The sequence below is a fragment of the Podarcis pityusensis genome (genome assembly GCF_964106645.2).
Source record: "Podarcis pityusensis genome assembly, chromosome: 4".
Lineage (NCBI taxonomy): Eukaryota > Metazoa > Chordata > Lepidosauria > Squamata > Lacertidae > Podarcis > Podarcis pityusensis.
Window position 1 is genome coordinate 64,316,061 of NC_138027.1, and position 986,359 is coordinate 65,302,419.

General features: G+C 41.3%; 14 protein-coding genes and 5 long non-coding RNA genes across 44 annotated transcripts in view; 9 read left to right on the top strand and 10 right to left on the bottom strand.

The window, feature by feature from the left end:
* LOC308476184 (uncharacterized protein CXorf58) overlaps positions 1-5,518 on the bottom strand; it is a gene marked incomplete at its 5' end in the record, with an annotated part of 15,800 nt that extends 10,282 nt beyond the window's left edge. The window contains 4 exon segments of the mRNA XM_081003663.1: positions 914-1,008; positions 2,997-3,096; positions 5,215-5,425; positions 5,428-5,518. Of these exon segments, the coding sequence (XP_080859789.1) occupies positions 914-1,008; positions 2,997-3,096; positions 5,215-5,425; positions 5,428-5,518 (497 nt within the window).
* On the top strand, positions 5,425-24,361 carry APOO (apolipoprotein O). 5 transcript variants are annotated; one of them, XM_081003665.1, is made up of 9 exons: positions 5,425-5,525; positions 9,416-9,526; positions 9,732-9,851; positions 12,141-12,195; positions 15,142-15,237; positions 15,718-15,809; positions 18,211-18,318; positions 19,550-19,633; positions 24,047-24,361. In XM_081003665.1, exons 1-8 carry the CDS (start codon positions 5,517-5,519, stop codon positions 19,604-19,606), a joined length of 648 nt encoding a protein of 215 aa, XP_080859791.1. In that variant the 5' UTR covers positions 5,425-5,516; the 3' UTR covers positions 19,607-19,633; positions 24,047-24,361. The 5 variants fall into 5 exon arrangements, with proteins under 5 accessions (XP_080859791.1, XP_080859790.1, XP_080859792.1 ...); XM_081003664.1 differs by lacking the exon at positions 24,047-24,361 and adding an exon at positions 20,865-21,250; XM_081003666.1 differs by lacking the exon at positions 24,047-24,361 and adding an exon at positions 20,865-21,250 and having other exon boundaries at positions 5,479-5,579.
* A 2,316-nt stretch (positions 24,362-26,677) lies between these two features.
* Positions 26,678-31,609, bottom strand: SAT1 (spermidine/spermine N1-acetyltransferase 1). Of its 2 annotated transcripts, XM_081001681.1 has the most exons (6): positions 31,312-31,609; positions 29,850-29,901; positions 29,672-29,755; positions 28,235-28,336; positions 28,099-28,139; positions 26,678-27,231 (listed from the first exon to the last, which is right to left on the bottom strand). In XM_081001681.1, exons 1-6 carry the CDS (start codon positions 31,375-31,377, stop codon positions 27,061-27,063), a joined length of 516 nt encoding a protein of 171 aa, XP_080857807.1. In that variant the 5' UTR covers positions 31,378-31,609; the 3' UTR covers positions 26,678-27,060. The 2 variants fall into 2 exon arrangements, with proteins under 2 accessions (XP_080857807.1, XP_080857806.1); XM_081001680.1 differs by lacking the exon at positions 31,312-31,609 and having other exon boundaries at positions 29,850-31,248.
* An 8,292-nt stretch (positions 31,610-39,901) lies between these two features.
* On the top strand, positions 39,902-56,908 carry ACOT9 (acyl-CoA thioesterase 9). 4 transcript variants are annotated; one of them, XM_081001664.1, is made up of 16 exons: positions 39,903-40,480; positions 42,195-42,286; positions 43,568-43,594; positions 46,595-46,640; positions 47,088-47,258; positions 47,539-47,576; positions 48,199-48,282; positions 49,032-49,135; positions 49,652-49,725; positions 50,123-50,190; positions 50,659-50,770; positions 52,128-52,218; positions 54,288-54,373; positions 55,040-55,127; positions 55,315-55,465; positions 56,165-56,908. In XM_081001664.1, exons 1-16 carry the CDS (start codon positions 40,467-40,469, stop codon positions 56,230-56,232), a joined length of 1,314 nt encoding a protein of 437 aa, XP_080857790.1. In that variant the 5' UTR covers positions 39,903-40,466; the 3' UTR covers positions 56,233-56,908. The 4 variants fall into 4 exon arrangements, with proteins under 4 accessions (XP_080857791.1, XP_080857790.1, XP_080857793.1 ...); XM_081001666.1 differs by lacking the exon at positions 39,903-40,480 and adding an exon at positions 40,632-40,882; XM_081001665.1 differs by lacking the exon at positions 43,568-43,594 and having other exon boundaries at positions 39,902-40,480.
* Positions 56,909-58,221: 1,313 nt separating this feature from the next.
* PRDX4 (peroxiredoxin 4) lies at positions 58,222-65,222 on the bottom strand. Of its 4 annotated transcripts, none has more exons than XR_013985072.1 (8): positions 64,826-65,222; positions 62,626-62,743; positions 61,203-61,319; positions 60,735-60,857; positions 60,141-60,337; positions 59,822-59,856; positions 58,510-58,556; positions 58,222-58,334 (listed from the first exon to the last, which is right to left on the bottom strand). XR_013985072.1 is itself a non-coding variant. In XM_081001673.1 (8 exons), the coding sequence occupies exons 1-8, from the start codon at positions 65,091-65,093 to the stop codon at positions 58,331-58,333; spliced, it is 843 nt and encodes a 280-aa protein (XP_080857799.1). In that variant the 5' UTR covers positions 65,094-65,221; the 3' UTR covers positions 58,222-58,330. The 4 variants fall into 4 exon arrangements, 3 of the variants coding, with proteins under 3 accessions (XP_080857799.1, XP_080857800.1, XP_080857798.1); XM_081001673.1 differs by having other exon boundaries at positions 60,207-60,337; positions 64,826-65,221; XM_081001674.1 differs by lacking the exon at positions 58,510-58,556.
* A 137-nt stretch (positions 65,223-65,359) lies between these two features.
* On the top strand, positions 65,360-71,762 carry LOC308475009. Of its 2 annotated transcripts, XR_013985077.1 has the most exons (3): positions 65,360-66,297; positions 67,372-67,520; positions 70,541-71,762. It is a non-coding gene; the product is annotated as an uncharacterized lncRNA (long non-coding RNA). The 2 variants fall into 2 exon arrangements; XR_013985076.1 differs by having other exon boundaries at positions 67,372-71,762.
* A 14,830-nt stretch (positions 71,763-86,592) lies between these two features.
* Positions 86,593-118,721, bottom strand: LOC308476038 (uncharacterized protein). Of its 3 annotated transcripts, XM_081003397.1 has the most exons (6): positions 117,835-118,718; positions 117,253-117,322; positions 113,325-113,480; positions 109,088-109,145; positions 98,669-98,741; positions 86,593-86,800 (listed from the first exon to the last, which is right to left on the bottom strand). In XM_081003397.1, the coding sequence occupies exons 1-6, from the start codon at positions 117,884-117,886 to the stop codon at positions 86,769-86,771; spliced, it is 441 nt and encodes a 146-aa protein (XP_080859523.1). In that variant the 5' UTR covers positions 117,887-118,718; the 3' UTR covers positions 86,593-86,768. The 3 variants fall into 3 exon arrangements, with proteins under 3 accessions (XP_080859523.1, XP_080859525.1, XP_080859524.1); XM_081003399.1 differs by lacking the exon at positions 98,669-98,741 and having other exon boundaries at positions 86,596-86,800; positions 117,835-118,706; XM_081003398.1 differs by lacking the exons at positions 86,593-86,800; positions 98,669-98,741 and adding an exon at positions 102,547-102,823 and having other exon boundaries at positions 117,835-118,721.
* Positions 118,722-123,655: 4,934 nt separating this feature from the next.
* LOC308475025 lies at positions 123,656-127,999 on the bottom strand. The gene is made up of 2 exons (XR_013985095.1): positions 126,594-127,999; positions 123,656-126,561 (listed from the first exon to the last, which is right to left on the bottom strand). It is a non-coding gene; the product is annotated as an uncharacterized lncRNA (long non-coding RNA).
* Positions 128,000-129,091: 1,092 nt separating this feature from the next.
* Positions 129,092-181,714, bottom strand: PTCHD1 (patched domain containing 1; the record flags this gene model as incomplete). Its single annotated transcript, XM_081001595.1, has 3 exons — positions 129,092-131,378; positions 152,440-153,100; positions 181,286-181,714. 3 exons carry the CDS (start codon positions 181,712-181,714, stop codon positions 129,724-129,726), a joined length of 2,745 nt encoding a protein of 914 aa, XP_080857721.1. The 3' UTR covers positions 129,092-129,723.
* A 1,884-nt stretch (positions 181,715-183,598) lies between these two features.
* Positions 183,599-189,013, top strand: LOC308475024. Its single transcript, XR_013985094.1, has 3 exons — positions 183,599-183,627; positions 185,449-185,490; positions 188,664-189,013. It is a non-coding gene; the product is annotated as an uncharacterized lncRNA (long non-coding RNA).
* A 118,690-nt stretch (positions 189,014-307,703) lies between these two features.
* LOC308475001 (uncharacterized protein) lies at positions 307,704-576,174 on the top strand. The gene is made up of 8 exons (XM_081001675.1): positions 307,704-307,777; positions 442,714-442,835; positions 463,201-463,322; positions 466,773-466,961; positions 477,852-477,871; positions 538,896-539,048; positions 571,150-571,215; positions 572,446-576,174. The coding sequence occupies exons 1-7, from the start codon at positions 307,755-307,757 to the stop codon at positions 571,208-571,210; spliced, it is 690 nt and encodes a 229-aa protein (XP_080857801.1). The 5' UTR covers positions 307,704-307,754; the 3' UTR covers positions 571,211-571,215; positions 572,446-576,174.
* PHEX (phosphate regulating endopeptidase X-linked) lies at positions 535,665-637,127 on the bottom strand (the record flags this gene model as incomplete). 6 transcript variants are annotated; one of them, XM_081001598.1, is made up of 25 exons in its annotated part: positions 535,665-537,532; positions 541,371-541,447; positions 542,839-542,943; positions 543,071-543,136; positions 543,350-543,480; positions 544,485-544,552; positions 547,281-547,335; positions 556,662-556,720; positions 563,713-563,816; positions 569,290-569,367; positions 583,324-583,425; positions 585,765-585,893; positions 586,693-586,786; positions 590,508-590,653; positions 590,979-591,062; positions 592,174-592,290; positions 594,177-594,245; positions 596,877-597,103; positions 597,649-597,735; positions 618,375-618,536; positions 620,022-620,090; positions 620,272-620,388; positions 629,000-629,185; positions 634,100-634,140; positions 636,160-637,127. In XM_081001598.1, the coding sequence occupies 23 exons, from the start codon at positions 629,121-629,123 to the stop codon at positions 537,430-537,432; spliced, it is 2,373 nt and encodes a 790-aa protein (XP_080857724.1). In that variant the 3' UTR covers positions 535,665-537,429. The 6 variants fall into 6 exon arrangements, with proteins under 6 accessions (XP_080857724.1, XP_080857723.1, XP_080857727.1 ...); XM_081001597.1 differs by having other exon boundaries at positions 634,100-634,143; XM_081001601.1 differs by lacking the exon at positions 629,000-629,185 and having other exon boundaries at positions 636,160-637,123.
* A 2,507-nt stretch (positions 637,128-639,634) lies between these two features.
* SMS (spermine synthase) lies at positions 639,635-682,445 on the bottom strand. Of its 2 annotated transcripts, none has more exons than XM_081001662.1 (11): positions 681,916-682,445; positions 664,630-664,750; positions 658,404-658,491; positions 657,675-657,739; positions 654,667-654,842; positions 652,488-652,644; positions 651,904-651,991; positions 649,306-649,420; positions 648,820-648,899; positions 644,255-644,370; positions 639,635-643,337 (listed from the first exon to the last, which is right to left on the bottom strand). In XM_081001662.1, the coding sequence occupies exons 1-11, from the start codon at positions 682,196-682,198 to the stop codon at positions 643,295-643,297; spliced, it is 1,332 nt and encodes a 443-aa protein (XP_080857788.1). In that variant the 5' UTR covers positions 682,199-682,445; the 3' UTR covers positions 639,635-643,294. The 2 variants fall into 2 exon arrangements, with proteins under 2 accessions (XP_080857788.1, XP_080857789.1); XM_081001663.1 differs by lacking the exon at positions 681,916-682,445 and adding an exon at positions 674,972-675,344.
* Positions 682,446-686,743: 4,298 nt separating this feature from the next.
* Positions 686,744-716,554, bottom strand: MBTPS2 (membrane bound transcription factor peptidase, site 2). Of its 3 annotated transcripts, none has more exons than XM_081001660.1 (11): positions 716,439-716,554; positions 712,789-712,937; positions 711,869-712,007; positions 710,641-710,744; positions 709,076-709,203; positions 705,661-705,779; positions 702,400-702,580; positions 694,695-694,789; positions 692,628-692,829; positions 691,148-691,223; positions 686,744-688,136 (listed from the first exon to the last, which is right to left on the bottom strand). In XM_081001660.1, exons 2-11 carry the CDS (start codon positions 712,863-712,865, stop codon positions 687,914-687,916), a joined length of 1,344 nt encoding a protein of 447 aa, XP_080857786.1. In that variant the 5' UTR covers positions 712,866-712,937; positions 716,439-716,554; the 3' UTR covers positions 686,744-687,913. The 3 variants fall into 3 exon arrangements, with proteins under 3 accessions (XP_080857786.1, XP_080857785.1, XP_080857787.1); XM_081001659.1 differs by lacking the exon at positions 716,439-716,554 and adding an exon at positions 714,484-714,864; XM_081001661.1 differs by lacking the exon at positions 716,439-716,554 and adding an exon at positions 714,129-714,232.
* Positions 716,555-719,915: 3,361 nt separating this feature from the next.
* Positions 719,916-752,990, top strand: SMPX (small muscle protein X-linked). 4 transcript variants are annotated; one of them, XM_081001685.1, is made up of 5 exons: positions 719,916-720,091; positions 723,112-723,171; positions 734,587-734,670; positions 738,017-738,170; positions 746,702-747,089. In XM_081001685.1, exons 2-4 carry the CDS (start codon positions 723,133-723,135, stop codon positions 738,152-738,154), a joined length of 261 nt encoding a protein of 86 aa, XP_080857811.1. In that variant the 5' UTR covers positions 719,916-720,091; positions 723,112-723,132; the 3' UTR covers positions 738,155-738,170; positions 746,702-747,089. The 4 variants fall into 4 exon arrangements, with proteins under 4 accessions (XP_080857811.1, XP_080857810.1, XP_080857809.1 ...); XM_081001684.1 differs by lacking the exon at positions 746,702-747,089 and adding an exon at positions 752,432-752,990 and having other exon boundaries at positions 719,919-720,120; XM_081001683.1 differs by lacking the exon at positions 746,702-747,089 and adding an exon at positions 752,432-752,990 and having other exon boundaries at positions 719,920-720,091.
* CNKSR2 (connector enhancer of kinase suppressor of Ras 2) lies at positions 720,224-903,267 on the bottom strand. Its single transcript, XM_081001590.1, has 34 exons — positions 903,094-903,267; positions 890,355-890,518; positions 881,714-881,916; positions 877,164-877,251; positions 865,490-865,531; positions 863,668-863,787; positions 855,553-855,612; positions 850,686-850,754; positions 837,508-837,654; positions 826,252-826,385; positions 825,049-825,260; positions 822,646-822,735; positions 820,448-820,662; positions 816,760-816,808; positions 815,876-816,048; positions 814,213-814,286; positions 812,301-812,372; positions 809,056-809,123; positions 807,275-807,375; positions 802,139-802,676; positions 774,786-774,982; positions 767,785-773,930; positions 764,309-764,432; positions 762,992-763,180; positions 755,359-755,435; positions 754,442-754,596; positions 748,999-749,163; positions 747,170-747,373; positions 744,047-744,305; positions 738,895-738,970; positions 736,335-736,436; positions 732,904-733,828; positions 724,598-724,731; positions 720,224-720,986 (listed from the first exon to the last, which is right to left on the bottom strand). The coding sequence occupies exons 1-22, from the start codon at positions 903,155-903,157 to the stop codon at positions 773,715-773,717; spliced, it is 3,096 nt and encodes a 1,031-aa protein (XP_080857716.1). The 5' UTR covers positions 903,158-903,267; the 3' UTR covers positions 720,224-720,986; positions 724,598-724,731; positions 732,904-733,828; positions 736,335-736,436; positions 738,895-738,970; positions 744,047-744,305; positions 747,170-747,373; positions 748,999-749,163; positions 754,442-754,596; positions 755,359-755,435; positions 762,992-763,180; positions 764,309-764,432; positions 767,785-773,714.
* On the top strand, positions 764,678-769,470 carry KLHL34 (kelch like family member 34). The gene is made up of 2 exons (XM_081001648.1): positions 764,678-764,868; positions 765,475-769,470. The coding sequence occupies exon 2, from the start codon at positions 765,997-765,999 to the stop codon at positions 767,770-767,772; it is 1,776 nt and encodes a 591-aa protein (XP_080857774.1). The 5' UTR covers positions 764,678-764,868; positions 765,475-765,996; the 3' UTR covers positions 767,773-769,470.
* LOC308475017 lies at positions 884,022-896,345 on the top strand. The gene is made up of 3 exons (XR_013985086.1): positions 884,022-884,103; positions 887,509-887,557; positions 895,827-896,345. It is a non-coding gene; the product is annotated as an uncharacterized lncRNA (long non-coding RNA).
* A 4,864-nt stretch (positions 903,268-908,131) lies between the features above and the next one.
* Positions 908,132-911,407, top strand: LOC308475019. Its single transcript, XR_013985088.1, has 2 exons — positions 908,132-909,019; positions 909,081-911,407. It is a non-coding gene; the product is annotated as an uncharacterized lncRNA (long non-coding RNA).
* The last annotated feature ends 74,952 nt before the right edge of the window (positions 911,408-986,359 follow it).

Below are 986,359 nucleotides of genomic sequence, written 5' to 3' on the forward strand. Positions count from 1 at the left end.
GCAAGGATTCCCAGTATTGCAATGGGGCTTTCCCCTCCTCTTCCCCCAAATCTGCTCTGGGTCAGTAGAACCCCCAAAATAGTGCATGAAGGAAGAAATGGTTGCACTGAAAGAAATGAAATGCTTGCCTTGACAGAATGATCAAATTAGCACCATGTTGAATTCTACCCTATGTGTGTAAAATGTTTTCCTTTCTGGATCTCTATCTGCTGGGAACAGAGAACACATTTTGCCTCACTGGACTAGAATTGAATGTACAGTGCTAAACATATAGCTGACCAGTGTGTCTTGGCACATCTTGGGAGGAAGAAGTGAAAATAGATCTCTTGCTGTCCTCTATTAACAGCAGCTCTGCCAATGCTATCAAGTCAATGGAATTCTATGGATGGGACTCACGTGTGTTTAAGGCAACAATCTAGGACATAGTTATAAGGAAATAAGATCAAATGTATATGTTCAGTAAAATCACTTGGTAAAGTCTCTATCATTTCAGACTATAAGCTGTCTAAATGCCTATCTATCTATCTATCTATCTACCTACACCTCCTGCATGTTGAAAATCAGCTTATCAAGCAGAAAGATATACTTAGGACTGCAGCCTTAGTTACTGTCATCAGTAAAAATAAGCCTGCTCACATGGAGTCTATATTGGTGTTTTTTCGTAGTAAAGTATCACTATGAGATGCTTATGATTCTTGTATACTACTGTTCTTATGAAGCTACTGCCACACAAAGTAGAATAATATATTTGTTCATTTATCAATAGGAACAATTCATTCTCAATTACTCTTCTTTGGAAGAAACTTACTCCATTGGAATCACCCCTACATAGTAACATTTAAAAGATGAAGAAAGAGACTGTTAAATTAAACAAAATATATTAAACCAAGGCATGGAAATGTAGTACTTTTACCTGAATCGAACTCTGCACGTAAGAGTAGGGTCTTTAAGAAGTTCAGCCTCCAAAGGACACACTCTTTTCAAAATATCATGGGTAATGCAGTACTCCTGAAATAAATATATGTTTGGCTCAGAGAGTTTTCAACAAGCTTTGTTTTAAAGCAGCATTTAAAATCTCTTTATCTTGCAATAAATAAATAAATAAGTATATATGAGACAAAACAAAAGAAATAAGGCATATTGAAGCAGTGATAATTAAAAAGAAAAAAGGAGGAACCCTCAGTGAGGAGGTTGGAAGTCATATGGAGAAATTAAGAATTTGTAAATTAAGAAAAAGACTCAAACAAAATAACTCTTTGTTAGGAATTTAAGGATTTGTATAAATAGGTTGGAATGTAAATTTTTTGTCGTGTGGAAAATCAAGAAAAAGCAAAAATAAATCTCTACCTTGCTCTTCACTGTGAATAACAATTCTAGAGCAGATAACAATAAAATGTACATATGAAGGTAAAAAAAAGTAAAGGACCCCTGGACGGTTAAGTCCAGTCAAAGGCAACTATGGGGTTGCGGCGCTCATTTCGCTTTCAGGCCGAGGGAGCCAGCGTTTGTCCACAGAGCTTTCCGGGACATGTGGCCAACATGACTAAACTGCTTCAGGCGCAACGGAACACTGTAACGGAAACAAGAGTGCACGGAAATGCAACAATTTTACAGTAAAGGTAGAATATATTACAGTCACAACCCAGGTCATGAGTAAAGGAAGAAGGAAGTATCAGCATGCTATGGAAAGGCAGGACTCCAACTCTGAAGTGTTTTAATTGACTTCAATTTTGTAATTTTATATTGTTGTAACTTGCCTGGTATAACTGTTTTTAAACAAACATCAATATACAGAAGTAGAAATTATTTTTAAGAAAAATTCTAAGGACAACCCATCTTGTAAACAGCAACTACTCCCCAAAACAAAATAAGAAATAAACTCAGTGACCACAGAATGTTGAGAGTCTATATGGATGGGAATGGAAACTTGGAGGATAAGGTAATAGAATGGAGTATGCAGGAAGAATGCATGGCTAACTAGAACCCTAAATAGGAACATGGCACACTGCAACGCTCTGTTGAAAGCCCATTTATATAGTCACCCTTTCAGTCTGAAAAAGAACAGGTGCCCGTCAACGTCTAACTTCAACTAGAATGTTGAGGCACTGGCTATTACAGGGTCTGCAGCAAACCAACACATCTTCAGACAAATTAGAAAAAAGTAACAGTTGGGTCATTATTTTGCTTATTTGGCTTGAAAGGCATGGAAGACTGGGAGTAATGGAGAGTAATGAAGATTGCTTGTGTGTGTACTTCTGGTTACAGGCTGGTCCCTGGATAACCAGGTGGTAACAATGGCCAGAACTGCTTTTTATCAACTTCAGTTTGTGCACCAACTTGTGCACAATCTAGAGTAACTGGGATTGGCCTCATGCTTCAACCACATACAGGGTAATGTAATGCACTCTATATTTAGTTGCTCTGAAGATGGTTGGAAAACTTCAAACAAATGCATCTACTATGGTTTTGACTCCAATTATATTATCTAATATAGTAGCCTTCTGCATTGGTTACCAATTTATTTCTGGCCTCAATTCACTGTGCTGGTTAGACCTTTAAAATCTTAAACCAGTTGTGGCCCACTTCTGAGCTTCTTAATTTGTATTGTTTTACTTTCAGGAGCAATAATTATTCCTGATGGGGAAATGGCCAAAAATCAATTCTTGCTCCTCAGTAATTTAGGATGCAGCAACTTTCTGGTGGGCTTTCCTCCTACACCACACAGCCCAGCCCCTTTGTGTTAGCAGATTTCTACTGCCAACGGTGACAAAGAGCATGAAAGCATTATCCCTGGGTCCCTGCTGGCTTTGGAATATTTGTGTGTATACTGTTGCAAGCAAAACAAATATATTAATGATACCTTGAGGGATACCCCTTGCAAGCCAGAGCTTGTTTCTATTGCTCAATGCATCCATACAAAGGGAAACCACTTATTAAATGACACATTAAACTACAGGACTACATCTAGTCAGCCCAAACCACATGCAAGAGCATACCGCTGCCCGAATTGTATGTTTCATGAGTCTATACAACCGTAGCCTTGTGTGATTCCACCATGCCTTCTGAATAGTTTTTGCTGCTGTGTCAGGATGAGACCTGGTGGAATAAAGTGAAAGTTACCAGACTATGGTGATTGGAACTTAAAATTATTGCCAGAAATCAATTATCGTATTTTTTGCCCTATAGGACACACCGTCCCATAAGGCGCACCTAGTTTTTTTGGGGGGGAAATAAAGGAAATAAATTTTATTTTCCCCCCCAGGCGCGGGGCTGGGGCGGGAGAAGCCCGAGCTTCCCCCGACCCCAGTCCCCAGAACAGGCAACTCTCCGCAAACCGTGGGAGCCCAGCGCTGAGCTCCCGTGCCTTGCGGAGAGCTGCGCGAAGTCTGGGCGCGCTGAGCTCAGCGCGCCCAGCCTTTGGCATACAGGCAACTCTCCGCAAGCCGCGGGAGCCCAGCGCCGGGCTCCCGCGCCTTGCGGAGAGCTGTGCAAAGCCTGGAGAGCGAGAGGGTCGGTGCGCACCGACCCCTCTCGCTCTCCAGGCTTCAGCAAAAGCCTGCATTCGCCCCATAGGATGCACACACGTTTCCCCTTCATTTTTGGAGGGGAAAAAGTGCGTTCCATGGGGCGAAAAATACGGTACATCCCCACAGGCCCATACAGGGAGGAAGAGTGCACAGCTGGGTACACTTGTCCTGGACCTCAGAGAGTATGACAGCCAGGGTAGGTCCGCCAGGGGCCTGCCAAACTTATGCTGTTTGAGTTTATAACTTTACCCTAACAAAACCTTTACGCCCCAGGCCTCATACAAGCTCTGCCTCAGCCTGCACCCACATGCTGGAAAGAGCTTCCCTGTTGCTTTCTGTTTTGCAGCTATTACAGACACAAAGTTTCTGACAATGTTTGAAACTCCCATTGTTCTAGACGCATTTTGAAAGAGGGAATTTCATTAGTGCAAGCAGTTTGAGCTTTGGGTGCAGTACTGCGCCTAAGATTTCAGGTTGAACCTGCAGAGTGGAAGGAAAGGAAGACCTTTTTCTGCCTCCCCACTTCCAGCTACTCTCTGAAGGATGGAGAAGAGACCCTCTTAAAAATATTAGGGGGGTGGGCAGGGGAAGGACTAGACCAAGTGAAAAATGAACATGATTTAGCTGCAATTCATTCATTTACAGTTTTGTATTCTTGTTATAAAAAAAGCACGCCGAAACATTCTGTTTTTGCCCCCATAACCTGGGTTTAAGGTGCCATTTAGCTCCTAGCTGTCACATCTCTGTTTCTAATACAGTGGTACTTCGGGTTACATACGCTTCGGGTTACATACGCTTCGGGTTACAGACTCCGCTAACCCAGAAATAGTACCTCAGGTTAAGAACTTTGCTTCAGGATGAGAACAGAAATCGAGCAGCAGCGGCGCAGCAGCAGCAGGAGGCCCCATTAGCTAAAGTGGTGCTTCGGGTTAAGAACAGTTTCAGGTTAAGTACAGACCTCCGGAACAAATTAAGTACGTAACCAGAGGTACCACTGTACTGGTTTCTGACCATCAAAAAGGTGGCACCCTTCAACATAAATTAAACTGTGCTCTCCAGGCCAATGTTTGTGAGCCATAAAAGAACATATATTTGTCAGAAAACTGCTCACAAAACAAGCTGTTCTATTTGTTCAACCCTTGTTGTTTGGGGGCCAGAGTCCACACAGATCCATATTCGTACTTAAAGACTGATTAGGTTTTTCCAACTTGCACAAACTTTTCAATGTGTTACGTTATGTTCCCCCTGCAAACACGTCAGAAGCCGACCGTTTGGGACTTAAATCCGTGGTATGCTTAGACTAGGGATCCAGCTAGCTATACAGCTGCAAATAAAACGTTTTAAGCGTGTTTCAAGTGCAATATACAACATGACACAAGATAGCAATGGTGAGGCTTATGGAAAGCTCAATGTATTTTTTAAAAAAGCATTTTCAGAGAGGCTTTTACATGTGTGTAAATCGTTTTCTTTCTCGTTTCCTTAACAGTTGGGTGAGGCGGAAATTCAGCACGTGGGGAAAGCTACATTTACTGAGCGCCTGCCTCACATGCGGATGGTAAAAGCCCCCACACGAAACCCGCACGGCCACCTCCTTCTGCTCTATCCTTAACAAATTCACGGTAGAATTGGAAAAGCACAGCCCACATTCAGCCCAGAGCCAGGCTCCCAGCTTATCCGACGCCCTTACCTCCGCTTTATTCTGCTGTCATTGTTGGATCCTGCCAGGCGAGAGCTCCTGCTCCATATCGTGGCCATCCTCGACTCAAGAGCCCGCAGGCGCCGCAGTCGAACTCCTTTCGCCGGTCGCCTAGCAACAGGGACGCGCAACGCGACCGGAAGCCAAGTTGGGCACCGCCCACCAATCGCGCGCGACGTCCCTCCTCCCCCTTCCCTCGTGTCGCGCTGGTGCCTCTCTGGCGTCCGTCCGCGGCGCGCGGTTTGTGCGTCATTGCCGTCGCGCCGCGCTCCAGCAGCGGTGCTGTCCTCGGCATGTTCAAGGTGAGAAAGTTTCACCGGTAGTTCTTGAGGAGGGAATTGAACGATATCACTGTGGTTAGTTTTCTTTCTCTTCCTCCGCACCCAGCCCCGGCTCTGTTTCGCTGCGCGCCACTTTCGAACTGTTTGTGTGTGCGCGCGCGCCCTTGCGCTGTTACGGTCGGCGCCGCGCGCGTATTACCGCGCGGTTGCCATGGAAACATGCCGGTCAATCGCGGCGGTTTTTTAAAAAAGGGGGTGTAGACGGAGGTTTGCGCGTGCTGGTGGTAGCAGCCCCGACCTCTTCAGTTTTGTCTTTTGTGTGGCCGTTTGGGCTCCGCTGCGGGGGGGTTCGGGGTTGGGAGCGAGCTGGACCGGAGAGAGAACTGCTCTTCTAATTCCGAATCTTCCTCCCGTACACGTAGGGAGCCCTCTCGATGTTGGGCCAATACAATACGGAGTTCAACTCGTGTTTTAGCCCTTGCGCAAATCACCTCTTCCCTCCCATTTAGAAAATAATCTAAATGCGATCTTGTGCTAACGGCTCAATTAGATGTACAGTGGTACCTCAGGTTACATACGCTTCAGGTTACAGACACTTCAGGTTGCAGACTCCGCTACCCCAGAAATAGTGCTTCACGTTAAGAACTTTGCTTCAGGATGAGAACAGAAATCGGGCTCCAGTGGCGCAGCGGCAGCAGGAGGCCCCATTAGCTAAAGTGGTGCTTCAGGTTAAGAACAGTTTCAGGTTAAGAACGGACCTCCAGAACGAATTAAGTACTTAACCCGAGGTACCACTGTATGCATATGGCGATAAAAAAACCCCCAGTGATGATGTTCCCCTGTCAGTGTTCATTTTTTAGCAGAGTTCCTAACAGGCTTTTTAAAACAACTAAATCGTATGCATTTTGATGGCGCTTACTCCCAAGCGAGTTTAGGATTGTAGTCTTGTGTTGTAGAGGGGCCGTTTATAGTGCAATCCTGCACACGTCAAATCAGAGGTACATATCATTGAATTCTGTGAGACGTGCTCTCAGATAAGTAAGTGGCTGTAGGGATGCAGCCTTAGTTCGTAGCACAACCAGAGAATCCTTTATCACCTTCAAAGATGGAGGTTGCAGTCCTAACACCACTTCGTGTGGAGTAAACCCCATAGAATACAGTAGGACTTCTGAGCCTATGTTTACATATGAATAGATTACCGTATTTTTAGCCCTATAGGACGCACTTTTTCCCCTCCAAAAATGAAGGGGAAATGTGTGTGCGTCCTATGGGGTGAATGCAGGCTTTCGCTTAAGCCTGGAGAGCGAGAGGGGTCGGTGCGCACCAACCCCTCTCGCTCTCCAGGCTTCAGGAGAGCCCCACCGCCAGCCCCACAAGCTCAGGGGACAGCGGGGAGGCGGAACGCCGCCATCCCGCTGTCCCCCGACTTGGTTAGAAGGCTGGCGGGGGGGAGAAGCCTGCTGCTCCCCGTCGCCAGCCCCGCAAACTCGGGGGACAGTGGGAGAGGCGCAGCGCGCCTTTCCTGCTGTCCCCTGACTTGGTTAGAAGGCTGGCGGGGGGGGGGGAGAAGCCTGCTCCTCCCCATCGCCAGCCCCGCAAACTCGGGGGACAGCGGGGAGGCGCAGCGCGCCTTTCCCGCTGTCCCCCGACTTGGTTAGAAGGCTGGCGGGGGGGGAGAAGCCTGCTCCTCCCCGTCACCAGCCCCGCAAACTCGGGGGACAGCGGGGAGGCGCAGCGCGCCTTTCCCGCTGTCCCCCGACTTGGTTAGAAGGCTGGCGGGGGGGGAGAAGCCTGCTCCTCCCCGTCGCCAGCCCCGCAAACTCGGGGGACAGCGGGGAGGCGCAGCGCGCCTTTCCCGCTGTCCCCCGACCTGGTTTGGAAGCTGGCGGAGGGCTTCCCCCTCCCCCAGCCCCGCAAGCTCCCAGAGCGATGCCGAAGCTGCGCGCAGCTTCGGCATGGCTCTGGGTCCCATTCTGGGGGCTGGCGGAAGGGGAAGCTCGGGCTTCCCCTGCCCCAGCCCCGCGCCGGGGGGGGGGAATTCCCCCCTTTAATTCCCCCCCCCCAAATCTAGGTGCGTCCTATAGGGCGAAAAATACGGTAAGTAACTCTCATGAAGTGAACTGTAATGCACAGGTGTTTTATTGTGCCATAATAAATCCGTTGGTTTTTAAGGTGCTACAAGCCTCTTTGCTTTTGCTGTTTTGCATGGGATACTGTAGGGGCAAACAATATACGGAACTATTATTATTTTTTTAAAAAGGAAGAGGGTCTGCCATGTAATTTGTATTAGAATTCACAATGCCTACAAACCTGAGTGAAGTTTTGCTTCTGATACAGAGGGACAATGAAACTTATTTCGGATCTGTTATAGGAGTAACTACTCATCCCTCATCAGAGGAGCATTGATTGTTGATTTGTATGTTTCTTAAATGTTTCAGTTTATATTCAGGTATTTGAAAATACAGTACAGTAGTTGCTAGTTTTCTAGGGTTATACATCCTGCCTTTCTGCAGGGGGAGCTATAGGACCAAGCTTTGTGAAATAGAAAGGTGTTTTGTATGTTAATTAACAATGTAATTGTCAAAAAAAATCATGATCTGTTTTTTCACTTAACTGTATTTGATGTAATTCATATTCCTAACCAATTAATTTGTGGAATAAAAATGCATATGCTCTTAACTCTTGGATTTGAAGACTTTGTTATTCTATCTTCATTGCTAATTTAACTACTGTGGTTTCAGTACAATCAAGTAAATACATTTTGTGGAACAAAATAAATAATTCAATGGTAGTTTTGAACATGGTTGTAAAATAGAGGCTATTAAATGCCTTCCTTGTGATAAAACACTATGCACTCTAGATTGTCTATGAATTAACAGTTAAAAGTATAAATTAAACTTTCTGGGCCATTTTCAGTACTAAGCATTTGCAGAGCTTTGTGTTCTACATTATAATCATATGCATGTTTACAGAAAAAATTCCCCTCCCCAACTTCAGTGGTGCTTAATTCCAAATAAAAGTGCACTGGGTGGCAACCATAGAAAACCTGATGAAGATTGAAGTGTTGTTCTATTTTAGGCATCTGTTTATTTTAAGAGAACATGTTACTGATAGTATGATTTCTATTTACAGTGTTCACTCAAATTCAGCAATGCCATGTGGGAACTCAAGTGTGCACATAAAGTTTCTCTGTCTCCCAAGTGTTCTCTCCCCCCCTGCCGCCGCCCAATTTATTATGGTAGACATACAAGGATCTAGACAAACAAGGATCTGCACACACTGCTTTTCTTTCTCTTTAAGTGATGCCTGACCATTGTTCTGAATATGGGTGGCTTAAAATTCTTGGAAGAGCAATACAAATTGTTTGTAGTCCTTATGCCGTCAGACATTTATATAATTTGTGTGCTCTATTCATCTTGCCTCATTCCTAAATTTATTGGAGCAAACATGTTGGTATTGGTATTTACAGATTATCTCCAAAGAAGCTAATTTCCCTAACCTCTGAAGGTTAGTATGTTCTCTTCTTTGGTAATTAATATTTATTTATAACAATAAACAATTACAGAAATGATGGACAGTTTCATTTCTGATGGCTGCTGGGTGTCAGGAATTGAAAGCACAGCTTTTCAAGCTAGATTTCCATGGAAGCTTATCAGAAAATATTGATTTGCCTCCACTGTGCTCCAGTTCAGGCTTAACTGAAAACAGAAACGTTATTGACATGCTATCCTCAAGAAATGCAAACAGAAATACTGACAAAAATGTAGATTGGTAACAGTAGACAGGGTTTTCTAACTACACACTTCTGATAAACACCCTGGCTTTTTTACCTGCATGTATATTAGGCATATGGGATGTGCAATATAATTCCACTTGAGCCCATAAAATATAAATGTTTTCATCATGTTTAGGTAAAGCAATTGATGGCTGTTCCTGCTAGTTTAAGCTTCCTTTCTGTACAAGTTTATGCCGCTGCTCCTGAGAATGATGCATCTAAAAAGAACTTACTGAAAGTTGATGAGGTAAGAGTCTGTTGTCTTTGTAAACAATTGTTTTCGGTTAGCCAGCACCCAGTTTCAATGTGGCCATTAAGAAGGTTCCTCTTTCTGGGGTGCAATTATTCTGCATACACATTGATGTCCTGAAGTAATGCAGTACTACTTAATGTTTATTATTGTGGAATAATTTGACAATAGCAAGTAACTTTGTGTTTTCTGTTGTTCACAGCTTTCACTCTATACTAGTCCATCACCAAAATCAAAGTACGTGGAAGATAGGCATACACAGTTGGAGGAAGGTATCTGTTATGTGCGGCAATCTTTGGAGCCATACACAGCCTGGTTTCAGGTATAGCAGTATGTAATATGTCATTGAGAGTCCTGGCAACTGATGAATTCATACTAGCATGAAGATCTCATTCCAGAACTTCACATGAGTAGAACCAGTTCTCTTGCATACTAACTGTTGATACAGACGTCCCCATATCATCATTTTGCCAGGATATGCTGTCTTGAAGTAATTGTACCATTTTCTAAATACAGATTTGCCTGACAAGCTATCTGACCTAGTTTTTGTTTGGTTTCAGACACAAATTGAGTGTTAACACGTTACTTAGCACCTGTAACGAATGTGCTTGAAAATGCCCAATTTGTTTTTTGTTGAAGGAAGTTCTCTTAATGGAGTTTTTGGGTTGTAAGCTGAGGGGTACAGTTAATAGGAACTTTATAGAGTTTAAATTCATAATGAGACTAAGCTTTAACAGTTAATTATTTCAGATTGTGGAGATGCAAGTATAAGAATTCTACAAACAGGTTGTAGTTCAGATAAGCTAATGGCCAGTGCATTTACATTTTAATCTCCCAGTCTTGTTACTGAAGCTTCCATACACTCCTCTGGTTTTAGGGCCCCCCAAGACCACCTGCAATTTGGTGGTGCTGGCAGATTTTTTAAATAGAGTTGTGCGCTGGATTTGGTCAAGGCCTGAGCCAAGGAAAAGGATGGAGCCCACTGCCAGAGTTTTCCTCCTGCAGGGTGCCCCTTTGCTAGCAGATTTTGTGGGGCACTTATAAAGCAGTGCCCCACCAAATTGACACCCCTGCTCTCTGCTTCCTTCCTCTGCCTCTCATGGCTGTATGTTTAATTAGGCTTTGGTGTTGTTGTTTTTAACCAAATAAACATAAGCCCTACACCTGAACTACTTTGGGGCCAGTTCTAGGGTGGTGCAGGTAGTTCTGGATAGAGTGTCCTGATTTGGGACCTGGTGATTGTGGTCATGGCTGATGGGGCTGTGCACAGCCCTGTTTTTTTAACCTACCTTTAAAAACTAAGCCGACACGTGCCATGTTCCAGTAATATCCTGCTTGTGGTTCAGGTTGTTCTGGTTTCATTTACAGCTGTGGCACCATTCTTGGTACCACTTCCATGTTGCTTCCTGGTTGTGAGTATTACTGGGACAGTGGCATGTGGTGAAATTTTTCTTTTTCATCAAACCTTTATTAGGCATTACAAGTATAAGCCATCATAAAACATCCATATAGAAAATTTTAAAATATATACAAATAAACAGCCATGTAAAATAAATAATAACAAGGATTTTCATTGGGATTTCTCTATGAAAATTTTCGTAGGGGAACAGCTGGAGCTAGAGGCACCAGCTTGCAAGGGCGATGGGGCAGCACATCACGCGTGTGACATTGTGACATCCTGACGTTGCATGCATGAACATCGTGCCTTCCTCCCTAAGCTGGGCAGAAGCTTCCCAGGCTTTCGGAAGGAGGCACCAGGGTTCTGATAGGATGCTGGAGCCCTCCTGCCTCCTTCTCAAAGCCGGGGTGGCTCTTGGACCCATGAGCATCACACCTCCCACCCTAAGCTGGGCAGAAGCTTCCCAGGCTTTGGGAAGGAGGTGCATGGGGAACATTCAGGGGACTAGCCTTGTCCCCCTAGACCATGGGCTGGGAGGTGCACTGTGTAGTGCTTGTGCAGGATTTGATCTCTTTCTTTGTTCACACCCTGGCTAAGAAGTCGGAAAGCAGTAGCCAGGACATTTGAGCATTTTGACTTCCTAAAGTCTCCTCTTGCCTTCCATATCAGAAAAAGTGAGAAGTGAGGGAAGCTACCTCAGTCAGGATTCAGGAATTGCTGCCTCAGATATGGGAATGGAGAGCTCCTCTCCCCCCCTCCTCATTAGGTCAGTCTGATGAGTAGAGTGAGACATGAGTTGTAAGGTTACAGAAATAGAGGAAGGGGCTTGAGCTAGTGCATTTGTCTGCTCCCCGACCCAAATCACACACATGCAGACTCAAGAAGGCTCTAGGTTGCCATGATTGCCTTCTTGAAATAAAGTGGTTGGATTAGAGTGTGCCTGTACAAATGACAGGACCATTTAGAGACACCTAGAAGTGAGGAATCACTAGCTTACATTCCTTCCTGTGTGTGGTAGACATTCTATAGCAAGCCTGGTGTTACTGGCTAGCCTACAACACAGTATAATACAGTATATAGAGATATGATCTATATAGAAACCATTTTAAATTGCTTTGGAATACCTGTAATGCCACTAGGTGCTTACAAACGGCTTCATTATCTTCTTTGATGAAAAACAGTAGCAATTATCACTGTTGTTCCCATCTCTAGGGTTTTTCTGACAAAGCCATGCCCAAAGTAGAAAAAGCAGCTGAATATGGCAGAGGTAAGATCCATTGATAGTTCCTACAACTAAATCAGATGTGGTTAAGTAGTAGCAAGATTATAAAAACAGTTTTACATAATCTGTATGATTGCAGCTGTATTGAACGTTGCTAAAGCAGCTATTCTGCTCAAGGGGAAACTAGCCATGTAAGCTGCTTATTTCTGCCCTCTTAAAGGTCTCATTTATTATAGGCACATCACACCAAAGGTTACCCATAATGAGATCCTGTGGGGGCCTAGTCATACTGAGCCCATTACAGTGGTTGTTTTGTTGTCAGTATGCTGATTATAATTAACACCATTTTTACTACAACTTTCAAATCTTTGCCTAAGTTATGCAGGAATGTACTTTTCTCAGCTTACTGTAGTTTGTCACTGCAGGTCTTAATTCCCTCCTCTCCAAGAACATTATGGCAATGATGGGTCTGATTTGCTACAAGGAAAGGCTGGGAGATGGGAAGCATTACGGGGCAACAAGATACCTGAATTCTGTGTTAAGGCTATGTTGAAATAATAGGTTTTGATGCTCCTATACCTATACTGAAGCATTAGAAGATATGCAGCCTTGGGTTCTCTTTCTCTCTGTAAAGGAACCCCGGTCTTTTCAGCATTTCCAGTTTAAACAAGGATATGTTTCTGTTCTTTATTGTCATGACTTTCTAGATGTGCATTGTATTTCTCCATCTTGGCTGTACAGTGAGGCGAGGCACCAGTTAATTGCTGCATATTTATTTGCTGCAATGTATTTGGTTTTATTGGAGCGTATTAGGCTCGGAACAATGTGGTTATAAGAAGATAAGAGACCTATTAGAAACGAAACAAAGGTCTTCCTTATTCTGTTTCAAATAATGGTCAAACAAGAAAGAATTCAGTGAAAGTGCAAAACAAAAGATCTCAAAATGCATCTCTTCAGGGGCATAATGCACTTTGGACTTTGAACCATAAGCTAATAGTGAATAGGTTATACAAAACAAAAGGATATTTATTTAGATAACATTACTGAGGATCAAATTAGACATTAACATGGAGTTGTCTGTAATGATCTTTTTACAAAAAGGAACTGTGGGACAATGGGAACTATGGTTTCTAACCCTTCCCTCCATGCCATTTTCTTGCTAGCTCCCCCACTCTGTGTCATTTGCACCTACTGGAAACAGTATAGTCATATACTACCTGTCCATGTATGTCATTAAAAAATAAAAACCCTTAAGCTAAAAGAATCCTATTCTTTCTCTCTCAAACTGTTTAAATGATTTAAAAAACAGAAAGAATGATGAAATCCACTGTTGGGCAGTACGTTCCTTAGGATCAGCCAAAATTGTAGCAAGTTCTCAAAAACTCTTCATTTAGATTACTTTTGCTTTTTAAAAATGTAGAGAAATGGAAGAGAGAATATTTATCGCTTAATACTGTACCTTGATCTAACTTCAGACTACCAGTTCCCTTTACCCTCCCCAAATTACTCTGGCCCACTGTTCTTGGGCTTAGTTCATAAATGCTTGTCAATCCCAGGGCTGCAGCTAACTAACCATGGATGATAGAAAAGCAGTCCTGTGCTTTGTACAACAGAACAGAATGCTTATTGCAAATGTATTTTTAAAGGGTTCATGCTGGAGAAAACTGCACATAAAGGAATCTGATAAGCTACACCTTGAGGAATCGTCCCTTACTGCTGTAGCAATACAGCAATACCCTGTTTGATACCAGATAGGGTCAGAAAATGGTAAATGGTAAATAATTGTACATTCCTGAATCATAGCATTGTAGAATTGGAAGGAACCCTGAGGTCATCTTGTCCAACCCCCTGCAATGCAGGAATCTCATCTAAAGCATCCCTGACAATTGGCCATCCGTCCTCTGCTTAAGAACTTCCAATGAAGTGCATAGAGACTAAGACATTGGTTCCAATTTTTGAAAGTATGAATTTCATTTACTCAAGAGCTCTCAATAAAACAGCACATTTACATTTGCTCTGCAAGAATGGTTACCAGAGATTGTTTCTTTGCCTAAATAGATGTCCATTCTAGTAGCACAAAGAGGACAAGGTGGAAGCTCCATAGTGCTCACTGGGCTTCCGCAGAGATCTTTTGGGCAAATGGCTACTCTTATAACTTTTCTTTTAATTCTTATACTCTTAGCTCAATCTTTTGGTTATGTGACATAGTCTTGATTGCAGATATTCTTTGGATTGCAACATCAATTTGGAATGTTCTTTTGAGCTTGCAAGATTCTTGCAGCATCTTTCAGATCCCCATCTGAATGCTTCTAGGTTTCAGGGTTTCAAGGTCTTTTCTGACTACATGACTCAAAGGCCATAATCTCTGTCCTTATCATAGTGCCTTTAGGGTCTAGGCAAATTGGCACTGCTGTTCTGGAACATGCAGTTTCATCCCCCAAGGAATGTTGTTTTTCTTTAATCTGATGTTATTCTTAAAACAAAGTCCTGTTTTTAGCTGTGTGCAACTGGATCTTGTTTTCCCTGACTTTGGCAACCTTGCACAGCCACATTTCCAAAAATTCACCCATCCCTTAGTCATACAAATTAGAACTGAGTACATTAATTTTTTTTTAGTAAGTATAACAGTGTATATGATTATATACACAGGACCTTCAGATTCATTTTGCAAAATAAAATCTGGCTTGATAAGGTGTGCAACAGGTACTAAAAAGCTGGGTAGAGCCAGGTTCAAATCCCCACATTGCCTCTCATCCTAACCCACCTCATAGAATTGTTTTGAGAATAAAATGTGGGGAAGTTATGTATGCTGTCCTGAGCTCCTTGGAGGAAAAGTGGGTTATAAGTGGATATTAAAAGTTGCTTGTAGTTGTAACCAATTATTTGTAGTTGGAAATATGTGCAAATAATACTTTTAAATTTAATTGAAATTATGAAAATATATACATACTACATGGCGTGTAATATGCTGCGGTCTGATTTTTATTTTAGAAGGATATGAACTTCTCAAAACCCCACCTCCAGGATTTTATCCAAGGCTTGGTGTCATAGGTTTTGCTGGTATTGTTGGCTTGTTTCTGGCTAGAGGTATGTGATAGTTTGCAATTCCCCTCTTCAAATTCTATGTGATAATTTTCTCTTTCACTGACATAAATATTGATGTGCAATGGAGATTTAACTGTATCTTTTTAATGTGTTGAATCCTCATAATTGTAGAGAAGAATTTGGAATTATGTGGGCAGGATCTGCTAAAGGCTCAGAAGCCAGGCTTGAGTTCTTTAGTCATCAGAATATCTATGTTCTTTGCAATTCTGATCTTCAAATTCTAACCCACTACACAAATTCTATCCCACTAAACTATTATGTCTAATCAGATCCCATTGCTTAAACACTCTCCTCCAGATCTACTTTCTGTCAAAAGCACAGGTACCTATAACAAAATATTGTGCCATCTGGATAGCTTAGGCTGGCTGAAAAAAACGTGTTATAATGTGTGGATCACCTTGTTCAGCACATCATTTGTTGGATACAGACATCGTGAAAAGTAATGTATATTCTTTGGCGCAGGTTCCAAAATAAAGAGGTTGGTGTATCCAGCAAGCTTCATGGGGATTGGTGCCGCTCTCTACTACCCGCAGCAAGCCATTACCCTTGCCAAGGTTAGTACTGTGGGAAATCACACAGTTCCTATTTGTATAGCTGTAAATATGGCTTGCAAATAGCAAATGCTCATCTGCTGTTGTATGTACAGTGGTACCTCGGTTTAAGAACAGTTCGGTTTAAGAACGATTCGGTTTACAAACTCCACAAAACCGGAAATAGTGTCCCAGTTTGAGAACTTTACCTCGGTCTAAGAATGGAAGCTGAATGGTGGAAGGGCACTGGCATTGGGAGGCCTCATTAGGGAAAGCGCGCCTCGGTTTAAGAATGGTTTTGGTTTAGGAATGGACTTCCAGAACAGATTAAGTTTGTAAACCGAGGTACCACTGTACTTTGTTTTAAAGGCAAGCACAACTTATTTCTCAGAAAAGCTGGCGCTACTAATACATGCAATCTAAAATGCCAGAATGACACAACATAGGGTAGTCTACTTCTTTTGGTGTCTTTGTGTCAGCTAGGCAGGTTTTAAGGTTTTGCAGTGTTGCTGTATGAATGATCAGTGATCAAAAGTCTTGTTTCCACACTTGTATTCCCCTCAGGATTGCCTTAGAATTCGTAGAATAGTCCTAGGTACAGTGGTACCTCGCAAGACGAATGCCTCGGAAGACGAAAAACTTGCAAGACGAAAGAGTTTTTCGTTTTTTGAGTTGCTTCGCAAGACGAATTTCCCTATGGGCTTGCTTCGCAAGACGAAAAACGAAAAAAACGAAAACGTCTTGCAAGTTTGTTTCCTTTTTCTTAAAACCGTTAATACCCAGGGTGACTTCGAGGAGCAACTCATAGCACGCGGTGTGGTAGCCTTTTTTGAGGTTTTTGAAGACTTTGGTGATTTTGAAGACTTTGGGAAACCGTGCTTCGCAAGACGAAAAAAATCGCAAGGCGAAAAAACTTGCAGAACGAATTAATTTCGTCTTGCGAGGCACCACTGTATGTATTTTTCTTAAAATTGTCTCTTGGTTGAGTGAATCCTTGTGGTTGCTTGTTCATGTGAAATAATTCACTCTCATCCACTGAAAATGGTGAGGTTATCCTCCTTATCATAAAGCTGAAGAAGCAGCTGTTTTTGAGGCCCTCTCTAACTGTGTAAAGCAGTGCTTTTTTCCATGAAGTTGTCACTGTGTCACACTTTTTAACAACAACGACAAAAGATGTGCCGGTACTATGTAACCTTGAGTACTCCCTGGGGGGGAGAAAGCACTGGTGTAAACCCATCCCTCTCAAGTGTATTTGAAACAATTAAGTCCCACATTTAATGTGTTTGAAGCGTACAACAATGCTATATGGAATGAGTACTGAAAGTAATATGCTTTGAAGTACAAAGACATGGAGTACAGATGGAGCACAGCACAGTTTGTTTACAAGCTGGTGGCTTAGCCTTAAGTTAATGATTAATCAGGGTTCTTGCATATCATTTTTTGCAGCTGAAGTTTTGAGCAGATGTTTTCTAGATTTATCTTTGACCTTTCTTTAAGGATAACTAGTAGTTATCATATGCTTCTTTAAGTATTTTTCTAGACAATCTCTGCATTTTGTAAGGCTGGCTTTCTTATACAGCTTGTGTGGTTTCCGTCATGGTGTTCCATTGTGCCAGAAGCGGTTTAGTCCTGCTGGCCACATGACCCAGAAAGCTGTATGTGGACAAACACCGGCTCCCTCAGCCTGAAGCGAGATGAGCGCCACATCCCATAGTCGCCTTTGACTGGACTTAACTGTCCGGGGGTCCTTTACCTTTTTACTGGATTTGATCCAGTTAAATAAATTGAATAAAGGAACTTCATAAATGTAAAGTTTGCCACCACATGTACCACCACATCCCTTAGAAACCTCTAAAAAGACTGCCTTGGCAGTGTGGGGTGGGGTTGCTGTGAGGAGCAGGGTACAGGAGCGTTTTCTTTCATTAGCTAATTTTAGTTATTTTGGGAAGTTTACTGCATTGCTCAAGAAGGCCCCTGAATCTCCTCCTTTGTCGGGGGTGCTACTGTGTTGGGGCGGGGGGAGAAGGAGACTGGGAAATTTCCTTCCATAAACCAACTTAATCTGCCAATATCTTTAGCACTGACATTTTTCTTGCAAGAACAGCTTTTTTAAAATGTTGGTACTTGTGAATAGCTGTTGCATTGCTACAGTAGTTTGATTATGTTCATAGAAATGATGTTGTCCTTGTTCAGAGGGCTCTAGGCCTGTACTGCATGGATAGCAATTGATCTTCCCTGCCGTTATTGGGCTGGGTCAATATTTTGCTGTAATGGCCTATGGCTAGATACAATAAAAGTAATTAAACTAGCACTTCTTCATAAATATTTGTAAAGTTCTTTTTAAAAAAACCTAAAAATAAAAATACACAGTGTTTCAAGTGGATGTTAATTTGGCTGTTGTTATGAAATCTCTGATTTCTGAAAGGTAACTGGTTCTCAGCTGTACGACTGGAGTCTCCAAGCCTACATAAATATAGAATCTCTCTGGAAAGAGCCTCCCAAAAAGAAAAAATCTGCAAAAGCCAGTGACAAGGTATGACATTTGAGAGTTTGTTGTGCTGTAGGTGTATCTCTGTTCTTGGCTGTTTTGTTTGAATTGCTGTGTTCTTTGTTTCTGTGCTATTCTCCTTATGCTTTTAGAGAACCAGAGCTGTGCAGGGATAAGTCAAATTAGTCCCATAGTTTCAAGTACCATGCTGTTGTTCCCAGAGTTCGAAACTCCCATTGTTCCAGGCGTGTTTTGCGAAAGGGATTTTCATTAGCCCAAGCAGTTTCTGAGCTCTGGGCGCACTGCTGTGCCTAAGATATCAGATTAAAACTGCAGAGTGGAAGGAAAGGAGGACCTTTTTCTGCCTCCCCACTTTCAGCTACTCTCTGAAGACTGGAGAAGAGACCCTTTTAAGAATATTACCGGGGGTGGGCTGGGGAAGCATGGCTTTGTTTTTTGCAGCCTTCAGATGAAGACTAGACCATGTGAAAAATGAACATAAGATTTTAGCTGCAGTTCATTCATTTTCAGCTTTGTATTCTTGTTATAAAAAAGTGTGCCTAGATATTCCATTGTTGCGCCCAAAGCCTAGGTTTAAAGTGCCATTTAGCTCCTTGCTTTCAAATCTCAGTTTCTAACACTGGTTGTTCCTACTTTCATGTACTCATAATTAGGAAATGCAGCACACTACTAGAAATGCCATGCTCTTATAGGTTTGGGATTCAAGCAGCATGCTACAGCTGCTCTTAAATTATGTTTAATGGGAGATGCCATGTAATATGCCATTTGAATCTTTTACATAGTATGCTGCTCATTCTTCAGGTTTGCGTGTTTATGCAGTAGTTTGTTGCAGAAATAGGCTACAATCCTCTACATTCCATCAGTCAAAATTGTAGTTACCTTTCAGAGATGTCAGTGACATTTTTCAAGTTCTTGTATCCTTCTGCTGTTAATTGCATCATATCCTTTCCTAACCTCATTCCTCTCTTGTTCCTTTTGGTTAAACTACTTCAACATGTTAATTTCGGTTGATGGTATCTGACTCGCTGTAGGCCCCTAGAAATCCATGGATTTGTTAGTGATGATGGCCTTCAATCTATTTGTTTCAGTAAAGGACCCCAAAATACATACTGAGGAGAAACTAACATTAGATCATCCTCTAGAGATGGTATATGCCCAAAGTGTATGGAATCTTATAATCAAATACTTTATTTTGTGGAGGCAAATTGTTTTGATAAAAAATTATTAAAACTTCAGTCTGTGATGTCTTTTTAAGGGTGATGCAGATAGTGACAAAACAGCAAAAGTACAAGAAGAAAAAGCAATAAAATAGAATTGTCTGTGGCTTCTCAATGAACAGGTAAGGTGCACTAACTATTCCATGGTTCCCATGAGAAAAATAAGAATAGCCCTAAAAGTAAAACTGGATTAGTTGTTAAGTTTGTTTTTTAAATTCTTCTGGCTCCAAATACATAATTTACTCAAATAGAACACTTGAGTGATGCAATTTTAAAACTATTAGCTGTTTTTATTACTTGTGTTATCTCTCCTGACCATTCCAAAGGTATGGTGATGTGCATAATATTTAACTACAGCAATTAAATGTTTTCAAAGGCTTAGAACTTTGTAAAATATAAATCAATATGGGGGTTTATCTCTAAAGCACCAGTTTGCAAACTCTGCTTGGGTGCATAGCTGAGTGGCAGAAAATCATGCTTTGAAATCCATGTTTGGAATAAAACAGTAAATACATTTCTGAAAGTAATGTATTGGCTTGCACCCCTCTATAGCTATGGTTCCTGTTCCCTCTTTGCCGGAGGAAGAAAAACTAATAAAATAGCTCCATTACTTCTCACTTGGCACATTCATTTGAAGCCCTTCTGCCATGTGTTCCCTCCAAGGGAGATGCGGAGAGTGCAGACATGAGAAAAATACTTCTCAGCAATGGCTCCCCACTTATGGTATACTCTCTCCAGGCAGTCACATTACTTATCTTTAGGTGGTAGGCAAAAACAATACTTTTCCATCAGGCCTTTGGTTTTTAATTATGTCTGGCTTTTGTCAGTGGGTGTCATGTTTTAGTGCTTTTTTTTCAAAAATATGAATCAGTTTTAAATTTTATTGTATTGTAGTTTATGCTGACTTTAATGTATGTTATTAATTTTTTGTTGTAAATGCATTGAGATTTTGTAATGAAAAACAACTAATAAATTTGATAGATAATAATCATTTCAGAGTTTTCTAGAAGGTAAATCAGATTACTTGAAAATTGGACGGTTGCTGGCTAATGTGAAATATTATGTTATCTATAGAGTTGTTTTATATGCACTAACAGCAAGAAAACTATGGGCTACTTTTTGGATCCCACCTCAAACAGTGTTGACTAAACATTTTGGGGAACTTAACAATTTTTTTTTTAAGTTTTGAAAACTTGTAGTTCTGTTTAATTTATTATTGGATAATCTCCCCCCCCCCCCGAAAAAAACACTACAACAACACTTCTGCTGCTTGGAATAGTTTTTGGTTACAAAAACAGCAACAATCTTGACTGACTGCAAAAACTAACTTTAAAACCCTTCTTTTGAATACAGATGGATTGAGAGCCTGCAGGAGATCAACACTTTTCTAAAAAAAGAACAGAATCTGTGTTGACTATGAGTACATTTTGTCTGTGGTTTGGCTCAACAAGAACAAGACTTACAATCTGTTTGAAAGCACCGTATCTGGATCTGAAGGGACACAGTCCTGTTATTTGCCAGCTTTGGACTTTAGGTCAGAGTTCAGCAAGATTACTCATAGATTTTGTCAGGACCTCGGTCTACGTCTGCAACCCTGAGCCCTGCTTACAAGGAAGTACGGGACTTAATGGGACTTAATTCTAAATAATTGCTTAGAAGTGTCCTGCAAGTTGAGTCTCAGAACTCCTATGTCTGTTGTTACTATTTATAGGCTTAATTAAAATGAATGCCTGATTCCCCCCTTATGTTTGGTCATTTAATCAGCATCCATATATTAATCAGAATAAATTACATTCTTGGTCAGAACAAAGCTTAATTGTGTTACGGGTGGTGGAGGAGAAGCTAAATAACATATGAGCATTAAAGTTGTGCCCAGCAGTAGGCTAGAAAACTTGACAAAAGGCTCAGAAATACAATGGCCGTGTCTCTTCTCTGCGCCTTCCCCTTCCCCCTCCAAATCAAACTTTTCTGGATGACGAAGGTCAGTGGGAAGTGCATAATGGAATGTCTGTGAGATTCCCTCTATAGATGGATGGGAACAGAACTCTTTGTTTTTCTTTAGGGTTTTTTGCTTGCCTGAATGCACAGCTCAGTAAGGGTCAGAATGCTGCGCTGGTGAGAACTAGCTATAGCATAGCTAATGACTTCTTATCGGCCACTCAGGAAGGAGAACTATAGAGCAAGGGAACGCAAACATTTTGTGTAGGGTTGGACAAAATAGATGAGCTTTTTCTTGCTTGCAGCCACATCACATCATTTCCAAGTGAAAACAGCCTAGCTGAATGGTGGCATGCTGGCAGGCTGCCCGTTCTTTAGTTTCACGTGCAAGAAGTTTGCAAATGCATTTAAAACATGTAAATGAAACAGCACAAGGCAGCATTGAGGATTTCTGTTCATGCCAAGAACATTGGACCAGCCGAATGGGAACACATTTCAATATTTGATGGGATTTTTCAAATATTGTAGGTATCCTGTATGAGTGTGTTGTGCTTCCTTTACAATTCAGGAAGAGGTTATGAGGCATGGGAAATCCTGTATTAATGTAGTATCTGTCCTATTAATAAGAGCAATTGTATGCCGGCTCTGTGAATACCTACATTACTCATGTCATGGCCTGAAAAAAAAGAGAAACTACACAATAGACTTCAGTCTTATCTGAGTAATCTGGTGCTGCTTCTAATGCAGCCTTTTTTCTTGTTAAAACCACTCTCTTCTCTCTTTTACATTGGGACACTGGTTCCTGTGTCTGTTTGCATGCCACTTGACTGCTAACAAATTACCTCATTAGTTCAGCTTGTTTCTGTAACAAATGTGCATTTAAATGTAGTTTTATGAACTTTACTTTAGACCCGCATCCACATACTAAGGGTTCATTAAAAAAAAAAAGCTTGCAAAACCATGTTCTATAATGGCTAAAATCTGGGGCATGTTCAGATCTAGAAAGTCATGTTGTCAAGATGCTTACTGAAAATGAGGCCTGGATGTCTCCAGGATGATAATAAGCAGGACATTAAGACAACCTCTTGTTTGCCCCCAGCATCTGGAATACTGCCTCTAGACAAGGAAGATTTATTTAGCTATCCTAACTAACGGTTAGTTAGACTGTTCCTTTGCCCTCATGGTGCCAAGCGGTACTTGGAATGAATTAGATTTAGTGTATTTGTTTTACATAATAAATATAAAATGGGACGCGGGTGGCGCTGTGGTCTAAACCACTGAGCCTGTTGGGCTTGCCGATCAGAAGGTCGGCAGTTCGAATCCCCGCGACGGGGTGAGCTCCCATTGTTCGGTCCCAGCTCCTGCCTACCTAGCAGTTCAAAAGCACGTGCAAGTCCAAGTAGATAAATAGAAACTGCTCTGGCAGGAAGGTAAACGGTGTTTCCGTGTGCTGCTCTGGTTCGCCAGAAGCGGCTTAGTCATGTTGGCCACATGACCTGGAAGCTGTCTGCGGACAAATGCTGGCTCCCTCGACCTATAGAGCGAGATGAGCGCGCAACCCCACAGTCGTCCGCGACTGGACCTAACGGTCAGGGGTACCTTTACCTTTTAATAAATATAATAAAACCTACAATTAAAATACCCCGCTGATACTACTGCTGGCATATAAAGTACCAACATGTGTTCAGGAGGAAGCACGTGTGGAGCAGATACTTATCTATCTCTAGATCTCAGCCTATGTAAAAACCAGATTTTTCAAAATCACCCTAAAACACAATTGGCTCTTGACTGTTTAGGGCAGCCAGATCAAATTCTACAGCACTTTTGTGATAGAGGTTTCTGGCATTTATCTATGCTAGTGTTTAGTGGAAGGGGGTTCCATAGTTCTAGGGTAGCCATTGAGAATGCCTATTTATTTGTTTATTAAATTTGCATACCACCCTTCATCTGTAGACCTCAGGGCTGTTCACAACATAAAAATACAAGATAAAAACACAAAATACATGATAAAAACAAGAGCAGCAACAAAAACCCCCAATAACCCCCCCTATCCACTCCCACAAATATATTTAAAAGTGAATAGGATGTTAATCAGCCAAAGGTCTGGTTGAAGAGAAATGTTTTCGCCTGGCACCTAACGGTGCATAATGAAGGTACCAGCCTAACCTCCCTGGAGAGAGCATTCCACAAACGGGGAGTCACTGCAGAAAAGGCCCATTCTCATGTTGTCACCCTCCAGAGCTCTTGTGGAGAGGGACACAAAGAAGGACCTCAAAGGGTGTTCTCATGGTCTTCATAGGTCCATATGAACTTTGAGGTCCTGAGCCGTTTAAAGCTTTGTAGGTCAAAATCAGCTGTTTGGATTACTTGTGTGCATAGTAGTCGAGCACATTTCACAGAGTAGCATTATGACCACATACTAGACAAATGATGGAAGACCCAACCTTGAAATGTTTTCCTGAACTAAACCAGGACAGCTGCATGTTTGCAAATTCTTCTGTGGTAGGGGGAGTGGGGCAGGCAGAGGGAATGCTCATGGCACTTAGCAAATGAGGATCAAAGGTTTATCCTGGTCTTCTCCCTGTTTTTGTGTGCAGACAAGTTGCGAGAGAGGTCAGCCACAGTTCACTTGCAGCTTGAGGCAGTGCAATATTGAACATTTACCACTTGGACCTGCTGACTTTATGAATTTGCACTTATTTAAATCCCGTAAGAGAAAATTATCCAACTGCATTTCAGAATGCATTTTCTCACCTCTTTAAAGCTAACGCTTGAAGGCTAACGAGGCAAGTCTCATTTCCTCTTACAGTACAACCACAGCAGCTCAATTTCCTGCTCTTGTGAAATGCCGTGGTATATTATCTGTCCATTCCAGCTCAAGACAACAATAAAGAAATACTTGGGTAACAACATGTTTTCTTTTGTTGCTTGTATTCATTTAAGTGATTTATTTTTCTATGTAGGATCCTATTTCTCAGAATGCTGGGGCTAACCAAACTGACATGCTGACGTGATTATGAACTTCTCTAAAGTCATATCCTGCTGAAGAAATCTGAACAGTGCTATAAACAGTTTCTGTGTCATTTCCCTCCCTTTTTGTTGCCTATAGCCGACACCTTGCATTAAGAAAGGCTTGGCTGAATTATTAAAACATGCACCCACCATTGTTCTATTCATGTGTTGTCAGCTTGTAAAACACAGTGGGAAATTCAGATTTCTGGTACTTTAATATTGGCTTAAGAGAGACAAGCCGTATATTGCCCTCGAGCAGTTCTGGTTTTCATTTCCCCGCTTTTGTTCTTAAATACAGTAACAGTTGTTAAAGCACATGAGGCAGTGATATGAGCCTCCAGTGTCATATCCCCTTCCTGAGAGGCACTGTTAGCCCTCCTCTCATGTCTGCTGGTTGTCAGTCCAGAAGGCAAAGTGATGTGAAGGTGGCATGGCAAACAAGTGCTGGCAGGGGGGGGGACACACTTAAAGTGAAAAGCAGGGGGACGACGGGGAACCTCAGGCCTTTCTAACTGGCCCTCGGGATTCTCCAGACCACACTTTGACCAACACATCCTCCTTGAGTGTTTTTGTGTGATCGGAACGTGTTCTTCAACTCATAATCCCTTCTGCTTGCCTGGATAAAGATGACAGAGGGATATGTGTGTGTGTCAAAACTAGGCTACTGTACCAAGGTCAAACTCACACTGGTTGCTCCATCAATTTTTGTCGCTAGCCCCAATCATACCTGGCACAGGGCCCCCACAAGGTTGGCCAGAAAGGAATGTGACCTTTGAGCTGAAAAAGGTTCCGCAGTCCTGGTCTGCTATTGATCACCCATCACAAAGTGGCTTTAGCAGGGGAAAACTAAGTGCTAATGAGAATTACTACTAATTGAAATCATGTTTTCTTGATAGAGCAGGGATGGGCTGCAGGTTCTCCTGGACCACAACCCCCATCACCCCAGCTCCTTAGACAGGCTGGCTGCAGTTAGTGGGAGCTGGGAATCCAACATTAAGAGTTGCAGGATGCCCATCACAACCCAAGAGAGAGATACAGGAGGATGGGTGTGAGAAAAGGTAGCATACCTTTCTGTGTGTATGCCTTTCATGCTTCCCCACCCCCTTAATATATAAAAGGGTACTAAAGGTGTTTTTCATTTCCTTAAAAAGACTTGTGCCTAGAGGTATAACGTATGAGAAATGTGGTTTGTAAGCTAAACAATAAAAGCTCTACAGGAAATGAGTCAGTGATGCCAAATGTGCCCAACTTGCTGACGTTAGCCAAAGAAACTCAGATTACGTTCTTCAGTATCATTCTCAGACCGTGATTATAACAGAGTGTAATGGGGGCTTTCCTTGGAAATTCGTGCCAAAGCTACTGCTAACAGGAAATAACCGGCACTCTCTGACTCTTAAGCAATGAGAGGACAGTTGTATATACTGATTTTGCGGGGAGGTGGGGAGAATAATTGTAGGTTAGAAAGAAAAACAATACAGGAGGTGGAATGAACAAGTTTGTTGGCTTTTAAAAGGTAAAGGACAGTTAAGTCCAGTCATGAACGACTTGGGTTGCGACACTCATCTCGCTTTACTGGCCGAGGGAGCCGTTTGTCCGCATACCGTTTTTCTGGGTCATGTGGCCAGCATGACTAAGCCGCTTCTGGCGAACCAGAGCAGTGCATGGAAACGCCATTTACCTTCCCGCTGGAGCGGTACCTATTTACTTGCACTGTGACGTGCTTTCAAACTGCTAGATTGGGAGGAGCTGGGACTGAACAACAGGAGCTCACCCCATCGCGGGGATTCAAACCGCCGACCTTCCGATCGGCAAGCCCAAGGCTCAGTGGTTTACACCACAGCGCCACCCACGTTGGCTTTTAGCAACCATTAAAGACAGGTATGTACACAGCACTGTTTTGCTTTCTTTACTGCTTCCCACTCAGAAATAACTAAGCAGCACTTGGACTATGATTTACAAAAGGGTAACTGTTAGTACACTGCAGCAAGAACAAGTCTTGTGGCAGCCTTTTAAAGACTGCTCAAAACCAGACATTAACCCTGTCCTGCAGCTCATTAACTGATGACACCACCAGCGAAGTCAGCTGATGGGTGGGTGGGTGGGTGGACAAAAGTCTTTGCAAATCTTCCCACAGTGATATTAATGAAATTTCATGGGTCTAAAAGTACATTATAAACAAGTGCATCAAAGAACCATTGAATAAAATATTACACCAGTTTGTGGTCGCTAGCATGAAAAACAGTTTATTTGCTTACGAATGCAAATAATTAAGAAAAAACCCTACCAGTGTGTACACTGTACACATTTGAATGACACTTACAAGAATGAAGTTATATACAATATACATTTCAGGATCAGAGGTGTACTGATGAGGGGATGGAGACAGACAAGTAACTTGACTCTGTAACTGTCACTGCCTGTGGGATTAGAGTCCCAAAACTCCAGCAAACAATCATATTTATGCCACTGGTAATAAAAGCTTTTGAATTAGGGTCCATATTAACTTATTTCATTACTACAAGGTTGGATAGGAAACAGGAAGGACAGTCAAAAAGGAATTATTGGATGCAAATTGCTATTGTCCTGAGAGCTCAGCTCCTCACTCTTCAGCTGCCATCTTCATCAAGTACTCCTTGTCTATTTTGAAAAGTCTCCATCCTTCCTCAGAAGACAGGTCAGAAGCTCCCCGTCTCTTGTAGAACCTGATGGAAGGCTCATTCCACTCAGCTACTAAGAAGTGCATACTGCTGCAACGACATTTGACAGCCACCTAGAGAAAGAAAATGGGCAGGAATAATTAAGGGAGTATTTCTGTGTGCTGGGATGTGGTACTGCTTCTTTAAAAAAGTTCTATGTAGGGAATTTCCAGATGTGGTAGCAGTTACGTTGTTTCACTGAATCCCTACTTGATCTATTTTCTACGTTCCCTACTCCAGTATTAATCTCTTGAAAACGAAGAGCTCTAGGATAAGTTACAAAAAACATTCCCAATGTGCTTCTTGAGCAGTTTGCAACCTTGAACAAATAATATCAATATGCAACTGAAGCAGAAGGGGAACCCTAAGTATCTGAATGGCCTGGTGGATATTGCAATATTCACAAGTTCAAATATAGTGGTGTGCTACTGCTGTACAATATTTCTTTGAAATAAGACACATGGTACTGAGCCACGCTACATTTGGTCATGCGGTTTACTGCTTATACCTCATTTGAGAGGATGTTTCCAAGGTGGACTGGTCATCTGAACACTCCCATCATCAGAACAATGAGGCAGTGTGCTACCACAGAGAACTCTATCATGGGCCAGGCTGTCACAAAGAAGGTAGCACCATTAATCCAAGGAAGGATATTTAAAAGCAGCATGAGAGATATCCCAATAGGTGCAGGAAATGCTTTAATGACACAACTCTGTTAAAAACATTTATGCAAAAAAAATTACATGCTGGGACATGTGTTCTAAATAAAAGTACTTCTTTTACCTATTGGGATACTGCTTTCTATGCTGTATTTATGCAAGCTCAATCAAAGGCACACTTATCCATGGGCACTGCACAATCTGGATTGAATAATTTCCCAACTAAGTGTGACTTTGGTTAAGTGATCATTTTAGAACACTTTCCCCATATCAACTTCTTACCTGACTTAAATTCTTTAGAATTTCTGAACCAATGCCCAAACCTAAAAATAAAACAAGTGCAATTTTATTAGTCATGTTTTTAGAAGAGTTGAATCAAACTTAATTGTAAAATGTTTCCTTAAAATTTAAATGGTACCTCTGAACTCATTCATTACAAAGAAGTCTTCAAGATACAACAGTTTTCCAATCCATGGGTCATATGTGAAGTAATACATGGCAAAGCCCACAACACTGTATCCTGCAACAAAACATATTTACTTTATATACATGTGCATACTTAGAGTACCTTTTTAATAAAGCAACAAGTTAGTATATACAAAATATCACATGCTTGTGCCAAAATAGTCACTCCGAACATGCAAAATTAATCTTATGCTGCAATAAGCCAAGTTTAGCACTCATCATACATTATAATGAATTGCAGTTTAAGTAAGATAGGAATTCCTAGCACGTTAAGGCCATCCTGGAAAGTTCTAAGACCCTCAAAAACCAGCATCATATTTTTTGGTCACAGTTTCATGTTGTTCTTGCACATACCCAGGAATTACGTAATTGCAACACCTGGCAAGTTGTGTCAACAATTACATCATAATTATAGCCTTTTGCTGGAGAGTCTCTGTACATACCCTATTGATACCACTTTGGAAAACAATTCAGGCTTCTACAATTTTACACGGCAGATCAGAATATTGTGGCAAACATTTCAACTCTGCTTCCTTCTAGATTTTGGAACATAAAACTCCCAAAGCAAAAGCCCCTGAAGTTTGTTTTCCACGTTAATTGATGTCCATTTGTTTACAATGCAATCACTCTTTCTTTTTAAAGGACGAGACTACAGGATTGCCTTTGTGACAGCTAAGAGCAAATACAGCAGCTATTATTTTTCCAATATGAGTATTTCAAGGAAATAGTGATTGCTTTCAGGTGTTTTCTTTGTTTCATTGCTTGCGTCATTCTCCTATGCTTCTGCTTGCAAAGGGAACAATTGTTCACTATCCTTACTACATCCTAGTCAATATTCATATTTAGAACTTCAATATTGTTACATGTAATCCAAGGAACAGAGTTACATACAGGATTTCTGATCTACCGAGTGTTTTGTAGATGCTTTTTTCTCTTTCTTTTTGAGGTACATGTTTTGGAATAGGATTTGACCCTGGAGACCTTACCTCATATATCATGATCATCTACTTTATTGTGTAACGGATCTTTTAGTTACCTCCCCGCCCATCCATGTACACGGAAGGGCCATGTACATGGCGAAGCTAGAGACTGTAACCTGAAGATTGGGGACAAATTAAAGAAAACATGTGATTCAACAGGATTACATAGTGATACGTTAGGGTCAAACAAAAACAGCCATGTAACGAAGTGGAATTATAGTTTTGTTCTTTTACGATTATACCTGGTTCTCCATTACCTTCAGGATAACTGAACAATAAGATACCATTTGAAAAGTTCAGTAAGTTTTAGCATTCACCTTTGCAATGAAGTACAGCTAGAGTCTTACTTATTATAAGCATTGTTATTTACATTCTGTGGTTTTCTAATTAATTTTTTAAAAAAGTTTCACCTTCAGCTGTCCAGTGTTCTTTTGGCACTTCTGCAACAAGGCAGTGGTAGAAGGGATGTTCTCCAAAGCCGTCCTCAAGTAGATCTACAGGATTACAATAAATGTATTATCTAGCTAGTTTTCCTATCCCCAGGTTGAATTGTCATAAAACTGTCCTGGTTGTCTTATTTTATATTACCTTTTTCAGTCAGTACCACTTGATCCTCCATTTCTTCATATTTAGCAAGCTCCTGTCCAAAACAAAGTATGTATGTTTGGTTATATTTCATTAGACCAACTTCTGTTAACATATTTTGCACTTCTTTTTCTTGCGCCATGGACCATAGTCTATATAGAAAAACCCATTTTATAGAGTACTATCTGCTTCTCTTCTGAGAAGAGTGAAAATTCAGTAGGGAACTATACAGTTAATGGATTATCTACAGTATTGATTCTACACCCTGAAGGACCCGAGGGAATTGCCTAAAGAAGATTAAGGAGGCAGCCCTTACACACATTGTCCCCAAAACAGGCCCTAACGAACGCATGAGACTTACTTCCAAATAAGGATGCACGGAATTAAGCTGTTCCACTCTTGACATGTTTTAAGCATTTAAAATGACAGGAACGAAAGGGTTAACAAAATAATTCCAATGTATTTAAGAAATGTAAGTTAATGCTAAACCTTATTTTTTGGGGGGGGGGGGAATTCCCAAGTGAAATATGTGTTCCTCAATGTTTGTATCTAATGGGACATCCCATCAAAGGAATTAGACCAGATGAACAGCTGAATCACTTTCAAGTGCAGTTCTGGAGCTGGGTCCTTGCTTCCTTTTTTTCTTTACAGCAGTCACTTGTGCAGAGGGTAGAAACTGTCGGCAGCCTATTTCGCAACAGCAGGAAGAGGATGTTTTGCCAACTCAGGAGGGCAAAGGTGTCTGTGCCCAGAAGGAAGTTATTTCGCTTGCAGAACAAACAGTTCCCACCCTCAGTGGCCTACCTTTGCCCTTGAACTGTATGTGCTAAGCTAGACAAGAACTGGACGTGGGGGGGGGGGGGGACTCCTGAAAGATCGAAAACACAAGACCGTTTTTGCTTCCAGAGTAACTGCCAAGGTAAAATTTCTAGCCATGTTTACACTCCAAACGTGTAAGATTGCAGTTTAAACTGGTGTGTTGCCGAGTACATACGGGGGAATTTCTCTCTCGCTATACACACGTCAAACGTTAGCATTTTGGTTTGCTACACAAACCGCCTAAAGCAGGTGCAGGCTTATTTAGGGGTAAAAATACTAAGAGATCCGTGTCGTCCAGTCTCTTACTTTTATCCCACCTTAACTAATTTTTGTTGTCGTTCCTTTTTAAAAAAGTCGGAAGGCGTGTGGTGGCAACTGATAAAAATGCCCTACTTTGGCGTGACTCGCTAAGCAGCCCCTCTGGTTGGCAAAGATAAAAGCGCGCAATCCTTCCTTCCCCCTCCGCCACCCAGGACGGCGCGCTCAGTTCAGAGAACAACTTTTATTATATTTTAAAAAAGGAAAAACCTCTCAAGAGGCTCAAGACGAAAGGAGGCCAATGGAAGTGACTTTTGTTTTTCCACTCTTGTTCACTGCATCTGCTCGTTTCTTGCCTGCGCCTGGCCTGGCGCAGAGCGAGATCTACCTTTATGAGGCGCAGGAGGTCGGCGCAGTCCTCGGGCCGCGCGGCGCGGATACGGAACGAGGCCATTTTCGGCGGCGTTTCCCTTTGCGTCCCCCGCCTCGCGTGAGTCCCCGATAGTTGAAGAGCAGGAGGAGCAGTTTCTTCATTCGCGTCCCGGGCGCGGCGTGGGCAGCTGCGGCGGCGGCGGCGGCGGCACAGGCGCAGTCAGGCTGCCAGCATCCCGCAGCAGCTCTCGGAGCGAAACAGCAAAGGCAGCGAACGAGGGCGCAGCGGGCTCTACTCCGGGTGCCCGCCGAGCAGCCCCTATTTATGCCACCGCCATCCCGACTCCCAGCCAATCACAAGTTGCCTCTCTATTCTCCCCCCCTCCCCGCCGTTCCTCCTTCACTTCTTACCTCATCTTTCCAGGAAATGATGCCGGGTGGAAACTTCTGACTCATCAAGGCCCGAGGCAAAAGGCAAGCAAGGCTGGGCGGAGACCGCCACCTTCTGGAGCGAGCAACCCGCACATCACCGCGCCCTGGAGGGAGGAGAGGGCCTTTGTCTCAGGCTTCCTGACCTCCTTGCAACCCCCCTTGCGGCACAGCCTTCCACAAGGGCTACTATCCCACCTACTGATGTATATGCTCACAAGGGAGGACTAAATACCGGTATATATGGCAGTTTAGCATCCTATGCACACGTGTTTTTCACATCATCTGCACAGCATTGTTCTCATCCAGGCGGCAGCCCAAGCCCAACCCCCATATTTAATTCGAATTTTCCTGATCCTGAGGGGACGCGGGTGGCGCTGTGGGTTAAACCACAGAGCCTAGGATTGCCAATCAGAAGGTCGGAGGTTCGAATCCCCTTGACGGGGTGAGCTCCCATTGCTCGGTCCCAACTCCTGCCAACCTAGCAGTTCAAAAGCACATCAAAAGTAGATAAATAGGTACTGCTCCGGCAGGAAGGTAAACGGCGTTTCCGTGCGCTGCTCTGGTTTGCCAGAAGCGGCTTAGTCATGCTGGCCACATGACCTGAAAGCTGAACACCGGCTCCCTCGGCCAATAAAATGAGATGAGCGCCGCAACCCCAGAGTCAGTCACGACTGGACCTAACGGTCAGGGGTCCCTTTACCTTTTACCTTCCTGATCCCCAGTTGGGCTTATCCATACCTCTGTTTGCCCCTCGCTTCCCCCAGGGGAATCAGGACAAACAGCAATCAGCCCTCAATGTGGTAATAGGGGGGAAATCCAACATAAATCACATACTACCCAACTATGAGGGTATTGAAGTTCATTTTGTAGGTGGGTTTTGGTTCTACCTGTGCGCTGTGCGGTAATGTTTTGCTAGGTGCCATCTATCACCACATCCCCTAGTTCTGTTGGCCAGGCACTCCTCTGTGGACCGGTCACAGGCTACACAATTAAGACAAAAACAAAAACCTGCTTTGTGCAAGTCTGGTATATTGGAACACTTGTTTGGCACACACCCTGCTTGGCACACACTCCACACACATTTGCATACACATGTACACAGGCAGGGAGCCTCAATGTCGACCTTCTGGAGGCTTCACCGGGGGCAAAAAACCCAGCTAGCCCCTCCCTCTCCAGCTATGGCACTGCCTAAAGGTACATATCTTATGTGACATCTCTCATTGCCTTTGCCTTTACTTCAAAGTAGCTGCCAGAGAAGGGCCACAATTTGATCAAGGAAGTGGTGCTGGGGAGAGGGAGGGGAGCAAAGAAACCTATGCCAGGTCCCCAGTCTGAATTGTCTCACAGAGGTTGCTATTAGCCCTGCTCAAAAAGGAATACCACAGTTGAGTAGCTTTGGGGTACAATTTTACAAGAACTCCAGAAACCACCTTATGCGATTGGTCTGCCTACCTCAGTATTGTCAATGCTGACTGGCTGTAGCTTTCCAGGGATTTTGTCTGGAGTCTTTCCCAACCCTGTGTGGAGGTGCCAGGAACAGAACCCTGGACCTTTTGCCTGCAAAGCCTGTGAATTTTTAACTTTGTTGTAACAGGTTGAACACCATCTTCTGTTAAGACTTGTTCCATCTAACTCCTTGCTTTAAGGAGACGAACAGAGAGGAATCAGTGTTATATGGTAATCTTCTTTCTAATAATGTACAAGCAGCTTGGCCATTTGGTTTTGTTTTTAGGCAGATGCAGAGATGTGGGGCCTCTAGAATTTTTTATAGGTTTATAAACAAATAAGTCAGATGGAAATTATGGCCAGTGACGCAGTCACCATCTGGATTGTATTAACTATGGTTAGCCTCTCCCACATATATAAATGTATGGTCTGGGAAATAGGATTGCCATATTTCAAAAAGTAAAATTCCTAACACCCACAAATTTATTGAGCTTTTTTTTGGGGTGATTTTAAGCTCACATCGGCCCCAGCCAGCATGACCGGTGGTTTGAGGTGTTTGGAGTAGTGGTTCAACAAAATCTGGAGGGGCATAGATTGATCATCCTGATAGGTAAAAGAACAAAATTTATTAGAGAGCAGGAAAAATGACCTTGTATGTTTCTAATTACATGTATGGGAGGGAAGAGAAAAAGAAATAAACTGCCACATCCCATGCATGCTTCGCCCAGAAGGGGAGGAGAAAACACAGCACAGAAAATCCAAAAACAGCATAAAAAAGCAGACATTTTCCCCAGTATCCTGGGAAAAAACACTACAGGCCATTAACTGGGGACCATGCTGGCAACCACACCCATCTGCCACCCACATACAGAGGCAAGCAACTGAAAAAAACTGAGCACGTGGCCCCTGCGCATACACCTGCACCAATGGAAACACAATGCACACAATGCCACAGTGGGAACCACAATTCCCATTCCATCAGCCGCAGTGGCGTAGTTTCTAGTGTGGCCAGTCTCCAGACACCTCTCATGCAAGGATTTGGTTTCATTAAAGCTTTTCCTGAGCACTGTTTTCTGAGTGCAACACTGTGTGGCTGTGGACACGCTACCATTTAGTCTAGCTTCGGTGAGCTCCCATCTCGTGTTTGTAGCGGTGAAAAATAAATAAATAAATACACATGACTTTAGCCACAATCCATATCTATCCTATACAGTAGTTGCTTGACAAATACTGCTGTTTCATGCATTCTCTCCATCTGATTTAAAAAGGTAAGCCAACATGTTCCTGTCACAATTAAGCTGAGATGTGTATGTTTGAGACAGCCGCTGCATATGCACAGATGCCAGCTTCAAAAACAGGGTGTGGGACACAACCGTGCTATGTTTTAAGCTGCTAGTGTGCATATAGCCTCAAAGGGGAGGAAGAACAGGCAACACAATACAAAGCATGAGCTTCAGCCCCACTAGGGAGGTGGTGGCAAATATGGCCTCAATTTGCCTTTTGCATGTATAGCAAGAAAGAAAAAGCCACCTCATTGTAACCCACTATCATCCATATGGTACCTTGGTTTGCATATATATTGGTTTGCATATGTTTTGGATTACAAACACGTCAAACCCGGAAGTGTGTGTCCCGGTTTGCAACTTTTTTTGGATTGCAACCCATTTTTTGGGGATTATGAACAAATTTTTTTGGAGGCCCCATTGGCGAAAGCGCACCTTGGGTTACAAATGGACCTCTGGAACGGATTATGGTTGTAAACCAAGGTACTACTATATATACATACAGGGGAAATGATATTATTATAAAGCAGTTATGTAACTCAAGTGATGGCAGTAACTCAGTACATTTTAACCATCTCTTTGCAATTACATTAGAGCAACAAACCCATTCTGTGTATTACAAATATCTTCTTGATTGCCTTAAGGATGCACAGAACGAAAAAGGAACAGTAGTGGAATCGGAAGGCCACCTACCCTGACATGCTACATGCTGACCTTGCTCCAACAGCTACCTCTAGGAAGAGGAGAGGGAAGGCGAATTGCTACACCTTATGTAGGTAAGTGCATTTTCAGTTCTGCTTCTACCATCTGTAGTATACATTTAAAATAGCATCATACCATTTTAAACACTTTCTTCCATATAATCCTGGGAAGTGTAGTCTGTTAAGGGTGCTGAGAGTTGTTAGGAGACCTCTTTCCCCCTGCACAGAGATTTTCCAGAGTGGTTTAACAATCAATTCCTCTTCCAAGGGAACTCTGGGAATTGTAGCTCTGTAAGGGAAATAAGGATCTCCTTACAACCCTCTGCACCTTTAACAAACTATACTTCCCAGGATTCTTCGGGGGGAAGCCATGACTGTTTAAAGTGGTATGGTACCAACTGAAATCTATGGTGCAGATGGGGCCTTAGAAACATGAACAGCATTATGGATAAAACATCCTGCCGGGTGTGTGGAATAGCCCATGTTTTACATGCAGAGGGACCTACCAACACAAGAAAGGGACGAGTTAAGAGAAGTACTGTATGCAGTAATAGTTTGGCTTCTGTACAGGCGCTAACCAGTCCTTTTGGCCTTCCTTCCGCTCACCCTGTTTTGCCCGACAGACCAGTCCTGTGAGTTAGCCACTGGACATGCCTTGTCCTGCTCCTTCCTTATCTCTTCCTTCCTGCCCCTTCCTCGCAAGTGACTGCCTCATTTGCCCTTCACAGCAACACCCATTTGATCTGTGAACCCCGAGATACCATCCCTCCTTGCAGTCCTGAGTGAGCAAACAATTAAGGGGCCGCTGCCATTCAACGTGAGGGCAGTCGCCACTAAAACTGACAAGTATTCTATGAAGGAATTTCTGCTAACGCTGAAATACATGTGGTGCGCTCATGAACAGCATGGTATAAAAACCGGATGCACATAACTGAAATAAACCAGTGCAGCTGCACTTGAGAACTGGTGTGTGTGTGTGTGTGTGTGTGTGTGTGTCATATTAGGCCAATGTTGAGGATTAAGATATAAAAATGCTTAATCCACATTCCACAGCTAGGCTGCAGCCATGGATGATTTCACATGCTGCCCAGCCCATATCTTCATAGTTTATCTGAAAAAAACACACAGCTATAATTCATAGCAAACAAATGAACACCATATCAGAAAACATATGCTTGCAACAGGAGGCATTTCTTTTGTGATACTTATCCCTAAATCTGGGAGCTATTCTCTCTCAAATCGGATTCTCCTATGCGAACTCACCCCATGGCTCTGTTCTGAGGAATGGGGTTATTATTAGCAGGCCAGGACACTGGTCTGATTTGGGATTCGAAGCTCAGAATCAAACGAAACGTCAGTTTAAACTGGACAACTAAAGTGCACATTGAATGATTTCGAATGGAAAGAGGAGTGGTCCTGGTCTGAATGGGGAAATAATGAGGATAGAATCTCACAGGAGAAAGCTTGCTTTAAGTCATAGTAGTTCATCATGAAAGTGCTTCCACTGAAATAAATAATGAAAAATAAAAAATAGTCCAGTAGCACCTCAGAGACCAACTAAGTTAGTTCTGGGTATAAGCTTTCATGTGCATGCACACTTCTTCAGATACCTGCATGCACACGAAAGCTTATACCCAGAACTAACTTAGTTGGTCTCTAAGGTGCTACTGGACAGTATTTATTTATTTATTTATTTATTTATTTATTTAATCTGTGTCAGACCAGTTAGCGTTACATATCAGAGAGAAAAGCTAGCCTAGAAACTTGCTTTCTGATATGCAGATTTTATGTCCAGGTAGATTTGCTTTCAAAGTTCAGACTCAATCTGTTTTACGCACTTCCTGTAAAACACTCAAAAGAGACAGACAACTAACATCAAATTTTGGAAAGTAGTTCGATGGGATGCATTGGGAAGATTGGGAAGCAAGTTTAAAATATTATTTACTTACTTATAGTCGTGCATTGGTTTTCAGCTACAACAGTAGTAAAAACTATACAGGTAAAATATTTATATTTACAATAGAAACAGCCTTGGGCACGTGCCTGAGCTGGAGCAACAGGAGGCATGTCTGCCCCCAAATGTTACATGAAAAAACAACAATGAGGCACTACACTTCTGTAAAACAAGAAAATCCTTTAAAAAATATTTATAAAAAAAAATTAGGGGGGGGAGAGGGAGAGAGGGAGGGGGAGAGAGAGAGAGAGAGAGAGAGAGAGACTCCACTAACCCAGAAATAGTACCTCAGGTTAAGAACTTTGCTTCAGAATGAGAACAGAAATCGCGTGGCAGCGGCGCAGCAGGCCCCATTAGCTAAAGTGGTGCTTCGGGTTAAGAACAGTTTCAGGTTAAGAATGGACCTCCGGAACGAATTAAGTTCTTAACCCGAGGTACCACTGTACAGCTCTGTGGTCTTAACCCCTTCTCATGCTAATTAGCAAAAAATATGCATTGTTAGATTTGGTCGCTAAATCTCCCACATATAGTTCCTTGGGATTCTACTCCCATGTTTGATGTATTGTCTGCCGTGGCCTTCTCCACCCCCTCACTTTCAAATAAAAACATTCTGGGTTTGGCTGTGGGGATCCAACTTAAATCACATCATGCAAATAGAGCTTTGACAGTATATTGACATAAACATTATCAACTTGAGCTACATTTGGGTAAACATGTATTTCATTACACTGTCAGAAGTATATATAGTGAAAGGATGTACAAACACTGCATTTTCAACCTAGCATATTTTAAAAATTCTTATCTATCTACTTCTTTGCAAAGCTTCTGCTCTTTTCTTTGTTCACAATCTCAAAGAAAGATCATTCTTCCCCATTAACTTTCTTCCCTGTGGTAATGGCAACAACAGTGTTTATGTTAAACATATCCTCCATCCCAGTGTTTTGTAGAAAGCGCCTTCTTTCCAATTGTAGCAAAGAGTGACAATTTAGTTTTTTGGATTAACTATTTTTCCAGTATTAATTGCTATACAATTTGGACTCAAATGCTGCCAAATACCCAATTAAAAGAAAAAGAAAGCAATTATTGTATTATAAAGCCACTAATCTTTACTAAAATAGTTAACGTGGGAAAGAAACTTTGTAAAGAGACAGAGGAAGTTAATCCAGAGAAATGGATGTTGGGGTATGTAAGAAATACTTCTACTAAAAATACATGTATAACAATAATCCCGTTGATATAAAAATCATGTCATGTGTTCTGTATTAATCCAGAATAACAACTTTGACCTTTCTGAAGCTGTGAGGATGGAACAGTAGAAGGGACAACACCACTGTTGTCTGGTGCCCACTGGGACTAGTATGCTCTCTTAGAGGCAAACTACAATGAACATAATTATTTGAAGGAACGAATGTGTTTCAATGGCGTTTTCAAGGTATATGTACACAGCCTCAAAATGGCTGCCATTTACGTATGTCTGGGATGTGGGGCATACGGCTCTTGGGAATAACACTGCAATGGGGCAAAACCTCTATGGCTAACACCTCCCGTTTTCTGAGATAAAGTTATGGGATGAACCTTTCCTGGGCCAATTTTTGGTGTTCCAGTGTTAGAATAATAGAATTGTAGAGTTGGAAGGGATCCCAAGGGTAATCTAGTCCACTCCCCCCCCCCCAATGCAGAACTCCTGTCCACAGCCATCAATGGGTGAGCTCAAACCACCAACCTTTTGGTTAACAGCAAGACTCGCTGGGGTTTGAAGGAGCCTTGCAGGCATCCTTCCTCCAGTGCTGTTCTGATTTGGTTTTAAGGACTGGATTTTATTGACTGTGGTACAGTGACTGAGGTACAGTGGTACCTCAGGTTACATATGCTTCAGGTTACATATGCTTCAGGTTACAGACTCCGCTAACCCTGCGCGGCGGCAGCAGGAGGCCCCATTAGCTAAAGTGGTGCTTCAGGTTAAGAACAGCTTCAGGTTAAGTACGGATCTCCGGAACGAATTAAGTACTTAACCTGAGGTACCACTGTATTGCATTTTATATGTAAACTTGCTTGATAAGTCACACTGGAGTGAAAAGTGGTATACAGTGGAACCTCGGGTTGTGAACGTGATCCGTGCAGGAAGCACATTTGCAACCCGCAGCACTGCGTCTGCGCACACCGCGATTTGGCGCTTCTGTTCATGCACAAAGCGCGATCTAGCGTTTCTGCGCATACACGAGTGCCAAAACCCGGAAGTAACCTGTTCCAGTACTTCCGCGTTGGGCGTGGTGCGCAACCCAAAAACATGTAACCTGAAGCATCTGTAACCCGAGGTACCACTGTATATAAGGTAAAGGTACCCTTGCCCGTACGGGCCAGTCTTGCCAGACTCTAGGGTTGTGCGCTCATCTCACTCTATAGGCCGGGAGCCAGCGCTGTCCGCAGACACCTCCAGGTCACGTGGCCAGCGTGACAAGCTGCATCTGGCGAGCCAGCGCAGCACACGGAACGCCGTTTACCTTCCCGCTAGTAAGCGGTCCCTATTTATCTACTTGCACCCGGGGTTGCTTTCAAACTGCTAGGTTGGCAGGCGCTGGGACCGAGCGACGGGAGCCGACCTTTCGATCGGCAAGCCCTAGGCGCTGAGGCTTTTACCCACAGCGCCACCCGCGTCCCTACCACTGTATATACAAAGTGAGAAATAAATAAGTAAAAGGAGCCCAATGCTGAAACCAATATGGTGCCCTCTGGATCTTGCTGGACTTCAACTCCCAGAACCTCTTGGCCATGCTGTCTGGGGTGGGGCTCATGGGAGTTGGAGTCCAATGGGAGGGCACCCTATTGCCTTCCCTTAAGGACTGGACTCCCAACTCCAGCTTTTATGCATGCGTTGAACGGGTGAGAAAAAAACCTAATTTTGAATCTAGCCCACTATGGAGTAGATCCCGGCACTCTAAGCACACTGACTTGGGAGCAAGTCCCCACTGAGTGGCGTTGCGCTGTAAACTCGCCAGCCACTCGTGCCATTAATCCTTCCCCGCACGGCCCTGAACTCGCAAGCACACCGGAGAATCAAGCCTAGCAGTATGAGGGGGGACGAAGTCAACGGAGAGCGGCTCCTCCGAATGTAATGGACGAACCCGACGCCTAAGCGCGGAGATAGGCCCTTGGGAGCAACTACTGCGGGGAAGAGGGGCGCGTTCTGCCGCAGACACCAGCAACCCTTCCGAAGAGCTTGCTGGTCCAGGCGGCGGGGCCGAGTTCCTGTTCCAGGCGTGGCTGCTGCGTGCCTTGGTAGAGTGAGTCACAGGGCTGTCAAGGCGGTTTCCCAAGTGCCGCAGGAAGGCGGGCTGCAGCCTGTGCAAGGAGCAGAATGTTGTCCCCGAGGTAAGGCAATTCTTGGCGGCGGCGTCTGCATCCAGCCGGCTCGGGGCGGGGAAGAGGCTCCGCACAGGCAGGCGCGCGGCACTTCCAGGGCCGAGTGGCAGCGCCGAGGTCGGTTAATAGAAAGCCAGGCAGACGCGACCGTTTAGGGAGAGCGGAGGCCCGCCCCTCCTTCCCCTTTCTCCCCGCTTCGGCCTGCGCCCTGGCAGGACGGGAAGACCTGGCCGGAGCCAAACATTGCTTTCGGACGTACGCCTTGTCTGGGGCCTCCTTTTCCTGGGAGACAAGCGCTAGACACGGCATACGGTCTCTGGGCTCCAGAGGACTAGCCTCGTGACAGCAGGAAGCCGCAAGAAGTGCCACGGCAGCAGCGCATAGTGCAGTTGGAATCACGCTGACTCCGAAGTAAAGTCCTCCCTGGTTTCCCTGGAACTTACACCTGCGTAAATGTGACTAGGACCGCGGACTTAAAGACTAACGAATATTGTTAATTTCAGGAGGAGAATTTGGTGGGGTTGGGCACCAGTGAGTCACTCTGGACAGGCTCGTTGAGTGGAAGTTCTGCCACCCATTTTTGAGTATTTTAATGCAACGTTTGGCCAAGTATGAAAGTTAAAAGTTATTCTACACTCAACTGTATTCATAAAGTACCAGGGCACACAGGACGGGTGGTGCTTGGGCCAATGGCCTTGGCCAGTTTGTGCTTTTGCCTCCCCACCACTGACAGGCCAGCCCTGCAAGATAGCATCTCCGCATGCTTCAGTGCTCCTTGCTTGTGCCTGGCAGGAGCACCCTGTTGAGAGAGGAACGGCCACTGCTGCTGAACCCATTCAACTTCCCTGCTGTCCCATGAAAACCCCCTTGTGAGGCTAACTAAAGCTAGATGATACTAGGATATGGGAAAGGTATCCCTATCTACAAAGGAAACAACAGATGTACCAAAGCCTATATTATCCAGGCTCGGGTAGATAATGAAAGGGAAAGACAGTTGGTCACCCCAGCAGGGTCAGTGGCATGACACATAGCAGGGATAGCAGGCGCAATATCTCTTCTGGTTTCAGCTGCAAGTTAGGAAAACCTTCACCTGTTGCATAACAGCCATGGAACATGCAACTGTACAGGAACCCACTTGGAGCAAGTAGATTAAGAACCCCACTGAGAAACAGCCAGGCGCATCCTGGTTAGTGCTGCCTTTCTCCTGATCTGCATACAGAGGACAGCCCAAAGCAATGAGCAACAGTTAACAGCCAGAGCACAGAGTTCCTCAACCTGGATGCACCATAGGTGTTGTGAAGAAGAAGGGGAGGGGTGGTCCCACCAGCTCAACCACTGTTGGTGTTTCAGCATCCTCCCTCATGGGGTGGGGTGGGGGGAAACGAGTGACTGCAAGTATACTTCTCCCTTCCTTGTTGCAGTGGCCCTCTTAGTGTGGCGACACCTTAGTCTTCCTGGATCCAGACTTTGATTCTGCAAGGCAGAAATGTTCGTGCCTCTTTGGCCAGCAGTGGCAGTGCTGTCAGTGGCCCACAACTTGCCTGCATTTTAGCAGTTCAGCCAGCATTTCTGTTCTGATAGTGATGCTTTCATACTTCCAGCCCGGTGGAACTTCTGCCATATCCTCTGGCTCCCATTTCATGGATCTCAAGTATAGGATTGCACTTTTAATGCCACCTATGATATCATACTCTTGACAGTATTCATTCTCCTTTTGATGCAGATGGTTTTCATTAAGCAAGGCCTGTCCCCCCTTGGCCAGGATGTTGACTTCCTCCACCAGTGGCTCCCACATTTCCCAGACTATGGAGGAAGGTAATGTAACTGGGCTGGCAGGTGTGAGAATACCTGCAGGCAGGTGTGAGAATACGACCAGAAAGGTTGATCTGTTTGTTTAGTGGCATCTGTAGCAGTAATAGCTGTAACTGGGCTTCTATTTATGTGGGAACTGTTTTTGAAACAAATATGTTCTTAGTGTAACTTTTCCCAGCAGTAAACAGAAAGTAAAAGCAACAAACACAGTGAGTTGTCATTAGAAGCACATCTCTCCATGGCATCAAATTGCTTAGTGGAAGAAAACTGGACCCTCCAGAATGATACCCAGGGACCTTGAGGCCTCTCTGCATCAACATCCACATTTACATGTGACAAGAAGGGAAACTATATTTTTTATGAAATGGCCTTGCTCTATGGCTGCAATGGGTGAGGGGTGTCTCAATAGTGTTGGGTGCCTCAGCAGCGCTTGACTTAGGGCAGTGCAGGCAGTTCCCCTGCATGGGGAACCGAGTTGAGGGGACGCAAAATAATAACAATAACAACCACAATAAAACCCATCTATTATATATAAGTGTTGTGTGCCAAATTTTGTCCCAACTCAAGGTGCCATATTACCAAAGTCTAACACAGTCTAGCAAACCAGCCCTGTTATCTTAACCTTCCCACAATTTACAGTGACTGGCTAGTTCCATGCAGGCAGTGGCCTGCATCATCAACACCAGTTCCTTGTAACACTTTATTATGCAATCCATAATAGATAAGAGTGCAAACACGTGTTTTGAATTAAGTAGTTGTTTAACCACGTCTGTTATTATTCTGTATACTGCAGCCTAGAATGTCTGCATTTGCAGGCAGAGCCACCACAGATGAAATAAGGTTTCTTTCTCTCTTACAATACCCCAGTCTAGCACATGGGAGACATTCTGTTCAGTTTTATCTATGATACACAATTTTGTTACCTTTTTTAATTTAGATTTTAGGAATCTTACTGAAAGTCATTGTGCTTTTATTATACTTTGTGTGATATAACTATAATAATAGTTATGAGAAACGTGGAATAGAGGAGATAAAGGAAGCAAACACAGCTATTCAGTACCCTGCGGTGCTATGTACACTTGGAAAACAAACAGAGGGACATCTTAACGTTAGCACAGAAATAAATGATCAGTACAATAGAATTAAATCATATGTTAGCACTCTTGTGCATACACTTCTACATTTTGTGACTGAGTCCAAAATGACCAGGAAAACAATGCAATTAGGGTTTTTGCCTTGTGTTTTACGACACTGATAATCTAAATGGCTTTTTCTACTTTACAGGACATTCACCCATTCATGTGAATAATGGTGTGTTGTGGTAACCTGTATGCATTTTAATATGGCTATATATCTGCTTCTATCTTGCTTCTATCTTTCTTTGTTGGATGGTTAATGAAATATACACATTAATATTTTCTGGTACCGGTTGCTAGTTAGTGTTTTTGGTGGCACTATATGGGTTCACACTGCTAAACAAATAAAGCATGTCTTTTTAATCAAAATATCATCTCTGTATGCCTGCATCTTGTGCTGTTATTTATGTTTACAATAAATCAGAAGACAAGTACCCAGGGACTTGTATAGATTTATGTTGAATCTAGAACCTTGTATTCAAATAACTGGGGGGCAAGCTGTGCCTCTTAAATCCCTGGCTCATGATCTCCAGTTTTCCAAAGCTTTCTTAAGTCCATGTCCTTCCAATGGTTCAAAGTGTCATTTACAGACCAACATAAGAAAAAGAGAGGTTGGTAAGCGTGACATTTTGTAATACTTTGAAATAAATATGGGTCCAATCATACGTATGCAACCTCTTATTCCTAGTCCCTGTGTGAGGATTTGCCTCAGTCCTACTTTTTTATTTTGTTTCCCCTTACTCAGCTCCATACCATTTCTACCCACTTTTTCCTAATGTTCAAACTTCAGACCAATGACATCTTTCCCCCATTTCCTTTAACCATTTACCAGATGGGCCTATAGGGACATTGCTAGTCAACACCTAGCCAATTCTATGTGCTTCACTTAATAAGAGTTTGACAGAACAAAGGGCAGTAGCTCAGCGATAGCATATCTGCTTTGCAAGCAAAATGTTCTTCTGGATTCAATTCATGGCATCTCTAGGTAGGGCTGGGAAGGACTCCTGCCTGAAATCCTGGAGATCCACTGGTACTCAAATGTTGACAGTACTAAGCTAGATGGACCAGTGGTGTGACTCTATAAGGCATCTCCCTGTGCACTGTCTTAAGATACTTCATTTGTAGTAATTTGGAATGCTGTTTCCATATTTGCGTGTGAGGGTAATACAGCTTGTAACTATTCTTTCAGGCAGTCTTTCCCCACATTTGGACAGACGTAAGCAGAACAAATGTGTTGGGTGGGAAGCAATTTCACTCCTCAACAGTGGTGCAATATCCATGATTAAGGATGGATTATCTCTGTCTCTCAAGGGGCAAATAGCTTTCTGAAGGACAACCAGCTGGTGCTATGTGTCAATGAGTTGTGGTCAGCAGTAGCATATCAGCACACAGAAAGATAAGGAAAGCAAACAATACAGCTTGTATAGTTGAGCAACACCACTTTACGATATGAAAATTGGGTTGTTTTGATACTGTTAGGCTAATTACTGCGAATGAGCAACACCAGACAATTATTGTGTTATTGGGGCCATCAAGAAAAAAAGAAGTCATATTCCTTAATATCTGGAAGTATCTCCCTTTTTTGGATTTAGGCAGTGGAGTAGCAGAGAAATGCTCTTGTTTGAATGTGGGAAAAATGAAGAATCATAGAGATACTGGGAGGTTTTTGAGCTTGAGTTTAGCTGTGCCAGAAGCAGCATGGAAGGAACTACAGGGGCCCACTCTATACATTGCTCTGTGGAAACCTGAGGATTAGTGATTGTGTTTCCCATTTTAAGGGTCAGCTTGTTTCCACTAAGCTCTGCTTGAATAAGATCATCAGTTTCCAATTCTCTCTTGTGCAAAGGAAACAAAAACCTGTGGTGCTGCTTCTGGAATCTCCTACCACTTGAGAAAGGAAAAGTGTTTAACAGGAAATGTTACTACTTTTATAGCTCAAAAGAAATACAAGCATGTGTATAATGGCAGTTTTTTTTTTATTTTAAAGACTGAATGTACTAGGGGAGGGAACATCTTATCCCTACAGTCCAGACACAGAAGGAACATCTGGTTGATGTGGCTTCCCTGCTTGTCCTAATGGGTTGATGGCAGAATAGTCTGTATGGGCTGATTCCTGCAGAGGGGTGATACTGATCCATAGGAAATATACCTGCAGCTCCCAAGGACATTCCTTCAGGAGTATTGACCACTGCTGTACAGATGTACCCTAAACACAGCCTATGGATGGAAGTCAGTGTTGGCCTTACCATGAGATGAAGTGAAGCTACTGTCTCAGATCATGGATTGAAAAACTGAGGGCAGCAAAAATGGGCCACTCCTTAAATTGCAAAAAGTATACATGAAGCACACCAATCTGACCATTCATAGGATGAAAATAGGTCTAGAGCAGAGGTGTTCTGGAACAGGGTGGCTAACTGATGTACCTTCAGATTGTTGTTGAATTCTGACTCCCATCATCCCTGCCAGCATGGCCAGTGGTCAGGAACAATGGGAGTTGCAGTACAACAAACACCTAAAGGTTCACAGGTGAGCCATCCCTGTTCTAGAATATATATGATATTAGCAGGTGGTGAGTGGCTAGAAAAATAAGTCTGGACCACAAATTTTGAAATTTGCCCTGGTAGGTTAGGTGGACTGCATGTGTTTATTATAGTTGACCTGGAAGAAGAGTCCTCTGACTCCTGTACTTTAAGAAAAGTGTCATCCATCCAGTTTGTTCAATGGCAAAGAGCATTCTGATATGTAGCGGCAACTTTTTGCCTGTGCACATGGAAGCTTGGCTCTGTTCATGGGTTTCCCTTATAATATCAGAGCATATGAATACAGAAATTTATGAATGTAGACTGAGTAACATACACATTCATTTTAGAATGTGCAGGCTTTCTTGCTGGGTCAAATTTGACTTTCACACACACACACACACACACACACACACACACACACACACAAGTCACAAGGATCAGTTGGATATTTTTGGTTGTAAAAAGATAAAAGCTGTCATAGTCTCTTGTGGTTATAATGGTGTATCCCCTGATAGCAGGAATGAACTTCACCAGCTGTTGCTTTTCATCTTCTCTTTTGCATGATTTTGCTTACTCTTCTGCTTCTTGGGAGGGTAGTAGTACCCTTTTGGTCAGTTAATGCATCAAATATTTCTGATTTTGTTGTGTTGCAGTGCGAAATAGATTGAGGGAGATAGTGGGAGCATCTACCAATTGGAGGTATGACACATGCAAAGCTTTCTTTGATTTTTTGATAGTTGCATTTCAAAATAAAGCAGAGCTGATTGGAATGTCCTCTTTCAGAGATTTAACCATCTGTCTTCAAACTCTGAGGGTCTTTGCCCCTACAGGAATGATGGTGATGATTATGATAATACTTCTCATAAATGTTAATAGTTTATATGCATTATCTTAGTAATCCTTTAAAAAAAATCCTTCAGAGAAAGTCAATTATTATTATCCCTAAATTACAAAAATGATTTGGATCTGATAGTGCTTGCCTTAGGCTGTAACCAGGTTCAAGGTGGGCCCAAGATTTGAACTGGTGATTTTCCAGCTCAAAGATCTTGATCTTAACCATTATGCTATGTAACTCTATTCTAGTAAACGTGTATTACATTTTTCAACCTGTGTCCATCTGGAATCATCTGATTTGTTTTCCTCCAGAGACCATGTGCAAGCAATGAATGAAAGAAAAGCTTTACATACCCTCCTTGCAAAAAACCAAGCTGACCTGCCCCCTAGGAAAATGAGAGACAGCTATATAGAAGTTATTCTGCCTTTGGGAAGTCAACCTGAAATAAGAGAAAAATATCTGAACGTGCACAACTCTGTCAGGTAAAATCAGTTGCCTTTTTAATAGAATGAATATCTTCCTACTTGGTGCCTTACCATTTGCACTGTTATCCATTTTGACTTAAAAATCCCCCCCCCCCCCACCTGGCTCTCCTAATTATTATATGTGAATTTTCAAAAGGATCAAACTATTGAGATGTTTAATGATAAATTTTTAAACTTCAGATTGTACTTTTTTTTTAAACACCGTCATAGAACTATGTTGGATTCGTCCCAGTATCTTGCAAAGTAATCTTACCATGTACCATTTTAACCTTGGTAGGTTTGGCCGAATTCTTGAAGATCTTGATAGCTTAGGAGGTATGTAACAGCCATGCAGTTTCATTGATCTGATAGTCAGATTAATTTGGGTAATTAGAATTCTGGGGTCAGATATTACACAGAACTGGGATGCGAGAGAAAGGCGTGTGAGTTACTCGGGCTTCCACTTTTTTGCAGTTCCTGTGTAAATGCTCAAATATTGAAGAGTGACATATGTGACCTAAATGAGTTGTGCTCATGAATGCCCTCAACCTGCAGGAGCTAGATGGGAAATCTTTCCTTGCTATGGCGAGGGTGGTGAATAGAGAGAATGGTTCCTTGATTTTCTGAGATCCTTAGAGAAGGCAGCCAGTCTGTGATGCAAAGCACGACTATCCAGAAAGAAACAAGGGCTGCCAAAATCTCAGAAACCTTTTCCCAAGCCAGGATTTGTGTTTTGGTGGTGCAGTGCATCCACGGGAGCTCTTCACATGACTGATTGAATGAACCCATTTTAATTATATTTGTGAACGAGACATTTTCATGCATGTTCCTTGTTTGTTTGAGCTTGTCAAGTGTTATGACACAAATACCACATTGTAAAAATTTTACTGCACCCCTTTCATAAAAAAATTAAATACAGAGAATAAATCATGCAGTCTCTTTCATCCTTTCTCTACAGTTCTGATTTGTTATACACACACAAAGCATGAAGCTGGTCAGATGTCTCCTTTGTCGATTGTTACAGCGCTGGTGGATAAAATTGGTACGGTGTTGTTGGATCTATTAAAAAACTTAATGCTTGAACTAGGAGTGCTCGCTGTGTTGGGTAAAAAGAGCTAGGCTTCATTTTGACATAAATGTTGGGGGGAAGGGCAGGAGCTAACTGCTCCACCTCTTTTGGATAAGACTTTCTTCAGGCTGCCAGATGTTACAGTAAATGTACATTTGCTTCCAAAACAACACCTGTGTTTCCATGCCCCTACTTTCATTTTAACAACTTGTTAGGTCCATTATGTCATGAGTTCCGCCCCCTCTGCTTCTCCCCTACACTAAATCAGTGATGTGGAGCAGGGCAGTGCTGAAATCACACATTTCTCCAATTAGATACTGCCCCAAGAGGAAAGGCAGCAAAATGTGTTGTAGCCATTTTCTGTGGCAAATGTGCACTTCCTGTTGCATCTTGCTTGACCTGAAGAAGGTGCCTGGCAAACCTTTCTAGGCAGCATTCTACAGCTGGAGTCTGAGAAGGCTCCTCTCCCTAGTAGCCACCCAGCTCACTTCTCTTGCTGGTGGCACCCAGAGTAGGCCTTTAAAAAGGATCTTAAGGGGTGTGGGGCAAAGGCAGTCTTTTAGGTATCCTTGTCCCAAGTCATTAAGGGCTTTAAAGGTTAAAATGGGCACTTTTTCTGACTTGTAATAGATTACCAGAGGTAAGTTAGCTTCCTTGAGCTAGAGAAATTAAGTTACTTATCTTTAGTGTCTATGCTCTGACTCCTGTTTGTTTGCTTTTAGGATTATGGAAGCAGGATATTCGTCCAGACTGTGATATCAAGTTCGTTGGGAATGTTTCATGGGTAGGAAGGACATCAATGGAAGTAAAGATGCACATGCTTCAGGTTGTAATTTTTCCATATAAAAAGTAATACACTTTATGAGTGCCTGAGAGTTCTAAAACAAGGGCCTGGTTCACATATGGCATTAAACCACAGTTAAAAACAAACTGGTTTAATGTGAACGTGCACATTAGTTCTCTCTGCTCTGCTTTTGCACTTGTCGCATCACCAGGAAATCTGACATGTTGTGAGGTCCCACCCCGGGCTTTTGGTTTGTTTCTCTCCAAACAAACCCTAGCTGGCAATTAAGGTTTGTTCTTGGGTTATTGCTTGCATGTATTTTGGGAGAAAGAAACCATGAGCCTGACTTGTTTTCTGATGGTGCAGCTGGAGAGAGAGAGAGAGAGAAACGCAGTGTGCCCCAGTTTCCAATAAACCATACCTTGTATTTAGCTATAGTTGAATGTGGTGTGTAAACCAAGCCACTATGAAGGCAGAACATAAGGGTCTTCTTTGCGTTATCAGCAGGAACAAGACTAGTTTGCTAAAGATGATTTCCCTTCCATTGTTTTCTTTTAGTTTCATGATGGTGCCTATCATCCTGTATTAGATGCAACTTTTGTCATGGTGGCCCGTGATCCAGAAAACAAAAGGTAAGGCTTTCAGTAGACCATTGGGAATAATTGTACAGTGACAAGTGGTAAAGTCTTTTGCTGAAGGGAGGACAAAAGAGGAGAGAGCTGCTTGCCCAGTGGGGGCCGAGCTGCAACACTAGCTTCCTGACACGACTGCTGCTTACTGAAAAGTGGGGAGAGATCAGGGTTATGCCGGTGTACTGGTGGAAGTGCTGCATTGGCTCTGCTGGTGGGCTGCATAGCCTCCTCACCCCTCTCCCTCTTGGTAAGTGACAATGATGCCTCTGCCAGGACGCTAACACTATAGCTCTGTCCCGCCTGGAGAGCTGGTTCTGGTGATAGTCAAACGCTGCTGCATTCAAACACTCAGGCAGGCATATACACACCTCATTTATTTCCTCCCCTTTATTCACAGGCCAGCATTTGTGAACCCACTGATTCTTGAAAGTCCAGAAGAGGAAAAAATCTTTAAGGAAGGCGAAGGTATGTAATGCATTCCTCGGGGTTGTGAAGAATTTCTGGTTGTGGTCCATTCTCCCATTTCATAAAGGGCATTTAAAGATGGATTTTCAGGGTTCTCCCTCCAGCTCTGCTCTTATAAGTATTGAATATGTGGAAGATCAACATGATTAATAGATAATAGGGGAAGGAATTTAATTGTCCCAATTGGCTTGTAACAAGCCTGTCCACTCCATTTCACTTCCTTAAATATCCTTTTAAAGCCATGGAAGCCAGTGGCCATCATTATGCTATGCTGGCCACTTCCGCAGGTGAATTATGCCTTGGGTGAAGAAATACTTTCTTTTGCCTGCCCCAAACTTACCACTGATCAATTTCCTTTGCTGACCCAATGTGTCATTATTAGTTTTGAAACAGGAGGGGATTGGATACAGTTATTGGAAACTTATTTCCACCAAGTAATTTTCTGCTCATTTTCATTTACTCGGTTAGCAAACAAGACCAGAAGAGTTGATTCCAGTAGGGCTTCCTTGCTAAAAATGGCTCCTACTGCAGAAGAAAGAAACATTGTACATGACATATTTCTTAATACACTGGACCCAAGGTAGGTGGCGGGGCAATGAATGCTTTTACAAACTTTACTTCTGTTCGGGTCTGAATTTTCTTAAAGGTGGCAACTTGTTATTCTATCATTTCTCAGCATGTACCTATTTCAGGCATTGAAAAAAGGGCTGCTCAGATGTTGTTTCCCCTTCTTTTGCCTTGTGCAGAAGTGAATGCCCAGGCCAGGAGATCCTGCATTTATTTATTTGCGTTTTATATCACTCTTACTCCAGTTGGGAACCAAGAGAGGTATACCATATAATTAAAATACTGGTACAAAAATAATATTTACAGCCCTACTAAAAAACAAAATCTAAAAAACCAAAGTGACTAACTCTGACCTTAGGTTCTCTTCTAACCCTGGATACTGAAACTGCTAGAGGAGGCAATGTCAGTATCAACAGTCAGGAGACATTTGTGAATGTTATTTTTATTACCCTTGTGTTTCTCTGGGCAGCATATGCAAGATTGTCCAAAATTATTCTTACTAGTCCTTCTCAAATAAGTTAGATCAGTGGTTCTCAAAGGGTGTGGCAGGAGAGGATTGCAAGTGTGGCAGGAAGATTCAACAACAGTCAGTATTATATGTTTGAGAACCGCTGAGTTAGTCTGAGAAGTTAACCCTGTGCAGTATGTTAGGCTGAGAGATACGGCTGACCTGAGGCTGCCAGTGAGTTTCATGGCTACGTGGGGATTTGAACCTGGTTCTCCCTGATCTTAGGCTGGCATTCTAACTATTGCACCACTTTGGCTCTAAGAGGTATCCCCCTGGCTCCCCACCAAGGTGACAAAGCTGGCCTGAGGTAACTCACACAGAAGCTATTCAAGGGAAAATGACACACTGATTCCCTCCCCCCCCAAAAAACCCTGGGATTGATGGGAAGCCATAAAATTATCTGAACCTTTAAAGATGAAGTGCTTTATTTTAAAGTCCCGAAAAGCTTTAAACAGCTTTGTCCAGCAACTGGATTTTTTTATTGCAAAAAACTGACCACAAAATGGGTCTTAAAAAACACAGGAGTGGATACATAGGCCATGTTGCAATGAGTAGATGGCGATTCCCCCCAGAAACAAAGGCCAGTGTACTCTTTGGCTGAGTGGATATTTGAATCCAGACCTCTTCATTCCAAGTGTAGCACATTTAACTACATCTATTACACGCATCCTGGTTGGGGCATTCACTATGCGTGTCACAGTGCAATGACGATGATGTGTGTGAGCCTAAGGCCTGCTTGTTGTCGCACTATGTGGGAGACATGGGGGGAGTAACATTCAGACAACCCCAGGTGGAGGTTAAGCAGGGGCTTTGCTTCGTAACGTTGAGCTGAGACAGCATCTAAACTCTCCTCCTCTCATAGGACAGTGAGTTTTCGGAGTCGGCTGCTGCCACCCACCGCAGTGTGGATGGAAGATGCAAAACTGAAAGGTCTGGAAATCTGCCATCCTCAGGTATTTGCAGAGAGCTATAGCATGATTGTGTTAGGGGTGGGTTTTGTTTTGCTCTTGGTAAACAGATGTTTGACTTCTTATCCGAGCTGTGATATTTGATGGTGCTTCGGTTATATGATAGAAATTACAATCTTTTTCATTCTGAAGTTATCTATCCATGTAAGAAAGTAGTCTTGATAGATTTTTGTAGTCACACAATTTTTTGTGAGTCACCTTCAAGAGTCAGCTTAATTTTTAATTGTAGCATTACAAGAAGGCTTCCTAGCTGTATTATTCTGAAGCTCTTTCCCACTGCGGAGGAGGTCCCACTAAGCATATCATGTGAACATTATTGGTTCATGGCTGCTGGCAGTGTATTTGCCAGAGATGCTGAGCAGCTTTCCAGTAAATGTTAGCACATCCGTTGACATACTTAGGAAATCCATATTTCATCCCTGCCCTCCTCCAGGCACTCCACCTCCGTGTCATTGTGTATTGTTGTTGTTGTTTAGTCGTTTAGTCGTGTCCGACTCTTCGTGACCCCATGGACCAGAGCACGCCAGGCACTCCTGTCTTCCACTGCCTCCCGCAGTTTGGTCAGACTCATGTTTGTTGCTTCGAGAACACCATCCAACCATCTCGTCCTCTATCGTCCCCTTCTCCTTCTGCCCTCAATCTTTCCCAACAACAGGGTCTTTTCCAGAGAGTCTTCTTTTCTCATGAGGTGGCCAAAGTATTGGAGCCTCAGCTTCAGGATCTGTCCTTCCAGTGAGCACTCAGGGCTGATTTCCTTCAGAATGGATGCGTTTGATCTTCTTGCAGTCCATGGGACTCTCAAGAGTCTCCTCCAGCACCATAATTCAAAAGCATCAATTCTTCGGCGATCAGCCTTCTTTATGGTCCAGCTCTCACTTCCATACATCACTACTGGGAAAACCATGGCTTTAACTATACGGACCTTTGTTGGCAAGGTGATGTCTCTGCTTTTTAATATGTTGTCTAGGTTTGCCATCGCCTTTCTCCCAAGGAGCAGGTGTCTTTTAATTTCGTGACTGCTGTCACCATCTGCAGTGATCATGGAGCCCAAGAAAGTAAAATCTCTCACTGCCTCCATTTCTTCCCCTTCTATTTGCCAAGAGGTGATGGGCCCAGTGGCCATGATCTTCGTTTTTTTGATGTTGAGCTTCAGACCATATTTTGCACTCTCCTCTTTCACCCTCATTAAAAGGTTCTTTAATTCCTCTTCACTTTCTGCCATCATCATTGTGTATTACAGCCATGAAAGAGCATGCAACAACCTACGGACTAGGTTCAGGTCTTTGCCAATGTGTTTTTAGCAAAAGGTACCAGCTGCTCAGTATATATTGCAGTCTTGTGCCCGTTCCTCTTCCTGTCCCCACTAATTGGTTGCAATCACAAAGTAAAGCTTGATAATAATTGCTGAGGAATATGTAAAATACCTCTTGCATATTGACATGTGATTAGAGCGTATTGATAGCTAGATTGATGATATAATTCCATTGCTCTCTTTTCTTCCTCACCGTTTTAATCATTGATTTGCATTTCTCACTTGATCCAAAATGCTTGTATCACCAAAGCTACATATGTACTTTACATTTAAAGTACAAAGAATCATAGGAGCTGCATTTTACCCCTCACAGAGTTACAATTATCAGTCCTCAGCATCCTTTGGGGGTGAGGAATGTTGTTTGCATTTGCTTTAAACGTATACTGTGTTGGCAGCCCAAATTTCCCTGCTGTCACTGGACAAAATTTCCTCTATCACCAGCATAATTTGACTGGCACAAAAAGTTGGTAGTTCTCACTATCCTTCATTGCAGTTGGTTGGACTGCAATGACTATTGGGAGTCCCTTCCACCTCTACAAATGGTATGATTCAGTGATACACAGTATATTGTATTCTATCCACAGATTATGCATTTTGTGCTTTTTGTTATGTTGCCAATAGCACAAATTCCTAATTACTTGTTTTATGGCTACCTTGATGGAGAACCAGAAATAAATATACGTTTTAAGTCAACATTTTCTGTAAGGGTGCATCATTCACCACTGAATATTTTTGACGGTAGGAACGCAACATTTTCAATAGAATCTTTGGGGGATTTCTCATGAGGAAGGCATATGAACTTGGATGGGCTTGTGCCTACAGCTATGGGTAAGTCGCAGGATGGTAATATTTATGGGACTTAAAGCCCGGCGAGTCTTTTGGGAGGGTGGGGGGAGGGGAAGAGGGCAGGAGTTCACTTGGTTCTCCCTCCAGACTTCCTCCTTCCCGGCTATGAGTGGGAAGAGCACCTTTCTCCTCTTGCACTCTCAAATCAGTACCATGTGAGCAGGGAAGAGGCCACGTAACCTTGTAAAGTGATTTGTTTTACAGATTCAGTACAGCAGCCTTCCCCAACTTGGTGCATTCCAGATGTTGCCCGACTACAGCTGCCATTTCCCCTCACTATTGGGAGTGATGGCAGGAGCTAGCTGGGAGTTCAACAACATCTGGGGGAGATCAGTTTGTGGAATGCAGCTGTAAAGTGATGCACCCAAAGACATTTGGGCTAATTTTGTAGGAGTTAGTGAAATCTCATACAACAAATGAGTATCACTAAGTTGGACAGTGAAAAACGTCTTAGGAACTGCCAGCTGGTCTTACCCCTTTCTTTCATAAAACAAAATTATTTAAAGCCTTTTCCTAATTGCAGGTGATATCTATACACAAAAATCAGCTTTTATGTCGTTTCTGATTTCTCATGTTTTTTCATGTTACTTACAACGCAGTGTTCCCTATGTTTCCCTTTTAAAAATGTATTATTTTCCTCCGCTCCAGAAACTCCCGGCCTTATGTGGTAGCTGTAGATGATATCATGTTTCAAAAACCAGTTGAAATTGGATCTTTGTTACTACTTTCTGCCCAGGTAATGGATTTATTCTACTGAAACCATTTTGATAGATCATACTGGTATAAATCATTTGGCTGTCCCTGAAAGTGAGCAATAACAAGTCAGAGAAACACTGGCTTTCCTTTTCAAATATTAAAATGTTGTGTCTTCCTTGTTCATTTCTGAATTTGGAGGCCCATAGTAGCTCTTTTTTGTTTTAAAGGTATGCTATACTGAAAAAAATAATGCCCAGGTTCGAGTACACAGTGAGGTGTATGATCCAGCTACCAGAGTGCACCATACAACCAATGTCTTCCACTTCACATTTATGTTAGAAAATGAGATACCAAGTATTGTTCCCAGAACATATGGCGGTGAGTACCTATTTTGGAAGCTTCACACAGTGCATGATATTGCATGCTGCAGTGCAAAAGTAATGGTATTATAGGATCATGGGCCCAGGATGGATTCCTTCCTGTTCTGGTTGTCCCCCACCCCAGTACCCCTTTTCCTCTCTTATCACCTCTCTTTCTGGGTTCATTTAGGTAGCCCAGAGAAGAATTGTATAGTACCATATTGGCTGTATATCTGTTTCAGCAGCAATATCATAAAAGGCAATTTGTGTAAGGTCATGAATTTAAGCTGTACTTTTAACATTTCATGGTCGGAATTTGGAAAAGTGTGTGACTTATATTCAGGCCAACATGGTAATTTGTGCATTCTGTTTTTTGTACTAACGTAGTTCAAACTGTGTGAATCTAGGTCCACAGTTCCTATCCATTTGTTTTGTTTTGTTATTTTAAGGTATTAATCTGCCCACTTCTTCAGTCTGTGCTGTGTGAACTAACCTAAATGAAAGGAGGAACGATGAAAGTGTTCTCAATGAAGACAGAGTAAAACTTTTATTCCAATTTTGGAAACAGGCAGGCTTAAAAGCGAGAACCCAGTGTGTGTAAGGAAAAAGTGTGAAAAATTGACTCGAGTATGTCTTACTAATTGACCACATAATCTTAGGAAGTTTGAGAAGTATCCATATAAATGACTTACGGTAGTTGCTTTTTCTTGTCTTTCAGAATCCATGCTGTATTTGGATGGGAAGCGGCACTTTGATTCCGCCATGAAAGAAAACATAGCACCCTAGCAGTGTGCCACCTTTGGAAGGAGATCGCCTTGGAAGCTTTAAGCATATTGCTTCTCCACAGGAGGTGGCAAAGCATTTCTGCCATTAAAAACAGTATGATCATGAATGCAGAAATGCTCTAAAGCACTTACTTTTATATCCATTTATTGTTTATTTCTATTTATACATAGTTTTTAGATTGATTTTTGTATTTCATATTGGCGTTTCATGTATTTTATGTATTTTTAACGCCAAAAGACGAACAAACTATATATCATGACCATCACAGTGGTCATTTGCTTTGCAAAGTGAACAAAGGTAGCTCTGAAAGGTGGAGGGTGAAGAAAATGCAGTCTGGAATCTGCCACTGAACATCTTTTGCATTGTTACTCAGAGGTGGTGATCAGTATACCATTTAAATTCATATGCTTTTCCTTAAATGTTTTCTACCACTGACTTCAGACTGATAAAAGCAGCTAAAGCTCCTGCACACTAATTGAAAAGGATTAAGCAGTTGCATGGTGTGTCAAGGCCACATCAGGTCCATGAAGACCATTACCCTGCCTATCACAGTGGAACTTCCTGAATTAAGCAAGAACGTCTCTTGATTTCAGCCTTTGATAAACTCCTACCAGATATGGAAATGTTTTACTGAATAATGTATTATATCCTATAATTTAAAAAATCATACGCTTGATTGAAATAATCTTATTACAAGCTACAAAAATATATTCCAGGTCGCTTCATATCATGTATGGTAGATCTACCCTCACATTGGAAATGATTTGGCAAAGATGCTGTGCCAATTTGTGTTTCTAAACTGCGCATCAGTGAAGCCAGAGATTCCTTTCTTTTCATAGATATTTCTCTATGCCAGTTGCATTTTGAAGTTTTGGGCTATTCAAAACTGAGAATGCAACTCCCCCTTGTGGATGTTTGAAGCATAACCATGCTTCTACTATGAATAGATTGAGATACTAATCACATTACTGGATGTCCTCCTCCATCTGAGAATAAAGATGCTTGACACTGTATTTTAGTGTTTAAATTATGCATTTAATTTGTAGAAATGTGTTTGGATTGTGCAGTTTCTGTAACTCATCTAACTTAAAAATACATCCCCAAAGTTTAAGTAACTGTGGTAGCTTTTTCCAGTGCTTTTTTTCTGGGGAGACGCAGGAGGATGCATACTCCTAAACAATTTGTGAATCTTAAGTTTGGCCTCATTGAGGGGCAGTATTTCAATATGAGTAGAAAAATGAGAGTACCCATAAACATTTTTTTTTAAAGAAAAAAAGCACTGGCTTTTTCACATTTGCTGTATACTGTCTCTCAAAAACATTGTGTGCATAGATTGTGATTCAATAATTGAAGTTTAGACTTAATTTGGAAACGAGTTCCATCTAGTCCTGTACCCTTTGCAAGAATATATGGTAAGCAGATGGCAGCACAAATGAACAATTTTTACCTTCTCATGCCCATCTTGCACTCATTTGTTTTGACTCTGCGTTTTCAAAATAGAAATCATAGAATATGGGAAGTCTGAATTATGTAATCAATATATTGGAGTGGGCAACCTCCAGTCTGTGGGCTTCCTGCTTGCCCTGCAAGGCTGTTTTCCACAAACCATACCCACCTACCTTCCTGTGATGTCAGGCAGAAATGCAGCTGTTTTCCCTGTAGAAAGCAGGGTTGATCAATCAGCTGATGAGTGTGTGTGTGTGTGTGTGTGTGTGTGTGTGTCCTTGGTTCGGTGTGTGAGATTAATTTGCACACTTACTAAATTCTATGGAACACAATGCTTACTTCAGAGTAAACATGCATATAGTTGGGTTAGAAATAGTTATTAGTGTGACTAGCAGCATGAGGCTTCCAACAGTGAAAGTAATTTTACATGGTAATATTTTAGCACTGCTTCACTGCTATTATTCTACTTTAGTAGAACAAGAAGCCTTATACACACTGAACCAAACACTGGTACAATTCCACCAAGAAGCAACACACAAGCAATTATCAAAATTAGTGGAACTTTTATTGGCAGATTTTTAGCTGTGAATTGTAGAAGAAAGCAGTCAGTTCACTTTACCAAAATACTTCAGTTTTCCTGCAGGATCTGGAATTATCTGGATAAGGAGAAAAAAGTTGCAATCAAAATCAAAATAGTCTAATGTTTGTTATATATCTGCTGTATAAAGTGAACTAAGTCCTGTGCTGATGATTGGATGTATATTAGACCCATCCATCCTCCAATGAGTTCCCCAAGATAACACAGGTACTCAAATACCCAACAGTACTTACAAATCTTCTCTTGGCCACCACATTCTCATAGCATCTTCAGGTTTGATCTAAACACATGCAGAAGGCATGGCTACAGCTATTAGTGTATTCCTGTTTTCATGTCACAATAGTTTGATGATACAGAGTACCCTACAGACGCATGTGCCCTACCTCTCCTGCTGCTGCTCAACACACACATTTCCTGGTAAGAACTACAGTTACACCAATTCAGATATGGTATACCAAGGGTGGGTAGCCTTGGCCCTCCATGCATCGCATCTTTCCCTCTCCCCTCACTGGCCCTGCTCTCTAACAAGTGCTTTTGCTTGTCTGGAATGTGTCTGTGATCTTTGATAATGCTTCTTGCTTGTATGGATTTTGTATTTTCTATTTTCTGACTGTGTTCTTGCCCTCACACACTGGATATGGTGACACATACACCCCAATCATAATGTGAGCATAGGATTGCACTGATAAGCACCATGGATTTTTCTGGTACCAAGGTGCACCTAATGCTCTTCGGATTGTACCCAAAATCATAAGGGGGAAGACTGAAATCATCGGTGTCCTTCAGTAACATGTCTGGATAAAACAAACTACTGTAGGGATGTGGAACTGTCTTGAGAACGCATGCAGTGTTCTTTTGTGACCTGTCTACAGTCGCACTTGTGATAAACCACATGTTATTCCATTGCTGCACTTGTCAAGTCACTGGCCAAAAAACTCAGATTAATATCCTCAACTTTGATGTTTCTTTATTCTGAAAGTCTATAATGTAGAAATAAATGGCAAATACTTCTACAAAATGTTTATAAAGACTGCAGCCCTGTGCATACCTACTCAAAATTAACTCCTTGAATTTAATGGGACTTATTCCAAGTTAAATGTGCATAAGACTGTAGCCTAAGTGGATGTATTCAGAGACTGTGAAATCTATTGACCAATGAAGATACTGTTATATGTTAAGAGTGCAAAATTACTAGTACTTGTGATTTTTTGTATCCTACTTAAATGCTATAGAGTTCTGGAGCAGGTTTTTGCACAACAATAATGCTATTCATGTAGCAGTTATCTAACATGCAAGCACCTTAAGGAAATACTTAGTCTTGATTTTTCCTTCACTGTGTAAAATCTTAGCAAGAAAAGCATGCTGGAAAAGCTGATAGAGATAAGATGAAGAAGTAAAAGGCAAGGTTTCAAATGGCATTCAAATTGCCCATGCATTGCTTTTGGCCTGCTGATAACATTCCCCACATGACATAAGATAAAAAATTTCAAATGGAGCATTCAAGGAAAAACTATGTTCCAATTATATTTATAAACACCCACTTACTGTTTCACTGCCTGGTCTCCAACCAGCAGGGCAAACTAAGAAGACAAGGAAAGGAGACATTAAGCTCATGGTTAAAAATAACCCTGCCTTCCTATTCCTTTTGTTTTGTGGAACATGAAAGAAATAATTCATTTTCTGCAAGTACAAATCTATATATGATGAGGTAGCTGAATGAAGTAGGATTTAATCATAGAATGAGAACTTTTCAATTAGTTTTACAACTAATACCCGGAACCAGGTATTATAGTATTGAAGATTGCTAGAAATGTTAAGACCAACAGTAATTTGTCAAAATATCTAACAGTCTCAGCTTTCTTACTTGCTATCTAGAAGAAATCTTTCTTTTCTGTGTAGGCAACTGAATGTTTAACCCTGCAGGAAATACCTTCTCCATGTTCGTCAGTATACTGGAATGCTTGTACTAGACGAAGAGTCTCATCTACAGATCTGCCAACAGGAAGATCATTCATTGTGATTTGTCGAAGATTTTTCTTGCCATCAATAATGAACAGGCCTCTGTGGAAACATAAATATAAGAGAAATTGGCAAGACAAATATCAATAACCTCATTCTGTGCATATATCACCTGTCTGTGAAACACCTGTATCAACTCTTCACCGAAAGCAATACATTTTATTTCACTATGGGATCTAACGATGCACGTCATAGATCCACTGAAATAACTAATTGCTAACCCAGCTTTTAAGAACTGTGCTCTTGTTCTAGTCAAGTTTTTCTCTCCAATAGACTGCTGTTGTAAAATCAGCAATTCTGATCTTGCAACTTTTTTAAACACAGATTTTTGTTGAATGTAACAGAATTTTGATACAGCTTCATACAGGAAAAATATGACAATAATCTATAACTATTTGAGTAGCAGACAGAGAAGGTAATGGAATAGTTAACATTATACCTAAGAGCATGTCCTTGATCCTCTAGATAAACTCCATAATCTTTTGAGATCTGGTGCGTCAAATCTGAAAGAAGTGGTATCTTTATTGGTCCCAGTCCTCCTTGCTTCCGAGCTGTATTAATCCTATAGCAATGAAGATCACCAAATACTTCTGTGAGAACTATTCCATACCTGCACTATCAACTTAGTATCATTCACAGTATCTACATGATAGGTGGTGAATTTAATGGACCTGATCTAGTCTTTGCATCTCCCTCACCCTCTCCTGTGTGCACTTCTCCAGAAATGGAAGTTTCCTGACAACACATTCCTCCTGCCATTGACAGGCCTCCTGTAACCAGGCAGCTATACTCATGGGATGGCTGCAGTTACTTAACAGTCCCAAGTTTCCAATCAAGATTTCTGCTTTGTACAGAAAATGTAATGGCTACCAATAAGTTGTGTAAATGAAAGGGAAAAAGGACTTACCATGCTAAATGAGTGAACTGCGAGTCTACTGAGCAAGCAACCACTTCAGCACCTATTGCTCTGAATTCTTCAATTCTGTCACTAAAGGCAATGATCTCCGTTGGACATACAAATGTGCTAAATTTAAAGAGAGACCAAAATGTAAATTTCTAAAAAGAACAGATCCCTATTTATAACCAATCACTAAAACAGAAATGAACTGCTTTCTGCAGAGCACTCAATTTTCCAGCTATTTATTTATTATTTTCTTTTATTTATGCCTGCCCATTTATAGCCTTCATTGGTCACTGATTCAAGGATGCATGTAGGAAAACAAGTTTTATTCCATTACAACTTCTAAAACTCTAGCATCCTATTCTAAACATTTTTGGCAGTGTATTCTGTTCAACCATTTTGCAGTGCCAGAATAACTACATACTCTGTGAAGTGTTTGCATAGCTGTTGATATGTGACATCCTAAATACTTATATGGTGCCACAGCAAATATTTTGAGTGAACTACTAGACAGAAAATTCTATTTCCAGTCTGAAAGCAGCAGTCATGTTCAACATTATTATGTTTAATAGAAAACTATCTTATTTGTCCTTCACTTCAAAAAATCAATCAACTATATGGCAGTGGGATGGATGCCAATTACCAGGAGGAGGGACGAAGTAGCAGGAAGATTGGTGTGATAGGGGCACACTGGTGCAGCCAATCAGCACTCCTACCAGTGTTCCTGTACCACATCAACCTCCCCACCATTTCACTGCTCTTGGTAAATTGCAGTGGCTCTGTGGCCAGCAAAGTGGCATTGCTGCTCCACACCACTGGGAGAGTTTGCTTTTGCTTGCTACATAGTGCTACAGGGCTCTGCTATGTATAGTGGGACATTTCTGGAGAGTAAGGGCCCTGAGCATGAGTCCTTGCTGGGCTGTTATCCCCTTTACAAACTAACAGCTTGCATAGAGACTTCTACCATATCTCTGGGGGCCCTGTCCTGTTGTCCTACTCAAAAAAAAAATCAGACCACACAAGTTCAGAATTACAAGGATTGATGATCATTGCATGTGAGTAGCCAGGATTTATTTGGGGTGGGGGAGGAGGAGGCAGGAATTATGTGGGGGTGGGGGGTGGGGCAGAACCGAGTTATCTGCGATGCAATTGGCCACTTAGTTAGGCAATTTTATTTATTTACTTGATGGGGGGCAGCTGCCCCCACCCATGGATCATTGTGAATTTCACACATATTACCCCAATAAATCGAGAAAACACTTAGGATTATAATTTGTGGGATTTCCATAGCCACTTTCATAATTTTATATTTTCCAATTCTTTATTCCTGTTAAATAAGCAATTTTCTTGGCCTAAAAATGAAAAGACTGCTATGATCAGCAAGCATTATATTGTGAAAATATACATATATTTCATGTGTTTTGCTTACAAGTCAAGTGGATAAAAGAAGAAAACAAGGTATTTTCCTTCGAAATCCGTTAATTTCAGTTCTTTAAACTCTCCATTGATGACTGCTGTTCCTTCCCAATAGGGTGCTGGTTCGGAAACTAAAAATGAAGGATACATTGTACTTTAATTCATTTTGCCTGATTGTGCTGGGATATAAGTGCAATATTTCTCTTTGAATAGATTAAATTAAATAGATAATGTTCATTTTAAAGAAGCAATGCTGGAAGAACTTAAATATTGGAAAAATTATTTCAGTTGCGGTTCTTATGACTTACAGTAAGTTATTGAGAACTGGTGTACCAACAAACATACACTAATGCCATAGCACACATTTTTATTTATTTATTTATTTATTTATTTGCCGGTGGTGTGTGCAACACAAATGTTTGGAACTATCTCAGCACAAATTTGGAAATTCATAGGATGGGTGAATGGAATATGTTGGTACTAAGGTGTGCACTAAGAAATGGCAGCTAAAGGGATAGGTGCAGTGCTGAAGATTGGGATTTGAGATTCTACAAAACTTTTGTTAACACATACTTCACAAGGTTAGAGTATGATATCCTCAGAAGAAACCAGCTGGATTCATGTCAAAGGATGCTACTTCAGCATCCTATTCTAGTGGTAGCCAGACACACACATATGGGAAGTCTGCAAATGGGACCTGAGTGACTAAGCACCCTCTCTGGTCTGATTCCCAGCAGCTGATATTTAAAATATATTGCATCCGACAGTATCTTCAATGGCACTGTGAAAGGTAGCAGTCTAAATCACAGTAATCAGTGCTTGGTGACACTGAAGATACTACTTGATGAAAAACATAATTGAGATATATAAAAAATGGACCCAGCTGCAGCCCAAGTATGAAAACTAAAGAATCACTGTCCATTGATTAACAAAACTCTCTCTGTATCTACTCAGACATAAACCCTACTGAATTAAATGTAAGTACAGTATGTATATGAATTAGGATTGCAACTTAAAGACATATACTCAAAGCACCTGCTTACTGGATCAGTTTATGAGGACTATTTACAAAAATAGACAAGCCACTCTTGGAACTAAGTCACTATTGGATACAAAGCTTGTCTTCTTTGCAAATTGTCTAAAAAACAAACAAGAAATCTGCCAGATTATTCAATCTTGCAGTTTTCTTACCAGGAGGTACTTAGTTGAAACTTTTTTGAAAAACAGCATATTAAGTTGATTGTACTGTAGTACAGAATGCCACTCTATCGTTTCAGAATGCTGTAAAACACATGGCTTACTCATTGAAGTACTGTATTCAATGGGGCTAACTCCTAGGTAAGTAGGTGTAGGATTGCAGCCTTAAACTTCTTCTTTTAAAAACCTCTCTGCACTTTCAAAGCAATAGCCTTTGTCTGACGTGTCCTTACTAAAAAAACAACCGCTAATCAACCATGCACCGACAAGGAAAGTAAATATTTGCAACAAGAGGGAGGTGCTTCTTTTAAATTTAACCCATTCTCACGCTACCATTTGCGCTGGGTGGGGAGAAGCCTTCAAAACTCTACCCAATTTGCAGGCAGAGAGCACTTTTTTTGGCTTTAACCTGCTGTTCCTTTTTGGAAGGGGAGCTTAAGAAGAAACACGGATGAGGCCTGTGGCCACTTGATTCTGTTTTGCTTATTGCGGAATAAGCTTTCGTGATGTGCTGCGAAACAAATTATTCCACCATAAATCACTTTTCTTCTCTGAAGGCCTCCCTCTCTCCCTCTTCTCTGCTGCAAGAGATCAACAACGACAAGAAGCCACGTTGCGGCAGCGACATCATTTCCCGTCCCCCCCAATTTCCCAGCAGCGTCTCTAGACAACACGGCACGTCCTGCGCGTCTCAGCAGCACTCGCGTTTTCCCCACCCCCGTAAATTCTCTTCCCCGCAAGGGAACAAAACTGGAGCGGGGGCTGTGGGTGTGTGTGGGGTTTTGCTTTGCTTTGCACAATGCCAACGTCGAGATGAACAATAACGAATAGTAAAAAAAGCAGAGGGAGCAGGGAGGGGGAAAGGCTGGGCTGAGGGGCTCCTCCCGGCCGCCGCCCCGGCTTCTCCCTCGGCGCCAAGGATGAGGCGACGAGGCAGCCGCCTCTTGTCTCTCTCCCTCCCGCCTTCCCGCTCGCTCCTTCCCTCCCTCGCCTCGCCGGGCCTCTCCGGCACCTACTCTTGGCCTTGCTGAGGTGCAGCGAGTGGTCTCGGACGGGCACCCGCGACGCCTCGCCCGGGTACACCTGGCCCCCCGCGTAGTAGTGGCACTTCTCGTCTCCCGAGCCCTGCGCAGCCTCGGCGGTGGCCGCCTCCTCGGTCATGACCGCCGCCAGCACCAGCAGCACGCCAACGGCCAGCGGCCGCGTCGCCAACCGTCGCCGGCGCCTCGCGCTCCCCGCCGCCCCCTGGCATTCTGCGGGTGTCCCGGCGCGCGGCGGCTCCATGGCACGTCTCGCTGGCCCCCGGCTAAGGGAGGAAAGAGAAGGGCAGCGCCGAGGCCCGGCGGGAGGAAGAGGCAGGCGCGGGAGGCCGGGCTGCTTCTGGGGGCGGGACCCGATGGCCGACACTGACACGCCCGCGCTCTTCCCCTCGCGGCTGTTCCCCGCTTGTCCTCCGCCGAGGCGCAGTTGCGCATGTCCCGCTGACTGCGCCCTAGTCTGTGAGGGGAAATGCGGCCTCGTCACGGGAGGAAGCTTGGTCGCCCTCCAGGATGCGCCTCTGACCGTTGGGCATGCTGGCCCGGGCTGAGGGGATCACAGCAGCGCCTGGAGGGCCACCGGTTCTCATTCCCTGCTTTAGGTGACCCGAGTGTCAGTGCAACACCGGATGTGGCATAGCCAGAGCATCGCATTCCGATCAGCAGCTGAATTGTTATACTTTGTGTGGCATTTCCCCCCAGAGTGATCTTAAAAGCTGCATTGCCAAAACTTTCTCTGGGAAAGGACACAGATGTCTGAAGAACATCTGATTCACAGCTGCTTGCTCCTTTTTGGAACTGAATCGCCGGCCATGAAGGAAGCATAGAAACTTGTTACCATAACAAGGACAACAGCAGCAGCTCCTATTTGCATTCTCGTAAAGGGAAAGCAATGAAAGACCCAGCTTCTCATTAACAAAGTGTCTAATTCACTTGACCAGAAACAGGTGCTAAATCAAAAGTGATTTATTATCAATAAATGAAATCCAGGACATGGTATCGCTATGCCGAATTATCGAGGACATGTTTTCACTTTTTTTTTTTTGGCAATTGTTTGCTATCAATTATTTATTATCAATATATGAAATCCAGGACATGGTAACCCTGTGCTGATTTATCAAGGACACGTTTTCACTTTTTTGCAATTGTTTACTGGAAAATATGGGCAGAGGGGAATTCAGTGAAAAGCAGCAGCAGCCGCCAACTCCTGTGTGCACTTTGACTGCTGCCAATCCTGTTCTGCCATGCCCAATGCAGCTCAGTGTCTGCACACAGAGTTTTCCTCTATGTACAATTTTGCTGACAGGAAGCCCTTTTGAAGCTGTCACCTCACTTAATGGCATCAGCTGATTGCTATGTGGGCCCTGTGCATCTGCCAAAATTGCCTGAGGGGTGGTGGTGGGAGAGGTCAGAATCTGGAAAAGGTGACCCACCCCTGTTGTAGAGGTGCTGTTTTTTCCTTATGTTGTGTGAAAGACAGAAAAGCAATTTTAAATGTACTTGTACAGTATTTGATTTTTAAAGTGATTAGTGACTGTGCAGGAAGGCATTTATAGCCACATTTCATTCTTCTTGCATTTTTGTGCCACTTGCAAACATGTTATGTATCTGAATCTCAATTTATAGTCCACCCACCATTTTTCTTGTATTGAACTACAGTGTATGTATTTGGGAATGTTTTCCTCTCTATGGAAGTGAGTTTTATAGAGGCAGATTTCCCTTTACCATGTCCCTTCTTCCCTCTCTTGTGAAACTAACAATGTTGAGGGGGAAACCTTAGCACTTTCATGGAGGCTATGAGAGCATCACATGTCCATCTTACTTCTCTGCTGTTGTTACTACTCAGCCGAGCAGGCGGTTTTTTTCCTACTTCAAAAATTATGTATGCACAGCACACCAGTCTAGTTGCACACAGGAATACTTTAATCAACCAAGAAACTAGAGGCACAGGTGAATCTGATATGGTTTCCCCCTGACTTTGTCAATTTGACAGGAGAATAGGGGAGTAGGAGGAAACCATGAAGGAACTAGCAGTATTGCAGGCACATACAGGGCAGTCTGGCTGGTATTTAGGATAGGAATGTGGAGAGATGCCTTCTGAAGGCATGTGACATTTCAGGCAGGAAAATAATGGTGATATGTTCATTAACTGAAAGGGAAGGTTGCCATATCAAAATTAAAACAGATTAAAATGCACGTGCAATTTTGACCCTAGAAAGGATGAAATAAAATTATCCATTAGATGCTAAACATGTTGACATAGAAGCAAGTCTCAATGCTTCAGTGCAACTTGCTTTCAAGTATGTGCTAAACTATTCTTACGGGGTCTCTGTCCTCTGTCTTTTACCTTCCTTTCCATCTGTTATTTTTATACTCAGGGCTTCTGTCGAGGCTCAAAAGGAACAAATATTAATTCATTGCAAAATCAGTTTCATGCAATGTTGGGCTCAAGGAAACCTATGAGGGCTCATTCTATCCTTTGCTTCCTATCATTGCCTTTTCTGTGGTTGTTTGTTGACAGCAAGAGCTATCTTTAAGAGCCAGAGTGTCTGATCGCCAAGGATTTGTGAGGAATGGTGAAGCCCCCAGTGTCCTAACACAAAGACAGCTTACTGATTTACTGCTACCCTCTGAAGAAGAGCTTCTCCACTTTTCCCATCTTGGAACAGTCAAGGCATTAATTTTCACTTCAGTTGCTCTCTGTTCTGAACTGCAGGCCCAAAGCAGGGCTCGGGGGAGGGGTTGGGTACAAGGATACCAAAGAAGGATGTCAAAAACATCAGAATGGCCAATTCTACTGCTTTATTAAAGAAGATGTAGACTTAGCAGCAAAGCAGCCTGCTAGGCCTCCCAGCCTTTATAGACGCAGGATGGACACCAAAGCAAGGTGATTGCTTGTCCACGCCCAAACAAATGTGCCTATGTTCTTTATACGCAAAGCAGCGTATGTCACTTTGTCTAGGACATCCCATCACTTCTCCTGACCAGATGAGGGCATAGGCAGCAACTACCCAAGTCTTACAGATGGTTCCCCTTTCTGGTCTCAGAACCCAGCACCCCAAGCCCACAGATAGGAGTATTTGCATTGAACTTCCCTCTTTAACCTAATACAGCTCTGTGCATGCCAGTCTGATGGTAATTGCCTTCTCCTCTCTGTAACTGGCATTAGGGTCTTCTTAGCGCTATCCAAAGGTCAAATTTAAATACTGCCAGTTTCTTTGACAAACTGCATAGCAATCAATCTTTCGTTTTTGTAATATACCCTCCTTGACACTGTGATTGCTAATTCCCTCTGGTACAAGTATAATATATATGTAATCTGCCTTGTACACAGTGACTGAACTAATGATCTGACCACTCTTCCTCCTGCATATGTGCATCTCCCTAATGTGTGTAGACAAAGGATTCAGTTATACAGCTGCAAATACAACATTTTAAGTGTGTTTTAAGTGCAATATACAACAAAACATTTCAAATATCTCCCCCCCCCCCAGTATGGAAAATATTATGCCAAATGTAATATCCGGACTGCAACATGGCATTCATTGCCACTTTTTGGAGGCACTCACTGATATTTAACAATATTCTGCTGAAATTGCTAGCTAGCTCCTTTTATCTTCTCAAACTGAAAAGGGCATTTCAACAAATATATGGCACTGGCTGTCATATATGAGAGAAAATCTATAAAGCAGAGGGAGAGGGGATTTTCTACCAGGGAATAAAAAGAAATGTGGTTCCAAAGTGGTGTTATGCTCAGTAGAATGAACATGATGAAAATTACTAATTGGAAAAGTGAAATGTTCTGGCTCTCACTAGGACAGACTGATGGGTAGAGTCATGTGCAGGGACTGCAAAGTGCCTGTAGAAAGGAATTCTGCACACATAAAGATTCAGCTTCCTGAGCAGCTTTTGTTTTTACAGTCCTGCCTGGAAGCAACTTCTGGCAATATCAATTAGCTAAACCAATGCAAACATGGGCTGATTGAACAATGGTGACAGGTTATTATCATCTGCTTAGACATTCTTGTTCTGGTGACTGCTTTCCATCTTTTGGGTGATGAAAGTAAGTGTACTTTTCTATACAGTATAAGTCTGGTTATGATTCAGCTGAATATGATTCACAAAGGTGTTTAGTTTATTAGACTTATGATGTACCTGTTCAATACACCTTGGGGGAAAATGAGCTTTAAGTAGTTATTTTAAAACCACAGTTCCATCTATCCATAATACAGTGGTACCTCGGGTTACAGATGCTTCAGGTTACAGACGCTTCAGGTTACAGACTCTGCTAACCCAGAAATATTACCTTGGGTTAAGAACTTTGCTTCAGGATGAGAACAGAAATCGTGCAGTGGCGGTGCAGTGGCAGCAGTGGGAGACCCCATTAGCTAAAGTGGTGCTTCAGGTTAAGAACAGTTTCAGGTTAAGAACAGACCTACAGAATGAATTAAGTTCTTAACCCGAGGTACCACTGTATATCTCTTTAGCCCTGCTGAGGTATTGCTTCCTGCAATCAGTTGGAGATGGCACTTAAGTAGTGGTTCCACACATATCAAGCGATCCTTCTCCATGGCTAAGATCCTTCTATAATGCTTACTCAGAAGTCTGTCCTCTTCAGGTAAGGTTCTTTTCAATGTTAATTAAAAGCTCCCTATCCCTTTTATTGCTTCCTGTTCCATGTGGCTTTTAGGTTACTGATGAACAGCCTGTTAATTACATCTGGAACAGTCACCTTCATTGCCTATTAATATCAGTTACTGTTTCCATGGAGTGCACATTAAATACAGAATTTTTCTTTCTTTCTGAATTTATAAAGCAAAAGAGTACTATTTCACTATATAAAAATGAAAAGTAAAAATTGATGAGAAGAAATTGGTAAAAATATAATCATAATTAAAAAAATTATTTAAATAGAACACCAGTTCAAAGTAAAACAATGCAGTATCAGATTCAGAAGGGAAGGTCCCCACAAATCACGTTTGGTGGGGGAAATAGAAACTTCAGAGTACAAACATCTGGGAGTAATAGTATCTGGTTTCTCTATAAAAGGGGGAGTGGAAAAAAGGCAATTCCTTGCTAAACTGCCAGTGTGGCATTTGTCTGTGTGTATCCATAAAGAAGGCTGATCACCGAAGAATTGATGCTTTTGAATTATGATGCTGGAGGAGACTTTTGAGAGTCCCATGGACTGCAAGAAGACCAAACCTATCCATTCTGAAGGAAATCAGCCCTGAGTGCTCACTGGGAGGACAGATCCTGAAGCTGAGGCTCCAGTACTTTGGCCACCTCATGAGAACAGAAGACTCCCTGGAAAAGATCCTGATGTTGGGAAAGATGGAGGGAACAAGGAGAAGGGGATGACAGAGGACAAGATGGTTGGATGGTGTTCTCGAAGCTACGAACATATGTTTGACCAAACTGTGGGAGGCAGTGGAAGACAGGAGTGCCTGGTGTGCTCTGGTCCATGGGGTCACAAAGAGTCGGACACGACTAAACGACTAAACAACAACAAAATCTATCTATAGCTATAGTTTTTGCAGAGTGGATTTAACAGACCTCCCAATATTTGACTGCCACTTCACAATGCTTGTCAAATTAATCTGTCAAAATCAGCTCTGAGTCTTATAATTCTGAACTGAATTCATAGCACATGCAGGTGTATGCATGTGTCTGAAATTATCTCTTTCATTTCAGAAATGCCCACCTGTGGGCTTGTGTGTGCATTGGACATGCTCTTGACTCCACTTGGAAATCTCAGATAATAGCATTTGCACAATGCTTTTGAGTTTCTAAGCAGGCACTCCACATATATTATCCTGTTTCTAAACCTTGCAACAAACCAAAGAGCTAGGTCAATATTATTATTCCTGTCTTGCATATGAAGAGGGCCAGGGCATAAGCAAAGAGAGCACACCTTGCCTAAAGACACTAAGTGAGTTCCTGGTAGCGGTGGGATTTTACAACAGGGACTTATTGAATCTTAGACACCTGCTTTACACCTAGGAACATGCAACGATTGGTTAGAACGTCAAATAACATATGTTACACAAGCAAGGATCAGTGCAACTATTTGAAAGTCCCTTGGGCTTAGGAGTGGGTTGGAGTTGTTTTTGGAAAGATGTAGATACCTCAATAACCAGATCGCTATCAATTTTTTCAATAGGTGGCAGTGTTCTCCTACTTTCATACCTCGATGGCAGATTTCACAGCAGAAAAAACCCCCATGAAGATAATGGCCTGGATCCAAACTACCACATAACAAATGTGTTGTTCTGTTACAATATGCTCTAGGTGGAGCTGCCTTTGAAGATCTGAAAACTATAGCTGGTTCAGAATGCCGCTGCCAGACTGTTGATATGTGGTGCGTATGAGCATTTGACTCCATTGCTATTTAATCTGCTTTGCATCCTGGTGCGTTTCTCAGCCCAAATCAAAGTGCTACTGGTTATCTTTAAAGTTTAAAGACAACAAGTGGTACTTTGAATTCCGCTCAGAAACACAGAAGGAGCCACTGCAAAGCTAAATGATTTGCGTCTGGAATACCTAAAAGTCTGGTTGCTCCTACATGGCTCTGTCTATCTATTAAGCTCTTATGAGGAGACTCTGGACCACACCTCAATGCTGTCTGAGGTGTGCTTGTTGGTTATGGGGGACAAGTCTTCTCAGTGGTGGATCCTGAGGTCTGGAATCTTCCTCAAAAGGTTTGTTCAGCCCTTCCCTCCTAACCTTCAGGGAAACAGCCTTGTTTAGAAATGCCTTTTATATAGTTTTGTTTTTAAACAAATTACTTGTGGTTTTAAATTGATGCTATTGTTTTGTTCTGTTTACAACCTGTTTTGGGGACTCCATTTGGAGTAAAAAGAAGGATATGGCTATATGAATAAATGAAATAAATGAACGACTTCTGCACTCTTAAGGGTGTGTGTGTGTGTGTTTCTCATATAGCAGGTGGTGTGAACTTTTGGTCCTTTTGGCCATGCTTGCTGAAGCTGATAGGAGTTGTAGTTTAGCAACATCTGGAGGGCCAAAGGTTCCCCACACCTTTCATACAGTATATGAGGGAATGGTTGTAACTCAGGGGTAGAGCTTTGGCCTGGCATGCAGAAGGCCCAAGTTCATTCCCAGGCATCTTCAAGTAGAGGTGGGAAAGAGTCCTGCTTGAAACTCTGGACAGCGAGCCATTGCCAGTCATGGTTATAAAAACATGTACAAATGGTCTTAAGTTCAGTTTTCCACTTTGTCAAATCAATTTTCAATTTTTTAAAAGTTCTCATGAAAATTTATCCACATTTTAGTTCAAATTTCTTCTGATACTCATTTTTTGTATGAAAAATAGCTTTAAAGTGGTACCTCGGGTTATAGCCGCTTCAGGTTACAGACTCCACTAACCCAGAAATAGTACATCGGGTTAAGAACTTTGCTTCAGGATGAGAACAGAAATCGTGCTCTGGTGGCGCGGCGGCAGCAGGAGGCCCCATTAGCTAAAGTGGTGCTTCAGGTTAAGAACAGTTTCAGGTTAAGAACAAATTAAGTTCTTAACCCGAGGTACCACTGTATATACAAGCAAGCAATTTCCTCTTATTTATTGCTTTTTGTATGCTATTTTCACTAATCTAACATTTTTATGTACACTTTACCTTAGTATATACATCTATGTACACAGCACTTGACTGGAGAATGATATTACAAAATTCAAAGATGTGTAACTTTAGAAGGATGCCTTTGTTTTGGTTTGCAAATTGTTTTGGTAAGTGTGGATTAAGTAGGCTTGCCTTGAAATGCAAACTGAACTAAATTTCTCTCCCATCCCTGCCCCTGCCGAATGCAACATAGCAAACTTCTTTTGCAACATGAGACAGTTGCAAATGCAGCAGAATGAGGAGGCGGAAGGATGAGGTGATAAAATCAACCACACCACTTCAGGCACCATTTTTATAATGCTTTCCAAGATATGATGGGAGTGGGGAACCTTTTGCCCTCCAGCATCCATCAGTTCCAGCCAGTAGAGCCAATAGCCATGGATGATGGGAGTGGGACTCCAACAACATCTGGAGAGGCACAGTTTTCCCACCCCTGAGATAAAAACTCCCTGCAAATAAAATAAAATAAAAACATTGCACACCAGGAAGAATGGCTCTAGCAAAACACTTTCTCTGCTGAGATTTTTTTTCTTCTTTTACTAACAGAGTTGTTTTTACATTGGAAACATTGAAAAATGTGATTATAATTCATTCTACCGCCTTCAAACTCTTCCATCACATTCCAGTCTTCTTTTACAGCATGTCTACATCCAGCCTAAGGAGACTTTCTAAAGTGATGTGGCACAGGGTGGCAGAAAATATCCGAAGGCCAAAGAAAAGTAGTTGAAAAATTGCATTGGGCATGCCCCAACCCCAGGGCAAGCTAAAGCAGTACTTTGATCTGTGTTATGTGATTATCCCATGATTATTTCAGAAGAGTGGGCCTAGATTAAGGGTATGTGGAATCTGAAGAAGGAAAAAGAGTTAAAATTGCGTATTTCCTAGAACAGACAGAGGGAGCAAAGGTGGCCAGAAAAGAAAGAAAGGGAACCAATGGAGACAAACCAAAAGCCACCATCTGGGGCGTTTTAAATGTTAAGTGCTTGGCGTGGGATGCATTTTAATTGGTCAGGAGAGGATATATTAATTGCAATTTATCCCTCTAGGTGCCCATGTGTGTTGGTTAAACAGAGTTACAAAATCCCATTCTTGGCAGCAAAATGAAAAGAACAAGAATTAGGCAGTAAAGTCTTGTTTTGAGCAAGTCCAGCTATGAAGTAAGCTGGCTCCCCTTTCTTACCCCGCTTAATAAAGATTCAGACAACAACCTGGGAAGTAAGTATAAAAATATAATCTACTTATTATTTACTTATAATCTTGCATTGGTTCACATCAAAGGCAGCAATAAAAACTACGCAGGCAAAATACTTACATTTACAGTATAACCAGCTTCAGAGCACATCTGCCCCTATGGCAGGTCACAGGAAGAGAGAGAGAGAGGAACAGGAAGTACTATATGCTCCTTCCTCTCCAGAAGAGGAGGGGAAATGACATCACACAGAACCCTCTCTACCAATTGTCTTTCTATGGCCTATCAGCTCTGTGGACTTAGACCCTTCTCATGTTAACTAACAAGAATATGCATTTGTTAGGTTTGGCTGCTAATCTCCCACACTTGGAGCATCTAGGGAAGGGAGCAACCCCAAAACTGTGAGAACACATGTAAAGTGGCTGGGGTTTTGTGTGTGTGTAAGTTTCCATACATTCTCCTGGTGACTGGGATTGTGGAGGTAATGGATAAGTGAACACACATGGCCCTTTTGCTGTGAAGGACTAATGGCAACTTTCCCCTACATGTGAGAATGCTGGCAAGTGACAACAGTGGCAAGTGAACATGATTATTCATGCATCTGACAATCATTTATATTCTTTAGCTGTATAGCCAGTCTGTTAGCAGACTTCAATGTGTGAATAATGTATCCTGAACCATGACAAATGAGCAAAGCCTTTGCATCAAACTGAAATGTTTATGACTGTAGTATAAATTTGGCATTAAAATAGTGCGGTGGACTACCTTCTGTTATTACCTTTGCCAGAGTTTTTAGTCAACTGCATTGAGTAGGTAAGGCGCCACTGTTTCAAACCAAATTAATTTGCCTGAAAAAGCGGAAACCTCTGTTTGTATTTCCAGAAGGGAAATGAAATGTAGGTTTTACCCAAAGCTTTACAAGATAGAGAGAGCTACCCATTACTTACTCTTATCTTGTCTCAGCAGACAGTAACACTCAGACTTTGCCTTGCTACAGAAATTATCCTGGACTTTTAGAATGGATTTTTTAAAAAGCCTGAAGGAAACCAAGTCTACACATACAGTGAGGAACACTGATCTCCAGCAATACTTCCACTTTCTGAAAACATCAGGAAAAAACAAAAAATCTGGTCAAAAGTACATGAGACTGAAAAGAACAAGATACATAAGAAAAAGATGAATCTAGACTTAAGCCTAACTACCCACAAATATAACGCATACTCTAAAAAATGTGATCCTGCATATGTAAGATGTAAATCCTACTAATTTACTCAGATGTAAATCCCATTGATTTTATTCAGGGTAACCCCCAAATAAATATTCATAGAACTACAGTCTATGCCTTGTTTTGACTGTATGGAACATACAAGCCAGTCAAACACTAGACAGCTTTATTTTAAATGATTTTGTTATGTATGCTGTATCCCTATTATACACTACTTAGAAACCATAATATTAAGCAGTTTCTAAATTATAAAATAAATAAACAGAATGGTTGGGATTCAAAAGAAAGTCTACTCTGACACTGAATTTCTTACCCTCCCTCGAAGAAAGTCTTAGTAGCTACTAGAGCTATTATTATACATTCAATTCATAGTGTGTGGCACTCATGTCACGTGACCTGCCTCTACACAGGGCCAAGCTAGGAAGGCGTCATATTTATTGCATTTCTTCATTTGTCCCCTCCATGGGAGGTATGGAGGCTGGTAACACGAGAACGGGCCTTTTCACTGGTGGTTCCCCACTAGTGGATACTCTTCCCAGGGAGGCTCACCAGGCACCATTGTTACATATCTTCAGGCACAAGGCAAAAATCTTCCTTTTCCATCAGGCCTTTGGCTTTTAATTATGTATCTATGGGCTTTTTAATGAGTGTGGTGCTTTTACCTAGTTTTTTAAAAATACAGTAATAGAATTGTCTTTTAGAGGGTTTTTTTAAGTAAAAATACTGGTTTAACTGTATGTATACATTTGTTTTTTGCTTAAGATACTGAAAGTTGCTTTGAGCTGCAATGGCAAAAAAAGCAACCATTACATTTAATAAATAATGATAATAATTCCTCCACCCATTTTGCCTCCAGCCCCACCCACTTTTTGCTTCTGGCACCACCACAGGCAGGCAGCCTTCAGATGGTCACCTGTGAGGGAAAGTGGCCTTCAGGCACTTAAAGTTCCTCACCCCTCAGTGTACATGGTAGAGGAGAACAGGAAAATAGCCACATCAAGCAAAATCCAGTGCCTTCCAACAAAATGAAGGATCCTCCTTGGTGAACTGGTGCAATGCTGCAAGTCAAAGTGCAAGTATTTACTCAAAACAATGATCGCAGGTGCCAATGTTCATAGTCTAAGAAAGCCAAAAGATTCCTGATTATTTTATATTTGTGTAATTATGTTACTGTAACGTGACAGGAAAATTAATTCACAGCTTCTTTTTCTGGACAAAGTCAATGTGTTCTTCCATCCATTCTAAATACTACTTTTTGGCCAAATAATGTGCCCTCTTGCTATCACCAAATTATTGGAAAAGTGCTGATTCTGAAAAGTGGTGAAAACATTTGCAGTACTAACATGCCTGTACTTGTATTACTACATTACAAAAGCATACAATTTGATCTAGTTCTAAGTGCCCTTAATAGTCCTGTTTGAGCAGCGTTCTAATATGCAGAATGGTATTCATTGATTTGGAATGATGTGTTTTGGGAAGTGAAATCCTGGGTAGTAATATTTCTTGATTCAATCTCCTTAAAGGAGGTAAAGACGTAAAGATTTGAATTTCTAATGGGAAAGCAGTTCAACTGAATGAGCATATTAAACTTTGCTTATGCAAGCTTAACTAAGCATTAGTTGTATAACTGAATAGTGATAATAAATCTGGAAATAGCTTTTCTTTATTAGTGTCACATACTGCAGTTAAAAGAATGATAGAAAAAAGGATGTGCGCTGCCTCATAAAAAAATGAAGGTCCAGGATGATCTTGTTTTCCATATTATTTATGACAGTCCCATGGCTCTGTTCCTAATTTTTGTATGTCCCGTTGCTTCCTGCTGAAACCCTGTAATTTGTTTGTTGTTGTTGCTTGTCCTGCTTTTGTTGCTTGGGAGTGCAAGAATGCCCCTCCAGATAGTAATATTATGCATCCACTGGGTAAGCATCGCAGAACAACTAACAAAGTAGAATGGCACGTGGATGGTTCAGTCTAAACCCACCACCAGCACACAATTATTGCAGCCACAACATGTTGCAGAATGTACCAGTAAAACAGCGACAACATGCCAGTCTACCTTAGACAGAAATATGTAGCTCAGTTCATTTTTCTTCATCGAACAGTCAGTAACAAAGGTATGCATTTTTGCTTATAAATTGTCCTCTCCCTAAGGGTTTAGGTCCTTGGTATTCAATGTGATGTGCAAGACGGGAAGGTTGCAGCCGCCTCAGCGGCACCACCCAAACTTCAGGTGACGGACTGTTCTGCTGTTTTCCTGAGGTACGAATCAGAGGTACAGACTGAATGTCCTTCCAGAAAGGTTGTGTGGAGAGCAGTCTGACTCCTAAGCAGAAAAAAAGAGAACTACAATAAAATAAAAGCATGTCTCTCTCGTCACACTGAGACACATGAGCCATTTTTAGTGAACTGACCCTTCTAAGTAATCAACCTTGATCCATCATTTGTTACGCTTTTGTCACTTTTAAAAGAAACCATCTCAGCCTATTCATATCTCATCCCAGTTAATAATGGAAATAATCCTTAAGAACCACTTACAAAGGTACTTGCAGCGCAGTAGTTCAGTTTCCTCCCCCCACCCTTTGAGTCAGTTAGAAATAGGGGATGAGAAAAGGTAGATGAATTAAGCTCAATGGATTGATCTGATTTGTAAAAACCAAGTTCTATAAGATGGATAAGAAGGTGCTCCTGAAAATATGTTTCAAGAGGGAAAAATAGTTATGTGCTGAAACACCCCCCCACCCCCAAAGAACTTTCCAGAGTACAAACTGAATGGTACCTCTCTTTGTGGACAACATTACAGAAGATGGTTCCATCTCTATCACTAGGGATCTATTTAATACCATGTAAATGTTTTGTTTGCCGCTCAGCTTTTAAGATGCTTTTATTACGAGGAGAATTAAAATTAATTCGCCACGTTATACAGTGTCTGCGCAAAAAGTAAAGAAAATGATCAGAGTCCTTAGACAATAGAGAATGAGTCATGACTAGAAAAAAAAGAAGACGACACGGCGGATTGTTTAATGTACCTAGCATAAGGGGAAAGTCTGCCGAGTGGAAGATTTACTGAACTACATAACATCAGCTTGAGTTACTATTATCAAAGCAGCACAGATGGCCAGACAAAGGAGCATATAATGAAATAAATAAGAGAGAAACACTCAGTGATTTTAGAACAGATGTTAGCAAGCTCCTTAAATATTTCTAGAATAAATCTGTTGAATGGCCTGCTGTCATAATCAAAGCAATGTCATGGAGGATCTCAGGCTTACATTAGTCAAAGAACGGTGAGGTTAGATACTTGAAGTTTGGAGTACCTGCTATCACAGGTATGTGAGGTGTTTCTAATTCATTTAGCTACACAATGAGCTGGTTTGCACGGTATGGTAAGCCAAACTATGGCTAAGCAAAACCACACAATTATGGTGGGCTCTGCAGTGGAGCTCACAGCCCCTTTTGGTGGTCCTGCCAGTGGATATTGCAGGGTGTGTGTGGATAGCTAGGACCCCAGGCATAAACTTCTCTGTTGTGGCGCCATGTTTGTGGAACTCCGTACCTTTCAAGGTGTGCCAGGTGCCTTTGGTATTCACCTTTTTTGGGGGATCAGCTTTAGATGTATTTATTCACTCTGGCTTTTGGAGACCTTTTAATGTCAGGTGCTGAGCCATTTGCTTCTGTGTTGTGATTATGTCTTGTAATATGGAAATTTAATTTATGTTCTTATTTAAATATGGTATCAATATAATTGTATCTTATGGCTTTATCTGCAGCGTAAACCACTCTGTGATCTTTAAGGGCCTACAAATGTAAATTAAATTCAATTTAAAAGTAATTTAAATGAAGCAAAATAGTTTAAGATTCAGGATTCAGAATAAGTCCCCCCCCCATAGCACATCATTGTGGAATTTGCTGTCACAATATATGGTGATAACCAATATCTTAAATGGCTTTAAGTGGGATTAAACAAATAAAGTATCAATAACTATTAATGACGGCTGTACACTATTTTCCAATATCAGGCATGCCTCTGAATACCAACTGATGGGAGCAACAGCAAGATATTTACAGTTAAACCCAAAATGGCCTAGAACCCTTGTACTTATGAGACTGCCTCTCCTGGTATGCCCCACAGAGGACCTTACGGTCCACAAACAATAACATCTTGGAAGTTCCAGGCCTCAAGGAGATTAGACTGGTCTCAACCAGGGCCAAGGCCTTTTCGGCTGTGGCCCCAGCCTGGTGGACCGCTCTGTCGCAAGAGACCAGCGCCTTGCGGGATTTGACATCTTTCCGCAGGGACTGCAAGACAGAGCTGTTCCAACAGGCCTTTGGTCGGGGCCCAGTCTGACCCCCCCTCTTCTTTTTTGTTATAAGACCCAGTGTGTAAGTGGCCTCCCTAACCCTTTCCACCAGCTCATATAAGACCAGCACAAACAGTTGGGCCTGGTGAGCACTCAATGTTCCCCATCCCCTATAGTTATAATCTGTGGGTTGCCATCTGATTTTATTGATTTTAAGATGTATTTTAATCGATTGATTGATTTATGTTTTTAATGTATCATACTTTGATGTTAGCCACCCTGACCCCGGTCCTGGCTGGGGAGGGCGGGGTATAAATAAATATAATTATTATTTTATTTTATTATTATTATTTAACTTTGTAGATGAACAAAGGCATAAAATAAAGAGTGTGACTGCAGTTTAGAGAGCCCCCATAGGTGTAAACCAAGTTTTCTGCATTGCACAGAGGGGTGTACAACTTCTGTTCTGTCACTTATCACCCCCCCCCCCCAAGCAATAGCTACATTGCATCACAAATCACTTTCAAAACTTCCTGGAGTTTCAAAAGTAGCTGATCAAGTAGTGTGCACAGCTGCTCTTAGGAAAACAGAGTCCCACTACCCAGCTGGAACCTGCCACATGGTTTTGGGGATCATATGTAAAATCATTTCTTAGCAGCTGAAAATGGTTTGACTCACATGGTGCTAATATTTCTTAATGACATTAACAGCACAGAAGGAACCATCTAAATGGGTAAGAGGTTGCTATTTAATTGAGAAAGAGAAACACATGCATGCAGAGAGCTTTACATTTTAGCATTTTAACAAGACAAGCAACATTTGTTAAGGCCTATGAATTATCTTGAACATGAGGCTATTTAGTGTTTTATATTATACCAAGGAGTTTAGGAAAGATATTTAAAGTGTGGGTTTACAGTTCTGCTCACTTTAAGCATTGCCCCAGAATGCTTTAAATGGGCTCCTTAACTAATTTGTGATATTTGAGATAAATATGTAAACAGAATAGGAAGTACTGAAGGACACAATACTGTATGCTTGAAATACCAATGAGAGAGAGAGAGAGAGAGGATGTATGCATGGGATCACGTGTTCAGATGTTAAGTCCTGAGCATATAAAGTAGGATCTCTATGAGGAAGAATCTGGTTCTTCTGTGATTAAACATTATGGCTTGTGGCAAGTTAAGAGATCCTGCTCTTGAAGGCAGAATAACTTTTATATCATATCTAGAAAGATCAACAATGGACGTCCATGTCAAGAGAACTAGGTCAGAATGTAAAGATCAAGGGGGAGACAGAGCAGAAACCATTTACAGTGGTACCTCAGGTTACAGACGCTTCAGGTTACAGACTCCGCTAACCCAGAAATAGTACCTTGGGTTAAGAACTTTGCTTCAGGATGAGAACAGAAATTGCGCAGTGGCAGTGCGGTGGCAGCGGGAGGCCCCATTAGCTAAAGTGGTGCTTCAGGTTAAGAACAGTTTCAGGTTAAGAACGGACCTCCAGAATGAATTAAGTTCTTAACCCAAGGTACCACTGTATTGGACAAGTAAAATGACTAGAGTCTCAGTTTAGGAAAAAATCGGGGTGATGCAAAACAATTTTTTGATGGACAGGTTGGCATCTATGAAAGTAAACATCCTTTCTGTGATTGATTCTAAAGTAAGTGGATATGTAGATACTCTTATGCAAAAACACAGACTAAGGCTTAGCCGTATGTCCTATCAGCTTGAAAGCGGAGGCGGAAAGAGCTGTGTAAACCAACCTTCAAAATTGCTGAGCTTGCTTAATATAGTATTTGCAATTAGCATCCCTTTCATCATTACTAGCAACCTTATGAAACAAAAACATTTTCGCAGATAAAAGAAAAGCACTGGGAATATTTTCCACGTAACATCACTGCAGCCGGGTCATAGAGGACATAGTCTTTGAAAAATTGAACATAGCTGTCTAAAAGTAAGTGAGAGAAACATTACACATGAAGCAAGCTAAGACAAGAAGACACAACACTTCTATCTAATGACACCTTCACTCAAGGAAAAGAATCAAGTCTTGGAGAAAATGTAGTTAAAAGTCAATATAGATCAAAAACAAAGATGAGACTTATGGGACGAGAGATGATCCCCTTCAGTCCTTTCTTTCATGTATTCAGAGAATGTGTGAAGCAGGAGAAGGGGGTCCACAAGTTTGGGAAAAGGAAACCCTATGCACCCATAGATTATTCCATGTGATCAGGAAACTGAACTGCAGCTGCATTCTTGCTGTCTTGCTGTGCACTGTGGTCTTCAGAAATAAAAGATACCCAGTCTTGAAGCCTGAAGCAGTCAGCAAATGCTGGACATTTCTCATCTCTGAATACTATATAGGTCCACAGCCTTTTCTCTCTGAAGTACTCTCTAGCTTACTACTTTGGCTGAATACCTGGTATGGATTGGTCTGCAGTCAATCTCCTTGAACCATCCTAGGAACAAATCCATCATGAACACTACATCCATGCTGAGAATTATTCCTTTGCTTATCAAATTTTGAAAGCAATGCTCTTTGTAACGCACATTAGAATGACCAGAATTTTGTGGTGCACGCACTTTGGATTTGCAATCTATTTGCTTCCCACTGTAAACCATAAATCTCTCTCCACAGTGCTGAACCTTCACTGAAAGAGGGATTGGTATGATTTTCTATATTGCTATTAAGAATTGTGCCATGCAATCCTTTGATTGTTGGTATGGAACTGGAAGTTCACTGCAAATAAGTGTGCATAGGGTTGCTGTTACATTTTATCTTCTATAGGTCATTGAAAGGTCGTCTGCCCATCATGAGCAACTAGGTATATTGCAAGTAGGGAAGAACTTCCGAAGATCAAGGCTTAGATCTGCCACTTTTAAAATGGGAGTTACTGTAGGTTAACATAATGTACAACAGAAGGAGGATACACTGGCCCCATTTGATACAGTGAAGTACTTTAAAACCCTGTTTCAGTGTGAGAAATGTTATCCAGGTTTGTAACTCAATAAGAGAAAAATGTTTATTTTGAATGGATTGTGTTTTCTGTATAATAGTGCCAGGTCTATCTTAAATCTAAAAATGTACTGTCAGACTAGATGTGATGACACATGCAGCTTGGCTCCTCCTGAATGCATTTAAAATGGGACAGGGGTGATTGAAAGCATAGGAAGCAGGGAACTGAATCTCTTCTCCTGCTCACGCTGCTTGCCCTAGAACTGTTGTCCCTAGCATCCCCCAGTAGAGATTATTTCCATAATGACTCAGTCTGTATGTAACACTAAGCCAAACCACTGTTTAGTGTGAATGAGCAAATGTGTAGCTTCCCAGAATGCAGAGCTCCACCCCAGTTCTGCTGCTGTTGTGCTACCAGGGACAAAGCCATGGTTTTTGTTTAGCATTGCATCTGAACCTGGGCTCATGAGTGGTAAACCAGGAACAAACCTGGGCTTGTCTGGAGTGAGTCAATGCACAGTTAAATGGGAGTAAGATTATTGAATTTAATTTAGAAGAAAGATGCATAGGATAGGCCTAGTCTTGATTGTGTATTCTGGATTGTGGCTTGTCCATGCTCTGAATGTTTAAAGAAGCTATTCTTTCGAAGTGATCAGTACATAAGATGGTGCTTTGTGCTCACATCAACAAAAAGAAGAAGAATATTCCGCATGTAACACTCATGATCTGACCTTAGTAAAAGCCAATGGCATAAAAGTGTCATGCAAATATAGTAAGATGATGATTAACAATAGATAATTAAGCATGTGGAATTCTTTGAAAACCAACAATGGCACAAAGCTTTCTTGAGAGCCAACTGTTTAACCTGAACCAGTGTTTGCTTATAGAACTGATTTGGCTGCCTGCTTCATTTACACAATAGTAACGGGGCAACAGGAGTTTTTACTGGAAACGCCATAGTGATGAAACTATTTTCAGCTCTGTTTCCTCCATCCTTAACAATCTAACAAAACAGAAGAGCAAAGGAGTGTGATCATGTTGCTATTCTTAGCCCCATGCCTAGACCTTGTAAAATATATACAAAGCAACCAGATAAAGATTAACAATGGCAAAAAACAAGCCTTCACTTATTTTGAAACAATGATGGGAATGGAAAGCTCTCTCACTGTATTTGTGCAAGGAAGTAAATGGGCACATTCTGTTCTATTGCGTGGGTGTGTATGCTCTGTATACTGAAGGTGTTTTAATCCTCTGATTCTCTCATTTTGCTGTTTTTGTACCTTTTTTTTGATCGGAAGATTTGAATTCTTACTTATTTGCTGTTTGTGTTGTAGTTTTGGGTTAAGCCATTTCAAAACGTATTTTATAAGGATCATTTTTCATGTTTGTCACTGTAATGTATTAGGATTTATATTGCTTTATCCTCCAGCAAACTTCCCTGTGGCCATTTCTAGTGAAGGGCAGTACAGAAATCTCAAAACAAATTAGACAAGTAAAATGCTGTTATTACTTTGGGGGGCCCCAGGCTGAAAACCCCAGGATGATGATGATGTTTCTGATGACATTGACAACAACCACCTTTTATAGGAGACTTACCAAATGAGACATATGGCAGAGTTCTAAGCATGTTCCCTTGGAGTTCCCACTCAATTAAATGGGTTTTACTCATAGCAAGTGTGTTTAGCAGTGAAGCTGAGTTTCTTCTTCCTGCTAGCAGTTTGATTGCTCATGCCCCCCCACAGAACCCAGTCTCTCACTTGAGGTCTATAGAACTAAAAGGAAAAAACTCAGGTGTGTTTACTCAGAGATAAACTCCACTGAATGGAATGGGGCATCCTCCCTTGGAATAGTGTTTAAGAGTGTACAGTGGTACCTCGGGTTACATACGCTTCAGGTTACATACACTTCAGGTTACAGACTCCACTAACCCAGAAATAGTACCTCGGGTTAAGAACTTTGCTTCAGGATGAAAACAGAAATCGTGCTCCGGCAGCACAGCTGCAACAGGAGGCCCCATTAGCTAAAGTGGTGCTTCAGGTTAAGAACAGTTTCAGGTTAAGTACGGACCTCCGGAACGAATTAAGTACTTAACCCAAGGTACCACTGTAAGCTAATACTCTGATCTCAGGCATATTTATTTAGAAATAAGTGAGCCACTTTGTGTTACCGTTGGCCATGCTGGCTGGGACCAGTGGCAGGTGGAGTCCACCATCATCTTGAGGGCCCCCCTGCTGACTACCTCTGGCTTTGGGTGTTTCTAGACAATTTACCATTTCCGAAACACTATGCAGACTGACACACAGGCATCCGTCAACATTTTCACTTCTCTGTATTTTGCAGTGCACTTCTCCAGCCAAGTACTGGTAATGTGTACAAAAATGCACACCCTCAGAGGAAGTGTGCATAAAAAAATGCATGTATTAGTGAAAGTAGCAAACAAAAATGCATTCCATTAGGGAAATTATAACTATCAGGGAACAATGTGCTTTGCAAAAAGGTGCGTATTAGGCAAAATCGCTTCCCAAACTGTGCACGTTTGGAGAAATTTGCACTAAAGTGGATTTTTATGAGGATTTATGAAAAAAGAAGAAGAAAGGCAAACAGATGTGGAAATGTGGAAGACTAGACTGAAAAGGTTAGAAACTGAGAGAAACCAAAATTGACAGACTTGCCTATCCGTACCCCTGATCTAGGTAATCAGTATATTGCCCAGAAACAGACACTGACAATTTTGAATGAGCAGTGTGGTGTCAATTGGGGGTCCAGTGACATCTTGTCCTTCCAAATTGAAGCGGCCGTGTGAAGCACACTTTTCAAAAAGCAAGATGACCATAACCTATAGATTAGCCCTAAAACCAGTATTACAAAGACCCACATAAGTCATCAGTGGTCTCTCACTGGAAGAAATCTAAAGCCTGTTTGTTATGATGTTGGAATTTGTAAAGCCTGTTAACAAAATCGTGTCATTGTTCTTTTGAAGCCTTTATGTGATGTGTGGTCGTGCATTTTTAAAATCAATGCTGGTATACATATAGTTAACATGTGAGGCACTTTTTTTCTACTCACTGCAGGAATCCTTTAATATTTTTTAAGAGATTGTTTCTCAGCAATTCCTTTCAAATTAGTAAAGGATTCCTGGAGTGAGTAAAGGAAAAGCATCTCACATTTGAACTACATATTTACCAGTGTTGATCCCAGGAGGATGAGGATTATAGAAAGCTGTCTTGTACAAAGTCAGATTTGTTTATTTATGCAGCCTAGTGTCATGTACTCTGACTGACAGCAGCTCTCTATGCTCAGAAACACAGCGACTGCTGATTCATCTTTTTCTAAAGTGCAGATTGCAAATACAAGACCTGGCTGTGCTGTGAGATCCTCAAGCAGCTGGCCTTTTAAGCCTCACTGCCTGGTGGGGCAGACCAGTAGCCAATGCCTGGCCAGCCAGCAAGGCACTGCCCTCAAAGTGAGGCCTATGATTGGCCTATTTATTGTTGCCCTCTTTGGTGAGAAGTGAGACCTCCCCTCAAATACCGGCTGAGGGGAATTCCCCAGCAACAGCCGGGCAAGCGAGCATGCTTTGGCTGCTGGGGAAGAAGGTGGAGTGTGAGGGACTACAACCATCGCCCCCGCCCATGGAAGTGGTGAGCTTATGTATGGGTCCATTATACCATGTTAAAGGCACAGCCCTTTTCTCCCTGCTTATTTGAGCTTGCCAAAGAAATGGATATGGCAGTACATTCAGGCTCCTTTGAAGATGATAAAATAGGAAGCATGTATATAAGGGCAAAGATCTCACCAACTGCTGGAACAGTAGAAGAGGTAGATGGAAAGAACCAGCCAAACTAGATCAAGTAGGTAGGCAGGTAAGTTAAGGGAGATCCTGGCAGCAAGAAACAAGAGTTGATCGCAGAGTTAACCTGTGGCTAAGGCAATAACTAGACCCAATAGCAGAAGATAGCATGGTGAGCTCAAATGGTTGAAAACGAAGAACCTATGACATCTAAGGTCAGGCTCTGATGCAGAAGTGACAGCAAGAAGCATCATATATCTAAGGCCTGCCATCCCAACAGGCCTGGCCTCAGCACCTGGCGTATTTGGGCAGTTGCCAGGGCCTTTGCACAGGACTAGCCAGTGACACATTTTTAATTTCACCACCCCCTTTTATCCCAAGTCTGAGCAGTATCTGGAACCTCAATCTAGTTGCCATTTTAATTTCCTAACATAGTTTCTCTTTGGGGCACTGCAAGGAATGAAAATGTTGCTGCTTGGAGTTCTACTGCCACCAAGCAAGTCAGTCCGGGGGCCCAAGAGCAAAGAAGAGAGAGAGCCAAGCAGAAGGCACTAAAACCTGCATTTGAAGACACATTATTCTTTTGCCCAAAACTGACATGCCAATATTGGCTTCTCCCATTAGCTGCTCAGAACAGTTCAAACGTTACAGTTCAGAATATTTTTATTTCTTTATTTATTTCTAAGCTCTTTTGCTCCCCTGTTGACATTTTGACTGTCCTTGAGTCTCATTCAGATGAGGTCGCAAACCTGTTCTGTTCTGAAAGAAAAGGTCACGCAATGTGTTTCGCCAATGTTCTGTATCAGTCTAATCTCTTGCATGCTTTCATTGGTACACTGGTGTTATATCTCGGTGATCTGGAAAGAATGAGAAAAGAAAAGAAAGAAAAGGTGACATACTTTTCAAGGTTATACAAGCCAGAAAATACATAATGTAATTTGTTTTCTTTTTAAGGTGCATCCTAGTAACAGAGATTGATATAATAGCAAAAGGGGGAATGGAGGAAAAACATAGCCCTTGCTTATCAAATTACCATTTCTTGTATCAGACTTGCACTTAAAAATCTTTCCAGAGAATTCTCTGTAGCAATATAGCTACCTGCTAGCATTTCCACATCAAGTTCATTTACCCTTTTTTTCATTCAATAACCTTTCCTATGACTGGAAATATTTAATGTGTTATGTGACCAGCCGTTTTAAAGACAGAGCTGCAAATAACTTTATCCTTTGCTCTTTTGTCTATTCCTCCCCCACCCCCACCAGCCACCTAAGATGACGCTTGCAAAATTCCTGTTTTACTTGAATACCCTGCATCTTCCTTTAGCATCCAAATAACAATTACTTTCTCTTTGAAACAAAGCCCACTAGAAAAAAATGTGACTGGAATGGCATCATCCCTGGGAGACAGTGCTGAATTGAAATTCTGTTCGCATAGGAACTTCTACAGAGGTTGCTATAGTGCTGCTGTTTGTCGTTCTGTAGTCAAAAGTCTATTTCTACACACAGATCTCCTTGTTCAGGAGGCTTTTTGCTTGACTAGTGTTGAGTATTAGTGCAGGCTTAGCAGTGATCTCTTAAAACAGATAGTGTTCTTTTTAAATGCTGGGAGAAGACATTGAGTTTGTTCATGCCAGGAATGAAGAACCTGTCCCCCTGCAGTTGTTGTTGGACTACAACTCCCCCTATTTCCGATCATTGGCAGGGCTGCTTGGGGCTGATGGGAGTTGTAGTCCAGTGTCATCTGGAGGGGAGAAAGCTCCCCATCCCTGGTTTGGACAATCAAACTAAGACCTAACTCATACATTGTGAATGTTCACCATGAATAAGCATTATGAATTAAGATGTGAGTTCTTGTGATTGCCACCCAAGGATCCAAACAGTTTGAGCACCTCTCAGTGTGATGCTTAACTAGACATCTGCTTGGGTCTAGTGGCACCAACAAGAGTTGGGTTGGGTTTAACTACTTCACAATCTTTGTGTTGGGTTGGCTTCATGCATATGGTTAGACACTACTCCTATTTGTGGCATAGTGGTTAGGGTGTTGGATTAAGACCTGGGAGACCAGGCTTCAAATCCCCACTCAGCCAGGATACTGTCTCTCAGCCTGACCTATCTGACAGGATTGTAGTGAGGATAAAATGGGGAAATGGGTGAACCATGCATTCTACTTTGAGGACCTTGGAGGAAAGGCAGGATATAAATGTAATTAATTAATAATAATATAGCCTGCTGGAATGGCTGCTGGTGAGTGTTGAGGGAGCAGCCTGGTGGGAGCTAGTCTTTTAGCAGAGAATATGGAGAAGCTCTGGAGTCCCATGTCTTTTTTTCCTCAACAGTCACACACTTTAAATTTCATTTGCTTTATATATCACAGACTCTTTATTTCATTTGCACACAGTGAGTAATTTACATTCCATTATGGTTTGGGCCTGCACAAATTGTGACCCACCACTGAACGCAACCCATCTGCCTTCAGTTGTGGCTTGCTGGCTGCTTCATAACCCTGATCCTTTTAGCAGGCTGCAAAAACACAGGGGTCATTGAGCCACTGGTAAACTGCCATACGTGGCTTGTGGCTTATATTTGTGGGTTGTAAATGATATTTATACTGATTCGGGCTTCATCCCTGAATGTGAAAAAATTGCATCAGTACTCCAAAAAATGTCAGGGTATTGAGAAATAGTTTTGCTAGAAAAGCAGATGGTGGGGTGGGTGGATGTTCAGCATCCTCCTTATGCTGCTGATTGAGTTCTGTGCACATGATTTGTACATATAAGAATCTTTGGCATTACCGCTAAGAAAATCTTCTGCTTTATATTATGGGTTTTCAGGGTAGACAGATCTAGGCACCTTCAAATTAATGATGGATGGGGTAAAGAAAGTTTGTACATTAAAAAAAGTAATTAGATTTGTTTTAATTTAAGGTGTTTTAAACTTACCATGAGCACTGGAAACTTGTTTTAAAATGTATATAATATGTGAGGCATGATGTGAACAGGAAGCTGCACTTTGTCAAAACATAGGCATTATTTCTTTACCAAATATATTGGCAGCAAAACTGATGCCCTTGCCTACCCAAGGGAAGAATTAATACTAACCATTCAAAAGCAGTCCCAAAACTGCATACTGATTTTGAATGATAATTATAAAGATATATTCAGTGTAATAGGGTGTATGTGGAGGGGTAGTACATCTGGTGGGGGGCACGTTGTGCTCCTTCTGGGGTAGTCTGTCCAACTTCGGTCCCAACCCTGCACTCAGCTCTCACCCGTGGCTCCTAGAAGTTGTCTGTATGCGACAGCAGCCACACCCTGGGAACAACTTGAACTGGCTGGCTAAACCTAGTGAGGCTATCCAAAAAGTTTCCAACCCTCAGTGAGTTACGGGTTTCCCTTGCATGTGAAGACAGGCTCTGGCAGACTGAGCTGACAGGATCAATGGTGGGTCCAATGGTCAAGAAGGTGGTTTCTGCATGTGTTGTAGAGGGAAGTGAGGGGCAGATGGGGTTAACCAGGGGAGGTAACCCATCTAGGAGAAGGAAAACTCTGATTCTAAACCTCTGCTGCCTTGTGGGATATCTTCAAGGGAAGAAATAGCTAAGGAATAAATCTTACACAAATCTGGACTGAAGTTTGTAAGATGGCACATTGTATACCTACTTCTGGCAACTCCTGCAGCCAAGCTTGTGCCAAATGTATTGCTCTGCTTTCCTTTGGACCACATCAGCAAAGCCGAGAGGGGACATCTTGCCGCTTGGGTATCTCAGAACCTCCATACACACTGCCCAAGCTTGCGCCCTGGAGGGGTCACTTTGGTGCTGCTGACGCAGCAGTTTAATTTGACCCTCGGAGGCACACTCCATTGTCTCTTCAATGTTAATAACCATATATTCTGGTACTGGTAATTCTGATACTGGTACTCCTGAATTCAGAAAAGGTTAACAGTATATTGGAATGCAGAAAGCAAACAACTGATACTTTACTGCAGACCCAGCAGCAAAGGGTATAGTTATTCTCTTCTGTTAACTTTCAAGTACAGCTGACTGAGAAGAAAACATTTTCGTGAAATATCCGAAAGTGTACCTATTGAGTTCTTATTTTAAATTATTTAACATTTTATAGCTTAAAACATTAATTTTAAATAAATCTATAAAATTACAGCATGATTTTATACTTCTCTATCATGTCTTCTCCTTACTTGTCTTTTTTCTAAACTAAAAACTCCATTGTTTTTCAGTCATTGGTTCTTTGTTCATCTTCCTTCCCTCCTACCAGCCACAGTTGTTAGTGACTTGTCATGGTAGGGAGGGCACTACAGAAACAACATTGTAAGGGAAAGACAGGTGCCAGTGACACAGAGCTTGGGGAGAAAAAACAATTTCCCATTGCCTTCTCTCTACCAGATGTGTTACTGCTGTGGAGGAAACTGTTCCTGGGGAATTTTTTGGAGTTAATGGAGCCATCAGTCTGTAGCAACAGAAAAGGTCCACCAGGATGAATGATATAAATGAAATACCATCACTCTTTACAAATTCAGTTGACATTTATCTTATTCCTGCTCCCCCCTCCATAGAAGGAAAAGTAGAAAGGGTCACAGATTTTTGTTTCCAAAATTAAAGAAAAAAAGATTGATAAGGAAGGCTTTATTTTTAGACTGAACAGTCAAAGGCCACATCTGATATTTATTTCTTTACATATGTAATATCTATGCCCAGCTTTTTCCTTAATCAGCTCCTGTACGTAGAGGGTTACTCAATTTTATTCCCATGAGGTTAGTTAAACCGAAATAGAAGTTCTCAGCATCTCTGAACAGTGCTATGCAAAATAACTGTATTGAAATAATTTGTATTACATATAACTTTTTGTATCATATGTAAAAGCCAGTGAAGCCTTGTCACTAGAAGTTTGGGCTTTGGATCTTGGACTTCTGGGGGCAAATTCCTGCTCATCTTGGAGTTTTCTTAGGAAGCTTAGGACAACATCACTGGATTTCTTCAACTTACTGAAAACCATCTGCTTTAAATGGTGGATCTCAGATTGTAAAGCATTTTGTACACTTGAGATGTTACATCTGTTTCCAAAAAACCTGGAACAATCATGCAATAAATCATCCAGACAAAACAGATTTCTGAGGCAGACAGATCTCAGGCTGTGAAGAGACTTGGGGTACATTAAGATACGGGGAATATGACATTAGTTTTCCAGATTATAATGCTAGCACTTCTGTCTCATGTTCTAATGTTCCTTTCACACTGCAATACCTGTTGTGTGAAGCAATGCGTGCGGTGCTATGGATATCAAATCCAAACTCTTCTTCTTCTTCTTCTAAACCACTGAGCCTCGTGGCTTGCTCTGTCCCAGCTCCTGCCAACCTAGCAGTTCAAAGCACACCAGTGCAAGTAGATAAATAGGTACTGCTGCAGTGGGAAGGTAAACGGTGTTTCTGTGCGCTCTGTTTTCTGTCATGGTGTCCCGTTGCACCAGAAGCGGTTTAGTCATGCTGGCCACATGACCCCGAAAGCTGTCTGTGGACAAACACCACCTCCCTCAGCCTGAAAGTGAGATGAGTGCCGCAACCTCATAGTTGCCTTTGACTGGACTTAACCATCCAGGGGTCTTTTACCTTTTACCTACCTGTGTGATGGAAGTGTGGCTTTTTGATTAACATTCCAGCATGTCTTGCTGAGTTTTATTCACACATATACACTCTTGGTTTTAAAGAATATTGCTCTTTTTTTGTATCTCTGTAAGTTGCTTTGAGTGTGGTGTTTTATGGAAAGGTCGCTAATATATTTATTAATCATGATGATAATGGCTATTAATAAATATCACAAAACATTTCTTTGAAGTTAAAAGTATGTCACTAAGAGAAAAGCTATCATCATCATCGTTGTTATTATGAGGTGATATGCAGTGTTTGACTTACGTGTACTGTATGAATTAGTTGGATATCATTCATCATCATTATTTTAATGAGTGGCTTTGAATTATAATGATATGCCCAATACAGGAAGTTTGAATGAATTGAAACCCATGGGAAAGTGAAGTCTGCATTTCAGGCACCAGTGTTTGAAACTCCCATTGTTCTAGGCCCATTTTGCGCCAGGGAATTTATTAGCGTGAGCAGTTTCTGAGCTCTGAGTGCAGTACTGCACCGAAGATTTCAGATTAAAACTGCAGAGTGGAAGGAAAAGAGGACCCTTTTATGCCTCCCCACTTCCAGCTACTCTCTGAAGACTGGAGAAGGGACCCTCTTAAGAATATTAGGGGGGTGGGCAGGAAAGGACTAGACCAAGTGAAAAATGAACATAATATTTTGGCAGCAGTTCATTCATTTTCAGCTTTGTATTCTTGTTATAAAAAAGTGCACCTAGACATTCCGATGTTGCACCCATAACCTGGGTTTAAGGTGCCTTTTAGCTCCTAGCTTTCATATCTCAGTTTCTAACACTGTCAGGCATTGATTCAATGTGCAAATATAGAGTATGTGGCTTCAGCCACTAAAATCAGAAGCTGTTCTTTGGCATGAGGCCCTCATGGTGCCCGTCTTCTTGCCACTGCAAACTTTGCTGCCGAAGCATTTTTCACACAGGAGGGAACTCTTCCCATTTTGATCTCTTTTCACTTGTTTCTCCCTTGTGTGCAGGAAATTGATTATCTCATTTTGAGGATAATTGACAGTGATTATTCTTAATCTAGCATCCGCCACAGTCCAATTCCCACTCCTTTTAATACTGTGTCTGGCTTTCTTTGTCACAGCTGCTTTCCAGAGAAGTAATCCACAACCTTGGGCAAAAGACCACAGTCTCTATAAACAAAAGTCAATACATATGTGTTGTCATTGAAAAACTGAGCAACCGCTGTTTGAACTGTAGGTCGAGAATGGAGAAAGACACTTGTTCCAGTGTAGCTGACTTGGCATGTTACACTGCACTATGTTTGCAGAAAATGGGACTCAGGGGTTCCATTCATGAGCAAGAAAGGAAGCCAAGATGAGGACACTAAGTTAACTCATTTTCTTTGACACCATCCTCTCAGTTATCACTCAACATTGACACATACATGGGCTGTTGTCATTGAGAGGCAGGTGTGGTAAGTAGTAAGGTGATCAAGAGGAAGACATTTAATGACCCTACTACTGTTTTCTTTCTGCAACCTGTTCGCTGGATATCCAACACCCCCACTTCCTACCCTTCTTAAGAGATGTGCCCCTCACTCTTATTTATAGGGATAGGCAAATAGGTCAATTTTGGTTTCTCTCAGTTTCTCACATTTCCAACCTTAAGTTGAGTTCTCCACATTTCCATATATCAGTCTGTGATTTTTTTTTTTTTGGTTATAAAAAGTTTTAATGCAAATTCATCAGCATTTTTGTTTGCAGTTTTGCCAAATATTTACATTTTTTTCAGAGCATTGCCCCCTAATACAATGCAATTTTTTTCTATGTGGTGTTTGCCATGCATGCCTACATTACTCTAGTATATGCATTTTTGTACCAATTTCTGACTTGGGGACTGCACTGCAAAATTCAGAGAAGTGTGAATTTCAAAGGATGGCTGCATTCCAGTTCTTGTCGTTTTAGAAAGTGAGAAGTTCACCTGTAAATGAGAATGGAATAGAATTTTTCCTCCATCCCTAGCGATTTATGCTGCTCCTGGTAGATATAGGTTATGCATATTGGACTTGGGCCTATGCAGGCCCTTCTATAAACAACCCTGCAGGGTCTACTCTACTGTGATTGGTATGCTCTTCAATATCTCAGGCTGAGGGCTTTTTTGTACAGTGGTACCTCAGGTTACATACGCTTCAGGTTACAGACTCCGCTAACCCAGAAATATTATCTCGGGTTAAGTACTTTGCTTCAGGATGAGAACAGAAATCGTGCTCCAGCGGCGCGGCAGCAGCAGGAGGCCCCATTAGCTAAAGTGGTACCTCAGGTTAAGAACAGTTTCAGGTTAAGTATGGACCTCTGCAGCGAATTAAGTACTTAAACTGAGGTACCACTGTACTGCTCAAAATTCTTTAACTAAATAAAACACAGATTCTTGTGCCTAGAATGCATTTCATTTACCCTAGTAACAGCATCCCTGCCTATAGCTTCTCTTTTTCATTATTTAGTTGTTCCATTTATATTTTGTATTTCCTCCAAGGAGCTCAAGGGGGCATAAATGGTTTTCCTACCTTCCTTGCATTGGGACAACAAGCTTGTGAGGCAGGTTAGGCTGAGAAACAGTGACTGGCCCAAGGTCACCCATTGAGCTTCATGGCTGAATGGAGATTTGAATTTGGGTCTCCCCGGTCTCAGTCTAACATGGTAACAGCTGCACCACACTGGCTTTGAGATTCATTTTGATACCCCAGACAGAAAGGGAAACTGTGATTGCCCCAAGATTGCCATGGCAACCTGCTGGATTAGTCACATTCCAGGAAACAGCTAATGTGCCCCATGGAAGCTCTCTCACATCAATTATCTCTTCAAATGCAGTGCACACTGGGCCTCTTGCCTGCCTGACAAGTGCTCAGCTATGAGGGAGGGAGGGATAGAACAGTCTGGAGCAATTTCACAGGTGGGGACCTTTTTTAAACAGTATATACACTCAAATACTTTTATGAGATGGTCAGAGGACTGCCTTTCAAGCTTTAAAGTTTTTTTCCATCATAGATAACAGTCACTCCAAGCTGGTCCAACTTGGAATATAACCAATGACACTCCTGCAGATGATCTCAGTATCTGGGCCTAAGTTGTTCAGGGGTCATGAGCCATCTTCCCCCCACCTCCAACGGGAGAGTATCCCATTACATGTAAAACATCTCCAGCCAGTTAGTTGTGGAGTCAGTAAATTGCTACTGGGGTAGGGGTTTTTTGTTTGTTTTTTGGCATCACAATTTTATGTCATCAGCCTTAGGATATGGAAAATTAAAAATGAGCATTGGGATAAATAGGCTTTTAATGTAGTCACTATCAGATGGTAATGTATTGGTGATGAAGTAACAAACACATGGAAAAGCCAGTCATTTGTGCCAACTGCCTACAGTTTCTACATGTGATCAGAAATCTAAATCTAAATAAGCAGCTGCAATTCTCCTACACGTGTGAGTGGATGCTGGCTTCCCATGTAGCTGCCTGCTCGGTACTATGTCAGTCAGTCTCTGGTAAATGGTTGTCTGAAGTTGCCCTAAGAATCTACAGGGCTTTCTGCCTGGTTCTCAGAACATGCTGCTATTTTACATATTAATATTGCAGTGTTTTATGTGACTGGATACATGTGGACTGACCCATTTTTGGAAACGAAACATTGTCAAGGCCCATAAGTTTAATTACAACTTTACTTGCAGAACTTTCTTCAAAACAAATAAAAAAATTGAGATTTGAGATTTTTTGGGGGTGGGGGAGTACTGCGACCCAGTTGCCATAATGCACAAATCATCAGTGTGTGTGTGCTTTTATACCTGTTTTGTGCTTTTTATACCTGTTTTTTTTTTTATACCTGTTTTGTGCTTTTTACACCTGTGTGTGCTTTTTATACACTTTTAAAAAATCATGTACCTTCTGTGTGGACCAACACATTTTTTTCAGGCTATGTACCAATTCTATTTGGCTTATACACGTAAATGCTGAATAACTGCCCTCAAGACCCAGATAAACTCTCTGTAAACTTGCCCTTTACGTTCACACATGGTGGTTTCCAACAGTTATGTCACCCCTCTGTGCCTTCAAGAATTCATACCCTCTCATAAATTAGTTACCTGTTAAGCAGCTAACACACAGTAACACTGAGGAGGGAAAAAAGGCCACTTTCATTTTCTAAATGCCCTGTACATGGTATGAAATTTAATCCCTCTGTGAATCATAATCTGCGATGCTCAGAATAGATCGACTATATATATCTAATGTTATTTTCAGGGATGTGAACAGGAAGGCTCCAGAGCTTGTACAGCCTGTGTTCAAGCATCTCTGTTGCGCCAAACAATTTAGGGCAATGTAGTCTGGAAATAATTCTCCCCCTCCCCACTCCTCTCTAGCAGTTTACTGGGTGGATGTGTGGGCGTCTGTTGTGGAGGCGTCTTGGGCTTGCTAATGAAGCTAAGGACATGAATAATATTTGACTGCTGCTGCGTGATGCCTCTGAGAGCCGTATTCATTTGTCTCTGTAGCTATTTGAGAGCAAGCAGCCGGCGTGTGCAGGCGATCCAGTCCCTATCCTCGGCTTTCTCTTTCGTCGCTTCTTAATCTTAATTTATAGCACTATCTTAAAAGAAAATATGGAGCATATCTTTTGCTAAAAATAATTATATTGCGATTAGCTTTACTTAAAGGAAAATGGGATTTAAAAATAACACGATCGCTTTGACAGGATGGGTTTAATGTGTGATCCACATAAGAATTAGTAAGGTCATTTGCTTGATAGCCACCAGACCTTTCAGATGAAACCATAACTGCAGCTGCCAGCCAGAGACGGACTTTTAATTACTTTTTTTGTAGGGCAGGGCAGGACAGGGAAGGGAGGGAAACCTAAACAATTATGTCTTAGGACTTATTGTTTTGTATTCTCTCTCTGTGTGCTAGAAATTTAAAAAACTGGCACCTTCAGAAGAGATTACAAAGAAAGAGCAGAGTAGAGAATGAAACGAGCTTATGTCTAATAAAGAACAAATCGCTTAAACCAGAGGGACTAATTTGACTGAAAAAAGTTGTTGTTTTAAAAGCATATACAGAAGCTGGTTTAATTATTTGCAATGATCCTGTTTCCTGTAGCTAAGACATATTAAACATGTCCAGAGATGTAATAAGGACACAAAGTCAAGATGGTGACGCTTTCTAGTTACGAGGAACAATTTTTCACATTTGATTTTTGTGAAGGTTTTCTCTGTCTGCCCAAAGCTCAATGTAAGGAAGAGGAGGTGGATTAACAATGCAGAGGCACATTGTTCTTCTACCAGCCTGTTTATATGCTGCTACAAATTAAGGGTTTAGTGTCATGGAAACAGCTCCTTTATTTGGAAAGCGACTGCACCACTATGAGAAGCAAACAGAGCATGCAAGAGTGAGAGAGAGTTGGATGGAGGGAGGCAATGTGTTGTCTACTCAGCCTAACATTATCTAACATGTTTTCCGATACTTTTGGGAAAGGGCAGAGGTTCTGAAATACTTGCTGCATTACTTTACAACCTATTATAAGTGGTTTCTGCATTGGCAGGTGTCCCCTACACATGTGAGACATTTAGGGCAACTGTGCTCTCTGTGTTGGCATGTGTAGAAAATATGATTATAGAAATACTGTATGGTTTTCTTTTTCTTTTTCAAGAGCTGACAGGGTTAAGCCACGTTATGTATTCCTGAAGTCTGTCAGGAAGGAAACGCTTATGAAATAAGAATTTAGAAACTAAGGCTACTAGGGCCAACATTGTAGGCTTAACACAAGCTTGCGCTGTTTTTCTAGGTGCAATTTAATTAACGTGGTAATATATATATTTTAAAATAATACTAATCCTGTTCCTTGTACAGTTTGTTTTCTGCTGTTTTAAGCTGCTGAGTTTTAAGTTACTGTAAGGTCATGTTTTGTAACTCAAGCCTTCTTGAGTTCACTTAATGAAAAAAGCAGGACAGGAGTATTTTTAAAAATTAATAAATAAAACCATTAGAATAGCAGAAATTGGAGGACATTACATTGGCATTCATATTAATGTCACATGTATGTGGTATTAAACTACTCCATCATCTACCAATATTTTTAACAAAATACCATGGGCTGCAGTTAATTTAAAATTGATAACACTTTTTTCTGTTACTAGCTAGCTTATATTATTATTTATTTAAAAGGTAGATTATTCAGTCAATTGTCTTCTTGGACTAGTACCTAGGAAGACCAGAATTCAAATGCTAACTGAGCTATTAAGTTCACTGGATGACTTTGGGCCACTCACGGTCTCTCAGCCTAACTTACCTCTCAGGGCTGTTGTGAGAAAATGTAGATAGGGAGAACCATCTAAGCCACCTTGAACTTCTTGAAGGAATGGTGGGATATAAATGTCATCATAATAAACTTTTTGAAAATGTGAAGTTATAAATATCACGGATTCTGTTTTTATGTCATTTATAGCATTTTCCTCAATAAGAAGTTATATACCTTTGTTCCCACAAGTTCTGTGATGGTGAACTACAGAAAGCACCATTTTGAATGCAATGGATTACATCTGTCTCTATGGAGATTTTATGTAATTTCGTATCAGCCTTGGAAATGCAGGTATTTTATTGTAGATGTATTTGGTTTTTGATCTGGGGTGAGATCCAGCTTACAGTGATCTCAAGGTAGAGGAAGCCTTGAGGCCCCACCATTTATTAATCTCCCTGAAACTCAGTCTGAGGGAAAACAATGTATGGATTTTCTTGAGATAAGAGAACATGTAGCTGGATCTCATAATTTGATCCCATAATTTCAGAGCCTTCTAGTGGTCATTCTGAACTTCTTCTTACCTCACCAAAGACCAGTGAAGGAGACAGCTCAAGGCCACTCAGTGGCTTGACAGCACAAGGCTCTAAGAGAGAGCATTTCCTTTTTAAAGCTCCCTTCTCCCATCAGCTTGTGAACTGTGATTTGAGAATTTAAGGCTGTACTTGTAGTCTGTTAGCACAACATCTCTTTACATCAGATCTGTCCCTGCACCTGTGGATCCTGTGCCCTGCAATTTAGTAGCCCGATCCAGCTATTCAGTGCATGTTACCCACAATTTTGGAACCAAATTGCTCCAGGATGATGCTCTTGGGCTAGTGTTCTCCACCCTCTGCACATACTGCTGACCTGGAACAGGATTGAAACTCAGTTGACCAATGGCCCGACTGCTTTCTTTGGTTCTGAATAAAAACAGCGCTCTCCTTTCCACCCCCAAATGTGAGTGTATTTCATCTTTGGACTGAAACAATGTATTCAAATAGCAAATTACCGAGTTCTATAAGGTTAATTCTTCCTGTCTCGTCTTTATAGAAGTCCATTTGCTTTTATATTACATTTTTTTAAAATGCAATGCTTTATTTATCCTAATTTAGCATTTATGTGATTTGGCTGCATTAATAGGAAAACAGCATTTCTAGGTGAAAGCCCAGCAACCTTAGCAGATTGGGGTCAGAGGTGCCATCTTCTCAAGATGATTGAGGGGGCCTGACATGATGCCCTGACGTCAGGCACGCATGATATCGGGAGGAGCCAGGGACTGGAGCTGAATGCCCTGTGAACATTGAGGAGGCCCACCCCCCCTGAAAAAACATGGGGGAGGGAGACAGTGCCTCGGCCCCTAGGATCTGGAGCCTATGATTGGGCCTCATACCAATTACAGTACACCAAGCTAGACTTTAGCTGTTAAACAATGCGTCTGAAGGACACATACCTATGTGTGTATTTGAGAGGAAGTTAAAAAGAAACACATTGAACTAGCAGCAGACGACATGGTAGGATGTTGCCATTCACTTGACCCTCGGATCAGTTATGTCTCTGCGGCTTACTGAGAGGTAAAGAGAGGGGAGGTAGCAGTGTGGTTGGCATGGTGCAACTGCACCAGATTGGCTTCTCCAGTGTGTTTGCACCATGCTGACCTTGCTGCTGCTCACACTATCCTTCTCTAGCTCCTGGTAAGTAGCAGTGATGCAATTGACTAGAGGTCAGGGGAGTGGTGGTGCTCAAACATGCTGTCCGCTACTGCTTTGAGCTTAATCTTTTCCCACATAAAGGTACAGGGCCTGTAAGCAAAGGCATCCCTACCGGACTCAACAGTTCTCATCTTTCCCTCTACAGTGGTACCTCGGGTTAAGAACTTAATTCATTCCAGAGGTCTGTTCTTAAGCTGAAACTGTTCTTAACCTGAGGTACCATTTTAGCTATCGGGGCCTCCCGCTGCTGCTGCGCGATTTCTGTTCTCATCCTGAAGCAAAGTTCTGAACCTGAGGTACTATTTCTGGGTTAGCGGAGTCTGTAACCTGAAGCGTCTGTAACCCGAGGTACCTCTGTACTACAGCAAGCAAGCTGCACACCATGCCATTATGGGGAATGAGAGGGCTTTGCATGTCTTTCACCAGGTTCTTGAATGGCTTGAACACCACTAAGTGGAGGTCTTAATAAAGTAGAGGGGGCTGTGTATAGACCTAGCCAGTCTCCTAGTACATTCCTTTCACATGCACCTGCCATATTGGTGGTGGAGAAATATTGAGACCTATGGGGATACTTCCATGTTGTGCCACTAATACTTGCATAGGGGAATAATAATAATAATAATAATAATAATAATAATAATAATAATGAATTTATTATTTATACCCCGCCCATCTGGCTGGGTTTCCCTAGCCACTCTGGGCGGCTTCCAACAAAAGATTAAAAATACATTAAAAGTGATGCCCATTTCATACTGTGATTTTACTGTGTACTACAGCTTTTATGCTTACACACATGTAAACATTTCTGTGATCTGCTATAGCTTACAGGTATATGAGCCCAACACCCTGCTCTCTATGGGAAGCCTTCAGGAAGGACTTGAGTACAACAGAGCTCTTGTTTTGTTTGTGTTCTGTCTCTGTATTTATATGTGACAGATGACTTGTTGCTTACCTTTATTGATCTCTCCTTAGATCTGAAAACCCAAGAAAGGGTTAAGAAATACTGTCAAAGAATAGAAAGTGTTTGTTCTGAAATTGAATCACTGTGATGGAAAGCTTTCATTTGCCCCTTGTGAAAGCACAATAAATGCGATAGCTGTGACTTTTCTTGCCCAGAAAAGAGGAAAATGCCTTTTATTACAACTCCCTGTTCAGGAACTGAGATGGTGTGAATTGAAGGCTAGGCGCAATTGTCTGCTGCAATAACTCTGGCTTGGGAAAAGGTTTTAACTGTGTCTAGCTCCTTGGCTGCCTCTTCCCAATTTCCCTGTGCCATCCTAGGGGAAGAACTGGTTGAGTGTGTGCTTTGCATGCAGAAAGTCTCAGGTTCAATCTAGGGATGGGGAGAAATTCAATTTTGCTTGCATTTTAATGAGGAACTAACTAATTCACACTCCTTGAACCAATACGTGAACCGAAACACAATGATCCTTCAAAAGTTGCATAATACTACAGAAATTGCTTGCAGAAATGTTTAGAGAGAGTCAGTGTGGTGTAGTGGTTAGTGTGTTGAATTAGGACCTGGGAGACGAGGGTTCAAACCCCCCCACAGCCATGAAGGCTAGGAAAGGCTCATCTCTCAGAACTGGAGAGCTGCTGTCAGTCAGTGTTAACAGTACTGAGCCAGATGAACTAATGGTCTGAGTTGCTATAAGGCAGCTTCATCTGTTATTATGATTGGTGCAAGAGTAAAGTAGGTGCAGATGGTACTTGGAAGTGTCTTGTTTTTATTCCACCTCAGATACCCTCAAAATAGGAAATGCTAAATCAGGCATAGGCAAACTTGGCCCTCCAGATGTTTTTGGCCTACAACTCCCATGATCCCTGACCATTGGTCCTGTTAGCTAGGGATCATGGGAGTTGTAGGCCAAAAACATCTGGAGGGCCGAGTTTGCCTATGCCTGTAAAATGAATTTAATTAAATGTTTGAATAGTGACTTAGTATGGCACTCACTGACCACTGAAGCAGATGGGAGAGCCCCACCAGCTCTACTGGGATTACAGCAGTGTAAGTTAAAAAGTGAAATGATGCCCAAGAACCAAGTTAATTCTATGCGCTCTTGTTCTTTTATTTAACTCTGAAATAAGCACACACATTTTGACATTCAAGGACATCCTTTTAATTTGTAGTCCTCTCTGAGAGATTTGTGTTCATGAAGAGATGAATAGGTTTTACTTATTTATATTCACAGTTTCAGTCATGCATTATTTTGGCTCTGGAATATTGTTCTGTCTTTAATCATTCATAGCTGGAGATGAATAAATGGCAGGGATAATTGATACAACTGTTGATTGTCAGACTGAACAAGGGTTCTGACTAGTTCCTGTTATAAAATGACTGCCTTGTTTGCCCAATGTTGAATTAGAATGGTGTAAGAAAACCACAAAGGAACTGTGTGTCAGTTGTTAGGACAGAGACATAGCTGGGACAGAGTTCCCAACTGAGCTTTTTGTCTTGTGAGCAGGAATTGAACCCAAGCCACTCAGGTTTCTCACTCCTTTCTTTTTCCAGTTGGACAGCACCATTCCATTGTTTACCTTATTTATCCTCACACCATGTGGATGGATTAGCTCGCCATAGCAGCAGAATGATAGGGATGGAACAAAACACCCACAGCCTCCTCTTCAGGAGCCTACTCATTTCTTCTAAGTCATGGTTTGGCATAGCATTTTGTGTGGCAAACTGTGCCAATATGTTTGTGGCTAAAAAGTGGCTTTGAAATCTAGACTTGTTTTGTGTTCATAATCTTACAAAAGTTCAACCGGGTATGGAATTGGAGCAGGGCCTAATTACAATATTATGTCATTGGCACAAAAGAAGAGAAAAAAGAAAGGAAGTTTCACTCTTTAGTGTACGTGTGGTAACTTTTTCAGTTGCGAGTTCATATTATTTTTGAAATTATAGGGTTTATGGAAGAAAATATCATAGGTTTGCGACTTCTGGACAGTCTCAGGAAGCTGGGCTTCTGGGCCTCCTTAGTCACTTGAGATACGAGGAAGCGCATTTCATTTGTGTCCGACAAGGCATTTCTTTTCCTGGCACAGAGACTGCAGATCGTACTTTAGGATGCAGGATTGCTGTCATCATTCATACTTTTTATCACCTTACCATTTGACTTCTGCAATATGTTCTGCATGGAAATATACCTTAAATCAAACCCAGCAATGATATGGAGATGGCTGGCTGTCTAGTAAAGAGTGTGACTCACTGGATGCCCATGAAATGTCCATGAAACCAATCTGATAGCAATGAAAGATTAGTAGCACAGTAAGATTTCTCATAAAAATCCAATTTCAGCAAAATATTTCTAATGTAAACAACTGCAGCGACAGAAGGAAATTGGAAGGAGGGGGGACTAACTTTGGTGTGATGTTAAACATCTAGCTTATCTGATGTAACTTGGCACATCACAGTTTCATTGATCTGCAGAATTCCGAAATCAGGGCATAGCAGGCAGCGTGAACAAGAAGTGAGACTTAACCTTAAGTACTTCATCAGTATGCAGAATCAATATTGTATAGTCAGGGGCGGCACATTACAGTTCACAGCTTGAGGCAAAACGGGGAGTGTTGCTTGGTCCTTCTGCTGCCATTCCTGTTGCCCCCACCTACCTGCTCCTGCCCCTACCTGCTCTGCTGCATTCGGCGCTGCCATTGGTGTCAATTTTGGGTTGCATCCTCGCTCTGCCTACTAGCTGGGACAGCTCTGTTTATAGTATACCAAGATGCCAAAAATCTAGCTGGCAGTTCTACACAATTTTTTTACCTATGTGGTCATCATACTATGATTTGTGAAGCTTGGGCATCTGTTGTGAGAATGTCTGCTATGATAAACCACCATGAAAATCCCGTGTATGTGTGATGGCCCTACTTTTCAGTAGCAGATACTGGGAGATGGGGAACAGCAGAAGTGAGGTGCTGGATAACTTGATGTGCCATGCAACCTGCTCTATAGAGAGCCACACTCACAGTTACAATTCTCTGCAGCACTTAACAAACGTCAGTGACCAGAGATCTTTGAGGGGTGAAATGTGCTTTGAAAGTATAGTGTGTTCACAGCCACATTTGAAATAAGTTTGCCAGTTAGCCTGTTCAACTTCTGCTCATAGTATGTGTGCATGTGGGTTTGTTGCATTGTCCTTCACCTCAGACCAGGAATAGGCAAACTTGGCCCTCCAGATGTTTTTGGCCTACAACTTCCATCATCCCTAGCTAACAGGACCAGTGGTCAGGGATGATGGGAGTTGTAGTCCCAAAACATCTGGAGGGCGGAATTTGCCTATGCCTGCCTCAGACAGCAAAATGCCTTGGGCTAGCTCTGTTCTAGACTATGACAAAAACACATTAGTGCCATTACAATTTCTCAAACCTGTGCATCAAAAGAGCACACTAATTAAAGAGCCATCAGAGATCATCCTTAAGACTGTGAAGAAGTGAAAGCTGAGCGTCTTTGTACTCACAACAAGGGCTGCTTGCAATGAATAAAAAATAAGTTTGCTTACTGAAACCCCCCCAACCCTCTCAATAATAGTGATTTGATTTTATAAACAACATGAAAAATGGCATTATGAGGTACTAAACATCACATGGAAAGACTACTAAATTAAAAAAACCATTTTTGTTTTCTTAAATGCAAAGTCTAATTATAAACAAGTTGGCCACGGTGATTGCTTAGGTACCGTTATGTTGTTATGTACTGAATTCTGTCTCCCGGTGTAATTTCTGACCTTTCGCGTTAAGTGCTCTTTTCATTTTATGTCTGGAGAACTTATTACATAAATAAGTTTGAAAAAAGAAAAAGAAAACCCCCACTAAAATAAACAAACATCAGGATTTCTGACTTTGAAAGAATGAGTGATAAGATTCTGGAGGCTCTGTTAAATGACAGAAAGTGCTTTTCGGTAGCACAACAATTCATCTAGAATTCATGAATAAATATCTCAGACCTGAATATGCAAAGCCTTCTCTTGAAAACCAGTCAGTTGTCTGTCTCCTGATAAATTATTACTTTTTACTTTTCTTTTTGCTACAGCTAAATATTCTGTGCTCTGTGTGACCATTGTGATCTCTAAAATAAGCCCCTAGCGCCTTATTAATTTTAATGAAGGTGACAAGAGGGTGTCGTTGAGAATACCATTGCTTGCTCCTAAGAAATGTTGCTGTTTGAGGTGGAGCCACACATGGTGTTCCCCTTCCTCAAGCCAAGGTGCATGGTATTTAAGTGTGCCTGGCTATGATGGCACCTCGGACAGAAAATCTTTCTCTGGGAGTAAAAGACGAAAATGGCAAATTAAATAACTAATAATTTGCTGCCCTTTCATGACACCCTAAAACAGCTGCTAGAGATGGCCATCTCACTCTGCCTAATGATGGGGCCAGCCTGTTCTGAACAAGTGATGAGGAGAGGAAGTGTGAGTTGTACTTCGTCTTACTCTGGGGTCTCATCTACACCATACATTTATAAAGCACCCTTTTACCACTTTAAGAGTCATGGCTTCCCCCAGTGAATCCTGGGAAATGTAGTTTGTTAAGGGTGCTGAGAACCCAGGGATCTCTGTAGGCGTAGTGGATCTGCTGCCTGGCAGGAGTATGCATGTGCTGCTTGTCACCACATGATCTACTTGGGAGAGGAGCTGCAGTTCAGCCTTTCTCAACCTGGTGGCTTTCAGATATTATTGGACTCCAATCCTATCATCACTTACCCTTTGCATTACCAGCTTGGGCTAATGGGAGCTGGAGTTCAGCAGTGTCTGAGGGCAATAGGCTGGAAAATGCTATTGCAGTCCATCATTTGAAAAGGCACAGGTTACCCAACTCTGCTGTTGGTGATCAAGGTTGTAATATTTTAAATGACTATTCAGAATGACCTGGTTTGAGCGCTGCTTTTCTAGCAGTTTAGAAAAACACAAGCATTGTAGAATGTGTCAGCTTCTCTTCATACATTTTCCTTCCTGGTTTTACAAGAGACTAAAGCAAGTCCTTAAATGAGAAATGAAGGGCAAAATGACTAAGCAAATATAAAACCATGTAATGCCTCTTTAGGTGCAGAGCCATCCCAAATTACTCATCAGTCTTATTCAGGGTAAGGTGATTTTGTTAAAACTGCATAGCAATGAACATATTGGCTGCTAACAACAGCATCATCCCTGTTACTTCTAAATGCTTTTATTCCACGGTTGAATGGATCAGACAGACCTGAGCCCTCAGTGAAATCCATGTTACCTATGAATTAACTCTCAAACATTAAATTTTTATTGATGTGTGTGTGGCAGGGGCGGTGGTGAGAGAACCCTACTCTGTCTCAGTTGCATTTAGGTTTGAATATAATTAACTCGCAGCACACCTACAGAAGCATGTCAGGAATTTTAATTGTACCGAGAAAAGACAATAGTCACATTCCAGCTGGTGGTTACTGCTGAGGTGGCCTGCCAGAGCGTTCTCTGTGGTGATCAAGAGGGAGGGTAATTTCTTTACATATTGGGAGGTAGCCCTAGAGGCAAGAGGCACAGCATACTGCTGCCTACTTGCTGACTGGATAGTTGTCCCTGTGGATGTTAACAGCCTGTGCCTGAGCCAGGGGAGCTATCCAGTCAGCACCCTTGTACTTGTATGAAGGAGTGAGTTGGTGTTCCTTTCTGTCCTTGGTTGCTTCATAGTAAAGATAAAGGTAAAGGGACCCCTGACTGTTAGGTCCAGTCACGGACGACTCTGGGGTTGCGGCGCTCATCTCACTTTATTGGCCGAGGGAGCCAGCGTTGATCCCCAGACAGCATGACTAAGCCATTTCTGGCGAACCAGAGCAGCACACAGAAACGCCGTTTACCTTCCCACCAGAGTGGTACCTATTTATCTACTGGCACTTTGACGTGCTTTCGAACTGCTGTGTTGGCAGGAGCAGGGAGCGAGCAATGGGAGCTCACCCCGTCATGAGGATTTGAACCGCCAACCTTCTGATCGGCAAGCCCAAGGGACTTAGTGGTTTAGACCACAGCACCACCCTTCACAGTAGCGACTGGCAATTTTGCTAGTGAACCACTTCGCTGGTCACTGCTGAACTCAACACATAGTAGAGATTAATTAAACCCATTGGATTGTGCCCAACAGTTCTACTCACAGTAGACCCACCCACATTACAGGACCTAAGCTAGTCACATCTTTAAATTTCAGTGGTTCTTCTTTGTGTATGACTAATGTTGGATACAAGCCATTGTTTTTAATGAGGCCAGCATGGCTTACCGCAGTAGCAGTAGAATCATAGCTCAGCTGCAGGCAGTCATCAATTTTACCCTAGGGCAGCCCTCAAGCTTGACCTCAGACCATGCCTTTCCCCTTGCACACAGCGGCTGTTGCTCCCTTGAGGTTTGTGCTGCCCTGAGACAAATGTAAACAAGGCAGCAAGGTGGTACCTGTGAGACTGGCAGCACTGGCTCTTCCATGCACAAGGCCAATTGAACTGTTCTAGGCAATGGGATCTCGCCACCTTTCAAGGGTGATGTTTTCCTGGGATGGCTACATTTCCCACAAGAAAACATTCCATAGAAAGCACTCTGACAAGTTCAAGGAATTAGTGTTCAAACTGATGTTACAGCAAGACTATTTAAAGCCTTAGCAATGCAGGGTAGGAATTTTGCGGCAAAATATCACCAGTCACCACTGGCGAGTGCTCCCTAGCCAAGGAGCTTCAAGGCTCCCTGGGTTGAGTTCAATTGGTGTAGCCAGGTTACTACAAGTAAAACCTCTCGATTTTGTCAACTAGGCCTAAATTAGTGACCTTTTTGACGCCAAAGGACCATAAACCTCTGGGAAGGTGTCCCACACAGGCCTAACTGAAGTGAAAGGAAAATATGCAAGCACTTTTTCCTCAGCTTTGCTTGTATTATTTTCAGTGGGGTGGCTTGCATGAGAATATGACAGTAGATTGTGCTTCCTGAGTCAGATGGCTAATCCACACCTCTGCTTGCCCTGCCTTTCCCCCCGGAAAACCCGTCTTTTTTCTGGATTGACATTTACTTCGACTTAGTGCTAAAGAGCAAGTTTCTTCAGGGGAAAACTGTGGGGCAAAGGCAAAACCACTTGGAAGTGTGCCTAGAAAGCCACTCAGACCCATGCTTTCCACAGACGGGACAAGTGGAAGTGTAGACAAGCCCAGAGTTGGTGTCTATGTTTGATGGTGCTGCCCTAAATGATACTCATAGTCTGCCAGCTCTGAATGCTGCTTCATCTTGCCTTATGTTAGCTGGAGTTGCCTCTGGCAGTAGCATTTTATTTTTTTTAAAAATAATAAATAGGTTTCCCTTGGGTTGCCTGCCATGTCTTGGATTGCTGCTTCAGCCACAGCACTGCGGGTGGGGAAAAACACCCTCTGTTTGTGCCACTGCAGCTGAAACAGACCCATAGGATCTGACGGTTCTTTTTTTCTTTTAATCTTCCATATCACAATTCTTAGCCCAGGATGATCAACTATTCTGTGTAAATAGCTATTTCCAAAAGGACCTAAATCAAACTAGTTTTTATTGTCCTCTTGGGGGGAAATACGCTGTGCATTTTAAAAAGCTCATAAAATTGCTTCATATTTTATTCAGGTTTAGCACTTTTCATCTAAGATTTCGAAGCACTTCTCAAACATTAATTATAATTCCTATTTACAATTCCCTGTGAACTAGGCCTTATTTTACAGTGGAAAACCAAAGCACACTACAATGGCCAAGACACGTGACTAAAACTGCTTCCTGAGAGCGTGTCAGCCACAAAAGGCTTTGTAATGGCCTTTGGTTAATTCAGTATCGTTATGCCAAACTTTGTCTAAATTTTGTTTGTATGCTCAGTGAATTGTCCTGAGAAGGGCTGAATTAGCCATGATGTGAAGCCATATGGGCACTGATTCTGCAATTTTTGTATTTGAAGGGTCCTGCTTCCTTTTAAAAAACCCATCCTGTTCAGGAGAAGTTGTCTGCTTAGGAGGCCATGTGTCCTACTGTACAGAGGACTGTAAAAGCTGTATAAGCACCTTTCAGTGGTGGCTTTGAAACTTTGGGACAATTGCTCTACATAGGTGCATCTCACTTCAGCATTACAATCCTTTAGGAATAGCGGGAAGATATAGCTATTCTGCCCGAAAGTGGGGAGGGATAGTATGTGGAGCTCAGTTTGTATTGCACCTGTTGCTGTCTTAAGCTATTATTTTATTTTATGCTGTGCTTACTTTGTACTGATGTTTTAACTGGATTTAGGGGCAGGGGAAGTATTGGTGTGTTTTAATATGTTGGACACATCCTCCCTGTGACCATATGGTGAAGGGCTGTATAGAAATATCCAAATAAATAAAATTGCAAGGCTGCCAGAGGATTGTCATCATATATATTTACATGAAATGTGTATTTTTGTTATTTTATGAAGGACGCATATACAAATCAAACCATGTGCAACGAATACAACCGAAAAAACTGCAGTAAAGCGGCAGGTCATAGAACATGAAACAATAAAAGCATTTGAGAGGAAACTTACAGTGGCAGTTGTGTTGAGTGTTCCTTGCACACCCGCAGACTGTCTGCTGTTAACTCTCCTGTGCCAATGAGAGACGTGAGTTAATGGAGGAGCAAGATCATGTAAATTTCTGTTTACAAAAATTTAAAAGGGGAACCATGCTCTGTTAGGAACATAGGTAAGCTCCTATGTACAGGTAAGTTTCTGTATACAAATGTCAAAAATGGAAAACTATTCCCCATTTGGAACACCATGTTGGCTGAGGGTTACCTGTGTTACCTGTATGTTTGGTGGGAATGCTTTGCACGTGGAGAACTGCTAAGGCTGTATTTGGGAATGGTTATAAGGGGGAAGAGAAAGTGTGGCTGCAGCTTCTATTTCAGTTAATTTGATTAGCTGCTAACGATGTTGTGGAGTTTTATTGTATTTTTGCATATGAGTTATATCGATTGTGCTTTTTACGTTTAAGAGACTATTTTGTTTTCTTTTTAATTATGCTGCTTTGCATGTGTATTTTGTACTGTATCTGACTTTCATCTGCAATCTACTATTTTCATACTTTGCAATGCCCTATTTGATATTTTAAGTTGTAAACCACTTTGAGAGAAATAGGTGTTTTCAATATAAAAGGGGCATAAAATTATTTGAAATATAAATACATACATGCATAAATAAATAAATAAATAAATAAGAACCCTATTATGGCCTACTGAAATATTTTAAAAGGAAAATGAATAACCATCTTCACTTAATCCCTGCCAATTTTGTTTTGTTTTGTTAGTACCAATAGTACTGGTATTCAGATGCCAGGTACAAATCTGGCTTTTTGTTCAGGTCTTTGGATATTTGTACCACTGATACTGATATGTTGTTTTTATTGTATTTTTTCTAGGGAAAAAATTGGTGGAATATGATACATTTTTTTTAGTGATTTTATTGTGAATTGCCCAGAGATCCTAGGTTGCAAGGTGGGATACAAACAGCTTCATCAATCAATCAATGAAATTTCATGGTTTCTATGGGTTTCTATGAACCCATGTAGGCATGAATGGTCTGGTGTGTGCCAATTTCTAATTTAATTTTAGGCCATTTCTGTATTAACCTATTTTTTAAAATAAAAAGTCCACATGAAAATTATGTGTATTATTTAAGTATGAATTTTATCTCAATATATGTATTTCCAAACACATTTTGACCCAACTGCCCACATTTTTAATGCATTTTAGTATGTTCTTTGAGCCGAGAACTCATTACGAATCTGAAGAAGTGCAAAACCTAAAGGATTTTTGATCCTTTTATTCTAATCAATGTATTTGTCCTAAAGATGTGAATTAGGTTGGTTCACGTAAAAATATGGATCGAACAAAACTCTCCTCCATCTCTTGTGTAAATTGGGAGTTGATGCATTTGACCTGCAAGGAGATGAATTGCTAGACAGGTGATTTATCTCACCACAGGGGAGATTTGTGCATTTCCCCTTGGCAGGGGTGAGTCTGGGTCAAGATCAAAGAAGTACAGGTGATTATGGATCAAGATCCAAGAGCAGTTCTTTGAGTCATAGCTGGGATGTGTTTACGACTGGGATATTCTCAGTCTTGGCTGGAAGTTCTCAACAATAGTAAATTAAAATTTCCAAATAGTTGGTTGATTTCTCTCCCCACCCAACAATGATTTAAATAGCTGCTGAACTTGGTAGCCCAAATTCATATGCTTGCCAAAGTTTGACTCAAATCCTTTGCACTGTAATGGATGTTTATACAAAATGAATACAAAAATCTTGCAAAGAATAATTACAATTAAATTGTAATATGTTTTCTGGAATCAGAAAAAGATGACTAATTTGGAGCAATAAATAAAATTGGGGGAAACAGATCTGCTTGTAGATATTTTACAAAGGAAAAAAGGATAAACTCATCAGATGAATTATTCAGAATGAATTATTTGTTCGGCTCTGATGGAATTTATTATAAACTCACAGATTTGCTTGCATGGAAGACATGAGAGAAACTATTGCTAATGCACATCCATCCAGTGAACAATTCTTCTTCTTATTTGAATTATATTTTTCTAAATATTATATTATGCCACCATCCAGGCAATCTGCACAGAGTTCGGTCTGCTTTAGCATGTTGGTTTCAATGGGATTAGATGTGCATTGGATTTTGGCTCTAGTTATTTTCTAATGGAAACAGTTAGTCTCAAACTAGAAGTCACCTGTCAGTGGGAAACTGATGCTGACTGCCAAATTGACAAAGTGCACATTCAGTCTGCATAGCTGGGTGGAACTCATTAACCTGCTTAGTTATATAGATAACAACAGAATTATGGTTGTAATCATTGTTGTTGTACCCCAACTATCAATGATACATGAAATATGAAGGTGCAAAGATCAGATTATGAACTGGCTAAACGTGGAGAAATTCTTTTGGGTGTGCATGTGTATTCTGTTGTTTATTAAAGTTAGGCTTTTGCTATAAAATGGGACGCGGGTGGCGCTGTGGGTTAAACCACAGAGCCTAGGACCTGCCGATCGAAAGGTCGGCGGTTCGAATCCCCGTGGTGGGGTGAGCTCCCGTCGTTCGGTCCCAGCTCCTACCTACCTAGCAGTTCGAAAGCACCCCTAAGTGCAAGTAGATAAATAGGTACTGCTTTATAGCGGGAAGGTAAACGGCGTTTCCGTGTGCTGCTCTGGTGCTGGCTCGCCAGATGCAGCTTCGTCACGCTGGCCACGTGACCCAGAAGTGTCTTCGGACAGCGCCGGCTCCCGGCCTCTTTAGTGAGATGAGCGCGCAACCCTAGAGTCAGTCACGACTGGCCCTGATGGGCAGGGGTACCTTTACCTTTAATTTGCTATAAAGCCCCCCAAAATATGAAAGTTTGTGCCAAGAACAATGGCCTCAGCTCTTTAGGAGCTTCTCCTTCCAGACCAGCCTATCCACTCCATAAGATCCATTTAGGGAAGCTCTTCTCCATTTATTAATGGCAGGCCGTGGCCAAGGCAATACTAGCTGGGATGCATGTGAGAGTCTTCACACAGGTTGCATTGAAAAAATGTTTGTACCTATGCTTTTGGGTTTTATTATTATATCTTTGTTACTCAGGCAGACATCTTACCTGACAAAGTTTTTTAAGAAATGTATGTGACTCTTGTATTTATTTTTTTACTGTTTTATTATTAATGGGTGATATGCAACCTTAATCATACTCGGAGTAGATTAACTGAACTTAAGTAAGTTAAGTCCATTGGTTTCAATGGGTGATATCCAGCTAAGTGCTTCTGCTGGTGCAAGGATTTCTGCTTGTGCAACAGAACTTTGCCTCCCTCTCCTCTCCCTCTGTGTCCCTGTGCACCCTGTTCTGGGCTTTCCTCAAGAATGTGAGTGTAAAGGTACAGAATTGTATTAAAAAGAAATAAAAGAGGACTTTATTTACATGTTATCTGTTAAGCATCCCTGAAGGAGGAAAATAGATGCTTTCATTCTTGTTGTTTGTCAGAAGGGAAGCTCCAATGTGCTTGATGATTTGCAGCCATCACAAATGGGTGCTTATCAAGCACCCACTGGGTGAGAGTAAATGGCTGGCGTATCATATGCACACGACAAGCCTGCAGTAGAGGATAAGCACTGCTTATTAAAATACACTGCAGAACTCCGCATTGACAGAAACTGAGAGAATGCTACCATCACAAAAGGCTTGCAAAATGCAGCACTCTTCCAATCTCATATACTCCTGACACTGACCTCCAGTCTCTTCCCATTCTGACAGTCGCCCGAAAAATACAGATGGGCTGTTGCTGGATTCTGCTACTAATATTGCAGCAGCAGAAAGCGGCAACATGGAGGGAATTTTATAAGACAGGAAAAAAATGTGTATTCGGTTTGCTGCTCAGTTTGTATTTAGAGCCCTTAAATCCCTTTGGTAATGTCATAAAAATTACTTGTTGATGAATGACTGGCAATATCAAGGGTCTCCATTTCACAGATATTTGTGTCGTCTTTCAGTTCATTCATTCATTTCATTTGTATGCCGCTGTTCCACAAAATGCATCATGCTCAAAGCAGCTTACAACAAAGAAACACCAGAAGAACAATTTCATAATAACATAACAAAATAGTAACATAGTAAAAAATTCATAATAACACAGAAAAATATAACAACATACAAAAAGTCACATTTCAATACTATAAATATACCAAGATTATTTAAACAGCATACAGCACCCAATAGCAAAAATAACAAGGGGGCATCACAGTTTTACCTTAGCCCTAGAAGCACCCACCCATGATGTTGCTCATCGTCTCTCTCCTGCAGCAGCTTCTTATAAGGCTCCCAAAAGCAAAGGGTGAGGTAGCTGGAAACACCTCTCCCATTATGTTGCTCTTTCAATGCTATCCTCCTTTTAAAAGACAAATGCCTGTCAGAATAACAGGTTGTTATGATTTGTGTCAGTGACATGGTCATTGTTGACACTGACTGGTAATTCTTAAGATATAACTTATGCATGTTGCACTTTCTGAAAAGAAGTCTCTGTTGCCTCTGAGAAATGCAAATTCTAATGCCATAGGGATGCTTCAGCAGAAAACTGGGCAAGGGGAGACATTGCTACCTTCCTCCTGTAAGTGAGCTTGGAACTGTTCCCCACATGTCCAAGACAGGAATGGAGAGCCTGTGGTCCTCCAGAGGTTGCTGGACTCCCATCCTCCCTAGCCAGCATGCCAATGGTCAGGGAGGGTGAGAAGTATAGTCCAACATCTTGGGATGTGGCACTGCCTGATAGGTTTTTCTGCTATGCATGTTTGCATTAAGAGCACTCACATACCCATCTTTTCTGAGAGCATTGTGATAGACCAAAACATAGTTATCACTTAATTTTTGATAGCATAGAAGGCATAGGTAGGAGGTTTAATAGCCTAGAAATGCATTAACCTCATGCAGATTTTGTCCTACAAATCAGCAAGGGCTGGTAGAGACCGTGCTGCTACAGCAGCTGTTTCTTAGGTCCATCCACACAAATCCTAAAATTCTCCCTCAAACCATTTTGTGCCCGCAGAGAGGACTTTCATAAGCCCATAAGAAAGACGTGTGCTGAATTAACTTTTAAGAACCAAATAAATCACCCAGATCTCCTGTTTTTTTGCTTTCTATCTTGGTGTGCCAGAACAATAGTTCCATATTAAAAATAGGTTGTTGGGTTTGGAACTTAACTGGTTAAGTTGTTCCCATGATGCCTCAACATTCTGACGTCAGCTTTCGAAGCTGGGAGGAGCTGGGAGGAGTTACGTTCTGTTCCCCTCTGGTCTTTGAGAGAGAAGGTCGCAGGTTTGTCATGGCTGCGGTGAGCCCAGGAGATCCCTGGGGAATGTCGGAAGAATAAAGGACTGTAAATAGACAAACCGGGCTCTGTGTGTTTGTCGGAAGCTAAGTGGAAGCTACGTGACAGCTTTGACGCTGTGCTAACTCTGCTGAGGCGTGACTGGAGCTACTGGAGACGGAGCAGAGTCTTCGCAGGGAAGTGTGCCGGACCGGCCATAAAGAGCTAATTGGGGACCGTAAATCAATTAGCGGGGTCACGCCAATAAATCAATTCCACAGGTTATGGACCCTTAATCACCGATCGTAAAAACTGTCACAGGAACGCTTTGAAGTTGCGGTTCAGAGCAACGGAAGTGCCGGAATGCGTTTGAAGTTGCGGCAGGAGGTGGTGAGATTTTTGCCTGTTGCTAGGAGGCAAAGGAGTAGCTGCGGAGCTAAGAGAGCAGCTGGAAAATCGTTTCTCCACGGAGAAGGGTAGAGCCGGAGAAGCTGAAACTGATTGTAAGTAAGCTTGGGCCCCTTGGGAGAACGGAAGACAATGGCAGGCAGCCAGGTCTTGGAGGACATTGCGTTTCAACAGCTCACTCTAAGAAGTTGAGCAAGGGCTGTCTGGGGATGTGCTGTGTTTGCTGTGAAGCTTCAGCAGGAGACCAGAGCCCTGGAGAAAGTATTGAGAAAAGCCTAGAGATGGCTGGTGCCCCTGTTCCTGATGTTTTAGCCTCAAGGAGTGCTAGTGAGCAGATCGGGGGGGCGAAGGATTCCAAAGGCAAGTGTAAAGGCTTGTCCACTGTGCGTGCTGGAGTGGAATGTCAACAAAGCAGGTTCCCAGAAAGCCGCAGTGGGAGCCAGGCCAGAGGGGGCGGAGCTGGCAAGGAGTGCTTTTCCGGAAGAAGGAGGGCCAGGCCAGCTGGGAGGAGCCCCGGGCAGTGTTTTTCCACTGGAGTTCGTGGTTGCTACGTGTGTAATGCAACGGGACACTTGCGTCGCTGCTGCCCATGGAGAGCGGAGACAGCTGGGCAGGAAGGTCCCAAGGTCAACCAGCTGAGTTCCCATGGGAATCAGTCTCGGAGAGGAGGCCAGCGTGGGAACGCAAGGGAAAGACGTGGTTCAGACACTGGGGAGGGTTGTTTTCTTATCACTGCTTCTATGGCAACTGTGAAGAACAACTCCAGCCAGGACACGGTGACACGCTGGGTGTTGGATACTACTATTGGTCGTCACCTGATAAGAAAGCCTGCTGGCAAAATGCGGAACTGCAGGGCTGTTTCATCTGGATTAACTGTGATGTTAGCAGACGGAATGAGAAAGTCGGTTTCTGCTGTGGCTAACATGTCTTTTTCTCCTTTACAGGAGGAGCTAGAGGTCTACGTTGTGCCGGGACTGAATTGTTGTTTGTTATCTGTATCAGCTCTAATGAAGCAGGGATACAAAATTTGCTTTGAAAATGACACCTGTTCCATTTTCAGAGGGGGGAAACAAGTGGCCAACGTGAAAAGGGGGCAGAACAATCTCTTTGTTCTGGAGTCACCTCTGGAGGGTGGTGGGAATGCTGGAAAAGCACAGGCGCAGTGTGCTAAGGTTCCCAGTCATGTGCAAAAGCTGCACAGGTGCACAAAAGGGTACAAACTCCGGAAATGTGGGAGGTCCCTAGGGTGCAGGGCATGCAAGGGTGCACAGGTACATGGTTTTCCCGGGTTTGGGAGGGTAGCCAAAGAGCCCTTTGAGCTCTTTGAGGCAGGTGGTCCAAAGGTTCAGGAAATGATCTTCTGTGGGTATGATCCTGCAACCAATGGGTGGAAGTTTGCATACCCAGAGGGTGATCAAACCAAGCTGCTGGTCAGTAAGCAGGCTGAGTTCTGTGAACAGGATGGGTGTTCAAGGCTCAGGGATGGTCCTGATTTTCTCTCAGAATGTCTGTCTGTTTCTGAGGAGGAAAGGGAGCCAGAGGCTGATCCCGGTGATAGGGACCAGGTCCAGGATCAGGGTTCAGAACCCGGTGATGGGGACCAGGTCCAAGATCAGGGTTCAGGGCAGGTCTGGGCGTCTCCAAAGGTTGTGAAAGGAGTGTCCAGGTGTGAGGCTTCATCTCCGGTTAGCGTAATGGAGAAAGCTCACAAACAGGGTGTCAAGTCAGAGGGGGAAGGATCTGACGGAGAAGACACAACTGCTGGCCCAAATGGGTCAGTAGGGTATCAGGTCACAAGTGCGTGGAAAAGTGTCGCACAGTGTGATTCTGGGAGTGTTGAAGGGGTTCAACAGGTGCCTGGGAAAGATGCCGGGAAGTGGCATAAGGCAAAGGGGAAGGTGTTGAACTCAAAAAGGTCTTGTCAGAGTGGTTCGGCAAGAGGGGGTGTTGGGTTTGGAACTTAACTGGTTAAGTTGTTCCCATGATGCCTCAACATTCTGACGTCAGCTTTCGAAGCTGGGAGGAGCTGGGAGGAGTTACGTTCTGTTCCCCTCTGGTCTTTGAGAGAGAAGGTCGCAGGTTTGTCATGGCTGCGGTGAGCCCAGGAGATCCCTGGGGAATGTCGGAAGAATAAAGGACTGTAAATAGACAAACCGGGCTCTGTGTGTTTGTCGGAAGCTAAGTGGAAGCTACGTGACAGCTTTGACGCTGTGCTAACTCTGCTGAGGCGTGACTGGAGCTACTGGAGACGGAGCAGAGTCTTCGCAGGGAAGTGTGCCGGACCGGCCATAAAGAGCTAATTGGGGACCGTAAATCAATTAGCGGGGTCACGCCAATAAATCAATTCCACATAGGTATCATAATTCATCTCTTCAGGATGTCTTCCCTCCCCCCTTTAAAAAAGCATTGCCCAATTGTTCTTATCCAATTGTATAATTATGATCTGATTTAAGAAGCCAGTTCTTACCTTTGTCTTCTAATAGACTCCCTGAAAACCATGCCAGTTGGACATATCAAGGAAACATTGAATGGGTTGGCTGGAAGAAAGTTCCATGATTATAAACATTATATTCTGAGAGAGAATTCCCCAGTCCCCAAATATTAATAGATCAATTCACCCAGTAAAAACATATGGCTTTACTGCTGCACACCAAGTGAAATGTGAGTGGAGGAAAGACATATATTTTCAGCTTTGAGCTTGGATTTTCAGAGAAACCTTCCTTAGATTTGAGGGGTATCATTGCTTACAGGTCAGGATGACTCTTCCCAGACCACACCCCCCCACCCCCGGAAAAAAATATCACCAGAGAATTGTCAAGGAGAAGCAATTTCAGAAAGAAGTACTGCTGAAGAGAGGTTTCTCTGGGCCAGTAAATTTCCACATATATGCTCTTCAGAATTCTTCCCATATCTCTAGACATTCAGTGCCTCTAGAAAAAAGATTTGAGTGGCATGGGTTTTGCTTCCACTTATGATCTGAACGTAATGTTTGGAATTTATTTCTAGGTCTAGTTGATGGTAAACACACACAGACAAAGCACAATCTTACCTTGCAGCGTGTGGCTTTGGATCACATTTGTATCTGAAGCAGCTGTGTCCATCTTCTATTAGACTTCAGCTTCCATTGAAAAGGTTGCTTGGGGCAGGGCTGAATTGGATAGATGGTTTTCTCTGCACAATGGCAAAGCTTTGAACTTGATGGTCCTTTGCTTCTTTCAAAACCTACAGTTCCTTCCATCGTGTACCATAAAGCAGGTACTTGGCAGGAGCAAGAAACAACAGCATCTTAGGTACCTGTAAGGCAGGGAATATCTTGAATATTATTATTACTACGAATTGCTACGAGGGCAGAACAATTAAGTTCAGAAGTGTCTGGGCCTGTAGGATGGAATTTCAATGCTAACCTCCTTGGTGGAGGAGAGAGGAGACAATGAGGCTGATATGGCGTGGGCAACGCCAATCTGGTGTCACCACTTCTGGTGAAACCTTTGGGTGAGCTGAAATTCCAGAATTTGGCTCAGATGTTACACATCTTATAGCTGAGTCTGCTATGAACCTCTAGTGCCTATGAACATCTAGAAATTCAATCAAGCTTGGTTTATGTTAGATCAAGCAGAAATAGGAGCAGAAATCCCTTCCTGTATACAGAGAAGCTGACTGTAAAATGTTGGTTGGCTCATACTACGATAATAAAGCTTCATCGCTGGCTGTACATAGTGCTGATTGGCAATCATGAAGCCCCTTCACTCTGAAAGTGCACCCCCCAAGTATTAAAAATCCAAAATGATTGGCTTTTAAAGAAAGGTATTGAATAAATGTTCTAAATGACTAAACACCCTGAAAATCAACAGGGGACAGAGGGATGGGAAGATGAAATCTGCCCCCCTCCCAAAGTCTGAATGGAGATGCCAGCAAAAATCCATGCTAGAAAATCCATACTTGGTACATGGGCCAATAAAAGAATGAAGCTGGGGGAACGGCACAGCAGAAAAAGCTGTATGTATGTCATTCTTGGGCCTAAACCTATTTATTCCCATTGATGTGTGCTTAAATGGGTTGTCCAGTGGGACTGCAACAATTTCTTACAGTTGTACAATTCTTTGTATAAAATTGATATAAACCAATACAAATATACCCCAAAACACATTTTTTTAAATGTGTGCTTTATTTTTTTTAAACCTGTATAAATAAATACAAAATGACAAAGAGGTTTATGTTTACTAAACATTGCATTTGATTGTATGACATTACACAGTGTCTGTCACAATAGGTTGACTTAAAATTGTGTCCCTTCAGCTGTTGGTGCATAATTACATAACTTTGTAGGATACAATTAGTCCTGAAGCTGCATCCAGCCACCCTTTTCAGTGAAACCCCTGAGTGCTTACAATTGCAAAAGAGTGTTAGGGGAGCCATTAAACCATAGTGGCTGAACTCTGGGAATTTTGCAAGGAAAACAAAGAGAGAAAGAGAGAGAAAGAGAGAAGAGAGTTTTTCTTTCAAGAGATAAAATCAACGCCAGGCTTACAAACACATTTCTTTCTTAGAATACGATTTCCTCCTCAGTGGCTGAGAAACCCACAAAACTTTCAAAGCAAAATAAAATAACGATAACAACTCATTTCATTACATTGCTTAGTCACCTGAGATTCCCTTCCTCCCCTTCATGCTCATAGAAAGCTTGGCAATGTATATATTTGATGCACATACACTGCACATGTACTTGAATCACATGTTAAAACTGCATTCCTGGATCTGCCCAACATAATAGCATCCAGAGCTACTCATGGATATGAATTCAGCAAGGAGAGCACATGATAGTTGCAAGGTTCAGTCTGAGCTTTGCAAAGCAAACTTAACTATACACTATTTGGTCATTGTCACCATGTCCACAAACATGGACCAGGTGCTCTATGCTAGGGCAGCCCACATCTGAATATGCTGTCGGGTTTTAGTTTCACAGAGCATGAGGAGGAGGGATACAATCAGCCACTAAAAGGAGCCCATGATTCCCCAAACAGTTCAACATTCTTACCCATGGAAGGTCAACTGTCAAGGTTCTAAAAGTGTACTTTGGTTTAAAATAAACTGGATTCACCAAATCTGGCCATTTAATAAACTAGTTTTCTTTTCAAGTAAGAGCTCCTCGTTTCTGACCAGCTCATCTGTGGGATTTCACCTCTTCTTTTAGAAGCCTATCACTTTCAAAAGACACACACACCAAAAACACACCTATGTATCAGAATCGTATGAGTAATCAGAGTAACCTGTTGAGGATTGCAGTAAACAAAGACAACTTATTCAGGTCAATTCAGTATCAAGTTCTAGACTGGTATCATAATTAACTACAGGCAACATGTGTCAGGCAATCAATGTTTGGACTATGAATTGTGACTGGCTGGTGATGCCATGTTCCACGGTTTAAGTTTCCATGGTTTAAGTTTTTTAAAAAACTTTTTGTAACAAGGACCATGGTTCTTCTTCTATGGTGGTTTTTGAAAAGGTTCTCAATTAAAATCAGTTCGCACACTGTGTACTACAGTAGCAGATGGTGTGGTGAGGTGGCCCTGCTCCCTTGATCATTGGTCCATCACATCAGTGCTGCTTACTGGGACGCAAAGGGGAAGAGGTGAGGCAGCAAGGTCAGCATGGTACGAATGCGCTGTGGGAGCCAATTTGATGGTCCGGCCAGTACGTTTGCTCTTTGCCAACCTCACTGCCACTTTGCCCTTTACATGTTGGTAAGCAGCAATGACACAGCTGTTGACTAGGTGACCAGAGGTGCCCCACCATGCCACCCACTATTGGTATACTGTGACCAGTGAAGGCATTCACAGGGTGAAGGCAAAGGGAAAGCAATGTTGGAAGTGGGTGAACATTACCAGGACTCTGCACGCTACCTGTAGCTCATTACTGACTTATGTGATTCATCATCAATTCATAAATTACTCTAATCACAACTGATTACACATTGGAGGTAAAATTAAAAGTTCTCCCACATAGGAGGTCATGAATGCAACAACTTGCACCACGGAAGTGCCTGTGATGGAAGCTTCAGTGAAACCTTGGATCGTTAATGTATTATTTTTGTCACAGTCTCACAAACCACCTAAAAACACACAAAAGACAATCGCTGATGAATCATGTCTCTAGCTTGTTAAAAAAAAAAAATGCCTAAGGAAACCCCGAAGAGCCAAACTTGTCCAAAAGAAAGGCAGGGCTTAATTGTTATCAGGGCTCAGGTCCTCTCTGATACCTTGAAAATGAGTGCTTTCCAAGAACGACACCCCTTTGCAGAGATTCCAGAGCCCTATTCAGATATTTGTTTAACTGTATCTGTGGCAGGGCTCTGCAGGCAAACCCTGAACCTTCCACCCCGCCTCCCCATGTTGAATGGAAAGATCTGATGAGAGATTACATGGCGCTTTGTCAAAACACAGTTATAGTCCTCCCACCCCAAATCAGGGCCACATGGGAAGGTTGGAGATGGTAGGGATGGGTTTGGAGTGTGAAGCTCCATGGCCACTCTGTTGATACAATTAACAAACGCTTCTGATTTACACCCATGTCTGTTATTTGCATGGTGGACTGGAGGGCTGCATCTAAGCTTCCATTACACAAACACTATTACTTCCTGGGTAGGTGACCAGGGCTCAGTCTTCCACTGTTTTGAGTCCTCGAGGCCAGATTCAACTAAGCTGTTGTGGTAGTGGAAACTGGTGCAAAGAGGCCCACTGAAACAACAGGACTTTCTGCCTCTCCCTGCCCCATGTGTCCCCATGCCCTCCCCAAATCTGCCTGGGAGGGTCTGGAGAACCCCCATAACAGTGCACGGGGGCAGGAAAAGGGAATCGTTCCATCTGGTAAAGAGAAACACATACACTGATGGCAGAATTCCACCTTATGGAAGAATCCTGGAAGCCTTAGAGGAAAGCAAGAACATGCCTGTCTCTCATCACTGACCAAGTGCAGTCTGTCACTGCACACTTAAGACAAATGAGTAGGACTTCCATAGCTATTGGTATGGTTCCCCAGTAGACTCAATCTTGGTGCCATTCTTTTTAGATATTACAAGGCAGTGATCAGGGACGTAGGAGGAAATGAAGAGACTCTTGTACATGACTACAATGAAAATACTTTCCTACATATGTTTGACTAGAATATTCTATTATGGTTGAAGCCAAAGTTTAAAAATAGCCAGCCTTCATTTCCTTCTGAAGGGCAAAACTAGATTTATTATTGGAACATATGTTACAGTCAGTTCTTCTTTGTCAAGTTCACACTACATCGCTGTAAAAGGGCTTCATGCGTTCAACAATTACTTTATAGTGGTACCTCAGTTTAAGAACAGCCCTGTTTATGAACGATTTGGTTTACGAACTCCACAAAACCGGAAGTAGTGTCCCGGTTTGTGAACTTTACCTCGGTCTAAGAATGGAATCTGAACGGTAGAAGGGCACCGGCAGCAGGAGGCCTCATTAGGGAAAGCGTGCCTTGGTTTAAGAACGGTTTTGGTTTAAGAACAGACTTCCAGAATGGATTCAGTTCGTAAACCGAGGTACCACTGTCGTTGTCTTCCATTTCTAGTCATAGTCATGAACAACTTCATTTTATGCCAGTTCCTTCGCATGAATAAAAGGCAAAAAGAAACTGGTGGCGTTGGGACTAACTACTTTAATTCTATTCCAACAACTTTGCCTGGATTGTAGGCATCATTTCCAACCCAAATGCTTTAGTACAGTCACTAGAGATGAGATGAACTTGCAGCCAATATGGCTATTTAAAAATAATGAGAAATTAGCATGCTATGTTGACTAGCTAGAATGACTGAATGGAAGATGATGGGCAATGCTAGAGGTGGAAATGTTTCTGCTCTAAGTCCTGGAAAAACAACACCTCCCCTAAGAAAATAACATGATCACTTTCCTCCTCTCAATTTACCTGGCAGTTGTTTTCTGCTTTCATGCTCTGTGGCCTCTAAATGATACCTTTTCTTTTTGGAAACCCCATCAAAGTTTTGCTGATGTTTCCTGCTTGCTGGTTCATTACTCCTGCAGCTGAGATTCGTTTTCTTCACTGCTCAGAATTAACAATAGTTGTATGAATATAGAGGTTATGTATTCCAGTCAATAATGGAATTCGCAAGGTTAACCTTTAGTTTCTGCTTGAGGGATCAGCAATACTGCTGCAGTTTTCTCAACTGTGCTCTCATTAGTTAGTATTGCCAGGGTCTGAGCACAGCTTTTTACCTCAAAGGACAGGTTGGAGAAGTTGATTTGAGGTCCTGGAAGACACACCTTCTGGTGCTTCAAATTCCAAACCACAGCTTCGGAATCTAGAGAGTATCTTGGAGACTCTTGCTCCTTCCAAGCTGGAACATAATGGGGGATAAGTGCCTGGCTCTGTTGGTACATCTTGGGTGGGAAGAGAAGGCTCCGTGAGGGAACTCTGAAGCTCAGGACTGGCTGTTACCCCTATTTAAAAGAGGAGAGAGTGAATCTGGCAGGCGGTCAAATTCCCCAATGCTTGAGAAGACTGGGTGGGGGCTATGCATAAGGGCAGTCTCAGAAGTGGCTTGATTCCTCTGGAATTCTCTGTGCCACAGCCTCAAATAGCTTTGAAAATAGCACAAGGCATTTCTGTTTAGAAAAGCATTTTGTAGTTTTAAAATGGTTTCTATAAGATGTGTACGTCTGAAGTCACAAGGCAGTCTGCTGATGAAATGCTTTTGTGGTGTTTGTGTTCATATTCTACTGATGCATGGCTAGGAATGCTGGAAAATTCTGTCAGAAATGGAAACAGGTGTGGAAATTTGAATGCTTGTTGGTCATAATTAAGTTATTTACTGCATTGTTTTAGGTGTTTCCCTCCCATTGAAAAGCATTCAAATTAATTACATAATTAATTATGTTAGTTTCGGTCATAGCAGATGGTTAAATGAACAACGTAGGTTTTAGCAGAAGCCAAACTGCAGCAGAATGGAAACAGCACTGATGGCAAAAAAACATATAAATCACTGCCCCCCCTTAAATCCCAACACATGGCTATACCTTGTTATTTTATTATGGGTTTGTTGTCTTTTAGCTGCTGCAAGCCACTCGGAGCAATGCAGATGCATTGGAAGACTGAAATACAAAAGTTTTAAATAAAGATATGGAGAGAAGTTATTTGTGGCTTTGAGGCTATCCCTACTGTAAGTTGTATCAAGCTTATGTAGAGGATGATATGGTCATATATTCCAGCAATGAATCAACCCATCAATAAACACTATGCAGCCATACCCTAAAGTAATGCTCACCTTGCATTCTTGGCAGCCACTCCCATGTAACATAAATAATCAGTATGGCCTTCAACCTTCCACATATACCAGGAAAAAATAGTTTATTTTAGAGAGCAGTGAGTATGCTACCTCCAGGATCCCCCTCCCATAGTATTTAATTTTAATGCAGGAACATAGGAAGCTGCCTTAAACTGAGTCAGACTATTGGTCCATCTAGCTCAGCACTGTCTCGTTGGTCTCCAGGATTTCAGGCAGCGTTCTCTCCCAGTCCTATCTGGAGATGTTGAGGACTGAACCTGAGACCATGTTCAAATAGCCATGTTCAAATATATAAAAGGATGTCACATAGAGGAGGGAGAAAGGTTGTTTTCTGCTGCTCCAGAGAAGCAGACACGGAGCAATGGATCCAAACTACAAGAAAGAAGATTCCACCTAAACATTAGGAAGAACTTCCTGACAGTAAGAGCTGTTCGACAGTGGAATTTGCTGCCAAGGAGTGTGGTGGAGTCTCCTTCCTTGGAGGTCTTTAAGCAGAGGCTTGACAACCATATGTCAGGAGTGCTCTGATGGTGTTTCCTGCTTGGCAGGGGTTGGACTCGATGGCCCTTGTGGTCTCTTCCAACTCTATGATTCTATGACCTTCAGCATGCAAAGCAGATGATCTACCACTGAGCTATGATCCTCCCCCCAAATATGGTTGAACATGGTGCTTAGTTTTTGTTGTTTGAAGATGGGTTTCCTAAGTGAATTCTGACTTCTCTGAATTTCCCAGCCAAAACAAAACTAGTTTTGTCTCTGCTTTCACGATGGAAACAAGTCATTGACTGCAGCAGGGGTTATCTATTGGCAGGAGAATAAACATCAGAAGAACAGAAAATAGCACTTAGAAAACCCTACTGCTGCTGCACCAAGCACTGTCATATGAAGCCTCATAGGATGCTAAGAGACATTGGCACCTTTCCGTGTAACATCAAATCATTTAGTAGTCCTTAAGCTTTTACAGGCCTGGCCTCATTTAATAAGGTGGTTGGCATTTAGGGAAGAAAGATGTTTTTCTTTGCTGGATAGATCTTCTTCAGGTTTTTGAACTCTAGTCTTCATCTAATTTGCATTGTTTCCCATAAAATGCTGGGCGTAAGTTTTGGATATGGATCATTTGCAGTGAAATTGTTCCTATTGCTCCAGTTTTTCTTCCTTCATTTCTCCCTAGACTCAGATCACTTGTAAATTGAGAATGAATTTGCACAAAGCCACTATAGGGAATAATATCTCCAGGAATACCAGTGTGAATGAACTTGCTAGGCCAAGTAAATTAAGCTACCGGTAATTCTGCCTCCCCTGGAGTAAAATCTGCTCTGACCAATCAGTTATTAAATGGGTGTTGTAATGTTTTTAAATGAGTTTTTTGGTTAAAGGAATTATAATGGAGTAAACTTAAAAGCTTACTGTAACCGCCTTTTAAGTGATTAGCACTTAGGGTAAGTGGGTGATGTTTTGAAAATGTAATGATGTGCCATAGAAGATCTAAGATCAGTGGCCACAATCCAACACAGAGTTGCTACTTTAAAGCCTCATTAATTCCAGTGAGATTTAAATGTCCGTATCTTTGCAATGGATTTATTTCGCTGTGTATCTGGAAGGCAAATTTAGAATCCAGCTTAAAAGCAAGTATGGAAAAATAATTGAAGCAAGTGTACAGATTTTCAGATAAAAGATTTTGCTAGACCATAACCTGGGGTAGGAAGAACAAAATCACTTTCTATGCGATGGAAATAATTTAACATTTTCAGCAAAAGAAATATATTTATCTTACTGTAAATTAAATTGTGCCATAGGGCTTCAGCTTCTGTTGGGGTGAATTTGTGAACGAAGAATTTGCTTGCCTCTTTAAAGTAGTTTGTATGTTCCAAAGTGGATCCACCAGCAGCAACAGGTCACAAAGGAAAGATACCAACCCATGGCAGACCCAGATATCAGCTTTGTCTCCATGCCTACTCAGACAAGAGTATTACAGGACCTAATAATGTCATCCATAACATCAGGGGTTCATTCAACTCATCTTCAGTATAATATATGACATCATCTATCAGCCATGCCATTCTGAATTCTAAATAAGACAAACACTCTGGTCGCTATGCAAAAGAATCAAAGGATACAAATCTGACATCAGAAATGATAAGTTCAAAAGCCAGCAGGGGAACATTTCAACCTCCTAGGACTTCAGTAAGTGACTTTCAGTGTCTATTCTGGAACAAACAACCTTCAAAGGGGGACTGCAATGTGAAACCGTCGAAGTTCACTACTTCATGAGGGTCAATGCACTCACTTGTGGACTAATCCAAGACAAAGAATTTTTAGCACATACTTATAACAAAGCCACAATGTATGTAGTATTAATATCTGTTTTGTAAATTAGCATCGTACTGCTTGTACTTTTCTGCATTTCATTCCCCATTGACCTCCATGGTTTATAATTCCCTGTCCAAATTATGCAAACTCCACAAACACACACACACACACACACACACACACACACACACAGACACACACCTGCAGCTCAGGATTAAACTGCATGCCAGAGATTTTCAACCTTTTTGAGTCCACGGCTCCCTTGACCAACTACATTCTTTCTGCGGCAACCCTGTAGGACTCAGGAGTTATGTCACCCCTTTCCTGCAGAGCTGGCGGTCTCTCACACTTTTTCCAAACACCCTCCCTTGTGGAGTGTTTCCTCAGCCTCTTCTCCTTTCCCCTCTCCTTGAGAGTCCTCCGGGCAGCCACTGCTGCCACCCTTGCTCTCTGAGCTGCCCCCTCTGCCCCAAAGAGAGGTGTCTCCTCACACCTCCTCACAGGGGCCTGGGACGCACCTCCTAGCCAGCCCCTGAGGCACCATCACCTGGGGAGCGAGTAGCCAGGGCTGCTGCAACAAGCAGCTGTGCAAGCTTTTGGGAGGCAGTGACACGAGAGTGTATCAGAGGAGGGAGGGAAGGAAAGAAAGAGGGACAGAGGCCAGTGTTGCCCATGACACCCCCTGACCATCATTAAAGGCACCCCTGGGTGCTACGGCACACTGGTTGAAAACCACTGCTGTATGCAGCTGATGAATCATAGAAGGAAGGTACATTGCCGGTACATAGCAAGAAGGAAGGTACATTGCAACTTCCAGTCTCTACTGTATATCAGTCAGAGTGTTTGTGCTCACAGCAGCTTGCCAAACCTGGGCATTATGGTACTTTGTGTGCCTGTGTGTGATTTCCATTTTAGGAAGGAAAAAGGTTTGGCAGGGATGCAAATGTCTCCTGCTTGAGCACCTCTCAAGCTGGCAAGAATGACAAAATACTTTACACTGAAACAAAACATCTTAACTTGCGCATACATACAGATACTCAACAGCTGAACAGCAACAAAAGAAGCTCCTCCATCAAAGCGGAGCAGCAAGAATGGCTTGGATGGATATCTGGAAATGAACAAAAGAGACTTCACCAAATCACTAGTTTGTTTCAGCAAATGCTTCGTGTGCTTATCCTCCAAGTTTGTCCAAACTGCAGGCAATCGGAAACATCTGTGATTGAGGAGAGACCACTTTTGTTAGCTAGACCTATGGGAGATAATTTGTGCACTCTTTTAAGTCCTTGACAGATTCCATGGGGGAAATCGGAATGCTTATATACTGTATATAAAATCTCAAGATAGAAGCTCATTCTAACTTTTCCCTCTAACAAAAATATTCTTTATTATTGAAAGATTATTTGTGGAAGCCAGACCATTGGTTCACTTTCTTGGCTGTGGCATTAATAGCCCAATCCATTCTCTACACTAGCTCATAGGAACTGGCCTAAATGACCCAGTGCCAACAGAAGAGGGCAAATACACTCCTTGCCCTGATCTTGAGGTCAAAACTCATTCTCGGTGTTGGATCTGCAGCAGTCACAGCTTTTGCACAGCTCCAATGACCAAAAGGTTTTTTTTTCCAGGGCAGGTGCAGGGCTAAGAAACAGATCTATAAGAAAATCATAGGGTAAGACTGGAAGGTTGGCTGCCCAGTGCTGCCTGCCCAATGCCAGTGCAATAATGTTGATGACTGGGATGGGTGGGGGTGGCTTGCAGGTTACTATCCACAGGATATTTTCCCATGCCATGGAAGCTAAAGCAGCATCATAAGATTTGGTTTCTAACACTTTCATTAAAGCTTGTAAGGGGCAGTATCATTGCTTTAGCTAAGATTGGGAAAGAGACACGAATATCTTAAAAACTCCTCTGGCATAGATCACTGCAATAATGTTAATAATTTATCTGTTAAATTGGTTTCCACCTGTCTCTAGTTTTCTGTATCAAACATTTATTTCTTTATTTATTAAGGGCAGGGGTGGCGTCCATTGTTTTCCATTATTATCAGGACATCTGCTCTTAACATAAACTTGATGCAACACTGAGAGTTCAAAAGCCACTTCTTTGAAAGTAGCCCCACTAATTTCCGTGACTCATGGTCTACACATGAGATTACTGAAATGGAAATTACTGACAGAGGGTCGTAGCCCACATTACACGTTACGTAAAGCTGCTCATTGAACCTCATCATGTGTATTACTAGTGAATGGCCTGGAGTGAAGGCTCTTATTTGAAAAAGAGCCCTAACATTCACATTTGCTTGATGAAATTTAGGCATCGGAGGCTTATTTCATGGATTTTGGTGGTGAAGTTCTTAATATATCCCTTCTCTATTCTGCCACTAGACCCCCCCCTAGCATATTTAAGAGAGTGCTACAAAATCTAGCATCAGTAAACCAGGTCTCCGAAATGAGACAAACACATTCAGAAAGCGGAGCTGGATCAGAGAACAAGAATTGTCTCTGTGTTGTATACATATCATTATTTCCCTGTTTTCTTTAAAAAGAAAAAAAAAGAAATGCTACAAAATCATGTCATATTAAAAAATATACTGGGGGTTGATTACATTTTAAAACATCTCTTGATTCAGAAAAGAAGGCAACTGCAACATGACCCTACACTGACAGTGATTGCTGTGTTTTACCCTTGCGTATGTATTTTTAAAAAAATCTTCTTGGCCTTTTGTGGTTGTTGTTGTTTAACAAACTTGCATATGCATTTCCATTCAGAAAAGGCGGCGGAGGGAGGGGGGGGAGGAAGCAACAAAAAGGGAAGTTAGATGTGATGGCTAAGATCCATAATAGCTGACTCACTGACTTGAGTTATTGCTGTATTGAAAGTTTCCTATAGCCTTGATGTCCAAAACGTACACTTAACGGCTCCTTCAGCCTTGACAGTTGACCTTTCAATGTGCTGGGATTTTGCCACAAGGGCAGGAACATCTGCAGGACAAACACAAGCAGTTTGCTATTTAGTCACCAACCCAACTCTTCTACTCTCTTATCTCAGGCAGCAACCCAAACTGACACTCTCTTTGTATTGGGTGAATGTAAATTTCACTGTACTTTTTATGTGAAGGCCAATCAATGTATAGCTATTCCCCCCCCCCTTCACACACTGCTTTGGATGCTCCTGGTTTTAATTTGAAAACAGAGATCCAAACACCATTGTTTATATAATCAATATGATTTTCTTCTCTTGGTAAGATCTAGGGTGGCTTTTTTTTTGTTTTTTTGTTTTGTTTTTAAAAAGAAAAACAAACCAACTAAGTCAGACTGTTGTAATTTGGTCAACCACTCGGGTGCTATCCATATCCACCATTTCAACACATTCTATTTCCTCCCGGTTCTCAGGAGTTTTCTTCTCTTTCCTCTTTTTCTTGGATGGTGGCAGAAAAGTCAGTATCACAGGTAAAATGGCAAAGCAATGAAAGAAGGTGACTAATGCTATCAAAAACAAGCACCTGAACAGTGTACGGGTCAGATTTGAAGGCACAGCTGCGAGAGGAATCAGACCAACAATGTAGCAGAGGTAGCTCTGTAAAATAGCTACCCCGTGCACCTCCAGGGCATTCTTCACCCATTTAGTTCTTGTGAAATCTTTGCCCAGGACAAACGTTGACAAGAGAGGTGCACAGTTGTCAACAGTATAATTAATCCCATAAATTAAGCACAGCACAGAAATGCAGTCCAGCTCTACTTTCCACAAGGTCATAAAACCTATAACTCCAAATTCGACTGAGGCAACAGTGAGCGTGAGCCACACATTGATGAGAGAGTCTGCCACCAGGAACGCAGAGAAGAAGAGGAGGAATAAAGCACTGATACAGGAGTTCTGCAAGGGGGCCCCCACATACGAGGCATAACGATCCATGTAGACAAACGAAGGGTTGAAGACAATGAACTTGACCTTGGATTTGAGGGAGAGCTTTCTTAAGGTTTCCAAGAGATGGTAAAGCTCTTCCCGTTTGGTGTCCATGGTCTTGGCCACCAAGAACATTCGAGAGGCCACAATGTCGACTTCGTTGTTGTACTTCTTGGAGAAAATTATATCCTCTGAAAAATGGGCAAACGGGGGCGCTTTCAGAAAGGAGTTCCTCAGCATATCTGTGAAATTCTTTTTGGGTAAACCCGTCGATATGTTGAGTTTTCTAAGGTAATTTAAGTAGCTCTCAAACCACGATATCCTCACAAACCCCTTGGTGTACTCTAGCATGTCATCTTGGACGGTCATGTTCCAGTATTCGATGGATTCATAGATATAAAACCCAATGACTGGACTGTAATTACTGAAGTATTTCTGCTGAGCAGCAGTATACTCCATGGTTCGTGTCGCAGTTGCTACAATGTTACTAATGTCTGACTCTTCGTTGACCTGCAGGTAGCCCATTAAGGCAAAGGAAATATAAATAAGGTAAAAGAGAACTACAAAAGGCTTGACATACGTGTTCGTTATCCAGTCACAGTAATAACGCTTGAGGAAACACACCAAGAGGTGGCTTTCGTAGCTGTTTGTCTCCTCTGACTCTGCCGTGTCCTCACTGAATTTGGCTGTCAGAAGAAACCTATACCAGGCAGGCTTCTCTTGCAAGACGTCTGGCTTTGGTACCTTTCTGCAGAAGATACTATGCTGGTAGTTGTTTTCTATGTAGCCAGTAAACACGAGGCTGGAACCATAAAAGGAGAGTACATAGAGGTAGTTGAAGAAAATTGCAATACAGGAATTGCAGCAGAAGAGCCTGGCTGCTTCAATGTTAGTGAAGGGGCTGGCACCTATCCCAAAAGTGACCAGGTACATGGCAGTGGTGAGAGAAAAGGAGAGCATGGAGTCTGCAAACACGGCGGCAGTTCTCTCTTTCACGTGTTGGTCTTCCCTCGTTTTCCTCCAGGAGGACAACATTTCAAAAGTTCCATATAATCCATGCCCTGGAATAAAGGAGAAAGCGACAGTTCAAATGCCATCATAAAGTCAGGAAGGGAGGACAAATCAGTAAAGGAGAATGTGTCCCAAGGTGCATTCATTTATATGTGCATATGGGTGTGGTTTTCATCAAGGGTTTTTAGAAATAATAATAAAACACACACACACACACAAACACAATGGAACCATAGCAATCAGGGCTGGTAATGCGCTGTGCTAGGAGGAAGCCACAGTTGTCGCTAGGAAGAATTATGCTAGTGAGGACAGTTATTCAATTCAAAACTGTCATGTCTTCACTTCATGAGTTATCAAAGTTAAGAGAACTTTAACTGAAATGGAAGTAAAACACTGAGCTTACCTATGAAGTCTATTTTATAAAAGACTGAAATATACTCGGAGTCGAGTGTGGATTTCATGCTCTTTATTCAGCTCATAGTAGTGAGGAATGAATGTTCCCCCAAATATCTGCTTTATATACATTATTTACACAATGGGCCGCACGTGATTGGCTAATTCTGGGATTTTCCCCTGGGCCAATCAGGTTGCGGATTCACTTCCACCTGGAGCTGGACTGGGTGGCTCCTGTGGACCAATCAGACTGCTTCATTGTTCTAGGACCAATCAGACTGCTGCATTCTGAATCCTATTGTTCTAGGACCAATCAGACTGCTGCATTTTGGATCCTATTGTTCTAGGACCAATCAGACTGCTGCCTTTTGGATCCTATTCAACTCAGTACATAACAAAGACACAACACAGGGGGGTGTAATGGCACAGAAGATGATTTTCTTTCCTCCCCCATTGTTTGTTTGTGGCAGGGAAACTCCAATATTGTGGTCAGACTAAATTATGCAAATCAATACAAGCCCTGCAAATCTGCTTAATTTTAAGTATTATCAGAGAAAGCTCTGTGTGTGCAGTTGGAATGCAGATGGTTCTTTCCCTGCTTTTGTAGTGAATAGCAAAGTCCATGTAGTCTCGCAAATTTAAGCTACCTGTGGGTGTCTTTAAAGCAAGTTCCTAACCCTTATCATATTTCCCATGAATAACACTATGGGAGTACGACAGTCACACACACACACACACACACACACACACATTTTGAGGGGCAGGGGATTTTTTAAAAAATTGCTTGACATTCTCATTTCTCATTTTGTAACTTGAGATACTGCTAAACTGATGGATCATTTGTAAAATGGCAGACAGCATGGATGGCTATGTTTGACAATTTATTGTTCAGTCTTAAATCCTTATTAAATCTTTTATTTGCCAGCTATTGCAGAAATTTTCTACAGCAAACTTAAATAATAAACAGGGAAGAAGACCCGTCTAAAAGCCTATTATTGATCAAAATTCTGGCAGCTAGTGACTTATATATCATTCTTATCTACATATGAAAATGAAAAGATTTGGAAGCTTCTTATTCAACTCTATCAAATGCTTTTTCATATCAATAAAATTAAATGTTTCTTTTCTTTCTTCCTTCCTGTATATGTGCCACCTTTCAGGGCAAACCCCTTTCACAACAGCTCACACAAGCAATTTAAACATAAAAAGCATCTAAGTACAATACAGTTAAAAATAATATAAGACAAAACAGAGGAAATCCAAAAACAGCAGTAATAAAACACAGCTCAGCACTTTAGGTAAAATAATACTGGAATAATGGAGTGGGCGGTGGAGGAAAGAAAACAAAAGCCCTGCTCAAGATCCTGCTCATGGAAATATATCTGGGGAAAGCTGTGTTTTATTTTGTAGACTGAGCTACTAATTGTACTTTTCCCTGAAAGGAGACTTTCTAATGCCACATTTCCGTGTTTTTAAATGTTTTTTTATTATATTGCCTTTTAATACTGTATTTTACTTTTTTGTTCTCTAATCTCTAATGGATCATTTGTTGATGGGCAGCTATATCTAATAATAAATATTTTCCAAAATTAGAATGAATTAGGAAGACCATATTTAGGTGGCAGCTTAATATGCACATGAAAAACCATCAGGCTTTTCATTGAATCATTGAAAACCCTGCAGATTTTCAATCTGATAATACCAGAGTTCAAATTCAGATCTTTAGGTACTCTTAAACTAAAGTAAAACCCCTACTGAGATTATGTAGAAGGTAATTTCACCTTTTGAAATGTTCACTCTTGTCTTGGAGAGCACAGAGGTGGCTGGGATCTGAAGGTACTCCCTGCAAGTTTCCCAATATTTACAAGCGTAAGGTCTGTGATCCTGTCCATTTTGGATGCAACAGGATCATCATCATTTGTTTTTCTGTCGTAAGAAACATGAATAGACATATAAAATGATATTTGGGTCCTATCTGCAGCGAGACTTCTGCTATTCATCTTCATTTTCCAAACTGCTTTATAGTTGTTTCCGCCAGGCAGGTCAAGACTGTCAATTTGTTAACTAGCACAGTGGCCCCATTAAGCTAATTGGGAGCGCTGAAACTCCCCAGACATAAAATCCTACAAAAAAGTGACTGACATCCTATTGTTAATTATGTTTTAAATAGTTATGTTCTATTCTCAGTAGGGAAAACTATTAAGTCTACTTCCACTGTCTTTATAAAGGCATATTGACCTCTCTCCTTTTAAAACCCACAACAGCTTGCTTAGTAAAAGAGGCATGGAGAGGTTTGTTCTCATAAGTGCTGTGGGCATGTCTGTCTGAGAATTCTATGTATTATCCACATGAATCTGGCTCCTATTAAACAAAACATTTTGCAACCAAATCTCTGCATATTTTACATTTCTGGTGCCATGTTGCAGTCTGCTATAATTATGTACAAAGGCTTTGCCTAGTAACAAGGTATCACATTAAATCTTTCAATTAATTGCAGAGATTAAAAAGAATAATAATTGTGAAATCACAAGTGGTTTCCCAAAGTGTGCAGGTTTATTTTCCCCTTCTTGTTTCAACAATGAAAAATGTCTTCCGTTTCTAACCCTGCATACACAAACTCTTGCACCTTTGCCTCATATTGATGAGCCATTTGTCTTTATTAGGATTTATTGGTCTTTTTAACGGATGTTCTTGATTGTTCCTTTTTCAGCTCCATGGAACATATTTCCTCCACGTTTCAGAATACTTCAGCACTGCTTCAGCTACAAATAATCCATTATCTGGGAAAAGAGGGAGAAATCTGACCTGCTGGGGGGGGAAACGGTTTGGTAGCACAAGATGGACAAAAAGATTATGGTTAAAAAGAATGGCTAATCTGAGAGGAGTTTTTGCCGTCTGGAATGCTCAAGTATAGGAGAGCACTAGAAGAAGAAGAGAAGCCCAGAGGAAGATTTAAAAAAATAACAATCTAAGATATCTGACACATCTCCTCCTCTTCCTAGGACTGAGCATCAGTGTGTTTCCCACTCTCATGAATAAATTCAGCTCCAACTAAACAGACATTAAACACCAAGTAGTAACTTCATGGATACTTTTAGGTATCATTTAAGGAATACGTTTTGCAGTCCGAGTGAACTGTTTCATTTTGAACCAGATATGGTTTCTTATGCTGAAAGGGTATCTTTTTCTGATTTGAGACCATGTTCTTGCCCTGGGGCTGTAGAAGAGCAAAACACGATGCAGGTACAGGAGGCCAGCCAAATCTTTGAGTTATTCACAGATGCAGAGACCACAGAGTATATCGCCAGCTGTGCAGAACTGGCTGTAGGATAAGCACAACCAGCTTCCTTGAACTGATCCACGAATGAGGAAGCCTCAGAGAAGGGAGAAAGGGGTCCACACTGGACATCCTTTACTATTATCTTCAGAGAACATTGATGTGGAAGCCCATCCACTTCACCAGAGGGTTCCCCACAGAACAAAGGGAACTGCCATATGCAAAGCTGCAGTGTTCAGGAGGAGGAGTGCAGCCTGGCCTAAAATCCTTACTACAACAACAACAAAAATCGTCTTTCCTTGATGGGCTACAAAGAAAAGACGATTTTTGTTGTTGTTGTAGTAAGGATTTTAATTTCCCCCAGATTTTAAATTGAAATGCAACGAAGTAGGAAAAGCTAGCAACAGCACCAGCAGATTTCTTTCCCCTCAATGAAATGCAAATTACTGTGCACTGGGGGGTGGGGCAGACATGCATTTAAACAAAATTGGTATTTTCCACCTTGATCCCATGACTGTTTATAGAGTTACAGGTGCACAGGACTGTGGCCTTATGAGGAATTTTCAGTGAGTTACCTGAATAGAACGAAACAGTTTTGAGCATGATTATATAAGCACTCTTCGAGCATTCTGATTGAGAGCTAACTTAGGAGTCTCAGAATGCACAGGAAGTACCTCAAGTACAGGATGTGCCCTCCATCATGGGAATGAAGCTAATATGCTTGGCCTGTGGCCCTTTCTTGTATGTTAAATTAACCTCATCAGAACATCTGAAACGGCCTATGGAGCAGTGTAATTCGTATTTTTATTAGCATGGATCTGTTGCCTTGGATAGTTTTTATCATGTACCTCACTTTTCTTCTGAAGTGAAGGAATGGGGATTTGCAAGAAGAGTCAATATACAAACGTAGATATTTTTAAATAACCTCTTTTTGCAATTAAATTATATATACTGTAGTAGTAATCTGTTAGAGAAGTAGCATGATAATTTAAACAAACTTTCAGTGTCTCATTTTCAAAAATGTATTAAACTATTTTGTGAATTCATCCTTTACTGATGAAGTTTGGGAAGACTCCATTGCGCATCAGTAATCCATTTTACAATGCATTGCTTATTTTACATTTATATATTTCCTTTTTTCTATCATGGAACTCTGGTTGGCAAACATGGGGTTCAAGTATATGTCTCTTCATTCTGGCCTTTGACACAACCTATCTTTTCTGGTTGCATTTATTATTATTTTTTGCAATTGTAAGTTTTTAAACTGTATTTAATTGTTGCAAGCTAACCAGGGACCTTATGGCGAAGGGCAGGTAATAAATTAAAATGACAGCAGCAGCAACAATGTTACTTTTTTACACTCTAAAAAATCAATAACCCTGAAGTTCAGGGAGATACTTCCAAGTCACACTGTTACCTTCTTTTATGGTAGCAAAATCAGATTGTCCCTTTTATTTTAAAAGACTGCTGCCCTTAGACAAAAGACTAATGCTTAACATTTTTGATGCAAACCTGAGGTAATGATGCTAATTATTTTGGACTACAATTCCTATCACCCTAGCTAGCGTGAGCTGGTTGAGGCTAATGGAAGTTTTAGTCTAGAACATCTGAAGGGTACCAGGTGGGCAAAGGCAGATCTAGTCTATCAGCTGAGGATAAAACACCATCTCACTGAACCATATCTAAATGTTTGCACATGTGGCTTCTTTAGCTGGAGCACTGCGAATATGATTATTTACTTTTTATATGCTTTTCCAAACTAAACCATTCCCGTGCCACTATAATTTGCTATGTCAGCTCTGGCACAGTTGAGGGACCCAAAGATTGGGCCCTTCAGGGCATCCACAGGGCTTAGGATGGAATAGACCTCTAGGCTTTTGGTGCTCTGCCCTCACCATAAATGCCTCACTTCATGGACTTTCCACTGAAGGACCACTGGTGGTAGCTTACTATCTGCATCACCACAGACAGGACATCCACTGCATCAGAGTTCACCTGCCAGCAGCGCTGTTCTCCAGCATGCATGTGAGAGTGTGTTAGGACTGAAGCCTAAAAAACTTTAGTTACTACTACTACTACTACTACTACTAATTTATTTCTTATACTCCACCTATCTGACTGGGTTGCCCAACCACTCTGGGTGGCTTCCAACAAAAATACAGGAAACAACCACCACCACCATTAAAAGCTTCCCAAAACAGGGCTGCCTTCAGATGGCTATGAAAAATGATAGAGTTGTTTATCTCTTTGATAAACAGGGCGGTTGCAACTACCAAAACTACCAAAAAGGCCTTCTGTCTGGTTCTCTGTAGTTTCACCAGCAGTTGCAGTGATGGAACTGCCAGAGGGCCCTTGGAACTGGACCTCAGCATCCGGGTTGAAGAGTGGGGATGAAGATGCTCCTTCAGGTATACTTCAGGTGGTGTCATCATGCAAATACATATTTGTTTTGTTTTCCGGAACATAGGGCTCATCCATACTTCTGCTTATCTTGCTGCCTTCCCTCCCAGGAAAACCCGCTGTTTACTGGTGAATCGGAACAAATGCCAATTGGTTTTTCTGTGGATTGATGTTTGTACCGATTCAGTGGTAAACAAGTTTTCCTAGGGAAAGCAGCAGGGCAAATGAAAAAAACTGCTTGGACCTATGCCTAAAAAGCACGGGGCGATCTGAAGTGTGGGTGAGCCTATAGCATATGAAATTGTTAATTTTTTAAACAAATGAGTAGATAGTAACGAGAGGAGGTAGGATCCAAATCTCCTCTCTCCTTGTACAGAAGACACAACATCAGAATGTGTGAAAAATGATGTGCAGGTCATTCCCTCCCCCTGCCTCCACTCAACCCCAACATTCCTCACTCCAGAGAGCTCAGTTGTATCACTCCCCTCTGCTACTGGTCCAGAAGTCTGACCTCAGAGAGGGACAATGATGCCATTTCCTACACTGGCCACTCCCTTCCTCTCACCAGCTTCCTTTTGCAGCTCCAATCTTATAGTCATCCCTGCCTTAACATAAATGTGGCATAAGGCCCCAGACATGTACATGGAGAGATGTACAGGTTGCTGTATTAATGAGGATGTAGAAGAGTTTGGATTTGATATCTCGCTTTATCACTACCCTAGCGAGTCTCAAAGCGGCTAACATTCTCCTTTCCCTTCCTCCCCCACAACAAACACTCTGTGAGGTGAGTGGGGCTGAGAGACTTCAGAGAAGTGTGACTAGCCCAAGGTCACCCAGCAGCTGCATGTGGAGGAGTGGAGACGCGAATCCGGTTCACCAGATTACGAGACTACCGCTCTTAACCACTACACCACACTGTAGAAAGATGGCAGGGATAGATTACTGAAGCAGAGGCGTATGAGTCCATGCATGTAGCTCATAAAATGCCTAATGTACAGATACATGAGTTAAAGAATGAAAAATGGGATAGTAACATGGAATGTGGAAAATAATAGTGTGTTGCTAGGCAACATGAGTGGTACTTGGGAAGGAAGACACATTTCATAATCCTGCCAGAAGGTTTGATTTTGCCCTTGCCCTTAGAAGTCTCCCCCTATTATTAGTATTATTATTGTTGTTGTTGTTGTTGCTGTTGCTGTTGTTGTTAAAATTGGTATACTGCCCTTCATCTGAAGATTGCAGGGGGTGGTTGCTTACAAGAAAACCACAGCTAACCCTCTCAGTTTTGGAAGTATTAATGCCCTCAGAGGGGATTCTGTCCAAAAACAAAAAAGTTACAAGTGTAACTTTTTAACCCCCCCTTTTTTTAACATAGTGTGCCCAACTCAAAATCTCCTGGAGCCATTTGCTTATGATTTGTCAGGCTTTAGCCATCCTGAAGGGGCTAGTATGTCTGGAAATTTCATTCATTCCTCTCAAAAGGAAAAGAAACTACAGTACAGTGGTACCTCGGGTTAAGTACTTAATTCGTCCCGGAGGTCCGTTCTTAACCTGAAACTGTTCTTAACCTGAAGCACCACTTTAGCTAATGGGGCCTCCTGCTGCTGCCGTGCCGCCGGAGCACAATTTCTTTTCTCATCCTGAAGCAAAGTTCTTAACCCCAGGTAATATTTATGGGTTAGCGGAGTCTGTAACCTAAAGCATATGTAACCTGAAGCGTATGTAACCCGAGGTACCACTGTATAGCCATTTTAAAATTTCCCAATACCGAATAGGGAGCAAATGAAGCACACTTGGATGAATCCTGAGCTGAATTGTACAGGCTACAAAATGCCTCAGACTGAAGATGACTGTTTTTCAAAATGCTGAATCATAATCTAAACCAAATATTGTGAATGGTGCCCCCCTCCCCTACAATATCTATGTGTTTGTTATCCCGCCTAACCAACTAATGGGAGATGTATAAAGACAGTACATCTTCCACCTTGAGCTGTAAAGTCATGGTTTTCTTAATGGGTTATAACAGGTCCCCAATAATGCACTTGAGTGTAGACAACCCAGAACTTGTGAATACAAATACATACATAAATAATGACTACCCAAGAGACAGCTGAAGCTATCAGGCAACCAGTGTGACAAATCTATTATCTAGTTTTCCAGTATATTTGAATTCTGATCCAAATTCCAACAAGTATTCAAGATATTTGTAATTACTTTTGTTGGATCCAAGACCACTGAATCTGCCAGTATAAGTGTGTGTGTGTGTGTGTGTGTAATATCCTATGCTAAACACTAAATCTGTGCTTGCTGAAGTGCTTTTGAATTGCAGCTCTGATCTCCTGCTAAGAAGCAGCTCCAGCTGCCTTAAAGGCAGCAAATCCATTCACAGCTTGCCACATATAACTTCGCTTAAGCTTGTGTGAATGAGTGCCATTCTTACACGCTTTTAGGGAGTAGCCTTGGATAGTCCAAGATGAACATGGTGACGCTTTAGTTCAGGGGTGACCATCAGCCCCAGCCGGCATGTTCAATGGTCAGGAGTGATGGGATTTGTAGTCTACAAAATCTGGAGGGCATCAGATCGACCACCCTTGCTCTTCTTGCCTGTTTTATGTTGCTTTCATTGTCTTTTGTTGTGTGCTGTACTTCTGAATATTTTTAGATAGTTACTATGTGCCCCGAGCCATGGGAAGAAGGAAGATTAGAAATATAAATAAATTTTAGTCAGCAAACACACACATCCCACATACAATTCCCAACAGTCCTACTCATATTAAATTAGTTTACAGCAGAAATAAGATTTTAATTGACTGAGGGCTTATCCAAACTTTAGTCCAAAGGGATTTTTTTGGTGTGAGTGTGTATGTGTGTGTATATATATATGTGTGTGTGTGTGTGTGTGTACACACACACGCACACACCACAATCTCTCTGTAATCCCTTCCTAGTGTTATATCCCATTTCCAAGCAACAGAGATGAAGAGATTGTCTTATTCACAAAATTCCAAGATGTGAAATTGACATGACAGCTGATTTAAGCCTTAGTATATCTGAAGGCAGTGATAGAGAGGGGGGAGCAAGCCTACCAAAAATATGGAGCCACAGGATCAGCAAAGCATCTTCATTTTTCTGTGTTTTACTATTAGAAAACCTGTAAATACTTTCATCATGTATGCAAGACAATTAGTCGTATCCATATGAGATTTGGTTCTGAGAATTTATTTGGCAAGAGGTACAATCTGGCCAAAGAATTGAGAAATCTAAATGAAGAATGGCCACATTAATATAGTTTATATATTTTGTTTTTATTAACAAGGGTGCCTTTTGTGAGACATGACCACCCCCCTACCCTTTATAGGTTTTCTTTTGGAAATTTACCTTGCAGTATTTACCTTGAAATTTACCTTGCAGGAGCTTCCAGACTGTCACTATTTTGGGGTGGGTTCCAGTAACATAGCAGCAAATTCAGGTTACATGGTTGTAAGATAAAGGTAAAGGTTTAGGGTTTCTGTGAAGCTGAGAGGTGACACAGGCAATTATTACGTAAAGGTAAAGGCAAAGGGACCCCTGACCATTAAGTCCAGTCGCGGACGACTCTGGGGTTGCGGCGCTCATCTTGCTTTATTGGCCAAGGGAGCTGGCATACAGCTTCCAGGTTATGTGGCCGCATGACTAAGCTGCTTCTGGTGAAACCAGAGCAGCACACGGAAATAGGTACCTTCCCGCCAGAGCGGTACCTATTTATCTACTTGCACTTTGATGTGCTTTCGAACTGCTAGGTTGGCAGGAGCAGGGATCAAGCAATGGGAGCTCACCCCGTCGAGGGGATTTGAACTGCCCACCTTCTGATCAGCCAGCCCTAGGCTCTGTGGTTTAGACCACAGCGCCACATGGTTCTAGGCAGTGCTATTTTTCTAGAAAAAGAGGTGCCAGAACTCACCATGAATGCTTCCCCAGTTCTCTGAGAATAGCAGTGGCACCCACCTGAGAGGTGCTGGAACTGAGTTCCTGTGCGTTCCAGCTGAACAAAAACCCTGGTTATAAGTTGCTTGGAAGGTTTTGTGCAACAAACCTTCTTCCCTCAAATTTAAGACTTTCTATAATAAGGAAAGTGATGGGGAAATGCACCCAAAAGTGCAGGAGAACACTTGCATTGATGCAACGTCACCTAACCTCCCTACAATCAAAGAATGAATGCTCAATAAACAGGTCATCTGGAAACATTTCCATTTTGAAGATTTAAACAATGCTCCTCCCTAGAAGGCCAGAGACTATTGTTAGATGGAGCAGGCAGCATCTCTTGTGCGTATGTGTGTCTATGAATGAGAGAGACATGCTACTGCATGCCTGTTTTGTGTAGTTGTGTATTAATGTGTTGCCTTTGACTGGACTTAACCAGAGATGCTGCTGCTCATACACTGTACATGTGTAAGGTGCTTGCACATGCGTGAAAGGTGGGGCGATATGAGTGCTATGTGAGAGAGAAGCAGGAGAGAACTAGTGCCGGACTTCCGGGTCAGCGCCATCGGTGAATGGCGGAGTTCCTCCGTTCGGAGGAACGGGCTCCATGGAAACTGGGTCTTCCCGCCGCGGCGAAGGTGGGGACCCGCTAGAAATCCCAGGCGGAGGAAGCCTGGGAATGTGGGGTTCGGCAGGGCACCAGGAGCGCCCCACTCGCAGGGAATCCCATTTAGGGGCTCTGGAGCGAAGTGGGGTGAGAAGCGCGGTGCTGCGAACTGACTGCTACTATCACGGAGTGAAGCTGCACAGCCATTGCCGGAGAGCGCTGACTTTTTCCTGTGGACAATTGGATTTAAAACAAGTACCCATGAGTAGAAACGGAAAATTGGATCAAGAAATTTCTTAATTCGGTAACGAAGCGGGAAGGTTCAAAACAGGAAGTCTGCCTTCCGCTTTTTGTATATAGACTAAAGCAAAAACTTTGTAAACTAAAGCCTGGAAAGCTGTCAAAAAAGTCTAAATTTCCTTCATTTAGAATTACTGAAACCCCCTTGGAAGCAGGAGAAAAGGGGGGGAACTTTGTTCAACCCTAGCAGGAGAGGGAGTGAAGAAGGATAAGTTTCCACCGTCTCTAACCTGGGAACGGGGTGTCAGAGACAGAAATTGTTGGAGAGGTTCATTGACTGTTAATGGACTATTTTGACAGATAGCTAAAGAAGAGAAACCAGCTGATTCCAATGTTGCCTTTTGCATTTTAAAGAAACAAAATATCTGAAAAATATCTGAAAAACGAAAGTAATTTTCCTTTGTTGGACTTGCCTTAAAAAATGGATACAAATAGAAATTGCCTCCTCTAGAGGGAGCTTGTCAAATTGTTGCTGCAGTACATTTGAGGGCTCAACAGATGTGAGATTAAGACCGTGGGAACAGGCTTTTCTGACCTTGACTAAAGATGAGTTGGAAAGAAGAATGGGTGCTTGCCTTATGCAAGACAAGTGCCCTGCTGGAACAGATGCATGAGAAGATGGACTTGATGAATGAGAAAATGGATTTGACTGTTGCAGTTAATAACTGTGGGCAAACAGGGAATATTGATACAGAAATTATCCAGGGACCAACTCATGAATCTGTACTGACTGGGCAAGTGCAGAGGATAATGGAGGAGGATGCGGTTGCACCCCAAATAATACAAATGGAGAGTCCCGAGGCCCTACAGGAGTATGAGCTACTGTCATTGAAGATTGAAGTTGGAGTGGGCCAGGGGGCGTCTGGAGTTGAGGAGGTTCCCAACGTTGGAGAGACCTTGGAATATGCTTTTAAATACTTTTTGGACTATATTGAGGATTGTGGGGAGTGGGACTGTGGGGAATGGGCGGGTTTGATGAAGGGAGATAGAGACAATTTTGGCTTGGCATACCCCAGAGGCCTACCCCTCAATGAGAAAGGAAAGAAACTAAGAAAGAGACCAACAAAAGACAAGGAAAAGGGCAAGTATAAACAAGAAGAAGAAGAATTGCAGAAGGGACATGGAAGAGAGGGCCTCGGACATAAGGCTTCCAGGTTGATGGACTAGATGAAACGGACAGTAAGAACTGACATGATCCGAGACCAGGAAGAAGGGACGTTGGATGAAGATTGGAAGAAAATTTATAAAGAAAATTTTCTATTTGGGGAATTGGCTAAAAATTAATGAATATTAGGGAAAATGTTGGAATGAAACTATATGACTTTAGCAGAAATGATATCAGGAGTAATGTATATTTGATAACTAAGATTCAAGCTTTAAGGTGTTTTAGGGTAAGATAAGGTTACATTAATTAAGGTAATGTGAATAATAGAATATGGGGAAAGATGGAAAGGATTGGTTGAGTTAATTATTAGATTAAATTAGGTTAGGATAAATTTTTTAACAAAAATTGAGAAAGATGGAAAGAATTTGCTGAAATAACTAATTAAACTAGAATACAAAAAGGGAGGTGTGAGGAAGTCAATGAAACAAGCAAACAGAAGTTTTAGATATGTAATCCGGGATTTGTGTTGTTTTCTTTTTTCTTTTTATTTTTTTGTTGTATTGTATTGGTTTTTGTGTTTTTTCTTTTTTTTTGTCTATTATAGTGTTGTTTTTTAATGTTTTTTCTTCTTATAATTCTGAAAACTACTAATAAATATTTTTTTTTTTTTAAAAGGAGAGAACTATTGCCTCTGTGGGTGTGTGAGAGGAGCAGATCTATAAAAATCCTACTTATTCTGAAGCAACTGGAGGAGGGGGAAAGGCGTTCTTACTCCCCTTTCTTTTCAGGCCTTAACGTTTGTAGTGAGCAGATGTGTGCATGGGTACGAGACAGGGAGAGAAAGAAGAATCTGTCTCGGTTGTTATTATTGCATTTATATCCCACCCTTTTCTCTAAGGACCTCAAGATGGCACACATGAGTCTCCCCCTACTCCAGTAGTCCATGGTTCCCTTGACCAGCTACATTCTTTCTGTGGCAACCCTGCGGGGCTCAGGAACCCAGTTATGTCACCCCTTGTCTGCGGAGCTGGCAGTCTCTCACCCTTTTTCAAGCACCCTCCCTTGTGGAGTGTTCCCTCAGCCTCCTCTCTTCTCTCCCTTCTCCTTGGGAGTCTCTGGGCAGCTGCTGCTGGTCTCTGAGCTGCCCACCCCCACCCCAAAGAGGCACCATTCACCTGCAGAGATTACAGCCAGGGCTGCTGCAGTAAAGAGCTGTACCAGCCGTTTGGAGGCAGAGACACGAGAGGACATCAGAGGAGGGTGGGAAGGAAAGAGGGACAGATGCAAATGTTGCCCATGGCACCCCTGATCATCATTCCAGGCACCCTAGGTGCCAAGGCACACTGGTTGAAAACCACTGCTCTACTCATTTGATCTCCCAAAGAACCCTGTGAAGTACATTAGGCAAAGAGACTGTGACTGGCCCAAGGTCAGCCAGTGAGCTTCATGGCTGAGTGGGGATTTGAACTCTGATCTTCCAGGCCCTAGTCCAACACTCTGACCAATGTACCACATGTGTATTAGAAAAGGTCCTGCATGTACATGTGCTTATGTGAGGGAGGCTGCCAGTTTGTGTGCATGAAATGGTAAATGTAAAGGTAAAGGACCTCTGGATGGTTAAGTCCAGTCAAAGGTGACTATGGGGTTGTGGTGCTCATCTCGCTTCAGGCTGAGGGAGCAGGCATTTGTCCACAGATAGCTTTCCGAGTCATGCAGCCAGCATGACTAAACCGCTTCTGGCACAACAGAACACCGTGACGGAAGCCAGAGTGCACAGAAACACCGTTTACCTTCCCACCACAGTGGTACCTATTTATCTACTTGCACTGGTATGCTTTTGAACTGCTAGGTTGGCAGGAGCTGGGACAGAGCAATGGGAGCTCACCCCTTTGGGTGGATTCGAACCGCCAACCTTCTGATCGGCAAGCCCAATAGGCTCAGTGGTTTAGACCACAGCGCCACCCGCGTCCCCTGCATGAAATGGAGGGAGGGATGATGATGATGCAGAGGAAAACGATTGAGGCTGAGAGACCATGGCTGCATGAAAGCTATACTGTGATATACAACACTGTGTCACATACCTGCTTAGGTGACATGGAGGTTAAAGTGGGCACCTTAACTTCCAAATGCAATTGATTCTGGTGCGCTCAAATCAATGTTTCGGTTTCAGAATAACCGAAAGGAGCTAGAGGAGAACCTTGCCCATTGAGAAAGCATGGGAGTTTTCAAACTTTGAACATAAGAAAGAAACAGGTGGTGGTTCCAGATGTTTTAAGGTACAGTGGTGATCCCTGCCACACCCCCCACTGCAAACAATAGTCTGGAGGGCAGAGCAACTTGAAGCGAGGGAAGGAATCGTGCAGCATTTTCCATCTCTCTCTGAATAATTTTATGCCACTCACTTTGGGCCTTGTCAGGTTAAAAGGTAAGCATGCTTATCTCCCCAGGAGTGGTCTGTGACATTAACAAGAAAGCTGACAGGAGAAGAGCACTGATTGTGAACAATGACAGGGCAAGCTCAGGAGGCAGAAAAGGCAGGATGGGGAAAGAGGCTAGGCTACACCTCATGAGCAAATGGATTCTGGTAAAGAGGCTGGGAAGATAGAAAATAACCTTAGCAATAGATGGGAATTCTATTCACTTAACACATTTAAGTCAGGATCCATAGAATAATTTTATTTTGTTAATGTCAGCTGATGGTTTTTTCTTTCTTTCCCACCCTGCTATATTTACAAAAGAAAAGAAAAGAAAAGAAAAAAGAATGAATGGCATGCGTAAGATAAGAGAAGCTAAAGAAGCAGATAATGAATGCTGTATTGATGCTCAAAAAGGGGCAATATGGCAGAAGATAGAGTGAAGAGAGCCATGACTCCTCAAGTAGAATAAAAGTGTTTGAAAGGTGTGCTGCGGATGTGGCCTGTATTCTTGTTGGTGCCAGTTTAAAACATTTTTATTTGCCTAGGCATTTTAGATTATTAGATTTTCCACCATTCAATTGACTTTATTCCTCTTAAACTTGATTTTATTGCCAGTCTGTCTTGCAATGCTTCTACAGTTTCATAGTATACCACACTGAAATCCATTTTTGGAGGAATATTGATTTATAATGTTTAATAAATAAATATGAGAAGGGTACAGAAGGAAAAAGTGGGGTTGAGGGAGCCATATCTTTAGGAAAGGAGGCCTTTGAGGATGAGGAGGCATTTGAGGAAAGAACATGCAAAGTAAAGCATAGATTTTGAAAAATGGCCACGGAAACAAATATGAAAGAATAAAGAAAGGAAATAATTGACAGGGGAGTGGTTAAGAGAAACATATCTTTTAAAAAAATATTAAAGGAAATTAGATATAGCTCACAGACTGGGGTGCGGAAGACAATCTCAAACTTCAAACTTGAAAATTCAAAACATTTGTGGCAAAATATTTTAAATGATCCAGTTTAATTTGTACCACACTTCCAAATAAGTGGCTAAATATAAGTTTATGTGAAGGCTGACTGTGCCTTTGACTGTGGAAAACCATAAAGCCAAGGAATGGGTTAACAACCATTGGTTTTAATGAAAATCTACTGTGATTGATAAAAGTGAACAGGAAGAGCACTTACGTTATAGTATGCTCAGTTGCCATGCCAAATATTCTCACAAGCCTGTAGTTCAAGTTGCCCATCAGGTGACCTTTCCATTGTGCATTCACAATGATTTACATTCGTGATGCTCTTGAAGTGGGCATACATTGATATGGTAGAGTCTGAGACTCATAATCTCAGAGCCGTGGGTTTGAGCCCCACATTGGGCAAAAGATTCCTGCATTGCAGGAGGTTGGACTAGATGATCCTCGTGGTCCTCTCCAACTCTACGTTTCAATGATCCTATGAATATAGCAGGAAGTACTTGGGCCCACACGGGCAGTGGAGGCGTAAACAGCACCTCTGAATGCAGTGCTCAGACTGTTTGAGCACACTTGGCACTTCAGGTTGCATGCCAACGGCAGGAGAGAAGGGGTAAAGAACTAATATATATCTATGAAAAAACACCCAGGTGTCTCCTGTATCCATTTCAGAAGTGATCAAGCAGCTAGAATACCCACCTCCCCACCATGGTCTTATTATATCTACTTCCTAGGATCTCAAATAGCACCATGTAATAATTGCCTGGGACGTGGGTGGCGCTGTGGTCTAAACCACAGAGCCTAGGGCTTGCCGATCAGAAGGTCGGCAGTTCGAATCCTCACGACGGGGTGAGCTCCTGTTGTTTGGTCCCAGCTACTGCCAACCTAGCAGTTCGAAAGCACGTCAAAGTGCAAGTAGATAAATAGGTACCGCTCTGGCAGGAAGGTAAATGGCGTTTCCATGCACTGCTCTGGTTCGCCAGAAGCGCCTTAGTCAAGCTGGCCACATGACCCGGAAGCTGTCTGCGGACAAACGCCAGCTCCCTCGGCCAGTAAAGCGAGATGAGCGCCGCAACCCCAGAGTCGTCCGTGACTGGACTTAATGGTCAGGTGTACCTTTGCCTTTATGTAATAATTGCCTGTGTCACTTCTCAGCTTCACAGAAACAGCAAATGGAGGGAAATGGCTACCACTGAGTTATATTGGTTTATAACAGGGCTGTCCAACAGGTCACAGGTCTACTGGTCAATGCCCCTGGTGGATCCTGGTTGATTGCAGGATCCTCCCCCCTCCCCCAAAAGCTCCCCAACTTTGGCTTTCCCCCCCAAAAAAGCTCAACAACTATGACTTCCCAAAGTGGTTGTAGATCGCAGTCTCTTGGAAGTTGGAAAACCCTGGTTTATAAAACAGGCTAATAATGGGATGCTGCCTGCAAGTTCCTCCTTTGCTCCCCACTGCCTTGGCCACCCCACATTCCCTTCTTCCCCAGCTGCACTGGTTGCTCAGCTCTTCTCCCCCTGCCCCCCATCACTGCTGTTGTCCTACTTCTTTTTTAACCCTTTGATTGCAGGTGGTCTTCCTGACTGGACTGTAGAACCCATGCCACTCATTTTAATGTTTCAGACTTGAGATGAGTGTTTGCATTGTTGGTTTATTGTTGTATGTTATATGCAAATAAAAGTGTGTGTGTGTGTGTGTGTGTATGACTAGAGTGAATTAGAAGGCAGGAATTAGGAAACCAGAGCTAGAGAACTGAAAGTGTAGGAAGGCAAGTAGAAAACTAAGGAAAAAACCACACAAGGGCTGTTTGACATAAGGGTATGAAGGGTGAGGAGGGTTGTGTTTTTCGTATTGATTTAAAATAAAACACCCTGCTTTTTTCGTCCTAGTAAATATGTAATTTCTTGATACTAGTACTGAACGTTATATTTTGCCCAAGATAAAGCAGTCTCCCTGGCTGAACTAATTCTCATTCAAGATTCTTTAGACCCTGCTCTGCATTGGTCCTTCACTCTGCTGTCTAGCTTTTGTCAGTTTTTATTAAGCCATGCAAAGCAGTGGAAGGATTCAAATGAACTGGGCAATTTTGCTCTGACAATTATTTAGAGTTAAATTGCTTGCTTGAAATGCATTCCTGGAGGGAACACAAATGTGGTTGTATCTGCTGTCGAACAATGAAAAGCTGAAAATGGCAAGACTTGCCATAGTTCATTTCAATCCATTAAAAAAGTGAGGATCCCAGTATATTCACTGCCTGTCAGTTAAGAATATGAAAATTTGTCCTCGGGCGACTGGTGTCTTGATCTCTCAATCCAGATGCCATTACAAAAATTACTTTATGCTGCATATTCTATGGATGGAGTTGATTTCATTCCTGCAGTGAATATTTCTATTTTCCCTAATGTAGATTATTGGGAGCGGGGTAGGATATATGTTTTGCACAATCCACTTTGTTTTGATCAAGGTATTGTCACACCACATAGAGTCCAATTTATGGAAGTGAAGGAAATCATGATTAGTCTTCCGACTATGATTGCTGCCTTTAGACTGTATGATATTTATCTTTCATTTTGAATACAATCTGAAAATGGAATAAAGCAATTGTTGCCTCCAATTTGGACTTTCTTGTTGTTCACTAAGCATCTTGTGTCCACATATGACTGCTGTGAAGGATGGAGCTGTAATACCTTTTCAGTTAAAAATGTAAGAGGGGATCAAGCATAGTATGTGCACGCTTAATATTCAGTCTGAATATATTAAAACAAACAAACCAGGAAACACACCTGAAAGGTGTATAACACAACTACAAGATGTGATGAAGCAATATGAGATCACTTATACTAAAACACAAATAAGCATTATAAATTAAATTTCATCTGGGAAGCCTCTATCAAATCAGTGTGTTGAGCATTCCATGAGTAAGTAATGTTGTCAATAGGGTCGTCTTTACCTGGGAGTGCAAGGGGTGCGGTGCACCCGGGCGCCAAATTCTGGGGGGCGCCAAATGTATACCTACTACATACCGGTCCCTCTCGATCAGTGGCAGTGAAAAGCAATGGAGTGGAAGTCCCCGCCCCCGCTCCATCACTCTGTTACTCCTCCGAGTCAGGAAACAAAAGCAGTTTTTCCCCGCTGCGTAGTTGTTACAGGTGGGCAATTTCCCCTCCCAATAAAAACTCAACAACTTTGAGTTTGCCCCCCCCAACGGCTAAACTAAATTTGGGGGCGCTGGGCGGATCTTTGCATCCCGGTAGTGCATATGCTAAAGATGGCCCTGGTTGTCAACAAGGAAGTATCTATGGTCTGCAGTGATCTTTGGTTCTTTTAAAAATATGAACTTCAGCAAGTCATCTAATCCAACTCTCCTCTCTGCCTTGAGCCAGGAAATCCTCTACCTAAAGCATCTTTTTACAGACTCTGTCTTTCAAAACACTTCTTAGTTGCTTCTTTTGGTCCCCTGAAAGGAATAGCCATTGTCGACCTTCCTAGTAGGGTGGAATGAGGAGTGGAGATGTAATTTGCATGTGTTAATTTGTAAACATATATATTTAAATTGTTTGCTGTCAAACACTGAGCCTACACCAATAAAAGAGTTCTAGCACTCTCATGGTGGATGGCAGAATTAGATCAGGCATCCCCAAACCCGGTCCTCCAGATGTTTTGGGACTACAATTGCCATCATCCCTGAACACTGGTCAGGTTAGCTAGGGATAATGGGAGTTGTAGTCCCAAAACATCTGGAGGGCTGAGTTTGGGCGTGCCTGCTTTAGATTAATGCTGGTTAGTGAACTTTTGTTCCTAGTGATCCTGAGAAAACCAAGCCTACAGAATCTTTTCATTAATGAGGATATTTTACTCTGACTTTGTTCCTGATAATTAAGAGGGTTATCCTGTTCAGCTGCTGATTGCGTTGTTTTTAACTGACAGATTTTTAAAATAATGGTCTTAGTAATTTTCTGTTTTTTATTTGTAGTATCCTACAGTGGCGCTGTGGTCTAAACCACAGAGCTTAGGCTTGCCATTCAGAAGGTCAGCAGTTCGAATCCCCGCAACAGGGGTGAGCTCCCGTTGTTTGGTCCCAGCTCCTGCCCACCTAGCACGTGAAGTGCAAGTAGATAAATAGGTACCGCTCCGGCAGGAAGGTAAACGGCATGTCCGTGCACTGCTCTGGTTTGCCAGAAGCGGCTTAGTCATGCTGGCCACATGACCCAGAAGCTGTCTGTGGACAAACTCTGGCTCCCTCGGCCTATAGAGCGAGATGAGCGTGCAACCCCAGAGTCGTCCGCAACTGGATCTAATGGTCAGGGGTACCTTTACCTTTTACAATGTCTTAGAGATGGTTAAATGTTAAGTGGTATGTAAATTATCTAAATAATTTTTCTAACGCTTCCCTTATGCATGAAATGTGAGCTTCAGACAGAAACTTGTACTACGCATTGCTATAGAAATCAGCTACACAAGTTATTGCTTATAGCAGGGCAGCCAATGTGATATCTCCAGATTTTGTTTTGACTACAACTCCAGTCATCGCTGGCCATTGGCTATGCTGGCTGGGGATGCTGGAAACTAAAGTCCAACTACCTCTGGAGGGCATGACATTGGCTACCACTGGCTAATGCCATTCATCATCCACCAGATGTGCTTGCAGAACGTATCTGACACAAGAGGAATATACCTTTGAACCATGCCTAACAGATTCCCAGTATGTCAAAGTGCTCTCCATTGTCCAAATCAGAAAAGAATGGCAATTCCTGCCATCGCAGCAAAATCTCCAAGGAGGCATAAAACTATCAGTTCCAGGATCAGAGCTGAATTAGTTTGCAAAGCCTGAAGCATAAGGAATGCAAGCAGTTTCATCTTTTCTTTGCTTGAAAGCAAACACCTCTAGTTCAGCAGAGCATCCTTCAGTTATGTGATGTGCAAGATAAATCCATGATCTCAAACTGAAAATCAAACCATGATTATCATTGTTCCCTAGGCACATCCTGATAAAAATAAAAGCTAGTGGTAATAATCAATGTATACTTAGTAAAAACTATAATAATAGTATAATGTATATGCTATGTAAATAAGGTGGGGGGGGGTCCACATTGCTGCTCTTATTCACCAAGGCAACTGATATTTTATTTCAGTAAGAGGAGCTGTGCAAGTTTTTATTATATAGCTAAGTACCAAAGCCAACCAGATTTTCTACAGAGAAGTATGCATTTGATTTTTCTTTATCTTGCATAACCCCCTGTGATGATGCATGTGTTTTCCACAGCAGCAGACAAAAACTGTGTTACGGAAGAGCTTAGGCTCCATTCCATGTAAAGTATAAAAGAAAAAGATTTTAAGTATTACAAGTGTATCACATGGACTGATGTTCAGAATGCAGTAGGATATTAAGTAGAAATGGCTGAGTAAGAGCCACACTTAGGAGTTAATTGGCTTCAAAGCAAGCATAAGTCAACTGCCACAAATCTGAATTATTACTGATTAGATAAACTGTGGTCCATCCAAATGGCTTAGGCCAGCCTTCACTAACCTGGTGCTGCTTTGAACTACAACTCCCATCAGCCTCAGCCAGCTGGGCTAGGCCTTCACATTGCCCTCTCTCCTTTACTTCAAACTGAGCAATACTTCGGACAAACTAATACATTCAGGCATACCCACAGCAATAATAGGATATGAGAGAGTTACCTAACACAATGAAGGGAATCCCCAGGAAGGTAGAATTGTATTTCCCACCAGTCAGGTTAATGATTCCAGCTGCAGTGAGAGTGGCCAAACTCACAGTTAACAACCCAAGGAGGCCAAGCCAGGGCTTGCTGCGGACACAGTCTTGCATGGAACAGCAGAGCATAGCCAAGGTTACGACGAGGACCAGGCTTGTCATCAGGTAGCGTTCCGACACCCTACTTGTCTCTTGGAAGTCTTCTTGAAGCGATGATGAAGTTAGGGGATACATCGTGACGTTCTGGTTGGATTTCTGGAACAGTTTGACCGTGTCGCAAAAGTTGGATTCCCATTTCTCCGCCACCATGTCATTCAGGGAGTTGATTGCCTGCAAATAGTAGGTGAGCTGTACAGCTTCGGCAGACTTCACCCGGTCCTTGCTGTGCACAGTGATGCCCCCAAGTTGGTGCCCATTGTACACTTCCCTGCCATCCTTTAAGTGTGTGATCGGATACGTGATAGCAAAATTAGTTTGATTAGACGAGCGAGCCGCCTTCAGTTCCTTCAGGACGTGCACAATGTCATCCACGATGCAAGACTTGTCATTATTTAGGATGCAGATATGGGCAAATGTATAATTGAAACCAGGTCTTTGTACTTGGATCCTGGTCACAGCAGAGTGCAACTACAAGGGAGAGAAAAATCAACACACATTATTTATCAGCTGATAATCTCTGCATTACAGCAACAGCAGCTTCATCAACGGTCTGTCTCCTCTTATCTAACCAAGCCAGCAGGTTTTAATAACTGCAGCATTCGTAAGGACCTGCTGAAAATGGAAAACATGCACTGAAGTATTATTCTCATCCCCCAAAACCATTTCCCATAACTCAATCAGGGGCTGGCATATAGAAACACTGCATGCCTCATTTGGCTGCTCTCTTTCGTTCACACACTCAGATATGAACCTACCTGGGCCCTGAGATCATCTGCTGAGGCCCTTCTTTGTGTGCCTCCTCCTCGAGTAGTCCTGAGGGTAGCAACACGAGGACGGGCCTTTTCTGCAGTGGCTCTCAATCTGTGGAATGCTCTTCCCAAGGAAGTTCACTTGGCGCCTTCATTATACACCTTTAGGCGCCAGGCAAAAACATTTGTTTTTAATCAGGCCTTTGGTTGATTTGATTGACATCCAATGCCCTTTTAAAATGTGTTTTTTTTCCGGGGGGGGGGGGGAGGGTGTTATTGGGTTGTTTTTATTTTGATTATATATTTTGTGGTTTTTATATTTTGATTTTATTCTGTGAACTGCCCTGAGATCTCCAGGAATAGGGCAGTATATAAATTCAAATAATAATAATAATATTCTCATCAAAACCCTGATAAGATACCATGTTTCAAATTGCAAGTTGTTTGTCTACTATAAGTAAAAGGGATGTAATATATTAAATGTATAAAAAGTATACAAGGGACGCGGGTGGCGCTGTGGGTAAAACCTCAGCGCCTAGGACTTGCCGATCGCATGGTTGGCGGTTCAAATCCCCGCGGCGGGGTGAGCTCCCGTCGTTTGGTCCCAGCTCCTGCCCACCTAGCAGTTCGAAAGCACCCTTAAGTGCAAGTAGATAAATAGGTACCGCTTTATAGCGGAAAGGTAAACGGCGTTTCCGTGTGCTGCTCTGGTGCAGGTTCGCCAGAGCAGCTTCGTCATGCTGGCCACGTGACCCGGAAGTGTCTGCCGTCAGCGCTGGCTCCTGGCCTCTAGAGTGAGATGAGCGCACAACCCTAGAGTCTGTCAAGACTGGCCCGTACGGGCAGGGGTACCTTTACCTTTACCTTTATAACAAGTATACTGATCACTATATGTGTATACGCATGTATGTGTGTGTGTGTGTGTGTGCAAACATTTCCATCCCTGTTAAATAGAACACATTACTGGGAGCTATGTGTTAGATAGTGATGTAAGGAATTTTTAAAATAAGTTATTAGAGACGGCCAATTCTAATATTTGGATTAGAAACATACTACTCCCTGGGTAAATATATTGCTTCTGATTGGTCTCCAATGACTCTGCTGGGCTACCACCCTAAATTTGTTGCAAGTGACTGCTTTACATAATTTTACATCCTCAGAAAGAGCAATGTGCATATTGATTGGTTGGGAATGCATTTTGATACTTGCACTTCACACACAAAGTTGCATATGCTAATCTACATGCAAATTTAGAAATAATTACCATAATTAGAAGTAAAATACTTTTCACTATAGTGGAGAAGGCTGTGACTAGGTGACCTGTATGCCTTCTGCTATCCAAGGCCAAATGTTGACAAGTAACTTCAAGGTCCCTGTGCTTCCTTCTTAGGTTTTCTTTAATCATTTAATGGGACTTCAAATAGAAGATGGTCCTCTGACAGCCTTCAAACAGAGGACTGTTTTCTGTAACATAGGATGTACGGCCACTGTAATAAGTGTACTGATCCACATTTGAAGGGTGTTCTGAACATCCCCTAAATACTCATCTTGTTCCCGACAGATGCACTTCCTTCTTTTTTGGCTAGCTAAAGATTGGGGAAATTATCAGAACAGGCATTTGGAGAAGGAATAACGAGATGATATTCTGCCTTTTAATTGCAGGTATTGTTGCATTACTAGGGCTGGTCCTACCATTAGGCAGATGACGCAGCTGCCTCAGGCAGATGATGGGGTATAGGAAGTCCTGGGTTGTTGTGTGTGCCATGCAGCCTGCTCTGTGTCTCATAAACTAGCCTGAAGCCCTCAGTTGGAATTGAGGATGCTGCAAAATCACCAATTTTGAACTAAGATTCAGCTGTCAGTTTCTGTACATGTAAGGAAGCATGATGGGGGTTGGGGATGATGAGAAAGGTACCTTGTCGTTTGCCTCAAGCAGCAAAATGTCTGAGGCCAGTCCTGTGTACTGTGCTAGATAGGGTATAACAAATCTCTAACCCCAGAAGTTGGAGGGATGACAGGCAAGTTGGAACATACTATTTCTTATACTGGGAACATGATGTAATTCATTGTTTTGGAATAAAGTTGACAATATATGTACTAAGGTCATGAGCCATCATATTGATCTTGAACCTGCCTTGTGTTGCTAAATTGCTTTGATAGTTTGACTGCATTGAGAAAGCTCTCAGCTGCTTTGTATAAGGTGTCTGTCATTCCTGCAGCCAGTCTGTGCAAAGATTCTTAACAGCAGCCATTTTCAAATGTTAAGGAAGTTCCGCTAATGCAAAAGTGGACTTTGGTAAATGGTCTATTGTGAAAATTAACTTTATGGAAGTATGGCATTTTTAAAGTATTTATTTAAAGATCTTGACACTCTTTGATCTCATTTAAAGCTGTGTTTGCCTAAATGTGTTTATTGATATAAATTGTAAGTCTATGAAGTATACATTGTGTTTATTATGAAGTATCTGACCCCCCCCCCCATTTTGTGCTGCCATTCTCATTTCAGCATATTTTAAAATCTTCAGTGTGTGGGGCATTCCACATGTGTCTTTGTTTTCTATCCCATTTTTCTCCATTGTTTTTATGATGCTGAATCCCCGAGTCCCATTAAGATGGCAACATTTCTGAATTTTGCTACACTTTTTCTTTCAGACTTTGAAATGGGCTACTTGCGGAGATAAGAAACTGATTTTTAAATTTCCAAAAGAAAAGAGAGAGCTAGCTTACAGTGGCTGTGTTCTCTTAATATGATTTAAATTCATGTTTAAATGAATTCTACTGCATGATAATACATTTACAACACAATCTTCTGAACATTTATTCACGATTATGTTCCACTAAGCTTAATTTGACATTTTCTATGTGTGCACATAATTGCCATCTTCAGCTGCAATCCTAACAACAATTACTGGGAAGTAAGATCTGTTTAACATTATGTTACCTATTTCCAAGTATTAAGGTGGCGTTTGAAGTATTAATGGTTTTAATGTTTTTATTGCAACAGTCATTTTACCTATATATACTATACACCTGTGGCTCCCAGAAGCTGTCAGCATGCGACAGCAGCCACATCCCGAGAACAGTTTTGACTGGCCAGCTAAAGCAGGTGAGGTTAGCCAATGGGTGTCAAACCCTCAGTGAATTACAGACTTCCCCTTGCATGTGAAGATAGGCTCTGGTGGATTGAGCAAATGAGACCAATAGTGGGCCCAATGCTCAAGAAATGAGAGAAATGAGGGGCAGATGGGACTCATCAACCTGGGAAGGTAGCCCATCTAGGAGAAGGAAAAATCTGGTGCTAAACCTCCACTGCCTTGTGGGATATCTTCAGGAGAAGAAAAGACTCAGGAGTAAACCCTACACCAGGCACGTCCAACTTCCAAGAGACTGGAAAAAACTTGTTGAGCTTTTTTGGGGGAGGAGAAGCCAAAGTTGTTGAGCTATTTTCCGGGGCATCAGGATCCCACGATTGACCAGGATAGACCAGGGAAATCCCAAGATCAACCAGTAGATCATGATCAACCAGTTGGACAGACCTGCCCTACCCAAATCTGGAGCAGAGTTTGCTTCTGGCAACTCTTGCAGTCAAACTGGTGCCAAACATATTGCTGTGCTTTCCCTTGGACCACATCAGTGAGGCCGAGATGGGGGTCTTGTCATCTGGGCAGCCCAAGACCGCCATACACACTGCCCAGGCTTGCGCCCTAGGAGGTCACTTCGGTGTTGCTAACGCAGCGGTTTGACTTCAACCTCAGAAGTGCACTCTGTTGTCTCTCAAGACACAGATTCCAACAACCTATACTTTTGTATACCACCCTTGGATCCTTACTAATGAAGGGTGGTTAACAAATTGAACTACTAAGTAAACAATAAGTTAGCAAGTAACATTGCCCTGGGATTGCTCCGGGGCATCCTATGCACATTTACCTGGGAGTAAGTCCAACAGAACACACTGGGACGATTGTAAACTGCTTAACTGCTGCTGTATTTTGAGCCATTTTAGATGTGTGCTATTCTATTGTACTGCTTTTAGTAAAAGTTCCCTCAAATTGATAGCAAAGCCAGAATTTCATCTGAAGCCTTTGTTTTATTTGCTGCACCTGTTTCTGCTTTGATTATATTACATAGCCTCTGTTTTTTTATATTGTATTTTTAGAACATTATTGTATTTTACTGTTGATTTTAATTGTTAGCTGCCCTGAGTGGTAAAGAAGCAACAGAATGGTGGGATGGAATTTTCTTATTTTATATATACACACGCACACAGACAAATATAAATGTATGTATAAAATAAATGTGCATACTGATTCTCAGAATGCAATACTGCATAGATGGGGATGAAGAGTGATTAGCTGGCAGAAGTCTGATCCTTGTGTGTTGATCTTAGAGCCTGTGTGGTAGAGTAGTTTGTAAAGGTAGCATTCCCATTACAGAACATCTCCTTTCCACTGACAATCTACAAACTACAGACATCCCACCTATTAGCCTTTAGAGGAAATGGGGCTTGAGAGGGTTCATAGAATCATACAATTGTAGAGTTGGAAGGGACCCCAAGGCCCATATAGTTCAACCCCCCCAGCAATGCAGGAATATCAGATAGAACATCCATGACAGATTACCACCCAACCTCTGTTTAGAAACCTCCAAGGAAGGAAAGTCCACCACCTCCTGAGGGAGACCATTCCACTGTCGAACAGCTCTTACTTCAGAAAGTTTTTCCTGATGCTTAGTCGGAATCTCCTTTCGTAACTTGAAGCCATTGGTTCAAGGACCATTGGCCCTGGGCTTCAAGCTCAAAGGGAGCCTAAAATTTAAAACACTTGCTGTTTTTTTTTTGGCATTTGCTATGTTTCACAAATTTTTTAAAAGCCCATCCAGCCAAACTGACACTCCCGTAGCTTAGAACTGCTAATTTAAGCAAATAAGAGATGTGGTTTGGTGAAAGACCTTTTTTAAAAAATTGAGATAAATTTTGTTATATTAATAGAGTTAAAAATGTTAATGACTTGGTATAAGTCTTATCCGCTTCCACTTTCACTGGCTATGAAGTAAACCTGTCCCCTGCTCTTTGCCAGGAACTCTGTGGGGGAGCAATTTGTGGATGGAAATCATAGTTTGGAGTCCAGAGGCAGTCCTATCTGCCACTTCCTTTTTTTCTTTTAAAAAAAGGATGTTTGGGACAAAAACCAGTGAAGGGGCAGAGGTCACCATAATATACACATTGTTGAAAACAATTTCCCTTAATTTTTGCATATTATTTTCGCAAATGTATTTTCTAATACACATTTTCCCCAATGCATAAAATTATGTGATGTGTGAATTCTGAAGGAAAACTGGGTTTTCATTTGTGTATTGAATCGAGAAGTTCAAATTGGGTAGTTTCCCATCAAAATGCAAACACAACTGAATTTCTCCCTTATCCCTAAGGTCAACCCACAACAAGGTCTGGGTGGAGAAGGAAAAACACTGCCCTAACCCTATTTGCTCTGTTCTCAACCCATTCCCGGATTTTGAGCAGCTGGAACAAGACTGGACACAGAGCTTGAATTCCCAAACTGTCTGGGTGAAAAATAGTTATTTAGCAATACTAGGTGTACCAGTAATTGCTGCCCTTCTCTCTGAAAGTGTTTGCAGCTGTATGACACAGCCTATTATGGCAAAATAGTAAAACTCCTATTGCTAGCATTTGCCAACACCTGCTGACTCATTATGATTAGGAAAACCCAGTAGATTTCAGACCTGGGGAGCTACTTCTCCCCCCCCCCCAAGTCCTCCCCATTGCGAACAGCTGCAAAGCTCCATTCAATTTTCACTCATTATTTCAGTTTCAATAATTCATTTTCCAAGGAATTCATTTCAATGCCCCTTTTCTTTGTCTGATATTAAACATGAAAGGTGCTATAAAATGAATTACTACATTACATGCTAATTCATTTGGACACAGTATATTAAAAGAATTCCCCAGGAAACTTTTTGGTTTAATGACAGTGGAAGATGCTTAATTGGGGCGGCATTAGTGTACACTTAATCAACACAGAATTGTTAAATGTGAATGCGGGGTTTGAAAATGGTGCCACGGAGCAGCTTGGACTTATCAAGATTATTATTTTTTTAATTCCATATAATTGTTGTCAACAAAAAAGTATTGTTTTTTTTTTAAAAAAGAAGACTGGAAAGCACAGATTCAATGAATGATAAAATAACATCCATGAGGAACTTGTAACTGAGCTAAAAAAAACAACACCCCAAACGGCTGGCATTGCTTAGTCATTGCTCATAATTTAGGAGCTCACTCAGTATAAATAACTTTAGACACAAGAACACTGCAATCTCAATAATACACTGCAGCACTGAGGGTTGTACAACATTGCCTGGTGTCAGGATGTCACACAGTTTTCTTCCTGCCCCCGAGCAATTTCCCCCTTTCCCCCCAATTATATATTAGATTTTGTTTTTGTTTAAAAAATGTTAAGGGATCAAAATAAAGAAAATAATAGTTATCCTTGAAGAAATTCTGTCCCTATGTGAGGCAATGGTTTCTGCTGCTACGCAAAACCTCTTCTATATTTTGTGAGAGAGCTCTTTTGCCCATTTCTCCCTCTCATTCACCTCAACAAATCCAAGGCTTATTAAGCTTAACAGAGTATGAGTGCAAGCGGTTGCAAGTTTGTAATTTGTGTATTTGCTACATTTATATGACACCCCATAGCAGTGTGAACATTATCGTTCCTTCCTTCCACTTGTTACAAATCTTTTAACATTCTGCTTCTTAGGATGGCCCTGAGTTCTAGTATTAGGAGAGGAGGAAAAAACTGTCCAATTCATTTTCTCCACATCATGCTTAATTTTACATGTCTCTATTGTGTCCCACGACACAGCAGCCACGAAATTAAAAGACGCCTGCTTCTTGGGAGAAAAGCAATGACAAACCTAGATAGCATCTTAAAAAGCAGAGACATCACCTTGCCAACAAAGGTCTGTATAGTAAAATGTATGGTTTTCCCAGTAGTGATGTATGGAAGTGAAAGCTGGACCATAAAGAAGGCTGATCACCGAAGAATTGATGCTTTTGAATTATGGTGCTGGAGGAGACTCTTGAGAGTCCCATGGACTGCAAGAAGATCAAACCTCTCCATTCTTAAGGAAATCAGCCCTGAGTGCTCACTGGAAGGACAGATCCTGAAGCTGAGGCTCCAATACTTTGGCCACCTCATGAGAAGAGAAGACTCCCTGGAAAAGACCCTGATATTGGGAAAGATGGAAGGCACAAGGAGAAGGGGACGACAGAGGACGAGATGGTTGGATAGTGTTCTCGAGGCTACTAGCATGAGTTTGACCAAACTGCGGGAGGCAGTGGAAGACAGAAGTGCCTGGTGTGCTCTGGTCCATGGAGTCACGAAGAGTCGGACACGATTAAACGACTAAACAACAACAACATTGTGTCCCAACTTGCTTGCTCTCCACCCCCCACTCTTGAACTCACCTGGAAATACAGCTCAAATGATACGAAAGAAGGTTAGATTAATCACTGTCTGAAATAATTCACAGAAGGTGGATCCATTCCAATGTCATAATTTTAGTGGACAGAGGCAGAATGAGTGATTCCAGCTCCACTCCTTGAAGGAAAAGACCAAATGCATTTCAGAGGAGGGCAATCTACATATAGATGTCCCAGGAGTACTAGAATTTCGATGAGTAATAAAGCGTATGCATTAATGCACGATTGCAACTCTGTAAACTATTTTTAATTTTTCTAAAAATGGGATTTTGACATGGATGGAATAGACCTAGTTATCTCCCTCTCTCTGCTAAAGTTGAATGGGATTCTGTCCTACTATAATCACACCTGTGCCTCTATTGTAAGTGTCGTCTGCTGAGGCAGAGATGATCTGAGAACTCGTCCATTCTGCTACTATCATGTGGCTCCTTTAAAAGTATTCTCTCCAAGTAGTTGCTACTTAATTGATACAATACAAGGGAGAAAATACAGAGACGTCTAGCAATGACAGCATGCAGGAACAGAATGATGTTTGTACTGCAGAGGATTTTAAGGGTAAAGCAGGGTGAGGTAGATGGAAATAATGAAAGCTTTGTGAAGGTGTCTAATGAGGAGGGGTCTGCTTCAGTGTATGGAAAAAAACACACCAATCCTCATGGTTTAAGACTTGCAAACATGTGGAGTATCAAAATATGGTTTGGTGTATCCTGGTTACAGACCAACCCTGTTACAGATGAGAGTAATAATCATAATAATTATGATCATCATCATCATCATCATCATCATCCAAGCTTAGTTACAGACTGAAGGCCACCAGAACTCACCCTAGGCCAGATAATTTGCACCAAACATTTGAATCTATTAAATATATATCATTCATTTCTTCTCATTTATCTTTCATCCACAGGAGTGGTGACACTGATAGGTGTTAGTGATTGAAAGTGCACTCCAGGATAATTAACTGGCACAGATTAACATAGATTTGGGAGGGGAAAATGCATCACTTTGTATAAGCCTTTACTGTGCAGCCTTGCTCAGAATCTGAAAATGATCCCAGTCCTCACAGAAAAACCTTTTCAGCCCAGAGTTCCTAGTTGGATATAAAGAGGGGAGGAACAGCGTTGCTTTCCAAGCCTGACACTTCCGCCTGCTCCCAACTTGGACAAACTGCCCTAGAGTAGGGCCTCTGCCCCTGTCTCCTCAATATACACTACTGTCAAAGTAACTGTTGGAAAACACCCTGGGGGTGCCCCTGCAGCCCCATACTCTGAGCGTCCTCTGGTATGCGCAGCTCTGGAAAAGGCACTTCCCTTCTTCTCCAGTGCGCTTCAGCGACATATATCAAATGATACATGCACACTAATCTTCTAGCATAACACAGCAAGAAGCGTGAGACATCATACAGCTAATCTACGTATTTATTTACACACTAAGTACAGTGGTACCTCGGGTTACAGAAGCTTCAGGTTACAGATGCTTCAGGTTACAGACTCCGCTAACCCAGAAATAGTACCTCAGGTTAAGAACTTTGCTTCAGGATGAGAACAGAAATTGCGCGGTGGCAGCAGGAGGCCCCATTAGCTAAAGTGGTACCTCAGGTTAAGAACAGTTTCAGGTTAAGAACGGATCTCCAGAACGAATTAAGTTCTTAACCCAAAGTACCACTGTACAGACAAAGGAATTATGGCGTCCTCTCTCTCCAGCTCCGAGAGGGAAAGCAAACACAAGTAAAAGCAAAAGTACGGTACAATAGTATATACAGCGGAAGAGATAAGACTGTCTACCGTTCTCACATTCTTTTCCCAGACAGGCATGTGATTTACTCATCTGCAGCATCGGAGGCATGAAATACTAACAGTAACTACATCAGGGATACCCAATGTGGCCCCCTCCAGATGTTTTGGACTCCAACTTCCATCAGCCTCAGCCAGCATGACCAATAGCCAGCATTTGTGGGAGTTGCAGTCCAGCATCATGGGGGGGGGGGGCACCGCATTGGCTACTTCTGCACTAAATTAATCCAGGGCAGTGAGAGAAAGACCTGCTGTCGGACTTCCGGGTTGGCGCCACCGGCAATGGCGGAATTCCTCTGATCGGGAGGAATTTGCCTCGTGGAAATTCGGGTCTGGCCGCCACGGCGAAGGCGGAGACCCACTAAAAATCACAGGTGGTTGAAGCCTGTGAACGTGGGATCCGGCGGGCACCTTTTGCGCCTCCCCTACTCGCGGGGAAACCCGATTTCAGGGATCCGGAGCGATGTGGGGTGAGCGGCGTGGTGCTTCGGATCGACTGCTTTTTCCACGAAGCGAAGCCGCATAGCTGTTGCCAGAGAGGGCTGACTTTTTCCTGTGGACAATTTGATCTTAAAGCAACTACCTGTGAGTAGAGTGAAGAATTGGATTTTTAAACGTTTTAATTTGGCACCGAAACGGGGGAGGTTCAAAACAGGAAGTCCACCTCCCCTTTTTGAAATTAGACTGAGGCAAAGAGGCTGCAAGCTAAAGTCTTGGAAAGCCCATTGTAAAGGACTAAATGCTCATCAGTAAAAAATATTAAACCCCCCTTGGAAGCAGGAGAAGAGGGGGGAGGCTTTGGATTGTATATTCCTGCAGGAGTGAGTGAGGAAGTTAAAATACCACCGTTCCGAACCTGGAAACGGGCTGCCAGTAAAATCGACGTGCCTTGGAAGGTTCATTGACAGCGAATAGAACGTTCGGTGACAGCTAGCATAAGAGAGATACATTATTTCCATTGTCTTCGTCTGCACTTAAAAAGGAGTAAAGTAACAAAAAATTGAAACAATCTTACTGAACTTTATTAAAAAAGGAGGAAAGTAAGTGAAAATTGAAACTAATTTTGGATTATTGAAACTGTGTTTAAAAGAGGACATACTGACCGATACAAATACAACTCGCTTTCCCCTAGTGGAAGCTTTTGAAATTTACTTGATAGGAGCTGGGCTAGGGGATTTTCCAGCTGCAAGATAAGAAAGTGTGAGACTTTGGAATTGACCTTGAATCTTTTAAGTGTTATGGCAAACGGAAAGGAAAAAACAGACGGGATGTCGACAGAGGAGGCCTTAGTGGCTGCATTATTGAAAATAAACGATTCGCTGGAACAACTCCACAAGAAAATAGATGCGAGAAATGTGAAATTGGATGTTGCAAGTATTGAAATTGATTCAACTGTAGAAAGCTTAAACAACTTGGGACAAAAGGTGAATACTAATTCAGAAACCACTCAGAAACTGACACAGGAATCTACTTTGATATGGCAAACTGCAGATGAAGTTAGGGGAAAAACCCTTGCTGCTGAATCTAAAATAATACAACTGGAGAGGAGAGTCCCATCCATACAAAGACAACCTGACGAACATAAGGTGACATTCGTTATGATTGAATTTAAAGAAGAACGGATGAATTTGAGGACCAGAGCCCTATCTGAATTGGAAAAGGAAAGCTTGTCAGAGTTTCAGGAGGCGATACTAACGTTGGTTGAGAAAGAGAGGTATTTGGGGGTTGATATGACTGCCAAAAATGTGAATCTGCTTAAGGATAACTGTGAAGGATGTTGGATTGAAGAGAAGGGGGATTTGGAAATATGGACAAATCAGAAGTTGTCACTGTTGGGCCGAGTTACTGTGGTGGGGATGAGGGCTGCTGTGTTGTTGGGGATGTTGCTTTTGTCTCAAACACTGCAAGCTTTGGATGGGATGGAGGGTTTCAGGAGGTGGCAGAGGGATGCTCCTAGAGTTGTTTGGCAGGGCAGGAAGCCTCGAGTAAAACTTAAGATATGGATGGATGCCAAAGAAGGAGGAGGACCTGCCCTGCTAGACCTTTACATTTTGCTGTGAACCATCTGCTTTTTGCTGGTTGAGAGAATGGTTGCTTTTTGAAAACATTGAAGCGTTGGACAATGGCAGATGAAATTGATGGACTATATGGAATTGGCGGAAATGACTGGCAAGATCCGAGACCAGGGTGAAGAGTCGGTGGAAGAAGATTGGAAAAAAGTTTAAAGACTATTTATAGAGATATTGCAAAATTAAGGAATGTTAGAAAAATGTTGGAATGAAATTATATGGCTTTAGTAGAAATGTTATAAGGAATTAGGTATAAATAGATTAATAGAAAATTAAAGGAAAAGTATGGCAAGAATGTGTTAAGATAATTATAGAACAGAAAACAGAGTAAGATGGAAAGGAATTGCTGAAACAAATAATAGAAGTGGAATACAAAAAGGGAGGTGGGAGGAGGTCGCTGGAAATAAGTGAATGAAATATAAGATATTGAAAATGTTTGAGGTGATTTTAAAATGTTTTTGCTTGTTTTTATTTGCTTTTTTAGTTCATGTAGCGTTTTTGTATTGTATTTGCATTGTTTTTTCTTTTTCTCTTTTTTCCTTTTTTTTTGTTTGTGTTGGAAATGTTAAAAAAGTAATAAATATCATTTAAAAAAAAAAGAGAGAGAAAGACCTGCTGTCCAGTCTTGCAAGCAGACCAGGCCACTTCCAGGTTTGAGAGGGCCTTGGGCAAAGTGTCCTCTGGGCCTCTTCCTGCCACTGGGCATTGGTGGGCTTCTCTGGCTGCAGTGGCAGTGCACTAAGCAGCAATGGGCAGCTGGCTCTAGCCACTTCTTAAATGTTCCACAGCGCCCCAAACCTTAGGGACTTTTAACAGTGGGGGTTCCCAATGAGCTAAGTACTGTTTTTCAAAAGCCAAGCTGTGAACCCCCTACTTTTTAAACTTTTGGTATATCTATGGTAGTTTGTTTTTTTTATGTGAATGGTGTCATGGACTCCCTGAGTGGGTTACAAGAACCCTTTGGGGACCAGATATTCTTCAAAGGGTGTCCCAAGGCAGACATCAATAGTAGGCTCTCACATATGCCCACAAATGACAGGTGCTAATGTTGCCCCTGGCACTAGGAAAGTTTACCTAAGGAGCATCTTTCTTTAAAATGACAGCTGCGAGCCTCGAGAGTCTGGCAAATACATTAGTCAACTCACACCGACATTTGCATAACTGGTTGTTTTTTTAAAAATAAAAAAAACCCTCACATTGCCTTAGCAAAATGATGCTTAAAGCTGTTATCTAATTCATGCTAAATTATCTCTAAAATGTGCATTTGTAAAATATACATCGGCAAAAGAAGTGGGGATTGATTCACAGAAACTGAGATCAGACTGGAGCATGTGATTATATGTGGTGCTTCTCCATGGCAAGATCCCACAGGCTGGATGCAGGAACTATGGGAGTGAAACATGTTCTTTTCTTCTGATTATTTCCTGGCCCCATCTGTGTAGCACCTGTATTCAGATATTTACCGCAGCAGTGCAGGGTCTTGCTACAGGAATGAGTCATCTGCTACTAGCAGTAGGCATGAACCGGGCATGAGCCAAAGGATAAGTAAGGGCATTAGTAATCTTACAAAATCTCATCTCTCCACCAACTTTATTTACTCCACATATTTCTTAGGCTAGATGAGGTTTGCTTTTGTGGGAATCTCATCATTCTTTCCCTAAGATTGTTTTTCATTCCAGTGTAAAGAAAAATAAGGTCTACATGGTGCTATCCCTTTGTTTCAAACAAGGACAATACACGTCTCAGTTGTAAGGATAATCTGCCACTTCTGTGCTGAATGGGAAGAGGAGGGCAATATTTTATCTTCTAAGTGCTCAGCTTGGAGTTGAGTGTCCAAGGGAGACAGAAAATTGAGAATGCAATCAGACTATAACATCGCACAAAGTATTGTGACATCACCCATTTTATTTACTACATTTTATATCCCACCTTTCCTTCAAGGAGCTGAGGGAGAAATCATGGTTCCACCCCTTCTCTTTTTTATCCTCACAACAACCATATGAGATAGGATAGGCAGAATGGCCAAAGATTACCTAGTAAGGTTCATGGCTGAGTAGAGATTTGAGCCTGCATCTACCAATATTAGACCACAGCACAGTGACTCAGTTTATAGGGTTGTAACCTGATTAATTGGTTAAAATGTCTTTAATCATATGGATTTAAATCAATCATTGGTTTCGTAAGCTTGCGTATGGATAATAACAATGCTTCTGAAGCAATAATTATATGTTCCTTTGCCTTACATAATGTAGTCATGTTCTCTTTCAGTCAGTCAATCAATCAATCAATCAATCAATCAATCAATCAGTATCTCTTTTAAAATGGCATTTGCCTCCTGCAGTACCTGTAAGAATTGGTATTAAAAACCATGTATTTAAAAACCTGTCATTAATAGGGGCTCCCATTTTAGTGAATTAATAATTTTAACTGATGAATCAAATTGGTGAATTGATTAAACATTGCTTCCCTAACAATTTCACAAAATATATTTTGCAAAGGCCATTCCCCCCCCCCCCAAATAAAATTCCCTTTCCTTTTGTGTTGTGACTTTTAGATTGTAAGCCTGAGGGCAAGGACTATCTTGTTACTGTTCACGTTAAGCTACTCTGGGAGTCTTTTTCAGTTGAATGGGATAAAAATCCTTCGTATAAATGAATGAAGACTACAAATGTGTATTTTTATCAGAAGTTGGTAACCCCATAAATATGTTTCTGTAGCAAACAGAAGCAGAATTTATATATGCACTTACGGTTGCTAGTTACTTAAAACTGATGAGTTCAAGATATTGTTTGCCTCCCTGATATTGCTTTAAAATGCTTCCTTTGGTGGCTGAAGGCGAGTCCTAGGCTGACTGATTGACTGCTAAATTTGAATTGTTGTTGAATTATTGTTTATTTTTCAAAAATATATAAATATAAATAAAAAATCTATATGGGATACCTTGTTAACAGTCCTGTAGGGTTCCTTTATGTACAATATACTGTGCAGTTATTGTGGTATGAATCCACACTAGAAATTATGGCAACAGAGACCCCTTCGGACCCAAGAGAGACACTTACCGGTAGGTGCTAATATAACTGCAATGTTTAAGTGTCCGCTGTTTCTTTGCAAAGCAGGAGGGCAGGGAGAGAACCAGAACAGGTCAAAAAGAACACAACCATTATCCCAGTGGAGAAACATTTGTGACAGCAGGGACCCCTTGGGAAACAAACTAAGATATTTATTTCAGTTTAGTTAGAGGCTAACTATTTGTAAAACAGTGATGCTTAAGTGTCCATAGCAGAGGGTGGTGGGAACCAGAACTTTGCCACACCCCTATGCCCTCTCATTGGCCATGCTCATGTGCCCTCTTAGTAATCCCACCAGGTCTACTGAACTCCAGCCACCATCCCTACAATCACCTGTGTCTCTGCACACTATGCAGCTGTGTTGCAGCTACTGAGTTCCTGGCCCGTAAAAAGGTACCTACCCTATCCCTGTTTCCTCCTGCTGGCCAGCACTTCCTGAAAAATTCATGCAGATGACTCCATTTCTGACATAATGCTTTTTCATATATATGCCCCTATAGCAATAACAATTCCAAGGGTATGCTTATGTACGTTTTGTTTTAGCTTAACTATCTATTTTGTGCTTTTATCCTGTACTACTGTGTTGTGAACCACCTTGAGATCTTTGGATGATGAGTAGTACATAAATTTAATTAATAAACGACCTCGGTGCAGTATACCTGAAGGAGCGTCTCCACCCCCATCGTTCTGCCCGGACACTGAGGTCCAGCGTAGAGGGCCTTCTGGTGGTTCCCTCGCTGAAAGAAGCGAAGTTACAGGGAAGCAGGCAGAGGGCCTTCTCGGTAGTGGCGCCCTCCCTGTGGAATGCCCTCTCATCAGATGTCAAAGAAATAAAGAAATACAGTGGTGCCTCGCAAGACGAAATTAATCCGTTCCGCGAGTCTCTTCGTCTTGCGGTTTTTTCATCTTGCGAAGCACGGCTATTAGTGGCTTAGCGGCTATTAACGGCTTAGCGGCTATTAACGGCTTAGCGGCTTTAAGAAAAAGGAAACGAACTCGCAAGAACTCGCAAGACGTTTTGTCTTGCGAAGCAAGCCCATAGGGAAATTCGTCTTGCGGAACGACTCAAAAAACGGAAAACTCTTTCGTCTAGCGAGTTTTTCGTCTTGCGAGGCATTCGTCTTGCGGGGCACCACTGTATCTGATTTTTAGAAGACATATGAAGGCAGCCCTGTTTAGGGAAGTTTTTAATGACTAATGTTGGACTGTATTTTTAATCTTTTGTTGGAAGCCGTCCAGAGTTGCTGGGAAAATCCAGCCAGATGGGCGGGATATAATTATTATTAATATTAACAACAACAACAATGATAATAACTGTTTGTTTATGAAAAGGCCTTCAAAATGTCCATAACACCAGATGAATTCATGCCAGTTCACGTGATAGACCAGATAAAGTTGATCAGCTTGTAACAATTGTGCTCCTACCAACAGGTTTTGATACATCTCCCCACCTCCCACTTCCACCTCTACTTCTCTAACTCCATCACAATGCATTTGACAGCTGTCCTGGCTAGCAAATCAAACAGTGTTTCAGTAGTCTACTTTGCCCCACCCCACTGCGCTCCAGGACAGCCTTTCTCAACATGGGGTCCTTCAGATATTGTGGGACTGTAGCATTCATCATCCTTAAACATTGGTAAAGCCAGATGGGACTGATGGGAGTTGTAGTCTAAAGCATCCGCAGGTCACCAGGTTGGAGAAGGATGCCCCAGGAGCATGATCCACCTTTTTAAAAAGTGTCACATGCACATACATTGAATATAGTTGTATACTCTTCTCCCCCCCCCCTTTAAAGCACATTATTTTTAACAAACATGAAAAGTTGCTTTGGGGAGTAAGGAAAAGATGGTTTGGTGTAAATAGCACTGTAAATAGACAACTGGACCAGTTTCTCTCGGTCTCTGCTTGGAAGAGAAGACTCTATCCCTAGTTGTTTTTATTATACTGCTGATGGCTCGGTCCTTCTCAAGGCTCTGCTATAGGGTGCTTATTTGAAAGAACACAGCAAACCTAAAGACAAATAGGGAACAGTGGGGAGTCTGCAGATAAAAAGGGGGGAAGAACATCATTTTGATTCTCCCCAGTCCCATTAACAAGTTCCTTCAAAACATAAAAGGGAAACGATCTGATTGCATTCACAAATGTCAAAGCACAATACACAAAGGTACAATATGCTTTTAAAAAAAATTATCCAAACAAAACACAAAGAGTATTGAAGTCTATGCTGTTCCTTTTAAGTAAACAAATTGCATGCATTTGCTCCGATAGGAGGTCAGGAGCATCCCTTTGCACAGTTACATAATCCCTGAAATCCTGTAAACCTGGTTGTACAATGTGGTGCTAAAATCAAATCTATGGCCGAAAAATAAAAGAAATAAAATTAACCCACCATGTAAAACAACAGCAACACCCCCAAACCCTGATGAGACTAAGCTGCCTAACACAAAAAGAGCTTTCTGTAGCTGAAGCTGAAAGTTCATCAGCAAAACCTGAGCCCAAAGCAGATTTCAACTAATCCACTCCTGACTCAGAACAACAGAAAACACTCCCACTGATTTTAATGGGAGCTGGGTGCTCACTACCTCAGTCACTCTTCTCTGTATCCTGAAACCATTTTTTTTCACCTGTTGGCTCAAAGGAAACACAAGCATTTAAAAAATAAAGATGCACACCTATAGTGAGGAGATGATCTACGGCCAGGGGATAGCACTCTAAACATGCTTCATAGAACTGCTTCACATACAACCAGAGGACTGGCGTCAGGGGCTGGCACTGCCGGGCACTTGCTGAGGCCCACACTTGTGCTGACCCCCGGAGCCCCTTGCCCCTGCTTTTGCTCTGCTTTTGCCAACCACACACCCTGCTTTGATCCTCTGGCCCAGGAGGAGAGCATCAGCAAGAAACAGGAATGAGCAACAGGAACAAAAGCTGCCACAGCCAGCTGATGTGTCTGCCTTTTTCCTCCACAAGCAGAGAAAAAGCAACCAGATAATTGCAATGCAGAGGGGAGGGGGCGAAGGAACCCCCCCCCCCACAAAACCCCAACAACAACCTGGAGCCAACACATCACCACAGGAATTGAGTTTGCAATTGATAATAAGTGGCATAGCTATATCTTAGTAGGCATTCCAAAATTAGCCTTCATCTGGAATTAAGGACATTGGGATTACTTGGTTTATATAAAACTAATCCCAAACGGGGCAGTAGTGAAATAGATATTTTCTGCATTTCATACAACAGCCTGCCCATCCTCAACCCTGCAGTGTGTGTCTGTCCTCGACCGCTTCAAAAACATTTCAATTTGATTTCTCTCTCTCTTTTGCTTCTCTTTTCAGAACATTGTACGTGGTGTTTTGTTTGGAAATATGGTACATTGTTACTCTAAATTATGCTGTGTCACTAGACATGTGGCAATAAATAGCTCGCCATATAAAATTAGCGTGATGGATATATTTTGTTCCAGCAGAGTGAGTAATCTGACAAAAATAGAGAAATGTTGCCGATATGACAGCCTGACACTTGTGACACTACCGCGGAACTATAAATTCTGTCCTCTGTTGTTTACAGATTGACTTTGAGGCCAAGGACAAAGAGCAACCTGTGGTTAGAAGAACGAGGGAGGGTGCTGCACGTAGGTAGGGTTAAAAACTCTTTTGGCAAGGAGGCATTTTTCTTTACGAAGCCACACACCCCTGGAGCCATGTCATTATACAAGAGTTGTTGCAGGAGAACCTCAGGGTCTCTCATTAAAGAGAAAAATTATCTCCTCGGAGCTTTGATGGGGGAGAAATGTTGCAAATGTCAGTGGCAGGCATCCCAGAAGACAAATCTTAAGAGGCTGTTTCAAAAACAAAATCTATTTTGGGGATTCTGCCCTAGTGAGTTCGTCAGCACCTGAGTTCAAGGAGGTCACTTAGGCTAGTGACTTCCTCCTGGCTTTCAGGAGCCTCATTGGTGGCTGGCAAAGTACGGAGAACGTATTGAAGGGGGGTTGTTTAGCTTCCTTCTGTGAGGGAGCTGGAACAGTGGAGCCCAAGGGAGGGGGAAAAACACTGATGATGCTAATAGTGACTTAGCACAAATCTTATTACGTACAACAGGGACCAGCATATCCCCACCCTTTGGAATTCAGGTCTCTGCAAATTGTGCTTGTAGTTTGTTTAGGTTTGGATGTGTTTCCAGTTCCAGGAGGAGGGGGAAGAAAAAAAGGACCCTTTATTCCATCCTACCTCTCTGAGGCAATCCCCTGCTGTGCTATATCATGCTAGAGGACTCAGATTTGGGGCAGTCTGCCAGCCTGGGAATCTCAGCATTTATAGCTGTATAGAGAAATGGTAATTTTGAGACTGGGAAAGGGAAAAAGGCTTTCTTTATTCTTCTTGAAACATCTCTGCTTGCTACAGAGAAAGGATGGTGGTTTTTTTATACATATAAAAAAGTCACAGCTTGCATCTCTTATTATCAGCGGTTAGGGGGTTAAGCAGGGCAATTCCCTGTTCTCTCCCCCCCCCCCATCCAGTTTCTCCACTCCCAAATCTGTTACCTCAACATTCCTTAGAGGGTCACAGGGCCTTGTCAGGCTTTTTTTTTTATTTTTAAGGGGCATCTTTTCTTTTTAATTGCAAATTCAATTACCGTCACACTTAGAGAGTCCCCAGTACTTTGTTTTGGTTGGGGCTGTTTCACTTCCAACTTAATAGGCACTCAGCCACTCTTATGTGTGTGTTGATATTTATCATATTTTGGACATTCCTTCAAGCATATATACAATTGCCTGGCATGGTGAGCTTATTAAATTTCTATCCCACCCTTCCTCCTAAAGGAGCCCAGGGTAGCAAACACCAAAGTGCTAAAACAATACAGTTTTAAAAAATTCTAAACATAGGCATGCAGGACTGGGTAGATCCATTTACTCTGATGGATCAACCTCCACTTTAAATTTCTATGTTTATGTATGGTTGCTAGCTTTAACATTTATGTATGTTTTAAAGTTAGTTGTAAGTAGCCTAGAGCTCGCCCTGCAATTTGCTAACAAATTGAATATGTAATGATAACAGAATCCCTGCCATCTCCAAAAAAGGATGGTGAATACTGCCAGCTAGAAGACAATACTGAGCTAGACAGAATAATACTCCAAATCTGCATGTTCTACAGAGGAGCCAACTTCTAATGAAGATAGTGGGGCCCAGACGTGATGTCCTGACATCATGTGTGTGGTGTTGTGAGAAGCCAGGGGACGGAGTTGAACACCCTCTGAACACTGAGCGGGCCCAGCCCCCTCAAAAAATACATTGGGGAGAAGTGAAAGTGCTTTGGCCCCTAGGAGCTGGAGCCTATGATGTTCTACATACTATCGGTTTCCCCTGCTTGATTCATAGCATATAGGCCAATCACTACATGATGCTCATATGCAGTGCAATGCAATTTATTTATGTCAATTGAGTGTGAAAGAAGCATCACTATCCTAAACACATTTATAGGACTGCAAGGGTGGGTTGACACAGCCGTCTGGGTGAGTCAGAAACTTATCTCTTTGTTAATGGTGCTCCACCATCTGATGATTGTCTCACCATATCTATCCTATGGTTTCTGAGGCTAAAATATTTATACATTACTAAAAAGGCAGGAAAACACTTGCCACTAGTTGCCATCCAATTCAGTATCACTCAGATTTTATATTTACAGGGTGATCCATTTGCACCATAACTGGGCTTTCTTTGTGATTTACCATTTCCACATCTGGATAGGATGAGGGGCATTTTGTGCCCCAGCAGTTCTATTTTACAGCAAAGAGAAAAAAGGAAACCTTCTACTTCAAGGACAGGCTATATCTTTTCAGCTGTCCATCTAGTACTTAAATATGGACTACAGTTATCCAAAAATGTTGACCATACTTCCATGGTGAAAATGCCATGAGATAAGGTCTCATTTCTCACCAAAAGCTGTTTTAATGAAACCAGTGGCCCATATATAATTCTTTCTTACAAAAAAGATGCTTTGCAGTTCTGAGATGTTTATGGCTCATTCCACAATGATATTACACTTAATGCCTTAGCTTGGGGAATCAGATTTTTCATTGAAACAAAAAAATAATTTTCTAGCATTCTTGATTTCAAGACAAAGCATGACAAGAGCAGAAACATTATGTTTCACACCTGATCCTTCAGGAAGGTGTTTAACTCCATTCAGAACAAAGTATTCACTGACTCCCAATATAAATTAGGGCTCCCACCCTCAATATCTCTGTCTCATCTCAATTGATCTTCAGTGAACCCAGTCCGCTGTAGTCCATTGCCTGATCTGTCAGTGGCATCAGGCACCTATTTAGGGCCTTACCACCTGACTTGGTTCTGCTGAAAAGAAGAAAAAGAGCTTGGTCATCATTATATTGATGATACCCTTTCCCAAATCTCAGTGCAACCTGTTCAATCTCATGATTTTCTACACTTGATCTTAGGCAATAGGCCAAGAAGATATTCCACTCTCATGATTTCTAACTCTAGCGTGATTTCTAGGGAATGATACATGATTTCAGAATGTCAAGAGTTGATAAAATCTACACTGGGAGTTGCAAAGCCAGCTCATGAGACAGGATACTGAAAGGATTCCATCAACATTGATTTTATTTTAGCATGGTATAAGGTATGGATAATATTTCCTTTTGCATTTATAGGGTATTTTACATATGTATATAGCAGGGGTTGTCTTCTGGAAAAAAATACCATAGCTTATTTACATATTTTTTCACTTAAGCAGGTAATCATAGCTAATTGCCTAGGTTCAGTGCCAGGCCAAGAAATTTTGCTGTCTGAAGCAAAGGGCAAGATGGTACCATCCCCCATTCCACATATAGAAGCTGAGTGGACTGGCAGCTGAAATAGAGTTCAATTCTGCTATAATGGGACAGCATCCTCCACAATACTCAAGGGCAGTAGCAGGTTAGCTTAGGAGTGCATAACAGTCTGTGTGGTGCGCACACAGACTGCTTTATCCTCCAGAAGGGGAGGTGGGTGGAGGAAAGCTCCAGAGGGCTGCCTCACTTTGCCTCATGGTGGTGCCAGCTCAGCCTAGGATAGCACTTTGAGCGGGGAAGCACAGCTCCTGCATCAGATGCAAGAGATTTTCCCAGTTATGTCATGGTGCACATATTCCTGCTGCCCATTAGGACCTGGGCAGAATTTATGGAAAGTCATAAAGGTAGGTGTGTAAACCAGGGTGAGCCCATGGGTGTTATGTGTATGCGAAGCATTGAACGATTTCTGTCAGCATGGTAGCTGTTCAGTTGCAAACCGGTTTTCCAGCTGGGACATCACTGCAGTTACTAAACCATAACGAAGCTTCCTGAAACATAGGAATATAGCAGGCTATATTATACTGCTGGCCAGTGATGGCACCAGAAAAAAGGTTTTTTTGGAGGGAGGGCGGCACAGATGGGGCAAAGTATATTTCATGATGGGCAAGTTATGTCACACATGTTAGCATCTCTGAAAGAAAAATAACAGTAGATGCTAATCAGAGTCCAGCAATGGGGGGCAAAAGGTTTTTTCTTGTGGGGGCGTGTGCCTCACTGCCCCCGCCTGGTACCACCCATACTGCTGGTCTATCTAGTTCGAGTCTATGCTAATTGGCAACAGCTCACTTGGGTTTCAGAGAGGTAACATTCCTGGAGATGCCAAAGATTGAACCTGAGACATTCTGAATGCAAAGCAGATGCTTTGCCATTGATCTGCAGCCCTTCCCTTTATTTGGCTTCATGTCTGAATTGACAACCATTATTTATATACGTGTAGGGAGGCTGTTGCACCAGGAGATGAGAGCACTGAGCAAAACAGAACATTAAAGCAGATAAGCCATTCTGGTTTGGTGTGATGCCTAAATAGGAGAGCAGGTGCAGAGGTCATCTGGTCACAGGCCTCCCCTACTATGGTGGGATGTATTGTATTTCTGTTTAGCAGATTTCCAATTTTGCATTGGTACATACAAATTGTCATATGGAGATCTGTGTCCTCTTTTTGGCAATGTATATGTGACTACCCTAAAGTACATCTAAGGTACTGGGGGAAAGTTTGCTGAATGGAGATGAATGGTATGTGTGCAAGTTTGTTTGTTGTTTTTTTTTTAAATTGTCATCAAATTATATATTTTAATGTCATGTAATATAACCCCAGATCAACCCCAGTCCTCCCTCTCTCTCCTTTTTACATTACAACTTTCTGTATGTACTGTAGGCATTTCTTTCTGGTATGTTTAGCCATCTTAGATTAAGATTAGGATTAAGATTGGTAGCACAATTATATGAACTAGAACTGGAATGGAACTCGCTAGGTCAGTTTGCCATATCACCCTGTACTGAACTGAAGTGGAACCAAATAATAAAAAAAAGGACTTCGTAATGGGTCCTGAACCAAAAATGTATAATGGTTTGCCTCCCAATTCTGACAGGACAGGTGAATGCGTTTTTCATGAAAAGCTGGAATATAGTGCCATTATATCCAATTGAGCTCAAAACCAGTTTTGTAGCATCCTGTTGAAATGTATGCATTTAGAAACTATTTTAAAGTTTTAATCTGTTACTTACTGTTTAAAATATTTTAGCTGATTTATGGATTAGTTGGTTTAAAAGGAGATAATTTAAATGTGTGAAAACCTCAACAAAGGTGCTTTTTAAAATAAAGAAGTCAAAGGAAATGTGTGGTACTAGTGGAAGTAAGGGAAGCTTTTAATTGTCAGAAGAAAAGGCCACATTTAATAGTTTGTTCTTCACAACCTTTCAATATCAGCCCTAGCTCTTTGAGGTAGATATATAGGCCCTGTGATTTGCCTTCCAAGCTAGATTGTAGGAGAGATGCCTCTATAAGATCTGGCAAGCCAATGGACCATATTCATGTAGGGATTTTGTGCAAGCATAATTCCCCTGCTTTTTGTGTGCTTCAGGCTATTTTCAAATGTCAAATACCAAATGTTTCTTACTCTTATTGGGAGAAACTCATGTAGTGTGCAAGTGTGACTTCACCATCTTTTACATTATAAACCTACATGAAAGAAATTATCTTCCCATATGTAGACTTCAATCTTGGCTCCTTGCCCTTCATGAATTGTACTAGCCTCCAGTCAAGCAAGAAATCACCCTAATCCTAAACAGATACTCCCACTAGACTCTCAGAAGACTAAATGATGCAATAGTCACCTGTCCCAGCAGAAAATGACTGGTTAATAAGTGTCTTGTTGATCTGCATCAAAGATGGGGGCCCAGCAAATGCAGCAGCCCCAGCCAGCATGACCAATATTCAGTGATGATGCAAATTGCAGTTCAACAACATCTGGAGGGTCCTGGGCTCCCTAGCCCTGCTCTAGATACACTACGGCAGCTTTGCTAAGCATTTTCAGGATTGTCAATGAGGACTGTCAATGAGAAACACAGGTATACAGCTAAGGTTTAATGTGCCTCTTTTGGTCCCCTTAGATAACTTCACTGTTTTTTGTCATTATCCAGAATATCTCTTTAGGCTAAGATAAAGGCACTAATTTTCTAGGCGCCCTGAAATAAAACAAACATTTTAGGCTGCAATTCTATACATACTTATCTAGGAATAAGTTTCACTGAACTCAATGGGACTCGTGAATGAGTAGAAACATACAGGTCTCGCTTTCCTGTTTTCATTTTATCAGCTTTCAGTGCCACTAAATATTTGACAAAAGTCCAGTGCCAATGGGAAATTACTATACCCAAGTCCAGGGAGTTTCTTTTTTTTATGTTAAGACAGTATCAGCTTAAGCTGCAATCCTAAACAAACTTACTAAGGAGTAAACTCCAATGAACATGGTGGGACATACACAGGATTGTGTTTTCTCATTTAAAATCCCCTCTCAGTTAGTAGATGACTTCTGTCAGGAACGAGGGAACTTGCTAGATTTGGGAAAGAACACTGGTGTCTTTCCTCATCATTTTGCCTGTCAAAAAATAGAAACCAGTTGCAAAGCAGTAGCTGTTAACAGCAGCCCAAATATACTTGCAAGTGGAAGTCTGGAGCTTGGCTCTATGGTTATATTGAAATTTTAAAACAGACATGGTTAACCAAAGTGGGGAAAAATAAATACACTGCAATCCTATTTTATTTTATCTTTTAGCAGCGAATGAGGAGTTTGTTTAGAAATCCTGGTTAAAAAGAAAGGCAGAAATCAGCAGTGTCCAAACTGGGTCTGAGATATAAAGAGCATCTTCATTTCAGAGTTGCTAATATGAGCAAGCAATTCAGAGAGTGTGGCATGCTAAAATTTACTTGTCAGTGGAGAATGAGCTGCAGATGTGAGGTCCATCTTAAGCTAGGAGAGCCTTCAGTTGCTGATAAGAACATGGGAAGAGCCTGCTGGATCAGGCCAATAGCCCATCTAGTCCAGCATCCTGTTCTCACAGTGGCTGACCAGATGCCTGTGGGAAGCCAGCAAGCAGGATTTGAGCACAAAAACCCTCTCCCCCTCCTGTGGCTTCCAGAAACTGGTATTCAGAAGCATTGCTGCCTTCAAGTGTATTGGCAGAGCAGAGCTGTCATGGCTGGTAGCCTTTGATAGCCCTCTCTTCCATGATATAATCTCGCTGATCTTGGTTTGATCTCCATGGATTTTTTTCCCCTTTCTCTTCTAAGGGTGACTCATTATTGTAAAAATAGCCCTGCCCTTATGTCCCAAGACCATTAGCCACCCACAGGAAACAGTGCTCAAATCAAACAATCAACAGCCTCTCAACTCCTGGATACTCATATTGATAGACACAACTGCTTTGTATCAAAACATTATTAATTCTCCATCTAGTCCTTAGGAGCAAACATAAGAAGCTGCCTTATACTAAGTTAGATCTCAGGTCCATGTAGATCAGTATTGACTGGCAGTGGTTCTCCAGAATGTCCTTCTTAGCCCTACCTGGAATCTTCTGCATGAGAAGCAGTTGTTCCACCCTGACCCTTCCTCATATTGCTTATAGAAGTGGGGATGACTTTTCCAAACATGAGATCTTCCTAAGATGGCGAGATAATAATTTTGATTGATGGGTTGCACCAGTAGTGCCATGGCCATCTTTCAGAGAAAAAAGGAGAAAGGAAAATAGGGGGACAGAACGTTTCTAGACAGACAGAAGACATAGATTGAAGAAAGACAAAACAATACGTTCAATAATCTTATAGCCATTAGCTCCCGGTCATACTTTTGCCTATTAGGTAGTCAATGAAACATCTAATAAAACTGCCAAAACATTTGCAAAGCTAAGCAGGGTCCAGCATGGTTTAAAACTGGATGGGAGACTGCGTGTTGAGATTCCTGCATTGCAGGGGGCTGGACTAGATGAACCTCGGAGTCCCTTCCAATTCTACAGTTCTTAATTTAGCTACAAGGTGGAACATTTATGGGAACCAGATGACGTGCAGTGAGACCCAATGTACGTTTGCTTTAAAGCAAATCCCACTGTAGCCAATGGGGCTTACTCCCTAGAAAGTAGGTTTAGGATTACAGCTTAAGTTCCTATAATCCTCTACCTGTTACCTCCTTTTGCTGCTCAATAATTCAACGCCACATGACCACAACATGTCAAGAATTTCGTGTCCTGTCTCTCATTGCTTAAACCCAACTTCCCAGGATCCTTCAAGGGCTCAACCACACATTCACCTGAACATGGCACCAGTCCCAAAGAGAAGCGGTTAAAACAGAGGTCATTGCACAATGTATAGATGGCAACTATTCAATAACAGAGAACATTTGGCATGCCTAATGATTTCTAGCTAACTGCAAAAGTCCATGGTGTCAAAAGTGACTGTGGTGTGTGGTTTACCACCATCTCATTAATGAACAATAAACATTCAGTGGCCAAAGTCTGATTATAAATTAGATTGAACCGAACACTGATATAATTATCAATCTTTCTGACATAACTATCAGTTCTAAGTTGCACTGGTAGATAATGTTGTGCATAAAAGGGTTTTGGAAAAGATTCAGAGTCATTTGTGTCTCTTTTCTAGAGCTAGCAAACCAGGAGAACATCTATGCTAATCCTATGCCTACTTATAACAGAATGTATCTCAGGGAGAATAAAGGAATAGGGATTGACATCCCTATGGTTTCCTTATTTGCCAGGAAATTTTCTATGGGAAGACACAAACTACATCACCTTTTTGATATTTCTGGGCCAGTATATCAATATTCAAATACAAATAATTAAATGTGAGATAAATGCTGGTATTACTGATTCTATTCTATCATGGAATGCTTAGCATATGGTTTGGTGGAACTTGCAAGACTATCTCTATGAATATGCATTTTCTCAGTTGAGGAGAGAGACTCTAAAGGTCAAAACATTTAAGATTACTTTGCAGTGTCTTCTGAAGACCTGTCAACATTTTTTTTGTTTCCAGAAAATCACTGTCTGGCAATTCCCAAAAGAGGCAAGGGAAACATGCAGTGCAGTTGTTTAATGCTGAAAAGCGTGTACGGGGCTAGTCATAGCCACACCTCTAAAACAATTCTCCATGTTTCAGAAATTTGTTTTCCTCCCCTTCATCATATTGTTCTTCTTTCCACTCACCTGCAGCTCTTTCTCACGTTTTTATTCTAAGCCTGTACTCAAAATGATTGGAGTATATATTGTAATACAGACACGGAAATTATTCCTGACAAATTACGACAGACTACTGAAATAGGTGGGACCGCTTATACCCAGGAAGGTAAAACCTAATGAAATAACATGCATTATACTACATAGCAAACATCTATAGAGTGACGCCATTTAAACAACATGCCCTTTCCTTTGATTTTGAAACTGTGTGTGAAAATAGCATGTGAAATGCCATAAAAGAAATAGATTTCAAACAAAACAACACCTGGCTTTGACAAACTTGCAAGAGCTGTTACAATACTAAGGTTGTGGTTTTTTTTTTAAATTTGTTCTATAGGAATTAAGTCCAGAGCAGCCCACAACCGGTCGACTTTTACAAATCCCCTTAAATCAATTTTGAAGTTTAGGTTCAACTGCAGATCAGCAAAACTAACTGCCATTGCCTCAACTTGCACAATAGAAACAAGAGAGGGGGGAAAGAGGTGGTGGTGGGGACAATCCGTGTATAATACAGGCAGAATGTTTTTAAAGTGTCATTCCTTCATTCACAAAATCTTCCACACACACCCCACCACCTCCTCTGCTCCTCACCACCTCCCAAGATGAGAGGAAATCTCTACTCTGTTCTGCAACCAGGAGTCAACCCAACTGTTGCAGGGCTGTGACTTGGCAGCTGCATTCTCAGGGCAAGGAACAGTTACCCAGAGAGACACAGCCGCGTAGATAAATATATGATGCAGACACATCTGTTCACATTTAGAAGCAAATCTACCACGATTCAAGGAGTGGGGATGCAGGAGAGAGGGGCGATTCATCTCTGCCTCTCTCCCCTCCACTACACACACACACACACACACACACACACGCTCGGGCATTACCTTTAAGATCAGCTCGGTGTGGTGTTGGTCCAGCATGTTCGCCTTCACGAAGGAGGTGATGATGACCCTTCCGTACCTGCCCGGAGTATGCAGGTCGGAGTAGAGCCGGTGCTTGGACCGATTGACGGGGAAGAGGCTGTTGACCAGGTTCCTCTCGATCTTGGCCAGGCTGTGCTTGGGCGCCTGCAGGTGCTCGACACTCTCTTCGATCTGGTACCTGCTGAAGCTGGCGCCCAGCAAGATGGAGATGAGGACGGGCGCGGAGGCGAAGAAGACCGGGTGGCTGGCGATGAAGTGGCCGAGTCTGGCGAAAGACGTTCTCAGCCCCCTGTGCAAGACCTGCCGCAACATCCTAGTGCAGAAGCAGCGCAGGAGGGCGAGGCGCGCGCGACGGGATCGGAGGCTCTGCCAGAGCCCAGACAAAACCATCGGGGAGCCCAGGCAGGCAGGCGGCGGCGGCAGCAGCTGCCCCTCCGGGCGGAAAGGGGCAGGCAACTCTGCCTCTCGCTCCCCGCCAGCCTCTCCGCGCACGGCGGGCGCTAGAGCTGCTCGCCTCCGTCCAGGAGGCTGCCGAGGGGAGTTTCCCGGCGCCTCATTGTCTGACTTTAAACAGCAACAAAGACTCTCCAGGGAAAAGGGCAACGGCGCCGAGGAAGCAACACCCAGAAGGGGGTGGGGGGGAAAGGAAGGAGACCCAAATCGGATGGGTGGCAACACCTCTTTGTTTCTCTGGAGGGTGGTTGCGCTTTCTGCCCAGCCAAGTGGGTGGGTGCCTCTTTTTTTGGAGGGGGTGTTTTTGTTTGTTGGTCCAGGAGAGGGGTGTGTGTGTGTGTGTGTGTGTGTAGATTGAAGTGGGGGTTTGACACACTTGCTGACTAATCTCAGTGGAGCTCCCGCTCCCCGGCTTGAAGAGAGAATGGTGGGGGGCAGGGATGGGGGAGGGAGATATATATATATTAAAAATAATAATAAAAATTTCGCACGCAGAAGCCCTCGACACCTGATCCTTTGGGAGGTGTTGGGATTTGTTGCTGCTGCTGCTGCTCCTGCTCGGTTGTAGATCCACAGGAGATCGTGGGGCTCCGGCTGATTACACACCTGCAGAACTGAATGAATGGGTTTCCTCCCCCACCCGCGTCTCTAAACGATGACAGGAAAGAGACTCGCCTCTTCCTCAGTCCAAAAGCCCCAGGGGGAGAAACTCGCCGTTTCAAAGCACACGCTGCTGCTGCTGGTGGTGCCGCCACTTGCGAGCGAGTTGAGGGGCAGTTTCCTCCGCGGCTTTTTCATGACAGTTGTTGAGCTTGAACAAATGACTAGCCAATGCCCAGGTGGCTCGGAGCAGGCGGCTAGGCGAAGCAGCGCTTCCTCGCCCCCATCTTCGCTGGCTCTCTCACCCGACTCAAGGATCCGAGGGTTGCATGAAACACAAGCCAGATGGGAGGGTTTTCTTTAAATAATAATACTAATTTAAAAGAACCTTTATAGGTAACTTAGCTGGAAGTCTCGATCGCCGACTGCGAATCACCAGGGACGAATCCTCATCTTAACACACAGGGAGGTGGGTGGCTCCCTGCCTTCTTCGTGCCCGCCTCGGGGTTTTCTGTTCCGAGGACCGGATCCCCCACTTGGTTTTTGTTTTGCTTTGTTGGCGACCCGAGGCTACTTCAGGTCAGATCCATGTCGGCGCCGCCGGCTTGTGCCGCCCGAGCGAAAGAGCTGCCCAGCCGCCTCAGGGAACGAGGGGAGCCGGGCGCGGAGCTGGGAGCGACGTGGCGCATGGCAAAGTTTCCCGGCTCACCTCTGGAGGAGTCCCCGAAGAAGCGCGCTCGGGAGAGGGCTGCTCCCCGCCGGGGCGAACGGCTCCCTCATGGCTTCGCGACCCGGATCAGCGCAGAGATACAGTTTTGTGTATTTCATTGGTGTCAAGCTGCCGCCTCTTCTCTCTTTGTCAGCGCATAGCGAAGGGATTCGCCGCTTCCCGGTGCCAGGAGCCACAGACGTCTGGGCAATTCCTCCAGCTCCCTCTTCGCTGGCGTCCCCGCTCCCCTCTCTCTGGCTCCTTTTCCCTCTCGCCGACTCTGCCTGCCTCTCTCTCTCCGCGCGTTGCTGCTTCGACGCTCTTCTCTGTGCGAGAGCAGAAACTGCCCAGTCTCCAGCCTAAATGGGCATGTGCGAGTGCTGCGCACATGCCCATTAAGAACGTGAAGCCGCCGCGAAGCCGGTGCCCTTAACCCTTTGCCCGGAGCTTGTCTCAGACTCCCCCTCTCCTTCGAAGGGGGCGCGACGAGGCGGGCCAGTTCGCGGGGTCGAGGAGCGCCTGCGCGGGCGCGCGCGCCTGGGTAGGTGGGCGGAAGGAGCAACTCGGCCCTCTGGAGTCCAGCCAGGGAGAAGGAACCGTGGGGTCACTGGGATGAGTAGAAATGCCCCCAAACAAGGGGCGGGGCGAGAAGCGGTGGCGAAAGGGCAGCTCTGCCAGGAAAGGATGTGGGGGAAAGGCCATCGAGTTTCACTGAAAGCCAGTTCTCCCCACAGGAGCATAGGGAGTTGCCTTATAGACCAAGCAAGGCCATTGGTCCATCTCACTTAGTGCTGTCTGCACTGACTGGCAGCAGCGCTCCAGGGATTCAGATTCATATTCCCATTCCCAGTCCAATCTAGATGCATCTGGGATTGAAATGGGGAACTGGGCTTAACCCCAGATATTGAATCTTGTGCTCAATTTCAGGTTAAAGGGAACCCTTAGCAATATGCCTTTGGTGGGCTTTGGGTTGGCCCAGTCCTCCCCACAAGGGAAAGAAGGCAGCCAAAGAAGTGGCTCTTGTATATTTCTAAAACATTTCCACCCTACCTCCCTGTGGCACTTTGCTCAGAAGTGTTAATTTGCTGTCATCCAGCTGTGCCCATTTTCTTTTCTCTGGGTGGTGCAGCAGTTAGGATTGGGCCCAAATCCTAGGATTGGGAGAAGTCGGATGCGCAAGTGGACAGATGCAGCTGTTCATTCAAGGTCCTCCCTCTGGGCAGTAGGGTTTGAGCCTAGCATGTCTAGGAGTGGTCATCACTGCTTCTGTCCACTCTACCTGCTCACTCGCTGGGCTCAGGTCTCCATGGCAAAGAGTGAATGAGCAAGCAGATTCTCCTCAGAAAGAGGGGAGGGCGTGGTATATGTCAGAAGCCATGACAGCCGCTCCTTGTAATGACTGCTCCTTTAGGTCTTCCAGCCTTTTTCTACATTGAGAGAAAGAGACAGTGAAACTGGGGGTGATCTGAGCAGCAGGCCTGCTCAGCTGTGGCCCTTTCCCAAATTCTTACCGTGGCACCTTCTGGAGGGGGGCACACAAGTGAGAAGAATAAGAGGTGGCACCTTCTGGCACAAGCAGCCAACTCTCCCTGCTTGGATTCCTGCACTCCTCCCCTCTGTGTCCTGGGCATACCCAACCTGTTGCACCTCTGAGAGTCAGAGATCAAGTGAGCGACCAGAAACAATGGCAAGTGTTCCTTGCAACCAACCACTTTTGTGGACACCTGAGCACCCACTACCTTGCAACACTTTGCCATCCGACTGAGAGACGGAGGTGTGGCTGTTGCTGTGCATGGCACAGAGGTGGGAAGGAACAAACAGCAGGCTTTCCCTACACAATCTCCTGAGTGATTGGGGCCTTCACAACTGCCTGATACTTCTAAGCTTTGATGCATCAGCTAAACCCCACTAGCATCAGTGATTCCTCTCAGTATGTAGTTCTGCCCTTTAGTACCGGTACCTGGTTCTTGTTGTTGAACTTCTGGGTTCTACTAAAAGAAATAGAGTATATCCTGCAAGCCTAAAGTCTGCTCATACTTGACATATAACTTAGGAAAGGAGGCCAGATAACATACAATATTTCTGGATTAGCTTCACTTCTTTCATGTTTTCCATCATGGCAATTTCTACATGGCAATACTGGGATTTAGTTGCCTCTTTGTTTGCTGTTATTGTTGTTGTCGTTCAGTCTTGTCCGACTCTTCATGACCCCATTGCTGTTATTAGTGAACAACTAAAAAAAATAAAGTCTTTGTTCAAGCTGTCTTGTTGATCTAGTGGAGCATGACCAAACGTGCAGGCACATTTTGTCATAATATTTTATCAATTTCAGCAAATACTAAATTCCACAATTGTCTTATAGGGAACAGGATCACCACATGTGTAGAAGTGTTCCAGTCTTGGGGTATGTCATCCAATATTTATTGGACTATATCTGTATTTGTGTGTGTGTGTGTGTGTGTGGGTGTGTACACACTTTCTGTGGGCTAATATGTCAAATAAGGTTTAATCTTAAAATTAAGCTCTTGTATCTTAGGTACAATCTTAAATATACTTAATAGGGAATAAATCCCACAGAATTCAATTATTGTACTCTGAGAACATAATGGATTTCATTAGTAAATAATTTTTAAATAGGCTCCATGGCTTTATAGGATTGCTATTTTTTTTACTTAAGGAAATATAAAGACTTTTGTATGGAAGATCTTTCAAAGTAATTAAATATTTTAGAGATTTCTGTTAATTTCAGATATATCTCCAGATTGCTTGCTTGCAAATGATGGATGTAGCTGGTAGCTCTAGTTATCAGTCAGAAAGCTCAAAGAGCATGATATAAGAATTGAAGATGAATTTGAAAAAGTTAACTAGCAGAATTATCAGTATTCAAATAACTGACGAGAAATAGATTAATTTAGATTTGATAAATATAAGATAAGGCTAAAGTAAGAAAATTAACTTGAAACTCAGAAGTATGAAAACTGCACAGAAAATAGCAATGGAGATTTCAGTTTAATATACATACAAATAAAATAGGAATATACTAATATACGATAATTATAATATTTGTAAGATGCTTTCATTGAAGACAGCCTATGTGACACTAGAGTGCCACTGTCTCATTTGTGGAATCTAACTTGTAGCACACATTTAAAAAATAATAAATAAAAAAAATAAGATTAGCTATCTTTCTCTATTTCTTCCACTAGCCTAGTCTTCACCAACCTGGTGCCCTCTAGATGTTTTGGACTACAATTCCTATGACACACAGCCAGCAAAGTGCTGACTGGGGCTGATGGGTATTGTAGTTCATAATATCCGGAAGGCATCTGGTTGGCAAAGGTGGCATTAGGCCTTTCTTTTCTTAGGATGCATAATCTTTTTTTTTTTTTTACTGTGGCACCAGACTTTAGAACAGTCCCATGAGAGGTGTACCAGCCCCCTTTCTTCTTACTTTTTGACAGGCAGCAAAATTTTTTTTTTATTCCAGTAGACCCTGCAAGTATGTTGCTCTTAATGAAAATTTGACTGCATTTCTACATTTGCAGGTTTTTGGGTTTTTTAAACATTTGATATCATTTTATTCTTGTTTTATTGTTAATTTGTACCTTTCTGAATTGTAAGCCCCCTTATTCTTAATAAAAGTGGAAGTATCAGTATCAAAAGTATCAGTATCATAAATGAATACATTTCATGAAAACAGTCTTAAGTGCCTGTTACTTTTACATTCTTCCCTTTCCCCAGGTTAATCCGTTTTGCTTGTCTCAGGGAAACATTTTGTGTACCAATGATACTATATAAGTAAACTTTGACAGTTTCAGTTACAAATTTCACACTCCTTAGTTTGTCTAATAATAATTTGGATCCAAAGGTTTCATTCTTCTGACAGATGCAAGTCTTTTTGTTGGAAGAATGAAACCTTTGGACCTGACAAGCGATGGAGAATGAAGAGAAATTCAGTTCGGTTCACATTGTAACATGAACCTACTTTATTTACAATTTGAGAAACAATACATGCCCCCTAAGACAGCTGTCCTTGAAAATTCGCAGTTCTCCAAATTTTGTAATGCAGTTCTCCAACCTAAACAAGTTACAAAAATGTGTATATTAAGAGAAAATTGTGCATATTAGTGGAGACAGAGCACAGTGAATGCTGTGTGTGTGTGTGTGTGTGTGTGTGTTGGTACATTCTAACTTCACACATTGATACTGGCAAGCCCTACTCTCTGCAGATATGTCTGATGGCCAAGTAAAGAGGCCATACACATGTACTCACATATGGTTGCGGAGCGCATGACCAGCAGAATATGTATTTCAGGGAACATGTGGAATGAACTTGCCCATTATCCAATCTGTTCGTGCATAAACTAAGATGAGATCAGCACACCATCAAAAACCCAATGTTTAAGTTATAAGTATTGACTCTTATAAACAAACACAGCATCATTACGAATCATAGAGAAGGAATTTGGTACATTTTAGAGGGCTGACCCATGTGTTCTGTGAAATGATTTGAATAAAAAATACAAAAGTCCAAAGAAGCATGATTGATAACGCTGACCGAATCCAGTTTCTGTATGGTTTCCTGAACCATCACATGACCACCTCTGTGTGTGCTGAATGACAACCTGGGTGTGCTGAAATGGTTGTGTGAATGTATCATTAGCATGATTGGGCTCCAACCCCTTTATTGTACTTCACTTTTATCATCTCTGGGAAAGGCAAAGTGTGCTAATGTAATCACATCTTAAGAGTCGCATGCTTCAGAGACTCACTCCACAGAATATTATATCAGCAAAGCACTAGAACGTATGAAGCACGTATAGCTAACCGTGGTTGTTCAAAATGTGTTGGGAGACACGGCAGAAAGCATTTGTTCTCCTGCATGTTTACTTGGAAATAAGTCCCATTGAGTTCAATGGGTGATGCGCCTTAGAAAGCATATAGAGATTTGAATTCCGCGGGGCCTATAATAAGGAAAGATTACTTCACTAAGGATATATGACAAGAAGGAGAATAGGATGTGGGGGGTGAGGAGACAGGAGAGGGAATAATAGAAAATAAAGAAAACAAAGCTTTTATGGAGACAGGTAAGGGAGGAAAAATGGAGAGACGGCAGCAGGTCTGTTCCATAATTGTTCCTATGGACATGGTGGATCCATCTGTCATTCCTTCCCCAGGGTTCTTCCAACAATACGACACTGAGAGCCACTGTTGTAAACAAATGAAACCATTATTATTACCAAGTACGCTAACATAGATTTGTCTCAGCAAATTAAAGCGCAACATATTGCATGTCAGATCCAGTGCCCATTAAAGCCATTCACAAAATATCCAGTGATTTGAGTGGCACAGCTTTTGCTCCGGTATGGAAAAAAAAATTGTTTCCTCATTAGACGATTCTTTGCACCTATTGAACAGAGGTCTAATAGCCAATCAGTTTCTCAATTGCCAGGTTCTGATGTTCAGCGTTAGATAACCTCAGTGTATCAATTTTCATAATTAATTCATAGTTAATTCTCATTACCACTGTATCAATATGCTAATTCCTCTCAATAAATTTCCAATTAACATTCACAGGCTTGGATACTAATGAGCAAGATGTGGAAAGATGCAGTCACAGGAGTCAAGGGTATATGTCTTTGTTTTCCTTTTCAGAAATGCAAGTGGCAGGATCATTGTCTTAGAATGCATTTAGCATTTGTCACTCTATACAGTTTATGGGTTAAATTAATATTGTGCTTAAATAAAAATGACATGTTGCTGAATATGCAGCTGTTAATTAACATAGCGCATATGACTAGGTTTGAGGGTAATTGCTATGTTTTTAGGAACAAAAGCAATTGCTCCAGTTGTCGTTCCAATGAATTCAATAAACTAAAGGTTTTGGCTAGCAGTTAACGTGAAGGTCAGACTAGTAGTCCATCTAGCCCAGGAGTCAACAACCTTTTTCAGCCATGGGCCAGTCCACCATCCCTCAGACCATGTGGTGCGACAGACTATATTTTTTTTGGGGGGGGGGATGAAAGAATTCCTATGCCCCACAAATAACCCAGAGATGCATTTTAAATAAAAGCACACATTCTACTCATGTAAAAACATGCTGATTCCCGGACCGTTTGGGCCGGATTGAGAAGGCGATTGGGCCGCATCCGGCCCCCGGACCTTAGGTTGCCTACCCCTGATCTAGCCCCAGTTTCCCAAACTTGGGTCTTCAGCTGTTTTTGGACTACAACTCCCATCATCCCTTGCTAGCAGGACCAGTAGTCCCAAAACAGCTAGAGACCCAAGTTTGGGAAACTCTGATCTAGCCCAATATTGTCTGCTCTGCTGGCAGCAGCTCTCTGGGTTCTGAAGCAAAGGTCTTTACCATCATCTGCTGTTTGTGCCAGACAGACAGTAGGACTTGAACCTGAGACCTCTGTCACGATCTGTCCTCCTAACACATTCCTATGTACAAACAGGGTTCAGAATCATCCAACTAGCATAAGGCTGTCATAGAGGATAAGGCTATCAATGATGGTCATGATGGCTATCTTCTACCTCTGCTGTAGAAGGGAGTATCCCTCTGTATACCAACTGCTGCAAATCACAAGGCACGGACTTTGGTACAGTGGTACCTCGGGTTAAGAACTTAATTTGTTCTGGAGGTCCGTTCTTAACCTGAAACTGTTCTTAACCTGAGGTACAACTTAGGCTAATGGGGCCTCCTGCTGCCACCGCATCACCCATGCGCAATTTTTGTTCTCATCCTGGGGCAACGTTCTTAACCCGAGGTACTATTTCTGGGTAAGCGGAGTCTGTAACCTGAAGCATCTGTAACCCGAGGTACCACTGTGATCTATTGTTATATGGCAGCCTGTGCAAGACCAAAAGTTGGTGCCCCCAAATCTATCTTCTCAATTATGGATCTTCTCAATTTTGCAACTCCTCGGCTCAGCACACTGTGTGGGAAATCCACAAGCACCATCCTAAATCCAGTACTGCTTCAGTGTGAACCCTTGTATTAAGATGAGGATAGCATGTATACAAAAAGAATCATAGAAAGAGACTTGTTTGTCTTCATTGTGCTTAGCATGTTGCCCGCGAGGAAGCAAAACTCCTGTGTGGATAATTCTACAGGATTCCTTCTTTGCCCATGTCTAGGTATGCACATAGCAGGTCAATGGATCTGCCCTTCTTTTTCTGCATGTGGTGGGATCTTGTAGGAGGCTTACAGGTGTTTGATGCATGGCACTTGCCAACTGCACAGGCAAGAGACTCAGTGCCTGAGGGAGAAAAATCTAGTTCCTTCCTTTGTGAACTAGTCTTATGAGGTGGGCTAGGGAAAGAAAATATATGAGGGAAAATCTACTTTACATTTTGCAACAAAATAGCTAGCCTGTTCATGGTTTATCTGTGGGGTCTTGAGTCCTATAAGTAACCCGGGGACGTAATGGCAGTAACAGGAAACAGAAAGTATCATTAATATGAACTTCCTCAAACTTGGTTCCATTGTGTCAATGTTACTTCTTGTTACCTGTCAAATCTTGTCCCTGCCAGGTCCTTCATATAACAAGTAGCAGATACCAAGAAAGGTACTCAGATTTGGAGAATATATTTAAATTTAACTGATTTAATAAATTACTTAAAAGCAAGGTGGTTAATAAACAGAAAGTCTTTAAATGGCAATGGAGTTTTTAACTTCCAGAAAGAAAGAAAAAGATTCCTATTACTTATTCATTGTATTGCTTAGCAGATGCACACAATGTTTTACAAAACACATAATGACATCTCCTGTTCCTAGAGACCTTACAAACCTAATTAAGAACATGCAGAGATGGCAGTGCAGTGAGATGAGGGGAATGGGAAGAAGAAGTCTGACAATATGAAACGTGGTAAAGGATGGAAAGCAAGCAGTAAATAATGCAAAATAAGGGAAGCTGAAATGATTTCACCACAAGTGAAGCATCACCAGATGTTATTTAATTTATATTATTTCATTTCTAGACTGTTCTTCAACCAAGTCTTCTGGGTGATTTAAAATGATCAATAAGATACAGAAATGCAATCCAATCTTATTAAAACTATCACAATGCAAATAACAGAAAACCTAGAAAGCAGCATAAAAGCAGCACAAGATCAGCAGAAAAACAGACTAGCAAGATCAATATTAAAAACCAGTAAGGGAGAAAAGCAATTAGTGGTCATATCTTAATTGCACTAAAAACATATAATTAAAAGGCCTGGGAAAATAAAAAGGTCTTCCCTTGGTGTTGAAAAGACAGGAATCCAGGCATGTGAGTTGAATTGCTTATAAGGCCTTCTTATGTTACTTTTTCCCTTATGGGAATGGCTTGAGTGACATAGCTCTTGGTGTTTTTTTATATTAATTAATTAATTGATTTTATTTATTTATACACTGCCTTTCATCCAAAGATCACAGGGCAGTTTACAGTATAAAAACACAAAATACAGAACATAACAACAGCAGCAACAAAATACCCTACCCCCATAGTATTAGGAGAAGTAACACAATAAGGAAGTGTAGATAAGTAAGTGTGGTGATGCATACCTTGAAGAGAATAATGTTATGGCTGGGCTGTGCAAAAATGGCCTCTTGAAAATGCCCCTTATATGTGGGAAGAGAAACCGAGGGGACCATTTTGCTGAAGAACAATTTATCCATCAGTTTCTTGAGGGTGGGGCTTACCAGCAGCAGCATTAGTAGCACAACCTCTTTCATTTCCTCTCCTCCCCCGTCCCAAGTTTTATTTCATTTTTCTGCTACATGCAGCAGCGACAGCAGCAACTCTGTGGGCAGCTTGGCCACCATTTTGCAACGTGCCAGATTTAGCATTGTTCTAGGGCGTTATGCAGGAGAAAATGGCAGCTGCCACAAAAAGTGATGGAAAATATTTGGAGAAATTTCTGCAAAGTACCTTTATTTTTCTGGGGGCGATGAGCAAAAGAAGAACTTCACAATTTTTCTCAGGAAAAAAAAGCCACCTGAGAAATTTTAGTTCAGCTCTAGTTAAAGAAGTTGAATACTTTTGAGAACTCAGGACTGTTGAGAAGTTTTTTGGGCATTGAAATTCCCCTGTCTCTTCAACTTCCATCAGGATTGCTAAGAGATCAGAGAAAAGGTTAGACTGTACAATGCAGCAGCCTGCAGAAAATACACCACGTCTGCCTTTTTTCTGTTTCTGACTAGAAAGCATTGTCTGCTCAGACAAAACGCCTATGACTACCTTCCATTTTGTAAACTTGGCACACATTCAAGTAGGGCCAGGCACTCCAGTTTGATAAACCTTTTTGTGGATATTAGGCCAGTTGGTAGGGCCAGATTTCTACTTTATCGCAATTGAAAAACTGGTTTGAGCTTTAGGGACGATGAGGAATGGTGGGAGGCTCCTGCTGGAGGACTCCCTAGGGAAGCCTCGGAAGAGGAAGGCTTGGAACCAGGGGACTGGCGTGGGACACAGAAGACTGGTCAGAGATTGAAGGGCAAGCAGTATGGTTGGATGCCAAACAAGCAACAGGCTTGAATGAGCGGAAGAGGAAGCTGAGGAGAAGGTGTGGGGGCTGAAGCTGTAACAGATTCACAGGAGCCTGCCAGTTCTGCTGTGTTCAGCTCCCCTTTCCACTTGTTTCCAAGGGCTGAGAGATTTTTACACGTAGCAGAACAAAAAGCACAGATAGTGCAGCCCTCACCCTGCCCTGGTGGAGTTTAAGATTGCAGGGAAAACAGCCGGATGGAGAGGAAACTTAGAGGGAAGTGGAAGGCCCAGATGGTCAGTTCTGGCAACAGTTTTACAGGAGCCAGTCTCGCCGTGGTTTCTCTGCTTGTATTCTGTTTCCTTGAATAAAGAATCAACTTTACAGCTCGTCTCTGAGTCTCCATGTTGACCTGCAGCTGAACCAGCCCTGACAGTAGTGAATAGTGGATCAGTTAGGAAATAAAAAAATTCCTTCCAGTAGCACCTTAGAAACCAACTAAGTTTGCTATTGGTATGAGCTTTTGTGTGCATGCATACTTCTTCAGATACATGCACACGAAAACTCATACCAATAACAAACTTAGCTGGTCTCTAAGGTGCTACTGGAAGGAATATTTTATTTTGTTTCGACTGCGGCAGACCAACACGGCTACTTACCTGTAAGTAGTTGGGAAATATTTAGATTCTGGACTCAGTGGTCTTACTGGAGCAGTGGTGAGACTCTTTAGAGCAGGTGTGGGGAATCTTTGGCCATGATGTTCCAGATAAAATATAGCTCCTATCAGCCCAAGGAAATAACCAATAACCGGGGATGATGGGAGTTGTAGTTCATCAATATCTTGAAGGCCCAAGGTTTTCCAAGCCTACTTTATATAGTGTTGCACATATGTGTTGAGCTGTCCCTGCTGGGCTTGAGGGCCCTCCTCATTCTGCTGAGTGGGGCCTTGGACTTCCGCGCTAAAATCCTCCCCTGACAGCACCATTGTTAGCAAATTGCACCTTGTGAACTGACCCAAGTGAGGAGTGCAGTCCTTTGCCTGTGCTTGTGACACAAGGACCTTGCCCTCCCTCAAAGCAGCATCAGTGAGATTAACTTGCTCTATTCTCCACTGAGAGCCAGTGTGGTGCAGTGGTTAAGAGCGGTAGTCTCGTAATCTGGGGAACTGGGTTCGCGTCTCCACTCCTCCACATGCAGCTGCTGGGTGATCTTGGGCTACTCACACTTCTCTGAAGTCTCTCAGCCCCACTCACCTCACAGAGTGTTTGTTGTGGGGGAGGAAGGAAAAGGAGATTGTTGGCCGCTTTGAGACTCCTTCAGGTAGTGATAAAGCGAGATATCAAATCCAAACTCTTCTTCTTCTAGTTTTAGGAGGTTGATTAGGGTCACTGAGGGTCACCCAACAAGCTTCATAGCCAACAACAACAGTGATATTGTTAGCTGCTTGGGACTAGTTTTTCTTAGTGGGAAGGAAGGCAGCATATAAATCTGTTGAATATATACAAAAATAAATAAAGCAAAGCAAAAGCTGATCAAGGATCTGCATTTGATTTTCCCACACTTACATGCATATTACCATGCATATTGGCAGGTGAAGCAGAGATGGCCCTCTTGGAATATCTCTCTATTACGATGATAATATATTTATTTATACCCCATCTTTTCTTTTCTGTGAGGAAACTCAAGTCTATAATCATATAGACAAAACTTATGTGGCCATACCAGACCACCCCCCTCCAAACTTTTTTGCTCAGCTAGGCTACGTGAAGGGTTTTGTTTTGTTTGAGGTTTTTCTGAGGTAGAAGAGGTTCCAGACCAGTGTTTTTAAAAGGCAATTGAAATGCTGATAGCAGAGCAAAAGCTATAAAGTTAACACCCATGGATGATGAATGTGGAGCATTCACACCTTTTTGTCTTATTCAGCATGCAATTAACACATAAAATGGAACAAGGGCTCTCATACCTCTTTGTGAAGTGGATCATGCCTCAATAGGCAGGTTATCACTCAGTTGTTTCAGCACTCATTTGTGATCTTGTGGCACTCCTGAGGTGAGTGACTATTATAAATATGTGCAAACACCATAGATTTTCATTTTTATCTTTCTTTTATTTTTAAAAGGGCTGCATTTGATGCAGTAAATGCTGGTTTTTTTAGCATGGGATAATTATCCTGATTTTTAGTTTCTGGATTTATTTTATATATGTATTAGAATCCACCTTTAGGGTGCTTCCCCTCCTAAGGCAGCTTACAAAGCATTCAGGAAAATGACAGTGATAAGATATCAAGTCATTAAAACAATAACATAAAGCAATATTAAGTACCTTTAAAATAACGGCAATGCATAAAATTATGAAGAAAACACAGTACCGTTAAAACACCCAAAAGCAAAATGGGATTTTTAAGAAGTTTTCAATGCTGATTAAAAATACAGTGGTGTGTTTGGGTTTTATACAGGTTTCTAAGCATTGTTTGATATGTTGTTTTTTAATGAAATGGGATCCTTTGGGTGGAAGGGTTACGGTTATAGACAGATGTATGCAACCAAACCATACCATACCACTCATGCCCGGACTTCCGCTTGTACAACTTCCCCTCTGTCTCCTTACCCCCAATCTGTTCCAGGGGTTCTCCCAACACTCTACAGCAGAATTGGAGCAGGGTGGGGAGAGAAAAGGTGAAGGTGGTTTCATTGCACAAGTGGAAGTTCTTGCACGAGTACAATGTTTTTGTTGGAAATAACCCAATAAGTAAAAGTAACCAAAGACTCCTTTTCCTCTACTTCTCTATTGTTTCATGAATGGGGGGAGCACAAATCAATCTTGGGCCACCAGCAAGTGTCCTGGGCTACCCGCTGTTCAGTCAGGAAATTCCAGTTCGTACTTCGCACTCTGAAACAAAGCAATTATGTTCACATTTAGAAGTGCAGCGGTGAAGGGCAAGTACCTATGATAAGGAAAGGATTTGTCCTCAGATATAGTTCTGCAAATGCTAACTAGAAGTTTCTTGTTACTGTGGAAATTCCCATGCTCCCTTGTGGCTTCAATCACAGATGTTCTTTCTAGAATGATATTTTGGAAGGAAGACAATATGGATGTCTGAAACTTAACATTGATCTTTACTGCAAAGTTGGAAGAGTATGTCCCAAACTGAGAACATTGGCACTTTTCCATGAGTGAAATGCAGTTGGCATAAAATTTGCATGTGCCCAGTGGATTTTACTCATCCTTTCACACCTCCATTGGTTTGTTGTACTACTTTTTGACTTCTGAAGCTTGAAAACGTTACCATGTATTGTGTGGGCATTTCATTTTCCAGAAATTTGCTATTTAAGCATATCTCCATTCCTGCATGCAGATGCTGATACCTAAACAGTGAAATCAAGCCTCTGTATGGGGATGCATACCATACATAGTATGAGCATGGTGGATGAATGCAGGGAAACTGCAGCGTTTAATGTGCTGCATTCTTTTACTCCACCTATTCCAGGGTTGAATGTGTTTTCCTGACAGTCATCCAAAAGATGGTGCAGTACTGACATGTCTCGAATCAATCTTTCTGCGTGTTCAGAAGTAGGCTTCTGAGATCATGTTAGAAATTATTGGATTTAGAATCAAGATAATCAAGTTATCTTTCCATTTACCTTGTTTCTCAACCTTTCAGGCACAATGGCATCACATTTTTTAATCTTTACAGCTGATGTCACGATGGCTAGAGAAATTTTTTGGGTGGAAAGCTGAGGTTCTGAGAAGAAAGTGCTGTCTGCAAACAAATGTTCATCAAAAATGTACCCACTATACATTTATGAAGGTCCTATAAGAGAAGAATCTAGCCCCTGCTCATCACTTTAGTTTTGTATTTTCCCACCCTTGTTTTGCCATCTGCTCCTAATACAAGTTCTTTGGGATCATACACCATTCGAGACTCTAACTTAGTTGGCCTTGCTGGCTGGCTCTGATGAGAGGGCTGCATTCCTTTCCAGGACACCTTTCTAGGGACACATGCTGCTGGGGGCAAAAATGGGCGGAATAATGATGTAAATCTCATATTTGTATCGAAAGCTAGTTTCTACACACACTCACACTCTATCCTCCAGACAGACAGGCAAGAGACCGTGGGCCCTTCCAGATGTCCTTTCTGTTGCACATTCATGGTGACTTGTGCTCGTGATGCTATCAGGGTGGTCACATGCAAACCTGAGCCTGCAGAAGCTTTTGGGGCATCATTCTGTTTCATTTCCATTCAGTGTATATACCATAACTTCCAGATGAATTCCTACAATTTCTTTTTTTAACCACCCCAATCCTCTGGTTTATTTTTGTTCCAATTTTGTTGTGCTATAGCCCCTCTGGGTAGCAATAATGTGGTATCACTGGGGAAGCATCTCAGAACAAACCCAAGGAGAATGAATCCACCACTAATGCACTATTACTGGGTCAAGAACATGTTGCAAAATACATCTGCAGTAAAACACCAGTGTGGAGGGGCCCATTATCAGAGTTCAAGGGCATATTCCAGGCAGACTAAAATACTCTCTGTGTGAAGCAGGGCTACTGGGGAGAGCTCTGAGATAGAGAGATTGGGAGGGCTGCATTTGCAACCACCCTGGGAAAAAAAGGGATATCTCATTTTTTTCTCACAAGAGGACAAAAGTCAAAATGGCTGCCGCAGCCTTGCATAATTTTGGGCTGCACTTTTTCGGGCATGGCACCCAAAAACACATGTTTTTGGGGTTCTGCACAAGATTGCTGTCTCCCAAGCGATCCTTTCTGTGAACCGCCCTGAGACTTCCAGCTATAGGGCGGTATATAAACTCAATAAATAATAATAATAAAAATATTTTTGGGGGCCATGCTCTTGTGCAGGTCACATGACTCACATGGGAGTGCAGCCACAGAAGATGGTGTCCTGGTTTGGGTTCACTTCATACTGGAAGTTACGTATTTGGCCCTCCAGGCCTGAGGTTTCCTATCCCTGGCTTAATGACTGTGTTAGGCCTCACACACTTTCTATCATCATCATCATCATCATTTTATTTGTATGCCACCTTTCCATAGTTAAAACGATGCTCAAGGCGGCTTCCAACATGACAAGATTTACATAATTACAAACATAACAGAAGTCATAAACAATAAATAAAACACATCAAAAAGTACACAACCAAATGGAAAACAATTTCCACATAAATCAAAATCTAACACTAAGAATAGAGCATTAATATCACAGTTTAAAATGACATAGGTAAAAAAAAAACAACCGCAATTTTAAAACAAAACAAAAAACGGGGCCCTCTCTGCCCAGCAATAGCGGCAGCGGCAACAGTCCTTTATGGGGCCTGTTAGGCCTCGCCCCAAGCCAGGTGGAGAGAGGCAGGGCAGGGCCTTCAGGCTCCCAGCAGGTCAGTCTCTGTCAACTGGATGGACACCTGCACTGAAAAGCCCTCAGAAGGAACACACCATATTTTTAACAGACATATAGTGTATCACATTGTGTTAGGTAAGCCTCTGGCTTGGGGACCTGTATGCCTGTTCAGAATGCTATCCAGATGTAACCTGGGCCACTTCAAGGCCCCTCCTGCTCACCATTCTCATCTTTAATTATTTTAGAAGTAGACTAGGACTAGGACTGGACATCTCTTCCAATACAAGCCCCCTCACAGAGAGAGCTGTTTCCACCACATAGGACATAAGGCTACCCGAATCACAGGCTCCCTTTACACTGGTGTTAGCAGTCCTGTTTTCACAGTTTGAGTTTATCTGGGTCTTCCATGCCTCCCCTGCAACCCCAACCCAGCAACAGGCAAATTAAAAATTAGACTTGCAACCTTTTATTTGGGTGGGAGAAATGAAATACCTCCTGTCACTCTCCACCCCCGCCTCACACACTAAAATAAAGATGATCTTCTGAAAAAGGCTTTCCATCCTGCAGCTGGCCTGTAATATACAAAATCTTAGCTGACCCACTGTGGTTTCTCCCTTTTTCCATTTAAATAAGTATATAAAAAGACAGCCAGCACCTGCTTTTTTATTGGGTACCGCTGGTAGTCATTCATTGGCAGCTCTTTAATGATTCAGGGTGATTACTAAGGGAAAGTAGCTGTGACTTATCTGTTATGGAATACAGTTGTGTGGTGTGTGTTTGTTGGCAAAGAATGCCCTAGGTGGTGAGAAATGCAGTTTCACGGTCTGTCTCCGAGACAGTCCATTAGCTGCTTCTCTGACAGCAACCATGCTAAAATTGGATTGGAGATCCTTTGATTGCACCACTAACACAGGCGGATTGGAAAAGCAGACCAGAAGCAGACCATTGTAATGGGACTTCAGTGCACTGGACGCAAGTGATTACATTTGCTAACATGCCGGCATAGAAAGCACACTTGGGCTTACGTGTGGATTATTTTTTAGTGGCTTTTATGCATCTGCCACCGTGTCAATATAGAAAGAAGCTTCTGGTACCCTGATAATTACTTACAAAGTCTCAGGGTTCTCAAAATGTGAGCTGATCTTCTTATGGATCTTTGAAAAGTTAGAAAAGGATGGCATGAACACTTTCATTCCTTCTCACCCTTACACCCAATCCTAGCCGACGCAATGGCACATCTTTCCTGAATAGTGGCCAGCACCACTTCCTCTCCTCCCTCCACAGGGAGGACATTCCCAAATCTGTCCTGGAAGGTTAACAGATTTAAGGGGTGGGCAGGACTAGAAGAGGGGGAGAATGTGCCCTGGTGCAGGGAGAAATCCTTGCCCTGATGAAATGTAAATTTTACCACTATGTTGAATACAAACCCAGAATTCCCAGGCTCACTCTGCTACAGTGTTCAAGGTAGGGCAGAGAAAGACACCTTGTCTGCAAACCTAGAGAGTCACTGCCATGCCAAGTAGATGGGCCGGTGGCCTTGACTTGCAGCTTCTTATGTTCCTTGGCCCAGGAGCTACTTTGTGGACATGCCTCCCATTTGTAGGGATAGAGTGAGCTTTGCTAGCTGCTAGGCTGATCGTTGGAACACGGCGTAAGAATTCTTGCTCTGACAGTTGCCCCTGAGACCTAGTGACAAAGTAGGCTTGCAGTAAATCAGGTGTAAACACAGCAGTTAGCCTTATGCAAAACAGCCAAGGACAAAAAAAGAGAGTAAATGCATTCAGAGCTCCTTAGGCTCCAGCTTTTATCATCATATTAATATGGATTTACCCCTGAAGCTGTATTTCCCTCTTCATATTATTTCTTGTCTTTCTTGTCGGCATCTCAAACCATTTTGCATGTGAGTTGGCCATTTGCACCGAACTGCTAACAGATTCATAATGATTTGTGTCAAAAGGGCATTTTCCTGAATTTTCAACATTATGAATAGCAATAAAACAAATTAAAGAAAACTCATGGAAATAACAATAAACAAACAAGAGGCTTGTGGTATGTGCTTTTCCCTACTCCGACATGTGCCTAAATGGTCCCAATGTACTGAAAAGTAACAGCTAATCCAAAAAGACAAGTCAATTTAGAGCTTTCATGCTATATTTTGAAAGGCAGGAAAGGAGCAGACGAGATAACATAACAGGTTCGCCTCGAAGGCAGGCCCATTCTGGCTGATGTTAATTAAATAGAGTTAAATAGGAGAGAGAAAGAGAGAGAAAGCTGAAGGAAAGGGGTTTATAGAAAGTGATAACTGCAAATATTTTGTCAAGGGCATGAATTTGTATCAAACAGCTGCTCGTATATTTAGAGAGACTAATTAATCTAAAATAGAGGCGTCATGCCTTCAAGAAAAGTACAATTCTTTCTAGACTGTAGTTGAAACACATATCCAAAAATTTGCACAGTAGTGATAAACCAAATCCCACTGAGATAGTTAACAAAATAAATAACCTATTAAATCTGTGAATAATCATGAAAAGTACCCTTCCTTTTAATCTTTCATCATCTCCTCAAAATTAATGCTGATGCCAAAGGATTGTGCAAGCCATTGCATGCACCTAAGGAAGCTCTGGGTTTCCACAAACAGTACCCCCAGCTTGAGTTTCCACAAACATTACCCCTATCCTACATGGAAAAACATTTTGAGGAGGCTTCAAAAAGCTGTTATTCAATTCATATCATGACCCTTCTCCCCTGAAAGGACTGTGAAGGCTCCAGTTACCAAAATTCTAAATCAGGAGTAGTGAACTGCTAGTTCATGTGCTGAGCCCAGGCTCCCAATCATTTTATTTTCAACTCCCAGGTCATCCACCGGTTTTGCTTTTGGGAACGGCAGCTGTTGGGTGAAGTTGGGGAGTGGTTGTGGCAGCATCTGATGTTTCTGGGGGTCTTTGCTGACACTTCTGTGTTGATGAGCACTGTTGCCTTAGAATTTCCAGCTCAGATTTCAGGTGATATTGGGTGATATCATTGTTTTTACTGCTCATTTTGCTTGCCTGCTCCTTCCTACTTCCCCTCCAGACAGAAATGATTTCCCCTTATGTCCAGACTGCCTGCTGCTTGAAGAGAATGAATGAAAACGACAAACCCACGTGCCTCCTATTGGTTTTAGAGGAGCCAGGAAGACTAATCCATGTTACCAATCAAACACCTTGGCATTTATGTTCTCCCAGTTCCATTGCTGTCTACCAGATTCCCTTAGTAGTGAACAACAGCAAAGCTGGATTAAATCAGGGGTCCACAAGAAGTCCTCAGCAGCGACCAACCTTGGGGAGGGCCTAAGCAGGCAGCAGACCTCTCCCATGGTCCCTTGGTAGGCTGGGGGAGATCCGTTTAGCTCATGGGTAGGCAAACTAAGGGCCAGGGGCTGGATCCGACCCAATCGCCTTCTAAATCCAGCCTGCAGGTGGTCTGGGAATCAGCGTGTTTTTACATAAGTAGAATGTGTGCTTTTATTTAAAATTCATCTCTGGGTTATTTGTGGGGCATAGGAATTTTTTCATTTCCCCCCCAAAAAATATAGTCTGGCAGGGGAAAAGACCACGAATAAAAATGAAAATATTGGTAGACAAAAAAGAAAGAGGGGGTTTTTCTTTACCAGATTTGAGTCTATACTATGAAGCGACTTGTTTAATGTGGGTGAAAGACTGGATAAAGTTAGAGAATACTGATATCTTGGATTTAGAGGGCTTTGATAACAGGTACGGGTGGCACTCGTACCTGTGGTACGAAAAGGTGAAAGTTCATAGAGGCTTTCTAAATCATATAATCAGAGGATCATTATTTCAAGTATGGGAAAGAAATAAGAACTTGCTGGAAAAGAAAACTCCATGGTGGATCTCACCAATTGATGTCTTAACTGTTAAAAAAACTAATATGGAAGGGAAAAGAGCCACCTATGAAGAACTTATCAATAAAACTGATCAGGGCATAAAACTCAAGCCCTATGAGGAGGTAAAGAATGTACTTACGGGATGGTTGCAATACCATCAAGTGAATGATCTGTTAAAAGATGATAAAAAGAAACTGGGATTTGAAGATAAAAAATCTAAATTTAATGTAGAAATTATTGAAGGCAAAAACAAAACATTATCTAGGATGTATGACCTTTTACTGGATTGGTATACAAAAGATGAAGAGGTGAAGGAGGCTATGATAAAATGGGCTATAGACATTGGTTACAACATTGACTTTGTAAAGTGGCAGGAATTGTGGAATGTAAATATGAAATTCACGGCGTGTACGGCATTAAGGGAGAATCTCTGGAAGATGATTCATAGGTGGTATCTCACCCCAGTGAAATTGGCTAAGATTTACAAACTGAAGAATAAGAAGTGCTGGAAATGTGGAGAGGAAGATGGTGAGTTCTACCACATGTGGTGGACATGCAGGAAAGTAAAAGGCTTTTGGGAACTGATCTACAATGAGCTTAAAAGGATTTTTAAATATACTTTTCCCAAAAAGCCTGAAGCTTTCCTGCTAGGAATAGTTGGCAAGGAAATTAAAAAAGAGGATAAAAATCTGTTTCTATATGCCACAACGGCCGCTAGAAATATGTTGGCCCAAAGCTGGAAAACAGAATTAATACCTACTATAGACGACTGGGGGAACAAGATGATAAATTATGTTGAACTAGCTAGAATAACAGGAAGACTAAGAGACCAGGATGACCAGAAGTTTCATGAAAATTGGAATAAATATCTGACGTATATAAGAGATAAGTATAGAACTTTGAGGACTCTGGCAGGGTTAGAATAACTCTAACAGTGTTTGGCAAATATGTAAAGGAGATAAAACATGTAACTTTAGAAATTATCTGATACTTATCAATAAAGTGAAGGGAAGTCCAAGGCTCGGCGGAGCCTATAAATAATTGTGTACTATATATATGATTTTTGTAACAGCTATGTTATATGCAACTTATGTAATCTAGACTGTATATATGTATAATCAATGAAAATTAATAAAAATGTATAAAAAAACCCCAACAAAAAATATAGTCTGGCCCCCCACAAGGTCTGAGGGACAGTGGACCAGCCCTGCTGAAAAAGTTTGCTGACCCCTGGTTTAGCTAAAAACCATTGATAGACTCACTCTGTTTTCTGGCAATTTGGTTTCCTTAGCAATTTGTTTACTGGGCTAGTAAAACAAATGTTTTGTAGGCTCATTGGTAAGGATGGTATGATGTCCTTGTTCACCACGTGGAACCTCAGCCTTTTGACATGTCACTACAAATCCTTCTCTAAATGTGTGTGTGTGTGGCAGAGTGGAAACCAGATTTTCTGCATGGTGAGCAGCTGTGCATGAATGGCTCACACTGCAGCATCACAAAAGGAAAGGGGAAGCCCTGTATGCATACAAATATTGGGCTTTCACGACGTTGAGTGGCTTCCACGCAGCGAGATTTAAAGCAGCTACTTGGCAAAATGGCATGACGGCTTGTTCTTTCCTACCTGCACAAAGTCAACAATGTAATTTAAGTCAAAATGTTATTCTTCAAAGAAAAGAACACTTAACCTCAGACCACAACCTGCAATCAATAGTTTTGGTGGGAAACAAATAACTTGCTGTGAGGAAATTGACAAGTTTCTTCCCCTCCTTGTTTGTCCACTTCTCAGTTTGCTGCCATTTTAGTGACCATGAAAAAGAAAGAAAAAGAAAACAAATATAACTGAACTGGAATGTGGATTAAAAAAAACCAACAACAGAAAAAAGTCAGTACAGTGGTACCTTGGGTTACATATGCTTCAGGTTACATACGCTTCAGGTTACAGACTCTGCTAACCCAGAAATATTACCTTGGGTTAAGAACTTTGCTTCAGGATGAGAACAGAAATCGTGCCCCAGCAGCGCGGCGGCAGCAGCAGCGGGAGGCCCCATTAGCTAAAGTGGTGTTTCAGGTTAAGAACAGTTTCAGGTTAAGTACGGACCTCCAGAACAAATTAAGTTCTTAACCCGAGGTACCACTGTATTAATTGGTTGAATATTTAGTTGACTAGAGCTAGCGTGGTACAGTGACTAGTAGGGGATTTAGTTTGGTTATGGGAAACTTTGGTTCAAATATCGGAAGCCCACCACTGCCCTAAGCTGTGCTCCCTCCAGATTTTGTTAGATTTCAACCCCCACCAGCATGGCCAATGGTCAGACAGGCAGGAGCTTCATCTAATAACATCTGAAAGGCACTGGGTCAGGAAAGTCTCAGTTAGGGTAGAGATGGAAAACCTGTGACTCTCCAGATGTTGATTGACTCCAGATCCCATCAGCCCCAGCCAGCTTGGTTAATGATCAGAATGGAGGGCCACAGGCTACTCATTCCTGCTGGGAAAACCACAATCTTACAGTTCAGCCTATCTCACAATGTGGTTATGGCTTCTGTGGAAAGTTGAGGCACAAATGGAACAAATATAGACATTTATTTTTCAGTACCATGGATAGTTCTGCACGTAGGGTAGTAGAGTTCTTGCCGAACAAAACTTATCTGGGATGCCAGCACTGAGCCAGAAATCCACAAGGCAGATCTATTCAAGTTCATAGGGTTAGCAATTAATTTTGTAGACTGTGAGTTTGCCAGAAAAATCACAAGTTGCCCAACCATATGAAATATGACTAATTGGTTATTTTACTGGACTGCTGTTGTTCAGCTGCTAATTTATATTTTGTCTTTTAAAATTATATTATATTTTAACTATACTCCTAGCCACTCTGTTAACATAAGTTTATGCTGGAGGTGTGGGATAAACAAATGAAAAACAAATGCTGCCTCTCTTACTATTTACAGATTGTCAGTTTTGCCTGGTGGAGTGGGGAAGAAATTGGAGGTGGGGGTGGAAGAGAAAGATATTACATCCCTTACTCCCTTTGGGAATGACAAGTCTGATATCTCACTATTGTCTTACTACTGACCTCTGTAAGTCATGCAGGGAGACTCTGGTTAACAGTTAAATATCAAGTAAATAAATATCTGCAGACTTACACTGCCATATACCTAAAATGTATTTAGTTTTACTGTTCTCTGAATGTAAATAACAGATGTACAGAATTTATTTTTGGCTCAGCACCATCACACTTTAGTTCTTTCAGGCAGATGATATAATAATGTAAATTTAGTTGTTATGGAAGTTGCAAATGGCCTTGCTAAAAGTATTCTTCAGTCCTTGAAGTGCATATAGGGTATGTGTGTGTGTATTCACAGGGCCCCAAGATATATATAGTATCTATCTATCATCTATCTATCTATCTATCTATCTATCTATCTATCTATCATCTATCTATCTATCTATCTCTCTCTCTCTCTCTCTCTCTCTCTCTCTATCTATCATCTATCATCTATCATATCTAGTATATATAGGGTATATAGTGCAGTGGTAGCCAATGTGGTCCCCTCCAAAGGTTGTTGGTCCACAGCTCCCACCATCCTTGACTATTTGGCCATGCTTGCTGGGACTGATGGGAGTTGTAGTTCAGAAAAACATATGGAGGGCACCACACTGGCTATCTTTGCTGTAGTGAATCTTGTCTCCAGTGCAGGTAGCTGAGCCAAGCAGTATGAAGGCTGTCCTATATATGAGAAATGTTTCCTTTCACAATAATGTACTTGACAAAATAGGAAGTTTCCTGAAGGACGAAGCTCTAGGTTTGGCACATGTAAAAATATATCTAATAAACTGGACATATGAGTTTATCAGCCGTAAACACTTGCTCATCTAGAACTTCCGTGGGTTTTTCTGATGTGTCTCCTAAGTCTGCTCTGTCATTGCCTGTGAAGCCTTGCTGAACAGTTTGTTCCCTCTGTTCATCAGTTTGTTCTTTAAGGCATTTCTAGATGTATAAAATCTTTTGTTCCTTCGCTACCCTTTCCTCATGTCATATGTATTCAAAGCTATTTTATGGTTATCTGATTTTCTTGTATCTTTCTCAAAGCACAGATTGGACATGACCTCCCAGCACCAAACACCCAGTGGGGAGTTGCATGGGCTCCATATGTGTGTTGGGTGGAGGAGTGTGCGTGTGTCTTTGTCGGGGGGAAAGATGCATTCTTTCCCTCTGAACACAAGGTAAAATCATGAATAAAATTAGCAATAATCCAATCATGGATTAGTATCAGTACACTTCAAGTCTAAAACTAGCATTGAAAAATGGAAACAAGCGGGCCAGAGTGAACAATTAATATTATTAAACAATAACAGAATCAAAGGTGTTTCATGCAATGCTTATTTGTGCATAGGTTATGGATTGTAGATTTGTGGGGGATTTTCTGTTGCATGCTTGTTTTGCTGTAACCAAATTATAGGTGTATGTGCTCGGAGTTTTTTTTGCTGCTCTCTTGCTTGTTTTTCTTTGATGTGGAAAGTCTTGATAAACTGTTCTTAAAAACAAAAGGTTTATTTGGAAAGGTAAAGTCTTTGTATGCTGGTGGAGCACAGATAAAGGGGAAGATGATCTAACCTCTTGGCACAGGGATTTCCACCTAGGGAAAGCTATACCCCACAAAGCAACGGCCCATGGAAGAGAGCCATATTGGCCCATCTTAGAAGATGGGATTCACCTGGGAGGTGGTAGTCCTTCAAACAGATTGGTTCCAAGCAGGGCCGGATTTAGGTTTGATGAGACCCTAAGCTACTGAAGGTAATGGGGCCCTTTATATGTCCAGCTGTCCTTTGTCAACAACAAATTGTCGCTGTTTTTTTGTGTTGAATATATGCTATGTGGTAATTTATGGACCCAAAAGGTATCTAAAGCCATTTGTACATAACAAAAGAACCAGTCCATGCAGAATGTAGGCACCCTATGTATAGAAATGAGCAAACCAGTGATATTTTAGGGAGCAGGCTAGCAGGCGGGGCCCATTACTTACATCATAGGAGCCTACGCAACACAAAACACTGTTGCTGTGTGTAGGTTTTATGTTATTTGTTTTTTATCTTATATTTTAGAAATGTACATCCAGTTTTTTCCCCTTTTAAATTTTTTGGGGGGCCCCCAAGAGAGTGGGGCACTAGGCTATAGTTTGTTTAGCTTATACAGTGGTACCTTGGGTTAAGAACTTAATTCGTTCCGGAGGTCCGTTCTTAACCTGAAACTGTTCTTAACCTGAGGTACCACTTTAGCTAATGGGGCCTCCCGCTGCCGCTGCGCCGCCAGAGCACAATTTCTGTTCTTATCCCGAAGCAAAGTTCATAACCCGAGGTACTATTTCTGGGTTAGCGGAGTCTGTAACCTGAAGCGTCTGTAACCCGAGGTACCACTGTACATAAATCTGGCACTGGTCCCAAGCTGCTTGGAGCTCTAAAGGTGATTACCAGCCCTTCAAATTGCATTCAGAAATGAATAAGCAGCCACTGTATAGGAACACAGGAAGCTGCCTTCTACCCAGTCTGGTCATTGGTCCGTGTCACTTAGTATTGTCCACACCTCCTGGCAGTGGCTCTTCAGGATTTTAGATGGGGCACATTTCCTGTCCTACCTGGAGGTGCCAGGATTGGAACCTTGGACCTTCTGTAGACAAAGTGGATGCTCCACTGCTGAGCTACAGGCCCCCCCCCCTATTGATGTTATAATAAAAGGGTCACATGATCCTAACACTTGGTCCCAATAAAGATTTTAGCGGCAGCATTCTGCCTGTACCAAATGACATTTCAGGGTTTTTTCTTTCTTTCACGGACAATGAGCAAGTCCACTCAAGATGTAAATTATAAATGTTAATCCATGACCAGGCCTGAGTATATCAGCATAGATGCAGCTGTGTGAGCTTATATATGAGCTCCCTTGCCACACTTTACAATACTCAGAAGAAAGGAACGCACTCATGCTCCTAATTTTTGCTACATCTCATAAGGTGCAAAGCTGCCCAAGTTATCTTATGTAAGTCTCTTGAGACCTCTTGTTTGCTTCCTTTTGTAAACCTAGAATAATACTGTTTACTTACATGCCTTGTGGGCACGTCTGGAGTTTAATTAACAAATTATTTTACAGTGCTTCGTGTGTCACAGAATCCAAAGGAGGCAATAAATCCAAGATGATGTATTGTTTGTATACATTTCATCACGTATATATTGGTTGGCAGAGAAACTACATGAAACAGAAGCCTTATCCTTTAAGCATCAGCTGGGCTGGTAATAATGAAAAGACCATTCAATGTGTATATCTATATGAAATCAAAAGAACAATTTTCAGACAGCTGGGGCAGGAGAGAGTTAAAATTATTTTTGATCTTCATACTCAGACTGCTACTGAAAACTGTCCTATGGGCTATTTTCCTGTAAGCTTAGATTGAATATTGCAGAGAATAGTTTGGTTTTAAAGGATCAATGGCCATCACATACATGATCCTACAGAAATGGAAAAATATGGGGCGGGGAAACCATTTAATGGAATTAGCCATCAAAGAAAGGGTAACTTACAACTGTATGAGAATGGCTATTTGAATATAACAACAACAATGCAATCGTGGGACTGCTTGAAAAAGCCAAATTTCATCAGTGCCCCTCCATAGCATCTTCCTCTGTCTATGCTCTGGTACCCTCTAGGTTAGATTATTGCAATGCATAATGAAAGGGAATATTCCTAGCAGTGGCAGACTTTGGGCTCTCAAATTTTATCAGCACTTGGTGTGACACTAAAATTTGGCACCCCCTACCTCTCACGGTCCATTCTACATCAGTGTTGCAGTGCTCCCTGTGGTGCTGGTGCCCAGTGCGGCCAAACTGGTCATGCTATCCTAAAATCGCCTCTGTTGCCAGTCCTAGCCTTACCTTTCTCGCCCCGAGCTGGCCACAGTGATCCATGCGATGGTCACCTCCAGGCTTGATTACTGTAATTCGCTCTATGCTAAGGTTACCAGATTTTTTCCAGTGAATCCGGGGACACTTTTCAACTTCAGTAGGAATGGTAGAAATTTGTATGGGGACTGATTTGTAAATCTGGGGACTGTCCCTGGGAAACACGGACATCTGGTAACCTTACTCTATGCGGGGCTGCCCTTGAAGCTGACTCAGAAACTCCAGTGGGTGCAGAATACCGCGGCGAGACTTCTTACGGGGTCCTTGCCGCGGGATCCCATTCATCCAGTGCTTTACCAGCTGCACTGGCTCCTGGTGGAGTACAGGGTCAGGTTTAAGGTGCTGGCTTTGACCTTTAAAGCCCTATGCAGCCTAGGACCCTTGTACCTACAGGACCACCTCTCCTGGTATGCCCCACGGAGGACCTTAAGGTCCATAAATAACAACACTTTGGAAGTCCTGAGCCCCAAGGAGGTTAGATTGGCCTCAGCCAGGGCCAGGGCCTTTTCAGCTCTGGCTCCGGCCTGGTTGAACTCTCTGTCACAAGAGACTAGGGCCTTGCAGGATTTGACATCTTTCTGCAGGGCCTACAAGACGGAGCTGTTCCACCTGGCCTTTGGGCTGAACTTAGTCTAACCCTCCCTCTAATTTATCTCTCTCTCTTTTTGTTTTGATGGAACCCCTTATATGGGATTTAGAATCATAGAATCATAGAGTTGGAAGAGACCACAAGGGCCACCGAGTCCAACCCCCTGCCAAGCAGGAAACACCATCAGAGCACTCCTGACATATGGTTGTCAAGCCTCTGCTTAAAGACCTCCAAAGAAGGAGACTCCACCACACTCCTTGGCAGCAAATTCCACTGTCGAACAGCTCTTACTGTCAGGAAGTTCTTCCTAATGTTTAGGTGGAATCTTCTTTCTTGTAGTTTGGATCCATTGCTCCGTGTCCGCTTCTCTGGAGCAGCAGAAAACAACCTTTCTCCCTCCTCTATGTGACATCCTTTTATATATTTGAACATGGCTATCATATCACCCCTTAACCTCCTCTTCTCCAGGCTAAACATGCCCAGCTCCCTTAGCCGTTCCTCATAAGGCATCGTTTCCAGGCCTTTGACCATTTTGGTTGCCCTCCTCTGGACACGTTCCAGTTTGTCAGTGTCCTTCTTGAACTGTGGTGCCCAGAACTGGACACAGTACTCCAGGTGAGGTCTGACCAGAGCAGAATACAGTGGCACTATTACTTCGCTTGATCTAGATGCTATACTCCTATTGATGCAGCCCAGAATTGCATTGGCTTTTTTAGCTGCTGCGTCACACTGTTGGCTCATGTCAGGTTTGTGGTCAACCAAGACTCCTAGATCCTTTTCACATGTACTGCTCTCAAGCCAGGTGTCCCCCATCTTGTATTTGTGCCTCTCATTTTTTTTGCCCAAGTGCAATACTTTACATTTCTCCCTGTTAAAATTCATCTTGTTTGTTTTTGCCCAGTTCTCTAATCTGTCAAGGTCGTTTTGAAGTGTGATCCTGTCCTCTGGGGTGTTAGCCACCCCTCCCAGTTTGGTGTCATCTGCAAATTTGATCAGGATGCCCTTGAGTCCATCATCCAAGTCGTTGATAAAGATGTTGAATAAGACCGGGCCCAAGACAGAACCCTGTGGCACCCCACTAGTCACTCTTCTCCAGGATGAAGAGGAACCATTGATGAGCACCCTTTGGGTTCGGTCAGTCAGCCAGTTACAAATCCACTGAGTGGTAGCATAGTCAAGCATAGTCATATAAATTTCCTTCGGCTCTTTTTGCTGGCCCATGTAGGACCAGCATGGTTGGCCCTGGTGAATATTTGACATTTTCTCCCCTTATGGCTTTGATCTATAGACTACCACTAAAACGAAACTGCATTTTAAGCTGTATTCTAACTTATATTTTAATCAACTGTTTGGTTTTTTAAAAATGTTTTTACTGTATTTATATTCGGTGTTAGCCACTCTGAGCCTGGTCTTGGCCGGAGGGGGTGGGGTATAAATAAAAAATTATTATTATTATTATTATTATTATTATTATTATTATTATTATTACTACTACTACTAGCTGGAGATCCCAGGGATTGAACCTAGCACCTTCTGCATGCAAATCAGATGCACTGGCACTGAGCTATGAATCTCCCCCCCGTCCGCATACTTCCTTCTCTGCAGGTGAAGGGGGGGAGATCTGCTCTGCCCTACAGTCCCTGCTGGAACATCAACCCATGGACCATAGGATTGCACTTACCTAGAAACAGAGATTTCTAGGTAGGGCTCCAGAGCCTGCTAGAAGGCTTTCACCGGAGCTACAACAGTATGAAATACTGATCGTTATTTTCTCTTGAGGAGAGTTTAGGCAAAAGGAGGAGGAGAAAACCATGTCTTTTTCCCTTTCAAAAAGAAGCTGCTCAAATGAACTAACATAGTCTATAAAGTAGAAAGGCTACATGAGTTTCCCATGGGAGGAAGTGCTACAAATCTGATGTTGGTCCCGTTCAGTCAAGTCCAAATTCTAATGTATGGAGTCCCTCATCCTGCTATTTATGGAATGTCTACATAGGTGTGTATATTGTATATGGTTAGCTACTGTAGGCTGTCACCTGACATACAATTTAAAAATAAATGTGTGAATCAAACAGTGTGCCTCCTCCTTTTTTATGTCTTTCCAATATGGGGAACTTTGCGGGAAACAGCAGAAAATCAGGAGTTCTCCTTGCTATCGTTTCTGTTAGCAAAGAATGGCTGTTGCCCTAGCTGTCACTGTTGGCTTACCAGCTATTTTAATCAGGAAGAAAAAGAAGGTGAATCACAGGAATTATTTCTAAAGTGGATTAGAGCCATGTCTTTAGGTACAGTTCAGAGCCCATCTAAGCATGGCACCAAACAATGATGCCAGATGCATAAAAGGCAGGTGCCAATATTTTTACAGGAAACAGATGCAAAAACTTGCACTTCTGCCTCCTCTAATATCTCCTAATCTCTAATGTCACCTGCTGGTTTAGACTTCCCATTATGGGGGGGGGGTGTTAGATCATTTCGAATCTTTTTGGCTAGCAGCGATTATTGGAACTCTGGAAATTGTTCCTGTTCTCTTCATGAATATCTGCCTTTGCATCTTATGAAATTTGTAGCCTTACCAGCCTCTAATGACGATCAGTGCTATGGTAATTCTACAATGTGTGAGTTCTCCCTGTTCTTCTTTGTTTTGCTATTAGAGGGGAGAAAGCTAACGTAATCTACCTGCAAAATAATTTGCTATTATGTGTATTTCCAAAATGTCTCCAGCTGAGAACACCACTCTGAGCCTCTTAGATTACCAACCAAATATAGAAAGATCCTTATATATCTGCTTTTATGTAAGCTGAAAGGGATGGTAATTAGAAAGTACTGCAATGATGCCTAAACAAAGCCTCTTTTAACATTTGGGTAAAGATGGCTTCAAAAACTCCCAGGAGTTTTTTTTTACACTCCTGTTCATAGAGACACATGCTTAGAGTCAAATTGCTTTTTTCTGTTTTTAGAGGAAGGAGATAAAATTATTTATTAATAACATATTTTGGTGAATTCTTTTTTAAAAAACCCCCAGAAAAACTAAAGTTGGGGCATAGACATAATATGGAACAGTTGCCCTTATTGTAGACAAAATGGTTAAATGCCGATTTCCCTTAAAAATAGCTCAAAAATGTCTTTTTTTTGCAATTTTGCCAGAAAAGCTCAACAACTTTGGGCAAAAAAAAAAAAAAAAAAAAAAAAAAAGAAGGAAAAGAAAAGCTCAACAACTTTAGTATCTAGATTTTCACATTTTGAAATATTGCAACTCTAACCTAGATTGACCTCACGCTGAATCCATAAATGGACATTCCTAGCTATGTGAAAGTTCCTGAGTTGCATTTGCTGATTTATGATATATATTACTTAAGGCTGACTCACATGACCCTCTTTGCGTAGTCAACAGTGGAACGGTCATCATTACTTCACAATACATCCAGATTGAGACTCAATATGCCAATATAAATTTTCTAGGAGCTGAACCATGGTACACTAAATCGTGATCTAAGTGCCCAGACTCAGTCCCTACCTGTTCCTTTCCAATTAATGTGCTATGTGAATTGGGCTTGATTTGGCTTACAAGGCATAGGTTGCTTCCAGACTGTCACTATTTTGTGGGTGGGAATGTCACATGCCGGGAAATTCAGATTGAGCAATTGAAGTGAATTTTGTGCTCTTGTACACAAAGCTACTTTTTAAAATTTTTAAAATGGACTTTTGTGGTAAGGAAAGTGATGGGGAAATCCACTCAAAAGTGTGGGATAGCAGTTCATTGATGTGACATTGTCCCTCTAATCAAATCAGGATCAATGGTCAATAAACAGGTCATCGGGAAGTGACCACAGTATATCTGGATTAAGTTTCCATATAGAATACTTCATCACAAAAATGATTTGAAGGGACAAAATTGTATTTCCCACCCTTCAGTGCTGGCTTAGTGAAAAAATGAGATGCTATTGATCTAGCATAACAACTTTGGAAAGATATGCATAATTTATTTGAAAATCCATAGTAAGGCGATACCTTTATTATTCAAACCAAAATGCCACAAAACAAAGAGTTATTCAGTTCATTATTTATATGTTGAACAAAGTGGGGATGGGGGGGAGCTGGCTATAAAAATCATAATGTTTACATTCTTTATATAAAATATAAATACCACCCTCACAAGGCAACAAGACTATAAGACACATGGAATTACATTACGCAACACACACAAAACAGCAGCAGCTAAGGAATTTTCGAATGCAGTGCAATTGAGCTGAATGCAGCCTTGAAATGCAGACAGGGCCATAGCTCTGGGGCAGACTGCCCCCCATGCAGTCTGTGGCCTCTCCAGACAGAGCTGGGAGGTACACCTGTCTGAAATTCTGCAGGGTCAGTGGTTAGATGGTACAAAACTGGATGGACCAATTGTGTTAGGCAGCTTCCTACATTCCTAGGAATAAATGCATCTTCACAGTTTTGAAAACACTGACAGTGATGAGGTCATTGCATACGTCCCTGGGAAGAAGAGTTTCAAAGGTGTGGGGCCACCACTGAGAAAGCTCTATCCATAGTAGCTGTCAACCTAATGGCTGCTGCTGGCAGGCCAGAGAGCAGGGTCTTAGATGCTGCTTGGGCTGGCTCAGATGGAGGCACTGCTTCAGAGAATGTGGTCCCAAACCATTTAGAGCTCTTATGGCCAAAGACAGCACCTTGAATTATGCACCTAGGAAAAAACAGGATGTGACCTTAAGGAGAAGTATGTATAGCAAGATATCATCATCATCATCATCATTATCATCATTATACCATCCTTCATCCAAAGATCACGGGGGGGGGGGGGGGTTACATTATAAAGTTGTTGAACTTCAACTTCCAGCATCCCCAGCCAGAAGGTTCAATGGTCAAGGATAATGGGAGTTGCAGTCCAGAAATATCTGGAAAACCCAACTACTAGCCATCCTGGCCAGAGCAGATCGCAAATTTGGGATGCAGGAAGTGGTAGCACTGGTCACAGGCTTAATATGGAGTGCAGTGAGTGGTAGCAAAAGTAATAGATCAGGTCCTCATTAGGTCCTGTGATTAGATAGGGATTGTGGGGTGAAGAAACACACAATCTGGGTTCCCAATTTTTTAAAAATAAAACACTATCAGTTCCCTAGATGCATCCCCAGGCTTAAGGGAAACACACCCAGGTCCCTTGTGTCAGAATTTTTACAGCAGGCAAAGGCCTAGGCAACCCAATCTACATGCAGAGTGAAAGCTGCTGATCCAAATCCTGTGTGAAAATAATATATAAGACATTAAAAAACTCAAGAGAGCTTGAAGCTTTGGCAGAACCACCCTCCCCCCCAAACCCTGTAGCAATAGAATAGTGTGTTTGGAAGCAAGTGTCAGAGCATCCCTGGCAACAGTATAAGATGCCTGCAACTTTCCTTTCATTTATGCAGAAAACACATTGTGGAGGCAGTGTGATGGTACATTGATACAGCAGGCAAGGTCCAGTTTCCAAATATTTGCACCTGGAGGAAAAAGGCTTGTTTGGCTTGAATGTGTGTGAGAGAAGAGACAGAAAGAGGAAAGAAGGGAGACGAGAAAGAGAGAGCATTTTTTTGTGGCAGAGGCTGTGGCATTTCCAGCAAAATTTCTCTGAAGCTATTAATTGGTTTGTACATCTCTGCAGTGCAGTTAGAGTCCACCTCCCCCCACGACAACCATCCTTTTCAAAATATTTATTGTACTAGTAGTATTATGCATGGGTGGGACCAAGTATATAATATTTTCTTTGGCAACTAAGCCAGCTAACCGCCCACACAAAAATGGAACGCATTGGACCAATATTAACCTGCTGAATAAGATAAGGGCTTTAGAAATTCACTGCAACAGAGAAGAAATATGTGCCCTCAGGGCTGTCTCTCCGTACAATGAAATGAAATGTCCCTTTTAAAAGCTCAGTGTTGCACTAGACTGCCTACCCACATGTGTATCCAGGATACAGAGGACTACAATGCCCCTGGCGTAATTATTGTACACGGTCTATGCCCTGAGATGCATGGGCGATCTGGAATGTTTTTCACACAGAAATTATCATTGCTGTTGATACATTCTTTTTCCTTGCAATTTAGGATAACACGGGGACCAAATTGGAGAGAAATGTTTTTTTCTCCCTTTCTCATGATACTTCAATTTGACCCACCCAATGAAGCTGAATGTTGGAAGCTTTAGGATGGCAAAACATTCAATATTTCTTCAAGTGGCACATAATTAAACTATGCCTGGAGACACCCAATCAGGTTGTGCATAGCAGTGACCGGAGGAGAAGTGACAGCTGGGAGGAACGCGGAGAGAGGAGAAGCCATGGTGCTTCCATAGCATCACAACTGGATGCCTACATCTTCCCCAGCTGCAACAAAACATGTCTCTCCCATATCATTCTCTACAGCTACAGCAGGCACTGTAACCTTCAACAGTTTTGACTTTCTCCTCATAGGTGCATCCTCCATTATCTCCCTAGACAGACATATGCCAACCAACCAAGTAACAGTCACCAACTTGGATGGCTTTAAACACATGGAGGATAAGGCAATTAATGGCTACCAGGCTATAGATCAGCTCAGTATTAGAGGCTATATGCCAGTTGCTGGGGTTCAAAATGGGAAGAATGTCAATCTTGTGAGCTTCCCATAGGCATCTGGTTAGCTACAGGGAGATCAGAATGCTGGGCTGGATCCAGCAGGGCTCTTCTGATATTCTTAAGGCAGTGAAATTGCCAAAAGGAATTGGGGTGCAGAGATGCAAGAAACAAAGCTGCATTAAGGGTACTTGTAGCATTTTCTTCCTTAAAAAATGGTTATACTGTATTGCCCTCAAAGCTTACGAGGACAGATTCCACCCGCTCTATGAGGGGAGAACTGAACATTGCGAGAAAAACATGCTATCCTACCCTCTGCTTTTTCCTATAACGCTAATGCAGAGGAGTAGAAGACTTTTGCTACAGGGAAGAATTGGTGGGTGGGTAGGAAAGGTGTTTAACCATTTCTTGCACATTACCCAAATTTCTATTTCCCTCTACTAGCCAGACTCTGAAACCAAAAGTATTTCTGGGGATCAACAAGGGAATTTCCTCCCAATGCAAATAGCAGCTGCGGAGAAAGGATCTTCCCCAGAATCACACCCGGGGAGGAAAGTTACAGTACTTCCGTCACCTGCACCTGCTGTGACTCACATAATTATCAGCCCCCATCGCATGATGATATTTGCATTTTGCTAAAAGGCATCCCTCAGCCTCCCTTGCAAACGTCACCCTGCCCCTCATTTTCATTACCTCCAGTTTGCCTAATTCAGTGCAGTATCCCATGTTCTTGTCATGTTCTTCGATTTGGTTTATCTATATCCATTACCCAGGGATGCTGCCTGAATCATGAGTGGCTTTATACTGTGCTAAAAAAGATGAATTGCTTTGTACTAGTCAATTGTATTCAGTTGGAAATGGACTTTTTAATACTAATAAATGAGTTTCAATAACACTGAAATAAATCCATATTGTGTGTGTGTGTGTGTGTGTGTGTGAGAGAGAGAGAGAGAGAGAGAGAGAGAGAGATTTGTGACCTTTTTTGTTTGCTTGTTTGAAGTCAGTGAGCACTCACCATTCTTCAGATATCCAGACAAGAGATCTGGATTAGATGGAATATGCAGTAGGGTTTTTCTACCTTCCTACATAAGATCATTCCTTATTTTTCTTGACAGTAGCTTGCATGGAACACATTTTTTTCAGCACTAAATGGTTGGTGTTCAATAAAACGCTGTGAGAAGATTGGCTCTTCTGAGCAAAAGTGAGAAAGTGATAGAGAAAGATTCTGAACACAATGGCGATGACTTCAATGGAACGCTGGACTTCTGCTTGTGTTTTCCTCTGTTTTCATCAAAACGGAATGTAGTTTGGGATTACTGTGGCCAGTTTCTATGCAATTGCTTGCCAGGGACAACAGTCATTGTCAAGGGGTACCAAGGATGGGGGAGAAATTAGACTGGATTCACACCTAAAGAATCTATCTAATTCACACCTTCCAAAACCAAACGGAAACAGAGCATCTCTTTGATATTTGCACTTCTCTCAATTTTGCAATGCAGTTATCCAGCCACGTAATGTACACAAATGCATATGACTAGAGTAAAATGTACATAAAATTGCATATATCATGAAGATAACATACAAAAATGTGTTGGGGGAAACTACATGCAAACATGCATACACCAGGAGAAATTAACACCCAAGTTATGATGAATATTCATGAGGACTTTTTTTAAAAAATGCAAATGGATATCAACATGTAGAGAACCGAAGACTGGGAAAATGAGAGAAACTAAAATGGAAAGGTTTGCCCATCCCTAGGTGTTCCATGAGTTGCTTAAGCAAAGTCTATCTACAGATTTCTGGATTGCTGGTTTGATTCTTTTTCAGTACATAAAGAAAAAAGAAAAAGAAAAAGAAATTTGGCCAGTTGCAACAACGTTTTCAGTCTTTGTATTGGGAAAATATTTTTAATTGGTCCAAAATCTCCCACCCATTAGCCTAATGAAGTATGTAACACATGCTGCTGTTCAATTTATTTGCAGAGTATGAGAACTGCAGGACAATTTCCTAACACCATGATAATTGTGTTTTTCACAGGCCTCAAAGTGGGTCTCATATCATCAGTTCAATATAAAGGGTTCTGGGCCGTTGTGAAACCAGCAAATATCAAAATAGAAGAAATAATTATGCAAAACAACATCCATTATGGAGATGGACGGTTGAGTTTGTTCAGGGCGGCGAACGCACCATTCTGATGATTTAAGTATATCCAAGTACATCCTCTGGGAAAATGGGGTGCAAAGTATCTGCTGTTCTGTAGGAAAAGCAATAAGCCCTGGGTCACTGTGTCATGTACATCTTGCTTTAACAAATCTTCCTGAATTCTGTCCCTGTGTATTAACCGCAAAGAACAGCGAGGGGACAAAATGAAACACAATTAATTATTTCAAAGGAAAGAACCAAATGAACAACTAAGCACAGAATGCTGATGGGCAACGCAATAATCTTTTTGGCACTTTGAAATAATAGTCATTTGGAGTCCTTGGAAGGAAGGAGCGATCCAGAGATGAAAAGTCAACTACACCTTAGTGTATCCTATGAATATAAGAAATGAGAATGAACCTATACTTTATAAGGTGATTTGGAAAAGCAATTTTAAACACCATTAAAGCCCAAAGTCTATTACGTCCAGCCGTTCCTTATGCTGAGTAACCAAAAGAACATCATTTGTTGAGTAATTAAATAGGCATTCCTTCTTTTCCAAACATCTATATAGTGCTGGCAAGAAAACATCTTTATTTTAATGGTTACCCTGCTTGAATTTTAATACTATGGGAAGTCACTAATAGTTGAGATTAGAAAGACTGCTAGCCTCAGCCTGCTGAAGACACAATCTTTGGACTCAGCTTTTTTGGGTACAGTATTCCTTTTCTTGCTCTTTAACCAAAAAATACAAAAGAGTAATGCTTCCCTCCTTTTCCACTGGTCTAGAGGATGCCAAGGCTTCGCCTCAGCTGTTGTTTACATAACAAAAAGTGTGCACATTAATTGCACACATCCAATTAATGTCAGATCACGTTTCATCCTCAAATTCTGAAGAACAGGAAGGAATTTCCAGACTGGTCGACAGACCTGATAACAACATCTGTGCTCCAGTCAGGCTTGACCATTCCCAGGAGATACCTATGCCTCTTCTTCCTGTAAGAAATGGCTGATGCATACTAAGACTTGTAGGACCCTAGCCAAGGGCTGGCAAAGGGCTGGCAACAGATCCTTCCCCTTCTATCATCCAGTCCCTACAACAGCAGCAATGCATGGGTTGAACAGCACAGAGTAGAGTGTAAAGGTGAGATCAGCTGCTGTGGGATCTAGTCTTAGAGATTCTGTCATGGTTTCTTTAGCTGGGTCCTTTCCAAGGCCTTGATGTCAATGCAGATTTGAGTGAAAAGAGAAAAGTCTTGATAACACTTTAGGAAGAAAGCTGAACAAAACAGTGTGTATTTTGAGGAGAAAGGAATAGAGATGTGCTGGTCCCATGGGTTACCCGAGAGGTGAGGTCCAAGTCCGGTCCGTGGTCAAAGGTGCAACATGGAGGCAGTCCGTAGTGGCTGAAGCTGGGTGCAGGGCAGGGAGTCGGGTGAAGTCAGGAACAGGCATGCAAGCAGGGAGCCAGGGCGGGTCAGGAGCTCTGGCAGAAAAGCAGGATAGGGTTCAGGCAGGAACTAGCAATCAACAATGTTGCTCCCACAACTAGGGACTGGGGCTGGATAGCTTTTATCTGCCCTGAGGCATAGGGTGGCCCCAATCCTCTGGTGACTCGACTCGCCTCTCCTGGCCTGGAGACGAGCACTCCTCCTGTGGGAACTTAGTTCCCTCCGCCTCTCTGCCCTGAGCCTCTGCAGCTCAGGAGAGGCTGGAGGGTTACCGGACCCAGAGGCAACCTCAGATTCCTCTGCCGGGGCTGAGAGTGGAGCACCTGCAGGCAATGGGCCCTCCATCACCTCAGGAGCCAGAGCAGGCTCAGCTGATGCCTGTACCCTTCAGGCTCATGCCCCAGCCCCGGCTCAGCTGGTTCTGGAGGCGGGGAATCCTGTGCAGGCTGGGATCCCTGAGGTTCAACATCTGAGTCCGAATCCCAGGCCATCACAAGAGAAGTCTTGTCTTTCTTCTTTCTTATGCAAAGCAGAGAGACATTCTACCTAACATGCAAGGGGTGGGGGAAATCCTCTAGAACTACACAACCAATCAGATCATGAATTACCTCAGGAAAGATCATGCTTCTCTGATTGCTAAGCAACACCTCCACCCACCCCAAGCTAGACTGAATTAATCCTTATGTTACAAATGGCTGTTGAACTTCCAGCACTGCTTTGTATTTTTAATAGAATGTCAAGGTCCACATGCCAGAGCCAGGTGTAAAACAGGAGCTCGGGGGTGTGGACATACATAAGATTTAGGAACAGGGTTCTTCTCAACACATGCTCAATCCAGGAATTTGATTTTTATTTCAAGCACTGGAACCGAGGTGACGGCCTGCCCCTTCTTATTAAAAACCTCCACTACTGATTCCTTGCAGCATAATTTAGCAGCATAATTTAGAAGCAGCCAGGAGTCAGGAACCTTTGCTGATCTAAATCACCAAGAGATCTACCACTAGATCCTGATCCACTTTCTGCTCCCCCTAGTTTATAGGATGAGGCCATTTGTTTCTTGGCATTACTATGCCTACAGCTTTATTCATGTCTGGAAGCTTTTGAAAAGAACTTTCTGTAATAAAGTACCTCTTATCCTTTCTGTAACTGAAATGTCTCATTCCTTTTTTATGTATGATCATTCTGGACTTAATTTATAAGGTGTCATGTATTACTCACTTATAGTTCTTGGCTCTGATTAAAGGTTCTATATCATCTTTCACACTTCAGAATTTTTTTGGTATAAATTGCCATAAAATAATATTTAAATCGCTCACTTGATCTAGTGTATTTGACATTCAATTGCCTTTTTTCCCTTTTACATAATAATTGTACTTAGCATTAGTATTTCATGCATAAAATCATTTATTGGAAACTTGCAATTGGAAAAAATAGATTAGATGATGATATAAATTTATTGGTAGAAACGAATAAAAATAGAAAAGCACCCTATATAACCCCCCATTTCTGCCCTCCAATCACGCAAAATGTTCCTTTGGTATTGGGGATTTCAGATATTTTATTGGAAGACTGTACATGATGGTATAAGCTGTAGCCTGCACTGTGAGAGGGAGGCAAACTAGCCAGCCCAGCCCTTCCTTTTTCTTAACTTCATCACTGCCAGCATGTGCCCCCTGCCAGCATTTTCTGGATGCCTCTACTATGTGAAGTGAATGACAAGGTCTCAGACTGGTGTGGCAACAGTGGCACTGCCACCGCCAAAGAGTGCTGCCCACTCTTGACAGATTCTTCAGTTATTCCAAGGAAATCAGAAGCAGCTGGTCGGGCACCCCCCATGGAGCTGGCGTCCTGGCAGCGGCATCGCTGTGCAGCAGTGGGGCAAGCTGGCGGTGCAGTGGAGGCAATGCAGATTTGGCATTCCTGCCAGTGCTTCCGGGCTACTCCAACCTCACTGCTGTCCTGCAGCAACCCTGCGCTGTGCTGGCAAGTGGCAGTGGCAAAGTGCCCCTGCCCTGCCCCTTGGTCCTGAAGCAAGTGGGGAAAGACCTGTCCTCTCAGAATTAAAACATGATTTCTGCAGAGGCATTCTGGCTGAGGAGCAACAGCATCACTTATGTTTTCTGGTTAGAATGCAGCACTACAGATCTCTCTCTCTCCCCTCCCAGGTTTGGCTGAAAACTTTAAAGACTGCAGACAGGAGTCTGAGAGGTCTCTGGTTGCCGATTGCTGTCAGGTTTATAGATGCATTCCTGTAGAACGCCTAAGCAAGTCGTTTCTGTTCTCTGCAGGATGCCACTTCTAGCTGTAAAACCCCACTATGTTAAAGTGATGGCAGAGACCCTGCTTAAACTGACAAAGGCCTTGGAATTCTGATAAAAGTTGGAATCCTTGCTTTTTTTACTCACACCCACACTGCCTTCTCCCCATGTGCTCTCTGGAAAAAACAAAAAACAGATGCTTACATAAGGTACTGCAGCATTAACTCTCCTATACCCAAAACTATAAGAGTTTATCTTGCTGTTGCAGAGGTCAGATACAATTATGTCGAATCCTTTCCAGAGAAGTACACATTCTTTTAAAATGTCTTCATTTCCCAAGGGGTGCAAAAGAGGGAGGAACTACTTTGGAGCTCTAGGGACGTGGGAAGCCACCTTATCCCGAAAAAAGATGGGGAAGAAATTCAATTTTGTTTGCACTTAATGATAAGCTCTACCTGATTCACATTTCTCAAATGTAGGTGAGCTGTAACAAAGCTATACTTCAACATTTGCACTTCTCTAAATCTCGTGATGCAGTTCTCCAGCCAATGGGCAAGAAGATGCATATATTAGGGGGAAATGTACATAAAAATGCATATATTAATAAAAATAATGTTTGCATTAGGGAAAGTTGCTTTCAAAAATTTGCATATTAGTCAAAATTTCATATAAAAATGTGTTTTTAGGAAGGAATTTCCACTCAAATTGCTCACAGCGGAGGCCCTGCAGAGACTGTGGTGTCTTTATGATATATGGTTTATTTACATCTATCTACAACCTGAGCCTACGATGGAGAAGTTTACAGCATTAAGAGGTCTTGCCTCTCCCATAGGTGCATCATGGTTTCAAACAACTATCAGTATCAAGCTCTGCTTTGCTTCTGCTGGTCACAACTCCTACTCTAAACGTCTGCCTCACATCACTTCTTCACCCTACTTCTCTAATCTTAGGCTTTATCTTTAGCTGAAAGGGCCCCCACCCTTTGCCATCTCACACAGTTTCCTTTGATGCTTTGTGTTCTTCTTAATGGCCCATCCCCAGGCTATCACCTCACACAGGAGATCAGCCTAGCTGAATTAGCCCTTAACACATGCTGATCCCAGAGGATTAGCATTGTATAGCACACAGCTCAATATACATGGGTCTGGCCTAATGCACACGAGTCTAATATACACGGGTCTAGCTATTCCCCAGTTTTAACACACCAAGCATAGATTCAACTCTGATACGATCATAGTGGTCTAGTATCCACAGACTCATAACAATACAGTGAACCTCAATAGGCAGGGAGTTCGTAGAGTGCATGGGGCAATATAATTTATATGAAGCCCTACAGCACACCTAAATGTGAAAACTAACACTGTAGGTTTGAAGAAAAAGAAAGAAAGAAAGAAAGAAAGAAAGAAAGAAAGAAAGAAAGAAAGAAAGAAAGAAAGACGTGACAGAGATAATGTATTATTTTGTTAGATTGTCTGTCCATTGTAATGCCTTTAATGAAAACTACACATTAAAAAGAATGCATGAGGGAGTGCAGCTGAAATCTCATTTCCCATCGATGTGATTTCATATTAGGAGAATGATCTAAGTCACTGGACCTTCCAAGAAAGAGAGGAATCAACAGACAGTGACATTCTCTTTGCTAAGTGGTAACTGTCTTTTCCACTGAAAATCAGAGCCATATTTTAGAGGAGACAGAGTGAAATCCCTGCCGTGAATGTGGGAGATTAAATGGAAATAGTTTAGAGGCAAAAATGGACTTGAGGCACATTGCTATACTTGCTCTGTGTTTATCTACGCACCCCAGAGGCTCCTCAAGGCTGCAATATACTCACATTCCAGGTTTTACTGGGCGGGATTGTTGCTGCAAGTGCTTTGATTCCTTTTCATCATATCAGCTTGTCCTTTATCCTGTCCCACCAATCTCCTTTTATAAACTCACCACTAGGGCTTTTAGCCCCAAGTTCTTATTTCTGTTTCCCCAAACTGTTTGCTCTGTGAGTGGGATGGGATGTGTCTCTTGACAACTCCTCTCTGTCTCTCCTGCTTCCCTCAGCTTCCCTGTTTCTGGTTCCTTGTGGGGCTCACACCTCCCAATCGAGATTTCTGCTTTATCTCCGCATGCTGATAGGAGAGGCTGCATCCTCCTCTCACACGTATTTGAAAATCCACTTGTATTTTAGGGCTGTACTCTGTCAGGGAAAATAGTGGTAGAGATTGCATTTTAAGAAAAAGAGTATATCATCTGACTTAAAGGAAACAAAGAATGAAGGGCAATTTTGCTCCCATGGGTCCAAAGATACAGTTATTGAAACTAACATCAATGGTAAACCTGAGTGTCTGGGTCACTAAAATCTAAAAAGCCATTGTCTTGCAAAAATGTAGGGGATTCACAGGATGGAGGTCCAACCTTCTACTAAGCATACTGGGACAGCCTCTTCATCCAATTGGGAGGAGATGGAGCTTAATCTGCTTGTGCACATCCATGTGCCATGCTCCATGTGTTTCCCAATAAATGTTTTTGCTTCACTCCTGCAGAAATATTCCTGGTGGGAGCTTCTAGGATAATCAGGTTAAGGTTCCCAAACAATGCATTCATGACAAAAGATGTACTTTAAACATAAGCCAGATTTATACCTGACTTAATGGATTTGCCAATTGAACTGCATCATAAAAGTACTGGGAATCAACAGTGTATCAGTCCCACAACAAACACAACGGGACTTACTTCTGAGTAAAAAAAGGTAAAAGGTAAAGGACCCCTGGACAGTTAAGTCCAGTCAAAGGTGACTATGGGGTTACGGCACTCATCTCGCTATCAGGCCGAGGGAGCCGGTGTTTGTCCACAGACAGCTTTTCAGGTCATGTGGCCAGCATGACTAAACCGCTACTGGCACATGGAGAACTGTGACGAGTGCCAGGGTGCATGGAAATGCCATTTACCTTCCTGCCACAGTGGTACCTATTATCTACTTGCACTGGCATGCTTTCAAACTGCTAGGTTGGCAGGAGCTGGGACAGAGCAACAGGAGCTCACCCCGTTGCGGGGATTCGAACCGCAGACCTTCTGATCAGCAAGCCCAAGAGGCTCAGTGGTTTAGACCACAGTGCCACCCACTGAGTAGACTTGTGTAAAATAGGGAATTCTAGGCTGAGGTAGCCATGGAAAAATTGAAGCTGGGGGGGGGGGGAGTTGTCTTTATTCTGGATAAATTAATCCAGAACACTTTTGTCTCTGGCTCTGCCCACCACTGGCTCTGGATCCAGTCATAGCTGGCCTGCAGCCCCTGACAAATTATCTCTGAGGAAATGCAGAGTCTGACAGACAAAAGATTGCTCACACATGCTTTAGAGCAGGCTTCCTCAACCTCAGCCCTCCAGATGTTTTTGGCCTGCAACTCCCATGATTCCTAGCTAGCAGGATGGTCTGGGATGATGGAAATTGTGGACTCAAAACATTCGGAGGGCCGAGATTGAGGAAGCCTGCTTTAGAATATGGGAACAGGACAGAAATTTAGCAGAACAAAGGACACAAGTAGACTTCCTGTGGAGGGAGTCAATTGGATCAATTCATATGAAATATTTTTGTGTTGACATTATCATATTACACATGGTTACAAGGGTTTCACAGATATTATGCTATTTCCTTTGGCCTGTATATTTTCACTTCCTTCAGTGAATAAAGACAACTTCAATTATTTCACATGCAGAGCAATTACCTAAGCTTTATTTATGTGCTTATAGGTTTTGGCTTCCATGATGCACAAGGTCGTTAGACTTTGCAGTCATTTTACATCAGCTTCAACAGTCAGATTTCCATACTCCAGGATGGTATTGCCTATCAATTGATGTGAGTTCATTTCCCTTGTCCTGGTTCCTAAAAGGAGCATAAAGCCAGTCTTGATATATGACAAGATGGCCTGCCCCCTCCCTGCAACCGTTTAATGTTGTTGATTTCTTTTCCATAAGTCTCTTTCAAATAAAGCCTAAGTAGTCTTATGCTACCATTCTAGTCAAGTTGCATCTGACAGATATGGGATTCACCCTGCTGCTCCTTATTAAGCACATGTCCCACTCTGTCAACATAATTTAAGTGCAAGGAATATATTACATGGGTGAAGTAAATTAAATCCCTTGCTTCTCTCCTGGCCCTTCCTAGAACATTAACTCTGCCTTCCAGCTTCAAGCATACAGTTTTAAAAATGGTACTTGATTGATTCTTTGCTTTAAGAGACAGTAGCAAATTCTGGATTATCCCTTGGACTACAGCAAGGGTAGGAACTAGACAAATTTCTTAAATGAAGTTAAGATTGAAAAATTAGAAACGGAGAGAAACCAATACTGATGTATTTGCCCATACCAAACTACAACGTAAGAGATGAGGGAGGTGGGAATCCACGATATCTGGAGGGTACCAGTTTGCCTGTTCCTGGTGTGATGAATATGTGTCACTTTAACTTTTCGGTCTGCAAAACTACCATTTGTGCACCTAAGCTCAGGAGACAATACTTTAGGTGCAACACACCTTAGTTACTCCACCAGACACAGTGTAACTGCTGTTCCAGATTCTGCTTGAGACTAATAGCTCTCGCCAAAGATATCAACCCACAATGCAGTTGCCAAGGCATGCTTTAGATTTTCAGTGGTGCGATTACTGATAGGCTTTGTTGGTGCAGATAATATTATCTATTACACCTAGCAAGAAGAGTCAAAGCAAAATATTAGGTTTTTTATAATAATTTTATTGAGTTTTCCATATTTATCATAACCATATTCTATTACCTAATTCTATAGCCTAAAACATTGCTCACACTGAGCATCGACCTTCTTCCTCCTCCTCTTTCTGACTTTCGAACCTCTTTTGGCAAAGTTGACAGAGAAGATCCGGAATCAGTGCGACAAACTGTTTCAAAAGGACTGGAGCAAATTTATATTTTATATGAAAGAACATTGTAAACATCTGAAGACGTTTGTCGGTTTGAGTTCAAATGTTTTGTAATGCGAAAATAAGAAATTGCTTCACATAGAATGAGGTGAAATATAAAAAGATGATAGAAGGTAAAAAAGTGGTTATAGGAATGCCAAAATATTAGGTATTTAAAAGTGATATAATCTCTAGTCATGTTTTTCCCCTCAAGTGATTCCAGTCACCTGAGGGCGAGGGGAGAAAGGATGTGCTTGACACCTCTGCCTCCTCTGTTGTATTCCTGATGTTCCCACCTTCCCCTTGGCCTTCACACTTTGGGGTGGAGTATCTACTGCAAGGAGAAGGCTCTTTTTATGGAGTTTCCCAGTGTGATTTAGACTCCTATATGATTAGGGTTCTAATCATATAGGAGGCTGCAGGGACAGCCTCCATGAGTGGACCCAACTCCCCATTACATTTCTTTACACTTCACTTCTTTGCTCTTTACCGCTGTTAATCACGAGCCCCTTGAATTAATGTAGATTAAAATATTATAAAGAAAATAGTCAGCTCACAATGCAGCAGATCGGAATTTGATCGCACTTTTAAAAATGATTCCTGCCCTGCCCATACCCAGTTTTAGAATGACATCATTTGGACTGGGACACTGGCTTCATCCAGTTCCTGCAGATGAAACCTGAGAGACACTGAGGAAGAGCTTATTGTTTTGTGACAACAATAAATTATTGCACCTGACAGGAACAGAAAGTTGTAGACCACTCTGAGATACTGACAGAGGGTTGGCTTTGTTGCCAGGAAGGAAGATAACAAGGAGACAATATTTGAATCAGAGACATTTTTCAGGGAACAGGATGTTCAATCACTGTAAATGTATAGGCAAGTATGAAATATTGATAGACGTAAGATGAATTTAAGACCATTTACCAAAATATTTCAACCATAGAGTTGTATCCAACTAAGTTCTACTCAAAGTAGATCCACTGAAATTAATGGAGCTATATTAGTTGTGTTTATTAATTTCAATGGGTATACTCTGAGTAGGGCTAGCATTGGATATAACCCATAATCTCAACATCCTTTTTTGCACTTGAGGTAAAACTATATCACAAACTTTTGGAAATCTTACTCTGTCACACTTTTAATCATCATGTCTGTAATCCAAAGCTATGATTCTCCATGAAGGCATATGGCAGCAGCATAGCTGGGGGGGGGGGACACACGAGCACTGAGCACCACTTTCCCAGGGGGCAGCACTTACGCAGGGCCTGCAGCGCACTCGAGTCATGCGTCTCTCCTAGGAGTGACACAGTGGCTCTGGCTGGAGACCCTCAGCTGGAGTGCAGCTGAGGGAGAGGTAGCGGACAAACTCCATGCAGGCTTCGCCCAGAGTGCCCTGCCCGGCTTGTCCCACCCCCATGGGCAGCTCATCCCGCTGCATATGGTCTATCGCCATGGGTCACAATGTGAGGTTCTTCCTTTATATGCACATAGCTAAATTTTGCCCAGTGTTCTGTGTTTGAGGGATGTGTTTTTGAAAAATGGCGATCCATCATTTGCTTCAGAACTACAGTAGTTGTTTCGATCTTTTCTCCATTTGGGCATCTGATTACACTGAGCCACTTTAGCCTTTACAACATTGATTAAAAGCAATTCAGGCTCTATATTCTCAAAGCTGATAAGATGTATTAATGAGCATTTGTTCCTTTATTTTTATTTTTAAATATCTGAATACCATTTTTTATTTAAAACTCACAAAGCGGTGTACAGCATGATGCAACAATTATAACCCCTCCCCCAGCACCTATAGTAAATCCAGAAATTAAGAACAGATTGGCAGTAATGTCAGCACTGAGTCAGACATAGGTCAGCAAGAAAGGAAGCAAATCTCTGATGCCAGTGAAGTTAACACTTTATTCAAGGAAACAAAATAATACAACTCTGCCTAGTGGTCTCAGCAACCCTTCCCAGTATGTCTTGCCCCTATGGAGCAGTTGCCAGGACTGAAGGTCCCTGCCTTCCACCCTCTCTAAGTCTCCTCCTTTCCTGGATGTTTCCCAAGCAGTCTCAAACTGTGTCTGCTCACCTCTGATCTCTGTTCTGCTCTTCTCATTACTCTGTATGTTCTTGGAAACTGAGGGGAGAGGAGCTTGTTTCAGCAAGAGGGGGAGACTCCCTGGCTTCTTCAGCAGTCTCTTGATTCCCCCACCCTCTGCTTCAGCCTCAGAGTCTGAAGTGCTCCCTGTCACAGGTTCTTCTTGCTTACTAAACCCTGTTGCCGCTTCAGCTTCCGACACCTCCTCCCAGCCATCTTCTCCCTTTGAGCTCTCATTGGTGTCCCACCACCAATCCCCTGGCTCTGAGCCTTCCTCCTCTGGAGTTTCCCTCAGGGGTTCCCTGGCTGGTGCCTCCCACCACTCCTCTTCGTCCAGCCAATTAATTACCATCAAGGTGTGGGAGAATAAGTGAGCTTTCGGCAGGTATCAGAATGCCACCAGAGAGGAGGGGGTTCCACAGAGATGGGCCACAGCAGAAAAGGCCCTTCTCCTACCCAGATGTTGCAAGATGGACCTCTGCCAGGTCTCATTAGCTGACCTGCTGACCAGTTGGAAACACGTGCCTGACTTGTAACAGAAGGTGGTGCATCTCAGGAAGAAATGCTCTGCCTCACCTTAACTCCTTCTTACCCTCACAGTTCCAGTGGTGTCTTATGACCTTAGAAGTTCTCATAAATGCTGTCCCAGTTACTCCAATGGAGAAAGCAGAAGCATGTTGTCCTCAGTAGCTGCAACGCGCCATAGGGCCTAGTAGATATCAAACAAAGGAAGAAGAAAGGACCAGGCACTCTCCAGATTCCTGAGCCACGTAAAGTTCATTGCATGGCACAAGGAATTTGATGTACAATGTGGGAGCTGGGGCGAAAGGAACGTGCATCCAAGGTTGAACCCCACATTGGGATAAGCAACAACTTGTGCCTCGCTACCACCTTTGGGATCTGCTCTAGTCAGTGCAGCAGCTCATAGGACTGGACCCATTTTAACATAGCTTGACCTTAAACAAGACCCACTTTCTGTTTTACACTGCTAATTTAAGCCACAAATCAATAGAACTGCTTGCTGAATTTTGGTCACTTAGCTTCAATGCGAATGAGAATTAGAGAGTCATGGGCAGAAAAGGTGATTTCTCTTGGCATTTAAAGATGGGATTTTCATTTGAATTGCACATTACTTGTATATCTGTTGGAATCTTTCACCCAGAGTGTGAATGACTTATTTTTGCACAGCTATTCAAGGCAGTTTCCCCCCTTATCCCTAGCCTTAAATGTCAGTTAATTTGTCATGTTTATGGCAGATGGGGGAAATGATGTCGAACACAGCTGTCACCCTCTGTGTTTGGCCTTGGCAGTTTTTCTGCAACGAATGAATCTTCCAGCTTGTTTACCCTCCAGCCCTTAGTTAGCCGAAACTGCCTTTTACTCAGCTGCAATTAAGAGGGCATCTGAGACTTTGTGAATTCCTTAGTCCATTAGTTTGAGCTTAGCCTAATTACGCTGGGTAAAGCTTGTTTCTGTTCTTTTAATTACCTAAATTTGGTTTATTCAAAGAGGGACCTGGCTGGGTTAGTTCCAAATTTGCCACTTTACAAGTTCAGACTAAGAAAAATGATCTTTCAAAACTTTGCAAAAAGCAGTTTCATAGGAATTTCTAAGCTCCCCCCCCTCCTGCACCTTTTAAAAAAATTAAGACACAACCCACCAGGAATTTCTTTTATACAGCGCTCATTGATATGAATAGGAGCAAGGCAAGAGAATTACTAGGTCCTTCAGTGAGGTTGGCAAAGGGGACTCACTGTTGAAATGTGGCAATGTTTTTTCCCCCCCTTGGTTCACAAGGCGATGGTGGCACTTTGTTTTCTGCCAAGTGCTGTACTAACTCTGTTCATTTCAGTTTACCTTGAGTGATTTGGGATTAGCACGTTGGGAATGATCAGCCTGTGTGGGAGAGGAAAGATGAGTCAGGGGTGATATCATGGAAGTTTATAAAATAATGCATGGCATGGATAAATACTCTCCCCCCTAATAACACTAGAACTCCTGGACTTCCAATGAAGCTGACTGTTGGAAGACTGGAACTCGCTCCCATGGGAAGCAGTGATGGCCACCAGCTTGGATGGGCTAAAAAAGACTTAGACAAATTCATGGAGGAAACGGCTCCATGAGCTACTAGGCATGATGCTATGTTATGCCTTATCTCCACAGTTGGAGGCAGTTTCTGGAACCAAACGTCCCCGTTTCCTGGGGACAGTCCCCGGGTTTACAAATCAGTCTCCATGCAAAATCCATTGAAGTTGAAAAGTGTCCCCGGATTAATTGAAAAAAATCTGGTAACCTTATCCCATAGGCATCTAGCTGGCCACTGTAAGAACTAGGTGGACCACTGGCCCAATCCTGCAAGCTCTTCTTATGTTGTGTTCTTAAGCATTGGAAACATGCAGAAGCTGTGTGTTTGCCTCCTGTTTCTTCTCAAGTTATCCTTATTTTACTGTGTTTTATTTATTAGACAACTTTGCTGGGGAAACACAGGCTGTTATGTTGTCATGTTTGTGAATGAGGATCTCTGCTAGTGTAAGGACTTAGAAGCTCAACTGGATATAAAGGTAAAGGGACCCCTGACCATTAGGTCCAGTCGTGACTGACTCTGGGGTTGCAGTGCTTATCTCGCTTTATTGGCCGAGGGAGCCGGCGTACAGCTTCCGGGTCATGTGGCCAGCATGACTAAGCTGTTTCTGGTGAACCAGAGCAGCACACGGAAACGCCGTTTACCTTCCCGCCGGAGCGGTACCTATTTATCTACTTGCACTTCGTGCTTTCGAACTGTTAGGTTGGCAGGAGCAGGGACCAAGCAACAAGAGCTCACCCCGTTGCGGTGATTCAAACCACCGACCTTCTGATTGGCAAGTCCTAGGCTCTGTGGTTTAACCCACAGCGCCACCCGCATCCCAAGGTGTAGTGTACCAGGACTATATTTCTCAGCCTAGGATTGATTCTGACTCCCACTGGCTAAAATTAATTTTGTATTTTTGAGAGGAGCCACCGTGTTTGTGTGTGTTTGCGGTGGGTATGGTGATGCAGCAGAGATGTACAAATGTGCCTCAGCTTGTTCCAACATCCATTAACACTTTTCTATTCCACTGCAATTGGTTAATTTTGAACAAGTCTGTGTTTTGTTTTCTTGTCCCCTGCTGCGGAAATATACATATTTTCACATATCTCACAGCACACAACAGTCATGCATATCTCAGCCATCAACAATCAATTATCTTCCCTGTGTGCTCCCTTCCAAGTTAATGACTTTCTAGAGGGGTAGCCCTGTTAATCTTTTGTATTAAAAAACAAGAGTCTTGTGGCACCTTGAAAACAAAGTTAATGAAGTAAGCTATGTTTGAAATTCTAATGATGTCTACTTGGAAGTAAGTCTCATTGAATTCAGTGGATCTTACTCCTAGGTGGGTGGGATTAGGATTGCAGCCTTTTAACCTCTCTTTCTCACTTAGCCATATATGGTTTTTTTAATTGCAACATCTTACTTCATAAATGCAAGTTTTAGATATGCATGTGTCTGCTGAAGCCTATCATTCCTCCATTATTTATATTTTAAGTGTTTGTAATAAACATTCATTTATTTTTATTTTATTTAACAAAATTTATATATCACTTTTTTGTATATCAGATTCAGGGATTCCTGGATGAAATGGATTATCAGATTAAAGTAGCAAATTTAACCCCATTTACCTGGGAGTAAGCCATGTTGAAGTCAGTGGTACTTACATCTGAGTAGACATGGCTAGGATTGCAGCTTTAGTAGATACAGGCTGCCTCTAGCAGTGAATAACAACAATGAGCAACACAAGCACAGAGAGTGCAATGAGACTGAGTGTTTGGGGGGGGGAGGGAGGCTTGGTTAATTTCATTGTACACAGGTTGTGCATTGACAATAAAGGTATTATTATGATTATTATTGTCAACAAACAATGCTTCAGAAAAAGGAAAAGCAAAAATACAATTGTATATTACTGGATATATAAATCATATGGGTAGGACATGGGTGGCGTTGTGGTCTAAACCACTGAGCCTCTTGGGCTTGCCGATCAGAAGGTCGGCATTGGGGTGAGCTCCCGTTGCTCTCTCTGAGCCTCTGCCAACCTAGCAGTTTGAAAGCATACCAGTACAAGTAGATAAAAAGGTACTGCTGTGGTGGGAAGGTAAACGGTCTTTCTGTGCGCTCTGGCTTCCGTCACAGTGTTCCATTGCGCCAGAAGTGGTTTAGTCATGCTGGTCACATGACCCAGAAAGCTGTCTGAGGACAAATGCCAGCTTCCTCAGCCTGAAAGCGGAGATGAGATCTGCACCCCATAGTCAAATTCAACTGGTCTTAACTGTCCAGGGGTCCTTTACCTTTTTACCCTAACATTTATAAATAATATACATTGTAAATAAATGAGCATATCATTTATGCATAATGTATGCGTGTTAAAAAAACAGAACACTTTTGTTGTTGAAAACTAAGCCAAAAAGCATCCATAGCAAGACTCTGTGCCGTGATGAGTGTCAAATAGGTGGATGGAAGGAAATCTGTTTTCAAAACATTCCTAAAGTGAGAGCAGGTTGAACACTGTGAATAGGAGCTGAGTTTGACTCTGAAGCAACTCTGCACCGCCCCTACCTGGGTCCATTGGCAAGGCAGGTCCGGCCAGTGAGGGGCCCTTCTGAGTATAACCTGGCCAATTGCTGATGCCAGGTCTCCTGAAGCCCCACATTGGTCAGGAACAATGTGGGAGGGAAAATGCTCAGTTCCCCTCTCAGTTTCATAGCCTTTCAAGGCACAATAGTTGTTTTTACAACATGAGGTCTATAAATATGCCTTTTCTCTCTTTGAAAGCTATTGTCCTTTAGACTCCAAAAGCTGTAACAGCTAGCAGTTTTCCACCTGCGTGAGCGTCTTTTCAATGTACGGTGGTACCTCGGTTTTCGAACATTTCGTTTTTCAAACACTATAAACCCGGAAGTAATTGCTTCGGTTTTTGAACACGCCTTGGAAGTCATACATGCCACTCGGCTTCTGTTGAGTGCAAGATCCTGAGGCCTAGCTAGCGGCTACTGAGTTTTTGGTTTTTGAATGTTTCAGAACTCGAACAGTCTTCCGGAATGGATTACCTTTGAAAACCAAGGTACCACTGTATACCATATATATAGCCCTATACACAATTAGTACCTGTGTGGCAGCTTTTCATGGGGGATCAGACCATGTAACAGTGCAGTACAATGAGTGCATATATAATTGCTTCCTTTTTTGTGTGACCCTCATAATAACCATATAGCAATCTGCTTTTCCTGATCAATGATGAAGTCATATGGGTAAGGTGGGCTGTCTCAGTATATTGGCCTACATGTTTTCCTGCTTTGCCATACAGAATTAATCAAGAGTTTGGTTTAGTATGTTGTCTGAACCTGGGCTCCTGGTCTAACTTTCTCCAGACTAACCACAAAGCTTTGTCCTATGGTTGATGACTCACAGTTTGTCCAGTTCAGAAAAACCATGAGTCCAGGTGTGGCCAACATTGTAAGATGAACTGTGGCTTTGCTCAGTGTGGTGCAGTAGCAAAACAGCTTGGGAGGAGTGAAGTAACCAGAAGCCCACCTGTTTGTGCTTTGCTTAGAGTAATGCACATACCTGGCCATTGTATCCATTGTGTTTGCAGCCTGGGATTATGGACAAGTTTTTGAATTCTCTTGGGTCTTGATTCTCCCATAGCCACAACCTAGGATTCAAGCAGAAATCAGGCATGGCTCTGGCCCTCTGCCTTCCCAACCTGCTGCCTTGCTTCCAGCTTCCAGCTTGCATAACTCTCAACTTGGGCCTTTGTCATTCTAATGACCAGTCAGTTGAGGGAAGGGAACCCACACAGAGCTTCTCCCTTTGTTTCCTTAATGGTCCATTACCACACCGGGAAGCTAGCCTTGCTGTTTCAGGAAATGAATCTGTGTTGGATCCAGGAATCACAAGAGTATTGCCATAAAACCTACCCCCTCTGTCCCAAATGCATAACAGCATTTATATATATGTAAGCTTTCAACAAATGCAACATTCAGAGAAGTGTGAAATTTGGTGGTTCACTAAATTCCGCACATTAATTCCAAGCAGTGCAGATCAGGTCCTTTTGCATAAGAATGTGCAAAGATTCAATTCCTCATCACTACTTTCGCTCATTTTCCTTCAATGAGACTGAACTGATTTAAATCTCTTCAGTTATCACATGGTGTTGATCAGACCTGTGTTTAGCTTCCAGAGGGCTATTTCATCCTGCTAACCCTGAAATTATGGAGAATACAAGCAGAGCTGCATGCCAGCTCATGTGCTATTAAACTTATCTACTTGACTGGTCTGGGATATATGCTGTGACATCTGATACATTTGAATAATTTGAAGTTTGATAAATAGGACTTTTGCTTACATATAGTTGGTGCAGGACATTTAGTGAATTTAGATGCTGATCTTTGACTTTCCTGAGAGGTATTTACTCTGAGGCCCTGACTGTTCTGAATGTAATGCGATTTGGATCTTGATCAGCCTCAATGATGGAGCAGTACAGTTAAGGAGGAAATCTGGACAATTAACTTGACAAATTTTCCATGCCAGCTTTCTTAAAAAACGTATATGAAGTATTACCTGTCCAGTCATGAGTAATTTCCGCAGATGACAAATCAGTCCAAGACAGGCGGCTTGTGTTTAACACTTTGGTTTATGATTTTGAAGACTCTGACATGACTGATTATGCTAAGGCCTGGAGCAATTTACTGAATTAATGAATTAATTACTAATACATGAGAGTGATTAATTGAGATGCTTCTTTGGATCTTATTCAGCGTAATGAAGCTTGAGCAATGACAGGTGCAGACTTATGGGCTAGATTCTGCGGCTTTTACTCACGTGAACATCCAGTAAAGGAAATTAGTTTCCATGCAGAAAGTGGTGTTGAATCAGGCCTTGTGAGATTAAATAGAAGGAAATGCTTGGGGACATCATCTTAAACTCCCTGCAGTTGGTCAGGAATTTGCCATTAGGTTAATGAAGGCATGGTTCTGTTCTCAGGTGGATTAATAAATGCTGTTAAGACAGATTCTTATGATTGTTTTTCTCCCTTCAGAAATTCACCTTTTCGGGGTCATTTCACACATTACCTTTCCTAACAAGGAATTAATCTCTGTGCCAGTGGGGAGAAGTTGAAAGCACGCACACACCATAGTATATGAATACTAACGGAGCATTTTTCCTATGCTGGTATGCACACTCAATGGCTACCTAGTTCTGGTACTTGGGATAAAAGATTTGGGGAAGGGCCATAGCCCAGTCATATATCATGTTCCCTCACATATAGAAGGTCCCAGGTCCAAACTGCTTCAGTGGGTGGTGGACACTCTGAAGCTATTTCAGTAGAGCCTGGGCTGCCATCTGTCAGGGAGAGCAATGGGCAAATCTGACAATGAGAATTTCCTCTCAGTTTCTCATTTTTTACATTCTTAAGCTCACTTCTCCAGATTTCCTCATCAGTTTGATATCTATCTATATCTATCTATCTATCTATCGACTCATGAAAATTCACCAGTATTTTAGTGCAAATTTCTCCCAATATACACACTTTGGCAAAGCAATTTCCCACAATATGATGCATTTTTATATGTTATTTCCTATAATATGTGCATTCCTATGCACACTTTACCCGAGTATATGCAGTTTTGTACACATTACCTGGCTGGAGAACTGCACTACAAAATTCAGAGACGTGCAAATTTTGAAGGCTGAATGTGTTTCGATTCATGTATTGTTTCAGAAAATATGAATTATGTTGGGTCACCTTTGAATGCAAACTGAATCACATTTGTCCCCTATCCCTAGACAGGGATGCTGTTGTTGCAGGTTTCTGGAAGAAGCAGGGGGTTGGACTGGGCGATCTCCACAGCACCTCTCAAGTCTAATATTCTGTGCATCTAGATTTTTCTTATTATAGCTCAAGCCTTTCAACAGATTTACAATAACATCACTCTGTAAATTGCAAGTGCTCTCTCCATATTCTAGTATGTTCTTTATGACCTCACCCAGTTGCTTGCTTATCAGTTTACATTACTTTGTAACAACCTGACTTCAACACGAAGCTAAGCTTTGACTAAATTGGGTGTCCTTTTAAAGGAAACATAATTAAATAAGGAGCTGTCCTCTCCAATCTCAGTGATTGAAAAGGAAGTCTACATGCTTGCTGAATATACTGGACAAGATTATTACAGTAAACATTGGCTTTCATTTATATGTTGATTGAGCTTCACAAAGCGCTGGTTTATAAACACAATTACACATAGCTCAAGACGGTTTTTGGCACAATGACTGCAAAGTCAACTAGACTATATGTGAAATGTTAACACAAAATTTTGGCCTATAGTCATTCGAAGCTTTTGAAGCTCAGTAGAAGTAGGAAAAAAAGGTGGCAGGTTTTCAGCTATGAACCCCATCACTGGAGGCTCTGCACAAGAGCTTCTGCCTGCACAAGGAGACTTCCCCCCATATCCTTCCCTGTGTTTCCCAAAAATGGCATGAGGGGATTGGGAGAATGCCCCCAAAACCACCCATGGGGGGAGGGGAGAGGGGTCATTCTGTCTGGCAAGCTGAGATGCTTATGTATGTAGATGGAATGTTTGCAATAGCACAACACTAAATTCCACCCTATGTAAACCACTATCTTCCTATAATCCAATCTCAGTGAATTGTATGAAGTGGTGGCTTTGCGTTTGTGCAGGAGTGGAATACCTCTGCCCCCAGGGCCAAATTTGGCCTGCCACAGGTTGTTGGGGTATATTTCTGTGTGCATTCACCAGGGAAGCTTCAGTCAAGCTCACCACAGGAAACAGATGTTTAGCAGAGTTTGCTTTTACTTGGCACACACACACTATATATACAGTTGTTGCACATAGACATCTTTCTCTGATCCCAGAGAGAGTTCTTTGCTTCAAAAGTTCTTGCTGTTCCAAAGTTCACAGCAAGTCCTTTGTTCAGCTGCTTGCAGCTCTGTGCAAAGTGTTCCACTTCCTTCCACGATTCCAGTCAGTCTCTGTTGCTTAGATCTCTCATACTTTCCCAGCCAGCAGACTACTGAATACTGTAACTTCTGCTCCTTATCTACATAGGGACTATGTGCAACTTCTGCCTAGCAGCAGTGATAAGACAGTCAGAAGAGTCAGACAAATGCATTGCGGGGAATGAGTCAGCATTACCAACTCATGTGGAATTAACCCATTAAACATCTTCCTTGACACAGGTCCCAGTTGGGCCCACAAACCACGGTCACTGTGGCCCATACCTGACATCATATGTGATGTCAAGTATTGGTCAGTTAGAGTGGTGGCTGGATTGGCAGCGCAACTAAGTTCACTGTAGAGGAAAGGGGTGGAACACTATCCCGAGAGAGATGCACCTAGCAGCATCACTACCGTCTTTTAGACACCAAGGCATTTCACTCCTAATAGAGGTTCATCTTTTAGGTTTAAGACAAATCTTTTGCAGAGAGTGACAAATAAATAAATAAATAAATAAAATAAAATAAATAAAATAAATAAGAACAAGAAAAAAAATATGTATGTGTCCAGGTCAGGACCAATGATATTCCAATGATCAGGTTACAGAAGATGCAGAAGGGTTTTCTCTGTGGCTGTTTTTCTGTTAGGGAACATCTTTCCCATTGCTGTCCACCAGAGTCTGATATGCAGATAAGGTTTCGTGGCTGCTTCTCCTATGACTGAAATGTCTTCCTCACCAAAGCCTGAGCATCTTTTAGATCTCAGGGAAGCTCACACAGGAGAGTAAAAATATATTTATTCAAGAAAAAAATATAAACAGCTTAGTCAGAAAAAACTCTAAGCGGTGTACATAATAAGAAATTATTATCAATAGAAGGTAGATAAAAGCCGCAACGCTGTGCATTTCAAAGCGTAGTACAGCCTGCAATCTGTGAAACAGTTGTCCTCTTCATTTAGGTGATTTCAGAAGCTGTCTTGATTGATGTTGCCTGTTTGAGTAGCATTTTTTTAAAATGTGAGTGCAAGGCAAGTTTTCAGCTCTCTGTTATAAAATTCACTTTGACTTCAATACCCATCCTGCGGTGTGGGACAAGCGGGTTACCTTGTACAGAGCGGCAAGATGCTGTCAAGTAGTTTTTCATATTCAGAACAACAAGAACTCAGATATTCAGACTGAAAGCTGGAATTCAGACCTCATGATGTGCTGAACTCTCTTCAGCAGGAGATTTCTCACAGACTTTAAGTGTGTCTTGCTGTTGTCTGAAAGCAAAAGACACATTTCCTAATCTTATTCAGACTTCTTCTTGCTTCTTACAAATGCAATTGGCTCTATTATCAGTTGTCACATAGTACTTCACAACACAAAAAGTAAATAGAAATCGAAACAGATATTTTGATAACATTATTTATTTAGGGTTGAATCCAGATTTAGTCATACTTAGTAAAAACCCATTAAAATTAATGGGACAACCTTTGGAGCCCTTCAAAGGGGGCTCTTGGGAGACAGGTTCCCATCAGTCTTCTTCATCCAGCTGGTCTGAGCTTTCCTTGGGAGGCTCTTGGGCTGGTGGCTCCCAGCTTTCCTCTTTAGCCAACCAGGCCCTGACACAAGGAGGGCTGGGAAAGAGACGTTTGCCTGAAATCCCAGAGAGTTCCTGCCAGCCATTGCAGACAATACTGACCTAGGTAGACCAATGGTCTGACTCAGTATAAGGCACCTTCCTATGTTTGTATATCCAGGTAGTGTATCCACAGCAGTGACCAGGGGAGGAATGATAGCTGGGAGGAGCAGAGAGAAGAAACACCCGTATCAGCACAACCGGATGCCTTCATCTTCCCAACCTGCAACAAAACATGTCTCTCCCATATCAGTCTCTACAGCCACAGCAGGTGCTGTAACTCTCCAGCGCTTTGACTTTACTCCCGAAGGCGCACTCTTCCATTGTCTCCCAAGACAGATGGATGCCAACTATTTCAAAGATAAATTTCAGGGGCTGGCACAAGAACATAATAGTTAAAGAAATGCTTAAATAAGTAAAGGTATCTAATATACAACTCCTCACACTGAAGACATCATATTATGCACCATCTTAGCATCATATTGTATAGCCCAAGGGTGAGTTTGGAGGCTGTGGCGAAGGATGAGTAAAGTCAGAACGCTATAATGACACAGTGCTGTAGGTTATTTCCCCCCAGCATGAAACAACACACCTTTTAATGCAGAATTAAAAGTAAGAGAATACCTGGGACACCCCCATCTCACTGATAGGATTTCCCAGGTGGATAAATAAGTATTTGCCATGGGTGTCTGGTTTTTGGTTTGTTTTAAATGCATTGCCTGTTCTTTGTGCTTTTCTGTTGTTTTATTGTACGTCCCCTTGAGATGATTGTGTTGAAGGCAATTAAATAGCAACAACAACAATATCAAGCCTACATCTTTGATTCCCCCTTTCCCCTTGTCGTTAGGGACAAAAATATATGTCATGTCACCTAGAAACTAGAAATCTCAGATAAAACTGTGACAATAAACTGTGGAAAAGTTAATGAGTTCCTCTTGCATGTCTATTTCTGCAGAAAAGTTCTACAAAAAAAATTCACAATAGACATAGTTATTTTGGAACAACTATCATAGAGTTTAGGATAAGATACTGTATTTTCCTAGCCCGCTCTAAATGATTGCAGTTCACTAGACAACAGTTGCCTAATTTCATGCTTATAAGGAGTTTGTCTAGATAGACTTACATAGCTATTTAAGCTGCAATCTTATACCTGCTTGCCTGGGAGAATGCTCCATTGAAACCAGAGACACTTATTTCTGAGTAGATGTGCCCAGGCCTGTACTATTAGAGCTTGAAACATTTAGCAAGCCTTTGAAATTTGGCACACTTTTGCCCCTTTGCTACTCAACTTTTGCAAGTGAACCTTTACCTTTACTTCAAAAACGTGATGTCTGATTTGTTGTTGCATCTCCTGAAAGTTTTGATTTTGCCAGCTGTCAGATATGAAATCTCTGAATTGGCCAACTGTCAATTGTTATCAGTGTGTGTCAGCTTTCAAATAAAAATCATAAACATTATGACATGTCAAATCTCATAAAGCACTGTCCAGTAACAAAGTTTGGAATCAGATATAATTGGTCATCAAATGCAAATATATAATATTCAGAGTCAACATTTGCAGATGAGGTTTCTGTCATCACATCCAGGTCATGAGGTACGGTATGATCTGAAGGCATGGGATGCAGCAACCTTGCTAAAGCTAGGGAGGTTTTGGTCTGGCCGGTGCCTGAAGAAGTTTGTACCTATGGTCAATTCCGTGCTGGAAGGGAAAGCAGGATATAAATTTAACAACTTCCTCTATGCTCAGAATGTGAGTGCCATTTGTTGCCAAAATGGCACTGCTCATATACACAAGTGAGGTATCAAAAGGCTTGAACAGCAGCAGCCATGGGGTGGGAGAGCCGTAAAGGAGTGAACCCTTTAAAAAAGGAGTCCAAGAAAGACTGAACATGCTCAGTGACCACAGAGTGCTGATTGGAGAGAAAGAAAACGTGTGTGTGTGTGTGTGAGAGAGAGAGAGAGAGAGAGAGAGAGAGAGAGAGGGAATGGAATGGCTGGAATCCTGAACTGGGTGTACTCCACAATGAAATATTTTGTTGCAGTGGCTCCACCTGTAACTCGTTGTAGTTTTAACATTGTTGCAAATGAGTGTCACCTTATTTAGTGAGCAATCATAAGCAGCAACTTGGGGAGGCTTTCTGCGTGTGCGGTCAATGTGTGGCGAGCTTCAACTGGCTCGGAAACACTTGAGACACAACCCTGTCATGCTAAATGCCATCGGGATTTTCCCTTGGTCTTCATCTTTTTTGTCCTTGTGGCCTTCTTGCCATGTAATTTTTTTCTCCTTTTTGACCTCATCAACGATACAGAGAAGGTAGAGCACCCAGACCCGATCATGTTGTACTCCTTGTATAGGAGCATTACCCAACATTAATCTTAGTCTCCTTTTAAAAAAATGCCTAGATAGATTTGAGGGAAGGTCACTGATCTGTCTGCATAAGGGACAAGTTTAAATGAATAAATAGCATTTTTAGTAAGTAATTCTTTGTACAAAATCAGTAAATTATGTCTGGATCATGGGTTAACAAGCAAAATCACTCATGATCAGCACTCTCCAAAGGGTTTGTGCCCTTGGGAGAATGTATAATTAAAAAAAAAAAATCAAGCATTGTGGAGATGGTGATGATATTTTTATGGATTTCTTGCCCACCCTTCCATAAGGTCTCAGGATGGGTTGCAGCAATATAAACTATACTGAGTCCTGGCCAAAATATATTCTTATTCTGATGATTACTAAATTTATATACCACTCAGAAGCCATTCTGGAAAGGAGCCATTTACAAACATAAAACCAATTATAAAAAATATGTAGTCACAAATAATTACCGGTACACAAGAAAACAATTAAATTAATATTAAAATAAAGATTAAATAAAACATCCACAATCTATGAGAGTCACTATTGGACGGCTATATTGAAATCAGGAATATTTGATGGGTTGAAATGCATGAGGAGCCATGAGGGTTGCAGCAATGCAACCTAAGAGATCGGGTGGCACATACAACACATATAAATCACCTTTTCTTTACCAGTCTAGCTGAGTCCCAAGATAGAGAAACCCATGGGCTGGACTTGGCCACAAAGCTTCCCGGTCTCTTCAGATGCTAGCTGAATGCCAGCTGAAATGGAGGTGGACATGTCATTGCAAGCTCCACAAGCACTGGGGAAAACTGATAAGCTTCAGAGGCTTCAATGCTGGTTGGTAGCTTCCAGAATGGTGAGATGGAGCCAAGAAGATATGTGGAGCCTCTGAGGAGGTACACTAGTTGGAAAGGTTTTATGGGCCAAATCTGGTCTGTGGGCTGCCAGTTAACTTCATATTCATTAAGGTTAATATGAAACTGGGGGGAACATATGGAGTGAGCCATATGCAGTGTGAGCTAGCCACAATTTATCACCATATCCCTCTTTTCCATGCAGTGCTGTAGCCACATAAACAATAGAAGCATTGCACTGGGCTAAGAGCTGGTTTTGCTTTCCTCAATGATAAACAAGGGAAAAAGCAGTCAATCTACTAAGGTCGTATACATTCCCATTAAACATTAAAAGCTGAGTTCTCTGGTTAGTGTTCCAATAAATTTAATGAGGAGCAACTAGTGTTTTCCCCCAAGCAGATTGGTGATTATCAGCTGAGCCTGACAGGTCGGCTAATGGACTAATAAAATTTATTCTGCTATGAAGAAGACCCTCAGTGGACAACAGCATATTTCTGTTTATAATCTATCTGTATGGATGATTTCAAGTACTTCCCTAAGTATGCTTTAAGCAATAGCGGGTCTGAAATAACATGCAATTCAGTTCATAAGTAGGTTCAGTCCTAAAAAAGTGATTTTTTAAGATCAAAATCCACAGAAGATTGTAGGAAGAAGTCATCCATATCTAAGAAATATTTAGATGCAATTAGCATACAATCCATAAAAGCCTGTTTCCTAACATGCTCTCTCAATAAGTGTTTGGTACATGCTTACAAACTACACATTGAGGCACACACTGAAACATATGGAAGCAGGTGCTATCCTACACGGCTGTGATCTGGCCCCCTTGCACAGTGATTGAGGTCCCAACCCCCCTGGAGGGACCAGAGAAGTGACCCCCATAAGTGGTGGATGTGGGTTTATGAAGGAGGTTTAATACTACTTGGTATCCAGGACTGCAGTCTTTTATCAGGCAGGGCTGTGCACTTTCTAAACAGCTGAAAGCTGAATTACAAGCAAGAAATTCAGCAGGTGATCTGCTTTTGCTGTTGGAATGTTGTACAGACCTATTTTGCCAGGACAGATCCCATTGATGAATTCTATTCATTTTTTTTAAAGTGTTTGATTTTTAGCAGCACCTAGAGATTACAACTAAGTCCAAAAACAAATAGCATCTTAAATTAGAATTTTAATCATAAACATACTAACTTGGACATAAAAGTTATTGAAATCAATGTAATATATCACAGTGCTTGCCAAATATGTTTTGTATCATAGCATTAATGTGAAATATAAATATGCTTCTCTTTGAGAAAGTTCAAATATACCCCTTCTTTGTTCCCCACCAAGTTTCTTTTCTGATTCCACTACTAGGAGGATCAAATGCATTTGAAGGCAGAGAGACCCAGAACCTCTCCGATGATTGGCAGGAGGTTGAGACTGTCAAGCAAGAAAGGCTATTGCAGTCAAGGTGGATTGGGATTTTATGAGTGCACTATAATTCTTAATTTGGCTGCTCACCAGTTCTTAGTCATTGTTCCTTCCTTATTCACAAGTACATATGGCGGTGATCAACTAATGATACAACACTGAAAGGGATACTGCACACGTTCATAATTTTTGCCCACTAAAATATATAAACATGCACCTGAAAAGTATGCAATAGCCTTTTTGTCCTCCTGACCATGTATATAAGAAGAGCTATGCTGGATCAGGCTAAAGGACCATCGAATCCCACATTCTGTTCTCATAGTGGTCAACCAGATACGTATGAGAAACCTGAAAGGAGGACCTGAGCATAACAGCGCTCTCCTTACTTGTGATTCCAATATTTGTCTAATCCTTCTTTAAAGCTATCCAACTTGGGAGCCATCATTACACCCTGTAGAAGCAAAATAAGCCCCCCACTTTAAAAAAAATAAAAAACCTTTTCCAGGGTCCCTTAAGGGAAGAAATAAATGGCCATAACATGTAGACACTGGTAGAAGGTAAGTTTTATCTCCTAGGAGATCAATGTTCCGTTATTATTTCTACTACAGCACATGGAGGAAGCAAGAAATACTGCAGTGATTAGGACAAATTGGGATTGATGTGAGTTGAAGTTAACAGTCATGAACTTGGCCTTGGGCTTGATTTTGCCTACTGCCAAATGCACTCTCCCGATCCAGTGAAGTATGTAAGCAAGAATTTCACTTTAGGAGCCAGAAGAGCTGCTGTCCGATAGATGCTCAGGATGCCAAAGTTCTGTTTTGCTCTTGGCACACAGGCAAAAGCATCAGGGTTAAGTGAGCATTCATTTCTGCAGCTGAAGATTGCTATATCTTTGGCCACAAATGCTCTTAAACTGCGAAGAATGTTAATTGCGACAAGCATTCCAATACAAAGGAATTCACTTCTGTTCCTGCAAAGAGCAGGACAGCCACTATGAGAATTATTAAGCTCAGCCACCTCACTGTAAATAAAATGGTTATGGACTGTGCCCTTTCATGCTCACAGATTATATCACTACCCACCCACCCTCCTCCTGAGCTGTGTCTTCTGGTTTCTGAGCAGCATTTGTTGTGACTCACCAACAGGGACTAAGGGAATGAGCAGCCCTAGAGTTTGAAAGAACTCTGCATAGGCTACATAAAGGAGGAGGACACTTGTAATGGTTCTCGTAAGTCTAAACTTTGCTCTGTGTGGAACAAATGTTCAATCCAATACTCTTACTCCATGTGGTAGTCAATCAGGAACAGTGCCAGATCTTCCAGATTATTTCTTGTCATCAGTCTCCTAAATACAAGGGACTTGCTTCAGGGCAGGAGGAGGGGACAAGAGGGGTGCTGGTACTCCAGGCCAAAGTAAGGTTGGCTATTACATACTTTAGAACAAGGGTTGCCAATGTAATGCCTTCCAAATATTCCTGGACTGTAGGTCCCATCTATCCTGGCCATTGGTCCTGCTGGCTGGGGCAGATGGGAGCTGGAGTCCAGCAACATCTGGGGAGTACCCCTGGGGTTTGGGTGGGATTGATTTTATTGAAGACTTAAGTTGCGTTGTGGAGGAAATTGCTTAAAAGGATATGAATTTTCCAATGAATAAATAGAGCAGGGATGGGCAGCCTGTGACCTTTTAGAAGTTGTTGAGCTAAATCCCACCATCTCTAACCATTGGGCCCTGCTGGCTGGAGCAGATGGAGAGTCAAAGAACATTTGGGAGATGACAGGTTATCCATCCTGCTTGGGTGGTCCTCCTGGTGTATTATGAGCCAGTCAAGTTTGCATTAGAGGCATAGTTTCACTGCCACCACCTTCCTCCACCTCCCATTGTGTTTCAAGGCACCTGTCTCTTGAAATACCTTCCAAAGATTTCCAGGGCATAGCTTGAATGTTGAGGAAGGCAAGAGCATTTCCCTCAAATTTTTTTTGCATAGCATCTTAGACCTTTCCAGTGAGGAGGAGGAAGTGTGTGTGTGTGTGTGTGTGTGTGTGTGTGTGTGCATGCACAGAGTTAGGTGCCAGGCTGCACTTCATGTGTGCATTTGGTTCAGATGTTAAAATGACTGCACTTAGGTATGGGGCAGAGCTTGATGCCATTTGGCCTATGCATGCATATTCTATTTCCTTGAACAACTGGAAAGGGCTCCTGTGCGATGGAAACAGGTCATATTCCTCCCTTGCTACATGGCTGTTGTCTCCACCACTGCTGAACCTCCTCAGGGTGGGAAGGGAGCCAACTTTAAAAACAAAACAAAATTATGAACATGTCTGGTGTTAGATGTTGAGGATGATGTCTGGAAGAAACGAAGAGCAGGGATATTACGGACAGAGGGAGGGGCAAAATTCTTAGCCAAGCGAGAAGACCAGTGAGCTATGTAGGGCACTGATGACTCAGTGTCAAATCACAAATACAATCAGTGGCATTGTAGCCATTTGAAAATGTAACTACATGGAGACTGACTGCTCCACCTGGCAAGCCATTTGTCTGAGAGTGCCCTGCATGGATAATGAACAATTGGGAGCATTTGGAGCTGCCATCTGGATGTCCCCATCTTTTTAGATTGATAAAGTAAGTTTGCTTCCATCCCTGATGCTAAAAGACCCAGGAAAAACAGTAGATGTGATATTAATAAATATAACAGCAATACATGTTACCATGGCTTTGCTGCATGGCCTCAGGCAAGCCAATTAACTGACCTCTGCTGGGTTTCCCGCCTTCTATAATGCTAGCCTAATGATAAATTCCCTTCCTTGCAGGATTGTTGTGGGGCCCCACTTCATTAATATTTGCAAAGAGCTTAGGTGGAAGGTGGAGGAGAAAAATAGATTCAACTTTCTTGCACAATAGCTTTAAGGCTCTATCTAGATAATATGAAAGTTCTGTCAGTGTCCTTAAGTGCAGGGATTTCTTAACCCAGATTGCCAGTGGTTGAGGATGGGGAGAATACAAATTGGAACATTAGTGAGGGGTTCAGAGGGCTTTAACCTTTTGTCCCCCCGCTCCAAATCTGGTCCCAATTGTGATTCCCTGCATGCTAGAAACTTCCATAGGGGAAAAAGCTCTCACTTAATTAAATGTGAGCCTGTTTTCCTTATGCAAATTACTGGCATGGCAGGTCACAATATAAAGCGTCCTGTACGCCTGTGCTAAAGTTCCATATCACCCATCCCAATTTGCGTAGAAAACCACTCTCAGCTCTAAGTAACAGCACGTTGTTTCTAAAAAGTTTGAAAAATGTTAACATGATGCCACAGTATCCTCCTTGCTCAAAGCAGATCTGAAAAGGCATTCATTTCCCCCATCTCCACACAGACCCCATTTAGCCAGCACGTGTAGACACAAAGTCAGAAAAGCTAAAGCACAGAATGAACTCAGGCTTGCTAGAGAGGTTAAAAGCAACAAAAAAGGCTTTTATGGGTATGTTCGTAGCAAAAGGAAGAACAAAGAAACAGTGGGGTCACTCAGAGGAGAAGATGGTGAAATGCAAACAGGGGACACAGAAAGGGCTGAACTCCTCAATGCCTTCTTTGCCTCAGTCTTCTCCGATAAAGAAAACAATGCCCGACCTGAAGAATTTGGAGCAAATGATTCAGCAGAGGAAACACAGCCCAGAATAACTAAGGAGATAGTACAAGAATACTTGGCTAGTTTAAATGTATTCAAGTCTCCAGGGCCAGATGAACTGCATCCAAGAGTATTAAAAGAACTGGCAGATGTGATCTCAGAACCACTGGCAGTCATCTTTGAGAATTCCTGGAGAACAGGTGAAGTCCCAGCAGACTGGAGGAGGGCAAATGTTATCCCTATTTTCAAAAAGGGGAAAAGAGAGGACCCAAATAATTACCGCCCAGTCAGTCTGACATCAATACCAGGGAAGATTCTGGAGCAGATCATTAAGCAAACAGTCTGTGAGCACCTAGAAAGGAATGCTGTGATCACCAATAGTCAGCATGGATTTCTGAAAAATAAGTCATGTCAGACTAACCTGATCTCGTTTTTTGACAGAATTACAAGCCTGGTAGATGAAGGGAACGCAGTGGATGTAGCCTACCTTGATTTCAGCAAGGCATTTGACAAGGTGCCCCATGATATTCTTGTAAAGAAGCTGGTAAAATGCGGTCTTGACTATGCTACCACTCAGTGGATTTGTAACTGGCTGACTGACCGAACCCAAAGGGTGCTCATCAATGGTTCTTCTTCATCCTGGAGAAGAGTGACTAGTGGGGTGCCACAGGGTTCTGTCTTGGGCCCGGTCTTATTCAACATCTTTATCAATGACTTGGATGATGGACTCAAGGGCATCCTGATCAAATTTGCAGATGACACCAAACTGGGAGGGGTGGCTAACACCCCAGAGGACAGGATCACACTTCAAAACGACCTTGACAGATTAGAGAACTGGGCAAAAACAAACAAGATGAATTTTAACAGGGAGAAATGTAAAGTATTGCACTTGGGCAAAAAAAATGAGAGGCACAAATACAAGATGGGTGACACCTGGCTTGAGAGCAGTACATGTGAAAAGGATCTAGGAGTCTTGGTTGACCACAAACTTGACATGAGCCAACAGTGTGACGCGGCAGCTAAAAAAGCCAATGCAATTCTGGGCCTCATCAATAGGAGTATAGCATCTAGATCAAGGGAAGTAATAGTGCCACTGTATTCTGCTCTGGTCAGACCTCACCTGGAGTACTGTGTCCAGTTCTGGGCACCACAGTTCAAGAAGGACACTGACAAACTGGAACGTGTCCAGAGGAGGGCAACCAAAATGGTCAAAGGCCTGGAAATGATGCCTTATGAGGAACGGCTAAGGGAGCTGGGCATGTTTAGCCTGGAGAAGAGGAGGTTAAGGGGTGATATGATAGCCATGTTCAAATATATAAAAGGATGTCACATAGAGGAGGGAGAAAGGTTGTTTTCTGCTGCTCCAGAGAAGCAGACACGGAGCAATGGATCCAAACTACAAGAAAGAAGATTCCACCTAAACATTAGGAAGAACTTCCTGACAGTAAGAGCTGTTCGACAGTGGAATTTGCTGCCAAGGAGTGTGGTGGAGTCTCCTTCTTTGGAGGTCTTTAAGCAGAGACTTGACAACCATATGTCAGGAGTGCTCTGATGGTGTTTCCTGCTTGGCAGGGGGTTGGACTCGATCGCCCTTGTGGTCTCTTCCAACTCTATGATTCTATGATTCTATGATTCAGACAAAAGGAAGAGATTGGCTGTTAACAGTTTGGTTAGATTTATCATATTGTTTGCCCCCCTCCACCCAACATAGCTCCATTTCTTGGACAGGTTTACGACTGATTTAAACATCCCTGTACTTCAATGAGCAACCCTTTCCAGGTGACATTTAAATATAGAACGAACACACATAGGTCAGGGCAGGAACCACAACTGTGACCACATTCCCGCCAGATATGTGTTTATTCTACCTCCAGAGGTCATCTCATCACTTGATAACATAGGTGAACATAGTGCTTCCTTTGAAAAGCGCTATGTTTGAGATGATGTCAGGAGATACAAAATCCTTGCCTGTGGTATTTCATCTGTGGATGTTCTAACAGTATCGGCTTGGGTTCCATAAAAAAAAAAGCAGAGGCCTTCACACATCATTTATGTGAAAGGTATTCCATTACTACGATCAAGGAGCAGAAAGGCTGCACTTCTGGTCTCGCCCACAAGGACCTATATAGCACCCCTCAAACCACCCCTGATGCTCAGAGGTATTTGCAAAGGGAAAAACTGTGTACATAGACCTCTGCACACATAGAATTCCCTGGGAGCTGGAACCTCAATCGCACAGTTTTACAGTTGCTAGGAAAGCCAACACACAGGGGTGTGCATTAGGGGTGTGCAAGAGTTATTTTGGAGTCCATTTGTCTTCCAGAAAAGATCGAGGTTCAGTCCAAAGTATTTTGGATGCTGTCCAGTTCTGCTACGAGTTTGAATATAAATTGCAATTCGTAAAAACAAAGCTTTGTGCCTCTCACTTTTACTTTTATTGGGAGCAGGAGAAAATCTGTAGCTTCCCCCCTGAAATTTGAAGGTTGATTAGTTCCTCCTGAGTTGATAAAATCTGCCAGATTGCAGACCAATAGGTCCAGGAGTTTCTACTGGGCATTTTCAAAATATGATTCTCATCCTTGAACATAGCTTTTAAATATTTTGTCAGGATTCAATGAAATTTACAGGCATGGTAGCCCCTCCTGAAGGGACAAATTCTGAAAAAAATCAGAAGGTAGGTACAGTGGTTTTCCTGTAGGAACAATCTCTACCATTTGGGGTGATTACAAAAGGATTCACTTAATCTACTCTATTGTTTTGTGTACAATTTGTATGAAAACATCATATATAAGAGAAATGCCCTTGGGAAAGAAATCTGCCAAGTTTCAGACAAACAGATGGAGGAGTTTTTGTGCTGGACACCTTTAAAATTATTTAGAAAGTAACTTGTCTAATTTGTTGGTGCTTAGGGAAGAATTGGATGAAATTTCCAAGCATGGGAATTCTGAGAAGATTAATCTTGCCAGTTCTCAGAAAGGTGGCTAAAGCATTTTTTCTACATGGGCACCCTTAAGTAGTGGTCAAAAAGGATTCACAATCCTATTGGGTTATGGGCAATTTGTGTGAAAACTACACAATGACCCCTGGGTAAAAAACCTGTCAAATTACAGAAAAATAGGCCAAGGTTTTTTTTTGGTGTGTTTTCTAACTTTAAAGTTCTTTGGGAGGTAGGTGGGGAGAACTACAAATAAATTGATTCCTTTCCTTTGGTTTTATGGGCAAATATTTTATTATGAAAATGCCAAATATTATAGAGGTACCCCTAGGAAAGTAACCTTCACATTTTGATGGGTACAGGGGCTAAAGAGTTATGATGAATGGGAAAAAACAGCTTCAGGCTTCTGTTCTGCTCAGTTGGTAGCAAACATCACATAAAAGTAAATCTGATTTGACTTGATGTGTAGGTATACGGCACAGAGACAGAAGGACTTGAATGTCCAGGATTTTCCAAGCAAGTACCACTAGCAGAATCAGCAAGAGTACATAATGGACAACAACAATCTGATAGATTGTTTCAACACCCCTTCAGTAATGCACTGTGATTTGAGAACTCTGGTAAAATCACCTCTCTGATTAAAAGCATGACCTGCCCGTCAAAAGAGAGTTCTTCCCCCTCTCCCGATCCTGCTGTTTTCCTTACGTTGTTAACCTAGGGAGAAATGGTTCAGTTTTTGCATGTACATCCAAAACTCTGAAGCACACCAAAGAACTTGGGAGGTTCTTGTTTCCATTTGGGGCAAGCTCCAAATCTTGCTGAAGTGACCCCACTACAGTTATTGATTTAGGATTTGTCCAATTCTTTTGAATAGCTCTAGTGTACATATATAGGCTTCACCTATGCAGATTTCCATGCCTGATGCATGACTGGTTGGAAGGAGCTGCATGACCTTGTGGGTGAGGACAGTAGCAAAGTCTCACTGCTTCATGGTTGCATGGAGACTCCTTCATGTTAGCAACATTTGAAGGGTGCTCCAATTTCTTTCAAACAAACCAGCATTCATGCATGAAAGCAGGGATAGGCAAACTCGGCCCTCCAGATGTTTTGGGACTACAACTCCCATCATCCCTAGCTAACAGGACCAGTGGTCAGGGATGATGGGAGTTGTAGTCCCAAAACATCTGGAGGGCTGAGTTTGCCTATCCCTGAATGAAAGTGTCAATGACTAGAGACTAGTTATAGATGTCTAACTTCTGCGGATAACAACTGCTGTAGATTCTTGTTGCTCAGATCAGGTTTGGACCATCATATTTAGCTATTCCCAAGGATATGCTCCAGCCTGATGGCTCTGCAGCATGGTTGAAACATAATAACTTTTGGGCTGGGACTGCAGTTGTCTCAACCAATCACACATTTGTTGGCCATGTTATGATGGTTTTAGAATATTTTAGGTGAATAAGCTCTTTCTTGAATGGGTAAAACTTATAGGACGGATAGTACATGCTTGCATTCCAATCTTAAACCTATTTAATCAGAAGTAAGCAACACTGTTTGGCATCAGCTTTACTGCCAAGTGCCTAGGACCGCAGCTTCACACTTACTTGGGAGTAAGTCCCATACAAGTCAAGCCGACTTCTGGATAAGGGGAGGGGTGCACATGCACTTCGGACCACTGCTTTGGCTACAATCCTAACCTCACTTACCAGGGAGTAGGCCCCATTCAATTCAATAAAACTTCTCTGTAGATATGATTAGGGTCCTGTTGCTAGTTACTGAATGTTGCAATCTGAATTTGGCCATGTTGGAAAAGAACGGCATAATGGAGCTAGCACTACTTTCTTTAATAGGCTAATGGGGATGTGTGCAGAATCTCAAGATGGAAACACATTTCTCAAGGCAATTTTCCAGTATCATAGATACACAAATGCCACCTATTGCTATGAACAGGAGCCCCACCCCCACCCCAGTACAGTATTCTGGCTTTGATGCATCTGAGAATAATAGGAAACGGAAAACAGGAGGCAGGATCTATTTTCTTCTCACTTCAGCTTTCCAGGCATTCATTTGAAATGGATGAAAATAACAAGGTATTTTGGCACCCGGGGCTACAATTTGGGAGAGGGGGTGGGGAGCTCCTTGGAAAGGCTTTGCTCTCAGTCTAAGGGATGAGCAGGAGGACTGGCACAGAGCAGGGCTTGATTAGTATTGAGCAGAGGTATCTCTCTTGATGAGTCGGTGGCACGTCTCTGATTACTCACTCCTTTCTGCCAAGTCCTTGCAAAGCATGGACTGCATGTCCGGTGCCAAACAACCTCCTTAAATATTAATCACCAACCACAGTGCGCAAATCTAGCACCCGAAAAGGCATACGGAGGAGGTGGTTGGGTAGCCGTGGGATGCTGGTTTTGCTGGAGTGGTGGCAGGAACTGAAAATGGCGGCCAAAGATTGCAAAACATGACATCTACTAAAGAATTTGGTAGCAGCTAATGAATTAGGGTGGCCATGGGCCATACATAGAGGACAGTCCTTTATTTCAAAGGCTGACTGGTCCAAGTCCGGTTTAAAGAGAGCAATGCATAAGAAGGAAGAGCAGGAGCCTTAAGGCTGCCCATCAACCATCAGAACCAGGACAACAGACAGAGCACACAAAGTATTTCCCACTAGGGTGAAATGTATTGTAGTTCTAATCTTGCATCTATGCTTATACATTATTATATGCAACTTTTCTACAAATCTGTATGCTCTTTTCAGTGACCAGTTTGCTCCTTTTGGGGGAACAATGCTTAAGTAGCCATTCTCTACACAATACAGCTATTTTCTACAGAATGCACCATTATAATGGAATTAGACAAATTCAGATAAGCCTATCAATGGCGGCTAGTCATGAAAAGAACAGTGGACCCTCCAGATACGAACTTAATTCGTTCCGGGGGTCCTTAAAGGTAAAGGTAAAGGGACCCCTGACCATTAGGTCCAGTCGTGACTGACTCTGGGGTTGCGGCGCTCATCTCGCTTTATTGGCCGAGGGAGCCGGCGTACAGCTTCCGGGTCATGTGGCCAGCATGACTAAGCTGCTTCTGGCAAACCAGAGCAGCACATGGAAACGCCGTTTACCTTCCCGCCAGAGCAGTACCTATTTATCTACTTGCACTTTGACGTGCTTTCGAGCTGCTAGGTTGGCAGGAGCTGGGACCGAGCAACTGGAGCTCACCCCATCGCAGGGATTCGAACCGCCGACCTTCTGATCAGCAAGTCCTAGGCTCTGTGGTTTAACCCACAGCGCCATGTACCCCGAAAGGTCCGCAACATAAGGTGCCACTTCTGCGCACGTGCATGGAGCGATAGAGTGCTTCTGCGCATGTGTGCATGGCGAAACCCGGAAGTATGCAGTGTTCGCAACCTGAAAGTTACGTTACCCAAAGGTAACGTAACCCGAGGGTTCATTGTATATAGAACCTCCAGACTGGGAGGCAGTATGCTTCTGAATATCTCTTGCTGGGGGAAAATAGCAGGAGAGGCCAAAGGCTTTAATTCCCAGCTCTAGTGCACATCTATTCATGTTTAGGAAAGTACTCCATGCTTGAGAGGAGAGCAATCTAATAGCCCCACTAGACCAGCATATACAGTGGTACATACGCTTCAGGTTACATACTCTGCTAACCCAGAAATATTACCTCGGGTTAAGAACTTTGCTTCAGGATGAGAACAGAAATCGTGCAGCGGCAGCGCGGCGCAGCGGGAGGCCCCATTAGCTAAAGTGGTGCTTCAGGTTAAGAACAGTTTCAGATTAAGAACGGACCTCCGGAACGAATTAAGTACTTAACCCGAGGTACCACTGTACCAGCATAACATCAACAGAGCTTAGTTTGTATCCTATGTACTCTTAGTGGACATGAAGATCACAGGACATCAAAGCAGAGAAGGCAAAGCAACACAAACAGCTGCTCTCCCAGCATCCATGGCAATGTTGCATACACCAACTAATCTGGGAGCAGCATGTGAATGATGCCCCCACATCAGCCATGCAAGGAAGGAGACAATCAAAGCACGGGGACAGGGTAACATCCCACGATGTGGCACCAGCCCATCATACATACAACAAACAACCTGCATGACATAAGGACACCAGAGCAGCATTCACTGTATCAGGAAAGCACTCTGGTGCAGGCATGCAAATATGCCCGATATTATTGTGGGCATTTGTATAATGATTGCCTCTATTTAAAAAGGGCCTGAAAACTCCCTAAAAGCCAAGGGAGAACCATGTGAATCCCCTATTCACCCCCTAGGTGGAAGGAAATTGAGTGAAGGTTCCCGCCCGAGTAAAACTCAACAAACGGCTGCAACAGGTCTCCCAATTCAGTCTATTAGCTTCACCTCTCTCTCAGTTTTCTGACAGCACTTTCCCCGCCTATGCCGGCAAAGCAGTTCAGGAGGTGAACAGAAAAACAGACAGACTTGCAGACATGTGGGATATTATTACAGGAGACCAATACATTTGTGAGGACAGATTTCTTTCTGAAAATGCTGTCAAGTCAATATCATCCATGCAACCTTTCCTCCTCTCATTTTTGTGGCTCGCTGTTAAATACAAACATCAACATCACTTACCCATTTAGCTCATGCTTTGACTCTGATACAATCAGTGCTCCTGTCCCACCTCGTCACAAATGGGCTTGCTGCAGATTCAATCTATAAGAGTGCTGCACTCTGTTAAACATCTAACAGTCTGGGCAGGTGTTGTTGTTTTTTTAAAGGCTTTGTTGATGTAAAACAATACCTTCTCTTCTGGTGGCTAAGAAGAGGCAAAGCTCAGGGATGGAGTATACACACTGCATGCAAAAAGTCCCAGGTGCAGTCTTAGCATCTTGAGGTAAGGCTGGAAAAGACTCTCCTTGCAACCCTAGAGAGCTGCTACCACTTGGCGTGGAAAATATTGAGCTGGATGGCCCAGTGGTCTGACTTTGCCTCCTCCAGACTTTGAAAACTGAATACATTAATAGCACCCTCTCTTGAAAGTAAGTGCCCTTGAGCATCACACTGCTTCCTTCCCAGCAAGTGTACTTAAGATTGCAGAGTTGATATTATTTATTTATATCATATTTATAAAACACCTGCAATCAGCCAGGTGTTATCCATTACACAAAAATAAACAGTTTGTGCTCCAGTAGGCTCAAAAGGATGAGCAAAGTGGGTCAAAGGAGTTATATTTGTCTATATTTGTGCTGATCCAGCTTATTATTCTTATTCTTATTCTTATTCTTATTATTTAACAGTAACTCTAATATGCAACGAACCTCCCTTCCTCTTATAGGCTTATCCTATTCAATTCAGGGATAGAAACTATATTCTTCTTCACTTGCTTATAGAGTTGCTTTCCTCCATTGAAGTGAATGTGGCAGCCAGCATGGACAAGATCACATCTGGGGTTCTGTGTTTCTATCGGGCTGCAATATGTGTAAATTCAGAAGGCTTCTTAACTGCGTCAAGTGAAACCTTAAAGACCATTATTTAAAAGCCCATAAAAAGGAACAGTCTTGTATTCCCTCCCTCTTAGTTATCTTTTCAGAATGGATTTAGAGCTAGAATGGATGGAATGATATGGATGTATTCCAGGGTTCCAGGTATAAAGAAAGAAAAGAAGTCTGACGCATAGCTACTTTTAAATTTCATTTATTTTGAAGTCCACGTATTTTGAACCTCCCTAACCAATCCAGTTATTTTACTGCCACATTTCAAATCACTCTATTTTTTCCAATTTCTAAGAAACCAATTGTCAGTTCCAGATTTCCTAGCCATGAGTTTAATACGCTCTGGGGCCATGAAGAAACTTTATGGAAATCTAGGTGAGCTACAAATTACAGTTCAGCTTCAGGGCACACAAGTTCTCTTTCGATGGGACTCCAGAGTATACAATATGTAGGTCTGCAAATCTCTACCCATCAGAATACATAACAGTAAAATGGAAGTATGGGAAAGTTGATAAGTCACTTTAGAAGCCCTGCTGGTTTTAAAGAATAACATTTCCTGCTCTGCCCAGTTATAGCCCATTCCAAAAATCAGCTCTATGGAAAATCTGGATTTCTTCCATTGCATGGTCAACCTTCTCCCTCCAAGATAATACTAACACTGTTTGATTATTTGTTGCATTTATATCTCATATTTTTCTCCAGGAGCTCCCGGTGGAGCACATTGTTCTTCCCCTCCTCATTTAATTCCCACAACAACCCTGTGAGGGTTAGGCTGAGAGACAGTGAGTGGTCTAGGATCACCCATTGAGCTTCATGGTCAAATGGGGATTTGAACCCTGGTCTCCCATGTCGTAGTCTGATACTCTAACCCCTACACCACACTATCTCTCCATTACTTAAGACTTAGTTCCTTGCTTTACCCTGGAAAATAATTCTCATGGCAGCTCACAACATAAAATATAATAAAGTAATAAAACAGTTAAAACAATTAAATCCAAAATTCTCCTCGCTGGCCAGAGTGACTTTATACCTGCTATGTATATTCAGCAGTCTTATGGTGAATGATTGACTGACCATAACAAAAAGCAGTCATCTTCTAATATGGTTGATAGCTAGCAGTGGAATAAATCTGGAACGGACTACTTAACAGTGTTATTTATGGTGAGAACTCACAACCTTCCCATCTACCTCTAGTTTGCAACTGTGTGTGTAGACAGTAGTCAGTCAGGACCATCCTGTTGTGGTGGGCAATCAGAACAGAAGGTCCACTCACATGAACACTGGGGAAGTGGTGTTTGTGGCTTGGTGTGGCCATGGTGGATGGGCAACATAGGCTAGTGAGGGTCCCTCCTCCTTTGTCAGTTGCGCTGGCTCCTGGAACTCACCCGTTGGTTGTACTGCCAATCGCAGGACAGTCTAGGGACATGGCTTGGCCTGTTTAATCCCATTCTGTTGCCATGTGTCTTATTGCTACCCGTGTTGTATTCAGTCACCTTCTGCCCTTGGCTTCATGTATCCTTTGTCCACACAAAAAGTCCTGCTGTATCAAACCAAAGGTATCTACTCCAGCATCCTGCTCAACACAGCGGCTAACGGGAAAGCTGGAAGCAGGCCATGAAGTCAATAGAGCTCTCCCAACAAATGGTGCTCAAAGGCATATGCCCTATGCGGCCTAGGACCCTCGTACCTACGGGACCGCCTCTCCTGGTATGCCCCATGGAGGACCTTAAGGTCCATAAATAACAACCATAAATAACAACAATCTAGCCTCAAGGAGGTTAGATTGGTCTCAACAAGGGTCAGGGCCTTTTCAGCACAGGCCCTGACTTGGTGGAACACTCTGTCACAATAGACCAGGGCCCTGTGGGATTTGACATCTTTCTGCAGGGCCTGCAAGATGGAGCTGTTCCACCTGGCCTTCGGCTTAGACTCACTCTGACCCCTTATATGGGATTTGGTATATAAACTTTCCCTTGGCTTTTTTGCTGGCCCCTGTAGGACCAGTTTGGATAGCTGGCTTGGGTGAATATCTGATGTTTCCTCCCTTTATGGTCTTGATTTATGGGCTACTACTAAAATGAGGCTGCATTTTAAGCTGTATTCTAAACTGTATTTTAATTAACTGTCCCCCCCCCTTATGTTTTATTGTAATTTATATTTGGTGTTAGCCGCCCTGAGCCCAGGGAGGGTGGGGTATAAATAAAAAATTATTATTATTATTAATTATTATTATTATTATATTCCTTCTGACCATGGAGACTGCATATAGCCATCGTGATTAGGAGCCATTGATAGCTTAAAAAGTGGGGAGGAGGAATTAGACAGAATCATGGAGGATAAGGCTATCTAAACTAATCTTGATCACCACATCTTGTGGTTGCAAATTCTATACATTAATTGTGCGCTGTGCAAATTACTTTTTGCCTGTCCTGACTCTTCTGCCAATCAGCTTCATTATGAGAAAGAAAGAAAAACTCTATATCTACACCCTGTGTAATTTTATGCACGAGACTGTAGGGTGTGAGATGCCATGTAATTTCATCACTGCTGTTTGTCAGAGCCTACAAATCTCTAGCCTTGGTCTAGACCAGCCTTTCCCCACCCTGGTATCCTCTGGATGTTGCTGGACTCCAGCTCCCATCAGTCCCAGTCAGGATGGCCAATGGTCAGAGATAAGAGGACTTGTGGTCTAACTCATCTGGAAGGGATCAGGTTGGGGAAGCCTGGTCTAGACACATTTTGGGTTGCACTCGGGCTTTATAGGATCAGGACTCTGATCTGAACTTGCTCCTTTGATACCGGATTCACAGAATCCAGCAGCAACAACAAAGTATAATTTAATTGTAAACTCGCTGGCATATTTAACTTGCAATCAAGCCTCTGTAAGTTTCTTCGAAGCACAAGGATATATCATTAAACTTTGATTTCCTCAAGAGAACTGAAAGTTACAAAAAGCAAAAGGAATAATATTTAATATGGAAACCAAGACACAGATCCAGCAACAAACAAAAGTCTTAAGCAACCTTTAAGCCCCATGGAAATATTTCCAAGACCTTTACACCAAGAAGGATGAGTCTTAAAACTCCAAACATAGCTGTCATTTTTCTTTTTCAGCTGCAGTGTAGCCTTTAGATATCTGAACAATTATTTACAGTCATCTCTCAGGAATTTCAAAAACAATTTTAGAAATACCTGCTACTCTTCCAATGATCTCAATTGAGGGAGTAGTGCTGTTTTCTCTCTGTGGGTAATGAAACTTTAATGATATTTCCCAGCAGGGGCCTAGTTGAATCATGCAAAGAAGGGGAGAGGGATTCCCAACAGAAAGCTCTGAAATTAGAAAACTTTCAACACATTCTTGGTTCTATCATCTTTGTTAGCTACAAACCAATTTGTTTTAGCCAATTTTTAATCAATTTCCCCTTTGATTAGTTAATTTTAAACTTTTCAAACTTTTCTTTTTATATATATCGCTCTATATCTTCAGGGATACGGGTGGCACTGTGGGTTAAACCACAGAGCCTAGGACTTGCCGATCAGAAGGTTGGCAGTTCGAATCCCCGCAACGGCGTGAGCTCCCGTTGCTCGGTCCCTGCTCCTGCCAACCTAGCAGTTTGAAAGCACGTCAAAGTGCAAGTAGATAAATAGGTACCACTCCAGCGGGAAGGTAAACGGTGTTTCCGTGCACTGCTCTGGTTCGCCAGAAGCGGCTTAGTCATGCTGGCCACATGACCCGGAAGCTGTATGCCAGCTCCCTCAGCCAATAAAGCCAGATGAGCACCGCAACCCCAGAGTCGGTCATGACTGGACCTAATGGTCCTTTTTACTATATCCTCAGTGCTCACCTCTTCCTCCTGCTGCCATCACTGCCCTTTCACATGCCCTCTCTGCTCAGTGGGGAGAAGAAGGGGAGCAGGTTGTTGCTCCTTCTTCAATAAGGACTCACTTGCTTGGAGGAGACAATGTAAGAGGCCGTGACAGCAAGGAGGATGACTAGTTCAGGGCCTCTAGTAACATGTGGTCTACAGAGGTGCCCAGTAATGCCACACTGACACTGTCTGTCTGTCATAACAGCTTGTAAAGCTGTTTTGCCTCTGAGTAGATTCTTAGCAGGGGTGTGCATCAGATTTGGACAAATCCCGAATCCAAGGCTGAGTGTCTTGGAGGAATTTGGGGCCTGTCCAAGGTGAAGCAAAATTGTTACAAAACTGCATGAATCGAAGCAGCGATCCCTGAAGCACTTAGTGGTGCCTCAGTGATCCAGACAATTTAAAAAATGCTGCAGATGAGTGTCTGCTAAAAGTGAAACTATGTCTCTAAGCTTATAGTATAAGGAAAATGCCATGGAGTTGAGGAAGAGCAGGGGGAGAGGGAGCCGCTTTGCAAAATTGAAACTTAGCTCCCTAGTTTAAGGAAAAGGCCAGGATCAGGAGGAGGAGCTCCCTACTTTGTAATCAGAAGAAATTGTTTTTAGCAGGGCTCTTCAATCCCATTGCTTGGGGAGAGGGAACAACTTTGCAAGAGTGAAATTTACATATCTAAACTCAAGGAAGATGCCAGGATGGAGAGGGCAGATGGCAGAGGGGAAGCTCCATGATAATGGGTCATTCCACTTTATAACCAGAGGGGATGATTTTGCCTGTAAAGTGAATCCCTTTTAGTTCTTTGCATGGGAGCTTTTACTGCTGCCACACAACCCTGCTAAACAGCTGTTTGGAGAGAAGATTTATTGCAGAGGGCTCCCCACTTAAGTGCATTTTGTTTATGCCAACAGGGGACCGGAACATTGCCCCTGTGAAAGTGGGGAGTAGCCTGTAGTCAAAACCAAATCTTGTGGTTGGTGCATACTTCCAGTCCTTAGTATACTTCCCCTGCCGTCATAGCACTTTCCACTCCATCATATCTGTAAGCCATGGCCACCCCTTCTTATCTGCTGCCTTTGTGCTTTCTGCTGCAACCCTTTCCCCCTGTAGGTTTTGTGGCAAAGCTTTCCTTGCAGCAAGATAAAAAACGCTCTGGGCCTTGCCACTGAAGTAAAAAGCTTAACTGTAAAGAAAAAACTGGGTACCAATTTCCACAAACAGAGAGCTTACATGGCTAGGTGTATCCGGGTTAGCTGAATTAAAAATCAAAATCAAAACCACTGCTTCTCACTCGCCCACTTTCAGTATTTAGGAACTTAAAGTCTGTGCACAGAGTGTTGGCTGAAACAGCTTTGGTTTGTACATTCAACTTGCTTTGGTGCACTGCAGATCAGTTAACTCTCCCCCTCTTTTCTGTATATGTTGGAGCAATGCCTATGCAGTACCTGATGTCTGCATATAGCACACAGCAGGGAATACCATCAGAGCAGTTGCTACATGGAGATCAACACTGAGAGCCAGAAGGGAAATTTATTAGGGCAGGTAAGCCTCAGTTTCCTCCCCTGCCCCACCTCATCCATTTTGTAGGAAGAAACGTCCATCAGGCTTCACCACCAACCATATTCATCTGGCATTTCCTGCTCCATGGGTCTATACAGAAATAATCTGGCTGCTGCCGCTATGTTCAAGACTTGGAACACATAGGCAAATGCAAGGAACTTTTCCGCACTGTGGATTAGGCGAAAAGCCAGAAAACAAACAGACATCATAGCACAGAGTAATGGCAGGTATTCTTAGAATATTTTGCTCTATGCCTTTTAGTGAAAATACTTTGAAATCTCTCCATCCTCTAGTAGTGGTTAGGAGACCACCAGCATGTTTAAGCAGCAGCAACAATGACAACAAGATACACTAAGACGTGTCTTTCAAAGCAGTCCGTACATTTTAACTCTCCCAAAGCAGCTATCAGATAAAGCAGCTTGCATATCAACGGAGTGATTAATATTTCCAATATTTCAGTATTATATTCATCTTGATATCAGTCCTTTCCATCGGTGGCAGTTGGTGGGGTAGGACAGTGGTGGACCTCTGCCTGTGCATTTGCGCAGTACTGACCCACCTGCCTCCTTGTCTCTCCTACTCTCCCTCCCGGTAAGCAGCAGCTATCCTACTGCTGGGAAAGTGCACTGCAATGAGTCCTATGCTGATTTGCTCCTGCATGGCTAGCAGGGCGAACGGATGGCTAATGCCCATCATTTTTGCACTGTGTTCTTGTACTGGTGTATTGAGCTAGGGATGAGGAAGCAGTATTTTCTGCTACTATTTTTCTGTTGTTATTTAATACTTTGGAGATGTCATTACGTAGATGCACAAATGGTACCATAACCATACCTCTCCTCCTTATAGGAGAGTTAGAGCAGTTCTGAGTCCTATTGTGTCCAAAGGGACAGATTCCTGTGCCCTGAGCATTCCATGCTTTGTCAAAGTAGCCACAAGGCCAGAAGGCACAGAATGTCAAACATTTCCACAGCTGTTAATTCCACTCACCGCAGGGATCTTCGGACCATTCTCTTTCACTGCAGTCACCTTCTCATCTCAAGCTTCATTGGTCCCTATCTGTGGCTAGAAGAGAGAAAGTATAAAGAAAGGTCAGGGGTTAAAAAAAAGGCAAATCCTTATTTGTCAGAAGAACACATGATCGTTGGGGGCTTCTTGATTGTGCTCTGCTCACTTTCATGAGCTTCTCAAGAGCAAATTTAAGGAAAGGGAGAAGAACTTTGTTTATGATTGGATACAAAGTGCTGTTGATTTACCTGAGCCATTGCTAAGGTTAGAAACAATTACAATTTTATTAGCACCATTAGTTCCTTCTGGGGGATTCTCCAAAGTGCCTTTGGCTAAATGGCCCCTGCCACAAATGTTTACATTGTCACTTTTCCATCAGGTTCTCAATCATGAGAAGTTACTGCAGAAAGAAATCAATGGCTGGAGTTGCAACTGCCAGCTACAGAGCTTTGTACAATGCAAAATACTTGGCCTAAGCATGGGGGGTGGGGTGGGGCAAAGCTTGTTGTAGATAAGGTTCAAAATGGAGATGGGGAACCTATGCCTTCCACTTTCTGGACTACATCTAATGCCACCCCTGTCAAATGACTATTAGTCATGTAGGCCGAGTCTGAGGAGAATTGAGAGGAGTCACACAAATCTATTACGATATTCATTTCCACTGTCATGTGACATTTTCCATTCTGCTGTGTTTCATTTTGTGTCCATTGATGCAGAAATGCATGTATTTTTAATGTATTTTTACACAGCACAAAATAGACACCTATATCTCAACCATCCACAGATATTTACAAATCAGTTACCTTCCCTGCATGTTCTCTTTCAAAGTTAAGGACTTTCCAGAGGGGTAGCCCTGTTAGTCCTTTGAGGCAAAAACAATAAAGACCCTTAAAGACAAAGTTAATGAAGTGGCTAATGCCCTATTACCAAACTATCTATGGCTGGATGTCTACCTGTTCATGTCTACTCAGAAATAAGTTCCCTTGAACACAGTCTTTCTTCCAGGTAAGCAAAGCTGGGTGTCATGAACTAGCAGGACAACAGGAAGAGGATCACAACAAGGGGTGTAGCCGGGAGTGGGAGCAGGGGAGAGGGAAGGAAGTACTCACAGGATGACAGGATGATGAAGGGATGGGGGACAGTGCACAGGACATGGAGCAGCATGACCCATCACCAGAGCCATAGGGGCCCCTGTCTCCACAGCAGGCTCTGAGGCATAGGGAGCAGCAGGAGGGGTACTCTAGGATGCTGAGGGTCCACAGCCCAGCTCCCAATCTGGCCAGGTGGGGCTTGCTAGCTCTGGGAGAATGAGTGTGATTCCTCAGCTGGAGTAGGCTTGGAACAGGTGAGGGTCACCTGCCTCATCAAGCCCAGATGCTGCAATCAGCAAGCAAAGTACAAAAGGGAAGCAGAGCTGAGGGGCTGTGTCTGTTCAACTGCCTTTGTTGATGGGTCTTGATTTGGATACTGCTGGATCTCTGGGGCTGTGCTTTGGGTTTGACTCTGGACTGTATCCCAACTGCTGGACTTCAGACTTGGCTACTTGGATTGATCCTGGACTGTGTTTCCAGACCCTTGGATTTGGCATACTGACTTGCTGCCAGGTAGGCCCCAGGGTTCAGGACATTAGGATTGCAGCAACTCTCACAACCTTGCTTTCACAGTTCAGTATAAACTTCTCATTCTAGCTCATTTCCTGAGGCATCAGGGAGGGACAGTCAAGAAAACTTCAGAGAGGAAAGGAAAAGCATTTTAAATTTAGTTTTGCTTTTAAAATGAAGATTTTGGGTGATGAAAAATGGGCAGTTGAAGTGGGTTCTTCCCACTTTAAGATGCTAAGACTTTAACTGAAGAGCAGTGATAAAATCCTAACTGCACTTACCTGGGAGTAAACCTCAAGGAATTCAATGGGATTTACTTCTGAGTAGATATAAGGAGTGAACTCTTAGTGCTTATAGGATTCCTTTGGCAACAAGCAACGCTTCAGAAATAGGAAAAGCAAATAGCCAGCTCCATACGTCAATGAATATGTAAATAACATATATTACAAAACAATTTATATCTATTTTTTTGTATAATGTGTGCATGTTAAAAAAACTGTAGAGAATTAAGGTGAATGGCTTTCACAGCAAGGGTAGGGGTCAAATGGGTAGACGGAAGGAAATTGGTTTGAGTCCATTTTTAATGGATTCCTTTGACGTTCCCCTTCCCTCATGTCTTACGATGGGTGGACACAAACAGTGGTACTTATTTCACCTTTGTTATTATGTACTCTGGTTCAGCACTGCATGGGGTAAGTTTGGTATCAATTAACTACTTGCATAAGGATTCCTGTAGCCATTTCATTGATTGTAGTTGCTCTTCATCAAAATGGCAAAATAGCTGTGACTAGCTCTGTGATAAGTTTATCATACCGAAGTTTTTCTGCAGAGTCATGTACCCAGATAACTGTGTGGTGAAACTATGTGCTTCCTTCTTTGGTGAGCCAGCTTTAATGTCTACTTTCAGGTTGTGGTTTGACTGTGTTTAACAATGCAATTTTTAAAGTGTTTTTGAATAACACTTTTGTTTCTGAAATACAACTATGAAATTGCCACCAAAGAATAAGATTTCCTCAGGTTTTAGATTTTGAGGCGTGAAGGGTAGTATTCAGCTACTGAATTTTTCATGGTATTACTACGCTTGAGAGTTGTTTTCCAAGATACAGCACCATTTTGCACTTAGTGATTGCAAATTCCTGTAGGTTGGATGGAGCAGATGGACTGGAAAGCATATCTTAATTTTTTTTTTTTTAAATGATATTTATTAAAGTTTCACAAAAATACAGAAAACACAGAAAAAAGTATAAATTACAGCAAAAAAGTAAAAAGTAAGAAAAAACATACAAAATAAAACAGTTAAAAACACAATAATGTTCCATAACCTATCTTCCTTACTCTTATTTCCCCAGACCTCCTCATACCTCCCTTCTTTGTATTCCAATTCAGTTTGTTGGTTCAGCAAATCCTTACCATTAATCTTTTACCCAATTGTTAACCTTTTTTTTCCCATGTCTTTTAAAGCATTACAGCTAAAAACCTCTTAATTTCTATCCAACATCCTTCTAAAGTTCCTTAATTTTACAATATTTCTGTAAATAGTCCTTAAATTTTTTCCAGTCTTCTTTCACCGACTCTTCTCCCTGGTCTCGGATTCTGCCAGTCATTTCCGCCAATTCCATGTAGTCAATCACCTTCATCTGCCATTCTTCCAAAGTGGGTAGATCTTGTGTCTTCCAATACTTTGCGATAAGTATTCTTGCTGCTGTTGTAGCGTACATGAAAAAGGTTCTGTCCTTCTTTGGCACCAGTTGGCCGACAATGCCCAAGAGAAAGGCCTCTGGTTTCTTCAGAAAGGTATATTTAAATACCTTTTTCAGTTCATTATATATCATTTCCCAGAAAGCCTTAATCTTTGGGCACGTCCACCAAAGGTGAAAGAATGTACCTTCAGTTTCTTTACATTTCCAACATTTATTATCGGGCAAATGATAAATTTTTGCAAGCTTGACTGGGGTCATGTACCACCTGTATATCATTTTCATAATATTCTCTCTTAAGGCATTACATGCCGTAAACTTCATACCTGTGGTCCATAACTGTTCCCAGTCAGCGAACATAATATTATGTCCAACATCTTGTGCCCATTTAATCATAGCAGATTTCACCGTTTCATCCTGAGTATTCCATTTCAACAGCAAGTTATACATTCTTGACAAATTTTTAGTTTTGGGTTCTAACAATTCTGTTTCTAATTTTGACTTTTCCACTTGGAAGCCTATTTTCTTATCCAAATTATATGCCTCCATTATCTGATAGTAGTGGAGCCAATCTCTCACTTTATTTTTTAATTTTTCAAAACTCTGCAGTCTCAATTTATCTCCTTCTTGCTCCAAAATTTCCCAATATGTCGGCCATTTGGCCTCCATATTGAGCCTTTTCAGAGCTTTTGCTTCCATTGGTGACAGCCACCTTGGGGTTTTATTTTCCAATAAGTCTTTGTATCTTATCCAGACATTAAACAATGCTTTCCTAACAATATGATTTTTAAATGCTTTGTGTGCTTTGACCTTATCATACCATAAATATGCATGCCATCCAAATACATTGTTAAAACCTTCTAAATCCAAAATGTCTGTGTTTTCAAGAAGTAGCCATTCTTTCAGCCAGCAAAAAGCTGCTGATTCATAATAAAGTTTAAGGTCTGGCAGGGCAAATCCACCTCTTTCCTTGGCGTCAGTTAATATCTTAAATTTTATTCTGGGCTTCTTGCCCTGCCAGACAAATCTAGAAATATCTCTCTGCCACTTCTTGAAACAGTCCATCTTATCTACAATTTGTAATGTCTGAAACAAAAACAACATTCTAGGCAATACATTCATCTTTATCACAGCAATACGGCCCAGCAACGAGAGTTTCAAATTTGACCAAATTTCTAAATCTTTTTTCACTTCCGTCCAACATTTTTCGTAATTATCTTTAAATAAGTTCCCATTTTTGGCTGTCATATTAATCCCCAAGTATTTCACTTTCTTTACCACATTCAATCCTGTCTCATTCTGAAACCTCTCTCTTTCAATAGGTGTTAAGTTTTTCTCTAAAACCTTAGTTTTTAACTTGTTCAATTTAAAACCTGCCACCTGACCAAATTCCTGAATTAATTCTAAAACTCTTTTAGTACTAGATTCTGGCTCCTGTAACGTCAAAACTAGGTCATCTGCAAATGCTCTCAATTTGTACTGTTTAGCTCTGACCTGTATGCCCTTAACCAATCAGTCCTTTCTAATCATATTTAGCAAAACCTCCAGGACCGATATAAAAAGCAGTGGGGAAATTGGGCACCCCTGTCGTGTCCCTTTTTCTATCTTAAATTCTTCCGTAACCACATTATTTACAATTAATTTAGCCTTTTGTTCAGAGTATATTGCACCTATACCATTTTCAAAACCTTGGCCTACCCCCATCCCATGCAGATTCTTCTTCATAAAACTCCAAGAGATATTATCAAAAGCTTTCTCCGCGTCAACAAATATCAATACTGCTTTGGTGTTTATATTCACTTCTAATTTTTCCAAAATATCAATTATATTCCTCAAATTATCAGACAAGTGTCTTCCCGGGAGAAAGCCCGCTTGGTCTTTATGAATCTCTTTCATCAATATTTTTTTCAATCTCTTGGCCAAAATGTCTGCAAAAATTTTGTAATCCACATTAAGTAACGATATAGGGCGATAGTTCTTAAGCTGAGTCTTTTCAGTCTCTGTTTTCGGTATAAGTGTGATATACGCCTCTTTCCACGATTCTGGTGCCCTTTTCCCCTCCAATATTTCATTGCAGACTTCCTTCAAAGGTTGCAGTAACCACTCTTTCAAAGATCTATAGTATCTGGAAGTCAGCCCATCCGGTCCTGGAGATTTGCCCAATTGCATATTTTGTATGGCACCTTCTACTTCCTGTTCAGATATTTTATAGTTCAGCATTAATTTACTTTCTTGAGAGATTTTTTGTAGGCCATTTGTCTTCAAAAATTGGTCTATGTCCATTTCCTTCTGTGGCCCTTGTGTGTATAATTGTTTAAAGTACTTCTGGAAGCAATTTCTAATCTCATTTGGATTATGTATACTCTTTCCTTCCACTTCTAAATTTATAATAGTATTTAATTTTTGTCTTTTTTTCATTTGCCAGGCCAACAGTTTTCCACATTTATTAGCTGATTCAAATGTTTTTTGTCTCATTTGTTTGATTTTCCATTCTATTTCCTGATTCATCATTTCCATATATTGTACTTGATATAATTTTATTTCTCTCAAAATCTCCTGGGACTTTGGTTTTGCTCTCAATTTCTTCTCTCCTTCTTTTATTTTTTCCAAGATTTTATCTTTCTTTTCATTTTGACTTCTCTTCTTTATTGCATTCTGTTGTATCAAAAACCCTCTCATCACAGCTTTGCTTGCGTCCCAGATTACTCTTTTTTCTACATTGGTATTCATATTTATTTCAAAATAATCTCTCAAAGTCTTTTGGGCCTTTTTGTAAACTTCTTCATCTCTAAATAAGGTGTCATTCATCCTCCATCTAAAGGATCCGGTTGTTGTTTGTTTCATCTCCATCCTTACAGCATTATGGTCGGAACAAGTTTTGGGGCAGATTTCTACCTTCTTTATCTTTGGTGCCATTCCTCTAGTTATCCATATTTGGTCAATTCTAGTCCATGTCATCTTGGCTTCAGAAAAAAGGTTCCTTCTCTTCCCAGGGGGTTCTTTACCCTCCAGATGTCCACTAAGTCCATATTGTCTGTCATCTCAAAAAATGTTTTCGGTAGTCTACCATCCTTGGTGACTACCTGTCTTTGAGCCTTGTCCATATTTGTAGATACTACTCCATTCATGTCCCCCATCAGCACATCTTAATTTGTATGATTGTATTGCATTTAATGCAGAAAGCCAGTGTACTTGCCGTTGGCAGTTTAGTATTTACCATATTTGGGCTGGGGAACCTTTTGACCTCCAGATGTTAAGCTACAACTCCCATCACCCTGCTCATTGGTGAGGGTGGCTGGCGTTGATGGGAAATGGAGTCCAACAACCTCGGGCGGCCCAGAGGTTCCCAAAATGGAAAGCCTAAAATTGATAAATGATTTCTGGCAAAGATGTTTTGTTATCACAGGATATCCTAGCAGACAGAAACTGATCTTTGAATAAAATAATTGATGATTATGCTCATCATTATTAAAACACAACTTTTCTGTCTGGGTAGTACATATGCATATGAATATATTATTGAAAAGAAATTAATAAAGGGAGGGGGCAGGAGAAAATATAAGCTTAATGTAATTAAAAAATAGCCTCAAAGTTCAACTCGAGGGTATTATTTAACCAGGGAAGCTGTATCTCAGAAGGACTTTAACTGCCCTGGCTTTTTGATCTTCATGCAGAATTAACTACGACTCATCAAAATTTCATGGCCTATAAACTACACCACTTCATCTTTGTACCACCCAGATGAAATACCAAAGTGTGACCATGGCATTTAGCAATACAGTGGTCCCTCTGGTTATGAACTTAATTCGTTCCAAAGGTCTGTTCTTAACCTGAAACCGTTCTTAACCTGAGGTACCACTTTAGCTAATGGGGCCCTGCCGCTGCACGATTTCTGTTCTCATCCTGAGATAAAGATCTTAACCTGAGGTACTACTTCCAGGTTTGCGGAGTCTGTAACCCGAGGTGTTTGTAACCCAAGGTACCACTGTAAACTACTGGCGGGGTGGGTGGGAGGTAGAAATTTGTGATGGGTGTGTGTAGGGAAAGGCTATAGTGCAGAGGAGAAAGTAATTATGCCTAACATGTAAGATGGAATTAACAGTCTAAGGAATTGGAGAAAGGTCTGACAAGTAATTAAAGGAAGAAATATCTTTTCATAAATTATATGGGGTAATAAATGAATTCACTGATCAAGGCCTTATAGTCACAATGCACTATAATCCTGTACATGGATATGATAGTAGTGGGGCCCAGTATGGAGCTACATCTAAAAGTTCATACCCCTCAACTGCCCTGTTGAAATTGGGACATCCTGTTTTTGGGCTCTGAACTCTCATGCAGGTCATGGGACTGTGCCGCCTATGTGCACAGAGAAGGCTCCTTCAGATTCTTTCCCCATCATGGGGGGGGGGGGGGGCAGAGCCAGAAGGGAATCTAAACAGTGGGGCTGATGCCAACAAATGGAATTACATGACAACTGAGCACCTGAAATGGGCTCCTGTCATGGTTGGAACTAGGCCAGAAGATCTTCAAAATGCTTTCCAACCTCACCACTCTTTCCCCTGTTCCGCAAGCCCAAGCTGAATATGTATCAAATGTGTCTCTTTAAAAAGCTGCCATGTTTATTTATGTACTTGTTAAACCAAAAGATTCAGCTACTGATGCTGATAAATGTAATCTCTAACCATCTTCAAAGGACCAGCCCAAGCTGTAAAAAATCATGGATGACATGCTAGCTTGCTTAAGCCCAGATGAATGAGAGATTTTGTACAAGGTGCTTTGCGATGAATTTTTCATGTTCAACAGCTAGTCTCTTGAGCTGGAGTTCTAGCTGTCAAATCAACCACTGGCATTCCATCTATGCCACTTAATAACCTGGAAGGGGACAGTAGCGGCATATTCAGCACAGAACCCATTGAAGTACAAATTACAAATCCACGGCATTGTGTGGCATTTAGAACATTTGTGTATGTAAGTCACACATAATCTATGATCAGTCTGAAAATAGTAAATGAGCTTGTCTCTCCGGTTGAAAAAGAATAGGGTATGGACTACCATAGCAAATTAGCAACTTGAAAACGGATGTATGTCCTCTGAGCACTGAAAGCTTTGAACTGGAACAGTTGAATATTACACCCCACTCTCAGGAGATTTAAAAGCAATTGCAGTACAAGAATAGCTGCTTATTAAGAAAGCTTTTAAAAAATGATGTTAATGGTCTATACTCCTGGGCTAAAACAATTACCAAGCTGTGATCTAACTAATAGCTTTTTATTAATTAAGATCCTTGAGCAGAATTTGCATGAATACGTCCTTCCTATCTTGCTAAACAAAAAGTTATAGGAGACGGTGCTTTCTAATCAGATGAAAAATAAGTTTGCCTAGATCCCTAAGAGTGCATTCAGAATATCTGCCTACACAGAACACTTGAACTCTGAATACGTAGAAATAAACCTAAAATTAGACAGAACATAAAATAATAAACACATCAAATGGCATTTCATTTGGCTCACATGCACCTCTCCAAGTCAAGTGCTGTTTTATTTACAAACTAGGCAACTGATGTATAAAGATGGTAGCTGAATGATAAATGGATCCAAGGAATCACTTTATATTTTGAGAGTAATTACCTACTTACTCCCATGTGCCTACAAGTAAAGCAACTTTGAAGTCCATTTGTCAGGTAGCTAGCAAATGTACTCGCAGCCTAGCAAAGGGCTGTGTGACAGCGTCCCGATGATCATTCAGCAAGTTTTGTTTCTCTTTTTTTCTTAGAAAAAGAATAGGAAGAGAGCACACACACTGCCCCCCCCCCATGTCTTAAGTAGTGGGAGATTCAATTGCTTCAACCTAGAACTCAATCTGTGTATCACTGAAACTTGAACTCATTCATTAAATTGCTTGTGGAAGTCTTTGCACTGAAATGTGTTTGAAGAGACTGTGGCCACACTGAGAATTGGGCATGCTCAGAAGAGTCTGCAGATTTGGGGCAATGACAACTTGGAATTTTTGATGAAGCGTGACACCTTGAATTGTTGACGAAATCTTGCAGTCAACATCTGCAAACCGAATCTGCGCAATTTATATCCCCTATTTTGTGAAATGGTAACAGCCTCGTTAAAAATAAGAATTTATTGACCAAATTGTATAACGTCACACCACCAATCAATTCAATGAAAGCTGAAGGCAAGGTTAAAAAAATTCAGCACCCATTGATGCATTTTTATATTCAATAAAATGTTTTACTTAGTTAATTAAGCCAAAGCAATCACAAAAAGATGGACTAACATGTATGCCATTCTCTTATCCCTAAGCAATTCTGGAACTTTCTGAGGAAATGGTCTGGTGAAAGCCTAAGAACAAATTTTATGTGCTTGTGGACAAGGTGCTTGGATAGGTCAAGTCGACCACTTGCGCTCTGGACACTTGTCCCCCTTGGCTGATAAAAGCTAGCAGGCAGGGGAGAGTTGGCTGGACCAGGCAGGTGATTAATGCCTCCTTGCAATATAAGGTTGTCCCTGCCTGCTTGAATGAGGTTGGGTAAGGTCTGTCTATCCAGCTATGTTTAACTGTTGATTTTTCAAATAAATATTTTCGTAAAATGAATGTTTACCATATTTGGGAAGTCTTGAATACTTTTTAAAAATTGATATGTGAATATAAGATGTCAATATGACGATGTATGTCTGCGTTTGGACTGGCACAACCAAATTCGTTCATAAAAAATGGATAAATGCAATTTGAAAAGCCTTCTGTTGTCATGTTGAATTTTGATCTAGCACTTGCTATCCAGGAGCTCTGGCTTGCTGTAATGCAAAGCATTTACCAAGCCAATTAATATTAGAAAACTCTGGCAAAGTTTCCAGTCAAGGTACTGCAGCAGCATTTGCTTCTTTCGGTTATTTTTAAATTATATATCAGTGAAATTAAATGCATTTCTAAACCCATTACTTGCAGTAATTAATGAATCATGAACTCCTTGAATATGGAATTTTTCTCTAGTGTATTTATCAAAGGACTGCTTCAAACATAAAATATCTGACCCACCCCTCTCAGATCAATATATTTCAGTTGGCTAGGACTGAATGGATCTTTCTGTTTAACACACACGCACACACAAAAGCTGGACAATGATACTGTGTTATTGTGCCTCTTTAAGGCGGATAACACTCGGGTGGAAAATCTTGGAGGGAATAAGTTGGAGCAAGTTTTAGCATTTGCTACATGAAGAAAAGTATTATGGGCAGATCAATTCAGTGGGAGTGCTGCTTTTATACTAAAGTTTGATTTAAAATGGCAATTTAAGTGAGCAATAGTTTGGAGCAGTAATGTTCACATTCATATGATCTACAGGGGAAAATTGGTTCTGGCAGGGTGAGCACCTTATTTCAGTTTCCAAAAGCAATCCGGTGCTAAAGTGGGGTGAAATACTATTAGCCTGAAACTTGAAATATACCCATCATATGCATGATATTGCAGTGTGTGTAGAATGGCTAATCCAGGGCACCATGTTCTGTTCACTATGATACTTGTGTGCAAATTGACTCCCTCTTGCAATGACTGGGAGAGAGCTCCTATTCCTCACAAGAGCTTATCTACAGACTAAAACAGGGGTCAGCAACCTTTTTCAGCCATGGGCCGGTCCACTGTCCCTCAGACCAAGTGGTGGGCTGCACTATATTTTGAAATAAAATATGAACGAATTCCTATGCCCCACAAATAACCCAGAGATGCATTTTAAATAAAAGGACACATTCTACTCATGTAAAAACATGCTGATTCCTGGACCGTCTGCGGGCTCAATTGAGAAGACGATTGGGCTGCATCTGGCCCCCGGGCCTTAGGTTGCCTACTCCTGGACTAAAATGCCCAGGAAACTTCCTGGGCACTGTGCCTATGGCGGCCTTAACACAGCATAAGTGGACAAGACTGGTGCTGTCTCTTCCCAATCTGCATCCTTGAAACACACCCAGCCACAGTCATGGGTTGTGAGAGTTTTTAAAAATCTATCCTCACACCTCTATAGGATGCTGAAGGTGGCTGTAATGGCCATGGAACAGTTCTAAGGGCATTGTGCTGAACTAGAAAGGGACTCTTTGTATTCCTGCTGATATTTGCTGGGTATAATGATTCTGGAAATGCCTTTTAATTCTCCCCAGTAATCTAGTTCAGAGTTATGATTGCAATTTGGAACCAATGATTCTCTAAAGAATCTTAGCTCTTTGTAATTGGACTGATGATTTAGTTCAGTTCCAGCGATTCTGGCAAGACTCTCGTTTCAAAGTGTGGTTCCAAGGCATGAGAGCATAGACAACGAAGACTTGCCTGTAATTTTTATATAGACAGACTCTCACAATTAATCCCTGTCACATAAAGGAATAATATAGCTTATATGTGAGAAAGTGAGTCTTGCTTTTATTGTTTGGCAGAAGAGAAAAGGTTTATACTGAAATATAAAAGGGTCATTCAGCTCTTCATCTTTTTAAAAAAATAGTTGTCAGTTTTGTTTGTTTTTAGTATAAAATGTAAACTGTTGCTTCAGATGTTAGGAGGCTAGCATTCAGTGCTTTGGGTTAAGAGTTCAAATCCAACCTTGAAGACTGTTGAAGTAGATCAGGCACCCCCAACCTTTGGCCCTCCAGATTTTTTGGACTACAATTCCCAGCTAGGGATCATGGGAGTTGTAGGCCAAAACATCTGGAGGGCCACAGGCTGGGGATGCCTGAAGTAGATAGACTACTAGATCAAAGAGATCTGAGTTCACATCCTTTCTCATTGGGTGTTTTTGGGCAAAACACCCTCCCTCCCAACAGTCTACATTATGTTGCAGGTTGCTGTGAGTGCAAGCAACTTTGGGAGGAAGAGTGTGTTGTGTGTGAGATAAATATATAACAGTCCAGCACATAAGCAACAGTTAGATGTTACATCCTTTGATATCACTGGAGAAAATGAACCCCCTTGTGTGCATGTATAGCATTTATATATTGCCTTTCTGCCAAGGCCTCTACCCATCCCCAATAAACTAAAAGCAGCTTCCAACAGTAACACATGCATATAATAAAACCAACTACACAAAATCCATTAAACAACATAAAAAGGTGATCTTGCTATGCCTACAGGCAGACGTATTCCCATTTTGGCTCTGCTTTCTTTTCTTTTTTTATAAAACGATTTTTATTAATTTTACATATAATCACAATACGTAACATTGTATCCTCTTATTAACTGTCTTGGCTCAACCAAGCCTAAACGACTTCCCTCCCTCCCGCCTAATGGTTTACAAAATTAAATTTTGCATTTTTGCATTTCACTTCCTTTCCTATCCTTGTTATATCATTACTTAAGATCTTATATTACTCAACCTGAATAGGTAACTAATTCATCTTGCAAATCTTCAGATAACCCCGCTAGTAATGTTAATTGCTTACAGTTGTCTTTCAAATATAATATAAATTGGTTCCAGTCTTTTTGGAATACTTGATCTCACTGGTTCTGGATTCTTCCCGTCAGTTTCGCCAGTTCTGCAAAGTCCATCATTTTCATCTGCCATTTTGGCCCTGCTTTCATGGCTATCTGGCCAGCAAATTTGAATTTGTTTGAATTTGCCAAGAAGATCAGGACTCCTTAGTTGTGGATCCAACTCCCATTGGCCCCAGTCAGCATGGCTAATGGTCAGGGATGCTGATAATTTTAGTTCTTGACATCTGGAGGGCACCCTGTCCTATCACCTTTAGCTTGAATGTTACACAGCTCATACTGCATGTTATGCCAGTGGCGTAGCGTGGGTTGTCAGCACCCGGGCCAAGGCAAGTAATTTGCGCCCCCTAGCCCATGGATTTGCGCCCCCTAACCCGTGGATTTGCGCCCCTAACCTTAACCCCCAGATGTTGCGGCCGGTGCAGCCGGCCCCCCCTGCACCCCCCACGCTACGCCACTGTGTTATGCTGCACACACTCCCCATCCCTTAAGTCTTCTATTTGAAACACCCCCTGCAAGAGCCCCTGATCAAATAATGCCAATGAAAATTGTTTGCCTCTGAAGCTATTTGCTCCAGGAAGGAAGCAGTTTTGGGTTGCAGTAGCTGCTCCCCCCCCTCCCCCAGTTCAAATACCAGCCAGCTTTAATGGTGAAGTGATTTTTCATCAGATCATGGTGTTCAAGCAAATGCTAGAGAAACTCCTCCCGGGTATGCCACAGTCCCAATCCTCTTTAGGCCCTGTTGCTGCTATAAGTAAGTAGAAACCAGCCAGAAAAGAAAAAAAGAAACGCTAATGTAATGTGAGGTTTGACCGTGAGAGTGCTGCTGCACATGGAAGACTTGAATATATTACCTGATTGTCACAGCAATCTTCGTGGGCCAATTGTAGTCTCAAATGAAGTCGGGTACTTTGCCACTGATTTTACCAAGTCAGATGAGCTTCTTCCTGCATAGCATCCTGTGGCTTAACAAAAATGCCTTCATGGGATGTTAATGCTTTCACTGATTAGGTCACAGTAGTTAGAATAACAGATTGGAATGGGAACGTTTTCAGAAGCCTATGGGCAACCTAATGTTTTCCATTACAGGCAAAGCACGACTCATCTGTTTGTCTTTTAAAGCCCCTTGCCGAGATCCAAATGTTGCTGCTACAGTTCAGCCCTCCTTCTGTGTGAGCTCCAGAGGGAAAGCACCTCTTCTGAATACTATTTTGCTTGTCTGAAAAACCCTGCAGATTTAATTGACTGCATTCAAATTCGATTGACAAATGCACAGGTATCACACTGTCTTTGCCCCCCCCCCAACATGCACCACAAAAAGTCCCAAAATATAAGAAGTCTCTTTTTGGATCAGACAAAAAAGCCTGTCCAGTCTATCATTATTTCAATGGCTAGTCTGATATCTCCCTCACATCATGCTTGGGAAGCCCACAAATATGGCACGATGCAACTGGCTACCTCTTCTTTCAAGTCCCAGCAAACCAGTAGTATCTTAATTTGTAGCTCCTACATTTTTGAAATGTAAAACGTTTTGAAGACACTTGCTCATCCACTGGTTCAACTGTGTTCCTGGTGGCTAACTCTCAGATAGCTTGCTGACAATGTAGTGCCACAGGGATATGATCCCTAGCAGGCTGGTGGATCAAAGTCATTGGCTGCAATCTACATCAAACTCGGCTCCAGATTTAGGGAAGGTGGTTCCCTCACACAGGGTGCTGAGCTAAGAGGGCACAAAATTGAGAAGATCCATAACTGAGATCTATTTGGGGGCTCCAAATTTTTGCCATATTACCAGACCAAAGATTACCAGACTCCACCCCTGATCAAACTCAGGTTTAGATAGTGGCAAGTTACTTGTTGACATCACTGGTACATCATCTCATTTCACCGATAACAAGGGCTGCCATATGTCCAGGATTTCAAAGGCAGAAGTGATGTTCAGCGGGAATTTCCAGAAGGAAAGAGAGCTCAACAATTTTGGCGTGTCTGGGTTTTTACTGGCAACCCTACCCATAACACACATCTCACCCCAGCACTGTGTTTGGGAGAGTATACAAAGTGCTTTTCCTCCCTACAGGACTGTTGAAATGGGAGGCACTTTTCCTACTCCCACTGCTGTAATGGGGATGAAAGGAAAATGTATTCAAAGGTCTCTTTACCTTTGAAGAGCATCACTGCTTCCTCTAGTGCAGCACCGGTGTCAAAAGGCCTTAAAGAGGTGCTGCTCCTTCCTGTTTCCTCCATCTTCTAATAATGGTGCTGTGCCAGGGAAAGAAGGGTATTTTTCAAAGGTAAAAAGACCAAAAGTGGATGGTAGGCCACCCAAAACTGCAGGCCACAGAGTTGCTCCCTTCATTAAATGTTTGTGTTATCATTACCTCTACTATCTCCACCCACGTCATGAACACCAAACCTATAGAGATGAGTGCAACATTTCCAACCCCTTGAATGAAGGAATATATGTGAGAGAGGTTGCAGCAGAGCACAGCGACCCATATGGATTTAGCAAGAAAAGAAATCCAGGAATGAAATATTTCTACTGGGTATAAACATTGCTTATTCATGCTCAGTCCTCAGTTTCGTTTTTAAAAAGGATGGCTTCACAGCTTACCAAAGAAAGATCATGTGTGGATGAGCCAAGTTATAATTTTTTTTGGGGGGGGGGCTGATTTTCTTTTAGAAAACAATTTCCTAAACATTGACTGCAAAGGTTATAGAAAATTGTGCATTTGCGCATTTGTGGTTTCAGTAAAATTGGATGAATCCTGTTTCAGGAGTGACTGGCTTTATTTAGGTTCAAAAACAAAACAGCTGCTGAGAGTCCAGACCCATAATCTTTCCAGCCTATTGCTCAGGAACCCTTAGACAATATCCAAGGCTGTGTGGGATTCATACATCCACAAGCAGCTCCCACACAGCTATGAGACTGATTAAATGACCCAGTGCCATGGGCCTGAGCCAGTCGTGTGGGTTTTCCCCAAGCTTTGTACCAAACTCTACTTCTTGTAACCCACCCTCCCTCCCTCCCTCCATTTCCCTATGTCCCTCCCTTTCTTTGATTTAATATAGCAACCTGCTCCTGGTTCTGTATGGAGTAAAATTGATCCATATAATTTGAGTTTCATGGGTAAATTATTAATTATCACGATGTAAATTTTGAGTTGGCCTTCGGCTATTTTCTCTAAATATGCTCCGTGCTCGCATACAAGGTTGAATAAACCTGCACGGCTCTCTCCAGCTGTCTTGGCAAAAGTATTACCTGTGGAAGCCAATGAACCATTTATTATACATTACTCTTACTGTGCCCACAGTGAGACCTCTTAAAATGTAGCTGAGGAGAGATTAAGAATATACTTATTAAATTACGCTGCTGTGGTATTATTATAAATGAAATTATATTGTGCTAAATGATGTGGGCTGTTTGTTTTTTTGAAAATGGGTAATCTAAAAATAAAAAGACGGCGGGATGCCAGCCGTTTTCATTCTGTCGCTTGCTTAAAACTGGAAGGAGTCGATGCCGTTCTTGACAATCTGCTTTGAGTTTTATTCTCGTCTTCTGCTTCAGAAGAGCTCTTCTGCATCAGAAGCAGCTCTGGTCTGTGTTTTATGCTAGCCAGCCAGGTTCATTGGTAGTGGTGGATGGTGGGGTGAGGTGAAGAAGTCATTGCCAAACTTCCTTGCCACTGAGTTGCTGCTTCTTACTGGGCACAAGAGGGGTAAGGGTTTGCACCCTGCTGATCTCACTGCCATCTCACCCATCCCAGCATACAGCAGTGACTCATTGCTACTGTTCAGTGATGTAGTGGAGGGGAACATAAAGGTAAAGGGACCCCTGACCATTAGGTCCAGTCGTGACCGACTCTGGGCTTGCAGCGCTCATCTCGCTTTATTGGCCAAGGGAGCTTCCAGGTACAGCTTCCAGGTCATGTGGCCAGCATGACTAAGCCGCTTCTGGAGAACCAGAGCAGCACACGGAAACGCCGTTTACCTTCCTGCCGGAGTGGTACCTATTTATCTACTTGCACTTTGATGTACTTTCGAACTGCTAGGTTGGCAGGAGCAGGGACCGAGCAACGGGAGCTCACCCCGTCGTGGGGATTCAAACCACCGACCTTCTGATCGACAAGCCCTAGGCTTTGTGGTTTAACCCACAGCGCCATCTGCATCCCTTGGAGGGGAACATATTTTATTCCAAAGATCAATTACTTCAGATTTGAGATCTTTCAGAACACTTTGGCAAATACCATCTGGCCCTGGTTACTTGCTATTTTTACTTTAATCAAAAAGTTCCAAAACTTCTTTTGTCACATCCGCACAATTTAGCTTTGCAAAAGTATGTCACCATTGTTATATTTGAATAAAAATAAGCATTCCAAAAATTGACAATTGCAGGTAATCAATTTTCTGCCCCCTTTAAACCCCAGTAGTTGCAGAACCTTTGCCATATGTATAGTTTTTCACATTCTCATGCACACTTCCGTCTGTGTCCCTTGCGTGTGTTTTCCATTTATTTGCCACCTCCATCTAGGTGCTCATTGCTAATTAATTCCCGACTGTCCTGCAGAATTACATCCTCAGCATATCCATAAGAAATCTTAATGAGGACGCAGGTAGTAAATTCATAAGAAACATTTTGTCTAATAAACCCATTCCCTCCCAAGAAGGCAGATATATATATAAATTAAACACATCCCTATGACATATCAGGGTACGCCAAATCCAATCCACTGCTATGCTGGAAGGATGCCACCAGTCCAAGAGGCAAAAAGCAGGATTTTGGTGTAGTGGTAGTTCTGTATAAGACGTCAGCCCCATCACTGGTGATGGTATAAGGAAATAGATGGTCAGAGCTGCTTTTTTTCCCCCTAGAAAGAGGTGCCAGAACTCACCTCCCTTGTTCTCTTATAATGGCAATGGCACCCACCTGAGAGGTGTCGGAACTGAGTTCTGGCAAGTTCTGGCTGGGAAAAAAGCCTGGGGGTTGTACAAATAAAAGGACACCCATTTGAGTCAATGAATCTCGAGCTAACTGCCTCCCAACCTCCCTGCCATATCATAGGGTAGGAGTCCAACTAACTGAAGAACCAATGATGCTCAGCATGAGAAGCCGTTAAGAGCCAACAAGGGAACACCAATGCCATATAAACAAGCTGTGCATCATTCCTGTGTATCTGTAGTCTTTGAAACACATTCTAAAGGAGCAACATAGAAAAAATCAGGCGATTGCCACAAAACTGAACATGCTCTTTGTACACTAGGGAAATCCCATCTCTAGAATTTTGCTTTGCAGCTGGTTATAGTGCAGCACTGTCTAAGCTATGGTATAACTGCGGCTGGCGTACTTGGACCACAGATCTGCCAAGCCCTACAGTTGCTCCAATTTCCTATTTGACACGAAATGGTTTGATGTAAATGATATGATGACAGAAGAGAAGAAAGAAGGGGAAAGGAAGAGAATTTTAAAATGAATAGCCAAAGACATCAAGAGAAATGACAAGGCATTCATGAGCTATCCCAGGGAATGAGTGAGGAATTTTAAGAAGTTACACAGTCCACTAACTAGACTGGGGGAAGACAGTGGAACAGGAATGACAAAATATCAGGGAAAAAAATGCCAATAAATTATGTATTACTATTGACCTCATTAGCTGAATAATTCATTTGTTGAACAACACCAAACTAAGCTCCAGCTGAAGGAAAATTCAGCAAATAAAAATAGAATCGGTGATGGAACAAGATCAAGTCAAAATCTGACTCCACTAGGGATGTGGGATAAATTTGATTCTGTTTGCACCCTAATGAGAAGCTGCCTAATTCAGACTACTTGAACCAGTAAACGAACCAAAACAAATTAGCCTTCAAAATTCTCACTTCTCTGAATTTTGCAATGTGGTTCTGAAGTCAAACAGTGTGTCATTAGGGATGACAGTGTAAAGATGAATACATTAGTAAAAACAACATACAAGCATAAATTACTGCTTGCAAAAAAATGTGTACATTAGTCAATATTGTATACAAAAATGTGTTTCAATTCACACTAAAATGCTGATGAATTTTCATGAATTTAAATGAATTCCTGCAGAAACATGGAGAATTACAATATGTCCACCCCTAGTCTCCTTTGATCAAAACTTTCTTAGAACCAAGTTTGAGATCCACATGCATTAGTCTGTAGTGTTAGTGTTGCATCATTCCTGTGTATTGGTGGCCTTTGTATCACACTCTAAAGGAGGATTAGACAACTGCAGCAAAATTGAACATGTTCTTTCAATTTAGAGGTTAATGGGGGGAAGGTTGATCCTAGAACTGTGCTTTATGGATAAGAGTAGTACAGCACTGTCCAAGATTGAAAGGTCAGAAAAAGAGGGTGCCTGACACAAATTGCAGGACGTGGCCACATCTAGAATGGATGCCCCCAAAGTGTCCTGAAAACATTCAAGTATGAGCTGGTAACAGCTCATTTTCAGACATGTAAGAAGAATATGTGAGGGCTAAGGATGGGGGAGGAATCCATCACACTTTGATTCCAAAATGGACTCACCTGATTCAGTCCTAGAGAATTATGACCTGCAGTGTGTGTGTGTGTGTGTGTGTGTGTGTATGTATATATATATATATAATCTATAGCCTTTAAAAGTTGCCCACCTAGTCACCCCCAGACTGAAGTGGCTAGTGCATGGGGTCCTTGCTACTGCATGCTTTGTATTGGTGCTTTAAAATATATAAAATTTAAAATGAGATGCTAGTAAGCATCTGTTGATAAGAACATAGGAGTCTGCTGAATCAGCATCCTGTTCTTATAGTGCTCAGAACCATCACCACCATTACAAAGGGATTCCATATTCCTAAGGACCTATTTATGGGTTTCCCTCATCCTCTAATGCTATTGTTCCCTATATTAACTCAGCCATTCATTGCATCCCATAGGAAGAAATCACTTTGTGGCAATGTGAAGGAATGTGGCCAGTGTGGGGAAATTTCAGCAGAGCACCCCTGCAGGAGCTTTGGCACAACCCCACTTTTCCACCAAAGCTTACTGAAGACACACAGAAAGTCTTCTCCCAGCTCAAACAAACTCTTATGAGGGTATACAATCTTTATATAACCAGGTCCAAAGTCAAATGGAGCTCTGTAAGTTATAACATGTCCCCCACATTCCACTTTAAACTGGGGTAGGCACACATTTTGGGACATGGGTGGCGCTGTGGGTTAAACCACAGAGCCTAGGACTTGCCGATCAGAAGGTCGGCGGTTCGAATCCCCACGATGGGGTGAGCTCCTGTTGCTTGGTCCCTGCTCCTGCCAACCTAGCAGTTCGAAAGCACGTCAAAGTGCAAGTAGATAAATAGGTACCACTCCGGCGGGAAGGTAAACGGCGTTTCCGTGCACTGCTCTGGTTCACCAGAAGCGGCTTAGTCATGCTGGCCACATGACCCGGAAGCTGTACGCCGGCTCCCTCGGCCAATAAAGCAAGATGAGCGCCGCAACCCCAGAGTCGGTCACAACTGAACCTAATGGTCAGGGGTCCCTTTACCTTTACCTTTAGGCACACATTTAAAGACAAGGGTCTGTCCTGGTCACATCTAATTTGGCTCTGGAATGATTGAATTGTCACCCTCTATTGAGGCCTAGATGGGGCTGTGAATGCTCACCCCCTTGACTAATTAGACACCCTTTCTTTAGCCCCCTCCTGCTGGAATAGGGCGGTGGCTGATGCAAAGGCTTTCCTGTTTGTCCAGAAGGGAGGATTCTCCACTTAAGTTGTCAGCAGAAACTTGCGATTCATGTAGAATATACCAAGTGGCTTACCTGCAAAGAAGGCAGAGCGTATCCAGAGAAAACTCAGGGGTCAAGACCTCTCTTGTGAAGCTCATGCAATGCCCACCCTAATCCTGAGGTTTGGCTGGGCACTGATTTAATCCAGAGCTCTTCCACTATTGATAGCTTTGAAGAGATGCTTCTAAAAACTAAAGAAAACCCCAAAGCAGCCTTTAAATCTGACTGCTGTGCTCTTACTTTACAGCAGAGTCAGAAACATTGTTTAAGCAGTAGATCTCTTAGTCATGGGATTGTTGCAAAACTTGCACGCTGCCAATTGGCGAATTGCAATTTTGTAGCTTTTGGGCAAAGATTTGTCCTTTGAGCTCTGACGAAGTGCATTTTGAATGCCTGCTTGTGTCTCGTTTCACAAACTGCGCCTGCTTGGTTGTCTCCTTGAATGGCAGCCTTTGAGAGATTAGTCTTGCTTCTTTCCTGTTTTGCTACGATTCATCACTTGCAAATCTGCTGCTACCGAAATTAAGGATTGGCAGGCAACCCTGCGGAACTGTTTGTGCTATGCTTTATTTACCAAGAACAAATAATCTCTGCAAGATACCAGCTTCTCGGGCTTCTTATGGAAAACATATCCTAAAAATAGAGTTGATTACTTACAAATGGACAAATTTGCCAACTCTGCCTCTTTGGGTGCAGAGGATCCCAGCAATTGCTTTTGGTTCCAGAATGGGGATGGAATGGCCTGTTGTAGCAAATGACTAACTGCTCTGTGGCACTTAAAGGGTAAGAAATGTATTGCGGAATAAGCTTTGTGGAATAAAGCCCACTTTTATTCATTTATTTAATTCCATCTCTGAATCACTTCTCATAAAACATCTCAGATTCATGAAATGTTACGCATCTGCCAGCTGAGGCTAGCACTTGATGCACACAATGGAAGGGAGATCTGATTTCAGGCCCCACAAAAGCTTTAGCCACATCCAGAATTGTTTGTTCTTAAGGTGCCATAGGACTCTTGAGCTTGTTTGTGTTTTGGTTCTTTGATACAAGCCTTTGAACACCTTTCTAAACAATGCTACTGACATTTGCGGTAATAAAAGTAGATGCACAAACAACGGAGGTATCAGAGGAAGGTGGTGGTGGTGGTGAGAGAGCCAAAGACTAAAGTTAATTGCTATGTCTCCTGAAAAAGCCGTGATGTCACCTCAGCCATGATCTGCTGCTCAGTGGCCACTGCAGGCTGGAAACATGCTATGCTATTTGTACTCGGGCAGTAGCTGCCATTGGACCTTAGAAATGTCAGGCCAAAAGCCTATCTAGTGCAGCATTCTGTTTCCACAATGGGCACTGCACCTTTTGTTAACCCAGAAGGGTTGACCCAGAGACTCATCATGGTCTTTAAGAATGCTCATCATGGGGGCCTTCTCTAGGGCTGCCATGCGTTTGGGTTTATCGCTCAGAAAATGGTGTCCGGGTGGATTTTTGCTGAATTGGTAAAATGTCTGGGGAAACCTGGACGTATGGCAAGTTGGGCTATTTTAATTTTTAAAAATTCTTTAAAAAGAAAGGAAAAGCTCCAAAATGAAGGGAATGTGCATGAAAGGTTTGAGGAGATGATGAGAAGACACCTTAGGAGAGCCAGTTGATGCTCTAGTTGCAGCCAGTTGAAGGGCTGGTGCAGTAGCACACATGGGAGGGTTTGATCCAAGAACACCTCTGCTAATGGAGCAGGACAGCGTTTGATCCCATGGATGTCCCCACTAATGGATGAAGAGGGGAGGCAATGTTTTCTAGTCCCCCTCCCCTATGCAACCTCCCGTGCCCCTGAGAATCAGTCCTGGACAGTTTGTGGGATCTTCCATAATATGGAGGAAGATGCACGCAGGGAGATGTCCACAGCTTGAAGGGGGAATCAGCACTAGTAACCTTCCCTTCTCTTCTGTCCTGTGGATCACCAGCCCTTCTGTGACTGCAGTGGCACCAGCTGGATTCCACCCATGCACACTGCAATATGCTGCTATCATAGAACGTTATCAAGAAGAACAGGGCTGAGAGGAAAGAGGGGGAATTCCACCCTCTGCTGGGAAAACACATACCTTCTTGTCAGTCTGTTTGGTTCCTCGTGCTTGTAATAAATAAGGAAACTGAGACCTACCTAAGCCTGAGTTTTCATGAACAGCTGTCTCCATGTTCAGGGAAAACAGCAGAAGGTCACACAGTGAATCGCTACCTATTTAATTTACATTTTGTTAACTGAAACCTTCATGTGGGACCGCCCTTCTGACAATTCCCACATTGGCAGTTAGGGAATTCATCTGCAAAACTGAAGAGGAAGATGGTCTCCCTGCTGCTAAATCTGATTTCCCATCATGCACAGCATTAAAACACTTCACACTTGGCACAGGGCCAACCCTACAAGCTGGTAAATTACACCATGATGCATCTCTGAGAGTCCAGAGCATTTTGCACTACAAAGGGAGATCTGATTTACAGACATCTGAACTACAAGGTCCCTTCCAACCTTCTGAATATTCCCTGGCCAAATAAACTTGGATTAGAAGTTTGAACTGAACAGTACTCTGAGGATAATCTCACAGAGTCTTATGCAGCATATACTTCAGCATGATTTTAAAATTTTAATATAATTTTATACGTATTGGAGCAAACTGTAGTATGATTAGGGTACTGTGCATGCCCATACATGCCTACTCAGAAGTAAGTCCCATTGAGCTCCAAGGGACTTATTCCCAGGCAAGTGTGTACAGCAGGCGTGGTTAACCAATGGCCCTCCAGATGTTTATGGACTACAACTGCTATCATCCCTGACTGTTTGCTACGCTGTCTGGGACTGAAGGGAGTTGGAGTCCAACATCTGGAATGCCGCAGGCGGGTCACTCCTTGTGAATAGGATTGCAGCCCTGAATTCCCACCCCACCCTCACCCCCTTGTACAAATAATTCTCTTTTATACTTCATGCTAATCACCTTTGCCTAAATGTCCTGTACTGCTTGAGCCAGAATGTGTTTAAATGACTTATTGTCCTTTGGGAGCTAAATTTAAGCCTCCTTGTGAGCTTGATCTCTTCTGAGAGAAATGACACATAAAGAAATATGGAGTTCAATATCAGTTCTACTTATCGGGTTGGTCTAACACTCCAGAAGAATATATGTGCACTGCAAGAGCTCTCGCATTCCTAATTCTACCTTTCCTCCTGCAACAATCTGAAAGCATCCAGTCTATGAAGTATCAAGAACAGAATAGTTCAGCCAAATAGGACTTCTTGGCAATGAATTCCCAAGAGTAACATTTACACTGCCTATTTAAATCACATTTAAGCTAATGGTTACATCGCGGATGCATGGAAAGTGGTCAAAGTACCTCGAGCAAATGGGTTATGGAGAATGTTGATTTTTACAATGTTCCTTCCATCCATCAGTGTACCGACTTCCTGGCTGTTTTGTACTTTTTATTGTGGTTTTGGTTTTTATGCTAATGCTTTGATTTAAGATTTTGGTTGGATTTGTTTTATCATTTTCTTTTATTGTTAGCAGCCTTTAATTTTGGGGGGTGGGGTGGAAGAGGCTGGGATATTATATATCAGAATGGAAAGATGTGTTCTTCCTTTTGCTAGCAGATAATTCCTGTCCCTGGAAGAGTGGTGAAGTATTTTCTCCTCTTCTAGTAATTTAACCCCCCCCCCCCGTTAATGCTCCTCTGTACAGTAAATCTTAACAGTATGGCTCTGTGTCACTCATTGGTGCTTTGTATGATTACATGTCATAATAGCTACTCCTATGCAAGATCAACGACCTCTGCTTAATTAGTCCTCTTTTGTTTGTTGAGTTATGATTATATTGTGCTTGTAAGAGAATGTGGCCAGATACTTGATCGCTTTCTCATCATAACATAATAAATCCCAAATTGGTTAATAACACTGTCCAATTGGCGGTAAGTCAATAGGGAAAAAAAGAGAGAACACGATGGATTATTTCCTCCTATGCATCATCTCTAATGTTTTAAAGCATGCCTAGTTACATTGCATATTGACAAGTTCAAAAAGGTGAGAAGACCTCGTGTACATGTTTAGAAATGCAATTTGTCAGCAACCAAAGAACATTATGTGGTAAAAGCAATATATTAAATTGACTGATGTGCGTGGAAATGGACTGAATCCAACAGGGAATGTGTGAACTGATGTCATTGTGATAAAAACCAGAGCCCATATAGTGGAAAACTGAGAATTTGGCCCAGGACAGTCTTGTTTTTCTTTTTTTGTTTTTTGTTTTTATTGACTTATATTGTTTAATCTCTTTTTTTGTATACTTTTTTTCTTTTATTTTTTCTTGCTTTTTCCTTTTTCTTTCTGTAATTTTAAATTCTCAATAAATATCATTTAAAAAACAAAAACAAAACACACAATACATCAGATTCAAAAAAACAAAACAAAAATAAACAAAAAATTTAAAAGCAAATCCAATATTTCCAAATCCTTATCTTTCATTAACTTGTTTCATCGACCTCCTCACACCTCCCTTTTTTGTATTCTAGTTATTAATTATCTGAGCAAATCCTTTCCATCTTTCACAATATTCTGTCATTAAATTACCTTAATCTATTTTAACCTTATCTTACCATAAAAAGCCCTAAAACTTAAAACTTAAATCTTATTTATACCTAATTCTTTAACAAAACATATTTATACATAATTCTTTTTAACATTTCTACTAAAGCCAAATAGTTTCATTCCAACATTTTTCTAATACTCATTAATTTTACAATGATTTTCTAAATGAATTTTTAAAACTTTCTTCCAATCTTCATCCGTCGTCTCTTCTTCCTGCTCTCGGGTTTTGTCAGTCCTTTCTGTTCCATCCATCTAGTCCATCAACCTGGTGACCTTCTATCCGAGGCTCTTAAGTCCTTTCCATGTCCCTTCTGCAGCTCTTCTTCATGTTTATACCTGCACTTTACTTTATCTTCTGCTGATCTTATTCTTAATTTCCTTCCTTTCTCTCGGGGAGACTCCAACTTGACAATATCTTTATCCCTTCTCGACATGTCAGCCCATTCTCCATAGTCGACACTGAAATCCAAAAGATATTTAAAGGCATGTTTCAAAGTCCCTCCAAAATTGAGGGCCCCCACAACTCCGAACTCCCCCTGGCCCAAAGCCAGATCCGAAAAGTCAAAACATCCCTGCATAGGGGGGTCTATCCAACTTCCCATCTCCAGGCCAAACAGTACTCCATCTCTCCAAATCTGACTTTCTTCAGGTTCAGTCGTCAAAGACAGCAACTTATGTTCCTGCAAGGCCACAGCTCTCTCCATTTCTGGTACTTGAGGTTCAGCAACTACCTCCTCCTTTATCTTCTTCACCACTTGCTCTGTCAAAGCACATTCCTGGATTGATTCCTGAGTGTTTACTATATAAGTATTCACTGTTTGTCCAAGATTTCCAACTGCAACAGTCATCAAATCCATCTTCTCATGTAGCTGTTCCAGTAAAGCACTTGTCTTGCAAAAAGCAAGCACTAAAGCTTCTTCTGGGCACATTCTTGTTCAAGGTCAGTGTCTAGTTCCCACTATCTTTTATCTCTACAGCTGTAGAATTCCCCAGATCGACTCCAGCAACAGTTTCACAAGCTCCCTCTAGAGGAAACAATTTCTATTTGTATCCGTCTTTTTAAAAGCAGATTCTAGCAACAAAGTTCCTTTCATTTCCCAGATATTTCGTTCCTTTTAAATGCAAAAAGGAACATTGGAATCAATATGTTTCTCTTTTTTCACTATCTGTCAAAAACGTTTTGTCCACAGTCAATGAACTTCCCCAAAGTGTCTGTCTCTGACACCCCGCTCCCAGGATCAAGACGGTGGAAATTTATCTTTCTTTACTCTCTCTTCTGCAGGTTTAAACAGTCTAAAAAGATTCCCCCCTCTTCTCCTGCTTCCAAGGGGGGTTTAGTGATTTTAACTGGTGGAAATTTAGTCCTTTACAAACGGCTTTCCAGACTCTAGCTTGCAATGTCTTTGCTTCAATCTATTTACAAAAGCGGAAGGCAGACTTCCTGTTTAGACCTTCCCGCTTCGGTGTCAAATTAAAAAGTTTCTTAATCCAAGTTTCCATTCTACTCACGGGCAGTTGTTTAAAATCCAATTGTCCACAGGAAAAAGTCAGCGCTCTCCGGCAACAGCAATGCAGCTTCACTCCGTGAAAAAAGCAGTCGATTCAAAGCACCGCACCACTCACCCCACATCGCTCCGGATCCCCAAAACAGGGTTTCCCCGCGAGTAGGGGAGGAGCAAAAGGTGCCAGCCGAATCCCACATCCACAGGCTTCTCCCGCCTGTGGTTTTTGGTGGGTCTCTGCCTCGCCGCGGCGGTCCAGACCCTAGTTCTCACGAAGCGGATTCCTCCTGGTCAGAGGAAATCCGCCATTACCGGAGGCGCTAACCCGGAAGTCCTGGCCCAGGACAGTCTTGAAATGAATCATGTTAGACATAGTTAGTATTTGTCAGGGAGCTTTCTTAGAATTTAAATTTATAGTAATGGTTGAAGAAGATGGAAAAGAAGGTTGCACCAAACATTGATATCAAATGGGACAAAAGGGCAATTTCCTCAATCTGTTTAATGGTTATTACATGCATGTGACATAAATGCTACCCCGTGCATATGGTTCTGGTCCCCATCCTAAGCTAGAGCTGTATACTTGAGGCCCTTAACCCCTCTAACCCCACTACTTTGCTAAGAGAGGGAGCAGGGGGATCAATTGCTCGCTTCCTGTTCCCCATTTCTTTCTAAAAGCTGAATAGATTTTAGCCCATTTAAAATGTTCCTCATGCATGGATTGAAGCTGCTCTTAGACATTGCGGAAATTGTAGCTGTTATTCTTAGCTGAATTGATCATGAACATTGCAATGATTAAATGCTCTATCCATGCAGTGTTTCTAATCTGATGCTCCCTCATATGGCTGCTATTAATCTTATTTATTTATGTATTTTAAAGAAAAGTGGTCCTAATCATGGATCTCAATCTAGATGCATCCTTGTTTTTTTTCTCTTGGCGATGCTCTCCATTTCTCTGCTTCTCCCTTGGCTTTCTCTCGGCTTCTTGAGGGATCTTGTTTAATTTCCCCTGTCTGACTAGCTCTTGAAGAAATACACGTTTATATTCCTTTTGCAATTTTCTAGAACTGCTGAAGAGCTGGTCTGAAGAGTACACCTACCAGAGAAGTGCTTCATCTTGCTGATGGAGGAGAGTCAATCTCTTTGATGAGCACAGCAATAAGAACTCAAACAATGCTCTTCTATCCCATTTTCTTGGCTCCAGTGAAGTAGAGAATTTGTTGTGAGAGGAAGCATTTGTTTCTGCTTGTAATGTTGGAATAGGCACTGCCTGCAATGCCATTGGATTGTGGCATTGTTCCTGCTTCCTATATTTACGCCAAAACCTGTGGAGCGGAATTGTGATCAGGTGCTTATTTTGTTCCGTCACAGACACTTTGGCACAAGGCATTAAGATGGATGGCAGATAATACCATGTGGTGAACAAAGTTCTTCAGAAGCCAGCATTTTGCCACAAGGTGCACAGAGTGATATAGATGAGTAATCAATAAGTTCTGCTCTCTTCTCAAGACATGATTTATAAAATGTTTCTAAGCTAGAACTACATTGATAACATCTGTATATATTTTTTAAATTTGCTGTCACTAGGCATAAATGGCTTAAAGGGAACATGATTTGAATAGTGAAAAGTGGGTAGTGATTTTGATTGAAATGCAAATTATGATCTTGAATTACCAGAAACAATATAAACAGAGTGGAATGTGCAATTTATACATTATAAGTGTCAAACTGCAGGTTGCACACTGCTGTGTGTTTCTTTTTGCTGTTTTTTTAAAACATACAAACAAAAACATCCTGGGAGGCTGCCTTCTATGGTGGAACAGTAGTGATGGGAAGGACTGGTTAACAACGCAAGCTTGCCACATCATCATCTTAAATCTCTTTGTAGCACACACATACATACGGATGGGGTATGTCACCCCCTTTTTAAAACTGTGCAAGAGATTTGTGGAATAAATATATTCAGATGACCTAATGCAACTGAGATCAGTGTTCCTGTTGTCTCCTTAGGAAATTTTAGTGGAAGGCTGTCATCAAGCTACAATGGTAGGAAATGGTACACCAGCCAAAATTCCTTCTATTAATGATATTTGTTGCATCTTGTCAGCTGTGCGAGCTGATTTTTAAACACCTTAAAAAATAAACCCTCCTTTACATGGAGTAAACTTGCTGACACAATGATCAGGACAGTATTTCAAATACTCACATCTATCCTGTTGTGTGTGGGGGTTTTTTTGACATGGAAAGGTAACTGTCCCATACTGAGAGTCAACACATAGATAAAAACCAAATCACCTTCAATATAAGTGGGTTGGATTTAGCTGGTGACAAATGGAGGTGTAAGTGGCACATAAACTGTAAGTGACAGACTAATGCAACACACTTGCTTTTGGCACCTGCCAAATTCCATCTTTGAGTAACTTTAACCACTCTGTGGCACTCATTTTATAACCCTCTTAAAACATTTTGTCACAGCTGAAGGCCCCTCTGATATTTAAGCAGAGGATAAAGAAAGCAAGCTCACTAGTTATATTAATTTTACACTTAATTTGGGGGACATGATCTAGCAGTGTGCACAACAGGAACTGGAATGCAAATACTCACCCATGAAGGAGTATCAATCACTGATTTGAAGTGAGAGAACTGGCACATTTCCCTCTTTTTTTGCAGCAGTTTTCACTCCTGCATTACCTCACACACCATTGGGGTCCTCTGTCTAGCTAGAAAGAGTGGGCAGGGGTGGGAAATACATTTTTGATCACTTTTTGAAAAGCCAAGCAGATGGTCTTCTGGGAACCGTGCTAATGGAAGGCAGGGCATCTGTGATAACATAACTTATACTGAATACACACTGAGATGTTGGTATGTTTTAGTGTGTGTGTGAGCAAGAGAAAGTATGTGTCTTTACAACGACGACAAAAGGATATGGGAAAGGACATCATTTATTTTTCCTCCAAGTGCTTTTCCTGGTATTGGGATTGAAAAACAGAAAATGGATTTCAACAAGGAAACTTCTTGACAAATTGCAAGTGTCAAGAACTTAGAGCGGTGTTCGTTTTTCTCACAAAAAAAACGCAACACAGCAGGGGCAGGATGTTATCATACATAATGCTAAAAACACTTTCCAACTCCTTATTGCTATTTGTGTGCACATGTAAATGTGGGGCGGAGAGTATAAAGGAGCCATTAATATACATTGTAACCAAAGTAGGTTTTTAATCATTCACATTGCTGTGTCAGGAAATGCGAAAAGCATTTTTAGTGTCCTGGCTAAAGGCCTTCTTGTATATATAAAAGGTAAAGGTCCAGTCACGGACAACTCTGGGGTTGCGGCGCTCATCTCGCTTTATTGGCCAAGGGAGCCGGCGTACAGCTTCCGGGTCATGTGGCCAGAATGACTAAGTCGCTTCTGGTGAACCAGAGCAGCGCATGGAAACGCCGTTTACCTTCCCACCAGAGTGGTACCTATTTATCTACTTGCAGTTTGACGTGCTTTCGAACTACTAGGTTGTCAGGAGCAGGGACCAAGCATGGGGATTCGAACCGCCAACCTTCTGATCGACAAGCCCTAGGCTTTGTGATTTAACCCACAGCGCCACCCGCGTCCCTTTTTTTGTAGATATAACTCAGTGTAAACGGTATATAAGACATTTGTTTTTAAAAATCAGGTTCATTCCAGAAGCTGCCTTATACTCAGTCAGATCATTGGTCCATCTATGTTAGTAACAGTAGTAATTTATTATTTGTACCCCACCCATCTGGCTGGGTTTCCCCAGCCACTCTGGGCAGCTTCCAACAAAGATTAAAAATACATTAATACTGCTTACACTGACTGACAATGACTTTTCAGGGTTTCAGAAAGGGCTTTCTTCTAGCCCTGCCTGGAGGTACCATGGATTGAACCTGGAACCTTTTCCATGCAGTGCAAATGTTATACCACTGACCTAGAGCAAGAATAATCATTCTGCATTCCAATATTTAGGATGCACAATGCCAACATTAATATCAGCCTATTCCATCACCCTAGCAAATATCAAACTATTACTAAAACCATACGTAAAATTATACAGTTCAGTTCAGTTCAATTTATTGTCTCTAGTGAACAGCCATTACACACATGAAAATAATAAGAATTCAACTACGAATAGTGGCTGACATTTCTACTCCCCGACCTTTACAGGATAAATCATTTACCATTCCCCCTTTTATTACACAAATTTGTAAAGCCTTGCAAGAAATTTGGATGCTCGAAAGGATATATACCTCTCCACATCAGACAGCAAAAAACAGGTCTTTGCAAGAGATGTCCTTCCCTTCTGCAATCTTAACAATGGATGGATGTAATCGTTTCTAAGATAGTTATAAAAAGGGCATTTGAAGAGTACATGAGTTATGTCTTCTATAGACAGTGAGTTGCACTGGCAAACTCTGTCCTCCTTAGGAACTCCTTTATGTCATACAGTCCAATCTGCTAACGGAAGGACATTCAGTCTTGCCTGAGTAAAGGCTACCCTCATTTTAACATTGGGCAAATCTGCTAGATATCTTGGCAGGGATGGGTACAATGGAATAAAAAAAGCATACAATTTGTTCGATTGGCAGATCTTGATCTCAGCAGTTTGTGATTGCATCTCGGTGCCTTGAAACCTTTGGAGTATTAATTCTTTAGCTTTCCTCAAAACCCTGCGTCACAAGAAAGGAAGCAGAGAGTCCTAACCTCATGGCAGCAGATTGCATTTCATGATTCCATGAGTTTGGGGTCATGTCTTCCCAAATTGTCACGAGGGATTCTGATACATGCTTAAAAGTAGTTTTAAACCAAAAAAGCAGAGCTAGTCTGAGGGCTTCAGCTTTAATGGGCATTACAGCCAGTTCTGCACAGAGTGGTGCTATTTTTGTAGAGGTAGGGACTGACAAGAGTCTGCACAAAAACTTGTTTTGCGCTCTCTCCAGTGAATAAATTGATATAGTTCTTCCAGGTGTCACATGTGTAGGATGGTAGCCATGTCCACATAGAATATTACATAGGTAGAATTCTTTGTAGCAACCAAGAGTGAAACATGCAGGGATTTAAGCCCACCATCCACTATAACTGCAGATATAATGACTATATGTACTACAGTACAAAAGACAATTCTCTGGTCAAAGAGCTTGAGGATCTTCTGTCTGAAGGGTTGTCCAGTCCATGTCTGATTAAGCAAGTGAGAGCAGCAGATAGGGATGGAATGACAAAAAATGCTCTGAATTGAAACAGAAAGCATTGGGGGGGGGGGACAAATCTGTGTACAAGTTGGATTGAATTTGAAAGAAATAGATGGCAAGCTTCTTTCAGTAACTCTGGTAAAAGAATGGAAAAACAGAAGATGGAAAGTAGGAAAGATAAGGGCAGAGAAGTATGGTTGACATGGGATAGATAGATTTGGGTGTGGATTGACGACTGTATAATAATCAAATAATTATGGACTGATGCTCTAATACAAAAACACAGTGAAGAAGTCTTGGAGGAAAAAGACAGATTGAACATTTCCTAATACTTGAGGAAATGTTGTGATGCTGGAGCGGAGGAGAACTATTGTAGAGTATTATAATTTTATTTGTAAAACTTTCCTTGGACGTCTTGCACTGAAAGAATTAAATGAACTGAAGCACCCCGGAATGAAGACTGGAAAATCACCTAGCAGAGGTGGAGCAATACTAATTTGGACTGAACATTTGACTATTTTGAAGAGCTATTGTATATATAACAGAGATGGATAGTTGGAAGTCCTTTTTACCATTTCAACGTGTTCTCCCTAGCAGAGAGCACGTGTTGCGGTGGGGGATACAAGCCACCCCAGTGTTGCTGGGCGGATTTGCGGAGTGACCCAGGCAGCGAATTGGTTAATTGGGTCGCTGGGGAGAATTGCTTGTTGCCAATTTTGAAGGAGGGGTCAGAGGTTTTAAATATTGGACGCACCACTTTGGGCGTCCTCTTGGCTGCTTGCACCGGATCAGCTGCCCATCCTCCCTGTATTGGGGGGGGGGGGGGTTGCTCACTTGACCTTGCTATGCCTGCCATGGGGTCGTCTGCTTTGAGGCAGGGGCCTGGTAGGAATTTTGTCCATTTAGCTGATTGGCTGGTGCCATTTGGTTTTTGCCTACTGCGTAGCAAATCGTCACAACTTGTAAGGTTGGCGGTTAGGCATTGGTTCAAATTGGTTGGTGGAGGGGTAAGTGCCTACCCCTCCAATGCTGGTGCGGAAAGGGAATTCCATTAAAGGAATCCAGGGGCTTGTCATTCTTTTCATCATCTTTTCTTTCTTTCTTTCTTTCTTTCTTTCTTTCATACTTCCATACTTCCTATTGCTCTTTCTTTATTCTTCCCTTCTCTTTAGATTAGTTTGACCTTTACTGTATTTTTGTTGTTGAAAGCTTAATAACAATTTGATTTTGAAAAAGAAAAAGAAAGGAAGGAAGGAAGGAAGGAAGGAAGGGAGAGAAGGAGTCTTGAGGTTGCCCACTAAAGTGAGAGGCTTGTTGTTCTATTTAAACGATAGTAATTATTTTAAAATTTGCTCCTGGGCAGATTCTATGCAAATTGGTTTCCTCTGTTGTCCTTTTATTTGGTGGCCACCTTCACTGAGAGCTGGGCTTCCAGACCAGAATGTTGAACTTGCAAAGCTTGTGGCTCAAGTTCAACTTTTGTCCCCTTTGCAAATTAACCGTGGCATCGAATGGTGCCTTTGATTTTCCTACACAGTTGATCTACTTGAAGACAAATGAGCTGTACAGAAGCTAAGTGCTAGGAAACAATCAATTTTACTTGCCGAGCTTGCAGTCCCGTTCTCCCTGTTTCAAAACACAAACTCCCCTTGGCACAATACAGCACACCTGCTTGTGACAGTGATGCTTACAATCTTTGCATTACCAGCGTTGAATGGTTCTCAATAGTGGGAGTGAGCCTTAAGTTGGCAGGTTGGCTACCTTGGACCCAATCCAAATTTTAATTTGAAGAGCAGGGCTGAAATGAGGCAGTTGAGCCCGTGTCAGTAAAACAAATACAGCTATTCTCTTGGCTCTGTGCTCTTGTTTACAAAAGCATTAAAATAATTTCCCCCAAATGGCAGTGATCCAATAACACTAAAAAAATCAATGGATGCTGCTGCAATCACAGTTGGGATCAAAAACTATAATGATCATTCTCTTAATATTAACAGATACTGTTCTCATTTTATAATTGTTTCATATTAATAGTATCTTTAACTTCATCACCTTTCATATTTCTTATTACTATTACAATACAAACCTTGGGCTCATGCCTTCTCTTTCCTCCACCAGTGTGGCTGTGAGGAGGAGTTCAGGAGCTTCCATGTTTGATTCACTGCGGTTAATTAAGTTTAAACTGCAGCAATTGTGATTAATATTAACTGTTGATTGTGGAAACAAGTCAGCTTTAGAAGTTATGATTTGAAGTTGCCTTGTTTTAGACAAACCATTGTTAAGATTATCCAGGTTCGGATGACACGACAAGCCTCGGTGAATAAAAGAGAATCAAAAACTTCTCTTTGCCACTACATCAGAAAAAGGTTGGGGAGTGGGGAATACAAAGCCAAGGCTTGCAGAAAGTCATTCCCACCACGCTAAGCCATGTTTTATGAACAATTGACAAGTATAACATCTATTTTGATGGTGATTCCTACTCGGCTTTCTGCTAGGTTCATAATCTTAGACTGACCTGCTGTGTGAAAAGACTGGCAGTTTCTGAAGTGGTTGAGCTTTCAAAGTTTATAACCACAAGAAGATGGCTGCACTAAAACAGCTGTTAGGGGGTCGCAGGGAGCAAGGGCCCCCTAAAATTACTGGGTGCCAGGTACTCCCCATAATTTCTAAAATTAGTCAATGTGGAGGTTGATGCATGGATTCAGCAAGGCCTAAAAAAGAAGCCAACTTCCTCAGGCGTTTTACTTAGAGAGGTGCCATCAAAGAACAAAGACAGGTGATGGCAGAGTCATTACCCTGACAAAGGTGAGACATTCAGCATCAGACAAGAAGTGAGGCGGAGGTCCTCCCCCATTGGTGTGTTAGTCAGTAAAAGACATAGCAAAGTTGTGAGGGGGAAGTTGCCAAGGTTACAGTGGGCAGGATGTCCCCACAAGAAGGATGCTCTTTTTATACAAGGCTTGAGTTGTGTTGGAGCAAGGGTTTGGGGGAAGAAGAGAGAGCCAGGAACTCCATGTGGGGCTGACTGGGTGAGGCTGCAAACAGATATTGAGGAGCATGGCTGGCTTCTGTTTGCTGAAGCTATCCAAGGAACAACAAGAGGCACCCTTGTGGTGTAACTCCCTCCACCTAAACTCAGATGTAAATAAACCACATATCTTAATGACACTACAGTCTCCACCATGCCTCATTGCAAAGGAACACAATCCCTGGTTAAGTGCCAAGACCCCTGGAACTTGCTACCACTTGACAGAGATTGGGGTGGCGGGTAGCACAACATTTTCATTTAATCTACAAGCATAAAATATTTGTACACAGTTTTGGCCACAGGAATTTATTTGTGCCAGGAATGTGTAATGCTTAGTTCTTATGCCATGGATGTCAATTCCTTCTCCTCCTCCCCACCCACTCTCCCATCAATTCCCAGAAATATTTTGTTGCAGTATCTGTTTCGTGTTAGTTATTGGATAGTTGCCATGGTTTCCAATGGAAGAAGCATGTAATTATTGCATACAGCTGGTCTGACAAAAATTCTGCATGGTACTTTGTAGTAACTTGATAAATTGAATCCTCTTTGTAGGAGGAAGATGAAAGGGTTTAAAGGAATAACCCATAAAATGTCTGAAGCAAGGAGAGCGTGCTGCAGGGATATTGATTAGGGGAAATAAGCCTACCTCTAGCTCAACATGTCTTAGTGTAAATTTCAAAGTGAAAAGGATGTAAAGATTAAAGATGTGCTTCATTTTTACCATGCACCAGTCAGGGATTTCCAAATGGTGGGTCAGGGCTGAATAAAAAGTCACCTGTAAGTAAGGATGGACTGGAATTTTGCCCAGTCCACACTTTAAGAGGCTCTGATGTCATTCACACCTGCCAAATTAATACAACACTGGGAACAAAATTACCCTTCCAGTTTTGCACTTCTCCAGTTCTCAGCTAAAAGGGGAGGGGGATACCAAGATGCCATAGAATACAAATTTTAGGGTAAAATGCAATACCTTTGCAAATGTGTATGCTGAGATAAAATGCTATTTTGTTTTATACTGGTATTTAGATATATATTTGAAAATATATTTATTCCTTCAATGTATGGGGTTGGACTAATTACCCTTGGGGTCCCTTCCAACCCTACAATTCTATGATTTAAGTATACATTTTTATATGGATTAAAGATAATCATCCATGCAGAAGCAGGGTGGAACTGACCTAAATGAACACATGTAAAATTGAGGTATAAAGTGGGCGCCGTTGTCATTCTAAATAACAAGGGGGGTGTTCATGGTGAGTTCCAGCACCTCTTTTTCTAGAAAAACAACACTGGAAAGGTTGATAATCATTAATTCCATTTTATAATATTTACCTAGGCCAGTAAGAGCCACTTAAATCCAATGCCTGCGCACTAATAACAACTGGGGAAATATTTGTATCTTTGAGTTCAGTTGACCTTCCAACTTATATAAAACTTTAAGAAAAGACAAGCAAAGATAAAAAAATAAGATTATTATTTAATGACAACATATTGGATGATATACATTTCATATTAAGAGTATATCCATTGACAGGTGTCCATTCATTTTAATGTGTCTCCTCTAACTTTAGATATTATCCCTAAGTCTGATTCCTCATTGTGTTGCCAGTTCTTTCACTTTTTAAAGAATTAATTTTTGTACTTTGTATTTGTTATGACAATTATGTATTGACAATGAACTGAAAGCCGAAGAGCTGCAGTAAGACTGTGCACTGCAGGTAGTAATTCTTCCTCACTGAGTTGTGTGAGGAATTGGATCTCAGAGCCTCTCATCAATTCTGTCCACTCTTCTTCATCTTCCATGCTCTCCGACTTCATTCTGAAAGTTTTAATTTGTCACCTAGAGTTAACTAATTAGGAAGTTGTCACTTTTTTGGCCTTTCATCAACAGGGCACACTACAGGAAATATGAGCTGAAAGTGTAATTTGTTCATTACACATTGCAAAACTGCCAACCGCTTCTGTCCTTTGGGAGTTTTATTTACTTCTTTCAAAAGCAGCCACCAATCTCCTACATGAGTGTTAATCTTCTTTGTCCCTTTGATATACTCACCTCCTAATCAATTAATCACATCTCTTGCTTTCTGTTAACCATGTGAGGCATCAGAGGTCATAAGTAGGTCAGCGGATGAAAATTGAGAGAGTTGGCATCAAAAACCCAGGGGGAACTATTTTAAACTTTCAAAACACAGAGAGCTTGCAACCATTTAAGCCTATCTGCCAGATAACTGTAACGAGGCAATAAGCTGCTGCTGCTATACTGAAACCTGCTTTCCATTTTTTTAAAATACTTCTTCCTCTGTGTTTTATCATTTCTTTATCATTTTGGATACAGGAATAAGTTTACCTTACTGTTACAAGGTTGTCAAGGATGGTGCATGTGTCATCCCCACCCCACATTAAACATTTATCCAGTGCTCTTCAGCCTCCCCAGGTGCCCATGTTTCATCATCTGAAAAAAGCCCCATGAAATCTACTTGCAGGATTTAATGGATGTGTGGGAAGCTGGGGAGGCTTGGTCCTGGTTTTGCTTTTAATGGAAATGCTTCCTATTTCTTTTTTTAAAAATCTTTCTGAATTTATTTCTTCAAAAGTTAAAATGCTTTTAATGGAAATGCTTCATCTCAAACTCCTCAACAACAAACAGTGGTCAGGCACAAAGCAGGCAGCCTTCCTAGTATTTTGTGCTTACATGAAGGTCCAACCTAGGATATCACAGAGGTTGCACCTGGGTAGGCTGCAGAGAGCAAATCACCAGGGGGATGATTTGCACAATGAGAGAAAAGACTGAAAGCCTTTAACCATTAAGGTAAGCACCGCAAAAATCCTGCACCCTGTGAATGAGAATTTCACTGAAATTCGATAATTTTCAAATGCAGAATAAACTGCATTTGTGGGTTGGTAAATAACACAGCTGTGCGCCAGCTCTGGACAAATCCTGGATCCTGAACTGAATTGGGCTGATCCAAGTCAATCCAGAATTTGCCTGGAACAGGTTGAAGCAGCCGTTGATTTCCAGAGTGATACGGGTATATCAAAGTGTGGGTCAGTGGTGGTCAGCTTTAATCAGGACCTGAATCCCTATTTCAACAGGGAGTTGACAGCAAAGAGAGGGAGAAGGCAATGCAGGCAGAGACTCTCACTTCTCCTTCCCCCCTCACTAACCAATCACATGTTTAACTAGGGTTTAAACACCTATTTAATCTTAGGAACATGGAAGGCCCCCAGTTAGTTTCAAAGTCAGGCCCAGGTCACTTCCGGGTTGGCGCCATCGCCGAATGGCGGACTCCCTCCGAGCTCCGGAGGGAGTCTGCTCGGCAGGGGCTGGGTCCTACCGCGCCGGCGACGCGGGGACCCTTAAAAACCACGGGCATGGAGCCCGTGGACATGGGTGACTCGGCTGGCACCATTAGCGCCCTCCCGACTCGTGAAGGAGCCTTTTTAAAGGCTTCGGATCGGGTGCCGGGGAGCGGCGTGGTGCTTTGAGTCCTCTGCTTTCCCTGCCGAGCGCAGCCGCATGCCATTCGACGGAGAGCGCTGACTTCTTCCATTGGAAATTTGGACTATTAACAACAACCCGTGAGTAATTGGGAAACCGGGTTCAAAAGGAGAAAAAAAAGGAATTTTTTTTCGGATTAGGCACGAGCGGGGGCGATCTAAAAAGGAAGTCAATCCCCCCCCTATTGTAAACATTCCAAAACAAGGACTGGGTAACCAAGGTCGAAAGGGAAGTATACTCTTGATAAAAATCATTAATTCCACGATGGGAAATTATAAGAACTGTGCTGGAGGAGAAGAGTGGAGGGTGAGAAGGAAAATGCAACCCCCCCCCGGGAACCGGGGCGATTCGCAGAGCCTGGTGAAGAGAGACGGAGACTTTGACAGCTGTCAAAGTAGCTGTCAAAGCTGGAGAATATAAAGAGGACTTTGTTATGAGGACTTTGCTGGTTAATTTTGTTACAATTTGCTGCAATATGGATATAAACTGTCGGAAAATAAGGAATAACAATTTGACTTTTGGATTAGAGGATACAAAGTTATTACAATCCCCCTAGAGGGGTTTCGGGACATTACAAGAACGGTCGTAAGTGGAAAAATACTCCGGGATTCGCACAGGCCTTGTTATCTTCTGGGAAAGCTGCAAAACTGAAATAGTATTTTGTCTACAGAGGTATTTACATTAAAGGAGACAATAGAATTTTCTATTGAAGAAAGGAAGGGACTGGACCTAAGTTTTTGTTCCTGAATAACAAACCTCTGTAGAGATACCAGATTTCTGAATTAGAACGTTTTAGCAGCTGCACAGGACAAGAAACCTGAGAAAGTGAGGAATAAGAAGAACAATGGACTGACTACGACACGGAAAGAACAATGGGAGGAGTGGTAAAGATCAAGGAAATTAAAGGCTTCTGTTAGATTGGACGTTTGAAGTTAAATGTTATTAAAATTAATAAATTAAAAGAAAACCGGCAAGATGGAATTGGGGAGAAATTTGGCCATGACTTGAGACCTACAGGCTGATAACATATAGACTGATGGACATGGGGAATTCAAACCGGGGAAGGGGGGGGGGAGATTTGGAATCCAAAGGCTGTGTAATCATCTTTTGAATCTTTTTATATCTTTTATTTTCTATTTCTTTATATAACTTATGTATGTCATTTTATTTTGATTGGACGTGTTTAAAAAAGGGAATTCGTGGAAGGAACTGGGGTGGATCTTGGGGAAAATCTTTTTTCTTTTCTTGTTAATGATGTGGGACGGTGGTAAGATTTGTACAATTCAATTTGGATAGTGGGTTAAACAAATTAAGCTTCAAATTGGGAGTGAGAGCTTGTAGAACCAAATTAATGAAAAGGGAATACAATTGGGAGGGGGAGGGGGGGAGTCCCAGAAAGTAGGTAATGAAAGTAAGGTTTCAAGTATCTTTTTTTTCTTTTTCTTTTTCTTTGTATTTCTATATTTCTGGAAATTTTAATAAATATGATATAAAAAAAAACAAAGTCAGGCCCAGGTCTACTTGGATTGAATGTGATCTGAGGTGCCAAATAGGGTCCTGAACTGGATCGATGTTGTCATCATCGTAGTGCTTTGCTGTTTCAAAGTCCATTTGTTCAGAACTTTTGAGATAAAGCCACAATATTCTACATAAATTTCTACATACAGCCTCTACTGAACCCATCTAACAGCCCCCTCCATAAGCTACAATTTTTTTATTGGAAAAGGGAAGACTGCAGAGATCCATGTCGCGTTGCTGGAAGGAACCCAACAGGAGAAGACAACACCTACTCCACATACAGTGTTCCCCCAGAAATGCTTTCCTAAGGACCTTCCCAATTTCTCCTTTTATCTCTTCAGACAATGTACAAAGAGTTATTCAGTTTTATTCCCACAATAACTCTGCAGGTGTATTAAATTTATGAGGTTTAACATTCAGAATGGTTAAAGCAACATATTTCCAATGTCTACTAGAGATTTTATTTCATTGAGATTTTATAGCCAGGGTAGATGGCAATACATGGATTGGGTACTCATAGCTATGGTCTAGCTTTCACAATGAGCAGATGAGTTAATAAAGCTGGGTCTGGATTGTACCACTTTGCATGGCAGATGGCATCTTACATGAAGGAATGGGGGGTGGGGAGAGTAAGAGCCAGAACCCATCCCACAGAAAACTAGCACACCGGTGAAACGGCTAAGCTACAATGCTGTTCACTGACCTATCATTTTGTGTGTTCAGGATTCTTACTATTTTTTAATATGGAAGACTACTCAGTCACCTGACTCTCCATCTTCAGTCTGAAGAGCCACTATCCAGACACAACCGTCCCTCTTCCATCTCCTGCTTTTGAGGATAGGGCTCTATTTTCAAGAATGGTGAAAATAGAGACATCCCATGCAAGACATCCCAAGGAATGTCGGCAGAGAGAATAACTAAGAGCTGTGATGTCACCTGCCCTGGTTAAAAATGGGAGAGGTTGAACAACAACAACTTTCTTATTTATGATGATTTATAATGATGATGATGATGATTTTATTATTTACACGCCGCCACTTTGGGCGGCTCCCAACAAAATATTAAAAACACAATAAATCACAGATCATTTAAAACTTCCCTATACTGTACAGGGCTGCTTTCAGAAGTCTTTTAAAAATCACATGGTTATTTATCTGTTTAACATCTGATTGGAGGGTGTTGTTTATTGTGGAAAAACAATGGGCCACAAATTTGGGTGGGTGGGTGCGAATAATTCACGCAACTAAATCTGAAATGTAATGGAATCCTTCAGACAACTGTTTATCTATAGTCCCTACAAGGTTGGGGGAAACCCCACAAACAAACCAGGGAACATGATTCCCATTTAGCTACCTTGCCCTAAGCAGCTAGGATGGTAGATGGCCTTTGTGGCCATCTGAGGGAGGGAGGTGGGGTAGCAGAGCTGGGGTGTGTAGACAGTTTTTACATTTGTGTTGGAGGAAGGGGCAGGTATCTGTAATAATTACAATAAAGTAATAATAATAATAATAGGGGGAACTGCTGCATCAAGGCTTTAACTAAATGACCAGTGATACCACTGAAAGTCTGTGATCCATCAGAGCCTTTTAAAAAGGATTTTTTTCTGGGACTATGACAATATTATGCTGACCAGACTCCCAGTCCGGTTTTGAATCTAATTCAATGTGCTCATTTTCCTTTAAAGCCCTTTGTGATTTAGGACTAAGTACCTTTTGATATTTTCCTGTCTATACATCAAGAAATTCTGTAGAGGGCTTCCTACCAGTACCCTCACCAAATGAAGTGAGATGGGTAGTTACAGAAGATAGGGCCTTCTTGGTGGTGACACCCCAGCAAAGAGCATAAGGCCCATCTTGTCCAGCAGTCTGTATTTACAAGTGTCCAACCTGTGTGAAGCCCTCAAGCAGGAACTGAGTGCAACAGCACTCTCTCTATATGGGATTCCCACTGACTGGTAACTGTGGAACACTTTCCTTAGAGAGGCTCACAAAACACCTACCTTATTGCTGTTCTGGTGCATGATAGGGATTCAGCTTTTTAGGCTGCAATCTTATTCACACATACCTAGGACTTACTTTTGAGCAGGCATGCATAGGACTCTGCTGTTACTGAGCTGGCACATATAGCATCGCACAGTTAGTTGCATTAGGTTTATAACAACAGTGCTTTATTTCCATGCTTGTCAATCAACCACCCACCCCTCTCCAAACCTCCCTGCATCCCATTAAAAAGTAAAAACACAGGTACCAAAAATATTGACCAATCATGGTTATTACAAACTTCATTACCGGTTAATAATGAAAGCTCAAAACCATGGTTCTGTTCTGAAACAGAACCTGATGAGGTGCTTCCCAAATCAGTTCAGGGTGCTAATGCTTATCATTAAAGTTTGTGGCAGCTCAGGCCCTCCTGGATATCTAAAAGTTGTCTTTTCTCATGTCTACTTTCTTGTGCATTAAGATCTTTGGGTTTCTGATGTTAGGTGGGTGACAATTGCAGAGAGGGCCTCATATATATCTTCCGTCATAGAGCTTCAGTATGCTGATGACAACGTAGTGTGTGTACGCTCAGAGGATGACCTCCAAACCATCCTAAATATCTTTGCAGAAGCTTATGAAAAGCTTGGCCTATCACTCAACATCCAAAAAACCAAAGTGCTGCACTAACAAATACAAAATAACCCCTCTGCAGCGCCACAAATCCAACTCAATGGTGTAACGTTGGAAAATGTCGATCATTTCTCTTGCCTAGGCAGTTATCTTTCCACAAAGCCCAACATTGATGCCGAAATCCAGCATCGCCTAGATTGAAGTGTAGAGTGTTTGAGGACCGGGACATTCGCAGGGAAACCAAAATGCTTGTTTACAAATTTATTGTACTACCAACTTTACTATATGCTTGTGAAACATGGACCACTTATAAATGCCATCTCCAGCTCCTCGAAAGATTCAATCAACAGTGTCTCCGAAAAATTTTACACATCACTTGGGAAGACAGGCGAACTAATATCAGTGTACTGGAAGAAGCAAAGATCACCAGTGTTGAAGCAATGATTCTTCAACATCAACTTTGTTGGACTGGTCATGTTGTGCGGATGCCTGATGATTGTCTTCCAAAGCAACTACTCTATTCCAAACTTAAAAATGGAAAGCGCAATGCGGGTGGTCAACAAAAGAGGTTTAAAGACTGTCTCAAGGCATATCTTTAAAAATGTAGTATAAACACTGACAACTGGGAAACACTGGCCTGTGAGCACTCCAGTTAAAGAACAGCCTTTACCAAAGGTGTCATGGGCATTGAAGACACTCGATCTCAGGACGCAAGGGAGAAACGTGCTAGGAGGAAGGCATGCGTGGCAAATCCACACCGTGATCAACTCCCGCCCGGAAACCAATGTCCCAACTGTGGAAGGACGTGTGGCTCCAGAATTGGCTTCCACAGTCACTTACGGACTCATTGTTAAAACCGTGTTTATGGAAGACAATCTTACTCGGTTACGAGGGATCGCCAAAGAAGAAGAAGATATCTTTGATGCCAAATAACTTTTTATTTTCCCTAAATCAAACAGTGGGCCAAACTATGTGTTGGGTTAATCACATGGCTTGCCTTTAATGAAGGATTTTCCTTCCAATCTGGACTAGGATTGAACAGATAATCAGACCCACCAAGTGTGCCTATTTTCTAGGGACCTCCCTGATTTAGAGAAGCCACCCCAGTTTCTGATTTGATCCTGGAGTGTTTTACTTTTTCTTAGGAAGTCCCTATTTTCATAGGAGAAATGTTGGAGGGTATGGGGTTATCTGACCCCTGAGCCGTCTTAAGGCAATCCTGTATAGGGAAGGTTTTTTAAAAAAGTTTTATTATGTTTCTAGATACGTTGGAAGCTGCTCAGAGTGGGTGGGGCAACCCAGTAAGATGTGTGGGGTAGAAATAGCAAAGTTATCATTATGGAATGGGACGTCCCTATTTTCATCAGAGAAATGTTGGCGGGTATAAGAGAGATATCTCTTCCCCCACTGTGCCCTGCCGCCACCACCTCCCTCCCATTATCCGAGATCAAGCCCATTCTTGATTGAGTCCAAAGCAGAGCAAAGATTAATTGCCGCTTCTTCCTGCTCAGTATTAGGATCCTGATCTTTGCGAAAGGAAAATTCTACACTTAAGAGGAAATTTCTTTTGATGTATCATGTGGTTTGGTCCTGAGGTTTTTTCTTCTTGCAGCTGATTCCCTGCTGCTGCTGCTGTTTTTCTTCTGATTGTGCTGTTTGTGTGTGCCATTTGGACATGGTTTTGTTGCTTGTTTTAAAGTTTCAGATTTTAATGAGAGCTAGCATGGTGGTTAGTGTCAGAGTAGGGCCAGGAAGACCTGGGTTCCAATCCACACAGCTTTAAAACCTAGTGGACTACTCTTTCTCTCTTTCTCAGTTTAATGTAGTTTACAAGATTGTTGTGAGAGAAAATTTGGAGGATGGGGGGTGGGGAGAACAGTGTCTGCCACTCTGAACTCCTGGGGTGGGGAGAGGAATGTAATAAATAAATAAAAGATACAAACTCATGCAGCTACTGCATTTAGAAAAACTCTACTGCAAGATCTGAAGCAGGAATCTTTGTCTCCGTGCAGAAACTAGCCTCCCCCTCCTTCCCCAACCATTTTCTCATTTCTTACCTGGGGCTGTTTCTGAGGGGAAAGCTTTCAGCAAGGCTCATCTTTGTCCTTTATGCTTCAGGCATCCACTGTTTTGCTTCTTGGGGTTGCTATATGGGGTAAACTTGGCACCCCAAAGATGGCTGCTGCTAAGACCCTCTCCCTAGAATAGCATCACAGAATCGGCTTGTCTCATGCTCGGTTTCAATCCTGCTGCAGCCATAGGAAGACTTTCTGTCACACCACTACGTTGATTTCACAGACAGATTGGAACCGAAGGAGTCCAGGCACCAATGAGGCAGCGCTTCGCTTAGGAAATACCAGGGTTTCCCTAGCAACAGGTTGAAAGCTTAGAATTATAGCTAGGAAACCATGGGGTTTCCCTAGCTACGGACAGCTACTGACGAGCGTAAGAGCATCACTCAGCTCAGCCTGGCAATGCAAAAGCTCACACAAACGTTTGCTTTCCCCTCCTCTCCTTGCTGCAATATACGAACAGAGCAAGTAGTAATCCATGTTTCCATGGATTTTGGAAGCAACTGATAGAAGAGGTGTGTCTGTGAAGATGTTTTGCAGCAGAATCTGGGCTCCCAAACTGCAAATTTCTGATGGAAACAGCTGGCTCGAGGAGCTAGGAGCCTGGCTGAGTGGTTAACTCTCCATGCCCATCAAAAAGTTTGAAAGGTAAGAGAAAACTTCATGCATGCTGCCAAGAGGATGCTTGCTGAGGGTGTTTCCAGGTAGCTAGTGTGGCAAAATGGCCTGCATTGTCTGTGGCACCACCACATGGTGAGCTTCTCAATGCTATATAAAGGGGTTTCCTCAGCATTCAGTACTGCCCACTCCCAGTTAGAGATGGGAACTCCCCAGCCCACCTCTTCAATTTCGTTAATGTGGGGGGGAAATATTTTTCACTTCCCCCCAAATTCCTGAGCGGGATGGTTCAGATTTGTCTCAGATTTCACTTTAGACAAAATTCAGGGGCAATTTGGCAATGCACAGCTCTCTTCAGACATAGCACATGGAGTAGAAAATCTTTATAGAGAAAACCAATGAATATTTATTCAGAAAAAAGTATCCATGCTTTCAGCAGCATATATAACATAAATGCATACAAAACTGAAGCCTTAGACTGCAACCCTGTTCTCTCATTTACCTCAGAGCAAACCAAGTTGTATTATATGAGAATTGTGTAAAGATTGTGAATTTTCTTTGAGATTTTTTTTAAAGTGGTGTTTAGCCTAAGTAGAATATTGTAGCTTTACAGTGCCCCCCATATATATATATATATATCTATATATCTATATCTATATATATATCTATATATCCCCCTTTATTCTGAATGGCAATGGCTGATCTTGATTTATTCTAGGATGGGGGAAGTACAACCTTGACACTCTCTCTCTCTCTCTCTCTCTCTCTCTCTCTCTCTCCACACACACACACACACACACACACTGTCTGCAGCTGCTTCCTGTAACCCAAGAGTGGTGAACTGTGGACACCCAGACAGTAACTGTTGGACTAGAGTGTGCTGGCTGAGGCTGATGGGAAATTTATTAGATTGGCTTGCAAGCAGGTTCTGGTTTAATCAATTTCACCCTTCAGATGCAAGAGAGGAGGAGCCTTTCAAGGTCTTACTGCCCCCCCTTTTTAAAGGACTACTTGAGCATTCATTATTTTAGTTCTAAAAACACTTATTTGTACCCCAACCTTCATTATTTGATATCAGGGCATGTGTGCTTGTGTCTAGTGTATCACCTATCCTTTCATTATAACAAATATATATATGCAAAACTTTAAATATGGTTCAAAGACTAGTCTGGATTCTGTGATGTGAGATGTCATGACTATTGGGCTCAGTCTACAACAGACATAGCAAAATACCTGTGTGCATTGTAATAGGACTGATCATGCTTCTTGAGGCAAGTTCCAGTTTTCCTAGGCTACAGCTTGAAGTGCTAGGGATGGATGTTCTTATGAAAGCTTCCAGAAATTGATTTATCTAGCCCAGTACTGCCTACACAGGCTGGAGGCAGCTCTCTGAGTATTAAACAGGCTTGTTTCCCAGCCCTGCCTGAAGATGCTAAGGACTAAAACCTGGTACCCTTTTGCAAACAAAACAGGCTATGTGCTCTACAGCTAAACTAGGTCTCCTTCCCCCCACCCCAAATTTGTAGAACCAGTTTGCTAAGAAATCATGGTAGAAAACCTCCTTCCTTGGAGGTTTTTCAGCAGAGGTTGGATGGCCATTTGTCATGGATACTTTACCTGAGGTTCCTGCACTGCAGGGGCTTGGATTAGATGGCCCTTGGGGTCCCTTCCAAAGCTATGGTTCTATGGATGACTGTGTGCACTGCAGGCAATAGCAGCTCTAAAATACCACCTCCAAGGCTACAGTCCTATGCACTGTAAGGCTACAGTCCTATGCTCTGAAATGCTGTTGCTTGTGCAAAGCCTAGGTAAGATTCGAAAAGAAGCTAGGTTTCCCTTGTTATTGAAGCTTCTTAGGCTTCAGTGAGAAGCCTTGTGAGCAGACAGCTTTTCTGAGGGACAGCCCTTCCACATCTACCAGTAACCTTGTGAATCCATTATTCAGGAGGTTCCCCGTTAAGGTGCATCTAATGGGAACCAAATTCTCTTTTGTCTGTTGAATTGTCCCTTTGAATGAAAAATGAGATTGGTTTTGACACTTTAAAAATATATCTGCTCTCACTAAGGTGCCTCCTGCTTTGGAAAAGAAATGGGTCTGGAGAATTCTGCTTCAAATTCTTCAGCATATCAGATCTGTAGAAATATTCTAAAATGAGAAGGAAAACAACATATCTGTGGGTCATAAATATTTTCTAAATGACAAGCTCTCAGGTCATTTGCTCATCAAGATGGTGCAATGTCCTTGACTTGCTTTGAAGATTGTAGATGTTACATCGGAGGGCATTTTGATCAGAGATGATGCACTGATATCCAAGCTGTGTTGTATAATTAATACCATCAGGTGTTCAAATGAAGAATAACTATGAAAACTACTCATGTGACAGAATCAGGATGCTCAAATAGAATTATCATTTGTAACATTTTGTGGGAGAAAGAGTAGATCTTTTTAAGGCTATGCTGAAGTCTCCTGTTTTTAGTTAGCTATAGCAGCTGAGGATAGTTTGGTGGGGATATATTTTCCCCAAATATTTTAATTCTCTTTCTCCAGAACACTTTTGATGTGCGAATATTTCCTTTCCTTCATCAGCAGGATGTTGGAGGGTATGCTGCCTTTTGGTAGATGTGAGAAAGGGCTCTTCATGTGTAACTACGCAGTACAAGGATTGATGAGGTCAGGATCTCTCCCCGCTTGCATAGCATCTCTATGCGCATATGTTCACACACGTAAAGCCACTTCTCATACATGCAATGCGTGTGGATAGTTTTGAGGAGGAGTGGACTGCAGACATGAAAACTGTGGGGTGGGGGGACAAGGCTAGTCCACACTGCTCCATTACCCCCTTCTTTACGTACACACATTATTTAAACACATGGGGAAACCCTCTGATATTATTGTCACATGGAACACATTTGAAGGTTATAATAAATGTTCCAGGTTCTCTTGCAGTCTCACCCAAATCATAGTAAATTGAGCTGGAATCCTATCATTATTTTCCAGTACGTATAAGATGAAGATGTCATGTTGGACATCAGTGTCAGTCTTTCTTGGAAATGCATCATCCTTCTAGAAAATGTAAAATATGGAATCATCTGAAAATATTACACTAAAATCACTTTTAAGCACTGGGTCCCATTGGTTAATCACTCTATATTTTTGCTCCAGTTTTGTGTTGCCTAATTCATGTTATCTAATATCTGTAATTGTTAGTGGTTTTCTAAAAAAAAAATGTAAAGCTTAACCCCAACATGCATACAAATAATTCTTTTGCATGGCTGTGATCTTATACCCTTTTACCTGGGAGTAAATCCCATTGAAACTCTTAGATCTTACTTCCAAGTAAACATGCTTGTGCTGTCTGTTACCTATGTTTCAGTTTAATTGACACAGAACTTAATTAAATATTACAAAGCAGAGTTTAATCTTTGATTTATTGTTTGAATAGTTACATTAATCTGTCACAAATAAATCAGGCTTCACTAGGGCTTAACACTGCAGGCTTGCCTTGTTAGTTTAATAATTTAACATCCACTGCTGGGAACAAAGAAGAGCGTTGGCGGTCTGTTTCATAGATCTTTCATTTCAGGCTTTAATCTTGTAGATCACACATTAGCTAGTTGCTGGGGAAATTATGGTGCTGGCCATGAGTAACTGAGCTCTCCGTTTTAAAAGCACGTTTAATTAGCAGTTCAGACCCCGTAAATATGGAGTTTCCTTCTCCTCAGCTGTGAAGGAGGCAATACAAAAGATTGCTAAACTGCAAAACGTGCTCTAATCTCTCATTTTGGTTAATGCTTAGGGAGGATAATATGAGCTTTCTATACTATCTCAGGGTTAAGTTTTCCTAAAAGTCTCCAGCTGATTTGCTTAAACACAATTACAGTCCAGTCCTATGCATATCTGCTTCTTGTAGGCTACAATGGAAATTGCTCCCGAGTAAATGTGTGTTGAACTGCAGCCTTAATAGCTCAAATATCATTATGTTACACCCACCTTTCCGACATGCAGCTCCCAAATGACTTGTTCAGATCTCTATGTCAAAGAAACATTGGGCTCCATTCTGAATTCTGCAGTATGGCATTCTTTTCACCCGAGTTATACCTGTTAAGAACTTGTAGGAAACCCATTCACAAAGTCAGGTTGATATGCTCTATTGACAAAGCAGTTCTATGGAATGGCAGATGGTGTGGGGAATATCTCAACAGTGCCTCTGGACAGTTCTATTGGACCAGCTCATCACTAAGGATGTTTTCAACCATTCAGTGAGAAGTCTTCTTCCCATGACTGTCCCCCAGTGCCACTTGTTTGTACAGTGGTACCTCGGGTTAAGAACTTAATTCATTCCGGAGGTCCATTTTTAACCTGAAACTGTTCTTAACCTAAAGCACTACTTTAGCTAATGGAGCCTCCAGCTGCCGCCGTGCCGCTGGAGCACAATTTCTGTTCTTATCCTGAAGCAAAGTTCTTAACCCGAGGTACTATTTCTGGGTTAGCGGAGTCTGTAACCTGAAGCGTATGTAACCCGAGGTACCACTGTATTTGAAACCACATCTGGTATAACTTTCTTTCCTACTAAAGGGCCCCAGTACAACAGCATGTGTACAGTAGAGGAAGACAACATGTCCACTGGGTAGTTAAAAAAGCTGGGATCTGACCCATCAGCTAATGTGTGGGGAAGAAGGCGCAGGGACTGAGTCTTGCCCCCAGAACCCTCCTGACCAGTTGTGTGCTCTGGCATTTTTTGCTGGGGTATGCACATTAATTTGCTAGCAGCATCTTTTTGGCATGTGCTATTCCCTATCCAGTGCACGGGGAAGCCTACTTCTGCTCCAGTGGAATGAAGTGATTTCACAAATGGCTGGAGGCACACGTCTGTAAAAATTTAAAAACTTGGACTTTCAGCTTACACGTATTTCAACAGGCATCCATGTTGTTCTGAGAAAAGTATAAAAATGAACATTGATTTTGCTTTATAGCCAGCCTACTGATTTACTGGTTGTTTAGAACACCATGGGGGGGGGGGGCGTTGAGCACATTTTTCTAGAGCTAAAAAAGTATCGTCTTGTTCAGAGAGAATGCTCAGGTTTTAAAAGGTAATTACAGAAACAATTTGACACTAACAACAACAACCACCCAACAAGTAAAACTACAAATTGATACCAGAAAATAAAACATACTGCACTTTTTTGACCACTGTGGGATTATTGAAAATTTGTAGGACAGAGAATAGAGAAGGTAGCACAAAATAGTAATTATTTAAATATTTTCATTAGTATTAAAATATCCAGGACGGATTTCTGAAAATGTGGCACTTTGTTCTGGATCTTAGGCAAGTCCATCGAAAAATTGTGGGGTTTTTTTGGCAATTGGGGGGGGGGTTTCCAACAACTTGTGGTGTCTTGGTTTTTACTTTATTAAATATGGCAACCCTATTTTAATAATTCATAGATTAATTATAAAATAATGTTAGACAGGCCTTATTGTCACAGATTTATTCTGGGAAGTGGGGAACTCCACAGGCAAATGCTCTGGAGCTGGCTTGCTTGGACCCTTAATAAATGTTGGTACCTTAGTCATTAATGAGGAAATCCCACCCATAACCAGAACCCCAGTATCAAATCTGATCCTGGGAAAGGTACAGATAGGATTTCCACACATATTTATTTTGGGCTTGCTTTGGGAAAAATAAATGGAGCTTGTCTTGGCTTTTGTATTTCCACTCACATTCATAAATTTCAATTACAGTTCCATTGAAAATCAATGTATAGAGAGCACAGAAAATTTTCTGAAGTTATTTTAAGGTCTGAGAAATGGCTTGCTTCCAGCCAGAAATGAATAAGCTGCAGAGTGAAATAGCACTCTTTATACATAGGTACACACACCAATATACCCTCCTGTTCCCCACTCTTCTACCTTTCTAAGGAATTCAGATGTCTTTCCCCATAATACTTAGTTCTAGTGATTGCCATTCACAACTATTTGCAAAGGTAGGCAAGATCATCACTAAGTATCCAATACACTGTTCACCCCACCACAACAGAGAGGAAAATTCTAATTTCCACCGAAGACCACAATTATATGGCCTTCCTCATTCCAGTTGTGCCTGAGGCCACCGCTACATTCCTCTCACCACACAGCAAAGGTGATGGAAAAATCAACATTGATCTACCAGTTTCATTCTTCTGCTGAATGTAAGGCACAACTCCTGTGCAACCCCCCTGGTCCCAGTTCTCATAAAGTTCTTGTTCTCACCCCACTTGTCTGTTACTCCAGCACCAGAATGATGAGAACATTTCTTCACGATCCCTCACCTTCCTCCATCATTGCAGAATTTGGCGTTTTGTTATTTAGATCTGTAAGGCAAGGCTATAACATCGAGGGAGCTTCCAGATTAGGAAAAATTCAGTTTGGTTCATTTTTTAATGCAGGCCTACCTAACTATATAAATTCAATAATAATAATAATAATAATAATAATAATAATAATAATAATAATAGTAATAAAAACATAACAACTGGTGCTTCCCCAAACTCTACACCAGGGTTTCTAAAACTTGGGTCTCCAGATGTTTTTGGACTACAAGTTTGGGAAACTCTGCTCCACATGAAGCAAAATGCAGTTATCCTTCAAAATTTGCACATCTCTAAATTTTGCAGAGCAGTTCTCCAACTCAAAAATTGCATATATTAGGGGAATGTGTTCATAAAAGTGCATATATTGGTAAAATGCAAAAATAATGCATTAAATTTAAGGAAGTTGCTTGCAAAAGTATGTGCATTAGGGGAAATTGCACACCAAGATCTTCAAGTTAGGAGAGGTATATACTAAAATGTTAAGAAGATCAAACCTATCCATTCTTAAGGAAATCAGCCCTGAGTGCTCACTGGAAGGACAGATCCTGAAGCTGAGACTCCAATACTTTGGCCACCTCATGAGAAGAGAAGACTCCCTGGAAAAGACCCTGATGTTGGGAAAGATGGAGGGCACAAGGAGAAGGGGACGACAGAGGACGAGATGGTTGGACAGTGTTCTCGAAGCTACCAGCATGAGTCTGTCCAAACTGCGGGAGGCAGTGGAAGACAGGAGTGCCTGGCGTGCTCTGGTCCATGGGGTCACGAAGAGTCGGACACGACTAAACAACAACATACTAAAATACTGATGAATTTTTGTGATGACTTGTTGGGGGGGGGCAGTGAGATCACCAATTGATGCAGTAATGTGGGAAATTGAACATAACACTTGAAAGCCAAAATTGACAGCTTTTCCATCCCCATTTCAGATGGGGGTAAGATACTGTAAAGGAGTCCTTGAGGTAATGCAAATGGGTTTGTTGTTTTTGTTGTTTTTCATATCAGATCTCCTTCAGTTGTTGGTACTCGGGGAGTTTAAAATGTAGTTGTGCTTTATGCAGGTGACACAAGCCACAGAGAAAGTCAGCAGTGGTTAAATCATACTGAAGCAGTGCTTCAACTGTGCTTTATTCAACCAAGTTTTACTCAACAGAGTTTGAGTGTACAGCTAAGCTCTTAAGTCCTGCTCATTTCAATAGGGTTTAAGTGTGCCTAACATTCTCTGGACTGTACCCAATGAAAACATTGCTGAAATACTTCCCTCCTGGAGTCCTAAAGGCTTTAAACATTATGGGCAATGCTGTGGGTTGGATTAGCTGGACCCCATTCAGTAAATTATCCATTGTTATTAAGGCTGCCTTACATAAATAGCTCCTAAACATATTGTCCTGAGGTAGCTATGCCAATGATATTTTGACTTTGTTTGGGAATCGTTTTTAGACTGCAACTAATGCTCCAAATGCCCTTGTCTGTCCTGTAGCAGGAGCGTGAGGCAGGTCAAGATTCCAAAAACAATTTCCCCCCCCCCAGTGTGAAAAGCATGCACCATTCCTACAAATTCCATGAAGCAATTGAGGCAAGAGTTTTGTTATTGTTTAAAAAAAGATCTATCTATAAATTAAGAGAATGCTCATTTTTGATCAGCAAATTCTGTGGCCAAACCCAAAGTGAGTGTGGAGCACCTTCCACCAACAGCAGCCAAGGTGGCTGGGTGGAGCTGCCTTCTTGGCGCCAGCGTTGCTGCAGTTTACCTGGTTGGGTCTGGGCAGGGTGAAGGCGAGAGCAGGGCTGTGCACACCCACCACTCTGGCAGCCCTGCTGGTGCATCTGATCAACCCCAAGCACACCACTGTCCTCTGTATCACAAGTCAATCCAAGTCAACTGCAGTGACGCTGGTGTCATGAATGTGGCTCTGCCCTATTGAGAGCCAGTGTGGTGTAGTGGTTAAGAGCGGTAGACTCGTAATCTGGTGAACCGGGTTCGCATCTCCGCTCCTCCACATGCAGCTGCTGGGTGACCTTGGGCTAGTCACACTTCTCTGAAGTCTCTCAGCCCCACTCACCTCACAGAGTGTTTGTTGTGGAGGAGGAAGGGAAAGGAGAATGTTAGCCACTTTAAGACTCCTTTGGGTAGTGATAAAGCGGGGTATCAAATCCAAACTCCTCCTCCTCCTCCTCCTCCTCCTCCTCCTCCTTCTGTTACTGTCTTCTCCATCCTCAGATTATTGCTTCCTCACTTTCAGCAAAGACTCACTTTCATATCACTGGCACATGCAGTGCTTTCCCCCCTAAAATAAAAATAAAAAAATGTTTAGGGGTACTCTCATTTTCCTACTCATATTGAAATACTGCCCTTCAATGAGGCCAAACTTAGATTCACAAAATGTTTAGGGGTATGTGTAGCCCTGCATCCCCCCAGAAAAAACGGCACTGGGCACATGTATCCCTTTACCCAGGCCTTTTGGTTGAGTCAATATTTTCCCTCCTTCAGTACAGTGGTACCTCGGGTTACAGACGCGTCAGGTTACAGAGGCTTCAGGTTACAGATTCCGCTAACCCAGAAATAGTACCTCAGGTTAAGAACTTTGCTTCAGGATGAGAACAGAAATTGCACGGCAGCAGTGGGAGGCCCCATTAACCTAAAGTGGTACCTCAGGTTAAGAACAGTTTCTGGTTAAGAACAGACCTCCAGAACGAATTAAGTTCTTAACCCGAGGTACCACTGTACTGCTGTTCATGTTATGATTTTGACATCATTTGGACTTGTTTTCATGGTGGCATTTTTGTAATCTACCCTGGGACTGCTTGGTGAAGGGTGCAAGTGTAAATGATCCGTAAATAATCAATTGGTTCAACTCATTTGCATGAGGCAGAGTAAGAAGTAAACGTTACCTGTAAGAAAGCAAAAAAGCACACCCCTGCAATCGCCTCTCCCCTGTGAAAGAGCTCTGTGATCAGCTGACAAGGAACAGAAGGTTAAAAAGCAATTTATCATAGGTGTTATTTCCTGATATGATCAGTTGCACTTTCGCCTGGCTAAAAAAGAATCGTGACAATTGAATTCGGGAAGGAATGGCTTGACCTTTAAGAACTGATTATTGTTGTCAGCCTTAAAAAATATGAAAGCAAAGAAGGAAAATTTATTCTCATTTTGCCTGCATCTAACACTGTAACACAGTTACATAGCATAATTTTCATAAGGCCTACAGTTTGGTTTTGTGCTCATATTGTGGAACTGGCTGTCATATTATCTGCTTGGTGGTTGCATTTGGAAACCAAAAGTTGTTCTTTTTCTCTGGGTATTTTTACAGACATGGAAAAACAGAACAAGAAGCAACAGAAAGCAGGTAAAATGGCTGAAAACAGAGGCTGCTTTCAAGCCATGTGGATAAGGGATTTTTCTTCACAGCTCTCCGCTCTGTTTTGGCTAAGCTGCTGCACCAAAATGCTGCACTGAGACAAGGGCCACAGGGATCCATGAAGCCAGCCTTCATATGGAAACCATTTTGTTTGGGCCTGTTTTGAGGATCGATGGAGGAAGGATCTCTCTTTTTTCATTCTTTTCCATTTCTCATTTTTCCAGTCTTCAGTCCAGTTCTCCATATATCTGCAACAATTTTGACTCATCGATATAGTTTCCTGAATATAATCCAATTTTAAAAGTTATTTTAACTAAATATTCATTTTTCTGCATACTTTCATTAGTATATGCATTTTTGTAAATGTTGGTTCACAAAGTTAAGTGCAAATTTCATTTTTTAAAAAAAATGATATTTATTCCAAATTTGAAGTTACAAAAAGAAAAAAGAAAAACCATACAAAATACAAAGAAAACTTTAGCCATAACAGAGCAAAAGATAAACAAGTAGAAAGAACAATAAGATAGAATAAAAAAGAAAACTTAACAAAAAATATAAAAATACATTAAGTTGAAATAAAACAAAAGCAAATTAAACCTTTACATAACCTTTTCCCTTTACTTATTTCCATGACCTCCTCTCACCTCCCAATTTTGTATTCTAGTTCAGATCGTGTTTCCAGCAAATCCTTCTAACACAAAGTTAAGTGCAAATTTCAAAGGATGGCTATGTTTTGGTTCTCATGTTGTTTCATAAAGAGCAAATTTGATATTAAATGCAAACTGAATAGAATTTCTCCCCCTTTATAGTTCTGATTATGGTTTAAAATCTTTCCATGGGAGGCGGCGGAGAAATATTGCAACTCACCCTCAAAGCCTCCATAGCAGTCAAATCAGAATCATCCCGAAAAGCTGGAATTTAGATGTATTTCAGTAGAAATAGAAAGAGACTTTCATCACATTCACTTTCCAGGGAGGTCAATAAAATGGCAGAATTAAATTTCAGAATAGATTCACTATAAATTCACTGAAATTCTTGTCTACCTCAATGGAACAGATAACCCAGGGGTAGGCAACCTAAGGCCCGTGGGCCGGATGCGGCCCCCTCACCTTCTCAGTCGGCCCACGGACGGTCCGGGAATCAGCGTGTTTTTACGTGAGAAGAATGTGTGCTTTTCTTTAAAATGCATCTCTGGGTTATTTGTGGGGCATAGGAATTTGTTCATTTATTTTTTAAAAAATATTGTCTGGCCCACCACATGGTCTGAGGGACAGTGGACCGGCCCATGGCTTAAAAAGGTTGCTGACCCCTGAGATAACCGGTAAAAGGGGCATGTAGAGAACATAGCATAATATTGAAGAACACATTAACTTTTTGCCTTTCCTCCATGAAACATTACCACTCTTTTTTCCCAGTATTTGCTGGCCTAATTTTGATAGAATTTTAATGCGGTGTACATCGTCACAGTTTTATGACAGAAGATACCAGTTGAGGCAATAAATGGTAGAGCTGAATTTCTTTGAAAATTGATTTGAAAATGGTGTTTGAATTTGAGTTTGAAATAATTTAATTTGAAAATGGAGCCTAACTTTCTTTAAGTGCCAATAGGCAGCCATTATTAGTTGCACTTTTCAGAGGTACAAAAAGATCAGGAGAAAGCAACCGGTCTATTGGAGTTTTTTTCTTTTGATGTTTTGGCAGTTCGTATAAGAGATGATGATTGGACTGTTAGACATCAGATTCTGTGTTGAAGGGCTAACCGCCAAATTTAGTCACTCTGGAAAGTGTTGTTATTGGTCTTCTTATTGAGGGTCTCCTGTTCAGCATCCCCAACCAACACAGCCAATGATGTGAGTTGATAGGAGTTGTAGATAAAAAAAATATATATCAAGGGATCAAGGTTGGGCAAGGGTGCATTAGCCCTTTTCAGGTGTTATTTCACATGGGCAGTAAATATGCACAGGCTCACTAATGTGACCTTTGCGCATTTATTTTAAAAATCTGTAGATTGTTACAAGCAAAAATGCTAGCAGCATTAGGGTAAGGTAAAGGAATCCTGGATGGTTAAGTCCAGTCAAAGGCGACTATGGGGTTGCGGTGCTCATCTCGCTTTGAGGCCAAGGGAGTTGGCATTTGTCCACAGACAGCTTTCCGGGTCATGTGACCAGCATGACTAAACCACTTCTGGCACACCAGAACACTGTGACAGAAACCAGAGCGCATGGAAATGCTGTTTACCTTCCCCGCCACAGCGGTACCTATTTATCTACTTGCACAGGCGTGCTTTCGAACTGCTAGGTTAGCAGGCGCTGGGGCAGAGCAACGGGAGTACGCCTCGTTGTGCGGATTCAAACCACTGACCTTCAACAGTACAGTCAAACATTGGTTTGCAAACGTTTTGGTTCCCGAAAGCCGAAAACCCAAAGTAAATGCTCCAGTTGTTGAATGTTTCTCAGAACCCACCTGAGTGCAAGAAGTTCTTGCAACCAATCGGGAGCTGATCCTTGGTTGTCAAACGTTTTGGAAGTCGAACAGTCTTCTGGCACAGATTACGTTCAACAACCAAGGTTTGACTGTTTATTATAATATATAATAATGGAATAAGGGGAGAAAGTGATATCTAAATGGATATATAAGAATATGCAGGGATGGTGGGGAAATCAAAGGAACCAGGGAAAGGGAAGAAGGCAAATTGCTGAATGTTTTTATTAAAAGAAAGATATTAATAGTGGGAATGTTTATTTGAACACAAATGTGATTTTGGCAGTGGTAATATTGAAATTTATAAATATTTTTGTAAAAAAATATGTAGATTGCTCCTGAATATATGATTGTATGCACAAAGAGCTATTTACACATGATCTAGAAGTGCCATTCACATGTACAGGGCCCTCTCTACGGTCATTGCCTGCTGCCTTGCTTCCACACTCAATTTATTAACAGAAAATGAGAGAACTATTCTAGTCCAAGTGTAGAGAATTCTGGGGTAGATGGACACCCCTGACCTCTAAATCTTGGCTTCGGTTTTCAGAAACAGCAAGAAGTGTCCTTATTTTTCCATTTTGTTTTCCATTCATCTGGACAACATACAACCACTGAATATATATAACCCTGAAGGTAGTAAGCCATTGCAATAATTCATAGAAAGTATCTGACAATAGTATTCTCTGATGATGTATTTTTGTGACAGGCAGCAGAGAAAGCGAGATATATGACTAATATGTTCTCCTAATGGCTGCAAAGTTAGATAAAGGAGCTCAGTTTTCATGACAACAATTTTCACTGTACATAAGATAACCTCGAACCTGGGTAACAAACAAACAAAAAAACCTGTCCTGTATTAAAACATTATCATCTGACGCTCTGTGATTTCACAGGCTATCTTCCTTCTTCCACGACAATCAGCACTGTCATACAATGAATTGTAATATACCAGGTATTAGAATAAACATGTATTATATTTTGCTTGATAAAACAAAGACACTAACCATTTGGGATTCACTGGAAGCAGGATGAAGAAAGTCAAAATCCGGAATCTAGCTTCCATTTCAAAACAGCATTGGGATGCTCCCCATTGCTAGTAAACATGTAGACCTTAATTTTCATTGATACCATCGTACTTTGAATGAAAATAACTGTGAATAAGAATGATTTATAAAGCACCCAGCAGGGCTGAACCAAAGTATCTCAAAATACTTCTTTAAGAATAGAAATTTTCTGAGATTTTTCCTACTTCTTGCCACCACTCATAGAAAAAGAAGGCAACTTTCCAGAAATTTCTGCAAAAAAAGCCCACCATTTTTTTCATGGCAGCTGCCACACCCTGCCCACATACACAATGCCCCTGAACAATGCTAAGTCTGGGGCTTTGTCAAAGTGTATAAATGACTGTACACCGTCGAAATAATCCTATGTATCTGTAGTCAGAACTATGTCCCACTGAGTTTAATGGGGATTGTTCTCAGGTAAGCACATACAGGGTTGCAGCCTTTGTGTATAATTCTATAGTTAAACTATTATTTGACCACAATTACATTTTGCATATACGTGGGTTTCTACTTTTGCTTTATTGTTCTATTTAACCAGTTTAGGGATGCCATCTTACAATAATTTCAAAGCAGTATTTTGGATTTATGTGATAATGGCTTTCTCTCTGAATTACATTACTGATGAATTTTGGATACAACTCTGTAACCTCAGTTTAAGATAATTTATGATAAGAGATTTGTGAATGGAAGCAACTTATACTTCATGTATCAAATTGCAGATGTAGGTGCACATCTGGATGCACACTGCCAATTGCTTTTCCATACTTACCCAAGCCTCATTTGAATAGCTATGTCTTGTAAGATGCAAAGGAATTTGCGATGTGTCTGTATCTGGGGCTGCCAGTGGTTATTCACAACTATTTCTCTGTGATTAGACAGAGATCTGTCCCAATGCTTCTGACTTTATCTTCACCATATTCAGCCTCTATATCCTACAAAAGCAATACCTTGCCAGGTTTGCTTTTGCAGAGCTGCAAAACACTGGGATAGGAGAGCACTGGTACAATCATTTTCTCTGATTACATGCTAGACCTGTCAATTTCAATGGAGCTCTTCCTCTTCCCCCTTTGCCCACCATGGTGTTTGCTCTCCCTTCCCTCCTCAGTCCATCTTGGTGCTATGGTGGTATCAAAGACATTGCTTTTTCTTTCAGCAAATGCTTGTCTGCAGCATTATTTTGATGTCTGGATTACCATGCTACCATGAAAGGGACTCTTTGACTTGTGCCGCCCTACAGAGATCTCACAAGCCTAGCATACATCCAAGGCATCCCAGTTCAGTTTAGGATTTGGGATTCACCCCTGCTTATAACTGCTGTGTATCTCCATCACTTCTGGAACCTTCTATTACTTGTCCTTTGTTGAATGAAAGAAGGAAAACATTTCTTAAATGGCTCAGTTGGAGCTGTATCCTTCTTGCAGTCAATTTTTGTTATGTGACTCTTGAATTCTAGTTAGAGTCAACTTAAGTGAATGTCTTTCAGAAAGTTGAGTAGATAACAGAAGGTAACATTTGTATAGAGATACATCCCCAGGGAACTATTCCAAATGTTTCCTGTGGGCGTATTGAAAGGAATCTTATGGGGTCTGGCATCCAGAAGAAACTTCTATTTTTAATGTACTCTCTCTCTTTAAAACGAAGAAGAAAGGGACCAGCTTTTTTGTTGTTGCACTGTTGTCCTTTTCCTGCTCTGCAGGATTCACAGTTATTAATTAATACAGCAATGTCGTTTATAAGCCAGCACCCACACAAATGACTGTGAAGCATTTGGCACAGAATTAAGGAGCAGTTGGCAACCCTATTTTTGTCAAACATAGCAAGCTCAATCACCTTCTTTACTTTTTAGTGTATGAATTGAGCTGCAGGATGGCTTCCGATCACTGTTGCCAGGCCACCTGTCCCTTATAGAAGAGCATCAGTCATTATTTCCAAAAATACCAATGCAGCTTAGGTCAGATACTTGGCTGGAATGGTAGGAAAGCCTTAAAAATTTACGATCTCATGGAGTCACACAACAGAAGCACGAGCTCTATTAATGAATGTGGTTTGGCAGTCTAAAACCACACACAGGAAATAAGGGTTCACAGCCAAAACCAGAATGGTCCAGCTAAATCTACATTTCATAGGCTTTTTGTATACCTAAGACTATTAAATAAGTTCACTTGAGGTTCTGTTATTGGAAAAGCAGAATGAATCCTGATCACAAAGATGGATTTTATTTGTTATTTGTACTTGTGCCTGCCCTTTTTACTTCCAGCTTTCTGTTTTCAGCTTTTTGGCAGGAGTGCTGGTAGCAGAAAGTTCCATTAGTTTTTCTGTTAAGTGACCCACACTAGACTTTGAGCTGTTGCAAAACGGTGGGCAGCTATTCTGGGATCAGAGAGCACATAATGGAATTGAAGTCACAGGGCACAGGTGGAAGAGTTGAGGTCCTGCTGAAATGAAGTGAAGCTCCTCATATAATTTCTAGTTGTGGGAGTAGCTTGCCATAAATGTAACCAAAGCAGATTGCAAGAGTAACAAGTAACTCACATTGTTTTGGTTTAAAACAGCGACATGGATCACATCAAATTCATGTGTGGGTGTGTGTCACATTTTACAGTAGGGAAAGACACTTGTTTCCTGCAGTTCTACTTCACCTCTTGACAATACCATGCTATGCAGCGATGGGGCATTACAGGTCAACAAGTTTTTGAAGTGTGCTTCTGTGCTTGTGACTGAATGCATGGTGGCTTGGGGTCAAGGCTACTACAGGCTGTGAGCAAAAGAATGAAGTGCCATTGTGGAAAGAAACAGAGCACAGTATTCAAAACAGCTAGAAAATTATTCACTAAATATAGGAAGCTGAAATACTTGTTTCAATGGCAAAGTGCTATTGAATACCTGTTGCTGGAAATCACAGGAGGAGAGTGTGCTCTTGTGCTTGATTCCTACTTGTGGGTTTGCCACAGGCATCTGGTTGGCCACTGTGAAAACAGGATGCTGAACTAGATGGGCCTGATCCAGCAGCCCTCTTCTTACGCTTTTATGCTGGGTGGAACAGGGCAACCTTTCCATACCCATGTTTTGTTGTTGTTGTTGTTTAGTCGTTTAGTCGTGTCTGACTCTTCGTGACCCCATGGACCAGAGCACGCCAGGCACTCCTGTCTTCCACTGCCTCCGGCAGTTTGGTCAAACTAATGCTGGTAGCTTTGAGAACACTGTCCAACCATCTCACCCTGTCGTCCCCTTCTTCTTGTGCCCTCAATCTTTCCCAACATCAGGCTCCTTTCCAGGAAGTCTTCTCTTCTTATGAGGTGGCCAAAGTACTGGAGCCTCAGCTTCAGGATCTGTCCTTCCAGTGAGCACTCAGGGCTGATTTCCTTAAGAATGGAGAGGTTTGATCTTCTTGCAGTCCATAGGACTCTCAAGAGTCTCCTCCAGCACCATCAAAAGCATCAATTCTTCGGCGATCAGCCTTCTTTATGGTCCAGCTCTCACTTCCATACATCACCACTGGGAAAACCATAGCTTTTACTATACTCAACTTTAAAATGGTCTCCTCTAAGAAAATGTTGAAAGTGGGAACTTTCAATAGTGAAATGGTCGTGGGTGGTACACTGCTGAACTATAGGAGTGGTAAGAAAACTCCTTAAAGGAGGACATTTGCCTACAGTATTGGTGCATGCCACCCCAATGTCTGAGCGGTGCGAGATTCTAGAGGTTTCAGACACTGACCCAGGGCTTGTGTTGTCTTCAGGAATGAAGCACAGTGGAGACTGTGGTATTTTTAGGACATATGGGTTTCTTTACACATATATAGAACCTGCGCTTACGATGGAGGGGTTCACAGCATCAACACCACAAAAGGGTTTTGTTTCTCCCATAGTCACAGCCTTGGATTAAAAAAGAATTCAATTATTGCTCTGGCGCTCTCTCTCTAGGTTGCTGCTTCACTTCTAGGTCACATCACTGCTGTTCAACTCTAAACTCAAGCTTTGCTCTTCTAACTATCTATGAGGGAGTGCCTCCACCCATTTGCCCTCTCACACAGAGCCCCCTTCCATTAATGGCTCATTGCTCAGGCAATAACCTCAACACAGGAAGCTAGCATGGCTTATATTTTAACACTTGCTGGATCCAGGCGTTAGAAGGGTCTCGCATACAGCCTACTTCCTGCCCCCACAATCTCATAACACAATATATATATATTCTTAGTCACTTCTCACACAAAGGGTAACCAAATGACTTATGCTGAAAAAATATACATAAATACATTATATCAAAGGAGGGGGAAATAATATAAAACATTAATATTTCATACAACACAGTGGGGTGTGGGGGCGGTGAACCAGCCATCCCATAACAGTAATAGAAAATGTTGGCAGCACACATAAACAAAACAAAGCTCTCCCTGACTAAACAGGAGATAAAAATACAAAACCAACACCAACACCACTCCTCCCTATCCCAAAAATAATTCATGTCAACCTGGTTTTGCTTTAAGTCTCCCCACCCAGAGGTCATCAAGTTAAGCTGCTGCACATCAGTGTGTGTTTGGGGTGTGTGGATTGCCCAGAGGCTCTCCTTTCCCCACATGGAAAGCAACAGCAAAAACAGAGTAGGGAGATGGCAAAAGTTCACCTGCTCTGTAGTTGCCCCAGCTGCTGTTCCTCTCCTTCAACTGATGGGGTTCATGTACTTTTCCCTAAAGGAAAACATTAATTCCTAGTGGTATTTCCCATTTCAATAATTTGCCTCGATCTGTGTTGTCACTGAAATGCCCTTCAAGGGGGATGCATTGCAGGGAACTGTGAGAGGCGTGGTTTCAAGCCTTCTGTATAGGAAATTACTTTTCCAGCAACAAACCTTTCATCAGGATCGGCACAATATGATGATACCTCATGGCAACCGAGACACAGAAAACCTTGGGGGCAACTTGACTGACATGCACAGTCTGTTTTGACTTCACTGTGCCAAAGGAAAATGAAACAAATGATGTCTTATCCTTCAAAGAGGATATACAACTCTGAATATGTAGAACTCGTAGCAGTTTAGGTTTTTTTAAAAATCAGAGCTCTGAGTTCCTTTCATTTCCTTGCTATTTCCAAGGTACCGTATATTAAAAATGGGCCTGTTGAGGCCTTATTTATAAAGCCAGAATTCTGCCAGTCAGCTGTTTGCCAATAAGAAGAAGCAGGAGTGCTAGAGTCTAAATCCAGCCCATGAGTTCAAACTTGAATTCACTTCAGAGGAGATGGCTGATGCAAAATGACATTGCTGGGAAAGCCCAGTTGATGGAGCATGAGACTCTTAATCTCAGGGTCATGGATCCGAGCCCCACATTGGGCAAAAGATTCCTGCAAAGCAGGAGGTTGGCTTAAATGACCCTAGTGGTCCCTTCCAACTCTACAGTTCTATGATTCTATGACCATTTTTTTCTGTCTTGATATAGAACTTAATAAAATAATAATCAAATAGTAAGAAACCTGACAGGGAGGGCTGAAAGGCTATTGGGCTTTTCCACACTTTTGCCTTCATAATTACCTCTTGCGTACAGAGAAAGCTTCCTATTAACTGGGATGCATTTACTAATGAGAATTCAGCTGCCAGCCCATAGCAAATATTTTCACTACTGGGGGAAAATGTGTTCTTTTAACAGCTATGGCATTGATTTTTGTTTGTGTTTTCATCCGTCACGAGGCTGTGGTATGCCAAGAATTCCACACTTCATATCAGCCCCAAAGATACAAATGACATGATTTCCATTTATTTATTTATTTAATTTCATTTAGCTGCTTCTGTGAAAATCAAGATTACAGCCTCAAGTTCTTCTCTGTGTCCTCTCCCCCCCCCCCCCCGCCCCAAGGATCCCTTATGCTTCAATTAAGGCCATTTGCTTCATTATATATCTCTGGCTGCATGTGAGAAGTAGCTAGGAATCTGGAGGGAAAGCAGCTCTTTGAAATAAGATGATGTTGCTGGGGTGCTGTAATCAGGGAAGGTCCAAAACGTTGACTCAGTGAAACCAACGCAAGTGGGAATAAGACAGAGCCCGTTTCAGTTACTGGAAAGGATTATATTTATTGGGTGTGGGAAGATATTCCTGGCTTTTATTTTACAAAATTCTTGTATGATTGGGGGTATGAATAGAAGAGGGTTTGTGGACACCACTTTAATAGTTCTAGCAATGCTGCCAACTCCTTCCCTTTTCTTGGCCTATTGATCTCAACAGCTAGTCTTGGAATGGCTAGGAAATACCTGAAAAGTGCATTTCCTCTGCTAAAGATCATATTGTCTAGATGAAGACCAGCTACAGTTTGAGTGAGACAGAGAGAGACACACTGAAGCAAGCTGGGGGTCATGTAAGCATCTCCTTAGAGATCTGATGTAGAAGCAGTGGATTTTGGCTGCCTCTTGGAAGGTTTAAGCTTTGCACCCATCTGTGCTCAACTTGTATATCTGTAAATAAAAAGAAGTATAAGAAAGTGCCGCTATGCCTCCCTTGACCCAAACCTGGTTAAGCACTGCACTGACTGGGAAAAGTGGAGTGTGTACAATTTCTACTATGGGTGAAAAGTGTGGGGTGCGTTTTAATAGGTAGGTGAGGATATATTAATTGCAGTTAATCCACCCACGGCCCCATGTGTGGGGGTTGAACAGAGTTTCAAAATCCAAACATTGGCAGCAAAATTAAAAACATCCGAATTAGGTGCACGGTTAAAGCGGGATACCTGGGATTGGGATTGGAAGCTGGGGTGGCTTTTGTAAACCTGGGCTGTCCTCTTTAAAATGGGACAGTTGCGCGTTCCTCTCTGGCCCTTCCTTGAGTCGTTTTTCCTGTCTGGAATGTGTTCTTGAGTCCAGTAACATTGTTTGTGTGTCTGGATGGAAAACAGGGAGGGTTGTGTGAGTGTGTGTAGAAGCTAGTGTGCTGATACAACTGTAAAAATATGTATTTGTTGCAAGGCCCACTTTTGCCCCTGGCCTTGCCCACCGCTAACCAGAAGGTTCTCCAAAACTGAAGATGACCCTCATGCCTGATTTAGAGGCTTTCCTCTGTATTTGCCTTCTATCTTGCTAGTGTCACTGACTTGGATATAAAAGTTGCATGAGAACATAACTGTATCAGGTGGAGCTTCTCCACCACCTATACCTTCACCAGGAAAGGCATCACCTAAATAATGCCTGTGTGCCGGGCACACCTGTGAAAGTTGCAGGAGCATGGGGGTGGCGAGGTCTCCTCCCTTGTGGTCTATCATTGTGGCTCTCAGGACTTGAAAGGAGTTTCTTTCTACTGCTTTTATGACAGTTTGTTTGTGTCCATGTCTGGAGTTCTACAGAGTTTTCTAGAAAATGATATAATCCAATTTTCTCCCAGCAACATTACACTGAGAATTGCAGGTGCATTTGCAAAACTAATTTCTTCCTTTATAATACAAATTGGCTTTCCATAACTTGTCAAGCATGCATACTAACTGAGACTACAGACAGGCCATCTGCTGCGTGTCTCCTCAGAAGTTCCACCGAGTTCAGTGGAGCTTACTCCTTGGTCAGTGTGTACATATGAATAGATGGCAATCATTTACTACTTGCACCAGACATATTACTTGGGGAGTAAGCTCAATTGAACATCAGGACTTACTTCTAGGTAGACATGCATAAGATTGCACTATACAAAGTAAACACATCCCAGTTTAATGGTATTCTCTGTGAATTCTATATTTGAAACACTATTCATTCTGTAATATATGTCTTTTGATGCTGCATTGTGAATACTGGAATGCCCATATTTTTCCTGGAAGAGCTGTAGATTTTGCAATGCAAATATGAGAAGAGGAAATAATTTTAAGGACCAGCAGAATCTTTAAAAAATACCTTGAGGTGCTAGATAAAATGCAGTAATCAAAGAATGGGGAGAACCCTGACTATTTGTATGTCAGGTTTGATCCCACTTCTATGTGTTTGTAAGCAGGTCCTGCTGCATTTGAAATACAGTGGTGCCTCGCAAGATGAAATTAATTCGTTCTGCGAGCTTTTTCGTCTTGCGAATTTTTCGTCTTGCGAAGCACGGTTTTAACGGTATTAACGGTTTTAAGAAAAAGGAAACAAACTCGCAAGACGTTTTCGTCTTGCGAAGCAAGCCCATAGGGAAATTCGTCTTGCGAAGCAACTCAAAAAACGAAAAACTCTTTCGTCTTGCGAGTTTTTCGTCTTGCGAGGCATTCAAGGTACTGTATGCTTTACTCTTTTCTGTTTTTGCATTTGAGTCAAAGGTAGCATGGTTATTTCCATCACTGGGATGATTTCACAGTTTTGTATAGAAAAATATTTTGTGGGGGAAAGGTGCATCTCCATGCTGGTGCAGCTCCAGACATTTCCCTGCCTCGCTCGGATGGCTTCCTTAGGAGGAAGGATGACTCATCACATTTTGAGAGGGAGGCTGTTTGCCCATTGAAATTAGTGCAGCAGCTGTTGGAAGGGATTTGAAATATTGTCCTCAGGTGATTTTTTAAAAAAGAAAAAAAGAAAAACCTCCTTACACTGCAGGGCCAAGAAATGCAGTAATCCTTGAGAAGTAGCATACATCTGTGCAAAGACTGGCAAGTAAATGCCATTTTAGTTGTGCTATGGGTAAAATCCAGACACAGAAACACTTTGGGAAGCAGAGCTAGATGGTGGGATGACAGAGTGATATGATGGCAGCCGTGCTGTGGACGGCTGGAGAAAAAGGAAGAAAATGTAATGTTCATTCTCTCTCTCTCTCTCTCTCTCTCTCTCACACACACACACACGGAGAAAGAGAATTTGGAATAATGCAGAGAGATAAAAAATCCTGCAGTTGACTACCAAAAGTTGGATCACAAAACTAGAAAGTGGAATTAGAGCTGGGAGTGAAAGGTTTTTGCATGGGATCCATGTTGCTGAATTTATATAGACTTGAATGTATGGAACATGGTGTCAGGAAACTGACATCGGAGCCAGAGGCGGAGGCAAGGCTCTCAAGCGATGCTGGAGAGGGGCCCAGCAGGGAGAGAGGCAGCTCATAAGCTGGGGAAGGAAATCAGCGTAACACCAGGGATAAAGGGGGGCAGATGGGGGAATCGGCGAGGGGGCTCCAGGACTCCTCGCCGGAGACCAGCGGGGAGAGCACGGGTCCTCCGCTACCTACACCCTCCCTGCGCAGAAGACTTCCGCGCAGGGAGAGTAGGAGGAGACTTGGGGCCAAACAGCTTTTATGCTGGAAAAGGTTTAAGAAACGCCCACTGACGGATTCTGCTAGCGACTGAGGCAGCCACGAAGTGAAGGGCTGTCCAGACAGAAAAGGTTTAACAAGGCAACCTAGCCAGGAGTGGCGGCAACTTACGCACGAGCAACCCCTATATTTATGACACATGGGAAGCTGTTTTATATCAGGTCAAACCACTGGCCCATCTTTAATCTCAGTATATTCCCAACCTGGTGCTTTCTAGATGCTATTGATCATTCTTGACCATTTGCCATACTGGCTGTGGCTGGTGGACGTAACAATCCAGAATCATTTGGAGGCCACAGGGTTGTGTCAACACTGTCTGGCAGTGGCTTTTTAGGGTTTCAGAGAGGAGTCCTTCCCACCCCTACCTGGTGAATGGTACAGACTGCACCTGGGACCTCCTGCATGTAGAGAATTGCTTTATCTTGTGCATGGGACAAGAGTGCTAATGGTCAAAATTATCTTGAGGCTTCGCCATCAAAGTGTATTCCACACTTTGCCTAACACAATTGGCTGCTATACATCATGGCATATAATTCACAGAAGTTCAAAGGGCCTATGGATCTCAGTAGGGAAAGTTTACAATCCCATTGCAACCTGCTAAAGATGGGGAAGATATTGAAAACGGTAGGTGATAGATGGAAAGAGAAATGTTTAGGTTTGGTTGACACTGCAAAATTCAGCTCCCCTATAAATATTAGATAATTGGATTTCTGGGCAAGGAAAATGTGTAGATCTATGGTACTTTGATACACAAAGTATATATGCTATGACATTTGATACAGTACTTCTTAAAATAATATGCAGATTGGAAAATTGTATTTTATAAGATGTTCAAGACTGGCTAGATAGAAGATATTTTGCTAAAAGGCAAGTCTAATTCAGCATTTGCCAATGTTGCAAAGGAAATACTGGCATTTCCCCTAATATAGTACATTTTAGCCTGCTATTTTCAGTAATATGTGCGTTTATATGCACTTTACACTAGTTGGCTGGAGAGCTGCATTGCAAAATTCAAAAATGTGCAAATTTTGAAGGATGGCTTTGAAGGATGTTTCCAAAAACATGAATTGAATACATGCACCTTTAAATGCAATCTGAGTCATATTTCCCCCACTCCTAGGACCTGCAAATCATAAATGCAGAGTGGGGGAAAGGTGTATAGGAAGCAAAGGAACCGAACATGGTTGACACACAGGAACTAAACATGGTTAATGCACCAAATTTTTAACAAAATTCAGAAATAAAAATGCAACAGTGGAGACTTCCTAATGCTTGAGATCGACTTTGGACACAAACTAGATAATTAGGATTTTTTAAATCTGTAGATAAATTCTGATGGCTACGTTTGGAAAGAAGTAACCAGAAGAGTCCTTCATGGTCCAATTCATTCAATATTTTCCCTAGTAACCAAGAGATAAGGGTGTTGGGAGTGTGTTGATAAATTGTGCAAATGAAACTGACCTAATAGGTGTTACTAATATATCAGAAATTTATGCATCAAAAAATGTGTGACCTCTGGAGGTCTACATCTAACAGATGTAGATAATATTGAAGTGGAGCATCAAGTTATACATTCTGGGATAAAATAAGTTCAGGAAGCTGAATTTGACTATTGGCTCATTTAGATTTGCAAAATGTGCACCAGCATTTGTTTCATCCCTAAATATTTTGTACCCTCTTTCTATAATACATTGAGTTCTCAGTGTTCTTTATTCACTGGGAGAGTTAAAATCATTGCTGAGAACCACAGAGATGACAGAAGGTTATCTCACCGCAACCTCTGCGTCTGCCAGCACAGAATATCAACAGTGCTGCCAGCTTGAGGGATTTTGTGTCTTGCACTTTTTCAAGCATCCTGCTGTAGCTGTCTTCTTCCTGGGCTGCTCACTATCAAGTGCATCAACTGAGAAGGTACTTGCTATTAGCACAGCAGATGTCACAATGACTGACAGGCAGGCTTACCTCTCCACAGGGAATAAGGAGGAGCTCGCCCATCTTTTATTGTGATTTTTGCAAAAGTTAAGTTTGCAGCCAGCATCCCAGGCTAAACAGGGGGAATTAAATCAAGGCAGGGTGGAAAGTGGAATTATATCATCCACTTAAATTTTGATAGCTTTCTATCTTTAGGGTAGCAGCTAGAGTCTGAGTTAAAGCCAGCTTTATGTATTGTTTCACAAGCCTTTCAGGAGCCGGTTTGTAATGTCTTTTGAGAGCATCTTCTCACTCATAACCGCAACAAAGCTTTTCTTGTAACACAAAGCCCAGGCCTCTGTTACCAATGCATTAATATGTCCCTAATAACATTTACCCTTCTCCTCTATCTTTCCAACAGTACTCTCAGATTTGAAATGGAATCCATGCAATACATTTTAAGCCACCTTCAAAGTCAAAACAGGATATCTGTTGTGGTATGTCAAAGCATGAAGGAAGTCCTTATAGCTAAGGACTGCACTCCATGTTATGAATTCCCAGCATGGGACTATTTCCACAAATTATCCCGGTGTCCAAAAATATACAGTGAAAGTATTAATTGTACGTGATTAGCTCTGAGACAGACCTGGATGCTGATAAGATTCTGTCAGGGATTTAAGCTCCAATATAATCAGATCTGGAAGCTCCCTTTCAATTCTCAGTTTTACTATCCAGTCGTTTTTGGTCAGAAATTTCTCAGACTCAAGGCTTCAAGTGGTAAAGGCGAAGAGGCACCCAGGAGGTTTCCTTTTACATAATGCATCAGAAAAATGCATTATGCAAAAAGTAAGAAAATGACTGTTATTATACATGAATGTGACAAATGCTATCTCAGTTTTGATCCAATATTAACAATGTCCACAACTGAGCCCAGAGGAGTTATATACAAATCTACTGCAGACATAAGGGACCTGTTGCCGGTAGCAGCCGGCAGAGTGGCGAGGGTGGAGCTGCTCAGCTGATGTGTTTTGCCCAAGCTGTTAGTCACTGCCAGTTACCGAGGGAGAATGTAAGGCTTTTAAATGTACTACTTCTGAATAGTATTATGAGCTGAAAGGTTCAGGTTTTCTTATTATTATAAGGTTGCTTGAAAAGTTTTACATTTAAATAGAATTGCTGATGGATTTAACTGAACTGAACGGGAAGGAGAAGAAATAGAAAAGTTTTCTGAAAGGCAGACACTGTGGATCAGTTGCCGGGATGAGGGCATAAGCAAAATTACTGATATCTGATCAGCATCACAGAGCTGATATCTATAGCATCACTAATGCTCAGGTAAAAAGGTAAAGGCAAGTGGGAAATTGGGTACCTGACAGGACATGACTCAAGGTTGCAGTTTTAGATAGGACATGGAGACAGGATGTGGGTCTGTCATATTAAGACATGAAAAGGGAGAAGCTGGCTAGTTTTGGACCATCAGCAGAATTGGGGGTGGGGAACGGGCTAAGGTGTGATCATGAAATGAGGGCTGGGAAGATGGTAGTTCTATGCTGGTACTAATTTTAAAGCAGGGTGAGGCAGTTTCACCCTCTACCACCCACCCAATGTATTTTTTGAGGTGGCTGGCCCCCTCAATGTTTAAGAGGACATTCTGCTCTGCGACTGGCTACTCGTAATGTCACGCACGTGTGATGTCAGGATGTTGTGTTAACAGGATGTTATCATGAGAAAATGGTGCTTCTGCTCAGGATCTTTGGGACTGTCCGTTCAGAGAGCAAAATGTCACTGTGAGAACTGGCCCAAAGATGTTTCATTTTAAAAAGCAAATTATGCAACCAATGCATGTTGTCTATTTCTGTTTTCAAATGGTGATGCCTGTTTTTGAAAAAAGCTGTTCAGAATCCAATCATTTTGTCCTGAGAAACTCATAGTTACTGCATCTTAGTTTAGAGCATATGATCACAAATGTTGCAGCACCAGCAACCTTTCATCTACCTATGCAAATTCATTGGACATGAATATTTTTAACATTCCAAAGGTTATTGCAGTGAGAAGATTCCCAAAAATACTGCTGATCAGGCCTGGTATCCTTCAGTTTGCACTATAAAAATACATCTAGGATATCTACTACTTTAGGGAGTCTTATCCATAGTGATTTAATATCCCTGCCCCCCTATCACCATCCATTTTATGGTTCATCCATGAGCAAGTGTACCAAGTCTAAACACTTTTCAGTTATCTATATTTCAGATCAGCAGTAAGCTCCCTGCTCTTAGTTGGCCCACAGAGCCATTTAGGATACAAAGCTGGTAATAAATTCTTGAATTCTATGTCACCCTTTCCACTAGTTATTGTAGTTGCAAGGGGACAAGTGCATGCCGCTATAATCAAGCAGAGTTGATATTTCTTCAGTACAGAGCTGAATTGAATTTATAACCAAGAGTTGTTATCCATCAAAAATGATTCATATGAATAGCTTGAATCCAGAAAAGGTCCTCGTTTATTTTGATATTCACACACAAGCATGTGTTCTTTTATGAGTTTTTTCCTGTAAGCAAATCTCTTTAATGTTTTGTTTATAGTGTGTCAAAGAGAGTGATGGAGATATTTGCCATTTGTCCAGCAAAACATGCCTCACAGAATATACGAGCAGATCATTTGAGTAAACTGATTAGTCATTCAACAGTGTTATGAGTTTTTGGGTCTTATGAGAATTTTTTTCTCCTGATGTTGATTACTCCTGAATTTTTCCTGAATTGGGAAAAATTTGAAAGGCTATGACTAGGTCAACAACCAGCACGAATTTTTGCAAATGAGTAAAAATAAACAAACTGAAGACGTCCCCTTTTCTTCAGGTTTTGGAGACTGATAAGCTGAGAGCTGTGGGTCTGCTGCTGGTGAGTTCTATTGGTTTTTTTTAAACGTGGTCATTGGTAATGTTTTTATGATATTTAATGCTTTTTGCTTATATGTTGTATTTTATCTTGAATATTGCATACCTCCCTAGGAACCCTTGGGTTAAAGAGTGCTTCAGAAATGAATGAATAAATAATAAAGGCAATGACTTACAGAAACGGGCAAAAGGGTAGCAATGTAACAATGATTGGTGAAGTCATTGTGGTCCAGCTTGTAGCAGCACTACAAGGATTTTGTGTAAAAAGATTTCCCAAACAGGACTATCGGTTAAGGGGAGGGCAATGTGGAGCACACACCATACACTGGATAAGAGTTACTTTACTTTCTGGAGACCATATTGTGCAACTTTCATTTCACATTTGAATCATGGCAGTGTACAGCTGCTGAAAAATGTTCATTGCCTAAGCTGTCATGAAAAACACTGTAGTGTCATCAGTGCAATGTTTAAAAGAATGTGTTAGTGCCAACTGATGTCAGCTCTTGCAGGTTATGACATTTTTATGGGTACCTGAGCGGGAGGAATGAAATCTATTGCAAAAATGAAAATACTAGCAGTATCAGGAACAAACTAAAGAGGTATTTACTATACTAAAGAAAGCACAGCAGTGATGCTACTGCCAGGGGAGGTGGAGGGTTCCAGGGAGATCAAAGACCCATCATGATTTCTGCAGCAGGGTCTGTTTCTTCAGCTGCCCAAGAATTATCCCCACCCTTTGTGTGGATAAGAAACCAGGAAAAAAATGTAGAGTGACACAAGCATTAACTATAGCCTCAGAAACAGCTTCAGCATGACCTAGGAAGTCAAGAGAGAGACTTCAGGGTCATTTTGAATACATTTTGGCTGAGTGGGGGATTTGAATCTGGATCCATTCAGCGTTACTCTGACATGCTAATCACTATAATAGGCCTTTGTAGATGACTCCTTTCCTGTACAGTTCCATTTTAGTATACTATGAGAGACCAGTTACTAAAAAAAATAAAAATGGCAGAATGCCAGTGCTATATTGTAAAGGTTAATGGGCAATTAGCCTTTACAATTAGCCAAGTTACATGGACCCAGAGCTATGGATCATTATGGCCCATTTAACGAAAAAAAGCCCTTCTTCCAATCATTGCTTAAAAACTACACAAGATGGAAAAGATAATGGGGTTCGTGCCAGTTCAGCATGACCAGTGGCAAATACAGGGGTAAGAAAACCCTATTCTACAATAACAGTCACACAATATCCCAGCTCCTTAACTAGGAATCCAATTAAGCAGATTACAAAGGGGAGGAAATTATAATTATCAGTTCAAGTAAAATGATCACCATTAGGATTTAATATTCTCATTTTGTAAAAATTTGCTGGTTTGCAAAGAAATTAAAGCTCAAGTTAAGCAATTAAAGCCCATGTTCTCCAGAGATTGATTCTCTGAAAGTACTGGTACATCTAATGCCTCATCTCATGTAGTTTTAGATTATTGCCACTTTTAAGAAATGTATTGCTGTTTTGGAAGTTCCATTAATATGCTTTCAGTGGGAGAGTTACAACCCAACACATTGTCGAGCTAAGCATGTTTTAGGCCATTGAAATCAATGAGGCATGCCTAGCACTGCATTAGGATTAGGCAGCAAAGCACCTATCTAAATCTCTCCTGTTGAAATAGATGTGTCCTGAACGTGCTTAACTGGCTGAAGGAGTTGTAGTTCAGTGCTCTAGCACACGCTTTGCATACTAGAGGCCCTCATGTTAATACCTGGTATCCCTGGACAGGGTTGGAAGAGGCTTCTATCTCAGCAGTGCTTGCCTGTCTATGTAAACAACACAGAGCTAGATGTATCATTGGTTTGACTTGACATCAAGTAGCTTCCTAATCGTGATACACATTTTTGTAGCAAATTGTATTTAAATGGTACTCAAAATAGAGGAAGTGTGGGCAGTTTTCATGTACTACGGTTGGATCAGAGGGCAAAGGGGTCAGAAATAACATTAGTGGCATTTTCTGTCTTTAGGAGTAAAGCCAGGGGTACCATCACCAAGTAATATATTGCACCCTTTCAGGCAGAGGGCTCTTCATGCTGTCTCATTTTTACTTTTCCATTTTTGGTGCATCTGGAATTGCAACAAAGTTACCGCACTAGTGCAATTCTTTATTAAATCATTTCCAGAAGTTGTGCTCACTTACCAACATGAGATAGTAAAGAAGCTTATGCAGAGTGACTTTCCCTTTGGGTGTACATTCTCTGTGCTAAAATAAATAAATTGATTTTTATTTTTTTTGCCTGATCTGAAATGGAAATTCCTTCTGTGTTTGCAACGAGAGGACTTGAACACACAAACACACACTTCTATATTTTGGGACCAATCAGATTAGCATTGGTGGAATGAGGAAGTAATTAATCAGGTAGAAAGAATCAGGCAGAAGGAACTTTTTTATAGGGAATAGTGATGAGAAATTCCACATCTGTGGACTTTCTGGTACTGTTAAATTATTTTGTTAAAATTAGAATTTTCTACAGTAGTGGAGAGTGTGGGATAATCGCTAGGAATGGCAAAACACAGGCTGATTACACAAGGGTAGTGGCAAAACTGTCTGGACCCACATAAAATGTGAATGAATGAGGCACAGCTCATCAGGAAGAGTCCACAGTCTTTCACATGAGGAAAGAATAAAAAATTACAGTACTTCTTTTTTAACTCTAGGAATAGATAACATTTTGATGGTTACCTTTGAAAATTCCTTATGTGTTTGGATTTTTAAAAATGTCATTCATTTGAAATTGCGCATTACTGTATTTTGATTATGCAACTGAATTTTCCTTATTGTAAACTGCTATGAGATCTGTGGGTTATAAGCGGTCTATAAATGGGCTGAATAAATTAGTGTGGAAGCTGTTTGTTTCTTATGCAATAGACATATTCAGTGACTACCCAGTGTTTTACATGAGGTTAAATTGATGTGATGCCTATCAAGTGTTGCTCCTTTTTATTAAGGATGGAGGAGAGTTTCACTTGGTTGTCCGTTTTACGTGAACTGACTTAATCTGCACCTCCAGGACTAATACATGGATCAGAACTGCACTATCTCTTTAGATTTAGCACTTCCCCAAATTTTGTGAGACAAACACAAAAACAATCATGGATGTGGAGGGGGGGGAAATGCATTTTAGGGGAAAAATATGTTTAGAAATGCGTATATTGAGGGGTTTTTCCCTTCAAAAATGCTGCCAATTAATGGGAAGACAGGACAGAACAGACATCTGAATGAATAGTTTGTGAAACTGACATGGAGCAAAAATAGACTGGTCTGCCCATCCCTGCTTAATAAATTCAACAAATTTGCTTACATCTACTGGGAACAACAGCAAAGCGGCCCTTACAAAACCAAATCCATCTGGAATCAGTAACATCTTCATTGCTTCTTTTTTCTGCTGGTGGTTTGTACAATGGTCAATGTGTGGTTTCTTATGAATATATTTGCTGCCTATCTATGCAGCAGTAACCCCTAATAATGATAGTAATAATAATTTTATTATTTATATCCCGCCCTTCTAGCTGGGTTGCCCCAGCCAATCTCAGCAGCTTCCAACACATAATAAGAACATAATAAAACATCAAACACTAAAAACTTCCCAATACAAGGCTGCCCTCAGATGTCTTCTAAAAGTTGTGTAGTTCTTTATCTCATTGACATCTGATGGGAGGATGTTCCACAGGGAATTCAGAGGAACTTACCTGTGAATATATATTGAAATGCAGTCAAAGCTGTGCACATTCCCCCCCCCCCCATTTTTTAAACAACACAAAACTAGGTATTTGTATCTTTTTTTTCCCCATGGAGGAAAAACAAGTGGGGGCAATTTTATGCAGAAAGCCAGTAAAGGGGGAAAGGATTGAAACCCCACTCCTTTTTTCTTTTTCCCAAGTCTTCTGAGGCAGATTGCAACTGCCTCTTGTAAAGGGGTGTTAGTGACCTGAGGAAACCAGAGTTCTATCTAGCTCAGTGTTTATTTTAATTTGGCCCTCAGATAAACATTCCCTGTTGTGGTTAGTAAGGCAAAAATATTTCACCTTCTTGTGCCAATGGTACATAAAAGTGCCACTTATATCTCTATTCCAGACAATTTCAAGCGTGTGTTCTGCAGTACCAGCAGCTTGCAAAGTGCGGCCCAACCTGACCAGATTTAAAGCTGCCATAAGTCATTTTATCAGCATTGTATAAAGTTGGAGTGCATAATAAACACTGCTTAGGCAAGACATTTATAAAGATGACTTAAACGCAATCCCTTTTGTGTTTCTACATATAGGCCTTCTAATAAGATTTGTTACGATTATGCGGAGCCGCTTAAATTGAGACAAAACTAACTTTGAGCAACGTAATTTAAAAATGTCCATTTTTTATAAAAACAACAACAGAAATCTATACCACACCTTAAAATATCTCTGAATATGTTCAAGGCGTCAACACCAAATACTTTCAATGCCCATCCAGCACTGCATAAGGACAGCAATTGTTTTCCTTCCCACTTAGGATCCTTCAACATGATTAAAGAAGCCACCTCTATACATTCACTGCTCTTGCATAATTGCCTTTTCAATGTCAATAGGGTAAAGAACAGATGGAATGAGGAATACTTAGAGCAGGCAGGTTTGCTGCAGTGGGGGTAGTACTGCTGATGGGCAACAGTGGTTTAAATTGGAGGTTTTCAACCTTTTTGAATCCACAGCTCCCTTGACCAGCTACATTCTTTCTGTGGCAACCCGGTAGGGCTCAGTAGCCCAGTTATGCCACCCCTTTCCTGCAGAGCTGGCAGCCTCTCACCCTTTTTCAAACACCCTCCCTTGTGGAGTGTTCCCTCAGCCTCCTCTCCCCTCTGGGGAGTCCTCTGGGCAGCTGCTGCTGGTATCTGAGGTGCTTCTCAGGTGCACCATTCACCTGCAGAGCTTATAGCCAGGGCTGCTGCAATAAACAGCTGTGCAAGCCTTGGGAAGGCAGAAACATGAGAGGGCATCAGAGGAGGGAGGGAAGGAAAGAGGGACAGAGGCCTGTGTAGCCCATGGCCCCCCTGATCATCATTCAAGGCATCCCAGGGTGCCACGGCACACTGGTTGAAAAACCTATATGGCTACACGTGTTCTCTAGCATAGACAAAGGAAAGTACATAGCTCCAGAAAATAAAACAATATTGAACAAATTATCATGGAAATTGTTCAACATTTTTGTCAGGAGGGGAAGAGGGGGCAGGGTTGCTGACATCCATCCCATTATTCTTCTCTAATTTCTTAATTCAGTTTCAGTCTGAACATAAATACATCTGAGTAAAAGGCAGAAATAGATAAAGGCATATATAAACAAACAAGGGGATGGAAAAGCACAGGAAACAGAAGGAAAGGATAAGGGAAGGATAGACTGCAATTATTTGCAATCAACATACTGCGAAGTGAGCAATGTAATGTTTCCATAGGTCAATTAAATTATTTTTGACATTATACAGGTTATTACAAGGTGTAAATAGTCCAAGATGCCACCCATAGTTTCCCATCTTACCAGTCTTTTCTTTTTTAACAACCATAACATCATATTTGGAATAAACACACTTTGCCCCCTTTCTGATTCTCTTTGTGATATTTCCTGACCCCAATACTTAGGATTCTGTTTTACACACACACACACACACACACACACACACACACACACGTATGCATAACATTTTGCAGCAGACTAAACCTTAGCACATAGGATTCAGTTCCAGTTTACAGCAGAAAACTGAGCAGAGCTGACTGGCTTGTAGGAGAAATTGTTTAGACAAGCAACTCTGCATTAAAAGGTAGAGAAATGGGGCTGCTCAATTCTCCCAATTAATAGAACTTTTAAGTGCTTGACTTTGGCTGGACTATGCCCCCACTTTGCTCCCCCTCTCTCAAAAAGCAGAATCCTCCTCGCTTCTGCCTGGAAGCAGGCAGGTTGGTTGCAACTTTGCTTGATCATACTAAGCAAGAAAACTAATAGAGACAAACATTCCCTCCAACCCATACTCATCTTACCTCTAGAGCAATGTAAATCAAATGCTCTCTGCCTGGCTGATAAATTCTTGCCTAAATAGAAGTCTGCTCTTACTGTACAGAAGGTGGCTAGAATAAGCTGGCAGCTGCTTAAGATTGCAGTAAAGATAGAAATGAAGCATTAAGTTGAAGTTGTGCTGTCCTGATAAAGCTGATCCTTGGCATGGGGACATGTTCTTAAGGCTATTTAGCCATTTGTGAGATTAAGGAACTTTTGCAGCTAATGAATCATCAACCCTTACAGGAAATAATATCAGTAATAGTGTATTCTCTTAGGTTACTGGAATTTCCACCATTCTCCTGAATGACTGCAGGCATTGCAATATCTGGAGGACACATGCAGGACTTGTAAGAGGCTGTCTTGTTTTAAAATATGCTTTGTTGGCCTCTTAGGCTGCTGTAACATAAGAGGACATCTAATGAGGAGGCTCAGTTGTGGGAACCTTTTCTAAGGCAATGCTTGACAGACAAAATGTTGAATCAAATGCACTACTCGTTTGCCCAGAATAGTAATTCCTAGGGCACAAGCAGAAGCCATCTCTTGAAACAGATGGTCCAGTCCCATATCTCCTGAACTAATGGGAATATTGAGGGCTGGGGGCACTTCCAAGAACTTGTAAGGAAATATCTATGGGCACAAGAGCTGGTTCTCCAGGGGCAGCTCTATAATTGAGCAGAGTGGGCACCTCAGGTGCATATGGTATGTGATAGAGAGCTGTGGCAAGTCTCCAGAGGACAGAGCTGTGTGTGATGACTAGGGATGAGGGAGAAACGCAGTTCAGGTCACACTTCTTAATGCACACCTAATTTGTATCTTCCAAATCAGTATATGAACTGAAGCAGGGTTATCCTTCAAAATGTCCAGCGCTGTGAATTTTGCAGTTTTCCAGCCAAAACACTTGCAGAAAAATGCATATGCTGGGGAAAGTGTGTCTAAAAATGTATGTATTGTGCTTATCTACATGCACAGGGTGGGATGGCGGCAAGGCCAAGGCCATATAAACACGCCAGTGGAGCCAATCTGTAGTGATGCCAGTACTGAGATAGTGGGTTCATGGCTTCACCCAACACCAGCCGCTACGACACAAAGTGCCCACAGCCCACTTATTGGGACACACAAAACTGCACTATGCTTGTTCACATATAGTTAGGATTATAATTGCAGTTTAAAACTATTTAGACTTGTTAGGCATCTCACAAATGAACAAGTTCTCTGGCCATTGAGAAGAATGCTGCTTTTATTTCTAGCTTCTGAAGATAAAATGGCTTGCTACTGAGATTCCAGACTCTTATGGAATGCATCGCACACATAAATTCTACCTGAAGCCACCCTTGGGGAGTACATTAAAGGGAGTGCTTGTGCCTGCTGCTATGCTGGTCGTCTTTGGCTGGTAATCCTAGTCCAGACCTTCCCTTCAGATGAGGCTTTCATTTTTTGACAAGAGTCTGTTAAAAAAGAAATTGTTGGGGGTTGGGGAGTGGCCGTTCCATTGATAGGTTGGACATCCTCATAATAAAAAAGATTTTTGACAGAACTTTATGAATAGTAAAAAAAGAGGGCCCTTTTGAAGGACAGCTAGTTCTTTTATCTGTTTCATCTGACAGATGGATATGACTTAAGATGTCATGTAAATGAATATGTGCAATAAAGGTATCATTTTAATGACATGCTACTTGAAGGCAACTGACAAGAATAAATTACCTTTCTCTTTTGATGTAAAGGGATGATAACCTCTTGCTAGAAGTCAAATTCCCCATTGCGCTGGGGTGGGGAATCATTGTTTAAAGATGAGCTTATAACAATGCTCATAATAATGTGAACTGTTAGGCCTGTGGATATATGGAAAGGCTATGCACCTTTCTGTGCAACGGAGTAATCCTATGCTCACATCATGCCAGGACAGGAGAGGTACTGTTGCTAAACTGGCAGAGTGGCACCCATATCTGATGTGTACTTGGCCTGAGGGGAGAGAAGATAATTAAACAAATAACTAGACAATACAGAAAGGGTTATGATGGACATCCTACGTTTGCCCACCAATCAGGGATGATGCCTTGCCTGTGAGTGAACATTTATAGGATTGGACTGTAAGTGCCATAGTGAATGGGGATAACACAATAGTAATACTGTGCTCCATTCCATAAATATGGGAATAATTTGGTCAGTGAGGAGGATCATGGCAATAGCCACCTGGCAGGATTGAGGTAATGACAAGAACAAGGCTTTGTGAATGCACTGGTGAGAGAACCAGAATGGCTATGCCACAGGGCCCACACATCTCTGACCTATGACAGCAGATGCACCTGAGTAAATCTAGTCTTGAAAGTATTACATTGGCTTGCTTATTTCTCCATTTAAAATCAGTACTTGAAAAACCCATAGCTTCTGGTTCTGATACCCACTGGCAGAGGAAGAGGAGTGGGGGGGGGAGCACACCTGGGGACTGTGCTGAGAGTTGGCCCCTGTTCCCCTCACAGAACTTCAATTTCCACAGTTCTCTGGGAAGAGTGGATTGCTTGTTAACAGGGCTAGTCCAATACATTTTGATACCCAAGGCAAACCACAAAATGGCACCCTCCCCACCAGGTAAGAAGGGGTGAGTGAAGATCTACATCAAGAACAAGGGGGGGGGCATACAGATCTACATTGGGACATGCTGCTCCTGTTGATTCTGCTGTCTGAGGCAGTCACCTCAACTTGCCTCATGGGTGGGGAAGCCCGACATGTTAAATCACTTTGGGAATTGTAGCTCTGTGAAGGGAATTTGGGTCTCCGAACAACTCTCAACTCTCAGGAGAGCGCAAACCTCTTGCCAAAAACCATGTCGTTCCTTCACAGATGTGAGCAGGCCCACCTGCCCCGATGGATTGTGAGCTTGCAATATTAATATTCCTACAAGGCAAGAGAGTCTCATGAGTGAGCACATCACACTTTGTCTTTAAAACCTTGACAGGAAGAGCAGGGAAACTTATTGGGACCTCTTTGGCACTTGCATCCAGTTCTGCACTTCACTCCTTAATTGTTTCTCCTGAGTGCTGTTTTAGCTGCTGAGCCTGTACCATAACTTACCTGAATAAAGACATCCTGCTTGCTTCTAGGTAAGTGCCCTTCCACCTGTGTGTGTTGGGTGGGAGCCAGGACAATAGCATCTTTTCTTCTGAATTCTTGTAATTCAGTTCCACTCCAAAACTCTTCAGATTCAGGCCTCTATGCGAAAATAATATCTACCTGGTCCATCCCTGGAGGGTCTAATTCTTTGTAGAAAGCAGACTGTAGGTGTAATGGAGGACTGGGAATATGAAAAGAGAAGAACGTGTAGGGCAAGTGAAGAAGAAGAAGAAGAAGAAGAAGAAGAAGAAGAAGAAGAAGAAGAAGAAGAAGAAGGGTTTTGTTTCACTGAGATGTCCTCAATCATGTTTTCAGTCTGTGTTCTTAATTAAGGTGATGGTAAATAAAATCAGTGCTTCAAGAGTTCTCAACATGTTCCAAGTACTTTCTCTGAACACTGTTCCACAAGTACTACCAAATCACCAGAGAGACAGTCAAAGGCTTTTAATATCAAGGGTGTCTTTACACAGAATGACTATATGTTTCAGCTTCACTCTAAATCTCTTCAGACCTGGGCGCCTTACAGAGCACCCTTTCAAGGGCATTTTCTTATAGACAAGCAGAAATCCTAATTCATGATTTGTTGTGATGGAAGAACCTTGGGAGATCCCAGTTGTAACTGGAAGTGAAATTATGCCTTGTATATAGTTTTGCTGGCTTTGCTTGAAAATGGAGCATAATTCTTAGTTATTCTTTATTTTTCTGCTAAATTCTACCCCCCTTTGTGATAAACAAGCTCTGTCAACTGTGGACGTAACCAAATAACCTTCTCCATTCATCATACTAATTTGACTTAATGAGCAGAGGCCTAAAGCTGGAAGACTTGTTGTCTACTCAGTACATTATTGGAGTGTAGCTCCTTAAGGTAATTAGTACAGTCTGCAATTATTAGGTCTGTTAGGTACTGTATTTATCATAAAGATTTAGTGCTACAAAAACTCTTCTTCCTGAAATGGTTATTCTGTTCAATAAGAACTGCAGTTTTAAATCTCAACATATCCAGGGAGTTAATAAATGCAGTGTTTAAAGACCTCTTACCTGATGCCTTGCTTCATCAAGGAGATCTGAATTATTGGCACATTATGTTATGAAGTTAAAAGGTGTTTGATTAGAGGCAGCATAATAACAATTACATCCTACAGCAGGGATCATCAGCTAGAAGTTCCTGGGCCAAATCTGGTTCCTTGAGCAATACAAGATGGAGCCCCAGGTATCAGCCCAGAGCAAGGTGTGTGGATACAGTGGTGACTTTTGTGAGATTCCATTGAGAAGAGGCAGGTCCTTTGCCCATCTCCACCCTCTCCTCCTTAACATGGTCCGGTTGTAAAACTAGTTAACCAAGCTCCTAGGAGTTACTTAAAGCTGGCATTTGGCTTTGATAAGAAGCTTAAGTTCCATTTACAGCAAAATCTCCAGGGCAGTTTTGCACTGAAACCAAAAGAGAGGAGGGAATTCAAATCTTGGATTTGTGCAGCTGATCTTGACTGATATCCTCTTTTCTCCCAAAGGGAGAAATTTATTTTTAGGAACAGCGGAGTATCGGCACTGAGATCTGCTCTATGGAGGTGAGAAATGGCTTTCTCCTCCAGATGCCATCAACCACCTGCTTGTCCTAAGATAAACATTGTTCTGCAACAATTCACCTCAGAAGCCTTCCCAGTTATTGGAAAAAGCTAACAGTTTCCATTGGTTTTTAAAACTATGTAGCCTATGCAGAGGAATAGCAAAAGTGATAGACTTATTACAAAAACTTGCTTGGGTGACCTTAGGCAAACCTCATGGTAGATATGAATTGGTGCAAGTAGACTCTTTGGGGAGCAAAGTCTCTCACATGCTACCTAAGGGAAAGTATAATGTGCTCGAACAGTTTCCTAATTGTAATCCCCTCCTGTGATTTTTCCAAAACTTTTTTCAAAACAGTTTCACCAATGGAATCTTATGTACTCAACCCCTATTGAAAACAATCTGATAACCCACTGGTAAATAGTGAGCACAAACCTGCTGCTCCTGAATTGCATTTTGGGAATTCTTTATTAACAGTACAAACTTATAGGTGTCACTTCTGAAGTAAGTCCTGTTAGTTCCAATGGGGCTTACTCCCAGGTAATTGGGTATAGGATTTCAGCCAAATGAATCTAAAAATTACAGAGCTCATATATGTTTCTAAACTTGATCAAGGCTTATTCTTAAATGCTTCATCCATTTTACAGGCAAAATTAGTTTGGAATGCTAATTTTAAAGCTATAGTTATTAAACACAAAACATTCAAATATTATCAGTGCTGGGATTCCAGAATTTCCCATTATCAGTCAATCTGTGCCGTTTGCTGGCTTCCAGCAAATAAAAAATAAATTCCTCTTTCAAGAAAATAACAGAGGTATAGCCTGAAGGGAACAGAGTTGTTTACATTTATCACAGGAATATTTTTCCTGGATGCTAACAGAATTTTAAAGAGACAAGTAGAAGAAAGAGAAAGGGGGGGCAATTATATCACTTTTACAATACTAAATTTACTAATACTAAATTTACAGCACTGTCCTAAGCATGCCTATTCAAAAGTAAATTCTGCTGGGTTCAGTGGGCCTTACTCCCAGATAAATATGTTTAGGATTTCAGTCTTGCTTTTCTACCACCTCTTTGTAGGCCAGTAGCACAGGGTGGTATGGAAGGAAGAAGAATCAGCAAAAATTGCATTGAAATGAACATCCCTTCCATTCTAGGAAACCTCCACTCACTGGTTTGAAAGGTCTTCCTTCAGTGGAAGGGCATGACTGGATACAGCCCAATGTCAGAAGAAGAATTTAATCCAAGGAATAGTCTATTTGATTACAAAACCTTGTTCTCTTCTTGGCATTGGACTACAACACCATCCACTGTTTTAGCCTTAGGTCTTCTCTCCCTGTCATTGAAACATCTCATCATAGATAGCTGAGGTTTTAAGAGGACATAGCTTCATCACTGGAGTGTTTGACTTGAAGACTACAACAATTTTCTGACTTTCATGAAACTCTGAGGACCAATGTTCTGTTCTGTTAAAGAAGAAGAAGCAAGAACTGATTTCCACAGTTTTGTGGAATATAACTGTAATATCTGAGTGGCTTTCATATTTGTAGAGAATTTGTAGAACTCCTTCTTAAACGTCCACTCCATTGTGGTCTAATAAAGCTCTTAATCACCACTTCTTGATTCAAAATGTTATTTTGTTAGGAACTGCAAATAGAATTTACCAGAACTTAGATGCTTAAACAGGGACATGCAAATTAAACTAGCTTTCCCACCCTGTGGAATATATTTTGCCTTATGGGCATCCACATGGTGTTAAGTTTAGTGCTGTTTTAAGTGTATGGATGCATGTGCGATGTCTGTTTTCTCTAAATAGCATTTCAGTAAATGCAGCATGCTGCCACCTTCTGCTGAATTAATACTGCAGCAAGCCTGTATTAATGGCAAATGTTGACACTCTAGAAGCAGTTGAAGTGCTGCAGTTAATTTACAGCCCTATGAGAAATGCAGTTCCCTCACTGAAACCAAAAGAGGCCCCACTGAAAAATAAATACGCTTCCTCTACATAGCATTGAAATATATGTTGTATGTCAGAATGGCATAATGCTTATTTACTATTAGCTCATCTCCCTGACTTTACCAAGAGGTTCCTCAATGAGAAGATCAGTCATGGCTGACAAGTTTTCTGGAAAAGAAGTAGCCTACTACGGCTTCCCTCAATAATCTCCCCTTGTAATGCACAAGTTGCTTAAGGTATGGTCTAGGTCACTCTGAGCAATGATTGTTGTTGTTGTTTAAGACCCAGCAAATGGGACTGATGCACCACCTATGCTAAGACCTGAACTAAAACTCCATCCTGAAATGTTTGATCATTTAATTTTTGTTTTATTATTTCTACCCCACTTCCTTGTTTAAAATTAACCAAATATGAGTCTGTGCAGTAGAAGGAGTATCTAAAAGCAAAATAAAAAAAAATCCTTCCAGTAGCACCTTTAAGACCAACTAAGTTAGTTCTTGGTATGAGCTTTCGTGTGCAAGCACACTTCTTCAGATACACTGAAACAGAAGTTGCCAGATCCTTCTATATAGTGAGAAGGTGGGGAGGGGTATTACTCAGAAGGGTGGTGGGAATGGGAGATTGGCAGATAGCTGAGATGAGCCTGCTGACGACTCTTAACGACTGTAATAGGTCTTACAGGAAAAGGCAAGGGGTGAGAAGGTGAGAAATGGCTTAGTCATGTATAATGGGATAAGAATCCAATGTCTTTGTTCAAACCAGGTCTCTCCATGGTTTTAAGTTTGGTAATGAGTTGCAATTCAGCAGCTTCTCTTTCCAGTCTATTTCTGAAATTCCTTTGTAGTAAAACAGCTACTTTGAGATCTTGTATAGAATGTCCTGGGAGATTGAAGTGTTCTCCTACTGGTTTCTCTGTTTTGTGATTCTTGATGTCAGATTTATGTCCATTTATTCTTTGGCGTAAGGTTTGGCCTGTTTGTCCAATATAGAGAGCTGAAGGACACTGTTGGCATTTGATGCCATACACAATGTTAGATGATGAGCAATTGAATAGTCCCGAGATGGTATGTGTGATGTTGTTGGGGCCAGTAATGGTGTTGTCCGGGTGTATGTGGCAGCAAAGTTGGCATCTGGGTTTATTGCAGGCTCTGGTGCCAGTGTCCATGTTAAGTCTGGTTGTAGTATTATTGTGGGTTAGGAGTTGTTTAAGATTGGGTGGCTGTCTGTAGGCAATGAAAGGTCTTCCTCCCAGAGCTTGAGAAAGAGAACTGTCATTGTCCAGGAGAGGTTGTAGATCTCTGATGATGCGTTGTACTGTTTTAACTTGGGAGCTGTATGTGATGACTAGAGGTGTTCTGTTATTTTCTTTTTTGGGTCTGTCTTGCAGCAAGTTCTCTCTGGGTATAAGTCTGGCTCTGTTGATCTGTTGTCTAACTTCATCTGCTGGGTATTTTAGTTCTGAAAAGGTTTGCTGTAGATCTCTTAGGTGAGAGTCTCTGTCTGTAGAATTGGAACAGATGCGGCTGTAACGTAGTGCCTGGCTATATACAATGGACTGTTTGGTATGTTTGGGATGGTAGCTAGAGGCATGTAGTTTGTCGGTCAGTTGGTTTACGGTATAAGGTGGTGTCTATGCGCCCATCCTGTATTTTTATAGTAGTGTCCAAAAAATGTATTTCTTGCATAGATTGATTCATTGTAAGGTTGATTGTGGGGTGAAAATCATTAAATTTCTGGTGAAAGGTGTCCAGGGTCTGTTGACCATGTGTCCAGATGATAAAAATATCGTCAATGTATCGCAGGTACAAGAGAGGTTTGAGTGGGTAGGAGTTTAGGAAACGTTGTTCTAAATCTGCCATGAAGATGTTGGCATACTGTGGGGCCATGTGGGTGCCCATTGCTGTGCCGCTGATCTGAAGGAACAGGTCATCACCGAATTTGAAGTTGTTGTGGGTAAGGACAAATTGGCAGAGTTTGGTGGCAAGGTCCGCTGTGGTTTTATCTGAAATGGTGTTCCTTATAGCTTGTAAACCATCGTTGTGTGGGATGTTGGTATACAGAGATTCCACATCCATAGTAGCTAGTATAGTATTGTTGGGAAGATTATTTAAAGATTGTATTTTCCTCAGAAAATCTGTGGTGTCACGTACATAGCTGGGAGCACTGATGGCATATGGTTTCAGAACAGAGTCCATATAACCGGAGACACCCACTGTAATAGTGCCAATACCTGAAATGATGGGGCGTCCTGGATTTCCTGGTTTGTGTATTTTAGGTAGAAGATAGAAAGTTCCTGGTCGAGGTTCTGTTGGTGTGTTGGTGAGGATCTGTTCTTGGATGTGTGGGGGTAGCTCCTTAACAATCTTGTTCAGTTCTTTCTTGTATTCTTGTGTGGGGTCTGAGTCCAATTTTGTGTGAAAGGCGGTATTGGAAAGTTGTCTGTGAGCCTCCTGAATGTAGTCAGTTTTGTTCATGATGACGACAGCTCCACCTTTGTCTGCTTCTTTAATTATAATGTCTGGGTTGTTTCTGAGATTATCTATGGCTCTCCTTTCAGCATGGTTTAGATTTTGTTGTAAGCGATGGTGTTTTCTGGTCACATCTGTTTGGATTCTGTGGCGGAAGCAGTCAATGTATAAGTCCAGTGTGGTATTGCGTCCATCAGGAGGGGTCCATGTGGAGTCCCTTTTTGTGTAACACTTTTTCGGAGGTAGTTGGTGGTCAGTGTTCTGTTGGGAGGGTGGTTGTTGTTCTCCAGTGGGTTGAGAGGTGTTGTGTTGTGAAGTTGTTGTTTGTTCTGATTTGTCTTGTTGTTGTGTGTGTTGAAAATACTCCTTCAGGCGTAAACGGCGGAAAAATGCTTCCAGGTCCCCGTAGAACTGAATCATGTGTGGGGATTTGGCAGGGCAGAATGACAGTCCACGTGAAAGGACTGATTCCTCGGCTGGGCTGAGTGCTTGCTGTGAGAGATTGACAATATTGTTGATCTTGTTTTGATTAGTAGCCTGTAGGTTGGAAAGGTTAGAGAGTTTCTTGTTTTTCTGTTTTTTCAGTAGCTCCAGTTGAGAGTGGTAAATGTTTTGTTTTTCCTTTTGGAACTCTTGCCAAGCTTGGTGGTTCCTGATAGAGTTGTCTAATACAAGGAGTTCCTCCTTTATTAGCTTCTGTTTAGAGTAGAGAACGCTGATCAGATGTTTGAGCAGCTTCTTAGAGAAAGTGTTGCATAGTTTTCTTGCATATTCAGTGGGATACGTGGATTGTAGAGGGTTCTTAATTCTAAGACCCTTGGGTATAATGTCCAGGTTCTTGCATTTAGTAAGAAAGAAGATATCAGTCTGTACCTGTGCAAGTTTCTTGGTGAGGTTGATGGACTTCCATTTCATGCGGCTCAATGTGGTGCCTTCCATGGTTCCAGTTACAGATAGGTAGCCGTGTTGGTCTGCCATAGTCAAAATAAAAAAAATCCTTCCAGTAGCACCTTTAAGACCAACTAAGTTAGTTCTTGGTATGAGCTTTCGTGTGCAAGCACACTTCTTCAGATACACTGAAACAGAAGTTGCCAGATCCTTCTATATAGTGAGAAGGTGGGGAGGGGTATTACTCAGAAGGGTGGTGGGAATGGGAGATTGGCAGATAGCTGAGATGAGCCTGCTGACGACTCTTAACGACTGTAATAGGTCTTACAGGAAAAGGCAAGGGGTGAGAAGGTGAGAAATGGTGTTCCTTATAGCTTGTAAACCATCGTTGTGTGGGATGTTGGTATACAGAGATTCCACATCCATAGTAGCTAGTATAGTATTTCTCAAGCTCTGGGAGGAAGACCTTTCATTGCCTACAGACAGCCACCCAATCTTAAACAACTCCTAACCCACAATAATACTACAACCAGACTTAACACGGGCACTGGCACCAGAGCCTGCAATAAACCCAGATGCCAACTTTGCTGCCACATACACCCGGACAACACCATTACTAGCCCCAATTACATCACACATACCATCTCGGGACTATTCAATTGCTCATCATCTAACATTGTGTATGGCATCAAATGCCAACAGTGTCCTTCAGCTCTCTATATTGGACAAACAGGCCAAACCTTACGCCAAAGAATAAATGGACATAAATCTGACATCAAGAATCACAAAACAGAGAAACCAGTAGGAGAACACTTCAATCTCCCAGGACATTCTATACAAGATCTCAAAGTAGCTGTTTTACTACAAAGGAATTTCAGAAATAGACTGGAAAGAGAAGCTGCTGAATTGCAACTCATTACCAAACTTAAAACCATGGAGAGACCTGGTTTGAACAAAGACATTGGATTCTTATCCCATTATACATGACTAAGCCATTTCTCACCTTCTCACCCCTTGCCTTTTCCTGTAAGACCTATTACAGTCGTTAAGAGTCGTCAGCAGGCTCATCTCAGCTATCTGCCAATCTCCCATTCCCACCACCCTTCTGAGTAATACCCCTCCCCACCTTCTCACTATATAGAAGGATCTGGCAACTTCTGTTTCAGTGTATCTGAAGAAGTGTGCTTGCACACGAAAGCTCATACCAAGAACTAACTTAGTTGGTCTTAAAGGTGCTACTGGAAGGATTTTTTTTATTTTGACTATGGCAGACCAACACGGCTACCTATCTGTATCTAAAAGCAGATAAGCAGAAAAGCACTGGATTGTTTTATGAATATACAGGACAATGCTTGTGTAACTTAGCTTAGCCTGGAACTTAAGTGATAATTAACATGTCCCATTAATGTCTGTGGGACCCAAGTTCGACTAGCCTAGTCAGGATTTAAGTCATATAGAGTGGATATTGGTGGGAAATGGCATGGGGTACAAGAGACATTGACTAGCAATGATTGCATGTATTTGTGGGTGAGTTTCCAAGTCCCTACACCTGTTGTTGTTATTGTTGTTGCTTGGATGTTGGTCCACATGTTAGTCGTATCTGGCATTTTGTATTGTGTGGCTTGATTCACCTGACTCCATAGAAGCAGTTTAGTTTGCATCCACTTTAAAGAAGTGCACCTATACTCCTCATTGTCTGACTCTGACGTGTGGCTGTTTTAAACCAATATATTGTATGCAGAGCACCATTTAATTCAACTGTGACACCTGCCTAAAAATTAAATAAGTTTGCCATCAGCCTCAACAGCAAGAATGCTGCTTCACTAGTTCATTTTGAAAGACCTCAGAGATTTCTGTCTGCAACCATTGCAATGCTCAGAGTTTCCTGCTAAAAGTGCTTCTTATCAGTCTATCAGGTGTTGTTGTTGTAATGGTTGTTTTTTCAATAGGCACCATCCTTGTGTAATAAACGACATCTTATCTACATTTGCATCTTGGCGAGTACCCTTGGTTTTGACCTATGTCAGTGAGGCTGGCTTTTTGCAGAAGGGTAGATGGTAGTGAAATGTTGTTCCTCTCTATTTCTGACTCTATTCATCAGGCTAGCTTTATAGCGGGTTGACGGAAAGTCACAAAAGTAATCTTTCATTCTGCTCTAGAGCCGTTTCCCCACCCACCAGTTGCTTTTGGTGTTTTTGCAAGGGATGCATTGAAATAATACCAGACTTATTTATAGCTTCATCTTTCATGGTAACTAGAAAGGCTGGGTTATTGTGACATCGACCTTAAATTAAGCCTGTTGTGTTGTCACTGTTGTTTCAGTGCAAGATAGCAAAAATGTTACATTTTCAGCATAGGTTCCTTAAAAGTTACACTCCCAACAGGAATTTCTTTCTTTCATTGCACCAGAAGTTCAGCACTAATATGTGGGTGGCTGCAGGGTCTGACTGCTGGGAACACGGCAGAGGGGGCAAGACCAAGAACCACCCCTTGCCACTCTTCCTCTCACCAGCCCAGATCTCCATATGTCAGAGCTATGGTGTGTGGGAACTACTATGGTATGATTCTGGTATTGTACAACTACTCAAAAAACACAGAGCGTATTTCTAAACATTACAGTGAAGCACAGCCTGCACAAACTCCTGGTTTGCCACCAATCATGCCTTTTTGTGGAAAGGGTTGTGGTGCTTGCAGCTATCTGTGAAGACCCTTCTACTTCACCAGAGATGGGGAGACTGTGGACCTCAAGCTATTGCTGGACTCCACCTCTCAGGAGTCCCAGCCAGGATGGCCAAAGGTCAGGGTGATGGGAGCTGTAGTCCAGGAACATTTGGAGGCCACAGGTCTCCGAGCTCTGAACTCCATAGAGTTGGAACGGACCCTGAGGATCATCTAGTCCAACCCCCTGCAATGCAGGAATATGCAGCTGTCCCTTGCGGGGATCAGACCTGCAACCTTGGTGTTATCAGCACCATGCTCTAACCAACTGAGCCATTCAGAGATGTTGGCTCTTTGTCATTGGTAATCTATCTGGTACATCCAGGTAGTAATAAACGGAATAGATGTTTACCCACATACCATGAAAATAAGTTGCCTTTCTGAACCTGCCCTGACATGAGAGTATCCTTTATTGTTAAGTAATTTCGGATAATTCAGTGTTATACTGAGTCAGACTATCTACCTTAGTATTGCTTACACTGACTGGCAGCACCTCTTCAGGGTTTCAGACAGGAGCCTTGCCCAGCCCTAGGGACCTTATGCATGCAAATCTGATGCTCTACTAATGAGCTAAGGCCCTTCCCCATGTGTGGATGAGAAGGTGTAGGTTATTTTGTAGCATTTTACTGTACTGTTATATCCAGTCTACAGCAAAGATGTCTGATTCTTGGCTTGAGGTGGGATGGGGAGGGAGAGACTACACAAAAGAAAAATCTGCAGTGCCTGTCAGATGAGCCCTTTTCTGCTGTAAGTGACACTCCTCTCTTTTCACTCGTGAAGATCCGTAGAAAATAAATAATGTGCCAGAGGTTTATGTAAACAAATTCAAAACAACGAGCTATCTGATTGTGTGCCTTAACAAGAAGTCTAATTAAAAGCTTTGTTTAAAAGCAATCAAGAACCCGAGGGTGGGGGATTTTTCTCAATCCATACACCATTCAAATCGAGAAATCCCAGGGCTTCACCTTCTAAGTCAAAATAAAATCCTTGAACAAGCATACATTTACTTTCTGAATCAGGCAGCAATACAGTTAATTGTTTCTTCAATTAACCCCTCTGCCCTGAAAAATAGGATTATGCTGCATATACAATCAGTAGATTTGCTGCCATCATATTGTCAACCCTGCCCCCAACTGATAATTGCAAGGGTTTTTGTTAGTCCTTTTGTAAATTGAGAATGGTTCCCTCTGAGCACAGTGTAGTAATTTTAGAAGCTTTGATTGAAGTGTATTGTTTCCCCTGCCAAATTAATTGGATGCAAAACATCAAGGAAGCCAGTTATAGAAACATGACTTTAGCAAATTATGTTAGGCTAGGAAAACATCTCCTCACTGTCCTTCCATGTATGGACCATGCTCATTGCCCACAGGTCCAGCCCACTCCACTACATTCCAGACTCAGCTGCTGAGAAAGCGCTTCCACACATCGCCTGCATCTCCAGTGAGTTGCTTACTATCTCACTGTGTGAGATGACTCATTCCTGAAACCCCGGGAGTCATAGCGAGACAGTGTAGAAAATTTTGGATGGTGTGGCGAGCCAGTGCTGCTCACTCGCTCTTCTGTCAGTTGAGTCACTGCTGCTTATTTGGAAGGACAAGGGGACAAGCAAGGTGGCAGAGAGATCGGGGCAGTGAAGATGCACCAGCAGAGCCAATCTGGTGCTGCTGTGTTTACACCGCACCAACCTCCCTGCCACCTCCTTCCTGGTATGCAGCGGCGGCCCAGTTGCTAGGAGCTGAGGTCAGCTCTGCCATCCTACCCCACTGTGTGCTACTGAGTGCAGACAACGTTGAGCTTGATGGGCCGATGATCCCAGGATTGGCCCAAGAAATTTTGTTGCCTAATGCAAAGGACAAGATGGTGTATCTCCTCCTACCATTCAACATACAGAAGCCAGATGAACTAGCGGTTGGATGTTATTTTGACACTGCTAATGGGATTGTATCCTCACCTCACTTGAGGGAAGGAGGCTAGCTTAGGGCTGTAGAACAGGCTGTAGGGAAAGGGCAAGTAGTCTGAGGAGGAAAGGGTAGGGGGCTGCCACCTCTGCCTAGAGCATCTGCTTCCTGAGCTTGTGGCCTTACTCTGGCTAGGGATGGAACCAGCCCTGAATGGTCCTGTTTCTTACGTTTCTTGTTTCTAATCTTACCAACATGTCCTGTTCTCAGACCTAATCCAGGGGCACACCAGTTTATGACTTCCCTCTTGGGACTCAGTCTAGTTCTCACTCTTTTCTACGTTGTACCATTTTATTTTATTTTTTTCAAAAAAAATCACAGTGGTACCTCGGGTTACATACGCTTCAGGTTACATATGCTTCAGGTTACACACTCCACTAACCCAGAAATAGTGCTTCAGGTTAAGAACTTTGCTTCAGGATAAGAACAGAAATCGTGCTTTGGTGGCGTGGCAGCAGCAGGAGGCCCCATTAGCTAAAGTGGTGCTTCAGGTTAAGAACAGTTTCAGGTTAAGAACGGACCTCCGGAACGAATTAAATACTTAACCCGAGGTACCACTGCATTTTCACAAGTTCAAAACACACAAACATACATACATACATACATACATACATACATACATCCTGTTAGGTCTTGGTAACATTATTAAGTGACTTCCTCAAATCCCCTTGGTTGAATTTCATTATATCTCATTTTTAACAGTTTTCCAAAATCGATTTTCTCAAAAAATTAACTTGGTCACTTAACATCTTTCATTCTTTCTAGTTTGACTTCAAACATCTTATCCTTACATACTTAACTCCTAAGCCTATCTATTTATTTGCCAGCTTTTCCAATTAAGTTATTTTAACATATTTAGCTAAGTAATTTCTTCCATTCTTCCTGGTACTCCTCCTCCTTCTGGTCACAGACTTTTCTAGTCAGGTCGGCCAGCTCCGAAAAATCCATCATCTTCATCTGCCAATCTTCCACTGTTGGTACTTCCTGTGTTTTCCAATTCTTCGCTAATAAAATTCTTGCTGCAGTTGTGGCATACAAAAATAATTTAACATCTTTCTTGGGCATTTCCAAACCTATTATTCCAAGAAGAAAGGCCTCTGGTTTCTTAGTAAATGTATATTTCAACATTTTTTTCAGTTCATTATAAATCTTTTCCCAGAAGTCTTTCACCTTGGGGCAAGTCCACCAGATATGGTAAAAGGTACCCTCCTTTTCTTTACATTTGCAGCATAGATTATCACTGTTGTGATAAATCTTTGCTAACTTTACAGGGGTCAAGTTCCATCTATACATCATTTTCATTATATTTTCCTTTAACATTGTACATGCAGTGAACTTGACCCCTTTCCTCCACAACCTTTCTCAATCTTCAAACATTATATTATGTCCCACTTCTCTTCCCCAATCTATCATTACTGATTTAACTTGTTCATCCTTTGTATGCCATTCCAACAATAAATTATACATTTTAGACAGATTTTTAACTTTGGAATCCAACAACTCCGTTTCCAACTTAGATTTTTCTGAAGCAAAACCATTTTTCTTATCTAATTTGTACAATTCATTAATCTGGTGATAATGTAACCAATTTAGCTTATCTTTAATTTGGTCAAATGGTTTTAATTTGTAACCTTCTTTATCCTCCAATAACAAATCTGAATATCTCAACCACTTGGTGTCCATATTTAACTTTTTCTGGGCCTTCACTTGCATTGGCGAAAGCCATCTGGGTGTCTTCCTTTCCAAGAGATATTTATATTTTATCCATACATTATACAAAGATTTTCTAATTACATGGTTTTTAAAAGCATTATGGATCTTTACCTTGTCATACCATAGATACGCATGCCATCTGAACACATTGTCAAATCCCTCCAAATCTAAAACATCGGTATCTTCTAATTGTATCCATTCCTTATTCCAGCAGAGTGCAGCTGCTTCAAAGTATATTTTCAAATCTGGCAGGGAAAATCCCCCTCTTTCTTTAGAATCTGTAAGTAATTTATATTTAATTCTGGGCTTTTCCCCCTGCCAGATGAATCTAGATAGAACTTTCTGCCATTCTTTAAAACATTTCACGTTATCTATAATTGGGAGGGCTTGGAACAGAAATAACATCTTCGGCAATACATTCATCTTAACCACTGAAATCCGGCCCATAAGTGACAGTTTTAAATTTGACCATATCTCTATTTATTTCATTCCACAATTTCTCATAGTTTATATAAATTCAGATTTTTCCCAGACAAGTTCACTCCCAGATACTTAACTTTTTTCACAAAATCTAGGCCCGTCTTTTCTTGTAATAGTTTTCTTTCATCATTATCCAGGTTTTTCTCTAATACTTTAGTTTTGCTCTTCTACGTTGTACCATTTTAGACTGCATGAGGGACGCAGGTGGCGCTGTGAGTTAAACCACAGAGCCTAGGACTTGCCGATCAGAAGGTCGCGGTTCGAATCCCTGTGACGGGGTGAGCTCCCGTTGCTCGGTCCCTGCTCCTGCCAACCTAGCAGTTTGAAAGCACGTCAAAGTGCAAGTAGATAAATAGGTACCACTGGAATAGGTATGGCGGGAAGGTAAACAGCGTTTCCGTGCACTGCTCTGGTTCGCCAGAAGTGGCTTAGTCATGCTGTACGCCAGCTCCCTTGGCCAATAAAGCGAGATGAGCGCCACAACCTCAGAGTCGGTCATGACTGGACATAACGGTCAGGGGTCCCTTTACCTTTTAAAGGCTCATGAGACTGAAATGTTCTAATGTAGTCCTCTGCTGGACAAGCTAGCTTTCAATGTGGAGGAATGTTAGGTAGATCAAACTCATAGGATGATTGAGTTAGAAGGGACCCAAAGGGTCAACTAGTCCAATCTTTTTAAAATGTGATTATTCTTCTTGCTCAAATGGGTAGCATTTTGCTGAGTCAGTGTTTTCTTCTTGTCTATGACTTATGAACTTTGTTTGGATAGCAGGTATTGATTTGTCTTTTAATGCACCTGTCAATTTCATGGTGTCACCTTCCGCCTGAGAAGCAATTGTTATTTTGTGGCACCAACAGGTATCAATCTGTCACCTCTTTTCATTATATTTCATTCCTTTATGAGCTGCACTCTTCTCCTCAGTTTTTCTGAACTGCAGTATGTACTGTAACCTCCAGGCTAAGTGTGTCTTCATAACTCACACCCCAAGCGCTAAATCATTTATGTTCCTCTCAGCTGCAGCCCCTTCTGCCTTCACCATTCTCTCTATGAAAGCTCAAATGGAACAGCAAACAATGTCAGAAACAGATGACTCTCATTATAAAACTCGTGCCTGGTTATAGACTATTATACTTCAGAACTCCCAATGGATTTACTGTAGGGATCCAATTTTTGCTAAGTCCTGCTGACCATCACAGGCTTTTAATTCTAAAATCCATACTAATATTAGCCACAGGGACAATATTAGCTATCTGGAAATATGCAAAGACACACTCTCCTGCTGTTTTGCATGAGTAACAGAAGAAGAAATTCCAAAAAGCCTTTTCTTCTTTCAGTAAGACTTGATGTCACCAGACTGAGACAAATGAGATATGGGAGCCACTGTCCCTGTGTGGCTTCACCAAAGTATATACAATTTATTTATTAAGATTCAGGACAAATCATGGACAATAATGTAGCCAGGGAAGCTTGGTGAAATAGGACATAGAAAACAAAAAGGACCACTTAGGAAGAAGCTACCTGAGGGAAGGGAGAATTTTAGATGTTGGTTTTGCAGTCTACATCTATACAGAATAAGTGTAGGTATTTGTGGACTCAATGGGAAAAGATTGACAATTGGCTTTCATGTTGCCTGGCCCCGTGGCCACTTCCCAATAGATACATCTCGCGTGAGAACCACATGCCAAGGAACAAGGGAGAATGGTGTTATTGTGAAGGCTTTCTTTCTCTACGGACAAGCGCGAGTCTCCTCTCAAAATGGGTAATCAAGTGAAATGGGCCTAGCAGCAGATTTGGAACAAAGCAATTTAAACCAAGAAGTGCAGAGTTTAAAACTTCAATGTCAAATTAAAACTCAGTAAAAGCCAAGTAGAATGGGCATGTTTATACTGCCTGATGAAAGGTCAACAGAGATGAGGTCATTGTAACATCTCTAGGGAGGGAATTCCATAACTAGGGTGCTGCCACAGAAAAGTCCTCTCCCACATTCCTGCCAACCAGATCTCTTATGGTGGCCAGGGCCTGAGAACATTTTGCTACCTGAAGCAGAGAAAAGGGACCCTCTCCACATTAGTCAAGGTATGGAATTAAACATGGTGCTGAAACTAACATTCAGCTTGCCAGATTGAATGATCTCCCTCTCCTCCCTCATGTGCTCTTCTGGTGTTCCCCAACTAACCCCAGAGCAAATTTTAGTGGGGTTTGGGGCACAAGGTGAGAGAAGGAAGCCCCATTGTGCAAGAGGAAGTGGTCAAGGTACATATAGTAGGACCTCATAAGACCAAGACACAGAAATTCAGTATCTCACTTAGCTATTAGGTTACTTAGCTAAAATTTTCATGAGAGTTCACCATATGTGTTTTTGTAGCACAGTCCAGAAAGCAGTGCCCAGAAGTTATATTGTTTATAAAATTGCTAAACAGTTGAACCACTGTTTATTTTTTCCCCTGTTTTATATCTTATCTTAAACCTTGAGGATATTCTTATGTTCTCCTGCAAACAAAGAAATGGACACGCCAGTGATTTTCTAGGCAGTTCACAGATAAGGAACTGCAGGCAAATACTTTGCGGTATATGTAAAACTGAACTACATTATTTCAGTACAAACTCAGATATCCAGGAAAAACAATGATATTTAAAACTTTCAGTGGCACAGCTATTTAAAATTGATCTAGGGGGGAAGGTGAACCTTATATCAAATAAAATCCCACAAAATAAATGCAAATCTCTTTTTAATTCCCATTTTCCTTTCAAGGAAAAAGTCCCCAAGTAAAATACTGGGGGATATCCAAGATCAAAATACATATAGCATAGACTCAAAACAATTGAAATAGATGGTGGCATATGGCAAACTTAGGATATGGATATGTGCGGTAAATGAATAATAAGGTGAACTGGAGTGATTCAGGAATCTTTCACCCTCTCCTGAGTCTTGTTGTTGTTGTTTATTCGTTTAGTCGTGTCCAACTCTTCATGACCCCATGGACCAGAGCACGCCAGGCACTCTTGTCTTCCACTGCCTCCCGCAGTTTGGTCAGACTCATGTTTGTAGCTTCAAGAACACTGTCCAACCATCTCGTCCTCTGCCATCCCCTTCTCCTTGTGCCCTCAATCTTTCCCAACATCAGGGTCTTTTCCAGGGAGTCTTCTCTTCTCATGAGGTGGCCAAAGTATTGGAGCCTCAGCTCAGGATCTCCTGAGTCTTAGCACAATGCTAATTATCTCCCCAAGTCAGAACAGGGTTCCAGGAGAAGCTCCTTTTATGGGCAAAGTGGGGTCTAGTTCAGACCCCCATCCCCCCGGTGTGCATCCACACCCCATCTCTAAAGCCATGGTCCAGTCTTTGTCCTATCACCCAGAGTAACTCAGAAACAGCAGAATTTTTAAAACAAGGCATAAATACAGACACAAGGCAAAAGTTGGGACACATTTACATCCCTAGTATATATGGCAGATATGCTATAGCATGTATATGGTATGCATGTTAAATTTATGGCTAGTTGTTTGGAGTATGGCCCATAAAAGGAGTGCACCTGGCCTCCCATCAGCTGCATCACTGTGCTTACTGGGAGGGATAGTGGGAGAGGCGAGGAGAGTGGTGCTGTGCAATCCCAGTGAAAGAGCCAATCCAAACAAATTAAAAGCAAAGAAATGAGCTCTCTTGCTGAAAGCACATCAGGCACACAAGAGTCTTCAAGAATTCCCTTTTCATTAACTACAGGCCTATTTCTCCAGCCCTCCTTTGGCACTCAGATAATGGCACTTGGAGTGGGGGGGGGCAGGAATCCATTTGTTGTGAATAAGAACATGATCTTGATTGTTACCTGTTAAAATGTTTCAGCAAGTAAACATCAAGATACTTAAATTACTGCTCAGTATTTCCACTGCCTAGGCAAAACAATTCCTTGCTGAAAAGTGGAGCTCACAGTCCTGATATATAAATTGCTGTGCCTCAAAGCACAATAGAAAATTCATTCTGTGCTATCACAGAGGCAATTCAGACAATGCCACTAAAATTTACCTTCCACAGGTTAAAGAGACACAATTGAGGTTTTTGCAGAGATGAAAGATAAACAGAAATGCATTCTGGTGTACAAATCTTATTAAACCCCAAGAAAAAGTAAATATAGTCCCCCCCCCCTTTGAATGGCTATTTTCTTTCATCTGCAGTAACATTTTGCTGATGTGCTCTGTGCTTCCTGTTGATATATAGTCAATGCATTTGGCTGTGCACTGGAACGAAGTGCCAAATGTGGCGATTACTGTGCTTGTACTATAAGCGCAACCAGCAACGAGTGCAATATAACATAAATTAAATGTGTATCACAATTCTATGCCCTGGAGAAAAGCTGAGCAAAGTTATCCAGTGATTACACTTCTATCAGCATGTCATTAACAACTCCAGATGGCAGTACTTTAACCGCAAAGATTGCCAGGTGTAATGAGGGGGCTAAAAATAACTAAATAGCAAAGTGTGACCTGATGACAAACTGATTTGCAAAAGGAGGTTCTTAGTACCAAGTAATACTGGGCTGTGGAGGTTTTTTTGGAAATGCATGGGGAAAAATAGTAACCAAAAAAATAACATTTCAAGTGATTATTGTGTAATTGTGTGTGCACATTTTTTAAAAAAAGTTCAATATAAAATCCCTTGTATTTTCTTAATGGATCTGCAGGCCTTTCCCCTCTCCAAATGCTTTATGTATTTTCTCTTGTTTCCCTCACAAGGAATAATGCTTAGGAAACAGATGCTGGGCTTTCAAAACAGCAGTAATGTTGGTTGGCGTATTCGGTGAATACAACGATATCCTATTGAATTTCTCTCTTCTGCAACATGAAAGCAATTTTAATAAAGATGTTGATGATGAGAAGATTCAAATTCAGCCTCAGTATTCTATTTCCTTCTTGGCAAAATGACTTAATGGCTTCAGCTGACCACAATCAATGGCAAGGTGGGGCAAAGGTCTGACCATGAGCTTCTGAATTTCCAATTAGTTCATCAATGCCAACTTTGAATTTGAAGAGTGCACAGTGTAGGCCACAAGAGAAGGTCCTGTCAACCGTTCCATTGCAAGGCATTTCTGCAACCACAAAGGAGAGTGTTTAGCAAAGTATTCCAAAACAGAGAGAATAGCCATTGATTGCAGGTTGGATCTCAGAAACACTTTGGCGTGCTGCCTTATGTCACAGAGATTTGCCAATGGCAGCGAGTTGAAAATAAGAGACACTTCACTCAGCTGCAGGGAGTGTTTCCAATAATAGAACATGAAAACCATTTAGTACCTAACCTCAGGTTCTCTTTCACACACACACACACACACACACACACACACAAGCCATTTATGGAAAATGGTAAAATATGTATCTCTAATGAAAGAAGGATTACTTATACAGTTGTGCTGGTCCCGGGGGCTAACCGAGAGGCGAGGTCCGAGTCCAGTCCGAGGTCGATGGTGCAAAATGAAGGCAGTCTGTAGAAGTCAAAGCTGGGTGCAGGGCAGGGCATCAGGTGAGGTCAGGAGCTCCAGAAGGAAAGCAGGTCAGGGATCAGGATGGAACTGACAACCAACAATGTTGCTTCCGCAACTTGGGACTGGGGCTGGCTGGCTTTTATCTGCCCCGAGGCATAGGGCGGCCCTGATCCTCAGGTGACTTGCTTCTTCTGGCCTGGAGGCGAGCACTCCTCCTGCGGGAACTTAGTTCCCTCCGCCTCTCTGCCCTGAGCCTCTGCAGCTCAGGAGAGGCTGGAGGGTTACTGGACCCAGAGGCAACCTCAGCTTCCTCTGACGGGGCTGAGAATGGAGCACTTGCAGGCAATGGGTCCTCCATCCCCTCAGGAGCCAGAGCAGACTCAGCTGATGCCTGCTCTGAGGATCCAGCACAGGTGAGGACCCTTCAGGCTCATGCCCCAGCCCCGGCTCAGCTGGATCTGGAGGCGGGGAATCCTGTGCAGGCTGGGATTCCTCAGGTTCAGCATCCGAATCCGATTCCCAGGCCATCACAACAGTGTTGCTGATTTGTTTTTAGCCACCATCTCTTGTTCTAGATCTGTTTTAAAGTAGATTGCTCTTTTGAAGGGACACAGATATTCATGAAGGGTAGTTCTGCTGCCCACAATCTGTCCCCACCAAGATCTCCATCCCACTCTGGTCTTCCACCTGCCCATTTCTGCCACAAAGATTTCATGGCTGGACAGGTACTATATTCTATATCACCTAGATAAAATGTATTGATAGTGTTATGTGCACACCACTTCTCCAAGCAGTGTGAACTCCAGTGTGTATTTAGATCCTGCTTCTTTTGAATGAGATCACTGGAGAATTGTGGTTCTGTTGATGTATAGAGAGAGAGAGGCTGAGTGTTGGTTGACTCCAACAGATTTCCCAAAATCAGCCTCCTCTTTTAGATTCCTTGGGGAACTTCCAGCACTGCTGGGCCTTACAGAAAGCAACTCATCCATCCGTCCTTCTCACTGCCTGACCTCAGTCTGAATTCAAAGCTCAAGTCTTTCCTTTCCTCTCTCCTTCTAACCATACAGAGCACAAAAGGATGGATAGTTTCCCTCCTTTTTGGCCTATACTCAAAGGTATCAGCTGAGCCAATAACCATCCATTGTGCCTGGGCAAGACCTAACCAAACTACAAACATACAGAGTTATTGGGGAGATCCTTGAGATAACATTCAGACCTCCCACCCTATTTAGTTGAATGGGCATGTTTTTGTTACACAATGTGGCAGCTGTGTTTGTTGACCTCAAATTTTAGTTCACACTCCACCCACACTTTATTGCCGACAGCATTAGATTCCTCAGGTCATTGCTCAGTGGTGGTTTGGGAGAGGATTCATAATGTAGAATAAACTTTTTTCCCTAATGAACAATGATCCAAGAAAGCCATCTTTGTGCCAAAAGGCAAAAGACCAGACAGTTGTAATATTACCTGAGCACCAGGTTTTCATTGCTGAATGTGGCTATGTGCATGCAGCTACACAGAGAAAGTCTTATGGGACTTGGGCTGTATGCATAGGGCAGGAATAGCCAACATGGTGCTCTCCATGGTGCCATGCCAATTGGAGCTGATGGGATTTGTAGTCCAACACATCTGGAGAGCACCATGTTGGTTTTTCCTGCCAGAGTGAGCAGGCAGCCACTTGCATGCTGGACAAGTATAGCAGTGACTTCAAACATGATGGCCAGCTCTCATATGGTAAACACTAATCATTTAAACTGTCATGTAACATATGAAACCATATGATGAAATTTTACCGTGTGAGTTAACCTTAGTGTAGTTTTCTCTGAGGCCTGATTCATGATGGGAGTGGCATGACTGCATCTTTCCCAGTTCCTCATAGAAGGAGCAGGGTTGCATGGCAAGAACCACAGCATGTGTTGTTAGGGTTGATCTATCTTAGTATATCACTTTATCCTAAGAATTCTCAAACCAATTTATAATATATAATGCAACAAAACATGATGAAGACATATTAAAACAATATTAATTTTTGAAACAACTGCAATTGTAAACAGAAACACCCTAAATCCTGGACGAAGTAACTGCATTCATTGATTCAGTTATTTGTTCATGACAGAATAACTGTAGCAACAATATCATTATAGCTGCTCTTATGCTCAGGAAAACAACAACAACAACAATTATTTTATTATTTATACCCCACCCATCAGATGGTGAAATGATAGTAAAGAGGATTGCAGCATTGGGAGGAGCTGTTACAGAGAAGTCCCATTCTCTGGTCACTATCCTCCAAACTTATTTTGTGGGTGGAACACTAGGAAAGACCTCATATGATGATTGCAGTGACCCATTTGAATTGAACCCAGAAACTAATTGGCAGCTATTGCAGTCAGGTCCAAACCAGTGTTATATATTCATGACTTCCTATTTTCATTAATAGTCTGGCTGCCATGTTCTGTGTCCAATACAACAAAAGAACTTACTTTCCTATTATCACCAACCACCTTTTTGGCAAAGGATTATGCTTTATACTACTAGGCTTGCATAGGTCATATAAAACCCCACCCTCTCTTGTCATAGCCATGCAAAAGTAACCAATAAACATTTTTGGTCTGAGTGTGGTGAACATATCCATGTTAATTAAGAAAGGGTGTTTTTTATATGATTTCTTCTTAGGCTTTTGCTCACTACTTTGATTCTGCCTTTCTTCCGCATTTTCTGTTCCCGTAGAATGCCAAGAAACTTTCCCTGAATAGCCAGCACAAACGGTGCTGCCCAAAAACATTTTCATCTATATTTTTCAAGTCTTTTCCTAGCCCAAACATAATTCATATCCCCGCTCTCCTAAAATAGGGTCATGTCACCATGTTCTTTCCAGCTACTCATCCCTTGCACAGTTTTGGATGTGCTTTTTGTGAGGAAGGTAAGATTAGAACCGCACATGGCTCACATTATCCTTTTTAGTTCTGGAAAACGGTAGGAGCTTTTCCAAGAAGGACTCATTATGGTCTCTGCCTTGCTTACATTCTGTCATAACAGTCTTCTGCACTTACAGGAATACGCTTCCAAGTAGACAGATATGCATAGAGATGTGATAAAATTGCTAGCCTAAGAAGCATTGTACAACACAAATGTATTGTGCCATTCAGCTGAACGATATTCCTGCAAAAACATCTCATGATTTAAGTAGAATGGCTGTGATTTATTTGGTGGATGTAAGCAAGTTGCCAGTGTTAGGTGGATTTGTAGCTGGTTGACTGACCAAACCCAAAGAGTGCTTTGCTAATGGTTCCTTGTCATCCTGGAAAAAAGTGACAAGTGTTCTGTCCTGGCCTCATTGTTGTTCAACATCTTTATAAACAACTTGGATGAAGGGGTTGAGGGGATGCTCATCAAATTTGCAGATGACACCAAACTGGGAGAGATAGCCAATTTTGTGAGATTCAAGATAACCTTAACAGATTGGAGAACTGGGCCCAAACTAACAAAATGAATTCCTATAGGGACAGATGGGCAACCAAGATGATCAAGGGTCTGGAAATCAAGCCTTGTGAGGAACAGTTGAGGTAGTTGGGTATGTTTAGTCTGTGAAAGAGGAGACTGAGAGGAAATATGCTAGCCATCTTCAAATAACTAAAGGGCTCTCACATAGAAGATGGAGCAAGTTTTCTCTTGCTCTGGAGGCTAGGACCCAAACCAATGGCTTCAAGTTACAAGAAAGGAGATTCTGACTAAACATCAAGAAGACCTTTCCGACAGGAAGAACATTTCAACAGTGGAATGGACTCCCTTGGGAGGCAGTGGACTCTCCTTCCTTGGAGGTTTTTAAGCAGAGGTTGGATGGTCATCTGTCATGGATGCTTAAGTTGAGATTCATGCATTGCAGGAAATTAGGATAGATGATCCTTGGGGTCCCATCCAGCTCTACAATTCTATGATTGTGATAAATAGATAGATGATGATAGATAGATAGATAGATAGATGATAGATAGATATCCAACTAGACATTTTTACTCAAAACAGTAATCACTCACAATGAATGATGTACCAAAACCCAGAAACCTTTTCTCTTTGTAACTATTAGTTGAATATTTATGCTTAGGAAGAATAAAATATTTATTTACACTGTGAAGTGCTAATGACTGCTTTCTAGACCCACATACTCTATTAGTATACTGTATTCCATATATTTTGGTGGTAACCAAACAAAAGAAGAGTGTTAAGATTACATTTGACTACTTTGGACAGTGCAAAGTATGAATTTTAGTTTGTTTCTTAGTTATATTTTATCAGTCATCTCATGTGATGAGCCCTGAGGTGACGTTCAGTAGAACACCAGGGAAAATATTTGGATGATGGTCAAGAAAAGGTCATACTATCAAGGTCATGCATAGTTCTGGTCTGTACTAGAGATAGATGAACCTATTTCTGGTCTGCATCAGCTCTTAATGTGTTCTGACTTTAGTCTATTCCATTTTCTTTTTCCCTTAGTCTATTTACATTTAAATATGTATTTTAAATATACTGGCTATTAAATAGGCATTTCTGAATGTGCTTTCTTTCAAAATATCAGTTTTTAAAATCCATTTTTGAGCCACAACTGCATTGCAATATTTAGACAACCAATCCACATATTCATCAGAGAAGGTCGAGTTCAGGTGAGTTAGAATTAGAATCCACAAAGATCAAATTCCTCAGGCACCTCTAGTCAGTCAGTATCCGCTTCTGTCCAAGATGGTCAGAAGGCAAGGAGATTAAATTTGAAGTGAGATTCTGTGCAAGGAACGATGCTAAGAGTTTAGACCCAGATGGATTTATGCAATGATAGGGTGGCATAGAAGTCAAAAACAGCCACGAGACCGGTGCTGATGGATGATTTTCTGCAGTACCCATGCAAAGTTTTCAGGATCAAGATGCCAGCTTGTGTTCCTCACTGCCCACCAATTTGATCTGGATTCGCCATTTCCAGGGGAAATCCAGTAAGTTAGAAGAGGCCTATTGCTGGCTATTTGACAACCAAATGACTCATTTACAATATCCACAGTCTGGAAGTACCCTTATACAAGGTCATACTCTGATGAAGATCCTTCTGATAAAAATTATAAAATTCTAATTATACGGGGCTTAGAGAAAAGGCAAGGGCTGCCACTTCAATAGGAGACCATAGATACTGGTGAGTATCTTCTTTCATATCTGGATAGGTAACAATGGCAAGGGCTCTTCATTCAAGGCCCTTAAATTTTACAACCTGATCAATTTGGTATATGTCTGCTGGAGTCCATGTATCCCATATTACTAGCACTAAGTCCCAGGCTCCCTTTAAAATACTCTATCAGCTCATTATAACAGTGATTTTCCATCACCTGCTAAGATGTAGAACAATTTATGAGATTGTCAAGTTCCAATTTGGTGTAGCAAATCGTTTTCATTTCTCATTATGGGCAAGCATTTTAAGGAGACTTACTTCACTGTTCTCTTACCTCAGTATTAATTCATTTTATGCAGTGTGAGGGAAAACACCGGAACAATTTCAGGCAAAGTCCACCGATATACACAGAGCTACCAGAATGCTGTAGATGGTCACCATAGTGACTGCATATTTTTTCAAAAATTAAAAGGAAAGATAATTCATATTTGTCCTCTCGGAAACATGCAGATTGGAATTTTAAGAAGCACCTAATTTTAGGAATAGGATCAATTGATAGGGAGCACTCTGCCTTTCAGTGGTATTTCAGTTTCTCAATAGATAACGTAAACTATACATAATTTTTTGACAAGCAAAGCGAAAACGGGTATAATTGACTATTGATTAGACACGCTGGAAACCTTTGAAAACTCATGCATGAAAAATCAGTTTTCAGTGTCAACAGAAGGCATAATGTTCAGTATATAAAATGACATTTGACAAGGCTCTGAAGAACATCTTGCCTACCAAAAAAAAGCCAAACATTCTTCAGAAATGTTAACACTGATGCAGGCTGCCATAGGCAGACTTGACATGCCTCCTTTGGAAGGAAATACAAACGCAAGTTCATTTGGTTCCGGATAAATTATTGGATTTCGGGTTTAATCAGTTATATACAGCTGCATACCTATCAAACTGGGAGCTGTCAGAAGGGTAGGAAAGATGGTTGTGTTAGACCACCACAGCAAATAATCTTACGACTTTGGAAGCCCCAGGCCACACCAAGCATAGAAGGTTGGCAGCAGGATCTTCTGCAGCTGCCAACCCACGAGAAAGTCCTGTTCAACAACTACAAAAAGAAAAATGCTTTCAGGAGATTTGGAGTTACTTTTTGGAACTTGAAGACCAAAGGAACCTAGATATCTAACACAGAAACTGGAACTGGATTTTGCAACACTCTGCAGTTATCTATTTATTAAATTCTTTCTCAACTGTCTTATTTACCTCCTCATTCACATGACTTGATAAATGGTCAAAGGCATAAGGAGAAGTGTTGCACTGCATTAAAAAAAAATGAAAACTTGAATAAACCATGATTACAAATTCACTTTAAAACCAATTGAAGTACAATTTAGAAGCAGTCTGATTCAGGATGCAGTATGTCGGATGGATAGATTCATGGGTTGTCTCTATACTGGAAAGAGGTTACTGTTTACAGATAAAGTGTGTATGGATCTTATGCATGTAAAAGCTACTCCTTTAAACACAGTATTAATTTTTTTCCCTAAAGAAAAAATAATGGAGAGGAGCGAAACCCTTCCCACCTGCCTTGTGGTATACTTCATTTCTTTAAGCCAAGAGTGGGGGGACCTTACATGCAGGGGCCAAATGCAAGAACCCTCCCCCAAGCCACAGCCCTTCTGTAGCTACACCTCCTTTCAACAAGCTACTGCTCCTCACCGGTCTTGCTACAAATTAATATTTTTGCCTGGCTGGAATGTTCTTGAGTTCTGACAATGATTCCTGCTTGTCTGTGTCATAAACTGGCAGAACAACCGGGAAAAGGATCCCGGTGAGGGGTAGGACTGGGACACACTGGGGCAAGCAGGGTGTGGGGAAGGGAGTACTCACAGGGTAGTGGAGGATGGCAAGGAGCTGGGGGTCAATGCACCTGAGCAGCAAGATCCATCACCAGAGCTGGAGGGGGCCCTGTCTCTAGGAACATGGTGGGCTCTGAGGTGTAGGGGGCAGTGAGCGGGGCACTCCAGGAGGCTGAGGGCCCACAGCCCAGCTCACTAGCTGGCCTGTTGAGGCTTGCTAGTTCTGGGAGGAGGGGTGTGATTTCTCAGCTGAAATAGGCTTGGAACAGGTGAGGGTCACATGCGTCATCAAGCCCAGGTGCTGCAATCAGCATGCAAGGTATAAAAGGGAAGCAGAGCTGAGGTGCTGTGTCTCTTCAACTGTCCATATTGATGGACCTTGGTTTGGGTGCTCTTGGACCTCTATGGGACTGTGCTTTGGACTGTCTCCTGACTGTTGGACTTCAGACTTGACTCCTTGGATTGACCCTGGACTGTGTTTCCTGTACTTTGGATTTTGCTTGTGTGGCTTGACCCCAGGACTTCGGACTTGCTGCCAGGTAGGCCAGGGATTCAGGACAGTCTGGTTGGAGGATAGAGAAGGGGGAAGGGAAGCTAGCCTCCTGAAGAAAGGTAGTTATTCTATTCATTGCTCTGTCAGCTTCTGTTTCTGGCCCTGCCTACTACTGACAAGTGACACACACTGCTTTAAGCAATTTCCTTTCAGTCCAGCTTATTTTTGAGACTTATAAGTAACAGTGAGGGTTATGTTCCTGCCTCTCTCCACCAGGCCTAGGACAGGCCCTGACTGCTGCTGCCCAGCAGAGAGTACTGTCTCATTCTTTCAAACAGCTTTTTAATTGTATTTTTATTTTTTTTATTTTTTAAGGGGACCTGTACTTGCAAAGCACATTGCAGGTATGGAGCCACCAATCTGGATAGGGACCCCAGCCCCCTCCACACTACAGAATCGATCCAAATCACACCCTCTGCTTTGGCATTTTATGGAAGGAAAGCTCTCCACATAAGGGCAGAACTGTGCCATTAATGCTTGCTGGCAATTGTGCTACAGTCTTGCACATGGATATTCTACTCCTTATGGGTGAAACTAGTTATGCCCACAACTAGTCGCCATGTGTGGGTGTGAATTCTGTTTTTAAAGCAAAGCTTGCAATAAACTCCTCAAAGGTCATATAAATTGCCCATTATAGGCCAAGGGATGGGATTGCAAACGTGAAGTGCTGAGGAGCACTAAAAGCTTTTGACATTAAATCTGTCGCAGTCTGCCAGCAGGCACCCGTGTCATTGACATGGGCACCTCATTATTATTTTGCTTACCCACCAAAATTCATTTACGCCAGTCGATTTTTCTATTTGTTCAACACAAGTGTTGCGCTTACTACAGAGGTTGCAAATTAATTCCCTTGGGTTTCTAATGCTTAATCAGAGCTTCAGGTTCAGTATGAGTAGCTTTGCAGCAGTGTATTCATTTAGCTGAAACTCTCTAGCATATAGTTCCATACATCAGCAAACCGGGGCAAGTTGGAGTTCCGGAGTCCCAGAAAATTCCTGTGGATTTAATTAGAATTCACTTTATCTATCTGATACAGCCAACTTATACAAGGCAATTTGAAATATCCTTATATATCAACATGTTCTGTTTTAAATATGCCATTAGCATTTTACCAGGTGGTTGTCTTGAATCCTTGGATTGGTTTTCTTTGAGTTTAGACATGCTTGGAGTTATTTTAAGAGTACTTGGTGTGCATATAAATAGGATGCATTGCTACAGCCAAGAATAAAAAATCACTGTAAAAGGCAATGATTTTTATATAAGTGGCATGTTATGGTAGTAAATTCAAAACATGATGTATGCAGCCATCTGACTAGTGAGAATAAATGTCTTATACTGAACTAAATTGGAATGTTGAATTTCTTTTTAAAATAATGCTTTAATAGGATGAGAAGCTTCTGGGTCCTTTTCTTGCACCACCATTGCCTTTTGCATGAAATATAATCCACCATAATTCAACTATTGTCAGGATTCTTCCATCAGCACCACACCCCCAGTCTTGGGGATGAAATGAAGTCTTTGTTCTGTTATTTTGGCACTTTGCCCTCCACTTTTTAAATCTACTTTTTATTTATTTTCTTTGCAATGTCTTTTTGACGTGTTTACTGCTCCTTTTACAGGAATACAATTGTAGACTTTAAATTGTTGTTTTTTTAATATATTTTACAATTGGTTTCATACACTTTGTGAGGACTCATCCTGGGGGGGAAAGGGTGAGCTCGATATAAAACTGTTGATTGAATGAACAATCAAATGAACCGCATAAAAATGTAACGGTTTGATGGTGGGTCTTTTGTATAACCAGCTTTTATGTTAGTTTTGAAGTGAGGGGAACCTATTAAGTTTGGAACCTATTAAGTTTCATACCTCAGGAGAGAACAGGTCATGAAAGGGAAAGGGCCTCCTTAAAGAGACATGGCGGGGAATGCCTTCCACCAAATGGGCTGGCAAAGCAGGGATGAAGCTGGATGTGGAGGAAGGAGCTTTTCATGGTTGGAATGGATGAGCTTCAGTTCTACTGAGGACAACATGAAAATGAGGCTGGCTGGTGCAGGAGGGAGTGCACTTTCAGCCTGAACCAGCCATCCCCATTTTCATGTAGGCCACAGACACTGTGATGAAGAAAAGGTCTTCTGTGATCCTCCTACACCCCACTCAATTTGTCAACTTTAGAAAATCAATTTCTTTTTTTTAATTGACTGCTTCCATCAGTCATTACTCCATTGTAATGACAAAAGGGATTTTTGAGGGGAGGATCTGAAATCTGTCCATTAAAAAAAAAAAAAAAAGTTTTACAGGTTACACCCATGGTCCCTTCCTGTGATAACAAATGGCTTTTTGTGACAGCATGCATGGGTTGCCAAACAATAACAATGCCACAATTGCTGAAGCTACTGGAAACCAAGGTTTTGGTTGTGTTAGTAGTTGATAAGCTTGAGGCTAGCATTCTTTACTCCTCAGTGAGAAAAACAACAACACATTTGAATTGTAAAGTGTTTAATGATGTAGCATGAAAGAGAAGAGATAGGGATGATGCAGTTGTATCATATATCCCTTTAAAAAAAAAGAAGCACCTATATATTTCATGATATTGTGCACTTATTTTTATTTTATAGTATCTTAGAGTTGGAAGGGACCCAAGGGTCATCTAGTCCAACCCCCTGCAGTGCAGGAATCCCAGATAAAGCATCCATGACAGATGGCCATCCAACCTCTGCTTAAAAACCTCCAAGGAAGGAGAGTCCACCACCTCTCACGGGAGTCCGTTCCACTGCCAAACAGCTCTTACTGTCAGGATGTTTTTCTGAATGTTTAGTCGGAATTTCCTTTCTTGTAACTTGAAGCCATTGCCTCGAGTCCTACCCTCCAGAGCAGGAGAAAACAAGCTTCTTTCCTCTTCCATGTGACAGCCTTTAAGATATTTGAAGATGGCTATCATATCTCCTCTGTCTCCTCTTCTCCAGGCTAAGCATATCTAGCTCCTTCAAGTGCTCCCCATAAGGCTTAGTTTCCAGACCCTTGATCATTCTCTGAACACGTTCCAGCTTGTTAACATCCTTCTTAAATTGTGGTGCCCAGAACTGGACACAGTATTCCAAGCATGGTCTGACCAAGGCAGAATAGAGTGGTACTGTTACTTCCCTTGATCTGGACACTATACTTCTGTTGATGCAGCCTAGAATAGCAATAGCGTTTTTTGCTGCTGTATCACACTGTTGACTCATATTAAGCTTGTGGTCCACCAAGACTCCTAGATCCTTTTCACAAGGACCGTTTGCAGTCAGCTTTCAAGCTCTATTCCGTAATGATTACACAGTTGCAGCACACTGCTGAAATGTGCTTGGCCATACACTTTCCTTACACTCCATTGAACCCTAAACTCCACATATCTAAGGTAAATGTAGTTTTAATGATATAATAGAGTGGAATCCACAATTTCTGTCAGGTGATGGTGCAGCTGAAAATTATACAGGATCCATATTTCTATTAGTGCTATTCCTTAAACAAAATCTCTTCAGTGCAGTGTGATTTTTACGCCCACAATTGGATCTAGAAATATCCCCTGCAACCTTCAGTACTGTCTGTGAAACAGATGTGATTTTTTTGACTTTAGGGCTGGAGTTTCAATTTCAAATTCTGTGACCTGTGCAATCAAGGTACAGATCTGCAATCTGTCCAGCAATTTTTAATGGCATTGACTGATATCGTGATGTAACCAATGTGAACTGACTATATCTACATTTTTGTTTCATAGTCCTGCAAAAACACCTTGGCACCAGTTTTCATCCTAAAGTTCTGCTGAGTCCACACCCAAGACATACCCTTCAATATTTCTCCAATGAAAATAGGGATGTCCCATTTCATAATGATAATTTTATTATTTATACCCCACACATTTTATTGGCTTGCCCCAACCACTCTGGGCAGCTTCTAACATATATAAAAACGTAGTAAAACATTAAACATTTTTTTAAAACTTCCCTATACAGGATTGCCTTCAGATGGCTCGGGGGTCAGATAATTCCATACTCTCCAAAATTTCTCCAATGAAAATATGGATGTCCTAAGGAAAACTGGGACATTTCAGGATCAAATCAGAAACCGGGACTGCTTCTCTAAATCAGGGGCATCCCTGGAAAACAGGGACACTTGGAGGATCTGCCAGCAAATAGCCATTTGTTATTTGTCAGTGGAGCAAATGGCCCACTATTTGTTTCCTGGTTTGGAGTCTTCTATAGATGCAGCTTGTTTCTAGTAATGTGCATGGATCTTCAGAGTATCCACAATGATTTTGCAGAGGCTTTCTTGTAGGGGATGGGAACCTCAGGCCCTCCACATCTCTCAAGATGGCCCCCGGGTCTCTTCTTAAGCCTGGCCTCACTTGCTATTCAGCGAGTTCCCTCCCCTGCTCTTGTACATGCAGAGAATTGTGGCCTATAGAAGTTAGCAGCACTGGCAATTAAATCATACATATAATAGCCCTGTGCACTTAGCTTGTGTGTTTGCTGAGCTCAGTTTGTTGAATATGGCATCCTTTGGGAGGGAATCTTTGGAACATTTGAATGCTTACTATTCAGTGCTTTGCAACTGGCATTAAAATTCCTGGGAAAGGTATTGACTTCAATTTTGCTTATCCTATGCCCTCCCCTATGTTTTGTCACAGACTAGTTTGAATTGCTGTTGGATGAATTATAATAAGAATTGATCAAAATTATTTGGGCAATCATTTGCTATGAACCTTGCATCACATTAACTAGGTCATTGTGGTTAATAAAATGCAGTAGTAAAGTAGAGAATGAAAGTTTTATGAAAGTTTTATGAAGTATATGGACCTACTTTGCAGTAAAAAGAAAAGTCCATTATTCTTGTTATAGAGTATTATAGTATTAGGTTTTAAAATCAATGCTAATTGAGTCTAAATTAAAGGTGGTAAAAGGTTAATAGTTCAGACATAAGTCTAATTCAGGATTAAGAAAGGCTCTTGTTAGTAGACCTGTTTCATATTATGCTTGCTTTAAATTTGTGAGAGAACTTTCTGTCATGGTGCATATTAAGCAATTCTTAATGTAACACTTATGAAATACGTATTTCCATGACATTTTATTTTAATTACTGAGCATATGCACATTTTTCAGATGGAGTTTCTGGATCATGCAGAGTGTTTGAACTTGTGCACTGAAAAAAAAGAGTTGCATGAGGTTAGTTTGCTTACCATGACAACAGTATTTGGGATCAGTGAAAACTTCATTTTCCTCAAGTAGAAAACACAAATGATCAACCTTATGGCCCTGTAAGGTATTGCAGATAATGAAATACTCATTCAAATGTGCTGCCTCCTCAGAGGAAAAGGAATATTTTCAGTATCAATAAAATGCATACAAAGATGCCTGTCTTCCACCCAACTACCAAACCAGTATTTTTACCATTTATAAAATCTTATATTAACAAATATGTGAGAGGTCTATTAAAAAAAAAAAAACCATACTCATTATGTTTTGGAAAATTGCATAAGGATGCATGGAATTTTTAAAAATGCATAGATTTCCTCTGCTTTGTGGAACGTGCGTGCACTAAACACTGGCACTGAATTACTGGGAAAATATGTTCTTCATACTCATGTAAATGGAAGCAAGAGTCATTCATGCTGTGCAAACATGTCCCACAGTGTTCCATGGGGCTTACTCCCTAGTGAGTGTGTTTAGGATTGTATCCTAACACTCTAGAAAAGGGGAGGGATGGTTACATGTTTAATGATCTTTCCATTATAGATATATGGTACTTTTTTGAAATCATAGAATTGAAGAGTTGGAAGGGATCTCAAGGGTCATCTGGTTCAACCGCAGGAATCTCAACTCAATCATACATGACAGGTAGTCATCCAACCTCTGCTTAAAACCCACCAAGGAAGCAGTGGCGGAGCTGGCTTCATGGGTGCCTGGAGCGGCAGCCATGCCGTGCACCCAGGGGAGGGCGGGGTGATGCGCTGCATGGGGGCGGGGCAATCCATGCGTGGCGGCGGCGCGATCCTCCTGCCTTTTTGTCACCCCCCTCAGAGATGGCACCCGGGGCAGACCACACCCCCGCACCCCCTTCCTACGCCCCTGCAAGGAAGGAGAGTCCACCACCTTCTGAGTGAGTCCGTTCCACTGTTGAACAGCTGTCACTGTCAGAAAATTCTTCGTGAAGTTTACAATACTAATGGATACAATAAACTCCTCTGCTACAAGAAGTGCTGCAAAACCAATTTCTTTGAGTCAGCAGATGGTCTTGCTCCTTGCACAGTGGCTTGCATCTCCTTTGTAGCTTACCTTTGCTGCCTCCACCACTCTGTCACAGAGATATCAAAAACATTAGGTGCGCAATCAATCTGAAATGGCAGCGATAAAGGGTGAAGCACTGGTGCTCCCAGTTTTCCGCTTTGTCACTGCCACTTCCCCCTACCACCTCTGCCATCTCAGAAGCACTGCTCCTGCATGCCGTGCATATAAAATAGCCTCAGTATAGAAAGAAAGGTGTGTTTAATTCAAATTCAAGTTGCTGTTGGGGAGGGTATGCTCTCCTGACCAATATGGTAAAATGGCAATCATGCTGTTGGTGTGAGCAGTGATAATGGTTATGCACCGGAAAGGCAGCAAAGGTGAGCAGCTGATGTCGAGAGGGTTCATATTGGATCTGAAGGCATTTTGTGCCTCTTCGGGTCTTGCCTAAAGCTGCAAAGTCCAATAGATTGGGATATTGAATGAGTGTTCTCTTTAAAAAGGGCCATTGGGTGGCTTCCAAACAACTATCAAACAAAGCTGATGAGAATGACCAATGATGAAATATTCTTAGTGGATGGAACGTCCTTGCCACACACTTGCGTCACCACAGAGTTCTTTTCAATGTGCTCCACTTTTGGAATGGAACAATTAGCTTCTGCTTAAAAATACCTACCTCAAAACTGTGGATGCAGATGCTATTCACTGGAAACAAAGAGAGGGATGGAGGGATAGAAAGGAAGGAAAATAAGAAATCAGATGGACTTCAGAGTGTTCAAGAAAATAATGTTACCTGTTTGAGGCAAGCTAAGTTAGCACACCTGCCTGCACAGAGAGGGCATCAATAGCTATTGATGTGGTTGTCTCGATGTCTGTTTGCATTCTGACAAATCAAACTGCTTGCAATATGATCGGAAAGGCTTCCTGTGAAAGAGAAACCACGGATTTCAGCCTGAGGGAAGGGAAAGTTTACCAGGAAAGAGGAACCTTATCTTCTATATCAGAAAAATATATTTTTCTTTCACTTTTTAAAATGCCTGTAAGTGAATAGCAGACTGATTGTACTCATGAGTTATGATAGCTTGGTGGGAATAGGATTGTTGGGAATCAAACCCAGCATGATTCAGAGTGCCCCCCATGGCCTTTGATTCCCGGTTCAACTATTGGGTAAGGTTGATTTGATTCCTCCCTTGTTCCTGATGTAGGTCTCCACTCACCCTTTCTTCCCTGGTGGTTGGGAGGAGCGGTGCCATTTTGTTTTACCTCAGGTGCCAAAATGTATTGGGCCAGCCCTGGATTAGGCCAAGAGTCACCCTTTGAGCTTCATGGCTGAGTGAGGATTCAAACTCTGGTCTCCCTTGTCTTAGTTCAACACTTTAACCACTACACCACACTAGCTCGCACAGGAGAAAATACCCTTAACAGCAATGAAAGGCAATTCTATTTCTTAGCATTTAAAAATTATGTTTGTTTTAAAATAAACATGCACATGTGTTGTTATTTTTTAATGTTCTATATCCTGGAGTTGAATATAATTGTTTCTGTATCCGACAGAAGTCTTTGCTTAGATGCCTGCTGTAGCTATCTATGGGCTGTCAGATTATTATGGAATGAACATAAGCTGGTGACAGGTAGATGGTTGGAAATAAGAGTTTGGAAGCTGAAGCTTTGATAACAGTGGCAGAAAAGTGTCAACAGAAAATGCAGAGAAGTCCCAGGTGAATTGCCACACCTGCTATATAAAGAAAGAGGATTAAACTTGCATTTCTCTTTAGTGCACTGACCTAGAAAAACTTGTTAATTTTTGCTTCATAGTTACTGGAATTCAAATGTGATCTGTGGTATAAGGAGAGCCTTAACATTTTAGGAAGAAAAATTATATGATTTTTAAAGGCTGAATGTTCAGAAAGGCATTTCTTCCCTTCGCAGCCCAATGTGAAAAATAGTCACAATCTCACGTTCAGCTGAATCCTGACTTTTGAGGTTAGAACTGTTCTCAAATCAGTACCAGTTGTGTGCTGCAGAGTCATCTGTTTTCTGGAAAGTGAAGCCTATCTCAAATTTGAAGCCACAGAAAGGTTTCAAGTGGGACCACTGTGTACTTAATGATGAAGCACTTTAACATTTGAATGAGAGAAAAGTATCTTGTAACACATAAGGATGTGACACGCTCAATGCTGCAGTTGGCTGGAGATCCACATCCACTACCACATGTGTGTGTCAGCAAATTTGAGTTTAACCTCATGGTCATATGATGGGTACATTGAAAACATGGCAGTAAAATACTAATGTGAGGGGCACTCCATGAGGAGAGGGAAAGAGGAAGCATTGTAGAGCAGGAACCTTTTGAGTGGGCAATATAACTAGAAGTGTGGCGGAACACCTTAAACATTATGTTAGAATTTTATTTTATTTCTTTAAAACTGATTTCCTGTTCATGAATGTGCAATCTATGCTCCCCGGCCAGCTTCTAGCCCACTGCTTAATACATTGTCCAATAACATAACCGTCCACTGAGTAGCCAAGGAGCAGGAAGTAGTGGTTGGGTGGGTGGACACAAGACAAATGCAATTGTTTGTTTATTCCCCACTTTTCCCTCAAGGGGACGTTTTTTCCCTGCAGTGCAGCCCCCTTTTAAACACTCCCAGCTGTTCCCCAGTAAGGGAGATTGTGAGTCGAGGACCCGCCACCCACGTAGAGATAAATAAGACACAGGGACACGGTATTTTAGGTTAATGGGTTAAATAAGGCCACAACTTTATTGGTTACAGCATGTGAGTGGTATTGGGTTAGGCATTGGATCAAACAATCTATACATGATTCCATCCTGCTCAGCGGAGAGTCATTTGAGGATTAACAACTAGTGGGAGGAGCTTATTGATGCAAATACAACTGGAAGCTTCCCCTGATGTCACCAGGGGTCGTGCCATGGCCCTAGCCACCAGCAGATCATCGGATACAACCACTGGATTCCTTTAACAGAATAGCCAAACAAGAGGAGGGGTAGGTGATGGCCACAACCTGCCCTCCAACACACTACACATATTCCAATGCCTAACCACCAATACCAGAAAGTTGTGACAATTTGCTACAAGGTAGGCGAAAAGCCAAGAGGCTGGTGGCAATTTGCCAAATGGATAACAATTCCTACCAGGCCCCCTGGGCAACCACGGCAACCAGCCAATGTTCACAGCAAGGTCAAAAGCAAAGAAATGACCTAAAGGGAGGGAGGGCGGGTGATCCATTGAAAACAGGAAAAGAATGGAGGCCCAGCGCTGCCGCGGCCGCTTAAATGCGGCCAAACCCTGCCCACACACCAGCCCTATTGGCTAGCTGAAAGGGCTTGGCGCGGCAGCTGGGCAGAGCTGACACAGGAGGCCAACTACTCCCCCCTGCCGACGCGGGAACCAGCTCCCACTCACAACCCTTCCCCTCTGGAAAGAGGAGAGGCCTTGCAGGGAAAATAGAGATGTATCCTCCCCTTCCCACAATTCTGATGGAAGTCACACCCACCCCACCCTAAAGCTGCTACTAATCTTAGGGAAAAGCTAAACAGCAGTGTGGAGCTGATCATCACGGGGATCACAGGAGAGGGAATCTTTAGCCACATCTTTACCTTTTTTTATCTCAACCACTCCTTTTTTGTCTTACTTGATTGTATAAAAATAATATTGCTTGAAGGTATATATATTACAAATTAATCTGACCCAATTACAGCAGTTCTAGTTGTAATATAATCTTAATCTGTGTTGACAGAATGTATTGGGCATGGCTTTCCCTTGGATGGAAAAAGGGAGTTGATTTTCATGCATATCAAAAAATGCATTGCTTGTTTTGCAATGTTCAGGGAACGAACAATTTACATCCAAATTCACTTTGTTTTCTGTACATAGTGAACCATTCAAAAGCACCCTTTGGATCAAATGATAAGGACTTCAAACTTTGGATGTTCAAGTACTTGCTTTTTTCTGAATTGATTTATGTATTTATATTATGTTTATGGATGGATTCAGTTGTGCAAATCCCATCAACAGACTGCAGCGGCTGCCATTTCATATGCTATTTCTTAGAAGTAGGTGTCAACTGTTTTTCTTCTGGATTCATGTTTAGCATTTTCCTCTGAGAAAGAACATGGATATACAAAGCATGTTGATTAACCAATTGGTAATCCACCATGTTTCACCCAGTGGCTTTACTTTCTCTCCACTCACCTGCTGTGTGATGTTGCTCACCTCTGTTTTCCAACACATCCTGGAAGCTACTTGGAGGTGGAAAACAAACTTCAGACAGGGCCTGAAGTTATCAGCTTCTCCACTATATGTAACACACACACCCTCCCCAAATTATTAGGATTAGGCCCCTTGCAATGAGTCTTAGGTCAACTCGTTTGCACTTCTAGATATGGGCATGGATCTAGACTAAGGCTGACACTCTAAACCTGGGAGTAAGCCCTATGGAATTCAGTAGAACCTATTCCTGACTAGGTATGGTTAGGATTTCATGTTGCTCTTAGGTGCCATTGAAATCAGTCTGAAAAGTCAACCATAGCTAGCTTAAACCTCATTAATTTCAATGGTACCTAAATATAATTTAGTTTGGATGCAACTCATCACAGTGTTCAAATTACTACTTCTGAAGGTTTGATGAAAGAGATACTGTAAAGTTTCAGACTAAAGCACAGAACTTCCCTGCTTTTGTTGCACGTGGGGGAACAACCAAGGCCTGTGAAGAAGTTTGTTAAAATTCACATATCTTTGAAAGGAAGGTGTGTGATGAAACTTCACAGCTTTTACTGGTGCTGTTTTCAGGTATCACCTTGATTTGAAGCAAGCTGAAGCCTGAAGCAAAGCTGCACAAGATCTAACAGAAACTTCCAGCCAAACGCTTTGAACCCTATTCAGTGAATTTTGGGTGGACTTAAATTAATCAGAATAATAACTGAATTAAAAATTTATGCTAGAATCCACAGTGGTATTCTTTGATACCGTCCATGTTTCTTCCTGCTCTAGGCAACAGGGTGAATTTAATAAGGTAATGGGGTTACAAAGGCACAAATAACATTGCAGTGCAATCCTGTGCGTGTTTTGTTGTAATGCACCCTACATGGGGCTGCCTGCCTCACTGTTTGGAAGGTTGCTTGCCTCCCCCCCCCCCCCCGAGATTTATAACTTGCTTGCTTGTAATAAAACCTCAATGTGGTTTACAAAAAGAGTAAAACAATAAAATTATTGGTAAAAACATTTATTTAAATCATTCAAATAATTAAAAACACAGATTAAAACATATGTAAACTTATCTAGGTAGGTGCATCTAAGCAAAAATGTGCACAAGATTCCTACACTGCAGGGGGTTAGAATAGATGGCGCTTGGGGTCTCTTCCAGCTCTGCAATTCTTGGATTCTATGATACTGTGTTTTTAGCAGCTTCCAAAAAGAAGACTATGGAGGCACATGCCTGATGTCAATAGGCAGGAAGTTCCAAAGTAAAAGACTGATTTCTTACAAATGCAGAAATGAGTGTTACGTAGCACCTGTAACAGAGCCAGTTCCATAAAAGGGAAGCGGCTTTGGTGGCCCTCAGGGACCTGCATAATGGAGTGCTTTCAGGCACAATTGAGGAGCCACAGATCAGACCATAGTAATGCTTGGAAGAGACACTGAAGACTTTCCCTCATCTCTTTAGCGTCATCTTGACTGTCAGCCAAGCAGAAGTTCCTGCCAAACTACCTAGAGGGTTTGCTAGAAGGCACTGCTCATCCTCAAAACTTCTCCATTTGGCCTTTGAGGGGGGAAATGTCTTGAACTTAAAGCCTCGGGGGGAGTTTTCCAGAGTCTTGTTTCCATTGTCTGTGGTATTTTTTTTAGTTCTCATTGCCACACACTCAAAAAGGAAACAAAATAGAAGCAGCTGAAAAGCATCCTTACTGAAATGCTCACACATTTCCCCACTCACTCCAACAAACAAGGCTTCCCCAATCTCGGCAACAAACCACTGAACTTAAATAATTATTATTGAAGAATATTCGCTTGGGTGTTCCATGGAGCTTGTCAAAGTCAAAGGGCAGACAAGAACAGGACCTTGGACAGTTCCTATATAAGGCAGCTACAGGGTGATGCTGTCTCTACAGGGAGCCAGCCAGAAGTGGCCAGCATGGTGCAGTGGTGTTGAGAAACCACCCTTGTTGTGTTGCTGCTTACCTTGATGGAAGAGGGGTGGGGCAGGGCAGCAGAGGAGGCAGGGCTGCATGGCAGCATGAGTGGAACCAAGCTGGTGTTCCTGCTTTTGCACCTACACAGCCCTGGTCCATCACCTCCCCACCTCATTATGGTAGTGATGCTGCCGCCAGGAGGGTGGTTCCACTAAACTTAATCATTTAGTGTGACAGCACTACACTTTGGAACTCCATTCCTATTGATATCAAGCAGGCATGTTCATTGTATTCTGTTCGGCACCTGCTAAAAAGATTTCTGTTTAGACAAGCCTACCAAGATGCTTGAGAGTCTTGCTCTGCTCTTGAGAGTCCCATGGACTGCAAGAAGATCAAACGTATCCATTCTTAAGGAAATCAGCCCTGAGTGCTCACTGGAAGGACAGATCCTGAAGCTGAGGCTCCAATACTTTGGCCACCTCATGAGAAGAGAAGACTCCCTGGAAAAGACCCTGATATTGGGAAAGACGGAGGGAACAAGGAGAAGGGGACGACAGAGGACGAGATGGTTGGACAGTGTTCTCGAAGCTACAAACATGAGTCTGACCAAACTGCAGGAGGCAGTGGAAGACAGGAGTGCCTGGCGTGCTCTGGTCCATGGGGTCACGAAGAGTCGGACACGACTAAACGACTAAACAACAACAACAACAACAACCAAGATGCTTAGAAGGCTGGTGTGAATTTTGACCTGTGTTAGTATTTTAACTTTTTGTATGTTTTAGAATATTGTAATATTTTCTTGATTTTCTTGCTTTATCTTTTTGTAAACCACTTTGAGATTGTATTTTTACAACTGAGTGGTGTACAAGGTGGGGGTACCAGTAAGCTTGGGAGAACAATTCCTTGCCCCAACTATGGTATTGAATTCCAACCTTTAACACAGCAGTAAGAAGGCTAATTTGCAACTACTATGAACATTGCCATTATTTCTTCTCTCTTGGCAGTCTAAATATTACCGCTAATAAGAATCACAGAAGGGAATTATAATCACTTTGCAAAGTTAGCATGCTCTCTGCTTGTTACTACTAATCTTAGCAGGATTTCATTTTATTAGGTTCCTGTGAAATTGTAACTTAGGTTAATTCTCCCTTTTGAAGTAGTATATGATCCAATGCTTGGGTCATTCTACCTGTGGGCTATGACTGGCAACTGGATGCGGTAAGTTCAGTGGCACTTACCCATTGTTAGCTGCAAGAAGGACGTGTGCCAGAGGATTCTTGCTTTTGGATAGCTGAAAATGAGATGAAAGCGCTGGGCTGTAATTATTCCATATTCTCCTGTCATTGCTTAAAAAAAAAGTTTGAAACTTCCACCAGTGCTTATGGAACTCTCATTTAAACAGAGGTGGCTGACGCTGGTTATTGCTTCTGCTTCTGCTGATGAAATGGGCTAGGCCGCTTCTTTTGCTGAGTGCTTGTTTTCTCTGCTGCAGTACTATTTTCATGTGCTGTTTTTGATATTTTTGTGGCTTTTTAAAGCAAGTGCTACTATTAGTGGCTTTGGTTTCATCAAATAAAAGTGGCTTACTATTTTAATATATAAATAAAAAGAAAAGTAGCCATTTGTTGAAAATGTTTTCAATGTTTGATATTTTACTCTTTTATATATGTTGTAAGCTGCCCAGAGCAGCTGCGGGAACCCAGTCAGATGGGCGGGGTATAAATAATAAAATTATTATTTATTATTATCACAGCTGTCAGCTTTGTGGCTTGGTTCAGAATGTCTGATTTCAACCAGTCAAATCAGTGAATTTCACCAAAATCAGTTATTAGAAGTGTAAGTAGCACTGATGGATTTCTGTCTTCAAACTATGGTGCAATCCTACACAGCTTTACCAAGAAGGCAATACATCTGTCTTCAAAAATATTTTACCGTCATGGTAGGATGGGCTAATCTGTCAATGTTGGTTTCTCCCAGATTCTCATTTTTCCAATCTTAAATTCAGTTCTCCATATTTCCACAACAATTTGCAGGTTGTTGTTTTTTTAATGTACTCATGAAAATTTGCCAGAATTTTATCACTGCCGTTGACTCTTATAAATTTTCAGTGCCAGCTGAAAACTTACTTAATTGCCCCATCTTTTATGTGAGGATTGCTGCTGTGTTGTGCTGTGCTGTGCTGTGCTGTGCTGTGTTTTTAACATGCTCCATTTTGTCTGAAGGTGTATCCTGCATTTGATTTTAATGTAACACACTATGGGATTGTTTTGTCAGTGAAGGGCAGGTAGGACATATTTAAAAGAAATTAATTTTTAAAAATGCCTTGGAAAAGATATGGCAGTTTAATAGCACCTCTTTCATCTTGGCATTGAAAATCTTCTCATAGCATTTTGGATGTTGGCTGGCTGAAATGAAGAAGGCCAAATATATGACACGATGGAGTGTAGTGAAGAGACATATGCAAATGTTGTCAGACTTTTAACTTCCTGGCTGATTAGTACAAATGCATCGTGCAGTGTTTGCCTTGCGGCGAGGATTGTGGGGAAGAAAGAAAAAAAGGCATTCAAAATGTTTTTTCTATGGTCCCCATGCTAATGGTGTATATGCAGCTGTGCCCATTTCAATCACATATTAGTGCCTAATCAAAAGGTATTGTATTCCATTTAGCTTAATTTCAGCTGCTGTGTGTTGTGCTGCCTGCCTTGTTCTAACTCATCATAGGATTAGATGACTCACTGGGCATGGAGACATCTTGGTATTCAAAGCAATGCCTTTTCCTGTAGTCATTTCTCACCCACATACAAAACAGAGTGTCATTCACAATTAGCATTTTAACGTGATTAAAACCAGGCTGACACAAACAGCAATCTATGGCACTCCTTTAACTTATGGAAGGAAAACTCAATGTTCTACAGCTGCACGCTCCAACTATTATTTCTGTTTTTGCAAACACCATTGCATTAACTCAAAAATATATATAGTGCTCTGTCGACCAAGAAAGAACTCACTGGTGATTTAACCACATTTTACAATAAAGAGCCACATTTATAACTGTACTGTTTGGCCATGTAGTGAAAGGAAAGGAAAGGAGCCTAGAATACCCATGGGAGAATCTGGTGAGAAAAAATTAGATCCATAATTTTATTGTCCCAACAGGTATAGGAGATGGCTACTGCAACAGCTAATTTAGACCAAGTACCTCTTGAGTAAGCTTAGAAGTCACTGGGTAAGAAAAAATCCTTGTGAATGAGTAACTGATTAAGAAACAGGGAGCAGAGAATACGAATAAATGGACAGTTCACCCAATGGATGTTAAAAGTGGGGTCCCCCAAGGATTATGATTGGGACCCATATATTTTGTCTCAACATAAATGATCTAGAGTTAGGGGTGAGCAGTAGCCAAGTCGGTTGATGACACTTAATTTGCTTACAACAGTAAAATGATTGTGAAGAGTTTCAAAAGGATCTCTCAAAACTGAGTGAACGGGCCATCAAAAGGCAAATGTAATTCAGTGTAAGCTAGTGTAGTTTGATGATATATTTGGGGGGGCAAAATAATATACATTTCAGATGTACATTCATGGGGACTGAAGTGGTAGTGATTGACCAGGAAGGAATCTCATTGAATCAATCAAAATATAAAAGCATTGTTCTAGCCCACTTCTGACCTACAATAGAGCAGGGGGTCAATTCTGATGGGTGCTCCTTTGCAAGTACTGTATTTTTCGCTCCATAGGACGCACTTTTTCCCCTCCAAAAATGAAGGGGAAATGTGTGTGCGTCCTATGGGGCGAATGCAGGCTTTCGCTGAAGCGTGGAGAGCGAGAGGCATCGGTGCGCACCGACCCCTCTCGCTCTCCAGGCTTCAGGAAGCTATCCACAAGCCTTGCAAGCCCGGTGGGAGTTCCCGCGGGCTCACAAGGCTTGCAGGCAGCAGCCTGCAGCCCCGGCGAGTGTCTGCAAGCCTTGCGCGCCCGGCAGGAGGTCCCGCTGAGCGCGCGAGGCTTGGGGCGGCAGCCTGTTGCCCGAAGCACGGAGAGCCCTCTGGAGGGCTCCCCGTGCTTCGGGCGAGTGTCTGCAAGCCTTGTGCGCCCGGCAGGAGGTCCCGCCGAGCGCGCGAGGCTTGGGGCGGCAGCCTGTCGCCCGAAGCACGGGGAGCCCTCTGGAGGGCTCCCCGTGCTTTGGGCGAGTGTCTGCAAGCCTCGCGCGCCCGGTGGGAGGTCCCGCCGAGCGCGCGAGGCTTGGGGAGGTAGCCTGCAGCTCGAAGCACGCGGAGCCCTCTGGAGGGTGCCCCGTGCTTCTTGCAGGTGTGCACAAGGCTTGGGGCGGCAGCCGCGGCGGGGGGGGGAATAATTTTTTTTGTTCATTTCCCCCCCCAAAAAACGAGGTGCGTCCTATGGGCCGGTGCGCCCTATAGAACGAAAAATACGGTAGCTTCTCTGAGAGTGACCTTTCTGCAGAGAATTCCCTTGCCAATGAGTGCCCTGCACCAGACAGCAAGGAAGAGTCAGGAGGGGCTCTTACTTTCTCCCAGAAATGCAGCCAGTGCTCAGGGCAAGCCTTTCCCAGCTGATGTCTACCTCTCCTCCTGCCTGATGCCCTGCCCACTAAGAGCCAGAGAATATTCTCGGCCATCCAGCCTGACCTGAAGTTATCTGTAGCTCTCTGTACCCAACTCGTCCGATGCCCAAGTCCCTGTGAATAGTCACCGTTTGGCTTGGGACTCAGTCAAATCTGGTGCACAGTCCTATTTTCCGAAGAACCGTCATAGGCTTGAAAGGACTAAAATATGCAGTGTGGTCCAAAAGCTCTGAGGTTGCATTCATTTTTGGTATTACTTTTCCAGAAAAATTTCAGCTGATATCTGCACTGTCATTCAAGCAAGCTTTGCTGTTACACTAATTCCAGCAGAGAGAAGCATTAGTCGCTCTCATAATCTTTATACTGTGTGTGTGAGCATGCAGGTGACTAGGAAAATTTGTACGTCTTATGTCTCCTTATAGCTGAAATAGAAATTAAGATGTGAAATATATATATATATATTCTCCCATTTTAAGCTTTAGCTAAATGTACACTGTCTAATCAAGCTATTGCATCATTTCATCAATTTTCTTCATGTCTCACATATCTCACTATCTGCTCCTTGCTAAGTTTTACTTTTAGGTGAAGTCAAATAATCACAAACATGCCCCCTTTCAGATACAGTTTTGTGTTAGCTTTTAGTAGGTTGGGGATGCTTGGATATTAATGTGCAGTACTTTGAACTTGGTCTTGAAATTTGTCCAGTTTTGCCTGTCTGATAAATCACGAGCTGGAAAATCATTGCCAGCTTGTTTGCTGAGTTATTTTACATGCTACACAATTCTCTGCCAGATCACTAAACCTGGGTTGCCTGGGGTTGATAATATCCAGCAGCAAGGACTCTTAATAAAGTGAAAGGGAAACCTGTGACCCCCTAATCCCTCAACTAGAGGTTAAAAGGGATGAGACACATTGGAGACAAAAATGAAATTTTATGTATACACACTCAATGAGGGTTACAATCTTAATTGTTACCCTGATAGCGCACAGCACTTAGTTTCCATCAAAATCACTTTAAAAAAGTAATTAAGAACTTTACTTAAAACTTCCACTGTAAACCTGTTTCTAATTAATCCAATTCTTCCTAGAATGGCTATGTGGTCTACTAAACCATTAAATTATTTCCAGCCCCCTTCTACAATCTTTTGTTTCCCCTCAAGGAAATACTGTAATTTGAACTGTCCTGCCTAGCAAACTCCTAACCACTCAGCTAATCCCTAATGAAGCCTTTTCTATGCCCAATCTAAGCCCCATCTGATAGTTTAGCTGTCGGGTTTAACTTTTTACTCACTCCTGATTAGCGGACACTCCACCCAGACCTGATTGGCTTCTGGGTTTCAAGGAGAAGGACCCAAGGTCCATCTGTCACAGGCATGGCTTGGGGACTTTTCTTCTAAAAGCACCTTGTGGACAGCTAAATGGGTCGTGTTAGTTAGGTCATGTCATTTGCAAGCATCATCTAACTGGGAGAGAAGTTATTGTTATGGGCGCACTTAGGCCAAGGGGGTCTCTCCGGCCCCTTCGCCCTGGCCTTAAATTTGGCCCTGTGACTTTATTAGTGAAGGACTCAAAAACCTTTGGTGATAGCTAACTCCAATAAATGTCCCCAAATCCCTTTATCTCTCCGTCCCTCACCCTCTCTCATCTTCCAAATGGATTCATAGCATTTAGGAGTTAAGGCCTGTAATAGAAATCTAGTGTTAATTGATTTGAGACTTTCCAGTAGATAGACAAACAAAATACGTCCATTTGGGGCCATGGAAGTATCAGGGATTTTGTTAAAGTTCATCCTCACCAGCTGTCATCTTTTAATATGAAGTCACTTAACCTCTGCCAGAATTCCTTGCTGCTTTTAGACTGAATGATCCTAGACAGATGCCCTGGCAATGGATGTGCAAACCGAAACAAGAATATTTATCTTCAGCTACTGCAGCTCCATATAATCCATCTTTCGCAGGTGCAGTTCCTCAGATGGTTTGGGGGAATATTAATCTATGTTCCCACGGCAATGTGATGTGTGATTCTTTTTCTGTGCAATGTCATAGGCGCTGAGAAAATGCAAACTATTATTCTATTGGAAACAGCAGTGGCAACCAGATAACTCCAGTGACATTGCAATTACATAGCTGTGTAATCCCATGATTGACAGGAAAATAATGGTTACTAAAGGGCTGTTTGGTTTTAAAAGAGAATTGTGTTTACTTAGATAAAGACTGTTTTCAGAGGCAGGGGCAATCAGAAGCCTTTCAGTTAGAAAATTTATTGAAAGATATTGTTTATTGCTATTATTCCATTGAACATTTTGCTAAATGGCTGGTGCCTTTAACAAATGGCATCTCATCCTTTGTTATCTTGTTTTCATGCCTGGATATTTAATGTAGGTAGTGCAGCACATAGAGGGGAAAATCCATTAGCAGTGACACAGATGATATTTTAGAAGGAAAAGTCTTGTGGTGCCACGACTGCAAAGAGCATAGAGTGGAGGAGCTAACCTAGCCTACTCTCAAAAATTTCATGGAAAGAAAAGGGGACATAGCATTAACATCCTTACTGAACTCATCCTACATTTCTTTCTCTTTCTGCTCCATAATACTAGGACTTAGAATCACCCAATAAAGCTGGGTGGAAGGAGTCAAAGAGCAGATAAAAGGAAGTATTTTTTCATGCAGCAGGTCAGTTTTATTTATTTTTATTCATTTAAACAACCTACTCTGTCCATACAGTCTTACAGTGAATGGCAACATTTTAAAAAATACAATACAACAATATTTCACTGAGATACAACTTAGTGTGACAACAGATCATATGCTAACCACATAACTGCAACAGCCAAATCAGGGGGCGGTGCCTTAGTCAAATGTTTGGATGGTTTTGCACCACACTGACATTACAGCTTTGTTGGTGTGACTCATTGGTGCTGCATAGATTTTTGTTATTATTTTTAAAAGGCTTTATTTATTTTGAAAACATAGAAAGAGAAGCAAACGATGTTTGTTTTACATTGTACACCAAGTAGCACATAAAAGAAACCATTGCTTGCAATGCACAAAAACAACATAACCAAAACCATTAATAATAACTTCAAGGACAATGGATGCTCCTGCCATGTAGATTCCCCCTAAACCATAAGTGGAAGAAGAAAAAGCACATATTTAATATTATTACTGTCCAAAAACAATCGTAATCATGAAAAGGAAGTCCAAGCCTATGGAATGTATATAATGAGTTTAAGCTTTCTGAATTCTTGCTTAATATAGAGGAGGGTTCCTACTGTATTTTGTCGTGTTAACAAAACTAAGAAAAGCATACAGAATTTTAACAAATTTGTCTGTCTTCGAATAACCACACTCTAAGTGTCTGTATCAGCTTTTCCATGAGTGCAGGGTACCACACCTTGTGGTGCCAATACTCATACTCATCCCTCCTATGGTTGGCAATAGTTGAACATGCTGCATAGTTAAACCATGGAATTTGCTGTTATAAGGTGTAGTGAGAGTGAACAGGAATGGCTTTAAAGGAAGCTTAGACAAATCAGTGATGAATAAGATTATCAATGGCTACTAGCCATGATCTTGCCTTGAGCACTAGAGGCAGTAAGCCTCTGGATATTCTCGTTGCTGGGGAACATGAGCAGCCCTCGTGCTGCTTGTGGGCTTCCCATAGACATCTGGTTGGCCATTGTGGGAAGACGATGCTGGACTAGATGGTGCTCTTGTCTGAGCTAGTAGGACTCTTCTTACAATCTTATCAGTTCTCCAGCCCTGCCCCCTCCACTATTATTGAAGATTCTTCCATTCTTGCTTAATGCTGTATTCATTTATTTTCCAACAGTTCTATATTCCACTAATGTAAAAACAAATCGTGTTTCATACATACAGGGTGTCAGTAAGCTCTCCACAGACAAAGCAGTGTTTTCAAGAGATTTTCACAAATGTGGCAGCTTGTTTTCAGATGTTACATTTCTGGAAACTGCAAGCAGGAGATTGTGTCTCCGGAGGACTTGGTTGCCTGTTCAAAGGGATATCTGGATACACCTAATGTGTGAACCAGCCCGAATGGTTTGCCTGGAATGGACAGGTATATTTTTAAAAATGTTATTGGATTATAGTAAAATAGACTAGAGATTGACAGTCTATTCCTGGTATGTCAGTTCTTCATATATTAATTCATTAGTCCTTCCTTTTTCTTCTTTACACATTATGTACCTCACAGATGATAGACAGAGAGAGAGAGAGAGAGCGCATTTAAGCAAGAATTTAAATACATGTTTTATCTCAGTGAAACTTATTATGCCCTATATCATACAGCTTTTGAGATGAGAATGGTATCACAAAAGTTGGAGAAGTGAAAAATCCAATTGTGTTTTGATCCATATTTGTCTGGTAGGTATGAATTTGGTTGCTTCACTTAAAAAATGTGGACATAATGATATTCTTCTCCATCCCTAAAATATACAGTTTCAAGAATGCTGTGGAATGGAGTGTAAGTCACATATTTATGAGTTTTGCCTCATACATGGTGATCCTCCTCCTCTGAGAGAGGATTTAACCAATCTGGTACTTCTCGCTTCACTAGGTTACTATTTTCAATTGCCATCCATTGTGCTGGGGTGGGGGGTGAATTAAGCATTTCTTCTGATGTAAGTTCTTAAGCCTTTCTACTCCATTTATTTTGCCCTTAGGATACTATTTATAAAGCATCCTCCCTGTGATATAAATTCTGCAAAGTACAGTCGGCTATCACCTCTGAGTCTCAATGTTCCATAAAGAATACCATCCATAACACTCTCATCTCTGAATGTAACATTAGTCTGAAACTTGCTTTTATATACTAGTTCTCCACATGCTATTTTATTCTTTCTGTACATTTAGTGGCACATTTTGACATTGCTTGGAAAGTGGAACAAAGCATTTTATATACATTAGCAAAATTATAGCTTTTAAATCTGTTCTTCTATTTTCTTGATAGCTAAAGGGAGCCAAAAGCCTGTTTGAAAACATTTGAATAGAAAAGTTAGGGAGGGCAGTCTGGAGAAGAATAATCAGCCTAAAACAGGATAGTAGAAACTAATAGCATTACTTTTACTAATGATGTTGTAGCATTGAGTTAATGGAATGGTCTTAAACATGAAGCCTCTGAGCCCCTCTCTCCCACACCTGGTCATGAGGTAGGAAGGGCAGTTACCCTCTTTCTCCCTTTCAAAGTGGGAAAGGAACTTGGAAGTGTGACACTCCCTCCTGCTTCCTCTTTCAGCTCTCTGTACGCTTTTCAAGGCTCAGAATCTACCAAGATCCCTTGGAAAAGTGAAGTGTGTGCTCTCTCTCTCTCTCTCATTCTGTCTCTTGTTGGTGGACTACTCGCAGGAAACTGGGACAGGGTATCAATGGACCTCACTCAAAAACCCCAAAGTGTCTAGGTGCCTAAAAAGCTAGGCAACCCCTGGTCTGAGCACTTGCGGTCACCAAAAAATAAGCAATAAAGCCTGAGCTGGGCAGTTTATGAAACAATCCAGAAGAACACAATAGGACTGATAAATTGATTCATGCCAACTCTGGACTTTTGGCTACCTTTGGGAATAGCATGACCTTGCTGCAATAGCTACGAGAGAGAGAGAGAGAGAGAGAGAGAGAGAGAGAGAGAGAGAGAGAGAGGTGGCCTATGTACACTGTGCGAAGCACCGGAATTAATATTAATCCAGCTGTGCAGATGAAAGTAAGTGATGTCTTACGCAGTCATAACGTGCTCTCTCTCTGGAGTTTCACTTTAATCCTCAAGCAATAATGTTTGACATAGCATTTGCTTTATTCATTGAAACGTTACATGGAGTTCAACAGTCTGAAGGGCTTTTTCCACAATGCACTCATCTTTCTTCATCTCTGCGTCATTTTGTCATTAGTCTCGGAATTTGGTCCTTTGTGCTATTTGTCCTTTCTGGTACCCTAAAGCATGCTGTGGGGGTGGGGCATTTTCTCACTTGTTTTGATTGCTTCATCTGGAAACCCCACTTTCCATTTTGCCTTATTTACATTTTGGGAATGTAATGGGAATAGGAAACTGGAGCAAAAATTGTGGGTGACCTTTTAGACTCTCAGAGTGGCTCAGTTTAAGAATCCTGAAATCAACAGGCCTCTCCTTTATTGTGATCAATGTCACTGTTTTTCTTTTAATCAACATCACTATCCAGCACTTTGACAGGAATGTTTTGCAACCCCAACCAACCTTCCAGGTGTGGGGGATGGTTTTGTTTGTTTGTTTGTTTGTTTTTTTGCATAAACTGTGCTGCAGCTGTTGGATTAGCATTGGTGAGACCTGACTTCAAATCCCCATTCAGCCACGAAGCTCTCTGGGTGATTTTTGGCCAGCCACCCTTCTCAACCCAAGCCCAATGGGGTTGTTGTGAATATAAAATCAGGATGGTGAATGGGAGAAGGACCTTAAACTTCTGGAAGGAAAGCTGAGATATAAATGTAATAAATAAATAAATGGACACTTCAGTGTTGTCACAAAAAGCTTCCCCAACTCTCACCTGGCCATAGAGATGACTCGGCAAAGACCCTTCATCAGTGGCGAAGTGGTGCACACAGACACTTGCAAAGTTACGTGGATCAGGGCCACTGTGTTTTCCAAACCAACTGTTATTTGAATCCCCAAAAGCATTTTGCAATAGCCGCTGTCTCCATTATTGTATTTCCCTGTGAACATTTCTTCTAGAATATAAACTGACTATTGTATAGAAGGGCAACGGCACAAGGCATCGATATATTGATTTTCTAAAGATGTGCACTTGGGGTTAAAAAAAAATTAAAGCATCGAATGAATAGCATGCTTTGGGTTGCCACTACTTTAACCATGTTGTGATGCATCAAGAGCCATGTTATATTGATAGCTATTTATTTAAAAACAAGTAAAGGGTACTTATCACTTTATGCCTTTGAGAGGGAAGATTACCCTTCACCCTCATAAGGCCCTTCACTCCCTCTCCCTCTCCCTCTCCCTCCCCCCCCTCTCTCTCTCACACACACACACACAACCTCCCTTGAAAACAAAGAAGTGTCCCAAACTGGGGGTAAGTCTGTATTTCTAGGCCAGGAATGCTGCCAAAATGACTGAAAGCTTGTAGAAAAACAGCCAAAATGTTTTCTGAACAAATACAGAGATAAATTTAGCTTCCAGCAAAAATAGGTACACTTGTATGTCATGCAAGACTTCAGGGGGAAATACAGCCTGGTCCACCCTGTATCATTTCACAAATAATTCAGCTACTGTTTTCTTCCACACAATGTTAATCTCCAAAACAATTTATTGCTCGCAAGTGGTTCCTGCTTATACTATCTGTCTGTGTGCTCTGTCCATCATATACATTTATTCTGTTCGAGTGTTACCAGAGCAGCATGGTATTGAGTTATGCGGAACAATGAAACATGGTAGTCCAATTATATTAGGCTTGTGGAGCAAGTGGATAGGGAAAAAATTCCCTCATCTCTCATAATACTACAACTTGGGACATCCTATTGCTGGCATCCATTTGGTCTCAGGAGACAATGGAGGAGTGTGCCTTTGTTTCAAACCATTGGAGTGCCTGCTGTGGCTGTAGAGACTGAGGCAGGATAGACATTCTTTGTTGCAGCTGGGGCAGATGAAGGCATCTGGTTGTGCTGCTACAGATGCACCATAACATTTCCTTTCTCTGTGCTCCTCCCAGCAGCCATTTCCCCTCTCATCACTGCTGTGGATACATGACCTGTTTGTCTCCAAGCACAGAGGTCGTATGCAAGGGATTTCCACATGGCGGGGTTGATGTTGCCAGCCTTCATGTCATGTTTGCAGACATCTTGATAACACAGAGTTAGTCTGCCAGCAAGCCTGGTGCCTGAATCCAGCTCCCCATAAAGCATGTGCTTGTGGATCCTGTCATCTTCCATTCTGTGCACATGGGAATCACAGGTGGGAAGAATACATTTCCGAGCACAATTCAAAGTGTTGGTGCTGACCTTTAAAGCCCTAAATAACCTCGGCCCAGTATACCTGAAGGAGTGTCTCCACCCCTTGCGAGAAGCCAAGTTACAGGGAACCAGGCAGAGGGCCTTCTTGGTAGTGGCGCCCTTCCTGTGGAACGCCCTCCCACCAGATGTCAAAGAGAACAACAACAACAACAACCAGACTTTTAGAAGACATCTGAAGGCAGACCTGTTTAGGGAAGCTTTTAATGTTTGATGCATTACTGTATTTTAATATTTTGTTGGAAGCCGCCCAGAGTGGCTGGGGAAACCCAGCCAGATGTGTGGGGTATAAAATAATAATAATAATAATAATAATAATAATAATAATAATAATAAAAAATAATAATTTATTTATTTAGATCCTGCTTTTGCAATTCCCACAGGCATCTGGTTGGCCATTATGAAAACAGGATGCTGGACTAGATGGGCACTGTAATTTCATGGTGAATTTGGAAACAAGGGAACTGTAGCTCAGCGTAGAATGCCCCAGGTTTACTACCTGGTGTCTCCAAGTATTGCTTAGAAAAACACCTGCCTGCTACCCTGGGAGCTCAGTGGGCTAGATGGACCCATGATCTAACTTGGCATAACATCCTTATGCTTCTTATATTAATTTTTTGGGGAAGTTGCATAGTTCAGTGGTAGAACATCTGCTGTGCATGCAGAAGGTCCAAGGTTCAACCCTCGACATTTCCTCTTAGGGCTGGAAAATGCACAGGTTTGAGCCCCTGAACAGCTGTTGCAAGTCATTGGAGACAGTTCTGAAATCAATGACCTAATGGATAGCCCTATGTTCCAGTAGGTGGCATGTGTAGAATGAGCCCCACTGCAGTTCTTGCACAGCCTAGTGTTCCAGCTTACACAGCAGAGTGCACCACTTTGCTTCTTCCATCTGATTTCCAGGAAGCATCTAATATAGAGTCCCAGTGTATCACTCTGAAAGCACTGAAGCAGCAGCAATAAATGATCCAAGGTTGTACCAATGGAGGATGAAGGATGCATCTCATTTTCTGTCATTTTCAGGTAGGTGAAAGTTCATTGGGAATAGTAGTACCTCATCCCCATTTTCACAACTTCCAACAGCTTCACCCTTCCCTGATCACAGACTGGTGGGTACTATTGGCAAGCTCATCCTCAGTATGTGGGTCATTATGTATGTTGCCACCTATGCACAAGTGAGAAGCTCCAGAAATCCCAAGGTTTGCAGAAATATGAAAAAAATCTTTAGAAAAAAGCTCTAGTGTGGTGTAAAAGAGCCAGTGTGGTGTAGTGGTTAAGAGCGGTGGTCTCGTAATCTGGGGAACCGGGTTCGCGTCTCCACTCCTCCACATGCAGCTGCTGGGTGACCTTGGGCTAGTCACACTTCTCTGAAGTCTCTCAGCCCCACTCACGTCACAGAGTGTTTGTTGCGGGGGAGGAAGGGAAAGGAGAATGTTAGCCGCTTTGAGACTCCTTCGGGTAGTGATAAAGCGGGATATCAAATCCAAACTCTTCTCTCTAAGTGGAAGGAGCGGACATAAAATAGCTCAGGGAGGATCAAACATTTTCAGTGTCTATGGAATGCCAACTCACGCTTGATGTAGGGAAATGTGAAACATGGAGAGTGGAAATTGAATAGAATATTGTGGGAAAGGGCATGACTGGCATCGTGAACAGTCCACACTGCAACATTTTGCAGAACCTACTTGTATGTATGCATAATGTATGATCCATGTCCACGCACAGCCTTAGACCTGACCTTCCTTGGTTTTTCTCTGTCCTATGAGAACATACATATCTTGACATCTCTCTGAAGAATGCCATCTCCCTATGCAAGCAATGAACAGTTCAACAGAGAAATGCACTGACAAATAAAAGAAGGATATCCCATCTGGCTCTTTGTTCGGCCAGTATAATGCACAGCTCCTTTCCATTAATGCAGATTCTTGCTTGTGATTCTGTGTTGTAAGCCTAATTACTCTCAATTTATTTGCTCAGCCCTGCATTTGCTATCTGCTGTTCCATAAATATGAAATTATCTAAATCCTTTTATATCTGGCTGCAATACCTAATTATTCCTCATTTGTTTTTATTCTCTCCCAATTTAGAATCATCTGTAAAGTTGAAGATCGTATTTTTGTATCATAATAAGAGCTCTGAGATGCTAAGGAAGGAAGAAAAAAAGTTCCATTTTCTCCTCCCCTTCTCTCAGAAAAAAAGTAACAAGTGAGAGCTGTATGAAATGATAAGGAAAGGAATGAACACAAGAGTCAAATAAATTAAGGAGAAGTTAAAGAACCACATCAGATAACGTGAGATATTACTGTGACCAGCACCCATATAAAGGCCATAATAAAGTATGGCACAGAAACACTGTATTTGGTGAATTGAGAGGCCAGTTGTATGAGTGAGGCAGTTCCTTCAGGTGGCACATATTGAGGGACAGGCTAGCAGTCCCATAAATAAGCCAGTCTTGCACCCTTGATGATGCCCAGGTGCTGTGGAGGAGGATGCCCTCTTCCCAGTGTTGATGTATCATTCAGCTGCCAATCCAGCTGTATTCGACATGCTAAATGAGAGGGTGCCATGTTGTCCTTTTGCCCCAGGCAACGAAATGTCTCTGACTGGCCCTGGTGATTTGTCAGACCTCTCCATTCAATCTAAATGAGAAATGTTGTCTCTAAGATCGCCTTCTCCTTTCATTCATAAAAGAAGAAAGTTCCATGTGCAACTGGAGGCAGGCAAGCTCTGCACACAGAATAAAATCTAAAAGAGTGAGGCTGGCAGGCTAGGAACTGAAATTGGTTTTTTAAAAAAATAATAACAATAATCCCCAAATGTTCCACATTCACACTTGTTGCTGCCTTTAACAGGAAAGATAATGAGCCATATTTTATCCATTGTTTCCTCCGTCTGGCTCACTATTTTTAAAAACATTGTAAAATCAAAAAAGTTACAAAGGGTTATCTGGCCACTAGCAAGATCAATGATCTCTCCAGCAGAATGCAAAGTTCTGCCAGGGAACATTCCAGCTTAGTCCACGCAGCAGCCTCATCCAGGTGCAGGTGTGACAAATTTCTGCCAAGAGGCTTATTACTATCATCATTCTTAAGACTATCCTCTCTCTTCTCTTCTCTCAGGTGCAGAACCCGGCACCTGTGTTAAATTGCCATCTCATACTGGTCTAACAGCTCTGGCTTCAATCTCTGTGAACATTAACCTCGAGAGGAGCCCATGGGGAAGCTGGATGTGTTTTGATGATGGCTGCTTTGTTTTCTTTGTGAATCAGGCACGGAAGCAAAGCTTGCTTCCCACATTAACCCAAGTGGGCTGAGGACGAAGACAGATGCTTATTTTCCTTTGACATTTCCTTGCCAATGCCACCTTGAAAGGTTTATCTGAAAATTAGCTAGCACAAGGATTAGCCGTATTCAGCAACTTTGTTGTGAATCGGATTTTACAAAATAAATGAACATTGGATATAAAACCAATCTATAATAATTATCACCCTAGTTATCTCGTCAGGTTCATTGCTTGGGTCCAGGTCAAGATACCATGGAAACTATTCAAGCTATATTGTTGAAAAGTCAGAGTCCTCTCAGATTTCCTTATAAATAACAAAGTGCCCATCCGCCCTATAGATTTAATGCTGCACTTTAAACAGCCATGGCTTCTCTCTCTTTTTTTTTTTTTTTTTAAATAATCTTTATTAAAGTTTCAAAAGGTTACAAAAAAACAAAACAAAAACACACACAAAAATAACACAAAACACGACATAAAAAAAAAAATTCCACCTTTTAGGTCTCATTTTCAATAACTTCTTTTCATGACTTCCCCACGCCTCCCCTTATTGTATTCCAACTCCGATTGTTTATTCAAGCAAGTTTTTATCCTTAATGTCCTAATCATAATTTATTAATTTACTTAACCATAAATTATTAATGTGATTCTTTATAATAATTTTAAACCTTAATTCATTATTATCCATTAATTTAGATTATTTAGCAATTTTTAGAATATATACCTTAATCATACATAAAAAAAAGATAAAAAAAAAAAGAGATATAAAACCAAATAATAAAATACCTTCCCTAAGATTGTCCCTAATTCCCATCCACAGATTCCCCATTCTTATAATAATAAAGAGCATATAGTTTTACACTGCAAAATAAAAATCAGGCCCCCTTTGGACTTCTAAACCCCACCCTTCTCTTCCCGGTTTCAATCCCAAACCAAAGTCCAATTAGTCCATCTTTTTAGCCTGGTGACCTTACGTCCGAGGCTCTCGGATCTCTCTCAGTCCCTTTCCGCCGGCTTCTTCGAAAATCTTTCATATTGAACGCCCCAGGTCGGGGAAGTACCTTCTCCATGTTAACCATATTTCTTCCAGCAAGGCCTACTTGTTTAGAGGTGGAGCTCCAACTCTGTTTCTTAAGTCTATATGTCCCAAATAATCCAGTTTTCATCTTAGTCGAATTGGAATTCTTCTTGGCAGGTCTCCGGCTCTCTTTTATCTTCTGTAACTTTTCAGCCACCCCTTCTTTCTGCTCCTCCTGTTCAGCTGATGTCTTAGTCTTTGGTTTCTTTTCTTGTCCAGCTGCCTGTGTTTTGAGCATCAAGTCCCTTTCCAACTCAGTAGGTATATTTTCTGTTGACTTCGGTTTCGTAGGACTTGTAGACAAAACATGGCCTTGCTCTATCCTCTCTTGCAGCTTTCCCATGAGAAAAATAAGCTCTTGCAAGTCAGCTCGTATTTCCCGACCTAGTTCCATTCTTGTAATATCCAAGAATCCCCTCTAGAGGGATTCTAGTTACTTAGTATTTCTTTTCCCTTCCGATCCAAAAAACAAGTTTATTTGTATCAGTCTTTCTTTACTTTCAATATTTTGTAGCAGTATAGCCGGTTAGAATTTAAGCTTTGATTTTTCCGGCTTTGACAGCTAATTTGACAGCTGTCAAAAGTTTTCTATAAATCCTCTGCAGGCTCTTTTCACGGGTTACTCCCGGGCTTGAGAAAGGTGGTACTTAGTCCAAATAGTTAAACTTTTGTCCTCCGGCACATTAGCTTAGTCCTTTAAATCTGTGGAATTTATATCTTTTATCGAATTACCCCAATTCTTCACGCAACCTTAGTTGACAGCTCCTTGCTTCAAACTGTTTACAATAAGGGGGGGGCGGACTTCCCTTTTTTTCACCTCCCCCGCTCGTGCCAAATTCATAATCAAATTATTTGTAATCCAATTTCCCAATTACTCACGGGTTGTTGTTCTTGATTTTAAGTCCAAATTTTAATAGGAAGAAGTCAGCGCTCTCCGACAAATGGCATGCGGCTTCGCTCGGCAGGGGAAGCAGAAGACTCACAGCACCACGCCGCTCCCCGGCACCCGTTCCGTAGCCTTTAAAAAGGCTCCTTCGCGAGTCGGGAGGGCGCTTAACGATGCCCGCCGAGTCACCATTTCCACGGGCTCCTATGCCCGTGGTTTTTGAGGGTCCCCGTGTCGCCGGCACGGCAAGACCCAGCCCCTGTCAAGCCGATTCCCTCCGGAGCTCGGAGGGAATCCGCCATTAGCCGATCGCGCTAACCCGGAAGTCCAGCCATGGCTTCTCTCAAAGAGTGCTGGGAAGTGTAGCTTGTTAAGGGCGCTGAGAGTTGGCAGAAGACTGCTATTCCCTTCACAGGGCTGCAGTTTGCAGAGTGGTTTAACAACCAGTCCCTCTTCCCAGAAAACTAGGGAATTGTGGCTGTACGAGATAAATAGGGGTCTTCTAAGAATTCTAAACATCATTAACAATCGGCACTTCCCAGGTTTCTGTGGGCGGAGCCATGACTGTTGAAAGTGCTACAACACAATAAAATGCTGCTACTCACCATACTAGGTTCCCAAACAGGGTTAGGATTCTCACACTGACTATATGTGAAAGACTACTATGGCAAATGTGATGGATGTAATGTGGGGGACGGGTGGCCTCCTTATACTTGGATACATGATTAGAAGATAGAAGAAACTAAGAAGTCCATCAGATCTAGAAAGGTGACCATAAAAAACAGCCTTGTTGGATCAGGTCAAAGGCCCACCTACTCCAGCATCTTGTTCTCACAGTGGCCAACTAGATGCCTCTGGGAAGCCAGCAAGCCAGGACCAGGGCAGAGCAAATCTGTAATTCCCAGCAGTTGGTATGCAGTGATACTGTAATATATCATCTCGAGTAATGTGTGTTTCAGGTATAACAGTAACGTGGCTGCTCTATAAACAAGAGCAGTATAGATATATTAATACAGTGGTGCCCCGCAAGATGAATGCCTCGCAAGACGGAAAACCCGCTAGACGAAAGGGTTTTCCGTTTTTGAGTTGCTTCGCAGGACGAATTTCCCTATGGGCTTGCTTCGCAAGACGAAAATGTCTTGCAAGTCTTGAGATTTTTTTTTCGCTCCCCCCCCCTTTATCTAATCTGCTAAGCCTTTAATAGCCTTTAATAGCCTTTTAGCAGCTAATCCGCTAAGCCTTTAAGCCTTTAATAGCCGCTAAACCGGTAATAGCGCTAATCCGTTAAGCCGCTAATAGGGTTGCTTTGCAAGACGAAAAAACCGCTAGACGAAGACTCTCGCGGAACGGATTAATTTCGTCTTGCGAGGCACCACTGTATCAATTAACCTATCAGTATTATCAAAGATTACACTCACAGAACATCTAGTATTGATTATAGGAAAATGCTGCCCCATCTTTTGCTGCACTGATTTGCAAAAGCATACAACGTGTCACACAGTTTCTCTTTCCTTATAGAAATATTTTTAGAATTAAGCTGTACAAACATTATTTTGAATCTATTGTAAGTAAAGTGTGCTTAAAAACCTACATATGCAAGTGAGGCCACAAAAACAAACAATTAAAAAATTGCAAAAGAAAAAAAAAATGCTAAATTTGTACATCTAGTTTATTGCTTCAAATTATGGAGTAATTTGAGAACTCTGTGAAGTCAACCTTGGATCCTGCAAGGCAGACCTAATCTACATGTACATAATTTAGATTTTATTGAGTTAAGAATGATATAATAAAACGCTGAAATCAACAAGATAGAGAGATAAGATTGATTCATGTAGGCTCAGGCTACATATTTTAGGGGGGGAAATCTACAAAAGCAAATTAGGAAATTTTAATAAGCTGGAGAATATTATCAAAAGCAGGTCCAACAAGCCCATTGGAAAACTCAATGCAGTGCCATTTGCATTCACGCTCCAAATTCTTATCTTGTTTTTTCTTATCAACGTGGCATTTTCATTCCAGCGGAAGATATTTTAGGTTCCGTTTCAGCGTTACTTTCCTCACTGAAGTTACAATTCAGTCTGGGTAAGTGAGATAAATTTTGCTGGTCAACTGTGCAGTATTAATTCCTCCACTGGCTGTTTGCCATGTAAGCAACATTCCCCCCCCCCTCCAACTATATTTTCTAGTTCTGACATTCTCTTGTTTAGGCTAGCATAATTCTTTTTTAGAATTCTTTAAACCCATTCCTGTTTATAATGGAACATTATACAAGGGTAATCACAAGACTGACAGTGGAATAAGTCTGTTTGAAGTTTCTGGGTCACTCCTTTTTTGAATTTCATTCTGGTAGGCGGGATTAGCAGCTAAAAATTACCATTGTAATAGCAAAAGCCAAACAAATGTAGGAAGCCAAGTTTAATGTCACGTCTTAAGAAAGAGGCCAGCTAGGAATAGCCATTTTTATTACAGAATAATAAATCTCACTAAAAATAACAACAGAGCCTATAGTCTCTGATGTGATCTATTTTTATGCAGATGCAGCTTGCCAGGTGGGGCAGAGCCACTGCCCTAGGTTCCTGGCAGGTGGGTGTCACTGTTGCTCACCTGGAGAGTGAGGGATGAGATGGTGGTGAAGTCGACAGGGTGGAAACACACCAGCAGGAGTGCCATGTTGGTTCTGGCAGTGCATTTGCACTGTGTCAACCTCCCTGCCACTTTGCACCGCCCAGTAAGACACAGTGGCTCACCTGCCAAGAAGTTGGTTCAGTGGCTCTGTCTCTGCCAGGAAGCCACTTCTGTTTTTTTGTGTTATCTCAGGCTGCAGTTTGAAACCTATGAACTAGGGAATAAGCCCTACTGAATACAGTGGGACTTCTGAACAGTCACCAAAATGGTTCCTCACAGGAATATTAATCAACAGTGGCAGTCTTCTGTTCCTGCTGAGTTCACTTTGCCCCAGAGTCTCATTTCTACTGAACAATACATCTGAATCTGTATTGGCTCCGACTGCAACTGTTTTAAACGAATCTATTTCTCAAGCAGCATGAATCTTTCTCTTTGGGCACCGTGTACGGCTGTTAGAACATGGTTAAACAATTCAGGCCTAACTAGCATTAGGCCATTAAGAATAGTTGACATATTTCAACTATTCTTGAAGGGTTTTGTAAGAGCGATATTTTGGAATTTTCACAAGTTGTTTCGTGGTTTTCTTTTGTTTTTAAAGGTATAAATGAACAGTTGTAGTTAAGTGGGGTTAATTGGGCTTCGTTTAGCATGGTGAAGCTCATTACAGCAGCAAAAGCATAATGTAGGAGAATTAATCGTCCAATGCTGTGTGTCTGAAAATAAATAGATCTTAGGAACACTAGGTACATTTGAAATTTTGAGATTGTATTGTGGGGTGGGTCCCAAACACAAAATGGCTGCCATGAGGGCATGGCAGAACACATTCTGACTGTCATGGGGTGTGGCATAAATGAGCATAAAAGAGACAGAACCACAATGGGAAAATAGGCACCTATATCAGCCACAGCCACACTCAAAGAGAGAAGGACTTTGCGTCTCTTCTCTGCTCAGAATAGAAGAGTGGATGGATATCCAATCTTGGCATCCATTGAAAGATGGACGGCAGGGGGGTGTTCAGAGTAGGAGCCATCAAGCCAGTGCAAACAGAATATTCACAGGAAGAGCAATGAATCTCTTTTGCGTTGTGAATTGATTATCTAATGCAATATTTTAAGCATCACAGTGACAGAAAAAGAACGGCTTGTAAAGAAATGTTTGTAGTAAGCATTAAGCAGTCCCATAAAAAAAAGTCTGGTTCCAAACATGAGATGATATAACAGCACTGTCTAATTTACACCTGCATCTTTGTCATCAGAGGACTACAGGATCCATGTGATGAATTATTGTAGATGAACTATGAAAGATCTAACCCAACAGAGAGAATTCATATAAACTTTATTCAGCTAAGCACCATATATCTCAATGTAGTGAGTCGACTCATTCAGCTGCCACCAGTCGAGTGTTGAGAAAAGAATCATGGGATGCACATGCATATGTGAACCAGCTCTTAGTGACTGGCTTTTCAAAGAAATTAAGCTTCCCAGTAGCCTTCTCTGCTTGGCTCCTTTTGTGCATGGACCTGACATTGTACCAGCAACAGGATCTATTGATATAAGATCTGCCAAAATCTCAGCTGCCATTGTCACGTCTCTGCCTCTCCCATCCTTGCATCTAATTGCTTCATTCCATTGGCTCTTGTGTTTCTTTTTATATTGATCTCATTAGCATTCCGCAAGAGTTCCCTGCTGTCAGCTTTCTTGTTTGCCTTTTGCTGTTACTGTGGCTCTATTTTCTTTGTTCACTTTTCTGTCATGTTTCATCTTACCTGTCTGTTGCGAGTACTTTATGTACCATTTTTTAACACTGTGCTTCCTTTTATGAATCCCGATTTTTCCAATATTTAAGTCATTTTGCTCATGTTACATCTGGATTCCAGCTTGTGTCTGGTGTCCGTTGGACATCAGACTCAGCACTTGGACCATTAATCTGTCTAGGTCAGTACTGTCAACTCTGGCTGGCAGTGAATATCCAGGATTCCAAACAGGATTCTCTCCCAGCCCTGCCTAGAGAGGCCAGAGATTGAAACTGAGACCTTCTCCATGCAAAACAGGGGCTCTGCCACTGAGCTATGGTCCTCCCTAATTCAAGGGGCCTCATTCAAGTCACCACAACCTGTAGGTGGCACCAAACTGAATAAGCAATATCTTAAAGACCTTGTTTATTTAAGTTTTGAGGTCTTTATAAAAGTCCCAGAGCTTGAAGAACAAATCATAATGGTGATAACAGGATGTTTTATTCATGTAGCAGATTTTTGAAGAGCAAGAGTTAGGAATAAAGCAAGAATAAGCAGATGGAGTCAAATGGGGTAGGGTGGAAGGAGTTGGAAATATAAGAAATGTAATAAAAAGCATGATGTCCTTAAAACTGAAGTGATTAGAAGACATATGAGATCCAAAAACAGACAGAATTTCAAAACTGTAATAAGCCAGATCAATGACTGGTGAATGAAGAACAAAGAAAATGTTTGCAGCTCCCAATATTTGTACTTCTGTTATGCTCTTTGATTCACAGATAGCCATTTATTACAGCGTGTTTGTGTGCTTTTTTCTGTGAATTTTATACTAGGAACTGGCTTCCCTTAGGCTATTAACTGGCACAGGGCCCAAATGAAATTGATCCTTTTGGACTTGGTAATTCACACTTTCTGAAACAATGCGTGAAATGAAACACAGCCATCTTTCAAAACTTCTGCTTATCCAAGTTTTGTGATGCAATTCTCCAGGCAAGCAACGTGTACACAAATGCATATACTAAAAAGTGTACAAAAATACATTTATTAGTGAAAATAGCATGCAAAAATGTGTATATTAGGGAACATTGCAGACACAAATGTGTACATTAGGAGAAATTCACACTAAAATACAGATGAATTTTCATGAGGATTTTGGTTTTTTTAAGATCATGAACTAATGTAGAAATGTGGATAACTGAAAACTGGAAAACAGGAAACTGAGAGAGATAGAAACTGACACATTTCTTACCTGGGCAGCTGTTAGATGGGCAGTGGTGGCTTTCGGGGGGCACTCTGAGAAAAGGATCCTGGACTAGATGGGCCATTGGCCTGATCCAGTAGGGTCTTAGGTTGTGGTACTGAGCTTTGTTAACTTCTGGTGTGAAGACTTATGTGAGTTTGCTGTAACAGAGACACAGATCCTTACACTCAAGGAGCAAGAGCTATGCAAGAATCTAGATTCATGGTTTAGGGTGGTAGTGAATTAGACAAATAATGAACATGGCTATTCTTAAAGTACGTACTTATTGGGCATGTTAGCTAATAAAATATAACTAGAAATTAATCAAATAGTACAACATTCAATGAAATTTGAGGAAACGGCATTTGCTTCAAGTCTGAAAATGTAGGTCCAAGGAATTTTTCCAAAAAATAGGCAATAATAAGTTGGAGAGAGAATGTGTGATGTTTGGTTTCATGTTGGAAGAGTAGCATTCTAAGACTAAGGTCTCATTACGTTATTTCGACCTCCCCCTCCCCCCCCCCGGTCCCCAGGTACAGGATTTCTAAAGAAACCCCCAAAGGCTACATCTGGAAGGCTGAAATATATGTTCACCTAGAGATGATATTAGATGCTTTATGATTATACCAGAACACACCGTTACATAAAGCACTTTGACAAGACACCTCATGCAGATTAATTACATTCCAGGATTCTAAGGGGAACATGCATTTAAAAGGACTTGGGAGTGATTTTTCATATCATATTAAAGGACAAGAAAAAAGTATCAAAGGACTAGAGGGTGCCTGATCCAGTTCTTGTATTTTAAGAGATGTGTCAACAGAGAATTCAGGAAAGAATATCAGATCTCTACATCTGACTTATGTTGTCTCAAGATATTACTTTTCAGAAGGATAATGTAGAATTTAGAAATGTATAAGGAAGAAAGCTCATTGCTGATATATGAAAGAACCTCCGGATCTTATGAGTATGCTTGATTCCTCTATGGAAATCTTTAATGGCTCAATAAAAGTAAGCAATAGAATATATATTTTAACAGACCTTGAGAGCTAAAATACAGTTATAAAACCTTCCATCTATAGTAGATTATCCCCCCCCCCCAAAAAAAAATTCTTACTGATGTAGAAATCCTTGGCCATGTAATCTTTTCTGATGATTTCCGCCCCATCATGCATCAAGGTTAGCAAGTGGACTCTTTGCAACTGGGGAAGCAGGGAATAGGCAGATATGAACTGTGGTCTACGCTCCATCTATATCTGAATGGACATGGAATTAGCTAAGATCAGGGTGGAGAGAGGTAGCATAAGAAGAGGATCAAAGACCTGTTCTTGCAGTGGCCAACCAGATGCTTATGAAGCTAAGTTAGTGAGTGCTCCTCTCCTCAAAGCTGTTCACAATGTGCTTTGGTCCTAGTTTCTGATCGGCAGCACTCAGGAAACTATGTGCTGGTGATGCATCACGGTGCTGGTGATACATGCAGGCTGCAGCAGAAGCAGAAACAATTCTAGTAAAAACAGTAAAAGTGAGTGATATTGAATACGAGTGGGACCTGCAACAAACAATTGTTATGTAGAGAGATCCTGTTCAGTGTTCCAGTCGGTCAACCCTCATGCTTGATACCCCAATCCAGTTTAAAAGCAAAATGGGCCATCAAGCAAATAAGGCAGTGGTTTTTACATACTGGAGAGACTCCCTAGATATGCATAAATATTTTAAAATCTTTTTTTAAAAAAAATCTTAAATGTGTGTAATAACCAGTGCTTTTTTTCTGGGGGGAACGCAGGGCTACACATACCCCTAAACATTTTATGAATCTAAGTTTGGCCTCAAGGGGCAATCTTTCAATATGAGTAGGAAAATGAGAGTACCCCTAAACATTTTTTTAGGAAAAAAGCACTGGTAATAACCCATTAGTTTCCAGACTTAATGGATTAAACAAACCTCCTCCTCCATTGGTGATCACTCGTAGCTGAGTAAGATTGTCTTCCATGAACACGGTCTTAACAGTGAGTCTGTAAGTGACTATGGAGACCAATTCTGGATCTACACATCCTTCCACAGTGGGGACATAGGTTTCCTTGTGAGAGCTGATCATGATGAGGGTTTGCCAAACGTGCCTTTCTCTTACCTTGTTTCTCCTTTTTGTCCTGAGTTTGAGTGTCCTTAAAGTCCAAACCGGGCAGATTTCAGGCAGATAAATGCATCTTTTCCATCCTCAGCCTTCCTGCATTGGGGCATTGGGTAGGAAGGTCTAATCCAGGTTTCCTCAACCTCAGCCCTCCAGATGTTTTTGGCCTACAACTCCCATGATCCCTAACACTAGCAGGACAAGTGGTCAGGGATGCTGGTAATTGTAGTCTCAAAACATCTGGAGGGCCAAGGTTGAGGAAGCCTGGTCTAATCCTTATACAGTGGTACCTCAGGTTAAGAACTTAATTCGTTCTGGAGGTCTGTTCTTAACCTGAAACTGTTCTTAACCTGAAGCACCACTTTAGCTAATGGGGCCTCCTGCTGCCGCTGCACCGCTGCTGCACGATTTCTGTTCTCATCCTGAAGCAAAGTTCTTAACCCGAGGTAATATTTCTGGGTTAGCGGAGTCTGTAACCTGAAGTGTCTGTAACCCGAGGTACCACTGTAGTAAACACTGATCCTGTCCTCCACACAATTGGGAGCACTGAGTATTCAGCCAAGCATGCTCACAATCTGCACCAGACCTTTGCACAAAGAGTGGTAATAGGGCTGGGAGGTGATTTTCCTGTAGCCCCTCCAAATATACAACTTAAGATGTCAGCTGTTGCTGGCTAGTGTTCATACATTAAAAACACTTGATAAATTTAATATTGCCAGAGAGTCTTGTTCCTGAGGGTCCTGATGTAACAAATTTGCACCCATGATTCCTGGGGCGGCAAATGATACAGGGCTGTTTGCCTGCTTCCATACATGGCTCTTCTTCTCTGAGTCATCTTGACACAAAAAAGTTTGCAGTGTGAAATCGGGAGCATGTCATTTTTTGAGAGTTCTCTAATCAGACACTTCCCTTAGACTTGCTTGAATACAAGTGCTACAAACTGCGTTTGCTTTGCTTGTGGCTGGTATTTCCCCGGAAAGATTTTTGTTCCCTTGTTTATACTTACTTTGATGATCATTCTCAAATATTTGCTCCCCTCCCCCAGACTTCTCTCAGAGGTGTGCCCCTATTGAAAGGAAAACTTTCTTCCATGTTCATACAGGAATGGACATATCTGTCTAGTTCTGGCCTGTATCATTTTCATATGTGTTTGTTCATAACTCCTCCTCTCCATCCTGTTTGCACATCTATCTGCATTTTTAAAATACAAAAATCCACACTTAAACACATATGTAATTACATATTTAATCACAAACTACTTATTTGACTCCATATAAACATTTCTAAAGTTATTTATTTATTGCTTTTGGGTACCTTTTGTTCAGCCAAAAACTTTATTGTCAAATTCAGAGAAGTGTGAAATCTGAAGGATAATTAATGTGATCCCTGTGTCAGTCTGGGAGGTGCAAATTAGATCAGTTTCACTTTGAAAATATGAACCAAATGAAATTCTTGTCTATCCCTGTTCTCATGTAGTTACGCCAAAGCAGCAGCACTAGCTGTGTCTCAGGAGATGGGCCAGTCATGAAAAGCTAAGCATTGTTATCACTCAACAGTAAAAAGATGGTGTGGGCAGTAGCTGTGTGGATTCAGATTTATTTGAGGCTAACTCTTAATATCCCCCCCAAATGTGCTGTTTACCCTTCAGATCCAGAAAGAAAGTGATGAGCTTTCCTTTTTTTGTAACTTTAAAATAAAGCACATAAAGGAAAACATTGTCCTCGTGGCTCAATAGATTAAACCTTGAAATGACACTTGAGAAGCAAGAGCTGTAGATAAACATACCTTTGTTTTATAAGAATTCGCAGATAGTAGCTTGGAGGGTTTCCTATGTGGGAGTTTGTTTCCACTTTTTCCGTTTATGAGCTTCAGAAATGTTTTAAGCCAGAAGGGCTGAGGCATGGAAAATCAATATGGAGCCCTTCAAATAATTTGAGCAGAAACTCCCCCCATCCCCAAGTGTTAGCTATGCTGGCTGGCACTGTTGGACTTTGGAAAACACCATGCTGGTCTGAGGGCTGTTGGGTTGTGCTAATATTGTGCGAGTGGTTTGTTTGTTTGTTTGTTTGTTTGTTTGTTTGTTTGTTTGTTTGTTTGTTTTATTTGCAATCTGTTGTAAGCTGCCGAAAGAATTTTTCAGTGGAAACATGAGATACACACCTGTAAATTAAATAAATATGCATATTAATAATAATAAATACATATCTTTCCATGGGTTTGAAAAGCAACTTGCAGGCAAGTCATGTGTGGAATTGATGCTGGCCTCATTTCCTACTTCAACAGCCCTTGTTTAAAATAAAAGATTGAGAAGAAGAAGAAGAGTTTGGATTTGATATCCTGCTTTATCACTACCCTAAGGAGTCTCAAAGCAGCTAACATTCTCCTTTCCCTTCCTCCCCCACAACAAACACTCTGTGAGGTGAGTGGGGCTGAGAGACTTCAAAGAAGTGTGACTAGCCCAAGGTCACCCAGCAGCTGCATGTGGAGGAGCGGAGACGCGAACCTGGTTCACCAGATTACGAGTCTACCGCTACACCACTACACCACACTGGCTCTCTTTTAGGCACTCAACCTAGACACCCAAGGGCAAAAGCATGTAGAAGGACGGGGGTCCACACATAGAACTTGTCCCCAGTCTCACTGGCTGTGCCTGCTTCTCCCCTGACCTTGGCATGTTTAGCCTGCAGGTCTGAGGGGGACTTGTAAGTGCCCTTACAAGCCTCCTCATAATCAAGATCCCTGTCAATGGCAATATGCAGAACATGATGGATCCATCCGTTCCTGCAACTTCTTGGTCATTATTGTGTGATCACAGTGACAATTTTGGAAGCTGCTGCTGCTGTTGTCTTAGCTATTGTGGTGTGGTGCTGCTTTCAAAGTATAGCGCAGGTGGAGCCTGAGTGGATATTTCATACATGAATTTCACTGAAGTGATCAAACCTTCATGTCGACTGCCTGGGCACCTGCACTTGAACTCAGGATGAAAGGGAGAAATGAGCTAAGAGCAAGGCATGTTTGGCAAACCCTCACCATGATCAACTCCCACCCGGAAACCTATGTCCCCACTATGGAAGGACATGTGGATCCAGAATTGGCCTCCACAGTCACTTATGAACTCACTTTTAAAACTGTGTTTATGGAAGATAATCTTACTCGGCTACAAGTGATTGCCAAAGAAGAGAAGAAAGATTATGTAATAACTACAAAAGCAAAAAGAATACGATAAATGTTTGCGAAGAGGCTGTAGCTGGCACCTGTTGTGTGCCAATTCACCAGCAGCCCACAAGAGTCAAATGGCACACCAGCCCAATCACAACTTCCTCCCACATCCTGCTGTGTAGAAGAAAAAGGGAGCAGGACATCTGGTCCTAGATTGGAAGGAATATATGAACAGTGTATCAGATACAGTGGGGCCCAAATTAACATGCAGTTAGGGGAGACTATGAATGAGATTACTAGCTGCGCGCACACACACACACACACACACACACACACAATTCCCATCATGTTGCGTGTTCAAGAGTGACTGTCTGCTGTTGGAAGGTTTCATGTACTCCGGGTTCAAAAGCACACACCCCATGGGGATAGGAGCCTTGTCTGCTGCGAGACAACTGCCCTTGGATGTGCGAAGGGCAATGGAGATGTAGGTAGCAAGTTTTTTTGTACAGACTTACAATTTGCCCTGGAATTTGCACAGTGCAGAGTGGTGTATAAATATTTTAAATAAAAGGCATACATTTTCCAATTCTGATATTTTATTTTGTGAGATAGGGTGGCCAGACCTATATGGGGTGACTTTTATGTGGAATCTATATGTGGCTACCTCGTCTATTTATATAATGGCATCATACTTGCTGTTATTTGCTACTGGAAAGAATGAAACAAAACCAAAAACTGTTCATTTTTCAGTTCACCTAGGCTAGTTTCTTTCTGAATGTATTCATATTTCTGTCTGCTACAGTACCCTGTGGTACATCTAGCTCCTATAACAGGCATATTTCTCCCACATCTGCCTTTTATCCCAACCATGCAACTAGATCAAGCTTGGCATTCACAACCTCTATTTATCCACTACCTCTCTTTATCACTCTTTTGAATCTATAGGGTGCAGTTCTATTAAAAACGAGATGACATAAATGGACAGACACAAGAGGTAGGAGTCTAATTCTGTCATTCATTGTGGTGAGCAGCAGAGATGCCTTATCACCAGGGGTCAGCAAACTTTTTCAGCAGGGGGCTGGTCCACTGTCCCTCAGACCTTGTGGGAGGGCAGACTATATTTTTTGGGGGGGAGAACGAATTCCTATGCCCCACAAATAACCCAGAGATGTGTTTTAAATAAAAGCACCAGGCAGGTGCTACAAATAATCCAGAGATGAATTTTAAATAAAAGGACACATACTACTCATGTAAAACCACGCTGATTCCCGGACCGACTGTGGGCCAGATTTAGAAGGCAATTGGGCCGGATCCGGCCCCTGGGCCTTTGTTTGCCTACCCATGCCTTATCACTGTGGCTTCATACAACAACTCCATTCCTTCATCCATGAGGCCAACATGACAAAAGAGAACAAAAAAGTAAAGAGCTATGCAAGAAGCATTTGCAAGAAGTGTCAACAACAATAATCATGCTATATTTTTGTAATCAATGGAACCTAAGGATTAATCATAAATTCCAATTCAGTCCAAGCTAGTGTGTTTACCCTTTACATGTAACATTCATTTACACATTTTTAACAGAATTGTGGCAAATGCATAGGTCACTCACCTTTGAGCTTTCGTAAAGTCTGTATCTGTTGTTTATCTGTGTTCGGGTTCAACTCCAGCAGCTCTCCATCTGTTTGCTGTCTGTTTTCTAAACGGAGGCAGCATCCTGAGGGGCAAAGAAGATAGGCAACAATTAACACTGCAGCATACTAGAGAGGAGGCAGTTTTCAGTGGAACTGTATAGATACCCATATTTTCCATATGTTTTTATTGTGTGCAATGTTGTGATTTCACTCTCTAAAACAGATGATATGCTGTGGGGTTTTGTTGATTCACACCACTTGTTCCACATAGACAAGCACTTGCAGCAGATCCTGCCATCTGCATTGCTAAAATTAAGGGGTGCCAGGGGCACAGCTCCCCCCCCCCATTCACTTCTTTCTCTATGCTGGAGCAGGGGAATCTCAGGGTTGTATTCAATTAAGTCCCACTCATAGTAGGTCCACTGAAGTTAATGAACCTAAGTAAGTAATGTATATGAACTTCAATAGGTTTACTCTCAGTAGGACTAGCATAGATCCTCACATTTTATGCTGTCAGAGCAAAGTATTATGCTACAGTAGGGATGGATGGATCAGTTCATTTGGTTATTTCCATTCCTGATGTTTTCCAGTCTTAAATTCAGTTCAGTTCCAGTTTTCCAGTTCTTAAATTCAGTTTTTCTACAATCTGTGGGATTAAAATAATGATAATAATAATGAAAATTCATCAGCATTTGAATGCTCATATGTCCTAATGTACCCTTTTGCATGAAATTTCCCCTAATACAAGGTGTTTTTGTATATTATTTTTACTAAGTATATTATGCATACTTTCCCCTATTTTATGCACTTTTAAAAATACGGTTTGGTTGCAGAACTGCACCACAAAATTCAAGTAAGTGAAAATTTCAGAGGATGCCTGTGTTTCAGTACTTTCTTAAGTGATAAATTGACAGGTTCACTTGTAAATGGAAACCGAATCAAATTTCTTCCACCGCCCTACTCTACATTTTATTGAAGCCTATTAAAGGAGCACCTAAGACAGTCACATATAATGTGAGGACAAAGGAAGACTTCATGGAGAGTTGTAGGTTAAGGTGTGGAACAGGAAGCCACCTGTGCAGTTCATAATATGATTATTTCATGAGGCTTTGTTTGGGATGTCTGTTATAAAATTAGATCCACGGAATCCCCAGTTTGCTGCTACAATAGAGTTGTGAGTATGAAAGAAATAGATATTCTTGGTTCTGCTTCTAAGCCTCCCAACATTACTAAAGGGATAATATTAAAGCCTTTCAGCCTATACCAAGGCACCAGACAGGGCTGCCCTCTCGTCTTTATTATTTAAGTTGGCATCAGAATCCCTTTCTTGTGCAATTCAGCAAAACCTCACAATTAAAGAAAGGAATAAAATTTAAAGACTCTGATATTGCCCTCTGTGCTAATGATGCCATAGTATTTGTTGATGACCCTGACAACTTCAGTCATAGCTTTAACTGATTTGATTCACAAATTTGATAGCCTTTGGGGATCAGAATTAATGCCAGAACTAACACACACCTTTTCAATCAGAATTGACATATACCTCTTCTATGTTTGTGGGGCTTCAGCATCCAAACCAGAGGCCTAATATATCTAGGAAACAAGGTCAAAGAATGGCTCACACCTTGCTGCAATAAAAGATGACTTGGATAGGTGGGCTATGTAATCTGTAAACATCTGGGGTAAGATTAATGTTATGAAAATGAATGTGGTATAATGCTTGTTTTTTTACATGGCTTACCAATATACATCTCAGGTTCCTAGTTTACACATATCAATAAGTTTTTGTAAGGCCTTATATGGTGCAGTAGAGCACCCCACATTTTCATTATATAAACCTCAGCTTTTGATCTAAGAAGATTTTAACTTCCCCAAACTCTTTATAGAGCTTTTCTCCTTTCCCAAGTACATAAATGCCACAGCCAGAATCCTCATATCAACATCAGCCTAGACAATATTAGAACAGCCCTTTCTACATTGATGGGGTAGACAACCCTTAGTTTCAGGTATATTCACAACTTTTCTGATAAACATCTGATACCCTCCACCCCCGTATCCTAGATTGCCAACACATTATTGAGCCTTCCATCGGTGCAAGGGCTTCTAAACACTTTGGCATAATCCAGAACTAAAAAATTGCTGGTCTCACAGTTTAGTAAAAGACTAGGGCAGATAATCAAATTCTCACTTTGGATCAATAAACAGACAAGGAAAGTAATTTTGTCCCCTTTTCTTACTTTCAAGAAACATACAGATCACCTGATACCTCCCAGTGATATTATTTACAGTTGAAAAGAGTATTAGTTTCTTTGGATTGTATCCAATGAAGTTTTCTCATTGGCACAGGGGTTTCGATCCAGTGTGCCGTGGCACCCTGGGTGGCTTGAATGATGGTCAAGGGTGCCATGGGCAACACTGACATCTGTCCCTCTTTCCTCCCCTTCCTCCCCTGATGCCCTCTTGTGCCTCTGCCTCCCAAAGGATTGCACAGCTGCTTGTTGCAGAAGCCCTGGCTACAAACTCCGTAGGTTAATGGTGCCTCTGGAGTTGGCTGGGAGAGCTGGTTGCCACGAGCTGAGTGAGGCAGCCTCAGAGTAAGCAAGCAAGTGGGGAAGGGAGCCCAGCCAGACAGTCCATCAGCCCTTGCTGCTGGGAATGGACAGACAAGTCCCAAGCCCCTGTGGGCCAGTGTGAGGAGGCACCTCTCTTTTGGGCAGGGAGGCAACTCAGAGACCAGGGGCTGCAGCAGCGGCTGCCCAGAGGACTCCCAAGGAGAAGAGATGAGGCTGAGGGAACACTCCACAAGGGAGGGTGTTCGAAAAAGCATGAGAGGCTGCCAGCTCTGCAGGAAAGGGGTAACATAACTGGGCTCCTGAGCCCCACAGGGTTGCCACAGAAAGAATGTAGTTGGTCAAGAGAGCTGTGGACTTTAAAAGGTTGAAAACCTCTGCATTAGAAGTCCTTGAGCTAACAGGATTACTTTGTTGGATACAACCCTTAATTTGGTCATGCTGCCTGCAGGGCTTCTAAACTGCCCCCTCCTCATATTAATTAGGGGGTCTACTTCCCTACACTACTCAAGCCAACTATAGTTTTTAACCATTGACTTGTGGATAAAACTAAATGTTATACAACACCCATGTGTGCAGAATGGAACAAGGAGCTGGATAATCAAACTCTTCCAAATCAATGGAAGGGTATGCTCTCGTCTATTAAAATCTCAACCCTAGTTTGAGATGGCCCTGCAGAATTTATTATATCTCCTTTACAATTTTGTAAGAAAAATATGCTTTCCTTTTCCAGTTGCTGGTGATGTCAGTGACAGAGAATGCTCCTTAACATACATGATGTGGCACTGTTCTTCAGTTTTTCAATTCTGAGGTCATTGTCTGTATCAACTTTGGCCTGGAAACACATTGCAAAAATTGGGGTGGGGGAGAGAGAATTGATAGGATACCTCCCTGTGGTGTATTTTATGCCTCCATATCACTGAGCAGATGGGTGCTAGAGTCTAAAAATATCCAGAGGGCCATTGGTTGCTCATCTGTCTCCTGGGCCCAACCTTGAGTTTGGGTCAGCATAAGTTCTCCTCACTCTTCTCCCTCTAATGGATGAGGATAAAAATCTTAACAGCTAAGACTTTGTCAAATACTGACAAACTATTGGGACCTACCAGGAACATGTGAAAAGCCTCCTTAGATAATTTGCTAGGAATATGGAAATTCTCACAGGTTCCTTTGGAATTCTTTGGATTTATTTATTTTATTAAATTTATTCACAGCTCCCCACCAGGGCTCCTAATTCAGGCCTGCACAGGGCGTCTGCTAGCTTAAGTTTTTACTGTGGTCAGAAGAGGAGCCTGAAGGCTGGACTGAACTGAACGGAGTGCATTTAAGGGAATAGTAGGCAAATAATTCACTGTGCCTGAGTTCAACACAGTGTAAAGTCTGGTATTAAATGTGGATTTGTGTTTTTCTCATTCCTTGTAACCAGAACTTATTAAATAGAAAATCATTTTCTTATACTTGCTTTTCTCATTGCTTCATAGACATTTCACTTACACATTACTTCATAACTATGCAAAACAAATGAAGAGATAATGAGGAGAAAGAAGGGTGCGATGAAATGCAGTTGTTGGAAAATAATGTCAGACAATATAAGAATATTGCCTAAGTGTTCTTTCCTTGTTATTAGTGAGGAATCTGGTAAGGGAAACATGCCATGCTACTTTTGTGGGGAAAGGATGTACGAGAGACTCATTTAGCACAACTTTCGTGCCTCAAGAGAGCAAAGTGTCAATGTAGCAAGAATATAGCAAGTGCAGCATTTTCATGCATAACTTTGCAAAGGATGTTTCACTTCCCCTTACAATGCTGTAGCTGGACTTCTGTTGATGTCTGTTTCTGCTGCTGTGGCAGTGATTGCAACCAGGCACTCAGATAATAATAATAATAATAATAATAATAATAATAAATTTTATTTATATCCCGCCCTCCCCAGCCGAAGCCGGGCTCAGGGCGGCTAACAACAATCAAATAATCAAAAAATCAAATAATGTGGATGTGGATCAGCTTCTTCTGTGCAGCTTTATGTGACTAAATTCAAGCACATCTTTCTTCATGCACCCCTCCCGCATTGAATGGAATGAGATTTTCTGAATAGACCCATCATGTGATGCATTCCAAGCTTGGTACCATCTGCTGTCACAAACTCAGCTTGATTAAAAAAGACAGTCATTCAAGGCCATCACTTGCTGAAACCCCTTGGGACAACGGTGTTCCACTGGAATCCCTGGTGCAAAAAACAAAACAAAACATTGGAACAAAGACTGGTTGCCTGAATGCTTCCTACAGAGTACGGTATCTATGGGATGCTACAACAAAAACCAGCAAACTCAGTTGTGTGCTTAAACCAGATGCCAGAAATCTTTGGCCCTCCAGATCTTGCTAAATTACAATTTCCATTATCCCTGGCCATTAGCCATGCTTGCTGGGTAGTTCTGCAACATCTGGATGACCAAAGGATCCCTATACCTGGCTTGAACTGATGTTGTCTGGGACAGCTAATGCAGATGTTTGATAATGGCTTGGAAGCATTAGTAGTCCATAGGCTGGAGAATCAACAGCCTACTTCAACAGGTTTTATTGGGTATATTTAGGCAATACAGCATTGGTACAATATTTTACAAATTACTTCAATCCCAGTAAAGAATCTATTACTCTGCATTACACGTCACTCTCCAATCTCAGGTGTGTTTGTTTTTAAATGTTTCCTCTCTGTCCTTCCCTATGTGCATATAGCCCATATAGCCTTTTAGAAAACACCTAATGAATTTATCTTCATATTTCAGGGAGGCAACTGAGGCAGAGATTTAGTGACACCACAGTTGTGGCAGAACCAAGAAATAAATCAGTGCCTCTAAGTGGAGGACCAATGCCTTAATTACAAAGAGCAGCCATTTTTTCCGTTGTCAGCAACGCTTACACCATTTCCAACTTGGGTAAGAAAAATTAATGAAACCCTATGAACTGCCTTCCAAAGATTCTTTAGCAAGATGTAAAAGGTAATGTGACCTGACACTGCTTAATCTCAAATGCTCCTGAAAACTTTCCCTTCTGCTAAGTGATTGTGTGCTGGCTGCTTTTTCATCTAAGAAACTCATTCAATTTTCTTCCAACGTTGGATTTTTCTTCCTGTGGCTTTTCCCCCCGCTGAGTTTCCCACCTCGGGGATTTCACCGATCCTTAGACTGTTAGCCGTTTTGCTGCAGCTGAAGATATTTCATCTGTGCTACAATCAAAAGGGATGGCCTGTGTCTCGGTAATGTCTAACAATCTTTTCAGTTTAAGAGAACAGTCTGTCAACCCCAAATAGAAGGGAGCAATTTCCCCCTGATATTCTTTTTCTTTTTGGAAGGGGGAAAAAAAAAGGTCTGTTGTGAACTCAGATCCTCTCATTTGATCAGGTTCATTGCTAGCAAAAGCCTGCTGAGCTGAAATAAACATTCTGTGTGCAACACTGAGAGGGTGACAAGAGGAAAAATAAAGAATGTAAGAAGAGCCTGCTGAATCTGGCAAATGGCCCATTTAGTCCAACTTCCTGTGTTCTCACAATGGCCAACCGGATGCCTGTGGGAAGTCCACAAGCAAGATATGAGTGCAACAGTACTCTCCCTTCCTGTGGATTCCAGCATGTGGTGTTGAGGAGAAGTCTCCTGCCCATTTAATAGTTGTGTCAAAGATGGAGTCAGAGTTGTCAACAGTTCCCTAGAAGAAATCTGCATATTGTGAAATGGCAACAAATTGTTTAAGCCTGGTGGAACACTCTGCCACAAGAGATTAGGGCCCTGTGAGATTTGACATCTTTCCGCAGGGCCTGCAAGGCGGAGTTGTTCCGCCAGGCTCAGCCTGACTCCCCTTCTCTTTTTGTATAAGAACTAGTATGAAAGAGGCCTCCCAGCATTCTCACAGGCCCATATAAGAACAGCGTAAACAGTTGGGCCTGATGAACATTTACTGTTCCCAACTCTAAACCTGTGGAAAGCATAATAATAATAATAATAATAATAATAATAATTATTATTATTATTATTATTATTATTATTATTATTATTTGTACCCCGCCCATCTGGCTGGGTTTCCCCAGCCACTCTGGGTGGCTTCCAACAAAGATTAAAAATACATTAAAATGTCACACATTAAAAACTTCCCTGAACTGGGCTGCCTTCAGATGTCTTCTAAATGTCAGGTAGTTGTTTATCTCTTTGACATCTGATGGGAGGGCATTCCACAGGGCGGGCGCCACTACCGAGAAGTCCCTCTGCCTGGTTCCCTGTAGCTTTGCTTCTCACAGCAAGGGAACCACCAGAAGGCCCTCGGCACTGGACCTCAGCATCCTGGCAGAATTATGGGGGTGGAGACGCTCCTACAGGTATACTGGGCCGAGATTTTAATTTGATCCTGACTTGTTTTTAGGAGGTAATTTAATTATTGTTTGACTTAATACCAATGTTATATATTTGATGTTAGCCGACCTGAGCCCAGTCTCAGGCGGGGAGGGCAGGAGACCAATAAAAGTTGTTTATTATTATTGTTATTGTTATTGTTATTAATTATTAAAGGACAACAAATTGTTAAGCCATCTAATTTATTCTTATTGTATTGCTAGGGAGAGGTGATGCATTTGTAGGTTTTTCCATCTCATGTGCTAAAATAACTTCACCAGCCTTTTTCTGCATATCCAAGTTGACTGGGAAGCATCTTTGGCTATTTACATATTACCAGCTTTAAATGAAGCTAGGTCTTTCTGCCCATGGGTAACTTCCTGCGTTCTATAGGTGGTGGTTCCTCGGTGCCACCAGTCAAAATACCTGGCATTTTTTTCAAAATATTCATCACTTCCACAAAGTTTACAAAAGCTGGGCTATGTCATTATAGGAAGAGATGATGGATTTGCCATTGCTGATTGTTTTGTCACTTAAGCGAGCCTCGTGAAACCTGTGCTTTGATGATTATGCATCATTTTGGAACCCCCTTTTGACTTAATGTAATTGAATTGCTGCACTGAAATCAGTTTGAAGCTAATTTAGACTATTTCTAAAATCTCTGTTGCCGTTTGCATAAATCAGTGTAAGGGCATAGTCGTAAAAAAAAACAAAAAAAAAACCCAACCACCATCATTAGTTGGAAATTGCCACTTCTGAAATCAGATTAATGCTCAGATAGAAGTCCTGGAACTACAGCAGTCAAATGGAGTTCCAATTAAAAATTAGAGCTTTGAGAGTCTGGGACTACCTGCTTGCTGAGTATCTTGCTATCTTATAGATATCGATATAGATATGGAAAGTGTTATGAGTTATTGGTCATATTGAGATTAGGATAAGTAAATTGAAAATTGAAAATAAGCAAGAGAGAGTTTTAAATGCTTTTACTGCTCTTTAGTTTTACTAGATTAAGGTGAAATAGCTAGTGCCTTTTTCATAGCAAATCTGAAGTCATTTTTTGGTTACACGTCTGAGTATTTCAGCACTTTTCTATTTTAGTATCAGCGCCTCACAATCAGGTGAAGAAGTAGGGGTGGTCTTTTAGTTGCTAGCACAATATTTCCTCTACTTTCCGTCACTAACATCTGTCAGGTGCAAAGCTTCAATAAAAAATGCACAGAGCTTTAAAGGGCCTAGCAAGGCTATAAAGGATGGGAGCAAAAGCACTGTTATAATTTGTTAACATTGTGCCTTCTAAAACGTGCAGACACTGACAAGAGCAAGGTTGAGGATTTAACAGACCATGTGACTAAGGATAGGCAAATCTGTCAGTTTAAGTTTCTAATTTTTCAAAATCTTAAATTCAGATCTCTACATTGAAAATACATCAGCATCTTATTGCAAATGTCTCCCAGTGCCTACATTCAAATGCATTTTTGCCCAATACACACATTTTTGCAAAGCATTTGTGTAAGCCATTTGCCCTAATATCTGCATCTTTATGCACACTTTGCACATGCATTTTTGTACACATTACTTGGCTGGAGAATGGCATAACAACATCTGGAGAGGTGTGAATTTCAAAGGATGACTGTGCTTTAGCGCACATGTTGCTTTGGAAAGTGTGAATTGGGTAGATTGGCCTTTAAATGTGAACTGGATCAAACTTCTCTAACATCTGTATACACAGAACATGCTTTGTGTGCAGAAGATCCCAGCTTCCATTTCTGGTGTCCCCAGGTAGGACTGAAGGAGACTCATCAGATGAAGCTGGAGAGCCACTACTCCACAATGCTGAACTGTATCCACAAAATGGATGACACAATTCAGTTTTATTCAATACTAAATCAACCACAAATGCCAGCCACAACAGAAAATAATTACCAAGCAGTGATGGCATCTTCATTTGGAAGTGAGAGCTGGACCTTTCTTGCCAACCCAGGCCAGTGGCGTAGCGTGGGTTGTCAGCACCCGGGGCAAGGCAAGTAATTTGCGCCCCCTAACCCGGTAGGGGCAGAGAGCTGCGAGTGCGAGCGCGCCCCCCCCAGATGTTGCGCCCGGTGTGGCCGGCCCCCCTGCACCCCCCACGCTACGCCACTGACCCAGGCCAAAGATTCACTAATGAAAGTTTAAGACTGACACTTCAGATGCCTTAGTACCATCTTGTCTGTACCAGCACATCTGGAGCTTGTTGCATTAGATGGTTTTTTAAAATCCTCAATTAAGAGACAAGTTAGTGCTCTTAAAAATACACTTATGTACCGAAGAGCATGGGAATGGGCAGTTAAAGTACCTTACTGTTTATGAGGAGTAGAAGTTAGGGCATTCTACAGTTTCGTGTATTGTGTTCAGTTACAATGAATCTCCCATCTCTTTCAAATGCAGCCGTGGAAAGGGGGCGTAGCAAACTGGGTGTGTCTTTGTTGCTTATATGGTGTCAGGTCAGGTGCCTTTAAGTAGATCAGGTGCCTTAATGTACATTTCCCATGTTCTGGTGAATGACTGAATTTGTAAAAGGGTGCATTCCAGCATGGGGATTACTGTGGTAGTTTTCCTGGTTATAATGCTAGTGATTGTGTCCCTGTCTCTAGCATCCCTTTTACACTGCATTGCCTGTTACCTTATGCAACAGTGGCTTTTTTTATCACTATACCACAATGTCATATTAAATTTAATTTGCCCCAGTGGTCATAGTGCAGCTAAACAGATGTCATTGGACATCTCACCACCCGCATCCTTCATACACATGTGCATTTCCATTCTCCCATGAAAATGGTGAGAAAGAATTGTATGCCAGGATAAAAGGTAAAGGGACCCCTGACCATTAGGTCCAGTCATGGCCGACTCTGGGGTTGCGGTGCTCATCTCGCTTTATTGGCCGAGGGAACCGGCGTGCAGCTTCCGGGTCATGTGGCCAGCATGACTAAGCCGCTTCTGGTGAACCAGAGCAGCACACGGAAACACCATTTACCTTCCCGCCAGAGCAGTACCTATTTATCTACTTGCACTTTGACGTGCTTTTGAACTGCTAGGTTGGCAGGAGCAGGGACCGAGCAACGGGATCTCACCCCGTCGCGGGGATTCAAACCACTGACCTTCCGATTGGCAAATCCTAGGCTCTGTGGTTTAACCCACAGCGCCACCTATGTCCCAATATGCCAGGATACTGCCCCAAAATATGTCCCATGGTTTTCCAGGTTATCAAGATTGCAAATGGATTTTTCCTGGAAGAAGTTAACATGGAAATCAGTGTTAAACTCCCATTGGATTTCCCTCGATTTCCAAAACTGGCTTTTATGCCCTGTGAAAAATCACATAAATCTGGGGGGGGGGGGGTCAGATAAGGAAACACTGGGGAAATGGACGAAAGTACTGCTTGAATGCAGCCTTAAAATAAACACTGAAAGGCTTTGTTTTGTTTTTGAACCTAGAATACAGATGCTCACAGTTCATTCTAGAATATTTTGATGTGCAATTGCTGGAGTTTAAAAACACTTTCTGCTCTGCTGGCTGGAAAGAAACCAGGAAGGTCTGTTTTTTAAAAAAACCACACCCAAATACTGATGCTATGCAACCCAGAATGATTCCCTTGCAAAGGCTAATAGGTTTGTGTCTGCTGCTTTGGGCTACCCAGCTCCAAAAGATAAGGAGCAATTTCAACTTATTTTTCCTGCTAGATGGCTGACTGAGGTCATTTGGAGCCTGTGCAAGGTTAGCTTACCGCAGGTGTAATAAAGCCCAAAGCACTTATCAAAGTGGAAAGAGAGTTGAAGTCTCTCAAAATCAGTGCTCCTTTTAAGAGAGTCCTGACATAATCTGGGGCGACAGCTAACCTCAGTGAAGGGTGGTGAGAGTTAGACAACTCTGCATACCACTTTAAACAGTTGTGGCTTCCCCAAAAGAATTCTGGGAGCTGTAGTTTGTTAAGGGTGCTGAGAGTTGTCAGGTAACCCCTATTCCCTGCACAGAGCTACGTTGTCCAGTTGCCTATGAATAAGAATTGATTTTCAAACTGGTCTGGAATTGTAGCTGTTGAAAGTGGTATCATAGTGCTTTAAATGTCTAGTGTGAATGGGACCTCAGTTTGCATCTATACATATAAATTAACATGTGGAACCTTATGGGCCAGACCATTGGTCCATCTGGCAAAGTATTGCGTACACTAACAGGAAACAGCTCAGTTGGGATTATTTCCACAGGTCTACCTGGGTTTGCTGGGGTTTAAACTTGGCAAAGCTCTACCACTGAGCTATGGCCCCCCCGCTCCCCTAACAGTTTTATATGCAAATACTATGCAAGTCTGTGCCCTCATTTTCTGGCAATAAAGTGGCTGTCACCCTACTGAACACATAAAATTCATGACCAATGTGATGGGGGTGAAGACTCTTCCTCATTCTCAATTTCCCTCAAGATGACTCAACTCACATGTTAATACAGTGAAAGGAACCCCCCCCCCAAGCTGCTCATTTGTAATAGTGATGTTATTATTCACTCTTTTTCGCTCTTTGGATGGATGTTAGAAGGAGGCACTCGTGGATATAATATTCATATGAATTAGCCCTGTTGAAGAATCCTACCTTAGTAATTCATATGGGGTTGTTCTTTAAGAATGTTAGAATGATTTCAGGGCTGTTCTCATCAATCCCAGAACATTTGTATCATTCTTACAATTCTTGTAATCTACATACTAATTCAGAAAGGGCCTTAATGAAATTTGAATAGGCTAAATGAAAATGTCAAGGGCTACAATCCTATAGGTATTTAACTAGGAGTAAGCTTTGTTGAATACAGTGGGAGTTGTCTCTGAGTTAATAATGATAGGCTTGAGCTGCAAAACTAGTCAGAAGCAGATGGGTGGAGCCAGTATGTTAGTTTCCCACAGGTGGATTGCTGTTGGTTACTGGGAGGGAAGGGATAAATGGCAAGTCGGTGGGAAGGTTGACAAAGTGCAAATGCAAAAGTGCCAGATTGGCTCCACTGGTAATTTTGTGCCACACTGAACACCCCATCACCACATCCCTCCTTGTCTCAGCATCAACCCACTTACTGGGAAGATAAGTGTACTGTCTCCACCACACCTGGTGAGACACTTCTGCAACTGGTGCAATGCAGTCCTATTCATGTTTGCTTGGAAGTCCTATCTAGCTCCATGAGATTTACTTTACAGCATCCTTGAAACACTGTGCATAGTCTTAATTATGAAAATCATGCACACATTGCTGCTTGAGCTGATTTGATCCACCATAGAACTATAAAGAACTATTTTTGAATGTTCAAATAAGTTTGGGAGCAGATCAGTGGTCTACTCCAACCTTCTTAAACTTTTGAGAGAATGTTTGCTGCTCCACTTATAAGTTGAACCAAAGCATATTTACTTGTGAATAAATTCACTGATATTGAAGATCAATGAAACTTACTTCTAAGTAAGTGCATTTAGGATGTAAGTCTTGTTTTTAGCCCCCTCTTCCCATATTTTCACATGTTTTCATTAATTGCACTTATCATTGTCATTAGTCTTAATGGGTGCCTTGAAAGTTTATTTGATAAGAACTTGGAAGATCTCTATAACTCATTAATGAATAATAAAACTCAGTCTTTCAACACAAGCTTCATCTATACATGGATACAGCAATTTGCTATTCCTCTGAAACAGGCTGATTATTACTTATGTCTTTCATGTGGCACACTTATATGTAATGAAGGATAAATGGGTCAATAATTTCCCTGGCCAAAGTAGGAAAATATACCCTTGTAAAATCTGGAGCATTTCACCACCTTGTTAAAAATATAGTCATCATGAAAATACACCAGCATTTCAATGTAAATCTCTCCTAATATGCACATTATTGTTTGCAATTTTGCCTAATATATATTTTTGCAAAGCATATTTTCCCCAATATAATGCATTTTAATGTGTTATTTTCATTAATAGCTTTATGCACACTTTACATTAGTATATGCATTTTTGTAACAGGAACATCTCGGGAGCCGCATGTCCTCTACACCTGCTTTACACCTATGTATCTTGGCCACTGATGGAAAAGCTGCTTTTGGGTCTCTGGGGCTTGCTGTGACAAGAGGTACCATCCCACAACATATTCCAGTGAGCTAAGAGGCACTTTTGTCTCTTTAGCTCTAAAAATTTACAGTTGCAATATATTTTAAAGAAACCAGCTAGTTTATTTTCAGCACTGGGCATATAGAAAATCCTCCATTTTAGCCTCTAGCTGTAATAAATTGGTTTGACATGGAGTAAGATTGCGATCGCTGCATTTGAATACTGTGTAGTCTGAAAAGCACATGACAATGTTTGACAAAAGTGAAAAAGCTTCTAGTAGCACAGTTAAGTCAAAGTGGTACCTCGGGTTACAGACGCTTAAGATTACAGACACTTCAGGTTACAGACTCCGCTAACCCAGAAATAGTACCTCGAGTTAAGAACTTTGCTTCAGGATGAGAACAGAAATCGTGCAGCAGCGGTGCGGCGGCAGCGGTGCGGTGGCAGCAGGAGGCCCCATTAGCTAAAGTGGTGCTTCAGGTTAAGAACAGTTTCAGGTTAAGAACGAACCTCCGGAATGAATTAAGTTCTTAACCTGAGGTACCACTGTATAAGGAAACTATAGGAACCAACTGAAGGTGAAGACGGACATAATAGATTACTGTATTAAAATAAAAGGTGGACACATAATTGGACATACATTTACAGACACAGCAGCACATTTGGAATTTAACATAGTGTGACACTGAAGAGAAACAAATAGGACTTTTTTTCAGTTGCAATAGCCAAATTGTCTTTAGATCTGAGTCCAGGGGATTTGGGGGACACAATCTAACTTGCGTGTACTGAAACCCTGGTGTTGAAAGTTACAAGGAGAAATCCAAACCCCTGGCCAACAGCAGTGGGTCTTAGTGGAATGATGCAGGGCCAGCTCAGGATGTTTTGCTGCTAGCTGCAAAACACGTCCTCCATTGTGTGCTCACCACCCACCTTTGAACATTTGAAAGGCATCAGGTTGAGGAATGCTTCAACAGTCTAATCCGGAGGTTGCGAGTGAGGCTTTGCTAGTCCAAACAGGATTGCAGTTGACTCACCAACCTTAATTTACACCTGAGCAGCATGGGAATGACTGAGCAAAGAGCACTTTGCTAGCCCTTTAAGAACTACACTGCTCTGCTTTTCCAGGTTATCAAGCTCTGCGGTCCTTATTACATAAAACATGACACCGTTACTGCAAATATCAGCATCTTTTTCAAACAAGGAGCAACATGGCAGAGCTTTGTTCGCTGTTACAGAAGAAAATACAACATTGAAAAAATAAACAGCTTCAGAAAACAGTAGTACAAAGAGCAGCAAATACTTGCAATCTGTGTGCTTCCTCTTCTACTCCATCCTCCCCTTTCCACGTTGCAGTCTTTCAAATGGATCTTAGCAACAGAAAATGCCTGCATTGACCCTTCATGCATTTCTCCCAAAAATAATTCTAGCATGAATATAAATAAGTACTTTTGTAGTGAGGGAAACAAATTGAGGCCTACTATTAGCTGAACCACAAACAACTGTGAGGAAAAGAAATGAAGGCCTACTATTAGCTAATGTTTCAACAGAGACTCAACTGTTTTGCCCAAGCCTGCAATGGAGTTCAGGCTTGCATGTTGAGCATGCTGCTTTGTGGTAGATAGATGTGGGCAACTTACAACCATCAGGAGCAACACAGCAACGCCTGCTTTATCAGGAAGATTTTGGGCATCACATGGCAGAACAGTCTCAAACAAAGATGTGCTGTCCCAACCCCACATTCCCAGCATGTTTGCACTCCTGTCTTAGTGGCTTCTACGCTGGCTGGGTCAAGTCCGCAGAATGGAAGATGGCAGGATCCCCAAGTTACACGCTCTAAAGGGAGCTGGCTTCAGGCACCAGGCCCATTGGCAGACTAGCTCTGTGTTACAAAGATGTCTTCAAAAGTGACTTGAAAACTGGCAACATTAACCCTGCCATATAGGAATTCCTTACAGATGACCACAATGCCTGAAGAGACTCAGTCGGGTCACATATCCACATCAATGTTCACTGGGAAGAGCACAGAAAGAAGAAACACCATGGTATACCTGCATCAGCACAACCAGATGCCTTCATCTGCTCCACCTTCAATTAAACATGTCTCTCCCATATCGGTCCCTGCAGCCACAGCAGAAACTGTAACTCTCCAGTGGTTTGACGTCGTCCCCAAAGGCACACTCTTCAAATGTCTCCTGAGACAGATGGATGCCAACCCCCAAAGTTCCCATTGTGAAACATCAACCTACCATAGTGGCCTATCCATGTAAATTAAATAATGACCAGCCATCCACCATGATGCTGTCAGAAATGAAATAACTGTTCCCACTCAATAGCCCTCAAATGTTGTTTCACTCCTCTTCATGGCAGGATCAGCCACAAAGAGAAACGGTTTCTGGGCTTAAAACCAAGTGGTGATCCAATAATAGATGCATCAACTAAACTGCAATTTCAGGTGCATATTGACCAAGAAGAGTGTAGATACAGGGAGGGGAAACCAGATGTTGCTGGGCTTTAGCTATCTTTGACCAGGCTAGCTAGGGCTACTGGGAGTGTGAATCCAGCAATATATGAAGGACCAGAGAGGTTCTCGGATTAATTTATAATTCAGTGTTATGGTTCTTAATAAGAAGTTCAATATATCATAAGTTTCAACAGGAAAGAAAATAGCTCACATTCGGTGACTGGTCCTTTCCTTATAAATGCTCTAGTGTCCCTGATTAAGGTTTTTTCTTTTTAATATTACTGCTTACCAGTGTCCCCAAAGGAATACTATTTTATTGTGAATCATAGCAGGCTTTCAGTTTTCACATGAATCACAGCAGGGCTAGGGCACCTAATAGCTGTGACTAGCTCTGGGAAAGTGTTTCCCATATTATATATTATTTTGCTTTCCACATTCTTTGTTAAACTCTGGCTCCTTAATGGTAAATTAATACAGACCAACTAAAGTAATTTGAGTAAGTGTACATTAATATCGCTAAATCAAAAGAGGATTTGGCAGTGTGAGTTGAGTTCTTGAGGCTGGGGAGATGTGTGGAATCCAAAACGTCAGAGATCTCCTGGCAGTTTTCTAACTTCCTTTTCATTCCTAGCATCTTTTTCTTCTTATTCTTCTTCCTTTTTGAGGGGGACAGATTCAAAACAAAAATAGTCTTTTATTCCAATTAAGGCAGGGGGAGGCTTACCTGGGGTGAGGGCTGTCTTGTTTGCTGACCAACCACCGTGGCTTTACCTGTGATACAGAGTTAATTAAGTAAAGCTTTTTTTTAATTAAACAAAGCATAGTTCATTTCAAAACAGGTTTGTTCTTAAGGAACTTTTGACAGGGTTGTTGCTACCTCTCTTGAATGGGGGTGAGCTTGCCACACCCCACTTCCTTTAGGGCAGGCATAGGTAAACTCAGCCCTCCAGATGTTTTGGGACTACATCACCATGATCCCTAGCTAACAGGACCAGTGGTCAGGGATGATGGGCATTGTAGTCCCAAAAAATCTGGAGGGCCGAGTTTGCCTATGCCTGCTTTAGGGGATGCCTTGGGTGGTTTATCCCATGTGAAGAGCAGAGTGGACAATCTGTTGCCAGGCTTCTCAAAAGGCTGCACCCTAGACTCGCCTTTCTTTGTTTCAGTGACCTTTATAGTGTGGACTTTCCTAGCTGCCTTTCTGGGGCTGAGTAGGAATTTGAAGGAGAGTCCTGATTGACTTTAAAATCCCTACATGCCATTTTGAAATACAGGCTCTGAGGTTACATTTTTGAGGGGTCTTGCTTTCCAGGGATCAGAAGGAAAATGTGTTGCCATTTCCCAGTGATGGACAGCTGCTTGTCTGTGTTGATGCACTTGGGTAGTTGCTCTAAAGACTATTGAATATTATTACATCAAGTACAGACTATTTATTAAAGCTTAGTCAAGGCTTTGATTTCAATCCATGGCTGTTATTGTGCCGCAGTGCAAATGGGAAGAGCCAGTGCATGATATATTCCCCAGGCAAGACAATTTTTGAAGTTCCAGATGGATGACACATTAATTAACTTCGTTTTCTTCATCTTCTCAACTGAGAAGTATACCTTTTCTTCCCTTAGAACATTCAGCTGCAATTCGAAAGCAGCCAGCTGCAAATAATACCATGAAAAACTGTGGCTTAGGTGTTTCATGGTGTGACTGATGTTGCGCTTTCTATTCCAGATGGAAGTCTGCAGTCTCATTTCTCTGATTTGCCCTATACTGTGATATGCTATTAAGTACAGGATAAGGCTAGGCCATAGCCATGGGAAATGAACACTACTGGACTAACTGAGTATATTTATAGCCCCTTTCTTTGAAATCTCCTACCCGCTTGAAGATCTGTGTGGTGGACATTCATTTGGTATAGCTTTTCATTGAATCATTGATCGCAAAGACCACAGGACTCTTGGATTTATACTGCCCCCAAAGAGCAGGACTAGCCATGCATGTGCCTTTGACTTAGACACCCATCACATGCCATAACACAGAGAAAGTGCCAGGATGTCTCATCTAATATAGATACAAGAAACATTAGCAGGAAGATTCGCTGTGATTCATCCCAAGGTTCAAGGAAGTACACATTTCATGTTGAAAAAGTCCCATATTTAGCAGGAAATGGTGTGCAAATTGATGCTAGCAGAATACAGGTTATCTCAATATACCACAAGGATTTTCAGAAATGTTGAATTTTGTGGGAATCTTTCTCAAGAAAAACTTGCAGTGAACATAGGGTACAAAATTTGGTCAAGGAATTTGAAAAGCTGACGCAACTAATAACAATAACAACATTTAATGCACTGAAATGTTTTTATGAAGGACAACCCAAAATGTCAACAGGTGCCCTGGGGGGGGGGGGAAGCAGATAGAATGTGGGACGTTGAAAGAGGAAACTTGCCTAATTTGCACTCCTGAAACAATACATGAACTGAAATGCAGTTATCCTTCAAAATTCACACTTTTCTTAATTTTGTGATACACATCTCCACCCCTGAAAATGTGTACAAATATATCATGGGGAAGTGTGCAAATTAGGCAAAATTGCAAACCAAATGTGTACATTGGGAGAAAGCCACACTAAAATACTGGCATGTTCTTGTGATGACTTAAAAAATGCATACTGGTGCACAAATGCGATGAACTAAAGTTAAGATTTGAGAAAGTGGGAGTGATCAAAATGGACCGATTTATCCTTCTCTTGCCAACGTGCTCAGAAAAAGAAGTTTTTGCTTCAATTTTTTGCTGCACTAAAATGTTGTGTCTTCATCTATGAAAGGCCAGTTGTCAAAGGAACTGCCCATAAACTTCTGGTTTCTTTTGATAACAAGAGAGCTGGCAGGCATTTCTCTTAGTTTCCAGAGACTCTGTTTTCCAGCTTCAGCAATATGGAGTATAAAACAGGAGAAAGATCTGGTAGCAGGCGACACATTATCCAGGACATTTGACAGCACTCCTCGAGAAAATTATGACAAAATTGACTTTTCCTCAACTTGAAAAAGAAAAGGCGTACAGGCACAATATATATATATAAAAGAAATGGAAAGAATTCGCAGAAGCCACAGCAAATGGCATCATCCAACAGCAAGTAAATGAAAGGTAGCCTGCTAGCCAGGTTACTACATACAGTACCTGCCTCGTATTTTAAATTTAAAACAGCACTGTCTGTAATTGATGGGAAATTGTTCCAAGGTGATAGGCTGGGAGTGCCCCAAATGGCATGCTTCAGAGAACACATGAGGGACATCTGGACATTGAAAATTGTAACACAAGAGCCAACAATGTGCTGCAGTGGTCTGAATGAATCTGCATATTGGGCAGATGGTAAAAAGGTGACCCATGCCAGAAATGCCAGCCTAGGCCCATGTGGATAAACAGTGACAAATTAGAGGCATGTACAAACTGAGTGGTGACATCTTTATGCACTCTGGCAAATATTACCTGTAGGTTTAAAAAGCAGCAGAGAGTCTTGTGGCACCTTAAAAGACTAAGAGATTTATGGCGACATTAGCTTTCATGGACTGGACAATGCTTCATCAGATGAATGAAGTGTTATCAGTTGGAAAAGATATCACTAGAGGGACTCGAAAACTAAAACTAATCCAGAATGCAGCAGCTAGACTGATGACTGGGAGTAGCTGCTAGGACTGTATAACACCAGTTCTAAAGGACCTTCACTGGCTCCCAGTATGTTTCCGAGCACAATTCAAAGCGTTGGCCTGACCTTTAAAGCCCTAAATGGCCTTGGCCCAGTATACCTGAAGGAGCATCTCCCATAGTTCAACCCAGACACTGAAGTCCTTCTCCGAGGATCTTCTGGTGGTTCCCTCACTGTGAGAAGTGAAGTTGCAGGGAAGCAGGCAGAGGGCCTCATTGGTGCCCTCCTGTGGAATGCCCTTCCATTAGATGTCAAGGAGATAAAGAACCACACAACTTTTAGAAGACATCTGAAGGCAGCCCTGCATCAGGCAGTTTTTAATGTATGATATTTTATTGCATTTTTATATATACTGGAAGCTGCCCAGAGTAGTTGGGGAAACACAGCCGGATGGGTGGGGTATATTTATTAGACCCAAATGAAGCAGAACGCCTCATGCAGTTTCCTCTCAAGGAACAGGGGTGAGATCTCATATGACTGAGATTGTACTACAGGCTTGGGTTGCCTCTAAAAGGTTGCCTCTGAACTCTTCATCTTCAGCATCCCAGCAACTCACCCTTTGAGCAATGCAGGCTTTGCCAGTTGCCATTCAGGGCTGAATGGGAATTTCTTTACTACATTCTGATTGGCTTTGGGCATACTCCCCCTGCCCGTGCACCATACTTCTCTGAATTCAGTTGGATTGTGGTGGGTTTGGGTTTTGATCTGGCTGCATGGTGTGGGCAGGTAAGTGGTTTAAGACACTGCTTCTCAAGCTATTTGATGTGACGGACTGGCATTCCCCCCCCCCCCCGCCCGTGTGCCCACCCAACCCAAGCTGTGGTGGAGTCACTGCAGACTGGAAGCCAATGGCAGATCCTCCAAGTGTCCCTATTTTCCAGGGATGTCCCTGATTTAGAGAAGCTGTCCCAGTTTCTGTTTTGTTCCTGGAATGGCCTACTTTTCCTTAGTTTGTCCCTGTTTTCATTGGGGAAATGTTGGAGGGTATGGAGTTATTTGACCCCCGAGCTGTCTGAAGGCAATCCTGTTTAGGGATGTTTTATGTTTTATTATATTTTTATATACGTTGGAAGCTTCCCAGAGTGGCAACCTAGTAAGATGTGTGGGGTATAAATAGTAAAATGATCATTATGGAATGGGACGTCCCTATTTTCATCAGATAAATGTTGGAGGGTATGCAATGACTTGCAGTCCAGCAACAGTCCATGGACTGCCACTTTGAGTACCACTTAATTAGAGCATGGTCAACAACTTGAGGCATGCTGGGTGCAGACCTATTGTTGACTGGCTTGTGGGACCTCTTGGTCTGGTGCTTTCAGGGCCTGGCATATGCCACCTGCTGAGAACTGAGCCATGGGGGGGGGGTGGCACTGATCAAGTCACACACCCCTGGCTTGCCTTTACAGGAAGTGCATAGTTGCCTCCCATCATGCCACCTTGGGGAGATTGGCCCTTTGCTGCAGTCAGGAGTTTTTCTGCTTGCCTGGGTGGGTATTATCTGTCTGCATTTGTTGTGTGAGATTGTCTCAAGGTCTTCCTTGTTATGCTTCTATAAACATAACCTTTTAACCGGTGCTTTTCTTCTAGAAAAAAACGGTGCTGTTACATCATACCGTTGAGTATCCCCAGAAAAAAAGCACTGCTTTTACCAATTCCTGTTCTCAACTCCTTGTTCAGGGTGTGAGGCAAGGAGTCCTCAAACCTATTTCTATGTTACATAAACACATGGATGCAACAAAAATAACTGAAAAACTCTGGCAGGAGTCCCCACCACCAGGGCACGAGGTGCCTTTTCTCAATTGATAGGACCCCAGCTAAGGTATTTCACATCCTTTGCCCAAGGGATGCTTGCTACATGGTTGAAAACCCCTGGGCAGCATCCTCTGTCTTGGTCCCCCACATCCCACCCTCAGGCACTTGCCTCTTTCTTTCTTTTGTCTTATGCAGAATACAAATTAGCAAATTTGTTCTATATGGTGTTTCTATGATTCTATATGGTGTTTCCTGCTTGGCAGGGGGTTGGACTCGATGGCCCTTGTGGTCTCTTCCAACTCTATGATTCTATGATTCTAAATGAAATGGAGACCTCTTTCTTTTCTCTCCATTTCTAGTTATGCTTGCTGTGTGTGGTAGTTATAGCATATTTCTTTAGAACTACACCGTGTAACAATGTCAGGAGAGAAAAGCCACTCTGAAATGTTAAAAGGACTACAGTGTGCCAAAAATGTGCCAAGTGAATATCTGTTCTGTAGGAGGGCGAGGGGGGAATTAATTGGTAGCCTGTTTCTCAAACAGGTTTTTGTGACACCCCGTCTCTATTCCACACACGATGTGTGCATAATATTTTATGACTGGAGCACTGCATAGATTTACATAATGTGTTTTTAAGCGAAAGAGCTGCCGAGGCACTGATGACAATACCTTGCGATTATATCTTCTCTTGCTGTCAATTATTCTTAAAGCATTCCAATGCGTGAAGCTTTAGGTCAATATAATGAATTTCAAAGTGACAACCAGGTACGAAGAAGCATTATCGCTGCGGGGGGCTTAGAAAAAGGGAGTATTTTTCCTTTTGCCCTTTTCCTCCTCCTAAAAGGAATGTTCCTCTAATCGTTATTTTCTCTTAGGAGAGTCCTTTATGCACATTTAATGTGGAATCACGATGGAAATCTTTACAAGTCCATGGGCTCTCATCTTCCACTTTGGTGGATAACGATGAAGGGAGGAGGAACTTGAGTTTAATTTTTAATAAGACACGAACACAATGAAACGAGAAGCTAGAGGCGAGAGTTGCTTACAAGTATTTGATAAGATGGATTTTAGTCTCATCATGTACAGTGGCAGTAAATGTCACTTGGTGTGTATTTTCCCCAGGATTTTCTTGTACACACACATATTTGACTCTATTAACAGGAAACATGGTGCTTAGTTGTTTTCAGCTTAAGAATAATTTTATTTATTCATACACTCTCAGAAACCACATAGGTGCGCTATGCGAACATGAATACAGAAGCTCAGAGAAAGGAAGATGCATTTCCTTGAGGCATGCTACTTCATATATATCTGACAAGGTCAATGCAATGCATTTCTAAGTGACAATTTAGTGGGTTCATTTGGGGTTTTTGTGTATTTGGGGTTTTTAATAGTGTTATGAGTTGGGAGGGGGCGTGGGCTGTATGCTGAGACCTGATACTTGCCCCCCCCCCCTAATTATTGGAATAGCCAAGCTAGCTTCCTGGTAGGTTGATGGGCCATTAAGGGGAACAAAGGAAGGGACTCTGTGAGAGACAGCAAATGGGTGGGGCCCCCTCCCTGACTTCGTGGATAGTTATAAGGACAAAGTCAGAGTTGAGAGTAGAGAGACTTCCGGGGGCGGCGCGAACGGCAATGGCGGTCCTCTTGTGACCGGGAGAGGAGGCTCCGCAGACATCGGGTCGTCCGCTACGGCGAAGCGGAGACCCATTTCGGAAAACCACAGGCGGCAAGAGCCTGTGGTCTTGAGGCTCGGTGGGCGCCTAAAGCGACCCTCCAAACGTCAAAGGAACCCCGTAAGGGGCTCCGGAGCGTGGAGGGGGGTTGCGGCGCTGTGAGCCGTTTCGCAATCTGCGGAGCGAAGCCGCGCTGCTGCTGCCGGTGAGCGCTGATCCCTTTTCCTGTCAAATTCGGATTCGGAACTAAAATCAACTTACTTGTGAGTAAAGACTGAATCACTTGAAATTAGAGACTTTAAATTAAAAGATTTGAACTTGGCTGAACTTGGCTGAGAGCGGAGAGACGTGGAAACAGGAAGTCCGTCTTCCGCTGCCATTGAACTTGAAAAAGCAAATAGCTGGAGGAGTGGAGGCTGAAAAAAGAGCCTTTAAACTTTATGGATCTAAGCACCCACTGAACCTGCAATCTAAAGTAAAGATTCTAACTTAAAGATTTGGAATTATTATTTGTATTTGACTTTCCTCCTTTTATTGGATTACAATTAAAAGGTGAAACCCAGGGTCCGGAGCTGCCTGAGTTTTGAGAGACTGAGCTGTCAGTACTGCAGATTTGGATACTGTATATTGGAACTTGCAACAATCTGAGGGTATTGAGACCTTCTAATTTGAAACATTTCTTTGGAGACAAGTAAGCACTGTTTGTAACAAAGTGATTATTAATATCAACTCTGCTAAATATTTGTATCTGAAGGTTCCTGGATATTAAATTAGACTCTGAAAGACATTTTAAGCTCCCTCTAGAGGATTGGATTAAAACAGTGACTTTACATTTACTTTCGATTCCCTGGTTGTTTGCTTTCTCTGGGCCTTTCTATTCCCATGGGAATAACTCAGTGTGACCTTGACTGATAGATAACGTTGGAATGAGTGGCACAAGAAGAAGAGGAAGAGTTAGACAAACTTTGACAACTCTAACCTCAGCCTCACAGACACGCAGATCATCTGTACCTACTTTGCCTTCAGAAGTAGAAGTAGAAGAAGTTGCCTCGTCACAGGCAAAAGAGGGAGAGGGAGAAATAGAGCAGTTACAATTGGAAGATATGGCCTCAGGAGCATCTGCTTCTGTTTTAGATAAAATTTTTGAAAAATTGGAAGCTTTGGACAAGAAAGCAGATGAGCAATCAGCAAAGATTGACAAAAATACAGAATGCCTAAATAAATTAACTGTACAAGTGGCACAGAACACACAGGCAATTGGACAGTTAACGGAGGCCACAGCAGAAAATCGGAAATTGGCTGAGGATACCAGACAAAAATTAGAAAATTTAGAACAAGAGGTAAGACCACTCACCAAACAAGTTGGGGAACATCAGACTTATCTTTCTATGATAGAATTGCGAAATCGTGAGAATAATTTGAGGATTAGGTCGCTACAAGAGGCAGAAGAAGGAAATCTAGCTGAGTTTTTGACCAAAGAATTCTCCAAGTTCTGGAATTTGGAGGAAAAGGACTTTAAAATTGTGTCAGCTTTCAGACTTGGAAGATTTATAAAGAAGGAGAGGCCCAGAGACTGTTTGATAACATTGAGATCAAAGGAGGAAAGGGACAAGATTTTGGGCCTACACTACGGAAAGTCACTGGAGGTTCTGGACAGAAGAATTGAAATTTACAAAGACATTCCAAGACAACTGTTGGACCTTAGAGCCGCCTACTCTGAACTTGCCAAATTATTAAGGAGCAACGCAATTCCATTTAGGTGGGAATTCCCCCAAGGAATATCTTTTACCTTTAGAGGGAGAAAGGTTAAAATCAGAACATCGGAAGAGAGAGACAAATTTCTGTCTACACACGGAGAGGACCTTCAAAAAGGAATTTAACTACCTTCTGGGCCTGGGGCAACGCCAGTACCAACACCAGCACCTGGGGAACCTGAAGATTCTGTGAACAAGATACCACCCCTGGAGAAATAACCAGATTAATTCAGGATGTCTCTGCAACTGTTGAGCTGGAATATTAATGGTTGTAACATTCCGGAAAAAAGGAAGAAAATATTTCACATATTAAAAAAAGAACAATTGGACATTATTTGTCTACAGGAAACACATGTGACGAGGCTCCATAGAAAAGTGTTAATAAATAAAAGATTGGGCCAGGAATTTATATCGTCGGACAAAGTTAAGAAGAGAGGTGTGGTGATATATGCGAAAGAGAGCCTGTCACCTAAATTCTTATTTAAAGATGAACATGGAAGAATTTTGGCAATTGAGATACAACATCAAGGAGAGAAATTGTTGATATTAGGAATCTATGCACCCAATGAAGGGAAATCGGAATTTTACAAGAAGCTGCAGGAGACAATGCTGGATTATCTGGACTACAACAACATCATAATGATGGGAGATATGAATGGGGTAGTATCAACTAACATGGACAAGTCACAAAGCCAAAATGTTACAAAAGACGGCAGACTACCTAAAACTTTCTTTGAAATGACAGACAATATGGATTTGATTGACATTTGGAGGACAAAGAACCCACTAGGAAGAGAGGGAACATTCTTTTCTGAAGCCCAACTGACCTGGACAAGAATCGACCAAATATGGATATCTAGAGGCCTGGCACCTAAGGTCAGAAAAGTGGAAATCTGCCCAAAGACCTGTTCCGACCATAATGCAGTAAAAATGGACATGACACTACTACCAACTGGATCCTTTAGATGGAAGATGAATGACAATTTGTTCAGAGATCAGGAAATTACCAAGAAGGCCCAAAAAGTTTTGAAGGATTACTTTGAGATAAATATGAATACTACGGTGGAAAAAAGAATCGTCTGGGACGCAAGTAAAGCCGTAATGAGGGGATTCTTGATACAACAGAATGCAGTAAAGAAAAGAACACAAAATGAGAAAAAAGATAAAATCTTGGATAAAATAAAAGAATTAGAGAAGAAGTTAAGAGTGAATCCGAAGTCACAGCCAACTCTGAGAGAAATTAAACTTTATCAAACACAATATTCTAAACTGATAAATCAGGAAATTGAATGGAAGGTTAAACTAATGAAACAAAAAACGTTTGAGTCGGCGAATAAATGTGGAAAACTGCTAGCTTGGCAGTTGAAGAGAAGACAAAGATTAAATACGGTTACAAATTTAGTGGTTGAAGGAAAAAACATTCAGAATCCGGTGGACATTAGAAAGTGTTTCCAGAGATACTTCAAAAAACTATACACCCAAGGGCCGCAAGACGAAGTTGAGATTAAACAATTTTTGGCAAAAAATGGACTATCTAAATTGTCACAAGAAAATAGGATAATCCTGAATTCTAAAATAACACGACAGGAGATTGAACAAGCCATTCAGAACATGCAACTGGGCAAATCTCCAGGGCCAGATGGGCTGACCTCCAAGTACTATAAGACATTAAAAGACTATTTGATACAACCTTTGATGGAGGTCAGCAATGAAATTATGGAGGGGAAGAGGGCTCCGGAGTGGTGGAAGGAAGCGTTTATCACATTAATACCAAAGTCGGAAGCTGAAAAGACACAACTTAAGAACTACCGTCCCATTTCCCTTCTAAATGTGGATTACAAAATATTTGCAGACATTTTGGCAAGTAGATTTAAAAAAGTTTTAAATGAAGTAATCCATAAGGACCAGGCAGGCTTTCTCCCAGGTAGACATCTGTTTGCCAATACAAGGAACATTATTGACATTTTGGAACTTTTGCAAACAGATATAAACACAAAAGCAGTTTTAATCTTTATAGATGCGGAGAAGGCCTTTGACAACATCTCCTGGAAATTTATGTTGGGAAATTTAAAAGAGATGGGAGTGGGATGGGGTTTTGAGAATGGGATTGAAGCGATATATTCAGAACAGAAAGCTAAACTGATAGTTAATAATGTGGTTACAGAAGAGTTTAAAATTGAAAAAGGAACACGACAAGGTTGCCCTATATCCCCTTTGTTATTTATTTCGGTTCTGGAAGTGCTATTGAATATGATTAGAGGGGATCGGTTGGTGGAAGGAATTCAGGTCGGACAGAAACAATATAAATTAAAAGCTTTTGCAGATGACTTGGTCTTGACCCTGCAGAAGCCAGAGCCTAGTACGAAAAGAGTATTACAACTGATTAATGACTTTGGTCGGGTGGCTGGATTTAAATTAAATAAACAGAAAACTAAGGTTTTGGGGAAAAATTTGACAGATACAGAGTCAGAACGGTTTCAGAAAGAGACGGAACTTAATGTGGTTAAAAAAGTAAAATACCTAGGGGTAAACATAACAGTAAAAAATCTAAGTCTATTTAAGGACAATTATGAAAAATGCTGGGCAGAAATTAAGAGAGACTTAGATAGTTGGTCAAAATTGAAACTTTCTTTGTTAGGCCGAATTGCTGCTATCAAGATGAATGTATTGCCAAGGATGTTGTTTTTATTTCAAACACTTCAGGTTTTGGACAAGACGGAGTGCTTTCAGAAGTGGCAGAGAGATATTTCTAAGTTTGTCTGGCAGGGCAAAAAGCCCAGAATTAAGTTTAAGATATTAACTGATGCAAAACAAAGAGGGGGCTTTGCCCTGCCAGATTTAAAGTTGTATTATGAAGCCGCAGCGTTCTGCTGGCTAAAAGACTGGCTACTTCTTGAAAACACTGATGTGTTAGATTTGGAAGGGTTTAACAATGCTTTTGGATGGCATGCATATTTATGGTATGACAAGGTTAAGGCAAATAAGGCCTTTAAGAACCATATTGTCAGAAAATCACTGTTTAATGTCTGGACAAAATATAAAGACTTGCTGGAAAACAAAACCCCAAGGTGGCTCTCACCTTTGGAAGCTAAGGCCCGAAAAAGACCCAATATGGAGGCCAAATGGCCAAAATATTGGGAAATTCTAGAAAAAGATGGAGACAACTGGAAACTGCAGAGTTTGGAGAAAATGAAGGATAAAGTGCGAGATTGGTTACATTACGCTCAGATTAAAGAAGTTTTTAAAAATGACAAGAAATTAGGGTTCCAGGTGGAGAAATCGAAAATAGAAACAGAATTGTTAGAACATAAGAGTAAGGTACTTTCAAGGATGTATAACTTGCTGTTAAAATGGAACACACAAGACGAAATGGTTAAATCGGCTATGATAAGGTGGGCGCAGGACATTGGGCATAATATTATGTTTGAGGACTGGGAAAGGTTGTGGAGTACTGGATTGAAATTTACTGCATGTAACGCTTTGAAAGAAAACGTAATGAAAATGATATATAGATGGTATATGACCCCAGTCAAACTTGCAAAAATTTACCACCTGACTGACAATAAGTGTTGGAAATGTAAAGAGTGTGAAGGAACATTCTTCCACCTCTGGTGGACTTGCCCTAAAGTGAAGGCGTTCTGGGAAATGATTTACAATGAACTGAAAAAGGTATTTAAATATACCTTCACTAAGAAACCAGAGGCCTTTCTTTTGGGTATTGTCGGCCAAGGGGTGGTAAAGAAGGACCAGACATTTTTTATGTACGCAACAACAGCAGCAAGGATACTACTCGCAAAGCATTGGAAAGCTCAAGATCTACCCACACTGGAAGAATGGCAGATGCAACTGATAGAATACATGGAACTGGCTGAGATGACCGGCAGAATTCGTGACCTGGGAGAAGAGAGGATTGAGGAGGATTGGAAGAAATTTAAGAATTATTTACAAAAATATTGCAATTTGAGTGAATGCTAAATAGGATGCTAGATCAAAATAACTGAGCACCACTAATTTAGATGATTTTAAGAAAATAAGTGAGATTGAGAAAATACAACTCTTTTTGAGAACTAGAAGATTATGAAACATAGAAGGGATATAAGAATGTAAATAAGATAATAAATTGCTGACAAAATGTTATAACGATGAAAGTGGGAGCGGGAGATGTGAGGAAGTCCAAAGAAAATGTGAAATTATGTTAAGATATATGTTACATTGTTTATTATGTTTATTTCTATTGTAAAACCCAATAAATTTCTATAAAAAAAAAAAAAGAGTTGAGAGTAGAGAGTTTGGAGTGGTGTGAGCTAGAAGCAAAGCAGCAAGCTGGGAGTGGAGAGAGACAGAGTCTTGTTTGATTTCTGTTTGAATCCAAGGCTGTGGCTTATGAGGGAAGCAAGACCCTCTTGGGGTGTTAATGTTGTGAACCCCTCCATTGTAGGCTAAGGTTATATATGTGCATAAATAAACCATAAAGACATCGCAGTCTCTGCTGTACTGCATCGCTCAGAGGGATGGCATGCAACAATATTATGTATGCTGCATGATACGAATTACTTCATTGGCATTTTAAATTCAGTTTATATTGTGTGTGTTTCTTACACAGAAACCCAGCGTTGATAGAGGCCTTGTATTCCAACCTCCTGCTTGATGCAAGAAACCTGAAGCAAGAACAGCCTGAGCAGCCTCTTCCTGAACCTCACCAAAGAGAAGTCCACTCTTGCTCAGGTAATTGTTTCCATTGTTGAACTATGCTCACTGCTAAAATTTCTCCTAAATTTCAAATCAAGTCTACCCTCCTGTAACTCTAAGAAATCTAGCCCTAGACTACAGAGATCAAACCTTTGCCCTTCTATGTAGGACATTATTACAAGTATTTGAAGAGTGCTTTCATGCTCATCCTCATTCTTTTTTTCCTCCAGGCTAAGCATACTCCGTATACTTGAGCATCTCTGTTCTCCTCCTCCTCTTCCAAAACTGTTCTAATTTTGTCACATCCTTCTTAAAGTGCAGTGGCCAGAACTGGACACAAGACACAGGACTCTAGCTAATGCAGAATAAAGTGGTTCCATTACAGTACTTCCCATGACTTGAAAACTGCATCTAAAATTGCACTAGCCTATCTTTTTACAGCTACAAGACACTGCTGATTCATGTTCAGCTTGTGACTGAATGCAATCCCAAGATCCTTTTCACATATACTACTGTCAAGCCAGGTATACAAGGTGTACAACAGCTCTGTTTGTGGGCCAAAAAACAATGTGAACTGGAGTGATGCTCCCAGAGTCTAAGCACTTTTCCAACACTGTTTTCCAACCAGCTGTCAAGCCATCTGATGGTGTTATCAGCTAGCCCTCATTTAAGTTGCTAGTTAACCAAAATATCATAGGCAATTTGGGCAAATGCTCTGATAAAATGAAGAAAAATGACATCCACAGCATTCCCACAATCCCAAGTGAGTAACTTGATAAAAAAGAGAGAGAAACCATTGGCCTTGTAGGGCTTCTTCATTGACAAATCCACGCTGGCTTCTCCCAATCACTGCCTTGTTGTCAATATACTTGCAGATGGAAAGCTTCATAATCTGTTTTGGTATCTTCCCTATATCGACTGCCCTGTATTTTCCTGGATCTTCCTTTTGGGAGATTGGGATATTTTTGCTGTCTGCAGTCCTGGGACCCTCTGCTCATTCTCCAGACGTCTTTATAGATGATAGGCTGTGGTTTTGAGAAGATATCTCTGGGGAATTATTTTTGAAATGAAAACAACAATAACATGCCTTTAATCAGAGGTTGTCAATGTGATCCCCCCCATGCATTTGTTCAACTCCATCTCCCATAAGCCCATCCAGCATGGGATGATGGGAATTGTAATCCTACAACACCTGGAGTTTTAGACCAATACATTGGCTACCACTGCCTATACTAAAGTTCTCAGGTATTATTAAACATAGGAAGCTGCTCTATACAAAGTCAGATGAGTGGATACCCAGCTCAATATTGTCTACACTGATCGGCAGCTGCCTTCCAGAGTTTCGATATCTGGGGATCCTGGGAACGGAAATTGTGGCCTTCTGAATGCAAAACATTTGCTCACCAACTAAGCAATGCTTTCAGAACAGTGGATTTAAGCCACCCCATGATTTGGCATGGGAAAATACATTTTCAAAAAGGGTGTAAAATTGTGCCCATTTTTATGCTCAAGCATACACCTTATGGCCTCAGTAATCACACTGCATTTTCTTAACCCAAACCCGGCATAATAGTGATGTTAATGAGAGCAGAGCAGCTGCACCTATTTATACTGTTCTCCTCCTTCTAATGTTAGGCTAAAATTATTTGTCTGATAAAAGTGCACATTCATACTGCAGAAGTTACAGTTAAATGAGTATTAACTGCCTGTTCCCTTGTGGGAGGCTTGTTTGGTATTCTCTCTACATCCCAAATTGGCAACAATCTCCATGAAAGGCACTGAGATCTTCATTCGCATGGTTTTGAGAAAGCTGAAAAGAAGCTCTCAGAGTTTAGCACGAGCAACCCCTTCCCGGTTACCTCACAGAGTGTTTGGGTATCTGTGGCTGCTACGCTTCATCAAAGCAGCTTTTCATATACACCAAGAACTGACAGGAGTTCTTTGTCGGGGACAGCATCCTTGCTTACCTGAATCATGAGTAGGGAGGATGGAGAAATTTTGCAAAAATCAAACATGAATGTGAGCTCTGCAGCAGCTTGCTCATTTGCCTACCAGGTGAGCATCAGTGATCTTTATTGATACTGGTTTACAAAATCCACACAAAATTAATGGCACTGTTTTTGAACCCAGTACTCTGTTCGTTGTCATTGTTTTGGAGTTGCTGTCAGATCAGCTCTGCAAAAAATGTGTATTCCTCTGAACTCTGCTCCACTGAGGTGATGCTGGTAGGCGTTAAAATTCAGTGCTGTTTCTTATCCTACCTATAAAGCCCTCTATTACATGATAGTGGGGGGGAGGGAGGGAGGGAGGGGTTAATGGGTGTAAGCTAGTAATGTTTAATGGTAGTAGATTTAATAGGAAATGCATTTTAAAAGAAAGAATGATTCTCTGAGCTTTTCAGAACCATTGTTGTACAAAAAGGTGTGTCAGCTTCACTGTTGCAAAACAACAAGGAACAATCCAGCCAGCACAGTTCACCAAGGCTCTGCATCATTTTATTGTGTGTTTGTGTGGGGTGTGGGGAATGTAACCACAACCATGTACTTTGTGTCCTTCCTTTCACTACCATCAGTGAGCATCATCCCGTCCATCACGCCTGCTGGAACACACACAAAAAAATGACCAATTTAAAAAATACTGCTGTTCTCTCTGCATTTTGCAGCAATTGCCCTTGCGAACTTTTCTTCTGCATGTGGCCATTCACAGCTATGAAAAAGGATGGTTATGGGAGATGGCTGGATTTGTTATTGTGTTTCAGGGGAGTCCTCCCCACCCACCCACAAGGATGTCTTGCTGATGATCTGTGTCATTTACACACAGACAATTGTTTTAAATCTTTTGTCTCCCCACCCAATGTAAATAAATCTGAAAGTAAAACTGCCTGGGCGCTATGGCTACTTGATGATGGCCAATGAATAACAATAGCAGTACTGCAAATAGGGGAATATATAGGGATGTAATGGCATCTGTTTTGTAGCAGCTGATCACGCCATCGTCAGGGGAATAGAAAACAACACTCTTATTTTCACAAATCATCGTACCAGGGCTGATCATATGAATTTAACAAAATGCAAACCACAGTGGATCAAGTTTGAATAATGATATTGCGATCGAAAGATGAACAGGTACAGAGAGCAGGGGGCTACATCCCTAATCGCGAGTCACTTTAAAGGGGAGGGGGCTGCTCTCTAAACAGAATTCCAGCTATTAAAAAAATTCCATTTGTATGCAGTGTGACAAGCTTTTGAACTGTGTGGTTATACACATTCCTTCATGGTGTGAAGCCATCTTGCCCTTCTCCAAGGGAGAGGGTTGCAGCTGACTGAATGCAACTACCATAGTCCATAATGGGCCAATGAGCAAAGGCTGCCATGGACAGGGTCAGCCCAAGACATTTTGCTGCCTGAGGCAACGGATAAGATGGTGCCCACCTCATTCCATATACAGGAGCTGAGTAGTTTAGGATGTGAAGAAAGAGCTCATGTGCCATACCCAACCTAGTCATACAATAGAGAGGAGCGCTGGCTCGAGCCCAGCATCTGCCACCTGAGGTGGTTGCCTCACTCTGCCTAATGATAGAGCCAACCCTGGCGGCTAAAAATAGCTGCCTGTGTCAACTCCTCACTCCTCTCCCCATAATGTTCAGGCAGACAGGATGTTGCTTCCCTGCAGAAGTTGCTCATCAGGAGAATGATTAAGCTGAAACTATTCAAGGGGAAAAGGTGAGAACTTGATATTGGGTTGCTGTTCCGTATCTCAGAGCTCTTCACGTCTTTCCTTTCATAACAGAATAAATGAATGTAAGGGATTGGGACTGTGCCAGATGGTCCCATCAGTAATGGCAAGCACTCCACTGGCCCTGAGACCTACATCAGCAAAGGCCTGCTGTGCACATATAGCTCTATGTACATAGGTGCTGCGCATGAGCAAAACTCTGAATGTGCAGGATTCCCATTTGCATCAAGTATGCATGTGCCTGCAGCTGTATGTATGAAGGAAAGGTCCCATTTTCAGAGCTTTGACTATGCAAGGAGATTGGAGACAGGCCAAAATCCTGCTTCATCCCTCTACTACGTGCTCACTATATATATGAAGGAAGTCTGGCGCGCCTCTCCAAGCTGAGTGAGTGGGTGGTAAAATGGCAAAGGCAATTCACACTAGTGAAAGAATGATGGAAGTAATATTGGAATGAATGAAATGGAGGACATGCTATTAAATAGTGAAGAAAGCTGGGTCACTATCCCAACATCATTTAACCTTTGAGAATCAAATGGGCTGCTATGGGTTAAAAAAAATCTTATTTTCATCCAGCTATGTTTTAATGGGCTTATTAACATTTGACATATTTTGCATAATGTTCACATTATACCCTTGAAACCATTGATAGCGGCTGTTTTGGGGCAGCAAAAGGTAGAGAATTGGAACCCATAGCAACAGCCCAAATTTTGACTGCATTGCAGGCAATTCAACTTCTAGTGTTATTTATAATATAGGCTGTTTCTAATTACAAAATAAACAGTAATAGGAGCTCTGGGGCTATTTTGTTGCAGTAAGAAACAAAGTAATCTGCATAATATCTAGAACCTTGCCTTCAATTGAAGCCATAACCATGAAAAAGGGTTAGGCTGGTACCTTTGGTATAAACCTCAATAGAAAATGCATTAAAATAGTCTCTGACATCATCTGACTTCTCCAGCAAAGATGGGGGGGGGATCCACCTTATTCTTGCAAGAGAGAATTCACGCGAACAGGAAAAGATATAGAAGAGCATTAAAACTGAAAGGACAAAAATATAGCAGCCATTTCACTAGATTTTCATGGAATTTAAAAACCTTCAGAGAAATAGTGGGAGGAACCAGCTAGGGAACCCCCAATGGAAAAAGTCTCAGGGCCAGAGAATTGATGGTGGGACACCAATGAGTGGCCAGGGGGAGAAGACTGGGGGGAGAAGGTGTTGGAAGCTGAAGAGGCAACAGGGTTTAGTGAGCAGGGGGAGACTGTGGCAGAGAGAAGTCCAGAATCAGGAGCAGAAGCTGAAGCAGGAAAGGAGGGAGGTCAACCGGCAGAGATGAGTCTGGCTGGTGAATAAGCACAGGTTGCTTGCTGCGACAAGCTCCACTCCCCCATGGTCTCCCAGAACCAGGAGAGACATGAAGGAGGTGGAGGAGAAGTTCCATGCAGGTGCAGTCTCAGATTGCTTGGGGAAAACACTAGACAGGAGGGGAGTTAGGAACCTGGGAGAAGGCAGGGACCTTCAGTCTCAGCAACTGCTTTATGGGGGCGAGACCTGCCAGAGAGGAATTGCTGTGCTCATTAGGCCTGACACTCCTGTGCAGACCCTGTTTTTGCTAATAAAGAGTTAACTCTGACTCACTCAGTGTGATTTACTGCTGCCTGTCTTCTGTCAGGATATTTGTTGTGCCTGCCATTTTTATTGTCTCATGTTAACTATGGCAACATTATAAACATACACCAGGGCAAGGCTTCTAATGTATGCATGCCCCCATCAGCTCTAAAGGGCATCTATTAGAAAGGAGTGCACATGGGTAAGGTATCGTTGTGTGATGGCATCACCAACCGAAGCTATGCATTTCAACATGTTTCTAGGCTTATTTCAAATTTTGAAGAGAAAATGGCTGCCGCTGCCCTCTCTTGCCTATGCACATTCATTTTTACACTGGAAAACTTGCTGGAAAATCAAGTGATTTCATGCATCAAGCATGCATGACCATCTCTGAACATCTTCAGTGGGGGGGGGGGTGATGGTTTTGTTTCTGATGGATTTGGATGGTGGGGGACAAGGTGGACTGAGTGAGCTTTTAATTAGTCTAATGGGGTTTATGCTTTTCACATTCCCTTTGCCTTGAGCGTTCAGCATGGGTCAGCCTGCAAATCAAATCAAGTATGAGTCTTGGGATAATGCTTCCCTTTCCACTGTTTTCACATGCATGTCCAGTTTTCATTGAATATGTCACTTTGATATGCCCTAGTGATTATTCGGGTTAGAAACAGTTTGCCCTTGTGTAGCTGTTAGTCTATCTGATTTCAGCATTCTTACCAAGTTCACTGCTTGGTCACACACTACAGTTACATAGCATTGTCTAATTATTGCTGTTACTGAGCTTCTGAAAATATTGGTCCCATAACTTTGGTCTGGTCCTTGCTTCCATATGGCAAATTAGGAACTGCTGTGTTCTGAATTGCTGATTTAGTGCTGCTTATGCATATCTAGGCTGAGCTTTCATGTTTATGTAGTGATTTTAGTTGGAAACACTGTGAAATTGATTTAGCATGAAATAAAAGGAAGGCGGGAGATAGTAACACACATACTATTTTAAAATGCTCAAGTTTTCTTGTACCATTACTCAGCTAAGGAAAGGCAAAGGAATTTGCATGTTCTTCAACTTTAGACACCCTGCTTAAAGCCAAAACTTTTTATATATGGGTAAATGCAACAACAACATAAATACAGTCATACCTCGGGTTGAAGCAGCTTCGGGATAAGTATTTTTGAGTTGCGTGCTGCGGCGACCCGGAAGTAACAGAGTGTGTTACTTCTGTTTTGTTTTTTTTAAATAATATTTATTAATAGTTTCAGAATTACAGAAAAAATAAAAAAAAATAAAAACAACACTACCATACATAAAAAAGAAGAAAAAAAAGCAAAACATAAAAACCAATACAACAATACAGCAAAAAGATAAAAAAAGAAGAAGAAGAAAAGACACAAATCCCATATTCATATCTTTAACTTCCATTTGCTTGTTTCATTGACCTCCTCACACCTCCCTTTTTGTATTCTAGTTTGATTAGTTATTTCAGCAAATTCTTTCCATCTTTCTCAATTTTTATTAAATAATTTATCTTAACAATTTAACCTATTAATTAACTCAACAAATCCTTTCCATCTTTCCCCCATATTCTGTTATTCAAATTACCTTAATTTATTTAACCTTATCTTACCGTAAAATACCTTAGAGCTTGAAACTTAACTCAATTATACGTAACTCCTGATATCATTTCTACTAGTCATATAGTTTCATTCCAACATTTTCCCTAATATTCATTAATTTTAGGCTAATTCCCTAAATAAAGATTTTCTTTATAAATTTTCTTCCAATCTTCATCCAACGTCTCTTTTTCCTGGTCTCGGGTCGTGTCAGTCCTTACTGTCCATTCCATCTAGTCCATCAACCTGATAGTCTTATGTCCGAGGCCCTTAAGTCTCTTCCATGCCCCTTCTGCAGATCTTCTTCTTGTTTATACTTGCACTTTTCCTTGTCTTTTGTTGGTCTCTTTCTTAATTTCTTTCCTTTCTCATTGAGGAGTAGGTCTCTGGGGGGTTCCAACCCAAAATTATCTCCGTCTCCCTTCATCAAACCAGCCCATTCCCCACAGTCCCACTCCCCACAGTCATCAATGTAATCCAAAAAATATTTAAGAGCATATTTCAAAGTCTCTCCAAAGTTAAGAACCTCCTCAGCTCCAGACTCCCCCTGGCCCACTCCAACTTCAATCTTCAAAAACAGCGGCTTATGCTCCTGTAGGGCCTCGAGTCTCTCCATTTGTATTATTTGAGGTGCAACCGCAACCTCCTCCATTATCTTCTGCACTTGCCCAATCAATACAGGTTCCTGAGTTGGTCCCTGAATCATAGAATCATAGAATCATAGAGTTGGAAGAGACCACAAGGGCCATCGAGTCCAACCCCCTGCCGAGCAGGAAACACCATCAGAGCACTCCTGACATATGGTTGTCAAGCCTCTGCTTAAAGTCCTCCAAAGAAGGAGACTCCACCACACTCCTTGGCAGCAAATTCCACTGTCGAACAGCTCTTACTGTCAGGAAGTTCTTCCTAATGTTTAGGTGGAATCTTCTTTCTTGTAGTTTGGATCCATTGCTCCGTGTCCGCTTCTCTGGAGCAGCAGAAAACAACCTTTCTCCCTCCTCTATGTGACATCCTTTTATATATTTGAACATGGCTATCATATCAGCCCTTAACCTCCTCTTCTCCAGGCTAAACATGCCCAGCTCCCTTAGCCGTTCCTCATAAGGCATCGTTTCCAGGCCTTTGACCATTTTGGTTGCCCTCCTCTGGACACGTTCCAGTTTGTCAGTGTCCTTCTTGAACTGTGGTGCCCAGAACTGGACAGTACTCCAGGTGAGGTCTGACCAGAGCAGAATATAGTGGCACTATTATTTCCCTTGATCTAGATGCTATACTCCTATTGATGCAGCCCAGAATTGCATTGGCTTTTTTAGCTGCCGCGTCACACTGTTGGCTCATGTCAAGTTTGTGGTCAACCAAGACTCCTAGACCCTTTTCACATGTACTGCTCTCAAGCCAGGTGTCACCCATCTTGTATTTGTGCCTCTCATTTTTTTTGCCCAAATGCAATACTTTACATTTCTCCCTGTTAAAATTCATCTTGTTTGTTTTGGCCCAGTTCTCTAATCTGTCAAGGTCGTTTTGAAGTGTGATCCTGTCCTCTGGGGTGTTAGCCACCCCTCCCAGTTTGGTGTCATCTGCAAATTTGATCAGGATGCCCTTGAGTCCATCATCCAAGTCGTTGATAAAGATGTTGAATAAGACCGGGCCCAAGACAGAACCCTGTGGCACCCCACTAGTCACTCTTCTCCAGGATGAAGAGGAACCATTGATGAGCACCCTTTGAGTTCGGTCAGTCAGCCAGTTACAAATCCACTGAGTGGTAGCATAGTCAAGACCGCATTTTACCAGCTTCTTTACAAGAATATCATGGGGCACCTTGTCAAATGCCTTGCTGAAATCAAGGTAGGCTACATCCACTGTGTTCCCTTCATCTACCAGGCTTGTAATTCTGTCAAAAAACGAGATCAGGTTAGTCTGACATGACTTATTTTTCAGAAATCCATGCTGACTATTGGTGATCACAGCATTCCTTTCTAGGTGCTCACAGACTGTTTGCTTAATGATCTGCTCCAGACTGACTGGGCGGTAATTATTTGGGTCCTCTCTTTTCCCCTTTTTGAAAATAGGGACAACATTTGCCCTCCTCCAGTCTGCCGGGACTTCGCCTGTTCTCCAGGAATTCTCAAAGATGACTGCCAGTGGTTCTGAGATCACATCTGCCAGTTCTTTTAATACTCTTGGATGCAGTTCATCTGGCCCTGGAGACTTGAATACATCTAAACTAGCCAAGTATTCTTGTACTATCTCCTTAGTTATTCTGGGCTGTGTTTCCTCTGCTGAATCATTTGCTCCAAATTCTTCAGGTCGGGCATTGTTTTCTTTATCGGAGAAGACTGAGGCAAAGAAGGCATTGAGGAGTTCAGCCCTTTCTGTGTCCCCTGTTTGCATTTCACCATCTTCTCCTCTGAGTGACCCCACTGTTTCTTTGTTCTTCCTTTTGCTACGAACATACCCATAAAAGCCATTTTTGTTGCTTTTAACCTCTCTAGCAAGCCTGAGTTCATTCTGTGCTTTAGCTTTTCTGACTTTGTGTCTACACGTGCTGGCTATTTGTTTGAATTCCTCTTTGGTGGTTTCCCCCCTTTTCCATTTTTTGTACACATCCTTTTTTAATCTTAACTCAGTTAAAAGTTCTTTAGATAGCCACCCTATCTAAAAGTTCTTTAGATAGCGTGTTACTTCTGGGTTTCGCTGCTCATGCATGCACAGACGGTCAAAATGTTGTCACGCGCATGTGTAGAAGCAGTGAATCGCGACCCGCGCATGCGCAGACGCGTGGATGCGGGTTGCATTCGCTTCTGGATATGAACGGGGCTCCGGAACGGATCCCATTCACATCCAGAGGTACCACTGTACTTACAAATCCCCTAAATGGTAGCGCATATGGTGTTCACCACCACTAAAAGGGAAATGTTCTGTGCCTGTCAATGCATATTACATAGAAGGGAGAGCAGGCACTCAAAATGAAATGTAGTTCCTTTTTTATCGATAGTTTATTAGGGTATTCACACTATTAAAATAAAACAGTTCAGGCCCTTGTTCCTTCCCCCTCCTGGCTCCGCTCCCTCCTCCCTCCCTCCTGGCTCTTTTTGTTGTTGTTATAGCATTTTCATTTCTGATGTTCCATTGTTTGGTGTGATATCACATCCTCAAACAAGAGTTTGGATAAATGGATATCAGTACTCTGCTTGCGTCCCTGATGCACAACCAGCCGTGTTTTGTGTAAAATGGAAGCTTTACTTCTCATTCTAAAATTTCTTCTCTGGTGCAATAATTACATTAAAGAGCAATACACTGCAATTATCAGTACTCAGTTATGTAATACTTTCAGTGTACAGTGGTACCTCAGGTTAAAAACGTAATTCGTTCTGGAGGTCCGTACTTAACCTGAAACTGTTCTTAACCTGAGGTACCACTTTAGCTAATGGGGCCTCCTGCTGCTGCAGCGCCACCGGAGCACAATTTCTGTTCTCATCCTGAAACAAAGTTCTTAACCCGACTTTATATTTCTGGGTTAGCGGAGTCTGTAATCTGAAGCGTATGTAACCTGAAGCGTATGTAACCCGAGGTTCCACTGTATAAACTTCCTTGTGTTTCTGGGCCTCTATAGGTGATATATTTCTATTTAAAATGTGGGGATATTTATCATTCACTTGCTGTCCACACTTCAGAACTGTTCTTCAAGCTTCTTTCTGTTTCAAAGACGTTGTATTTTCCAAGCACTGGGAGTTTCATATTGAGGAAAATAAGGATTCTTCTGATTCATGGGTGTCTTGGAAGGGGGGCAGGGAGAATTTGCTCCTCCCCGAGTGAGCTATAATCCCTAAATGGGGGCCATTTATTCCTAATCTCTGCTTCCTGTTTCTTAACCAGTTACTGTTCCACAAGAAGACCACTCCTAGCTATATCCCCATCCCATGCCTGCTGATCCTACCCAAGAGTCTTTGGTGAGGTACTTTGTGGAAAGCTTTTGGATTGTCCAAGTAGACATTTTTTACTGGATCACTTCTTTATGTGTGTTGACCCTCTCAAAGAATTCTAAAAGGTTAATGAGACAGGACTTACTATTGCAGAAGCCATGTTTTTCTACTTCAGCAAAACTTGGTTTTTCTATCTGCTTGATAATTCTGTCTCTGACAATACTTTCCACCAGTTTTCCTCAAACTGACATTAAGCTAACTGTCATGAACTGGCAGGACAGTGGGGAGGAGGAAGATGATCCTGGCAAGGGATGTAGCCATGACAGGCATACCTGGGCAAGCTGGTGATGGAGGAGAGGTTGGTGTAGAAGATACTCATGGGGCAACAGAGGGGGTCAGTGCACAGGAACCAGAGCATCAGGGCCCATAATAATAATAATTTATTATTTGTACCCCGCCCATCTGGCTGGGTTTCCCCAGCCACTCTGGGAGGCTTCCATAGAAACCAAAAATACACTAAAATATCACACATTAAAAACTTCCCTGAACAGGGCTGCCTTAAGATGTCTTCTGAATGTCAGGTAATTGTTTATTGCTTTGACATCTGATGGGAGGGCGTTCCACAGGGCGGGCGCCACTACCGAGAAGGCCCTCTGCCTGGTTCCCTGTAGCTTTGCTTCTCGCAATGAGGGAACTGCCAGAAGGCCCTCAGCGCTGGACCTCAGCGTCCGGGCAGAACGATGGGGGTGGAGACGCTTCTTCAGGTATACTGGACCGAGGCCGTTTAGGGCTTTACAGGTCAGCACCAACACTTTGAATTGTGCTCGGAAACGTACTGGGAGCCAATGTAGGTCTTTCAAGACCGGCCACCCCCAGTCACCAGTGTAGCTGCCGCATTCTGGATTAGTTGTAGTTTCCGAGTCACCTTCAAAGGTAGCCCCACGTAGAGCGCATTGCAGTAGTCCAAGCAGGAGATAACTAGAGCATGCACCACTCTGGCAAGACAGTCCATGGGCAGGTAGGGTCTCAGCCTGCGTACCAGGTGGAATTGGTAGACAGCTGCCCTGGATACAGAATTGACCTGCACCTCCATGGACAGCTGTGAGTCCAAAATGACTCCCAGGCTGTGCACCTGGTCCTTCAGGGGCACAGTTACCCTATTCAGGAACAAGGAGTCCTCCACACCAGCCGCCCCCTGTCCCCCAAAAACAGTACTTCTGTCTTGTCAGGATTCAACCTCAATCCATTAGCCGCCATCCATCCTCCAACCGCCTCCAGGCACTCACACAGGACCTTCACCGCCTTCACCGGTTCTGATTTAAAAGAGAGGTAGAGCTGGGTATCATCTGCATATTGATGGACACCCAGTCCAAACCCCCTGATGATCTCTCCCAGCGGCTTCATATAGATGTTAAAAAGCATGGGGGAGAGGACGGAACCCTGAGGCACCCCACAAGTGAGGGCCCAGGGGTCTGAACACTCATCCCCCCCCCACTTTCTGAACACGGCCCAGGAGGAAGGAGCGAAACCATTGTATAACAGTGCCCCCAGCTCCCAGCCCCTCTAGACGGTCCAGAAGGATGTTATGGTCGATTGTATCAAAGGCCACTGAGAGATCCAGCAGAACTAGGAAACAGCACTCACCTTTGTCCCTAGCTCGCCGGAGATCACCAACCAGTATGACCAAGGCAGTTTCAGTCCAGTTCAGTCCAGAGCCAGAGGGGCCTGTTTTCCCAAATACAATGGGCTCTGAGGCATAAGAAGCAATGGGAGGCACGCTCTAGGAGGCTATGGCATGCAAGAGCCCACAGCCCAGCTCCCTAGCTGGCCAGGTGGGGCTGACCTGGAGTAGGCTTGGAACAGGTGAGAGCCACATGCTTCATCAAGCCCAGATGCTCCAATCAGCATGCAAGGTATATAAGGGAAGCAGAGCTGAGGTGCTGTGTCTGGTCAACTTCCCACATTGGTTGGGCCATGGCTTGGATGTTCCAGGGAGCTCTTGGGAACTCTGCTTGTTTGGGACTGACCTCCAGATGCCCTGATCCTGGGATGGGCTGCAGAGGTGGGAACCTGGTTTGACTGGACTTTGCACCTGTAGGCCTACCTGCCTGCTGGACTATGCACTACCATCTGCTGTGGGATTGTGTACACCAGGGAGACTTGCTGCCATGTACCTGTGGTTTCAGGACACTAACTTACCTGTAGTTTTCTTTAAAAAATGTGTGTTACATTAACTACTTTTCAGTTCTCAGGTACAGAAAGAAATATTAGGGACTAGTTACATATTTCTATTAGCAGATCAGCAGCAGGAAAACAAGGTCCACAGTGTCAATGAAGTTTTATATAAAGCAGATATGTCTTTTTTCCTTTTTTTTACATTTCTTTTTATTGAATTTCGCTTAGATAACCAAAAGAGAAAACAAATCAACAACTTCAAAAGAAATATCCAAACATAACATAAAAACAACATCAGTTTCCGTTACCATTCTTTGTCTTCACACTTAAATCTTTATATCTTCAAATATTTAAATCTTTCCTCTACACACCTATTGACCTCCCTCCCTCCCGATTTCGGGCTTTTTAATAAAAATACTTTCTTTTTCTGCAGCTTATAATTGTTAATGATTTATACATCGTAAGATCTATATCAAACCTGCTATAGTTTTTAAGTTTCTATAATTCCCTTCAATATATACCATAAATTTATTCCAATCACTAATAAACTTTGTATTTTTTTGGTTTCTGATTTTTTGTGTCATTTTTGCTAATTCAACAAATTCAAATAATTTTATTTGTCAATTTCTAATCGCTGGGGTGTTTGGACTTTTCCAATTTTGTGCAATTAATATTCTAGCCGCAACTGTAGCATACTGGAATAATGTCTTATCTTCTTTTTTTAATTTCATCCCCAATTATTCCTAGTAGGAAGGCCTCTGGCTTTTTGGGAAAAGTGTATTTAAATATTTTTTTTAACTAATTATAAATAAGTTCCCAAAATTTCTTCATTTCTTCACATGTCCACCACATATGGTAGAAATTGCCTTCTTTGATTTTACACTTCCAGCAGGCCTTATTCCCAGTTTTATACATTTTCCCTAATTTTGCCGGGGTGATGTACCACCTATACATCATCTTTTCCAAATTTTCTCTGAGTGTGACACATGCCATGAATTTCATTCCACTAGTCCATAATTTCAACCACTTATCGTATTCTATATTGTATCCCAAATCCATTGCCCATTTTGTCATAACCTCCTTTATTTCTTCATCTTTGGTATCCCATTCTAATAATATGTTATACATTTTGGATAATAACTTGGATTTGCCTTCAATTATTTCTATCTGAAATTTAGTTTTTTTCTCATTCATCCCTACTTTTTTATCTTCCTTCCATGCTGCATTTATTTGATGGAATTGCAGCCAGCCTGTTAATTTGTCTTTCAGCTCCTCATATGATCTCATCTTCCATCTGCTTTCTGATCTTATCAGTAGGTCTTCATAGGTCAGTCTTTCTCCTTCCATATTTGCTTTTTTGATAGTTAAAATGTCGATTGGCGATAACCACCAGGATGTTTTCCATTCTAAAAGTTTTTTATTTCTCTCCCAAACTTCATATAGTGGCCCTCTAATAATGTGGTTTGAAAAACCTTTGTGTACCTTTTCTTTATTTAGCCACAAATAGGCATGCCAACTGAATCTGTTGTTGAAGCCTTCTAGGTCTAGGAGGTCAGTGTTTTCCAAATTAATCCAATCTTTGATCCAACAGAGGCAGGAGGCCTCGAAGTATAATTTCAGATTGGGTACCGAGAATCCCCCTCTTTCTTTCCGATCTGTAAGTAGTTTAAATCTAATTCTCGGTCTTTTCCCTTGCCATATAAATTTCGAAAGAGGCTTTTTGCCAATCTGTAAACATTTTGGAGCCTCTAATCACTGGGATATTTTGAAACAAAAATAACATTCTTGGGAGTATGTTCATTTTAATTGCCGCCATCCTTCCCGTCCACGAGAGTTTCACTCTATTCCACATATCTAGATCTTTTTTAATCTCCTTCCATGTTGTAAGATAATTATCCTGAATTAAATTTATGTTTTTTGTAGTTAGCCAGATTCCCAAATACTTTATTTTTTTTGCCACCTTAATTCCATTCTGTATCTCCAATTTTTCTCTTTCATCTTTTCCCAAGTTTTTAGTCAACATTTTTATCTTTAATTTATTTAATTTGAAACCGGATAGCTTGCCAAATTCTTCTAACATCTCCAAGGCCTTACTAACACTTTTTTGCGGATTTTCTAAGGATAGCATCAAGTCATCTGCGTACACTTTTAGTTTGTATTCTTTCGTTCCTATTTTGATCCCTCGAATCTCTGGTGTTACTCTTATTTTATTCGTGATTACCTCTAGTACCATAATGAATAAAAGCGGGGATAGAGGGCATCCCTGTCTTGTTCCTTTTTCAATTTTAAATGAATTTGTTAGATTGTTATTTATAATCAGTTTAGCAGATTGATTCAAATAGATTGCTTTTATTCCTTCCATAAACTCGCCCTCTAGCCCTGCTTTCTCCATACTTTTTAGTAGGAACTGCCATGAAACATTGTCGAATGCCTTTTCGGCATCGATGAAAATCAGCGCCGCAGGTACTTCATTCTTACACTCCAAATATTCGATAATGTTTATGGTATGCCTTACATTATCTTAAAGTAACCTATTCAGACGGAATCCTGCTTGATCTTTATGTATTAGATTTACTAGACATTTTTTAAGTCTGCTTGCCATCACGTCCGCGAAGATTTTATAATCGTTATTTAATAGTGATATGGGTCTATAATTTTTAATATTTAATTTATCCGTGTCTGGTTTAGGGATCATCGTAATGTAAGCCTCTTTCCATGTCTCTGGTGCCCTTCCTCCTTTTAATATGTTGTTCATGATGTCACATAGCACTGGCGTTAATTGGTTTTCTAATACTTTATAATATTTAGCTGACAATCCGTCCGGTCCTGGGGCTTTCCCTGGTTTCATCTTCCTTATTGCTTCTTGGATCTCTTCTGCTTTTATGGGGTTATTTAAATGAATTCTTTCTTCCTCTGTTATGGTCTTCCCACAGTAATCTTCTAGATATTTTTCTATTCGGGTTGTCTCTTCATCTTCTTTTTTGTACAACTTCTCATAGAATTTAAGAAAATTTTCCTTTATTTCTTTTGGGTCTTCTATCAATTGCTCGTCTATTTTTATCTTGTTTATCACATTTTGTTTTTGCCTTTTTCGCAATTGCTAAGCTAATAGTTTACCTGTTTTGTTAGCTGACTCGAAATATTTTTGTTTCATTAATTTAATTTTCCATTCAGTTTCTTGACTTGTTAACATTGAATACTGTGTTTGTAACATTTTTATTATTTGTATGTTTTGTTCATCTTTCGGATTTGTTATTATTTTTTTCTCACATTCTCTTAACTGACTAAGAATTTCCTCTTTCTTTTGTTTTCTTACTTTCCTCTTATAGCTGTTTTGCTGAATAAAAAACCCTCTTAAAACCGCCTTACTGGTGTCCCAAACTATATCCATACTTGTTTCTTTATTAAGATTCAGGCTGAAATAATCTTTTAAGGTGGCTTTGGCTTTTTCGACAACATCTTCACTCTCCAATAGGTATTCATTCACTCTCCATCTGAACCCGCCCTGTGATGTGCCTTTTATTTCAAAAACTATCGGATTATGGTCAGAGAGGGTTCTAGGTTGGATTTCACACTTTATAGTTCTTAATGTAAGTTCCCTTGAGACCCAGATTTGATCAGTTCTGCCCCAGCTCTTATGTGGCTCTGAAAAGAAAGTGAATTGCTTCTCCATTGGGTGTTTGTGTCTCCAAATGTCTATTAAATCTAAGTTTTCCTCCAAATTGTTAAAGGATCTTGGCAGTTTCCCTTGATTACATTTTTTCTTTTCTGCTTGTCTGTCTATTTCTGGTTTCGGCACTCCATTGAAATCTCCCAATAATATCGTCTTATTACACTCTAACTCCAGTAAAATTTGTTCCAGTTTCCTAAAGAACTCCGGTTTATTCAGATTCGGGGCATATATGTTTATCACATTAAGTTTTTCACCCTGGAAGTTAATTTGTACCCCCAAAATCCTTCCTTCATCATCTTTACAGATCACTTTGGGTTCCCATTTTTCTTTGACATATATCGCTACCCCTCTCTTCTTTTCCGCAATAGAGTTTATAAACTCGACCCCCAGCTTTTTGTGTATCAAAATATGTTTATGCTTTTTAGTCACGTGTGTCTCCTGTATGCAAATTAGATCAAGATTCTTTCTTTTCAAAACATTCACAATTTTATTCCTTTTGGTTTTTTCATTCAAACCGTTCACTTTCAAATTCATTATTATGACTACTTTCCGCTTTGCAGACAGCTAATAATTTAAATTCTAGTGGTTTTGTTTTCTATATCCTCTTCCTCTTCTTCTTCCTCTTCCATTGCTACCTCTTCCTCTTCTTCTTCGTCTACTCCTTCTTCCCTTCCTTTATCTTCTTGTTCTTTTCCTTTCTCCTTTTTCCTTCTTCTCTCCTCTGGATCTCCGTTTCTTCCTTCATATCTCTCCTCTACTTTTCCAAGGTCTTTCTCATATCTACGCAAAAATTTCTTCACCTCTTGGGTCTCAGTAATCCTAAATCTTTTATTTTTGTAAAAAAAGGAAATCCCTTCAGGGAACTCCCATCTGTATTATATGCCATTCTTTTTTGGAATACTTGCCAACTGTTTATAACCTTCTCTTTTGCGCAGGAGTCTGGTTGGTATCTCTTTAAAGATGATGATTGGTCTGCCATCAATTATTAATTTCTTTTGATAGCTTATTCTTAATATCATATTTTTCATCTCTATCAAATTGAATATAACTAAGCAGTCTTCTGCGACTTTTTTTGATTTTACTTGTTTGGGCTTTGTTTTTATTCTAAAAGCGTTTTCCATTGTATATGCAACCTCTTCTTCTTTCAGTTCTAACCATTTCGCTAACTCTTTAGTCATTTTTTCTTTAATATTTTCATTTATTTCTTCTCCTACTCCTCTAAATTTCAAATTTAGCTGTTTTTGTTTCATTTCAATCATCGCTAAATTGTCCAAAACTTGATCCTGATTTCTATTCAGTTCTCCTATCTCATCCTTTATCCTATCTGTCTCCTTTCTTTGTTCTTTCATTTCTTTTTGAATTTTTTTATTTGTTTCTTCCATAGTCTTTGACCGGACTGTCAAGTCTTTAATTTTACTTGACAGTTCTCCTACTGCTCCCTCTATTTTTTTATCTATCAGCTCGTGCATCTCTCCTAGTTTTTTCTCCATATGTATTTCACTCTGTTTGAATTCCTCCTTTATTTTTAACCATAGAATATCTAGGTCCTTAATTTCTTCTTGTCTGGATGTTTTTCTATCCGATGGTGTTCCTCCTTTTTCCCGTTTTTCCCAGACATTTTCTCCATCTCCAGTTTTTTAATTAGATCTCTTGCAATATTTATTCTCTCCCCTAGAGGGCGCACAGTCTAACCAATTCTAATTAGTTATCAAACAGTGTGTTCAAGGGCACTTTCTTAAACACTCAAATTGCAAGTTTTTACCATTTAGAGTCAAAAGGGATACATATAGAATGGCTCTGTAAGTGTAATAAATCAAATTATTCTCAGTCCCTTTAGGTTCCTACAAATACACTAAGATGTTATTCATACAAAATTAACTATAAAATTTCCAACTCCAATTCTAAGATCCCGGATATCAGTTATTTCCCAAATTAGCAACCCAACTGATAAACTTACAATCTATAAACTCCAAATTTGGATAGAATCCAACATAACTTCACAATTAATACAAGTTAATCTGAATTAGTTTAATGATAAACTTATTAGGAGATTGTTAATTATGTAGAGATAAGGGCCTTATATAAAGACCATTAATAACATACTAATCTTACAGGGAAGCCTTTATAATGAAGAGAAGAGCAAAAAACAAGCAAACAAATAAACAATGAAAATAGCAACATAAATTTAATGTATATCTGATTTTTGTTTTATATAGAAGCTCCCTGTTCTTTCTTCTATTTAAACTTCAGCCACTTGGTCAGCTTAGTCCGATTCCGATATTTCGCCAGGAGCGTGCGTCAGTATTTAAAGATTGATCTAAATAGATAAATCTCTGAGGTCAGGGAGGACAAAGAACATCAAAGCAGTTCATAGAGAGAAAAAATATGGGTAGATAAAAAACCAGAAATAAACATAATCTCTAATATATAGTCTGATGGGATCCACACAGTTAGGCCTCCACAAATAGGAAAAAGAGGGGGGGAGAGTTATTTACCTAGGTTCTAAGTTCTATGCTCTTCAGCCACTTGCTGGCTTAATCCAATATTGGGCTGTAATTAAAGAAGATCCAGAGGTCCAAAAATCCAAAAATCAAATCCAATCTGTCAGATGAGGAGGAATATATTCCCCAGTAATCTTAAGTGACTCAGTTCAAATATAGTTCGAGTATAGTTCAGTTCCAGAAAGATCCAAATCTCCAAAACCTTTAAGAGTCCAGGATATTCAAACTTTAATCCACTCGGTCAAAAGGAGGAAGTAGGTGTTCAAATAGAAATATGTCTATATTCCTCTTGGCTCAGTTCATGTAGAATTTCCAACAACTCAGAGAGAAGAAGTAAAAAAGAAGCAGATATGTCTTGATGTAAACATGGTGCTGCTCACTTGAATATCATGCCAAGAGGAAGTGGAATATAATCACTGTCTTATTAGGAAGATTTCTGGCATGCAGGATTTCTTCCCTGTCCTATTTGAATATAATGAAATGGGACACATTTGTAAGAGATCATGTGGGAGGCAAGGTTAAATGAGAACATTTTAGGTGGATGCGATTTGCTATAGCTGTTGATTAAATATACCAGCAATGCAGTGTTATAAATATAGCTGTAGGCCTTTTCTGCACTCCAAACAAGTTATTAAACTGTGAAATGGAGGTTCAAAAAAAGAAGACTAGTAATGATTTTGAAATGTTGCTTACACTCAAAAAATGTGCTTGGCAGAACAGAATGCTAGAGTTTAGGAAGGCCTGGGACTAACGAGGCTTGTAAATCCCATAAGTGCAAATGGGCAGTTCAAAAAGTTGGCTTAGGCCAGACAGTTAAATGAAAATTGAATTTATTTATTAATGGGAATTAATAAATATATTTATGAACAAAAAAACCTGACTTCCATTGACATCTCTGAAAGTGCATGTAGTCCTGTAAAAAAAGCCTGACTAATTAATCCTGCTTGATATGACTCTGTAGGAATATTTATAAAAGTACAGGAGGTCTCAGACTGATAGTGAGTGGATAACATCACTGATTTGTAGTTAAAAAGCTGGATAGGTATTTTAAAAAGCCTCTGCATATGGTTCAAAATACATTGACCTTTAGTGAGAAGTGAGAAGAGTGAGAAGTTCTACTTCTATTCATTCCCTCCATTATTAAGACCTGCTACTTACCCTGACAATCTGTCCATTGCAGTTACATCTGATTACAGCAACAACAACATGAAGAGCCTTTCAGGATCACCCTATCATTGGGTAGAGAGAGGTGGCTGCCTCAGGCAGCAGATGATGGATGCTGTCCCATTCACTGATGTTCAGGTAAAATTCACCAGACAGCCTAGTTGGAAGATGCCACTGTGAAAGTAGGAAAGAGGCCTTGGTCCTCTTATGCCACTTCTTTGCAACACTGCCTTGCAGAGTTGGCCAGCTGTGTTAAGCACCAATGCACACATAGTGCACAGGGTTCCAAGGATGTTCCCCAATATGCACACTTAAAGGTAAAGGGACCCCTGACCATTAGGTCCAGTTGTGACCGACTGTGGGGTTGCGGCGCTCATCTCGCTTTATTGTCTGAGGGAGCCAGCGTACAGCTTCCGGGTCATGTGGCCAGCATGACTAAGCCGCTTCTGGCAAACCAGAGCAGCGCACGGAAACGCTGTTTACCTTCCCGCCGGAGCAGTACCTATTTATCTACTTGCACTTTGACGTGCTTTCGAACTGCTAGGTTGGCAGAAGCTGGGACCGAGCAATGGGAGCTCACCCCGTCGCGGGGATTCGAACCTCCGACCTTCTGATCGGCAAGTCCTAGGCTCTGTGGTTTAACCCACAGCGCCACCCGCATCCCCAATATGCACACTTACTTGGGAGTAAATCTCATGGAGCTTGGGAGGACTTCCAAGCAAGGATCGCATTGCAGTAGTTGCACTAGTGGCTCACCAAGTGGCTGCCCTGGTTGAAACATGGGTGATGGCTAAAATATATGTTATAATAGCATTTCCCCATGCAATATATCCAAATCCATCTGGTAATCAACTTTACTTCTAAAATACGACACTAGAGAATAAACACATAGTCTGACTGCAGGGAGACCACAACAAGGCAGCAAAGCATGGGTGGCCTGAAAGCATTGGGTATCTACTTTAATTTGATTTTAAGTGAAGGTAAAGTGGCCAAAGGGTAAATAGTGGATTGAAAGGACCTTTTCCTAAAAAAAATACCCAGCTCTAGTTCCACATCATGCTGTTTGCAGGTCAAACTCGTTGAACTGAAGCTGTTTAGTTCTGCAGCAAGGCTAGAGCAATATAGCCCAAATAAAATGCATTTACAGAGGCATCCCAAGTGTGGGAGTGGAGAGTGGCCTGGAAAATCTACCGCCACACTGTTCCTTAGCAGCCCAGGGCAGAGGGCAAGCAGCATTTGTGCTTTACCATTAAGTCAGCTCCGGTCCAAGCCCCCGATACCCCTCCCTCTGGGAATGGCACAATTTTACATGCAGAGAACCCAGAGCTGCGTCTGCCTCTACCCTTATAATGACACATTTGGAAGGCTTGTGATTGTTCCTGTGGTAGGAACATGGTCAGTGGTAGCCTTCTACCTCCCACGCTTTCCATGGACACAGTGGGATCTCTGCTGGACGGGCACCTTGCCTGTCTTCTTATGCCCCCCAACTGCAAATATCAGGGAGCTAGGATTGCTTGTCACTCAGCCCTCAATTCCCTTCAATTTGCATTTAAAGGCAAACCTACTTTAATCCACGCTTTCTGAAGCAAGAACAGAAATCCTTGGGAAGTAACACCAGCTGGATTTTGTCGTGCAGTTCTTCAGCTAAGGAATGTGTACAAAGTACAGTGGTACTTCGGGTTAAGTACTTAATTCATTCCGGAGGTCCGTACTTAACCTGAAACTGTTCTTAACCTGAAGCACCACTTTAGCTAATGGGGCCTCCTGCTGCTGCCGCGCCGCCGGAGCACAATTTCTGTTCTCATCCTGAAGCAATGTTCTTAACCCTAGGTAATATTTCTGGGTTAGTGGAGTCTGTAACCTGAAGCGTATGTAACCTGAAGGGTATGTAACCCGAGGTACCACTGTAGTAGTAATACTATACTAGGGTAAGGTCTGCATTAAAAAATTCACATATTAGTGGAAATGATGGTCAAAAATGTATTATTTCATCAGAAATTGGTTTGTAAAAATGTCTGTGGTAGACATAATAGCTTAGGAAAATTAGGGGAAAATTAAAATGTTGATGAATTTTCATGGGGACTTTAAAAAATAAATAAATCAGTGCTGTGAAAATGTGAAGACTGGGGAAAATGAGAAAATGATAGATTTGCCCGTCTCTGCCTGCAGTTCTGTACACACTAGGAGTAAGTCTCAGTACAGTGAAGTCAGTGCAGCTTATATATGAGTTGACTTGCATAGGGTTACTCTGTATGTGTAGCATTATGTTATCATGGGAAGTGTGTTTTATATTTCTCATACTGATAACAGATTTCAACCAGTAATCAAGAAGAAAAATTCCCTTTTCTGCTATGTTTGTAAAAAACCAAAAATAAATAAAGCACTCTGTAGGGTGTTTACATTTTAGAATAAATTGAAAAGCATTTGCTTAAACCTCCACAAATCAAAACAGTTGTCACTTCAACTGAATAGACTGGCAGCAGATTTTTTACTTCCTCCTTATAATTAAGAAGCCACTATATGATACCATGTTGCAGCCTGGAAGACTGTGCTGTTTTTTTCACTTGACTAAATGGTAGCTTTATACAGTTTTATATATTAAAGGGACAAATTGCAGTGACATAAAAACTGCTGCAACTGTGCGTTAGAAGCAAGTCTGCAATCTTTTAATGTAACGATGATTTCCATTACCATTAATATTAACATTTAATGTTTATTGTCTTCACTATTTTATGCATTAGTCTGAAAACCTTACCTAGTGTTCACTGCAGGCATGACTAGGCATTGTGGATGAAACCCAACATTTATTTCTAATTTTTCTTGTTCATCTACAATTGCATATCAGCAAACCTACAACAAAGCTCATTTGTATTGGTACAAAAGCTGCCTCATAAAATCTAATTTCTAAATAGATAGGGATTTTCTATTGTAATTTCCAGCTGCTGGCAATGAAAGAGTATCAGGGATTGCTTACTCATGAGTAGACACCTTACTCTGGGCCCTTGTTAATTTATTTAAGATCACAGGGCAGTTTAAAATATAAAAACAGAAAAATGCATACCACAGTAACAAAGATACATACCATAACAACAAACAAAAACGATACCCCCCATTCAGTTTATTAGGCCATAGATTGTATAATGTGCCTAAAGTCTAGGAGAAAACAAATGTTTTTTCCTGGCACCTATGTAATGTAATGTGCCATCCCTCTTTGGCCATGACCAGAAGCTTCTGGTGCTTTTGAGGTCAAGGTGTGGTGGACTCCACCTACTCCTCTGACATTTCCAGAGGTTCTTCCTTGGGTATCAACACAGAGGGCCCCTCAAGGAGATCCTCAGCATTGGAGTCAGAGATCCTGCCTGCTCCTCAAGGTGTCCAGTTTGTCTCCTGAGGATTCTGTGACTGGCACCATATCAGAACTAGACATGATAGCTAATTCACAATTTTCTGGTAATGTCATTGAATGACTCATTGATACCGGGGGGATATTAGGAGCAAAGTAAATTATTCTTTATTAGTCTAAATGGAGTTGCATCGGTTAGCAGAGTAATTAGTTTCTAAACAATGGGTTTTTCTTCTTCTTTTAAGCCATGCTGTCTGATCTGGAAGCTTTATTCCACAATTCTGGATGTGTGGTACTGCAAGGCTGTTAAAAGGAAAAGATACCCTGTGGGCTTTAGCCAGTGGTTGCTTTGCCATAGTGGAAAGTGCTTCTGCTCTCGCAAGATGGACACCCCATTTTCACGAATCCCCACTGAACGTGACTTTTTCTTGCAGGTAAAGTCGATGTAACACTGTAGGTGTGTGGTTGTATGTTAAATGCATTTTTTCTTGACAAAGCCAGCCAGGGGCTGCATTTGTATCAGAGCAATGGCACAGGGTGTGTGTGGCATTAACCATTTCCCCATATACCATGTCCTCAATTTATGCCTTTTTGTAAACTGCTCTGGGGTGTTCTCTCCCCCCTCCCCCCGCTATCAAGTGGTGTTTGGATTTTACGAAATAAAATAAATGCCTGATCCCAAGCACACTCCAGGACACAGTCCTGCTGAGCCCTGCCCGCAATTAAACCCTGCTTCTATATCATTAGGAGCAGTAGCCTTCATTGTGAAAGATATTTTATTAAGAGCCAAACATATATAACTAAATAGAAGTCAATTGAATTTTTCAGTTCCTCTATCATCCATGTAATCCATCTTGCTTAAAAATGCAGTTAAATGTTTGTTTGAACCTATTGAACCCTATTAAATGTTACATCTTCATTTAGGAAGACCATCCTTGACTGAATTAAACTGTTTCCATCCCTGATTAGCTGATTAAGAGACAAGGAAGAGAAATACACTCCTCCAGGAAGCCTCTTTATTGAGCATTCATCCTGAGTTGCTTGTTTGCTGGGAGGTTATATGACAATGAACATCCATCCTGAATTGATTGCCTGGTGCTGATATGCTTTCTCAATAATCTTTCATTCATCTCACACTTTTCAATGAATTTACCTATCACTTTCCTAACAGCAAAGCACTGATGGATTTATTGTGCTGGGGTAAGATAGTGCTTTAAATCCATTTCAAACTGAAAAATTAAATGCAAATTTTTGGTATGCACCTGAAAGTCTCCCACTAAATACTGACTATCTCATGAAAATTTATCAGAATCTCAGTACCAATTTCTCCAATTAAACACATTTTTCTTTGCAATTTTGCCTTCTAAATATTTTTGCAATTTCCCCTATATTTTGTATGCTACTTTCAGTGATATACTGCATTTGTATGCACACTCTCCCCCCCCATTTGCATTTTTGTACCCATTGCTGGCTGGAGAACTACAATGCAAAATTCAGAGAACTGTGAATTTTGAAGGACAGCTGTGTTTAGGTTCACATAGTGTTTCAGAAAGTGTGAGATTTGAATTTCTACCCTATTCCCACAACCTAAGAATTCACTTGCCCTTAATGCATTTCATATATTGCTATTGTTGTTGTTACAAGTTCCCCCAGAACAGTTTCCATATACTCAACAAAACGGTGAGGTTTCGCTCTGTTGTATAACACAAAATGGCAAATCTCTAACATGTGTCTCAGCCTTAAAACATTGGCTTTTAGCTTTTTTTTTCTACATTGAGTGAGTGGTGGTGGTCGTGGGCTCATTAAGGACTAAGGGTTGGTTTGTTCTTTTGACGATCCAGTTTTGAGCATCTAATCCAAGATCACAAAGGCATTTGAGAAATTAGCACACTCCAAGACCCAGTATTTGTACCTTGATCATAAGGGCATCCATTTAGAATTTATAATGAAGATGTGAATAAAGCATAACTGAAAGCTTTTTATATTCACCAAACAGGCTAAGCTGATGCAAGTATATTAAAAAAAAAACACCACGTAAAGCTAGAGAAAAGAATCTCATTCTGCTCAGTGATTTTCAAATCACGCAAATTATCTGTCTTATTTGTAAAGTGCTAATAATACAGGAAACCCAGAGGGACGGGGGAGAGGGCTGAAGAAGAAAAATCAATTCTACCAGCTAATTTTCCCGCTAATCAGACAGTTCATCCATTTTTAAAATATTTTTTATTTTTTTCTTACAAAAGATGCTGCCTTGATTTGAAAGTTGTGGCAACTGTACATTAGAGTGGGTTTTCCTATGGACACAAACTTCAACGCCAGCAGCCTTCTGTTGCCTTTCAAGGTCACTTGAAGGAATATGAATCTGTTCAAACTGGGCACTATGTTTCTATCTGTATGCTTATTACCATTTAATTATACATTCTGCCCTCTAACGGATAATTAAAACTGTTTCAAAGCTTTTAGCTGTCACAAGATTTGTTTTCATAAACAGAAGCTTTGCGGCACTTCCTTGAGCGCTTTCCTTTTCAGACACCACATAAAGAGGCAAATCAATGTAATCTTGAAGGAATGCTCACTGGCAGAACCAATTGGTTCCTGTGTCCTCCTCATGCGGTGGCAATTTAAATGTTTTGGGCTCGCAGCAGAGATAGCCACCATGGTGCAAGGCTTTGTACAGCCAAGAAAGAAAGAAAGAAACCACCGCTCTGGAAAAAAACATTTTATATTGCAAAGGAGACGTTGGATCTCAAGGAGCAAATCCTCCTCAGATAGGCTTGGGGCTTTTGTGATTCCCCACCCACCCCACCTCAAACTGAGCAAAGTCACAAAGGTCTGTGAGCAAACCAATGGGTCTAGAAAGGGGTTGACTTGCCACCCAACAGTACTCCTTCTCCAGCAACCACCCAGCCCCAAAACACACTACCACCTTCTCCAAGGCACTGTACATTTAGAGCTGCATCATACCACTTTAGTTTCATCCTGTATTGCAGGTCCTGCATTGAGCAGGGGCTTGGAGGGGAGGACCTCCAAGATCTATTCCAACTCTATTATTCTATGCTGATGAATGGTGGTTGCAGATGCTCCCCCTGGAAGGTTTTCCATGAGGGATGCATCTCTCAGGCTGAAAACATCTCCCCACCTCTCATATAGTAGTGAGCATGCAAGTGGCAAGGAGGAAGGGGTCTTACCCACTTGTAGGGGCCCAGAGTACCCCCATCAGTTCCAATAATAATAATAATAATAATAATAATAATAATAATAATTTATTATTTATACCCCACCCATCTGGCTGAGTTTCCTCAGCCACTCTGGGCGGCTTCCAATCAAATGTTAAAAACAATACAGCATTAAATATTAAAAACTTCCCTAAACAGGGCTGCCTTCAGATGTATTTTAAAGAGAAGATAGCTGCTTATTTCCTTCACATCTGAAGGGAGGGTGTTCCACAGGGTGGGTGCCACTACCGAGAAGGCCCTCTGTCTGGTTCCCTGTAGCCTCACTTCTCGCAATGAGGGAACCGCCAGAAGGCCCTCAGCGCTGGATCTCAGTGTCTGGGCTGTACGATGGGGGTGGAGACGCTCCTTCAGGTATACAGGACCGAGGCCGTTTAGGGCTTTATAGGTCAGCACCAACACTTTGAATTGTGCTCGGAAACGTACTGGGAGCCAATGCAGATCTCTCAGGGCCGGTGTGCTTAAGTACTCGCAAGAACTCCTGATTCATTGTGGCTGCTACAACTGCCCAACAATGCTTCCCCATCCTAGCAGCTCCTAGCTATTCCTGTACCAGTAGCAGCAGCCTTCTAACTAACGCAACCTCTTGATCTCTGGCATCACACCTCTGTTGTTGTTGTTGCTGTTGGAAGTCTGGCAGATATTCCATTTATGCTTGGAAGATTTTTCCTCACATAAGTTCTGTAGCTGAGGGAAGTACATTCCACCCACTCAGACTGCAGATCTGACACTGAAATGGAAATCTGCCACATCTTTTTTTTTAAAAAAACACACGTTTTATTTTCATCATTCTCAGCAACACAGCCACTTTGCAGTGGCGTTCAACGTACAAAAATGTAGGCACAGATGTATTTAAGCTCATTTAAAACTTGCAAATTGATTACTTGGAAAATGTTATAGTTTGCAAAATGGAAACATTAGGAGTCTAGTGTATTTTAAAAAGTTGAGAAGTGCCTATGCATTCTAACAGCAAAATAATTTGAAGCCATTACTGTCACAACTTATAGTTCTTCCTCATCTGTTTCATTTTCAATTAAGTTGAATGCATACAAAAGTTTGAATTAAATTTCAGTACCAGCTGAAAAAAAGGCATCCCAGCTGGGAATGGGGAAGTATGTCTGCCCCAATTTCAGAATGGCTCTTGTCTTTCAGAAGAGTCTCTCAACTATTTCCTGGTCATCCCCCCAAAATGATGTAGCAATTAGTTCCCATGGCAACATACCAGCCATAGTTTATTTATCAAAGAATGTGCTGGGCCAGCAGTTCATCTGCCCTATTAAGAATTTCTTTCTAACTCCCAGCTTCAAAACAATAGTATTTGATGATCATTCCCCATGCATGTACCTTGACATGATGCAGACCTGCTAAACGCATGGTTTGTGTAAACCAACACCTGCACAGGGAAGTGGCAGACCTGGCCATTGTAATCTGCATGTGCCCAGCAGCTCAAAGCACCCTGCTGCAACCATGTAAACAGCAATTACTGTATAGTCGATGTGATTTAGAGACACTCTTCCAAACAAATAGCACAGTATAGAGGAGCTCAGAATGAATACAGGCCTGACTGTATCATTGCAATGAATTTTGCTAATGTAAAAATTTGATGCAATGGATGCTCCTTTACCAAGCTTCTTTAAACATGCATCCAGCCTTATCTGTAAATGTAAAATTAAAATATTTTTTCTGTTCTGCTGTGTGTCGCCCCCTTCCCCACACCCCCGCAAATTTGTTCAGCCCTTTCTGAGCATTAGGCCAGGTTTAGGGTGTTCATGGGTCCATCTTCGCTGCTGGAGGTTCAGGTAGCCTCAGTGGCTAGGACTGCCTTTTGCCAGCTGCTGAGGTGAAGGTGAAGGGACCCCTGACCATTAGGTCGAGTTGTGACCGACTGTGGGGTTGCGGCGCTCATCTCGCTTTATTGGCCAAGGGAGCTGGCGTACAGCTTCCGGGTCATGCGGCCAGCATGACTAAGCCACTTCTGGCAAACCAGAGCAGCGCACGGAAATGCCGTTTACCTTCCTGCCGGAGTGGTACCTATTTATCTACTTGCACTTTGACGTGCTTTCGAACTGCTAAGTGGGCAGGAGCAGGGACCAAGCAACGGGAGCTCACCCCGTTGTGGGGATTCGAACAGCTGACCTTCTGATCAGCAAGTCCTAGGCTCTGTGGTTTAACCCACAGCACCACCTGGTACACTAACTACATGATTCATGAACTGGTAAGAATCAGTTCTTACAATGCACTTTATGTGGGGCTACTGTTGGGCCTGGTTCAGAGGTACCTGCTGGGTCAAAATGCTGCAGCTAGACTGGTGGTGAAGATAAGCAACCAACAGCACATAACCCTGGTTCTTAAAACCTTGCATTAGCTATCCAAATGCTACCAGGCCATGTGCATGGTTATTGTATTAATTTACAAGGCTCTTAGCAACTGGCAATCAGTGTACCTTAAGGAACACCTTGTGCCTTATATCCATGTCTGACCACTGAGGTCTTTGAGGGAGTCCCTGTGAATCGTGCTCCATGGCTCACATTCATCAGCAGCCATGCATTCTGGACCTTCATGCCTTCCAGCTTTGTGGAACTCCCTTCCAGTTCACAGCAGATTTTGAGTAAGCTAATGTTATGGTTAGTTTTCACTGATTTTATCTTTCACACTTTTTTTGCAACCTTATTATACACCACTCACAAACTATGGTGTTAAGCGGTATATAAATTATGAAGTAAATGAAGTGAAATAAAAGTATGCAATGTTGCTTAGTGTAAAATAGTTCCCACTGTTATTTATTTCATAAAATTTATATAACACTTGATTGTTTAAAAACCACACCTCTCAAAGTGGTTCATCAAAAGCAGTTTTTTAATAGCATCTTTTCACAAAGAGAAGAAGCAGCTGATAAGGAGTCAAGAATATGTGTTTTGCTGTCCTTTGTAATATGGTTACAAGTTATTTACCTTTCTCTTGCCATACGCCCTTTCCTGCATAAAGCTAATGCACTTTATGTGGATCAAGTCCCCATACAACCCAGAATGGGATGAACACATGGCCCAGGCTAAAGTTCAGATCCAACAATTCAAACCACTTGAATGCCTCTAACTCAAATGAAGCTAGCAAGGGCCAAATCCAGAGAATCAGTCCAAAGGTTATAGACTGGAACACTGTAAAAACCCAAACTCAATCCATTGGCAGCATCAGCTACTGTTTCTCTCCATAGGGCTAATCCAAGCCTTGCTTGGAATCCAGGCAGAGTGCAGCTGCTCCAGCTTCATTGGATCAGATTTGATTCCAGCGCAGGTGCAGCTAAGCAGGGCTGGCAACAAGTCCTGACATATAGGAACACAGTCAGTTGAAGAGTTCGACCCCATAAATGCCACAGTTAAGCATATTAGCCACTAAGATGTTATAGGACTGTTTTCTGCTGAAGCATAGCTGCCCTTCAGAAACTGAAGCACTAGAAAAGCTGCGCAGAACTAAATCTAGGCCACATACCTCCACTAAAACCACCACTTTCATGGGACCGTTCATTCTTTGTCACTTGAGATAGAGATATTGAAATAGATACCGAGATAGATTTAGAAGGACTAGAGATGTGAAGGCCTGGCAAAATACTAGCAAAACAGGGGAACATGCCCCCATTTTCCACCCTCCAATTTTTCCATTACTATTTTTTTTTGGGGGGGGGGTTGCATCTCTATTTCAGACCAACAAATCTGACTGTAATTTGTTTCAAGCTGCTTTTAATGTATTTCTACATTGTTATGACCTGCCAATATGAGGTGGCAGAGGGCTTTCTAGTAAAAGCTTTGCCCCCACTTCAAGTGGTAGCTTGCCTGGTCTTAGCTCCTTGGAAATGGGCCAATAGTGGCTGCCATATTGTTTTCTCATAGAATACAACATACTGAGTCATGCCATTGGTCCATTGAGCTCATTATTGTCTATACTGCTTGGCTGTAGCTCTCCGGGGTTCCAGATGGGTCGCTCCCAGCCCTACCTAGTGATGTAAGGAATTGATTCTCGTATTTTCTTCATGCAAAGCAGATGCTCTACACTGAGCTGTGGTGCATCACATTTACCTCTTCACACAGAGAACTCCCAAGATTGTGGAACCTTGGTTGCACAGGGTCCCAGGAGATGGGGAAACCTCCATGTGAAGAAGTATTTGTGTGTAGGCTTCCCCATCTTACCTTGCCACAGTAGCCCAACAACAGTGGTTTTAGAACTGGGGAGAACTATGTTCCATTGGGTGAACCGTCCTGTAGCGTCAGTGTACTCTCTGAATTTTCTGTTCCTCTTTCCGTGCTAAATGCATGAAAAGGGCTGGAAATGAAAGAAAACAGAAATATCCTATAAGATCTCTTTTGGTCAAATTTGGGGTCATGGGGCAGATCCAGGTTTCAGCTTTCAGCTGCAATGCATGACAAAATGAGTTTGCTATATCAGTGACTAATTTCTGCAGAAAGCTTTTTATCTAGATGAAACTAGATGGAGCACTATGATACACACATACACACGTTACTTTAACAATGACCTAAAACTCTCTTACATTATTGTTAGAGAACCATAGATGTACTCTATACATGGCAGCCTGATTCCTTCTCCTTCAAAGCATTTTGATATAAGATGCACAAATAATGGCACTTTTCATGCATCCCTTCTCTTGACTATAGGTTGTACCTCTCTCAAGTTCACTGCTAGTTTTAATCCTAGGAAACCTTGACCAGCTGATATTTCAGCAGTTAATGGAAGCTCATTTTCCCATGGTATCTTGAGGTTTGGCTCTATTCAGCTTTCACAAGGGCTCTTTGGTCTTTTGTTAGAACACATAAATAACGACCTTCAGAGATTCTGACGATCAATACACATGAGCTTTCATTACAGCTTCTTCAGTGAATTAATCAAATTACGTGGGACAAATGATTAGCTGCATTATCGTCACCTTTTCTGTTAGGACAATTTGTATATCTTAGAACACAGACTTTAAGTCCTAGTGGATCATTACTCCTTGTGATGGGCACATCCCAGTCAACTGGGTCCTCGTTGCCTGCAGAAGGGAGACCCGGCCACAGCAAAATGGACTCCGCTGTTCAGCCCACCTTACCCTGTAAGAAACTTCCTGCCATCAGATAAAGGGAGATTTTTCTACAAACCTGCCCCTTTATCAGCCAGCTTAAAAAACCTTCCTGGAGTCTCTCTGAAGCCGTCTTCTCCCATTGCCCCAGAATGATGCTATGTGCAGACCAGAATTGACCAGATCACCACTGCTGCTGCCACCAGGCCCACCCACATAGGAGGGAGCCCTTTAGAAGGCATATTGCCAAGGTCCCCTTCAACCTCATGCTAGCCCACAAAAGCTAACTGTATCTGGGGGAAATGTGAAAAGAAGGCCCTCTTGCACATGCTGCATTCATACACCAGGTTTGTCTGATTCCTCCTAGAAAATTGGCATGTCTTGTTTGACATTATTGAGCTAAATGGAACTGTCTGCTTGTTTTTGAAGCAGACCAGGTCATTTCCCTTTCCATGTCCTTGTGTATCATAGACCAATTACACGTCAAGAAAAGGCCACAACCAGTTCCTTTATACTGCACAAAATTTCAATATCTTTAGATGGGAGACTTAGGTTACTGAAAAATATCCATCCTGAGAGTAATGGAATAATTGGGAAAAGCCATGGCCTATGAGTAGTTTTGTGGTGTGCCATGCAATTCTCAGAAGCTGAGCAGCAAAGAAGTGCCCCCTGACTTCTACCACAAAATGGTGGCCAAAAAGGACTTGATTGTGCAGTGAGTAGCCCATGCAAAACATAATAAATGCTCTTACTGTGCATTTACTTCCCATTCAATGACAAGAAATTGTTCTAGGCTAAAACAATGTAGAGTGAAATCTGAAAGGCATTTGACGAGCAAAACTGTGTCTGACAGTAGTTGTTCCTTCTAAAAGCCCCTTTAAAGCCACATTCAAATGACGACAGCAGCTTTTTTCTGCTGCCATTTTTAGCTTCTGTTATGTTTGCCCATACATTATCTCCCTCACCACCACCCCTGCCACCCCTTCCTGGGAAGATGGCCCATTCTTACGCCCTTGTTCAGGCTGCAAGTGAAAATGAATTTGATAGCCTGACCTCATCATCCAAGGTCAGGATCGAAATTGGCACATTTATCAGTCTCTGCTCAAAAAAAGGCCAAAGTCTAGAATTATGGAACCGTGATGCTTTGGGGATAGGCTGTCAAGATTTCGTGATGAAGTTTGTACAGTTCTGCCTGTATGTCTGTGACTAATCTGCTGCTGAATTATTCTTCTATCCACAAAATCATTTCCCCACCCCCACCCCAGTCCTTCAGTACTATTTCACACATCCACAAACCACAGACTTGGGCTTTAACTCGGTTCTTCTGTTAGAGATGAGATCCACAACCAAAATACTTTCAGATTTATTCGGCTATTGATTACAAATCTTCGCCACATTTTAAAAGTCCCCTTTACCATGCGTATCTTGAAAAGTACACAAACAGCCTTGCTCTTTTTTGCAAATATATATGGTAGTCTTGCTTTAGGGCTAAAATGTCCTTGAAAGACTTTTTACAAAATGTATTCAATAACGAAATGCAGAATTGATGCAGTGGTAAAGCGGGGGGTGGGGTGGGAGCCTGCATCAACTAAAAAGGGCACTGTATGCTAATAAGCAAATGTGAATCCTTATCAAGAACTGTTTCTCTAAATGGCAAAGAATCACTTTCCCTTTTTAGGGCTTGTAATGATTTTAAGACCTAAAATAAATGCAGCAGCTTGGGCATTAAACAATCATTAATGCTTCTCATGGGCAGACTCTTTTGCTATTGTGCTAACTTAAAGATGTAATGTGTTTGGATTTGATGAATAATGTCATTTGAAGTTTGAACTCTTATGTGTCTGCATATTGATGGGGCAGAGCCATTTATGGCTGGCAACTGGCAAAATGTCCAGTGCTTCCCACAATATAGTTTAAGCAACTTATTTTTAAATAATAATAATACAAGAGTGGCCTGTCCTTCTGGGAGGGTCAAACTCCTTAGATCAAATGCTTTGAAGCATGTCACAATTTGAATTCTTCAGAGCACATCTAGCTGTGCAGCACCTTGAACAGCAGCCAGAGAGGACACTACAGTGGTACCTCGGGTTAAGTACTTAATTCGTTCCGGAGGTCCATTCTTAACCTGAAACTGTTCTTAACCTGAAGCACCACTTTAGCTAATGGGGCCTCCCGCTGCCGCTGCGCCGTGCTGCCGGAGCTCGATTTCTGTTCTCATCCTGAAGCAAAGTTCTTAACCTGAAGCACTATTTCTGGGTTAGCGGAGTCTGTAACCTGAAGTGTATGTAACCCGAGGTACCACTGTACTGGACTAGATGATCCCTTTTGGTATAGGGCAACTTACAGCTCTCTCTCATAATAACAGGTCTTAGGAGTCATTCAGTTAAATTAGCCATAGTTTTGGAACATATAAAAGACTGTGCTATATCATACAGCATTTAAGTTAAGAGAAAATGTGATACCACAAGGTATTGTTTGGCCTGCTTGAATTCATGGGTGAATTTGTATAGCCCATGTAAGTCATTATGCCCCACCTTAGTTTGACTACTCCTTTACATAGTACAGATGTGCCATATAAACTTTTGTTCCTTTCTTCATGGTGAAGAATGAGTGGAGAAAAGCCAGTGCCATCAATGCCCCCTTGCGGTAGTGCATGATATTGAAAGTGAGGTCTGCTGCTGAAATCTACAGAAAATTAAGAAACTAGAATGAGTCAGTGCAACTTGTGACCCAGAAGGTTGAACCTCTCTCACCTTGGATGGTGGCCCACCAGAAACTTGAAAGCCCTGTATTTTTTGCCTGTTTTGGACTGTAAAAATCTAAAGTAGGAGGTAAGGTGTCTGTGTGTGGAAGGGAAGTCAAGCCCCTGGTAGGTCAGAGTACATGGCTGGTGGGCCAGGTTCCCTCGGTGGATCACAAACTGAACTAGATTTGGAGCATGTGACGCCTACTTGCACAACAAGCATATCTAATACTCATCAGAATGCTCTTTTTTTCTTGCATGTCTTCACCATGATCTGTCACAGAACACAAGCTGGACACAAGAGTAAGTGAGTATGACATACTTATTGATTTCACTGTTAGTCAAGGGGCTTCGTTTATACATGCATTTTACAGCCAGAGTATTGGCCCTTGGGGAAAAGCCACAGCAATCAATCTAATTAGGAGGCTTTCAGAAATCATGTCTCTCCCCATTAACCTTAATGAACCCCAAGACATGTTTATAGTGTGTTTCCCCTTCGAAGGCTTCTGTACGGTAAGCATCAAAACGCCTCACTATAATGAGTGGGATCTGTGGTTTCCTTTCCCCTTTAAGGTTTTCTTTGATGGTGTTAAGATAGAGCAGATTTGAACATTAAAAGGTCAGGTGGCTTTCAGCTTTGCTTCAAAAAGAACCCCAACCACAACTTTTATAAGCCTTTGATATGAGATGACGAAGAAGAGTGATTTGGCCTAGAGGTGAGCCTGGGAAATCGGACAGACTCCACCTAAAAAGTTGTGGAAGTTCATGCCAATCTTCTTTTAAATCAAACAGAAGAAACTTTGAGGACAGTTCATATGGATTATTCAGGATCAGAGTAGACTTGACGCTAACTGTACAGTTGTCATTATTAATGGTGGCATCTAACTCCTCCCTCCTCCAAAATGTCTGATGTCACAATGTGTCCTGTGGCAAAATATTTATTATATTTCACAACATTTATATACTGCCCGATTGTCATACAGCCTCAAAGGAGTTTACAAAAAGCATAAACTATGCAATTATCAGTTAAAAGCAAGCATCTAAAGCTTAAAATAAAATAAAATCAGACATAAGCTAAAACCAGATTAAAACACATGACAGCTTCTACACATACTTATCACAGAGTCCCATTTAACTATGTTTAACAACAGTAACTTAACATGCAGGACTAGTGAACTGGTCAGAGATAGAGTTGTTCCTGGAGAGTATTCACATGTCAGCTGCCTCACTCTTCCCATAAATGGTATGCCATCACATAACAGCAGGTTCCTTTTTGTGTCTATTTGTGTGTTTGTGTGTGTGTGTGTGTGTGTGTGTTTTGAATTGAAGGATTTTGAACTTATATGTCTCTCTGTGATGGTTGCTCTTTAAACATGGCTTACTTAACCCATCAAAATAGCATGGAAGTTCAGAATGCCCTGGCAAACAAGAAGATTCCTTGGATTAAGTATTAGGAAGTTTTTTGAACTCTTAAGAGCAGTGAGAGGCTAGATAGGCACTTGCAAAAAGGGCAGTTGGTATTTGCTATGTAGGATAAAGATCAGATGATATGAGCATCGTTTCCTTTTCAGCTCTCATCTCATCGCAAGATCTTTGCATCTGCAGTGCTTCCTATTTATTAAGATCTTAACTGCAATATATTAATAATGGATTCTTTATGCTTTGAGGGACTTTTCTAGTTCATTTATTTTTCATGCTGTATTTTAGGAGTTGTATAAGTGTTATTATATTTTTACCATATGTAACTTTTGTTTATTATATTGCCATCCACTGAATTTCCCCCTTGGGAAAGCACAGCAGGATACAAATTAGGTTATATTTTAAAATATAAATAATTCTGTGTGCAAACAAACACATAACTCTTCTCATCGGTTTGATAACTGTAAAATACCTCAACACTTCCATCCACCCAAACAAACATATATTGGAAGGCTTATGTTTCCAGATAAGTGCTCTGGTCCATGGGGTCACGAAGAGTCGGATACGACTAAACGACTAAACAACAACAAATGGGCATGATGCAATGATGGTTGTGGACTGTGACATCCCCTTTGAGAACACTTAAGGCTACAATCCTATACCCACTTATCTTGGAGTAAGTCACACTAAGCTCAGTGGACTTACTTCTGAGTAGACATGTATCAGATTGCCCTGTACTCCTGACTTTAAGTTCTTCCTAGGGAAATAAATAGAACACGTACTGCAGCCCTCTACAGGCTCCCTGTTCAATTCAATGGGTTTTACTTCTGAGTAGACATGCATCCATTTGCACTATTATGTTCTTAATTATAGCTGGCCTATGGCCATTGCTGTTTCCCAGAAAAGCAATGCACTACCTAGTAGAAAATTCCAGCTCATCAGAGCTATATTCCAAATTGTCCCAAGATTTGGTCAGTGATACCAACAGTTTAATGAATTTATAATTACTATTTTCGGGGGGGGGGGGCTGAAACAGGATATTTTAAGCTTGTAGAAATAACATTGGCAATGTCTCGTTTCCCCATCATTTGGGCAACCCCAACAAATACAGTATGTGTTTTACTTTTCTATAAACTGCTGGCCCATCAAGAAAGCAGGTAAATGAGCACAAAATACCTGAATCCAAAACTGTAATGGTTTCCAGCCTCTTAGTACATGCAAATGGCTATACTTCACTGGTTGGCTAAGGGCATTATCTCAACAAAAGAACTGGTTTGGTAGCCTTTTCTACTAGATGCGAAACCTCCCTGGATATAGGTTCACAGGCCTGGAAGGAACCTGTGGATATCACCCAGACTGTTCCCCAAACCATAGATAGACACACAGAACCATACATAGATGGTTTGAGGGTTTTTGTTTCTTAACAATCCAGTGGTATATAATTTTTATGAAATAAAATAAATAATAAAATAAAATAGAGAAATAGTTCTTATGCCTATATCATTGGCTAATGCAGTAATTTCTGCACTCTTTCCCCCACAGACCACTGGAAAGTTGCTGGGGGGGGGGCTCGAGGGACCACTTAATGGTTTTCCTACTTACTGTAGCAATTGTAATGCCTTATGCTCAATACTATATGATTTCCTATTGCATTTTTATATACATGTTCTTTGGGAACCCCTAGGCTAGTGGCCACCTAAAAATGCCATCTAATAACAATTTTTCAATGTATGCAATTTATTTTTGTCAATGTATACAGTTTTGGGGTTGTTGTTGTTTTTTGTATTGTATTCCATTGTCAGAGCTACTGTCCTTGAGATCCCATGAAGGACAAATGTAAATCTTGATGTATGCGATAACATGTACTTCTGTAGCATCTTCTAGTGTGACTATCTCTAATTAGTAAATTAATACCCTGCCATTTGAAATAATCACACTCCACCGATAAATAGGAAACAAAGCACAGATATTGCCTACAATTCTGGGGACTGTTCAGCTGCTAACATGCCTCTCCCATAACTCTTTTGACTCTGTTAAGATAATCATATACCATCTGCTTCTAGCCTCAGGCTGGCTGTGATGTGTGTTCAGGACAAATAAAAAGGACAATCAAAAGTATGCACCCTGCCCCTGGTAAGCATTGGGATCATCTTGCAATCTTTTTTAAACCAAAAATCTATATTTTCATTTGAATCTCTTCATTGGTATAGCTAGCATTCTTACACAAAAACCAAAAAATGGACTTCTTCAAAGACGTAAAAAATGACAAACAGCTGACATTTCTTTCTAATACTCCTTTAAGTGTGAGTTGCTGCAAGCGATGGAAATGTCACTCAGTGCTCTGAGGCCATTTTGTCCCTGCTAGGGTGGGTACCTTAAGGGACCTTTACTATGATGGCTACTGAACTTTTAAACTTAGATTACTCACACATTTTGATTCACATGTGCAGATTAACTTCTAAGCAAATTAAAATTTGCCCCCAGGAAGAAATGACCCTTTTGCGCGTGCCCCAGAATGTAACTTCCAGTTAAGGATAGGCCAGTCGTGGAGAGAGAAAGTGTGTGTCTACAAGCATATACAACCTGGGCAGTCTCCATGTTTAGAGTGCCTTATGAATGTATGGAGTTTGTGGCAGGGAACAGTGAGGAAATTCCTAATTTACTTTCCTTTATTATTATTAAATCTTTAATTTGAATTTAAAAAATATCAAAATGCAACAACATTTAATACAGACACAAAGCAAGAAAATAAAGAAGAAAGAAAATAAAAAGAGATAAAGAGAAGGAAAAAACAAAAAAACACATAATACTATACATTTCATATATGTAAATGCCATATCATATTTACAAACTCACAAAAAAGAACAAAAACATTACTGTGAATTAGCTAAAAAAGGCTTCCAAATATTTTCATTTACTATATCTATTCTTTTCTTTATAATGCACAGTCTCAAATTAACTTAGTTATTTTCGTACGTCCAAACATAATCTAATTTACTTTACAAGCATTTGTTGAAAACAGGTCCAAGTATGGTAAACTGGAGAGATAATTTATGAACAAAAAGATATTTGAAAAGCTATGGAATGCCTTCCCAAGCCAAAATGTGGATTCTCATGTGATCAAGTTCAATATACTGCTATAAAAAATGAAGCACAGTTCTTCCCCGTGTGGTCTTAATGTGTATAGTATGCTATATTTTTAAAATATTCCTCCATTTCAAGACAGAGAGAGAGAATGAGAGAGAGAGAGAGGGAGGGAGGGAGAGAAAGCTTCAAGTAATGCTACATAGTACAATATTTCAAATCAATGGAGCAAATTGCCTTCTGAAAGTAGATAACAAAGAGGCAAAAGCCACCTATGAAGCAAAATAAGGCCATAAAACAAAGTTATGCTGGGAGTAGATCACATCGCTTCCCTCTGTAAGACGGCTGCATAGAATGGATAGGTCTGTTTTATAGAAGAGCAATTATAGGAGAAGCACAAAGGAGTGTGGAGACCAAATGCACCCAGATGGGAAGATTGGGTGTCCTGGATACATTCCGGGATACTGAAAAAGTTCACTTGCTTTGTGACAAATGTGATGGCTATTGCTCAGAACAGAATAGTTCCTTTGAGGGAAGTTAACCATGGCGCCAAAATATGTAAAAAGAACACAAATGACAGAATATTCTCAGTTTAGTAAACAGACTGTGGGGATAGATTGCATTCATTAGTAATCTCAGTCAGAGATTGTTGGGGTGGATTTTGAGCTTGCTGTCAGAAATCTGAGCAGCTCAGTATGGGTGTAAAAGTTGAATTATTAGAGTTTTGCTACTCCTTGGTAATCAGAGGACTTGTTATGAAAGCAAGGATGGGCACACAACATACATTTAAAGCACCCAACCACACCCAAAAGAACTGCGGAGGCTAGTTTATTAAAGGTGCTTGGACTTGTGTAGCTCTGTGAAGAGGAAATGTGCTTTAAATGTATGGTGTCTTCCAGACTATTTCACAAGACTATTGAGCAAGACTCAAGCACACACGGTTGCATAATTCAGGTCGCATAATTAAAGTGAATTTGGCATTGTTGAGCCACAAATATCGTTCCAAAGAAAACCAAAAATTTTGTGGTAAGGAAAGTGACTTGAAAATGTATGGGGAATTGTGGGATAACAATTGCTTGACATGATGCCATATAACTTCCCACACAAATATATATATATAGATATATCAAAATGAATGCTCAGTAAGCAGCCAACATTGTATAGTCATCGTCTCCAGCAAATCAGGATAAGTGTTCATTAAAAAGGTTATTTGGTGGTGACCTAAGAGGAGGTTTTCAGTGAATGATAGAAGCAAAAGCATATTGCACTTTTAAAACATAAAAATAGCCTCTTAAAAAGCAAACTAATAGAATTAGTCACTGTGGTTCTTGAAATTGGCATGTATATAAGTAATTTCTGTTATTTGTAAATGCTCTTTATTAAAGGGAAAGTAGTATTAATTATAAGCATCAATGATGTGATTACTTCTAAAAACGATCTTTCTGTTGTTGATAGTGTAATTTGCTGCCTGATTGAAGGCGATCAACATCAAATGTTGAAACCTAAATCTGGCCTTTAGAGATGTTCATAATAATTATCGTTACCAGAAAATTTAAATGCTGTGCTGCTGCATACTTCTATTTATTCATTTGTCTGATAAATTTTTAACCCACCCTTCATCCAAGGGTCTCAGAGCAAGTTACATCTCCACCAAAACCACAATCAATGAACCACTAAAAGGGAAAATAAAATGACCACAAAATCAGCATCTAACCCCAGGCACCCCACAATGGCTCTCATTAACATGGCAGACTGAAATCACTGAAGGCTGGTGAAAAGAGGTGTATTTTTATTTGGTGGTGAAATGCAACAGCATCAGCCCAAATCATGCTTCCGAGGGCATTATACAAGCTGGCTGTACCACCATGGAGAAGGTCCCATCTCAAGCCACCACCTAATAATAATTAATAATAATAATGATAATAAATTTTATTTATACCCCGCCCTCCCCAGCCAAGACCGGGCTCAGGGCGGCTAACAACCAATAATAAAAACAAGTTGATTAAAATACAATTTAAAAACAAGATTAAAATACAACATTAAAACATTAAGATGCAGCCTCTTCACAGGAGGAGAAAGGAAAAAGAAAGAGGGGGAGGGAATCAAACTGATTCTAAGCCAAAGTCCAGGCGGAACAACTCTGTCTTACAGGCCCTGCGGAAAGAACTCAGATCCGGCAGGGCCCTGGTCTCATGAGACAGAGCGTTCCACCAGGCCGGAGCCAGTGTTGAAAAGGCCCTGGCTCTGGTTGAGGCTAATCTGACTTCCTTAGGGCCTGGGACCGCTAAAGTGTTGCTATTTATGGACCTTAAGGTCCTCCACAGGGCATACCAGGAGAGGCGGTCCCATACGTACGAGGGTCCTAGGGTTCTCTACCTAATGGTGGAGCCACAAGGAAGGCCTGCCTCCAGAGCTAAAAGCCTAGGCCAACTAATATTGGGAAGGGTGTTTCTACAGATACTTGGGTCCCAAGTCATTTATTGCTCTAAAGGTTAGCACCAACACTTTAAGTTCAGCCAAGAGAAATATAGACAACTAAAGGAGCAGTTTTATAATGTGCTTCTTGGTGCAAGGAAAAAAATAGGTATAAAAGGAGAATTCCTAGATGCCAATATCCAAGTTTGAGGCAAGTACTCCTTGGTGAGAGAACCCCGGAATAGATTTAAAATCACAAAATATACAGCAAAGTAAAGCATGGAAATGTAGGCTGTTACAGACCTTTAAAATATGCCCTTGTGAATTCCAAAACTTCCCCAGCATAGGAAAAGACCACACATTTGGTAAGTTTAAAATTGGTTTACTTACAAACTCTTCAAAGGTCTGGCTCATGTGCTTTTCCATACAGCATTCAGAAAAAGTTGCACAGGTAGTGAAGCTTGTCTTAGTTTCAAATGGTAGGAGTTTCCAAATTATTGGTATAGAACCTCAAGAGTGGCTTTTGAGAGCCATTCAGCCTGAGCTGGAACAACTAGCTTAGCCCTTTCGCACACTGAACTTCCAGGTAGACTGGAGAGTGAACAATAGGCTTTATTACCCCCTCAAGGTTAAGGGGAATGACCTAGCTAAGCCTGGCAGGACATCTTACTCTATGGTCTTAATCTCTTTATGCATTAAGTAGACTTAAGCATGTTGGTTATATGAGGCTGCTTATCATACAGTGCCAGACTAACAGTGGTTAGGAGAAGAGTCATAGGTCTGTGGCAAAACACCTGCTTTGCATACAAAGGGCAAAGAACTCCCATAATTCCCTGGGAAGAGAGATTGGTTGCTAAACCATGCTGGAAATTGTAATTCTGTGAGGGGAACACGGATCTCCTAATAATTCTCAGCACCTTTAACAAAAGACATTTCATAGGGTTCTTTGGAGGAAGCCATGAGAACCAGTGTGGTGTAGTGGTTAAGAGCGGTGGACTCGTAATCTGGTGAACCGGGTTTGCGTCCCCGCTCCTCCACATGCAACTGCTGGGTGACCTTGGGCTAGTCACACTTCTCTGAAGTCTCTCAGCCCCACTCACCTCACAGAGTGTTTGTTGTGGGGGAGGAAGGGAAAGGAGAATGTTAGCTGCTTTGAGACTCCTTCGGGTAGTGATAAAGCGGGATATCAAATCCAAACTCCTCCTCCTCCTCCTCCTCCTCCTCCTCCTCCTCCTCCTCCCCTTCTTCTTCTTCTTCTTCTTCTTCTTCTTCTTCTTCTTCTTCTGGTATCATGGTGCTGTTAAAAATGTTTAGGGCAGTTGTGACTAGGAAAGTAGGTGTAGGATTGCAGTCAAAGTCATACCCTTGGGCTTAGAACCCACTGTTGCTGCCTGGTAATCTCTGCCATTATGTTCATACTCACATCATCCAAAACCATCTCCCTATTTAAAGTCTAGGAAACAGTGAGGTGGCCTCAGGTGGAAAGTGAAATAGGAAACAAATCAAGAAGCCCAGCAATCAGAAGAATCAAGCACTGTGCCATTTCATGCATGAAGGAAAAATCTGTAAATGCAAACCAAGTGGAAAGAATTCCAGGTGTGTGAGCTGTGCCACTCACTTGGAACCGAAGAGGAAATTAATCTTTTTTATATCCTAGTCACAATCTCCTTTCATCAGCCAGGTCATGCCATTGATAGAAAGCCAAGGTTGATACCAACTGACATCGGCAGCTCCTTCTTCTACACATGCTGTCCTCAAGTCAAAATCCAGGTGCAACTGCTAGGGAGAAAACACCCAGCTGCTTTATACATGCAGTATAACAATGCCTCCACTTTAATTAGTATGACAAGGGAAATACCCTCCTGTCTGTCACAGAATGTGAATCTTCAGGCATGAATATGTATTGTTTTCTTTGGAGTTTCTTAGACATGATTCCTTTTTAGATATTCAGAAGGTTCTTCTCTTGAGATGATTGCATAGTTCGTGTAACTGAAGGTACTTGCTTAGCAGCCTTGATAGCTGGTGGCTTCTAGCTACCACCCACCCCCATCTGCTTGGTAAACAGCAGACATGAAGAACTGGAAGATAGAAGGGGAAGAGTCTGCGATTTGCAGCTGTTTGGTGACAAGGCGCTTTGAGCATGTAGCTGCCGCTAATCCTTCTAGAGGAATCAACTCCATTTTAAAGATTTCTGTTTGTTTTTGTTGGTTTAATACACACACACACACACCCGCCGCCTTTCAGGACACATAGCTTTTGCAAGGTGGCTTACAGAAAACGATTTCCCCAAAACATATAAAACACATCAAAGTAGAGGGGGGAGGGAGGGACACAACTTCAAAACTGAAGAAAAAATCATTAGCATTTAAACATTTTCCATCACAGCAGATGAAACAAGAGCCAGAATAAAACCATTAAATAAAATTCAATATGAAAAGTGTGTGGGGAACAGATATATCACTTTTTTCAGCCTAGTAGAACTGGCTGAAGGGGAAATAGAATAAAAGGTTTTCAAAGTACTTTTCAAAAACCAGTAACAATAGTACTATATGCACCTCCAGGAAAGGAAGCCGCATAGATCTGGGGCCATCACTGAGAGGGCCAGTCCCTGGCATCCTGGAAACAGGTCTGGAAAAAAAGACTGGAAAAGTTATTTCCACCTTCAGCAAAATAATTTCAGCAGCTTGTGTTGGTGCAGTTCAACGCTCTTAATGCCTGCTCTTCTTCCACTGCAATGATCAATAAGATTAGCAGTGTCAGGATTCTTGCCTGAATAAAAAGAGATTACCCAAGAAAGATTGCTCCACCCTGGCAGGGAAGCTTCTCTATGAAATTCCGCAAAAAAAAATTCTTTTCTTTTTTTTTACCACTTAAGGAAGAGGTACACAATAAAAGCCAGTTGCTGAGACATTAAGTTGTTGCTGACTGAATCACTGCCATGCGTGTCATATCTGAAGGTAACATCACATACTCTTCATTTAAAAGTGTCAGGAAATTACTACAGCAGAACCTTCAGCCGATACAAAATGCTTTATATTAGAGAAGTCACCTTCTGTGTGTTTTTTATGCTGACCTTAACAGATGGCAAAAAGAAAGAGGATGATGAAGTGCCATACATTTGCAAAATACTTCACCTATGTGCAATGATCATATATAATGTTTTTCTTCCAGCCCCACCACTTTTTAATATGGTGACATAGCAGTGTTCATCACAGAGCTGTATCTCTAGTCAGATGAACTCAAGTGCAAGAATCTATGTGAGGGCGCTGGAGGAGTTTCACAGAACACACCTGAAAGCAAACTGATCTTCATTCTCACCTTCTGAACAGATGTGCAAATTGGAACATACTCTGACTCCAGATTTCTTTATCCAAACTTACTGTGTGATGACAAGGTCTGAGCAGGCTGCCTTTAAGTTTCACACCCTCCCTTTAAGACTAGATAATTTCTTCTTTGGCGATCACTGGTAGATTTGGAGATACTGCAATCTCTAACTTGTTTTTGCGGAATTTGTGAAAGGACCTCGGCAGCTATGGGGGAGTTGCTATTAAGGAGATGTTGGTAATGTTATTTCCAGCGCAGTGCAATAGCTTCTTTATCTTTTAGAAGTGTGGTAGCATCTGCTGAGCGTAGGGGGCATATGCCATGATTTATTGGCCCACAGATGGTCTTTGTGGCTTTAAAGAAACTCTGTGCATCATGAGAAGCAATGGAGGCAGCCACTGTTTCACACCATTGCCTGCAAGGGACAAGACAATTTACATCTTCAGGCAGGGATGGACTTTGGAAATATTTCGTAATATGGCACCCTACGAGGGGCTAAAATTTGGTGTCCCCAAATTATGGATCTTCTCAATTTTGTGCCATCCTCCTTGACCCATAAGGAGTGGAAGAGATAAGCACCTGACCTACCATTGAGATCCAGTTCCCCACCCCTGGAATACTTAAGGACAAACCCCTTGGACCACCTCAAAGCCCAGCTAGAAAAAAATGGGGAATAATCAACTTCCCTGGACCATGCAGATATAAATAGAAACTGGACAGGACAGACTTGGGCGGGAGGACCAAATGTGAGATGAACTGGAAATAGACTGATCCATCCATTCCTGCTCTGTGTAATTTTACTCAGTCCTGCTTATTTAATCAGCTCTGTCAGAAAAGTCTGCTCTTCTCAGTCCCTGAAGGAGAGAAGCATCAACACAAACAAGTGAGCATTGCTTTTTCTGCCAAAGAAAGGAGAAATAAAAACAAGAGCAAGAGGGCAAATCTAAATTGCTCTGTGACTACATGTTGTTTTGAACTGTAAGCTTGGACGTGAGGCACTACATAAATATAAACTCAGATTGTAGCCAAGGATGACTAAAGCATCAACATACGGTTAGTGGTCATGGAAAGATGAAACTCTTGAAATAGGTGATCTTGACGAGGATTCCAATACTCAACAGAAAATTTTTCCCCCTCATACAAGAGGTTTGAATCAAAATCTCACCAAAATGGGATGATATAAGGGTTTGTTTTGTATATTTTTACAAAATGCTTAAAGCAGGCATGGACCTCCCAGATGTGGCTCAGCTACAACTCCCATCAGCCCCAGCAAACATGGAGGATGGGAGTTGTAGCTCAGCAACATCTGGAGGGGCAACTGTTCCCCAGACTTGGCTTAAAGGGTCCACAAATCATTCAGGGGTCCCCAGTGTGGCACCTGTTGGCACCAGAGCATCCTCAGCCACAGTTTTTCAACTGTGGCACCAGGTCAAAAATGGTTGGGGGTCCCAACACTAAGTGATACTGCAAAATGAGCTCTTCCACATCTCGATTTCCTGATTTCCTGATGTGTCTGTGTTCATGTTAACACCTAAGGGGAGAGTAAAATTTTGGGGAATGTATTAGCAGAGAGCCCTGCTGAGCTGTCATTCTTTGCTGTGCTAGTTATGCAAATGATGTAAAATGACTGGAGTAAATATTGAATAATAAATGTGAAGAGCAGGGCAGAGGTTCCACCAATTAGTTGAAAGAATTTCACTTGTAGCCTGGCAACACCATCAATGGATAAGCTGTTCAGATTATGAATGGCTGGATTGATCCAGATTCAAATCAGTTGTCACCATGGCAATCAAATAGGAAGGTGCACTGTGGGTGACTCCCCCAGTACAATCCTACAGAAGAAAAGTGGCTGGCTTCATTCAGTTAGGATGGAAAGGAATCATAAATGTTTATGTCCATAAGTCTTCTTTGAAAGATGAATGTTAATTTAAATATTAGTGAATGGTCAAAGTTCAGATGTTGCAGAAGATGGGAAGAGGACTTCTAGGAAACTCTTTTAGTGGATTTGAGTCACAGCAACATAGTGAAATAGCATTTCATGGATTTGCATTTGATGATCCAATTTTGCAGTATGGATCTGTGTGTCAACAGAATGGAGTGGAACTCTTTCCCCATGCCACAAGCCCTATTAATGTCATTGTCGTCATCCATTGCTCAGTTAGGTGAGTGAATTAAGCTGACATCTCTTCAATCAGGAATTAGAAACTGGAAATGTTGCTACAGACTCAAAGACTCATTGTTTCATATAATTCACTTTCACTCCATGGAGGCTTCCCATCCGCTGAGACAACATAACACCAGTCCTGAAAGACCTACATTGGCTCCCAGTACATTTCCGAGCACAATTCAAAGTGTTGGTGCTGACCTTTAAAGCCCTAAATGGCCTTGGCCTATAGACCTAAAGAAGTGTCTCCACCCCCATTGTTCTGCCCAGACACTGAGGTTCAGCACCGAGGGCCTTCTGCTGGTTCCCTCCCTGCAAGAAGTGAGGTTACAGGGAACCAGGCAGAGTGCCTTCTTGGTGGTGGTGCCCGCCCTGTGGAACGCCCTCCCATCAGATGTCAAGGAAATAAACAACTACCTGACTTTTAGAAGACATCTGAAGGCAGCCATATTTAGGGAAGTTTTTTATGTTTGAAGTTTTATTCTGTTTAATATTCTGTTGGGAGCCGCCCAGAGTAGCTGGGGAAACCCAGCCAGATAATAAATTATATTATGATTATTATTATTATTATCCTTCAAAATATTCTTGAGGAGTCTCGTTTTCAGAAGACGAATGATTGAATGCATTGGCACCTAGAGCCTGACATTCAAGACCAATCTTCTCAAGAGGCTGGAAGATATGGCATATGATAATTCAATCTCATGACTCAGCAAAAGAAGAAAAACTCTGTGTGTGTGTGTGTTTGTGTATGTGTGTGTGTGTGTGTGTGTGTGTGGACACATATACACACTTTTACATACAATATTCTTCTACATTCTTTTGCCATCAAGTCAGAAATAATTTCCTCTCCTAGCAGGCTAGCACTCGTATTTGTATATTTTCCTGTTTAAATATTGCTTTTCTTCTTAGTTCCCAAATATCTTGAGAACATTGCAGATTTACTAACCTGACTTCTCTCAATGTTTATCAGCATTTTCAATCTTACTAGATATGGATCTGCAAGCAGAAAATGCCTCCCGGTTGCTTTCCCATCCCTGACTCTTTTTTCAACGGTGTCTGTACTTACAAAATTAAGCAACAAAATCCTTAGTAGCAAAACAGGACTTGGTAATCACAAGATCATTGAAGGGACTAGAGCATGTACCAAATGAACAAATTTTAGAGTCCTTCAAAAGGGGGAGAAATCTAAGCAACTTAAGGTACCATCTTCCTAGTACTTGTACCAGCAATAGTCACCAGAACAGGATATTGGAATGATGTTGCCGCTTTCAACCTGTGACCTCATCAGACCCAGATGCTGCTTGTCAGTGAATGTTATCACTTCAGGCTAGGAATGGGCAGATTTGTTTATTTCTGTTGCCTCCATTTCTCTTTTTTCCCAATCTAAAATCCAGTTTTGTACATTTCTGCAGTAAAATTCATATATATATATATATATATATATATATATATATATACACAGTGGTACCTCGGGTTACATATGCTTCAGGTTACAGACTCTGCTAACCCAGAAATAGTACCTTGGGTTAAGAACTTTGCTTCAAGATGAGAACAGAAATCGTGCTCCGGCGGCGCAGCAGCAGCAGCAGGCCCCATTAGCTAAAGTGGTGCTTCAGGTTAAGAACAGTTTCAGGTTAAGAACGGACCTCCGAAACGAATTAAGTATGTAACCAGAGGTACCACTGTATATGAAACTCATGAAAACCAATCACCATTTTGGTGCAAAATTCTCCTATGTTTTGAGTCATGTGGGGTTTTTTGTTTTCTGTTTGCCATGGAAACCCAAAGAGGCTCTGAGAAAGCAACTTGAGAAAACCTGGAGCCCAGTTGTGAATATTTCACAAGAGCCTTGGATAAATGCTCTCTTGGATGGTTGATCACCCAACCCCATTAATCATTTCTTGTCTCTTTCTGGCTTCCCATTAGATTTCTGCATGGCAGGATGTCATCCCTCACTTTTCAAAGGGTCAGGAATAGTTTTTCATTGCCACATTTTGATGAGATGTCTTTCATGATACCGTATATTACGGGGAATAGATCTTCCTTGTGCTTTTTCTTCGTTAGGAGGCTGGAGTCTCAGACTCTGTGTCAATTTATCTTGTTGTGTTTCAGAGACTCTCGCAGCTCTCTTGGGTACCTGTCCTGCACCTTGCGACTGAACACCTTGCAAGACAGGCAGCAAGGTGGATACATCAACTCTTTTTTTTAATCATAATGTTCTTACATTCACTTTGGGCTAGCCTCACCAGCAATATTGCAGATCAGATATGAGATTCATTTATTAGCTTCCTTTTGAAACACAGTTCTCATTATAGATTTCTGAGTCATCCAGAGAGACGATCCACAATCTGCAGTTTGTCTCTGCTCAGGCAGAATTCTTGTTGGTTGAAGAATTACAGGAGTCATTCCTAGTAAAAGGAAGAATACATTTTCCAACAAAACAGTATTAAACATTCTTCAAAATTTCCCAACCCTTCTCTGGCGATCTTATCTTTCTAATGTGTCTGTGTTACACATTTACATGCCCTGTTGTATCTTCTGCATGCATGGATGTTTACAAACAGGGCCGTCTTACCCATAGGCGCTAGGGGTGTGGGGCACCCGGGCACCGGGCTCTGAGGAGCACCAGGCCGAGAGTCTGGGGCCCAAGAGTTGAGTCCAGGGAAGAGCCCGTCTGTCTGTCAGAGCGCCGTGGTGGGCTCTTCTGCTGTGGGTGGCTCTGTGCCGCGAGTTTGGGGGTGACCAAGCCAGTGAGACACTGAAACTGCCGACTGGCTCTGCCCTCCTACACGCCTGGGACAGGGCAACCTGGGGGGTGGGGCGCCAGGCAGATCTTTGCACCCTGGCGCCACTTATGTTTAAGACAGCCCTGTTTACAAACCCATGCAGTGTGCATCCACACATATTCCATGTGAGTTAAAGTCTGCAATGCTAGATGTATGTTTTGCCAATAAAGAGAGAAAGGGGCAGAGAAATCACAGAGGTCTAGTCCTTTACATTTCCTAGCCTGCTAGAGGGCGAAACCTGATAAAAGGATAGACTGCCAAGTCAGAGACCAATCGCTAAAGTCATATCATCAACAATTTATATGCTCACACCAAAATCAGGTATTGAGGGATCATGCCTGGCACCAGCAGATGTGCCTTCAGTGACCTGGCCTGTTCACTATATGGTGGGTCCATGTGGCAGTGTACCATCATCCACTCCGCTTTGAAGCCAAGTTCAGCTCCCATCCATGATGGCTGTTGGTCACCCTCTCCAGCCTTTGGGGTGGTGTCTGGGGCATTCTTTCTAGAGCCAGGTATGCTGGGCTGGAAAATGCCGGCATCACCATTGCAATTTGCCATGGTATCCAAAATAATGCCAAGCAAATTGTTCCATCAGCACAAGGATTTATGCTTGCACATCACAACTTACCCCTTTTCCTCGCCTTGCGTGACCCTGAAATCTGTTCTAGCGGTTCTCCCAACACTCTGGATCAGTTTGGAGGAGGATCCAGGGTGCAAATTGGGGGAGAATGGGGGAAGTTCCATTGTGCAATTGGCAGTCCTTGCACTGATGGGACACCTTTGTTGGGTAGGGCCCTATGGGTTTGGGGGCTCCATGAAGGCCCAGAAAATGACTGGGGGAAGGTAGGTCTGGAAGTTTAAAAATACAACTCTGTACTCATGACTCTTCATGGATAATTAAACTACTTTGTGCCACTGCAACTAACATAAAAATAAGCCTAGTAGTTTTGCAAACCGAGAGAGAGAGAGAGAGAGAGAGAGAGAGAGAGAGAGAGAAGAGGTGAAAGGCCCTAGGAATACAATAGCACAAGGCAAATGCTGACAGTCCCTTTGAGAAAACTCAAAAGTTGTGGCAAAGTGAAGAGGACAATCCAGTCTCCAGCTGCATCTTTTCCTCTGACTCCCACATGTGCTGCTTTAACCTCCCCCACACACACTTCCATTCTCAAGACATGGACTGATTTTTTCCCCAGGTGCACAATATATATTCATCAGTCAAATAAGGTTCGTTTTTGTAGACTAAACTTCACATCTTGATGCTTCTCTCCACCCCCCATTTTTCTTGCCGATCACAATAATCTGAAAATATACAAATCAGATGGTTAGCAGCTCTAACAGATGACAATTGGGATGGTAGAGACCTTCCGAAACTGTGTGCTTCACACCTGCTAACAATATTGCGGAATTATGAATGGTTGTTTTTCCCGTTGCTACATAAATATTTAAGATGTGTTATTTCTTATTACAAGGCACTGCCAACACTTATAAATGCACAGCAATCTTTCATCACCCTTTCCCTTGTATCAACATTATCTTGTCAAACTTTGTTTCTAATCAGGACAGCATTATATGTTTTGCATATTGAAATACTTGGGAGCCTTCATATTGTTTTCATTCATGGCCTGCTTGCAGTAACACAACTGAAAGGCACAGTTTCACGGAACAGTAACCTGCAAGTATTGTACCAATAGATTTTCATTAGTCGGTGACATCCAGCTTGCAGAGAAGAATTAGCCTGCATCCTTTGGAACCAAATAATGTTGCTTCTGGCATCATCATCTCAGACAGAGTGGCCTATGGGGCCCTCATTTCTGTTTGATTTAGTTGACATTGACCACCCCTTTTTAGAATCATTTGTGTCTCCTTCACCACTCATGCTATATTAAGTATATGAATTACTTATTTAAAATAAATATAGCATTTTAAACGCCCCCATCGATCCATGTTTTGGGAAACCTTTGAATGGCTCCCTTTTTAAAAAGAAAGCATCGTTTTAAATAATTCTGAGCTTTAAATTATTCAGTATCTTTCTCCTTATCCCTATCCCGCCAGCACGATGATAGAAACTCTGGAGCAGACATATCAGCATTTCATGAGATATCATTGTACCCAAATTCATACAGAACCAAATACCCCTCTGTCCAAATAGCCACACTCTCTGACCTCTATTAATTCATTTAGCATATGTACAATAATCACCTGAAGCTTGGTTTGAATGCTGCCTGCTCAAATCACTCAAATCTCTGCCCTCTCTTTAGGGTAGGAGAGTTTTTCTTTTTCTTCAACACTCACAAAACACCCTAAGGAAGACTCACATACCTTGTTAACGTGTTAATACTAAACTATGGTTTAGTATGAGGTGAAATAGGGACGCGGGTGGCACTGTGGGTTAAACCACAGAGCCCAGGGCTTGCCGATCAGAAGGTCGGCGGTTCAAATTCCCGCAATGGGGTGAGCTCCCATTGTTCGGTCCCAGCCCCTGCCCACCTAGCAGTTAGAGAGCACGCCAGTGCAAGTAGATAAATAGGTACCGCTCCGGCGGGAAGATAAACGGCATTTCCATGCGCTGCTCTGGTTCGCTAGAAGTGGCTTAGTCATGCTGGCCACATGACCCAGAAGCTGTACACCGGCTCCCTCGGCCAATAAAGCGAGATGAGCGCCGGAACCCCAGAGTCGGTCATGACTGGACCTAATGGTCAGGGGTCCCTTTACCTTTACCTATGAGGTGAAATGCCCCTGAGCAAAGCCTTAAACAATTTTAACCCCCTCATCAGCACAACATAAGAACATAAGAGCTGGATCAGGCAAGTCGTCCTATTCACAGTGGCCAAGCAGATGCTTATGGGAAGCTTGTAAACAGGACTTGAGTGCAACAGCACTGTACCCTCCTGCAGTTTATAGTAACCGGTATTCAGAAGCATACATACTGCTGCTGTGGAGGACAGTGAAGGACAAGTGCTTTCGGGGCGACTAACAAACCCCAAGGTTTTCCCTCACCTTTTTAAAAAAAAATCATGAGGCAGGTTAGAGATGCACTGATCATCACAGTGTACTTTGCATTTTTAGGAGCATAGGAAACTGGCTTATACCAGGTCAGGCTATTTGTCAATCAAGACCAATAAATGACTGACAGGGTATCTTGCAGAGGTCTTTTCCATCACCAGCTACATTTTATAACTGGAAATGCCAGCGATTGAACCTGGGACATTCTGCATGCAAATTTTGTGCTCTGCCACTGTGTGAGGATTGCACGCCCTTAACTTTAAAAAGATTTTTAGCCTAGTGATTTTCTTCATTTCCTATTTATGTTTTCTCTTGTCATATTGGACTTTTTAAAAAAGTATATCCAGTTCGAGGATCATCATTAGTGGAAAATGCTGTAGCAGAGACTAATAAATGTAATTAACATGGATATTTAAACGTTTGCTTGGAAAATAATTGGCATTGACTAGGAAAAATACAATTATGAAAAGTTATTCAGCCATATATATATATATATATATATATATAGTTTCATTATCTTAAATGTCTTTAATGCTTTAACTAAGGCATTATACATGCACAATGAAGCAAGAGTTCAAGACTTTTTAAGCATGCAGTTTATTATCACGGCAGATCACTTTTTTTTTTCATTATAGCATTTTGTTCTTTTTAAATTAAATGAATGAAATGACTACAGGCTGTGCGAATGTAAGCCTACAAAATTAAACCTTCATCCTTCTAATTACTTAATGTTATTTGAGACCCAATGCAATCCATTCTTTTAATGTTTACATTTTATTTTCTTGACAATTTCAGAGGGAGACAAGGCAAATTAGTTGAATCCCAAAACTTTGATTAGGAAAAGTAGGATTTAAAGGAGTTGTCTAAAAAATGAATTAAGGAGCAATTTTCTTGGTAATAAGTCTGAGGCCTAGATACAGCTACATAAAGCCAATTAAAAGATGAAAGGGTGACGGCATACCCTGACCTGAGGCAGTTTATAAAAGACAAAAAGCAGAGGAGGCTGTTGAAGGTCCATCTGTGGACTGAATGACCAGATGATAGAGGAGATCAGGAGAGGAAGAGTGAAACCCTACTGAAGGAAAACAGGAAACGGGGGTGTTTAGAAGAACACAACAAGACTCATATATTGGCCTTACATTTCCTCTTACTGAATATCTAGATAAAAGTACCAGACAGAAATGGGCCAGGAACCTTATTGAATAAATTTTGGGGCAATTTGATCGCAATACTTTTGCTCCACTTTGCGCAGAGTGGAGGCAAACGACATGTGACACCAGAAAATGTGTGTCTTTTTATATATATTTTTTTAAAGTTTTAAATGACTCTTGCTCCAGAAGAAAAAAAAAGACTCCAAAATCACCAGTTGCAAAATGCCCCTTTTATTAGGACCAACAAAAAAAGTCAGAAAAATGTCACAGAACTGTCACTTGCCATATTTCTGTTTTTGTTTAATTGATCCAGCTGTGGACTTTATGGAACAACAAGATTACTGTTTTCTTTCTTTTTTTGTAAATATATGTACTTGTATATAATGTTGCTTTCACTCACCACAACCTTTTGTGTAGGACCTTAAGACTATAATAATAGTAACAGGTTTTTGGGATTAAACCCCACTGAAAAAATGCAATAATTATTTCTGAGTAAAAATACATAGGACTGTGCTATAATGTTTTCGTTTGCCCTCTACCTTATTAAGGGCCATGCAGTTATTCTGTGACTGAAGTGACTTTTGAAGCTCACTCTCTCTTTCCTGGGTTCATCTAATGATTTATCTACTGAACAAAAAGGCTTCTAATTTCCCCCACAACATTATTATTATCTATTACATTTGCATACCACCCTATACCCAAAGATTTCAGGGCAGTTCACAACACAGGTCACCTAGGAGACACCCTTTTATATAGCCCAGATGGGGCAGGTAAGCCTTACTGAGGCCAAGGTGATATGCTTAGATGTGAAATTTGTTTGATGACCGTATTAGGCTTCCAAAACATGTGGATAATGTTATGTCCAGGTGTAGGAGAATGAAAATTGAATCCTAGCAGCTGTCCCTCCATATTGTAAGCCACCTTCAGCATGGTTTGAACTATGGAAAGACAGCATACAAATTATGCATTTATGTATGTATGTTTGGGGTAAACCATGCCCATATTCCCTGTATCTTATGGCAAGTGTGGCCCTGATTTTTTCCTTTGCACTCAAAAGTCAGCACTTTTTAAATTCACCATGCACAGCAACAGTCAGAAAAAGTACAGATTCAAAAAGCGCCATCTGCCAAAGGAATGATTAGGCATGCACTTAGAGTGTACTCCCAGTTCTTCCTTTGCACTCATGGCTTGAATTCCAGCCATTCAAGCTGGGCTACAAAGGAAGAGTCTTCCATTGCAGCTGTGGCTCAAACTTCCTGTCGTTTGACATCATAAGATGCCAGACAATTGGCACATGGTTGGTCCTGTTCACCTGTCCAAATGGCCTGTTGAGAGTTGCCTGCTTCTGGATTCCACCCTCCAGTTGGGTACACTTCTCCATACCTGCACAAGGGGGGGGGGAGGGATAAAGAAATGGTGGCAATCATTTTTTGCTGCCCATAGCAACCGCATCACTACTCACCAATTCCATCATTGCTCAACTTTCCTTTCAGTGGTGCATAGAAAGCACTGGTTGTTGTTGTTGTTGTTGTTGTTGTTGTTGTATAAATTAAATTTGTATACCACCCATCATCTGAAGATCACAGGGTGGTTCGCAACATAAAAATAGAAAATGAGATAAATACAAATGTGACCCAAATCTTATCCTCTTTCTTGGGGATTGCAGTTCCTCCTTTTAGGCGCTGTTCCAAGTGGCAACCTTGTTTATACTGAACCCATTCATTTCAATGGATCTTGTCCACTAAATGTTTTTTATACTACCTTAAAAGTATGTAGGCTCTGCAAATGAAGAGGAATAGAAACTGGTTTCTTTCAACATGTTTCAGTGTTTGTTCTAGTGCAATTCATTGAGTACTTTTATAATACTGTAGTAGTAAATTCCCTGCTAAGAAAAAAAATTCCACATTTTTCATTCTTCAGAGAGTCAGCTAGGGAAACATCAGATAAGTACGTATTGCAGAATCAGTGGCTGCACAAAATGGTCAATCCATTTATTTTAATTTTATGTTATTATTGGCTTCATAAAATGGCCAGAGAATATTGTATGCAAGGAAACAACAGCACTTGGTTCCTACAGCCCAGCGGTTAGGAGGACTACTGTGTGATATTCTAGTTGCTATCTGTGTTGGATTTGAAACTGATTCTACATGTGTGATTATCGTTGTTTTGTTTTTAAATTGCTTTCATACATGCAGTTGTTTTATTTGAGATATGTTTTATTGTATTGTAAGCCACTCTGAGTTGCCTCATATGAAGCAATTCAGAAATGAAATTATTATGATTATGATTATGATTATTCAAGTCCTGGTATGGGAGATGTGTCCATGACCAATATTTTCAGTTCAATGTACAGTTGCTGTGCATAAACAGCACCCAGAAAAACATAATGAAACAAAAAACAGATTAACATTAAATTGTGAGAATATTGCCTAAAACTGAAACAGCAGGAAGGAGGACAATCCACATCTTTAAAATGGATGCTCCTATTTGGGGGTTGTAAAAAGCAGGCATTGGGGAATTGCAAGGAATCTTCGAAGTGCAAATGGCTTTTCTCATTTATGTTTTAGATTAGAATCACTCGAAATTGTTAGGAAGAACAGAGTAAGGGGTTGGCATTTATTTGGATTAGTTAATCTAGATTTCTTTAAGGAGAAAAAAATTAACATTTTGTGAATGCCTCCTTACTGATTAATGCGAGCTTCAGCTTTTTGAAGGCTTTCCCTGGAGACATGCTGATATGTGAGAGGATGAGCAGACAAATTCCTCCTTTCCCTCCCACCCCACCCTGCACACTTGAATTTTACATTATTTTCCTGTGATGCCTTCTCCGAAAAGAAAACTTAAAATGGTCCTGCTCAAAACTGCACTGCTATCTCAGGCTGCTGTTTCCTAGGCAACATAACTAAGTGGAAGCAGCAGTCCCTGCATCTTTTCTTACTGTGTCGAAGCTCAGCTGAGTCAGACTCATCATTATTATTTATTAAGCATCCCAGAGTGAGAAGCACATTACAGGCATAAGATAAACCCAAGTCACAATATGAAAAAAGGCTAATCACATAGCCTGATCCCCCAATATCTCTGGAATGACAAGAGCAATTCACATTACAAAAGGCTCTGCAGTGACAAATGGGCGCGCTCTAGCCAAAAAACAACATTTATGGTTTGCTTTGTTTCCCCTTTTATTAAGTCAATTAGTACATTTATTCCTTCAAATGTAAACAAAGGGGAAGAGGGCTCCTTATTTTTCCTTGGAGAGTTGTTACAGGGATTAAAGAAATTATGGCAACTCATATTTAATCAGAGGATATAAATAATATGGTGCCTTTGTGTTGGTACGAAAAGCAATCTGTACAAGCAAAGTATCAGTAATCATCCCACTTCCCCCTTTCAGTGAACCAGCTCTGAAGTTACATACAGCCTGGCATTCGCTAAGACCAAATGACCATGTCAGATGTGAGCATTTTGCACTGGGGAGCATGTGCATGAATACTGCCATGAGCCATGTGGACGTGTCATGGAGGGGGTAGGTGGATCAGAAGGAAGTGTGGGAGGAGTTTGAAGAACTGGAGTCTGGTGGTCCTGGGGAAAGTCCCAGCAGGTTGGGGAAAGCCTCAAGAAGCATCAAAGCTGGAGGAAGAGAACCAAAGACCATGGAGCTGGATCCCACAGAGAGACTGAGTGGGTTGGGAGGGCAAATTCCTTCTTCTGTGCCTTCACAGCCTGATCCCTCCCAGTTCAGAGGCATCTGCAGCGTAAACACCCTGATTACTTAACTTCTGCCCTCAGGGGAAGCAGTGGATGGCACATCAGGTACAGAGCAGGTCTCCATCTCTGTCCCATTGGCATGAACAGGCCACTTAGGCCCAACTTACTTGAAGGAATGCCCGTTTGCATGCCCAGTCCAGGGACACCTCTGACTTGCAACGCTAAAGATTTCCATGTCCTTCTCTTCAAAAGCAAGGAATGGGAAGGGGTCACCAGTTGGATCAACAGCTTAGGTAGCCAAGCCATACAATCTACCTGCTGTGACTTGCCTGTGCCTCACACTGATTTGCGCATTAAAGGTTTTGGCAGAAACCAAATTCCAAGTTTGAGTACTTCATCCACCAAGAGTCAGGACAGAAACGTGTACAATATGGAGGTCTTGCCTGCAAAATTCATGAAAGCAGCGACTCAGTGAAGGGTTCTTCCTGACCGTTCAAATTTTGCAGTCCACAGAGGTGCACTGTACACATGCGCTCTCGTGCGTTTATCAGTATCTCACAACCTGACCTAACTCGTAAGGTTATCGTGAAGATAAGAGAGCAATCCCAAGAAGGCTCCAACAAGCAACAGCAGGATACAAATTTGATTTTAAAAAACACTCATATATGAACAGCTATCCTGTTGCACCATCGCTATCCTGGCCCAAGGACACAGAGAAGAAAAACTCACATGGATTGGCACAGAAAGATAAATGGAAAGAACCAGGGGGAAGGGAATGGCCATTTAAGCAGCAGTGGTACCTAAACTCAAACAATAAAGAGCCAGGCAGTCAATGTGTGAGTGCTCAGTCTCCAGGGCTGCCTCGTCTTTCTCTTCTTTGATGTTCAACTTGACAGGACTTTGATTGCTTGATTTTACTGAAGAGGGAATGCTGAAACAGTGCACTGTACTTGTAGCGCTTACTCTTAGCTAGTTCTACAGCTGAATGGAGGGGAGGGGAGGTGGCAATAATTCCTCTTGTTTCTCAGCTTCAAATATCGCTGGGCTACTCCAGGTCCTTATTGCTTGGCAGCATTTTTATGTTGGCACAGCTCTCTTCAGGAAGAGAAAAATGAGGAGGGCGGGGAGACAGGAGACAATTACTGCTCCATAATTTCTGTGCAGCTCTTAGTGTGTGTGTGTGTGTGTGTGTGTGTGTGTGTGTGTGTGATCTCATTCTCATGTGAAAGTCTTTGAACAGATCAGCCAGAGTATGCCAAAACCCCATGCTGGCCTCTGCACAAAACACCCACAAGTCATTTTTTTCTTGTTGGCAGCTTGGGTGGCATGGGTGGCAAATATTTTTCCACCCTTGGGGGCCACATTCCTTTGTAGGCAACCTGTCAGGGGCCATATACCAGTGGTGCATAGAGCCAGATTCAAAAGTGGATGGTGCAATGAATACAATTATTTACTTTCTACAGTAGATTACAGTCCACACACACACACCACTTGCCTCCTTCCAAGCAAGTGGAATTTGCCGCAGTTTAATAACGCATTACAACCCAACAAAAACATTCAAGAAAGGGTATTGCCATGGGTGGGTGTGACCTGAGGAGGGGTGGCCCAGGGAGGGTCCCAAGGGGCAAACAGAAGAACTAGGGGCCAGATTTGGCCTGCTCTGCATTGTGGTGATTCTTTTATGTTGAAACCAGACAACTTTCTGAATTGAGTTCTTCAAAATGAGGACTAGTCCCTTATGGAGAAGAGACACACAGCTACACTAGATTGTATAGGGCACCACCCTGAACTCCTCAAGATAGCAATATTCTTCCTCAATTTTATAGCGGGCACCAAGGAAGACCAACTTTCATTAGTACTTCAGTCTGTGGGAAATGTAATCCTTTTCTCCCTAACAAATGCCAAAAAATCATCCCTGAAATGATTTGCTATTAGCTTTAAGGCCTCTGGCAGGGCCTTTCCTCTTGTGAAACACACTTCATGCTGATGAGGTATTAGAGGTAATACTAAGATCATTATCATTATTAAAATGTCTAATCTGCCTGTCTTCTAAAAGGATCCCAGGGAAGCAGAAAACAAAGCAGCAAAATAGTGAAATTCTAAATATTTTTTTAAAAAAACATTTAAATCATTTAAGAACATCTAAAAGCATTTTAAAATGTTAATCATCACCATCATCATCACCATCATAATTTATTGTAGCAGCGGCCCAAAGTTGTATGTAACCATCACCATCATCCATTGCTCTACTTTGCTTTTTGCCAGGATTTCATCTTCACACAGCAAAGCCAATATCTATGTGCTGCATTTTAAAAGGACTGTGTTATCCCAAACTGATGGACACAAAGGTGACTTATGCAGCTGGAAGAAGCTTGCTCATTGACAGAAAGAGGTTTTAATAGCTGTCAAAGCCTAGACTGATTACGGAAATCCTGATGGATCCTTGTCTCCTTAGTGCATCCCAGACTCTTCCTAAATGGCACCGAAATGTATAATCCAAAGCTCACCCAAGCCCAAATGTTCTGTATCAATATTCACCACAGCAAGTGTCATTTTGTACAAAACAGTTTCAAACTCCCCCGCCCCCTTCATTTCTAAGTCTCTGGCGGATTTCTTTGCATAAGGACCAAGAGCCGGCTGGTTATCTCTTGCCGCCATTCAGCTGGCTCTCTTGATGTCGAGATAGTGTCATTGCCAAATAGTGGCAGGCATCCCTCCCTGTGGTAAAGAAAGATAAGCATCTCCTACTAACAGAAGCCTTTTTCTTTCCCTCCGGTATGCAAAGCTCATGTCCTATTTGTGGAGAGGGTACCTGAGCAATCTGTTCTCGGGGGAAGGTGCTTTGCAGTTAATCCTCTCAGAAGCACATTCAAAAGTCAAAGGCAGTAGCTTAATGTGGGTGACTATATTTTAATATCTGTCATTACTTGTGCATTCAAGAGAACTCCCCCCCCCACACTTTTTACAGCTCCTTTTCATGTCTGTGCATTGTTTGTAAAAGTACAAAGTAGTGGCACAGACAGGTAATTTGAGACATTTCACTTCAAAATGTGGTAATCGACCTGGCTGCATTTGCAGGGCTCTCCTGCTTATTCTTCTCAGCGGATCCCTGGACTTCTGCCTCCCTGAGGGCACCTCAGAGTGCAAGAGATGTGCCAATGAGCCCAGCAATTGGAAGCAAAGACAAAACAAAAGCAACATCCATGCACAGTTATACAGCTTCATCAGAGCTTTCACCAAAGAAGGTAAAACCTTTCATGGCTATCATTTTAGTGACTTGTTTCACATGGCAGATTTACTTATGGAGGTCTTCTTCACCCACCCCAACCTGTGTCAGCGACTCTGATGCCCTGATTTATTGTACCCAGTCTTACAAGCCATGGAGCATTTGTGCAAAACCTGCATTTATTGCCATCTCCTCACAGTTCACACAAAAAGCCAGGCAAAAGCATAGGACCAATGCATACTTATAGCATGGTCCACACAAATGATGCACCCAGTGTTTACTGTAGGGTTGGTGCTCCTTCTTAGTGCTCTTTCTCTCTGTGTCTCTGTCTCTGTCTCTCTCTTTTTCGGTATCAAGATGCTATCACGGACCTCAAAATGCCAGGCTGTATTCCCCACTCCACCTCATTTAATCAGGATTCATCTTTCCTAGGGGTAAAAGGAAATGAAAAACCCCATTGCCAACAACTCATTTGTGGCATCTCAACAACCTCAACAAGCTTGCAAATTAAATCCCTTCCTGGAAGCACCCCAGATAACAATATGCAAAGCCCTGCAAAACACCCCACTTCTTGTCTTTACTGGTACCCATACATCTGTTTCAGGAGCTAATATGAAATGAGGACAGTTTGCATATAGACACACTTTGGATAACTCTCAAGAAGTTCCTGGTGGTTGTCACTCAGACCTATCATAGCCAAGTATTGGTTTGTTTGCTCTTTTCAGAACTAGTTTTACTTTAATATACATTATTTGTTCAGTATCACCAAAGAAGAAGGGACAAATATTTATGGAAAGATGTGGAATGAATACACTTTCTCATGAACCTGAAAAAGATTCCATTGCTGACATATTCCTTGGCTGTCAATTTGCGCTAGCTGCAGCTTTTTATTGTGGTATGTTTTTATGTGTTTTATAGTGAACTGCCTTGGGCAAGATTCCATTAAAGACAGAAATGCAATAAATACATAGAGTACAATCAATCAATAAGTTGTCCTATTCTACCTTGCATAAGAGAATTTCCAGGTAAAATTTTCCCATGTCTAACTTCCCTTCAAACAAATCAGGATGAATGCTCAGCAAACGGGTCACCAGGAAGCCCCAATGCTAGACTCTGTTGGAAATTCTGGAACTGGTAGTTCTGGTCCCATCTCTTGTAAAGAAAGAAGCTTCACAAATAACCCTAGTCATGACTTCCCTAAGGCACATATATAGGCCGCATCTTCTTCCTCTGTGAATCCCTGCCTTTGAGAATTGTCTGTCAGCAACACGGGTAGGGTCCCACCAAACTTAAGGTGTAGGGTCTCCAAAGGACTGATTTGAAGGAAGGTCATTGTGAATATTGCCCAATGAAGACACATCTTCACTAGAGTCCTCTCTACACTTCCATGTAGGTGCTGCTGCTACCAGAGAGGAGGACTTTGCAGGCTTAAATGATTCCACCAACTCCAGAAACATTAGCTCCACTCACTGATTCTGGCCCATGAGAGCTGAGACATCACCAATGGGCCCTTAGCCTCTTTTGCCATGTCCTCCTCAGTATGAACAGCAGGGTCCTCTCAGCTGCACATTGACTTGTTTTCGCTCACACATGGGAGCAAGCAGCTGATGTGGAAAATGGGGAATCTCTGGCAAAGCATCTCTGGCTGATCACACTGAAGAGAGAGGATTAAAAGGCTTTTCACCTGTGTCTCTCTTTGGGGGACATGACTTGGCGAACTAAATCTGTCTCAGGCTGGGATAGTGCCTTTTGTTGTTACTGTCAAAAAGTATTCTCGCACACTCAGCAGCACAAGCATGTCTACTGAGGAGTAGGGATGGGAGACTGTCAGCTTCAGTTCTCTCAGTTTCTCATTTTTGCAATCTTAAATTCAGTTCTCCATATTTCTGCAGCAATTTGCATTAAAAAAAAAATATTCATGACACTTCACCAGCATTTTAGCGCAAGTGCCTCCTAAAGTACATTTCTGTATGCGGTTTTGACTAATTTAACACACTTTTGCAAGTGATTTCCCCTTATCTAAGACATTTTTGTATATTTTTCACTAATATGTTCATTTTTATGCATACCTTTCTCTCATATATGCATTTTGTGTTTCAGTTATCATCGTTTCAAAAAGGGCAAAGTTGATATATTTACATTTAAATGTGACCTGCATAGAAACCACCCCCACCCCCAATTTTTATTGAGGAGTATAGCTCACTGCTTTCAATAGGGCTTGTTCTCAGGTAAATGAGCACAGGATTGCAATCTCATGCTGGTTTCGATGGACTGTTTCCTGAATATGTTTATCCTGCAGATTGCATCAACATAAAGACCTATTGTAAATCCTGTTGATAGTCCAGGAACAGGGAATTTTAGGAGGTAAACACAATAAAGGAATCAATGATCACATTTCTGTCAGCCCATTGTTAACAAATCATATGGCAGGACACAGCTATCTAGGTATAATGGAGATCTAAAAATAGAAACACCATTATATAAGCCAGCTGCAAGCTCATTCCATTTCTAAACATAGTCTTCTCTGCAAAGGCCAAGCTGACAGTGTGTGTTTGCCACTAATGCCAATTAATTGGATGACTCACACCGATCAGCTAATAAAAATGAAATATGTATGTTGAAGGGACGATACAAAAAGAAGCCTGTTTATTGGAAACATTGATGAGGACTGAAAATTAGATTTAAGGATAACTGCAGAAAGATTAAAATCTAAGGGACAAGACAACACAGTGTTGGCATATTATAGTCATGTGTCATGAAGTATAACTTACTAACTAGCATAAAAATAAAGCTGCTATTAGTGAACTGTTTACAACCATCTTTTTGTGCTATTTAACAAAAGATGCTAAACAAATTTCCACAGCTCAAAAATGGAACAGTTTAGAATGATTTTTAAAAAAATAAAAACTCATAAGTAGCTATCAGTAACAAACTAAACAGAATTCTGCTGTATATAATCTACAAAGTCCTGTGGGTGTTTATTGGGTTATGGCTATACCATAATATGTAAAATACATAAACACTTCACAAGAAAAGTAAAACATTTATTCAGTGCTTAGGGGTACTCTCATTTTCCTACTCATATTGAAATACTGCCCCTCAATGAGGCCAAACTTAGATTCACAAAATGTTTATGAGTACCCCTGCGTCCTCCCAGAAAAAAGGACTGCATGTACTTAATGGGAGAATTTTATGCCCTTTGTGATATAATATTGTCTTCAGATTTAAATAATTTGGGACATTTGAGGTTTAAGGCTGCAATCCGATCCACTTTTACATGGGAGTAAGCTCCACTGAAAACAATCAAACTTAACATCTGAGTAGACATATAGAGGATTGTACTAAGGCTGCATACACACCATAGAATTGAAGCACATGGCTTTCTCTGAAGAATCCTGGGAAATGCAGTTTACCTTTCACTGAGCTACAATTACTAGTTCCCTGAAACTCCACTTCCCATGTGGGGAGGCCAAATATATGGTGTGTGTGCAGCCTAAGTCTCATTGATTAAAAAAAATCAAAATTAAAAAAAAATCAGTTCAGCTCTTGTGGTGCTTAGAAACACACAAAATCTTTAATCATACCAAAGAGCAGCAAAGTTAAAACAATCTGATGTAAAATGCAGAAAAGTAACTCCTCCCTCCCTCGTTTTATTTATATGCTGCCTTTCCATTCTCAAGGCAGCTTACAGCATATTTCTTTTTAGCTAATTACAAACATAGCCAAAGTAGTCATAAACAGTAAATAAAACACATCAAAAAGTACACAGCCAAATTGAATGGTTTCCACATAACTCTTAATAAGATCTAAAAAACAAAGATACACAATATTAATCTCAATAACAGCACTAACTTCCCCCTTCCCTCAACAAAACACCAGCCCAAGAGTCTGTTCAACAGCCTCAGCTTTTGCAGCTGGAGTCAATCAAGGCCCCACCCTCCCAGGCTAGGTGAGGAAAGGCCTGCAAGGCAGGGAGCAGGTGTTCTGGGACTCACAGCTAATAAAAGACAATTCAAAGGTCTAAAGAGAACTATAAGTGTCTCTGCCTGGTCCCAAAAAAGACATAGCAGTAGACCTGAGCCTCCCTTAAGAAAGCATTCCATATATGAGGAGCCACAAGTCAAAATGGTCCCATCCCTGGTCACCACCTGCCTGATCTCAGAAGGCAGGAGTCTGTGGAGAAGGGCCTCTGACATCTATCTGCACAGGCAGGCAGATCTGGGAGAAGATGTTCCCAAGTCTTTACAGGTAAGCAGCACAGATTTGAATTATGCTTAGAAATGGGCCAGCTCGCTGCGAAATTGTTTCAAAAACTGGCAAGATGTGTTCTCTAAGGCCAGTCCCAATTAGCAACTGTGTTCTGAACTAACTGGGAAGTCTTCACTGGAAGCCCCATGCATAATACATTAGAGAATTAAATCTAATTAAAATGGGAGAGCACCACATGTGATGTTATTTTACAGAAGAAAGAACAACGGAAAACCCTCATTGTGTGAATCTTGTATGATCACCAGGGGCTACTTGGTCTGAATGCCTATTTCAGGCCAGAATACATATAGCTTTTCCTTTCTACTGGTTATGGTACATAACGATCTGGATTGTGAACATTGACTTTTTGGATTTATTGCGGAATGAAGCAGCTGGCTCAAGCAATTGATTTTGCAGGGCACCACACTGATAGTTAATCAGTTTATTATGACTGTATTTTTACTCCCAGTGAAAAGTGTGGTATTTCTGCTTCAGGTGCCAACATTTGACTGGCCTTGCATATTGTGCACCTTGACTTGGGGTGGGGGTATCATTTATGAAGAGGTGAAGCTTTCTGCACAGCAGAGAGTAGCGGAGGCTGGTCTGTGATTAGGGCAAGTGAGAGGCAGGTGGAGCTCTGCCCCGTCAAGATCAGTTTGCTTCCAGCCGGTCCTCACCTGCCCTAATCACAGAGCAGCCTCCCCTACTCTCTGCTGTGCAGACCTTACCACTAGCTGTCAGTTTCCTTTTTGTTGTCAGGAAAATGGCTGCTTCTCAGTAATTTGGATGATTTCATCAGGCTGACATAGCTGTCCTTCAAGGCCAGGGATTAGGCCTCCTAATTGGGAGGTGGTTCCAGTTGCATAGCCATGTGGGAATGCCTGTACACAAAAGTACTGGAAAGTTCTTGCTTCGAAGCCTTCTGACTGGTTTAGGGGACTCACCCAGTTGCCTTGCTGTTTACTATAAAGCTAGCCTTGTTGTGGGGAGGTGGGGCTCTGCATCTCTCTTTCATCTTGTTTCTTTGCAACACCTGAGAGACCATGCCTTTCATGCTACAGATTATAGGAGCCTTTCTCAACCTTAGGTCCCCAGATGTTGTTGGATTACAATTCCCATCATCCCTGGCTGCTTACCCTTCTCACTAGCGATGCTGGGAGTTGTAGTCCAACAATAACCTGGGGACCCAAGTCTGGATTATGGGAATATTTTGTTGTGTGCATAAAGTTAGCTTTGTTATTGTAGTCTGATTTATAATTCCCAACTACTCTTGTCAGTTGGATTTTCTGTTTGTACTTTTTATGAGTACTTGGGGTCCTATTTTATACTGGTAGGGTTCCCCCCCTTTTTAATGTATCTACCTCAATTTCATTTGTATCTGTCTGTTTGGGTTGAGCCTTGGTACTGAATCCACCATTAACCTTTTGGTTGCCTGCTACAGAGTAAGTGCTAAACCTAAGGTTCAGGGAGTAGAACACCCTATTTTTACCATTTGTTTCCCTTGACTCTCAAGGTTGTCCAATAAGATTTGGGAATCTCCTGACCCAGGCTGGCTGAACAGAAGAAGTGGTGGCAGTGTACCTTGCAGGATTGGTGTTAGACCCTGACTATTAGTCCCTGCTCTAACACCAGGGTCTGGGTCCCAGGTTTGGGGAACCAGTCCTTGATGCTCCTTAGTGTCAAGGACTTTTGTAGAACTCAACAGAGAAATGGGTGGGATAAAAGCGGAATTAATTGGCTCCACCAGCCATTTGCTCTGACTCCACCTGCAGTTGACCTTGCTGCCTTCTGGCCTAGCAGTCGTAATGAGCACTGGCCTTCACTGGTAGACAGCATGGGCTATGTGGTCTTCTAGACCTTCCTTCCTTGGATTTTATATTTATTTCCCTGATAGAGAGATTATAAAGTTGAATATACTGATGAGCTGCTCTGACATTACAGTACTGAGAAGCCAAAGTAACTTTGCAATGGTAGAGACCATAGCATCCATTGTTCACTTTGACATGCCATGTGAGTCTCAGGTTTCTTGCCCTTCTTCCTTCAAAAAAGGGTTCAACTTCTTTCTGAACTGAGATTCTCAATCCAGATGCCCCCGTGGTTTGAAAATAAATCATTTGCTAACAGTATTAGATAGCATTTTGACAGGGGAGTCTTCCTGGCTTAGCAAACGGTCGGGGGAGATATTTTTGTCTCACTCCATTCAGAACAGCCCATCTTACCTCTTGCAGTCTGCTCTGCTCCAAACTGCTTAGTGTTCATTTTACTCCTCCAACACCCTGCAGGTCCACTAAATCCTAATCTTAACCATTTTGCCAAGTTCCTCACACATACAAAAAATAGCATTCTTCCTCACTTTCTAACTGCAGAACTGATTCAGCTGTTTCCTTTGACAGATTTACAGTAATTAAAGAAAAACCTTACTTTACCTTTCCACAGCAAATCTCTTGCAACTGATTGTAGGTGGAACGATAACCTCCTCAGCCAGAGGGCAATGTGGTTATCAGCAAAAGGGCTCAGCCATATGCACCCAGGGCCACACTACACAGGAGCAAAGGAAGCTATCTTGCAAAAAGTCATTGGTTCATCTAATTCAGTATTGTTGGCACTGACTAGTAGAGAGCAGTCTTCCCCAAACTATCTAGATGCTAGGATTCGAACTGGGGACTTTTCCCCATGCAAAGCAGCTGCTCTACCACCAAGCTACAATGGCGACTGGCAACATCACTTCCACGTGATTTAAGCATGGAGCTGGCACAATCACATAGACCACGTGGGCCTGATTTATACAGTAAAAGAAACATGTGAATACAAAACCAGTGTACCTGCACCTTCCTTCCAAGAACTGTTGTCCTAGTCTAACAACCAGCCAGTATCACTCAGGTCCTCACCAGACATCCTTTTCTTTGTGCATTCATGATTTGTGGTCCTGATAGTATCAGGTCAGTTATGCATGGCCCTGCTTGTGCCTGCAAAAGTTTTGGAGTGGATATCCTGCTTTGTTTCCAATTGGTGCATCTCCTGTAGCTTCCTGCTAAAATACTGCAACTTTTTATACCATGTATGTTGTAGGGTTGGGTGGGTTTAAGACACAATTGGACTAATTCATGGAGGATAAGGCTATCAGTGGCTACTAGCCATGAAGGCTATGCTCTGCCACCCACAGTTTAGGCAGTATGCCAGTTGTTGAAAACAGCAGGAAAAGAGACTGCTGCTGCACTTAGGACCTGCTTGTAGGTGAGAACAGAAATGTGAGAACAGTTGGACCAGATCCAGCAAGCTCTTCTTATGTAGTTGTGTAGGGTGTTTCTTATGCCACTTCTGTTGCGCTATAGTGCATGAGTGTCCCTCCAGACAGCAATAATGTGGCAATGCTGGGGAACAACTTAGAAAGTGGAACATGTATGAACAGTCCACCAAGTCCTCATGGGAATTCAGTAACATTTTTGTGAATATTTATCCCACCATACATACGCTTGGATGCAATTTTCCCTAATCCTGTATATACATTTCTGCAAAGCAATATCCCTTAGTTCAATGCCTTTTTATTTTAGTTTCACTAATGTGTGCATTTTAATGTACACTTTGATCCAGGATATGCATTTCTTTAGATATTAGTCGGTTGTAAAATGGCAAAATTCAGAGATGTCTGCGTTTCAAAGGAGGTCTGTGTTTCAGTTTGTGTATTGTTTTAGAAAGTCTGAGTTAGGTAGGTTTGCAATTCGGTGTGAACCAAGTCAAATTTATTGCCCATCTCTTGTCAAGGGGGTATTCTGCAATTCCAGATCATATCTGGTTTGGCCTTCAAAGTAAAACTGCTAGCAGTGCTGCGGTGATTGTTACATTAATAAATAATAATAATTTTGTGTTTTTATATTGTGATTTTATCCTATGATCCACCCTGAGACCTGCAGGTATAGGGTATACATATTTTAATAATATGTAGGTATAGGGTATACATATTTTAATAATAAAAATAAATAAAGATAGAAAGAAAAGCATATTATTATTATAGTCTGCCTATATTGCAAATCCAGGAGATTTGCTGTGGGTTCTTTTTGCCTCCCAGTGCTGAATGATCCAAGATTAGATGCAATGTAATGGTAGATTTTCCTATGTGCCGCCCTCTCAGACCACAGAGTGTCACTAGAGTGAATATGAGGCTGACATGAACACAGGGGAGGGAAATCAATAACACTGCTTTTGCCTGCTTGTCCAGCTTGAAACTAAGTAATGTAATGAATACAACTTATTTGTGCAGTGCAGAATATTTTCAGGTGCCTTGGAATAAATGCAGTGACCTATGCTACTCTCTTCACAATCCATATCAATGCCAGATGAACACAGCAAAAGTACAAATGATGGGAAGGAAATTGTTGCATGAGGCATTTACTCCTGGTAATTTGCCTTGGGCAGGAAATAGACTTTCCTTCAGTGATGTGGACAGAGCTGCCCCTGAATGATCACTTTTATTGAGCAAAATCCCTATAGCAACAGACTCTGCGGCAAAATAATGTCGTGCCTTATTTCATTCTCTCAGATTGCTCGATCTCCTCCTTTAAATCACCTGCATTTCAGAATCAGGATGCTTGGATTTACAAAGTGCATTTTTGGTTAGGAGTTTGCAAAATACTGTGGTTTTATAAATTGGCTGTCTCAAACAGTGTATGATTTTAGTCCATCTTCCAATCTGTTTTTCTGAATTTTTTAAAAGCCCGGGATAGGAGTGTGCATGTGTGTGTGTATTAATGTGAAACAAAACCCCGACATACACATCTGAGGAAGCTTAGGACACCTGGCCATAAATCATAGGAGTTTTACAGGCAAATGTAACTAGTAGAGTCAAGGCACAAGCTTCATTGTACAATAGCTGAGGGCAAGCTCACCATTAGAAAGGTAAGACAGTAAGAGTTGGAAAGGTGATAAGATCACTGACAGTTGTCACCTGTCTGCAGCCAAGGTTTCCTATAAAGAAGAAAGGCAAGTCAAAGGATAGGCAAGAAAAGGAGGGAACAAATAACTCACTGTATTAGGACTACCTCTTTCCAGATGAACCTACCCTGACCCTGAGATCATCTTCTGGGGGCCTTCTTCGTGTGCCTCGTGTGGAGGGTGGGAACACAAGAATGGGCGTTTCCTGCAGTGGGTCCCCGTTTGTGGATTGCTCTCCCCAGGGATATTCACCCGGTGCCTTCATTACACACTTTTAGGCACCAGGCAGAAACGCTCCTCTTTAACCAAGCCTTTGGCTGATTGACATTCAATACCCTTTTAAAATGGGTACAGTGGTACCTCGGGTTACATACGCTTCAGGTTACATACGCTTCAGGTTACAGACTCCACTAACCCAGAAGGTAGCACAGTAGGCAAAACCACCATCTTGAGGGCAGTAGAGCAGCGTGGACATAAGCAGGCATACCTCATTCACAACCCTTCACTTTCAAGTACATAGTACACCTGGTCAGTCACAACACTTTGTGCCTTTCCAATGAAAATCAGAGTAATAGTGGTATAAAACCTGGTAAATTCATCTGGATCCCATTGAAAGATTTCTCCTTGATTATATACCTTCAAGGCTACACGTGGGAAACGATTTTAGAAGTCTTCCCATAACTTAGGAAAGCCTTGCACTTACTAGTGTGCACTATATGTGTTTGTTATGTGGGGGGGGTATACAAGTGTGCAGCCCTCATTTATAGTGTGAATCAATATTTTTATGATATAATTCTTCCTAGCCTATGCTAGGACTTTTCTCAAAAACATAGCTACTGCTTGCTATTCATGCTAATCCTCTCGGGGAGTAACAATTTCAGCTGCTATTTCTTTCCGTTCTTCTTAATAGCTGTGCATTTGTTATTCCACCTACACCTGGTATGGTTGGAAATATATCCTTCCAAATCCCCAAAGAAATCAGACCATGTGTTTTCTATATTCAGTTTTGTTGTTTTTTTAAGAGAGAAAGAGGAGAGAGAGATGGGTGAAACATTTAAATTGCCTAGATTGCATGGATTTTACGAAAGCCCGTTATTTGTCTTCCCTGAGATGTAGGGGTACTTTAGCTAGATGAATCAATCATGGTTTTGGGGAATTCAGTATTTGCAAATTATAATACAAATGGGCTTGATCTGAACCCACCCAGACTAAGGTGCAGATCAGAAGGAATTTTGCATGTATTTGACTGTTGCAACACAGTTTGAGCTCAAGAAAAAAAATCAAAATGCATTTTGAGGTAAAATACATTTATAAATGCATATTTTGAGAGAAATCACTTTAAAAATACTGTTTAAATGCACACTTTAATATGGATATTATAATATATATATATATATATATATATATATATATATATATATATATGGAGGATCATGTGGAAACAGAATAGGCTATGAGTGACCAAATGCAAAAATGACATGGTCAGTGAATAAACTGAGCTGTCCATCCCTATTGGGGTTTTTCTTTTTAAATGGTTTTTAAAGTGACACATGGTAAGAAGTAGTCAAAGCTGATCATAGTTTATATAGCTAACATTGTTGATAGAAAGAGAAATCGAGATTTTAAGAGGGATAATATGGCAGAAGGCTGTAGTACTACCAAAGTAACACCAACAGAATAGTCTAATTGTGAAATTCATGTGTTTCATTTCTATTTTCAGAACTGAAAGTTGAATTCTATGTTTATAGGTAGACAGATAATTTGCAGTCATTTTGGCAGTTCTTTGGTGTTAGAAATACATCAGCATTTTAGATGCAGAGAGAATGGTAAGCAAAGGGCCAAGGCCAATAACAGTTTTTCTGACAACCCACACTTGGTTCAAAACAGAGCAGTGGAAGTTAGTGGGTTAAATCTAACCCTGTTCAATGCTTAACAATAAGTGCTTTGACAGAGCATATTATCCTGAACAGAGGACTAGTTTAGGTACAGAAAGGTTAATTATTTAAAGGTACCCTTAACATCTCATTGAAACTAGCAATATAGTCTGCCGAGAGCTGAAACAAATTTGCCCCCAATTTTTTTTCTTCAAAATTATATTCCTTGATTTTGATGCCATATATTCTCTGGAGCTACGCACATTTAGCAGGTGTGTGATAACCGAGTATCAGCATTTAACATCCAAATATTCTGCAGTAGCCATCAATATTTGAGAGCATCTAACAGCTGCTCAGCAGCGGGAATCAAAATTAAATATTTGACAACTAACAGTCAATATTTAGTGGAATATGGCAGCTGGCATCATGTATTACCATTCAGTACTTTAATTGACAGCATCTCATCGTCGCAGTGTTTGCGACAATGCTTGGCAACTGACTTGTGGGAGAATTGGGTAAAACTTTTATTATTCTCATTCAGCCAGTCTGTCAAGGACTGCCAAATTTTGATGTCACATTTCAGTGCTGAAGGTCATTTAGGGCCACCCTTGGGGAACTGACAGAATGATCCTATGCATGCTTACTTGGAAGTAAGAAGTTCCATTTGTGTTCCAAGTAAACACATTTAGGATTGCAGCCCAAACAGTATCTGTTTACTATCATTTCCCCTCAAATGTGGAATTGTTTGTTGTTGTTGTTTAGTCGTTTAGTCGTGTCCGACTCTTCGTGACCCCATGGACCAGAGCACGCCAGGCACTCCTGTCTTCCACTGCCTCCTGCAGTTTGTGGGAGAGTACAAATAAAGAACCCAGTTGAGTAGAGTCCTCCTGGTCATTAGAAGATGGGAATCAGGAGAAAACCCAGGTAGTTTTCACCCTTTCCACCAAGCAAACCACTCAGAGGATTGGTAGAGCAGCCCTTCAAGGACAAATTAACTTTCAAAAGAGACACTATTATTGATATACTGTGTTTACTTTGGTCCATCATTAGACTACAGAGTGTTATGCACTGACCTTTTTCCTGAAGCAGCTAAGTATGAAAGCACATTAGAAATTCTATGGTGGTATCTTTAAAGCAACAAAGTAATATATTTCCTGGTTTTGAAAAAAAGAAAAAGAAACACTTTAGAGGAGGAGAGCTGATGAAAGATAAGCAAAGCTGGATTGTTGGCTTGGTGCAATTACATGTAATCAGTTGGGATTTATGGCTCAGTTTATTCATTTACAATGGCAGCATGTGTAGTCTTAAAGTATCTAGATGATTAATAGCAGATGTAAACTGTGGTACTTACTGTATAAGCCATTATTAAAGCCATTAACAGCATTGTTCAAAGATGGGATCACAGTATGTCAGCAAGAGGAGGAAAAAAACAGGTAGCTGTGAAGCACAACTACTATTCTTGCAAGTTATTTTTAAAAATAATAATCTATTTCTCAACAAACTGTATTAAGTGTTATGAACCCAGGGACTAAGCTCCATTGAATTCATCGGGACTTGCTTCTAAGTAGACAGCAGCCATGTGTAGGATTTGGCTACCCATAATCGAAGTTACACATCTCTGTTGAAGATCAAAAAGGAGATTACCTTTTATAAATCTGAAGATTTGGTTTTTGTAAGAACCACCTCCACAGTCGACGGTTGTTGTTTTTTACTTATTATTTAAAACAGCACCATCCTGTTTTCTATTCAGAATTCTTGAGGCAGTTTACAACAAAGTTAAAATACAATAAAGCATCAAACAGCACTAAAATATAACAGAAGGCCAGATGACCTGCTCATTGAGCATTCATCCTGATTTGCTTGTGTGGTAGTTATATGTATTCCCTTTAATTTATCTCACACTTTCTGTTTATTCAACCAACTCATAATCTGCCTACTATCTCTGTCTACTATCTTTACTAAATTTCTTCACTTTAACACAGATACAATATCCCAGATACTGTAATAGCCACCCCCATGTAAATGGGTTTTTATTTTTCCAGGTACAATGACCAGATGAAAGGTTTTGTGCTGCCAGATAATATTCATTGACAATATCAAAGGTCAATATTCATTAACAATTGCTAAGGGTGAAATACTGGACAGGCTCAAATGCTATACTTTAATGGTGCAACTTTGAAGTCTTTTTTTTTTTTTTTAAACCAAGCTCTGCTGACTGCTGTATATTTTTAACTGCATGGTATAAATTCATTAGTGCTAAAAGGATTTGATGCTTACTGTACGCTCGCATTCTTTTAGCACGTACTACCCGTTTTCATTTGGGTAACTTATTTTCTAGGGTATTAAGATAAGCACGTAATTAATAAAGAAGCCTTGTATAGAGTTTGAATTGAATTCAGATGATGGATAGCACTGCTATTTCTGTCAAGTTCCAGGCATTAGCTGCTCTTTGAGATACAGTGTAAGAAGGCAATCTGAAACATTTATGTTTGAGCTCCCACATCTGTGGCTGAAGTGATGGTCTCTGGATCCTTGCTGTCAGGACTGTCGCCAACATTATAAAGCAGAATAAGGTAGCACTCAATTGCTAACATGGAGACGTTTCCCTTGCAATACATGAAGGCCTTCTCACTTGTTTGTTAAGCAGAGGGTAAGTGTAAGCAAACATTAGCCTACTTCACAAATGTTCCTCCATGAATTCGTGAGTGGTTAGAGTGTCAGACTAGGACCTGCAAGACCAGAGTTCAAATCCAGACTATATGAAGCTCCTTGAGTAACCTTATGCCAGTTACCAGCCACCAGCCTAACCTGCCTTACAGGGTTGATAAAATTTAAAAATTAATAATAAGTGGCAGGGGGTGTGGGGCCATGTTCACTGGCTCCACCCCTCACATAGCCATCCCAGGGAGCTTATGCATGTTCAGCTGAGTCCATGTAGGCTGTTCCACGTGATCAGAAGCCCTGATCATACAAGGTGCTCAGCTGAATGGGCCTTTCAGCTGACCTTCCACCAAATGAGAAGGTGGAGCAAAGAGGGTAGGCAACATTGTGGTAAACCCAGTGGCTATGGCCCTGCTCCTTCCTTCATGCATCCATGAATGCATGAGAAGCAGTGGTACTGCTCGTGTGTGACATCATGCACACACTGCATGACATCACACAAGTCTCCCAATGCCGCGCAAGCCAGTGCAGTCTTCCGCTATATATGATATAAATATTATATTATGTTAATTCATTTTAAAATGTGCATCTATACTTATGAATTGCCATGTCATCTTTTTAATGCAGATTGATGTCCCTTCGGTTTTGGCAGTGCCTCTTCTCCCTTTTTGTCTATGCGTAAATGGCTACCCTGAGAAGAGGCTATTGCTCGCTCCCCCTCTTGTTCTGCAGAAATATCATTGTGCATCATGTATGGGCATGAGCAGTGCCACCATGCTGGCTGAGACCTTTAAGCTAGGAGAGGGCAACCTGTGCCCCTTTAGCTGTGGCTGGACTCCCAATTCCCATCAGCCCCAGTCAGCATAACCCTGAGGGCAGATCTACACTCTCAGTTTTTAACATTAAGCAGTGCTATTTTTCTAGAAAAAGAGGTGCCAGAACTCACCATGAACGCCTCCCTTGTTCTCTTATAATGAGTTCTGGCTGGAAAAAAAAGCCCTGACATTAAGGAAGGCTTTTGATAACGTATATGGACACATGACGTCCTACTATTCATGCTCATAATGTGTTATTAAAACGTGACACTGGAGCTGCAAGCAACCAGCAGTAGGGAGACAGTGTTTTTATGGGGGGAAACAAAGGTAAGAAACGCTTTAATTAACAAGTATGCCCTGTGACGTTTTAGAATGATATATCTAATATCATTCTAATAATGTTAAACAGATCAGTGTAGATCCAGCTTCAGACAGGGATGGTGGGAGTTGTAGTCCAACAACATCTAGAGGACCATGGGTTCCCCACCCCTGTAACACTGTGAGCTGCTATGTAATCCTAGTGGCTTGTTGGATTAAGTCTGATTCTAGTTGCTGATTGAACTTGGAAGGATGTGCTCCATTATACCTCACAAGAAGAACGGCCAGCCAGCTTCATTGGAACGTCTTGTCAGAGTTCATGAAAATAAATCCTGTGACAACTGGACTGAGTTTCCTGTCCACTGTTGCACTTGGACTCCATTATAAGCTCATTGCTAATCTTTGCATTTTGCCAATGGGTGAGATTCAATGGAAGCATTTCTGCTCATGCAGAAAAACTGGGCCCCTGTCCAATGTTTTCTGAGGGTAATTTGCTGCTGCTGCTCCAACAGCTGATATAGTAAGTTACCGCTCTGTTAAAATGTGGCTTATCCCTATTGATGCTGCAGTGAGAAAAGACACCAGTGAAGAACCTTGTTGTTGTCAATGGTTCCCTGGCACATGCATAAACCATTCTTTATGATCACCTTCAGTATCTGCTTGTTGAATGATGGCCTTTTTGAAAAGTTCCATTCCAGACTAGGGACAAGATCAATACGTATCTTTCAAGCTGAATTTTCAGTACCGCATCTTCAACGGATTTCACATTCCAATCATTTTTAGCATAGATCTTTCTAGGAATAAAGTGGAGCTATGTATTGAACCTCCATTCATTCACAACAGAGAGGTTGGCCGCAGATAAACATGCACAGTTTAACACACTTTAGTCCCAGTGCAATCGATGGCACTTAAACAAGTGTGCCCAGATTAAAACTACTGCTTCCACATCATGATACGCAGGGCCAAATTAGCTGAAGGCAGGCCTAGCCAGCCCAGCATTCTAGTCTTATAATGACCAGCCAGATACCTATGAGAATCCCAGAAGCAAGACATTCACTCTCTCCTGGTGGTATTCAGGGGCATACTGCCTCTGCCCTGGAATGGATATATAGCCATTGATAGCCTTATCCTCAATTAATCTGCCTGAGCTCCTTTCAAAGCCATCCAACTTGGTGGCCATCTCTATATCTGGTGGTAGTGAATCCCATCCGAGAGAGATTACTGTGGGCTTTAGTTGGTACAAAATGTTTAGCTGCTATTTTGTAATGTTTTATTAGTTTCAATATGCTTGAAACTAGAGAACACAGCTGGATAGGTAATATATATATAAACAGTTGGGGGATATCAGGACCGTGGCATTGTGGGAAGGTGGGTTTGGCATGGATCCTTAAGAGTATCCTTATGATGCTCTGTATCTCTGGCAGTCACTAGGAAGACCAATTTACCTGAGCATCTAAATGGATTGTTAGCTGCCATCACCTGCTGAATACAGAGCAGCAACTTGGCTAAAAGACCCGAGGCAAGGATATGCAGTGAGATAATACAGGTTGTTCAGAATCCCCTTGGATCAAACCACACCAGCTGTACTTTAAACAGTTTGATTTATTAACAAAACATACAGAGCATGGGATTGCACTCAGTGCAACCTTTTATTTTTCATTTAAGCTAACTTCTAAACTTGCCTTACTTCCCAAACGTAGGCAGGTAGCTTCTGCTACATTTCAGCCTAAAACCAGCAGTATTGTGCTCCTTCCTCCTGGAAGATGAACATTGTGAACTTCATGTATCTTCCCCAGCTAAACTCCAGTTGAAGACTCTCAGTTCAGGATGTAGTATTCCTTTATATGTCTTGGCTTCCCCCAAAGAATCCTGAGAACTGGATTCTTTGCAAAGTGCAGAGAGTTGTTAGGAGACTACTGTCTCCCTCACATAGCTAAAATTCCCAGAGTTCCCTGGGGATGAGGGAATGATCATTAAACTACTCTATAGCTCTGTGAGTCTAACAACTCTCAGCAGTGTTAAACTACAGTTCCCGGGATTCTTTTGGGAGAAGTCATGACTTCTTAAAGTGGTATGATACTGCTTTGAATGTCTAGTGCAGATGAGGTCTTAAACATTTTGCGCATCTTAACGTTTAACCTTCCCAATTCTGCGTGAAAAGGGACTGTAACCCTCCACCCCTGCTGTGGTCTCGGTCCCAATGAGGAGCACCTACATCTGCAGAGAGAAAGCATCCACTGACTCAATGGGAAGCTGGAGCAAGTAGTGGGCATAGGAACCATGGCAATAGCAATGGATTACAAAGCAGATTTTTGAGGGCATGAGATGGTAGAAGTCACCTTCTCTGAGCAGAACGCTGCTTATGGGAGACACTCCCTCCAGCAGGAGGAAGTTAGGATCTAAGTCATGGTGGTTCATGCTCCCTGTTTCGATGGTGTTGAGAAGTTCTGTCCTGATAGAAGCCCAGCTAGCAACCTCCCAAGAATATTTACCCCCCAGCAAGCTCTATAAGTCAAAAGAAACTGACCTCCTTCTGGCAATATTGAAACAGAAAAATCTGTCCCTTGGAGTTCTACGTGTCACAGCAGTTTGAGCCTCCAACTCTTAGTAGAAGGGCACAAAGACATCCTGGGAGCCTGGAGTGGCGAACAGTCAGTTTAATGAGCCATTGTGACAATTGTGAACGATGAAGACAGGAAAAGCCTACAGAGAGAGGGATGTTTCTAAGACAGGGTGTCCGTAATAATGCTAAATGCGATGACTGGTTTGCCCACAGGCATGTTCTTGGGCACTTTTTCAAACACGTAGCAACAGATATACACTTCTCTGTGATTGCCTTTCATTCTTTCTCAAAACAGTAGGAAGTGCTCTGTTCTGGTTCCATTACCCATCACATTTCTTTTCCTGTATTTCCTGTGTGATGTGCCAAATTCTAGCTCTGGAACCATCAATACAACAGGAAGTTGTGGAACTCTTCCTTGGGACACATTTCCTTTAAAGAAATAACATCATTTCCTTGCAAGAGGTTTTGGTAACTGAGGGTTAAACTGCACACAACATTAAATTGTGTAATTTCCTGTCACAATGTTTGTTTGTTTGGGCCTGCAGCAGCTGCTATTTGCAGTTTAAACAATCAGGATCAGTCTTGCACCATCCTTGTTGTGGTCTTGACAGGAATCGCAGCTACAAAACTACTGATTGCATTTGAAAAGAGGCTTCAGTTACCATCAGTTGACCAGGTGCTATTTGAAACTGAAAACAGTTACTTGTAACATCCAACCTTCTTTTTAATGTAATGTGTAGTTTGGCCCTGAGTCTGGAATTTGCTACTCTTTCTGCCCAATAAAAAACAGGCACTTTCAAACAGATAGATGAAGCAGCTTAGGTAATATAGACAATATACTAATGAGTGGCAGCGGAGAACATACTGTATTTGTAGTCCTAATCTCAAACTAAATTCTAAAGATGGTTTGTTAAATATTATTTTTCTTTTAAAATCAGGCTTCTGCATTCTCTATAAGCTATTTTGATGACATGAGTTGACATTTGATGTCAATATTCTTTTATCTAACATGGGGTAGGAAACCTCAATCCTGGGGCTCAAATACAGCCCTCCAGGCCTCTCTAACTAGCTGTCTGGATTCTCCCCAAGCCACACTCTCTTCCTAGTCACACACCCTTATCCTAAGCCATATACATCTCTGGCCCTGCCCTGCACCTCCCTTGAGTGTTTTTGCATGCCTGAACTGTGTCCTTAAATGCTTTCATACTTCTTGTTTGCCTGGAGAAAGGTAAAGGGGCAAGTGTGAGTGTGTATAGACACTAGCCATACCTTACAAATGTAAAATTCACATTGGGTCAGATGTTTTGGTTGTCTATTCCACATTTGCCACTAGCATGTGGCCTCCAGAAGTTTGCCCAGTAGGAAGCACAATCCTCAGAGGAAAAGGGTTCCCCATCCCTGGTTTAACCAGTGAGCTCTTCCATACTCAGATAAACCTTGCAGCTTTTAATCATTTTACTTTTTCATGACCATGGAATATTAAAACAGTAAGGATTCGAGTTCAAGGTCACAGTGCTTATGACTCACCTACAGACTCAAAGTAAGTGCTAGTGTTGTATCTATATAGAAGTTGGGGAAAGCATGAACAATAAGCTGTAATTTTTTAAAATTTTAATTTAATTTTAATTTTAATTTTTTAAAAAAAACCTTTGCAATTGCCTATATTGTTGACTGCCTTTTGCACATTTTCCAACCATGAGTAGCATTTCTAAACAATGTTTCTAGAGCCATGCTATAAGCCGAGGCAGGAAGCGTAAATCAAGGGCCCCACAGTGACATTTTGAGTGTCAGGCACTCTCTTTCTAAAACGAGTCTCAGACACAAAACACTACGTTAAAATATATAGTTGATTGTAACGGCAGAGCTTTACTATAGTCATCGCTGAGAATAAAACGTCTGACCCATATGTCAGGAGTGCTCTGATGGTGTTTCCTGCTTGGCAGGGGGTTGGACTCGATGGCCCTTGTGGTCTCTTCCAACTCTATGATTCTGTGATTCTATGACCCGTCTTTATATATCGATCATCAAGCATCCCTTTGAGATGTGTTCAGCTGAGGTAGGCCAACGCGCCTGAGGCCACTGAGTGAACTTCAGGGCTGAGTGGGGATTTAATCAGGATTTCTCAGATTGCTATCAAACCAGCAACTAAACAACAACAACCGCAAAACAACAACAACCAAAATCTGAATAACCAGTTTATGTCAATTATTGTATGTGTAGTTTACTACTTATACTTATATAACATGCTGAGTAGTGAGCTATGTCCCATATCTGATTCTGCAGCTCGTAAGCATTTCACAGAATCATAGAGTTGGAAGGGACCCCAGGGGGCATCTCATCCCTTGACACAGCAGTCAGTAAAATACAGCCTCCACCCATTAAACAGACTATTAGGAAGGGCTGCTCCAACTACATGAATTTTTCAACATGAAGGGCAAAGCAACTTCAAAGAGCAGTGGGATCGTGCTTTAGCCCTGCCCCTGATGTCAAGAGGATCCGCCAAGCCCTGCCCCCAACATCCACACATCCACGTGGACCTCTGAAGTAGGAACTTCGGTGTCTAAAATCCCTGGTAGAGGACACGGATCCAGAGATCACGCTAAGGGTGGCCAAATTCTGTGTGACTGCCATAAAACTTAGGGAACAAGCTGTGCTACCATAATGACTAAGGCCTTAAATGACAATTTTAGGTTATATTTTAGTGATTAAGATTTAACTTATATATTTTTAAATGCTGTTATATCTATATTGTCTCTGTTATACCCAATTGCAATTTCAAATGTATCCGTATTGTGTTTTATGACTTCCCTGATATTGTATGTGAGCTGGAACAGGTCTGTGACTGAAATAATAACTTTGTTGTCTGAAGTAGGAAAGCTTTTGCATGTAGTCCACCCCATGAGCAGGTGTTTCCTCAGATTCTGGAATCCTGATCACGCAAGAATCCAGGGTAGCCTTCATATGTTTGTAGAGGTCTACCACACCAAGGTTTCTCCCTCCAGATCTGCACATGGATGTGGGGAGGTTGGTAGCAGGAAGAGCTATACAATGTCAGGAGCATTGGTCACGGTCAGGGTGCCGTGCTGCTGTGCCTTGAGCACAGTTTGGAACAAGTGGCTGTGAAAAGCCACAAACAAAAAGGCTGGGGAAAGTTGTATATTTGAAGCTTTTCACCCTAAAACTTTTCACAGGCAATAATTCACCACAGCCTGAATAGTTACCTTATAACTAGGGACCAAACTAGGTGTGACAATATAGGTGTGTCTTTAACCTCTGCATGGCTGAAATGTTGAAATAAATAGCCAGCATGGGGAGAATAAAGCCTGATCAAGGACCATGACATGGGGGAGCTTTGACCTCTCCTTGGTCCTGATCAGAATACTCCATGACACATATGCACAGGTGCTGTTCACACTGGGAAGAAAATGCTCATTGCAAATAGCAGGCATGGGGCCCCTGATTAGCACTGTCACTTACGCATCACCAAAAAGGGCAGAATGCATGATTAAAAAAGGAGGGATCAAAAAAAGAAACAGATTTGGATCAACGTATAAGTATGGATGCAATAGTATATATGTATAAATGCAAGTTTAGAAGTGATTACTATGCATTCAAATTGAAACACATCTTATCATAGTTTGGAAGACTGGCCAGATGACTGGTGTTCCTGTTTAGACTTCTGTCCAGATGCTAAATGCAAGGCCATTGTCTTCTTTGTTAGGGTTGATTATCATTAAACTGGAATTGAGTAGACAATCCTGCAAATAGAGGATGCCTTCAAACAGAGGACTGTTCTCTAAAGCAGGACGAATGGCCATCCTAGCTACAATTCCAGCTGGAATCATCGCAGGAGCAAAAGAATTAAAACTACCCTCCACCTCATGCAGTGGTTCTAACTTTCACCCCAACAAAAGTTTTTTTTTAAAAAAAGCCACAAAAGTGACCACACAGATGTTGAGAATTCCATTCCTCCTGTGCTGCAGATGTGTGTGGGGGATTGTTACATGTCACATGTCTGTTTACAATCCAGCACTGATTGTTGGAGTCTTGTGAGGGGAAATTGAGATACGCTGTTTCCGCTCTGTATAGCTTTTGCTTTTGCAGTTCTCTCTCCGAGGAAGAAAGACAGAGAGGAGCCATGTTTTCTTTGTTCTGTTACGTTTGATTTAATTTGCAATAAATTAGGCTTAGTTGTTACTCCTCAAGGCTGAGCTTCTGTTTTGAACTATGCTTGTCGTGTGGTCATGACGAGAGACCAGAGGAATGAATCCTGGGCCATGCTGACTTGGGGGGAGGAACCAGGTCTCGGTGTTATCACCCAACAACAGGGCCCACATATGTCAATAGACTCATGCCTAGTTTGGCTGTAAATAACAACTTAGAAAGAAATACACAAAACTGGCATTGACAAAGAGTAACCATGATGGATTATTTTGTTTACTGATTCATCTTTCAAGGGATTTTATTTTCTAGATCACAATGGCCTAGTCGGGTCAGTTCCTCCTGACATATTAATGATAAATGCCCTTGAAAATGATCTCGACAATATACATCCTTCCCATTAGTCTTGTTTTGCCAACCGCAGTGCCAGACTGATAAAAAAAAAAATTATGCTAAAGACTGTTTGAGACCATTCACTTAATGGCTGGCTATGCTATCCTTAATACTTGAAGTGATGCAGCTAAGCTAACCTGAATATTTGAAGAGGCATAACTCATGCTAAATGTTGCAACTTAAAAGAATCACTATAAATCTGCACAGAGTATAGCCGTGGAATATAAGGGAGAAACTCATTGAGAGGAAAGCTGAATCCACATTTCTTAAACCTTTCTACTGTGTAATCTACTAAACAATACTTCTGCAATTTTATGAAAAATGCAAATGTTTAAACCAAAAGACAGGAAAGCATACATTATCAATACACTTGCTTGACTTTTCACTTGATGTGTAAGGTAAATTCATAATTAGATATAATTTTTGCGAATTTTGAGATTCGTAGTTCAACACTTGGGAGCTTAACATCCATCATCACCTTGCAAATCTTGTTTAATGTGGAGCTGACTATAATCATTAAGAGCTAGATTTGTTTTCTGTATTTTCAATTACTAGGTTTTTAAGAGCAAGCAAATTATTGTGCAAAACCCCATTCCAACATGGTTTCATTAAACAATCCACCCAGAATGTCAATATTACAGTTCAATGCTGCTTTTGTATTGATTAGTTGACAGGGCATGCCCATGTAGCTAGAATTGGCACATCCAGCCCTTAAAAACTGCAGAAACATAGGATTCTCCAAACATTAATCAATGGTCAATCTAGTTCTATATTGTCTATACCAGGGGCCAAGAACCTCTTTTTTTTTTTCTGCTGAGAGTTGCATTTCTGCAGGAGGAGAAATGGTTCCCCCTGTGGAGCAGAGTTGCAACAATGAGCTTCCAGCAGCAGTGAGACTGCTGCATCCTGGGAGGGAAGGGTGCCAAGGTCAGGACTGTGTGGACACACCGGTGGAAACATTACAGTGCTTCTGAGGGTGTATCTGCTCAGCCCTGACCTCACCACCACCTCATCTCTTTCCCCTTTCCAACTGGTACACAGCAACAATGCTGTTGCCAGAAAGCTGCTGTTGTGGCTCTGTCCCACCAGGAGAGCCATCACTGCTTGGGTGGAATCTGTTGTGAGTTGCATGCTGGCAGTGGGCGGGGCCAAAAGGTGACAGAATCAAAATTAGGCAGACCCCCCTTCTCTCTTCCCCTGTCCTCTCTGTAACCCCCCTTTCCTCTCTTGTCTTTCAGCTGTGTTTCTCCCCTCCTTGTCAACCACATAAAAATTAGACCCTGGGCCATGTGAAATTAGATTGGTGTAACATGGAGCCTAGGGTACCCGGGTGGCGCTGTGGGTTAAACCACAGAGCCTAGGACTTGCCAATCAGAAGGTCGGCAGTTCAAATCCCCGTGACGGGTGAGCTCCCATTGCTCAGTCCCTGCTCCTGCCAACCTAGCAGTTTGAAAGCACATCAAAGTGCAAGTAGATAAATAGATACCGCTCCAGCGGGAAGGTAAATGGTGTTTCCGTGTGCTGCTCTGGTTCGCCAGAAGCGGCTTAGTCATGCTGGCCACATGACCCAGAAGCTGTACACCGGCTCCCTCGGCCAATAAAGCGAGATGAGCACCGCAACCCCAGAATCATCCGTGACTGGACCTAATGGTCAGGGGTCCCTTTACCTTTACTTTTAACATGGAGCCTGGTGTACACTTACTGTCTGGAGTTACAGAGTGAGCCTTATCTGGAGAACTATAAACTACCACTGCACTATGGCCTATCACACTCTACCATGCCACACTCTACTGTGGATAGGTCCAGCTTGGAATGGGTCTGACTGCTCCACTCCTGTACTCCCTGTGTCCACATGTGAAGGTTTTTTAATGTAGACAATGAAAAAGGGGGTTTCCTGTTATGAAAGCCCAAAGTCAGTGTGACACACACTTAAATGGATTACAATGTATTTAAAGAGTATAGTCAACTATGGGATATGGGTTGAGCTGGATGAACATGTGGGGGTGACCCCTAGCCCAGTGTCTCTTTTTGTTAAAGAAGGGGGTTTGGACAAGAGAAATCAAGATGGCTGCTGGGGATTATCTTGATGGCCTGTCCAAGTGTCTAGGTACCCTCCTGTTGAAAGAAAGAGTATGAGAAGGAGCTACCTAGCATCAGTTTGGATAGGCTGTGACCTTAAGATGGGCTCTTTTTAAAATTCAATCGTTATTGTTTTGAAATCAACACATAAACACACAAAGCTTAGAAAAGGGGAAAAAGGAAAAGAAAACAGAACAAAAGAAACACAATACATCTCTTACAAACAAAAAGAAATAGAACAATACATCTCGAATGCACAAAAATATTCCAGCCATCAACTTCCAACTTCCTTGATATGCGTTCTTTGTTTCCTTACTTACTTGCATCTATTTTTCAAGAAATTTAATCTTTAGTAAATCTTGTTTGTATTCTTTATACCATATTCAATTCCTAGAGTTATTCAAAGCATTCTAAAGTTTTTATATGGGGACACTGTTCTTTTAAATATTGTCTATAGATCTCTCATTCCCTTTTAAACCTGAGTCGATCGATCTCTGATCTTTTCCATCATGTCTGCTAGTTCCATGTATTCAAGCGTTTTTACTTGCCACTCCTCTTTTGATGGAATTTTATCTCCTTTCCACCCCTTGGCAATCATCATCCTCGCTACCCTTGTTGCATACAAAAAGATCCTTCTTTTCCCCCTTGGGATGTCTGATGCCATTATGCCTAAGAGGAAGGCTTCCAGTTTTTTATTGAACGTTATTTTGAACATTTCAAAATTTTAAAAATTCATTATATATAAGTTCCAAAAGCTCTTTATTTTTTGCAACCCCACCACATGTGGTACATCATTCCCTCTAACTCTCTACGCCTCCAGCATAAATTTGATTTGGTTCTGTACATTTTGGACAGTTTGCTGGAGGTGATGTGCCACCTGTTTAGCATCTTCATAAAGTAAAACTTTAAGATGGGCTTTTTAATGGCATCAAATAAATACTTTCAATTTGCATTCAATTCCTTGAAAATTGAAAACTGATATATTGATAATGGACTCACTCTATGATTTATTATTAGTAGTAATAATAAAATAATAATACCTTTATTGTCAATGTACAACCTATGTACAATGAAATTAACTGCAGTAGTAGTAGTAAGGGGGAGCAGTCGGGTATTATTTAATGTGGCAATTTCATGGGTAGCTTGTCTTCCTTGCTATTCTAGATGAACTGTGATCACAACTAATAGGCAAGAAGTCAGTGGCTCAAATGCAGGAAAGATGTGTTACTTTTGAGCTGCAGAGCCTCTCACTTCCATGCTAATAAAATGGCATTGTAGGAGATGTCAAGTAACTATGGCAAGCTTCTCTTCAAGTGCATTTCCCATTAAAAGGCTGACAAAAATGGTCTACGAGGAGTCATCATCTTACTCAAGTGAAACAGACATGTTGCCAATTGAGAGGGTGCCCTGGACAGCAGCTTATAGTAAAATGGTTTGGGGGGTAGGGAGAGGCACAGCTGGCTCCTGTGGTAGAATAATATGGAAAACTATTTCCCACCACTGCATTTCCATGTTGAATGTTTGCCTGTTCAAGGCAAAGGGAAATAAAGGTGGCAACGGCTAGCCAGGTAAGGTGCACTGTCTTTAAGAAGCACAATGGGGACCTGCAACAAAATACTGCAGTATATCCTCATCTGCAAACAGGAACGCTCCTGCTCAGGGTTCCAGTCAGTCATGGCTTCATCAGAAATGTGGTAAACCATAAGGGGCTCAAGCAGGCCCCGCCCATTTCTGTTCTAACTGACACCCAGCATTCTGAGGCTACTGAGTTTGCTCAGTTTTCAGCGTGTTGTTTTGCCCCAGGGCTTTTTTAATAGGTTATTTTGTACTTCTATAACCACTGGAGTTTCACCAGTGGTTATACCTTCTCCTTGTTTCCTGGTGGCCCCATCTTGGCTCTTTCTGATGCTGCGCCTCCATCTGAGTTTGCTATTAGAGTGATCTGTGGACAGGTATGGGAATGACTATTTACAATCAGTTTTCATTAAATGACAATAGGTAATATTTCCCCCCAAATGTTATTTAGCTATACCATCTGAATAGCAAATAAAGAAATAGATATAGTACTCCTACATCAGAATTTGCCGCAATCCAGAGGAATATTTCAGGCCCAGAAGTTTAAGTGTGTTTCAACTAGAATGGTTTCCTCACTTATTTTAACAAAGGTAGGAATTTTCCCTTGAACACTTTCTTTGCTGTGAAAATTTTAGTGCCCTTCTTTTAAATGAATGGTGGTTCCATGTGCAAATTGCAGGATCTATTTATTTAAATAAGCATGTAAGAACCTCTAAATTTGAGGTGATTTGATGCAAGAAAGTTGGGTGTGACTAACAGCCTAATACTGTTTATATTTACAGTGGAACCTCAGGTTACAGACGCTTCAGGTTACAGATGCTTCAGGTCACAGATTCCACTAACCCAGAAATAGTACCTCGGGTTAAGAACTTTGCTTCAGGATGAGAACAGAAATTGTGCTCCGGTGGCGCTTCAGCAGCAGGAGGCCCCATTAGCTCAAGTGGTACCTCAGGTTAAGAACAGACCTCCAGAACGAATTAAGTTCTTAACCCGAGGTACCACTGTACTTGAAAGCAAGCCACATTTATTTCAATGAAATTTGCTTCTAATGTGACATGTTTAGAATTACTTGCTAACTCTCATTGAAATCTCATTCACTATCATGGAAAAATGAAAACCAGTTTAACTTCTTCTTTAGGATGAAATCTGCAAGCATAGCAGCCCCTCCAAAGTAGATAAAGCTTATAACATTAGGTTTTTGTGCTGGGTACTTTTCACATTTCTTAAAGGAATCATCTATAAGTTTTGTTATTTGTTTTTAAATTTGGTTTGGCAGAATTGGATGAAATTTGCACACTTGTTACTTCTTTTAAAGGAATGAATCCTACCAAGCTTCAGATGGATAGATGCAGCAGTTTCCCCACAAGGGCACTATTTACAGTCTGGGGATGGTTCAAGAAAGGATTCACTTAATCTCCCCTACTTTTTGTGAGCAATTTGAATGAAAAATGAGTGAGGAGCCTCTAGGTGAGAAACCTGTCAAATTGCAGGTAATTGGTCTTATGCTGGGCACCTTTAAAGTCGATGGGGGAAGAATACTAAAAGAGACTCGCTTCCCTCCCTGTGGTTTTGTCGATTTAATTATGAAAAGGGGCATGCATAATAAAGGTACCCCATGGAAAGTAACTTGCAAAATTTCAGGAGGATTCATGCAAGGGCTAGGGAGTTATGGTAAATGGAGGGGGGTGGAGCTTCAGGCTTGTGTTCTGCTGAATTAGCACCAAAAGCTGATTTGACTGGGCATGTTGGCACAGAAGTGGATGTTCTAAGCAAGCCCCACTAGCAGAAAGAGTGCAGAACAAACAAGAACTAGGTGAAACAGTCACCTTTAGGGAAGGGATATTGAAATAGTGTTATTGGTAAAGGTAAAGGTAAAGGTAAAGGGACCCCTGACCATTAGGTCCAGTCGTGGCCGACTCTGGGGTTGCGGCGCTCATCTCGCTTTATTGGCCGAGGGAGCCGGCGTACAGCTTCCGGGTCATGTGGCCAGCATGAGTAAGCCACTTCTGGCGAACCAGAGCAGCGCACGGAAACGCCGTTTACCTTCCCGCCAGAGTGGTACCTATTTATCTACTTGCACTTTGACGTGCTTTCGAACGGCAGGAGCAGGGACCAAGCAACGGGAGCTGACCCCGTCGCGGGGATTTGAACTGCCGACCTTCTGATCGGCAAGTCCTAGGCTCTGTGGTTTAACCCACAGCGCCACCCGCGTCCCCAGTGTTATTGGAGACCATGGTAAAATCATTGCCTCTTATTAAAAGCCTGACCTGTCAGTCACAAGAGAGTTGTCCTTCCTCCACTATGACATTTGTTATTGCGGTGAGCCCTGGGAGCAATATTTCAGTTTTTTAAAGCACACTGCCTACAGAGTTTCTACTCTATCCAAATCTCTAAATCACCCTGCATCACTTTAGAGATCCCTGCTTTAGTTCAGGGTGCTTTGCGGAGCTCTAGCTCTGGCTCCGGCAAGCCCTGAATCTGTCTGAAGTAGTTTTCAGATCAGGGTTCAGGAGTCACCTGATGCACATTTCCAACAAGTACACAAAGAGAAAGCCAAATCAAATATTTAGACCATTTTCTACAATGGGACCGATAATCCTACATAAAAGCACTGACCTATGTCCAATTATGGTCCCCCCCCCCACACCTTCTCCAAAGCAGCTGGAAAAGCCATTACACCTGATGGCAATCAAAAGGAAGCAGCAGTGCTGATCCGACTAACATTTAGAAAATTTTTCATTAAATGATTTAACTGGGTAAAGACTAAAAAAATTGCTTCTCTTTCAAAAGAACTGCATGGCAGGATTTTAATTAAAGTGAATTAATATGGTATTTTCATTAATAATGCAGTGAAAAAGAACAAATCATGTGAAGGGAATTTAAGGAGGAAAAATACCCCTCAATTCTCTCCTTGCCCGACTGATTCTCACTTTTCTTCCATAACCCCTTTTGTTACTCAGTGTAAATAGTTGATTAAAAATCCCCTAAAGTATTAACAGATGAGTAGCCTTACAGAATTACTCTGAAATATATCTTCTCTCATGTTAATCATTTTTTGAGCTACTTGGTTTTTGCCTATTCATTTCCTTCTGAAAAACCGTATTGTTGACCCTATAAGAACAAAGACAGCAGTCCTAGACCCAGTTACCTGGGAGTAACACATGTATTGTAGGAGCACAGATAAAGAACTTTTGTCCCCGATGCATAGATGCATAGCCCATTGCTAGATATACATCTCCATATCCAGCAAAACAGGTGTCCAGCCAGTGCATAGGGTGTGATGGAAATGAAGATACGTATCTGCATTCTGCACATAGAGAGCTACTTCTGTGTGCAGTTCTCACTAGTTGATTGGGACGTTTGCCTTACTTTGCTCTTGAAGGTATTCGGAACCCATTTTCACATTTTCTCTGCCTTCCCTTTGAGCTAAACCTGAGCTTTCCCCCATGTCTTAAGTCAATATTCTATTGGCAGCACAGGCTGCCCAAAAGGCAATCTCCCTTTCCCTGAGTCAGCAGATCTACTTAAGCTTTCTCTTTGCTACTTATTGTTAAATGGAAACTTCAACAGATTGTTGAGATAGGTCCTTAGCCCCCTGAGTCTATGACATCATCCACTTCAAAGGGCTTCCTCTCTTGATAAGAAGGGAGTTTAATCAATGTGGCTGTCTGGAGACAGCCTTCTGGCCTTTTGACTGCTTGACTGACCAGTTTCCATGGATACCTGCTACTGACAGCCTTTGCCCAGCTGAGACGCAGACATAATTTTGCTTTCCATGAACAATGAAACTAAATCCTTAGGTCACAAGTAACTCAAGACCAATTCATGGAGGAGAGGGCTATCGGGGGCTACTCTCATGGTGGCTTTTTCCACGCCACCCTCTCTGAGCTGCTTTACAAGGCTGGGATCATTTTCAAAAGGCCATTCCGGTGGGGTGACCCAAAAGGGGGAATTCTAATTCAGGTTTAGTTGTTGGCAATGTTTCAACATCCACTTCTTTTATTTCTCCAGGCTTTTGGTTATTAACTGCGCCTTTTGACAGAGTTTATTGTCTGCTGCATTGTTTTTTAAAGGTTGCTTTTTATAATCTTAATGGCTATATTACAATATTTGCATTGTGTTTCAAGATTGCTGCTAGTTGTCCTGGCTCCATATAAATAAATAAGAGAGGAAAATATAGAGCATGTAAAAATATCCCAATCCACAATACAATCATGTAAACAAAATGGTACTGTAGGAGTTAAGGTTAAAATCTGATGCATAGTTTTACTCCTTACATTCGGCACAATTGTAGACGAATTAATATCATATATGCATCATTTCTGAGATCAGAGATTCTCATGTAACATGTCGCCTTGCTTCTTTTTAACTGCAAGCTTTGATAATATATTGAATAGGACCTATGCTTTGGTTAGGATGATCACCGGGGAATCTAAAACATCTTATTTTAAATTGGTTTGATTAGCGAAACAGGCTCCTACTGCAGCTTTTGAACAACGGCTATGTTCTGTTTTTGAAGCCGGGAAACAAGAGCCATTTTGCTGGTGTACATTTTCCCAATGTGCCACTGTAATCTTCGGTAACTCCAGTTCCTACAATTAGAAACATCTTTTAAAAAATAAATAAGCACTAACATGCTGTGAAGCTGAGGGAAAAGGTGACTAGCTCAAAAACAAGAGCTGTGTGGATATGTAAGCAGCTGTTCAAATCAAAAGCACTTTACAGTACAGTCATACCTTGGAAGTCAAATGGAATCCATTCCAGAAGTCCGTTTGACTTCCAAAGCATTTGACTTCCAAATCACAGCTTCTGATTGGCTGCAGGAAGGTCCTGCAGCCAATCAGAAGCCATGGAAGCCCTGTTGGACGTTCGGCTTCCAAAAGAACGTTCGAAAACTGGAAGAGTCACTTCTGGGTTCGAGAAGTTCAACAACCACGGTACCACTGTATTGCAAAGGTTTAGAGGTGCAGTTCTATACTATAAAGCAGGAGTTCCCAAACTGTGATCCACCAGTGGTCCACAAGTTTCATTCAGGTGGTCTGTGCCAACGTGTGGCAGGTCTGTGAAGAACTCTTACAGTTTGAATAATATGGAATATAAAAAAGAAACAAAAATGCAATTAAAAAGCATATGGCATCTTGAACTCTGCAGTTGCTGCATGAGTAGGTAGGGTGATAATCACTAAGCGCTTCAGAAATTTTCTAGTGGTCGGTGTGGAAAATAAGTTTAGAAACTACTGCCATTGATGTTTTCCACAGAGGAGGTATTAACAACTGTAAGTGGTACAGCCAACGTGTGAAGTTAACATTGTCATTTTTAAAGTTTGTGATTGGCCACCCATAGTGCATTCCTATACATACGCACTTGGAAGTCCCATCATGCTCAGTGGGGCTTACTCCCAGATAAATGTGAATAGGAATGCAGCCTTAAACTTTCTCCCATTGAAATGATTGGCAAAGCCACCATCATTTCTTCAGTGTCACGAAATGAGCAGACCTTACAGAATAAACAAACTATAATAGAAACGTCAGATGCATTTTGAGAATCTATTGGAAAAGTCCATTTGAGTTGATTTAAAATTCTGAGAAAAATGGATGTGTAAACGGGTCTTATGTGTGAACATATCAGAATCTGTGCTAGGCATTTGGTAAAGTAATAGCAGTCATAGGAAAAGATAATGAATTCAGAGGAAGCATACTGCACAACATTTAAATGCATCCTTGTATTTGGAACCTGAATGCTATCCCAACATAAGTTCCATGTATTATTGATGTGCATACACATCAGGCAAATGCCTACAAACAAATAAAAACCCTCTTCTAAAGCTCAATTTTTAGATTGGACAAGGCAGAGGGCCTCTGGGCACCAAGAGGAGTATTTAAGCACAGCGCCCATGGCTGCCACATTGGGGGTCCTAGTCTTAGCTTCTGATGCAGCTGCACGGGCAGCTGAGTATAACTGTGTGTGTATGTCATATATTCTTCCTGTTCACCCATGACACATAAAACAATAACATTGAGAATGGCCCTACAACAGTTACTTGTTTCTTATTTTAGACTTGTGTACTCTGCCCCCCCCCCCCCCGCCATGAACTCAAAGCGGTTTACACCATGAAAACACACATAGAAATATATCCACTATAAAACTACACACACTCCATAAAAATGAATATTGCAAGAGAAGATGACTGAGTCATGGTATTCTGGAAAGCTTTTATTATATTATATAGTTTACAAAATCCCTCTATTTCAACAAATTAGCAGTCATTTCCATTCCCTTAAAAATAAATGCGCAAAAAAAATTGTATACAACAATCATTCAGAACACATATGTTTTAATCTTGTACTATTTATTCCTGAAGTAGGTATGTAACAACGACGAAAATGGCAGGAACAATGAGAAGCCGGCTACAACTCTTTAATCCTTTACATTGCCTTCAGCAGCAAGAATGCTGCTCCTTTCACAGTGCACCTGCAACAGACTGAGTAAAGGCAATCCTAATTATGTTTACTCAGAGGTAAGTCCTGTTATTGAATTCAATGGGGCATACTGTCAAATAAGTGGGGTTAGGATTGCAGCCTAACCCATAGCTCCTATTTGAAATCAATGGGACAAGTTATTTGTGACTTAAGTTTCCACTGAAATCAATGGGATTAAGTGCAACTAACTTCGTTTACATCCAGTCCTGACTATATATACTGAAGGTTTTATATGTGCCTAAACCACTGCAGGTGCAACCAAATCCCTAAAGAATGCTGGTCTCTAGGGTGCAGGGCGTGGGTGGGTTCCTGAATCTGAACTATACATTTCACAGTTCTTTTACTTAATGAGTTTAACATCCAGGATCTACAACCAATGGGCAGAATCAGCATAGTTACAGGAAAGATCAGAATGTGAAGTCAGGTATTTGCTTTCTGCTTTTATAGCAGCAGTTCCCTGCTGAAGTGAATTCTGCTTTTGCTTTGGTCCTAGTTCCTATATGCAGTAAGACATTCTCAGCCAAAGTTTGAGCAGAGGGGGATGGCTGAAAGTTATGGGGTGGGAGGGGTAAGAATTGAAATTAGCGAATTGAACAAGAAATAATTCCTCTTTCCTTTCTGGTCTTGGTAACCGTTTTTGCCTCAGACTTAGAATTAAGATTTATGTAGTCTTACACAGACACTGTTCCACATTCTTCTGCCTAGAGGAATGTGGAAATAGTGCTAGCATACAGTATGCATATCTGCATTCCAGGAAGGATGAAACACAGGAAGGCCATACCTGAAGTCCAGACCAGATCATCACATGCATCTTTTATCACCAGGGAAGAAACAGCTCAGAGGGTTAATGGAATTTTGAACAGGAAAAACAGCAGAGTAGGAAAGGATAAAGCAGCCACATTTTAATCTTCTCTTCCTTCAAAGCTATTTTTCATCAAGGGGGGAAATAATAGAAAATATAGGTGACAGGAAGTTTTGGATGTTTTCCCTCCACTTAAAACAGCATCATGGCCACCGCACCAAGTTTGTCCACTCTGGTCCTCTGTAAAGCGCAAGTGTGCCATTTAAACCTTGTTAACTTAAGCCTGCAATATCACTACACTTACATGTGAGTAAAGCCCAATGAATATAGTGGGACAAGCTTCGGAATAAAGATACATAGAGATAAACCTGCTTAAATCACAGAGTAGAATGTATTTATGAAAATAACCCATAAGAAACTATCCATCTGCATACATTTCTCTGAAAAGATCTGCCCTTTTTTATACTCTATATGTTGAGTAGTTTCTATATTCTCAACAAGCAATTAAATAGTAGATCTGGGCAGGTCACCCACAGATATCAGGGCACACGAAACAACAAATCTGGTCCCTGGTTGGCCAAGGCTGTTCTGAAGCAGCGGTAGCTCATTGACAGTTTGGAACTGTCCCAATAAGGGAGTGATTCCAGCAGGTGACTTCTTCAACATAGGACACTGGAGAGATCGCTACCAAACCCGACAGGAGTCTCCACCTCGATTCATTGTTGTTGATTCTGGGCAGTTGAAAGCTTTCTGGAACTCCTCAAAATTACTAATGGCACCAATAACTCTGCAGGGGAGGGAGAAAAGAAAGATAAGTGGACTCTTCTCCAGACTTTTGGAGATGTTGTTTCTTCAGATTCATGAGGTATCCAGTTTGGACACTGTGTTCAATCATAGCTTGAATGGTATGCAGCTGCGTTGATCTATATATTATATGTACAGGATGAGTCTTTTAAAAGAGTTGATACAGAGTACACATGTTCCACGGGGCCTCTTTTAAAAGATTCACCCTGTATACATGTTTATCTATGAGAATGCCATAGCCCACTCAACCAGTTCAATCTGCTGAACTGGCACTGTTACAGGTCCCCCATAATACCCATTCTGTGTGGCTAATAAATTGATATTTTAGTTTCTTCACTGTACTCTTTTTGGTGCCTGCTAAAAACATTTTTATTTAGACTAGCTTACCCAGATATGTAGAATGTTGGCGAGTGTTTTCATCTGTTTTTCATTTATGGCTAATTTTAATTTTTTTGCATGTTTCAAATATTTATTTATTTTTGCCAAAAAAAATTCTCTTTGTAAATCACTTTGAGAATATTTACAACCAAGCAGTGTATAATATACGGGACGCGGGTGGCACTGTGGGTAAAACCCCAGTGCCTAGGACTTGCTGATCGTATGGTCGGCGGTTCGAATCCCCACGGCGGGGTGAGCTCCCGTCTTTCAGTCCCAGCTCCTGCCCACCTAGCAGTTCGAAAGCACCCCTAAGGGCAAGTAGATAAATAGGTACCGCTTTATAGCGGGAAGGTAAATGGCGTTTCCGTGTGCTGTGCTGGTGCTGGCTCACCAGAGCAGCTTCGTCACGCTGGCCACGTGACCCGGAAGTGTCTCCGGACAGCGCTGGCCCCCGGCCTCTTAAGTGAGATGGGCGCACAACCCTAGAGTCGGACACGACTGGCCCATACGGGCAGGGGTACCTTAGTGTATAATATGTGTGTGTGTACTCTCTCTCTCTCTCTCTCTCTCTCTCACACACACACACACATATATGCAGCAGTATGTATACCCAATAAAAATATATATTCTGACAGCTGAAAAGTAATGCATCTTTTAGGTTTTAATTAGAAATGCAAAATATCTTGCAAAGAACTGTTCCAATATAAACTTCTAAAGCACAGCAGGAACCCCCAACACAGCATGTAATAAAAACAATTTAAAATGCACAAATCCTGCATGCTTGGGTGGTGGTCCAAGCTGGTGCCTCAGCCAGGTTGCTTCATGGAAGGGCCACCTCTGTCAGGAGTATTTAGCTTTTACCCATTCTATATTCATAGGAAAAGTTGTTTTTAAAAGAGAGCATTTGCATAAAGAGAGCCCCAGCAACTACAGTTAGCAATCCTAACACCTGAGTTTTGTCAAAACAGAAGAACAGCATCCTGTTCTCACATGGGCCAACCAGATGCCTGTGGGAAGCTGCAAGCAGGACACAAGAGCATTCTCTCCTTCTGCTGTTTCCAGCAACTGGCATTCAGAAGCACTGCTGCCTCTCATCATGGAGTCCAAGCACAGCCATCATGGTTAGTAAACGTCAAATCCATGAATTTGTCTTATCTTTTATTCAAGATCACAAGCTGCAACATTCCCTCATAGAGGAGTTGCTCCACCCCTTGGGTCATTTTGGTTGCCCTTTTCTGAACCTTTTCTAACTACAATATCCTTTTTGAGGCACCCAGACCTGTACACAGTATTCAGGGCCGGATTTAGGTTTGATGAGCCCCTAAGCTACTGAAGGTAATGGGGCCCTTTATATGTCCAGCTTTCCTTTGTCAACAACAAATTGTCGCTGTTTTTTGTGCTGAATATATGCTATATGGTAATTTATGGACCTAATAGGTATCTAAAGCCATTTGCACATAACAAATAGGAGCCTACACAACACAAAACACGGTTGCTGTATGTAGATTTTATTTTATTTGTTTTTTATCTTATATTTTGGAAATGTACATCCAGATTTTTTCCCCTTTACATTTTTTGGGGGGGCCCCAAGAGAGTGGGGCACTAGGCTATAGCTTGTTTAGCTTATACGTCAATCTGGCACTGACAGTATTCCAAATGCAGTCATATCTTATACTTGTAGGCTTTATTATCCGTGGCTTTATTTTCAATTGCTTTCCTGATGTTCTCTAGCATGGAATTTGCCTTTCTCGCAGCTGCCACTCATAGGTCAGTATCTTCATTAAGCTATCAGCTACAACCCCGAGGTCTCATTCATCCAACCACTAGTTGGAATCCAGAGAAAAAAGGCAGCAGGGTCTTCCCAGTAGCATTCATTGTTGAATGTACATTTTAGCTACCTTTTATTAATCTGCTTCCTAAAGTAAACAACACTAATTGTCAATCACCTTTTGAACCACACTTTAGACATGTGCTTAATCATACTTGTTACCCTTGTCTGAACTGCCTTCAGATCAGCAATCTTATCTTGGCAATGAGGTGACCAGAACTGCGCACAATATTCTTGACGAGGGCACATTGCTAATTGGTCTAATGGCATTATAATCCTCTCTGTGTTATGCATTGATATCCGGCTTGTTCATTGCCTGAGGCAGCATATTAAACAAGGATCGCAACAGTAGTGCCCCTAATTTTAGCCTGATCTTTTCCCCTGAGTTATTAACGTATTACCTACATAATAGTGATTTCTATGTGCTTAATTTAAATTACACTGTGGGTTCATTCAGTCTAAGACCCACTCAGAACAGACCCACTGAAATGACCAAGTTAAATTTCAGTGGGTCTACTCTGAGTAATACCTAGTTGAATTGTGTTGGTTCAGTGCTAAACTCTTATTGCAGGAATTATAGCTCAGTCAGTAGAGCATATGACTCAATCTCAGGTTCATGAGTTTGAACCCCACATTGGGCAAACAATACCTGCATTGCAGGGGGTTAGAATAGATGGCCCTCATGGTTTCTTCCAATTCTATGATTATTCTATGAATTTTCTAATCTCAAAAGGTAGTATATCCCCATTTTAACCATTCTGATGTTTCTCTTTCATCCTCAAATTGTGGTAAATGGGCATTTTAGAAATTTAAGAACATAGGAAGATCTTCCCCTTACTGTGCAACCACTAAATATGTTCTCTGTTTCCTCCCAACCTCCTGGAGCAGATTTAGGAAGGGTGGGCATTGGGAGAGGAGAAAAGTGCCATTGCACAAGCTGAAACCTTTGCACTGACAGAACCACTTAGCAGGATACCGACCAGTGAGTTTTCCTCCTCCCTTACTCTGCGATGGCCCAATGAGAAACCTGTGCACCTATGCATATACCCATGAGGACAGGAGAAAATATTTCATGTCCTACAGAGACCCCTCTGCGCCCCGGAAGTATGTGTTTGCAGGGCTCCGAATTGAGTCAAGTGTATATTTGGGTGTTGAATGATTTGATGATAAAAAATAAACTTTACTGTGGAACACCTGTTGGATGTATAATACTACATTTGGAATGGGTACAGGCACAAAACCAGAACATATGCTCATAAATTCAACATCAAACAGGTAAGTGCTTGGTTGCTGAAGAGAAAAAGAAATACTATATTGGATACCAACTTTCTTTTTATCAACAGAACAGAGTTCACATTTATGGATCAGGTTGTTTCTGCCTCCCACTTTGCTCTGTGGCCCATTGTTTGCCCTCCCTGATATGGGTTGGAAAGGGTTGGAAACTGGGTGCAATAAGGGGGGGGGGGGGAGTGCTGCAAAGCTGAAAGGAATTGCACTCTCCCTTGTGAATGGAGGACCAACATAGCATCCAACCCATGATGTTTTCATCTACTCTATTAAATACCCCAATGAATAGTGTTACTATTGTGGGGTAGAGAGACACACTTTAAAATACCTGAACTGAGGAGGGCTGTGGGCTCCAGTGTAGATTTGCTCTCTTGCACCTTCTGGTCTAAAGGCATTGCATCTCACCTAAGATTTAAAAACAGCAACAAGAAGCCAGTGAATTTATCTCTACCTAAAATCCTCAATATAGTTCATTTATTTCTTTTATTTTAAATATTACTCAACCAATCTTCACCAAAAGATTCCAGAGTCACATATGTAAACAGTTGTGGGCTCCAAACATTTTTTTTCCAGCACTTTATTTTCACATGGAAGATTTTTCTGTTCCGTAAATTCATAAATTGCAATGCATTGGATGCCAACTGCAATAAACATACTAAATTGATCACTCTAGGACACCAGGAAATGTTCAAATGCTAACCGAAAAATTTCCCGTGCACAGTTAAGGAATTTCCCTCTTCATTTTTTTCCAGGAAAACACACATTACTGGTACAAAAATATGAATAAAACTATTCACGTGCCATCAATACGATGTAAAGATAAATCAATCAATGTAGAGAACAAGGCAAGAGGCAATCAAAACACTAAAAATTAAAAAGCATTTAAATCAATCTGTTTACAACTGGTATTGTCGGACCAGACAGGTGCGAACAGAACAGTGTCAGCTAAAATATTCAAGAGCAGCCTTGTACACACTTATACATGCCCATGTAACTGTACAAGAGAGTTGAACTTCCTGTGAATGAGGACAGAGTCATGGGGCAGAGCTGCCTCATGAGCCTGCTGGAAGCAACATCACTGCCACTTAACTGGGAGCAGGGAGAGGCAAGGAAGAGGCCATGTCAGGGCTGTGCACAGATGGGAGCATCAAATTGGCTCCACTACAATCAGGAAGCCATGAACAAGCTGTCATGGCTCCAGGTCATGTTTGGACCAAAACAAACCATGATCCTCCATTTTGGCTTAACGCTAAGCCAGGGTTCTGTTACTCTCACAGGAGGAACAAAGGAAGAGCCATGGTAGGCCCATCAATTACTGTTTACTATGAAGTGCAATTGGGAAAGGTGGAGGGCACAATTGGGAAAGATGGAGGGCACAAGGAGAAGGGGACGACAGAGGACAAGATGGTTGGACAGTGTTCTTGAAGCTACCAGCATGAGTTTGACCAAACTGTGGGAGGCAATGGAAGACAGGAGTGCCTGACGTGCTCTGGTCCATGGGGTCACAAAGAGTCGGACATGATTAAATGACTCAACAACAACAACAACAACAACAACATGAAGTGCAAAGTCAGCCAATCTCTGAGTAGGTATGGTTTGTGCTTATAAAGGAGAAGGCGGGAAGTGAGAGAAAGAGAAGGAAAAGAGATGGCAGCTTGCTCCCCCCCAGATCTACACTCCAAGAAAAGCTGTGAATTAAGAAAGTTCTTTTTGTAATCAAGCAGAATTGTCTATTCACACTAAGCGAGCAGCTAAATACATACATCCATTCTGAACGGGCATCTTGTACTACTCACATGAGCGTAACTTAGAAAGAAGAGCTGATTGTGGGTGAAGTCAATGCCTGGTAATAGGGCCTCTTCCTCTCCTTGTCTCTTTTCTTTGATCCACTTCCTATAGGCCTGATGAGAAGCACAATGAACACATTTAACTAGGTGCAAATTTCATCAACCCTTGTTACTCAATGTGGGGAGTGTGTGTGAGTGAGTGAGAGAGAGAGCACGCTTAGAAGCAAAAAGAGCTGCTTACCCTGAAAGCCTCTCGCAAACCTCCATTATCTGCAATGTTTTCTGCCAAAGTCCTCTTTCCTTTGACCTGGTGGAAGGAAAGAATATCAAGAATCCAAATTGTTTATATTTGTAAATTGCTTAGAAGTCACTCGGGCAATTAAGAGGTGCATAAAATAAAATAATAATAATTTTAAAATAATTAAACTCTACCCCATAGCTTTGTCCCCATAGCCAACTGGTTTCCATGATATTGTAAAAGATAGTATATATTATCATCCATCACTGCTCTTGCACTTACATTCAAGCCCGCTTTCTTCCAATAATAGTTGTTGTACTGATTGACCATACATTTTGTTTTCTCTTTAAATTGCTCTTCAGAGTCCAAAGACCACCAGGGATCCAAATTTCCATTTTTGTCATATTTGCGGCCTGCATTTTTTGTTTTTCAGAAAGGAAATTTTCTTTTTTTACAATTAATGTGAACATGAGGATTGAGCAAATAAAACCGCACACATTTCTTAAACCACCCCGCAAATGTTTGCTTATATGAATCTACTCTTCTAGAGACTGGTAAAACTACCCATTTCTTGCTTTTGTGGACATTTCCCCCCAAGGGAGAGTATAACATCATTATGAGTTACAGTCACTTAAAAGACTCCATCTAAGGAAGAAATTTGGGGTACTCAGTGCTTCTTTGGCAAAAAATAAAATAAATGAGGTGTCATTGGTATCAGCATAAAATTTCTGCCATGGGCAGCAAAAAGAAAGAGGTACTCTGTATCACTGAGTACTGTTACAGACACAAAAAAGCATTGGACATATTCTTTTCAATTTGCATTATAAAGCATTTTATTCCCCCCCCCCCCCGGCTTCTTCAGAGAATCTACAAAAAAACTTCAGAAATTTTCAAGCTTCCTTCAAAAAAAAATTAAAAAGGGGAGATTGCCCTCAGCCTTCCCTGACAAAGTTACCCTTTGAAGGGGCTTGACAACTGATGGCAGTGACAGCTTGGCAAGGTCTCCTTGCACCACCATACAGTCCTCACGATACATTTAAAACATAACTTCTCCCAAAGAATCCTGGGGACTACAGTTTCCCCCCATTACAGAGTTACCAACGCCAGCCTCTTTAACAATATACAGTACATAACTGTCAACTTTCAGATTTGAAAATAAGGGCTCAGCAGCCTCACCTGTCCTGGGGACAGTCTACTGGATATCTAACAATCTGGGATAGCAGCGGGAAGCAGCAGGAAATGGCACTGAAATAAGGGAATTTCCCGCAAAAAAAGGGAAGACTGACAGCTATGATACAGTACTCAGGATCCTCTGTGGTACGTCATGTACATTGGATGTGCTTTAAATGCATGTCAGTGGATCTGTCAGTAGTTATCTTTTCTTGTCAATAAATAAGCCATATGTTTGAGTACTCACCATTATTATCAAATCCATGGGTAAACTCATGCCCAACAATTACTCCAATGGCACCGTAGCTTAAAGACCTGTAGAAGAAAGGAGAGTGTACACACTCACATAAATTTCGTAAGACTGTGCAACAGAATGCAGTTATTTGGGCATCAAGAATTTAAAAACAAAGGCATTTTGTCCAAAAGACAGAGGGAAAGAGAAAAAGAAAAATGCTGTTTAATGCAGGGGTGATGGACATTTTTAAAGGCCAAGGAGTACATTTCTTCATGGAGAACATTTCAGGGGGGCTGCGTGCCAGAGGCAGAAGTGAGCAGAGCAACAGGTGCGACTCTTGATACAGGAGGCTACATTCCTGCTATGCAAAAGTCAGAGATTTTCTATACACAGAAACCCAAACATTCCTCCTCCTCCATGCAGGCAAGCGAGAGCATTTTCGCAGTTCAAGGACACATTTTAGCCAGATAATCATTTATAAATGCACAAATTATTTATAGTCTAGCCAACCAATAAAAATATGTTGGTTGTGCCTAATGAGCGCCTTTGTATTGATTTGTTTGTTACTCTTGCTTATTTCTAGGGCACCGACCACAGCTAGTGCTCTGTATGTAACACTGAAAACAAACAAAACAATAGAGGCCTTGCCCTCTGGTTTACAACTTAGTCTAGATACAAAAAGGGGAAGAAGAGAGTAGAAGAAATGGAGGCGTTCAAGATCCGTGAAATGCCAGATGAGTTTCTATCAGTGTTTAAATACACCAACGGTAGAAGCCAGATGGATGCCATGAGATAAAGAATTGCAATGGCAGGTAGCAGCAGGGGAGAATGGATGAAGTCCGGGAACGACAGATATAATTAGGGGGGGGGGTTATTAAGGGTCAATGTACCAAAGGAGCGATGAAAGAAGCGGGGTGGGGGGAGCACAGACAGATAAAAGAGCCTAGAGAGATGTGGAAAGAATGAAGTCATTTTGTAGGCAACTGAAGACATTTAAATAGAATACAAGAAGGGAAAAGAAGCTAAGAAATAAAGCAGGATTTCTTGGTCCTATGTCTATCTTTAGAAGAGAACAATAGAAATATTATTTTAATCCAGATTGGCATTTACAAAACAAAATTAATTCAACTGGCTTTTTAATTCTGCTTCTCTACAGAAACTTGAAACATTTCTTAGTTAGCTGAATAATTAGTCAGTTAATAATATACATGAGTTAGTAGGGCAGCTGTGACCCTCTAGATGTTGTTGCACTCAACTCTCAGCATACTCAGCCAGCATGGCCAATGGTCCAGGAAAATTGGAGTTGTAGTCCAACACCACCTAGAAAACCACAAGTCCCCCACCCAAACATTGTTTTAGAAGAGGAGGCTGGGATTTCAAAATCATCTCTCACAAGATTTAACAATCCAAAACATGCCTTCTGAGTAATGTCTAAAACCTGAAGTCTGGTTTCATTTAAACCCTACTTTTTTCTTTTGTTATGCCCTCCATGAAACATAGCTGGCATGTAATAAAACGCTTCATACTGATATGTTGTTGTTTTTTTCTATCAGTGCAAAATTCCATTATAGGCCTGAGGTTAAAATTATACATTCTGTGACAAGTTTATTATTTTATATTGCATTGTAGACAGGTGTGGCATAAGATATGGAATACAATCTTAAGAGTTAGACTGTTCAAGTTTTGATAATATCAAGCGGTGTGCCTAGAATATAAAACCAACCCAGATCTCAGCATCTTTCTTTGTGACTGAGAAATATTGGAACAACGGCACAATACCCAATGCATGATCTGTATGAGAAATGCCGTTGTGCTCATGTCCTGCTTGTGGGTTTCACATGGATCCTGGACTTGGGCATTGTACACACTAACCCATTAGTAGAAGAACAATGGAGTTTTTCCTCAGTCTAGAATCGCTAATGCTTGTCCTCAAAATGATGTTCTCAATCCAGATTGATTCTGGATCCTGCTGTCCACAAGAGAGGGTGGGGTTACTTGATGTGTATTTGTAAGTGATGATTGCCATCTAAGTATACACCCACCAACAACATCACTGGGCATGTGTGGGTGAATCTTCCATTACTGGGACCACCTACATCTGTTTTCAAATGGACACACTGCTGCGTAACGCACAATGAATCTGCTATGAGCTTTTCAGAATGAAATGGGTTTCTCAAGAACGGCTTTTCAGTGGCAAATAAAGATTCAAGAGATCTCGACTGTGTGTGGACTATGTAGCAAAAACGGCCTCCATCTGGGGATAGCTCAGTTGGTAGAGCATGAGTTTCAGCCCCACATTGGGCAAAAGATTCCTGCATTGCAGGAGGTTGTGCTAGATGGTCCCTTCCAACTCTAGAATAATTCGCAGAGGGATTGATTGTAAAACCACTCTGGGAACTGTAGCTTCTGGGAGGAGAACAGGAGTCTCCTAACAACTCGCTTTCCAAAAAAATGGTGTGAGTGTAGCCTTTATGTGCATAGAAACCCCTGACATTTGCATGGCTGGAATGTAGCTTACTGTACAAAAGTAAGAGTCATTTCCCTTGCTCCTCACACTTTTGCCTCTGGCCTTGCTCACTACTTTCATGTGGCTGGTGAGGGAACATAGTCGTCAGGCAGCCATAGGTTCTGACCCCTGAAGTACAACAAAAACTACACATATCTCCTGATTTTCCAACTTTCTCAAGAATATCTACTATGTCGACTTCATTTAGCAAATTATTTGCCAGTTCATTTCCCTTTAGGTTCCTTTTATTTATTTTTCATACCCATACATACAGCATTTTAGTTTTAAGACTTTGCTTTTACCTGGGATATTCTTTTCCCCAAAAGAATGGCTTCTGGAGCTCTCCTGCTGGGAATCCTGTGATTTAAAAAAAGAGAGAGGCGTAGTAAATTCAGGTCAACTGAGTTCTGAAGCCAGGGCTTTTCTAAGTCTTTTCAGATACTTCCCACTCTTAAGATCAGTGGAGTTAATCAAATGGTTAACATGACCATATATGAATCAGGAACACTGCATTGCCCTTATGAATGGACCAGATGCCGAGGCCAGGCAGGCAAAATTTAAAACACATTTAATAAAAGCATTAGCTAAATTTTTAGTTTTTTCACCCTTTTTTTGTAAAATGGATAACAGTTTAAAAACAACAACAGCAGACCTAATGTTTAAATGAGTGGGGTTTTTAGTAATACAGAGAAGCAGTGGTGGCACCATTATATCTGTGGGATGACTTGTAGCTGTTTTTCCTTCAAAACAAAAATTAAGCATCCTTTTTGAAGAGAGTGATCACGTAATGTATAGTCTGCTCCTGATATAAAGAGCTTGCGGTTGCTGATTAGAAGGAATATTGAACTCTTCTAATCTCCCACCTGTCAAAGACAGCAAACTAATCGATCGATTAAATATATTTATATACTACCCTTCATCAGTTTACAGAATGGAAGTATCAATAAGCAATAAAACCGTGCAACAAAAGCAACCTGCAGATAAAAACAGAGCCATCAGCAAGTTTTTAAAATGCGTAAAAGACTTCAAAGCCCCAGACATGTTATATTAACCCTTTAAGAAAATCACAACTGCTCAGAGTGTTCTCATCCCCTTCGGATGTCAGAGGATGGGGCTTAAAGCCACTTCTGGACCTAAGAATAATCATTCCTATAATCTGCTTTCTTTTGTATATTTGCTGCTCCTTTTCCAACTATGCAATTTCTCTCTGTTTCGTTCACCCTCCTCTTGTCTTCCTGTTCCATCTTTCTCTGTTGCTTATATAGAGCAGAAACAATCCTTCCCATCCCTCTGATTTTCTTCCCCTGGACTCCTTCCAGCCCGTTATCATGAGCAGGAAGCCAAACTGCTTTGTCGCTCTCAGATGCATCACAGCTTCCACAGCTGAAGGTGGCCAGGCACTCCAACCTATCATCTCTCAGGAAAGGAAATGGGCAAATACTTCTGCTTTAGGTGACACCTGAGGCAGTTCTCCTTGGTGGTTAGCTTTAAAGGGCAGCAGACTAAAGAGCAGAGGAAACTGAGTTACGGGTGTCCTAATAAGTGATCAAATAGCAGCAGAGAGCATAACCTAAACAGTCTCTACTTGCCATACCTGGTTCTGTATCACAGGCTTTCAATGCCATGTCATGTCATATTATATGCATCCATGGAAAGATTCTACATAATTTGATTTCACATTTAGTTCAATAAAGGTATTGCTTTGGTTTCCTCTTCTCTCTATTTTTTTATTTATTCCTGCTAATACACCACAAAAAAATCCATTGAAACAAAACACCATGCTGCAAGTGAGTCAGACAATGATTCACTTGCCTAAATGCACATCCACACACAGTTTGCGAAGTGCCCCTGTGATTGCTTCATCATATTCTTAACTTTCAGGTCAATGGATTTCCTAGACTTCTGGATTGGGTGTGAACTGGGCACATGAAAAGGAAATCGTATGACTGCTTTGCCATATGCCAAACTCTGTACAGACCCTGTTAAGAAGTCTGCAGGATCTCATATTACTTGGCTTTTGCTTTCAGCAAATGTTGGCAGAGGAAACCCATGCCTTGAAAGTACTCTCTTTAAGGGATAGAACAAAAACACCCGCCCTATAACTTGCAGCCTACAGCTTACAGGAGTTAGCAAACTTTTTCAGGAGGGGGCCGGTCCACTGTCCCTCAGACCTTGTGGGGGGCCGGATTATATTTTGAAAAATAATGAATGAATTCCCCACAAACAACCCAGAGATGCCTTTTAAATAAAAGCACACATTCTACTCATGTAAAAACCCCAGGCAGGCCCCATAAATAACCCAGAGATGTATTTTAAATAAAAGGGCACATTCTACTCATGTAAAAACATGCTGATTCCCAGACCGTCCGCGGGCCGGATTTGGAAGACAATTTGGCCAGATCCGGCCCCCGGGCCTTAGTTTGCCTACCCATGGCTTAGGGCTAAGAGTTAGCATTGTCAGAGATGATTGTTTCAATGCACACATATTTGCTTTTCAAAGAGCCCAGCTAGCCTTGCCTCCATAATCCCCTTAAGAAGAGAAAAAATCCTCACCAGCAAGCGACTCATTTATTAAGCTGATGGAGCCATTTCTAAAAATTGATGGAACATCCTCCTATTGGGACGGGAGGCTTTCAGCACTTTCCTTACAGCATCATTTCAAGGGATACACTAAATGTAACTCATGTCGAGTGAAGCAACAAGCAGCATGTTCCTTTGGCCTGCCCATCTGCTATCTGCCGGCTGCTGTTCCCCTGCTGCCTTGGCCACCTGTTTTGGCACTGATGTATGAGACAGGCAAATTGCGGAAACTTATATTCTGGGGATCACAGTATCTCTAATGGTCTATGGTTGTTTGGAACTTGTCAAATAAGCTGATTTCTATGCTGTAAAAACAATTTAATTATACTAGTGTGGAGAGCAAGGCTTCCTTGATTTATTTATTTTTAAATCATAGCCTATCTGGAAGTGTGAATTTTTATTTCTGCCATGTGTGCTGTTCAGTATCTCAGCTTCATAGCACACAACCATTCTAACTAAATACATATTTTTTACCCAGTAGAATAACTATATATATATTAAGGTCTAGGCAGTGTGGATTTTATTTTAAGGAGTTTACTCTCACAGCTCTGTGGAGGATTTTAGAGAGTGTCGCCATCACATCATCTGTTAGTGGTAAGCTAAGGATCCATAATTGCTGTTTTGATGTTGGACTTCCAATATTATTATTATTGTTTATTAAATTTATATGCCACCCTTCATCCAAAGAGTACGGAGTGGTTTATAGTATGAAAACACAAAGTACATAATATGCAATATCTAGGGCAGCATGAGATGGAGTTTGGAGGCATCCCCTTCAATCCATTCTGAAAACTGCCTGGAATAAACCCACTTTTACACAACCAGGATCTCAGTTACAACTGGAAAATCATAACCCACGTTTTTATATTATTATTAATCATCATAAACATTTATAAAGTGTCATTTGGGAAAGAGCCAGGGCAGCGGGGGCAAGTTGATAAGCACAAACCATGCCAGAAACTGTGAGCTCTGCATTGCACATCATGCATGCTCTGCTGGTTTTTTCCATTAAAAATCTTCTCTTTTTTGCTAATTAGTGACTATTTTTCAGCAAAGCTACATGTTAGATGTTTTCCGCAGAGTCTGTGCTTGCCACCAGTAAGCGTCTGAATGTTGCCTCTGCACACTCTGTTGATTTCATTAATAGTAAATAGATTACTCCATTATGGAAAGGCACCGTTTAAAAATGGAAAGAGCATATAGTAAAATGTACCTTAATGTTTTCTTGAAGTGCTGTATAGGTACATGCAGACATGTATCCACACCTACAGCTCAGCTGATTCACAAATCAAATCCAGAGATTCATTTCTTGTAATAGGTCTTCAAATGTCATTTAACTGTTTAGAGTAGCCAAATTAATTTTGACTTAAGTGAAATTAGTTGGGTGATCTAATGAAGGTTGCATTTAAGATTGATTAGTTCATTGATTACTTGGCTAATCAAACTCATTAAACTTTAATTTTGCTTAAATGTCTACCAGCGAAATAACATGCCCTATATCTTGTGAAAACAATCCATCAAACATAATTAGCAATAGTACATTTTGAAAAATAAATGCATTAATGAATATTAACATTAGCAGATATTTAGTGAATATAAAAGTTACAAACCAAGACCTGAAGTTTAACAAACTGACTATGGAGGGGAAGATCAATAATGTCCTTGTGAATTTGGTTGGTAATTAAAAGAAAAAAAAGTGGAATGAAGAAACCTGAATTCTTATGAGAAATGGATATCTTTAAAACAGGGTTCAGGAACCTGTGGTACTCCAGATGTTATTGGATTCCAACTCCCATCAGACATCTGATGTAATATATGGTGCAATATGGTCATCTGCACCTTCTTGCCCAGCCTCCAAGGAAGACTTATGTAGAGTACATTACAGTAATCCCCTGTTGAAGTTACCGGTGCATGGATCACTGTGGTAAGCCTATCCCTGTCCAGGAATGGCCATACCTAGCATACCAGCCATAGCTGGGGGGGAAAGCAGTCCACATCATGTAGGCCATTTGTACCTCCATTGCTAGTGCTAGGATGCTAAGACCACCCTAGACTGCTCACTTGCTCTTTCAGAGGAAATCCAGAAAATCCAGAAAAAGCAAATTCCCTAACATACATGTGCAAGGGTACACAAAACATCTGAGAGAAGTTAGTACTAATGAGGAGAATGAGGAGTGCAAACAAAATCAGAAAAGGAATATGTAAGGCAATGATACAAAACCAAAATAATATAAGAACTCAATGAATGATGTGTTAAAATGGAAATTCTATGGAAGCATATTTCTTGTGCAAAACTCCCTATATTAGCATAACTGACTGAATCTCTCTCTCACACACACAGGATGAAACCTTTAAAATTAGTCGGAAAGGCCAGGAGGAGGAGCACTACAAAGATCAAGCTCAGAGACAAAAGGATGAGACATATATACAAAAGAGTAACTTTCAATCTTTAGGAAAATAGGAACAGCTTGAATCTTTTAATTAGCAAGCCTGCTTGAACATGTAAATTCCAGAACGACTCTGCCCATTAGCCATAAGAAAGCTGGTGAGCTGTTTTTAAAGTGCTTTCTAATCAATAAGCTTCTGATTAGCCAGATTATTTATGTACGGGTGGGGGGATCCTGCAGAAAAGTCCAGCAACTATGCGATAATCCCCTCCTTTCTAACTGGGAAGAATGCTGTCATGTACGTCTCTTAATATTTACTTGGCTACCCTTCTAGAACTGCTATGACAAATACATGCCCAATTTGATATGCACATATTTTAATGTAATTTAAATAGGCATTTGTACAAAAAATGAGGAGGCATTCAAAACTAATTTTAACCTTTTTAATCTCACTAAAAGAGAAACTGGACCATACTGAGCAATTATTTCACTGTCTCGCTAGTTTAGGACAGAAATTCATCCACAATAACTTTGTTTCCCGAAAGTATAAATCCCTGTGGGAGAAAAACATGGGGCATGGGATGACACCCACAGCATACATTTAAAGCACATGATTTCCCCCCCAAAAATCCTGGAAACTGTAGTTTACCTTGCATAGAGCTACAGTTCCCAGCACACTTGACATACTACAGTTTTCAGGATTCATTGGAGAAAGCCAGATACTCTGAATGTGCTTTAAATGTATTACACGGATATGGAAAGACAGAGGGATCGAGTGAGGTCTTAAGGCAAAAGGTTTGGGCTTAACCTTCTTCAGCTGCTCTGACCTGAATAGCCACATTGGAGCAATTGAAGGAGAAAACCAGAATGTTTTGTTTTAAGACTTTAATGTCTTTGTTTTATTAGTCAGTATAGTAAATATCTCCTGCCAACCTAGCAGTTTGAAAGCACAAAGTGCAAGTAGATAAACAGGTACCACTCCAGCGGGAAGGTAAACGGCATTTCCTTGCGCTGCTCTGTTTCGCCAGAAGCGGCTTAGTCATGCTGGCCACATGACCCGGAAGCTGTACGCCGGCTCCCTCGGACAATAAAGTGAGATGAGCGCCGCAACCCCAGAGTCAGCCACGACTGGACCTAATGGTCAGGGGTCCCTTTACCTTTATAGTAAATATATGGTTGTAGTGATTCACTACATCCTTTTAGGATCCAAAGAAAACTTTGGTTGAAGTGCTTCTTGATGCTCTGAAGACCATTAACACATAGATAGAAGCCCTATCGCACAATTCTTATGTGATGTAGATCATGCCTATGTACATACAAGAGTCGAGCCATACTTTTAGAATATTTTTTAAACAACCAAATGTTTAGGGTTGCCATATTTCAAAAACTAAAATTCCTGACAGCTGCAAAAAAATTGGTTTTTGTTTTAGATTTTTGGGGGGAACAACCCCAAATTGTTGATTTTTTTAAAAAAAATTAAGCTTTTTGAGCTGTTTCCGCTGCTTTTTCCGGCACATTGCCATACACCTGGGTTTTCCTCCCATTTTGCTGCTTTGGCAAAATTCGCCCCGACACCATTTTTACACCCGAAAACCAGGACATGTCAGGAATTTTCCTGACATATGGCAAGCCTACGCATGTTGTGTACAGTTGTCAGTATACCAAAGTTAACATGTGAAATCCTCCTCTTCATATGCAGATGTTCCATTCAACAGGTCATATTGGTGCCCTGATTGTGTGGAGGATGCGGGGAGGAGTTTGAGCCCTGGTCTTTCTATAGGGGTCCCAATATGTGGTAGTTTAAAAAAAATATATGATGAGGTTGATCTGCCCCAGTCTGTATGTGTACACACCATACACACAAGTTACAAATATATATGGGATAGATATATGTCAAGGAAATGTTTTGCCAAAGCCATTTGGTCACCTGTATGTCAAAATGGCTGGTTATATTCTGTGTTAAATTTAAACTCCGGGGGCGGGGGGGGGGTGTTGCTGTTAACACAGAATCGGTAGTACAGGAAGCAGTTCCTCCAACAAGAATAAACCATTTGAATCAACACCCTGTTTCTTCTTCCTAAGAGATGAATAAGAACCTAATAAGAGCCCATCTAGTCCAGCATCTTGTTCTCACAGTGGCCAACAAGATCCTTGTGGGAAACCCATGAGCAGGACCCGAGCACAAAAGCACTCCACACTTCCCCAGTGTGGTGTAGTGGTTAAGAGCGGTAGTCTCGTAATCTGGTGAACCGGGTTCGCGTCTCCGCTCCTCCACATGCAGCTGCTGGGTGACCTTGGGCCAGTCACACTTCTTTGAAGTCTCTCAGCCCCACTCACCTCACAGAGTGTTTGTTGTGGGGGAGGAAGGGAAAGGAGAATGTTAGCTGCTTTGAGACTACTTAAGGTAAAGGTAAAGGGACCCCTGACCATTAGGTCCAGTCGTGACCGACTCTGGGGTTGCGGCGCTCATCTCACTTTATTGTCCGAGGGAGCTGGCATACAGCTTCCGGGTCATGTGGCCAGCATGACTAAGCTGCATCTGGAGAACCAGAGCAGTGCACAGAAACGCCGTTTACCTTCCCGCCAGAGCAGTACCTATTTATCTACTTGCACTTTGACGTGCTTTCGAACTGCTAGGTTGGCAGGAGCAGGGACCGAGCAACGGGCGCTCACCCCGTCGCGGGGATTCAAACCACCAAAATTCTGATTGGCAAGTCCTAGGCTCTGTAGTTTAACCCACAGCGCCACCCGTGTCCCTCAGGGTAGTGATAAAGTGGGATATCAAATCCAAACTCCTCTTCTTCCTGCAGTTTCCAGCAACTGGTATGTATAATCATAGCCCTGATGCAAGCTAGCACACAGAAATATGCTGCTTGTGTAACTATATACAGCAATAGACAACTCTAAATAAGTGCAGTTCATGCCACATGGATTTGTTGACTCTTGAAAACAGCAGGTAGCAAGATCTCAAGGTCAAACACTAGCGATACAAAAAGGTCAGGAGGAGAGATGCAAGGCACAACTGCTTGTATGCCCATGACTGATTGGTTACGTTTGACAGGTCTCGGCTTCTTGATGCTGTTAGACACAGCTAGCTGTGAAATCCCAGACCAGGAACCCTGACTCTTCTTTTCATTTTTTTCTTTTGGGACAGCTTTGTTTAATCTGCTATAGCATGGCAGCTCTAGGATCCAGATCATACCAAAATGAAAATGAACTTAAACAAAATACCAGAGGATTCAGTCATGACTAATCACAGAGACACATTTTGTGCTGTGAGTCTGCATACAAGCCCTTGTGCTGAAGTTAGCAGGGACAGTCAGTTTTCTCAACCAAAGAAACCAGTAAAATCAGTCTTAAATAACCTTAAACAAGTAAAAATAAAAATGGAGAAATGCCATAATAAAATAAGGCATAGAAAAGGGAGGAAAAACCCAAACTTCAGAATAAAATAATTTCCTTATTGAAGCGAAAGTTTGAAGAGTTAATTGTGCATAACAAATTCGGTACTGAATAATACTGCTCAATTCTGCCTAGCTAAAACTTAGAAACTTTGTTAACTGAGCAGCATATAAATACTTTATTTAAAACACCAACAGCAACAGCAACAACCCTCATTTTATGACCCTGAGCAAAATCAGAGAATTTATCAAGCTTAAAGTCACATGGTTTCAATGCCAAACAAGGTGCAATAATCAAAGACTAACTACTTCACAGGTCCATGCCTTCATGTCTTCTATCTGTTTCTAGCAACATAATTCCTTTAAGCAGAATTTTATTTTTAAAATAAAGGTTAATTTTAAAAAATACATTATCCAGGTATTTGGAAGCTTAGCATGCCTGCATTAAAGGACCTGTCCATCTGTGATGAAAGTTGGCTTTGTAATCTGCAGCAGCTCCCATAATACTAACAGGAGCCCGATCCTATGCATGTTTTTTTTCAGAAGCACATAAAGCTGAGCCAACTTTTTTCAGAAGACCGAGGGTCGTATCCAGCACTGCATGCATGATGTTCCACTTCTGAAGTGGGACTTCCCCTTCCTCTTCTCTCCCTGCACGCCCCCAAATTTTTCTCGATCCATAGACCCACCCAGAGGAAAGGGCAGGACAAGTGGAAGCTACTGCTCCTTTTCTTGCCCCACTGCTCTTCCCTAATACAGGCAGAAAGGAGCAAGGAGAAAGAGCATCAAGGTATGGGATTCTGGAATTGGTAGTAGGTCTCCTGATGAGCTATAGACATCAACAACAGCTGCCCCACAATGCTTAACCCCTGATGTTGTTCCTGGAAACACCCAAGGATGTGATGGTGGCTGGTACCTGAAAACCTTAATAAACCTGAAAACCACTTCTGAAAAATTGGTTCCATGCTGCACTAGCTATGTCTCTATAGGAACCACACGGTATGTGCAGGTACCATGTTACTTTCCAAAGCAATAAGCTTCTTCCTGGTGGGACAGAAAGTGTTATGGTATGGGGCCATGTAATCTGCATACTCTATTTGGCTCCTGTATGGGGCCATTACATGATCATGTTGGAGCAACTCCTAAACTGCAGTAGTAATGTATTAATAGGCCCTCAGAGTCACAACAGCACCAGCTAGCAATTGGCACAGGGAAAGAGAAGATGCGACTTTGATATTCGAGGAAGCAAAGGGGATACCGTTTTTCCCATGTAAGTAATGCGGTTGTAATTTTAATCAAAGTACATTTTACTCACTGATCTGATTGGTCGATGAACTGTAAAAGGCATTGACGGTAGTTGGACTTGTAAACCACCTGCAGAAATAGTGAGAGCAAGTTAGAGTTGATGGTTTTGTGAACAAGACAAACAAACAAAAATAGTGAACTCTGTAAATTGAGACCAGAATATTAAAAAAAATCACCACCACTGCTTTCATGATTTTATGGCTTATGTTCAAAGAGTGGCCGTAGAGCACATCCTTTGCAGGCAGAAGACCCCAGGATCAGTTACCTTACATCTCTAGTTAAAAGGACCAGGCAGAAGATGATGGGGAAAACCCCTGCCTGAGACCATGAAAAAACATGTGCAAGTTGGTGTAGAGAATGCTGAGCTACATGGACTCAACAGTCTGGCTCAGTTTAAGGCAGTTTCATATGGTCATCCATTCCCCACTCTCTGTACACACTTGCAGCTGCATGAATATCACATGGACTTGCGCTCCAGACATCACTAACAACAGCAACAGTGCACTGCACCCACATCCTGTATCATTACAATGTGCAATTAGAACGCTCACTCCCTTTGGCACAAAAAAATCTATTCCTGGTTGTCAGTGTCCCTCCCTGCATACCTTCTTTCGAATAGCTCTTCAAAAAAAAAGGGTCCCACAGCCTAGCACATTCTCCATTCCTCTGGTCAAACTCTTCATTCTTTATGTTCACCCATGGTAAAAATTGTGCTGAAGCTCAGTCAGAAATGTGTTTTGAATATCAGGACAGAATCCAGGGAGTCCCTTCATTTCCCTACACACACACACACACACACACACAGACTTTTTTTCTTCACAATCCATTTCCCTCGTGGTCTTCTTTGTCCTTCTCTCCCCCTCCTTCTAGCACAACACTGTTCCTGACCAGGCTTCACCATCGCAAGCACACTGCAGCATCATACTGATTAAGTAACATCTGGGGAAGTGTAGATTTGTTTCTGAATTGGAACATTTAAAATTAAATATGTGTATTAGGAAACCATATTTGAAAGTCCTTGTTGTTTCAACCATTTGATGGCACCCTGTCTCTCATGATTGAGAATAAATGCAAATAAATCAATTAACACCAGAATCAATGAATGGGAGTGTCTAATAAATCTTCTAAGGGCTAAGCTGCTCAGAAAATTACTTAAGGGCTGTCATAGGCTATGACTTCAGTAACTTTGCTTTTACTTTCTCTGTAAAGAGAAAAATTAGTCTCTCTCTCTCTCTCTCTCTCTCTCTCTCTCTCTCTCTCTAGCCTGAAAGTCCTTTGGGGAGCAAGTGCTTGAGAATGAAGAATTTTTTGGAAAAAATACTTTTAAAATTTGTTTCTGCATTACTGTAGCCAAGGTAGTTTACAACCTATAAAAATATCCAACAAAAATCATCTTGTCATGTATAGCAATTCAAAATATAACTAAAAGCAAATAAGCAAAAATCAAGATATATGTAATGAAGGCACCAGGCAAGCCTCCCTGGGGAGAACATTCCACAGATGGGGAGTCACTGCAAAAAAGGCAGTTCTCATGTTGCCGTCCTCCAAACCTGTCACAGAGGAGGCACATGAAGAAGGGCCTTAGGTGATGATCAAAGGGTCTGGGTCTGTTCATATGGGTAGAGGAGGTCCTTGAGGTATTGCAGTCCTGATCCATTGAATGCTTTATAGGTCAAAACCAACTCTTTGAATTGGGGCCAGAAACTAACTGGCAGCCAGTGTACTAAGGACAGGATTGGCTTTATACACTGTCTTGCCCTGGTGAGCAACTTGGCCACTGAATTCAGCACCAGCTGAAGTTTCTGAATTGTCTTTAGAAGCAGCCCCACGTATAACACAGTGCAGTAATCTAACCTAGATGTTACCAGAGCATAGATGACACACATTAGGCTATCCCTGTCTAGATAGGGCTACAGCTGAGCCACCAGCCAAAGCTGATAGAAGGCACTCCACGCCACTGAGGCCACCTAAGCCTCAAGAAACAGTTTACTCATTTCTGTATATTTTTGAATAAGCTGGAAAACTGGAAATGAATTGAAACATCACAGAACACTATCATATGAATATCTTACATATCCATTATTATCAACTGAAAATAATAATTGTCCTACCAGATTTTAGAAAGAATTGATTTATGTCTCTTACACACAGAGAGAAAATGATAAGATGGCAGGGCAGATATATATATTTTTTGTCAGATAATAGAAGCCAGAAGATGACTGACATCTATGCTGAGGAGTTGGGAGAAAACATTTAGCAGGGTTGACTGCATTCCAATTTCAGAGTCATTTATGGCAGCAGCCAAATAAACTAATTTGAAATGCAGTAGCACAGGCGCTTATAAAGAGGTGCCCTCACACAGGACAAAAATGAATGACTTTTGCAATGACCTGCAGGGAAACATTTGAGACACTGGACATTTTTATTGGAAATTTAAAATGCCATTGCATTTCAAGTCTCTACCATGGTCTCAACCTTTGACACTATCTCTTTTATTCATATCTGCTTCCACTGTCTCAAAGCTTTCTCTGTTTCTAAGTTCTTGCACAAAGAGTTCTACAGATTTCACCAAGAGACCTCAGTTCTGTCCTATGCGTCTTCTTCAAGTGACAAACATTCAGGACACTTTAAGCAAAGTATCAAGTCTTCCAAATGTTTACTGGTTTGCATTTTTTACATTGTTCATTGGTGTAACAAAAGATATTTTTAATAATAATAATAATAATAAATTTTATTTATATCCCGCCCTCCCCAGCCGAAGCCGGGCTCAGGGCAGCTAACAACAATGAAACAGTACAACAGTACAACACAACACACTAAAATCATTCATTATAAAATTAATTCAAAGCAAACCACTGGGGGCTGCCCAGTTGGCACTGCCCCATCACAGGGCTTTCTCAGTGGTGGCTCCCTGGTTGTGGAGTACACTCCTGAGTGAGGTGCACCTGTCTTCATCATGATGATTTATGTTTCAGGAGCAATTTTAAAACATTTCTGTTTACCCAGCATTTGGTAGTAGAAGAATACTGCTGTTCCTGGCAACCATGAGATCATTGGGTGGAAGAATGCTTTTATGTATAACTGCTTTTAGGTAGTTTTAGAAAGTTAGAATTTATCATAGAATTGTAATATTTGAAGAGATCTCGAGGGTCATCCAGTCCAACCCCCTGCAATGCAGGAATAAATATGACTAATTCAGGTCCATTGATTTCAATAGGTTTGTGCTGAGTAAAACTTAGTTGAATACGACCTAGCATATTTTTAGTGACTTAACAGTGCAATCCTAGGCATCTCTACTCAGAAGCAAGTCGCACTGAGTTCAGTGGCACTTACCACCAGGTAAACAGCTATGGGATTGCAACCTTAGTGTAGGTGATTTGGCATATTCTTGACATATTCAACAAATGGAGCCAGATTCTGACTTTTCATGCTTGCTTCCCTATAATTAGAGTTGGAACACATCCCAGAATAATTTTGCATGGACAGATTTTTAAATATAGGTTGCTAACAAATTATGTTAAATTTCTAGCTTAATACAGAGCAAGCAGCTTATGTGAAGAGACTTATTTGTACAGCTCTAATTAAACTGATATCTTTTCAGAATTTTACTGCAGGATTCCAGGCTTGGTCTTGAAAATATTTTATGAAGAGAAATTTGCTTGCAGTAAATCCAAAATTACAGGTTGCAGAACATATTCAACAAACAAGTACAGGTGGTTATCTATATATAGCTTCCTCCCTCCCCCCCCCCCCATCCATATATTAGTCCCTAAAATATGCTGCTTCATTGTTACACCAGTTTCGTCACACACTAGGGCCCAGTGTGCAAACACATAGCAAACCTAACCATGTCTCCTCCTCAGATGTAAGTCCTATTGAATTTGGTGGTTCTTACTCTAGGGTAAGTGAGGCTAGGATACAGCCTAAGCCTACAGTGTTGTTTGGGGCAAAAGACAGCTGACAAAGAAACCCATCAGAAGGAAGCACGAAAGGAAACAATGAGGGCATGTTTATTTACGAGGGGAGGGAGATAGCAGTCCCCCCATGGTAGCCCCAAAATGCAGCTGTAGCTGATCAGCAAGTAGTTTATTCATGGCATACAACTGCAATACATACAACTCACCTATATACAGTCGTACCTTGGAAGTCGAACAGAATCCATTCCGGAAGTCCGTTTGACTTCCAAAATGTTCGACTTCCAAATCGTGGCTTCTGATTGGCTGCAGGAAGCTCCTGCCACCAATCAGAAGCTGCGGAAGCCCCGTCGGACGTTCGGCTTCCAAAATAACGTTCAAAAACCAGAACACTCACTTCCAGTTTTCAATCGTTCAGGAGCCGGAACGTTTGACTCCCAAGGCATTTGGGAGCCAAGGTATGACTGTACTTAAAGTAAAAGACATTTGTAGTAATATATTTTCAAATATATCATCCGCAGGTGATAACATATTGTGGAACCTGTTCTGCAGTCATGAATATTTAGACCACGTCTCTGATGTGGTGGGTCTGTGAGTTCTTCCACTGGTGCCCACAAAGCCTCAGAGTCTTCCCACTCACTGTCTCTTCAGTAATGAGGTGGTGAGGGAAGTCACCCAAATACATTTTGAAGACGGAAGTTGGAAGAAGAACACTCTCCCATTTATTCTTGAATTTCTATGTGCTTTTCAAGGCTCAGATAAATTTTACTGGATCCAACTTTTACCCAGGAAAACTGTGGGTGCGCGGGTGGGTGGGTGGGTGCGCGCACACACAGGTGCACAAGAGTGCATTCTTTTTGTTTCTTAGTGGGGGTTGGGACAATCTGGACAGGGAGAAATGACTAGAGTGGGGTGTTGCCCGCAGCACCACTCAAAATCTAAAAGTGCCCCCAGAACTAAAAAGGTTGGTGAGTCCCAATTTAGACTCATTTGCTTCCGTTGCATTAATTGGCCCCTTGAAATTCAAACAGTCTCTATCTTTCATAGGGTCTCAAGGGCCAGGCCATAGAAGATAATGATGTCAGATGGGAAGTGATTATGCTCACGTCACACGCACAGCATATCAATGGACTCCTCATTTTCTATTGGTACAGCATTTTGAGAAACACACATGTAGAAAAAGAGTTAAGCCACATAAATATGAAGATCAAGTGGAGAAGGGGTGACATTAAGCAGTCCTTGAAGGAGTAAGCATTATTATTTTTATTTTTTTGAGATAAGCTCAATCACATTCTACCTCATGCTGAGTCAGGGAATAATCCCCTTCATTTCAAAGTATGCCAGAAATGGGGTATGATTCACAGGGGACAGCCCTAAACTTGTATATTTCAGGGATTATCTGCCAATTAATTTCACCTTCAGTGACATTTTCCATCATACTAAGAATCTCTTCAGGGTATATTAGTGCAGCTAATAGCCACTTCCACAAGAATGAAGGATCAAGGGTGTTTATCTCCTTCTTCATAAAGGAGCAAATGTTTTTCGCTGCTCTGGAAACTCGTGGTGAGATAAATATAATGCGTTTTGCTGATCTATGGCACAGAATAGTCTCAAACTGATCCCTTCAGGGTTCTTTCTTACAGTTTCAATGTATTCCTCCATCACAATTACTATATTGCTTCAGCCACTGCGAATGCTTCTGAATAGTATCACAAATAGTGTCACAGACGCAGGGGCTCCATTCCATAGATCTCCCTTCCTCATGCTTGCTATGAAACACCACCCCATTTTCCTTACCAAATATTACCAATGTTGATCAATGGTTAAAGGACCAAAAAAAGACACCTGAATTCATCACACAGGATTGGTACTATTAGACTTGTCAGTGCAGGCAGAGATCTGTCACATACCCTGTTTTCATAGGCATCAGCTATTTTTTTCCACCCAGTAGGGAAAATCCATGTCACTGCATTGGAAGCAGGATCTAGAATCCTATATGATAATAGCAAAGTCCATCTCTTAGTGCCTGTCCTTATGCAGTGAAAACAGCACCATTCATTCACAAGAAGGTGACATCAACAGGCTTTGGGAGGGAGCAGGAGTGCAGCTCAATGAAGACTGAGCATGCTCAGTGGGCATGAAATGCTGGCTACTTGTTGGGTGGGGCAGCAGGAAACTAGTGGGGAGGAGAATAGATTGGAGTATCCTAGAAGAGAGCATGGCTGGCTGGCTGACTGGCTGGCTGGAACCCTGAATGGGAGCACGTGGCAACATTTGTTTGCAAGTCCCACTTCCCTATATCAGACAGTACACAGCTACTCTCCAGAAGCTTTTAGTAGACTTTATGGGGCCACGATACTACTTAAAGCGAAACATGGATCACAAGAAGCACAACAAGTGCAACTGGCAAGGAATCAAACACTGAAGTTAGGTCTTTGGCAAGCAGCGAGTGACAACAGCACCTTGCCGTGTCTGTGAGGTGTGCCAATTATTGGCAAAAGACAGAGATGCATATCCAACTCCTGCTGCTCATCCACACTGCTCTCTCCTCCTCATATGCAAAAGTACATAAAGCCAGATGAACATTTGAAAACACATTTTAGGAGAATAAGTTTGATAACCAGGACTAAGCCAAATCTGTATTTCCAGCTCAGGTTTTCATACAGAGAAAACTCAAATTCTATTGAAGTACAGCATCAATTTAACTTGGAACAAAACATTTTAAGTGGCCTCAGGTTATGTGCTAAGTATATATACCATTCCTGTGGTGAGCAGGTAACTTAAGTCAGTAACAGCAACACTTCCTCTTATTTTTAGAAAAATCTAATGTGCCAAAATTGTACCATTCCAAAATTGACACAACTGCCAGCAGAAACTGCCATTATTGGGGGGGGAGGGGGGTTGAAAGAAAAGAAAAGAAAACACACACATCAAACTCCAAACCAAGCAAAGCTAAGCACTTTTAATTCTCATTGATTTCGCTGTGTGAGATTTAAGCACCTGCGTAACTCCACCATTGAAATCAATGAGGCTTAAAAGTGCCAAACTTTGGCTGGATGGTGCCCTGAGTGTTTATGCTCCCCGCATGTCAATTATGTGATGAAGCACCGGGTCTAGTTTTTGATAATGCATTTCTTTTCTACTCACTCTGTTTTTGGAACCTCTTTTCTCAGCCAGTAGAAATCGGACTGCGCTGCCTGCTTGCGGGTCTGAAGCACGTTGCCAAAATAGTCTGTTTCTAAAAACTTCATCTGGGAATAGAATGTGAGGGTTATGCAAGTATAACCAATAGATTCAGCGAGGAAAACAAAGAATAACTTTAATGTCTGCAAAGCAAAACATTCTCATAAACCCTATGCTCTGAATTGAAATGTTCTGATACCGAGCAAGAATTCATTTGAGCTTTTCTTCACAGATTTCTTTTTTATGTTAACATATCATTCCCATAGAGCTGCACCATTTCTATTAAATCCATAAACAGCAACTGTTGAAGGAATGGGAATTGCTTTATAGAATTGAAGGAATGGGAATTGCCTTACAGAATTTTATTTTTACATGTTATGGCTGAAACCCCTAATCCACTTACCTGGAAGTAAGCCCCACTGAACTCAATGGAACTTGTTGACATGTGAATGTCAGGAAACTGCTGAATATTTAGAAGACTGCCAGGAATTGCAAAAATGCTGACATTTCCCAAGAAATCCCACAGTCCGCAAAACATTTTTGCCTACTATTCAGCAACTGAGATACTTTTCAAATAGCTATTCTATAGGCACTGCTTGTATCTAGATATATGACAAAGCAATCCTATGAAGCAGGGGGGAGAATCCAAGTTGAATTTTCTGACACTTCAGAAGCCCTGGCAGCTCAGTGCAGTTAGAGCAAGGGGAGGGTCTTTTTCTCTGCCTATCCCCCCTCCTGTAGGGAGGGAAAGACTGATGTTGTTCAGAGCTTCTTTGGAGTAGAATGGTACTGGGGGGGGGGGGATGAAGGGGCTTGGAATCAAGTGGATCCTCAGATACCCTTCACATGTCCCCTTCTGTCAGGATATATCTACGCCTGCCCAGTTTCCTGCTGACATACTAGAGATGGAGGCAGTGAGCCATCATGCCGGTGCACCTCCCTTGTCAGTGGTAGCACAGCAATTTCTCCACATCCAATAGCCCCTCAGCCAACTTTCCACTGGCTTTAGGATTACACCCTAAAATACTATGTGCATTTCAGCCACTGCTAGCCATCTACCTTTTGGTGCTAAGTAAGGTATAAATGAGGGCAAACTGTGCAAGTGAGGGCAAACGGAACTATCACACCCCACCCTGGGGCATGCAAGAGCAAAGAGTTAATCATTCTAACAAGGGAAGCAAAGCTAAAAACATGCATTAAAACATGAAAGGTTTGCAAGCAAAATAAATATCTATTTATTTTTTAAAGCTGATCTCCCCCTGGAGTTTTAATACTCACAAAGCAGCTCCACTTTTATTTATTAATTTTCAAATTACACCCTTCAAGGGCCAATAAATATTTTACGACATCGAGGAGTAACAAAATATGACTGCTGACAGTGTGTAGGTGACTCAGAGAACTAGTAAGCAGATAGAATGCCAGGACCTCCAGTTCAAACTCAGACTCTGCTGCTACAGATCGTAAGTCGTTAATGTCTAATTACTGCTCCTGGCTTGTTTGAAAAGTATCGGCAGCTTAGTGCAACTTTCAAAATACCAAAGAGTGCATTAAAAAAACCCATCACCTTCCACAAAACCTTTTATTCTGGTGCATGTAACAAAAGCTGCTTAACCTTTGAGGTGTAAGACTGACTTCATATTTCTTAAATGTCAAGTTAAAAATATATTGGGAAAATGTTTGTGAAAAATTATTCCCACCCTGTCTCTTACATGGTAAAGTTAAGGAATTTGTAAATTGTATTTCTACTGTTTTGAAGGAAATGCAACATATAAACCATTTGGAAAATATTAAGAAGGGTTACGCCCAAATAAGAGCAATGGAATGCAAGCACTTAACGGCAGAATTAATATTAGTTTCCAAAAGGGTACACATGTTAGTCTCCTGAGCAAAAGCAACCAAGAGTCTTGTGGCACCTTAACACCAATATTATGACATAAGCTTTTGTGGTCTACAGTGTGTTTCGGGTGCATTATCCTGCATTGGGTGGGTGGGGGTGGGTGTAAATGGTGAGGTCAGAAGGAAAGAAAATGCAGAAAAGTACAGCCATGGCAGTAACATTTTTAACAGTGGCCATTCACACACACAAAAAGAAAAAAACAATGACTGTTGATAACACAAACATTGTGGCATTGGGAAGCCAATTAACACATTTGGTATGATAAAAATCCATTGTTCTGATTCAATCCGCAAGTGATAGCATTAAACCTCCTGACATATTGTAAGTGAAGAGTTCACCGCCACCCACTCAGCAAGTGATGTCCTTAAAGTTCCACCATCAGTCTGTCTGCTGCACCTTAAGCTCTCTCTACCTTCCTTCTCATATTCTCTGATCTATATCCCAACCTGTGTTGCTAACCATTAACTCAGTTTCAACAGAAAACCATTGGTCCATTTAGTCCAGTATTGTTGCATAGACTCTCCAGAGTTTCAAACAGAGTTTCTTTTCAAGCCCTACTTGGAATCTGGGACACTGTGTATCCAATGCATGTGTCCTACCACTAGCTAAGCCCTTTCGCCTTCTTGTAAATATAATTACCCTCAGTGAAGAAGGGCCCTGCCAAAAGCAGCTAGTTCTCTGCTGTACCCCAGTTATTTTTGCCACACCAGTGTCAGTGTCATGCATCAGAACCACCACATGCCATGCAACTAAAAACACATACAGTGGTACCTCGGGTTAAGTACTTAATTCGTTCGGAGGCCCGTACTTAACCTGAAACTGTTCTTAACCTGAAGCACCACTTTAGCTAATGGGGCCTTCTGCTGCCACCGCGCTGCCGGAGCACAATTTCTGTTCTCATCCTGAAGCAAAGTTCTTAACCTGAGGTAATATTTCTGGGTTAGCAGAGTCTGTAACCTGAAGCGTATGTAACCTGAGGTACCACTGTACTAGAAAATAAATGAGATGAAGTATTGTAGTAATATTCAACTAACATTTATTCAGAGTAGACCAACTGAAATACATGGACATGACTAAGTCCATTAATTTCAATGGGTATACTCTGAGTTAAGCCTAGTTGAATATCACAGTTTGTGAAATATAAATGCTACTGATATGTTTATTTAATAAATAATTTTGTTATTGTCCCCCCCCAACACACACACACTTATTCCAGATTACTTCTTTTTTTGGTTGACCAAGCAACTTGAAAATAAACTAAATCTCCTACTTTCATCATTCCCAACTGTAGAGTTATTGCCTAGAAAAGATTTGTTGTAGCTGTTTGGCTTGTCTGGCTTTAAATATCTGTAACTATGAAGTTTCACACTACAATGATTTGATAGGATGTGAACATAAAGCAATAAAAGGAGTGACTTATTATCATTTCCCAGCTTGCTTTAACCATCACAGGCAGAACTATGGCCTCAGTGAAGACACTTTGTGGTGTATTGTAGGGCTACATATTTTTAGCTTACTGAAATATACAGCAATTTTGCAGTAGGATTATGACTCAGAAAATGGGTTGCAACTTCCATTAATTTGTTCCAACGACACAGCTGACAATGATCACTGTTTTGTCTCAAAGACAGACACTGCATATATTGCAAAATAAACATAACTAGAGACATGGTTAAGACTTCCCTTTATGGATTAAATAAGGCTTGGAGTACTTACTCATCGTCCTCCATTTCAATTAAAAACACTTTATCCTCCAGAGATGTGATGCTTAACAACAGACTCATGTAAATAATGTGGGAGATTAAGCAGAACTCAAGAAATGTGCAAAGCAAGGGAAACTGTGCTATAGCTAAAGGCATACATTTTAAGAGCAGAAATGCAGCACTCAGAAAGTTAATATCCCTTCACCTCCTGTGGGAGCTCGATGTGTCAATGTGCAAGCCATTTATGTCTTGGACAATATATCCTGAAATAATAACTCCTTTGAGAACAAAATTTCAATTTTGAATCAAATCCCAATCAAACACCATTGCAGTCTGTTGGTTTGGGGTTTTTTTTTTTTAAATCAAACATACAGCAGGCTTATTTTAAGACACTAGCTAGGTAATGCAAAGTAATTCCCGGAGGTGTCTATACTCTGTGCACACACATAAACAAAAGAGCCCATGACTGGCTGAATGTTCTGAAAATTGCTTCTTGCAATTTTTTCAGCTTCTGGAGGAAAGAGACTAGAACCTGTGCAGGACACAAAAACTTTGCCCACACACACACACACAAAATTTCAGGTAGTCATACCCAAATGCCTTGATGCCTGTTCTTGTGCTTGAAATTGCTTTTCAAAATGGAAAGTTGAGATTCTTGTCCCCGATTCAAATTCTATCTTGGTGCAGTACAATTATTATTATTTTATTTATTAAATTTCTATACCGCCCTTTCATCAGAGAATCACAGGGCAGTTTACGATATAAAAACACAAAAATGCATAATACAGTAACAAACAAAAACAATATCCCACAGTTAAAAAAAGGCCATAGATTGTTTAATTAGCCAGTGGAAGAAAAGGAATGTTTTTGCCTGTCACCTAAAGATATGCAATGAAGGTGCCAGAGAAGCGTTCCTGGGCACCTGGGCATTTCACAAGCAGGGAACCACTGCAGAAAAGGCCTGTTCTTCTGTGCTACCCTCCAGAGGAAGGCACACGAAGAAGGGCCTCAAATGATGACTGCAGGGTTTGGGTTGGTTCCTATGGGGAGAGGCGGTCCTTATGGAAGATGGGCATAGCCAGGGAGACAAGGTGGCAACTGTCCCCCTAAATCAAGTAAATCAATAAAAAATACTTAACTAACTGAGGTACTGCCCCCACCAACATAAATCCTGGCTACACCCATGTAATGGAATTATGACTAAAAGGAATCAACACTGCCCCAACAGATATGCTATACTGTGTAAAGAGCCTATGCATATAATCTTTTGTTGTGCAAAACCTTGCTATGAAGGAGCACACACATGAGGAAGAAAGGAAAGAGGAGAGTTGCAGGTGGAAAAGAGTAACCCCATGATGTGTGGAAGAGCCTGCCTTCCATTTTCCAACTAAGAACTTGCAAGATGAGGTTTTCCCCATGAAGATAGTCTGGAAGGAAGCCCAGCTCATAGAATTTCGAGTGTGAATTCATGTGAATGAGACTTCCACACATAGATGAGAGGTTTGGTGGCCTGTTGTCCACACATTCTTCAAGGTGTGGGGTGAAGGAAAGGGACACCGACTCATGTACAATGTGAGGGACACCTGTCCATTCGTTTTACTGTTTAATTATGAGCTCGGAAAGAGAGAGGCAAGCAAAACAGTATGTAGGAAAGGGAATATCAGGGTATGTCCAAGGTGAATGTGTAGATATTTACCAGCAAAAATATTGGTTGCAGACCTCTAGCTAAGGTGTCTTGTTGTAAGTGAACTATTTTCATTGAAAGGTGCTGTTTTTTAAATTATATTTTCTGGCTTTAAACCCAAGCCCTTGAACAACTGATATCGAGAGCCTCTCTGGACACTGTCCAATTTTAATTATTTTGTTTCCTCTGCTTGTGACTTACATATGGCAAACATCATAACAAATACCACTAGATAACAATTTAAAAACAAGACTTACTGTTTTGATGCCTTCAGAAATATATGTATCATTCATTATAAACTCGGGGTAACCCACTTTAGCCAAAACTGCTTTCGCCTTTGGAAAGAAATACAAACATCATGATGAGAAGGAATCTCCATTATTACCTGGATGTGGCCTTATTTGGCCACATGGCTGCCATTAGCTTCAGAATACAGAGCCACTGGTTCCATCAATAAACTTTAGCATAAATTATGGCAATCTACTGTTCAGAAGATACATTTCATCCCATTTACACATAGCAACATCCCATTACTTTTGCCAAAACTATGTGCCACAAGCATAAGAGATATCAGCAAAATGCACCACAATTGAGGTTCCTAAAAAGTCAAAGGTGGGGAATTTGTGGTTCTCCGGATATTTGGGGTGACAACTCCTATCATCCCTGGCCATAGGCACGATGGGAGTCAGAGTACCACAGATACTCCATTCATCCTACTAGTAATAGGAGAGCTTTTGTAGCAAATACCCAGTGAGATCAAATGGATGAACCATAAATTTTAAAAGCACACTTCCTCCATTATGGTTACTGACCTGAAAGGGAAGAGCTTTCTGATGCCCAATGTGGTGGAAACATACAAGCAAATAAAGTCATCACCAAATGCTCCAAACATGGGAGTGGTCTACAGCCTAGCAAGACCATCCCAAAATATTTTGCCACTTGAAGCAAAACAGAAAATGGCACACCTGATGCGGCCCTGTTCTGAGTTGCTCAGAGAAAGCTCTGGTGCACTGAAAGTGGTGGGAAGCAACAAAGAAACCAGAGAGGAGTGGCAGTGGCAGCCCTGTTCTTCCCAGGCAGTGGCCACGGGTGCCAAGCAAAGGAGGAGGTGAGTGGCCCAGAACTGCCACCCCTCCCAGCTGGTCTCAGACTGCAACCTAAGGCAACTGCCTCACCTAGGCCAATGGGCGGGGTGGCCCTGTAGCATAGCTATTATGTGTACACACTATTGGGAAAGATGTCAACCAGTTGGGCCAGGTGCACTTTCTCCTAAGACTCCAAACCCCACCACACAAAGTGTATTATCTGAATAATGAGCTGAGTATGGTGCTGAAGGAGGCAGGGGGTGGGGAAATGGCTTCATTGGACCAAATTGGATCCCCTGGCGGGGCAAGAAGGGTGGCCAGGGGGTGGGGGTAAGCATAAGCCAGGCTGAACAGGAGATCCTGTGGAATCTCATTGACCACTACAAACTTCAGTGATTGGCCATCTATATGTGGATCTGTGGGAAGGAAGCTCAAAGGGAAGAAAATCTTCCACATCTTTTCTGAGCGTTTCCATTTTTATTGAATAATGTGTGGCTAAGTGCCAAAGTTTTCCTCCTCCCCTTATAATGGGCCGGTGGAAGGGGGAACATTCCAGAAACTTTACCATCTCGTTCTTGACAGTTCCTCAGCCCTTGGGTTTTTATTTCCCGCCTGAAATTAAAATCTTCTACCTGTAACATCACAATTAATTGCAAGGAAGATAATTAAGATGTCACAAACAGAAGAATACAGGTGGGGAATTAGCAGCAGGAACAGATGAACTCTTAAGCAAGAAAGATCCCATTGTCATGCAAATATCCCTGGTGCCAGGAGAAAACAATGGAAGACAAATGCTGTGAAAAAGAAAATAGGAAATGAAGCAAATGATAATGAAAGAGAATATTTGCACTTGGTTTTCCATGAGGAGCAGGAGGGCCTTTAGGAACATTTGTAAATGGTGGGGAGGAAAACAGAAATGCAACTGTATCCATTTTGATCACCCTACTGTTGTTCGGCAATGGCTGAAGCTGTGCAATGACTTTTCGACTGATATATTTGAGGGCTCTGAGTGTTTTTTCTTCTTATTTTCAGCTCAAGAAGGCAAGAGGGAAACATCTTATTTACATTTCCACTGAGTTGGCTGCTTAAATGAGCTAGGTAAGTCACAAATGTCTTGCATGTATTCAGAAGTAATCATTTTAATCACTTAATTAAGCAGCCTTTGTGTTGCATCCACACAAATATGCCAGCTAACATTTTTTATTAAACCAGCGCAAGGGTTTAGAATAGCTTATGAACTGCTGCCTTTCCAAAAACTATCCATTTTGCAACTGGATTAATTATTCAGTAGGTTTTTTGTTTTGTTTTGTTTTTTAAGAATCTATGGAGATTAGCTGGTCCAGCATAGTCGATGATTTATGAGTGCACCACTCACTGCAAAATGTTGATCAAACCCCAAAGCACTTGGTCTTTCAATGTGGAACAACACTACACAAATTCATTTGAATTTTGATACTTTAATTTTAAAAAACCAGTTAATGTCTCCAACAGAAAATATTATTTATTTGCTAAACTGAACATCATGTATACAGATCCAATTCCTGACCTCTCCATGACAGGCTGGTAAATTATTCTTGCCTGAAACCAGGAAAGCTGCTGCCAGACAATGTATTCCAGGAGTGGGGAGCCTACTCTTGAGGTTATTCAAGGTCTACTCTTGCCCTACCAGGGGATCCAATTTGGCCCATGAAGCCATTTCTCCAACACCAGGCCCACCTGTCGATCAGCTGGCATCACTCCAAAGGTTCCCTACCTCAGTGGGCCAACATTGACAGGTGGGCAGACCCACCTACTTATCAGTCGCCTGACATTAGGTCACATGACTGACAAGTGGCTGGTCTCATTCACCTCTCAAACTTAGCCCATATGGGTGGGGGAGATAAACATCTGGCCAAAAATGTTCCCTATCCCTGGAGCAGAATATACTGAGCTAGATGGGCCATTGACCTGACTCAATATAAGACAGCTTCCTATGTTTTATGTAATTGTATTTGCATTGATTTAATTTGTGAGCCATCCAGAAGGCCTAGTCAACTGAACAGTGTTTAAATGCCAAAAAGAAAAAGAAAAACTCTGAAAGATAATGTGCGAACAAAATTAAGCAGACTGCCTGGTCAGAATGACAGGACATCCACAGCCTTGGGAGAGGTATTATAATCTTTAGTCACAGCACTTAGGGTAGTGATTAAAATCAAAATGAAAAGGGAGGAATTTATATACAATATAAATTAGGGGGCGCCAACCTTTTTAGACCAATGGGTTCCTTGGGGGTTTTGAGTGAGAGTCATGGGCACCACCACCTCTGTTCCTTTCTCTCTCCCATATCAGATCCACCCCACCCCCTCACCCCTGACAACCAGAAAGAGGAAAGTTTTGTGTTCACTTTCCCAGAGAATCTGGGTAAAAGCCTTGAAATCTGAGCCTTGTAAAGTACATTGTGAGAAGTGGCAACAAAGAGTACAAAGTGGCAGTGGGAAAGAGCATCACTCTTCCAATTTCATTCTTCAGCTCTATGTACTTATCATAGAATCACAGAACTGTAGAGTTGGAAGTGACCCTGGGGGTCATCTGGTCCAAAGCCCTGCAATGTAAGGAATCTCATCTAAAGCACCCATGACAAAAGATGGGCAGCCAACCTCTGCTTAAAAACCCCCAATGAAGGAGAATTCACAACCTTCCAGGGAGGGGAAAGGAAGAAAAGGGTAACCACCTCATAATCAAAGGGGCACTGAGTGGATGCCAGAGGAAAATCTCAATGGCAGTGCTGGATATGTCATTGAATATGTCTGTTTTCAAGGAAGATATGGGCTTTCAAGGAAGAATTGATCCATCTCTGGCTTGGTACCCCAGTGTGTAATTCATATAGGGATACATATATCCCTTCCACATTGTGATTTTGGTCATGGGAAGAATTTTAATATCTTTGTCTTAACTGAAGATGTGATATGGAAAGCAGCCATTAAACAGGCTACCTCAGTATATATTGGGAAATGATGGCTTATGAATCTAAGCAGGATCCTTTAAAACCTTTCTCATTCATTTGGGTAATCTAGCCAAAGAAGGCTGATCGCTGAAGAATTGATGCTTTTGAATTATGGTGCTGGAGGAGACTCTTGAGAGTCCCATGGACTGCAAGAAGATTAAACCTATCCATTCTGAAGGAAATCAGCCCTCACTGTGCTCACTGGAAGGACAGATTCTGAAGCTCAGGCTCCTATACTTTGGCCACCTCATGAGAAGAGAAGACTCCCTGGGAAAGACCCTGATGTTGGGAAAGATTGAGGGCACAAGGAGAAGGGGATGACAGAGGACGAGATGGTTGGACAGTGTTCTCGAAGCTACTAACATGATTTTGACCAAACTGCGGGAGGCAGTGGAAGACAGGAGTGCCTGGCGTGCTCTGGTTCATGGGGTCACGCAGAGTCGGACACGACTAAATGACAAAACAATGACAACAACAGCCAAAGACCACCATATCACCATTTACATCACACAGGAGAGGAGAACAGTTTTGACAACAGCACCTAGACTAATCTGGCTCATGGTAGTATAAGATAGCATCTTAACTCATTATTGACACAAGAGATAAGGCACAAAACTTTCAACAGGGTATTAATTTCTCCTGGATTTCTCATTTCTTTGCATAGCCTTTTCTGCACTGTGCTGCTAATATTTAACTTCTATCATCCATCAAGAAAAAGAATATGGGAAGCCCTCTAAGAGGAAATTGTTGGTTTTGGCCATTATTTTAATCATTTCATACCTTCACTTAAATATGTCAAAATTTCAGAATTATAAAAGACAAAATCCCAGAAATTATCGGTTAGTTCAGGATGAGCATTGTTTGTGATGTATACTGGGAAAGGGTTAGAGACCCTCTCCTATAGATAGCCAGTTCCCCAGTCTTAAAAAAAAAAGCGCCCCACATGCCTACTAATTACTGCAACAAAAATCTCATTGGGCAAATCCTAATTGCAGATCCCACATGTAATATCTAAATTTGGTCTCCGGGATCAGCAATTGGGCATTGTATGCTTTCACATCCAGTCTTGTTGAAACTATTCCTGTACTAAAAAAGATCCCTGCACTAGCAATAAATTAGAGTTATGTTCAAAGCAGAATTTTTAAAAAGGCATTTATCTCAACTCTCGCTGTACAACATTGCATTTTATTATGACCATTTAAGAGGGCGCATATAGATCCCTATGCATTGACAACCTGAACCTATTGCAACAACACTTTTTTGCAATAATCACAAATAATATAATGTGATGTATGCATACATAATCATCTCTCTTTTTATGGGCAATTTTTAAATTCTAAAATAAAGAAATAAATTTACTGGGGAAATTAGCATAAAATCTAGTTTGAAAGCAAGACTCTTTCATCGCTCTGTAATGGGCCCTTTAATTGCAACAATGAATTGACTCTTTATGTACATGTCTGTCTGTGTTTTCATTTTTCATGGAAAGTAGGCTATCTGAATACCATCTGCTAAAACTGTTGCATGCATATGGCTGGTACTCTATTTGTTCCAAACATTGGGAGGAATGTGCTAGGAGATTGGAAACCTTATTCAATATATCTTGCACAGAATGCAGAGTTCAAACTAAATAGCACCCGTGTGAGTGGAAGTTTTAAGATACTGCATCTGGAAATGTCTGCTATAGAAGGTCTTAAGAGAGAAATAGCCAGAGCTGTTAAACATATTAATACGTAGCTGGCAAAAGAAAAAAAAAATCTGTCCTGGTGTTAAGTACTGAGTCATCATCTGTATTATACTCAGTTGGGATGTTTGTTTTATATGCTGAGCATATAAGAGAAAGAATCACACTGGTATTGTTGGTTCTTATTTTTAAAAAAATTGTGCAGACATTTTATGTATTGGGGTGTTTTGTTTATCTTTTACTCTGGCTAGCAAAAAAGCGGGGTGGGGGACAAATGAATGAATAATACAATTATTGGACACAGATTTTATACTAAAATAAAACAGTAACATATTTCATTACCTGAAGTAGTACAATGCAAAGTGACTGGGTTTGAAGTCTTGTAAACTCTTAAGTCAAAGGTGGAGGATAAAAAATAATAATTTTCCTCTTGATTCAGAATGATATTTTAGTGCAAGAGCTTCATCCCCCAAAAGCTGAAGGGAGTTCACATTACAAAATGCAGCCATTAAATTTCCTGCTTAATGAGCTGTTGCTTTTATCTCATTTATCTGGATTGCCTCCCCACTGTTCATTGTGATTTAAAGAAATGCACATTTAACCCATCAATTGTTGCTATGTAGATTGGCAAGATTTTTGTACACATGTGTAACACTGACCCACGTGAGGTTAAGAGACTTCCCCAAACTTACAGAATGTATCCAAAGTTGGACAGATCTTTAACAGGTATTGTAAGCACGTGTGGTGCTGGAGTAGCCCATGGCTGGGGCGACAGGAAGACCAGACATCATTGCCAGTGAACCCTACCTAGGGCTTGGACCTCAGCAGCTGCCCAGGTCCTGACAGCAGCCCCAGTAGGTCACATGCAGATCTTTAAAGAATTATGAGAATGGCTGCTTAACTATTGTTGTGCGTTGCTGCATTCCAGTTGACTACAAGGGCTCCTTCCGTGTGCACATACATGCATTGTCCTTGTCCACCTCTCTTCCTTTTCCATGTCAAATATGAGAGTGGCCAAAAGTGTTCTGATCTCAAGCAATTGTGTTAGCCTTATGGAGTTATGCTGGGCTCTGGAAATAAAATGACAGCTTTGGGTCCAGGGTTAAATACAATTTCCTTTCCCTTCACCGGTTCTCCCGCAATCTGTCTGAGCAGTGCTCAGGTTATTAATGGAACTGACATTCCTGTACAACTGACTGAGCATTGGCAGCAGCCAGGTAACAAGGCAGAAGGTGACGGCAACAAATCATCTAACACCAAAAGATAAGAGATAACGAAATGTGTTTTGGCGATTAGTTTCAGATCATGCCAGGGAAGAGGAATGTGTTTCACCTGGTTATCCCAGATCCATATTTTGTTCAGGAAATGTCATACAACTGCTTGGAAGCCTATTTTAGCATTCATCAGTATAGAAATTAATAATACAAATTATGGTTGCATCTTTTCACAGACAGATGGACCTCCAAAAAGTAGAAGCATCCACCAAGCTATCAGACCACTCATAAGATTCACATGTCTGCAACTTCTTCAACCCATAGCTCCCTATATATCTGTTCCATCCCATTCAGATGAATTCCTCTGTTCAGGCAAGCCTTCCAGGATACTCATAGGGCAGACATGGAGGGCCTGTGATCCTCCAGATGTTACTGGACTATCACTGATTTATTTAATGTATTTATATCCCACCTTTCTCCCAACGTTGGGATTCAAGGCAGCTGCTGCTTCTGCTGCTACTTCAACATCTCATATCCACCTTTGGATATATGCCCCTTCAGAGTTCTCTCCAATTACTGCCACAATTTTAGATGCACTCTGGCATGCACAATATGGCTGTTGTACGTGGACATAGAATTAAAAAATGGCAGCAACCCAGATTTTCATTTTAGTTAAAAAGCAGGGATGCCCATATGATGATGAGATGGCAGTGAAGGGAGATCTTAAGATTCAGTTAGTTTGAATCCAGTTTTGTGATAATTCAGCCTGTCTCCATCTCTTCCACCAAGGTAAGCGGTCCTTCTGCCCTGTTACATCTGATTTCCCCCTTTCAGTCCAGTCAGAGCATGAACACTGGGAAAATTCATGGAACTCTCCCATTCCAAGACAGCACAGTTGTCTTCTCTGCCTGGTTAAGAACTATAGTTTGCTAAGGGTGTTGGGAATTGAAGCTACAGCTCCCAGGAATCTTTGGGGTTGCTTTAATGGTATGGCATGCACACAGCTAGTGGGTAGGTCATGCGAGTCTCTCCCTCCTGCATTGCTCACTTTCCACCAACATTTTCAGAAACATTTATGACTGGGGAGGAATCAAGTGATAAAATTCATTTATCATGCCTAGGCAGCAGAAATGCACAATCATTGGCTTCTGGCAAAGATTATCTGCCACCCAATAATGGGGGGCTGTCTGTTTGGTTTTTGTGGGGTTTTTGCTTTCGTTTTGGAAGAAACAAGAGTAAATTAGCATTTTTAGAAGGATCCATGTTAGCACTACATTAACATAGTCTCAATCCTGAGTTATCTCCACCTCTTTTCTCTACAGAACACTTATCATGGAGCACAATATTCAGGATAGTTTCACAGATAGAGCAGCCTGTTATCTATGTGTCTCATGTGAGGGAAAGGAAAGCCCTTTCTGAAAATTGTGTTTTCCACATTCGGCATCTTTTCTATGAGGCTACAGGGTGACTCAGAGCTGGGCCAGGATGAGAATTATTGATTAAGTACATCCACGGCCAGCTAGCATAATGAGCTACAGAGCATGTCAGGCACACAATGGCATAAACACCCAAAGGACAAGGAGGCAGCAAAGTAATGCCGTTTAAGTGGTAAATCAAGAAACACGATAAAATGGGAGCCTATATATTTTGGTACAATGGCATTTAAAAACAACAACAACACTTTTGAGCTACCATTGCACAGTTTGTGCCAAGACCTGACAGAAAGCGGAAGAATAAAATGCACATAATTGGCTTCTATAGGAAAATATCCCTTTAAGTCTTGGGAGTCAGTTGTGAAGTGCATCACACACAAAAGAGGAACAGAAGTTGTGATGATGGGGAAGGAGGGGGGAAAGATTGGAGCATGTTGTCAGCCTCATATTTTTGCTCTCCAGAATAGTAATTTAATATGCTGCTCTTCAGTGATAACAGGGACACCTCCTCGTTTACATGCAGACACAAGCACACACCCACTGGTACATACTCTCTTGCTCACTGTCAAGGGGACTGAAAATAAGAATTTTGTAGGGACGTATTTGGAATTATTCTTGCTCAATAGCCCTTTTCAGGCATTCTGCCCCCCCCCCTTCAGAGTCTCTATCACTCTCTGGAGGCTGAAGGGTGACATTAGGATTCAGGCTCATGCAAGGGGGTGGCACAAGTAGAAACAGATTCCCAGGTTCAGACCATCACCCTTCAACTCACAGAGGGTGCCGAGGCTAGCCAGCACTTTTATTCCCATTGGCAGGGCAGAGGAGTGGGGGAACAAGGGACATATATTCTTGAATGAAAAGGGTTAATTTCAATTAATATACTAGGTTTGTTAATGAGGAGAAAATCTTGCACAGAATAAAAGGTGTTAAAATGTGTGCAACTTACTTAGGGGGCAAATAAGAATCATTCTTAAAAGGTTAAAACCGTTTTTAATGAGGTAACATACTTTGAGGAGAGTCTGTTGTGTATAAAACTACCTGGAAAAGTCTCCTCTGCTCTTTCTGCCATATGTTTATAATGCTGTTAGCATGGAAAGTGAATTAAAAGTATATCATTGGCTATGTAACTTTTGCATTTGCGTTGCAGACTGATTTGAGCCAAGGCTGATTCAAGCCTCGTGGGAAAGTAGCCTTAAATGGAAAGGAGTAATATGGGTTGTTAATTTAAAATCTGCCTTAAATTAATGTAAAACACATTGGAGAGGAGCACAGTGGTGACCACTGGTTATTGAGCTGTCTACAGCCTCTATGGAAGCACCTTGAGCTCCATCCAGAGAATTGTGCATGAACTGCACTCTGACTCAAAAAAAGAGAAAAGAATACAAGAGCATTTGGAATCTGTTTAACTGGATCAAATTGTGCATAGAAATATATTGTTAGGTGTTGCTAACTGTGTACTAAATATCTGTTATTCTTTTAAGCAACCTTCAGCAGTGCCAAGTCAATCAAAGTCCTATGCTATAGATTTCATTAGTCTTTCTTTTCAACAAAGGAGAGGGGGACACAGTAACCACCTTGGCTTTCACATAGGGAGGGTCAGATCAGGCTGTTCGTATGATCCATGCCATTTCTTCATGGTCCTCACGCATAAGTCTATTTTATTTCATTTGCACATTAATCTGTGATTCAAAAAATAAACCCATGATAAAATTTGCATTTAAATGCTATTCTGTTTTCCCTCAGTGCACTCATATCAACATACATTTTTTTTAGAATGCTTTTTGTACCCAAAACAGGAACATTTGGGGTGTGAAAAGACCAACACATAGGTAAGTTCCAACATTCACATTAGTCCTAGGAGTGCAGATTAAGTCCATTCATAATGGAATTCCCAAAGATCAAAGCCCTTTACAGACACTCTCCTTTTGTGCAATGGCTATCGTCTGAGGGGGAAACTCAATCACTGGCTCCACCCTTGCCACCACATGCATGCTGGTCCTGCCCATAAAAACCCACCCTTTGGGAGAGTAAGTTAAAAGTGAGGAGCCTGTTGTACACATGGCCCTTCCTCAGGCAATTTTGGATTCCATGCAATCTGTGCCAGCAACCCCAGAGAACCACTACCATTTTACTGGTGTTGGTATCTGTCTGTCGCGGGAGACAATAGAGGGGTGTGCCTTTGGGGATGAAGTCAGACTGTTGGAAGGTTGCATCACCTGCTGTGGCTGTAAAGACTGATACGGGAGAGACATGTTTTGTTGCAGCTGGGGCAGATGAAGGCTGATGCAGGTGTACCACTGCCTTTCTTTACCATTCAGTGTAAACAATACTGAGCTAGATCAGGGGTCAGCAACCTTTTTCAGCTGTGGGCCGGTCCAGACCATGTGGTGGGCCGGACTATATTTTGGAGAGAAAAAATTAACAAATTCCTATGCCCCACAAATAACCCAGACACATTCTACTTGTGTAAAAACACGCTGATTCTCGGACCGTCCATGGGCCGGATTGAGAAGGCGATTGGGCTGCATCCGGCCCCCGGGCCTTAGGTTGCCAAACCCTGAGCTAGATGGACCAATGGTCTGGCACAGTATATGACAGCTTCTTCTGCTCCTATGAATGTAGCTCCTTTCTCTCCCCAGAAAGAAGATCAAATTATTCAAACATACCCAACGAAAACATACAAAATATTCAGGGGTGTGCCAGGAGTTGGCTTGGCTGGCCCTCACCTATGGCCCAGAGGGAAGCTCAAAAAATGCCAATAAAGCCCAATGGCCAGGGTGACAGCTGGAGATCCGCAATGCAAGAAGAGCCCCTCAAGTGACAATCCTGCTGAGGGTCCCTCTTAAAACTGTAGCTACCCCTGCTGAGGAAGTTTACAAGCTTGACTCGGGGCGGCAGATGACATGCGCAGCAATAAGGCATCAGTTAGGAAATTGAGTTTCATTTAATGTTATTGCCTTTAACAGGCCATCTGGCAGCCAGGTATAATGAGGCCTTCTATAAAGTTTTAAATGACTCTCATAATAAGATCACCCTTTTCCTTAAAAACTGCAGCATTTCCTACTTTCCTCACAGTAACATTTCCCAGTATGTGACAGCTCCATAAAGATCTATCAACCCAATCCACATTACAGCAACAAATATGCAGAGAGTTACTTGCTACTTGAGGGAGCCAAGTCATGTGGCAAGCACTTTTAAATGTTACCCTGAGGAGCAGAAGAACTCACCATAGGGAGCCCGTGTTCAGTGGCATTCCAAAGGCAAATGTAGCATTGAGTTCAGCTCTTAAAGAACATTTCTGACACAGACATCCCTCACTGCTGAAATTTTCACCCGACAGGTATCTCATTGGGTCACCATCCTTGCACCAAACATTTCACCAAAAAAGTTATTAATCAGGCAGTGAGCTAGCTTTGTATGCACCTTGATTTGTGGATACGCAACAATTCAAATATGTCAAGAAGAAGACAAGAGATCATGTAAGACAGCTGAGAGCTGCATCCTTTGTCTTCAGTCCAACCCAAAACTTGAACTTCATGCATTTCCCATGTTTCTGAGGTCCAAGCCTGACATTTCCTTTAAGCAAGGCTGCAATTCACATCCAGCTGGTGTCCCTGACACGGTTTTCAGTCTTTTATTTTGCAGCCATATAAAATATGAATATGACCAACTGCTATTGTAAAACATACCCTGTTACCCATGTTACTGGGTTTTTTTCCAGAATGTGTAGGATGTTTCAATTCTCATTTTTGAAATGATTCTTGAAAGCAACGCACTATTTAAATCTAAAGGTTTTGGACTTTAGTTTTTGAATGGGGAGGGAGGACAATCAAATTCCAACTCTCTTCATCTGAGCACAGCATGGAAAATGACTCAGCTGCAGCTTACACACCAGACCCCTTTACAGAGGGCATTTGCCAATAAGATGCTACCCAATCACTTCGACAAATAAGGCGAAGAGGCCATTTCTTCCCCTCTGCCTCTGTGTACTCATGTATTTTTCAAAAGTGTCATTCTGTGTGCCACTTGGCATTTGGATGAGCTTCTCTCCTGAGAGTTTAAAATGGAGGATTGCAACAGAATGGTTCCAAGAATGCTTGAGCACCTGTGAACAAGCCATGTTCCTTTGGTTTTCTACTATCACACAAAGCTTTGAAAATATTGTGACTCAGAGCTAATTTAAGCATGTGAGAGATAGCACATTGTAAGAGTTACTTCTGGGTTGCAGCTGGAAAATCACATATTTCGTATGCCACTTCCTCATATAAAAGCTAATCCCTTTCACCCCTGACAAGCCAGCTCTCCATTTGTTCCTACAAGAAGCAAAAGGAGAAACACGAGTTGCAGTGAAAGTTTATACATCTTTCCATAAGCAATTCCCATGGAATTCATGGGGCTTTCTTCCCAGGTAAGCAGATATAGGATTACAGCAGGGGTGGGAAATGGCAGGTCCAAATGCAGCCCTCTAGCTCTCCCCATCTGGCCCTTGGGACTCTCTCCAGACCACACCCTCAAGTCATGCCACAAGCCCTCCTCACAATTCCCCCCCCCCCCCGGCTGGAATGTGTCCTTGAGATCAGATAATGGCTCTTGCTTGCCTGGAAACAAGATTGAGATGGGTGTGAGAGTGTGTGCAGAAACTAGGCTAGTGTGTGAAGGTTGAATTTACATACATTGCTCCAACTTCTTTTGCATGTGGCCACAAATGGTTACTCAGAAGGAAATGCTGCCCTTAAGTTTGAAAAGTTTCCCTGCCCTTGAATTACAGAATCACTTGCCTTTTCTGCTTTTAGCTTTCCGACCTCTACAGTAATATGTGAATGAGTAAGACCCACAAATCCTCTTGTTTACTTTTGAACAGAAGTAATGAAAAGAAGAAGAAACATATCTTATTTTTCTCTTCATATATAACAAAATGAACCAGTCATGCACTGGAAAAAAGGTCACAATCCCATTCAGCACGCCCCATCCCCACAAAACAGAAGTTGACCAGTGAAAAGTTTGGCAGCGTAACAATGTTTTTAAGAAAGACTGAAACACCACAAGAGAGAAAGCCAAGAGAAGTTCTCATCAGGTGTACTGTTTTTATATTTTCATGCAATCCTATTATGTTTATTTGGTTATTAAGTCCCATTGAATTCACTGGGAAATCACTGGGAACTGAATCCACTGAGACTTATTTCTGAGTGGACATGTACACAGGATTGTGCCGCAAATTTTTACATTCCATCACAATATGACTTCTGACTGAAAATAGACTGTGGGCCTCATAATGAATACTATTTTGGGGTGGCATCTCCCCTTGTGGAGACAAATCTCCTAAATATAAGGGCAACTTCTAAATATCAGAACCTAGAAGATATGTATTATCCTTTAACTGAATGCAGTCATTAGAGCTATATTCCAGAATGTTTAATGAATAACCTGTATTCAACGCATCAGTACTGAAAATGTGAACCCCAATGAAATATCAGAAGTGCAACCCCTTAAAAAAAAGTCCATCAAAACATGTTTAGCACATTTTAGATACATCTTCCCCATGTCCCCATGTATTAACAACTTGTAAGCCTTCAGGATCACAGAAACACCATAAAGGGGCAATCTAGTGATTTCAATCTCAGTTCCAGGACTTGAATAATGTAGTAGGAGAACTAGCTGATTTTCTGGCAATAACATCTTTCCCACATAATTTATTAGCTTGTTTATGTGTAAGACCAAGAGTCTAAAAACCACTGAAGCAAGTAACAACGAAGATTAAACAAGATACTCGATAAAGTTAACGGGGTACACAGATTTTAACAGCAAATATACACACGTACGACATCTTTTCAAACAGATTGCTGATGGATAATCCCATTCATCCAAAACTTGAATGTATTTAAATGCCTTTACCTTTTCAATCGCTTTTTTCTTTGTTCCCAAATCCATCCAGGTGTTTTCATTCTCCAGCATGTCCATAAAGGCCCAACGAATCCCTTCAGTCAGTTCTGCCATCTGCAACAAATATTACCATAATTACTTAAGAAATGTGAAATGCTCTGAAGACTTTCTGTCCAATTCAGTGAAGGGGCTCTGCATGCAGAAGCAGCCGTGTGTGTGTGTGTGTGTGTGTGTGTGTGTGTAGCCAAAACAGATGTACACATCTGGATGTGTGTTCACATCTGCAAATCTAAATGCTCATCTACAGTGCTCATCTGGTCCCCAGCTAAATGTCACTAATTGTACTAAACTAGTGTGGGATTGGTGCCTATGAAAGTATGAACATTAGAATCCATAGCAAAGTTTCCCTTCCATTTATTTTATACCCTTTAACTCCAAGACTACTCTTCAGGTATTTAAGAACTGGAAGAACATGGTTATGAAAATATTATAAAAAATCTTTTACTGGATAGAGCAGAGCTGATATGTGACAATATATATATATAGGCCCAAGGAAATTGTACAAGAACATCAGTGGTTGACTGTAACCTAAATATAACATGAATACACAGCAGTGTAATAAGACGCTTCCATGCAACGTTTTTCTGTGCATTTGGTTACGTTTTCTGCAGCATACATGCAGCATCATAAGAATGTAAGATGAGTCTGCTGGAACAGGCCAATGGCCCATCTAGGCCCGCACTAGGCCCATTCTCACAGTAGCTGAGGGAAACCAGCAGCCAAGATTCAAGCACAGGAGCACTCTCCCCTCCTGTGGTTTCCAGAAACTGATATTCAGAAGCAATTTAGGAAAGATGAGAAATCTGTCCATTGGTCAAATTAGCCAGGGTGGCTGAAGTGGAGCTTCAGTGTTCCAAGGCAGCATAGCAAATGCCATCCCATTGTTTTCCTCATCCATTCTGGATTTAACATTTCCACATTTTTTATTGGACTTTCCACAAAAAGGATGAATCCAGATTCAATGGGAAAATCTTGTGGGAGGGCATTTTGATGCGGAAGCTGGGCAAAGCTTCCAGGCATGAATGGCCCCAATTCCATAACAAAATGCTGTGTGGAAGTGCCAGTAATGTCAGGTGAATCACCTCCGTGATTGAAAGTTTGGAGATTGACCTAAGTGGGGGGAAATAATGTCCTTACCTAAACAACCAAAGAGGATTGTAGCATCTCATTTTCATGATTCATTACTAGCCTTTAAATATCACATCATTTTTATACAATATGGAAGCCAGTACAGCCCTGGCATTAAATATGACCAAGCATTCAACAGTCGGGAGTAAACTGCATCCCAGGGAATAAGGTAACTTGGAGATATTGATGGCAGAGCACTGTTTCAATTAACTTAGTGCACTAATGAGGTGAACTCCCTGTACTTGGAGGTTGGCAGTTCATATTCTAGCTCTACAATTGGACCCTGGTGTATATTCTGGTTTTTATGCACCAGCTGTAGCAGTAGGGGTGGGAGGAGAAATCTATTCATACCATCAGAGTTGTTATCAAAATTGTTCAGGCGTAGCCGTACGAAATGCTGCCTAGACTGTAGGTCAAAAACAGTGCTATATTTAGACACAAATAATATCTCTTTGATAAAAGGAGGGAGACAAGAAAACATCCAGGGCATGAGCTCATCAGTGACTAAATACAAAAATACCACGCTTCCCATAATTCATTATTTATTCAGCATGGACCTTCTACAAACTAAGAGGGGGGATGGTTTGGTGTCATCTAGATAGCTGAAACACAGGAAAAGGAAAAGCAGACTGAAGAAAATAGAAGATGCCATATTTTAAAAAAGAGAGATCAACCTGGCATCTAGTCTATGACCCAGTCCCCATCCATCCTCAAGAATACGCCCCAATGATATCAGTGAGATTTATTCAAGTAAATGTTCACAGGATAGCATTCTACAATTCTGTGCATACTTATGTAAGATCATGGCATTTCTCAGTTACTAAAATGTCTCATTTGCCATTTGATCTTTCCAGCTATTCTGGGGGGAAACAGGATAGTAACAAATAGCCCTAAAGACAACCTATGAAATACTACACAATGGTTAAAGTTGCAGTGGAGAAGGGGCCACAAAGCACCAGTGGTCAGATTAAGGCAGTTTCCGGTGCCACCATCACATCAAAGTGGTAATGGCACAAGTGATCTCTGGGCCGCATCACCCACAATGCTTTGCTCTGAGGAAGGGTGTTCCTGCTGTGACCAGGACGTCGGGGAGCAGGTGACAGCAATGATAAGGGGAGAAAGAAGGTATATGAGGATGCAGTGGAGGACGAGGAGGAAGTGAGGGATGGAGGAGGAGGTGGTGATACTCACAGAGGGAGGAGGAGGTGAGGGCAGAAAATGTAGAAGGCAGCAGCACAATTTCAAAGGCACCAAAATGCACCTACCATATCCCTCTTGTCTTCTTGGAAGTGCAGATCTACAAACATTCTTCCAGTAACATAAGGGAGAGCACTTTCCACGAAGTTTACACATTTATCCCACTGAGGCAGTAAGGAGGTTGTCCCCTGGATTACCTGTTTTGACCAAACAACATTCCATGACTATAACCAGATTTGCTGAAAAATCAGGCAGACATGTATTTCCTCTTCTAATCTCCCGTACTCCCACAAGAGCAGCATTCTGGAATTCTAGGCATTAAACAGCCACAAAAGGGTTGTCCCCATGCATATGCTCATAACTCCAACATTGACTGGGTGGAGGAACACTAGGCTACATTAGGGGGTGTGATACAGCTGTGGAACTTTTTCTCAATTTGGGTACCACTCACCATTAGTGTGGAAAGGAAAACTCACTCTCTAATAATAGCAACGTGTGAACAAAGGTGCAGACAATCAGCTACCATTTCACTGGAGCAAACAACAACTATGTCACTATAAATGGTAAATGTGGAAAGCCCTAGAATATCTTAAGTTAGGAATGGTGCTGCTAGCTCTACAGTTTGTAAATTCTCAGTTCTATTCAGTTCATTACAGAGTCCCAAGCAATGATGTCATCCTTTCTCTCTGCTTCATATTCCAGCCGTTAAAGAATGAAAATCACAGCATAACACAGAAACATGATGCTGCAATAAAAGGGAGAAAGACTTGGATGTAGAAAAAAAGATAACCTGTGAATTTTTCCTTCAGCTCTGTGCCCAGACTAGAGTCCTGATGTCCTGAGAGAGGTTAGTGATGTTCTCCAACTTCTTTAAATGCATTGAATTCAAGCTTGCTAGCTGGAAGCACAGGGACTCACAGAATCCATCTATCAACTGCTGTCTTCATAAGCTTCATAGGCACACAGGGCATATTGATATCAAAATCTCACACTTACCCTTGAAAACTCCAACCACCTATACTGAAAGCGCCGGCTGAGGTTAAATATTCTCGAATAAACCATTCTCCATACCAGGTAGTTGGCAATAGTCCTGTCAAAGCAGACACATCTTTATGTCAGACAGTTAGACCCATGTGTTGTAATGTACAGCTGTCTGAGACTATAAATAAATAGGTGACTAGATTCTGCGCCCCCCTCAGATCAGTGCACTACCTACAATGGTAGCAGCTTCACCTTGAAAATTAATGAGCAATGACCAAATTCACAAAAACCTGTTAGACAGAAGCGGTTGCATGATAACAGCCATTTGGTGCGTGAATGATGGTGGATCTTCCATTTGGAGCATATTTCAACAGTTTTGCATCCTGAGATGGAATTTGGCACTAGTGCTCCTGTGCAAAGAATGGGTGTTCTCCCACACACACACCAAGTACTCACGAACTAATAAAGCAGAAACAATCTAGCTACAAAATCTATAGGAAAGTTTGCCTTAATTAAATGTAATGGGATGTATTGCAACTTTTAATCAGAGTAGATCCATTGAAATAAATGGCCCTAAGTTTGTCATGTTCACTCATTTCAGCGGGTCTATTCTGAGTACAAGTTAGTTGGCCGCAACTCAATGTCGTGATATCTGGTGATCCTTAGCAAACCATCAACAATACATCAGCAAATATCTCACACATCCTACTCACATAGTAATAATGAAACATTTGCAGGGCAATTCAGATAGCAAGTGCAACCATATAAACTAAAGAAATGGGCTTTCTACTACAGAGAAGTAAACATGGTATTTAATGGCTTAATTGGAAGCGGAACACAGCAGGGGTTAGCCCAGAAATCAAACTTTGGTTCTGAAAACGTATCAATTGATATTTTTTTTTTTAAAAAAGGGCGTCTTTGAGCCTATATAAATTCACCCCACTTATCAGCCCACATTCATTCAGGATTAGAGGGCAGAGGTTCCAGGTGACAAGGTTTTAAGGCCTGCGCCTGCCGCTTTTAGAAATTAAGCACCATGGTACATTGTGCCTTGTTCAGCATTTTCGGATATAGAATGTGATAATACTTCTGTAATCCAGTGTTATACACCTGAGGCTTCTGCATGGCTGGATCTCTTAATACTAATGCTCAAAGACATTAAAAACACATTTTTCAAAGTCAGAGCTAGCAGTAATAGGGCACTTCACCCCCACTGCCACCACCTCAGAGCATTTTGGCAGTGCTAGACTTTTCTACCTAATTAAAGACAGCCAATAACATATCTCCCTTTAAAAAAAAAAAAAACCAATCTGACACTATTTTAATTGATTCAAAAAAGAACCCAGAAGTGAATGTTGCTGAGATAAATATTATAACTGGTTATGTGTTGTGTCTAACACTGCTGTTTTGCTTGTGCAACAGACTTGCACCTTGAAATCTGCCCTCCTTTCCTCATCTGTGCAGCTGCCCTGTGCACCTGGGGCATCCTCCAGAATAAATGTGGGCGTGGGGCACAGGGAGAGAATAGGAAGGATAAGTCCTGTTGTGCAAGCAGAATACAGTGGTGCCCCGCAAGACGAATGCCTCGCAAGACGGAAAACTCGCTAGACGAAAGGGTTTTCTGTTTTTTGAGCAGCTTCGCAAGACGAATTTCCCTATGGGCTTGCTTCGCAAGACGAAAACGTCTTGCAAGTTTGTTTCCTTTTTCTTAACACCATTAATACAGTTGCGACTTGACTTCGAGGAGCAACTCATAGAACGCAGTGTACATAGTAGCCTTTTTTGAGGTTTTTAAAGACTTTGGTGATTTTTGAAGCTTTTCCAAAACTTCTTTTGCAGCCATTTGGTAAGTTAAGCTTTTAAAACTTTGGGGGGGGGTTGGATTTTGGGTTGGGGTGTTTGGAATTCAAGGACTTGGTGTTGGGGAGGGGTTTGCAAGAATCTGGAAGCTTGTGTGTTTTTTTCTGCATTTTTATGATTTTCTGTGACCATTGGGGCACTCTGCTATTTTTTTAAAGAAATTTCTGGATTTGAATTTCTGTGTGCTGGGTGGCTGGGGGAACAGTTGGGGAGGGGTTTGCAAGAATCTGGAAGCTTGTTTTTTTTCTCCTGCATTCTTATGATTTTCTGTGACCATTGGGCAACTCTGCTGTTTTTTTAAAAAATTTCTGGGTTTGAATTTTGAAATGCTCTTTACAGTATGTGTGACTTTAAAGAGCACTTAATAAACTCTTGTTGTACCAAATTTGGCTTTGTTTGGACTTTTTTTGACCATAGGAACGCATTAATTGATTTTCAATGCATTCCTATGGGATTTCGTGCAGAGCAAGACGAAAAATTCGCTAGACGAAAAAATTCGCGGAATGAATTAATTTCATCTTGCGAGGCACCACTGTACTTGCTTGCTTATGCAGCATGGGACACAACCCTCACACCATCACGTTCTTTTCAAAATGTAGGGTTTCAGTGTTACTCGATTAATAAAACCAATTCATTGATAAAAACATTGTGGGCCAGTCAAAACTGGACCCTGCCACCAGTGTTTGTGCTGTGCCTCAGAAAGTTATCCATAATCAGGACATTCCATATCAAACTGGCCTAATTCCAAGGACAGAGGAACTGTACTATTTTAGTTATTAGGGGGCGAATATATCCTGTCTGATGCATTTTATATCCTTTTGGGTGCTAGCAACAATGAACCAATTAAAAAAAGCAAGAGACAAGCAGGTGAAGACCACCTGAGGACCAACATACATATGACAACAGTCACATGCAGTACTGCTTTACTCTTTTTTTGGTCAGTGGCAGGGTTGCATGCACTCTCTCTCTCATAGCCAGTATGGAGACCATATCAGGACTCTAGCAGGGAGATAGAATGGATTTAATCATTTCCTCTACACACCTGCAATGTACATTGCTGATAAAATCTCCCACTACTGATACAGAAGTGGGGAGGAGATCTACATTGGCTATTTGTTTTTTTACACACACACAAATCATAAAATAAAATCTGTACTTTACAGCAAAGCCTGTTCCGGTTAAGTTTTCCTGTTCCCCCCAGCAGGACTATCTACCACCAACTGCGTTCTGGGAATGCTTTTGGGAGAAAGAGTGAGGCAAGCGAAGTCACCAGAGCCTGTTTCAAATGGGCTTACTGATATATTTCCTTTTGCTGTGTCTTTCACCCCTTACCTTTCCTCTCAGTAATTTCCCTGTTTCCTTCTCTTCTCCCCACTGAATAACATAGAAGACAACCCATAGTCACTAGCATTATTTTCACAATTCTGTAGAACTTGCCACGTTGTGGTAATGGACCTTTATTATGCAATACCCTTGGCTTCTGCAGAAGTCATGGGCCCTTTCTGCGAAAACAGCAGGACCCTCTTGGAGCATCTCTGTTTCATTGGCTCCGAGCAGCATCTTTTCACTTTGCTATCATTAGTATCTGCAGTGTTCACGAAACAAACCGGACTTATGGCTGAAGAGCAACAAATTGTTCAGTCAATATGATATGCCTTCCCAGTCGTAGGAGGATTCCTATAATGATCGCCTCAATTTCCACATTTCCCCCCAAGCATAGAAAGGCTTTGCACTTGGGGGGGGGGAATCCATTCACCTGGAATTGCTAGCAATGAGTTATCTTGCTGCAGCATTCACACGATTTTGTTTTCATAGCAACCCCAGAGAGAGAAATAATTGAAAGGGTCCACCTGTGGTTTGAAAACAAAGTGGTAACAAACCACAGTATGCCAAGATCCTAAACATTATACTGAAAAGTCAGGGATTGTTTCTGAGCAAAAACATACACAAAGCAAATTAGAAATCCTTACTTTTTTCTTTCACTTTCTAGTATCCTGAACAAATCCTTGAAGTACTGGGGCACACGAACAACGACATTTTCTGAAGCATCTATGTCCTTAAGTTCAGGATAAAGCTTGGTGTCAATCACCTTCTTGATATATCCCAGCCAGTCAAACTGCAACAGAAGCAAAGGTTCAGTTCCTGACTCTTGCAGACAACAACAACAACAAAAGCTTATAAGTTAATTACCTACCATTAGCTAAACGACTTAAAAGTTTTGCCTAATTTCAAAGTTGAAGTTCACTGCACAACATCACAAATATTTTGAAACTTAAATAAAAATGCAGCTGTATTTAAAATAATAATAGTGAACACCTGTTTCAACTAATTTCATTTAAATTGCCATCTTATGCACATCTGAAGAACCTTTCAGTTTGAAAAGTAATTACACAGTCCAATCAGGCATTAATATAGTCATTTTCCAATTAACTTCAACCAACCTGAGGGATCAGGGTGCTGAGTTCCGATATGTTCATTTTGTTGTACATAGATTCACTGGTTCGATTCTCATGTGGAATCATTATCTGCAAAATATAAATGCAAACAAATATTATTTTCCTCCACAAATCCACTCTGACTTTGCCAACACTCACATAATCTGGGTGCGACAAGGTATGAATAGCAATGTTACCTGTTCAATAAAATAAGTTGCAAACCCATTATAATTAGCAAAAAATCTTCTTTTTCCATAAACATTTTACATTTTTTCCCATGTAACACAATGAAATTCATCTTTATCCATACTAATATCTAGCCCTTCCAGTATGAAATGTTCAGTTTCATAATCCCAGGTGGATACCTACTCTACGTCAAATGTATCTGAAAGACAGGAAAATCTAGAAAACTAAATAACCAGTATTGTAAACTACTGATGCTGTCTTCAAATTCAGCACTGCAATTAGGCCTGGAAACTAATTGCCAGCCAGTGCAGTCAGGTCAAGAATGGCATTATATGTTCAAGCTGTCTTGTCCTGGTGAGCAGGCTGGCCACTGAATTTTGCACCACCAGAAGTTTCCAAATTGTTTTCAGTGTTAGTGCAACATATAACTCATTATAGTAATCTAACCTAGAGGTTTTTTAGCAGCAGCTGTAAAGAGCTCTTACTCATTTACATTTATAATCTTGTTCAACCCTGAAATCCTTCGAGTATCAAACTCATTCCTGGATGTGCTACTGGCAGTTGCCTACTTGTGGACATATCTTGCCAATTCATCACATTATTATTATTATTATTATTATTATTATTATTATTATACCTTGGTTCTCAAACGTAATCTGTTTGACTTCCAAAACATTCTAAAACCGAGTTGCAAAGGGCTGGCTGCAAGTTCAATGGAGAAAATTGAAAAACAGGCAGTGGAAGCCGTTTGACTTCCAAGGCGCATTGAAAAACGGAAGCATTTACTTCTGGGTTTTTGGCATTTGGCTTCCGAGATGCTCGAAAATCGAGGTACCGCTGTATTTATACACTGCCCTTAGGGCAGTTCACAACATAAAAATACAATATACAGTTTGTCACTGCATTGGAACTCCAGGAAAGCACCAAGTGAATGAAGAAGTGAAGCCATGTCTACCCCTTGGGACATCCAGTTGCCACAAATGCAACTAAAACCCACATTTAGAAAAGCACTAACCTCAGCAATTTTAACTTCTAGTTTCAACACAGACTTCATGTCCAACTCTGCACGTGAAGCATTGGCCCCCAAAAGCACTGCTGTATCCACCATGAACTGGAACAGAGCTTCTCTGTACTATAATGTGATAAGAATCCAGTTATCATTACAGCTAAACAGAGAATTAACCTCAGCAAAATAAAGTATGCCCCCCACCTTATTGAAGCATAAGAATAGTACATTGTTTTCCTCCCTTCCTTTTTCAATTTCCTTTGCATATTAATCATACTATTGTGCTCTATATTAGTTAACATGCTCTATCTATTCAGCATTCATCCTCATTTGCTTGCATGAAACATGCACTGATGTTAGATTATATCCAGTGTTTATTGAGCATTTGTTCTGATTTGTGTATGGAGTGGTTATGCAACAATGAGCATTCATCCAGAATTCATCCTGATTTGCTTGCAGGGCGTTTACATGTCTTCTCACTGGCCATTTGTTTGTCCCTTTCAATGCATTTCCCCATTACTTTCCAAACCGCAAAAATATTGTGGGTGGTATCCAACTAAAGGGTTCCGCTACAGCAGTGATTGCCAGGTTCTCTCTCCTCTCCCTGTGCACCCCCCATGCAACCCCTAAATCTGTTCCCTCAAATGAAGGTTTATGGGGTAAGAGGAGAGCATGAGGAAGTTCTACTGTGCAGCTAAAACTCCTTGTAGTATCAGAACTGTTAAGCTGGAAACAACCACATAGTAGTAGGTAAGGTAAAGGTAAAGGGACCCCTGACCATTAAGTCCAGTCATGGTCGACTCTGGGGTTGCGACGCTCATCTTGCTTTACTGGCCGAGGGAGCCGGCGTACAGCTTCTGGGTCATGTGGCCAGTATGACTAAGCCGCTTCTGGAGAACCAGAGCAGCGCACGGAAACGCCGTTTACCTTCCCGCCGGAGCGGTACCTATTTATCTACTTGCACTTTGACGTGCTTTTGAACTGCTAGGTTGGCAGGAGCTGGAACCGAGCAACGGGAGCTCACCCCATCGCGGGGATTCGAACCGCCGACCTTGTGATCAGCAAGTCCTAGGCTCTGTGGTTTAACCCAGAGCGCCACCCGCATCCCTTTTGTAGTAGTAGGTGTTTGGAACTCATTGGGGATTGGGGAGAAATTTAAAGGTGAACTAGTTCGCAATTTCCAAAACAATATGTGAACCAAAAGAGGCATCCTTTGACATTCACATTTTTCTGAATTTTGCAATGCAGTTCTCCAGCAAAGTTCTCTCCAAAAAAAATGCATATACCAGGATAAAATGTGACATAAATGCATGTTATTGAAAACAGCATACAAAATGCATTATATTAGGGGAAACTGCTTTGGGAAAATTTGCATATTAGGAAAAATTACAAATGAAAAGGTGTATATTAAAATGCCAGAAATTTCATGAAGACTAAAAAAAAAAAAAAATGCAAATTGAAGATTGGGTTAAATGCAAAACTGAGAGAAACAAATGTTGACACAGTCACTCATCCCTAGTGGCTACTAAAGAGAGAATATTTTCAGTAATGGCAGGCCAGTTTTGGAATGTTCTTCTCAAAGAAGCTTGCCTGGTGCCCACACTGTGGTTCTTCCACCAACAGGCAACAAATTTTTAACCTTCCCAGGCTTTAAAAAAAAATGTTTGAGTGTTCCTTATGTATATGACACCACTGATATACTCTGCTGCTGGATTTATTCAAGTCTTGTATTGTGTTATTTTGGTTATGTTTTGGATTTTTTTATATATAATCTTTGTGTTTTACAGTTTTAATTTGCTGTTGTGGACCACTCAGATAACTTCAATTACCGAATGGCATAGTAGCAGATAAATGGAAATAAATAAAACAGTTACTGCAGAAGGTTTAAATCTCTGAACAGGAAGTTAACAGGATTAAACAAGTAATTAATTAATTAATATGGTGGCAAAGGAGAAGAAATCCTCAATGTATTAATTGTTCTCCATTTAGATGCTCAAGTAAGCAATGCTCACGGATTTAGCTTCTGTGGTGTTTTCCAGGTAGTCTTCTCGTGCTGACAGGGACAGAGATGCTTGGTCTAGCTATTAAAAATATGTAAAGAATACAACAGCGTCAGTTCCCATTAAATACACTTCCATAATACTACTCAATCTCAAATTTATAGTTTCATTAAGAAAAAGGAAGACACACAAGCAATCTTTTAAAAAATGATTTACTAATGTTAAGCAATGAACACTTTTTTAAAAAGAAAATAATAATTCAGGCATCCAATTAAGTTCACATTTAAATATTATATTCTGCTTTCTTGGGGACATTGGCTTCTGTATGACATTGGGGAGTTTAGGAATTCTACAATAGACATTTTCCCCAAGATATAAATGTCCCCTGGCATATCTAATCTGGAAATTCATTTGATCCTTCAGTAACTAATTAGGATACAAGCATGTTCTTCTTGTAAATCAGATTGCTGTAAATCAAATTAGAGATGAGCTTAGAATGCCCTAAGGAATACAGTTACATATATTCCCCTGACTTTTAGTCATTTGCATATATACATACTAATGGCCAGGTTCTGTGGAGATGTTGTTGAACATGGTGGCAAAAGGCTGATAACTCCTATCAACAAAATTAGCTGGAGGGCGTGTAATTATGAGTTTGATGCAGGTTTAAAAGGTATTATAGAATTACTTTCTCACATGTCTGGTGAAAGAAGGCATTCTTTCTGCCATGTTTGAAGATTTCATAATTAAAATATAATGAGTCCAGAAACTAGGGACTCAGCTACATTGGCAAAGAAAAAGCACTTTATATGCGTTCTTTATGCATTCTAACACTGTGACACCAGATGGCACTGTGGAGTTCCATTTTTGACATCCTAATTTCTCACACAACATTTAAAACAGTTAAGTGTTTAACTGAAACACTTCTTTGATGTGTCTAGATCCATCCTAAGGCCTTCTTTCTTCACAGAGGCCTTCACATGCCTGCACCTGTGTTGATGGCCACAGGTTGGGCTTCCAGCTGCCACTTCCAAGTGTGCCATGAACTCCCACTCCCTGTGACACAAATTAGTCAACTATAAATCAGGACATGGGTCACCCTTATAGCACATGCTTTTGTGGGTCCAGATGCAGTGAAGCCCAGGACAGCAGCATGGAATTAAACAGGCCACAACTTTATGGATAACAGACGCTGGCATAGCCATTGCTGGTTGATGACTGACCTGATTGACTAAGATTAAGGGTTGCCTTGGGATGTGCATCAATTGTGGGCAACTGCCTTGAACACCATTCAGGAGCGCTATGGCCCATCAATTCCCAAACTGGGTGACCAGACAAGAGCATCATCTTCCAGGCTCTCTTCAAGGGATACCCTGCTGCTGCAGTTGTTGTGGGGGGAGCTCTCACCACTCACTTAAACTAGGGCTCCATCCCAATGCCTAATCCATTGTAAAATTGTGACATCACTATCCTTTCGGGAAGGATATCCAAATGCACACGATCATACTGTGACCTTATAACCCTTGAAAGCTTCACCCTTGTCTTTTTAATTTTTCCAGTTGTTTGAAACATTTTATACTGTGATGACAATAAAGGTACTTGATTAATTGATTGATTGTGACATTTGCTATGAGGCAGGCAAAAGCCCTCCAGGCGGTCCAATTGGCCTGAAGGGGAAATCCCTCCCTGGCCCAGAAAATGGTGACTGAAGCAAGGCACACAGAAGCTAGTCCGCCTGCGCCTGGCCAGCTACCAAATATCAACTAAAGGAGAGGGAGGGTGGGAATCCAGAGGAGAACTGAGGCCCTCTGGTCTGCTCCCCAAGCCACACCCCTGGAATCCCCCATGACTGGCCCCGCTGCCTGCAGGAAAGTCCATAGCAGCGGACTCCCTCATGCCACAGGAGGGAGTCCCATCTGCCATGGCTGCATCCAGCCACAAACACAGCTCCCCCAGATTCAAGTAAGCAATCCTTTCTGGCACCCACAGGGTCCTGATGTGACAAACCCTCCCCACTCTCTTATGCTAAAATAGAAAGGAGCCTTCTATTATAGCTCATTGAAAGTTTTCGTTTCAAGTCTATCTGCATGAGTTGGGCAGTTTGGAGGGGGGAGTTTACAAATACGAGACACACATGCACGCCAAAATCACACCACCCCATGGCACAGTTAGACTTCAAAGAAGTCTTATATTAGCCTCAGTATAAGGCTCATTTGAAGCCTAATTACACTGGAGGAGGAGCAATTTTCAGGGATCGCTCTCACTAAAAACACTTCTTGTCATAATTAAGCTTCAAAGAAATCTGCTGTGTCAATCCTGGTTGTTATAGGGGGCTGGATTTTTTTTTTAGTTGTTACCAGGGGTGATCTTCCCAAAGACTGCAGCTGGAGAGGGAAGGTTAACTCTTGCACTTCCAGGAAGATTTCTCTATCTCACTCACACACCCCTATAACACTTATGTGAAACGAAAACGCTCTCTCTCTCTCTCTTTTTAAGTCCCATTGCTGATGAGTGGAGTGTGTGGGGGTAACTGCCATGGATGCGCTTGTGCATGGTTGCAGTGTGTATGCATATGTGTCCCCACAACAGTTTCTGTGCCCATTTGCAAAAGTTGCCAATTCCTGAACATAATGGCTAAAATGTGGAGCACTTGATATTTTTAGTAAGCTGGTGAAAACTCGCATCTACCTCCATCAACCCCCTCTACCATACCTTTATGATGTGCTCATTAGAGTTCTTATCATCAGAAGCCACATACATTCGGATGAAAACAGAACTGCTATATTGGCCACGAAGAGTAGCCAGGGTCTGTAGCATGCTGAACTTCCTTTCTGACCACAATCCATCAGGCCCAATGTTTGATTCCAGGACAGGCCAGCGGAACGGAGAATGTTTCAGCATGCTCAAAAGAGGCTTTGCATCAGCTTTCTCTATCTTATCTGGAGGGGGGGAAAGCAAGCCATCAGAAGACAACTTCCAGGTAATACCATTTTAAGAGTGCTCATTAGAAATACTGTTATATGTGGAGAGCAACAGGATGTGTATACATAAATTTATTTAAGTAGTAATAATGTTAGATAACTATCAGATTTCACCATATGGGTATGCATTCAGAAGAAATGTTCCATTAAACATATATGATAGTTAAAATCCCATGCACCAGGGAATACTGTGCAATCAATCTCAGGCATGTTTACTGAGATGTAAGCCTCACTTATTCCTAGGTAAGTGTAGCTTAAGTACAGGACTGCATTCTAAAAGTACAAATTATTTAGCACTGACTTAATGGGAAAAGAGCAATAACTGTCACTAGTCATAAAATGCTGTTTTTGCAACATTTTGCATGCTTTGATATGCATAAAACAGAGATTCATTTCAGAGCCGCTCATTGCTTGATATTTATAGAACGATGTAAAATAAAGTGTTTGCCAGTTTCTGTACATTCAGACTCTAACCTGTAACCCTGTAAATGAAAGTTACTTACTCTCATTCATACACGAAGAATAAAGAATCTTAGCCTTCTGTACAGCTTCACTGTCTCGCCTTTTGCTAAGAGGTTTCTCAAGGAGAGCTGTGAAGTCAAATGAGGAGAAAACATTAGTTTCAAGTTTAACCATCCTAGAGTTTTACCAACATCAAACAATAGGTCAGAACATCACATCACTAGACAATGAACCTGAATTCTTCAGAATTTAATGTTGGTAGTCTAGGAAGACTGACATTCTTGAATTTAGAGGCTCAGGAAATGTTAGGCCCATACACAGTGCTTCATTGTTAAGATGAAAAGTTTGGGGGTTCCAAAGAACAGAGAACCTCTGTTTTGAAAGCTTCTTCCCTTCACTCTAGAGGAGGGGAGCAGGCTTTGAAGCTTTAGTAACAGGTGAAAGGCAAATAGTAAATGGCTCTCTCTTCCTTAATACCTAATTCAAGTAGGACCTGCAGCAAAATCTTGCAGTGTGGAGTGGTACTGTTCAGGAAGCCAACAAACTGTGCCCATTTCCAGGACACTCCATTCAACTCCCCCATTTTCTATTCCACCCCCCTTTCCAATAATCAGTCAGCATCCCATTGCCACTGAGCACTGTTCGTCCTCATTGGGCTTTACTTGGGTTTCCCCTAAGAATCTTATTTACTTGTTGTATTTCTTCAAACCTTGGCGTTTCCCCAAGCTCCTTGTTTGGAAATGGATTAGAGTACGTAACTCTTTTATTTTCAAGGTTACAGGTTGGGATCTGAACATACAGAAACTGACATATGCTTTTTCTTCTTATATAGCCATGAACACAATATGCCATTAAAATGACACAGGCAGTTTGTGTTATGGTCAGATGAACATACAAGATGCCGAGTAATGTGTGAAGTGCATGCTGCATTGGTGTCAAGCAATGAAGCACTATGGGGGAGGGGGGAACTATTATATGAACACAAAACCGAGTATCCCTACTTTCATCTGTGAACTGTCTGAGGGTGCAGAGCCAAGCTCAGACAGTGAACAGGTTCCAGGGTTAAACCATGTTTCAAATAAATCTCAGTCTACAAGAAGACCAAAGCTTTGCTATAAATCATTAAAACAAACCAATATCTGAGGGAAACATTCATGGAACAGAGGTCCCTTCCAGATGACCTGTTTATTGAGCATTCATTCTCATTTGTTTATGATGAGGTAATATGATGTTGTGCCGAGCAATTGTTATTCCCCCAATTCCAGTCACTCTCCTTTAAAAAACCAAAACCCCTCCCAAAATTGCTTTTCTTTTTTCTTGGAGGTAGGTTTATTGTTCAAGAACTCCACCTCCATTTTAATTGTGCAGCCTTAATATGCCCGTATTGATTCTCACGAACAAAATGGAAGCCGTTCATAAGTGCCCTAAGTTGTCCTGCATGGAGCAAAGTCAATCCCGTTTGCAATACAAACGTAAAGCCTGCCTTGAACAAGAACGTTAGTTTGCATTACACATTAATTGTGTAAATATTCTCTTAGATAGAGGTTCATAAGGGATAGAGCCATGCACATGACAACACTAAGAATGTGCACACCACTAACAAAACAAAAGGAGGCAGAAATTGGTCATATTTATATATAATTAGCACAGATAGGGAAAGAACTAAATGCATTTTTTTCCTTCCAAGACATAGAATGCCAAAGGAAGCATATCAGATTTCATGTAATTAACCATAATATATGGTCTCTCTGTGGACATGCAAGGCTTGGATTTGGCAAAGCTATATTTGTGCTTGAGGAACAAGAGATTTCCCCACTCCCGGAACTGCCTCAAATACCATAACAGAGGCAAAGGCTAACTTGCAATGAATCGGATCATTCTTTTACCTGGTGCAATGCTGATTTGGAGTGTTCTTTCTACTCTGTGTACATATTACTGGCTTAAAACAGTGAGGGGGTTTTTCCTCAGTGCGTTTCAAGTTGCATTTGCCCATCGGACAGGCAAGGTGGGAGAATGGGCACTGACGTCTTCAGCTGATGGAATTGCCTGGTTAGTTTCACTGCCCCATCACTGCCCCAGAGATGGGGTAGGAAAAGGAAAGGAAAATCCCACACACCTGGGATTCAATGCTACTTGAAAAAGGATACTGGGTTCAAGTTCAATTAAAGCTGGCTTGGGGACAAACCAAATCAAAACAGAGTATTTCACCAGAAACGGCAGGATTGCTCTAGACCCTTGGGTATTGTCATAGGTACACAGATTAAAAAGAGAAGTGAGAGCGCACTACAGCCAGAGTAAGAAGTAATGTGTACACAGCCTACCTGGCTGTATCTGTTCCTTCCAAAGCTCACAGGCTATTTTATGTATCTGTCTTTATTATAGAATACTATAGCCTGCCTGCTTCCTAGGCTTCTGCAAAGAGTTTCAGTTTTGAATTCTTAAAAGGGAACGGGGAAAGGCTAGGCTGCACTCCCTACAGGGTTTACACAGGACAGTGATCTTTGTGTAGGAAGGAGTGGAAAGACTTAGAAATAAAGAAAACACAAAAGCCTATAGCACAGGGGTTTTACTGCCGTTGTGACAGCAAAATGGGAGAATTATATGCACCACCCTTAAAGGAAAGGTGGAGTATAAATGCAACAGATTTGTAAATCACCATTACCTTTCCATTTTGCCTGTTCTATGACCCTGCAATCAGCCCCAAGACACATCTTCCCATAGATAAACCCAATGGATACTTAGACAATCGGTAATGTCAGGTTTGCCTGTAATACTAAGCCAAACTACGGCTTAGCATGAACGAGCAACTATGCTGGCGCACAGTAAGAAAATGGTGGCCACTTATCCCCAACTCCTGCTGCTGTCATCCTATTGTGCATTTAGCCACCACTTGGCTTAGTGTTGGGTGCAAACATGGGCTCATGGTTTGTCTCTCCCAAACAAACCTGGAGTGCTAAGCCAACAACAAGCCTTGTTTGGAGTGAGCCAAACTGTGAGCCCAGGTTCACACATAACACTCAACCAAAGCTGATAGAGGACTGAGGGAAGCATCCATGTTTTTCTTACTATGTATTGGCACACTTGCACATTCACACCAAACCATAGATAGATTGGCTCAGCATTAAATGTGAACCAGGTCAGTAACATGCAGCTACCAGGTTCCTTGGACATCTTGCGCCTGACGTCCTAGACACAATTACCTAGGAGGAAATCCCATTAAACCTAGTAGGGCTTACTTCTGAGCAGGGATGGTTCCAGGTTTGGGGAGGCCCTTGGGCAAATGCCCCCCCTCCTTCCCAAAGTACTGCTGCCTGATTCACTTGCCCTTTCCCTCTGGGCCCCAGTCCATGCAGCCACCCCGAGAGAGAAAGGTACCACTGTTTCTTCCAACTCATTGCTTGCATGCTTGGAGAGAGAAGGTGAACCAAGGCCAAGGATCAGCAGCCTCCAGGTAGTGACAGTGGGACCCCTGTAGGGATATGGCTCTTCAAAGGTGCTCTGATTCCAGTTGTGCTCCTAATAAAACATGCATAAGTCTACACTGCAAAACATCTGTTAGATCATCTCTACTGGAGCAGCTCTCACAATGGATCCTTTTTTGTGGGGATGGGGGGGTTGTCTGGATTTTAAATAAATAAATATTGAATGTTGACTATTGAACTGTATAAAGGTAGGTTCGTATTTATTTTGGAAATATCTGATATCAAAACTATTTTTATTTACATAGTTGTATACATAATGATAGAAGACAATATTTAAATTTGGTAATTTAGCATTATTATATAGTACTGCTTGTATATAGCTCTATCATTCATTATATTTATAAATACCGTCTTGGCCCAAATATAAGCCGCACCTTTAAAATCCAAGGGGAAAGAAGAAGAAAAAGACGATAGCTGAATATAAGCCACTCCCTTAAAATTCCTCAGGCACTCACACCCGTTCCATTTTACTGTATGTCTGTTTCATCAGTGATATCGTAAAAGCCAATTTTTGTAAGGCCGCGAATTTAAACCACACTTTAACTTTGTTAGTCGGAATTTGGAAAAAAAGTGAGGCTTATATTAAGGCCAATATGGGTGTGTGGGGGGGTGTGGGGGTGGGTGTGTGAAATAGCCCAAAACAATGAAAATAAACTCACCTCGCTTAAGATTATAAATTCAATGACAATAGTGGGGAAGGAATAAAAACTGAAGGAGATGAGCTCAAGTAAAATACAAAGAAAATGGTAAATGTCAATTGCATTGCTAGTTTTCTTGAGTCACCACCATAAAGCATATCATACACGCTCCCCAGAGCATATCAAAATGGTCCTCCAGGAGGTTCCCTGGCCTTCTCTTGACCTAATTATCTATAACACACTCCAGTGAATAGCAGCCAGGTTGACTTGGAAGAGGATTTACATCCCGCTTGAAATATAAAATGGAAACAGCAGGTGCCAAAGCCAGTTGTTAAGTGTGCTTCAAGGCGGTGGAATGCCATAACTTGCCTCATTAAGCAAGTGTCATCTGTGCACTCCAAAGCAGGTTCAAGGTGTTTGCGCTCTTTCTTAAGCCTTCCAAACTCTGCAAATTGCTTTAGTGCATATAACTCAGTTACTTGTGCCAGGAACGTTAAAAGAGGCAAAGAGCCTTATGTAGCCGGTGCCTTTATTTTGACCTAGCTCAGCAGAAAGAACCACATCAAATCATGCTCATCCTCTGACACTCTCTGGCAAGTGCACAAAATAGCAAGACAAAAGAAACTGCGAGACTAAGGTTCCATTAGAGTGCAAAACAGAGACCCTGCATAAATCAATGCTGACACGAGTACAGATCGAACTACAAGGAAAGCACATCACAAGATGAGCATAGGCAAGAATTACGGTCTGAGAGTCAGTGCAGCATTGTGGGTAGTGTTAGGCTAGGAGTGGGGCGACCCATATTCAGATTCCTGGTGAGACATGAAGTTCATTCATAGTCTAACCCACCTCACTGGGTTGCTGTGAGGATATAAAGGGGAAATCTTGTGTACAGTTCCCTGACCTTATTGTAAGAAAAGTCTACAATATGCCTTTAAACATTTTACAGGGAACACCACTCTCTTCTTGACAACTTATTTGGTCACCACCACCACCCATATCTTAAATGCAACTCTATTCAGTACAAGGCATTTTTAACAATTTGCCCACATAACATTTTAGTCTGCTCTAAATTGCTTTTTCTTCTGCATTTGGAACCCTACAGGGACCATTAATGCAGTGTTTGGGTAAAAGATTAAGCACCTCGTCCTATACTCAAGATCACCCTCTCCAAAAAAGCCATTTCTGAAATAAAAGGGGCATCAGCACTTACAGTTACACAAGCTTTTGGTAAGCCTCATTAGACCCTGAGTGTATAAAGGATTGAGGCCTAAAAGGGTCATCAGTTTACCCACCCTGAGGGGAACCATCAGTCATATCCTGTTCAAACAAAATACAACCTACACTGAAAACTAAGACGTCCTATAGTGGGTTCTTTTTTCCTGTTGAAAAAAGAAATCTATTTTAAAGCTAACTAACTATATACTTGTGGTTCAGCGTTACCTTTAATCTTACTTGCTATTTCTAGATCCTGCCACTTTCCCAGCCTACAGGCCGGCACAATTTCACTCTGGTGTTCATATCACTCAGTTTCTCCCACAAATTGAGAATCTACTTTACACATGCTGTCTGTAGCATTGAGTGCTCCTGTTCAGGATACTCCGTTCCATTCTCCCACCCATCCAGTTTTAGGTTTTGCCTCAAACAGTCAGCAATTTGAAGTCACTGAGCGTGTTCAGCTTTTTGTTGGGCTGTTTGGGGGTTCTCCCTGCCACTTAGGGCCCCCCCCCCCGATCTTTGGTACTTCTACAAAACTTGGGAGTTCCCCAAATGCCATACCTCACCTATTTTCACTGCAGGACTAGCACTAAGCTAGAGGCAAGCATCTGGGGTGGAGAGTTGAGTTCACGGATATGAGCTCCTCACCTGATTTAGAAGTCTTTGCTGCAAGACAAGGCTTCTAGACACATGGAGAGCCTATGGGAGTAGAAATGACCTCCTGTTTCAACTCATGGAGGGCATGTGGTTGATATTTTGCTCTTTGTACCCTGGATTCTATGCCTTTGGCTACGTTAAACATTTTACAAGGAATGCCACTTGAATGTCAGTGTAATGCTACTTATACAAGCCCTTTTTGCAAAATAACATTTTGTTTCATAAATGCATATCAGAAAATGGTTGTTTTTGTGCATCTGCTGAAACACAACATTCAAGCTAATTCATGGTTTAAATGTTTGCAGTAAACATTTTGTATTTGACAGCTTGAAATCCTCATGCTTCAACTGAGGAGCAATGATACAGGCAAGAAAAGAGATGACTTCTTTCCATGTGGAAAGAAGAACAACAAGGCATACTTCTCGTCTTAAAAATTCACAGCAGGAAGCAGAGTAAGCCCCACTGAAGTCTGTCAGGCTTACTTCTGAGTAGACACGGTTGGGAATGTAGCATTTAGTAACAATTTGTATGCACATAATACAAAGTCAATAAACAACACTTCACTTCAGAAAAATGAAAAGCCATGTGATCCCTTTCAAGACAGGAGCAATTATAGTTAAGTAACTATGTAAACAACATACATTGCCAAGCAATTTACATATCTATTTACATATCATGTGCGTATTAAAAATAAAACCTTTTGTTATAGAGAGCTGAGGTGAAAAAGCATTTATAGCAAGAGCAGAGGCGGTTTTAGGGTAGCGTGTCTGGTTTGGCTGCACTGGGTACCAGCACCACAGGGGGCACCATAACAATAATGTTGAACAGAGCACAAGAGGTGGAGGAGCAAAGTTTAGTGTTGCACAGGACACCGCTGAAATTCGAGAGCCCAAAGTCCAGCACTGGCAAGAACCCAGGCCATGACAGGTGTCTTCTCATAGCTGAGTAAGATTGTCTTCCATGAACACGGTCTTAACAGTGAGTCCGTAAGTGACTGTGGAGACCAATTCTGGATCCACACGTCCTTCCACAGTGGAAACATAGGTGTCTGGGCAGGAGTTTATCACGGTGAGGGTTTGTCAAACATGCCTTCCTCTTAGTTCATGTCTTCTTTTTGCCCTGAGTTCGTGCTTCTTCAAAGTCAATGACACCTTTGGTAAAGGCTGTTCTTCAAATGGAGCACTTGCAGGCCAGTGTTTCCCAGTTAACAGTGCTTATGTTACATTTTTTCAGATTTGTCTTGAGAGCGTCTTTAAATCTCTTTTGTTGCCCACCCGTATTTTGCTTTCCATTCTTGAGGTGGGAATAGAGTAGTTGCTATGGAAAAGCAAAGATCACCAGTGTCAAAGCAATGATTCTTCAACATCAACTTCGTTGGACTGGTCATGTTGTTTGGATGGCAGATGATAAGTGTAGAATGGGAGACAGAAGAAGATACAACTGATAGATATGTTGGAGGAATCCATTCAACATGAACTATCTGAGAGACCAGCAACTTTTTCTCAAAAATATGGTGGATATTAAATCAGTCTTTTTCATCTATAATATTTGTTTATTCACTTATTTGTCCTTCACTTCTCTCCATTAGAAGCCTAATGAAGCAGAGGGCTGCTGCACCCCACAGACTAGGCCTATATATGGAAAAAAGTGGTAAGATGGCCCTTCTACATTTCAGACATAACAACTTTGTTTCTGAACACCCTCAAATGGAAGAAAAAAGATACTTAAAAGTGATAAAAAGGTATCAGGAATAGATGTTGTAGGTTTTTTTCAGATAAATAGACGTTCTGATGTTCAGTCCTGGTCTGAACAATCATTCCAACCTTATTTTCCCAGTTTGTTAACAGACAGCAATACAGAGTTCCCTGGTTCTGATGTAGCAGGGAACTCTGGCTTCATCCAAACCAGGAACTTGGAATGAGAGTGGGGAGAAGAAGGGCAAGATTAGAAGTGTCCGGCTCAAGCACTCATTTCCAGCTTCATAAACTTCAAATCCAGACCAGTATCTTCTAAATGCTCTCCAGCCCATACTGAAAATTTATCATTCCAAGACAAACAGGTTTCTTTACGTTTCAATCCTGTGAGCTGCTATTCTAGTTGAATGTGGATACAGACTTTTACCACATGCCCACGGCTGCAAGGATTTAAGCCCAGGTGTAAAGGCACCATCCATCATCATACACAAGTCTTCCAGAGCTCAGTGCCACTCTTATGACCAACCGTTTCCCAGAATCTACCCTGCGCAGCTCAGCTGTGTAAGAAATCTCCTTGGTTTAAGAGAGGGCTGCTCAAAGTGAAGATGCACAAAGGCCAGTAATGGCCACTCACTCGCATGGGACGTTGAGAACTACTTTGATGGCTCAGTTCAAATCCTGGACACACCTTGCCAGGTGGGGAGAGAGAAAGGTTGCCTATACCGCCAGGGTAATCACCATAGCTCAGTGATACAGCAAATCCTTTTCATTCAGAAGATCCCAGATTCAGATCTAGTTAGGGGCTGAAAAGACCCCTGTCTGAAACCCCAGAGAGCACCTGCCAATCTGTGTAGGCAATACTAAGCTAGAGAGACCAATAATCTGACTTGGTACAAGGTTCTTGTTCTTTTCAACACTGCTTGGCAGAGAGGCAGTTTTCATTTCTAAAGAGCCACAAAGTCATGGCTGTGGTTTTTATCCCCTGGAAATCATGACCTGACAAAGACAAAAACCTTAAGTATAGTGTCGCAACTTGACGCCACTGCATTCCAGGGAGGATTATAGTTCAAGTGTCAGATTTCTACTTCACTGAAAGTTCCAAGAACTGGCACACCAGACACAGAAGATGGACATTTGGAGTATTTAAGAACATCCAAAATACTAAGTATATTCTGTCCCAGCTGAAAATAAAAATACAACAGCCGTAAGCCTCTAAAATTAGGCTCAGCCTTTTTATTCTAATCATAGGCCACTTTGCCAGAGCTCTATGCAACAAAGATGAGTAATCTCAGACAACGGGACCCCAGATCTACCAAGCCCAAACCCAGCACTCCACTGAATAGAAGCCTTGTGCTCCAATTTATTTATGTAGACATTTATACTTTTTATCCAAAACAATCTTTTGACACTTGGTTCCCTATTATGAATGCATCTAGCACTTGCAGCAATCAATCAATGAGTTCTAATGTGCAATTAATGAGGATTTAATTAATATGTACTTCCAGGGAGATTTCACGAACATTTAACCATAAATCAATTGAAACTGGTATGATAATCCAAGAAAACAACCACCAGTTCACGGGAATTAAACTGAATAAAGAATGATGATACCTCTAGAGTTTATGAAACGATACACAGGACGGAGAAAGTGAATAGAGAAAAGATTTTCTCCCTCATGACACTAGAACTCGTGGACATCCAAGGTAGCTGAATGCTGGAAGATTTAGCATGGATAAAATAATATAGTTGTTCACACAACACATTGTCACACTATGGAACTTGCTCATCCAAGGAGCCCATAATGGCCACCAACTTAAATGGCTTTAAAAGAGGATTAGACAAATTCATGGAGGAGAGGGGTGTCAATGGCTACTAACCAAGATGGCTATGTCTACCTCCACAGTTGGAAGCAGCAATGCTTCCAAAAACCAGTTGCTGGAAACCAAGAGAAGGAAGATTCCTCTTGTGCTCACGTTCTGTTCCTTGGTTTCTCACAGGCATCTGGGTGGCCACTGCGAGAACAGGATGTTGGACTAGATGGGCCATTCAGCAGACCATTCTTATTTTCTTACGTATATTCTTTCCTTTCCACATAAGAAGCCATTTTGATGTGCAATATTTTCAAAATAATATGGAAGCTTACATGAAATGTAGGCAAAAAGGTGCCAAATTTCTAGACTATAGCCCATTTTAAAAGAGCACATCACCCACCTCCTCAGAGCCACACACTCTTTCCTGTCCCACACATATTTCCACTTCCTTGAATTTACAGAGGCATTTCCCTCAAACTCCTCTTCTCTGGCTAAATGGCTCTCTGCACCACTCAGCCAACCTCAATCCAAAAGTATTGCCACGGCAAAAAGGTCCCTCCTCAGCCTCAAACAACACAACATTACAGAAATTCCTTCTAAATCTAAAATTGCCCATAACCAACAACACTGAGAGTTCATACCTGTTACAGATTGATTCATCTCTGTTCTGAAATAGTGCATGGTGCTGATAGGGGCCTCCCTCCTGTGCCATGTAGCAGCTTACGGAGGGCGATTTTTGTAAGGGTCACAGCAGGGTGAGAGGGTTGAACCCCAAAACTCTTTCCTGCCTTCTGTGGTATTGATCCTGAATGGCCCCCGGGGTGAACAGTTTTAAGAGCAATCACAATAACAAATTCAACATAGCATGTCATTTGGCCCTAAAATCCTTAGGCCCTGGACTTGCCAGAAACCCACCCCCGCCTCCAAATTGCAAATTAAAAAACATGAAAACTGCAAAGAAGGTTAGGCATGTGTCCTGCAGGGTGGGAGCAAAAGAGCAGGCACTCATTCAGAAGTCGCTTTATAGTTAATTTAAACAGTCCAATGGTATACATGTCTACCCAGAAGTAAGTTTCTTTGTGTTTAATGGAGCTTACTCCCAGGTAATGGGAAGTACAACTGCAGCCTAGGCTTTGGTTTAGAGTTGGTATGGAGAAAGCAGGGCTTTAACAGCTGTGTGACTGGCAGGAATTAAACACATTAAGCCTTTTCTAGTATGTGAATACAATTTTAAGAAAAGCTTGACCTCTTCACAATCCATCTGTCAGACACTTAGTTACGTGTGTGGTCACCAATTTATTTTTGGGCCCTCCACTCCACCTGCAAAGAGGATACAAATTTGCATGTGGCACAAAACATATGAAAGTATTATGTAAATCTGTGTCCTCTTTTGCAAGTGGGTCAGAAGGTGGAATCCACATACAGTGTACAGAACCCAGAAAATCCTGTTGGCCCCCCTGACTCAGAGAGGCAAATGAATCATTCTGAAGGAAATGGAAGCTGCATCACAAGGCCGGTATAAACCTTCCATAAATATTTTGTAATAACATGCAACCACAGAGCTAAATAAAACTGCCTGATCCAGCAGCATGAACTCTCTTCACACAAAGATGGTGGCCTCTCCCGCCCAAAAGAAGTCTGTGGGGAAAAAGAACTTGTGGCTTATATCATGTGCAGCCATAAAAACCTCTCTCAGGAACCAAAATGATCTCCTTTACTCATCCCCCGTTTCCCACATAGCCATTACAAAGACAGCTCATTTGTCTAACCTACACAATTATCTGCGTTTCCTACCATACAGTTTTTATTTTTTTAAAAAAAACCATTTTTAAAAAAATTAGAAGGCTCAACTATGAACTGATTTCACTGGCTGAGTGGGATTTTTGTCTCAACAGATACCATAATGTCAGTTGTGCAATCTCTTGGCAGTTGGGTAAACTGGAATCAACCAATTATTGTGCAGATGGCTGCATCTTTTATCCATGCCGTTATGGGGTAAGAAAGGGTGTCTAAAGTACGTATCACCCACTCATGTATGGGGGAGGTGCAGTTTTTGCTACATTAGCGATGACACAGACTGAACACCAGAAATAGAAGGAGAATTAGGCCACGGATCAATACAGGGTTAAAGGTCTCCCATCGTTAGCAGTTTACTGGAAAGCCTTGAAAATACTTACGTTCAAAAGTATTTCCACCATTCCAAATGATCTCTCATGCAATGCTGAGATTTAGGAATGTGAGCGATTATTTATTGCTTCCTGCAGAGCCATATGGGAACAGTTGTGTATTTTTTATTTTTTATTTTGCTCCAGAGAGGAAATTAAGTGTTTGCTATCTGGTCAAAGTGCAGTCAATTGTTTGGTTACCTAAGTTTGTTTACATGATTCACAAAGAAATACCACCTTCATTTAAATACCAGGCCAATATGTGCAGTACTCCCAAATGCCACAGAAAGGGCAGAGCCCAATTCAAGGATGTTAGCCAGGAAATGTAGTAAGGAGGAACATATTTACTATTTCACTTGCTCGCTCTAAAAAAAAAGAAATACATTAATGCCAAACATCATGTAGTTTGGTATACACACACACACATTCTCTCTCTCTCCCAAACATGGCAAGGTCCAGATAAAGGTGGCTCTCTGGTCTCTTTACATTCAACAGTTGTGAGCAGTGTGCAGTGTGCAGTGATTGGTATAGTAATATGTTCCAAATATTTATTGTTTTATTTCTTGTTGTTTACCACCCTGGGTTTCTTTTGAAGGGCAGGGTAGAAATTTAATAAAAATAAACAAACAGAAATAATACTTCTGAAAACCCATCAAAAATGATTGCTGTTCATTAATCCAGGAATTGCTTAGATTTAGTGTGTTTATGAAAAAGTACACTATGAGTCATTGTGTGTAATACCATGTGCCTTCAGCTCATGGAAAAGCTTTTGATCTGGCAGACACCTCCATCAATGGAAGAGAGTGGTGAACTTTCCCACTCTCCCTGAAGCCCCCAGGCATTGCAAATCCACTAAGGTCACTCTGCTAATGTGCTGCACAATGGTGCCATCTCTACTGCATTGCAACCCTGAGCAAGGCACTGGGGAAAGAGGTTAGGGAGTGAAGCAGAGGATCATCTCTGCCTTCATTTTTTTTTAATACTTTATTTAAGATCATCTCTGCCTTCATGCAATGGCACTTTCCAAGATCAGGGATGAGGAGGGTGCAGGGTTCTGGTGACCAAAAGGTTTGTCTTGGCAGCCAAGGCCAGTCAACATCTGTAGACCCTGTGAGGAAGGCTGAGGAAGACCTGAGTAGAACCTAAATGGCAACTAAAACCTTAACTGTGTATGTGTATATTATACTAACATTTTTCAAGGCATCCCCTCAATTTCTTCCACCAAAGAAAGTAGGAATAAAACAAAGATGGTGTTTTGCTAGGGACAGATACCAGAACATTAGGACTGGTAATAGGTTAAGCATATGGTGGTGGTGTTTTTGTTTTTTTGCACTAAGACCAGTAACTAACAATTGTACATTTGCTGCATTGGTCTGTTAGCAATATTTGGCACAGCCATTTCTCTCCACGCCAGCAAAGACCTGCATGCAATGCCATTAGGATTGCTTAACCTTTTAAAAAGCAAAGAGCAAAACTCCATAAAATATTCCCTAATATATACATTCTGACACAAAGCTCAGATTTATAGATAATCCTGTTTGCCAGAGTGTGTTGGTTTCCTCTGCTACAGAATTCAAACAAACAACAGTCAAAATATTGTCTTGCTCTGTGTCTTTAGTGATGTAAGAGGTCGAACTGACATGTCCATTTACCATTCCAAGGGTGTTACCAGATTCCACTACTCCCTCGGACACTTCTTTCCCACCATCGGATTCCAAAAATACATTTCAGACCAAGAGACTGCGTAAATATTGTTTTAGGATTGACTCAATTGTCTTATGCCTCGTTACGAATCTGATTTTAACAGCATTTGGGGACCTTGTTATTGTTTGTAAATTGTTGCTGGTAATTTTTATTTTCCTTGCTCTTATTTGAATCATGTTTAGGTCATTGTTTGGTGATATTTTTTATCCTTAAATTAAACCTTCCCTAATTCTGAAGTGGGGGGGGGGGATACCTGAGGTAATTTCAGTGGGAAAATGCCAACAATTGTCAAGGTTCCAAGCAGTTGCTATGTATAAAAAATAAGTGTGCAAGACCGGTCCTGTTCCAATTTTCTTATATTGGCTTGGTTCACACAACACAGTAAACCAAACTATGGGACCACACAAACCTGCAGGCTCTCAGAGAGAAGTTCACTGACATTTTGCTTCTCCTGATCCAAGTTGGATTCAGCATGGAGTCTGAACTTGAGCTTATAGTTAAGGTCTGTTCTCACTAACCACGAGCAGTAACCAAGGTTTGCTTCTGGCTAGTGAGGAGAAAGCCTAACCACAAGTCCAGGTTCAGATGACGCATTAAGCCAAACCATGATTTACCTCAGTGTAGTTTGGGAGTAAAAAAGACCGAGGAGGAACAAAGTGTCAGTGAGCTCTTCTCCATGAGCCTACACAAGTCGTAATTTGGCTTAGCACGTCATGCAAACCAGTCTATAGTTTCAAATGCAGCTCATTTTTTGTCAGTCCAATTCTAGATCTTTAAAGTACATGGCACCTTGCAAAAATACACTGCAAAATTGATCCCTGACCTTAAATGAAGTCTGTCTATAGTAATCACCCTTGACACATGCATACATCAAAACAGCAGCAAACACCTCCAGTTTGCCAGCCCTAGAGACATCCCATGGACATTTCAGAAAGCAAGTATTTCTTCAGTGTAACAGAACAAAACTGTTGCTCTGGATAATTTTTCTAAACTATTTGTAAATTATGAAGTAGGTATCTATTGATTTTGTTTAGAATATTTATAAACCACTTAATCAAAGAAGTATCCAACCCCAAGCAGGGGTTTGGGCTGGGTTTTCATCAGTATGCAGATGACACTGAACTCTACCTCTCCTTCAAATTGAAGGTCCTGTGTGAGTGTCTGGAGGCGGTTGAAGGATGGGTGGTTGCTAACAGATTGAGGTGGAATCCTGACAAGACAGAAGTACTGTTTTGGGGGGGGCACAGGGAGGCAGGCAGGGGGGGGGGCCAGGTGCACAGCCTGTAAGTCATTTTGGACTCACATCTGTCCATTAAGGCACAGGTCAATTCTTTGTCCAGGCAGCTGTCTACCATCTTCATCTGGTACGCCAGCTGAGACCCTACCTGCCTGCAGACTGTCTCACCAGAGTGGTGCATGTTCTGTTTATCTCCCACTTAGACTACTGCAATGAGCTCTACTTGGGGGTACCTTTGAAGCTGACTCAGAAACTACAACTAATCCAGAATGTGGCAGCTAGATTGGTGACTGGGAGTAGCTGCCGGGACCATATAACACTGGTCCTAAGGGATCTTCACTAGCTCCCAGTATGTTTCTGACCACAATTCAAAGTGTTGGTGCTGACCTTTAAAGCCCTAAATGGTCTTGGCCCAGTATACATGAAGGAGTGTCTTCACCCCCATCGCTCAGCACTGAGGTCCTCCTCTGAGGGTCTTCTGCTGGTTCTCTCACTGTGGAACACCCTCCCTTCAGTTGCCAAGGAGATAAAAAACTACATAACTTTTAGAAGACATCTAAATGCAGCCCTGTATCAAGAAGTTTTCAGTGCTTGATGTTTTACTATTTGCTGTCAGCCGCCCAGAGTGGCTGGGGAAACCCAGCCAGATGGATGGGGTATAAATAATATATTTATTATATAAATAAATTTGTAGATAAAGCGCAGCTAAAAGCCACAAAACAATTAAAACACACACATATTTAACATCATAATTAAAACAGATAAAACCAGTGAAGCTTGTAAAACATGAAAATTCATCAGCATGTTAGTGTGAATTTCTCCTAAAATACACATTTTTATGCAATTTTGCCCAATATACACATTTTTACAAAGCCATTTTCCCTAATAGCACACATTTTTGTTATTATCACTAATATATGCATTTTTACACACACTGTACTCTAGTCTATGCATTTTTGTGTACATTTTTGTGTACATTACTTAGCTATAGAACTGTCTTGCAAAATAAGTACAAATGAGGACAGCTGTGTTTCATTTTGTGTATAGTTTTGGAAATTGCATATTAGGTAGATTCATCTTTATATGCAAAGGGCATCAAATTTCTCCCTCATCCTGAGAATAGTTTCTTATCCTTCATCCAGCGCATATCAAATATCAAAAATGTCATTGCATTCAGTTGGGCTTACAACGTAAAAATGCATAGGATTGGAGCCTCATGAAAAAAATAGGGTTAGGCTGGGTAAAAAGTTTCATAAACATCTGACTGCAGCTGCAGAACAATTACATGTGGAAAAACCGTGGCAGTCCTTCTTTCTCGTATTGCTATACTTAACTTTTTATGGCTGTGATTCTAAAAGAATTATAAACAACTTTTAAAATGGCTTTTAATGCCAAACGGTGTCACCATTTAAAAGATGGGCGGTTTTCTTTCATGCGAGAAAGATTTCACAATAAAGCAACTAATGAAAATGTAGGCCAGCAGCTGAACCATTTGCAGGACTGCGATATAAAGGGTTCCAAGAGGGCAGAAGCGCCCCAATTATTTTTACTATTGGAATGCTCCTGTTATTGCATTCCTACAGGGGCAGGTTCATAAGTTACCGAGAGGCAAGGGGGCGCAAACCTTGCACTTTTTATTCCTCTAATTCCACTTCAATCTGTGAAGTGAGACTTGAGCTCCTGGTCTGGGACTCACGGGAAAAGGGTGATGCCCGTGTCTTTTTCCTTCCCTTAGCTTATTGGCAATACATGAACTGATCTGGAGACTAAAGCTAAAATAGAAACTTCTTCCACATATCTCCAATTCTCCAAGCTCATATGCATGCTTGAAGGTGTGCTTGGGTTGTGGGGTTTTTTGATAAGACAATATCAAGAAATCCAGATTGGGCCTTCCTTATCTCAACTGGAAGAGAGTTCCACATGTGGGGAGGCAATGCTAAGGAGGCCCTATCCCATTGGTGGAGTTCAGGCTTTAAAATATCAGTGACAACCTGTGCAATGCTAAAATTCAGCATGTCCCACCTCCGCACCCCCACTGCCTCTTGTCTTCCGTTGTTTGTCATTGTTGTAACATCCCCTGAACCACCCTCTCGGCTCGGCACCCAGTGCAGGTGAACCAGTTGTCTGCCCATCTCACATGCCCACCAGCCTAATGACTCTCACAGATGGATACAATGAACCTCTGAAGCTGACCCCAACCCCACAAGTGGGCACAGTGCAACTACTAGAATCATTACAGACCCACACCACAGGGCCAAGCTAGAAATCAGGGGACAGGAACCAAGTGTGTTCCGGGGTTTTTTTCCAGCCGGAACTCTATTCTGACACCTCTCAGGTGGGTGCCATTGCCATTATTGAATTGAATTATTGAATGCCATCATTGAATAAGTTGTATTCATTCAACTTGTTTTTATTATTGGTTGTTAGCCGTCCTGAGCCCGGCCTTGGCTGGGGAGGGCGGGGTATAAATAAAAAATTATTATTATTATTATTATTATTATTATTATTATTAGAGAGCAAGGGGAGTGTTCATGATGAGTCACTGCCTAGTCTTGCTGGGACCCATTACTTTATGCAAATTTCTCCCACCCCAACTCAGATCCAGCCTCAGTACAAGGTTGAGAGATAACTTAAAGCAGGAAAGTGTTTCACCCCCTCTCCAGTGGAACCTTTGCCGCTGCTTTTCATGGGAATACAGGATGTGGCCTTGTGCTGGGTCAAATTACTTGTTCACATAGGCTGAAACTGCCCCGGGACCTTTGGTATGCAAAGCATTGATCAATAGTAGCAATGTAGAAGTCTGCCCCATTAGGTCTCACATTAGTTCCAGCTCCAGAATTCTAGGGAGTCCTTGTACAAGATGCTCCTTCCTAGCGCAGGCCCATCTTCTTCATGCTACCCATTTGTGTTTTCTGTGTGGGCCCATTCCACAAAGGCACCCAGACAGAGACAACCAGGTAAGCAGAGTCCTTCTCCTTGTTTGTTCTCCTCTCACTACTCACTCGCATAGAGAGGGAACAGGCAGTGGCAGCCAGGAGCAGGGCCCAAGCATCCAGAAGTGGGGACCTGCTGAGCCCAATGATTCCATCCCCTGGTGCCAGCCTGGTCTAGTTTGGCCCTCATTTGCAATATATACTGATATGATATGTCCTCAGAGTGGGAATGGCTCTGCATAGGCAATGCCCTATGGTAAATGCCATCTATTATATTGTCATTAATAATTGCCCATTTTTTTTGTTCTGTTGTTAAATGTCATTCTCATCATAGAAGCCTGACACTGCTGCTTAAAAATAAGAGTAATTTTTTCCCCCTTTCCTCTGCGGTTCTGTGTGGCTGCCCACTGAGATGGTTTTGCAGTAAAATCCAACATAAAGAAAAGAACATTCAAATGAAAATATCTTGCTTCCTACACACTTCCACCCCAGGCTATTTTTTCCTCCAAACATGCAGACATTCCTCAAAACAGTTCTCTTGGTGACAGATAATTGAACACCTAAGCACCTAGATTTGACCTGTCTGCTAAAATACTCACATTTCAAATAAACAAGCTGAAGAAAAATTATGAAAGGACAGACACCACACAGTTCTCAAAACTTGCACCACTCTCTCAGTTAAATGTTGTGATTCTTTCACAATACTGAGACCAGGGATGCAGTGGTGTAGGAAGGGAGGTGCGGTGGGTGCGGTCTGCCCCAGGTGTTATCACTGAGGGGTGGGTGACTAAATGGCAAAAATATGAGTTTTGGGGGAGAATAACTCCCGCACCCACCGCACACCTCTTCCTACAGCACTGCAGGAACACTCTCCCCTCGAGTGATTTCCAGAAACCAGAAGCATTGCTGCCTCCAACTTTGTAGGCTGCACAGCCGTTATGGCTAGTAGCCTTTGACAGCCCTCTCCTCCATGAATCTGCCTAATCCAGAGGCGTAGCTAGGTGAGGCGGGGGGCACTGGGTGTCACACCACGGGGCTTACAGCATGCCTGAGCCACGCGTCTCTCCTGAGCAGGAGGCGGTGGGCGGACTGCCTGCAAGCTCTGTTCTGCTTTTTCGAGCAGCATGGGGCTTGCATCCGCCCACTGCCTCAGTCGAGGGGGAGGCTGCAGAGAGGCTCCACACAGTGCACCCTGCCGCCTTGGCTCGCCCCGCCCCATGGGCGACTTGCTCTGTCCCCAGCTGCAGGACGTATGCACCGTCCTGGGCACCTGAGTGGCTAGCAGGTATCCACTGCAGGGATGTGGATTGTGAGCATGCTATGCACCCAGAAGAGCTGGATTCCCCCACTTGTATGAACTGCATAAATTACAAATGTGTAGTTTGCACAGTTATTTTTTATACAACTTATAGACCAAAACAGTCACTACCAACAGTAGAGGAAAGCCTGCAAACTGTACCATGGCCTGCGGACGTCAAAAAAAAGGTTGTGAACGTGTTACACGGTGTACAAATTGTCCATATATGTATAGAACTGCTAATAATAACAAGTGTAGCTGGTGGCGATTCTGAAAATCACTACATGAAGCTGTTCCCTGAAAAATGGTTGTATTTCAGGCATAGGCAAACTTGGCCCTCCAGATGTTTTGCGACTACAATTCCCTGACCACTGGTCCTGTTAGCTAGGGATGATGGGAGTTGTAGTCCCAAAACATCTGGAGGGCCAAGTTTGCCTATGCCTGTTGTATTTTCTTCAGATGTATATTTTATACTGTACAATGACCTGGAGAAGGGCTACCATGTGGATTTTCCTGTAGAGATCAGGTGGGCACTGATTGCTGGGTGTTTCCCATTACAATTACAAACATATCTCTTTACCACCACCCCTTTCTCTGTTAATGCTAATTCCTGGGATTTCCAGGTGCTCTTTTGTTGCTGCGTACTTAGGAAATTCTTATACTTTGTTATACGCTGTTTGCTTTTATTGTTATGCAAACCGCCTTGGTGTTTCGTGAAGCAAAAGATGACATACAAGTGATTTTCATAAACAAATTAAATAAATATTGTTTCCCTCAAAAAGTCAGGGTAGGGGCACTTGCCCTGCTCCCACAAGATAATCATTCACCTATTCCAAAGCCGGAATGGTATAGTGGTTGAATGTAACACATAGGTTGATGGACCATAGCCATTCATTTTGTCATTTTGTGTCATACAGGAAGGAGGATTAAATACCGTATTTTTTGCTCTATAAGACTCACTTTTTCCCTCCCAAAAAGTAAGGGGAAATGTGTGTGCGTCTTATGGAGCAAATGCAGGCTGCGCAGCTATCCCAGAAGCCAGAACAGCAAGAGGGATTGCTGCTTTCACTGCGCAGCGATCCCTCTTGCTGTTCTGGCTTCTGAGATTCAGAATATTTTTTTTCTTGTTTTCCTCCTCCAAAAACTAGGTGCGTCTTGTGGTCTGGTGCATCTTATAGAGCGAAAAATACGGTAGGTGTTTTCAAGCACCTGAACATGTGAATGCTCAAAGTGTGGATAACCCAGGATCATCATACACACTGCAGTCCTTGAACTTCCCCTTGTCGTGCTGGCTAGGCCTGCAGTGGACTGTTTCTTGTATTTGCTTGAACATGACTAGACATTTCCACACAATTTGAAACCCTGATAAAAAATGGTCTCAGATCATTCAGAGTATTCCAACTTTCATTTGTGAATGCAAGTAAAAGTCTCCTAAAGACCATCCCAGCTCAACATGGAGAAGATCAGAAACTAAGCATGTAGGGCAATACCTATGGGGACATTGGGCGTGAAGCTTGCATGCATAATTCCAGTGATTTTTTTCTGGTGGTATGCAGGGGTACACATACCCCTAAACATTTTGTGAATCTTTGTACTTTTGTCCGTTTACTGTATTTATTTTTCCTGATTTGAACTATAAAGTGGTGATTTTCTTGAGTCAAAATAAGAGTACTCCTAAACATTTTTTTAGGTGGGGGGGGGAGCACTGCATTCCCCATGCCTCGAAATAGCATTTGAGTTTTCAGGCAGATTATTGGCCATGCCTTATTTGTGTGGTTTTTTTCTATTTTATACAATGACCAGCTCTGATATCCTCTTATTTTCACCCGAGTGCATTTTTATCAAGGAACACACTATACACACTGAAGGTAAGCAACAACAACAACAAGGATGAGGAAGTGCAGGAAGCTTTCAAGAAAGGAGTCGCCTACCTTTCAACTTGAGGTCCACATTATGCCTCAGCCATGGATAGATTCCATAATTTGATGAATCTTCAGGAATTGGATTATTCTGTATCCACCCTTCACAGGCAAACCGAAAGAAATCATCACAGGGATCCACAGATGTATTTAATTTGCTTCTGATTGCAGCAGCTGAAAAGAGTCACATAATTTAACAGAAACTTCTTCAGCACTACAAAGGTGTTACTCATTACTGTACTAAAGAGAGGGGAAAACCCTGTGGTTTCCCTCCTAGTTACCACCTCCCTGCTTTGATTTCTCCCCATCCTTCTACCTACCTGGTTCCTCTGGCTCCTTCCCTGCTGTGTTCAAACATACCACCGTCTCCTCCATTCTGAAAAAATCCTTCTCTTGACCACATCACCATCTAAATCCCAAACAGCCTCACTAATTCCCGTTGCCTCCAGACTCCATGAACATGCTGTTGATTTTCTCTCAAGTAGGCAATCTGAGGCAGAAATTCTGAAAGCTGTATTAGAGTTGGGGGAGATCTGGTCACCTCCGCACCATAGCTTTAAAGCTCTCTTTTACCACTTTAACAGCCATGACCACCCCAAAGTATCCTGGGTGAGAACTATAGTTTATTAAGGGTGCTGACAATCAGTAGAAGACACCACACACAGCTCCCATTCCCAGCACCATTAAAAAACTTCAGTTGCCAGGATTCTTTGGGGGAACCCATGACTGTTAAAGTCACATAAGAGTGCTTTAAATGTGTGGCTGTGAGCATAGCCTTTTTTCTTTAATTAAAAAGCAGCCCAGAGGCCTCCTATTTTTGATCAGGGCTCCAGGGTTAATCTGTTATTCCTGTGCTATTTCCACAATGGAAATCACCCCCACTTTCTGAAGCTCTTGTAAGCCTTGGAGGAGCAGAAGGCAAATACTCGTATACTTTTGCCTCCTCCATGTTGCTTCTCTCTTCCACCAGCTTCAGTGGAAGATTTAAGTATGGTAAATAGCCTGGGGAGAAAGGGCCACAGCTCAGTGGGTCAGCATCTGGCTTGCAAGCAGAATTGTCCCAGGTTCAGCCCCTGGCATCTCCAGGTATAGCTGGGAGAGACTCCTGTCTGAAATCCTGGAGACCTACTGCAACTCTGGCAATACTGGGTTAGATGGGCCAGTGGTCTGACTCAGTGCCGCTTCCTAAGTTCATAAAACCCTACTCTCTCCCACAGCTATGCCCCAATCCAAACTGGGGCCCCTTGGCTGCTTTTAACCAAAGAAATAAGACTCCAGAAGATCCTATCAGAGATTTCATCTAGTTAGGCCTGAAGCACTTCATTGGGGCATCTTCATTAGGCCTTTGCCCACCAGGCAATATCTCTAACTCCATAGCTAGAGCTACAGCCTTGTGGTCTTCCCAAAACAATGTGGCTTGGAACCCCTGTGGGAAACACAATTCTGAATTAGAGAAACCTTTGGTCTGATCCATCAGAACTCTGCTAATGGTCTCGGGGAGGCAACTGCATTGCTGATTTAACATAAATGGCTTACTTAGATGTTGATTTTCAAAGCACAAGACAGTTTATTAAAGCTACTGGAGCACATAAGCATTCAATGTTTCTCCATACCAATGTGCTCTGACTATAATACAAAAAAAGAACATACGCCACTTACCAGCTTCGATGCATTCGGAAGTCAAGCAGTATTGTTGCTTAGGATGAAATTTTATAAGATCTTGGCTAACTGCAAAAGGAAAATAGTACATGGATTAACAATTGTTGTTGGGCAAATATATTGACTCAGGGTTCAATCCGATGGCCCCTGGGAGGGTGTCCTAGGGACCGGAGGATCAATTAGATCATCCTCTCCGAAGCTAGAAATAAAGCTTCAGTGCCAGAGAGGGAGCTCCAGTGTCACAGCCTACCTCTCCAAAGCCCCTGGTTCCTCTGAAGCTCTGACCCAACCGACATTGGAGCTCTGGTGCTGGAAAGGCCAAAGGAGGAAGCATGCAGGAAGCGGCTGAGATCCAAAGGAACAAACACTAATGCAAAAAGCAAAGGAAACCATGCCAGTGTATAAGAAAAATTCCAGCATCCTTGGTCAACGCATGCAATAGTATGTCAAAAAGTATTAGACAATGCTCAGGTTACACTGGCAGCATCAATGGTTGCCAGAAAGAAAACAAACGGGTGCCGTTTGTCAAACAGCGCAGGGAGCAGCACTCCCACTGTTTATCTTTTCAGCCACAACAACACACCACCAACGTAATATAGGACTCAGTCCTGAATCAGATTGCTAGCCAGCATGCCAAATTCAAGAACTGGGAAGAAAAGGGTGCAGCAGTGTGGCTAAAGCCATTCACAGACAGCCTTCCTGAGGACTCTCTAAGGCCAGTCTAGCAAAGGAGGAAGGAAATGGAGAGAGATGGAGTTGTCTCTGTTGGAATTCTGCCTGGGTCAGAGGAATGTGCCACAAGCGTAGGCACCGGCAGATATTCCTGTCGACCTCCCCTTGTCCCATACCTCTGCTGATAAGCAGGCGAGGTCCGGCGATTCTTCTCAGATGTATGAGAGGAACACACCGTTCTTCCTCTCTCCCCTTTGGTGTCCCCAGGGAGGGGAAAGAAGCAGACAGAAAACTATTTACATCATTTATTTCTGCCTCTTACATCAGTACAGAGAATCATGTCTGCACTCAACAACAGCAAGAAGAAAACTCCTCCCAAGTACATCCAGTACGGGTCATATGACACACATACACTGAGCTAACATCCGGTGCTCAGTACAGAATGGACTGCCCCTTTGTTCCCATGGCAACAGTCACAAACATCCTGTCTGGCTTTCCAGCCACAAGCAGCTGGCTGAGCTGCTAGAGCCTTTGCTTGCTGCAGCATTGGTGCTTTATGGTAACATACTCCCCCTAAAGTATCAATGTGTGCCGCGAGCAAAGCGTCATCCAGAGAAGAAAACAAACAGTTGTTATATTTATAACATTCCCCTGTTGTTTCAGTTCCACCCTTGGAACTACCCGCCACTGGTTTAACCAATGTACCTCTCTGGTTGTGTGACTTCGCATTACCTTGGTTAACAACTCTCTGTTGTGCCTTTGTCTCTGACTCGGACACAGCTTCAATCTGTCCTTGGTCGTTTACAATAGCAACATATGCAAGGTTAGCAAACTCCTTTGAATACCTCTTGGGTGGTACACCCTTCGTTGCTCTCTCAGACCTACGTAAAAGTTGCTGCTCTTCTCTGCTTTCTGGTTCAGCCTCTGAACTCTCTGGAGAACCAGTACTAAGCTTAATCAATGGTTCATCCTCCTCTTCTGAGGGTCTAGTCATTATGTGAGATTTCCTCTCAATGACTGTGACAACTGAGCTGTCTGAGCTATCGCTGTCATCATCAGTACTACTGAACTCAATAAGATCAAACTCATCATCATCATCATCATCTGAATCGTTTCCTGTGGGAAATGTCTGTACTACCCGCTCTTGCTTTGGAGCACTCTCTAGGAACTTTGTGAGAATCACCTGACCAGATTCAGACAAAATTACTCTGTAGAGACCTTTTTCATAACCCACAAAAATGCCTCTGGCATTCTTTACTCCACCTGGAGCTTCTGTTCTCACATGAGACCCGAAAACCTTAAAATAGGCAACAGAAGGTTTTCTGTGGAACAGCTTCTCAAAAGGAGAACATCCCAACTCTGTTGAGACCTTTCTCAACCACACATGAAGATAGGACGCTAGCGATTCGGCCCAATATTCATGTGGCAAATGTGAACTCAGCAATTGCGCATTCATCCCCTTTTGCAATTCTTTGTTCACTTTTACACAGACCCCCCTGTTCCACGCTTCTTGCGAAACTGCCACTTTGTGGTCTATCCCTTTTCCATCCAGGAACTTCTGAAACTTCTGTAACAGAAAAACTTGCTTCTCATCTGTGAAAAGACAATCAATGTTAGCATCATGCATATTTTTAACCTTGTCACAAAACTCCTGAAACTTTTCTAAAGTTTCTTGCGGTTTCTCCATCATATAAACCCAAGAATAATTAGTGAAACAATCCACACACAAAAGGTAAAATCGTGCACCGCCTCTAGATGGTTCTAGAGGACCAATCACATCAGCATACACCCGCTGAAATGCTCTGTCGACCTTCTTGGTCTTGGTGCTCACACTAGTCACGCCTGCAAGAGAGATTTCGTTAGAAACAGAAGAATTACATTTCATGTAATCACTTTGATCAAAAGTCAACAAATACAGTCCATCTTTCTCTTTGGCAGTAAGAAACAGTTCTCCATCTTTGTAGATCTTGCAGCTTTTAGCATCATAGGACAGTTTCAGTCCTTTCTTTGCAATCTGCGACACGCTCAGCAGATTAAATCTCAGTTCTGGAACCAGGTAAACACCACTTATAGTCAAGTTCAGACTCTCAAGATACACAGTCCCAATTCCGGTTGCTTCCAACTCCTGACCGTTGGGCTGTTTCACAGTGAAGCTTTGCTTCTTCAACGTCGAAAACAGTCCTCTGTGCGGGCACATGTGAACCGTTGCGCCCGTGTCTATTATGAACGAGTTCCCAACATCTGGCGTGGTTCCTTTCGCCATCATAGCCTTTGCAGGTTTCACCTGGCACTTGGTACGGCTTTTGCCTGACGCCTGAGGCTTCGTAGAGCTGCTCTTTGCTCCTCTTGACTGGCGCGGCTTCTTACAGTTTCGCTGTAGATGCCCAGTCTGTCCACAATTGTAGCATCGGACAGCACTCAATGCTACACCATGCTCCCCAGTAGCATCAGCAGTGGGGGAATTAGAACTCTGTTCTTCCCTCCCCCTGTCCTTTTCTTCCAGTGCAGCAAGTCTGTCGTGTTCATTCAGGACCACAGCACAAACTCTCTCCGCGGTCAGCTGCGCGGCCGGTAGGGAACCAAGCTGACTGGCAACAACCTTGTAGGTGCGGCTAAGGCTGTTTATCATCATGAAGCAAAACACTTCCTCCTGAAGACGGAAATTGCGTTCCACCATCTGTTGACGCAGAAACTTCATTTCTGTCAGGTGCGCTTGAACATCTCCATCAGGCGCAAGCCTCAGATTGGTCAATTTCTCAAAATACAGCAACGCTGAAGAACCAGCATCTCTCTGATGCGTTGTACGCAGCGTGTCCCATACCTCTTTCGCATTTTCTAAATGCTGAACATGCACCAACTGATCATCTGAGACACACAGAATTATAGCAGTCCTGGCCCTCACGTTCCGTGACTCCCAACCTCTGGTTGGTGCTGCAGGGATGGGGTTTTCAATTACATCAAAAAGCCTCTGATTCTGCAGCAGGGCCTTCATCTTTACAGACCAAGATGAATAATTGTCATTGGTTAAGGGAGGTGGGCAAGGCAAAGCTCCTTTCTTGGCATCCATCTTGAAGCCAAGCCTCTTCAGCTTTCCAGCCCACACTCTCAAACAAACTGTAAAATCCAACAGTCGTTTTTTTTCTTTCTCACGCAGCAAACTGCAAATTGTTTACGCTCTTTGCACCTGGCAGCTAAACTCAGGCTGCTATCGAAAAGTCCCTTCCAAGAGCTCGTAAACCTTGTAGCCAAAACATTCTCTGGTTTTGTTTCGCTTTCCCAGGCTTACACGCAGAGTCCAGCCCCTTTGCCAGTAACTCTCCAGGACCGTTGCCTAGCAACAATGCATTTCAGTAGGACATCTTATCTACCACAAAAATTTGTGGAATGCAGGCCTCTTCTCCCGGAGCTTTTGTTTTCTTTGAAACGCAGCTCCGTGAACCAGGGAATTAATCTTCCTGCGTTCACACTTTTAGCCCGAAATGCAGCATACCTTGAACGTTGTTGCTCTGGAAAACACCTCTTCTTTCCACCAGCTGTCTGTGGAGCCTCTGGCTGTTCTCAGATGCTTCTCTTCCTCCTTGGAGCAGAGGAGGACAATCCACCAGCCTCTCATTCAGATGTTCGATGAATCGCAACCATCCGAAGGCTGCCACTGTTGGAATTCTGCCTGGGTCAGAGGAATGTGCCACAAGCGTAGGCACCGGCAGATATTCCTGTCGACCTCCCCTTGTCCCATACCTCTGCTGATAAGCAGGCGAGGTCCGGCGATTCTTCTCAGATGTATGAGAGGAACACACCGTTCTTCCTCTCTCCCCTTTGGTGTCCCCAGGGAGGGGAAAGAAGCAGACAGAAAACTATTTACATCATTTATTTCTGCCTCTTACATCAGTACAGAGAATCATGTCTGCACTCAACAACAGCAAGAAGAAAACTCCTCCCAAGTACATCCAGTACGGGTCATATGACACACATACACTGAGCTAACATCCGGTGCTCAGTACAGAATGGACTGCCCCTTTGTTCCCATGGCAACAGTCACAAACATCCTGTCTGGCTTTCCAGCCACAAGCAGCTGGCTGAGCTGCTAGAGCCTTTGCTTGCTGCAGCATTGGTGCTTTATGGTAACAGTCTCCACACCACACTGGTAGATGAACCAATATAGCTCCACAATGATGAATTTGGACCCCAGTTGCTAACAGGAAGAGCAAAAATGATCTCAAGAAGGTTACTCTAAATCAAGCTGTTTGAGATCTGAAGCAATATTAGTTTGAGAAAAATAATTAGTATGCTTGGAAAGATTTTGTTTCAAACGTGCTAATTCTTTCACTATTAGGGATGGTTCATAAATTATGAAGAACAATGAGTGAGAGAACTAAAATATATTCATTCCTTTACTATGTAAACATTATGTGTTGGCCCCAGGCTTAAGCCCCAGCTGCACTATACAATTAAAGCAGTATCATGCCACTTTAAGCAGTCATAGCTTCCCTCAAATAATTCTAGGAACTGTAGATTGTTGAGGGTCTTGACAGTTGGCTTAACAATCAATTCCTCTTCCCAAGGAACTCTGGAAGGAGAAGAAGAGTCTCCTAACAACTTTCAGCACCCTTAACAAACTACAGTTCCCTTAGATTGGACCTGCTGAAATAAGTGAGACAAGTTCACTATGAATAACATGAGAACCATTCATTCCCATGAGACTCCGCTAAGCGTGACTAATCTGGATCCAACACTGTCACACAGGGAACAGAGATTAGTCCTTTATCCACTTAATGGAATGCACACAATCTGTTTTATTGCCCAAACACTTTATGGGCTGCACATAGCTATTTGTATACAAATGATGTAACTGCTAAATATCACAGCCATGAGAATGGTTCCTGAGAATGCACTTTCTGACTTCTCTAAGTTCTGAAAGATCCTTCTGCTTTACCAACTACAGTGGTACTTCAGTTTAAGAACAGCCCTGTTTACTAACTAGTCGGTTTACAAACTCTGCAAAACCGAAAGTAGTGTCCCAGTTTGTGAACTTGACCTCGGTCTAAGAACAGAAGCCGAACGGTGGAAAGGCACCGGCGGTGGGAGGCCTCATTAGGGAAAGTGTGCCTCAGTTTAAGAACGACTTTGGTTTAAGAACGGACTTCCAGAACTGATTAAGTTCGTAAACCGAGGTACCACTGTATCTAGCTGCCGAGGATGAACAGGACTTGATTTTTATGGCTATTTAAAAATTGCATATATTCAAATGTTTTATTACTGACAAATTTTGCTCCTCAAAGAGAAGCTCTCTGCTCTGAGCTTACGGGATGCAGTGAATTAAAAACATAATATAAATGGTAACCAAGCACAACAGTTTTTTTTAAAAATTGAAAGCTGCCTTAGGGTGCTACGATTTTGAGAAGAACAAAGGGCAAAGGTGGTGGTTAGGTAATTCCAGAAGATTGTTGGAATTCTGCAGAGAAAAAAGCAGTTTGAACAGAGTGATTTGGGATGGGAAAACATCTGGTGGGGAAAGGGTGAAGCATTAGGGATGTGCAACCAGAACGACTGAATCCTTGAACCCAAACCAAACCTAGTCAATTTGGGATGGACCGTGATTCAGCCAGGGTGGGTTTCAGCAGGCTCAGGTCAGATTGCGTCCACCTGGAGTGATCTGGCACTGTCAAAAGGGAGGATGGTTAGACAGTGAAGAGAGAAAGGGTTCATCTCCTCCTCCCTTACGCTCCTCCCCACATGCTTAATTAGGGTGGGATTCACCTAACACAGGCAGCTGTTTTGGGACTACAATTCCCATCATCCCTGACCACTGGTTCTGTTAGCTAGGGATGGCGGGAGTTGTAGTTTGGCCATGCCTGACCTAACACAAGCCCCCTGAGTGGAAGTCCTGTCCCAGGACAACTGTTTGCACAATGGGGCTTTCTCCCCTCTCCTCCCCTTGTGCCCCCCCCCCATAACTGGCGGCTGGTGGGCTGTCTGGGAATAACCGAGAACAGTGCAGAAGGGAAGGGAAGGTGGGATAGTTCCAGCTGCAATGTTTGCATCGACCAGTCATTCACCCTAGTGTGGCATTCATCCCACCCTTAATGTTTAAAATCCTGATTAAACATTGTGAGGCCCACAATTCTCTGGACCTGTGTTGCATCAGGCTTAGATCATCCCAGGTTGGATCAGGGCTGCTCTAAAGTGCAGAATCGGGTCCCAAATTGTATCAGGAGAGGGACAAGCACAGTCCTATTAAAGTTCCCTTTCTTTGTCACTCAGCCTCCCAAAACAAATTTCCGTTTTTCAAAAAACGTTTTCATTATTACAACATGCATACAATATAGAGTTTGCCCCATATTCATTCCATCCCATTATGTTGCTCTTTAGCTGTTGTTAGAGATTGTGTTATCCATGAGCCCTATAAACAATTATTAAAAATGCATGCATGGAAAAAAATGCCTTCAAGTAAATTGCTGTGCATTTGAAGAAGCTTGTTTGTATATATTTGCAGTACTGGGCTCTGAAAGTCATACAGAAGTTGGGGACTGTGTGTACTGAGTGCATCCAAGAGTCAATCTGAGATTTTGCATAGTAATGATGTTTAAAGAATGTTCTGGAGAAACCTTGCACAGTGTGGCTGAAAAAAGTCATAAAGGAAAATGGTTCTGCATAGTGTGTTCTTGGGGGGGGGGGGTTACTACAGGTAGCTGGCTGCCTGTCTCCTGTTTCTGTGGCCCTAGAGGCTGACACTAAACCATAGAACTTCGCTTTGTTTTTTTGTCCTCTCCATCAGGTTTGAAAAAAAAAACATATAATAGAGAGTCTTTGGAAGGCAGATTAAAGCATGCAAAGCTTTAAAAAAGAATGCACAATTCATTCGCAAAATTAAGTTTTAATTTTTATCTCCTATGTGTAGAATATATATACCCTGACAATAATCTGGAATATTCTGTTAAAGGCGCTCAGTAAGGAAAATCCTTTTCTGTTCAGTGGCTTACAATGCTGTCCATACTTACCTGAGAGTAAGCCCCCATTGAATTCAGCAGGATTTACTACTGAGGAAATGCCTAGGTGGGCACTGTAGTCTTTTTCAGTCCACTGGGATTATACAATAGATACAAAGAACAGTATCTTTTCATTAGGCATAGATGGTACGTCTATGCTACAACCTTGTATCAGGTCCTGTGCTAGTTTAACTGTCATGACCATGGAAATCATAATAAAGGTACTTCGAATTCTCTGTTGGATATCTTCCCCTCCTCCCCTCATAGTCTTACAGTTCCAAGAATCCCTATAGAGTAATTTTGAATATGTAGACATGGCCACTGCATTACCTTACTCTTTGCAACCCCTTTGACCACAATATTTTGAATAAATCACTCAGTAAATGGATCTTGGCAATGACTATCATGCAATAATTCAGTACAAGTTCCTCATCAAAGCAACAAGATATTGGGTAGGAAATATTTGTCTTTCAGCTCTTTCAGATTTAGTTAAAGCATCTGATGAAGAGATTATTTCCTCACCTCTTTAAAGACTCCACAATTCATCTATTAATCTTTTAATGGTATCTTTGTGGACTGTCCAAAACATTGGTAGAACGTTTACCATGCAATCTCTACTTGGAAGCTTCACTGAATCCAATGAGGCTTACTTCTAGGAAAGTGGCTATAGGACAGCAGACTTAGCCATCATTGCATTGAAAATCAAATGGAAGGACTCCCTAAAGTACATGCATGAAATTCAATCTTTGAAGACACATAAGCTATTAGCAGTATTTATTCGGAAGCCGTATGTTAATCATCACAACTTGAGAGATATCGTGACTTAGTGGCTGTCTTTTGGATCCAGCCAGTTTTTGATACCAACTTAGAATTTTGTGTGTGTGTGTGTTTAATCTGCAGGTTTCTGATTTTACATTGCTTTTTAACATGTTTTCACAGCCACCTTTGATATTTCCCAGTCAGCTGGTGAGTTCGGGGGGGGGGATGCATGAAACGTGCTTCTAGTGAATCTCCAAATACTAAAAATGGAAAGTGTTAACTTAATTTGCAATTTCTGCAGAATCCTATAACAGCAGGATAGTAACTTCAGGATCTTTGAATCCTCTTAGGTAGTCCTTCACATAGAGCCAAGACCCTCCACCAACAAAAAGCTCATTCATCGTTTCAACTGAATAGCAGTGGGAGTGAAGGAACATTAAAATGTGATTAGCATAGTTAAGCAAATCGAATACAAGTGGCAATGCTGTTGTAGCTAGGGTTGTTTTTAAAGAGCCTTGCAAAAGTTTCATTTTATGCTGCCACATTTTTTTTGACACTTACCCAGGAAAAGCGCAGTGCCAAGCGCGACCGTGCTGGTCACGAACACGCCAAGGGCTATCCGCATCGGTTTGCTGGCTGCTTTCTTGCCGGCTGGCATCGAACCCCCTGCTGCCTCGCTTTCCATCACGTTGGACTTGCAAAGCTCTCTGAAAGAAGGTCTGCTTTTCTTTCTACTGCGGCTCGTTCCTGTTCATTCACAGAGAAGTCCCATCCATGGGTGCCCTTTCCCCAATTGCTCTTATTTCGTATAAGTAATGTTACTGTCAGGACACATTTCCAAGTCTCTCACTCTTCCCAAAATGGGGTGGGGGTAAGGAGGAGAACCACATAAAATGCAGCCTTGAGTTTCTTCTCTGACCAAGACTTGGAAAGACAGGCAGGGACAATTTAATTTATTGCACTCGCTGTTTGCAAGCAGACCACTTTTATCAGCAGTTCAGGACATAAACATTTCACAACGCTGCCCAAACAGATGGTTTAACTATTCCAACTTCCAGCAATTAAAACGTTAAAAAAAAAATCTTCCAATCAGGAACTGGACATCTGACAAAGTTTTGCAGGCACTACGTTGACAGGAAAGTTTCCTTGCACCTATTTAAGAAATCCCATTATGTGCTTATGGTGGTTCCTTTTCAGCCTAGTCGCACCATTTGTCTTCATTGAAGAAAAGACATCTGGTCCCCAAGCGCAAATCTCTTTTTAAAGCTCCTGAGGAGTTCCTGGGATATCTTGTAGCATTTTTATTTTGGGATGTTTGTGTACGACACCAAGTGCCAAGCATCAGAGTCATGCTTAAGTGAAGGCAAAGCAGTTATTAAAACAGCCTACAGAAGGGTTTTAAAGACATGGGAAAGTTATATTTCAGGGACTGTGGTGCTTTTGTAAGCTCTATCCAAACATAGTCCTTCGTTTTGAGGAGGAAAGCTGAGATGAGCAGCAGGCAGGCAGGCAGACTGCGAGGGTGAGAAACATTAAATAACTGGGTTTGGTCCATGAGGAAGGCATTGTGCATATATGCTCTAACTCTGGAGTGGATCTGGTCTTCTAGAATCAGTTTTAATCAGATTGAACCTTTTAAAATGTGAGATCCCTGTGTTTGGAATCCAAATATATAGATTTCACATTTTAAAGAGTGAAATCTGGAATAGGCTCCTTTGTAATGGAGAGTGTTTAAAATTTCCATGATTAAATTTTACTGCCTTCAGAAATACTTAAATCTGAAGTAAGGTCCAGTGAGTTCAGTGTGATTGGTTTTTTATGGTTGCAGTCTAAATTTGCTATCTATCTCCTAATCTGTTATCTATCTCCAAATCTGTTATGTCCTTAACCCCATATATACAAAGAAAGAACTACTGTTCTTCACCAGTGAGAAAATTGCATATGCTCAGAAGTGTTTTCTACACTACAGTGCTTCCCATCTTATATATAGATTCCAGGACTGAGTCCTGGAACTGACAGCAGATTGTGAAACTCAACTTTGGCTCCAAATTCTAAGACTGCTCCTGCCAAGATCTGCCATTGTCCTCTCCCTGAGCCTTTTTCTGAAAAGGATAGTTAAAAACACAGAATGACTTCAGTCAGGACATTTTGCCATGTTCTTACAGGCAGTAGCTGACCTCTGTTTTCACATCACCTTTGATCCTATTGCAATAACTAGTTACATCTTTCTGCTCTGTTCCTTTCTGTATTTGCCAGTGTAAACCTGCCCTTAGATGCACAAATTTCAACATTTTTCCTTTCCTTTTTTTCTTTTTCCTTTTTGTACAGAATTCCAGTGAAACTGCTTTGCTTTCACACTATCCAGAAAAACACTATTGGGTTGAAAAACTGAAAAAGTTAAACATCATGTCACAGGGCAATGTGCATCCTTGTCTGCCTCTAAATTGGCTTATACTGGTAAAGGTGTTTCCGTGGCATCACATGGCATCATATAATTCATGTTTGAATACTCAAACTTCATTAAGACAGACACATTGTATCAGTGCCGGCTGCATTAGGCAGTTGTCCATCTGAAGGCACTTGCTTCTGTGGACACCATTACTTGCCACAATTAGCTGTCACACATAGCATTAACTCAAACCACCACCACCCTTGTTTCAGAAAGGCTAAATGTTGCCTGAGTTTGCTCAGGCTAAATATTCAAAGAGAAGGGAGTCCAAGATGGGAGTTTCTTAAAGGAGAAATATTGAAGGCACATAATAAAAGGTTTCCTCAGCTATGTTCGAAGCAAGAGGAAGAACAAATTGTAGGTTCTCTGCGTGGAGAAGATGGAAATAGGCTACTGGGTGACAGAGAGAGGGCAGAACTGCTCAGCACCTACTTTGCACCTGTCTACAGCCAAAAGGACAGCAGTGTCCAATTTTGTGATAACAGAATTAATGATGCAAGGAGGAAGTTGCAGCCCAAGATATGAAAAGATGTGTTAAGGAAACACCTAGCTACTTGAAATGAATTCAAATCTCCAGGATCTGATGAGCTGCACCCAAGGCTATTAAAGTAGCTTGCAGAGGTCCTCTCAAAGCCTCTTATAATCTTTGAGAATTCTTGGAGAACAGGAGAGGTCCCTGCAGCCTAGAGGTGAGCAAATGTTGTCCCCATCTTCAAAAAGTGGAGAAAAGAAGATCCCGGAAACTACTGACTGGTCAGCTTGACATTGATACCAGGAAAGGTTCCAGAACAGATGTTAATCAGCTGGGCTGAAGGAACATAGAAAAGGATGCTGTGATTACTAAGACCAAGCATGGGTTTCTCAAAAACAAGTCATGCCAGATGAACCTCATTTCTTTCCTTTTTTAAATGGAGATACAAGCTTGATGGCTCAGGAATGCTGTGGATTTAGTGTATCTTGATTTCCGTAAGGGTTTTGACAAAGCTTCCTGCGGAGCTCATAAAATGTGGGCTGGACGAAGTTATGGTTAGGTGAATTTGTAACTGCTTGGCTTACCAAACTCAAAGAGTGCTCACTAATGGTTCCTCATCATCCTGAAAGGAAGGGACATCATCCTGAAAGGAAGGGTTCTGCCCTGGGCCTGTTGTTGTTCAGTGTCTTTATTAACAACTTGGACGAAAGAATTGAGGGCTGCTCATCAAATGACACCAAACTGGGAGGGGTAGGTAGTGCCCAAAGTCAGACTCAGGATTCAAGATGACTAACAGATTGGAGAACTGGGCCCAAACTAACAAAATGAATTGCAATAGGGACAAATGTCACGTTCTACACTTGGGCACGAAGAACCAGCTGCACAGATATAGGATGAGGGACACCAAGATTGCTAGTAGTACATGTGAAAAGGATCACATGAAAAGTGAAAAGGATCTATTATTCTATAATCTAGGGGACTTAGTAGACCACAAGCTTAAGTGAGTCAACAGTATGATGCAGCAGAAGAAAGCAAATGCTGTTCTAGGCTGCATCCACAGAAGTAGTGTCCAGATCAAAGGAAGTAATAGTCCTGCTCTATTCCACCTTGGTTAGACTACGCCTCCAGTACTGTGTCCAGTTCTGGGCACCACGCTTTAAGGAGGATATTGACAAGCTGAAATATGTGCAGAGGAAGGTAACCAGGATGATAAAGGGACTGGAAACCTGCAAAGCATCCAAAGATGATTTCACAATACAGTACAAAGGTATACAAAACTGTGTATATAAAAACAATTACAGTGGTACCTATGGATACGAATGGGATCTCTTCTGGAGCTGCGTTCGCATCCTGAAGTAAACACAACCCGCGTCTGAGCGTCCGTGGGTCGCAATTCGCCGCTTCCGCACATGAGCATGACATCATTTTGACCGTCTGCACATACGCAAGCGGCGAAACATGGAAGTAACATGTTCCGTTACTTCCGGGTCGCCACAGAGCACAACCAGAAAGTGCTCAACCTGAAGCAACTTCAACCCCAGGTATGACTGTACACAGCAAATCTTTCCCCGTCCCTAGTGCCTGCAGCCTCTGCTGATGCTGTACTGAATATCTGAGCAGACACAGCTGGGACAGATCAACTCTCCCAGCTCACCCACAAAGGTCTCAGTAGCGCACACCAGATCAGCACCCTCATCCATGATCAAATCAAGGTTGGGTGAAGTCTTACTTGTACCGATGTGGCACTAAACAACAGCACACACAGGCTGGTGGACGTAGCATATGAGCAACCAGAAACCTGACCATGGGAGGGGTGGGAGTGAGGAACAAGACATGAGCAGCCTCATCTTCATCTTCCATGATGGCTTATCACTTCCCCATTGCTGTGTCTCCTGCTAGCCATGAGCAGCAAAATTGGGACACCACTGATGCCACTCCCAAGCCCATGATGCCACTGGATTTTTCCTTGCTCTAGGATAAAGAATTTTACACCTAAAAAGGTTGATGTTGCCGGAGCAGTGGAATGAGCAACACTGGACCCACATCACAATTTCAAGTCTCATCACAGGTAAGCCTAATAGGACTTCTGATGAGGAGCAGCATCACTGTTACGGCCCATTGTGTGTAAAATGATCTGGAGATCTCTCAGGTTGAAAGACAGTGAAGTTATTAATAAAATATGAATGTCCCGAATCTGCCAGTGCAATAAGGCAATTTCTGACAGCTTCTTAACAGGTTTTTTGGGGCACTGGGAGAATCAGCATCTTCAAGAACTATTGAATGCCAAGAGAAGGTTAATGTTGCAATCAAAGAGATTCTCACTATAGTACACCCTCTCCCTCTGATGTAGCCTGGACAGTATTTCACATCCTCAGTATCAGATGTAAAAAAAATATGCTGGTCAACAGGAGCTATTGTGAGCATGCAACTAAAATTTAATAAGTGTCAATTGCATTTACCGCATTCCATTGCATAGACATATACAGCTGTTTCCCGGTTCCTAATTCTGAAGTCCAGCACAAAATACTATCTGCATTATTTTACTTTGAACTGCACATTTAGAGCACAATGAAAGCTGGAGATGTGAGTGTTACTTATGGGAATTTAACACTGACACAACTTCCCTATGGGAATATATGGATTAAGAGGATAAGGCGCCAGCCTTCTTGCCTTTCCCTTGCAGAACTCACCTTTTGTTGAAACTGTGGTAGGCATTGCTTTTTTATACATAGTAACCTACCTTGACAAAAAGCCAGTTGTTCAGTGTTGATGTGTTTCTTTCTGCTGAAAAACATAGGTTGGTTACTATAGGCTGCAGACCGATGTTTGTCTCTCTGTAAGTCAGGATTTTTAAATATAGGGTATCAAGCTTAAGTTGAGGCCCAAAAGTTTGAGGTCAAGGGAGCTTCTGTGGCCCATCTCATTTATAGTGCGGTGGAGCAGATTATTATATATGGCATATTGCCCACACTGAAAGCAGATATAGTCCAACAGTGAACTTACAGTGTGAGCTTTGTCAAATTATGTCCATATGCCTTACATATCATGTGGCTGCTTAAACTCCGAGGTTTGTTTTACATCAAGTTTCTAGCCTTTATAGGTTTTTTTTAAATTGCAAACTGCTACAGAAATGTGAAGAACTTAATTTTGGGGGGAAATAGGGAAGCGAAATGGCCAGATTTGCCCATCCCTTTGTACAGAACAAAGCATTAGATGCCTAACGAATCTTGATGATGCCTGATGGCCAAATTCAGGAAGTGATTGATATGAGAAAGCATACTTCATGCTGTAAACTTTAAATTGTGGTCCAAAGTATACCTGTGTTTGGAAGAAGAGGTCCCGTAACAACCATATATATCAAGATGTGATAGGTAACTCTGAAGACCAAGACAGAAAGCTGTAAATTACAACAACCAGACTACATTTTAAGAGTTTGGTAGTAACACTTTGTTGCTTTCTTCACCTTTTGACATTGGCTGCATACTAGAAATGTAGGCAGTATGGAAAATGGCTTTGGGGTACCTCTGGCTTTGCCCACAAATAGGTAGGAACATAAAAAGTCAACTCTCCACAAACAGCATGGGCTTACTATTAGCTCACTGTTCATTTTGATTTATTAAGGCCCAGAGTCTGAACTGAGCCAGACCTTGCTCATTTACATAGGAACACTTACACTTTTAAGAGTCTTCAGGTAGAGGCCTGCTTAAAATCCTTTCCTTCAAGATGCTTGGAGCAAAGCAGTGCTCTCAGAGTGGTGGCCTCTACAGTGTATTGTAATGCCCACCACCTTTTTATAACAAACTTCCCATAAATTACAGATAACTAACTGGTAGATAGATGTCAGATCTATTACTGAAAATTCTTGTTTGTTTTCTAAGTCAGTTTTCATGAGGGATGCCGACCAGCACAGCTGGCACTCCAATGCAGCTATGTATTTAGGGGGAGACAGGTAATGTACCACAGGATACTGATGTTTGTTAACAGATTAAGGCTGTAACTTCCATGTACAGTTACCTGGGAAGAAGCCCTGTTGAATACAGAGGCACCACTTTACTGAAACTAAGGTCTGTTTAGCCAGTGCTTGGATGGGTGCATGAACACCTCATGTACACTGCCTTTGGTTCCATGATGGAAAATGGGATAGAAATGTAGTAAAATAAACAAACATGCCTAGGTTTTCACGCTTCATGTCATACGTTAACCAAGCAGTAGGAAACCTGGTTTGCTTGGTTAAAGTAATATTACTTTCTCTCACTTTTTGTAATTTATGAAAGTACAAATCCGTGTCAACTATCATTTTCAGAATGAGAATGTAAATGACCTTTTAATCTTGAACCTCTTACAGCCAAGGTAACTGTTAACTGAAAACGCCACAAAGCCTCCTCACAGGATGGAATAAATGAGGCCAAATGTTTGCCTTCCTTAAACACACACACACAAAATCCGCAAGAACTGAACATTAAAGAACTAAATATAATTATCCTGGTAAACCAAATTGCTACGTTCCTGGGCAGCCCTTGCGTGACACTTCCCGTAACTTTTCTATCTGAAAGTACTCACAAAAGAAAACCGTTGGTCGGGGGGGGGGGATGCAGCAATGTCTTCTGAGGGGATTGAGTGTAAATATATACATTCAACGGGAAAGTGGAATAAAAGAGATTTTTTATTTATTTATAGCATTCATACCCCAGCCCTTTAGCCAAAAGGGCTCCAATGAGACATTACAAAAATCAGTTTTAAGATGGGCCAGTCCTTGCCCTCAGGCTCACAAACTTCTAAAAGTTACAGGCACTCTCTTGCCTGTGATAAAGAACAGCTCATTTGCTTTTAACCCCTCATCAGATTCAGGAACAGAGATTTTGGCAACATCCAAGCTTGGAGGAAAAAGCAGTTTCTGCCAGTTTCTTAGGTAGCTGACTTGATGGCAGTTGGAATCTTCACAGAAAGGCGCTTAATGGTACCTTTTCTCTCATCCATGTCAATGATAGTTCTCTGGGTGGATTTCCATTAACCAGTGAGCCAAAAGAACAGGATTTCCCCCCACTTATTCTTTTAGGTTTATATTCATATGCATACATTTTGAGGCTCCTTCATGGATCACTGCCTTGTCATGGCGAAGGGGCTTGAATGACTCCAGGAAGCTCTGAGCTATGCCGTGCAGGGCCACCCAAGACGGACAGGTCACAGCTGAGAGTTTAGACTAAATGTGATCCACCTGGAGAAGGAACTGGCAATCCACTCCAGTATTTTGCCAAGAAAACTCCGTAGACATAAAAAAGTAGAAGCGTTGAGATGAAAGTGAGTGTTTCCAAGGCATGCTCTGGTTCATGGGGTCACAGAGAGTCGAGCAGGACTAAGACGACTAAACAACAACAACATTTTGAGGGCAAGGAGCTTCATATATTTATATAAACACACCATGCATTTTGAACAAACACTAGAAATGAGAATGCTGGAATAAGCTAAGTGATTTGTGGTCGTTTGATGTGCAGATTAAAACAACAAACCTTCCCACTGGGAAGACGTTGTAGTCAAGACGACCACACAGCAGCATTCTGTCGAGTCTCCAAATAAAGAGAAGAATGTATAACTGAAAATGGGAATGGTTTCCATCCTGAAAAGCTGTAGGGTGTAACTGATATAGACAAGCAGCCTGTGAACATTTGTTCTATGGTAATGCACAGAGCCTAGGACTTGCCCATCAGAAGGTCGGCAGTTCGAATCCCCGCGGCGGGGTGAGCTCCCGTCTTTCGGTCCCTGCTCCTGTCCACCTAGCAGTTCCAAAGCACGTCAAAGTGCAAGTAGATAAATAGGTACCGCTCCGGCAGGAAGGTAAACGGCGTTTCCGTGTGCTGCTCCAGTTCTCCAGAAGCGGCTTAGTCATGCTGGCCACATGACCTGGAAGCTCTACACCAGCTCCCTTGGCCAATAAAGCGAGATGAGCGCCGCAACCCGAGTCGGTCACGACTGGACCTAATGGTCAGGGGTCCCTTTACCTTTTTTAATGCACCTATGTAGCAACTGGCAAAGAAGCCAATTGTAGTCATACTCCAGGCTAGCTATTAGGCCTACACTATGTCTCTTATTACGATGCAGATCAATCCCCAGCATTCCTAAGTAGGGCTGCAAAAGAACCCAGAAAGCTGGAGTGCAATTGCCAGCCAACATAGAAAACAATAGACTGGTGATCAGACATGGTTTTTGTCATCTTGTTACATTCTTCTTCTGAGTGATTGCTTGGCACTCGGCATTATCTTTGAAGAATATGATTTGGCTACAAAGAATGGCAATCTGAAGTTAGTACCAAAGTGGAAGCATGCCTTCTCAAAAATCCACAAGGCAAAGAGATATCTACTTATATCACTATTAAAAATGCTGCAAAATGGGGAGGGAATTTGAAAGAGGAAATAAAAGGGGAGAAGAGGCTGCCTTAAAATGCTGAAATCCTAAAATCCTGAATTCAGCCTACTATATTAACAAAGTATAGAGATGTAACTGCATTGTGGATAAATATAAAGCAGCAACTTACTTGGTCTGGGGTTTTTTTTAATTAAAAATTTCCATATACAGTCATACCTCGGGTTGAAGTTGCTTCAGGCTGAGCGTTTTGGGTTGAGCTCCGCGGCAACCCGGAAGTAACGGAATGCATTACTTCTGGGTTTTGCAGCTCGCGCATGCGCAGACGCTCAAAATGATGTCACATGCATGCGCAGAAGTGGCGAATAGTGCAGACGCAGGTTACGTTCTGCTCTGAATGCGAACAGGGCTCTGGAATGGATCCTGTTCACATCCAGAGGTACCACTGTATATGGACTAGAAGAAGGGAGGGAGATATATGCCAAGCAGACAGGTGTGAGGTGCAAGAGTTTGAAAACAAATAAGCAAAATTCACTTAATGAAATGCACTCCCTAGTGCATCCATTTCAGTCAGGAAAATAAAAGTTTCTTCCAAAACTACTGAACATCCTACACACTAGAAAAAAATTTCAAATGACAACATCTTTGTTAAGTGTTCTGGTCAGTTTTTTAAAGACAGAGTCCTCCTGTCCAAAAAAAAGGGGGGGGGAGGGTTCAGAAGATTCCTTCCAGAAGCCTGAACATCTTTCCAACAAACCAGATTATAGGTTTCTATAGCCACCACATGAAATGAGCAAACACTCATTTACCACAAATATAAACCAGATAATTGGGTGGGTGGGTTGTAGCTGAAACTTTGCATAATGCAATCAAAACTTGAGCCATCTGACTAGTTTAACTGCAGTACAATTAAACACTCTTTATGTACTGCTGCAAATTTCAGTATCACATTTTAGCATCTTGTATATTTTTAGAATTAGCTTCTTGACTTCTTAGGATCATTGTTTGTGGATTCATTAATAAGCCAGAGCCAAAAGAGGCAAGTAACTTTTAAACTGCTTTTTAAACTTTGCATACCACATCTCTGTACTTAGTATTAGTAAATATTACACACCTTTCGTCCAAATCAGTATCTCTTGAAGTAGGTTGCAATGGCATGAGAATGTAGCACGATGCAATTACATCTATACCAACAGCAAACTTGGGTGGTTTAATACCTATCAGTTGGAAAGTGAATAAAATGGAGCCACCATAAAATAAAGTAGTGATTTTACACACTCAGAGGGACTTCCTAGATTTACAAATATACTCCTGTATATCAAAAGGAAAAAAATGTACCACCGAATGACTCTAGTATCTTACTCGCTGGTTCCTTTGGAAACCCTCCCCCTGGGGACACACACTTTCCCCCACCTCAGACCAAAAGCAATAGCTGCTCATATGGAGAAAACCAGGATTTTAGAGTAGCTATGAACAGAAGGTAACAGCACTGAGAGGTGCTCATTTTATTTCTAATTTGGGTTTTATCTCCAGAGAAGGGAGATGGGAAGTTTTAATAAACGTAAAAATACAACATGGCTGCAATCCAAGTCCATGGAGCACATGGTTTCTGTGTGAAATTAAGTGCTGAGATTATACAACGAGGCAGTGTTTCTTACTAGAGGGAGAACCAGATTGGCTCCGCCAATACATTTAATACCACATGGACCTCATTCCCTACCTCACGGTAAACAGCAGTGCCCAGCTGAAGGTCAAGTGACCACACCATCACAACAAATCCTCACTTCATCAAACCAATATGAAATAAATGGCAGAATCCTCTGCATGCTTACGCTTAGGCCACACTAGGTTCAATGAAGCATACTCATAGGTAGTTGCACATAGGGTTGATATTGACAGATATGAACAATTCAGGCAGTACAGGTAATAACAGCGTACCTTTATTTGAATATGTGCACTGTTACTAGTGCAATTGATACAACGCCAGAAGTTTTCTTTCAGCAAAGTCAGGTATCAAACTTCTTTTTGTTAAATAGTCAAAATTCACTACTAGATGGAAGCAGCATTTAGTGCAAAGAATTAAGAGACACCCCATGCCAACCATCTTTGGGATTGATTTGCATGTGTAGTGAGGCACTCACAACCGATGTTCCACTGTTCCATGTGTATTTTATATATATATATAAAAGTTAATCTGTTGAAGGTTGATTCCCCCCCGCGCCAATTCTTACACGTCAAAAAGAAGTGATTTTTCATACTGTACACTACAGCAACAACTATATATATATGTATGTATATATAAATAAAGAGTGACAACACTTTATTTGAACATTTCCTCAGTCTATTCAAGCAGTAATAGGAAAAGGGGGTGGGAAGAGATGTTCAGCTTATAACATTTTGCTTTTAAACGCACACACACACATCTATGTTATAATGATATTCTACATAAAACATTTTTTTAAAAAAACAAAACAAAATGCAGTTGCCCTCCATTGTTTCCCTTTCACTGAGAGAATGAAGCATCTATTAGTTGGCTTTCCAAGCAATATCACTTCCCATCTATTCCTGATCCTCATTTCGTATCATATTTAAGACTAACCTTGGTTCTGTATCTAATAGAATGCACCAGGGAAGTAATACTAAAATATGTCTTTCTCCAGAAAAATCAATGCTATGCTCATGAAATCTATGTATACAATAAAATGAAATGTCAACATATTCTTCCTCCAAAACCATCCATACTTAACGAGTAGTTTTCTTTCTTAAGTTTCTTCAGAAAGCCAAAAAAGTGGGAAATTCAAGTAAAAATGTAGAACCACTTTTTTCCAATTACAACACAAATGCCTATAAAATTATGCTTATCTAGTTGGTGTTTTTTTTAGTATAGCTATTAGAGTAATTCTGTAACCTAGGTAATGAATGAATGGGTCAAGATCATTCTCCAGCTACGTAGGACAATGGGACAAAAACTCTTCCATTTACTTAAGAACGTGGCTATTACTTCCAAGTTACAAGCATTGCATAATCCCAAAACAATAAATGAGGTTTTGAAAATAATAGCATTCTTTGATGCTATATGGGTGTATGTTGGGACATTCTGCACAAAGTATCATGTGTGTTTACTGTAGGCTCCCTAAGATTTTATGTCCGATTGTAAAGGAAAGAAAAGCTTCTGCCTAAGCTACTACCAATCTACTCAAAAGCAGGGCAAAACAATTTGATATAAATGTGACACAACTATATGCTTTTGCCAGTAGGAAAAAAAGGCTGGTCTGAACCTCCAGACATGTTTGCTATCTGATCCAATGGAAGTTCATAACCGTAATCTTCTAAATATAGCACTAGATGTTTTAATTATGACCTCAGACTAGACAGCTTTAAATAATGGTTCCTTCCCAATCTACAGGAACACTTCGTCTGAGCTGAAGGAAGTTTGCACTTTACCACTGGCGAGATCAGACAGTTAACTTTTTAATCATTTTAAGTCAACAGAGATTAAATTGCTGATCAGGTAGCTTTAAGTTATAAGACATTTAATTCAGGAGTTATGAATTGTAAACTTACCTTATTTATATACCCATTTTGTTAGCGCAACAGAACCCCAAGGCAGCAAAGCCTTCTGAGTTTCTGGCAATTCTGAGCTTCATTGCAGAATTCCTCCATGTAGCTATGAAGGACTATGCCCTCCTTTCTAAATACATAAAGCAATTCTCCCTAGTGATCGGTTTCTCAGAATGGAGTGGTGCATTCTCATCTTGCAATAATATAGCATGGGGAAAGCAATCTAAGTGCAGCCCTTTCTCTAGCGTGGTGAGAAAATGTAACAGTGAAATACAACACAATTTTTTCATTTGGGGAGGAGGGGAGTAATTTTGCTATAAAGTCTGAAACTGCTAAGAGAAGGATAGAACATTTTAATTATAAGGTTGTATTTCTCAGCTATTTTAAGGATTTGCCTATTGCAAAGTCATACATGAATGATCAACCAGTACATAAGAAAGATTTTACAAAAATATAATTTTACACCATGTGCAGAAGTAGACAGGGTGGGGAGTACAAATGCAATAGGTATTTCAACATGCATATGCAAATACAGTGTATGGGCTAGTGATGTTTTAGCCGCAAGATCCATCAGATCCATGTGGCTGGGCTCAACTAAGAGGAGTAAACACTCTGTTTATAGAGAAGCACAAAATATAAATACTCTCAGGCTTACAATCTACCAGAAACTTCACCTGCACAGACTATATTGTAACAAATGGGACACGGCCTGTGCTCTTGAGCTCAGCTCCCACTCAAGTAGATGCGGTTGGTGAAGAAGCTTCCAGTGCATTGTTTCGTAACTCACTTGGCTAATTTTTCCTTTTCAATGACCTTTCGCACTTCATGAACATTTGCACTAAAGGGGTATGTGACCAATAAAAAGAATTCTCAATACACATTTCAGCTTTCCATACTAAAACTGAAGGACTGGGGCAACAGTCCAAGCCATAGTTTCAAAGTTTATAGCACTAACAGTTATTTGTTTAATCTATTATTCCTCCCTATTTATAATAAATATTAATGGGGGCTAGATTGATTGGTCAAATGACAGCTCACTAATAGACTTCTTAAGCCAATGGCATTTATTCCAGCATTAAGTATTTTGTAAATTTCTTTGTGAATGAGGTAATGCAGCCTTTTTTCACTTTTGTGTGTTGAAAACGTCTTTAGAATAAAACTAGTCTGCTGAAGATGAAGAAACTATTAGTTCTTTCCCTTTATAACCAAAGACTGGGCCCAATCCGTGTTCATTTTGATGTGGCAGTCATTACACCATGGCTTTATCCCCATCGTTTTACTTGTGCTGAACGTTTCCTCCGAAGAAACCCTCACATTTTCCTCTGAATGAACCCTCACACATTTGAGATTGAGTATTACCTGTTGGGAAGACCCACTGAAAATGAAATAACAGATCTTGACACATGAGGGTTAGAATAAGGATTCACCATAAGTAGTATCATGGTGGCTTTATAGCACCACAATGGGCCAGAGGGTTTCCTAAGAAAGAAAGAAAGAAAGAAAGAAAGAAAGAAAGAAAGAAAGAAAGAAAGAAGTCTGCCCTTAATTCCTCCAATGGAAGCACATCGATCATTTAACAAACAACCCACTTAAAGTCTATTTAAAGCACCGTGACTATTAAACTGATTAATGTCTTAAGGGAGAGAAAATTCTGTGGTACCACACTGAAATGCTAACATTGTCTTTTTAAATTGGTATTCAACGATCTAAAATAAAAAATAAAAATGATCACATTCTAAAGGTTCAGTGCATTCAGCAGCTATAGCTTTGCTGCTAATTCATCTACGTTGACTTTCAAAAAATAACACCCTAGCTCATCAAAATATACATTTTTTCCCATTTGCTTTTAAATTAAAATAATAATAAAAAACATTTAAAGAATTCACAAATCGATAGCATGACTAAGTTTCAGGATCATCTACAGCATATAATTTAAAGATTCAAGACGCCAAGATGTAGCATCTGGCAAGCCCTATACACACTTCATGCAGCATGTGTGGCGTGTGGACCTTGAACTTCAAACATCTGTTCTCTTCTTCCAAATAGTATAAAATACCCATCTAAAAACTTGTCAAGGAATCAAATACATATTTTGCACTATGGTCACATTATGAACAGGAAGAAGAAACCATCATTTCAATTTGAATCTGCGTTACTTTTATCATCCTTTGTAAATTATATGGCTAGATTCATAGTTGGAAGGCATTCTCAAAGATCACCTAGCCCCATCCCCTCATAATTCGGGAAAGATGACCTTCTGTCCTGATGGAAGTATGATCAATAGCAGGACACCTTGTAAAGCTGTGCCATAGTTGACAACCTTTCAGGTCATCACTTCAAGCCTTAAAAAATACATTTTGGTTGGATAATATATTGCCATTAAAATTCTCACATCAATGTTATTTTTTTTAAAAAAAAAACAACTCCAAGCATTTCAAATCCACAAAACCTTACTTGATGGTAAGTTGGTGAGAAATACCTTGCTTTTCTTTAGCACAGCACTATTAGCTTACCCTGTGGTACTTCACTTCAGTCTTAATAACATGGGCATCATTCTGAACTTTGGAAAATGGAAATTAGTATTATTTCGTGTCCTTTCTGCTGTCTTGTTTTAAAGAAAAATTTCAGCTCTTGTTAAGGCCTGTTACACAAGTTAGGAACAAACATACCCATAGCAGAATTTCTGAAAGTTATGGGACGGTATCTGACCAAGTTAAACTGTGAATAGACCAACTGAATGAAATGAAATTAGGCACAAGTGATTTAGGCCAACTAATTTCAAATGGACTTGTCCGAGTAGGGCTGAAATCAGACCCATCCATGTTATTAAATTCTGAAGCAGAATCCTCCCTACATTATTCAGATACTCTTTACCTTTTGAAGAGTATGTGCAGTGAAGTCTTTTTGACGTACTCACTATTCACTTGGTTTATACAATGGTGCTTATCAAGAGACATGATTTATTAAGCAAGGATACAGTTCCATGTATGAAGGGACGCATACAACTTCCTTTGAAAATGCCACAGGACAGTATAGCCTACCAAGCTGTTCTTCGTAGAGAGTCAAAGCTTCAGTCAGATTTACACAATTTCCCTGCAAGACAACATGTGACCTATATATCAATAAAACTGTGGGGAGACATAATGCAAAGGGAGCAAATTCATCAGTAGATTCTATATAAACAGAGGTATAAATCACTTATGTCAGTGAATCTTGAAAAAGACACAAATTTATATTATTTGTAATATTGATATACTACCCAATAGCAAAGATTCATTGAGCTGCTTAACATTTGTTTGTTTGTTTATATCCCACCTTTTTCCAGTTTTGGGACTCAAGGAGGCTCACAAAAATTAAAACAAACATGGATACAACACAGAAAGATATTAGATAAAAAGCAATTAAACTATAATAGAAATATTAAAACCGTAAGATAGGGAAGTAAGACATAAACATGAAATCTATAAGAAATCATTATTCATAAATTATAAAGTAAGAAAGAAACACTCCAGCTTTGAGGTATGATTCAGATAAAGCACATCATAAGGATATTTACACAGAAGTCCTACCAAGTTTCACGGATTTTATTCTGCATTAAATACATTGAGGATCATGGTTTTGTAGACTGTCATAGTAACTCCTTTCCCATTCCAAACGTTAACACATATTACAAAATTCTAGGACTGGCTACAGTATCACTAGGCAGGAATTTGGAATGATTGCTCAATGCCAGTGCTGTACTGACTCTGCAGTGTTACTAATCAAACTTGCTCAGAGTGGCTTCAATCTATGTGAAGCATTTATTTTATCAAAATTAAATATTTCACAACAGTCGAAAGAACATAAACATTCTGAAGTGACTGTGTTACTAATGAATACATCAATAACAGATAATCTTTACCTGCAAATGAGTGTAAAGTACAGCATTAAGGAGATGAGTGAGAAAGATATGACAAGTTTTATACCTGAATAGCAACTGTGGCATTAAATATATCAGGTGTGGGGAACCTACAGCTGTTCAGATATTGTTGGGCTCCAACTCCCATCAGACCAGCCGGCAGGACCGATGTCAGGAGTGATGTGGAGCTGTGGTCCAGCACTGTATGAAGGACTGCAGATTCCCCACTCCTGAAATACAGTGGTACCTCGGGTTACATACGCTTCAGGTTACATACGCTTCAGGTTACACACTCCACTAACCCAGAAATAGTGCTTCAGGTTAAGAACTTTGCTTCAGGATAAGAACAGAAATCGTGCTCCGGCAGCGCAATGGCAGCAGGAGGCCCCATTAGCTAAAGTGGTGCTTCAGGTTAAGAACAGTTTCAGGTTAAGAACGGACCTCCGGAACGAAATAAGTACTTAACCCGAGGTACCACTGTATATAGAAGAGGCTTAAGACAGGGCAATACATAAACGCACAACAAAATGTTATATGAATTCTGAATGGGAGATCATTAATCATATACAGAACAAAAGGAATTTAAATTATAGGTGGAAAATGAATGGCAGGGAGCAGAAGGTAAACAAGGGGAAATACATTCTTGTTTCTATGCTTATTATATTAGAGAAACACATTATTATTATTATTATTATTGTCTCATTTTTTAATATTAGAACATCAAATAAATAGCAGAAGGAAATTAAGTATTTCGGAAATAAATTGAGTTATTACGTGAACCACAAGCATCGTAAAATGGTAAGAGAGAGGTTAATATAAAGGTAAGGAAGTTAAGTATATAAAACTTGTTTAGTAATCTATTATTATCCGCAGTCCTGCAGTGGTTATTTTGTTCCGCTGCCTTTTACAAAGCATGTAATTTTGTCAGCATTAAATTGAATGGGATAGCATATAAACAACCTGCGTGTGTAATTTGGAAATCACAAATAGAAAACAGCATCAGGTAATTTATGGGACATCCTGCCAGTATAGAGGTAGCTTAATGGCACAACCCAATCTCTATAATGAGAGTAATCTGCAGTCTAGTTTTGTCATCCTCAGTATCCCATATTTCATCAACCAGCTCATCAAATGGCAAGCAATCACAGGAGACAACGTGGCAAGCACATTGTGGAAAGGGAGAAGGAAAATACTTCCGAAATACTTAATTAAATCCAATAGTTTCTCCAGGACTATTCATTCATTCATTCATAACACTTATACACTGCTTTTGAAAAAACAAGAACACTCAAAGTGGTTTACGAAAAACTAGAACAATAAAACGAAGAGAAGATCACAACCATACTTCAAAACATACAAAACATAAAAGACTAAAACAGATTAAAATTACCTCAACTTTCTGGGCATCTAGAAATGTTTTTTTCCCCTAGGCACCGAGAATGTTTTTAGCAGATGCTAAAAGGGCACCTGCTTCATCTCACAATAGGCAGGGAGTTCCAAAGTGCAGGTGCTGCCACACTAAACAACCAAGTTCTTACCAATGTGGAATAGGTACTATGTGGCACCTGGAGCAGTGCCACTACTGTGACAACATCTGCATCAGAAGCAGACGAATATTTCACTTCACAGTACCACACTTCGCCTTAAAAAAAAAAGACCTATGCAAATTCACACACCAGGATGGTTTGTTCATAATAAATCAAATATGCCAAACCTAGGCCATTGTTGGATTTATATGCCCACTTACATTTTTTATTGTACTGAAATTACATAGTGGGCCACAGGGGCTCCTGCCCCTAATGCCTGCTGCATCACACAGTAGAGCTCTGTTTGAGGGCTCTGTCCAAGTTCAAAACTAAGAGTTGTAGAAAGGGGACTTGAGGAAAGGAGGTCTTTCCTTTTCAATCCTAAGTAAGCACACACCCTTTAAAAAGCTTTAAAATGTCGCTGAAAAGGTTATATTAGGATCTGGGAATACTCCATGAAATACATTTCTGGAAAACGACTCAATTTCCATCCAAATTTACCCATAAACTATGGAAAGGGAGCATAATCACCCCACTCTATACCCTGAACCCCAAAGACCAGACTTATAGGGTATTAGTACATAGAGCACACAGGTTGCTGACATTCTCTGCTAGGTGAGCAGAGAAATTATTCCTCAGGTGTCAAAGATCAATTGTCTCAAACCGTTGGAGAAGGAAAATCTCTGTCATTTATTTCTACTATCTCAAGCTGTGATTCCTAGTTAAATCCCAGTATTATTATCAACTTATCAAGTACAAAAGATCGGGTGACTCCCATCTTCCAGAGGAGCTTGGAAACTTTGCCAATACTGCTAAACTTTGAGAACTATACAGATAATGTTTTAAACCCTTAACAAGGTAAATAAAACTAAAACAAGTGTTTGGGTTATATATGCATATCAAGCATATCTTCTAAGTCTATGCATTTTTAAAAAGTGTGAATTCTCATTCTGTGAGCAAAACTATAACGGCTGTCAAATGTTTGTACACAGCAGCCTGTGTGTAAGATGTGTCTTTCTCAAGTGTGTCCCTATATTCCTCGCACGTAACATTCTTTGGATTTTATTACAGGAGCCAACGTTTTTAGTTGTCAAGCTCCATCTAGTGGCCAAAGAGTATAATGCAGATGACTACACCGCACAAGATATTCCCTGCCAGCGTACAGCAACACTCTAATGGCCATTCCTTAGTTGCATTCGTTTTTTAGGAGCAGCAAAAGGTATGTGGCGTTTTGACAGTGTTCTACTGTTATGGAACTAACGCTTCCTGATCCAGAAAAGGATTGGGGCCCCTTGCTTCTAACAGTTATTTAAAACAGAGAACTTACCATACTAACACAGAGAACAGACTAGATTGCCTTCTTATATGCTGAAACATTTCCTCTTTCGCTATTAAAACTTGAGGACTGAAAAGTGTTTACTTAAAAATAAAGCATCTGTGGATGAGCTTGCCTAGCTACATATTTCAGAGTCACAAGGTGGCAAAATTAAACAATAAGCATCCTGTTTGGCACTGACAACGGCTGTTGCGGGAAATGTCTTGTCTTTCTCTCCCCCCACCCTTTAAAAATGCAGCTAGGACTATCAAAGTGTAAGAATATTGATGGCTGCATGCCAGCTCTAAAATACTCTCATAATTTCTGATAAGGTATAGTATAAATGCAGTATACCTTATCAGTATAAAATAGTATTTGATTTTAACTTCCCTGAAACCAACCAGAAAACTTGAGCCAGGCTGAAAAACGTGAAACAAAAACAAATCAGCTTTACGTTTATATACTAAAAACAGTTTTAGCCAAAATTCAAATTATGTTTAAGTCCCCCGGATTTAACCAGATTCTGGAGCAGGCTTATCTGGTCCTAATGCTGGTATGCATAGAAAGCAATGAGCAAGCCTCAAGCATTTATTTTAACTTTCTCAGGTTCTGAAGATCCCATAGTCAAATAAACCCAGATTTTCTCTGATTCACTTCAGCCTCTAGCATGATTGTGTAGGATACGTATAAAAGCCTTGGACTGCTCTCGATCTCACCCTAGGGACAAAGCAGCATCTTAAACAGGCTTATTCTTTCAAACTTCGCTGTCATACTTCATTGTGATTACTTTTCATCTGCCTTACCTGTGTAAAATATTTTCCATCAGGTTTCAAGACTTTCATTGAAAGGTCCAGAATCATCCGCAGAAACTCCCACGTAGAATCTAAATTTGAAAAAATACTAATTGTTTAATTAGCAATTCACAAGGAAATATTCATAACTGTGGTAAGCTATAGCAAAAGGTAACATTCTTAACGTTACGATAATCTTTTTGTTCAGGGCTATAGGATGCCTTGTAAACACGTGGCAATTACAATGGAAAGGGCATAGCATCTGTGTGCAGAAGTGTGTCATAATGGCCAACTGTGCTCCATTTTCTACACACATGCCCACACACTTGACATGCATACACCATCTAAGCCACTCCTGGGTCAATGCATGCCTCCTTCTCCCCAACCATCCCCTTATCCCACCCAGATAGAAGTTACTCAACTGCAATCAAGGTTTTTAAATGAAAGAGTTTTCATTGTAAACAAGGTTCGCATTCAAAAGGTCAGAGAGACATTAACCTTCTTCTGGAGATGTGGAGATTGGAACAGCTGTCAAATCGTTAATTACATAATCAAACATCCTTTCTTCTTTGGCATACCTCTTCAGGACTGGAATACAATCTTCTATTAGAACCTAAAAAATAACAATAGTAGAATTTTCATATGTGGGGTTCCTCAGTTAGATCACTACTACCTTTTTAGCACTCCTAGATCACTCATCCATTGTTTCTGTCATTTCGACGGTACCAACATTGAAGTCAGTAACTAGACAGTAGCACTGAAGTCAGTAACTACCGTAATTTTAGCTCCATAGGGCGCACCGGACCATAGGGCGCACCTAGTTTTTAGGGGGGGGGGGATAAAGAAAAAAAATTAGTTCGCCCCCCCCCCCCAGCCATGGGGCTGGGGAAGCCCGAGCTTCCCCTGACCCCAGCCCCCAGAACAGGTCCAGGAGCGGCGGCAAGATTTCACGCAAGAAGGCTTGCGGATAGCTGCCTGAAGCCTGGAGAGTGAGAGGGGTCAGTGCGCACCGACCCCTTTCGCTCTCCAGGCTACAGCGAAAGCCTGCATTCGCTCCATAGGACGCACACACATTTCCCTTTCATTTTTGGAGGGGAAAAAGTGCGTCCTACAGAGCGAAAAATACGGTAGTATACATAGTTTTTGTTTTTAATGCCCTTAGCGTGTGGTCAAAATGTATAGCAAAGCCTGTCAGTGCCTGGTGGTTCACATATAACACATCATGTTTGCATACAAGCCTACGTGCAAAAAAGGCAAATGCCCATAACCTCAACATCACAAGACTCAGATGAACAGATTGCACAGATGCGTTGGGCTCTATTTCGGTATGCTCCCATGTTACGTGCACAATTATCTGACAGAGAAGGGATGATCTCAGCCTCATTGTGAATATATATTCACCATCTACACAGGATTCTTTAACTCATTTTACTTTCACAACAGTGCCATAAGAAGCTGTCTTATACAGTCAGACAACTGCTTGATCTAGATCAGTACAGGTGAAACTCGGAAAATTAGAATATCGTGGAAAAGTTCATTTATTTCAGTAATTCAACTTAAAAAGTGAAACTAATATATGAGATAGATTCATGAAATGCAAAGTGAGATACGTCAAGCCTTTATTTGTTATAATTGTGATGAAAACCCCAAATTAACAATCTCAGAAAATTAGAATATTAAATGAAACCAGCAAAACAAGGATTGCAAATAGAGCAATATTGGACCTCTGAGAAGTAAAAGGATGCATATGTACTCAGTACTTGGTTTGGGCCCCTTTTGCATCAATTACTGCCTCAGTGTGGCGTGGCATGGATGCTATCAGCCTTTGGCACTGCTGAGGTGTTATGGAAGACCAGGATTCTCTTCTGCATTGCTCAGTCTCATGTCTCTCATCTTTCTCTTGGCAATGCCCCATAGATTCTCTATGGGGTTCAGGTCAGGCGAGTTTGCTGGCCAATCAAGCACAGTAATCCCATGGGCATTGAACCAGGTTTTGGTAGTTTTGGCAGTCTGGGAAGGTGCCAAACTCCTGCTGGAAAATGAAGTCAGCATCCCCATACAGCTCGTCTGCAGAAGGAAGCATGAAGTGCTCCAAAATCTCCTGGTGGACGGCTACGTTGACCCTGGACTTAATGAAGCACAGTGGACCAACACCAGCTGATGACATGGCTCCCCAAATCAACACAGACTGTGGAAACTTCACACTGGACTTCAAGCATCTGGCATTGTGTGACTCCCCATTCTTCCTCCAGACTCTGGGTCCTTGGTTTCCAAATGAGATGCAAAAGCTGCTCTCATCAGAAAAGAGATTTGGGTGGTTCTATAGGATTTCAGAGGAGCATTTCCCAACTTCTACGTGGAGATACTAGCAGGGATGAACCAGGGTCCTTTGGTTACTAGTGTTGTGGTCCACTCTCAGATTTGGCTGAGAGACCATGATGAGCCCTAAGGCTACCCAGAGAACCCATATTTGATTACTACTACTCCCCACCCCCAAAGAATGTGACAAAAGGCAATGGGGGGAATCATTAATTGTGCCAGCATTCATTCCTTTCTGTACAAAACAAAGACATCACAAAATAAAGAAAACTGAAAATAAGGTAATAAGGATCAACATGCAGTTTCAGTTTTACGGTGCTAGAATATTTCCTTTTATAAATTGAATTTATTTATTTATTTAATTAATTAATTTTTAATTTATTTATTTATTTATTTTATTTATTTATTTTTTCTATAACATTATTCTAATTAGGAAGTCTAGCATACCTCAGATGCCTAGTTCTTGAGTTTATAAATGTACTATATAGCCTGTTTATGCGGAACACATTATGACTCTATTTCACAGTCCTGCTGTAGATGGAACAATGGATATTATAATTTCAGTGCATGCGGCCTCTTCCGAAACATGTATACATTTTAGTGACTTAAAGCAAAAAGAAAATCAACTGCTACTAGTTTATCATTTGTTCATAATGTCTTAGAATTGTATATAGCTATACACAATACACAGTATTGCATCAGAAAGTACTCCCAAACGTGTATTTTCATTGATGCAGATAACATATTTCATTTTGCATGTTTAAAACAATTAGTTACCTGATAGCATTCTCCTTTCAGATTGTCCAAGACATCTCCACATGTTTTGCGCATATATTTTCGACACCCGTCAATCACCATTTGGTCAATGTATCTGATGCTAGTTAAGAATCCACCAACTCATTTTGTTGAAGTTATTAAAATAAGTTATTTAGTTTTGCTTCGGAATAGCAAGGTTTAGATTCCATAATCAATAGACAATTGTTTCAGGCAACTCTTAAATACATGTTATTGACAACTGTTTTAAACATTCCTTTATAAGTAGCTAATTATCTGACACATAGTCCTAATTTTAAAATATACTTAGCATGGCTCAGAAAGTTTAAATTTGCTGCATAATCATAAATGGCCAACATTTAAGTATCTTGGTCAAACGATCTACTAAAGTCATGATGCCTCTATCTGAATTAGGACAATCTGAGCCAGGTTTAGGGTGCCCGACACACAATGCAGAGCTTAAGATGGTTCTGAGAGGTGCTTGTATTAATTGCCTGATCTATTTTGATCTTTCAGAACAGAATACACAGGGAGAAATCATGACAAAACATTTTCAAAATGAACCATCACCCGCTTATTAAAAGGATATCTCTACCATGGTGACCATCTTTGGTTTCAATTTGACTATTTCATACAGTATTCCCCCATCACCACCTCCAAGAATGAGGACTTCTTTGTCCGTGTAGTCTTCCTTCCCGCTGCCCATTATAGCTTGTGTATATGCCAGGTCACTCTCTGCCAGATCTTGAAAAGCACAGGGATTAAGAGATATATGTGAGCATGTTATAAGAAAATTCTTTTGTTTGTGCTAAATAAGAACATAAAGTTAGACCCGCTTGCATTTACATTTCAGAAATCCACAATGACTTCATTATTTTAAAGTAAATCATTCAGACTAATTAAAGGGGGGGGGGGACTAGCAATGTTATTACAGATTTAGAAAAATAAAACCTGTGGTTTTACATTTCTATGTAAAGTTATTCACTAAAATACAAGAGGAATGTCAAATATCTATTAATGGCTGTGTCACTGTTATTCCCTGATGTATATGAACATAATTTGTTTATATACATCACTGGTGGGAAAACTGTGGGGTACATGCAACCTCCAGTCCTCTCCCCATGTGCCTTCATTGTGTGTGGCCTTCTCCTGACCCCCTGTAACTCATTCTCTCCTCAGTCCATCAAACAGCTGGTTGGTGGGTTCAGAGGAGCCTGATCACTTCCTGCTGGGGTGAAGAGGGGTTGGTTGTTCTTTAGCTCAGCAAGGAAAGGCCCTGAAAGCAAGGCTCATGGTGCTTTCAAAAGATATGTGTCTGTGTGTTCGAGCCCCACACTGGGCAAAAGATTCTTGCATTGCAGGTGGTTGGACTGGATGACCCTCGTGCTCTCCTTCCAATTCTACAATTCTTCATTAGTTGACTAAATCAGGAAGACAGTCTCCTTTCTCTCCAAACTCAAATACTGGGACACCCATTTCAAGCCCACTTGTGTGCCTGCCATCAGGAAGTACCTGATTCAATGGACCACATTCTCTTAGATTGCCCTTTACACAGCAGACCTCACCAACTGATGCTGAGCAAAATGTTGGACCTCCAGCCCACAACTCCGAGAAGCCAAATAAGGTTTCTCCTGGCAGATCAGGACAAAGATATTGCTGCTTTAGTAGCTTCCTTTTGAGCAACAATTTTACCCAAAAGGGTTCCCAACAAACTATCCTTTTAGGAAATAGACAGGGCATAGCAGAATATCCAAATGCACACGACTATAGTGTGACTTTATAACCCTTGATAGCTTCACTGTTATCTTTTTAATTATTCCAGTTACTTGAAATGTTTTATACCGTGATGCCAATATTTGATTGATTGATACTGGGACACTACTGTTTGGCATAATCCACCTATTTTCCTACTACAAACTGCATTAGAAATTCTGAAAGGGAAACAAAGCAGTATGAAATTCTTTCAAACCCACAAACATAAATGGTTAATACTAATTCAGTTCAAATACTTGGAAACAGTGAAATCAGATAATTCATGCCTTCGTTTGTGGTTAGGTTTGTCACTGGAGTTGACCAATGACACACCTAGAGACAGCAGCAGACTGCAAGGAAGCCGTCAGCACCAGCCAGTGTGATAATATTATGCTCCAAAATTTCAACATTCCCAGGAGAAGAGTCCATACCATAGTATGATTCATTCCATTAACATAATCTTTTAATATAGATAGTGTAATTAGTTTTGATAACAAGGGGAGCCTAAATACAATAATCAACAGAATCTTATCTGCTATTTTCCCCCAGTGGGTTGAATGATACAATGCTAGCAGGAATGGAAGAAACTAGCTTCATCAGCACTGTATAAAATTTCCAGCCAAATTTATTTCATGTTGCCCCCAAAGATTCCTTTTTACAATTACTGATGGGGTAATATAAAAAAAATAATAGATATGATCTCAGCTGAAAAACACTTTGACCACAGGTCAAAATATCAGAAAGAGAGAAATTCTGATAATAGAAATCCCAGAAGCTCTGTGGGAAACCGACACAATTTAGAGTCCGCAAAATTAAACGCTGCCATCCAGAAGTTCAAGAAAACCTTCTGCAATTACTGCCTGTCCAGGGCTGAGGGAGAAAAAAATAGGGTGGCTGGGTTTTAAGCACAACAAACCACAAAACATGGGTTGACTTTGGACTGACAGGTCACAAGTTGTGCAGGTCAACTCTATAGCAGTTGGCTCTGTATTATATAAAAACAGCAATACTCACTAACATCCCCACTGAGGATAAGAATATTTCCAAACTGTTTCGAGTGTAAGATTTTAATATTCTGGTAAGCTGACTCTTCATCATAAACAACTTCATCAATGTCATATTCCACCAATCGTCCATCTGCTGTGGGCCAATATTTATCAATAGCATCTCCTCTCACAATGGCTGGCAATCTGAGAACGAAAAGACAAAAGAAGAGAACGTTCACAATTTCAGGTTTGTGCAAGTTAGCAAAAGCTGTATTATAGTCAAGACATTTCTAAAACGTTACCTTCCTAGAGGTACTCAAACAGTGTTCCAAGCAAAGAATTTCCATTGTAAACTTTTTAATGTTAGTACTTTTGAGACAATTGTTATTCCCTGATTTGCAGCCCCAAAAAAGTATTCCATTACTGGAACGGAACAAGAGATAAGCAGCACACAAAAGGTTTTTGAAAATGTGGTTATTTTTAGCATTCACTGGTACAACATTCCAGGCAGACTCTCATGTTGACTTATCTATGAGTATTTTAAAAATGTCCATTCTGATACCACGACAGCAACAACTGAATTCCTAGGCTGGAATGTTTACATGGAAGCTGCTGTTATATAACTTGGACATAGCTGCCAAACAGGTTGCCAAACGACGGTGGATAACTGTGCTAGCTATTAATGCTTTTATATACTTTGTTAAATTAGCTTTCTAAAGGTAGAAATGACAGAGCATGTTAAAAGTTGTTTTGTTTGTGAACCACCCTTGGTATTTCTTCTTGAAATGCAAAGGGTATACAAATTAATTTAATTGATTAATTAATTAATTAAACTATGCCTTCACAACAGCAGAAAACATAAGGACAGGAAAATCTGTCATGCCTTTCAGTAATACCCAAGCCATGCCATCTAATGAAACAATTTAAGAGACACTAGAGGGCAGTACCAGATAGTATGCAAACTTCATGAGACCAAAGGTTTTTTTAACTATAAAAACCAATTTGCTTTATAGACTATTAAAACCAGATAAATATTTTGATATATAGAGAGCAAACCCACCAAAATATCTCAAGCTTTATTCTTAATGCCCCCTGTCCACTCCTATGCCACACATTATGTATTCATTTACTGGTGCAGTTATTTTACCCAAATAGCCATTGTCTGGTCAACTGGGATGCAAGAGACTGACAAAATGAGCTGACAAAAGGCAGATCGCGTGTAGTGTGTAAAGCTTGTTCCAGGGGTACACTGCAACTGCCCACAGAGCAGGAATACTACTCTTGCTTTTCCCAGCATTACCCTGCTCTCCCCACAGCCAACTAAGTGGCCTTCACTTACGTGGTACTCAGGCAAGGAACATCAACAGCACCTGGCTCAATGACAGCTTGGAATACTTTTACCTCAAAGTCTGGAGAGGAAGCAAAACAGTTGCCACCTCACAGAGAGCACACAAGGCTATGCTGATGCTTCCTACTTTTTCACATGGAAGTATAACCTGAGCAAGAAAAAGCTACAAAATGGTGGCATCCCACAAAAGCCAGAGAAGCAGGAGACTAAAATCACTGGTGTTCCAAGTAATAGTTTCGCTGTGCTCTAGTGCAAACGTGAACTGTACTGAATGTGAAAGTGCTGGTGACGTTGACAACCAGATGTTCAGATTACTATCAGAGGCAAAAGGCTGCCTCTCTCACCCCTGTAACCTACTACACAGTATTAGTTCTGTTTTTCTAACGTAGTCAGCCTCCATGCCTTATCAATGCTTATTACTCTGTTCCGGTATGTAACCAAGTTATTTCCTTGTCTAATCCAGCATTAGGTAACTTGTGCCTTCCGCATGTTGCTGGATTCCAACTCTTATTAGGCCCAGACAGAATGGCGAAAGGTCAGTAATAAAGGAAGTTGCTGTCCAACAACATATGGAGGGCGTGACCATGGTTGCTGATCTCCTCAGAACTTCAGGAAACCGGACAAACCCATTGACTTTAGTTCCCATCAGCTTGTTCTGCAAACAGCCAGATATTATAAATACAGTGGTACCTCAGGTTAATAACTTAATTCGTTCTGGAGGTCGGTTCTTAATCTGAAACTATTCTTAACCTAAGGTACCACTTTAGCTAATGGGGCCTCCTGCTGGCGCCGGAGCACGATTTCTGTTCTCACCCTGGGGCAAAGTTCTTAACCCGAGGTACTATTTCTGGGTTAGCGGAGTCTGTAACCTGAAGCGTCTGTAACCCGAGGTACCACTGTACCAGTCTTTGGCCTAGCTACAGATTCTCTCCAATCACTGGAAAAGAACGAAGGAATGCATATGGGTGGGTTGTTTCTATATCCCCCCACTAATCCGTAGGTATGGAAAAGAATGTCAAATAAGGTGCCTTAGGCCCCTTCAAGTTCAGCTCTCTGCTTTAGTTTTTCCCCAACCCCATGTATTTCTGTATGGAATAAAAACCACAATAACATGGCAGCCCCCCCCCCCCCCGCAAAGACGACAACTTAACACCACCCAATTATGCCCCCCGATTTCAGATTATTTCATTTCTATCCTACCTTTCTAGTGCCTATGCACTATTCAGGGCATCTAACTATACTTGACAATCACAGTATTATATAAAACAACTTATTCAGTAGGAAGTTGCCTTACAGGCAGATCATTGATTCATCTAGTTCAGTACTGTCTACTGACTGGCTGTGCCTCTCCATGGTTTCAAGTACTTAGCAATGCAAGAAGCTGCCAAAATAAAATAAAATGTCTCTACCAACTAGCAAAAGGCAGCCAGAGATGAACCATCCATTTTTCATAGGTTTACTTTGGTGCAGCCACACTATGTCATCATGGAACTCCACTGAATAATCTACAGCAAATGAAAACTTTACTACGTTAAGAAAATGTAAGGGTAAAATGAATGAACTTGAAGAAAATGTTTTGTAAGTCTCAATACTATGTGTTAAAATTCCATATTCATTTACCAGACATGTCAGTACATCAACAAAGACTTCGCTGGGCAATCTGACCAAACAATCTCAAAATTCCTCACCGTTTTACTCTTTTGATGTTTCTATGACACAGTTCTTTCATTCTTTCTTCTATCTTGTTTAGAAGCTGTGATAAAAAAAAAGTCTGGTTAAAAAACAATAGGATCCAACTAAAAGAACAAGATTCCTAAAAATATGATACACAGCCAACTTTTCTCTCTCACCTCCAAAGCCCATGGTAGCAAAGCCTTAGGATTTTGTCTATTTTCCCTTCTCATTTTTGTTAAAATTAATTTTGCTTTCAGTGAGTTTAGCACTGCATACAAGCCAGTGAGCTTAGTTTCTAAACAAACCAAATCCAAAACATGAGTTATATATAACCTCCTTTTTTATCATTTCATTAAGTTTGCTGTTAAGTAGTATTCAGGGTTTAGAGGTAAAAACAGAAAGATCTGCAACGCCTTATATACAAACAGAAACAGAGAGAGAGAATTAAAACCATTGTGAAAATAAAAATGGTATTGTCTTCCACTGAAATGTCATCAAGCTCAGGGCCAGGCGATCTGTTAAGGAATGCAGTTAATGGGTTAATTCTCCCCACAATGTACCTACAGGCATTTCTGCTTTACTGTTATGTCTGAAGCAAACTAGAGGCTTGCCCCGTACTTTCCCACTGAGTTTAATGGCTGCAAGAATTAAAACCTAGCATTTATGAAATTAAAAATAAGCTCTGTAAAAAAAAATGTGTCTACAATTCAAGCACTACCATATATATATGGTACTATACATACCTGCTCTACGTCTCCTCCACTCAAATCGTTGCAACTCTGTACATCGACCAACACCAAGCCATGAGGATAAATTCTCAGATTGGCAAAACTAGACAGTAAAAACAAGAAAAGTGTCAGATGAAAGCAGTCCCCCAGTCCCTACATTCTAAGCACCAACTTCTTCAACAAGAACTGCAGGAAGAAAACCTCCAGCACCTCAGCTGCCTACCTGCTGCCAACTCTCCCCTCATTTATATTCTAATCAACTGTCCTGTGAGCTTCTGTTGAAAGAAGACCATCTGAATATTTACATTGCTTCCTTCCAACTGTGAATACTTGGTAAGTCCTTGTGGTTAAGAGAAATTCTCCATTATAAACAAGCTTGATTGTTTTAAAATGATCTAAGATGACTAGAAATTTAGTATGTTTTGTTTTCATACAACAAGGAGGATTTCTAAAATATTATCAAACTCTGTTCCATGCAAGTTTGAAGAAATGGCTTTAATGCATTCTTCATTAAAGGGGCAATTGCGCATGTGGCAATGCAATCTTTAGGAGGTAGAACACTTAGCTCCATGAGTAAGAGGCGGTATCTAATACCACCAAGCATCTGCTGGGAAGCTAAGCATGCTGCCCAATATCCATGGAAAATTGAGAGCCAGTTGGAAAGTAGTCTTATTCTTTGTCTTTTCAAGAAACTCTAGGAACCTGTTTCAGCTGAAGAATAGGGGGGAAATGCTTTAAAAACATGAATGATGGAATGGGGGTGATGGAATCAGCTGGCTGGATGTGATCAGTGGAAAGATGTGGTCAATGTAGCCTGGGAATTTATTTATTTTTTAAAACCTGCTAAATAGCTGGCAGATGGGCAAGAGATGCTAGCTGAAGGAGAAGGTAATGAGCACAAAGGAGGTAAAGAGGAGACTGGAAAAGGGACAGTTTTATCTCTTGTGTCTCTTCCTACCTTGTCTTTTTCTCCATCCCTCCCCTTCTCTTTCCACCAGGAACAAGGCAAAGAAGGCCAAGGGAGAGGCACAGAGATATAAAAAGGACAAAGAAAATTATCTCATTTTCTAGACTGGTCATTTTCTGATTCACACAGAAAGTATTTTTAAATGTCCCCAAGGGCAGAAGGAAGATCTGCACATAGAAATCAATGAAGAAACCCAAGACTTTAATGCAGCTGTAACTTGAGCTGGAAAAGGCTACAGATGAAATAAAAATGTAAGAGGGAGAAGGAAGTTACAATGTGAAAGGGAGGGAGAAAATGGGAGGCAACAGGAAAAAAGGAACATCATAAGGCTGGGCAAGAGTGCTGAAGAAGAGCTGGGAAGAGTGCTGGAGAAGGGGACAACAAAAGAAGTTTCTAACTTCCCTGAGGAAATCAGAACTGGAGCTCACCAAGATGCCTTTTCACTTTTGTGAGGGCCCCTGGGTGCCAGCCCTCAACTACAGAGGCAGAGCTAACACCTTCAAATGGAGCCCACTCAGCCAGGAGTTCTGGTAACACATTGCCACAGTGTATGTGTGTTAACAGTTTTTAATTCTGGATTTTCAATTGTTGTAATATGCCCTGGGAACTGCTGGTGTAGGATAATAAATTTAAGCATCATGCTTGTTTTAGTATTTCTAGTATTCATTGTTTAACTTGTCAAACTTAAGTTTAATCACACTGCTTAGGAGCGCTTCTGATCCTAGCCTTGATTCTTGAGCCCAAGGTATCGCTGTGGCTAGCAGTGCCTTTGCCCAGCTGAAGCTAGCACATCATCTATACCCATATTTGCCTTAGTTACACCATGCTGTAATGGGCAGTATGAAAGCCTCATATGAAGACTGTCCAAAACAATTGCTTTGGAATGCAAAGGCATGTGACTCCTTTACTGAAACTGGCTTCCATTTTGTTTCCACGCCCAATTTAAAGAGCCAGTGATTTGAAGGACCACCAACTCCAGTATTAGCCCACCCGTCTCCTAATATCTTCTTCATCAGACGCGCTCCTGTGTATCTGATGTCTCCATGAGTCTGCTTAGCCCTGGGACCAGGGAGAGAGCCTTTTCAGTAGCTGCACCCAGGCTGTGGAATTGACTTGTGGTAGAAGCTCATCTTGCATTAATGGCCTTCTGTCAAATGTCTAAAGCCTTGCAGTTTAAGAAGGATTTTGGGATACAAAAGCTTTTAAAGGCCTTTACCAATTTGTATTTCACTTTGCCACAGTTAACTGTTTCATCATTGCTTAAGAATATCTACTTGTTTTAATGGCTGCCTTTTATCCTTTTGTGTTCTGCTGTTTTTAGCCATTTTCATTTAGTTTTTACCTTATTGCAGCTAGCTGTCTTGAGCTTCTTAAAGGAAAGGCAGGACATAAAAAAATTAAATAAACAAATAAAAATAACCTGTATTTGATTACACAAATTTCTGTTAACAGATTTCACCACTTACAAAAATTAAAACAACCACTAGCATACACACTAGCCAGTTCAATAATATGGTTTCTTTACTGCACAAACTCAAAAAACAGTTTCACTTGCCCAATTGTTTTTAAAATGTATGATAACATTCCAACAATTACTTGAAGTCAAACATCTCAAAGATTCATGTATTCCAGAAATACTTATTCTTTTCCCATTCATTGGCATTTTCAAATAAATTGGAATAAAAAAAAGGTTGTTTTTTTAAAAAAAATCATACCACCACATGCAGCGCTCTGAATGGCAAATGTAATTAACATTCAGCTTGGGAAAGAAAGTGAATGGCTGTTTTGCCTATATTTATGTTGACAACATGATTAATGAAAGCTTTACAATAGAGCCTTCTACAATTCTGCCTTTTGTTAGAGTGACCCATGAATTAAATGGACCTGGGAGAGATGACAAATATTACTTTTGCTGGCTTAACTTCATGCAAAGTGGCTTTAATCTAGATACAGAGGAATTGTTTTAGCAGAGACAACAAGGAAGCATGACTTAATCCCCAAGCAACTTCAATTCATTTAGCAGCTGCAGCTTTCCCAATGGGGATTAATACATGGTCTTTGTTAAAGGAAAACATTGTCGTCAGCAGCATTCACAGGAGTTTGAAATTGAAGAGAATGTATGTTCAAAACCTTTGTGGGTATACCATTATTCAGCAGCACTTCTCGACTCTACGGTGAACGTTAATGTACATTTAATGTGTGGTTTCCAATTCTGACTGACATCTACATTCTGTCTAGTCACAGTTCACAGTGTAATGTATTATTACTATTACCAGTAATTTTCTCAATCCAATTTACCACTTCTGCACTTATTTCCACTCACAAAACCACTTTCTATTATTCCCCTTTCATGTGCACATCATCCACACTCCTCAAGAAGAGACAACCAGTTGACCTTGAACTCAACAGCAACTGCTACAATGGCAAGAGGACCACTGATAAGTGTGACAGCATGAAAATTAGGAGAAACCTTGATCCATCCATTCCTTGCCCTGAAATCATTCAATGAAACCATTTCATGAGCAGAGAAAGGAGTAGAGTGAAGCCTGGTTTTCCTACAAACAAACCACAACTTTCCAGGCCCACAAAAGATAGGAATCTCTCTCTTTCCCCCTCGTAGGCACCAAGCATCCTTCTTTAGGGAGGGAATTCCATAATGTAAGTGTCACATTGGAAAAGGTATTTTCCCTACGTCGCCTCCCACCTTCTCTCTCATAGCTGGGTGTATTCAGAAAGGGGCTTCAGTAGAGGTTTCTAATATCCAGGCATGTTAAGCAGGTGGTACTTAAGGTTCCTGGGTTCTAAGCCATGTACAGCTTGCAAAGTAAAAAAAATCAGTACCCTGAATTGGTTTCAGAGCAGCTCTTCCAAAATTGATAGACTGCTCCAGCTAAATTTTGAACTTGGTGCAATTTCCAAGCAGTGTTCAAGGTGCACATACAACCTGTTATAGTAGTCTAAATGGAACTTCCCATGTCATGGAACACTGTATTTAAATTACTCCCAGTCCAGGAGAAATCACAGCTGACCTGACTGCTCCACTCCCACTGGTTGTTTAAAAGGAAAAACAATCCACACTAAATATTAATGGAACACCTAGCAGACTGGCTCCTCCAGTAAATACTAAGCTTCTGAGGATATCTTCTGAGGATACCATGCTGTTCCACAACCAGCAGATTGTCACTTGGTGAAAATGTAGAATAGTGGGTACTCAGTGGCAGCACCCAAACTCCATTGTGTAATTCATGATGCAGAGACAACAGTGAGCTTTAAAACACCTCTTAAAAATGCATATGTTTGTCCAAACTTTCCTAGACTCTGACTCTTAATTTTTAATTTTGTTTGGTACACTGTTCAGTTTTATTTGTGATATTTATTTGTGTTGAGTTTTCAGCTTGTTTTCAGGATTTTTTATTGAACCTTGTTGTCTGTGCTTTTATTGTTTTTATGCAAACCACTTAAGAGATTTTATTATATCAAGTGGTATATTTTAGATAAATAAGTAGATGAATGAATGAATGAATGTTATACTGTATTTAAAGCCTAGTTTGGCACTTAAACCATGGCAGCTGTTGTATAGTTACAGAAATCTTTGCAATGGGGGGTAGGAAGGAGGGGTTTTTTTTACATTTTACATTCCTGTTAGTTGTTAAATTCAATAGTTCACAGCACTTAAGTTTCACCTGGTTTCCACAAATGCACCAGTTGTTTCCAGCATTACCTTATTATTACAACAGGGATGCAGGTTCTCATTTTATCTTGCATTAAAGCCCACTCTCCAATGGAGTGCTGCGATCAGGCATATAAGTTTTTTTTAATGCCAGCACATCAGAAGGCAGTTAAGAACAGCATATATGACGTTACGCATAGTATTAGTTTTTAGAAGTTTGGATGTTGTTACCCAAGCACTTGTAGAAGCAGTAGGAAAGAAGTGGCTCACAAAGCTTAACTGTTACTGAGTGTAGTAACAGCAATTGCACGAGGGCTTGTGCAACATCTGCTGCAAGTTCAAGGTACCTTTCAGATTCAGCTATTGCCCTGTGCTAAATATGGGGCTCCTGCTAACAGAATGGCTGTTTCATGAACCAAATCTTACAACTGTATCTATCACCAAATACTTATATACCATCCAAATAAGAAAGGCTCTCTGAGCAGTTTACAAGCAAAAAAAATTAAACTGCAAGCTACTAAAAATAAGGCATCAAATAAAGGTAAAGGTAGAGGTACCCCTGACCATTAGGTCCAGTGGCGGACGACTCCAGGATTGTGGCGCTCATCTCGCTCTATAGGCCGAGGGAGCCAGCGTTTTGTCCACAGACAGCTTCCGGGTCATGTGGCCAGCATGACTAAGCCGCTTCTGGCGAAACCAGAGCAGCGCACGGTAACGCCATTTCCTTCCCGCCGGAGCGGTACCTATTTATCTACTTGCACTTGACGTGCTTTCGAACTGCTAGGGGGGCAGGAGCTGGGACCGAACTACAGGAGTTCACCCTGTCACGGGAATTCGAACCACCAACCTTCTGATCGGCAAGTTCTAGGCTCTGTGGTTTAGGCCACAACGCCACCCGCGTCCCAAGGCATCAAATACAGAGTCTAAAACAAAACCAGCAGCATAATAAAGAAAGAGGATAACCAGCAGAGGATAACACAACTGAGAAGTCTCAGAAAAGTCTGTAAATAGTACAGAATGCCTGACAATGAATTTTTACACGTGTGAGATTTCCATTTTGAATACTAAACAGTATACAACCACTCCCGTTTTAAATACAGGCCCTTCCACAGTAGCTGTTATGCAGGGCAGCTCTATTTTCTTAGAATTATAATGCTAAAATGGTACAAACCAACTCAGCCATTCACAGAACACCACGCTTCAGGGTGATGTCTCATATTGTTGCCAGGTCAGATAGCTGCAGCATTCAAGGGCAGAAAAATACCCATTGTTTTCAGTCAGCCAGACATGTGCAATGTTGTCTAAGAATGCGGTACTAGGCTTGTTTTGTAACAAACAATAAAGCCTTGTGGTTTTGTAGGGTTATGTATTCATTTTGTCACTGGGAAACACATTCCCATTACATTTTAGTTACTGTGGGCATTTGAAATTAACTCACTGAAACCCTTGCCAAAAAAAAAAAAAAGTGTTAAAGCTCTTAATTAAATGCCCTTTTTATTTCACTTCTTTGAAGGTGGATGACACATCTTGACAATACCATTTACCTGGTTGTTAAACAGTAATGCTAACACCCTCCACAAATTATGGGTCTATATTGCACTCACCTGCCATTTTTACTGACGTAGGTTGCTAAGTACCCATGATCTTCCCAGTTATGAATAGTTTCTGTCATTCCCTGCTCTTGGAAGATGGGCTGTAGACCTTTAAAAACAGCACTACAATCAGCTAGACAATGAAAGAAAAGACACCATGGGTCAATAAAGGCACTTCGATTTTTAACATGTATTCTTTCGATACTTGTAGAACTCTCATCATGAGCATAAAATTAGATTCCCAAGATGCTGGTACTGTATCTTCTGCCAGACATTTCCCCATCTGCTTTAGCTTTTTTGTCAGCATCTTCTCTCAGAAGGATAAAAACAAAGTATAAAGTGAATGTCTAAAATTATATTTCTTACTTAAGAGTAGCAAATTAACAAACTATGTGGCTGCATCTAGCTGTAAATGAAATACAAATTCATTCCAAAATTGCGTAAACTCTGATAAAGGAGCTTCCTGCTGGCTCCCGGTCTATATATAGCTACTAGATAGAAAACAAAAGGTCTTTCCTGTGTTTTTATTCATAAATATATTTATAAAATGCTTCTAATGTTGGGGTTGTGGGGAGAGACTTGCTGTCAAGGACAATTGTTTTAGTACATACAGTTGCACAAATATGAGAAACAGGCCTGTTCATTCATTTTAAAGAGAAAGAAAAATGAATACAAGGTTTTTAAAAATACAAATTTTAAATCTTCACTGCCTTTTTATATAATGATTCTTAGGTTCTTCCTTTGGTTTTTCCAAGCTGAATAACACATATCAATTATAATATACACATGTAAAATGTTTGCAGCCCACTGCATTACACAGGTTTGTACACCGGGGATGAATGTGGCAAATATTTATCTAGGAAAACAAAGCACGTTTCCAGAGTTCTATAACAAAAAGCAGCCCTAAGAGAGTGAGGACCGGATTCAACTAACCCAGAGCGATAGCGGAAGCCAATGCAAGGGCTCACACTAGCCCACAGCTCCCAATCCGCTCTGAAGTGTTGGAAGAACCCCCAGAACACATCAAGGGGGGGGATTCCATCTGGCAAACACAAATGCTTGGACTGACAGAATGATCATAAGAGCACAACATGAATTTCTTCCCCATATTCTCTGTACTGAAAGCAAGTTTGTTGAAAACAACTCTATTTCTAGTATAACATTTTTGCACTTCTGCAGCTATGCTCCTTACATCCCACGACTTCAGTTTGCGTAGTGGGGGAACAGCATACCTGTTTTTTATTTCTGCATCACAGGTAACCATGGTTAGAACGATATTTTTTTCTTTCTATATAAAATAGGTCCTATATGGCAAGAATGTTGCAAGGACCATTTGTCTATAGGCTTCATCATTTTGTTGACTAATCCATACATGGTAATACAGTCGCACTTTGGTTATTGAACAGAATCCGTTCCGGAAGTCCATTCGACTTCCGAAAACATTAGAAAACCAAGGCACAGCTTCCGATTGGCTGCAAGAGCTTCCTGCACTCAATCGGAAGCTGCAGAAGTCGTGTCGGACGTTTGGGTTCCAAAGAACATTCGCAAACCAGAACACTCACTGCCGGGTTTGTGGCATTCAGGAGCTAAAACATTCAAGTCACAAGGCGTTCAAGAACCAAGGTACGACTGTAATGATAATACAGAACAATCCAAATTTTCAGCAGGAGCACAGAATGATAGGAAATAAGTCAGCACAATGTAAGAAAGAATAAAAGAACATAGAAGAAACCTTTTTCTTATTATACTTGTGCATGAATTGTAACCTGGGGAGCTAATGAATAAAAAGTACAATGTTATAGGTAAATATTAACTCTTGCTCAGATGAATATCAGACCATTACATTTGCAAAGCCAAATGAGTTTTTATGTTTTCAACGATCTGAATCACAAATTGATCTGCATGAAAGGCTGGCTTTTGTTAAACGTTCAGGATGCTCAGCCAGGCATCCTTGTTTGTCCAAGTGGGATTCAAACAACAAGAAACTGACAGATGGTCATTTTGACATGTTTCAGGTTTCATTTTTCACCTTTTTTGATAGAAGCTAAACTTCTAGCGGAGTTGGGTGTGCCTGGCAATAATCCTAATCCTTTAGAAATTGCATTTTGCTGCTCATTAATTTTGAAAGGAGAGATGAGGAACCTCAGGCATAGGAGCTGAATACATAGGCCTCTCTGTCTGGCCCTCAGGATACTTCCAGGTCACACTTCTTTCCCAGCACCAGTCTGTACCCCCCTCAGGGGCTGTTGCCTATTTGGAATATACCATTGATATGTCTTCTTGCATACTTTAATGTACAGGTGTGTGCATTTGTGTAGAAACGTCAGGCCTTTGTGTGGCTAGAATATAGCCTATGGTCGAAACAGAAGAGTCACATTAATTGTTTTGCCCGTTTTTGCCTCTGGCATCATCCAACACTGGCAGGCAATTGCCAAGAAAGGAAAGCAACCTTTCAGCTGAAAAAGGACTAAAGACGTAATTATAAGACAGCTTGGTACAAGTTATGCCATATACAGTGGTACCTCAGGTTAAGTACTTAATTCGTTCCGGAGGTCCGTACTTAACCTGAAACTGTTCTTAACCTGAAGCACCACTTTAGCTAATGGGGCCTCCTGCTGCTGCCACGCCGCCGGAGCCCAATTTCTGTTCTCATCCTGAAGCAAAGTTCTTAACCTGAAGCACTATTTCTGGGTTAGCGGAGTCTGTAACCTGAAGCGTATGTAACCCAAGGTACCACTGTATAGAAAACCAGCCCAAAATGGTTCCTTCCACCAAGTATTGACTTTCATCAGCCTGTATGTGATGAGATGACTTCCTGGAGAAGTTTCAGGAATAAAAATACTCCCCTGTTTTTTCACTTTAACCTCAGAAGTCAAATTTCAAGAGCTCATATCCCATATAGCTTTTTTAATAGAGGCAACTCCACATGCCCCCGCGCATATGCGCAGTGCAGGTATCCTGAAAGTGGATCCCAGAAATGGGGAGCACCCTGGAGAGGAGTCCTGACATTTCTTAGTTTAAAATAAATGGTATCAGTCAGCCAGCCTAAATTTCGCAAGGCTTTGCTGATGCACCTCTTTCCTTAGAGCACAAGATAAACTGCTGAGATTAGACAGTAAGGGGCTGCCACAGACAAGAAGGGGCTTGTACTTGGTGAAGCAGAAAAACTTCCAGGGGGAGAAATGCTTACTGAACAGCTTAATTGATTAGGGTTGTTGTGAGAATGAACACTGGGGCACCATAAGTTCTATGACAGAACAGCAGGAGAAAAATGGGGAGGAGAAAAGAGCCAGCGTGGTTATATTGTGGCTAGAGTGTCAGACTTAGCATGGGAAGACAAGATTGAATTTCCCACTGAGTCATAAAAAGCAGGTAAGCTTTGTTTGGCCACCTTCTCTGTCAGCCTAATCTATCTCACTAGTTTTGAAAGGATAAAAGGGTGGGTGGAACACACACACACACACACACACACACACACACACAACATAACATGTATGCTTCCCCAAGCTCAGTGGCGTAAGGGCAAGAGAAAAATGGGAGAAAAAATAACTTTCTGATTTACTGTTACAATGGTATTTTGTTCTGAGAAATGAGTATCTCCTTCCTGCATTCAATAAGTTACCCGTTTCGCCTTGTTCTGCCATTTTCATCAACAGTGCAGAGCTGATAAGCAAGGAACAGACAGTCTCTCTCACTGTCTCTCATACATGCAAACAAACAATATCCGCTGGAGGAAGGCCTTAATTGAAATAAATATTAGGAATTTTGTAAGCTTTGCTCTAATATAGGCCCAAACTGAGGTTTTAAAAGATTTACTTTGCACCTGCTGTTGTTGTTCTAAAACCTTGACACTACCACAGCGCCGCCACCCATGTCTCTACCAGTAATTCAAAACAAAACCTATTAACCTGGGAAAGCATTCTACGAGTGTAACCCTCTGGGCAAAATCTAGAGGTGCACAGGTAATTGCTAGGCAATATATTTGCCTCTGTGATATTCTGCTAGAGGAAAAGGCTTGGTGTTCTATGGCTTAGCTACTGGTCTTCCCACTCTAATTCTGTGTGTGTGTGTTTAAAATATCTTAGTGGCACTTAAAAGCTTTCGAACTGTGGTAAGGCAACAGCAAGGACATAGCAGAATGGGAGGGATAGGCAGGGAAGATGGGTGTGTGTTGCGTAACTAAGGATCATTCCCAAACTTGGGCAACAAGATCAGCATCCTAGCAGGCTCAGCCAACAAAAACTGGCTTCTTCTGCCTGTATCAAGAGGAATGTTTCAGTGGCAATTAAAATAAAACCACTATCTCAGAAAATATCACCACAAACATAATCGCTCCCTTTATGCCAAAACACAAGAAAGCATAGTAACCCTGTCATATTTTGTTTCTTTAATTGTAGAAATATTACCCCTATGGCACAAGAGCAAGGATAAATCACTCTTCAAAGTATTTTGACTCTCACGGTGCAAACAAATTTCCTCAAGACATTAAGTGGTATGTTTTCTGGTTCTTGTACTGCACAAGCTCATTTTTGCCTTTAATTAAATCAGTAACGTTTTTGAAAGCTTGCCATTTGCTACAAACCATTCAGTTTCTCACTGCTGGGCTTAACAACTTCAGAAGCCATCAATGAACCAATCAGAAATGCTTCAAATAAGTTTTAAGAGATAAGGCCCATTGAGCTTCTTTGTGGGCTAATTTCTAAGCTGACATCAAGCAAGCCCACAACTTATGCACATTTAACTTGTGTGCATTCAGCTTTATGTGTGTTTCCCCTCCAAAATTGGCCTGTTATATTTCAGCACTACTGAATATTTAATGTAGATATTTCAGTTTTTCATCTCATGTAACTAAATGCAGTGAGGCATTTCACCCAAAGTCTGAGCAACATCAAAATAGAACTATCTAATCAAGAGTAAACATACTTCTGAGGTAAACTTTTATCAGTGCCCTTTCGTATGAATACAATCCCAAATGCACCAATTATGTACCCTCCCCAGTGGTTTGTTTGAGATCAGTTCCACAGAGACAATGCTTCTTTATCCCAGAACCTGACATCTATAGCACCTGGGAAGGAGTTGTTCAGTCTGCAATCTCCATCTTGGAACCAAACTAACAATATGACTTCATGGCTACATCCTCCCTACCCCCACCCCCTGCTTTGTGTAACATCTTATCTGATTTACAGTTCTTAAATATTAGACAACTTGCCACATTTTTGTAGCTCCTAATAAAGGTAGTGCCCAACTCTTGATATGGGATTATTTTTTCTTATTGACAAACATGGCTACCTTTGCTTTTCAAAATACTTTTCTGGGGCTCTAACAAATTCCTTCAGGATTTCATATTGGTCGTAGGCTGCATACTGAAAGTGCAAGTCCAAAGTTATTAAGAAATATCATTTATAAGTATTCGTTTTATTTTAGTTTTATAACTATAGCTCATCTCGTCTTTGCAATCTCCAAGGAACCACTAATGCGCTGTTTATCAGAATGCTGCTTGCCACAGAATTTCACTGCATGGCTCTTCAGTGTGTCTGTTCATCAATCTGATGATAAAGCTAATAAAATTATAAAAATCAAAAGTTAGCCTGTGTCTGTTTGTTTTTAAATGTGGACATACCAAAAACAAGCATAAACAGCATTCATTCTGAACAGATCATTCCCTATAAGCATAGTAGTCATATTGTGGTAGAAAGATATTATGTGGATCCCTCCTAATGGTGGTTGGCAACTTATTCAAAATACTTCTCATCACTGTTCCCTTTACTGCATCAATTCCAAATCACAAGACTGGGAGAAAAGGAATGTTTATGCCTAGCAACTAAAGATATGTAAAGAAGGTGGCAGGCAAGCCTCCCTGGGGACAGCATTCCACAAGCATGGAGCCACCACAGAAAAGGCCCATTCTTGTGTTGCCAATTTCCAGGCCCTTTATGGAGGAGGCAAACAAAGCAGGAATAACCAGCTGCACACATTTAAGATGGGGGACATCTGGACTGCGAGTAGTTCATGCGAAAAGAATCTAGATACCTTAGGAGACCACAACTATCTTCTGTCACATGGAGGATGGCGCAAGCTTGTTTTTTCATGCTCTGGAGGAACAGGTGAGTGACTAAACAAAACACAAAGACTGCTTATTCAGCAGATATTCAGGGCAATACCTGCATACCACTGGTCTTCAACTAGTGGGCCGTGGCCTAATCCAAGGTAGGTTGCAACAGCAACACTACCACTATGCAAAGATATGGTGAAACGTTAAGAAATGGGTCTTCAAATGTATGTTTGGGTTAAAAGTAAGTCTGAAAAAGTTGAAGATACACAGAAAAGCTGACTAATTCCTCAGCGCTGTTTGTTCTGATGAACCGATATGAGTAAGGCTGGAGTCCAGTTTGTCTTGCTTGCTATCTTTCAGAGTTAGCTATGCAACACCTCTGCAAATGGGATTACACAAATTTACGCAAGAATTTGGTAGACTAACAAGCACCACAGGCAAACAAGAGGAATTAACTTCTACAATAGTTTCAGAATGCAGATTGAAGCACGCACACAAACTGATCTGAGTTTCAGATTATGATAGTGAGATACTTCTAACACCCGAGAACTTGCTCAGCCCTTCTTCCTTCCTCATCTCTGCCTTGCAACCATTCTCCCTACTTAATATTAGGATGATGCTTTCTTTTAAAATAGAACCAAACTGCAGAGAGAGGGAGAACAGAGAATGTATCTCAAGCACAAACAACTTGTGATGATACAGAATACTGAAATATAGTTCTTCTACAAACGGAGGAAACATGGCCCTCTGTCACAGAGAAGCTGCAATTGTGTCTATATACCCAGAGTTGCACAACCTTTAAACCTTCATAGTACTGTTGATTTTGCTGGGAGCTGAGCTGCTACCCAGTTTTGGAATCTGTTTCTTTATAATGTTAATAGCAAGCTGGTCAAGATCAACAGCCATGTGCCACATCCACATAATACATTAAAAGCACATGGCTTCCTCCAAATAATCTTGGGAACTGTAGTTTGTTAAGGGTGCTAGGTATTGTAGCTCAGTGAAGGGTAAGCTATCATTCCCATGATCTTTTGAGAAAAGCCATGTGTTTAAAATGTATGTTGTGACCATTTGAGTACCCCAATAAAGCTGCCAGTTGTTTTGTTGTTCTTTGTTCTAAGCAAGTATTTTTTTCCATTACACACATATGTGTATATGATAACAGAACTAGATTATCATTAAAAGACCACTGATTTAGTTGGATCAGGGAAGTAGCAAGCGTCTTCTCAGGTTCAAATTCCCAATCAGTCATGAAACTCAGGGTGTGACCATGGGCCAATAGCTCTTTCAGAGCCGAATTTACAATTTACATCACTGGTTAGTTTTGAGAATAAGGAATGGGGGATCAGACCAGGGTGGGGCATGGACAATGCCTTGAGCTCCTTAAAGAAAATGAGAGAGAGAGAAATGTAGCAAATATGAATAAAAATCCCCATACTTTCCTTGAATTTTGCTGCAGTCAACAAGCAATATTGTCAGGTATTTATTTATTTAACCTTTCTCCCACTGCAGGGCCCAAGTTGGCTCACAACATGAACTAAAACAGATACAGCTGAAATGCAAAAAAAAACCCCTAAAAAACAGCTAAATACATAAATTATATATTTTTTAAAGAAAACAATATGGTAACCAAGTTACTATATTAAAAACAGCACTGAGTCAAAACAACTTACAACCACAAAAGCAAAAGAAAATACACAGCACAGATCATTAAAAGTTCTTGCCACACCATACTGTTAGTGGCCAAAGGCCTGTCTAAAAAACATATTTGCCTATGAAGGGAAGGGAAGCATAGAGGGAGCTAGCCTTGCCTCTTGTGGAAAGGAGTTCAACAATCTGAGAGCAGCCACTGACAAGGTAAAGCATAACAGCAGTGCTCCTAGGTGTCACATAGGAATTAGCAAAAATGGTGCTGTAACTGGAAGGCTTAGGTAACTCACTTGCACCTAGAGCTAAGCTAGTTATATCAGGCACACCAGATATAAATTTGTATTATAAGGCGTACTGCCTGAACTGCATCAGTACAAAACTCTACCACTGGGATTCAAAGATCTGCTTAGCTTCAAGAGGTGTTGTGCTGATCCTGCAAATTTTTTGATCTTTAGCCCCTAAAATGGTAGACCCCAGTGCCATATAACAAACCACCTCTGGAATTTCCAATTAAAAAAAACAACGGTGTTTGCCAGCAGAAATGAGAGCTGTAGTTCAGAGGGATGGAGTTCTAAAGTCTCCTTGGGCTCACACAGAACTGGTTTCCCAGTTCTTTGAATCCCAGCCTATGCATATCACAACTATGAACACCTTTGGTTCAAAAATGAGATTCCGCAGCAACTGAAGCAAGCCCATGATTGCCCAATTACAAAATGAAGCAGCTTCATTTTCCTGTAGCGCAAATAATCCATGGGATTATTTATACCTCTACATGTAAAATAAAAAAATTCCTTCCAGTATCACCTTAGAGACCAACTAAGTTTGTTATTGGTATGAGGTTTTGTGTGTATGCACACTTCTTCAGATCTATATACCTAGATAAGTGATGGTAAATTGCAGATTAAGGTCCCACCCTCCAAAGCAAGCCCCATAGGCACACCTTCTGCTTCCAAGTAAACGATGAATGGATATAGCAGGAGAAGCTTCACTACTCAAGAGCCAGAACTGACATGATTCCTTATTTATGCAAGTGTGATTCTTTACACTACAAATGTACAGTGCATCATTTGCATTAACAGCTGCCATTCACTCACATATAAATAAATAAGCTACTGCACTTGAACAACTGAGACAAAACATGCCCATTACCATAAAAGTTGTTTTGTACACTTTCCTCCATACATGCACTCTTCATAACGTGTTGATAGCAAATAAAGGGTTGACCATCCTCCCAAATGCCATTAAAATTGGCATGCTCAAAAGACTGAATGCCACTTTTGGAGCTGCTAGAGGGTTTTCAAAATCATTATAGCTCAACTGTACCGAACATCTGAAACACAGGTTGTAAACTAATTTACTGTAATAACTATGTGGGCAGTAAACTCTTAATTGCCAAATAAAGATTTGAGAATAATGGTCATAAGCTCCACAGCTAGTTCCTTTTAACCCTTAATAAGGGTTGGAGGAATGCAAAACAAAACGCTCCTGATTTCTTTTCTTTGCAACTTAACAACAGAGGAGTCCCAATACAAGACATTTCCTGATCTTTCATTTCCTGCTAGGTTTTTCCCTCCCTTTTTGAAAAAGTTATTAGCAGAGGCCCTTTCCCAATATCAATCCATTGAATTCCACTTTTTCTCCCTGGGCCCAGATCCATATCAATAGATCACTTCCTTTCACAATCATCAGGATTACTGGAGAAAATAAGCTTCGTCACTGTCAGCACAGCTGCAAAAGCAAAAAAAAAAAGAAGTCACCGCCTAAGGGACAGATTAAGGTCACGCATGCGACTATAAGGCGTGCACGATCATCCCTTCCTCGAAAATTTACAGGCGCATACTTTTTAAAAGCCAGTTACGAAGTCAATTTTGTAAACACGGGCAAGCAATTTAATAATTTTTATGTATGCAAAGAGAGCGTGCCCCCCCCCGGGGGGGCGACGGTGCGGAGACAGAGAATCGAAAGAGGCCCTTGCTGGTCTATTTTCGGATGCAGTGTCGATCGGAGCCTGTGCCCAGGGAAATGAATGGAGAGAAATTGCATGCGGTGGAGGGGGGGGGGAGAGAGAAATAAGGCACATGCGGCGGGGGAGGGGGGCGAAGAAATCTGTATGGCTGGAGAAACAGAAGAGCGGGGCTGAGCTTCAGGGAATCTGCATATATGAAGGGGAGGAGCTGCAAAGACGAAGGTTAGAAAATAAAACGGGAGGGGAAAATCCCAACATGGGGAGGCCGAAGGCTGCGGCTGAAGGCGCAAAAGTTGGCGGCAAAAGGGCTCCCGGTTGAGCCCGGGCGAAACGCGGGCATGTGCGGCACAGCTTCGGGGGTCAGCGGGAGGGGAAGGCGCCCGGCGCGGCTTAGTCAGCAAAGACAGTGGCCTGCGCCCAGCAGCCGCGGCTGCTCCTGACGGTGCAAAGAGGAGCAGCAGCGGCGCAAGGCAGCTCGGGCCTGCAGCAGCGAGCCATGGCTGTGCAGGAGAGGAGGAGGCACCGCAACGGCGCCCGCCCGCCCAGCCAGCCACTCTGCCTTCCTTCGCTTCAGGAGCCTCTTCCTCCTCCTCCCCCCCCCGAAAAATAAAAGGGTGGAAGCGCGGGGTCGGTCTCGCCGGCCGGGGTTAGGGTGGGCAGGGGAAACCCCGAGCGAGGCGCCTCACCTGTGGCGCTGAGCATGAAGTCGAGGGTGCTGTGTCGCGCGGCTGCCATAGTGAGGTAGAGCCCTGTGCCATGCCTGGTGGAGCGGCCGTGGCTGCTGCGCTGCGAGTGCCACCGAGTGCGTGTGTGTGTGTGTTACGCACGCGGGGTTGAGGCCGGGGTTGCCGCCGAGCGGGGAGAGCCCGAAGGGGAGGGGCAGCCTGGCTGGGAGCGAATGAGTCGGCGATGGCGGGGTGGGGTGGGAGAGGGAGGCAAAAGCAGAGAATTGGCTGCGACTCCTCAGAGCCAGCAGGGCGGCGGGGACGGAGGGGTGGCCGCCCTCGCTGCTTGCTCGCCTGCCCGGCCGCCTCCCTTGGGGAGCGCGGAACCGCAGGCGCTTTGCTCAGGAGTTGTTGCTATTGTGTGAGCAAGGCGGGCTTTGCTAAGGCGGTAGCCGCTGAAACGGCCTCGCGGTTTACAGTCGCCAAGCCCGCCCAAAAGCTGCTTGTCAGGTTGGGGGGGGGTGTTAGGAGAAAAACAAGCTGGGGGGGGGGTTAGGAAACTGCCCAAGCTTGGGTTATTGTAACTTATTTTAAAAGCTCCCAAGAGGAAAAGGGTGCAAGCTTTTGAATCGCACAGGACTCCTTGCCAAGCCCGTTTTTGAGAGGGCTGGGGAAGTTGCTTGACCTGCTGGAACGTTCGTTTTTCTATAGTTCATTAGGATTTTCACATTAGTACTATAACAGCGTGTCAGCCCCTTATTCCCAGCCCCATAGCCCCTCTCACCCCTCAGCTCCCTTATCTCTGCCCCCATGCCTGTTTTCATTTCTGATGTTCAGTCATTACAATACTATATAGAAATTCACATGTTCAAATAGGGATCTAGGTTGCTGTGTGTTTGGGTGGGTGGGTGTTTGTTTGATAGGACACGTTGAATTGTAGAAGTTTCAGTGGTTGCCTCTTGTCTCCTGCTTTTGGAAATTACTCAGCAACCAGTTCCAAAAATGAGCTTCAAGTAGCTTGAAAGCTGGTGTTTTAACAAAGTTTGTTGAGCAGAATTTTCTTAGGGGGACACAACAAATGTAGGAGAGAAGCTCTACGCGATAGTAAGCCACCCAACCACAGCAGTTAATTCCAACAGAAAATACACTTCCAGGCCTACTGGTCATAAGCCTGTAACACTGAAAGGAAAATCTGCCATTTTTTCCTTCTGTGAAGTTGAAAACAAAGCCTGACAGCATGTGACTTACCCAACATACTGGCCAGGTATGGCAGGCCCATCAGGACTAGCGAATGCCCAAACTAATCCTGTCCTAACCCTGTTTATCTGGAAGTAAACCCTACTGAATTTAATAGGACTTGCTTCTGAATAGACTTGGTTAGGATTGTGCTGAACCACTCTCACAACTGGGTTAGTTTAAAAAATGAAACTGCTACTGCAAAACTAGCATAATGAGCAAATCAAAGAGCTAATGCTAACGCAGTATTTCCCAGAAATGAGGTGATTCAGCATCCAAACTAAGACAACAAAACAGATCCTATTTTAAATTGTCTATTCCTGCATCTCCAGTGATTTTCTTTTGAACAGCCATTCCTAAAAGCCTCTATCCCTTTGGTGTGGAATGTTTATGTGTCTCATCCCTGAAAGCCACATTTATTCATGCCCACACAGTGCTAGTTTTCCTTCCAAGCCTACTCCCTCAAAACAGGCCTCCGCTATTATCAATCTTTTTTTGTCCCTCTTAGCTTTTAGAAGGCTGCTCCTCCCTCCTGAAAAAAATCCCGAATCTAATCACTGAGGAATACTTCCAACATTATTTTAGAAAGCTATGACAGTACTCTTGGGAGCTGCATTCTTGTCTAAGAATTGAAATAAAAAGTTTGGTGCAGAAAACAGGAAAGGGTGAGGACAGAGACTTAACACTTTCCCCACCTGCCACTTTTGCAGCTTCCACAGAGAGAACTTTTAAAAAAATTAGTCTTACAAACATGTATCTTGAATTCCACAGTTTGTGGGAAAAGTAACTGGGTGGGGGAAAAGGTTAAGCATCCCCATCCCTACCACATTACCTCTACATGGCAAAGCAAAAAAAAAAAAAAAAAAAAAGCAGCGTCCCATAGCTTTAGTTTATTGATTTGCACATAACATTGAGTTAGAGGCACACAAGAACATGCAGCCAGAACTTACTGAATGCACACAGAAAGCCTCTGTGCACATATGGGTCTCTGTATTCACTATAGTGTCTATGCCTGTGAGTGGACAGAGCTGCCCCTGTCATTTAAGTGAAGGGAGAAGCCTGCACATGTTTACGCAACAGTTGCTGTGCAATGGACAACCTACCAAGCTCTTGTTTATTGTAGCTTTGGATTAAGTCCAGTGCTCAAAGTGGGATGGAGGGGCGGGGAATGAGAAGAGTGTCAGCTGTGAGTTTTTTTAAAAAAAAATTACAGTGCATTCTTTAGGAATAAATCCCACTGAGTATTTTCTGCCAAGTAAGTGTGCATAGGACTGCCTTCTCAACCTGCAATCCTATACCCATATAGGGTATGTATGGAGCTTATTTGTGAGTCATGCACAGCATTTCATTGTAACGCTGCAGTCCTACCCACTTGGGAGTGAACTCAAATGAAAACAGTTAGACTCTATTGTGGGTAAACATGTATAGGTTGGCACTGTTGGTGGCTTTTTGCAAAAAAGAGTGATCTTCCTCAGTGAAACCAAGTGGGATGGGTTTAAGTCTACCTGAAAAGAAGTGGGACAGCATCCTATCCCACTTTACTCCTACTTTGCACACTGATTTATATCGGAACTATGATACATATATGCAATACATATGTGTGGCACTGGGCCAGTTCACAAAGAAGGTTTAGTACATGTACCCTGTATATACACCACCACTTAACAATATGTTCTGGTTAGATTACTGCAACACGTTATATGTAGAGCTGCCTTTGAAGATGGTTTGGAAACTTCAGCTGATGCAGAATTCAGTGGTCTGGTTGCTCACCAGGGAAAGACAGTTTGAGCGTATTACGCCAATCCTGAGCCAATTGTACTGGCTACCAGTTAGCTTCCAGACTAAGCTCAAAGTGCTGGTTTTATACCTATAAAGCCTTAAATGGCTCAGGACCGCATATTGCCATATAAACCAACCTGAATTCTACAGTTATAATCTGAAGCCCTTCTTGGTGTGTCTCCTCCACAAGAGGTCCTGAGGGTGGCAAAATGAGAATGGGCCTTTTGGTTCCCCATTTCTTGAATGCTCTCTGCAGGGAGGGTTGTCAGGCACCATTATACACCTTTAGGTGCCAGGCCTTCTATGGCCTTCTAAATATTTGTTTGGGAGGTTATTGTTTTAACTCTTTATTTTGTGCTTTTATCCTGTGAACTGCCAAGTGCTTTTTATCCTGCGAGTTACAAAGCTGAAGGGCAGTATATAAATATTATTATTAATATTAATATTTTGCCCTTTGTGCAGAGACCCTAAATAGTTCATCTGGGCATACTACCATATGTACATAGTATAACATATTGCTACATATGCAATCACTATACACACCATATCCTGTGTGGAAGGTACATGTATTCAGAGAAGCTGGCTTTGTTTCACTGAAGTCAAAGGCGTTGCAGTGGAAATAAATAAGCAGACCTCTATTAACTTTAATAGTGTCGGAGCAGGCCCTGCATCAACGTGGTTTTGCAGGCTTAGGGATATTAAAACAGCACTAGTAAATATTTCTACAACTAGCAAGTTTCTAAAACAAGACATCTCTTCTGCAAGATGTGCCATGAGGCTTTGTGCATGTTTAAGACTCCCTATATAACATACTTTTAGACGCTGCCATTAGTGAGTAATACATATTGGCACCTACAACTCATGCAATATTCATTATTGCAGGGATGGCGTCAGCACTTGGCATCCTTGGGCAGCTGCCAGGGCCCACAACTGATGCTTTCCATGCCACACACACACCCATAACATTGTTTCTGGTCCAGCACTCTGAGGTAGGGCTAGAACTAGGAACCTTTTAACTTTTGATCATTGTAGGAAATTAAAAGGATATCTAGATCCAGCTGCCTGGTGCCATTTTGACCAGCTAGATAAGCTTTCCAGGGGCCGCTGACAGAGACACCCGAGATGACCCTTTGCCTGGGCAACCACCAAACTTGGAGCTGACTCTCCCTCCCCACAATGAATCATAATTCCCAATTTTTAGTATATGTGCTGCCAAAGTGAGCATTTCCATATTTCCAGGTTTCATTTTTTAAAAAAAGTAAGTTCCTAGCATTTGTAGAACCTGAGATACAAGGGGAAACATGTAGGCACTTTTCTCATTTTTTTGTGAGAAGCAAAACTCCAAACCTTGTTTTTCATTACCCTGCACCCCTGGATAAATTATTGTGAGCACCCATATTCATATATTGTTGCACATATAGTATAATATGCTCTACCACTGAGCTGCAGACCTTCTGATCCACAATTCCTTAGACCAGAGGTGTGAAACCTAGGGGTCAGATAGGAGAAACCTGCTTCCTGGAAATTGGCACCTTTATCCTACAACTGCCATTCTGGGGTTCAAGGCATGCACATGTACATTGCACATGTGGGTCTTGTAGGTGCTACACTTGATATCCTATCAGCGAGAAACCTGTTCAGAAATGCCTAAGGCTGGGTCTGCATGAACCTTTCACCCTGAAAACTGACAGAAAACTGCATTGTTCAAGTAGAGTCACATTGAAAGTTGCTTTGTTCATTAGCAATATGCCAGAAGCTTGACAAGGTTTTACCCACTGTTCATGCGAACCCAACTGACTCTAAGAGTCTTGGCTTTTAATTAACAGAGTTTTGGAATGATCAAAGTGCATCAGTTTGTTGCAGACCTTGTTAAGTAGTTATAAGCACAACTGAAAGTCTAAAACTCTAGTTCAGTTGAGCGCGGAATATTTATTTCTGCCTGATATATTACTGTACTTTGGAAGCACGTTAGACTAGCATATTTTCTTTAAAAAATGGCTCCAGGGCTGTTATTTTAAAAGGCAGATATAATTGTGCTGTGACCCAGAAGAAGGCTTCAGGCCCTGCTCACAGCAAACATGTCTCTTCCATCCACCATTTCTGCTGATTTGTTACAGCTCTGACTGCATGTTGTTACATGAAGTGCCATTGGCTTAAGCAGGCTGGGAAGCTTCTTCATTAAGGTTTGGTCCCATTAAAACAATAAAAATGTAGCATTTACTTCTGCTATGATGAGAGATAAAAGAATCAAAATTAAATTAGGTGGTTTGGGTCTTTTGAAACGTAATTTGTAGTATTCCCCATCTAAAATGTTTGGGATGCGTATATATATATATATATATAGCTTTTCCTGAAGAGCCCAACCCTCATAACCTTCCCTGCCTTTGCTATCAAATGCCAGCTGGAAAGAAGCCTGACACCACTTGAAGATGCCTGGACTTGGACCTTATTACAGTGCAGCTGCTTTAATTTGCTTACAAATTCTTTCCTCTGTCTGCACAGTCTTGTTTCTATTGATAGCTGTTTTATTGGTGTTTGCGGGGGGGGGGGTGTTCTTCATTTTTTGTTTTACAGCCTTAAAAAAACACTTTGAGAGCCTTATTTCCGCATAAATTCTTTCTATAAATGCTTAAAGTTCAGATTGGGAACCAATGACCCTCCAGAGGTTGCTGGAATGCAACTCCCATCCCACCCCCACCCCCCGAACATTGGTCGTTCTGGCTGGGGCAATTGGATTTCAACAACATCTGGAGGGCCACAGGATCATCACCTTGGCTTTAAAGTCTTCCAGAGAGAGAGTATATTTCTCAGTTGAGTAGTAACCAAGAACACCCCAGCACTCTCTACACACTAATGGAAAACCTAAGAGGTTATGACAGAAAAACATAGAGGTGGAGAAGGTTTCTCAGGTACACTAGGTCTTTCAAGACCATACATGGCTTTACTAACTTTGGTTTGAGCATGAAAGGCAATAAAAAAGCTAGTGCAGATATGGGAGATCACAGTATATAATGTGCTCTTCTTATATGACCCATAATAGGGAGCAGGCCAAGAAGTACACTGTTCCAGAGATGCCTATAAAACAAGGAGAAAGAAGCGGGAGAAAACAAGCTTGTTCCATCCTGCATGCGACAGCCATTTAGATATTTGAAGATGACAATTATACCCCCTCAGTCTCTTTATTGCCAGGCTAAACATACCCAATTTCCTCAACCGTTCCGCATAAGCAAGGATGGGGGGGGTGAGGGGGCCATCACCCCAGGCACAGCTTTTCCACTTGTACTACTGGCAAGCCAGGTTTCCCCCATCTTATATTTGTGCAGCTGGTTCTTCCTGCCTAAGTGGAAAAACTGACATTTGTCCCTATGGAAATTCATTTTGTCAGTATTGGCCCAGTGCTTCAATCTATTCTCCCAGATCTGTCTTCAGTAGTATTGGCTACCCCTCCCAGTTTGGTGTCATCTGCAAATTTGACGAGCATCCCCTCCATACCTTCATCCAAGTTGTTTATAAAAATGTTGGACAACAACAGGCCCAAGACAGAACCCTGCAGCACCCCACCTGTCACTTTCCCCCCAAATGACGAGGAACCATTAGTGAGCACGCTTAGAGTTTGGTCAGTCAACCAGCTACAAATTGAACAGTTACCTCATCCAGTTCACGTTTTACCAGGTTCTCCACAAGAATATCATGGGGGACTTTGTCAAAAGCCTTACTGAAATCAAGATACACTATGTCAAGAACATTTCCCTGATCCACCAAGCTTATGTATATCAAGAAAAGAAATCACAGCATCCTTTTCACACTGTTTAATTATCTATTCTAGGACCTTTCCTGGAATCAGTGTCAAGGTGACCAGTCAGTAGTTACCTTGGTCTTCTCCTCCCCCCCCCCCACCTTTTTGAAGTTGGGGACAACATTTGCTTGCTTCCAGCCCACAGAGACCTCACCTGTTCTCCAATAATTCTCAAAGATTGTAGGCAGAGGCTCTGAGGTGACATCTGCAGGCTTCTTTAGTACCCTTGGATGCAGCTCATCAGGCCCTGGAGATTTGAATTTGTTTAAAGTAGCTAGGTGTTTCCTTACCACCTCTTTTCCTACTTTGAGGTGCAGCTCCCTCCATGCATCATGTATTCTGTTATCACCAGGTTGGGCACTGCTTTCCTTTTGGGTGAAGACAGAGGCAAAGTAGGTGCTGAGCAGTTCTGCATTCTCTCTGTCATCCAGTATCATTTCTCCATCTTCACACTTGCTCTTCCTCTTGCTTCAAACAGAGCTAAAGAAACCTTTTATTATTATTCTTAACCTCTCTACGATTTGCTTGTTCTTCTTCTTGTTATAAATTGGTGCAATTCTATAGAGACTATTGAGATGATATCCCCACCCCAATAATTGCATTGTGGCTCAGGTGAATCAACAATGTTTCGAATTACTCAGCAGTTTTTGAAAATGAGGTCTTTGCAGAGCTGCCACACTTCTTAGGTATGGAAACAAGCCATTAAATTGGAGATCTGTTTGAAATAAATAAAAAGCTTTCCCACATATTTTTAAAGTCTTCAAACAGTTTCCTCAAAATGTGGTTACACTACTATTTGCAAATTGTGACTGTTTAGCGTACTGTGACAGTGGGGGAGAGAGAGAAAATCAAGATAAAAGCTGATCAGGAGTTAAATGGGAAAGGGAATGATTTCCATCTGTTGTATTATTTATCATTTTATTTTGCTTTTTGTTTGTTCAACTTGCAGTTCAGTAAGCGGTTGCTTGAGGGGACTGCTTTTTGATTTTTGAAGCTGTGTAGAATTCACCATCTGTGACCCTGCAGGGAATTTTGGAATGTGTCGCTTAGGTCATACAATATAGGCACTTGGTGGTGAAGTATATTAGTGGAAATGTCTGTATTCAAAAATAAAGAGGAGACTGTCACTCTCTGTCTCCCGCATGTTGCAGCTTTTATGCGGCACATTGTAAGCGGAGGCCCTAAAGAAAGAAAGAAAAAAAAAGAAAATCAAGAGCAGGAGCATCTCTACAGTCCAGATATCCCGATCAAGCAAACCTACCCAGATAGTAAAAAACATTACCTTTCTATATATTGGATTGACTATAGTTGATAATTAATACAATCTCAAAACTTTTCTTCTACATCTATAGCTTCATCAGACTGGAAGATCAATCCACAAGAAGCAGAACTGCAAATAAAGTATTAGAAACAACCAACGATCAAGCCATTCGATGCAAAAGTCATCAGCATATACAATGTTTTCGCAATGCTGCAAAACTCTATATACTGGAACAAATGCCAATTCCATACCAACAAAGCTTCAGTGAATCACACCAGATGTGGTGAGCCACAAGACCAAGTGAAAAAGGTTGCTAGAAGGGAAGCACTATTCAATGATACATCTATGTCTCTGGAAAGATGAACTGTAACAGACGGTTATGGTTCAGGGTTTAATGAATATGGAAACAAATTACAAGGGATTCAAATGAAGATTTCAAGTGGGAATCAAGCTGTAGTTTTGCAATGCAGCTAAGTAACAAGGACTATAAGAGCAATATTAAGTAACAAGGACTATAAGAGCAATATGCCATCATTTGCCATAAGCCCAAACAGCCAAGCTAAAGAGTTATTTAATTTACCCGGGGGGAGGGGGAGTTTCTTACCAGTCCTATGAGTTGTCTCCCACCAAGCCACACAGAATAGAACCACAGATATCAATGGACATAACTAATTCCAGGGTGTATCTATTCCAGTAGGAAATTCTGAAGTGCAGAACTCTTAAAGACATGGCCCATGGCCATGTCCCGATATTCATATACCTTCTAAGGCTATACAACAGAAACAAACCTTTTACCACGGTAGATGATATGGCTTCAATACCAAGCCAGCTTTCCCCCCTTCTCTCTCCCCACCTCCCCTTTACTTACCATTGAGCCTGATGAAGAGCTCTGGTACACTCAAAAGCTTGCTCACAATATTGTGACGTTTTGGTTGTTCGTCTTCAAAATATTTTATTTGTATCTTATTTTACCTTAATCTCAGGCCAGCCACTTGTCTCTCAGCCTAATCTACCACACAGGGCTATTGTGGGGATAAATGGAGAGGAGAAGAATCATGTCACCTTGATTACCTTGGAAAAAAGGTGGGAAGTAATAATAATAATAATAATAATAATAATAAACTTGGGGAAAGATTACACGGAAGGATTGCACGAAATTTCATTCAACCCTTAATCTCTTTACTATTTGTTTAAGAAATCTGCACTATTAAGACTAAACTACCCCAGATTTCTTGAGAGTCCCATGGGCTGCAAGAAGATCAAACCTATCCATTCTTAAGGAAATCATCCCTGAGTGCTCACTGGAAGGACAGATCCTGAAGCTGAGGCTCCAATACTTTGACCACCTCATAAGAAGAGAAGACTTCCTGGAAAGGAGCCTGATGTTGGGAAAGATGGAGGGCACAACGAGAAGGGGACGACAGAGGACGAGATGGTTGGACAGTGTTCTCGAAGCTACAAACATGAGTCTGACCAAACTGTGGGAGGCAGTGGAAGACAGGAGTGCCTGGCGTGCTCTGGTCCATGGGGTCATGAAGAGTCGGACACGACTAAACAACAACTCCAGATTTCAGCCATATACAAATAAAGCACAATGCTAGGTTTCTTTGCAAAAGGACAAGTAATTTCCAGATTTCTAAACTACAGGCCTAAGCAAAGCTTTGGTCAACAGCCACATGTGACCCTGCAGGGCTAATGGCAGTCTCCAAGGGCAGTGTGAACCAACTAAATGCTGTTTAATCATTCCATTCCTTTCAGCTTCTATAAACCTTTCACAGGATTGGATATATTTCTACACCCCATACATACCTCCAGCATCACCACCTTTCAAGAACAGTACAAAAAGCTGCATATTCCAATTCCTGCCTCTAGCAAGATTTATAAAATTCATAACCCAAAAAAGGGAATTGCCACTTGGCTGGTCAATCACTTTCACAGGAGCCCAGGGACTTTCTGGAAACTGGTCCTTGCCCAGGGGGACGAAACCAAGATAACACTGGGGAAACAGATAACTTATCAACTCTTATCGCTAATCAATCACCTTGATCAATCTGGGCAGCTAGTGCGTCAGCTTTTAGTATTCGTGTAATTTAAACCTTGGCTATTGGAGCAAGGAAACCCTACGATCAAGCCCAGCTGTCCTCAAAACCGGCCAACAAAATATTCTCCCTTTGGCATTTAGAGTGATAAAGAGACCACTGGACATGTTAAATAGCATAAGAATCTGGTACCGGACAGCAGGAATTAAGAGCAGATTGCCATCAGATCACTGTCAAGACTTGCCTCCCAGCAGGAAATGAATTATTTAAAGCTCCATCCATTCTCATCTGGGAGGAAGCCGCAATGAATCCACTAGGACTTGCTTCCAAGTAAATATGGTGTTCTGCTTAAATCTGCCCAAGGACACAGTGGAGATGACAGGTTTCACATAATATTCTTAGCATTTCTTCATAATTTAAATTCGGTTTGCACATTTGGTTGACAGTGATTCTATTGCAGTTAAATTTCTCTACTGAGCTTCCCTCATCCACCATAGTGACACAGATGTGAGCAGACAGGATCGAAGCTTGAAAAGCAGTTTTAAATCTTGCATTATTCAAAGTATGTCAACTGCTTAGTGAAACTAGTTAATTATTGAAACTCCTTTGGATAGCTAGTTACTGCTTGGGGCCAGGAGAACAATTACATTCTATCTGCAGCAGACATAGTTTCTTTTAAGTGAGTTGCAAGGTCAAATATCTAAGATTATTCGAGAAGGCAGATACACCATTTCAAAGTGTCTTTTGTCTGCAAAACCCTCTATGAATCAAAGAGAGAAGGTTAATTACTTTGTTTTTCAGGAAAGCTGCAGTTCCATCATGAATGGCATAACATAGCAGAGAACTCTCCCTCTCTCTTTACTTCTTCGAAAGAATGGAGTTTCCATTTATTTTTTAAAAAATAAAAACCCTGTCATTTAAACTGTTTGACCTTCACCATTTTACAAAATCATATGAGCAGGAACCCCACCACTAAAACAGAATAACTGTAATTTACACCAGTATTGGCATGCGTACTGAATATTACCTCAGTATTTATGCAGGAGTAGCTGAAAATGCTTGGCACAATTTATAAAGTGTATAGAGAAAATATATTAAACTTCAGCCAGATTTCACTATGGTGTAAAGATTAGAAGAAGAAGAAGAAGAGTTTGGATTTGATATCCCGCCTGTCACTCCCCTTCAGGAGTCTCAAAGCGGCTAACATTCTCCTTTCCCTTCCTCCCCCACAACAAACACTCTGTGAGGTGAGGGGGGCTGAGAGACTTCATAGAAGTGTGACTAGCCCAAGGTCACCCAGCAGCTGCATGTGGAGGAGCAGAGACGCGAACCCGGTTCCCCAGATTACGAGTCTTCCGCTCTTAACCACTACACCACACTGGCTCTGTTGATCACCAATATCCACCTTAGAATTCACTCCAATTTTGTTTTTCTGGGAGAAGCAAGTTAGAAGGTGAATAGTTTGTGTCAGCCCCCAAGCTCATAAATTCACTGGGCTGCAATCCAACTCAAAAATATGATACACATAAGCCTACTGAAACCATTCTAATATGTGCTGGACTGTGGTCTGGGAAATTCAGTGTTTGACCTTGTAGGGCCACTTTTCCAGCCATAGAACTATCAATATTGAGGTCTATAGATTTGCAACATTTCTGTAAAGGCAATGTACAGCTGTTGTGTAATGGAGTTTCTAACTAAACAAAAAAGTTTATTTCTGTAAACCCATAGAAAGGTAATCATTTAATTATATGGTTACATTCATCACAATCAGATCATTACATAGAAATAAGCATGTTAACTCTATATGCATCTGAAGTCTTAAAAGTAGGATTGGTCACTTAAAGAAACCAGCGAAGTATTCATTGTGCAGTTTGATCTTAAGCACATCTACTCAAAATGAAGTCTCATTCAGCATAATGGACTTACTCCTTATTAAGTAAGTGAGCCTAAATTATGTACATTCTCTCTGCATATCAAACAGTACTTTTCCATCTGATACAGATTTTTACAATGAAGTATAAATTAGCAATGACACATCATAATTTTTATATTTAAATTGATATCCTGCTTCTATGCCGTGACACATTCAAAAAGACTTCCAACCAATTATTAAAAACACATAAACATGCCATTATTTTTCTCAGATCAATATAGGCTATGATAAAATCAAGGATCATGGTAAAATCATCTGCCTAAAGCGAACATTTTAAAAATGCAAATATAAAATAATAAGGGGGTGGGGAACCTTTAAAAATATATTTTGAATAATCAACATATCGATGCAGTTTAAACAGAAAATAAGAGAATGAGAATGCAGTGCAGAACTTCCCCTCTCATCTAGGGGAAGAAATATTCCCATGCAAACAAAGGAAAATGCCTATCTATACCCACAAAAATCCTGCATGTATAGGGTGCAGGACCATGTATTTTAAGCATAAAGTAAGGGTTCAGCATTTATCACAAACATTTCTAGCTCCTAATAACAGCTTGTAGTGATGGCTAGGATAATGAACTCAACATTATTCCTGTCCCCTTATTTTGGAAGAGCAAGTTTTCCAGCATACAGGAGCTTGCTAGGACATCTAAATAAGCCAAGTCTAACTCTTCTGCCTTTCCAATAAAGTTTTCACAAATGATTAAAGAAAAAATTTAATCTTTAAGATCACAATCGTCCAATCCTGAATTACTTACAGCTCACAGGAAAGTAATCTTTCTTGTGCCATAATTTGATTGAAGCTGCTCGTCTTCCTCTTGTCCAAACACACACACATTGATGCACACACACACACAATTTCACTAGTTCCCATGTGCCTAATATAAATTATCAGATGTCAAAATGAACAAAAAATGTGCTATCGGGCTGTCACCACCCAAAGTCCTAACGCCACATTGGCAGCTAAAAGTGTGCTGCCAGAGAGCAAAATTAAAAAGCCAATTAGCTCCCTGTTTTGTTTTTCAACAACCAGCGTGCTAAGAGTAGCTTCCAGGAAAGAGTTTAATATCCACTGGCCATCCAAAGCAAAGCAAGGGACTGCGTTGATTACAGCCAGCGCTCCAGAGAGGGAAATCAGATACCTGGTTAAAATTGGTTAAGGGGAATAAACAAGATTGCATTTTTATATTTTAAATGTAAGAGACAGTCTAAACCTTGGAAACACAGTATTTCACCACACAACTGTTTTAACATGAATTATATTGTCCTCATTTGAGAAAGACTGGTAATGGAACACATAAAAACCCAGAAAGTGCCACCAAACATTGTATTTTAATATTTCTTTGATATAGCATGCCACCTTAGCATCAATGAACTGGTTTTCTTTTTTTCAAATGACCTTCAAAACTCTTGCTCTATAGTCTAACTTCCCCACCCTCCTACCTCATTCCCCTTGTTCTTAAGTTAGAAGCTTAGCGATTATACATACCAGTTTTGTGGAAACTTTGGCCCTCTAGATGTTGCTGAATTGCAACTTGCAAGCGAGGCCAATGGCCAGGAATGATGGGAACTGTAGTTCAGCAGTAAGTGGAGGATCAAAGGTTCCCCACACCTGGTATATAATATCAACTGCATTTCCCAAGTGCCAATCCTTAGGTAACCAAAATGGCACCCTGTACCATTGAGAGGGTATTATAATAGGGTTGGAGGGGGGTGGGTTTCTCAAGGAATGCAGATGTTAGAAAAAAAAATTAAGTGAGAAGGAAACCCAAAACAGCTCAGTGAGGATGGAGCATATGCAGTGGCCACAAAGTATCTGTGGCAGGAAGAAGCAATGGAGTCATGTATCTGTGCCATTTATATGTATCTGTACCGTTTACATGTAAACTGGGAGTGCTGTATTCTTTGCATAGAAAAGAGCACAAGGCAGAGAGGAAGAAAACCTGCCCTTATATTGCTGCATTCCATTTTAAAAGATTTGATTCCCCGCCCCCCAGACCAGCTTACTTACTGTATTGGAGCTCAGCGGAAAACGCAAACTCATTGCAGCAAGAAAACACTGCAAGTTAAAAGATTTGGCTACAGGAATGAGGTGGTTTCACTGCCATCCTCTACGTATGCCGCTTCATGAAAAGAATAGCCATGCCCATCCTTGCTTTATGGGACACGGGTGGTGCTGTGGGTTAAACCACAGAGCCTAGGACTTGCCAATCAGAAGGTTGGTGGTTCGAATCCCCGCGACGGGGTGAGCTCCCGTTGCTCTGTCCCAGCTCCTGCCAACCTAGCACATCAAAGTACAAGTAGATAAATAGGTACCGCTCCAGCAGGAAGGTAAATGGCATTTCCGTGCGCTGCTCTGGTTTGCCAGAAGCGGCTTAGTCATGCTGGCCACATGACCCGGAAGCTGTACGCCGGCTCCCTTGGCCAATAAAATGAGATGAGCGCCACAACCCCAGAGTCGGCCACGACTGGACCTAACGGTCAGGGGTCCCTTTACCTTTATCCTTGCTTTATGCACACACGTGCTCTATTATCACATCAACATTTCTACTCTCACTTCTGTGTACATATTTGTAATTCCACATTTCATACATCCTAGAACAGGGTTCCCCAAACTTGGGTCTCCAGCTGTTTTTGGACTACAGTTCCCATTATCCCTAGCTAGCAGGGCCAGTGGGCAGGGACAATGTGCACTGTAATCCACTGGAGACCCAAGTTTGGGAAACCCTGTTCTAGAGGATAGATGAAGGTGTGCTTCTAACTTGGGAGACCGATCCAAATAAACCAAAAGCTGAGATTTGGCCATACCATTTCTATTCCATGCCACAGTTATGATCATCAAAAGAATAAGTGGCCATCACTTAATTTACAGCCAAACCTATATACCATTCCTATTCATGTAGAGAAATTTATATATTGCTCACAGTATGGTACTCATTTGCAAAGTGCAGTGAAACACTTTAATGGGTATAATTTGTTACACCTGTCAGCCACAAGCATTATTTAGCATAGGAATGAAAGACTGCTGGACTTGGCAGTGCCTTGCATCCTACAGGCCTCTCCATCACAGATACAGCCTTTCTAAGGGAGTTATGAATATACAAATTATTTAGTCAAATCTTAGAAAGCCTTCAGCTTCAACACAGTTAAAGCAGCTAGAGCAGTGATGGGGAGCTGTAGCCCTGCAGGTGCTATCAGACTCCACTTCCCATGAGCTCCAGCATGGACAATGGTCAGGAATGATGGGAGTTGGGAGTCCAACAACATCTGGAGGGCCTTAGGTTCCCCTACTTGACTGAGCATTGCTACAGCATGATAAAAAGACAAGGCAGTCCATAGAGTTGCAGGACGCTCCTTACTCCTCAATAAGGCTGTACCAATGGTCGAGCTAAAGCACCTTTAACTTGCCAATGGCTCTCAGCCCTTAAACCGTTGAATACATCGCCTCAGGATTTTCTCACGTTGCATTCCCACAGCAGTTTATTCCATTGCCCTGATGTTCCCCTAACTTCTAATTTCCATGTTATATTTGAGCTTTCACACAACATAAAAGCCAATTCTGGAAATCTAGTGGGAACTAGCAGAAGTTCAGCACTCATTTCTGCATTAATTGGTTCCCGAAATAATCCATTTGCAGCCCCATTAACACAGAAAATCATAGAAGGGGACAAAAATGTAGGTAGTATACTGGCAAACAATTCTTTCTTGCTCTTTGTATGGGGGTATCGTGGGGACCAGAGGAATGCATGTGAGGATAGGGTTGGAGAGTCGTGATGTTCTCCATTGAGGTTTGTTGTGCCTCACCACAACCACCGGTATAAACAGAATATAGCACAACACTGGTAACAAATCCTTAGTTCAATAATGTAACAGGTACTGCAGTGTGAAAGGAACATTAGAAAACAGGACAGAAGTGCTAGGATTAGAATCTGAAAATCTAACACTATATTTCACATACCGTAGTGGAAACCCTTCGTGGGAAGCAATGTATAAATGTAATAAGCTTTAATTCTAAACTAAATCTACACAACCTAGATAAGAGCAATCTCTTTTTTGAAAAATCAAATTGTTTTGGTCCTCAAAAGTCCTTTTATTTATAAGAGATACTTGCAGTGTCTTCTCTAGAAAAGCTGACACAAATAACAAAGGATACTTGCAAAATGTTTCCATTACCACAGGCAGATCGATACTGAGGAAGCTGTGTCGAGGTACAAAACTGCTGAGACTCACTTTAAAGAATAACAAAAAAGAAAGTTTTACAAGCCTACGAAAGTGAAGAACATTTTGGCAGAATACAAACATTTCTCATTCATGACAAATATAGCTTTTGTTCTCCTATACTATTGCCAATGTAGTCATACATTAATGAGCTCTATTTTATGAGAACGTTAGGCCTAAGCATATGATGTGCTTGTGGCTACTTTACAATTGAGCAATTGTACTTCTTATTATCAAAGTCTATAAAGCAAATATTCTTATTTGAAGTACCACAGACGCAATTATGACAGCAGAAAAGGCAGCAACAAACAGGAAATGGATTCCATTCCAACTCCTCAATTGTTTGGTGTCAGGGCTTAACTTCAAGCTAGGAAGAAATGGTAAGGAAGGTAAAAGTAGGAAGAGGAATAATCTACATTGTTGAGAGGATTATCCCTGCTCTTTGAGATTTGTTTTTAAGCCCAAAGGTACAAACTTTAAGCATTCAGAGAAGTCTGATAAAAAACACAATTTGCTGCCAGAATCAGGGCTCTCTTCTTCTTCTTCTCCTTCTTCTTCTTCTAGATCCCTGCTTCCTCCCAAGGAAGCCCAAGGTGGCAAACAACAAGGCAGCAAAGCAACACAATTAAATACAAAATATATAAAAAACATTTTTAAGAGCATTAAGAACAACTAAAAACAATAATGTATTTTCACAGCTAATGATTTCAGCTTTGCCAGGAATAGTATCTTTCAGCCTGGGTGAATTGTTCCCCCTGGGTGAAAAATTCCCCCTGAAATTAATAACGAGGGAGACAGATGCCCCTCACCAGGGATGGCATTCCAGAAGTAAAGAACCACCACCAAGAAGGCCCTGTCATGGGTAAAGATATTAGTTTAAATAAATGACAGCCTGTTAAACTTAGACAGCCTGTGGAAATCAAATGGAAGTGTGATATGGGCATATCTAAAGATCTGGCAGCAATAATTTCAGATACCTGAACTATACCACCTACCTAGGCCCAATTATCTGTTTATGCATCCCCAAGTATAAAATAGATATGAACAGGTATGAAAGGCACACTTACAAAATAAAGCCCAATTTCTCTAAAGTTTAGAGAACTTTAAATCTTTTCCATGTTGCTGCATCTAAGTTTTTTTAAACACATGGAGCAGGGGCTTGGACTAGATGACCCTTGAGGTCCTTCCAATAACTTCATTTACTGCAACTGCTCAAGGGAAGGAAGGAAGAGTGGAGTGCAGTTTTGAGTCTGACTCAGAAAACAGGCTCATCACACAGATAAAGTACTGCTAAAGGTGAGGGGTGGCTGGATTCAACGGAAGCTACACCAGCAACTTGCCAACAAATTTCCTATGAGGTTTAGTTACTCACATGCTCAGCTTTGTTTATAATCTCCCTGCAAAATCATACCAACCTGTATACTGGAGATGCAACGGGTGCCCAACAAACAGCATATCCATCTGAGGTGGATGTTTCACTCGGATCAGCCTAGTTTGGTTTTCCAGAGAAGGCGTCACACACAAACTTGGAACAAACTCCCTCCGGCAATCCGTATTGGTTCGGCAAAGTTGGCTGGCCTCAATAGCTTTCCGTGCTGGCAGACAGGCATACTGGACCTGGGGTGTTAAATAAACATTCAGGTAGAGACTATAACAGTGGAAGAAGAGCTTGCTGGATCAGGCCAATGGCCCATCTAGTCCAGCATCCTGTTCTCACAGTGGCCGACCAGATGCCTGTGGAAAACCAGCAAGCGGGATTTGAGTGCAAGAGCCCTCTCCCCTCCTGTGACTCCCAGCAACTGCTGTCCAGAAGCATTGCTGCCTGTGACCATGGAGGCAGAGAACAGCCATCATAACTAGTTAGTAGCAATTGATAGCCTTTTCCTGCATGAATCTGTACAATCCTTTTCCAAACCCACCCAAGTTTGTGGCAATCACTACATTCTGTGGGAGTAAGTTCCATAGTTTTAACTATGTGCTGTGTGAAGAATTGCTTTTATATGTTCCAACATTCAGCTTAATTGGATGGCCATCAGTTCTAACGTTATGAGAGAGAGAAAAGCTTTTTTTTTCTATCCACTTTCTCCCTGCCAAGTGTAATTTTATAAACTTCTATCATGTCGCCTCTTTCCTTTTCTCTAACGTGAAAAGTCCCAAATGTTGCAACTTTTCCCCATAAGGGAGTCACTTCATGTGCACATTCACAAGCACTTTTCACTGCATGTGTCTTCTTCAAACACAAAGCTGGACTTCAGGGAATGGCTGTGATCCAGTTATTCTAGTTTTGACATGCATATCCCTTTTATCACCCCTTGCTCCAAGCTACAGCCCCATGGGCATACATGATCTTCTTGACATTGCTTATTAAAATAATTTATGAACTATCTTTCATTTTAAAAAGAAATGCTGAGGCATTTAGAAACACACACACACACACACACACACACACACACACCTCCCAGCAACAAAATATTGCAATGAAACAAAGTTAAAAATATTGATCAGAGTAACTAGGCCAAGTAAAACCAGGTAAAACAGGTATTTTCCACTGTTGGCAGAAACATACAACAGTTAGAGCCTGCCAGATCTCCACAATAAATTGTTCTGGAAAGTAATTATCACCGTGGAGAAAGTAATCACCCTACAACACTAAGTATGGGCATGGCAGGCTGTGAGGTGGTTAATAGGACTTCTTTTGCAGGCTACAGCTGCTGCACTGGACAATATGGAAGAAGGCTTTCCCTCTAGAAACCTGGCCACAAGCTGCTTAGGACCTTCAAAACCAGTAAGGTAAAGGTAAAGGGACCCCTGACCGTTAGCTCCAGTCGCGGACGACTCTGGGGTAGCGGCGCTCATCTTGCTTTACTGGCCGAGGGAGCTGGCGTACAGATTCCGGGTCATGTGGCCAACGTGACTAAGCCACTTCTGGCGAACCAGAGCAGCACACGGAAACACCGTTTACCTTTCCGCCAGAGCGGTACCTATTTATCTACTTGCACTTTGACGTGCTTTTGAACTGCTAGGTGGGCAGGAGCAGGGACCGAGCAACGGGAGCTCACCCTGTCGCAGGGATTTGAACCGCTGACCTTCTGATCGGCAAGCCCTAGGCTCTGTGGTTTAGACCACAGTGCCACCTGTGTCCCCTCAAAACCAGTATCCAGCCTTAAATTTAGTTAAATGGCTGCCAGTTTAGCTCTCTTAGCTCAGGCCTTAAACGTGTGTGTCAGGAGGTCACTGCAATTTGCTTGCATGTAGGAAAGGATTCAAATGGTTATGTAAACAGAAGACGTATGACTGCTCAACTTCCTTATTTCTGTTTCTCAAGTACACAGATTGTGTTATGAGGATAATATGTTTACAACTGGATTAATATGCCAAGTTCAGTTTAAGAGCCCAACTCCAACGTTTCAAAACAAACCTTGTGGTGCCTGTCAACTATTTATATTGGTGTTTGGATCTGACAGTTTGCACAGCTAACTTACCGACTGACCGTTTAAGTTATTACTGTATGAAAAGCAGACGTCTGTGAGGCTGTTGTTGCTACAACATTCAACAGTGCCGTCAAGTCTTTTAAAACCTAAAGAGAAACACAACTCATTATTAGATTTTCAGAAATCACAGCTTCCTAGATTTGTACTCCCGAGTGAAAGAAACAAAACACTCAACAGCCACCACTATCCTTCAGAGAAGGCACAGTTCCCTGTGACAGCTTCATGCTTTAGTGAGAAATGTTGTCATCAATTCATGGTGGAGTTATTTCTCCCATATACTTTTGTGAAGGTTTTTTTGAATGGAAAAGAATACAGTTCAACTGGAACATCTAGATCAGGCATAGGCAAACTCCGGCCCGCCAGATGTTTGGAACTACAATTCCCATCATCCCCGACCATTGGTCTTGTTAGCTAGGGATGATGGAAATTGTAGTCCCAAACATCTGGAGGGCCGGAGTTTTCCTATGCCTGATCTAGATACTGTCAAGGGTACTCAAACCATGTTTGGGGGTTCGTGCTGAATAAACCCACTTGAGCCCTTGTCTTTGAAGCTCTGTCTGTAGTCTAAAGTATTCAGCTGAATTAGTACTGATGCATACAAGAGCCTTTGGATCTGTTATTCTGAGCAAGGGCAAAGGATCTGTAAATGGTTATAACCAGAACCCTTACAAAATTACAGTTCAAAACCTTTATTGCATTAGCATACAGCCATAGCAAAATAAGACAAAAATACTAGAGACAAGCAACCAAACAAAATTCAAAGCGATATTACTGGCGTAATGACATTTAAATTACCCTAAGACAATAATGTAAAGATTTAGTTGCCAGCGCCAAGAATCCAAAATGCGGATGTATATAAAACATAAAATGCCCCCAAAATAGGCTCGGCACATTGGGTTGAAAAAGTAATAAAAAGAATTAAAACAGGTCCAGGTCTAGGACACACTACCCAGTCAGAGTAGCCCTGAGTTTCAGAGCCTGCACTATAAAGATTGCCACCCCACGTGAAATTTGGGGATTTGCGTCCACAAGAAGCGATTTCAAACAGTCTTCCTTAGATGTAATGCTGGACGGGATCAAGAGGAGGAGCTTAGGTCTTATTGGCTCATAAATAGGGCAGTAGAAAAAGAAATGTATGAAGTCCTCTACTTCATTCATTGTGCATGGACATAAACGCTGAGTAATAGGGGTCTTAGAGTAAATCCCCTGCAGGAAGGCCGTGGGTATAGAATGGAAACGGGCCATAGTAAACGCTCTTCTCAAATTGGGCTCCGTCAGGTCTATCAAGTAGTTGGCAAGTGATCTTACCACTTTCACTTTAGGGAGCCACATGGAGAGGCGAGCTGTAATGGACTGTGCCCGGTCCATGGCCTCGTCTCTTGTAAGAATCCAGGCCCGGATTTTATGTTGGTCCCAAGATGACAGCGTGTCGAGATCTGGGAGGGAGTAGCGTGCAGTAATAGTCTCCATGGCCTTGGACCATTTGTTGGTATGAGAACAAGTTAAAAAGGCTTGCCTAGCTAGTAGGGAACCTGGGGCATTGATTAATTTACAGTAAAAACTAATGATTCTAATGTGGGCTCTCGCAACAATGGAGGGGAGGCCCAGTTCTGTTCTTAACTGTGCAGCAACTGAGCCCTTGGGGAGGCCCAGTATCTTTCGTGCAAAAGAGTTTTGCAGAATCTCCAGCCATTGTAGTGTTTTTAAATTCCACCCCCAGATTTCAACCCCATACAGTAACATCGGGAGGACTTTGCTGATAAATGCTTTTCTGATTGGTGGAACCAACTGGCCGCCTTTTGCATAGAAGAATTTCTCCAAGGCTTTGATGGTTCTACGGGCAGCCAGGATGGTCATATTTAGGTGAGCTGACCAGCTAAGCCCATGCTGAAAAGTGATACCCAAATACTTGAATGCTGAACAATATTCAATAGAGTGGCCCTCAAAATTCCAGAAAGGCTTCCGAGTTTTCGTGCCAAAAGTAAGAATTTTGGTTTTGGCGAAATTGATTTTGAGGGAATTGGTATCACAATATGTCATGAGCCCTCTGAGCATGTTGTTTAAGCCCTGCTTGGTTAAAGACAGTATCACCATGTCGTCCGCATAGAGTAATATGGGGATCTTGAGCTGTTGTAAAGAGGGGGCAGATTGATTTAGGGCCTTCATGGTTGTAACGATGTCATTGATGTAGAAATTGAATAGAAAAGGGGCCAAGAGGCAGCCCTGTTTGACCCCTTTATTCAGAGGGAAAGGATCAGATAGAGCTCCCAGAGGGCCGAATTTTACTCTGGCCGATATGTCATTATGAATTTCCATAAGCAGGTGGAGGAGTCTCTTATCTATGTTAGTGTAACTAAGCTTCTGCCATAGCCTATCTCTGGGGATGGAGTCAAAAGCGGAGGTCAGGTCCACAAAAGCCGCGTGTAGTTTGCAGTTGAACCTGTTTAGGTATTTATCAATCAGGGTAAATAAAACAAGACATTGGCCAGATGTGCTGTGACCTTTACGGAAGCCAGCCTGTTCCGGGTGGAATAGCTTTGTTTCTTCTGCCCACTCGATTAATTTCTCTAGCAAGAATCTAGAGTAGACCTTGTATGATATGTCCAGCAGACTGATAGGTCGATAGTTACGCGGATCTTGTGGATCCCCCTTTTTATGTATTGGGATGACTATGCTCTGTTTCCAATTAGGTGGAATCTTAAGAGTAGCATTAATAGTGGTAAAGAGAGAAGCTAAAATAGGGGCCCACCATGTCTGGTTCGACAAGAATACCTCAGGTGGTATCATATCCTCCCCCGGGGATTTATCCCCTGAAAGCGTACTGATTAGTTGTATACATCTCTCTGGGGAGACTGGCTCCCAGGTGGGCAAGGCAGATGCTGGAAGAGTGGAGACAACATTTACTTCGGGATCTGGGGCGGAATACAGCTGAGCAAAGTGAGAGTGCCAACTGGCTGCTGTGATGTTATTAGCGATGAATGAGGGGGGTCTTAAACCTGCATTAATTAAATTCCAGAATTTCTTGTCGTCACGGGTTTTAATGGCCACTGACAGTGCCGTCCAGCGTTCTTTCGCAAAGAGCAATTTCTTATGATGGAGCAGCTTCTTGTAGTATGAACGGAATTGGGCTAACTCCCTGATTTTGCTCTGGGTGCTGTCTGATTTCATATCAGACTGAAGAAATCTAAGCCTACTTCTGCACTGTTTGCATTCTTGGTCGAACCAAGTTTGATTCTTCCAGGTTAGAATCGCACGGGAAGGTTTCGTAAGTGAAGGAAGCAAGAAGGCTAGAATTTGCTGGAAAGTTGAGAAATGATTCACATTCATTGTTAACAGCTGAGCTTTCAGGGCTAGGATCTCAGGGGAATTTAGGAGGACTTTTATGTCTTGCTCCAGATAGAAATCCCACTTCTTACGTCCAGGAGCTAAGATCAGTGGATCCTGGGGGTGGAGTGAGCTGGGAAGCCCCAGCTGTGTGTGGAGGAAGGAGATGGCGATTGGCAGGTGGTCACTTTCGGTTCTGTTGAACACATTGAAACAATATGCCTTATCATTAAATGCCGAGGAGGACCAGATGTAGTCTATAACGCTTGCCCCTCTAGATCCTAGAAAAGTATAGAATCCCCCGGACCAGTCTTTGGGTGTGCCATGCAAGCTGTGCAGCCCGCAGTTTATGGTAAACTCCAGCAGTATGATGCCAGCCCTATTAATGGTCTTATCATGTGAATTCCACGTAGGAAACCACTCCTCTTCTATGAATAATTGCGACTTATCGGTGAATGAGCTTATATCTGCTCCGATTCTGGCATTAAAGTCCCCCATTATAAGGATCTCTGACTTTGGAAATTCAGCCACAGATTTATCGAGGATAAATCTTAAATCCTCCCAAAGCTGATTTGAATGAGAAGAGGAGTAGGTAGATGGATTGTACAAGTTTACACATATGAAGTCCCCAACCGGGCTGTTAGTGATATGTAAAGTTTGAATGCAATTACTCTCTAACCAAAAGAGAGGAGAGATATTAAGTTGAAGCTCCTGCAAAACAAATGTTACCAGGCCTCCACTAGGGCGCCCAAACAAATGTGTTTTGGTCGCAGGAATCACAAAGGCGTCATAGCCCAGTAGGGAAGGGGGGGGTGACGATTCTAAGCACCAGGTCTCTTATATACCCATAATCTGGAATTTCGCTAAAAACTCTTTCATATCCCCGCCATCCTGTTTGGACGTCCATCCCGCCACGTTCCAGGATAGCACATTGAAGCAGTTTGAAGAGGGACTATGTGCTAGTCAGTTACTCTGGTTGCTGGTGGGAGAAGCATTGCCAAGGGTCTGAGACAGCGCCAGGCGTGATACAGCCGAAGGTATCGAAGGGGTGGTAATTTGATTGATGTGGCCAGCAGGGTCTTCAATAAAGCCTGAGCTGTCTCTTTGCGCAGTGGCTTCCTTAACGTTTATATGTTGGCTTGAAGAGGTTGCGGATACATGAGGTTCTACCAAAAGAGGTTGACTGGCAAAGGACGAGGATATACAGTCATCTGGCTGGACCACACTGAATGAGGACTCCAGGTCAGGCATAGAAGAATAGGACATTGACAGATTACCAGGATGAGGGGTGTTTGGCGCATTGCTCTTTAAGGCGGAGGACGAGGTAGCTGATTGCAGATCTATTAGTAGAGGTGAAGGGGGTCTGCGTTGCGACGGTGTATGAGGAGCTTCCGCCAGGCAGACTGCCATATCATCCGTTATTGGAGTCCCAGTGATTGGCAGGGGTTTCTGGGGTGTTAGCCCCTTCATGACTGCATTCCTTTGATTTAATAGGTTGCTATGACCAGGATTTGAGGAGATTTTTTCTTGAAGTACATGTGTAAGTTGCTGCTTGAGTGTATCGAGCCTGTTTATAACTTCCTGCTGTTCTACTAATGGCAACTCGCCATAGGATGAAATGAGGTCCCTCTCCTCTGAGGCAGCCAGATGGCTGGGCCCGCTTTGGTCATGCTTCTCTGTAGCTGGAGTAGATAAACCAGGAGGCTTGGGCTGAGAGGGAGGGTGAGGTTCCCGGGTGGACAGCTTGAGTTTCAAGACTATGTCGCGCCTGTCTGGCGAGCGGATACCTTTTTGTACGATGCTACGGAAAAGAGGTTTAATCCTGGTGTCATTAAAGACTCTCGTTGGGAAGATGCCCCAGGTGGCCAAAAACGCTTTATGCCTAACCAGTATGGAGGGAATTTTTGGTGACTGGAAGGAGAGCAGTACTTTTTGGAACCGATGGTGGTAGTATAAGAGTTTCACTGTACTGAGATCTATTAGCGGAGGCCAAATCTGAAGGAGTTGCCTTAGATGATCTTTGACATCTCTCGGATTATTCCACCTTGGGGACCTGGGGTCACTGCTGCGTATAGTTAGACATATTTTGTTTGGTTGTAAGATCAGAGATTGAGAGTCCAGTTGAGTTTTTAAGAGGTGACCACCAGTACCACTTTCATGTCTAACAGGGGAGGTACACCTCTGTCCCTTTAAATCCCTCGGAGGCAGAGTGAGGTTGTGCTGCAGCTCCAGCAAATGGGCCTCAAGCTTTTGGTGGAGATTATTCACCTGCATGGAGATCCCATTTATGCTCTTAAAGATGCAGCGCAGGGTCCTGATTATTAATTGGAAATGATTGAATCCCATGCCATCGCCCAGGGCCAACTCGGACTCCCCCTTCGAGGTGACTCTCACTTCTTTGTCATTATCATTAGCATTATTCGTTGCCTTCGAGTTCACCCCCTCCACTTCTATATCGGCTGCGAGGTCAATTAAAGGATTAAAACGATTGTGGGTTTCAACCGTGTAGCTATCTTCCTCGTTATTTCTGCTACAGTTAAGAAAGAAAGAATCACTCTTGGACTGTTTGGGCCTCGGGGGAGGCATTGCCTCATCCAGGTCCCTTGGCCGCTTGCCATGGCCCATAGTGGAGATTAGGAGAAATATCCGCAATAATTGGAAATATCTTAATGCACCTTAGAGAGTATTGCAGGAGGCAGGGGAGTGGTGAGCGAAGAAAAAGTAAGGTAAAGTTCGTTGCTTACTTACAATTCTCAGTCATTTGTCCGAGTGTCCCCCAGAAGAGAAAATCATTTAGCAATAAGAAACCTTAAACAGGGGAGTTTCTCTTCGTGCCGGCGGTGCAGGTCTGAAGGATCGTTGTTCTATGAAGCACACAAGTTTGGCACCACCCAGATCAATCCAAAGCAATCCTCCTTCGTCAAACTTAATTAAAATCTGGCATCACACCAGAGGAGAGTCCAGCAATTACTTGTCTAGCAAAAGGCAAAACTAAAGTAAATAGCTTACTCCAGCGGTTGTAAAATCCAAGTCAGGAGAAGAGGTCGGAGAGAACTGGAAGGAGGAAACTTACACGGTGGCCATCTTGTAAGGGTTATTACTAAGGGTTATTAGCAAACACACATGGACAGACAAGTTGGCTGAAAACCAACCTATGTTTGCAAGAAAGTTGCAGGTATAGCCATACCTAAATCGAATTACATTTATCATTGCAAATTAAATAGACATATGATGTTGGTAATAGAACTGCCTGCTGAGTATTTTTACATGCACAGCTACAAAATATTTAAACCCCAAAGGCTCTATTTATTTAGATTCATGTTTTATGCTGATCTTTTTTGGCCTGAGGAGAATCTCAAAGCTATTTATAACAGTAGCATAATGAAAAACTGTCATTAAAGTTTATACATTTTTCACCACAGACATAAAAAAATATAAATCCTAGGAACTCAAGGAGCCAACTTGTGGATACAGGACAAGAGATGGGTGGAGATGGGGAACACCCTCTTGTCATTTTCTAACTGGCACGATGCTACATCAGAAAAGAAAAAGAAGAGATGGAGATCTTGGATAACTAATGAGTAGTGAAATGTTATTTTGTGCAGTGTAAGAAGGATACATAGCCTCATAGCCCAAAGTTATAAGATGCTCCTGCTAAGACAGCTTAAAGGGCACAATTTGTGTCACCACAAATTGTGCTCACCCACTTAGATGGACTTCAACATCACTGCTGTTTTGAGAATATGATGGCACAGATGAGGGGTGTAAAGAGCCCAGAAATAGCCCTTTATGAAGTATCCTATCAGCTACTTAGGAAGCCTATGAATTTAGATACAGCTCTACAAGGCCAGACCATTATTCTACAGTAGTAATGTCCCAATGTTGAACAGGACAAAGGGAGGTGCATCTGCCCCATTTGCCAAGGTTAGGCTGCTCTTCCAGCTATCAGGGTGTAGACTACGGTTTGCGCTGCAGAAACTAAAACCACATGACTGGGTTACTCATCTATTTGTTATCTGGCTTTGATCCATCTTAAGCAGGCAGCCACAGAAAGAATGTACTAGACAGGCAAGATATATGCACAGGCATTTGTTTAGATACTTAAATATTTCCAAAACCAATTTTCAATAGAACCTGGTGGCTAACATATTCAATATCACAATAGTATTAAAATATATAACAATCCCCATTCCAACCCTGATCACAAAATTAAAATATTACCATAAACCCCAAAACCCTAATACAAATTCTAAGACAGCCATCAGAACTAAAATGTCAGATATAACAGGGGGAAAATGGCCAAAGGCCTTGTTTTTACCATCCTTAAAATGACTAATAATAACAACAACCAACAACATAGAAACGACTATACCTCTAGATGGGTAGCTTAGCTGTTGTAGCACTGATGTCTTTATGCAATAGCCTGTTTGTGGCTTCAGAGAGATCTTTCCCAGGCAGGAATTCCAGTCCTCCACACTATGAACTGAGCAGTCTTGCAGACTGGTGATAAGGTCACCAACAAAAAGCCCTCTGGGCCCATTAGCAGGAGAATCCTAAGTGCAATAAAACATTAAGCTGTAAAACCTGTATGCACCCTTGTCCCAAATAGTGCCTGGATCTCTCCGTCTCTTGCCATTATTCCAAAATACAGAAGGAGTAACATCTCTAATGGGAAGGGGAACAAAGAATATTTCCTAAAAACATAGTTCTAAAACTGGACTATGGCTGTGCGCAGACCACAGTCAATACACACTTTGGATTTCATGAATTGCTATCATACAAGATATGATGAAAAATTAAAAGTTTTGGCAAAAGTTGAGACAGTGCAATCGATGCATCTCAGTTAGCCAAGTGCCTTAATGTGAAAATGTCCATTCCAGGGTTCATTTTGTTGCCATCTGTCTCCAAAAGGCCCCAAATAAACCCACCTTAACAATGTCCTGCCTTCCAGAAGAAGCACAGCAACTTTCTAAAGTGCTGTATCAACAATAAACTTTTTAAAATTAGGCCAAGGACAAATTTCCTTGTGACAGTGACTGCACTGGAATGTATATGTATCTATGTCTGTCTGGGAGCTTCTTTTTCAGGCCCTTTGCTTCAAGTATGATTACTTATGATTTATTATAGCTCAACTGGTAGAGCATGAGACTCTTAATCTCAAGGTCGTGGGTTCGAGCCCCACGTTGGGCAAAAGATTCCCGCATTGCAGGGCATTGGACTAGATGACCCTTATGATCCTTTCCAACGCCACGATTCTATGATTATCTCCCAATCTTTATTGTTTCATTACATGAATGCACCACCCTGCGCCATCAATGGGCCCCTGCCCATCCCAGTATGCAAGGTCAATTTGGCCAGAGGCAGTCTCACTACGCTTTCTACTACTAGTCCACAGTCTTTGCATCAGGACTTATCATTAGTGGTGCTACAAATTTTCTAAGGAAGCTCCAGTGGCAACAGCATATCCTTTCTGGCTCTAGGACAAGGAGTACTTTGAATGGGTCAATTAACATGGAAAATTTAGCGATTAGTACCATATTATGGAACAGGGATGAGCAATTTCACCCAGCCCCAGGGCTCCATGAAGCAGCAGCACCAAAAAATCAAGTTTCCTAGCACAAACACTTTTGGGGAGGAGTGAAAGAACTGCAGGGCTTGACTTAATAGATTACACTGGTCAACAACAAATTTGTTGTCTGCGTTTTTTCAGTTGATTTAGGACGAATCTGATGTGCTGAATCCAAAAATCACATTGGTTTTGCTCAATCAGGTCAAGTTTTTGAGTTATGGCCACATGTCGTTTTTTTACGCTTTTGTTCACATGTATGCTTGTGTGGAGCATTTTAGAAGAAGTTGGTGGGGGTAAAATGCCATGTCGAATAATTGTTTTGATTGGAAATGATTATTTTAATGACAAGAAGTATTCAGGTCCGATAGTTCTGGGTGATTATGTCGAAAAGGGATCAGTATGAAGTCAAAAAACCTCAAAATCTTCCATAAATTGGTGCGGCAAAGCATAAAGTTGGGGGATCAAAACTAAATTAATCCTGATCTTCAATCAGCACGTCGTCCTGTAGCTCATTGTGATGAAATTCCAGTGCCTATCTTCGGAGAACTTCCTGACATTGGTGACGAAGATGCCTCCAATGTTGAAGGACATGAAGAAGAAGTGGTTCTTGAAGATGATGCTCCACATCCATTTTCCCAAAAGGAGTTGAATGATCTAGTTCGCGACCTCAGCTTGTCAAAGGACTCTGCCAAACTGTTGGCATCCAGATTGAAGGGAAAAAACCTCCTCTTTGACAGTGCTCGCATCAGCTTCTTCCGCAACAGGCATCAAGAGTACCTCCGTTTTTTCTCGGAAGAGAAGGACTTGGTGTACTGTGCAGATATTGCGCAGCTTCTGCTCAAGCTTGGAGTGCCACAGTACGAACCCAAAGATTGGAGACTGTTCATTGACAGCAGCAAGTGATCACTGAAATGTGTTCTGCTACACAACGGCAACCAGTTTGCCTCTATACCCCTGGCTCACTCGAGTACACTGAAGGAGAACTATGGAGCGGTGAAGTATGTGCTGGAGAAAATTGGTTATGATCAGCATAAGTGGTTTATTTGTGTTGACCTGAAGATGGTGAACTTTTTGTTGGGACAACAGTCTGGCTTCACCAAGTACCCATGTTTTCTGTGCATGTGGGATAGTAGGGACCGTGCTCAGCATTACACGAAGAAGGACTGGCCTGTGCGGGAGGAATTGGTGCCTTGCAAAGAAAGGAATGTCATCAACGACCCTCTGGTGGACAGAGACAGAATACTCTTCCCACCGCTGCACATCAAGCTCGGCTTAATCAAGCAGTTCACCAAGGCTCTGGACAAGGATGGTGACTGCTTCACTTACTTGTGCCAGGCTTTTCCAGGATTGACCATGGAGAAGTTGAAAGCTGGCATCTTTGACGGTCCTCAGATCCGTCAGCTCATCAGAGATCCAGAATTCAGAAAGTCAATGAACGAAGTGGAACTGGAAGCGTGGAAGGCATTTGTTCTGGTAGTGAAGAACTTTCTTGGCAACAATAAGGCCAGAAACTACGCAGAACTTGTCAACAACATGCTGACTGCTTTCAGAAACCTGGGCTGCAACATGAGTGTCAAGATGCACTACCTATTTTCACATATGGACCGGTTTCCTGAGAACCTGGGTTCAATGAGTGACAAGCAGGGGGACATGAAAGAGATGACATGAAATGAAAGAGATGACATCAGGACATGAAAGAGATGGAGACCAGGTATCAGGGTCGCTGGGACGCAGTCATGATGGCTGACTACTGTTGGACTCTGAAGAGAGACCTCCCTGCCGCTGAGCATTCCAGGAGTTCCAAGAAACGGAAGTTCAAGCCCTGAAGTTTGAAAAATGGTGAAGCAACATGCAGTTTATGTGTACGTACCTTTATCAATGCCCACCATTCAGTTTACAGTAAACCTGACCTGATGGAGAGAAACGGATGCCATTTTCTGATTCAGCAGTGCAAAAATACCCTAAATCAGTTGTAGAAATCTAGACAACATTCAAAAAGTAAAAAATTGTTGCCCAGTGTTATGGAGGACTCTTTCTAAATCCTGAGTTATTCATGGCTCTTACCTCTGTGAGTTCAGTGACGAGTGCCCCAGCACCAGTGTAATAAAATGGGAAAAGAATAGCTGGCAGGAAGAAGAGGACCACAAGACTTGCAACTCCAAGAACAAAATTATGCCAGACTCCTATAAAAACAGAAGGAGCGTATGTGTTAAGAAAGAAAACCCACACTGGCTACCAATGCAACGAACAGCAGATGAAATAGAATCTTAATTTATTAGAACTGGCTTCTAAATTTACGACAGTGACAAACTGTTAAGTGGAGAAGAATAAACCATCCTAGTTATACGTCAAGATGGAAGGTTTTAAAATTAAGATCTCAAAGACAAAGGCAACGCAATCCAAACCCCACTTACATGGGGGTAATCTCCATTGAATGCAATAGGGATAAAGTCTGGGTAGATGTGGTTAAGACTGCGCTGTAATGTGCCAGCCCTGACTGAGGCTGTACCTGGCAGAACTTCCAAGGCAAACGCCGCATCACTCTTAATAAACAATGGACAAAGCAGCAGCGCACAAGACTAAATAATGAATGGGAACCAATCCAGCCTCAAACACAAAGGGGCCATTGCTGCAATGACGATAGGTGCGGTCTGTGAAAGGGATCCCAAAGGCAAGATTGAAGTCTGAATGAATACTGAACAGACCTAAGTCAACCTTTGAAAAGCGATCACATGATTCACAGTATGTCAGCAGAACACTGTTCATAAGGATAGCAAGGACTCGCAATAAAGAGTACGCTTTCATAGCTTTTGGGTGCCATAGCTAGTTCCTTCAGACTCAACTGATCCAGCCACACAAGAGCACAAATACGGAAGGGTCACATGTTGCTAGACCACCCTGCACACTATTATTTGGACATAAGAGTCTGTTTAAGAGCTGGATTCGTGTAGCAGCCAAGAGTGTGAGCCAGAAGACTATTGGTTCAACTCTCGCCTCACCCAAGTCACAAATTTTTAGCCTGAGTCCCCATCTGTAATTGAAGAGGGCAACACTATACTACTTTACAAGATTGTCCATGTAAGTGAGAATTAATATATACATATTACTGCAAAAAAATGAAAACAGATATAAGTAATTGCTAAGTGCTTTATCACTACAGTGGTACCTCGGGTTAAGTACTTAATTCGTTCCGGAGGTCCGTACTTAACCTGAAACTGTTCTTAACCCGAAGCACCACTTTAGCTAATGGGGCCTCCTGCTGCTGCTGCACCGCCGGAGCACGATTTCTGTTCTCATCCTAAAGCAAAGTTCTTAACCTGAAGCACTATTTCTGGGTTAGTGGAGTCTGTAACCTGAAGCGTATGTAACCCAAGGTACCGCTGTATTACCAGTTTCAACTGGGCTTGCTTTCAAGTAACTGTGCCAAAATTGCCGTAGCAGAAGTTATATAGAAGCAGTAAGGCACTACATCAGAGGTGACTAACTTGTGGCCGGCAGGTGTTGCTGGGCTCCAACTCCCATCAGCTCAAGCCAGCACAGCCAATTTTAAGGGATGACGGGAGTTGTGGCCCAAAACATTTACCACCATTCATTTTAAAAAAAACAACCCAGAGAGGTTTACAACAATTATGCACAAAGGTATGCAATAAAAACCAAATTAAAAAGTTAAAATCAGAAATTAGCTACTATGGAAAGATACATTCTTAATCTCCTGACAGAAAAGAAAAGTTTCATTGGGGAAGTTGGCACAGAAGGCACCTGCCGAATCTCTATTGGCAGAGTATTCCACAGGACTGGGCCATTAACACTAAAGTTTCAGTTTAATGTTATTGTCAAATGAGCCTTGACAGCTCAGGACATGACTAATGACGCTCCTGCAGATGATCTGAAAAACCAGGGGTTAGCCATCCTGGCTCTATGCGGGGTGGGGTGGAGAGATTGCTCAGTAATTTCTTTTTGCAAATATAGCTCTGCAAAAGAAAAGAAAAAAGCCTTTATGAAGGGGCAAGTCCCCACATCATCACCCCACACCCTGGACGTGAATTGTGAACTGTCACCGCAGCCAAACCCACATACCACTTTGGCATGTCTTTCTTTTTCGTAGAACATTTTGCCTGACCGGAGGTGTAATTCTTATTTCACATTTCAATCAACAAGTTATTGCAGAAGCCAAAAGTAATTAAACCTGATGACAGATGCTTGCTATGAATGTGTTTTTACATCATCCTTGCACTTCAGTCCCAGTTTTCATTTCTTCGGATTTCCTTGAGGCTTTGAGTTGCCATGAAGAAAGTAAAACAAACCAGCCTGTTTATAATCGTGTAGCTAAGGGTTTGTCTACATTTCCATTACTAGCTGGCTTTAATAATAATATTCTTCTCCTTAGAGTGTTTTAAATCACATCTGGCTTAAGACTAAATTGGCACATAAATTTAGCCAGAACGCTAATCCTCTTGCTCGTAAGCAAAATATCCATGAACGCTCAAATTAAATGGGTGATTGAGCCATCTTATTTTCCATTTGAAGCCATCCCAACACACAATTTTTGCTCTTAACAGTCTATTTCAATTAGCAAGACAGATTGTATTCCACTATACATCTGCCTGCTTTTCTTAAACAACAACCCATTGCTGGCATGATTGTTTTTGTAGTGCTAAGATGCATGTGTTGTTGACAACTCCAGTACCTTCGATTACAGACCCTGATGTATTAAGCTTGAAGGAGTGTGAGTACACAGCCCAGTCTAGAGATTTATGAGCCCTGAGATCTAGATTTAGTTCCGGCCTCTGCCCACCAAACAGATAATCAGTGGGAGAGAAGAAAGAAAAAACTAGATTTATTTTCGGCCCACCTGGGAGAAGATGGAAGGAACCTGATCAGCACAGCAAGTTACTGCTACGTAGGATGCCCTGATTCACTGTGGAAGTGAGGGCAGGGAAGCTATATATAGACACATTGCCAATTTGTTGCAGCTTGCATATTCACAGAAAATACTATCTACATCAGATATTTAGGGCTACAGCTTCCATCATGCTAGAGAATTTGCAGGGCACCTAGTTAGGGAATGCTTATGTACATGCACATCTGCTGTTAGATTAGGCCAGACTCATTGCTTGGCAACACAAACCTCTACATCTCTGCTCAAGATATTTTTCACATCTTTTTTTCTTTTTCTTTTTTTAATGCAGTTGAGTTGCCCGCATTTGGGGAAATCACAGGGGGCAGCACACCTGCAGTGCAATGGATGAGCCTCACCCTGGGAAAACCTCCTTCATGATCAGGTAAGTATTATCTTTGCACACCTCAGCTCCAAAAGGCTTTGAACAGCTCCAAGGCTATAGGCTTATGGGATAACTAAACAACTCATCCTCCAGTGCTCTACCAGGCACTTCCAGATTCCATCTGCAACACCGAAATGTTCTAAGGAACACACAGCACAGTTTATGTTATACGTTAACAAAAGGGAAAGTTATTTTACCTGCACAAAATATTCTCAGCTGCTGGATTGGGGAAATGAGTTGCAAGTGGGTGGTGAACAGATCAACAAACGCCCCTGGATAAACAATAAATATAAAGATTCCAAATCCGTTGAATCGAACCTGCTCTCTAAAAGAAACGGGAATAAAACAAATTTGCAACACTGAATCAATTATTTGTTAAAAAATATTTGTATACTGCCTGTCAGTCAAGGTTTTTCAGGCGGTGTACAGTCATAAGAAATACAAACAAATATGCAATTATGATTAAAATTAGAAAACAATCAGTAGCCAGATAAACATAAAAACCATAAAGGTAAGCAAAAAGCCCAGGAAAACAAAAAACATCAAAATTGTAATAGTTGATGCATTCTGGGAGAGCTGGAGGTGATTCCAGAGTATGGGTGCCACCACTAAATAGGCTCTCTTCCTGGTTGTTGCCATCTGGACACCTGCAAGATGTGGCACATCTTGATTGCAGTGACCCTACAAGTCTCTATGGGAGAAAGTGTTCTCTCAGGTAACCTGGCCCTGAATGCTATAGGGCCTTGTAAGCTAATATTAACAGCTTGAGCCAGGTCCAGTAGCCTGTGTAGTGCTGTGGTCTGAGTGTTGGACTAGAACTTGGGAGAGCAGGGTTCAAATCCTAACTCTGCCATCAAGCTCACTGGATAACCTTGGGCCAGTCACAGTCATTCAGCCTAGCCTAACTCACAGGGTTATTGTGAGGAAAAAATGTATGCCACCTTGAGTTCCCTGGAGGAAAGGTGGGATAGAAACATACCAAATAAATTAATAGGCAACCTTCCAGTCCTTACAACAGCCCTGTAAGGTACGTTAGTATTATAATGTTGTACATGAGAAAGTGCAGCTTGCCTAGTAATCTCAAGGCAGAGACAAGTGTTGAAAAAGAGACTTCACAGTTCAGTCTCTGCACCAGCTCTCTGGACAGAGGGCGGATTTTAAGAGAGAAAGGTGGAACAACAACTTTAAATGGTTCAATTAGGTAAAAGGGGTGGCAGAAAGAATAAGGAGACTCCTAAGAACCTGAGAGTTAAGAGGTGTGATTGAAGGAGATTAATGAAGGAAGGAGATGATTCATTACTCTGGGCCAGATCCCCTTTTATTAATAGCAGAAGCAATCCCTGTCCTATCAGGCTCACAGCAGGTGCTGAAAGCTGAAAAAGAGAACAGCCAGAAGCTGGCTCTGCAGAGTTTGGGCTGCCATCTTTCCCTGCAGCTGTCCACACAATGACTGGTCTTCTTTCCAATTTACCTCATAAAGCTTCAGGGCCTACTAGGAGCAACTGGGATTAACTTTACTGAAGGCTTTACACAAGTTTCCCAAGGATGTTTGGAAAAAGGAAGCTTGTGGATATCCACCTCTGAAACTAATTTCAAAGACTGCAGTTCTCCGTCACCTCATCCCCTTGCTGAATCTCATTTCGGATGAGGGGAGGTTAAGTATATGCTCACTATAAGCTCACATGGTATCATATTCACACGTAATTAAATCCTCCAGAAACTTTTCTCATCACAAAGTTATGAAAAAAGTGGATTGCATTACCGGATAGCTGCCACCCCGTGGCCAACTTCATGTATGACGCCGCTGATAAGGATAGCTGTGAAGAAATAGGACAGCTGGCTGATGGGAAGATTTACACCAGGCACCTGTTTTCACAAGACACAAGAAGATACAGGATAGCAAGCAAGGCAAAGACAGGCCCTTATGTCCCACCTTTCTCTTCAAGGAGCTCAGGGAAGCTTATGTGCAAGTTACCCCACTTTTACCCTCACAAAAATCCTGTGAGGTAGGTTATATGGCTATATGGTGGGGGATAGGACTCAATGTCACTAACTCCAGCCCAGGGCTCCCTGTCCCAATTCCTTAACTTTATCCATTATACCACACTGGTTCTCGTGCTACATAACTGGCTCTGTCTATGTGGAAACTACAGGAAGCCTATAATAATAAACATCCAAGCATTCTCCAGTAAGTTCCTTACCCTAAAACATAATTTCCGAATTTCAGGCCTGCAGAGAAGACTGGGCCCAACAAAATCTACTGCTTTGGCCTACCAGCAAACCTCACAGTGGTTGTTTGAGGCTTGCCAAAAGGATGGTGCTCGTCTGTGAAACATGTCCTGGTAGAAGGCATAGTCGTAAAAAATGTAGCTCCTATTTTATCATTCAGCATTCATTGTTGTGTTGCATACTTGTTGTGATGGCAAATAAGACAGCATATGGAGTATATCCTTAATTCCCATGTCTTAGTAACTCCACAAGCAACCTTACAGTTCTATACATGTCTACCCAGAGGTAAGCCCCACTGGGTTGAATGGCACTTATGCTCATATAGGTACGTATAAGGTGGCATGTACATAAATAAGAATGTACATAAATTATCTGAAAGGGATGCATTTGGACACATAAAGGTAGGGCCTTTACATCAGCTACTCCAAAATTGTGGTACGGTCCTCTCCAGAGGTGCTCAGCTTTGCATCATTGCTAGTACCTTTAATTATTTTTTTAAAAAAGGATTGCCCTTGTTGAATAAAGTGCTCCCCACTCTGGACTACTATTCTTAATTCTGTGTTTGATTCACATTGTATTTTCAGCTATTATAAGCCACCTTGGCAAGGTGATCTAGAAACAGTTTTAAGTAAAATTATATATGTATTTTAAAATGCTAGGTTTGGAGACACCCTCTATTGAAAAGGAGATGCCTTCTTTGGAGGTATTGGTTTAAGATTACAGTCCAATGCTTAAATTGTAAGTAGAGCAATAAAACTCACCACAACTTGCAGCATCTGATCATTCTGGCCGGCAGGCGCTTCACTTAGCATCTGAGAGAGTGTCTGCATCAGTGTCTTCCCGAGGAGAATAACAGAACCAAACATAGCAGCTATGCCAAAAAACATTCCCGCACTAAACCTGAAATGAAGGCAGAAATGCTGTCATAATATAATCTCAGTAGTGGACTCCTAAACTGTGAGGATGATTTGTTGGAACTGCCCAATTTGTTGGAAGACCAATGAGAGCACACTAGTGGGAACTGAAGCCCTGCTGCCATCCTCAACATCAGATGCCAAGACCAGTTTGGCAAACCCAACCAGTACATTCATTATTTAGCCACAGGGGTGTGGAATCTTCTTAGCCCAAAGGTCGCATTTCCCTTCTGGGCAAGCTTTTGGGGTGCAGGGTTAGAGTGGTCAGAACAACACATGTGAAGTTTTACCTTTCTACACTAATCTAGTTTCTTCACACTCTCTAGCCTCCATCTAGACAAGCAAGAAGCATTATCAGAGTACCAGAACACATTCCAGCCAAGCAAAAACACTCCAGGAAGATGTAAAGCAGAGCTTGTGATGTAAAACAGAGCTCAGAAAGGTGTGTGTCCCAAAGACCAGATAGAGGGACTTGCAGGAGTGCATTTTGCCCCCGGGGCCTGAGGTGTACCATCCCATTTTACAGGGCAACTGCCTTATCACTCCTAAGTCTTCAATACCAGCAGCATGCATCTATTGCATGTGAAACAAGTCACATACACACATAAAAAGGCTATTCAAGTCTAAAACAAAAGGCTATTCTATTTAGCTATAAAATATTGTGTAAGCAATCAGTCTCAGAATGGTAACTGTTTTTACTAGCAGGATACAAAAGAATTTCCAGTAATTGTCTCACTAAAGCCTGAATTATAGTTCTAAAACAATACCATAGATAAAGAAGTCTGGGCTTCCATCTTCCCCAATTGTAAAACAGGCGGTTGAAGAGCGCCGTCTGCCATCGCATGTGAAACGGAGAGATAGTTAGACCATAGTATGTGAGCCAGTCTTCGTAAGATGTCTTCAGGGAGGAAGATGACTGTAACAGAAGGAAAAAAACAGTGAGACATAGAAGGTATTTCACAGGAGTATTTCAGGCATCTCTATTGCGCCCTTCGCATTTTATTTTGTGCTGATTTGTCCCCCCGCTGTCCATGTTGCATTTGCTAGCTCTGTTTGTACTCTCCCACTCCAAGGATGGGCTGTTCTTTAGGTCAGGTAAAAACAAACAGCAGTTACAGCTGTATACCCTTAGAGCTTATGGACAGCCGCAGCTGTACAATTTTACACATCATTAGCTTTAGTCTAACATACGTTGAACCTAAGCCAATGTGGCGGTGTGGGGAGTCACACACAAATATAAATATAGTGTCACACACCTCATCTATGAAACTCACTTCCAAAATTAAAGTTAAAAACATAACTTTTCAAAAAGACAAGACACACTTCTTAAAAGATAGAAAAATCAATAACTGCTAGAGTCCAAGAGTGAACAGCAAATCACAGAATCATTTACTAGAAAGTGCTACTAGTATCACTTATTTTATTTATCTATTACATATATGTATCACATTGTCTTTCAAGGAGTTCATCTTCACAACAACCCTGCGCAGTAAATTAGGCTGAGAGCTTAGTGACTGGCTAAGGTCACCCAGTAAGCTTCATGGTTGGGTAGGGATTTGAACTCTGGTCTCCCAGGTCATAGTCCGGCACGCTAACCATTATACCACACCGGCTCTCATGCTGTGTGTGTATACCATCCTATGCTGACATGGAGTACAACATCTGTCTCCCTCTACCTACACACCTAAATCCTCAACATGCATAGGAATCTGTGTGGTCTGTACACTACAAACAAAACAAAATCCAGTGTATATAAACTATGGATAGGCCCCTGTGCAGCTCTGCTTCCTGTGCACAATGGGCGTAAACCATAGCTGTCAACGTTTCCCTTTTTTTAAGGGAAATTCCCTTATTCCGAGTAGGATTCCTCGCAAGAAAAGGGAAAAGTTGATAGCTATGGCATAAACAGGGAGCTTGGATACAGACGCCCGACTCCGTGTGAAGAGAGGCATGGTGGGTAAAAATGCAAAAGCATGGTGGACCGGGACTTCATCTGTAGGAAAAGGAGCATATCCCAAGACTTAAACAATCAGTCTTATTTCTCTTGTGCCTCTATAAGCTGCACGACAGGCAAGCATTGAACAGGAAAGGCATTGGACAGCTGCACCGGCTGAATTTCTGCCTGGCCTTCTTGCAGCAGTTAAGGGCTCTGTCGCGGGAGAAATAGGAAGAATCACTCCTATATCCGTACATCGCCTTTCATTTCAGCAACTCCCGCATTACACGCCCCCTAGTGACGGAGCGTGTGCACGGAGGCATTCGTGTGTGTGCGTGCAAAATCTAGACTTTAGATTATGGGAAGGAAGGCGTATTGCAGTCGTTTGGGATGCCACTATAGTCCTATATTTGCACCATCCATACAGTTTCCCCTTTCTCTAGCCTTAAGCAAGTTAAGTATCGTTCTACAGTTCCCATAAAAATTCCTTCTCTAGCAACGGAGGCTGGGAAAGCGCCCCTCTCACCTTCAGTGCGGTGTCGGCCAGGTATACGGCACACCAGCCCCCCAGCACGCAAACCACCACGGGCATCGGGATCATGTCAGCAGCAGAAACGACACGAAACCAGCAAAACGAGCCAAACAAAAAAATTAATCCCTTTACACTCCGGAACAAAGCGTCACACGGAACCACCGCGCACCAACCACATTTCTTGAGCAGGAGGCTTCCGGATGCAGCACCCGGAAAACACGTGCCGCGTGCTGAGCATCACATTCCCCGCCTAAGCAAGTCTTTCAACACTTCGGGTTCCCATTTGCAAGTGGTGGAATTCTCCCTGTGCGAGGGAAGTATTAAGAATATACAGTATATAAAACTAAAAGCAAACTTCCTTCGGGTGCAGCACTTTGCGATAATAGCGCTCTCCTAAAAAAAAAAAAGAGTCAACAAAATCTATATAAAGGTTGATTGTTCTGTTCTTTTCTTTGCCCTATTCATACGTTTTGGGATTTTCCCCGGTGGGGCTCTTGAGTTTAAAAGCCGCGTGACGAAAGTAAACTTACAAAGGCAAAGGAACAAATCGTCGACTTTTTGTTGCCTGCTCGCCCAGACTATTAACAAGCTATGCCTAGTTCTATACTGGAGAGTGGACTTGAAGGAGTTTGCATGCTTTCAGGGTGTGTCACAGACAGAAATGCAGCAGGAATAACCGCTCCATTGTCAAAATATAGTGGCGATGAGGCTAAACCTGTTAAATTTCTACCTGCTGGGCATTTAATCATCATCATCATCATCCCCCTCAAACTGTGGTGTCAAATAAGCAAAAAAGGGTTTTGCTAGGAGATGATTACCGTAGATAAATATTTAAAATCTACAGGTCTACGGCACATAAGGGGAGCAGCTGCCATCTTTAGATCGGCTGGTTTTTATTTTTGCCTGTCGGGACTCGTCGGGGGGCATTTTAAAAGCACAGCTTTCACACAAAGACACACACACACAAAAAAAACAGTCACTGACTCCTAGCGTCTTTTCTGTTTCTTTAAGATTGGATTCCACGAACCCGAGGTGCAGGTTCCAAACTAACATTTTACCCGGCTGCTGCCCCGGAAACAAAGGGAAACGGCGCCCTCTGCTCGAGCGCGTGCGCGTGCCTGGATCTTGTTGCGGGTTGAGAAATGAATTTGCGGTGGGAGCAAAAGGGAATTAATTATCCATCAGATTTACAATAAAAGAAAGTGACGTTGCTGATTATTATTCTTTCAAGGAAGCAGTTATTTCAAATTTAGCGCTTCCTAGGAATGCCGGAGGTGTGGGGCTCTCCTGAACACGTTCATTTTTAAAATACAGTAACTTGCCCACGTCAATCAGAAGCAGGGAATCCAATAAAGTCCCCTCTTTTGCGTCCGCCCACCGTTGAACCTGATTTGGCTAGAGGCGGAGCCGTCCGGTTCATTTTCCTGCGCGCTGATTGGTACAGTGTCGGGCTACCCCGATTGCTGTTTCCAATGGATCCTGGGAATCGTAGTTTTGTGACGGTGTCGACAATGTGGGCATAGGCTAGGACCTTGTCCTTGGAACTATATTTCCCAAGAGAAACCCTGGCGCTGTAGCATATGAGTCCCGGGATTGCTAACCATATGCAACATAACGTTACAACATGTTTAGTTGGGATAAAGGACTGCTTTGAACCAGCCTGGTGCAGCGGCTGTGGGGCTGGGCTAGGACAAGAATTCCTTGCTCAAATGCCTACTCAGTCATGAATATTACTGTGTCACCTCCGGCCTCAGAGGCTTGTTAAATAAACTGATAATGCTGTGTTGGTTGAAGGTGCTCCCTGTGTTCAGGATTTCAGCCTTGCAGCGCTGCTCTATGCATATTTACTCAGGAGCAAGATTCTATGGGACTTGCGTCCAGGTAAATGGGCACAGGTTTGCAGCTTCAGCCTTCTGTTTATAAACTACATTCCAGAACGTCACATGCACCTTATCGTCCCAATAGTGGATTTATGGTCCGCGGGGTGCTGTGCACAGCTCTTGTTCCTTCACCTAATTAAACAAGATTTTGTCAAAATGAGATGATGTTAACCCTGTTTCTGCCTTTGTACTGTGCTCCCCTCACCTCCCCAAACAATTTGGGATCTCCCTGCTGTGGGCCAGACGGGAAGAAAGGTTGGTGATCCATGATGCCTCTGAACTGAGTGCTTCCCATCTCCACACCCCCACCAAAAAAACTACAATTGGATTAATCAGGAAGAAGCGTTGTAGAATGGCCCTACTGCTTCCCCCATCCTCAGCATCTTCCAAAAATCCAAAGAAGTTGCAACTATCCTACTTTTTCCTCTCCTCTCTAATATTGTCCCATAGCAGCTGCCCAGGTAAACCCTTCCTTCAGCAATTAAGGGGAGGAGTTAGCATCATAGCCAGCTGGAGTTGAAAGTGGATGGGCCCTTTCAACTCTACAAGTGCTCTGTGTTGCAGAGTTAAAAGAAACATTATTATAGGCCCTCTGCCTCTGTCAGGTTGGTGACCCACATTTAGGAGGTTGCCTGCACATTATGCTTCATAACTTTCTGTCTAGAAGAGCAAAAGACTTACTTTTTTTAAAAAAAGCTCAGTGCCTTTTGGCTCTGCTGGCATGGGCCCTGGTACAATCACTCCAATTTCACCATTATACATGTGGCCTTGTTAGGACCCCAGGAATTCCCACTGCCTGGTGACCAAACAACTCATTTTTCATTCACAGCAGTGACTTCACTGATAGGCTAAAAAAACACCTGACAGGCAGGAGCAGTCAGGCTGACTCGTTTAACAGAAATGACTTACGTTAGAAGGGTACTTGTACATTATACTTCATAACTTTCTTTCTAGAAAGGCTAGAGACTTTTTCTTTTTTAAAAATGAAAGCTCAGAGTCTGCCACCCCTCTTCAGGGCCACCAATGAAGGTCTTCACAGGAATCCTTTTGGAAACCTCTGCCCTAATGGAACTACGTCCATTGACTTTAATCAGGGAGTAGGAGAAATGAGTAGAAACAAAGCAACAAACTAAAATACTAGGACTCAACTATGGCAGTTCATTATTTTCATGTTTCAAATGTATCCTTACAGCTAACAATGTGTACTACTAATTTGTGGGGGTCCTCAGTAACACAGGGGTCTAATTGTACACAAACGGCATATACCTGTAAATCTGGCACTGATATCTCCTATTTTCTGCAGAGCCTGAGCTGAAGATTTGCCCTCCCAGAAACACATTGCCATATTTTCATTTGCAAAGTGGTATCTTAAATCCTATAAAAGGTGTGTTTCTTAAGAACCAACTTTTGCTTTTTAAAAAATTGACATAACCAGAGTGTATCAAAACATATGCTGAATGCTTCTGGAACCACATGAGACAGGCTCAGAGGTGAGAGTGGGGTAGGGGAGATAAAAACAAATGTCAAGTTACACAATTTAGGCTGTAATCCCATACCTGACTAAAATTTCTTTGAGGCTGAAGTAAAAATTGTTCAGAATCACAAAACTGAAGTTAGTGAGCTGTATGTAGTGTGAAAATAGGCTTTGAATCATAGAATCATAGAATCATAGAGTTGGAGGAGACCACAAGGGCCATCGAGTCCAACCCCCTGCCAAGCTTTGAAATAAGATAATTTTTATTAAAAATATATGGAGTTCAATATCCACATCATGGATATTACCAGTGCTTTTTTAAAAAAAGAAAGGAAGGAAGGAAGGAAGGTGTGGTACTCACCATGAAGTTGTTACAGTAAGTGCCACACTTTTAACATGGGTGTGTGTGTGTGACAGTACTGCGTACCCTTAAGTACCCCCAGAAAAGAAACACTGGATATTACCTGCACATAATATTTCTATGTCTGTATATTAAAACGTGATTATGATGATGATATAGAGTTTATTGTAATAGAAATTCACAAAAGTCTCACAAGACAAACTTGTAGTTGTGTTATGTAACAAAAGACCAAGACGAAGTGCTTTGTTTGTTCACCAGAGTTAGTATGGACACAACAAACAACTACTGATGTTGCATCTGTTGACCTTTTCAATCAACTGCTAAAATTTATATAACACCGTGATTGCCTTGATTGATAGACCAGAATTTTGTGTCCTGCAGCAGGAACATTTGAGAGATTAGATGGATGAAGAGGACAGCTATTTCCTGTTTATCTCCCAGCATTTGGTACTCAGTGACGCACTGCCTGTAAACACATAGATTCCTTTCCACTACTGTAGTTAATATCTATTGATACACATCTTCTCTGTGAGTTTGACAAATCCTTTATATATGTAGCATATATACAGAACCACAAGAACTCATATGCTGCTTCTTTACCTTATAAGAGTCAGTCCATATTCCTTTAACTTTTATCCACAGACCTAAGACTCACATACCTTCAAAGCTTCAAGATCTCCAGAGTGTATGGGATCTTTAAATAGAAAGGAAGAGGATGATAAATATTACTGATTACAGGTCTACCTGCAATTGTTTGCTGTGCTCTGTTTTATACACTTTTGCTGAAGTATTACATTTTGGATTCACCCCATTGCCTACACTCTAAGCATTAGAAAATATTGTAATATCCATCCAGCCTCCATGGCCTCAGCTCATCAATTAGGAGCAAGCTCTATGTGCTGTTCCAGTGGCATTCTGCCAAGAACAATGTTCTCAGCTAGGAGGTCACCTCAGAAAGAGGGTGACTAGAACATTTTGCAACAACTGTACCCTGTAAGTAAATAAATTTTCAAATGTGCAGCTAGACCTGGTTCTTTGTGCTTCTGGAATATCACTGCTCAAGGTTACCAAAGGATATGTTTCTTTTTTCCCATTTCCCTTTTTAGTAATTTAATAAATGTATTTGTTTTGTTACATCTCTGTGGGAGTGGGGAAACATTTACCGGTACCAAGACAAATAAATTGGGGGCCCAAATTTCTTAGCTTGAGGCTTGAATCAGTAGACACAAAAATCAGAAAACACAAAAATGGCAATCACTGAACATTTGGACTCAGCCCTTAGTGCAACAGAACAGTTATATTAGCAAGCCCCTATTTTGAAATATCACTGAAAATGCCCCTGCATAACTGGCCTCTAACTTTGGGGTCACCAAACCACATTTGAGTAGCTTGAGGACAACTTTGCGTGAAAACCAAAAGGAAGTGTTGCGTGTCTTTCTTGCTTTCTGCCTTAAATAGTTTGGGAACTTATGCTACTGTTTAGGTCCTACCAACAGCAAAAATCTGTTTGTTTTTAAATAAAAACAATCCTAAATTCCTCATTGAGAAAGTGAGAGCAAAATATGTCCTGACGGTGAGTTTGCTAACTCTTTCCTGCTTGACACTTGAGCCCCGATTTTAGCCGTGAGGGAATGAAGTTACAGGATGAATCCGACTCTATATTTAGGAAGAACAACTGTAAGCTATGACAGGAATTCTCTTTTACACTTGGCTTCTAAACTCAGCACTGCTCCAGCCCTAGAAGTGCTCTTGGTAGTTAGTACACAGGCACAAAGGGCTTCATCAGTTCCAGCCACCTCTAAAGGATTCCAGGGAAGATCTCAGCTGATCGAAGAAGGTGCATCACTCAGCATCGAAAGAAGGTGTTTGCATCTACTCTCCTGACAGGTTGGAGTGTTTCTTATATAAATAACCAGGTACATAATAAAAGCTAATATGGGGAGGGGGTGCTGTTTGAAAAAGTGAAAGGTTGACTTGGGAAAACACTTTCATATATTGCTAGGAGATGAATGAATGAACTGCCTTTTCTGTAAAGTTTAATATCTGTAAACCAGATCAGTATGCTTACACAGGCTGCTATTACAAGTGCTTTATACTCCATTCGAAATTTAAGACAGTAAGAATGTTGATGCCACTTAGAATTATCGTAAGAATATCCCCTGTGTATATGCCAACACTGTGCTTCATACAGTTAGAAAAAAGGCACATTTTCCTCCACCATTTCTTTATTGTTGTCTGCTTGAAATATTTTAATTTACCCGATATTTGTTGATGCTGTTGCAAGTACCAGCAAAGTAATAACAGCAAAGTTAGAAAAGTTATAAGATCACTGTATGAGATCATAAGGATTTGATAAGAATTGTCATAAGGCAAGTAGTTACAATGAACTTGATGGGGTGCATCTGCATGGCGTGCAGTAAAGTTTCAGCATGGACTTTTCTTCTGCTTTCAGTACATGCTGGGCTCCCAGCGGTGTAATTTCTATCTAGGTCTTCAACACATCAGAGCTTTCTGTTTATAACACTTGTGCCAGTTTCATGCATACAGCAGGGAGTCAAAGGATGACATTCCTAGTTCCTCTTCAAATGGATCTAGGGTAGTGTTATGAAAGACGTAAATTATGGAAGTGCCTCAGGTAGATCAGCTCCTTTAAAGCAAACCGAAGAACTCAGACGGTGCAAACAGCTGCGTGTCCTTTGGCACCCTCTCTCGGCACTTATTTTTAGATCAGGCAGAGAAGATCACCACTTCTTTGAGTTTTATTCCTTCCTATCCCTTGCGCCTGTTCAGGAATCATAGGGACATTCGCACAATGAAGTCAAGTGCTAAATACGGTAGTTCCAAAAAGAAACAACTGTGGCATTGCCTTCAACATGTGGCAGACTGATGAAATAAAAGGTAAGCTGTGAACTAAATGTTTGAATGCCTGCAAGATTTAGTAGTATCCAGGTTTTCAGCTAAAAATTGTATTTAAATATTGGATGTTTTAAAACTAGTTAGCCGAATACTTAGGAAAGCATTGAGGAGCATAATTAGTTGAGTTTGATCACTCCCATTTTGTTGCATGGAAGTTAGGATAGGGGTAGAGGAGGAAGACTGGAGGCATTGCTCCTTGGTACACAGCTGCCCTCAGGCTCTGTGTCACAAGGACTTGCAGGAAGGGAGTTATGCTTGTTGCTACTGTAGCTATACTGGGCTATATTTCTTCCAGAGAGTTAGAGAAGGAAAAGAAACTATCCTGTGCCAGATGTCTGGATTTATGGGGGCCATGAAGTAGTGCAAGCCTCAGTAAGGTGCAGAGGGAGATACTTCATCTCCTTTCTACAGCAACTCCCTCTGTGCCCTATAATCTCTTGTACTGTCAGCACAATCCTATACATCAGGGGCAGGGAAATTATGACACACACACCCCTCCCAGCGGCTGCTGGACTGCAACTCCCATCATCCCTATCAGCAGCGCTGGCTGGATGTGGTGGGAGTAGACCAGCAACCAGTGGAGGACACCAGATTCTCCTCTCCTGTGTTAATGTCCATGCTGCAGTACACCTCACGGACAGCTGTGGAGCTGACTCCCAGGTAAATGTGTTCCGTATATAGAATTGTAACCTTCATGGCTCCAAAGGGTGCCTGGAAGGTCTTGTGCAGGAACTACATTTTCTTTCCTGATATTTCTGTATGGATGTTAGTGTAGGAGGAAGACAGCACCCACCCCTGGTCCCCTTGGTGGATACCCTGGTGAAATATTGCATATTTGGCTGCGTTCCAGAAGTCCTGGTGCAACGTGAGGAATATCCGTGCAACATGACAGCACTATCAGATTGTAGGGTTGAGCTTTTTTTTTTTAGGAAGACCCACAAATTGTTGAGCTTTTTTAAAACAAACCCCAGAGTTGTTGAACTTGTGACAGCATTGGCTCCTGTACATGTGTAGTCAAATATAAAGTTGCTGCAGCCTACCGTTATATTTTGATTCCTGAATGTCTGATAGCCAGCAGTTGTACCAAAGGGGAAGAGAGAATGTAGCCCAATAAGGTTGTCTATTTTTACTCTTCAGCATTCTGTTGTCCTGATTTCTCTGGCAATAATGAGGTCAGCAGAAACAGGCAGGGAAGAAAGATTGTCTCTGCCAGAAGTTCTTCACAACTCTATGAGGCACCTCTATAGGGGCTTTGCTCTGCCTTCACATTATTTTTGTTACTTTATGTTCATCCCGAAGTTAATGTTCCATTTAAGAGCTTTACAAGCTTAAAGAACTGCTCCTGGGAAGCCACATGTAGGCAGTGCCATGTTTAGACAGAGAAGACAAACTGGAAAGAGTGTGTGGACCACATAGAATGTTACGGCTGCTGCAGTTTTAAATAGTCATTCATTTTTCCTCTCTCAACAACCCATATTAACAGGCCTTCAAGTAGTTTGTTTATCAGTTTCAGGCTGCAGTTACCTTTTACTTTTGAGAAGATGCATTACCTTCAGTTTAAAGTTAAAGGAATTTATAATGCCTTTGCAAGTTTTATATGGGGCAAATTAATTTTTTATCAACAAAAGCCAGGTTTTCAATATAAGCAATTCCTGATTGTGTAACTTGAAGTGAACATATTAATAAGTAGCTCTCCCATGAATATGTGCCGTTTGATGGAAAAGCTAACTTCTCGTTTACTATTGTGATGGGAAAGCGATCTTACTCTTTCTGCCCATGAAAAATTAACAAGGGAAGCTCAGGTGTTCTCACTCCTTTGCAGCATTCTATGGTTGTATCTAAGTAACTCTGAAACTAAGCCCGAAAGACAATCTGGACTGATGAATGAATACCTATCAAGAAGAAACATGGGCTAAATTGTAGTTTATCAAGCCATTGTTGCTCGTAAAAAAGTTTTGTTTTATTAGTAATCATACTTATTTTGCTTTCAGGGATAAATCTCTTCCTTTAAAATGTCAAAACAGCCAGCTTCGAATGTTAGAAGCATTCAGGTAAGAGATAATATTTTATGTTACTAGTAGTAAATAAGAAGTATTTTGATTGAAAACAAAACATCCGTTTGTTTGACGCTTCAGCGCTAACTAGGAATTATTTAAAACTTGCTTGTCATGCAAGTAAATGCATTTTGATCCCATCTTTTCCATGGTTTTACATATTCCATTATCAGCTTAATTGTCTTAACTAGTTTTCCCGTGTGCTGTGCCAAGCACACACACACACAGTCACACACAAAACAACCTATAGCATTTTCCACGAGGCATGAAAAAAAAGCTGGAAGGTTTTTTGTACATCATCTAAAAGCATTTGACTGCACAAACATCACATATATGCCTATGTTTGTGTGTTGCTTACTTCTAATTGTCCAGCAAAATTCACTTTCCATTACTGGCATCTTTTAAGCTAAGCCAAGATTATTTAAAAGAAAGGAAGAAAAGAATGTGACAAGTATAAAAAGCTGAAGTCCTATGCATACTTACAAGTAAACATGTTTAGAATTGCAAAGCACTGAATGCTGTATGGAAGTAAGTAAGTTAACCAACCAATCTGAAGTATTAGAACTTGTGCCAGTTTAGATTCAATGGCATCAGTTTAGATTCACGGACATCTGTTTTCACCATCCGTCTCCCAATACTAATATTTATTGCGTGTGTGTATATATATATATATATATAGAGAGAGAGAGAGAGTGTGTGTCTCTTGGACAACCAGATTCTCAGTATGCCTTCATTCGCTTACACTGGGTTGCATCTGGAGAATCCATTATGCTCCTAATAGGCCTACGTCCAAAAACAGGAAGGACCTGAGGTCCAGCAGAGGCTCTCACTGGAGGAAGGAAAGGAAGGTGACTTTTGCCAATTGCCTCTTTCCCCTGCAGACTTGTGCCACCTCCCACACTGCGTCCAAGCCGATGTTCTCAAGCTGAACAACCCTTTTAAGCGTTCACAGTTGCAGTCAATGAGATGTACTCAATATATTAATGTGCTATCATGAATACAAATGTGTGGGTAAATACCTTGTATTGTTTTATCAAATAATATTAGCTTTTAGGGTTTGCAGAACTGCTGTGGCTCTATCTGGATGATCATATATTGGCTCATTTAACCAAGATATGCACAAGCCTTTTATCGGCACACGTAGCCTTATCCCTCCTCAGTTATTTAACCTGAAAGTCTCCAGTTAACTACAGTTTCTTGTTTGATTCTGGATTGTTCCAAACCGCACAACCATAGTTTTCCAGTTCAGATGAATTAATGGAAGACCAGTGTTTGATGGCTACATGTCACAAGGGGGGGTGGGGGTGGGAATCAGCTGCATATAAAGCCCAGACATAACCATCCAAATTAGGCCAATGGTTGGGTTCAGGATAGTTGTAATGCAAAATCATGGTTTCTACTTACTATAGTTGAGAGCACATACCATAGTTTGAAGTTCCAGCCCTACAATTGGCAATCCATGGTTTATAGCAGAATGTCTGCATTTGTTTCTTAGGACTGTGAGGGAATTCCACAGATCCACGCTCAAAATCTCTTTTTCCTCCGTTGTCTGGTTGACTTTAAAAAAACAAAAACATTTTTATTGTTTTTTAAACAAATACAAATATAATATCCATTAAACACTTATATAGCAGTACGGCTAATGGTATTTGTTTTATCCATTTTCTCTGACTTTTATAATCCTATTTTACACAACTGTGTATATTAGCTGTACAAGGTTTGCACATCCACATGTGGAATAGTGAAAGATTTTTCTGTTCACAACCTTCTGAATTACAGCCTATGAATTTGGTATCCAACAGTACTATCAGAGGCATGAAATTACTATAGCTGCAGCTTTTTATTGGTTCTGAAGACAGGAAATATTTGTTTCCTGGTAGTAAATAGATTTATATAGTATTAATTTTCTATCACAATGAGTTTTTAATGGTGGCTAGGCAAACAAAAACGGTATATATTGTGAAGATTTAAATGGGCAGGATGATTGCTTCTCTCTTGAAAGCAAGCAGAAAAATGTCTACCAATCTCTGGGGAAAATAACTTTTATTTATAGATTGTAGTACACAAGCATCAGTCAACGAAACAAAGGGAGCCCTTTCATTTTAATACACAAAGTCAAAAGCAATTATGCAGTAGAGCGTTACATTTATTTTAGCATTTTCAAATTGTTTCATCTGCACTTGTCAGAGCTGCTTCCAGATCCTAGCTCACAGAGGATCACACTAGCCAGCGATCATTAAATAAAAGTCTTTATTGAGTTACAGTTTCCATTCTCAAGCTGCTGCGTGCAACTCTACGTCTCATGGTTAGATCGGCGAAGCTCCATCTGAGTCTCCGCCCCTTGTACACCAACTTAATATCCTAGCCTTGCTCCACCTTTTCCGCCTGACTGTTCTTCTCTGGGTCCCTCTGCCCCCCGGGGTCTCTTCCTTCCGGGATTCCTCTGACGCTGACGCTGACCCCCCTGACTCTTCTCCCTCCTTTCGGCGGGCTTTAGGACCTGGCTCCCTTTCCGGGCTGCCTACTGCGCCACCTTCCTGTGCATTTGAACTTGGCACGCGCGCCCAACCTTCCACCTTCCGTCTGACCGTTTCTTCGCTCCCCGATGGAGGTGTGGCCACTCCTGACTCGTGCCCTCCCCCCTGTTGTGAGCTGCCAGCGCTTGATCCCTGGCGCCCTTCCTCTTCCCTGCTCTCTGGCGGTGACGCTGGTCCTGATTTCCAACTGCTCCCCTCTGAGTCCCCTCTGGCTCTATCTTCCTGGGGTGTCCCCCTAGGCTCCCCCCTTGCCCTGGCCACTGGTGCTCCTTTCTGTGAATCTTCTGATTCACTGGAAAGACTCGGAGATCTCGGGTCGTCGTCATCACTCATCTTTTCTTCTGCCTCCTCTCCCTCGCTCTCTGTTTCCTCCCTTGCCCTTGCCTCTGCTCCTGAACCCCTGACATCCATCCCCCCCTCGAAGCCCCCTCTTCCCCCCTCCCCTCCTTCCGGTGCGGGATCTGGGTGCTGCCGTGTCAGGGGGACGAATGTCGGATACAGTTCGCTTCCTGTGGCGGGCCGCCATCCGAAGTCTTCCGGTTCTTCCTCCCTGCTCTCGTTGACGACGGTCACCTCCGCTTCCATCTCTGTGCCGCCGTGCTCGAAACCCGGGTCGTCCCCGAAAACGTCCATGTCCGTCTCTCCCTCGTTGCCTTCTGGAGACGTTGCTCGTCCTGGACCCTCCAGCCACCTTCTGCGGAACTGCTCCTCTGGTCGATCATCCCACCAATACGAGGGTTCTGAAGCAGATCCCGAGGGTGACCCCTCTGGGGAACGGGCGTCTCGTGTCGGTTCCTCGTCCGAGTCGAACCCCCGGAACGTGCTGGCTGAAAGCGTGGGCGTGAAAAGCCAGTCGTCGAAAAAGTCTGCTGGCATTGGCCTATGTGGGAAGAGGGCATGAAACTCTTCTTTGAGCAGAGGTTCGTCTAAAGCGTAGCCCGGCACCCAGCTGTTGGCACTGGCCGGGGTGCCCTCCTTGGCGAGAAGGTATTCTACCCCCTCTTCCCCCCATCTGGAGTCCAAAATCTCCGTGACTTCGTTGATGCGCTCCTCCTGTGCCACTCCCCCTTGCCCGGTTCTCTCTCGGAGCGGACCCGGTGCCGTTCCTGGTTCCTGAAACCTGTGAGGTGCCTTGTAGGGAGTGAGCACCGATCTGTGGAACACCGGATGCATTCTGGAACCCTCCGGAAGAGCCAGCCTGAAAGCCACCGGGTTGACCTGTTCGTCGACTTGGTAGGGCCCCAGTTGTTTATGCCCTAGTTTCTTCTTCGCCAACGACCTGGCCGGCACTGCGTGGGCTGCTAACCAGACCCAGTCTCCCACATGGATCTCTTCGCCAACCCTTCTGTGTTTGTCCGCTTGTACCTTGTATGCGTGTTTAGCCAGCTCCAGGTGCCGCCGCAGCTGATCGTGGACCTCCTGCAACTCCGACGCGAACGCATCTGCTGTCTGCGGCTCCCCCTCCCCCATTCTTTCCAGTCCCGGGAAGGTTCTAGGGTGCCTCCCGTTGTTGGCGAAGAACGGCGTGACCCCCGTGGACACGTGCTTCGTGTTGTTGTAGGCGAACTCGGCGAGAGGCAGGTAATCCACCCACGTCGCAGGCTGTTGATTCGCATAACATCTCAGGTACTGCTGCATGATGGCATTGACCCGCTCCGCTTGCCCGTTGGTCTGCGGGTGTCTAGCCGACGCCAGGTTGATCTTGACGTTCAGGAAGCCCATCAGCCTCTGCCAGAAGTTTGAGATGAACTGTCGCCCTCGGTCGGACAGAATAGACCGCGGCAGACCGTGAACCTTGAACACGTGGTCTATGAACAGTTTGGCGGTTTGTTCCGCCGTGGCCACCTTCGCACACGGAATGAAATGTGCCATCTTGGAGAACAAATCCACCACCACCAGCACAGCCGTCTTGCCCCTCGAGCTGGGCAGATCCGTGACAAAGTCCAGGGCCACTCTCTCCCATGGCTCGAACGGAGTTTGCAGCGGTTCCAGCAGTCCGGCCGGCGGTCTGTGCACTGGTTTGGACCTCTGGCAGGTGTCACACCTCGCCACGTAGTCCGCGACTTCCCCTCTCATTCCGGGCCACCAGAAGTCTCTGGCTACTAATTCCACCGTCTTCTCCTTGCCAAAGTGCCCGGCAGTGGGCGCGTCGTGCAGCTGCTGCAGTACCTTGGCGCGAAGTTCGTCTCCCGGCACGTAGATGGCCCCTTTACGGATGAGCAAACCATCTCGCAGCTGGAACTCGTCGGTCGCTGCCGTGCCCCTGTGCACCTCTGCCATCTTTGCTTGCACGAAGGAGTCATCCTGCAACGCTCGTCGCACCGCATCCAGGTCAACTGTTGCCGCCGCGCACGCCCACACTGTCGGTGCGAAGATGTGCATGGCGGCCGCTGGCGTTGCCTCCTCCAGATACTGTGGCTTACGGGAGAGAGCATCCGCCATGATGTTGGTGTCCCCCGGGACATACTCTATTCGGAAGTCGAAATTCGCAAAGAACTCAGCCCAACGTATCTGCCTCTGGTTCAGGAACTGTGCCGTGCGCCAGTGCTCTAGATTCTTGTGGTCCGTGCAGACCTGCACCGTGTGCTTGGCGCCGATCAGGAAGTGCCTCCACGCTTTGAACGCTGCATGAATGGCCAGCAACTCCCTGTCCCAGATGGTGTAGTTCTGTTCGGACTTGCTGAGCTTCCTTGAGTAAAACGCTCCCGGCCTCCAAACCCCCTGCGGGTCTTTCTGCAGCAGGACTGCTCCCACGGCTCTGTCCGAAGCGTCTGTCTCCACCCTCATCGGCCTGCTGGGGTTGACATGAAGCAGCTGCTCTTCCGACGCGAAGAGACGCTTGAGTGCCTGAAAGGACTGCTCCGCCTGCTCTGTCCAGATGAACTTCTTTTTCTTGGAGCTGAGCGTGTCCGTGATGGCCGCTGTCTGCATCGCAAAGCCTTTGATAAACTTGCGATAGAAGTTCGCGAAGCCGACAAACCGTTGGACCTCCTTCCGGTTGCGTGGGCTTTTCCAATCCAACACTGCTCGGACCTTGGCGCTGTCCATGGCGAGCCCTTTATCAGACAACTTGTAGCCCAGGAAATCCACCTCCGTCACGTCGAATTGGCACTTCTCCAGCTTGGCGTAAAGCCTATGTTGCTGTAGCCTGCTCAGCACTTCCTTGACGTGTCTGTCATGCTCCTGCTGCGATTCCGAAAAGATCAGGATGTCATCCAAGAAACAGACGCACGTCTTGTAGAGGAGCCCCGCCAACACGTGATGCATGAAAGCTTGAAAAACGTGGGAGCCATTTTGCAATCCAAAAGGCATAACTCTATATTCGTAGGTGCCCAGGGGCGTGAACATGGCTGTCTTCCACTCATCTCCCTCCCGCATGCGAATGAGGTTGTATGCCCCTCGCAGGTCCAACTTGGTGAACACTCTGCCCTTCCGTACCTTTGCGAGGAGGTCGTCGATTCGGGGCATGGGGAAGTCCGATGGCTTGGTCACACTGTTCAAGATGCGAAAGTCCACTACAAGTCTTTTTTGGGGCGTGTCCCGCTTCTTAACAAAGAATACCGGACTGCCCCCCGCTGCCTTGGACTCTCGGATGAAACCGCGCTCCAAATTATGATCTATGAACTCTTTGAGTTCCTGCAGTTCGTCCTCAGACATGGAATACAGCTTCCCTTTGGGCAGCGCCGCCCCCGGCAGCAGGTCAATTTTGCAGTCATATGGTCTGTGGGGGGGTAGCCTGTCTGCCTCTTTCTCGCAGAAAACCTCCAAAAATTCTGCGTACTTGTGGGGAACCGCTTGCAGCGTGCCTAGCTGCAGCTGTGACTCCTCTTCCCCTCCTTCCTGCCTGGGCACGATGCAGTGTTCAGCGCAAAAGGAAGAGCCGAAGGTCAGCTGCCTCTGGTACCAAGCCAGCGTCGGGCTGTGCTTGTCCAGCCAACTCATGCCCAATACAATGGGCGTGTCCGATAGTTGAGTGACATTGAAGCTGATGATTTCCCTGTGATTCCCAAGTCGCATCACCATTGGTGGCGTCTGCTTCACCACTTGCCCCCCTAGCAGCTCCCTGCCATCCACCGTGACAACCTGCAGGGGCAGCGTGGCAGGCAGCAACTGTATAGCGTGCCGGTCGACAAAGTCCTGCCCTATAAAGTCCGCATTGCTTCCGGAGTCAATGGTGATTGGCACGTCCATGGTGATTCCATTGGGCAGCTGGAGCGACGCGGTGAGCTTCACTACCGGTTTGGGCGGGAGGGGGTCCATGGGCTGTAAAATCTCTGGGGACTGCTTCACTGACACGTCTGGCTGGGCCCCAGTGCCTCTTCCTCCAACCAGACTCCTTCGTTTCCCTGCTGTGGTTGTCCTTGCTGCGTTGCTGCAGTTACCATTGCTGAGGCTGCAGTGTGCTTGTGGAGCCTCTGGGGACACTCTTTCGCCATATGCTGTGGATCATCGCAGATGTAACACTTCCTGTTCCCTCTAGGAGGCTTCGCTTTCACTGCTGCCGGTGCTAGGGCTCTGGCTGCTGACTGAGCCCTTGCACCTCCAACCTCCATAGGTTCCGCTCCTCCTCCTGGCGGAGGCGTGGATTGCGCACGCGCTGCTTCTCTGGGAAGGAAGGAGGAGCCCCTGGCTGGTTCGCGCCCTCCACGCCCTTCGTCCCTGCTCCACGGACGTCCTTCCAGCCGCACCCCCACCGCCAGCGCCCTCTGAACGATCTCCTGCGTGGTCCGGGGTCTCTCCCCCCTCGCAATTTCATCTTTAACCGAGCCGTGCAATCCCTCCCAAAACAGGTCTCTTACAGGAGCCGAATCTCTGTCCCATTCCAGGGCACTGACCAAAGCGAAAAAGCGGGCATGGTACTGCCTTACGCTGGCCCTCCCTTGCTTCAGTCCATGTATCTCCTGCCGAGCAAGATCCACGTCAATGCTTGATAAAAAGCACCCATCCATCGCTTTAATAAAGGCATCCGCATTTTGGAGCGCCGGATCCTTATCTCTCCACAAATTGCGCAGCCATGCTTTAGCATCTCCATGCAAATGGGACATGATGAATCCCACCTTCTCTTGCTCATCTCTAAAGTCTTTGTTCAGCAGTTGCAGTGCACACATTACATCTGCTCTAAAGTTGGGGTACTGTTGCAAATTCCCATCGAAGTGAGAGACCAGACCGCCTGTTCGTCTCCCCAACCCAATCCCCTCCGGTTTGGGTGTCAGTTGCCCTTGCTTCGTAAGCACTTCCAACCTGACCTGGAGATCCCTGTAGGCGGCAGCTGCGTCCTCCTCTCTCTTCCTGGATGCAAGAGCCTCGGCATTCAGTCGTGTCACTGCTTCTCTGAGTTCCACTATCTGCTGTTCGGCCGTCATGTTGTCTGCCGTTCGTGAGCTCGCTAGTAGGCACCCGCTTTCTCTCCTCTCCGCGAGGGCGTAGATGCCCACAATTAAGGGGATGGAGCTTACTGTCAGAGCTGCTTCCAGATCCTAGCTCACAGAGGATCACACTAGCCAGCGATCATTAAATAAAAGTCTTTATTGAGTTACAGTTTCCATTCTCAAGCTGCTGCGTGCAACTCTACGTCTCATGGTTAGATCGGCGAAGCTCCATCTGAGTCTCCGCCCCTTGTACACCAACTTAATATCCTAGCCTTGCTCCACCTTTTCCGCCTGACTGTTCTTCTCTGGGTCCCTCTGCCCCCCGGGGTCTCTTCCTTCCGGGATTCCTCTGACGCTGACGCTGACCCCCCTGACTCTTCTCCCTCCTTTCGGCGGGCTTTAGGACCTGGCTCCCTTTCCGGGCTGCCTACTGCGCCACCTTCCTGTGCATTTGAACTTGGCACGCGCGCCCAACCTTCCACCTTCCGTCTGACCGTTTCTTCGCTCCCCGATGGAGGTGTGGCCACTCCTGACTCGTGCCCTCCCCCCTGTTGTGAGCTGCCAGCGCTTGATCCCTGGCGCCCTTCCTCTTCCCTGCTCTCTGGCGGTGACGCTGGTCCTGATTTCCAACTGCTCCCCTCTGAGTCCCCTCTGGCTCTATCTTCCTGGGGTGTCCCCCTAGGCTCCCCCCTTGCCCTGGCCACTGGTGCTCCTTTCTGTGAATCTTCTGATTCACTGGAAAGACTCGGAGATCTCGGGTCGTCGTCATCACTCATCTTTTCTTCTGCCTCCTCTCCCTCGCTCTCTGTTTCCTCCCTTGCCCTTGCCTCTGCTCCTGAACCCCTGACAGCACTGCATTCTATAAGCACAGGGAATCTACATTTTGATAAATGACAAGGCATTATTATGTAGTTTTAAATAAGCTCTAATAAACAATTCACTTAAATGCATTGAAACAAACAGTTTAAGTCCATTAAACATGGAGTTTATCTCAGTATTGTGAACTTAATGTAGTTTACAGCCTCCCTTACTTTCCATTAAAGGGAATTATCCACTAAGGATTCCCAATTAACCTTCTAGAGAAATATGAGTTTATTTTACCACAGTTACGCATAGAAAAAATATTTTCTTTTAAGCCATGTGCCTTGAAAGCAAAATTATATGTTATGTAAAGTGTGTGTGTGTGTGTGTGTGTGTGTGTGTATCACAGATCTCTTTAACTTTACAGCTAAATAGACAGTGCAACCCTATACATGTCTAGCCAGAAGTACGGTAAGTCCCACTGAGTTCAATGCATTCCTATGCATTCCTATGTGCCAAGGGTTGCTGACACAGCTAAGGAAGGGGTGCTGTGTCTACATGCCTGGCAGAGTTTGTGTGAGAAGTGGCTACACGCATCACTGGCATCAGTGCTATTTTTCTAGAAAAAGGTGCCGGAACTCACCATGAATGCCACCCTTGTTCTCTTATAATGCCAATGCCACCCACCTGAAAGGTGGCAGAACTGACTTCTGGCAAATTCCGGCTGAAAAAAATGCCCTGACTGGCATGCACCCATTCCTCCACCACTCCCAGACACTTGGCCAAGAGTGAATGTGGCAAACAAAAAATTAGCACTAAAGTCTTTTATAGGAGCAAGTCCCATTGAACACAAAAGGTCTCACTTCTTTGAAGAGCTATTCGGTCTAAGTCCAGTTTAAATATAAAGAACCATAAGAAGGAAAAGCAGGGGCTCAAAGTTGCCCATCAGCAGTTGGCACCTGAACAGCAGACTGCTATGGTGATATGTATTGTACTGCAGATATATAAATTTGCATCTATACCTGTAAAATCAGCACAGGCAAATGCCATGCAAATTGGTGCCCTCTTCTGTCTGCTTCTGGGTGATACATTCCATCTTTTTTGGTAACACATAAGTGGCCACCCTAAACTGAGTTGCTTCCACGTGAAACCTGGGGTTCGGTCCAGTTGCACTTCCACATGAATGAAGCCCAGTTGCAAGCCTTCTATTAGACCTATACAGCCCAGAGGACACTAACTGGAGCTTGCTAACAAAAGTGGACTTGCCCTCAGAAGGCTGCCTGAAAACAAAGAAATGCAAGCACATATTTTAATAGATGAGTTGGAAAATAGAGTATAGCAGGATGGCGGTGCTGTTTCACTGCTTGATGTGAAATGGGAATTCTGCCCTGCTGCTGCCACCTCTGGCACTTAGTTTTGGCGACATCTTGCTGGAAATCAGTGTGAACTCACTGGTGGAGGCAGCAGGGCAGGCAGTGGGTCCACGGGGGTACCATCTTGGAGGCTTCTGCTACCTGAAGCAGTGGCTTCACCCTGCCTAATGACTGCGCCAGTCCTGGAATACAGTAATTCATTCTCTTACTGCTATTAGAAGTACCATGTATGGGGACCATTTCAATGGAATTTACAGCTGTATATTCCTGTTCCTGCTGCCTCAGAGGCTGCTGTGTCTGTGGAGACGGGGGCACCTCTGGTTCTGGTGATGTGCCCCCCTTCCCTGGCTCCCCTGAACTGTCAGCTGCCCCTGCAACATCCTCTGATGTCCTTATCAGGTGCAGCTTGACTCAGCACAGTGGCAACATGATGGGGGGAAATACCTTCTGAGTTTCTGCATGTCAGGCAGCTTGTAAACACAAAGCCTATGGTGGAACGATAGCATCCAGCAGCCAGAAACCTTAATGGCTACTTCGACAGTCACAGCTGAACTTGGATGGACAGCAAACCCACCTTCAGGGAAAATCAGAGTTTGCCAACGTTACCAAAATAATGAAGGGGCAAAAGACACCACAGGGGACAAATGGCAGGCTGACGTGCGTATCTCTGGACTGATATGTACAGCAGTTCTCCAGGAAGAGCAGATCTTACCATTTTGTACTGTGCAAAAAACTGTCCTTGTAAGCCTGCCACATCAAGTAGGGAGCTAGGAGGGCCTGCTGAGGGCCTGAAGGACCCTGCCCTTGCCTCTTTCCACCTGGCTTGGGGCAGGGCCTGACAGGCTTCACAAGGACTGCAGCTGCTTTTAAATTGTTTTTAATTTTTATCTGTGTTGTTTTAAATGAGGCCATCTTGGCTGTGAACCCTGGAAGACCTGCACCCTGCCTTGCTGGCCCTTTCCCATCTGGTCCGGGAGAGTGAAGTGCTGACTGACTCCAGCTACAAAAGCTGAAGCTGTTGAACAGATTCTTGGACCTGGAGTATTGGTTACGGGGGGGGAGGTTGAGAGAGCTGTTGCTGTTATTGATATTATTGTTGTATCTTTAGTTTTAGATCTTATGATTTACATGGAAATTGTTTCCATTTGGTTGTGTACTTTTTGATGTGTTTTATTTATTGTTTATGACTTCTGTTATGTTTGTAATTATGTAAATCTTGTCATGTTGTAAGCTGCCTTGAGCACTGTTTTAACTACGGAAATGCGGCATACGAATAAAATGATGATGCTGATGATATCCTGATGCTATACTGATATGAACTCTAACTTCCAGGCTAATATCAACATCCCAATGGGAGCCCTTTTACCTGGAGCAGGTCAGCCACCAAAAAGAAAAGAATTTACTGAAGCTGATGAGGTAAGAGCAATATATGTCTTCATCTGCTAGCCTAGTTCATTTCTCGTTATTTTAAGAAGCCATATAATGGTCAGTCAGTGTACAGTGGTGCCTCGCAAGACGAAAAGAATCCGTTCCGCGAGTCTCTTCGTCTTGCGGGTTTTTTCATCTTGCGAAGCAAGCCCATTAGCAGTTTAGCGGATTAGCGCTACAGTATTAGCGGCTTAGCGGATCAGCTGATAAGCGGCTTAGCGATCAGCTGTTAAGCAGCTTAACGATCAGCTGACAAGCGGCTTAACGATCAGCTGATAAGCGGCTTAGCGATCAGCTGTTAAGCGGCTTAGCCGATCAGCTGTTAAGCGGCTTAACGATCAGCTGATAAGCGGCTTAACGATCAGCTGATAAGCGGCTTAACGATCAGCTGATAAGCGGCTTAGCGATCAGCTGTTAAGCGGCTTAGCCGATCAGCTGATAAGCGGTTTAGCGGCTTGGGGAAAAGGGGGGGGGAAGGAAAAAAACCCCGCAGGAACTTGCAAGACATTTTCGTCTTGCGAAGCAAGCACATAGGAAATTCGTTTTGCGAAGCACCTCCAAAACGGAAAACCCTTTCGTCTAGCGGGTTTTCCGTCTTGCGAGGCATTCGTCTTGCGGGGCACCACTGTAAATCAGTTCTATTCAAGTACAATTAGTTAATACACACAACGGTTGGTGGTATTTTGGGGTCAGTGTATGGGTGCAACATAAATCTGGTTCCAAACTAAGGGTGGATATTGTGTTCCAAATGCAAGAAACAGAGATCCTGAGCAATCTGGAAACACCACTATAGTTAGATGGGTGTTGCATGATTGCATTTCCTAATGTTTGGCTTCTAAAAGCAACCGCAAGGAGTCCTACTTTGCAACAGGGCCACAGTGCATATGGGAGGCATGTCTAACTCCCCCACCCCGGATGAACCCTATACAAATATCTCCACAACTCCCACCATTCGGATAGTGGCTAGTAGCAGCTGCTTGCAGCTCAAGACTTTTCACCGTTCATTGTATTGGGATGGTGTTAGTACTAGTATAGTAGTAATAGTATAATGGGGAGAGGAAGGGAGTAGAAAAAAAGGGCCTAGATCCTAAGTTTAGATATCGAAAGGAGCCTTATGAATTTCCAAAAATGGGTTATGTAATTTGAGTACTTGGAGTATACATGTGGGTTTCAGTGGGCTGAAATGTAGGCAGATATTTGGATATAGCTGGAAAATGAGTGAAAGGGCAAGAAGCAAGGAAACTGTGTAGGAGGTGTGAACATTTCAGATGAGAACACAGTCTGTTCATCTACAGATCTGCTAGCATGCAGTAATTTACCACAACCAGACAGCTAATTGACTCTATCAACCTGAAGCCAAATTCAATTTCAGATGCATGGGACTTACTGAAAGAAAATTTGAGATATGCAGCTATGCTTCATGAACTTCTGAAATTAAATAATAGTTTTATAAGGAACTTCTGGACTAGAAACTTTGCAGACTGTGGCACAGCCATCACACAGTCCATGGCTCTACTTTTCCAGCTGCAAAACAGAACCATATTTCAGTGAACAATTTTAAGCAGCTGCTTTGGTCTTAACTCACCAATTTGAGATCTACATAGTTAAAAGGGGGACGTACATTTTAAAATGAAAATAAATAGGTCACCTACATGTTATAATGCAGAATTATGTTGCCCATGCAGTTAGTTGTTTCCCTCAATCCAATCCTATGAAAACTTCGTATTGCAGGAGCAAAATTATTCCTCTTAAATCTGAAAAGATGCAAGGAGACAGGTTATTTTAGAACAGATATTGCTATGATTACTGTGATCTATTTGCAGCATCAGCTATGCTTAATTTTAGGTTCCATAAATGTGCCAGTAGCCCCAACACAAATTTATATTTCATATCATTTGAGGAAATAAATATCTGGAGAGGTCCACTTTAAAAATGTTATGCAATTAGAGCATATTTTAAATGGTTTTAAAATATTCACCACTCAATTTGCCTCTGTTCATTCCTGTGAGATGCTGTATGGATGAAGACCCACTGGTAACAAGGAAAGGGGTATCTGCACAAAATATTATAAAGCTTGTGATAAATAATCCTTCCTATCCCACAACTAAGAGAAGAGGGCCTTGAGTGTTCTTTTCCCAAACTTGTTTGTGGTCCTTTAAAAGTGCAATAAAGAAGCCAAGTCACAGAGCCACCTCAGAAGCTTGCCTTCTTGCTTCTCCAGTGGCAGTAGCAGGGGAGAGTGGGTGCCATGCCATGAGATTCTGCCGCCTGAGGCAGCTGCCTCAGTCTGACTCATAGGCAGGCAAGCAGGCTCTGGAGGAGAAGCATAACGTGCTACATGAATAGGTGCCTAAACCTGAATGACCAGAAGCAATCAGTCAATGCCAGAGATTTAAAGTTCCACAGTGTTTCTATAGCTTCTCAAAAGTGATGTGGTTACCAGGTTAGGTAGATCATCTGGGAGATGTGGCAGAGCTATCCTTACTGTCTTCAGCAGGCTGTCAGATCTAGTATCTTCTGTGCACTTTAGTAGATCTGTCACATAATGGCTTAGTTCGCACATAATGCCAAGGCAAATCATGGCTTGGCGCAGATGCAGGGCTTTTTTTCAGGACTCAGTTCCAGCGCCTCTCAAGTGGGCGCTGTTGCCATGATAAAAGAACAAGGGAGGTGTTCATGGTGAGTTCCGGCCCCTCTTTAGAAAAACAGCACTGTGCAGATGCATGAACATGTGGGTTACTGGAGAAGAGACCACACCCACTGCACTCCCCCCTCAGTCCTTATGCTGCAGCATTACCCAGGGCTAAAGCTGGGAGGTTAAAAAATATATAATTTGTTGGTGTTATGTACTGAAGTTCTCTCCCTGGGCCAGCAGTGGGATACTGTAGATAGTTTTCACTCAGGTCCATATATGCAAATAAGGAATTGAAAGTGATATTCAGTGATTGGACAGTTACAGAAAGTTGTTACTGTTGCTTTGTAGTTGAGCTCTATATAAGCAGGTGGCTGAACCCTTCAGTTCAGTTCTGTTCTGTTCTGTTCTGGCCTGTGAATAAACAAGAGCTGTTTGAAGAATCGCTGTGTCATCTGATATGTTCACCCACAACTTAACAGTTGGCTTGTAGTATGTGTGTGTATAACCATGGTTTAGCTTAGCATGGAGCGGATTTGCCTCAACCAGGGCTCCCAGTTTGTTTCATTCCAGACAAACCTTGAGCTGTAAGCCAAGAACAATCTTGGTTTGGCTTAGCAGTGCATGTGAACTGGGTCATTGTGAAAATGGAAACATCCCCCAGTGTATTAGTTTGAAGTAGCTGGGTTTTTTTGTCTGCAGAGCCTTCCAGCTTCTTCAGAAGAGGAAAAGAAAAAGGTGCTCCCAGGAGCCAAGAAATTACCTGGCCCAGCTGTAAACCTGTCAGAGATCCAGAATGTAAAGAGTGAGCTGAAATTTGTCCCAAGAGCTGAACAGTAGTAACAGGAATGAAAAGGTATGTCCAGGGGTCCCTTACCTTATCTTTTTTTACCTAAACTACAATGAAATATGGGGAACTTTGCTCTGGTTACAATTATCAGTATGGTGAGATGGAGTTGAGAACCTTGCATAAAAAGAAATGTCATCTTGTGGCAATTACCCTTGATTAAAATATGCTTAAGAATCAGAGAAATTATTCCAAACTACAGTACTGCATTTATCCTGTGAGTACTCCTTTTGGGGTCAGGTCACTGTAATGCTTTCCCAAAGTGCCCTCTTAATTCTGACCAAAAAAATATCCCTTGAATAGACCATTACTCCCATTTTGCAAATGAAGGAACCCAAGCCAATAAATAAAGCTACTGGTGGCATTTTTATTGCTCTGTAAACCAAAGGCAAATTTTGGAAATCCAATTCTAATGCAGTAGCAGGTCACTTCTAAAATATTCAGAAGCTAATTTCTATACGACCTCAATTTGTTCATAAAAATGCACAGGCTATAGTACACTCAATTAGCACTGCAATTATTCTTCTATTATTCAAATTATAATACATGCAGAGAGGCAAAATGTAGGTGGAACAATTATGTTTTCACTTTAAAATTAGAAACAATAGGCTTTGATCAACCAAAAATAAGTTGTTAATTGGCGCAAAAACAGATAATGTCTTGTTTCCATATAGTCTGCATGTGAAGTACAGCTTTTAAAAACCCATCTCAGGAAGAAGAGGAGCACACTTACAGAATAACAGGGCTCTCACATAGAGGCATCTACAATGTGCAGGATGGTGGCTCCACCTTCATGTTGTATAAGAGCACTAGAGACAAAAAACATACACTACAAATAAATGGCTGTTTGCCTAAATAGACAAATGCCGATAGCTCTGTCCCTACCCTTCCCCTCTTTTCTATCTCGTAGAATACAGCCCATACTCCAGTCCAGGCAAACAGCCATAGCATAAAGACTGAACCTTTATTACCCAGAATATCACTGTGAGATAGTACCCAATGTACCCATTCAAAATTGGGTAGCCTGGGTAAAGCATTAAAAAATGCCCCCCCCCCCCTTCTCATTTGTAACAGGGGAGGATAAAAACCTTTTGCTTCAGCTCATTGAACCAGCTTGGATTTGCTTGTTACGGTTTCTGCCTTACCTTTTCTTATTTTGGTCAATGTCTTTTGTGTTCTCGTCTTGCATTTTATTCTGTGAATCGCCCTGTGATCTTCAGATGAAGGGCGGTATACAGATTTAATAAATAACACAGCTGAGATTCCTACCACTGTTGCTTCTCACATGGAGAGGTTCATTTAAGGTGCCTTGTAGATGACAAGCCAGAGCTTAGATTCACAGCTCCTGTAAGGTTACCTCAGGATCATGCACCATGGATGTGAGGCCCCTATTGCTACAATTAAAGGATCAATCTTTTCTTGGCTTTGTTTTGGGGGGAAACTTGACGGGGAGGAAAGCACAATGTACAGGATGTAATGTAAAGGAGAACATAATTAGAGACTGCTGGCTGAGAATATTATACAGAACAGCTAATTCTCTGTACATGGGCATTGTGTGATCTGTTTGAACCACAAAAATTGTGCTCAAGGTATTATGGCAACAGGCACTACCAAGAAAAGGTAATAATAAATAATGCAAATAATTAACCTTACAAATTGCACACACTTTCCAGCACAGAGAGTCTTCCAAATACCTTCATGAAAGACAAGGGCTAATTGTTCCTAAGGACGTGGAGTACACCTCTTCCCCTATTAATGCCTTAGTTAGGTTTGATAGAGCTGCATAAATTGTAGCCAATTAAGCTGACAAAGTGATCTCGAATATCACAGCTCCAACCCGGTAATCAAGCTAATTTATTTCTCACACACTTTTGTCTTCCATCACTCCCTTTTGTAATTTTTCCTCATGTCACTTGATAGGAGGCTACCTAATTACGGTGTTCACAGTCCTGTGCTCAAGAGCAGGCTAAGTTATTACTTCAGTATAGTGCTTTTAAAATCTTTATATTTTGAGTATGTTTTCACTTCAGCTTTTTTTGCTGGAGTTATTGCCTTTCATGCGTTGTGTAATTGTAAGCCCTCTGTTGTTGCCCATGAGACCACAAAACTCCCCTGAGGGTCTGAGAGACTTCACCTTCCATAGCCTGGGCTGTTGCCATAGGCCTCGACATGTCTATCTACACTTCAGCCGTCATATATATATATATATATATATATATATATATATATATATGAGCAAGGCCTTGTTTTTCATCCCAGAGTTAGATCTGCTGATCTATATATCATGTGTTGTCCAACCATTTACCCACTAGAACATTCACATTTTTACAGCAGTGTGTTCAACAACATGGTTGTTGTTGTTATTATCATCACAATTTATTTCCCGCCTTTCACCCTAAGGGTACCAGGGTAGGTTATAACTATTAAAGCACAACATTAATATTAAAAGCAGAGCTTTTTTCAGCTGGAACTCAGTTCCGGCACCTCTCAGGTGGGCGCCATTCTAAGAGAATGAGGGTGAGTTCCGGCATCTCTTTTTCTAGAAAAATAGCACAGATATTACACCATATTTTTTAATTTAAAAAAACACAGTTTAAAATGACTTATTTAGCACTGCAAAGTCAATTGGACTTATTCCAGTAAATCAGGGGCAGGCAACTTCCATCCTTTCAGAACAATCTTAGTCTGTCAGTGGGGTGATACCAGCTGATGGGTGGAGAAGAATGGTTTTGCCATGCTGGGTGCTGCTTTGTCAGAAAGCAGGACTGAACCCTGGTGAGTAGAGAGTTTAATCCTGCTTGGTGCTGCTTCAGCAGCACCTTTCCCTGCAAGGAACGCTCTGGAGAAGCAGACACCTGCAAGGAGCAGGATTAAACCATCTGCTCACCAGCTAGTGAGCGGAGAGTTCATCCAGCTGAATGCTGCTTCGCCAGAGCATTGCCTACAGAAAAACAAACCCAAAATAGAGCTGTTAGGGCGTATCCCCTAGCAGTATTGAAATCAGAATGCCAGTGCAGGTTAATGCAGCTACTTACACATCACCAAGACATTTAATCCCCATGGCAACCCTGTGAGGTAGGTTAGGCCGAGAGGCAGTGACTGGCTCAAGGTCACCCTTCAAAGTGGGGATTTGAACCTTGTTATCATATACAGTGGTACCTCAGGTTAAGTACTTAATTCGTTCTGGAGGTCTGTTCTTAACCTGAAACTGTTCTTAACCTGAAGCACCACTTTCGCTATTGGGGCCTCCTGCTGCCGCCGCGCCATCGGAGCACGATTTCTGTTCTCATCCTGAAGGAAAGTGCTTAACCCGAGGTACTATTTCTGGGTTAGCAGAGTCTGTAACCTGAAGCGTATGTAACCCGAGGTACCACTGTATTCTGGTCCAGCACCATAGTCGCTAGGTAAAAAGGTAAAAGGTAAAGGACCCCTGGACGGGTAAATCCAGTCAAAGGCGACTATGGAGTTGCGGCGCTCATCTCACTTCAGGCCGAGGGAGCCGGTGTTTGTCCACAGACAGCTTTCTGGATCATATAGCTAGCATGACTAAACTGCTTTTGGTGCAACGGAACACCATGATGGAAACAAGAGTGCACAGAAACACCGTTTACGTTCCCACCACAGCAGTACCTATTTATCTACTTGCACTGGTATGCTTTCGAACTGCTAGGTTGGCAGGAGCTGCGACAGAGCAATGGGATCTCACCCCGTCATGGGGGTTCAAACCGCTGACCTTCTGATCAGCAAGCCCAAGAGGCTCTGTGGTTTAGACCACAGTGCCACCTGCGTCCACCACACTGGCACCAGTATGCCTTTGCCAGTCGTCATTGTCAGACATTGATGGCTAAATCTGAAGTTAACAATTCAGGCCTGGAAAGAGTTGAACTCCTAATTTCTTTCGTGTAGGGTGGGGAGGGAATGTTTACCTTTCTTTGGCTTTGAAAAGGCCTGTTTATTCCCTCAGTAATATGTAAAAGCAGGCCTGCAGCTTTGAGTCGCGTTTGTTCTTTATGCCATTTGCTGCCTAGGAGGAAGCTTCGTTCCAAATTGCTATTACGCCAAGCCCGGCCATACGAAACTGTTCATATAGCACAAACAATAATAATGTAAGTGCACTTAGAAGGAAAAGCTCTTGCTTCTTCTTCAGACAAACAGACCAGGGAGAGAGTGGCTTGCCTACATCTGCACTTTGTAATAGCTGCAACCCTGGCTCCAAAAGTGCTCAGTGAGAATGAGCTTTCTCTCCCCCCCCCCCCGTACAAACATAAAAGGGTGAAAGCAGCAACCCCAACAGCAATGGAACTCCCGCTTGTCAGGGTAAAGGAGTATATAGGAACTGACATGATTTCAGCCCTCATGGGCAAGAGGTTGTTCCTTCAGAATCAAAGGAAATACTACCCACATGGATGCAAGTATAAGCAATGGAATGAGTGGCTTGGATTCTGAGAACCAGGAGTGGAAGCTGGTGGAAGGGGACTTCCTTGTAGTCCCTTCTTTCCACTGCAACCCTGAGAAACCTCTTCATCACAATAATAATAAATAATTTTTTATTTATACCCCACCCTTCCCAGTTCAGAAACCCAGACTCAGGGCGGCTAACAACAAATTTAAAACACTTAATTGTAATACAACATAAAAGCAGCATAAAAGACAGTATAAAAACATGAATAACAATAAAATTCAAAGTTCAAAAATCAATTTGAGGGAAATACATCCAATAAACATTAGATAGTCACCCGGGCTAGCTGGCTAAATTAGACCTACTTGGGCCAGCGAGGAGGCCAGGGGAGAATTAGCTGTGGGGTCCCAGAGCAGGTAATCTTCATAAAAAGGGGGGAGGCGAAAAAGAAGGGAAATAAAAGATCAGGCTGAGTTCAAATTAAAGGCCAGGCAGAATAGCTCTGTCTTACAGGCCCGGCGGAAGGAGGTTAAATCCTGCAGGGCCCTAGTCTCATGGGACAGAGCATTCCACCAGGTCGGAGCCATCACTGAAAAGGATAGTCTGACTTCCTTAGGCCCCGGGACCTCTAAACTATGGTTATTCATGGACTTAAGGTCCTCTGTGGGGCATACCAGGAGAGGCGGTCCCTTAAATACGAGGGCCCTAAACATGGGCACCCAACACTCTTCAGAGGGTAGTGTGGGGTGGGGTTGCAGTGGGAAGAAATCCTAGAGAGCTGCTGAGGTTGATAGAGCAAAGGAACTGACTTGGTATCAGGCAGATTCTTATGTTCTTCTGAAAACTGCACACGTATTAATTCAAACTAGTATTGCATCTATAATAGCTGGAGAAACTGTCCTGATCCATTGTATGGGTCAAAATCACGAGTCATCACATGGGCTATTTCAGCTGAGTCATATTTGCTGAGAGCCTTGCATGGCTTTTTTCAAAACATGTATCCAAATCAGACACCTAGTCCCAGAAATGGTATCCTTTCATACTGTGTAGCTGCTGGTGCACACACATTTAGACCCTTTTATATTCATTGGGGACGCGGGTGGCGCTGTGGGTAAAAGCCTCAGTGCCTAGAGCTTGCCGATCAAAAGGTCGGCGGTTCGAACCCCCGCGGCGGGGTGCGCTCCCATTGCTCGGTCCCAGCGCCTGCCAACCTAGCAGTTCGAAAGCACCCCCAGGTGCAAGTAGATAAATAGGGACCGCTTACTGGCGGGAAGGTAAACGGTGTTTCCGTGTGCTGCGCTGGCTCGCCAGATGCGGCTTTGTCACGCTGGCCACGTGACCCGGAAGTGTCTCCGGACAGCGCTGGCCCCCGGCCTCTTGAGTGAGATGGGCGCACAACCCTAGAGTCTGTCAAGACTGGCCCGTACGGGCAGGGGTACCTTTACCTTTACCTTTACCTTTACCTTTATATTCATTGAAAGCATACCTGCAGTATGAATTCCTCATGGAATTGCCTCTCTTCCAAAGCATTTGAGCTTGAGCTAGTGGCTAAGATACACTGGAAGCATTGTTGTGGTTTCTTTCCTTGACCCAGAGTGTTTCCACGCTGTCTGATTGTCAGGTGGAATTGAGTCACATACCGGCAAATTCAGGTTGCACAGTTATAGTTGGTTTTGAGGTCTTGCACAACCAACCTACTTCCCCCAGGGAACATGCAGTTGAATGTGTGGAATAACGGAATATCCCTGCAAACAGATCAGAATAAATTCTCATTTAAATAGCCAACTTCATCTAATTTCCCTGCAAACAAATCAGCACTAATGATCAGTAAACCTACCCTGGAAATGTTTCTTTAAGCACAGCTGAATTCAGCAGCAGAAGTTGCTCTGATCTGCAGGACTTGTTGGTTCCTCAAGGAGGCGCTCAAGATCTAATTATTAAATATAGTATAAAAAGCTTCCTTGCAGTTGGTTTTACTGAGCCATGCATGGCCAGAACCTTTAGATGTCACTTTCGTTTGGACCTTTTTATTCAAAGTTTGTCGTTTTTAGTTCTATTTAGCCACGACAGCCTTAATGCATCTCTCTTCATCCCTGCCTCCTTCTAGGAACCTCATTTGGAGAAATGAATCTAGTCATTTTCTCATTTAAGTATCAAAGCTATGGAAACTGTTCAGCTCTGTTCATAATTTGGCCTTCTGGGTTTCCCTGACAACCAGAAACATATTTCCTTCCTGCCCCCCCCCTTTCCTTTTTACTAATAATGTAAATTCACAATATGTTCTTATCTCTTATTCAACAGCAGGAGAGTAACACTGCTTTTCTTGGCTATTTCTTGTTCTGAGAATAGTTTGGGATTTGGGGCAGATACAAAAAACAAAACAAAAACCATAGTATCTAAGTTAAATAACCCTCCTCGTTGAATAGCACCATTCTGTCAGTTGCTGAAAGCTGAAGGTGCCTCATCAGAAAGTTACTCCTTTGCAGCTGAACTATGAGGGATCACAGCTCTGCCCTTCGTGTATGGAGGCCTTATTCAAAATCTCAACTATAAACATAACTGCTTATCCTAATATTAAATTGCAATGGTGCAAAGGAATAGTATGTGTCTAGCTCACCCTTAGGATTTTTTAAATCCTTCGCAGCATGTGAGTGGAATACAATTTTCTCTCATTAAAAAAAAAAAAAATCCAGATTACACTTTAAAAAATCACTTTCTGGACTCTCACAGGGGACTTGAAAATACTTTCTGGAGCTTGCCTGATCCTCCCTGTTTAATACGCTCTGTAATTTTTGCACCTTCTGATATTGCAACTCTTATTCGACAGCCAAAGATGGAGGGACCCTGAGGTCAATCCATCATTAAATAAAACTTCCAGGAAAATATAATCACCTGCCAGCAACCCAAGAGCTGCCATGTCCAGTGTTTGTTTGATATTACATATAACATAATCAGCACTGGGAGACCATCCAATCGGAGGCTCACGTCATGATACATACACTTTACTTCATTCTGAAGTGACATAGGTTAGAGCTGACATATTTACCAGCACTTCTCAGAGAGTAATCGCCATCGTGAATTTGAAGTCACTGAATTGTTTATCTCTCACTGATAACCTACAAGCCAGCACAATTCTATGTGTGTTTACTCAGAAGGAAGCTCCATCATTCAATGGGGCTTACTCCCAGAAAACTGGGCAGTGTTAGTAACATTCAAACCATTTCTGAGTCCCTGTTTTCTGGGATGCTAGAAATGTTTCTCTCTCTCTCTCTCTCTCTCTCTCTCTCTCTCTCTCTGTGTGTGTGTGTGTGTCTGTGTGTCTGTGTCAGCATTGAGCTACATCCTTTCATTGGCTCCTTGAAAGTGTCCCTATTTTTATATAGCCTGTAAGAGCTGGGCTGTTCATTATGGTCACCCTTGAAATTATCATCACTGTAACAAATTTTCAGTGCACTCAGCTAAAACATTTAGCATCATTCTCAATATGAAGTGGGGACATGACATAACATAGCGAGTTTACTCACATCTTCCACTGACCACCAATGTTAGTATCAATAGGGAAGATTATCTTCCTTTCCAATGAGCTAAAACAGAATCTCTCTCTCTCTCTCTCTCTCTCTCTCTCTCTCTCTCTCACACACACACACACACACACACACATTCTCAAAGTGGTCTCTCAGTTTCATCTATTATGGCGACACCTTTACACAGGCAGCATTTGAAGAGCATCTCCAGCTCTACAATTCTATGAATCTATGCTAGCTTTAAAGGACTATGGTCCAAGATTTAGGATTAGTTGATGGAAATTAATATGTAGAACCTGTCCAGTTACACCATGGCCCGAACCAGTAGCATTTGCATGAACAAAACGATGTCCAGTTAGATCAACAATGTAAATGGAAAAATGGCCTTGAAGTTTTAATTGATGTCACTATCAAAATAACTGTTACCAAAGTTTGCAGTAGGTAGATTTCTTCTGCATGGGGTTGGAATAGATTACATTGAGGTCTCTTCCCAACCCTATGATTCCAAGAGAGAATAAGAGCTGAATCTGAAAAAGAGGACTTTCACACCACATTTTGCAATTTATTCTCTTCCCTCTTTCCTCTTTCCCCCCTTTTTCTTTTTTACTGCAATGTAGGGCATTTTTGCTGCAGCAACAGGAGAGGGAAATGCCTTTGCCTTTTCGGCATTGGTCTACATACTTCTGTTACTTAGCAACAGCAGGGACCAAAAAGAAAGCCAAAGGATTCATAATTGCAAGTGCTTGCTGGAGGCTGAGAAAATGGAACAAGCCTGACACTCTTCATGTTGCATTTCTGCCAGCTGGAGACCAGAGTGTCCATACTTACACAGCCTCGTTAAAAGTTGCCTATAGAATTAGACGTTTAAAAACTACTGATGGCTGTTGATCAATCAGGAAAGACTGAGCCTCATCCTGCCAAATGTTCATTTCTCTATTTTCCCCCTTATAAGCACTTAACTGTGGCTTTAAAAATACACCTATCAAGTATCGCTGCAGAACTTTTGATTTGCAGCAGTGCCTCTTGTTTTCTCATTCTGACTGCGGTTGCTGACGGTATTAATTTACTCAGGAAGGTGGTCTCACCTGGTGCTGCTGGCTGAAAAGAATTTCACTTTGCCTTCCCACAAAGGAAAACATTCCTTGCCAGCTAAACAGCTGTGGTTGCAGAGTCGTGCATAGGTCCTGCTGAAATCAAAATGTATATGGAAAGTAACGGTGGTAAGGATGCAAGCTCACATTAGATGGATTCTGAGTGGAGTCCAGGAAGCTCCTTTCTAGGGATAGGGCCTGAAAGAGATACACAGTTTTATGAACTTTTTTCTGCTTTCATTCATAATGCAAACATTTGGCACCAGTTCTATCTGCAGCCTACAAAGCTTCATGAACTTTTGTGTTTCATCTATATAGGATTGCTTTGTTCATTTCTATTCTTCAAAAGCTTCGTTTGTCTGCTTTAGTGTTCTAAGAACGAAATATTTCTCAGTGTCTAAAGAAAGTCATTCCTTCCACATTTCTTCTGTTAAACCTATCTCTCCCCCCCCCATTCACTGACATGGGCCAAATAACAGATTCATTTGGAAGTTAATGGCATGCACTATGCAAACAAGTGCATGCATCTTGCCCATAAACCACAGGGTGAGATTCAGAGGGATTTTTAACAGTATAATTCAGCAATGCCTCATCACTTTGCCTTTTTCCAAACAGTATAAAGGGCAACAGAACTTTAAAAAAATAAAAATAATGGGGCATGTATACTAACTGGGACAGTGGTGAGTAATGTGTCTATAAATGGGTTCAGCCGAGGAGTAAACATCACATGGTCTCTGGCTTAGATTCTTGTTGAGTGGGAAACATTTCATGCATCTTTGGGCATACAGCACACAATTGCTTGTTCTCCGCTGGAAATATTTAAAGAACCTTAGCCTAATCCCAGTCATGTAAAGGCCGTGAGTGAGGTCGCAAGGACAAAGCGCTTGAAAGCACTGCTATACTAAGCACTGCTAATACAACGTCCACCATCTCCCTTTGCGTGTATGAATCTTAAGTCAGTGTTTAATTACATGACAGACACAGCCAGCCAAGACATCTAGCCTGCAAGTAATCTACCCCTTTGCTTGAGATTCCCAGCACTGATGATTTCATTATACGTGGCTTCTCAAATGAGGTGCAGCAGATGGAAGTTTCAAATCTGCATTATTAAACTCCAATGCATATGCTTTTCTTTTAAGAGAAGCAGATTTCAGCAATAACTGGAGAATACTGCCCTGTTATTGTTTTTAAATTGCCACTGACAAATTAATATACAGTACTTGAGCTCAGTTGGTTAGAGCATGGTTCAATCCCCATATGGCTCGAACAGCTGCATATTGCTGTACTGCAGAGGCTTGGACTAGATGCTCCTCAAGGTCCCTCCCAACTCTACAATTCTGTGATTTCTATGTTTCAGAAGAGTCATATTTCCTTAAAAGGATATGGCATTGTGTATTTCTGGGGGAACATTGCCAGGACCACATGCTGCCTTGGCTGCATGTGCTAGTTCTCTGCGTGGAACTGGCTTGCACAGCCAAACTGAGCAGTACTTACCCTGAGCAAGAGTTAAACCCTGCAACATTGGCTGTGTGCTCCAGTTTCTTCCATGGAGCCAGCGCCCACAGCCAACACATAATCGAACCCTCAGCTGATGTCAGCCACCCATCGAAGTGATGTCATCTGATTGACAGGTGAGTGGGGTTTTGAGGACAGGGCCTCATGGGCAAATTAGGAACCCTCCAGCAGACAGTGGAAATGACTCAAATATTGCTGGGAGTAAGGCTGCTGCCTTGAAATGGGATGCTAACAAGACACAAGGCATAGCAACCAAGCAAAGATAATACAGTATAATAAAATATATGTAATATATAAAACATACATACACACGTGACATATATCTCAGACCATGAGGCTAGATTCACAGACTTTCCTGTATGCCTTTTTCTGGTTCAGTTTTGAGGCTCTGGATTGATATAATTACGTACAAAACCCTGACCCAGAATCAGGTCGTCTACAAATGATTTAGCACCAGGTTCCCATGAACAATGCTGTAATGGAAAAATGAGAAAAGCTTTTGTTATGTCAAAGTGTATTTTGGGGCATCAGTTTGCTGGTATGCTGCTATGCATTAATGAAATAATAAAAGGAAGCCCTCAGATACATGGTTATTATAGATATAATCTAACTGATCCTGAAGTTCTGGATATTTATCAAGACAGCACTATTTGATGCTGCCATTTGTTAATTGTGATGGTGATGGAGAGACAAAGTCTCATACCTAGAACTTAACTAGTAGAAATTTAAAAGTGGCCCACTTTCTCTTCCAAAGGGAAGAGAATCTAGATAGTTCTACATTTACTTAGTATAGAAATAATTCAGCATAATTATCTGCTTTCTAGATTAAGATTCTTTGACCTATTTGCACTTCGATCCTATTCATACTTAACTGGGAGTGCAGTATTACCTCAGGTTACGAATGCTGCCGGTTGCGCGTTTTCGGGTTGCGGACCACACCGAACCCAGAAGTACCGGAACGGGTTACTTTCGGGTTTCGGCACTCACGCATGCACAGAAACACAAAATGACGCCATGCACAGAAGCGCCAAACCGAATCACACGCATGCGCAGACGCGGCGCTGCGGGTTGCGAACACGCCTCCCGCACAGATCACGTTCACAACCCAAGGTATGACTGTAATTACCATTGAACTCAATAGGATGAGTAGATCGTGATAGGATTGCACTCTTAAGCCTATTAAACAACACAAAATGCTTATTAATAGATGCACCCTATGCTGTTTATATTTTATATATAGCACACACTACACTCTGCGCTGGCAACTTTTCGCATTAATTGTTATCAAAATAGTTTACTGGCTCTTTGGGGCACATGATGTTCTTAACAGTAAGACTACAGTATTGAGCTAATAGGCACTGTGCACTTAAAACTGAGGACAAGCTCTTGCCGGTTTCAGTGTCATTTCATCCACCCACAGTTGCAAAGCTCACTCTTTAGGAGAGGAACAGCGAAGGAACATTTCCAAACGAAACTGCAGGGAGAATTTGTGTAGGCAGAGTGTAATTACTCAGATTGGAATGCAAGTACACTTGTGTACTCAGAATATCTCCAGCAAAACTTTAGAAGTTTCATATGTTCTTTTGCCTTCCTTATCAACAGCAGCTTTCAGCCATAAGATTTTTATTTTTTTTTAGAGTAGATGTTCTTAGGTGTTTTAATTGGTTTGTTGTTTGTGCATTTGCCATCCTGAGCTCCTTTTGAGAGGAAGGGAAGGATATAAATTGAATATCACAATCATATATATATATATATATATATATATATATATATATAGCATAATTAAGGCCAGCTCTACTGTTGGGGAGAGTGAGCCAGCTGCCTCAATTGACAGGTGCTGGTTGGTGAGTGGCAATAAAATGTTGGGGGGACAGTGATGTGTGTGTCACATGAGCTCATATAGGGCCCCTAAGCCCTATATGATTTTGTCTCTCCACCATTGTTGTAATAAGATCCAACTGTCGTGGAATGGGTGAGTGTCATCTTTTCCTTGCCGCCTCAGGTAGCAAACATGGTATCAGACTAGGACCACAGAGACCCAGGTTCAATTTGCAATACAGCCATGAAGTTAGTTTTGGTGATCTTGGGCCAGTTTACCTTTGTCAGCTTAACCTATCTCTCAAGATGTTAATAGTGGTAGGGTGAGAAAACTATGTCCCCCCACCCTCGAACTCCTTGGAGCATAGTTAGGACAAAAATAATCACTGAAGGTAGTATGTCTGATCCACCAAGCTATCTACATTCAGACATCTGGGAATGTGCCAGAAACAGCTCCCAATCCCTGAATGTTCTGAGCAGACATTTTCAGAACTTCCTTTGCATTTCTTGCTAATTGGGCCAATGAGACCTATAGCCCAATCAGAAACAGGCTACTTTAAATTCATATGGGGAGTTCTGTAAATTGTGACCCAATGCATTCTCCAGCCATGTATTGTGATCGTCTGGGGATTCCACAAGCTGTCCCAGCCAATAAGCATAAAAGGAGGCTTATCAAGTCCCTGAAGGATCACCCTATGTGTGGGGTGGATTACATTTAATTTTGTGGATCACAGGTTGCACAGAGATGGAATACAGCAAATTTTCTCCAGCCTTTGAGTGCAGTTGGAACGAAGGATGATCCCAACAGATATAAAATGTTGTCAAAAGTTAGTGAAAGAGATGCATAAATCAGAAGAAATGTTGGGTTGACAAATAATTTTTCCTTTGGATGGATGGTGCAAGTTGATAATGCATAAGGAAGAGCAGAGATTTTTATAGGACTTGTTAGTATATGCCCTGCTTTTGCTGATACACTGGATCATTATATTGTGAACAATTTGTTATTGAAATGTCCCCTCTCACTTTCTCTTTTCATTTTTAGTATAAACTTGATAAAATATTCACAAAAATCCACTCACGGTCCAATCCACCTGTGCACAAACAGCAGCTAAAACTGATTTTCTAAAAGGTTTCAGATACTATCTGAGAAGAGGGGGAAATATCTGAAAGAAGAAGAGTGTGGATAAGCCAGGGACAGGGTAGTTAGAGACAGTATGCCTCTGGGTAGGAGTTTATGGACACCACAGGAGACAGATGTTGCACTTTGGTCCTGTTTCTAAGTCTTCCCATAGGCATCTGGTTGGCCACTATGAAAACAGGATGCTGGACCAGATGGGCCACGGGCCTAATCCAGCAAAGCTCTTAGTATGGTCTCATGGTCCAGCTCCCCACCCATGTCTCCCTTTGATGCGAAAATTAGAGACAGCTTTAAAAATGAACAGGGCTGGCATGTGAATAAACATATCTGCCTCCCCTGCTACCCCACCACCCACCATGTCTAGCTAAGTCCGCACAATATCATAGCAAACAATCCAATGAGAGCATAAAGCAAAATGACTCAGTGGGTTTTGGTCTACAAGTCTCATTGGCCCCAATCCAGGGATGGGCAAGCACAATAAATGTGACTAGTAACACATTAAGAAACTATGTGCATTTCTCATCCATATTGAGAAATGGGTGGGTATGGTCTTGTGGGACTGTACCAACATACAAGTGTGTTGGTTGGGTTACCCATCTTTAATAGCACCCTCTTTCAGTACAAGGCTGATCTGTAGACTTTCTTCCCCCACATAGCAGGAGCTTGTGAAGGTTTTATGTGACTCATGATGTTTGTCTCTATGCATAAGAATATATTGCCCTTTAGAATTCCCATGTATTTCCTCCAAAAATGCAAATGAATCTCGTTTGGATTTTATTTTGCAGGTCTGCCAAGACGCATATGGAGAAGCTAAATTGATTGTAATGAAGAAAGTTCACTGCAATAGTTTATATATTTATATGATGATTGTGAGCATCCTAAATACAAGAAACGTCATAGGAATATTTGCACATTTATGGACTTTCTTGTTATTGGTTTTGATTACCGCAGAGCATATGGATTATATTAGCCGCACCAAAGCATATGTGTACATATACATGAAGTGAATTTGATCATACAATTAGAGATAAATGTAGTATTATTTTAAAAGTAGAATTGAAATAAAACATTTTTTTTCAGAAAACAAACATTCATTTTATTCGCTTTTCTGAATATGCTCAAAAGAGCATGGTAATAAATATCATAGATCTGCCGAGTATATGCATATAAAGGTTAACATTCCATATACAATGTGTGCGCTACAGAAGAAGCACTTTTTGGTCCTATAAATGCCAATAGGAAAGCTAAATGCACAGTTAAATTTTCTCATGGAAACCAGTGGCCCTTAAATATTGCTAACTTTATTGTGCCCAATAAACATTTTATTTTCCTTAACACCCAAAAGCAGTGTCTAGAATTATTTAACATGGATAACATTTTGCTGCTTAAATAAAAAAATCTAACGGCAAAATTGATGAAATACTATACGATGAAATTAATTGCCTGTGTTTTGAATGTATAAAATATCCATAACCTCAGGTAATGAGCCCACAAGAAGGAGCAGCTTCTGTGGCAGATCAGGGACCACAGGTTCCCCAGCATCCACATTCAAATGTACACCTGAATACCAATGTCATCTAGCCCAATTTTCTATGCTATTTTATGCATCAGGGGATCAACTTTCAGACTTGAAGTGACAGTAAATAACAGAGTATTGGAAATTCCATGGCTAAATGGTGGAGACTTGCACACACTAGTTTAATCCCTGATATATCCAATATTAAAGGATTGCAGGGAGAAACTTCTGCCAGAGTACTTGTAGGGCCAACTAAAGTTTGCAGCACTGGATTAAATAGATCAGTGTTTTCCAAGCTTCCCACCATGGACCACTTGAAAAATGCTGTTGGTCTTGGTGGACCACATAAGGATTTTTCAGCCTGCTGCACAAATTGTAATGCACTGTGCTAAACGCTGTATAATTTTTAAATTGTATTTTGTTGCTTCTTTTATTTTTAATATATTGTATTTTATTATATCACATTCAAATTATACTGTTCTTCACAGACTGACCACCTGCATGAAGCTCATAGTCCACTAGTGGACTGGTGGTCCACAGACAACAGTTTGTGACCCTCTGAAATAGATCCCTGCTTTAGCTTCAGAGTTTCATAAGCAAACCCTTTACTGCGGAATTATTACATTGGCAAACAGGTAAAAACATTTTAAGTCCTCAGGGATGAAGAAACAGGGATGTTGAATAGAAAGACATCTGTTTCTGGAAATAGAACTCTGTGGTCAAAGGCAGTTATTACAGTTTGTGTCTAAAAAGAACCCTGACCCTACTAACAACAGGAAGGTTTCTCCGGGTTACAATTTTAAGACCAGATCCTTAATCACAAATAGAATGCAAACATTTTTTCATACTGTAACAGTAAGTGCATGATCAGAAGATTCTTGTGTACAACCATTGCCCCACCTATTTCCTTCAAATTAAGTTCTGTAACAAGAGTTTACATAAAGCAGGGATTGCCAATGTGGTGCCCTCCAGATGTTGTTGGACTACAAATCCCATGACCCCCAGTGAGCATGGCCCAATAATCAGGGATTATGACAGCAGTATCTGGTAGTCCAGCAATATCTGGAAGACACCATGTTGGCTCCCCCTGACATAAGGCTTCAGATCCAACTTCATTAGCAGGTGGTTTAGCAAGTGGCTTTGGAACTGTCCATGGTCCTAAACGCTTTTTTTTTTTTTTACTTATGAGAGTTCTGACTACAGAACTGCACTGGAGATCAAGAATAGCTAAATAAATAAACAAACACTTCCCTCTGTCTTCCACTGAGGGAAAACTTACCAAGTGACACCTTCCTCTCTGGAGTAGAAAATTCATCCAACTGATTAATTCATGCAGACACTTTCTCCCAGTGGCTGACAGAACATCAAACTAGGCATGATAAAATGATCTGCTGCATTCTTTATCCAGGAATAATTTCTACCATCTATCTGTATCTGTTTTAAAAAAGGGGAAATTGTTTTTCATTTACTAGAATGAAACTAGAATAATAGGCTTGATGCCAAAGATCCTTCTTCTATGTTTGTAGTTTTGCTCCCCCATCTTAAGCTGCTTCCCACACCCCAAAAAATAGCTCCAGAGGATTGGGATACCCCCCGGGACATCTTTTCAGAGTGAGATGGACTGCAGAGGGGAGGAATACAAGACTGGCACTTTCCCAAGCCCCCTGGCACAAACAGAAGCATTTCTATTCAAGTCAGAGCAGAACATTGGATCAAATACACTGTTCAAAATAATACTGATAGCATTTGCCACATGCTATGCAGAAAAGCAAACATCTGATGCTTTCAGACAACAACCAAAAATGATTTATTCTAGCGAATGCTTGGTTGACTGACAGGATTCTTTCCTACCCTTCACCATAAGGTCCCAGGGAAGGTTACAACAATATAAAAATGCTAGACTATTCAAGTGCAAGCCTGATTCACTGCCATGTATGAAATATGTATTTCCCGTTCAGTGGACTGCCTTCTTCTGAAGAGATAGGTATGTTGGGGGACTTTGATTCCTACGTTAAGGAGAGCAAATTTTCCAAACACCAGTTTCTGATGCTGCTCTAATGAAGTTACTTTTCCATTAATAAATATTGCTCCTCACAGCTACTATTAGCCCCACAAAACCAACTTTCATGGACACCAGTTTATGTTCCCTGTCCCACCAAACGTCAAATAAGAATGAGGGTCAATTTTTGTCATTACCACCATGTGAGAGGAAATGCACAGAGTTCACCTTGCCTCTTCTTGTGCCTGCTATTCTTATTCTTTTATTCTTCTTACTGAAAAAATATTTACAAGAATTGTAATGGCAAGTTCAAAACCACATTTCATTTGGTCATAACTTATTACACTGATCCTTCTTAATTATTTAATAAATGGAAACCAGCCCAAATGTACTTTTTGTCTCCCTTCATTAATCTCTGTATAATTAGTTAATTTGGACATGGAGATCAGGCTTGCATAGCTGGTACCTTGCCTCCCTCCCCCCATGCTTTCCACAACTTGCCAATAACCACCCACTTTATTTACAGAAGTATCTTCATTACTCCAAATGTATTGACTCACTCTAATCCAAGCCCCATTTAGCCAAGCAGCTCTTAACTTTCTCACATTCATAATTTAAGAACATCTCATTAATTTTTGATGCCAGACCATTTTTTTTGTTCCAGCTACAGCGACTTCTTTAAGGGGCATTAATGTTTGTGTTTAAAAAATTGCAGTTGCAAAAAAACCTCCAACCGTAGGGCTCTGATTCCCATTTTGATGCTAATGATTTCATCAAAGAATCCTAGATAAACCAAGTATAAATATCTAAAAGTGATGAATTGCCTCTGATTGGTCCCTTGAATAATTTATAGCCCCCATTTTTGTGGGGGAAGATCATTAAAAATTTCAGGGTTAATCTGCGCCAAGCTTAGTCTCTAATTACTGCACAGATTACATCTTTTTTTCTAAATTCCTGATGGAAAAGAGGGACAATTGAATTAACCCCCCTCCCTTTAAACTCTGCAGTTTGTTACTGCCTTGGCTGTAGTCACTATCCTGTTCCATGCCCATTCATTCACTCATTCTCTTTTTTTAATGCTCAAGGTTATTTAGGATGAATTGAAGCACGCTGTTCTTTTTCTCTTTAGCTAGGCTTGGCCTAGCAAATTATCTCTCCCGAGGTCACTTAACACTTCTAAATGTCACACAGCCATGAAAGCGCATGTGACTTGGAGCATCTGCAAGCTGCCCACATGCCCAAATGATACATGAGTGACTCAGTCTCTAAATTTTGTTGGCACCATAGTATTCTCATTCTTCTTTCCTGCATGTATGGTGTGGCCTTACACTAGGATGTAAGGATAGAGCTTTGCTCAAAATCTGGCACCCTCTGTAAGCAATATTCTCAGCCTGTTTGAGTAGTGGGACTAGTAGCATGAAAGCATACTGTATACCAGTGGTTGACAATATGATGCTCTCCAGGCATTGTTGGACTATGGTTTCCATTGTACCTGACCAAGGACCATAGTGGCTGGGGCTCATGGGAGTTGTGGTCCTGCAACATCTGGAAGGCACGATTTTTCCTATCTCTGCTATATACACTATAAAGAGAACCAGTGTGATGTAGTGGCTTGAGTGCTAGACTAGGCTCTGGAAGACCAGGGTTCAAATGCCTGTTCAGCCATAAAACTCACTGGGTGACTTTGATCCGGTCAGAGTCTCTTAGCCTAACTTATCTCAAAGGGTTGTTGTGAGGATAACATGAAAAGAGGTTGATTCATGTACACTACCTTGAGGTCCTTGGAGGAAAGGAAGGATACAAATGTAATTTTAAAATCTAAAGGAGGAGTGGCAGATCTATGGTCCTTCAGATGGTCTCATCAGTCCCAGACAGCATAACCAAAGGTCAGGGATTATGGAAGTAGTAGTCCAGCAACATCTGGAAGTCCACAGGTTAGCCAACCCAGCTTTAAAGTCTTACTTCTTTCCCTCCAAAAGAAAGACTTCTTTCCCTTCAAAAGCCTAAGAGTTAATAAAGGTCAGTAATGGGCTTGAGACTATCCCAGGAGTTGAAAGAAAAGTCACAAGCGCACAGGTCAACCCAATTTTTGGAGCTGTTTCCCCTTTCAGATAATAAGGCATGCCATAACAAAAAAGAAGTATACTTGAGCTTCTCATTGATTTTATAATATGAATGCGACACATTATTAATGTTGTAAGAGGAAGTGACTAGTTTGCATAGATGATTTTCCTCTTTATTTACAATGTCAAGCAAGTATAACAAATTGAAATGCTTTACTTGACTATTTTATTATCTTCTTAATTATACTATTTTAAATGTGTGTTTTATATTTGACTTCCTGTAGTTTTTTAAAAAAATGTTTAAGAATTTTTTTTTGTTAACTTGGCTGCGTTAAGTTGTTGACATCAATGTTTTGATTTTAAAACATTTAAGATAATATTTTAATTTCTTGTTAATTATGTTGCTTTGAATGTATACTTTACATTTGACTTTCTTCAGTAACATTTATTCTGGATTGTTTTATTTGATGTTTTAAGGTGTTGTAAACCACTTTGAGATTTCCTCCCCCCTTAAAAATATAAAGCAGTATAGAAATAAAATGAACAGCAGCAGCAACAACAACAACAGGTTAACAAGGAGAAGAGGAAAGTGAAATTGAAGGCATTTGCTGTTGGATGCCAGATACTGACCCCTGAAGGAAATTAAGCAGACTGCTTTCAGTTAATTTGTAGGTGGCAGAAATATGAAACTGGTTGAGTTAGTTGAGCAAACTTTTAGAGCCATTTTCCACCATTATATGCTAATTAGATTCCACCCCCCCCCCCAAATTGCCAGGTATAAATGATATAACCATGCAAAAGTTGCATCTTTGCAACATGTAAGATGGACATAATTTAACTGACCACATTTTGTGATAAATGTTGCCTGGAAGATTTTTATACAAAACTAGAAGTAATATTTTGGAAAAGACTTAGGAAATTATATTGGATCTTGTGTACCAACAGGATTCCCTCATTTATGTGAACTCTTCTGCTTGTAAACAATCCATGAAAGCCCCTGGATCTGTTGTACAATGTGCACAAGGGCCATTGGCACGCCACTGGCACAGATGAGATGCCATGAGACAAGCCACCCCACCAAACTCCATGTAGGCACACATAGTTTGCTTTGCTCCTGTTTTCCACTTCCAGCTTCTGAGCTGTTATCTATAACTTCTAATAATAGTTTCAAGACCCAAGGTCTGTTGAAATCATTTAATGACTGTTTTGTAACTACTGCTTTTGATTTCAGAAAGAAATAGCAGGAAAAAAGAAATGGTGGCCTTAAGTCACTTGCAGGTGTTAATGTTTCATTTTCCTTTATTGGAGGGTATAATTAGGCAGCCCTAGAAGGCATCCTGGGGTTCCTTTGTGGGGCTGTTCTGTGTGGGAGAGTGCATTTGTTTTCCTTTTCCTTTGTGGTAACCTTTCTGAAAAGTTTCATTTAGCTAATTTGACAGAAACCACTTATAAAAAAACCAAATGTAACAAAACTCCTGATAAGTCTAAAATTCACTCTCAGATGACAGCATGTACAAATCCAGTTGCAGGGATTTGATGTATTGATTTCAATACAGACACGGGATATTCTACAGGCTGTGCTTCTCAGGTTGCCACACAGTAGGAAAGGCTATCTTCTTTCCACTTAATTCCAAGCCCAAGGTTTTTTTTTCGGGGGGGGGGGTGTTTTAGGCAAACATCAGATGCCAAGTGGAAAAATGGAAGGATAATTGAGAAAGGGGTTTTACTGGAGGTGTCTTCATAATCAAAGAGTTGTTCCTTCTTCACTATTTCATTTTTCTTCTACACACACACGCACACTTGCACACTAGTACCATGCATTCAAATTTATCTGGAAGAAACACCATTCTTCACTTCTGTGGTCCCAGTCATGAAATCAGGTTGAAAATTTGGCTATGAAATGATGGGGTGGGGGGGAGAGAAATAGATTCTTCCAATCCTTTGATTATAAGAAAGACAGGGTCCAGCATCCAATACAGACATGCTATATATCTAAAGGTAAAGGGACCCCTGACCATTAGGTCCAGTCGTGACCGACTCTGGGGTTGCGGCACTCATCTTGCTTTATTGGCCGAGGGAGCCGGCGTACAGCTTCCGGGTCATGTGGCCAGCATGACTAAGCTGCTTCTGGCGAACCAGAGCAGCGCACGGAAACGCCGTTTACCTTCCCGCTGGAGTGGTACCTATTTATCTACTTGCACTGGCATGCTTTTGAACTGCTAGGTTGGCAGGAGCAGGGACCGAGCAACGGGAGCTCACTCCGTCGCGGGGATTCGAACCGCTGACCTTCCGATCGGCAAGCCCTAGGATCTGTGGTTTAACCCACAGCGCCACCCGCATCCCATATATCTAAAACCTTTAAATAAATTCACATTTTCAGACAGTAGTGGCAAGTGGCCACTGCAACTCTAACTATAATATGTTCAAAAACGCAAAAGAAAATTGCAGTAAAAACAAAGACAGATGTTCTAGATCTGGATAATATTTTTGCAGAAGATGGTTCTGCTGTCCCAGGACTATGACAGAAAAAGTCATCTTAGTTGTTACCTGTAATCTGACAGTGATAAATGCACTTGCAGTAAATTGTCACTACTAGATCTCAATATGCAGGAATGTTCAGATGGGAGAGAAAGCTGGCTTTCCCAAGATGCAAAGGGTTTTAAAGGTTAGCTTTCTGTTGGCGTTTGCCCAAGGTAGTTTGGAGAGTTTGGTTCTTGTCTGTGTGATAAGACATCACATCACATCTTAAGTATGCACCTTGAGGGAACTGCCCTTTAACATATCTAGGGTAAGTTTTCATCAAGTGTGCCAACTACTCCTTTCTCAATAGAGGGCAATTGCTTGGGATCACATCCAATCCAAATATGAGGAAAGCAAAACAGGTGCACTGTAGAATTTGCTCAGACCATTTCTCCATTTTTTTCTGGGTCTGTGAAGAATCTTACTTTCACAAGCATCAGCAAGTTTCCACAGTCCTGTCTGACCCACCAGTTACCCTGCCCATATTGGATGGAAGGCATTGCTTGAAATCTCAGAATTTTCTCTCAGTTAAATATATATGTCACCTTTGGCCAAGGCAGTTTATAATTTTAAAAACCTAAAACAAATACTTTATATAAAAAGGTAGAGTGCCACAGTCCTCTCAGGCCAACTGAGGACTGATGGTATGTGTGCTCCTTGACGGGGCTTCCTTGCTTCTGTCTTTCCGCAGGACCCACAGCTCTTGGCAGCCCTTGGGAAGGTGGGGAAACACCTGCCCCAACAGTACTCTCAGGCTGCTGATGTCTCTTTTGGGAGCTGATGGTATGCGTGCTCCTCAGCCTGGCCTCCCTCACTTCTGCCTTTCCTCAGGTCACAGAGAGCTGCAAGGCAGATGTGGGAGGAACTGCCCCAACAGTTCTCTCAGGCTGTTGATGGTTCCGTCAGGAGCTGGTGGTTTGTATGCTCTCTGGCCTGGTCTCCCTCATTTCTAACCTAGAAAAGCTATACTATGCCTTGGAAAGTAATGGAAGGGGGGTGAGACTCACTCTCTCCATTCACACATAACAATGAATATTGCCTGAAGAGTAAATTAGGAATAATTATGTGGTCTGGAAATTTGAAGAATGCACTGAGGGAACAGTAACAAAAAGCCAGACACTGCAAACAAAACGACCTATGTGCTGTGCACATTCACTTCTTATAAATGTGCAGAAGATAATCCCTATTGTTAACAGTGTAGTTCAAAGTGTCTGGCAAGTGGCACAGGGACAGCTTCTAGAATTAAGGGGGATTTTTGCCCGAGTATGAGGAGACAGGAAAGTGAGGCTTATTCCCTAACCCTACCCATTTCGACTCAGAAGTAAGTCCAACATGGCTTATGCCCAGTACTGCAGGTATAGGAATGCAGCCATAGTCTCTGTAGGGCTCACATGCAGAGCCCTGCCTCCTAGAGTATCATTTATTTATCCCCAAATTTGTAGGCCACTCTACATTCAGAGACACTTGAGTATGCAGAAATAAAGCAGAAAACAACATTGAAACATGAAAAGCCAACAAGAATGAAACACAACAGAAAGGAAATTATCTTGTGCTGTAGCTTGGAAAGGAAGTACATGTAGATATACGCAAGGGCAATACAAGTGAGTCAATTGATGCTGTAAGTGAGATACTTACCTTTGATGTCATTACACCAATATAAAAAAAGTTTGCAGAAACACAGTCTATGGCTAAACAAGAGCGAACCAACTCTGACTGACTTCTTTGCTACTTCAGTTTAGAATGAACAAATGAAAGGGAGGAGAGAATGCACTGTATTGTACATGCTAAAACCACAGTTGCTAGAGGTTTGCATAAAAAGAGGCTCAACATTCAGTGCGCCCTTTTTCTTTGCACAACATCTTCTGTGAGCAATTTTCTCAGAAGGAACAAAAGCTTCAATGTTTTCCGCCTGCTAATAGCCCATCAAAGTGCCCACAGGTCTTCCTTTTCATGCAGCACTGATGCACTCCAAGAAACATTTATGCAGGATTCCTGCAGCACGCCATAGTGGTTGCTTTTCATGGCTGCCAAATATACAGGGTCAGCCAGGAGGATTCAGGCTTTGGACTCACCTGAAATAAACCTGTCAGTCACAGGCTTCAGATGCAGTGAATATCTGACATACTTCAGTTGTCCCTGTGGATATGAGCGGCTCTTGAAAGGTCAGTAGTTCAAGCTGCAGCCCATGTTGGATCAACAGGAGTGGCAGTGGCACAGGACAAAAGCATACCTCAGTTCTAAGCACATTTAGTCCAGGGCATGTGCTTAGTAACCTGGTATTGCAGCCTTATGAGAGACCGTAATTCAAGGGAATCCATGATGTCCCTTCATCCCCCCCCCCCACTAATTTGTCTCAATAAATCTATCCTTCTGTTGGGACTAGGGATGGGGCACAGCACCAAGGCATCTCTGTGGCCCACTCAAAGATTCCAGGTGTGCTTCTGTGTCATCTCAAAGCTTGCAGAGTTATGAAGACAAATCCATGGAGGTTGAGACTATCAATCTAGCCATGGCGGCTGTGTTCTACCTCCATTGTTGGAGGAAATATACGTTTGAACCCAGTTTCTGGGAACTGAACATGGAGAGAGTGCTGCTGAGCTCAGGTTCTGCTTGTGGGCTTCTTGTGGGCATCAAATTGGTCACTGGTGGACTAGAGTGGTGTATTACATACAGGTACATTCAATCAGTCCAGGACAATTAAGAAAGAATTGTTATATTCCAATCCTCATTCACTGCCATCATTTTTAGGATGTTTCTTCAGGGAATCTATGTGGGCATATGCAACATTTTCTTCTGCATTTTTTGTGCCTGGCAAAAAAAATCCCTTTTTCCCAGCCTTTGACTAAGCAAACAATCTATGGCCTTTTAAACTACATGGTTGGGTGAGGGAGCATTGTATTGTGTATTATGATGTTTTGTATTTTTGTGTTTTTATATTATAAACCACCTTGTGATCCTTGGCTGAAGGGCAGTATAGAAATTTTGCGCGCGCGCGCACACACACACACACACACACACATTTTTGGATTGAAAGTTTAGAAAGAATTTCCCTATCCCCCCATCTACTGCATCTTTTTTATATATTCCTTATTTTCCCCAAACGTCGGCTTTATTTAATCATTTTTTCTTAAACAAGATCTCCCTTCAACCCAATAATAAACATTTATCTTATCATATCTTGTATTCTACCCTATAGTTCTATATCTACATACTTTACATTTCTTTAACTATATCCAGTTATTCTCACCTCATACTCTGTAGGATAACTCCATCCACACTCATTTTTGGTACAATCCACCTCCTTTCTTCTAAAGTGGTACATTCTCACACACACACACAAGTCAGTGTCCTGCAGTGCCTAAGATTAGATAATAGGTTGTTTGTAATTCTCAAGCTCCTTCCTTGAAAGTTGAGTCTGTTGTAAGATTCTTTGTCCCTGCAATATATTCAAATTAAAATTAAATTCTTGAAATTTCCACGATTATCTCTGTAACATCATTGTGCTAACATTTTCTTGAATTTTTCATCATTTATGTTTATTGCTATGGCTAATGAAAAATATTTTAAGAAACAAAACAAAACATCTATTAAGTTATGCTCCTGGTGGGATCCTTTGTCAGATTCCTCTTTTAAAAGGCTATCCTGTTTTTCACACCTTATTTTAAAGGCCTATTTGCACTCCTCTTGGCAGCTGCAACTTCTGCAAGACTCAAGTTCCAGACAGCTGGGACAACTTTATCCATCCTTTATCACACAGGTGCACTGACTAACTTGGCATGTACCTATGCCCAATTTGCCCAAACCCAAAGGTGGTATAGCCAGGATGCATGCATTTCCTATTCAAGCCCCCTGACCCTACATCAGAAGGGTATACATACGAACAACAGACCATAAAGATAAAAGTACCATACCTATAGAATCAAAATTACAAATTAATATAGAAAGTTGCCTTATGGCCAGTCAGAATATTTGTCTATTATTCTGTCTTTCTGGTAGTCAAGACTTTCACATAAACTGCTATTTGATCCATTAAACAGATGTCAGAGACTGACTCTGATGCCTTCCGCATGCAAATAATGTACACTGCCCTTCCCCCAAATGAAATTGAAAGCGCAAGGAGCAGGTGTGTCCATGTGCACACATTATTTGAGCTCTTATCACTAGGTGACTCAGCACTCTAAGACTTGTAGCTCTTTGTGATCTGACACCATATGAGATAAGGAACTCCTGTCTTTAATATCTGATCCATAATGGCTCGTTCATACGTGCAAAACGCAACTCAATAGTGCAACCATCTATTGATAAGTGACCGATAAGCTGAAAGAAACATAGAATCAGAGCAGTCACATGGTGCAGTTTTTCCTGGGTCATACCAATGCAGACTGAAAGGGGAGAAATAGTATGTTTGAATTCTCCTGATTTCCCATATTAAACGTATCTCCCTCTACATACAAAACAAATGTCAGGGAGAAAACTAGGCTAGAATTCTTTCTTGTGGCTCACTAGTTCCGTATGCACGTGCAATTTTTTTATATATAAAAGAAACACCGAAAGCTTGACTTACAGTGTAAAATGGGATATGCCTGGACAGCTGCAAAATGTCACTGCTTTGAGTATTTGTTCCCACTCAGGCTGACAAGATTCCATAGCTATTTGTCCTTGATTGCTTTGCCAGTGCATGTTCAATACTGTTACAATAAAGTAGCAGGGAACAGATCACATCAGAAAGGAGGTGCATACTTTGTGGTGTGCGACAAATGTCTTATCCACTTAAAATACATTAATATGGATGAAATCAAGATCCTCCCAGGAAACATAAACACTTTGCATAATCAGCTGTGTCCCTTTGTAAACTACCAGGTCAAGCATATATGATAGGACTTAATTATAATAACATTTCACCCCATTGTTCAAAAGCAGAAACTTACCAATAAGGCAGACCAGGGTTCTCTTTCCAAAAGTCATTTTGTACCTTCCCAGGATTGTGTCAGCCTTCATACTCAAATACCTGCATTTTTAATTTTTTACTTAGAAATGAGAGCTGTGAAAAAGGCATTTCAATCAAATAGATCCAAAGGTTGTCACAAGCCAGCCAGCCAGCCAGCCAGCCAGCCAGCCAGCAGGGTGAGTGCATCTGACTGTTTTTAGCCCCCGAGGGGAATTGGATGTTCCAAGACACAGGCGATAAGGACTGATAATCTCTTACTCCTTCTATTTAATTTGACTACATTTGTTTTCCCATTGCAAATCTGCCATGTGATGGACTGTCCAAGGAAGTTCAAGCTTGCTTGGAACTCATTTATGCCTGGATCCCACAATAAACAGAGCTTGCTTTATATGACATAATTTTGGGGCTATTTTTGTCACTCCTTTGAAGAAATATGTTGCTCGCATGATTTCCACCCAGGTCACTCAATGTCAGATCCTCTGGCTTGCACTCCTTGTAAAATGACTGCTTTCCCCTCCCCCTTCTCTCTCTCTCTCTCTCTCTCCCTCACCCATCTCAGTTCAGTGCTTGGACAGCTATGACAAGGGGTCTAGTGTTTGCATTCTATTCTGGTCACTGTGAGTTATGGTGATATCATATAAACTAAAGGGTTCCAAAATGCATGTCAAATTAAACCACTGACTAATCCTCATATTTTGCTCGTCTTTCTGCTCCCAGGCTAAAGGTCTGTGTGTCCACAAAATCCTAACACTCTAATCTGTAGGTGCTGATTTGATTTTCAGCTGAAACTTCCTACGAGGAGAAATCACCATACGTGGCTTGTTGGCCCTGGGGGAATAAGAGCTAAACTTGTCTAAGAGTGAAACAGCTCGAGCAAAAGCTGCAGCAAAGTTCAGCCCTCCTCCTTCCATTCGTGATGCACCAGCAGCCACAGAAGGTCTATTTAATCAGCTTAAAGAGAAAGAAAAGCCACGGGAGACATCTGAGCTGGCACAAATCGTCACCTGATGCTGGCCAAGCAAGTGCTCTCATCTCCTGTGGACCAACTCCTGTGCCGGAAACAGAGGTGAGAGAAATGTCTGGAGGATGTTACTGAATTCAGCTTTATGAATGAATGAATGCAGGAGACAATGTGTACTAACAGGATGCTAAACTGGAAAGGGATGTGAAGGGCTCTATTAAGTTGAAGGAGCAGAGCTGATGGTTGTTCTTCAAGTGCTTCCTTGTCCAGTTGAGTTTCACAGCTGCAGTGTCTTTCCTTCTTTTCATTGACAAAAAGGCTTTAGAGCATTTTGTTCTGCACAATGAGTTACTTTCTGTCCTACTGCAAAGGACATTGTGGTTCTGTGTTGTCTCAGTACCAAACCCTCCGCAGCGAAGGCTTGTTGTGTGACATTTTGTTGAAGGTGAAAGAAAACGAGTTCCCTGCTCACAAGTCTTTGCTGGCCTGCTCCAGTGATTACTTCAGGGCCATGTTCAAGAGTTATACCAAAGAATCAAAGGCTGCCATCATTCACCTGCAAGTCATCTCAGCCACTGGTTTGCAACACGTTCTGGATTTCATTTATACTTCTTGGTTGCCTTTGTCTTTTGCCAGCCTAGAAGACACTTTGGAAGCCGCTACCTACCTGCAAGTGTCTGAGGCAATTGTCTTGTGCAGCCAATATTTGGCTAACAATCTTACCATAGAGAACTGCTGCTTTTCTGCCAATGTTGCTGCAAGATTCTATCTTCCAGATGCTTTGTCAGCTGTAGAAAAATATCTCATTTTTAATTTCTGGAAACTCCTAGACCTTGATTTTGCAGAACTGCTAGAACTGAATTTCAGATCTTTGAAGGCAGTAGTTGAATGTTCAGATCTGCCTATGGTGAAAGAATCTAATTTGCTAGATCTATTGCTGAAGTGGCTGAAGTATGATAAATTGAGGCTGACACATACAACTAGCTTATTGGAACACATACGATATGGTCTTATCCCTGTGGAAAATCTGAGAAAAGTCTACACTCAATCAGAAGTCCCTCTAACAGCACCCATAAAATGCTTAATCATAAAAGCAATAAACTACCACTCATTCGTCTTTAGGCAACCTATCCTACAGGATAAGTACAGCACACTGAGAAACCAGAAGACGCGGATTATCCTGCTTGGAGGTATGATTCAACATGAAGGGCCCAGCAGGGATGTGGTGGCTTTTGACGTTTACAATCACAAATGGCAGATTTTAACACAGGTGCAGGATCGACTACAAAATCACTGTGTGTGTACAGTTGGAAACTTTCTGTATGTGCTAGGTGGAGAAATAGAAGATTTGCAAAGTGAAACGAAAAGTCCCACTTTAAGAGTGACAAACAAAGTCCATCGCTATGACCCCAGATTTAACAAGTGGATACAAATCAACGGCATGCTAGAAAAAAGATGCCACTTTTCTTGTTGTGTCCTAGAAAACACCATTATTGCAATTGGCGGTCAAGGTGAGGATGGATCATTACATTCATCTGTCGAAGCCTACAACATTAGCCGAGACACATGGACAAAAGTTCAAAATTTGCCATGCAAAATCCATGGTCATGCCGGCACTGTTTGCAAGAATAACATTTATATATCGGGTGGCAAATGCACAAATCAAAGTAACACAAGTAAGGATTTGTACTCTTTGAGTACACTAGAAGGGCAATGGAAAAAGCAAGCCCCCATGAGCATTGCCCGGTTTGGGCATCAGATGGCCACCATAAGAGATTGCATCTTTACGTTTTTAGGCCTTTATGAACCATTCTCTGAAATTGAAAAATACAATCCTGATCAAAATCAATGGACTCGTCTAAGGCCATTGGTCTATGATCGATTTAGTTATGGTTTGGCAGTAGTAGAGGAAACTGCCCTTCTCATTGGGGGGAAGAAGTGGCAAGATTCCCAGGAGATTCCAACTCAGGATGTGGTGGGCTATGATATAGACAATGACTGTTGGGAAGAAATATGCAAAGCTTCGTTGCCTTGGTATGGATTGCAGTGTGCTGTGCTAGAGCTTTCTGAATTACTAGATGCTAAAGACATTCAACAACAAAAGAGACTAACTGTTTAGGTAACAACTCACCATAAAATGATCTGCAAGGACAATTCCGTAACATCTCCAGAATGTCTAAATATTAAAAATGTTGTCCCATTCTATATTAAGAAATAATATTGTGAATCAGTAAATAGCCTTGAATTTTGTATTTCAAATCACAGAGTAAAACAGGCAAAGACTAAGAACTTGTTGCCAATAAGAGCTGTACATAAACAACTGTTTTGTTTTCAGTAATAACTGTGAATTAATACCTGATTTGCAGAACATAAAGTGAAGGTGTGAAGAAAGAGGCATACTGTAGTAAAAAAAAATAGAATGGATGAATCCATTTATATGCCTCTTTCTTCATACCTTCACTATATGTTTGAAGCAGGTATTCATTTGATACAGGAATTAGAGGCTGCATAATTGCATGATGTTATTGTATTGTCCACAGGATCCCAGTTCATTTTTTTAGTCGTGCCAAAGCTTCAGAATGGGGGAAAGCACTGCAAACTGCACAAAAAAGCAAACAAAACGTTGCACTCCTTAAATCTCTGTCGTGCTTCCCATTTTAATTGGTGAAATTTTGAAACAGTTGTTCTAAGCTAAGGGAAAGAGTTAGCAGCTGGTCTAACTATTATAAGGTTGAGTGGAACATGAAACAATTGTATCTTGCATTCGAGAAATAACACCTTGTACTCTGTGCCCTTTAGGACCATAAATGGGATGGAGATGTTTGTTTCTAGTTGCTGAGTGACTCTGTGCTTCAGCACACTTATAAAAGCTGCCCATGGGTATATTGTGCACGATGCATTTCTGTTTGAAGAGGTAAAGGAATTTTCTGCTTTGACTTCAAAAAGGCATTAGCAGCCTCTTTCTGCATTACTGCCAGGGTAGGATGGAGTTTAGTAGTTTTAAGCCATGCCTCATTCACAGACTTGCAGATATGGTATTTGATTTCAGAGTGTGAAATCTGACTGTAACTTAACTTTATAATTTTAAATATTCGCTTTCAAACACAATCTATTTTATAGCATATCCCTTTAGTCTGAAAGCACTGAAGATGCACAGAAGCACTTCTCAGTCTAATGTACAAAGAAGGCAGCACAATGAAAAAAACAATAGCACTCTTTCATGCCAGTCTTACAAGATGAGGCTGAATTTTATGCTTGGAACGAAGTCACAAACACTGTCTACAGCAGGATAACATGCAGGCAGAATTACTGTTGCATAGCAACAGGATGCAGTTGTATAAGATGCCCTATAGGCCAATCCTAAGAATTTGTTGGCATGGTCTCACTCTGTGCCAGTGTTACACAGCCAACTGGGTCAAGGAGGGGCACTCATTCTAAAGTTTCTGGGGATCCTCAATTTCCCATAAACCCACCAGTTCCTTGTATAAATTTAAAAGACTCCTAGCTGTACTGCATTTGTAATCATTTTCTTCCACAGAGAAGCTTCAGTGTAGGAAGAAACATGTAGCTCATGAATATATTTTTTTAACTTCAGGAAAATAGTACAGACATTTTTAAAAATTCCAGGAATGTCTAATGTTATTTGTTGCAATGCATATTCTTTTTTCTATTTTAAGTTTTAGGTTCTTGGTTTGTGTTCATTATGCTGTATTTGACTGTGCTTTTATTGCATTTTATGCTGTGATCCATGCTGTGGATACTGTGAGACAGTGTGGCAGGATAATTCAATCAATAAAATAAGAGCAACAGTGTCAGACGATCACACACGTGTGAATTTTATTCTGTGTGTGAAAGAAGCTATGATTGATCACACCTTTTCAGATTGTTTACTGGAAAGCCTTGAGTAGCCCCAGCTTCACAGCTGTACATTGAACTACCGGTAAATACAAACATTAGCATATGTATCTACTAGATACAACCTTCGTACTTTATCAATGAAGGAATGACTTTATGTGTAGGAGAAACAAGTGAGGTAAAGGTCTACACTGATCTTTCACCTTTCTACCCTGCAATTTACAACATAAAGCTGTAATCCACAACCTACAAGAATCTTATGAAGCTACAGATTAAAGAATTAGGAACACAAGGAGATGGTTTAGAGCAGAGGTTGTCAACCTGGTCCCTACCGCCCACTAGTGGGCGTTTCAGGATTCTAGGTGGGCAGTAGGGGGTTATACAGCACAAGCTGAATCCTCCTTCCATCGAGCACTGGTGGGGGGTAAGGAAATTTTACCAACCAGAAAGATGCATTAGTGTTAAAAGGTATAAAAAGGTTGACTACCCCTGGTTTAGAGTCAGACTGTTGCTCTATCTAGTCCAGGGTCAGCTGCAAGCAGATCTCCAGGGTTTGAGATAGGGGACATCCTCAACACTACCCAGAGATGCTAGGGATTGAACCTGGCACCTTTCAGATGCAAAGCATGTGCTTTACCACTGAGCTATGGTCACTTCCTATTTCTATGCAGGATACTATGCAATTCTGGTATGATGCAGGAGTCCTTATTAAACTATTAAGTGATTCTGTTGCAGGTTGATTTTGACCATAAGGCTATGGTTATGTCTAGAAATATCACTTGATGTACATTGTAAATTCATAAAATGCAGCAGAAGTCAAAAATCAACATTAGGAACAATTAACACTATCGTTGTTCAAGCATTTTTATGTGAGAAATATACAAAATATCACAAGTTATAACAAACAAATCATGCAGTCAAATAATTTGTTTATACAAAGAGATTCTTATAGATGATATAAATAGTTGACTGGACCTGTAAATTCATACAAATATTAATGCATGAATTGCCATTCAGTCTTAATTGAATACAGATTTACGTAAAATTAGCTGTAAAAAGGCCACTCTCCTGTACAGTTGTGCAAAGTTTGCAAGACGCTTGGAATCCAAAATGCAGCTGAAAAGAAACAAGCAATCCTTTGATCCTTCTTTTAGTCCCAAGAGCAGAAAATAATTGTGCTCTTAAATGTTTATAAGTACATTCACTGCATTGAACAGACTATAGCTGGAAGCTAGCTGAGAGAGTACAATTCATAAGAAAGAAAGGTTTTAAAAGATGTATCCCATTTGGGGGTTTATCAGCTCATCTCTCAACTGCTCCCATCTGCAGAAAAGCATTAAGAAGCCACAAGGACTTTTTCTTTTGTCATGCTCAGTCTTGGCAAAAATTAAGGTGCTGATAGATAGAGGGCATCTCTAGCCAGGCACAGATGGGTTTAATCATTAATGCTGCAACTTCTGTAGTATTTTTGCTTATTGGGAAGCTGGCTGTATGGGGCATCTCCAGACCAATTTTGTGGCAAGCATGCAGAGTGCAGCCAACCCCCTGCAATATAAGGGTCTCATGATACGAAGGTACCTAACATTCTTCTGGAGGTGTGAGGAGTGAACTTCGCTTCCTAGCATCTCCCAAACATCATCAGCACAAAACAAAGATTTTTGCTAATGTCATTCAAGGGCGAGTCTGACTGAGGGTGAACAGGCAATATGTAGATCTCATGCATTACCTTCCTCAGATGGTTAAGCTATGCTGGGGAAACTTCACCCATCCCTTTCCCAACACTGGAGTGTCCAGTGCTGCTACTGCTGCCTTGGAAACTACAAGTGGTCACTGTAAGCAGCACCCTCTCCCTCACTACCTCCCCTGGTATTCCAAGGAGAGGGAAACCTACCTCCTGTTACCAAGAGTTTAGATCAGTTCCTGCTGCAGACCTTCATCTGCCCACCCTTGCTCACATATGCTCCGAGAGAGAATACAAAACGAACTGAACTAGACAAGCAGCTTGTCAATTTCATCTCCTTCCTCCCTCAAAAACACACCAGAAGGTATATGCATTCTAGTGCTTGCTCAAGGATGCAGACTATAGGTGTGTATGCATTTATATTGAACGTGGAAATTGATAATGCTACCACCCCCTTCATCTGTGCACTCCAAAAGAAAAAGATAAAATGGAAAAGGCCTGTGTCTATTTAACCCCAATTTCCCTAGCTAAATTTGCTACCTTTTCAACTCCAGGAGCTCCATAGCAAAGGATGGTATTCCCCCCCCCCCCCCCCGTAATGGTGAAGACAGAAGGGTGGGATAACATACGATCGCCATGCACATCACAAGCTACACCTCCACATCGCAAGGGCACTAAGTTGTTTCACATCTGGAAAGGCCTGCACTGGACCTCTTGCACTGGAAACTCAAAGATTACCTGCAAATCAGACAATGGGATGACAATGGAAAATAAATAGGAGTGCAATAGTTTGGGAGAAACATTGTATGGATTCTGAGGAACGCACGAATGAGAAGAAATGTTAAAGTGCCACTGGTTACAGTCATGCCACTTGTGCTAGCATAATAATCAGTTTCACATGGCATGCAAGTAATTCTGTATTAATATGGATCTTGTTTTGGATAGAGGAATATCCCATTGAGCCTTCTTTCTGCTCAAAGCCTATTTATAATGATTTCTGGGAATTTTGTATATAATGCTAAGCCACAGTTTATTGCTGTGCGGAGAAGCTTCAACGAGCGTGATGTCAGGCATATGTATTCCACCTCCCCCACCTCCTCTTGATGGAAAGATGACTTCTGGCAAGCATAGTTTCATTTTTAATGAATCTAGGCTTATAGTTATGTTGAAACCAGGGATCCTAGTTTAAAACAAACCCTGGCTTCATAATGCATAGTTTGTAGCTGAACTATTAGGAAACTGGCCAGTTTGTTTTAAATCAGGATATATGGTTTGAACATGACTTTAATCCAAGATTCTTTAAAAGTGGAAGTAAACTAGTCAGAAGTCCTCCTCTGGCTTACAGGAGAAGAAGAAGGGATGGAGGCATGTATGAGCCTAACTCTTTGCTCAAGCTCATGGGGCCTTTTCATGGAGCACCACGGCATGTTTTTGTGTTATGTGGGAAAGCAGCCTATTAAGGAAACTGAGAACCACATTAATTGTGTATGGAAATTTATGTATTTTGATAATGTGCTGAACCCACCCACCTATGCCCCCTTCCTATTTACCAGAGTTTTCAGAACGTCTCCTGTTTAAAGCAGGAATTTACGTGAGCTGGCAGATTTGAAACATTTTAAAGTTTGACTTAAACAAAAAAATCACTGAATGGAAACTTTTGGCTAACAGTACAATATTTTTTTTCTGCAAAAGAGTCAGAAGAGGCCAACATAGGGCAATAATATTGTCCAGTCAGGTCTCTGCCATAACTGAAACAAAGAGAGCCCTTTATCCTCAAATTAAATCTGTGCTATAGATTGTCTGTTAACCATCTCTCAAAAGACTGGAAAAACGAAACTTTGACTGTTTAATATATAATCTAAGCTTATGAAAGTCCAGTTTACCCCTCTTATTCCCTGACCGTTTTTTAAAACGCAATCCTAATCACAGCATTATACTTTTTTTTCATTTTTTAAAATATCTAAAATATTCCACCAAATATAAAAGTTTAATTCCCACACTGGCCAAAACAAAGGCTGTATTTTGAAAGTGTAACTCATTACAACAGTTAAGATACTATTAAAATAGGAAACATATTTGACAATCAGTAATAAAACACTGTTCTTGTGCCATCTTTTCACTTGATAAATCAATGTAATCCTCCAAAATATATACTCATTAAAATATATATATTTTAATCCTTAAAGACAATGGTCACGATCCAAGGAAAGCAACATGCATGTGTTTCTCTTCGGTTTAAAAGTAGTTTAGACTCTTCAGCACCAATATCAAACAAAATGTGCAGGATTCTGTCCCACAAGTGCATATTCCTTCTTTGGATCGTAGCCAGTGTTTGTAAACATAAACATAAACTGAGCATCAGCAGCGTAAAAAGTATGTAAGTATTTATTCGCACAATGACAATGGAATTTTTACTTTACTCATATCATAAACAATAAAATAGATCTCCTGTAAGTCGATATAAAAGCTACTCAGTGTACTTGATAAAGGTCTGAAGTGCCACAAAAAGGCAAAACCATTTTCTTTTATACATGTGTTTCAATATAGGAATGTGTGTGCGCTAAAGAGTCTAGAAGAGCATCAACTTCATCAGAGTCATTTACAAGGTCCTCTGAAGGGTTGTTCTGAGAACTATCCAGAAACAGGTCAAGGTACATTTGTTTCCAGTCTTGAAAGTCTTTAGATGTCAAATCTGGATTATCCAGAATTTTATCTATGATGGCTACTTCTTCTTCTCTGGCCTAGAAGAAAACAAAAAGATCTGTTCAGAATGAGGAACAAAGCACCCTTCGTCTTGTGCCGTTAGCTTTTGTACTTTGTACTTTGAGATGCCATTTTCAGATAAAAACCCCAATAGCTTCATTTTAAGACCAGTGGGTAGCTCCCTAAAAATATCTGAAAACCACTTTGTTTGGTGTTTTGACTAATTTGAATGTTTGCTCTGAATTAGTGATGGTTTGAGATTTTGGAACTTCCCCAAGAAACTTTCCTAAAGTGGTGTATGTAGCTGTGATGGAAACAAGCCAAGAACAAAGCGGAGGAAAGCGGGGGGCGGGGAGCGGGGGGGATACAGAAAATGACAAGCAACAGAACATAAAGAGGATCTCTGCCATATCAACAGAAAGATGCTAAGGAACATAATGGATTTCTTTCTGGTGTCTGAGGAATCAATTTATCATTACACTATTTACTATGTATTGGCAAAAAGGGAATTCTCAGAGCATGGTACCTGGATACATAAAAAATTCTGTACTCCTATGAGAATCTTGAAAGCTGGACAAAATTATTTCATATTCTGAAGTACACAAAGCAATATGATAGTATCTAAATATCTGTGACATCACCAGGCTTATGGATAATGTCTTCATTTACCACAGAATGGACCAGAAGCAGATTAACTCTTCATTCAAATGGGAACTGAGGTAAACGTGTTTGTTGTTGTTGAGAAACAAATGTTTTCTTTCTTTTTTCAGACCTCTTTTGTGTACAGCATTTCCCAGTGTCCATCTGTTTTTAAATATGTGCAATATATCCCTTGAGTTCTATGCAGGATACTTATCCTTTTGTGAAATTTGATGACCCCCTAATTAACTCACCTTTAAAGTGCTTTTCAGAATTCGCAACTGGTGCAATTTTTCATTGACTACCGGATCACTGCATCTTTTAATAAAATACCTCTTGTACTCCATTTTTGTAGAAATTTGCTGGTCTCCTAAAGGTGACAAGCTAGCTAGTTCCAAGGACCGATACAAATCTTGCAGGGAATCTGCAGGCTTTTCTTCTATGGTTTCAGCTGTAAGACACAGAGAAAATTAACTGCATAGTTTGAAAAAAAATCAATCTAAATCAGTTTCTTTTTAAATTCCATGACAAGGTTTAAGAAGTTTAACTATTCAAATGTGGCAAAAATTTACTGAAATTATTTCCTTACAGAAAAGGCATGAAATGTGTAGACTGAGCAATCCTTGAGCAATCCTTATGCATGCATACATGTATTTTGCAACATGCAGATATTTATATATGTGTATGCATATATCTCCCCCATACATATATTTCTATACATATACATATATAATGTGGAAAGTCATGGTAAGTTACAAATTCCCAGCACAGGTACATATAAAAAGATAATCATGTGACAATCAATATACAGCTTCCGAATTAATTTGTCACATTAAGATCAAATTTAAAGTCAATCACCTATATCGTGCAAAAACTGTATAAAGTCAGGTGATGAGAACTGTATTGTGCACTTCCAAGGGCACACCCATTGCCCTGTTACATGTTGAAATGGGAGTGTTGTTTGCTGAAATGTATCTATATTTATTTTATAATTGGCTCACAATTCAAACCATGAGGGAAGAGTGGTTGTCTAAAGAATCCTTCCATTGTGCTTGGCAAAAAGATCTAATAGAAGAGGACTAACCTATCAAGTCTGCATTCCTAAAAACTCTTACTTAGGGGAAAGTTCCACCAAACTCAGTTTACCTCCAAGTAAACACACATAGGATTACACTGCAGAACTTTCATCCTGTACTCTTTGAGGGCACCAGGCTTCAATGAGCACACAGAGTTCCTGCCACAAAAATCTTTTAAATTGAAATATATGAGCCACTGGAGCTCCGTATACATATCAGTTCACACACACTGGTGCGGGAAGAGTGTCTTCTCCAAACAGAAAATGCTCCAATAAAATATCTAAGTCAATAATTGCTTTCTAGTCTGCACAAATACAATACAGTTGTTTTTTTTAAAAAATGTACAAATTACTGAAATCAGGCAGGCAAATATGTCTTTCTGCTTTGATTTAACAGGATTCATAACCAAATGCCTCAAAAACATACCACCACAACAATTCAATGTGTCTAGAGAGTTACAGTTAATGGCATCTCACAGCTTGCCATCATATATATGCCGTGGCTACATCTTTATAATTTAGGAGTGTTTCCCTAAAAATGCAATGGAAACTAAATTGGTTTGCAGTCAAAATTTTGATGTAGAAAAGTGCCTAACGATGTGAGCTGAGAAGTTCCTGATTCAAATCATAACCATGAACTCCTATGATGGCCCTAGCTAAGCTACTATTTTCTTAGCTTCAAACCTTCAGGTGCAATATGGGGATATTAATACTGGCCTACCTTTCAGAGATCTTGTATGAATCACTGAGACAATGTATGTGAATGCAATATATAAATGTTAAATTATCCTAATCTTCTATGTCAGGGTTGGTTTCTTTTTTAGCCAAGATCTAGACAAGGTCTTTATAAATTTGGGTAACTGCAGATTGTCAATATTTTGTGGGAAGGACTGAAGTACAAAGTGAGATATATAAGTTTGCGCAGCTGAAGTAGATTAGAGCACTTTTCCCCCTGCAGCAACCCATCCACACTTAAAAAATAACAGACTTTTTGCAGTTAGGAAAGTGACAGAGAAATGCATTGAAAAGTATGGAATGTACAACTGATCAATGAAAAGACATATAAACACCCCACAGGCAAATGAAGATGAATATATTTTCATATAATCTCCCCACAAACAAATCAGAAGAAATGCTCAAGAATAACTGGACACAGTCTAACCAACCATCTGTGCTTTGCACAAGCAAATCAGGATTCATAAACAAGATGGTCTGGAGGAGCTCTTTGCTTGTGCATCTAATTCTGGATCCAACTGAAAGTGTTCGTGACATATTGTGGATGTGATTGACAGAGATACTGATCACAAAAGACTGAAGGGGTGGGGAAGGATTAGCATAAAATTAGCCCTACATGTTTTATCTTTCTTCTAGCTTTGTTAGTGTTTTCCATCCTCAGATATTGCTATCTCCAGCCTGATCGATGGAATGATCAGAGGAGTGTTACTCTGTTATTTATATTATTTACAGACACCACAGAAGAACACAGTATGGACCACTGATGACACCAGCTGCAGCAAGTGGATTGTGCCTTCTTTAACACCTCTTTTCATATAGCCTGTTTATGTTGTCCCATTTGATCCACAGAAAAACTGAGGCTGCCCCACATGTAAAGCTTGGCTCCATTGCTAGAGTTTTGTTTATTAGTCATGTGTGAACATGACAAGAATTAAACCCAGGAACTGCAATGCAAGTTTTAACTTTTGGCCAAAGTCTTCAGAATTTTGCATTAAGCGTTTGTAAAACCTGTCATGTGGAAAATAAGAAATTGTTGTAAACTTGAGAAAGAAAAAGAAATAACTTGTTTTAGATAGGAAATGCTCTGAGATACAACCCTAACTCTCTTTCATAGCAGTTTTTTTAAATCCTTCCGCAATAGTTGTATTGCAAATGATAGCAAGGATGGCATAATATGAAAATAAAATAAGTTAAGTTGCAAGAAAGGAGATTCCGACTAAACATTCGGAAAAACTTTCTGACAGTAAGAGCTGTTCAGCAGTACAACAGACTCCCACGAGATGTGGTGGACTCTCCTTCCTTGGAGGTTTTTAAACAGAGGTTGGATGGCCATCTGTCATGGATGCTGTAGCTAAGATGATCCTTGGGGTCCCTTCCAACTCTAAGAGTCTATGATTCCACTTATTCTGTTAAAGGTAAAGGTAAAGGTAAAGGGACCCCTGACCATTAGGTCCTGTCGTGGCCGACTCTGGGGTTGCGGCGCTCATCTCGCTTTATTGGCCGAGGGAGTCGGCGTACAGTTTCTGGGTCATGTGGCCAGCATGACTAAGCCACTTTTGGCAAACCAGAGCAGCGCACGGAAATGCCGTTTACCTTCCCGCCGGAATGATACCTATTTATCTACTTGCACTTTGACATGCTTTCGAACTGCTAGGTTGGCAGGAGCAGGGACCGAGCAACGGGAGCTCACCCCGTCACGGGGATTCGAACCACCAACCTTCTGATCGGCAAGTCCTAGGCTCTGTGGTTTAACCCACAGTGCCACCCGTGTCCCTTACTTATTCTGTTACTTATGTGTTAATATACATTCCCAGCTGATTGAGCTAAATGGGAATATTACTAAACACAAATGCCAAATACCAGGGGTCAGAACCGAAGGTAGCTTATGTATTTTTATTAACTCAAGAGGGCTGACTCCTGAGTTACGGACTTTAACACATTTATGCTACAATTTTAATTTAGCCTTTTCCTTATCAGTTAACTCGCCCTTTCTTTGTGTTTCATATTGTATATCTTCTACTTTCTCTTTTTATCAGAATCCCCAAGGTCCCCTTCATGTTAACCATCCTTTTTTTTTTTGTACACCACAGCACAAACTCCCTCTTATCTCTCTGCACTCCATAGCACATGTCGTCTATCACATCATAGTTGCCTCTTCTGTCCTTCCAAAACTGACAGGATTCTCTGCACCCCATGTTGCTCACTTATTTTTTTCTGTGCCCTGTCATACTTTCTCACTTGCCTCTGCTCCACCACAGGGTTCTTTATACATGCTAATTCTGGCCAACTCATCTTCAGAGTGCAATGCCAGCCAGCTTTAATGCCTGGGGAACGGAACAGAGTGAAAACTCCCGAAGACACACAGTCCCCCAAGCTGCCGCAGATTGGCTGAATTAAAAAACGGATCAGGCGGGAATCTGTGATGCTCCATGACAGCTGGGGGGAGTGGCCAACAGCCAGGCAGCAATGACAAGGCTCCAAAGGGCATCTGAGCACCTGTGATGGGTCCCAATAGCTGGCCACTCTTGGACCAGGTAAATGGCCATTGCCGAACTCCTTTTCTCTTTCCCCAACTATCCCTCATATCCTTATGTCTCACTTGACCCCTCTCCACCTTCAGTGATTGGGGTCTTAGGAACTGCAATTATAATCAATCATCTCTAGAAAAATTACCAGCCCCCAACCCCCTGACCTTTAGTTCTTTTCCCACTTACAAGGATGCTAGAATCATTGCTAAGTGGAAATCAGTGTCCAATGGGCTTGTTCCATCCCAACATGTCTTAAAACTGGAACTTTCACAATACAGTTTGGGCCTTGAATTTAAGTTTCTTGAACAATTTTGAATTAAATAATAAAGAATATATCATATTCTCCAATTTCAGGAAGAAAAGATGAAAGATGCAATGAATAATATTTGCTTATCAGATTGTAAGTTATTGCATTTCAGAACAACCGTCCCTTAAGCTACCTTAATTGAGATTATGTCATGTGCAATTGGTTGAAGGGTTTGAGCTAAGACCTGGTTAACAACCATTTTAAAGCATCATTAAAGGCTTTCAGTATGGAAAGGCACAGTCTGATTGACACTACACTGAGCCTTCATCATTTCAAAGGAAAGAAACAACTAAGCAAGCTTCTTACCTGAAGGTCATAAGAGGTAGCTATTGACAGAAAGTACAAAGAAAAGAGAAAAATAATAAAAATAAAATCAACAGAAAATTAGCAGAAAACAAATATGCTTCAAAATAATGTATGTGCAATGGCAAACATTAATAAACCTACCCTAACTCATTTGGTTTAAGCACTATACAACAAATAGATCAGCTTGTTTATTTCATGTATTTTTCGGTGGTGGACAAAGCAGTTACAGTTGTAGGGAAAAGAACTCAAGTAATTTTAAAAAAATCACTACCACATTTCGATGGCAGATTAGTTTTTAGTTTTCATTATTTCAGGGATCAGGTAATACAATACTACTCTGATACTTAATTCTGATAGAATCAGAACCACGGCAAGCAATTAATAGGTTGGGGCTTTGTTTCGTTTTTTGTTTCACCTTATGGGAAATCAGTTTTGAAGGGGATAATCCTTTTCTTATGGAAAAGCCTACAACAAGTGACACATAATTATTGTTCTTTTAGCAAAATATCTGTGGTGTGAAATGTGGTTATCATATATGAGCCTGTACTAAAGGTTAAATGACAAATGGTGGAGGTGGCTGGTCTTAGTTACATTAGTCAAGTCAAATTTGAGTAACACCTGTCTGCCAAGGTTTTTAGGACAAGTATTCAACTATGAATACAGTACAGGTATGCTCAGCACACACTCTTTACTCATATCACAAATGTAATATATATACCATATTTGATCGTAATGTTTTGTTCTGTAATCACAGAAAGCTTGTGTTCACAGAACGGGCCTTTTCAACGTGAGAGCAATTCTCTTTCTGTGAACAAAATCTCCTGTTCATGGATCAGAAGTGATCCACAGCAATAGTTGTATCACCATGGCAACTACAGTACATAGATTTAACCATGAAAGCCCCCTGTAAGGAGGCCAACAAATGTGCACTCCTAATCTATGTACTTTTACACTGACTAGCCCAATAGTGCAATATCTTTGCGAACTCTATAGAGGCCTTAAATTACTAAGCACCACACAGTTCTCCTCCAAGTGCCAACACAGGCCCAGTTATGCTTCCAGGACTACCACCATGGTAGTTAGGTTTCTTACTTTATGGCAGATAGATGTCCCATCTGAAAGCAATCAATGCAGCACGATGCTCTTCCATGTAGTTTTGAATTATGCATCTGTTTTTAGAGGCAGGGCATACTTTTACTGAGGGCAATAGCTACTGCTAACCAACCAATTTCATTGCTTTACAATGAAACCAAATGTGCCGCATGCTGCTTTGCATCAATGAGTTTAGTGGGTTATTTCCACAGGAATGAATAACTTGAGTGATATGCTGGATATATTGTGTGTATAGCCCTTCCTGTTGCTTTTCATAGTGAGGTATAACCCTTGCGAAAAAAATCCTCAGCATACTTATAACTTGAGTTTGTAACATCAGAAATGGTATGAGAAAGCAATAAAGAAATATGCCCATTCTGAATCATTCGGTGAATGTCCAGGTTCATCACAAGAAAAGGCCTTAAGAAAAAAAAAGGCAAAGCAGAACCACTGAAATATCTGTGTCCAAGGAAGAAAGTAGAAAGCAATTCACCTCTTTTTTCCTTTGTTAAAAAACCCCTGTTTGCATTAAGAAAAAAGTAACTGGAATTTTACAAACTTTATTTTTAGTAGTACAGAGAAGCTTTACAAAGATATGTGCAATTAATGTCTTGGACAGCTAACTGCTGTCATGAATATCCCTGCAAAATGGAAATGGTCATTCAATACACTATTTTGGGACAGAAACGTCCATGCTGAAATTTGAATGCACAATAGTGCCAGAGTATCAGCTCCTTTCAGCCTTAGGCGAAGTGTTACATATGAGCCATCACTGAAAACTGATAATGGAAGATACTTTAAATTCTAATCTCAGCTTTTAGCTCCCTGATTCATTTCTAAAACATTTCATTTCTGTCTAATTACAGAATTTAATGATAAACTGTAAAGGTTTCAAGCCAATCCAGCTAGGCTTGAGTGATAAATCTTCTGGCTTGCAAATCTTTATGCACTAAGAAGTAGTTTATTAACCCTAAAAAATAGACCCTCTATAAAAAACTGAAGGCTGCTTTTGCTGAGCATCAAAACAGCAGTGAATTACAGTAAATTTCTTAGAACATATGATTAATTAAAAAAACGCAGGGAGATTGTATCTTTAGTCAACCGACACAACAGCCCATAAACAGCTAAATCCAGTCAAAGTTAAGCACTTCAAATCCCATTGATTTCAATGGTATTTAGGCCTGCACTTAACTCCTGTATGTAATCAGCAGGACTAAAGTGATTATATTTGAATGAAGTGTGTCCAAAGATTATTGTTTTACTTTCTAAACATCAGCTAATAATCAACATATTTTGATAAAACAAGAACATTAGATCTGCGCTCATAAAAATAGTGGAAGCTGAATTTATAGTCAAATCTTGACAGACCTATGCCAGGTCAAATAACCTTGTTTAAAAATTACATGCATTTTCTACTGGTCTGCCTACAGAATACAGGTTATTATTATTATTATTATTATTATTCAAGCATATTAAAGCTTCTAGAGTTTTCTTACTGCTGTCAAGCAGTTGCTGTGTATTATTTCCTTATGAAAAAATTGCAACACCTTTATAAAAAGGGAAATATATGCATTTGTATATAAATAACTCTATATATTTTATTGGTATTAACATAATGCAATACCATACATGGACCTGACAGAAATAAAACATTTCAAAATACATCTTAAAATTCTCTCTCCATAATTAGTATGAAATATCAAGAATTTAGCATTGACATTACAGTACACCCTTAGCCAAAAATAGAAAGAAAACCCACATCCAATCACAGAGATACAGGCAAAAAATGATCCATAGGAGACCCAAAACATAATGATAGACAATATCTGAATCTACTTAGGGAGACATTCCATCGAAATCTTGGCCCGTCCAAATTGCCTCCTAGGGATCCTGAAGGATTTACAGAGAATACCTTATGTCTATGCTGCAAGGCAACATCACTCACATTTAAATCCTAGAAGGTAAGGAGAAATTGAAGATTTCTATCTGCAGTTTGAAACACACCAAAGTGAGGCATTATATTCACTGTCATAAAATCAGTATTTGTGCACCATCAGATAAATCATTATAAACTGCTTAACAAACTCTGTTGCAATCCTAAGCACACTTACTTGAAAACAAGGATTAAGCTACACATGACAGTATTTAAACCCAGGTCTGCTTCAATCACATATTAAGTGTGGAGTAGGGATGTGATTTTTAGGCCAACTGAATCTTCCACATGTACACTGCTAATGACCACCTTAAAGCCTCTCCCCAGTCCTTTTCTTCTCCACATTGAGCTCACTTCTGGAATTGGAGCTCAGCTTAGAATAAAATGTCCTGTGGGGCAAACTGCAGGAAGATACAGCACATGGAGGAAAGGGTCCCCAGTCCCCAAAGGCATACAACCTTTGCTTTAAAAAGGGAATCTGTTCACATCCTTTGTGGACATTTTTGGTAGAGATGTGGATTTAAATAAATGGTTCTGCTACCATCATGTGTAGTTTAGGCCTAAATCCCACTGAAATTAATAGGATTTGCTCCTAAGTAAACACAGTTAGAATTCGGCTTTAGGTCTTGCAACAGTCTGTGCACACTTGGACTTGACAGAATACATTGAATGAGTATTATACAGCAAGTTATCTTCCTTCACTACTGTGAAATACACTAAGAATGGTATTAGCTTTTGCCACTTTGGATGAATGGAAGTAACTGAAGTTTTCAAAATATTTCCAAAATATGATTTTATAGTTACCACAGCTGATCCCTCTTTCCTTCCTTGAAGACTGCAGAACACACCTGAGTATCATCATAGCCCTTCCCCTGCCATCACCCTTTCCCCCTTCTGTTTCTCCCAAGTTGGTGAGCAGTATTTTCTGCAACTGTATTCCATGTAGCCTGGGTCTGATATTGTGCCTAATCCCTCTGTAGAAAGGATGCATTCTTCAAAATAAAAGCAATAGATCTGGCAACAGGTTTGCCCTTTGTAAGACTTTCCTGGAGGCCCCTTACCCAGGCATTTGGTTGTCTATGTTTTAAAGTCAGTTCTTTCTTAAAAACATCAGTTATTCAAGAAGAATTGATTGGCTTTCAGAATGCAGGACATTAGAGGTTGCTTGCAAGAGGCTGAAGATGAGTCTCCGTCGTGCCAATTCTCTCCGATCTAAATTCTCTAACCAATAGTTTATCAATCTCTGAGTCCAATCGGTTCAGTGCCAAGAGAAGTGGATCCGAGTTGGCATGGGGAGGTTCTATCAACTCTCGCAGTGCTTTAGCCTAATACGATAAAGCAGTGATACAATATGGTGAAAGAACTGTGATGGGCTGTTATTATTATATCATATTAGAATTGCATTAGTAATACAATCATGCAATCTTGATAAAGAGAGAAAGCATATATGGCAAGATTTTCATATGATGTTAGCTCCACAGTGCTCTTTTTTTTATTTGCATGCATACATGCGCAAGAAAAAAAAACCCATAGTACTTATTCTGGTATCAGACTTTAGAAGTCTTGGTCTCTGATGAAAGAAAGAAAATTAGTAGGATGCAGTTCTAGATTTTTCAATTTAAATTAAAATGGTGACAGTAATTATAAAACCAAACTAAACAAAAATGATAAGCAACATATATTTAGTTTTAATCTAATTATCAACTAGGATTTTCCTATTTAATATGCATTACAAAAATTACGTACTAAGAAAATGGGAAACATTGATTTAGACTAAAATACCTAACCTTCTCAACATGTTTGTGTTTTTGTTTTAAAAAACACACACACCTATTAATTTCTGTAATAAAAAAATGATACTGAAAATTGAAGTCTTGTTTATGTTTACACCTTTAGCAGCATATCCAGTATGATTGTATGATTGTTCTAAATAAAATCAACATGAATGTTTAAAAAATCTTCATACTTGATGAGTCCTATGCCTGGTTGAGTTGGCACGCTTATGTAAAAATTTAAAGGAACACTAAGTACATTCTAGAAACATACATACATTCATATACGTACATAAGATGCATCTATCTATCTATCCACGTGCATATGACTGTAATTTAATCAACAGATATGGGAGCTCATATATACATAGAGCCTACCCACAAGCTGCCCTCCCTGATAAGGTAGGGTTTGTATCTAATTAACAAAAAATTAGGTTACTGTAGATTGTGGTTACAATAGGGGGGGGTATTGCGTTGTTGCTTTTATTTTGATTATATATTTTGTGGTTTTATATTTTTATTTAGTTCTGTGAACCGCCCTGAGATCTCTGGGCATAGGGCAGTATATAAATTCAATAAAATAAAAAATAAAAACAAGCACCCATTGGTTAAGTCTAAACAGAATTTAGAGCTTTTACTTACTCCTAAGTAAATCGGGTTAGAGAAATTCAGCCTAAGCCCAGATCCAATGTCTCTCTATTCACTATATTCACACGATTCCTAACTGTACAAAATTATTATCATGTCCCTCTTGTGAAACCACTGGTTTGACTTAGCTTGTGATTTAAGTTTGCTCCTCATTAACGATAAAAGCCACAGAGGAGCAAAGTGGCTGTGAGTCTTCACTCTGGGAGTTTGAACATTTGTGCAATCCTGGAAAGCCATAGTTTGGCTTACTGTGTCATGTGAAGCAGATCACAATTCTTATATGCTTGGCAAATCATCTGCAGTTATCAGCGTTATCTGTAAAACAAATGAACTCTAAAGCCTCAAAACAACTTTGCTATTATATTAAGAGCCCAGTGTACTTCCATCTCATTTCAAATTTCCTGTTTTATATTAAATATAGGTATCAAAGAAAAGCCTTCAATAGAGAAAAGGATTCCAGGCATTCCATTCTTTTTGCAGAATATAAGAATGCTTAGGGTGCCAATTTTATATTGGTTAATTGTGTCACCTTCAGGTTCCAAATAAAAACTTTTCCAATATGTTATCAAAGATCTGCAATCTATCCTGGGAGATGGCCCTTTCCTCTCACTAGGGTCAGTTTAGGCCTGTCCTTTCACACAGCCCTATCAATCTGAAGCAGCTACAGCAATGAACCATCAGGGGAAAAACTTTTAAGCAAACCCTGGTGCCAACTTTGGTCCCCTTGCTACTCTAGCAACACCATCTAGAGCCCTGACAATTTCAGGCATTCCACCAAGAGGTTATTCACCTGCACATCTTCTAACCTGATGTATGCTGCCCTCTGCCAATAATTCCCTTTCACCATTTACACAAGCCAAAACATGCAAGAGAATAAAGGCAGACAAAATCAGGCATAAATTTATGCCCAGGGTTGCAAACAACAAGTGATAAAAATAAAAATAGATAAAAAACTATTCCTATACAGGTGCAGATTGGATACACTTGAGAACTAATAGGAAGCATTTCAGTTTTCCAGGACATTCTGTAACAGACAAAGTCACCAAACTCCCAGGAAAAAAATTCAACATGAAGCTGCTGGATTAGAATTCACTAGCACATTTTACATAGTGGAAGTTGGCATGCATATATATATATGTCCTAGCTCACCAAAGAAACTGATTATCCCTGTTGATCTGGCTATGCCAATCATCACCCTGGCACTAATCAGAGAAGCAGGTCATTAAACTGAAAAAGACTGACTAGATTCTGTGTTCATATCTTGCATTGCCTGTCACTCTTTTTCCCAGTACTTTGGAAGTAACATTTGGCTCCCTTACCTCTGAACTCTCTCTCTGTGTCTCTCTGTCTGTCAGTCTGTCTGTCTGTCTCTCTCTCTCTCTCTGTGTGTACACATACGCATACTGTAAGTACTCAATTAAGTGACCATGCCTGTGGCAAAGTTGGTCTAGCTCACAAAAGCTTGTGTCACAGTGCGTTAGTCTACTATAAAAATATGGCTACCCTTCAGAAATTTGTATTGCAACAATTTCCCTGCCTTAGGGTCCATCCACACTTCACAAAAGTTTGTGTTTTATCCATTGCAGATTTGTCTCACCTCAAGTTTAGTCTGGGGTTCTAGGTCCCCACCAATGCATTTTACACTGATCTTTTTAACTGCGAATTCCTTGAAACATGTCCATTCCACTGTTCCACTTTTCTCCTTGTCCCCACCCTTTTCTCTGTCCCTGCATCACAGCAGAGCCACACATCAGGGGCGGAGGAAGGGGGGCGGTCTGCTTCCGGTGTCACCACTGAGGGGGGTGACAAAATGGCGGGCAGCACTCACCATGGGGCCTGCAGGCTCTGCATTGCCCCAAACAGTCCGCCCGCTATTGGCACTGGAAAGGGAAGCTGCTTTCATGCTCACTTGCAAACACATATAATCAATTGCAATCCAATGAGCACAAAAGGCAGACACATTTTTAAAAAGCGTGGGGCAGAGAACCAGAGGTGCACAGAAGGGGTGGAGGTGAAAGAGGACCACCCACACAATGCACCACAAGGGAAAGTGCACATTTTTCTGTTCAGGAGCTAAAAAAGGGATCAGATTGGAAGGGGAATAAATTTCTATTCAGGTTTTAAGAGGTTTTGCATTTGGTCCGATAAAGGTCGGGGTATAAATGGAAAGCTTTCAGATCAGTACTATTGATCCTATGCAAATTCCAGTAAGTGCAGGACAATTGGAAATGTGGACAGGCCCTTAATGTTTTTGCTATTCAAAAACTCCAAGAATCCAAGAATCAGAAACAGGATATGTCAAATAAGCACCTGTTAGAACCAATTCAATGCATCTTCTCTGAAGTTTATTTTGTTCAGGGGCCAAACACAGCAGAGAATTATTAGAGCAACAACTGGTTCCTTGTCAGATGACGAAAGCAAAGTATTTGAAGAATGATGCTAGGATTGCTGGTCTTGATTACAGCAAAGGTTAAGCAAGGTAAATACTATCAGATGCTGGCAGAAACAATGACAAATCTTGTGTCACATGAACGACTAACAAATTTATTATGGCGCCAACTTATGTGGACCAGTTCCCATAATAAATTTTTGCCTTGGTATTTCAAACCCTGGTTTGATCTAGCTTCAGAAGGCTTCAAATGACACTATGTGAGGGTGGAGGTGCAGGACTCAGGGTCAATGGTTGAAAGCCTAGTAACAATGACTTCTCATATGTGCTGGTAAGGTTTCTTGGACTGTGATGGACCAGGTATCTCAGGCTACACAGGTGGTATTGGTATGAGGCAGTCAATGGAAAAGGATAAGGAGAGCAATGAGTCCTAGTGAGAGATTCCCTGGTAGGGCCAGCAGACTTTGAAAGGTGAGTAGTACAAATCCCTTTCTCCTGTAACAAGCACTGTTTTAGGAACACAACACACAGAGGGAAGGAAGGAGAAAACACAGCACCTGCATAGGGGGCTACACAGAACATATGCAACACTCCTGGGACACAGGTTCAAGATCTACCAACTGCAAGGAAGACTCTTTTGCCTATGAGCCAGAAAAGAGGGCCAAGACAAGAAAGAAGGGCAGTCTCAGGCACACACAGTGAAAGCAGCAGCCTTCACTGAGTCACAGTAGGTCACTTCAGTATGGACCAGGGAAGTCACTTTGGTGCTGCTAACACAGCAGTTTGACTTCACCCCCAGAGACAGACAAATGCCAACAACTCACAGTTAAAATGATGGTTTCATATTTGTTCATTCTATTTGCATCAGTAAATTCAGAACCCATTCAACAGAATTTCAAACAGATAAAATGTTACTGCTTTCAGATTTTGATGAGAATTACATTTGTGCTAGTGTTCTTACATAAGCATGACTATATTAAATATTCTACACGCCACTGATTTCAGTCCTTTTATTGCTGTGTAAACTGGAAAGAAAACTCTGATTTCAGCCTATTGGGAAAGCATCTGGGTACTAAACACATAATATGCTGCACTCACCAGTGTAATTAGAGAAAATCAGAACTATACAGGGATTTCATTAGGACGCTGGCTCTTATTACAGAAGTCAAGTGATGCAAATGCTATGAGATCTCTAGTGCATTACAGCTTTGCTTAAAGATAGAAACAACCAACAGCTTTGCTATCGTTTCAGTCTTTCCATATGTGAACAAGAATGGGTTTGTTATTTTTTAATGTGAAACTCTTCTAGTTGCATAACCAAGTAAATAAACAAAGGAACAGAAAAGCAAAACAAACAAACTAGGGAACCCACTGTATTCTTATTTTTGTAAATCTGTTCATTGCGGCAAAAAAGAACCTTTTGTGCTTTATTCTATAAACACAATTCTTCTCATAATTGTAATTCTGAGGCTCCTGAACCTTCTAAAACCTTGTTCTTTCTCTCAAGATTTCCCTGCTTGATCTGCCTCCTCTTGCCTCTTCCATTTCATGTACAATCTTAAACTGTGGGGGAAGTCTATGATGATTGATGTTATGAAAATTCTGCACATGGCTTAGCAAGTTTGTAGGCACTTAACAACAATCATTTTGCACCTTCTGTGGTCCATTTTCCCCATTTCAAGTGCCACTTTCCTTCCTCTGATACATTCTCTCTAATCAACTGCCTGTTTGGTGCTTTCTGCAAGCTAGGTGCCCGGTATAGGCAAGAACGAGAGCCCCCTCTATTTGACAGGTGCACGAGATAAGCTCATCCAGACATCCTTTGGGCTTTAAAGTTCCGTATCTAAGCGTGTGTGTGTGTGTGTGTGTGTGTTTTCTGGCACTTTCCCTGGTACAACAGTGTTTCAATGCTGAATTGGAGCAAACAGCAATTGGGTTTTCAGTGGATAGTCATGTACTGTGATTCAGAGGTAAAATGAAGGTTTTTCCTGGGACAAACAAAAAACACTCAAGATACAGAGCTTTGAAGCATGGACCTATGCCCAGAAAGCACAATGCAAAAGGAAGTCTGTACAAGCTCTATATAGTTAATCTTAATCTTAAATCAAAAGACTAGCTTCTTGAAAACATGTTTGGCATCAGAAGTTTCCTAATCCTGCCTGAAGGCCTTTTAAAATACACCATGCTGACAGCTATTCAACTCCTAAGGTTTGGGACTGATTAGGCAATGCCTTCCATATGCTACATCAATATAAGTATCTGTTAAATCTCGTCAGGGAACTGCCATTGGCTCAGGGGCAAGAGGGGAAAAGCCGGATGGATTACAGAGAGCCCCCAAAGATCGTGGGAAGCAGCACCTCCTCAGCGGAGGAGAGTAACCACACCTCCAGTGGAGAGGAGCTTCAGGGCTCGGAGGAGGCGAGGCAGTGCCAGGACACCCTGCCTGAGCAAAGTGGGGAGGAGAGAGGTCCTCCGTTACCTATGCCTCCCCTGTGTTGTAGGCTTCCGCGCCGAGAGGGGAGACGTAGATTGGGCATCAAGAAACTACTCTGCTGGGGAAGGTTTAAGGACCGCCCACTCACAGATTCTGCCAGTGAATGAGCGAGCCACGGAATCGTGGCGCTCTGCATAGTGAAGGGTTTTTGGCACCAATAACGAGGCTTTACAGCCGACCAGAGAGGCATTTGCCTGAGTGCTCTCGAGTAACCCCCTGATATCCTTACAAATCTAAATATAAGATATTATTATTTTATTTATTATTACTCTATATCCCATTCATTCTCCAGGGAGCTGAAAGTGGCCTACATACCCACCTCCCCATTTTATCCTCACAGAAACCCTGTGAGCTAAGTTAGGCTGAGAAGTATGTCTGGCCCAAGGTCACCTGGTGAGCTTCACAAATGAGTGTGGATTTGAACTCTGGTCTCCCAGGTCCCAATCCAGCACGCTAATCCCTACACCACTAACCTGATTGTTTTAAAATTAAAAAAGGAAGAGCATTTAGACAGCACAGTGCTACCACAGCAAATAATTCAGAATTCAGAGTGTGCGTGCCAGAATCTGAACAATCCCACTTTAAGCTGCTGATCTCAGATCTCAATTGTGTGGGTAGATACCCGTCGCCTTGGTGATGAGAAAGTCTGTGGGAAGGACAGGAAGGAGAATATTTCATAGCTCACCGCAGAAACTGGCAGGGTGAAGTGTTGCCACTGAATTCGGCAATGATAAAGCCTGAAACCCATCAACTGCTGCTACCTAATCACAAGTTGCCACAGCAACATAGATAGGAAACAAGGGATGCTTTTCATAATAACATTAAGGGATGAAAATGCTCAAACTTGAGTATTGGTGTGACCAAAAAACAACTACAAAATATCTACCTTCCCCAACTTCATTTCTTGCACCTAGGTCACTTTAGAGAAAACAGCTTTGCTGCGATGGACAGATGTCAACACTACGTGCTGAATCTATTATGTGCCAAATTTTGAATCACAACTGAATATGAATTGCAAGAATATATTTCTTTGATGACAAAGATGATAACCATGAAGCACTGTTTGCTTGCACAAAACTCTTGCAGTGAATTTTCCTGATTCATTTCCTGCCCCCAAATAATTATGGTAAATTTAACAGATCACGATTCATGGAAGTTCTTAAAACTATTTCAGAAGTGTGAGTGAGGCAGGTAACAACCAAGGAAAGAGGCTTTTCTGTAGTAGAATCTGCTCCCTAGAGAAGTTCACCTGTACAGTGGTGCCCCGCAAGACGAATGCCTCGCAAGACGGAAAACCCGCTAGACGAAAGGGTTTTCCGTTTTGGAGGTGCTTCGCAAAACGAATTTCCTATGTGCTTGCTTCGCAAGACGAAAATGTCTTGCGAGTTCCTGCAGGGTTCCCCCCCCCCTTTTCCCCAAGCCGCTAAACCGCTTATCAGCTGATGGCTAAGCCGCTTATCAGCTGATCTTTAAGCCGCTTAACAGCTGGTGCTAAGCCGCTTATCAACTGATCTTTAAGCCGCTTAACAGCTGATGCTAAGCCGCTTATCAGCTGATCTTTAAGCCGCTTAACAGCTGATGCTAAGCCGCTTATCAGCTGATCTTTAAGCCGCTTAACAGCTGGTGCTAAGCCGCTTATCAGCTGATCTTTAAGCCGCTTAACAGCTGGTGCTAAACCGCTTACCAGCTGATCTTTAAGCCGGCTAAGCCGCTAATACTGTAGCGCTAAGCCGCTAAACCTCTAATGGGCTTGCTTCGCAAGACGAAAAAACCCGCAAGACGAAGAGACTCGCGGAACGGATTCTTTTCGTCTTGCGAGGCACCACTGTATTACATTTTAGCTGGCAGGTTAAGACCTTAATTTTATTTCCTTGTGCTTGTAGCAGTGACTGGTTTATCTGTCAATAACTTTTATATGGCCTGTGCTACTTGCTGTTTTATCTGGCATTTTTATTCAAAGACTAAGCCTTGTGTTCTTGTAGCCCTACTTTGGCCACCGGAATAAGACCCTTTTGCATCCTTTTGATACTATGGATGTGTAATAGACCCTTTTGTTGATATTAAAAGGAGAGGAATGTTTATATTGAGCGTGTGTCCTCCCTCCCAAACTTGGTAAGTGAGAACTAGCACCTTGAATGTATTTCAGATGCTAATAAGCAGCCAGTGCAGTTGCTGAAAAAAGGTAACTATGTCCTTGTTACCCTATTACTGTTAGGAGGCATGGCTATGACTTCTATCCAGTTCTAAATTCTGAACATTCATCAAAGGCAGGGCCATATATTTGTTTTTAAATTTTAATAACCCACCTTTCTTCCATCATGGTACTCAAGGTGGCATAAAGGTGGTTCCCAAGTGGTCACTGTTCCAGACTATGATCAGATCTGCTTAGCTTAAGCAAGGTGGTGGCCTCATGTACCTTCAGATAATACAATGAGACTAAATAAAATATATTAAGTTATGATTTTCAAAATAAATCAGATGGAAGGTTTTTATAGGGAAAAACTTTTAGCTATGGTTCTATGTTATCACTGAGGCTCTGAAATGGCCAATCCTCAAAGTTAGGAAAAAAAGTGAATAGCTTGAAAGGCCCCTTTCAGTCTATGAAGGGCTGCTGATATGAATTCCAATGCAGTTAACAAAAAAACAAAAATCATTGGCACTATTGCCCCAGAAATTAGTAGCAAAGCTCACTCCAGGGGCATTCCAGTGTACCTTATCAAAAGGGAAGGCTAAACCCTAGATTGTTCAATCAATTTTCTTGAAGCGAGTCAAGCACTGCTTCCAAATACTGCTTAAATACGGAGATTGACGCACCTGGATCTGTGAAAAAGGTAAGTGCAGCTTGTTGTTATTATTATTATTTATTGAATTTATATACCGCCCTATACCCGGAGGTCTCAGTGCGGTTCACAGAATATCATCATTATGCTACTGATGTTGCACTTAATCGAGTGTCAATCTCTTGAGAGGTTCCATATGCACATGAAATAGTATATATGAAATCTATAGGGGATATCTATCACAGAATGTCTCCACAGCCATGCTCTAGTCTAGTGTTATTTCTCTCCACCTTATTTAAATTGTGCCTCTTCTCCTGCAAAATGTTTCCTACCTACATGCTGTATCGCACAGATGGGTGGATATCTCAAGCTGTCAGTGTTCTTGCTTGCTTACATTAAACCTACAAAAGTAATACTTACCTCTCACAAGTATATCCCTAGTTTTAATCATACAAAGCCAGGACATATACCAGCTCCAATTATAATTTGCTGTTATAGAATACATATAGCCTGTACACTTTGTAAGCATCATGCTTGCCAGCAAAGACTTAAATGTCTCTAACCTTGTCTGTATCTTAATTTTAAAAGCTTATTGATTCACTAATCCTTATGGTATTAACTTTAACACTTGATATTGATGATTTAAAAATAGCTCTTCTTGCTTCACTACTTCACTGAGACTGCTGTCAAAAATGTAAGATTTGGTTTTGTGACAGCTTTCCTAGGACAGCTGGGAGCTGTTCAGAAGCTCATCAAAATATATTCCATGTTTCTGTGAGCTACATACTAAAATAGTCCTATAGCTCCATGAAAAATTGGTGAAAGCAGTTCATCATTTCCATACCCTCCAACATTTCAAAGAGGAAAGGAGAAACATTATTGTTTATGAGTACCTAGACTGGGCCAAAAACAGGCCCAGGGGAAGGCTGCGTTATAACAATGGTGAGTTGTGAGGTGTAATCTACCAGGTTATACTCTACAAACACAAAGGGCATAAGAGACAGGAAATGCCATTAAGACAGGACATTAACTGTGTGACTGAAACATTTTAAAATGTTAATAGCAGCTGCAGAGCCCCTAATCATATTGAGGATCACAGCACAAAGGGAGGGGGTTAACCCTGTTCGTTTACACCATGGTTTCAATTAAAATTGGTCCCCCAAAGCTGCTTGATTCCACTGGCAGCATGGAGTGGTACCAATGGGAATTAAGTAAGCAAACTTAGCTATTAAAAGTACCAAAAATATGTTGGCTTTGAATGCAAAATACCACTCTTTTCAAAAAAGAAATCTATTCATCTCTGAAAAAACTGATGGAGACATACCCTGGCAGAGTGTACTCATTAAACAATGTTTTTGACAGACTAAGGAAGGAGACGTTGAGCAGAAGCCCTAAATTAGTAGTGAAGATACTGCAGGCTGATCACCTCTGAAGATATAATGTTTTCATAAACCTAATTCTGAATTCAACAGCAACTTAGGGTAAACATGCTGCTTTTCATTTTATTAGGTCAGTAATTCCCACACTGTGTGCAAAGAAACTTCAGTGTACTGTGAGAACCGAATTACTGTATTTTTCGCTCTATAACACGCACCCGACCATAACACGAACGTAGTTTTTAGAGGAGGAAAATCCGTAGGCATGCCATCCGTAGGCATTCCCTCCATAACACGCACAGACATTTCCCCTTACTTTTTAGGAGGAAAAAAGTGAGTGTTATGGTGCAAAAAATACGGTAAATCAATTCAAGTTCCCCCTGAACTCAAAATACCCACTTAGTGAAGAGACAGTTCACTGCATCTATGCATTATTCGCATCCCCAGATTCAGTAACTTGTGCAAAATCAAGGAGGGATGGCCTCCTCTGAGGGTGGGTAATTCTTCCTCTTACTGCTAAGGCTACAATCCTATTCACATTTAATGGAGGAGCCTCACTGAACCCAGTGGGAGCTGCTTCTGAATAGACATGCATGTGATGGTGCTGCAAAAGTAGTAAGAGTTTCAAAGTGGCATAGGTACACTTTCAATTCAGAAAGGAGTGTGCTGAAATATGGCATATGACATATGGTACACATACAGCAGGCATTGTCCGTAAGATTTATAGACTCTTATAGTAAATGCACATCTTCCTATGGACCTGCATTGAGCTAGCACATATGCTTTGCTCTGTTATTTAATATTAATAAATATATAATAAAATAATATTATTATTAGTTAGGAACAGATGTCAAGCTTTCATTGAGTTTCTAAGTTAAAAAGGAAACTTTGCATTTCAACAAGAGGCACCATAAATGTTTAAGTTGCTGAAAGATGATGGACAAAGCAATCCCAACTGGGAACAGAGAGCTGCAGTGTGGCAAAGTTACCACCAAATTCAAATCCTTGTTGGCTTTTCGTCATACTTCAGCATATGGCTAATATAGATGGCAGAGAATATAGGACATACTACAGCAGGCACGGAGGCTGAATGCAGTCCTCCTGTGTGGCCCTTGGCTTTCTCCCTAGATCACTCCTTGTACTGTGATATGGGATGTTCCTTGCAAGGGTGGAGTCAGGTGTGTGTAGAAACCTCTTAGATATGCAAGACTCACATTCATTGCTCCTCTTACATTTATCTTCATCATTGCATCAACCACTTTTTCCTTTTCACTTCAGGACATGGGAATGTAACCCTCTGGCTGAAAAATGCTCCTCACCCCTCTACCATAAGGTATTCACGAAATGAGAAGTAACATACAGTTCTTTCAACTAGAAGACTTTTTTTTTTGTACAGAACTTCGTACTAGAAGAGCATATTCATTACCAATCATAGTGTCAACTTTCACATTTGAAAATACGGGATCAGCAGCCTCGAAAATAAGGGATCAGCAGCCTCACCTGTCCTGGGGACAGTCTACGGGATATCTAACAATCCGGAATAGCAGCGGGAAACAGCGCTGGAATACGGGAATTTCCCACACAAAAAAGGGAAGGTTGACAGCTATGTTACCAATGTATCAAAACACTTAACTCCCAAAATGAAAATATTTATGCTTAAAAAAAAAAGTCTGTAGTTTAGCCAGATATTATCTCAGAGGAAAGGTGTCTTGCTTCAAAACACTTTAGATAGCAACTTTTTCAGATGAATATAGTAATTACATAGGGATGTAGCTGAAACACAAAAGAGTAACATGGTTTAAGTGACACAAAGAATGTCATACAAAGCTTGTTTCTGCAACCACTACTGAAAGAATATGCTTCAGGGAATGAAGCAAGCTCTTCATTTAGTTATTGTAAGACTGGGAGGAAATCAATAATAGAAAACAACAGAGTTATTCATAATGAAAAACACCACAAATTACAACAAATCTACTATGGTATCTCTAATTAAAAAAAAAAAAAAGAATGCTCAAAGAGGAGTTGTCTTTTCATTGCAAGCAAAAACAAAGAAAACAAAACAAAGAACTGGCAATGTATTTTCCCCATAATTTTTATTAAAAGTTTTTCATCATACAATAAAATAAATCAACAACAAACTAATCTAAATAAAAAGAGAAAACGAAAAAGGAAGAGTTAAGTAAATACAAAGGTATCTTAATCCTTGCTTCACATAGACGGGGATGTACCTTCCCTGCTCTCACTTGGGAGCATCCCTTTCTTCTCCCAGCCTCCCATCCTGGGAGAGCTTCCCCTACCTGACTCTCACATGGGGTCCTTCACCAGCCAGCCATCACCTTCATGTGTATACAATCCCTTCTGTGACCCAGAGTATAGGACACCAGAAACAAAACAAAAACAAAGCAAGAAGAAACAGAAGGGAAAAAAGCAAGATAAAAATAATAAGAGGCTGAAAAAAGAAAATAAAAAGAGAAATAAAAAGGGCTTCTATTTCTCCATCTGTCAGTTTTATATATATAAAGATTATTCTTCACTCCAGAAAGGTATCCAGCTTTTCCTCCTTCTGCTAGGCAATATTATCCCAGGCTTCAGATCCAGACATCTCAAGTCCATTCCTTTTCCCTTCCTTACACAAACTCTAAAAGAGGTTCTCCAGTTATTATCATTGATAAATGTCAAGAATAGTCTTCTTCCTGTCCAGCACAATAACTTTACCTTCAATGTTGAGAAGCAATAAATCCTTCATCTTTATTCATACAGGAGTCTCTTTCCTGTAATCAAGAGTTATTCATTCATTAATTCACACCCAGTTCCATATCTTCCAATTTCCTGTTCGTTGTGTTTTCCATCCTAATTTATAAAAAAACCCCAGTACTTCCATTTTCTCTTCTTCCATTCCACTCTCCTATTCTGGCAGTCATTTATCAATATTATTTTCCAAAGGTTCAGTGTCTTCTTTAACCTCATCTTTCACTGGTCTATTTTCATTCACCCTTTTAGCCATCTCAGCTCTGATCTCAAATTTTAATTGCTCATCCAGTAATCGCTGCATGATGCCAACAGTCAATGGGGTGTCCAACAGTGTTTTTGCCATACTGAGTGTTCTTGGTCTTATTAATAACTCACTCTCCACCTTAAAGTCTTACTGTCTCTGCCGTAACAGCTTGACTCTCACATCTCCTTATCTCCAGACAGCATTCTTTTCCCACAGAGGCATAAATAAAACTAGTTTCAGTTTGCAGCCAGTACTTTCATCAAAGGGATGGAAGGTTAAGAATAAAATAAAAATTTCTAACAGCTGAAATGTTCCTTAGCCACTTAAAAATTTTCTTAGTCGTAAACTATTAAAACATTCTTTCTGTTTTGCTTTCAGCCTTTCAATGATCATCTCTTCATAAGTCAGTTCACATTCCAGATGCAAATTTCAACAAGCGGAGAGATCACTTCAGTTATAATTTATAACAGTCTCAAAAGTAATTAAAGAAAGGGAGGTTTTGCCCACTTTATGCCCTCAGGACTGACCCTCAGGACTATTATGTTGTGTTTCAACATGATTGAAATTCCTCTGTTCTAGGCCACTCTCTTCTCAGAGAGAATGTAATAACCAAGATTTATGCCTTTCGCTATCATTAATCACCAAATAATTATCTCTGTCGACAGACTGTTGACAAATGAAATCTAGTCCGCAATTTTCCTCTCCAGAAGTCAAAAGAGCTAACAATGTACTGACAAATATTTTGCCTAATTTAAATCAGTTTAAATCAAACCCCTACCTTGCTTGCCTTTTTGGCCTTCTAACCACATGCATCCCACACTGTTAACAGCACATAAACCCCATGTCAACAATAATCAAATTGGAGTATCAGAAATAGTGATGAAACTGGATTATAAGTGAAACCAAAATTATAATGAAAGAAAATTTGGGAAATCAATTTAAGTGATTAGCTTTGAAAGCAGCAAAAGCAGTAAGAAAGACTGACGAACTGGGAAGAAAACCTGGTCAGGCCTCAATTTATCCCCCCTGGGAGTGGACCCAAAGTGACGCTTATTGGTCAGTTGGGTCTGCCCCCTGGGGAACTCCAGCCCATGCCTGCCCACCATTGGCCAATCTGTGAGCAGGCTGGAATCCACCCAGGCGATGCTCCCAGGTTGCAGACATGGCTGTGGCCAGGCCACAACGCCACCTGACAGTGGGAGGATTTGTATTGGAGCTTTAAATGTAACCAAGCATAAAATACATATTTTATACAGTTCATTTTTAGACTTTTATTTCTTATATTTGGTTCTGTTAAGAACACATGGAGTGATCATGTCAGGTTATACTGGGTACATGTTTTTTTAAACAAGTGAAGGTGACTTATAAAAAACATGTTGGCTGTTAAAGAACAGAAAATTCTTTCCCAGTTGTAGTATCCTTTCAACTACTCAACAGAACTTACTCATATTTCTAAAGTGATACATCACTTGTCATTTTTTATAGCTTTGAGCATCCAAGATGCCACTGGATACATGTGCATTTATTACACTGAAGAGTTCCAGAGGGAGAAATATAACATGTTAATGGTCCTTCTGCCTGCCTGCCAGGGAAGATTCAAAGAACTAACAAAGTAGCCAGAACATCAACTATACTTAATAGATTCTGTCTGGTGCAGACAACTCAAGTGATCTATATCATTTCGAAGTCTATCCTACCCAGCAAGCCCTTGGAAAAAAACACAGCAACTTAGGTTTACACAGCGGCAGCTAAACCAAAGGATGTTCAACACTGCTTTATGCTTCCCAGATAAAAAAGGAACCACAATAAAAATGCTGTAAGTATAAATTATATAATCTATATAAAAAGTAGGATGTATGGTACTTGTTCTTTCCCTTCTTTGTTTGGTGATCACTTGTAGCTGAGTAAGATTGTCTTCCATGAAACCATATTAACAGTAAGTCCGAAAGTGACGTGGAGGTCAATTCTGGATCCACGCGGTCTTCCACAGGGGGGAGAGAGGTTTCCAGGTGGGAGTTGATCTTGGTGAGGGTCGTCAAATGTGCCTTTCTCTTAGCTTGTTTCTCCTTTTCACCCTGAGTTCATGCTCCTTCAAAGTCTGTGACACCTTTGGTAAAGGCTGTTCTCCAGTTGGAATGCTCACAGGCCAGTGTTTCCCAGTTATCAGTGCTTATGGTACTTGTATACCAGGATCCATTATTTTTAGGCATATAGTAAGCCATGCAACGGGACGTGGGTGGCGCTGTGGGTTAAAGCCTCAGCGCCTAGGACTTGCCGATCGAAAGGTCGGCGGTTCGAATCCCTGCAGCGGGGTGCGCTCCCGTCGCTCGGTCCCAGCGCCTGCCAACCTAGCAGTTCGAAAGCACCCCCGGGTGTAAGTAGATAAATAGGGACCGCTTACTAGCGGGAAGGTAAATGGCGTTCCGTGTGCTGTGCTGGCTCGCCAGATGCAGCTTGTCACGCTGGCCACGTGACCCGGAAGTGTCTGCAGACAGCGCTGGCTCCCGGCCTCTAGAGTGAGATGAGCGCACAACCCTAGAGTCTGTCAAGACTGGCCCGTACGGGCAGGGGTACCTTTACCTTTAAGCCATGCAACATTTACCATTTCAAGTTAAAATGTAGCTTCTTTAATTGGTACACATGAGTTGCATTTCTCATGTGATTGTTCTAAGTCACTTTGTAAAAGCCACCATATAATTTAATCTTCAGGTACACTTACGTTTGCCAGAGTGTTTATCATGCATACAGTGTAAAGCATGTAGAAGTATGATTGGTGCAGACTGTTATCCTTATTAGCATCAAGTTATTCACTATTACTATGGTGGGATGACCACTTTGATCTTATTTTGTACACTGTTCTGATATCTAAATGAAGAGGGTGTTTTAAAAATTATTAATAAATGAACTAATAAATAATTGTAATGGCTTCAGCTCCTTCCACACACAGCTCCAAAAACATGTTGGATATGAGCCAGGAAACTAGAAAATTGTGTATTCTGATGTAAGTCCTCAAGTGTTCAGGGAAATACATCTCTCATTGACCTTTTAAGCTTTCACTGTGGCAGATAGCAACACACTGTTATTCTGCTCAGAATGTTAAACAGCTAAGGCAAAATTTATGGCCAGTTTCAACACTTGCATTAAGTATTTTCCACCAGTGCTATGTGCTTTCTTCTCTGTAGCATTGCCTTTCTTAACCTAGTATATGGAATATGCACAGCAAAAATAGTTTTCTCTCTTCACATTCTACAAAATGAGAGATGGCTGAAGTAGGTCTGAATGAAATGAAAGAAATTCTGAGCGGATCTTCAAAACCCTCTGAGATGAAGGAATCTATTTTATGCTACTTCAAAAATTTGTATGTTGCACCAGAAAACAGTATCTTGCATCTTCTAGCATATTACAAGTATGGCTCACAGTATGGCTTCTCAGCACAGAAAGTATAATTTTATATAAACACATATATAAGGCTCAGAGTTTACTTCTCTTCCTGTACTCCTCAATCAACTTCCCCTTATGACTTATTTTTTTTAAAAATATTGCCAGTCTGAATTTTATCCCTGCTCAGGGCAATGAACAAAATAGCAGTGAAAGCTGTGAAGTGGCAATTATTGTTCACCAGGTTTTGCTTCATAAATGTTATGAATGCAATGTTCCCAGTAAACCATTTAACATTTTGAAAAAGTATTGCTATCTATACTTATCACTTTTTTTCTTTTCTGGTGCCTTTAACAGTATCTTAAGATGCAGAAATTAAGCAGGACAAGTTTTTAAACCACATCTCTCTATGTCAGGAAAAATTCCAGCCACTTTTGTAATGTGAGGCTGCAGTTAATGACAAAGGAGTAGAGCAGTAAAATATGTGACATGTACATATACTGTAAAATAAAGTGCCAATAATATGAGCAGAATACTGATAACCATAGTAACAAGAAACTTGAGTTTTGGCTTGTATGCTCAGTAGCTATTATGCTCATATTTTACACCCATTCGTTTACTGGGTTTTCAGTATGCAGTAGAAAATAGTGAGGTGAACAATCTTTCATTGCATGTTGCCTTTTTAAATCAGCATCTATCTATGTTGGAATTTAGGCCAGCCTAATTGTACAAGAAATCCATAACAGCAACAAAGGAGAAACTAGGACCTATCTAGGACAAAATATTGTAGGCAAATCTAACTGGGGCAGGATGACTTTACCCTAGCAATGGAATGCTACTCTTAAGATCCAATCAGGAGCCTCTGTTGCCTTGTGGGCTACCGGCTGGCTGGAGCCACAAAACGCTGCAGAGGAAGGGTGGTCTGCTGTCATTCCCACTAAAGGGACACTTCTGAAACACTGATACAGCACTCACACCTGGATCTGAGGCTACCTGCTAAAGCCGTGTTTAAAGAGGCTGGTATTCCACTCTCACCACTCTCCACCAAAGAGCCAGAAGAAAAAAGTGGGGTAGAGAAGAGGCTAGACAAAGAGGAGGCAAAGGGGTTGATTTAAATTTTTTTAGTGTTGCTTTTTTTAAGGAGAGAGTAGAGAAAATGTGAACCAGCAAGCCACAAAGGGGAGAAAATAAGCCAAATGCAAGCAGGGCAAAAGGCAGAAAGACAGACTGAAAAGTCATACAAAGAAAGAAAAATATTGTCTCAGCAGAGTAGAGATGGGAGTTTAATGGCAGCCTGACTGCTTTCGATGAAGGCAGGAGCAAACTGAATTAGGAAAGACACCTACTGCCTAACTTAAACTATCAGGATTGGAGCCTTCCAGAATGCAAGAGCCCTAGGACTAGAAATAAATATTTCATATTCACCATCGAAGATTTTCTTTCCAAAGTTTGAGGAGCAACACAAACACACTTATCACAAAACAAGAAATTCATGCCTGTGAAAGAAACTAGCATCCAAGACAGAAGCACACTAGTATAGGCAAAATACCCCTCCATGGAAAAAAACCCCAAAAAATAATGATAATAAACATGAGGAATAACTGTGCTGCAAATAAAGCTGTTCTAAAATTTGATTTATCAAGTTAGCATGCATAAAAAGTTAATTTTTGTATCAAAAGCTAATTATTTCTACTATGTACAGAAAAAGGTATGATTAAAAGTCATATTCGCAACTAAACAATTTCCCTTTTCTACATGCAATTTATTTCTAATCAATTTTAAATATAATTAGTGCTTACTTTCATCTTCCTGGTTTTCTGGTGCAATTTGCCTTCCCTCTTCCTCTTCTTCTTCTTGCTCTTTCTGTGGCAATTCTTCCTGATGGCTGGAGGCACTGACAGAGAGTGTGTGGCAGCAATGGTTGAACCCACTATCCCGGGGCAGAGTATAACTGCGGGGCTTGCCCCCATTCCCATTTAGGGCTTGCATTTTCTCACCCTCCACTAAAGGGAAAGGGCCATAGTGATCCTGCAGGTGGCACTTTTGAGTAGGAAGAGTTGACTGCCGCCTGTGTTCTGGAGAGATAACAGCTGAGTCAGAGAAAACAGAGTCCTCAAGTGGTAGAGTCTGAAGGTAGTGCAACCCTGAGCTTGTCAGTGGAGTCTCTATTAAATCCTGCCAAGAACGTCGCTGGCTGGCTGTTTTGCGGATGGGAGATTCAGTAGTACTCCCAACTGGTTCCTGACGGAATTCCTCGTGTGAAGATTGGGACTGGGAAGTTTCAGTGGAAGAGAGTCGGCTATGCTTTGGTTCCACAAAAGGGCTTGCGCAGCTCATCTGCAACATGAATATAGATTCTGGTTTCAGATCAATTATGAAGATAGCTGAATGTTTGCAATATTCAAAGGCCATTATGTACTACAGCTAGCAAGGATATAGGTTTTATTATTAACTTATGTATTTTCCCAACTCCTAGTTCATAAAAGGATATTTCAAAGAAAAAACCCTGAAATCTATCTACAAAACCATAATCGTTAGAAAAAGAACTATCAGAAAGAGAATAGAGTATTCCAGCCAAAAAGGCCCAATACATCATATGTAGCCACCCAATTAATTTTAGGAGGATCATCTGAAGCACAAATTTCTTTGAGTACAATCATTATTTGGCTTTGTTGCACTGTATTACTTGCCATTCTGTGTTTCATATTGGGTATAAACATCAATATTTAGAAGTGATTGTTTGTTGCTTTATGCTCCTGCACATACACCAGACAAACATTTTGAATAAGAGTTGTATTTGCTTCTATCTAGCTTCAAATCGTTCAGTCAAAATCCCAAGGTTCAAAACAGTAAAGAAATAGTGTATGCGACATCTGTTTGTATAAACACCTAGGAGATGTATCTTGCAATACTTGTAGTCAAATAACTACAAGGTCTTTTTACCACTCCAGTCTTTGGGCCCAGCTCTGATATTCTCCCAACTGTTATTACAATGAAGCTAGCTATTTAATATACTTAAGGATCCCTTGATTCCACAGTTAATAGAGTTGCTGTTTTATGATAAAGTCACCCTCATAATGCATTTGAAAGGCAAGGTTAATCTAAATAATAAAGGCAATATTCAGAAAACAGTGTGTTACCAAACTAAGTGATTCAAATAATGGTTCAGTTACAGCTAACAGTACTAAAATCTGATTTTAGGCGAAACCCTGCAGATCACGGGAGAATAGGGAAAAACTTGCTCCTAAGAAGTTATGAAAATGCAGTCACTGACATTTACAGAATGCCATGAGAATTTATGAATAGCCTTTATAGAATAATCCAGAGAACTCCATATGTGCTTTGTGTCAGTTTCATGGGATCTACTGTGGCATACAAAAATCTGGAGTGTCAGTCCCTACACTACAAATTATATGAATGTCAGAATTAAATGGTGGTTTTATTTCAGTTTGAAAAACCAGAAACCAGAAGCTGTCACAAATATTACCTATGTATCTTCTACCAGGATCTTGTTGAAAGCTCTTCCAAAAATGAACAGAGGGGTAAAATGCTGAGTAGTCACCTTGACTACTTTTTAGATAAAGACTGCCTGGGTTAGATACTTGGTTTGTGCACCATTGAATAATTTCTCTATCCCTGTTGCATTTGGAGACAAAGCTATTGTTCCAAAGTGATGAAATACATAGTCCCTACTGATGAATCAATTGCTAGAAAGATGCTCTTGGTCTTGGATCAGGTTGCAAGGTGAGATCTGGGAAAGACCTGGCAATGAGGCAATATACAGGAAGAAAAAGCAGCTGTGGAGAAGTCATGTGGCCCTTCCCTTTTGTAAGGTCAGGTAAGCACTGGATAGAGGGAATAAGAAATCACTTTTCCAAAGTGCTCCTGGGGTGATCCAGATAAGTCTTCTTTGTCTCTAGCTGCAAGATTTATTAACATGCCTTGAGTCTTGCTGAAACAACCAGCAGCAGTCACCCAAAGCATAACACTTTTGGTAGACTGCAGAAAGGAGTATGAGATTTTTTGAGGCAGGCAGTGCAGTGGGAGGGTGTTAAGCAGAAGCTTTGATTTTTTTTTTAAATGATATTTATTACTTTTTCAAAATTTCCAACACAGCACTACAAACACAGAGAAAAAGAAGAAACAAAAAGAAAAAACAATACGAATGGACTTCATTCACTTATTTCCAGCGACTTCCTCACACCTCCCTTTTTGTATTCCACTTCTATTATTTGTTTCAGCAATTCCTTTCCATCTTACTCTATTTTCTGTTCTATAATTATCTTAACACATTCTTGCCATACTTTTCCTTTAATTTTCTATTAATCTATTTATACTTAATTCCTTATGACATTTCTACTAAAGCCATGTAATTTCATTCCAACATTTTTCTAACATTCCTTAATTTTACAATATTTCTATAAATAATCTTTAAACTTTTTCCAATCTTCTTCCACCGACTCTTCACCCTGGTCTCGGATCTTGCCAGTCATTTCCGCTAATTCCCTATAGTCCATCAACTTCGTCTGCCATTGTCCAACACTTCAGTGTTTTACAGTTTCCAGGGTCAGAGCAGCGGTGTTTTAAGCCTCTTCGCTCTCTCCCGCAGGCATACTCAATCCTCAACTTCCCCCTCTCTTCTCCTGCCTCCAAGAGGGGGTTTAATGTTCTTTACCGTTGGAAATTTGATCTTTTGCAAAAGACCTTCCAGGACTCCAGCTTACAACTTCATTGCCTCAGTTTATTTACAAAAAGGGAATGCGGACTTCCTGTTTTGAACCTCCCCGTTACAATACCAAATTAAACTTTTAGAGATCCAATTCTTCCTTTCAGCTCTACTCACGGGTAATTACTTTAAAGTCAAATTGTCCACAGGAAAAGGTCAGCGCTCTCCGGCAACAGCTATGCGGCTTCGCTCCGTGGAAGAAGCAGACGATTCGATGCACCGCGCCGCTCACCCCACGTCGCTCCGGAGCCCCAAAAACTGGGGTTCCCCGCGAGTGGGGGAGGCGCAAAAGGTGCCCGCCGAATCCCACGTTCACAGGCTTCTCCCGCCTGTGATTTTAACGGGTCTCCGCCTTCGCCGTGGCGGCCAGACCCAGATTTCCACAGAGCAGATTCCTCCCGGTCAGAGGAATTCTGCCATTACCGAAGGCGCCTCCCCCGGAAGTCATTAAGCAGAAGCTTTGAGATTAACCATTCATCAACTTTACCTTCCAACTGTGTGTTATAGCACCCCTGACACCTTCACAAGCTGAATGGTGTAGTGGTAGTGGGATGAAACTGAGACTGCAGCTGAGGAAATGCCTTGCTACTCATTGGCATTCATGCACAGTGCAGTCATTCAGTCAGGACACAGTTGGCAAAAACACAAAAGATAGCTTGCAAAAAATCTCTTTGCTGGATATGGAAATTCTAATGTAAGATCAAAGATGACTTCATGTGATTTCAGTTATGCTTCTTGAAACAACGCTATTCTGTGACTCCTTTAGCATAGTTGAAAATAAAAAGAAAATCAGCTAGGCAAAGTCAGAGCTTCAAAACTAGCATGGGAAAATACGACTTATTTTATAGAATCATAGAGTTGGAAGGGACCCCAAGGGTCATCTAACCGTCCCCCTGCAATGCAAGAAACTCAACTAAAGCATCCATTACAGATAGTCTTTGAACTTCTGTTTAAAAACCTCCAATGAAGGAGAGTTTGCCACCTCTTGTGGGAGCCTATTCCATTGCCAAACAGCTCTACCTGTCAGAAAGTTTCTCCTGGTGTTTCATTGGAATCTCCTTTCTTGTAACTTGAAGCCATTGGTTCGGGTCCTAGTTTCTGGGGCTGAAAAAAGCAAGCTTGCTCCATCTTCTATATGACAACTCTTTAGATATCTGAATGTGGCTATCATATCTCCTCTCAGTCTCCTCTTTACCAGGCATTTTCCTTTTTGAAAATGACACAATCACATCCAGACTTCCCAAATGAACTTAGCATTTCTTTGGATGATCTAGTATGTTCTTCTGGCACTTGAACTAGCTTCAAAAACTAAAGTTCTTAAGGAAACATTTAAAAATATGCAGCCTGCTTCCTACAGACCTCAAAAGAATATAGCTGAAATTGGGAAGAGGATTTTAAGAGGATCTGGAAAAATAGGTTTCCTATGGTATGGAAAAAAATTCACCTCTATCTACTGGAGAGTTTACTCAAATGCATCTATCATACAAGCTTATTGTTTCCTCTCCTTACATCAGCATTACTTCACATCTGATGGCATATTAAGGATACCCTTTAATATCTGGCCATTTGTACAATTATGTATTAATATTTTGTATGGTCTACTTGTTTTGTAATAGAAAAGTCTATTTTTTAATACACAAAGAACTTGAAAGGAAGCACAGAATCTATTCTTATCTGAAGGAGGATAAGCTTTTGTGAGAAACTTAGTTCATGTTGGTTAAAGTAGGAATGCTGCCAGTATTTTACCTTGGCTTAGCTTCAATTTATAATTGCAATGTACATATTTAAATTTGTTCCTCGAAGGATAGTCTAATAAAGACCCTATTTCTTAACAAATCTTTTTAATAAAGCAGCTGTTCTACTATTTTAACTGTTTTAATGAGAACTGGAAGATGTTTTTAAATGTAAGATCCTGCGAAATAAAGGTATAAATAAAGATCCTATATACCAGTCATGATTGTTGTTCTATGCAGTGGTTCAGGGTATTTATTCTTACATTATATTTTGATACAGGACCAAAAAACTGAATATATACAAACATAATTCCCCTGACATCAAGCATTTATACAGGATACTTCCAACATCATTCACCCCAAAGTGCAAACTCAGTTGAAATGGATGAAGGTTGCGTAAGAGTTACTACCCAAAAAGTATTTCTGTATTCTCACTCTGGGTCAATGGCAGCTAGTTATTACAAATGAACACTTACCGAAGGAGGTCGTGGGTATGTGTCGTATGGTGGAGGTGGGCTGTCTTGTTTGGGTGTTGATGGTGTGTCTACTTCTTCCTTATCACTTTCACTCCAGTAATCTAAACAATACAAATTAAAACAACAACAACAACAACAACAACCCTGTATTATTGCAGAAATCAAGTTCTTCAAAATTCATGTGTCATAATCAGAAAAGGGGAGCAATGGAAGATATATGTTAATGTGGATTTTAAGAGCCATCCTCATAATTCATTCTAATGAATAAAAGGAGGCCTTCAAGGGTTCTAATACAACCATCCTAGAGCTGTGTTGTAATAATCCCTTTATCCAAGTTTTACAGGACTGCTATTTGAGAATAAAACAGTGGTGGAGAAATAAGTATGTTTTGTCACCATCACTGGCATAGAGTAGGCACTATGATGATCCGTACTTGTGTTCTCTGTACACAATTGTCTCTATGCTTGTTCCATGGGTCTTGGCATCCTGGTAAAGCAAAGAGCCAGCCAAGCACAACAAATGAGAGATGTTCTGGTCAGTTTTCAAGGGCAGTCCCACACAGTACACATTGCAATAAACAAACACTAAGGCCACTAGAGCATGAGTTACTGGTGGCAATCTATCTTGGTCCATGAATGACCATAGCTGCCAAACCAGCCATAGATGGAAATATGCACTCCTTGCCATTGAAGCCACCTTAGCTGACAGGATTGTTCCTTCTGGGATACATAGCTAGGATAGAATCCTTCCAGTTTAATCACCCACTGAGATCCCAGTTACAGTGGTACTTTGGGTTAAGTACTTAATTTGTTCTGGAGGTCCATTCTTAACCTTAAACTGTTCTTAACCTGAAGCACCACTTTAGCTAATGGGGCCTCCTGCTGCCGCCGCGCCGCTGGAGCACGATTTCTGTTCTCATCCTGAAGCAAAGTTCTTAACCCAAGGTACTATTCTGGTGTAGCGGAGTCTGTAACCTGAAGCGTATGTAACCTGAGGTACCACTGTATATATGGCACACCAGTCCTGTCATGTATAATTGTTGATGGCAATGAATTGCCCTGCAATTAAAAGGAACACCAGCAGGCTGCAGGGCAGTCTGACAGGTCAACCCCAAATCTTCTGATTAGAGGAACAACCACTCCAGACAGGAGGCAGTATTTTACATTGGCTTAGCTTCAATTTATAATTGCAATGCACAGATATAAAAAAGTTCTGAAAATGCTTTTTTAAAAGCTTTTTAAAAATACGTGAATTTTCCATAAGGCTCACCATTGCCAACTAGTGTCATATTGTATATTGCACTTAAAACACACTTAAAACATTTTATTTGCAGCTGTACGGCTGAATCCTCAGTTATCTCACTCCCTTTCCTCACAGTGCTATCTACTAAACAAAATGACACTGTTTTATTACACCTCTCTTTATCTCTGTATCATTTGCTAAGCACACTTTGGCCTACTAAAGAATTAGAAAAAATAAAAATGTAATCACCCTTTAGTGACTTTCCAAAGTTAAATATATAAAATCAATATGCTTTAAGGAAAAAACCTGATCCATCAATCATCAGCACATATATAACAGGTCCTTTTTTGTAGTCAAACATGCCCTGAATATTTTTTAAGGTTCCTATGTGTTCGAATAAAGTATTGCATAAGAACAACAGTTGCGGTAACTGAGGGAATATTCTTAAATAAGAAAATAAGGGTTCTGCAATAGGGCACAGAATACATAACCTTTAAGTAGGGAGGTTAAGTGAAGCAAACAAAATAATTATACCATACCTTGCTCTTGTTTGATCCTCTCTCTTTCTGCATAACCAGCAGCAAGCATATTAATTCTGTTTAACCACCTGTAATAATATTTTAAATGCATCACTGTCAATGCTTTAACAAGTTATATGACTTTGTATGTGGTCTTTTATTCGAATATTTACAGCTTCTTGACAAGATAAGGCAGCAAGACCTATGTTTCATTCAGCTGTCTTGTTAGATGGAATTTTCTTGTAAAACTATTTTGACATATACAATGTTGTTTCAAATAGAAAACCTTGAACAAGGATGCTGGAAGTCCTTAAAATGAAACATTTCAAGGTATTCAAAGATCTGTTACATATTGCTCACAAATACGTCATCATACTGAATAATTCTTTCTGTTCCAATTTCTCAAGATCAAATCCTGTTAAAAAGTTTTCGTCAATACATTTAAAGCCTTATTTGTCATAACAACAGGAAAAAAGTTCACTCTCCAATTTTGAAGCACATGTATCATATAGTATAACAAAGAGATAGGAGAAGCTTTGTGTGCATCAAGAAGGAAGAGAGAGGAAAAATAATTCTTTTAAGTAAAAAAATTTCAAACCTTACGCTAAATCAGACTTCCAATTCCCTAGACTTCTTCCCATTGATTTCAACAGATGACCCAGCTGCTATTCTGCCTGTAACACCTGTGCTTCTTAATGCAATTTCCAGGCATTCTACTTACTACCCCACCACCAGGAATAACACTTGCCAAATTTCAGAGTGAAAGGGTTCTCACTTTATTGCCCATTAACAAAGGCATATAGGAAGAAATTGTATTAAATTAAAGTAATTTGGTTTGATTTGTAATAATTTGGAAAACTAATAAAAATAATTTGAAAACACCACCACCAACCACCACCACCAAGGCATATAGGAAGACCTTAACTCCTATATATACTAGCAAGTTGAAAGTGTCAGGTGTTGCTCAGGAATTCTAACAGCCCCCTGTCCCAATTTATAAATGCATAATGGATACAGCTTGTCAGAAGCCACAATTTATTTTAAATAAATGTTTCTAAAGTCAAAAGTGTTTTCATAGGTGAAAACAAATGGCAAATAGTACCAAGGGTAAATGGCGAAGATTTGCCACTTCATAAGGCTCCCAATTTTACCACACATTAGAAAGTGTGGCAGAAACTCCATACTACGTCTTTTTTTAAAAAAAACAACAATCAGGGTAGAAGACTACTTGGTTAAGATGGTTGTCTGTGTTGGACCATTGATAATGCAGTACGAACAAAAGAACTAAACTGTCTGTAAAATCAGTTGCTTCTGTTATGATGATTTCCACATTTTGAGTCAGTAGAGGTCTATTTCATCAGTCAGGCCAGTCCTGCCAATAGTTAGTTTCCAAGTGAAAATAATGGGTGCATAATCTTGGCAGGAGAGCCTGATTATTGCTTTAATCCCAGATGTGATTCCTGGCACAGCTAGATAGGCACTATTTTTATTGCTAGTTCATAGCAAAGCAGCAACATGGAAAACAGGTTTGAGACAGAGTCCTGCCTCACATTTAGCCCTGCCCAGACTCAGATCTTCCATCACTATTTTGAAATCAAAGGAACAGTTGAAATTTTTTTCCATGTTGGACTTCTTAAAAAAAGAAGATGGAAACAAGGAGGCATTTTGTCTCTAGAAAGGAATTAAAATGAACTTAAATTAATTTTTATATCTAAGAGACAGTACAATCTTTGATGGTTGCAGTTAAGTTGACATTTAATCATGGTAATTTGCAAGAATGACTTAAGTACCCTTTGAAAAATGTATATGAGCTATGTGTCACAAAGACTCATTGTGCCTCTAGATCATTTCACAAGTTTCTTAACTACTGGAAACTATGTTCTGGCAACTACTATGTTGGCAGTTTGATATGGCTGCAGTAGAACATATTGTACTCATTCACTCACCTTAATATGTACTCTTCAGAGCTCTGATGTACACAAATTGTTCTTTTTAAGAGCCAGGAATATTCTGTGTACCTGTCTTCACTAGCATTCCTAGTACTCAAGAAAAATGGGCAGCCACTGCTTATGCTGTTCATTCTATCCCCACATAATTGTTTAGCTACATGTGTATGAATGCATGTATCAGAGCCCCAAAAGACATTACAGTGACTGCACGTTTGGAAATAATAATTACTATGATGTTCACTGTAAATAATGCTAACTAAACCCCATTATGGAAAACAACACATTTATGGGCCAGCTGTACTTCATGAACAATTAGTGTGTATAATCACTTATGTGATCCTTGAACACTTGAAATATATATATGCAGTGTACTCAGGAAACAGTGAAAAATTGTAAGCAATTTTTGAAGAAGAAATGCCAGAGAAAATTTAAACTGGGGTACAGTACCCTCCATGGACTGATTTGTCTTAATATATTTTCACTTTGATAAAAATGAAATTGATTTAAGTTCCAAAATAGCTGAAGGTAGTTTGGGCTCCTTTAAATTGCTCTTAACTGGCTAACTATATCGAACACTGCATCTGGATTAAGTCCAGAACTAGGCAGGAGAATTAATCAGAGCATTCAACAGATGTTTACACTCATAGCAGCTTCTTGTTTTTCCAGAGGAAATAATCCATGCTTAGAAACTGATCCTTGCTGGATCAGTGTCACTGTGTGTGTGTGTGTGTGTGTGCGCACGCGCACACACACACACACACACACACACACACACAGATGCACTGCTGCTTGCTTCACTAACCAACTTTGTCTACTCCCCCCAAAGTCACCCTTCCCATTACTCATTGCCAAAGTCACCCCTTCTCCTTTGCCAAAGTCACCCCCCTCTTCTTTGCCAAATCCACTCACTTCCCACAATCCTAGCAAAAGCCACCTTTTACCCTCCACTAGCTCCTCTCCAATGTTATCCCCTCACTGTATACTTCACATTTGGGATATAACATTTATATCCCACCATTCCTCCAAAGTTTATCCTTACAACAACCCTGTGACATAGGTTGGGCTGAGAGACTGTGACTGGCCTAAGCTCTAAGTTTCATGACTGAGTGGGGATTTGAACCCTGAACTCCCTCTAACCACTTCACCACACACACCAATTAAAACAATTTTTAAAATCTATTTCTCTTATATTACTCACATTCAGGGAATAAATTTTTCATTGGCCTTTTGGACTGATAAAAGAAAGTGGTGAATAAATACTATAAAAATACCAAAAATACTCAAGAATGATTCATTACATAAATTATGTTACAGTACCTGCTCATGTCATCTAGATGCTCAGCAGCAAAGTAAAAGCTTTTGATCTTAGGATGGCAAGCTTTGAATGCACTGGAAGGAGGGGAAATAACAAAGTACCATGGGTGAAATATTAAGTATACAACATTATTTTTCAGTATTAAAAGGCTGGCCCAAAAGTAGGTATACTTCTTTAGAATCCACTTTCTTTGTCCTTGACTCAAGTTCTCATCATTCATCAGTATCAGTAAAGAAAAATAATCCTTGATTGATTGATTGATTGATTGACTGTATACCTACTTTTTGGCCACACTGTATATCATCTATATTTTGTATATGTTTCAATTCTACTCTGAAATCAAGAACATTTGCACTTTATACACATTTTGGGATATACTTGAGTGAAAAGATACAGTAAGCATGTAATCCTATGTATGTCTATGTGGAGGTAAGCTCCACTGAGTTGTATTTAATCCTATGTAAGTGTGGACAGGATTACACCCTAATTAAATCTATCTGAACATGGTGTCAAGTTAAACACTATCTTGACTGAGTATACTTTTGATAAATATGAAGCAGTTTATTTACTGGGGCACTTGTATTTAGTAGGCAAATATATCATAAAAGTTTCTGGATATAATATCATTTAGCCAAATTATACTTCATAGGAAGTCCCTATGATTTTTCATACTACAGTGTTTCTGGTTTTACTTTCAACTTTAAAACTCAATAGTTGAACAGAAAAAGCAAATGTGTCTTAATTTCTGACAAGCTGTTGAACTTGTAATCATGAAGTTATTCACAGTAATGAGGTATTTCATAGGTCATTTCCCTCTCAACCAACTATAAAAAGGATTACTGTCAACATTTGAAACATCAGATCTACATTCTAGACCGCAGGGTATTACACTGGCACAATCCACTATTAATCTAAACAGGCACTGAACTGCACATAAAGGTTGGCATCCATACCAAGTTACAGCTTTGTGAAAGATTTGGCTGGATGCCCAAATGACATTTTTGTGTATTCTACTATTAATTATCTTATATATATTTTTCCAAATTGAAGTCAACATTAGTTTAGAAAAAGTGAATTTTGCTTTATCACATATTAAGAATTAAAATGTATTATGATAATATAATCAGTTAAAAGTAAAGGTGAACTATCCAAGCCTCAAAAACAGTAACCAAGAACATCAACAACAAAAATTTATGCCCTATGTATTGCTGGGTGACCAGGCATAGCCCACAGCCAATGCCCAGTCAGTTAGCAATGCACAGTGGTACCTCTGGTTAAGAACTTAATTCGTTCTGGAGGTCTGTTCTTAACCTGAAACCATTCTTAACCTGAGGTACCACTTTAGCTAATGGGGCCTCCCACTGCCGCTGCACCACAACTGCGCGATTTCTGTTCTCATCCTGAGGTAAAGTTCTTAACCTGAGGTACTACTTCCGGGTTATCGGAGTCTGTAACCTGAAGCGTTTGTAACCCGAAGCATTTGTAACCCGAGGTACCACTGTACTGCCCATCTGGCAGGGCCTCCTATTGGCCGATTCAAAGCTAGCATTTTGGCAAGGAATCCCTGCTCCTTTATTCTGCTGGCTGGCGAATTCCCCTAAGGGCTGCCAAGACACACTGGGCCCTAGCTGCTGGGGATGGTGGATGGAAGTGAGGTCTGCAACCATAGTCTACCTGAGAAGGGGGTGAGTAGCCATTCCTAAACACCTATTCCTAAATACCAGGAATGAACTTGGTGAGTATCTAAAGTAGCAAATGATAATATATATTAATTAGTAGTAGCAGTAGTGATTGAAGTTCCACAAAGATAAATACTACCAGACAAAGGCATCAATAATGGAACATTTTATCAAAATTATGTTTGTTTCAACGTTTACAGTTTTATCTATTTTTGAATATTGTTCTAGTACTTACTACTTCTTGCGACATTCACTAGCTCTATCAATTTTAAATTCTGGCAGACTGATGAATCCCTCTGCTTTTTCATCCTATGAAGATGAACAGATTAAAGAACAAGAGCAAAACCAGAAGCCAATCAAAAAGAAAACAAATACAAGCATACTGAACTATCTCTTGTCACAATATAACAATTTCTGATTTATTGCTTCATTAAAACTTCCACAAAAATTAATGGAAGCATCTTGCCAGAAAGGTGAAAACATCACTTTAAAAGGAATTATTTTAAAGAACAACTTAAACCATGTCTTCAACCATTTCTCTTTTGGGGCGATTCACATAACTTGGACAGTAGAAGCAAACAAAATTAACTTAAACATGCAATTTTTAAGATAGAACATAGTATTAGAAGCACAATGCAATCTGGATCCACTAGAAGTCTGCAGCTGAAAGAACTGGCTGGTTAGTTTAAAACAATGGTCTGGTTCGTACAAAATGCTAAGCCAAACTATGGCCTAGCAAGAATGAACAAATCTGAGTACACAGAGTAAAAATTGTTACATTTGAACTGGGCCAAAAATGTGGAAATTTAGTTGACTACTCTTGTTAATGTCATCTTGCTGTCTCTTCCTCACTGTCTCCTTGGGGTTGCAAAAGCAGAACTTTGCAGTAACAGCCAAAGCAACAATTGCCAGAATTCTATTGCTAGCATCTACACTTCAGATCTAGCATTTCTGTATCCCCTTTATTCTATTCCTTGCCTTTTCCCAGCCCTTTTGCCAATACTGCTCAGTCACATGTGCTTGCCAGTTCTATGTATACTTTTGCCCTGATCCTAATTTTCCTCCTTTTTTCAACTACGTATCTCCATGACCCAGAGTTTCCTCAGGACCTTAGGTCACTGCCAACTTTGTCTTACTTCAGTTAGTCATCCTGTATCTTAATCAACATCCTAACACTCTCCCCTCCTTCTCACTTCTCATCTTAACTGCTAAGAGCTCTTCAGAGCTCTCATTAATTCCTTCTTGTCTCAATTTTCTACCTCCTTAGCTCTTTTACTGAAGCCTCACTTTTCACCTACATTTCTATCAGATTCTTCTTTCTCAGTCAACTGCCTTGTTTACATCTTTTCTGCATCCTCCAGGAATCATTATATTGCCTGTTTCTTGTGACATCTTCCTCCATCCTAAGTTTTTTCCCATGTGGAGTTCTAATTCCAATCAAACTAACAATACTCAATTCCCTCACAAAAGAAATTATATGGCTTCTGAATCAGGGCCATAGCACCTGCTGATATAATTTTTATGCATGGTGAATGTTTAGTGTATCCAGGTTATCTTTGTTTTAATGAAGAAGAAGAAAACCTATGTTACCAATATTTAGCATGGCTCTTGGAATCACTAATTTAAAACATGGACAGGAGAGAGCTGTGCACAGTGTCAGAACTGCACTTTTTGTTTCCACTGCCGAAGGGAAAAGCCAATATTAAAGGTAGTTTGTCTCTCCAGTACAAACAGACAGTCAAAAACAAAACCCTACGCATGTAATGACCAAATCAAGTTTGGGCAGTTATATATGGTTCTTCACCACATGCATATATCATGTTTTTGGACTGTAGCCATATTGTTCAGTGCAGTCACATCCATCTGCAAGAAGAACACCAAACATGTCAGTTTCTTACCTCCTCATTGATATACCAGTAGAGAGAAGTATCCTTCAGGACAAACCAGTATTTCTTCCATTTTTGTGAGAAATAACTCTTGGCATCTTTCTTTTTCCAGAGCCAGCCTTCACAGTCTCCACGACCAAGATCTTTACAAGAAATTCGCCTTTTACTCTTACTTGGTGCGAGACCTTAGAAGAACAGTTGTTTCAGAGATGATTCATGTACCCATATAATACTTCTGTCCTGAGCTGGAATGCATTGTTGTTGTTTCTTTTGGGGTGGAACTTCTCTCCATCCATTCTAATAAGTAGCTATGACTAAAGCATAATCTACTACTTAGATCAGGCATAGGCAAACTTGGTCCTCCAGATGTTTTGGGACTACAACTCCCATCATCCCTAGCTAGCAGGACCAGTGGTCAGAGATGATGGGAATTGTAGTTCCAAAACATCTGGAGGGCTGAGTTTGCCTATGCCTGACTTAGAAGGAAAACAGAGTTAAGGCCTAGTTAAGGTCATACAATTCTCATAGGAGATGCCCTGGCTTAAGGTCATAATGACCACTGGAGGAAATGGCGACATGCGCTGAGAAAATTATGGATGTTTCATAGAATCGTAGCATTTGGATGGGACCATGAGGGTTATCTAGCCCAACCCCTGCAATGCAGGAATATTTTGCCCAATGTGGGGCTTGAACCCAAGATCCTGAGATTAAAAGACTCATGCTCTACCAACTGAGCTATCCCAGCAGAACATAGCAGCATTAACTGTTACAAAATTGGAGTGTGTCTGTTTTAGAATTGTCACATTATATGCAGACAAAAATGTTTACACAGTATAAAATTATGTTTAATTTTTCACCAGACCTATAAGGTAAAAACTGTTTTACGTAATAGTTACCTTTGTTCTTCTTTTTAGACTTATGCTGTAGAGAGGATTGTTGAAATGTCTAAGAAAAACACACACAACAGTTTAGTTAATGTGTGCCAATCGCACCACAATACTTCATGTACAACAACACAAACCTTAGACTAGAAGTTCTCTTAAACTGTGTCCTGTAAGCTCTATTCAGATGGAATACGTTATGGAATGGCTGATAAGTGTACTTGGCCCTGCAGTTAATTTACTTTTCCCTAACAATTGAGATGGAGGTTGTTTTGACCAGGGTCAGATTTATCAAAACAGAATAATTAGCAAGTTTTGATTTTCCCAGTTAGTAATTGTGTGATTGATTTCTTTTTAAAGTACCATATTTTTCACTCTATAAGATGCACTTTTTCCCTCCTAAAAAGTAAGGGGAAATGTGTGTGCGTCTTATGGAGCGGATGCAGGCTGCACAGCAATCCCTCTTTGCTGTTCTGGCTTCAGGGATAGCTGCGCAAAGCCTCTTCAACAACATTTGATTCAGAATATTTTTTTTCTTGTTTTCCTCCTCTAAAAACTAGGTGCATCTTATGGTCAGGTGCGTCTTATAGAGCAATAAATAAGGTAAATTTCAGGCATAGGGCACCTGATATAGACTGGGATGAATTACCTTGTTTTTTGTTGTTTGGACGTTATTAACCCACTCAGACTGTCCTTGAAAACATCTGCTACACAAAACCCTATTCCCACCTCTGCTTTCCCTGAGGAGCTCAATGTCACCACCAAACAATGTTATCTGTGAAACCTACAGACACAGTTGAGCTCAGAAAGCATAACTGGCACAGAAAGTCAAGACCTTGGCTGATGGTTGTGATAGGCATTTTTCAGTATTTTTCTCTATGAATATAGCATACCTGTGGCTATGCAAAAAGAGCTCATAACAACTGAAAGGAACTGCAAAGGTATTGCATTTTTCAATGAAAGCAGTGGGGTGGGGTGGGATGGACAGCCAAGGTATGCTGGAAATACCTTGGTATCTATCAGGACTTCAAGTTTCAAGAACTTAAAACACCTACTTAAAATCTGTTTTGCTCCATTTTTAACAGTTCTACAATTACTGGTTTTGTTCAATATGACAAATCATTACATCAAAAGCATGTTTACTGAATATAAGGATTGCATTAGCCCAATATTAAAGAAAGAGCTCTTTTGACCTTTCAGTGTTTGCTGCTCTAATAGATGCTTTCACTTCATGGACAGAGGAGCACCAATGCTCCATCAACAAGTTAACAAGGCATTTCTGGTCCAATTATGAAAAAGCATACAATTTCCCATGTGTACACTGCTACACACACACACACACGGCAACTTCCAAGTCTAATCAATCCTCTTTGTTAATTCTTCAAAAGCATACAGTAGAAGATGACAATTATCTCTGTGAACTTTCCTCTTTAACTAAATGGAAAGTAATGGCAACTGTGAGATGATTCGGGTATGTCTGCCTAGCCATGTTAACTCAGAAGACTAGAGACTAATAGTTCAATAGGACAATTTCACGATAGCATTATCACCAGATTTCAACAGTTTCATGTTGATGGACTTTGAAGGTTCGAGTTGCTTATGCCTTGTCCCTTCAAGTCATTCATTCATTCATTCATTCATTCATTCATTCATTTTCTATACTGCCCTTCACTTGAGGATCACAGGGCAGCTGACAATATAAAAACACATAACATAATAAAAGAAAGAAAAACCCAGGTTAAAAGGCTGTAATTAATCAAAGGTCTGGGAGAAGAAGAATGCTCTTGCCAACTGAGATGGATCTAGAAAATTAGATCCCTCCAAGACCATAATCTCAAGAACGTTGCCCAAGAAAGGGAGAGTACCCAAATGAGCACAGCTGAGTGAGACCAACTCCACCCTGCTCACTCACCCAGGCCTCAGTGACACAGACCAGTGGTAAAGTGATACAGAGCGGCCTCATCATCCATAATCAACTCATTGGTGAGGGAGCTCAGAAGACTAGAGACTTCTAGTCAGCAACAGCAACAGCAAACAGCAGCTATTCAGCAACAGCAGCTGCAGACTCAAGGGCTGGCTGGTAGTACAACTGCAATTGTTCAGGTTGGAGTAGGGGCTGGCACATGGCACAGTCACTAATTGCCTGTGCTATGTGCCCCTGAACCACTATGATTGGGACCCTGATGCCCTCTCCAGCTCCTCCCCTCCCTCAGTAAAAACAACCCCCCCAAAAAACAAACCCCCACAAATTAAAAGCAGTTAAAATAATTAAAAACAGAACAATTATAGCAGCATGGGCCCTGTCTGCCAGAATTTAGACATAATATCAGTCCAATATATTGTTAATGAGGTGTGCTCCTGCATAGGTCCCCCTTGCCTTTCTTTATACTGATATTATGTCTAAATTCTTCAGTGTCTAAATGGCTTCAGTGCTTCGATTCAGACTCGTTTGATTGATGTGTACAATTCAGGAAAATAAACAAGGATCACCTCCTATTTAATTTCATTACTTTTAAAGATCAAAATAGCAAAAATTGTTTGTATCAAATTTTTTATTTACAGGAAAATTTACAATAACTTAGACTATCAATAAAAAAAATCTTAAGTAGGTAATTTCTATTTATTTAAAGAAAGCACTAATACAAATTATTTTATGAAGCAGCTGTTTCCTTGTTGCAAAACATTTAACTAAGCTCCAAGAAAGACAGCCATCACATCCAAAACAAAAAATGAAATCCATGTCTTAAATGGATGCAGTCAATTAAGATATGCCAAACCATTCATCTTGCTTTGCTTTGTGCATATAGGCAAACAGATGTCACAAAAAGAAAAAGCAATTTTTGTTCATATATCCTGGATCATCCTGGATGACTCTGATGATAGTCCATAAATTTGTTCTGTATTATTAAAATATATGACAATAAATTTATCATGTGAGAAAATTCCCCACAACTGTACATGAATCAATTCATTATGAAAATAAAATACAAGAATATCCACAGGCCCTAGGGATTCTGTTAATTCACATGTACCATGAATTGGGTTCCTATAATACTTTAAGTTATTTCAGTCACCCAGGCTTCAAGGGAAGCAATAAAATGAGTTTGCTGGAATAAAAGCAGGTCATTGGTTTTAAATTGGGCTCAGTGGAGAATCATCTGCTTTGACAACACTCAATGACAACAGAAACTGGGACACAGCCAGAAACACAAAGTCCCACAAAGACTGGATGTCTTTAAATCCATTTGCTAGTTCACTAAAAAAAGGGTAAGAGAGCACTGGGGGTGGGGAAGTATTGGCTTTCCCCTCACTTTGCAGGATTTTAATGGTCTTTTAATAGTTCTTTTTTGAGTGGTTACCTAAATTCATTATTTGCAATTCAAAATAAAATTGGTGATTATATTTTCTAATCTTTCCACAGTAGTTATGAAAACAACAGGGATCATATGAATATGACTGGACGATTTACATTTTAATTCTATTTTTATCTAATTGAATTTGCAAAAAAAAAGAAGGTGTATATAGCAATGACCTCCAGCTTCTTATCCTCATCATTCAATACAACTGAAGGGCAAATTACACTTAACTGCCAGGCTTCTTTGCTTCATTTCTTACCAAAAATTTAAAAAACAACCAATGGTCATGTGTCAGTCACTCAACAACAGCATCAACATAGAGTGAACTATTTTGTAATTTTACTCACGTGATATAAAGATGTTTCAGGCCCAGGTGTGCTCATGCTGTCTTGCCTTAATGAATCCATTTGTAAACTAGGTAGCAGAGAATAATGACTAGGACTGTTGCTTTTATCTCCCCTCTTTTTAGATTTTTTGCCTGTGTCCTTTTTGCTGTTTCTTTGAAACATGTAATCCTCTTGAGCTATTTTTTCATTGCTCATATACCGAAGTAATGAATTTTCTAGGTAGAAATTGGAAAGGTTATACTGAAAACCAGTTCTTAATTGTCCAGCTGTTCAGGACATATTTTGCTGAAATCAGGACAACCTGCCTTCAAACCTGCCTTTCACTGGACTGATGAAAGACACAATAATGCTGAAATTCTATGTTTAATACCATAAAATCCAGTAAATAATGGTGCACATATTGGTGTACGTTTTGGTTTTATTATTTTATCACAATATTACACAATATTAGGGCTCAGTAGTTTAGAACATCTACAAAGGGCAACTGAGTACCCTATTCTGAAAGATACCTTCTGTTTAATACAAACACTTATATTGCATCATTGGCTCGTGCTAACTCTCATTATCTATGGATAAATCCACTTGCAGCTTTTGCTAGAACATAAAGTTAGCTATATGTTAGCTTAACTCTATAATCTCTTCCTGCTGTTATTTAGTTATTTATCCATAAAAATGCAGAATTTTACCACAAAACTGAAATCCACATATAACAAAAGGTTTATCTTACATTGCAATAAACACCTATAGCAATTTAGCACAACCTTGCATCTTACTTCGGAGTGCTAGTATTCCAGTGCACCACAAACTTCTATGCCTTCCACTAGAGTGGTACCTCGGGTTACATACGCTTCAGGTTACAGACTCCGCTAACCCAGAAATAGTACCTCGGGTTAAGAACTTTTCTTCAGGATGATAACAGAAATCGCGCGGCAGCGGTGCGGCAGCAGCAGAGGCCCCATTAGCTAAAGTGGTGCTTCAGGTTAAGAACGGTTTCAGGTTAAGAACGGACCTCCGGAACGAATTAAGCACATAACCAGAGATACCACTGTATTACATGCCTCCAATACTGCTACTCGTTTTAATACAGACTTTTCAGACCAAACCTTCCTATAATATTTTTCTATAGAATAGACTACGGGAATCTGACTGTAATGTTTAATGAAAGCTGATTTTGTTCCTTAACTGAGCTCTGCAAACAATTCAATAAAAATGTTTGGAGAATCATAGAAACTATACTGTATATTCTGCTTTGCTTGAATAACGTTTCTTATTTTCATTCAAACTTTTAAAATAACTTTATATTCTCATCAACTATGAGAAAAAGGGGGAATTATATAGTACCATCTATTTGCTAACTTCATGGGGTGACTGTCAGTGCTTATGTATACCATTCAGGACTCAAGGGAGCCCTAATGTTTGCAGATCTGAGTATTCTTTTTAAAAAGAAAAGGAAGAAGGGTCTCTAAAACAGGGGAATGCAGACTGCCTTTATGCAGTCAGGTGCAAACTAGAGGAGGAGAGAAGTAAACAGAAGCTGTAGATCTGATTTGATCTCCTCATCTCACCCTCAACTTCTTTTCTCCCCTCACTGCACCACTACAGCTTTCTCATCTCTATTAGGAAGCTTCTGCCAGCCCACCTAAGCATCCTCCTTCTACTCAGGGCCAGCCAGTAGCCGACATGATCCTTGCCTTCAAGGGCTCTTAGGCTGCAAGCTTATCCAAGCTTACCTGGAGTATGTGTCACTGAACTAAAACGAATATGAAGAATATGTATTATCAGGACAAATTCTATAACATCTCATATATTCTCACAAGAGTATTTCACTGACATTGAAATAATAAGATTTTAAATTATGTTGTTCAAATATGTGTGGGGAAATTCCTCAGAAGCTAGGGTTGAGTTTCAATTACTTCCCTGCTGCTTCACTTTGGGAATCAAATTGCAATAGTATCATGCATGGTCTTATAAAATTGAGAAGAAGTTGGCAATTTGTTCTTAACTGCCAATTTGTGACCCTGTAATGAACCATCAACAAGAATTCTCAAACATTAACCACATAACCTGCATTGTGTAGAATGATCTGGAATAATAAGGACAATTTACATTTTAATAACGTCTATAAATATATTCAATAATTTCTATAAATGTATATTAAAACACAATTAAATGTACAATTTGTGTGTGAGGTCACTTACCCCTCCTGCTATCTCTTTTTGTCTTGGTGGGATCTTCATAATCCCCTACCCAGTTATATTCTACTGGCATAGATATAGGTCTTAGCTTGCCTGCAACGAAATATATAAAAGTGTTTGACTTCAAAATAATTGTATTGAAGTTACAAGATTAGATTAATGTATTTATACTTTCTTCATGTGATACGAAAGTAATTTATCATGAGTAAGCTTCTTGTAACTTAATGGTTTTGGAATTATTTTCCTATGTGCATACAAGAAAAAAAGTTTCCCCCTCTAAATAGACCCATCAATCTGAATTATTCTAAAATATTGTTAACCTGATCTAACTCTTCACATTATATTAACTTACATTAGGGTAATCATAAAATGATTTAGCATTCAATAAAACTTGCCATATGCATACATCCGTAGGATTTACTGTGTAAGCTCTCCAATGAAAGCAAAAGATTGTGTATTTTCCAGCAATAAATTAGATACAAAATGGCATTCTTAAAGAAGTAACCCAATGTCCTGGAAAAATTACTGCAGAATATCATGTTTAAAAAGGCTGAAGAATTGATAACCAACAGTATCTATAACACGGAAAGCCCTAATTCAGTCTGTAAGACTGAACAATTGTACGTGAGATTCTGAGGACAGACATACAATATGGCGGAGACTGCATACATATGGTTACAGTATTAGCCTCTATGTCCATGTGAGGTCTATATGCACAAGAACCAGTATTTAAGCAAACATGGTGTCTTCAAAAAGAACTGCTGATAGGCCTCATGTGGAAACGTAAGTTTATAGAACTGATGATGCCATGGCTACAACAGGCAACAATTTGAGAGAAGCAGGGCTGACCTTCTAAGATGCAAGTGAAAGGCAAAGAGATAGCCAAGATTTAAAGTAATCAGGAATAAGATGTGAGAGTAATGTACATTTTAGGTTATATAAACATGACCGCAAAACTTATTTTCTTTTCAGTCTGACAGAAATTTTATTTTTAAATTTGTATCTGGATTTAAAATTAATACAAAACCTTCTATGCAAATAAGAAAAGACTTCCAGCTTTTTATAAAGCTAAAGGACCATATTAGCTTTATTGTTGTGAAAACTGTAAATAACAGCTGCCACAATTCTTTATGTGTGTTCCAGGTAAAAACTGACAGATTATCAGATATTGTAGTATTCCTTCAATCTAATTATCTGTGCTCTAGACTTAAAGGAGTCACATTTAAAAGTCAAGTGAATTAAAAAGTGATTTTGCTTTCAGTTTTGCCATTTCAGAATTGAAGCTTAAATTGTGGTGCACTGAAAATGGAAAAAACAATGAAACAAAGCTTTTACTTAAATAACAGCTATATAGATAAAATAGTATCATTCAAGGAAAGAAGAGACGTTTAAAAGGGTAATTTATAGAGCTAAACGAAGGTTCAAACACTTTTCAGACAGATTCAGGATTTATGTAGCATGACATTTTCAGCCAAGAAAATTGTCCACACAAGTTAGACTTTAATATTACACAGTGAAACCTTAAACAATGATTTTAAATCTATGGTAGGCTCATAAACAGCAAGTTAAGAATCTGACAGCCAGAGAGGGGAGGGGAGCGGGCAGAAGACGAGGGAAAAGGAGAAGCTAAAGCTTTATAAAACAATAAACACAATGAAGAGATAACAGCAAAAAGATTCACCATCTGTGGAAGTTCAGGACTAAAATAAATCAGTATTTATCATTAATTATTTGCATAGTGCAGAATGAGCTATGAAGTTAATTAGCACAGACACAGTACTAGCACAGGTGTCTTTAAAAAGCCACAAATACATTGAAACAGTATTTTATCAATGACTATTAGTCATGGAAGCAGCAAATGAACCTCCATGTTCTGAGGCAGTTAGTGAAGTTCAGGGGTGAATACTGATGCGAATGCAGTCTGAAGAGCACCATGTAAACCCAGGAGAGAGGCCTTTGCGTACATGGTACCTATTTGCATGCAAATTATGAACAAGTACAAGAAAACACCCTGTACAAAATAATCAAGAGGACCAAAAACCAAAATCAAAACAAAAAAGTGGGCATGTGTATGTGTGGAACAGAAGGGATGGGAGAAGAATCAGGAAAGAAAAGAGGAGGTGAAGAAGCTGATCTGCAAAGTAGGCTGAGGCTCATAGCATGAGCCTCATATTGACTGTTAAGGCCAAATGACTGTGCTGGCTCTTGGCTATTTCTGGAGGGGTTGAATAACTGTCTTGTGAAAGCCAGGGCTGGATGTAATACACAATGCAGTAAAGCACAGCATAATGTGAGAAGAAATATGTGGTGCATGAACTCTAATGGATACAAACAAATGTATGTTCCAGGACAAAACTATACAAGAGCCATGAAGGATTATGTTTTCATTATAAGTGAGTACCGTACCATAGGTTGGAGTGCTCTCTCTCCTTCCAGAGCTACTTGTTCTTCCCTTTTCATACTCATAACAGTATAAAACAGCATCTTCTTCAACCACATTAAAACGCTTTCGGTATTCTTGGTCCAGAAAGGAATTTGGAGATTCAGATCCCTTGTGCACTGGTTTTCCCACTAAGTGTCTTCCGATATCATCACATGGAAGATTCCCCTTTTCATCCCTTTGAGGGGAAAAATAAATTTGGATGCATTCTGATAGCCACATGAAGGAGGAAAGTAAGTAGCACTGTGCATAACAGTGGTTTTGCCTAACTCATGGCAATTGTCACAACTTAGTTAAGCATTGGGACAGTCTTAGTCTTGGATGGAGGGATAGTTGTAGTCTCCACTTGCCCCTCCAATGCTAGGGCATGCCGTTAAAGGGATCCAGGGGGAGTTGCCTATGGCCTTATTATTTTATTATGTCCAGTTGGGGGCCAGGACTGATAGCACTCCCCCAGACAGTGATTCCTGTGGGGCTCCTCCTATTTGATATAAGACTTAGGAACCCCCATGGCTGAATTGACCTATGGCGTCACTTCTGGCAGATGGGCCAGAAGTAATGCCCAATCCTTAAGCCTAAGCCAAACCTTTTTCATCTGTATTCAAAAAGTTGTGGCCTGTTTCCATCCAAAAAGCCAGTCTATGGTGTCCTTTATTTTACTTGGAGGGTCAGGGGCAGAAGAGGCCTAGCACCTTGGCCTGCAAACAATAGCTGCTATAATTTGTACAAAATGAAGTGGCAGAATCTAAACTATATGAGAAATCTATTCAAAACTAACATGAACAATCTGAGTATCAAGGAAATATTGCTCTACTCCGTTGAGCCTCTGAAACTCCATTTTTGGTATGGTTCCCCCCCCCCCTCAAAACTGTAAGGACAGGAAACAGTGTCACTGAAAATGGGTGAGATTTCTTCTTCCATCAGTAACTTTCCCTGTAAAGGCTATATGAATCACACACAGACTGCCATGTCTATGGGTGGGTGACAGCTGGTCTGTGGATCTTGGTTTGTGGATCTCCTCTTTATATTGCCAAGTTTGCAATCTGGTAGCAGAAGTTTGCAATTTCACACCTCCCCCCACCCCACCCCTCTTCCCAAAAAAGGATGTAGTTTCACTTTGTAATGAGAGCGATTTCAAATTATCAGGAAGATCAACAATGACAATTCACCTGGGAATATAAGGCTCTGCTGGAGGAGGAGGTATGTAGAGGTCCTGAAGTGCTGAACTGTCTCTCTTGGTCGGTGTGCTTATAGTACTGGATGGTGTTGCCACACTGCTTGTAGGACTTCTAGGTACAAGAGGCTGGTTAAAACAAAATATAAAGAATTAAACGCATACGTGATTATCACTGAATCACTTTCATGTTTTTATTATCACAGTAATTTAAATCTAAATGTTTATGCACCAGAAAATGCAATGTTTGCATAGCTGACCTCTTTGTGAGTTGCATGGATAAAAGTATTCCATATCATCCAGGGAATATATGCTGGTGACATTACAAGGATTGTTTCAATCCACCCCTTTCCCCAACTACTAGGTGCCTACATATTGCAAATTTCCTAAGCTACAAGATAGACAAATCATTTTCCTAGAGTTTAATATAAATTGCATCACACAGACAGAGCTGAAATATCTCTTTCTGGATATATTCCCAATGTTACATGTTTTGGTCCCTAGCTTCACAGAAGTCATATAAACAATGTTCTTCAATGTTTTTACCAAGGGGTGTTCCTTAAAACACACTTTTTCAGTTAACACCACATTTTAAACCCTATGTCCTTGTTTAGCTATAGTACTTGCTTTGGGGAGGGGGGGAGTCCACCCACTTCTAGTTGTCATAGCATGTAATAACTAATTTCCGGGATAGTTAATTTGCTTTTATTTTAACTGGAATATTAAAAGTAAGCAGATACATTTTTATGTTTGCCAAACAATGGACTTGTTTTGTGATTTTTCTGGTAACCAATGCATTTAAACACAACTTAGGACTTGCATCTACACTAGCAATCACATTGTGTTTAACCTATAGCAGTATAGCAGGGCACAAATATTTCATTTTGGGGTTTCAGGGATAGAAGGCATAGTAGATAATCCTTTGTAGGAAGAAAAATGAATAAATTGTGAAAGGGAACTGGGACTTTACTGTAAATACTAATCATGACACCTTTGTAGGGTACAGAGACTGAAATATGAGGTCTGTAAAATCCAGCAAGATATGCTTGGTAGTACAGTGAGATGTGATGTGATGGAAAGACACACACAAAAATGGAATAGATATACATCAATATGAACATTAAAAATGGACATAGATTCAAAATCTGAAGGAGAAATAAGAGCTCCCTCTCAATTCTGGAAATCTGACCTAAAGAGAAAGATGTTTGGAATACCTACTAAAATAGAAGACATTATTCTGGATCCAAAACAATACACAGAGTAGCAAAGCTTCAATTTTACAAGCAGGAGTGAAAAATGTCTACTATAAGCAGCAAAACATCTCTTGAATCCCAATAATCTTGACTGAAAGGCACAGCATTAGCAAATAGATAATCACCACTGAAAAATTGAGGCAAGCATAAATACTGTTTCTCATTCAGAAGTCATTTTCAATAATTACAGAATGGCAGTTTATGGCCGTCCTGCTGTGGTTCAGGTTGATAGCATCACTTCAAAGGTGCTAGCAGAAAAAAACCCACATGTTATTTGATTTCTAGATTTTAATAATCTTGGTTAGCAACCTTTTGAATCTTCATGAATAAGGCTTCCCCATTATCATTCAAATGTAGACTGAAATGTGCCATGCTCAATTCATTATGACAGCCAAAGGTGGCTTTAACATTCCATAACAGAAATTATCAAGTTAGTTTCAGTGTTTGCAAGGCAGGGGGTTCCTCAGTTGCCACTGCTTCTAAATTAAGATATGAACATTCCAAAGTAGTGATGCACTAATGAAAGAAGATTGTTATCTGACAAGAAGCTGCCTGAGCACCATTTGCCAACATATGGAATTCCAAAGTATGTTCAAGTTATACGTTCTTCAAAAGGTTCACATTAACAAACAAGCCAATTTCAATCAGACGGTTCTTTTCATGGTTACTGCCATCTTATTATTCAGATGCACTTAACTATTAATTTAAATAACTGAGTCATTTTTGTTATTAAGGCGATATTCAAGATGGAAACAAAACTAGTAGCTGACATTGTAAATATGAGCTCAATGTTGCATGAACAGGTGAATTCCAACAAGGTGTTCCATTTTGTAGAGTACAATTTTCTGAGTAATATAACCTTCTTAATTTTTAACCTTCCCAGGCATTCCTAGAAAATGGCATGACATGTTACACACTTTATAGTTCAGATTTTGTAAAATTTCAGTTACGCAATTAAGAAACACTAATTTCATGTGGTTTTAATTTAATAAATCACAAATAGTAATTCAGATTTCAATGGTTTTCATTTATTAAAAAAAAGGTTCAGAGGCTGCAATCCTATGCACACTTACCTGGGAGAGAGTCCCATTGAATTTAGCTGAATTTACTTTTGAGTTGAAATATTTCCGAATGCACTCAAAAATTAACATTAAAAAAATTATGTCTAGTATATTTTTGTACAAGATATAAAACAAGTGAAAACAAATTTGCCTGATGAGTGTGTCTGTTCAGAAATTATACAGTGATTACTAGATTACACTCAACCTGATTGTCACAGCAACCCAGCAACCTTGTCTATGCAGTGCAGCATCACATCTCCCTCAAGGATGGTTTGCTCTCCCCACCATGGGTTGTGATTGAGAGGAAGTTGATGTGCAACTGTTTAGGTATGTTTCTCAGCCTTCAGGCAGAAAGACTGGCTCATGTCTACTAGCATTTATATTACAGCCAGGAGTTTTCAAACAGTAAAACGCAGATTTCACAATTGCATATCCTCACCATAGCTGCTAGCACACAGCTGGATGTACATAGATTTTTAATAGCAGCAAGAGTCCTAAAGACTCATGGTAAGATGAAAACAAAGATACTCCACTGTGTGTGAAAAAGGGAGGATTGAAATGTCAGGAGCAAAATTATATACAAATACAATTTGTTGCTAAAATACAGCAATTGTATAATATATACAGACTGAGAAACAATTGCTAGGAAAATTGCATGGTCTCCCATAGCTTCAAATTCTGGTATGGGCCTTGATTGGGTGAACATGTGGCACCTGAATGTCTTGCATAGTTCTCCTTCTCACAGGTTTTGCTTTATTTGAATCTGAATAAACGCTGCAGAGTAGACTTGTTCCCTATCATGTTCATTCTATTTGCATCTCCTAATGCAGCCAGCAAGTTCTCAATTTTTATTTTAATAACAGTGAAGATACAGTTGCATGCCAGGCACATTGTGATGGCCCTCCCTAGGCCAGGTAGAGAGTGAATAATGACCAGGACACAGGAGTGGGTGAAAATAGGCTGGACTTTTATTGACCACAGTGAGGTAAGCAGGGTTGGCATGGCACTGGGTCAGGGTCTGTTATCCTGTAAGATTTCTGATCTGAAAACACCATCCCAGAACACCTACTAGGGAATTCCTTGGAAGTTGACCCAGCACGGTGCACAACTTGCAGCTGGAATCCTGCTGGTAACCTGAGATGTGTGACACCAGACCCAGCCCACCCATGCTCAGGCCAGGAGCTGGTGCACCTCCTAAAGACCCTTATGTTCAGATCCTACCCAATGCCATTGCTGCTCAAGATGTAACTAATAGATTTGTAGAAGACACCTAACAAACACCTGCTATCCACTGAGAGAAAAGTGAAAACCTTTCAATGGAAGGCCCATTGTGGTTAAAAGTAAAATTCCTTTCTGGCCCTGTAAACCAGCAACCACTCACGCCTCAGTGGGAGTCTCTAAAACTGAGGCAGTGAGAGTTGGAAAATTCAGCCTCAAAAGGAGAAAGGCTGATTCTGAGGGCAACCAGCACTTTAAGAAGGCCCAGTGCCCTTCCCCCTCGATCTCACCCAGCCATTTGATATGCAGAAGCCCTGTGAGATTCTGGGGAGACAAGCCCTGCCCCCCCCAGTAGCTGCAAATGAGCTCATGGCTCAAATTCACTTGCTAAACTGTGAGAAATAGCCTTTGTCTGTGTTATCTTGGCTTACTCACAGGAAGAAAGTTTGACCTGTCCTAATATGCAGAATATAGAAATTTGAGTTATGTTTGCAAAACACATGAACTCAAAACAACTTAGACACGTGGAAGCAACAAATATTTCAGCTGGTTATAAACGAAATAATTTTCTAATTCATGGTACTGGTTAAATGGCAACACGTGTAATTTATTATGAATCTACATTGATTTATTGCAAACTTTATGTAAACATTTTAACTTGAAAAAAGCTTGAAATAATCCATTCAAACATTAAAGCTTCTCAGGTTTCCTTGTAATCACGAGTTTTACACATAAAAGGTCCAACAGAGCATCCTTGAATTACGTATAATCTGTTGGAAATGGCGGATGGCTTATAAGTCTCTCTATGAACATACATTGACACTTGATGTGTTTACACATCTGGAGCATCCTGGGGGACTGAACTTATAGACACCCAGTGAGACTTTTACAGTAAAAGTCCCCTTTGCACAAATAGCCAAGACTTACAACAAAGTGAGAAGGGTGCACTGCTAACACTTGCTACAACTAGAGATGCAAGGAGAAGTCACTCCACCCTGCATGAATAAGCAATGGAGCAGGAGCACAAACAATGAAGTAGGACTCCCCAACACCCTTTATCTTTCACTTTCCCTGAGATACACAGAGCACTCAAAACACCAATGAATGGAATGTCTTGCCCCACTGCAGCACTGGGGAACATGTAAGCACTTTGAATTAGTCTGGAAACAGATTGGCAACCAGTGCAGCTATTTTAAAACAGAGGTCACGCAAGACCTAAACAGAATCCCAGCCAGTAATCTGTCCACTGCATTTTGGACCAGTTGACATTTCTGACTTGTCTTCAAAGGCAGCCTCACATAAATCACATTAAAAAAAATCCTTCCAGTAGCACCTTTAAGACCAACTAAGTTAGTTCTTGGTATGAGCTTTCGTGTGCAAGCACACTTCTTCAGGTATCTGAAGAAGTGTGCTTGCACACGAAAGCTCATACCAAGAACTAACTTAGTTGGTCTTAAAGGTGCTACTGGAAGGATTTTTTTTATTTTGACTATGGCAGACCAACACGGCTACCTATCTGTAACATAAATCACATTGCAATAATTCAATTTGGAAGTTAACAGAGTATGGAGTGCAGTGGCCAAGTCATCTCTGTCCAAAACGGCCATAGGTGGTAAACCAGCCAAAGCAGAAAAAGGGGCTCTAGTTACCAAGGCCACCTGAGACCCAGGAACACCCCAAGCTGCAAACATGCTCCTTCCAGAGGTGTGCAACCATCCATATCAGGCTGCCTCCCCACCACTCACACATGAAACCCCTTTTCAAGATTCAGTTTCATTTTATTGTCTCACATCCAATCCATCACCACCTCCAGTTATCAGTCAAATATCTTAGCTATCTTTCCTGATTCAGATGGAATAAAAATGTAAAGGGACCCCTGACCATTAGGTCCAGTCGCAGACGACTCTGGGGTTGTGGCGCTCATCTCACTTTACTGGCCGAAGGATCCGGCGTACAGCTTCCGGGTCATGTGGCCAGAATGAACACATGCTTGCGAAACCAGAGCAGTGCACAGAAATGCTGTTTACCTTCCCGCTGGGGCGGTACCTATTTATCTACTTGCACTTTGACGTGCTTTCGAACTGATAGGTTGGCAGGAGCAGGGACTGAGCAACGGGAGCTCACTCCGTCACGGGGATTCAAATCACCGACCTTCTGATCAGCAAGCCCTAGGCTCTGTGGTTTAGACCACAGCGCCACCCGCGTCCCATTTCAGATAGAAAAGAGAGCTGCATATTGATGGTACTGCACCTCAAATCTCCTGATGATGACTCCCAGAGGTGTCAAAAAAGGGATATTTGACGCTGGGTGATAGTTGCTTTAAGATTTTTGAGTCCAGGTAAGTAAGGAGTACACCACCACCTTCTTCAAGGCAGGTGGCACCTGCCCTGCTCCAGTGAAGTATTAATCACTTGCTGGACTCACCCAGTAAACTCCCTACAGCTAGCTGTAATAAGCCAATATGGATAAGAGTCAACCCTGCTTTGCAGAGGTCATCCAATATGCTGGCAAGAAATTTTATTACCAAAACCAGTCCTCATCAAACACTGTTATGCAGTTACCACTGTTCAGGTCCAGGCAAGCATCTTGGTCACTGGACTTGATCATGTTTGTTATAGTTGTTACAATTTTGGGATCCAGGGAGCATGTTACAGAACCATGGCATTCAGTTCTGGTGGAAACCCACACCCACTCCCATCTCCACATTCCAGAAAGAGGCATTCACTACCTCCTGGACTTAGCCAATTTCTTTCTGCTAGATGTTACAGGCCAAGAAGAGCAAGGAATATGTGGTTATGCTTTAGGCCTACTTATCTAAATATTTGTCCATATCCTTCAGTTTCAACAATTCAAAATCATCCAGCAAAAGAAGACTAGATCCTAGGTAGCCTCATATTGCTTTAATAAACCAGGTAAGCTCCTAAACCAATGGATGGAACTCCTCAGTAGGGTGGTAATAGAAAAGTAGATGCCACCACCATAGGCTTGATAACAAATTCTTATTTGTGTTTGTTCAGATTCACATGTGGTTTTCCACCACTTGCACACAAGTGGTCTCATTGCCTGCTTCATAGTTCCTGCAACCCCCGGTAAAGGAAACTTTCCTTTTGTTTATACAGCTATTGGCTGTGCTAATTGAGCACAACTTTAGCCCTGGTGATAGCCCTAGTGCAGTGGCTATGAGGAACAGTGAGATCATAGGACTGTCCTGTCCATCAGACAAGAAAGTTTCTGTGCTTAAAAAATATTTATTAACTAGCAAAAATCAAATGGGAGTAATAACAAAAAATATACAGAATGTGTGACCCTTTAATGATAAAGATTGTATTTCTTCAAGGGAACTAGCACAGCAGAGAAACATTTCATTTAGCAAAAATCATTTAAGGTATCAGATTGCTCATATTGAATTAACAGCAGAACCTCAGCAGAACATGACAGTCACAGAATAATTTTTAAACTTCTAAACATGAAATGTTGTATGACTATAAGGACAAATTATAGGTTAGAATCAAAGTGATAATTATGGATAAACATTGAAAAATATATTTGTCTATTTAGAACTACACCAATGTTCACTTACATAAATGGAAACCTTATACACAGAATTAATATTCAGGGATCTTATATTTTTTTTCAGGCTTCATTGTCTGTTGAAACAGCATTATATAGATTACTAAATTAGTCCAAAGCACTTTTTTAAAGGAGTATTTTCCAGAAGGCAGAATAGTAGGTTCCCCAGCAGCAAACCCATCTTTGATTAAAGTTTACTAGTACTTAGCTTTGTGAGGCATCATTTACATTATTGAAAACTACCAAAAGAGAACATCATTCCATCCCCACTCCTTCCAAAAAGAGAAATAACAAGATTTGGAAATGAAACAAATATCACAAAAAGAAGGTGATAAAAAATATATTTAAAACCTGGAAATGAAAGAAACATATTTTTAAAACAAAACGCAGATAATTTTAAGCCAATAGCTTTGAGGAAAAATAATATGCTTATTTCAATGCTCTGTTAAATAAAAACTATATAGAAGTTATGATTACCAAAACAATACAAAGGGTACGGTCAAATTATGATCCCTCAAAGGAACATGGGGGGGGGGGGATCTAAAAATCATGTATAAATCCTGAAATTTCAGTTTGTAAATTTTGTAAAATGTATTAGGATTGCAATGAATATTTTAAACTTGAAAGACAATTTAAGAACATGCATCAGCAAAACACTAAGGAACAGTAATATAACGATAATACTCTGGATTGTTCCAGAAAAAATATTTGGCTACTAATTTACAGTCCAAATATAACTATATTTACTTGCAAGTCCCACTGATTTCAAAAAAACAAATTCCAATTAATTATGTTTAGGATTGCTTTGAGACCATAGTACTTTCTGTGTCTAACCACTAATAGCATGCTGGAATGAAATCAAAGACTAGTCACAGTTATGGTGCTATGTTATGTACGTCTACTCAGAAGGAAGTCCCACTATGTTCAATGGGATTTACCTTCTGAAAAGGATCACAGCCATATTCTGAATAATAAATCCCAAGACTGAATTTCCACATTCTGCATAAATAACTGTTGGGTGGAATAAACAGTAACATTTATTTACTTCACTCATTAAAAGTGTTTAAAAGCAGGATGCTATAAAAGAAGAGCGAATCACTAGGTGAGTCACAATTTTTTATATAATTCACATACTTATATTACCTATATTATCTTAACTTGATAATTAAGCACCATTTCACTATCCCTTAGAATGCACTGAAAACAATGCAAAATAAGTTTGTGTTCTTGTGGGAATCCCCACATTCCAAATTTGGGAATGGCACATTCAAGTAAATTCTGCTTATAATCAAATTGTACTGGTAAAAGAACTTTAAAATCATTACTAATTTTATCAGGCTGGCGCATGGGAGAGGGGGGGTTTTGGTATTTCGAGAAATGTCCTCTGTTATCTGGCTGCTTTAGCCTGGTGTCTCTCTTCTCCCCCGCACCCCCAATTTTCCCCCAAAAGCTGCCTTATCTAATGTCCAGAGTATGAGGATTTGCAATGCAATCTACTAAAGAACATCATCTCCCTCTTGGTGGTATTTTAAAAGTTGTTACTGGTCATAGAAACATACTCATGTTTTACAAATGGGGAAGCAGACCCATTCTGTGAACTTGTGAGAATATCTCTCAACTATCCAAATGCAGCCCATTTACCATAATGGCTGCAATATGACTATGGAAATGGCACCCCTGTTAGTATAAAGTTATGCTTATCTGAAAGTGTAGGGATGTTCTCCAGATCATTTGGAACAAGCATTTGTCCTATGTGTTTCAGAAGTGTAACGCATATTCAACTTTTCATTATGCAAACCGTATCTTGCAAAATAAGCATACTTTTTACTTAAGGAACATATTTAATAAATCATGCTATAATATTACACATTACATTAATGCAAAGGTACAAGGTGTAAGCATAAATATGCAAGGGCATATTTACAGAAATAACAGTGTATCAGTCTTAAGAAGGCAAGTTGCTAACCTTTCATGAAAATTAAGACTAAAAGCTACTGATGTATATTATACAGTTAAAAATTCCATGTTTACAGAGCGTTTTGTTAATTTCCCATCAGTTTTCTTTACTAAAGTTCTAACTTGTACATATAGGAGCTCACTGAAAGTAAAGAACCTCTTTTGGGTAAAAGATCAGATCAGAACATAAAAATGAGAACAAATATTTTACAAAGCTATAAAATAGGAACTCCAATTGAAGTTGCATTTTCAGATTTGAATAACAACTTAGATCTATCAAATTTTGAACTATCACGATCAGCAAACAGACTTTTGTTAGTCATGTAAGATTTATGTTTTACAATTATTGAGACTGTGATCCCACCCCCATCCTGCAAAATGAATTCTAGAGTTTTGGCTTTATGCCTACATCTATATTAATAAATATACATTTATAAAAAACATTTTAAAGGCTACTTTAGTGTTCTTCCACATCTTGCTTTTTGTTTTAAACAGGAACACTGTAACTGTTCTGGAATGTACCCAAGAAGGAAAACAGTGTTCCTTAGTGTCATTTGGAAAGGAAAGGGATTTCAGTATACATATTTTAAGTGGCATATTAATCAAAAGATCAATATTTTAGTTTAGAAAAAGCAACAAGCCTTTATATCTTCAATTGTTAATTAAATTGTATAGAAGTCCAGTTTATCATACGTTTTACAGTGAAACACAGTTTTACAGTGAAACAAAAATACAGAGTTAGGGTTTAACTTAAAATAAGAAAAAAGAATCAGTCAAAAAGCAGGTCAGCAAAATACTATATTCAACTAAGGTGTACTGAAAGCAGACCAAGTGAAATTAATGGACCAACATTATGTGTCTACTCTGAGTAGGACTAGCATTGGATATAACCCAATATACTTAAATCTATGGATTTCAATGGATCTAGTCTTGAGTATGACTAATGTTGGATATTACCCTTTGGAACTATTTACCTGAGCAAAATTCTGCAGGGATGTGACCTGTACGTATGTTAAATATAGCTGCATATAGATGGGCTTAAGACAGTGTTTGTAAAATTCTAATCATATTTTGTGTTCTAAGCCACTCCTATGATATACTGACAATATGTTTAGCAGGCAACCAAACAGCAGTCTATGATGGTTTATGGTTTGGTATGAAGAATTATTTTCATTTCCCTTTCCTTTATTTCCTTTCCTTTATATATTTTTACTTTCCTTTATTGCCATCATTCCTATTCTATTACATGATTCCAGTCTTCCTTAACAAATCAGAGCACAGCAGTAGAGGCAGGCAGGCAGGGCATTCAGTAACATTCACAGGGATGGAATTCATTAAGTGTACCCACCTTTCCCTCTCTTTGTCAGCAGAATAAACAAAGAGAGGTACAATCCTGTCTGGGGCTGAAACCAATATGTGAAGAATACTAATTGCTATTTACTTGCCTGGAAAGTAAAAGAAACCTAACCAAGGCAAAAAATTACATTTCCACATCTGTGAGAGTTACATTGACATCCACCTGGCTGCACTGCCCAAAGGACCCTGAAAAGCTCCTTACTTTGGCTGCTCTTTACTGAGTTCCAACTCAGGTTCTTTTGCCACACACTGCTCAACCCTACCCCCTTGCTCTGTGTCTATAGAACCTGATGTCTAATTATGGGTAGAGGAAGAAGGACCTTGAGGCTCCTGGCATGGAAACTATCCACTGTTTTCCCCCCAAGCAACAATGAATCAGGGCTCTACCACTTTCTTCATCTACTCTGTAGGTGTGTCTCTTGCTTAAATACACTTGAACTGGTGGGGTGGGAGTCTAGAGATGGAGAATGTAGGATTTAAATCACAGTCTATTCAATTTTTTATTTTTATTGAATCAGGACCTCATACTGTAACAAACTGTTTCCTGTTGCATAGTAACCTATAAACATTATATAGGGTGGAAATCATATCTAAAGTTTTATGAAATAGAGCAGATATATGCAACTGAGGAATACAAGATTGTCTAAATTTTGCAAGCTTGGGATTTAATGTTAACTGAACTCTAGAGAATAAATGTGCAAAGATCATGTCAAAAACCATTGTCAAAGCATACAAGACTAAATCCACATATGCTGCTGAGATGAGGCACAATAAAGCAGCATTGAGATAATCTATAGCTAAAATGATGGTGTATGATTTATGATTAAGCATCATTACCTGCAGAGCAAGGGGCTTCCATCTCATATTTTTCAGTAAAGCTGGTGCTGAGGTAAGCATGCTCTGAGGTCGCTTTTTCAAAGTTAAGATAACACCACTCGGATCCTCTCGTAGTGCATTCACCAAATTTTTCAACTGCCACCCCACCTGGTAACCAGCAAAATTATTACAATAAAATTGAGGTACAATATTCACAGTGTAATCTTCCCTTTTTAATAAGATTAGTAAAATCAACAAAGTTTTAGAAGATTAATTTTTTTAAAATGTCACAGTTTACATCACTGAACCATGCCATCTAAAAATCAGTATTATCAGGATGCAATAAAGTAGGTTATGTGCCATTTAAGCCTAAATAATGTATAATGTATACTGTACACTGTTGCGGCTGCTGCTAAGCTTGTTTGGGCGCTTCTTTTAATTTTTATGTGATCCTTTAATAATTTGTTTGAAACTAGTTACAGTTGAGCACTGGAAGATCAAAACATAAAAGAAGCTTATGCATTTAAAGGACTTTAAAGGACACTGCCCTACGGTTTAAAAAATACTAGCATTATTTTAGCTACATATTTCATACTTTATTATTTTCTACAATCAAGCATGCTACTATCCCTCTCCCCCATACTTCATGTGTTGTGCCATTATAAAATTAATTATAAAAAATTTGTTCTTTCAGACTGATCAAAAATTAAGGGCTTATCCAGACTTGCTCTTCTTCCGCTGCTTTCGCCTGGGGAATACTGCTCTTTAGTGCTCAGTTGGGGCAAACGGCAATTGGGTTTTCTGTGGATTGCCATTTGTTCTGATTTAAAGCTGAAGAGCGGTTATTTCCTGGGAAGGGGGGGGGAGCAAGGGGAAAACTCATAGACCAGTGCCTATGCATGGATCAGAAGACCTCTCAGACCTGTGCTTCTTTCTACGCACAGGACAAGTGCAAGTATGGACAAGTCGTAAGACAACAAAAGCAAAAACACCCCACAGTCTGGTCTTGAGTGCATCATAAAACCAAAGTATACTATAAATGCTTCATGCTTTAGCAGTGCAATTCTAAATGGCTCCAAAAATTTCAATGAGCATCAGTAACTACAAACATAAATGTCAGTTATTCAAGATCAAGATGTGTGTCGGATATATAGCATTGAAGTGTGGAAATGCAGTTACAGAAGTCATGGCACTACCTTCATGATGGCATATTAGGCACATATGACAGAACTAATGTTTTTAACTGGCCTATATTATCACCTGAAGCAGCTAATAGTTCTGGCACCGGATGTTCTTCTGACCCCTTCAGTACATATATCCTTAGATGCTTGTATTCTGCTAGTTCCCACCTGTCACCTACCATCTACCAGGTATAGCAATCCTTCCACACCAGTGGCAGAGTGACTAAATTTGCTACGTTAGTCTAATTACATTCCAGCTCTGGTGAAGATGCTTGATTTTTCAAGGGCAAGCACCTTACACTTTTGGTTCAGTGATAAAATTGGTGCACAGAGAATAGACACAAAACATTTAGGAAGGCTTTTCCTAATTAATGCGAACAAATTCTTAGCTTTAGAAAATGAACAAATAGGTTTAAACAGTTGGTACTATAATATGTACAGAGCAACTTAACTGTTAGCTGTTACTTTTATCCAAAGACATCAGGCTAGGGGAATGAGATGCTGCTGTTGATGTCTCCTAAACCATTATGTTAAATGAATAATAGACTGCAGTATATAAAAGGCATCTATTTCACTTCCTTATCCTTTGAGAACTAATCCTCTCAGTCACAATAGGTAAGCAATGCTCATATATTGAGAACAATGTGAGAATTTGAAATAAATACAGATAGCTTATCTAACTTGTTCTCCAAAATGGGAGAAATTTTGAATGTGTAGCAGACCAGTCAGTGAATGTTCCTCCCTTCTCCAACCCATTTGTGTGTCTACCACAAAGAAGATGAAATAACTTCTAAACACCCACAGTCAGTGGCCAGAAAAATGAAAGCAGAGGCATGGAAATTCAAATTGATGGCAGAAATCAATACAGCAATTATTATGGCCATGGCAAGGATCATTCATCACAAGGACACCACATTCTGTAGGATCCCCGTGGTGACTGGAATGTGTGCTTGTGTACTTGTACACAGAACAATTTTGTTATTGTTTAGCAAATGACATAGCAACAACAAGTGAAGCTTGTCCCTTAAACTCCAAATACCTTTGAACAATTCATATAAGCAAGATGGACAAATGCTGATTACTGGATGTTTCCATTCCAACACAATGTAAAAATGCATCCAATCAAAAGTGAATTTTATATAAAATTATTTAGCTGCAATAAATTTACTGCAGATATATAATGGTAAAAGTACTAGGAACCTAATCTAAACAGTATATTGTAAGAATAAATTGAAAACTATATCCTGACATGAAACTGCATCTCCATCTCAGACGATCCTTCAACATTTTTCTTACTGATATTCAACAAATATTTCTTATAGTCTGGCACTAATTTGCATTCTTCTTCTTTCATAATTTAATGAGAACTATTATATTAACTATATTCACAGAATTATGCAGGGGACTAAGCAGACTGCATGTATTCTGCCTGAAAAATAAAGCCATCAAAAATTCTGCAACAATATGAACCAAATTTGGGGTCCAGAAGGAATTATGCCACATATTTAAATTATACAAATTGGTTACTATTTGCTTCTTTTGCATAAAGTATTCTGCTTCATGTAGGGCAGGGATGAAGAACTTCAGATGAGGAGACTGAATGTGTTCCTCCTAGAGCTTTGGTTTAGCCCCCAGGCTAAACCATGAGACCTGCTCTACATCTTTTGCCTGAATTTTGTGTGTGTGTGTGTGTGTGTGTATGTGTATGTGTGTGTGTGAACCTCTCATTTCTGTGTACAGTATTTGAAATGTAGCTTACTATACAAAAGAAAGAGTCATATCTGCTGCTCCATCCCCTTTTGTCTCTCGCCTCCCTGCTACGGGCATGAGGCCCCCGAAGCTTGCCCATAAGAGAAGGTAACCCTCAGGCCGATAAGGCTCCCCATCCCAGCAAAGAAGTACTAGGGTCTAGAACCCTGTCCCTGATCACAGGGAATCCTTCTCAGCTTCTTCTCTCTTGGCTTCAGAGATTTCAATAGGCTTTACTAACTTGGAATCATTGAGTTGGAAGAGACCCAGAGGGTTATTTAGTCCAACCCCCTGTAAAGCAGGAATCTTTTGCCCAAAGTGGGACTCAAACTCACAACCAACATGCTTTCAACCTTATTTTTGCAACTGCAACTGCAGTAACTACAAGATAGTGAAATGTGTAATCATCATCTGGAGTACATTCCCTGAAATAGGGTTGTTTACATGCAACCTCAAGGATTGTTGTACCAATTCACTATACTCTATGCTATCTTTAGTGTGGGTACTCTTTGAAGAAAGTGACAGAACAGCACGTAAACAGGTTGGTTTGCTAATAGGCCTGATGCCAAATACTGTAATATTTAAGTCAATAAATACATCAAGATACTATTACGTTGCACTTTGAATAGTGTCTAGCTGATAAACAGACTTCCCATTCTCTATTACGAATGATGCGCTCTTATGACCTCACAGTGATTTCTCATTTTATTTGAAGCACATTTCTTTGCTCAGGCTCTCTTCTTAGTCTTTGCTCATACCTTTCTGATTTCTACTACAACACTTTACAAAGAAATTATACAGCATAACTATACAAACTGCTTCCTTTAAAACAGAAACAAAAAGTTAAGCCTTTTCCCTCATGTTTTTCCAAGCTCCCCCCGCCTTCCTTTTCATCCTTTGGCTCAGCATCTACATGATCCTAATGTTTCAGGGGAAATCAACTTTCTTATATGAATCCTGCCCATATACTATAAGGCTGTAAACAGGAATTATCTAAATAGGGGTTATCTATTTTTCAGTTACCTCATATACCTCCTTATTGTTTAGAAACTGTTATTAATATTACATAGAGCAAGGGATACCCATGCATGCAGGCCTCAATCAGTATGCTAAATCTGCCAGAGTCTGTTAACTAAAGGCTATCTATTTTAACCTTTATGTTTTGCTCTTTAAAGTCCATAGTGGACTGAATTGGCTTAAACATTTTGCTGGGTTACATTATGACTTGCGCTCAGCACAACTCTACTGACAGTGGGTAGTGATTTTTGCCTCTTCTTTTCAGCCCTCTCCAGAACAGTGTGCAAAGTGAAACTCAGAGCTGCAGAAGGAAGTGGTGGAATTCACTGTATCTTCACTCCCTGTGAAAACGGAAGGAGCCTTTCCATTCATGCAATAACAGGTTTGTATCCAATCCAATTATAAAAATTCGAATCCTCATTTGTGGGAACAGTCATTGAGGAGATAGCAACACATGCCTCACCTCTCAGCAGTGGATTTCCTGCTGCTTACTATGGGGGGGGGGGGAGTGGCAGGAAGGTAATAGAACAAAAGAATTGTAGAATTGGAAGGGTTTCCGAGGGTCATCTAGTCCAAGACCCTGCAAACATCATTTTAACTGATATTCCCAGGGATTGAACCTTGAAATTTTGGATTGCAAATATGGGCTCTCTAATTGACCTATAGTCTTTCCCTGAAAAACTACCTAACTTCATTTGTTGATCTGCATGACTATGTCAGTCAAAGGGTGGTTCCACATGGGTGATTACTGCATGATTGATGTTTCTGATGCATGTATGTTTTTTGGGAACTGTCCATATGATCAGCATCAAAATGTCAGCCCACATTTCTTATATTTAATCTAGATTTATTCTTTCTGCGGGGGGGGGGGGGAGGAAACACTCTTGCCAATGAGCCATTTAAAAATTATGCCCTTGCCCAGAAGTATGCTAAATCTGAGCTAGAAGTTATGGAATCCACTTCAGAGAAAGTAGCAGTAAAATACCATCTTGCAGGATCCATGCATGGGCTCAGTTAAAAATATGAAGACCGGAAACTAGACCCTATTTTTGCAGTTGACCACTGACAGCTTCTTCCAGCATTTGAAGATGGTTCCTTGGCTCCCATTTACATAGTGTATGTTACTGAGCAAGTTGAAGATGGAAAAGGAGCCATATAGCAGTTAGGGGGTCTGCCTCTTTAAAAACCTGACTTATTGTCCAAATCTTGAAACGTTGCCAAGAAATCAAGGCTTCTCTCAAATCATAGTATCTTGTGGGTATTTAAATCTTCTTTTAAAACTTGCTGATAGAGAGGTTTTTCTACACAAGCATTCAGAATTTGTATAATACCCCAGCATTTCAGATATTTTACAGAGCTTTCCATCTAGGGCTTCTTGTTTCTCTACTCCTAACCTTGACCCTGTACCTCTTCACTGCCTGCCCAATCTTTAGCCCACAACAGATTAAAGGTGTGCAAGAATCTTAATCTATACACACATACACACAAACATGAACTTAGTCTTTTCCCAGTGAACTGTTCTATTTAAATTTCCCTTTTACAGTATTAATGTAACAATGGCAGTGGCAGACATGTAGCAGACCTTTTGACCAAAGATGGCTGATTTGTTTTTTACATAGTACTTTTCATAAAAATTATCACAGAAGCTTAATAAATTAAATGACTATTTCTGAAAAGACAGACTGAGCATATATTAGATAGCAAAAGGTGTGTCATCAGAAATATCTAATAATAAATTGTCTAGAAATGAACATGGAATTGCTGATAGGATTTCCTAGTTTTTCTTCAGTGAAAGATTTGTTTCTGACAAACTCCTTCATTTAGTCTTAGTTATAAGCACATTCTTAGCCAAAATACAATGTTCTCTATTCTGATTATGATAGACAGCGGAGTATACTGCATAAAATTTTGGTAGTTAATTAAAAGAGACATATAATGTTTAAATCACTGCTTACCCTGTCCACATTTATGTAAATAAAAATGAAGTCAATACATTATCCACTATAAGAATGCCCTACATTGTATTTATGCTGTTTCTAAAATTAAAATTTTAATGTGCAATGCAAAACGTAACTCTTTAGATATCTCTGTAGTTGTTAAAATATGGAACCAAACAAATAACAACAATGTAACCATATATGTGCTGACTCAGAAGTAAGCCTCATTGAGTTGAATGAGACTACTCCTCAGTAAGTTTATATAAGATTGCAGCCAAAGACAATTTTCAGAAGCACTAGGTGCAATCTATTTTTGTATTATGGTATATTTAATGTAACTGAATAATGCTCAAAAGCGATACTTTTAAGAATGGATGCAGAGCTTTTAAACACAGTATAATTAATATGAATTTTTATTTATTTATTTGTAAAAGTGCTGCTAAATTATGTGAACTGAAGTAACAGGAGTGTGTGTTAATCATAAAGCCCTGAAGTGTGTATTTCTTGAAGACTTCATATGAGTAAGGCTCTCACTTTAAAGGTTTCATAAAAAAGCACCTGATTTTAAAAATTAAAAGTACTCAAAACTTACTTAATTTACAACATTAAAATGCAATTTTGTGAATATACTCTAATAGCAAAAGGTCCTTTTAAGCTGGAAGCTTTACTGACCCAAATGTTTGACTCTGTCAAGTAGTAGGTGGGTGTTACCTCTGACTCAGGATGCATTACTCACGTTACAGTTGATAAGAGGCAGAGCCTGGAATGACAGAGACACAGAAGTTTAGGGTGAAGAGAGTCACAGATTCCAAGTCCTCCTCTTAGGCATGATTGTGAAAAATGCTTGGAGTCGGAAGAGCCTTGTATATGAATCATAACTTTAAACTGATCAATAACTTAATTCTGAAAGTATAATAGCCATTTTAATAATAGCTATTATAATAGCTAATAATTGTTTTCCTTTTACAAAGCCCCCTGTATTTATACACTTAACATCCTAAACTTCTTTACTTGGAAATCCTATCAATAGCTTTCACTTTCAGATGATTATGCTCACAGCCTTCAGATCACTTGTAAATTTTTTAAACAGGGTTAACTTTAATCACTTAGGAATCAGATGTTCTGTTTGAGGGCCTAGTGAAAGGGGAAATGGAGAGCAGCAATTTTTATAAAATAAATAAATTTTTATATAAATAAATAAATAAATGTACGTATGTTCTGGTCATAGCCTAGGCAATAATGGGCCAGATTCACAGAACCTCAAAATTAGCCCAAATATACTTAAAACCTGTGGGGTTTTTTCTTTCCACCACAAGGGATTGTAACTTATTTTTAAATAGAATATAAATTCAAAAACTCTTTGTGATACAAAGTGGGCTTAACTGTTCAAAGAAGAAATTGGGGAGGGGAGAGGCACACCTCTTCTAGGATTGACTGGGCTTATGGGGCTGAAGTAGGCTTTTGAAATATAGCCAGTATTTAATTCCTCAAAATGGCTTGCGCTTATTCAGGAGGTATGTTATCTTTTTGAGGGTGGCAGAATACAATGCTTCATCACAAACTACTCTGAAAACCCCCTAGTTTCAAAAGTGGTTTATATGACTGCTGTTTGAAAAGCACTAAAAAGAAAGCATCAATGGAGATGTAGAACTAGTTGTTTTGTTTTGATACATTGTAATCTATAGTTACTCCCTGGTAACTAGGCAAAACAAGCTACAACATTCATCCTAAATTTTGGACATTTTGATTTTATTTTTCCTCCTGCTAACACCCTGCACTTTGTGTAGCATTTTGCCTGAAGAAGAGTGCTGGAGAGCTTGAAAGCTCGCCTCAATTTTGTGACGTTTTGGTTAGCCCTACTAACCAACTGCGTTGTCGACTGTGGATTTTTGTTTGTTTTTCTTACAGACCAACATATCCACCTTTCTGTTTTAGTACAAGTCATTACAGACTGCCCTGATCTGCTGAGCTAGTGGAGAATTACATTCACTATAATAACTAAGTGGACCTCTGAGACAGAATGTAAATTTCATAATAATGATAATGATGCAAGGATGACTGGGTCACCCATCTGTTCGGCATTAATTATTTTATACTGTTCTTTCCCTTGTGCCAGTACCACCTGCACTGAGAGAATCAAACTGTTTACTAAGATGGGATGAGAGAACACTGACACACACACACACACACACACACACACACACAGTATGTATATATATATATATATGTGCTATAGTAACAGGTGTCTATAAACTAAGGTTACTTGAACTTAGTCCCCCCCCCCAGCTCCTGGGGCTAAGCCCCTGAATATTTTGGGGATGGGGGCCTGCCTCCCATGTCCAAAAAAACACAGAGGCGAAGCACAGAGCAGAGTGTGGCAATGCTCCAGTGGCCAGCTCTTTCTCCTCCTCCTGCCAGGGACAGGAAGGAGGGTTTAAGCAACCTTCCATCAGTGGCAGCACCAGGAAGAGGCGGAGGAGGAGCCGTGTAGCCTCGCAGCTGCCACATTCAGTTCCACCCACAGATACTCCCAACATCCTGGTATCACATGTGCAACCACTGCTCCCCGCCCCCTCAAATCACCCTCATACACCAGCACTTCTGCTTGAACTTGGCACAAAAGAATGGATGACTCTGCTCTACTTACCAAATGCAGAATGATGCTTTTTCTGAACTGTGATTCATATCTAGAGCTGTCATGGTTTATTCCTTTACAAGACTAGGTTTACATCTACAACTAGGCCTAGTTTGTTCCATGGAAATTCCCTTTGAGTAATTGGGGAGTAATTGGGGAAGAGTGAAAACAAAAGTGGAAAGGGACTCTAAAGTTACAAAAAATGGATAACTCCGTGTATCCTAGTTCTGAACTCCTTGAAGGAACAGCAACTCCTTACAAACCTATCAGAATGTATTCTGCAACAGTTCGTGCTACCATGTTTTTCCTCTAGAAACTTCTTTATTTTTTAAAACAACGTATTTTAATTAGAAATGTGACCTACAGCTCATGGCACCTTCTGGTATCAGAAAAGAGGCCTGGAGGACCACATTCAGTCCCGAGGCCTGGAGTTCCCCATCCAAATTTAGGATATCCTGATATCCAACATTAGTCATCCTCAGACTAAGCAATCCACTGTAATAAGTGTTAAGTATCTTAAGTCCTTTGCTTTTCATCGGTCTACTCTGAGAATGACTTAGTTGGATCTCACCTTCAGTTGTTTTACTTGGTTGAACGAAAGGGTGATCATTGAACAATCCAACATGCAATGTGTGCAGTTTTATTTAATTAAATAAGGGCAGGCAGGAAATGTTCCAGCAAATACGGATTGTAGCCCAAAGTCCACTGAGTTCAGCAAATATTTTGAGACTGTTTCTGCAACTGTTGTTGCTGCAGATTACATTGTTTCATAGTAAACTGAAGTCTGAATTAGCTATAACATTGTTACAGCATAATCAATGCGAGATTCATAAATTTTATAATATTAATTTGTATACTTGGAGGTAGTTTGCACTGCCACACCATCATTAATTCATAGTAATAAGCAGAAAAACTAATTTTTGTATTGTTGCATACTATTACTGCATTAAACTAAATTATACACAATTGACAGAATATATCTTAGCTAAGTATTACATGGGAATTATTTTATAGTTAGGCAGAACTTTAACTAATTCAAGTGTATAAAATCTTCCAACTGCATATCTGGAACTGCAAGAAAAATTCAAATATCTACTATGACCTCTTGCATGCTAACAAGAATCAACTAGCTAATTCCTTGATGCATCCATATTTTTTAGGCAGAACCAATATTCAGAACTAATGATAAGGCTTTTACACAGCACTTTTCCTAAGGGCTACACAAGGGGTTCACATACATTGTCAGTAATCCAGTGAGCCATTAGTAGTATCCCGATGTAACAGATAAGGATAGCTGAGATAGAGGCTCACTTAGGAATACCAAGTGAGTTAATAACAGAGCTGAAGACTAAACTGGAAATTTCCAACTGAAAGCTTACGCTCTCAACCATTACGCCACATTCAGCATATACAAACTGATGCACAGTTTGCAATTGTGTGCAATTCCGAAAACCTAGAGTACAGCTATACAAAGTATCAAACTATTTGTAGTGCAAAATTGACATTGGAATTAATCCTTAGCATTTGTATCTAAACTGATATCATTCCCTTGGCAGAAAAACAGAAAGGATTTATTGTAAGAATAATCTCACTGCCATTATTAACAAGAGCATTGACTTAGGGGGCTATTGGCCTCATGGCCAATGGATCTTCAAGTTAATACTACTGCAGGGACTCGGTGCTACAGCAGTTTCTCCCCAGTACTGCTTCAATTGTACTGGCTTGGGGGCTGGAAATGGGCTATATACAAGGCAGGTGGAGGGAGAAGTATTCTAAGTCTGAATCTTAAAATCACTCAGACCTGCTCCTGCCCTTATATGTTGGCATAATGTTATGTTAGTGACAGAGGTGGCACAAGTCAAAAGAAGCAAAGCAAAACTTCTACTGTGAGCAAGGCAGAGCCAAAATACATTGCCCCGTCACTTCCTTCTACTTTGTCCACACCATCACAATAGTGTATAGAATTGCAACCAACTCTGCACTCAATCGCAGCAAATCCACAACAGAATATAGAACCTTGCAAGAAACCCTGGAGAGCTATTGTACTACTTGGACCAACAGCCTAAGGACTTCCTATGTTCTTCATAGAACACGTCCTACATTTTACACATATGCTGCTCCACAGAGCTAGGACTAGTCAGGCAATCCCTTTAGTCCCAGTTGAGTACCTGGAAGCTGCTTTAGGGAATGTGTAGTGTGGGTGTGGGGTTTAGACCTGTAAGCTTCTCCACCTTTGCATCTAACATGAAAGTCAATACCAGGCATGCAAAAGGTGAGTTTGGTGTTGGTGGGGCCCAAACATGCACCTCTTTTTTCCAGCCTGCTTCTCTAGTCCTGTGGGCTAATAGGCTTTGTCCTTCAAAAAGTGCAGCTGTGACTCCTTTGTTGTCCTGGCTATACTCCTTTGCCGGACATAACTGATTTTTGGTGTTGTTTTCCTCAGTTTTGATATGTTCTGCAAAACACTGAACATCAACCTTGCAGAATGGTAAGAAAAACTATGCCACATTAGCTTCACAAGTTTACCTATTTGGATTTTACATCCCTTAATAGATAATTATAGTTAAGGTCACAGCATTCATAGCCAATCCAATGTTCTTTACATTAGATGTTAAAGACAAGTACCTTACATTCCTGCAATGTTATCTAAATAATCTTGACCAACTCTCTTTGTAAAGAATTAAAGTATTCGTCTCCAACTTGTTAAGACAGAATTTCTCACACTGCTGTGGCATGTATATCCTACCAGTGCAATTTCCCATAGAGCTGAATCTCAACTTGACTCAGCAGACTGGACATAGAAATGGCCAGAGAAAAGTTCAAAGACCACTTAAAACATATTTCGCTTGCCTTTTTCACCTTCTGGAGGAATCCTCCTACTAACAGCTTCTCATAAAGAGGGCACTTCAAGACAGTTGCTATTGTGCAGATGGGATTCAATCACTTTATGGCAAACCTATCCCCCAGCCCCGCAAGTTAGACTTTTTGCAGTAAGCAAAGCAATGGTTAAATAAACTGGAAAGTATGGAGTAACAATTGCTTGATGTGATGTTTTAAACCTTCCCACAAACAAATCAGAATAGAATGCTCAATAAACAGGTCATATAGAAGCAATCAGGGAAATTTCCCCCCACAACTAATGTCCATCTGATACTCTACTTCTCATCCAGAGAGGTGCCCTCCATCCCAAATAGCAGCACAGTCTTTCTCATATTGCCAATTGGGGTGCAATGAGTGACAATCCCAGAATCTATCCCATACCCTTCCTAATCTAGGTTTTTGCACCATTTAGACTGTATAAAGAAATCCCTACAGGAAAAAACTACATGTGACACATTGGGGGGAGGGGTTAACAGGCAGGAAGGGGACCACAGTGCATGGGAAGAGTGCTTAATCCTTCCATTCCCTACCGTGAACCCAACAAAAATTGCCCAGCCTGTGCAGCTATGAAAGCTGTCCTATAGTAGTCTCATCCTATGATGCTTCAGAATTACTCTTAAGGATAGCAATTCCTACAAATATTACTTTCCCTGTACAGTTTTACTGTAATTATGATCTGTCTTGATCACTGTTGTGTCCCGATGGGGCACATTTGGTAAACCTCCATGCCCCTTAGGTTGGGCTGGCCTTTAACAAGTGCCGAGCTTTTTATGTGGCAGACTATGCCCTTTGGACCTCCTTGTCAATAGAGGCTTAGAAGGAGCCATACCTTGTTTTTAGATGTCTTCTAAAAACTCTCTTCAGACATACTTTCAACCTAAGCTCTTACTAATGTGTTTGATGTTTTAATTATTTTTAGTGTAACACTGTCTTTTCAGTTCTTATACTGCCTTGTGATCTTTTCATATGAAAGCGCAGTTTAAAATTATGTGAATATAAATAAATAAGGCACTTCAGAATAAAATATTCTAAATTATAGAATATTAAATGTGAGTAAATGTATTGAACTCATGCTATACTAAAGCAATGTGTAAATGACCAAAAGAGAGAGGAAATGGTTTAACCTGTGTTAACTCCAGAGAGATACCTGTTTGATACACAGGTTTCTTGTTTAGCATTCCAGCCAGCTGAAATAGGAGACCTGTAGTCTTGCTCAGGCCTCATGGAGAACGAGTTTCAAAGGGTGAGAAAAGCAAATGGACAACCCACTGAGCAATGTAGTAAGAGATGGGATGGCTCTCAGCCACAAACGTGAGCATTTTACAGTTTTTTTATGGGATGCATCCACCCCACCCCTAATCCAGGATAAGGATAAGACTAATTCCCTCTTCTTCCCACTTTACTCACTCGGCTGAGATTTCAACATTCTGTATGTTCTTGAAGCTCACAGATCCTTGAGAGGGCTATTTACAACCCTAGCCTTTAATTTACACTTCGGTGTATCTATGCAGGCCATTAAGTATGGAGAAACCACTGCCTTATTTTTTTGTGGTTCTGCTTTGTTTCCAAACCAATAGGCATTCAACCACCTAAATTTGCTATTAGTAAATATTATGAGAAACTGGTAGTCTTACACACATTTCACTTCCACACTACTTATTTTTTAGAATACACAAAAATTACAGAGTCTTTTTTAAATCTCTCATGCAAAAGCTACTAAAACCAGTAAAACAACACATTTTAACATGTGTTGCTGATACACCATCATCTTCAAGTGATACAGAATTCAATCATACCTACCACAGTTTGGTGGTTAACTTGGATCACTTCATCTCCAGCATGGATTTTCTTACATCGATCTGCAGGTGACTGAATTTAAAATAAAAGAGATGATAAAGAATACAATCCTTACTGGCTATCATCTCTCCTTTCGCAAAAGCAAGATTATTAAGCTATGCACTCTGTGTTAGCTCGCTATACTGTATTTGTATTTTCCAGGAAGTAAAATATTTCTCTTTTTCAACGCTACAGTCCTGGCAACATATAGAAGGCTTCAACTGGAACAAGTTATTTGCACAGACAGCAGCTCAGTGAGCTACTATGGTAATAATATGGAGTGCTCTAAGGCCCTTTGAGTGTGCTGGGTGTTTTGAACTTGTGATGGGACAACACCAGACTTCCTCAGTGAGCCTTAAATGTCTAGAAGAGGACATAATCTGGATCAAATAACACAGTGTTATTCCTCACTGAGGAATCATGGGTTGGACTACAAGCCTCCATTTCCCAGTTATAAATGAGACATGCTGCCTTACTTCAAGCCAGAGAGGCACACTTCATGTAGCTTTTTCCTCAAGATGAATGGATGGGGGGCAGTACTCCCTATTGCTAACAGATACAACCCCCCTCGTTTTCCTTGAGGGGGGCTGCAAGACAAGGAGAGGAAATACAAACACACTGAGTTTTGTGTGTCCACTGAGTACTCACAAAATCTCTAGAAGGGTTTTGTGAATAGTGTTCAACTATTCTGACAAGCTTCTCTGCCATTACTGATCTTTCCTTAGACTGCATGGTGTGTGTTTATGGGTGTTGAAAGTCCTGGTGCACTCTTAATTCAGGACCGATATAGAGGGCACCCATGAGCACTGAAAGTGTTCCCTAGAACATGCATCCCGAATCATTCAAAATGACAGGAATTTTACAAAGATCCTTGAGCTCATAAATTAACACAGAAATGGTTCCCTGAATGTGGTAAGTCTGAAAACCACTCAGGTAGAACATTCAGTGACTTAAAAACAAAACTCTTCTACAAGATAATGATCCTGACTGCTGTGCAGTTGAGGCTTTTAAGCACTCAGTGGATCAGCCCCTCATGAGAACCATGGGATCTTTCAAGGGTGCCATGAGAGGTTGACTCCTCCCTTGCTGCTCCAGGTCTGCTGTGCCACTGGACAAAGGTGCTCTGTGTGCAAGGGCACAAAGAGTGGTGATCCATGGAATACACAAAATGTCCCAAATTCTCACCTAACTGCAATAGTTTTTAAGATAATCACATAATATATATTTTCTCTGAAGTTTAATAAATCATTTTCCAGTATAAGTAAACACAGACACTCATTTCTCTTCACCATAGAAAACCCAGAACACCAGGAGTTCAATTTAAGTACTATGATCAGAAGGCATTTATATCAATTCCTACTTCTGTCCTCTGGAAGTTGGAAGATTTCTAAAAATGCAGTGATAATACAAAACACTGTGTATAGCAATTGGGCAAAAGTTAAACATTTTAAATCAATGCAGCTTAAACTCAGGATGGACTGACTCGGAAGGATTCAGATTAAAATCCAGAGAAAATGAAGCATTCCCATGGTGAATTGAAATGAACGGGACTAAAGCATGCAGTAGGGTTCTTACTTCTAAAAATGGTGGGGATATCACACAGTTAGAGAAAACTTAGTCCATTATTTGTACAAGTTTTACTCAATCTGCACTGAGTAAAACCAGTAGTTCTGAACAAACAAGACACTTTTTATTTTCAAATTATGCATGCAAGTAAAGCAACAAAGAAGAGGCATTACAACCTGCGTGAGAAAGAAGTGGGATATATCTTCTAAAATGGCACATGCCACACACAGCAAAAACTAAATGTAAGGCTGGACACTGTTATGATCTATGTCGTTTGCAACGCTCAGACCCTCTAGTGAGATTACCATCACTAGATTCAAGTTGTTTGAATGCTTCACAATATTACAACTGATCTTAAAATCTAGTAACATACACTGGCTATTATTTTGCCAATACAGCACACTGTAGTCACGCTTATTCTAGTCCCATTGGAGATCCCAGGATCATGGTTTAGTTTCAGTTTGTGTGATCAGTTTCAGTTGTTGCAGCCTGATGACATGGATAGGAGCCTGAAAGTGAGGGTGACTATATGCCGTTTCGATCCTTGCCCATCAAGGCTAATAAAATATGGTAGGAGTGGACTGACTTGACTGATGCAGGGAGTGGTTCCGTCTTTATAGAAGGGAGTTATCCCCACTTCCTGGAAAGGGCTTATGGAAAGGCATCTCTTGAAAAAGCCCTCCTTGGATCCAGGGATTTTAGAAAACTACTGTCGAATCTCTAATTCTCCCTTCTTGGCCATGAGGTAGGATCTGCTTCACCTATTTTTATGGATGTGTTGTTTTTTATATTTTTATTCACCCGCCACTGGGAGCTGTCATGCAGGGATGTAGGCAAAGTACCATTTGCATGCTGATGACATGCAGTTCTATCTATTCCATCTGAATCAGGCCAGGCTGTGAGGTGTTGGATCAGTGTCTGAAAGCAGTGAAGAGCTGGATGGGGGCCAGTAAACTGAGGTTGAATATTGTTAAGAAGGAGGTGCTATGGTAGGTGGCTCCTGTGTCTGGGAATTAGGTACATCATTGGGTCTGGGAGGGATTGCGCTCTCCCTCAGAAAGAAATTTTGAGTACTGGAAGTACTAATGGAGTAGAATTCAATGTCACAATATTACAAATGTTCCATCTGTTCAAGTATATCAGATTACCAGATAGAACAATTCCCTCCCCTGCCCCTGCAGATCGTTCTGAGGGTTCTCCTCACCACCACCATCCTGGAGCCAATAATGGAAAGGGAGAGGGAGGAAAGCCTCATGGTGCAAGTGGTTTGGCACGTGAATCCAAGCTTGGAACTGGGGTCTCAAGTGGCTTCTGTGGCCAGGAGAATCATGCCCATTTTAGGATAAACTGCCATCTACAGTTGTTCCTGGACTAGAATAGCCTGGTCCCAGTTGTCCATGCTCAAGCAATCTCCTACTTAAACTACTGCAATGGGCTGAATGTGGGGCTGCTCTTGAAGAAGCTCTAAGCAGAATAATCACATTGAATTTAATTAGACTGCAGTGTAATGATATCTATTAAGGTAAACTAGAAACCACTTTACATTTCCTCCAAATATAACTTAGCCCTTATGGAATAAATGCTTTTAATATTTATAAAACAAGGCAAATAGTACTATATATTATGGATTTTTTCAATTATTTTGCTCTGAGAGCACTAAATATTAAATAACACCAACAGCATCAATCTATGGACTCGTTCTAAAAATGTATTATCAATATCTGTGCAGATGTTTTATTAAGTGACAAATTATGTTGAGAGCAATACATGGAAAGTATTACTATTATATTGATAGCGGTCACAGTTCAAATAAATTATGTTTTCACATATGGGAGATTATTCAGTTTAACCATATTATCATTATTCAGTTTGACAATGGAAACTTCTTCAGCAGAACTATGGAAGGCTGTAATTGTTCATATTGTTCTGCTCCATGCACATTAGTAACTCACTTATAGCCTCAACTAAATTTGCAAGAACTCAGACCTATCATTGTGATTAGTCATGTTGATTAGATAAAGGGACTGATCAGAGGATCTTGTTAGTCACTGTGATGTGACTTTCATCCCAACAGAAGCTTCAATCAAGGCAGTTTCAATGAAGTTTTTACTATAGAGAAGCAAGGCAATTGTGGGAGCATGCATGCCAAACTGACACAGGATGGAGTGTGTTACTAGTTTACTGACATGCACATTAAGTACCAGGAATGCAAAGCGTTGCAGCATTTCGGTGGTGGGCTGTGCCTCTAACCCACAGTAGAACACCTGTTGGAAACCCTCATGTGTTTTCCACTTCAGGTTACAGACTCCTCTAACCCAGAAATAGTACCTGGGGTTAAGAACTTTGCTTCAGGATGAGAACAGAAATTGCACAGCAGCAGTGCGGCAGCAGCGGGAGGCCCCATTAGCTAAAGTGGTGCTTCAGGTTAAGAACAGTTTCAGGTTAAAAATGGACCTCCATAACTAATTAAGTTCTTAACATGAGGTACCACTGTATAGTAAACAATGTACAAACACTACTATTGGTGACTTGAAGTTTAACTCCACTTCTGGTGGAGTATGGGAAGAAGAATTCTATGGTTGATTTAAGAATGTCATTGGAAATTCTATTTTCAGATATTTTCAGCAGTTTGAGTTTCCTTCATAAGAAGGTGGCTTCTGTCCTTTAGAGGAACCTAGAGAATACCTCTCATACAACACAAATGAATAAGCATAAGTCTGAAAATGGCTAGAGGTGAATGTCTGCAAGAGAGACTATCCTTTCTCAAACTCTCATTAGTTGGTACAATGAGTTCGAGTCTGCTGACATTACATCTATTTTTATAAACAAAGAAGACATGAAGGAGTGTGTGTGCTGCTTAGATGAGATATTAACTTATCAGCTTTTAATATTATTTGATTTCCAATAAAAAAAACAAAAACATTATTAGATAGGAAATGTGTTTACTGCACCACAGCAAACTACAGCACAAAATCCTATGCAAATTAAGACAAATTTCCTTTAATTCACGACAAGGTATGACGGTGATACACTTTTTCCTCCCTTGAACAAAGTCCAGTTTATATGCATTACTGAAGCTAACTTTCTCACAACTCTAGCCCAAGCTGTTTCAAGCTCTTCTCCCACGTGCACCCCTTCCTTCCCCAAACATGCTCTTGATCCTTTGCAGTTAATACACACGTACGCAAGCAAAAGGGGAATCATAATCCAAAATTTAGATTAAAAATATGTTCCAGACTGCAGCAAATTTGATAACAATACTTACATTTTCTGTTGTTCCAGTAATTACATGAAGACCATCATATGTTGATTTAATGTACATACCCTAAGAAAAAGACATCATGGGAAAAAAATTGTAAAGTTCTTCCAAACTACTGCCATCCAATATAAACGTCTCACCCATCTAACATCTCTCTAACAGCATTTGAGTAATACCACTAACACATGCCACTGGAATACCAAGTGTTACTATCAGAAGAAAATACATGAAAACTCCTTTTATTTGATGCGGCAGGTGTCTCTAGGTGCAACTCATTTGTATGCAATGGTTCACAATGTGGATTGAGAGGTGTCTTCATAGCACTGCAAAAATATTGTAGTGACATGGGGGGGAAATCCCAATCCACATGGCAAAACTGAAATGAACTATATGACAGTAGCGCTATTTAAGGTGGGAACAATTTCATATTCACTGATCTCAAGTGTAAGGTTATAATATGAAGATAACCAGAGAAAGTGTCCATTTTATAAGTAGAATCCATAGGCACTCCATTATAAACACTAAACACAATCCCTTGAAAATGGCAAATCCAGGGTAGTATTGAATCAAAGCACATCCTGTGAAAAGTGCATACAGATTTAAATCGTGAACTGTAAAATCTGGGGGCGGGGGGTGTCACAGGGGAGACTACAATGCCATCGATATTCTAAGTGATTTGAGATGCCAAAATTTTAATAATTAGAAACCAGCTCAGCTGACCAAAACATCACTACATGTATTTCTCAGTAACATAAATAGTATAAACTCATATTGTTTAAAATCCAATATTTTAAAAGGCACATTGTAATTCTGAGATACTGAAATAGTGACTATATAGTCAAGAATTTAAAAACAACTGAAAACTATAAAAGCAATTCAGCGAAACTGCAGAACTGCAGAACCTGTGAGCCTTCTATTTACCCACTAGATCTACAAATAAAGTAAAAGTATTATTCTGCAAAGGAAGGAATGTATTTTGATCAAAGAACTATATATAGAATTTGTATATAACCAATTCATACTTGCTGATTAATACGGATCACAAAGATAAATAAAATATGCCTAGTTTTAGAAATAGTACATGAACTGAGGCCTCTATGGAACACATAAGCTATATTTTTATGACTTAGGGAATATTTATATGTGTTATAACACTGGTTGAATACTAACCTACATCTAAGGTGCTTTATGGATCATCACATTCAAAAATGTTCTAGTCAAGTGGAATTAAATAGTTGCTGGGAGAAGCTAAATTCCTCTAGCGTACTATCTTTCCATCTTGTATCACACAATGTAGACTACATGCCCCAGGATACTACCAAAGCATATTTTAGTTGATCCTCTTCCACTTTTACAACAACCCATATGATATTTTCTAGATGAGGGCAATAGTTTTAATGGTCTTCTACATATTCACATTATTAGACCACTGCATTTAGTAATGAAATCTTGTTTTATTTTAGTTGTAGAAAGCTAATTGGAGCAGGCCAATGCCCTCCTGAATCCTTCTAAATGCCTCCTTTAGGCACTGTCCCGAAAAAATCTCCTGAGGAATTTAGGTTGATTCCCAGAGGCTAGTCAGTAAATGATGTTATTCCTGATCAGCTTTGCACAGCGTATTATGACTCCTTCAACAGTGCTGTCTGTATGGTTCAGTACTATGGCAGGCGTACATTGATGTGTAAATGTGGCATTAAGTCAATCTTTCACCTTCTCCTAGTCCATCTGGAAGAATTTGATTTGCTGGGTTTTTCCTTTGAGGGGACATTTTATGTGGATTGAGCATTACCCATGTGGTGTTCAATTTCATTTTCCACCTTTGAGCATTTCAGCGTGTTTTTGGAGTAGGCTCTAAGGAGGTGAACCGCATTTTTTTGACACTGTGTATGATTTGGATGGTTTCCTGTTTGTGGGCCTGGCTACAACTGGGTCTTTATGATGAAATAATTTGCTCATTTGCTTGACATTTTGGGTGTGCCACTTGGTCAAGAAAAAAAGGAGGGACCTTCACCTGTGATTCTCTGTCTCAAGAAACACTCAAGGCAGTGTGCAGAATAAGATGGGGGGGGGGGGAATAATGGCTGTTCTACTTCCATTGCAGAGTACATATCTGAAAGATTACCCTTTATCATTTACAATGAGGAGCCAGAAGAATTCACAGAAATAGCTCCCCTGTTTTTTTAAAAAAGATATTCAAGACCTTACAGAGCCTAAAAGCTTTAATCCATGAAGTGATGATGGGCTGTAAATGTAATTTTTCTATGCCATCTACTAACAGCATCAAAGACAAAGGTAAATTTCCTACAGAGTAACTTCACTGACACTGAACAGCAGAGAGGATAAATTGTGTTCAGAGTACAACACAAGCATGCCATATCTAACCACTGGTTTCTTTATGGAATTGAAATGACAGTAAAATGCAATATACATTCTAGAACCTTTACAGATTTTACAGCAGAGGCAAACCTCTCTGCAGGATGAAATTGATTTTGCTACTATTACTGAAAGCATTCTATTATCATGGCAAGGCAGGGCTAGCCTTAATATGGGAATGAGGGTCCACCTCAGGCAGTACATTTTAGGTGCTACTACAGCTTTGATCCAGCCTTGTATCAAATGCTAAACTCAAGAAAACAGAGTCTTTTTCCAGCAGTATTACGTTGATACTGTTACTTCAACTTGTCCTTTTTCTTTTATTCTTCCTCCAAATCTGTACACCGTCTGACCTCTGGTGGCTTGAATGGGGCAAGGGGAGCCATAGTACTTTATAACTATATAGAGCTTTAGAGTCTTGTCAGCCTGCTTTGCATAAGGGACCAGCACTAATGAACAGCAATTTGTTATCCTTTTAATGTAAAAATATCAAGTTATAACTAGCACAAATAAAGAGCTGCTAGATTACCTTTAAATAGCCTGTGTCCCAAAACAAATTTCGTGCTTTTACTTAAAAAACAACAAAAAATAGACATTTGGCAGCTGATTGTTTTCTGAAACAGTACACGTAAAGCAAGGAAAATCCAGAACTCAAAAAACAAGTTAGTTCAACATAGCTGAAGATAGTACATGTCTCAATTTTCATAGTCATGACATAAAACACATACCCCTTTTCAGGTACGTAGCCACAGACAATTTTATGTCATTACTCTGAAGATAATAAGGGCATAAATATGCAAAGATGAGAAATGTCAAGCAAATTAGTCCACTCTAGGGAGACAGAACACCTAAAGCATTCACAGCAGAAAAGGCACAGGTGGGAGGATGTGCTGCAGAAGATCTTCCTTGAAGCACAGAGATTTATTTTATTTCTAAATATTAAAAGAAAAAGCTTCAAAACAAATTGCGTTATTCGGACAAATAGGATATAAGATGTAACTATGTTTAGACTACATTTTTTCTAACAGTCATTTAATGAAATAAAGACAATAGCTTGGATATTCATTAGTGTTCAACACAGTAACTCCTTATGTCCATTGAAGAAACAGATTCAGCAGAGGCTTCCATTGGAGTAGGGAATGGTGCAGGATTTTTTTGCTGCTATCACTTTACTCCTGCGGCCCCTAGCTTCTGTACTGTTTCTAATGGCAGGGGCAGCCCATGAGCAGACTTCTAGAAGATGCTTCATGAAGTGGCAAGGTATCACCAAATAAATAAGCTATGGCAACTGTTCTATATAATACAATTGCCAAACACTTGTTCCACATACTACACAGTGGTGTTCAGGGTTTATACTTGAACAGAGTATTTATCTCTGACATACTTAAAACAGGAACACCTTCTGAGTGTGAATAAGGGGTTTTAATGTGCATCTTTCAGTAATATAAATCCCCAAGATTTTGAGGCACCTATCATGTTCTGATAGGAGATAATCCAGTTAATCTCTCTGTAAAAAAAACTTTTGAGTAACATTACAAAGAGAATATGTAACCTGCGTGATTTAGTTTAAGGAACTTTTTGATTGGATTCTTAGATACTGTATGGATCAAAAACTGAGATTTACTAAACTCAGATGTTGTTTACAAGTCTGAGAACAACTCTGTCTTGTCTAAACAACATTGTTATACCAACACTAATCTTTCTCTTATCACATATTAGAAACAGTCAAAAAATTGCAAATTAACTTAGCAATGTCTGGATGTCATAATCAGTACTGCTTTGCGAAAGGTCTCTATGTTTATTATACATATATTTAAACTTTTAACATAATTGTCACAGTTTGTACATTTTGCATGTTATTTGCTTCTGACTATTTACATTCCCCCCGCTGTATCCATATGCATATATCAACTGAGGATAGCACTGCATGCATTTGATAAAAGGAACTTGGGGCCCCTCTAGAATGACCCTTTATGCAGGTATATTCTGCAACATGCCATTGATGCAATACTAATGTATCAGTGGTGGATTTATACTGGACAGTTCATATACATTCTGCTTTATTAATTGCTTTGCAATGCTTTTCAATGTTACCATATTATTACCGCTGGGCAAGGGGCAATCTTGTGCTACAGCACAACAAAATCAGAACAGCAATAAACCAAAAAAATTGTGGGGGGAAAGGATTTCAGCAGGAAGCTATGGGCATATAGTGATTAGAAATGAAGCAGTACATTTGCCCTAAAATATTTTCAGGCACAACCAGTATTGAAAGTGTCATTCATATAAGCACCTTGATACTATCATGATCACAAATCATCATGATTGTACAGTAAGAATGATGTCTGGTTCATTCATAAACCTATGCCGTAAAAAAATTGTTACATAGCATTCTAGAGAGGTTAATCCTAATATGTTTCTCAATGGCCACTGATACAATTGATTATATGATATTAGTGGTGTTACCTGTAAAACCTGCCACTGTATTTCTATTGGTACTTAGCTGTGAAGTTTAAGAATGGTGGTGATTGGTTACTTGGTATTTCCCTGCCTTCCCTGAAAAGTGCCCACAAGTCCATCCTGTTCTCTTTCTCTTTCTGTTCAAGTTTGTGTCTTGCTGTTTGAACTCGGGAATTTAATTGTTCAGGAATGCCAAATTAGGTTTTATCAGCACAATGATAAAAATGCACTTCTGACTTTTCTTTTCTATCATGAGTCCAGCCCTACAGTTGACACCAAAAACTAAATATAGAGTTGCTGATCAATGCTGAATCCAGGCAAAAGTGACATAATGATCCCTGACAGGTTAAACAAGTGTTAGTTAAACAAGTCCAATTCATATTTTGAGAATCTAGATCACAGAAACACACACCAGTGATAGTAATTAAACCAGTGATGTAAAATCTCTACCCTCCTCCTACAAACCAACCCATCTGGATAAAAAACTGCAAATTGATCATATGAATGAATCTTGATGCTTCTTAACCACTACAGCTATTTTCTTGCCTGTGTCTTAAAATTCTGCAAGCTATACCTTACCTCAGGCTTTGCACATGGTATACAACTTCCTCATACATTTATCACCGATCACAGTATATCCCTAGTAGCATGCAATTGTGCAAGGCTATCCAAAGACATATATTCTTTGATATGACAAATGGTGCACTAAATTAATAATGCCTAACATCCCAACAATGTCAGTAGCAATTAATCCTTAGAGCCCTCAAATATAAAAGGGATAAAAGCTGAAATGCATTCATTAAAAAATAAGCAGCCAGCTCATTTCCTGCCCACTCTTCCATCCTTTCTATCTTGTTTTTATCGCCTATAGTCCAACCATTTGGTTCCTAAAAACCACTCACAATAAAAAGTTGGCAAAAAAATATTTACTTCACTTTGTTCCTTATTTCCATCCTTCTAGAGCTCATATTGCCTATACCTTAGCTGAAGAGGTTTTACTTGTCTTTGTTGCCTGTGCCTTCTTTTAACATGAATTATTGTAATTCATTTACCGTATCTTCTGTTATCATTATTTCCAGTTGGCAAGAGTAAGAAATGGGGATCAGTGGTGAGAAATTTCAGGCCCAGAGGATGAATGGGATCCCCCCCGACTTCTTTATCCTGCCCTCAGACCTCACCCCAGACTGCAACCCTCACCATTTGTGCATCACATTTTCCTTGAGTGCTGTTGCCTAGCTTGACTGTATTATTGAACTGTGATAATAATCTTGCTTTCTTCTTACAATGATGGATAGATGCATGTACATGCACACAGAAACCTGTGGCATTTGTGTGGCTGGAATGTAGCCTACTGAACAAAAGTTAAGAGTCACAACCATTGCTCTGCCCACCATAGGCCTGGGCCCCAAGAAGGTTTCCCTACATGGAAATGCAGCCCTTGTTCCCTGCTTTTTATATAGATGATAAATAACTTTCAGATAAATCAAAAGTTCTATAGGAAATTGGGTTACCCAGCTGTTCTGCTTACATTTTCCTACATACAAAAATCTGGAAGACCCTTCAAAACTGAACTGATAATCATAGCAAGGTTTGAAGACACCCATTCACACTTTTATAGCAATCATTATTGCAGACATTTAAGTAGCTTACACAAATTTAGCTCATGAAACATTTTTCAATGATAGGTGTCAAAAATAGTTTACATAAGCAGTGAACCATTACAACTCAATACTTTACAGAATCCCCAAATAACATGTTTTGCCAGGAAATTGATACCACTTGGCTCTGCCCTAAAGAGCTTACTGTCTGCAAAATACAGTGGGAAAAGGCAAAAGTTAAAAATTTGAAGATACATTCAATGTTTCTGTCATCCATTTTTTGTTCTTGAAGTACTCTTAAGAGGCATATACATATTTACATATACAGTGTAAACAAATAATGAACAAACAGCTCCATGCATGGAGAACCTTGCCATCTAAACTGACAAAGCAGCAGAAAACCAACCATAGAGGCTTGAAACATAGAAAATTTACAGTAAAATAAAATCATTTTGGTCACATCTTAAAGGGCACTTCTGGAAGAAGAAAACAATAAAAGGAGAGCTGAATTAGGAAAGGTTTATGAATCCCAGTGAAACCATGAAGAACCAACATTAGTTATGATATGTGAGATGGAAAAAACAGCAGACAATGGTATTGAAAATGGTCTTTACCTGAACTGGTGGCACTGAGACAAGTATGAGATTACGAATGAACGGCAGTATAGTACTACAGTAGGAATGGAAGGTTTGGGCAGGGCAGAGTGCACCAAGTACAGTATGAACAAATTTTGAAAATATTTAAATAGTATCCAGTCTTAAAAAGCTTCAGGTGACATATAAACAGTATCCATTAAAATAAAGACTTTGAAATTTATCACATGCTGCAGTACTGCTGGTACATCAGACTTCTTTATGTGAAAACAGAACTACTTCTTCAGCCCCACCACAACCTCAAAAAGAGCTGCAGAGGGTTGGCGGAGCCTCAAGAACATTTGTGGGGCGCAGGGTAGGAGAGGAAATTGAAAATTTGTTGCACAAGTAGAATTTCTTGCTCAGCCTTGGCTACAACCCTTAGCGCTTATTAACTGTTGCATAAACATTCATATCAAAAATGAGCAACATATTGTAAATATACCGAAGGAGTTCATATAAGTAACAACATTATCAATAAATCTTGCTATAACGAGGGGGGAAACATTTTCCTAAATTAACCAGGATTTTTTCCTGCATTATGTAACCAATATGGAAGTGTTTTCTTTAAGAACATTCAGCTGCTACATATAAATTTATTTTATGGGATGCAAGAAATCCACATCCTAGGCCTGAACCCATTAACCTAGAAGCAACTTCATTAAATATCTGATTGCATTCAGAGCCTCTCGCTGCAATCCTACACCTACTTACCTGGGATTAAGCACCATTGAACTCAACTTCTGAGTAGACATGTATAGGATTGCACTGTGAGCTCCTCATTAATGCGACTCGGGACGTAAAGGAGGGATACAGGTTTGCAAGCTTACCAACCTCTAGAGATACAGTACTTAAAAGAGGTAGCTTTCATCTGGTACTATTTTTTTCAATATTTCCTTAAGAATTTTATACAGTAATTATTAATATGCAATTTCCACTAGCTGACTGAAGATCACATCTACAAATAGAAGAACTAGATATGCCAAATACAGGTCTTATTCGTAGAATGTATTTCTTTCGTCCTGGATGACAGTTTTGATTAACTGCGTACATCTTACCAGCCCTTCGCTTGGTTTGATGTTTGCCAGCTGGATCACTTCCAGGTGAGCAGATTGAGACACAAGAGGATCAGATGAGAGTGAGATTATGTGGTCACAGACGCTAGATAGTGTCTTACACTAGAAATAAAAAAGTGTATTTTCCGTTAACAATCAAGAATATGAAAACTCATTAACACAGTGGACAATAATCATGTTTGGCCTTTAAAATACATTATTATATATTCAGATTAAATTCCTATTTTATCTAAGTGGCAATGAATATCATTCTTTGGGGAATAAGCATACTCCTTGTCCCTTATTCTAGAAAGATCATGATTAGAGGACAATAAAAAAAACCTCGAATTCTTCTACCTGAGCAGGACTGGGGAAAGGATTCAAATAGCATCAACATTTCTACACTTATCCCTACTTCCATGGTGGTGCCATATAAAAAATGGTTTAAGGGCTGTTCAGACAGTCTGGACCTGACTTAGATTTTGTTCTTGGTTTTTTTCTTGAATAATTGGCTTAAGAATACAACAAGGTACATATTTTCAGACTACAATGGCACTGTGCAGTCTAGAAATATTTACATTCACTTTTTAACACCTCCTTTTCTTGTACTGCTCTATCAGCACCCTCATGATGGAGAGTATTGAGGTTTTTGATTTAAATACAAATTAGAAGTTTTCCACTGACATGCACAAGATGCTGGTAAATTCTGTAATATACTATATCTCAAATGTTCCATTTGATTTATTATTCCATGGGTGTGCAGTGCACAGCCACCTACCATTAAAGAAGATGTAGGAAATCCAGGTTAAAATATCAACCCAGTTCTCAAGTTCAGAGTAGCCTTGGGCACAGCCTTGCCTCCCTTGTTGGATTGCTGTGAGGTTAAAGCAACTAGCTAAATCCAAAATTCCACAAAAAGAAGGCTGCTTACAAAATTTGATTTTTTTTCTCCCGACCTTGAAACAGCCTTCTCAATGGACACTTTTGAAAAGCATGGGCTGTGGCATAGGGGCTTCAGGGGAAAAGTTATCTACCAGCAATCAAGCAGAGGTACTATATGTTAGAGGTGCTATATGTTAGACAAGGAATTGGGACTAGAGCTATACTTACATTATTTACAGCCACTAGTTTACCAGAATCCATATCACAGTACAGAATCAGATTAATGCATATTATAAGCATGCATATACACACTGTCTTTCAAAATATAAGAGAAGGAGGAAGTGAGTCCTTGCTTCATAGAAGACACAAAGATTGGAGAGAAACCAGGAGGAACTACAAATCTATGATTCTATGAAGCAGAGGGGAGTAGAATGTACAAACAGGAGGAAAGGGAAGCAAGAAACTCTGTGGATTAATGAGGATTAATGTGAATATTTATAAAAAGAGCCAGAAAGAGTGGGAAGAATGGTCTCTCTATTGTTAGGAAGTAAGGACACCCTTTAGGGCTCTGATGGCTCTCATTGTAAGAGAAAGCTTCATACCTTATTTGACTATTTGATTACTTTTGCACTTTAAAAGATAATGCTCAAGATAATGCTGAAGTGATCAAAGACTATTAAAGGAAACAAGAGGGATCTGAAAGAAAATGTTGCACTGTGCTATTCCCTTTTTCAGGATAAACCATTATATTTCTCTTCTTCCTCCAACAGTCAGCCAGCTTTGTGGTCACTAAGCATATACAATACTCACTGAGCTGTTTTTTGGGGGGGAGGGGCCTGCAACCCTTGTCAGCCTGCGTGGTGCAGTTTTTGATCCTATAAGAATTGGCACTCAAATAATTGAGTTCATTATCAGCATATATTATTTTAAAAATTCTACTTACCACATGAAGAATTTTGTTCTCTGTTTCATATACTGTGCAATCCTGAAAAAAACAAAATTAACAGAGTACATCAAATATTACGGAAATAATATTTTTTGTGCTCCAATGATATGTTTAAATCTAGAAACAAAGGAATGATTTTAATTGTTCATAGACTTTTGCAAACATCCTCTCTCCCAGCTGTATTCATATAGAAATAATGTCCATGTCACCTCCCCACATGTGCATGCATGCATCTTTCCTTCACCATTCTTTTCAATTCCTTCTATCACTGGTTTACTTATTCAATAATCAGAGGCAGGACTGGGGACAGGGGACACAGCAGGAGCACAGGGGATACTCATGTACCAGAGTCCAAGCCAGCAGGGCCCCCAGGCTCTTAGATTTCTTTCTTTTTGAATAAGTCAATTAAACATTTATAAAGAAAATTGGAAAGCAGAATGTAGAAGCACCATTCTAAGGCTCCAGATACAGAAAAACTACTGTTGCTAAGCACACTTAACCACTTAGGGTGGAATTCAACACTGCAATATCACAATTTTTTTCTCAGTAGAAAGGAAGCCTACATTTTCAGGCCATTTTATCCACATTGAAGAGTAAAACAAACCTATCTTTCATCTTTAACATTTTTAAATGGTAACACTAATAGAGACATGTTGGTGCCATCCATTGCTCCAAAGTTAGCATAAGTTTATTTGTATCCTATGCTGGCAAGTCTTGATAAATCTTGCAGGAACTTTAGGTAATATGGCAAGGACTACAGAGAAACTGGTGGTCATTCTGGATTAATTTGAAGAGACCAGTGGCACTTAAACAATGATGAAATTGTTTTTATTTATTTTTAATATATGCTTTTATTTTTAATATATGCTTTATAATATGCTTTATTTGTTACAGACAAAGTAAAACATGGCTATCCTTCTGGAATTTTTCCAGGAGAGGTTTTTAGCAGGCCTTTTTTCATGGCAAAAAGAATTCCTTTCATGAGCTGGCATGTCAGAAAGAAATGACTTTAGACTACAAATCAAGGATTAAAGCTGTATTATTGGTGTACAGATGTATTTCTTATTAAGGATACTTAATAAGCACACTTTTAACTTACTAGAAGTGGAGATGAAGTATGGTGTGATTGTTTGGGAGACACGGTTTACAACCAAGGGTTGCAATTCCTCAGAGGTAACTTTTTACCAAAACAATTCTTAAAACAAAACTGCTGTGAATCACCAATAAATAAAGGCAAACTAGCCAGAGAAATGTTTCTAGGAAATTTAGGCTGCAATGCTATACCAACTTACTAGAGGGGAAAATCACACTGAATTCAGTGTGACTTACAACTGAGTAGATGTGATTACGACTGCACTGTGAGTCGTTGTAGTCACACTTGTGCTAATGTAGGGAACAGATGAGCCAATCTGATCTGATGGAAGGGAAACACAACATTTTCTTTGTGCATATGCATTTTAATTCTGAGAAAATAGATCAAAGCACCACCGCTCTTCTAGCACAAGTTTGGGGGAAGTACATAGAAGGCAGCCAACAAACAAACAAACAAACAAACAAAACCACTAAGAAAATAAAAAGAATGCCCTTTCTTCTGCATTTATTTTTGAGTGCTCAATTCACCATAATCATGTTCCTCAGAATACAACCTGATGGAAATCCAGAACACAGGGCGGAAAGTTGGGTCAATTATAGCTCAGGCAAAGCCCAAGACTTACCAAGAAGATTTTATAACATGAGCACAAGTGAGCATAATTCAACCATGGAGTAAGTTGCATGAAGTGCTATAAGGAGGATGGGACTTGTGACTTATAAAATTATGAGCAAAGACCTGTTAACAGCATACACTTTGATTAATGGGAATCTGAGGGTCCCCAAAGCAGTTTAGGACACAGAAAGGTTCTTGTTTAGCTCACTGACTGTGTTCAAAACCTTCCTGCTATTTCCAGAAGTCTCAAATTCAAACAGAATAATTTGAAGGAATGTGAACAACATTCGCTAATGTCACAGCTGGCTTCAACAGTGAATTTATTATCCTTGCAATGTCAGTAGTAGATCTAAAAATAAATGTAAAGTATTTGCAGGTGCACCAGGTTTTAGGATTAAGTGCTTCTAGTCATAAATGTGCTTCCAGCAACCTGTCTTCTGTCCTAGCTATCAGTATACACAATGAAAGGAAAGCAGCTTTCAGTGCTTGCTATGAAATATAAGTATGAAAGTTGCTCCTTTACAGGGTTCTAAATATCTAGGCTCATGCATCCTTCAACACAGCTAGAGCTTCACTACTGTTATGGACTCCCACCTCTTCTAAACTTTTTTATGGTCAGCGTTCAAAACATCCATTGTTCTAGGTGCATTTTGTGACAGGGAATTTCATTAGTGCAAGCAGTTTCTGAGCTCTGGGTGCAGTACTGCACCTAAGATTTCAGATTAAAACTGAAGAGTGGAAGGAAAGGAAGACCTTTTTCTGCCTCCCCACTTCAAGCTACTCTCTAGAGACCCTTTTAAGAATATTAGGAGGGTGGGCAGGGGAAGGACTAGACCACGTGAAAAATGAACGTAATATTTTAGCTGCATTTCATTCATTTTCGTCTTTCTATTCTAGTTATTAAAAAGTGTGGCTAGACATTCCGTTGTTGCGCCCATAATCTAGGTTTAACGTGCCATTTAGCTCCTAGCTTTCATATCTCAGTTTCTAACACTGGTTAAGGTCCTTTCCCCACACAAAAAACTCTACCTAAACACAATATAATGCAACAGAAGAGAATTACCTAAGACGTAGCTATTTAAATTCAAGTACAGCTCCTTCAGTTTTAGCAGTTTAGAAACTGTGATGCCAGTATCCATGGGAACTACATAGTTTCAAAGAAACAGTAAGCATTTTGTTTGTGTAAATCACTCGGAATGGATAGCACTGAATGAAGTTTTCGAAAAGCAAAATACAAACTCACATTATCAATATATGAGGAAAAGAAGTGCATGATGTTTAAAAAAAAAAAAAAAAAAAAAGTTTGAACAATCCAAAACTGAGCTAGAATCATGAGAGCTTCAGTATCTGAGGGAACTGTGATTTATACAGCAGCAACTCAAGACCATGGGCCAAGACTGACACCATAACACAATATACGAAGTGGAGCCAACAGCATAGAGTACAGGCCAAAGACATCAGCCCTGCTAAATACTGCACAGGACATATTTTATTAAAAATATATGTTCATAAAATCCTTCTCTGTTGCAAAAAAAGAGACTTACAATTGACAGTAATGCTTGAAAAATACAGCATATCTTAAAAACAATTATGTGGACCAGAATTCAGGGCCAGGCAGTCACACAGCATGTATCTCCAATGTCCCATTGGATATTCCAATGGTCTATCATTGGAATGACCGCTCCCCACATCAAATGGGGGGTGCCTTTTGTGTGGTCGCGCGCAGCCCCCCAGATCCTATCTGGCCATATAGCCTGGTTTCACCCTCCTCAGGCTGGATATCTGGAGGTCTCCACCTACCTTAAGCAGTTACCCAATCCCACCTGGGGAGGAGTTGCCAGGGGACCTGGCCAGGTAGGGAGAGGGACCGCCATACCCACACAATAGAGGGTGGATCTTACCTGGGAATTGCCAGTTGGCTCCAGAGCTTCTCCCAACCTGCCCTCCCACATTTAAGCCTTCCTTTGCAGGTTAACCTCTTCTCCACAGGTACACAGGCGCTGCTACATCATGGTCGCTGTTGAAGGGCTGGAGAGGAATTTTCCTGCACTGGCAGGTTTTGCCTTCCTTGTAGCAAAATGTCACAACTTTGGCAGTTTCAGGCACTGGGTGGAATCCTTTAGTCTATCTTCACTTAATGGGGGTGGGCGTGAAGCGGTGACCCCCGCCCCTGCCCCCCACGGTGGTGATCCCAGGGTCCCCTGTTAAAGGGGTTGTTCTGAGGGGAAGCATTGGCCATACGCCAACTGGATGTAATTGCTCTCCCCTGTGACGATGGTGAAATGGGGGGTGGGCTCTCTGCTTGAACATATGTTCTCCAGAGCCAGCCCAATCCCCACACACTCTGGATAACCCTGATGTTCCCCAGATCCCCAGCCAGGGACTGGGAGGGATAAACGCCCAATGCCTAAGCCAAGGTCTCTCTACATCTGAAACTTTAATAAAGTTGTGGCCAATTTTAATCCCATAGCATATTGTCTTGAGTTGTTATTCCACTCAAGAGTCGCCTGGGGTTGGGGGGGACTCTGTCTGTCCACGCAAAAGCACCTTGCGTGAAATCTTGCAGAGAGGACAGGATTATGTGGAAGGAGACAGCCCTCAAGTTATCCTGCACCTAGAATATTTAGAGCATTAAAGGTAATAACCAGCACCTTAAATCGCACCTGAACATGCAGCTGTTGTAAAAGTACAGTGGTACCTCGCAAGACAAATGCCTCGCAAGACGAAAAAATCGCAAGACGAAAGAGTTTTTCGTTTTTTGAGTTGCTTCGCAAGACGACTTTCCCTATGGGCTTGCTTCGCAAGACGAAAACGTATTGCAAGTTTGTTTCCTTTTTCTTAAAACCGTTAATACCCAGGGTGCATTGCTTGAAGAGGTGCAGTTGTGACTTGACTTCGAGGAGCAACTCATAGCACGCGGTGTGGTAGCCTTTTTTGAGGTTTTTGAGGTGTGGTAGCCTTTTTTGATTTTCAATAAATTCCTATGGGAAACCGTGCTTCGCAAGACGAAAAATTCGCAAGACGAAAAAACTCGCAGAACAAATTAATTTCGTCTTGCGAGGCACCACTGTACCGGTAAGTACTATCTGCATCCAGTTGTCAGTGTTCACCAAAACCTAAGAGAGTTTGTGTACTGGTCCAGTAAACGCTTCCGCTGCGCCACCAGCAACAGCTCTCTTTGCAGAGTATTAATTAAGTCCAGTGCAGAGATTCTTGTTGCAGTACAAGCTTCAGAGTCTCAGCAGCAAAGAAATAACGACACAGGGAAGCCTGTCTTTCCAAAGACAGGTTTATTGTAGAAAGATAACAGAAATACCTCCGGAGCTTTCAGACATTTTTGCTTCACGCCCCACAGGCAGAGAAAACAAACACTCTTTATATACTGAGCAACTTAACAACTTAACGAGCTTGACTACTTAAAGTCACATGACATTGCTAACTTGCCAGCGTCTTAGGTTTCACACCCTAACAAAACCTTTCCTGGTGCTTTGTAGACCAACTGAAATTTCCAGAGACTCTTCAAAGGGAGCCCCACACAGAGCACACTGCAGTAATATTTGGTGTAAATAAGGGATGTTCACTATGTGCACCAGCGTAAACTGGACAAAAGCACCCCTGACCATGGCCTCTACTGAGCACCTAGAAGTGAAGTTGAATGTAGTATTCCTAAACTGAGTGTTCAAGGGGTGTACTACCCTATCCAAAACAGGGTTAATCCCTATTCCTAGTTCCTTTTCCCCCTAACCAAGAACACTTTTGTCTTGCTAGAGTTAAGCTTCCATTAACTACCTCTAATCTAGCCCATTATCATCTCTAACCACTCACTAAGTAAAGCAACAACTTTCCAGAAAACAAACAAGTGTTTTTCAGGACATCTTTGCTTCTTTCACTCTGTACCTCTGTGCTCCTTCCCCCTCATTTACAGTAGATGCACTGCAGTAGCCAAGCAATGCACCCCCCATTGAAAACTACTTATTAATGATCTTAATATTTGAAACTGTGTATTTTTTACATATTTTGTAAGGCCCTAGATATTTTCCCTAGCATATTCCTCATTTCTTAATTCTTTTTGCAACAAATAGTTATTTAGTGGGATGTTTTAAAAAAAAGAATTATACTTTTTTTCTCCCAGTGCCCCATCTACCATTTCCAATGAATTTTACTGATATTCTTCTAATAAATATGTATTCAATGTGTTACTTGCAAAAGGAATCCTTTCTGTGCACATTGACCTCTTTCACTGATAATTTAATGAGTTACTCTCCCCCTCCCCAGTTTTACTCTGGCCTCCATAATCCGCAATATTCACCACATGTCAAAGTTTGTGTTTTATGATGAATCTCAAAGATAATCTATGCTACTTTAAAATCAGTGGGAAATGGTACAGCATGAAGATTAAGGACTCACATTTCTACAAATCATTTTTATTAAAGTCTTGTTTAAAAAATGCAAATAGCTGCCAAGTTGAATGTAACTTTGTCCTATTTCTAAACAGTTTTTCACATTATTACTGATAGCCAGTACTTTTTTTGGGAGGGGTACTCAATGATACACAGTACTAGCATCTCTTTTTGTTACTGTTAAAAAGTGTGGCACTCACTGTTACAACTTCATGGTGAGTACTGGCACCTGTTTTTCTAGAAAAAAAAGTACTGATAGCATTACCAATTAACAGCACAATCCTATGCACATTGCTCAGAAGTACATCCCACTCAGCTCAGTGAAACTTACTCCCAAGTGTGTACAGGATTGTGGTCTATTTTAACAATGAGCTCAATAGGTTTTGCTGTCTTTGGCTGTTTTAAGAATCCTAGCCTTGTTCTTATTTTTATCTTTTAAAAGTAATCTTTCTATGTACAGTATTATGGTTGGAACATACAATGAAAATAAAAAACCCTATTCTTTAACACTGTCTCTACTTTGGAAAGCAGGGTGAGTTGTTCTAATGTTATTGTTGTCTCCTTAGTTATTATACCGGAAAATCAATATAGTATAGTTTCAAAAATAATGATAATAAATGAAATAACTAATGCAAGCACGCGTACACATATAAACACACACTTAAATACATTCCTCAGTGCCAAAAATAAATAAGCAAATTTAATCCTATTATTTGTTTATTTTAATTCAATAGAAACAAAAATATGCCCTAGAAATGTGAACAAACAAGTTCACAATCTTAAACTCGAAGAGCTGTCTTGAAACATAAATCCATATATGCATACAACTAGAAAATATAAATTCTCCGTATTTTTAAGGTTTACAATTAAAATAATCCTCACCGTAAAGGAAAATGGAAAAAATAAGAAAATATTGGCATATCCAATGTTTCATGCAGCCACCAGGTAAAATTGCTGTATTGTTTTTCTAAATTTATGACAGCATGCTCTACTTAACAACAGCAGCAGCCATGCACAACTGTAGACACATCTAAAGCACCCATGCTCAGTCCACTAGATCCTTTTTCACCAATACAGGACAAATATAGATTATGTTTGCAAACAGCAAGTTACTATTGTTTCCTCAAAATATCCAGCTAGAGGATAATCTATCATCCACTAAGGCAAAAGTGGCACATGTCTTCAGTTCCACAAAGCTTAAGGCACTGGAATAATACGACCATATTCAGAGGGATAATGTTTATTCTCTCTGTTGTAGCAACTGCCATGAGCTGTGCTGCATGTTATATGATTTTTTTATTGTACTTTTAAAGACATACCACAGATTACCAGTTTGGGAACCCCTGCTGTATGGTTTTGGGGAGAGCATGCAAAGATCTGCACCAGGAAGTCAATTTCCATTAAATAATGGCTCAAAGCAAAATCACAGTATACCCATTTTATCATATGGCTCAGTCTCCTTCTGAGTCTTGCAAATATATATCTACATCATATCAGTGTCGGAACTTCATTCTCCGGCACCGGGGGAGGGGGCAGAGAGCAGGTGGGGGCAGGGCTGGCACGTGTCCCAGGGGTGGGGCACGCTGCCCACAGGGGTGTGGCATGCGTCCTGGGGGTGTGGCATGCTGCCTGCAGAGGCGTGGCACCCAGTGTGGGCAGGGGGTGCAGCTGTGATGGCACCCCACCTGGATTGCGCTGCCGGGGGCGGTGCGCTCCCCCCCACTCCTCTTCCTCTGCCAGTGCATCACATCCATTTAGCTATCCAAAGCTTCCAAACAACTAAATTTATCCAGCTTCATCTGGTACACCAGCTGATACCCTACCTGCCTGCACCCTGTCTTGCCAGAGTGGTACATGCTCCGGTTATTTTCCACTTGGACTACAGCAGTGCGCTCTATGTGGGGCTTTCTTTGAAGGTGACTTGGAAACTACAACTAATCCAGAATGTGGCTGCCAGACTGGTGACTGGGAGTGGCTGCCAGGACCATATAACATCGATCCTAAAAGATCTACATTGGCTCCCAAGTATGCTTCTGAGCTCAATTCAAAGTGTTGGTGCTGATCTTTAAAGCCCTACATGGCTTTGGCCCGGTATACCTGAAGGAGCGTCTCCACTCCCATCGTTCAACCTGGACACTGAGATCCAGCTTTAAGTGCCTTCTGGCAGCTTCCTCATTGAGAGAATTGAGGTTACAGGAATCCAGGCAGAGGGCCCACCCTGTGGAATGCCTGCCTGTAATATGTCAAGGAAATAAACTATATGACTTTTAGAATACATCTGAAGGCAGCACTGTACAGGGAAGGTTTTAATGTTTAATGTTTTCCTGTGTTTGATGTTTTAATTTGTTAGAAGTTACCCAGAATGGCTGGCGGCATATAAATATAAATTATTATTATCCTACCTATCTAGTTATTCCAGGACCTACCTACTTAGTTCCTCACTCCTTGTTTCTTGCTTGTCCCATGTGAATTCTACCACCGCCATAGTATTTGAAATGCAACAAACTTGTGAGAAACTGTACAGAAATGCATTACAGTAATTTTCATATATCTTTCTCCTAATGAAATGAGGTGAATATGCGGGAAATAACTGAAGGCACTCACACCTACACTAAACTTAAAGATGGAAGCCTATTGCATTATCTACATAAATGTCAGCTGAAATGTCTAGCAAGTAGGTGAAGATGCCCACACAGCTGTCTCCCAGGGCAATATTCTTTCCCTGTTGAAGTATGAGAAGGCACTAATAAGCATTAAGACAAATAAATGTGATATTTAAACCACAGGAAAAGCTACTGGAAGCCTCTCTCTTTTCTACAAATGGAATTTTAAAAAATTAAACTTTTAACTTATGAAAAAACCTTGACTATACATATAATTTATTATATAACTTGTGAAAAGGCTCTTGTTGCCAGGGAGATAGACTTAGGACAACCAGTGTTGCCAGGGGGATAGACTTAGGACAACCAGTTCTATGACAATGCTTATAGCAATGTGGAAACCAATCAGATTTTTGTACATGCTGCTTATCAAATATATATATAGAAACAGAAAACACAAAGCCCTTTTCCTCCACCTGAAGCAGTATGAGCAAGGGGCTTGTGGGAGCAATACGAATAAAAATAACATTTTACCACTCTGCTGTTCTGAAACCCCTAATCAACAAAAAGTAGATGAGGCTTTCAACACCTATCTGCAAGAGTGTGGAATCAACATGGGCTTTGTGATTAGATTCCAAAAGGAAGCCTTGGAAGCATTTGGATGTGAAGAAAAAACCAAAGGTAGAAATCTCTCTCCCTAACTCCCTGCATACATCTCCCTGCATACATCTTAAGGTATGTTAGGAAGCTGCAGCACTATTTTATCAGGTGAACATGTCAAGAAGAGACAATCCATGCTTTCCTAAGTACCCATATTAAGTACCAGCCTGAATGGAATGTTTCACTGACATTTTTACATAGAAAGGAGCATAGTTCAGGAGATGGCTTCAAAACACATGATCCCCTGTGCAGTACACAATTATTCACATAAATATTTCTGATATGGGAATTATATCAAATGTGTTGAAGAAATTATGTGCAGACATCAGTAGGAACTTTCATGTGTGGGTATTATTATTATTACAGTGGTGCCTCGCAAGACGAAATAAATTCATTCTGCGAGTTTTTTCATCTTGCGAATTTTTCGTCTTGCAAAGCACGGTTTTGGAAAAGCTTCAAAAATCACCAAAGTCTTCAAAAACCTCAAAAAAGGCTACCACACCGCGTGCTATGAGTTGCTCCTTGAAGTCAAGTCGCAACTGCACCTCTTCAAGCAATGCACCCTGGGTATTAACGGTTTTAAGAAAAAGGAAACAAACTTGCAAGACGTTTTCGTTTTTCGTCTTGCGAAGCAAGCCCATAGTGAAATTCGTCTTGCGAAGCAACTCAAAAAACGAAAAACTCTTTCATCTTGCGATTTTTTCGTCTTGCGAGGCATTCGTCTTGCGAGGTACCACTGTATTGCTATCTTGCCAAAATGGCTTCTATATATATGTATAATATGAATTGTAGGGAAAGACTTATAAAATGTATTTAACTAACAATAATTTATTGAACTTATTTATATAGGACTATAATTGAAATAAGTATGGCAGCTCTAAAACCTTAATATATTTTGTCAAAATGCAACTATAAAGTAAATGTGTCCAAGAAGCCCCAAACCACCATATTTCTCAAGCACAGTGAACAAGTAATAATTAAACCGAGAGATCCATGCAGCAGACCCAATACATTTTATACATGCCTTCAAACATAAGAATGAATATAAGAACAATTGCATAATCCCTGTCATTATTTATTTTTATATAATCTCCATGCAGCCAAAGTGATCTTCTAAAAGTAGTCCTTCAGATAAATTCTGTCATAAATCTCAAATGCTATGAACTAAAAACAGGTATGTGATACCTTCAATATTAACTATAAATTTTGATGAAGTATGATAGTCCCCAGTTAGCATCACAACACTTCTAAATGTAAACAATAAAACATGGGTATTTAATTTAAATTGTATAATGAAAAATACACAAAATTTACAAGACAATTATTGGTATTATCCTATGCAATGGAAATCTGCCTGCACAATGGGACTTCCAGTTTCCTTCTCCCACCCCTGGCATGCCCCCAAAATCTGCTCCAGAATGTCCCCCAACCTTCCAGAGCAGATTGTGTGCAGGAATGTGCAGGGGCTGCAACAGGGGGATGAACAAGAACGCTAGCTGCATAAGAAAGCACTACTTGCACTAACTGAATCTCACCCTCTGTCCAGCCACAGCCTGTCCAGGCTGTTTGTATTATAATAAATGCATGTTCAATTAAATCAACATTACTTGTAGGTAACTTATCTCAAATAAGTAGGGGCCAACTTTGCACGTGCAGAAGCAATCTTTCAAACATGCCAAAGGGGAATTAGTAAAAATGAGACACTGACTAAAGTATAATAAAATACAGATGGGAGACAGCTATGATCATTATGGCTGATTTTTCTCCACTTTGGTCCCACTCACTTGTAAACTAATATGTTCATATGTTAGTGTTAAACTGCCTGGTGATACTGTTCCTTCTTTATATTCTTTAATAAATAGATCAACAGTGAATATTAATGCCTTCCACTCCAGAAAAGTCAAATGTGCAAATCAATAAATTGCCTTGTTATACTGTTATAGGTGAATAGCCATAAAAACAGGATACTGTTCTATATTGGGGAGGGGGATTAGATTTTTCTAAATAATTTCTCACAAAGTGGTAAATGAAACATCTCTAAGATACTGGAAATGAATTACTTAATATTAAGTAAGAATTCCAAAGAATACAAAATTTCCTGACACATTCTTCCTCTCCTCTCCCTACAAGGAAATGAACATAAAATGAAGTATTCTAAAATTACCAGGCAGGAATTGGCACTGTAGATCTCTTAATTATTAAGCAAATAAAAATGGTTTGACTGTAGAGGAAACCTCTGTTTACAATATTACACAGAATGCTTCTTTTAAAATAAAATTAAACAAGATATGAAGGTGACCTCATACCTGCTGTACAATAGTTGTTAATTCAAGACAGAGCTGTATGACATTGTTCCTTGTTACAGAATAATCTGTCACAGCAGCAAAAGGTGATCTGAAAAAATGAAAAAGTTTAATAAAATGAAATCATGGTTTCTCTTTAAGTACTAAGTATACACAGACGACTTCAACAATAGCATTTATGAAAAACAAATATGCTACAGTTATATATAACACACCAGGCATAGGGAAACTCAGCCCTCCAAATGTTTTGAGACTACAATTCCCATCATCCCTGACCACTGGTCCTGTTAGCTAGGGATGATGGGAGTTGTAGTCCCAAAACATCTGAAGGGCTGAGTTTCCCTATGCCTATAATACACTGCTTTGAAAGCAGTTACAGTACAAGATCATTACATGTAGCCATTGCTGAAACTTATTCCTTTGAAGTGTTTTATATTCATAGGGTTCTATGACATTTTGAATTGTCAGAACGTAATAAGGGTATTAACATCCTATGGCTTTTGAAGTTTTCCAAATGGATAAAAATGGCTATCTACAATATTTGTGTATTTTGGAGAACATTGAAAGAGAAAAAATTTATTCTACCCTGTAGCTGCAACTAAATTTGAAGGGAGAAGATTAACCATACCCTCCAACCACTAGGCAAAACCGGTTAATAACCAGAAAAGAAGAAACACATTGGTCCCCAAAGAGAACAAAAGACAACATTTGTGCAGATGCAAATTTCTCTCATGCTATTCTTTGCTACTCTAATACAACATTATTTACATCCCAAGGCAGGAATGTTGCATCATTTATTCAACTGATTTAGGCTGCACTATGAAACACAGCACTATGATTGACCTTAAATGAAAGAAATGTTTTTTTCTTCATATAAAGGGACATTGGAAATTTTAATTACACAACTTCTACTAAGAGTGAATCTTTCTGCTTATGACCCTTGAACCTGAGGGACTCATTTGTTATTTTTTACTTTTACTACCCATATAAAAATCAGATGTGTACATGTGATAACCCTATCCCTCCCCCTCTGTAGTGCCCCTTTTGATTAAGTTTACAGACATTGACTTCTCAAGGCCACCCAGCAAACTTTGTGACTGAGTAGAGATTTTCCTTTAGATTTGTCAGCCCAAGTGCATTCTACACCTGTAACTGGAACCTGCTGCATACTAATGCAGTGCCCAATGTTCCTCTTCACTGTTGCACTGTATGCCCACCTCTGTGGTGCCCCATTCCATTATCCTACGTTTCTTCCCCCACCCCCAAACTGTCATAGAGCATTTCAAGGTCACTCAGCACATTCATTGGCTTGTTCTGGGGGGGGGGGGGTTTCAAAAGCCTTTTTGTACTTCTGCAAAACCTCTTTTGAAAACATAGGAGAAGAGAGAAAATGAACATGAACATTTTAGCATGGGCACAATATTAACCACAACACATGCCAGAAACATAGCACATTTCCCAGCCATCATCAGTTATGTCTCCTTCTGGATTTTTCTACAGCACTAACGACAATTCTACCCCATTCTGACTTGTAACTTCCATTCAAAGCACTTTAATCTTCACCATTATCTATATTATAAACTACCACAGTTGTTTGCCTTTTGAGCTTTTTAGCATGCTCTACTAGAATAAGGGAAAATGGGAAAAAAGATTTATCTCAGACAATCAGGTAAACAGTGTTTGGTTCTGGGGCTCTCATGAGTACTTTTCTATAAAATGACACAGCAGAGGATAGCTACAAAAAGAATCATGTGGAGTGAAATTCTAAGCCAGATTATTTTAAACCCTTTCATACATTACTTCCAAACTATAAAGAATTGTATATTAAGATTGCTCAAGACTTTCTAGCTCAATGATATTTTTTAAAAGACATTTCTTTGAGAAGTTCCTGGTCCTATTCTTCAGGTTACATGGTTCTCTTCTCACCCTTTAAATTTGTTTCACATGGAAATATGAAGCATTTGTAAAAATATTCTCCTGCCATCTCCCCTCACTTGTATTCAACACTTAAAGCATGGAAAGATGGAAAAAAATAACAGAAATCTCAGAGGAAACCAGTGAGTTGAAGGAAGGGCGAGGTGTAATGCTGCTGCCAAATGGAGCAGATTTAAATACTGCACTGAAATGGCTGTTTCAACAGGTGGACCAGGAAAGAGTGAAGTGGTCCTAAAGAAAGCAAGTAAAAAAAGAGAGAACCTTATAAATATTCATCTCATTCTTAACATACTCCACAGCGCATTAGCTTTGGAGGCTTTAGGGTTTTAGATTGGGGGAAGCATGAAGACAAAAATGAGACCACTGAAGCCAATTATGCAAAAAGAAACCAGTATTACTTGGCATGAGAAGGAGGAAAGAACAGGATATATAAGAACAGTTAGCAACCACAGCTTCTAAAACAACTTTCTTCCACAATAGTAGGTACACAAGATGGATAACATTACTGTCCATGGTAAATCACTTTCATTTTTGCCCTTTGGTATCTTGTTAAAATGTTGTTATTTTGAGTTTCTTGCATTGTCGTATTTTAAGATTCACACACATGATTAGTAAGGTACCATGCAGTGCACAACCTACTATTCCAAACACTGCAGCTGCTAAACTACAGTATTGGGCTTCTGATAACATATTGTAGATCAAATATCCTATTATCTTCTGAAAAACTGCAGGGTATTGAAGAGTAAATTGATAAAGCATATAGCTGTATAGATCCTTTAACAATGGGATAGCAAGCTTGGGCAACGCTCTGTTACATGTGTGTCCCTACAGTGGCAAAATGTTGTTAGGTATGGGATAAAGACAGGTCACCACTAACCAAAATGATTAATCAGCACCACTAATATGCAGTATAAAGTTACTGAGTCTTCAAGAAAAGCAATGGAGAAGATTGAGACTTCATTTGGAAGTTCATCTCTTGAGAGATAAAGAAAGACACAGAGATGCAAGTCTTTCTAATAGTAGGCCTAATGGTAAGCAGAAGCACACACAATAAACAGGAATGTAATTCACTTCCAAATTCATCTACTCTTTCCTTGAAGACTTCCCCACTAAATACTGAGGCCATATTTAAATGAAAGAATGAGCAGGCAGAATAATCCATGCCTGGGTCACATCCATATGGGATTTTTATAACATGTTGTAAACAGGATATTGACTGGAGTTGGGTGCTTGGAGCATATTACCCCAATCATATCATTATCTTAGCTCTCAATTGGTTTCAGGGGATAATTCAAACTGGCAATATTTACATCTTTAATACTCTAAGCCAAATAAATATGAAGACCCACCTTTGAATATTTGTTTCTTTTCTCATTTCTACATTTAATAGCTACCATGGATATGTGTGTCAGGACTGGTCGTTGTCCTCTTCAGATCACCACACAAACGCTTCTTGTTCTTTTATAAAACTTTTTATTGCGTATTAACAAAACATTCTTATAAACGGTTCTTAACTATTATTCCTCAGAGTCACTTATTTCAGATACCTTCTGAGCTCTGCTTTTCCGTGACCAGCCACCCTCAAAATGGCGAAGGCGCCTTTCCCTTCATTTTCCCGCTCTTTTTTCTAACCTCCTGGCTAGAGCTGGCCTGTATCTCCCCTCCTCCGAATCTGAGCTAGAACTTAACCCTTGCCTTTCCTGTGAACAGCCGGTCCCTCCCTGTTGTTCCTCTTGCTCCCTTCTATTAGATTCACTGCTCTCCTTCCCCCCTTGGGGAATGCTTTCTCCCTCTGATAAACTGAAAACTTCTAACTCTTTCCTGACAATGTGGTTCAGAATTTCACTCCACAGAACACAAACAATGGTACCAATGAAGCTTTTCTTTCTGGGCTAATAGTAGATCAGGATCATGGCAAGGGAAGAAAGGGTTAACCCATGCATTCTGGTCCTAATGAAAATAAAATAGCATTGATTGCATGTAACAAATTTGCCTTCATACCTAGTTAGCCCTTCATATGAGCCCTACCTGCACTGCCAGTTCTTCCTTGGAAGAACATCTAGGTGTGCCTTGGAATGCAGCAGGTAGCTATAAGCCTTGTGTGCTGAAGTTCCATATTTTAGGCAGTTGGCCCAAAAGGCTATCATTCCTTTGCATTTGGGGGTTTTCTGGATGGCCTATCTCTGTAGCTTTAATATTTTTATTTGATTTGGGGGAATGTGGTTTTTCAAACTGAAAAATAAGATACACATTTCAGTGAAATAAAAATACATATGTTTCAATGAAACAAATAATAAGAAACAAAGTACCAAGAGCTGTCATTATTTTGCTCCTTCCTAATGGGTGAAGACATATATTCCAAATATGGCAGAAGTTGTTTCAACATACTTTCTTTGCATTCTGAGGATTTGTCTTCAGGAGAGAAAACTTGTGTTCAGACAGTTTCTACCACACTTGCAGATCCAGACCGAATATTGTGATAGTTCCTCTTTTTTTTAAAGCAGGTAACTTCAACTTGCAGGTATAACTTTATAATACAGTGTTCTAACAAACAGTATATGAACATGTAGGTGAATGTGCATGACTAAAATGGTCATCCATGAAAGTCCTGAAATTACCTGTCTAGCCAAGCCAGGAGACTTTTTGCTGCTCCAATCAGATCCACCACTGAGGTAAGGAAATCATTTGGTAATTTTCTGCTGGTTCTGCCATCATAGTGACCACTTCTCCTTCTTCCAGTGATAAAGTTCTGAAGGTTTTTGGCAGACGCATTTAGCTTGTGAGAAAGTGTCTTTAGGTTTTCCGTTTCCAGTCCATAGTTCTGCATTTAAAAAAAATTGGGAAAACAGTTAGTTCTTCATCTTTATAGAAAGCACTAAAAAACCCCAAGGATGGTTAAAATCTAAGCATACTGTGGTGCCCCGCAAGACAAATGCCTCGCAAGACGAAAAACTCGCTAGACAAAAGAGTTTTCCATTTTTTTAGTCGTTCCGCAAGACGAATTTCCCTATGGGCTTGCTTCGCAAGACAAAACGTCTTGCGAGTTCTTGCAAGTTCTCCGCTAAGCCGCTAAGCCGTTAATAGCTGCTAAGCCGTTAATAGCCTCTAAGCCGCTAAGCCGCTAATAGCCGTGCTTCGAAAGATGAAAAAACCGCAAGACGAAGAGACTCGCGGAACGGATTAGTTTCGTCTTGCGAGGCACCACTGTACATGGCAAACTGCTTTAAAAAGTCCTTGCATGCTTTGTTTCCAAAAAATATTGACACAGACTTGGGCAAAAGTCTATGTAATCTTTATCTAGGGAAACAAACAAGTGTACTTTTCTGATATCCTGTAAAGCAATTTTAAGCCTTTAATCAATTTAACCTCTCTATAGACCCACTTTCATCTGTGTGACATAAGAAATGATCTGCTCTGTCAATACAGGAAACTGAATCTTGAATCTCATGTAAACTAAACTATATCTATTAAATGCAGAAGAGGTGGCCCTCCTCTTGCCAGGGGCTAACATTTTTTAAGTCCACCAAGCCTGAAGCCAAAAGCCACATCTTTACAGCAACAAGTATGGCCATACTCATTTATAACCAACATATTCATATTGTATAACCATGTGGGCTGCAGATGATGCAGTACTGTCTTAACTCTTGCCTTCCTTTGAGTAGTTTTTATCAATGTGTGGATATTTCTAGGAAAAGCTTCCAATATGCTGTGAAGCTTATCCTTAAAATGTACTTAGTTAAGAAAACCAACTTTTTAAAAACTTTTTTTTTTGCTATTGTTACATAATACCTACCTACACTAAGTCATCTTAATCCAGATGCAGCTATGGCTTGCACGGTGCACATGTGAGCTAGCTCATTTTTTTGAATAGATGGTTTGACTAAATGGAGCACAATCCAAAGTAGACACTCCTCAGATGTGTGGAACAACCCTTACAAACAATAATTTTCATGGGTGGCATTCAATTAAGTTTCACTCACGGCTGATCCATTGAAATTTATGAAAATGACTAAGTTAGATCCATTGATTTCAACAGGCCTACTCTGAGTAAGACTTAGTTAAATCCCACCTCACGTGTGTTATGCTTTGCGGAGTTTTAAATTGTGGTTTTGTCTTATTTGATTTACCTTAAATATTTCTTTGACAAATTACAATAAAGGTGGCATTTTAAGAAAGAAAGTTAACGCTTGCAACAAAATGCTGAGTTGGAACACTGGTGGTCAACTGGGCTCTGAACCATTACCTCTTTTGCACAAGGACCCCGCCCCCGCATGTACACAGCTCATTTTTAAACTAAGGAAGGGGAAATGGGATTGCCAAATTATTTAAACATACACTATAAAAGGAACATATTTTTGTAAGTACAAATTTATTGGCTATAATATATGATAGCAATTATTATCCACAAAACTTGCTATTCGACTATAAGATCTCCGTCTAAGAAAATGAAAGTTAAGGATGCCAAAAAATGGCAGAAGAAAAAAATTGTGTCTCTATGGGAGTAAGTCTTCATTATATGTGCTCACAATTTATTCTGATTAACCTGGCAAAAGGGAGTCTAGGCTATAGCTATTATGAACAAAAAACAGCCCTGCTGGATCAGTGGACCCATCTAGTCCAATGTCCACTTCTCACAGAGACCAAACATATGCTTCTGAGGAAACCCACAAGCAGGCTTTGAGCAAAACAACACCTTTCCCATCAGTAGGACTCTTAGCAGCTGGTATTCAGAAGTACAGTGGAGGTAAATAGTAGAGGTAAAACAAACCCATCAGGGCTAGGAACCATTTATTGCCTTATTTATCCCCAAAATAAACCTCGTGTCACTTCTGCCCCCACTACCCTGTGTTATTAGTTACAGTAACTTTAGGAGAAATAGAATGTTGGTAGATGCATGACAGTTGATGTGACAGTTGACAGTTAATGACGAGACGTTATGCTTTAGCTCTCAATTCTGAAACATTCCAAAATCTCCGCTCAGGCATCAGTATCATCAGAATCAAAATAGGTGCGTTTCTGGTGCTTCTTTAGCCAATACTAATAAATTTTCACAAATACAGACAGCTCAAAAGAATGATAACACCTCACATCTAGCAAGTTTTGGCATGGGGAGGGGGGATGGCTATCTTTAGGCACATCCGGCCTAACAACTTGACAGAATGGTTGGGTTTCCTCCTTAAGCCTTTCACAGTCCTCAGTACCTGTGCAGGGACCCATAAATTAGTTTCAGGCACGGACAAAATTTTGCTGTGAAATGGGGACATGAGAAAAACAGTGGGGAAGACTCCTGCTGTTTCTTTCTCCAGACTTCAGCACAAGTGAGAGCTCAGATCAGGCAATATGTGTTGCTGAGCCTTGTTTTTGATTAAAAGCCTGAGAAACTTACCCTTGAGCAAGATGGCAAGTGGATGACTGATCATGTGAGAATTTTTTTAAAAAAATAAATCATTTAATGTGTCACCACGAATAGAAGTTATTAATATTGCAGTTGTTGTATAAGGGATTGTTATTATGACCAGAATGTAATGGAAATTAATAAGATTCTGGAATGCAGAAATGAAGCAAATAATCAAGCCATCAATTCTAGCACATAGGGGGCCACCTTATCTAAATTATATAATTCAGTACTTGAACGATTGGTATTAATAATTGTATTATAAATTGGTACTGCTATAATGAGGCTACTATTGGATTGTAATTGAAAACTAATTAAAAATATTATCGGATTATGTGAGAAAAAATAAGAAGCCTTTAAATAATCCATAACAATAAAGTGTCTCCATCTTATCATTCCACTTTATGCCACATAATGTATTGTTATGCTAGGTCTCTTTACCCAGGAAACTATGCCTTTAAAATAGCAAATCAGCCCTCTGCCTGGTTCCCTGTAACCTCACATCTCACAGTGAGGGAACCACCAGAAGGCCCTCAGAGCTGGACCTCAGTGTCTAGGCAGAATGATGGGGGTGAAGACGCTCCTTCAGGTATACTGGGCCGAGGCCATTTAGGGCTTTAAAGGTCAGCACCAACACTTTGAATTGTGCTTAGAAATGTACTGGGAGCCAGGTCCATTAATTGGGAGTGAAATCATAACTATCTAATGGTTGCCAGGCCCATTAATTACCACAGTCAATTAAAATTCTCTCTGAGTAAAAACAGTTTGAACTGTTTATATGCCACCTTTAATCCTATTACATACATACATAAATACATATATAATTTTCTTCACATGCCACCTTTCCACAGTTCAAACCATGCTCAAGGCAGCTTACAACATGAAAAGAACTAACTACAACATAGCAAAAGTTATCATAAGCAATAAATAAAACATTAAAAATCCGCAACCAATTTCAAAATAAAGCATAACATGATCTAAAATAAAGATTAAAAGAACAAACAGCAACAACCGCCACAAAAAAACCCCAAACACCCCAGTAATCTTGAGGCAGGTCACAATGGTTTAAAATACAAAAAGCAAAAAAAAAAGCGCCAAAGGTGAAATATAATTAAAATTGTAATCACCAATCCATCTGTTAAATATTATAAAGGACATGGCCATGTTTCCCCATGCATTACATGCACAACCAATTCAGAACCCGGGCAGTCTAAGTAGGCAGCAGCTGAATGGCAATAGACGGCTCCACAACTGGAGTGCTATTGCCAATGAAATAGACTCTCCTCCCCATAGGATGGCTGGGCTTGTTGGAGAATGAGTCAAATCAAGCTCAATGCTGAAGTGGGGATGAGTTTGTTGTGTGTGAATGTGAGAGACAAAGACAGACAAAGAGAACGTATGCTATGGGGGGGGGGTTGTGTGAGAGAGAAAGGGATGGGAGAGAACATAGTCTTATACTGAATTAGACCACTGTTCTATCTAGCTCAGTGTTTTCTATGTTGACTAGCAGCAGTTCTCCAGGGTTTGAGGCACGGGGCATTCCTAGCCCAACCTGGAGATGCCAGGGACTTTCTGCATGAAAGATAGATGCTCTACCACTGAGCTACAGCCGTTCCCCCTGGAGCATGTGCTGTATGTGTGGCATGTTTGAATGCATATCTGCTAGCAGTGCATGCCAGTGACAGTGGCTTCAGGGTAGACACACTAATTTTTGGCAGTGCTCACTTTCACTTTGGTCACTAACATGCAGCTCTCAGAGGGTTGGCGAACAGCAAATGCAGTCAAAAACGGTCAGCCACCCCTGCCCTAGGCCTTCGTTGAATGCTTTTGCAGTCACATCATGCTGCTGAAGAAGCAAACTTTTCTCCACGAAAGTTCATGCCAGAATTTATACATAAGTAAGATTCCACAGTGCTCTTGGAATTTTGCTATAACAAATTAACATGGCCACTCTGAATTGGCACTTCTTATGTGGAAACCTTTCAAAGAGGCTTCTTAGAGGTTAGCAATGTGGCACTACTCCAGCTGTGTATGACAAATCTTTCTTTTAAGAAAAGACTATTGATCCTATTCCCTGATGCAGTTCCTTCCAAACCCTTTTTCTTATTGTCCAGACCACCAAGTGACTGGAAGACATTCTTATTTAGAAAAGGTATAACTGCACTCTTAGCTTGGGGCTTCAACGTAGAATGTAATAAAACTGTTATGTTCAGGATCCAAAACATGTCATGGCAATCAAGTCTAAGGTTCTTCAAGAAATCTCCTCACATATGCATATACTTGTACATATAATCTGAGGAAAAGCTAGAAACAGAAGCTTTAGTAGTATTACAAAAGAAAAACATGATGCAACTAAGGTTTGATTTCTCTCTTTATCTCTTTCTCTCTCACACTATTAGTGTGGATTTATGCTTATAAAAATGTGACCAACAAACTTGAAATGTAAGCTCTTATGTAAGCAATTCCACATCATCTTTCACAAGTGCAAGAAACCAAACGGATTCAGCTGTTGCACAAGTGGGCTAGCAAAACTAGTCATCACCTGCTGCTGCATCATTCATTTTTTAACCTATGATTTATATTCTGGTCTGCATTCTGCTAAGGATACATAGATTCACTGAATAAAATACTGACTAGAAACTGAAGGCTATGTTCCAAATCAGTAAGCAGGCATATTATTACTACTGTCACTTCTGCTTTTTTCTGTATTAAAAGCTCAAGCTGTGTACAATGTTGTCAGATCCTTAAACGTATGAATGCAGTTTCTATCCACAGTGTCTGTTCAAGGGAACAAATACATGTTCATGTTCACTTGTGGCTTTTAAAATAATTAAAACAGAAAGGTGATCATGTGGCTACTTTACTTAATTCTTTCCACAATCTATGGAATGGACTGCAATACCAATTTATCCACCTTCTGTAGATCTCCTATAAAATTAAATTTTTTTTACTAAATTCTCAGGCAACTATGAAACTATCTATTGCTGAGATCAGAATAATTCTTTTACTTTTGTGCAGGTATAACGTTGAGGCAAATGTGAAAAGGCCATGAGCAATGTGACATTTTGTAAGTATAATATGCATGTTGCTTTTACTAAAAGTACAAAGGATGAGAACAGATTTTTAAAGCACAATCGTTTTTATTATAAACATCTAAGAAGCAAAGCAACAGCAGGGAGTAGGACTCAGGAAGCCTAATATATAAAATCTACAGAAGCAATTAGCTGAGTGCTGCTGCTATTTCTGCTCTTATAATAGAAGGAGAAAAAGTTAAAAATCCAAGAGCTATGAAGCTAGGGTGTTATGAAGGCCAGATTTTTTAAAATATCCAAGTTCAACAGTGTCACTTAAACGAATATAGGTTTTTTCTGAACAGCGCTTGAAGTTCCACATGCAAAAAACATAATGTGCCTCAGGTAAAGTCTTACATGTGTGATACAGTTATAAATTAACAATTTAGAATAATATTTAGAAATTAAATCTATTTTTCAACACAACTCCAGCACAAAAGGAAAACAGAAGGAAGTTCTAGTGGAACAAGAGAACCAACATTATTTTATTCTTTTTTATTTATTAATAAATACAGTTGTACCTTGGATCCTGAACGCCTTGGCTCCCGAATGATCGAAACCCGGAAGTGATTGTTCTGGTTTTTGAATGGTTTTCGGAAGTCGAATGTCCAGCAAAGCTTCTGCAGCTTCAGACTGGCTGCAGGAGCTTCCTGCAGCCAATGAGAAACTGCACTTTGGCTTCCGAACGTTTTGGAAGTTGAACAGACTTTTGGAACAGATTCTGTTCGACTTCCAAGGTACAACTGTAAATGTGCTGTCAGTCTTATGTCTGGGGTGTTTAGGGAGGGGTACTATCTCTGCTGGGGGACACTTCGTGCACCTTCTGGCGTATTCTGTCCACCTTTGGTTCTCAACCTGCACTCAGCACTCACCTGTGACTCCCATAACCTGTCAGCATGTGACAGCGGTGACACCCCAGGAATAGCTTTGTTTGGCCGGCTAAACCAGGTGAGGGTAGTCAAAGGGTCTCAAACCCTCAATGAGTTAGGGACTTCCCCTGCAGGTGAAGACAGGCTCCAGCAGATTGAGTGACAAGACCAGTAGTGGGTCCAACAGTTAATAAGGTGGCTTCTCCATGTGCTGTAGATGGTGTTCATCAACCTGAAAAGGTAGCTCATCTAGAAGAAAAACTCTGATCCTAAACCTCTACTGATTTGCAGGGTATCTTCAGGAGAAGAAAAGGCTAAGTACTAAACCCTACACAAATATGGAGTGGAGACCCTAAGACAGTTGGATGGCACCTTGTACACTTTCTTCTGGCAACTCTTACAGCCAAGCTGGTGCCAAACATATTGCTCTGCTTTCCTTTGGACCACACCAGCAAGGCTGAATGGGGCGGATCTGGTCACCGGGGAGGACACTTTGGTGCTGCTAATGCAGCAGTTTAACTTCACCCCCAGAAGGTACACTCCATTGTCTCTCGAGACAGATGAGTGCCAACAACAACAACCCAGCCTTTCAGGAGGGGGGGGAACCTCCCAAGGTGGCCAGATTTTTGTTACTTTTTGCTCCATATTCCATAAAAAGGTAAAGGGACCCCTGACAATTAAGTCCGGTTGTGAACGACTCAGGGGTGGCGGCGCTCACCTTGCTTTAAAGGCCGAGGGAGCCGGCGTTTGTCCGCTTCTGCAGACAGTTTTTCTGGGTCATGTGGCCAGCATGACTAAGCCGCTTCTGACGAAACCAGAGCAGTGCACGGCAACACCGTTTACCTTCTCAAGAGAGCGGTACCAATTTATCTACTTGCACTGTGTGCTTTTGAACTGCTAGGTTAGCAGGAGCTGGGACCGAACAATGGAAGCTCACTCTGTCGCAGGGATTCGAACCGCCGACCTTTCGATCGGCAAGCCCCAGCGGCACAGTGGTTTAACCCACAGCGCCACCCGCGTCCCGCTCCGTATTCCATACTCCTCTCCTATTGTTTGCATAATTGTAATGTAAACTCTTAAGTCCCTTGAATTTATTACCTACCAGCTAGACCTCAAATGCAACCAGGGCTGTCATAAGCATATGCAGCACCAGGGTGCAAAGATCTGCCCGGCGACCTTTGCTCAGGAAAAGAAAACAGGAAACGTAAGGAGCCCAGCGCAACAAACCAGGCATTGGGCACCTCGTGGTGTAAGCAGCGTGCACTGGGTGGGCCTCTCTATGACCCTACACCAACCCCAGGCGTGCAGGAGGGCGGAGCCGGCCGGCCGCCTCAGCACCTCGCCCCCAAACTCACGGCGCAGAGCCACCTGCAGCAGAACAGCTCCCATATCTTGTCTCTCCACCTCCTCACCCCTTACCTCTCCCTTTTAATTTTAACCAGGTATTCAAATACATAATTTGTTTTTAACTGCAGGCTCAGTTCAAAAACATGTGAAGTAATTGATAGACTCTGTGTACTAGTAAAATGCTTTTTCTAAACATGATGTAATCATAAGCAGTCTTGAAAAGTCCCCGAAATAAACTCTATACAAAACCAATTTTCTCTTAAGGCAACTGCAGGTTCTAGTGCAACTCTTGAAAATGCAAAACACGTGCTCAGAGTTCTTTTAAACAGCACTGGCAATAACACCGAATCCTGAGAGATATCACAGATCAATTCTCATCATGCTGACTAGCCTCCTCAATTAAAATTCAGTTTTGTAATACTGTAAGAAACTGGCACATTGAAACTGATGTGATTAAAATTCTAGATTGATGTAATAATTTAAAGAACATTTGTGGCATTCAAACTGAAAAAGAAAAAAAAATCCTGACAAAAATTGTCTCTCTTGCCACCCAACAATCTATCACAAAGACATTTACCAATGCACAGAGCAAGTCAACTGCTTCTAAGATGAGTTCTTGATGACCAATTCGAGTAACCCCTAGATCCTCCAGTTCTTGATGAGTGATACGTAGCAACTGATCTCCACCAATCTTTTCTCTCTCAAAATTCTTGATATACTGCTGCAGACAATCATCGAGACCTAAAACAAAAACAAACAAAAAATGTGTGAAGGGAAGAATTATTTTTCTGTATAAATGAAATAAGGGGAAATCTATATTAGACTGAATAATTTAAGCAAAATGTTTCACAAACTGATCAACAGAGATTTGAACATTTAGATGAATATGGAGGGAAATGGTTGGCATCAAAATTCTTGTATAAAATTCTTTAGCTTCATTGAAGCAGTAGTCCACTAATTTGTTCTCACACATATTCACCTTAAAGCCACATACCTTTAAACCCTAGTTTCAAACTAACTTTCAGCAATGCTAATACTGACTACAGTGGTACCTCAGGTTAAGTACTTAATTTGTTCTGGATGTCCGTTCTTAACCTGAAACTGTTCTTAACCTGAAGCACCACTTTAGCTAATGGGGCCTCCTGCTGCCGCCGCGCCGCTGCAGCATGATTTCTGTTCTCATCCTGAAGCATAGTTCTTAACCCGAGGTACTATTTCTGGGTTAGAGGCGTCTATAACCTGAAGCGTATGTAACCCAAAGCGTATGTAACCCGAAGTACCACTGTACAGTATTAGAATTTACAGTAGAATTTATGCAGAAACAATAAGGAATGAAGAAAATGAAGGCTCAAACCCATTGCCCAGTCCCTGCTAAATATGGTTAAGAGGTCAGTAATGTTAGGTTTGTCTGCACCTGGCCTATGTTTTCTCATTCCTTGTACCATGCTCACTTTCATCACAACATATTAGCTCATTTAATGCAGGTTTCATTGTCATTTCTCAATTCTGTTTTAAATCCTTATTAATTCTTCAGCCAGAACACCATGCAAACACCAGTCCCATACAAAGGCACGCATGACACTTGACTATACAAATAAGAGCATAATTTTATGCATGTTCGGCACTTTTTTTCACTTTTAAAATGATATAATTGTGGTTCAATGATAATACTACTTAGTATTATGTAAGTCTTTTAATGCTAGTCTTCAGCTGAACCTCACAAATTTAGCTGAATTTACCACACAGTCACAAATGCTGTTATTCAACCTAAAGCTTGGGCCTCTGGGTACTAGGACTGCTGATTTGCTAAAAAATAAAGTGATTTGCACTTGAGGTAACTCGGTCTTCATGCTAAACAGTAAACTATTAAAACAGAACCCACAGTATGAAAAAAGTTGGAATCTTTGGAATAAAAGTAAACTTTCATACAAAGAACTACAAGAAAATAAAAGAATATGGTCTGAGCATTATATAACGAATGGCCATTATGTAAAATATAAAGAAAAATTTGGCATGTTTTCTTCATATTTGATACCAGAAATCTTTCTGACATACGTACTAAAGAAATCTCTCAAACATTGCTTTCAAATCTGAAAATATCCACTGAAAACAGAACACAGACTGGTTGACGTAATCTTAAATGTTTGGTAGCGTCCTTTGTCAAGAGGGATGGGATGATGCAAAATGTGAAGGTTGCTTGCTTCAAAGAGCAAATGCCACATTAAAGGCAGCAGACCCTCTTCACACAGTTGTTATGTTCACACCAAGTATGTAGTTTGCCTTATCAAGAATGTGCTTCTATAGCTTTGGGGAGTGAGCAATCCCAATTTCAGTTCAACATTAATTAAACTATGTCAACTTTCCTCAACCTGGTGCCCTCCAGATGTTCTAGGCCACAATTCCCATCAGCCACTGCCATCATGGCCTATGGTCATGGGTGACAGAAGTTGTAGTCAAAAACATCTGGAGGGCACCAGCTGGAGAAGACATGCTACAAATATAGAGCAGTATGCAGCAAATGCACAACTGGAGGATGTCCAAGCAACACAAATAACTACAAGACTATTCAAAAAGTGTTCAAATCCACAGAAGTAGGAAACTGCCCAATGTTATTTTCCCATCCACCCCATAGAAAAAAATCCCTGCCAAACCAAAGTTGCTGACATGAATCCATTATTAATTCCAACATCCTGTGAGTTTGTCACAGATTATCAGCATTAAAAGTGGAAATAAGCCTTCCTGATCCCAGTATGAGGATCAAAAAATCACAAATACATTTATCATACTTTTGGCCAATACTATCTGAACTTTCTTGGCTCTACATTGCCACATGAGATACACACACCTGAAACCAAGGGGACATGGTTAGTATGCAAGAACATTATACCAAGCAGGTCCGATTTCAGGCTTAAGAGGGCCTTTGACCCAGTGCCCCTACAGGCAAGCCAGCAAGGCCTTACTTGGCAGCTGGCTGCAATGCTGCCCTCATGAGTGGTGGCATTTCAGAGCCATCATTTAGATATCATCCAACTATCTGGAGTGCCCAACACAGCATCACTCCAGAGCATTATGGCTGGCACTACAACAGATGCTCCAGGGCACTGTTAGAAATTAAACAGGAAGGTTTATGGGAGCCCTGGAAAAGCAGGGCCCTGGGTAATAACAACAACAACAACAACAACAACAACAACAACAACAATAATAATATTTTTATTTATACCCCACACTCCCCGCCAAGACTGGGCTCAGGGTGGCATCAGTAGTGAAACCTCCTAGATTCCCAGCCACTGCCCCAAGATTATGAGTTCTGATGCTGCACCTCATACAGGGCCTTAAAAAAATTCCCAGGGCCTTATTCGTGCAGGGAATATTATCTACCACTCAGCTATCATCAAGGTTGGTGGCCTAGAATCAAGTAGGTGGTATTTCCATATCAGCATAAGACCCCTCCTGGAAGAGTGTAATGTTGCCCCATATGATGACATAACTATATCAGTGGTGAGAAAAGGCACACCACAAGCATTACACAAAGGCATTTCGCATAATAAGTGTACTGTGGTTACCAACAATGATATACAGCCTTAAGATGTCAGAAAGCTGTTGCGCCTATAATCAGTTTATGGAATTCAGGTTTGCATGTGTGCTGAATAAAGCATCTTAACTATATTTTTAGGTCAAAGACAAATTTTATTCATCAAAACATAATACTTGAGACATGCATTAAATCCTAAGACATCTGTTCTACAAGCAAGTGTTAAATAATTGCAAGTAAAATAATAGCTGTCATTTTGAATAAGTTAGTGCCATAAATTAACAACATTTTATCACCCTTTTTTTTAACTAAATATTAAAGCTCTTTTGATGCTCATGATTTAATTACTGCATTGAAGTCCTATTTCAACAACTGCAAAATGCAATCAGGTGGGACAGATTGTTCTTGATCTTATGTCAAAACTAGTGTGATTTTAATATAATAATTTGATGGTAATGTTACAATTACAATGCATCACTGAAATAGAAATTTATTTCTTCCATGAAACAGTTGCTTTACGATAAGAGAGCTAAGTATCAATTATTTCTGAATGCAATAGGAAAATAAGGGTAAGGGTTTTTGACCTAGCAACATATGCAATGACTTTATAACAGGACAAGCACTGTTCAGCAATTTCATGGTTGAACATAATAAGAGTCTCTGTTCACTTCCCCCCAGTAAGTTGTTTAACGATTTGGTCATTTCCAAGATACAGCTGTGCAAACAGTATTTCATGTCTAGCTAGTCATCATTGTGTCTTAGTCCTTAGCCTACCTACCTCTCTCACACACTTCCTGGGCAGGGCGGTGATGAGAAAAATCAAGTTACACACATTTACCGGCAGATATAAATGTTGAAAATATTCTAAAGATCAAGTCATGTAATAATTTTATTATCTTTCAGAATCCTTGTATGAAAAATAAAAAAATCCTTCTAGTAGCACCTTTAAGACCAACTAAGTTAGTTCTTGGTATGAGCTTTCGTGTGCAAGCACACTTCTTCAGATACACTGAAACAGAAGTTGCCAGATCCTTCTATATAGTGAGAAGGTGGGGAGGGGTATTACTCAGAAGGGTGGTGGAAATGGGAGATTGGCAGATAGCTGAGATGAGCCTGTTGACGACTCTTAACGACTGTAATAGGTCTTACAGGAAAAGGCAAGGGGTGAGAAGGTGAGAAATTGCTTAGTCATGTATAATGGGATAAGAATCCAATGTCTTTGTTCAAACCAGGTGTCTCCATGGTTTTAAGTTTGGTAATGAGTTACTGGAATTGCAACTGGAAACATAGCAGTTAGCTTTGTAGTATGACCAGCTTCATTAAGATTTGCAAGATTTTGATAATTGTTGGGGGAAACCATCATTATATAAGGTAATCAATATATTAGTTTAAAATATTATTGTGCTTAACATTGTTTCCTCAAATAGTAAAAATAGTTAAAGTGTAAAACAGCCCAAATGCCTTGTGTCCTGTGTCATAGAGTTGTTTTGAAAATCCAACATATCTTGTGAATAGTATGGTCAATACACAGATACTTTAGGAAACTAACAGCCTTCCAAATTTACTGACCCAATGCCCATTCTCCTTATGTAGAATATTACTGACCCAATGCCCATTCTCCTTATGTAGAATATCTCAATTTGAAGCTGAGAATTTGGGCATGCGAAAGAAAAATGACATGGCAGCTACGTTTTCCTCAAATTGGTTAACATTGTCCAGGGGAAGAAGCCCACACCCTGCCCCATGGCCTGCATTGGGTATTGATCATTGCAGGGTTGTTCTTAAGTGAGAGGCCAAAGGTTTTAGTCTCAGTCTATAAAGCTGATGTATTTATCTATACTTCTTCACTTTTCTATTCAATAGTATTATTTGCTGAACATCAATAAACATACATATATGACTTGTATACAATGTATCTGTAACAGTTGCCAGACCTGTTGCTGAGGAAAGGAAGTGCCAGATGAAACAATGAACACCATGTGAAATTTTATATTAAGTAAAACCAATAACTTCTGGAATTATTACTGTATTTTTATTGTGAGTATTGTGCTAATGTTTGTTTGTTTATCCCCAAGTGTTTCTTCCAACCATCCCAGCTTAGTTTTGCATGTTAAACAATGGCCAAAAGAGTGCTCTTCTGCTGCTTATCAGTTTGTGCCAAATCTGTTGTTTGCTTATTAATGTTGAAAACTTCACCTAACGTATGCTGACCATAGTTTTTAGAGCAATATTTTTGTTCTTATATACTATTTATTAACAAGCATATACTTTAAGTAATATGTTAAATAGTAATAGCAAACTATATCAGTAGCATTTAGTATAGGTGTGTGTTAGAAGTTAGACGACACACAAAGCAAATATATGAGTTTTAGGTTTATGCAAGCAACTAGATACAAAGCTAAGCAAATAATAATCATAACAGAAGCAGAAGCAGCTGCGTTCTTTATAACAAAACCGAAACCTGATTGGGGCTATTTGAAGCTTATAATAAATCTCATGTGTTTGTTTTATTTGTAGGCCCAATCAATGGACTAGGTTTATGGAAGACATAACAAACAATAACCACACAGAATAATACTGTGAAAAGACAACATATTTACGAACGATATTCCTGTTCTTTCTCAGCTCGACTGATAGTCATTGGAAGAACAAATTATCACTGCAAATGCCAAATCACACCTCTTTAAGTCTCTTCTCCACAGATCATTTTGTTGAGAGCCAACTGGCAGCAAGTGTCATGTTCTCTTTCCCCTATCCTCCAAGGTTCTATTAAGGAGGAAGGCCCCTTTCCTAAGGCCAATTTTCCAAGCCTGCCAGATCACTTCTTTCTGAGAGTCAAATGCCAAATGCCATTGCTCCTCTCCCCATTTTTTCTGCTCCAAACTACACAACCACAACAGAGACTACTATTTCAGCTAGCTCAAAGGTGGATTAATTCAGGTGAAGGACTGGATCAGTGGATAGCTAGGAAAACACAGTAAACCCAGATTGCTTTGGAACAATAACTACTATAAAGCAATGCAATAGCTGAATTGATCCTGTTTTTTTGTTACCTGAAAATTACAATTTGCTAATTGCAAGAACAGTTCAAATACACTTTTTCTATTAAGTATATCTAAAAATATGCTAATATCCTTTCTTAGTAATATGAAGAATATCACATGTGATCTATATTCATTTTACAGAAAATGAACACACACGAAAAATTAAACAAAAATCTAAATAATTCCTGACAATATGCATTTAATCATCACTTCAAAACAGAATGTATAACTTATCAGACTTTAGAAAATGATTTGAAGCTCTCTCAGTTACTCCATAACTACACTGATGAATGACATACACATAGCTCACATCTGTCAAGGGCATCATTTCCACTCACAATTATCATTATCCAAACTGTCCTCCCTATCATGTTAACTTCCACTCATGTTGTCATGTACCTTCAATATACATGTTTGATAGCTGTGTAGAACCACTTTGCAGTAATATACTGGCACTGAAGTAATTTCCACAACACAAGATATCAGCTGCAAAACTATTTCAGCAACAGGTGGTTTCTCTGGGAGACTATTAATACCTTACCCTCCTCCATAGCTCAATCAAATAATATTTCAAGGTTGGGTATCAGAAGTTTCAAATCTCTTGTATCACAAAACAGCATAGTGATAAGCACATATTTTAGTTAATTGTTAGTCCATCTAGTCCAATAACTTAATCCTAAAATCAAAAATAGGAAAGATTGGGGGGGGGGACAAGTACCAGTGCTCTTGCTAGATTTATGATGGCACAATACTTAAAATTTATGAAAGTTACTCCCCAGCCATTCATATGTAGGAAATAAGCATCACACCTATGTTAATTATAAATTACAAAGTGTTATAAAACAGTCTGGAGTCATTCATCCATGTTTTCTTATTGCTTCAGGCCAAATGTTGACATTTCCATCATTAGATTCCCTATTGTCATGTTCTTCATGCATTCAATATTGAAGAACAAGAGAGCAAGACATTAAATACCTGGCTTGATTTATTTATTAAGATACATAATAAGGTCAGCCCTTACAAACAAAGGCAGGCTCTTTTAAAGATTCTGATAGTCCAGGGACAAAATGTTCATTTGAGCCCTTCTGTACCTCACTGCACCATGGGTCAATGTAATTTCACCCCTCAATTTGGGTGGGGGATTAAATATGCATATAATCCCACCCAAAAAAGTCTATATTTGATATCAGAAGCAATATGTTAAGATGCTATGCCTCTCAATTCAAGGACAATATTTATGACGGATTCAGTTGCAATGTATGCCAGGGTGTATCCAGAAAAATTACTGAAACCCAATTCAATAAATTTACACACACATTGGAATTTGGAATTTGTGAAAATAGTGTGTGCTGCTACAACATACCTGTACATTGTGTGCATACTTTGTTACTCTGAGCCACATTCCATCACATTTAGAAGCCTACATAGAATGGCAGAAAATAATCAGAACTGGAAATTCTACAGCACTATTACAGAAGAGTGTTATATGCAAGCTTCACACAGGAGACAAAACTTTCTTTGGAGTGAGGGATGCAGCTGCCATTGCATGCGTGGAACAGACTTCCACTTCCTCTCTTCCTGCAGCCACCCACACACCCTCAGAATCAGCTCCAGAAGGTTAGGAGACCCTCCAGATTTTCAGGACATGAAGGAGGGGCATAGGAAGAAGAAGAAATTCTGCTGCATGAACAGAACCTGCTTACTCAGAGTTGCAGGCAACTCATAGATAAGGGAGCACATCTTCCTCCTCCTCATCAATTCAATTTAGAAATAATAAATGAGGTTCTTCTCGGTAGGAGAGGGGCTGCAGGACTTAGTGCAAGATCCTCCATGCTGCAACCTGGAAGCCTTGAATAGCTTGAAAGGAAGCTCCCTGGATCTGCAGTCCTTTCTCAAAACACTGCACCACAGCCCAAACAGTCCCCATTGTCATTAAAGGCCTGCAGTATATTCCAGAAATGTCACAGCAGAAGAAGTCGCAAAATAATTCTTATGTATTATTGTAATATATAATATTACAATAATACATAAGAATATAATATAATATATAATATTAGGACATCTCACAGTGCTTTTTCCACATAAGGTTTATGTTGTAAGAATTCAAATAATGTACACTGCTGCATATTAGATCTAATCAGAAGTCAGATAAACAAACTTTTAATAACTGATATTATATGAGCTTGTGTAGCCAGGAAATTATAAAGCTGCGTGGCATAAGGCTATATTAGAATTCATTACAATGGTATGCCCTGGCTTAAGTTATACCTTTGAAGCCTACAACAAAATTTACACATGAGTAGATCTGCTAGGTGGCAGCACTCCCAATTATCCTGCCTTTCACCTGAACTGGCAGCTGTGAGCCTTTCTCAGACAAATGATCTACCATGACAGAGATCAGGGTTTCTACAAATGAAAAGATTAAATGTTTCTATAATGTTTGTTCATATGTAAACTTTTCCTGCAATCCTCTTGTGACTGGACATAAGATTTGGTTCTTCTGCTTCTCCTCCCCATATTTTCAATATCTATAGTACTAGCAGAAGCCTCAGGGTACATGGAAGTGGGAACAGAGAAAAACTACAGCTGTAAACACAAAGAAAACCAAAGGTTTTTGTCACACAATGGCATGCCCCATGCAATAATAATGCTTATTTTATTTTAGCTAAACACATTTCTTAATGGGCAAGTGCACTTTTTGGTCTTCATAAAAACAGACTCTGGTGAGGAAAAACAATGAAGTCATAATATAGGATACTTTCAAGCAGGTTAATGTTATTGAAAACTCGTTTGTGCACATAAGTGAGTTTGGGCTACTATTATCTTCTCTTCCCAAGTCCATTAAGTGTGAAGCGGATATACCAGTAAAGAAAAAACTGGAAAATAGCTAATTGATTTTCTTTTAGAAACACAAACAGCAGTTTTTTAAACAGGGAAACCAGTCACTAGTACTACACAAAGTTAGAAGTATAGGCTTGTAACTTCTGCTTTATTAGTCAAAATATTCAGACCTCAGTCCTATACCTAATGACCTGAAAGTAAGCCACACTGAACTTAATTCTAAGTAGGATTTATCTAAAATAAAGACCCAGAAACCCAACAGCAACAACCCCCACAACAAAAAAATCCCCCAAACAACACCCCAGGGATCTTGAGGCAAGTCACAACCATTTAAAATGCAAAAAGCAAATGATAATTCCCAATCCATCTGTTTAATGTTGCAAAGAACATGGCCATGTTTTCCCATGCATTACATGCACAATATGCACATACACAACCAATTCAGAAACCAAATGTTCTAAGTAGGCATCAACTGAATGGTAATGAAGTGAACTAGCTTCATTGATTCCAATAGAATAAGGTCAAAGTATTAGACCTTCCATTTTTATGAAGCATTTTACCATAATACTGTCTACTGTTTTGCAGTTTTGCTGAACAGCAAATCATTGCCCTGTTTCGGGAACCATGTATATAGTTAATAAGCATTATTAAACAGGCTTACATAACTATTTATGGAAATACTTACAAGAGTTAAATAACTAAGACCATATGCCTCAAGTTTTAAGGAGGATGAAATTGCCATGCATTAGCAAGGTAAAGAAGTCTGAGAAATAATGCCCACAACATAGCAGTTCTTCATAAATCAGTCATTCAATTGCACCAGCTTCACAGATATATTTGATACTAGCTAGATTTATTCACGCTACAAGCTAGGATTAGAGAACTCCAGTTTTCATACTTGTGATTTTATAAAATAAATATGAAAACTGGAGTTATCTCTAATACATGAAAGCCTTTCCTATAACCCATATTCATATGCTCATATTGTTGTTTTTACACTGGGAAGGCAAACAAGCAGAAAGACGATAAGTATAGTCAAAAGCAATGCCAGTATAAACAATGTATCTTAAAATATGGGCTATTTATCCTAAAAGCCTCAAAGTATATCCTTGGTTGCTCAGGATAAGCAGGCAAAATTTCATATTCTGTGATACATTTCACAATGAAATATTGATTTCCAATGCTTCATTCAGAAGCTCCATGTTAGGAAAATGACATGGGATGTTTTTAAAAAAGGATATTACTGCACCTACAAAAAACCACCACCACCACTGTACACACAATTGTCCTTTTATAATACTTATCACGTCTTGGAGACTTCAAGGATATGTTACAAAATGAAACTGTAGCTAAACCAATGCTATATCTATTGAGACACATTGTGTAGAATGTTGAAGCAATATTTTTTTACACATGATTTTAAAAAATCTAAACCACCTAGACTTTTCATTTTAAAATAAAGAGAAATACAAGCATCTTTCTTGGGCTTCATTCATACCCAGAATTATGTATCAGTAAATAAGAGATTGCAACTGCATGGAAAATTGCAGACCTGGAAATTAATTATTTAAAAACCAAAACTACATCTTCCAAACCAGGGTCTTGATAAAGAAAACAACTAACTGCAAAGTGTTTTAGTGTTTCAAACAGAACAGGTGTACTAATGCTCATTCTCACAGAATGTGGTGATCTCATTTACCAAAATAGGGCAATTAAATGCTAAGTGAGCTATGATACTATGCAGGATAAGAGAAGTTTCTAGTCTCTGGGCACCATATGGCCAAAGTTAAGCACTTTCTGGTTGTGCTGCTTTCGAAGGACCAGAGTTAAGCACATGCTTGGGGTTGTGATCCTAATCACACATTTCCTGAGAGTAAATTCTATTTAATAAACTGGAAATTACTTCAGAGAAAATAATGTACTGGAAAAAATGTACTGAATCAAGCTGAAAAGCTCCCACTGAAATCAATGAGGTTTAAGTGTATATTCCCTGCCAAGCCACTACCAAACAGTGAGTAAGCAAAATACTAAATGGCAAGAAACTGCCTGTTTCAAGAGCACTGACTGAAACAGGCTTTCCTTGAAGAGTAGGGGAGCATATCTACTGAAAGAGATATAAGCACATTTGACAACAGTGGCTACTAAGCTTACCGTGCAATTCTATGCATGTTTAAGCAGACTTAAGTTCACAGCATTCAACAGAGCTAGAGTGTGTTTAAGAGTGGGCCACAGATGGACCTCAGCTGTTTCAGTCAAGCAGCAGCTGGATGTAACGAAGAGGTGAGGCACAATTTCTCATTTTATCAGCAATGTAAAAATAAAAACATGTCAGCTTCCTCCAAGTTACAACCCACAAATAAAGCAATGGCTTTAACTAGTGGGTAAATAGCAGGACTGATCATCTAAGCCCACATCCTCAAAAAAAGCTCTGTTTCTGATGCTATCAATAATAATAAAAAATGATGCTAGGAGTGGACAATGGACTGACAATTGCTAGTGGAGGAAAGCTAGAGAGAGTCGACTAAAAGAAATCTCATTCCAGCCTCACAAGTGAAAGCAGCAGGGCTAAAAGAGCAAAATGGGAATGACAAAAAGACAGCTGCTGAAAGTGAGTGCTACAGCAGCTCAGCTGCTATTGTGGTGCTCCTTGCTTGGCTTGAAGGGAAACAAGTGGAATGCTTAGGAGCAGCAGTGCAAGTCATTGCATGTACCATTTTAAAAGGACACCAGACTGTCACTCTCTATGAGATGCAAGCACACCATGTTCTCCGTTCACCCTCCTTCCTTCAGTAGCTTTGTTTTACAGCGCACATGCTTCCCATGACATGTGATGCTGCCACCTTCCCAGCCCTCTGACCCGGAGATCAGCTTTGCAAGGTCTCACACGCCCATGCAGGGCTGTCGTCCCAGCTGCTCCCTCCCATGCCAGGTCACGCCGACACCAGAGCCAGTGTTCCTCAAGCATGCTGGCGCTGTTATTGCAGCCCCTCTCCTCAAGAGGCGCTGCTGCGTCTTGGCACCTGCTCTCCACTATCTCCCTTGTCATCCTCCTCCATCACCGCCCCTCGCCCCATGGCCAGGATTGTTTTAGCATTCCTCCACAGTTCCATATGGCCTCTTGGCCATTCTGGGTCGCGGGCTCGCATTTCGCCAAGTGCTCCAAGTGGAAGGCATATTTACAAACAGCCACAGGGTATTATTATTACGCTTATTAAACGCCCTTAGCCTTCCTTTTCCAAATTAACCTCCTTGGGTTGTTGCTGCGTTTTAAATTGCTATTCCGTCTGGCGATCGGGGCTTTTAATCTATCTTTGCTAAAAGTTTTTTTTTTTAAGCCACTCCAATCTCAGCTCGTCGCCTAACCGGGGGAACGAGGGTCCGTATCCTAACTGCCCAAGAACTAAGTACCGTAAATGAATGGGAGGCTGGAAGATGTAGCTCGAGGCAACTGCATGCCTCGGATGAGGTCAGAAGTGGATGTCCGGGCGCTACACTGGAGGCCACCTAAGTTAGCCTGCAGTGAGCAGCGGAGCCCAAGCCCAGGGCGACACGAAAGCGCGAGATGAGGCTGGGAAGGCGCGGTGGGTGCCTCCCTCCATTCGCCCCGCGAGACAGCAAACAGCACCTGCCAAGCGGCGCCTCGAGTCCACGGGGATACGAAGCAAAAGCAAACCATAAAAACGAATGGCAAACCCAGAAAGCTAGCTCTAGTCTCTCTGTGTGTCTCACGTCGAGAACCTGCTTAAGACACCCAGCCAGCTTTTCCAACATTCAACTCTCCCACGACTCTCAAATATGCGAGGGGAAGGCAAGCCACGCCGTTCCCTCAGAGGGAGGGGAGGCCGGGGGGCACCCAGCCACCCCCCCCGCCGCCCCCGAGCTCCTGGCTCGCTCTTTACCTTTCATCCAGTCCACCACTTGGCTCGGGGTCCATTTACTGACAGGTTCCATAATGAGCGCCATGGGGGAAACTTTGCGAGAAGTGGTGTCTCCTCCTCAGGAACCGCGAAAAGAAAGGCGGGTGGCGGGTCCGGCTGGCCTAGGAGCCGCGGTAGAGTTGGGTGGGTGGGTTGTGGGGGGTCGTATTTCAGCTTCTTGCCGGTTAAGGCGCGAAACGGCGGAGAGCGGAGAAGCAGAAGCAGCAGCGAGGCTGCCTGGGGAAAAAAAATCCTCGCCTTCCTCTCGCGGCTCGTCTCCTCTCGCTTGTGTGGGAGCGGGTCGGTGTGGCGCGCGGGCGCGCGCGTGTGCGTATCGGCGCCTGTGGGGGCTTTCAGTTCATGTTGCCTCCTCAGCAGGGAGCGGGAGAAGAGGGCTGCTGCTCCCGCACGCTCCGACGCCTCCTGCCTGCCGCCCCCTCTGACCTGCGGGCGAGAGGCGGCGGCGGCGGCGGCTGCCGCTCCAGGATGCTGGGGGACGTTGTCCGGCGCTGCTCACGAGCACCGAGGGCGCCAAGGCTTAATGGAGCGGCGGCGGCAGCAGCGACGCCGGGAGCCCCGCGCTCTCGCCGCGTTTGTTCCCAGAGCTGTTCCCTCGCGCAGCTGCACGCTTGCCGCGCGTTTTCTTTCTCTGTCTCTCGCTCGCTCGCTCCCCTCGCAGCCCCCACCTCCCTCACACTGGCGGAAATGACGAGAGTTCAGAGCCGAAAATATCTGAAGTCAAGCAGCCCCCTGAGCGCCCTGGGGAGGGGGCTGCATGTGGGACTTGCAAGCGGGGATTCGAGCGCCCGGAGAGAGATGCCCTCCTCGCGCTGCTATGGAGTCGGAGGGAGTGAAAGGGAGCGTAGGAGCGCGCGCGCCCGCGCATCCCCTCCCGCGGGGAAGGGGGGAGGAGCGCGCGAAGACTCCCTGCTCCGAAGCAGCGCGAGGCCTCGGCGGTAGGTGCAGCACCTGCCTGGCGGAGCGAGGCGCCTGCTTATCCCTCCAGCGTTTCCAGACTTTAAAGCTCTTCCCAGGGGAACGGAGGAGGGAATTACCATGAGGTTATGATGCATACATTACTGAGGGGGAGGAAATCCAGCGGGGTGGGGGTGGCTGCGCGGAGAGCGGATTAGGTATTTCTGTGTGGGCTAGGAAGGTAATTGCTGAGAAAAGCCCTTGGCTCAGGGTGGGGAGGGGGATAGGAACATCATTTTTTATTAGGATGATTCTATTTCACATACTTTAGACCAGCATTCGGAGGCTGTCAGAATAAATGGACCTCCAAAGGAATGGTTATTTCCTTATTTGGCTGCTCAATGTACAGTATGTGATGGATGGCACAGAACAATAAATGCTGTTATCTTTAAACTGCTCTGATTCCAGAAATCACATCTTTCCCTGTATTAAGAACTCCCTTTCAGGCATACGTGGCCCCCTGGGAGGGAAATATCTTTCTGAACAGGCCTTCTTGCTATTATTCAACAATAATTCAGTTCCAGCAGCATGCCAGGTGCTATACAGATCACTGAATTGCATTGCTTATTGAAAAGTCTACAGAATTCATGGGCGTTTGAGCTTCCCCTGGCCAAAAAATGCATTTATGCAGAAGTAAGCCTCATCGATTTTGTGAAATTGACTCCTGTAAGTGTTCATATAGGATCAAAGATACAGGGATAAGATAAGGTTTGATCAAGGATGAAGGAAGATGGGGCAGTGAAGGGTGAAACCGATAGTAATTGAAGGTGGTCTGGGTAAGCATGAAGGTTACGAAAGTTCAGTGCTGAGACTTGGATAAGTTGCAAGGTTGCTGCAGCAACAGAGGGAGATGCTACAGTGGTTTGCAAAGAAGGAGGTAGGAAGAGTGGAGTGGCCAAGCAGAGGGTGAAAAGGTCAGTTGCTGGGAGAAGTAAACGAGGCCCAGTAATAGCTTACAGGGAGAACAAAATGTGAGAAAGGTGATGAGAAGAAAAAGAAAGCAGATGGGGCAGAAAAGCAAGGGCATTATAAATGTAAATACAGAAAGGTGACATTCTCTCACCTATCCTAATTACTGCTCTTCCCCATTCTTCACACAATGTATGGCTACCAAGGCGTGTTTAGAAGGCAACATAGAAAATACAGCACCGGCTACTTTTAGCCCTGCATGTGAAGAAGCACCAAGATGGCCTCCACTGTGAGGAGCAAAGCTAGGACCTAACTTCTAGGCTGATAAATTATCATGTTTTATTATCACCATTTGGATTCAGGTCAGAAACAATAGAAAAAAATGATGGCCACTCTCCAGCTGAAGGTTCTTGTGACTAATATGATAATAAATCACACTGACCACAGTAGAATTGACTCCTGAGTAAACATGCAGAGAGTTGTGCTGGCAATCATTCTGAAGGCAATGGGCCTTCAGTAACAATTAAGTTGTTCCAGTGGTTTCAGTGGAACATACCCATTCTGGCTTTTATATATTTTTTATTGTTTATGTTTATATGTTATAAATAATAAAGCAGGTGCCTTTAGCTAAATTAATGATAACATGTTTGAAGAATAATTGCTGTTCTGCTAGTATGTTAATATAGATTTATATTGCCCAGAAAATAACATGGAACACTTTCTCCCCTACTTATTTTATATATTAAATATAATATTTACCCATACACATGATGGTACTGTTAAGGTGGAAAGAACCCCAAGGCAGAATTGGAAAGGAGGCAGATTTAGGTTCTGATGAAATAAATTAGCTGATGAAATTAACAAGGCAAGTGAGGGATTCTATGCCTGGGTACAATGGTGCAAATTCATCACTTGGTAAGATATTGGTAAGAGAATTCTGTCCCAAAACAAGTGTGTAATTTTTTTTACCTCTTGTATGAGTTTATGTATGCCCATCACTCCACCTCAAAAATAAAATATAGACAGTGGTAGATTGTGTAATGTGAATTGCACCCCATCCCTTGTATGGTTGTACAGATACTATTTTGGTCAACAGTTAGTTAGCTTTTAGCTTTGTTCCTGTGTGAAAAGTTGGGTATGTTTGTACAGGAATTAAAATGGCTGCTGATAATTGAGTACATGCCACCATTTCTTAATCTTTTCTTCCTTAAAGCAGAGAAGTGGGATTAGCCAAGAACAAAATGTAACTGTTAATACATATGACTCATGTTTTCTGCTCAACATTTTGATATAAAGAGGATAGAAAAATACTCTGTGTATATCTATGCAAGATGACTTAAAAAGCAAATAAAGAGCCTAACATTTTAGCAACAGATTTTCAGGCAGGAAGATTCTGTATCGTTTGTCCGGACATCCCTAAGCCATATCCAGATGGTCAATGGCCATAGGGCCAGCCCTACCACTATGCAAGGTGGAGCAGCTGCCCTGAAGACAGCTTTGGGGCATGCTGGAAAGATAGCAAGCTACCAATTCTTTAGCTTACCATTCCTTTTTTTATCGGGGGTAGGGGGTTGTGGATTTCATGTCTCATGAGTCCTATGTAATGCCCTACATAGCAATAGCATGATATCCATTCTGCATTTAATGAATGGCAACAGAAAACTGTGCTGCCATGGTGATGGTATCTTGCTATGGAAGGGGAGGTTTAACCATATTTGTGTTTTGCTCCCCTACCCTTGCTTTTAGAGGATGGAACTATGTGTACTCTATTACTTGAGAAATTTGCACTGTATAAAGAGGAAATTTGGAAAGAGACTGAAACTGAGTAGTCTCAGAGCAGAGTATCAGAAGCTTCTCAGCTTGAAACTAGCCAGTTTCAGTGTTCATAGGAGTTCCATCATTACAGATTGAGTGCTGGTTATAGGGTCGCTGTGTTTGTTTCATGTAAGCTGTTAGCAGTCATGGAAGATCTTTCATGCCATCAGTTATTTCATGGCACTGTCCGGTATGTCTCTGTGATGCATGTAGAACTCCTTACCAGCAAGCACAGTATGACAATGATTCCACTCTTTGGGTGGCGCAAATGCATAAAATGTATTGCTTCTGGACTGCTGGGAATGTGCAACATTCTTGAAATAGAAGCATATCCCTGAGGGAAGACTGTTCTATTCCATTCTGGGGGGAAATGCTCTTCTCTTTTGAGTGCAGCATCTTCAAAACAGAAGCACTTCCTTAAGGGAAGACAGTTATATCCCATCCAACAAATGAACACAGCTGCACATTTTTCCTCTGTAAACTGATACGGCTCCTTTACATTCTCATGGCCACATTTATGGCAAAACACTGACACCGATGATATCCCGGCCAAATGGAAAAATACATTTGTTGAAATTGAATTTTATTCATTATCTTACTGTGTCCTGTGCTTTACATTTACCCCCCGCAAAAAAAAAATTCAGTGCTAGCTAATAAATCTGGACATACTTATTTTTGTTGCAAATGATAAACATAGTTTCATTGTTTTCAGACACAGAAAAACAAAGCAAAAATCAAAAGCTGAAAAGCAGGCCTCTCTATGCAGTCTAAGATGTACTGAAGCCCATTGAAATCAATTTGGGGAGTAGGATTTGGCCAGAGGACCAGATTCAGAAGTGGCTAAGCCTCCGTGGGTTACTGTGACAATGACACCAGACATTCATTCATTCATTCATTTATAAGTATATATATATATACCACTTGATATTTCAAAAACATCATGTCAGGCACAAAAAAAGCAAGCGTGGTTCACCCAAAATAGCCATACTAGGTCCATAGTCTGCAGGTTCCCCATCACTGGCTTAGGCAGTTTAGGACTAAGCTAACTGTTAATGCTGTAAATCAGCTTTTGAAAACAAAATGTAGACATAATTTGGTTATCCTGCTTATTTTGTTTCTGTGCACAATTGTGCCATGATTTCACTGGCTTTTTTTTTTTTTAAGCACCTCCTCAACATGGGAGAGTTAAGTCAGCACCAATGGAAATCCTTTGATGGCTAATAGCATTTCTTTGTAAACGTATGAAGTGGGTCTAAATTCATCAAAGGAAGGGAAGATCAAAACCAGGAGAGGAGGAGAAACAGCTATGCATCTACCCACCTCGCCTGGGATCCAGTGCCTGTTACAGTTCAGACAGCTCACTCCACCCACAGCGTCTGAAGAATCAGACACTGCTCTGCCATTTTAGTTCCCCCCCCCCCTTTGTCTTGTATATGGGAAGGCTGCAGCTTTATATTTTCATCTGTGGTGTGGTACAAGCTGGAGAAAACATAGGTTTGACCAAACAAATGATGTTCTGAATCGGGGGGGGGGGGGAATGGATGACAACTGTTCGTCATTAGATATGCAAAGTTCTTTTACTTGACAACAATATTTCTTTAACAAAGATTGTCTTTTTGGCTATATCTTAAATACAAGAAAATATAGTGAGTTGTAAACATCCATGTCAGTTGAATCTTTTAATCATGATAACATTTTAACAGCGCTCTTGTTGTATAATCTGAAACACAAATCATTGGCCTCCATAAATTTGTTAATAATTGAAAGCATGTAGGGTTTCATTAAGGCTATTAAGAGATTAAGAGGACTTTCCTAAGCAGAGCTTGGTACAATCAAGTCTATTGATTTCGGTGAGTTTAGAGAGCATCCTAAGTCTGCATAAGATTAAGATGTTCAGCCATTTCAAAGACTTCAACCACTTTTTGCAAAATTATATCATTTTAAGTAGTTTTTTTTTTTAAATAATGATGTGAGATTTGCCACAAAGGGGGAAAATCTCTTTATTTTTGTATAGGATTTCGATACAGAAATAAAGAATGCAGAAATCTTATTGGGTTGCCCACTGTCAACATAAAAATCATTGTTGCATCTTTTAAAAATCCAGTTCAGGCACTTAGTGTCCTACCCTGCTGCTTTGTCTCTTTCCCTTCATCTTCCTCTTTCAGATGCTGTAAGGTAAAACTAAAAATACTGGCAATAGTGGCTGTAGGTAATGGCAATAGCAACCAGTTTCAGATGCTGTAAGGTAAAACTAAAAATACTGGCAATAGTGGCTGTAGGTAATGGCAATAGCAACCAGTTGATCCAACAGGGTCTCAGTGCTGAAAGTCAAGGGTGTTGAAAGTCAAGGGTAAAAGTCCAATGATGTAGGTTGAGCAGGGACCAATGATAATGATTATGGATGTAGTTAATCAGAAAGTCACATCAGATAACACTGGGTGATATTCAACAAACCTATCCCATCAGCAGAAGGGTTTTTACTTGTGCAACAGGACTTTCCCCCTCTCCTCTGCCCCCCCCCCAATCTGCTCCAGAGGGCTGGGGAGCACCTAGAACAAACTTTGGGAGTGCAGGAAAGGGGGAGAATATTGTGCTGTGCAAGCAGAAATTCTTGTGCTGACGGGACATTCACTTAGTGTTACATTGGATTCCACCCATAGTCTTAAGCCATATCTGGCTGAACAGGGCCAAAGTAGGGTCTAAGGCTAGATAGTGCTGATAGGCTTTTCAAACACAGATCTGCTTTTTCAACCTACTCCAGCTTTCTGGATGCCCTCCCCACAATATTACACCAGTGATCTATTTTTTAAATAAAACAATTAGATTCTTGTGCACAGTATTAACCTTTTCACTGCTGCACATGAGGATCTCTGGACTGGAATAAACAGACATTCAAAATAATTTTAGCAGGAGTGATACCTCACTTCTGGGCCTTCTAATGCCCTTGTTTGGGAATATGATCCACCTGGCTGTTCTGGGCACTGGCCCAAAAGGCAAGAAATGAAGGCTCTAGCAGCTGCTATTAGAATTCTAGCTCAGACTCAGATCTAGAGAGGAACACAACCCTTGTTTGGATCATTCCAAACAGTGGATCATTCAAATAGTGCTGATATCCACCTAATGCATTGGTTCCACTCACACTTTGAGAATATAGGGCCCAAGCTGCAGCTGAATCAGAAAGATCTCTTTCCTGAACAGCAGAAAAGCTGGACTTCTGTATACATACTTGGCTGACCTTAGCACATCACTGTCAATATCACCAATTACCATATGTCTTTCCCATACTTCCCAGTCCTCTGTCACTGATTCTAAAATGTAGACTATAATTTAGTCCTCGTGTACCTTTTTGCATTTCTAAGGAGAGAGTGTGATCCATATTACCAGCAAGTATAAAAAGAAATCTTGCAAATTTCTGACTCTCGCTGTGTTAAATGCAGTGTTTATTCAAAATGACATCACCCCGAAAGGTAAATTCATTGAGGAAAAACCCACATAAACAGCATGTGAAGCTATACTTTCAAGGGGACAAAAAAGAGTGGAGGTGGAGGTAGGTTCATTTTTGCATCTACATTTTTAATAAGAGCACATTTATATACAAATGTCCAATAAATTTTCTAAAAATCCCAAGGAAATTATTATGCACTTAAATTCTTCCTTTGTGTAAAGATATCCATCTATGTATCCATATCTGCTGTATTATTTAAATCCCAGCACTAAATATTTATGGTACATTTTCATGTCACTATGACAAGATGCAAAATTGCTGCTGGGAAGAATGAGTCCAGAACTTAAAATGTAATAAAAACTAGAAGTTAACAAGGATAGGGACACCAAAGCTTTAAGGGTGTTTTTCTTTAAAAAATAATAATAAATCATTTGAATATTCAGGTTCTATGTCTAAATATGGTTAATAAAAATATAGACATGACTAAATTAAGCCTATTAATTTCCATGGGTTTATTATGAGTAATGCTTAGTTGATTAACATCCCTGCTCTAAAAGCATAGTGTGTGTAGAGTTTAATAAAAGTAAGTAAAGGGTTGGGGGGGGGTGTTGAAAATCTGAAGTTTGTGTATATGTGTGTGTTCTCTTGTGAGATTTAAATTGCTTTGAACTGCATTAGCCACTTCTTCACACAAGTAATGAATCATGGAGATGCATCCATTGCTGTAAGCAACTTTATTTGAAATTTCTGGTCCTTTCTAGTAAAACGTATGCTTTAAGGAAGAGGGTAATCGTCATGCAGATCTGTGCAGATTGATGTAAGGAATTTATTACAGCCTTACATTTATCACTAGATGAGCGTACACATGCTCTGCAGAAAATGAATCCTGCCTTCACAGGTGTTTTGAGGTTCTGGCTGTTTGAAAAGAACTGGCAGTCTAATTGCAGTTATATTGTATTAGATCCCATGTTGCTGTATGTCATGCTGCGAAAACACAGTTGCTGCAAAGAGTTTTATAGAAGCTGATGACATTCAAACTTCTGTGAGATCAGAATTAAAGCATTAGATTTAATGAGACTTTGTACTTGATGGCATCCCATTAAACTGGGGAGAGCTGAGCAACCTGGATGCAATAAAGCAAAATTATTTTTCTATTGTTTGTTTATTGTATCAGATCCAAGATTTTCAGCAGCCAATATAGCTTAATAGATTCTCATCACAGCATCTGCTATGTCAAGACTTCACAGGTGGAGGCCTCTATTAGGCAATTAGGCTGAATACAGGGGACTCATCCATTTTACATGCATTCATGGAGCCCTAGTAAAATAATACAAATAGCACCTCTCTGCCAATGCAAGCTCAATAGCCTACATCTGTGTTGTTGCATGAAACCCATTTTAAATGATTTTCACATGGGGGGGGTTAAACATATAGCATAAATTATTTTTAATGTACTTTTCCCTATACAGCAAATAAATTGTTTTTGCTTGTTTTTTAGTATAAAGTTTTAAAGTATATAGTTTCCATATACCTTGCAAGCACTTTGAGAAAACATAAAACACAGCCTATTAGTAACAGAATGAATAGGGCAATTGTGTACTTGAGGCCTTAGGAATAACAGGCGTCGAGCTTTGATGCTTGTTTGATCTCAATAAAATAAATTGGCCAGACATGACAGAAGTTGTGAGGCTGAGTCTGCAAGTCATTAACACACATCATTATTCTCTGCAAAATAGTAAGGCATTTAGCTACTATATTCCTTTTGAAGGGCATCTCATTTCTACCCTATCTAGTTATGGTTACACTTCGTTCTATCTTTTGCCAGCAATACACAATTCCATGGTTAGCTTCCAGAGCCTTGAGCCATTAACAAGATTCCATGCTCATTCATTGGCTGGCTTTGATCTATAAAGCCTTAAACAGCTCAGGACCACAATACCTCAAGGACCGCCTCTCCTCACATGAACCAATCTGGACCCTGCAACCATAATGTGTCATCAACTGGCTGGATGCAGAGGAGTGGTGGCAAGTGCCAGCTTGGGAACCCCCCAAGGGAGTATCCACGGGAAGACATCGCAGAGCCAGCGGATTGGTTATGGGATGACAATTAGTGGCCAGAGGGAAAAGACGGAGGACGAGCAGACTGCAAGGAGGAAGGGTCCTACACAGGGAGTGTAACAAGGTTTAGTGAGCAGAAAGTGTCGGGGGCAGAGAACAGTTCAGGTTGAGCCAGAAGAGGGGGCTGGAGAGGTGTTGGGCCAGGAGACAGAGAAGCAGGATGCTGTGCCCCATGCCCTTAGTCATTACAGCAGCATGCTGTGCCCCATGCCCTTAGTCATTACAGCAGCATGCTCACAGAGTTGCATTTGAAGCACTTTTTCTGCAGCCCACCATTTTCTCTCATGTGTCTCTTGGTCATGGCATAGCTCAATAGCCAGATTCTCATTTCTATCTGCCATAATCCATTTCCACCACCAGTGATCACCACTCCATTCTGAAGCAGGAAAAGCAAGATGAAATCCGGATCAGTTTCACCAGTGCCACAGTTGTGTGTGTGTGTTTTAATTATGAAAGAAGGCCAAAGAAGAAGGAGCCATCTGAGGAGTGCCTTGGCAAAGCCATCAGACCGGCCCTAGGATGCTAGCACACCACTCAACATAATCAGGCAGGAAGGTGGAGCGAACCATCTCAGGTGGAGCACTGGCTACATCCAGACCTACTGAGCTTCACAAAGGTGGCAGCCTTGTGTGTCTTCAGCCTGTACTGTTGGTTGTACCATCTGATGAGACAAATTGATGTAGCTCAGTTCTAGCTAAACCCAGATAGACTTTTGAGGCAAGTGGGGGGAAAGCACAAGCTAACACAAAGTGCTTTCCTCTGCCTAGATAGAACAAAAAAACAACCTGCTGATTCGCAATGGAAAATGCAGTTTTCTATTAGCAATAGTTTCTACTGAAAATGTGCTGGAAAATGACATTTACGTTAAAAGTAGGTCTATGATACAAATATAAACAATTCCAAACCACAAAATGAAAGAAGAGAGGTGGGGGGGGGGGGAGAGAGACAGACAGACAGACAGAGAGAGCTGTTTCCCACAGTCATTGATGATTGTATCAGAACTGTCCAGCCCTAGTGATTATACAAATCTGATAATGAAGTGTTTCCATGCCTTGTTGCTCATGCATTTGATCATGATGTCCAGCTCACAATACACTAGCACTGCAACAAAGATGAACAAGCCACATATAATGAAATGCTGGGTTGTGAGTATTTCCCCTTAATACACATGAACCAAACATACATTAGGGGTGGGGGTTGTAGTGAGATAAGCAAGCAACTAACTCTGAAAGCAAGAAACCGTTTCGAAAGTTTTCCTTCACACATTTTAGTGATAGAGGCTGCAGTAAAAAACACTATACCCAGAAACTTAGTATTCCAGAGTTCTTTAGACACAGATCTATGCACAACCACTAAGGAGGATCATATGCTGGTTTGTGGGTAAGCTGATTCCTGAGGTGTTGTGCATCCACTTTCAGCTCAACACTTACACAGACTGGTGCTACACCTTTGGCTTATCTAAATTACAATCTTTATGATTTATCATACCGTTAAAGTACCTTTAGCCAAAAAGATTAGAAGTAATATGTATCCATTCAAATGAACAGGATTCTATGTATATAGTAGGTACTAATAAACAATTTTAATGTCAGCCATTGCTACTTTTGTGTGTCTGATATTGGGTTTGAGAATAATTACTGAAGTAAAAGAAACTCAGAAGTGCTTTTGTGCAGTAGTTCGTACTTTAACATTGAAAATATCATCTGTGTCATACAGCTTTTGGGCAAACCTTGGAACCACTTCCGAACCTCCTCTAATTGGTTAAGTACAAAGCCAGCTTTGCAATGCTCACAGAATTTGTGGCGTCAGCTTGATCTGATGAGGCTCAAATATTAAGTATAAGATGGTCCTGATGTCCAAGTATTGTACTGCTTTCATCATATTTCTATGTAAAGGAGAGGTTGGGGGAGAAGGCTGGAGGGCAGTCCTACAAGGAAAGGAGCAGGCAAGGGGGGGGGGTAGAGATTAAAAAGGGAAATCAAGAAGAATGCCTAATGCATATGTGTATTTTTTATGCTTTTCTATAAAAGCGCTTCTCTGATCCTCTGAGAATGTCATATAACTATGCAATATTACCGTGCAGGCTCATTATTAAATATGTTCCCTTTAGATTACTGTCATAGGTTAACACCAGTTTAGAAGATTTGCTTATCTCCTAGCTCAGAGAAAAGGAAGCCTTGCCTCCTTCAAGGCCAATGTAATGGGTGCGCAGGGGATTGTCTGTCAGAGACAGCTAGGGGTGATTTGCCTTCTTCCCTAAGGAGACTGGATGTGTCATCTTTGCAATTCTCCATCTGGCAGGAGAGAAGTCTGGAGGTTACATATCCTTGAATTCGTTTCTGCTGACCTGAATTGCTCCATACATTCTCTGCCTGTACTTGTGCTGGGGTTGCACAATTGGCGTATATATGTCTTTACATGATTGTATTTGTCTAATGCATTCAGTGTCACATTGCTGCTAGTACACTCCAGTTGCAATTTAGCACCAATATGCCAATTATTTGCACAAAATGTATTGTATGTCGCCATAGGACCCTCCGTGCTTGTGCCATTCACATTGTACAAGATGACATCACATTCCCTCAAACCGTGTTCTCAGTTCATTTTCCCTACTCTATTTTTTATATCTGTGTGAAGAGGTGGCTTTGATATGACACCCTACTAATGAATACAACCTGAGAGTTTTTCTGAATTAAATCAATCAGCATAATGAGGTGGTATTGGCTACTTAAATCCCCTTCAAATAAATTTGTGAAGATTTGTGCCCATATGCTTAACCTTTTTTTTGCATATTATTTAAAATAAGTTATCTTAACATTTTATAACATCATGTTTTTGTATAGCTAGCTCTTTTCTTAATCAGCACAGTGGTTTTTTGTTGTTGCTGCTGTTCATTCATTTATAAACTGGACTGCATCTTTGGCTGACTTACTAAGAATCTGGATACTTCATGAGACAACAGTTCAATTTTTTAAAAAAATAAAACAAAAATGTTACATTGGTGGTTGCATGCTGTGTTATCTTTTCTTAAATCTGTTGTTTTAAGTGTTGTGCACTGTACACACAGTGCTTAAAATAAAATAATAGATCTTCAGCCAGAGTGAGCTGCTGTGATCAGTTGCATCAAGTTCCCCATAATCAATGAATGGGATTAAAAAATCCAGGCTGTGAGCTACGCACCAACAAAGTGCCTTCTGAAGCTTTTAGCAACTCACTCTGCAAATCTGGAAGGACAGGGTTTTTAAAGCAGAATCTGTTACTATACAGTAAACTGGAAAATGCCAGTGCACTTTTGCTTTTATGAGAAAGTATGTGATCCCAAGCACTGAATGTGTTGTTCCACTTTATGTTTTGTTAGACATATTCAGTCCTTTTACGAAGTAATATACAAAGTAAGCATGGTCTTCATTTACAGGATCCCAGATAGCAAACTTCATTAGAAGGATACCAGAAGAGCAACAGAAGAATCTTTTGGGTGAAACCAAGGGCTTGCTTAGTCCAGCATTCTGTTTCCACAGTGGTTCACCAGATATTGATGTGAAGCCCACAAACAAAATATGTAATGATAATGATAATTTTATTTATACCCTGCCCATCTGGCTGGGTTTCCCCAGCCATGTGGCTTCCAGCACATATACTTTTGTCCAATTAAATATTATGGATTAACATTTTGTACTTACCAAGATTTCTGCTTTAAAATTAAACTGTCTTCTATATATCTCAAAGACATGAAATGTATCATTGGTGTACAGTTTATACTTCAGTATGGAGATTTTAATGAATGAACAGAGAATCTGAAAAATACATTATTTTATTAGTGTTATAGCCCATCTACATCGCAGCTAAACTGCATTTAATAGAACGTGAGCTGATTTTGCTCTATTGACTTTAGCTGAACTAAACTGCCTTAAAGTACTTCAGCTTAATTGGATTGTGGATCAGAATGATGCCTGCACTTCTACTGCAACTTTTTTTGTCTGTTCAGAGAACATTGTGCAGTGTTTCCAGTGTGACCACATGTGACCATTGCCAGAGTTTACAAGCTCAGTTTGAATTAAACTCTTATGACCTGCCAATGTTTTGATTAATTTGATATCAGCATATGACTTGATTTAACAAGACACTCAGTACACTTGACAATCTGTGCTACAAGACATTGCCAATTATATACTGACATTCTTGTTTCCATCACAGTGTGCTCTTCGTATCTACTTGTAACGTTAAATACTTGAACCTTTGAACAGATGCACCCATTTCAAAAATTGCTAAAGACGTACCTTTAAAATGCATAAATTTGACTCTGCTATCTTCACTCATTTATCGTATGATGTTCCAGACACTCTCTTTACCTATCCTTAGGGATTATGCTAAGGGGAGAATGGTGGAAATGTGACAGAAATAGAGCTATTGCAAGAAACATCTAAGTTAAAATTTCAACAGCATATTATGCTTCAAAGTACTATACTTTGCCAGAACGAACTTTTCTGACCATTGATTTTTGAATGCAATGTTTATAAAAATGCATAAAAAATCTGACTTTAAGCAACAAACATTCTCTGTCTGATACAAACTATATCATGGAATGAAGATAGAGTTTTGATGTTTCTCTTTGTAGTTGTCTACAGCTTTGAGCTTAATCTAATTTTAAAACTGTAAGAATCTTTACTGAAGATTCTGAGTATTCTTTGCTTCTTTTTAAAGAACAAATTTAAGTCTCTTTTATTTATTTATTTGAGAAAGCTAAGCATATGGTTTACTTGTCTGAATTCAAATACATACTGTATTTGCCTGCATGCCCATTTTGTATTTCATTATTCTGTATCACAACATGGTAAACTTGAAAAAAACAAAGCAAAATGAAATTAATATGTGCTAAAGTGGTAAACTTGGAAAGAAAAGCAGAATGAAATCAATACAGTGGTACCTTGGGTTAAGTACTTAATTCGTTCCGGAGGTTCGTACTTAACCTGAAACTGTTCTTAACCTGAAGCACCACTTTAGCTAATGGGGCCTCCTGCTGCCGCCGCGCCACCGGAGCCCGATTTCTGTTCTTATCCTGAAGCAAAGTTCTTAACCTGAAGCACTATTTCTGGGTTAACAGAGTCTGTAACCTGAAGCGTATGTAACCTGAAGCGTATGTAACACGAGGTACCACTGTATGTGCTAAGGTGCCTAAAAATAAGCCCATTTAATTCTGTCTAATTTAGCATCATTGTATGTATATTTTCCCTTTTTCAGATTCTAAAAATGGTAAGCAGGTTACTATTCTTTGTATAAGCACGTGCCTACATCCATAAAAATATACTTTATTGTAGTCAAATAATATAATGCATTACATAGCCCAGTGGCTTGATAGCAAAATGAATAATGCAACATTTATTTCATTCCAAGATAGGTCAAGGCCAAAAAGCCCCCATCATAGCTAGTTAGGTGTTTTGACTTTAATAAATTATAAGACCAGCTTCTTATAATATTCTCCTAAATTATACTGCTCCTTCATACATCTGCAAATACATGGTTTTAAACAGCTACATTCCTGTATTCCAAGAACTAACCTCATCTAGTCATTAGCATTAGTATGCTATAATATGTTAAGGAAACGATTAGAGATGACAACAACCCTCTAGTCTAACAACTGAGACAAACATTAGCACACCATTGATCCTGTGAGGGGTACTAGTTTCACCTAAAGTATTCACACAGTTAAACAAAAAAGCTAGTTACTTTCCTCCCTGTTATCATAGGTTTGTTCAACCTAGAGTAAAAACGTCACAAAGTCTACTCATAAATCAAAATAGAACATCTGCAAAGCTAAGCAGGGTCTGGTATGGTTTCAAATTGGAGGGGGAACTACATGTTGAGACAGCTGCATTGAAGGGGGTTGGACTAGATGACCCTTGTGGTTCCCTTCCAACTCTACAATTATATAATTACATTATGCTATGAATATGTATATATATTTACCTTATGACCAAACTATGCTTCAGTCTCTCTTTACTGAGCACATAGGTTGTACCCAGATGTTGCACTGCCAAATACTGTCATCTCGATAATGATGCAGAAACAAATGTGTGTTCTCACACACACATACCCTGCAAATAAATCTTTTTAGGTGTGGAAATATTATTAGTAATCCAATACATTGTCACATTTTCTTCTCTCTTTAGATGCATAAAAAGAAGCCACTTACTCCAAAGGCTGAATTTGACTTATCTTAACCTCAGCCACCGCAGGATGTGATTGACTCTTACGAACATCTGATCACATTCATCTATCCTATATTAAGCTAACTGACCTTTCCAGAATTCACTTTATGCCTCACATTTAGTAGAAAACAATTCTTGGCATGATTAATGAACCATTCACCCCATAATTGTGAATTTTGCTCTCCCATTGCTTAATACAAACCAGAGATCAAATAAAGTCTGAAGATGGTGATTACAGAGAAGAGACAATCTGACCTCTACCAAATTTCAGACTTTGTATAAACTGCCTTTTTCATGCTTTCCACGATCTTAAATATATATAGCAATGTGCTTTCATGTGCTGGCAATATCATGTCTGTGGATGTTATCCTGGTCTGACTGTTAGTGCACCCTGCCATTTGAAGCACTTAATGTTGCTGGTTGTCCTGGGACTGCCCATGCTCCACCCACATGAGTTTGTGGTTCAGATTGTTGGTGTCATTAAAACAAAACAAAAACACAAATTCTAAATGCAACTTTCTCCAGCTCAGAATGTTGATTTTCTCAATTCTCTCATAAACTGTTCTCCAGATCGAATTGTAGTATGAAATGGTGCAACCCAATCTTTCCTGGTGCTTAAAAAATGGCTACAGCAGTGGTCCAGGCACTGGTGAACTTGGGAGTTACATGTCCCAGGGTGCCTGACATCCACAGTCTCAAGAAAGCCTAGAACAAATAGTTTAAAGGATGCTTGACATCCACAGAATGGGCTCAGTAGTGCTAGAAAACAGCAAGACTCAAGTTCCTCATCATCTTCAAGGTGCCAGGAAGGAAGGCCTCACAAAGAAGCCTCTGCCTTGAAATGAGCATGTGTATTTTCAGAAAGGGAAGGGAACAGTTGATGGGGGAAAGACATTTGGATCCTGTTGCACTCACAATGGCATTATTGATAGTACAATGGAGGTATGAACTGGGAATTGTGCTCAGGAAAAAGAACCCGAGCTATTTTCTAATTTAGGGATAAAACAGCTTGATTTGTCAAGCCCAAGTGTGAACATCACTTAACTATTCATTGATGAATAGTCATGGGCAGGTGGCAGACTCAATCGATTGCTACAGCATGCAGAATAAAATCCATACTCTCCAACTGTCCCGATTTTCTAGGGACAGTCCCAGAATTACAAAGGTCATCCTGGCTTCTGATTTGATCCCCGACTGCCCCTCTTTCCCTGCCAGTGGCACCACTGCTGAGCTTGGGGAGGAGGAGGAGCCAGTACTTGTCCCAAGCGATGGCAGTGGTGGCGGCAGCTCCAAGGGAGAATCCTGTTGCCTTTCCATGGCCTCTCCATGGCCAATACTGCTGGCCTCCCCTCTTACGTAGCTGGTACCGGCTGCTGGAGAGTGGGCAAGAAGGAGGAGAGGCTGCGGCCACCAAGGCCCAGCCCCCATGTGATGTCCCATGCGAGGTGCAGGCAGAAGGCAGGGCCGCCCTGGGCAGGAAGGAACAAGAGTGGAATGGAAAACAAGGAGTCATGGGTTGTTGTTTTTTTAAAAAATGCTTTATGCATCTGCAAATGCTCTGTTGTTGGGGGGGGGGGACAACAACAAAGGAGGGTCAGTTTGTGGGAGAGTGATAAATGTCCCTATATTCATATGAAGAATGTTGGGGGGTATGAACTTCTACTTGCCCTGCTACCTCCAATAGTTTTAGTTTACACATTTCCATTTCCCATTCAGCCTAGGAGTAAACCACAGTTTAATAGATGTATAGCATCCATGCTTTTACTGGAGATATGTGTGGAACAATGGGGATTGAAAAGGATGAAACAAATGGAAAAAAGGAGAAAAAAATATGTAGAAGGGATATACTAACATAAGGAATTATAGGTGTTTTGATTGCCATTGTGGAAGACAACCATTTTTCTGTATATGTACTATTATCAGGCTGCTCAGTATATCTGAAACAGGAGTTCTGTTTGTCAGATAGGCTCATTACAGAACACATCCTGCAGAGTTCCAGGAACGTTGCAATAGCAAGCAATGCATTAAACACCAGTGTCTGTAATGTAGGACTTAGGGCCAATTCATTAAGAAGGTACACCAAGTTCTTCACTTTATCTGTACTCCTCTCCCTGCCCCACCATTTGTTGCATTTCCATGTAACAAATTGACAATCAATATTTAATTCAATTGAAAAACATGCTAATAGGTCTAATGGGAGACATTTAACAATATAATGCTGAGAGGCATTTGCGAACTATAAGAGACAAAAGGCATGTGAAGCACAAAGTGCTGGTAGTGCAATAATAAGATTACATCCATAGCCCTGGTTCAGCAACACAGCAACCTCTGGGTAAACAAAGCAACACTAGGTTTTCAGTGTTTTGTTTGGTTAAGTCCAGTATCATCCTCCCATCAGCAGTGCTGGATGCTTTGGAGGCTATCAACAAGAGAAAAAGTGGATTTGAGCGATGTAACCTACAGATGATCAGATCATGAAAATTCTTCCATTCATGTGTCACTGTCCAACATACCAGGAGTCTCTGGATCTGTGTTCTGCTGCCGGTTGAACAGATAGAAGATCCCAGGTTATGGGTCCTGTATTGCATTTACTTACAACAATAGCTGCACCACCACCCAAAAATCCTGGGAACTATAGCTGACTCATCACAGAGCTACAATTCCCAGCACCCTTAGCAAAATTTAGTTCCCTGGATTTGGGGGGGGGGTATGGTGTGTAGGTACCCTGAGACTCCAGGCACCCACAGTTTTTCCTGGACTTTCTGCACAATACTCTGCAGTATTGGGGAACAGTGAAACTGGGAACAGTATTGGAACACTTATGTTGGCATCAGTCTGTGTTGGGAGACATGGAAAAATGCATATTTGGGGATAAAGTCAAACCATTGGAGAGTAACAGCACCTGCTGTGACGGTAGAGACCAATACAGGAGAGACAGGTTTTATTGCAGCTGTGGCAAATGACAGCATCCGTTTCTGCTGCTACAGATGTACCGTGGCATTTCCCCCCCCCCCCCGTGCTCCCATTGAAAACGCATCAGCTAACTACCCTGATACTTTAACAAGCCTGACAAAGGAATGATTGTCTGCAGCCTTAGCAGTACAGTGCTGTAGATACTATAGTGTGGCATATTCCTGAATTATACAGGGATAGTATGAAGGACAACCCCAGCCTTAATCCATCAGTCCAATCCCTAATACCCGTTCCCACTGCCAGTTAGTTAGCTAGAGGGACTCAGGAAGCAATCTCTCACTGCTGATTGCCAGCACTCAGGGGTCTGTGCTTCCTCTAGCATGATGCAAGCTCTACAGTAGCAGGTAGGAAGTCCTTGAACAAACACTCACTGCTAGGGATGTTAAGAGGGCACCCATTTCCATTCTGGCCCGTGTTAATTGCATGTAGCACTGTTTCCATGCCACTGTAGTTTCACTTTCGACAAAAACGAATTTATTTGTCTCACTGTCTGCTGAATGTTATATAATTAATGATAATACCATTACATTATTCTGCACTATTCATTTCAATGCAAAGACCATTCATTTCAGCGCAAAGAAAATGCAAATGCAAAAGGAGAAGGAGTAATCCATCAAGTATCATTTGCAGACTGAAAACAACAGCAGCGAACACTGATCATGTTTGCTGGATTGGTTTCCATTCCAGATATGGAATGAACAAACATCAGTCATTTCCAGTTCAGTGTCTCTTTCCGTTGGAATTCCCCCACATCCCTACTCACTGTTATGGAAATAGTGAAGAGGAAGGGAAGTCTGCTAAAAACTCTTACAGCAGGTAGGATGATGGAGCAAGGTGGCTCCTGATGGCATTTATTAAATGCAGGTTTTTTTTAATTAAAAAGAATAATTAAATGATAAGGTATAGCTAGATTGAGGGATGTTGCTGGCTATCTGGCAGGGTGGGGAGTTAAAAGTAGCAAATAAGGTGGTTCCTATTGTGATACCCAGTTGTAGGGTCACTGTGCTTGTATGAAACACCATTTCCCATTTTTCAACTGCTATAAGTCAACCATTTTTATCCTATTATGAAAATTATGAAAATCTTGTACTCCTTACCCATAAGATCTTCCTTACCAGATTGCATAATGATTGCTCCATAATTATAATTATAGCCCAAAGAGTGATTTGGGAATTCTCATCCAAAATCAGTTCAGGTACATATAATCAATATGTATAAACAACAACTGTATATCTTTGGGGATAATTTCACAGCAGCCATAAATATCTACATATCTATCAACCGGGCTCACATTGCTGGGGGAAATATTAGCAGGACAGGTCATACTGTTTGCTATTTTAATTTGATACCTTTACTTTCCAAGAAACATTTTCCACTTCCAGATAAAGAATGGTATGCAAATAGGCCAGTGAGAAAAGATCAGGTGCAAGACCTTTATCCTTTTCTCACATTCCCAAAATAGTCACGGTAACTGGATTACTTTAGAACATTGTATGTCTCTGTTTTGATGGCAGAAAAACACAACTTTAAAATCAAATCCTTTTATTTCAGTATTCACGGTGTTTGGCATCCTTTCCCATGGAAAAAGCTGGGAATCATAATTTTGAATATAATCCTGCCATCAGTGCTAGGTGAAAATGCCCTCTTTACTTTCACAGGACTAAAATATTACAGGCCTTGCTGCCAGACTGCAAGGTAACACTAGCTTCCAGTGTTTTAAATTAAATCTATACGCAGGCAATACACCCTGGGCTCAGCAGGCACACCTGGCCCCCATTGTCCAGCATTCACCAAGGTGTGCACACCAGGCATAAATCAAAGGCTGTGGATGGTACCTCAAGAGTGGGTAAAGGTAAAGGTGAAGGTGAAGGGACCCCTGACCATTAGGTCCAGTCATGGCCGACTCTGGGGTTGCGGCGCTCATCTCTCTTTATTGGCCGAGGGAGCCGGGTCACGTGGCCAGAGTGACTAAGCCACTTCTGGCAAACCAGAGCAGCGCACGGAAACCCCGTTTACCTTCCCGCCGGAGCGGTACCTATTTATCTACTTGCACTTTGACGTGCTTTTGAACTGCTAGGTTGGCAGGAGCAGGGACTGAGCAACGGGAGCTCACCCCGTTGCGGGGATTCGAACCGCCGACCTTCTGATTAGCAAGTCCTAGGCTCTGTGGTTTAACCCACAGCGCCACCCAGTGGGTAGGGAACTTTAATCTAGCCTACTTGCTACTGGCCAGTATATCTGCTTTGACTGGTGGTGGCTCAGGCAGAGAGCCTTTCACATCACCTGCTGCCTGATTTTATTAACTGAAGACTCCATGGAATGAACCTGGGATCTTCTACATGCAAAGCATGCACACTCTGCCCTGAGCTGTAACCCTCTCAGAGGAGTGTTTTCAGCAGTGTTATGCTTTTAACGGTGGCATAAATCGGCTGCCTACTGCACCTGTGGATGACAGGAGGCTCAGTCCAAATAAATAACTACATAACTTTGCAAAGCAATTGATATAGACTTTGAAAGCAGGGAAAACGGAGGGTGGGTGGTTTGTAGCCCTCAAAATACCAATTCATCATTGAATACACCAAATGTATGAAAAGTTAGGATGTTGTAAAATACTGGTGGATAAACTGGACCAAATGCAAATGCAGTAGCTCCGTTCAGGCATTGGCAGAGAATGGGTGAAGGGAATGCTGGGCTGCACATGCTGGTCTCACCACCAGAGAGGCATATTGTGGAGGGTTGGGCTAATGCGCACAGTCCCACTGGTCCATCCATGCATTCTGAGAACAGGGCTATTATCGTCTTGGGATTACAGTGGTACCTCTGGTTGCAAACGGGATCCATTCCGGAGCCCTGTTCGCAACCTGAAAGGAACGCAACCTGCGTCTGTGCATGCACGGGTCATGATTCGCCACTTCTGTGCATGCGTGTCATGTCATTTTGTGCGTCTGCACATGCGCGGGCGGCGAAACCCGGAAGTACAGTCATACCTCGGGTTAAAAATGCTTCAGGTTGAGCACTTTCGGGTTGCACTCCACGGCGACCCGGAAGTAATGGAACGCGTTACTTCCGGGTTTCACCACTCGCATATGTGCAGACGGTCAAAATGATGTCACGCACATGCCGGAAGCAACGAATCGCGACCCATGCACGCACAAACACGCAGAAGCGGGTTGCGTTTGCTTCAGGATAAGAACGGGGATCCGGAACGGATCCCGTTTGTATCCAGAGGTACCACTGTAACCCTTTCCGGTACTTCTGGGTCGCAGCAGGACGCAACCTGAAAATACTTAACCTGAAGCAAACATAACAAGAGGTATGACTGTAATTCCTTTAGATGTGTGCATACAAACATATTTCTTTGTATGAAGTATTGTTTTAAAAAATCACTAAAAACAAATCCTAGGAGTTGTTATTATCTGCTCTTGATTACCCTAACCTGGTGTGTTATATTTATCTTCACGTATGTGTGATGCCTGTTCTGTATTCTGCTCACCAGTGAAATAGAACAACACTACTCTGTTGGGCAAGATTCATTCCACCCAGGTAAGATATAAGTTCTTGAGCTGAAGCCTTAAAATAAGATCTAAGGAGCACAGGGTCTTTCCCTTATCTTACATACCAACTTTAAATAGTATTTCAAAGGCTCCTGCTGAGTTTAAGTCTTGTTGGTGAAGGGTGAATTGCAGTTATTTATTAAGCAGTTTGATGCCAAAGAGGTGAATATGAGTCTGCTCTTGGTATTGTGAGTTACGAATGCCCTTTCTGTTATTTTTCTCAGTGACTTTTATAGAAAGATATTGAAGGAGCAGAACGATCATATTCCTTTGTGCTGTCCTGAATACTGATTTTGTTGTAGGCATTGCAGTGATTGCAATCTTCAAGTTACAAAATGTATGAGACAGCATTTTGCATTGGCTTCTAGATAAGCTGATCAGATATAAATATACAGGACAGGGCTCCTGTATTTTTAATAATTATACAAAAAAGCAGATGTTGGCAGGTGTGGATTCTCATGCATGAATAGCTAGGCTTCAACAGGAGTCTGTCTTTTGGTTGAAATGGGTCTGACTGCAAGGGGTGCATCACTGAGCAAAAGCGTCTGACCAAATGAACAAATTTTTAAAAGTCTGCATTTGCTAAAATTCTCTTTTCTATGTAACTATTAGATGGTCTAGGGCAAGGTTCCCCAATGTTTTGGGGGCCAAGGAAATCTAAAAAAATTGTTGTGGGCACTGCAAAATACCCATTTCACAGAATAACAACCAATGATGCTCAGAGCACCATACAAAAACACAAATAAGAAAGAAGGCAATCCCACCCAAAAAACAACAGGAAACCACCACCCCAATAACAAAAACAAGCAAACCCCAAACACTCTAAATAAACAATTTAGAGGGGCTACAGAGTATCTGTGGGTGCCATGATGCTCAACGGCACAGTGTTGGGGACTCCGGGTCTAAGAGTCCATCCTCGTTTGCCACCTTATTCCTAGCCACCACTGTCAGATACGGCAAACTTGGAATCAGTACGGGAGCTGTACTGCATGCAAAAGGCCTCAGATTGAATCCCCTAGCATTTCTACAATTTCTACAAGGAAGGAAGTCACCTTCTAGAGGCAAATGTAATAAAAGCCTCTTCCTGAATTATAGGACAGCCACCAGTGGCGTAGCGTGGGGGGTGCAAGGGGGGGCCGGCCGCACCGGGTGCAACATCTGGGGGGGGGGCGCTCGCACTCGCAGCTCTCTGCCCCTACTAAAATCCACGGGTTAGGGGGCGCAAATTACTTGCCTTGCCCCGGGTGCTGACAATCCACGCTACGCCACTGACAGCCACTGCCAGTTAAGGATACAACAATACAGGACTATATGAACTTGTGGGCAGATTCGGTTTAAGGTAGCTGCATACATTTATATATGCTAGTAGAAAACAAAGAAGAAAAAGATAACCTCTGCAGTATATAAGTATGTATCTATATTTCTTAGAAATAGGACCCAAACCCACATTTCCCAAAAGTTGCAGTCCTCTTTCCAATGAATAATCAGCCAGAGTCATCATGACCTCCTGTGACTGACTCTTCTCTTTTCTTGTTCGTTCACCCCACCCACCCTTCTCCTTCCTTGAAAAATGCTTGCTTCAAATACAAAGACAGTGTTCTAAACATTGTCTGTTGGAAGCACTCCTACTGCAAGAGGACTGAAACCCATCTCCCAGAAAACCTGTAGATATAAGCTTCCCCAGGACTAGGCTATGGAAACCGGGACTGGAGAATTCACTGTGGGCAGTTCCTGGCAGGCTGCTTGCACACTGTGTGAAACAGAGATAGGAGACAAGTGAAGCGGCATCATTTCAGTGCTTTGCTATTGCCAAATGCTGCTTTATGCTTTTTCAATAAAGCTCATTTGGGGACCTTGTTTAGGGATCATCACACATTACACTGAACACAAGCGACTGAGGGGAAGTGTACACTTGCTCCTTTGTACAGTTTAGCAATTTGTATACACAGGCACACTGATGGTACACTCGATGAACATTACATTATAGCTCAACTAATTGTGTATGCAGGCACACATACCATACCCTCATTGGATGTAACATGCAAACACCCCTATCATGACTGGTGGGGAGCTTGTGGGAGAACCGGAGTTCCCCCTAAATGATATTCTTATGCTAAAAAAAAAAGATTGCTGGGGGAGCACATCAGTCTCAGGAAGATTATGCTAGTGCACATCCTGCTATAGCACAACCACCTGTCTCAGTTGTATCTTAGCACTGCATTCTGTATCTATAGATAATCAACATGAGCTTAACCAAACAGAACTGATTCTTCAAGATACATAGTCACAAATGCAGCCACACACAAAGCCACCCCTGGCCAGTGCATGGCACTGAAGTAAGACCCACTCCATTTCCTGATTAGTTACACACAGTTGCTAGCAACACCCTTTTTTCTCTCTCTTCTTGTGGACAGAAAAGGAGACTCCCTCATTTCACAATTTCAGTTTTAAACCATCTGAGAAGGCGGTAACCATCTTGAAAGGAGCTGAGGGGTTGCATTTTAAAATAATGTCTTTGCAGTCGGTAGAGGGTCATACATTAATGTGGCATTTTCTACCCAGAACCATTGCTACAGAAATAATGAAAACCATTTGGTTCCCCAGAGCCTTTGGCTCACAAAATAGAATGGTGGCCTCCACTTTGAATGTTGGTGGGGAAAGCATGACTGGCTTGTCAGATCTCTGTGGGAAACCCTATTTGGAAGAACACAGGTTTCATGTTGCTCAATCAGTAGTTGGCACTTTTCTTGAAATCAGGTCACCTTTGCATTATGAAAGAGATAGCGCATCCTTGCAGAAACTATTCTGTGTATCTGTATAAGATTTTCAGGCCCTATTAATCTGGCATATATTAGAGCAAACATTTGTGCCTGGAGAAATAGGCCAACTCGTGCCTGTGTTCAGACACATGCATATAATGTTTTATAATATGAATTCACTGAAGAACATTTTATGTTCCTTTATAGGGAACTAGGTGTTTTTTTAAAGGAAAATAGATACACATTGCTCAAACTTCCTGCAACAAATCCCCATTTTATTTATTTATTTATTTATTTTTATAAATGATTTTTATTAAGGTTTCAGGAAAAAAGTTAGACAGAAAGACATAAAAGAAGAAATACACAAATACACTATACATAATCCAAAAAAAGGAAAATAAACACACACAAAAAAAACCAAAAAGCAAATAAAACATATTAAACAGAACAATTAAAAACAATATCACTTTTTCATTTCCGTTTTTAAATTTACTTATTTTCTGGACTTCCTCATACCTCCCTCTTTTGTATTCCAGTCCAAATTGTTTGGTTTCTCTTCAGATCGTATAAATCTTTCGCCTTTTACAAATCCCCATTTTATCCTGACAATAACCCTCTGCGGAAGGTTAGACTGAGAGACAATGGCGCCCAGGGCACAGGCACTGCAATGGGCTCTTACAGGAAATGGAAAGTCAATGTATGCTTCTTGTCTTGTTTCTTCCCCTCTAGTTGTTACTCAGACTTTGGAGTTCCAGTAACTTGACCAAACATTTTGGAAGTGGGGAGGGATAGCAATACAGTGGTACCTCGGGTTACATATGCTTCAGGTTACATACGCTTCAGGTTACATACACTTCAGGTTACACACTCCGCTAACCCAGAAATAGTGCTTCAGGTTAAGAACTTTGCTTTAGGATGAGAACAGAAATCATGCTTCGGCGGCGCGGCAGCAGCAGGAGGCCCCATTAGCTAAAGTGGTGTTTCAGGTTAAGAACAGTTTCAGGTTAAGTACGGACCTCTGGAATGAATTAAGTACTTAACCTGAGGTACCACTGTATAGAAGGCATGCACAGTCCTGCCATTTCCCAGAATTCCCTGAAGGTCTGTCTGCATGTAACAACACAGTAAAGCAGGCAAAGCTCTTTTCCCTTGGATGAACAAGCAGCTTGGAATAAGGACACTTCACATGTTTCCTCCATGCAAATTATCTCCTTTGTTTTCCTTCATGGAGATGATCTGTGTGTAGGAAATAGTGATTTACAGTACTGTACAAGCTGCAGCATATTTTTTAATGCTTCAGGTAGATGAATTAGCAGTCCAAGCTTACACATCACAGAGAAAAAGAGAGAGAGAGGTGGAGCACTAATCAAGGGGAGGGGATGGCAACAGATCATTCCATGTGAAATACATATACCCCTTGTGTGATTTTCTTTAGCAGACTAAGCAAAGTGACTGGGCACATTTAAGTTATATCTTTTGCTTCTGCCAAAGTGGAAACTGGAGCAATAAACAAAGTGATACCAGATTGCAGAGACCCAGGGAGCAATAATGCAGTCCTGTGTTTTGCTTGAGAAGGAAGCTGTCACTCAGTAGTAGAGTCACACATGCAATAAGTCCCAGGTTTGATCTCTGGCATCTCCAGGTAGGGATTGGAAACACTCCTGTGTGATACCCTACAGAGCAGCTGCTAGTCAATATAGACAATATTGAGCTAGGTTGACTCATCAGCAGAAAGTTTCCTGTGTTCTTCTGTAGGATCACTGGAGGAGAGACAGGAGGGACAGAATAACAATGCAGAATAGGTAACAGCTTTAACTGTTCTCCGTGGAGCTTGGTGAGTAAGTGGGAAATGGTGCTTCTCTTTTTCTTCTTGCTTCAGATCAATTCACCAACTCCTGTTGAGAGTACAATCTCCCATAGTCAACCCAGTGCCTACAGCTGGTGACGGATCGGCTGCTATCAACACCATTGTTGTTTTGACCTGCTGCAGCATTACATCAAGGCAAAGGATGGATCCAATCCAGATTTCATGAATAGAGTCTGGTGTAGGGTGACCACTGCCTTGCCCACCCCCAACCACACTCCAATCGTCACCCTCTAAGTCCTCTAACTTATGCCAGAGTTGTCTTGTAGCTGCCTACTATCCTGGCACTACAGCCATACAATGTTAAAGTAACTTTGTGTTCCATTGGCACAGATCCCATCCCACCCATCAGATGTTCCTGAAAGTTGGATGGGATCATGCTGTGGGTGTACGGTGGTTTCACCAACAGCAACAAACATTGCTGAGAAGAGACTGAGAGAAGCATCTAGGCAAAGGTGTCAAGGGTTTGGGCCTTTTTCAAGTATATTTGGAAACGTTGCAAGCAAGGAACATTGTGCTTGTCTTGCCTTTCTATTTTTGGCGAGAGTTGTTCAGCCAAAGGCCTCCTACACTTCAGCCTGTTCTATTCCTGTTTAGTTCTGAGATATTTTAAAATTATATAAAGCCACAGGGAGGTGTTAGATAATGAATTTAGGAGCAGAATGCCACATCTGCAGAACACCAGGTCAGAGTTTACTACATAGTCTCATGAGCACCACGAAGGAAGGAGCCACTTGCATTGCTGCCACTAAAATGGAATCCTAAGTGAGGCAGGGAAATGTAATTTTACAAAGTAAAAATCCATCTGTTGGACCTACAGTGTAATCCTGAGCATCTTTACTCAGAAGCAAGTCCCACTAAGTTCAATGGGAATTGTAACCCCCTATGTACAATGACTTAGGCAAGCTTTCTCTTTCCAACAGCAGCTAGCAACCCACCTATTTTGCACACACCCGCACACAAATACAGCCCAAAAATTCAGATATGGGTCTGTGCTTCTTGAGGAGGTTCAGAAAGGTTTTGAAAGGCTTCAAGATACTACGCAAAGTGACAGTAATATGTATCAGTAAGGATGGAGGAATCAGTCAATTTCAGTTTCTCATTCTCACGTTCCATTCACCATAATTCCAAATCAGTTTACAATTAAAAAAAGCTCTCACAAGAATTTGGCATTTTAGTTGACATTTCTCTTAACATTTCTGCGTGCAGTTTTGTGCAATACAGTGTACACGTATTTTTCAAGCACTGTCCCACTAATACAATGCATTTGTGTGTGTGGTTTTCATTAATATATGCATTTTTATGCACTCTTTTCTCAACTATGTGCACTTTTGTTCACATTTTTTGGTTAGAAAAGTGCAGAATTGGAAGCATTTATATGTTTAGAATTGGATACTGTTTCAGGAAGAGTGAATTTGATAGATTCACTTTAAAAAATAAACCCATGGTTTCTGCCTCTTCCTTGTGTGTCATATATGCCCTCAGCTTGTGTTGAATAGGTTTATCAGAGAAGGGGACAGTGGTGCTGGGAACATAGGTACAAGTCAGACCCTTGGTCCATTGAGTTCAGTACTGCCTACTGATAGTGGCTCTCCAGGGTGTCAGACAGGAGCTTCTCCCAGACCAATCTGGAGACATGAGAGATTGAGCCTGGGGACTTCTGCATGTGAAGAAGATGTTCTACCACTGAGCTATGTCCTCCCCGCTACAATCTGGTGTGTATTTCCATTTCTAATCTGAACCTGAGACCAGCTCCCAGAGCCACTACAAGAGTTGTCCCCTCATACTATTGCTGAGTGTCTACTACTCAGTCAATGCTTATGCAGTGACACACATGAGCAGTCAGTGGGTTGGGTGGTGGGGTGATGGAGGAAAGCAAGATGAAGCACATTCAAATAAAAAGCTGTGGAATAACCATAAGGAAAAATAGGAAAATGTTTCCAGGCCTATCACTCTTTTCCAGCAGTCTTACTTCTAACTTTGTATTAATTGCCTTCCTTTGAAATGTAACTGCTTTGTAAGTCTAATTAAGAGTGGGCCTACCCATGCTCTGCTCTGTGCAAACATGTGGGTGCTGCCATAGTAACCGTAAAGGAACACTGAGAAGAAGCTCTCTCTGATTAATGTAATTACACAGCGTGTGCGTATATAATGCCTTTAAACACAACTTACTTCTGCATGAAAAAGAAAGATGAAATGTCAGTATTCTGTGTTGCATGTTTCTTAACTTTCTGAAAAATACGATTGGAATGTATTGATGTGCATTATCAGCAGCTGCAGCTTGTATTATGCAAAACATTTTTGCACAGTTAAGCGAAGCTTGCGCAGATGGAATCAGGAGCAGGAATGGAGTGGGGGGGAGATGCAGGCTTTGAATGAGATAGTGGCCCTGATCTAGGACATTCAGTGGGTGCATATTTGGGGGGGGGGCTTCAGAGAACATACAGAAAGACTTCTACAAAGCTTTTGGGTAGAGTGACACTGATTGACTATGAATCCCTTCTATGGCTTTGGTGTCTCAACAGCTAAATATGGGTGTGCATGAATTATTTTATTCACAGGAAATCAAGGAAGCGGAATTGTTTATTCCAATGTTATCGCCATGTAATTAAATACTTGCAGCATGTACTACTTGTCATCTAATGTCCAGAAGCCTCTCCAATTGCCACTCCTTGTCCCTAGCTCCTCTTCCACTTATCTGGACTTTGCTGCCACCTCCACCCTGTCTCCTTCACTATGTTAGTTAACTGAGGTATCTCAATGTGGTATTTTGGAGCTGGAAAAGATCGTCAAACTGCCCAGGCTGGCTCACTGCAGGAATGCTGACGGGGCCCAGCAAGTTCCAGTATCACACTATCAGCCTTCTAAAATGGCGAAAAGCATGTGCTGCAGTCCGTGAAGGCCCATTTCTCAGGACAAATTTGCAGAAGTGCTATGGTCAGTACTGGTGCAACCTGACTTTCTCTGTATATCGCAGCTTTGATGCTTGACGCACATCTGTACCTTAAAAGAATCTTGGTTTTTACTTTCATTTTTTTTTTTTTTATAAAAATTTTTATTAGGATTTTCTCACTTTTTAAGACAAACACACACAAAAGAACATCATAAACATCAACATTACACACAAAAAACACATATAATTTCAAAATCTTATTTTCCTAACCACTTTCCCAGACTTCCCCCGCCTCCCCTTCTTGCATCCCCATTCAAAATTTAGCCCAGCAAGTTCTTTATGCCCAAATTAATCCCTTATTAATATTTTATTTAAATCATCTTCATTAACCATTTTCAAACTTCTATACCTCATTTTAATACCCACATCCACCTTTTCTAAGATCGATCCACTTTCCCTTTCACGAAATTCCCAATTGTATATATTTACAGAAAATCTTAACAAATAAGAGCATATACTTGTAACCCTTTGGATTCTAACGTTCCTCCCCCCCCTCCCCCGGTTTTGGTCCCCCCAAAAATTGTCTTTCTATCTGACAGTTCTCAGCCTGGATCTATCACGTCCGAGGCCTTTAAATCTCTTTCAGTCCCTTTCAGCCGGTTTTGTTGACAGTCCTTTATGTTGGACATCCAATCTCGGAGCATCTTCGACCCAAAAGGGTCCAAATTTTTTCCAACCAGTCCTTCGTGTTCAAAAGAAGAGTCCAGATCTTGCTTCTTGTTCTTTCCAAGTCCCAATATCCCAAATGCCTCAAACGGTCCAATTTTCACCTTCACCACATTTGTAATCCATAAGTCTTTTGGACTCTCCATGGGAAAAGATCCCCACTCTTCATTCTCAATTTCAATTTCAAACCAAATTTTTGACATACAAACTTTATCTTCCATGCATCCTGACCTTGAAGGCCTCTGGTTGTCCTTTTTCACTTGCATCATTTCTGCTCCTTCTTCACGTTCCTCCAAAACAGCACTTAAATCTTTCTTCCCAGCTGTAGATTCTTCTTGAGTCATGTCCACCACTTCAGCAGAGTTGTTTATTTTTAAATTCAAGATTGTCAGATTCGTAGCCATAACAGAACTCTGCTCTTGCAGCTTTCCCAGAAGTTCAAAGACCCTATTTAACTCTGCTTGTAATTTTCCATCTGCAGCCATTGTAATGTTCCAAATCCCCTCTAGAGGGATTTTTGTTACTAAGTATTCTTTTTCCAACAATCCGGATATTTTGTTATTGTTGCCACTCTAATTTTAAAAGCTTACAGTCCCAATGTTACAAAAGTAACCGACACAAATAACAAAAAACAGAATTTCTTGACTTTGACAGCTCAGTTGACAGCTGTCAAACTCTGTAAATATCTTCACAGGCTCCCTCTCGGGTCACTCCCGGATCGGGGGGGGGGTTTGCACTTCAACTCCAAAGATCAGTTCAAATCCTCCAGCAATTAACTTATAGGTCCAAATCGTGAAATTAAGAATTGTATCTCAAAAAGAAAAAAAAAAAAAAAAACAGTCTCTCAATCTTAGTTGTTTAATTCTTGCTTTAAATTGCCTGCAAGAGGGGGGGAGGCGGACTTCCTTTTGGCACCTCCCCCGGTCGTACCGAATTCAATTAGAAGAAATTTTTAGTTCCAATTACTCACGGGTTGTTGCATTTTAAGTCCAAATATTCAAGGAAAGAAGTCAGCGCTCTCCAGCCATGGCTTGCGGCTTCACTCCGTGGAGGAAGCGGTCTACTCACAGCACCACGCCGCTCCCCGTATCCTCTCCAAAGCCTTTAAAAAGGCTTCTTTGTGGGTCGGGGGGGCGCAAATGGTGCCCGCCGAGTCACCAGGTCCACAGGCATCCGCGCCTGTGGTTTCTGAGGGTCCCCGCGTCGCCGTCGCGGCAGGACCCCTCCTCCACCGAGCCGATTCCCTCCGGAGCTCGGAGGGAATCCGCCATTAGCTGGTCGCGCCAACCCGGAAGTCCTTGGTTTTTACTTTCATTGTTCACTGACAACATCAGCTGCTATTGGAAGATGGGATGTGGTCTGGTCACCAATTCAAACTACTATAACCCTCTCTGAATGGTCCAGGCAGAAGGATGTGGAGTATTTCATTCGAGGAACTGTCAGTCAGATCAGTAAACAACTATGTCATGGTATGAAAAAACGTGTGACATTAATATAGGACCAATGACATGCTCAACATTATGGGAGTGGTGATTCTAGGACCAATGTGAAATTGTCAAGTTCCTTTGTTACTGTTTCACTATCGGATTTTGGATGTTGTTAAGGTAATCTTGTTGTTTTATTATATTACTGACATTGTTTTTGCACTGTCTGGTTCTGAAATGCATTCCTGTTTTCTTTGTTGTAAGCTACTTTGAGTGTGTGGTGTGTGTGTGTGTAAAGCAGCATACAAATAAAATTATGAATGAATGAATGAGAGTCAGTGGGGTGTAATGATTAAAGAGATGACCTAAGAGGTCAGGATTCAAATCTGCATTCAGTGTTCTTGGGCTAGTCACAATGTCTCAGCCTAACCTACCTCACAGTGTTGTTATGGTGATTGTTATCAGGATTCTCTCACAGCTATGGTAGCTATCTTGAAGTTTATGAATTCTTCTTGTTGTCACTCTGTTTCTGCTCTGGGAATCATGATTTGATGAAACCATGTCAGCACAGACATCAACAGCAAAGTATTTTGGGCAGTGTAATTTTTTTAACACTCCACCATTTAACAACTTAGCACCCAAACGTTGGATCACCGTGATGTCATTATATAGGATGCATCCAATGGCTTGAATAGATTGTTACTCATAAAACAGAGGATAGAATTCCATCTGGCTGAATGAGCTTCTTGAAGTGAGAGGTCAGAGACAGGCTAATCTCCTGAATTTACTGCTAGCTTGGTTGAATTATTCATTGGAAGTAAATTATCTGGGAAAGAAAGCTCTATTCTCCCTGCTCATGAGCAGATCCGGACTTCCCTGGATTTATTTTTATACCCGATTGTTCTGTTCATCTGAATGAGCTTTGGAGCATTCTCAAAGGCTTGCCTCAGCTATTTGTTAAACATTGTATTGTTTAAGCACACATTTAGGGTTTTGTGTTGCGCTGCAAGTGACAGGCTATGCCAGGAAATGTTTGCAATTATTAATTAAGGTGTGACACAAAATGGCCAAAATGGCCCATTTGGAGCTGTGAAATTTTCATAGAGTGCTTACTCTTATCAGCTTATAACATCCTTTAAGCCTCACAGTAATGGGAGTAGAGTAATCATCTCCCTAGTCTTTCTCAGTGGGCAGCCATGTCTAAAAGCCTGGTTGAGACACTGAATGTAAAAGAAAGAAAGTGTGAGTAGTTCAATTTTGCACAATTAAGGTTTGGCATCGTGATCCTAGGTCAGTATGAGCTCAGCAAGCTTCAAAAAGCAAACCTGCTGATCTTTTCCGTCAGAGCATAGGAAATACTGAATAATAATGATTATCTAAGTGAGACTTCACTACATCGTGACTCCTGAAAGATAATGATCATGTGCATTGTGCTATCAAATGCTGTTGTCATTTGCCATCAGTGTGCACACAGCGATAAGGAATCTGTGGCCCTCCAGATGGTTGCTAGACTAAAAATCCCATCTCTCCTGATCATTGACCATGCTAGCTGGGGCTGATGGGAGCTGTAGTCAGTTCAATAACATCTGGAGTGCCACAGGTCTCCCAACTCTTGATTTACAGGGTACAATAGAACTACATTTAAGGAGCATACAACCTAAAATTCAACATGGGAAATAACAGAGAAAGAGGAGGGAAGTGGAGGTAGGCCGAGTTACAAACTGAGTTACAGCAGGGCAAGGGAACTAGGGGGTTGTACCAAAGGCTTTGCGGGTGGGTATTTATTTATTTCTTAGATTTGTATCCCACCCTTCCTTCCAAAAGAGCACAGGTCAGCAAGCATTGAGGGAGGCTCTGAATGAAGGACAATATGGAATCTTGTATGTGTTCTGGGAGGCAATTACAAGCATATGGGCAGCAAGGGAGAAAGGGCAGAGTCTTTTAAGGAAGCAGGATACTTTTGGATTGTGGGTAATATTAATAATTAATAGTAATAATAACTGGATGCCCAAATCTACATTATTCCAATGTGTAAAAGACTGGAGAGTATACAGAACTTTGGCCAATCAAGCAAGCATTAGAATCTCCAGATCATGCAGCTAGCTAATACCATGGTATAGAGGCTGGAACTGGTCATTAGTGCTGATTTTTACAAAACTACTCTTTGGAAATTTGGTGCTCTATTTCATTATTCTCATGAAGCGCTATAGAGGAACACTGAAGCAATACATTGAACAAACAGCACAGGTTAATGTTAGCCGGTTAGTTCTCTTCAGTGGTCACAATCATTTGTTTGCGTCATGAGTCATTTAAGTAGTTCAATAGTTTTTAATTCCCTGGCTCAAGTAAATACGAATAGGCTACATTTTTCATCCAATCACTATTTGGCTCTTTATTTCCAATCCATTAATTTGCTCTAGGAGAAGTTGTTGTTATGTTTAAGCTCAAAACAAGGGAATTCCACAGGAAATTGGAAACCAGCCATGATGTGGGTAGGTTTTCTGTGAGAAATCACCACAATGTGCAATACAGAAATAGTCCAGAACACGTGCCTGCAAAACTCTATTGACTGTGTACACACCATACATTTCAGTTTTCAAAGTACATTTAAAGCAGATTAACTTCCCCCAAAGAATCCTGAGAACTGTAGGTTACCTGTCACAGAGTTACAATTCCCAGCGCTCTTAACAAACTACATTTTCCAGGAATCTTTGGGGAAAGTCAATGTGTTTTAAATGTTTGGTGCGTATAAAGCCTATTGGTTGTGCTTTACAATAACTTGGCAGTAAATTGCTTTTTTAAAAGTTATGCAAAATTTAGATCAGAAGTATATTGATCAAGAGTATTCTTGGTTCTGGAAGAAAAAAGATTATGGCATTAAGAATTTATGCACACGTATTTCTGATCCTGTTATTGTTGCTTCCATTTTAAAAAAGAATAGCTGTGACTAACTTTTTCGGAGAAATGAATGAAAAAGATCCAGTGAGAAATGCATTATCTCTGTGTGCATATGTATATGTCTAGATTACACCAGCACTAAAATTTGTCAATAGACAGTTTGATTGTAGAGAATATGGTTAATACTGATGGAAGCAAGTAAAAAATAAAATGGGTATAAAAGGAGAATTCCTAGATACCAATATCCAAGTTTGGGGCAAGTAGTCCTTGGTAAAAGAATCCCAACAGAGATTTAATATCACAAATTATGAAGCAAAGTAAAGCATGGAAATATAGGCTGTTAGACCTTTAAAACATGTTATTCTAAGTTCCTTCCAAAGTTCCCTAGTTCCTCTAGCATAGAAAAATACCACGTTTAGTAAGTTTAAAATGGTTACAATCTCTTCAAAGGTCAGATTCATGTGCTTTCAGGGGGAAAATGCACAGAAAGTAAAATTTGGCATAGTTACAGTGGTGAAAGTTATTACATTATTGGTATAGGAACTCAAGAATAGCGTGTGAGAGCCATGTGGAGCAATATGTTTGGAGCAATATGCTGAGCTTCTCGGGTAGACTTAAGGGGAACAACAGGCTTGATTACTTTCCTCCCAAGGTGACAAGGAATGACCTAGCTAAGCCTGGCAGGACAGCTCACTCTGTGACATTATCCCCTTCATGCATTTATTAGAGTTAAGCATGTTGGGTATATGAGGCTGCTTATCCCACAAATACTTAACATGAGTTGCTGCCACACTATTTTTCAACTCATGTCCAGGCACTCTACCAATAGGCAATTTACTATTACTTGAAAATCAATTTACTATTACTTGAAAACCATTAGTAACTGAAAAGTAACTCATGGGTCATTTTGTGGTCCACTGCAGACATGTCCCTGACACACACTCTTTTGGGACCAGGTCACAGGAGTTTTCCACAGCAATGGGAAGTGGGAGAGACAATAAATCATAGATCCCTTGGGACCTGCTTGCAGGGGCTATAGCACTGAAGCCTTACATGTTTAAATATGCAACAGAGATAGAGAACCAAAACATAGATGACATATCTATGGTCTCAGAGTACTGCTTCAAAAGGTAATTTATCCTAAATCTCTGAAGGTACAGACCTTGGATGGATCATGTTTTCCTGAGCAAAATGCCTGCTCCTGCACATGCACTGCATGAACTTCTAATCCTGTAAACTGGTATTTTGAGGGTCTGAAAAGTTTGAAGACGAGTGTTTTATCTTTATGGATTCAAGAAGTAATTTGGGGGGTATATTTGCACTGAAACAGGAACATAGTGCCTTATTATGCCATCTGCAAGGTTTGCAAATGTCTAATCACCAACATTCTCCGATTTACAAGATAGGCACAGCCTTAACTAATTCAAGCAAAAGAGTTTTCAATTTTTTTTCAAGCATAATGAATTTTGAAAGCACAACTGCCTCTTTTTTGGGGACAACTCAACAGAGAAGATCTGTGTTCAATACATCATGACGCCAAGTCACAGATCTTTGTAAATAAATATGATGACAATATTAGATGTGCCTAGCATACCAATCTGTTGAAAAGTTACTCTGTAGAGGAAAGTGCCTTCTTGTTATTCAAGTTCCGTACTAGTAAAAATAATGTGTGGCAGCTAAGCATTAAATCTAGCTTTAAAAGTTCCACGGTAAAAGGCTGCTTGTTACTAATGGAGTTTGTTAGCTTAGAGAACCAATTGCCATATGGAGAAAAACAGCATAACTAGTATGTTTCAGAGTGTGCATCTTGTACTTTCACTCCATGGGCACAATCTGTCTTACGTGGCTCCCATTCATTTCAATGGAGCCTGCACATGAGGACTTCCCAGATAATGTATATTCTTTGTCTTTTAAAAAATGCTCCTCTTTGAATTTGTAGAAGAATGAAGATACAACCCCCGCCCCACAACAGCAGTGCACCAGTCTGGCAGGCAGCAGCTTTCCATGGTTTTAAAGAGTGATGGCTCCTACCTAATCCTTAACTAGAGATGCCAGAGATTGAATTTGGTACGATTTGTATGGAAAACATGTGCTCTTCTGCTGAGCTACGGCAAGGTGAAATGCAGCAAGTGCAGTCCTGAGATTCCACATGCAGCATCCACAATACTATGAAAGCCTATGAAATGAATTACTATCAGGCATGGATGTTCTTTTGCTATGCCATTCCCGTGACGTTGCTATTTGCACATGGGCATTGCTGGTGGGTGCATTAATGAAATGCTTGTGAATAAGGTTCTAAATGTAAGTGTAGGACCTCTTGTCAAGTTGGGCATACAATGCACTGGGGTTTTCAGAGACTGAATTCTTGCTTTAAAGGTCATGTTCTATTTTCAGTAAAGTGTTATATGGATTTTTAACAAGTATTGTACTATTCTGCTTTTTCTGACACTTAGCATTTCAACCGCAAATTGTATGTAGGAATATGATCACTTTGGTTTGTATATGTTGCAAAACTACAGGTATTTGTATGTTGCTCATAATATGTCTTGAGTTCCACATATTTTTCATATATGACGGAGGCCAGAAACTAAGCTTGCCAAATTAGGTATATGCATTTGACGTAGTATTCTCTAACCACAAAACCTTATGCTAATACACATTTGTTAGGGTGTTATAATATTCCTTATTGTTTTTCCTCAGAATAAGAGTATGACATCAACAGATAACGGACTTACTCTGTGTCTTTCTAGTGAGCAACATATTATTAAATAAATAATAAATCCTAGATTAAAATTCAGTGAAGGAGATTGTATCAAATATATTTTCACATGGTCCAAAGCAGCCATGGAAAAACTCAAGTTATTGGTTTCTTTGAGTTTTTCATCAAAAAATGGAGACCATATGTGAATGTGCAGCAACAAATCTACCCCAAACATTTGTCTTTTATTTGGCAAATATACATTTTACAGAATGTACCTGTTCCTGAGGCTTGGGTGGCCTGAGGTAGGTCAGAGCTCTAAATATCTTTAGATTTCCCCAGTGTGGTTTACAATTTGCTCTTGGGTTTACAATCAACACTCATTGGTCCTGCCTCTCTGATATGTTTATAAGCAAAATTTAAGAAGTCAATTTACTAATGTATGCGTGTGTCAGTTGTAGCAAATACAGTGGTACCTCAGGTTACATACGCTTCAGGTTACATACGCTTCAGGTTACAGACTCCGCTAACCCAGAAATAGTGCTTCAGGTTAAGAACTTTGCTTTAGGATGAGAACAGAAATCATGCTTCGGCGGCGCGGCGGCAGCATGAGGCCCCATTAGCTAAAGTGGTTCTTCAGGTTAAGAACAGTTTCAGGTTAAGTACGGACCTCTGGAACGAATTAAGTACTTAACCTGAGGTACCACTGTACAATATTTTCTTCCATGACAGTCTTCATATGAAAAGAAACCTTGCTTTACTTCTTTGGATGTTTCATGAATGTAATAGTTTTCATCTTCCCCACAGGGCTGTGACTAAGACTGGTTTATATACTGAAGAGTACTGCTAAACCGTTTTTCAGCTCTCCGTGACATTTCCAGCCAGAAAGAATTTACTGGCACATGTTTGAGGTGTCCTGCATTCTGCTTCCCATACTGAATACTAAGCTAATAACTCGTAATTCAGCTTCTTATCATCCCAGGCAATTAAACACAACAGCAGATGAATCAAATCAACCTTATTCATATTCTTTTTCACTTCCATAGCCTAAATTTAAACTTTATGAACCCAGACATCACATTTCCAGATACAAACATAAATACCTTGGATGCAAAAATAGGTACTTTGCCATTATTTTGCTCTCTGTTCACTTTCACAGTATTATACTTCTTTTCTATAGGTTCCCATATTTTTTCTGTATACATATTTTAAGGATTTTTATAAATTTAATACTGGATTGCTTTCATATGTCCCACATGTGGCCCTCTGGATGTTATTGGACTCCCAACTCCCATCAGCCCCATCCAGCGTTAGACAATGGTCAAGGGTAATGGAGGGGCCACAGGTCCTGCCTCCCACTGAGTAATAAAACTTACAATTTTTAAGCCTTTGAACCAGCAGCATTACCAGGTTGTTTCTTTCTGTGCATCACTGCAAAATATTTACCAAACTGCAACACTCTGTTTTTAATGTTTGTATTTCCTGCTGCTGGGTTTTAACATTGCTGACATTCTAAGGAGGATATTTTATATGGTCTTTGCATTTGTTTTATTCTTGTTTCTTATGGTTGCTTTATGTATTTATGGGTGTTAGCTCCCCTGAACCGTCAATAAAGGTAATATATAAATTTGTCAAACAAACCAACCAACAAATAGTGCTGTTCAGACACATTGGATTCCTACATTCTCTGGTTTTCTGCCATTCTTCTCCATATTAATAGCACATTTGTAAAGAATAGAAGCCCTCTAGATGTTGCAGGACCACAATTCCCATTGGCCACAGCCAGTGTGACTAATGGTCAGAGATGATGGGAGCTGTAAACCATCAAGTACATCTTGAGGCTCCCAGCCCTGGTTTAGGTACTAACTAGGCACAACCAGAAGTAGTTGTATCCAACTTCCTGCACATTCAAGCCCTGTTTGGAGGATTTAAACTAGTTTATATGCACTGAAATCCTTGGGAAGTAAAGAAACAGCATGGATTTGGAATAGTCTACAATGCGTAGCTTTTGGAGAAAAACAGATGCTGATTTCCAATCTGTTTTGTGACTTTGATTGTTTCTAATATACATCTGCAATTCAGCTTGGTAAGACACCACTTACCAGCTAATGACCTATCAATCTGATGTGTATGGTTAGGAGTGGATATGTTTAGGGAAGACCAACTGCTCTGGATTGTTGTTGCTTTTAAATCCCACTACTATTATCTAACCCATTCACCCAGTTTCTAAAGAAGATCAAGTTGAAATACGTTTGAATGGTGCGGGACGGAGAGGACCCATACAATACATAAATCTTTCAAACACTATACCGAAGGAGCCACAAATTTCTATCATCAATCCTTGTGTCTGAGTCTTTATATTCTTCTGTCCTGTTCTGTTCCTCACTATACGTATTAACTTTGAAGATTGTTCAAGAGCTGTGACATGCAGCTTCCATACATACTGTTACATTTCAGTCCAGCCAGTGACTTTTGAGACATATTGAATCACTTCTACAGCAACTCTGTGCTCTGATCAAAGCTGTTTAATTCCTAGACCACAAATGAAATTCTCCTGAGTGATGTCTTGACCTGAAATGTAGATGTCCCATCTTCTGCTGGAGCAACATTAAAACAAAGCTACTAAACTTTATGCCCATTTGTCTTGAGAAATTCACAGTTCCTACTACTACAGAATTTCCTACTGCTACTCCAACATTTCACAAATAATGAATCCAGTTTCCTCTCATAACTTCTCTCCTACATCACTCTACACGAGTCTTGCTGCAGATATACAAAAAAGAACAAGGCTAGAGGGCTTTGGAGTGGGCCCAAAGAGACTGAGCCAAGAACCCAAGGAAAACAGACACTTTTAAGGTATCCAGAGGGGTAGATCTTCAAAATGGTTTTCACAATCTGCTACAGAGCATATAGTGTCAAAAGAGAATCATCCTCATATCCCATCCTTATCACATTTCCAATGATCAAAATGCTTTATGAACATTATCTGAGGACTTTTAGAGAAGAGAATATCTTCTTCAGTAGGAAAAGACAAAACAGATGGAAATGACAATTTGCTGCTGTTGTTTTCTTTTTCATGGAAGATAGCTGACACACTAAATAGAATGGTTAAGCTTCTGCCTACTACAGCAGCAAACTTCATTCGAAGCTGTTTCAATGATGGGATGAGTCATATGCTACTGAAAGTGTGCTGACTGTTCTAATATTGGTACTATATGACATGCACCCACTCAACTTCATCACCGTGATCCAAACAAAGTTAATGAACACCAAGAAGCCTTAGGAACATTACCTCTTTGGGCAAGGTCTTTTCCCATCCAAAACTTCAAAGACCTCACACTTGAGACACATTAATTTGAGACTGTAATAAATAAATCAAAAAGTTATTTCATTTCTCCAGTTTCCTTTCCAGAGTGAGTACAGATTTATATTCTGCCTTTCCTGACTACAGTAGGATGGTGTCCCATATGCATAATATAGTGTGATGTGGGACGCAGGTGGTGCTCTGGTCTAAACCACCGAGCCTCCTGGGCTTGCCAATCGGAAGGTCGGCGGTTCGAATCTGCATGACGGAGTGAGCTCCAGTTGCTCTGTGCCAGCTTCTGTCAACCTAGTAGTTCGAAAGCACACCAATGCAATTAGATAAATAGGTACTGCTGTGGCGGGAAGGTAAATTCAGTGGCGTAGCGTGGGGGGTGCCAGGGGGGCCGGCCGCACCGGGCGCAACATGGGCGGGGGGCGCGCTCGCACTAGCAGCTCTCTGCCCCTACTAAAATCCACGGGTTAGGGAGCCCGCGCTCGCTCGGCTTGGCGAGGAGGTTGCGGAAGGGGGAGAGCGAAGCCTTCTGCCGCGGGCAAAAAAAGGAGAGGAAGCCGGGCGGGCGGGCGGGCTGGCTGGCTGGCGGGGGTCTGGCTGCGCCTGCTGCTGCCGGTGCAGGGCAAGGCAAGCAGAGCGAGGAGGAGAGAGAGGGGAAGGGGGGGGAAGCAGCTAGGAAACGCTGCGGTGTGGAGGAGGAATCAATTAAGGAGAGAAAGCGAAAAGCCTTGGAGAAAGGGAAAAAAGGAAAGAAAAGAGGCAGCTCCAGGAGAGCGCGGGGGAAAGAGAAGCCTCGCTGCTGCTGCTGCTTGGGAGAGTAAATTACTGTACTTGCCTTGCCCCGGGTTAGGGGGCGCAAATTATTTGCCTTGCCCCGGGTTAGGGGGCGCAAATTACTTGCCTTGCCCCGGGTGCTGATAACCCACGCTACGCCGCTGGGTAAATTGCATTTCCGTGTGCCAGAAGCGGTTTAGTCAAACTGGCCACATGACCTGGAAAGCTGTCTGCGGACAAATGCCAGTTCCCTCGGCCTGAAGCGAGATGAGCACCACACCCCATAGTTGCCTTTGACAGGACTTAACCATCCAGGCGTCCTTGACCTTTTACCTATAGTGTAATGTATAGTGTGAAAAGTGCCCCCTTTTATGCATAGTTTTTCCCATTATCCAAAGCACCCTTTCCCCTACGTATCATCTAAGTTGCCATTTGAACAAATTCCCATGTATGTATGGAATGACACCCCGCCCCCCGGTGTGTTATGTTCCTGTTGGAACTGCAACAGAAGAGACCATTCTGTGTGCAATTTAAGGGTTTGTTCTGTTAGTGTTAGTCAACTAACCACAAGGGCAGAGGTGTTGTTTAGCAACCAAGTAGAGTGGCAAGATCTTTGCTGAGGTAGCATGTGCCCTGGTTGGCTGTGTGGATTTGAGGGAGGCTTTCCTCTGTTTATTTACTTGAATGTCTCACTGCTATGTACAGGGCCTGAAGAAAGACAAAACCTCTTTGTTCCTTTCTTCAGGCCTTGCATTTCTGTTCTCTGTCCGCATTACTTTGTTAAGAACTCCAGCCTTACAGCCCTTTCATCAACAGGCTAAGATGTACCTCTTTGTTCAGGCTTTTGATGAGGTACATTATATGTGCTTTTATAGATGGTGCTGATTTAATGTATTATTTGTTTTGTTCAGATTTTATATTGAATTCATTGTGGTTTTGCTTCTGTGCCCTGTCTTAGGACCTCTGAGTGAAGGGCAGCATCACATGACTTGCTGAAGAGCAAGCTGCCAAAAGTAATGAAGCTGTAGCAGTGTATTTTTCAAGGCATGACACTATGTTTTATTGACGGGGGGAATCAATGCTGCAAAATTACTTCTCACAGAACCATAAAAACTGCTGCTACGGTCTGTAGAAGCCCCATGGGATTGAGATTAATGCAGTAGGACACCTAAGAAACAGCTAGATGCCAGAGGATTTACCACCTCTACTAAAGTCTTTCAATATTCAACAACAACTTGCTTCACTTGTTGCATTCTGCATTTCCCACACTAGCATTCATGCCAAAAGAAAAGCAAAAAGCAAACCTAGGAAGACGTTCATAGCAATGGGCAGTTTACACAGAGTGTGGCTCTGCAGAGTGTGGCTCTGCTCTGAGAAGATGCAAGTGAGCTAAGCTGTGCACTGTACTCCTGGTCTTCCAACAGTCAGGCTGCTCTCCTGAGTGCTAAAAGCAAAAAACTCTAAATCAGACAAGTATCATATTTATTCAAATGAATACATCATATATTTGCTGCTTTAAGGACCTCGTAAATGTTTTAACATCGCCCCATACGGACTTGAGAGGGAAATTCATGACTCATTCATTGCAAAGTGTATTCGTTGTTCTATCTACAATCTCCCACAACCTTTTCTCCCTTATAGCACTCTGTATCTATTGTTTTCTCATCTATGTTAGTTTTTCTAGTTATTTTCCTCATGTTCTTTCATATTTTTTTCAGAGCTAGATGCCCTTTTCAATATTTCCCCACTGTGTCTTGAACCCATCAAATATTTGCATCCCAGTGTACCTCTTCCCTTCTTTAGAGCTTTCTGCAGTTCATTCCAACGTAACTATCACCTGAGAATGCCATTCTTACTCTGTTTGCTAGCTCCCCTGGGTCAGGTTCACGTCAACATACATGTAGTCACTGGATTTAGTTGTTTACAAAAACAAATGTCAGCCATTTTCACAGAGGGTGAATTTGATATAGATACCAATAGCAGCTCAGCTAGCCTCTGGAGTTCTTAGAACAATTTTGCCAAGTAGCATTTGGGGATACTTTTTAATATACTTTATAGTGTGGATTCAATAAACAAATTCAATTAAAAACTTGCCTGAATCTCATTACTTCTAAGTAATAAACCACACAACTGGTGCTGAGACCAAAACACTAGAAATTTAGGTCATCCTCATACCTCCCATTGTCAAATCTCCTGAACACCAATTCATGCCATTTTCATTTCTTAGTGCTGATTTCAATAAGTGTGTGGATTTTATGCATGGGTCGAACATCTCCAGGCAGACCCATTGTGTAGTACAACTGGAATTCAGTTTGTACTATTAGTTAATCCTGTGAAATAGTCAAGTAACAAGTTTAGTATTGTCAGTTTCCTGTTTATATATTGTGCATTCCCCTGATCATCATGTGATGTTGCAAAGGATGTGTTTGTGGGCATGTAATGTTGTCAGAAGCAGTGCAAGCCCAGACTCATCTCCTGGTCCTAACATGGAATTTACCCACCCTTCCATTATGGTTAAGCTGACCCAATATAGAGAAGTATTTTGTTGTATTTGCAGTCTGTTTCTATACAGGCAAACTTGGTGCAATCCTGCTACTTCTATAGCTGCAAGCCAAAAATTCTTAGCACTTACAGATATTTGTAATGCGGACCCTAAGAAGATTGTTCATGAAAATGTCTGGGGCACAAAGTTTAGCTTTATGAAAGCAGACAGCTGTCAACTTCTTAAGCCTGGAACATGTGAGGAGCTTTGCACAACTTGCCTCTTTCTGTTTCAAATCTTTTGTATGGATTGTAAAAGTGGCAGTCTAGTTGTCACCTAGAGAACATATATGGGAATACAGAACCTAGCTTGTGGTCTGAAGCTGCCCCAGTAAGTACAGCAGAGCTAGGTCATGGTTGCACAATATCTAATTACTGCATAGTAATTTCCATGTGACTATTTAATTAAAGTTTGCTTGCTTTGGAATGACCAGTTTTTAATAAGAACAGAATTGCACCTTTGTGTATATGTGTGAGGGGGTGAGGGACAGAGAAATAATTATTCTGCAGAAACTATACAGCAACTCTGTAAGCATGAGAACATTAACCAGTTTTGAGATAAGACTCTGGAACATGAGCCTGCTGTTAATGCTATGACTTTTGTCGTGTATTTTTTTCAATTCTTTATCCCTCGTCAACCATACATAGTAGGTTTGTCCAGAAGAGAGGGGTTTTGCCCGGATCTAGTTAGTGAGGTTCATTGCTGAGCAAGGATTTGAAACTGGGCCAGGACTCCCAAATTTAAGGCCTAATCTGCAACAGGGATAGCCAACATGCTGCTTGCCAGATATTACTGAACTACAGCTCCCATAAGCCTCAGCCAATAATCAATGATGATGTAAGTTGTAGTCCAGGAATATCTGGAGTGCATTTATAACCCTTATTAACTGACTTGGGATATAGAGTCCCATTGTCAATTTTTTAAATGTTGTCTGCTAAGAGCCCCTTCAGACACCCTTTTATTACACATTCATTAGAATTTGTGCTCTTGACGCTATTGGGGTAGCTCACAGGTGACCTTGGGCTAGTCAGCTCCTCTCAGCCTAACCTACTTCACAGGGTTGCTGTGAGAATAATATTGGGGAGTTTATGCCACCTTGAGCTCCTTGAAGGAAAGGTGTGACATAAATGTAATAGTAAAAAATTAAAATTTAAAAATACTGTTTGTAGCTGCGATAGTTTTGGAGTGGTCACACTGCTTCATTTTCAGCCAGAAATTGGAGTTCTTGTTGAAACTACACTGAAAAGGATATATCAAGAACTCTGGCCAAAAGTTTCAATATAAGGAATAATTCCTACTCAAGAGTTGAAATGAAAAACGTGTGTATTCTGCTAAGAATAACAGTTTGAAGCTAGTAGTAGATTTAAACACAACGTATAAGTATGATAGTTTTAAAGTAATGGTAAGTTTGGATACAACGTTTAAGTGCAGAAATAATGTCGTTTCAAATATACAATGATATAGTACAAAGGTACATGAAATACCAGTGCACAACAATTGTTTTATATAAGTCTCAATAGCAGTCAAAACGAGTCCACATTATATAAAATTAGAATAAATTTTATTCACAGGTGACCTTGGGCTAGTCAGCTCCTCTCAGCCTAACCTACTTCACAGGGTTGCTGTGAGAATAATATTGGGGAGTTTATGCCACCTTGAGCTCCTTGAAGGAAAGGTGTGACATAAATGTAATAGTAAAAAATTAAAATTTAAAAATACTGTTTGTAGCTGCGATAGTTTTGGAGTGGTCACACTGCTTCATTTTCAGCCAGTGCATATTCTGTAACTTCCTACTGAAATCCTGAAACTTTTTAATATTATAAAAGTTCTGGGCTTTTTCCTGCTTTTGGTGTGCTACAGCCCCACTTGCAATAATGTGGTAGCACTGTGGAAGCATCACAAGATAAACTAAAGCAGAATTAATCAACTACTAATGCACTACTACTGTGTCAAGAATATATAGCAGAACACACAAAAAAGCTATCTGGAGGGGTCTGAGTTCAAAAAGCAGTCTTTTCAAGCTTTATAGATGTATATTCATAGATATATTTTCATTGTTAAGATTTTCAAGTTCATGCGTTTGAAGATTTCTAGTGCAATCATGTTTATTTATCAAAAGTATCTGTCTTCCTGTCTTCCTTGCTACCACTTGAACCTGGTGCTAGTCAGTCGTCTACAATTAAGAACATTTTAAAACAATCACATAACCTCACAACTAGTAATTTCAAGGTTGCCAGAAACAGTATATTTCAGCCATCAAATGCTTGAGCAAGCAAGAATGTTTTGATATTGCCCCTGAATATTAATAATGAGGAAGACAGACACACATTGGCAGGGAGTGCATTTCACAAACAATTATTTTAGGTGCTTTGGTCCCAAGTCACTTAGGGCTTTGTTCACTAGTGCTAACAACTTGAATTGGCCCAGTAGCTCCCTGGAAACCAGTGCAGTGCTTTCGGGACCAGTGGCACATGGTCCTACACTAGCTTGCAGCTTCTAGGCCATCTTAAGGGGCAGCTCTATGTAAATCACATTACAGTAGACTAGCTTGGAGGTCACTAGAGCATGGGCAACTGAAGCTAGGCTCTCTCAGTCCAGTAATGGCTGCAACTAGTGAACTATGCTAACCACAAAGGCCACTAGGGACTCCAACGACAGATTGGAATCCAGGAGTACTCAAAGACGACAAATCCTTCTATAACAGCTCATCCATCTAATTACTAGACACAAGAACTGCCCAGCCAAAGCACCTCTGTCTTATAGATTGGCCCCCAGTCCAGCCCATCACGGCTTCCAGGCATCAATCCAGCCTCTCCTGATTAAGAGGGAATGGAGAGATAGCATATTGACATTGTGCTCCAGATCTTTGGATGGAAGCTCTGAACAGCTTCTTACAGATGTTGAATAGCACAAGACAAAGAATGTGTTGAAGGAACTGGACATGAAGGGAGGAGTTAATTTCCTTCATGGTCACACATCACCCAATGTATGAGATAAGCCAAAAGATGCAAGGCCTGCCAAGCCAGCTGAGATGGCAGTGGCCCAGTGCCATCTATATAAGTGATTAAGGCATGTCAGCTCTTTAGTCAATGAATTTGTCTGTGAATTGGAGTCTGTAATACATCTTGGAATTGCTGGAGCAATAGAAATACTTTCTACTTGTGTGTATATATGTGTATATGTATGTGTGTGTGTGCGCGTGCATGCGCGTGTGTGCGCATATACATATATATATATATGTATCTATCTGTGTTTACAAAGCCTACAAGCTATATGTATAGATCAGTGTCCGGAACTGTAATACTGAATACCCTGTCCTGTAAGGTAATGGTAAAGATAAAGGACCCCTGGACAGTTAAGTCCAGTCAAACTTGACTATGGAGTGTGATGCTCATCTTGCTTCAGGCCAAGGGAGCTGGCATTTGTCTGCAGACATTTTTCTGGGTCATGTGGCCAGCATGACTAAACCGCTTCTGGTGCAACGGAACACCGTCACGAGTGCCAGAGCGCATGGAAATGCCATTTACCTTCCCATTGCAGCGGTACCTATTTATTTACTCGCGCTGGTATGCTTTTCAACAGCTAGGTTGGCAAGAGGTGGGACAGAGCAATGGGGGCTCACCCTGTCGTGCACACTTAAACTGCTTACCTTCTGATCGGCAAGCCCAAAAGGCTCAGTGGTTTAGACCACAGTGCAACCTGCTCCCTTTCCTGTAACATGGGCTGGAAGTTCCCCTCTTTTCCCATTTGGTTTGCAATATCAAACTACCAGTGCTGGATAGAAGGGCTGATGACACCGTAGGTTACGGGGAAGTCACATTCATTGCTCTACATTTGTATGCAGCCTTTGTCTCCGCTGCCATCACAATGCATTACCATTGTCCTTAGAAAGAGGTTAGGAAGATTAGATGCAGAAGTTCTGATGGCCAACAGTGTGATGAAAAAAGACAGACAAATTCATAGAACATAGCAATGTCGAGAGTTATTAAACAAGACCAGAGTGCTAGGAGTGGTGCTTTGATTGTTCCAAAAAATGGGAGTGTGTGAAAGAGCATAAAAAGTGCTGCTAAACACTTCCTCTAGCATTTAGATCTACCGACTGGTGAAAATAGTTGCTGGATTGGATGGGCCACTGATCTGAATCATTCAGGCTGTGTGCGTACTTAAATCCAGTATATAGATTTTTGAACATTAAGTTTAAAATTGATATGATGTTTTGAAATATATGCACTGCAACCCATTAGCTCAGTCTTCTTTAGCTCACTTTTATATGAGTAATTGAGAGGTCATCTGCTGCAGCAGCAGGCAATAAACGTTTCTCTGGAACTGTGTTTGCTTCTCATTATTAACATAATCACAGCTGTGTTCTCCAGTGGGTGCGAACTCATAGGGAATAGCAGATAACTTAATAATAACAATAAATCTTTCACTGCTAAATCTAAGGAAAATGAAATGTTAAAGCAGGTCATGCTAAACCTGGCATCCTCCACATGTTGTAAGATTCCCAGAAGCCCCAGCCAGCATAGCTAGTGGTCAGGGGTGATAGGAGTTGTAGTTCAGCAGCATCTGAAAGGCCAAAGGTTGGCATTTCACCAAAACACCCCAGCATCCCTATCTGTTTGACATCTAATGGGAGGGTGTTCCACAGTGGCAGGAGCCACTACTGAGAAGGCCCTCTGCCCAGTTCCCTGTAACTTCACTTCTCGCAGTGAGGGAACCACTGGAGGTGGATCTCAGTGTCCAGGCTGAACAATGGGGGTGGAGACGCTCCTTCAGGTATTCAGGGCTGAGGCTGTTTAGGGCTCTAAAGGTCAGTACCAACACTTTGAATTTGAGAGGGGGAAGCACCACTTGGGGAATTCCAGGCAGGCTCCAGTGCAGGGACAGAGCCTCAGGGGGTGCCACTGAAAGATGAAGATCAATAGATGAGCATCTGGTGGGAGGGTCTCAGGAGGTTTTCCCATATGTGTCTCATTCTTTCCAATCTTAAATTCAGATGTGTGGAATTCAAAGAATAGCTGTGTTTCAATTGGCTTACTGTTCTGGAAAGTGTGAATTAGGCAGGTTCGCATTAAAATGCAAACAAAACTGAATCTCTCCCCCCCCCCCCCCACACATCCATGTTGGGCACTGACCTGCACCTTTCACAGGTGCAGACAGGGTGCATAGGTGTAGCTGAACAACACAAGTCCCAACTGAATAGACTTTGAACATGGCATGGAAGGAATTTGTATGTAGGAATGTTCATCTGCATTTTATCCACAATACTATAATTTGGCTGCCAAATATGAACCTGAACTCAAAGTACAGATGCTTAAGAAAACAAAGGCATATTTTCAGGACCAAATTCTCTCAGAGCAAAGCAATTATGAACTACTCTGTCATATTGTTGTGAGCCTCAAGGCAGTTTGGAATGCCAGTAGAACATTACAAAGGTGAACCCGGTTCGAGTGTCCCATTTTGATGACACTTTGCTTCAGAGCCATCATTTTGAAAGGGAACAGCCATGTAATGAAAGCCTATGTTCCTTCTGTAAGGTACTAACAGAGAGGGACCACACAAGTCTGCAGAGCCTATTTGATTATTCTCCCATAATTTTCTGGTGTGATCACCTCAAGTTCTCATTATGAATAATTCACAGCTAAACAGCTTGAGTGTGAAGTGGGGACATTCAGAGCAGACAGAGAAGCTGAGTCATCCCAAGGATATGGTTGTTTATCACATTTTGAACATTGCACTTCAAGAATCATTCTCTTCTTTAGAATAAGACAGTCAATTTTACTGGGGCCTCTACAAAGATGAAATCTGTAAGAACTGCAAGACAATGTTCCTCTTATATAGTGGTGTGTGTATATTGTTGTTTTTTACTTTATAGAGCCTTACATGTTTAACTTAAAAAAAAAAAAAAAAGATCTTGCTATCGTGTTAAGTGCTCTTTTGAATGCCATAATTTGAAGTCTAGAACTTGTACAGTCTAACCAGTTCTGACAACATAGGACTTATTCATTTCAATGTACTTTTTTACGGCATATAATTTGTAAACCAAGCTAGCCATTCTCAAACAAGGGAGGCTGATACTGGCAAAAGGAATTGTGAACTGCACATTCCAGGGTCATAATCTCCTTCTTAGCTGTAATTTTACTCTTCTTTATAACTTGAAGACATAAAAAGATCCATTTTATGGCCGTTCTATAATGTCATCTGCTAATGTAAGGTTAAAAATGGTGACTATAATGTCACAAGATAAAAGTAGACTGGAATTTCTACATAATTGAAGCTGGTCTGATTCTCCTCTCCTAAACGGCATACGAAAATCTAAAAGATATCAGCTGTGGATTTACAACAGTATATGTAGAAGAAGAATAACCAGCCACTTACTGTTTGAATTCCCACATCAGAGGGGTTTCTATAGAACTCTGGATATTGCTATTATGACAAAATTAATGTATCATATGCAAGTTCAGGCAGGACTTGTTACATAAAGAAAAAGTACAAAGAAATGAACAATGTCTGCATTATTCTAGAATGATAAATAACAAGATACATTATGCTAGTACTACTTTCTGGAAATGACCCAGCAGGCAGGAGTGGAATTACCGTAATATAGGGCCTCCAGCTCCCACCCTGAGTTGTTCCAGAAGGATACCATGGTCAATGCTAGCAAAAGCTGCCAAGAGATCAAGGAGGACCTACAGGGTTGCACTCCCCCTGTCTCTCTCCAAATAGAGGTAATCAAACAGGGCAGACAAGGCTGTTTCAGTGCTAAAACCAGACCTGAAACAGGACTGGCATGGATCCATATAATTTGCTTCCTCCAAGTATATTTGCAGCTAGTCAGCTACCAGCCTCTCAGTTATCTTCCCCAATAAAGGAATAGTAGAGACTGGATGGTAGTTTTCTAAAACCTCTTGGATCCAGGGAGGACTTTTTCAAGAAGGGGATAGTTGCTGTCTTTTTCAAGGCAGTGGCCATTAGTCCCTCCCATAATGAGGCATTAACTACTTCCTGGACCCATCCTGTCAATCTCCTTCTACTAGCTTTTCATGAGCCCTTGTGGACAGGGACTCGGAGGGCACCATAGTCAGCCACACAGCAATGAGTGTCCTGTTTACATCATCGGGCTTCAACATCTGAAACTGATTCCACATATTGCAACTCAATAGCACTCCTAAGACCTCCAGTTGGCCTGGACTAACAGTGGCATCAAGCTTGGCACAGATTTGAGCAATTTTGCCCTCAAAGTGCTTTGCAAATCTTTCACATCAGGCTATTGAATGTATTGCCCTGCACCATCCTAGTTACCTCTCTAAACAGCTCTGTTGGGTGGTTCACTGAGGACTCAATGAAGGTCAGGCACAGGTTTTGACAAACCCCCTCTATTTCACTTTATTGGGTATTCTTCTCTCATACTTAGCCTTCCTCTCAACTCTGCTTACTGAGCATGGACTTGTAATATTTAAGGATGCTCCTGGCCCAACTAAGGTAGCATGATGCATTAGAGAATGGCAGCAGTGGAATTACTTAGCTATATCTGTTCATAATTCCCTTTCATTTCAGCACTCAAGAGACCTCCAATTTACTGGAAGGTGGCACACATCATAACAACGATTAATAATGCTTTAATTGTAAATGAGAACATTGGTGTTAGACAAAGGTTTTTAGACACATTCCTTACCAGCTGAAACCAATTGTGTTTTCTCTTTGTGCAGTGCCCCTGCTAGACTAAATGTATGCAATTTTTCCATTTTTAATCCTTATCAGCTCCAGGCAAAATTCACCATAGATTGTCAGGTATTGGGTAACCTCTGACTTAGGAAATGTAATATCTGCTCAGAATGTGTTCTGGTTTTTTGCCATTTGGGGGAACAGTACTCTTATGTCCTCAGTTTCTTCAGCAGTTTCAAGAAATAAATGAAGAATACAGTTTGTTTCAGGAAGATACATTCTTCCTCTGTTGAGCTCTCCTAAAGTATTCTGTTTCTGATTAAAACATATGGCTAGTTTCATGTTCTATTGGTAGCTCACTGTGCTAGAATGATGCCAGTACAGTCCAAAAATTTTGTTTGCACAGCTCAGAGAGCCTTCCTTCATTGGCTTACATAATTTATTTTTTTCTGTATATTAAAATACTGCACGAAAATCTCTAGTTAGATCCAGAGAACTAAAAGTAAGTCAGAATATAACCTACTCATCTTCATCCACAAGTAGTTCTCCAATAATAATGTTATGCCAGTAAAATGGTCATTACATGATCTGACATTTGACAATTCATGCTAGGTCAAAAATCAATAGGAAATATTTACCCTACTTTTAGCTATACTTAGGTTGATTTGAATACGAATGAACACCACACAGGTCCTGTCTGCAATAGTATTTTCAAATTCAACAATATCACATGCTTACTTTCATTAAAGTACAGAGTTTAAGAGCTGGGTAAATTTGTCCTAGAAAACAGTTTTAAAAATATTATTAATAGCACTGATCAAGTTGCATAGCGTGCCACCTCCCACCAACATCTGCAAAGATTGCCATTGGACTGTAGCAGAGCTTTCCGAACTGTGTGTCGAGACACATTAGTGTGTCGGCTGCAGTGTGTAAGTATGTTGTGCGAACGCTCCCCACGCTCCTCCTGGGGCTGAAAAGGGATTAGTTTAACCTCTGGTTTGCTAGTGAAACTGAATTATTGTGTCGTGCAATGATGCATGTCTAAAAAGTGTGTCACCAACATGAAAAGTTTGGAAAGCTCTGGGCTATAGTTTCTGAATAGACTTTAATAACAAACCCATGTAGAGTTCATGCTCACAAAATTATGGCTGACAGGTCAAAATTGAAGAGAGCAGGTTACAGCCTTTTCATCAGATGGGATGCCTAATGTCTCTTTTTTGCCACTGATGAATGAGAAGAATAGAATAAGGAGCCAATTTATTAAAGCCCAAATGCTGCTCCCAGAAGATAGGAACATGCACCCATGTATCGGATGGACTACCTTGACACTTTGTTTGGACAGCAGTTCACCTAAGAACATTGCCATTCCCTGGACGGAACATGAGCAACAGTGCTGTGCTATCATGCTTCCTCCGAGGGTCTTCTGCTGGTTCCCTCACTGTGAGAAGCGAAGTTACAGGGAACCAGGCAAAGGGCCTTCTCGGTAGTGGCGCCCTCCCTGTGGAACACCCTCCCATCAGATGTCAAGGAGATAAATAACTGCATAACTTTTACAAGACATCTGAAGGCAGCCTTGTATTGGGGAGTTTTTTATGTTTGATGTTTTATTATGTTTTGATATATGCTATAAGCCGCCTAGAGTGGCTGGGAAAACCCAGCCAGATGGGTGGGATATAATAATAATAATAATAATAATAATAATAATAATAATAGAGTGTGCCAAGCTTGTGTGCAGCCTTCTGCTGAGACAAAAAATGTCCCAAAACAAACACGAAAGCACTATTGGCAGGGGTAGAGGGAGAAACTCCAGATACTTGAAGGAAAGTTTATTTTAGACTAATATATTTTGGAGAAATCCTTCCTTGGGGCACATTTTGAAAAGCAATCCTCATTAACTACTCAGAGGAGACAATTAGTATTTAATCTATAGGTAAGTGCTGGACAGAATCTAATATACTTCTTCTTGGAGATAACTCAAGAACTACATAACCTATTTTCTTGCTTGTGTTCATCTTAAGCATTTTTAAAATTTAAATTTATACCCTGCCTTTACGTGCAGTGGTGGTTGTTTCTGTGTATATTTGTTTATTTCTCTCAATTACATTTTTATTGCTGGTAGTAAAAAATCTCTGGATTTTGTGAAGGATTTGCTTGTTTGGAAGTGCTTGTTCTGCTTCCCATGGAAGCGCCCATGGGCCAAAGTAGATTGTTGTTTTAGCACCATGGATAGCTCCTAGTGCTCAATTTGTTCCAACAAGGCTTGGAAGTTAACCAAGGCTTTTTGAGCCTCTTCCTCAGTCTACTTCTCATTGGCTCCTCCCCATTTTGGAGAACTAGAGACTAATCCTTTGGGCCTGAAGACAAGTAATTCTTCTGCTTTCCAAGGCTTCCCACTGGATGCACTCCCTGAACCATTGAACTAGCAAGGCAGTGTAGGAGATACTTGGTTCCTCAAGCTCAGTGAACATCCTAGATCAGGTTCTATGGCCCCTGGGATCTGGCTCAGTGTGCTCCTGCCTACCCCAGGTTCAGTGGTCCTCTGATCACCATAATCAGGCTCAGAGCTAGAAACCCACTCTGTCTCCATAGCTGGTGACAATGTAGTCTTGGATTTGGTGTCTCGGATACTGCTGGGTACTGCTGAATTGCATGGCATGAAAGGACAAGTAACCTGTTTCCATGCCCAAACCCCAAATCCTAGTCAATTCACTACCATCCTGAAATACCAGAGGCAGAGAAGGATCCTGGAGAGTCACAGGCCTCTGTTGGGGAAGGGGAGCAGGGGGTGTGGCATTAGACATGATGAAGCACAGAACTGTATCCCTTTCTGACTCTGCACTGATTGAACACAGCCAGAAGATGGAGGCTCTGTGCCCCATGAAATTGGAAAGTGGTGAGGAACAAAGATCTGTTGCTCTTGACAAGTACAATCACCAATCCTGAACATAGATGCATTCAGCTGACAAATAGACAAAGGACAAAATGAAATAAGTTATTTTAGGCTATCAGCCTTCCAAATAAATTGATTTATTTTAAAACTGGAGGTGGGTATTTTACCACTATCTGAAAAGTATTTATCCATAAGCTTTTCATTGGGACTTACTGCAAGTCAGCAACTTCAATCCACGCAGCAAAGATGCTCTCAGTGACAAACAGAAAACAAATCTGACAATGCAACCGATTTTTCCTAATGGACATCATAGATTTATGGCTGGCCTATTCTTTGCACAGCCACAACTCCACACATCTTTTAAATATGGCTTTACTCAAATATTAATGCAAGCTTAGCAGACAAGCATTCGTATGCCAAATAAAATGCCAAAGGTTACTGATGACTTCTGAACAAATACAGTTCAAGTTACTACACAGCATTTGAAAAACAGTCCACACCTCCAACCACAAAAAAGGTCAATATTTTAATTTCACAGTGTGCACAACTAGCCACTGGATGTACTTTTAATTTAAGAGTGAGCAATAGAGTACTGTCAGCAGAGTACTACAGTTGGAGCACTAATTGCTTCTTTTTGGTGTTTTACTCTTATTTATCCGTTATCTTACATCAAATAAACCAAATGGCCCCTGGTCAATGCAACAGTAAGGTTACAGGAATAGTGGCAACAGTTCTTAACTATCAGATTTTTTGCAATTAGGAAAGTGACAAGAAAATTCACTGGCAATATGTGCGATAACACTTTGATACAACATCATCTAACCTCCCCACAAACAAATCAGAATGAATGCTCATTACATAGCCAACATAGTCTAATTTCCCCACACAGAAATAGGATTCCCAAAATGCAAGTCATCTGGAAGTACCTTTTATATATTCCACAACAACTGAGTAAACACTGCTCATTGTTTGTGATAAAAACCACCATGTGAAAATGTGAAAGTAGACTAAAAGAGGGGATTTTTAAAAAATCTAACATCATAATCCTCTGCATTATAAGTTAGTCCCATTGCGCTCTCTACGATACTGTTGTGCGCTGCCCCAATCTCTGAGCGGTGCAAGATTCCAGGAGTTCCATGCACTTACCAAGCGTTCATATTTCCTTTGGAAATGAGGCACAGTAGAGACTGTGGTGTCTTTATGATATTTGGACAACATGAGTCTAAAATGGAGGGGTTTAGTGCACCAAAAGGGTATTGTTTCTCCCATAACTGGAGCCATGAATTCAAACAGAAAACAGTCATTGCACTCTCTCTCTCTCTCTCCTTCTCTCTCCAGTTCAATGCTTTTCCTTCTTGGTCACAAAACTAAAACTCTCTACTACAAGCTCTGGCTTTGTCTGCTGAGGGAGGGGCCCCCACCCATTTGCTGTCTTGCACTGAGCCACTTAATCCCCCATAACCTCACCAGGAAGCTAGTTGACTCAATTAGTTTTTAATACATGCTGGATCCAGGGGTCTGGCACTGCCCTCCTCCAAACTCATAACAATATTTATTCTCTAATAAGTGTGCTTAAATCATTCAAAAACTTACCACTCCATAAACCAGTTAACACTGGAAAACCCTTTTTGAAACCATAATGTAATCAGTAATCTAGGCTAGGACCAACTGTCTGAGATTAGACTCAAATTCATGGATAAGTATTATTTGACTGAAGAGTGAATTATTTTGGCTTGCAGTGGTTGGCACATCTTTGGGTGACATTTTAAAGTGTGCCTTAAAAGCAAGCAGCTGTGCATCTAAATGCTAGTGATTGTGTTTGATATGAGCTGCAGATATTGCTTTGTGGGAGGGGGGGTGGACTTGCCAAAAAAATGATAAATAGAGAAGTTAGACCAACAGTTTTAACAAGATCTACAGCCAAAGTTGATTAGCTGGGAATACATTATGTAATTTTATTTTTAAAGGGTCTTGTTGGTAGTCAAGTTGACTACATAAATCACGCATTTGTAATATATGCAGAAGTGAATGAATCATGAGAGGCTGTGATTTAATAGCTAGGCTGAGATTTACAAGCATAGACCAATGAAGGGGGGGAAATCAGTAGACCATGGGTAGGCAAACTAAGGCCCGGGGGCCAGATCCAGCCCAATCACCTTCTGAATCCAGCCCACAGACGGTCCGGGAATCAGCATGTTTTTACATGAGTAGAATGTGTGTTTTTCTTTAAAATGCATCTCTGGGTTATTTGTGGGGCATAGGAATTTGTTCATTTTCCCCCCTTCAAAATATAGTCCGCCCCCCACAAGGTCTGAGGGACAGTGGACTGGCCCTCTGCTGAAAATGTTTGCTGACCCCTGCAGTAAACCATATACAAATCTGCACGGCATTGTTTGAAGTGGTAGGAACGCTTAGATATTACACTGAAAGCCATGTAATGCAGATAAATGGCATCAACAATTAGATGCCCATCCAAATTATGCTGTAATATGTAGAAGCAAACTACAGATTATCTTTTTCTTGAATTCACACACAGCTATGAAACACATATTTCTGAGCAAGGTAATTTTAAATATCAGTTTACATTTTTGTTAAAAAGTCCTAATGAAAATTCTGCAACATTTTCATGTGAATTTCTCCTACTACAGTGGTACCTCGGGTTAAGTACTTAATTCGTTCCGGAGCTCTGTTCTTAACCTGAAACTGTTCTTAACCTGAAGCACCACTTTAGCTAATGGGGCCTCCAGAGCACGATTTTGTTCTCATCCTGAAGCAAAGTTCTTAACCCAAGGTAATATTTCTGGGTTAGCAGAGTCTGTAACCTGAAGCGTATGTAACCTGAAGCGTATGTAACCCGAGGTACCACTGTAGTTTGCTAATTAAGTAAGTTTGTCATTAAATGAGAACTGAATCAAGTTTCTCTTTCATTCCTAGTTGTGGGTGGTTTGGGGACATGTCCATGAGGTGACCGGCTCAGGTGGCAGAATCCAAAGAAGCAGCAGATCTGGCCTCCATGTTTGGCTGCTGCCATTGCCACTGGTGCACTCCTTGGTGGCCAGATCTGTCACCTCTTCAGCAGCAGCACCCCCCATGCCACCTCTACACAGACCTCTTGATGAATAGGGGTGCTGCTGGTTTCCTCCCACACTTGTTCCCATCATAGATCTTTATTCCGCCCTCATTTCTGATGTAGATTTTACTCACCCCCTTTTCCCAGGTGTTTTGTGTGTGGCATTTTGTGGTATGCCTTAGGTGTCAGTATGTCTTGGGCCAGCCTTGGGCATGCTGTAGTCTTTCCTGTCCCCATCTTGCCCCAAGACCACAAGGTAAACTATGCTAGCCTAGGAACTGGTGTAGCTTCTTCCCATATATTCCCCTCTCATTGGAGGAAACAATGAGAGGAAAGCTTTCAAAGGCACACAGAGGTACTTCCGGGTTGGCGCCTCTGGCAATGGCGGATTTCCTCCGATCGGGAGGAATCCGCTCCGTGGAAAACAGGGTCTGAACCGCCACAGCGAGGCGGAGACCCATCAAAAACCACAGGCGGGAGAAGCCTGTGGACGTGGGATTCGGCTGGCACCTTTGCGCCCCCCCCTACTCCCGGGGAAACCCTGTTTTGGGGATCCGGAGCAGCGTGGGGTGAGTGGCGCGGTGCTTTGAATCGACTGCTTCTTTCACGGAGTGAAGCCGCATTGCTGTTGCCGGAGAGCGCTGACTTTTTCCTGTGGACAATTGGATTTTAAACAACTGCCCGTGAGTAGAACGGAAAATTGGACTATGAAATTTCTTAATTAGGCACCGAAAGCGGGAAGGTCTAAACAGGAAGTCCGCCTTCCTCTTTTGTAGATAGATTGAAGCAAAGACACAGCAAGCTAGAGTTTAGAAAGTCGTTTGTAAAGGACTAAATTTTCATCATTTAAAATTACTGAACCCCCCTTGGAAGCAGGAGAAGAGGGGGGGACCTTTTTTAGACTGTTTAAACCTGCAGAAGAGAAAGTAAAGAAAGGTAATTTTCCATCGTCTTGAACCTGGGAGCGGGGTGTCAAGACAGACGTTTGGGAAAAGTTCATTGACTATGGACAAACGTTTTTGACAGATAGTTAAAAGAAGAGAAACATATTGATTCCATTGTTCCCTTTCGCATTTAAAAGGAACAAAATATCGACAAAATATCCGAAAAAGGAAAACTTTGTTGCTAGATCTGCTTTAAAAAAAAAAAAAGATGGATACAAATAGAAATTGTTTCCCCTAGAGGGAGCTTGTAAAACTGTTATTAAAGTCGAACTGGGGAGCTTTGCAGTTCTAAAGATTAAAGATCGTGGGACCAGACTTCGACCTTGAACAAGCATGTGCTCAGAGGCTCTGGTGCTTGCCTTTTGCAAGACAAGTGCTTTATTGGAACAGTTACATGAGAAGATGGATTTGATGACTGTTGCGATCGGAAATTTTGGACAGGCAGTGGGTACCTATATAGAACCCACTCAGGAATTAATCCAGGAATGTGCTTTGACAGATGAGATGAGGGAGGAGGTTGTTGCTGGACCTCGGGTGGCAGAGATGGAGGGAGCTGTGGCCCAGCAGGAACATGAGTTGTTGGATTTGACGAATGAACCTGGAAAAAGTCAGATTTGGAGAGATGGAGTTCTGTTTGGTTTGGAGATGGGGGGCTGGATGGACCCCCCTATGCAGGGATGTTTTGACCTTTCAAGTCTGGCTTTAGGCCGGGGGGAGCTCAGAGTTGTGGAGGCCCCTAACTTTGGAGGGACCTTGAAACATGCCTTTAAATACCACATGGATTTCAGTGTTGACTATGGAAAAGGGGCTGACTTGTCGAGAAGGGACAAAAATATTGTCAAGCTGGAGTCTCCCCGAGTGAAAGGAGCAGAAGACAAAGTACAGGTATAAACATGAAGAAGACCTGTGGAAGAGACATGGAAAAGACTTAAGAGCCTCGGATATAAGGTCACCAGGTTGATGGACTAGATGGATGGGATAGAAAGGACTGACAAAACCCGACACCAGGAAGAAGAGACGATGGATGAAGATTGGAAGAAAGTATTAGAAAAATGTTGGAATGAAATTATTTGGCTTTAGCAGAAATGTTAAAAAGAATTATGTAAGAATATGTTATGGTTAAAAGAATTCGGTATAAATAAGATTTAAGTTTTAAGTTTTATGGTTTTTTATGGTAAGATAAGGTTAAAATAGATTAAGGTAATTTAATGACAGAATATTGTGAAAGATGGAAAGGATTTGCTGAGATAATTAACAACTAGAATACAAAAAAGGGAGGTGTGAGGAGGTCGATGAAATAAGTTAATGAAAGTTAAGGATTTAGGAATATTGGATTTGTTTTTAAATTTTTTGTTTATTTTTGCTTTTTGTTTGTGATGCATTGTGTGTTTTGTTTTTTCTTTTTGATTTTGGTTTTTATTGATTTGTATTGTTTAATTGTTACTTTTATCTACTTTTTTCTTTCTCTTTCTCTTTTTCTTGTTTTTTCCTTCTTTTTTCTTTGTAACTTTAAAATTTTCAATAAATATCATTTAAAAAAACAAACAAACAAAGGCACACAGAGGCACAAAGGAGCATTCTTCTCCCCCACATCCCACCTGCCCTACTCAGGACATTGGAGAAGGTGAACAAGCAGCCTTTAGTCTCCCCACCTCCAGTCATCTACCTGCAGCCTAGAAGCGTTAGGCATATTAATACAGTGGTACCTCGCAAGACGAATGCCTCGCAAGACGGAAAACTCGCAAAACGAAAGGGTTTTTTGTTTTTTGAGCTGCTTTGCAAGACGATTTTCCCTATGGGCTTGCTTCGCAAGACGGAAACGTCTTGCAAGTTTGTTTCCCTTTTCTTAACACCGTTAATACAGTTGCGACTTGACTTTGAGGAGCAACTCATAGCACGCGGTGTGGTAGCCTTTTTTGAGGTTTTTGAAGACTTTGGTGATTTTTGAAGCTTTTCCAAAACTTTTCCGACACCGTGCTTCGCAAGACGAAAAAAATCGCAAGACGACAAAACTCGAGGAACGAATTAATTTCATCTTGCGAGGCACCACTGTATGTCCAATAAAAAGAAATAATGATTAATTTGAAGTGGGGGAGATATCTAAAATACTGACAACTGCTCATCATTGTAACCTACTGCAACTTTAAATCAATTAAAAGTAAATATAGTTTAAGCTTCCTAACATTAAGAGCCAGTCTTCTGAAAAATCTCCATAAAATCTGTAGGAACTCCCATCTTCAAGATTCATCAATGCCTTGACAGTATAATTAAGGACCACAAAAGCTTGCCTTTACATTAGAGAACCCTGTTTTATAGGGCAAAGAACAGACCAGTGCTTTCTTAAAATGTCTTTCAGATCATTCCTTCAGTTTAATGGTAACAGATTATTCCTGTGAACACGGCAACTAAGGCCTTTACAGAAGTAAGCAAAAGCTTAAAGCTTTATAATCCACCCACCATAGGTTGGAAGTGTTGCAGCTATGCCTTTGATGCCAAGTCAAAAATGGCAGGCAAATTAACTGGAGTGCAAACATATCCGTCGAGTATTACAGATAAAATACACTTTGTAGCTCTTGCTGGGCTACAGGCTGCAGTCTGAGGTAAGCCAGAAACTGTGAGAAATGCCAGCAGTCAGGACTGAGAAACAAGCCAGGACCAAAAGAGCAGATGAGGTAGTAGGGCTGAGGAGCAAACCAGACATCAGGGCAAGTCAGAACCAGAGGACCAATCAGAGAAAGGAGTGAAGCACAACCAAGATACAGGACCATAGCAGAGTTCAGGAAGACTGTGTAACTCAACCAGGCTCAGCTGGAGCATGCAATTTTCTGTCCAGAAGGATCCAATGGCCAGCTCAGATGGGTGGACTCAGTCTGTTGCCAGAAGGTTCTGAGAAGGCTGCCACTTCAGTTCAGTGGTCCACAACAAAGGGTAGCTGCATACAGATTCCAGCAGCTTCTGACAGTTACTGAAGGACATCAGATTCTGAACCTAACATATGGCCGATAAGGTTAAATGATCCCTCCACCCAACCCAACCTCTTTTTTAATGCATATCTCTGCAATGTGCTTGCAGCTTCAGCTGAATGGGATTCTATGCTGCAGCGGAACATCTGGAACCACGTGGGTCTAGAGGTTGATATGGTTTTCACAGTGGCCCTGCTGCACAAAGGGAGGGTGCTGCTGACATGAGAACTATGCATTGAATCTTCACTTCCCACATCATTCTTTGTGCCAAACATCATCATCATCATATGCAAAAATGTGACTATTTTAAATGCTTAGAGTTGCCTCATTTGTAAGTGCCATGAAGACCCCAGGATTGTGAAGCATACAGACATGTGCCAACCTAGAAAGCTTTATTGGGATTTGTTTTTTTCTCCAAAGAATAAGGTGGATTTGCCACAGACAACATTAGTGGGGACTGCAACCCAGCATTGCAGTATGCAGTGCTCCTGTTCCAGTCAATCAGCCATGCCCTCTTCCAGAATACACCATTCCGTTCCCCATCACACCCAGACTTCCATTTTCCCATCACCCCGCATTCCACGGCTACTGAGCATTTCAGTCCTCAATGGGCATGTTTTTGGAGATTCACCCTTAGGATTTCCCCCCTAATTTTTTATTTTAGCTCTGCAAACCTTTGGGTTCTTCTGAGTCTGCTGTGCATGAATGGTGCACTTTTGGCTACATAAGCAATGGCACCTGAATGCTGGAAGTAATCTAGTCACCCAATAATTGTGAATATACTTTCTCTCTGGGTCATTATATGGAGGGAATAGCATGGCTGCTGCTTGAAATGTCATTACCATATGCTAGGGATAAGCAGCAGATAAACTGTGATTACTCTAATATTATCTTATTTCATCTGCATACAAAACATTCCTTCCATCAAATTTGATTCTCTAATCTTATTGCCTTCTCTATTTGCTAATGCTCACAGCTTAAGGGGGCAGTGAACCATTCTTCATGGTTTCACCAAATGGAACTGATAGCTGTTAATATATACTGGCTTTAGACAATGACTTACACTATAAAATATACTTAGTTTGGTGTTAAGGATAGAACAAGGGCAGAATGGCATGAAGATGTGATCAATCTCATACAGCAATCTGAGCTAAAATTCAGGACTGATCAAAGGCTTCTTTATTCCAGGCTTAATGGTTTATAAAACATAGTTTTGATTGAATTACTAAGGGCAACCATCACTATGGGAATGAACAAAATGCAGATATTTCTATACTATGCCAAACCATGGAGAAAACTAGAGTGTGGAGTGATCCTGCTCAGGGTTCCGGTCAGCCATTCATGTCCTCTTCCAGGCCCCTCTCTGCAAAAAGTTTTTAAAAATCTGTTTGCCCCCTTCAACAGAGAATAGACACTCAGCATACTCAGTCTTCATTTGAGCTGGGCAGGTCCCTTAAGATTCCCCCCACAAGGATATATTGAGTTCCCCCAAACATGCTGCCATGTCCCTCTCGTTTCACAGCTGCCTTTAGTTCTGTTGGCACTTCCCACTTGAGTTCAGCATTACAGGAAATTTGCAGGTGTTCTTAGTACATCAACATAAATGCCTCCACTGATAGACATTTAGGTCATCTCAGGAGATGGGGTAGCAGATAGCTGAAGTCTGTTCCACCATCTGAGCCACCTCTGGTTCAGCAAGTGTCTTGTGGCCATGCCAGACATGTCTGTCGCTGCTGGTGGTGAATACTGGGGAGTCCATAACAAAGCATCACTCATCCACAACATAATTGTGGATGAAAGGCATGGCCGGTCAGGCATCTGACACAGCTTGGCTCACTTGGGTCCCTGCTGCAGCACCAATCCTAGCTGGAGCATGAGGCAAGGGGAACACTGCAGTCATCCACATAAATTCCATCTTTGCTGCCTGGGACTAATAGGAGTCCAAAATACCTAGAAGGCACCAAGTTGGGGAAGGTTGATCTACATTTCTAGGATTAGCAATGGTAGTAACAAATGTCCAGATTCAAATAGCTCTTTCACCTAGTCCCCTTATTTATTTTCTTGCACAAGTGGAAGCGGGGAGGGGAGGGGGGAGTTTTTACTCATCTCTTTCCCAAAGTATCAAATGATTTTGTCCAAGCCTAACCTTAAAAAAGCATCTTAGGGTAAAAATCCAGAAATCGTTTATGCCTCTGTGATGAATCATAGTCACACACATCTGAGTAATCATTTTTTTACCACTACATTTCCAGAATCTTCATGTAAAACTAGGGCATTGCTATCAGAGAATGTGCATGTTTTTTTGTTTTTGTTAATCATTTTCAAGCTGGTCTTTACAAGAAGATTACTGTAATTGCATTTTAACAGTGGTGAAGTGATGCCTACCTTGTTCAAAGCTTTGCCCAACACACTGGGGTTGACAGGGAAAGGGGGCAGGTGTGGGGACACTGCAACGGGGAGTGCAATGCTTGGAGGCCAAGCAGTGCAGCCACTTCCCGTGATAACTTCAAACAGAAGGCTAACATCTGCATGCAGTTTAAATTACCATTGCATCAATGTCTGTGTGTATGTGGTAAGCATGTGATTGAAAATCTAGTTCATGATATTCTGAAATTAATGAACATGATTGTGGCTGCACTTGTAGATGTTGGTCAATGGGATTTACTTCTGAGTAGGCAGAGATAGGATTGTGCTGTAAGTTAGGGCCATTAATTTCATTGTAAAGGTAAAGGGACCTCTGACCTTTAGGTCCCGTCGCGGATGACTCTGGGGTTGTGGCGCTCATCTCACTTTACTGGCCGAGGGAGCCGACATACAGCTTGACTAAGCATGACCAGCATGACTAAGCCGCTTCTGGTGAACCAGAGCAGCGCACGGAAAGGCTGTTTACCTTCCTGCAGGAGCGGTACCTATTTTTCTACTTGCACTTTGACATACTTTCGAACTGCTAGGTGGGCAGGAGCTGGGACCGAGCAACGGGAGCTCACCCCGTCACAGGGATTCAAAGTCCTAGGCTCTGTGGTTTAACCCACAGCGCCACCCGCGTCCCTAGACTTGATGGTATCAGGGTACAAATTTGATTTAGGCATTGAAATAAACCAGCAATGTTCATGCGGAGTTGAGAGACATGTATGCAGTAGCACATGGTATAGTGGGACCATGCCATTCACCTAACATCCCTCTAACTGAGTTATTGCTTCATACCAGAGTGGAGAGGAGGAGGGGAAGGTGGCAGTGAGACTGGCACAGTGCAGACATGCCAGCGAGAGCATTTGCACCATACCAACCACATGGCTGCCTTGCCCCCATCCTCTCCATCCTAGTATGCAACAGCAATTCAGCTGGATGGAGCTTAGCCTCATCTCACCATCTGCTTCTGTATGTGTGTGTTGTCATTCTTTATAATATTCATTGTGCCATTTCACACTGTGAGTTTTCAATGGTCTATAATTTAAAACAAAAACTGAACTGAACTTTAACAATGGCCATATTTTGAATTTATCTGACATTTTATTTGGGATCTGTGTACTAAAACACCTCTTTTTCTCCTCCAAATAGGTAATCAGAAGTTGTTTGCTTATATAACTTCAGTTAGAAAGGGTTTTGACAAGGTCAGAAGTGGCCAGTGTTTATTCAAGCCTGCTAATGGATGCATTCCACCATTGACTCATGGAGCACTCCCAATACAGTTTCCATTAACCTTATTCTGATTACATGTGTAATTCGTCTATGGGCAATCAATAGATTCCCAGCATTAATGAAAATCAAACAGAAATGGGAGCAAATCAAACATAAGAAGGAAGCTCTTCCTGCTATGTATTAAATAGCTACAGTCAGTGTCTGAACTTGTTATTATTGTGCTGCAGCCTATTAAGATAAAACAGGTGTATGAAACAGTGCTAAATCTCCAATGGGAAGTGATTCAAATGTCATATCTAGAAAGTCAATGAGTGATCTAAACCTTCTGAGTCATTGCACCAACAACATCCAGGTTGAAACATAATGTTCTCATTTTGCCATTATCTTTAAACAGTGCAGAAGCGTCATGGTGGCATAGGAAGGTTGTGACAGTCCTGTGCTGGTAATCATTGTCATCATCTCTGGTTTTTATTTGGGCCACTTCCAGATGGCAGCTTTGTACAGCTCACCTTGTCATTTCTGAACATTTTAAACACTGGATAACTATGCTCAGCTGCCATCATTCTCCCAAGCTATTGATATGCCATTACATCTATGACGGGGCAGGTTACATTACATTACATCTATGATGGGACAGATACCTCTTCCCAATCCAGCCCATACAGGTAGAGAGGAATGAGAGCATGACTGTCCTACATACCTGCACATTGTCATAGTGTTGATTGTGTTTTCTGAAAATTAAGGTTTATTTACACATATATGCAGACCGAGTATAAGATTTAAAGGTTTACAGTATTAGCAGTCCAAATACATCTTGCTCCTCCATTATGTTTCTAAGGTAGCCACCAATCATAGTTTTGTTTTTTCAGAGAGCAGGTCAAGTCTCTGTCTCAAGACTGCCAGTTTCTTTAGTTCTCTTTCACACACACGGTCATCTCCAGACAGGGGACAGGGAAGAAAAACATGGCTGCTTCAGCTCACCTTCCAGGAATGTTTCCAACTATTTAGTTTCTATGGCAACACTTTGGCCTAAGCTTACATAACAAAGCAGACTCGTTTGAGCATTTTAGAGTTCTCCCTTTTCTGCAGAATCTTACAGCTATAAAATCACAGAATTGGATGGGACCCCTCAAAATCCATGGCATCTAACCCCATTGCATTTAACATTTTATTCAGAAGCACATTCCATACTTCAAAGGAATGAATTCTTAAATATTTGATTTGAAACTACTTTTTCATGCCCCTGTCAGTAGAACATCATTAACTCCCTTTAAGCAAAATGTGTTTGGCTTTTCCTTCTACAGCACATTTTTCTCATAGTCATTGCTTAAGTAGGGGAGGTTCAGAATGAAGCATATACATTCAGAATTGTACTTTTGAACATGGCAACATCTCTGCAGTCAGTGCTGTTTTTCTAGAAAAAGAGCAAAGAGTGAGCGCTCACTGGGCAGCCATTCAGCAAGGGGGCTGGCCATTCAGCGAGCCGGTGATGAGGCTAGGGTGGGCTCCAAGGCCCGGATACCCCTGGTAGCAGGCAGGGAAGGACCGGGAGCAGGGGATGGGGCCTGCCTGGATGTGCCTGGGAAGGATGGGGATCCTCACAAAAGCCAGCACTTGCGTGGGGGTGCCTGGTTCACACACCCCCCTCAAAATTGTGCACCTGGTGCCCCAGCCCCCTCCACTCCCCACACACTACTCCCCTGGATAAGTGTAGAAATCTCTGACTTTCAAATGGATGGAATGTAGCCTACTGTGCAAAGGTGTGAGTCACGTCTGTTGCTCCACCCACTTTTGCCTCTTTTCCTGCTCCCCACAGGCATGAGAACCCAGAAGCCTCTTCACAAGCAGAAAAAGGGTTCCCACCCATTTTAGAGTATCATGCAGAGTTTCTGTCTACCTTTTAAGAAAAAAGGGGGGGCTGAAGCAACTAAGAGATTGATTTAATATGACTTGAGTTCTTGCAGACAATAGCCACTTCAAAATTTCATCAGCTTACATGCTGTTTCAATAAAAGCTCATGCCACAAAGAATATTAATCTCTAGAATGCCTGCCACTTCTTGCTTTAGTGTTTTTATAGACCTACATAAATATGCTTCTGGATTTTTTTCTTTTTCTTTACAAAAACACCATCTGACAAACCAACTCCAGAATACAGTGCAGATTTTTCTTTCCTTAGCACATACCAGTACAGTGCCAAATTTTTTCACAGATATATTATTACTCCATATTGTTTGATAATGCACAGGGCAGATTTACTTTTTAGGCATTCCTGATAGTACCACAAATATCTAAATTTCTGCTCATTTTTTGTGGGGAGTTTGGGCTTCTTTTCTGAAATGATGCAACCCTGGCAGAAATATTGCATATGCCAAGCATTCATATTGTAGCATTGGGAAAGTGCAATTTCATCTAAATTTTGTAGTTTAGAGTACTGCATTGAATATAGTTTATATAGAATAAAGCTCTCAAAATAAAGACCTATTTGTGTCATAATCATCTTTTTGATCTTACCCATGACATCATTAGTAGCATCCTCTCCCAGACCCTTGCCCTTTGGTATGACACAGGCAGCAAGGGAAGTAACACTAAACAGTGGCTATAGCATGCTGAATACTGTTTTATATTCTTGATAGGCCTCACACTACATCTCTGATTTTCTTTGTTTTCTCAGGGGGGCAATCTCTACTTCTCCTGTTATTCATCTTAGATATCAACCCTTTTGCTTGCAGTAATAACTCCTGGCTCTTTGCATCAACGACTCACAAGAACCTCTTCCATATAGAAGAGTTGAGGACCCTGTTATTAGACTACAACTCCCATCATCCCTGACCATTGGTTGTGCTGGCTGGAGCTGGTGGGAGCTGAAATCTAACAACTGGAGGGACAGAAGTGACCCATTCCTGCAAAATAGCAAAATGGCATATTGTATAGCATTGTCTTGTTCATATCACAGATATGTGGCATGATAACAGTATAGCAATGCTGGGGTCAAGGAGGCAAGTGAAGTCTGAGAGTGTCCTTTGGCAGGCACACAACCATTCTACCACAGACTCCAATTCAGAAGCTATCTATAGCCAGCTTTGCTTCCTAAGGGGTGGGGTGTGGAATACAGAATGGAAGTCTGCTATTTCTGGAATGCACAGCAGTCAAATGATGAGCTTATCGCAAGAACATCCAGTCGAGATTCCTATTTGAAGAAAAAGCACAAACCATTTGAAACTTTGTGAAGTGATGACAAAGGCAAAGATACCAAATCATTACTTTGTTTCGGGTTCCTACTTGCCAGAACATGAACAGAAACCAACCATGGTGTATAAGTGGATGACACATGCAATATCATCATCTAGGGACCAGGTCCTTTGTCAAAGCTTTAGCTGTGCATTAGAATGTCTTTCCTAATCCCCTTAATCCTGTCATCAGCTGCCATCATGTCAAGATGTGTCAGAGCTAAATATGAAGTTGTGTCTCAGAAAAGTTCTGCCTTGGTAGACAGAAGGCTGCATTTGGAGCAGGAACATCCACTTGGTTGCATAACTGTATTGTATTCATAGCACAGCATTTTTTAAAAAAGCAAGAGGCAAGTTATTCCTGTATCTGGTACAATTTCCAATGTACTTTTGATCAAACAAGTTCTTTTAGCCATGTTTCAAGTAAAATTTAGAACATCCAGGACAGATCCAAATGACTATTCTCTGTGGATAGATTTGGTGACTGAAAATTTAACAGCAATGTTAAGGTTTTAAAGGTAATTCAAAATGCCTACCCAAATTGAGCAAAAATAAAACAAGAAATTCACCAACCTAAATATGTTGAGCCAGGTACAGCTTAGGGGAGAATTTGTTGGGCAAAGTTAACTTTACATGGGACATCATAGGGAAGGTTACAATTTTCTGAGATCTTTAGAATCATGGCATATATACAATTTTTTAGTTGGAAATATGAATGGAAGTTTAAAAGGAACTTTGCTTTTTCAGCCTCTTCTCTTTAAGAGACAGAAACACTAGGATGTATCCTTATTTATTTATAGCTCACACTGGCATCCTCTAATGATTCAGGCAAGAAGCTTTAAGGTCACACACTCTGAGTTCATGGCAAAGGAAAAAAATTAATTTCAGTCCAGTCTCTTTAGCCATGATCCCACAGAACCTATAGGTTACAGTAGTTTTAATATAGGGCCTGCTCCCACAATTTTGAGTCTGGAAATATGTTTTTCTTCACTCCACCCACAATGTGTATCAAATAATTTGTAGACATATACACACATAAATGTATGTGTGATATTCTCGATCCTTCCTTCTCCATTTTAGGTTAAATGATAACAGAATGAGGCATGTATGCAAGTTCATGAACACATGAATGTTATGTCATATGCATGAGGGATTTTAATGTAAATTTAGCCTAATATTCACATTTGTATGCATGTTTGCCTAAGATATACAGTTTTCCAAAAATAATTTCCCTAACATGATGCATTTTTCTACATTTATTTTCAGCAATACAGTATAGGCATTTATAGGCAAACTTTACTGTAGTAAATGCATTTTTGTATGCACTATTTGGCTGCAGATATGCATTGTAAAATGTGGATAAGTGCTAATTTTGAATGATGGCTGTGTTTCAGTTAATGTATTGCTTCAGAATTAGGTAGGTTCACTTTAAATATGAACTGAATCAAAATTCTCCCCCATCCCTAGTGAAACTTCCCTTTTCAGCTTAGTGATCAAGTAGATTTGGAGCTAGAATGCTGATAAATGAGACATATTCATCATGTATTATACCTGCCATAGGCAAAGATATCACATACAAAGATCTCTGAATGACTATTATAAGTCTGTACAAAAAAGTGGGCAGGTTGTCTGGTTATATATAAACCTGCATGCTTGCTCGCTTTGTGCCTTATCTGAAGAAATCTGCTAATCTCTAAAGCAAATTGAATGCAATTAAGCACAAGAGACAGCCATTTATAGAAAACTGAGGGAGTTATAAATTGTTCTTACTGAATTTACCACACTGAATCTTTAGAAAAGTTCTCAGCACAGGTTGTCGTGGTTTGACCTAAAACCGTTGGGGATGCTGAGCTTATTAAAAAGCTCCTGCAGGCAAGCAGTGAGGGGGGAAAGAATAAATAAGAAATCAATGGTTCTCACAGGAACAGTTCAGGAATAACCTAGTGAATCTGTCATGTTATAATTCAGTCAACAGCATCAGGGTCAACGTTGTTGCTGGTAGGAGAAGATGGCAGCTTAATCACAATACTGAAGTAATTCTGAAAATCACTTTTCTAGATCAGACACAGTTCTTGAACTGACAGTTGCTGATGATAAATACATTTATTAAACACAAGTTGTCACCTTCTGGTCTCTGAAGCTCTTTTCCTTCAGTGGAAACTGCAACTTGGTCCTCACAACATGAGAAACTCATTAATGGGCTATCCAGACTAATGGTTTTATTCTTATTTTTCCAATATCAAGTCTCAAGGAGAAAAACTTACTGATGAGATTCTCTTTTTATAAGGTTGCAATTTACCATTTACTATCCAAGGCACATCCTAAGTCATAAATCTAGAGCGTATTTTAATCAGACAAAGCTGGTACACATTCCTGGCTAGGCTGAGTTGGCAGGGATTTTTCCTCTACAGAGAAAGTCAGATCCAACTCTAGTTTGCAGGATGCTGCTTCCTAATGAAAGCAGTTTTTCTTTAGTGGACTTCTGCATTCACTCTACCCCAATCTGAAAAGTATCTGCCTCCTTTTATTTTATATTCCTGGATGGTGGCCACCACCACCTACTTATGACAATAAGACTTACTATGAACAACCATAAGCCTCTCAAATGATGGCAACAGTGAGCCTATTAATGGTAACCCAGTAGTAGATATGTATAAGTGGCAGTTATGGGCCACTTACCTCTCCTTCGACCTCACCCCCACAAAATTCATTTCCCTCCAAGTTATATTTCACCAGCTATTTACTGCAACTGTTTCTTCTCCACAGTCTTGGAATAAACACATTCTGTCAAATTTATCACAAGTGATGAAGAGACACCAGCCCTTGTTTGTCCTTCTAATATGGAGGGGTGCATAGAGAGCAGGGATGAATGTGGTTGCTTGACTCCCACCATTTTCCTTCTGTCCTCCAAATGTTGGAGGCATGATATTTGAAACACAGAGCCTTTTGTGCTTGTGTAGACTGCCCACCCTGGTCTCCCAGGATTCTAAATAGGGCAGGAAGCCTACACAAGCAGAGAAGGCTTCCCTCTTTAGATATCTCCATCCATCCCATGAAGGGCTACAAGGATGAGCTAGCTTGCTCTTCTTTCACCCTCCCTTGTCTGATTCAAATGATGTGGGGGATTAGACCACCTGAATAGCAGGACCCATCAGAATGTTTCTTCAGAGAGGATCAGAAAAACATAGACTACATTTCTGGCGCTGAAGCTGACCCAGATGATTCATTGTTTTTCTGGTGGGAAAAAGATAAAAGTGTGAACTAGCCAAGACTAGGGGAGAGTAAAAAAGGAATGGACAAGAATAGATCTGGGAGGAAAATCAGAAGTACTGCACAATTTTCATTTTTAGCAGGCACATGTTACAGGCCTACACTGCGTGCCTGATGAAGTTTTTACACACATTTGCAATGTGTTCTCTGCATAAGTCATCAAGTCATCTGTGAAGAGCTATATGTGTCATGGAGGATGGAAGAAGAAAGTTGTGCTGTGGTCTAGAATGAGTAGCAAGACCAAGTGACCAGAAGGCAGAAACTGTGTTGTAGCTCCACAGGTCTGGGAACAAGAGTTGAGTCAACAGAGATGAGTAGGGATTAAAGCCCTATGTAAAAGCACTGTTTGTGGCAGGTCACACTTTAAGTAAGTGGATGGGCAGCCAGGCGGCTACAGCAGCACTGGGATGGCTGCTGCCACCTACTTGCCCACTTAAAGGAGAAGAATGAGTTACTGCAAACAGTGCTTCTGCAAAGTGCTTTCAAACAGCCCCCATGTTCCTGTTTCAACCTTTGTTTCATCATTATGTGATGTCACAAGGTTGTCATGTGATTGGCAGGTGGGCAGCCCAGCTCACCTGTAAAATGTGGCCTATGATCCTGCCCAGGGAGCCAAAAGGTTTTCCCATGCCTGGTTTAGACAGACAGAAAGACAGATAGATATATCCATGAAGATGGTACAGAGTGTAAAAAGAACCCATTATGATGTCATTTAAAAGAACACATGCTGCTGACATGAGATAAGCCTTGTGGAGCTCCATCACTATTCTCTGTGTAGCCTGTCAGAAAAGCATATTGCTGAAGGAAAACAGGGTAGTTATTTTGCAGTTTCAAACCAGAAGCTGCATGAGACACGGTGAAAGCCATCTTGGAAATTTCCCAAACAGCAAGGATTTGCTAAATATGCACTTGAATTAGAAGAACATATTGTACAGAGCAATAGAAAACGTAACTGCTATACCACTGAGATTGTTAATATTAGACACAACAATTAATAGAGCTTATTCTTTTTCAAAGATTAATACATCTTTCTCTTGAAGTACTATAGAAATATGTCACTATATTACACTCAGTCCTCCCTGCTCCTATGTTTTGGAGAGGTGGCGTTCTATTAATATTAAAAAAGCAGCCTACATATATTTTCTGTTTCAATAGGCACTTGTTATTGGTAAGACAGATAGAGACTTTGAAACTAGGGAGGGCACAGCATTGTTCAGATTCCGAGTTGTGCGTCAGAATGGGCAACGTGCCTCCTAATAAATTCTGAAAGAGTTTTGCTAGCAGGTTGCATCACCATATATAACAATGAAATAACTAAGCAACAAAATAACCAAGGATGTCATCTATTTCAGCATGGGGTGAGATGCCATTCTTTCCATACAGACATTATTTCCTATGTAGGGATTTATGTTGTGATTCAGTCAAAGTAAAATGCATATCATTCCCACTGATTTGCAAAGGATGAAAGTAAAGCACATGTGAATATCTCCAGTGGAGTCACTGGTTTTCCCTCCTAGGACAGGAAAGACAAGAGAAAAGGGTGACTCCAGAGCAGGGATGCTAAGAGGAGTTCCCGGACCCAGTGTACTGTACAGTGGTACCTCGGGTTACATACGCTTCAGGTTACATACGCTTCAGGTTACACACTCTGCTAACCCAGAAATAGTGCTTCAGGTTAAGAACAGAAATTGGGCTCTGGCGGCACAGCAGGAGGCTCCATTAGCTAAAGTGGTGCTTCAGGTTAAGAACAGTTTCAGGCTAAGTACGGACCTCCGGAATGAATTAAGTACTTAACCCGAGGTACCACTGTACGTGGATTGGACCCTCTGTTTTCCTCTCCACCCCCGCACCCCCGCCACACACACCTCCAAAAATCTATTGACAATAACAACTGCTGATGCACATTTATTAACTTAATCTAGCCTACCTCACAGGGTTGTTGCAAATTGTGTTTTATTCTGTAAAGGCAGCACACTTGAGGAGTGAATGGAACAATGTGGACACAAGGAAAGTGCTTTATCAAACATACCCAGGTATCCTCCTCCATCCAGCTTCTCCTGCTTTTTTATCAACATTCCTTCCTAGCAACAGTGATTAAATGTCCCTAGCGATGATGCTGTCTGCCAAGTGCCAAAGTATTAGAGCTATGCCCATGTTTTGTGCTCTAACTTTCTTCAGAAATGTCGGATTAACTTTTCTTTAAAAAAATGAAAGCTGAGAGTCAAGAGGCACTCGCTGGCCTTGAACCCCCTTTCCATCCTAGCCCTTCTACCCATCTGTCAGCAGTCCTGCCCAGGAGAGAAAGTGGTCATCTACAAGCACCTGATTTAGCATCTGCACTATATATTTAAACAGTGCTTTTTTTTCTTTTTTCTTTTAAAAAATGTTTAGGGGTACTCTCATTTTCCTACTCATATTGAAATACTGCCCTGCAATGAGGCCAAACATATATTCACAAAATGTTTAGGGGTATGCGTACCCCTGCATACCCCCCAGAAAAAAGCGCTGCATTTAAAGCAGCATTATACCATTTTAAACAGTTCCCAGAATCCTGGGAGCTCTAGCTTATTAAGGTTCCTCAGAGTAGTTAGAAGACCTCTATTCCACACACAAAGCTGCAATTCTCAGAGTGGTTTAACAGTCAGTCTTTCTTCCCAGGGAAGTCTGGGAATTGTAGCTCTGTGAGGAAAACATGGGTCTCCTAACATTTCTTAGCACCCTTCACAAATTAGTTTCCAGGATTCTTTGGAGATTTAATGGCTGTTTAAAGTGAGTGATATGACACTGCTTCAATATATTGTGTCTTCATTCCAGTAGAAAAATTAGAGGACAATTTTGAGGGGGGGTGCTAAAAAAAGAGAGATTGCCAAAATTATCAGGGCAGTTAACCAGTGCCGCTGTATTTTAACAAACCTCATTATGTTTCATGCTGTCAGCTATGCAGCAAAGCACTTCCACTTTTCAACAATAAATAAGTTTCGCCTTCCAAAGAAACTGCTATGAGATCCTTATTTGAAAACATAATGTCTCTATAGATTTACAGCAAGCCAGTTCTCCCAAACTCCTAAACACTGGAGTGAATATAAGTAAAAAGCTGGTTTTTATTTATTTCCCTGTCTTGCATTTCCCCTTGATGCACTGTTGTCTCTAAATCAGACCTATTCCAAGTATAACATAAAAATGAGGCTCCTGTTCTAAGTGTGATTCTTCTCCTTGTGCCTCTTTTTAGGGGAGGAAAATAAGGTAAAGGTAAAGGTACCCCTGCCCGTACGGGCCAGTCTTGCCAGACTCTAGGGTTGTGCGCTCATCTCACTCTAGAGGCCGGGAGCCAGCGCTGTCCGCAGACACTTCTGGGTCACGTGGCCAGCATGACAAGCTGCATCTGGCGAGCCAGCGCAGCACACGGAACGCCGTTTACCTTCCCGCTAGTAAGCGGTCCCTATTTATCTACTTGCACCCGGAGGTGCTTTCGAACTACTAGGTTGGCAGGCGCTGGGACCGAACAACGGGAGCGCACCCTGCCACGGGGATTCGAACCGCCGACCTTTCGATCGGCAAGTCCTAGGCGCTGAGGCTTTAACCCACAGCGCCACCCACGTCCTGGGGAGGAAAATATGAAGGACCTAAAAGCTAATGTTCCACAGTGTGGCTTATTTTCACCACCTGCCTTGGAAGCCTATGGTTTATGCTTAAGTGCTAATGGTTTGTGTTGCAATCTTTTATTTAATGGGGATTTTAATGTTTTTGATTTGCAACCTAAATGGGGTTTGTGAGAAGAGGAAATGGCTTTGTTTTTGTTTTGTTTGCTTAGTGCAGGCACGTCCAACAGGTAGCTCAATATTTTAGCCCTGCACCCCTCAAAAACGGGCCTTCTCCCTCCCTAAAAACAACTTTGACCTGAACCCCCCAAAAGGGGGTAGATCACTGCCAGTTTTTAACTCTGTGAGTAGATCACAGTCTCTTGGGAGTTGGCCACCCCTGGCTTAGTGTGTTTGTGATTACAATGGAGCCCTCACAATCTATGTGTGAAGTTTTGTGCATGCAGAGTCCTCCTTAGTTAAAATTGGTTTGATATCTCTGCCTCTAGTATTTTTTTTAAATATATTGGCAGTTTTCATACATCTAGTTGATATTTCCTGCTCTTACTACTTCTGAGGAATGGGCTGCTGGTTACATTACTCATTATTTTCTGACAGCATTTGAAAGTTCTATCATATCTGACTCTGGCTTACATATTCTAACCGTGTGTGTGTGTGTGTAAGTTAGTAATGTGTGGTATCCAATTGATGTCACTCTGCTAATGGAAGCTATATATCACCAGAAAAGGGAGAGGTAATTTTTTGTGATTCCTCCTTTTTGTGATTCCAGTAGTCCACTGTTCCCTCAGTCTGCTCCAGAGAGTTTCTCAACCAGTTGGACCAAATTTTGAGAGGCAGGGACTGTGAGGGAGAGGAGGAATTGCCCTGCTTCCTGTTCCACTGATGGGTGAGTTCCATCAGTAAAAATCTGTTTTCACTGTTTATAATTCTGAATGTTAAATTGTTGTGAGTCAAGGCCTCGTCCCCCGCTTTGTGATGGAATAAGACACATGGACACAAGTATTTTAGGTTCATGGGCTAAAAAAGGCTTTATTGGTTTATTGGTTACAGAATGTGAGTGGTATTGGCTTAGGCACTGGATCTGAACCAACTACTGTATACTTTACTCCTGCCCGCTCTGCAGGAAGTCACACAAGGGTTGACAACCTGTAGGGGGAGCTTGTTGATGCAAATCAACTGGAAGCTTTCCCCTAGACTCACCGGAGAGTCGTGCCATGGCCCTAGCCACCACCTGGGCAGGCACCACGACTACCGGATTCCTTTAACAGAATACCCTTCAAGGGGAGGGGTAGGTGATGGCCACAACCTCCCCTCCAACACACAACACGTTTTCCAATGCCTAACTGCCAAACCTTACAAAGTTGTGACAATTTGCTATGAGGTAGGCAAAAAACCAAGTGGCTGGTGCCAATTTGCCAAGTGGAAAAAATTCCTACCAGCCCACTTCAACAGGCGACCAACCAAGGTCCATAGCAAGGTCAGGTGTTGAATGCATGACATTAGAGGGAGGGCAGGTGGGAGATCTGTGCATGCAGGAACAAAACAGGCAGAGCGTGGGGCCCACAGCCGTTTAAATGCGGCAAACTACACACCCCAGCTAGCCAGACTGGCCAGCTGAGGGCATGAAGCAGGCCCGGGACAGCCTATGATGCAGGGGCCCAACCACACAGCCCTGCAAAGCGTGGGAAACGAGTCCTGCTTGCAACTCCTCCCCTCGTGGAAAAGGAGAGGCTTTGTAACCTACCCAGGGATCTGCTGATGAAGGGCAAATAATAAACTTCATCATCACCATCACCACCAGAGGAGGAACACCAATTGGATCCTGCCTGTTATTAAGTTTTAGTGACTGAGACTGTCATGTGATGAATCCAAAACATTGTTATAATGTTTGCAATATTAAATTCAACTGTTGTTTTATGGGTATTGTGTTCTGATTTTTGTAATGATGTTTGATATGTATTCCTGTTCTTATACTGCTGTTCTTGTGTTGCCAGTGAGCTGCTCTGGGCACAACCATGTGGAACAGCAGCAAAGAAATTAAAGCAGGACTGGCTAACCTGTGGCCTTCTAGATGTTATTGGACTCTAACTCCCATTGACCTCTGCCAACACAGACAATTGGAGTTGTAGCTCAGCAGCACTTGGGAGTTCTTGCACTAAAGTAAGAATAATGAAAAATTGGATTGTGGCACCAAGACACCCAAACATCTGTATACTGATGTGTCACTATTTTCTGTTTTTCCAGTGGCTCATTTCATTTGTTAATGGTCCTTTTCCTGATTGGTTTTTCTCAGCCAGTTCCAGAGAGTGTCTTGGCAAGCATCCTTGGCTTCTGCGGTTTTTTCACCAGGTCCATTGGAAGGGATGGAGGTACATGGTATCTAAACAGTTCTAGACATATTGATGTCCACAAGGAGACTTTTACAATTTCAGGACCAAAGAGCAGGAAAAACATCAATGTCTTTTAAAAAATGTAGATCAAAATTCTCTCTGCTGCCTTATTTTTCTGTCTCTGCTGCCTTATTTTTCTTTCTAATAAGGTATCTCTAATCTGGCAAATAGTGTTTAATGATACATGATCAATTTCCCCATAATATAAGGAAATATTACCAGAAACTCTGAAAGGGCAAAAACATTCTGAGGTATCTCAAAAACAAATTTAATATTATCAACTTGACTATAAATACAGCTCACATTCTGCAAAGGTCATGTCTGCATCCACAACTGAGCACCAAACTAGGCATGCCTCTGATAGTTCTATTTGCTTAATCACTTAATACAGCATTCTTACATTATTGCTGTTGGTAAATATTATTTAAATGTTAAATGTGTCTTATTTAAAAATTAAATGCCATGATGGTGCATTCACACATCCAAAAATGGGGCTTTTTTGTTTTTGTTTTTACAATAAATATATAGAACTCCATGTAGAATGAGGAAGTCAGTTATTTTAACAGCAAAAAGGGCATAGTGCAGGGGTCGTCAACCTAAGGCCCATGGGCTGTGGTAGAATGGTTGTGTGCCTGCCAAAGGACACTCTCAGACTTCACTTGCCTCCTTGACCCCAGCACTGCTACAGTGGTGCCTCGCAAGACAAAAAGAATCCGTTCCGCGAGTCTCTTCGTCTTGCGGATTTTTTCGTCTTGCGAAGCAAGCCCATTAGAGGTTTAGCGCTTAGCGCTACAGTATTAGCTGATAAGCGGCTTAGTATCAGCTGTTAAGCAGCTTAAAGATCAGCTGATAAGCGGCTTAGCATCAGCTGTTAAGCGGCTTAAAGATCAGCTGATAAGCGGCTTAGCATCAGCTGTTAAGCGGCTTAAAGATCAGCTGATAAGCGGCTTAGCCATCAGCTGATAAGCGGTTTAGCAGCTTGGGAAAAAGGGGGGGGGAGGAAAAAAACCCTGCAGGAACTCGCAAGACATTTTCGTCTTGCGAAGCAAGCACATAGGAAATTCGTTTTGCGAAGCACCTCCAAAACGGAAAACCCTTTCGTCTAGCGGGTTTTCCGTCTTGCGAGGCATTCGTCTTGTGGGGCACCACTGTATACTGTTATCATGCCACATATCTGTGATATGAACAAAGCCAATGCTATATAATATGCCATCTCCCCCTCCTCCAATGTTAAAGTGGTAAATGGGAAAGGAAATAGCACCTTACACCACAGTTCTGTTTTAGGTGCTCCTTCATCCATTTTCAGATATGTTTTGTCTGACCGTGGAAACTGCATTCCTCCCCAATCCCCAATTCAGACTGGTTCTCTCTCTCTCTCTCTCTCTCTCTCTCTCTCTCTCTCTCTCTCTCGTCAGTGAGCTATCCTGACTTGGTCTCTGTGAGAATTTTTCTCTACAGCGAAGAAAATTGTGTTGTTTGTGTTTTGACTGTTAGCCACAACAATGTCCCATTTCTAAATTCTACTAATAATGATGTTTAGTACACACACAGTCCAAATATTCAGCTCTCTGTCTCTTGTGGAAATACCCTTGTAATTATCCCATTAGTGAGTGAGTTAATAATAGAATGAGGCCCAAATATCTTTGTATGCTTATTAAGCAAAATGATTCTGTTTGGGTTTTCTTTCCTTTGTAAGTTTTATTTTTAATTGCTTTCTTGTCATTTTCAGAAAGAAACGTGGGAGAAAGCATTTCCCATTAACTGAAGCAATTACTGGTTGCAAAGACAGTAAAAAATATTGACTGATCCAGAGTAGTTAGTGATTTCAGAAGTGACAAAGAGTATAGAAAGGAAAGGCCATCTTTAAGTTTTCATGTACTTAACTCTACGCAGACAGAGGCCGAGCTAGCTGCTCAGCACCTGGAGTGGCACACATGCTGTGCACCTGGGGGTGGGGCTACCCGTCTGTGGGGGCACCACCCTCGGCGAGTGGTGCGTGTCCCGGGGGGGGGGGGAATTACAGCCTTAAAATACAATTGGTAAAAACATCACAAACTATGTCCTCAGACTTGGTGGCAGGCATTTGTGTACATGCTTCCAAGCAGTTTGTGCTGGGTAATTTGGTGCACCTTAACCATTTCCCTCTTTACTCCCATGTGTATATATGCATTTCCTAATTAAAAGCTCTATCTAGTTTTTCATAATGATTTTGAACTGATTACAGATGAAACATAAGCCTTGCAGCTGACGATATTAGTTCATCATGGCTTCAGCTGGGTGCCCCAACAGTAGGAAACATCAAGCAGCCCCACAGACAATATGCAGCACATCATACAGTCCTGATTATCATGCAATTACAGGTTCTTTGGTGCTAATCAAATGGCAGATTCTGATTAAGGTGAAAATGTAAAATTAGAATTCTGGGCACATCATCAGTTTCTGTATTTGTAGTATCTGAACTTCTACACAGAAGTGGCTCTGGGATTGGAATGAACAGATACCAAGCTGGACCATTTGTCCATCTAGCTCACTATTGTCTACACTGACTGTCAATGGCGCTCCAGGATTTCAGGTGGGGTACCCTCTCAGCCCTACCTGGAAATGCTGGGGATGGAGCCTAGCACATTCTGCTTGCAAAGCAGATGTCTTACCACTGAGCTATGGCCCTTCCCCAAATGAAATTTCTGGAGATTGTGAATGATGCCAGTTGGACCTCTCAGACCACTGAAGTAATGCACAGCATACATGTATAGTTTGTATAGCAACAACTTCAGGCCACTCTGTGAGACCCTTAGGATTCTCTATCCAGGCTTTGCCCACCAGGCTGCACCCCTTACTGGCTCTGCTCTTCACCAATCTGACTTGCTATAAATGAGCTGTCTATGTTCCACAGTCCTGTTCTTGCAAAGCAGAGCACACAACTGATTGAATACATCAAAGCCCGCTTCTTTGGTTTCAGCACAACTATTGTTTCAGATTTACATCTGCAAATATTCAGGATCATCAGGCCCTCAAATTCTCACAAACAACCTCCCACGTGGTGCTGGTAAGAGCAGGGCCAATGTATTATTCCATATCCCTCAATTTTACTTTTACTTTATGCCAAAGCCCATGAGTAGGCGTCATATAAGATAAATCTCACTAATTTTAAAAAAGAAAAAAAGCGAGTGAACAGGAGGTGATAAATGCTGTGCTGCCTACTCAGGTTCTGTCACATAAGATGTCAGTTCTTTATTTTAATTTTATTTTGTGCTAGCTCACAAAGGCAAGCAGTTTTACTGCACATTATCCCACCTTTGTTAACATATGTTTTTTCACAGTCTGCAGCAAAACGCCTCTGCTCGTTGTTTCTGTCTGAGAATTGATTTTTTTTTTTAGTCCTCAATCTTCCAGCTATTTCCTAATGTCCTAGGAGATAGGCGTTGCATAGAGGGGGTGTGTGTGCTCATATGTACGTTACAGATTGCTTGTTACTAAGCGATTCAAATCATTTGCACAAAGAACCAGAAAAGAGACTAGAATCATAAAGAAGCCAAGGAACCAGCAAGCATAAGATGCCCCACTCCCAAGATGCTTTGGTGCCTGTGCCAAATAATCCACACAGCAGCCCTCTTCTCTGTAAAAATGTAACAATGAACTAAAGATGGTGATCCCAATTCTGCCACCTAAGGCAGAATGCTGAACCCTGCTGCATGAGCCAGTCTTGAGTGATTCCATACTTTGGTGGGATATTCTGAAAAGCCAAAGGTGTTTCCAGCACATTAGGCTGGTGTGACTGAAATCTAGCTCTAGATACATGTCTTATTGGATGTTCAAAGGGAGAGAGACTCAACTGGAGCACATCTGTCCAACACACTGTTTTACCTGGTCTGTAGCATCTCTTCACTCAGAAGTGACACTCCACATGCTCCTCCTCCTGGCCCAGCACTGCAGTTTCCTTGAGGCATGGTTCTGCCAGAACCAATAGCTGCATATATGGTGCCACTCTGAAATGACTGACCTTATCCCTGCCAGAGCACACTGGAGAAATGCCTAGAAGACCTCTGTTCTAGGACATCACTCCGTGCAAGCCAGAATGAGAGACTTTTGGCCAGCTCTCAAGTGAGATTCACTTGCAGCACACAGGTTTGAAACAAAGAAGACCGCCTTTTTTATATAGAGGATGGGCTTGTTGCCATATCACAATAGCAACAAATTTGTTAAAAAGGTGTTGTGAGCTATTACTATCACTTAAATGATATGGGTAGGTAGGTGTTTTAAAGCATCCGTATTTGCTTTAAAACATATCTGTTGTCACTTTCTTTTTCATTATTACAGTTCAGGTTTGGGCTACTACAACCATGGGCAGTAATAAAGTTCAAACCCACCTATTACTCTTGCAGATATGGGTGGTTAGTCATGTAGTAAAACAGGTGGCAGCATGGAGAGAAACGGCCCATCTGTAATAGGCTGGGTGGGGGGTCCTTCTAGGTTAAGCCCTGCTTCTCATTTGACTCCCCCCACCATGGAAGGAGGAGACATCTCCCTGTTGTGTAACTGTGCTATGGAAAGCTGAGAGGCATAAGGCTCACAGAAAGGTGCCAGTGCCACTGTCAAAACACTAGGCCAAAAAAAGTGATGCCTGCTACATTGCTGTGTGTGACGTTTGATGGAATGCCCACTAATTTCACAGACTGCAAATAAATAAGCACACTTCTTAGTAAGTATAAGTAAATGTGGCTCTTCCATATAATGATTTGAAGAGCTAGAATATTCAAAAGCTATTATCTGGGTAGAACTGCAAAGGTATGCAGTTTTATTTTTAAGCTACTGCTGTTGAGAATCAACCAAAGTTCTCGCAGCTGGAAAAGATGGCGAGACCCAAAGAAAATCTTGTAGCAATCTTCTTAGAGATATGTCTCCTAATTTTACTCCCAGTGTAAATAAAGAGAATCAGATCTTGCCGCCATTAACAATAAAATTACTGCTGTTAAGTTCTGCTCAACTTGAATTGATTAAAATGGAGGCAGTATCCAAATTAAACTAAATGCAAAATAGATGTCTTCTGCAAAGCAGTTTAGCCATCTATTAACTCTGCTGGCTGCAAATGGCTGGGACCAGTTCTCTGTGTTAACTTCAGCCATCTCTCATGTAGGCCAAACCTAGTAACATATTCACTCTGAGGCAACCACCACTTGTGTTTATGAGACTTTCTCCTGAGAAATGTGTTCATGGTTGCAGCCTTAAAGGAATGGTTTACTTTTCCAACTCTGAGGACTAACTCATTATTTAAATATTTATTCATTCTGGGTGCTCCTGTTTCTTTTTAGGTTGTTTTGTGGCGTGGTGTTGTAGTTTTTCACTTCCATTGTTTGTGACATATATCGTATTTGTTACTTTGTGAACTACTTAAAGATTGCGTTGGTATAAAGTGGTATATAATTGCCCTGGCAGGCATATTCTGTGACCCAGCACAGTAGCAAATGATCAGACAGGACACCAGGTATTGGGATGAAATCAGGCCAAATATTTACTGACTGCAGCAGTCAGGGTAAGGGTTGGCATGGCAGTAGGGCCAGGATCAACTCATCATTCCACTCACCGCTTGCTGGTGGAATGGGGGATGGACCGCACTAAACCCATTCAATGGGAGTTGTTCAGTGCTGAATCCTGTCATGGTGCATGCCAAGTTGGCAAGGTCTAACTGGGTGACCCGGATAAG

Bases quoted from the DNA above. Each gene is read 5' to 3' on its own strand.
- CNKSR2 (XM_081001590.1), bottom strand. From the start codon at position 903,157: ATGGCGCTCATTATGGAACCTGTCAGTAAATGGACCCCGAGCCAAGTG. The intron at 855,613-863,667 runs GTAAGATGTACG...TCTTTTTCTTAG, and splicing joins TCAAACCAAGCGAAGGGCTG to GGTATGTACATTAAATCAAC. The intron at 807,376-809,055 runs GTATGGTATAAT...TGTATTGTTTAG, and splicing joins GAGGATCAAACAAGAGCAAG to ATTACTGGAGTGAAAGTGAT.
- SMS (XM_081001662.1), bottom strand. From the start codon at position 682,198: ATGATACTGGATGACAGAGAGAATGCAGAACTGCTCAGCACCTACTTT. The intron at 664,751-681,915 runs GTGAGGTCTCTG...TTCATTGTCTAG, and splicing joins TGAGAATTATTGGAGAACAG to CTGATTGTAGTGCTGTTTTT. The intron at 657,740-658,403 runs GTATGTATAGTA...TTTTTATCACAG, and splicing joins GTGGAGGAGACGTAGAGCAG to CTTCTAAACAAGATAGAAGA.
- SAT1 (XM_081001680.1), bottom strand. From the start codon at position 29,988: ATGGCGCAAGAAAAAGAAGTGCAAAATATGTTAACAGAAGTTGGTCTA. The intron at 29,756-29,849 runs GTAATATAAAAT...GTAATCCTGTAG, and splicing joins AGTGGTACTGACTGAAAAAG to ATCTACTTGAGGACGGCTTT. The intron at 28,140-28,234 runs GTACCATTTAAA...TTTTATTTTTAG, and splicing joins TGTAATGAATGAGTTCAGAG to GTTTGGGCATTGGTTCAGAA.
- APOO (XM_081003665.1), top strand. The intron at 9,527-9,731 runs GTAAGAGTCTGT...TGTTGTTCACAG, and splicing joins ACTTACTGAAAGTTGATGAG to CTTTCACTCTATACTAGTCC. The intron at 15,238-15,717 runs GTATGTGATAGT...TCTTTGGCGCAG, and splicing joins TGGCTTGTTTCTGGCTAGAG to GTTCCAAAATAAAGAGGTTG.
- SMPX (XM_081001685.1), top strand. From the start codon at position 723,133: ATGTCAAAACAGCCAGCTTCGAATGTTAGAAGCATTCAG. The intron at 723,172-734,586 runs GTAAGAGATAAT...TCTAACTTCCAG, and splicing joins CGAATGTTAGAAGCATTCAG to GCTAATATCAACATCCCAAT. The intron at 734,671-738,016 runs GTAAGAGCAATA...TTTTGTCTGCAG, and splicing joins AATTTACTGAAGCTGATGAG to AGCCTTCCAGCTTCTTCAGA.
- PRDX4 (XM_081001673.1), bottom strand. From the start codon at position 65,093: ATGGAGCCGCCGCGCGCCGGGACACCCGCAGAATGCCAGGGGGCGGCG. The intron at 62,744-64,825 runs GTAGGTGCCGGA...CTTCATTTTTAG, and splicing joins GCACCTCAGCAAGGCCAAGA to TTTCCGAACCAGCACCCTAT. The intron at 61,320-62,625 runs GTAAGCAAAACA...CTTTAAATTTAG, and splicing joins TTCTTTTATCCACTTGACTT to CACATTTGTATGTCCAACGG.
- KLHL34 (XM_081001648.1), top strand. From the start codon at position 765,997: ATGAGTTACTTTCTGTCCTACTGCAAAGGACATTGTGGTTCTGTGTTG.
- ACOT9 (XM_081001664.1), top strand. The intron at 42,287-43,567 runs GTAATGTAACTG...TCTACTTTACAG, and splicing joins TTCCCAGACTATGGAGGAAG to GACATTCACCCATTCATGTG. The intron at 47,259-47,538 runs GTAAAATCAGTT...TAACCTTGGTAG, and splicing joins AACGTGCACAACTCTGTCAG to GTTTGGCCGAATTCTTGAAG.
- LOC308475001 (XM_081001675.1), top strand. From the start codon at position 307,755: ATGCCCATCAAAAAGTTTGAAAG. The intron at 463,323-466,772 runs GTAAAATTCACC...TCTTCTTTTAAG, and splicing joins TCCCATTCACTGATGTTCAG to CCATGCTGTCTGATCTGGAA. The intron at 466,962-477,851 runs GTAAAGTCGATG...GATCTGTCACAG, and splicing joins AACGTGACTTTTTCTTGCAG to AACACAAGCTGGACACAAGA.
- MBTPS2 (XM_081001659.1), bottom strand. From the start codon at position 714,558: ATGATCCCGATGCCCGTGGTGGTTTGCGTGCTGGGGGGCTGGTGTGCC. The intron at 712,938-714,483 runs GTGAGAGGGGCG...CTTCTGTTACAG, and splicing joins TGGCCGACACCGCACTGAAG to TCATCTTCCTCCCTGAAGAC. The intron at 702,581-705,660 runs GTAAGAGCCATG...TATTGCACTTAG, and splicing joins TCGTCACTGAACTCACAGAG to GATTCTCCTGCTAATGGGCC.
- LOC308476038 (XM_081003397.1), bottom strand. From the start codon at position 117,886: ATGGACACAGCTGCTTCAGATACAAATGTGATCCAAAGCCACACGCTG. The intron at 98,742-109,087 runs GTAAGTTTCCTC...ATCCTGTTCCAG, and splicing joins CACTCAACACAACTGCCACT to GTCAGCAGTATGTGCAGAGG. The intron at 86,801-98,668 runs GTGGGTAACATG...CATTCTTTCCAG, and splicing joins AGCAATTTGGTTCCAAAATT to ATCACCGAGATATAACACCA.